The 988,055-nt window shown below is 41.1% G+C and overlaps 12 protein-coding genes and 2 long non-coding RNA genes across 29 annotated transcripts; 6 read left to right on the top strand and 8 right to left on the bottom strand.

Moving 5' to 3' along the window:
• Positions 1-4,515: 4,515 nt before the first annotated feature.
• On the bottom strand, positions 4,516-9,408 carry LOC132912391 (serine/arginine-rich splicing factor 4-like). Its single transcript, XM_060969767.1, has 4 exons — positions 9,183-9,408; positions 7,763-8,056; positions 6,167-6,527; positions 4,516-5,453 (listed from the first exon to the last, which is right to left on the bottom strand). Exons 1-4 carry the CDS (start codon positions 9,229-9,231, stop codon positions 5,210-5,212), a joined length of 948 nt encoding a protein of 315 aa, XP_060825750.1. The 5' UTR covers positions 9,232-9,408; the 3' UTR covers positions 4,516-5,209.
• Positions 9,409-10,830: 1,422 nt separating this feature from the next.
• LOC132912743 (muscle M-line assembly protein unc-89-like) lies at positions 10,831-17,639 on the bottom strand. The gene is made up of 5 exons (XM_060970436.1): positions 14,893-17,639; positions 14,005-14,231; positions 13,216-13,560; positions 12,231-12,627; positions 10,831-11,242 (listed from the first exon to the last, which is right to left on the bottom strand). The coding sequence occupies exons 2-5, from the start codon at positions 14,183-14,185 to the stop codon at positions 10,831-10,833; spliced, it is 1,335 nt and encodes a 444-aa protein (XP_060826419.1). The 5' UTR covers positions 14,186-14,231; positions 14,893-17,639.
• Positions 17,640-28,923: 11,284 nt separating this feature from the next.
• On the top strand, positions 28,924-34,853 carry LOC132912416 (two pore potassium channel protein sup-9). Of its 2 annotated transcripts, none has more exons than XM_060969809.1 (5): positions 28,924-29,366; positions 30,252-30,407; positions 30,772-31,115; positions 31,404-31,522; positions 31,991-34,853. In XM_060969809.1, exons 1-5 carry the CDS (start codon positions 29,240-29,242, stop codon positions 32,247-32,249), a joined length of 1,005 nt encoding a protein of 334 aa, XP_060825792.1. In that variant the 5' UTR covers positions 28,924-29,239; the 3' UTR covers positions 32,250-34,853. The 2 variants fall into 2 exon arrangements, with proteins under 2 accessions (XP_060825792.1, XP_060825793.1); XM_060969810.1 differs by lacking the exon at positions 28,924-29,366 and adding an exon at positions 29,851-30,007.
• A 73-nt stretch (positions 34,854-34,926) lies between these two features.
• On the top strand, positions 34,927-39,218 carry LOC132912744 (potassium/sodium hyperpolarization-activated cyclic nucleotide-gated channel 1-like). Its single transcript, XM_060970437.1, has 8 exons — positions 34,927-35,529; positions 35,625-35,846; positions 36,010-36,196; positions 36,300-36,434; positions 36,802-36,994; positions 37,069-37,260; positions 37,338-37,561; positions 38,934-39,218. Exons 1-8 carry the CDS (start codon positions 35,297-35,299, stop codon positions 39,216-39,218), a joined length of 1,671 nt encoding a protein of 556 aa, XP_060826420.1. The 5' UTR covers positions 34,927-35,296.
• A 235-nt stretch (positions 39,219-39,453) lies between these two features.
• On the bottom strand, positions 39,454-197,520 carry LOC132912401 (papilin). Of its 9 annotated transcripts, none has more exons than XM_060969773.1 (39): positions 197,299-197,520; positions 96,959-97,019; positions 80,410-80,597; positions 77,338-77,398; positions 67,753-67,835; positions 66,365-66,515; positions 65,893-66,016; positions 65,690-65,770; positions 65,410-65,582; positions 64,904-65,039; positions 63,887-64,230; positions 63,173-63,352; positions 62,790-62,963; positions 62,180-62,362; positions 61,467-61,608; positions 61,142-61,257; positions 60,573-60,936; positions 60,229-60,438; positions 59,048-59,941; positions 58,454-58,799; positions 58,067-58,191; positions 57,770-57,979; positions 56,832-57,230; positions 56,135-56,491; positions 55,676-55,852; positions 55,294-55,473; positions 54,377-54,556; positions 51,602-51,817; positions 51,300-51,470; positions 50,083-50,496; positions 49,288-49,500; positions 48,873-49,058; positions 48,030-48,266; positions 47,186-47,508; positions 46,707-46,857; positions 45,847-46,356; positions 45,091-45,246; positions 44,888-45,001; positions 39,454-44,485 (listed from the first exon to the last, which is right to left on the bottom strand). In XM_060969773.1, exons 1-39 carry the CDS (start codon positions 197,316-197,318, stop codon positions 44,283-44,285), a joined length of 8,553 nt encoding a protein of 2,850 aa, XP_060825756.1. In that variant the 5' UTR covers positions 197,319-197,520; the 3' UTR covers positions 39,454-44,282. The 9 variants fall into 9 exon arrangements, with proteins under 9 accessions (XP_060825756.1, XP_060825757.1, XP_060825761.1 ...); XM_060969774.1 differs by lacking the exon at positions 197,299-197,520 and adding an exon at positions 194,404-194,628 and having other exon boundaries at positions 59,048-59,938; XM_060969778.1 differs by lacking the exons at positions 54,377-54,556; positions 197,299-197,520 and adding exons at positions 52,429-52,599; positions 194,404-194,628 and having other exon boundaries at positions 48,882-49,058.
• A 5,843-nt stretch (positions 197,521-203,363) lies between these two features.
• On the top strand, positions 203,364-208,436 carry LOC132912745 (radial spoke head protein 6 homolog A). Its single transcript, XM_060970438.1, has 11 exons — positions 203,364-203,482; positions 204,466-204,655; positions 204,787-204,995; positions 205,169-205,256; positions 205,438-205,689; positions 206,137-206,259; positions 206,364-206,517; positions 206,696-206,844; positions 207,150-207,376; positions 207,625-207,815; positions 207,901-208,436. The coding sequence occupies exons 1-11, from the start codon at positions 203,364-203,366 to the stop codon at positions 207,954-207,956; spliced, it is 1,758 nt and encodes a 585-aa protein (XP_060826421.1). The 3' UTR covers positions 207,957-208,436.
• Positions 208,437-208,467: 31 nt separating this feature from the next.
• On the top strand, positions 208,468-209,644 carry LOC132912392 (exosome complex component RRP46). The gene is made up of 5 exons (XM_060969769.1): positions 208,468-208,663; positions 208,722-208,835; positions 208,926-209,047; positions 209,116-209,259; positions 209,331-209,644. Exons 1-5 carry the CDS (start codon positions 208,564-208,566, stop codon positions 209,511-209,513), a joined length of 663 nt encoding a protein of 220 aa, XP_060825752.1. The 5' UTR covers positions 208,468-208,563; the 3' UTR covers positions 209,514-209,644.
• A 55,775-nt stretch (positions 209,645-265,419) lies between these two features.
• Positions 265,420-767,831, top strand: LOC132912407 (homeobox protein homothorax). Of its 6 annotated transcripts, none has more exons than XM_060969789.1 (15): positions 265,420-267,610; positions 280,099-280,358; positions 290,084-290,225; positions 298,383-298,433; positions 322,438-322,488; positions 331,434-331,625; positions 414,761-414,890; positions 485,470-485,478; positions 536,561-536,668; positions 566,797-566,945; positions 641,356-641,432; positions 695,028-695,150; positions 733,117-733,175; positions 759,717-759,885; positions 760,793-767,831. In XM_060969789.1, exons 1-14 carry the CDS (start codon positions 267,596-267,598, stop codon positions 759,881-759,883), a joined length of 1,533 nt encoding a protein of 510 aa, XP_060825772.1. In that variant the 5' UTR covers positions 265,420-267,595; the 3' UTR covers positions 759,884-759,885; positions 760,793-767,831. The 6 variants fall into 6 exon arrangements, with proteins under 6 accessions (XP_060825772.1, XP_060825774.1, XP_060825777.1 ...); XM_060969791.1 differs by having other exon boundaries at positions 760,796-767,831; XM_060969795.1 differs by lacking the exon at positions 265,420-267,610 and adding an exon at positions 268,468-268,552.
• On the bottom strand, positions 552,095-552,990 carry LOC132912419 (uncharacterized). The gene is made up of 2 exons (XR_009659207.1): positions 552,543-552,990; positions 552,095-552,476 (listed from the first exon to the last, which is right to left on the bottom strand). It is a non-coding gene; the product is annotated as an uncharacterized LOC132912419 (long non-coding RNA).
• LOC132912680 (uncharacterized) lies at positions 641,732-643,005 on the bottom strand. Its single transcript, XR_009659259.1, has 2 exons — positions 642,717-643,005; positions 641,732-642,354 (listed from the first exon to the last, which is right to left on the bottom strand). It is a non-coding gene; the product is annotated as an uncharacterized LOC132912680 (long non-coding RNA).
• A 145,598-nt stretch (positions 767,832-913,429) lies between the features above and the next one.
• On the top strand, positions 913,430-915,389 carry LOC132912960 (beclin-1-like protein). 2 transcript variants are annotated; one of them, XM_060970806.1, is made up of 5 exons: positions 913,430-913,656; positions 913,898-914,058; positions 914,118-914,530; positions 914,605-915,093; positions 915,170-915,389. In XM_060970806.1, exons 1-5 carry the CDS (start codon positions 913,545-913,547, stop codon positions 915,285-915,287), a joined length of 1,293 nt encoding a protein of 430 aa, XP_060826789.1. In that variant the 5' UTR covers positions 913,430-913,544; the 3' UTR covers positions 915,288-915,389. The 2 variants fall into 2 exon arrangements, with proteins under 2 accessions (XP_060826789.1, XP_060826790.1); XM_060970807.1 differs by having other exon boundaries at positions 913,512-913,660.
• Positions 915,379-916,564, bottom strand: LOC132912962 (uridine diphosphate glucose pyrophosphatase NUDT14-like). Its single transcript, XM_060970810.1, has 3 exons — positions 916,115-916,564; positions 915,782-915,855; positions 915,379-915,614 (listed from the first exon to the last, which is right to left on the bottom strand). The coding sequence occupies exons 1-3, from the start codon at positions 916,555-916,557 to the stop codon at positions 915,457-915,459; spliced, it is 675 nt and encodes a 224-aa protein (XP_060826793.1). The 5' UTR covers positions 916,558-916,564; the 3' UTR covers positions 915,379-915,456.
• On the bottom strand, positions 916,523-919,944 carry LOC132912959 (uncharacterized). Its single transcript, XM_060970805.1, has one exon. The coding sequence runs from the start codon at positions 919,942-919,944 to the stop codon at positions 916,894-916,896; it is 3,051 nt and encodes a 1,016-aa protein (XP_060826788.1). The 3' UTR covers positions 916,523-916,893.
• A 251-nt stretch (positions 919,945-920,195) lies between these two features.
• On the bottom strand, positions 920,196-921,184 carry LOC132912961 (uncharacterized). Its single transcript, XM_060970808.1, has one exon. It carries the CDS (start codon positions 920,949-920,951, stop codon positions 920,202-920,204), a length of 750 nt encoding a protein of 249 aa, XP_060826791.1. The 5' UTR covers positions 920,952-921,184; the 3' UTR covers positions 920,196-920,201.
• Positions 921,185-988,055: the final 66,871 nt, after the last annotated feature.

Here is a 988,055-nt window from a genome sequence, read left to right on the forward strand (position 1 = left end):
ACTACATAACAAGAATTATTTAAATCTAATCGGTGATAAAGCTATTTCCTCTTTTCGCTAGTAGTATCGTTGATCGTTAATGCGAAACGTATTCGGATAATAGAGAGTTCGAATAATAGGGATTCGTATAATCGAGGTTTTACTGTGTTAGTTTATGTCAGATTATTAAAATTTAGAGTATTTACTTTGATTTTGTATTTTGTATTTTGCGTTCTTCGTGATAGGGATCAGTAGTAAAATTAAATTACTTATTCCAAAATTATGATTCCTGATTGCTTTCATTGAAGTTAGGTGTTAAAATGTCTGATTTAGCATTTTTGTCATTTTTCAAAGGTTTATATTGAAATATCTGAAGTTCTCCGTATTTTTTAGTTTTCGTTCAGAGGCCATGCTATTGAATAAAATAATATAAATCTAAATTCATAGAGAACTAAAAATTACAGAATTATTTTTTAAAATTTATCTCGGAATTTACAAAGATTTATGCTGTTTCCTTGCAACATATAAAATGGAAATAAGACTTTTGTTTAAGATGTTGAGATATTGTTTTTCTTTTTGATTATGTTATATTAAAATGAACCCTTTTAAAATTTATCCTAAAATATATCTATTGAATAATGCCAAAGTCAGAAAATCAATATAATTGTATTTATCAGAGTTTTCCCTTTAACTTTCATATATAATATTTCAAATATTTCAAACTGAATGTAGAAAAACAAGACAAAGGTAAAAAAAAAAAATAATAAAACTTTTAGTATTCTGTGATGTTCTAAAGATTTAGATCGGATATTTTAATCAAAGACGACAGTATTACATGAATGTTTACACAGAGGATATTGACTCTGGGTGGGGTTTATGTTTGTTCTATATAAATGTGTGATAGAAATGAAAAGGAATAAAGTTTTTGGAGGGATGTTGGTGTGAATGTTAATGTGCAAGGAAGAGAGATCTTAGGGTGTTAGAGTCTTCGAAGAGCTATCTATTGTGAGACGCTTTAAGGCAAAAGAAGAACACTGGAATTATTATGTTCATATATTATTACATATCATTAGGATATACATATTATGTTTCGGAGGAACGTAAATTGTTTTGTGGATGAGGACAGTGGTGATGACGTATCTCTCCTTTTACGTTAATTCTTTAGAATATCATTATTTCGTTTTACTAGTCAGAACCTTGTTTAACACCAAACATTGCAAGGATGAACTAAATTAAAACATACAAGCCACCCTTCAATGATGTCAAAAAATCCACTCGAACAACAACCCTTTAATTCTATGCCTTTAATCCACAAATCCGAAACTTCACAATAACATAACACCAATCAACAAACAATTATATAAATATACAAGCTGCCTCTCAATGAAATCAAGTGTGTCACCCAAAAAGCAACCCTGTAATTCTACGAATTTTCTTGATCAAACAAATTCTAAACTGCACATGATATAATATGAGTTAACAAACAAACAGAAAAGAAGAAAGATCCAAACCGAGATTAAAAAGCCAAACCGAGAGGCATAAGCCACCCTCAAACCTCCGAAACCACCCTCAAACCATGAAAAGGAAAAGAAGAAAGAAACCTAACCTAAAGGAACTAAATTAAGACACACAAGTCACCCTCGACGACGCAGAGCGTGTTATTCCCTGCTACATCAACTGTTTTTTGCGAAACCGCGGAACACCGTTTCAGACTTTCGTTACGGAGATAGGTTGAAAAGCTGTGGCTCTTGTCGCATTGTGCGCCGTCGAAGCGGGAAACGTTGCGCCCTTCGTCGACCATGCAACCGACGACGATCGATCGGTGCACCGTAGTCTATGTGCAACGAAGATAACGCTTTGCTACGACATCGTCGAACGAACGAGGATGGTAGAATACGCGCCTCGAAGGGGGCGAGGAAACCAGCGAGCGGAATACCGCTCGTAAATATCGGTGCTGAGTTCACGGGCTGTGACGGAGGTCAAGTGCTTGGCCATGGCTGCAGTCATTGGATAGTTTGAGGGCCACTGGACCACTGTACTCCCTTGTTCACTAGGAAATCGCACACGCTCTTCCTGCAATTTCGTGAGTGCGTCGCTCCGCCCAGCTGGGTTATTTGTATCTACTACATACGCGCTGATAAATTCACGGAGAATTTTTGACCGGAAACATCGCGCGATCAACTTGCTGCGGTAAATTGTCGAGACTGGAATTGAGGGTCATAGGGAGAAGAATACGATCGCTTTCTATTTATTTATTCGTTTATTCCGCAGCGGTTGTAAATGCCGAACATTGAACTTCGGCTAACGGATAGTTGGATTGGGCCTTCGGGTTTACTTTGATTTCGCTGTTTGTGTTTCGCGGATTTTACGAAATGGGAACTTTTATGCTGTTTTTGTGATCTTTTCGGATGTGTTTATAAATATTAATACTGCTTTGTTTTATTTTATTTGGTATCGTCTGCGGAAATGGTTGTATTGTATTTTGTGTTGTATTTTAATAGTAAAACTATCAGTGTGGTTAAAATGAACAATTTCTATGCTTTTGTGAAAATTTCATACATTTATAGGAACATATTTTTGCGAACTCGAATGATTTTTTTGTAAAGTACTGAAGTTACCAGAATGGTTACAATGATCAATACGTACTATTTTGTTCGTAGAAATTTTGTAGATTTGCAACACGAGTCGTGTTTAAAGACTTTAATAAGTTTTTGAAAAGTATATAAATAAATACTTGTCCTTTCCCTTTCATTGATTCCTTTAATACGAATTCTAGACTATAGTGAATTATAGCGCTGTCACTTTTTGTTGATGTACACTGTTGCCTTTATCTTATTCCAAAAAAATTAATTGGTTTTTATAATGATACACTTGCTTCCATATCATTATTCATCCACAAGATCTATTAATTGCTTTTGTTGTTAGACCTGTGAAAATCTATGTTTGCCGTACAAATGTGTTGATTGAACTAAGTGCAACGGACCTTTAGAAAAAGTTTTAGATTTACGAACGTATCGTGCAGTCAGGAATTAAATAAAACGTAGAAAGAAAATTAGATTGGATCGAATGTACAACAGCGCACCTTTCCGATAATTAATTCTTCGTATTCTTCGTATCCTTTTGGTAGATAAAAACAAAATATTTGATACTCGAATATAATCAAAATTAACATGGGTATGTTTAAAATATGCGTGTACTTGAAATTTGAGAATATTTATTTTAATATGTCCATAATTATAATATGTATATCATTAGAACCTTGACAGGATTAACAAACATTTTTCCTCAAAGAAATTGATGATGATGGAATAAAGTAATCATTACAAAATTTTCAATTACACAGAAATATCATTTCATTGAATCATATCTCAAGTTACAAACATACGATTGACAAGCTTCTATTTCGATTCTGAAGCGCTGCTTTAGCATATTCAACTAAAATCTTTAATCAAACATGAGATATTATTGTATAATAATACAATATAATAATATAACTCCTACAACTCTTTGTAGTTGATACAGAAATTCTACATCTATGTACCTATTCTTTCGAAACCTTATTTTATCTTCTTATCACTGCGGTAGTATAATTTATCTATATATTGCAATTATTGCTTTTTTGTTTTTAAATCAAAGTAAAAATTATAATCAATTACAATTCTCCCAAAAATTGTTCTAAATACAAAATAAATATTCACCGTACAAAAAAGAAACAGAATTACTCTCAAGAAACTTCACGGTTAGAAAAATTCAAGTAAACTCAGCGGTCAAATTCCACACCCTATATGCACTCTGTATTCTATTCTCTCGCGTACACAATAGCCAAATAACAAGTCAGGATAACGGAGGAAAGCTCGTAAAAGCCCACCGAAACAAAACGCGGAACTTTTTGCCTTCGTTCTTCAAGGGATATGTTTTCGCTTCGTGTTGTAAGCGTATTTTCTATCCAATTATGGTTTACGAGATAGCTCTTTCGAAGTAGCTTTTGGGATACTATTTCTACATATGAAACGAAACTCACGATCAATTCTTGATTTAACCTGGATCATCGACCCAAAAATTCTTCCGTAATTTTGCAAGAAATATTGAAGAAGATAGAGACAACTATGGTAGAAGTGTTCTAGGTCCTTCTGCATAATAATTTATTTAATAATAATACTAATGAAATCAACAAATAACGAGTATAGGTTATAAATTTTTGTTGTACAATTTTATTATTTTACATGGAATAAAATAATAAGCTGCCTTGGAATTTATAAAATTGACTCATAAAATATCATTTCTAATTATTTTCCTGCCAAATTGAATACTATTATGTAAGAAAATTTATTAGCACTGGTAGTCTGGTATCTGTGATTTGTAAAATCATGCTAATGAGTTTAATTGTGTAAGAAAACCTACGCCTAGACCGACTAATGGTTAATTTCCTTTGGGCTATAACTCGTTGTCGTTTGTTACTACTACCAATGAAATACTTAGGCGACGGGACTATAGGTAGTCTCTCTGTGTTTACCCGATCTTCCCTTCAGAAGGGGCTTTAATAATTCTATCAGAGGTCGTTTACTTGTTTGGAACGAAGGTGAACGTTCCCATAGGAAAGGGACGCGTGGTTCGCAAGAGGTTTGGAGATTCGCAATAGTAGAGGTACAGTCGATTAGTTGGCAGAAGAGGAAAATTAGGCTGCCGCTTTATGATAGACTGAATTTATGTAGTTGTATTAGAGGTACTTAGTGGGAATGTTTTATAGCTGTACTTTTTTACGTAAATATCGTTCAAATTAATAAAATTGCTTGTATTTAAGTGACTCAAGCTTAAGTTTGAAATTAGTTGAATTCAAGTTTCTATCCATATGTAAAATTATTAAAATAAATAGCTTGAATTTCAATCAAATTCCAAATGGTATCAAACCCTATCTTTTCAAAGAAAATGGGTAAAATTAATTTCCACTATTGCGATATGGAGTGGAATAAATCTAATTATATATTTCACGATATTGTTTTATTGTGAAAAAATGTAAACGTGAACCTATTACTCATGACTACACTTGTATGAATCACCACGACCATAAATAAGTATTCTACATAATTGTCAATTGAAAGAAGAATTCCTATAAAAAAATATTATCACGGGACATTTCATCTTTTTTATATGAATAAACAGTTTCATTTGACGTCATAATCTCAAGGTATGAGTTTGACACAACACGATCAATTTGTCGATATATCCACGTTTACGATTTTGTCGTATCTTCTCTCTTTTTTCCTTCCTCGTCGTCACTTTCGTCCTCGTCGATGGACAGATCCGAACCATCGTCCTCTGCCTTCTCTGCTTTTTTTTCACCATCGGACTGATTTAGACGTTCGTTTTTCTCGCTTCCGTTCGCGTTATCCGGACTCTTCCTTTTATCTCCCTGTTTCTCGAAGTCGTAATCATCGTCGTTCTCGATCTCTACCACTTCTTCCTCAGCACCAGATCTAAAACGAATTCGTTCGGTTTAATTACTTAGAAAGGCGGCCCTGGCAACGACACCAGGATCAAGTTAATAGTACTAATTCTATTATGACTGTCCTTCGGGATGGTTTTATGAAGTTAAATTTTTAAGAAGAATGTTCTGGGAAGTTACACATCACGTTTCTGATGTAAAACTTTGATGTGAAATTAATAATCAAATTATTAGACTGTAAATGAATTATTAGATTGGAAATATTGGAATGCTATTATCGATAAATTATGGATGTTTTTATGTTTGCGGAAGCAAAAATATACGGGACATATGCTGTTAGTAATAAATATAGTAACATATACTAATTACATTTATTGGGAAATTCGACCTCTTGCTTTATTTAATGTTTTACGATATGAAATGCATATGATGCGAATGAAGCAATAGATAAACCGAAAATAATTGGAATAAACAGATCTTCTTTAAAAATACAACGTTCGAAATCCTTTCATTCAATTGTTGACCGTGTCATTTCCTCTTTTAAGAAGGATAGCGTTTCCAAAAGGCTAATTCTATAGAGTATTCAATTTTGTTTTATTGAGATTAGATTATTATACGTTGAACACTCAATTTGCGCTTCAAACTTTTAAAATACTCGTAATTGAAAGAGTTTCTATGGGTATTTCTCTTACATACGAACTTTATTTCAGGAAGGTAAAAGAAAAAAGAACTTAGTAGAATTACTCGTCACGTCTCCTGCCGTGTCTTCTTCGTGATCTCCTTCGCGATCTCCTTCGCCTTCTTCTGGATCCACTCCTGGATCTCCTTCGTCTTGAACTTCTTCTCCTCCTGCTTCTACGTCGTCGCCCCCTGGCGTCCTGCACCTCGTAGTCCTCGAATCTAATCGGCGTTCGACGAGGCCTTCCGTCCCCAACTTGTGAAACCGTGCTGTCCGATTTTCTATCCTTACTTTCGTAATTGCCTTCGTTCATGAGATCCGAAGATACACGGAGAACTTTGTACGCCGCGTCTTTCGGGATCAGATAACCAGATTCTACGCCGAAATCGATTGCCTTCTGGATGTATCTTTTCATTTTTCTTATTCCTATAGAGAAATAGGATTTTATAATATATTTGATAAATATAGTATATGCTCTAAATATAGAATTTTTAAGAATACGTACAATTTTGAGCAATGTTTCGCGTGTATTTGGTATTCAAAAAGTATTTTCAAAATTATTATGCTGTACTGAATAATGGATAGAAAAAATAATGCATTGAAAAAACTTATAAATGGTTTGTATATAAAACTTGTTGTATTAATCAAATGATAGTGAATCAATGATATTGATTTATCGAAAGAAAATGTGACGCGGCACGTGGAAGTTATTAATTTCGGCTAAATGGTAAGTTGTATGTAGAAAAAAGGGAACGTTTTATTTCTTTGAAGCAATAAGTTACATATGAGGTGCAGTATATCGGATTATCATTTAATTGCCTTCGATAATAATAATGCACTGTTGTGTTAATTAATCATTTTATTGCCTTTATATAACGGCGCAATAAAAGGTAACAATACCCACTGCTCGACTTTAGCGCTCATTAAGCAATTGCAATTATCCTCAGATCATATTAAATATTACTCGACCTACGATTATAGTTAAGCTAATTAGTAAGTAACAAATAATGATATTTAGATAGGTGTGATTCATTATATAATTTCAGTACGTCATTAAATTAACCTAGATACTATGCTGATATCACAAATGTAACTGTCTTAAGTGTATCTATAGAAAGTGTAAAATATAATTATTGAATAATACAAGAAAGATCTCGAATATAATAATGATAGTTTATTTTTTCTGCCTCTTAACTATGAAAAGGGACAGGGTTTACAATTGTTATTTTTATTCGCCTTGAACTCTCGACCATACATCCTTCTAATACATATATCTCCTCACACTCTTCTCACCAGACTATTTAACTATTAACCTAGCTATCAATATAGAGTATTATACGCAAAAAGCGTAAAAAGAGATCTCTACTATAAAGGAATATAAAAAGGCTTAAAAGTTATACATAGAAAGTATTTATAAAAACAATTCTCATTAAACACCACTCTAATATAAACAAAGTATCAAAGTATATCCATCATCCATAAGACGAGAAACTCATAATAACTTGTAAAAAGAAAATATATAATAAAGCTTAAAAAACCTATAGTATCGATCTAGAAAGTTTATAGAACAGCAGATTAAACACAGATAATCTGCTAATCTGTTTTGAACAGTGTATCGTCTAGAATGTAGAAACAATTTCCATGACTTTCATTGCACTAACCTTCTCCTCCATTGCCCTTATACATGCATGACGAGAGGGTGTGGTCCTTGGAGGTTTGGCGTCGTTTCACCCGGTGAATGTTGGAATTCCTTGCCGAACCTTTCCGTTTGTTGGCCATGTTACCGCCAGGTCGAGAATCTAGGCAATCCAAAACTTCTTCACGGCGTTTCCGCCGCTTGCAGTACCGACACCTCGTACTGTAATTTCGCAACGCTTCACAAGCTTCCTCTTTGCTCCCGCCAAGGCGCAGGAATTTGTACACCAGCTCCGAGATATTTGGTTTACGACGTAACTCTGAAACGCGATAAACTAGTCGCCGCGCAGATTCCAGCTATACTCAGACAAGGGTTTTTTTCCAAAGCTTGGACTTTACGTGTAATTCTTTCGCAAGTTCAGATAGAAGCCCGTGGGAAATGCAAGAGAATTTGAGACGACTGCTTAGTAACCATTCTGACGCATTGTACGTTGTTTGATATTAAATGTAACTTTTTTTTTGAAGAATTTTATAAGATTTAGAGATTTATTGGTATTCTTAAAGAGCTGTGATAGGATATGAGAGTTCTATGAAATTCGACTGAAAGCTTCTGTTCTTGAAAGTTCAAGGATGGAAACTGGGATGTGTCTATTCTAAACTTTGGAAAAAGGTATTTCAACTTTAAATATTTCACTATTTGTGGATCGTCAGGCAATTTCAATATTATAGAAATCGAATACATATTTTAGAAACTCTCGTAAAACGTAGAGTCAATTATTTTTAGACTGAGAATACAATGTAAGAATATACTGAATTTTTCTTCAAATCAAAAATATTGATATCGGAAGTCTCGAAATTTCCAATCTGGAATACGATCTGTAGGCTAAGTAAAAGAAATTGGCAGTTGTTTCAATTGGTCAATTCAATTTGAATAATGAAAACGCTTGGAAGATATCTTGGCATTTGCGGGAGATATTTTTAATGATATTCCACGAAGCTTGTTACAGATATCGAACGAAGCTTGGCGTTTCAGTTCAAAGAAATCAATTGAAAAACGACGGAAGAATTACAAAGTACTAGACGTGGGTGTCGTTACGAAATGTAATAAACAAATAGAATATATGTTCAAGCGATGAATGGCTTCTTTTGTGGCCATTGCTGACAATCAAAGAAGTAGGTCAATAAAATCTGCTAGGCGATAACGTATCATTATTTAAAAAAAAATGTGTATTTTAGTCTCGATAATTTTCTAAATTAATATTCTAATGCAATTTCATTTCACCTCTTTCATCGGGAAAAACAAAAAAGTGTCGAAGAATATAAAAAGTCGTCATTTCTAAAGTATATAGAGAATACGCTACGTTATTATTCCAATGAATTTCTCGTAGAAACAAAACAAGAATTTTGTCATTTTTTGCTCAAATCTTTTCCAAGATCATCACTCACTCATCTTGTGATGGCTTCGCGCATGAGGACGTCTCTTTATGTGGGCCATTTTGTGCTTACTGATGGATGTGAAACTCCTCTGGACGTCCGTACTTGTTCCTCAGCCACCGTTGTTTCCGAAGGATTTCGATAGTCCAGCCGAATTTTTTCTAGGATTTTGATCGGTCGTGGCGCCGAATTTTGTCTAGGAATTTTCAGGACATTGATGAAAAGAAGAGAGGCACGACCGACGGTGCCAATCCATCGGTTCCTTTCGCCTATTCTTTTTTTTCACGGAACAATGAAATCTCGTCTCGTCGACTACATTCACATGATTGCTGTTCTCTTTACGCGTTTCATAAAGCAGGCGCTGCCTTTTGCCTACTTTCTCATTCATTTATTTTCTATTTAACACTGGAAGTTTCCAAAGAATCATTTTCTTTGTCATTTTTTTAAAACTTAGTCGTATTAAATACTCTACTTTCGATTTTTATTTAATTTCAAATAAAGGAAGATCATGAAATATATTGAGAAAGATAATAAAAAATGATTAAATAAATTGCTATTATACAATATAATGTACCGATTACTGTACCGGTTGTAGTAAAGCTCATAATTAAATTAAGTTTGTAATTACAGAAAATGAAATTAAATTAGATCTATGCACAGAAGAATTTCAGGTTCATTATCTTTTATATCTAACAGGACAAGTAAATACTCCACAGTTTCTCATTTAGTTTCCTATTTATACAACTTTCGATGTTATTACACTATTACTTACACAAATATTATTACTTCTCCCATTTCGCATTAAGTTCTTGGCCTGTCCCATTATAAGCCAGTCCTTTGATATTGCAATATCCAAACTATTTTCCGTCTGTTGACTTTTCTGTTTATTTTTCTTGTGTGCACATACACATTGACAGAATCATGGCGACAACTTCCGATTCGTGGAACCCGATCAACCAACCACGATCACGGTATTGTATAGCTGGCGAAGGGTGATGAGGTCAAACTCCGCGACCCGAGATCGTCGACATCGTCATAAATGCCGACTTGCATGGTAGAGATAATGTTGTTATTGACTTTGAGAGTTCAGTCATCAATCGATACAAAGAGTTTCAAATATAAAATTAATTACTTATAATTAGTATAAATCTAGAATCGTATTTCACACGTTTTGTGATGAAAAGTTTGTCGTTGCTTGCACTGTAATACAAATTTTAAGACAAATATATCTTTTATTGTAAATTTATGGTGAACGTTGTTGAAATTTTCAATGAACGTAAAATTATACTAAATGGTACAGTTGGTTCTTACACGATCACGCCGATGTCCTGCGGCAAATTTATGTAATTCCAAACATATACTAAACTGCTATAGTTCTAAGAAATACATACTACAGATGGTCCTGTTTCGCTAGAATTACCAGAAAATCGTCAAAATAGCTGATATTACATATACGATCCAAAATTAATTTTATTTGAAATTTATATAATTACAAAAGAAATTAAAATTGTATACATACTAATAATACATTCCTAGTTAAAAGATATCCAATAAATCTCTATAAAAAGCTTCATCTTTTAAATTTAATATTTCAAAATTGTGTAGAAATCTTTTACAACATTTTCTTCACTTTTTTGTAAGTAAATTATACAATAAATAGTTAATCCAAATTCTCAATTGTATCGTTCTCGTTATTTTCTTCATAGGGGGCATCCAATTTTTCTTCGACGATTTTCCCTGGATTTTCGGATGATCCGCTGCTATTTCGCAAAGCGTCCTCTCGACTGGTCGTCGATTTCTGTCGTACTATCGCCATTCTTTCATTGATTTCTTCGTTTTCGCTCAATTCCGCATTGTATTCATCCTCGTTGCTCGAGTCTGGTTTATTCTCTTTCGAATTCTCATTATCTTCTTTTTTTGAACGGGAAGACTTAGCCCTGCGATTTCTGTGATCCTCTTCTCCCTTGTCCACATTGTATTTGTACGAGTTTCGCGTACTTCCTATTTTCTTTTGAGTCTCGTCGATTTTGTTGCTCGGGCTCTTGGACAACGTTGATATTATTAACTTATCTCTGAAACAGAACTTTAAATTATTCTTCAAGCATTTCATCGTTTTGTTTATCAATACTCAATGCACCGTTTTGCTCATAGTAGGTGAAATTTATAGATATTTTGCTGTTTTGTTTGTAAACATCCACTTGTTTATTTTGCTATCCATAGACCATAATATTAGAGCACTTTGTCGTTTTGTTTGTGAATGTCTGTAGTTTTCTTGTTATGTAATGAACTATTTTATCGACGAATAAGATTTATAAATATTTATTATATATATAATAAATATTTTAAATAAAATGAATCGCTTTTCAGTAATTATGATATTAGAGGGATAATTTACAAATTACGATTACATGGAAATATTAACATTGTTAGAGTTTACAAATCTCTATTTTCGAATCTCGATTTTGTTTCAACAAACCGGAAGATATTAGCTATTTTAAGAAAAACTTTAGTACAAAATTGAAATAAGACATCATTTCTCAAATTCAAGATATTTTTTAACAATATAAAAATATAATTAGTACGATAGTGATCTGGAAAACGTAGTAAGGTTTAAATAAGCATTACTACACTGCGGGTGTTTATACAATTAGAATTATGTAGGTTTACAATATAATTATAAAGTTGCAAATATTACAATTGTATAAAATGGATATGTAATATGCAAAAATATAGAAAATAACAAAAATATGAGAGTGTATAAAAATCAGCAATCTAACCATTAAAACGGAATTCTAACGATTTTAGTATTGGAAAAAGATTTTAGTCAGTATTCGATTAATTAAACCCTCATCAATTATTCAAACTTGACAAAACATCATTAATGGCAGAAAAAATTAACCAGCAATGAGCAAGAAAGGTCTCATAAAAATTAACTAATGGTCCATGACAAAAAGTGCAAGCGTACCCAAAGATATTTGCCCTTAATTTCCTAAGCTCTCGTAAATCCACAAAAAGCAAAGAATAACATAAGAAGTACATAACAGCGTTTAGATTACTAACTTTTTTCCTTTCCTAGTTCTCCTTTTTCTGCTTTCCCGTAGAGCACGTTCCTTGGTTTTCTTCCTGGGACTCTTCTTCGCCTGAATCGAACTTTTCGAGGTCTTCCTTCTTTTTCGAGGCGGAGTTTCCGGTTTTGGTGTACTTTCACGGCGTGTGATGTTCTTCGTGTCCCAAGGAGGGGTCAATCGACGCCGTTTCTGGGCATCGGCCATTGGGTCTTCTTCACCTCTCCTGGCCCTCCTTCGTCTTTTCCGTGATTCTATGTCACTCTTCTTCGATTCTATCAACGTTGGAGATACTCGTATCACTTGTCCTTGTGGACCAGCAGGAATTAGGTAACCGGATTTCACGCCGAAGGAAAGTGCCTTGCGGATGTACTTCTTCGCTTGCCGTTTTCCTAAGGATTAGGTAAAAAGTTTGTCATGCTATAGAAACTTTATAAAGGTTAATAGAATTTGAAATGAATGATGAAATTCTGTAGATTTAAAAAAACTAACTATAATCGAGTTACATTGATATATTAGACGTGTAAATTGATTCGGTGCCTTTAAATTTATCCGTCTCTAATTTAAATTCACGTTCTTCTCCGTCGTATGTAAATTTTGAAACGCGTCATCTTCGTTTATTTTCTAAACGTTATATTTTGATGACTAAGTTTATATTACGTGATTGTCAGGTTGATAAAATTTATTCTTACGATGTTAGATACAATTAAAAGAATAAAGTTAAAGAATGCAAAGAAATAGAATAGAATAGAATAAGTTAAAAAAAATACAAAGAATATTAAAAAATTCCATTTTTATAGACGCAGTTAATTTTTTATAATAACTATCAAAACTAAAGAAAACTTAAAAGAAAACTTGTACAAAATTTGTGTGTAGTAGTCTCTATTTCCTCGAAAGTAACCCTGACAAAAAATTGATACCAACGAACGAGGCCCCGAGCTTCTAGCAAATACCGGGATTAGAGAGCATTTAAGCGATACCTTCCTCTATTCCGGCCTTGATGTAATTGTTGATGACCTGAACGAAAGATTTTTTCTTCAGTAAGGCTCTAGTGTTATCGATCGTCTTTGCGAGAGCAAGCGGTTCCACGGAGGCATTCGAAACGCTGCTGTTGCCAGAGCTGCTGGCCACTGAGCTATTAGTGGCCTCCATCACCCTCGACAAGTTCTCCACGGATGTTGCCACGGATTTTGTGTACTCTGAGTCCTGAATGGATGGCGAGCTATCGCGATGGGGCGAACTATCGTACGAAGACTCCCGTGTATTTTGATATTTCCGCATGCTTCCGTGGATTCTGCCGCTTCCAGGGACTCTTTGCTTTTTTCCTGAAAGAGGTTTATAATTGTTATTGATGTTCTACGTGTTCGAAAGCTGTAATATCGTGTGAAATATTTCTTTTTCTCATAACGGTCTTGTCAGAGCAGTCTAGAAGAGTAGTGAATGTTCTATCGAATGGAAATAACTATATTTTTTGCGTTTCAAATTTTGTTCTATTAAATAAATTTCTGTATGTTTTCTATTGTATTTATACTATTCAAAGATTAATTTGTATTATCGCAAAATTTACTACTAGACATCGATAAAAAGAAACTTCTGAGAAAGAAAGAAATTAAATTTTGTTCTTTATACGCAGCTCTTTTATTTTCATTTCTAATCATGTTTATCTCAATTGTTTTAATTGAAATGTATTATATTTTCTTCGAGATTACAAGAAAAATAATATTATCGACGAGACTCGTTATGACAATTCATTATGCATAATATAGCACCTTGGTTATGTTTGCTGTTGAGCAACCTGTACACCATTTCTCGTACAGTCGTGGGTTGATAAAGAGTCTGTACTCGACGTGGCATATTTTGTCGCTTAGGACGTTGTTGATAGCTATAACGTGGCCCTATTATTTGTTTCTTCCATAGTCGGCCTTTTGATTTCCTCTTTGGCGGTGCCATTATTCAGTAATGGTACTTTTTTTCTTCGTCCGTGGATTGCTTCTCGCTGAAACAGCGGAGTTGTTGTCGCCGTTGAAAAACACTCGTTTCCTTCGGTTCATCGATTAGCAGCTACGTCATGTTGTATAAAAAGATGTCACATGTTTGCGTTTTCGTTCAGTGCCAAACTTTTGTCGAGTTTACTAATTCATTCTTAAAATACAATTATTTCGAAAATAATAATAAAATACTGGAAATCTATGCAAAACAAATTATAAATATTGTACTATATATAGTACAATATTTAGTATATTACTATTGTACTACCTTGTGTGTGTGGGGGGTGTGAATATATGTGTATGAAAGTACTGAAATTTGTTTGATGTTATTTGAACATTGACATTTTAAGTTATTTCAATTTTGGAAGGCCTTTGTGGAGTGGTCTTTGATACTTAGGGTCATTTGAATATCATGAAAGGTCATATAAATCGCATGAGTACTTAGGGTGATTTGAAGATCACAAGGTTCATCGAGATCGTGTCGTTGGCAGTTAGGCCAGAGTTAGTACGTAACATTGAAAATTTGGTACTGAAGATTATTTAAAGGTTATGAAGGTTCATCGAGTATCAATCATCAGCATTTCATGCAACTAGGAAGAGCCATATAAATCATGGCGAGAATTTTTTGGATACAGGCTACTTGGAAAATATATTTAGGCAATAACTTACTCGCAGTATGAGTTCTCCGAGTAATTCACAGGAAGATCTGTCATGATCCAGCATCCACAAATCCTGATCATCCTTATCTAATCCCAATTCGAAATAGCTTTTATAAGTTCAGTATATATATCACAGATTTATCACTCTTACTGCGGCAAAATTTCACAACGGTGAAGACGTCAACCTTGGCTTGCTCAACTTAACACACGTTGGATCTAAGTGTAGCGAGTCTCGAATCGTCTCGATGAGGTTTCCTTATTGCGGAATTAAGGATGTCCTGTTTCGTAATTTCGTGACTCTAACTGTCGTATTTTGTAACGTGCACGTCTTTTTTAATTTCAATGTATCCAATTTTCGTCATCATCATCTAAGGATTTCACAATTATAAAATGAATCAGGCAACACTATATTGCCATCGGCGATATTAGCAATAGAGCACTATCGTTCTTGTCAAATATCCAAGCTACTCCATAGTTTCATAAAATTTTACAAATCCAAAATCCATCCCACATATCCTTGACATAAACGTTGTCGAATCCCGCAACAAGAGGTTCTGCCAACCTCGCTATCGGCTCGAGGTCGTCGTTATCACCGTATAAGCTATCTTCATTCTACCTTCGTGCATTATAACACTCATCTTATAATGTTTCCTCCGTTGCACATAGTATTGAAAGTTAATTCGACAACAATTTCCCTATCAGACTTTCTCAAAGAATTTCCCCTTGCAGATGATCGTCGAATTTTAAGCTTTATACAGGTTATTTAAAATTTTGATATATAAGATCTGTGATCTATACATCTGGTTGTAACAATCTGATCACTAGAATGCAGATATTTATGCAGTCATATTTTGGTAAATGCAAGTAAAAGAATGGAACTTAGGTAGAAAATAGTTTTATTCTATTTTGGATATTTTTAATGTTTTCTGCGTATTATTTGTATTTTCTATATTTTTATTTTTAACATTATTTAAAACAACTTTTTGATCTTTATTTGAAACTATCTTCAAGTTTCCCATAAATGCATAAAATTGACAATATTCCTAATCACTTAAAAATTATTACATGTATTATATATGAGAGCGTCTTTCTTGCAGAATCACTGCTCGATTTATTGTACTTTAATCGTTGTTCGAGCAGTTAGCTCGTTTGGTACTTTTGGCTAGTCTGTGTATCGATCAACTGTCACGTGGACGAAAAACTTTCGAGCTTTGTCCTTGACTATGCGAAGCCACCCAGCGCCCCTCGCGAATTTAACGTTCTTCGCACTCGACTGGCCACAGAGGAGAGTGTCACGGCTCTGTGAATGCCTCGCTGTTGGGATTGTCGCCGATCTCTGTTTCGTTCTAGCTGGAACACGAGTCAAGAACGCTTGATAAGAATCGTCCGTATTAAAAGACGATGCATTTGCTTTACTTCGCCCTTCGCGGAAACGTCGCTCGATTAAACAATGACTTATAGTTGAAAAGTTTCTTGATAGGTCGATGATTGGTACGGTGTTAGGACGAAAACATTTTAGTTCGATGATGTCAGAGAGAATGTAAAAGAGATGGGAAAGTAATGGATCGAAGGTGCAGAGATCAAAGGAAATGGATGTTTATTATAGTGTTAGGAACTCGAATATTTATTGTAAAATAAAAGTTCTATTGCTAGGTTAAGTATTGGTATATAAGGGCAATTGATTTTAAGGGATGATTAAAAGGATTCTTTGAGAAATGAGCCAACGTTTTACGATTTGAATCGTTTCTCTCAAAATGAAAAGTATATTTTTTGCATATTATTAGTTTTTTCTATAGTCTCAGAAAATTTAAAAATTGTTGTAGAACGTGTCAGAGAGAGAGATTATTTCCTTCTTTTTCTATCACATATTAGATACTATTAAATCTGTGAATAAATAAATATAAATATATATCGGTAAGCAATTAAATCATAAGATGTGTCAAATTAATTGTACTATATTATGTCAAGTACTATATCATTTTAATCGTCCACTATAAAATTACTTTTACAAAGAAACGCATCGTTATTTTCATTTCCTCTTTGAGCTCGTAGAATATCGAAATATGTCTCTCAGGAGCAGTTCTTTTTGTACCTTTCCTGAGAAACTAGTACGTATTCCATTTCCATATCGTGGAAGGCCAATAACGCTCGAAGGGTTAAGAAACATTACCAAATATAGAGAAATGGCTCCAGTTACGTTCTTACATACGTATATTGCAATAACTATCCCAAAAGGAAAGAAGGAAAGGAGGAAATGTAACGTAAAATCGGGGCGTTCAAACGAGGGCCAAATTTAAGAACAGCGGATTTCCTTTGATGTATCGACATTATCTTAAATGTTCGTAAATATTAGCAATCCTTAGTTATTGTTCGTCATTCGTGTCTCCGCCAAAGAAAATTCACATTAGCGAACATTAGCGAATATTCGGCAACATTTTGAAGAGCGAGTATGTACTTCAGTAAACAATTAAAAAGGATAGCGAGCTTTTGAAATAATGTTGACACATTAAAGACAATGGCAGTTCATTTGTGTTTTTGCACGTTCGGTGGAGATAAATGGATATTCACCATTTCTACGGATCGACGGTAAATGCTTAGGTACGCGTTTTCATTCACAATCATTTATCTGACACGGATATTCAACAATAATGAAAATTTTCATAAACTTTTATGAATGTTTATGAATGTTTGTTAAAAGCACGTGTTTGATGGTTATCGGACATTTAACATTTTTACGAAATTATTTTAAACAATTGCAAATACTCGCAAATATTCGCAAATGTTTGTAAAAATGGTTATTCAACTTTTAATATATCCACATAATATACCTCACTTCAAACACTCGCAAATGCAATTATTTACGAATGTCTGCAAATATTTGTCAGAAGCATGTTAAAATACTTATAAATACTACAATGGTACATAATTATTTAATATAGTTTGCACACACTTCGTGTTTCCATCAATACAAATCGATATTAGCGAACATAGGCAAATATTTTCAAACATTTTGCATGAATATCGAGCCCTATATTCTCCGTTCTAAAAGCCGAGTAATTCTATGTACGCTTTCTTTTCAACATAAAATACGTTTTGAAGGACGTGTAGCAATACACGAACGAAAGAAGTTCGCCGTGATAGCGAAACCAATGTCCCGTGGAAATGTCTTACTTTCCTCTTAGAAGAACATCGTAAACTAGCGGCTGCAGGTGAACAACGAAGAAAGGAGGGAAAGACACGACGTAAGAATCCTCCTGGGAGGCTTTTCTTCTCCCTAAGCCGAGACATTAAAGGGAGTCTCGCGTTGCTTCTCACCCTTAAGGTCGAGTTAACGTTTGCCGGTTTGCAAGCTTGTGAAAATAGGTCAAGCATCGAACGATTGTCCGATCCGACGTCTCGCGTCGTTAATGACTGATGCAAACGTCGTCATGCCTCGTTTGCGAATGGAGTGTATATATGGTTGGTTAGGATGATTATGGCAGTGAAAATGAATTCGCGAGTCGGGGATGGATAAAATGTTCTGAAGCCTACAAATATAAGACGTGTTAATTTGTTGGAAATGTTAAATGCGAAATTTAAGGAAAATTTAATTTAGAAAATTACATAGGTGATGCAACAAACACGATGATATTTGACAAATATTTCTAAACATTGTGTTTCCATACGAATAATTTATCATTGACCATTTACGATATTTTAAAAAATTTTTTGTTCATTCGCAATCCACAAAATTGGAAAATTTTAACATAGCAAACGTAGCAAACTTCGTTATCAGGCCGATGTTCATAGTAAATAATCTTTCTCCAATTCCATTAAATACAGCTGAAAATACATCATCTATCATAAAACAAACTTTTTGAGCAAACTAATATGTGAGAAGAGATTTCTTGTGATTGTGAAAAAGGAGGTGATATCTATCTCCATGCTTTTTGTAAAGATAGGATCGATAGAATATAATTATAGTGATTCTTATGGATTCAAAGTTTAGCAACTTTGGTGGGAATTGGGTTTGTGTAGTCTTCTGTGTGTGACGATACTAAGGCGAACATTTAAGATCTTCGACAGGAATTGAATTTAGGTAGTCTTCTGTGTATGGCGGTACTAAGGCGAACGTCTAAGACTAGGATCTTTGATAGAAATTGAGTTTCAGTAGTCTCCTTTGTGTGTGAAAATATTTAAATGAAGATTAATGGTAATTGCTAAATTGATTGGACTTTTTTTATATTAAAGAAGGGTGAACAATTCTTTAAATTAAAGAGCGTATAACAGGCGTGTGACAAATTCAAATTAAAAAATTACATTTTTTAAGAAAATTATATACGCAACAACACATCTCAATATCTGATTCATAAAGTAAATAAAAAAGTCTTACGTTCAGTGGTAACTATGGTTTGTATTTTCTTAAATCTTCTAATAGATCAACTTTCTTAGTGTTAAACAAAAAAACAATTTCTGGTATACATAATTTAAATTCTTTAAATTCTACTAAATTACAATATTACTACACTATTACCGTATTTTATATCACGTAGGTATAATTCCAATCACAAGAAGTTTGTAATGATTTAATTTGATTTTTGACCTGATTTTTTCAGTCTCTTTTAGTCATAGGTCTCATGCATCTGGTATGTGAAACACGCAACGATATTGAATTATTCTCAATGAATCTCAGCTAGCTCGATACGCTACTTATTCTTTCGTTTGACCAACAAAGCTATCAGTTCGTGCATGTCTCCTTGACTATGGTCGTTCAGGTGGATTGAAGAGTAATTGAACTTGACTCTTCATCTATGTGTCGAGGTCTGTCCTTGAATCTTATGGCAAGTTCGTGGCACAGGCGCGCAATAAATCACTGTGACTTGATAGACTACAGCCACGTCGTGAATTAACCACGAGAGCCTCAGTTCCCCTTGTATTTTACAGCGAAAGAGCTTTTGCCTATCGAACGAGCGTCACCTGCCAAGAGAATCTGATCGTTCAATGAAAGTTCAAAGTTGATCGTAGTAGTGATTGCGTGATCTTTGTGGAACTTGTGACAAATTCATTGGGGATGGTTTTTGAATTGTATGAGAATCGTTTGTTAATATTAAAACTATTTACAAGTTTAATACCTATAAAGTATAATAGTTGTACCAAAAAATTTAAATGATATATGGGAAAATATATAATTTTTAGAGAAAGAGCAAGTTTTTATTTATATACTTTACATAAAATTATTTGAACCGCCTAAAATGCATCATTGTCGACAATGGTTCAAAACATGGAATATATTTTCTTATCATTTATTTCATTCTATCTAGAAAGAGAAGATATTTCTATATTTGTGTTTAAATCAAACGATTAATTCGACAAATTTGAAGAATCAATCTACATAAACTATCAATTAGTAGGGAATCCTGATATGATAATAAATTTGCATTTCTGCCATTTACCGAATTTAAATTGAAGTAGAATACCAAAACGACATGTACAATACTCGAATACTCGAAATACGTAATGTAATATCATTATCTCAAAATAATCATAATTTCAAGTATAATAACATCCTAAAATTATGTTACAACCATTGAAATTCAAATCATAACAGCGTATCAAAAACTAAGGAATTTGTTCTCTGGCTTCACATACACCTACCTTCGTTCAATAAAGCTCCATTAACAAACTAAACAGTCTACAAACGCAAAATAATCTGTTAAATGACATGAAATACAATCTATTAAATAATAATTTATTAAATTGTAATCTATTACATTATTTCCTTCAATACGAGTAAAGGATTACGTGTGATATTAAATTGGAGCGTTTCTAAATAAAACTAAATAATCGCCCACGAAACAATGGTCACGAACGTAACACGAAACGAAGAAACAAGCACGATATTTTCGACGTGGTGTAATAAAACTCGGCGAAGTTTGAACGTGCTAGGTCGTGGAAAAGTGAGCGTAATGACAGGAACGCGACGCGGGAATGTCGTTAACCGCCGATTGCAATTACAGTTTCCCATTTAATTACATAGAGGATGTCTGCAAGTGTCGCAAACCCGCGGCATTTTGTCTCATTATGGTCCACCCAGGAATAGGACCGTAAACTGATGCCCAAATTACATACCCGGCTACGACTATTGTACCTTGCTATTTCTTCATTATCCAATTGTATTTTGACAAATAATTTAACTATAATATAATGGATATATCTCTTGAGTCGCGGGGATAGATTTTTCACTTGTGAAATGTTAAATAAAATAGAATAGAATAATGATACAGTAAATACGACTACAAGAAATATTTACGCACTATTTATTTATTTATTTATTATAACATTTACATACTATTTAAGTAATTCATCGTACTTTCCATTTCTCTAGAGATAACAGGATAAAAATTCCTATGGAAATATATTTAATAATACATTACTAATAAGAACAACAATTTCCGATGCATTCAATGATGCTCACTCAATATTCTTACTCTCGATTCTCTTATTTAAAATAATAATAAAAACTCTCGTCTCATTCAAAAACAATATGCCTGTCGTATTCGTACACGATGATATTAAACATTCTAACATCAAATCTCATATGTCAATTATTATTCCTAAGCCTATCTTTCAAAATTATTGTTGTTTTTTTCCAATCTTTACGCCAATTACCATTTCAAAATCTATCTTCCAAAATTATTATTCCTTATTTCTAAGGATATCTCCCCGATCCAAATAGCCCTCACTTGTGTCTATTTTCTATAACAATAATGATTGATATTCTGTAACAATAACGGTGCGATATTTTGGAGCCAGGCCACATGATACAGGAAATACCAATGGATAGAATTTATTTGAATAATTTTTCAATAACACACAGGAAGATCAGTGGGCGTTTAAGCTCGACGTACATATATTGCGTACAAGGATCGGTGAAACGTAAAATCTCGTTTACCCGGTTCGGTTGGGCGTGAGAAGCGCCGAATTTTCGATAATAAACGCGTAGTTGTTTTCGTTCAGAATTTCACAAATCTGTAAATTCCATCGGTTTATAAATTTTTTAAATTTTCATCGTCGTCATTTTATTTAATATCTTGGTCAAAAGAGATGGAAATTTCATTGTGAAAATTAATCTCCGAATTAGTTGTACATTGTTTCAAATTTATTTTTAAGAAGATCCTCTTTTAACCATAATACGATTCTCGAATTTATATAGTAGATTACTCGTTATAATTTTTAGTAGATAAAATAAATCTCTGACTATATTCCACTGATTTAGTCGTGCTCATAAAAATATGAATTTGCATTAAAACCTACAATCTATCGATAAGTAACAAAAACTTGATATAATCGAAATAAAAAATGGATAAATTTTCCGTTTCTAAAATGGCATACGATACGTAGAGCACACAAGAGAAATCCATCTCAGACATCATTTTAACGTGCCAAATTGTCGACACACGGAAGTCGCCGAGTTTAGTTCATTTCTCATTGCCGCGGATATATCAAGGCATCAATGTCAAGCTTTTATACGGTGCAAAAAAAGTGTGGCAGGTTCCGGTAAATGCACTCTCAGTTCCCTCTTTTTCCGATGAAGGGAAAAACGAAGATACACGACGGAAAATTTATGCGGGCGACAAGAGACCCAAGCACATCACTGACATGCAAATGAGCTTTTTCGCTTAGGCCCGTTTCATATACTTATTTTTTCAGACACGTCAATTTGTCATCTCGCGTTTTCGTTTCCAATTATTTTTGCGTCACATTGTCTCTTTTGAACCGCGAACGTCAATTTACAATTCGAGAACTGCTGTACGATACGCTATCAATAAAATATCATAAAGTGAAAAAAGAGAATTATATTTTTCTATACTGTCTAGTATCTGCTATATGACAGTGGCAAAATTTTGCCATGAATGGACCCATATCAGAACCATATCGTGGTATCTTTTATTAAAAAGATGTTTATATAACTATGAAATCTCCCCTCTAGGTTTGCTATAGTTATTATATAAATATATCAATATTTTTCTTGTATATATATTGACTTCAATAATAATTCAATAATAAGTGATTAAGTAACGACTTCAAAGTTATTTACAAAAGTTTTGAATACTCCATAGCAAGAAAGATAAATCGCGAAAGATAGTATAGCGATACCGATTGTTCGCTATACTAAAAGGTCAAGACAGGAAGAGATTGCTACGAATGATGACTCGCCTTATACTTTGATCCTATCCCTACATTGTTATATATTTTATCCCTCAATTTTCCACGAGATGATCGAATATTGAGACTACAAAATAGTTTAAAGAGGGATATATATTCCAATAAAGAAAAACGGGTCGTTGACAATGGCTATGTTAATAAAAGAAGGGCTTCCGAGGGATGTATTCTGTATAGGATCATAATCATATTCCCCTTTGATATATTTAAAGTTGTGATTGCTTCTGTAGTAAGTAAGAAACATAATCGTTGACAATAACTTGATCAAATTCATTCACAATATTATCTAATAGAATTCTGATGCTCCTCCTTACTACTTACTACTATGATAAATACATTCGACCGAAGCCTGAAGTAAATAGATATAGTTCACTTAGTCGGACACTAGCTGAAACTAGCTTTTTATATTATTATTATATATTATTTTTCTAAATTACTTTTAGGCACATCTGATAGGCACATCTATTAGATCGTCATGTTTATAATCTCCAAGGCTTAAAGTCGAAATAATTTAAATATGAAAATATGAAAATATTTTAATTCAACTATCTAAACTACTTGGAAGCATAAAATTGAATAATTTTAATTCTAAAATATCGAAATATTCGAATTCACCCATTACTAGGTCACTCTCTCTAAGTCAGTTCCGATTACAATTTGAGTTTCCAAAGTGTCCGAGTATCGCGATGCTCGAATACAACGCCACGGTTTAAAAGTGAGTTGTTATATCAACGTTTATCGAATTCGATGCAAACAAAGCAATGACAGATATTATTAGTTCTCAAGTTTTGCCAGAAGCGATTTCAGTTATTGTCGCATCGTATCGTCACGTTTCTCCTCGACGTTTCAGTCCATTTGTTGAAATGATAAAAAGCGAAGCTAGCATGTTCTTCAAGTCGTGCCACTCGTCAGTCCCTACTCGAACACTTTGCCTCCCTTTTCGTGGTCCTTTACGGAAGAGACATCTCTTCACGATCATTTATTTGCCACTTTTCTTATATCGTCTCCCAGTAGAATGTTTCTTTTTCTTCGATAGCAGCTGCATTATTCGTTGCAGATCTTATTAAATTTTTGATTTAACAGCCTGTTGAATGGCAACGATGTCTCGACTCTTTTTCACATTGAACCTTTAAGATTCGTTCCTTCAAGCTTCACCTTTTCTAATCGAAAAGCACGTTGTCGATGAACGATATGATATTCGCGAATGTGAATTTTTAAATTAGACGTGAAATGTTTAGCATAATGTACGACTATGAAGAACTGTGAATATTACATACAATTATTACATACAATTGAAATAAATTGTTTTGATCATTGAATTGTATCTTTTGGTTCAATTACTCGCAGATTAGTTACTTCATAACTGGCATGATCACTCATTTAAAAAATTATTTCACTTATAAAATACCAATATATGTATAATGTATCTCTTTTGTATAACGTACTATGTTAGTTTTATGATGTAAATACTATTATTTACAACCATATAAAAAAACCATTTTATGCAAAAATCATCTCATGCTACCGTTTATACGTATAGTTGAACACATATTTGTAGTAAAAATCGATAAAATTTACCAAAAGTTTCTATATTTCGATCAATTAATCGGTTATCGATTTCCCTAAAGTTAGACTTCTCCGTTAACCAGCCAATATTGAACTTTAATCAGCACTTTGTACAAATCACCAAGACCAGTATATAAAATTATTTTTTATCTCTCACGTAAAAGGAATAAAAAAGAAGAAAAGGAAAAAATGTATCGTATAACTTTTTCTATTAACAAGAAAAATAGAGAAAAATAAGGAAAGGAGAATTCACGTAACCCTTTCATTCTCCGTTCCATGAAGTATTCTGAGCTATCGCGTTCAAGGCGAATTTCTGCGCACGATCGAAGAAGAGTGCAATTTTCTTGACAAACAGGCGATACCTTTAACGATCGACGAAACGTACGGTAATTTTCTTGCTATTTCACCTTGTAGCAGCCCCGTGTGGCGTTCATTATTAGTGATATAGCGAGAACGTTCGTTATCCGCCCGTTCCTGCAAACAAGATCACTCGTCTGGGGTGGTATCTGCATGCAAATAGTCTAACAATCGAGCTCAAAGCATTGTTTTGTACGAATGTCTTCGATTAACATGCTCCCTGTGGAGATCAGCGGACAATTTTCCTGGAAAAGTGTCCGTGGGGGACAAGACGAGTCGGCGTTGTTTTCTGAGAGCAACAGTTACAACTTTTGACCGATGAATTAGGGTTACATGCAAATATTTCATCTTTCTAAATATAATACTGTATTACAAATTGTATATTAAACTTGACTATCCATACTTCTAGGAGATCAGGAACTTGTCTATCTATATTTATAACAATTCTGAATTATAATAAAGCCAAATTAACATTTTGGACTTTCCGATTTTTTCATTTATTATATTTACTTATTATATTTAATTTATTAATATTTTTTTTAATGGAATTTTAATCAGACTATCATGGAAGATAATGATTGGTAGTTTATTTTTACCTTGTAAATAACTTTTACACATTTTATTGCGTGTTTCGTATCGTTATTTTGAATCAATAAAAAATTCTGATTTAATTATTTTTCTAATAATCTATGCTAATCTGCCTAATATGATGTAACTTTACATAATTTTTGCTACCACAAGAAATCGCTTGTTCCCCACACTTTTACTGCAAAAGTGAAAAACATTTCATGTGGTTTTAAATTCAATGGGCAAAGGTTGTTGAATTCTTTAAGATGTGGAATTCCATTAACTAAAATGTAATTAATAAGTTCGCCGATTTGAGAAACTTTGATGGTTGTTGTTTTCTTCTATGAGATACGATTTGTAATTTGTAAAGGGAATAATTACACACCACGGATTCCGGAAAACGTAGTTTTAACCGGAACAATGGGAGAATGAAGATTAGAACTAGTAGAAAATTCGCTACGTAGGATGCGTAGGATGAAAGAAAATTACTGCAACATTAAGAGTGAAACTCGAACGAAAACCCCATTCAGTATAAACCTTTACACCATCGTTTGTGTTCTACACACGTTTCTCAAGGTGAAATTGCATTTTGTATACTATTCTATACCATTATATACCATTTTTTTTATTTTTTCAATGTTCTGTTTGAATCTTTGCTTTCAAAATAATTGCATGAATGTAACATTCAGTGGTTCATGAAAGTACATATTTGAACTTGTAGAGACTTTTCATAAGTATATTATGTGTGTTATAAGAAACATATTGAAATTTCATTAGTTTTGAAATAAGGCACAGTTATCATAACTATATTGATATAATTTGAAACTAATCTGAAAATGTATATACTCAAAGATAATGAAACAAACTTAAAAAATCATTGAGAAATTAAACTTATAATTCATATCTTTATTATTTTATTAACAAAAATCTTATAAATAATAAAATTAATTTTAGCATTTGTGTTGTTAAATTTCCTATTATATTCGTTATTCTTCGATTTTATGCATTTCATAAATGAGGTTCATATTTTTACAAACTTGAATGAATTTCCTAACTAATTCTATTAAGCCTTCTTAATCCTGATCAATTAATTTTTCCTTTGACAATATAGATTAATTATGTTTTATATGAGACCAATGGTTCTGTAAGTCATTGTACATGCAATCTAAAAGCTAAAAAGCGGAATTCGAAATTTTATTAATCTTCTTTTAACGTTTTATTTAATTTCTGGTTGAAAACAAGAATAGAGCTGTTTCAGAAAAAATTTACACAAATCACTACCAGGAAAAAGTTATTGTTCCATTTTATCGAATTTTCAGTAGAAGTGAATTTCTCGTCCTTTGTTTTTCCAGAAATTTCTGACAGCATAAGTTTTCGATTAAAGAAGCGACAAGTGTAAACTTCACTTGTACAGTATTCACTTGGCAAGTATCCTGATTCCAAGTTTTCTTTGTTTTTCGATAATGTAAATTTCTCGTATATAAAATAATTATCGCTATACAAAGAGTCCTTCTGTTTTCGCCAGGTCGTAACTTTGGCTCGTAAACATCTTTCTGTAAGACGTGTAACCGCAATAAAACTACGAAACGCGCGAACGTAAAATCATTGCGCGACTTCTCCAGTTACAGTGAATGTCCTTGAGAACCTCGATTTTAATTGTTCAATTTAATTTTAATTTTATTTAATTTGCTACAGAAAGTGTATATATATAATCATAAATATACTTCATAAATATAAATAAATATATAAATATTTATATATATACACAAATAAATATAAATATGATAAATAACAATTTATCAGGAAATAAGGACTGTGCGAATACTTCTTTAGCCTCTGTAAAAACTTCTGCGTTGTAATATTTTTTCAATATTATAAAACAGGGGAAAATTTTTGGAAAGGGTTAATATTATTTTAATATCGTTTAACAAGGAAAAATTGCATTGACACGTGCTTGACGCTCGATAAAATGTGCGCTTTCACGGCTTTTTCACCTTTAACCTAGATCTGAAGTAACTCCTATATATTTTTTCTTCATTCTTACGTGTTTTGAATTGCACACGACATTCTATTTGACGATCCAGTAAAGATTTAACTCTTCAGATACGTACTAGGGAAATGCAACTTAAAATAATATAAAAATTCACAGAAATATCAGTAATTTCTGTGACGTAATTTTGATTTCAAGATCTAAGTAAGGAACGCAAAGTAAGAAATTTTCGAGAGAAATAATAGACGTCTATGAGCAACAAATAATTACATGAACAACGACGAAGATCGTAACTCACTTATAAAATTAGACCCTAGTAGTATTAATAACTCGATTATACGTATACTGGTCCAGGAAGTTAAGTCGAAACTCTATGTCGAGTAGCAAATTCCTTTTAAGCGACATATCCTCTTGAAGGGTGTAAAGGGTGTCTTTATCAACCCTCCCGGTCGGTAAAGAATCTCCTGAATTATCCATAGTAGCTGAAAAATTTGCTATTCCAACGCCAATCCAATGGTGAAATCGTGTCTGATCAGTGACCGACTCATACTACTGGAAAATTAAATCTTTATCAATAAACAGTATATTTTAATTAATAATTTTTAGTTTTCATTAAAGTAATTTTTAGTAAGTTTTTGTAATGATTATCTGTAAGATATTAGCATTATTAATTAATACTAACAGGCTTTATTTGATTATTTACGGCTTATATACGGATATTAATAAGGAATTTTTAAGTGATTTCTTTCTAAAAATTTGGAAAATCCAGATTACGGATGTATAAGAAAAATGCTTTTATAAATACAATTCAAAAATAGAATTTAAGCAGGAATATGTTTCACTCGCTCAATATTATACTTATATTAGACTCTATAATTAGATACTAATTATTTTCTACATTTTGGATATTTTATACGTATATTCAGTACTATAAATGTATAAAAATTTACAGACTAATTGTCACACTACAAAAGTTATTATTTTTATAATAGACCAAAATTACTATAGTAAAGTTCAGCTCTTTCTTTTAATAGAAAACTTGCACACAATCGAAAAATTTAATTTTGATACAAACTATAACTATACTTAATCGGTAATGTTATATATGATACGAAAAATAAGAGTTCCAGGTGACGCCTAAATCGCCAGTCACGGAGAAGCGTTGCATATCACGTTTATTCTGTACCTCCTTTGTTCTAATATTAACTCTGCTTTATCAATCTCCACACCAAACCTCTTTGCCTGACTCCTGATCGATTCGTTCTACTGCAACACCGTTCTTACCGATAGCCAGTCTTGTTGCAGCAGCACTGGTTACGTTTCCATGGAGCTTACCGTGGCTCATAGATTTGATCAATACTTCCCTTAATCGTGTGCCAAGCGTCGTCCAAGTCGTGCTGGCCTTCGTGTATCGTGTACGCGTCCCGAAGTCTTCCTCTTCGAATCTTTCAGTCCGTGACATGTCGTCGAAAGATCGATAGCGTTGCATGTATAAAAAAAGAATATGTTGCTACTTATTCCCCTGAACCTGCAAGAAGCATGAACGTCGCGCGATCTGTGTTCGTGCAATCGAACGTGTAGAAAGAAACGTGACGACAAATCGTTGGAAGGTGTGCCGGATTTCGCGGTTCTTCGACACGAGCTGATCAGCTCTCGTGGTTGGCACACTGTGAAAATGAAGAGGCAGAATGTGAGGACTTTGTCGTTGGTAGTGTGTACGTTTACTTATTTGCTGATTGGCGCGGCGGTTTTCGATGCGTTGGAGTCGAACACGGAGAGGAAGCGCTGGGAGTTTTTATCGGGTGAGACTTGTCTCGTTGTCTTCAAGTGTAAATATGCGAATGTGTTATTGGTAGAAAATTGATATCAAATAAATGCTATGTGGAAAGTTGATGATGAAAGTTAAGGGTGAAAATGTATATAGGGGGAGGGTGGTGGCAGAATATATAGGATTCGAAAACTCTATTGGATAAACTTTGTTTGCTTATTTTCACATGTAAATATTTGAGTACACGATTGGTAGATATATATGTGGAAAACAGAATGTGTGTTATATATGGAACGTTCGTGAAGTGAATTGATAGTGAAAGTATGGAGAAAGAGGTAGAATATATAAGATCGAAAGTTTCTATTGGATGAGTTTTGTTTCACTGTTCATGTATGTGAATGTGTGAAATGCTTAGAGTAAGGGATTGGTAGGAAATAAATAGACAAATGAACAATATATGGAACACTGATGACGAGGGATAAGGCCGGTACTATATATAGAGGGATAGTATAAATACACACACACACATATCGGCTGCATCGGGGTTGATATTTTCACGTGTCGATGTTTAGGCGTGGGATTAAGGTAGACGTATAACGTTAAGAGTTGAAAATAGAGAGATAGGATGCACAGTATGATATTTATCACTGATATTTTCATAGATGAATATTTTAGGTAATAATTAGTAGCATTTTCCGCTTGTGAATATTTAAGTATGTGATTAAATATAATGTTAAGAGTTAGGGATGAAAAATAGCAAAGAAGGATAAATTTAGGGTTGCTATTCCCATACCTGCAAATTTAAATTTTTAATTAACAGAAAAATATGTAGCCAAGAATAGTAGAATATATACATAAATAATAAAAATAATAATAATAATAATACTATCGAAAATTGTGGTTATCTTAATGGTTTTAGAGGTTCGTCGAAACATGATCAAGAAGTACAACATCACGCAGGAAGATTACATAATGTTGGAGATTGTTATAATAGAAAATAAGCCACACAAAGCAGGTCCTCAATGGAAATTCGCTGGTGCCTTTTATTTCGCGACTCTTGTGCTTGCTATGATAGGTGAGTGATACTCTCAAGTGTGTTTGCTACGTGTTTAGAATGTTGATTTTGTGCAGTAGAAGTTAAATATGTATCGTAGATAATCGATATCAAGTTACAACCTTGAAATCTTTAATATGTATGTATTTATAAATTACATAATAAATTTCTATATTCTATAAGACACATAATAATCCTAAGTTTTTAGTTGATAGGGCATTATTCTATCCTATATTTATTATTATTGTATATTTATATTACTCTAGATAAATTAATTTGACATATTCTGGATCATTCATATTAGAAACTTTCATATTAAAAAATTTTTGTATTTATATTCTTAATCATCACAAGATTTTATCTCAATTTCCTATAAAATTTCAAGGGTACGGACATTCAACGCCAGTCACCATAGGAGGAAAAGCATTCTGTATGGCATACGCCATGGTTGGCATTCCTCTCGGTCTGGTAATGTTCCAGAGTATCGGTGAACGTCTGAACAAGTTCGCTTCTGTAGTCATCAAACGCGCAAAAACGTATTTAAGATGCCAGAAAACAGAAGCAACCGAGATGAATCTAATGCTCGCGACTGGTTTACTTTCGAGCATAATTATCACGACAGGGGCTGCTGTGTTCTCGCGTTACGAGGGTTGGAGCTATTTCGACAGCTTCTACTACTGTTTTGTCACGCTAACTACCATCGGTTTTGGTGATTACGTCGCCTTACAGGTAAATTCCTCTAACGATAAATTCAATATTTCATTGAAATCTTATCAAACCTTTGTCAATTCGTATTAATAACCCTGTTATTTTATCGAAGTTTCATAGGAAGAAGTTAGAATTTGTTAATTTTTAGCAAGAACTTCTTTGTTGCTTGAATTTTATTGCTTGGTTATTATTAGTTTCTTAATTCATTTTTGTTGATAGGAGAGTATTTCTTCTTCAATTCGCTTTATCTTAATATTTAAATTTAGCGAAAGACATTTTTAATATTTGTTTGTGATGAAAACGTTGCAGAATGATCACGCACTTTCCAATAAACCTGGATACGTGGCCTTAAGCTTAGTCTTTATACTATTCGGCCTGGCCGTCGTCGCTGCCAGCATAAACTTACTCGTCCTCCGCTTTATGACGATGTAAGTACATATTCCTTCACCCCAAAGCGTGTACATATATCTTACTTGTCCCCTTTTACTTATCGCCACTCTGTCTTCTCAGGCCACGTTGAAAATGTAGGTCACGTCCAAGATATTACACTTCAAAAATTTATGTAATATCTTTGAGCACATTTTCACTTATTTCACTTCTTCAATGGTCAAAAAGCAAAGAAGGTTTCTTTTAACAAAAATTTAGTTATTCACAGCCAAATTCTTTCTATTAAAAATTTCCAAAGATTGAAAGGATTTCTCCAGTTATATTTATAACATTACACTTAATAAGAGAGTTCTATCCCTAATTTCATTGAAGCTTGTTACAATGCTGGCGAAATATCAAAGTATTACTACTGATTGTATGTTCTCAAGTCGTGATTTGAAATCTTGAATCTTAAATTTTGAAGCCCTGAAAAATTCTGAGATTTCTAATCTTTCTTAATTATTAAACAGGAACACGGGTGACGCTCGTCGCGACGAAGAGCTTCAACCAGCTTCTCATCACGTGTTAACACTAGACGGTGAAGTGGTCGCTGTAAATGGAAAACTATTAGCTGGCCACGTGCCCATAGTTCACGACACGGATGACTGTGTGAGCGTGTGCTCATGCACGTGTCTAGGACCACCGAATTCCGAACTTCTGGACCAAGGTTACCAAGGCTACAGACCTCCTTCAATCTCGAGCCTTCGCGTGAAACGTGCATCCGTCTGATGGAAGGAGTTCCGTCGTCGCAGTTTACGTCGTCGATTATCGAGAGCTGACAGCAGAGAACTACTTGGTATCGACGTGTAAAAAAGATCGACTCGAAAATTAACATAACCAAATGGATTTAAAAATCCGTGAAGGAAACAATAACATTGAAAATAATTTCATTGGTATAGTTCACAATGGAATTTTGCAAGTTGATTCAAATTGGACCGATGTTCGAAATTGTGTTCTTATAAGATCTACCTTATAAAGTTCAAGGACTCGTTAGCGCACATTCATCGATTTTTGAAGACATATTTTGAAGACAGCCAGTGGAGTTTGTTCTGAGGAGGTGACTTTAGAAATGAACTATTGAATTGTACTTGACTCATGTTATAATATTACGAATAGTCGTAAGAAGAAGGACGTTCAGAGGGTATTTGATCGTTTGTAGACGATTTTGTAACGATTTCGTACGTTTCATATCGTACCACGGACCATTTTCTCCCGGTGAATTCCGAGAGAGTTTCAAATTCTCTAGAAAATTTAAGAATTCGAATTCGTATTCGGTGTTTATGCTGTATCATATGTATTGAACGATTATTGAAATTATTGGAGATTGTAGATTAGTCATGAAGGTTGCATTGGTATTAGAAATTGTTGCTTAGAGGATTGCTTTGTTCCGAAGATAAGTTGGGTTTCTTCGAATAAACTTTCAAATTAAAATTTTTTATGATTTTCACTACTTATGTTGTATGTTAATAAAATCTTTTACATTTTACAAAAATCTGTTCTCAAAGTGTACGTATATGATTTACGCAAATTATGACAAAAACATTTGCCTAGATTTTGATATTCTTCAAAAATATTCTACGGACAAAACGATCCTCGTAAAAGAGAAAATAATTTGTTTAATGAAAGTTGAAGAAGTAGAGATCGCCGTTTCGATCTCGGTTATTTGTATGTATACTGAATATATAAAATGTAAACAGAACAATATCCAGGCCTCGTTAGCGTGATTGTTAAATACATAAATACAACTCGATGTTTGTACTAATAAACTTAAAAGCTGGAAAATGTGAAAATTTCACGTAAATCGTCAATCGATAAAATGACAAAGTCGATCTTAGAAAGTAGCTTAATTTTGTAGCTACGAAAATTGTGATTGTACAATTTTCTAGAATTGTAACTCGAACTTGAATAACAATTTTATCATACTTGCGATGCGAAAGAAACATACATAAATCTCAGCGTCGTATTTTGTAAACCTAAGAATAGAGAATATATCAAGCGACAAACAGGAATAACCGGGAAGACTGATAGTTGAATTAACTGACTAGTTGTTATTTTTTTAACAAAAATTTCTCTAGGCGCCTGTTTTAACCCTCCAAAAGTTAAAAAGTTAAGAATTGTAAAGAATTCATGTAATTTTAGTATTTTTATAATTCATTTATTATACTATCTACGCTTGTCTGTTTCATTTTGTAATTATGTAGTATTTGCGTAAGCGATCGTGAATTTTGTAAAAGTATACGATAAATAGTCGCTTATTTGTTGTTGATTAAAAGCATTCACATTTAGTAGTTTAAACGTGAAACGAAATTTTTGAAGACTAAAAAATGATATATCGTGAATATTTCAAATAACTGCAGAGTGGTTCCTAAGTATCTTGTATTTTAGATGTTTAAGATATTACTAAACATACTGAGATTTTAGAGGGAATTTTTAAACATTAATTTCGACCATTTTCTATGGTCAACAGGAAAAATTTAGATTTTCGAAGATTTAAATATTTCCATAGTCTAGATATCTGTTTAGATGGTTTAAGTATCTAGAGATGTAAAATATAAGATAAATAATTGTTCATTTTAAATATTACAAATATTTAATTGAAGCATGTTCTAACACTTTACAAGTGAAGCCAGATTATTGAATGCTACTTCGTAAATATTTAATTTCAGAATACAGGGTTATAAATTTATGAAAATTTTCACAACATGCACAAAGAATAGAAACATGGATAAAAGGACAACAGTTTACTTTTGATAATCATATATAATTAATATATATACAATAAATTTGAAAATAGTATATTTTTTGTTTCAAACCAAAATAAGTCAGAAACTAAATAAAACTTATTTCGATGAAGTTGATTATTCTGGCTTCAGAGTAACTCACGTACGTATAAAAATATTTACCAGAAAAAAATGATGCTCAAAAATGAAAGTGCATTAAACATAGCAAGCAAACTGACTGGAGGGTTAAAACGAATTCCAAAATATTTTACGTTTTATTTTTTCTTACATTCAAACTTACAATTGCCGGTACCATACCATATCAATGCTTCTTTTCTTCCCAACGACGCGTTCTGTTTTCGTCAATTATTGATGATTGATCTGAGTGATCGACACACGCACAAAAGCAGTTGCGTATCGTTTAATAAAAATAGCAACAAAACCACGATTGATCCTCATAGGAACATCGCTGCACAGAGTAAACGATAATGTGCATTCATTTGTATACAGGTACCTTAGTTCATAGGCGCTCGTCGTATTCTAACGGCAGTATATGATTGGGTATATTTTTTATCATCGAGAGTTTTTTAATAAACGACAGTTCATTATTTTCGTTGTCACGTTCATTTCTTTCCTGCCTGTTTTCACTTACATCGATTCAAAATTTGCAAACTTCGGATCGGGATTTGAAAATAGTGAAAACCCTTCAGGTTATGAATTTTGATCCACAATCGAGGAAAAGCTGGATTGTAATAGAAATAAGGTGATATGGAAATTATTTTGCGCTCAATTATATTCGTGGTGTATTCGAACTGTGTGAAAATGAACAAAATCAAAGTTTGAAGTTTACAGTTCATACTTCAGAGTTCGAAGTTCAAAGTTTGGGGTTAAAAGCTCAAGATTCAAGGGCGAAGTTCCAAGTTTAGCGTTCAAAACTTCCGACTAGAAGTTCAAGATTTAATGTTACAATTCCACATTTCAAATATCACATTTGAAGTTTCAAGTTTCAAATTGCTATATTACAACTAACTAGACAATTTGTAGCAAGAGAAAAACATGGATTCCGGCGTGAAGCCCCATATCTGTGCCTTAAAAAATAGTGACAAATACTACATGTTCGGCTCAGATGAGGACATCACGTGTAAAAATATATGGATAAACATGTTCCAAATCAATGGGAAAACACCGAGGGCGAAAATATTTTTCGACAGTATGGCGCATGTGTGTGCCGAGAGAAGAAGGCACGCTCTGATACATTGGTGGATTATTCATCCTTGCAGCAGTTGGAGGTATCTATGAAATTAAGAACATACACGAAAAAATAAAAAATATTTTTTTAAAAAGCAATTAAACAGATACTGCTTGCACTAAAGAAATTTTTTAGATTTCTATGGGACTTGGTAATGACAGTGGTATATATGGTCGGCTTTCTGACGATCCCATTTTCCGTCAGTTTTATTGTCATGAGTCATGATAGAATTCGAATGGATAAATTCAATTTCTTAATCTACGCTTTCTGCTGGATGGATATAGTATGCAATTGCTTCACTGGATATTACGACAAGAAACTCATGCAAGTGGAATTGGCTCCCTTCAAGATATTCATGTACTTTCTTTATATATATCTGTTTGATACTGCTGAATTTGCATATAGAATATTTTTTATTCATTTGAATTTTAATTGATTTAAATATCATGTGATATTAAAAAATATCTAGCATGAAAGTTGATTGATTTAAAAGTACAAATGATATGATTTATTCTCATAGGAACTATTTAAAAACCTTCCTTATATTGGATATCCTTTCCTCATTGCCATGGGATCACATAACTTTGCCATGGCGAAGTCTTCCTGGAAGAGAATCTAATCATTTAGTTTCTCTGCTCAATCTCTTACCTTGTTTGAAGCTATCGCGTTATGGCTACGTTAATATGCGAATCTCCGAGCTTTTTAGCGTAATATCCCTTTTTTAAATTTAAAAGAAATTTTAGAAAATTATAAATAATTTTAACTGCGCGCATACATCATTTTCATGGATATCTTTATTCGGAATTTTAGCATTTCGAAGTGATGCACTTTTATTATGAACTACTTTCCACCTTCATGCTGGGATTTTACATAATGTACTGGTCTTCGTGTCTATATTACTTGATACCAGTGTTAGTTTTGCACTTCAGTAACTCTTTACCGGAAGTAAGGGATGAAAAATATGTAGTAGTACCTATTCTTAGATTTCAAAATCTAATTAATAAATAATGTTTAATAATATATCATGTTCATGAGTGAAAGTTCATAGCATTGCATTTTTTTTAAATTAAAAAGATTAATGAAGTTAAACAAGAGGAATTAAATGTTTCACTTTTATTCAATATGAAGAGTAGAGAAATAATTGTTTCTAGTGATTGCAAATAATAAAATTGCAACAAATAAATATTATTACAAAACGATAATATTAAAACACAATTCGCGTGAGATGAAATTTCACTAATGATAGCCTCTAAGAATTACAGAAATGTAGATAGAAAATTTATAGTAATATAATTTAATAAACGTTATACAGGAATGTCCTGAATGTTGGGTGACAGGGTTAGACAGCAGCAGCATACCTTCCAGGTTTCAATCCACACTCTTTATCGTCGTGGAGAAATTAGCAGCGAGTGGTTACGGTGGCTACGTGCCAAGAACAAACGGTCACATTGTACTGAGCTTTCTTCTTATACTCATTGGTAAAGTGCTCGAATGTTACATTGCAGGCAAGATATTTTCTAATGAATCACGTAAACGCATATATTTTCAATCTCTAAATAGTACATGAATCTCATTTTAGTGATGCTGATTCAAATAAAAGCAGGAAAACAAGCATCGAAATCGAAATTTCAAGAAATAATAAATCAGTTATGCGCTTACACGAGTCAAAAACAATTACCAAAACACATGAAGATTCGTCTTCTGGCTTATTACTATTATCGTTTCAGGAATAGTTACTTTCGCGAAAAGTCTATCTTATCTAATTTATCAGGTAACCAAATATAATTTACTATTTCATTCGCTTCTTGATTAAGATTTATAATTAATTAACGAATCATTGTAATCTAGAACAATTACGTCAAGAGATTGCACTCCAAGCGAGTCATCGTTTAGTTGAAAATGTAGCAATATTCAAGGACTTACCCAAATACGTTTTACGATCCATCATAAAGAATTTGAAATTCGAGCTTTATCTACCGAACGACGTAATTATCAAAGCAGGAGCTTATGGCGATTGTATGTTCTTTTTATCTGCTGGAACTGTCGCTGTACTAACACCCACTGGGAAAGAGGTATGTGGTAAGACCATTCGACAGTGCATCCTTAACATTTCTAACCAAAGAAAAATTTAAAAGTTCCATTAAATCTAACTTAAACTTTTAAATTATAGTATCGATTTAACGTGTCATATATCAATTTTCCTTTCTATTTATATCTTCAATCTCTAATCCAAACGTGTTTATATACGTTAATATGATTATACACAAATTAATAAGAATATATTACAAAAACATTTATTTGCAATTTTATTATCGAACTGATATCATTAGATTCCATTTCTCCCGAAATACTTCCCTGGTTTCAAAACCAAATTCCGTTCATAAATGTCCTTCTTCTTCATACCTCCAATTTTCTCCTACTCTATAAATGTAATTATACACATATCAACAAGAAAATATCAAACAAAATCATTTTCTTTCAATTTTATTATCGAATAAGTACCATTAAACTCCACTTTGTATACGTTAGATTTCATTTTTCATAAAGGTACTTGCCCGATTCAGATTTTATTTAAGTTTAACACACCAGAAAGATCGAACCATTCCCTTTAAAATGCTTTATGATTTAAGGTCCTACGACTTTTTGTCTTTAAGATGCGTCAATTTAAAATGAATGATAACCTGCAGCGTTTCGCTATCGCTATCTTTCTCGTACTCTCGGATCTCTCTGTCGCACATGACTTCCCTAATCAGGAACGTGCACCGTACTACGCGCGTAAGCACGTGCAATAACTAGGTCACGCTGTTTCCGGGAATTTTGGTCATTCGTCTTTTCGCACAAATTCGTACGCGTCGCTTTAAATCATTGTATCTCCGGAACCACTTGAGATATCGACTTAAAACAAAGAGCACTTTAAAGTGTATGTTTCTTGCTATCTTCCAAGCTATTTTGCATTCAACTGAAGTAATTATTGCGGTAATTTGTCGTTGATTTCTGTGATTACCTTTTTATAGGTTGAATAAATTGTATGGCAATTAACGAATGAATGTAATGATCAATATTATGGAGTATAGTTAAAATTATATAGACACTGATCTTTATAAAGACACTGATTGTAAGCTAATAGGCGTGTTATAGTTTTCTCACATATTAATTGAGATTAGAATAAAGTGATTGTTACTGATATATTTTTGTAATTACTTTTCATTGTTTGAAGAAATCTCGCAGTAATTACAAAATGAGTGCAAAGATCGATATAGAGAGACTTTTTGTAAAAAAGGTATTCGATATGAGACACAATTCTCTTTAACTCCTTTGTCACTTTCGTTTCTTAAAATTCAATTATCTTGACAATAATGAGTAATCGTTATTTTCATCATTTACGGAGCTAATTTCTTTCCTTCTTTTTCTTTCTTTTTTTTTTTTTTTTTTTTTTTTTTGTAGATCTGTCATCTGGACGACGGAGCCCATTTTGGAGAAGTAGCGCTTCTAGTTGGTGAACAAAGAAGAGTCGCAAGCGTGATTGCGATTGAAGTGTGCGAGGTGTACCGTTTGGATCGCAAAGATTTTCGAAAGTGTATCTCCGTGCACACAGAATTATTCGCGAAAATCGAGAGACTCGCGACCGAGAGGATCGAGAGAGCTATGATCATTGAAGAACACCATAAACGTCATCTTAAGCGTAGTTCTGCTCAAGCTGATCATAGAAAAAATTTAGGACGTTTCTAAAAAGAGAATAGTTTGAATAATGCGTAATATTATACTCAATAATAATAAATGTTAATATAGTAATTATGTTAATAATTCTTGTAATTATTAAATAAACAATATGATATAAAGATTTAGATGCAACAAAATGTTGTTAGAAAAATTGACATACCTATTAATTACGAGAATAAAGAATAATCCTCATCAAGAAGTCGCTGATAGCAACAAAGTTCTTCGATAAGAAAAATAATCATGCTAATCGTTTAATCATATATTTAAGGATCTTATATATTATTATTGTCCATACAATGTTTGTATAGTGGCATTACTTCATTTCTACCTTTATTTTATATATATATATATATATAATTATATATATATTTATATTATATTAATCGTTACCTAAGGTATAACTTACAAGTACTAAAATCACTAAAATCTTTAGCACTGTCGCGATGTGTGTGATAATACATTAGAGACACGAATTTGTATAATTAATCTAATCTTCATGTCTTTCACTTTTCTCTTTTTTGGCGAATTTTCTTGTTTCCTCGTATTTTTCTCATGTAACTTACGCTTAAATCCTTCGTCGGTGTATTCGTAGCAACAATCGTAAATCGTAGCTGACTCGTTAAGAATTTTCTTCACTCTCTTTAGTTTATATGAGAATATTAAAACAAAATTTTTTGAAAAGACTTCTGTTGATTCTACGCGAGGTACGTTCCATTGCATATTTTTGTTTAATTTTATTCTATAGAAATTAAATGAAATGCGTTTCTCAAAACTGTAAAACACGTAGAAAAAGAAGTGAAATGAATTTCAAGATTACTCGTATAGAAAGATCCTATTTCCACTTATATTTTCCAAAACGTTTAAATTCACAAAGTTCAAGTTCTAAATAACTGACTAAAATTATTCATTACACGAATCAATAGTTCTACTATATTATCTTAAATCCTTGATTATTTGCGTATATAATTATAATATATTGTTATAACTATCATAGCCATTCTAAACATCACTATATGTTAATTATCATTATCGCACTACCTTTGTGTTACAAAAAGAAAACGCATTGATATTTGGAAAATTGATTGAAAATCGACGAATCAACCGGTCACGATCGTTTCTACGAATTTTACAAAGTTTCCACAAGGAATTGTCCAGCGGTCTGTAAGATAGGTCGTTTAAACGAGTACAGTACGTAATACAGGGATGATTATATACATGTCCAGTGTATAACGTGTAAGTGAATATGTTGCCATTGTATAGACTTTAAAATCACACGGTAGAAATATAAATTATTTACTATAGAATAGAGAAAATCTACCGAAACAACTTGCTTGACGTCATGTACCTTTTGTTCTTTCCTTGCGTTATCATTTCTTGTAATAAACACGATACATTCTTTTCTACGTTACATTTTCTTTAGCTTCTTCTTTTTTTTTTTTTGTATTTTTTTGTTTGTTACCGATATGGAATCAGTAGGATATGTATCTAAGAAATCTATGTAAACTAAGAGAATTTATGCTATTTATACATTTACTAAATAATGTCGTGTTACTACGTTACTACAATCGTGTCATGTCTAGTTTGGTCATATCTAAAGGAGTACGGAGGAGAAGAGTACTCAATATCTTTCCATTATTCCTTGTTTCTTTCCTTTCTTGCTACGATTCCTCCGGGTAAATGAAGAAAACGATAATAAAGGTTTACATGCTTCATTTCTTTTAAAGCAATACTGTGATTGTCACAATTTCCAAATTTTATCTAGATTCTACTATACATAAAGACCACACATGGGAAAAGTATGACAAGTTCACTTTTGTTGATTTTCTCATTATTTTGTTACACGTATTTTAATATAAAATTTTAATATGTTTGTTATACATTTGTTACGACTATTTTAATATGAAATAGTTCAAAAAGGGCATTTTGTGATAAATGATAAACCTATAATATTTTATACGAAACGAACAATTATGTTGCTTTAACTTCATTAATATAATATCGAATGTACAATAACATCGAATTTTAAAATTGCTCTTCTATAAAAGACTCGCTAGAAAAAATGTGACTTGAGTCATATTTCCACTTGTGGTCTTCATACGTTTGATACGTAATTAGGAAATAATATAAGAATAAAATATATGTATTTATATATATACATATATATTTTATTCGATAAGGAAACGTAAAATATCGGAGGAATAGCTTTTTCACACTTTGGTACGATCGTCTAATATCTTTTTCTTTTTAGTGACTATCAGTAAATTTCTGCGATTGAAAATCTTCGGACAATTCGTTCTGCTTCGCGTATACTACTATTTTCGTATTTACACTAACGGTAATCTGTATGTAAAGTTTTATTTAGCACTCCTTCCTCGACACTTTCGAAGGGCTTCTAATAAGGCACTGTCATTTACTGTGACTGAAACGATCAGACGAAAGAAGAATGTCCTTTTTTTTCCTACAGTTCCGTGGATTCTTTCCATTATCGAGTAAAACTTACGCTTACAGTATATCTATAATATTTATATATAATTATAAATGCTTTTGGTACCTTCTTTCAGAATTTTGATACGCTACAAGCTACTGATATTTTTGCGACACTTCAAGATTAAAAGCATAAATTATCTCTTACCGATGTTGGAACGAAGTACGCATACAATTTTCCAATGTTATGTAACCTTCTTTCACTCTAAATTGAAATTAACCCTTTGTTGATTGAACCTTCCTGAACTTCTTTTTTGTCAATTAGTAATAGAAATACATTGTTTCCTATATTTTTGTGAAAAAGAGATAATGTATCAAAATTGGGGTCAGCTTTATTAAGAAAAAATATGTCGTTTCTAACTTGTTAGAATATAATATCGTGTAAGAAAAGGAAATAATTTCATATAAGAGTTTCACGCTACTTTTTGATAAGTTCGGAATTGACACAACTTATGCTCTTATTCTCAAACATCGAGGCTTCATAGATGATACGCTATACATAGTAACAGTGTGTAGTTAACATTACGATTACAATGTTCAGGAACAAATATATAAATGCAACACGTTAATATGGTGAAAGAAGATGCGTATCGTGATTGAATTACTGATAAATGCTTGTAAATTGTTATTAACCTCTAACGACTAAATTGTTCTATCCTGTTTTTAACGAGCTTTGCAAATAAAATTGTAACCACCGAAACCTTTCTAATTTTATCGATATGTTTATTAATCTATTATACAATTTTCAAAACGAAACATTTTTCATTTCATTTTTTTCCAATTCCTCCCATTCTTACTCATTTTACGAGCCAGCATATTGTCGTCACGATGTTGCACCTTCGCCATTCTTAATCGTCGCTATGATAACCGTAAAATGTTGTTCATTGACAAAGGATTGTTTTGTGTTATGGCAATATATCGGAATATCGATAAGGGATATAAGTAGTAACAGTATTATAGAGTATATAAATGGTGTACTGCGTAATAAACTATTTATATTTTACAACGTAACGTGCGTATATTTGTATGCTTCATACAAATAGGTACAAGTTCCCCCCTCCCCCAAATTCACTATTTCTTCTTTTCTTTTCATTTTATACGATCGCTTAATGCGATCTATCCGCTGAAAAAAAGAAAAAAAGATATAGCAATCTTAACTCGTTCTTTCGCGACATTTTTTTTGTTCCCCTGACGTGTCTATTTTACGAAGCTCGTTCACTTGCAGAATCAGATTGATCGATACATCGCGTTGTCGTATGGATTCATCGTGACGACTTCCTTGGAACCTTGCGAATATCTTTTACTCTATCCTCAAGAGCTTAAATTTTTGTTAAAATTTAACAGAATACATTATTATCGCAAATGTATGATTTTTGTTTTAAATCTAAAACTAAGATATGTAATGGAGTATTTTAGAATTTTGAATCTTTTTATTTCTTAACTTAGAATACATTAAATGATAAAACAAAGAGAGAATTTTAGAATATTTGATGAATTGTCGAATTGTTTACGTTAGAGAAAAATAATTTTGCAAGGATTGGATATTCAAAAAAAAGATCGTTTAGAACCTAGGTTTATTCATAAATTGCTAAATTATTTTTCCTCGACTATATCTTCACTAGCTATTTCGGCTTTCATTTTCTGTATTTCATCGCATGATTCCAGATTATATTCTGAGATGGCCAACGACTGGAACGCGAACCAAACGGAAAGTAAAATGAAAAGAAGAGCAAATGTTATCGATCGATTAATCGATCGAGATGCGCTTTCTCTCGTTCCCCGGAGGACAGCGATCATTCCTATCCTGATATGGCTTCGACCGACTAGGATTCCAGCGTCAGATCGTATATACATACATAAAACGAACAACGACGAACGACGACGTTGAAACAGAATTGAAGAAAAAGAAGAAACGGCAACGATCAAATCATTTTATGTCTCGTTGTGCAACTCTCGTTCTCGCGCTCTTCCGTCTCGCTGTTGCTTAATTATATATTAAAAGTATCTATGTATAGACGTTCTAAGGCTTTGGCAGTGAATTAACATCACGTTGCGGCACGTGCTCGAGACAGAGGAGTTCTGCGTCCTCGAATCGGATCGAATGACCACGCGGCCTCGTCGTCGTCCTCCTTCGTTTCTTTAGTAACGATATATTTGAGAGTCGAGTCTTCTTTTTTTCAGACGTCTCTTTTGCATGATAATAGTGAATTTGACAAGCTACAATTCATAGATTGTAAACTTTTTTTTCGAGGTTTTACGATCCTACACCCTGGAATTTTTAATAATTTTACTATCCTATGCCATCGAATCTTTAGTAATTTTATAATCCTATGTCGTAGAATTTTTAATAATTTCACTACATCATGTCCTGGAATTCTTAATTTTTCTATTCCATATTCCATCCAAGTAAGATAATTAGTAGTCTCATAATTTGGGAAATTTATATTTTTTCTTCTCAAAATTCATTAGTGCTGAAAACTTGTGACTTGTCAAATTTTATTAACAATATTAATTGAACTATGCAAGAGAGACCTTATCGTAATTGCTCTGCTTTGTTCATCGGGCTTGCATGAAGCAAACGAAACTTTCTTAGACGAGATTCTTCAGGATGTACCTTCGCCTCCTTCTCGATGTGTTTAGGTGAGGCCCTCTAGAAGGAAGCTGGCCGGCCTCGGTACAGGATCGGCAGCAGAACTTCGCATAGTATTTGTGCGTACAGTATCTTGCTTTTACGATCAGGTCACACTTCGCGAAGAACGAGTTGTCCTGGCAATTAGGGTGAATGAAGATTCCTAGGAACAGAAAAATTATTTCTTGAACTCTAATCAATTTCGTTTCTTTCGTGACATAATAGTGTCATTTATCAAAATGTTAAAATTGTTGAGAATTTTTATATTTCGAATTGGTTGAAGATAGTTGCACTTTCTTGCACAGTTGAACTTTTTTTACTGTTAAAATAAACTTTTATTTTTTAAGAGAGTTTTTATTTGTCTAATTATATATATATTATTACTGATAAGTTGAATACTTGAAATTCAAAAATTTCTATTTCTATAAGTTATAGTTGTTTCAAAATTTGCGTAAATAAAATAATGGTAAATAAAATATTTTAAAATTGGTCAGTAAAAATTAATTTTGATTTTAGCTTTCGGATACTTTCTTCTGTACAGTATATAGAAAACACAAAGGTTTACCAGCAACTTGTATATCCACCATCGCAAAAGCAGACGAATAATCATTGTTCGCTTCGCAACGGTATTGACCAGAGTCTTCTCGATTTGCGTCGCTGATCACAAGTCTGTTCAAATCTGAAAATAAAATTTCACACATTTTTTGAACAAATTTTCTGCAGAAAAAATGAATTATTCAATAATGCTAGATAAATAGAAGTACCTACCAGTAATTTGAATTCGATTGTTTTGGTGAATCAGCTCGTTATCTTTGTACCAAAATACTCGAGGTATCGGATACCCATCGACGTTACAAGCGATAGTAACGTCACTACCTTCTGGGAATTGGTTTTGTCCTATCGATATGTTGGCCGTGACAGGCACTACGAAATAATTGATTTCACATTAAGAAATATTTGCAAATGAAATTGTCAAGAGAAAAAAAGAAAGAAAGAAAAAATACAGAATGTAATTTGAATATATTATAGATCGTGTGCTTACCTGTTTTTATCGATGTTTATTGTTAATATAAACATTGTACATAAATTGAACATAATCATTACTAGTAAGAACATACATGCAAGCAAATTAAGCATGCTCAATGCAGCATATAATAAAACCGAAGCATTCGCAGTCATTACAAAAGAAGAGAGAAAAACCAAATTGCACTGTGATATCGAAAGATATACGTGTCAATTCTATTTAAAATATCATCTCAATAAAAGTCAGCATTAATTTTATCTATAGGATTCACAAATTCTTACTAATTGCAGGAATAACGAATTAAAAAATTCTAGTATTAAACAAAACCTTTCTTCCATTTCATTTTACTATTATAAATAATTTTATGATAGAAATAATAATTATTTTCATGAATTTGGAAAATATAAATATAATTGATTATATATTTAATATTTTGACAGTATCTTTCAATACGGTGCAATAGGAAAACTGGAAAAGAGTACAGTAGAGTACCCTCTCACCTCTGAACCTCGAAGCAAAGTCCAAAGTAGTATATCCAATAGGATTGACTGTAGAAATATGTGTTTGTCTGGTCGTGGACACAAATCCATAGGTATGAAAGTCAATAGTTTGAGTTCTGTTAGGTCTATAGGGGTATTGAATATTCTCATCTTTTTTAGGAGGATCGACCAGATACTTGAGATATTGTTCGTATTCGGGATTGATGTTGTACACTGGACCGACAGCTTGTAATATCACCGACCAAGAGGCAGCTCTGCCAATCGCGTTAAACGCTTGACATGTGTAAACGCCCAACGTGGGCAACGTGACGGTTCGGATCAAAAGCGTGTAGTCGGAATCCTGTTCGTAAATTTCCGAAGACAGTGGTAACATGCGATCGCCTTGCCACCAAGTGACAAAAGGCCTAGGCCAACCCCACGCGTAGCAGTGCAGAGATATGGGCGAATTCATGGTAACCGTCACGCTAGTGTTAGGCTCTCCAATGATAGCCGCAGCCAGTTCTCTCGGTTCTGTATAGTGTGTGAGAGAAAACAGCATGCAGAAGAGACGAACGTCGAATACCATCACCAATTATTGCAAAGAAAGGTAGTTTAAAGGTAAAGCTAACTCTGCCGCGGTTTATGGATATATTTGTGTCTCCATTTTCTTCTCGTTTTAATTAATTGCAATTTTTCTAAGTGAATAGTTAAAACGTGTTATTACTAGTAAACACATGGCAGAACATTTCTACATGAGATTGGTTAGATCGGCTATTAAAAGATTAAGTAAAGAGATCAACCATTAAGTCTACGATGCACGATACATTCATCATTGCAAGACGTCAAGACAGTCTTTATAATACTTAACGTATAGTACGTACCTGTGACCACCAATTGGTATTCCACTCTTACCGGTGGTCCTAAACCATTGTCAGCTGTGCAGACATATGTTCCACCGTCGTATCGGTCTAAATTAATGATCTGAAGAGAACCATCGAGCAATATGCGACGCCTGCTCTCTGAAGCTGCAATCTGGAGACATTAATCTTTGTTACTATTACAATTCCATATAATATTTAAATTTTGCAATACTCTAATTCTTATTTAACGTCATTTATTTCTAGTCTTTTATTCTTACAAAGGCAGGATCCGATAAAATTTAAAACAACATAAATCCTTTTTTATAATACTTTAATAATATCCCTAACTTTAAGTTTTATCCAATTTCACCAATTTGCAATCGTCTTTCCGATTTAACTATAAATTCAGGATCCGATAAAATTGGAAATTATAGACATTAAGACAGAACGCGTGTTTTCCTAGAACTAAGATTATATCTTATAATTTATAAAAATCTTACCAGCATTGTGCCCTTCCTCCACGTTATGGTTGGTTTTGGATGTCCGAAAGCAACACACTTCAATGTCACATAGCCACCCTCCTGAGCGCTCACGTTTGGTTCTTCCGGTGGCTTGATCGAAGCTGGTTCCGAACCAACCGGCCGTGCAGTGATTACCGGTCGTGGAGTAGTCGATAGAACTTCATCGACAGCGGGTTCAAGACAGGAAGCGCCGCAGCCATTGTTACAACATTTCATTTCTCCGGCGCAATCAGCGTCTGTGAGACATTCCTGTTCGCATCTTGTGCTGTTCGATACGCTCGGACAGCGGCCTGGTTTCGTAACTAAATTAAAAACGAATTATTATATTATATACAGTTAAATTATGCAGGTAACAGTAATTGAGAAACTATTACTTGATGTCATTTATATAACAATTTTTCGTCATATATTTAATATGTTTATCGTGAATGTGAGCGGTAAATGGCAAAGTTAAATCATGCAAGGAAAAATTCATTTAGTTTACGAGGTAAAAAGAGAAGCACCAATTCTAGATGTTAATGTCGGTTTGTTTCTTATTAAAAGGAGAGAAATGTTTAATTACTTTACTACGTAACTTGTTGTCAGTTGAAATTAGGCAGACTTTCGTTAGAAGAGGGAAAAATTAACAAAGTTAGGATGGATATAGGTATTTGGATTCTTATAAGTGGATTTGTTTATGACTGGATCTGAAATCGATAAATGAAAAAAAGATTAAAAAAGAAGAGAAGGGATTTTTAATTTTATCGATTTACCGCATGTTCTCCTTTCTTATTTTCAATACAGGCAATATAGAAAATATAAAGTACTTAATGTCTCCAGTTACCTGATCTACAAACTCCTCTGTATTCGGTGCCATCCTCGGTACCAACCAGAGTAATGGCACATTTGGTGTCATCGGGACAAACCTGTGTCCTGCAAGGATCCACGCAACGACATCGTCCGCAATCCTGAGAATCTACGAACTCCTCTTTGCCGTAAGGACAACGAATCATATTGCATTCCTCGCGAGCTTCCGCACAAGGATCCTTTTTATTCTCTTCGGAGTCGATCTCGTTAGTAGCTATAAAAATACCCATTACAGTCACAGTAAAGAAAGATACAAACATTCTTATAATAGAAAGAAAAAAATATAAAAATGTATATAAAAAGTAATAATAAAAGAATGATATAAAACATATTGCGGTGAAAGCAATATTACACAGATTTTAAAGCTTACAACTAGGAGCAATAATAGCTGATAGGATGAACGATTGAGAAATAAAAACTGTGGAAAAATAAGAAGCAGATTTTTTCGGACAAATGAACATCGTTGGTCACATACATGATATGTATATATTTGCCGCTTTTTTTATTTTAATGTCGCTTTATGACTCGGAAGGAATATTTTAAAGTAAAATGATTAAAATTAAACAATTAAACTAAAATCCATTGCTTTGTAAAAGAGAAATAGAAAATGTGATTTATCGTGCTCTTCCCCTCCAGATAGAAAAAGGATATTAGGAAAAGGTATGCACGAGGATTTGAAACAACATTGATATAAAACATTAAGGCTACAATGTACAGTGATATACAATGAAAATGTGTTCACCATGTTCGAAGCTCAAAATATTAAACGTGTAACAAAAATATCATTTAGATCGTTGGAGAGCACCGTTCCTCGACTTACTCGACTTACTGGTAAGACAAGTGCTAATGCAAGACTCGAAGGTCTTGAATCTGTTACGATTTCCACCGCATCCAGTGTAAATGAACCCTCGACATGTTTGTTGTTCGTCGTCAAAATAGAATCGCTTGGTAGAATCATGTCGACCCGAAGCACAAGATCCTGTGTCGACCGGTTCTTTGCAAATCGCTGGATCATCATTGTTCAAAATTATTGTTGTCGCGAGCTAATTTTGTTCTTTCGAAAAGAAATTCCCGATTTCTTTTTAAAGATTTATTGAAAGAAAATTATGAGAAATTCTTTTCGAGTAATATTCTTTCGAATTTCTTTCGCGTTTCGTTTAAAGATTTCGGAGATTGTTTACGTTGTTAATAAGTTTGGGTGGAATTTTGCGTATCAAACGAATGAAAGTACTTACACAAGCTTGAGAGGCTGGTACCGTTTCCAGGTGGCACGGGTTCTTCGTGATGAATGCAAATCGATTCACACTCTGTCATCGTGCTGAATCTATTCGCGTTACCTTCACATCCACCGTACAGAAACTCGCGACAAACGCGACTGACATAATCGTAGTAGTATTTTGCGAAAGAGCCTCTGCAAACGCCAGAATCCACTGGTAGGTTACACATATCTGTAAAAAGAATTTTTTAATAAAGATTTAATAAAGTTTCACAACAGAGGAATCTTTCAAATTATTACACGATTTCTTTGGAATATATACGATAATCTACTGATTAGACAATACAAAAATAAGACAATAATTCATGAATATATTTTAAATAGAATCAATATTTATTAATCTGTTTTATATAATCATTATATATCTGTATAATATCACTGAATTTTATCTTACTAAATATCCTAAGAATAGTAAAAAGAATTATAAAACGATAATAAAATCGCTTAAAATGTCTAAAATTTCTAAAAATACAATTTTACCCCGAATCCTGTTTAGAATTTGGCTATAGTTATGTTATAACTAATAACGTTGATAAATTGCTGTTAAATTAAGTTTCATTAGGAAAGATTCAAATGTAGCTATATCTATATATCCGTTAAAATTTTGTCATCATCTTGATATCTAGAATCGATTCTATGCACATATCTGTAGATATTTTTCCGATAAATTTTGTAATATCCTGTATATAGAGCTATAGTCCCACAAACCATGCTGCATAAATAGTAATAAAAGTAATAAAATCACTACACATACCTTGACCATGGAATTTTCCGCAAAGACGTTCGCACTGTTCTTCCGTCTGGAACCTATTCGCGTTTCCTTCACAGCCGCCATAGATAAACGCCTGACACAACTGATTTTGTGAATCATAGTAATAAGCGGTGATATCGCCATTGCAAGAACCAGGATCGACAGTCTTGTAACAAATCGGGTTCTTCGAGGCAGTTTCAACTGATACAATAGGTGGGACAGTAACATTTGCAGGTTTTTCTGTTTGAACACGTTTCTGACACTTCCTTTCGCAAGATTCTTTATCCTGGAAACGATTCTTATTACCCTGGCAACCGCTATATTCGAATTCGTAGCAAGAATCTGATTGATGATCGTAGTAGTATTGTCTAACGACACCATTGCAGGGACCAACGACTTTGGGTAGAGTACATGGATCTGAAGAAAGAAGTAAAAAGAAAAGTATGAGAAAGTTAACTAGTGCAACCATTAGAGCAATTAGTAGTAAGTATTATATCTAAAGTAATTATTTATCCATTTGTTTTTAAATTATAATTAGACGACTTGCAATTGGTAAAGTTTATTTTCAGAATTTCGTGTCTTTTGTTGTCAAACTTGTTACTATAATGCAAGAGAATTTATTATAGTGATTATGGTAAATTTATTATTTATGGTAAATTTATTTACAGTGATTGAAACCGGAAAACGATGATTACTTAATTAGAGCTTAATGTAGTAATGTAATATAACTAAAACAACTAAATTGATAATTCACAACTAACAATTCACAACTCACAACAACTCGACAACTAATGCCTAACGACTCTCTCGCAACTAACTCGCAACTCGCTCTCAACTAATTCTCAACTAACGAACAAAGACTAACTGCCTCTCTCCACCAAGACATCCTTTATCATAGTTTTCGTATTCCCACAACACGCACGTGTTCCGCAGCCGTCCATGACCGACGATGGTCACGTATGCCTTTTCCAAGTAACTATTTTTCTCAAAGATCGTAGACATATTGCCCATTGGAATATTCCCTCCCTTCTAGCCTGTTAGCACTTCCACTTTCTATCTGCACTGTATTTCATCGGGTCTTTTTTAAATAATCTTTCCACGATGCTACATTATTAATTCTAATTTCATTTTCAATTTCAACGTTTCACTAATTAATCATATTGGTTAAATTGCGCAAGAGAAAGCGCAGTCACATATGTGTAATGTGTAATGATACGAACCTTGAACATCTCCACATCGATATTCGCACTCTTCGTGACTGTCGAAATTATTTCCATTGCTCTGGCAGCCGCTATACACAAATTGCTTGCAGACACCATCGCCGCTGTCGTAGAACCATTTGACGTGTTCTTCGGAGCATTGACCGGTATACTTCGAAAGAAAGCAGAAATCTGGAAAATTTTACGTATTAAACTTTAAATTCGCATTTTTATGTTTAATTCATTTAATGTTCCATTTTACTTGCAAATATTGGATTTGTATTAGACAAAATATCCGATATTTTAGCTACAAAAAATATTACCTGGTCTAAATCCGTCCTCTTCCGATGGTGTGATGGTGCTAGTACTGGTTTGGCACCTGTTAAAGCAATCTTGTTCGGTAACAAAATTATTCTCGTTCCCGCCGCAACCACCATAGTAGAATTGTCTACATTGTTGTTCGTACGAATCGTAGTACCATCGTTGAGTATAATTGTGGCATTCTCCCAAAAGCGCGGGCAAGAGACAGGTGTCTTGCTCTGTGTTTGGACAAAGATAGCATAAGAAATGTGCCTTATTTCAGCATATGATACCGAGAAGTAAAAAGTTCAATAAAATCCTTGGAAAATCACTAAAATATTATCCTGAACCTCGAATAATCGTCGGGAACAATTTCTTTAAAAATTCTATAATATATCTTTTTCGTTTTTCTTTCATTCGTTTTAAAGGTTTATTGAACTTTTTTTCTCACATTTTTTAACAAATAAAGCAACATACAACGTATATAACTTAATTTATTGCAAATATACTATTTATGCGATGGACGTATATTAAGAATATATTTGTTTTTGCAAAAAACGCACATTAGAGTATAATCCGTAAAACAATTTACGTGCATGCGGTACGATTGACATCGAGAACAATTACACAAGAAAGGAACAATAACGGTAATACAACGAAACTGACAGGGAAAGCGTTAATTAAGTTGTAAGCGTTACATTATTTTCTGTTAATTTATACTAAAAGAAATATGTTGAAAGATACTTTATAATCTAAAAGAACCTAAAGTTTAGACAAAACAGAGAAGAGATAGTTGTATGTTTAAGAAATATGATGAAAATAAGATGAATGTGATTAGATGAAGTCTTACCAATTTTAGTCGGGCAATCAGACTCGCATGCGTCCCTAGATTCGAAATTATTTTTATTCCCACCGCAACCAGTATAATAGAATGGCATGCACCGATTCTCCGACTGATCAAAGTACCATCGAGATTGCTTCTCGTCACAGTTACCTTCGGCTCGTGGCAGCAAGCAACTATCTGTTAATCGCATTAATTATTGTATCATGCAATATTAGATTTTAGTATATTGTCGTTAACGATCTGCGGTCTTTTTTTCTAAATTAATGCACGATACAGAGTACTGAAAAATATTAAAACAATGAAAAAGTGTATGTACACTTCAAGTAATAAGTAGTTCAAACTAGTAAATCAAAATTGAAGATAGAAATTAGTTAATTATAATCACGTTTTAATGATTAAAATTTTAATCAAGTAACATTCATTTTTTATGAAACATTTAAACGTTTAAAGTATACAAAATACACATAATATGCAGCAATATCCAAAATAAAATACACTTTATACTACTAAAAAAGTGACATAAATCTTTAAATTCTTTAATATAACATATTTAGTATCGCGTATAATTATTTCTACCATTATATATTTAATCGTATGCTTCAATATTTTGACTGATTAAATAAAGGTCATAATTATATAATTTATTGTAAGTCGCAAATTGTTGTGTTATTGCAACTATCTTTGAAATTAATATTTTCGTAATCCCTGAAAATATAAGCATTATTTCGTGCAGCTGCCAGTTCCATTTCTACATCTCACCACAAAAAGATTCCATTTAAAATTATCAGTTAAACGTTTCCGTTAAATTCTCTTATCACAATCGATCGATTAAGAAATAATACAAATAAAATCAGTGCGTTCATGAAAGAATAAGAAAAGTTCGATCATTTGAATTTTAACGTCATACGAATTAACCAAGTTAAACGACTTTCCTTCTTTCTTGTGATACCATCAATAAAAAATCACCGACGCAATCACTCATAAAATATTAATGAAAGGAAATCGCACTACTCCATTGAGAGAGCTCGTTCGAAGCCAGACAAAAGCTATCGAACGATCGATCTCGAGACGAGAACCTCTTTGCGGAGGACATAATACGACAAAATCAAGTTCCATTAATTGGATTGACTCGTAGAACGCTACGACAGCTTGATATCGCGTGCAACTTAAATGAAAAGGGTGCTTTTAAGTGCATACTGTGCTTTGATAAAAGGCAATGCTCGATATAATCGATTACGATCAATAGGAAAGCAGAAGAAATAGAAATTTGTAAAACCAAGATATTCAGATTACAATCAACACTTTTCTCGTTAACCCCTTGACATCGGTCACTTTGAGGAAAATACTTTACATGGAATGAAACCTGGCGAGAGATAATAATTTTCACGACTCTTTCACGGAAGCTATCATGGATGAAATTTCATCCCATACGAATTTTAGCGTTAATAAAAACCCTGTTATATCTTTTAGGCATGTTTGATACAATTGAATTTTTCAAACGTTAAAATGAAAATGTTCTTATTGATACACCAGATTCCGTGATTTAATTTCATGTTAAATATCTTCTTGAAACAATATAAATCCTTTTCCTTGCTGAAATAAACATTCGATGATTACAGCAGAGTTAATATTAGTTGTCAAAGGGTTAAACGTGTTTTGTGCTAACGAATAGAAACAATGACAAACGAACCATCACCAACGACAACATCGAGAGTAATTTCTCAATTATCCAATATTAAACCATTCCACAAATATCAATGAGCGAGAAACGACTCTCTTTCTAAATATTGCTAGCGACACTGTTATACAAGAAGCAGATAAGCTTGTTCCTTTGGTCTCCTCGTTTTCTCTTTTCTGTGCTATCCTTTTTATTTGATCACTTTCTTTTTCTTGGATTCTTTTTCTTTTTTTCTTTTTTTCTTTATGATTGTTTCTTTTTTGCTTTTTCTGATACCTTTTACGGGGCAGCGCTGCTCACAGGCAGCACGTGTAAGGAATCTATTGACATTGCCTTTACAACCGCCGTAAACAAATTGGCTACACATCTGACGCACGGCGTCATAATACCAGCGTAACACAGAGCCCGGACAAGGGCCCGGATCTTTCTCCAGGCGGCACACGTCTGTCAGTTTTACTGGAAATATGTATTTTTACGGATTACTCATAGAGCTTTGATATATTTGACGATGGTCTGTGCCAATTTGGTGCTTTTATGTGACATGTGGTGCCTGAATGTTTGCTGAGATCGTGTTTGGTGTTTGGTTGAAAATGTAGATTCGGATTGTTTCCGTGATATTTTCAGACGAATACTAAGTCGCCAGAATTGTAGTATAATAGAAAATCGTAGTTCATATCTATTTAGTATATCCGAATGTATTTCGTTGTATTGTATTGTGGAATTTGAACGAACTATCTGGCGATTTAGTTTCGACTATTCTTCTCAATTTCTTCGATCGACCGCAGCTTGAAAATTGACTACTAATCAAGGAATTCTGTTCACAGTATGTAATAAAAAATAATCTCGCGTGAATTATTTTTCTGATCGTCTAAATAAATTACTATTAAATAAATTAATAATAAATCTTTCCACTCCCATTGCTAGCTGTACTTCTGTTCCTTTCACGTCGGTCAGAAAACAACTGTAAAAAAATCGCTTAAAAAATGAAAATCAAAAACAATCGTCAAAAAGGTTGCCACACAAAATATACGTTCTTCGATTCGTCCTACGAGCAAAAAAATAGATAAAAATCTGAAACACTTTCAAACGAATCTGGTAGGAAAGAATATCTAATATGAAAAATGGGTTCAGGCAGTAGAACGAGCATGATACGTGCGAATGTCGAATCAAGAGAATTGTGCTGGAGAACGTACCTCGTGTCCTCCCTGGTTGCAAGCATTGTTGGTGGCAAGCGATTTCCGTCGCGAAGTTGTTATCATTTCCTTTGCATCCACCGTAGCGGAATTGCTCGCAGGCTTGCGATTCTGCGTTGAAATACCATTTGGTGAAGTTGCCTTCGCAGGGACCTGGCTCTTTCGACTGTTCGCACGGATCTTCATAAGTAACAAAATGCAAGAGAGCATATTAGCAACGAAGTAGCAGTATATAAAATATAAACTTAACTTTTACCTTTTGCAATTAGAGAAATTGTAAATTGAAAATATTTATTATCATATTAAAAAATGATTTGTCGTAAATGTTGTCAAACATTGATAAAACCGAGAAAAGAATTTCAATAAGAATTGGTAAAGTTACCCAAATCATCGGGAGTGACACAAAGCTCTTCACATTCTTCTTTCGTTTTAAATTTATTCGCGTTTCCGAGACAACCACCATAGACAAATTGACCACACTGTTTTCTTCCAGAGTCGTAATACCAAGTAGGGAAATAGCCCTCACAGGGCCCAGAGATTTTTGGCAGGTTACATGAATCTGCGAAATTTTTTTACTTCCAATATCTCGGATATAATTAAAATATGCAATGTTTAAAACTATAAGAAAAATTTAACTTGTACGCATAAACGTTGTAAATATTGCACAAATATTATAATATCACAACTATTACAGAAAAAGTGCATGTTTTTAAATAAAAAACTAATTCCCTAAAAATATATTATTTTTAAATTTTTCTTAAATACCGAATTGAATTTCAACGTTTTAAATGAATTTGAATTTTTTCAACAGTATGTAATATTTATGTATCATGTACTTTACCTTTTCCTTTGGGTTGCACACACACTTGCTTACACTCTTCCTGCGTTTTGAATCGATTCTCGTTACCCTCGCAACCTCCATACCAGAACCGCGAGCAACCACCATACTCCGTGTCGAAGTACCATTTGACGGTGAAGTCCCGACATGGTCCTCTATCTTTCTCCAAAGCACACGCTGCCCCAGGAGTAGATGGAACAGACAGACAGCCCTCGAAGTTCTCTCCTTGAGCTTCTTCCACCCCATCGGGACAACATCCATACTTCGAGGTATCACAAGTGCATCCAGCGAAGTTTGGACCCTTTGCTGGAGTTCTTCCATCTGAGCAGCACTTGAATTCTGTGTTCTCACAACCGCAGCCTGCAAGAAACGATGTGGTACTAAGTACATTTTGAAGTAACATTTCTCCACAATATATGAAGTGAATTAGAATTAATTTGTATAAGGGAGAAAGTTAAAGACTATAGATTTGTCTATTTCTGGTTCCATTTACATTTGTATTTCTATTTCTATGTCTTTTTATGCTTTGCTTATTAATAAGAATCATTTGACAAAGAAAATTCTAATAGTAATAATTAATAGTAATAATTAAGTTAAGTAAGTAAGAATGGTATGAGTAAGTAAGAATTTTAAACTTCCCTTTACCACGCCACTACATGTATATCAGAATTAACATGATTTCAGTTTTTGACATAATTACCTTGTCCATGAGGTCCTTTAGCGATGGTGACACCATCAGGGCAGCAACCAAACTGATACGTATAACACGGACAACCCTCGTAATTTGGTCCTGTGGCCGGGGTGAAGCGGTTAGGACAGCAACCATTAGGTGTATACTTGCAACCGCAGCCCTCGTTGTTTGGACCACGAGCAGCGGTGCTGTTATCTGGACAGCATCCGAATCTCGAGTATTGACAGCCACAACCGTAGAAATCTGGACCGCGAGCTGGAAGTATGTTGTCTGGACAGCACTTGAACGGTGTCGATAGACAACAACCCTCTCTGTTTGGACCATGAGCAGGAGTGCTACCGTCATCGCAACAGCCATAAGTACTGTTTTCGCAGGGCATGTGGCAGCCATAGTTGTTGGGACCCAAAGCTACATGTGATGTTTAATAGTTGGTAATTATCTTAGAAAATTGGAAGACTGGAGTTCTTTTTTATATTTAATTTACTCTGATATATCACCAGCCTATTTTTAGAAAATCAGTGTGGTAGGATTCTTGTTTCTTTTTTTCTTTTTAGTTTATTTGAATGCAATAATAGATGTTTTAGAAAATTGACATAACGGAACTTTTATAATTTTTGTTTTCTTCGATAAGACTATTTTAGGGTAAAAATGTGAAAATATGCAATAAGTGAAGTGGAATGTAATATGATGATTGATTTATAAATTAGAAGAATGTATTCTTGTATTTTTTTGGGAAAAGAGAATTTATCTTGGAATAGAAATATTAAAGATATATGGGAATTAGAATTAATTATTTTTACAGATAATAGAGCAAACCTAATAGAATCATTTGAATTTGTAAAAATTTGACTAGAGAATTACAGAAATTTTCGAAAATGTATATTTTGAAATAATTATATTTTTATATTTTTTTATTTTTATATTTTTTATATAATTATACAACATACCTGGTGAGGCGCCATCAGGACAACATCCAAAGTACGATATAGTGCAGTTCTCTGCATTGATAACACCGCATCCTGCGAAGTTTGCGCCAGTAGCAGTCGAAATACCATCCGGACAACATCCGTAAGTGGTATTTGCGCAATCTTCCTGTACTGTAGTTGTTTCATACTCTTCTGTGAGAGGTGTGACAGAAGTAATTTCCTCTTCGCAACCTGTAGTCATTATATTAACCAAACATCTTAGTATGATTAATAACATTTAAGGATTTTTAAATATACTCAGTAAAAATTACAATGTACCTTCTTCATTTGGTCCAGAAGCGGGCTTAATTCCATCAGGACAGCAACCAAATTCAGTGACATTGCAGCATCCGATATTATCCTTTCCGCTAGCTGGAGTCTCGTTATCCGGACAACATCCAAATCTGAAATATTTATTTAATATCATTAACAAATATCTAAATATTAAATAAATATAATATATATTAAATATCGTACTAATTATTGCAACAAAACTTCTCATATCAGTATATTAAACATTAAATATTATTCTTATGGCGTTTAAAACATCATGTAGATTCTACTTGTTGTTTCTCTTATCAGTGTCTTTAAAATATTAATAAAATCTATTTTCTGGAATATTATAAAATATAATAACTATCGCAATGTTTAAAATATTATACTAACTCTGTTTCGCTGCAAGGTTTCTTGCATCCTTCGAAGTCGTTGCCCTCAGCAGCGACAATTCCATCAGGGCAACAACCGAACAACGTTTCCTTGCAGTGCGATTCGGGACAACCTTGGTTCTCCGGACCAGTGGCTGCAGACACTCCATCCGAACAACAACCATATTTAGTGTCGTTGCAAGTCTGCACCGTGGGACATCCTTGGCCAAACGGTCCTTCAGCCGTAGTAATTCCATCATAACAACAACCGAAGGGCGAGGCCTTGCAGGTCTTCTTCCTCAGCACTTTGCACACGCGATGCTTGCGCGTGATTTCTTCTGGGCTAATGGTCGTCCAGAATCCGGATACTGAAAAGAGAAAATTCATCCTCGAGTATAATTAATTAACGTTATTTTGTTAACCGTTTATTGTTTAAATAATAAAGTTAATATCCTAAAATAAAATTGGTCAATGTTTTTATAATTTTTATTGTATGAACTTTTATTAATATATTTTCATTTTATGAAAGTTTCTTTTATCTACCTAATCCATCTCATCGAATCTTCTAATTTATAATAATTAATACAAAACATATCAATGAATTAAATGTACTTACGTTTGTCTATCTTCTCAGTTACTTCCGATTTTGCTTCCTCAGTGACCGGTGTCAATCCAGAAACAGTAGTATCAGTTACGCCAGACACAGTGGTTTCACCGCTCTCAGTGGTTACACCAGACTCTGTAGTTTCTCCTGATTCGGTCGTGGCGCCAGATTCGGTGGTCTCGCCGAACACTGTCGTTTGTTCTGTTGTTGTTTTGCCAGATTCTGTAGTCATACCAGATTCTGTTGTCATGCCAGATTCGGTAGTTTCTGTCGGACCAGATTCCGTAGTTTCAGTAGTTGCTCCAGATTCTGTTGATTCTGCTGTAGGTCCAGATTCTGTCGTGGCTCCAGATTCTATGGTGGTTCCAGATTCTGTTGTAGCTCCAGATTCTGTTGTGGCTCCAGATTCTGTTGTGGCTCCAGATTCTGTTGTGGCTCCAGATTCTGTTGTGGCTCCAGATTCTGTTGTGGCTCCGGATTCTGTTGTAGCTCCAGATTCTATTGTAGCTCCAGATTCTGTTGTAGCTCCAGATTCTGTCGTGGCTCCAGATTCTGTTGATTCAGTGACTTCCGTAGCTTCAGATTCTGTTGATTCGGTGATTTCCGTTGCTACAGATTCTGTCGTAGCTCCAGGCTCTGTCGTAGCTCCAGATTCTGTCGAAACTCCAGATTCTGTCGTAGCTCCAGGCTCTGTCGTAGCTCCAGATTCTGTTGACTCAGTGATTTCTATTGGCGTACTTTCTGTCGTTACACCAGATTCTGTGGTTTCTTCTGTAGCTCCTGATTCCGTAGACATCGTTGGTTCTGTTGATCCTGATTCGGTACTTTCTTCGGTGGCACCTGATTCTGTTGTTTCTCCAGTCACACGCGTTTCCACTACTTCTGATGTTGTCTCGAACGTAACTGCTGACATATAAAATTAATAATTAACAACAACAATAGTTAGTTAGTTCGGAGTTCAGAATGAGAGGCAAAACTTTTAGAAAGAAAAAAGTAGAAGCCTTTATATGAAGAATTTTAGTGTGCTTTATCATGTAGATAAAAAATCATCGTATAATTAAATTGTATTTGCATCATTAACATATCATTAATTGTTGATATAATTGTGTTGTTATTTATTATTTCAAAATTTTTAATTGATGGTGTTTCTAACGTAACATTTCTATTTATACAATAATGGAATTTCGATTTACCAGATTCCTCGGTAGGAGTTATTTCTGTTGAAATGGTCTGCTCAGTAACCGTGCTTTCGGTTTCCGACGAAGACGTTGTTGGACCGGATTCAGTGGATTCCGTGGCCTCGGTTGGTCCACTCTCAGTGCTCTCTAGCATTTCGGTAGTCTCGTCACTCGATCCAGTAGTTGTTTTTTCAGATGCACCAGACTCAGTTGTCATATCCGTTCCTGAATTATTTTATGATAGTTAAAAAGGAAATGTCTTCCAATATTATTTTTTCGGAATACAGAATACAGACATTTCAATTAAGCAATTTCTTTGCCACGCTAAAATTATTAAGAATGAAATTACATCAACTCACCATCAGACTCAGTCATCGATTCAACTGTCGATTCGTCAGTAGAATCCATGGTGGATTCGATCTCTTCAGTCACGCCGATTTCCGTTATTCCAAATTCCGTTGCAAACAGTTCACCATCTTCGGTAACCTCGTTGGTTCCACTGCCTTCGAACGTCGATTCAAACCCTGATGTGTATGTGTATATATCCGTGAAATCTGTCCCACTTCCTTCACCCATTTCCATTTCTCCAGGAGATATGTCGCCCCTGGTGTATCCAGCATCCCCTTGCATTTTATCATATATGTCGCTTCCGGTAGTATCACTCGTATCTGGCGAGCTCAGAGGAGTTGCTTCCGTAAGATCTAACATTTTACTAGATTTATCCTAAATCAATAGATAAAATTACACTTTTATGTTAATCGGGAGAATCATAAAAGTAAATTGAGAAAATAAATTTTAATAACACCTGTACTAATAGAAAAATGGTAAATTATCATCACATTCATAGGAGAATGAGATATAAATGTAACGGTGGATGAAGAAACTGTGAAACTAAGTATTTGATTAATTACGACCAGATTTCACTTACGCTAGATGTCAAGCTCGAAGAGACAGTCACGAAGTTTTCATCCTCGTACACTTCGCACTCTTCGTCTTCTTCAGTGAGATCTGGGATTTTCTCTGGTTGCATTGGTATCACCTCGTCTGGAAACAAGATTTTGTTTAACTAAATTATCCTTCGTTATTGTTTATTTCTGGAGAGAAACGACACTAACATTATGAACATTGAATACGTAAATTGATATAATTGAATTAGTTTTGGTGACTTATTGAAACACTAGGAAATCTGATTTTTTAGTTGCAACATGAATCAATTTTCAAATTTCTGGACTTTTCCCAGATTTAGGGCGTACCTTCTTCGCAGGCTTGGTTGTTGCAATTTTCCATGGAGAATATGATCGTATTAGAGTCGCAGTTGTTCGTTGTGACCGTCATGTTGGCTTTCATGCAAATTACCTTGCGGTTCATCGTACCACCACCGCACGGTTTCGAGCACTGGAACACGGTAAGGTGATTAATGGAAGAAATTTGAAGCGGACGCTTCTTGTTAGGTTCGCTACAAAGCCGTCGAAGATATTGAATTTCTTCGGTGACCGAGGGAATAGGACACGATGTATTTCTCGCGGATATTTCACGTCGCTAACGAGATTTTCGAAAAAAATCAGCCTCTACACTTCTTGTCAACGATTCCGTTTGTTCAAGGAGAAATTGAAAAAGAAAGGCTAGATGAAGCATTATGAAATTATTTGAAAGAAACTTCGTTTCTCGAGTTATCCGTGTCAATGGTATTTACTTAATATTGGAACACCATTTTTTTATTATACTTGCATTTGTTTCTATCGTTATTTTATTATACATCTGCTCTCTTATATTTATTATTCATCTTAATAATAATCCTTTTAGTAGTTACCTTTTTTTTTTAAATAAATTTTCTCATCTTTGATCATACGAAATTATTCTTGAAACTACATACTTAAAGTGAATGGTCTTCGTCAGAATCGTTGAGAAAATTTGAAGAGGAGAAAACCTAGGAAATAGTCAAGATTATTTCAAATATATACATTACCTTGCTCCACGGACCAGCGAACCATTCACCTTTGCACTCCTCTTTGGCAGTGCAGTTCTTCGTCTCGTTGAATTTCTTGTCTGCGTCGCACTTCTCGTCTGGCACTTTCTTCACCGTTTCGTCATCGAACGTGCCACAGAACACCTTGCGTGTCTGTACACCTGACCCACATTTCGCTGAACACTATGGGATCAAAGTAATTGTGTGTCAAGTGTGACTTGAATAATGAATTATGTTGATTTTGTGCCATTGTATACATCCTTTATGTTAAACTAACATCAAAGGATGTATTAACCCTCTCGAGGCGGACTTTTATTTTAACAACGAACACAATAATATGTATAACAGTACAAACTATAATCCATTTAAATTTGAAAAAAGTATCGGATTAAACGTTACTTTTAATGTTCATTTTGTTTCATATTCATAATAGGACGTTCTAGATTTACTAAAAATTATCTTCTGAAGTAGCATCTCATTAATGTCAAAAAGATTAAGTTGTAAATGTCTAGAAAATGAAGAATAATTGCAGTTCCAATTCTTCAAGAAATAAATTTAATGTCGCTATATAATTTGAAAAGTTTTCCAAGAAGAAATGTAATTGACTTACATCGCTCCATTGAGAGGCGAACCAGAGGAATTCGCAATCCTTTTCAGCTTCACAATCTCGCGTCAACTCCGGCTTCTTTTCAGCGTCGCATTTTTCGTCCGGATAAACGGACCCATCTTGAGTAGCGCAGTACGTTGTCCTCGTCTCTTCAGTCAGACCACATTTGTCGTCGCACTAAACGAAAAGTGACCAGAATCAGGTGATAATCGCAAAGAACGCCCGTGACACGAAAAAAAATGGGACACATTTCATTTGTACGTGGCTCTTGTAATATTGCTTGCCAAAAATATTTCTATGAGAAGCTTCTACTTTCTCGCGGGGAATATTTTTAATGGAACGCGGTGATCTTCGGGTGGGTATCGCGTGAAAAATTACGAGCTTACTCCACTCCAATCCGACGTGACCCAGTCGAGACCGGCACAAGGTCTCAATTCGCAAGGTTTCTCAGACTTGGGAACCTCTCCCTCGCAGGCCTGATCCTTCAGCAGTTGAATCTTTCCGTTCACCTTCATGTAACACGTCACTCTTCTCGTTTGCTTCCCTGGACCGCATAAATGATCACACTGTCCAAAGGATAACAAAGATTTTTAATTGATAGTTTCATTGTTTAATAAGTTGCCTAAAAATATAAAATATATTAGCAAAGCGATATAAATATATGCTAAACAACCACACTGCCTGATAACAGAGAATAAACACGTTTATACAGTTATATAATTAATACTTCCACTGATTGACAAGTTACAGAAAAAATTTATTGGGTGCGTAAATTGATTTGGTGTCTGGATTTAGATAATTTCTTTTTTAATTTCATATATTTGCTTGTCTTTTGAAGAATTTTGAAGAAGTATTATAATAACATTGCAAAATTTACGATCTTTTAATTAAAAATATAAAAGTAGAAAAGTAGACACGATATACAAAGATATATGAAATAACATTATAAAAACGCTATGAAGTTTACTAGGTGAAGCAAATCTTTGATTAGGTTCCATTCTTTTCATTGCATTCGGAAAAACACGACTTTCTTTCAATTTCGCCATTTAGTGAACATTGAAAAGATCAAGTTGAAAAAATAAGACATAAGTAATTCGTACCGGTTTCCAGGGTCCAACGTGAAATTGTGGGCACGTCACGTTCTTGTTACACTCCTGTTTGGTCGGCCCTTTTGGTCCCACCTTCTCCAGACACTGACTATCGTCCACCACCGTAGGGATTCCACCAGAGATGACCTGTTCGCATTTGATCCCTCTGCTCTGCTCACCTCCTTCGCCGCAATGCTTGCTACAAGGACCCCACTCGCCCTCCACCCACACAGGTGGACATGGATCCACGTTACAGGCGTCGGTTGTATCTGGTTCCATCTGTGGATCGCAAAGGCTCTCATCCACCGGTTGCCTGTCCCTTCTTCGTACGCAGGCAACTCGTCTCGATTGATAACCTTCGAAAAAGAATTATTCAACATGAATATTTATAAAGCAAAGTCATTGACATATAGAGATTTGTAAACATTTTTTACTAAATTTTTAAAATATGTTATTATTGGGAATATTATTTTATTAATACTATGTTCCTTATTGCAATTGCACGCTGTATTCTTTTAATGAATATTGATTTTTCAATAACTAAAACCTAATAATTATCGTGTTATTGATTTTATGAATAACATATGAAGGGATTAACGTTGTCAATATGCTTGTGATAAGTGAGACGATACAATATAAAAGTAATCTAACAATTTAAGAAAATAGTGTATCTCTAATTCGTAAGTTGCCTTCTAAATAAATAAATTACGATAAACGATACTTCGAAATTAGAAAACAAGAACTGCTTTCATAGTTAGCGAAAATACAACAACTTTCACTCTTGGCGATCTACCGATTCGATAATTCAATATACGATGGACACAGAATGATCTGTTTCAGGTAGATTAAATGAAAAGCATATTAATTAATAAACGTTCATCAAACGCTGAGTATCCGTCCGTTCGTAAATTACTCTATCAAATTTAGAACCGATGGAAACGCGTTCGGTACGCTAGCCGGACGGGCTATCCGGTTATTGATTACATTCACCGTGTATTTAGGTAACGGTATTAATTTTGGAAATATTACCTCCGCCACAAGTCGCACTGCAGCTGGAAAATTCATCGGTTATCCATGTGTAACTATCCGCATCATTTTGCTGCGAGATTCTCTTCGGCACGCTATACTCGTAATGCACGCCGACATTGTGGTCTTGATACAAAAGCTGTCGAAATCGATTCGGCGAATTATTCTTTCTCTTATCTGATATAATGTGCATACCCATCAACTTATTCGACCGATCATTTTTTTAAACAGTATTTTACATCAATTATTATACTATTATATTACATCTACTATTATTATATTGCATCGATTATTTTTAGTACAAAAGAAATTATGCTCGATAAAACACGACAGTCGTATTTCAGCAAATTAGCTTCATAAACCAAAAGTGGAAAGAGAAATAAACAAAATTATGGACAAGGCACCATTTTACTATTTAGCGATTTCATTTATTTTATTGGGAAGAATTTGCATTCTTTTTAACTGGATGACGTTGTAATTTGCTATTTAAGAGCGATGCAGCCACTCACCACCACGTAAATTGGTTCACTCGTCGGCCCTAAGGCGGTAATGGTATCGGGTGCCGAGAAACCTTGCGGATCTCTCGAATAATGGAATATGGTCCCGGCAAATTTTAAGCTTCGTGGAAAATCTATCCTCCAGTTTCCATTTAGATAATAATTGCCTGAAGTGTTTCTAATAGCTGCCGGTGTAAAATGTATTAAAACGTCAACAACGACAGGAGTTTCATCAACGCCTTATTGGATAATCATAAATAGTAATCGCTTATAATTAAGATATTTCACTCACCTAGATAATTGTTCGACGGTTTGATTTCTTTTATTATCACGTTTGTTGCAGCCTGCGGGATCAGTATAATATCGATGTATCCTAAAGAAAGTTTAATAAAATCGGTAATCTTACGATAAAGTTTGTTTCGGTATGTTGAATAGTGTTTTATTTACCAATCGTATCTTACAATAATATTAAAAATATAAAATTTCTCGGCTTACCCACTTGAAGATCGTCGGTATCAAATAAACCGGAAACGGTGTTACAGTTGGACCCATCACCACCGCATTCTCTGCATGCATCCTCCTTTACGTCGCTACCAAGCATCATGTCACACCCGACGTGCTGACAATCAAACAGAAATTACGCGCCGGTACAGTAATGCTCCTCGCTTAAATTCCAATGGAGTTGTTTTGCCGAAATTCAAATGTTCCCCAACAACAAACCCACTCTACAATATTCAGTATTTAGAACTGATTGAAACCTAAATCTGACAGAAATAGTACTTAAATAGATACAGCGAGAGTAAACGAGAAATATTATTTCTCTTTCTTGTTCTCGCTAAATCTACTCTTTTTCATGAGCTTTCGTCATTCATTCGATTGTCTCCCACAGACAAAACAACTCGACGTGCACGAACGGAAACGAATTCGCGTTGGTCCCGCTGCAGTGAATCGAGGATCGTTAACTCACCATGCATTTGCCTCCGACACAGACGTCGTTCTTCTCGATCTCGCATGGCGTCCCGTCGATCACCATCTGTTTGTGCCTGTAGAAGAAACGCTCGCCGCGCGGCATGCAATTCAATTCACACTTGTTCGGCCCGCCGGTGTACGGAATCCAACTGCGAACGATTTTGCGCGATTAGTCTCGCCGTGGGCCGTTTTATGGCGCGGAAATCTGGCGATCGTCATCGATCTTCTCGATAACTAGCTGTTCTCCCTTCTGAAGGTGCTAGCAGCTTTTTGAACCACAATTAGGCACTGGGTTTTCACTTCTTTTGTTTTATTTTTATTTTATTTCATTTTTTAAAGATCTTCGTCTACCGACCAAAAATGTGTATGTAGGATCTTAAAATTAAAAGATAATAGAGAATCAATTTTAAGTCATGATTCGCTTGCTCGATCACCTTTTATCGTGTTTGGAATATATATAAACACATGACATCAGCGATCAATCTTGTTTTCAAGTATTATTGTTTAAGAAGATCGGTCACCTTCAACTGTTTAAATGGATCTATATACATATTTATTGCGTCTGCTTTCTTGGCCGCTATAAAATTAATATGAGTCGTATAACTCGTAACAAAAAACGTGCACCGGCTCTGAAATGAATACTGACGTTAAGTGTAAAACAAGGCTATATAATTCTACTAGGTCAATTCTAAATTCGTATTCTAAATTGAGCACTACAATGGAGATTCGAATTTATTACTATTTTCGTACTCGATGAGAGATCTGAAACTTTTGATAAAGTAAATGAAGGTTTCACAGGAGAAGAACATGATAAGTATATTTTCGTTGAGTTTTCAATTTTAGACTGCTTTATAATTAAACTTGTTGCTAAGATAGGCAATGTTCCAATATTATAACAACATTTAGCTCCAAAACTAAAGACAGACAATTGATTTATCGTGTTCTTTTTCCCTATAGTCTTAAAATATAATAGGACTATGGATCGTAGAAACCAAAAATTGAAACCCACAAAAAAAAAAAGGAAAAAATGAAAACATGTTACAATAAAAACATTTCAATAGATACTGTCAAAATATTTCTCTATCGAGAAAAAGTGCTTTTTTACAAACAGTTCGGGGTTTCAGTATGTATGTAGCGTGACGTGAAATTCGAGCGTGAAACCTCGCATTGAACGCGAATTTAAACGAGCATGGATTTCAACTTCGGACGACCATTAGATCTTGTCGGAGATTCGCAAAAAGTCCGCGACCTTTTCTTGTCGAAAATGACATCGACAATAAATTACTTTCGCCACGTATCCAGAAACTCCATCGGGATTCCACGACGAATTTGAGCGAATGTACTGACAGAATGGATCACAGGCAACTCGCGGTTAGCGATACTCACTCATAGTGAATTCCTTCGAACGGAACGTTGTTGAATTCGGCGCACTGCTCTGCTCGGAAGTCCTTCGATTCACCGGGACATTCCTGAATAAAGAAATAAAGAGCACTGTATTAATAAGTTGCGCGAAAATTTTTTCTAAACGTGCGAGTTATTTCGATTTATTCAGAAACATTAAACGAATAATTCATAAGTAGACAAAGAATTAAATGCACATTCGTATTATTATTGATGATTATGGAGGAAAGATATACTAGTATACAATTTTGTTGATCTTATGATTTTAATGTTATTTAGTGATTAGAAAACTTAGGTGTATTTAGGTATGGCATAGTTAAAAAAGGAATTATCCGTTCGATCTAGAAATATAAGCATTTCAGCAATAGATGACAGATCCATGAAGTTTTGTGAAAAGATTAATCAAAAACCTTTTTCATATACGAAGTGGAATAATCAATATTTTTGATGTAAAAGTTTTTCGAGAGAAGTCCACATTCAAATTAAATAAAAAAGTTTTAGAAATATGTGAATGGTTGACAAGATAATAGATTCTAAAATTGCTCTCATATGAAAAACGACATTTTACGCTCTTCAATTGCATTTATTAAAAAGAAAGATGAAAAGAAACCCGTGTCAAAAATGATTCATCGAATGGTCATTCCTTACTGCATCGTTCACAAATATAATTTACTAGATCCCCACATCTGAAACCTGTACTCTAGATCTAGTCACCCTCTTGTTTTCGTCATATACCATGACCAGGCACGTTTTCTAATCTTCGTCGTTGCTATACGCACACGCATATTTCTTCGCGAAGGGTCCGTCCCCGTTAGGTTACAATATTTATTTCCAAGTCTCGCAAGATCGTGTGGGGCAAACTGCAATTTTATTATTTCGTAGGCAGCGAAGAGGAAAAAAGAAAAATACATGAACGCACGTTACTCGTAATCGTAACTGCGAGCTTTTCGTGTGCTTTCACATCAAGATTTTTTCCTATTCGCCTCAGATTCTCTCGCGACCCAGTAATTTATCGTCAATTTCCATGTACCAGTTTTAAATTCGGATTTATATTTCTCGCAGACATCGTTATTTCGTGCGGAAAATGCAGCAATAAAAAGTAAATAATAACCTGTTAATGATAAATATCAAGGCTAATAAGTTTTGGAATGATGTATGTACATATCTAATCTAACATTGCAGCTTTCTTAATTTAGTCACGTTTCTATCATTAACATCGCATACAGAGCAAAACACATTAAGTAAGTAAATATCCACATTGAGCCTTCATATCTAATAAATAAATATCATTTCATCTATCCACTTAACAAGTTCAACAAAGAACCCTTATAAAACCACAAAAAATCCTTGAAAACCCTCTATTTCTGGTCTTCAAATTGTGCAAAATCCAATCTCAAACAAATCTCAAATCAACGTGCAAAACATCCACACGTGTCCCCTCTAGAATCTTTCGTATCAATCAAATGCAACCACCAAATCAATAATATCGCATGCCCCAAAATTCCCCTTAGAACGATCCAACCATGATACTCCGCTACATTATTTTCCACCAACGACTGGCCACAAAAATTAGATGGTCCCAGTTACACATGGGGAAACATTGTGAGTCAACAGGAGAGCTACAGGAAAGTTGGCCTGTTCAGGTAATGTCGATAAATCGAGCGAGGTGAAACGGGCAAAAAGATATCCCGGAGGGACTGGTACAGCACGCACGAGGATACGTCGGCTAGGATTTATGACGGGAGATTTCTTGCGGAGACACAGGACCCTGTGGAAAGGGGTGGGGCCATTGGGTGAAAACGGGCCGCTTGGTGACCGCAAAAGAAAAAGGATCTTGATCGCGAAACTCGCGATCCCGAAACGATGTCAAAGGTTCTGTGACCCTGGTGATTTATGGCGAACCGCTTTGCCGTGGCGGTCCTGCGATTGACCTTGAACGCTTGGTAGCGAATCGATTCACGGGGTACCATTTCAAAGTCGGAGGAACCTGCACGAATCTCGTAGAAAGTCTACAAGATGCATGACTCGTGATCAGAGACTTCGCCTCTTTTTAGAATTGCAATTATTGTTTCAAAATTATGGTTAACTTCTGTAGTGTAGTATCAGAGGGAATCGATCGCAGATATTGATTTATTTATTATTGGGTTTGAAAGCTACGAGTTAAGTTTGATTTGATCTTATTCAAAAATAAGCATATGTACGTTCTTCATACAGAAAAAGAATTCATCAGCCAAGTTTTGTGATTATGGAAATGAAACAATAATTTTATAGTAAAATGAGATGAAGTTATTCCAATTGCTGAGGTAAATGGAGTTATTTTATTAAATAAATGGGATGATCTGTAGGTATTATTAGAATGGACAGAAATGGTATAAAATTCTTCAGTTGTGAAACCAATGAAATTATTAATGAATAATGATATGAGATATAAAATATGAACAATGAACATAGTGTAACGAAACGTAATGAATTAACAATAAAGGCTGTGAAAGAAAATTTAGAAGTACATATTTGGAACAGTGCTACTACTATCTGAATGATTCAATTTTATGTTCTCTTTTCTCCGCGTGATTTATGGATACAGGAGTATTAAAGCATACGATTGCTCTGTCATTTTGCCAGCACACCGTGGTCGTAATTCTCAAAAGAATCGCAATATCTCATGTTTGGGATACGAATATGCGGAACGTCTGTTTGTTTCGATCTTTTATATGCCACTTGCCTTTAGCAGGTGTCGTCCATCCCGTCAAACGTCAAACATGCTTCAGCATAAAAGAAAGAGGAAACATATGCAATGCATGTTTACTTAGTTTCAAAGAATGTTATCCTCAAAGAATGTAGACGTAAACATCCGATATTAACGTAAAATGCTTATAAATCGACTATACTCACGAATGTATAATTAGATCTAGAGTTGCCAGACAAGAAATATATAGTTCTAAATAAAGATCTGTTACATTTTCCATGTCATCACTTCAAAGTGTCAGACGTAAGGAAGAGGAATTTATTCGATCTCATGTTCAAATAGCTCAAGTGGCGAAGCAATCGACTGACGAGTGGAAGACCTCCATCAAAATCCAAGTGTAGTTCGATCCATCGATCTTTTATACAAACTTTATCTACTTTCACACGTCTCTTAAAAACTTCTAAATCAAATAAAATATTAGGTATCGTAGGAAGTTCCGTCATTTTCTTTAAACCATTTAATTTATAATATTAATATCTCCCATAAAATTATCTAACTATCACTTTTCCGCGATTCACATCTACAAGCTCAAAAAATAATTATTACATGTAAAGAGTCCTACTTAAGTCCCAAATCTTTTCAAAAATGGAGGAAGAAGCTAGTAATTTTCATTGCTGTATTAATCTTAATAGTTTTATATCTTACCCTACAATTATTCTCCTATCTAATTCCAGCAGTAAACTAGAGAACTTGGCGAGAATTCAGTGGAAACATTTTCATAAATACAGGATCGAATATTCCCGCAATTACGAGGACTCGCAATTAAAGGTTTGCCTCGTTAAAGGAATCCATCTTCTTCAGCCTCTTTTCCGTTCCCTCGTTTATTTCTCGTTCTAGTCTGGCTTTCATCCACCGAAGTCTCCCGGGAGTTTCCGCCGTTCAATAATCTCTGTTTAGCCGGCAGGCATTGTTACTAATTACGAAATGTTTCGCGGTGCCGGGACAAAGGGGCGAGAACAATGAGCGGTGTTCTGGGAGGGAATTTTTGCAACGGCGAGCAATTCGCGGCGAGAAATGGATTGCCCCTGATATCGTAAGTGGCCTGGCGTTCGTTCAATTCCCTTGGAATGTATCGCAACCGTGGGACGTCTCTTTGCCGGGGAACTAGATTACACGCCGAATGATTTTAGCAGAATGCACTATGGGACGTTAGGTAAGTATTAAAATTTAACGAGATTAATTAGCGTTCAGGGGATTTTTTCTCCTTCTGAATGTGAGGAAAATGAAGTAAGATTGAAATAGAATCGAAGGCAAAAATAGGAAATTTTTCATTCCGCTACTATCTTTTAACTATTCGATTCAACTTTCTTGTCTTTCCTGAAAAAGATAATAATTTTGAAAGAATAGAGCGAAATTCGATGAATCGAGGAACTTTTATATACTTTTTTAAAAATTAGAAAATCTTTTGCAGTGAGAACACAATCGAAGAATGCAAAATTTCAAATCTTTATAATGAAATAAAATTTATAATTTACTTATGGAAATTAGTCTCGAAAATAATTCTTGAAACACACCAAAGATAAGAGATAAAGATAAAAGCGACACTTCTCGCGTCAATTTTCAGCAGCTTTCTCGCATGGAATAAACGTAATTAAATGATGCTTAGAATGTTAATTATCATTAATTCACTTATTGGTACGTTATATTTAAAATGAGATGACAATAAAAAAAGTAAAACGATATTTGTTATGGAATATCATTAAAAAAATGTATAATCATATTTAATGCGGATGAATATTTATATAGATTTGAAGCTGATTATCGTGGGGCAAGCTGAATCAACGATCAATATCCATAGGCCGAGGACGCATAACAGCGACGCAACTTGCGGCTCGTTTCATTTAGCACGTCACTTTAACGAAGTTAATATTTCGCGAGTCCATGCTGTATAATGCCCAGCCGTTCATAAATTTTAGCATCTCCGACAGCGCACTGCTGCGTTATCGCGTGGTTGGGTCATATTGTTGCTCTCGAGGATCATTAAAGAGCCTTTAAGCCACGCAAGATTTTCGACGATCCCCCTTCTATCAAGTAACGTGATTTTACGTCCACAGTTTGATCCATCGTATTATAATATATATCCTTTCATATTGTTGAAATATCATGTTTTGGAACTCATATCCTAATTAAACGAATCAAAAAATATTTTTAAGAATATTTTTATATTGGTATTCTTCTTGTTCTCATTCTTGCAATGTTTTATTTTCTATATTTATTATCTAGATAGTTCAAAAGTTAATCTTCAAACTTGGTTTCTATTCAATCAGTCACGAAAGTCTTCTAGAAAATTTCAGCGCGAAGTTAGTACGTTTTATGTGAAAAAGACCAATTAAAAGCTATTTTAAATACAAAATATTATGCAAAACATTAACATTATCTATAGTTCAAAATAATAAGGGTATACAAATACAAAACAGGGTTTTCCTTTTTGTTTCTGCTTAAATATCTTTGTGAAATAACACATCTTGCTATAAAATATTTATTTCCATATGCTGTTGTATTATAAGATACAGAAAAATGTTATAGATATGTATTATGATATGCATATATAATATCATATATGTAACATTTATTGTAACATATCCGTATAATATTTTAATTGTGGAAACATCAAAAAGATATCCTAGAAACAACTCCATCGAAAAAAGGAAATTTATGAGTCTTTGAATTTTTAAGATTTTAAAGAAATTCTCTGTATTTCTACGGAGACCATTATATTTCCAAAAGAAGCGCGATTATGAGGACGTGCTTAATGCTGCATAGAAGTTCAAGTTAAATCCATCTAGCAGAAAAGTAATTCGAAGCATCGTAAGTTTTGCGATGTGGTGGAAATAATTTTTATAGCGGGTACGTGACTTTCAGAAATACATTTTCACTAGTGATCTTCTCCATCTTGGAAGAAACGGTCGAGGGTTGGAGCAAGTGGTTCTGTTTCCGAAGTAGTTTCTTGTGTCATGGTAGGCCGTGATCGAGGGTTCGTGATTCGGGAAAATGAAATTAAAGCTGTGGGATCGGTGGCTCGATTGGCGTGGCGGGCGCTCGTGAAAATTGATGCGACGACGTAGCTTCAATTACCGGCAGAAACAGCGAGGGAAAATCCCGTGGACCGTGTGTGACGGGGAAATTAATTTTTAACACGAAAGGGAAACCTCGTTCGAGACTCTCGTACAATTTCTCAAAAGTTTGTTTCAACTCGAGTTCGATACGAACAAAAATTGGTTTCGTTGTTTCTATCGTACGGCCACTTGAAGTATTAACAATACGTTTCAACACTTAAAAGTTTTTGTTGTTTCCGTTTCATGGTTTGAGTAAGAAGTAGGTAGTGTTCGTTACGGAATCGAATAAAAAATGAAATAACACACAAGTCTAAGAAAAAGTTTGTTTGTACTTCAACCCAATTTTAATCGAATGAATGAATTCATTCAGTAATTGAAAAGGTTTTCAAACCTACCCGCATGTGACTTCAAGGAATTAAATAAAAATCCATTTCAACATTTTCTTCTCCTTAGCAAATCTTCTATTTCTCTAAAGAAATGGAACTCTAATCGATAAACAATTACTAGAAATCCACTTCTAGAATTACTTCTCCTGAACAAATCTGCCCGTTTCAAAGGAGAAATTAATAAAATTATTGAAAATCTACCTCCAAAATTCTTCCTCCCCAAAAATACTACCTCTGAATAGAAAAGTACTCTTGTACTGCCCGCTGAAGTTACTAAAAAATCACCTCTAACATTCTACCTCCCCAACAAATCCCGTTTAAAGAAAAAAGAAAACTCCAAAAGAAGTTCACTAAACTCCGAGCCTCTCTACCACTTCGTTTTCCTCGAAGACGACTATGTACGGTCTCCACGTGTGTTTACGATTGCCACGAGCGAGATCGTACGGTTTTAACCTGGCCAACCTTCCTGAATACACCCTCGAGTGCCCTCGACTCAAGATTTAGTGTTGGCTCGTGGGAGGGCGATCTTAACCGTGGCTATAAACTTTTAATCCCTGCTCGCGGCTTCGAAACGGGTCAACGCGTCCATCAACCAACGGATGTACTGCGAAACGATCGTCATGGCTGCTGCAAACGCTACCTGGGCCAGAGATTTTACGGCGTCCCGGTGACCTCATGAGCTTACAGTCATCGGCTGGAATACAGCGACATGCAAAGTTTCAGGGACCGGCTCTGCTTGTCGCCGATTATTAACCCTTCGTTTCGCCTAGTTATTGATCGATAATTCTCTCTCGTTCATTTTCGTCATGGGTTGATTGGAATCGACCGTGTCTTTGGCAGAACGTGATCATTTAAGTGTTTAGAATCGTGCGTTATTTTATATCGTTTAAAGTATTTATTTCGCAATGAATGATTGTGCTTTTGAAAATTTGGGATATAGTTTCTGATGTAATTGAGTGATAGAAAAGTAGAGGGTAATTTTAATAGCCGGACGAAAATTGTCAAACTAGACCAACAAATTTTATTTTTCAAGTAAATTTAGTTACCAGATAGAGGTAAAAAGTTTTTCAACCGACTCTTTGCTTTATCAATATAAAATCAAATATCAAATCAAATTGAAATTCGGATCCTGCTGTGCGAGGGTTGAGAAAGTAATTGTTTTAGTCCTTTCAGTACCAATTGTTTTTCAAACTAACAAAGTTCTCAATTTTATAATATCATAATATAAAATAGTGAATATTCTGATTATAAAAATGAATAAAAAGTAGAATTTGGATAATTAAACAACATAATTTTATGTACCACTCCAAACAAGTTTTCTCATGTTAGTGATTCAAACTGTTCGTTTTTCCATATCAAGGAGTTAGTAAGAAGAATAAAGAACAAAGAGCTATCTCTTAGAAATAGCTAAAACATACGAGTGGAGAATGCAATATCCTATTGTAATACTCCAGGATTAAAGTCGTAAAGCACGTTCGTGACCTGAATACATATTTGCTCTTTTTGCAAAAATTCTGAACAAATAATACAGAGATTATCTTCGAAAAGAAAGCTTGGGATTTGTTTGATTATTTCTATCACTTTTCACCTCCAAGTACATATTCATAGATTACAATAATACAATTTTTCTTGACCCATAAATACGTTTGTACAATGAGGACACATGTAAATTTATAAAATCAAACAAGTTAAAATTACATTTAGTAAACGAAAACGACGTTTCTCTTCTTCGAAAAATAGCATTCATAGATAGATTTTCAAGCAGAACCCGCGGCTACATCCCTTGAATCGCGACTGTTGGTGCGGATTAATGGATCGCCGGACCAATTTGTCAAAATGGGGCGAATCGGACAGAAAGGAATGGAGATTAACAGTATCGCTTTGATTAAGTGGTTTTAAATGAAAGTCGAACGGGCAATGCCACGTGTACGGAGAGTCAAAGCGACGAGAATGATAGCCGGATCGATCCAGGTTAAACGGTGGAACGAGACGCGTGATAAAGGGACAAAAGTTCTTTCGAACAAGCCACACGTGAAACGTCGATCGTCGATGGGAGATCCGTCGTCGGGTTCAAAGTTCAGCCAGTCTGCGGCTGACATTTAACGAACTGAATTAAATAATGGTATAAATCATTTTATTAAAGACCGTCGAACCGATCCGCGAGAAATTGACCGACATATCTAAAGGTTAGGGACGTGCACCAGGCAACGTATATTTACTCATAGCAAAGCTGTTCGTTTGATGAGAGATCTGCTTTAAACGCGAATAGCTGAGAGAAATTTAGCTGACGAATTTGTACTTCACAATATATTACGAAATTTTAGAAGGGAAGAGTAAGGGTGAAAAATGATTTGTTTGAATTGAAAAGTTCTTCCTTAATGAAATGATGTAAGGTGAATGAGATAAGGTATTATTGTGTGATCAATTTTTGTATTATTTCTTATATTATATAGGTTTTAGAAAATCTTTAACTATAGCAAGTTTATTATACAAATTTATTTTTGTAATATTTATATGATATAGTATGCACACGGATTTATATGCACACATATCGAATATGAACTGTACTGTATTTTACACGAATTAATTTTCTGGTTCATAATTGTCAATTATGCAAACAAATTATTAATGTAAATTTATATAATATAGAAGTCGACTTCGCACGAAAATTGTTTATTAGTTTTATTCCATATGGGGTGCATAATGAAAATGCAATCAGTTGTGGGTGTGTTAAATCATATATCTATGTATAGTTGCATAATAAACTTGTTATTATCATCATTACTATAGTACTATCATTATATAATCTTCTTGTTAAACTCATGTATAGGAGAAGCATAATTTCTTACGTGTCGGCAGGGATTCAATAATAACAGAGTAGAATGTATTAAGAAGCTGTTTAGCCAAAGTGAAAATATCGGACAATTCTAGATAATGGAGAACGATACTCATTGGTCATGCAGATGCGAGTAATTGAAGCATGTGACACGCGTCGCGTCCTCGTTACTGTTTGATAGATTGTCCAGAGAACTGACCTATTACAATAATAGATCGCATAGATTTTCTCTAACTACATGACTATTAATGATGTATAACTACGTGTTTGATTTGTTTATCTTATGCTATTCTTTATGTCTGATATAAAAATAAAAAGAAAATTGTTCCAATCAAATTAACGTGGGTGTTATCGAATAATGTTTATTAAATGATTTCTAAATGATTATCAAATAATACTTGGAATACTTAAAAAATTTATTTGATTTACGTAACTATATTTGGATTTTTTATTATATTATTGCGCTAATATTTTATTGATATTTTACATATCGATATTTTGAGTAGAATAAATATAATAACATCGTGTTTTATAAATCACACTCACCTGGATATTACAAGAGAAGAATCGCCTCGACGCACCACTGCACCTGTTGTAGCCATTGTCGCTGTAACGATAAGACATCTTTATAGCATTCAATAAGCCTTTTCACAACAGAATATACGATCAAATAATCAATAAGATTGATACTCCCGATATTTATCTTAGATTTAACTTTAAAATGATTCCACATTTATTGTTCTTAACAAGACGCAAAAGTAAATTTTAAAAAATCTAAAATCACAATTAATTTTATAGTTATCACAAATTTATTGTGACCAAACTAAATTTTAAAAAATTCGTGATTTCACAAAATTGTGATTTCTTCCGCAAAGCATGATTAATTCTATAATTCGACAATTTTATGATTAATTCTACTCGTACCAAAATTTAATAGATAACATGAACAGGCGAATATTTGTAGCGTGTTACACTGATCCGTTCGATTCCAAAGCGTAGATCCAACGATCGCGAAGAAATGGCGGCTCGTATCTCTAATCGGAAATTCACAGTCCGTTAAATCTTGCGTCGGTCGTACCTTTTCGTTAATGAGCTTCTTTCGAGGAAACTCGAAGGAAAAGTGGAGCGACGAATTTTTTTCGCACCGTAAACCGCGAACGTTCTCCATCTCGACACGCTGGCGAAAAATGCGATTCGCTGGCTCGGTTTCTAAATAATTCGCGCGCAATCCTTTCGGGGAAATTGCGCTCCCTCGCCTTACACGGCTTCCATTCGAATGAAATTTTCATGCGGAAATCAGGCGGAAGGAATCTAACGTATGAGTTTAATGCACTTGTAAAGCGGCGCTGAATTACCGCCCTGGATTAGTTGAACTACTCGCTAGAATTTTTTAAGTAAATATATACTTAGTACGAAATTTTGAAGTTTATTTCAGATTCTTATGCTTGAACATTTTTTACTTTTAGATCATAAAGCAAATCTTTATAGTACAAATGAAATGTCAATTTATATTAAGTCTATATCTGTTTACCTTTGTTCATCCGAATAAACAGATGGGTGAAGTACAACAGATAGTAGTAATTCTCTGCTTGTTTTGAGTAGTATATTATTAGATAGGTATTTTGTTTAGAAAATTATGGTCGTTCTTTTGTTTTTCAAATTTGAGTGTATTATGGTCCATACAATTATTTTATTACATTTAGTAATTAAATTTAAAATACCTATCTTGAAAGATTTAATCTAACTATTTTATCAATTCCAATATTGTATTAAACCAATGATTATAAGCCAATCAAAATGTTAAAATTAACTTCTATCGGAAACAATTAAAAGTAGCACCTAGAAAGTTTCTATTTCACATCGTGAACACTTTCTTCAGCAATTTCGGATCACGATATTACGATGCAATATAATCGATCTACGAATCGTAACATGAAATTAATCTAGCATCGGGTTCTTTGAAATTAGATACGCTAGACGCAGAATGATGGTCATGTTGAAAATTCCAGTCGCGGGAGTCGTGAAACAAAGTTCGTAAATTGAAAAGAACCGTAAAACAGCGCGATTAAGATTGACCTACGACATGATCCATCCATGAGATCATTCTAAGCATGAAAGCATTCTACGCCGAATGCTTTCACAAGATACGATTAGCCCGCTTTCTCGTTTCATCGAACGTGTTATTAGCGATTGGCTCTCGATTTCTTCTCCGATACTCATCGTTTTCTCGTTCGATTTTTCTCTTTTCCTCGTTTCATTTACGTAACGAACTTACGGTTTCCGCTACCTTCCTTTCAGTGCGAAATTCTTTGAAACGATTGGAACAATATCAGAAGAATGCATTAGTGGTTACGATTAGTCCTATTTCTTAATTATTAAATAGATTTTATTATTATTAATTATTTATTTTTTTATTATTATATAACAGACTTTGGATATATTTTAAATTCTTGGAAACAAAGTTTCAAGACAACATTAGAAGCGTGAGCGAGTTACGTTGAAAAATTTCTTTAATGTTCCGTAATCTTCTCTTTGGCTACCACGCAGATAATATAAAAACAAGTATTGATCAAAATTCATAATATGAAAACCTGCATGATGAAAGTTATAGCTAAAAGTTTTTACTCCTTTCAAATTTTTACATATGATCTAAAAATATGTATTATAAAAAATGCTTTATAATTCATATAAAGCACAACATAAAATCTTACGATGTAGAAACAAATTTTATACGAAAAAAATTGTGAGACCGTTTGAGACGAAATTTCAGAAGAAACCGGAAGCGCGCGCTGGTGGTCGCGATTAATCTTAGCCGAACATCCCCCTTCAGATAAGAAGGATTTACCGTGATTCTCCGCAAGAAGTTGACCCGTCAAAAACTCTCACCAGAAAAGTCTTCGAAGCGTGGAAACGGCGACGAGACCGAATTGAATTTGAATAAACCCATCTTTTGCGAAAAGACGAGATAAAAAATTAATTTTCCATTACCGAGTCCGACTGGAGACATTTCGCGGGTCGTTAGAATTTCAGGCTCAGTTTCGTTAACGTTTGCCTGCAGTTATGTCTTGTAATGAAATATTAACGCGGTATAAGAAATTCTAAACGTAGGAAAAACATCTCGTGAATATTTATAGGAACGAAAACCGTATCTGAGAATTGTCGTGAAAATCTCCAGGTGTTTCCTGTTTGGATATGTAATAGTGACTTAATTAGAACGTTCTCTTCGCCATATGAAACTGTATATACACGTGTAATTAATGTAAAGTATATATAATTGGAAGAGTTTCTATGGTAAACGTGGTTATTAGGATGCTGAATATTCTTGTAAAATTAACATTATTAGCAACTAATATAATAACAATTATAGTAAAAAGATATATAATAGAGTAATATTAATAAGATTTTATAAATTACCAGTGATAATAAATTCTCTTATAATAGTTATTTTAATAATAAATTTTCTGTTAAAGCGAGTAAAATTCTATAAATGAATTCTATAATACAAAGTATACTTGTTTTACATAAAACCGTGGAGTTGTATATATTTGTCAATTTATCGCAAAATCATCAACCAAACTTATCAAATCTTGCCCAAAAGAAATAAGTCGAACCACTTACTCTATATCAAGACACTGTCTAGTCTGATGCGCGACACCACCACCACAGGACCTGGAACATGAGCTAGGTGTGGACCATGGTCCCCACGTTCCTTGTTCAGATTCATCCGTATCCAACACGAAGCTACTAGGCAAATAGCTTTCTCCATGTTGACGACGATGTCTTTCGTGCCTCAATTTTATGTGATGCTGAAACATAGAATCACGAAAATACTCTTAGCACACTGTTCCTGTAGCACAAAATCCTCCAAGGAGGTCAAACAAAGGGCAAGGTTCGACTATCGAGTATCAGTATCAGAGGTCGCGCAAAAGACGTGGGAACACAGGGCGAAGGTTTCACGTTAAGTGCCCCCTTATTCACCTGTGTGCTGGGTCTTGCGTTGCAATGGGAGCATGAGTGACCTTCGTGAGGAGCAACGTAGGCGTGATCCCCTTATCGTTTGGCTTCGATAAGGTATAGGCTTTTAGCGGTGATGAACGGCCAGCTAGTGACAGGGGTGAAACGTGAATTACGTTATCGTTGCCTGCAAGTGTATATTCGATGGCTTTATGGGTTTGATTCACATTAAACAGCAGGCACAGGTGTGTAGTTTCTTTGGTTCAGCTGGGTTTAAGTTGGAAGCGAGGTGATCGAGTTACTACGGTATAGTTACATTTTAGATCCATGACGTAAGCTGATGGTTATAAGTATTAAGATACCTACACATTTGTTGTAAAATTGCAATAAATTGTTTTGTTGTAGTTATTTTGGTATTTTAGTATTATAGGATACATGTAAAGTAACAAATTTCTAATGTGAAGAAAATAAAAGCAGCGGAAAGCACTCAGTTTGTACCAAATACAGTATTTTATCGAAACGCAACAGGTGTTTTCGCAAAGTCTGGTTCCTTTTTATGAAATAAGAGATTTCTAATAAAAAAAAAAAAAAATAAAATAGGTAATAAAAGCCTAAACATCGAGCAACGTTTTCTTCAGCAGTTCATTAAGGGTATTAAAGTGGTTTCATTTATATTTTTCTATTCTTTTGTTTTTACCGCTTTCGTCGGTATAATTCGGCATCGTTCCACTTGGTCCTACCATAAATAAAACAACCAACGTTAGCAAAATTCAGTTTAACTTCATTCAACAAACAACGCTGTATAATAGAAACTCTGGTTTCGTTTATATTTTTCTATTTCCCTATTTCTTTTAATTTCGTCCGCATAATCCTATATTATTCTACTAGATTCTCCTACCGCGAAAGGAAGCAACGGAACACTCCAAGAGACGAGCGTTCCCCTAGTCATTCCCCACTTTCATACTTGCAAATTAGAAACCTGGAAGAAATATCGCAGTGGGTGAGCGTACCCCTTGCTCAGTTGACCCAGAAAGAAAAGCTGGAGATTAATATCCAAGCAAATGGGGCGACAATCGTGCGATCTTGAAAGGACTCCTGGGTTCTCCTTCGTGCCTCTTTTCTCTTTTATAGCTCTTCTTTCACCTTTAGAACGGCAGTCACATAACGTTTCCGCCGGTCGACCATTTCTGGCATGGCTCCAAGCCAGTTTGCATTGGTTGGTTGTAAAGTGCATGCCCTCCCGTTTCCAAATAGAATTATCGCTCGACACTTTTTGCCCTTCGGCTTTTCTCTCCTTCTCAGTTAGATAAGATTGCCTTTCGTTTAACGATCTCTACCGTTTCCTTCCAGTTTCTATATCATAATATCTGGGAGATTTAAGTTCTAGATTCCAGATTCTAGGTATTAGAGTATAGCAAGGTTGCTTTATTAGAGTCGATTTCAACATCTTAAAATTTAACTTTGCACAGAATAATCAAAGTTGTTGTATATTATGTGACATCGTTACTCCTTAAGATAATAACGAAAGGATGAGAAAATATCGTATCCTATGCAATGTATTTTATCCTAATATTTCGTTATGTTAACGAAATCACTAACAACGAGTTAAACAATCCATTTTCCATTTTTAAGTTACTTAAAAATTATTTATAACCAAATTTGTCGAATTGTAAGGTAACTCGCTTAGCTCAAACATCCTTCTAATTCAAATGATCCTATTCTAGTTGAAGCTCATGGATCGAAGATACTCGTTGGTTAGAATCGAAAGGAAAGGAGAAGTTGCATGTTCGACTGGCGTCGGTGTACATTTCCTCGAGATTATTGGTCCGCAAAGGAAGTTTCCAGAGTTTCTAGTAACCAGTTGAAACTTGTCCCACGAGCTGAGTTAACCTCGCGGCACAATTTCGAAAGTTTCCTTGATCGAAGTGTATCTCCGACCGATAAATAGCGGTGATAAATGAACCGGCCCGAACAGCCGCTCATTTTTCACCGACTTTATTAAATTTCTTGCCACTCTCGGCTCGAACCCAGTAACGCATTTACGAAGCTGGGTCGCGAGTAATCGCTCGATGATAGTCCGAAGCAAGATACTATTTCAGAGGAGCTACATGACCCGGGGAAAGTAATATAAATCGACATTTTTGGACAAATAAGGTATAAACTTTGATATGATACTACTTCGATATAACATGAAATAATTGGTCGGCAAGATTTATGTTTGACGAGATTTCGAAATTTTATGTTTTCTTACAGTTGAATTCGGTCGAAAATAGTAATTTTAGTTTCGGATTGTAATGGAGGCATTAATAAACATCTTAACATTTCTTCCAATTTTTTAAAAGACTAGAACAGTAACAAAGAAAGAACTTGGACATGGACGATTCAACGATCGGTTTGACTACGGATTGTGGACAAATATATTTATGTATGAAAAGTTAAATGGCTCGAAATGATAATTTGTATAACACACAGTTACTATATATTCTATTTAAATGATTTTGAAATTTTCTAATTGTTATAAATATTTTAGTTTGGTAAAATTCGTGTCCCTGTTCTCTTCTTTCAGACTGATTGCTTCTTTCGTTCTTTAATTTACATAAACATACAGAGAATTCTCACTGTTTTAATATTTTAATTGACGCATATACAAAGAATTGTGCAGTACAAGCGGCGGTAATTCAGAACCGAGCTTATAAATCTTCGAATCTTCACCGACCCGGTGCACCATGTTGGATAACACGCAACGAGTTTTATTCAAACATCGGCCAGTACATTAAGTAACTCTCGGGGAATCTCGTTTCATGATCTCATCAAAGTTGGAACACAAGCTGGGCATAATTTAACGCGAGGCTCGTGACTCTGTGCCGTAACTTGCTAATCGGATGAATTCCACACGGCATAATCAATACGAACGCAATAAATCTATCTTCCATTAAACATCCGTGCAATTACGCATTGTAAACCCATCCATTCCTTCTCCGATCCCTCTGCGTTTGTCATGGTCGATTATTCGTATACAAAATAGTAGTTAACCTACGGGTGAACCTTAAATTGGTTTTCACGATACCTCCAACGAAACAATTTCGAAGCAATTATCCACTGACACGCCAATGTTCGATTTCAGATTAGCCGGTAAACACTACACGAATGTTTCTTCCCTCTTCCCGTTTTCCTCAAATACATTAATTGTATTTCCAATATATATTGAATATATATTGATATATATTTTGTATATTTGTTGTTATATGTACTTCTTGTGGAAGAAATCGAAAGTTAGGAAATTTTTTGAATTTTTGAAATATTACAAAACCGAATTTTTTAAAAATTACAAAACTTAGAATTTTGGAAAAGATTGAAGAATTTTTTGAAAATTTGAAAATTCTAAAATTTCTGTAATATTTAGAAAAATTTATAGCAGAAGTTCCGAGTGTACAACATTTTTAGGGTTGACTAATGGAGTTTCCTAAGAATTGTACGAACTTTAGATTACCCCAAAATGTTCCAAAGACCTGCTAAATTTACACGGAACGTTTTACTTTTTATTATATACGCCACAGAGAATCATCGCTTCAAATTTCGACAAAGCCTTCAAGTGAACCATCTTCGATCCTCCATATTCTAAAACACTCTCCAACTGCAACCGGTTAACATGAAAGAAAAAAGAAAGCAAAAGAAAAATCCCGCAACTTAAGACATATTTAATTCTATGGAAGCTTCTTCGTTCCCTTTGCAGTTTCGCCAGTCGCAATTAAAGATGTGTCGCGAAGTCTCTACGTCGGCCGTATCAAGCTTCAAAGGGTTCCATATTCCTGTTCCTCGTGGCGCTTTTCCCGGTCGTTCCTCCACGATACAGCGAAAAAAAAATAAGAGATTACAGACTGGCAGGCTGTAAATAAGTTTCGTACAGCTGTACGTGGATTTTTGTGGAGCGTGGGAGAACACATGGGCCAGAAGTGTCGTCAGCGTTTCCGCATGAGTCGACTCAGAGGCTTTTCTTTCCAGTGAGCATCTGCGCCGTGTGTCGTGTGGAACCGTAACGTGAGAATATACGACGATAATAATGGCACGACTGCAACGTGGGTGACTATAAAACCCTGTAGACGCGATTCCGTTTTACAAAACACCTCTCTAAGAGGTCCTTCGACATAGGGAAAACCGTGCAGATTAAAACGCTGGGTTTCTTCTTCGACGGCGAACACACGGTGGCCGGTGTAATTTATGCGTCGTCGCTCGGAGAATCGTAATTTTTCGACGTTCCTTCTTCTGGCTGGCAAGGACTTCCGGTCTCGCTCGCCTGAGTTACTCGCGGTTCGAGTGAAAGGTTAACCAATGGTAGGGATTGACTTACAATGAAGGAAAGCGAGAGGTGAATGTGGGGTGCGTAATTTTGTATTTGAGATATTGGATATTTTGAAATTTCGTTAGGTCAATAGACTTTTATGGATTATGTTCTAAATTATCAAGGATATTAAGGATATCTTCGAATCTTTAAGCATAGTTTATTGATGATACATAATAAAATACAACCTCGGAGTAGAAATATGAATAGTTGATATGTTTGTTTAATATCGAAAGATTTATCGTATGACTGGTGTGTACGAGTTAATTCGCTAAAATTTCTTGAAGTGAAAATTGTCTATTTTCGTGAAACTTACATCAGAGGCAGTTAAGGTAAATATGAACCAATTGACAATTCATAAAAATTCCTTCAAAAGAAGATCATCTGTTATTTAAAATTTAAATATACAGAATACAGAACAAAATTTAGAATTATACAGAATTACATTTATCAAAAATTGTTAAGTGCTTCTATGCAATAGTATGCTACATTCTCTTCTTCGTACATCGTACAAAATTCCTAGTAAAACAATCAACCAAATATTCCTAATCTAAAGTCACTTTGTCAAACAAACAAAAAAAGCTCTCAGCTAAGAAATTTAAATGAAAGATTCCCTAGAAGAAGTGATCTCAATTCAAACCATGACACAGTTCCTAAGATTGATCCAGCAGCTGTGCAGATTCCAAGATCTCGAATATTATCAATGACTCACTTCATTCCCTTTGATACCGCAGCTATAAAGGGATCTTTTGAAAAATAAAAGGGGAAAATTGGGTCTCCAGCAATTCTCACAGCAATATAGCCGCGATCACGACTAGCTCACGATAAATCATGTAATTAAACCGGCTTCTTAAACGGTGACTAACCGTTCCGTGTACGTGAAGCCAGCTGCTACTGTTGTATGGTTTACGTTTACATCATCAGGCGACACGCGCGTGAAATGATCGGCTATTTCTGCGCCAGACTAGCAGACGCAGCTCGACTAAATTGCAAGACGGTTCACTTCTGGCAGCCTAGTTGCTTCTGTTGGGTACAATTAAAACAACTGCCGGGTTTTCTAGCCGCTTTTTCTCGTTAATCATGGAATAAGAATTCTTGGATTAACCCAGTTCCCGCGAGTCGAGTCGATGTCTGTCATTGGTGACTGTGCGTTTATTCGTGGTACGCTGTCTCATGACTCGTAAAGTTTCGTTAAAATGATTCGTTGTTATATATAGTTCTCCTGTATCGTATCATATTCTCATATTGGCAATGACCATCTTATGGTTGGCCGAATTTTAGATTGAAATTGGATCGTACTCTATTTGCATCTTCTTTCTTTTTTTGTATTAATCGATATTTCCTTTTGATATCGTTCTATTGTTTTTCATTGCGTTATTATTACTAACACGTAATTAATAATTAATAGATTTGTAAGTACAAAAAGTTGAAACTTCAATTAGGATCGAAGATCACGGACAAAAAACATGATAAGTTGATAATTTTATAGTTCAATAATAATCAATTCTATGTTATCAAAACTGTCCCTTTATTTGGTCGTAGAATTGAACGTATTTTTGCACTCTATTGAACATTTCGAAAATAATTTTCCAACTATTTGAAGGTTTGAACTTTTATACAATTTCTTTCTTTCTGAAATTCTAATTTTTCTGTGAACGGAACTGAAAATTTGATAAGAACGACTATAGAGAAAAGGTAGAATTATCAAAATTAAATGGCGATTAAGTTCCATCCTCATTCGACAGTTTCCAAAAGTCCGCAGACGAATATAATTTGGTTAGAAATTGCTATAGAACGTGGACGGAGGACGAATTATTCACCATTCATTTGGTTGCTTGCTCTCATTCCTGTATGAGCATTTAGAAACGCGCGAAAGCCGTGCCACAATTACACAAATTATGTCAAAGAATGCGTTTAACCCGGTGCAATGTTTCACCGTGTGCGCGTCACTATATTAAAGCGGAGATCGTTCAGCCGTTTCTGACATCAAAGCGGAGACCTTACAATTGTTAAGGTTTACGACGCTCCATGGACGACCGGCTAATTTATGCTAATACGAGGTGGTTACGCGTCGAGGAAGTGCAACGTCCGCACCTTTGCGGCTTGACGCGTCGCCATTCCAGAACGATGTTGTCCAAATGACCATGGAATGCACCAAGAAATTGTTTCTGCTCTGTAACGGCCTTCCATTTCATTCAACTTCTATCTCGCGAGATATGTGCAATCCATACAAAACTATATTTCAGATTCTATAAGTTTTCAATTTATGAAAAAAATCATATAATGAAAATTTCATTTATTAAATTACCTTTATGGTCAATATAAAGTAATAAAGATGGAATTCAAAAGTTCAGTACTCGAATTAACGATTGAACAAAATCTTTTCTTCATTGGATTAATTTTTCATTGATTGCGAGTTCACGAAAACTTTCTATGAAACTTTTCTATTAACAATATTCTCGAAACTTCCTCCAGATCATTTAAAATAGAAAATCCGCCCCGGAGGATTCTAAAATTAATATACCTCAATTACTAACTTCATACCATATAACATTAACTTTCAATTCTAGCATCTATTCTCTCACAAATTCATATGAAGCCTCTAAACCTCACGGAATCTTTCCGTTGGAATCATTCTTCAAATTCCCTGTACAAAGCAACCGAACACGAAATGCATGGAAAATCCAAACAAAAGCTGCGAATCCTAAAATTCTCATGCTAAATACCAAGGCAAGATGTCACACTATATTAATTTTCAATCACGGTGTCGATTCTTTCAGTAGGTTTCATCAGCTGTCGAATCGTTGATCAAACAAGGGACGATCGACACGGATCGAGGCTCGGCAATCTTGACAGTGTCGATCACGCTCGTTTCCATGATCGATCCTGTAGTCGATTAGCCGTGGCATTGGCTCCGGCGCGTCGCACGTCTGCCGTGGCGAGATACGAAACGTAACCTGTTAACAGTGAAACATAATCCAATATCCCGAGGGCAACGATCCGCAGGAGAGGCTTTCTGCGACCACCGATCAAATAACTCAGCCGAGCCACCGCTTCTCCGCATCGAGATTAACATAATCTCGATGACAGTGAATTAAGCTGCTCGATCGTATACGCTTACCTGTCGAGCTCGTTCTCGTTCGCACCTCGATAAAACACATCAATCGTTCTATTCTATTGGAAATCATATTCACTCGAAAACGATTTCATACGTTTATAGAGAATTTTTTTTCGTCGAATCGAAATCCAAGCGAATTTGATAGATCTCTGACATGAATGAAGCTGATGGAAGATTGAATATTCTCGACTAGAATATGGAAGCTTGAAAGTCGTTTCAATTTTTCATATAAATTTGAATAAGTATGCCATGTGTCAAGATAAAATTTTTTATAGATCTATGTATGAAAATTTTTAATTTATTATTCTACCTGGAAATTTTCAAAAATATATTTAAATCATGTTAGTTTTCATATATTTATTTTATTCTTGAAATACTATATGGAGCAATTCATTTCTCACTCATTTTCGTTTTGGTTATTTCTAAAAAATGATAGCTTCTTATACCTTAATCTTCCATATAGTCTTTTATTTTTGTCAAAGAAAAGAGTCCGTAGTGTTTTAAGATGCTTAACATAAAATTGAAGTAAGAAATCATGTATCACATTAATTTTTCATATTTTGTGTGTGCAGTAGTATGCAGCCACCTCTTAATAAAAGAAATTTGGTCGAAAATGATCGAATGAACATAACAGGTTTTAAACAAAGACACAGTATTCATAACCATATGAACAAATTCCAGTTAGAGATGACTGAATGACTATGTTAATAAAATTATAACCTTCGTCCATTTAAACTCTCCTTTGACTAATTTCCCCAGTTGGCATATATAGTTCTCTATTATGGTATTAAGTGAACTTTGCATGGATGTAGTATTGAAAGGTTAAGAAGCAATCAAAATTTTCTAAAGAACGAAAAGTTCTATCGGCCGCATAATTTCCCATGAGAACGTCGTTATAACATGTACACGCCTAAAACACATTTTCGTGGAGCATGGACCAATAATCGCGACATTAGTGGTTAGATAAGCACGAATGCTTTTTAGTAGCAACGTCTCAGCAATAGAACGATAACTTCTCCTAGCAAGAAGGAGATCATTAATCATGCACACCATGAATTCGTGTTATGAAACGTGGAGCAGAACTGGCAACAAAAACGAGGATTTAAATGCATCGACTTACTGCATCTCTGGTACTTGCGTTCGTGAAACTCCAGAATAGCTGGAATCGTTGGAAAGACTCACATACAGCGTTATCTCCAGCCCTTTGGCCTTAAACTTCTAGATAATCGCGCCTTAATTAACCAAATACAACCAATTTTCATGCCTAATGCCGTGTTAGATAAATTCTAATTAACCTCTTTATAAAATCTAATCTTTATCATAAGTAATAAATGTATTTGTTCTAATTTTTGTACATTATATGTGTTTTATAAAATCATCTGAAAAAAATGTTTCTATAATAATTTGAGAATAATTGAGAATAATGAAAAAATAGTCTTTCTAACTGACAAAAATAAATTTTTTTCTGAAAGAGTTAATGGGCAATTTCAAATTTCGTTTAACCTCTGACCCACATTTCATTACACGCTCATTGAAGTTATGCACACGGTTTGGAGGCCATGAAATATTAGAATCACGTTTCGTGTACTGACCACTGTTCCATGTTTTTGAGTATACACTTTTACTGTTATGCCTCATTCAAATTGGTCAACCAATCTGAATTCATACAACATGCGTCACCCCTTTATCAGTGTTATGCTGTCATTTACTTGAAATATTCTTTCACATTTCTATTTGAAGTATTCACACGAAGTTATTCAAACAGCTTCAAATCGATGAACACGACTTGTACGAAGACAGACTTCTCATTCTACTTATTTTACGATACTTTCTGTAGCCACTGTACTTAAAACAATAAAACAGTAAACTAAAAATTCATTTTACTCTTTCAATCTCCATTAAACAATTTTCTACATAATTACCCGCAAACTCATTCAAACCACGCTGAACATGCACTAACCGCAATTACTCACGAATTATCTACAATAATTACTCGAGAATTTCATTAACAGAGAATTTCACTAAGATATGATATACCTCCTGTACCAACCAGTGTACCCAAATATCAACCTACAATGTGTCTGCAAAACAAATCTCATGCCGCAAACATTTGTTCGAAGATTAGTCATGAAATGCGTTAGGATCTCCGGTGGCCACTGGTCCTTGAAATTCGACGGTCATACGAGATTGCGGTTAGGGAAGAGTTAATTAAATGGTTCGGGGAAGTTGATGTCGCTTGGGTCAGTCGATGAACCGTGAACGAACGCAACCGTACACACCACCACGCCTTTCCCTTAATAATCACCGCGTATACATTCCGCTCGTCTGACTGCTCGCAGAGACGAACCGTGCTCGAATCGTGCAAATTGCCACGACGATTTCGTCTGCTCGAGATCCGGCCCGATAACACAGGCGAAATGGGAATGTCTCTGACACGACGGTGAATTTATCGCGCCGCTTCGTTCGTTGACGAGCCGTCGTTTCGAGCCTTCGCGCGATGCAACCGCGCGCCGCGTTAACGAACGCGTTTTTTTCCTGTAGACTTCCCTCTTTTTTTTTCTTCTTCCTTTCTTCTCGCTCGCGTAAATCACGGACGACACCGAATCGCGAGATTTCTGGTAGACGGACGAGTTAACAGGATTTGGTAATGATGATGTACGATGCGTTGCTCGGGGTAATAGGTAGACTTAAACGCGGCATTGAGGGTGCAATTTAGAGACGAATTGGGGATAAACGAATTCGTTTAAAACGACGTTGCGATTGTGTGATTGTGTCTGCGATTTATTTGGAGAAGTATTTCCTGTGTGGATGGATCTGTCCCAAGTATTGTCGCTGGACTGTGTTAATGCAAATTATGCTTTTACGAATACGGCTCGAGAAATGAGATCCAAATGGACAATCTTCTCGCATCTTTTTAATTTGGATGTCTTCTATACCTTTGTATATCTGTGTACATTTAAAGCTATGTAATATCTTGGCGTGCAATCATCATGTGTAATTGTGAGTGGTAGAGGTTTGGTGTAGTTCCTATGGTGGAGCTGGTGGGTGATTTATGTAGAAAATTGTTTATTGTGGGATCATAGCCGTAGTAATAAAAGTATTTTTTTTTATTCTCTCATACTGTCCTTCAGTATGGGTATATTGTAAATGTTTGTTGAAATCCATAAAAATTTGTAATCTAGCAAGTATCACTATTTGCTTAAGGAATTGGCTAATATATTTCATGAGAATTCTATTGAAAGTAAGTTTAGTGATTTACAGATTCATCAAAACTCAAAGGTAAATAAAGTAACTTAATTCAGAGAAGTATTTTACAAATTGATTTTCAGATATAGTGGCGCATAAACGCGAACCTTTATCGGATTGCTTTAAAGTTACTTGTGTAATTAACGTTTGCAAATATTCTGGTCACAACGAGGGTAATCACAGATAAGTTATCGTGTTTCTTAACTATTGCGGAGTCTGCAAGCTACGACTTGGCGCGTTTCCTTTTGCCACTGAAATTTCTGTTGCATTCGGTGCTTATTCCACAGAGATACAATTAAAAGTTGCTTCTAACCTGTTTCCCGGTTTACATCTGTGCCACAGCGAAACAGCCAAATGTAAAGCGAGAACCGTACGAAAATTAACGTTTACAGAAAGTAAAGAGAAAGAAAGCATTGCAAGAAAGAAAAGGCGTAATTCCAAGAAGTACCTGAGCAGGAACTTTTCGAACTGCTGCTTTATTTCCATTTCCTGCTAGGTTTTAACAACACGTGGCTTAAGAACACCGAGGAAAGAACGTTGCCAAAATAACCAAATGCCTTTAAACTGCATTTAAAAGCATGTTCTGTCACGATTCGTTAGAAAATTACTTTCCGTGTTAATTCGAAAATTGGATTTGACGATCTGTTCTCTTTTTACAAAATAAACTGTTCTGTGTGCAATGACAAAAACTATATCTACTCTATTAAATGGCCCATAAAATCTCTTCGCGTTCATTTTACGAGCTGGATACTGTGAAAACGAGCACAAAGAGATGGAAACTCGTAAAAGGAGCTTAATTACTTCATTCCTAATCCATCGCGGTTGATAGATACGGATTCGAGCTCCTCGTAAATTCTGCCACCATCACATTTCCTCACTAGAAGACAGGGACTGTACAATCGTCCTTTATCTTTTCTTCGTATGGTACCGTTATGACATCCTCGTTTTGTAACTATTTTTATGGACACTCAGATTGATATAGGAAGTGTTATACAAATGGAAAAGAGGAAATTCTTTATGAAAAGATACTGTTAATTAATAAGTTCAATTTAAATGTCAAGTGAAGAATGACACTATTGCGAAAAATGTCATAAAAGAGGAATTCAGGAATGCCTATGTAAAGTTCGAGAAAACAAAATGTAAACTTTATAAAAAATATTTTATATATCTTTTGTTTCTGACGGATTTGTTTCTAATGGATTTGTTTCTAGGAAAAATATAACGCACTAAAATTTGGACCAGTTTCATTGAAAATAAATACATTCATAGTTTAACGCAACATGTAACGTGAAAAGGTTAATTACTGCGGAAAATTCGAAATTCTTCCATTCATTACCAAGATACACGAATTATGTTTATGCTCCATATATTCTTGTATTCCAATATTCTATCAGAGTTTAAAGTCAGTAAAAGAACGAAGGGCATTAGTCGCGGGAGATTTCTTCTTTCATTCATTGTAAACGTAGTTACGTGACAACCCCGATCGTACCGCTATTTACGGTGCTTTATTGCTCTTATTATATAGCATAGTTTCAAAGTACTACATTTGATACCTTCCCTTCCTTTCTTTCGTTTATGATCCTTTGAACCCTCTGATCCTTCGTATATATACCTAAATGTACACATAAACAGAGAAAAGTACCGTACGGTAATTACAAATCTAGAGGAGACAGGTTTTCTCCGAACCACAAGACAACTTCCGACTATCAACATTCACGTTCCAAGAATACTGTGCTCGATTCCCAATAGATTCTCGAGATCATTTGCATTCGTTCGACGTACAAAGATCGACGAGACTGACCTAAAGAGTTGCGGCCAGATTGACGCGATTCTCTTCAACATTTTCTCGACTTTTTAACTGCTATTTAACAGAGAAGATCGTGGATCACGGATCTAGAAATTTGAGCACAGAGCGTAAAATTAGTTAGCTAATAATTAATTAATTTATAAACAAGAGAAATGAAAAATCTATTTCAACTGTAAATTAGATAGATTTGATTGGTTGCATTTGTAATTATGAAAATTATTGGGTTATTTCGTGAGTGGTTTAGTTCCATTATTAATTACATTATTAATAACGAAATAATGAATTCTGACAAATGATAATTGACTTTAACAATAATTTGTACTCCCGCCCTCGTAAACTCTGTACACCGCACCTGTAAAGTTAGTCAGGAAAACCCTTAACTCAAGTTAGCCACACGCACCGCCAAAGGGTTGGCGTGCACGTTTGCGATTGTAAAACGTTACTGCAGAATCTAATTGTTATAACAGCACAAGCACACTAAATAGTACAAAATACGTAATAGAAAAACAGCGTGAATTATTGCAAATGAAATAAACTTTATGTACAAGCGAGAAAACAAAAAAGTAAAATAGATAGTGTGGGTCGAAATGACGCGCGATGCTCAATAGGAACACTCGGACTGCTTTTCTTCCTGCCTTTCTTGCGCGTTTCCATTGTGCCCGGTAAAAATGTAAAAGTGCGAATCAAAGGTTTGCTAACGTTTTCTCTGCGCTTTTTATTCCTTTAACACCTTTCCCCAACGACATACCATTGTATTCTAACTAAAATTTATGAAAATACTAATTAAAAGCTACAAAAAGACGGTGTCGAATCTCTTGACCTCTGATTCAATAATCCCATCAGTAAAGTCACTATGGATGTTTATGCATTTGTGAGAAATTCAATGGTGTCAAAATGCACAGAATGCACAAAATATGCAAAAATATCTAAAATATCTAAAATATAATACTAGTTAAAATATATAGTAAATGAAAAAAATATGTGCGTAGGTTCTACTTTTTTAGTGTGTTCATAAAAATACCAGTTTGGATAATCTGTAGTCAGTGTTAAAGACATCATCGTTTTGTGCAGAAAGAAGCATTGTAAGCTTCTGGATTTTAAACGTAATTTCCAGGTGTCGGTTAAAATATTGGCGTGTATGACAAGCTCGTGACAACCACGAAATCGATACGATTTCGAAATGGGAAAATGGACATAGCCGGTATTTTATATGTTGTTAGATACCCTGTCACGCGTGTTACCGAATTGTACGATATTCTTTCCAAATGAGCGTAATAGAATCGACGAGGAAATGGAACAATTGCTGTCTTGGAACATTGATAATCAGTAAATGATAATATTGATATTTTCACAGTTAAATACAGTTTTTGTCAGTTTGGTACAATGTTATTTACATGCGCAGCGTAATGAATTGACTGAGGAGCTTTGTACAAATTTATATTTCTGAGAATATAATTAGGAAAATAGAACCTTGGCAGAAAATTGTCCCTATTAAGATTCATAGAAATAATTAGTACCACATTAAATAATACCACAAAGTTTAATAAATAAAAAGGATACAATTAGCTTTTAACAAGATGAGAAAAACACATGTTTAGTAACATAAGATTATTCGGCAGCGTATTGTGTTGAATTGATCTTCACTTCTAAGAAAATTCTACATCTGGTCTTTTAGTTTTCTCAAGCACTGAAGCCATCGATAGCGTATAGACAAACCATAAACAGTAGATAGGCTACGTTGGCTTCAGGGTTTTCAATCATAGGGTAACACTGCTAGCGTGCGGATCTGGATCAGCTCAATTATATTCCGATTTGTATTTACACTTCAGTATTTAAAATATATATTTTCTACCTTACAATTTATCCACGCGTTCCTCTATATTCACATACATCTAATAACCTCAACATTTTGAATTAAAAAAAGTAAAAGATCTAAATTATCATAGTTTTTCTCAATAGCCTTCTTATTTACTTAAATGTTCGATTGTCTAGAAGTTTCATCGTTTCAGAAATTAAATTAAATAAAATTCATGCTTGATCAACAGAAAATATGTACGTTCCACGTAATACCGAAGTACCCGTCGTAGAATATATAACTAAAAGGATCGTATTTCTGAATATTCAAAGAAAGCCAAGATAACCTAAACTGAATCAAACTTTGCAAGTTAAACCACAAACACGCCATAAAGCCAACTTCTTAGTAACACAAAATCTCCAACGAGTTTTCCTATTTCTTATTCCACAATTCATCCTCTATAATCGCGATTACAAAACCGCTTCCTCGACGATTAATCAATTGAAATTTCTTCGAACAAAGCTTCAAACGAACACCCGCAGAGTTGATCTCGAGGCAAGAATACGGGAAAGGGGACACGTTCATGGAGCAAAGCGTCGCGTAAAAGGGCCAGAGGGGGTAACACGATCCTGAGTTATTCCTACGGTGAGTTATTTCTCATGAAAGACGGATGCAAGGTGTAGGTACGTGTATGGAACAGTAAAAGGAACGGCAGCAACAGCGGCCGAGCAACGAGATTATCGTTTCTCGTCTTCCACATTTCTACTTCTCCCTTGACTCCTCTACCCTCGTCCTGAAATTCTTCTTTAGCAAAACAAAGCTGGACTTCCATTTCACACGCGAATATTCGTGTCATAACGATGAAATCTTCCACACGCGCGTTTTTATTCCTTTTACCTTCTCGTGGTGCCTTTCGTGCCTCGAGACTGTTTCTTTCGGAATTAGGGACCGCGTGGATGATATCTTCAGGATATTTGGACTTTATTTACCCTGAATAGCATTTCATAGTCTCTCGAGCGTCTTTATACGAGGAAAAATGGTTTTAGCCAAGTAGTTTCCTTTTTACCACTAGAAAGCGAATTGGGAAAATATTGTTGTTAAAGTTTCTGATTCAATTCGTGAGTAATGTTGAGTTAAGGTAGAAATTTGAGAAAATCTTGTTGTTATAACAGAAAACGATACGAGATGTTAACGATTTTTTAAAAATACGCTTACAGTCCCAGTATGTAAAAGAATCTTATGATGGAATCTTATAAGAGATTGTGCGTATAATAAGATGACAGTCATATGTTACTTAAATTTTCCATTTAATCCAATAATTCTTTGTAAGATGCAAGAGAAATGTTAACGAAATTTCTAATTATTTATAATTTAATATTTATTCCCAATTTTAATACAAAAGCTCAATTTTGTAAAGAGTATGAGAAATATATTCGTGCAGCAATTCTTTGTAAAGCATTAAAATTGGAAATACGTGTTACGATCCTTGTAGTATTTGGTTTGAATGCGTTTCATATTCTACGTTAAAGGACTGTTTATTGAGCATTGAGATTCATTTTAACGACGCTGTAATCTCTGAATTTTATTATTATCGATTCTTTTCAAATATGGCGTTTTACATCGAACGCGACAGGTTACCCGTGGCTTTTAATTCGAAATTAGCAGAGCTAATGAGTGAGACTCGTTTGACATAAATTCTACATTCTACGTTTCCATATTTTTTACAAATTACGTTGATTAAGATAATTCGATCGATAACGTTCCTCATTCAACCTGCGGCAGTAATTTCAAAAGTAGTAAAATTGAAAAGAATGTATCGAGTGGGTGTTCTGTCGAAAACGTTTTGTAATTATCGTTAAAGTTGAATAAAATGATGAGCAAAATAAAATAACAAGCTTATATACTCACGTGTTTCGCAAAGACGTCGTGCAGGCATAATCCTATAATAAATATAAGAAGCACCGACGACCTGAAACAAAACAATATTCTCCTGTACAATCTCGTTTTATCATCTAAATTAACGCTTTAATTAGTATCTTACCAATAACTAATTTACTGTGATAAAAATAATAAACGAATATATCGTATAATAAATCATAAATCCTTAATGAATACTTTGTTGCCTAAACTATTTTTACTACTAATACTTTATTTCATTTACCTTGTAACATCTTTATTATATAAATCAAAGATTGAAAAAAAAGTAAAACCTAACTTAAACTTAGAACAAATATAATATTCTCTTTTATAATTTCGTTTTATCATCTAAATTAGCATTTCAATTAACACTAAGATATTATCTAATTTTCTATGATCATGATAAAAATGATCATATGATGGAAGAATGCAACTATACCGTATAAATTTCTAATCGGCATCTTCTAAAATTTATCTGTACAAAATTTACTTCGTAACATTCATTTTAGTACTGAAATCAAAGATTGAAGGTATCTTGACTCGAACCTAACTCGAACTTGAAACGAACACAATATCTTTAAAATCGCATCTTATTATCTAAATTAACATTTAAAGTAATACCACAGCGATATTTAATTTGTCATAGTCATGATAAAAATGATCGACGATACAATCATATTCTGTCAAATAAATACCCAATCAGTACCTTAAATTGTACTTTACAACATTCACTTCATAACATCCTCTTTATTACTTGAATCAAAGATAGAAAAAAGACAAGACAGGTAATAATAAACCATGGCTGAAATAATCACGCGTCTCTGCGTCACGATCTATTCACATCTGTCCTTTTCACGATTCACACATTCACCCATACGAATCAATCACTCAGCCATCCAACAAGTAATACCGCCAATTAAACCACCCAAGAAACCGCAAGCTAATTACAAGCCGCGCCGTCGTTTTCCACGATAAATCAAACGCAACGGGACCAATGCACGCGAGGCAAACCGGCGAGGAAACTGGTCGCCGGCAACATTGACCCAGACTTTGATTCTTGCGTGAACACTGCGACGAGTTTCACCGCGAACTTGTCCCGCAAGTAGTTACGTCAGCCTTGGATACGCAGTTACGTGTGTCATTAGGTGAAACGAGTTCTGGCCGTCATCGATATTACTGACCATAGTTACTGGAGAAAGGAAAAATGATCCTTAATTCGAAGATTTCTGAAATGACAACTTGCGATCAGTACACCACGGATTTTTATGCATTTTTACGAAATTTGAAGATACAGAAATGCACACAATGCATATAATATGGAAGAATGTAATATATCTGGTAAAAAATTTCTATTTAAATTGGATTTATACATGTCCATAGAAATATAAAAATGTATAAATATTCTGATAATGAGGTTTTCGTGTCAAGACACGCTTTCGTAACTGAGGAGTTGAAATGGTAAATGGTGTAAGTGCTAAAAAAAAAAATAAGAAATGATCCTTTTTAGTGGAAAAGGATGGAAATTCTATGAGAAATACAGAGAAAAAAGATTAGAATAATTTATTGTAGCTTTCTACCCTCTTATCCTCACGATGCAACGTTGCGTTACTAAACTAAATAAGCGTATTTAATGTTGATAAAACAGATCGTAATTTTAATACATTATATTTTCTAATATTCTATAATAAAAATATATGTATATATTTTCTCAAGAATTTAATACGGTAAGTTTATGAATTGCATTTCAAACTTAAAAAAATTCATACAAATACACCGTTCTAAATCTATAAAATTTCTATGAAAAATTAGAAATTGGTCATTTCGACTACTGTATTAATTGCAGAACTGAAAATGTAAATATATCTTCTTCCAATTGATCCTCAAGGGAAATCTGTCAATTGTATAGAATTGCAAATACTCCTATCGAGATATTTTCGCAGAATCTTCGTGGGAGCTCTATCGAATGTCGAGAAATACGTGCGGCGCCTTAGTTTCAAGAAGTTCTGAGTTAGTATGCGAGTCTCACATCTGCAATTCATTCTAGATTTCTCTGGAATCCCAATGGAATTTTGGAAAATGTAGACTGGATTCCGGATGTTAGTTTTAAGCAGTCTGCTATCCATCCTAAATTCTGTGTATAACAATCCATTTCGGCCACTGAGCGTCTAACATAGATTGTAGATTAATATTAAGACTAGTATCAAGGTCTGGTATTGAGGTTTATGCTAACATTAAGCTCTGGATTAACTACAACTATAATATCGTAAATTTCATATCCTAAATTATGCTACATATCTTTAATAATTATTATATATATAATTATTAGAATCTATCATTTTATTCAATCAATCTATAAATCTATCGATCTATCAGTGTCAAGTCGTGTTTTTAACATCAACTGTTCTTTTGCAATTCGTTGTAACTTTATCACACAATAAAACATTTAAACAATTTTAAATATAACCCAATTCCACTCTACATATACGAATACAAATATATACATAAACAATTGGAAAAATAATATCAAAACGTCTGAATACGTAACGAAAACAACGTGAGATATATGACGGGAGCCACGAAGGTCTCTAACTCTCAGAATTTATCTAATTAAGCTGATAAGATAGCATCTCAAGAATGTCGTCGATGTCTTCACCTGACAAACTGGAAATTCAAGATATTCTCCGTGCGTTACAAAACTGGAACGAGCCACTGGGTAATCGAGCCGATGCTCTCCCCTGTGGACGAAAGGATTTATAGAGAGAACAGGCGAACCATCACGCGCTCGTTGTTCCCCGCCGTCGCGGCCGACGCGATAAATTATTTTGCAGCAGCCGCGAGGCTCCGCTCTCTTGCTATTTACATGCGAGCACGCGCCGAGGCTGCCGATAAATCTACCAACTGTCTGAAATTGTATGAATTAGTCGCGACGCTCGCTACTTTCTCGCCTGATTTATCGGCGAGTATCATCCGCCTGCGAATCAGGAGCTCTCACGTGGTACGAGTGCTGTTAAGTCGCAATTTCGTCGTGCTATCATGTAAAAGCGTGTTAAAGTAGTGGTTCTTGTGTGTCGTTTTAAGGAAACTGGAAAATTTACCGTGGAAAAGATTTATCTGATCATATTGATTTCTGATGAAAGTTAGTGGAAGGGAAAAATGGAACTTGTAAAAGTGGTATCCTAGGATTAAAGTATTATATTATCACACAACAATGATACAAAATATCTTTTGTACTTATTAAAATCGTCATCTCTAGTGAATTATAAAATACTAAGACACATGTGCAGATTCTTTATTCTTATGCTAGTTATGCCCTGTATTTTTAGTAAATTTATAAAAGACCAGCAATATGTATTATATTACAGTATAATTTGTATCTTGTAAGGGTGCAATAAAAAAATTGAGACGGTATTATCAACAGATTAACAGTACATTAAAGAGAAATTCTAGTAACTGAAAAAAATGTATATCCTTTCCTGTCGCAGCTGTCTCTATATGCATATCATAATTTATCTACTATAATCTCATCTAATCAATTCAAATTATCTCTATTCTAATTTATCCTGAGATCACTCTACATAATCTTCAAAGAAGTCACACATTCTTAAAAGAAGTTATAAACCCATTAAACAAAGTGGAAGCAGGTGTTACAAGTCTATAAACAAACACCAATCACCAACAGACAAAATCGATCAGACCCTTTCATCCTCTGTCTCGAAAAATATTCGAGTAACGTTTCGAAGTAACAACGATTCGAATAGACGTGTTGACAGTTGAAACGTGCGAGTGCGTATCGATGCAAGTAGGAATGAAAAAAAAAAGCGGCGATATCTTAAATCGACCGGTGCAACGACTGCTTGTCCGTCGTCAAAACGTGAATGAACGTGTTTTTCTGCTGCATCGGCGCGCGTCGTTACGTAAGTTCTTTGAGTGGGCGTCATTCACTGGTTTGGAACGTTGCCCGGGAACTGGCGTGAGCCATTCGCTGTTCGAATCGTTGAATCGGATCGTGGCAACGAGAGATAGAAAGAGAAAGAAAGGGAGACCGTGTTCTGCTATCGGTCGGAAGATATAATATTCTCGTGAAAAATGGCTCACCGGTGCTATTGGTCCAGAACAATGCGAGATGTCGTGCCGTTTTAATGGCCGGCGAACAACAATCTTGCCCCGGCCGGATATAAATTGCTAAAAAGCTCGCCGCCCGTAAATTTCGCCACGCAGCTTCCTTCGCGAATTATTTCCGGCATTTCCACCCCCCCTCTCTCTCTCTCTCTCTCTCTCGCTGGTTGAAGAGGGATTTATCGCGCGGTGAATTATGCCAGAAAGGGAAAAAGAAAGAATGTTTGTTTCGGTTAACGGCATACTTTCCTTCGACGGGGAAATTTGAATTTTTATTGGAACATATCTTTTACACGATGGAACGAACTCGATCATAGTTGCACCTATATTTATGTTCTTGTACTTCGTAAGGTCTTATATTATTACTTAGTACTCTTGTATTATAATTTGTCAATGATATAATTAATTAAAATTTAGAATAATAGCAGCAGCAGTAAATAGAAGTAAATACTACTTCTGAAGGGTTTTTTATTTTTTGATGTTTCCCTTTCTCCCTCCTATCCTTCTTTCCTTCATCCCTTTTCCCTTTTCTTTTCATTTTCATCCTTCCCCACAAATTACCTAAATTTTCTCAAAATATATAAATATAACAATAAATAGAATCAATAACACATTCAAAAATAGAATTATTACTTTTATATCCCATTTTGCTAATAAAACTTCTTCCGATGATCCATCTAAACTCCGTATATTCGCGTTCAAGTTGCATCATAATTCTACATGTACGTAGTAGGTACGTGTAACGATAAATTTGATCGAATGAAACGGGCGAACGCACGAATACCTTTCGATCTACAATTACTTTGTAACCGGTCGCAGGTGCAAGATACTTGCACGAGGCGGTTGCATAAAACATGACAGCGAGCCACGGGAATCTACGGGGGCGTTAATTGGAACGCAGTTTTCAGAGATCTAATTGCGTCCGCGAAATCCTCGTGTGATGTTTCTGTTCGCGCGTGAAACACCATGAAGCAACCGGTTTCACTGAAACACGAGACTGGTTTATCGTACCTCGGCCTTGACGTCTGGATGCTTCGTGGGTGCGGTAATTGATCCTCGGTGAATAATTTTAATTGGGTGGCGAACGTGAAATTGATGTTAAGTGGAATTAAATGGCTCCGCTAAGAGACGACACGATTCTAACGCGTACAATTACAAAATCTAACCACGTTACGCTGCGACATGCGTATGGTGTCCACGAAGATACATACTCAGTTGGAATTTCAACTCTTGATTTCGTATAACTTGGTGTTACCGAATTTTTATAGTTAATTAAAAATTAATTAACAATAGGATCGTTTAAGTAGAAGTGAACTGCAGGATCAGACAAATCAGTTACTTAAGTTCATTTTTAAAACTATTTCTCAAAACTGTACTGTTCCGTTGTGTTGGTTATAATTCGGTGTATATGTAAATTTTGCATCACATTCTTATAAACCTTTTCCTATTTTTATAAGAATTTGAGTAATTCTATTGCTTGAAAGTAAATACATATATACATTATTTTCATAAAATAAGCGTTACTAACATATATCTACAATTCCAACTTACAAGGGTGATTTTTAAGTTAAAGTAACAAATCAGTTTCACAAAACGATGTGATTTCTGCCGAAACGATCCATTTTGTCAAGTATAATGTAATATCTGATACTCTTGAAATATTTAAATATGAGAGATTTTTAAACTCTCCTCTAAAAATTACCTTAAATAAAATCGTAGCAATGCTTTAAGTGTCCTGTCAAACAGAACAAGTAGTAAAGAAAATTTTTGTAATCTTCAAAATAACCACGAGACATAATCTTCTGCCAACGTGGCTATTAACTCGATCCTATCAAATATTCTATTACGTTGTAAGCTTTTAAAGGTCGGTAGTTTGGCCCTCGCGGCAATACGCAGCATCTTTTATGATTCCAAGAACGAGCTAAGCTTATAAAGCTACGAGCAGTTGGCAACTGTGAAATTCACGGTTCGCATCGAACGAGATTCGGAACGGCATGAATATGTAAAACGAAGCGACCGACCGAACCTGCATCCTGAAGGCTTCTAACGAGGACCTCCTACGGTCGGGTTCGTTACAGATGACAAGTTCTTCGGCTTACACCCAAGTCCTACCCTGTTGCTGAGGTCAGAACAATTACGACGATCCTGCTTTCCATGCCGACCTCGAAGTTTAAACAAGGTTTTATGTCTAATTTTCGAAGGTCCATTTCAGGGAACCAGCACCAAACTGTTTACATGATGATACTACCTGTTCGTGATTATTTACTGAGAACGCGAGGAACTTTCTTAATCCTTTGCACTTCAAAAATGTTTATGTATACTTTAATATTTTATGGAAAATATTAAATATATGTCTTATTTCAAAAAAGGAAGATTATAAATATACCGTAGATATTGATACAATTCCACGCTTTCATGAACATAGATAAAGAGATGGATTTTAAACAACGATTTGTTTTCTCCATTAAATATCATAACAAATATTTTATTTTGGGTATATTACACATTTCTGCATATTATTTTCACACTTTCGAACTTCCCATAAATTATAAAAATTCGCATTCTAGTTATAAACACTTGTAAATCCATATATATGGACAAATAAGATCATACATTACTTAAAGAATTCTTTCTCAAATATTTTATACTAACATCTAGTCAAATAAAATCATCTACTGTTTGAATATTTATTTTTCAAATATCATATTTGAATGACGCTCGAGTTTTTAAAAAAGAATTCAACTAACCCCAGGTCAATTTTCAACGCAGCCTTTCTACGTACCCCTAAAAATTCTTAGCATCCACCTCTCTCAGCTTCCATTCTCTTAAATATCCTTCTCCTTAATCTGCAAAGCAGCTTTTTCGTCACACGTTTCAACCATTACCTTATCAAATCGCAACAGGGACACGATGGAACCTTAACGAACCAGGACCACACGTTTTCTCGTTATCCAACCCCGGTTCTCGTCAACATCCGCGCGAGCCGTGGCACGTTTTCAGCGACCACGCGAAAGTCGGCTGCCTAAACCGCAAATTGCCCGCGCTCCGGACGGAATAGGATCGTGATAAACGACGAGAGAGAGAGAGAGAGAGAGAGAATTGGAGAGGCGGGTACGATGGGATCGCAGTGAATCCCAGCGCGCGGACAACGGGCTCATTAGTAGCGAACCGATATGCAGAATACCAAAAGTTGCAAAAACGCGGCGGTATGCGCACGCGAAAGTGCAACGCGGTATCTGATTGCGACCACGGAGCCACGCGTGCCTTCGTTGCATGCCACTGCAATGGATAACGTTTCCGACTGCGCTTTAACCGACCTATCGGTTATTCATAATTGGACATACGTGGTATCGAATATGTCGCGTGTTTTATATTATGCATGTATTGTATTATGGATTAGGTAAATTGTTCTCTGAACGGTCTTCGATTTTTGATCGCTTAACCAATACGTTTGTAATGTGCTTATGCCATCGTTTGACAGTTTCTTTTTATTGTGATCATTGGTTTGTACGGATTCAAGTTATGATATCTAGTGTCAAATCTGTTGCGATCCTCGATATTTATATATTTTAATCTGGTTTTCATTTTGGCGAACTACAAAGGTTTTCATTTCTTTTTTCTTTTTAGAAATTTTTTAATATTAGTTTCATACGATTAATAATTTCTCGTTGGTGGTAAAAGACTTATGTTATATCAAAACTCGAAGCTTGATATAAAAATGTTAACAGATACTACATCCCAAAATAGAAAAATGTTCAAAATGATTCAAATAAAACAAAAATATAAGATACAAAAAAAAAGAAGACACGTTAAAAAGTAGAATTGAAGTTACAAGTTATTCGTAACTGCAACATGTATATATACATGTGTTAGGGTGCAATTTCATCACACAGGATGAACATTTGTTTGGTAGACCAAAACGTTAACCACTTAACGAAGCGGTAAATGGAGTGGTAATCAAGCGACGTGTTGAACCAAGAAACCGTAAGTCCGCTTTAAAAGTATAATTCCACACAGGCGACTCTCAAGCATCGGATTAAACGATCAGCAACGCTGCTAATTCGTTAATCATAAATATTCAAGAGTCAATTAACACGGGTGCGAGGGGTCGTGCACTCTCGCCGGATCAATTAATTATCGATTTCCATTACGCTTGCGTAATGACCTATTAACAACGCACGCTCGAGATCCTCCAGGCCGAAACTTCAATTTTAATGCCATGATTCGTGAACGTACGACTTATCCCGAAATTATGTTTTATCGATTCTGTTTAATATTGGATTAATGCCAGAACGCGAAAATCTGATTTATGCACCAATTAATTTATGGTGAGAATAATACGATCTTTTGGGATAAATGAATTCGAGCGTTTTAGAGCTAAAAGTTTCAAACTATGTCAAATTTCAAGAATCTCGGATTGATTTACCTTTTTCGACTTTAGAGTTCAAGTTACTCGATCACTGTCAGATGCGTGACTTTGAGAATCCAGGATAGTTTCTATCGAATTAGTAAGATATTATGTAATACAGTTTATTATAGTATGCTAATATAATTTTACGGTCTAAGAAATGTTTTTAACTACAAACAACATAACAGTGTTAAATTATGACTAAACGACTAAATGAACAAATATGAATTAACTTCAATTAACAAGTGGTTGCAAGAAATCTCTAAATAAGAAACAAATTCACATATAAGATAAACTCTAAATACTACTCGATACTTTATTCTAATGATTAAATTTCATTACGTTAACAACGATATTCTCTTACGTCTGAAATATTTTCAGAATAAACGAAACATTTTAATTATAAAAAAATATTCATATCATGTCGCGAATCTCATTAAAATCGACGGATGGTTTACACGCTAGCCCATATATCGCGCATCCCTAGTACAATTGATCGATAACAAAAATGCGAATATCATCGACCACCCAGTCGTTTAAAACCACGCGAAATATTGAATTCGATCTTGGTTCAGTGCATGCACCACATTTCCAATGTAACCACGTCTTGTACAATGGATAGGCGCACCCCGTCAACGGCTCCGGTCAATTACTATCGTCTGAAAAACAAATGGCCCGGCTTCGATAATTAACGACACGGTGATCGGTTTCTCGAAGCGTCGACCCGTTTCACGCACACGATTCGCGATGAAATATTTCGTGGTGATTATCGCGTTTCGTAACGGTATATCCCTTTCACGATGATAACCCATATTACTCGACCAATTTCGCCATATTACATTTTTTAATTTTATAGAATCCCCATTGCTGTACCTTCGTTGTATTTCCTCGAACTAAATCGACAACATGATAGTTTCGATCGACTGTGTGATTTTTTTCTAAGCGTAAAACGAACGTTTTGAAGGATAAAGAATACACTTTATGAAATTTGACGATACTTGAATATGTTTGTCGGTTGGCACCGATGATTAAGAGTAGCAGTTTCTACCGTAGCGATTTTCGATCTTCTCGATGCGAACTCGCAAATGGAAGGAGATTCGGAGGTGTATGATTTTCGAGGTTCGGTGAACACGTGCACTAACGTAATTCGACCGCCCGACTGAGACGTGTAATTTTCACGATTGCACCGGGGAAACTGATCCCTTTTTATCGAACGCGAGCTCGCTCCTCCCTGTGCTTGATCAAGTGTGATTACTGTGGACAATACGGCTGGGTGCTAACAGCACCAAATAAGAGTTATGAATGTTGTTCGATATTGTGTAATTTGGCGAGAATTTGCTGGAAATTTTTATACAACTTTCGACTTTACGTTACGACGTTAATATAATTCCAAATTTTTCCATATCCATATCATTCTTTCATAACTTTTAGTTTTTGTCTGTTAGATGTTCTTTTTTAAACAAACTTCAACTCCAGATTTTCATATAAATAATTTATATAATTCATCAATTTCATCTAATTCCGATTTGATAATCTCATCTGTGGATTTTATTTTTTCGAATACTGTTGCATAACAGTAAGTTGGGATAGTCTATAGCAGAATTAATAAAATATATTTACTCCAGACACCTGAATTACTTTATACATCTGATATTGGCATAAGAATATACAAAATTCGATACAATTTTCCTATGAATTATTGTAATACATATTCTCACGAAAAAAGCTCAATCTTTTTCAGGTATTCCATTTTTTATAAGCTCATCTCTCTCAAACAATATTTCACGGGATATTTAGCGCATTAATCGCGATCGAACGAAGCGACGCGAGCTCCACCAATTACTATCGATCATATTCCCCATAATTTACGATTTCCCCTCCCCCCCGACGGTGTTCCGGGACAAATTGGTCTTAAACATTTTTATGAATTCCGATTCCCGCGGCTCAACCGTCGTCATTTAGGTCGACACGGTTAATTTAGGCGACACGACGCGTTTCCATCATCTTCCGCATCCATCGTTCCTTTCTTTTTTCTTTCATTTTTAAACGCATAGAAATTCTCGAAGAATATAAACGAGAACGACCGCGCCAACCATTCATAGAAAATTGGTTAAGACGCGGCGTTAACTTGGAACTCTTTAACCGGACAGACAGGACCTCAGAAACCTGGCAAGTTTAATATTTTATCGAGCACTTTCTGCCTCGCCTGCGTCGCTATGGTTATTAATTGCATGCGTGCAGTTCGTCTCATTTTTCTCAAGTGAACATTTATGAGATGCGATAAACACTACTTAGTCGCTAATAGACAACGTGGTATTACAGCAATCGTGAAGACACTTGTCTGAAATCAGCCAATACATGTGAGAGAGAAACCACTGAACTCCAATCGAATTATTCTATTAATATAAATATATAATATATATTCTATCAATATAAGTATCAATATAAGACCGCAGGGAAAGAACATGGTAAGCAATTCCATGTTACCAAAACAGTCCTTTTATCTGATTGTAAAATTAAATACGTACTTTGCACTCTATTGGAGTTTCAAAAATTTCGATTGTTATAATATTAAACATGATTGCCTAGAAAATTTCTTTGCAACTTACCCATCAAGAGACATAAAAATGAACAAATCAATTAAACAGCGTGTTCTCACGTTGTTCCCATGTTTTCTTCATATATCACGATTTTATTTTTCACTTCTAACGATTTCATAAAAAGATATAAAAACTATCATAAAAAGTATTTTACACCTTCATAATATCGAACAGTAAACGCTCTGCCATTTACGTCCTTCTTTACCCAATAATGCTGCCCAAGTTGTTTACTTTCATTACGATAATTTTTCAAAATACGTAGTGACTTTATACGCTGTAACTAATCTCTTCTTTTAACCCGAACAAAGTTCCATCCACCATCACCGTGGAAAATCCACCATCTGAAAATCAGATTCATCTTTCGAGATTCTCTACGATAAAAATTTCACGGGTCCAATCGCCAATTTATTCTTATAAAATTCACCCTTTTATCGCAATAATTTTCACCGTGAAAAATATAGCTTGAACGTGTTATCAAATCAATTTCACGGTGCGAGTTTGGACGTAAAATGGAACCGGCGATTGCTCGAAGAAACCTCGATCCTCGAAAATTTGAAACGCGATTTCGCGGTCCTTATCTTTCGCAGCGCGAATAATCTCTTCATTATATAGCCCGACTTTGGTATCCAATTACTCGACTCCAGGGCCCGCCGCGGAGATCACTACCCTATTCGTGGACGAAAAAGAGCGTAAACCTCGGCATTAGCCGGTTATCCGAGTGAGCATCTAGCCGCCGGCCGGTTCTTGGCAACGTGCCAACATTGATGGTCGAAATTATGATGCCTCGTAAAATCGCGGTTAGAACTCCGTTGGTTAGCACCTGCACGCGAATCTCAAATATCTTATTCCCGTTTCATATACTATTGACAGTAACCTGTACCTTTGGCACCTGCCGCACTTCTTTTACGTAAATCTGGAATTGCAACTTCGGTTTTATCGTTGAATACAATATTTGTATTTGTGGATTTATTCTTCTTAGAATAGCAGTTCTTGTTCGCTGTACGATCGTCAATAACTCGTATTTTTGGCACCTTTTATGTCTATTGTTGCGTGAATATGAATTACGATTTGGAATCCAACTATTTGCGGATTTAGTCTTCTTGGAGTATGTCTATAAATCTCTTCCATCAATTCCAGTTTTTTGCAAATTTCTTAAGTTTATTATTCAGATGCATGATTAGTATTCTGCATATCAAAAAACAAACGACTTACTTCCATAAATTCGTTTATCAGGACGAAGTAGGATAAATACATAATTGCAAGTACCAAAGTACTTTTTACTTAAGTATTTTAAAATGTAATGTTCACAAGATCGTCATTTTTCTCTACGTCTCATCTAACATTCTTAGAATTGATCAGCATAAAGCATACAAACAATTTTGAAGAAACACTGGAGCTCTTTTCCATAATAATTTATCGACTACGGTAATAAGATGATTTATAAACTTTGATTGTAAAATTTCATTTGATTTAGCACCGAACGCATTGTGCAAGAAAATGTATTACTGTTATGTAGTAATTGATGACTCTTGTCTTGTAAAATTTTATTACTAATATTACTCGAATTGTGCAGCAGGAGCCGTTCAAAAAATGGTCGATGGAAAACATCGAAGAGGTGGGTCCGAGCGATCACTCGAACCGCATACATCGCGTCGTTTCGAACGTAGAAAAGTCTGTGGCTGACGCTCGCGGCCGCGTATTTCAGTTTTCAATTAAGCCGATTCGCCGTAACGAAGCCCGTTTATTAGCCTGCTCTCGAGGATTCGAGGATCGTCCGGAGAGAGTACAAACCCACTCATGTTCCTCTCTGACACCGGCCGTTGCGTGGCCAGGTATATTGTTGCAATCCTAATGCGATTGTATCATGAGAGCAGGATTAAGTCGTATTCAGCCGGCCAATACTCCATTGTTCTCGAAAGAATACCGGTTACCGATGCTCAGAATCGATAGTAATTGCGGAATTCGACCGGCTCGAAACAGGCATGTTAGGCATATACACGCGATTAGTATACTCCATGGCACTCATCTTCGTAATAAGATGTTATGAGTAGATGTAGATTCCTGCCGATATTTGACAAAGATGAAAGACTGAGAGAGGCTTCTCTTCGCCATTGTTTTATTGGCGGCATTGTGTTTGCGTGTGTTTCTACGTTAAATCAGACCACGTCATTCTACGTTGTTCAATAGGGTTGCGTAAAATGTGTATGGAGTTCAGATTTTGTAAAGTTTAACGCAGTGAATAGGACTCGTGTATGGGATTAGAAAGCTTTAACCTTAATTAAAATTTCAACTCTGTCTAAGATTAAAGCTTTAACTGGTGAAGAACGAACTAGAGATGGATAGATGTAGAATTTTGACTATATATTAGAATGTTCGCTGATTCGCTACCGATATTGATTGTTAATAATTAAGGGGTTTAGTGGAAAATACTACAAGCCCATCTTTCTCCAAAAAGGAAATGAGTATTTATGTGTGAAAAATCTTTTTCTGAATTTCCTACCCTTTGTAATACGTACGTACGTGAGTACGTATGATGTACATATATGCGCCCATGTCTGACAGCAGACAAATTTTCCTGTCAAGATACCGAATAACTTATAAAATTTCATTTATTCTATTGCCAAATTTGTCGCTGTCATATGCAATAGAATTTATCAATTCGGGTAACTTGTCACGTAAAATTTCTTCTTACATCTTGTGGCTTGTAAAATTTTACTTATACATGACACACATACAAGTATAGTAATACAGACGTCACTCCCTTATACTAATACAAAATCCCTAAGAATTAGAAGAACCACGAATTTCTTTCCAATCCATCTCTCAATCCACCGATATCGATCAATATGAAATTCTTTCATCTTGCCCTAGACCCAGTCACTCGAATCACATTATAGGACACTTGATTCCTTTGTCCTATCTGCAGAAAGAAGGTAAAACGAACTGCTGGTAGAGAGGAGCGAGCCATCGAAGAAAGAAAACCGCGGGCATCGCAGCGTCGCTAATTGGCCCGCGCCCGTGGTGAAGCTGACGAGTCTCACTTCCGTCGAACTGCCAATAAATCCCGCGCTTTACGTTCCTTTCCGCTCCGTGTCTATCTATATATATATATGTACAACACTAGTTGTTGAAGTCGCGCGAGGAAATCAGCGATCAGGTTTTGCATGGCGGAAACGGGTCGTCGTTCGTCGTTATTCGTCGTCGTCATTAGAGAATTAGATACGCATTCTTCGCGAGATGATTAATCGCAACAACTGGTCGACTCTTCGTCCCGCCTTAAGTCACCGGCGATTTTCTCATTGCGATAAACTCTCGCGACTAAAAGTTTCGTTTTTGTTCCTTTCTCTCTTTCTTGAATATACAGTATGTTTCAAAACGTGTCAAATTTATTAAACGTATAGTACTCATCAAAATAAGCAGAGAGAACTTAATAAATCTCGCTAAAATAAATAGCATTATTTTCGAAGTTATAAGATAGTAGTTACGAGGAACAAGATATTTTTGCTTATTTCGTTGAATACTATTTTTGGTGCTCCTGGAGTTTGACCCTAACTTCTTGAAACACCCTGTACAGCTCGTACCAAGATTATTATGGATGCAATATAATTCGATTCGTTTGCGGTGCAGCGCTCAAAGGAGGGTCTTAATGGGGAATATATTTAGTTATGCGGCCGGAGGAGGATTATTATGAGGCAGTGTTCTTGGCGAAAAATCAGAATTCTTTTCTGAGAAGCAAGTATCTAGGGCCTGATTGGTTCGATGAATGGAGTCTGTCCCGAAGGCTACGAGCCACCCACCGAGCACCCAACTCTCAACCTAGTCGTTTTTATCCAGTGCTTTTTGCGCTTTGATCTTCTGCTGATAAATAGACCTCGCGTGCCTTCGACGGTGATGTTAAGTTTTTGATCCACTTGCTGGATAAAGTTCAATTTTTACTTCGACTATGTTACCGCAACTTTCTTTTGTGAAAGCGTTAAGTGACAGAGTTCGCGATAATATACCACACTCTTGTAATAGAGATGTAGCGAAGATCATATTTTTTGGAGGTTATATGATTCCAGTAGAAAATTTTCTTATTTTCTTTTCTTTTTTTTTTTTTTTTTTTTTTTATTGATCACTATTTCGGATAAACTGTATCGCAGTTGAGAATCGCTGAATTGAAATTAAAATCGAGGTTGTGATATTTTCACTAGAGTTTTACTCGATATTTATAATAAATATCGAAAGAATCGTGGTGATCGTATGGCGACACAAATTTTTGAACATTCGAAGATTGCACGCGGGTGATAAATCTTAACTCGGTGCACGACACAATGGAAACTTATCACAGAACGAGGAAACGATTTAGACGGAACACTGCACCAATAGCAGCGAGCAATTTATCAAATCCGCAGCGAAGAATTCACGGCTACCAGAGCCAGCTGTTCTTAAACCCATCAAAACTCCGCCTGATGAATTTCTGATTACGACCGGTGGCCCAAAGACTCTTCGAAATTAACTTCATTCCTGATATTCTTCTTTCAATAGAATCCGCCTTGACTCGAGAAACTTTCATATGTGTAGTCTCATTAATGTCTCGATCCATTGAATCTTTCTAACAAAACATCTTTCACTCAAAAAATATTGTTCGAAAAGTAAAAAGAATTTGAAGATTGTGTATCTTTATAGAAAAAAAGCAAAAAGATATTAAATTATTTGAAAAATTGAAAGAATTTTTGTGTAAATACGTAACAATTTTGTTCAAATCCAGCCAATAAACTGCGGGTTTTTACACAGTTTCATATTGTTATTAACATAGTCAAAGAAATGGAAACTACATAATTTGTTTCTGCCACTAAATCTTATAACAAGCATTTCATTCTGAACACTTTTTATATTTTTGCACATTTTTACCTATCATATTTTACACATTTGACAGCTTTATTTTTTCCATAAATGTATAAAAATCTACAGTTTACTCATCAAACGTATAATAAAAGCGCAAAATATAAAAAAAGTTAATCCATTATCAAAAACATTACGAATTTTTCAATACAACAAATCAATCTTCGAACCCAAGCTGTTCACCGGAGAAAATAACAGATGTCGTATCGAGACTGTACGCAATATTTTCGCGGTGACGAAAGAGAAAAAGTAGCGAGGAGCCAGTGTTGTTACATTGTTGTCTGCTGGCCGAGACAAAGAAACTGATTTCAAGGGTTTCTTTGCCGATGGGGAGGATGAACGTCGTGTACCTGTCCCTATCCACTGTAACACTTATCTGTCTCCTCGTTTTCTGCTCATGGTCGCTGCAATCCTACTTCCACTGATGAAACTTTCCATTTCCATCCGTCCAACCTTATTCCTAGCGTTCTTTGAAGCGACGCGTTTCGTCTCGTCCCAATGAGTATCTTTGCCGAATCATCGAACACTATGGCGCTTTGGGCTTGCCAAAGACTATTCTATAGCGGGAATAATGGAGGTCCGGACTGGTTCCAGAGAATAATCGTAGATATTGCGGTAGACCAAACAAGTATCGTGATTGTTTGAAGGGTGTTGGGTATTTCAGTTCGTGATAATGATGTGGATGTCCGATACTGTAAACTATTGTACTCGTGACTTGTTAGTTCTGCTTTAGGTGAATCGTACGTGTATACACTACAGCTCATATAATTGTTCGAACGACGTCGATAGCTGGTGGATGTTGTTTGAATAATAGAAATGGCACAAGTATAATTTTTAAACAAAGAATATGAACAGTATTCATCATCCGAATAAATTACTTTGTTTTATAGAAAATTTAAATAAAGTATTTGCATAGTGTGTGTAGTAATACCATTCTCTAGTCCTAATTTATATCTTTGTGATTATTTTCAATAACTCTCTATAATATATTACGATTTCTATATTTTCTCAATCTTATTTTGTTTATTATACAACTGAAAGATAATTTATTATATAGTTTCCCTAAATTAAAGATTTCGATGATCCAAGATTTTTCAATCTCTATATTATACAATTTTTGTTCTCAACTACCATTTAATTTATGGGATAACATACTACTGTATCGAGATATGATGCACTACCAGATCTAGTTCTCAAAAAGTAACCAAGGCATACTCGGAGTCCATGAATCCTGCAACTTCTAGGGTTTCAGCATCGTTGGAAACCTGTTAGTGTCAAGGAGAAGAAAAGGACGTTAACGCTTAAAATTCTTTATTAATTTCAGAGAATTCTTCTGATCACGGGTCTTTAACAATTTCACGCATATAAACCTTTTCAATTTTATTTTTAAACACAATTCTACAACAATCACTGCCATTTCCAAATCTGCTATACGATTTATTGAAGAAAGGTATTTTCGATTTTCGAAAACTATTAGAGTGAGTAATTGTCGACAGAGTTATAAATAGAGGATAAAGTAAATGTAATAAAATTAGTCTGGTATGTTCATTAAAGCGTTACGATCGTTCTTATTGTATTGTATTATATATAAAGACCGCGGTTGTACGGTCGCTTTTGTAATGTAGTAAAAGAGGACACGCGGAATTGCGGCTAACATTACTCACTGGCTTCGAAAGCACGTCCAGTTTCACGCTCGGATGCCGTAAAAACAAGTGTCCCGGCCACGGCCACGTGAAAGAGAAGGGAAAACAAAGGGATGCCCTCGCAAATTCTAGCCTTGCCGCCGTGAATAGATTCACCAAGATATCGACGAACGGTTTTATTTTCTGTAGCTCGCGTTGTTTCTGAATGAATTACGGAACGGGCTAAGCGTGCTCATGTACATTTTAAAATATTGATCAGTTTCGTGCTCGTTTTACTTAGAACATTGTTTCCAATGTTACATGCATCGAAAGATGATTACATTAAATATTAATTAAATTAATAAATATTAAAAATTAATTAACTGAAATGTGACACACTATGTATCATCAAAATACTTTTCAGGACACATACAATTTGTTATTCATCCCTTTCTGAAAAATATGTAAATTCAGATACGAAATAAAAATTATTATAATCAATGTTAATATCGTTAGTGTGTTAAAATTTCTTTTATTATCTGTTTAGTACATATATAATTATTTTTTGAGTTAAAGTTAGATTCTTTCAGTTTGAATACCAATAATAACGAGATCATATGAAATAATTCCAACTTAGAAGATCATTTCAACATCAGTACAAGATAGGAGGCTCTATAAAATAAGTCAATAGATTCATTGTAGATTCCCGTGACGCAATTTTATTTGCTGTTGCGAAAGCTAGCTGAATCCTGAACTCTTCTACGGAAACCGGCCGCGTCAGCAGAAATGTAATTTCCAGCTGTTTCCAGCAAACGTATTCCGAAATATTCTTTCTTTGATGTGGGCATCCTTTGAAAGCAGAAACGTACATGGTATACAACCACAGCCGCCGGTTTTAAACGGAAACTTCGTTAATTTCATTCATAAATCGCATCAAATCCCGCGCATTGCATTAACTGCAAACAGACGATTCCATTTTCTCCTAGTATCCTCCGGTGGTTCGCGTAGTTCTCGGAACAATAAACGATGAGAGCTTTATGACTCGCGGTTAATGGGCAATTTTTTGCCAGAGAGACCCGCCATTAGTTGAGACTAACGAAATCAAAAAAGAGAAAACCACCGAGACAACCTTAACATACGCTGTGACAATTAAAAAATGGAAAACTCAAATAGACAAAAATAGAAGAGAAAGAAAAAAGTGAAAAAAGAAATTCCAGAGGAAGGATAATTTTATCCATGGCCCACAGCGCTATGGCGCACGATTTCAAGCACCAGCATAATATATCAGATTCCCTTTTTTTCCAACCCTCCTCTCGTCAACTGCCTCGTGTATTAAGCTCGCAAAAAAATTACGGGTCGCGTAAACGGCACCCCCTATCAAGATCGTTGTCCCTAAGAGAGACGATGGAGTAACAAAGCAAAATAAAAAGAGAAATGAGAGAAACACAAGGTGGAGGATGAAGAGAGGACACGGAGAAGAGAAGGAGAGAAAAGAGATCCGTCGTCGACTGCCAAAACCGTCGGTAGCCCCTTTGTCTCTACTACGAGCTAATTGAGCGGAACCATAGCCATGGCCATAGGTAGAACAGGCTTCGAAGCTTCGATCGACTCTCCGCTTCTCTCGTCCTGGCCGGTTTTCTCTTCAAAGTGTATAGCCGGCCAACTTTGGCTAACCTCTCTCTCTTCTCCCTGCCGTTTTTACGCTAGCCCTTTTGGAATTCCTTCCACTGGTCGAGAAAAGGACCCTCTTCCTAGGATCATCGTGAGTAGAAGTCCTATGAACGCTCAGAGAATTCGCTACTCGTCCTGATGTCGAGTGACTACGGAGACGGCGAAATAATTTCAAAGAATGGAACATACACAGCTTCCAAAGGCACCGCGGTGCAGTCGTGGGCGTTTGTAAAGAGCTTGTAAAGGAGCTTCACCGAATACATGAAACGGTACACGAGATGTGTAATATACTTTATGCGTGAACGTATCAAGCACCGTAGAGGAGTTGAATAATTTAACAGTCGGCGTATGCGCATGTTTTCAAGTCTCTCGTTCTGAATCGAGGTTTGGTTAAGATGAAAAATTGAATGTAAGATGAGACTGATATGTGTGTATATGCGGAGGTTGGATTTCTGTTTCGTCTGAAAATAAATATAGGACTTTGTATATAGAATTTTATAGTATTTTTAGAATCTATTTTGCTTTTTCCCAATATATGTATGCTTTGTTTAATATAATATGCACAGAATCAGGATCGAATCTCGCGTTAATTTTTCAGCAACAAGTTGGATATTCTGGTATAGTCGGAAGATTGAAATATTTTTTCTCGCTAAAACATCAATCTCTTTACCTCAATACTCTGTTAATGTAAGCAAATCTACACGATTAAAACTCTCGTTGATAACGTCCTGACAATTCGACTATCTCAAATAACTTTAGTTACCTGCTGACCTATTCCGCGTTTGCATTTGAACGTGCATCGAAATCGTATAACTCGATATAATATTCAATAAAGATCCTTCGAAGAGGAGCGATTGTTGGAATTCGCCACGAATCGATCGTGCTATGCTCAATACTGTTATGCTCATAAGATGAAAACAGTTGAAAAATTTTATTGCAGTCTTTAGCTGCAGAAAGAAAGATTGACGAAAATAGTAGTTTTTAAATAATATTGGTAAAAGACAGAATTATTTTGAGGATATTCTAATACTATGAATGAGTAAGTATGTTTATGTAGTATAGTTTAATACACATAATGTTGTTTTGTGGAGACATAATTATTTATTGAGTTGGGTGGTTTTGTTGGCGTCCTGGAGGCATTCCCAAGCAAACTGTCGAAGAGCTTACGACTCATTGTATTACGAGTCTTGATATATTGATATTTAATCTATCGATAATTGACATTGCATGTATAATCATTTTAATAATAAGTGCTTTTAAATTACATTCCTACAATCTCATAAATAATTCTTCCTTAATTAAATACAATAAATAATTCTTAATATTAAACAAAAAAATCTGCCAACTATTGATTTATTTCTCCTTATATTTTATAATTTTTTCTAATATTTCTACTAATTGCAAATTTTCCATTTCTCTTTTATACATAAAATACCTTTCTTAGAAAATTTCATCTAAGTTCAATTCTAAACAGAACCGCATTATTTACGGGATGATCTAAAGAAAAATCTTATTTAATATTTTATTTGGTAGAATATGGTAACTTTCAAAGTATTGATTGCTTCCTTTGATCAAAACCAACTTCGCGTTTCCCTGAGATATTACAGTCCTCTGCTCGTCTGTAACACGAAACAAATATCGACAAAAACGAAGCTAACAAATAACATAAAAGACTTTTCTTTCATCGAGCCACCTATCCAACCAACTACGGGAACCATCTTTCCATGTCCTCGCTTACAAACCCTCCATTTATCGGAGCAAAACTCTTTTTCCAGTCTGTTACACAAAAACATCCCCCGTTTGTTTCCTTCTATATTTTTGCCCACATCAAAGTTGAGCCAACATCATGAGAAACGAAGCAAATCATTCGTAATATTGTCCACTACAGGAAAAATCATTTTTTAACCTCGGTTTGGTCAACTTCAATTTCCAAACTTCGCTCTACGTATATATAGAATTATCGTAAGTATTCTCAATCAAAAATATTTTATCGCAGTCATCTTTTTTCTTCAATATATGTGAAAAAAATGAATTACAAACAAATTAAAAAAAAATATTAGAAGTAATATCGCAAATATTTTGGAAATATTCTGTAGTAGAAATATCTCGAATATTTGGACAATATCGAGTAATATTTCAAATACTCCTGAGCTATCGAGTAATATTTCAAGTATTTCAAAAATATCGAGCAATATTTCAAGTATTTTGAAAATATCGAGCAATATTTCAAATATTTACATTTCATTCTGGATCGCTCGCAATCCTATAATATTTAAGAAATCTTAACAAATTCAACGCTACCGTTTTAGGGTTAAATCGAACGGTTCACAGCATTGGACGTGTTTTATAAAAAGCGTATGAGGATCGGAGGATTATCGCGTGAAACACGCGATCCGTCGCGAAGGACGCGAAACTCCGTCATTTTCGGAGGATGATGCGTATTGACCGCGAGGAAATGCGGGGGAAGAGGCTCTATCGTTCGAGCATCCGGGATGTTGTTGCTATCTAAACGGGCAGAGGCTGGTATCGTCGCCTACACAATACGCCTGACGAATAACTGCTCAATGAATCGACGATTTCGTTACGTTATTAAGCTTTTTGCGCACGAAATTCTCGTTGGAATTGAGTTCATGGTTGGCTAACTTGGTGGTAAAAGTTTTGACAGATAAAAAGGATTTTAGAGAGATTTTATAGTGGGCCTGGTCCACACGAGAATTTGATAAGGAGAATTTTCCTAAAGTATGATCATTTTATTTGCTTTCAGTTTTGAAAATTGAAACTTATCTTTCTGACAGTTCTTAATATTAAAAAAAAAAAAAAAAAAATAATAAAAATCTAAACTTTTTCTATTTGTATAATTTTTATAAACGAACATAAATGATACTACTAACAATTAATCTAATCCTAGGAAGATCAATAAAATATTCTAAAATCTTTGATCTTTGTTGGATAAGCTTCAATTTCATTAATAAAATAATAATTAAATCATTGAACAGTATCTAAAAACTGCTTTATGGCTGATTTAAGAAGTTCTCTATCCCATAAAATTTACTATTGTTTCTCCTGAATTTACGTTAAACCGGAACTTTGAACCATGTTAGTTAACAAAATTCAAACACCATCCAGCCTGAACACGGTCGAACGGTGGACCTCAACATCAGGCCAAACAACCATGAAACTAGATCTCGCGAGTGTGGATAGGACGCGACGGTTGCGTCCTTGCAACGAAAACAGTGTGACCCGTAATTAAATCGTTAAACAATTTCATTTGCTTCGGGACACGATCGCAAATATCGAAATCGCCATGCACTGCGTAATTCGTTGTTTACCAGGAACAACGGTGTACAACACGGGGCTGAAAGTTGTTTAAATGGTGGCCACGAGCCGCGTACCAATATCGTTGTTATTATGTTAATGTCAGAACGAAACAAACCCCAGCTTTAATTATAATTGCATGGCTCTTGATCACGTGAGCGAAATACTAATCAAATTTCTTGGAAACATTTCAATTACCTCCTTTGAGATACATCCACTGTTGAAAAATGATTCTTTCAATGCGAATTGTTGAAATTAGTTATATCTATTATGAGGAAACTATTTTACATTGATTAAATTTTTGTACTCAGGCTTTCGAATTATAAAAACATAAAATGATGAAATATGAAACAGAGTTCGATGTTTAACGAGATTTGTACAATTTAAGAATAGCTGTTCATATCAATTATATGTCTTGTTGTAAATTTAGAAAGTATAAATAGAATGTGCCAATCCCTGCATATTCCGATAACGAGTTACATAACGACTTGCTAATATTCATATTAATATACATCGATCTTATCACTAAAAGTATGCAACTTTACCTAAGTAGAAAAATCAATTTCATGCATGTAAGTACATTCATCTGGACTATCTAAAATGTTGACTAACCAAATAAAAGCTCTTCTTTATTCCTTTATTCCTTGCACCAATATCTGAATATCATCAAATTTAATTATAAGCAATTTCTCGATTTACAAGATTTCGATTTATAGACATTTTATAGCTCAATAACAACATATTCTTGGGGATTCAAGTGATTTGTGATAAAATATATTGTTGGATACTTGTTTTTGATTTCTCTGAAACAAGTTCCACATTTTAGTCATAATACAGACAATATAATTTTTAATAATATCCACAACACTAATCATCACAATTCAATAGTTACCACTTAAAAGAACTATTCATATCTTATCACCATCAATACCATCTCCAATCTACTACCGACTTCCGCCAACAATCACGTACGGAAATGCCTCTTATGAAATCCGCTTACATAAGCTTGCAAAGAATCAGATCCTCTTGCGCCCCTTACGTAACATTCTCAAATAACAACTGCAACATAAAACGTTGCGTTTCAAAAGGATCTTTCGAACGATCGATTTATGAAAAATTGCTCGATATTTTGCCCAATTATAGCGATTTACGAGGAACACCGATGCGCCTCAAGGACGCAGAGGACCACCCGCGCTAACGCGAACGCCAGACATGGAGACGGGAACACGTGGGGCCTCCGGAATTTTTGATACTGGCCGCGTAACACAGCAACGAGATCTGCTGACGCAATCGTGCAAGACTTTCCTGGCTATTTTTACACGAAGCAGCACGTGGCGCGGATGGCGAAATTCAATGAAGAATTTCCTTCTGTTTCCATCTTTCCATCTTCCCCCGCCCCCCTTTCTTTTCTACTTTTTTGCCAGTATACGTTGGCGTTATGAAGTGATGAAAAAGGTTTCTGCAACCTCGTATGTGATTCCACGAAACCTGGTAAATTATGACCGGGCGGGATCGCTTTGACGCTTTTTTCAGAGCTCTTCTTTATGCATCATGGCGGTTTGTCGGCGTGACTTGTGACTGTTTCTTTTTGGTGAGGGTTTCGTTCTTGCTGCGTTCAGTGGATGTTGGGATTCTTGAGGATCTCCAGGAATTAGATTCATGATTTATCATGAATTCTGAATGCAATTTGTGTGAATGTTTATTTAGTTGTAAATGCATCGCCGTGATATATCTCGAAGATTTAGGTTTATGATTTGTAGTGAATGGCGTGTTGTGAAATGCAATTTGTAATGATTATTTATGTAACTTTATAAATGTATTACTATACTATGATATGTATTTTCAGGCCTCCGATTTGTGATTTATGATGAAAGAAGTATTATGAGTACAATGTAAAACGATTATTTATTTAAGTGTATATAAATTACTATGGCATACCTTGTTCCTTGGATTTGCAATTTATACAGAGTAAAGAGTTATGAATATAAATTGGAATAATCGAAAAATTATGGAGACATGTGAAATAATTATTCAATTAGAAATATCATGAATCGTTTGGTTTCTCAAAAATGTCTAGGAATAGAATTAATTATTTTGACTTATTGTTGACTGTGACGACAATATATAATAAGTTATAAATGCAACTGAAATATATTCATTTAATTTTCATAATTAACGTTAGTACAGATTAACATGAGAAATATTATAAAAATTTCGAGCTACATGTATCTTTACATTATTAACAATCTTCTATCTATTCGTACGATTCTTCTGGAGTAATCGTCGGACGAATGAAAACATTTTTTACAATTTATTAAATGCAATTTTATGGTGAAAGAGATTTTCAGGTGAATTTATTCAGTAATTCGTACGTGGAATACGTATCCTTCGGAACGCATACACGATTGAGCGAACATTCTGACACGTTTATATTTGGTGTTTTAAGTTTTGATGCGTCTCTATGGGGACTTGAATGAATTATTAATGACGTTGCGCTGAATGTGATTACCATGTATCGCATACTGGTCGTGTGCGTTATGTCACGTCTTTTTAATGTATGCAGATGACTTGAGCGATGTCATCGTTGTGGTTTAACTGCGGCCGAGATTCGTTTTAGTTTGACACCAGTGTCGTTCCGCAAAAAATTATGTATGTTGATAAGGGGAAACACAGAAACGCTTCCACGTTCAAACGCTTACATGTCTAGAGGTTTCCTTTCATAATGTTCTATTCTATCTTTCCTTTTTTTCTTTTTTTTTTTTTTTTTTTCAAAGTAAAAATATCCTACAAAAATGACACAAATCTTCTTAAACATTAAATTCAATGTAATTCTGATATTACCAAAATTTCATGCTATAAATGTCTCAGTTCGTACTTTTCTTGGAGTAAGAATATTTTATAGAACTAGCAGGAAGTTTCTTAAATATACGACATAATGCAATTTCGATATTGCAAAACAGGTAAAAGATAGTGCTTCAAAAATTAATGTATATCGTGGTACAACGTTTATATTCGTTCTTTTCTTGGAATATTTTATAGAACTAGCAGAAAGTTTCTTGAATATACGACATAATACAATTTCGATATTGCAAAATAGGTGAAATATTGTGCTTCAAAAATTAACGTACATCGTATCATAATATTTTAGTATTTTCTATTTTTAGAGTAAAAAATAGCAAAAATGTTTTTAAATATAAAACTAGAACTACAATGAAATTTTAATGAAAGGATAGCTAAAAAGCAGTGTTTGAAAAACAAATGAAAAATTTTATAAACACTGAAAGATTCTTTTTTCTCGATTCATATAGTAACGAAAAGCAAGGTATCATAGATATATGGAATCTATCATGTACGAGGAGGCTCCGAAATTCAATAAGCTGAATGGAAATGCCATACAACTTTTATGATATTGCTGCCAAAAAATATTGAAAGCGGTAACATAAACCTACATGACAGTCGTCTGCCGCAATGCTATTTTTATCATTTTTGTTTTTTTGGATAGTATAAAAATCAACCGAAAAGGAACGGATATATTTTACTATCCATGTCCGCAATGTCTATACAAAGTCCCGTAATTCAGAAGTTGTTTCACAATTTACTTCGAATAGCTTTTTGGATTTTAGTAGCTCGACCACCGATGTTTTAGCGATTGTTCAATATTTGCGAACGACGTAGTCATTTGCTTACGAAAATTCTCGTCAATCACCGCGGATTCCGCATTTTCAACGAGTTCTCGATTCGAAATCAAAATAATGTGTATCTCTACTCTCATGGAACTCGGAGAAATTTAAATCTTTTATTAAATTATCCCAAAGAAACAAAATTTTCTGATGCAAACCAATTTTTTAAAGAATTTATACAAATTTCTAACGTTTTAATGAATAAGAGAATGATAAAATATTTATGTTGCAGGATTGATAGATTACTTATAGAAACTAAAAATGTAATAAAAAGATCATAGAAATTTAAATCTTCTATTAAATTATCCCAAAGAAACAAAACTTTCTGATGCAAACCAATTTTTTAAAGAATTTATACAAATTTCTAACGTTTTAATGAATAAGAGAATGATAAAATATTTATGTTGCAGGATTGATAGATTACTTATAGAAACTAAAAATGTAATAAAAAGATTATATTTGCGACTAGCCGACATACTCGTGAATAATGAAGTGTATCTGAGCGAGTAAAATCGATTAGAAACGGGTCGATCGAATTTTCTATCAACCAAACACCGCGCTATCTCTGTTTCGATTCAATTCTCGATTAACTTAGTAGCCTCGAGGACAAGGCAACGCGCGCGTACATTCGGAATTAGTTATAGGCTAGATTAGGTATGGTGGGCGTTTCAATCAGTCATCAGGCATTTCAATGACGACATTAGTGAAGGTAAGTAGCCGAGACGCAGGGTTTCCGTTATGGGCCTAATATCGCTTGTCTCTTGCGCAATCATATAATATCGATAGCATGTCTATTGACTTCGCAGACTTCTCGTAATTATATAGATAGAAATCATAGAAGATTGAGAAAGCAAAACCGAAATTCGTTGTACTCTAAATTCGAGAACTTATGTATAGAAAATAAGTGCTCTAGAATATGGAGTCAACAAAGTACAATCCAGTAGCTGTCAAAAGCTTCCAGCCAAATTGTAGCTACGTTTCAGGTCAAATTATACATATAAAATATTTAATAACAATGTATTCAACAAACTATGGCGTTCAATAAGCCTTTGTTTTAAAATTTGATTACGTCAAAAATGTGTATAGTAGAATTACGCCCTGACTGAATATTTTTAATATAATTATTCGAAGATAGATACTTTAAACGCACAACTGAAATTCATATATAAGTAGAAGTTTATTAATTCTTCTAAGTAATCGATCATTTTTCGTACAAACGATACGAGTTCACTTTTAAATAAATATCTCTTATTAACTCAATCAGATGCATTTAATCCTGATTAAAATTTCATTCCAATAAATGCAATATCATCGAATGTATTATTTTTCATGTAATAAATCGAAGTAAAAATTCGAAATATTTCTCTATTTACAATTTTCGGAGCTTAGAATATAAATATTATTCCCGTAAATATTATTAATAATATAAAATTTATGAAACGTGAAATATTATTTATGATAATATTATGTACATATTCAATAATATATAGTATTAAAAGATACATCACCGGCAATGATGTAACAACGGTTTCCATATTCCTCTGCCGATATCGATATCGCTTAAAATTTCCCAAACTATGACTAATAGAAATACCCAGTCTAAATCGAGCAAACGCTAATGCGCGGAACACGTTGACGAGGAAAACAAGAAATCACGTTACGGACGAGGAAGAGCCGATAAATAGCTACGCGTATGCGCGCAATCAGCGACTGGCTGCCGCTTCCGGTTTCCCGTGTCTCCGTGACTGGTACTTTTAGAACATCCTATAAACAATCCCTATAATAGAGACGACGAGACGACGGCGTCGCGCCAGATAGACACGATAGGCTTTTGATCCTCTAATGGTATGCTGATGGAGTGACGCGCTCTGCTAACTCCGACCGATTGCATCTCGTTCATCGAATCTCTTTCCCCTTGTGCACGCGCGCACACTCGTTTGACCTGGCTAATGGCACGTGGCACGCGCCAACCTCGGAACATAACTTTTGATGCAACGAATCACCAAGAGTTTGTTGGAATTTTCAGATGTTTACCACGTTGTAGAGCCTAATGTCTTCGTTTTACGAGGAGACAGAGAGCACTGAATGTTTGGATGACCCAGGCGAGAAACGCGATCTGGTTTTTGTAAAATCGCGCTGCACGCCAGATTTTATAGACGCTGTGGGATAATGCGTGAAAAAGTTAGCGTAATTATTCTGTCTGTAGCGATGAATATTAAAACAGAGACGATGTTGGCAGACTCCTGGAGAAGAATCTAAATTGTAAGAATATTCTTCAAATAAAATAAGAAGTGAAAAAAAGTGACAAAATAAAGAGAATTTTGTACATCAACTAATTAACCATTATCTGTAATGGAGGAAATTCTACCTATTTTTTGCATGTGGCATATGTATGTACTCAAGTAAATATGTTATTGAAGGTGTTAAAATGTTCTCGAAAAAGAAATAAATTACAAGAACACACATTTGGTGAATAAAAACGTTATAAAAAGAAATAAAAGATTATTGGTAGAAGAAAAATTGGCTTCCACTAATAATACATTTTTATTCATTCTTATTTCTACCGTTTAACTTTCTCCTTTTTCGATATTTAAAAATCCATATGTCATATTTCGACCAGCTAAACGTCAGTTCGTTTACATATTGCCCAATGCTGTTTCATTCCTCATCCACCACGAACCATTCAAAACGTGCTCGAATGCTATTCATCGCGACAGCTTCACAATCGTATGAATTTATGAAGTTCCGAAACTTTCAACTCGTAAAACAAACGTCACCCACAAAGTCCTCGTTGTTAGTCGTTTGGTTAAATAATTCAAAAACAAGTAAACTCGTACGAGACTACTTTGAATTTAGTTACGCGGTGACGACACTTTGTGACGCTTGCGTCAGCTCTGTATTTAAACAGTTTCTCTCTCTAAAGAAAAAAGAAGCGGTTTGCATCGACGAAGAGAAATTTAACAATTCGATAATCAAAACGTTCGCGGCCGCTTCCGGGCTTTTACCGTTCGCGGTTGAACCGCGTTATTTTTGGATACGACAGATAAAACTCTTCTTAAACGCATTATACCGAGAGACGATGGAAGTAAAAAAGACAAGCCAAGGGTGCCGTTAAAAGTTCCCCCGGGAGAGAAGAGATCCGAAAGGTCGTCGCTTTGATGGCTTGGGGAACGAGTTATATCTTTGGAGGCGAAAGAGAACGTTCTCAGAGAAGACGGGGATGGAATTCTTGGAAGTTCATTGAATTCTACTTCGGTACTCCTAATTGACGATCGAGTTTCTGCTTGAATTTCTTCCTCTTTGGTGGACGTTTACTAGATTTTTGAAACTTTTGTAGTATAAACCATCTTCTTTTAGAAAAATATTACATAACCTCATGCAGAAAGGGTTATTTAACTTCGATGTAAAATTATCTTTCTGCTTGGATTTATTCCTCTTTGGTGGATTGAACTTAAATTTAACTTATTTTACTTATAATTACCTTGAATTTACTGGATTTTCGAAGCTTTTGTAGTATACATTATTTTGATTTATAAATTTATTATTATATTATATAATTTATTATCATTATCTATAAATTATTAATTTGACGTAGAAATATTGTTATTTAACACAAATGTATAATGATCTCTCGTGTTGGGATTTCTTGTTTGTTGAAGCATTGAGCGTTTACACGATTTACAATTTGCAAAAGCTTTTGTACTCGAAAATTATCTCGTTTCGGAAAAATATTGTTATTTAATACGACGTAGAAATTATGTTGCGAAAAATATTATTTAATTTGATGCAGAGATATGTATCATTATTTGGCCTGATGTAAGATAATTTAACGTTTAGAAGATAATAGGAAACCCGAGAAGCTTCCTTTCATGCTATAAAATCATTAGTAGCTATAAATTTCACGAGTGCATTTACTTTTAACATGACTCAATTGGATGAATTAAGTGTAAACCATTTTCATTAATTCCTTTAATTGCTTGTATCTAATTCAATTTAATTAATTCAATTTCCACTACGTTATTCCACTACTGTTAATCATCAAATCACCCCAACCATCCTTTCCACACCTCTTCCGATATTTCTTCATCGTCATATATTTATTGTAATATTTTCTTTATTTTTCCTATGTCATTTACAATTAGTTCCATATGCGGGAATGTTTAGTAAATTTGATAATACTATGTCGTACCACGAAAAGTAACTTGTATTACTGATTATACATTGGGTCGAAAAAATGTGAACCTACATAAAACAGAACAGTAAAGAAAATAGAAACATTTGCGACGAGAGGAACTATCAATTTCAAATAAAATACTCGCAACGTTCGCAAATGTTTTAAAGAATTTAGAGCACTAAATTTTATTTACAGTGCAACTCGACGAAGCACTTATTGTTTCATAGAATTCTTCCGTTCAAAGAGCGCTCGCTGAAAGGTATAAAAGTCGAAACTGGCGCAAAATGAAAGCTTTTTGGCCGCCATCAAAAAGCTACGAGATACTCGAACATGTGCACGAAACACGCGTGAAAAGTAAACGCCGCGAATATTGGAGAAGCAAGTGTAATTCGCCTGGTGCGAGTTTAAAAAAAGCAGGCATTCGCTTTCGCCTGGTAGCAATTGAGGAAACTGAAAGTCTCGGTCGCGAGTTGAGTCGAGAGTGTTTGGAAAAAAAAAAGAAAAAGCCAGACACGTTGGAGATGAGGATTCGTTGACGGGTTACCGAGCTATGATAAGTGAAAGAGCTAGTGTAGGATGATTAAAGAGAACGCACGGTCTGTTCGTGGAAGAAGGCACTTTGTACTGAATTTTTCTCTGACTTAATGACAACACTTCTTCAGTGCTCTTTCCAAAGTCTCGAAATTTTTTGATAAGCGAACAAATCAGAAATCTGAAAAAATTGAAGGCGAGTTAAGATAGAGATAATTAATTATTGCAGGTCAAAATAAGACTGTTGAGAGCCTGTTTTGATATTTTATCCAAACTGGCTCTAACTTGATAAATCATATATATGCATCTATTAAATTTAGTTTGAATACGAAAGAATGTATACTTTGTATCTCGTTCGAACTTCATTCAAGCAATTAAAGGATTTATACTTACATCTTACCTTAAATCCTAGAAATTAATCCTTTACAATTTTACATCGAGTTGGATCATAATTTATTGCAATTCATTTCGTTCCTCTATATTTGATAGGTGATTTTCAATAATTTGTAATAATTAGATTTGTTAAAAATCAGAAAAATAAAATTAAGTTTAGGACGGCTAATTGTTAGGATTTAAAATGGTACCAAAATATAGATCAAACACAGATTGTTTTATCCAAGTTCGAATGAAATAAAAATTTATTTAAGATGAACAAGATTTCATAATCGTACATACAATATAATCATTCGCTGTTGCAAATAAAAAATCTAGCCATGTTATCTCATCGTTATTCCATTTGAATCAACGCTGTTGAGAAGTCGATGGCCCGTGGGCCGTGGGTCGTGTCATTTCCAAGAAGGCATTCAGGACTACGAAAGTGGGTTTGAAGGATCCACCAGCGTACATCGTAAGGGGGATCTTCAAGAACGTTACTGCGCGTGAGTGCACGTAAAGTGGCCTTTAAGAACAACGCTCAAAAGCCTAATATCAGAATACTCGTTAGCCATAAATACGATACGAACGAATACATGTTCTCGGTTCTTTAAACGCCCACATTAACCTTCTTCTACGAAACCAAAAAAGAAACAAGTGCTTTTACATATGTATTTTAGCAATCTGTATGAATTATCGACTAGCTAACTTTCATTTCGAATTTTGTTTGAAATTTTGATAAATTCATTTAACTTTATGCTCTGACAGGATTTTCAAGTATCATTACCATTAAAACGTCGTTACGAACTAAAGTGGTTCTTATCGAAGGAAGTTCAATAGCAAAGATTGTTTCAGATAGCAAGCGCACTTATGAATTAGAATTCAGACGTTTGACGATGAAATATTGATATTGATTCCGTAGTAACACGTCCCTGAGCTCTGAATGCGTTCTGTTCGTGTCAATTAACGTTGAAGTTCTATATCGTACTCCTGAGCTATGCAGCTCGTACATTGTTAGACTATTGTATGCTGTAGGTTATTGACAAGTAATAGATCATCTAATACGACGTCTTGACAGGTATCTGTGAACGACAGATTACACCGTATTACCGTAGGCGCGCAGTATATCAATTAATTGCCTCGAGTTTCGTCAAATTATGTTTCAAGGATTATGAATTAAACCTACAAGCTACAAGTATAATCCAAACCTAATACGCGATAAATAATATTCAACGTAATATCCCACTTAATCTTGATATCAGTCGTGTATCGCTTTATACGTTTAACGGTTAGAAATCTAAGAATCCAGAATTCGCTTGCTTCAACAATTTCGAAACTTCGAAAAACGAGACTACTATGAACGAAATTCTCCGTTCGAATCCAGTTTGTTGTTCGAACAACATAGTTCTGGCAAAAATGAAATTAACCCTTCTCCACGCAAGAGCACGGTGAGAATAAACGGAAGTAGCAGCGATTGAATCTTGGAAATTTCATAATAGACTCGCAGAAACTCACCCGGGCGTTGTGAATTCGCGACACTACAGCATTTGCAACTCCTATTTCGAATGTGCGTCTTTCCACCCCCGTTAGTAGCACGCGGTCCAAAGTGGCGCTCGAAATTTCAGTGTTATCAAGCCCGCGAATGCCCATACAAGTAAAACGTAAGAGTTCTTCTCTTGCGAAGTAACGTCAACAACACTCTAAGGGTATCCACTCTTTTCTCTCTTACGTAATCTAAGCGAGTCTTTCTGTCTGTATCCTTCTCGCGAGGGTGACTTTCTTCCTTTCGCTCTCTCGTTCTCCCTGTTGGAATTTAAGTGCACTCCACACCACGGGGTTATCCTCCGTCTCATGTAAGGATTTACACGTGTTACATGCGCTACACCTGAAGTCGAGAAACGTGTGTGCGAAATATTTGTTTAGCTTTTTATCTCGAGGTGAAGGAAGCCAACGTAGGAGATTTTGTTATGTTTCGTTGATAGATAGAGAGATAGAAGTTGGAGATAGGAAGATACGAAAGTAGGTGGCCGAAATTTTTAAGAACTACTTACATAATAAAGTGAAACGTAACGAGGATAGGTGGAATTTAAAGACTATTTTCGGAGTTTGTCTATTGAATTGCGTAATTTAAGAATTAACGTGGAATCTTGAAATAGAAAGACAGTTTCGCTTTCTATTAATTTAGTAAACCGATAAAAAACAACTCAATATCAATGAAAATTAAATTATTTTTTCAAGCGTGCTCTAAATATCTTGTTAATTAATATTCGTAGTAATAAATACTAATTTGCACTTTCGAATATTAAACTTATATCTTTCTTCTGCTTCCAATAAGTATTAGATATTGGAAGATCTTTGTTGCTGCAAACTCTTCTATTTTTAATAGAAATATGTATAACTCTTCTAAGTAATATGTAAGCCAATTCAGAATTAAGATCATAAAACGTGTAACAATGATAAAAAAAACTTAAAAAATTTTTTTATTTTATGAAAACTACCTTTTTTAACAAAAATATGTTAATTGTCTACAAATCCACGTTTGAATAGAATTGAATAAGATACAAATATATGCACACATGTATAAAGATTTATTTTACGCTTTAAATGTACTGTGACAAGTACATATTGTACCTTAAATATTTTTTATATATTTTAAATTTTCCATAAATGCATACATATCTGCAATTTAATGATATTGAACGTGTCAATACAAAAAAATGAAAAAGGACTAGAAAACAAATTCACGCACATACATATAAATTTGTTAAAGCACAACGTTGCGTATACGCGTGAAAGCGTTAAGAATCAAAGTTTATAAAGCTAATATTATCACAATGTTTTACATTATGTTCCATTCCTAATTCCGTGGTCACAGTAAAGTACAATATTGTATGTACATAAAACTGAGCGAGAAAGGATTAAGAACCTAAGTTTGCAGCTAATATCGCCACGATGCTTTGCATTATATTTCATTGTTAATTCCCTGCTTGCAAATATCGGAAAACTATCCAGTATTAAGACCCAACGACAAATATTTCATTCCCTTTGGACGTTATTTTCCGGCCCGTATGTTAATAGGAAAACACCCGTGTCCCGTTTCTCACGCGAACGATTCCCTTGTAATTTTTCCGGGCTTAAAAAGCTTCCAGGAGATCAGCTCCTTCTCCAGTTTTTCAAGGAACGCCATTCTTCCAGGAACGTCCTCTGGAATCTTCCTCGTGGAAGGTCCCCGCGGTTCTTTATCGTACGAAGAAGAAAATATAAGAGAGTAGATGTATCGTCTGATCCCGTTACATTAGAACTACTGCCATGTTTTTTTCGAGCTTTTTGTCTTCACGTTGTCGTAGTTGTAACGCGATTCGTCCTTATTTAATGAATAAAATTTTGCAACTGCAGCATAGCTTTGGAGTTTGTTCAGACGCAGGAGTTTAAGCTCCGTGGGTTTTGCCGAAGGGATTATGGCCGGCAGGTTGTTGAAATAATTTCAGCTGCAGTAGATAACGCCTGTTTCCTTGTTGGAGTATTGTAATTGTTTTGCTAGCGTTGCGTGTTTTATGTGGACAGAAATCTGGTGCTACGTTGTGTTGTACAGTGAATATGGGTTAGAAAGATTAGAAATATCTCCGTTGAAAAGATACAAATTACACCGAACCTTTCTGTGATTTTTACAACGTACAAAGAAGTAAAACTATGTTTTCATTTAATAAGTAAATTAGATACGTTTATGCATTTATGAAAACGTTTAATGTAAACGAGTGAAAAGCGTGTATAGTATTCAAAAATATATAGAAAGTATTTAGGACAGGTAAAGTTATTTAAAATGAACATGATGAATAGCGCAAAAACTAATTCGAGTCCCATTAAATAATGTCGTTGTCATATTCGTGCATGTTTTCAGCAATATATACCATATATCGGTCAAATCTATTGTATATCAGAGACGTAGTCACAATCGCATATCAATAAACTAAAACGCGAAACAAGAACGCAGCAAAGGCACTTTCGAAGTTACTTTTCACTCGAATGTCATATCCTTTTCTAAAAAATTAAAAAATAAAAAAAACCAGAAACTTCACGCCTCAGCCGATGATTTTCCGGCAGCATTGAGCGTGGTATCGTCGCCAGCTCGTCAATTCGAACGAGTAAAATTTTCATTTGCATCGGTGCACTTCTACCCACCTATCCACTTCCTCCTCCCACATTCCAGCTTTTCCTTTTTCCCTCCTTTTTTTCCTGTGTTTTATTATTTTTTTTGTTGGTCCGTTCCTGTTTCGAGCGAAACGGACGCAACTCGTTTACGGGCGTCATACGAGTCGCTAGTTCCCATTGCAATTGAAGGGCGGTCAAAGCCACGCACACCGCTATTATTCCATCGCGGCGGAAATTCAATTCGAGATCGTTCTTGACCACTATCGCTCGCCTGGCGAGGAATTACGTAAAACTCAATGAACGCAATTCCGCGTGGTTGCGCGTGTACCCCGTAATATCATGCGAATTTATGCAAGAATCTTCGCGCGCGCGCGGAAGAGAGAGAGAGGGAAGAGGAGGAGGAGGAGAGAAGATTGACCCCGACTGCGACGACTTATCGGTCCGTCGAAATCGCGGGATTCTACGAGCCAGGATTTCTCTAGTGAATACTATAGTTCAATGGTAGGTTAGCATCTAAATTCACTCGTTGGGAATTTTATTCAACGATCATCGTCGACCGGGGAAATTGTGAAATTTCCGAAGATGCGATTAGAAGATTCTTACTGTACGATAGAGGGTTGTCTCTGAGAATGAAGATTCCTAGGGGACCTGTGATTTTGGATATGTAATGTACTGGTTCACGAGAGTGTTCAAACGCTTATTATAGAAAATTTTTATGTATATGTTGCATATATTATACAAAATATTTTAAAATTGGCACTGCAATGGCATAGAACTGTTACACAAAGAAAGTAATTCTAAATTCACGGTTTTCGATAAATAGGAAGAATCGTTATCGTGATTTCAAAAAACGGTGTATATATTACGTGATTTACCGAGGTTTGTGGCCTACAACATGTCGAAAGTAGCCAGAATTTATATTCTTGATATCGAATGAGGTTGGATACTATTGACGGAAATTCCAGCAAGAAAGAAACGAACGAAGAAAGTTATTGATTCATTGTAGAGGTAGTTGTAGTACATGTATTACATTGGAAATAGATGAAAGGTTATTGAACTTATAGTCGATATGTGTTGCAATACAAGATTCGTTTCCACGTAGATGAACGTAAGAAAAATTCGATTTAGGAGAATTTCAGGCAAATCTGCTTGGAATAAATATTCCGTGAAAAATAAATTTATCGTTTCTGCGGCAGCTGGAAAGCCTGGCAGCTGGCGTTGAATATCCAAAACGCAGTGAGAGATATTAATTTCAGCTTTTCATTCTCACACCGATGTAACTGTAGATGTCTCCGAGAAAAATAAGGATGACTATAAGATCTCGCGGAACCTGTTAAGAATGGATTTATACGGGGCCACCCCATAGACCATCTTACGGCCGATGAAACGTTTGACAATAATCGTCACGCAGCATCTTCTGGCGATAATATCTACCGCCCTTCATCATTCTTACCTGTTCTTCAGGCTCAGCTGAGCGGACGTTCCTGATTAAAGCCAACGATACCGTAACTGTTAATTCTCCGCGAGGACCTCTGCCTCTCGTCGCTCGTCGGAAATAAACGGCGAAACCTTGCTTGACGTCTTTATGCGTCCACGATACGGAATTCCAACGCGTAGGCTGAGAAAATGTGATGAAAAATTCCAAAATTTTTCAACAGGGTAACGTGGAAGAGTTGTAAACTGTATTTTTAGTAGAATTAAAGTAGCAAGAATGTTTTAACGCTAGATCAATATTTTTGAACTGTTCACGAGGATGGTAAAGATACATAATAACTCACAAACCAAATAAAAATATGATCCAAATTATATCTCAATTATATATATGATATTATATGGATATGTAATGAATTTTAATATCGAATCTTAAAAATCAAATTTTGACTTACTATCGAAACTCCTATCTAAAATTGAACACTTGTGTGAATTATGTGTATGTATGGTAACATAACAAATTTTAATATCAATTCATAAAAACTAAATTTAGAATTACCATCAAATCAATCTCCTATCTAAAATCGAACACATAAAGATTCCAACAAGAAATTTTCCACAACAGTAATCAAATTGCGATCTAACAGGAATGAAGATCCTCTAAACGAACAAGAAACCGCCAATTTCTCATTCCATTTAACACAGAATAGACAATCGATCGAATTCCATAACAAGGATCGTAATTCTCCATGAACCACGCGAAGTTGTAGGAAGTTGCAGGAGGGAGGAGGTGTGGAATAGCTCGTTCGCGTTTCTCAATCGAGCTAAACACGTGGCAATCAGTGTTAATTACATTCACGTGTCAGCAGTGCGACCTCGCGTTGTCAAGCTAATATCGTACGTTCCGGATTGCGGCGACATTGTAAGTTACAGAACACGTTTCTGTGGTTACATTTGTGTTCAACGAGGATCCCTTGATACCGTGAAGAGCGAGCTAAAGTTGCTAAAAGGACGACGATAGAGAGAAGAGGGACGACGATAGAGAGAAAAGGGACAACGATGGCATCCCGAGCGTTTCTGAGGATTATCTCCTCGACGAAGATACCCTCTCGCATCACGGTTTCTACTCTTGATCTTCAGCTGATTGCCGGACCTCGGAAAAATTAGTCGGATCGCTTGAAACGGTGGCTCTCATCCTCTTACGGAGGATTTGTTCCACTTATTTCGTTCTTAAACCGAGCTTGCTTGTAACGATATACGCCTATTTATGAATCCGATCGGGCAATCTCGTCTTCTTTCGTTTTCATATTCTCTATGCTCTCCCTTCTTCAAGGATTTTTCAACACCGTTATAGTTTTCGAGCTGCAACGTCCCAATCTTGCTTACTTGTTTATTTTGAGAAGAATTTCGATATTTTTTATTAAATTTATGAGATCTTTTAGATAGTAAGAGGGAAACACAATTGGGTTGGAAATGACCATAAGGACGCTGCAGAGTCAACAAAATCTAACGTTATCTTACATTTTATGATTTTATTGTGATCTTCGAATTTTTATGTGTCAACCTTAATCTCGTTACGACATATAAAGAGAGGTTTCAATGTCTTGGGGATTTATCTTCGATAAAGAAACTATATGGGTTCGTTTTGAAAGCTTATTTGTTTGCAAATTTCGATGAATGTTCGGTGGAGGAACAAGTTTCACGATAGATCAAATTCCTGAAAATGTTTGATATCAGACCTGTCAAATATGTTTCCTCGATAGAAGCTGTAGTTTGAGGAATTTGCTGAAGTTTTTTCTCATATTTTCTCATATCTGTTATACAGATAAATGTAACTTTGACGGAAATTCAATGCTCAGAAATATTAGAAGAAACATAAAAGGATACAGATACTATGTTACATAGACTAACAACATTAATTGGCAACACATTGCATGAGGGATGAAGATGACTCTCTTTAATCTAAATATACTTGAACTTTTTAAACGTAATGTATTAAATCGTATATATTAATGAAATTCTTGTGTTTTCCACTGGTAAATACTTTTATACAAAACAAAATTGCCTTGCAATCATTCTCTTGCAAAAACAGTAAAAAACGTATTTCATTTTTTTAATTTAATATTCAGGTCATTGTGGATTATATTTGTTTAAGTTATATTTAATACAATATATTTTATTCATGCAAAATATAAAAGATAAAAAACAAATAAATGCATAGAACATAATTTGTATTAAAATATAGATATAAACATCCGAAACATGAAATTAAAGCTGAAAATCATTGAGTATACAATACGATAGTAAATGGATATCGTACGATATTCAGGTTATCCAAAATTCCAGTCTGCAGAAAAGCTCGTATTTGCTTGTTAAAACGCGGAAACAAGCGCAGTATACGCGAAACCAGTTGCTGAATAAATCTCATAATTAGAATTTCATTACATAATCTGGTTGTTCTAGGAATTCGTTTTTACGTTCATGATTCATTATTATCTTCTTGACCTTCATCATGGCTGTGAAATTAACCGGATTGTTTCTAATGGCATCGTATATATCCTCTTAAAGGATTTTTGTTTCGTTTCTGTCCCCTTCTCGATTCACGGCGTCTGAAGACGCGATGGTATACCCATGCGCGAAGATTACGTTGCATATTCGCGATGAGGCGAGGGTCAACATGAGTATTTCCTGATTACAGCTTCGTTGAATTTATTATACGATCGAATAATGCATCCTATTTGAAGGATCAAGCGTTTATATATCGCGATTGCGACTGCGATGATTCAACGACGAGCAATTAAAGATTTTACTGATCGATTGTGATTTGATAAGAGAGCTAACTGGTTGAATTATGTATAGTGTATATATTCAGGATCCTTAAGCTAATTTGAGTAATTTCTTCGTACTTTTTTTTTCTTTTGGCAGCAACAAGGATAAATGTATTTTATGATTTACGATAAACAATTAAATATCGAACCAAAATCATAGAATAATTAATCGGTCATAGTTTTTCGGCTAAAAAAAAAGATTAACTGAGATCGCTTCTTTGAGAAGAATAAAATATTTTTCAACACCGATATTTGCATTTTCAGCCAAAGCAAACACTCGTGAAAATAAAGCAGAATAAGAACATTCGAAACATTCACAATAAAGTATTACTGCTCCAGCCTAGCGAAACAATTTAACTTTGTCATCTATCCCTATCGTAGCAAATATTCTCAACAGCATTCACAAAGCAACGCGAGCAGTATTCAGTTCGATTCCGTTACAAGCATTGGAGAGATCCTGTCAAAGAGTCTTCGGACTTTTTGATTCTCCCGCCTCGTATCTCTGACGATCGTAGTGCAATCCTTTGAGCCCGCATTTATCGCGAACAAGAGCTCCATCGAGTGGCGCGATCGAACAAAATTTATACGGAACACGGTTTCGCGTCGGTGTACGGCAATTTGCTGTAATCGCCGTTGCTGTTACACGCTGGGAATCTTACGGCGAACGACAAATGGTAAACATTGCGTTCGCTTTGTACGATCGCACAAAAGGAAGATTAGAAGTAAATGGAGAAACATCGCGAGACGATGGCAATTAGCTACGAGGAAATTCGTGGAAATTTATCCCGTAGAATATTCATCGGATGAAAAATTTAATACTTGTCGGAAAATTGATCCTCGATTTATTGGAGAATTTATTGGATTGGTTTATTTATTCTCTAATAATTAAACTAAATTAGAGTCTAATTTATTTAACCCTGTTATTCTTGTATTTACCCTTGTATCCTTTCAGACATTTTCTTTCCCAATTTTAAGATACTTTATTCACGAAAAATAGTTGAGCTTAAATATGTATAAATATTTCAAAACTATCTATTCAAAGAATATTAAAATATTCGGTTTAGATCACAAAGAGAAGTTAAGGGATTAAAAGATAGAGGTATACACACATATGTAGAACTAAATGCTGGAATTAAAGTTTCGTAATTTCAAGGAAAAAGAGATTAGATTGGGTAAAAATGAAAGGAATGGAGAAAGGATTAAATGATTAACCTTGCTATCAAAGAACTACTTTAGTATCCCGTATCACTTTACTGAAGGATTTAGGAAAATCCCGTGATAGAATTGTAGCCATAAACCGAGTAGAAAGAATTTTTCCTAGACAAGTTTAACAAATTTATAAGAATATACAAAAATACTAATAAAAAGAACTATTTATAGTAGTCCAAAAACGTACGTGTAGTACAGAAATTCGCTAATCAGAAGTTCATTTACTTTGATCGAGTAGTAAATTATCCGAACAAAATTTCCATACACCAAACACTTCTTTCCGAAAATTCGTAACTGGCTCGTTAAAAATGACAAAAAAAAAAAAGGACGAAATATCAAGCAGACGAATGAAATTACCTTCAGCCAATGTCGCTACGTAAACGGCACGAAAAACGGAGCGCCAAAGGGACAAAAGAGATTCGAGGTACGAGGGAAACAGATACCAGAAGAAGGCCAGAAATCCGGGTTAAAAAAGAGACCAAAATAAACGAGAGGAAGACAAAGAAAGGGGAGAGGAGGCAAAAAGAGCTAGGAAAGACTGGAGAACACAATAGAAAGAGGAAAGAGAAGGACCTCTTTAAAAACCGAGCAGAAATCCGGAGGAGGAAGAGGAAACGCGTTGGACCGCGCGCAAGTCGAAGCGGAGAGGAAAGAGAACGAGAGAGAGTGGTCGTTCGAGCGGAGGATGAGAGATGCAGAGAGCATCAGGAGGAGACAGAAAAATCGAGCAACAAAGAGTAACGCCGGCAGCGCTGAATATTGTATTCGCATTCGCCGGCTGCGTCGTTTTCGTCGTCGCGTCGCCGCCATGTATGAATGCTGCAGCCTCCTCTCTCGTCCGTGAAGTCGGCTAGCGAGTGTGCTCGCAGTCTTATTTGTGCAGCTACACAATATGCAAGTGTGCACGCGCGCCTGCAAATACCTATACATTTTTATGGGGGAACGCGGAGATCGGCTTTCGGCGGTGTTATTCGCGTCAGGATTTCGTTGAAACCTTCCATGCAGCTTCTCGCGAAACGATCGCGCTGCTTTCCTACACGATGATCTGGCAACGGTTGGACTTATTTGGCAAAGTAGGATTTGCAAACTGCGAGGATCTTACTTTGGATAAAAGGTCTTTAGATCATGAATTGCCAAGGATATAATATCTTTTTTGGTGGATGCATCATTTTAACAAGAGAGATTGAAGAAGATAGAGCTTTGGGAATTGAAATGTTCTTCTCTGATAACAAATGATAGAGATTTGATAATTGGTCTTTCGGCGCCAATTTGTCGTAGAGTATAAAAATCTTTTTTTGTAAATGAAAGTAAAGATGGATCTTTGAAAATTGCGCAGTTCTTGGATCTCTGAGGTTTCTTGATAACTTCATTCTTGATTGATGAATAAAATATGGTCGTTGGACGATGATTCGCTAAAAAATACGACACCTTTCTTCTCGATTGAAGCAATTTTAAGCGAGGAGATTTTTATTTTGAAAGAAGGAATTCGGGAGATCGAAACGTTCCTCCTCGATAATGATTGATAAAAGATTTAGGATTTTCGTCTCTGGCGATCGTGGGGAAGCGAGCTCCTCGCAGAATTCTGTCATAACAAGTTTTCTAAGAGATTTTCCGCTCTGTGTGGAGGGCGAGGTGATAAAGGGAAAGTGTCCCCGAAGAGACGGAAAGTGTCGGAAATTGAATGAAACGGGACTCGAAGCGACACGGTAACCCTCATCGACGAAGTCTCTTCAGACGCAATTAGTTCAATCGCGCGTCTCTTCGTAGTTCTATCGATTTTCTCTTTGAGGTTCGGAGTGGCAAAAAGTCGGGAAAACGACGGGGAAAGGTCAACCGTCGGTCCTCGAAGCTGTAATCTTCCTCTTATAAAAAAGGAGGCATACGCTGGCCGACAGAGAATCGACGTTTCACCTTCGCGTCGAGGAGCGATTCGAATTAAACGAAGAGAATAAGACGGCATGGCGAACGAACCGAAAGGGGAGCGGAATGGAAGCGAAAAAAGAAGAAAAGACGCGTGGAAGGTTCGAAATGGGGTGGCACGAGGGGATCTCCGGATCAGTAATTAATTGCACCGTTGGTATCAAGATAATAGTTACTAATTAACTCTACCGAGGCCATCGTTGGTTCGATCGATTCGAGCTCTTACTTCGCATCTTCCACTGTAGAAAGGAAAAAGCGGAGCCGTGATCGTGAAACCGAGATGCTTTTCTGTACGTATCGCCATGACTATAGAAATTATGCAGCTGTATGCGCGATCAATAGTAATTTTTCTCCAGGCATTGCCAGATGTCGATACAGATACCCCGGAAGAAATGAATAACTTAGCGTGCTCTCCCGAAACCGAATTTCTCAAACTGCAGCTTCCCTCCTATTTTCATTGTAATTTACTTCTCGAGGCTAAATACCTGAGGATGAATTTAATCAAGACGAATCTTCCTCGTTTTGTCGTAATTGAATCAACGGACACCGCTGAATGAGAAACTTTAGGAATTTATCCTCGACGGTTTAATAAATCAGAACCAACGTTATCTTTATCACTAAGTTCTCGCAGGATAATTTACTAGCTAATAGTATATTAGCAAACCGACGTGTAACTTCCGTCGTAGAGATCATTTACGAATCTATTATTTGCAGATCTGCTTTGTAATTTGCAAAATTTATTTGTAGAAGGTTATGTATTTCCTCGTATCTACAATAAAACCAAGCAGCCCCATTGCCAAAAACTCTGAGTTTAAAAGAAGTTTTCTCATATTTATTTCAATTAATAATATGTAGCGCAAAACGCGATAAACATATACATACTTCAAACTCTTATTCCTCTCTCATTTTCAAAACCTCGTAATTTTTTACTTCGAAAGTTCGACAAGAATATTAGCCTATAACTAGCTTGCGCCACGGTTAAAGTAAAACTTGTAACTAGTGACTTATCAAGTTTCAAAACTCATTAACAGAATTACTCCAATCCTACAAAAAAGAGATCCGAGCGATTCTATACGTTAAACACTTGCCAACCGATCTAATGGCCAATCATAATTAATTATTCCCACTGCCGGCAACATCTGTTATCCGAAACGCGAGCGCCAACGAAATAATTATCATGGCCAATTAATCTACACTGAGTTCCATCGGGAATTCCACGCGGTAAAACGCACTCACGCGGTTCGTCCGAGCTTCCTCGAAGCAAGTTCTCTCTCACTACGAAGGCGTTGAAATTCCACCGGGAGGCATCACAGTTCTCTTCCTTTAAAATCGACGATAACGGCCACGGGGGGATGTTTGTTCCCCAGACCTTCTCCCTCACCCCACCCCCTCTTAAGAGTGGCGCGCCTTTAAAGCTTGGAATCGCAGGAAAACGACAGGAACGGGGACTTACCTGAAACAGATAAAAAGGTATACGTTAGAGAGCGACGGTTTTTAATTGGGACGACGTCATTTGGGTATTGCGAGCCAGCCGCCGCCGCCGCCGCCGCCGCCGACGACGACGACGACGACGACGACGACGATGACGAAGACTGGCTCCAGAGATTCCATGGTGGCTCTTTTGTGGACCATTAAAAGAGCTGAGAGAGAGCCTTTCAGAAAGGCCTGGCCGCAATAAATGACGGATGCACCGATCTCACACAATGCACCAACCGCACGAATTCAGACGGCACCGCGACACGCCGGAAGTGGACACTTTTTCCCTACTTCCGACCGCACCGTTTTGTTCGAACGAGACGGTGGTTTTACTTTGGCTCGTGGATTTTTCAACGCGGAAATTGGAGATTGAGGTTATTAACCCGTCCATAATGAAACGAGGAGAAATTAAAAACGGGTGATATAGAGAGTAATTGTTTATTTGGATTAACGACGCGTTCAGTGTAATAAAGTGGCGGAAGATTTGAAATTCGTTATATTAAAAACAAATATATTTAATATTTAGTTAATTAATAGCTTATAGAATGTACCACGTCAAGCGTGCAAACAGTTAATAATTGTATATAATAATACGATACTTACTATATATATAATTATTACGCGTATGTAATCCATAAATGTTACATTAGCAATTACGTATAATGACATCGAAAACATAAAATTTCTAGTATTATAATATCTCTGACAGCATACTGAAGTCTCTTTGAGGACATTATAGAGGGATTAGTTCAATCATAGTGTTAATGCAATATTAAATGTTTGCAAATTTGGTGATCAATCACAGTAGCTATATAAAAATAATAACAAACAAAGAGAGCTTGGATAGTTTATTCTGCTAATTATTTCTTTGCACAGATAAACTAAGAAGCTTCAAATAAAAATTATTGTGTTTTGCTGGATAAATATTAAAAGAGTTAATAAAAATACACTGTGCTCACGAAGGTGGGTTTCTAGTAATAAAACAGGCTCCCTAATCCACCTGATCGGTCATACCGATTTAAGCCGACTCTTCGAACCATGGGACGTGATTGAAACAATATTTTTTCTGCGTGCGATTCGCGACGACCAGATTGTCATGATACGGTTTTAAAGACAGCCTGGAAAGAAAATATTGACCGTCGTTCCACAAATTAAAGAGGACACAGAGTGTGGAGAAATAATCGGCAGAACGGCAAAAAAATAACCAAGCGAAACGTACCTCAAAAAGAGTAGCATGATCGTGCGGTTTTTCGAGTGGATTTAAATTAATCGAACAAAAAAGAAAGAAGAGAAGGGGAAAAACGGCATCTTTCGAGCATGTAGCGTGTGTTCGTCCAAATTGCCACATAACAGCGCATGGGGAGAGAAAGAATGATAAATCTTGATTGTACAGGCAGTGAAAGAAATCGAGCTACTGTCGTTAATTCAAGCAAAACGGTGAGCGCGTGCCTCACGTTTTCATGAACGTTTCGTAAGCGGAGAGACCGGTCCTATCGATCGCGGTGATCTACGAGAGTATCTCGATCGTAGTTATAAAATCGTGGTGTTGACAGCGAATTACGTAATTGAGGCGCTAATGAAGATAAAAGACGGTTCAAAAAATTTGGGACAGATCGATGAATCATTTATTTGATTGAAATTAAAAAAAAATTAGACGAAATTTTATTTTAGTTAGTGAAATGGTTATTTTTATATTGTGATATGCATTATATGTCGCTGATACTCATTTTCGCAGTCAATTTCGCTGATGGCTATTGATAATAGAGACTGGAAGAATATGTTCTGTGTTTTCCACGTGAAAAACAGAAAGTACTTAAGTTCAACAAAGATTCAAGAAATATAGTGTCTCTTCAAGTCCATTTGTGTATTTTCGTCGAGCATTGGATTCGTGGCGATTCGATGGACAAAGAAAGAGATTCGTACGAATGACAGAAAACGAGTGAAGGCAAATGGTCAGAAACACGTCCGGGGCTAAAACGTAGGATAAAGTCGTACGTGGAGGGTAAACGTCGACAGCGATGCGCTAAAAGCGGCTGTAAGTGCTCCACGAAAATTCATCGTCCCAGCATAAGGGAAAGGTAACTCGATGGTCGTGTCGCTGTGAATGATGTAATGGCGATGATAAAATTTATTTTCACTCTTCGCCGGCGACACTGGTGAGTCAATGGAACCAATGGTCACGAGTCCTGTTTACTTAGTGTTCTCTTGTCACGTTGCCGACGCAAATTTCCAAGAGATAAGGGAACAAATTTCACTGTAATCCTACTTTCAGCATCTCTTAACTTCTCTCATATATTTTCCTTTCTACAGAAATAAATTTATTTTCCGAGGAAATTGGAATGAAATAAGGAATGGAAAGATCAACCTTCTATACTGTTTCCATTAAAAACATTTTCCAAAAACGTTTTTATATTTCCACAAGGGGAAACTTCAATTTCTCAAGGATACAAATAATAATTGTCCTTTAATTTCCGTTATACATTTCTCTATAAAAATGTATATTTAGTATCCGGGAAAATACATGAAACATCTACGAGATTAAAGATAAAAAACATTGTTATCTGAATGAAAAATATTTTACGAATATCTTTAAAATTCTGTTTCCATAAATATTTCCAGATTTTCAGTTCGTAGAAAAATGTCCATTTCTTTAAAAATCAAGCAGCTTAGTTCTTTTCGTGACATCTGAAAACCCATCTGTTAATTTTCTTCATATATTTTTCCCGTGGAAATAAATTCTACCTTTTGATAAAATTGCTAAAATAAGGAATCGAGAAATCAAGCTTACACTCTATTTTCAAGGAAAACATCCTAGGAATATTCTTACCGTTTTATTTCTTCACATTCAGAAAGAAAAATTCTCACTTCCAAAAATTATACAACTGACCAATTCTAGTTATAACACCTGCTTAAAACAGATCTTCTAACTTTTCACACATTTTTCCACAAAAATAACTTTCCTCTGCCGAAACCTAAGACATTTGAATCTCGATTTTAACGATTAAATATTTTCATTATCAATTCATAAAACACTATCCTATGAACTTTATTTCCAAATAACCCCAAAGAGAACTTCCGATTAGTCAAATACATGCAACCAACTATATTGTAACACTTATCTATCAATAACATTTATGTCTCTACAAAAATAACCATATTACCTTTTTCCAAAAAACTAAATCTCATAGTTCCACAATTAAATACTTCCATTAGGAACATTCTATTGACGTTTCCCTCACAAACAAAGATCCCGTTTTTCAAAAGCATAAAATCATCGATTCCTCTCTACAAAACTCGCTTAATCCACGTCGAAACGCATTGTACCTTTGAAAAGTCAAATGAAACTGTTCAAATTCACCCTGTCAACGTCTCTCCGCTAATTACTATTGCGTTTCTAGCGTCGTGCAACATTATTCTCTCGTGTAACGGGATGTTCGCAACGTCGTGATTCATCTCGCGAAATATCTGTGGAACCGGTGATCCCAGCCGTCGACAGGGAACGGCGATCTCTCTGGCTTGGTTGCCAAAGGGCAAGCTCTCCCGACGTAATTCCGCGTTGCGTAACATATGATCGGGGGCACGGCCGTGCGAGAGCGCGCCGCGCTGTCTGCACCGGCGAGACTGCAAGGCGGCACCGCGATGCACTTGTTGCAACAATATGCCGAGGCTTATCCACCGCCGGCTAAGTGCATCCAGTGATTCATACTGGCCGCCTGTGCAATGCCAGCCGTGTGTACGCGCCTATCCATGCGACTGCGTGTGTGTATTGTTCCCGTGTACGTACAGTTACGCGCGTTCGCTCTTTTATGCGTACGGGTTACGCGCGCGAATCAGCATCTGGTTGAGCCGGCGGCAGATCGTGAGGATGTTTTAATGTTTCTTCGAACGGTATACGAGGAATGAGAATAAAAGACCGTGGATGGAAGACGTAAGAAGAGCTAGGGACAGCGAAGTGTGTGCGAAGAGGGTGGTTTATAGGTGGAAGATTGATGGAATCGTGAGACGGTTGTGTGACTATTTTGAGGATTGTATGGGGCTTCTTTGGTAATTGGGGAGATCGGTTTGTGGTGTGGTTGGAAAGCTTGAAATAGATTTTGCCTGGAGCGGATGAGAGATCGTTGAAATGACTTTGTGTGAATTAACCCGTGTGTGACCAGTCTCTGGTTTCCATGGGGTGATATGATGCACATACTGTACACACATACATTGGTCTGCGATAATACGGTTAACACGATTCACTGGTGTCTGATTTACATCATAAAATGAGAAATGGCAAAAGAATTAGCAAATATGAGATTATAACATTGGATTACATGTTCATTGTTCGAATTTATATTATAAATGTATAAAATGTGTTTCTGGAGTTACGGTTAATTTCTTTCGAGATATTTTTTACGATAATTCGCATTATTGTTTGTTTATAGTACAATCGCTCATTCAATTGATTTATAAAAGAAAGAAATTAGTATTTGCAAAATGATTTTCAAAGTTTTGTTGATTCTGTAAACGGTTAAAAATAGAATGAGATATAAAGTGCTCAAATGATTCCTTCTAATTAATTTGTTTTCCTCAAGCAAGGAAGTGTACTACAGAATATTTTCCGTTTAAAGACCTACGAATTAGATCATCATCATAGATTATATAAATCAATAATGTATTCCCATTTGAAGGCAATTCGCTAGTTATATACATTTACAACACACTAATCTTCTAGGCCGGAATTATCGTAATTAACTAGAACTGAAATCCTCTTTTCGTTAACGTTGCTTAGTAGATACACAGTAAATATACACGAAATGCGTGTAACGATTTGCAGACAAACTCGTTGTAAAATCAGATTCCGTAACGACGGCGTCAACGTCGTCTTTCTTACACGCGATCTTTATCTATCATTCATCTTCCCTTCGTTGACGAGATCCCAAATGCAATTCGAAATGTGCGCAAACAATTGCGACGACGTTGCAGGTTGCCATCGCAGGCTACGCTATTCACTTGCAAAGGACCCTTGTATCAGCGAATGCAGCGATTATGTGCACTGAGGTGTTTATGGGAGCAGTGAACTCCCCGGGAAATCCCGGTAACCCTTTCCTCTATTCCTTGTCGTCATTCAACGACTACTTACTTACGTTTCCGTTCTTGCTCGCTGTCAGAGACACGCGCGACTATATACGTAAATTGATCTACCTCTGCATTGTCAACCTGAGCGTAACCTTAACGATAGAACTCATCCTTGTTCCACAAATTTTTCCATGTTTTTCCTGACGCAGATTGTTTGTCTTTTTCCTCTTGCTTTTCTCTTATACTTTCACAGTATAGTTTTGTTTATTGTTTAATTTCATCGACTATGCTTTTGTACTGTAGAAAGTTGTTCTTGTTGTGATATGGTGTTATTTAATATTAATAATACTATATATTATATAGTATTATTGATATAATATTATTATTTATATTGCTACAGATTTATAGTGAGTTAACATTGAAAAATTAATGGATAAACATTTAAATTTCCAAATTATTCAAACTTTTAAACATCCGAATATTTTAATATTCAAATATGCAAGTTTTCGGGAACATAAATATTTCCAAACATTTAAATATATTTCCAGATATTGAGATGTTTAAATATTCAGATTTTTAAATGTTTAAATCCTTAATTTTCGAATTTTCAAGTTGCGAAATGTTTGAACCTACGAGTTTCAGAATATTGAATTAAAAATTTTTTTTATTTGAGTCATCGCCACACTAGCAGTGGAAAACACCAATCCAAAATTCTAAAATTTCTAAAATCTTAGAATTAAGATTAATTCTCAGAATTAACAATGATTCATAAACACAGTAAATTCTCTTATCAAACTGAGAAGAATTCAACGTACTATTCACCATTCACAACAAAACGGCTGTCTATTGATTTCACATTTGACCCTTTTATCCACATTTACCATAGCTCAAATTTTATCTACATGTGTCTACGGTCCATTCTTTCCACCGATTGACCATTTTATCCAGGCACTTGCATTTCGTGGCTACTTCTTCCTTGATTCTAGCTGGACTGGTTTTCTCGTTGAATTTTCAGTTCTGATCCGGTAAGTTCTTGCTTCCTACGCGCGACCACGTAAAGACGTTCTATTCAGGGAACTCCTGTCGCAGCAAAACTTCCCCTCGCGAATCTAGGTTTATGGGTACAACGCTGCCGCCAGATATTTCCGAAAGAGAATATATCGATTGATGGGAAAAACCGTGCTTTCTACCTCTACGGCCCTGCCACGTTATAAATATTCCCAGCTATCAGCGATTCGGATTCGGTTGACTTTTGTTAACTGTCAGCCTGTTTCACTTCGAATAATGTATTTTGATAAGTTTTCCGACAACTTTGTGGAAAGGTAATAAAGTAGTTTGGTCGGATGATCGATCATTTTTTATTTAAGTTTCCGCAGTTTATCCGCTTTAAAATCCATAGATACACATTGATAACCATTGTTTTACCAAAATCATGAATGATGCACCACGCTGTAGGTTTTGTTTTATGCATATACCAATGTATTCGATGACACGATATTGATAGAGTGGTATGTGGCTAATTAATTCAGCACATCTCGACAAATTAATTGTTCGGGCAAAGTTATATGGTTAAAATATCTCGATCTGCATGCTCAGTTGGTATACTCTTATTTGCACCGGTTCGCAAAATTTTAGGAGAATTTCAATAAATTAAAAGATTTTTAATATCTCTAGAAGATCATCAGACACAAAATTGAAACAATAAATTCACGTGTCTGAATAACAATTTTATCACATTTTTCTCAAATCTATGACATTATTTAACGATAAAGAAGTAAAAGCGTATAATTGTGTCGAAAATAACTCAAAAGATGCGATATAATTAACCAAAAATACTAAGTACATATATAGAACATAGATCCATAGAGTAATTTAGGCAAACGCACTTAGGCAAACCCTTTTTCTGTCTACTTATTTTACATACGCATACACGAATTTCATCTCTTCATCGATGTTATGCTTCCTCCATTCTCCCAACTGTACCTCTTCGTCAACTCACGGGCCAAATTTTTATCATTCCTCTGACAAAGCGTATCTCTTTAGTCCACGATTTTCGCGAATCCGCTCGTGCACGATTATGCTCTCCTATCAGACGATTTCCTTGGTGGAAAAAATGGCAGGCACGTAGGTACGCCAAGGAATTCCATCGAAAGGTATTCTTCGCGTTGCAAAATTCCCGCGTGTATCGAAATCTAGACGTGTGCAGCAAAATGCCGATTTACAAGAGGAAAACCCGCGGCGGTAAATTTTTCGTAAGAGAAAGAGAGTAAGTTGTCTCTACAGTTTCTTTCTTTTTTTTCTTCTTCTTCTTCTTTACCAGGGAATAAAATATTCGACCAACGTAAAGTCTATTACGAGAGAAATACGTAAGCAAGCACGGCTATATTTTTACGCAGCCCCTGAGACCGAAATACCATCGAGGGATATAAATTATATCTGTTAGAAATACACGCGTTACGCGGTTAAGGAATAGTTGAAATGTGCCGGCGCGGTTTCTTAAGTCGTCGACGTTAATTTACGCGTGCAAGTCGTTGGAACGTGGAAATGTTTCGGTGGAACTTTCACCGACAGTTTGATGTTGTGAAAGAGATATTTACTTTATCTCGTGTATTTGCTTAATTCATAGGCGTACATTTATATCCAGCTTGTTCTACGTCCACGCATACCGAACAGAGAAGTGAGCTTCAATTAGGTTGCTTTGGCTTTACCGTCGTCCTATTGACTTGCCAGTATTTAATCGTTTAATCTAAAACCAAAAGATACATAGACGGAAGTTTGACGAATCTATGGTTCATTCCGATTATTCGATGTTTACGAAGCTTTATTAAATTATATGTAGAGTGATTCATATGGCCCATCACATTTCACATTCTGATTTTCGACTTTCCATTTTTCATCGCAAAATATATATATAACTTCCCATTTCTTAAAGTGTCGCTAAATGACAAAATAATCATATCGCCTATCATATTCACCACTGTTTCTTTTCTAAAATATACAACGAGATGGGAAGCTTATAGAACGATGGTTTGCTGGGATGATTATATAGCACATAAATCTTGCGAAATCATAGAACAACCAAATAATCCATCATACCTTTACTTTCACTTTACCAAAATGGACAAAAAGCTTCTGAAAATTATAATTCGCTTAGTTTTTAAAAAATCATATAATATTATATACTATTATACCTTCATCTTTTCCAAACCTACCTTAAACTAAATAAAAATTTATCTTTATTTCGTTAAATCCCTCGCAAAGATTAAAAGCTTTCCCGAAATTATGATTGGTTTCGACTTTCCATTTTCTAAACTATAGCTCATCATATCCACGCCTATTTTCTTCCAAAACAAGCGAAACGTTAAAAAAACTTACGAAATCCTGGTTCAAAATGATCAAAGTAGTTGGCGCATGAATTTCTCGAAAGTTTCACTAATCGGGACCCCGTACGATCGGTGACGCGGCGGGACAGTTTCTCCTGCGGAGAACGCGAGGAACTTTCGAACAAAGTCTGGGCACGTCGAAAAGTTGGGTCGATCGACGTATGGCTGGTTGACGATTCGACGTTTAATTGATTGTAATTACCGCATACCGAGATAAATAGTTAGCGTTCACCTTGTGCGCGGCTGGCACGGTGAACGTGGCCGGAGGTCGCCGATATCGATTCGTGGCAATCGGAAAACATAATTCGTCGACTAATGAGGCCGACTTGGCTCATGTTCCATCGGAGGACGATCAGTGAATAGGAAGAGAAGGGCGCAACCGAGTCGTCGTTGCGGTGGTCCGACACAGATTCAATAAAATCGTAAAAATACGGGACAGCCAGCTGTTCAATAAAGGACACTCGATCGATGGCAACGTCCAGGATGATTATTTCGATGATTATTAGTAGAAGCGATTTGGGATCAGTATTCGGGAAAGCAACTACCTTTGCGATTCGTTTTCATGCCAACAGTGAAATTGCGCCGCCTTTTAAGGACGGAAGCAAACAGAAGCTTCGAATCTTAATACTCGATCTTGCTATTTGTTGCGTGAAATTGAATGCGAAGGTTGTCTTTGGCCGCTGCTTTTATCGCGGAGACAGATACGTACAGGATGTTCCCAAAATGGTAATCTTTGAAGGTTTAAAACTGCGTCACTGAAAATCGTAATGGGAACAAGATTTAATGAACGGGCTCGTAAACTTCTTTCTCTTGCAAGTATAATGATTTCTGATATTAATACAAGGACATAGTTCGTGGTTTAATAAGAAAATTATATCTTGTATCCATAAAGGTATATAGAATAGGTCGTATTTTATTATGGGTACAAATTGCTAATTACAAGAAACATTAAATATAATTGAAAAAGCATTTTAAATAACCTTCGTTACTTTACCCGTGCACAGAGGAATCATCGTTGAATTAAAATTTCAAATAAAGTAGCGAAGTCCACAAATTTAAATTTTAAATCCGCATGCTTCCATTGATCGCAAATTCTGCATGACATTGTTGAATTTTCGGATATCATTTTGAAATCAACCCATATAACACAGTTTTCCAATTATTTTCTAAAGTTATGAATCAGATGTCGATCACGGTTTCCCTATCAGCGTGCCACATATAACGCCAAGATAAATATCCCAAGGGGTAGATTTTTGCCGTGCGTTTTACCTCCGATCATACCTATACGTCTCTAAATCATACCACATCGTTGCCCGGTTCTAAATCATCGTCGATTCGAGCAAACTGAGCAACGCTGTCAGCCAGTTTAATCTGATCTGGTGGCCACCGCGATTTATATTTTAATCAGCGAACTTCGGCCCCGCCCCCACACCGCACGCCGATTAAATCGCCCGTGCAAATTATTGTCCGACGTATTACCACCTGCTACGTCAACTGGCTCCTGGTAAATATTCGATCTGTGCTGCCCATTTGGATCTCTCTGTTCAGATTCGACGATTTTCATAGACAAATTCGATAGCGACACTTTGGCTGATCTAACGATATAATATAAGATGCTAATGTTTATTGTTGAATTAACAGTCCTGAACATGGATTTGGACTCATAATTTTACAAAAAACTCATTCTCTCCCTTTCTTTTTTCGTTTCTACTTTCTTATTATCTATTTTTTTTTAGGAAAACTTCTGGAAGCTTAACTATAGGTATGTGAGTTATAATTAACAAGCTTGCTTTCTTAGGATAACATCTAGGACATTAAATAATAAAATACACAAAACGTCTTACGAAATTACGTATATATAAAACGAGTTTATAGCAAGAACTATTAAAGGTCAGGATATAATTCATGGATATAAAATGGAAAAAAGAAGAAGGTTAGTATATGTATAAATAAAAATCCATATATCACATATGGTTTTTCTTTACTGAAGAATAATTCTCGTACTGCAGAGATTTATTATCCTTGGAATTATTAGAGATATTAAATGTTATAACAATACTTCAGGTATAAACTGAGAAGCATTTTATGACCCAATTAAAACACGCTACCTTTTATTTAATATTTCGAATTTAATTTCTGTTAACGGAATAACTTTATTAACCATCCAAATATTTCCAATAATTTATAGAAGGAGGACGAAATTGTGGCAATAGCACTAGAAATTGCAACGAAGCTTTCTGTCGTAATGTTTTATCGCTGAATGGGAGTGTTTGAATGAAACAGCGAGCGATTATTTAAAAGAATGACGCGACCATCCAGTGCAATGTGATCACAAACGTTAATTGGGTTCGTAGCTTTTTTTTCGTGGCTATGAATAAGTATCATGGATTACGTCAAGCGCCATGATATAAATAGTTTCACGGACAAATATAGAATTCTGCATGCCTCGAACGATTCGTACTGAGGTGTGACATCCGCGAAAGCAACGTGAACAGCATTGATGTGAGACTTCGCTTCCTACCGACTTCGTGGTACATCGATAACCGGTAATGAGTTATAGTTAAGTTAACTTAGTTAACTATTTTTCTCTTACCGCTTCATCGCGATCACTTTCGTTTGGATCGCTTGTTACGCTTATATCCTCTCGACACACACGCTGCTTCTCTCTCGCCAGCTTCGCGAGTGAAACTGTAGTCACAAGCAATTATTAAGAAATGGCCTAATATTTAAGGCTGCACCAAGTAACTAATTCAAAATAATCGCCTTATATCGTTCACGATTATCGTTCTACTGGATATTTTTTTATTAATTCCAGAAATTCCTCGTATTTTCAACACAATCGGACCTCAATTCTTCTATCGATGACTCTCGCAATTTACACTTCGTATTATCAACAAATTAGAATCCTACAATTTCTCTTACTATTCCTATACAATCATACCAAGCGATCGACTCAAAACAAACTTACATTATGCACAACTACTGTTTCCCCGAATCATGGAATTATTGGTTCAATCAACAAATTATCCACAAATTCTCAATGTGATCTCGATCTTTCGCTCGATCGTCTGCTTTTCCAACCTGCAATACGTATTATAAACAAACTATAACTTACTGATCGTACATTGTTCCTCAAAATAATCACCTCGTATCATTCGCGAATACCGTTTCACCGAATCCTCGAATCACTAATTCCAAAACTCGATTCTTCTATCATCCACTTTTCTGATCTACGATCCGTTTGAAGCTATATACACATTTACACTTTTCGATAGCGCAGAGAGTATTATAAGCTCGATAACGTGCCATAACTACTGATCGCAATTGAGCGTGAAGTCGTGCGGCGGACGGTTTCTCGCCTTATCTCGCGGTTTGCACGGTGTCTCGACGAGCGAAAACGGCGCGGCGAGAAAAGAACGGAAAATAATAAGAGGAAGTTTTGCAATAAATCGAACAACGGTTCCGCCTGGACCGGAAGCGGATCGCGCTCGAAGGAACTCGTGAAAATAAATTTCTAGTCCGGCGGCGATCGAGGTGAACATCGAACGGGCAACCGGTGAATTTCAGCGGGAGGCGACGCGTCCGGGCCTAGATTTACTGCTTGCCTTCCAGGAAAATAATCGACATTATCGATGCGCATTGCTACGGTTCGGCGTGGCTGGCAACGTGTTTCGTGTCATCGTTGGACCGATGGTGAAAATCCGCGGCTCCCAGTTCCGATGGAGAAATAAACGGTTCGTTACTAGATAGCAGAGAACGCGAAGATGCTAAATTTGTCCACGATCTATAAATTCCTCTCTCCTTTCTCGGAGCTGCGAGATACCATCGTCTAGAAGCGATATGCACGATCGTTTTGACCAGCTTAGTTAGTTATGCTAGTTGAATACGGATGAAGAGATTTTTGATGGTATAAAATCCTAGTAAAGAGATGATACTTTATAATCTAAATATTTTTCTGATTGAAAGTTTCTATGTGTTCCGTTATATGAATCATATAACCTGCAATGAGATATTTTTGGTGATTTAGAATTCCAGTTAGAAGAAGATACTTGATATTTGGTATTGTGAAGGAAAATCGATATATTTTGTTGGATGACAAGAATGTATCATGTCACCATATTCTTCTACATTTAGTACTTACATTAAGGAAGTTTAAAATCATCATTTGTCTTTTTATTTTAAATCTGATAATTAAATCGTATCGTGATTATAAAATCGTGACATCGCGTTATATCAAATATAATCCTTGTGTATAGCGATTTATATGCGGAACTAAAGATTCGGTGAAAGACGAACAGTTGGAAGTGCAGGATAAGGTTCTTACGCAGAATCAAGTTATACAATGCAACGAGTAAATTTCAATTACGCTAAAACCATCCATTAATCATCTAACTTCCGTTCTACCGCACGAGTGAGTGGTCGTCATGAAATTCGGAGATAGTAATTAAGTCATCCAAAGGGCGCACAGACCAAGAACACCGACGGGCCGGTGTTCGTGGCTTTGTACTTCCGGCCGGCTTCTCCTGGCCAGGTCAGTGATAAATGGATCGTGGGTACATCCTCTTCCTTATGGTATTCGGTGAACAAGGAGCGTCAGCAGCAGCGGCTGAGCCAAGATATAAGATCCAGCCAACTAGATATGCTCGATTGGTTCTGGCCACGATTGGTCCTCGCGCCTCGTCCCGAAAACGTCCTGTCGAAGACATCGATTTCAACCAGCGAAGATTTTTAATAAAACATTCCATACGTCGCCTCCTGCTACTTCGAAACTTTCTTTTCGGTGATATCTTGCCAAGAAAATCGTTCACCTAGGTCGAAACGTGACCATCTCCATTTTTGGAGAAGTTGGAGAAACTTTGTTCGGGGAATTGATTTATGAGAATTCTCTTTAACAAAGGTACTAAATTCTAGGAGTTGATATTAGTACCAAATTGTGGATGTTTGATGAAATGAAATCTAAATAAAAATTTATTTTGTGTTCTAAACATTATGAATATGTTGCTTCGAGTATCTTAGACACATTCATGCATTATATGTACGGAATGTGCATAAAGGAATAAATATTTATAAGTTATTATAAAAAGAGTGGATATTATTGATAAATATCTGGATCTGTTTGGAGTAATTTCAAAAGACATAATAAATTCCTGAAGAAGAAGAAACTATACAAATCGCCAATATTTTCCACCTAAAAGTCAGCATCCAATCGATCGCTGTGCGTTAACTCAATGTAACTCTTAAGCACCGAAGTTTAATAGAGTTTTAGGAAAACAATGGAAGACACAAAATCCCGACACCCTACCAGGAGCTCGAATCTCGTTCTATCAACCTCTCGTCTCGGTCCATGCACTTCGCCTGCTTTCCCTGCGAAACTGGTCCGCGGTGTTCGCAGAACATCCTCTCACTGGAACAGTTGGAACACTTCAGCGCCGATTTCCCGCTAGGTGAAAGGTGTCACCTCTTTTCGCGAGTGTTTGACTTTTCCATTAACGTCGCCTTGAACCGACGAGAACAACCAGAGGACTTTGATGTTTCGCGGTGGTTAATTAGCGTAACTCGCGTTAACCCTACTTGTGCGCTTTATGCCTGAGGAATGCGTGCGCCGTGCGAAAATCCAACGGCGGCGTTTCTGCTAATTAACCGGCGCTCGTGTGCTCGATCTGCGTCGTTCCCGCGCTGATTGAAAAATTCGTATCGCGTTACGCGACGCGCGGAATTTCTGCGAAAGTCGTTAACGTAACGAGCCAGCACGAAATAAAATAGGCGAAAAATCTGCTCCTAGTTGTTTGGTATGCGCTTCCAAAGAGTGGATGGAATTTTTCCGAGATTGAGGGAGTGAGAGAAATCCGCGATGGCTATGGAGCGTAAGCAGGATTTTTGTTTTTGAGAAATTGAAATGGACGGAGGAATTTTTAACGCTTCGTCTACGACTCGCGAAGTATTTCGTATTTTTAGTTTCAGCATTTCTCTGTAAATATGGTGATTTCTGTTCGCGAGTTATGTCGAGATTATATGAAAAGAAAGTATAGAAATTAATTAATTTATTGTACAAATTATTAAATGTATAAATTAATGCTTCTGAATGTAGATTTTAAGAAATTAATAACTAATTTGACAAAAGGAAATTTTTCTGAGAATTACTCGTTTTTAAAGATATCGATTTTGACTATATTCTATAAATGGCATATAAGAAATTTAAAAATTATATCAGAAATATTTTCTAAATATTTTTGCTAACACTAACGACTAATTTAAGACTCGGATACATTTTTACTTTGAATAACAGGAATTATTTCAATGAAATAAGACTTGAATTTTGTTCTGACAAATACCTAGCATCTTACTCCTTTCTTTTCCCGCAACCAAAAATCCACCAGCAGTGTTCTAATGTTTCACTCACCCAAAAGAACCGATAATTTATTAAAAATGACACCGAAAATCGTAGCCCTCGAGGCGTTCGTGGCATCCAGACGCTCGTAAAAGGAAGGAGAAGAGAATGGCGAAGGCAGAGGTATTCCGAATATCGACATTTTCGCGGAATCAAGGAGGCGTTCGAAAACCCGAAGCGGATATCATGGCGTTGGGCCAAGCTGGAAATTATGGCCTACCTAATCTTCGGGATTTTCAAACCGGGCTGATGAGAGAGCACCCTTTCAGGAACCGTGGAACGACGCCGCGAGCGACGAGCCACGCTCGAGGTGCCGACTTGTTATTAACGCTAACATAATCGCGCGATCGTACCACGCGAAATCATCACGGCACACACCGTGCGGCCGATAAGTCATGCGCCGGATCGCGTCTCCCTGTGAATATTGTAATTATCGGCTTTGCGGTCGCCAAGAGACTGGTCCATGTAATGAATTTAATCCGCTTGCGATTCTCCACCGAGTTCTCGTTACGCGTCCATCACCGGCCATGCCTTTCTCAAATGGATTGGCTTCGATCGTGTCTTGCTTCGCTGATCGATTTTATTAGCTTCTTTCCTACCTTTCGACGAGATACTTCTTTATGAGTTTTGAATACAAGTGTGGTGGATAAAGTGAGTATAGGATAGGTGCAATAGAATTTTCGAGAAGCGTTTCTTGTTTTTCGAGTTACATATTTTTATAATAGCCAAATGACTTCTTTATGTTTGTACCAATCTAAGTTGACGATCGTAGTATAACCATTGCGCTACCATCATTATGTAGAAAGGCAAGTTTAACAGAGTAAAGTAAACACATGAAAATGGATTTTTCAGACTATAATTTTAATATAATATTTCTCTATCATTGCAAAGAGTATAAGCAGCTTCTACTTAATAAAAAACAGTAGAGGTACATTCATCATTAAAATTACATAAACATGTCTTGACTTGTACCAAAGCATAAACGTTGAAATATGTTGAAGTGATCGCCACTTCTGAGAAAACTCTACATCTGGTCTTCGGTTTCTCAAGCGCTAAGGTCATCGATAGCGCGTAGACAAAAGAATGCGTCGATGACAGACCATAAGCGGTACATGTACGACGTTGGTTTCGGCGGTTCTTTTAGTCTCAGGGTAACATTGCTAGCGAGAGGATCTAGATCGGCTTACGTTGTATTTCACATTTTGTACTTTATTATTCACAATATATATACTTTCAATTTACCCACGCATTTCTTTAATTCCACATACACCGAATAACCTTAACAAAATACATAAGTTGTCATAGAAGAAATAACATAAATTAATGATATTTGATAAGCAAATATTTCTATAAAAACGATTCTAGTTAAAAATGATCACGACCCTTCAGAATACATTTTACGATTCCCTTAAGATTCGCCCCTCAAATTTCACCCCTCAAAGTTTAAGATAATCCAGGGACTGCTTCTCAAATCTATAGAAATTCATCCTTCTATTTCATATAATACATTCGAGTAATCTTTACCTGTCGAAACTCTCATCGAAATTCCCATCGAAATTCACTGCTGTCGAACCAGCCATCCATAGACATACTTTATCACCAATACGTAAGTAAAGCCGTCACAGAGCGAGTAACAGGCTATCAACTACATTTTCTACGTAGAAAGTCGAACCAGCCTGCTCAATAATTACGGTTGACAGGTAAATAGAGAGGGCGAGTTTTCTTTTTTGACGCGATTAATTAAGATTAATTAAACGAAACGCAACCGGTGCCCCACGGTATTTGAATCAGTCGTCGGTGGTCGTTAGTCGTCGACGTCGACGTCGACGTCGACCTTTCCAGGCAAGAGAGCGTTTGAAAAGGCTTTCGCGGCTCTCTGGCGGTCGCGCGCAACTCCTTTCACCGTAGTCGGTTTAATAAACGCGTAGAAAGTGCCGCGGAAAGGCTGTCATGCACCATCGGCGCGCCAAGTAACACGTTCGGGTTCACGGAAAACGATGCGAGCGTGGAGATACAGAGGCGCACCGTTTTAGAACGAGGGGCCTCGATATACATATGCGTCCTTTCTTCCATATTGAATAAATTTCCGACGCGAGGGTAATCGAACAAGTCCATCGGGGCAAGCGCGATTTCTCACCGCGTGAGAATGAAGTAGTTGCGCGTCCGGATGGTACCGGGATGATCGTGATAAATGGCAATCTCCGCACGAGGTACATATTTCGTTAAATGGCTCTTAGGACCAAGAGCTTACGTATACATATATGTATCAAGCCACGATCGAGATAACCGGCCGCAACACGCTTCGAAAGTAGACGATGGGTCGAAGATGGAATATCAATCGTGAGAAATAGAAATTTTGAAAGATCGACGACTTGTGCATGTCGATGAATTTCTGAGATTGGTAGGAGAAAATAAAATTATTACGAAGATATTTCGCATCGAAAGATACGTTTAATGTCTGATTACTCTATTGTACTTATTAATTAAAAATTAATGTATGTCGCAGATAAAAATGGAAGAGGGAAATACATTGATCTATTTCTATTGTGAAATAAATGTATCTATCATAATGTATACGAGTATGTATACTACAATGTATCTACTAAATAGATACTCGTATCTGAGCCGTTAGCAAACAACGTTAATTAACTCTATATGTATGTTAACTATGTTAGCAATAACTATGTTAACCAATAGTATTACATGCAATTGAATAAAATACAATTTTTACAACTATTTATTATTTACTATTTTATTGCATCCAATGGTGTGTTGAACCGTAAACGCGCGAGTCTAATTATTCGCTCGCCCTCTATACGCGTGTCCCTATTCTATTGGCCTACTCCGAACATCGAATACCTTCGGTTCCCGGAATACACGGAATACCTGCTATTCGTCGATGATTATCCCGCTCTATGCATCAATGTCATCGCGGGGCCCATTGTCTTGGCGAAACTGGAATTGCGTTTCTGTAGATATTCATCTTGACCGATCGCAACTCACAATTGCGACGTTATAAACTAATGTCGACTAGGACGTTGGCTACCGGGTTTCAAACGATGTCTGATTGCAAGAAGGATCGAACAGAAAATGAGAATTCATTGCCTGTCGCATCGTCAGAAGAAGAATTCAATTGGAAAGTGGAAGAGTCATTTGTAACAGAGAAAAGGTAATAAACTCTAAGAGAGAATATAATTGAAAGATGTTTGGAAGAAAATCAATTTTTTCGCGTCTAAAGGATTGCATTATATGTAATAAAAAAAATATGTTAATTAAAAAAGTTTTAAATATATTAATCCTCGTTATTTTATATTTATGAAAAAATTTATGAATGTTGCGATCTTACCTTATGAATTAAGAAAGGAAAGAAAGATGACACGATTACGAAAAGTAAATGGAAAAGTAAATGACCTAGATCGAATCTCGAAAAGAGTTTAAAGCATTTAAGAGAAAAGAGTTTAAACTTGGAATGCTGGAATCGCCAGATATCTTCGTGGTTCCATGCGAAGCTGTGGATACTATTATCATTGCCTTGTCGGAGTTGCGCCCTACTCTCATAATATTTAGTTAGACATCGGAGCAGGTTACCCTTTATCGTGTAACCCGCAAACTACCGTCTATGATAACGACGGCGAGATAACGGAAGCCGGATTTTCATGAAACGGTCCGTTCAAAAGACAAAAATGTTATTCATGGGCGTTTATCTCGCATGGAATGAAGTAGCATGATCTTTGGAGCATGTAGCGTCGGATAAAGTTTTTGACAGCCGCAAATTTTGCTTAAAAAATATCGTTGTTCAATGTTTAAAATAACGTTAGTTTAAAATTTGTAAAGATATTTTTTAAGAACGTGCGCGTTTCGCTAATTAGGATCAATCTTTTTATATTTTTTATACTCTACTTTTTACACATTTCTTGAAATGAAAACAGTACTTTAATATAGCCGTGAGACACCCGAGATGGCGTTTACATTTCATTCTGTTCTCTCACGGTGCAACAGAGCTGTTCGACAAAGAAAAGTCATCAAGCAGTCATCTTATTCACCGAATCTCGCCTCGTGCAACTTCCGGTTGTTCTCGACACCAAAGAGCTGGCTTAGAAGGGTCAACGTTTCGCGTCGGTGGAACGAGTCCAAATAAACGAGACGCGTTTTGGGAACGAGCCCACAGAAGGTTTGTTCGACTTTCTACCTACGCTACTATTGTAGACTTTTTGATCTTGTCGTTTGTAGTTCTCGACATTCAAATTTTCTCTAACGAAAATATAATCGAGGCTTTGGAGAACTCGGTCTTTCGATATTTGAGAGTTCAATTTTCTCCAAAATTTCTTTCGCCACGCCTACATTTCCTCGGAAACCTTTACACTTTGCTTCGAAAAAGTAAACCTTAGAAAAATGTCAAAACGATAATATTTCCAACGCTTCGATAAATCGATCAGAATTTACTAATTATAATTACAAAGTGAACCTCTAATGAATAAAATGTAACAGCTTATTCTCCATCTATTTATTAACATTATAAAGGATATTTTTAAAAAATAGAAGCAATGTTTTGTTACGAACATATGAAAAAATGGAAAAATGCTGGATTACACAAAAGTTGCCAATTTTTGTGAAATCGTTTGAGAATTACGAAACGAACTATCCGCGTGCAAAATTTGCTCTAAGATCACCCAGAAACATCATTGTGTTCGTCTACTGTTTTACGACTTTTCTATTCCCGTACACTGCAACAAAAGAAACGAATCCAGCTCTTCGACACACCCAATCAAAAATGAAGAAAAGCAATTAATGAACAAACTGCTACACCCTGCCATTTCATTTACAGGGGAGCACTAATTAATATCATCTCGGAACACTTGAAACTTCTCAAGGATGGCTGTGAAGAGAAGCAAGCTTTACGAAACGGATCCCCGTCTTAGGACTGCTAATTGACTTATTCCTGACGAAAATCCAGACGGCGTCTGACAGTCGCTTGATTTTACTTCTCCATTGCGAAACGCGTCTCTCTTTCTCGACACAGGCAAAGAGGAAGAGCAAATTTCATGCGAGAATCGCGGAAAGAAAGAGAGAACGAAGGGGTGACGTTGGACTACGCAAAAATCGCTCGTTAGCGAAAGGACTTGAAATTAACCGCGACCTTTTTACCCTCGTGCATCCACTAGCTGTTACCATAGCGGATTTTTATGCTACGTCGAATCGCGTTTTCTTTTCTTTAACAGCATCCTCTTAGACCCCCATTACGCTGTTTATTAACCTCTATCTTGGAAGCAAAACTGTCGGTTCGCCTACGGTTCCGAGGAAAAAAGACTCTATGGGGGTAACACGGTGTTCATGAACTTGTGAAAGGACATTATGCATCTTAATTTCTGATATAACGTATTCTGAATGTATCGAGCTTAGTTTATTCGATTTTCATAAGGTTTCGGATATCTATCGAATTTCTAAGAATCCGAACCGAATGTTTCCATTTGTGTATACTTTTTTTATATAAAATTGGCGTTGTACATTATCCGTCACTAGATTCCGGTTTTTCATTTAAGGGATACAAGAACCATACAGAATACAGAGGATACAATAATGTATAAAATATCCAAGATAGAGAGCTCGTTATAATTTTTAATAGCTAAAACAGACCCCAATTTTAAGATCTGTTTACCTGTGTTCATAAACATATAAATTTACACGAACCGCAGTCGATTTATCACTGTAAACACGAATAGATGTTGTATTCCACAAAATAACATATTTTATTTTATTCAAAGTTTCAATTACAACAAGCTAAACGTTATCAACCTTTACTGTATCTCTATCATCCCATCGAACTGTGACAAGATTCGAAAGCTACGTCGAGCGAAATGGTGGTCACCCACATGGTTAGCAATGGTCAGCAATGAACGCGTGTCGGAGACACCGATCAGAATATCGAAAACGGCCATCGAACGCCCGTCTGTTCGGCACATTAGACCGTGGCAAAACACTAATTAATGAAGACAGTGCGGCGACAACTCATGCACGAATGTCGAGTGCAGCTGCGCACGCGTGTTTCGCGTATGCCGGCGTGCGGGACAAGAGATGCCACATCAATTAGATTAATCACGTGTGCCATAGCCATTTGGATTCTCCGCTGGCCGAAATGCGGGCTGACGTTTGTCCCAGCCATCGTGTACGTACTTAAACGGCCAATTAATCATACGTGAGCATCGTCACGCTCATATTTTCTTCAGCCACTGTACCTTGTTGGACGCTGTGATTTGCTGGTCGCAAGGGCTGGTTGCTTATGAAAGTCCCTTTTCTTTATGAGATCTTGTATTACGTACGTTTGGTAGAAAACATCGAGTAAGAAACAGATTTATTTTTCACTGCAAACCCGAAATTCATTTTCTGAGTTAGTTTCAGCTCAGAAGTGAAAGCACGTTCTTTTAATCCTTTGTACTCAACTGAAATAGTATTAAAATTCTTCTCTGTACTAGTTTTACGGATATTAATAATTTGAGAATTGTTCTTTGTATTTCATCCATAAAAAATGAAAAAAGAAAGAACGTTTTATAAAAAATGAAATTATTAAAATTCATTACGAAAATATTAAAATTAGATTATTAAAATTTATTGAAAATATATTTGTATCTGTACGAGGATGTATTTTTTGAATGTGACGTCAGGAGAGCAAGAAATTTTGCAGAAAAAGGTATTATTATTTTCGAAATTGTTCCTTTTGAATTCTTCTTCGTTTTATCACACTGTGAAACAGTTAATAATAATAAGTACATCATTAGAAAATAATTTTATAGAGTTCATAATCTAATTGCAGAACATTCGCGTAGGAGTGAAACCGAATGAGCCATTTAGCTCTGATATTCTTGGAGCAGAGTACAAGGTTCTCCATCAAGATAAAATCAATGAATAAGAGCGTTTATATTCGCGTGTAAAAATCGACAAGTGTATGGTTTCTTTACGATCTCGAAATCACTGAAAGCTTTCAACAATTGTAAAAAGTATCGCGAAAGGTATTGTGTCTTAATCGACATCGCGCCAGTCTCCGAAAGGGCTAAAGAAAGGGAAAAGAGAAGATATGCACGTCGCGAAATGCAAAACACTAAATATACAGACGTTCATCCTAAGTCAATAGTCATCAGCGGAAGATTTGTTTGCCCACTACTCACTGGTGGAGATCTTTTTCCGCGGTTATTCCAAGGATCGAAAGCGAATAATCATCGAACTATTCGTCTATTGTTCGTAGAATGACATTTGAATTTTAAACCGGACGATTCATTATTCATGGGACAATGCAAACTTCTCATGGCGTTAGAATTATTATTATGCTTCTTCTAACTTTATAAGTAGACTGTGGGTGTATATGGAGAATTCATATTTTTCTGCGAAAATAATTGAAGAAATGGAATATAAGCAGAAATTTGTATCATTCATCGAATGTCATAAGAGTAGCTACTCTGTGTATATTTTACGTACTTTTGATTATTTATCACCATTTTAGATTCTTCATAAATATATAAACATCCGCAATCTAGTCCTACTAGAGTATATCGTTGATCAATGAAATATTTAAAATAAAAAGAAATAAATATTAAGTAGTATCGAATAATACTTATTTTGAAAATGATCACCTAATTCATAAACTTTTAGATTTACATTTTTGTGAGAGAATGATTAATTCATTCGAATATTTCCTTAATTCAACAGTTCAAGTAATCTATGTAAAAACAAATTACATCGACAAATTTAAGTAATTAGTCCACTGTTTCGGATACGAAAATGGAGAATGCGATAACCTATAGCCTATACAGCTTTCTGACTAGATAATCTCTTGCGCAAAGCTCGCTATTCATTCACAAGATACTCAGGGACTATGGAAACTTTATTTTCGAGTGTATCTAAAGCAAATAATTTTCAGAAAATTATGTTTTCGTTCATCTCTGACGACATAAAGATTTGTTGTAGCCAGAGGTAACCAAAGGGCCAATTTGTAGACGAGATCTTTCGATGGAAATTGAAGCGGCCGCTGAAAGGGAAAGGGCTCTCGTCTACCTGATGCGACCGCAAAAATGCTCGTTTGAGACGGGAGAAGGATCATCGAGGACACCGAGAAAAAATAATCGTGGAACGTGCCGGACGAAATGGACCTGGAAAGAATGCACCTGCTGCCGTGGCGACAGATAGAAAGAACTTCAGGAAACTCGGTCAGCATTGTTCCCTGAGCGGACCAGAAAGACCTCAAAGAAAATTTCCACCGTAAATCTTTTCCCACTGCACGGCGAATAATTAACGACCATCGTGAAATTAATTAAAGACGAATTAATCGCGAATCTTTGAAAAAGAAATGCGGTCTAGAATAATTTTTATTCTGCATCTGACATTGAATTTACTTTCATGAAAGACAAACGGGACTGTAAAGTACAACTGCAAATGACTACAATTATACTTTAATTATACATTAAAATATAATGTATAAAAGTTAAACAGGCTTATATACCATGTACTTGAGAGACTTTCAACGAAACAATTTTAAATTATATTTTTTAGTTATTTCCGAATTTGGTATAACTTCCTGTACCGCTTTACACAATTAAATTAATGTCATTAGTGAAATTTTCGTTCTCAATACATTTTCTTACGTAGAATCACATCATACTCACTAGTACTATGATACATTCTGGAATACAGTGTATACGATCATTATTGTATCATTATTATTTATCATTATAAAGAGAGAGTCTGCAATTGTAGAACCAGAGACGAAGCGTAATTCACAACTCGTCCTCTCATCGTCTTCTAAACAGCGACAGAGTCGACATAATGGGAGTGAAATAGATAAATAGAAAAGCACGGACGACCGTCAACAGCCAAATTAGCCAAAAGTTCGGTTCTTTTACGGCCCGTCCAAACAGAAAAGCGATTGGTTGGCGAATAAGCAAAAGGAAAGACGCCTGTACGTCGATACGCTATCGTAGTCTGGAAAAAAAAACGTGGAAGGGTGGCAGGCATAAATCTCGCGCAAATATTGGCAGAAAAACCAATAATGTCATCGAGACCCGACGAATTGCGCCATTCACGAAGAAGCCGTCTATTGTCTCTGTCGCATAGGGGTGCAACGACCCCACGAGAGTGCCTTGCGCGTTTACGATACAACGCAGGGCGAAGATTTTCATTCACATGGGGAGAGGGATAGGCTCGGCCAAACCCCTAGTGTACGCAAGAGCTTTTGTTTGTTCCAGCCTCGGTATAGATGAAACCCTCGCGAGGCAAATATTTTCTACCAGTGCAGTGTGGAAGCTTTCTGCCTACAAGGGTGCTTCATTCATACGAGCTACATCGTGTCTCGGTATCGAAAAGGAAAGATGAATCGTCGACAATGCGACACGTGCCGCTCGACACTGCGCCGCGACAATCTCGCACGACTGACGATCTGCAAACGAACAGGTACAACGTGACCGTTCCCTGCAAACAGGCCTCGATTGTATTTTTAATAATAGTTCTCTGCTTGGTAGTTCCAGCCTCCGGCAGATCTAGTGCTCTCCCACCGGTCTCGAGGGCTGTTTAGACGAGAGCGTCGTACGGGCGAGAAGATGAAAAAGTAAGTCAGAGATGCAAAGGGCAATTCTCGGTGCTTGCGCTTTTCGGTATTCTTTCACTGCCGTTCTGCATGAATAGAGAGCACGGAAATAGTTGCATATTCTGGCTGAATGACATTGTTTTCGGTTTAAGAATTTACTCGAATGATAAAACGTGTTTTATACGTGATACGTGTTGCAGGTAAAAGTAGAATTAAGTATTAACGTGATCGTTTCACAGTGAAGAATCACTTCTTGGGCAAGAAGTCGATTTATGAAGAAGGATCGATTTAGTCTAATTTTTGCGAATTTTTAGACGATTTTGTTATGCTTAGAACAATTATAATATCACAATCTTAATAAAATGCCTGCAACGTTACTAAAGATCGAACACAAAATACTCACGAGCTGTGTATAAAGCTATATAAAAGACACTTATAAAAGAGAACCATCATTATCCTCCCCGAGCAAAGAATCTCTAAACTTCTGTAATTGTTATTCAAATTAGTACAACTCGCGCCTATACGTAGCAGGATAATCCGCAGCTCCGCCGCGGTACCTGAAAACTTTCTAGGATTTTAGGATTGAGAGGATTAATCCCAGCTACCGACATTGGTAACAGCAACTCTGCCAGAAATTTCACTTGACAATGTTTGAATACCACGTAGAAACCACTGCGAATGTTTCAAGAGAAAAGAAAAGAAAAAACAGAAAAAAATCTTCGGAAGGAAGAAGACACCAAACAGTTCACAGCCTGAAAGATGCAAACGATGATGCTTATGATTCAAAGAAGAGATCGTGTTGACTTTTGCGTTGCAGGTGCAATGGCGTCACGGGGAAATAAGCTATCGCTTTGTCCAACGATATTATGGCGGAAGTGTGCTTCGACGCGTCCTTGCTAATGCACTATGCATACAAGAAACTTGTCTTCAGGCACGGTAGTCGCACGGGAAGAAGTAACGAGAGCTCACGCGGCCTTTGCACGAACGCTGCTTAATGTCATGACACACACGACGGAGGATTATTCATAGAGAATATGGGTCGATGTTGCTCCCACAGGACAATTAAAGGGATAGTATAATTGGCAGTGATGGGATCAAGTTCAATATGAACATATTGCAATCAAATCCATTATGGATTCGAACTTTACTCAAAACATAGAATCTAAGGAGCCAAACTGATCAATTCTATTTTTTCTTTTTTTTTTCTTTTTTTTTTCTTTTTTTTTTTAACTTCCATAAGTTCGTTCGTAGCAAAAAGATGACATAAATAACGGCAAGTTATAGTAATGGTAAATCATCACTTTTCTTCACTTTTCGATTTATAGAGTTGATGAACGTTACTTCTGAACAACTCACGTAATGATTCGCTCATTGTAAATATTCGTGTCAAATATTCGATCCTCACAAGTTAACTTCGAAACTCAATAACTTTTACTTGGGTATTCGCACTTGTAACTTGTCCAAAATGTCCAAAAATTTCGATCACACGAATCAAAAAATGATTTCAAGTGAATTGTTGAATTCCAATTGTTGAATTTTTGGTTATAATGTTTCGAGATTATTCATCCAATCGCGTATCTTTTAATCTACAATATCTTTCTTATTTTTCAAAACACTCATAGAAAGTTTGAGTTTGTCTTCGAACTTATTTACAATTTCGTACTTATTTGGAAGTATTGTTGTACAAGATAGATACTTATAGAATGTTGAAATCTAATCTGTCCATGTTTTTACCTAGTTACGGCGAATTTGAACCTAAGACTAAATAAAGGGGTGAACTTGCGGCGAAAGGGCGGCAGGACTCTTGGGGTCGTAAAGGAAGACTTTAGGGTGAAAGACTTCGTCGAAACGAAATGAATCGTAAACGTGTCGATAGGGAATGTTTACGAAGTGTGCCTTGCAATTTCGTAATTGATATTGTGGTTGGTACTGGTGATGATGGAGTTCGGGAGGCGTTTATACGAAGTGGTAATGAGTTTTCGAGAGTTTAACACTGATGGTATGGCATTGAATAAGAGTGACAGTTTTATTATGAACCGGTGGTTGGTGTGCTCTCGAAAGTGCTGTAAGGCAAGCTATTGAAATATCCATGGTGCGCCACAAAATTTCTAAAGACGTAGTTACGTAAAATATCGTCGTTCCAAAATTAATAAACAATTGCTGTTTTGATCTGTATATATTATTAGTTATATTTACTCTGGTCTAATGGTTTGTTATGACGCTATTTCTCTTTTATTTACAGTGCTTGATCAAATTATTATTGTCACTTTGAAATGTGAAATGTGAAACTTGTTTGAAATAAAGTAACGTTATGTTTTTTAAATAATAGTTAATAAGGATCTTTAATCTTGTTCAAATTATTTGAAATTTCTAATTTTTTTGATTAATAGTCGTATAATCTATATGGTTTAATGATCCACAATTTACTTTCTCTACATAGTTCTTCATTTCTCATCGATCGCTATGTCAAAAAACTATAATTTAAACACGCGATCAAATAATTGTTCGTTCATGCTGACAGCATTCCAATTGTTGAACAATAAAAAAAAAAAGATACGCGACGTTTTCCACGAGATCAACGCACTTGTACGAACTATTGAATCGATTGCAACGGGCCAATAACGAGCCGACCGTGATTTCCGGATAGCTCGAGTGAACGCTAGCATGTCAACGATCTCATAAAATTCGGGAATTCGAATTGACGTCACGATGAAAACCGCGAGCGTTGGTTCTGCCGGATATCGTGCCAATAAACGCTCGATTTCGTGATATTCTCACACCTCGACTGATCCTGTTCCGTTCGATTCTGTTCTATCTATAGCCGCGGCCAAAGATTTTCAATGTTCAAGGACAAAATTTCTTCCATCGTTAGATACGATTAATTGTCTCATAAATTTTCCACGAAAAAAAAAAGTAAAAAATTGCATGTTATTTCAACAAAATAGAAAAAATTATGTCAGTTGTAAAATTGAAATAGATCTTTCTTCGTTTTACTTTTAATCCTACGATTATAGAAGTTTCTAATTGAGAGATAACTTGCCTAATAGGTTAAAGAGCAACATTTTGAAACAATTTTTAATTACTAGCCTTGGATAAACAGAATCTTTGATTCGAACTACAAGTGAGAGATTGTGTCGTCTGGTGTCGTCTTGACTAGTCTCGTTTATATTTGATTCCCGCGCGAATCCCAGCAGATTCTATTACAGATTAGACTGCAATCCGGGCTAGGATCTACGTGCAATCAGTGGGATTCGAGGATCGTTACTCGAAGTTGAATCCCTGGCGCGTACATTCGTTGAGTGGCTCGATCAGCTCGATCAGTTACGCGATAGTGAAACTCTCTCGTAACTCTAGCTCCACGTAATCGGTCTCCTTTCTTCTTTTATCCCCTTACGCGTTCTTTCCTTTTATGAAATTTCATTTCAAAAAATTCTAACCACAAATTCTAATTCTTCCCTCTCAAAGAAAAGGAACATACGCTTTTACTTAAGTTAAAATTACCAAACAAAATTTCTTAAAAATTTAGAATTAATATTAAATTAGAATCTGTACTAACAGTGTTGATACTAAAAATATTATCAAATAAAATTATTCAAATTGGTTTATATCTTGATATTGTTATTTTCTATTTGTTTAACGTAACGATGAAACGCAAAGCTGTGTGACAATGAATACATTTGCCGGACGATGAGAGTTCCAGATAGAACCACTTCGAAACGAGTATTCACCGAGATAAAATCTTCGAATAATCGTGGTACCGTTTGATATTGTTCGCCGCTCCTATGCGTTTCCATTTCCAACTGATTCAACCCTCTGAAAACGTATCGATCTCCCGCGAAAACGCTATAATCCTTCAGTAGATCCAAACTATATCAACGCGGCACAGACGCGCGTCTACATACCAAAAGGGCTAGTTTCGAGAAACACGACGCGGCGACGTATTATGCTATGTCATGCCGTGGAATATCGTGAGTTAAGAGTAAGGATGACGAAAATGTACGGCGGTCAATGGTCGTTTTCTTTTCTACACACTCTCGTTTCTAAACTCGTTGGAAGGCATTGACGATCGACATTCCATTTTTGGGACAAGGCTCCAAAATCCTTTTATGGTTTAAACGATCTTCTCAACAGCGACCATTGTGTGCTCGATGGCAAGTCATTTTTCAGGATTAAAGCGAATAAATGGGTATGTTATTAGAGATATTAAACTGTGAGGTTATGGGTATTAATTTATAATAAATATCATTACGTAATTAGTGGAATTATGAGATAAAAATCTTTTATATAATCGTCTGCGATTTTATTTTTCAGGATTGAAGTAGGTAAATGGCGTGCTGTTAGAAGCATTAATCTGTGAAGTTCCAGGTATTAATTTATGGTAAATATCATTCCATAGTCGGTGAATTTATCAGCTGGAATTACACACATAGATGAGAATCGTTGATATACTCGTTTAGAATTCTAGCTAATTCTTGTCTGGGTTTACCATTTGCAAACAAACTGTATAGAGAGTATAATTTCACTTTTTAATCGTCTTCTATTCATTTTATATTCGAACATGGATAACCAACGGAAAGTTATTAAACCAATAGTCTCGAAAACGTAAATATACGACTCGAACCGAGACCTGACTCGCCGGTTTTCACTAAAAACTGTATCGTTCTAAATCTCGAAAACTGAACTAGCACGAAATTTTATTTCGTTCTGCTATAACCATTTTCCATGCCGAACGACCAATCATTTACATCGAAATTTTTATTTGAATAACATAACGAACAATAGGAAAGCAGTAGAATTTAAAAGTCAGCAATTATCGCACGGGTCTCCTATTGTGTAAAAGCATTATTTGCAAGAGACGAAAACTAGTTGACAAAATGCAAATACTAGCAATCACTGAAATTATAACACTGGTCAGGACATAACTCAAGCAGTATACCTATTAATGAAATGTTAAAAATCTTCAACCAAAAATAACTGCAACGGTCACCAAAATATACTTCGCCAAAAAATCTCCTTTACGTTAAAAATTTGGTGATACAATCTTAACTAAAATCTCAACTTCTCGTTCACTATCCGCAATTCTCTCAACTTCGTTATCCCAACGTCTGGAGCACGCTTATTCCAATTATCACCCAATTTTACGACCTCCCTATCTATACCATAACGTGTACCACGCTTAAACATAGGAAACTTAATCTATCCGCGAACTTCATCCAACTTGGGTCAGTTGGTAAACCATACTCCGTATTGTCCATAAAGGAGATTTACTAACAAACAAAGTAAAGTTTAACGAAACTATAACAGTAACGAACAATCCCTCCAATAAACTCTAATAAATTTTCGACAAACGACCCACGAAATTCGACGTTGTTCGAGTGCCAGGTACTTGGAGTGCACGTGAGACGTGTATCGAGTGACCATGGCAGGAAAGGGGGGCCGGTTGCTGGTAAGATATTCGTGGAATGTCGAAAGGATCTCGGGCTTTGTTCGAAAGGATATAGCCGTGCGAGTGCGTCGCGTTACAGCGCGGGGGTGGTTTAAAGAAGTCGTTGCTCGAGTACTTTGTTGGCATTGATTCATTGTGCGGTTACTCGAAACGTAATTCACAATGGAGGACTTTTTATACAGAAGATACGCTCGCCTTGGACACGTGAGGGATCATTATAATGGCATGTTTGGAATACCGCGACCTACTGAGATCCAGTTCGTGTTTCGTCGATGGGAAGCGGGAAGATGGTCAAGGACGGTTTATGTAAAAACGAACAGCGAACTAGCAGCGAAGATAGATTTTTATTCCGTTAACGACAGAATTACGAAATTCTATTACTTTTCTAGTTTCGTAATTAATAGACTGCAGTTTTTTATGAAAATTCGGATTTTTGAGAATATAATGAAAAAGTAGGATCTCGGTAGAAAATTATTTTACCTGTCAAATATTATAGAAAGCATTATACTTTGGATATTTTATATATTTTTTCGTATTATGTGCATCCTGTGCAATTTTGCGTTTTTAAATTTCCTATAAATGCATAAAAATCCGCAGTCTAATAATTATAAAAGCGTGCTTTTAGTAGAATTAATACTGACTTTCAAAAAATTGCGAATAACTATACTTATTGAAAAAAATAACAGCTTTATCGATTCCTTGATTAAAATAATCCAATTAGTCGTTCTAATGTTAATCTGATATAATATCCCCATAAACAAATGGAGAACTATATTTTTACACTAAAAGTATTGATTTTAGAATTCATATGGATTAAACGTTTTTTATGAATGTAACATTTTTTAGTGAATGCTATACAACGCTTTCGCTATAATGGTACGTACATTACAGATCTTAATACTAAGTTCTTCGAAGAACTCGCAATATGAGGTAAAGTTTACCTACTATACCTAAATATTACGTAAATGTTACGTGTAGAAAGTAAGGAGGTAAGTAACAAAATCGTCTCGTTCGACGTGCAAGAAATATACATGTATCTCTGTGTCAATATTGCTTTAGAAATATTAAATATTTATACAAATAAGGTTATAAAGGCAATAGTTCGTTATCATGATATTTATGTAATACTTCAGGTTAGAAAGCATGAGGATGAGACAGATTGTGTCTGTCCGTACGGGAATCACGAATTAATTTGTCAACGCAAGAAATTCGCGATGTTCACGACCTAACAAATCGATGTTTCCGATAAACGTCCAACACAGCCGCACTCCAGCCGTCTAAATTTAGACGTCGCGTAACTCTCTCCTTATTTAAATATAACCGCGCAATTCTATCGGGTTATATCATCCATCTTCAGAAAAAATAGATCATTAAATAATCTAAAGAAATATTTTTGAAATGTTTGGAATTTCTTGCACATTTTTCTAACGGCACCAGTAATTATATTTTAGTCCTATAGTAAAATTTAATTTTTATACTATACATATAATTAATTATTTTAACAGTTTTTGGGGTGTTTCAATTTTAAAAGAAAACAAAATTCTTTAACTCGTAACCTTTTTTTGTAACCTTTATATTACTAGAACGCATACGTATACGCATATGTATGTATGTGGTTGTGGATTTTCACAAGCAGTAAAAGAGAATAAAGTTTGACGTCATGCGAATAAATATCGATTAAAGCCAAACGTCGACCGTAGAATAATAATCGTTTCTCTTATGTAATCGTATCTTTCTGTCCAATAAAAAATAAAACCAAAAAAAACAAATACAACTATATAATGTTATGATAATAAAAATGAAAACTTTCTTAAATTTTCTTTCATACATGATATTGCAAAGTTGTGATTCTTATTACTATGTTGAACGGTGGTACAGTGGTAGCTAAAATAGCTATTAGAAAAGTACTACAATTCTTATATGATTATTCAGTAGTGTGAGTAGTAGTTTTGAAAAGGATCAGCAGGTATGAAAGCAGCCAACAGACGATGAAGTGAGCCTCTCGAGGGGGATGTACGAGCACGTGAGGGATTATTGTAATGGGGTCCCCGCTTTAGAATTCTTTCGACAAACAGGTCCTACTGTCCTACATTCAACCGGGTGCCGGAGATACGAAATCGAGGCGTTCTCGAGAGGATCGCCACACCTCGAAAAGACCACCGGCACTCGGAACGGCGCGGCACACGGGCTTCGAGCAGTCTAAATGTTTCCGGGATGGTGATCGGAAACCTATAACTAAGCACGCTAGGAATTTAACTCGGGATCGAGGCCGCAAATTGAACAATCGCGCGAAATATATGAGAATTGTTTGACCTTTTTTCGATTGGTTGAAATGAAATTTGTATTCGTGTGAAAATAAATGAAAAGTTCGATAGGTATTTGGTAGAAAAATGGAATTTTTAACTGGGGCGAAATATGGACGGATTGTCATTGAATCTTTTAATAAAGATTGATCTCTGAGTTGTTTTGGATCGCGTTTAAATTTTCACGATTGAGAATTGATCTTGATACGAGTTGTGGATTATCTTTGATTCAATCACGTTTTACTATCGATAAAAAAAATTTTGAATTTGTGGAAAATTTGAACAAAGCATTTTCGTTATGTATGCGTGATTTCTTGTTTCAATTTTATGTTAATCGTTCTTATACTAAAAGTCTTTCGTTTTTTAATGGATTGGAGAAAAATATACTTGTAAATTTTTATATCTGAAGGAAAATTCGCTTAGAAAATGTACAACTTAATGTTATCTGTTACGTGATATTTAGTACAATTGAAATTTTGTTGAAATAAATAAAATTCCTCGTATACTAAGGAACTCATTTCCGGAAGGGGTTTAATAAAAGAACATCGTTATGTCAATGTTACGAATAAATGATCGCAAACAGAATTACAATACGACATGGACGACGAATTATGGAGGTGTTTTCTTGGTAACATTGCGTTTACCCAAGCGGAAAAGGAACAATAAATACATATTGTTATTTCAAACACTAATATCAGGTTAATTGAATTTGAGCAAATGAGCTGAAATGCTTGTGCTTACGAGAGATTCTAATCGATCGTTTGCTAGCTTCCTCTTTCATTCATAATGAATACCAATTATAAAGACTAATTAACCGAGTAGAATGAAATATATACTGTTCGCAAATTTTTCTTCTTTTATCGTCTACAACATTCTAAGAAATAGAATATTAATTTTAATACACTCCATATACAATAATTTGATAATATCTATGCATAACTATTTATTATTAAGAAAAATATTAAAGAAAAAAAACAAAGAATAAAAATTACAGATTATTTAAAGACTTATACATATTCCACGCATAGTATCGTTTCGTTTAAAGAAAGAACGAACTTTTATTTAATAAAATAGAGACCAAAGCAAAGAAAAGGATAATTGAACGATGTCCGGCTAAATCGGCACATTGCCCGAGACCCGTCAAGCGAGAACAATTTGATTCGAAGCTCGAGAAGCTGCCGCACCGTGCACGCGGATGGAAGTTCCAGTCTGCTGCATTCTCATCTTACAATGTTAGACTGCGCCGCGGCTGCAATTGCGATCTATGCACCGGAAGTTTCGCGTAATGAGCGTTGGCTTTGAGGGAACGACGCGTACCATTAATACAACGTGAACCAAAAGCGTCGTCCATCTTTTTAACTGTCTGGCAAGATGTCTTTACATATGTGCGAGTATTATACTTCGACCTTCTTCACGGCTGGATGAAAGAATTTTACAGCTGTCTGAATGTAGCTTGTTTATTAATGTATTCAACTAACGTTGAATTTAATTTTAAATGTATACTTTTATTTAATTACTTCGGCTTCAATTGCAAAACGATAATCGAAGGTTATATTATATTTCTTTTACATTAAATTTTATTTTATAATTCTGAATGAATTCTATCTTTAAAAATTAAGACAAAGAAAGAGTTGTTACAATTGCTTGTAACTTTGATGAAAGTATCAATAAATAGAGTTAAAAGTATCTTAATGTCGATATATCGTTAATTTCATATTATATAAGTTTCATTAACTTTTGCTGCGGATACGAAAAGTAATTATCAAAGGCGGCCGTATAAAGGCGAAATTTGTTCGAGGATGAACGAATCCACAGCCATTCAGCGGCTTGGGATTCGTCCAGACTTTGGGTGTTCTGCGGTTTTTTGACCGCAGAACGAGAGGTGAAGCGCCGCGCCGCAAATCGTCCCAAACTGTCTGCTCTGTTATTAGTCGCCCTCGAAAGCCACCGTGGTCTCGTTTGCAGTGATAAGAAAAAGAAGCGAGGAAAAATGGAAAAGGAACAAGGGTCTGAACGAAGAAAGGCGTACCTCGAAGCAGACGCCCCTTGATGCTCGAAAACCTTGGCTTCTCTTCTCGTGCAGAGACGATAATAATTTTTAGAAGACAGTTATGACTAACGAAACACATCATACGTAGAACAAACTAATGGATACAATGGCACCCCATGGTATTTGCAAATATTTATGGTGAAACGTCATTCAACTTCACCATTCTTTTTCTGTCTTTTTTATATACACGCATTCTTTTGTTGATTCTAGTTCTTTATTTTTTAACATGTTTTTAAGTGCGTAGTAAATTTGTAAGATTTATACAGTGATCAACTGCTATTTTTCAAGAAATAGTGTTCTGTGTCTATCGCTATAAAAGATGCATTGTATTGTATCGATTCACGAAAAAGTTCTGCTTCAAACATAGTTTTAATAAAACTATAAATTAATTAATTGTAAAAATAGAGAAGTGATACTCTAAAAAATTGAAATACATAACTAAAATCAAATTTTCAGGATGTTAATTTACATCGCTACGATTTTCTCTGCCATATGTATCTTGAATCGAAATAAGCTTTCAGAAATATTTTCCAAACCAGATATTAATGTGATTTTATTTTCTTACCGCGTGCGGACGGAGTATGGATGAAATCATATTTTGTCAAACGTTTCTCAGGTAATAATCATTAAATAACATATCGTAATGACGTTATTTAGCGGAACAAGTTTTTATCGAAAGGTGTTGCAACTTGAACCGAGAAAACTGGCCCCGTATGATGTCGTAATGGGTTGAATGCTTCGAGCAATTTATGTGAATCGATTAACTTCCTTCCTCGATAAAAATTCATGAGCTGACGCCTCTTATAAATCGTTAGCACATAGTTGTCCGCGTGTTACAACAATTTGTTCGCGTATCTCCTCCTGACACACGACAATATCCATAAAGATAAAGCTAAACGATATAACTAAACGTTTCGTGTGCGCATGTTACCTTTCAAGAACCAATTACTTCCATCCTCTCATATTATCAGAACGACTGCAACTCTGTCATACCTATTAACACCATTTGAGCAATTGAGCCATTGATGGTCGACGGAAATCGGCACAAATGTAACTTGCATTAGGAACAATCTTCGTATTCATAAAGTTCTTCAACGCGAATCCCATTTCTATGGAAAGCTTAAAACTTTATGCACCTATCTGAAATATTTAGGGAACAGATCTTGTGGCCATTTAATAATAATTTAAAATAATTAAAACTTTACTGTGTGGATATGTGAACAACCATCCTTCCATAAGAATATTTAGTAGACAATAAAGCAGTCGCGAAAATTATTAAGTGAATCTATATAACGTCTAATCACTGAATTTAATTAATTAATTAAATTGTAATATATAATTAATTTACAATTAAGTTGTGACAAAGTATTGCATCACCTGTGTCTATCAACCTAAAATTCAGATTTGATTGAAGAACTGAAACTTTCTCCAAAGCTTTTCGTTATCGAATGAAAACGTGACGGGGCAACTAATAACGTGCCAAAAAAGTTCGTCTCAAATTATTGTATAAATTAACGATCAAAACTCTAAGGAGAATGCTTTGAACGATCTAAAGCGCCATTACTCTACGTAAATATGTATTATACATCATTAATTCTTTAATGTCAAATGACTGTATATCTTTTAGACAGACTTCGCACGTATACCAGTACCGAAGTAGTTAGAAAAAAGATAGGACGCAGTGTCGAACGAGACCGCGCTCTTCTACATCGAGAAACATCGGATCAAGGCATCAGTAGTCGGTGGAGGAGGCAGCCGACGCGAATTCGACCCGGCTAGAAAGCAGCGTATACCACCGCCGCGACGCTGGAACGTCGTGTACGGCACACGCGATCGCAAGAAGAACGAGGAAAGCGAAGAAGGAAGAGCTGGGACGAGAAAAGCCTGGGCGCGTGACAGCTGGGATGTCGGGGGACGAGCGGCGGCAGTGTGAGTCGACGAGAAAGCGGCATAGGCGTCGGCGACGGTGCGACGAGGACGAGGCGACCAGAACGGAGCAACAGAGTGCGACGCGTCCGGCCTCCGCGATACCAGGAGAACATAAACGCGGACAAGTCGCAGACGAAGGGCGTTCTATCGTTCCTGGAAAGAGGGAAAAAGACGAGAGGCGGCGGCGGAGCGCGAAAGAAAGAACCCCGACTACCAGCCAGAAAGAGAACGCACAGGCGTCGACGAAGAACGAGCCGGTGCAAGAGCAAGACGCGACAACTCTGCCGGTCGATCCCGAAAGAGGAACCGAGAAGAACGCCACGACTGGAAGCAACAAGTTGCTGCTGGGGTCGCAGAATACCACCCCGGCCGGGGATGTGCGACCCCGGAGAAATTCCACGCTGATAGCCGCGATATACGCGTCACGACACGTCCAACGAAATTAGCGAACACACCGGAGGACTCGGGGACGCCACTGCGAATGATCGAACGACGCGTGGTCGCTTCTGCGCGATTATCGCGCCACGTGCTCGCACTACGTATGGGCTTCGTTCCACGGATAGTTGGATAGTTGTGTATGGCGTTCGTTGGAAAATGGAATTAAAAGAAGTATGGGGAGTACGACGAGGGTGAAAGGAAACATTTTTGGCAAGGGGGTGTGGGTATCTGCATAAATGTATTTTACGAATACAGTCAAAGAACCAAAACTGAATGGAAATTCGTTTCATCTTTTGTACATACTTTGAACGTTTTGGATAATTCTGCATGTTATGTACTTTTATACAAGTTTGCACATTTAAAATTCCCATAGATATATAGTATAGTTATAATGTTTATCATAATTGTGTAATGACAATTTAGTTATGTGATGTATGTATAATGTTTGTTACAATGTTAGAGAAGTATCAAAGAAAAATACTACCCTAATCTAAAAACGATTAAAATGTACGATATTTTTAAAAATAAATTGTATATCGAAAATAATATTACGATCATAAATATGTCTAAAATTAATATGGTGTATGAAAAACGATTTAAATACGTCAATAAATTCCCAAAGAACTTCACTTAAATTTAAAAATGCTATTTAAATTTATCGAGCTGAGTTAAACCGAGAAGTTCAAAAATTTCCACTCCAACCTCCCCCCTACCGAAAGTAAATTTTTCCCCATATAATTTAATGAGAAATATCTCCCTAATTCAATATACCCCAATATCTTGAATAATTTAGTTACTCCCTGACTGCGATCAGAATTTCAACAACGCAAATAGCCCGAACCCGACAGACAGAATGTCTGGCTCACCAGCACGGATCGTGGCACATCGCCATGTGAATCATATTTAATGCAACAACGGCGGTGAGCATCAGAAGCGATCGTAAAACATGCTGCACCGCGGTGGCCAGCAACGAATCGCGGACTTTTTGCCTGCCTCCAGTAGAACACGTAGCGAGAGCAATTCTCCATGGCCATCTGGTCGTTCGTTTCTGATCGGTGATCCCTCGATAAACGTCCAACGAAACAGTAAAATTTCGCTCTTAACAACATTCTTCGCGTAGCTTCATCTTCGCCTTAATCTTCCTTTAATCGAAAAAGGATCGTGTTGTGGTCAAGGTCAAACAAGGTTACACAGAACTTTGTCTTTTTTTTTATAAAATTCTGGTTCTATATTTTTTTCGTTACTATATTATGATCTTGACTATTGGCACGTAATTAAACAGACTTTAATGTTCAGTAAGTAGTTGAAACAAGTCCTATCTTTTTCAATTTTTATCTCTTATCAAAATTTAGAATACGATCAATATATTCACTGTTTCATTTTCGTATGAAGATTACGATACTATGTATAATTTCATAAATATATAATTTATAAGAATTTGATACTTGAAAGACAGTTATCAGTACAGGATTAATCTTAATCGCATTTGATTCTCCCTCCTATAAAATTCCAACAACCAAGGTTTTCAAATCCAATAATTTCAACTGCTTTGTGCCTCTTCACTTGCTCCTTCGAATAATAAATTCCCAAGCTACTCAATTTGCAATCCCATCAAGAGATTTATTCCGGACTAATCCCCTAAGGTTTTCCAAGCGAAAATCTGATCCAAACAAAACTAGCCACTCACTTCCAGGGCGTTCATCGCAGCCTACATTTCCCTTTTCATTCCCGTCCTCAATTTCGCAGCCACGATTCTCAGTTTCTTTCTCCTGATCCCCTCGAACTACGAGGCTAGAGGGTCGCATCCCTATCACGCCGTATCATCGAAAGATGAACCGTGCACTGTGCTTGTTGTTCTTTTTCCGCGAAGCATTATCATCCTGGCCAAGAAAGAATCACGACGCGTGCACACACAGGTGAAGCTTGCCGAGGAACCAGCGACCATTTTCTCATCGCTTTCATGCTTGACCCTTTTGCTTCTTTTGCCAGGCATCTCGCGGCTCTCGTAATTACCATCATCAAACAATGCAACGGAGAATAGTTACGTTGCAACAGGGAATACTCGACGGCGTCGATTCCCTTCGTAGCTTCACTGGTCCCTTCGTGGTGCTGCTGACATCATGAGCTCTCAGCAATGCGGGATCTAAGGAGACATTCCATAGACCACCGCAGAGGCCGTGGATTGATTGTGGTTATACAGGATGCTCTTTGATCGGTGCATATGATAATTCACAAACGGATCTGAAGAGCTATAGTCAAAGAATATCTTATGTAGTCCCATTTGCTCATGACGTTTACACGTAGAAAATTGTTATCAAATGTGATAGGTAAAGCTGTGGAATAGGAAGATTCTGTGTCCTCCATTTCTAAGGTAATTTTGTATGAATTTCTTGGGAATCAGATGTTTTGTCGTTTTGATTATTTTGTGAGAAAGACTAACTTTTATTTCTTAGACCTCGTAGGATAAAAGCTTCATGGAACAGTTGAATAACTTTGCAACATTTGAAAATTATTATCAACTGTAATTAATGAAGCTCTGTGTATACAAAGATCCTATGTATACCGTTTGTAAGAGAATTTCATGTAAATTTGTCGAACGGTGGAGAACAGTTCTATTTGATAAAAGTATCACGAAACCATTAAATATGTTTTCGGTCCGGAAGATCACTATTATCTGTGATTGAGATACCAAGATTCTACGTAACCCATTTCTAAGAGAATCTCATATGGATCTCCTAAAAGTAAAAGTCGTTCCATAAGAAAGATTAACTTCAATTTCTTAGACTTCTTAAAACGAATATGTATTAGGAAATCGTGTTTTTGACGTGAAATATGGAACTGCAATAACAAATTCGATTACATCGATAGATTAAAGCTTTCTAGAAGATTTAAAAGCTCGAAGTTTACTGCCTATCAACCATTCGACTATTTATCTCATCGGGAATCGCGTTAAAATTTCAGAAAAAGACTAAAGGCTGCTCGCCGGACTAGTATATCCTAATCAGTATATGGAAGTTGAAGAAGGAAAAGCAAACGAGAGAGAAGGAATAGCGTAAAGTGTTCTCTAGTAGAGTGGTGAAATATCCTTATCGTATAAACGAGGATGGAAGGTTATGGTGGCGCATGAATCACTTCAACCACGGGAATAATTCATGGAACGGTTAATACTGTTGCGAAACGTCTCGGCGAAAAGTTTGCGCATCTTTCAAAAATATAAAACCGAGAGGCTCGAGGTCTGGTCGAGAACTTGTAACTTCGCGCTACGAGATCGCACAAAGTTTAACCAGCCACGAATCTGGCCAATTCTTTGTAAATTGTATGTATTTTGCAAGACCGTGAGTTTCATTCTAGGCTATTTATGGTTCAAGAATAATACTCTTTAATAAATGAGTTGAAAATAATATAACTTATCTGCTGACTATTTGTAAAGAAATCGTAGACGACTATTTTGAATGTCTTCTTTTAATCCTTTATGAAAATTCTAAATGTGATAAAATTGTTTAAAATTGTCAATTTATGTACGACACTCTGATAGGAAAATAACTTTAAAAATCGATCTCACCTTTTCGTATCTTTTAATTTAAGAAAAGAAAAGAAGAATATTTTGTGCTTATTTAGAGAAAGAATCGATAGAAGAATTTGTACTTAACTAAAGCGTAACTAGTGAAAATTATACAATCTGCAAGAACTGAGACAATCCAACAAAAACGAAAGAATTCCATAAAATTTGGTAATGTCAGTCTTTTTAATGGAAAGTAGTTCTTAAAAATCAATTTTATTGCATAATTAAGCTGTATCGTGTCTTTTGAACGATACTGTAGGTATATACATAATATTGCCAAATAATCGCGCTATGCATTGAAGGGCCAAAGATATTCGATCGGCATAACACTGCAAGCGAAGTGCATTGCGGCTATCGCAAGTACATTGACTTCATAACCCGTAAGAGCACGATTCAATTAGTTTCAACGATCATCCGGTCAAATCTTCCGAGAATTAATTATCGTTCCTATCGAGTTTGACATTGAAAAAATACTCATCTAGAAACTCACCATCATAAAGTAAATCTTGATATTTAGATCTCAAAATAAGTACTGTGAATAATTTCTAATTCCAACATAAATATTTTCACGCAAACTACGTCCGATGAAATTTCTAATTTTCCAAGAAGCAAAGCGTTCAACATTCAAAGCGATTCTGGTAGGAGGCTGATATCGATCGCGGGCGTAAATTTCGAATTATCTGAGAACAGCAGCTCGCGAGTGGAGAGCTAACGAGACAGAAAGAAGGTTCCACGACACCATCGTATCGCATCAGCACGGTCTTATCGGCTTCACGTCAGCTTGTATAAAGCGGGCAAAATATTTAAGCCGCGAAGTCAGCCTCGAACTTTTCCAGACGACATCCCTCGAAAGACACGGACCAGTTGCGCCAGTTTTACCACCGATTTTCGAGACGTGGAACGCACGAAATCGAACGGAAGGGCCTTCGCAGGGATTGAAAAAAGGAAGAGGAGAGGAAGGTAAAAAGAGAGAAGCACGCAACCCTCTCGAACCGAGAGGGCAAGAACCAGACGAGCGCAATCGAAAGGGCCATTGTTACCAGGAATCGGGGACAGGATATTACTCGTTAGTTGTGATTCGAACTTTTTATTACGACATTGTTTTACCCCTGCACCGCCCTTCCTCGCGTGTCTTCCTGTTATTCAAGCCTGCAATGGAATATTAAAATGCACCGTGCATTAATAAGTTGCCTCGAAATTCTGTAATTGCGCTCGTTACGATTGCACACTAGAGAAGCTTCATTGGGAAGCAATTAACCAAATTGCTGGAACGTTAGGTAGAATTATGAAACTCTTGTGACGTATGCGAAAACGTAGTTATGTGTATAATATCGTATGGTCCGTATAATATTTGTCATGTAATTAAGTAAACGCTTGATGAGATATGTACGTATATTGTCGGTCGATGTACAATATTGTCTTTCAGTCCAACACGTTTTATGTAAATTTGAGCCCATTTGACTAACACATTCGTAATTGGCAAGTTCATCGAGATATTACGGCAAGATATTATAAGATTCTGCGATTAAGACACAAATAAGAATTTGGAGTTTGGTTGCAAATATGTATCACGTTTCGTATCACATATGGGACTTGTCTATTTTTTATGCACTTTGTAAATACAGGCAAAAAAGCTAATTTCAGTATTCATGACGAATACTTTGAATATTTTATATATTTTTACATATTATGTATAGCATACTCTTGTACATTTAAATTTCCCATAAATACATACATAAACATCCACAGTCCACTTATTGTATCAATTGAAATCCATATAAAAAAATTTTCTCAGTGTTAACGATAATAATTGTCTCATCTAGTTCTAATCATGAAAAAACAGAGTAGTAGCTCGTGGTCGTTAATGGAACGTTAATATTCCGTCGGTCTATCGACATTCCAGCGCTCCAGCTCTCCGTTATTCCGCTAACATCTTGAAAGTAGAAAATTGTGACAGAAAGAGTCAATATTCCTAGCAAATGAAAGTTACAAACGTGCTCATAGACGTTCAAGGCCACACGAAAATATCAAGTACAATCCCGTTTTCCACAGTCATCAATATCAATCCAATTCTATAAATAATGGAGCTCCGTCCATTGAGTTCATAAATAATGGAATTCTTACTCTCTGGCTATTCTTACGCTGACAAGAATTGACTGGCCGCTACTACGGTTCGTGAATTCGAGGATACAACGTGCCGCTATTATTTCACGTAGAAGAGCAGCACGCGGAGCATATCCCGATGGATCTTCGTCCACCGTATGTATTTTTAATGGCAAAGGGAAGAACAAGGGGCTCTAATTTATTTACGTTAAACCGGAGACGTAAATCTAATTCGTCTTGAAAGAAAAATTGCGCCACGCTGTGGAATTCGAAAAAGGTATCTTTTACCTACGTTAGTACGTTGGTTCTTTTCAATAATTCCCACGTGAATTTCACTAAGAATATACATATACGAAACCATTCGAAGATATCGGCGTTTCGCGGTTCAACAAAGCGTTCCAACTTTGTTCCGCGCGTGATGGTTTAGCAAACAATTTTACCCGACTGAAAAAACATTGAGTATTACGTCTGAAGGTACGTCGATCCTCTGTACCGGAAATTGCGGGCGCAAACGATTATCGAGTCGGCCAACGCTACCCATCGACAATGTATATATAGGATCCAGAGTAACCAGACTAACATTCGAAAGACAAAAATATCTGTTGCAATGGAAATAGAAATCGAACCACTCACTGGAATTTCCTTTCGTACACTTGTATTCATTTGAAAATCTATATTCGATGAATATCAAATCTTTTCTATTATTAACTAGAAAAAACTAGCTATTTCAAACCGTTTACGTCGTTGATGTGACTCATTGAAGCAACAAAATACTTAATTAGTCATAAAGAAAATATATATAAATTATAAAAAACTTCAATTTTTACAGAACAAACCCTTATGCTCACGGTCGTTAAAATATTAAAGATATCATGCTTATCACGAGAAAACATTTGTACCATTTTTCTTCTAGATAAGTACAGATTCTACGTATCATTTTCTATATTTATCTTACAATTAGTTATAGAAACAGAGTACATTCCTGCTACTTCTCCGCTCAGCTTCTCGATTATTATGCTCCATTCAAATCGAATTATATCGAAAGATATAAAAAAGATTTATTTCGTTTAATATTTTACGAAAGAGAAATATATTAGATTATATGAAAAACGTTTTTCTATAAAAAATTTACTCCAAATAAACATTATCAGTAACGGAATACTATAAAAAAAATACTAAATATTATATTCATAAAAGATATAACTTAGAAAAAACGAAGCTGGCACCCCGCTGGGGGTAGCCGCCCACATGCTATATTATTTTTTATTTATATTTTTTTTTCTTCACCAACAAGATATAACACTTTACCAAATGTCCGCAAGGACAAATTGTAAAATAACCAAAATAAAAAAAAAAAAAAAAATATTATATAAATACTATTTGCTGCCATAAAACAGTGATCTAAAGTGTAAATACACGTTTAGTGTAAACTGCTTAATATATATTATACTAACAAAAAATCCATAATATCCTTAATATCATTAAAAATGTTTTTTTCTGGATAAAAATATATTAAAAACTTTACACCAAAAATATTTTAACAAAACGAGTGCCTTAAGGCTTTTAAAAGCCTCTTTCGCTATCATATCTATTTAACAGCTGAAATGTTCCTCCGTGGCTCTTCATAGGCGTCACGGTATTCCCAGGCCGGCGTAAATTTAAAGTCGTATGGCGTGGCCGGAAAGGTCGTGGCGGAAAGTCTAGAAGTTAACGCGCGCGTCCTTTTCGGTCGACCTTTCTCCTTCCGCGAAAAAGCCTCGTGTCGGGACATGGATGGGCAACCGGGGAAGAACACATGTGCGCCACGGCGAAAGTTTAGCGTCGACCATTGACCTGGCTTTTCGAATTATTCAGCAAGATCCCGCCGACCCTCTGGCTGAAAACCGACCACCAGAGATATTGGAGTTGTTCCGTGAATGGTGGAAGTTGAGGACCCAGTCTCGAAACGCGTGATACTTAATTCACGAAACTGTGCTTTGTCACTTACACCCCCAGGTTCGGTTACATTCAACTACCGTTCTGTCTGTATCTCGTAGCTCGGTTAGGGTGTTGCCAACTACGTAGTTTTTGCGAATGTTTAATACAAATTTATAGTGGAAATTTATTTGCTTACAGGATATTTGAATTAATAGAAATAGATAACTTGCATGTAAATTCTTACATTTCTATCATTCTTATAACTCAATTATTTGTCTGTGTATTACTGAATCAGTAATTCTCATTTACAGAATTTTCTTCATATGCGTTAGATTTGCAAGAGAGACAGAAAATTTTACCGCTTATAAGGGAGATGATCGAAACTAATAATATAATATGAAGAGCCTGTTATGTTCTATTATATGGAATTCTAATTAGTGCCTGATTATCTAAATTCTCGCTTCTTTCATTCACTAATCGCAGGAATCGTATGTAATGAAATAAAATCAGTAAACTCCTACACGTATTGCGTATCAAATGTATCTTTATTAACTAACTGTTCATCCCCTGACAGGTTCAGATAAATAGAGTTCTACAATATTGTATTTGTATTATGTAACCGTATTATTGTATCCGTATACCGAAAATGTACAGTTTGTAATAATGGGATATGGCCGTGAAAAATATTCGTTATAATGTTATATAAGTTTCTTAGTATATATAGTGTTTAGTATAGTAATTGTTAAAGTTTCCGCCAAAGTTTGATGAAAACATAGAGGAGGTGTATGTATTGCGTATAAAATTTACTATGAAAATGTTGCAGTTAATATTTATAATATTCATATTGTAGCATAATATGATAGAGTATTGCGATGGCTCTGTAATTCATATATTAGAGGACTCATGTATTGAGAAACCTGTATAAGCGCAATAACATATCGTTGCATTGTAACATATACTTAATTTTTAGTGGTAGAGAGAAGGAGCGTTACAAACAGATAGAATTTGAGTGATTTTATACATTATTCGACACAAAGGGCCAATTGATAGGGTATTTTTTTGTATTTCGACGTGTTCCTTAAAACCACCCCGTCATTTCAATCACACTTTACTAGGAAAGATGAATTACCTTAATGAGCACTCGACGTTCATTTCGTTTACTGTGCAAGAATATAGGTGGCAATTACAGGCAACGTGCACACATGTGCGACTACTAAAGGGACGTTTGGTCGGCTGCATCAAAGAAACGTGCAGTCCCTCTTATTAATTCATGCTAATCGCCTACCCTCTAAAAGCGGTTCTCAATCATTCAAGGAACTCGGTTGTTCCAAGTATACGCATTAAGCATGGGGACGTTTATCATGAGAACGGAACGAAGAAATTTTGTGCTGCATAAGATTAGACACAGAAAAAATTCCATTTATCTAAATAAAAATTATAGCTTCGAGATCATTATCAGGATAAAAGGTTCCAATAAGTAATCACTGGTGTTAAAATGGAAATTTTGAATGAACGTAAGAGACCATTTTAAACGATGCATTTTTATGCAGATTGTGGAACGAGTTTGTTGTTTTAGAGATAGGGCTTGGATAAATGTAATATTCATAAAGAAAAATGGTTCTCCGCTAGTTCCTTTCAAAAAAAAAAAAAAAAAAAAACATTATCGCTTTAAACGAATGATGAAACCAGTGAAAGATATAATAGAATTATAGACTAAAACCTTTTAAATAAAACAATATACCAGCGGGAACAATACGAAATAAAAGGAAACTTTTGGAAAAAAACAATCATCAACTATTTCATAACTTTAAACTAATTGAAATATGAGCCCATAAAAGGCCAACATTTATAATGAAACAGTAGAACACCACTCATCGAAGCTCAATTTGTAACCACCACATTCTCATTTTGTAAACCGTCATATTCATCATTTACATCCCTATCCTTTCTTCGCGTCGCAAAGCCAAGACCTTCGGAAACAACCGAAACATCTTCCATCCTCATTCAAAATAATCGAAGCTACTCTCTTCCGAAACGATGCAATGTATTCACTTAGTCTAGCAGAGGTAAACGTACTCTTCTCGACTCGAGAGATCAAAGCTACTATTTCGACAGTACTGTTCCGCGGCTATGGAGTTCAACGCACGGAAAACAGTAATTTCACTTCGGCAAACAACAAGTTGCCTCGGCTACAATAAATAAACGGCAATACTTTCGAGCTGATCTCACGAGCGACCGGGAATAAGGAGGCAGAGGAGGTGCATGCGTGTGCAGAACGAGAATCCGGTACCGAGGTTGCCACCGTGCGTATTAACTTATGGAACAGAAATAACAGCTTTCCCCACGGGAGCCAAAATAACCCGGCGAAACACAGAATCGTCCGTGACTTATAAGTCTTTTTACTCGAGAGACCGCTTCCCAACTTGGGAATTCCGGGTCGATGCATATTCGAGGGCGCTTCCATTTGTTCCTCGTCGTCGTTGCCTGGTTATTTATTTCGACAACCCTTTACGGACACCCTGTCGCGAAGAGACAAAAGTTCGAAAGGCATAAGAGCCACCGATGAGAAAAGAGACGATGACTGGGGCAGACACTTGTCCGTCGTTGGAGGCATTAAGATTAACCTTGACAGACATCGTTTTCTACGGGCAGAGGGATACAGTAGAAACGCGGCCTCGGCTAATCGTTTTAAATGGCTCCGAATCGGTTCTCACAGACGCGTTTAGCTTGTTCAATTTGTCGCGTGATCCTCGAGGGCGTGGAAGGATTGAGGCGCGAGTACGTAGTAACTATGTATACGGTTTGAGAAAATTTTAGGACAATCGTGTGTTTGCGAGAGTATGTTCGATCCTATCGATTAGGATCGAAACCATAGGAAGGAGAAATATGTATAATTCGAATCGTTTCATTCTTGAATTTTCAATGTTTCGAATATTTAAACTTTCTAATTTTCAATTTTCCAAATTCTTTCATTCTCAAATTGTTAGATCTTTTCATTTCCAAATGTTCATATATTCAAACTTACACATTTGGATGTTTTTTTAACTTGGAAATTTTTTAATTTTCAAATCGTTAAACCAGAAATTTCTAAATTTTAAACTTTACTTCCTTCTTTATAGATACCGCCATATCACAGAGATGCAATTAAATCGGATCTTACTTCTTTTCTGATGTTGCAACCAAAATCGAGATAAGGTAAGAACGAAGGTAAAGATCCGAGTATAGGTATAATAGCTTGTTGAAAGTTTTTACGAGTTCTAGGCCGAGTGTTAATTACAGTTCCTATCGAGATCTAAAGCTTCCAGAGGGTTTCTTCCCGGAGCACCAATCTGGATTTTATTTTCTTTCGTTATGACGGTGGTCTTGTACAGTTGTACGTGGAGAGCGAGCATCAACCGAACACGGCTCACAGAATATTACGGAACAAAATGATTTCTCAACGTTGCCAGCGATATATATTCGTGTCATAAAGGGTACAAATGGAACGTGTGCAGGGAGACAGACCGATGATCCGAGTCAGAGCAGACATTTCTTCCGCGGATTCCCGAATGGGCTGATTGATGACGCCGTTAACGTGTATTAACGATATGGTCTATTTGCAAGAAAAATCCTACGTCGAAATTCCAATCCGCGATTAAATAAATGCCGATTCCGATATTGATGAATAATCTGCTTAAATAAAGTGCGGAAATATTTTCACGTGACTGCAATAGCTCTAATAAAACAGAAAATAAACTGTCGTGGAAATTCGTAAGTTCAACACGTTTGCCACTATTTACATATTTATCTTTAATCGACGTTAACAATTGTAACAAATTGCAGAAACCAAAAGCCAATAAACATATTCGTTTTAATATAGCAATTTACGTGTGAAATCTACTTATCTCACAAATAAATTATTCTTAGTCCCATCGAGCGTTAAACGAATACATATATTCGGTAATATGTACAACACGCATTCACGAAATTCACTCTAGATTCAAGTTAAATTTACATTTACACTCTGCCTCTGTCAGAAATTTCGCCGATATTAATAAATATCTAATAAAAGCAAGTTTACAAGCAAATTTTGCAAAATTAAAATTCTAAAGTCATAAAAGCTGTTTGAACGGTTAAAGGTCAATAATCCAGAATTCACTTGTCGATTCACTAATATAATCAACTAATAAATTGTGAGAGGATCTAGCTAGTCAGTTATCGCAACTTAAAAAAATCACCAGTGAGTATCCCAAAAAGATCAAACGCGAACTGTAGCCGGAGGAAGTCCCACGAATTCACTTTCGAAACCACTCGCGGGATAAGACACGTGGAATTAATCACATCTCCTGTCGCACTTCCTTCCCTCCGTATTTTCTTTTTTTTTTCTCCTCCTCTTTCCTCATATTTCTTTTTTTCTTCTGTATCTTCTTTTCGTTTTGCGTCCGCAAGCTCCGATGGTTAATCTTGTGCTCGCCGCGAGCGTGACCCGAGCTGAATTTTAAATCTGACGTATTACACGCGTAGCTGGTGTACAGGAGTCGGAAGGACATCTACATAGAGGCAAGGAATTAGCATAAGCCATTGTCCTGCCAACGGCTCGACCAGGAGAATGGTACCTGAAAGCTCTACCAGTTACAATAACCCTTTATACAGTGCAGGTGGAGTACTGTTATAACCGTAAATCGTATGAAAATGTATCGTGAGCGCTTTTGCGATTCTATTCGGTTGGCCAGAGGAATTACGACTTGCCAATTAACCGATTAGATTATCGCCAGGGCCAGATATTGTCAACTCGCAATTATATGTGCGAAGGGATGTCTTGATAATACAGGCCAAGTGTAATAATCGTTCCTCCTATTATATGGGACCGAAAATGATTTAAACAACCGCGTAATCGAATGTAAAATATCGATCGTGGTTATTCCCATGTTGTTGAGATAGAAACTTTGCTGATTCTTGAACGATATTACGAACAAATGTAAAGAGAGTTAAAAGAGAGAAGATACTCTCTTAGAGAAACTTATTTTGTGTTAGTTATATGATTCGTGGAATATTTATTTGATAATAAGTTATTGAAAAAATGTTTGGCTTAGAGAATGAACAAAGAATGAAGACTGTAATTTTGTGTCGATTTGTAGAATTCTTGAAGGGTATTGGAAATGGATGGTCGACGAAATCTTTGACTTAGAGAACGAAGCGAAAACAAAAATTGATATTGCGAGTATTGATCATTTGATTCGTAGAAGAATTCTTGCAGTGTGATGTGAATAGGTGGTTTAAAAAATCCTGAACTAAATGAATGACCATACAATAAGCAATGTTTTTATATTAATTAATTATTTGATCATTAAAAGAATTTTTAAAAAAAACAGAGAGAATGGATGGTTAAACAAATATTTGGCTTAAGGAATGAAGAGAAGATAGAAATTCGTTTTATCTCTCTTAATTATTGAATTTGTAAAAGAATGCTTGAAAAATGAAGAGAATGGATGGTTCACGAAGTACTTGACTTAAAGAATAAAACAAGAAGAAAATTGATTTTATATAGGTTAGTTGGTTTATATGCTGTTTTATAGGTTGGTCTATGGATTGGAAGTAGACTGCAGTCTACTTCGTTATTAATATCGCGTGCAAGAGTACGTGGGAAGTTTCCTGTGATCTTAATTACTCTTTCGATTAAGTAAATACTGTTATATCAATCGTCATTGATTGCATAGACGCGTTCTACTAACATCCGCAGAACCTTCCAGTAAGTTTCTATCGTCGTTTTCGAAATATTAACGCGAATTATCGACTATACGCAAAACTTGCGGTCTTCAAAGACTCATTGTCAGATAAATCCTGTACACTGCGTTTTAATTGGGAGACCACGTTAGATATCAGGAATTTGCAATTGACGTAAGATATATTTACTCTCTATATCGAAAAGAGGAAGCAAACAGTGGTGTACTAAGAAACGTGATTCATTCTATCTCATCCGGGATTTCAATTTTCCCGAACTTTGCTTCCAAGAAAAAAGGAAGAAGAAGCAAACGAAATATACAAAATTTCCTTATATAATGTTGGACCAACTTATTACGACAAAATAGCTTATAGCGACACACGAATGCTCGTAAAAATGCGACGGATGCACTCCCCTTGCTAACACGTGTCAGGACGAAAATAAAATTTTTATTAACGAAAAAAAAAATATTTTACTGAAATAAAGTAGTAGCAAGGGAAGGAATTTAGTATTTTTTTGTTTTCTAATTAACACTAGCACTGCGTGAAAAAGAATTACGCAAACAGCCATTGCAGGCTCCTTTCTATATCCACGCCTGGTAATTGCGATATTTCTGTAATTACGCTTATGTAGTACGATAATCCTGAATATTCATTTTTATATATGTACTCTTAATCCTTTAGTACTACGATCGATCAGTCACGCGATAAAATGTTTAATACATTGACATGGCAATTAGGTAGTAGTAATAATACATAGTACTTTACTGCATCTAGGTTAAATAGATTAAATTACTATGTAAGTAGTGGGTAAGTGTCGTATGCAATTATATGACTACAGTGTTGTAACGAAGATGACACACAGACTAACAACGAGTGATTCTAAACCAATTTTAAATAGCTGCTCATAGAATCTTAAAGCTAGAACTATCAGAATGGTGATCTGACAAAGTGCTCAGTTCGTTATTTTTCATAGAAATTTTATAAATTTACAACGATGCGTTTTCCGAAACTTTTGTAAAAATATATAAGTAAAAATCTGTTTTTCTTCTTGGATTATATATTTTTTCGTACATCTTTCATCTTAATTTCTTTGTTCGTCTAAAAATTTAGTCTAACCTAAGATTTAATTGAAATTTGTAGCCGCACATAGAACTAACATTACCAAAAATCGAAGAGAAATATGAGTGGAAAGAAATTAATTTCTAAGTGTGAAATTTGTCCAATTGACAATAAAAGAAAATTCTAATAAGGTTTTCTCATGAGACATGTAATAGGACGCGACAAGCCTCTTTATCTCCCTTGAAGGAAGAGAACTGCTTACAAAGAAACTATGAGGAAAAAAAGAGGAACCGTACGACACATGACGCAACACACAAGCTTTGCTGGAGTGTTTTGACAAATGACGAACAGAGTTCTCGGAGAGAAGAGTGCACATGTCTCCGGTCCGCGTCTCGAGGAACTCGCCAGAGGGTCTACCCTCTCATGGCATATGCGAATTGTGTGTCAGGAGGATCGTAAAAATCCGAGAACAGCCGGGCACCGAGGATTTTTCGATGAATTTTCACACGAGAAGGACCCAGCTATCGGCTCGTCCCCGTTCAATTAAGTTTCAACACCGGAAACATGTGAACCTACTTTACGCTTTTAAAGTCATGCCTTATTCGGCGGAAAACCGGCGAGAAAAACCGCTTTGCCGCTTTCGATCGGCGATCCTCGATTAACTGAAACTCCATCGAACCGAGTTCTTTCCCCACTTTCGAAAATTGTCCGGTGTATTTTGTTCGAAGCGATTAGGGGATTTAATTTTTTGGGCAAATAGAGCAATCGAGGAAATGCTTGAAAATTTCAAACATTTATTTTATGATGATAAAGGACAATTTTCTAGTAGAGCTTTTAGAATATCGATACAATAAGCTTTATTAATAATACGTATTTGTAAAAGTAATCTTTTAAAGTAATTCTTTTTGGATAATTTAGAGTAATCTGATGGTTAAGATAAAGAAATTGAGGTTTGTGAAATAAAAGAACTCTATTCAATAGAATAATACGTATACTAAATATTTAACTTGTGAGTTGTAATATAGTCTTTAGAGAAATAATTTCTTTCGAGAAAAATAAAATTATAATATTTATATAGATAATCATCTGATCGAAGAATTTCGAATAAAAGAGACTTTCCATACTTTCAAACATCAATTATAGAAACATTTCTAATATCTCCTATGAATCATCAAATGTCTATCTAGTTTGATACTTGAACTATTTCCTAATTTATTCTGATTAGTATGGCGCCGAACAGACAGCTTCTGACGACAATAAATTAACGAGAAATTTATATCGTTCAATCCCGCACAGGCAAATATGCATTGATGCATTATCTTCTTACTTGATGGACCATAACATCACTTACGAAAGCAGAAGCAACTCGACTCGAAGGGAACGCGAATGCAAGGTCGAAAAACCTGCGAAAAAAGTGGACAAATGCGACGCGCGGCCTCGTAATTATGTCACAATTGTACGCGACGCGCGTATGTGGCGTAACACTCGGATAAGCGGAGTAATGAGACCGATAAAAATGTGTAGTCCTTCTATTTTCAAAGATTTTACGAGTTTCGTCGTTAATACAATACATCATCGAATAATTGCCTGATTGATGAGAAGATATACGTCTCGAAATTATCCCCGAATTCAAAATCGAAATATAAAGTTAATTACCGAAAAGAAAAGAGTTTCACTTACTTCAAGAATGATAATTCATCTGAACCACACTACATGATCTTAATTAATATTCGACCAGTATAAACTCTAATGTGTTCTAACTATGAACATTCTAGGAAATATTCCAAGGCAAAACGAGGAATATCAATACAATAATATTTACCCACCAACTACGTGCATTTGGTGGACATCATTTCCTATATAATAATATTTGATCATTGTAAACTCTAATCTGTCTTACGTCCTAACAATAAATTTCAAAGTCCTCCGTTTATACTCCAAGGAGAAACGAGGAAATTAAATATAACAATATTTATCCACCAACTACATGCACCTGATGGCCGTCATTTTCAACGATAATAATTAATATCTGATCACTAGAAACTCTAGTGTATCCTAACTATGGATAATAAATTTCAAAGTTCTTCATATATGCTCCAAGGAAAAATGAAGAAAATAAATATAATAATATTTGTCCACTAACCACGTGCTCCTGATGGCCGTCATTCCCGCTGAAGATCGGCCGGACCCACGGCTTGGATACCGGAAAACCCCTCTCGACACTGGTATGAGAGCCGAAGGAACGACAACGCGCACCACCTCCGCGGACGGGAGTCGGCCACTGACTGAACGTGACTCTGATTCTCTGGAACCGGGAGGAGGCTGCGTCGACCGGTCAGGGACCACGAGCCTGCGGCCTTCTGACACTCAAGTCACCGTCAATTTCTCCCCCTTCGTTCTTTCTCTCGTTCCCTCACTCCTCTTTCTTTTTCTCTTTCACCGAGCTGTTGCGTTTCGTTTACACTTTTCTTTTTTCCTCGATAAACAGACGATCCCTTTTACACTGATCAACGGAATTTGATTCTTTAGAAAACCGTCTGTGTGTTTAGTTACTTTCTTGCATGCTTTCTATTTATCGCTGGTATCAAGATTCAAAGGTGTAATTCGAAGTAATGGTAGTTTCATTGGTGAAGTTTGAGATCGGCATCTTTTTGGAGATTACGGCGCAATAGATGATCCCAGACTTAATTGAATATACTTTGCACCGGTGTTTCTGTTTGAGGATTTTGTTAGTCCGTTTTTGCTAATCGTTCGCTAAATATGCTCACGAAATGGAGGAGATACGAGAGGTTCTAACAGATGGTTCGAACGCTATTTCATTTGCACATTGCACTTTCGAAAGTTTCTGTTTCGTATAGACGAAAATTTTACCATTTTTATATATGCTAACAAGCCAATCGTGGTGTTTAAATGAATCGAAGGGCTCAACGAAAAAACGTGCAAGCGTATTTTTTCGTTTTTCTCCTAAAAGCATGTTAAGTACGAAACGGTATACAACACATAGGTAACACTTATAATAATGTGTAGGATTTATTCAGAAGTTTTCAAACGTTTATATGTACGTATAACGATATGTTTTATATACAACGATATCAACTTTATTTATAATTTTTTCAAATTAAAGACTTTATCGCTTGTACATTTGCTTTTGACCTCTGCACTATTAATAGAGATTTTCGGTGAACATCAATCTATTTAGTTAATATATTTCATGCAATTTCTAAGAACCTAGTCCCAACCCACTAGCATGTTCTTCACACGAAACACCATTAATATTCATTCCTCATAGCAAACTATTAGATTGACCACGACTGTAAGATGCATGATTTACTTCAAAATTCGCATACTACGACGATAGCTATCAACAATACCAATGATCTATGTTTATATAACATTTTTTGTTTGGTTATATTCATAAAATATAGTCATAAAATATAATTATTACACTTTGGGACACTTTATATATACCATAAATTTTCGATATTTTACGTCAATATTTTCAAATCGTAAAACAAAGATATCGCCAATTTCTATACTGAAAATTCTCAGTAATAATCGATAATACCATTGATATCTCTCTATTTCTCCCACGTACATGTTAAATATAACAAGCTGTAGAAAAATGAAGCAACACGGTTGTGACCCAGTGTGGAATGGTTCAAGGGCAAATGGACAGGAAGAGCAATGGGTTCTGAAAATTCATTCAGCCGCTCATTCACTCTACTCGCGGACGTCTTAATGAAAAGTGAACCGGCGATTTACGAGCGATCGTTCGATGCGAGTGTAGAAACGGCCGATGAATAATGGAACGCGTGCTTCTTGGATAGCCCCCTTAATAGTAACCAGCGACACGATTCCATCATGATGGGATACTCGAGCGACAGAAGAACAGAGATAGGCAAAGTCGATGACGGGAAGTACCGAGACAGTTAATTAAATTTAACGTGGAGGTTATCACGTCACCAACGATCGTTTCTATGTAAGTATCATGGACCAGCTTTTCGCCAATTCTAGCTGGATTCTATTCTCGATCGTCGAACGAGAGAAGCGTACGACGTGTCTCACGCTTGAAAGAAGCTCGAAACGACAAGAAAGTTTTAACGACAAGATTTAATAGCTATGGGACAGGCGGTAAATCGTTTTAACAACCTATGTGCACAGAACCAATTGTTCTTCCGCCGTTCCTTTCCCAGTTTCTGCCCCGTTTTCTTTTTCCAACCCGGTTATTTCCAGTTTTCCTCGACGCCCGAGATGTTCTACTACCGTGAACGATTCGATTTTGATACTTGAGAAACAACTACCTTAATCGCGCTGCATTCTATCCCCTCATCATGAGATTTATCCGGTATTTGAAAAGAAATCATGGATCTTTCGTAATGATTTTTCGATTTTAATAGTTCCGGAAATGTCTTTAACTCTTTGAGAAAACTAACATTAGATTAATGCAATTGTTTTTTTTTTTTTTTCTTTTTTAGTCAATTTATAGTATCGAATCCTATTCCTTCAGCCCATTCTTTAATATTATGGTTTTGAAAGACAATTTCAAGGATTTCTTTTTCGACGCTGGTTTAGGTCCTACGGTTTTATGAAATTTGTACAAATTAATGTATTTATAACATTGTAATAATCTATTTTTTCAAACCTGTATGGTATACTTCTGTAAACTACCTATTATTCTAATATATTTTTCAATGTGAATTATCATATTCACGTTTTCCAATAATCTTATATATATGTAGTTTTTTGTCGCGCTCAATACATAATACCTTAATCATAACATTTACTGGAGACACTAGCGAGCGAAACGTCGGATGTAAAACCCTTCTTCGCTAAAATAGTCTCAAAATTATCAAATCGTTCAAATCCAAGTTTCCACTGTAACACAAATACATACACTCTCTCACCACCGATCGATCAATCATGCAAAACACGAAGCAAGATACAAGCCCCTCGACCATCGAACGTTCCGTTCGCCAGAATCTCGAGACGAATATTCACGGAAGAGAAAAACGACGTAAGTCGATCCATTAGGACTAACCGTATGCTTCGACGGCGCATCGTGGCGGATGACAGTTCCCCGTCCAGCGGGAGTCCTTCGACAAGAAGCCTCCTCCTCTCTTATCCGGTTAATTCACGTTAAGACCGGCACCAAGTGAAATCCTTGCGAAAGGACGCGCGCGTGGAACTCACGAGAGAAAACTGACCGAAAGAAGCGCGGTACACGAACAGAGTACCGACCCCCGATACCGAGCTGCTCTCTCGGTTCGAGTCGAGAAAGAAAGAGGAAGAGCAGAACGTACGAAGAGAAAGAGAGGAAGAGTTACAAGAGACGCATGGAGAGAGGGAGGCAGATAGAAGGTTGGCGGCAGAGATGGTCGTAGAAGGGGCGGGAGGGGCGAGAAACAGCGACAGGGTGGAGGACCGTAAGAGAAGAAGAGAATAGTTGGAGGGTGGGAGAGAAGACCTGGTGGGGACTTCTTACTCATTCATACTCAAACGCCCCCGCAAAATTGCAAGTACCGTAAAGACGGTGCTTCTTCTCCACGCTCGAACTGCCAGCTATACGCTGCTTGATTAACGAATTCGATGCACTCGGTTTGATCCTGCTCGAAAGATTGGATGGCGAAAGTTTCGGACGAATGCGGTGATTCATGAATAGGAGATTTTCGTTCGGGTTTCTTGGATGTTTTTCTATGAATTGAATTTTCAACCGGTTTGAAAATGAAAGCCTTGATAAGTAAGGGTGACCAATGTTTGAGAGATTTTTGTTTGTGGTGTGTTTGGATACGATTTTAATTTCTGATTAGAACACTTCTGGAGATTTATGAGTATTCTGTATGAATGAATACATGAATGAACTGATCGGTATAAATGCAACCGAGTTACACGTCGTGTTATAATAACATTGTAATAAAGAGGTTAAATAAACGATATAAAGTTTAGCGATAAGATAGAGCGATTTGTCTTTAGATCGTGTTATCAGTTGCGTTATAGATTAAAAATAAAAATTAAATGAAAATATCGAATAATGTACATAAATAATGTACTGTTCTAGAATTACGTATATTTCGATCTTTGTGTATCCTATTTAATATTTACTTGTTTTGCAAAATCGATAACATAGTGACGTAAAATATTCGATTGTCGCTTCAGGATTTTAATCTTCAATTAATCAAATTACAAACGCTGTTATGAGAGTGACATAATCTGACAACCAGAGAAAATGAATCAACTCTTAGATAATATAATTTTTTTTGTATAAGTGACATATTTGGTACCACAATTACATCTGGAAGAAATAAATTGGATTTATCTAAAATTCATAATTATCGATAGAATTATGGATAGAATAAAATTTTATCTGACTCAATATAGATGCAATCAAAAAGTGATCCTAAGTTTTTCACCTGTACGTTATACTAACGATATATGGCAATATTACTCTTACCCCAATCGCCATCCTACTTGGCCTCCTGTATATTTTCCGTGGTAACGGGCAACGAGGTCACCCTTAAGCCGCAAATAGTTCACGCAAAGTAATCAAACAAGTTGTTACGATGTTTCAAAAAAAGGAAAACGTTAGCGTAACGTAATCAGGAGCGTGCCTCTTGTCGGTGCTATCGGGCGTGAATCTCATTTCGACTCGGACGCGACGTCGCGCGAAATTCGACGGACGCGATTAGCGAACGAACGTTAACGTCCGTTTGTTAATTAATGCGCGTGGTATGGTCGCACGAACAATACGCTCGTCGAACCCGCCAATTCAATTTCGACAAGCCGGATTAACGCGTCAGGATGAATCGGCGCCGGCGCTCGATCACGGCGTCAACACGTGCCTTTTATTAATCACCCTCCGATTTTGTTAATTATCCCCTATTACCGAATCGCTGCGATCGAAATAATCGGAGCAACATCGATCACACCTACGCCACTCTGCGTGGGCTTAAGACGAAATGGGCTCGCGATTGATATCATTTTTTTTATTTTTATGACATAAATTTATAATTGATTCCTCTTTGGAAATTACAAGAAACTTTATTGATATTTTATTCTAATTTATCACGTGTGTAACCAAGATCAGAAAACAAGCCACTTTTCAATTTCAAAGTATATTATTTCTGCTGTGTATATCTGATTGTGTATCAAATTCAAGTATATACATGTCTTTCAAGCCTAAACGTGTATAATTTTTGAGCTAATGATATCGATATGGACGAGAGTGATTGAAGCGCAAAGTTTAGATTATAGCGCTAATATAATGAGTGGAATTATGTATTTCTTTTTAGTGATAATATTTGTGAATGATTAACATTTATTGACAGTTATCCGTATCTCGGTATCGATATTTGTAATCATCGATACAGTTTAATCGTTACTGCGAAAGATTTATATTTCGAAACTGTGTAAGAGTGCATGGAGTTATGCGAATGTTGTTAACAATTATATGATAATATTTGCCGTTGGTTATCGACATTAATGAAATTGATTTGGCGTGTATTTGTATTATTATATTTCTATCGATATTCTATTCTTTAATTTTGTTTTGTTCTGTACTGTGAATACGTATTATACACATGTGATATTGGATATATTGTAAATATTGATACAGATTAGTACTTATTTAAATATTATGCATTTTTACAATCGCATTCTGTACCTTCTGTTTCATTTAAGAGATTAATTCTAACATAAAAAAACAAAAGAAATATAAACTTGAAAAGCAAGTCTCGTTACTTCTCGAAAGCTATCGCTGCTTATCAATATTTGCTGACAATTATTGACTTTGTTCAATGTCTGTCGACGATTTCAAGATGAATTCAATCTAATATAATTTAAAGTTCCAATATTAAAACACAAAAACATATAAAACATCAATGACACTTTATACATGGAAACTCTGGTAATTTCCAATAAAAATATGTAATAAAGAAAATACAATAGAAACCTAATTATTTTTTCTACAAGTCCATTCTCCGAACATTTATTGGCTTTGCACATCCATCGAATGATGCTATCCGATCACTGATCGAAGATCGATAACGTTTACATTTCCGCCGTTGTAAATGCGAATCTCTTTAGCAGACGCCACCTGTTATACCATTCGCGAAATTACGAGATTGAGATTATTAGCGATTCAGCCATCGAAAATTCGCTATGTGCCGCGGTTTGACCCCTCCCTAACTGATCCCTCATTGACGAATTGACCTCGATGACAAATCGCGTCGCACGTGCGACTAACTGATAGCGGCGCGAGTTTCTGTAATCCCCGCGATCCCAAAGCCACTGGTGGCCGATTAGCGAACGCGATTGCGTTCAGTTAATTAGTGCGTACAGATTGTCAGCCTGCAGTCAGGATTCCCTCTCTCTATTCCAAATCTCCTGGTTCTATTGATTTTCCTGCGACTCTACATATTCGTATTTTTATCAACGACGATGGAAACGAAAATTAAGATTAACGGTTTCCGCTTCAAATTTCTAATTTGCTAGTCGTGATTTTTGAAGGAACTGCAATGTTTTTTGAATAGCTATTTTCAGTTACTGTTTGTATAGAAAATTTAATCATGGAAATATTCGAGCAAAGTAATTATCTAGTTCAATGTGATAAAAATCGTATTATAATGGTTTGTCGCCGTACGCAAACATTCCATATTTTAAATATATTATTTGTTATATTGCTTCAGTTTAATTACTTTTCCAATAGTAGTCCACAGTTGAACATATATTAAATTAAAATTATATTTTGATAAATCGAATTTAGATGTGTTCCCTATTGAAAACACGTTTTAGCCAGTTCTGCGGGTTATTCTATTATAGGAAGGAATCGCGACTTGAAGAAGATTGAGAACTATAGACGAATTTAACCTGACTTCAAAAAAAAAAGATCGGTCGAAAGTATTGTTAAAATTAGATGGTGATGATGGGAAATTTGTTAATAATATATCGTTGTAACTTTATTCGCGTTAGTTATTCATAGTGAAATTATGTATTTTGAAGAAACTAAAAACATTTACAGTACAGCAGAATTGTTTTTTCAATAAATAATCTTTTTGTACAACATGAAACTGTAAATACACAGACTCTTACACTCTTTGATGGAAAATATGTAGAAGAAGAAACATATACTTAATCGGTTTTAAATACGAATTAAATACGGATTTTAAATTCTATTCAATTTATTAAACATATTTCCAGTGGTCTTTTCGAAAAATTTCTTGGAAACAGGGTAATGCGTCAAACGTTGCGTCACATTTCATAAATAACATTTGGCAGGCGAAAAGTTACAAGACCAATTGCGTTTCGTGTATGTAACGTAATCATGTTTAAAAATCAAGGTGCTTGGTAAACTATTAACATTACGTTGGATGATCATTTCTCTGCGGCATACCTCCTCTGTCTTGGTTCGAGGAACGCGTGTTTAGAAACGGCTTGTACGATATAAATTGTATATACACATCGTAAGAGAAATTGGTCGTGTTCAAATAAATAAACATCCGTCTGAAAATGGGAGCGTTAAACAAACGATGATCTTGATCGTAAAATTCGCGGGGGCGGTGGCGGCATCGCTATTTATTTAAATAGTGGATATTTTTGTAAAAGTTCTCTCCGCGCTACAATTCTCAACTTGCTTGTGATTTCAATTTCTTTTTCTCTCTACTCCGCAGACTAATTTTCCTAACCCTTCCACGAAATTGTATAACTTTTGTTATTTCCACCTCCGCAATGTTATATAATTCTACAATTCATTGTACGTGAATATGGTAGGTTAATAAATTCTAAAATTCTATTGGTGTAATCTTAGTTCCAATCCAGAGCATAACGATCGGATAATAGAAATATCGGTAAATTCAAATTGTACGGTTAGATATTACCTAAAATCTCACGGCGACGGTTCCTTCGTTTTCGTTATTTTTATTATTTCCAAAAGGTATCTATCCGGAGATATTCTAAATCGAGCTGTTTTATCGGTTATCGCTCTGTTAGGTCACTTTTTCCGATGGCAGGACATGTGTCCTGTTACACAGCACTAGGGATGGGCGTCAAAGGAAGCAGCTAGTGACCTCGAGAAGCAACGTTTCTATTTAGGGCAGACGATAGACGATAAACCGTGCGTGCTCCAGGATGCAGCCTGATAGAAAGCCGCGCGTGCGATTTAATTTCATTAAGATAGATGGTCATTCATATGCGCGACATAATTGATTCTCGCGTCTCTCACTGTACTACGCCATTAACTTATTCATTGTTGATTGGATTTTGATTATCTCCGATGTTATATACTCACTATTAAATCATTTTCGTATAAACTTTATATCTATATAGTAAAACTTCTAATTTGTGATTTACATGAATTATTACAAAAGCTTTTGTTTTAATTTCATAACGTATATTTAATTTATTTCTCGCATTCAGGTTGACATCGTATACGTAAATCATAAAAAATGCATTGCATTCTACGTCAGAAATATAAAACCATATCTTCTGTAATTTAAATCGAGTCTAGTTAAAATACATCTATTTTTCACTACTCAGCCATCAGAAATCAGATTGTTTAAATCCCATTTTAATTTCAAGTCAAGTAACTTCAGTCCTATAAACACAAAGTTCAATAACATAAATCTGACAATACATATTTCCAGCCAAAACGTAGCTATTTTGATACAAATGAATACGTTCACGATGAATCTCCATTGTGAATAACCTCATTATTTCCGGAAACAGGTATCAGCGAAAAATCAGCGGAGTAACATTTATCTGCAGGTTTAATTAATTTCATTCTGATTAACAACGTTTTCGGTTCGTTAATGTAATTGGGTCATTAGATAACGCTTTCGAAACTGTAGCCGCGAGTAACCTAAAGCGTCCGTGGAGCGGATGAACGACACTGATTATACGCTGAAAATAAACGAAGGCGACAGAAAAAAAGAGAGAATCGCCATTGTCTGACACCGCGATATACGCGTGTTACAAAACGATGACATCAAATGTATAAAACGATTACGTTTTACTGTACGATAAAAATTAGAAACATTTCGCGTAGTTTGCATCAAAAACAAGAGTAGAATCGTACAGAAATGCGTTGGCGGAGAAAATAAATCGACGTTTAAGATGCCGTACAGCTATAACATCGATGAAGTACCGCCCGACGATGTTCCCTGCGTGGAACATGATATACGGCGTGCTAAAAAGTTTCTTCAAAAACACAGTCCAGAGTCAGGTGATAGCTTGTGAGTTCGTGAATTTGAAACGCAACTTGCTCCACCGAATTTAATCGGCGGAGCGGTGAATCGTTCAACGTAGAAAATTTGTAAAAAGAAAGAGGAATTAACCCCTTGTGGATTCAATTGATTAAAGTTAAAAGAAAATTGGGATGTATTTCTAGATATGGAATGATTATCAAATATCGAAATTCCTGAGAAAGAAAAGTTTGAAGCGTGTCAGGAATTGTAATTGATTATATTTCAAAATGACCGTTATGATCACGATATTCTTATTTCTCGATAGAATGTATGAAAAGGTTAGTTTCATGTAAAAGGCTAACAGCGTACGAAACTTTTGAGCGTATGTATATCATTGGTCACTATATCATTGTATATTTGGAATTATACTCGTTGTAAACAGAAACTAAATGTATAGACACCTCTTAGCATCCCTTATGAAGTTAGAATTTAATAATAATTACATATCAGCTTCTTAGGAATAGCGAGACGCTTCGAGGAAATCTTATCGAGGTTATCAAATCAAAAATATTATCTTTGACTACTACTCGCTTTTGAATATAATCAACTATTTTAGTGGTCGATTTATTATTAATAAGTTTGCCTTACGATCTTCTGGAAACTACTTAAGGCAACTTCAACTAGTCATTGTTACCATATCATGTTACTATAGTATATTAAAAGATTACACATAGACAATTTTTAATTAGTAATTCTCAGTCTGCAAAAATTGCTAGTAAAGTTGGAATTTAAATTAACCTTTGTTAGACATATAATCTTCCTTTATTGAATCGATACCAAATCTGTATCACGAATGTTACTCGATATTATAATATAAAAGAAGTGTTTAATGAAATAAAGACTCGACTGTTTCATTGGTCAACTTCTAATTAATTAATAATCGGAGTCGATCTCATTATCTCTACAAATACAAAGTATTGTAATAGTAAAAATTTCCTTAGATATTATTCTCGTTTTTGAACGATTCTTAGGTACGATCACTTGACGGAAGTATTAGCGAAGATACTCGCCGAGAGGCCAAAGAACGCGGTGGATATTTTCGAGGAATTCAGCAGAAAAGTCAAGGAGGAGAGATTCAAGACTCAGTCCAATCATCTACGAGACGTATACGTTGCACCGGCGCAGTATGAGGATGCGAAAGAGATCATCAAACTGTTCAAAGTACAGACAGCCAGCAATTAACGATTAAACCGGGATCCTTAATTTAACTGTCGTATAAAATAATAACGTGAATCGTGAGGAAGTTGGTCGTTATTTAGACGGGTACTTTGAGCGTCTTACTGCAATTCCAGAATGTTCAGAGTATCTACGAAGACAAGGGAGAAAAACTCGAGACAGAAGAGGAAGAGGAAGAAGGGGATACAAAGAATAAAATACCCAACATGTTGGATCTTCTATTTTATTTCGAACAGACTGGTGTGGGGTTGCCACGAGTACAAATGGTATTGCTTAATTTGTCTATACGAAAACTTATGGCCGAGTCTCCTATAGAAAATGTCAGGTAAATACCGAGAAATCTTATTATCGTAAAAGAAATGTTCGAAAATTAATAAATTCGCGCGATAGATTTCGATTAAAAAGCCATAATAATTTAATTTTATGCGATATATTTTGGACAAAGGTTTTGAATAAATTTTTAAACAATATTCTTAAATTAATAATTTCACATGATAGATTTTGGGGAAAGATACTTGGGAGTCCAAAAAATTATTACGTGGTAGAAGCAGACTTGCAACCAGAGGAATTGAACAAAAGATTAGAGGTAAACGAATGACTTTAAAAGGAAACTTCCATTTTTCACAATGAAATAACTCCAAGTACTGTCTATCTTGATATTATTTGCTTGAATCACGAAACATTGTAAGCCAACACGATAGAGTAAATTCATTTTAGAAAGAGAGAGAGAGCAAAGCACTTTCTGAATATCGTCCACGCGTCTGCAGAGAATGGCGGAGGAGGAGAAACAGAGGCGTGAAGAGGAGCGAACCAGAGCGGAAGAAATGGCTATAGCAGAGAGAGAAGTTGCTGAAAACATGGAAAGAGAAGCGACGGAGGAAACTGAGGGAGTAGCTGAAGCGGTGGAAGAAAAAGAACCGGAAGGTTTGAAGCTCGTCTTTCCGCCTCTACCTACTCATTCGTGGGTACCACCAACGGAAGTACCGCCGGAGAGAATCGGAACTGGTGCGAATACCAAGGTACACTTCACGAATATCTTTAATGTAAGAACAATAAAGACAGCAAAATTTTTTTACCGAAAAAGAGATAGAAATTAATTGTTACACACGAATTAGATTGAGCTTTATTAAACTTGTGAAAATTGCAGTTTGTGTTATTTTTTAAAAATAAAACACTTCATTTATTCGTATAATTTTTACGCAAAATTACGACGTATCGTAAAAAGTTAGGAGCGCAACTTCCACAGAATTAAAAATGAAATTATCTAATATGAGTCATGGTTTCTGACTAACGATTAAACGTAACGATATCATTACGCAACATTCCATTAATCGAAGTGGAATCACATTGTACGCGTGGAAAACATCCACAGCATTCAAAGCGCAACGTTCGATCGAATTAATATGCGACGCAAAACACGGGGCGTGTTTTCCTGAGCGTGATCCCGGTGGTCGACTTTGTTCCAGGTGTATTTTGTATGCAACGAGCCCGGTTTGGACAAGTGGATCGAACTGCCACCGGTTACACCGCAGCAGATAGTAATTGCACGACAGATTGTTCGCTACTGCACAGGAAATTTGGAAACACCGGTACGTGTTCATTTTCCACAGAGACAAAAAGTAAAATAAAAAAGAAAGAAAAAGGTGAAAAATATAAAAAATCGAAGAACCACGATTAAATTTCCGATTTATAGTTTCACACTTTCCCACCATTCCCTGGCACCGAAAAGAATTATCTCCGTGCACAAATAGCCAGGATTAGCGCGACCACCCAAGTTTCTCCGATTGGATTTTTCACTTTTGGTGCCGGAGACGAGGAGGAAGAGTTGATGGAGGAAGTGGAGGAAGGTATATAACGTTTCATGTTTATCTGGAAGAAAATTCGAAGAAGAAAGATCAGTACTATAAATTATTCGCAACGCTCTTTACTGTTTTATATAAGACTCGTTTTATTAATTATAATAGAGGAATTTTTCTACTTTATATAAATATACTATTCTTTAAATGCCATTCATTGCATGTATAGGCGGAGTATTGTCAGAGAACGTACATTACGATCCTTTGCCTATTAAGGATTTAATAGACCCTTCCATGTCGAACTGGTGTCATCATGCACCGTATCTTTTGAAACAAGGCCGCGTCGTATGGTGGAATCCAAAGGCAGCACAAGAAGAAGTTAGTCTTTCTTATAATAATAACAACAGAAACACAAGTTCGTAAGGAATAAACGAAACTTCTAAAACGATCAAATGTACTTCGTTATGATCGAAACAAAAGAATCTTACCGAAAAAGTTTCGATAAAATTAATCGAGAACAAAATTTTATTTTTAATATGAATATTGCACCGATCTAACATTGGAAGCTAAGAGATTAACTTGAAAAACAGGACAATATTTATATAGAGTACTATAGAATATTATCTACTTAATATATATCTACGTAGAAAATATCTATCATGGACTACTTATCATGAAATTAGGAAATTGGAGAGGAAGAGGAAGTGGGTGAAGAAGAGGAGGAGGAGACAAGAGCTGGACCCGAGGCAGAAGTTGGTCCACCACTTTTGACACCACTATCGGAAGACGCTATCGTGGATTCGATAATACCGTGGAGAGTCTTGCAATCTTCTCGCGTCCAACTTGACCAGGCAGTCGCGTTAATTAGATCAAATATTTGGCCTGGCGCGTTCGCGTTCGCCTGTGAAAGGTGCGTGCACTCTAGCTCCTATTCAATAATGATTTTCCATTAAGCAGACGTATCTTTGATATTTATGTCGCCGACGAGTATAAATTCCCCTTGGGATATCGAAGAAACAGCACGGCAAGCTTGGCCACGAGGGGTACGGTTTTATCATGGGGCGAATCAACCGGGGAAAAGAGGAATTATGGCGCGTTAAAGGAAAATTAATGCGCGAGAAATTACGCTAATGTTACTTTAATGGTGTCTCTCCACAGGCGTTTCGCTAACGTGTACATCGGCTGGGGTCACAAATACATCACGTACAATTACAGTCCACCGTCCATGCCACCTGTGCAAGATCAGTACATAATCGGTCCCGAGATTATGGAAATCCAAGATCCCACCTTCGAACAAGAAGAAGCTTACAGAATTTCCCAGATGCCATCTCCGCCAGTTATACCGATGGGTAAAATCAATGAAATTAATAGCATAATTGGGTTGATAAGATTTTATTTTTCCTGTGTTATGCAAAAAAGGAATTGTTCTTGCAGGAGAGGAAGAGGAAGAAGGAGTTGAAGAAGAAGAGGAAGAAGAAGAGGAAGATTAAGAAGATGAGCAATCTGGATAACTACGTTACCAGTACGGTTTGGATCTAAAAGGATTTTGATTTACTGGTAAAACAGACGAATTCGACTGTTGGTACCCTTATAATTGACTTATCTTGAGAGAGAGAACAAAGTTTCTTACTTCCAATCAATCTATGTAAGAAAGTAATATTCTAATGTTGAACACTTTATGTGAATACTGCATATGAAAAACTATGATACTATATATTATATATATTACAATTAAGTTTAGTATTTAAAAATTAATTGCAAAGATATATGATCTTTAGAAGTTTATATTTATCAAAAAATGTTTGGAAAATGTTTCAATATAAGTATTAAAAGCTATAATTATGATGATTTGTATATTTTAGTAGTGTACAGCGTTTTTTAAGAATTAAAGTAAAAAACATTTCTTATAAATCAGTTTTCAATCGGTAAGGTAGAAATTCCTTCCTAGGGAATTTTGTTTCCTAAACGTTAAATTGGAATTACTGTGACACGTGCTACATATATATATTGTTCTATATCATATCATAACCTCTAAACCACGAATTTCCCGCCAAGTATAATTAAACAACATATACTTTTTAATTGTGAAACGCGAACATGTCTGAAGAAACGCCGGAAGGTGAATTTAGATTACGACCTATGAATTGTGAATTAAACCAACTTTCAATGCCTGATGGATCGGCAATGCTAATGCAAGGTAGGTTAACATTAATTATCACTAACATTATTTATTAATAACATTTTATATATTTTAGGAAATACTGCTGTAGTTGCTGGAATATATGGACCGATAGAAGCAAAACCACAAAAAATGATGTATGATAAAGCATCAGTTGAAGTATCATACAGTCCTATCAAAGGTCCAGCAAGTAAGTGAAACAAAATTTTTAATTCTCGAATTAAAACTGATTTAATTGCTCAACAATATAATGATATTAATACATTATTAATTTTTCAAGAGGTGGATGACAGAATGACAGAAATGTATATCAAGGAAACTTGTGAAGCTGCAATAATTGTTACTTTCCATCCAGCAACTGCTGTATGCATTAATGTACAAGAATTGGAAGATTCTGGTGGGGTATGATCTTTACATTCCTAGTATAAAACCACTTATACTATATATTAATAAATATGAATAAATTTTAGATATTAGCCTGTACAATAAATGCAGCATGCTTGGCACTTATTAATGCTGGTATTCCAATGAAATTTACTATTGCAGCAGTGAATTGTATGATACAGGAAGGCACTGAAAATATTATACTAGATCCTGATAGTACTCAATTACAGGTATTTAAAGGAATATTTATATACTTTAAGGGAAAAATTGAGATATTTAACGAATTATCTATCCATTTTAGGAAGCTAGAGCAGAATTTACATTTGCATTTGATAGTATGAAAAAAGATGTTATATGTTGTGATACTGTTGGTTGTTTTACGGAGACAGAATTTTTGGAAGCAATGGAAAAATGTAAACAAGTTAGTCAATATGTATTTGATTTCTATAGAAATCTTGTAAAAAAGTATGCAAATGTGATATAATATATATACATATATAGTTTTCAAAACATGTTTTAAATACTTCTGTCAGGATCAAGTAACTCCCCATTACCATCTTTTTACCATATGCGAAAAAATCGATTTAATGATCTATTAAGTCAATTAAAAATGAGTATTTTGATTTTATCTCAATCTTAATCTTAATCAAAATGATATCAATTTTGTCAAATATCAAATTTAAATATAAAAAAATACAAAAAATTATTTATTTATTTATTTATTATTTATTTAGGGAAAATTATAAGTAAATAAATTGTGGCAAGTAACAATCAAAAAGTTCTAAAATCAATCGTGATATTTCGTTATTCGTAACACTAAAACAAACACAACTATCATTTCATTGCATTAAATTTGTCGTGTCCCTTTTAAATTTAATCCCGAAAATCTCTAATTACAAAAAAAAAAAAAAAATGAACCATGGTTAACCCTTATCTTACATACATACGTGCAAACAATTATAATGTCCATACATAACTATAAAATCTCAAGTTCGTTTTGAAATCCATCTTGTGACCACGACCGTGATAATGCATTTGAAAAGTCGATAAGCTAAACTAGAGACAAGTTGTATTTTCTACTGGTGCCAGTTTCACTGTCGATTTCTTAAATTTGAATTCCAGAGACAAGTTGGACACGCTATAACGCGTCTACCTGATCGGAGATTGTCCGATCTATCCTGATCTTACCCATTTATAATTAACACTCACACCAGAAGGTATGCTACCTGTCTACCTAACACTAGATTTGGAAAAATGGCAAGAATCAAGCAAACCAACACAATCATCCTTCAGTTCTTAGACATACCATCCAGATGCGAAAAGCTTGCACTAGAGAGAGGTTCCGAAATGTCTCCAACATTCGAGTTTGACATACAAATTTTACATTCTAATTAACGTAACATTTACCTAAAATTAACTGACGGTGGCTAGCGACCATTGTTTTATTAATGATTAACTCTATCCTGAATTGATAAATAAAACATAAAATATTATTACTCGCAGGTAAAAGAATTATGTTATCTAACCAATCACCCATGTTGATTCGGACTATTCGCCCTACGACATGATTGGGTGACTGGAAGAATAAAAGTTGCATGCAACTCACCATTAGACGCGAAGGATATCGTCATTAATGTTACCTCTGTTCAGAGAAGGTCGTCCCTCAAATATCGTATCCTATGGTGGAAGTGGAGATTATACAAAATCTATAATAAAAAGAGATTGAACTCCATTGAATGCTCAAATTTGCTTGGATGTCATAAATTAATGGCTTAAATGTTATAAATTAATACCAAACCTCAGTAAATCGTTGAATACAAGAAAGTACTTCATGTTATGTCCACTTCTTCAGTATCTTGAGTTAATTTTACCAATTTTCATGTTTGAATTGAGTATACACTAGAATTCCATTTATTTGAATTTATCGCGGGATGAATACGTAATTCATATAATTGAAGTTCATATGATAAAAGCGTACTTATTCTCCTTACTATTTATGATTTCTTTTTCATATGATAATAGTTCACGTCTAGAGAAGTAAATTTAATCACCAAACGTTTATTTCATTAAAATTTTGTATAAATAAACGAAGCGCGTTCAAACGAAGTACATTTGACATAATGTTATAAACTATAGAGGGCGTAATAAAACCTCTGTTTTATAGTCGGTGTTACAGAACATATAGCGGAATTTCTCTGTGGATATAATATCACAGAATAAGAACTTTATTCTGACTAATTTTAAATGCTATATTTTTATAATACTTTTTATAATATCTTTTGTAATATTTTTATAATATTAATTATTAGTGTACATAAAATATTACAAGACTTTAACATTCTATTCCTACAAACTTTCGTTTGAAATTAACGTTTAGTTAAATACAATAACTGCAGATGGCTCCAATAATTTCTCTGTAAAGTGGTGCACTCTAGTTGTAGCTTTAGTGACGAATTCTTATTCGCGGTTTGTGGTTTGTTACGTTTAAAGAAAATTTCGTTTTCGTCTTGTTGTCGTGTCGTAAATCATAATTCAGTTTTTACTATACAACGAGCACGGTAAACAATCTAGTTAATCATTTTTCTGTTATCATTTTTTTGCAATGTAATTCCTTATTACGATGTACTTATTTCTATTTTCAGATCAGCGCTAGAATCAATTGGGAAGTACTTCTAACCGTCATACTTCAAATTCAATCAATTTCCGAGGAGATAGGTTCGTCTAATCAATTTATTATATAATTACATATAATTACATACCTGCATGATCTTTCTTATATCTCAAACGCATGCAATTGCATTAATATGTTCAGAGTTATGTTATCGCCTCACCAGACATTCTCGTGCAATATTTCCCTGTAATGCATAAATATCAAGAAGCAAATTCAAATCAACAGGTAGCTTCTCAACTTCCTCCGTCGCCCTAGCAATATAACTTTAAGTTTCGCGGTCATTTATCATCGCAGCCCATTAACTTACGCCATAACAATCGGCGTTTCTTAGATTGCAATTATAGTAAATTTTCGTGCAGCTTTAACGAACCGTGTATATGCTTCTCTAATAACAGCAACGACTTTTCTTTCGTTGCCATCTTGTCTACTGGATACAATGAATTATTATACAAGTGTTTCGTTACTTCCCTCTTCCATCGTGATAGCTTGAGTGTCGTGACGAATCGCTGACTCAGCTGTGTCAATCATTTCGGTTGCGTTAATTTCTGTGGCTGCTTTCAAGGGAACCGTGCAGTAGACAATTTAAGGTTATAGTATGCATAGACACATAGATATCTATAACCTATGCATATGTATATATATTTATTTGTAAAAAATAATGTATATATGTACCTATTTGTAAAATACCACGTTTGTAGAAATAATTCAAATACAATAGTCATATTATCGCAGGAGTTTGAATTTTATATAATATTTCAAGTAATCGATCATATTCGCGCAATTTCGAAACAATGTAACAATGCATACAAATAGACTTCTCCGATAATCTTTGCATTACCATGCAAGAGTAGATATGCATCGGTTATGCATGTTGCTTCGTTAAAGCCAGTGTGGCGTGTAGCGAACGTGACATTGTGGAATAAATAAAGTTATATAATATGGTAGAATAAATGTGCATATCGATATCGTGCCCGGCGAATTTGCATCCGCGCACGTGGTATTACATTTCGACCTATCGCCGTAGCGCGGCGCTATTAAAAACGAATGGCAACCAATTACGCGGGAATGCAATTGCGATCATCTCCATACGAAAATGATCGTTCTCTACGATATTTCCCAGATCCGTTCTCCGACTTTGATAATTGCCAGTTGGCCAATTATCATTTGTAATTCCGTCAGAGTTCGAAGCAAACCTGCTCGAAAGTAACTACGCTACCGTGACTGAAATTCAGCCGTGCTTGTACGTTCGTTCTCCGTTTCTAAACCGGCAACAAACGGTTCCCTTAACGTACAGGATAATGAGGTCTATCCGCGATTCTGGTTATCGTTGCCGAGTATCTTAGACCTTTTTCAGAGAGGCAAAGAGCAACTAACTGACACGTAAAAAATCCTTACCAACGTCCTTGCTTGATGGTTTTCAACCTTGTCGGGAGTCTCCCTACGCGATTATCCGTATCATCGACGAGCTTATAGCGATTGACTGTGCATGTTAGTCGCGTATGAGTGTATCGTATGTGTACCATGTAACGTATCGTGCAACGTGGGTGACAGTGGAGAGAGTGATGCCTACGAAAGAGATCTCGAAAAGGAAAGAGACAGCTAGCCTCGACAAAACGAGTAGAGTGAGGAGGATAACGATGTGGAAGACGAAAGGAGAGGAATAAGGGGAGGAAAAGGGAGAGGAAGAGGGACAGAGAAATGCGTAGCATGAAATAAAAGGGGAGGGAGTGAACAGCTAAGGGGGGAGAGCAAAGTAGGGTGGGCGGCGACCGTTTCAAGCGGAGGAGTGCCGTAGGGGCCGATAGGAACGAAGACCGTTGAGTTTGAGGCGAGGTGAGTGAAGCGCGGGCGTCACGACGACGTCGGTATCGTGGCTGGCCTCCGCCAATCCGTCCCTCAGCGGCCATGTTGCTCGTATACCTGGGGCGGAGCGCCATGGTCTCTGTCTTTTTACGTTCTCCAAGCTTCTCTTCCGCTCGCTCGCTTGCTCTCCTCCTTCGCAACCAACGTCGCGTTCTCGTTTTCTTGTCGTTTCTATTCTTCTCCTTCTTTCTTTCCTTCTTTTTTCAATCTTTTTGTTTCATTTTTATTCCTTCACCTCGCTCCCTCTATCTGGTACGCGTACCTTGTTCTTCTCGTTCGCGCTCGCGTTACACTTCTCGCAGTCGCGCTTCTTTGTAGCTCCTCTTTCTGCTCGGCCACCTTCTTCTTCTTCGGGGGTAGCCGATCGCGCACCTGTGTGACCGGTGACGTAATACAGCTGGTATCTTGACCGCCAGCCGACCCTTTTCGCTTCGGTACAAGAACGGATCGTGTCGCGGTAGCGTTGATCTTTGTAGTTTATGAAGACTCCTTGGCTTACCAAGTCTTAGCGTTCTTTGGTTCATTTAGTTAGATATTTTTAAAAAACGGTTTAAAAATTGTACGTATAATTATTATATACAGAATATTCTTAATCCTACGGAAATCTGATTCAATATTGCGGCATGATAGGTTATATAGTATTTCCGGGACAATTATTTATCTTATATTCTTGCCAGAATCGTTCATTCTCTATCATCATTTTCAAATGCTTCTCCTGCGTTCATTTCGCAACAGAATGATTTGGGACGTAATTGGGACGTAATAGGACCATAGAAAAGATCTTATAGGAAAAGATACAAAGTTGAAATATATGTATAACCTTGAGACTTTTTCAATTATTTCTTAATACGAAATGAATAATAATTGCTATTGTACTATTAGTGTTAATTTCGTGTAAATATCATCCCTTTCAGTGCGATTTTAGGTATCCATTTTCCAATATATAGGCATGTACCTACTTAAAGTCGGGTAACTTGAATTCAGCCAAATTTTAAATCAATTAACGTGTATAAACACAAGCTGGATATCAAGTTGTAAGAATTCATCTAACTCGACTAATCGGAACGAGGCTTAATCGAAGAACTGTATCCCTGAACAAGTGATCGGTTCGCGTGGAATCTTCCACGCGGTGGTTACTTAAACGCATCGACTCAATAGAATCTGTAAGATATACGAGACGGAGAAACGGCATCTGTGAAGTCGAAGTGAATTATTTCCAGCGTGGACACGAGCAATTATTAGGATGCACACGGCCACTCGAGTTTCCCTCCGCGTCGTTCCGTCTAGGCAGCGGCATAGCGGTTGATTTACGCCGCGTTACTCGGCAACGTTTTCGCCTCGCAACTGGGAAATTACAGTTCCGTACTTAACGTTTCGTTTTACGATTACGCGAATCGTATGTAATTGCCGGCTGCGAGCTCTGGCCGCCAGCGTGATTGTATTTCGCCTTCGAGACCGCGTCAACTGTCCTATAGATCTTCGCGCGGCGAAAGAGAGCCGGGATAATTGCGCGAACGCGAGTCCTGCCGGGAAACTCTGCAATTATCGGTATAGTATAGCGTTGCTCTCGCGCGGATGGAATTCCTTGGCTCGTTACGATCTTTCTTACAAATCAATTAGCCGAACATGAAGATATCACCGAGGAAATCGAGAACGATCACGTTTCGTTGCACGATTTTCTTTGAGAATTCATGTTTTTAAGTTGTTTGCTCTGCCGGATATGTGTAGGACAGAAGGTGGCATACCAATTTCTAAATATTTTATATATGTAATACGTAGATATATTAAATGGTTTATTTATCGTTAGTATATTATTTTAGACAGATTACTAAAATGGTTTTATTTTTTTATAGTAATAGATTATAAGTAAATAATATAATTGTTCAAGGTGTATAAAAATCATTTAATTTGTGATATATACTGTTTTTATTGCATAGAAAATATATAACAACGAGTTTACAAATCGCTAGGATTTAAATATTGAAATATTTTATTGTATCTATGTAGCTATCTACTTATATTAAAGACATTTCAATTATTAGAAGTTAAATCTGATATGATTATTAAGAATTCATCTTTATTCATTTTTAACTTCGCGATCAAATTCTGATTAAGAAATAATTCAGTAGACGTCTATTCCAGTGAGTATTTTATGAAGGTGATTTGAAACGTAATTACGATATCATTTGGCTTAAAATTAACTTTTCTTAACGTTTATCAACTTCTTTCCACAAACAGAGATAGTATAATTAAATATTATTCGGTTGACGACAGCGCGATGCGACATCATTCGGATTCTTTTGGTGCATCGAGGCTTATGCTGGAGCCAAAGATAGTAAATTGACAATACTAAAAGATACGATACACAAACATAGTGCAATTTGTTCTACATTTTCTATTTATTCATCTCGAGAGTAAAAACTTGGAAGAATATTTCAAGTTCAATAAATATATGAGAGTTACATCGATATGGTAATTTCAAGTTGCTTGAGTTCGGATAATTTGAATAATCTGAACAAAACTTAGTGATAGGCACTTTTATACAGAACTATAAAATGGGGATAGAATTTTCACGTAGGTATAATCAGTAAATATTTTTCCATCCTTTTATTCAAGTATCTATACCTGCTTACGTTAAAATCGTATTTAATCATTGTGAAGATCGCAGAACAGCATTCGAACGATCGTTCTACAATTCAACCGTCTTTTCCGGTGGAAAACGCGGCGTCCGGCATGCGGATCCCCGGTGTTTGCGTAACCCGACAAAATATACAGATCGAATTCGGAGTGATTTGTTTTCTTTGCCGTTAGAAATTTTGTTCGGCCGTCCTAGATGGCTACCGGGTGAAAATAAACATTTTTCCGGGCTTTTTTGCCGGTGCACACACGCACACGTTATTCGCGTAGCGTCGACGCGCGCGTCAAATAGTTGGAAACGGCCGAGCATTCATCTTCCAACTATTATCTCCAACATAACTCATCTGTTTTCCCCATCAGCCAAATTGCCGTTCTCTCTCGAAATCGACCAATCTCCTCCCTTTCATCCTGTTCTCTCTCTATTCTGTCAAACACTGCCCGCTTTTACATCGGTGACTTACGATTCGCGAAAAAGTATCACCCTGAAATCCCATCCAGTTTTGTGATTTACTGAAAAAGACAAATTTTCACCTAGATGTATGTAGGTACAAAAATTCGAAAGTTGTTGCGGAAATCAAACCTATTCGGAGAAAAGTCCATCGTTATTTTTGACTGGCGATCAACGTAGTTTCACTCTGAATAATTCTATGATCGTTAGATTTCCGATATTTATGTACAATCATATTGTTCATCTATTATATATTGTAACTAATATTATATTTTACTTTGGATATTTTATATATCTTTTTTTAAATTTCCTATAATGCCTAAGAATGTACAGTGTAATTATCATCCCTCAATTTTGTCAGACTTCTAGCATCTGCCCTAGGTATCTGAGACAACGATTTAACGATATCGCGTTATTTCACGTTACTACTTGACTTTCTTCTATTGGGGCATTGAATTTCAGGGTTCTGGGGGTTCTAGAAGCCAGGACATCCCGCGGACGAGACCTAGCTATCCACGGGGGTCAGAAACGTAGAAAGATAGATAGATAGATAGAGAGAGAGAGAGAGAGATCGTGCTCGATCCGTTCTCGGCGGGGATGCTCCGAATTCCGAAAACGAGACCGTGCTCCTCTCGTGGGCGGATCGTGGCCCATAAATACTTGCGGTGTAAACACGAGTCGCCGAATGTTTGGCCAGCCCGAGCTCGGCCAACCGTGCCACGGATTCGATCGTCTGATGTAAACCCTTTGGTTAAATAAACCGGCCGGCAGCGTACGAGCCACGTTTCGTACGCACACATCCAACGATCGTTGTCTGACGGTGTTAGTGAGCAATAACGCGAGTGAATTAATTATTAATTCCACCCCTGGCCTGGCTATCCTTGGCTGAACCGAATGGCCTGGTACCGCGCTGAAACCAGACGAGATTTGCGACGATCTTCGGTTAGAAGAAACGTATTTACGATACACAGAAGATATCGATTTTATGGAGTATCGAAATTCGTAACATAAGGGAAGGAAATTTAGCTGGTCGATAGTAAGATCCGCGTCTCGAGGTGCGAGGATTTTATCTTCACAATCGCGAGCTCTTATCTGATTCGGCAAAACACCGTCGGAGGAAGCAATAAATCATTTTGCCCCGGGGAACAATCGAAATTCAGGTATTGTCACGTGGCGGTCATGAGATCCGTCGTTGCGACATAGAGCTCGAACGTTCGATCTACGTTCCATGCACCGATTTCTCGGAAACGTCGTATCGTAATATGATCGTACACCGAGATATTTTTATACTTCTGAATAATTTTGTAACACCGTGGTATACAGCTACGTGATGTAAGGCACTACTTACAGAACCAAATATTGTAGATAACATATGGCTAATTAATTAAAATATCTAGCAAATTGTACATACGTATATTTGAGTGTTTATAAGTATTTGGTCATGCATGAAAAAATATACCTAACATTGCATTGTATCGATATAAAACGAGGATTTTATTAAGAAATACTATATCCTTGTCATCTTATCTATGCAATTATTTAACACAAAGAACGGTTTGTTTCTCTTTTTTAACAAATTTATCGCGTCTTTAAATAAAATAAATGAGATTGATATATATTTCCAATATATCGATGCCGATCTCTATTAGCCACAAGCCTCAACGAAAACCGTGTATTTACAGTAGTAGCACCAAAATTAACCTCATTTGCGTCACCAAAAATTATCTCGCTCTTACTTTAAACACCCATATTTTTGCAAAATCAAAAACCTATAAACTCATCGATGAAAGCAATAAAAACTTCTACCAATACGTTAGCGATAAATATACTTAACCATTATAATGTAAAATAATGCGAAAAAGAAAAAAATCTCGACTCGGCCCATCAATTAAATCGTCCAACAAAATAAAGAACAGCAATTGATCCTCGACCCACCAGGAGAGCAGGCATTCCACCCGAATACCTCGTTCGTAATCGCGAATATTACCGAACTACCCTCAAACAGACACGTCGCGTACGCGCCGATATACGAGCGAGTATTAAAACGCGTTATCGCGGCAAATAGCCATCGTTTTTCGACATGGGTAACAGGGAAAGAAGGGTCGCGCGTTTCGTCGTCAAGGCTTATTCATAACGCGCGCGAACGGACGCGCGAGTAGTGCACGTGTAACCGCGAGGCGAGAGGCGCGTTTATCGCGCGATGCAACGTGCAATGTGCGTCGGGTGGGCTGCGCCACGGGGGTCTCTCGTCCCGGACGTGTATTTATGGCCGAAAAAATATTTTATCATAATAATACGAAGATACGTAGCCACGGTAGACTCTACCATTCTCTCTTTCTCCTTCTGCTTCTCCTTTTCCTTCTCCTTATCCCTCGTTCGTGCGATCGTGGTGCAAATGAGCAGTTCGCGTATCCACCGTATAAAAGAGAACTCGGATCTCCACCGTGTTCTCTCAATGTTGCCTCGTTTCCTCGTAAGGTCTCGAAGGTAGTGGATACGTGGTACGTAGCCGACGCGATAGGTCCGCGCGATTACCAGAAAAGTTATTAGGATATCGATCGGGATCGAGGATTTTTCGTTGGTTTTTACGCCACTTCGTCCATGCACAGGGGTGCCACCGTGTGCTGCTGGAACCGGTGTCGGCTTGCATGGCGAAACCGAGCCGCGCTATAATGCACGCTAACGAAGCATAAAATGTGAGAACGAGCGGAACGTATTACGCTCCCTAGTACACCGTTCGTTTTGCTTGCTTCGTACGCGCGAGTGCACTCAAGAGTGGTCGAGAGGCTCGTCGTTATTACGCTCGGCGGGGGTGGGGGTGGAAAAAGAGAAGAAAAACGAGCCACCGCGAACTCCGCGATACGTTACATGCATCGCGACGATCTCGCCGCCGGTGGATCGTCACTGGGGTTCAAAGGGTCGAAGTTTCGCGGGCTCCGACGTTCTCACGACCCTCGATTTACGTCGGGTGCTTCTTAATCGTCTCTAAATCTCGAAGGTGTTTCTCGATGTCCGAGCAAGCTTCATCAGAATCAACTAAATCGATGATAAAAGCGCACGCTTCCTCTCCCGCTGGCTGGCCTGACTCGCGCGTACAACCACTTAACACATTAGCCGAGACGTATACGCGGGGTGCAAAGTATCCTCGTTTAAAGAAAGTCCTGGAGAAATCGTGGTATCGTGTTCGGTTGGTTACTCGCCACGACGTATGTTCAGACGAGTTACGAGGCGGCCGCGCGAGCAGTTGCAGCTGCGACTCTAATTGCACTACCGACTCGTATTTGCATACGCGAAAAATATCCTCTGCTTCGTAGCTATGATTATTATTAACTTCTCGACGGCGGGATACTGGTATTATCGAACCTTCGTTGTGCAGCTGAATTTTGTGACGGCCATTTTACCGTCGTTGTTATTATTGTTTTGTGTTTATTGCGCGTCATAATCGACTCATTATGATCGACTCAATGAGGGAAGAGAAAATATGTAGGTAGTTGAATAATATATATTAGGTGCGGGAAAGAATTTTGTATACTTTATAATTTTATTTTTATGGTCCATAACGTTACTTCAAATTGAGATATCTTGTTGCTCTTTGTCGTGTCTATGGAGGTGATATTGGAGTTTTTAGATAGCGTTTACTATTCTGTTTGGAATATAAATTCAAAAAATAACCGTAAATGTGTGAAAAGTATATTCATTAGATGTTATGTTTTCGTTATGCATTAAGTTAATAAAAATGTTGCTTAAGTTGCGGAAATGATTTATTCTGCTTTTGATAAAAATCAACACCAAGATCGTATAAGAGAGATTTTAATTTTAGAAGCTCGATGAGAAGTACATCGAAATTATATCCATTGTTAAAAACAAAGATACATTTTGTTCAGAAGAATACAGAACTCACTTTTAATCTTCGGATTTCTATAAATCTTAACATCGTGTACGATGTTATTCAATGGTTTTTGTAACTTTTTATCATGATGTTTAGAATAGTATGCAATATATTCACGAATCACCAATGTATATATCTCTTCTGTTATATATTTGTATATATATAGATGTAGTAACACTTATCTATATCGGTAAGTAATGCGGACAGTTGGGTAGGTTCGTAATAACAATACACAAGTGGTTAAAATAATGACTAAAAGCAATATTTATCATTTTATAAGATCAACAGATTATAAATTCGTGTAGTTTATTTAAAAACTTACCAACAGTATATTGGAATTAAATAGACAATTCACTGACGTGAGGCTTGAAACATCACTGTTTATTAATCAAACATGATAGCATTTCTATCTTCCTATAGTTTACAACGATTTAGTACATCCGATTCGTAATGTAGAAACAAAACAATCTGAGGATAAAGAACTTCTGGAACAACATAATTGTTCTATAACGTTTCGTACTTATAGATTTTATTATTGCATATTAGTTTCCGAGAATCAGGTTTATTGCGTTAATTAATAACTGTAATATTAATAAAGGATAAAATCGTCACTAGTACGTTTACTTGTAGCTTTCTGTAAATAAGTAAAATAGTTACAATGGCAATATATGCGCATATATATATATATATGAGAATAATTTATGAACGAGATTAGAACTTAATGCTAATAGCTGATGCAACAGTTAACATCAACGACTAAAATTAACGAAGTGTATAATAGCCGACGAGTAGAACGTTAAATGCAATTTTTCTAATTAATCTTTCGTGAAACGAATTATATATGTAACATATTATGTTGCGTTCATGTTATATAAATACATAGAGTTTATCGTTAACGTAGACGCTAGACCTAAATTCGCCAAAATGATGTTCGAGACTTACGATTATTAAAAACATGTATTATACAAGTATTTTTAATTTTTTTTCGAATAGAAACATGATTCTACCTATTCATTTTCACTCATAATTTTAGTTATAATAATTTGTGTGTTACTTATTGTAGTATATTATAAGTCAGAAGTTCTAACGTTAAAGAATACAATTGCTGAATTATTAGTTCTCGCAGTCTATTTCACAAATGTTTCCCATTCGTCTTAAGCTCATCACTGGACTCCAAATATTATCGATCGTAATAACACGACGATCGCAGTCGGCAATTTCTAACGACGACTTTTTGACAGGAGTCGCGGGTACATCGTAAGCAGCTCCGCTGGCGATCGTTAAACTTCCATTTATAACCCGGCAAGTAGTTTACAGTTTGGCGAAACGCGATGAATAGAGTTGTTTGGGCTGATCCTCGAGGATCCGATGACACGGCACTGCCCGCTGAATCGTGGGTGTATCATTAATCATCGTTCAGTGAAAAAAACAGATCGCGTTGCTTCGATGACGTCACAAGTTTCGCGGATTGCCAGGTCACGTATCATCGTCGCCGAGTTTCTTATTGTTTTTTCTAAAGTAAAGTAGCTCGAAGAAAATATTTTTATAGCTATATTATGATCAGTAGAATGACTACGTTAAATATAAGTGGACTGTTAAGAAGAAACGTTCAATTGGTGTCTAGCGCGTGGGACTTTGAAACAGGTATCAATGATCTTAAAAATCAATAAAATCTTTCGAATAAGTAATTCAATTATTCTAGTTATGAACTCTGACTATGGGATTAAATAGTAATTGTATTATCCATCCCAGTCAATCTTACTTGTAGAATTTACATTGATATAAATTGATACAATTACTTTATATACTTTTCCTGGTATATACTCTACAAAACAGATACAGTTAGATAATTATTTTTCCTACAACTAACGCCAACAACACCAGCGTGTCTTATACCACGATGATTCTCAGCGCACCAATTCTCTCAAAACCTTTAAATCCACATTACAGATGACAATTTAATAGAATCGTTAGCGAGAAAATTCAGTTCTATCCTTCGTGTCTCCACAATTTTTTCTTTATCAACTTTACACATTGTGCCACGCTACTACAAGTAAATACATACTCGTACCTATATTCATTGTCACGAGATCAGCTTAGTAGCCGAGGGAAAATACTGCGAGTTTCGAGCTCTTAACCGGTACATCTGACGCAGGCAGCAAATGGAGAGTGAGAAAGAGAATTTCGAAAGAATCGGTGAAACCCAAGGGCTACAGGGGAAATTTCACCCTGACAGCAGGTGAAACGCCCGCCGCGTCCGCCCACATTTGACGGCTGCGGGTTACCTCTGGGCACTTAAACTGAAATCTTGACCGTTCCCCGCCCTTCGCTTCCCCACCAAACTGGTGGAGATCGGTCGTCCGGGTCGGTCTATCTCGCGCGCTTTTAAAAAGCGTGGCAAGGGGTGGCCCACCGCATTTTGCCGGGTATTATTCGTCCCTGCGGGTGATCCCCACGGCACGCTGCTTTCTCTTCTCCTGACCCTTCCATCTTTTCTTTCTGGCCCCGCGAAGCTTTTTGTTTCTTTTTCTTTCCCTTTTGTCTCCCCTCCATTCCCCCAGCTTTTTCCTTCTCGTAGGTCGCATTGTATCCTTTTATGAAGTCGTGCGCCCGTCTCGGATCGCCTGGACGCGATCTTTCGACGTATCGGTGTATCTCTGCCTCTCGTACCTTTCCCTCGTACCTTCTATTTGACGCGACTCTGCTTGAAAATAGTTTCTACTTTAGATGGATTTTTGTAGCTGGAGTAATCGAAACGGCTATTCCTAGTCTCTCATAGGAATTTTCTGGATTTATAACATTCTTTATATCTTTAGTTTCATGATACGATATTGCACATTTTACATTTAGGTAATAGTTTCACGCGTTGTTTAATTAAAAAATATAGTAACCAAACGTATTATTTACGTTAAATGAAAGATTCTTAGGGAATTGCAAATGTTCGTGATCCAAGGCTTAAAAATTTATCTATGGTCATTCTGAACTCTTCTTCGATACAAAACTGCAGAGTTGTAAGAGTTAAAATGGCAAATGATACAAATGTCGAAAAAGTAAAAAATTATTCTTTTAATGAAGGAGAATTTAGCGAAGGTAAAAGGTTATAAGCGTAGAGTAATCTGCTTTAGTTTTAAAGTTTAAGTATTCCAAGACAGTACGTACTAGAATCGTACCTGGATTTTGTGTAGATTGTCGTCGAAACAGACTAAAATACATATAATGTATAAACACACAAATTTAACCAATCCGATATTTTTCTTTTTATCATTTACTCAGAAGAGTTTTAGAAGAATTAAATGGATAAACAGGTAGTGAAAATCCATATCGTTCGTGAATGATAGGTATAAATACGATAATTAACAGAATTGCATTTTTTGTTTCCATCAGAAGCCTTAAGTTCCAACACAACCGTTTACCATTCCAATCTGCAATTCAATCCTCTCGATATCGATTCACCGTGTCGAGATACCTACACGAATGAAGCGAGCCGATTATAAACTTCTGTATGTCGGCTCGGTCTGTGGAATCCGTGAAACGATTGAAAATCTGAAAACGAGTCGTATAATAAGATAAGTCGGAACGATCGGACGGCTCCGGGGATCCTCATTTCGAACAGAGTCCGAAGGAAACCTATAATTACCGATTACTTTAACCGAGACTTCATAATTCCACGGCCGACGAACCAGGCACACCTGTTGAAAACACGTCGTCGCGGTGTCTAGGAATTCCTTGAGTTTCAACTGGCGGAAACGGGTACCTGGCCGAGAGAGACCAACAAATTATATTCGGCCAGTCACGGCGAAAAATTAATGCAGCAGTCCGATCACGACGCGTAAACAACCGTAGTTCCACGCCAGATATCGAGGATATCAGCAATTTCCATATGTAATTTCGAGAACTATTAATTGGGTAGAATTACAATGGGTAGAAAATAATGAGACAGATCAATAATCGACAGAGAAATTTTGCTTGGAGAAACAAAAATCGATTAATCCGGAGGTAACTCCTGCGTTTAACGAAATCTGTGCAAAACTACGATTTATATACCATATTTATTTCTATAATTCATTCAAAAACCCGACGAGATCATTTGATAGTTGCTTCCAAACATATTGAAGTGTCTATTAATAAAAATTCGTTATAAGAAAATGTTTTAATGAATTATCGAATATATTTTGTTCTGAAATGTTCGTGTCACAATTGTTTTTTTAAAACGCGCTATAGTGTTTAGTAATTATTAGGTAAATTCAACGATAGAAACGCACCCGAACCAGCTGGCAGCTGAAACGTGCAACACAACAAACATCGCAAGAAGACTAAAAAGGAAACACCCAATAGACCTCATAAAAGATATAACTTAGAAAAAAAAAAAAAAAACGAAGCTGGTACCCCGCTGGGGGTAGCCGCCCACATGCTATATTATTTTTTATTTATATTTTTTTTTTCTTCACCAACAAGATATAACACTTTACCAAATGTCCGCAAGCACAAATTGTAAAATAACCAAAATAAAATAAAAAAAAAAAAATTCAACGAAGAAACATAATTATAGTATCTAGGTACAGAATATTTCGGAAAATATTGCTGGTCATTTTCCTGCTCCTGCATAGTTGTAAGCTGTGATATGGTTGTAAAAGTCATATCTGTACATGCCAGGATACATTAGTATGGGGTAGTAAAACTGGCATATGAAAGATTATATCCTGAACACTACTGTTTATAACTTATTGTCTAATTTTTTGGCAAATAACAATTATAAAATAATGCATTTATGCAATAAGCATAAAACGAACGAATTGAGAAAAAGTAGATAACAATAAAAATGATGTTTAGTGTATATTTCTACGAACAATATATTTTGCATTCATTGAATAACGATTCAATAAGTGCAAAGATATGTGTTAGATAGATATACAAATTTAAATGACACTGTTATCAGTTCGAATTAAGATCAACGAGGGAAAATTAGAAATACGAGAAATTTCATAATTCGAGTAATATATTTAATCTCTAGAATTTTATTTCTTTCGTATTGATTATAAAATCACTTAATATGTAAATATAATCCTAAATGCACAATTTATTTTCTAAATGAAACAGTTGTAAGATCCAGAAGCTTAAGTATTCGGTTACATTATAACATTCCATTCTCCTGAAGCGCATTCCTCGTTAGTATTTTTTACATTACGACAGTCCTCCTAGATTTATAGTCTGTCGTGTTCCGAGCGACGGCGCGTGTTTCATCGATTGCTGAAATTCGTCAAAGGTAGTCGGCGGCAAAGAGAACGACTTGAATTTCGGCATTCTGTGAATTTGAGAATGAAATAGACAGCAGGAGGGACAGAGGTTAATATTTGTAAACGGTAGGTAAAACCACATTTTGCCCAAGGTAAATCCTCGATTTTATGTTGGGGACGGTCAGCCTTTTTCCTAAATCAGGTAAAATTGTCGGAAGCGAAAGTTTGCAATAAGGAGTGAATTGCGCGTTTACAATAGCCAGTGATACTGTGACGTTTAAATCGATTAATAGTACCCTGTAATCAAATTCATAATCCAAATTGCAAACTGCGTAATCCTTTTATAAAGCGGCATTTTCGAGGGACTTGGATACGTGTCACCTGGAAATTGAATCCGGGTTATGCTTCGTATTCCGCAGGAAGGTTCCCCTCTGCTGTAATTTTCTAATCAAACTTTCTCGTCAAACTTTTGCTATTGAAATTCCTTTTCATGTATTGTCCCTATGCTTCCAAAGCAATCGATCATTTTACAGCAATTATTACTGTCTTGAAGTGTTTTCCAACCACTTTGTTTCAGAATTTCATTTTTAAGATTTATATAAATTAAATCGTGTGAAATAGTAAGTAAATAATGAGTAATATTTTGTCGAAATTGAATCTTTTAAATTGATCACGATACTAATGCAAAGACAGGTGGACGTATTGAAGATTTTCTTACTATTATTACACTTCTACGTTATTCATGTATTTTCATTCAAGTTACATGTAGGTATTACTTGAAATACTTGAAATCTCGTGTTTACACATTGCAATATATATATATATATATATATATATATATATATATATATATATATAAAACGAACGAATTGAGAAAAAGTAGATAACAATAAAAATGATGTTTAGTGTATATTTCTACGAATAATATATTTTGCATTCATTGAATAACGATTCAATAAGTGCAAAGATATGTGTTAGATAGATATACAAATTTAAATGACACTGTTATCAGTTCGAATTAAGATCAACGAGAGAAAATTAGAAATACGAGAAATTTCATAATTCGAGTATTATATTTAATCTCTGGAATTTTATTTCTTCCGTATTGATTATAAAATCACTTAATATGTAAATATGTATTATATATATGTATTATATGTATATATGTATTATATATATATATATATATATATATATATATATATATATATAATATATACTTATATTACAATATAATAATTATCTCATACAAGGTGCCAATTTTGGCGTGTCTTCGTTACTAAAATCTTCGTGAGTAATCAATTGTATACGAATTATTCCATGAAACTATCGAATATTTAATTCAATTTGTATTTCAAGTATTCAATTCAACTGCAGCGACCCATACCTCACTAATCACGAATCTGGTGATTCACTTCGTTGAAATAAAATATTTCGACGAGGGTTGTCGAATGACTTTTTCATTATTGAACGAGCCGATACACAGTATGTTTGGTTATGCACACGTTGCTATATTCGGAGCCCTTGGGTTTCGGGGATCGGAAGAAAAAACGCTTTCGCCATTACTCATTCTTGCTCTTGTTTAAAAATACCATGCGCGTGAAACATGGACCGAATTGAAAGTCTTCCGTAGTGGAGGACAGGGAAAGCGGGCTAGGAGGGGTTGTCGTGTTTAAAAGAGAAAAGAAGAAGAGGGAAAGGAAAAAGGAGAAGAGTAAGCAACCCCTGGCGTACGAGTCATGCCTCGGCTAACAGGGAGAGCTCCTATAGACGCATGACCCCCAGAATATTTGAAGACAATTAATCATAAGATAGCTGGGAGGAACGCGCGTGAGAAATACGAGACAGGGATGTCGCTTCTTGTATCTAGTCTATCAGCTGCGTGCCACGCTTCTCCAAGAGCCGATACGCCGACTAAAAATGGTAATCAAGTTTTGCGTCGATTTGTAAAAGGATAATTAAAATGTTGCTGATCTAGTCGTCATTACATTGTAATTTACCCATCGATTGATAATATCGGTGAATCGAGAAATTACAAGCTGTACGTTATAGAGACATGTTTTTTATAATTGTATAATTTTATATCGAATGTAAAGATCTTGCAATTTATAAAATTTATTTAGAAAGATTCGTTTATTTGTTATCACGAAATTTGTTACTGTTATATAAGAGAATTTATTAGTACTGGTAACTTGTAACTTGTGATTCGTAAGATTGAATCAATAATAATTCTGTTTTTCTGATTCAATTGCGCAACAGCTTTTTACGGTATTCTTTGGTTTGTTAGCTTTTGACTCGAGAAAAGTTCTATCCTTTTTCAGTTTCAAAGAAAACATACATTTCAACAACTATACAAAATTCTAGTACGTAAATCTCACATTCGTACTAGTATATTTTCATTCTAAGCACCTGCCATTTAGTCCAAACTAACTATTCCGGGCGTGCTCGATTAAACGCGCGAAATCCGCGCGGAGAATTCAGCGGCTGTCAAGAAAAGCGTGGAACGCCATGTATCTCGAGAGCAGGATTTCCTCTCAGAATTGATTAGTCGCACCGTAGTCTCCATCCCCTTTTTTTAGCTTGGTAATCTGAGCACCGGGTACCGGAAACGAATCTTATCTGCGGAAGGCGAAAGAGCAAACAACAGAATCGGCGAACGCGTTTCCCTCTACCGTCCAAACAAACCAGGTTTCTCCGTGCTCTAGTGTCATGAATAATCGGGGACCAACAACGTGGCTTTCCTTTTCTCCTTCTCGTTCGCTCCTTCTACCAAGGACCGACTATAATCTCGTATGAATATGTAGAAGACCCAGACCTCGAACTGGTCTGTCCCTTTTTCCCTCGAATACCTCCCTTGCCTTTTCGTCAGTGCAATGTCGGTGACTCTTTGACACCGATCACCAGGCGACACTCCTTTATCTGTGATTTGTAATTAACATAAATTCGAACCAGACATTCCAGAACGGAGTACCGATTATGCGAAAATAAGAAACTCGGTGAAACTTAGTTAAAATTTGAATTTATTGTATGGTCCTAAAAATGTATTTTGTCCTAAAAATAAAATGCTCCTAAAAATTTATATTGTGTCTAATGAGAATAATATACAAGCATTACAGGTGCAAGTGAAAAGGTACTAAGAGCTACTTAGTTTCTTCTATATTGTAAAAAAAATTTATGTACGAAGTAGAGGATTGTCCAGCTAAATATCCATTACGGGTCATATTTTTTACGTCGTATAATACCTTTGTATAGCATATTTGACTTTCACTGTAAAATATAAGTGTTTGAGATTTGTTCCTCTGTTAATACATCAGTTGTATACTCATTTATTTCGTAATTGAATATTACAATTGAATTATTTCGTAAAATTAAATCTAAATCGATCTTAAAGTATAATATACATAGTAGCAAATGTTTAACAGATCAAGGTCATTATTACTTATATAATATCGTTAGACCAATGTTTATCCGTTTGCGATAAATTAATACGAGAATATATATATATATAAGAAAATAATGTAATATACAAAAATATTCAAAATATTCAACCTAAAGTACACGTTACACCGTCAGAGAGTTAGGCACAATATCCAGGTCCATGAAAAACATAAATCTGCATAAATATCCTATCATAAAAGTAACTGAATCAACCACAGCGTATAGTTCATTCGTCAAAGCATTGAAATGCATTTATACTTTTGCTCCTCGAGCAAGTTTTACCTGATGCTTACAGTGTTCCCCGAATCGCAAATCAATTTACCGTTTCCGTGTGAGGAAGCGCGCGTACTCGTACGTATCCCCTGTTCCTTCTTCTAATACGAAATGTGTTGCACGCGGCACAAAGAGAGCAAGAGTCGATCCTCGGCTCGGGGGCAAAATTTATGGACGCGTGGTCCCTTAATAGAGACTTTGAAAGTCAGGTCGGTACTGTGCGGTGGAGCTTTCGTCGTAATGGGAGGTATAAGCAGGCATTATGCACTTAGCGGACCGCTATAGTCACGCGTAAATACACGAACGTGGCATTCTCTACGTGGCATGAACCGGCGTAACGAAAGAGAAGTGACGCGAAACGGTTTTGAACGGTGCGTTGGTTCCTGGCGTCGTGTCATAAAAGGGTTGACGGTTGTATATCACATCCAGAAGACAGAGAGACAGTATAGACAGATAGAAAGAGAGAAAGAATACAAACCATCGTGGTCGTGTTCGACGAGGATCAGTGGCGCGATTTCTCATGTCTCGAATGCTACAGGTGTACCTGGGGGGACAAGATAATAATTAGTCCCGATGTCGGGACACCGATACTCCTTTCTGCCCTTCTTCCTCCCTCTTTCTTCTTCCTTCTACCAGTGTTTTCACTCCTACTCTCTGGTCTTTTCCTCCTCCAACCAACGAACGGGGATAATAAAGCGGAACAACTAGGCGCAGTCCATAAATAATTCGGACCACGCTTTGGTAGCGGCGCGCGATAGCCCGCGTCCGATAATTGTTTTTATTCGTTGAACCGGCTAATTTCACGTGGCCCGTTATCGTTTCCATTAGCTGGCCATTTTTTATAGGCTGCGTTTATCCGCGACGAAAATCTGGGATAAATCGTTTAGGTATACTCGAATTGGAGGGGTTTGTTACGTTTTCTGGTTGCGGCTCGTGCGCAACATTCTGTGCTTGTAGAACATAGAGCAGAGGAGAAGGATCGATATCCACTGGCCGATGTATCTACTTATTAATCGGACGGAATCGATTGAAAAAGCTCGCTGCATCTGGACGACTGATCTTTCAATTTCCGACTGGAAGCTTGGCTGCTTTATTAACTTTATTGATTCGCGTCTACGTTGGCTATGCGTTGTGCTCGGCTTGCTTCCACTACTATGCTATTCGTGTCAATGGCGGATCCAACTGTGGTGCAAGATTGTTCATGAATATAAATAAATTGAAAGTATACGTGTGCGAAGTTTGAAGTTGTCGGTAATTTCAGTGATTTTATGAACATTGTTTCACATAGTATTCGATAGAAACGCACCCGAACCAGCTGGCAGTTGAAACGTGTAACACAACAAACATCGCAAGAAGACTAAAAAGGAAACACCCAATAGACCTCATAAAAGATATAACTTAAAAAAAAAAAAAAAACGAAGCTGGTACCCCGCTGGGGGTAGCCGCCCACATGCTATATTATTTTTTATTTATATTTTTTTTTTTTCTTCACCAACAAGATATAACAGTTTACCAAATGTCCGCAAGGACAAATTGTAAAATAACCAAAATAAAATAAAAAAAAAAAAAAAAAAGAACATAGTATTCGAGAAATGCCGTTTTTATGACTCTAAAGAATACAGGATGTAAAATAATTTTTGTTACTTGGCTACAGATGATTCTACGCCTCGAATTGGTGATAGCGTACTTTTGTAAAAGTTATTATTATGTATAACAAAACACAGAAACTTAAGAATCGAATTTTTCAATTCCACTAGATGCCCTCTTGCAGAAACTTGAAAGCTTTCGAGCATTAAAATATCTCCATAACAGTTGAGTTGGTCAGAAGCCATATATTCATTAATACCGTAAATAGAAAAGTAAAAAGAAGTATGTTAAACGTTACACTTTTTTGATACTTAGCTTTACTTGCAGTTTTTCTTGCAGTAAAAAAAAAAAAAACATATACAAGGAAATAATTTATTTCTTCGAGAACATGTCCAGATAATGAAATTAGAAAACTTACAAGAAGTGGAGTTAATCGGTTTGCATTTTGAGAGGCACGTTCACAAAATTTCGTATTTTGAATATACTTTCACCAGCAGAAAGTACCTTTTGACAAATGACTCGAACCAAAGACGAACGTCAATTACTTCCAACTGTATCCAATATTGTTACCAGGTGAAAACATGCCGTTGTTTACGATCACAGTGACAGAAGTCCAGAATTGCAGATACTTAGGGTTGCATTTTCTCGGCTTTATGTCTGGTCGAAGGCATTCGGCCGATCGTGTCTTCGCCTGGTCCGTGACGAGACATTGTGCTACCTGAAAGAGTGACAGAAGTGTATAGTTCGGTTTTATTGCACTAACAACGGACGAAGGTTAGGGAAGAGGTGCCGTTTTTATCGAGGTCTGCCTTTTTACAATGTTTGCATACAAGATTTGTCACGGCCATTGCAACATCGTAAATTATCACAGCCAACAATCCGCCGTCAGAAAAGTTGAAAAGCACCGCAGGAAAGGGGTAACTTTTCCCTCTTGTGACCGACCATTGCATCCTCGTCCCTTCGTAATTCGATTTCTGGCCTTTCCGTTCCGTTTTAATCAACAGGAACGTATTCTGATCTTTTTCACTTTCGAATTTTGGGGTATCTATTATATGTATGCAGATCGAAGCATGGAAAAACCGTTCGAACAAATTAAAGAATTGTCTTTCTCTCTTATACAATAATTTATTAATTAATAATATTCGTAATTAATAAGCGATGGTAGTATAATATAATTGATAATAAATATCTTTTACATTTCTATTTATTTTGAATAGACTACCTAGTCGATTTAAAAATTACTCGTAAAATTCTATTAATAAAACTATTAATAAAATTTACATGTAAAACCAGTTTTATTATCAAACTTGTTACTACATGTTATGTAAGCAAATATTTTACTAACGTGCAACTTGGTAGCATACAGGTTATAACTCACAGGTTTGGGTAAATTGTAGACTGTGTAACTTGCAAAATTCTATCAATAACATTAGTTTAATGTTGCATGAAGGCACAGTAACTTGATTTTATCTGGTTAATATATCTTGATCAATTTAAATTATCTCGTAACTATCGTTTTAGAAACTAATACTTTGCATACTTGAAAATTATTTGAAGTAATGCTATAGTGGTAGAATCGCAAACATTTGCAACGTAGTAATACTCTAAAAATCCCATTTTTCCTCTTTCCCTACGTAATGGTCTAAATCACGTGTCTTGTACTCAAACTCTCCGTTATTTAATCGTTCATCGATATTGCTACGGTTGTCAAGGCAATTAAAATAAAGACATATTTCCTTGAAAATATATATCTATGTAAATCCGTACAAAATTGTAGTCCGCGGTTGAATTCATTAGAATAAACTCCGCCGTCGCGTTCAGTCCTGCGCAGAGCCTGGTAAAATAGTGTTTCAGATAGGAAAGACCAGAAAGTTTATCTCGACCGTACTCCAGCCTCTATAAATAATATTCTGTTGCAACGTGTACGTGCCGGCGAAATAAATCCCTGAAAATATTTGCTACTTACTATTTAAAACTATATTCATGATTCTACTTCACTGCTCGCGAAAGCTTGAATCGACGGTTCTCACGTAATCCCGTGAAAAAATTTATTTCATTTGCAACTTTTTTGCTGAATATTTTCTCTTTCATCTTCTTACATTCTACATTTTTGTAAAATTTGAAGAAACGTAGCATCTAATAACGTTATGTTTCGTACCATTTCACTATTCGACTTCTAATGACTCAACTTAACATTCATCACGACGTAATCATCCGAGATCCGTCAGAAAAGAATCGAAAGAGAGAATACGACGATCGTAACGTTTAACGATTAATAAAGATTGTTTCTGGCTACAAATAAAAAGGATGGAAGAGATCCAAGGGAAAAGGTTCCTCCTTTTAATTCTTCGTCGAAAAGAAAAGGAAAAAAGATACAAAAAAAGAAGACATTGGCCCGTGTCCCTGCAACAATGGCGTGAAAGATTTGAATATCGAGAGACCGACCGGGTAGCATCAAGTTTCCAACGGCACAACTATTCGAAGAATATGTAAATGCCTTTTTTATCTAGACATCGTCCTTTCGCGATCCGTTCGACGGGTTAAGCCGTTCGTCGCGTCCTACGCACCGCGCCGTTTATCCTGTTCCTGATAAAAAAAAAGGAACAAACAGGAGATCCGTGAGGCGCGTGAAAAAACGATGTCGCGACAATACAGCGGGGTTACCAGAGTCCTCTGCGCCCGAACTTTTTTCCCATCGTTTAATATCCATAGACTCTCGTAACGAAACGAAATTCCAAAAGTAGATTCTCTCGAGAAAGAGAGAAAATTCAAGAGAACAGTGAGACGAATAAGAAGGCAACGCGAACGAACGGCAGAAAGAAAGCCGAAAAGCAAAGGGCGACGAAGAGCAAAGGAAATCTAAATGGAAAGGAAATCTAGGGGGGGAGGTACGAGAGGATAGCCTTATGGGCAACTATGGAACGCCATGGGTATGGGATCGCACGCATGCGTCTCGTCCAACCCAGCGGGTGGTGGTGCGTGCTCCTTTTTTTCTTTTCCCTCCTTTCTCTCCTTCTTTCCGCTCTTATCCCTCTTACGGACTGGAACCGATCTCTCCTCTCTTCGGCTTGCTGCTTCCCCTGGTACCTCGCTGCCAGTCAGAAAACTCCTCGTTTTGCCTCCACGAGGCCCTTCTTCCTCCAGTTGGTTCCCCGCTCGCGCACACACGGCTCCGTCCTTCGTTTCGTCTCGTTTCGCCTTTGGATTTCGGCCTCCCCTTTAAATAATTGTCCGCCACGGAGAAGACGAGACGCGCGGCTTCGAACCAGAGGCCATCCTCCGGGGGGATTCAGAGATGCATCGGGAGATGCATGCGATGTAGTCCTCTTCCACGAACATGTGGATCGCGTTTTGGCCCCCGTGGAACACGCCGATCGCGTAAGTTCCTTGGAATTCCTTCACCGTTGCGATGCATTTCACTAGAAGTCGCCTAACATTTTTACTGCTATCGGAATCTCAGTTTTCTTCCCTAAGGGATGATTTTTCAATCAGAAATTATTTGTACGAAATATGTTAAAAATCATATATCTGTCATTGCCAATATAATAATCTTCTATTAAGTAGAAACACAAGAGGAATATAAAGTAGCTTGATCGAAGCTTAAAATTAATGATTGCTATGTTTTCATGTTCCAACAATTTCTAAATTCTGTCTCTATCAAACATTTTCTACTGAAGAAAACAAACTTAAAAATCAATGCTTATATCGAAACAAAGATTATTACCAAAACATCGAAGATGATGGGAAACGTCGCCATCAAGTCGCGGTCGATATTTATCGTTCGAAATACCACGATCATCGCCGTTGCTCCTTCACTGATTTCCAAAAATATTCGATCGTTAACTCGAACGATGCCGAAGAAGGAGCATCGAAGATCGACGAGGCGCATTCTTCGGAAACGAATCGAGAACGAACGGATCGAAACATGGAATACGTAGGAAGAATGGTGACCCGAATGGTCCCGGGCGCGAGGGCTGACAAAGGCGAAAGAGGCTAGCAGCTCGCGCGATTCACTGGAAGCGGCGGAACAGACGAGGACAAACATAATTCAGAATTATCCCGCGAGGCGGTCCCGTCTCACATATTTCATTTCTGGAAAGGGGTTTTGTCGGGCCAAGGGGTGGAGACGCAGAGATCCCCGAGATCCCGCGGGCCGACCGCTCTCCCGCGTGTATACTACTGTACACACACGGCCGTGCGTAATCTCGTGATTGTCGAGCATGCAACGAGCGCGTTACGCGCGTGTACGCGATCAGTTCGAGCCAGAGTAAACCTTCGTTGGAGCAGAAAAGCGCTGGCCAGTGTAAATACGCTGGCGATTCGCGTGCGCGTTCGACCTGTCCGGATCTGGATTTCTCGCCATGAGGCACCGGACCCGCGTAATTTATCGAGCAAACTCGCGGCACGTTGGTAACGCGAGCTGCGGCGTCGTAAAAAGCCTATAAATTTGTGCCACCATTTATGGAAAATATTCGCTTTCGTTCTTTGGTCGTGTTGATCAAGTTCATCGAGGTGTTCACCGTGAAACATGATCAGTTGGAATCATCGTTCGATTCGATCAATCTTACCGAGCAAAATTAATTAAAGGAAACACTTTCGGTAGTAAGGAATGTGTCGCCCCCGGCTAGATTACGATACAGATAGCACACACGTAGAATGCAAACGCGACTTACATTGCATGCGACTTCTTTAGGTAGGTTGACGTCGATCGATGGGTGGCGCGTCTTAAATCCTGGCAGGTGTCGCTCGCACCTGTCACCCGGCTACGTTGTCTCTGATGCCCCTCACGACAACATCCACTTTGACCTTTTCGCCCATTTTTTTTGCCTCGACGCGCAGCTGACCTTCGTTGACTCACGATCAGATACACGCTCAGTGCAGTAACATTGTGCCGGACGTACGGCCGAGATAAAAGATCCGCTGTATGTCCGATTCCAAAAGGGCATAAGGTTTATACGTTTCCCCTTGGACGAATTCGACTTCGTTCCCAAGGAGTTAACGAGGACGATAACGCGATGCATTCGTTTCGCTAGAACGTATTAACCTCGTCTGCGCTCCGATCACGATCATGGAGTCTCACCTGTGAGGATACCGATGTTAAAGAGGCGTGTTGGTTTCGAGTTGAAACAGCTCGTTTTTACAAATGACACATACTCGTCGTGGCCGCGCACCATCTGCATCCGAGGCGTAGGCGGCCACGCCAATGTTTGCCTTCGACAGACGTGTCGACGTGGCTCAACCCTTGCGCCACACGTCTATTTTCTTTGCTTCTTAATTGTGTTTTCTCAGTTGTGGAATAACCTTCTAGCTCTCGTCCACCGATATACTTTTACGCCATAGCTTTAGCGTCGAACCTGCTCGCGAGCTCTGATCGCGAAAAATGAAACCGATGGTGCGAGGTACGCGACGTTAATATCATCTATTGAGTTTAACATGTTTCATGACCTGTGGAGTTTTAGTACAAAGAGACAAAACGATAGATAGAGGCAAAACTCTCGTCGAAGAAACGAAGATACAGGGTTCTTGCCATACTGTTTTGGAAGATTGATATTATTATATCTTAAAATATACACTTCCCTTCGTGAATTTTGATTTGCCCTGAAGTGTTTATACGTTAGGCTGTCTCGCGTAAAACAACCGATTTTAGAACCACTTAAAATATTTCCGAATTTATAGTAATTAAACATGCAAACTAACTTAATACAATACGATTTGTATCTCGTGAATTGTTTTATTATAAAATTGCGAGACTGTGTATACATTACTCAAACCGAACCATGCATCAACGTCTAATTTGATTACTTTTCTTATATGAATTTCAACACGAGCATAATGCGAGGAAATCTGTTCGCAATGTTAATACAGCTTTTGGAGAATAAATAACCTGTCGTTTGTGTGAAAAATTTCGATCGAAAATTATGAAGATAAAACAATAAACCACGTAGTTGAATAGTACCAATAACGATCAACTAAAAATACTAATCTGAACGACGATCTTGTTTTACAATAGCTAGGGTATATTGCACCTGATCATGCTTTGATTAATATTATTTCATTAATTGTAATCAAGAACTCGATCATTTCACCCGTAACAACCTGATATTCTCCTCGATCAATGGACTCGTTAACCGAAGATTCACACAGTACATTGAAAACAATACTCTAAACTGCATCAGAGAACAGTCGATTAATCTAGATTGTAGATTCTAGAACGTCGCTGGTTAATTAGATAAAACAGAATTATTGAGCACAGTCGTCCACGTTAACGACAAACGTTTATACGAATAAAACCGGAGAGCAGCGCGTATAGGTGTCGAGGTTCGTAACTGCTCTCCGTATAAAATCTAGAATCTTAAAGGCAGATAAAGGTGCAGTAAAATTTACAGATGGAACAAACAAGGTTTCAAAGGCCGGGCTATCTGTAGGGCAGCTGAGACGGTGTACCTGAAAAGATACTATCCAGGATGTAAACGTTGATTCAGAGCTCGAACGAGCTCGTTCAACGATGTGGCTTAAGCAGGGCGCGAGTTTAAATACGGCAGCGGAGTTCGCGACAGCTTTACCGCTCGCTGTAAAACAAATCCTAATCTCTTGACGTTGCTACCGTGCCACTATCTGCTCCACTTGTTTGCGCTGTGCCGAGGCAGACGATGGCGCGTATAGGCACACGCGTGAACTCACGAGGTTTTCCAGCGACTTTGATAAAAACGATCCGCGCGCTTCGTACCCGTTACAACGGGGCGATGTTTAATCTTCGCGGTGGAAGCGAGGTGGGCGGGCGAAACGATGAAAGGAATCGAAAGAAGGCTGGCAAACAGTCTCGAAACAGGTATCAAGTGGGCGAACTCTTTGGAAAAGCTATCTTGAATATACGGAATTCGTCATCCTCTCTTCGTTTACAAGTCGAGCGACTCGGTCTCGATATCGGGAGGATTCTTTCGAACGAATTTGGATTGAAGTTGAAACTGAAAATAGAATGTGCAATTAAGGTTTAATTGGCCAAAACTTTGGTTTTTGGAATGGAATTGAATCACGTTAGACAAGCTATCTCGAATATGATATTCTTCACGAGGTATTCGAATATTTGCAGAAATCTTTTATAAATATATCGTGTGTGTTATACGGGACATTTTCAAATTTCATTAACACTATAATGAGATTGATTTATGTTATGATTCTCGGCCTGCCATATAAATATATATACGAATCTATTAAACCTATATAGAACTTCCTTATGTTTGCTGAACTGAAGCAATAAAATCGGTCGTGGTCCTTTCCTTATGGTATCGAGTCACATTTGTGATAAATACCGTTGCTCAACAAAGATTCAATAAAGACAAGCTGCACTTCTAAGAAAGCTTAATTTCCATTCTAATTTAAATTTCAGTTCTTCGATAGAGATCACTAACTTCAAGTTACGCACAATATTTCAATACTACGTATCTGATATGACGTTACAGTAACGAATACTGTAGTTCGAGTAATTAGGTATTTAAAAAATTATAGGATAAGAGATTGAAGCGTTAAAAATTGAATAAATTCAATAGGAAAATCAATTCGATCCAGCAATATTTCAAAGTCGCTTTCGCAAACTCCTCAGAAGAATCGATTGTTGTGTAGGAGAATATATCGAGGTTTAGACGAGTCGAACCGACAAAGAGCCGGCGTCCGCGCGCAGAAAGTGTCCTCCAGGCTAGTTGCATCGGATGGACTCATGCAGATGAGCATAAGCGATGCCTGGAACAGCGTGCACGAGCTCGAACAGGAGAATGGGAGGGGCCATTCTCTTGTTCCAAGTTCCCTTCCACGTTGCATCGGCTACCAAGATGTTTATGTAGATGAGCGAACCTGGTTGCCGAGCCGTCCTCGTCGTCGACGACGAGACGTGGATTCTGGGCGCGAATCGGCGAACCGATGGAAGAAAAAAGAAAAAAAAGAAAAAGGAACACACAGAGCCCGTTTCGCATAAATATCGAAAGGGCTGAGAAACGAAACGTTCGCGAACGAGGAAAGAAGATTAAACCCAGGCGGAAATTAACGTTCGATTCCAGTGGATGTCTTTAAACGCGAATAATTTCGTAAATCAACGAAATCGGCCAAGAAATCGAGGTATCGTGGGTTTACAGTCGTCCGTGAAATTAGGAGAGCAACGTTATCGTATTTTTTCGTCGCGATAACGGCTGCGTTTTCAAGCACACACTTTAGGAATTATATTGTGTTTACGACTTCGGTTTCGTCGTGTTCTTTCGACCGTATAGCCTTTTCGTTTCGTTACGGTCGTTCATGGGAAAGGATGCGAGAACATGGTCGAGAACATTCGTTTTTCGAAAGGAGCCTCTCTATGGCCGCGTTGAGCAGCTATAATGCAATAATCGTTATGGTAGACATTGTAGTGTTTTTGAGTTATTCGACGAGACTTAATTACCCTTCAGAATCGAATCGTTTGTAAGAAATATAAAATCGAGATTTTTTTAGAAATCGAGTGGTTCGCGTTCGGATGATGCTTAATGTTAACGAGTTAACACTTACCCCATAATATTTATTGTACGCACAAAATACAAAATCTATTATATACTGGATGGGGAGTTGTAGTGTAAATTTCGATTTCTAGAGATTCTTTGTCTATGACGTTCATTTTAAATGGGAACGGTGTATAATTTAATATTCATTCTATTCATTTATACGGAATATATTTATTATTATGATGTAGTTGGAGATATAATTAGACAGTGATATATATCAAATAAAATCGAGATTACATACCTACTTGTCTAAATCGTAAAAATAGTTCATCGAGAGTTTCTATTATTTTATAAATTGCGTAGTGTTTTTACCAACTGTAAGCGACATATCTATTTATTGCAATTATATTTAATTATATTAATCTACGTTACAGATTAGTAATTCTGATGCTCATTTATTAAGATAATAATAATCTTTCAGAAACTTCTATTCCCTTACTAAATGCATACTCATTCAACGTCACTAGAAGAAGTTTTGTAAATTTCATACTTTTCCATAAAAGAAAATATTCTACCATCTCCTAATAATATTTTCACCGGCTACCATTCAGTAAAATCAGCAAGTAGATATAGGTTCTTACACTTGTCAATGGAAGGGACCACCAGACGATCCGCATGCTCGGCGTCATGCCTTACACCCGTCGACCGACCCCGTTAAGTGATTCGGCTAATTGCGTCGTCCCAGTGACTCGATCCCTCGCCCTTAATCACCCTAATCGCCGTCCACTAATTATTCGCGGCGCGATTGAAGAAGCCAACGTGGTCTACGGGCTGCGTGTAGGTCGATCGTCGCGGTTTTCTGTTCGAATTTAAAACACAGGGACATAGATTTCTTCGTTTTCATCCGGTCGCACCTTTTTTCAAAATTTGACTGCTTGTTAAAACACAGCCGCTGTAAGATAGAATAAGATAGGATTATTTGAGCCAGCTAAATTCAATCTTGAACTTTGCACAGGGTAATAAATTTTATAATATGCGTATCATAAAACGTTATTGGTCTAATAACAGAGGAATGAGAAAATATCGTGTACTTTAGATTCGACGAGATAAAATATTGAAAATGAGAAAATGATTCTACGATAGGATTATTTTAGTCCATGAGAAGTTTAGATAAATAAATGAAAGACGAATAAACAAAGATAAAAGCATTGACAAAACAATAAAAATAATACGATAATAATATGACGTTAACTCTGCACAACTCGATTCTTTCGAACTTTGTTTCTCCAAATTCTTCCTACAATCGATCTCTATCCCCTCTTTTAAAATAAATCGTTTAATCACGCGAGATAAGCAAGCGTTGATGGTTCAAATTGTTAAATTTAAATTGTGGATCGGGGCGATCGCTCGTAATTTCACCGTAAACAGATGGATGAACTAATTGCAGGAATTTCGTTCCTACGTCGAGATACACGGGGAAGCAGGCAATTAGGAACAATAACGAGTGCCGTTGTTCCATGCATGAGCGTTCGGTATGTAGCTCTATAAATCGTGGCACGAGGCGTGTCTTATTTTTAATCGGCTTTTAATTTGTCCGTGGCGAACCTTTGTATTCGCCGACACCAAGTGGTACCTCAGTGCTAGTTCCTGGTCTCTGAGAATTTTCTATATTAATCGTATCACGTAATCATATTGATTTTAACGAATGCAACACCATCGCGTTTTCTAAAATATTTTCCATCGCCGCGATACTTTCGATTCTTTCATGCAACACGACAGCAGAAGGTCAAGAAGGAAGCGATGAACACGGATAAGTGACTCCTACAGAACAATGAAGAGATTGAATTACAAAGGTCTAATTTATCTTCATGAATTATAGATAGCATAGAATTAAAATAGAATTCGCTTAATTCAATCGTGTCATATTCAATCGTAATTGCGATAAAATTATTATTGAATGGGAACTCGAGGAAAGTTACGAATTTACAATTGCTTTTCAACCGTGTAGAATCTCCAATGCACTGACTCCACCGATAATAAGTATCGTATTAAAGCAACACACGAAATACTATCACGAATTCCTTCGAAGTTTACTTACTTACTTAAAAATCTATCGTAGAGGTTTTGCTAATTCGTCTCTTATGCTCACGGGCAGGGAATTAACGCGTTTTTCGTTGCACGTCCAACGATCCAGCTACGATACGAGGATCCTTGAACGACGAGACTGGATCCTTCGGTGACATCGCAAAATCGCGGGAGAGATCAGCCAAGGGAGATATTTGAAAAACAAAAATCTTGACGGGCGAGTGTCAACGGAACGATAGCCTTCATCGTAGGCGCGAACAGGATACGATTAGCATTTTCCATTTACATATTGACGGGATTTCGAAAAGTTATGAATATTTTACGACCCTCGTTGGCGCAAAGCGGGCCACGACGTCGACGACAATGTCGACGACGTGTGTACGCTCGTTGGTCCATTGATAACGTTATCGTACGATCGCGTGATGAGTTTAACGAGATGTGGGTACGTCAGGATGATCGTGTGATTCAGGGAAGTCTAGGAACGTCTAGAGTGAATTATAATCGAATACCTATCGTTGGATTTGCGTATCGTTGGTGGATGAAGGTTGTAACGAAGAGCAGTCGCCCCGTGATGGACGTACGATAAGGTTGAATTCTAAGCGAGGAACGATGACCTTAGAACAGTTCGAGCTGATAAGGGTACTTGGAAGTATCGGCTGAGTGTGAATAGTTACGCTTTTGGTCGAGAGGTGGCAGCGCTTGGCCCTTTGCACTCTTCATTGAACAGAAATTATCTGATTCTTAATACAATATCATTTTGATTGTAGGAGTAAAGTAATATTTTAAAGTGTAATCAATACTGAAGTATTTTAATGTCGCAACAGTATTCCTGAATATTCTAAATTATTGGACAATTGAACATTTGGAGTTACAAATTATTTGTCTTCTAATTAAATATCGGTTCCATTACAAAAGTTAATAGTAATATATTAATATAGATAATGAGTTATATAATATAATACTATTAATAAGTAATAAATAGTAAAATAATAAGTTACAGTTAATAAAATATCTCAATGTTAAAATTCTAATATCACTTCGTTAATATTATATGCTGTAGAGGAAGAGAAGGAATTTTTGCTTGTGAATAAAATTTTGTTTTTATTGGAAAATAAATAGTTATATAATAATCGAAAATATGTAATGAAAGTATAGAAAATTATTATATAAAAATATGATTTATGTGTAAAAATAATAACCAGAGTATCGTAAGATACGATCGACGATGGGGTATTTTTGATAAATATGACATTAATTCATACAATATTGATCATAATATTTATCGTAACGTAGTCGTAATATTTTGCAACGTCGCTCTTTCTAGGAAACAGGAGGGTAGCAAATCATTTCGATGTCTACAGAACATCGATTTCACTGCGGAAATTGTGTAATTTTTAAGATGCTATGGGCGATGAAATATTTTCCAGTCAAAATACTGTTACTTAAATACTAGGTGCTATTGGGTTTATAACTAGGTGATTGTAGAACACTTAGTTTCCAACCGTATAAATTAGCTCAAATTTGTCTAGTTTCTAGTTCTATCAATTGCATCGATATTGCTGAAAAAATTATATAATATTTTAGGATGTAATCAAAGGAAAAGCTCTTCCGTGATTAGATATCATGATATTATAACTTTCACATCTAACTATTACATCATAGGAAATAGAAATATAAAATGTGGAATTTCAAAAAGGAAAAGAAAAGAAAATTTCCAAGAATGAATCTCTCTGGGAAAACTACGTTTGAATTGATAATTATAACAATTCCGAAAGAACATTTCACCCCCCTATATCTACGGACGAAATAAAAATGTCATAGTAGCTAATTCGATTATTTGAGTAAGAAACACATTCGATACCTCTTTATTTTTCCAGAAATGCTGTTTCAATAATCGGCTATCTAAAATATAGTACACATTGTACTATTTAATAGGCAAAACAAATCTTCGAATAAGTTTTATTACTTCAGCTATGTTCATAAATATATGAACTTGTATAAACATCCGCAGTCTGTTAGAAGACTTATTAGCTTCCATTTCTTCTAGAACCTCTTTAATATCTCTTTCTCTAAATCGAACCAACGATGTCACATTCGTCGAATCACGTATCTACCCCTAGAATTTGCCATACCATCCGCAATAACTCTGTGACACAGCCGCGCGTATCCATGGAACCGAACTAGCTCGTTAGTCAGAGAACAAGTTCAATCGAACCGTATAAAATTCTGATTTCGTCGCGACGGAATTCGAGCTATTTGAAATTGACATTAAACCGCTTGTAGGTACGCGTTTCGCTTCCGGTACATAAGTTACGCGGCAGCAGTCGTGACTGCCACCAATCAATGTCCCGATTATCGATAGTTTCGGAATTTCATTATCACCGAGCATAAAACGGCTGTTATTTAGAAAACTTCGGAGCAATGTGATAAATAGAGACGCGAGAAGACGGAGAATATGGGAACCACTGTGCGCGGTTGAATCAGGAAGAACGATATAATAAGGTAGAATTATTTGAGACAGCTAGACCTTAACATATAAAAATTCAATCTTGAATTTTACACAGAGTAATTAAACTTCCTGTATATTATGAGCAGACTTTTCTAAATTTATATTTTCATGAATATGCATTAATACAGATATAGAGATTAAAGATAGAGATCTGTTTCACGTATTAAAAATTGTTGAAGTGTTGCCACTTCTAAGAAAACTCTACATCTGGTCTTCGGTTTTCTCAAGCGCTGAGGTTATCGATAGCGCATAGACAAAAGAATGCGTGGATGACAGACCATAAGTGGTACACGTGCGACGTTGGCTTCAGGGTTTTTTTAGTCTCAGGGTAACATTGCTAGCGTGAGGATCTAGACCAGCTTACATTGTATTCCACACTTTGTACTTTAATATTCACAATATATATACTTACAATATCTTACAATTTACCCACGCGTTTCTTTAATTCCACATACACCGAATAACCTTAACAAAAATTATAACGAGTGCTGTACTTTGTACACTTGATATCTGACGTACTTTTGCAAATTATATATGTATATGCATTCTATGCGCATTCGCGTTTTTAAATTTTGTATAAATGTACAAAAATCTGCAACTTAATTCCGTGGCATCACTAGTCTTTAAACTAATTTTTTTTTTTTTTTTTATTTTATTTTGGTTATTTTACAATTTGTCCTTGCGGACATTTGGTAAAGTGTTATATCTTGTTGGTGAAGAAAAAAAAATATAAATAAAAAATAATATAGCATGTGGGCGGCTACCCCCAGCGGGGTGCCAGCTTCGTTTAAACTAATAACGGAGAAATGAAGAAACTTTAGACGTACTCACCCAGTGAAAAGAAAAACAAAACGAGAAAATGATTCGGAGAACTCTAAGGTAGATAGGTATTATGTGTATAAGCTCTGATTAAATAAACAATAAAACAACTTGATCGCTAATAACCAGATACGTACATAGTATATTTTCAAATATATGCCGCTTAAAAATTATTCATAACCAAATTAGATAAATTGCAAGAAAAATTACTTAACTTGGCTTACATATTCCAATGACTCAACAACCCTATCTTATCTTAATAATTAATGGTAACTTGGCCGGTGGTTCATACGTATCTGGCACGTGGTTCTGGCGATAACGATTCATCATTTCGGATACGTCGGGACGAATTTACTTGGTCGATGTATCGGTCCATTGGTTCGAATCGTCACCAAAAAGGAGAGGAACAACGATTTAATAAGGCGTTATCAATGGAACTCGTTGAAAACAGGCTTTTCAATTGGCAGCCGGCGGAAATGTCCGGGTGATCGATGGCGCTAGCAATGTTTTCGCGCACGGTGAAAAGAGGTCGCAAGACACATCAAAATAATCTCCTCTTCTCTCACTGGTTCTTTCTTGAATTAAAAGGTAACCTGAACAAATCCGAATCGCCTAGCCACGACGTCGAAGACGATGTTGCTCCAAAACAAGCGATTTATCTTTTCCACTGACCGAGCCGGTATAGGAGAGCTAGAAAATCATAGCGAAAAGATATCGCGTTGACTATCGTAGAGAGAAAGGTCCAGAACGTGTGGGAAAAAGTCGTGGAATAGTAGATGAATGACTCCAATCGAAGAAACCAAAGCAGCCACGAATGAACCGTGAGGTGCTGCCTTCTGGTAGGGAGACTCGACGTAGATCGAATGACGACGAGTCCTCGAACTTTGACTTTTTCCAACGAGAGCGAACCGGTACGTGTTATGCAACCCGTCTTGGAAGCTACTGTCCAATCGTTGATGCGACACGAGTCCGTTTCAACAGCGTGTAGTAGGTAGCTACAGTGCCAGCGATAAATTCTCGTTTCGTGTTACTCTTCCACGAGAGTTCACCCTGGATGCCTCATCATTTCGTCGATTCCTCGCGTCTTCTGTCTTCGCACAAAGCACCGACGATAAGATCGTGCCATCCGGATAGAGGGATTTTACTTGTTGCAGCAGTGCGGAGCTCGTCATATTCTTCTCGATTAGCCGCGATAATGTCGCCTAACGAAGGAACGCGCGCGACAAATCAACGCGTAACCAGAAACCCGATGTAAAAGTCAGCGACGAGCGCGGTCGGGCGAGAGCCTGCAAACCCGTTTCCCCGAAAATAATTCCCAAGACGCGGTGTGTCCCCATGGTGTTCGTAACCCGTCCCGGTCTCGGGACAGTCGGTTGATTCTCATCCAGGAATTCCTCAGGTAGAAGAGAGACAGGTCATGAGAGGAGCACGAGATGCAGCCAGGCTGCATAGGGCTCCTTTTTTCTCTTCTGGGGCGGAGCACTGTCCATCTACCTGCCCGCGACCGGAGCACAAACGCGCATTCTAATAATAATCTATGGGAACCCTGCTCAAAGGCACGCTCTGAAGGGAGAGAGGCGAGGGCAAGCGCACGGAATGGAAGGAGCAAGAGGAACAGAGATCAGAGGTTAGAGGAGGACCGACGAGGACGATACAACGCGAGGATACGAAGGTACGCGGAGGGGAAGAGGTGGGAGAAGAGAGGTATTAGAGGAGCTTAGCTTCGTAGAGCCTATTATGAACGCAGCGGGTGTGGGTGGACACGGATTGCGGTGGATGCGACTGAACCTCGATCCATGGAGGGGAACCCAGAATGGATTCAGGCATTTTTCTCCTGATTTCGCTGCTCCTCGTCTCTCTGCTGAAAGCCGGCTGTCGATATTTAATGCGATAATGTCCCGTCGCGTGTGACCAAATGTCCCCGTTGACTGAATGTTCGACCGACTGACTGACTGACTGACTGATGTCCCGACTTTCGTGCTCACGGCCGCCGACATGGCTGACTTGTCTTCGAGAAACCCTCCCTTGGGCTTCCGGGACGAGCAGCTTCTCTTTCGCTGTTCAGCGCCCCGTTTTTCTGGACCAGCCTCTCTTCCGTTCACGTCCCATGTCTCCTCTCTTCTGCCGTAGTCTATTTCTTTCGTCGTACGTCCGACGGTTTAACGATTTTATTACCGTTGCGATTAGATTTCGTGCCGTTTTTGCGGGGCACGGGGCTCGACGAAAGAGTAACGGGGTCTTATTGTCGCTTTGTTTCGCCGGATTTATGAACCGGCGGCTTTTTCGTTGGCCCTTTGTTGGCTCCAATTGGTCAATGAGCTAGCTACGATCTTTGATCGATGATCACATTATCTGCAATTAATTCTTCATTGGACTACTATACTTTCTATTACACAAGGAATCCAAATCGATCACCCTGCTTCCATCATTCACACTTTCGTTGTCAATGCGGTATTAAGACATAAAGAACTTGTCTAGATCTTTTGATTCACCGAAGTACGTCGATTCGATCGAGGGTAAACAAGAACGATACGACTTCGATGGGAGTAAAATAGTTTCGGCTGATATCTCTAACGGAGGATGGCGTCAGTAGTTCATCTTCCAGGAGTTCGTGGAGGCGTTTTTACTGGCCGAGGTGGGCCATGGTTGCAACGAAAGGGCTGCACGAGATGTGTGCGGGGTTCTAAAGAATGGTTTCCCGCGGCGCATCACTCTTCCCCGCCGGTTAAGGCTCCGGATCTCTCTTCGTCGTTTTATCGGCTGTGTTTACACCGGGGCTCGAATGGATCTTTTTCGGGAAGAGAACTTCCGCGACGTGTCCGTGTCCAAGAAGAACGATCGTCCTACAGCGGCAGATAACTCACTTGTCCGACCGCGTCAAAACAAAGAATCGTGTCACAGGATCCACCGAGGTCTGGCAAAAAATTCCGTTTTCAACGGCTCCTTCGGCCTCGTGCGTACGTTACAACGAAGCAGGATTTCGCGCAAATCACCGTGTTCCAAACTCGGTTACCTTCTATCCCCAAGGACGCTTGAAGACACTCCGATGGAGTGGTTCCCTGGCCGTGTCCTAAATTTCAATACGTGAAATTGCCTGCGACTTTTTCTCACACTCACTGATCGATTCAAAATTGATCGCGCGAATGTTCGATACGACTTCTTTTTATATCCATTCATTATACGTACATACGTGTAACAAAATTTCAGTAGGTACACTTTAAAGGTCACTAAAAGTCACTTCAAATCTATTTGCATGGTATAAATAGTAATTTAAAGATTGTCAAACGTCGTTTAAGGTAATTTGAAAAAAATCAAGGTTACACTAAGATCATTTAAAGGTCGTTCAAAGTTATATCTATGCTTCTGAAGGCCATTGAGAGTGCGTCAAGGTAGTTTGAAGATAGATCAAATTTGAGAAAATGCAGTTTATAGGTAATTCAGAAATAAATTGAAGCCTTGCAAGAACTTATCGAGTTATTGAAGAACATTCAAGGATCGATCAGGGACTGAATTATTGAAAGTTTATTTAAAGTCAAATAAAGATTATTGAAGATTTGAGATAAATTGTTTATAATCATCCAACTGTGGTCGAAGAAATGTACAATCTGCTTGAAAGCAAAATTTTCATCGAAGACTGTGCAATATATGACCATTTAAGAATCATTGGTTATGTCAAAGTTTTTCATCATCAGGGTTACATTTTGTTTTGTGCATTCTAGTTTTTGCAAAAGTATATTCAATTTTTCTAATAGCAGTGTCGAGAAGAATATCAAATTTTGGTGGATAATCTCTCTCAAAATTTAAAATACAGAGACTTTAAATGCGATCCAATGTTTATCCTTTCCCTGGTCGATGCGATGTTATCCTCCAGTGTCATCGACTGGAAAGGTATCCTCCGTTCCCCGGGTCGCGAAGTAACCACAGCAGTCTTACCGCCATAACTCACCCTCGCGTAATTACAGGGTGTCTATCGCACTCCTCCCCCTTTTCTCTTCATTCCTTCTCTCTCTCTCTCGCTCGTTTTCTTTCCATTTCGCTTCGTTTCACGTTCGCCAGTGGTCAGTGAAGCGTGGCTGCGAGGCCGTTTACCCGGTACAGGTATGGGACGCGTGTCACCTGTTCCGAGACATCTCGTAAATAACTGAAATAACATCTTAAGTCTCCTACGCGATGCTGATCCTTATTGCGAACATCGGTGTTTGTAAACACGCTCGATGTTACTCTGTCTCGATCGACTGTGCAACGGCTACGCCACCGATCAAACGAGCAACGTCGCCACCAGCGATTTATGACGTTAGTATGTATTTTGCGTTACCAGAACAAGCACGATACCGCTTCTTAATTTTTGCCTTCGAGGGATACTACCTATCGAGCGAGAAATAAAAGAAAAGCGTTACGTGAATGCGGCGCTCTATAATCCGATCTGATGATACGTTATCGGTTCGACCAAGTGTTAGGTATTCCGTAACTGATTATCATCTCGTGAAATGGTAGGTAAGTATAACTTTGTGAAACGATAGCCAGTGTACGATCTATGACACGCGTCGTGTATAAGATCATACACACACATACATACATGCTTTCTATCGTTCAACTTCTCCGTTGAAATTACCTATCGCATATAGTCGCCGATTTCCTTTGCTCGAAGAATTCGATGCAATGCTTCTCTCGTCAATGTCAACGCGGGTCACAAGCGACAGCAGCGCGTGTACTCTTTTCACAGTAATTTACGCGATTAATAACGAGACGTTGTCGCACGTCGAATGCGTCGAATAAATTTTCGCGACGAGCGCAGTTCGAGCAGAAATGATAAATAGGTCCTGGCGAATACTGTGGCGCGCGTCGTTCGGTGAAACCGTTCCTCGAGTACACACAGCGTTGACAAGTCGACTGGAACTGCAGTCGAGAAGGATAGAATCGGCGCGGGGCGACAATTGAGTCGTTATTATTATTGATTTCTCAATGGATAATTAATAACGTCCGTAGAGGCGGAGCGCACGGGTCGATTGAAACATTGTAAAGTCTCACCTACGCGGATCTCTGATCTCTCCGACGTCGAACGACAGTGTCAGATCGATGGATCTGTAAATGCCGCGTCGGATTGTCTAGGAGAGAATCGGACTAGTCTCAATAACCATGGCAGCATACCAGTCAGGATGAGTCCGCGCTTTCGAGACGCTCGAGCGGAGCGTTAAGTGGTTGTCGAATGGGGATCGAACATTTCCAAATAAAAGGGGCACCATGGATCATCCGGAGAGCTCGTTCTCGGTGGATCGTGATCTCGAATCGCAGCCACGCTCTGACATCGCAATTTTTTCGTCCGGGTGCACGCATCGTTCATCTTAATTATTCGTTCCTATTTCTCTGTCCGTTCTTCGATCTTATTATTCGTATGAAACCGCTTCTTTTTTTCCTACATTATTCTTTATTCGTTACATATTATATATGAAATACGGATGTGATATTTATTTTGGATATATCTGTACGATTCAAGATTTTGGAAATGATTGACTGTTTTTTCTATTTAATTAATTAATTAATATCTCGAACATGAACGAAGACCAGTCTTAGCCTCCTTAACTTTCTGCCCTGATACACATTGGCTTTGGTTTTCCATATGGAAATAGATTTGTGCAAATAAATGGGAATAGATAGTGGCTGTAGATTCGATCGAACTCCCTTCACGATTGCATTTCGTCGGTATTAGGTTAGTTGACGCGGAATAGGAAAAATTCGTTCGTGTTATAGAAATTAAAAAAAGAGGTACTATTGGTCTAACTTTCTTTTGGCCAACGAAGCTTGAAATATTAAGCAAACTTTCGAAACTTGTTTCTCGGTAAGATAGTCGCGTTAACCTGATTGGAAAAAAACAGAGAATCGTGGAGGAAAAAAGAAAGCTACCCGTCGTAGAAACCGGGAAAGAATCTTGCGTTTAGTTATTTACGAGGAAAAGTGCACAATTGCGTTTATTATTCTCCGTCACCCCGTCGCACGTAGAATTTCTATGCATTTGCAAGTGACGACAGGGAGATGCAACGGGGGTTGGGATTTCTCGCATGTCATCGCCCGCCTATGTTATGTATATGTATGGAGATGTGTACGGCGTTCTCCATTGTGAGGCAAACGCCATTCGATTTTCCACTCCGGAAAGAAGCCTGCACGGTTTCCCCGACGAATTCATTTCAAGTTTGTCCGCGCGTTGCCTCGCCAATACGCTTGCCTTTAATCTTCCATCACTTCGATATTTTACATTCACCTGGGATACTCCAGTTTCAAATTAACGCAACGCTTGCAGCCTCGCGTACAATCTTTGACAGCAACTTTGAAAATTCAACTGGAGATATGTCTATCCTCTTATTCAACAAAAAGAAAAAAAAAAAAAGAAATAAAAGAAAGAATCGACATAGGAAAAGTGTATGCTTGGATTTCTGCGATTTTTGATTGAATTTTAACAAATATCTGCTCAACGAGGTACAGCTTTATTCTCTCACGATATCTTTCGCAAAAATTAAGAAAACGGACACAGAGATGATTGATATGCGAATTTTTGCGATAAGTGGCACGAAACTAGATATCGCGACACGGATTCGAAATTTGTTGTCAAGTAGTCGGCGATGTGACGGCCTCGGTTAAGATAAACTATACAAATATGCCTATTTCACGGTGGGAAAGGCGGTGGCTAGTGGGCGAACAGGCAAGGGGTCAGGTAATTCGGTCATTTTAGAAAATGTATGGGCCGACCTTACACGAAATGCATCTAACCAGTCCGTGCGCTCGACGGCCTCCAGTCGAGATAAGGTAGCCTACGAACGAGCATTACCGTCACCAGAAACGAACAGAATGACCGAAAGTGGCGTGGAAGGACCGACGGGGGATCCTTCTCTTCTCTTTTTGTCCTGTGGCCTTCTTTTCCTTCGACTCCGGGATAGAGAAAGAGCCCGGTATACCGTTGCCCGCTTTGACAGCGGCCCAACAGACGTAATGAGAGTGCCGGCTTGCATACTGAACGATCCTCGAGCGTGCATCGAGATTCTGATCTCGCGGTGTGTACAAACAATAACGTCGCCGCCGGATCGTTCGTCATTTTCTGTCGTAAATCAGGCTGCGCGTGTGCTCCCGTTGTAACGCTGACGAATGTCCCGCCGTCATAGTTGACTGACGTCATTTGCCGAGAGCAAAAGCCAAGGTCTGAAACGTGGAATATCGGAGAAGAGAGTCGACTTTCAAAATTCGAGAGGTATCCTCTAAGAAACCTCTGTCCTAGGATGTTACAATGCAAGTGGACCCCACGTGCAACGGTAATACGCATGAGAAGCCACGCTTTTGTATCTGTTCGGCTGGAAGAAATGAAGCCTTTTAAATTCTTCCAGACCTGTTAACTTTCTCGCGTATGCATAAACAAGAAATAAATGTTGTGTTTTACAAAAGGAAGATTGGAAATTATGCCAAATTCGTTTGATATGATATACACAATCGGTTGTTCGTTATATTAATAAACCACAATATTTAGCGGTACTATCTTTCACACTTATTATATCTTTCATATATTCTATGCACTATTTTTATTACCGCATAAATGTCTTGTAACTTTTATGTATGTACGTTTGCAAATTATTTCAAATTTTACTGCTATAAACATAACAGTCGTTTCTCGTTACGGCACTGATGAATTTTCAAAATGTTAGATTCGTATAAAAGTTTTCTATGGTAAACGTTCAACTGCTTTCCTGAGCTACTACGTATGATTCATAAAAATTGACTGTGGTGAACATTCAAGTACTTTCTCGAGTCACCAAACTCGCCACTCGCGCGAAATTAATATCTCACGCCGATACTCTCATCCCACGATTCAATGATTCGACGTGGTCAGTGGCTATCGTTCGGCAGACAGTTCCTCGAACGATCTTCGTTTCGATGCATCATCTCCCCGCCGTTCTTTTCCTGTTTTCCCCCTCACTCCTCCCTTTGGTTCGACCAAAATCTTTTTAAGTTAGCAGAGAGAGAGAGAGAGAGAGAGATGTTCCGATGGCAATACCCGGGTCGACCCCAACCCCTCCGGCTGCATCCCGTATGCAGCCGGCCTGCCAGTCATCCACGGGGGTTTAGTCACACTGGAATTTCGTTGGAGGATTTCTGCTGGGCTGTCCTTTGCTCGATCGAGCCGCGTATCCTGCTGCCGTGCAAGCAAGGCGCTTCGGAACGCAGCGAGCGACGAAATTCCTTGTCCGTCCGGCGCTCCGTGGAATTCGCCGAGTTCCACACGACAGCCTCTTCCGAGTCGTCGATGCTGGTATTCGGGACTCGTTAGACCGAACTATTCCGTTTTGATGCGCATCGCGGCTGTTACGCGGTCCGGATCGGACCGAGGGAAAATGAAACGAGGGTTGTGCTACGTGTCGCCTCGATGTTTGATTTACCTTTCGGTATTCCAAGTTCGACTCGCTATTCGTCTTTCTGTGGTATTCAACGCGTTACCTTCAGCTCGTCTTAGGATATTTCTCGGTTCGATATGTTTGACTATTCTATTTTATTGTGTTTGGATAAATTATCGGTTTCCGAAAAGACTTTTCATATGTCATGGTTACTATGATTAAATCGAGGAGCCGAAGTTATCCAAGGATGAAATAAATTCTATTTATATTCTATTACTTAATCGTATTTATTCAACTTCAAATAACCATAGTGTTATTCAATTTCCGTTATCAATGTCATATTCTATATTTACTTGTCGTCTTAAAGCGTTTATAAGCAAGAGGACGGAATATAATTACACGTTGGAAGAAACGTGTTTATGTGTTTATACGGCTGTGTTATGTGGTGTTCGATGTATAACGTTGGACCTGTCCTTAAATATTTCGAAGATGGATATGTTCAATTTCAACTACCAGCCTCGGTAAATTTCTGCATTATACCAAATTTATTGCCATTGCTAATATTACGATACATAATTGGAAAATATACAAAAAACCAAAAATATGGGTACAAGTAGCAATAATCGACACAACTTCAACGTCGATTCGCCTCGGCATTGTAACAAAATACCCTAAATTGAAGATCGCTTGACACTAACACGCCTGTCAATCGTGCTAGCAATGAGCAACTTCACCTTTGCTACAATTTTTATCCGAACGTGATCGACGTACCAATTATGTATGCACGATAGAATTTTCCATGGAATATCATTTAAATCGATACTACCCACGAGTAGGATTTGCAATCTTTATCCCCCTTCGTACGTCATTGGCATAGAAAAAAAGGAATACAGATATAAATCGTGCACATATGTAGGATCCTATTCTTCGCCTTTCTATCATCGTTCCTCACTCTTACCGTTCTTTTTTCCAAATATTCAAATTTATCGAATCTGCATACGAACGTAACAAAAATCGTATGAAGACTACAGTAAAGAAATATGAAATATTATACATTATTGAACTCTCAAACTTCTTTTATAATAAAATATACAATATACAATAAAATATAAATGCATAAATCTCGAACATCCACGAATCAGCCACACTCGAAACTAGCCTCGATTAGTCAAAAAGCCACAAGATTAACACGAAATGGAAATTGACGAAGCCGCGTTTTACCCGCGTGTGAGGTTTGGACAGCGTTAATTTAAATTTCAACTGTCGGAATCGAGGTACATGGATCATAGCAGCCGGTAGTCTAAAAAATCGCGGGCGTAACAAGGGAACAATTAGCTGTCCGTTGATAAGGAAACATCGTACCCGCGATTATTGGCCGGAGCGCGAAGGCGGAACGAGAAACGAGACGGTGGCCGTTTTGTACGCTCGTTACCGACAGTCTTGGAGACCCTCCTCGAGTGCTCGCGTTTTTACGGGCGGCGCGGTCTCGTTTTAACGCTCGCCGCAATTACGGCCTATCGAGGGAACTTCAGTATCGCGGAGGAGCGTTTAATGACGAGATCAGATTCCCTTTTGCTTCATTCACGATGGTAATTTATGCCTGGGCCTCGGTACTCTGGCGCGCCTTCTCGCTAAGACGCCTACGTTAACTTCGTTGCCTGTCTATCACTATTATCGCTAACGCAACGACCGTGAGAGGTACATTCGGCTAGATTCCGTGGATAGCGGGGTAAAAGACTTGTAATTATTTCGCTGTTCAACGTTGAGCTCGTTTGTCGATGTACAACAAGCAGATCCCTCGATTTCATGGAGATCATTGCCATTTAAAAACCGTGAAACACGCGATATAAAGCCACCTTCTTTGTAGCGATGCGGCGAGATGCTAAGCAGCTTAACGGATCGCCATTATTGCTGCTCAAGAAGCGATTATTTTACCATCTTCGCTCTTTTATTGTCCGTTAATTTTCTTATTGATTTTTGGTTCTTTTATAAAGATCAACGTCGTATGTTTAGCGTCCAGAACGAAAATTACCGTTCTTTCATGATCTTTACTTCAAATGTATCAACATGTTGCTCGTTATTCTACATTTTGATAGTTACAATGTTTCAATTAACTATCCTTTATATATAAAAGGCACTCATGCAATTTAATGAAAAACGTGTACAAGCTTTAATAATTACACCTAATATATCTATCTCCTCATTCTCCACACTCACTAATTCATCATTATCAGCAATAGATATAATCAAAGAAAAATGATGTAGTGCTCAAATCAAGAATCATTCAGCGCCTCTGAGCAGAGACTCTCATGTACTTGCCGCATGAGCTTCCAAAACACGTTTAAACATATCAGCCCTCTTCATCCCCCCATTACTTGTCACCTAGCCTCCGAACCTAAACCTAACCCGTTACTTAATAACGTATCCGACAACAGCGGTCAAATATCAACTAGCATCATTGACTTTGCTGACGAATTGCAGGGGACCACTGGACTAAAATATCGAGCGTGGCCATTTCGTTCAATTATTTAGCTCTCGAGAGGCAAAAGACTGACGATTCCATCGCGCGGATAGAATGGTTTTAGGGCTGGAAGGTTTCGACTCGCGATAGAAGCACGCGGTTCGCAAGGGCGGGCTTAATGGGGCGCGGATACGCGTTCCTAGGGGTGTCGCATTCACGTCGAGTGATCGATCACTGGGTTATCCGGCCTTAGTCCTGTTATAATACGGCAACCCGTATAACGTGTATACGCTTTCGGGGCTCCAGGACGAGATCACGCGTACGAGATGATAAATTCCTGAAAGGCGTCCGTCACGGTGCATCGGGTCACCGTGTTTACCATGAATAAAATTTGTATCGCGATGCGGAGGGTGGCCTCCATCGTGACTTGGTCCGAAGCCGCGCATCTGCATAAGAAACGTGCGAAACAATGTAGCCGGAGTGTGTGGCGAATCGTGTGCGCGCACCGAAGATTATCAGTTGGTCCTTTAATACGATTGAGAGCAATTGAACGCTTAACCTGCTTCAGAATCGTGTACGTAGGTGTGTCGTGATTGTGGGAAGGAGCTTTAATTGTTTAACGGGAATAATCGGTCATACGAGATTAAAAACTACGTTCGACGACTTTAACACGTGAGCTGATGTACGACCGAATTTTCATTACCATACAAATAATCTTTGTAGCATTTTTTTATTGTAAATATCTAGCTACGGTATACGTAAAGTAGCTTACGGAAGTATTCGAATACTTACGGAATTTCGTAAGCTCTATAATTGGACTGCTGTCGTAATTACGTCAGTAAGGTTTGAAACCAGTTGGAAAATTTATACAGAAGTAACAAGATATTTATTGTGAATATATCATTTTTTGTAGAAAGTGTAAATACAAATACTTTCGCAAACTACTGCACATATCTGGTTTACGCGAATTATTGTAGGTATGCATATGGAGCAAAGTGTTTGAATATGGTAATTTATGAATATATTAAGCTTAGAGTTGTGAATATTAATGAAGAAACGGAGGTGAAAGAATAAAAAAGAAAGAAGGCTGGGATTAGATATCCTCTCTTACATGTTAATTTAATTACTCCAAATAAACTTCTGCTATATATGTCTCAATTATAGATGAGAAAAGATTTTTAATCGATTAGTGAGAGTAATTAGCAATATAGTATTGAATTTGATTTGACTGTAAAATAACGAACTTTAAATTCGATGATACTTTTTCACCTTAATTCTCTTGCTTTGACCAAGTTTTGGACAAACGATTACGTGCAACGCAAAGTTATATATTCAGTTGTTGATAACCGAGTCACGTGACTCGATGAACACAGTTAAGTCACCTTGGTTAGCATACTTATCAGTCTGAATTATGCGCATGAATGCGCCACCGTATCGCGACTAAGTGGTACAGTGCGTTAGAAAAAAGCAACGCTTTGAAATATCCTTGCAAAGAACAAAATCGCAAGCCCACGTAAGAACAATTCCACGATAACGATAAAAGGAAATCCTAGCGAAATGGAGCAAATATAAATAAGTACACTACACCATACCATACACAGTACAAACAGTAATTCATAAACTCGCAAGTCGTTACTAGCACGCGTTAAGTCTCGTCACGTAAGTGGAAACCCGATCCACTATTACACGACCATTTACGCGATCATTACCCCAACGATAGGAAAAAAAGAATAACGTCGAACTTCTAGTCGAGCAGTGTATCGACAAAAAACTAGTGGTTTCTTCGTGTCTCGCGAATACTTCCCAGAATGGTCTCGACCGAACGACTGGTAAAAAAGGGCGAGGAAAAGAAGAAGAAAAAAAAAAAAATGGGACAAAACAGGGAATCTGCAAGATGTTCACGAGTCAGGAGGAAAAAGCTTGGTTGTTCGAAATATACGCACAAATGGTCAATGACTACAGGAAGATCGGCGGGAGGGAAAGAGAGGCAAAGCAAGCGACACGGTTTGCTCTGGTTCTTGTGCTCGAGGCTGCTTACGCCGAACCGTGTGGTCCGTGTTTACTAACAGACCTTTTTTCTCACGGACTTCAGCGTGTCTCCCGGATGGTGAGACGCTCGCAAACCCACAAATTCTCGCCGTGCGCACTCGTTGAAAAACCATAAACACGATTACAAGCGAGTCGAGTGTGCCTCGAGTGTAACTCTCACGAAAGAAAGAGAAGGGATGGCTGTAGTGTCGCGTTTAGGAAACAGAGAAAGCCTCGGGAATTCGGTAATTTGAGAAACATAATCGGATCGGTGTCGCGTTTCGCGAGTCTGACGAACCACGTTGGTTCGAATCCTCCTGGCCTCGTTGCAATCGGGGATCAGCTGTTTTTATCCATCCTCCTCTCGCCCGTTTTTTCGATGGTCCCTAGAGGTGGTTGGAAAATTGGCGCGACGACGACTCGCGTCGTTACCGTTCCCATCGGACAGCTGCTAATTAGGCATCTACGTAATTGGTGAAACGAGACGGGAAATCGGTACGATCGTGGTTCGTTGATCGAGTTGAAACATCATCACGATCATTAATCATATTAAACCGAATAATGGTTAGAGAAAATTTATTTAGATTTTGGAAAGAGATACGTTTAATAGTTTGATACTTCGGATAGATTACTTATTTTTAGTACTAGTACTAAATTTAAAGGTGCGAAAGTGTACACATCGCAAACATATAAAAATATCCAAAGTAACGTCGTAATAATATTTAATAAACGAAATAAATTTCTATTTACATTTAATTTGTTTAATTGTCTTCATAAAAATATGAAATTGTATAAATATACAACTGTCTAACGAATCATCATGAATATCGATAAAAAAATATTTTCAATTTTCGGAAACGATTATTTAATATTCCGAGAAGATTACTTATTGTACTCTCGGTTATTGATGGTCAGATAAAATATCTTTAATTCTTACAGTTAAAAAGGCATATATTATACTCCGAGTATAGAAATTATTTTATCTATTTATAGATATGCAGTGCCTACTTCTCATTGTAGTGTATTTCAATTTTAATTGCTTCAATGTTGTAACTTGTACTTGCTATTCAACGATTTAATGTATTCTATTATGTCTTCTTTTTTATTCTTACAAGAGACACGCCTTACTTCAGATAATTGTTGCTTGTTACTAGTGTACGTATGAATAATTTATTCTTATTGTGCAATTTATCAATGGCACTAATTGTTGTTACTGTACTAGTTTCCTCAGTATAATTACTCATGCGATTTAATTCAATACAATACGATATTTATTACTAATTCAGTTCATAAAATTTATTCATAATTCAATAATTCGATTCGATGGAATATTTATAACATAGATCTGTATATAAATGGTTCTTACAAGATAAATGAGTCTACACACGTCGAAATAAATAAATAAGATCTTTGACTTGCTTCCTCATCAGTTCGAAAGTAATCGAATCGTATTTTAATTTAATTTCTTCTTTGAGTGGAAAGTTTAAGCGCTGCAAATACGAAGCACGAGTCTATCCTTTCGTCAGTAGGATGAATTATAGAAACGTTGGGACGATTCCAATTTTCTTGAATCAAATATTGGACTCTTGCATTGAGTGCCAACATCAGAAATCACTATCAGATGGTTGCGTAAATCTATAAAGACTGTCAGAATGGAAAAGATAACTTTAGTTCCACGATTTGGAATATCAAATGGATAGATATAAAAAAGAAAATTTCCAGAAAATTGCATTACCTTTCCGATAACGCTATTCGTCGATGTTGTAAAATGTTTCGTATCGTAAAAGGAAGCACCTACACATACATTCGATATAAGAACTGAATAATAGAACAGGAAGCCAAGATGCAAGCTGAACTTAATTCAAAGGTCAGCTGTCTGGTGCTAAAAGTCATAATTCGTTTTCTTGCACAAAACTCGAAATATCAAGAGGCGAAGTTTCGATTTACAATGGTTTTCTTCCAGTCGTTCAAAGTTCGTCTTATTCTTGCTCAACCAATTTGGCCGCGTTCCTCGTCCGTCGCAAATACGTTGAAGAAACCAAAAGAAAGCCCGGGAAGAGGCTAGCTTTTCCCCGTGGAATCGAGTTTTGGCTCGTTGCCGGCGGATCGAGCGAGAATCGCCTTGGATCCGCGGTTTAACACCGCCCGTACGTATCCTCGGGCACGTGAAAAACCGGCTGATAGTTTACAAGGGCTACCAGTCCCGATAATCCACGCTGAACGCGACGAACCCATTTATTTCGATCGAGCTGAAAAATTATTTCATACTTGACTATAAAGTTTCATATACTACCAAAATCTTTGACTTAATTTATGTAGTATAAATATAACAAAAATTGAATAAGACAGAACTCGATATAAATGTTGGAAGCTGCAGATTGTAAAATATAAAATTTCTATACATTCAGACGACACATTGAATTTTCATTGGTCGTATCGTTGTAATTCTAGTTTTTTCGGCTCTTTTTTTACGTCTATTTCAAGTATAGGTTACGTTCCTCTAAATAACTGGTTTGCAGCAACAAGAAGGTAACTCCGATATTTAAATTGTACTTATTGGGAGAGAAAGACAAGCATACGTTTCGTGTTCAAAAGCGTAGAAGTTTATTACCACGAATATTAATTAACTACAAATTCATATCACGTTCGAAAGAGTCGTTTGATTTTGATTGATCTTTTACGTTGGTCGTTATTGGTTTACTCAAATTACTGGAAAGCGTTCGAACTTAGATCTCTCTCTCGTGTGCCTACTCACGAGGAATTCAAAATCTTCCAGTCAGATTCCAACAATATTTTTAATATACCGTATCTCATCCGAAGAGAAAAATGCAGAGGCTGTATAATTGATGAGGTTGAGCGATACGATACATCGCTGTGGAACCCATTACGAATCGGATCCTTAATTTCAACCATCAGACATAGTCTGGATTACTCGTTATTCGGTTACGAACTTTCTCGAGGAACGGCTCGTACCTGGATCGATCGATCGTTATGTAACCTCGAACGAAGCGAGCAACGCGCGCTTCATGGAAATAGAGTTATATTAAGATGGAAGGCATTTCCGAACGATACACCGGGTATAATACAGCAACGTAGCGTTCATACAATGGGTCTACGCGACCTAACTCGTCCACTGTCCCTGCGTAATTCTGCGAAACACCCCTACTGTCTCCTCTATTGTGCCTCCGGGCATAACAATGTCAATGTCTATACCGTTAAGCCGTCGACGAAACGTGTACTATGCGATGTAGCCCAATTATTCCACTTCCGCAAAACATTTTCCTAACCCCGACTGTCGGCGATCCTCGCCTCCTTCTTCGCCTCCTGTAATTCCTTAATCCCTTAAACTGACCCTTTATCGACAAACTAAAATCCAACGTACCTCAAGGACAAGCTTTCGAAATGCGTATACGAATAGTGAATCATATTTTCTGTTCTGTGTATGTGTGCATTTTTTACATTTATTTAGAGGTAATGAGGCGTATTGAATTATAAGCGACTATCTAAACTGTTATTTAATCAGTTCCAAGATTAAATTGCAGGTGTCTGATTGAACGTTGAAACTATATAAACAGTTATATAGGCGTGTAGTCAATTAGAGTTAAAGCGATATCACGACAATAAATAAATATATCTACGTAATTACGTTTTCATTTTAATACAACATTAATATTGGCAAAAGCTTAATAATTTCTAATAATCGCGCGAATAAAAAGCCTGATAACATCGATTTCGTGTTTCGTTTCAGCGATTAATGTTTGGTTTAAGTTTTATGAAAAATTATTTTACGTAACTTTCATTCGTTTCTCGTCTCAATTTCTTTGTATATTTTATCCTAGCAGCGTTATAACGTTATAACGTACAATAAAATTACATATTTTATTATGGAAATTTTTATGAATAATTTGATGGACTAACGGACATGTCGAAGGTCGATTTTGCTAGTTTCCCAAAGAATATAAGCCTGGGCTTTCATGTTACGTAAGAATCGATCATCTTCGGGTATTACGCGCAGTTTAATGGCTCGTGGCTGTTTACTCCGCGAGGGGCCAAATCGCACGGGGGAGAATCCCTCGTTACTATCGACAAGCTCGGTTCCATCTCGCAGTGTGATTTATTGCGAAATAACAGGCTCGAAGTGTCCCGTGCCAGGTAAACCCCCGACAATGTCCGGAACACCTACGAATTAACCGGATAAATGGTGTTTCGAGCGGCGAGAGATCCGCTCTCACAGTGATCGTGCGATTTTCATCATCGCTGCGTGTGGCGTCCAAGGTCCGTGCTAGTTTCCTGCGCTTTCAGCTTTCATAACTGCTGAAAATATCGCGCGCCTCGAACCTGCAGAATATTTTACAAATTCGATAGAACTGCAATCTCTAAAACTCAGAAAATAGAAACATAAGAAAAAAGAGGACGAAATTTTCAAGCGCGTCAGCGAATGTTTCAAATAACTTGAAGAAGAGCGTAGCGATAAAATCCCCGTAAAATAATCGACCGTGGCAGGTAAACTTTCGATTTCGTTCAGCTGCTATTTGAAATATGATATGCCTACGTCGCTTCGTGGCTAGTAAATATTTTTACTGCGACTGGAGGAAACCGACGTTACACGTGGAGTAACGCGATGTTAGCGAACGAAATTTAATAGGTGAAAATTTACAATACAAATGTTTAATCGTGATAAATAGGTTTATTATACCGGTGACTTTATAATAATTAGCGTTCGCGGGTGTTTTCGTAAAAAGCGTGGTACAAAGTATTACTTATTTATGCCCACGAAGGAATTAAGATTACTTAACGCTGTCTTTGAAGGCGGGCTTATAAATCGCGAGAACCGCCGCCCGCTCGTTGCCTCGCACCCTGGCTAAATGAATAGTCGTTCTCACTCTCGTGCATAAAACGTGTAATTATCCTATTTTCATCGAGACGCGTACTCGTTTAGATAATGAAGAATGCACGGTCTGATATTTCAGAATCAATTTAGTCATTCGATATTTATGGCACTTTCTTCTGGCCACCTCGTTTCATTCGTTTTGCATAAATTCACGCCGGCTTAAAAGGCGTAACCACGCACAGTCATTTAATTCATTGCGTTCGCTCGGGACGCAGAAACATATCGCGTATATATTACACGCGGTAATTAATCGATCGCGAAACGTTGAATAACGGATGGAGAAAAATAGTAGAGAGGAACGGAAAAGTGGTGAACAGCTTTTGGTTAAAACGATAGACCAGTTTTTGCTCGCCAGCGTTGGTTTATTAATGCAACGGATGATCGTTCTTCGCTTCGTTAAAACGTAATCACGCTCAATTATCCGAACAAAGTGTCCGCCATTTCGGTCGGATAATCGAGGTCGCGCTGTAATTTGAATAAACCAGCGCGCGAAAAATCCGCAGATGCGTATCGCTAGTAAAAACGAAACGTTAAACGAGCGGCCGCATTCATCGACCAGGAAAAATATTTCAATCTAACGGACGTTGCATATACGCTGCTATACGACTTTCTTTGTACGTGCAAGCTTCAAGGCGCGACGCTTTAAATTCTTAACCAGACGATTTAGTCTTCGTGCGATCGAGCATCATCTTCTTCAAAAATCTCATGAATAATCACTTAAAAAAAGAAGGAAGAAGAAAAAGAGGAAAAACGAAAGAAAGAATACAAGACGAAAGAAATCGAAGGAATAAGATAAAAAACAGAAATCCACGAGCATAGTCGAAGGCGAAAAAAGGCCAACGGAAGAGGAGAAGCGCGCCCGATGTTCGGGGCCGAGGATTAAACGCGAAAGCAACGACGTCTGGCCCATCCTTTAATCCGGCCGAATATTAACCAGATTCGCGGCTCTGGTCCTTTCATATTTCGCCGGTGACGGCATTCTTCGACCGACTGTTCAACGACTGTCTGCGATCGAAGCAAGAGGAACGATCGACTGGACGGGGCAGCCGAGGAGAAACCGAATGAACAGAAACAAAGGAAAACTACTTACTTCAAACGTAGAAAATAAATGGCGGAGAGGAGGGATACAGAGGAGAAGACGGAAGGAAAGGGATACGCGTCGATTCGCGATATTATGCAAACGCGAGGGGACACGCGTGTACGCGGCACTGTCGCGAACGCAACGGGGGCAGAACCGTAGGGGTCTGGGGGGGTGGAAGTACGCGCGCGGGATGAGAGAGAGTCATAAAATCGAGCGAAGTGAACGCCAGGAGGGAGACACTGAGTGATGTCGGTGACAGCCGCCTCTCTGCCCTCGTCCGCCTCCGCCGCCTCCTGTCGCTATTACTCACCCAACGCCGAATACCATTCAAAGTTCGAAACCGCACGTTCGCGACCCAATTCCTGCGTGGAGTCAGCTGTTCGTTCGGTTCATTCAAAGCTCGATCGACCGCCGCCGCCGGCTGGCCGTCCCGCGACCAGACGCGTTGAATTAATAACCAGGGAATAATAAAAAGGAAAAAAAACAGAGAAGAAAAGAGAGAAAAAAAGTAGTGAGAGAGAGAAAAAAAAAGGAAAAGAAAAGAGAGAAAAAAGGAGAACGATAAAACGAAACGATGTTTAACGCGCGAAAGTCGAGGGCTTTCCAACCTCTCGCCCTACTGCGGCTCTAACACCCCTTCTGCCCGAGCAATGAAATATGGCATCGAGCCGAGAATGACAGCGTCGATACGCGCTGGTCGATTCTGTAAATTCGTCGAGTCTTCGAACGCGTTCCAACGGGTCCGTCCGACGGCCGGCATTTAGCCGAGTCTCGTTATTTGTCAGGATCATCGGCTGCGTTATTTAAGACGTCGAGCTAGCGCGACGAATTCCTTGCCAAGAGACGCGCTCCTATCTCCGCGGCTATTCTACTATTTCTGGCGCGATATACGCGCACCGGCTTCTTCCTCGCCCTGGCAGAGTCGAACGAGAAATTTCGAGTGTTCCTCGACTGTCCGTTAGAACAATACGAAGAACGCGCGCAAGTTGATCGATGGCGTTAAGATTCGTAGGATTGGCCAGCAAGCGTTTTAAAGAAACTGCTTAGCTCGTCTCGACACTCTCGTTTACTGGTGGTAACCATAGGTTAGTCGTAGAATATATTCTTTATCACACACGGTTGGATCCGTTCAACGTCGATGATACAGTCGCGATTCCTACAAACGAACGCAGGAACATACATAGAAGGCTATCACTTGTTCGTCGTTTCACGGACACGGGTAGAACGGTACGCTTGTTCCGTTGGCTTCGTACAATCTTCGTGCATCACATCGAACGCGTAACAAGATTCTACCGTGAACGGTAGAGAAACCTGGATACAGAGCGGAGAGCGTGATAGAAGCGTCTGGTTTAACCGATACGGGCTTTCCTCTGTGCGAGAAGGTAAAAGCGGAACAACGCATTCTCGTGTACGACAGCGTCGTCCTCGTCCTCGTGTTCGTCGGCCTCTCGTCTCGTTCGTCGTCGTCGTCGTCATCCGTCGGCGGTCTCGTTGGTAGTGGTGTAGCGATGGCGGAGAATCCTGTGGTTCACAGTCTCGCCGGCGCGGCGCTACTTTCGCGGGCCGGTGGTAGGGAGATGGGCGGGACCAGAGGACGCATTGGCCGCGTTCGATGGGCGTGACTGCGCGCCTCCCACTCCTTCGTGTAGCACGGCGCTGATTGACAGTTAGCGAACGACTGCGGACGGCGCAGGATCTAAAACCGCGCTAGGCGCTGCTCTCCACGTTCGCTCGCTCGTTCTGCTCTTCTCTTACCCGTGGATCTACCCGGTGCTTTTTCGTGGGGGAAGAACTCGAAACACGCATATTCCCGTGGCTGCCTTTGCCTGCCGGCCCGCGCGCAACATATACACCAACCTTCCACCTTCTGTCCGCCGGAGTTACGAGTGGCACACGCAGTAGTAGTTACGGTAAGGGAGGTGGGTCGGACGCCGTCTCGCGGACAGCTCTCTCGCGCGTCACCTCTTCTCTCACTCCTCTGCGTGACCGGTTCGTTCGTTCAGTAATCGCCGCGAGGAGGAACGCGCTTCTTCTTCCGCCGCGAACTCTCCGTCGACGACGCGTATTCCGCACCGTTTCTCCACCTTGTCGCGTGGAGGATATTGCCGCTGATACGAACCGCGAATCGCTCGGCGTGTTTATTCGTTTATCATCGTAAAACAACGGGCAACCACAGATATGTAATTTGGCGCGCGGTAACGCAATATTCGCAAACAAAGAGAGAGAGATACATCGTTGCAACGCCGATACCGCCGCACCACCGACGCACGACTTTTCGTTCGTGTCGCGCGAATACGCGACGACGAACGAACTCGGCTACCACCAATCATCCGATTTAACCACAGTGGACTGTTGTTTGTCGCGTTTGTGCGACCTATGCACGGGACTTTTCTGCTTCACCACCTTAACGACAGCCCGTCGTCATCGTCCGACAGAATTATCGCGAAAGTAATATTGTCCGCATACCGAGGAGATATCTTGGTTTCTTTGTTTCGTGCACAAGTTTTGAAGCAGCAGTGTGACGCGCGCGCGATCGACGGCCACGCGAGTTAAGCCGTCCGCCCGTGTGCTACGCTCGATTTCCCTGTCTCCTTTCGTTGGAACGAAACTCCAACGACAGCCTTGATTTCGCGCCAATACTCCAACGAATACATCGTAACGAAGGATGTAAACGTGTTCCGGCAGTGACGTACGCAAACCTCTCCGGTGTTTACCCGTGCCGTTTTATCTGTGAAAACAACAATAATAATCAGTGCAGCCGAGAATTGCTCTCCGACGGCCGACGTGATAAACCGTGTGTCGATTCAGAGCAGACAGCAGCGACGCAGCAGCAACAGCGATAATATCCGTGACAACTAGAGATCGAGTGATACGTCGTGGTGATACCAATCAGTTTTCGGTAGAAACGTGATCGTGAATCCTGTCCGTCGGCAAACAGAAATAATCTGTCGTTTCGTGTCGTATATCGGTGAAGTTCGATTTAGCCGTCTTTGATATCGACGACCAAGAGAAACTTATTGCAAACTATCGTCGAATATCCGCAAGCTTAACACAAATAATAAATAACGTCGTACAGAGAATCTATGAAAGACCACGTGTTGGAAAAAGCGGACAACTCGAGCGTATAATGTGGCGAAACTGACACATTAAACGAAGAGACACGCTCCGTGGGTGCTTGTTTTGGTCTGTGAGTGTCAACGGAACATCCGGCGGTGTGATCGCGACGATGAGGAAGCACGTGTGTCCGGCCGTAGCCGTAGTCCTGCTGCAGCGTTCAATCGCGCGTGCTGAGCTCTGCTGACGCTCGCTTCGATTTCTTGCCGTCATACAGAGTATCTCGTGTCGCCGGTCGACTCGGATCCGGGGATCGTCGAGGACCGACGGAGCCAACAGCACACGTTAATAGTGGTTAAAGTGCAGTAGAACAATCGTCAAGTGCTGTGGGCCCGTTTTATTGCGAGCCGTCGGCCGCGTCTCATCTTTGGACAATACTGCGATCCATCATTGCGACGCAACGAAGCTAAGAAACAGAAATTTGGAAGCCCATAGCGAATTATTCGAGAACGGACGTTTGCCCTGGCGACGCTCTAGCGTCGTTCTCTCTTGGTCGTTCTGTGCATTCGACGAAGGCAATAATCCGCGAGTCCTCTGAGTGTGACGAACGGGAAACGGGCAAACCGATCGCCCCGATAAGGCGAATCGAAAAGTGGGGAAACCAGTGTGTGTGAAGTGTTCGAGGTTACTTGCTTATACTGTGGGAAAATACAGCCGCTACGGTGGCTCAGCACGCAGAGTTCCCCGGCGCGGCCAGGGCGTTCATGGCGCAGCCAAGGGTACGTCCATTTATCCATGATTTTACTATGTTCAGATCACGCGTATTTCCCTACCCGATCAGAATTCCATGAGAGACTTAGGTGCGTGGTTAGGAGTAAAAAGAGCTCGAGAGTGAACCGCCGTACGCATTTCGTGGATAATTTTTGCCTCGCGTAATGTGATTTATAGTTTCGTACGATTCTAGGTGTTCGCTATGTACATATCTAAATAATAATCGCAACACTCATGAACTTGAAAATCGCTGGCCGCCAATAGGTGCGCGGCTACGACCTTACCCTGGCGATCGACCGGAGATTTCGACGCTCAAGGGACTATAAATCTTTCGTATAGTGTAGCGTCGGGATAGATTTACCTTGTGACGTAACCGTTTTGGGCATAGAATGTTCGTTTGTAAGAGACGTGACAGTGTAGGTTTCGAGGTGCGCTCGCAGAATTCCGTGAAAGTGGTCCATAGATCGGATTAAAACGAGTTCGAAATCGGCAACAGGACGCTGTTTTGGACGCGTCGATACGCTGGTCAGACGATTCCTGCGTTATTCGAACAGGTCTCGATAGGACTTTGTTGTTTAACTGGGGCTTCGGTGTAATCGAGCAACTTCGAAGCTCGAGGCTCAGTGAGTTAGTGCAGGCAAAATCGTGGTAGGTAGCAGCACTCGAAGGGCGTCTCGAGGGATCGATTCATAAACGTGTAATTTTATTCTCGACTCTTGCGACGTGTGTCTCCGTTGTAGCAGCGAAATCGACAAAATTTCTCGAGTATCGCTGACGGAGTAGAAAATGGTAATTGCTTAGAAATTGGTAATATTCACGAGACAAACGGTATATTTAGGAGAAACTAGGAAAATCTGTCGTTTGTCGAGCAAAACGGGTCGCGTGCAAGTGTAGTGTCGTCGATCCGGAATCCGTGTTCAAGTGGTCCGTTCCGGAGAAACTCTCTCGAGGTAGACAACCCGAAATTATCATTTTACGTGAATATCGTGCACGGCTGGATTGACATGCTATCGAGATGCACGAATCGATATGTGAGAGCGTCTGTTGGACGCCCGCGGATAGCCGCCGTTCGAGGAATTGATTACGATTCTTGTCGTCGACTGGAATTTTGTTCACGCGACAATCATTCCGACCCATTGCTCGCTGTGGATCCCATTCCCCTTGATTTTCACTTGGCGGCAGTCTCGAAACTCTGACTGGCGCTGGTCTTCACTGTCCGTCGGATGTGAAACTGCGTCCACTCTGCCAGATGTCCTCTCTTCCTAACCTCGACTTTTATGTCTCCCTATGGGAAAGCCCTCGAACCTTTCCAACGAACGTAGGAATTTCCGTATTTTTAGGGAAAATCAGTGAAAGCCATAGGATTTTTGGACTAAAATTTCGACCGTGATTTACGAGAAATTTCTTCTATCCTGGGGTCTTATTTTTATTAAAAATTAATGGGAATAATTAGTGGAATTTTCGCGACAAAATTTTAACCAATCTGATAGAACCATCCATCGTTGTGACATTTTATTTTCAAAGAAAATTAGTGGAGGTAATTTTTCCTGCGAGATGTAAACCTGCATGATAAAACTTTGCTTGATAGTGAAATTTTATTTTGAGTGAAAATTGGAGAAAATAACCTGGAGAATTTTTCAGCTATTCCGTGACCTATAATTGGTAGAAATTTCTTTCATCGTGAAATGTTACTTTTAGTGAGAATACCGGAAAATAAACAGTAGGATTGAAGCAAAATCTGAACCGTGGTTTAATCTATTCCATAAATTTCCATTTGTTGAAATTAATATTCCGAGATAATAGTACAATTTGAAGAACTCCTTCGAAGAAAGACATCCAAGTTGGTCTGCAAGTATTTCATTAACGTTCCATTCAAGCAGCGCTCAACGCACGAAAATGGCTATCGTTAAGAAAGAAAAGGTTTCCCTTAGAACGATAGCAGCAGATGTCGAGATAATATTTATCAGCGGGTACGTCTAGTTGATCATCGTGTCATGATTTCGTCTAGCATAATGTTACTACTCTTGTAAAGGGTTAATCGGTCAGATTTTCTCTGACGTTTCTCAAATTCCAGCGACGATTACGGTTTTATCGGACACGGCCAAGTGAAAACGGTATCGGTGTCGATAAAGAGCTTTACGAGATCGTCGATAAGCGACGATTGCTCGCGTGCCGGTCGATTTTCAAGTGACGGAACTTACCTCTCGTTCAGATTCTACCGTCGGTCTCCTCTTCCCTGTATCGTATCTCGACAAAGTGCTTCTGTCGATTTTCCGTGTGTCTAATCAGTGGACGTTGCTTATCGAACTAAATATTTCCTTTTTAACGCTATCGCTCCATAATTTCCCACCCCCCTCCCATTTTATCCAACGTTTTTGCACAAAATTGCTTCGTACGAAATATCGTCTTACGTAAAAGTGGTTCAGAAATTCGACACGTTTCGAATATTTAAAACGGCCATCGATATTTATTGTCTAATATTTATGTGGCTCGCTCTGTGAATTCCAAGGTTCTTCGAAAAGTGAATATTAATCAAAAATTTGTGTCACGTTTTGATAATGGATCGTAGTTTGAACAGTGGCGTTTGGAAAAAGCAGTGAGTCGTCTCGAATGCATAATTCGAAATTCGACATCGGACGCAGCCGGTTGTGTCTAAGTCGTGCACGAGGAGACGAATGAATGTTCGTGTATACGCGGGCAAGATGAGGTTAGTTTCCGTAAAGTACGAGCAAACGATTTGTTAATATTGCAAATGATATCCTGAGGCGTTTCGATTGGTCATAAATTATTCAGAAATATTATTTGAGCAAAAGTATGTTCGATGTGTTCCAGTCTGAATTATGTATCCAGCATTCTAATATATTAATTCGATAGAAAACTTCACCTAGAAGGCACACCGATAATCTCTCTGACGCATTCGTGCTTCATAAACCTTTCATAACCCGTAATATGATTACAGCTTGGAACATTTAGTAAAAATTCAAGTCGATTCGAGTCAAAATTCAATTCGACATTTGTATTGCCGTATTCGTCTTTCGTTTCAAACACCGTTAAAAGGAAATATATATTTTCGACTTGTCCGCCGCCATCCTGGTCATCACTGACCGCCTCCACTAACTTTAATTAAGCCGTACACACCACGTTGCCACTTATATCCGTCAAACCGCAACCCTGATCGATACCAGAAAAAAACTACCCTAGCATCGAGTGTACACGAGAGAGTACACTCTAGCTCGAACATCATTGCAACTCTGTTACGCAATCTGTTTGTCTTTCGGATCGCGAAAAATGATCCACTTGGAACTAGCGATCGAAACGTTCGATGAAATCTCTTGTTCCATCAGCCATCGACTTTTGCTACACAACCGACCACCCAAATATCTTTGAAATTCAAAAAAATGTCGACGAAAAATGCTAAAAGATGCATCGAAATCACGGTATCCGAATGTCTAGTCAGATGTTTTACGTATTGTTAAAGTACGATTGTAACGGTTAAACTAACTTTGCCATCGAGAAGAACGCAAGAAACGATAAAAATCGCGAGGTCGACACGGAGGACGGAAGCAGACGGGGAGGCTTCTGTGCGTTTAATTGCGAGTCGGGCGAGCGTGAAAATAATGAGAGCCGCGGATTGGCTGGTTGTACGAAATAACACGGTGCATCGACGCGGCGTCTCAATCGCTTCTCTTATGGAGGTGCACGTTTTACCGCTCAATTTTCCTTCGCTGCTCCTTGCTCGAAATTGCCAAGATACCAAGATGCGTGCATGCACAGCTTTCGCGTGCGAATCGCTCTTTTCGTCCCATCGCCGAGCTCCGAACACCATGTAAACGGAATTCGTGCGTTGCATCCGGGTCTATCGAGCTTATCCTGTCATATTCAACCGGTTCGTCGGTAATTTTATTGCGTATGCTTCCTCAAGTCGCGGCTGTTGCCGTGATTAATGCGCACGAGACGTTCCGACGAAACGAATACTCTTTTTTTCTTTCTCTTTCCCCTTTTGGTTGTTTCTGCCGAAAAGATCGGCAGCCAGAGGGGAATTTCGAAAGTGTTTCGTCGATATGTTCGTGAATTTCGTGCTTTGGCGAATCAGTGCGCGCCGCTGTGCCCAGCGTTTTCGGGATTAAAAATTCCAAGGTTCGGTGAATAGCGGCGACGAGCGCGGATTTTTGTCCACGCGGTGGCGAACGAACCGTGATTATGTATTTATGGGTATCCATCAATCACTTTCGCTCTCCCGATCGCCGCGGATATCGGCCTTTAGCCTGTGGATTAAAGTCGTATCGATTTCTCGCGCGTTCCATTCGCTGCCCTCGACGAGGCGATATTTTTTTGTCCTTCTTTTTTTTTTTTCGCCAGGTTTCTGTAGGTTTTTCGACGGGGACCCCCTTCTGGTAACGGTATACGGGTCGGAGGAAAATGTTCGGCTGTTGAAAAAGAAAGTTATCGAGGGATTTCTGTCGCCTGACTGGTTATTTCGGAGTGAAATTTAGTGGGGGTCTCTAAATATCGTCCGCTTCCATGTGTCTTGCTTGGATGCCAGAAAATATTCCAGCAGATGTATACACCGTCCTGTCGTTTGTTTTCACCGTCGAAAAAGTATTCAGGTCGCGGGAAAATTAAGAATATTGCGTTCGGTAGCATCAGTTCGCTTCTAAACATCAACGGGCGTCAGCTTGAATAATGCCCCTTCCTTGGAATTCTACCTGTACGTACTTGTAATTCTAATCAAGTTCTTGCTTCATTTTCAATTTCAGTTCTCTACTGATATATGTCAAAATTTCTTAATCGTAGGTACTGATTACTTTCGAGTAATCAGCCTTTTTTTTTTTTTTTTTCATTATGCCACAATCTTCGTCGCGAGATAGACAAGCTTCATTGCTATCTCAAAGCGAGACGAAATTGCTCCATTTTTATTCTGCAATCTTTTCATTACAGACGGTATTCTTGAAATTGGAAGCGTTCATAATTTACAGAATATTTAAGCCAGTCTTTAATTCCATTAAATACGCATATAAAAATTTAGATATTTTGCTTAATTGTCTAAACGGTATCGTCGGAGAAAGCGCATTATACACTCTTTTTAACAAATAATTATTCAATTCTTAAGAACGTATAAGAAAAGAACAAATGTCTCGTGATAGTCGTCTCTACGCAAAGACAAAAGGCTCGATTAATCGATTTCCAATTTACCGTGCACTTTCGCGCTTCCAATTATTTCGAGCATCTTCGTAAGACGTTTCAATCTAAGCCCAGTTTCGTGCAGCAGGGTCGTAGTGGTATCGCCGAATCTTGGAGCGATTCGAGGGCTAAAATCGACGAGCTCGTCGAAAAAGAGCGGACGATAAAGCGGACGATGCACGATGCGCCCTTAAGATAGGCGAGGCACATGGCGTTGTCCCGATGCGTGCTTGTACGTCGCAATGTTTTCCAAATGTCGACATCAATCAGAAAGTAACGAACAGTCGCCGGGTCCTTTCTCTCTCTTTCTTTCTCCTCGCCTCCCTCCTCTTCTTCACGACTTCTTTCTCCGTCCTGGAATCTCAGCCATGTTTCTGCGAGCCAAGCGTACTCGATAACCGCGTCCTTTAGGCTCTATTCACAACTGGTTCCTGGTCCCGTATAAATTTCCCCGAGAGCGTGGCGCGATTAATAATCGATTTACTTGTGGAGCGTGGTCCGAGCCGCTATCGAGTCGAACAAATTGCCCGAACGATCGCGCTCTGAAATCTGTCGTTTCGCATCGCGAATATCCGCAACTTGCAAACTTTTCAATTTTTAAGATTTCTTAGAATAATCCTGTTGTGCGTGAAAGTATTAGATTTGACTATCAAGAGTTTTGAAAATCGTACGTTTAGTGGTTTTTAGTTCGTTTCTTTCTGCCGCGTGGTTTTTTTAAATATTTCTTCGATTAGAAGACGAATCAAATTTAAATTGGATTGATGCAGGTAAAAGTGTTGGAAAACCTCACTCATCGGCCATGATTCGATTAATCCACCGCGCCATCATCGTCGCGAACTACAGCCACTTCTCCGAGGCGTTCGAATATCTATTTTACATTACGTTTCATCGCATTAGCGTCGGCCAGAAGTTTATACAAGCATTGCAACTAAGCCTGTAAGCTCATGTCGTGTCGACGACCCGCAGGGTAGCCTGCACGTTAATATAGGACACCAGCACACCATACGACCACCTTTCGAAATATTTCCGTCCAACGGAACCCGTTTTTATCTTTTTTCAATTCTGACTAAACTTCAGCAACATGCAAACATTTTCGGTCGAACAAATGTTTCTTGCATTTTCATATTATCAATAATTTCTTAGCGCATACATAATGGTTACTGATAATGGTTACTGATATCGTAACAGTACGTATAATACTCTAATTTATTATTGATACGAAAACGTATTATGGGAACAGTAACTTTCTTCTACGAATGCTCATTTCTAACATAACTAAAAATACATTTTTTACCAGTCATTAAAATTTAACGTTTATTTCCACGTATTGTTCATTTAAACAAATTATTTTCCCTTATTATTATTAAGCCTTTTTATCGCACACAAACTCGAAAGCACAACATTTGCGTGAACAGAGATATTTAATTAATTGAATGAACTTAACAGCGAGTACACTGCAAGAAGCTTGGAGCGTTACGTTATTATCGAGAGTTCTCAAAATTCCTCCGCTTACTGGCGATGAAAATTTTTTTCACGGCCATACAAGATTAATAGCCAAATGGGAATGGCTTCGATATTTCTTGCCGGCGCGTTTATGCCATTTTGAAATTGATTTCGACGTGAAGGGTATGAAACCATACAGAGAGAAGGGCGAGGGAAGTAAGAGGGAGAAGGACCGCGATTGGGTTATTGGTGTTTACCTCGTCGGTTGGAAAAATTCGCCGGCGGCTGCTCGTCGATCACCGGCTAATTTTCTGGGTCCTCTGGCTGGGTGATCCGCCATTCCCGATGGATTTTCGTCGATTTATATTTCCGGTCGTGTCTATAATCGCGAGCAGCCGCGCGCGCGCGTTCACCGTATTGATCGTGAAAGAGAGGGTGCACACGCGTCTTCCGCGTCGTGCCCCTGCTCGCCCCCTTACTTCGTTCCCGGTGATTTATACCGTGGCGTTTAAGCACACTCGCCTTGACCTATCCGCTTGCAAATGAGCCACGTTTCTCGGACCACGGTGAATCCTCGAACCGGTCGATCCGATCGATCGGTTCCGTATGCCTCGAATCGACCATTCTAATGCGAATTCCATACTCGATGTGTTTGCGAGTCGAAACCAGTCGATTTTCGCAATTCCTTATGTATCCGCCTATGTATCTGTTTCCATTCTATAAAATAAATTAATGTATTTCAGTATCTACTTTCTAACGTATCATCTATTTCCTTACGTGTCAATATTTGTCGGTTTCTCTTATTTATAAATTTCCATCAAATTTAATAACGTTACACGTACGATACAGCGGTGTATGATGTTTTTAGGTGTACACAATTTTTTCTTCCTAAATTCCAGCGGTGAAATCCTGTCTGATGATTCTTGAACGTAAGAGGGATCGTTTCTTCCGAATTTCTTAGCAATTTCAACTACCTACACAGGAGAAAATTTTTACCTTTTGTTATCTTTGTCGAATTTTTTAGTAGGCTATACTAACGTTATTCATTCTTGTACGTGATATTCTTTTGATAGATTCTTGCGGTGAAATCGTCTCTACGTTTCTGATCCAAGGATTCTTAATTTTTAGAATTTCTCGGGATTCTAACATATTCGAATATCTTCATACTTCTAAATATTTCATCGAGTTTCCTAATATGTAATGCGTATGATATGTTAGTGTATGCTGTTCGTAATGTTCTTCTGTCTATCAAGAACTAATGATAGAAGCTACTTTGATGTATTTCTTCGATCATATTTTTAGATATTTTAGTAATATCTACTTACTATAACATGTGTTTATAGAGATTCTACCGTACGCGATAGTCATCTATGTACTAGGAAAATTACATCACCCTCGAAAGACGTTTTGATCCGGGAAACAAAGAAATATGCAAATGCCTGTCCTCAATCAACGCTGTCGCAGCGCAAACGTAGTGCACTAATAACGAGCATCGGGCAGCCTTTACCTATTTGCAATAACTCGTCTTATTTTCTTATTTTTCTACCTCTCTTATCGAGTATCGTTAAAATTTCCCGCTATGCGCATTTGTCGAATCGAGCGCGGCTCAGAAAAGTAAGCTCTTCAATCGCGTTATGAATATTTCATCGCGGCTGCAGCTGCGCACCGTGGAAATTCATGCCAAATAATTCGCCTCCAGGCATTCAGCGTCGTTTTACATCGGCAGAATTACCGCGCGAAAACATCTCTACGTTAACGCCAGATAAACTTCTGCATCTCGAGTCGCGAATCGACTCGCAGCGTTTTTTTTTTTCCTTTCACGCTAACAATCGCCAACCAAGAAATTATCGTTTCAATTTTATTACGAAAAAATAAAGGAACAAGCGTTGATCATAACAGCGGGTAATTTAGCTAAAAAGTTGTACTATCTTTCAAGTTCTTCGTAGGAAATAAAATCGTGGAAGCTGGTATTGCTCCGTTGCGATCAAGGCTTGAAGTTACCGCGTCCTTCGTTGCTCTCTCTCCCGTTTAAGATATTCTGCACGATCAACTAGTGATATCTTCATAGCTTTGCTCTCCATGTTGAATTATTAGACGTTAGTCGTTTTTTCTTTATCCTTCTCTGACGATCGAATTCATTTTCCTTTGCAGCTTGCCGTATTTCATGAATTTCGGGAGAACGGAAAGCTACGTATAGATCCATTCAGATTCGTTTTCCTCATATTTTATGTAGTTTCTTTTATGAAACAGGATTCTTGGTGCTGCTAACACAGTCCTCGTAACATTTTACGATCAACGACGTAATTATATCACATCTTTAACTTTGATTAAAAAATCCAACTTCGAAGATGGATAAATCATGCATCTATGACATTATGCAAAGTATATTCACTCTGTTTCTCTTATATCAAAAATGAACTTAAGGAACTAAGTCAATATCGTTTCGAGTTTGCTCGACTCGATCGCAAACCGGACAACTGGCGTTGTTTTTACGATAATGCGGTGAAATCAGATGGCTCGTTCCGTTCTGCACGAAATATTTTGTATTCCGGTCTGTAACACATTCAGCCGATAGTACTAATCAAATTGAAAGCGCACGAAATAGAACTTTTCCAACGTTTCCATGTCATTTTTGTCAACGCTAGCGATCAAAGATTCTCGATTTACCATGTAAACCATATTCCTTTCGAAATCACGATAGCCGAAGAACAACCGTCGTTCCCCTCCCCTTCCCACTCATCCCCCCCCCCAAAATCCCACAACGCATAAAAGTAATACACCGAGGAGTCCTGTTTTGCGGCCAAGTTTCAGGACAAAATACAACACACACAAGAATACACAAAAATCACGCACCAATGCGACTTAAACCCAAAAAAACAAAAAAATAAACGCAAAAACCGAAAACCCACGACACATATTAGACCATGGCTACGTCGTACCGACGCGTATCGGTACTTTTGCCTAATCCACCCTACAACCGAAATTCATTGTTTATTGTGAATAACATACACATGTAATACTCATCTTCTTGGACAATAAACGTTATAAAAAAAAAAAAAAAAAAAAAAAAACCGTCGTTCATCCTCTCTTTCATTTTCTCTTTAAGCATCCTTCTCTCTACTTTTCCATCTTCTTCTTTCCTTTCTTCCTTTATTTCGTCGTTTTTCTTTCCGTCGCGAAATTACCAGCTCTCAAACTTGACGGTCGAGCCACGTAATTAGCGATAATAATCGCCTTGCTTTCGTTTCCGCGATATCGTGACAAGGTACATGCCGCGACGAGTCAAGAAAAATCATTGGCTTCCTTATTCCTGATCGTTCCACGATCGAGATATCTTCGATACAAACTGGAGGAAACTTGCTGGCCGACGTTTCGCTGTCTCGTCCGTTTCACGATCGTTTCTCGTACAAGCTCGTTTGCCGATATTCAGAAACTTCCTCGATTTTTTGCGCTCGAAGAGCACGTCATTTACTGGCAAGTTAAGTAATTCCCTCGCACGATTCTCCGTTTAACGTTCAACGCTGATCTTCCCCGTAATCGACTCCGACTTCTGGAGGCTCCATTATGTTTCAGCGGCCAGGTTTCTAAATTCCCTTTGATTTATTTGATCGTTAATTTATTTTAGCGAACGGAATCTTTAATTCATGCTAACGTCCCGATCTCGCCACGTCTTAATTTTCTCCGCGAATTCCTCTCAAAATACGATTCCAGCGAAGCGCCTTCCACTCGATCAAATTTCAACGATTCCGCACACGCCACGTACCACGCACGCTTACGAAATTCATATTTCACGCGCGTCGCTATCCTCCAAAGGTTCGCTCCACTCATTCCACTTGCACCTCGAATTGCTTGATCGTGCGTTGCTTTCGCTTTCTAGCCATCTTGTACTATCCCCTACTCTATCGCCTCTCTTCTTGGTCCATCAATATTGATTACTCATTCTACTTACGTATATTCTACTTACGTCCAGTCCAATGATAAGCTAAACGAGAAAGAAAAAAAGGTAATAAAATAGATAGATGTAAGGAGAATAAAAAGAAGAATAAAAAAAAAGACGCAAACAGAAACGCAGAAGAGGTTTCGCAATAAATTCCCAAGTGTCCCCCTCGGTATTTCTGTAACCCGGTGTATTTTCGATTGCGCGTACACACCTCCCCGTTTGACGACGGTTGTCTCGCGGAGAGCGGAAATAAATTCCGCCTATTTTTGCGCGGAACAACCAGCATTCCACGGCTATGGCACTCGGAACAAGGACGGTCGAGTCTTCTATATTTAATGCATTAATAGCGCGAAATCGATGGATCCAGTTCGTTAAAGTTTACGAGCGCCTTAACCTGTGACATTCGACTTTTATCCTTCAATTATTTCTCACTGACACTCGTCGAATCGTAAGTTTCATAAAAGTGTATCAAAGTCGAGCGTTGCTTAGATAAGCCAGAGATAAAAGTGTCTCGTTGTTGCTGTTCGTTCCTGTCCTCGCTAATTAAAAGCGTATTAACAAATAATGTTGCTCGTTTTTCGTTGGAAGGTTCACTTACGTTCATCTCGATATCTTAATCTGCGCGAACTTATCGCGATTATCACGAGCCGCTAAGGCGGGATAATAATGATGACTGATAATAGAGGAGTAGCCGCTTCCGCGAAGTGGTATTTCAAAGCTCGCGTACGCGCTTCCGACGAAACAGAAACAGTGTATTAAACGGTCTGCACACGATGATACGTGCTGCAGTACCATCATCGATTTCTATCGATCCTGCGATAGTTGGATGATTATGTTTGGGTGGAATGGTATCCATGTGTCGGTAGTAAAAATTACTTACATCGATAGAGGAATGAGTATGTAGTACATCTTTAATTGACTACGAGGGAAGACTTTATCGGGTCCGTTATCGCAGATGACATGGAAATCTCGAGTATAGTAAACTTCTACTTATTTTTAATTATCATCAAAATAAGTAGTTTATATAACAGACGTTTATTGGTTCTCTCTATTGTTTAGGATTTGTCGTTCACATACAGTCAAAATATCCATGCGTGCTTGATGCTTCATATTTTCTTGAAATATAATTTTCCAATGTATAATCTGTGGTCACAGTCATCTAACGGGTGATAATAAGGAATATTTATCAAAAATAAATTTTGGCTTATTTTTTCTCTCTTATTTATATGTTATAGCATCACATAAAATCTACCGATCGCGAATATATAACGTAGCCTGGGTACATTTATGATTAACTAACAGAAGTTCACGTTCGGATACATGAATTCGATCGACAGAAATTCATTGAATTGGACACGAATAGTTAATTGCGCTATGTGCCTCTGTTTTCTATTAAATGGAAGTAAAATATATACGAGTCTTGTTGCACGAAATCAATTCTAAGAATCGATTGGGATAGAAACGGTCAGTTATCGAAGCACTGCTATATCTAGCTATCGAACGACATCTAATTCCGATATAATTTGAGGAAACCTCGTAAAACTAGAGAAGTCAATAAGAGCAATATGTATCAGCGTGCGAAGGCTGCTTTAAACTGCGCGAACACGTGATACCAACTAGTCTCGTAATTACATTCGATTAACAACTTTTTCGAGCTGAATGAAACCGAGCGTCGCCTGTTTTAACCTCGTAACGCGTAAAACGATTCACTCGAGTTAAGAACGATGATAAATTTCCTTCTAGTCGATACTGTTTGGCCGATGTAATTTTTTCGGTCGCCTCGAACATCTGCCAGTAGTCAAGGTGTGGGTCTCGCGTTAATTATGAGCACTGCGTTGCGCGTTTACATATATACATATACGGATATTCACACATATACATACGATCGATAATTCGTACTAATTTTTTTTTCTCGCTTTCTGGTGGTTTCAGTATGACGACGGCGGGCTGCACGGGAGTTACCTCGAGGGCGGAGGTGGCGGAGGTGGCGCAGGGCTGTACGATCCGCACGGGAGCGCCCGAGGTGTACCAGGTCTCCATCACAGTCCACACCTCGGAAGTATGGGACCTGCACATCCCCAGTATCCACCGCCCCCGCCGCAACCACCCCAACACGTTCTCGCGGCGGCAGCCGCGGCTGCAGCATCTGCGGTACCCGATGTCCACAAACGCGACAAGGACGCGATTTATGGGTGAGTTTGCCTCTTTACTCTCTGTTTTCCTTTTCTCGTCTCCTCATCTTTCTGTCTCTTTTCCCGGCTTGAAGATTTTTATTCTCATTATTCTTCCTTTCGTTAGTATTATGGAGTAGCGAAATACAATTGGAAAATACAGCCAATAAGCGATGAATATTTTTATTATTATTATCGTCCACTTTCTGTATCTGTCATAAGATACAGAATAGTAAAATATCAAGAGTATGGTAAGTTAATTTCAAGTGACGAGTAGACGAAACTTCTTATTCTTTTATGTACATCATCGGTGTTTTTCATTTTTCACTGAAATAAAATGGAACACGGAGAGCAAATAACAATTAAATAATGATTTTTTATTTACTTTTGTTGAGGTATAGGGTAGGTGGTAATAAAATAAGGTAAAAGGGTGTAAAGTGTAAATGATTTTTCTCAGTTTCGAATATTTATACTTTTTTTTTTTTTAGTTTTCTGCGAGATATAAAATTGTAAAACGAACTGTGAGAATAAATGACAAGGTGTATTGCGGTCGCAATGATGAAATCTAACCATATAGTATAGAGTATAATAACAGGCGAGTTAACGAATTACGTATAACGTTCAAGGATAATACACGTGACAGCGTGTTTGAATGATACGTATAGTTCTGTCACACGTATGGCTAGATGCAATAATATGCGAAAGTAATATGAAAAAGATGCTTACAAGATATAATAATAATCTTCGTTACTTGGACAAGTATAAGATACATAAGTATAAAAATGTAATGAAAGAAGAACGAGGAACATGTAGAAACCAAACAATTATGCTGTAACATGTTCGAATCGATGGTGTCTTTATATATAAAGAGAAATATACAAGTTAAGTACTAGTACATACCCTCGTTTATAAGTATTTACAAAGGAAGAAATTTGTCGACAATAGTTAAATTAATCATTTCATTTAGAGTAATCATTTGATTTCAGAAAAGTTACATATACATCGTACATTTTGCTATTAAAATTAAGAACTTTTCAGACAGCGATCTGATCTACTAGCTACTAGCTACTACTGTGATCTACTAGCAGACTGTAGATTTTTACGCAAATTGATATTTTTATGGGCACAAGTAGAAAAGTAGGATGTAAGTAGGAATTCGTTTCGTTTACTTTATTTCGGATATTTTACATTTTATTTTTATCTTTGTCTGTTATTTGCAATCTTTGTACTCTCTATATACATTTTTTACATCTTTAAATTTCTTATAAACAAAAATTTGCAATCTATCGATCATTTTGCAAGCTCATTCATTGGCTTATCTTAGTAATAATCCGCCCCAAAGTCTCATGTTCTCAAAGAATAAAGATTTTGTAACCCCCCCCCCCCCAAAAATATATAAATACCTAAATACTTGAATTATCATTCGATAAGGATTTTCGTTATCAACCAGTAGAATTAGAGGCAATTTGAAAATGTCCAGCAGGGAAGAGTGATATCGCGTACGATTGCAACGATAAAAGTTCAAAGTCCATCGACGTGCACGAACCTTGGAGCGTCGCGCAATTAAAACGCGCGTTTAAAATCGGTCGAATTAAAATCCATTATCAGAAGGGGGTCGGTTAATACTTAGAGGCGACCGTTTAACGCCGGCACTCGTGTTAATACGCCCCTATCGGCATTAATCTGCTCGTAATTTCGCTATACATCGGCTGACATGGAGGAATGCAGCGTTACAATGGGGTTTGATAAATCGTAATGGACACGTGATTTACATGAAAATTCATGACGCGTTACGTGTTTATTTCTTTATTGCAACACCTTCTTCCCCTTCCTCTCTTTCTCTTTGCATATTCCTTGTCGTGTGTGCTTCTCACCGTGTTACTATCAAGAAACAAAACCTTCGTGCCGGTGTCAACTTTTAATATTCAACGCGTTCGGGTTTCTTGTCGCGTCGAGGAAGGTTCTTCTTCCATTGAACTTTCCTCCCCTCCTTCGACTACACGAATAAAATAAATTTCGAATGTGCACACGTACACGAGTCCCCGACCGATGATTCATGATCCAGCCAGCCAAATTCAGAGGATCCAGCGTCAGCGTCGTTCTTTTTCATTCGCGAAACGAGGTCCAACTTTCGATCTTTCGCCATGCTGTCCGCTTTTCTCTCCTCAATATTATTTCTTACCGTGAGCGAAATTATCTTATGATCCTGCATTCCTTTCGCATTATACGTTTCGCGTTTAATAGTTCGCGTGGCAAATTGGCGTGGTCTAAAATTCTAGTCGCGTGTTTTCAATACGCACCAGTCCATTTTCCAATAATAAAATAATTCAGCATATAGTAATGGACATTTCTACTAAGGTATGTGCGTACGTGAATTTCTATTCTCTCGGTGAAATTCCAAGCTGCTGTGAATCTCAAAATTCAAGATTTCCCTCGATCTAAAATCTTGTAGATAAAAAACGTCGAAACGAGTACGTTGATAAATGTAAGTAACGAAACGCGTAACGACAGAATACGATTTATAAAAGGTACTCGATATCAACTTTGGGAAGCGAGTGTAAAATAACTTCAGCTTTAGCTCGTATCAAGAGACGCTTTCTACGACTCTCCCATCGAATGATTTCCCATTTTTTCATATCAACCGCGTTGGATTCGCAGCTCAGAAAAATAATAGCCAACCTTAATGGATTGCGCTTCAACTCTGGCAATATATCGACGTATTTCAACAAAAAATAAATGAGAAGATTAATAAAAAGAGAAAAACATAGATCTACGCGTGAAAGGTGATTGAGGGAAACGATGGCGGAAGGTGGGTATGGTGAGCAAACGCGTTTCGAGGCTGTGCCTCGTGCCACGCTCCCAGCAGGCTCTGAAACTCGTCAATTGGCCGTTTTACGAAGCGGCTCGGCCGTGTTCCGTGTGATTTATAGCCGCGAGATGGCCCGATTTCTGGTATACATCCTAGAACGGGAGCCTCATTATTTCCTGCACCCTGTAATTTGTCCACTCGTCGTGTGCCCCGGCCGCCGATCCCGAATGGATTCCAGCGCTTTCTCGCAACCGTCTCGGAGGGCCGTTACGAGGCGGCGTTTAGCCCCTTCTAAGCCGTTCATTTCCTTGCTCGTTGATAAACTTGTGTTTACAAACTGATCGTGTACGTTCGTCCAAGCCGATTGAGTCGTTCAGGTGAAATCGACCTGCTGCTGTCGTCGTCTAATCCGCTCTCGTTCGCCACCGCGACTCGTCTCTGTCTTCGTTTAGACGTGGAAATTGCGGAGGATTTATTTGGACATTGCGAAGACAGCGACCGGATCGTTGCCTTATTTGATAGTCTGTCTATTTTGGATGGACAGCGCGTGATTTAGGATGTAAAGTCGCGGAAAGCAATTGGTTAACCCTTTCGAGATTAACGCGAGAATACGTCACGAAAATTAGCGGGTATAGTTAACGATTAAACGTCTTATCCACTACGCGGTAACGTACGTTCTCCGACAGGATATTAGAAATCTAATACCTTACAGTAAATAATAAATCTAACGCCTTGTCTCCACTTATTAAAATAAATTATTAATGCCCAATTAAATGCACTTTGCCGATCGAATCTACTTATTCGAACCTGAACGCCAATCATGTAATTTCCAATTATATACGTGAATTGTTTTTTACTCATTTGTACTCAAATCATAAAAGATATAACTTTGAAAAAACGAAGCTGGCTCCCCGCTGGGGGTAGCCGCCCACATGCTATATTTTTTTTTTATTTATATATATATATTTTTTTTTTCTTTCTTCACCAACAAGATATAACACTTTACCAAATGTCCATAAGGCCAAATTGTAAAATAACCAAAATAAAATAAAAAAAAAGTTTAAGCATTAAAAAAAAAAAAAAAAATTTGTACTCAAACAAGCGATCACTCGATAGTGCCAAATTAACAAACTACTCTCCCTTTCTTAATCTCTGATCGACAAAATTTCTATCAAATTTCTATAAAAAATTCTATTCGTCCAAGATGTTATCGTGGACTGATCAATGGCGAATAAGAAGAGGGAAGTGCAAAAAATTTGTTCGAAACGAGCGTTGATTTTTGCTATGGTTTTACGGCTGCACGGCGATTGCACGAAAGAGCTTTACGTAAGTCTGGCAGGCAGACGTAACACACAAGCGAATCTGCCAATCACGGCTGGGCTCGGATCCTTATGCAAGGAGCATGATTGGCCGAGTCATTTATGGATTAGACGTCTTACGCAAATCTCTCGTTCTCTCTCTTCGGCAGCACACCGCGGAACACACGTTTGGCGTTTGTCCGTCCCATGTTCGCTCAAAGTGCTTCGTGAATTCGTACGCTGAAGCACGGGACTGTGGTCCTGTTTAATATTCTATTTTTCTGATTGACGATAATTAGTGCATTAGAGTGACGTTTCAACAGATGAGCGGCTAATGAATATTAATGCACTGTTTAATGGAATTGATCGGTGCGCGTCGGCTCTGTGATTACATCACATGCGTTGCAGTTAGACAGCCACCCGGTAAAACAGGATCCCGAGGTTTTATTTCGGTGTCTAGCATATGTGTCTGACTTTTTCCCCTTGGCAAACAGTTAAAATACTTTTCGTGCTCGGAAAAATCCAGGTTTAATTATTTACTTGGTTATTAGCAATTATTACATTTATTTGGTTACATCGAAGTCTGTCAGTTTGATATCAGATACCGATAGTGAAAAGAATCGAAACGAAGAGAGAGGTACAGGAGAGATAAGAGGAATCGAAAATAGAATAGAGGAATAGATTTTAAATTCGATTTTAAATTCGACAAGCGATAGTGTTTTATCAGAGAAGGTTCGACGCTTGATAGCAGTTTCCTTTGAGGGAGCAAGGAAACAGCTGCAAAAACCACCTGTGGACATTTCGATGAACCACATCGAATAAGATCGCGGTTTTCGGGAAATATAATATCGCGATTGATTTTCAACCCGCCACCTTTATCTCCTATTATCGGCGACGCGCATTTCCGTTGTTTTTATTTAAGCCGCGATAAAATCAGCGCACAAGAGCAGATATGCGAAGCAGAGTTCACTTTCACCGGCGACGGTTTGCCGCCGCTTCGCTTTGCCGTATTGCGAGGGTTGCATTTCGATATTTCAATTCGCCGTTGATGTTGATTAATACGCGTTGATAAACTTTCCTCGACGCATAGGAATGCTATACGTATATTCCCATTCAGTTTTCACGCGTTTAAAATTTTAAGGCCAGCTAGTGTTTGGAATATCGGAATGATAGAATTCTCATCCCTTTCTGAACAAATTAATACGTTTACATGTATCTTCCTCCAAAAAAATTTATTCTGTACTCGGACAATATTTGTACGTATCTTCAATCCGCGATTCTATTGTCCAGTTTTGTACACTGGAACATACCGAATAGCCAAAATAACAATTCTTTTCCAAGTTTAATTTCTTCGTAGCGAGATAAAACTATCATTCAACTATCCAATGTCAATATGAAAATAATTCGAAATGAATGTAACATCAAACGAAGAAACTTGTAATTTGTCACAGAAAATCTCCGCGATCCACCTTTTACGCCCAATTAATACCGCGATTCGCCACGCTTAATAATAACCATGCTGCCTTAACCACTGTTGCAGACGTTGCACAGAAAAACATGGGCGTAAAAAGCACGATGTTGACGAATCCCGGAATCACTGCACCACCGAGCAGTGTGTATCGTAACTGGTCGAATCACAGCGTGAAATTGCCGATGGCCGCATATAAAAAAGGGCTGGGTCGGCAAGGGCAAAAGGGGGTTCGGCGGGGACTAGGAATCGAGGGCGGAAACCACAAAACCGCAAACATCCTCTGCGTTCAACGGACAATCATATCATTACGTTCTGCGGTTCCGTCATTCTGACACCTCGTTCCGACCCGTCATTTGTCATCGACGTTGCACTTTGCTGCACCGCGACCGCTTAAGAAGCGTGCACCTCCATTCATAGCGGCGGTTTTCCTGATTGCACGAAAGACAAACCGCACGCCCCTTTTTAGAACCTGCTGAAACCGCTTTTAATTTTCCCCCGGTACAAGAAAAAAGAGGACGCTACTTTTATAATTCATTTTTTTTTCATGTTACGCTGGTTAGTACCTTTACTTTGTTATCTTTATGCTTTGCAGCATAAGCGTAATTGTTCGCGGATGTTCCAAGGTTGTTGTCCGTTAAACGGCTCGTTGTTCGATCGGATAAAAGTAGGAGTAGGTTTTATTGTTAGGTATTTGTGGTTGATCGGTGCGGCGAGATTGAACCTGTGACGATCAGGCCATATATGTGGTGAAAGTGATCGTTTATGTTGGTCCTTTTTACGTTGCTTCGGTATTTGTTAGGTTGTAGTTTATAACAGCTGGTAACCCGATATTTTTTCCCAATACGCATTTAAAAGTAGACGTTTATTGAGCAATTACGCACAGTGCAGGCACGGTCCTGTATTAAGAATTACGCTTTTAATTAGCACCTTGTAAGTAGACCCGCTTCACGGTTCATTAAAATTCATAATACCCATCCTTCTGCGACCGTACAACGATCAAACTTCCAATTACGGAAACGACTGCTCCTAGGAAGTTCGACAGCCACGTATTTATGCATATACTTATGCATGTACGATATCATAAATCGCGAATATCGCGATAATCGTTCGATCCATAATATCGCAAAACCGAGTGAGCTTCTTCGACCACGCAGCACTAATTAAATCGATACAATCTCTTAGAGACGAAAAGAACGCCACTCTTTTCCCTCGGCGTCGATAAACACGCACATAGTTTAATTCCATTGTTTCACGAGTGACGGTAATGGTCCGTTGATACATGTTACGCAGTAATTAAGCATAGCCGAGACAAGCCAACTTTTAACTTTGCTTTTCCTCCCGCGATTTAATGTAACGTTCGTTCGGCCGTTTTGTTGGTACCCGTTGCGATTAGGCTAATAGGTGAAAATGGAACGATAGAAAACGCAGAACGACTCAACAAACGAAAAGAAAATGTAGGGTGATGGCGGGATTGCTCTCCTTCCGTTTTTCTTTGTTTTTTCTCTGGTTTGGAATTAAAAACAGGATGGGACCGGGGTTTGAAAATACACGGAGGGCTTCATGGTGGACGGAAGAAAAGAGAACGAAAGAGGGCACGAGGGAAGCTGGTTTTTTTTTGTCGGCTAGACGGTTCAGCTCAGCTCGACTCGGCTCGCAGAGTCGTTGCTCGCGGCGGCTCCGCGTCAATTTGTCGAAATTCGTTCCGATTCGTTTTATGTCTGCCACGCCGCGAGACGCGACCCGCTACCATGCGTACACAATGCCTCTGCCCATAGTGCTACCACGTATCTTGGTTCCACCGTGTAGCCGTTTCGTCGACGATTCGTCTCGAGACCTCCCGAGGACGCGTAAAAATTCGTTCATCTCTCTTTCGTTGGTAAGAAAGGTGGTAAGAAAGAGAAGAAGGTCGTTTTCGTGCTTTTCCCTTTTCTCTTCCTCTTTTTTCTTTTCTCTTCGCTATCCTCTGCCTGTGACCGCACCACCGAGAAATTGTTCGTTTCCCGCTGGGAATTGTTTGACGATTAGAGCACGATAATTGAGCGATTAAGGCTGCTGCACGTTGTCAGGGTTTTCGGAAGAAATGCGGGCCCGTATCGTGCCTTCTGTGAAATTCTACTTGCTGGTAGGATATTGAACAACAACCATTCATATAGTCTAGAAAATAATATCCTATATACTTGTATAGTTTTTGATAGCTATATACCTGATTAAGAAAGACATATACACGACGCGAGGAAACTCGCCGTCTTTTCAAATCAGAAAGAATTGTAGTAATTAAAGAAGAAGAGAAAATAATAAAAAAATAAATAATTTACGAGCGAACACATCAATAACTTAGCAAACGAGGTAGCATTATCCTTAGACTAACTCTGCGGTCATTTCCTTTTCCTCCGCTTTGTTCATTTATTACGCACTACGTTTAAAAATACTAATAAGCCTTTCTTGCCTTAAGCTCAATCTTGCAATCAACTATTTACATATACGTTGTAAATCATAAGCCGAAAGGTTGTAAATCGTCACGGGTATATCTGTTTCTATTTTTTCCTTTTCTTTTTTTTTTTTTTTTTTTTATACAGATACACTCGTGTTGCGCGCACTTTAAATCAAGAGCTCGGTCCCTTCCCGGTTGCAACGTGTGGTTGCACCAGCATCGACTAATCTTATCTTATCCGGTGATCCTCCTAATGCCGCGGTGTAACCGCGCTCGGTACGCAACACGCTTGAGAACACCATGGAAATATTCTTTTCGCCCCTTGGTTCGAAATAAAAGCGTTTAGTGCAAGTACAAGTTGCGGCGGATGTTCACGATCGCGTCGATATAAGAAACGGGATAATTAAGGAGCGAAATAGAAAACCTAAGGCGAGACTTTATGGCAACACGTCGATCGAACACCTTCGTTAATTGACGCGTTCTTCCATTCTCTTTTCTCTTTTCTTCGATTTCTTTCAACGAGTGCGACATTCGTTTGCTCGCGGAGCAATCACTCAATTAGAAAAACGTCGCCGGGACAAGAAAAATATCGTCGCCCCTGGCGAAAAACCACGTGAATCGGCCACGAGCTACGTGTAAACGTTGATGGACTTATCGGACAACGCTCGTAAGAACGCTGGCCGTCGGACAGCGAAAGGATTCACCTTACGACTTTAACACGAACCAACGATTGTTATTTTTTGGTGAACGTTGATTGGCCTGCGAATCGAGTCCTTCTGTAATCGGAAACTTCTATGTAATGGAATTAAAAATGTCGATACAGGGCGATCAATTTTAGTCGCTTGTAGTTTCTGCAAATGTAAATATTGTCAGCTAATGACAAAATACGCAATCACTTAGTTACCAACTCAATATGATACAACTTATTAAAAAAGAAAAAAAAGAAGAAGAAATGATATATCTGTGGCAGGTAAAATGTCTCTCTTTATTATTATGTTACTTATATTATGATCGATTTGTAATCTCTGTATATAAATTTTAAGATTTGAAAATCCTTGTGCATATTTGTGATGTTTTTATAAAGCATGTAACTAAAGTATTTTTTCATATACTTTTACCTCCTTTGTTACAAATTTTTCACCTTAGTCGTCGATAGTTATACCCGCGTAGTGTTAATCGCTAGTGTATTACGCTTACGTACAGTTTATTACGCTGATATCGCAAGTAAATAATTTAGATAAACAGAAAAAACACTCTAATCTCTATTATTTTATTACACAACGAAATACTTGTATTTGTTGTATAATAGAAGTTATGGCTATTTTTGCCACCGAGGACAACACACTTTTTGTTTTTATCTAGTGACGCATTCAATAAGCGCCGCTTTCACCATTTCGTCGTTGTTTTCGCGGCTCTTATCTGCATCTTCGATAGTATTTAATCGCGTTTTAATCAAAGATATCGTTTTCCGTTCTACGGATAAATTTATTAGACGTTAAATACATGTCCATCTCCGTGTTCCTTCCTTTTACCAAAAGAAAGTCGACCAAATGAAAAGTCAAGCAGGAGTATTCAAAAGAAAAAAAAGTCGCTCGAGAAATGAAACGAGTTTGTCGACAGTCATCGAGTTAATTAATACTTCGAAATCCTCTCACGAAATACATTTGCTTGAGTTCTGGTTGAATTGGTAGGTTGCAGGCATTTATCTCACCATGGCTTTCTCTTGCTCTGTTACAGACACCCCTTGTTCCCGCTTCTTGCGTTGATTTTCGAGAAGTGCGAGCTGGCGACGTGTACGCCGCGTGAACCTGGCGTCGCGGGCGGTGACGTATGCTCGTCAGAAAGCTTCAACGAGGACATCGCTGTCTTCTCTAAACAGGTACGTGTTTCCAATTCATATTTTGAATATCCAATCGAGATCGTAACGACGATAGCGTGGGGAAGAATATTTCTATTTTAAAGATTCTATCCTTCCATCTATCTCTATTTTATCTATTTTATTAATTTTTATCTATTTTTATCAATTAAAACTTCTCAAGTATACTAGAATTTACTTGGACAACAAAAAGAATTAAGGTCAGTATAGAGGAATTTCACAAACGAACCTAGGTAGAACTAACGCGGGACTCCAAAATACTCTCGCCCCTCGTAATTCGAAAACTAGAAACAGCGGTCCATTCCCCTGGTTTCCCCAATCCTATCCAACAACATCGTCGTCGCTCAGATGCTTCGTGAGAGAATGTTCAAATGTAACCTCTCCTAGGTCTCCGAAAAGAGGAAGAAAAAGAAAGGGAGAAAGATTTGAAGCCGCTCTAAATGAGTCACGACTCTCTCGACACGTCCTTTCCTCTCCGACAACGAAATAGCGTTGCGCGGCCATGGATGTAACCCGTGGGATGTTTAGGGTCCGAAAGAGCGCTGGCTCTCATCGTTGGGACTTATTTTTAGGAATTCCGGCCAGCCAGTCGACGACGAGCATCGAGCGAAAGATCGTTTAGGGCCGCGTTCTTCGAGGTTTGCCGCGGCCAACCAACCGGAAGAAGACTCGTATTCACGTTGTTGTTAGCGCGGCATGCTCCTTTCCTCCTGCTTTCTCACTCTTCGTTTCAAGTTTTTCTCCCTTGGGTATTTCTGTCTTCGTCGACGTTTCTCACTCTGGTAACTCACCTGAGGCGAGTCCTGTCAAGGACACACGCCTAGGTAACCGGAGAACCTATACGCGAAATCATTTCGGCCTTTTAAAAACACACCGTTTCACCATTTACATTCCATAGCCCAGGCTGACGAGAAAGGTGTTCGTAGATTGGTCTTCAAGCACGTTCAACCGTATACATCCGTAATTGTATCTGGATGGTATACGTTCTGGGATGTCGATGGATTTGTCGTCCCGAATAAGTTATCTATTTTTTGTATTTAGAAAAACGAAGATTCGTAGCAAAGAAACGGAAAAGATGGTGTTCCTCATAGGTAATGATAGAACGGTTTCGCAAAAACACGGAATAGTCATGGATAGTTCGCTGGTGCAAAACAAAGCGAAGGCGATTAAGTCGAGCCGACAGTACGAACGATAAAAATGTTGCCTTGGTGGTTCTTTGCGCGTCTAGTCGATGCAAATGAATGCAGCACATTTAGATTGAGGGATATCGACGCCTATGTATATCGTAGAGCTGGATAGCCATGTTGTTCGTGGATTATCTTTGCATAAAATTGCACTTCTGCCTTCGACGAAACGCTCCTTGGTTTCTCTTGCCTGGCACGGCTGGCTAATTATTCCAGACGAACGCCGTGCGAGCGCGGTTCTCGATGGCTTTAAACGTTCGAGAGGGTACGAAGGGTTACGTGCGATTTCATTGAGCGCGTCACAGATGGAAAAATCAGCTGATAGGTCGTAACGTTCAAATATAGAGCGTCGGTAATACGGTAGCAACGGACTCGAGCCACGGATACGCACAGATAACGATAAGAGTTAAACCTGGCCGCAAGGTAGGATAAGGAGCGAGCTTGGTTCTTTGCGTTAATTCCATGCTGCGTCATTGTTTCGGCGTCGTGTATGTGATTTGAAAACAAACTATGCGCCTTTTTTTTTTGAAGACCGAGTTTATGAATGCCTGCGATTCTTCTTTATCCTCGATCGCCTAGTATTCTCGTTAAATCGTTCGCCCGTTCTATTATTTATCCGCGGCATGTCGACATTATACCGAGCGAGACAACAGCGCGTACTATTCTCGAAGAAGTCCGTTAGAATTGCGAAATTGACATGACATTTGCATCTTAATAAGGTGCATAGTATTACGCGGTTGGACGAGGGACGAAGAGGGAGCGAAGCACAGAAAAGGAAAAAAATATTGAAAGAAGGATAGCCGAAGGCTCCGTCGCGCTTCTCTCAGCGCGGTCGCGTATTGCGAACCGTCGTTGTGCCGCGTGTAGTAAATTGCGCGCCGCCTTTTGCTCGTATCCCTTCCTATCCGCGGCGATCCACGCCGTGCAAACGTATCTCTTTTTCTCGTTGACGCTCTTTCACGCAGGGACCTCGTATTTCAACCGTGCTATCGACGCAATTAATTTCCCTTTCTGTCTGTTGGAAGCGAGCAACGTCGTGAAGAGAAGTCGTTATACCTCGCGCGCCTCTGTCACTATCTTCTCGAGAAGATGAAGAAGATTGCGCGAAAAACTTTTGAAACGAGGAAGTGGTGTCACAGTGTATGCCCTCGCCCGTGGGACGTGTCCCGCTAATTCAGAGATTACGCCGCGGTCCCCACAGAGCGGATAAACAAATTGTCGAGGGGGACAACCGGTCACCCTGTTGTCGCGATCGTGTTCCCCCATTTCTTCCCAGTACAGATAATGAATTTTGATATCGAGTCAACACGGTCGTTATGAAATTTTTTGTACATTCATTTTCTCGTTTCTTCTTGGTTGCTCGTAAGAACGATACTGAGAGTTAAATTCATTTTGCTAGTCCGTGGTCGTCAACGCGAAGATTACACCGGCGATTATAGCGAAATCCGTGCCGCCTCGCCCATTCGTTCTTTACTTTCCATCGATCTGTCGTCGCCGATGTCTAGGCAGGTCGTTTTATAATGTGAGAGGTAGAGGGGTCAGGGAAGTGAGGTTATGTACACGCACACCGGCGGTACACGTGAAAAGATAAGCAGGTGACAATCCTCTTGCGGTGGTTTTCGAGGCGTGTCGTTCGAGCCCTTTTACACTCCGTCGATACTTGGACGGAGGGAGATATAGTAGGGCCGGTGCGCGCGACAAAAGGGCCGCGCGCGCCTCGCGTACACGGGATTATTCGTCCGCGTTTCGTTTTCGTTGCGTGCGCGGCACAGGAGCGGGCGCATGCGTCGTAGCTCGGCGGCGGCGGTCGGCGCATGCGCAGTCTCAGTCACGGCACGACCACCGCCGCCGCCAAGTCGTGAGAAGCGACGAACCGTGGCGAGAGCACAGCACGTTGGAGGGGGCAGAGAGAAGGGGTGCTCCGCAGCCGGTGGAGAGAGCGCTGCTCATTTTCTGCCATTGTAAATTGATCTATTCAATGGGGCCTGGCATTATCCCGTGCGGTCCACGCATCGTGCGTGCCCTATGGGGCCCCGATACATTCCACACGCAACCCAGTTCCCCGTGGTCCGCGCGCTCCCTTTTTGCGCTCGCGTTGCCTCCGAGCTATTCGGTTTTGGCCTCTCCGCGTTCAGCTCAGGCTGGTGGCTGCCTGCGACGTAGCAGCGCGCACCGCAGGAGCGTCCTGCTGCGCCACGTTACGCGCATTGTTGTGCCCTTTTTTACCAGATGGATCGGCTGTCCCAGTTTTCGTGCCCACCGTGGGCGCTCCGCTGTGAAAATTTCGCTTTCGTCGGCGTCCCGTTGCGACGTGTTGCGCTTCGCCGCGCCCAAATTAATCGCGCGTCCAAGGTAGCATCGACGCTCTTTTATTGCGCGACCGAAAAACTCGTTCGACGAAATTCTTCGCTTTAGCACTGAAAAGGGGATTTATTCGCACGGCCTGCATCAACGACTTAAAGTTTAAGCCACGTCACCAGGTATTCGCACTACCTGGAACTCATACGTCATTACTCTTTCAGACACTCGAACTGTGATTGACCTGCAACGTCAGTACAACGTCACTGCATTGACTCAATTCGTAAAGACAGTAACGGTATAGAAAGGTGACGTACGGAAAAGTGCCGCATAAGGATCCGTTGTGATTTATTGTTGCAATTAGATTTCACCTCCGGGGTCATTAAACCCTTGTAAAACGTTAGCCCCCGCAATTAGGCAGCTTGACTAATGCGACCACAAAACAGGCACGTCCGCCTAGCGCGCTACCTGCTTTCCCTACCCGAAGGTGCAGACACCATTTCCCAGGAATTTATATATTTGCCTCTCTTCTTTTCTTTTGGTGGAAGCATTTATAGGCATTTATATAGAATCATACAATCTGTATGGTTAAAGGATTTTCGAAGGGTTTATGAGACTTAAGTCAACTAGGAACGAATTAACGAATTGTTTACGCGTATAATTTTTAACGATCGGCGCCTCAATAACCGCATCGATGACGTGTAGCATTCGAGGACGCTTCATTCCTCCTGCCCCGAGCAGGAGGGGTAGTGTAAACAAGCGCAAAGCCGGATTATCATAATCGCGATAACGGCATCCGCGACATCTCTTTTGTCGCGCAGCCAGAGGCGTGATCGTCGCTTCCAAAGATCGATGATGCATCATCGAGTTATCTACGCTACCGGTCTTTCCATGCGAAGGTCGGTTCGTTTGTTCTACAGTAATCGTACAATTTTACGAATCCTTCTGTCTCTCTCTCATTTTGTGGAATGGAAAAATTTAATAGACTCGCACTTTATTGCTCGCTTTATTGGCCGCTTATAAAACGATGCAATTAAACGCGATTACACAGAATTCCAGAGCGTTGAACGATCGCAGGTTCCGTTTCTGGCTTATCGATGCTTTGTGAACGGCGCGGCGTGCTGATCGATTCGAAGGTAATTAACCAAACGCACCTCACCCGCGAAAGCTAAGATTTTTCAAGCTCATTGCTTAGTGCAATACTTCTCATTGGTTTTCGTATTATTCTTCCATTTTATCGTCGAAGAATTATTTTCTTCGTTATTCAACCACAAACGGTGTTTAAGGCTGTTACATATTACTACATATGTTTTACACTCACCTGGCTCCCCTCTGTTATCTTTACTAATCGCTCAATTGTTATCTTTTCGTTCGAAGACCAATCGATTATCCTATGGTCTATTTTAAATACACACATAATTTTATAACTACTTCGACCAAGGTAAATGGAATTTTACAACGATCAATTTAAATAGTAGATAATTCTATAGAACACTTTAATAAATTTAGAACAGCATTTTATCTTCTATAGTTGCAATTATAGCGTCCATGACAAAATAGTTTCCTTTTACAGTTTCCTGTGTCATGTTCGTCAGGGTAATTCCAATTTCTTTTCGAATTGGCACTCGTGCAAATAATAAGTTGTACAGTTATTTTAAATTTCTTTACGATCGGCAAGTAAAACTAAGAAGGGCGACCATCAGAATTAATCCCCTCCGGGGAAAGTTAACAAGCATTAAAGTTTAAAGAATACATATATATATATTCGTCCCTTTGTATATGTATATATATATATACCTTCTCGTCCAGTCAGGTTCGACAGGTTTTTGTCTATTGTTTTATTGCAGCAGCGTGCCTTTTGCCTAGCCACTTTGGAACATGGTATGCTTGCTATTTCCACCGGACGTTTCAGGCGAGGTGCAAAGGTCTCGTAAAGTTTACGTAGAGTGCAATTTGCTTTATTATGCGAAGACAGTTAAAGACTACTGGTTTCGGGGCCCAAAGGCTATCTTCAGAAACAGACCTTTTATTTTAATCTCTCGTCGATTTCAGTAAAGTACCGACATTCTTACAAATGACTTGACAAATCGTTCCAAAATTTCTGTTATTCGTGTCTCATGGTCAAAGATGGAAGCTTCGGATAGAAGGAAGGTACGTTTTTGGTGGCTTTAAAGCGATGGCCAAGGAAACAGAAGTAACAGCCAGACGGATGAGCAGCTGCTTCGTATATCTCTCGACGGGATCGTCGTACACCACGAATGGCTACGTGCATACCAGCTAGTCCTAAATAGACGTACCGGAGCGAGAACATTTTCTAAATATTATCGCTCAATACATATTTTTATCTCGTGGTCGATGGAGATGTTGTATAGACCCCGCGGAATTTCTCTCTGACGTATTCCATATTTATTATTTTTCTCCAGCAGGCTGTCCGTTTTTTCCCTCTTGCCTACAACGAAGAAAAGAAAAACGAAGGTGTTCAGATATACTTTGTTCATATTTTTAACGGTAACACTTTGCCTCGCCGTCGAAATTTTCACGTGGTTAGAGAAAGTTTACCTCAACAGCGCCTTCGTCGAAGTCGGATGTGTCTTCGTCTCATTCACGAGTTGGCGTGCGATAAATATGGACGATCTCGGATATTTAACGGCAAACAACGTCACATTAATAGCTTTCGTATTGCTTTATACATATGTATGCATGGGCTCAATTAGCTGTCACTCGCAGCCCCTCTACCTCTAATCGCCGTGATACAGTCGTCTCAATCATTCACGATAGAAGGCGCAAACTTTCATGTAGATTTTACTTTATCTTTATACCGAAACGATTAACCTCAATACTATCTCTATTTCTTACATGTTCCACGTAAAATTCTACGGTAGCACGATAAATTATACGTTTATTCGTGACCAGTGGTCGAATAGCTGATGATAAGGAACGAAATTCAAAAGGATGGGAGAGAGAAAGAGAGGCAGGAGACGAAACTGCTTACAATTTGTAATCGTCGTGGCTACCTGAACGGGCGTTTAGTTTGCCGCTTGGGGATCGCCGAAAAACTACAGTGACAGGACCCTGCAAGAACTAGTTTCCCCACTACGAACAGTTGACAGTATTTTTGTGAAGCGTACGAGACGCCTTCATTATCCATACACCCAATGCGAGAGGAACTCCCATTCAGAATTCAGACTCATGAATACGCTTCTCGAACCCGTTCCCAGAATTCTCGCGATTGCGTTCCGTACGTCGAGCTCCGTCGTCGACCGGTAATTCGATTTTAACGTTCGACCCGTTTTTTTTTTTTTTTCACCTGGATTCCCCCTTTTGGTCGCTGGACTCTGTATGTCTGAATTATTCGGGGGAAATTTTTTATTCGCTGAAGAAACGATTTTATAAATTGTTATGCAATAGGAAACAGAGAGATAAATTTCGATGGGGAATTTAAGAATTACGTGTGGCGCTTTAGAAAACTATAGTCTGTTCATTACGCTTTAATGAGATTACTAAAATTCTTAAAGCATTTTTAATAGCCGTTTTCTTCATCCATCATGTATAGTTCCAAATTGATTCGTCCTTCGATGTCAAATTGGCGACGAGAAAAAGTCGATATGACGAAAATCCAATCAAATTTTTTTATCAAATTTACACATTCGAACAATAAGTTGGTCCGCATCACGTGTCAGTAAGGAAGCAACGTTAAATTAAAACAAGAAATGGATGAAGGTTATACGTGGAACCTATATCAGAGAAAATTAAGAAAAGTTAATGTTCTTCCACGTCATGGAGCAATTTTCGACCCTCTTAATTCCTTTCTCCCATAGAAAACCGCGGGAACTGATTACGAAACTTCATTGGGTATCCTCTTTCGATATACCGATCAGAGAAACAATATCGAGGACCGTGGCGGCGCGGGAAGAATGTTAACGATATTCATCCGAGAGTCGGGGACGAGCGATCTAATCAGATGGCGCGGTTCGGTGTCGAGAGAGCATAATCTGCCGCGGTCCGTCGGTGGATTCCACGAGATTAACCGGTACTTCCATCAAGATTTGTCGTTCGTCTTGTTCCTTCTTTTTTCCCTTGGATCTCGGCTCGCTTCCTTTCAGTAAGAACACCGTGGGTCCAATTAAGAGCGGGCCCCGAGCATCGAGCGGTCTCTGGCATCGAGCTCTCTCCCCCGTGCATTCTGTTTCCATTCTGATCGGCACTATGCGGCGCCATGAAAATGCTTGAGAATCTCCTCGTCTCGTTCCTCTCTCGTTTTTCACCGTTTCCCCTCTTTTACGCATCCCCGATGGTCGGAACTGTTCTCTCGCGCGCTTCAGAGAATTCCATCGCGTTCACCGACGCGTTTCCGTTTCTATACGTACGAATTGAACTGTAGGGGTCCAATTAAGAGAAAGCATGCGGAGGAAATCACTTAGAGAGAGACACTAGGCTGGAACAGCGAATCCCATGGCTAGCCACGAGGTGCACGGGAATAGAATAAAATAATGGTAAAAAAGAGATATGGAACGGAGGATCGATCTAAGAGAAGGAGAACCAGGACGTACAAGATAAAGGAACGCCCGTGTACGCATATACAACTGGGCGAGATATGATCGTCTCTATAGTTTTAATACAGCAATTACCACCGAACCTAATTGTTAAAGATTCTTATGTGTGTGCTTGTGTGTTACAGATCAGACAAGAAAAACCCTATTACATCGCGGATCCGGAGGTCGATTCGCTGGTGAGTACATTCGTGTTATATATATTTTATCATTCACAGTTATACAGATTTTTCTATTAGCCACGAATGACAATTTCCTTACCGATAAACGTTTTCTTTCTTTATCGTTGGTGTTTCTTTATTTCGTTCCGTTCCGTACGCTCGACTCATTCAAAGGCTGATCGTTCTGTTTTATCTGACGATCGCTACTGGCCACCCGGCGCGTTCCTTTTGAAGAATGACGATGGAAAAGATCGCTGCCTTATATACGGGAAACATTTAATTGTCGATGGAAATTAAGGGAGGGGAAAACAAACTGCTGGAAAAATCAAACCGGACGTTGCTACGAAGTTTCCGTAAACTCAGCTTGTAACTAGGTTGGACTTGGATATCTGATAATTGAAAAAAGGGAGTTGCTTCGTCAGAAATTTGAAAGTTAGTCTTTTTACATCGCTGTAGAAAGAAACATCCTGACCGTATAGAGTTATTGTTATTACTGCCTACAAAGTTCATAACTTACGAGACTTATGGAAAATTCAGTATGAACAGCTCGTAAAGCAAAACGCGTGTGAAGTCAGGGAAGGGTGATAATTAAAAAAGAAACGAGACACGAGGACACGTTGCTGGTGCGCCTTTGTTTTCTCGTGCGCTGGCCGGCAGCCATTCGAATGGCAGACCTTCGAAACACCGGAGGAAGAAATATTTCAAACGACCCTTCGCGTTCTCCGATCGAGATAACGGATAGTGGCCTTTTTAAATATCTCGGATGTATTCCTTGCTGGTCGAGGACGTGTATGAGGCCCATCGATGCTCGGACCAGCTCAACGTCGACCTGCCATTATGGATTCCTTCTTCCAGACAGCGCTGTCCCTCTTCTGGTCACTTAGTTTTCTTTTCTTTCGATTTTCGCGTATATACGGCTGCATATGAATTCTTATTAATACAACAGAATGTTGTCCGATAATAAAATTTACACACGCGCTTACGTTCGATGTTTCCAAAATGCTTATGTCTTTTGACGCTGCATACGAAAACAAACATAGATATGTCGATTACTTCGCTCGTATGCTTCGATAAAACCATATAAAATGCATTGTCGAGGACGTAAAAATGTTGAAGTGCAAAGAAAAGCAGCGTATTAGACATTTATGGCTATATTCGTTTCCAGACCTGATTTCTAACCATCCTTGAAAGAGCGACACCGAACCGCCACTACGATATTTCATCATAAAGTTCATTCAACGAAGTGAAGGCCTTATAGAGGCGCGTCGTCTGCTCGGAAAAAGGTGTCGCGCGTTTTCGAATATTCGCTCGTAATTCAAAATTGGATATATCGAGCGTGTTAATGGTGAACCGGTGTACGTTGTTTCACGTTGGCTCTCTTTTTTTGTTGTTCTGTTTTGTTGCATTTTTTCCTGCTTTTTTCGCGGAGCCAACGCTCGTGGTGGTGCAGCGGTGGAAAAAAAGGGGGAGAAGGAAAACGGACGACGAGGATGCATTTCGTTGACGTTGTTCGCATCGTTGGCCTCAATTTTTCAAAATGTCACGCCCGTTATCTGAGCTGTCAGGACGGCATCGGTCCGCGCGCAAACATCCACGCAAGGTGTACCGACTCGCATCTCGCGCCGCTGTTGTCACAACTGTCGCTCGGTCTCGATCTGCTGAAACAGAAAACGAACGAAATCAAACAAAAAAAAAAAAAAAAAAAAAAAAAGAGAAGAAATACGAAAAAAAATCGAAACAGAATGGAACAAAAATAAAAAATAGGAGGGAAAAGGGAGAACCGCGTGAAAAAGGACGGGAAAAGCACGCGAGAGGAAAAAAACGAGCAAGATATATTTTACAATAGTTACCGATGGTGTTGTGTGCCTCTGTAGTTTCGCATCATCGAAAGAGCCACGTCGAATTATGCATCCGTGATATTAAATAAATGTAAGCACGAAACGGCCAGATACGCGTTTCATCTAAATTTTAAAAGGAAATGAGACTGGACGCTTCGATGATTTCGCAGTGACGCGTTGGAATTAACTGTTACTACGTGCTTTCAAATGTTCTATACCTCCATATTTGGTAGCTCGAGTAGATATCATTGCATTCAACGAACGTATAAAGTCCCTTTCAGGTTTTATGCAATTCTGTCTTCTTTTCATTGAACACATGGTTTGCTGAAGTTTATTATTTATTAAAGAAATGTTAGTAAGAAGATATGTAGTTTGAAATTAAATTAAAATTTCAAATTTGCAATTTCCAGCCGATTTTAATCAAAGAATGAAGCGATAGTTAACACGATTCTTTGAGATCACTTTTCTATTCCCTTTCGGGCGCTCAAGTTCCTTTCCACGGACATTATTGCTCCAGTTACGCCATTATTACACCTGTTGTTACAAAAGCAATAATTCAAAGCGTTTCGTGTAAGAAACCCCAATCATAACAAACCAGTTTAATTATCAATCACTAAATTTTCGCCCAAATCATTTTCAACTCTCGTATACCTTTCATCACCATGCACACCGTTCCTCTATCTTTCTGGTCGTGGAATTTTCCCAAACAAAATGACCATTGCCTTTCTGATTTCTTCGAAAGTAAAGCTATTACAAAGACCCGCGGATCGAATTCAATAAAAAATTGGAAGAGTGCAGGAAGGTCGAAGAGAATCGAAAAATCGTAGTCGTGGATCGGCGTAGCTCGTTCGCCGGCAAAAGCCAGTAGCGTGGCTTCATTAAGCCCGTGGCAAATCGCAATCTACGAGCAATGAGCTTCTATCGTAAAGAACAGGCACGTAACGTCCGCGGTTTTTGCTGTCCGCGCCCTTTGCCCGCCTCCTCTCGTTCCCCTTCTTTTCATCCTTTCTCGGGGCCCTTTTTTCTTCCCTCCCCTTTCTCGCCGACACACGGGTCCTCTCTTCTCTCTGCTCTGTCTCGCGAGAGATGGCCGTCGATCGACAGGAGCTCGGTTTTTGCTGCGATTATTTCGCCGAACGGAAAGTACTTCGCCACGAGTACTCCGTTACAGAGGTCCGGATCTACACACGCGAGAGACGACGACCTGTGTCTGTTGATTGGAAAGGTCGCCTGGAAACGACGTGGTGACACGGTCGAGGGAACAGCCACGAAAGGGCTCGAGATGGCAGAAAATTCGACGCAGCTGTGGTGGTCCCCAGGAAAGCCCCGGGAAAGCATAGAAAAGGAGCCTCGCTTCAGCTGGGCTCAGCTCGGTGCAACACAAAGGAAATTGTTGCGCTGTTCCTGAGTGTTTCCGAGCTTCAGAATCGTTCAGTCGTGTAGTGCGATTTGTGGTTGAATCGATCGTTTCGGATTATTCTTTATTTCGAAAGTCTCGTTGGTCTGCACAGTGAAGAAATTCGAGAAGATTTTTGAAAAAAAAAAAAAAAGAAAATGGATTTATTAATCTGTGAGAAGTATATAGAAATATTTTTACTCATTTCGTAAATCGAAGAAAGCAAGATTCTGTTTCAATCTTATTATTAATTGTACAAACGAAAAGAGTTTAGGGTGTTTTAAAAAGACGTTTAACGAAATTGAAATGAGAAATCTGTCGCACCAATGCGAATTCCTTCATATTTTGTTCAAACTCAAAACGCTTTTCTAAAAAGAGACGTTTCATTAGAAAAATATCAGTGGATCGAAAATGATCGAAAGAACCTAACGGCATTAAGTCCTTACGAAAAATAAAAATTGAAACCTCATACATATTTTGCTCGATTATCATTTTTTCTTGTGAACTCTTGCTTCCCGAAGATCCTCGATATCAAAACGAAATAATTGTCGTTCAGTCAGCTGTCTTGGCAGGATGGTTGTTTCTTCGTCTTTAAAACGCGAATAACGCCCCAGAACAGGACAAACGATACTTGTATCGCAAGTACGTCGAATGTCGAGCAGTCCTCTTCTTTCATTCCTTCTACCTTTAACCTTCGACAACGGCATGCAAAACGGAGTCGGGGAGTTGTTCTACGCCGGAAGAGGCACGTACATACAATGGCGGACAAGGTAAGGCGTGTAGCGAGCTCGTTCTCTCAATTCAACGAAGGTCAAGGGTTTCCCTCGGGGTTAAAAACGAGAATCCACGTTCGCCCTCTGCGAATTCTTTGACCGCGAAGAAAGCGTGCTCTCCATTCGTTCCGCTGGAATCCATGTTTTCCAGCTGGCATGCGGATCTTATCTGAGGCGTTTCGATGGCACGAAAATATCCAGCGTAGCCTTCAAAAAGTCTCTTTTTAAGTCGCCCCTCCTGTTCCTCTAATTCCATCGAACCTTATCTTTCGTGTACTTTCTCTCTCCCTTGTTTCGTGTTATCTGGATGGGTGTTAGTAGGCTTATTTTCGCCAATCTTGATGGAGATCGGAAGCTTTTCGATGGTTAGAGACCCCTCAGTTTATAATGATTTTTGACAAATACCTCTCGTGCTGAGGGGAATTTTAACTTACCAAGGCCTAGCGTTGTGCCAACGTAATACTTGCAAGTTTTTCTCCATTTCTATTTTTAAGTTTTGTCTCCATTTATAGTTTTAAATCTTGCTCTTTTTTTTAAACAAAGTAATTATAAACAGGAATTCCAAAGAATTGCTTATTTTAACAATTTTATGAAATTCGAGGCAAATGTTTAATTTGCTTTTCTCATAATAATATTACGTTTACGCAACTTCTCTGCTCAGCTCTTAAAGAATCAGCTAATTTCTACTCTTTACAAAAATATCTCTCACGCGTTGTTCTGTCGTAACTGGTAAAAATTAATTCTCCATACTTCGATATAGCTTTTAAAAAATCTTCCAAAACCATTGCTATCCATCGCTCAAATGTTCAAATTTATGGCTAATTTTTCCCGCCATTTCCGTGATCTTCACGAAGAAGCAACGCGGTGGAGTCGCCCTAGAGGTCGAAACCTCGCGTCGTGGGCGGAGGAAACGGTGGTCAAAACATCTTCCACGGCGTCATAAATGAAACGAGGAATGGTCTTATGCTGTTTCGACTGCGGAAGAGAGCAAAGCAAGCATACGAGAGTTTGAGCAACGTTTGTTAGAGGACCTTTGTGAAGGGATCTGCCCTCGCACACGCGCTTTAAATAATACTCCCATTAGCATAAGCGAGAAATGAGCCAATGAGATGCTAATTGCCGCTCTCGCGTTTCGAGAATAATTATTACCACGAGGATACTTAACTCGCTCGGACGTTAGCCACCGGTTGACGACGTTCTCCATGTTGCTTCTTCGAAGGGGGAACCGATTCGTGCGGAGCCACTTTTTACATGCGCCAATACTTACACGATTTTGGATTTGCTTCGTTTCCGTCCTGATTGAAACGTGGAACAATTACAATTTGGAGGTTTCTGGATTTTTAGAAGCAGAAAATGGGAAATATGCTGAAAATGATTTATTATTATTACGCTTTCATGTTATTACTTCACATAAAGAAAAACACAACGCCAATGACGTACACGTATCTTGTTATGGCAATAAAGATAGTGCCATACGATAGTTACGCTATCATCTATATTTTTTTACTAGTATTACTCAGTTGTATTATTTTCCGTACATTTCTTATGGCAATTTATGGTATTCATTAGTTGTTGGTTTTTTCATTGGCATGAAAAATTATCACTGATTATAATATGAGAAATCCGGTTACAGGGAGTTAATGGCTGTTCTATCCTCTAATCCAAATATAATTCCAAATAGACCGGAGACATTAAAATGATCCAGTCGGGCTTGGTAGCTTCTCGCCTATGTTTTGACTTATCGAATACAGTCAACGATACATTGCATATAGTTTGAGAAGAATCTTAAATATTCGATTGCTATTTAACCGTTTTAGAACGATTACAGAATTTTAAACAATTTTCCTGCATCATTAGGACATCGCTAAAAGAATATAAAATTCTGATACAAACGAAGCTTCTCTTTAATTTACTTTCTGTAAATTATCTTAAATACTTGTCTTAAATTTCAGCGTACTATAGTTCGCGTTATTATATCATTGAATTCATCGTCAAGAACGAATTCACCTCGAAAGGGATAAAAAAGCAAGAGCGAAATTATTGGAGGATCTGTATAAAATTCGTAATTGACGTTCGTTAAAAAGTGAAAGTCAAAGAAGGAGTAATCGACGAACGAAGTCATTGGAACCTAAAAGTATATTGGCCGAGGATCGTCTTGTAATGAGAAGGCGACCTCGAATGGGTTAAAGTCGTTCGTTTCCGCGTGGAATTGGTGTCCTTCTAGTCCGCTCCAGACGGTTATCGACAACGAACTCGAAGAGGAAGAAGCTATAAATTCTCGGCGAGTCGTTATTTTCTTCCCATAGGAGGCATCAGAAATTGTACAGCGGTCGCAGGGCTGTTTTTACCGACGCGTTGCAAAATGGAGAAGTATCGTGGTATCTATAGGTCGGCCAACGTCTATCACGGGCAAGGTACACAAAGAAGCTAATTACGTGGCGGGAAAAACGCGTATCGTTTGAATGGATGTTAGACGAAAAAATGAGACGAAGTGCAGCGTCAATGATTAATGGATAAATCGAGAGGATGCACGAATGTAATAACACGTAGACAGAGGAAAACAAGAAGATTGACTAATCCTCACGACGCATATTTACTATGATAGTACAAAGAAAATATCGCGTGTTAATGAGAATCGAGGATCTAAGATATATAAATATAAACATCCATTTTCTTTGCCGTATCTCATCTGTCATATCAGAAATTACATTTTCCGTTTCTTTCTTGATGATTTTCATATCCGATGTTAAATTTCTTCGCAAGTTTTGGACCGTTTCCAATTCCACCATCTGTTCTATGAAACATTTCTCATTAGCTGGCTCGCTGTTTGTAATTGATATATTGAAAAACTGAAGTTTCGTTTTTTCATCGGCAACGAGATAAACCATTTAATAAAATAACAGAAAGTGGAATTATTGCGTGAAATTGCAGAGATTGAGGAAACGAAAGTCGATTAACGAGGTGATCTCAAGCATGTAATAATCTGTGATGTTCGATTAATAAGAGGATGCGAAAGTACTTACAAAGTACTTCGTGCGAGTACTTACACGCCGTGGAATCGATGTGTGAAGAGAGGGCGCGTAATGGCGCGAAAAAAAGGCAGCAGATTTTCAATTGGAATGCATTAAATATGCCTGGAATTATTCCTTGACACGTTGAACGAGAACCGATGATTTCCGGCAGGGATATTTTATTCGTGCGTGCCCTAGCATACCTATCAATTTGTTACACATCAATTTGTGTCGATCAAATATTTATTAATTGATCTCTCGTTCGCCGAGCTACTGTTAATATTATACGCGAAATACGAGATTTTTCCTCACGAGATATTCTCTTACCTGCACGTTGCCAAGATTCAATTCGATGCTATATTTCTGGACGTTTACTTAGGAACGTTTGGCCTTACAAAATAAGAGAGTGCAGTACGCACAGAGAAAAAGGTCTCTTGAAAAAACGAGAGTATCGGAGTTAGTGACTAGACGAAGTTTCTTCAAATGTATTAGCCATTCCTATGTTAATCAGTGGAAATTGTTGGTAATAGACTCGAATAACTTACACGTTCGTAAGAATTCTTTCTTGCTTGGAAACACGTACGAGGAATGGTCAGTTGGACGTTGATTATTTATAAACTGTCTCGGAACCTGTCTGCAGCCTGAGCTAAATCTCTCGATATTTTCTTTATTACTTTTTTCACAAAATTCTAAATAAAATTAATCATACATTTATAACTTCGACAATATTTCTTAGATTTTTACGTTTCTAGAACTGCACCAATTCGTGTTCTATAAATTCTTCTCAAAGGAGAGGATCAAAAAAGGAAGTGTAAAACGTTTAATTTGTTTATTTACCTCCCATTATCTACTTCTTGGGGTGTCGGGAGAAAGAGACACGAAAGAGAAGAAAGTTCAGGCGAGGAAACATTAGAAGCCTCTTTTTCACCGGCAAGTAAAACTATACCCTCTCGTTTTCTTTCGTATCTGCTCCATTTCCATGAATAAACTGCGCGCGCTGGACACATCGGTGACGACGCGACGCTACGGTCGCAGGCGGTTGCAACCTTGCGTCGAAGCGAACCCAATAAGAGCCACAAAACGTGCTCCTGCCCTCCGAGAGCCGGTACAAGAAGAGAAGCGGCATGGTAACGGTACCCGGGAAGCCAAGGATACCCGAAGCTGTGCCGCAAGGATCAGGAGAACGAAATCTTTCCGTCTCTTTTTCATCGGTCTCTCGATTGCAAAGCGCGCGTGTCTCCTTCAAAGCGGAATCATCGCAAGTTTCTTCGCTTTTCACTTTTTCAATATCATTCACTTTGCACGTTATCCAACATTTAATGAATTTTATTGTAATTTGTGAATCGTGGATCAGGAGAAATTGTATAGTAGGAAAATCGTTGCATCGGTCGCTCGATCATCATGCGTGACACGTTTGTCTCTTTCATTGTTCAGTCATCGCGAAGTTTCTCGTTCGTTACTCTCTCATCATCCGCTTTTCTTATTATTCAAGAATCTATTTCTATAAATTTCTGCGAATATAAATATTAAATGTAAATTATTATAAATGTAAAGCTTTATAAAATTGCTAAATTTCATCAGTCGAAGCTAACATTAAAAGTTGGGTCGATCGCCTGAACTCTAATACATGTGTGCCGTCTTCGCCGTGGAATCGCCGCAAATTTCTTCACTCTTTACTCCCTCGTTCCATCACACTTTTCACACTATCCAAAAATCAAGGAAAATGTTTTATCATAAATTCCCCATAAATTTCACCAATGGAAGTTAGGAAATGTTTCTTGCTTTTTATGTTATCGTATTTCTTCTCATGCTAGGTAAAGGGTTGATCGTTTCGAACGAACGATGATTTACATGGTCGATCGCGTGCCCGGATGCTGCTCAGATCTAATGAGCGATGCTGGTAACGAGCTACGTGACAGAACGGCAGTTACGCGGATCTCGAAGGTACGCGATGCGCAGCTTGTTATTCGAACCAGGTTCTGCGCAAATAATTGCCCGTCTTGGAGACAACTACGTTGGCCCTGGTTGCGTGTTTGATTATATGTATGATTGGAAAATCGAAATCGTTGGGTGGCTAACTCGTAGCACGTACACGGAATTTTCGTGTCTAAAGGCGATTTTATCCTGAACGATGTAGAGGATTGTTTATTGACTTTCTTATATATCCATGTGACAAACATAATTGAGTAATTGAATGACTCGTTTCTTGCTTTGCCAGTATCATTTTCTCAGATATCTATATTTACTCACTTTCTTTTGTAGAAAATTCCAAGAACTGTCTGGAGATCTTAACAAATGACTGAATACTTGAGTAAATCATCTTACTTTATTTGTTGACGTCATTTACTTAGAAAATTTTTGTCGAGCATTTACCGAAGAAATGTTTTCACTATTGAAATAGAAATATATTAGATAGAAATTGAATAAAGTAAACAATAAATCGCTTTCTAAGGTTTACACTCCAAATGTCAGTTAATTACAGAAATTAGTCGCGATGATTTTTAGATTAAGCTTGGAATCTGCTGCAAATACTGTGAGTAAAGAACGAATGATTTCTGCAAAAGACTTCATGTTGTTTCGAAGAGTTTCACATCGATTTCGAGCAACTTTCGGAGCAGCTGGCTGCGCCGAAACTCTTTACGCCCACGCCACTGTCGTTCTGCCAGCGATGCACCGTTTCGCTCGTGCGTCGTCTGGTTTCTTTTGGAGGCCGGTTCGCGAATTAGAAATAAAAAGCTGTCCGCGAGCTCGTAGGAGGTGTGCCTCGTGGAGATTCTGTTGGATGAGTCGGGAGTAAAAGAAGCGTTCTCCAAGGGGTGGGGAGCAGAGAAGCATGTGTAAAGTATAACGTAACAGAGGAACTGGCGAACGCGCTGCCACGCTGGTGGTCCATTATACCGGTCTTCCTGGCGACGAGGACAGGGCACTTTCTCGCAACTTTGTGTGACGCAAGATGTGTCCCCGTCTAAATTATCGAAATATTTGCTTTCCGATGGCTGGAAATTTTTCCCTGCAAACTTTGCACCATCTATCCAACGGTGTGACTTTTCATCTGTCCCGTTATATTTTATTTATGCACATCGTTGGATACAAATCGGTGTAACGTATGTATAACGAATAGTGGAAAACAGTCTAAAATGTACACAGTCATTTGTAGGTTTACGAATATGGCATGATAGTGGACGGAAGTTACTTTATAAAGCTGCAAGATTTATTGGTTCATTCGTTCGCTCATTAATGGAGTGGCGCGTTAAACATGCAAACGCGAGAGGGAAAATAAAGTCGTAGAAAATTACAAACTCCCGATGGTATCGCGGAAACGCGGGTATTATTATGGAGAAGAGAAGCGTCGAGAAGCAACGGACAATTGAGACAACAGAGCGAACTGGCAAGATAAAGCGTAATAGCAGCTATTAGAGGACTTCCTATAAAACAATCTGATAGGTGGCTTAAAAAAAAAAAAAAAAAAAAGAAAAAGAGGAAGAAAAAATACGAAGAGAGAAACTACGAAGCAAACAGTACAGATGACAGAAGCACTTTGCAAAGCCATTTTAGCCATGCTTGCACTTATCACGAGTAACTTCAAACATGCTTTACATGTTATTAAACGAAACTGTATGTTTTAATGATTTTTAAACGGTTAAGTAGCAATGAAACGGAAATGGCAACGATATCGAGGGAAATATCTGAATACAAAATTATTTCGCGCGGTTATATCGATTAAACTGCGGTTGATCGTGCACGAGACGGTTCGATAATGACCGATAAACGAGAGCTGGCCGATTCTTCGTGTTTCTGCGTGAGTTGTTTACCTTGGCGCAGGTGACGTTGAAAAATAGGTTCACGAGGCACGATCGACGCCTGTTGCGAATCGCTGTGAAAAATGCGCCAGGAATTCCACGGCCTCGATCGCATGCAAATGGATGCGCTGACGCGTTTTTCTTTCGAGAACGACGCCAGGCACCGCTGCTCGTCGGGAGAGCTATACGTTCTCCGCAAATTTTATGAAGAATCTTGCGTAACCTCATTTCCCTATGCAGAATTGTGCAAATGAGAAATTAATATGTTTGAGTTATAGAATTCTGTTCTATATAAAATTGTACGATTCTACTCTATCATGATGTTGTTTAATTCTATTATTCTATATTTTAATGAGTATAATTATCGTACAATGTAATAATGTAGCGTTTCAGAGTAATAAGAAATAATACATTGAAATTTTACATGTTCGCACTCGATATCGAATCCGATCCTTCTTTTTGAAAGAAATTTCTTTTCAAGGTACAGGATTTTTCACAAAATTTGACCCCGTTGAGGTCAAGTGACGAGACCTTGTTAGAACGTTAATAGCGTCGAAAATGTTTCATAAAACGCAGGTGGCAGTGGCACGGGAAGCCACGCGTGCTCGTTACACGTATTCTCGGTCGGTTATCGTAAATCAAGCGCCGATTAACGTAATTGCCGGCTCGGATCGACGCTCGTTCCTCCCGCCCGTATCTCTATGGTCTAATCTGTACGAATGTAAAATTGAAAATTTGCGGAATCGATGAAAAAACGGCGCCTAACGATGTTGTTTCCTGTTTGGCCGCCGAATAAATTTCTATGTCGACTCTCTCGATTCTCTGATTTTGTCCGATTCGCCAAATATGACGATACGCCGCGAAAGCAAGTGTCGTTCTACTATCGTTTAAAGCGGAAAGAAACGACAAACGGATGCTAAATAAAACACGCTAAGTTAATAATCACAGGGAGTTCCGATGATGTTCTAATAGCGTTACGTTTAAAAGATTTATCGTGGAAATGTTAACAATCGGGCTTTGAAAAGATATAAATTACTGATCTACTGGTAGGAAGATTTATATGCAAGGATATTTATCATTTCTATGAGCTATTCGTCTAACGTCAGTTAAATATTCAGCATTCGTATTCACGACGATTAAACGATCGCTTATTTCATTAGAATGAGAAATCTTGTAAATGATGTTCGTGATGCAATGATCTTAATACAATACACGACGGTACATATCGCGTTACATATTGTACCATGAAAGATCGTTGGATATTATCTACATATTTCCTCTTTTTAAACGTATCAATTAAGAACAATTATAATTCAAGAATTAGTAACAATTGAAACATATGTGGTGAAAAAAACGTAACTGACTGCTGACATTGTTAGCAACATGTTCGTCTTGATTCTCCTATGATTCTTGAGTCCTTATAATAATTAACACCGTTTCTTTAATCATAATCGTTTTAGGTTCTTCCATTAAACTTAAGAAATTGTCTTTAGCGGTATTTCACGTGAATACTTTTCACGACACACAGACCTGTTTCTAAAATCAACATCTAGAAATATCTGAGAAATTCGTTTGAAAACAACGACCAACGATTCCATTGCATCAAAAATTATTATTCGCCGGGAAAAGCGGCAAACCGAGTAAGTTTGAATACAGAACTGGATGCGTGCAACCCTTGGCACAGTGTTCGCGCGCATAACGAAGAATACATATTAAGATGACAGTGCGTCCTGGCACGGGCCATCAAAACGGCGGACTACCGTCTTAATAGCCGGAGATTTATAGTCCCGACGAGTCGACGGGAACGTCACAGCCGAAGGAGTAAGAGAGGCAGGCCCAGCCTCGTCGTAACCTAACCCAGTCCATAGTCTCGAGCGCAGAAAGAACGACCGCGAGGTGTAGGTATATATAGGGACACGGCCAGGAAGAAACACGAGGAGATCCGTGGAGGACGGGGAAAGGTCTCTCTTGCCACCGCGAGAGAGCTGCAGCCAAAAGAGAAGAGAGCAGAAGAGACGGGAGAAAAAGGAAAAAAATGAAAGAAAGGGAAGAAAGAAGTTATCGCCTAGCCTGGGTGGTCTGCGAGGGAAGAAAGAAAGAGAAAAGGCCAAAGGACGATTCTTTGGGAAAAGGGAAGCAACCTATTCAAAAATACTAACCTCGAACGTCGAACTTTCGGATAATTGGAAGATTTTTGTTTCTGGAACATATCTAGGATCGAATTCCTTCGCAAGCAATTCCTAAATTTTATTTTCGTCGAATCAAAGACGAATGAATCGACACATTGTCGACAGACTGGTTCAGAATGGAATCGACAGGGTGTATTTTTATCACGGTATGTTTATCGATGGCAAGTATCGCGCTGCTTAACAATATTTAAATATTGTCGCGTCGAGTATGTTGGCCCGTCGAACGTGCCGGAGGGTCATATATAAACCGTCCTTTGCTTGCACAGCGTTCTCGACTACCGTGTACCGCAGCTTCTTCGACAGTTTCCTCCTGTATACACAGCTAGGGAAACGAAGTCCGTCGTTTTGGCCGAAAGTGCCTCGTCGGTCCCTCCTCGAGGCGATCGTTTCCTCCATCGCTCCTGTTTCACGCATCCTCTTACGTTTCTCTGAACGATTTCCTCAAACCCTGAAAACACAGTCCTTCAAATTCCTTCTTAATTGCGTGTCAACGCTTCTGAAAGGAAATATGGAATAGAAAAACACTTGAAACGAAAATCATCGAATATCGATAGATATTACATGATTCTTTCTATTTTGAAGATCTTCCTGCTCCAACTTCCGGCTTTTTTTTCTGCGAAGCGTTAAATGTCAATAAATATCGACAAATATTAAACATATATTATAGATATTCGATGAATCTCCATTGAAAAGCTTTATAATATTTGAAAATATACATTCACTGTGGAAGAATTGTCATAATCTTTTGCAAAATAGGGCATTCCATTGTCGTAAACTCTTTTCCATTGATACCTTGCGGTATTCGTCACGCAATGGAATAAACTCCTCACCATGAGGAAACATTCTCAAAAACAGAAACTATAAACAGAAAGGAAGAAGGAAGAAATGAGAAAATCGCGCAGGCAGAGGAGTAAACGGAGTAGACGAGGACAACGAGAAGACGGTTGGAGCAAATGGTCAATGAATAAGTCACACGCGATCGTGACAGTGACCGGGATCGGTGGTTGGAAATTAATTACCAGGAAATAAGGGTGCGGCAGGGGGCAACGTTAGCGGTAGCAGGGGGTCGCGCGGTATTTTCGACGTCGGGCACACGAAGCACGACCGATAATGAAGCGGTCGCGAATTGGCCAAGTGTTGAGTCGAATCGAGTTTTACATGTCGGAAGAAGACGAACGTATACGCGATAGAGACGAATGGAAGGAGAGAGGAGAAGCAGAACGAAGTGAAGAGAAGGAAGCTCGGCTCGTAAATCACTGGACATCGATAAGAGTCGTCGCGGCGTTCGCGCGATGTCCCTCGTTAATAATTGATACAATTAACGACCATTCATTAGAGACGCCGCTCGTGCACGTATATAGATAGATGAAATACGAAAGCAAAGGATTCGACAGCGAGGTGCGCCGTCACGTGATTCGCTTTGTCGTTAGCGCGTCTCGTGGTTGCGCTTCAAGATAACTGACTATCGGTTCTTCCTTATATCGAATGCTTAACAATGTTATCGGAATTGTTTGGTCTATGGATATTCTTGGACAGAATCGTTGTCGTCTATTTTTCTACGATAAACCGCTCGATATTGTGTCAAGTTGCTGTATATATCCTCCCCCTACGTTTCGTAAGATACATCACCTTGTAAACTTTACAAGAATGGTATATTAAAATTATTCTTTCTTAGGTAATATTATTACAATATATTATATTATATTATTATATTATAGGTAATATAGTCTTAGGTATATTAAAATATTAATTCTTTATTAGATAATTATCAGATTGTGAATGTTTAGGCAAATTTATAGTTATGAATACAACGGAAGAAACAAATCGTCCGTAGAAATATGTATTGGTTTATTTGGTAAGATATCAAAAGTTTGTTAGAAGATAGTATTTTATTATTCGAAATTACACCGTCGCACCTGTTAAAATCTTGTCGGTAGCGCTACGCTACGAAAAATAATTTGTCTACTCGCTCGAACAAGAATAATATTGTGTAATCGCTTGTAATAGTTTTTAGATAAAGGTAGCATAACCGTATGGATCATTTAATTACTGATAGTAATACTCATTATCTTCTGATGAAATCGATATTCCTATTATATATTTAGCGTACACGTTATAGGACGATATGTGAAATCTATTCGTTTATACATGTAGTCGTTTTAAATTAACAGCGGTGGTCTTTCTATCAGTTATAAAGAATCTTTTTTTATCAGTTCTGTAACTCAGAAATTAAACAGCTCCGAGATAAGGAACTTTTATAATAACTAAGTAGTTTCGTCTGGTTTAAAAAGCTAATACACAAATTGAACAAAATTAATCTTATCACGATATAATATTTTATGATCGTTGTACTAATGGTATAAAACATCTACTGTAACTCGTTCTGTCTATAACTTTCCAGTTAAATTACATGTTATCATCTTTATCTTGGGATTCTTTAATTACGGTCAATACCATCTAATGACAAAACCCGCAATGACTTAGTTGCCAACCCAATAGTAAATTACAGGTTAGATCAAGAAGGTACTTGCAAACTGATACAAACACTCTCGACATTAATGCATGCAGTATGCATAGTATTCTAATCGGTAATTAGACACTTTCAATTAGTACTCTTTGTTAATAGAAATTGATGAAAATGTCCGAATACTAATAAATTGTAGTAGTATTATAAGTTACAGTAATTGTTATCGGTATTGAGGGTATTCTTTCTCAATTCATCACGATCGATTGATACGTTGAAAAGGATCAGAAGAATAGGGATCGAGGAACTCTTCGTCGATTCGCTGACGTAGAATCGCGGCGCAATTCAATTAACAACGGCCGGTGACTCGTTTATCGGTTACAATTATTAAATCATCGAGGCTCGTTCCGGTGGTCGCGGGGCGACGACGCGACAGGAGGAGGCCGCGCGGCGAGCGTAATTTATTTCGCTTCTTTCGCCTCGCGCGCCGCTTATCCATATTTCTATTTAGTATCACAACGGACCGCGCCGCGTCAACCGCGAGATTTACGACGTCGTAGATCCTCTCGACCAGTTGGAAATTCCGTTGAATATCGGCCGTTGAAGCACAGAGCCTGACCTTCCCTTTTCCACCTTTCGTCGTCGTACAAAGTCCTTGGCTCTTCTTCCGCTTCCGTCAGTCAACTCCTTACATATTGTTAGAATTCATTGTTTTTTTTTTTTCTATTAACAAGTAGAATTACCAGCTTCTAATTTTCTATTAGAAATTTCATAAATTCACTGTGATTTGGAGGAAATATAGGTTCGATATACTTTGACGGAAGTTTTATTGATTTACTAATCTTATAATTGTTTTATAGACTTATCATAAAGTTATATTTGGAAGATATTTTATAGATTTATTTTCAAGGATTGCAACGATCTTTTGCAAAGAATATGAACGAATATTTGTTTCTTGCTTTGCGTGGCGTATTTGTTCATAAGTACCATCCATTTTTATCTTTTTGGTTACAAGTTCCATAGTTTAATTGTCGATAGTTCTAGTGTTAATGTTGCAACAGTAAAATGCGTAATATAGAAACATATGTCTTAAATCCTTTATCATCTTAAGTTATGTTAGTGGTATATATAATTCCATTATAATTATAATACTAAATGCGGAAAAATATATCAACCTTAATTTCAATTCCATTTCGTGAGATTTGGAATGATTAAGTAGAAACTGCAATTATCATTTTGTATCATCGATGTTACAACAATGTATAGCGAGTACTTATACTTCTGAATGATATCCTAACACGTACCATTAATTAGCTACTTCAACTCGATAACGAGCTATCTCATCGTTTCTCACAGCTACTCCATGAATCGACTTTATTCATATGCAACGCAACTTTATAAATTCTTTTGGTGTCTCTTTCTTTTATAATTGGCGTTGGTGTCGTCCGTCTGGCTCGTTTCTGGCTTTTTCTCTTCCTAAACGAGGATCAATTAATACGAGGACGACTTGGCGAGCGACTTGGTATGATCGAAACTGAGCAGGCAGACGAGAAATCGCGCGGTTTATAGGTGTCGAGGATGACGGGGTTCATTGGCGCAGATTAATGGGCGTCGTTGTCGCGTTAGCTAATTTGCGGCTTGGTCTCACGATGGCTTTTAATTAGATTGCTACATAGTGCCAGTAATTCGAAGCTTTCTTGTCTGGTTGTTTTCCTTTTCTTATTTCCTTATAATCAAAAATAATCAATTCTTACGTTCTTGATATATTACGTGAAATATTATGCATATTTTATGTGGAACGAAAAATTTGGATGTATTAGTTTGGAGAAGTAGAATTCTAACAAATGTAGTATTACAGCCGATCCTCAATTATTTCAAGCGGCGTGTCTAATTCTGAAGTCTCGCGATCCGTCTCGTTCTCTTTAATTCGGGCAAATTAGTTGGCATTGAAGGAGTACACTGGCCGCCAAAAGTTGCCGAACACGACGCAATCGACGCGGAAACGAGCTCTCCGCTTACCAAAAACATATTCCTATCTATTTTCACGTATTAAATCAATCGGCAGTGTATGGTAATTATCAAAGGTAAAATCTTCGTCAGACGCAGAAACGTGTCTTATAAATCATCAGCAGATACGACTTACATCAAAGGAAGCATGAAAATTCTCAGAACATTGAATACCACGTTTATTCTCCTACATTTCATACAACTGTACTTATATCATATTACAGAGTTGTATATTCTCACTATAAAAATAATTCAAATAGAATTTCAATGTTCGATGCACTAGATCAAAAGTGTATAAATCTATTGGCTACTGAATAGTCTCCGTCTTTCAATTGTCACAGATTTCATACACAATAGGACTAATACTACTACTGAAATTCTACGAGCTATTAGTATCAATACAGCCTCTTGCATAACGATAACAAGTTTAGTAACAAAGCGAATGAAACTCCAGAAATAAATTTTACGAGCTACAAGTCACCAGATAATCCTATTTGGCCCAAATTTGTAAAGTTCTAACAGTGAAACGTGAAACACACGATATACACATAACTTATCACTTCACCGATACATACATACATTTAAGTAAATTACTATGCAAGAGGATTCAGAAAATATGAACAACGAAAAATTAATATCTTTCAAAAGCACTCGAAATGAAAACGAGTGACGACTGCACTAACCCATTATAGTACACTCGCGAATAAAATTTCTTCGAAAACCTGACATTCATCTGTCATGTATATCTCGCATCGCAGCTTTTCCACAACATTATCGCGTTATAAATTTCCCATCGATGCTTAAAACATATCAAAAATACAACACATACATCACGTTTCGTCGCGAAGGCTTCGTTAAAACGGAACGAAGACGGACAAGGATGTATAAAAACAGTGGAAATCAGCGTGCATGAATCGCTGGGCCCCGACACGGCGCTCATCTACGCGCGTACACGTCTCGTATCTTGGGCATGCATCAAATACGCTTACGTATACACGGCAGCGTGCGCGTCAGACGCCGCCGGAAAACGTGCAAGAGCGAAGAGGATCGAGAGGCGTTTCGAGCAGGCAGCGAGCGTAGGGCGGAGGCCGCATCATCGGGCGTCGCTTCCGACTGCGTCGTCCCTGTCTGCTTATAAATAACACCATCTCCTCGTTTCTTCGCGCATTTCGCAGTTTTTCTCGTCCTCCTCTTCCGAATCTCCTCCAGGCCCTCTTCACCCTTACAGCATGCTGCTGCAAGGCTAATTAATATCACGTGATGAGCGATCGTGGCAAAACCTCGCAGCCGAGATCGCGAGGGAAGAATGCATGTCGAGAATGGCATAACGGGACGGAGGCGGTTAACACTCGTGAATTACGATGACTCGATCATTTGCGATCTATGCTTCTTACGTATTGCGTGTCCGTTGTCTTGTTCGGTTGCGTCTTTGTGATTTTGTTCTTTGAAGTAGAAATGGAGAAATGACGAATCAACGAAATGGAAATAGAGAAACGAGAAATATGCAATTGCATAATATAATGTAACTGTAATTGATACATAAAATAATATAACTGTAGTTGATTACGAGTGGGATTAAAAGAATGGATTCACTTGCTTTTATTGTTGTTCGTTTACTGGAAGCTTATGGGAGACTTGAACTATGGAATTAATAGAAAGTACGAAAATTTCACTATGTAATGAGAAGTATAAAATCTTAGACACGAGAAGAAATAATATAAGTTGGGTATATATCTGTAGAATAAACGCTATATATACACATAAATGGTTGTAACATACATGAAATATGTATATATGAGATAAAGCTAATTGCAAATATTTTTTCTCGAAATATTAGAATATACTGCATAGAATATTAATCGTTTCAAGATCGAATGTCTCTTACGTTATGGCTAGAAATTTATTTTTATTAATTGCTGGCGATAGAAACATTTTTTTTTTATACCTTCTTACGAAGATGACATAGTACACTAAAATAAAAAGCTGTTTTATCAAACACAAACTCAATTATCGACTAATTAATTACTGACAATTTAAAACGTAATATTGTTTATACTCAACGTGTCAAACGTGAAATTGTTAGAAGACGTATTCTCTTATTCCATTTAAGGCCCGAGCCATAAACGATCGAATCACAGTGAGCCAAAAGTGATATGCAGTCTATAAGAGCATAGAGAAGATATTGTGCTTCCAGAGGAAGTTCAAGAAAACTTCGATGCATCTGGCATTCGTTTCGATAATTCTCGAATTCATACACGGGATCATCGTACATATATACGCTACACATATTTGCGATGGCGTTCGATCGAGGCGAGAGAAACGCGCGAGAACATCGAGCTGGCCGGAGCAGATAACGAAACGTGCGGCGAGGAACGAGGCAGCGGGTGCTGCTTTCGCTGGTCGAGAAGCAACAAAACCGCAGCTCGGATATAGAGGACACATTGTGCGCGCGCGGACAGAGAGCGGAGGAACGCGTCGCAGCGAATCGACTGCTCGCCTCGCACCATCTCGTCAACTCGAGCACTCGCAGCCCCTGCGAGTGTTGCGCGTCCGTTCGTTACCACCGCGATACCATCTTCTCTTTTTCTCTCGAAGCGCATTCTGCTTGCTGCGGCGTGCCTGCGCGTCTTTTTTCACCTCGCCTTCTTCGACGCCCTTCGCTTGTTCCTCGTCGACGAACGTCCAGTCGTTGCAAACCGTTTGAGATTCGATTCTCGATCACAGATTTTCCTTCCTCTTGCGATTTTCTTCTTCATTCAACTAGTGATGGAAAATTAAGGAATTACGTTGATTTAAAAATTCTGTTGCGTGTCGGTAATAATGCGAGGTTGATAGAAGGGATGAGGTACGCGATGTGAGTTTACTAGGCAGAATATGAAATGCGCTAATTTAGTCGAGAAAGTAGAGATATATGGAGCCGAAATATTGCGACTTTCTCGTTGGCTTGATTTTACTAATCAGATATGTGGCTAGAAATTATCGTGTTTATTGAAATCCATAATCTTTGTTGCATAGTAGGACGAAACTTGTAGCTATGAAATAATTATTTTTTCTGTTCGTCTCATGTTCGAGCTGCTCAGAAGCGATATTAATCAATTGCATAAGTTACAAAGTGGGGGAAAATGATAGTTTTTAATCATTTTCTCCAATTCAATTCTTAATCATTATTTCATCAAAAAAGTAATAACTCATACGTTTGTAAAAAAGAGACAGCGTAGCGTGAATTTTACCTCAGACCTATGAATACACGATAGATTTTAGCGCATACTAAACATTTGACAGATGCCACGAAAATGATTAAACCATAGATAAAATACATCAAAGAAGATTTTAAACGATGAAAAACTCCTCATCGTTTATTATCATGTACAATCTGCTTGCATGTTGATAAGCAAAAGCTTAGGGCGCGACAAAATCCAGTCGCGACGATATTCTAATAACGGTTTACTACGTTCGAACATGCATCAATTAACCCTTCATTTCCAATTACGTGGCTCGGTAATTGCGAATAACGAGCGCCTCGATGATCATCGGTTTTCCCTCGCTTGGTTTACTCTCCTTCGACGGGGAAGAAAACAAGAGATAGTAAACGCGAACAAGACACTAAGATCATGCATTTAATTATGTCGATCCGATCTGCTGTGATTCTCGCTTTAACGCGCCGTTTTAGCGAACTGGACCTCGATTTTATAACCCAATGCGCTGGTTCGGTGTGATATTTACGGGACTCGTAACCGTGGCCACTTTTCACTTCGTTATCCGACTGTCGGCATCCAATCGGAGGTTCTTTATTATTCGACGAATCGGTGTTATCGCATCGAGAGACGTGTTGACGACGTCCTTTCATTGTGGCCTCTTCTTCTTTATTATCTCGCAGAAAGGCTCCGATACGAGGCTCTCGTCACGGAAGTTAGTAAAGTGTGCTACCTCCATTATAAAAATTCCTTCGTGTCCCGTGCCAAATTTTTGTGTTACTTTCGCTCGGGAATCTCATGGGCAAAGCTTTGTTTAAGAGTTTTAGAAGTGAAAGCTTGATTTCCATTAATTTCCATTAACATTTATTCTCGTTATATAAAGATAGAACTTGTATTAGGGTGGTTATCTTTCTTCAAGCTCCTCGACGATTTCCACAAATAAATTAGATAACCAGATTAGTAAGAAATAGTAGATTACATAAATAAATGTAGGCTATTATTTTATATCGTATCTAGAACACTTTTTCTGTGAAATTTCGAAAAAAAATTAATTATTTCATTATGTGAGTCAATATTAGAATCTTCTCTATTATATCGAATGAGGCCAACTTCTGCATAAAAGTACGTGTATATATTGCTCAAAATAATTAACGGATTATTGGAAATTCTTTTTCTCTTTTGCAACTGTTTTAAATACCGTCTTCAACGCAATGTCATACGAATAGCGTATTACTCAAGTCTGCAGAGTTTCTTCTTTCCCTCTGTTCATTTAGTTCCATCCATGTTAACAATTCCCTAATTATATTGACTAGTTTATAATTTCTCCATACTAATCTCCTTTTCTAAACTCTATATCGTTCCCGCAAAACAACATCTATTACATCTTCCACTGTAAAATCCGTATTTTCATCGGAAAATTCGTATCAAAACGAGCTCTTTCCGCTATAATAATTTCTCCAAACGGCCTTCCCTTCGGCACCTCTTTCAAAAACCTTCACCTACGACTGCAAAGACTCTCCTCGAGGTTGACCACCTCCGCTCCATTAAAAGCTAATTGCGGATTGTCGGTATCGCGAGGACTCGCATCGGGAGGCACACGTGCGTCCTGTGGATCTCGTTGATCGGTGGCGGTACCGAAAGAGCCGGTACGAAGAAGGTGGAGACGAAGGTGCGTCGAGAAGGATGGCGAAGAAGAAGGAGGTAAGGTAGCTCTCGAAGCAGTCACTATCTGAGGAAGCACTCATCGCGGTCGCTTCGTTATCGGCCGCGCGGAATCATAATGGGCCATAATTGCATAAATATAATGTTAATTAACAATTAAGATTGCCGCTTTGCCTAATTGAATCGCCGCTCCTGCTAGCTGAGCGGAGAAGAGGGAGGACACCCCGTTTCCTCGTTCGATCGGTCGCCAAGTGGTCGGCGAAAGAGGGACAGGAGGGGACGTGGATCCGGAGAGGGCTTCGAGGTGGCTTTAAACGTAACGCCGTATCGGAAAATTATGCCGATGGTCGTACCTCGAGTATGCACAATGCACACGTTCGATACGAAACGCCCTCGGAGAAGCGTGACCGTGTGTCGCTTTAGAAAAACGCGTATTTATATATACACGGTCGATGCCGATTCGAAGAAATAAAGAAGGAAGAGTGGAAGGTTAGTCGGAGAAGAAACTGCCCGCGATGAGCACAGTCCATTCGCGCGGACCTGATAGCGAAGGCACGACGACGATAGGACAACGTGAGATCGTGCCGAGAGAAAATTACGACATATCGTTATTTTTAGCAATTATCTAGAGAAAGAGGGTGGAAAAGGAGAAAAAAGAGAAGGGGGAAGAAGTAAGCCGGCCAGTATGGAGGCGTCTAAATATATACATATATATATTTGTTACCATTTATTGATAAGCTGCGACAAGTTCTAAGAGTTAAACACATATTTAGTTAGTTACGCGTAAATATTTAAATATCGTAAATACATATTAACGGAGAACATGCTAAATACATATTTTAGTACATTAAATACAAACAAGACGAGGCGGACGAAGCAGATAGAAGACAAAGGCAAAAAAATAATAATTAGTTATAAAATAAACCTAGTTATTACAAGTTACAATAACGATGTTGGCGATGACTTACTCGGTTCAAGATTGTTATAGAATCATGAAAAGTATCGATTTCGTCATCGAGTTTGTTGACCGATATGCACATTCGGTTAATAGAATTAAATTTATCGAAAGGGATACGGTGTTATTATATAAAAAGAGTAAATGGGAATTAAGAGCTAGATGCGATGCAGATAAAATAACAGATTTATCGCAAAGTAGGTAGAAAATAAATGTAACGGCAAAGATTGAATTCATATTAAATATCAGCAAGTATCTTAATACTTATATATGTAGGCTGAAGCAAGAAATCGTGTGCGAAGATTTTCTAATGGTCTCTCTTCGTGTTTCTTCTTACTCGAGAGGTCTGCACATCGTTACATACACGATATCGACATACACGGTCGTTGAACCGGTACCATCTATGCCCGATGCGTATCGATCGCTCGATGGAGCACACGGAATTTCGGGGACGCAATTAGCGGCGTGCAGATGCAATAATAATTAATTCCCGTTAATCCTCGCGGAGTGAATCGACCGATAGTCCGCGGAGCTTTCCGTGTACGAGGGAAATAAATGGAATCGCTCGCGATACGCCAGTCTCGAAATCTTTGGTTGTGGATTCCGTGAGATCGTCGAAGCTTCGTATTCCTCCTTCCCTTTGGTTGGATCCCCTTTTACTCCTTTGTGTCGAACCGGTGCACAGCCTCTGGCGAACGAATTTTATTCGGTTCCTTTTATTTTCTTGTTTCAGATGGTACAGGCGATCCAGGTCCTCCGGTTTCACCTCCTCGAGCTCGAAAAGGTGAGTACTTTTCAGATTCCACGTTTTCTTCTCATTTCCAAAGCTATATAAAAAGTTGGAAAGAATTATGGTTTTTTAGCTGATATAGTTATATTTCTTATAAAATAATAACATTTTATATAGCTTCATAAATTGGTTAAGATCGATTATAAAATAACATTATCTTAGTAATATACCTAGTAGTGTAATAATAGATGTAGTAACATAGTAATGTATGAAATTTCCTACTTTGTGCTATCAAGTTTCTACACCTCAAATTATTTTTACCTTTTTCGTAGATTACTTTATTATCGCTTTTTCATTCGCGTATGTTTCTAATCCTTAAATTGTTAGATACATTAACAATAGTTGATGGACATTTCGTGAATCAAAACGGTACTCTTTCTCGATAAAGAACCGCATAAACATACCTTCCACGTCCACGTTTCTTAATTCTCTAAATTTTATATTACTTATCGTTTGAAGGGAAGTATTTTACAACTACTACAGAGTAGAGACTCCTCAGGTTTCATAAAAGAGCATGATGCCAAAGACAGTTCATTTCGAAATCATGTGAATACATATACTTGTAAACTTTATAAAAATATGATTCATCATGTTGTCTTCATACGGCTCGGCCTATAATATAAGTGTAACGATGACTAGCATAAACCAAAGGCTATAGTTACATTAATAACTGAACAAGTAGGTAAAACTGTAGAGTAAGCGCGAGGTTGACGCGTTTAGGTGAACTTTCAAGCGTACTAGCGAACGTCAGCGAGCGGCGTGTTCTCTCGTCCGCTCCAATTGTCAGGGATTACCGGGTGTCGCGGTAGATAAGCCGTTCGTAACGCTTGAAAAACAACTGTTACGGGCGGAGCGCAATTTTCCGTAATTGTAGTGAAAGCTCGGCACCACCCGTCGTCGGTCGTCGGTCGGCTATGGTGCACACCTTGGCGGTTTGCTCGGCTCGGGCCGAGTTCCAGCCGTAAGTGGCGTCATTTAGCTGTCCAATGGCCGCTAGACGTACGAACACGGTGCACGCTCCAAGTTGTTTGCATTGGAACGGCCATCTTTCTCCACCGAGATCGTGATTTTTTCCCTTGCCCCTCTCGTAAACCGGAAACCTGTAAATCGGAGTACATGTCTCGTATTAGATCGTATAAAATGGTACGAACTGTGTTATACCGAGAAATCGAACATAGAGGACGTGTATTAGCATATTCATTCTTAATACGAAAGGTAGTTAGTAAGATATAAATATAAATATTAATTACTAAGATGGAGTGATTAAATTGTTAATCGAGTTTTGCACTAATCAGAACTTCTTTTAGTGATGGTATTGAAAACGAATGTAAACGAGACAATCTTAATTACGTCAGTTTTAAATCTTGTAATCGTACAAAGGATTGTTGAATAATTAAATTAGTTGAAATAATTTATAAATATTATGAACGCGTAAAATAGCGACGATCCATAACGAGCGACATAATTAATTTAAACGAAATTCATTTACAAGTCTTCGACAATCTACAATGTCATTGCTGCGTAAAGCTAGTACAGGTATTACGACTAAAGATTCTATCGGCAGCAACTTTCGATTTCCCCCGAATTCTAATTAAGACAGGGTCGGAAGATACCGCGGCCGCGATCGGTCCCAGCGGACGTCGAAAAAGTTGCAGGTTGGTTCGTGTCACGGTTCAATCGACGACACGAGAGGAACAGCGGTCGGGATTAATTGAACCGGGCAGCCGGTTAATATTCCGCGTGCGTTCTCGCGTTGTTACTTCGGGACCGCGGTAAATAAATATTGCATTAGAAGGCCGGCATGTTTCGGCCCGTTTTTCCCCCGCTAACGATTGATAACCGTTCGACCGGTAAAGCCGGAGTGCGCAACAGAAAAGAGAAAGGGAGAAGGAAAGAGAGTGCAAGTTTTCAGGAGGAGCTGTTTGCGTGGCCGCAGAATACCGGGGCGGGCCCCGTTCGGCCCGGCTACGCCGTTTTTGCACCGATATTTTATCATACGAAATAGCGGACATCCATCGCATTTCCATCGAAATGGCAGCTGACGTGGCGGCAGCCATTGGCCAAGGGAGACCAGGCCGTCTCGATGCGCCCCTCGTGTGTGTTGCTCCCTCTCGACAGGCCCGCCTGGATCGACCGGTCGATCCTGCAATTTTATACCAATTTTCCTCATTTGCCGCGATTACATTATTATAAAGGCCGGGGCTACCTACCGGCGAATCCACGCTGGCCTGGCGTACACGCGGGCCAATCCTTCTTCCTCTCTTTCTTCTTTAAGCATCCTGAGTAGGTACTTTTTCTTATGCACGTCGATTACTCGTGCAAAGAAATTCTGATGGTCGTGCCTGGTCCGTTACATGCAAAATCGTAATCACTATCGTCGTTCGTTTATTTAAGAAGTCTTGGCAAAAAGGATAACAGGAAAGATGCGTTAAGAAGACTGGAAATACAGCTAACTGGGCGATAGGCGAGATTAAAACTAAAAGAAATAAATATGTCTATTCGTCGTCCACCGCTGACACTATACGAACTGTAACATAAACGTTCAGTTCCTGTTGCGTTCTATTCGCTCAAACATAAGTAACTTTTACATCTTCCCACTGTATTAACAAGACGACTTGAAAACTGGACACTAAAAATTGAAACAACAGTAACATTTCTCTAGTTTCGTCAATTTTTATACATCGAAAGGATTAACACGTACACTCCCACGAAAGATATCAATCGATTCTTCTACTGGAATATCGAAAGTACAGATCGGAGTTACAAGAAATCGGCGTACAGTCACCCTCCTATGGAAGACCGCTGAGAGATAAGAAACCGTCTCACTGGGATCAAGACGCCAAACCGATATTCCATCCCGATCGTAGCTTTTTCCTCCCACAAGTCCAAGCTCCTACGATTCCAATACGCCAACCGGTGGATTTATTTCAGCGAGATCGTCGGTCGCGATATCGGGGCGGGTCTCGAAAAGCCGCGACAAAACCTGGCCGCAATTTGGCACGGTGTGCGCCGCACTGGCATCGACGGTAATGAAGATTGAAACATTCTTGGTCCCCGGAGTCCTCCAGAGACGAGCAGAGCTGGGACATGGAGGACGCGGAGCGAGCGAGTAAAGCGGAATGCAGCGAACGCGCGATCAAGAAGATTCCATAAATATCTGGAGCTCCGAGCAGCGAACGACAGACAGAGGACGAGAAAGTGATAGATGAAGAGAGAAACGAGACGAGAGAGGAAGAGGTGTATCGAGAGGGACGAAGATATTTGACCAATAGGGAGAAGCATGGTAGCCCGCGGTGCTGCGCTTCGTGCATTTAACATTTTCGAGCCAATCGCGTATTAGCATAATTACGTTTTGCAGGGGCCCGGTGCGTGGAAGGAAGGTTTCTTCTTCTTTATTGCTCTTTCTCTCGTTTCGTTCAACCTTCTTGTTCACTCTATACAACCTCTCTGCCTCCCTCCATCGCGAGTCGGCCTCTCTTTCCACATCGATCTTTCCTTGAGTTGCAGCCTAGTTCGTCATCTTCGTTCAGCTACCACGTTTTCCTCCGTTCATCTTCGTCGTTCGTTCTTCTCTCTTGGATCTGTACACTCGTGGCACACACCACTGTATATACACGCTATCACCGGTTAGAGAGCGGTAAATTTCTTATGGGGTATTATGGCGCACCGTGCATACCAACCGGGATTCATACCGGCGCAACACGCGGACACAACCCTCTCCTCCAGCTGCCCTACCTTGGAAACTGGTTCTAAGTTATACCTAGTCCTGTAGGGACATCCGCGTGCCTCCTTCCCCCGTTGTTCGGGTTATGTGTTTTCGTGGACATCTCGACGGCCAGGACATCCGGGTTGCTCCGCAGGCTGTTACCCTCTGCCTCCATTTCAGCGTCTTTTCGGTCGTGAAGAATAGCGTAGCCGTGGCTCTTAAGAAGGATTCACCTATCTGAATTTCAATTGTTTATTTGGAAATTAATAGAGTCGGTTGTAAAATTAAAATTAGGGAGAAATGCTGTGAAAATTGAAAATAACTTTTTAAAAGCGCAGACTATAAGTATTCAATCTTCTTTAACATTGACTGCAAGGTTTTTACTACAAAAAGAGGGGTCAAATAATAATATCTATGATATATCTGTTCCACAAGATGTGAGATGCGTCTCCATTAGCGAACGTGTTGGCGAATACTGTTGGCGAATCAAACGTTCGAAAACCAGAATGACTCTCCATTCCTTCCGTTCGCCAGAACCAAGACGTCATCGATAGCCGGATGGAACGGATAGTATGGGTCGTCCGTAGGCGCACACCCGGTATATAGGTATCGTGCGTGCCGTAAGGGGTGGTCAGGTTGTGAATCGGGGCACGGTAGAGGAACCGAGACAGACACCCCGAAACCTTCATTACCTTCGGCTTCAAAGGAACCCATTGTGCCGTAAATGGGGTTCGCTCTGCGCTCCTCTTCCCTTCTTTCTTTCTTTTTTTCCTCCTCTTCTTTCTTTCCCTCCTTTCCTCGCTGTGTTCCTGCGCGTACCCCGGATCCGTTCCATTCTTCGAGCCGTTTGCCTTTCCGAGAGGCCGTCGACAGAAAGGGATGAGGTAGGAGAGGAGGGAGTACAAAGAGGGAGAGACACTTGCTCGTCCGTTCCTTCGTTTACGTAAATTCTCGAGTAATTTCGGGGGTCGAATGAAAGGAGGAACGAGGGGGAGGCTGGGGTACGCGAAGTTCTTAGGGGCGGAGAGGGCACGTCGCGATGGTATAATGTCGCCTCGTGCGGAACCTCCCCTCGCACGAACCAAAGGGAGGAGAAAGGAGGCAGAGAAAGGAAGAAGGGACAACGGGCCGTTTAAGAAGTCTTTGAATCGAGAACTCGTTTCGAGTGGGGAGGGCCCGCTGTTCTCCGTTCGTCGGCGACACGCTTCTTCTCGCTGTCGCTGTCCCTTTTCACCCGGAACATCGACGGTCAGCGCGGACTGGTTGAACTCTCTCGAACGGAAACTCGCGGGTGTCTATCTTGGCGTGAACATCCGTAAGCAAGGGAATTTTCTTCTTTCCTTTAATAATCTAACAAATGCAATTTTAGTTCTTAGAAGCATTATTCAATCGATCGTAATATAATTTTGAAAATATCACGTGGGTTTATGGAATAGGGTGGATCGACATTCCAAGCTTCTTTCTGTTTATTTGCTGTTTATATGCTTGCACGTAGGTACCTGTTAAGATCTTTATTTTTATGTATTTATGTAACGATAACGAGGAAGATAGAATGTTGACGGGAAAGTCTCTGACGCGCAATAGGGACGAAATCCGGCGGTTTGGCCGACTGGAGAGCCATCGAATCGACACCCCTATCCGCTCGCAACTTGTTAAATCGGCCATAAAATGGGAATAATCTCGAGTTACAGGCGACGTTGTCGCTGTAGCTGGTATCGTGCTCGGTCATCGCGAACCAGCCTCGATTTTTCGTCTCCTTCTGTGGCGTTTCTTCTACACGCGCAGAGGAGAGCCACCTTCCGGTAATGGCGTTGCCTCCGGTGTCGCATGTACCTTACGGAGGAACACGAGAAGCGTTCGCGGGGACGCGATGAAAGCGATACCCCTCGCTGTTTGCAAGTGTATACGCTCTCTCTTTCTTTTTATTCCCATTCGTGGCTTTTATTTCGGCCTCGGAGTGGCACGTGAAAGTTTACGCCCGCGGTTCATCGCAGAAATTAAATACCACCGCGCTTCGCCGGATAATTTCATCGATAGGACGAAGAGGGGAAGAGCTTTCACCTTCTTCGATGGAACCAGAAAGTTGACGAGGAGAGAAGGAAATGGCGATCCTTTGAGACACTCGATATTTTCCATGCCATGTTCTTCTACCACCGCGAACCGTTCGCCGTATCAGAAAATCCGAGAAGCTAGTACCCGCTTGGATGAATTAGATACCAAAGAAGTGCTGCGCTTCCTAGCATATCCTTGGCTTTAGGACAGGGGGATACTGTGTCAACCGTGCGAGCGATGAAAGGATATGATATTGTAAGTGGAACGGCAGAAGAATCGTTCGAAGCCTCAAATTTGAATATTTATTATTATGTCATGGTAGTTCTCGAATCTTCTAGTTTCTATTTGGTTCTCTTCTTTACCTATATCTTTGTTCAGTAGCATCGAAACACTTGCTGGTCTTGTATAAAACACGATATTGGATGCAGTCTATCACAGAAACGATTGAATCTTGTACCTGCGCAATATGAGGTTCCGAAACGTACTGTAGCGGCATATGAGTCATAGGACGATTCGAATCGATGACTCATGTTGTTGATTTGTCTCAGAGTATTAACATCGAGCAATCTTATAGCGATTAATATCGAGCGAACTTACTGATTACCGTGTATAACACTGAGCGAACGACGACTAACTCTGTACTACAAATAATTTTAAATACATTGATTACACTAAGTATTAACCTGTCTCGTCACAATATACACCGACACGTACGATCGTACACCACAGTACGGTGAAAATTGGCAGAAATCGTTTGCTAGAAAAGTAGAGGAATAATAAATTAACAATTATATGTTGTCACCAGAATCTCCGATATAAAATTCATTGCAGTGAAATTAAATGGGGAACTCGTGGGACGTATGAATTATCTGAGATAGCAATCTTTAATGATTTTAACAATTTCTCCTAAGTGATCTAGTATTCATGAGTGGAGATGTAAATTTCTCGACGTATCACGTGTTATACATGTGATAGATATTCAAAAAAACCCGCAGACAGATCACCAGGCCCCTTTGCTCGTGACAAGAAGTCGGAGCAGAAAATGGTCACGCCGTTTCTAATAAAAGTCGAGAGCGGTCAATGTCGTAGAGGACCCGTTGGATCCTGTGTCAGCGCCGGTTGGGCCGATCGTCTGCAGTATAGGGTGACGCGATTCAGAGGGCCGATAGATGGCAAAAATTCGTGTCCACGATGCATCGTATCATGTTCTAGATCATGAGCCGAATACTGGAGAGGTTTTTGGTGAACGCGGAGCACGGTATCAGCTTCGAACATCCACTCACGCGAGCCGATACAAACTATCCGCGGCACGGTCTCTTTTGGGCCGGAAGTTAAAGTGGTTAAAAGCGATTATAGAAACGGGAGATTCGAGTTTCACGCGATGCCAAGTTCGAAAAACGATTTTTGCTCAGTGATGGGGCTGGGGTGTGTTCCGAGCTCGTGTACGAGCAGTAAAAAATGGCTCGATAACCGTGTTCCTGTGCTCGCCACGTACACAGAGAAAGGCGTACGGTGTAGGTGAACGCTTCTCAGCGTTCAGACCGTGGCTCCTTTCGGCGATCCGTCCCGGGGAGGAGAGAAAGAGAGAAAAAGAGAGAAGGAAAGACGGAACCCCGTTTCTTTTCTTCGGTGAGCATTGTCGGCCGGTTCGACTCGACTCCCGGCGGATCAAATTCTAACCAGTCCGGCATTATAGCTGCTGTCCTTCGAGCTCTCTCTCCACCGCCCCCTCTCGCCGCCCTTTCGGTCCCGCGTTAAAGAGAGTCTAGTCATCTCGAGGAGGCATTGTGTTACCGTGCGCCGTTGCATAGTTGGTACTTGGAAGAAAATTCTGGAGAACCTCGTGCGCGTCACCATGAGAACCACGACCTCGCTGACCCAGTGTATATACGTATTGTCAACGCGGCCGTCCTTGTCGATCTTCGACGTTCTTCGTGAAGAAGCATTACAGAATAGAGGAAAAAAGAGGAAAAGAATCTCGGAGCAAGAAGTATAAAATACCGTACTATGTAACGTACTAAACGTGACAACATACGGTATGGTACGATCTATGAAAAGAGGATCGACTGCGGATCGGTTTCGTATCCGATCAAGCGTCCTCTCGCATACGTTTAACGCATGATAAACGCGTGCATTGTCTACGGTGGTCGGTGTCGACCACGGCCTTCCACCATTGGACGGTGCCGCCTACGGCAAAGATGGCCGTCTTCTCTATTACATATAAATGCCTAATAAGAAGAACGTCGTATAAGTATCTACTAGGTGGATAGGTTGCCGAGAGGCAGCCAGGCAGAGCCTGTTGGAGAAGTCCGTCGAGATGGGAAGAGAAGAGAAGAGAAGAGGAGAGAAGAGAAGAGAGGCCAGGAAGAAAGCGCGTGTACGCGCTTGCAACGAGAGAAGACACGCCGCCTCGTAATGCGCCTGGCTTCTCTTCGTTCCTCCTCCCTGTCGATTTACATATAACAAGATAAGCGTTTTTATTTGCTTTTGCTTATATAATACATTTTTTCTAAACCGAATCGAGCGACCGGCAGCGGCGAAGTCGGTCCAAGGACCGGGGGCAGGGAAAGGGGAACGGGAGGAGGATGAACCGTGAGGAGGACGCTGGAGGACCGGGTATCCTATAGGCCTGTCAGACCTCATTTGCATACATAACATTCTGGTCGACTGGACACCGGTCAGACCTCCTCGCTCCCTCTCGCTTCGACTCGCTGTCGACGATACAGCGGGTCTCGTTGCTCGCTGCCGGACCGCTTCCACGGCCTCGAGATGCAACGAGCTCTTCGCCGGCCTCCTCCATCTTTGTGTATCGATACCAGCGTTCGTATCGGCCTCGCCATCCCGCGCGCGGCCCTTTTGGTACCGTGGCTTCGATGGTGAAAATACCGGGTGAACGTTTTACCCGAAGCCAATAGGATCGTGGGTCCATTGCGATTCGACCAAACGAAATCGTTGCCAATTTAGCCGATGTTCATAGCGGTTATAAGAATATTGAAATTACGGAATTAACCGAAGAGACGAAAGAGAGAAAGAGAGAGAGATAGAGAGAAAGATAGAGAATGAAAGTGAAAGTCTCGGTTTAAATAACTCGTCTCGACGGTGCCTAGAATAGATCAAGACTCGTTTGCACCAAAGATATCCAATGTTTAATTCAATTCGTTCTTTCTTTCTGCAATTGTAGGTCCATGAACTATGCGACAATTTCTGCCACCGGTACATCAGCTGCTTAAAAGGAAAGATGCCGATCGACTTAGTGATCGACGACAGGGAAAGCTCGAAACCGCCGGAGATCGGGAACGGTCTAGACGGTGGCGGACCAAGGAGCACCGCTGACAGCACCAGCCACACAGACGGAGCCAGCACGCCGGACGTCGTGAGTACCTCACCATCGTCAACGTCTTATTATCCGCACGACGCGATCACCCCCCACCATCACCACCACCACCATCACCACCACCACCACCAGAGCCAGAATAATAACAATAATAATAATCACGCCGGTATCGGCAGTACCGCCACTACCACCCCCTTGCAACTGAGCCAAAACCAAAGCCAAAACCACCACCCTGCGCCGCAGTCGAACACCACCACTACTACTGCTATTACCCCAAGTAGCGCCGCCACAACTCCCAACTCCCTAAAGCGTACGCACCAACAGATGATGATGGCAGCCGCGGCGGCATCCGCGATGGCCACCTCGCCGCACGCAGCCGCATCCGCGCCCCCTGCGCACGCGCACGCCGCCCTCGCCGCCTACCACAGCATCAGCTCGGCCGTTTATCCGTGCTCGTAATAGACGACGCGACTTCCGTGTCGATACCGCGAGACCTTTTCTCTTTCTATCCCTCTGTTACCCTCTTCTATTAAATCTTTTTCCAATTCCATTGTTATTGCGCGTTATTCTGTTTCTACCTCTATTGCTATTACTACTTCTTCTTTTTCTTCACCATCTTCTTCTTTTTCTTCTTCTTACGATCCTTTATCCAATCTATACGCTGTCTGGCTATTCTTCGTCATCTAGACGTTTCGGCCATTCGTATTCCCCTCTGGTGATAATCTTTCTTCGAGATCTATTTCCTCTTTGTCAGCTGTGAAAATTAAAGGAATTCGAACGTTCTCCGGTCTTTTTATCTTGCGATCAGCCTTGTGGTTATATTCCGTCGCGTCTTCGTCTTATGAAACGACAGATTTGATGAAATGACTAGTGACCCATGCGTCACGATGGTTCGATCGCGACTGACCGTAGCGGGAACCACCGCGGATGCGCACGGCGCCCTCTTGATTCGTCCTCGTGGCTCGAGGTCACGTGTGTACACGTCTGGGCAGAAGTGCCATCCGAATGAACCACGCGAGCCGCTCGAAGAAAGATGTGTACCTAGGCACGTTCTGCTCGTAACACTTTCTCTTTCCTCTTCTTTTTCTTCTTCCACTTCTTCTTCTTTTTCTTCTTCGACTTTCCTCTTGCATTTCGTTTCTTCGACTAAATCTTACGAACCAAGTTTCGACGATGAAAAAAATCGAGGGTTGCAGGGGTGTCACGTACGGGTCGTTAGGTTACGGTAACGCACACGATAGGTCGCGAATTGTTGGACTGGCGCTACTTGTCGGAATTTCCAGTACGTTGCTAGCGAGTGTCTCGTACTGCTCCGAGCAAAGGACGAGTGTTATTCTGTTTGGCACTTGGCTGGCTTTTGAGTTCATTCACGTTCCGTTTTTTTTTTCTCTCTTTTACTTCCGTTCTCTTCCACTCTGTCACTACCTTTCTATCTTTCTCTCTGTTAAAAGTTGCTCAATCCGTAGAGAAAAACCGTTCAGTTCACATCGTATGTACATAATTTTACACACGGTCTCAAAACATTCTCCGAATTCTTCCTTCGAGGGCTTCCTCGCGTTGATTCAGGTCGCTAAATGAAACCACTGGATCTCAAAGATTCCACTCTACCTCCTTCGTCTAGAAGCGACAGACGGTGCAATGAAATTTATCGCGGGAATTTCTCCGCAAATGGTTCTATACGGAAATACCATGTGTCAGCCAAAGTTCGGGCAAGTTCGCTCTTACGGTCGATTACGTAAGATCGCGGCGTGCTAAGCGAGGAAGAACGCTTCTAAATTCGTCCCGAGCCAGAGACACCAGCCATCCGATGACATCGATTTTCGGCTAGTGTTCCGCTTTCAAAACACGTCCGGAGATGTCCTCGCCCCTCCGAGACCACCGTTTCGAGGTCCAACCAGTCACGATGAGCTATTATAGCCGAACGGGACCTTATGCAATCGATTCTACGTTTCGAACCTGTTGTTCTCAGGCGCTTATGCTTCTTCTTCTTCGTCTTCTTCTTCTTCTTTTTCTTCCTTCTTCCTTGGTTTCGGTCTTGAGCGTCGTCGTGGTAGCTAGCACGTGGTTCACACACCACGTGCTCCGCCGAAGAAACGACTGATACGTCCACTCTTTTTCTTTCTGTCTTTCTCTACCCCCTTTTTCCTTCTGTTCTCCAAAAACGAAAGGTCTGTCGCGGTGCGGCACAGTGCACGGAATTTCGTGAACAAACACGGGCATTATAGTGAAGAAACGGCCGCGTACGGCGACACGGTGTGCTAGAGAAGGTCGTTAGGCGAGGATCAGGCATTCGAGGGACACGCGAACAAGAGCGATAGTCGTTTAAGTAGGTCGTTTCTTAGATTTCGCGCGATTCGTTGCTATCTATAGCGTTTCTTTTAGTCACCCGAACTAATAATATTTACGATAGTAGACTTGCAATTTTTTACACTTTCGATATAGGAGATACTATTTTAATTTGTTACTCTTATTTTAGGACGTAATTCGATTCGAACATCGATATATTGAATTTATTTTAAACGACTGACAATATCTCCCGTTCTTTGAACGCGATGAACGAGAGCAGCAGATCGCGCGTGTCTGTCGAAAGCGGGAAACCCTAAATCGTTCTTCTTACTCTAGTTTTGTCTTCTTTCGTTTGTCCCCCTCGTTTGATCTCCGTTCGGATACTCCAGAGTCGGGGAAACGCGCTCAGCGTCGCAGATCGCGCGATCGATAGTATCGCGAGCGGTAGGCGTGTTTATGACAGGCGTTATATCGTCTACGCGGCGTCTGCTTTCTGAATAGTCCTGGCTCGTGGGCATGTGGAAGGTCGCGCGTATCGTGGACCATAGTATCGTGTTTGGGTAGAGGAAAAAAAAAAGAAAACGAGCGAGAAAAGAAGAAAATAGATGAGAAACAAGCGCGAAAGAGAGGAGAATATGAAAGAGAGGACGAGTGAAAACGACGAAACCGTCGTTCGTGGACATCGCGTCGAGGCGTGCGCGATGCGAATTCATTGCTGAAACGAACTATTAATCGTGATCAGAATATACGTAATAGGATGTAAGGCTTATAACGCGTAACAAAATGAATTTTGTGTCTATTTTTAAACGGGAAAACTTGTTCAAGTTATTTCTAATTTAAGAATGGAGTACGTGTGCAACGGAGAATGGAAAAGACGAGAGTGCGAATGAGAGCGAGTGCGAGAGAAAAAGGTGAGAATGAATGACAGAAACGCTCATAAAAAGAGTCGTTCAGCGGTGGTAGACGTAAAATAGTTTCTAACTTATTAGTAGCTTCCGATTAGTGGTTACCGGGCGGAACAAGCGCAACTGACGTTGATCTTATTGAAAAAAGGACACGAAGGGACAGCGTTTTTAATTGTACAGCGATAGAGCGGTCTCGACGATTTCACCCTGCTTAAAGTACATCGATAGATCTTCAGCAAGCATATTCCTATATCTCTGAACACTAAATGGATATGAAACTCGATCGTTTCGAATCATAAATTTAAGAATGTGGTAGTCTAGGAATCTATCAAGGGTATATTAAGCAGGGTTTCTCGTGACGATCTACGGAAAAATCGAGGCTCGATCTCAAAGGTGCACGCGATCGAAAGAGAGCAAAAACGAAGATACCCACGGTGAAGCGCGTGAGAAACAGCGACGAGGCAGAGATCTGAGCGAGATGCCCAGAAGTCGTACGCGATCGAACTATCATCACCAGAACACTAGGTCTCGGTACTCGTAACTAGGGAGTTGTGTGAGGTACAAGTCCTGGCCGGCAGGGCGCGCGAGGTCCACCCCCAATCCCCGTACTTAATAACCCTTGATTTGTGCTGCAGTAAAAATAAAACAAAGAAGAGAAATAGTAATAAAGAACAATAAAAAAAAAGACAAAACGATGAAACTTTGTGCATATACACCGATAGGAAGAAGTATCGAGAGAAGCAAGAGGCAAAAGGAGCCGAACGAGCGCCCCAGCTGGTGCCCGTCGTAGAAAACGAGTCTCGAGAGCTCCTTGACCCTGGAAATTAGCATTTCCTACACGCGAACCGATACACATGCGATTCGCTGACACTCACTTATACGAATACATACATACACACATCTATAGACTAATACACAGAACACAATCGTTATGAATCACAGGAGCACACGAGAGACTTATGCAAGCGGACATACACGAACGTTTGTACCAAATCGTTTCGCGGGTGTACATTGCCAGGTATATGATCTACCGGTATACACGACGATACACATTTACTATCAGAAGGAAATATATACACAATTACCATGCAAGTATATAATGTATATACATATAGAGTAGAGTCTATACGGAACAAACGTTGATATCTTACGGCAGGTACATAACGCGGAAAATAGGGTACAGGGCGCAGGGCACCAGACGAGGGAGGAAATGTTCTCCAAGGCTCCTCGTGCTTCAATGTTCTCCCTTTGCTCCTTTTACATGATCAATCCCAAATTAGGATTTGAAATGAATGAGGAAGTCGAAGAACGAAAAGACGGAAAAATATGACGAAACAAAAATATAATGATGAAAGACTTCAATAATAAACATATATTATGCAACGATTGAAAAAAAGAAAGACAAATGCAAGGGTGTGTACGGAGGTTGGAAGGTGGGCTCCGGCACCAGTCGGTCGGAACCCTAGTTACGAGTGCCGAACCTAGGGTCGAGAGACCTTGAACACGGGTCTCTCGGCTTTTCTTTCTTTTTCCCCTTGAAAGAAAATAACGCTATGGATCCTGGGAAACGACACACGGTGGAGTGTCGAACGAAACACAGACAGCGCACTGGAAGTTGCCATGTTTGAAGAGACCGCGCTGAAGAAATGGAGAACCGCGCTACCGGTGTTCTCCGACGTGTCTTTTATTCGTTCATTACATTGTATGTATCCATAACGAAGCTCAATTTTTACATATTTCGCTCTGGAGGATAAGCTGCGTTTTCCTATTATAAGTCTCGTTTGTTTATTTTCTTTTTTTTTTTTTTTTTTTGTTCACCGCGCGGATTTGTACATTTTTTACGCCTATTTTTGTGATTATTCAATTCTCGTTTGTTGCGTCTTCCAGTTGAGAATCGTTGGAATTTGTATATTTTTTGATTACCGCAACTTTATAGTAGAAGATAGAGAATATATAATTGATCGTTAACATCGCGATATTTACGTGATATTCTTCCTTTGTCTTTTTTAATAATTTCTTTTCGTGCTGTTCTTCTCGACACGTAGAACTTGGTCGAAAAGTTCTGTACTTACTACAATTATTAGAACTTTACGCAAAAACAGATTTGCTCCAATTTACGCTTATCGAACGAACGACCGGACCCACGTCACACGCGGAGCGTCTTCTCGAGCGCGTTCACGAGATGAACCACGCATAGGTGATGATAAAATTGATGTGAATACATAGTGCCATAGGTGCAGGGCAGGCGCTCACGCGTGCGCTCAGACTGTGTACTTAATTATCATTAATCAAAATCTTACTAATGGCTTCGATGCGGAAGAAGCATGTGTCGATCGATCACGATCGCTTGACAGTCAATACTGTGACACAAGAGACAAATCGGGACGAATCTACTTGTTTTTATTTGTACACGATTCATTTCCTGATTAAAAATCGCGGCCACGTTTGTTGTTTTTCCTTTGATTTTAATATGATTTCGGTGGAAAAGTTCATTTTATTCGAATAAATTGTTGATAAATTGTCACGTTTGTTATTCATTGCGACAGTTTCTTACTTAAGGTATAACGAGAGACTGACAGTTAGGGATCAGTTATTACGAAGATGTATCGTATTACAATCAAACGCGTATATCAGTTTAGTGCATCGGTAGAACGGGCTTTTCCACCGGTCTAATGTTTTCAATTTCGCGATAATGCGTGAATCTCTTTGCGATCGTGGTCGAATCGTTTCACGGAGACGCTCGGTCGTTATGGCTTGCGTCTCACGTGCTCTGTACACTTATTATTTTTGGGCGGGCGAGGCTGGCCTCGACGAACATTGAGGAAGCCCTCGTAAAGGCGACAGGAGACGAGTGATCGTTGTTCGATCGATTCCTCCCTTTACCAGGTGAAATACTACCGATCGTTTGTCGAGGATGTCGCGTTTTATATATTTCTTCTTTTATTCTTATTCTTTTCTTTCGTCGAATAACATTGTACGTACTTCATTCTTTTTTAGATTTTGTCCGTTTCGTATCTTGTTTCGTGCGATTGTTAACGTTTAGTTGAGACGAGACTTTACTCTTTCACCGCGCAAAGTCACATATGTATACGCGCGTGAGTAGTTGGATGAGTTTACGAATCGCATACGGACACTTAGAGGGTCACACGACACGCACGCGCGCGCACACACGGAACACACAAGCAGTCACAAATATAGGAAAAGACATACGCGGCACACTGGCACACGCAGATCATACACGTATATTCAGCGGCAAAGAGAAAACACACGTGTACACGCTGTTTCAATTAACCAACGGTGCATAATTATTGACGCGCGTCGGGAGAGACGCTCTCTTTCTCTCTCTTGTACACATCGACGGACATTGTGCATGTATGTGTGTTTACGATTACAACTTTTACCTAAACGTAGGCTTAAGGAACGATTGGATGAGATTTGGTACGGAGAGGGATCGGGCATAGTATCGAAAAGAAAAGAGATGAAGGAAAAAGAAGAAGCGACGAGAAAATAAAAAGAAGGCGGACTCACCCGAACAATTGTATACGACTAGCATTACATAGCGATAATATATTACCGATAATGATAAACTTGTTTAAACTATTGTCTCAATCAACGTATTTTCATTATAAATAAATGTTAGCCTTTTGTTGAGTTAAAAAAAGAAAAAAAATATGAATGAATTACGAGAGATGAACAATACATTCACTTGCCTGGTAATTTCCATTAAGAAAAAAAAAACATCGATACCAATGAGATCTTCGCTCGAGATAAAAAAAACAAAGCCTCCAGCTCCTATCCCTGTGCATGCAGAACACCCTCGTGTCTTTTTTAATTAAAGCGTCAACGCACGGCCGTGCGTCGTCATCGTACTATGTTGAATAACGCGCTCTGATCGTCGCTGCTCCTCGTCGTCTATGTCGTCGTCATCGTCGTCGTCTTCGTCATGCTCGTAGTCGTCGTTGGTTGTGTAATTGCGATCGGCTTAATTAAATTCCCTCGACTCATCGTCGAATGCTCGAGCGTAAGGGAGGACGCCTTCGTCCTCTCGACGTGTGACAATAATGGCGAATACACGGCGAATCGCGAGGATAGGGGCGATTCCTGGAACGATTCCTGGAACGATAAATTCGTCCATCGAGATCGTGGGAATTAATTATGACATGAGTCAGGGAAACGCGGTCGGCGTTGCAAAGATTTCGCTGGATTCGCCTCGATTTTGGCTCAAGGACGATGTGGATCGTTTTCGAGAGAGCGGGAGGATATCGATCATCAAACTGCGAAGACGAGGCTGCAGAGAGGAACAACGTGGACGATATTCCCTGGAGGAACGACACACGCCGGACGCGACGAGGGAATATTAGCAGAAGCTTGGCCATAAATCTCGGTTAACCCTCCGCTAATAAATATTTAACCCTTTAAATTTGCAACAACCCTCGGCGCGTGTAGCGATTTGCATAAGACTTCTATTTCATTTACACATCGCATAATTGAATATTTAAATTCAATTGCCTGCCGTTACGCGCTCGCTGTTCCGAGCCGCAAAACTGCAGTAAAACTTGTAACAGGGCCACTTTCCATCCCCCGAAAACCCACCCCCGTTTCGAGGCTGGCCTCTTCCGTGGCGAGAGGAACGGCCTCCTAACCTACCCTTCGCGATCCACGCTGCGATCAACCCTTGGAAACTGCTTCGAGAATATTTCGTCGCCCCCGGGGAACCAAGAGGGACGGACAGATTCTTACCTCGGCGAACGTAACGCGTAAGAAGTCTTCTCCGCTTCCTTGATCGAACCTTTATATCCCCGATAGTCACTCGCCCTCAAAGAATACCTCTCTTATGATGAATTGCGATAATTCGTCTCTTGGTAAAATAATTTTTAGAATTGTTTTCAGGATGATTATCGCAAGGTGTAATACGTTAATATTTATGACATTAGTTGTCATGGTAATATGTTGATAGATTAAATTAGATCGAAACAAGTGACAAAGCGTACAATTAATTTTGTGTCTATAGGAAATGTTTTAACTCAATCGCTCGGAAATTATTTAGCAGCTGCAAACATATAATTTTTCTGCCTGTTATCTTAAAAATGTAACTTAAACAAGCACTTTGACATTTCGAAAATCGAATAATTTACGATGCTATTCGCGAAGAACGAAAGATTTAACAAAGCCTTTTTAAGTATTAGACCAAAGATCATGATATGATCTGAGACACGTTTGATCTTTCCGGAAGGGATGCAGGATGGCAATCACGTGGGCGATACTCGCGTCGCGTCGCGAAACTTTGCGTTCCACTAGCCAAATTAAAACCGAACCCTACGGTCCTGTTGTTTTCCTCATTTTTTCTCGGTGCTCGTCCCGCCGCTAAATATTTTTAGAAACGTTTCATCGAGTGACGAACGCGTATATACGCGCCACGTGTCGAGACCCGTCCGTGCTTCGTGGTGAATGTCCTCGCGCCTTCTCCTCCTCTTCTCCTCCATATTCTTCTTCTTCTTCTTCTTCGTCAGGGTTCGCAACAACGATCTCTTCTACATTCTCAGAGCGACATCTGGTGTCGCGGCACGTATATGGCCGTTAGCACTTTCACGAAAGGGATTACCATTGTCACGTTATTCATGCTAACGATGATCGGCTGAGATCGGTTGCGACGATAATCGCCATGTCACTAAAATCGAGGAGGCGGTCATTGTGAGCGACATACTGACAGCATAATAAATTATCCTTTCCTTCCCCCTCCTCTCGCCTTTCGTCTGTCCTCGCTCTTTCTTACTCGCTCTTCGACATCCTCGCGTTCTCCAGACTTTTGCCCGGTTGTCGTACGGATCTTCCTCTTTCCCTTTTGCGAGATGATGCGCGTACCGGTACGGTGTAGCGTTGTAACGCGATACAAGACGGTCCGGCACACCCGTCCCCCGACAATAATCGCGAGGACAGCCGGCGATTATATCGCGAGAACAGTGCCATTCTTTGGCCGCTGTTTATCGGACCCGTTTGACCAGTCGCCATCGTTCCAATTGCGACCGTGGAGAAATTAGCGCCGCTACGAGGCTCTCGGAAGAGTTCAGATTAAATTTTATCGTGTACCTACCATATTGCTTGAATGTCTTTCGATGTAACTGCTCGATTTGGACAGCCGGCAATTAAGCATTTTTCTTTTTAGCGCAATTACTCATCTTTTTCTTTGAGAAAAGTATTAAAGATAATTATATAATTTCTACCATGGGAAAATTTTGTTTTTGGATACACACTGATACTCGTAATTATTCGAGCAATTTCACTAGTCGATTGACTGTTTTAATGGTTTAGGTTGAAGTCACGTACAATCTTTAATTGACGATACAATCAAAGCAGTGTTCATTCTTCCAAAAGAAGATCGAGTGCGTTAATAATGGGGAGAAACGCTTAATTGACTTTTATAGCAGAAGTGAAGTATATAAGTACATATGAAGAAAGAAAAATCGAAATTATGTCTTTGTCAATGGGTCAGTTGATAATATTCTCATTGTGAGTAGATGAGGGATGAATCTAAAGTGTATAATACATATATTCCCGTTTGCATATTAATTAAGTTACAACGTTGCGTCGTCCTGGGTATCAAAGCCATGATGCTCATTTCTCATCCGTGATACGCAACACTACACGTATACACATCACTTGGCACCTACCACTTAAGCAATTTTTCACAACGATATATGTGCCGAGACCGACGATTATTCAAAATATTCCCGAAGCAGCTATGGTGCATGCCACATAACTCCGTTTCTTAGACCTCATTTCTTTCTTCTTCTTTCTGCCGAACTATTTCTTAAACTTTAAGGTTGATTCCTGAATTACACTTTAACTACTATTGGAATATTTACTTCGATTGGAATATTTAATTAAGAACGATTTAATTAAGAACCCTAGATTGCTATTTTACTTTTTTTTATTTTACTTTACAATTTTTCACCATGAACGAAATATATTTAATTCTAGTCTTATTCCCGAAAATATATCGAAAATTTTTCATCACCACTCGTCTATATTGAAGGAGCAGAAATAGTTTCCGAAAGTCGATGCTGTATCTTTTATAATATCATGGAAATTAGACGTTCGGTAGTTTGTTTTCTCTAATTACATATTATTAAATTTTGGAAATTTGCAAAAAATTTATGAAAACGATAATACTATTTACCCATGAATTTCAAATTCTATTAATAGAACATTCATAATTTCAGTTAGATATACTTTCATAAGTAGCTTTTGAAAATTACATGCTCATTTCATAGAAAAATACAGAAATTGAATAATACAACAGAGAACAGCCCAATTTCGTTAACAAAAATTTTACCCCGCCAATCAATGTCTACCTGTCTGTGCAACCCAAGTACGTAATAAGGAACGTGCTCACGAGGTAATATTCATAAATCCTGAACGAAAGCGAGGCTGCTGATGGCTGTGTCGTCGTTTTTTCCTCGCATCCCGACCGCACCAGCCACAAAGGAAAATCCGCTTGGATCGCCGCAAAACCGCGCGATGCAAACGGCCGTAGACTCATACCCACGCGACCATAGAGACCTTTCTGAAGATGTGTAACCGTCACACGCTTATTTCAGACCCATGCTCGCGATAAGTATAACGAGTAAACGGATCAATTGCGTTACGTGATATTAGAACCGCCTGTCTATACTAGTAAACACGCCAAACTATACGTTTAGTGAACATACGTTTTGATGTCATCATGTAACATCGTCTTCTTCGTCAACGACACGCGTGTACGAATAGGTAAAGATGTCATGTGATGTCACTCGTAAATCTTCTCATCTCGTGGAAAATTCCCTATCGAGACGTTAAGCAATTTCTGCGTACACGTGCCTCTTACCTAAGATAGATAAATCCGCGGTAATTTGCTCGTGACGGTAGTTTCAACTCAATTTTGTCTGTGAGTTTACGTTATGTTATCTGTCTGTGACTCGAGTTTATACACGAATCATGTGTAAACGATTTTTGGTGACGAATGTTTTGGCTCCTTTCTCGATAATTTTCGTATGTATAAAGATTTCGTAAAGAATACCATTACATTGGTGTTTCAGGCATTCGAGACTGGTTTTCGAGATTCTAATAGTTATCCGGATTACATGATTGTTATGTAACGGTGTTTCTAATTGATTCTATACAACGAATTGATAATCGTAGTCATAGATAGTGACGTAATATATTCCGTCGAATATCGAATCTGTCCCCAATTAAAAGTCTCTAGAATTAACGAACAAATGTTCATCGTAATATATGCACCATCAACCATAAACATTTGGAAATATAGAAAAGTAGTTATAAAATTCAATACATTGTCGATTGGTTTCGTATTACTGAAATCTTATCATTTATCTTTTGAAGCTAAGCGTATGTTCTTTTATCTTTTTTCAAATCTTCGAACTATCGAAGATATTAAAATTCGCAACTTGTCAGCGATTTCTGAAACATTTAAATCTTCGGATCTAATAAATCGTTTACATTTTCATTTACGCCATATTAAAATTCTCTTGTTTTATTGTAAAGCGACATTAAAATCAGGTAAGGCTTCAACAACAAAGAAACACGTAACTCCCAACGTAATTTTAAAAATATTATGAAAATCTAACGTAATATATAACAATAATAATACAATATATTACATTAACATAATAAAATATAACGGAAAGTCTTTCGATTGAGTCGCATCAGGTGTTCAAACAGCTATCTACAGTACTGTATATACGATTATATCGTACCAGTAACATCAACCACTCGCACCAGTTTCCACTTAAACTTCCCCAACGCGGAAGAATAGAGGACCTCGTCTTTCCAATCTTGTCTTTCTAACCTTGTCTTTCCAAAACTCGTGGTCGTGGTGCAAAACTGCGAGACAGCCGATAATAACATCGTCGGGGCGACTAGCTACGTCAGCTGGGGATGTATATTTTCATAATGTAATATCGTTGCGCCACTTAGGGGTGGACTTTCTTTTCTGTAGGGTGGTTTCGTGAAGCGGATGCCACGCACAGCGGGCGTCAACGCTTCAGGGAGAACAGAGAGAGAGAGAAAGATAGAGAGGGGAGAGTAGATGGGGGTGGAAAATGCGCGGAGGGTGTTTTGCTGGTAATTGGTGCCAATTTAAACCTGCCCTTCGCTCGACGTAGCCTGTATTAACGGTAAGGGAGGCGCACGGGAGTCTCGTCGTCGACGACGAGGGAGGCCAAGCACGGGAGTTCGTGCACACCCTTCCCACGCAGTTCATGGGGGCCACCCCACGTTCCATAGCGAAAACACGCACGCACACGAGCGCCACGCCACGTGCTCGCAGACGAGAACGAGGGATGAGTGGCGGGTACGCGCAAACACAGGCCTGCGTGCTGGTGAGAGGCCAGGAAAATATAATTAACGGTAATCGCTCGCGTATATGGCTCGGATTAACTCCGAAGGGGAAGCTCCGTGGAGCGGGAGACCCGCGTCAAATTCTTCGGGGTTACCGGATCGAATGAGTTTTCCTACGGGATTACGGCTCGCCGACTTTTGTTCACTGTGGTCGCCAGCCACTTTCGGGAAATTGGACCGACTCTACATATTGTTGACGAATGGACGAAGAAACATAAAATGACATTCGAATTTGAAATGTTTCGTCGTTGACTGATAGGCGAAATTTTGACTAATGTACGAATCTGTCACTTAGATGTGCGTCTTGGCTTCGTTTATGTGTCATGTTCCTAGCTCGTGATTCGCGGCAAGTCAGGCTTGAAAGGTGGTGAATGAACAAGTACAAATTGTCACACTTCGGGTTCTCCGTGTAAAACACGTCTGATAGAAATTATACATACTTCATAGTTACGTTTTGTAAATGTTGCTGCTAGCTTCTTTAAGGATCAAGTGATATAGTAATTAATTTCATCTTCCACAACTTGATAGACGCGCTTCACGTATTTTCTACGTTTAAAATCACTGTACAGTATCTTCCGAATACGTGTGAAAAATTCCCAACTTTCATCAACCACGCGTCTTAAGATTTAAACTTCTCTAAATTCTTTAGTCCCCAAGGTCGTCGCTTACCTTGAATTCGAATGGACGGTCTCGCCCATTGTTCCCTACTGAATCCCTTTCTGACCGCGAGGTTCTGCCCTCACAGAAAGCGCCGTATATACAAAGTTACCCGCGAGTAGCATTCGAAGGGACGAGTTTCTCGATCGAGAGGATGAAAAGGAGAGGTGAAACCGAAAGAGCCGAAGCGGGAATAGCGGGAAGCGGGTCGCGACAGCGACGGCGACGACGAAAAGGATCCTGCATCTTCTACCCTTGGAGCAAAGAAGACGGAGTAGAGACTGTTCAGAAGAGAAGACTCGGTAGAAGGAGGAGAAGGGGGAGATGCCAGAAGATCTTGTATGCAAATTCTCTCGGTGCATCTCCGTGGGATCCTGGCGGGATCCGTGGAGGATTAACGGGCCGGCTCGCATGAAAGGAAGAGGACGAGCAAAGGGAGGAAGTGGGGGAGGATCGGCGCTTTCTATCTCATCCCCCTCACCTTTGTGCATCTCTGCTCGGCCCAACTCTCGCGGTGTACATCTCTCGTTTCTCTTTCTCTACCCCGAAAGAGGATCGTCGATGCTGCCGGTTGCTCGTGTTCTTCGTCCTTCCATCCGCTCGGTCGAACCGGGGACCGCCAAATAAGAGAAGCGTTCGCTCGCGCGCCGCTCGGCTAGAGTGGACCTCGAAAAAAGGAAGAGATCACGGCGTCCCGTCGCTTTCAGCCAGCGAAACGAAGCCCAGTGGACACGCATTCCGTCGTCGTAGCTGTGATTCAGCCTGTCTCTCGATCGCCTTCCGATCGTGCTCGCGCGGGAACTCAGAAAGCAGAAACCAAAAGGAGCGGGTGTAACGCGAGCCAGCAGGAGAAGCTTCTTTTGACTATTCTTCTTTCTTCCTCGTCTTCCACTTTCTTTCGCTTCTTGTATTCGTCGTTATCTTTAACATCACATGGTTCAGTTGAGAGTTTGTTCAGAAAAATCACACACGAAACTTTAGGCACGAAAATTCTTGGTATCTGGACTGGTCTTTCCAATAAACCCTTAGGGGAGGTAACGAAGAGAAGAAGATACATTGAAAGAGGTGCGAAGAAAACTATTTGACGAAGATTTTTGCTCGGGACGAGCCGTTAGATATACGATCGCGAAAGAACCGCGACGCTACGTGAGTCGCCTGCGTGAACGGAAATCTCTCCCTCGTTTCGCGTCACCGCGCGTTGGCTTTATCGTTATTGCGGCAGTTGTGGTGGAAGATGAAGAGGAAGATGGAGAGAGGGCACGAGTTTCGCGCGATTTTCTTCCAAAAGAATAGTGTTTGGTGTTCCACGAACGCGTTACCTTTTTGCTTGCGAGTAGATTCCGCTGCGACCAGATTCTCTTTCGGATTTTTCTCATGAGCACTCCCACGGCTACGAAAGGTTTCTCGCGCTTGCGGCACGCATTCCGTTCCTCTGCTCGTCCTCTTGTCCTTCGTGTCGCGCGGTTTTTGCGTCCCTTCAAATCGAAACTCGCCACCTCTTTGCGTTTTCGGTTGTGTCCGAGCTGCTTTTTCCCAGCTGATTAATCGATCGTGCGGTGAAATTAACGCGGTCAACACGCTTACGTCGTACTTCGAGCCCGGTGTTATCCTCTCGAGCGAGGGTAATCGAGCCCGAACGCATAAATCCTATTAGAGGATCAGAGGGACGAGCCCGCCGCACTGTACGTGCGAACACGCGCATTACCGCTCCACTTCCGTCCTCGTCTGCGAAACTGTGCCCGTAAGGACGTCTCAACGACGATCCACACCGGATGCATTCGGGTAAATCGAGCGCGAGAACGACCCTCCGACTCGGGATCCTACGACTTCCCGACTGGAGCCCGAGCAATGGGACAGATACTCGATTCGTCGACTATAAAGTGGCTGTTTCGAGATTTCACCGATATCCTGGGGTGAATTTCGGTTCTTTACAAAGTTTTTTCTTCTGCTTTTTTTCATCTTTATGGTACTTTCAGTACTCTTTTTGCTTTCTTGAGAAACGTTTAATTCTGAGTACAGTTTTCCTGCGATATGTGACTATTTCGAGATTTTATTAATATCCTCGGGTAGATTTTGCTTCTTCAGATCTATTCTTTTATACAATATTTATAAAATTTCTGTTACCATTTTTGGAGTATTTTTGACATTCATACACTTTTCATAACCTACTTATTATTAGCAATTTCATTATTCTATCAATATCTTCGAATATATTTTGGTTCTTTCTTTCCAGTATTTTGCATTGATATTTTTCTTGTTTTCCTTTTTATGAAGTATTTAAGTACGAATGTGGCTTTATAATGTTATAGATCGCTATTTTGTAGTGTCGTTCAACATCCTTGGGTTTTCGGTTCATTCATACCTTCTTGTATCTTGCCATTTTATAATATTTATATTTATCTGCTTTTTGAAATATCTACATATATCGTTACAAGTCTAAAATTAGTAGAACGAGTATTCCAGATCTGTTCCAAAAAAAAACGTTCCGTAGAACTTCTTAACTTGGAGAACATGCCACAGAATTTCATCTTCTAATTAAATCACTTGTCTATTACGAGCTATCATCGTCAAGCATGAAATTACACGAAGAATTCTCTCGTTTTTCACATAGTGTCATTTCTCAGTAATTAGATCAAGTATCTTCAGTTTCACAGCCGAAAAATGAGTAGTATTAAATTTCGTAAATATTTCGCAACGTCATTTTCAACATTTTCTCCGTATCTTTGTTCGTATATCGTTGTCGAATGAGCCATTCTCCCAAGATTTATATTCCAATCTCAATTAGTTTTTACGTGTCGATTTCTTACACATTGATTATTTATAAAAAATTGTGCAAGACATTTGTTGTTCTACGTATGCAAACGATATTTCGATAATCCAGCGAGCCGTGAATTACTTTCAGTAGCACACCTCGGTTTTTCTTCTCGGTTGAGCGATAACCGTGTTCCCCTAGCCAGCTAACGCGAGTGGCTTCGAGAGTCACGATGAGTTCGTTTTTCGACCTCAGCCGGCTAAATTTAACCCAGTCGCCGCTTCAGAATTTGTTCGGCCTGAAAAAGGGAACGCACGCCGCGAGAATCTCGAAAAATCGACGTGCCTCCGATATTCTGTCCAAAAATTCATCATTCCCTCTCTTGTACGATATAATTTCGCCTTAATAACGGAAATCAAGTCGATTTTCCTTATTTTTTCGACGTCGTTGAATTTCGTGCTTGAATTCGTCTCGTTTCATCGCGACTGTTTAATCGATCGGATTCCAAGCGAGTCGATCGTCGAGATAATCGGCGTGACTCGAGAGCCCGACGACGGGCTGGTGTTAAGTGCTACGTTTGCCCTCTGCGTGCGGCTGTCTTGTAACACGTCAGCGCAGCCTGATTTCACGGGTGGAGTTCAGGCCGAGTCGCGACGCCCGTGTGTCACTCGGGGACGTTCGACAGCGGCGCTCGTCCATTTGCATTACGAACCACCACGGCCAACCAAAACGAAATGATCGAACGATCGAACCGCGCGGCGATCGCGACCTTAGCCTTGTGCTCGCTTTCGCGAATAGATACGCTGCAATTAACCCTGTTGCTGTCGCCTTACCACCTTTTTAGTTTCTTATTTAGAATCGACAGACTTATAGGTTGTTTTGAATAGTACCGTGACCAATTGGATATTACTTTTGAAATTTGATCGCATAAGATCAAGTGTCTTTAACCCTACGTAAATTGGATCGTAAAAAACAAAAGATCTTTTTGGATTTTTAGCTTTTTATCTTTAACCTTCGATTTCTATATCTCGAATTTTAATTTTTATCGAGTAGATTTTGAAACATTTAATTTAACCGACAATCGTGCGATCCAATAGAGAAGTGTACGAATATCCCAGAACTTTTTTGGATCTTCGAAAATACCGAAACATTAAACAAGAATTCACCTCGTGCACAAGGGAACAAATTGCCTGAGTAAATAAAATAAAATTTAGTTAAATTAAATTTAATATAATTAAAAAAAATTGTAAGCGTTCTACAATAAATTTCAAGTATACGAATGTTATTATAAGTACGTTCCAAGGTTATATTAAATTAGAGTGCCTCTATTTAAGTCATTCCAATTTCGGAACTATACTTTCAAATATTAATTTCCATTCTGAAAATGATTGAAACTACCTCCACGTCGAAATTCTCATTTACCAACCTTGCTCAAAATACGTTCGAATGCGTTTGTTGCTGCCAATTGTTATTTGATTCGCATTTTGCCCCGATACTCGTAATTCCCTCGTTGTTGTCAAAGGAAGAGAAAGTTATTGCGTGAATTGACAGCGAAGTAATCGCGCGGTAGTCGCCGCGGGAGTCACGCGTAAACGTAGTTCTGGCGATTTGGCAACAAAAGACGCAGACGAAACGCGTCGCAGTGAACGACGGCAATCAGCGTTGGTGCGCGGCCGCGCGCGTATTGAAAGACGCGCCGCTGAGAGGATCAGTCAGTCGGTCTGGTGCGAACCACGTCCACATCGCGACACGATCTTTTTCTTTCTGTCAACATCGCGTGTGGGCGTGGGCCTTCTCTCTTTCTTCTTCTGCCTTTCTCTGGAATCCCTCCTTTTGTCGAGACCACGGAAAAAGGACCTCTTTCTCTCCCTATCCAGCTTATCTCACTCGTCTTATCTACGCCTCTCTCCTTCTCTATGCTATCTATGCGAGTTTCATCATTCAACCAGATAGGACAAAGTGCTTTCCTCGGTGGATGATTTCTTGTCAGTGTTCAGAGATGAAGCACCGTGAAGTTCGATGTTGGAGACATGAAATATTTGAAATTTTTAGTTGACGCAACTTTTTACCTTGACGTAATATGTATCGTAGCTTTTATTCTTTCGGTTATTTATTGACTTGGCATGTTCGTGCATTTACGGAAAATTGTAAAAATTCGCAGAGTGCAGGTAACAGGTAAAGATATACAAGATATCTGATAATTTCATTTCTCGAAATATCAATTTATATAAACATCCAGAGTCTTGTTTTATTTTTATCTATTTGTTTCAATCTGCTCTATTACTGATATTACTTATTTACCATACATTTAGAGGATCACTACCAGCTGAATTGAACCAAACAACACAGAAGAGTTAGATTCATTTAAAATTTTTGTTTCTATAGTTATGATATAAATTTGCCCCTTAGATCAAACATAATATTTTATCTTTTGTGGCCAATCACGATTATATTTGTAAGGATTAAACCTTCTTTTCCCTTTCTTGGTGTCATTCGTTTCTCGTAGTGGAATCCTATAGAACTATGGACGATAGTGTATCTCGGGCGTTATCTTCTGGCAAGTTGTTTCCACAGCGGCCCGGATGTATTGCGAGGACGCATTTGTCATTCACGAATAGGCGCTAGATCTTGGGTGGTCATCGAGTTGAGGGACAGACAGGCGTCGAAACCTTTTGCCTTCGCTTATCTTCTTCGACAATGGTCTCAGCATCTTCGATTAGCCCGATAACTTCGGCCTGTCGAGTGCTCGTGACTCGTGTCTCGTCGCGTCTCTGCACGAAGGGAAATTGAGGAATTCGTTCCTGATCCGTTTATCAACGATAGTAATACAGCGTTACTAAGGATATTATAATGCTTAACCATTTTACACTCTAATATATAAATATTATACTTCAACAAGTAGACTGTGGTGTGCTATGTCTTTTTTATAAATTTGTGAGAAATTTGAGAATTGTTGTTTCTATTGTTAGTAACTGATAAAAGAATATCTTGTCTAACAGTCTAAAAAAAAGCTTAATCTTAATAATTATAGAAGAATCTTTATTATAATGTTTATTATGTTTATAGTAGTAGCAAGAATATTACATCGAATATTTGCATACATATCTGTTATTATACCTAAAAATCTATCTCTATGGTCTTGCTATAGATTTTTAACAATTCTAAATGTCATCGAACTTTGCAAATAGAGAAAGAAACTTCGCGTGATGAAAAGCTAACAATCAACATCTTCCACGTCCACCCGTGTACGGTTGCGTGTACTAAACATCCTATTATGAAATCTCTGTCTACCCGGCGAAGATAACGAGATAACGTCGAGCCGTGACAATAACCCGGTGAGACCTACGAGTTTGTTCTACGTGCTCCAAATATCGACTGAAGAATCTCTAGCATAGGTAATCTTCTAATCAAAATAAAAAAAGAGTTTCTAATAGGCTACAAAATGCCTGGATCACTATCTAAACAAAGAATCCTCGCTTTTAACAAACCGCTTTAATCCAATTATTACGTTGAGTAACCGAATGACGTACTTTTTGGGCAACAAAAGACAAAACGCGAATGATAAAAATGACTTATATCTCTAACTTGAAAAATCTCTGACTTTTTTCCGAGAACTCGGCCAAAAGCTTGTAATAAAAGTTTCCTTATTTGAATATCAAAAACCATTTTTCTTCTTACATTTAACTTCTGTACGAATCGAGTTAACATCTTCAATGCAATTATTTTTCCTTGGGGAAATTTATAAAACATATAATGTCGAAAATTCTCCTAATCTAGGCTTTTGATCGCCATTCGCTTATCATTTCGTCGATCTTTTTGAAATGTATACTTAGTGTACAGATTAAATAATACTATCTAATTGAAAAAATACGTAGATAGTTAAGAATTAAAATACAGTGTAATCTTGATATGTACGGTACAATGTTTCATTGATAACATATACGAAATGACACGTACTGGATAAACTTTCAAACTCGACTTTTTCAAAGAAGAAGATTCAAATGAGAAAATTGTACTTAAAAGCGTCTATATATTTTTGCATGAAGAACAACCTTCTATTTACATGTATACATAGATATTTACATAGGACGAGCGTTATTTTTTAATCTTTCACCAGAGTATGCAGTTCTCAATTTGGTAAAACGCTCGAAAAAAAAATCGCTGGCCTGCATCGAACTTAATGTTCGTCCAGGGCCAGGTAATCGGTCTTGGGGCGGCAGGTGCTTGTCCAACATGCACGTCTTTCATCATTGGTTCGGGAACGAGGCGACGTATTGCTAAGTGCTCGTTCGCGTGACACCAAGCTTAGGATAAACTTAGTAACGCGAAACTTAGAATGCCCGGCCGTCTTGCCGACCCTTGTAGAGAAGGCGCACGTGCATGCACGCGGACCTCTGATGCTACTTTTCGCAGCTCCTCTGCTTCTCTTCGTCCCTTTCGGCCTGTGTTCGATGCTGAATCCGCCGTGTCGGTTGCAGATCACGCGTGCGATTTCCCTTTTTCCGCGCCGCTTTCGCGCTACGCCCGCTGCCTACGAAGTTGCCGGCTCGTTTCATCGTCTCGTCACATCCCGTGAATCATAAGTTCTTGTTAATTGAGGATTTATAAGCGTAAGTCACGAGAAGCGTTGACCTGTGATCTAATGATCGTTCGCAGAGGCTGCTGCGTTCTCAGAGCGAGTTTTTTGTCCATTTTTTTTTTTTTTTTTTTTTTTTTAGAAATTTCGCGATTTCTTTGCAGTATGGGAATGTTTCCAAAATCATGGGATCGTCGAATGAAAATTAGAGCAATTTCCTTGTTTGCCATTGTAAAGAAAGCATTGCCGATCTCATATTATGTAAAGCAACACCAATGTTTTGAAATAAAAACTTTCTACGTATTCGAATGTATCTTTCTCTATCTTTTCTGATTCTGATGACACCGAAAAGAGATTGACCCTTAACTTTAAACAATGACTCATCTTCCACCTAAGTGCTGAATATACACAGTTGGCACTACACAATTGTCGTGAAAGAGATTTATACCACGAACGTTTAGTATCCGCCGTCTTCAAAGATCTTCGTCGTCCATTTGCTGACACGTTTAATGAAAATTTAAATGCACGATTAACGCCAATTGTTATACGTTCAACTGCTTTCTGTTCGAGCCATTAAATCCGCCGACTCCGTAGATCGAGAAATTGCAAAGGAGGAGCCCGAAGGTGTTGCTTTTTTCATTCGTGAACCTTCGACTCCGAAAAGTCTGGATCGTACAATGGATGCGAGGAAAATATGAATCGTTGCTAAGATAAACACAACCGAGAACGCCGGTGTAGATTCATAAATCCTGGATTCATTCAGTGCTTCACGCAGTTCCATTCATCTTGGCCGCGTTGTTCAGCTACTCCCTGTGATCGATCGTTAAAGCTTGGATCCCCTATGTCAGAATCCCGCAAGTGATAAGGGTCGCTAATCTTTGTCGTCTTTTGGGATTATTCGATTTGCTCTCGTCCCATTCAAATCTAGGTATCTAGTCTACCTTTAAATTTCTTATCGAGCATTTGATACATTATATAGGACTCCTTCAACAACGTTTTAACAAATGTCTCGTGTTACAAATCAATCGAGATCTTTCCAATATTACTTGTTATAAATTCATATGAAAAATTGTTTATCGCTTTGAAACTTTATATCAAATTTTGACCTATGTCTGTTGGGGTTTTCTTCCTACATTTGGAGTGTACTATTTATTCTTTTCTCTACGAAGCTTTGAAGCATTTTCTATTTACTAGCCTATACGCTTTTATAATACATAGATACATAATTTTTACCGATAATTCTTATTAATATATATATATTATATATAATATAAATAGTTACAAATAAATAAAAGATAACGATAAAATAAAAAGTAAATATACATATAACATATGTACATAATTTTGGTCAATAATTCGTATTAACAATTGCACGTCCATTCTTAACTTAACGTTATATATCTGCAACCCCATTTTTACCAATAATTGCAAATGTATATATACGCTCCATTTTCAATAATCGTGAATAATCTTCCGTTTTCAAATTTTCATCCACGATCGCTAGCCTATTCACCAACTTCATACCGACATTAGTGAACGCGAAACTTTTCCATGAAACGAGATGAGATACAAAACAAGGATCGTGTAGGAAGAGAACAAGAGAACGAAACAGCGAACGAGATCATCGAGCGAAACCGCTCGGCGTCGATGTCTATATGGAAGTGTGACATCCCGATGGTTATTCCTGGCCGCTTCGGCGTCTGCCCTCTATTAACGTGTGCGCGTTCTCTTGCGCGACTTTCCCCTTTCTCCCCCTTGGTTCGCTAAGGGGACACCGTCGTGGCTGGGAGGCGGCGGACCAGAGTCCGTGACGTGGGACAGGCCGAGAGGAGGCAAGAAGAAGCTTCTTGTCAGAAATAGTGGCAGTTCCCTGTCTCCGCGCCAGCCACCACCGATATCTATTCCGGCGCTGCAAAACAACATCTCTAGCCCTGTCCGACTAGCCTGCCCGCTATCTCTAGGCTGCTCGCGCTTCGCGAGACCGGCCACGTGAAAAAATATCGCGAATCCTTCCTTCGGATGGCCATTGAAAGTGGTAGAAAGTTCATTGCTAATTTGTGTTTCGTAGCGGAAGCGTGATCGTCTGTAAAATATTCGCTGTAGAATGCAGATCTGGAAGTCATGAAACTTTGAGGAAAGCTTCCAGAATAATTCAATAATATAACGTTATAATTTAACTGTATCTGAATTAGTCGTTTTATTAATCACAGAATTGAGTTAGACAGAATAAGACAGTAGAATGATACAAAATAATACATTAAGATATTTTCTGAGAACAAAATTAAGAAAGCCGATCGTTTTATCCTCCAAGTGATTCCATATAAATTTTTACGTCGAAACTCGTTCGGTAGGTTATTTTTCAGATATGAAACAAACGAAGAATTCCAAGTTGCCTGATCCCACGATTAATTAAAAACCATTGGCAGGAAGAATTCCTGTATCATCAAGAAGAATATAAGCTCCATATACTTTATGTCACGATATCCTCGAGATAAAAATCGTCAGGAAATTGGTAATAATCCGGGAATCAATTAAACATCGATACGGTGGTTAACAAAGTACTCAGATTGGTTAATTCTTTGAAAATTTGTCGGACGATCGAGATAAAACGGCTTCAATCAACAAGCCATTCGATTCCTCTTAATTACGGTTAATGCACGTACGTACAGCGCGCGAGAGCTCGTGCAATTAAGTTGTTATCCAGAGGTACAGGCGACGCAACTGTTTTACGACGACCGCGCTCGTAATTCAGTCGTTTCGTAGCATCTGATTTGCCAAGGTATTTCCTCTTTTACGCGTGCGCCACTCTGACGCCGCAGCTGGCCTCTGCGTCCTCTAAAAAACTGAACGCTGAAAGCCCAAGAAACTCAACCATACCGAGGGTTACGCTCTCTCTCTCTCTTTTCTGTCTTTCTGGCAAACGCTGATGCACCTTTCGGTTTCCGTGTGCGGGCGCGCAGCTGTACTTCGTTGGAAGAAAAGGTTCCATTTCCAAGGGAAAAATAGCAGTAAGCAAGACTCGGTTCAACGTAGAAAATGAAACTCGTCGAACATGTTTGATGCAAATTATAATTTTGCGATAGGAGTTGGCATTTTTTCACGAGGTTTAATTCGCTGGGAAATGGTATCTCTATGGAAATCTTGAAAGGAATTTGATGTTTTGTTTTGAACGCGTTGTGGTTCTGTCTGTTCCATGGAAATATTAGAGTTCATTAAATATATAGCTAGAATTTATCTTTTCTTAAGAATCGAATGAGGATTAAAGAAACATTCAATGAGATATATATTTTGATCTTTCGTATTTCTTATTTTCTTGTCTCTCTTCATACTTTGTCATTGATATCACTTACGATTTACGCTTACAATAGAACTGTATCGTGTCCGTATAAGACTACAATAATTAAAAAATTAACAAACCTTGTGTAGATATTCAATCAAAAATATTCGTTTATTAATCTCAGCATTCGTAGCTTACAAAAGGTAAACTTGATTTGCATATCTCTTTTCGATATTTAAAAGGAACCACGAAGAAAGCATTCAATACTTCAAATTCGTTGAATGCCACTCATTTAAAGCACTCCGCAAGATCACAAAAAAATTCACCGTCTACGACCAAACTAAAGCGACCATTTATAATCAATCCAAGATCAGTGGAGTCTTGCCACAACCCCATCGGTTGGGTGAGTTTTGCAGAAAATTTGTTGCTCCGTGAGCGTACACCATGCTAATGGTTCGATCGGTTGGAAGACAACGGTGCACGCCATTAGGCTTTGCGAGGTCGAGGTCGGCCTCGGGTTGCTCTCCGCTCGGTGGAGGCACGAGCAGCGCGTGTAAAGAGAAACCAGCGCGGGGGAAACAATGTAGGTAACGCGGCGAAGGTTAGGGGCGTCGTAAATCAAGAGAACGAGCATCGACGCCCGTAAAGTCATCGGCCACGATCACTTCTATCGACACTGGTGGGAGAAACGATTAGGCCGTGTGCGGCCACGAGGCAAGAGAGGAAGAGACCCAGAGGCCGAGCCTTCGTGTTCAAACATCCTCCTTTATTGCACCTCTAAACCCGCCACGACGATCCGTCGATTGGAACCGAATGTAAATCTGATCGCTTCCTCTTCGCCTGTTATGCCTTTTCATTTGCTGTATTACTCTGTAGAACTTTCTAATCGTGCAGCTTGACCCGAAACGAATGATAGCGTTTGGTAATATGCATTTATTAAATGGAAGCATTAATTAGCATGTTTAATAGAGATGATTTAATAGAGTTTACCCGAGAGATAGTTTACCGTGTAGTTATAGGGGCGAAGATACACATTGGAATTCTGGCTTCTAAAATAACTCCTTTGAGGTTCATGATGAATGATATTAATCATTTTTGCTTCAATGTTACATTATTATATAATTGGCCATCGTGGAAGATTTAATGCCGCTAAAAGTGAAGATTATGAGCATCCATGTTGTTGATAGTTCAATTTGTCGCTATGTTTAATAATTATAGAGAGTCGTTTAAAAGTTTGAAAACTAGAAAAGTTTCAACCGAAACGAATGTGAAGATCTCAATTAGGAAAACTTTCGAGTGACAAAATAATTTAACAGTTTAAATAATATTGCTTTTGAAGAGAAGATATTTCGATAGGATACATGTTAATGCTAAACTTTGAGAATATTCATTCAAAACTTCTGACTCTTCTGTTTAAACAGATTCTCTTGCTGCAGCTTAAAAAACTTCTAAGAACAAATTATCAATAATAAATTCCCCTTCAGCCTAAATAAAGTATATTCGTTACAACTTAAAAAATACTAAAGAAAGATTCTAGCAAATATCGTATTACTATATATGTGCCTATCACTATATATGCCAGTTATATAGCAGTCGTGTCACCGTTCAAATGTTAACTTCAGCCGGATGGCTGTCATCGTTCGCTACTTTACGCATAAAGCGTAAACAGCGTCGAATTAATCGAGAACTCGCGCGGTTGCGCGTGCTCGCGAGGGTAAGAGGAGGCACGCGGCGAACCGACAGATACAAACGGGAACCTTGGTGCGCCAGAAATCGGCTCGTTTAATTTTATCGCCGGAAAAAGGGAGTTCCGCGGCTCCCGCGGCGAGATCTCTTGGAAACATCGTACGCCACCACGGGCACGGTAGTAAGTATGTTAATGACTCGTAGGCGACAGCCTTTAGATCTAGACGTCTCTCTGTGCCGTGCCTTTAAGCTCCCGCTACGCTGCCAGCGAATAGTTCAGCATCAATCCCGACGTCTTATTATAACGTTATTAAAATAACCGGCCCTCGCCAACTTAGTTCGCGATTCCTCCACCCCTCTGTCCCTCGCTTCTTCGTCTTGGGCGTCTCTTGGCTCCTATGACGCACTCATCCCCATTTCGAAAACGCTCCCATTCCCTTTGAATGATTTTCCTCGTCGTCAATAGCGTAATCCCTTATGATTTCTTTCTCCTTTTTTTTTTTTTTTTTTTTTTGGAAATCTCGATTGTATGGGGTTCCTTTGAATTGGTCTTATATGGCGTTGTTATATTTGAATCTTACGATTGGTATTTGATATAGTTGGAGTGATTGGTAAGATGGTTAGATTGACGATATAAACGGGAAGTGTAAATTTTTTAAATTCGAAGAATTATCGCAGTAATAATAACATTGATTTTTGAAATAACGTAAATATTGTTATAACTGATGCTTAAAGGTAAAATTTTTGATGAATATTAAGTGACTTCCTCCTCTGCGTAGATATGTACGTGTATGTACGGAATTTCCATCGAGTTCTTTGAATTGATACTGTCAAAAATATCTCGAACTTGTGGTTAGTAGAAATATTAATACAGTGATAAGCAATCGAATTGTAGATACAATACAGATATGTACAAATATGAATTGATTTTTTAGATATGGTCAATATTATCACAGCAGATGCTAAAACAAACTGATTATTATTTAAATTAGTGGAAATTATTAGCGGCATTACAATCTTTGTCCTTAACACTATTGCAACAAAAACTGTTCTAAGCTAAAATGTCCTTATTTTCATATAAAATATTTAAGAATCCTTTTTTACGAAATATTCAAATCGATTAGCCATTCGAGATTCCATCCTATCTATGAAAGGGCCTATTTCCAGGTTAAATCAAGATTTTGCAAGGAAAGTGGCGTTAAAACGGAGTAAATGAGCCACCCTCGGCCACCCTCGAAAAAATCGCTCTTTTCATTCACAGCCGCGTTCCCCGTTTCGCTCTTTCTCCATTGAAAAATATTGCAAATTTCCTGCCCTTTCGCGCGACACCCCGGTCGTGCAATCAGCCGCGAAAAGATAACTTCCCCTCGAAATCGCCAGGAGCGTATTTTTATCGTGTTTACGAGTTCATCGACGTGTCGCGTGTCGTTGATATACCCTCATTATTTGCCTATTATCGAATAAACAATTATGCTGGTTAAAAACATCTAGCAGTTTTTATCTTGTGGCTAATTATCAAATATTACGTGGTTGCTTTATCTGCCGTCCAGCGGGAGAGTTCTAAAAGTCTTCTGAAAAGAGCCCTTTGTATCCACGATGGTTTGAATCATTTAGAAGTGAAAAAGAATTATGGAATTCAAATACTATAGACATAAAAATATAATATATAAATAAATATGTGGCGGTACTCGACAGCAAAATAACCACCACTTGACACTAACTAATATCGGACAACGACAGCGCAGTGGTTAGCGCCTTAGTTATGAACGTTGGGGACCTGGTTTCAAATTCCGGCGACCCCAGTCCAATTTTTCTTCCGCGGCATCAAAAATGAGAAGAAAAATGCAACAGTACCCCAGTACACCCCGGCAACCCGCAGCAGAACGTGTCTCATTCTACACACGAGCAGTAGCGCACTATCACCACAACTATCACCCGCTATTCACGTCAAATACATATATATATAAATATATATATATATGTCGGGTCATCTCCGACATATAAATAAAATATAAAAAATATGAAATTAATATAAAATATGAAATATGAAATTTTACAACTTCGATTTTATGAGAACTTCTCACATTTTAATTTATGTATCATTACTAAATTAGTACACTAGACTTAATTAATACTTCAATTCTACAAACGTTCATATTTCAGTTTCATATTTTTATGAATAAAGTTGGAGAAATGTAACTTAAGTAGAGACTTTTTTGATTGCCTCACTGCTCTACATACATGTTAAATGTAACAGATACTCTACTTGGATATTTTGAATATTTCTGCATTCTATTTTCGCATTTTTAAACTCCCAAATTTCTTATAAATGTGTAAGATCCTGATCGTCATCGATTAATTGTTAATACTCACCCCTTAGATTCCTCAAGAAGTCGATGTTCTCCCTTGTCAAATCAGAACACTGTATAATATACTAAAAGTCAGCACGCGATCAAGGAATTAATCGAAGGATCAAACGAACGTTTGCTGTTTTACGTGACTCGTGTTTTCGTAAACGGCGGCAGGAAAGCGGCGTTTTTCAGCGGGCGGTTTCGTGCGTCCCACCCCGGCTCGCAAATCGTTTATCCCTCTCGTAGCGGGCCTTCTACACGCTGGATATTGTATTACAGGCTTGAATATTTAACAAGTCCGGGCGACACTCGGCACCAGAGGGGCAGAAGAAGTTCTCGAACTTTTATACGTCTCCCACCCCCGTGGGAGGTGTACAACCGCTGCCCCTAATTCTTTTCGCCTCGATTTTCCCGATAGTCGAGGGGTGAAAATTTTTCTTCTCTGCTTTCTTTTCCTTTCTTTTTTTTTTCAAGGAAACCACAGCGATAGCGACCCTCTTATCTGCTTGCTACATGTCACCAGCTTTATATGCTTAGGCGAGACTGTAACACGACGCTGAAAGTCGTCGATATCGGTGAATTATTCAGCCAAAGGCGTTTCTTTTAATGGGACCGCGTGTTTTGCGCCTGTTACCGTGGCGTTCGCCTCTTTAAAGTTTCACTCGACATGTGTCCCGCAGCGTTAAATTTTTGTCGTGCAAGTAGCTGTTACAGTTATGATGTCTCTACCTTTAATAGGCTGTTTTGACGACACCTGTCTTAGGGTAGATCCTACATCCTTCATAGGCGAAACGATTTATCGAATGAGACATCAGTCGGACAATCGTGAGACGATTCACACATTCGTTTGGAAGTCTCCTATAATTGAAGTAATTCTAATTCCAGAGGAGGAAAAGGACAAGAGTTATTGGAAGAGGGACAGTCAAAGTTGATATGCGATGATAGGAATTTGGTCGCGGTCATTATCGTAAATTATTTATTCTGCAGAAGTTATACAGATTTCAATGTATGTATCATCGCCAAGTTATAACACGGAGATTCAATTAAAACTTCGATTTTATTCTTTGCCATCATTGATTAAGTTCTAGATCTTCCTGCGTCTAATTTTTATTCATAACGAAGATTTGTACCCTATTCCAATGATTGCGTGAAAAGTTGGTATAATATATTAACATATTTAAATACATATTATAATTTGGTAATTGCAATATATCTTTTCCCTTGGTCTTTTTCTTTCGTTAGTAGTTTCTTCAAATAAGGAGATAAATCTTGCTCGTAATTTCGATGTATTTTTCTTAGTCGTTCAAGGGGGAAAAAGAGAGAATAGGGGGTAGCCGAAGCTGTCGTGTAACTCCAGGAACCGAGGCGTATCAAACCCCCGTCTCCGCCTCCTGGTTCCCTGCATCACCGAGCCCTTCGTGCAACGCCATAAATCACCTCGACAAATTTAATTATCCTGCTGTCTGCGATAAAGCCCGGCGCGCATCCTCCTTGTTGTCTAACTTCACCTATCTTGCAAGCCCTTTAAGCTTTCGGCCGCCTCCATCGACCCCTTTCCTCCACGTTCTTTGCGGAAAATCCGCGAAAGGATGGTTCCTACATTTTCCTTCTTCCAAATTGTGAAACGCCTTTCGTAAATTGGAAACAGGGCCTGTGCTGTTTTTCCGTTTCGTTTATGTGTCTATAAGACTGGCAAGGGGAGGTTCTTTGCAATTTGTGGTGCTTATTTCGTCTCAGACGAACACGAATTAGATTATTTCTTGCTACCAGAGGTTCCGTGCATTTAGATGTTTGGCCGATAATTTACTGTAAATAGGTGAACCTTGGGTAAACCTAGAAATTTCTAATTTCATTTGTAGGATTTTATTTTGGAAATATTCTATTAGTGAAAGATTCCTGGAATTTTTATCCGTAACGCAAAGTTTATTGAAAATATAGATAACGGGTAGAAGATATAATTCGTGAACTTGTTGATCAGAGAGGAGAAGTTAATTTGTTACTTGATTCGCCATCTTCTTGGATAGTTTCTCTATTAGAGGATTTTCACATCTATTATGTGGCATTTCGTTGCTTTCAAAGATAAATTATATCACGTTTATATCCGCACGAACTAAAACCAATCTAATGCAAATTTATTTATTTCTATTAATTTTGAATTCCAAGCTTATAGAAGTTTGTACTTAAGGGATGACCGAGCTTAAGCGATTAAAATATTCTAATTTCTGGCGTAAAATTAGAGAATTGCGTGACAAATTGTTAGGTAAATTCCCCTATAATACGCGTTCTGATTCTGCCGGTTAAATGCACGAACGCCCAACAGTTTAACCCGCTACCATTATTACCATTATTGTTTATAAGTTTTCCGGCTAATGAAACGTATAGGGTGGAACGTGATTTCCGGTTTCAACCCCCAGATTACACGGGGTTTCTCGTTTATTCAGGTATACTCCGAGATTATAACAACGTGTTGTCCCTTCGATTAATCGAAATTCACGTTTATCCCTTTCTTGTAGTACCCGCCCTATCTTTGCTTCTTATGGCGGGCTTATCCAGATCGTAGATATCAGGCCCGGAATTTACCTTGGTTTACCACGATTGTCTTCTTCCTCTCAAAAATTCAACCACCATCTACCTTCTGATCGTTGGAAACACTTTCTACGCGATTGTACCCACCACTATGATCAAAATTTCATCGAAAAGGGATAGACGAAAAATTCAATTTATCTCTTATCGCTCTCTATCTTTAGTTATACAAAAAACAAGTTCTCCAAGAGGAAACGAAAAATTCTATTCCGTGTTCTAAGCCGATGAACACAAGTTTGATGATAAAATGTATCGATTCTGGAAATTCCTTAAAAACTCAGTCGCACTTTCTGGAAATATTTTCAAGAACTTGTTGACGAACCTATGGAAAGATTTGTGCAAGTCATCTTTTTCTATAATTCCTGTCCTGTGACAAAATTTGATCCACTGACACACTCTTATTCAAACCACTTATTCAAAAGCAATTTTATTCACAGTCACGAGTAAATGAATCCAAAAAGAGCTCCTCTGCTTGAAAAGTACCTTTGAAAGCCTCCTGAATAGATTGCCATGAAAAAATGCTCACAAGCCCACGATCATCTTTCTCGACAATTCCAATACCTCATTCAAAAGAAATTTTATTCATCGTCGAAATATATAGCAAACGTAAACCGACTTCGGAAAAAATTCTTAGCTGTTCACGGTTGGCCCACGGGCGAACGTAGGATTACGAGCGTCCGTGGTGTGCCCGATTAATCGAAATTCACGTTTATCCGCGTGGTCGAGCATCCGCGAGCTCGCCTAACCTACCTTTCGTTGGAGAGCTTACCGAGATCACTATTAACTGGGCCGGGATAAAGCAGGGCCGGGCAGGTTCTTATCTGTCCCCGCCGCCAGATAAATTTCGCAGGACCCGCGGATTAGGTTCGTGCGGATAGTGCATTCCGTTATCGGCATCGTTGCAGCGTCCTGCCACGCGCGTCTCGTTTCCGCGTTCCTGCTGCTGGACACGCGATTAGACGACAATTCGTGTGGGTGCGTGACTTCTACCCTTTGTGTTCCATTGCTTCCACTTCTGCTAAACATCTAGCTTTGTTACTAGGAAAAATTTGAGAATTTTAGTATTAAAAGTGTAGTTACATACCAACATAGGATACTTGCAAAAGAGAAATTTAATCGTTTTAATTTTTATCGTAACATTATCTCTGAAGCAGAATCACTACAATAGGATTTTAGTTGTCTTTTTTTATCGTTCGTATCATTTTTAAAATCTTGTCAATACGCCATGCAATCATAAAAAATCAAGTCGGCTATGGTTCTCGAATTTTTACGTCCCAAACTTGCTTTTATTTCAACGAGCAAAAATATCCTCAACGTTCTAAGAAATTCTGTGGCATACATAACATACAACATCTATTCTTTCGTACTTCCCTTACACATAAGAAATTTGTTAGAAATAAAAGAAAAAACGATTGAACTTAGAATGATTCAGGAAACACAGCAGGACTGACTAACATACATTAAAACATGTTTCAACACAATTTACCAAAGATTTCTCTAAACAAAAAACTTGTCCATATCAAAGCACCTTCGTTACCATACAATGTGATATATCCACCGAACGACGTTACAAATCGTCAGTCCAAGACACCCAACGATCGTAGTTGCAACAAATAATATTCCTGGTTTCTTTAGAATAACGTTACATGTTACAAGTATATCCTACAAATCCAAAAAGGTTCCAAGAAATTTCACCGTATACACGAGATTCAAACAATCGCGGCTAACGAACCTTATCGCCGAGGAACGAAAAGAAGGAACTGCAATAGCGAGGCGGGGGGGTCTACGTATACGTAGAACTCTTTCACGCAGTTTTCCCCGCAGCTCGCTCGGTTCCTCTTCATTGAAATCGTAACCGCCTCCGCCGCGAGATTGGCATAAGGCAACTTGACCGAGCCGCCCCCTCATTGTCCTGGCTGCATTATAATACAATTTTCAGTAGCTGAAGCCGAGGCTGTGGTCCTCGTGGGGTGAAGGTGGAAAAGAAAGAAAGACACAGAGAAGAAAGAGAGTGAGAGGGCCACCGTGTGCGAGCACAAGAAGAATATTGGCGTACGCACGCCGATTACGCGTGTGTATGCCTGTGTGCTTGCAGAGGTATAAAGTGAACCGGTGGCAGCGAGCACAATGCGCCATATCAAACAAAGCTGCTGCGCGCACGGGACTTCCATAGAAGTGTGGGTGGGTTCGCGAGGTATAGTATTACTCATTCAAATGATCCTCTCCAGGACTAGCTCGTTCTCCTTCTCTCTTAGTTGTCTTTCTCTCATTTTCTGTCTCTCTCTCTCTCTTTCTAACTTGTTACCACGTCCTATCCCTGTCTTTCTCTGATCAATGTCACGGCTCTTTCCCTGACAACCCTCTCACTCTCCAACCACCGCTCGTCACGATGCTTTTAATCCACCAGGCCAGGCATTCACATCTTTCTGTGCTCCAGTTAAATAAAGAGTCCTGCGCTCCGGGCCTGTTGCATGCGCAAACGCGCGCCACCGGGACCAAAGATCGGATATATGCAATAGGTATATATGCACGCACGCGTGTAAGAGACACAGATATCTAGGTGGTTATAGGGAGAGAGAAAGAGAGAGAGTGGCTAACAACCCCTTTTGCCTAGATCCCGTTTCGGAGCTCGAGAGCTTCCTCCCGCGTCCATTGTGCCGACAACTTTTACCCCCTCCCTCAGAGACTATTATTCGAGTCACATATCGAGGACGCCGCGGCACCGCTGATTTTCGAGGCTACCATTTTTGTTCGCCAGACACGCGGCTGACGGGCATTCATCGAATCGCGTTGTTCTACGATCTTGTGTGTTGTTCGATTTTTTCACGTTTGTTCGATTCATCTTGATTGATGATGCTGGGTTTAGGGAGTCTGAGAGTTTTCAAATGGTTTACTAATTAGATGTGTAATTCATTGATTAACAGCATATCCATTATTAAAAATACAGCTACTGTAATTTTGAGTTACATATTGTTATAAGAAATGTTTCTATTTTAAGTATTAATATTCGTTTCAATATATGGTTTATTGTATTTCTAATTTAGACTATTATAGATGCTAACGATTTCGTTGTAGATCTGAGATATATAATTATGTTTTATATTTTATGATACTAGAACCATCAAATTCGTGAAAATAATAGATTACTGTTAGAATTTAATCTTAAAGTTAAGATTAATAATCTGTGGAAGACACAATGTTTATGTTAAAATAATATTCAGTGATATTTATTAAACAGAACTACAGAACCAAATGTATATAAGCGAGTGATATAATTAACAACGTATGGAGATTGTTGATTGTTGGCCAGTTACTCTCAGACTAGACGTAGGTAGTCACCCATGATCCCTTAAATACTATGAACTCCAATCTCTATACAGTAATGAGTATGACCTGTGTAAGTATCCTGTTCAAATGCCTGTGTGGGTGTCTTATGTAAGGGATTTTGTGCCTATGCGTGAAATATCGTTGTATTCCAATTCCTGTTCCTTTTATTCGAGATAGTAAACATTTAGAAAAATAAACAAAATGGAAAGATTTCTTTCCCTCGTGCAAGTTTAATTATAATTAGTTAGATATATCTTTAAAAGTCCATATTAGGCATTGTTTACTCTTTCTACCGTGGAGATCCTTTTTCTCATTCTCTATTATTTTCCATGGAGTTCTGCCGCATACTGTGTAGTTCCATCGACATTGGACTTTTACCGATCACAACACCAACCTCGACGAAAATCATTCAACCCCTCCGGTCCGTAAAAGCCACTCTAAACGGATTTTCTGGTGCATCGTTCTAATGCCATTGTGCAAAATTGTCATTCGCTTTGCCTGCGTCCGGCAGTAAAGTGTTTCTCAATTCTGCGCCTTTCTTTTCCCGCCCTTTTCCTAGGGGATTGTCAACAGTTATCCTGGGTCTCGGAGAGACGGACCAGGTTCTATGCCGTGGAACTTTTTCCTTCAGCCTTTGTTGAGCGGAAAATTCTCAGAAGGATTCGAAAGGAAAATAGATGGATGAAGAATGGGCCTTGAACACCCCCGCTGAGCGGAACCATTGTTCGAACCCGCGTCAGGCCCAACCGACCTGTTTTCAACGATACCTAAGCAGCCCTGCTAGCTTATGGATTAACAAATTCTGAGCTTTCGAAAGGATTTTCCAGCGGCGATCTTCCAGGACCCTCCCTTTTCTTTGGTTTTCGGTGTCTTTCGTCGAAAAGCAGAGGAATTAGGACGACCTTCTTTGTAATTTTCCTGACTTTAAGTGGAAATTCGTTCTTCTTCCTCGTCCTTGAACAAGAAATACTAGGTTGTTCGCATCAACATTTTAAGAAAGTTTTAAGGGATACGTATTTTTGTAGAAGTAAATTTTACCTAATATATATGCATGCGTATCTTCTTTGAAAGAATTTTTGTAATTTTTTTGATTGCATCGTGATCGTTCTTTTTTTTTTTTTTTTCTTGAACGGTTCTTTTTGACCATGAATTTTTGAAGTTCCTTTCCACAGATTTCTAGAGTATCGAGTTTCTTTTATTCCAGAAAAGCTTCGTAAAAGTCAAAATAAATGATCGTTTAATCACGCTATGTTTGATGGTTGGAACAAATTGAAATGAGTATTCCAATTATCGTTCAATCACGTAATACGCAAGATCATAAAGAGTAGAAAAAATGTACTGTTATTAATGTCGTCTTTTTCTGCTAAATAAACTTATTAAAATATACAACTTGTTTTCTAAAAATTAAATATTGGTTGTATACATATATAATGAAGTCGAAAAATCGATAAAAGGTGCAGGTGATCGGTTTGATTCGTGAAAAGCTCGATACGTAAAACAAAAAAAAGTGAGAGAAAAGGAGAAGTATAACCGTGTGAAAAGTGGACGATTCTTTTCACGACAGAACGATCAATGTAAACGTCAGGATGCGTGCAGGAGATCGACCGCGGACCCTGATTTCATCTTACGCCGGATTATCCAGCGCTCGCGATTATATACAGGGTGGTCCATTGTCAGGCGGAAATTACGGAAACGCAAATTGGCCGGTGTGACTGTGACGGGCGCAGACGTGGGCCACGTGCTGCCACGTCGCCGCCGTTGCGGTTCTGTAATCAGTAATACCGGCGTTCGAAGGGGGTTGAACAGGGGATGGCGAGATCGGGGCGGATTTCTAAGCCGTAAGCCCCACTATTGAAACGATCAGCCCCGAAGGCTGTGTTCCGACCGTGCATTTCGGCAATTACGCGTTAACGATGCGCGCCCCGATACCAAATTGCCTTTCTCTTCTCTAAGCGCGATCCATTCACGATAGTTTTCCTTTGGAGGCGAAACACGTGCCCGTTGACTCTGACATGTTTTCTTGTTATTCATTTAATTTCTTGAGAAACGAATTTCCTTTTTTTTTGTATCTTATTATACGATATGTCGGTCTTGCATTTTCAGTCCTGTTGTACTCTGTCGGTTATTTTCAATGGAAATATATTTTCCTGATATTAAAAAATATCTCGAGTTTGGAACAAAATATAAGATAATTATCATTGATACGCACAATTTTTTATTTCAATTCTCTATAGTATACTTTTTTTTTAATATCGAGGAGCTGTTTTGTTTGCCAAAATTAGAGTAAGATTGAAATATAGTAAATTCGAGTATTGCAATAGGGATAACGAAGCTTACGTATTTGATAACTTGAACATTCTAAGAATTCTTCGAGTAAAATTATTGAGATAAAATATTACATTTAAATATCTTTCAGAGATTATTTAATTTTTTTCTAGTTTCAGAGCACATATAATGTCTGTCGCAAGACTTTTGAGCAGTGAATTCACAGAGATTTTTTGCTTTCCTAGGAAAAATAATGTATACAGATTGCTTCTTGGAACCAATACTGAGATAACCCAGAAGATTAATATTTACAAGATAAATTTGCATGTTTAAAGACGCGCGAATATATGTGTCTTGAGTTAAATCAATTATTCCCGCATGTTACACATGTAGAATGAATACTAACTCTGGTTTTGCAAGACTTCGACATTTGATATTCTTATTGGACTGAATAACTTTATAATTATTTAACTTCTCATGTATTTCTTTGAAACACCTCACACATAACTAATAGAAGTAAAATTCATTTATATGATAAGAAAGCATATCTAGCTTATTTATGCAACAGGAACAGAATTAGTTTTTATTTACACAGCCATTAATGTTAAAAATTGATACTGACCATTGCAGTAAAACTTGATTATTCATGAAATCATTGGTCATGTACTCGACAATATTTATTCACAACGATAATCACTGCGTTGTTTGAAATTTACAAAGACAAAGCTAAAGCGACACCTGTATTGATTAAAAAGTTAATAAAACGATAAAGATTCTGTTGATAGGAAAATTACCAAGTACTTTGTAAAATATTCAACTACATCCTTTTAAGATCAATTTAGAGTCTAGAGGATGAGTACTTAATCAAGCACTAATCGTGAAATGTTAATCGTTTCTGGATAGATCATCTTACCAGAGACATCAATTATTTCGTTTCATAGGGGATTAGAAGCAGATCGTTCCCACCAGTTAGATAGCTATCTCCTTAATGGAATATTTCTGTCTTAGTTGTGTATCGCTGCAAGGTGCAGTCTTAAATTAACAAGTGATATCTCTAGACGTTCTTATCGTCCAAACGTCCCTATCACAAATGCATCTTGATCTTCGGTATATCCTATCCCCTCAATACTTCATCGCTATTTTCATTCTCTTAAAACCAGTTATCGTATTGTTGTTTTCAGCCAAGTCTCTAGAGAACGTGTTATTAACAATAATTAATAGGTTTTATGCATAGATTATGTAATTATCAGATTATAGATCTTTGTGCAATTTTATATTTTTATATACAAATAGAGGTAGATTTATTTCATTTAATAAATATTACAGCTTGATTAAATCAATATTACTGACCGACAGAAACTACTTGTAAGTTTCCTCGACTAATTTTCAACTGGAAATACTATTTCCAGCACCTGGGCTCTCTTGTAAAATAATTTATTAACTAGTAATATTTCATGATGCCAAGTTCCAAATTGTAGGTTATAGATTTCAATTTTGCAATTTTACGTTTAATAGGTTAATCAGATAACTTGCAATTTGAAAAATTACAAATGCTTCCGAAGTTTCATTTGTTTTATTAACTAACTTGATACGCTGCCGGGAGAATTTATGAACTCTGATAATTTGTAACGTGCAATTTGTAAAGTGTTATTAGTAATATCAATCAATTAGTATTGAATAATGTCAGTTCAATTACAGAAGAGAGTGGTATACGACATCTACTCAATGTCCATAAGAATGTCAATGTCGTATAAACCATACAGAATATCGGGCTCTCAAAATATCCAAATATCCAAGGTATACGCATAAATTCGAGAAGATAGCAGCAGGGTGTTCTCACCGATGTTCCCAAATGTCCATTACAGGGGTACTCGGTGGTACTGTTTGCAAAAGTCACCGGCAGACAAGCGGGGCGGCGCGTAGTACAACATTGCGAGCGTTTCTCTCACACGGGGTGGCTCCATTGTCGTCGCCCTTCGGCTTTTCCGCAATTTTTTCAGCGTATCCAGCCCCTTCGTTCGTCACTCGAGGTTTACCCCCGAGAGAAGCCACCCCTGGTGTTTGTGGAGCCACCCGTTACGCGTATCGTCGATAGCATTAGCCGGTGCGACTATGAATTTCAGAATGCCTCGTAATTGTTATTGCGCCGTTACGAAGATTCAAACCCGCAAACGCGCGTTCTCGTATTCGCTGACAGCGTCTCATGGTCGGATTTACCCTGTTAAGCGGACAAATGGATAGATTTTCTATTTTAGAATCTTTCTTTACGATAGTTCAAGCTTCGAATAATTTTTACTTTCTATAACTCGTTTTATAAATATTTGTTTTCTTAGAAGAATACTCAGTAGTATTTCAAGCTGTTTTATTCAAGGAATATTTAATTTATTTATTTATTTAACGATAGCACGTAGTAAGTACATTTAGTTCAGTCAATAAATGCAATGAGAATTTCGTATGCTAAAATATTTATATATCTTATAGAAAGTATTTTTCAACCATTTAAGTCGTAAGTTGTTCTTTTTATAATAACTTGATGATATTCGCTAATAAACTGAGCGCAAGTTTGTAGGGCAAGGGGATAATTCTTAATTTCTGTAATAATTATTTTCCAACAATAATATTTATTCAGAAATACTTTATGTTTCTACGTTATCACTGTAAGAAATGGAATGAAACATAATTAAAGAGGTTGATGATATCTATTACTTATAACCTAAAGCTTCAAAGTTGATTAAATCCGTGATTACATCGAATAGTCGAGTTTTGTTATTACTGTATCGCTTCACCATCACAGATCTTGGTATTTACGCGTGCAAAATATCGTCGTGATTCATCGTAACGTTTTAACAATGTTTCGACGATTACTCAAAAAGTTTCTCGGATGACCAGCAAAGTTCATCGACCACGTGACGCCTGAAATCGATCGATTTCCCGTATCGTGGCGGGGCATCTGCTGACACTGCATCGCGTCGCGTGATTCTCGGTGAGATTTTCGCAAACTTAGTCGTGACCGATAAGCGTAGAAAGTCAGAGATATCGGAAACCAGCCTATCGTTATCGTTCGGTTATCTAATCGTCGTTCGATTATCCACCAGCATTGTAACGAATAAGCCGAATAGACCGATCAAGGTCGCCAGTGAAAGATGAAATTAGGCGAAGCGACGAAGAACGCATGAGTCGTGGTTAAACGTCACTCGTGGTTCACAGCAACGCATAAATACGATTTCGCGTAACAACCGTCCGATCGATGACTCGACTGTGTCGACAACGTTCGGACCAGAGAGTGGCTATCACGGCCGGTTGATTAATTCCGCAGATAATCGATCGAAATGAACGCAGATTCGAATCGAATCCCGTCGATCCGTGGCCGATTGTTTCCACGCTGACGCGTAGCTTGCACGCCGTTATCTTCGAAACTCTTCCTGCTTCGATTGCGACAGATAGGCTCGAGTTTCGATTAAACGAAATTTTTCTACATTGTACTGTTATATTTTTTTATTTCTATTTTTGGTCGGGTTTTTTTGTACACGATTGATGTTTGGACGCTTCAGACGGTTGTAACCTTATCTTGTAAAAATTTAAACAGCAATATTGCTCACCTTTTCTGTATTTGCCTTTAGTGATAATGGCATAAAATCTATAATAGTTTCGGCCAGGAAAAATAATTTAATGGAAATGAAGCAAGAAATTGCACGTTGAAGGAGTTATGTGGGACACATGCTGACAGAAACGGAATTTAAATGATTGGAAGTATAATACGATACAGTCGATCAATTAAGAGCTCAGCAACTTTCCAATCTATGTAGTTCCGAGATATTATCTTCTCGAACGATTCTCGGCCGAGTATGGAGTTGAAAAAATTCGTTCGAATTATAACCCGTCACAGTGGCCGCGGAACGAGTTAGCGGGTTGTAACTGTATCAAGTTGGCCGTGACACGGCCGTGCATAAATCACTTCTGCAGCGTAAGAAGCGTCGCCGACAGAACGCATTCTCATGCGTATTAAGAAAGGAGCGCACGCGTAACCGTATATTCGTAAATTATGTGTTCTCGCGTACCATTCATGAATCTCTGAAACAACGTCAAATTTTCATTCGGCGATCATGTGCATTCTTTCGAAAAAGATAGTTCCTCTCATATTTACAAAATAAATATAAATTTAATAAAATAATTCAATAAATACTGAACTAAAGAGTACACTCACCGTCTATGTATTTATTAACATAAATTTTTATTACAAGACCTCTTTTCAGCAAGTTTCTCGATAATTATGAAATATCGTGCTGCTCCCTCTTAAACATAACCTTTTATTTTCTTCTGTCGCAAACTTGAACAACCGCGAGGCGGCTTAAAATTACTTCAAAATATTCGTCTGCTCAAACAGACTCACGCGAAGTTTCGAGACACGATCACGATTTCCATATCGAGTAATATTTTGGTAAATGAAATTCCAACAGAAACGCGAACAGGTTGGGGGTTGCACGATACGCTGCGACGGCGTGCACGCGAAGTGTAACGAACGTCTGTCTTTTGGTCTTTTACATTCACGGAAAATTTCAAGGCTGAATTTACGAGCGCGGACAGAGAGAGAAAGGGGGTGAGAGAGAGTGAGGTGGTTGAAGTGGTTGTACGTGGATGGAAGGGGTGGAATCCAGGTCCGTGTAGCGAAGTGGCGGACGGAGAGGAGCGAGTAGAAGCTGATTCAATCATGATAATTCCTCGAATGAAATTTACCGCCGACCATCACGCACGTAGCCAGTAACGTAGCGGTGGCCGGGCACCGAGGGTGCTTGGTAATCGGGGGATGCTCGCCACCCCCTAGACTGCCAATCTAATAATACCAATTGACTCGAGCGGCCGGCGAATGCTCGATTTGCGGTCGTCCCTCGTTTTCTTCGCGGTCTACGCTCTTATCCTGTTAGTCGGTGGCAACGCCGTTCGAAAAGTGGACTGGGTTTTGCTCGGGAGTCGAGTGCCACTTCCGCGAAAAGGGGTTTCTATTCGATTTGAATGCGTTCTTCGGGAAAATTCGATTTACCGGATGCGAACGGGGTACCGCGGCTTCCGGCTATGGGAGATGCTTTGTTAAACGGCAGTTTAGAATTTAGAACGTCACGTTGGGGGAGTTGATGTTTGAAATATGAAATTCGTCGAGGGTGGTTTTCGACTGCGCGATCAAATGAAACAGTGGTGAGAAATGGGTAGCGGTATGTTATGATTATTTATTGATATTTATGATTTTTTTAGGACATAAAACGATACTTTTATTACTTACTAATACAGTTCTAATTGAATTAAATTAAGTCAGCAGTAGAAGTTCTAAAAGTTCGCAAATGAGGGATGTGAAAGAAATATCCACGACTTAAAAATATATCTTAAAAATAGTTTATCACAGTGTTGTAAATTTTTCAATGTCTTCAAACTTCATAGCATTACAAGATCTATATAATATAAAAAGTAACGATGAGAAATTTATTAGAGACATCCTTGGAATTTCTTTTTACAATCACGATATTAAAAAAAACAAAATTCAACAAACAGATGTTAAATTAACAAGAAAAACTAATGCTACAAATAAGATATTAACGCGACATTATCGCTCAATGGATCACCCTATCAAAAGGACAAAAAAATACATAGTCATGAGATTCCATTTTCTCTGCAAGTTAAATCGTTTGGCGATTGCCTCACCGATAGAGAAGCTTTCAATTTAGTTACTAGAGAGACTCTGCTCCGGTTCTTGATTTGATCTGCTCATGGAAACCACGTTCGCTGCCCCTTTCCCTTGAACCTTCTCGTTTATGCACCCTCAGTTCTCGACATGTTGCGCGCATTGTCGATAGTCAAATGCATAACAGGGTACGGTGTAAAGGCGGCACGCATGGATGGTCCAGATCCCAAGCAATGCCAGATGGGTGACTGATGCGACCAGTAACCCTGCGTCAACGTGAAACGACGAGTCGAATGACAGGATAGACCGCCCGGGACCGAGTCGAGGGTCAAGTCGACACGATATTACATTTCCTGCCGATTTATTCGAAACTAACGAAGTGCAGCCCCTTGCCAAGAAACGATGGGTGTCACCATTTGCTTTTGCCGCATCGTTCATTGGCAAGCTTTACCGATCACTTCCGGGGTGGATTTTAGGGGTTTCTAATGACGAAAGGATTGCTTTTATGCAATATAATTATTTCACTATTTATTTCGTAGCGTGTGAACACTAAAAGGAAAGGAAATTTGAAAAATTATTTCCTTAAAGAGACGAATAAGATGTCTTAATTATATTAGTAGCTAGAATCGTGTTTCAAATTCAGATAAGTAGATCCAATTAGAAGATACAAATTTATCATTAGAATTTATTGTCTTAAATATGTTATACATTTTTAACATCAGTGGTATGATGAAACTAACATCGACGCGTATTTCGGTCTGAATAAAAATCAACATTAACTTGCCATTAATTTTCTATGAAACAAAATTGCAATACAATAGCTCTAGTAGTCAGATGAATTAAAATTTCTTTTAAGTCATTCGTGTTCGTATACAAAAATTTCTACTGAAGTTTAGTAGAAACGAATTAGAAGATTCGTATTCCTCTGTATTCTTCATTTTATATCTTTCCTCATAGATTTCCAGACATAAAATTGTATCGTTACGATATCTTCATTCTTCACTCACCGACATTATTCGACATTGTCAACAAAGGTATACGATACGACACAATTCGAGTGGTTACGTTCGATCAACGAATACACGTCGTGTATATTCGCGTCACAGTGTCAGTTCCCGGAGGGCCACGGAAAGCAACGCGTTACACGCTCGCTTCCGCGGTTCGTTTCACGTTCCCTTCGAGTGTCCGCAGCTGTCACGGAAAAGTCGGTTGCGCCGGCAAACATTCCTTTTTTCCGGGGGTTCCTTTCATTGTTCGTGATGGTGGATCGCGAGCCGCCAGAAGAAACGATTCCATTCTGGTTCACGTACGATCATCCCCATCATCGCTAAACAGACAGAGAGCGAGAGAAAAAAGCAGGAAAGAAAAAGAAAAATAAGAACCAGTCTACCGTCTCTGACATTATGTTCGACGAGGTAACACCTTCGATGTATATACGTACGTAATACAGAGGGTTGGAAACGAACTAGAAAAGGAGAAGGATGCAAAAGAACTGGTCCTCCTTTTCTAACTCGAGAGAAGGGCAGGTCTGTTCGATTCAACGGTAGAGATCCTGCTATAGTTACCCGTCGTTTCTGCGGTGCCCCTAGCGCAGGACGCGAATAATGACGTAACAATGGCTGCCGTGAGCACACTACAAAAACAGCGGCCATTGTGTGCCGACGAGAGGAGCGCAGAACCGAAGCGGGCCGCTCCTCTCACCGGGTAATGTGATTACACGAGCGTGCACGCCGCGCGTCGCTCGGTGCTTCAGGCGATTGACAGTCATCCTCGTTAATGGTGTTTTTAAAAACAATATCCACGTGCTCCGACACACCGGCCGGAGTCAAGGGTGCTTCTGGATAACTTATTCGCGCCTCCCTCCGCTAGCCGGCGCCTACGGATTTTTCGCTGCTAAGGGGATTACGCCGGTTTTATGGGGGTTTTAGATTTGTTTGTTGGTCCAACCTGGAGTTTGTTTTTTCATTTCCTTTGCTTCGTTTAAACACAGTGATCGCAGGCTTTCGGTCTAATATGTAAAATTAGTTCGATCAATTTACTTCATCGGATTTTAAGTATATCGCTAAAGTAATTATCGTTCTTCGGACTGTGTGCTGTAACAGAAAGGTTTGAGAAATAAAAAATTTGCTATTTAATATTTAGATCTACGAACATAATGAAACGAAATATATGCGACGGGTATATTTTAACAGCAATGAGCGCGTCAGAAATATAGCTAAAGCTATTTTCTAAAAATCATTTCGCACGAATTGTGGAATTCTCACTCTATTCGACGAGTAACAGTTAATTCCGAAAACATTGACACAGAACGAGAATAACTGACGAGCGCGATAAATTTTATTGCAAATATCCATTAACCAAATAACGCAAAAATGCAGAGGACGAATAACTCAAATCTCGTTTCAAATTCGCTCTCCATTTATAACCTCCGATTACAAACTCTGTTTTCATATTTTCCCTTGCCAACTCAATAAAAAATAAAAAATTTAGCAGTAGACTCGAGATCGTATAAACACCATCTAATAGTTCAGAAAAAAAAAATCTGTACGATCCATCCCATAAACGTTGACGTATCCCTTTTTGCGCGGGAATCGAGTCTCGAGCGTTATCGTTCTCATATGATATTCCGGCTGTTCCCATTTTTCACCTGTCTCACGGAAAGGAAAGTCGTCCCAGCGATGATGCCGTGATCGACGTCTGCGATGGTGGTTGTGCTCGGTTTCCAAGATAATCGAACCGGGTTCTGAGAGCGGAACACGATGCATCGCGATTAATTACCTAACCAAAGCGGCGCGCCCCTTACATCTTCATTATGTAGGCCAGCTCGTTGTAGGTGCCTTTCATGGCGCTCACTCTCTTTCCGCGAATGGAGATCGGCTGCGTTACGAGCAATTTCGCTGTATTCCGATCACGTACAACGCGTGGCGGCTTGGCAGTGAGTTGGTCAACTTGGAAAATCGCTAACGTCGATAAGCCACGACTCTCGGAGATCCACCCGGTCTTGGCCAGGGACGTGTTCTAATTAACCGCCGGGCTACTGGTTTAATTAACGCCTGTTTTTCTTCCTTTACCTCGCGTGGTGAAATCGACGATGAGAATACTGCCGGTTTTTTAAGTATTCGCTCGATCGGTTTTGTCTTCGGGAAGTAATTTTGTATTCCTCGGTGGTATCTTCACGCGTCTTTCCTCGACTGAATTTATGGGGTGTCGATTACTCTAAATGTTAATTACCGTATGGAATGCGTACACTTACGATTATTCGAATGATAATTTTTAGTTATATATCTTTGAACAAACAACTATAACTTTCTCTGTTAATAATTATAAATGTATAAGTAGTCGGACTTGGTTCGCATTTATTAATTTTAGATTAATCGAAGGTCGTAAAGAATCGTCAACTCTATATCATAGAGACTGAAGATCGTGTGAAGGTGATAAAAGATCTTCTAAGTCGTGTTACACAATTCACATGAATTGTACTATTAGAGTTTCCAGTTATCTAGAGGTGATTTAAATGTTTATGATATAAATACGAATTCTCGACACGTATGTTCGTTATTATGCATGCATGCTGAGAACTCAATGTTTCATGATTCCAAAACTGTTCTCATTTAATAGCAACGAAACGTAAAACTTTACTGAATTTCTTTCAAGGTGAAAGATTCGAAAATACGGTTACTTTCAAGCCGTTCCGATACAAATTTATGCAGTTTCACCGAACTGTTAACGTGACCGCACCTATTAACTTGATCCACAGACACGCCTTCTATCTTCTCAATTCTCTCGGAATTATTAGCAAACCGAGGTATCTCCAATTAACGCAAATCGATCGACATATATGTATGTATTTTTATGTTCTGGATCACGTTGCTTTCCTTATGACTCACAAGAACGCGAGATTCCTTCCGCAAATCATCTTCAATGAACCATAGAAAATCCCATTGCACGCGATCGTTACTTCGCCGATCCAGTTTTATCTTCGGAGTAAACAGCCTCGATCAACGAGGTGATTTTCTTGGGGTTTTCTACGAGGCGTTCACGCTCGAGGAAACGTAGCTGTCGCGCCGGGACAATTTCCCATGCGCCAGTACCATAATCTTCGTTCTGGTCGGCGCTCCTTTCCACCGAGATTCGCGTGGCTTGCGCGTCGTACTCGCGTGTACGATCGGCCGGCTGCTGAACTCAGCCGTGTCCTGCTTCTGCGCCGCTTTCTGCCCGCCAGCCGGTAATCTCGTATCCGTTCCCGTGATTCCAAGCCTGGCAACGCGTAATTTCGACCTCGATGTCGCGAGTTCCGCGACCGAGCCCCGTTCTACCAACAGGTAGAACGGTGTCTCGCGCGAGCTGCTTCTCGATGAGCTTGTCGCGTTCCGTCATTCGATTCGCTTTAGTTCGCTTTAATTTCTTTATTGGAAGTATTAGTCCGAATTGTTGAAATTTTTTCTTCATGACAGTACGAGTGTTTCGTGATTGACTTTAAGTTCTTCGAAACCTTAATCGTGACAGATTGGAGCTTTCACGGGACAAGTGTCTTTTAATAGCCGTCTTTTATAAAAATATTTTCTCGAATAAAGTGTCTTCTAAAATTTAGGTCTGATTGTATCGAATATATGTATATCGTTTAATCAGTTAATAAGTTGTTCAAGTACCGTGAAGTGGTGAACCCAAAATGTTTGTTATATTTCAATTAAATTGAATTCTTCATGTGAAAGCCTAATTTCTTCTATTGTTTTGAGCTTCCAAAAAACCTGGAAAGGTTCTGACATACTCGTCAATATCTTTGTTACATTATACAACCAAGTTAAGTCAAAGATCGGAAACATCGTTTGAATACTAGTTAAACGTTGCAAGAGGAAAAACTCGAGAAAACCGACAAAGTATTTGGTCGCGATATAAATTCATCCTGTTTTTAAGTTTACTCTCAAACGGGACAAATATATGTTATAACGTAATATTTAGTGAAAACATAATTTGATAAAAATTTGAATGTATAAGATCATTATATCTCGAAGGAAAGTCAATGAATCCGCGATGCACCGAAGCATGCAGACGTGTGACTAAATTCAGTCACGTATTTACACGCACTGTAAACTTCGGTGACGAACGGGGAAAGCTTTATTAAGACGAGACTCCCCTCTTCGTTGCGAGGTATAAATCTCTTGGTAACGTCGCGGCTTTCTGTTGCTTGATTTGTGGCCGTGGTTAGGTCATGATCGTTGTCTCCGGCTACTTTTTAGCAGCTCAAAGCTGAACGTGGAATATCTATAGAAAAAAACCCTAATGGACGTTTCCAATTATTCAAACTTTTTATAAACCTCATTCTCTGTTTCGCTATTTCCATAATAAGAATCTTAAATCACTTCGTCTCGTGCATTTTTTATATCACTGTAAAATCTTCGATTAGCTTCATTTGTCACGGAAAACGATTTCTACATTATTCTCGACAGTTTAAACTAGCATTTAACAGCAAAAAGATAATTGAGAAAAATTGCGAAAAAATGTAATCTCGACAATTATGGCTTTGCGAACAAATATTTTAGGATCTAATAATAGTACCATAAAATTGAAAGATTCCTAATAAGTTTCCAAATCAAACCATGAACTAAAACACATGATCGGTATACATTTAAAAGCCTGTGTCGTGAAAAATTTAATTTCAATAATTTCCTCTATTCTATTTCACAGTAAAATATTTTACAGTTACAGCAAAATCAAATACTTCATAAGAAATTTCGAAGCTCTCATTGGAAAAAGATTCAGTTTCAAGAACTTTTACCTTTATTTTGCAATAAAATATACTTGATCAAAAAATGAAATCATCACGGGATGAAAGTCTCTGTAAAAAAATTCGAATTTCTATTCTTCGATACGTGTGTCATGCTCGTCAGACGAAACCGAGACTGTGGTTTTCTCTCGAACGGCGATTACAGTGGTCGGATGATATATTTTTCTTCGTGGCACCGTATTGCCGTGTAAACCCAATAAAGAGGCACGAACGAGCGGCCACACACGACGAACGACCAAGGAGAGGAACGCGCGAGGACGAGTGGAGAACGCGTGTTCCTCGCGCGCGCGAAAGGCGAGCCGAAACGAGATCGTTCCGGGCCGCGCGTTTCATTTCGAACACGGACAATAAAAGGATTCCGGTGATCGGACGTGGAAGAACGTTTCCACGAGGCAGACCGGCCCGCAAACAAACGAGGCCGGAATTTTCTCTTTTATAACCGGGCCAGAGCGGTTCACTTCGCGGAAGCCGCTGCTTATCGGTCGCTCCCGCTTCTTCTTCTTCCTTCTGGATCAACAAACGAGTAGCGTGTCGCCGCTTTTGCAGGCCCCCTGCTGTTCCTCGATTTCTTTTTCGGTTGCGCTAAAAGCACGTGTTATCCCGATATCTTCGCTCTATTTTCCAACAATTTGCGACTATTGAAATGTACCTAAGCGAAGTATATTAAGCAATATGTATATAATCGGCCTTTTTTAATGAAATATGATATTACGGCGTTTGGTGATGAATTGTTTGAAAAAGACAAGATATGAATTAGAAGTAAAATATATAGGTGTTTGACAAGGAAAGTTAATGCCCCTGTGCTAAAAAACATTTAAATTGTTACGTTAAGTGAAGTGTGCAAGAAAATAAATGAATACAGGAAACTAAAGTCTTGTTCTAAAACGTGTACCAAAGAAATTAACATAATATGTACATACATGAAAAAGTAATAGGAACACTATCTCACACATATCTTAGAAGAAATCACTTAAACTTCAAAAATGAATTTACTCACGAATCTTCTCTGACGAAGAAAACTAACATTTTTTTCCATCTTTCCTTGCTTGATAAGACTCGAAATGTTATTAAAACAAAATTATAGGAAACTACGATGCTATGTCTATAAAAAAAATGGACAAATATATATAATACATAGATAACAATTTAACCAGAAACTCTCGAAAGCATCGGTTCACAATTTTCCAGAATTGCATCGATAGATCCCGTCACGTACACCCGAACAGCGTTCTCCCGGCGAACGAATATCGTCCGCGGAAATTAAACCTAGATATTCATCTGGTGCGCTTAATATCGCGAAGCGTGCTGGAGCAGGAAGTGCGAGACAGCGCGTTTCTGCCATGCTCTATCGTTACGTCGAGATTAACGAAAGCGTGTAACGAGCGGCGGATTTCACGCGCGTGCACCCCTGTCAGATGAAACGTGTTCCTGTTTCGGATATGGGCTAACCCAACGCGGTCTACCGGTCGGTAGTAATAATAATACGATAGAAACCCGAAGAGCAAGCCCGTGGCGGGTGGTCAGTCACGCGGCCAAAGATTCCTCACAATGGCCCCCGGTTGGAGTCCGCCTGTAAAATGCACAATATCGTCAAATTTCATTATCGATTCAATAATGCGGCCTTAATTCGCCTTAGACCGGGACTCGTTGCTCTTTTACCTCGTGTCGCGGTTCGCTGCTTCCGTTTCGCGTTCAATGGCACCCTGGGACGTGGGTCCCTAGGGACCGTGGTTCACGCGTCGACCCGCTCAAAGAGCACCTCAACTCAGAAACCTCCCCTTCTCCGATCTTCTTTCAGTTTTTGTCCTTTTTCAGTGCCTGTTTTTCAAACGTAGATTGTCGGTGTATGGGGTTACGAAAGGAAATTTGATTAATGCAGGAGATGCAGTTGAGTAGCTGGATCAGGGTAGCTGGTGTTGTATTTAAGTTGGATAAAAAGTTATTAAATTACGAAAGGTGAAAGTTAATAAGTTGTGAGGGTTTGAACTGATTATATATAGAAAATTTGTGGAACACTTTTTAAATGAAGAATTTTTTGTGTATAACATAGATAATAATTTAATTAGATACTTTCAAGAGGATGAATCCACATTTTTAATCTAGCAGGAAGTTATTAAATTATGATGGATGAAAGTGAAGGGTTATATAGAAGCTACCGCAGTTATTCGACTTTTGAAAGTTTGCTAATGAAGAATTTTTTTGTGAATTCTTGTATATTAAACGAAATACTTTTATCCGCTTTTAAGAATTCACCAGTTTGCTTTTAAAATACTATCGCCACTTTTAAGTTCCTTCACTTAGATACCTATTAATTTGAGCGTGTCAGTTGAATGGTGTGAATTTATTAGCCTGTTACGTACGATCTTGCACTTCAAAATCTAGCTAATGGACGTCAATTACGACCGGATTATCGTCATTTCGGGAATCGGGCGTCGGCTATCTGTCGGAAATAACGCGGACGATTTGTATGCACGCTGGCTCGTTAGACGTTTCACGGAATCATTTAGTCGGTCGTGTATGTATGTAGGTTAGAGACGTCGAAGATGGAGTCTCGGTCGGTCCATTGGCCGACCGGGTTAATTTCGCCCGTTGATTTCTCAGAATCGTTACCCAGAACAAGAGCCAACATGAGGAAGCATTTGCATCCTTCGTCTTCTCTCCACGGAAAACCCCATTGAATTTTTATCATAGTTTTATTAGTCAAACCCTTTTTTCATACTTCATCGGTAAGCCGAGTCACTTTTTCCTAATTTGAATTTCTGTTAGAGTTTTGAAAAAATTCTAGAGTACTTATCGATGTCAGAAAACCATGATCATTTTCAAACAATAAAGATTAGAAGGAAGAAACACTTTAAAAGCGAAATTTCGGTTGAGTAGTAAGCGATCCTCTTAGTATATGAAAGGTTTCTCTATGTGAATCCTAATTACATACAGATGTATACCCTTTTAACTTGAAAGATTTGTATATCGATCTCACTACTTAGAAAAAGAAATCTGTAATGAATTGTGAATAATTAAATTTAGAATTTTAGAGTTCGTAAGAATTTTTCAAAATTTATAATTCCCCTTAAAAGGAGTGAATAAAAAATTACGATAGACATAGGGACATTTTCAAAGTTTCACTTCTACTACTGTGCTCGCAGAATAGACAGAGAAACTAACAAAAGATCGAGAATCCTCCGAGATTCCGACCTAAGGAAAAGAAGTATAGTCTCCAGTCAGCTGCTTTCTTTGCAAATCCAGCCCCAGAGAGTTTACCCCAAATGGGGGAGGGGGTCGTTTCGCCGTTTTAAATAGATTTAAGCGAGTTTTTCCAGGCCAGGTAAAGCTTCTGCACGGTCGTTTGACTATGCTTGTCGCGTTTATCTTGCCACTAGGAGAAGCGGCTGAAAGCAGCAACCACCAAGAGACGAGGGAAAGAGACTCCGCTGACCCCGTGTACTTCTGTACACAAACACGCTGTCCCGCGCTATCGCCGCAGAGATGTTTAATGTTTCGGACTGTTTGAGAATAATATTTACACGCAGCGCGCGCCCAGGACCTTGGATAGCTGCTTCCGGTTTATGCTCGTGTGCGCTCGCCGTCGTTCTTATCGCGTCCAGCAGATTCACCATACAGTCATTGGTCATGCACGCACGTGCCTCGTCAAGAACATCGTGGCTTTTGGTGTTAATCGTAAAGTAACTTGCGTGGTCTCAAATTTGACCGCGATCAAATTTGGTTTCGATTCTTATTGATGCTCGTGCGTGTTCATTTCGAAGTAAGGGAAAGATCGAATTTCTGCCACCGCATTCTTCAATTTTTGTCTTTGAAAAATAGAAGATAATTGCAGTAAGTGAGATTTAAAGATACATTTTATCGTTGAAATTTTTTTACCATCATAAGTACTGATCTTTAACCTGTAATTAAGTATATAGTATACATGATTCTTAATTTAGATTAATAGGTATGATGATTAATAGATGCGATGTAGTCCAGCATGCGTTTATTAACGAGGCAAAAGATATGTCTATTCCCGAGGGTGGTCTGTGGCTCAATAAAAGTCAACATTAATTTTGTCAAACATGTGTATCCTCTTTAATAATCGTAAAGGTAAAACGATCTGAAAAATTTCGTTGAAGTTTTATCAAACTTTGTAGTTCCCATATTAATCACAGTCCAACGATTCAAATGTATGAAATATCATTTTCAACGAAACTTTGTCGGCCTTCGGAAACACTGGAATCTTCACAAAAATTCCAAACTCGCCGAGAACTCGTTTACTCGCGAATGTTACTATACGAAGACAGTGGCAAATCGAGCAATTTCTCCTTCCAAGTTCTTAACGCTCGTTCACAATTAAATGTCAAACGTGTTCGAGGGAAATGGAGTCCATCGATTCCGTGAAAGTCTTGTCGATCGAAACGTACGCGAACGGAATGGCAAGCAACGTTTCCAACGACGCGTCGCCGCGGCGTCGGTTCGAAGGTACACCACCTACGAGCAACCTTCACCTACGAAGCAAGCCGCACGCGAGGTAATGATCGCGCGGTGCAATTACCCGACGTGACTTGCATTCTGCACCCTCTGCGTCACAATGACCCGTTCTCTCTTTGCCCACCGATGCGACGTTACGACGACGGCCCTCCGACAAGCATGAATTTTCACAGCCGACCGGCGACACCGATTTCCTCCTTGTCGATCGATCGACACATTCTATTCTCGATCGACGGGCAAATTTGTATCGCGTGTGTCATCCACCTTCTATGCTATTCGCACGATTTTATTGTTAATTTTTCTCGGATGAAAGGTTTATGGTGTCTGGTGAACGATTATGCGATAGATGATTTATGCATTATTTTATTTCTTCTTTTCGCTTACTACGGATGTTAGTATGCAGATTGCAATGGAAAACTGTTGCAGATGTACTTTGTAAAAAAAGCAGATAAGCGTAAGAAATGATGCATAAATAATATTTGCATTTATTTACATAAAGGATTTTGTTATGAATGTTCAGACTCTTTAGTGTTTAAAAGTATATAGATTTCTTAGAATTCCCATCAGAATTCTTTATTAAACTTCTCGATGTGAAACGTTCGCCGCTATTTTCTTACGTTATAGATATCACTTTTCCTTTAAACTCTTCGATTAATCATACATTCCAATTTCACTTGGCTTCCAGAATTCCTCTATTCACGAATAAAATTTATCTACCAACTGTTATTGATAGGAACGTGTCAACTATGTCTTACCTTTTCAAACTTACGCTTCAATGACGCTTCAGAACGACCTCTAAGTCATCGCAGGTGCATTTATAGCGTTTGACGTGCATCTCGTTCGAATTAGTCGGGGTGATGACCGTAGATCGGAAACAGCCGTCGTGTGACACCGCAACGGGCAGACGAACGATCGAGAAAAGGAGAAAAACGGAGACGCGCTTAAGAGGCGACATTGGGTGCTTACACCCGAGAAACGAGCCCTCATAAAGTTTATCGTCGTGGCAGAAGTGAGAACACCTTACGAACCACTGAAAGAGAAAAAGAGTGGGGACTGCCTTTCTACGGAGGATTGTCAAAATAGCCGATCTTTATGTCGCTTTTATAGCCGCTCGACTCGTGGTCGTTACGAGCGTGAAATCCAAGCTTCTTCCGGGGGACGACGCGGAGTCTGCACGCTTCTTCGACGCAGACTTTTACGAAAAACTTGCGGCCAGCCCACCGTAACCGGCTTGAAGCGTCGCGAGGGCCTGTCTGTCAGTTTGGAGACCACACCAAACCTTAGACGAGCAGGGGTGTCCTTTGAAACACATGGCGAGCAAACGATCATCCGAGAGAAAGACTTTTACCCCAGGGGGGGGGCCCACGTGGTTTTTCAAAGCCTTGTGTATTCGTCTTTTCTAACCGTAGTATTCGGTTACTCGGGTCCTCGGCGGTCGGAAAGCTGGAAAATATTCAGAAGTCCTTCTGGAACAATATACAGAATTTTCAGTGGCGGCTTGCTACTAATTAAGAGGATTCCCGGTAAAACTTTTGCTTAGGATGCCATAATTTAGTTTTTCCGACGAAATGGGATGGTTGGGAAAAAAGAGGTTGCTTGGATATTTGTTATCGTGGTGTCGATCGGTTTGTCTTGACAGACGGTGAGTGGGCTTAGAATGCATTGCTTTTTTTTTCGTTGCATATCGCTCGTGATCTATGAGGGCCTGGTGTTTTTTTGGTGCTGAAATGTATGCTGTTTGGTACCGTTAAAGGATGGGTTTGCGTGAATTGAAATTAGAATTAGGAGTGAAAGTGTTTTTTATATTTTTCTACATTTTCTTTTTTTATAGATTGGTTGTATGTTAAAATAAAAGGGTAGGAATTTTTCATATATTTTTATCTCTTTTTAAATGTCTTCTGTGTACAGCTATTATGCTAAACTTATTGTAATTTTAATTCTAACAATAACAGAAACTATCTGCTACTATGCATTATCGCAATAATTAGATTGTAAATAGTCATGTTTGTCCAGATTCATATTTTTATAAACACAACTAAATAGAACCTGAAAAAAGATATGTTTTATCCTTTTAAATATTAGAATGAATATTTCGTACATACTAAATCCATGTTAAGTATTTGAAAAGAGGAAAAATATCTTTCCGTCAACCGGATTTATCGTTTACTAAAACTTTAAAGCTTCCAATGACATCACGAAATATCATTGGTCTCGCATATTGTTAGAGCTCCACCGGTGCCTTTTCTACCTTTTCTCAAACAAATGCTGAGGTTTAACCGGGGAGGCGCGTGGCCAACCTGCAATTATTACACGCGGCTCCTTTTAAGCGCCCAGAGGACCGGACCATAAAAAATTCTGTCTGCGGTGAGCGCTATCGGATGGTGGCCGGAAACGTTCTAATTTCCGACAAACAGAGCGCCACTTTTTCCCGCGGCCCTTCCGCGCCCCCGGTATCGCCTCGTTGTGCCGGTTTTTGTCGTTCGGTGGACGACCTACTACCTGTTATTATCGCGTGTCGGTCCACCGGTGAGAACATAAAGCTGTCGACCAGCACGGACGCCTTTCTGCTCTTTCCCACCCCAAAAAATATGAGCACAGATGCTTTCCGTTTAAAAGTTCTTTCTGTGCCGGTATCAGAGTTATTCGAAGGGACTTCAAACTGTGGCTGCGATCGAACGTGTTTCTTTGTTTTTCTCGTTCAGGGGATGTATATCGCAGTGTCAGATTTAAGAATCGAAAGGATTGTTGTGAAGGAAACCAGAACCAAATCAATCAAAATCAAATCATTTTTTCAGACGTGCTATAAATTCGTATGTAGCTGACACTTAGCCAACCGAATAGGGAGATCTCCCCACTTTAAAGTACATCGCTGCATAACCCTAGCAACGCGTTTCCTTTTTTTTCTTTCTTTGTTATTATCAGTTATTATTTACCCGGAATTGTTCCCAATTAATTGCGCCACTTTTTCTGCTTTTATAAAGTATAATATATAATAAAATACACCAATTTAGTGGTGTTAAAATTAATGAAAGTCACACTATTAGTTATGACTAAATAAAGTTATAATAGTATAAGGTGTAAAAAATAAATATTAAACAATAAAGTATAAGGTATTACGTCCTGTGACCCAAATATATTAAAATCCAACCTTCGGCCAAGATGGTCAACAGCTGTACAGATAGCTCGGACCTGCAATAATCCTATAAATAATCCGTTAAACAAAATCATTAGTGCAAAATATAATTGACCATTTAAATAATTTTTAAACTTATTTGTATTTCAAGAAGTGAATATTAGTCCGCGTTACTTGGAAAATGTGCGGTGGACACCGTATAGGTTGGCTTGTTCGAGCGCTATGAGGAACGTATAACTCGCGGTTGGCTAGGTGTTAAGTAATGTTCGTGGTGATAAGTTTTTGCGATTTTGAATATGGGTAATATGAATCTGTATTATTCTTTTCCTGCCTGTAAATACAGTTTAGACATTAGAGCTATCTCCTTGCTGGTACAAACCCTTCAATTAACAACAGTAGAATTACTTATTAATGGAATTAATATTCAAGATAAAATTAAACACATACCATAACACATATTTTAAGTAGAGCAAGGCATAATATTTTATATTTTATATTTTATCTCTCTAATTACCATCATGAAGCAGAAATTCCACAAATATTCTATCTATCACGTATTTGAATAATAAAAATATTATATTCTTTTACACTTCAAGCCTCCATAATTTAATATAACTGTGGCGATGAACATCGAGCCTGGAATCGGTACTTTCGCGACACTTTCTCCATATGTTATCGGGCAAATTTTGCGCGTCATCGACTGAGAAAAGATTCCTCGAGTTCGCATTCCACGGCTAATAATGATTATTCGTTTTATCGCGGTTTCTCCTCGTAAAAGGCAATACGCAAATTCGTCGAGCGACGCGTTTATCGACGTCTGGTTTTGGAAGCAGTCGATAACGGAAACGCGACGGAATGATCGTTCGCAAATGATCAGGACGGGGTGGTCGGTCGTCTTATTCGACAATCGAAGAAACCGTAGATACAGCAGGCGAATGAGATCCGGAGTAGCTAGTGAGGAAAGGCAGGTGTTGGCGACATTCATTAGACTCTCCTCGTTGCATTGCTTCGGTATGAAAGCATATCGTCGAGTACGATGCGACTTCTCATCATCGACATGGGACAGCGTTTCCGGTGGCTGTTGCCTTCTTTTTTCGTCGTGAACTTCCGGCATTCGATGCTTCCCACGTGATACGCGTATGGTGGAGTGTTTGTGTAATACCTATTTACATTGGAGCTTAAAAGCCTTCGATAAATATATTTTTGTACCTTTTATACCTGCTTCTGAACACGTTAATCCAGAAGTCTTGCAAATAAGCACGACTCAGTGTTTTTAAATTTATGAATATTTTACGAGATATCTATTTTAGGCTCTTAAGTATTTTTTCATTTTACGATGATGTTAAAGAAACAGTAACTGTATCTTCGCATTAGTTTCTTGAATTACAGACGTTATTCTAAAAGACGTTTGACTAGCAACTTAGAGTAAACATTATTGTTACACCGCTTTTATGTAGTTAGAAACAATAAAAAGCATCTCTGGTGGTAAAGGAAAAATTGAATTGAATATTTGCACTAAAGGAACAATAATAAGCAACGAATTTTCTTTTATACAACATATTCTTACAATATACGATTTAAGGAAATTAGCTAATTTTCTGTTTTGAAAGAAAGCATGCAAAATCTGTGTGAAAATTTTCAAATATCTTAAAATTCATTCTACGTTCAATGCTCATCTCCATTACGTAAACAGTTTCCCTGTGAAAACATCAGAACTTCGCCAATGTCTTCGAGACTCTCTTAAAATTAATTACAAGTAGCTATCAGGACTCAAAGTACGACTAAAAATGTCGTTTCAGCTACCTTTTAAAGACACGAGGGAGCATCCTAGGAGGGGGATGATACCCAACCACCCTTAGCCATCCAAAATGGTACCCTTACAGGCTCCATGGCAGTATCTCGTTGTAAAGGCCGGCTCAATTGCTTTGATGAATCTTCAATTAGAGGGTCTACGGTAGTTTTAGGTTCAGAGTCGAGGGTGGGTTAAAGCAATGCGGTGATAATATAAGATTGCGATAGGACAGCGAGTAATCGAAATACGATGGCTTGCTTGATAACGTAAAAATTTGTCGACGGGCCAATAAGAAGACTTGCTAACGCGTTTCTATTCCTACGCGCGTATTTTGACTAACGAAATCTCGATCGAGGAATTATCTCCTCTCGCTTCTCGTGCTTATCCCTTTCCTCTTGTAGATTTCGCCTCAATGACTAGCGAGTATGCCGTACCTTAACGATGTAATTATACATTCCTCGCACGATGACCGTCCGCGGCTCGATCGTTTTCAACTTAATTGTCGCGCTTATTAAAGCCGTCATAGTTTTTTTGTAAGTTTCTCTAATTTACACCACCTTCCTCCCCTGTGGTTGTTCTCTCGTCTCTCTCTCTCTCACTCTCTCTGTTTCGCTCGTTCCTTTTATCTGAGAAAGAGAGAGAGAGAGAAAGAACTTACAATCGAGAAATTCCTTGTCCATATTTGTGTACATCGTGGCTCGTTAACACGTGAACGTGACGAAGGGGGACGTCGGACGTGAAAGAGGAAAAAGGACCAGGAGTCTTGGACCTACGCTACGTGGTAATCGGGAATTAATTAAAGTTTATGTTGCCGCTGTAAACGTTTATAACTGTCGGGGGAGGGGACAGGTGTTTTATTCCCGGAGACAGGCACGTGCCATCCAAGAAGCTTCTCAGAGAAGACTCGTTTATTTTCTCTGTCGTCCCGCAGAAGCGCTTTCCTTTCTGGCCTACCGTGAAATATTTAGAAAAATCGAGCGACCGTTGTATTCCGTCGCGAGCAACAGGTTGGCGACGATATCGCGGCCTGGCCAAGCGCGACGCGGTTTAATTTATAAAGGGAAACCGCTTCGTCGATTTGGAAGCCGCGAGGACCTCGTTCGCCGATTCGATCCAGTCTCCAGTCGGAAGTGTAGCTCCTCCGGCGACGTCCCGTTGTAATTTGTCGAAAAACTCGAATTCTTGCCAGTTTATGATTTTTTATCGTTCATGAGAAATATAAGAGCAAAGTTTTCGTCCGTTCGGGGGGCTTTTTGAATAGTAATACTTTTTACGGAGTGCAATGAAAAGTATTTTAATGATAGACATTTCGATGTTACTTCGAGGTTTTGACATGTTTTGGATAATCCATTCTCCAATATTGTTCGACATTTGACACGCGTGATATTTACTGACTTTTATTACTAGCACGTACATCGCGGCGATGCAAATGTTATTTAATTTTAAAAGTTAAGTTGGGTTTTGTTTAAAACTAATTTAGATTTTGCTAAAAAAAAAAAGAACTTTATTACTTCATAGCATTTTCAACAATTATAATATTTGAACACTGTACAAGAGCGAAAATTGAAATAGAAAATTCAGAATTGAATAAAACTTCTCCGTTGAAAAAAGCCAGTTAAAATGCCACACCTAGTGACAGACAAGCAAGAGTACCGTGTAAATTTCCGGATAACATGCAGCATCCGGGTTATCGTGCGCGACTAATTCCCCCGCTAGAGGCGAGCATAGAAACGCGGTAGCGCGACACGATGCGAGGCGCCTCGAGATCGTGTTACGACGCGACCATAAACGTTCCCCGGCTAATATTGAATTATGATACCGGCGGCGTAGGTACACTCAATAAAATATTAAATTCCGCCAGATAAGCGGGACTCGTTTATTTAACCTCTCCTATTAAAATCTAGTTCCCGAACTCTCCGGCGATATCCGATAAGAATATTTCATTGCGCCGCGTGGTTTCCCCGAAAAACTCGACGGTGATTGGAGAAGAACGGTATGTCGTCGAAGCCACGTGGCTCGTTTACATACACACTGAATCAGCAGAGGGCTCGCTACTGCTCGCTAAGCTTGCGCAATCTCTTATCAGATCGCTATCCTTCTTGTGAATACCGGTTGCAACAGCTTATAAGCCGAAAATACATAGTCGCGAGCAAATCGAGTTCCTTTCCTCTTTAGTTAACTGATGAACGCATGTTTGACGAGTAGTTGGTTATGAGGAAACGACATCGACGATATTGTTTCTATTCTGGAAATCCCTGACACTCGAGGTTGCCTTGGTATATCTTGAATATCACTCAAGATCTCATGGGTAAATATGCTCTATAGACCGTGTCAATTCTTTGAAAATAGAATTATTCGATAGTTGAAGTTCTAGTGAAAAGCGATGTGAAACATGACATTATGGAACAAGTTTTAGAAAAGCAAAAAAGGTACGAAATCCGGATCGTTTTAGATGGTTATATTAGATGGTAAAGGGCAACTGCTATCAAATTTTAGCTACAATGGTCATTTCGCTATCACATTTTTCGTTACACTTTAATTTGAACGAATTGCTGATTCATCAGCTCCTGAAGTTTCCATATTTTGAATCACTTTAGAATATTTTTCAGAGTTAAACAAATGTATGAACGACACAAGTGATTCTCCATCAACATGTTCACGTACTTGTCTTTCTACATTCATCACAATTGGAGAATCGATATATGATCAATGTAACATTTGTTACCTATCTTCAAGAAGACCAAAGGGTATTAAACCCCACAATCATCAATTCTGCAATGACCAGTCTATCTACAAAGTTCCTCTGACTTTATAGTTCTTCTACAAATTCCATATATCAAACCTAAAAAAATAAACCAAGAAGGTACCTAAGTACTTCACATTGCCAAAAATGTGGTAAAAAAAGTTCACGAAGGAGGAAGAAGAGGACAAATGGAAATGACAGAAGAGGGATAAGGAAGAAACGGGTTGGCGAGTCGCGAGACCGTAACTGGTATTCTCGGTTAAGTGGGAATGGTCGATGGTTCGTTAGGCAGAGCAGTTTTTCAGGGCTGACTCGAAGGAGTTTTTCGAGGCAGCTGCAGGGCGAGAAGGAAGACGACGCGAAAGGGGCACCTCCTGCACGCCGATCCTCTTCCTCTCGCCCTCTCTCTTCATTCCTTTTCCCTTTTTCTCGTCTTCGTCCAGAGGGTCGACATATGGACGCACACGAAGGACGCCTCCTTCGGTGCACGCGAAAAAGATCTTCGAGTATTCGTCAATTCGTATTCGGGGTTCGCTGGAGCCTCGTTAAAGCGGCCAGAAACTTTGCATACCGCGCACACCACTGTGCCTCTCCTACATTCCTCTTCTTTCGCGACATCTTTGTCGCGAGCTGGTTTTCTTTCTTCTCTCACGTTTCTTCTGTTTCTTCTGCCGTTAAGAATTTCTATAGTCAATGGAAATCGAACGGCAAACAGTTCGGTTCGAATCGTTTGGTTACGGTTTCTTTACCAATTTTCCAAGGTACAGACGGCGAGTATTGGGGACAACTTATGTCTATCGCAAGTGAAATTGACTGAAATATTGGAGCAGCCGATAGGAGTATCTAATCGAGATCTCCTTTTTCCTACGTGTATGTAAATCAAAGTAACTGATCCAGCCGACAGGTATCAGAGACTACTAACTGGTTATTTAATAATTAGAGCAATTTTCATAAATTGACGTTAATGAGCTGCCTGTCGATAGATTGTAATTCACGTGTCAACCGGCAAACATATTGGAAAAATATTCATATACGCTGTTCCATCTATTCACGATGAATCTCTCTTCTACTTTACTCTGTTATTATATCGTATCGAACTTGATTTCAATCATATCCATGCACATCTAAAACACAGAGAAAGAGAGAAAAATATAATAGAAAATTCACAAAAAGAGGGTCTATGATGGTCAACCTTTGGTGTCAAATGTTCGGTTTTTATCAACAATTCAATTTATTAACTCAGACAATCTAAAATATTTTTCAATATTATTTTATCTATATATTGTACATATCTATATCTATCACTTAATATGTTTAATTTTTTTAAATGCAACCTTTGAACTAAAGTATTTTATATATAAGTGGAAAATGAAAAATAATTTCTTCGAGGACATAAAATATTCGTACTTGAAAAGATCACACTGCTGATCAGTCACAGTTCCAATCTCAACGCACAATCTTCCTCCTGTCCAAAAATTTCTCATCATTTCACATCTTCTGTACTATTTCCTCTAGAAATCTCTCAGAAATCGTTTAGAAATCTAGGAAGTGGCAATCCAAGGCACCTGCGAGAAACGAAAGTACCCTCGCGGCAAACGCGCCTTTCCAAACGATTCGACGGCGGAAAACTGCAAGAAAAGGCGGAGAGGCGCGCAATTTGGTCGCGTAGGATCGTCTATTTGCATAAGCTAATGAATATGTTAAATCAATTTCACAAAACAAGCAGAGTCGAAGCTGAAGCGGGCACCGGTTACTCGCTCGCACAACTGACCGCGGAGGCCTGTTATTATTGTAATTGCCACGCGTGCAAAACCGTCTGTGGAAAATGAGCCTAATGTGACGTGTGCGGGCGGCACGTAAGCGGTGACTGCTTTGACGCGCGTAAGCACGCGTGTCATTTACACGCTTCCCTGTTTCTATATTTTCGAAAGTTCAAACTCGATCGTTTTGCCGGCTAGAGAATAGTTTCAATGTTGCTCGATACGTTGGGTTGGTAATTTGGTGGCCGAATGTTAAATCGTCAAAGACGAAAGGTAGATAATGGTGACGAAGACTGGAAGCAAAGATTGTCTAGAGTCTTAAATTATTCGATGCTAGATACTAAAATGTGGCTATGCCATGTGTGGAATTACAATCGTCTTTATTTTAACAATGACTGTTTCAATAGATTGTTCACTGCTCGGTTGAATTTTCTGACTTACTTCATCAGAAGAAAAATAAAAATACAGCGGTTGTGTCGATCTTCGTACTACAGTTGCCAAGTACTAAGCATAGGGATTGCTTGGAAGTCACAAAAGTCTGAGAATTGGCACAGAAATTATTCAAAAGATATCGAGATAGGAAAGTAGTGATCTAACTCCTTTTTGAGAGCTATTATAATTAATACCCTCTGCGCATGCTACAAAGACGCGCTACCTGTGCCCCGATTAGAGCTCAGCACAAAGTTATTAAATTCCCTTTATAAATGACTCTGCTAATAAATCTAAACAAACGATGATGATCTCTCGATCAATTAGTATCTAATATACATATCTTTCCTCTATTTCGCCGATTTATTCTATTCTTTTCTTTTTTTCTTTTTTATTTCTTCGACCTCCGATTTCTTCGATTCGAAATATAAAATTATTTTTTAATCATGAATTCTTATGGATAGATGGAAAGTGTATATGATGTTGACTCATTTGAGTAGTTCGATTAGAAGACTGAATCGAGAGACGAATCAGTAGGAGAGCGGGGCGCGTTTTCAAAGCCGGTTGCGTGATTCAGTCGGATCGATGGAACGCAGCCTGATCCAACGATGGCTAGCTCGTTTGCTCTCGAGCATTTATTAAATCGCGCTGTTGGGAAAGGGAATCGTAAACGATTCTTCGCGGCGGTTTACGAGACTTTCTAAGAAAAGGTACGGGGCATTAGAAACCGTCTGGCTGAGTTTACGAGCCCTTTACGAACGATCCGCGTTGCGAAATAAGAGATCGTACGCTCTCGCGCTGGTCCGATTCACGACGACGGGGAACAAATGGTTAACAGTATACAACTCGCGATTCTATTGTGGTCACTGATTCCACTGTCGATGAGAACATTCTTGTCGTCAGATTTCTTTTTGCGATTAAACTGGAATTTCAATGTTGCCTTGTCTCGTAGATATAGAACAGTAGAATTTTTGTAATCTTCAACCAACTTGGAATCATTTATTCAGTTGACTACCAATTTTTCTAATTTATTATTAGCAAAGATGTAAAAATTCTGTAGATAAAAATTAGAGAAATCTAAGTATTTTAAGTTCGCAAAATTCTAATCTAAAAATTCCTAGAATTCTAAATCTAAGACTATTAATCTAAAAATTCTATAAAAATATAAATATACATTTTTATAGAATTCTAGACCTAAAGCTGGACGTTATAAATGTCAATATTTCAAATAATGATTTCTTCTGACAATTACCATTAATCACGCTTCACAAGGAGCAAGAAATTTTCTTTAAATGGAGAAGATTCATTAAGTGAAGAAAAAGTTTTTCACGGGTTTGAGAATCGGTTCAGCATTGCTCTATTCTAGAGCTTAGCGAATCACGGAGGTGCTGCACGTGTCGAGAGCATTACGCAGACCGAGCGTGCCATTATATCGTCATTAAATCGGTGTGCAGTCCTGATGCGTCTTTTCGGTAACGACCTGGCTCGATCCTAGCCGAAGGGAAAATCGCTGTTACGGAAGTAGTGCGCGAATCGCTTCGAGTCGATTGAGGTTAATGCAAGAATTAAGGAAAATGCTCTTGGTCTCGGGTTAGCTCGCCTGGGTGGCATGGTTAAAGTAAAGCGCGCCTCCTTTAACGAAATAACAACGCATTCGACTCGGTCTGGTCGCGCGAGAAATTTTACGTGACACTTTCTTTTTATGACGTTTTAATGGCTGCTAACTTCCACCACGCCGTTACGTTTCGCCTGTTTGTTTTCTACTTATACCGGGCGCCCGTAATTCTCCTCCTAGTCGACCGCTTTCGGTCCTTTATTACTCTGTGTAAGAAAATATTCTTCCGCGGTAAGTCAGAGTAACTGAATCTTGTATCTGTTATGAACGTCTATCGAGCGACAAAAAAGATCATCAGCGTCTATGAGATACAGATATCTTCTTCTGTATTTTCTTCTTGTAACTTTATCTTGCAACGTATGTTATGAAGCCTCGATTTTCATACAGAACATTATTTACCATAATTTTACATCTTAGAACTAACAATTAATTTAAATTCTGTTACACCTATTACCGACAAAGAAATATCAAACGAAAGGAAATCAAGGTATTTTTGTATGACAGTGAAGATGAACATTAGCAAACTTCGAATTAAAACATTAAATATCATACGAAATTTTAGTCACTCAAAATCTTTAAAACACGAATCCTTTTGCTTATTTCTTGATACAGGACGTCAAATTTCGTATGTACACATGCATTATTTTGTGGTATTCATTCAACAAGAATACCCACTCTATTCTCGCATAACATATAGCTCTCGATACAACGCGATACGTATCTACGTATTCTAATAATGTTACATGTACCTGAAATATATATGCAAAATCAAAATAAAACTAAATGAATGAAACTGATAGTACCCAAAGAACCAGAAGCTAAAAAGAATGTATTACATGTATATACTTGCATTATTGCAAACGATACGAATCTCTCGCTGAAACTTTGTGGTCGTGGAAACTTAACGACAAAACAAGACGAAGAACGAATTTGCAGGAGAACAAGCTAGAAGGAACCACGTTAAAGATAAAAATGTCGTCGGCCGCACGATTTCCAACGGTGCCCGCCAGTTTCCCTCGCTTTGGGAGCGGCGTTCGCGCTTTGATTCTTTTTAATTGCGCGCGTCGCTTGATCGAGAGCGGCGAAATAACGTTCTTGGGGCACCTTAATGAGAGGGAATGTTAAAACGGCCGCGGACCCGGAGCCATTTAGCGGCCAAAAATTGCGGAATACCCCAGTGAGAAACAGCGGTTGGGGGACCTCCTCTCGCGCGAATCGCGCTCGGAAGATACGTTCGAACGACGTTAATGTTTTGCCCGTTTCCCATCTTCTTCTATCCGTTTGCTTCCTTCATCTGTGTCTCCTCCGTTTACCTTCACCACGTAGCGGCATTTAAAGGTTGGAGCCAGGGGATGAGGTTCTGAGAGTACCGGTGATAAGCGTTTAAAGAAGTTCCAGAACCGGCGTATCTTACCAAGGATATTAACGCTCTCCTGACCGCCCACGTATATACCTTGGCCACGAATCTGAATATTCTTATCGTTGTTCTTCCTTTTGCATTTTAGTTAGAGGAAGATCAAAGATACTCGATCAGCGTAATATGTGAAATGGTATAAAGTACATAAGATTATCGGTTCTTCGGTATCAGAAAGATGTCGGAGATTCTTGGATTGATTCTTAGTGGATAGTAAATATGGATGGATTGAGAGTCGCGGCAGCAATGGAATTAGAAATTGAGAACAGATTTCAGATTAGAAAACTGGTCTAACGTTATAACCTGTTAGTTAGCCGGATCTTAATCAGAATCTTTCATAAACATGGAATTATATAGATGACGATAAAGATAAATCAATTTCAATAGACTTGGTCTTAATCCCTGCACGTGTAGATATGATACAATTTTTTAATTTGATAGAAATCAAGCATAAAGATATGATTATGTCTAAGAGATTAATAATTCCAGCGTCTAATTAATCGATCCCCTTCAGATCCAAAAAAATTATACCTTCGACACGAAAACATTTCCGTAATGTGAATCTTTTTAGAAAACTTTTGGAAATCCCCTTTGAAAAATGAAACGGGTTAAACAAATTCTAAAGGATTAAAAGATTCCTTCAAAGAGAAACCATTTTACATAGCTTTGTCTTTCACCTATAGGAGAAATTCTCCAAGAAAAAGGATTGTTCCTCCTAATTTCCATATTGTCATACAGTCTACCGTTCGAGAGTCAATAAAATCATCGGGCGTTCGCTGTGCGCGTCTAACCCAGTGACCGACAGAGGCAACAGCTCTGACAGTGAGCTTAGAGCGTGAGAGGTGGGGGGAGAGAGTGTTCGTGGCAGCAACGAGAGTCGAGACGGAATTGGGGGACATGTAGACGGTTGGGCGGATGCGTCGAGTAATGTGCTTCCGGTTATCGAACGCCGTCTGAAGGTTGACGGGAATTTCGGAGTTCCGCTGCGCTCTAAGCCGCGTTGCAGACTCCTCTGCCTGGCACCTGGATCCTTCTTGGACCTTTCCACGTGGAGAAACGCGTTACCCGAGTCCTGCACGCAGTCCTGATTAAACAGAACCACCGACGGAAACATCTGTCCATGGGTTTGCTTGATTTTCTAACCAGAGGGATGAACGACAAGCGAAGAGATTCTTATTCATTGCTAGTGAGGTGGAGGACATGTAGGGTTAACTGATAGAGGAACTAGTAGATGAATTTGCAATAGAAAAATATATCGAAATAAGTATAAGTATAGATATAGCGTATGCCGATCCAGATCCTCACTCTCTCAGTACTACAATACCAAAGAATATGAGCACGTTCATACATTTGTAGCAAAGGGCATTATCACAAGAAGTTAATCTTAGTGTGTAACTCTAGCTGAAGGCTACAAGAAACAGCAATAACAATCTACTTATAATTCTTTTATTTGTAGATCTTGTAACCTAAAACAACATATATATCCAAGGCACAATAATATGGACCTCTCCCTGTTTTGAAATTTTTGCTTCATTTCTGGAACTCTCTCTACGACCTTGGGCCGCTACACTGGAAATATTGAATTTTCATTTAGTTGTAAGTTTTGGATTAACCGAGGAAGTAGTAGTAAGGGAATTTGTTCAGAGTTTGCTATTCTAGGAAATGATCAAAAAAATATTCGATATTGACTATTTATTAGGAAGAAGGGACGGGGTAAATCTTATTCATCATTATAAATGTCGATTTATACTACGATTTAAATTTGGAATATCGAGTTTGCTGAGAGTTTAGGAGGAACTGTGGTTAGTGAAGAGAAATAGACAAGATGATACCGGAGAAATTGGAACTTTGATTTAGAAGGATGTGTTCGTCGAAAGTCTATGGAAAATTGAAGTTAATAGTGAAAAAAATGGAGTGATAAAGTAGTGGTGAGGAAAAGGTTCTGTAAAAGGAATGCGAATATTGGAGCGGCGAGACGGTAATAAACGCACAGTTTATCAAAGTGTTTGCTCAATAATAAAAGCCACCGACTGCGGTGTTGTAACGCGGCGAGCCGAATTATCGGCGTGTCGTAACAATTGCTGCGGGCTGAACCCGTGGAATTTTCCCTCGGTGCATCTCTATCGCTTGCTCGCGAGCAAGGCGGCATCGTGTTAAGAAGGATTCGCAAAGTCGAAACCCGTTAAAATAATTTACAAACAGAAATAAAGAAACTTGTAGTGAGAAATTTTCAACGAAAGAAGTTCGGCCTTTACTTGAGAGAGATGAACACTTCTTTCTTGAAGAAAGAGGAGAGTCATCTTTTCAAGCAAAAGTGCCTTGTTCATGAACAGCATTGGTTTTATGCATTCGACATAATTTCCGTCTATACACGGACACCGGATATACAATTAACAATTACAAGTGAAAGTACTCAGATTATTACAAATACAATTTTTTATTAAATTCGAACTTTTTGTTGCTTCAAGTTTTAATCCTGTTTAATCTTTCTTAAAATGAGAGCGCGATTTAAAACATTCAATTGGAAATTCAAAATTATAAGAGTTGCAATCACAGATAGCAAAAAGCGAGCTAAATAAATTTATTGAACGAAAGTGGTATTTCATGCAACGCGTTACGAATCCATTTCCGGTTGGCGTTCGCGTGAAACGGTCGGATGAGAAATCAACGCGAGGCATCGTCGCCTAATAAAAGCCACGGCGGACCGTTGGTAATCCATAAAATCGACGTTACATCGTTCCTAAGGCGAGGTTAGTTCACCGATGGAGAACCCCTTGTTCCGCGGCTTTACGTCGTTGTAAACACGAGAGGCGGCTTGCCTCTGTTGCTTTCCTTTCTCTCTCTCTCTTTCTCTCTCTTTCTATTTATCTATCTATCTATCTATCTATCTCTCTCGTCGACCGAATACACATTTAATTAGAGCCGCGTCCGACCGTAGACATAATCGTAATATGATAATTATACGGTGGATCCGTGTCGCTACCGTAAACTATGAAGCGAGTATAAAACACGATGATTCCTGACGATGGAGCCTCCGCGAAACACCTCGTCTTCGCTCGATGAATTCGCTCAATCAACGAGACGAGAATTCGCGATCATTTCTTCGCGTTGTATCTTTCCGAGTGATCAATTCTTCCTCGATCTCGTTTTTGTCATATTTGCCGTACGATCGAATGCGTCCGTTCCTTCGCTTAGAATTCTTAAATTAGACGGTTTCATCGATAATTGAGAAGGAAAGATTGTCGAAACTTTATTTTGAAATAAATAAAATATATTTGTAGTTCAAAAGGAATAATTGATTCTGCGTAAATTTCGAAGAAATTATCTATTGTTTGATATTTTTTCAAGTCACACTCGATATCAACAAGTTACTTACTAGATCAATAAAATAGTTACTAGATAAATAAAATAGTAAGTTAACTTTTATTATTATATTGTAATAGAAACAAATAAGTTCATATTCTGCCTGTGAAATGAAACAAAATAAAATATCGAGTTGAGTTCAGCATGGAATGGCAAAGAGAAACACTCTCGAAATAACTTTTCAAAATAATCGTCTTCTTTAAGCAACATACAACCGAGAATCATTCTAGAAAAGAAACCTGGTTACAAGTATCAAACGTAAACGAATAAAAACACTTCTTGTCTCCATAGTCTTTCCTCGTTTGTCAGACAGACACTCTACCGATTCACACGTAACTACGTTCTTCTTGCCGCGATCTCTAGATCAACCTTTACATTCGCGCTGATGTACGGTCACTTTCCACGAACTGTCAGTTACGGCAGTCGGTACAGCGGTCAGAGAGCTCTCTTTCTCCTCGTTTACGCTTTTTCCAACAGCGAACGTGCAACTTAGATCAAAATGTAACTGGAAGTACTATTGCCCGGTAGATCAGATTGTTTCGATCCAAAATCGGACAGTTGCACTCTTGGAGGAATAAATGCAAGCTAATTCAATTCCAGCAGTGCCTTGTTATAGTCACAGAGTCACACCGATTCCTCGTGACAACGGCGATGGAAAATGCGTCTCCGAACGAGGGTCAAGTGAAACCCAGCAATCTGTCGCTGCCTATATATTTCTATAAAGGGAGAGGATTTAGAAAGCGTGACAGACCGTTCCGACCTCCGTGAATTTCGTATCGGAACAGCGACATTAGTTCGCGATATTCGATCGATCTCATGATCGTATTTTGTTCGAACGCGGAAAGAAACGAGAAATTGAATATTAGCTGATGACTACGGTAGACTGAGAGTCAAGTCAGGTCGTTCGGACGTGAAATCGAATTACCGTTCGCGACTATGCACCTGTTAGCGATGTTTACCTGGTCTGCGGTTTTCCTGCCACCGCGAAAGAGTGGCCCTGTACGAAAAATATGCGAACACGCGCGGTGGTCAGCGTAATAATAGCTTGGCATGCGACAGAACGCGTTGCGTGCGCTCTGTGACAGACGTAAAAGAAGGAGGCGTGCGAGAAAGTGACCAACCCTGCCACTCTCTCCTTCGTTGATGTTTCTTGATTTGAAAAAAAGACATTCTTCCTCACGAAGACTTTTCACTAACCACTTTTTACTCGCCGTTGTGTCTCTGTTTGCGACAGAAATGTTCAAATATTCGGAATTTAGAAATAGATCGAGTTATTACAAATGGAAATGAAATATTAAGACTAGATATGAATTATGTATATAACGGTTCACTCGTGCAACTATTTTGAAACGTACAAATATTCTAAAAATGTTTTTTCTCTACTAGAGCAATTGTAGTAGGAACATTAACTTGTCATTAAATTTGTAATTGATTCTTTAGGAGAATAAATGATTATTTTCATATGGATGATATGTTGCAAGGAACGATGTGTTACACTGGTATGTTATGACGAATTGTAAATTCCAAGATAGTCTAAAAAAAAAATTTCTAACATAATAATAATGTAATTTCCACATAAAAATGTAAAAAAATAATACTGTCGCAGAGTTATCAACAAAAATAATCCGATCGTTTTTCTCAATCTTCTTACACTTTCATATGTATAACTCTTAATTTCATTTATATTCTTTGCTATACTCTTACATATTAATTGTAACAAATTCAACATCCACTTCAACTTGTAAACCAATTTACCTGAAGTAGTCTGGATGACTATATATATAATGAAGTCACGATAAAAAAAGATCTTTCTGATCCGTTCAATGCACCGTTTCTGGACAGAGATCGTACTGGCTGGAATCGATTGGAACAGAAGTCAGGCCGCGTGTCGAGATAAACGGTCATTATTGGCTGACCGTGCGTTTCGTTATCACAGTAGAGCGGCGCATAATGAGCGACGACTGGAGTAGCACGCTAATAATAAAGGCCGTAATTGAGCGGTCGAGTTCTGGAGGCGAGCAGCGTTATAGGAAGAACAAGCGGCCGAGGGTTTCGCGTTCGTGTCGCAACGGGACGAATGAATGGACCGTCGCCGTATAACAGGCCCGCCGCTGCTTCCGGTTTCGCCTCCGGTAATTGAGACCGTGCTGCTCTCCGGCCTTCGTGAGAATATCGCGAAGATTTCCTCGTTTGCTCGGGCATAGAAAGCCAAACAGAACTATCAGTTAACTTTATTACCGTACTCTGTGTAGACTTTCTTTCGTGAGTATTGTATTTTACCTCAGAATTAAATTCTCCATGTGCCACGTGGGACATGAAATATCGAACGGACACTACAGTGTTATTCTAAATCAAAATTATTTTCGTCTCGAGGAATGAAATATTTAAGGAAGACGCAACTCTCGAAAATATTTCTCATCGAAAATTTTGTTTCTATGCTGCGCGTTAAACTTATTTGGGAGAAATATTGCTTGACTTAAATATCGAGCTTTGTTTCGGAAAAAGATAGATTAGAAGCTCGTGTATTCATTTATTTCGTTAGTCAACAGCATTCACGAGAACTGGGCGAACGATTGACGATCTTCCTTCTTTCGGAATCTCACAAGTTTTTCATTCTACTTTCGATACCTAATTATACGCATATCGCAAGAAGTTAAATATTCGAGGAATTTCTTCTCAGAATACAAAAGACGCCAAAACACATATGCCCACGTCAAAAACGACATCGTTTTCACTACACATGGCATCGCCAAAAGGTAAAGACATCCTCCAGTCACGAAAAACCTTAGTTCCTCAAAAAGCGTTCACGCACTCGATGCAAATCTATATTTGATCACTCATGGGAGATAGATACGGCGAGCTCTCGACTGAGAATTGAGGTGACGTATCCTTCCATTCGCCTCGAAGACGTTGGGCAGGCTTTCATAGAAATTTGCATCGCGAACCTTGTTCGTTCTCTCTTATTCCCGTTAAATATGGATGCATTTTACGTGCACGGATCCATATTCCGCGAAAAAAGGGACCGTATGGTGTGTATCTATGTACGTATGTGTGATCCCTTGGTGATGCGCGATCAAGGGAGAGCACGTGACACGGGTGTGGCAATCGGTGAATATATCCCGGATGCGGACGAAACCGACTGACAGACGGCGAACCGCATGTCATGGCCTCTCCGGTTCGCCTTATCGCGCCTCTGTATCAGATCCACCCTCGCCTAGGGGTTGCGGCTCCGGTAATGTTGCTGCCGAGCCCGTGGTTTCTAGAAATATTCGTGTTCGATCGCTTCATCGATCTACTAACCGCTTCAGGAGGTTCTTTTGTGGTTTAAATGCTGGTTTTTCGTGAGAAACAGAAAATAAGGGATTATTAAATTAGGAAATATCATGTGAATGTATTAGAAAATATTAACACTAGAATTATCAACATGAACAAAATTAATTGGTAATTTTTCGCGGAAATTTTATATATTTGCAACGGTGGATCCTGGTCCTAAGGAACTTTCGAATGACCTTCTGATGTTCTTCTTACATTATGTGTATATAGAATTACACATACATTTTTTCGAATATCTTCCATTGTGATTTCTTGGGCACAATATTTTTTATACGTTTCAAACGCACAATAGTGTCAGAGATGATCAAAGACAACGTTTGAAAAATCTTTCGATTTTCTAGGATATAAATAGAAAAATTAATAAGAATTATACATATACAGCAATGAGTTATCAAAAAGCATTATCCTTGCCAAGGAAATTTCTATTAGGGAGTATTATTAGATATTACTGGGAAGTATATTGACAGCAAGGATAAGTAACAGTCTGATTGAGATTCACTGTGTCGATTATTTTATTCCCTTGTTCTTTAATTGGAAGTCCTTTTGGCAATTTGATTTAGCGTTTTCCCAGGGACAATTTCCCGTCTGGAAAAGTGGCATTTTCATGGTCTGCCGGATTTTGGGGCACTTTTGCTGTTACCCTCGCTCGATCATGTGTCTACCGTATGTGTACGTTAGTATATGTCACACGATGCCTGTGTGAATACGTTAACATATGTGAACAGAGTGGTCGCTATCAAGGCTTCGTCCGTCCGGTTTGTTTCTCTCTGACTCCCTTCGCTCTCTGTCGATCAGTGGTTCTCACAAATTTTACTCTGTCCATCCAACTAGACTCTAAATCTTGAAAATAAAGTCGAAACTCGAATTAATACTTCGAAAATACTCTTTCTTACCAATCTACAACTTCTAACAAAAAGTTACTTCTTCATTAGCTATAGTCGGCTGTTATTGATATAAAATTAGATTATTTTATATCAGAGCAAAACTGTAAACAAGTTTATCCCACTCTGCTGCGATAGTCGAACCTTGTACTTCTTTTAACAAAAAATGAAGTCTTTTAACAATTTAATAAAGTCTCTAGCAAAAAATCAGAATCGGAAGAATCATGCGTATCAGTAATAATTATTTCGTACTTTCCTCAGACGTTCGAAATTTGTTAACGCAGAAAGAATTTAATCGTGTCAAAGGTGACTCAAAGAATTGAATAGGATCTAATGTAATACTCAAATTCTCGTATTATATTTTACTGAAACGATAAAAATATAAATAGTGTAAAAAGGTTTGAACTAACAATTAGTTATGAATACAATAGTCTGAAATCTAAAACAATCTCTATAATTCCTAGCTGACCACTTCGAAATAACTCACGCCGTCAAAATTTCATTAGCATTTTAAATAAGCTTCAGTCTTAGAAACTTGAAAGCATTAACATTCTTAAACAAAACCATCGCTGAAAAACATTATTTCCAGATTTCACACAAATGCAAGTAGCGCATTACCGAGTCAGCAGGTGCAATTCGTCATTCGGCCCCTCGAGATACGCTCCGTGCCAGCCAGCTCGTTCCGTCGTTGCGTTTTCCTCGTTACACAGCGCCAAATAAAGCGTCGACGGGCGTCCGGCATAATTTTCAATAACAGATAGACGATCGGAGAACGTTGCTCGCGTTGTTATCCGCCGGAAAGACAAAGCCTACTGGTGCAACGCGCGCGTCTTTAACGACTCGAGACGGGGCCGCGCGAGCACCGCTCGCTGAACCCTCGATTATTTTTCGCTAATGAACGTATATAATAGCGGCGGAGCCTGGGTGTCACTGTCCACGCTTAATGCGATCGCAACTCACGATAAGATGCTCGGCTCTTGGCAATCGTTAGCGGACAGCGCTCGTCCCGTACGCACGCGCCCCTTCCGTACGATTCGCGCGCGCGGGCGTGCGATAAAAATTCGCACACCCTCTCGTTAGAGCCGCCACGTCGCGATCCACCGATCCTGATTGGTCGCTGGCACTTGAATATCCGATTTGCATTGTAAATCCGTCCACTGGTATCGATCTTACTTTCGAACTGTCGAGCAGGAAACCGGACGAGCAACCTGGAATCAAGGAGTTAGCGCAAGTGTTGAAAGATTGGATAATATAAAGGTTTGAAGTTGTTCAGAGAGGTGGGATTAGTGTGTTGTTGGAATAACATTGTCGGTGATGATATCAAGGTTTTGTTACACGGATAGCTTTAGTGTGGGAATAATGGGAGTATCGTTGATATTCGAGTGGATTATTAAAACGGAGAAAAGGTAGGGTAGAAAAATAAAGGAAATTAGCATTCCTCTTTATGGCATTAATTAAGAACAAAAATAAAGATTCTGGAGACTTCGAATTTTTAACCAAATACACCAAAGCACGTTTGCAAATATCAAATTTTCGTTCCATAAATTCAAAAAATGTATAAAATTAACAAGTCCTCATCGATAATGCTCACTGACCAATCACAGGAAATTAACAATAACGCCCTCGTTATCCAGAACTTTTTGTCGATGAAGAGATGAAAAAAGAAGGAAATCGCGAAGGACGTGAGGAAGGTTGTTCACGATGGAAAAAAGGTGAACGATATGAGAGAGAAGAGAAAGGTGACCGCCTTATCCCGAGGGAGGCGAACGCAACACGGGAAACCAATTAGCCGAAGAACGCTGCGCCACCGTGCTACTAGATATGAGTCGGAGAGCTGTTCGTAGCGTATTCGCTCGAGCTGCCGGCTCGACCGCGTTGTTATACCAGCGATCTGGTTCCTGTTATCGTTACCTGCGAGCCTCGTAGACGAGGCGTCGATCGACGTCGCTTAAAATCCCCTGCCTCCTGCAGCCGGAGAACCATCCTCAGTTTGCCGGCTGTCGAGATACCAAGCTCATGCGGGTCGATCAGTTACGTTTCCTTCTTTGCTGCCCCTTCCTCGCTTTCTTCATCTCTGTTCGCGATATAGATGTCCCGCAACATCGTAGCTGTAGAGTAATAGCGAAGGTTTTATCGTTGAAGAAACTTTTTGTGCTGGACGATGTGGGCTGCTCTATGGAGGAAACTTTGTAGGATTTTATGCCTGACAATTGGTCTTATCCGTGTTAATCCTACGTCAGCATGATGGTTTGAACAACGATGGATATCATGAATCACGATGTTTTAGTCATTTTTGCATAGAAATGTTTGCGTTGCACGACCAGTTTGGATCGTCGCGTCGTCGGTCGACAGCAACAAAGGCAGGATATCGTAAGTCGTGAAACTCGATTTCGAAAGAAACGTAGGAGCCCCGAGGATCACCGGGCGACGTAGGTTTTTCGCCGGTCGCCGCGGTTTTTTGAAGGAGCACGATCATTTGGGAGTCTAATTTATACGGCGGCTAAATTAAAACGAATGCGTCGGCCGGACGCATCTGCAAATCTCTGCGGGTCCCGGGCTCTCGGCGAGAAGAAGCGTCTCGCATACAAGGAAAAAGAGGAAGAGGCTTGGTGGCGATCCCCGGGGAAAAGAGAGAGGCGACTATATTGTGATTAGGGAGGAATGTTGATTAGATCCATCAGCTGGTCGAGTGTCGGCCCTCCTTCCTCTGCTCAACCTTCTTGAAACTCTCTCGTCCGACTCGGACGAGAGTCTGTGGCCTCTGTTCAGTGGGACTCGTGTGAACATACTTGCTCCAACAATTTTTCTCGTTGCGCTATCTCGCTTGAAGTTTCTTTATACTCGAGATAAAGCGGCAAAGAGAATTTATATTTAGCGAGTTTCACTTGATTTATTTGGCTATCAGTCTGTTAACACGAGAAGTACTGATCTATAGTGTGTGTGTACTGGAACATATTATAGACACATTATAGATGGTTACAATTACAGTAGTGTGATGAGAATGAATGTATATACGTGTAGAAGTCGCACAAGAACGATATCTGATCAATTTCGTAGATTAAAATATAAAAGAAACTGAAGATTAGAAAATTAAAAACGTTATAACTTGCTATTCATAATTATTTGTATTGTCTCCTTGCAGTACATAAATTTATAAAAATATTTCATTTTTTTTTTTTTTTTTTTTGGAACACCGAATATTAAAAAGGGAATTGATTAATTTTAATTGATTGGCGTAATTACTTCATTAGTCCTAGTGTTAAATATAAAACAGTACATGTTTAAATTAATATAATTCTGAGTTAAATTCATGGAATCGGAATTTTATGTCCTTTTTATAGCTTGCGTTTCTTTCTACCTGTTTAATCGGTCGATATCTACGATCTTCGCATCGATCTTGTATTCAATGACGGTAGGTAGTCGGAACACGATGCAACTACGTTCCTTGACGAACAAAAGCGAAACACGCGGGCATTATGCAACGCACCTGAACGTAAAACATGGTATGGATGCGTGCAAGCATGATGGAGACCGTCAATACATAATTGCTCTGTCATTTATCACACTTGTCCCTATGTTCCTTCGGTCTTCGTCTACGATCTACAACGATCGCGCAACGTACCGGTAAAAAATATAAAACCGACAGAAACGTAAAATTCATGAAAAATTCTGCCACCCCACGGATTCCCTCTTTCTTTTCCATTACAAGAGTCAGCATTTCGGTGAGCGTCGAACGAAGAGCACGATCGCGTAGGTTTTCAAGCGATAGGTGTGAAATTAACTCGATGCAATAAACGTCATCGACAAGCTGCTCGTTTTGAAATAATTGAACCCAGGATCGACGTGCACGTGCCCGTTTTATTATTTATAATCGCGCTTACGATCGCGCCGATAAAATGGCGTTGATGGATCGTAATGGCGAGAACTGGTGAAACGGTCTCTGCTATATTGTTCACGAAGAAAATTAATGTTCCACGCAATTTTTTTCCCCGATTCGCCGAGTACACATCATTGAAACTGAAATTCATCGAAATAGAATTTGAAGAAATTGCTCATCGCTTTAACCACGTCACACAATATTTATCTACCTCTCTGTTATATATGGAATATTATGAATAACAATTCTAGAAAATAAAAATATATGATTCATCGTAAACTATAAAATAACATCTTTAGCGAACACCTACACAGGCTCGCAAAAATATTCGAACACTTGCAGATACTTTTTATAAATATATTACGCGCATTATACGAAACATTTAAGAAATTCATTAAATAGTTCCATTAAGTATCTTATAATTTCTACGCATATTTTCAGATTTAATCCAAACTTAATCAATACGATGACAGTTGTGTCTCCTTATAGAGTTAATGAAAATTCAAGATGTTTTATATAACACGTACAATGTAGACGTAAAAATTTTCTCTGATAAATGTCCAAATACTTTCGTGAACCAATATAGTTACCGTTTCTATGTCGCCCTTGTTCTACCGGAAGCAAGGGTGACGAGGCACCCGTTGAAGATTTCCCGCGGCGCGGTGTCAGGCGCGAAACCGACAACCCAGAAAATCCGCTGTTCCGACCGCGATCGCCTGGACTTCCGTGGCAAAGCTGGCCGGAATTCCATTACCGAAGAAAATGTAAATATAATTGTGGCGTGCTGACATAACGGCAAGATAATCCGTCGAGCGGAGGCGCTGGCTCCGCAATAAATTGTAATTTATGATCGCCGCGGACAGCCACCCGGTATCGTCGAGAAATTCAAGACCGCGAGACCGAACCGAGAAAGCTCGACTCTTTCTCTTTCTCTCTTCTCTTCTGGTAACTCGTCTTCGTCACTCGCGACCGGCGATCATTTCGCGTCGCGCCCTCGACACTCGCTATCGTGGACGGCCTCTGCGCCTGTTTTCTCCGCCTCCTCTTCGTCCAGCCGAGAAACGACCTAGACAGGCTCGAGTCTCGATGAATCTTGGCCTCGCTCGATGGCCACGCTCTCGAACCTTTCGCGCTTTCTCGCTTCTACGATCCAGACTCGAGACTCTCATCTTCTTTCTCTTTAGAAACTTCGTCTTCCTTGCTCCTCACGGATCATCCATCTCTTTTAGAGACTCATCTATAGCTCTCTTCGTCGCTCCTACATATCTTATGGTGTGCCTGTCCTTTTCTATCGTTGGGACTCGCGCGACGTCTGGTCGTTTTCCTCCGGAGCACCAATAAATTAATTGCAGAGATTTACGTATCTCGCCCGTAAAACAGTCAGCGAGAGTAATGCTCGGCCGCTAATTACATAATTATACGGCATTATGTTACGACGACCAATTAATACGTGGGTACAATGACTCGAAGGCGCGCGAGAAGTACGAGCGCGTAAGTCATCGGCTTGCGATCACCACGCCGATAACGGCGCATCTCGTGTCGCCACTTCGACCATCGGCCTTATAATTTATCGTCCGCGTGCGTTTACGCTGTGAACTACAATCCCCTATTTGCTATTGTTCTCTCTCTTCTGAACCTGACGTTTCCGACTTTCACATTTTGAACTATGCTCAAATTTGGCTTGTTGCTTTCCAAAGTAGCGCGTTAGAAAATTATTCATGACCAAAGATAGTTTACAATAATTACTAGATTCTTATATCTTTCTTAATCCTTTAGTAACATTTGCAAAAATTTATAAACTTTGATTGGCTGAATCAGTGCGGGTTATTGAAACAGTCAGATAATATTTAATTTTAGATGCTAAATGCGCATGATTTAAAAAGTTAGTGGATCTTAGAGTATCTAATCTATTATAACAGTTAGTAATTCTGTTACGTGTAACTGTTCAATGAAACATACAATAATTGTAGAAAAACGTTTAATTTCTTGTTTAGTGCAGTGTGCGACATAACCAAATTAAAATTCAGTACGTGATCGCAAATTATCGAAGAATGCCATTCACTAATCATTCGAACCGATACAGCTGTTGACAGATCATCGATCAATTATCGACTGTCTCCGCGTATCTGTTACACTTCTCATCTGCGCAGTAAATCTTTATTCATGCTTCGTGATAGAATATTTTTCCAACCTTGTATTCGCATATTGTCGACAACATTTTTACCATCCTTTTTACCTTCTGGCACACATCGATCTTATGTAATAAAAGATAGAACCTGATAAAAAACACGTTTCATTGAAAAATAAATATTTTTCGTAGACACTGTACACAAGCTGCCCCACGAAATACTTGTACTAATTATCTTGTAATTTACATCGCTTACATTTACTCGTACGTATATATATATATTTTCAGATCTGTTGAAAATTTTACAAATATAATCACGATAGTCAAGTCTCATAAAAATGTTAATGAAATTTCAGAATGCCTCTCATAACGCTCGTAACATATTCATAAAAGATGTTTACGAGTGTTTGAATACGTAGTGAACTTATGCTCATGAATTCCTCCATTTTACTCGCGTAGAGAGCAACAGTATATTTCCAGAAGTCGCTGGATGAAATCGAAAAGAAGGAATTACGCGTTGCCCATTTCACCGAAACTCGTGATCGCCACCCAATCGCCAGTCTTGTTTCGTCACCGATCACGCGTCCCGCTAGCATCTTGTTAGCTCGTCGATTTTCTTCCGTTCGGGGACGCCTTTTGACCCAGTATTTTCCGTCGTCGAAAAGGGGACGGAGAGGGAAACGCTCGGTTACCAGAGCGGGGGTGGAATATGAGATGCGGGCAAACTGATTTATTTAAGGGGCAGACCAGACATCCGGTTTGTCGAATTACGCTTTAAGAGCGCCTGTAGACGGAGTGGCAGATAAAAACAGAGAGATGAACAGATTGGAGAGAAAGAGAGAGAGCGGGCAACGAGGTGGAACGAGACCGCGTAGCCCGTCGACCCGTTAACCGTTTATCATTGCATCGACACAAGTCACGCAGCCGGACCCTTGCCTGTCCATTTAAAAAACGAAAAAGACCGACGGGACTTTAGTAGGAAGTGACGTCATCGGGCAAGATCCACCTTCAAACCGTGTCGTTTGTCCATGCGAAATTCAATGGCAGATAAAAAATAGTTTAGAGAAGGTAAATGGTACGAAGAAATAGCTCTGTAATGTAATACGAAATTATACTTGATAACAGTAACTAGGTGAAGTCATCGATTTTAAAATGGTCAGAGATGAATGAAAACTTTATTAGAGGTAATTAAATGGTTGAGCTGATGTATATATCTGCTCTGAAAGTGAACTGCCCCGCTTCGAAGGTTTTCATCATCTGTATTTGAAGAGTATTAAAATGTGTTTCTGTCTTAAAACAAATAATTTTAAATAGATATTTTAACTTTAATTTTGTAAAACTTATCCTACGAAAGATAGGAAAACGTAGTCTTGTATTTACATTTACATTTTCCTACATGCGTCAGGATAAATTTTTGTTATTTACCAATATGGTAAAAAGTGTATAGCACAAAGATTTACATAGATATCGACTTCACTTGTCACTTTTTTACTATAAAGTTCTTAATACATATATGTATTTTATCTTCTCATTCTTCTTGCATTCAAAAATAAAAAGTTCAGAGAACAAGAAAATGTTTATTCAATGGAACTTGATGTTGATGGAAAACTGCAGGAACTTAGTAATCTTTGACTTAGAGCGATCTTTAATACGTATACTTCGTTTTGTACGAAGTTATATACAGTAGAAGGGAATAAGGTTGATTTAATCGATTCGTCAACACGTTCGGATTAGACTCACCGATCGGAACGATCGTGGCCGACAAGATCATCTTCGCCTCGTAGGTGACAATGACAAGCATCGCCCTTTGTTTCGTACTTGCTGCTAGTAGGAAGCAATCCAGCGACAACCGATGCATTATTAATGTCCCCCTTTCGCTTGTTACCGCTCTTGTACTCGCTCGCGCGACGTATATATCCTCCGTGTGCCCGGGACGAACGATCGCGGGCCCCTTCTAATGAAAATTAAGACGTCCCGGACGAGAATTATGTGAAATTAATTGGAACGTATACAACCGTATCTATTCAATTTTCTTTGCTATTAAATCCAGATTAATGACCATGGAGACACGTAAATGCAGATAATGTAAATATAATACAATACATATCTGTATACAATAGAGATATAACCTATTGTCTTTATTCTTAATTCTTACAAATTGTCTTTACTCTTCATCTAATAAATGATTGTGGATGTTTATGTAAGTTCATAATTTGAAAGTAGTAGAACCTAGAATTGGAATTTACTTCACTTTCTATTTGTTGTTAGAAGTTCTTCGTTTTGTATACGACAAGTAGAAGTTTGTTTATTTGGATGAAACTTTAATTACTCTTCGATCAAATCAATTCTTGCTATCTGGATCTACTTATTTGCATGCGAATTTTTATTATATGTAACAAGGAAGAATCACAGATAGTGGGAAGAATTTACGTTACTGTATTTTGTTATACTGTATTGAGTATCACGTGTGACATACATATATATAAAAGCGGGACATTGTAATCCTGTTAAGAAAAGCAATAAAGACATATGTACATATAGTGGGAAGAATTGATTAATTCCACATAAACTCCAATAATTATTTATATATTTCACTACTGTATTTTATATATTTTCCCATATTACGTACATTCTGTATAATTTTTTTACATCCAAACATTCCACGAACACATAAATATCTACAAACTACTTATCGCATTCAATCAAACTCATGTTTGCAATATTTTCTATCGTTACAAGCTTACCACCCACGTGAAGTCATAGCCATTACAATTCTATACAAAGCACGCGAATCGAACGCCATGGCGCCTCTACTTACGTATCATACATTGCAACTAAAGTACAAATGCTAGAATATGCGATTATTCCGTTGCCAAAGTAAAGTACTTTATATCAGAGAATTCCGTTAGGTTGGTTCGCGTGGAATTTCAATGATTCGTCGTATCTCCAAGGTGAATCGCAGTTACGACGAACTTTTCCTCGGTCGTGCTTTCATCAGCTTCATCCTCGCCGCCGTCGTCGATGCGTGCACACGTGAACACGTCCTCGGGACGCAGGAAGGTCCTATAGATTTGACCGTGTAACGATTTTAACCAGATACGAGAGCGACCAATCGAGAGAGGGAGACCGGGTCGGTACATTATCGCGAAGATGATGCCTATGACAGCATGTGGGAGTCAGCTGTCACTCATTGTTGCCCTGGCAGACGTGATATATCCAGACATTTCGCTTCGTGATACCGACCTGCCTGGAATTCTTATCCTATGACCTCGGGCCACGATCGATACTGTTGCTTTTCGCGTAAACAAATCTGCCAAGGGAGAACGATCTTGCGTGATCCCATGATTTCTCTTCTGCTTAAAATTCACTGATAAATAATATACACACATATACGACTTTAATAACGAAAGGGTTAATAATGCGATACAAATGAATGAAAATAGTATTTACTTACGAGGCTTGAATACATTTTATGTGTCGAAATAATTTAATGATTAGCATTCGTAAAGTGAATTTATTCGTTTATTGAAATAAATATGAGTAGTCGATCAAATAATAAGAGGTTCAACGGGAACGACTACTCGAGTCGAGTGTTTCGTTTCCCAGTCGTGTAGCAAAACTTTCTTTCGATCAACGACAGCGTGAACGCTAACAAAATAATAATTCCATTCTTACATTACTCATGCTGTTTCGATTCTCCAACCACTATCTATAATACGTATACAACGCCCCGTCTCCAATATGAATTCAATACCTCATTACTATACCAGTCCTTCCTCTTCTTACAATCTCATACCAGTAAGTAAAAAAAAAGAAAGAATATAATACGTCAAATGAGCAGAAGAACACTACAAATTTCCATGTGCATAAGTACATACAATGGCTGCGAAAGTATTAGCGCACTCCCTTATTTCCCAATGAGTTAACTTTTTCTTATCACTTTTCGTTTCTTTATTTTCATAATATCGAATTTTTGCAATTACATGAAATGATTATTAGATAAAGCGAATTTTACTATATTTGTCTTATGTAAATGCTACAACAAATGCAACGATGTGCCGATATTATTTATAGCCATTGAATATACCATAGGCGTCCACGAACGAGAATTCAAAATACATAGTTGTCAGTCCGAAACAGCCTGAACGAAGCCCGAGATCGAACGAGACATCGAAACGATCCGAAATGGAACAATTAGGCTCCGGTTCAAAGAAACGTGGGCCTCGTGGTCGCGTATTCCTCGCACGAGGGGCCGGCAGGCAATTTGCCGCGCGTATTTTCCCGAACGGGCAGGTTCGCGGCTTCGTGATTATCACACAGCTACACCCGCGGAATAAGCGAGCGTACGCTCGAGAATATTCAGCGGTTGGCGCGAGGCCGATTCGTAGGACGCGCGCGTCGTCAAATCGTTTATGCGATGGGCATTTTCGAGGAGTGGTACGTGTGCTCCGCCTTTAATCGAGATCGAAATCGGCCGCCGCGGCCTCGTCAATGGTATTCCCCGTGGATGGGCAACGGTATTGCGCGCGTACGCCTCGAAACAACCCTTCGGACGTGACGTTTGTTTCGAGTAACACCGAAGAAAGGGACCTTTTCGAACTTGATGACCGTGTCGTTCGATGCTTCGTGTCCGTTTCGTATATTTTAATGTAGTGTAAGAGAACTGTGTTTCTGAGCGTATCGTCTGATCGTTTTTTGTTCTGTTCATTGCAGAGGCCACCCTCCTCGTCACTCTCGTACCCCGGTGCGGGTGGTAATGACGACGCACGCAGCCCCGGAAGCGGGGGCACACCCGGACCTCTCAGTCAACAAGCGCCCGCAAGTTTGGACTCCTCGGATCCTGGTAAGTACATTGATGATTCTTTTTTTTTTGTTAATTGTACAAGAGAATGTAGCTATTTATGTGGCAAATAATTTTGTGAGAAGCTGCCTTTTTTCCGTCATCGATTGGTCATCGAAGATTGTCGAGGATAAAAGTACCGGAGTGTCTTTTGCTATAAAAGCGTAGAAATTAATCATGTAAATGGTAATGTTTAATAAATAATTGGATATAATAATTGCTAGATAATTGGAAAAGTGACCTTTAGTTGGAAATATAGTTGTGAACGTGGTTTGTACGTAGCTGCGGAATGAATAGTACTTTCTCTTGTATCGTGTTAAGTGTGTAATATTAGCATTTTAAGCCGGAGCAATCTTCGATATGAATTACTGGTTGGTAAATATTGTCGATAGTAACTATAGTACAAAAATCATCGTATATTTGGTATGCTATTTCTACTAATTCGATAAGAATCGATAAGAATACTAACTCAATTCTGTCATTCTGTCCTTAATTCAATTACGGTATCTCCACTTTTTCCTAAATTTTTTCTTTCAATCTTTTCCCTATATTCGATGCGTGACCATACGTTGCTGTTAGATTTTGAAGCTTACGCGGATAAAAGACGGGGATGAAAACAGTGTTCACCCGTCGTGTTCTTTCAAAATGCAACAGTGCGAGTTCGGCTTTACAACTCCTTTACTCAACGATTTTCCACACGTTTGACGATAAAAACAAACATTTTATGATGTCTATCGATAAAATCGTACAAATTATTAATAAAACGGAAAATTGATAAAACTCGAATTCACTTTAAATTCAATTCTTCACTCTACTTTCACGACATATAAATTATGTAAAGAAGGAAAGCGAGAGAAATAAAAGACAAATGGCTCTTGTATGTAAATAAAAGATGACGGAATTATTCGCCTAATCGTCGACCATCGACAGGTTTGCAATCGACGTTTACCGAATGTTTATCGATCGTATGAAGATTCACACTGTAGAAGTCGACGGATCGTGAGAAGCATTCGAACGAATCGATCAACGTGGATCGATCAACGAAACGCGAAGTGGGTCTCTGCGTGGACGAGAGTGCCAGCGTTCTTCGAGGTTCGGCGCGCTAATGACAATATCACGCGACAAACAACAGCTTGATGACAATCAAGACGCGACTCGTCGAGACCCCACGGACCTTCTGCACGCCCTTCAAATTTTACGAACACCGACTCGCGCGTCAACACTATCAAAGCCGCGGCAACGCCAGCGTCGGGTCTAATGAGCAACTCGTCGCATTGGCGTAATGCTTTCCCCTCGTCTTCTTTTTTTTTTTTTGCTCTCTATGAATTATCTTCAAATGAAAAATTTTCTATTGAAAATAGACAAGGTTTACAGAATTTATTGATCGAAAGTTTAATCAAAGGAGTTTAATTATAGGAACTATCTGGTTTTGTACAATGGATATAATATATCTATGTATCTTAAAGGTGGGAAGTTAGATCCTATCGATCGAGTAAAGACTAGAGTTTTGTTAATGGGACATTTGTAACCTTTTTTCCCAATCAATTTACATCGTTGAATAATGTTGTTTAATATGAACGGAAATTTCAAGGATTCGCTTACTTAATTACTGTGCTGCTACTTCTCACACCTACATATTTTACAATTTTATGGAAATGAATATTTATAACATTATAATAAATTATTAATGGGTTAATCCATGAGTCATCGAGAATACTCCTGTCATTTGAGTTTCTTCTCCCAGTTAACGTTTCCAATTTGTTCTTCTAAAATCGCGAGCCTGCAGCATATTCCATTCATTCTAATAAAAAATTTCAATTCCTATGTCGACAATCTTGTCATCAGGATTGCAAACAGTTATCATAAATTCCACGAACGAACAAAACGTTCCGCTTTATATATACCATGCCAAGCATCCAAACCACCTGCTGACGAACTACCCTGTTCTTACCCTTTAAAATTTCCGGGTACATTGGTAGTTTGAAGCAAATTTGCCTCGATTTTCACGATGGTTGAACACAAAAAAGAACGGAGGACAAACCAGAATAGAAGCATTCCGCGGTGATGAGGCGCGCCAATGGTTAGCGCGGCCGGGTTCAGTCAGTCACCGGAGGGTACACAAGTTCACGACACCATCCCATAAAGATTCATTAAGGTCCGCCCGTCTCTCTATATTCGCTGTGTCGTGGCAGCGTTATAGAGCCGCGTGGCGTGCCAGTTCGCTCTTGTTGCGTGTGTATCGTATAGGTGTACTCTACTCGTGCTCATCCTCTCACTTTTCTGCGTGCTCGTGTAAGTATACGCCATAGTCAAAACGGTTGATCAATAATAATCAAAAGCGTGCGTTGCGCTGTGTCGATCGTAGGAACAACTTGGGAAAACGGTGTCGCGAGTTCCTTAAGCCGTTTCATCGTCCTCGATTAGACTTGTAATAGCGTGTCGATAAGGTGGTCCATACATTGCAATAATGTCTTTGTTAAGAGGTTTCTTTTTCAAATGGAGGTTCTTTTTCAAAAGCTGTATCTTAATTGGAATCTCATGCGATTGCGATTTCTTGATAAGAATTCTTCGAAATCTGTCTGTAATTAAGATCGATTATCGCGCCTCACGAGCATTGTTCAATATATGATTAATTAAGATTGTGTCGAAACGTGTATTTTAAAATTCCGGAATTTGATCGAATTAGTCAACAATACATTTATTAACGATCTTCTGTGAATTAATTGATTCTAGAAATAGTACGTAATTATTATGCAGATCCATACATTTATATTATTGTTATGTGTTACGATAAACGCTATGATATTTCGAAGATTGATTCATTGAGTGTTGCTCCATTTACATTCGGGATATATATAACCTATTAGCTTTAATTGATCAAAACTAGCATTGATGAAAGAAATTTGTCAAAATTAGATTTGTTGAAATTAGTATTAACTAGGGAAAGTAGATTTTGATGAAACTCGGATTTTATTTATTACGGTAAGAATCGATCCTGCTGAATTTTATACAGAACAAGTGTGGAAATGAAATGGTCGATGATATAAATTTCGATAGCATACATTTTTTCTTGGAATCTTACTTAAGAATAGTTACTTGCTTTACGAATATTTCATTAACGATGTATCTGTCTTTGTCCACTTATAAATAAACTCACTAATCAAACAGAACGCTTGATTTAAAAACATTGATGTCCGCTGTAAAGATGTGGTAGAACTGATTGTACCGTAAGAATTTTTGGAGCGCAAATGCTTGATTATTCTTTACTGCCATTTAAAAGGAGCGAACTGCGAAAAACTCGTATTTTTCCAGAAAGAAACTTTTACACGCGTTTGTAGTCAGTGAATGTTCTGAGAAAATTGAGAAACGATTTGCAAACAGAACTTACATCTAACCAATATTACTAAATTATGAAAATACAGTAAACTCTGAATATTAATTTCAACTACATCGCATAATGTTTATCGAATAATTCTAGCCAGAAGTAAACGAAGCACGTAGTATCTTTACGTTCACCGATGATGTCACGAATTCTTCTCGCTAAGCGTCGACGATTGCCGGTCGCATATTTGTCATCGGCCTTTAAAATTCATCGCATGAGAAACATCGGCCGTTTCGTGACGAGATTTCGATCAGGCACATTCTCGTTCGCGACTTGCGCTCGCACGTTCGGTATTAATTAAATGACGCTAAACGGTAACGCAACACCCCGTGGATCAAACGTCGTCGCGTTTCACCACGATCAGCACGGAAGCGCTTTTTATCCGCGAGCGTATCGCCGCGCGAGTTAGCTTGTTGAATATCACGATCTTTATCCCAACGCGACGCGGTCAACAATGAAATCACTACGATCGTAAAATATTATCCAACGTTATACACATTGAATCTTTTGCTCGATCCGGGTGAATCGAGAATATTCAACCGGATATCGATTTTAAAGAAAAGATTCTTCGCGAAGAGAATTCTAAGACGATGAATTGCGAGAAGGATGTCGTAGCCGCGACCTCGAGGAATTTTCGCGCGTAACGTAAAAGTGGAAACGGTCTCTGCTCGTTGAAACGTGGCAATCAGCAAGACTTTCTCCACGATTCGCCTCGATCGCGTGCTAGAGCGAGGAAATTGTTTCCTCGTCGATAGATTTAACGTTACTCGCAGCAGGGAAATCGAGGATCGACGTCTTGACTTTTCCAAGATTAAAATGGAGTTGCATATATAAATTTATAGTATAAATGCCTATATACAAGATTTTGATTGTATATATCTATAACTATTTTATTGAAAAGTTTCTTTAAAATCTTCATCCTGAACGTGCATTTTCTTTTAGTAAATATTAAAAACGTTTCTAGCTTTATTGAGAACCTCTGTTAAACGTTGTTCAGCAAATCGATTCCCCTCGGTAAACGAGGTAGCTGGCCGCATGCTATTCTCTCGTTAATCCTCAATTACAATATTGTTTATACCTCAAACGAGCTGGAGAATCGCATTTCTGGAAAAGCACGCCGCCTTAAATCGTCCGTGCACGCCAGTGACCGTTGCGCACGGTTTTGTTTATCGGAACGAGCCTTTCTATATCTTCCGATCTCACGTTTCCATCTCCGTTTTCTTTTTTCTTTTCTTTTTTTTTCATTTTCAAACGATGTCACACGGTTACGAGCTTTTTTCACGATGGTACAAACACCTCCGACCTCGCCCACGCATTTTTACAGATCGTATAGAAACTATAGGATTCGAAGAGTTCGCGTTCGGGACACGAGTTCGTCAGGTTACCTAACGTCTAGATAGCATCAGTCTCATCGAAGTTGTCACCGACGGACAAGGCATTTGCTCGGCGCCCATCGAGGCTTTTCTTCGTCGTTTCAGCCCTGTCTATCGGCCCTTTTCGTCGTTTCCCTCTGGTCCCGTGGGCTCGTTAACGTGCCGGCTTGTTTGCCGACAGATATCATCTTCGACGAGGTCTCTCTGTTGCGTTGGTCTTGTCCGCGACCGTGGAACCTCTCTGGCTGGACCTAATTTCTGTCGAATGGAGGTTTGGATCGTAGTATCTATCCCTTAAACGTATTCCACGATTATTCGTCTAGGTATAGAAATACGAGCTATTTGGAAATAATTATTCGTTTTGTGATTACGAAGCAGCCGGTTCAATTTCATGCCTCGTAATCCGTTTCTTTTTCCCATTTCTTCGTTATCTAAATGAAACAGACGTTCGTGAGTCACAGTTAATTTTGGCGTGCCAGTTCTTATCGACCGATATGGATATTTCTCGAATGGGATAAGATACGGTGCCGATGGTCAGAGATTGTATTTATTCGTTGGTCGACGAATATGAGTTGTCGATCTCTTTGACAAAGTAATTTCTTTATTTGGGAATTACTTATTGTTTCACTTCGGTTCTTTTGCAAATAAATCGTATCGTATAATAGTTAACGAAAATTAATTTGTTATTATTAATTGTTAGTTTCGTGATTATAGAAGTTCCTAGTTTAGGAAGTGACCCGATTAATAGATTTGAAGGAATCTTGATTTAGATTCTTAATTTTGTAAATTAAAATTGACTTCGTCGTTTGTGATGATTTTGTTTTAATAGAAAATGAGCGATTTCTTCGGCTTGACGAAATTATATTCGCTCACGGGTATATCGATATACGTCGTTGGGGCGGAATATTTTTCCAGGACACGATGGAAACGCATGTCAGCGTCACGTGGGAAGAGCGCAGCCCAGGCATTAACATATCGTGTCGCAATCGCTCGCGGATAAACACGTTCGTTCTCTCGTCGAGGCTAGAGGAGATTCTATCTCGTCTAGCTGGTCGATCGTGATACGTCCTCGATGAACAAAGCGTTCCTTTCAGTCGAGGAACTGTTCGATTCTTGCTTTGTTGCACCTCGTGAGAAATCGTCAATGTTCGCAATAAAGCTTACAACGTTTCGAACAGTTTATATTCCATCAGTATATAAACTTCTTAACCGATCAACTGCATTTTTTGCAAATTTCTTCATTTTGTTTCTCTCATTTCACTTAAATTCTTAAAAGGTGATTTGTTTCTATAAGTTAAATATCCTAGGGAAACAAGATAGATCCACCCATAGATCCGTAGATCCATGACTGTCTAGCAAATCAAGATAAGTGCATTTATTACAAGAAGGAGACGTAGATAAGAGTAAATTCTAAGCTTGTGTCATCGTGTTCCTCCAAATTCTAAGTTTATAAAGTTTATTAAGCTCATGTAATTCACACTCACTAATATAGACACTCGGATAACTTTGTACGAAATATATTAATTGTGGCTCAAACGCGATTAACAAAGATCCCAAAAAACCAAACGATTTAGTTCAACGTCCACTTCTAACCATGCGCTTAAATACAAACTCCAATGCAACTATCGTCAAACGGTCCGAAACTTCGATTCGATTCTCCGTTTTCTTGACCGGAGACCGATTGTTAGAAGGGGTTCGTTAGCTTAACAAGACGTCGATCTACGATCTAAAGCAGCGAACCGACGCAGACCTCGAAACAATCTCCGTGAGTCTCTATCGATCCCTCTATCTGCTATGTGCGCGGCGACCCATCTGGGGCCCCAATGTGAAAGGGGGCCCATTCCACCTCCGCGCCCGATCGTTTTTTCCTACTATCCTCGGACTTTAAACAGTTAGATCGACCCTTTCGATTCGGCAGGAACGAGTCCTGTCAACGGAGGGCCCGTCCTCGTCGTCCTCCACTCTCTTCCTCCTTCTCTCCTCTGTTGCTGTGTAGAGTCCTCCTCTGGTAACAACCTTCCTCAAGTTTGCTGGGACTTTTCGTGCTTCTCGTGGAGATCCTTAATCGACGGTTCGTCGACTCTGTGGTCTCTGTCCCCTCTGGCCTGGCCCCCTTTCTTCCTCCCTTGTGTCGAAAGAAGGAAAAAGCCTGGGGACCAGATATCCTCCGGTTTCTGACAACTATCTGGCCGAAGACGGTTGAAGAGGCACGGGGAGGTTGGGTGAAAGAAATAAATGAAGAGAGAATCGAGGAAGAGAGGCGAGAGATACAACGAGGGACGAAGAGGGAGGGGCGGGAGCGTGTTAAAGCGTGTACGGGGACCAAAGATCACGGAGAATTCCTGGAAATCGGCGCATGTAGGAGAGGGAGGCAGAGAGAAGGAGGAAGATAGAAGTAATGAGGCTGATTCTCTGTTTTCTGTGTTTTCAGCGAGCGGCGGTATCGGCTGGTTATCGGGGGCCTTCTTTTTTTTTCCTTCTTCTTCTTTTCTTTTTTGTTCTTTCGGCCTTCGTCTTTCTTTGTCCCTCTTGGAGTTCTGTTTCACCGCCATCTTCCGCCCCCGTATTCCCCGAACGGTTCGCCACGTCGTGCCGCGCCGCTATCAGGGTCCCTCTTTCTGCCTTTCGAGTTTCCCTCGCGCGGCATAATGAGGCCTTCATGTCGTGAACTTCTGCGCCTTGTAACCCCTTTTTCATGCTGCTCCAGAGATCTCGGTGTCCTGCGTAAAACCTCGTCCCCGGATACCGGCTACCTTTCCACGTGTTTCTGTTAGCTGCCGTTTAGAAATCCGCTTAAGGCGAGAACTCTGTATTCCATTCTTTTCGAACGTCAAGAAAATGTTAGTGGAATGCATTAATATCATAAGTTTTATCAAATGCACATAACAATTTTGTTATTGCATATTGCTTGTATATTGTTATTGATTTCTGATATTCTGCTGTATGAGGTATAGCCAGGATGACTAGTTACGGTGATCATGCTGATTACTTATTCGTAATTTTATATTAATAGTATAATATCTTTTTATTTGGTATATTTTATTTTTTAGCATAGACAAGTAATTTTAAGCCACATTCTGGCAACAATAAGTAAAAATTAGTTCGTTACGTAGTTTATGCGTCTAGCAAAGTATGGCCAAAATTTAATAACCATTAAAGTGCTTGCAGCGAAAACAAACGTTTCATCCATTACATTATTTTATAGGATGAGAAGTGAAATCAATGGGTTAAATATTCCTATAAATTCTAATTACTCTTATGTATAGTATTTATATTTAAACTGTCAAGCATTTTATTGTTGATCTGAAGCAATTTGTACCTCGTTCATTCTAAACATTCATCGTATGTTTGATTTATAGTAAATGTTCATATCCAGAATAATCAGTGCTCAGAGGGTTAAGAATATTCTCAAGATACACTTAGTATAAATACACATCTATCTACAGCTTCTCTTTGCCATTCTTCTAAACAAAATTTACTTCGATATTATCTTTATCTTAATTGCAAGTTTCTCCATATGCAAGTACTTTCCTGGTTCATATCCCATTCGAAATGAAAAACTGAATCGATAAGCGTGTCTTACGGCACGTGGTGAACGCAGATGTGTTTTATGAAGTGACGCGAGAACGCGTACAAAGTTTACGAGGCTAGCTGCAACAAAGCGGCGCGGTTCAAGCATCACGACGACATTGGAGTTAATCGACATGTTAATGAATAATAAAGTCGCGCGTCAGCATGATCAGCTATCGATGGCTCGCGGGACAGTTCGATAGCCGAACATGACAGCCGGTGGAACTCTCATTAATATTACTGTTTACTATGCCTCTTAATCGCAGATTTTTTCTCCGTTTCATACCCTCCCGTTCCTCACACTGTACTGTCAGAGTTCATTGATTTGAATAATTCTCGTCTATCGCGCTTCCTCGCTGATTTCTCGGTAAAACGTTAGTGCACGGTGCAGCAAAAATTCTCTTATCGAACGAGCGAATCGCTGACCGCGAATTCCTCGATAAATCCTCTCACTCGAGATTTCGACCCGAGTGCAGAATCAGTCTGCTTACTCGTTACGTACCTTCTTTTCCCCTGCAATTACGTAATATAACGTGCGTATTTAATTATGTAATATAATTACGTAATATTCAACCTTGGTTAGACATCGTTCGGAATAAACGCGATTATCGTTGCTCTGCAAAAGTTCTTGCCGATAATGTAATATCTAACGATAGAACACGAAAGTGATCGTGCGATGCTTGTGCAACGATAAATCTCGCGAGGCTGAGCGTTCCACGGATCCGGATTGTCCGGATGGATGCGTGCGATAGCGCGATCCCCGCGGTTCGCTTCGACTAATAAAAACACAGCGACGGATGAAAAAGTGACGGGGCGCGAGAGGATCGCAGGTGAAATCGGCGATGGTCGAGCTCCCGGCCGCTCGATAATACGGCCATCGATAGCCCAGCTAGATTTGGCAATCGCGCGTAATTGCATCGATATTTCACATAAGCGGCTTAATTGATTTTTCTCTCGCTGGTTGGTCGGTTGGTTAGCTCGGGTGTGAGAGAAAGAGGGCGAGGGAGAGAGAGAGGAGGAGGATCGAGCAGGGAGAACGAGAGAGCCGTATTTACGACTATTTTTAAATCAGCCGGAATATACGGACGTTTATTAGGATGCCGATGAAACGGGCCGCGTGAAGGTAAATATTCTGAAATTTGTTGCTCGCGAACGCGGCAGATAAATAATGCAGCCCACGTGTATTTAGTTTTGTTAATTATTGCCGTTGTTACCAGTACGCTCTCGATAGCGAAAGAGATGATGCTCCAGCGTTTGCGATACGGATACATTTGGGGTTGCATCGATACGAACAACCACGCCGTCTGATTAGTTCATTGGGTTTATTGAAAGAACTTATCAAGTGGAAGCAGAGAATAGGACTCGCTTGTTTGAAATTCTATTCTATACTGAAGGCATGTAAGGAGTATACTTGAGACGAAGGTTTATGAACACACTGTTTTTCAGATTCCATCTTATGTGTACGCGTCTAGTTGAAAAGAAAATTAATGGCGATCTAAGGGAGATTAGATGAATATGATTACACGTAGAAAATTTCTTTCCGCTGCTTGCAACGGGATTCGCCCATTGTGCAAGATTTTAAAGATTTACTAGTTCTTGCTGGTTCGAGAATAAAAAAAAAAAAAATTAAACTTACTTAAATAATGAATTCAGTTCAATGTTCGTTTGAGGAAATATATTATTATATTATCTATGTCTATTATCAAAGATATTTTTTAATTGATTTATATCTGCTAGATACGTATTAACAAATTACAATGACTGCTAAAGGATCTAGCATTTAAAATAGAAACCAACTCGAGAAACGTAATATTTATTCCATCTTATAAAATATCTCGTCAGGAAACAGAAAAAGAACACTAGGTAAAGGAGATTCCATTAATTTAAGCTTCGAATAACCTTCTAAGAGACAGGTTGCCTAAAAACTTTTGACAGCCACTGTACATTACCATCGATCGACGAGAAGATGGTCGAAACCGGAGCAGAAAGTCGAGAAGGACGCGAAGATCGGGCTAAAATGTCGAGCAAGGTCGCGTGCACGTTCGCGGAACCTCGACCAATTTCGTGTTGCCGATTTTTGCCCGCTTTGTTGCGGATCCTTGCTTCCGAGAAAGGAAGTCCACGGTGTCCCTTGGCGCGTGTAGCGTTGATTAACACACAATGTGACAGCCCCCCGGGAAAAAGAGCGTGGATCGCGCATGTGTTATCGATTCATTGGCGAACATCCCCGACGACACATGCACCTGTACATCCCGCGACATCAGTGTCGGCAGCTTTGATCACGATCCACGTCTGTTCGCGACCGCGACGCTTTACTCGCCGCTCGTCGTTAGAAAGTATAATACTCGAGCAAAACGCAGCAAATAATGAGGCCTGGTTTTTCTTCGCGCCGGGACGCTCTTCACGCTGGAAGTTTCCACTTCGATGCAGGTTTTTTCCCGCGATTTTTTCATTTCTCACAGGGATACTCGTGTTACGGTAGTTTTCAACCGGGCAGCTTTCTTTCATATCCCCGCGGAGAATGCGAATTGGCTTCAACTTGGAAACTATGAGGACTCTTCGAGATCTTCGAACGGACTTCCATAAAATACGGTATAATCTGTTAGCGTAATTTACTAATGTTTGTAATTCTTATATCTGTGCTTCAATGTAAATTAATGTCAAACTTTAGTATTAAATCGCTTACTGTATAGTGACGTCCGAGACCGTGGTAGTTTAAAGGTGAAAAATACAAGTCACGCTCGCGATACGCGTTACAGGGCAAAGTTAACACAAATCAGACTTATGGCCTGCATATAAATCCAGCAGCGTGTAGCTGAACAGTTTCTATTCCAACGCGTAAGAAACTTTCTCATGTACCGTACCACGTACGATTACAAATTAAGCCTACTGCAGTTTTCGAATTTTTGTAAGTCAATTTCGTGTTCGCTTCGAAAATCAAAAGATCATTCTGTTCACGATAAAAAACCTGTAAAGTTATTTGGAAGTTACATATTCCACTCATCACGAATTACTCAGACAATTTCAAGCAATAATATATATTTCAACATGCTACTTATTTGTAAAAACACGCGAAGGAAAGGAATGTACATCAACAGAATTATTAACGGATAAACGAACGGACGTAATGTATACATTAGCAACATAGAACATATTAAGAAAAGAATTTCCTCCATTACATGGAGAATTCTGGTCCAAAACATGATCTCGATGGATTCTCCGTGCTATCACGGCGCAAGCAGGATTCGCGGTTGAATCGAGCCATGGATCAAGGCCTGGGGCCATTTTTCACCGCGACAAAGCGTTTTCTAATGACGCCGGATTAGCCTTGGCGACGGCGATCAGGCAGGATCACGCGATCCTCACGACGGAAAGCCAACGACGAGTGATCTGTCTCCGTAATTTATTCCGTCGCGGTTGAGCACCTCTGACCGACAGCTGTTCCGACCACGTAAGATAACCTAACTCGCCTTTCTGCTCGCGTGCGTGCGTATTGACGTAGCAGTTTGGATTTTTTTAAGTCGTCAATGCCCAAATGGCCGCCGCCGTCGCGCCGTCGCGGCCTAGCTCCCTTTGATTGTCTTCTCGGAAGCACCGAGATTCTTTCTTCCTGTCAGCCGGTTAGCAGATCGGTCACGAATTACCGTGAAGCTCTGTTAGCTCCTTGGACCACGGGTTCTTCGAATCGTTAAGTTTCAGAATAGAGAAAACGTATGGTCGAATCGATCCCTCGATGAATGGAGAAACGACGAAGTGACGAACAGTTGTCTGAAACAGGAGAAAATCTTTGGTAAGAGAGTTTGGTAATGCGTTTCGTCTCGCCTATTTCCAATTCCGAGCATAGGTTCTCTGTACGAATTACCTTGAAACAATCTTGGGATATAATTAAACGAATACTTCGAATAAAGTCTGCCCAAATTCGAGCATGTTCTTATTAAATCAAGCAGCGTTCAATAAATAAGAGAGTTCTAAACGGTTTTGTTGTTTTCTAGGTACCTTTAATATAATAATAAATAATTCGTAGATTCTGATTACTCGAATGTATAATTATCTAAAATGTCGAAAAGTTGAATAATTATCTAAAACAATTCTAGAAGATTTCGATTCTATACAACCTCTAATAAAAATAAGCAAAATAAGGAGTACGTGTGTTTCATCTAGTCTATTTACCCGCGTGAAGATCGCGTTTCCTACGAGCTCGATCAACGTCGAAGATGTGTTTTGCCCGTTTTATCGTATGCTAATGAACGGAGCGCACAGTGACGCAGATGCGGTCGCTATTAATATAATTAGCATAGCCAGCTCTCGCGACTGGGGTTATGCAATATTTTTTTCCCTCGAACACGACGCGGAGGAAACGCGAACTTGCTATCTCGCGTGCACGCGAGTTTTATATGGTAATTAGGGAATCGATTGCGAACGCTCGAGCGTGATTGCGATCGTGGCGCGGCGGCGGTCTCGAATCGGCCGCCTTACGCTCGGCCGGCTGGTTCGAACGCTAATTAGAGTCGAAATCGGAAAATTGACCGTCAGCGGTATCGGCTCGCTTCGCTGAAACGATCCGCGTTTCCCAACATCTCTCCTTCTGCTCGTTCCCTTCGCTCTGAATAAAGAGAAAATGTTCCGTTACAGAGGGTGGGGGATGCTTGGTAATTAATCGCGCGCGTCGAATATAATGTAGAAACTAGAAACGAAATGCAGAAACGCAACAGTTACGGAGGTGATGTCGAAACATCAATGAGCTTTTTCATTAAACGTTGAGGATCGTAAATCGAGATAGATCTCATTTTGGAGCAAGGTTTTCAGCGACATACTCAAGTATGTTTCCTGAAAACCGTCACTGATATAAATTTAAGAAGTATCCTGTTTTGGAGCAATCTGAATTTTTCATGCAATTAGCATATAACCGACTTGCTGTCCAGCATAGAACTGTACACACCTACATCATTATATATTTATTAAAATAAACGTACTTACTGATTATGGAAAGCTGGCGGTGCATATTCTTCGTATACGATAAGACTTTCGTTTTCAGTTGTTTATTTAATCATACTGCGAAAGAGCCGAATATCGAGCCTCAAATACCACATATGAAAGAAAATATCGCGTCATCTTGTTTCTTTATCAACAAAATATTCATACGCAGATCGAGAATAAGATCAACAGCTTCCTCTATTTTCGACGAAGTTCCAGAATCAAGATCATGCTCGTGGTCTTCGCCAAAGTTTAAGCGAGCCACCTTTGAACTTCTCGCACGTTGCTCTTTATCTCGGCTAAATAAACAAGTTATTCCGTCCGATCTGGCTGGTCCCCTCTCGCCTGTCTCTTTTTCACACGTCTCGCGCCGATATTCTTGCGGGCAAACATGCAGGCGTGGCGCGAAACGCGATGAAACGCGAGCGACAATGGAGGCTGTTGCAATTGCCGCGACGATAACGCGCCGGCTGGACCGTGTCAACGCTCTCTCGTCTCGTTATACAAGAGAGAACAGGCCGGCTGGGACTTTGATTTAACGATTTCTTGCGGTATGCTGCTTCCACGCGCCCCGTTCCACCGCTACGAATCGTCACGGATACTTAAGACGCCGCTCATAAATCGCGCCGGTCCTCGAGGGAGTCCTCGCGACACCTCGTCGAAACGTATTCTTCTGGAGTTTATGTCCGTGCTGGCAGTAAAATCTTATCCTCGAGAGATAGCGGCGTGCTCGCGACCAGCGCCGTTCGATATCCACCGATTTCTTCTTTCCTTCCGGAGAAATACGCCGATCCTCTTCGACAACTGCCAGTTTCGTTTGTCAAACGTGTTCGTAAATGTAAATGATGGTTTTCTGTCTTCGACATTGTGCAAGCGTTGGAAAAAGTATACATTAGCTGTTTCTTTTCCTTTAGTTTTTGCAAAAGTTACATCGTTTTTCTATGTACAATAAATTGGGAATTTCATCTCTGTATTCTAACATACAGTGGCTAAAAAATATTTTACAAAATGTTTGTCAGCTTCTTAAATGTATATACATCTTTTTCACAATATCAGTTATTTCATCCAGCAAAATCAATTTTAGAAGCGTACATAACCCATCCTCGTAAGGTAACATCCACTATCACCGTATCCTGAAACGCATCTCGTTAGAACTTCTCTGAAACTTCAAACTTAATCTTTTTTCACTCAATTTCATCAACTCTATCCAACTCGCCGTATCAATAAAACAAGAAAAGGAAAACAAATTATTAAAAGTCGATTTAGAGAAATGAGGACCAAAGATTCACCCCGAAGAAATACCTTGACTAAGGCAGCCCCGTGGCCGATTTCTGGCAAACCCCGGGAGGAGTCGGCTCTCGAGGCGCAAACAGCATTTCGTTCTAAGAGAGTCTGAGTCGCTCTAAGCTTTTCCGCAAGGATTCACCGGGTGGGCAAGCTTGAGTGGCCACCCCTTTTACCGTCGTTCTTTCTCCACCGGTCTCGCGTGTTTTCCTTCTCTTTCTTTCCCCGTTCTCTTTCTCTTGCTCCAACGATGTTCCCCCAACGTGGAAAGAGCCCTATCTATGCTTCTATCTTGTCTGCATTCCTTGGGGTATTACTCGGACGGGCGTAGCACGATTTTCCTCGAAGCTTCTTCGCGAAGTCGACGGTTGTTCCCGCACCTCTCTACCTTCGTTTCTCTTCGCGTAGCGAACATGGCTGGCCCGCAAACTCGTTCAAATCCCGATGCGGCCCCGGGAACAGCGCAAACCCATTACGGATTCATCGTGCGCCATTAGCTAATTCTTCCCTGCTCCTAACGTCTTCCTTTCCGCGCTCCCTTTTACCGTTCCCGCTGCGGTTTCCCTAGGCGTCTTACTCTGTGTGTTTTCCTCGCCTACATCTTTCTCTCTTTCTCTCTCTCTGTCTCTTTGTCTCTCTCTCTCTCTCTCTTACTCTTTCGCTCGTCTCGGTCTCTTATTCCTGACTCGGCTTCTCTCCCGAAGGAGCTCTTCGTCAGCTCTTCTAGGACCCCCTTTCAGCGAGTCCTCCGCAGGCTTCCCGAAACGCGAGAATGATTCGACGGTTTGGAAGCTAGCTCTTTGTTTCCACGAAAATTCGTGGGATCGGAAGGGTTTAGTTCAGTGGAATTTAAAGATGGAATTTCTTCTCTTGTTGGTTCTCGGAATCCTTCGATTTTGTAATTTAGATGATACAGGTTCATAGAAAATGGACTCGTGAGAGTGGCCGGAAAATAATGGAAGAATTAGTAGATTTTACGAAAGTATTATTTCACTTTCGTTATATTGAAAAGAGTCGAATAGAATATTCGGAAATAAACTACGTATAATAATATAATATCCATTAATTTTCTCCATTTATAAAAATTCGAATAAGCTCAACGCAGCCACCTGTGAACCCAATTCGGTTCCGCCAGCTCAAAACCGAGCGAAGCATATATCGCGATGCCCATAATCAGACCATGGAAAGAAAATCAGTATGGAAAACGAGAAAATAAGGGAACGAACGAAAGGGAATAAAGAGCGACGACTCGTAAAGATGCGCGACGCGGCGCGAGTAAACTCGACTCGTCTTCTGTGCGAGACGCATGCTTTAGCATTCGCCGGAACGAGCGAGGACGTGCCAGATTTTCCATCGTGTGTACGACCATCGAACAAAATTGCTTCGCCGTGGAGGAAAGATCGGCAACGGTCGGAGTGTAGAGAGGGAAGAAACAGGAACGCACAGGGGGTGAGTGGAAAGGGTGGCCCCGCGCGCGATGGAACGAAAGTGCAGTCACCCGGAATAAACGAGGAGGAGACCCGAAGTTGTTGGTCGAAGTTCAGCGAGTAAGAGAGAAAGAGAGACAGAGAGGGGTTGGGAATGAGTTTGCGTCGCGGCGGTGATGAAACTTTGCCGTGACGAGAAAGAGGGGTTGTCACGCCGTTCGCCTCTAAAACCCACCCTTTCGACCGATCCGCCGCCATTCCTGCTTCCGCGAGGCGTTTCTGCTTTTAAACGAACGACCAGCAGCGTTGTTCTCGATTTTTCCTCAAATCGGTCGAGATACTTGCTGTTTGCTCTCTCATTGGCGGATCGATGTCATTCGAGTGCGTTCTTCTTTCGCTTTCCAGGGCAAAATTGCTAATCGAGAGCTGCATCTGTTGGTTTTTTCTACTTTTCTCCTTTGTGCGTTGAAAATTGGAACGCATTGCATCCTGATCTCCATGGTTTATTTATGAATTTTTAACTTTTTTATCTAATTTTATTACCATGGTATATTACATTTATATACAGTCATATCAAACAACTATTCGTTCATGTTATTCGATACGTTATGATATTTCATTTAACTCTTTGTGGCTGCTATATCCGCACGGAATAATTTCTGTGTACTTTGATTTCGTATATGCATTGATTTATCTGTACGCAAATCGAGTATGGTACGTGGACGACTACTTATACAGTCGACTATATGTCAAACTCCTGTGACGTATCTGAAGCTTCAAACTTTCAAGTTGTTATCGTGGTCTTTATAATTTGAAATTACATCTTTCAAAACTCCCCGGTTGGAAGTTTCGTTCGAGAATTAATCTTTCCAGATGAAAGAACACTATCGCGACGCTTTATCTGAAATCACCCTTAATTTCACACCCCTAATTTTCTGAAGAAAGATCCCCAGTTTTTTGACCAACTAAAATCCGAACTTTCTCCGATATGAAATATATATTAGATATCAGTTGGACAGAGTATTAGGATCGCGATTAGGTGATCTTGAACAAAGTTCTCAACATTGCTGACGTTCCCAAAGGTTTTACGATGGACCACACATTACGACCGAAGGGCGAAGATACCTCGTGGTCGTGATGCATGGATATAAAGAGAAGTATGACATATTTTTGCGAAGATCGTGCGTGTGAGCACAGTCGAGCGCGAGTACGCGTCTACGAGCGTCTAAATATAGAGCGTGAGTCACAGCAACGCGCGGCTCCAAGAGGAGAGTAGAGGAAAGGAGTCGTGCAAAAATACAGAGGCCGGAGTGTCGTCCTCTTCGCCTCGTCACGAGGAACTCGCGCACGTAACCTCGAAGTGTCCCCGCATTTTCTGCGTTCACCTTCTCCACGCTTTCCGCGTACTTGCGCGCTTTCCGCTTGCGATATGTCTTCGGATCTTCTCTTTGGACTTACACTTGAAATCCGTTCAAGAGGAAATAGTATGATATTTGTTGTTGATAATTTAATGTTCCTTTTTAGTTTCCTGTAATTCGAAGTAGTTTTACAGTCGATCTTCAATCCTTTCATGTAGCATTGAATAAATTGATAAAGTATAGAACATAAATTTCACTGTGTATAACATGATTATTAAAAGTCATAAGGAGTATGTAAAATCGTATATTTAACTATATGTATATGAACTTTTTCAACTGGTGTCGCAATTAGTAATATAGATCATGCAGGAAGTACACGTGCCAATAAATTGATCGAGACAAAAATTACGAAACAATGATGAAAATTCAGGATAGATAGCGCGAAATATATTTAAATAATTATTATAGTATTCGATTATTGGTTCTTTTTCTCTGAGTCGCAGCCGTTGCGTACTTTATCATACGTTTTTCGATTATGTTTTCGTATTTTAATTACATCATTCTGTAAATTCTACCATTCTACCCAAAGACAAAAAAATCCTTTTCAAACTACTGCACTTTTCGATACTCCGCAAATAAGAAATTTCTTCTTCGCGAACTATTTAAAGTGTCCCGTTTCTGAATAATACTTCCTTGCCACAGAAACAAGATGCAAAGACATCTTCCACGAGAGATAGCTTCCCTTGTAGTAACCCCAATCACGAAGGATTCTCCAGTTGCACCCTCAAGTGTACTCGATGAGTCGAAACGATGCTCGAGGCGAACTCGAGGCGGTATCGTTCGTCAGGCCGGAATTCGTAACCCAATTCCCAAAGGCAAGAGAGCTCTCTGGTCTCCTCTTGGATGGTTCGACTCCTCTCGAAACGAGATCCACCGATAGACCGGTGTATCGTATGGCAGCGTATCGCGATGCGCAACGGGGGACAAAACGAGGATGCGATCGTCGTCGCGAGGGACGCGCTTCGACACTCGAAACGTCGCGTCGTGGCGGAGGAACGGGTTCCGCGCGACCACGAGAAGGTCGCGGAGATGACGGCGGAAACCGCAGAACGATTGAATTCTTCGGGATAAAACACGACGCAGACGTATAAGGTGAAAAATAAAGGAACGTTGTCGGTGGTAAACGGCGCCAGGGGCGGCGAGGGGTGAAACCCGCTCTTTTTTCCCGCTCGCTGCGCCGAACAGACTTCATTCTTGGTTTACAAGCGTGCGGTCTACAAAGAGGTTGCAACGTTGTTAAAATAACCGCAGAGCTCGCCGCTCGCAGCCGTGCGTTTCAAACGTTCGCGCGTATGTGTGCCTATGTATGTACGTAAGTGCATGTGAACACGCGCGTGATCACTCTTCGCTCGGTACGCGCAAATAGAAGCGTGCCCGCGTACGAGCACGAAGAGGGTGGTGACGAGAATCAACCCATTCAATGGGTCGAAGGCTTGCGGTTTTCTTCCGTGATTCGAAAGAAGGGAATTCCGCGGTAATTTGAGTTGTAATTGCTTGAGAATTGGGAAAGAAGTCAGGTAGAATCTTTTTGCATTGAAGTATTTGAATGTTCAGTACAGTTCGAAAGTCTGATTCATGTTGAAAATGTTGGAGCAATTTAAGCTGCAATTGCCTGAGTATCGTGGAAGAGAGAAGTCGTACAGTATATTTAATATATTCCTTCAAAATCTAAAATAGGATTCTTAATTTGTTCAAGAATTAAGTACACAAGTAAAACGATCATTTAGAATTGTTTGATCGTAGTAAACCCACAGCAACGCTTTCAGTCACATTATTTATCGTAAGCTACTTGGTTACAACTTATAATTTGCATTGAGCATCGTAAAGACAATTAATGCAATTTGTTCTGTGAAATATGGGATATAAATTAAAATAAACTAACTCAACTCGATTCAACCGAAATTGGAACAGTCACCTGTGACTTAACCGTACCAGTTGTAGAGTTAATGAAGCTTGGCGAAACATTTAAGCGCTTCTAACCTTAAGACAATTGCCCGATCTCCATATTAATATTCATTTGCATACGGTCAATCGTCTGAATCTCCGGAACGAGGTTGCGTTCCGATTGATAAACCTCATTAGCTCGAACGAATAGAATTCCAAATAGAATGCGTTCGAAGTAGAACGGTCTGATAAACGTTTGTAATTTCCTGGTAATCTGTGAGGTGCGTTACAGCTAACGCGTAATGGCTGCGCGCGGCAATGGAAAGTGCAGCGATCAAAGTTTCGAAATACCTCTCAGGGTAACGCATCGGGTGCCAACGTACCAGACGCGAATAGATAAGCGTGAAAGGGTCATTTCCCCGAGGAGCGTGCTCATCACAGGTCCGCGAAAACAAATTGCTCGCGTTTCGAAATACGGAAGGCGAAACGATAACCGAAAGACAAAGTTCACCCGCGCCTCCACCCGAGATAACATCCGGCATCGACCCAAGATAAGTCGTCGAACTCTCGTACGAGCCTCGTTGCTCGTTCCAAAGAGAGAGAAAGAGAGAGAGAGAGAGATAAAGAAAGAGCAAGAGCAGCCACTTCGCCCTCTCTCATGGTGTATCTTATAAACCATCGATTTTACGAGAGAGCAATTTGCACTAGGGAAAAAGCTGTAAGCGCTCTGTTCAATCCTTGCACATTTGGAAAAAAACGATCGTCGAAATTGCAAAGAGATACAACGAAAACCGCTTTCAAGGAAGCGTTATCGAGAAACGAGATAAAAGATTCAATTACTCGAGAAAGTGGACGTGTACTGGCGAGATTGCTGCCTATCTGCGGATTTGTAAAATATGCTTTATAACTGTAAACACATGTCCGAGTTATGACCAGGCTACTATCAACTGGCTATAAATGTTCTACCCAATTCCAGGTTTCGTAATTTCGCTTGTAATAAAGTGCGAGACTCGACGAAGCTTCTTTTGATTTACGGTTAACTAAATTAAAATTAGAATAATATCTAGTCATGTCTAATATCGGAGAACATGAGTTGGATCATCATTGTGAAATATTTTATTTTAAAATGATAAAATGAAGAGCCGAAAATGATTTTCTCTTGACGTAATAGCTATATTTACATAACAAATAAGATCGCTTGCATATCTTGAGTAGAGTAATAATACAGATAAACGTGCCGCGGATATTTCTGCAAATTCAAATTTTATTAATTGTAATTGAAAAAATGGACTTGAATATTCTAACGAGTTTTGGACATTTCATATATTTTCCTATTATTATGTGCATTCTGTGTATCTTTGCATTTTCAAGTATCCGATAAGTGCATAAAAGACGGCGATTTAAATCTGAGTTAAAATTATCCAGCCTCCGTCATGCGACGGTCATCCAACTCGCATAAAAACAGGTAACAAAAAGTTACCGTTTTACTTAAATATTCACATCCTCCTCCGCGTAACATCGATTCCCCGAACGACAAGTTCCAGCAGAGTCAGTTTTCCGGCGGATGATGTGTGCAAGCGTGTGGCTCGGTCGCAACGCAAGAAACTCTGGAAACCGCAAAGTACGGTCGTAAATGGGTGGGCCTCGTGCGCGTTTTCAGCAAGGGGCGCGAGAGACGAGGATCACACGTCGAAAGAGACGAGAGCGAGCGCGAAGAACGACGAAGACAGAGGAGCGAGCCAGGGTGTTCTTCGTGGGTTGATATTTTTTGCCTGGCGTCCCTCGTCGACGTCGTGACTTTTATTGCGTGTACGGCGTAAACGCGACGTCAAGAGGCGAGCGTGGCTTTATCTCGTTAGAACCGCACGGTTAAACTCGAACGGCAGAAGCTAACGAGTCGATACACCATCTGGACGTTGCGCGTTTGCAAAGAGAAACAGGTCTGAAGGAGCCCTATTGTCCGCGAACACCTTCCGCTAACGGTCGCCATTTTTACTCGGGCCTCCTCGTTGCGGTTTTAAAACGCGACGTCGGCCAGCGAATGATGACGCGCCCACAATAATCGGTAAATGATACTGGCCGCGATGAATTGTGTATTAGCTCATTGTTGCCGTTAGATGGAAATTACAGCTGCGTTCGTAGTGTTTGAAGAAACCGCGATGGTTCGACGAGATTCCCTCTTTTGCTTGCGGTACCGAGGGTGTGCTTTGTGGTCACAGGAAAAAGAACATCACCGGCTGAACGAGGTATTCCTTGGAATTGTAGCCTGGCTTGTTTCTGGAACAGATGTTACGGGTGTGTGGCTGCTTCCATAAACACGCTCTTTCGGAAGAAACTCGCCTTTTTTCCAACTGCTTGCCGCTTAACTTCACACTTTATGGTTTCTTTTTTTAATGAGAAGCATGCAAGGCTTCTCATTGATACAATGAATACTAGACCTTTTATAAATTTCTATTTCAAATATATATGTCGGCAATTGTAAGATCTTATGTTTCTTTATATTTACCATTACAATTTCTTCATTATGTTGAAGTCACCGTTTCGATTGTACTTTAACACAATTTCAATGCCATTATATATTTTTGTATGTAGAATTAGATGGAATTTATCAGTGTTCGAAGCTTTAATGAAATTGACGATCTGCACCCTTCTCATAAGTCGACCAAATTTCAACGAAAATATGTTACTATAGAAGAAATGTAAATACTTGTAGCGATTCTACCTTATTATGTATCGTAAAATTTCCAATCGATTGTAAACGTTCATTTTAAATCCGATGCACAAAGGTGTAAAATATAGAAACGTAATTTTCCTCTATCAGAATAATAATTTACCACGACGTTGTACGTGTACATGCGAGATAGGAATAGGAGAATGAGAGACGTTTATCGATTACTCGGGGACTTATTGCCCCCGGAGGAGGTCTGGTCCCGAAAAAGGAGAACGCGAAGAATGCCTTCAAACTCGGTAATAATGAAACTCACTGATGTGTATGATTGAAAACGCCGGGGACCCGGTGAAATGGCTCAGCGAGGAGGGTCGATGTCGAGGAAGGGACGTGGCGCACCATTACCGTCCCGTAATGCCGTTACGTAATTGCGTTTTTCTCCGCGCTTATCGCGCCATTTTTCGCGAGTTCGCCGAATGCTTTCTATTTGAATAAATGGCGTGCTGTGTTGCGGGGGTATAACAAAATTTCTCGACAAGTTGAATCGATATTCAAAACCTGTATTTGTTCGAGTTTCAATACCTGAAATAATAATTAGAGTTAGGTTACTTGAGGTTATTTAACTTTAACTCCCAGCTATTTAATTGTAATTTCTATTCGCGATTAGTAGTTCTTGTATTAGATAAAATATAAAATATGCAAGAAAATTATATACTCTAAAATCAATCCCTGATATTGACAAATATATTTTTCTATCCCTGATCGTTTGAATATTGTAGTTGATGTGTGAATTTAGTTTTTGTTCCGTTTCACACCAACAAAAATCTGAAAAGTTTCCAGGATACTTTATATAATTATTCACGAAACCTTACATTTGACGTTTTTTCCAATAAAAATAAAATATTTTTTCAAAAAAATTTGAAGATGAAGCAATCTAACCTAAATCATTATGATTCCACTCAAGAGTTAGTAATATCATTAAAATAACGATAATAACATTCAGATGATTGAAAAAATGAAAGTCTTTTGTATCATTGTGAATCTTCGTATGAATGGTGTCATATAAGGATCATCGAATCAGCGCGTCATCCACTTTTTATTCGAGCGCAATTTTTTCTCCGACTCGTGTAAAGAAGAAATGGTGAGCGAGTTTTGCGTAGTGTGTTCTCCGGTCGATAGGAAAAAGAAGTCGGACGAAAGTGTTGCCGTGCGAAAGGGAATTTCATTAGTCACCGGACTTTTTCGTCAGGCTTGTTTCGTCGAGCGATTTAACGCGCAACGAGGAAAAAAGCAGAGACGTCGGCGGTGGTCACGGCTCGTTTCCCTCGATTGATTCGTGACAAGGCGCGAACGAACGGACCGCTAAACGCCTTCGCGCGATTCGCGCGAGTAAACGCCGTTTTACCTCATTTCGTCTCGGAATATCAAACCTTTCGCGCTTTTACGCGCCGTTTAATATTTCGCCGCTTTTTCGCCGCAACTCAAATGCCACTTTGCAATCGCGTTCTTTTCCACTGCTGCTACTTTCGCTCCATAGCGAACACGATTATCCGATGTTAGAAAATTCAATAATACGCTTCCCTTCTTTCTGCCGAAATTCGAAATTCCAATTCTTTTAAATATTTAAAATCGCCACTTGTCCAAAGTTCGTTCTATACATACAGTGGCATTAAAAATTCAAGATGCTAGAAAATCCCTATATAACTATTCGGAAGTATCAAAAATTAGAAATGCCCAAACGTTGCTACATAAATCACGAAGCAATCGATTAGATTAACTTTCGAGTAGGAATTTCGGTCGAAAAATCGCACTCCTTTTTGAGAAGCAGTAGCACCAAGTGCCCGTGGGTGGTCGCCGTGGAAAATGGCCAGATTTCCTGTGACTCGTGACGGATTCCCGCGTCTGTGATCCGTCACATGCAGATACTATTCTACGCTAGCTGCGATCGCCTCTTTCACGACGTCGATATCGATACAATGGAAGGGGGAACTCACCACTCGGTCGGTTTTTTGGCCACGCATCAATGCTCTTTAAAGCGACCTGCTTCTTCTCTACGCTCTTCTGTTTGGCCTTTTTTGGCCGTCCTTCCTCCCCCTTTTCTGCGTTCGTGGTGAATGGTTCCGTGTCGAGGGTCCACACGGGGGGGTAAGAGGGAGTAGATAGAGCAACGAAAGGGGGTTGGGCGATACCGAGAACGCTAGGCTCTCTGTCTGGCTGCAAACGTTGCATTGTGTCACTTCTTCATTCATTTCTGATTTTGCGGTCGGCTTGCGTGGCGAATCTGCAAAAACTCTCTCTCTCTCTTTGACCCCCTCGCTCCCTCTTGTTCCCGTCTGTCTCCGAAATTTAGCTTCCCGTCTGCCTCGACGAGTCTCTTGTCGTGAATCGTTTTTCTCTTATTTCTACGCTCCTCCTTCGAGATCCGCGGGAACGATTCTCGTTTCGCTGTGAGAACGTCGAATATACGACGAACATTGTTTGGAGAGTACGCTGAAGTACTTACACTTAGGTCATCGATAGTCAAATGATTTACGATGATAAAAGCCTCTTAGAATTGTTATTTTAAAGTTATTCCTATGTAAATAAATTCGTCGTCTGATGACTGACGCGAAATTTTTATTTTTATTGATATCAATAAAAAATTATATAGTAAGAACATCGATAGATATCCCAGAATTTTTTCGATAATTTGATGTTTGCATGTCTAGAATAGCAGAAATATTAAGATTGGACATTAATTCAGTTTGTCCATAAAGTGTAAAAATATATGTTTGCTTCTGAAGGATTAGTTAGATAAGGTAAATGATTGGTAATTACCAATTTAAACGATGATTGAATCAAAATGAATCATTAAATAACAGTGTGGTTTGTTGAGATATGTTTTCCTCTTCTCCGTCTCTTATAAAACACTCGTGCAAACGGCCCAAACAATGAATCATTTAATTTCTCATTCATTGGAAACTCGAGACTGAATTTATCGATTACGTAATTATCACCTGAAATCTTGAGAATTCCATAAAATCACGTGGCAATCAGCTCTCCATCACCCTCTGTCATCAATGCGACGATCTTGCACCTGGATATACTCCTTGTATGTCGAAATGAAGAGAAAGAGAGAAAACGAGGGATGCTTGGAAGCAGACAACGATGTTTGTTGTGTCGAGTAATCGAGCGTTACTCGAGTGGATCTTGCCAGGTTTGCCTTCGCTGAGAAAACAAACTGTGAATCTGGTCCGTGTTTCTCTTTCTTTGGATTGGGGGAGAGGCCCCCTCGACCCCAAAGGGGACAACAGGCTCGTGATTGGGTCCATTGAGGGTTTTCAAATGCACAACCGATCCCTGTCCCTCTTCCGATCGTGGGAGACAACCTTCACGCTGTCACGAAATTCCTTCGTTCCCCTGCTGGGAACTATTCCTCGCCTTGAAAATTTTTCGACCAGGAGTAACTCTGAATCTCTAGATCAGATAACAGTTTTGGTTTTCATACTAATTTATATTACCTTAATCCTTTGTCTTGTAATAGTGTGTATGTCAGGATTGTGGTATGGATTATGGTTACGATCCAACATAGATTTTAGGTGTAACACGGTTTAGCTTCATTTCTTTAGGCTGAAGATTTCTAGATTTAAGCAATTTTATGATATCATGTTTTAATATTTTGTGTTAGACATGACGTTACAGCAATGAATAGTTAAGTTATATAGCTAACAGAAAGAGTTTAAGGCAATGAGTTAAAAATATTTTAAAAAGGAAAAAATATAATTAAGAGAACTGAGAAAACACGTGTAACTTCGACTCAATCGTAATGACAAATATAAAATGTATGAAACAGGTATGTTCTTACATAAAACATGTTTCACTCGGTAATTATATTATTGAATGAACGTAGGGCTCATGAACATTCATCAGAATATTTGCTAAAATAACACTGTCGTGTTGGTCGGTGTAAAATAATCGAAGACTAAAAAATGTAGAGTGCGTTCTAATCGCGATTGTTTATTACCAACTGTAATCTTATTTTTTCTTCCCCGGTAATTCATAATGGATTTCTCTGAAGTTATTGTTGATGGATGAGTTTGTCACGGCTGCCATTACGCGCCTCCTCTTCTTGTCGCTTCACACCTCGCGAGATAATCTCCGAATAAATTTGCCAGACGTACATCGTATCGTCGCGGCGTTTCTCGGTAGCCCGTGCGAAACTGGTCTGCAATCCGCTGGCGTGGCGCCTTGATGCGGAAGATCGTCGATCGGAATTCAAATTTCTTGAAAGGTTCAAGATCATTCGCGATTAATTTCTGGTTTAACTTGTTCTTATCTGAATGAAGCTTTAATGAAGATGAGTAAAATATTTGATTTAATACTCGGGACATAATGTAGTAACGTGTTCATTAACGTGAAAATATGGATCTCTTATTTAGATAGCAGATTTACATATGCATCCACCTGTCCACGATCTATCGTTCGCGTACGATTGATAATTTGCATTGACCATCTCAGTGAATAAAGTATGACATTCGTACAAACATATACAAGCTTCAAGTCTTTAAAATAAATTAGATATCGTCTAATTAATAGATATTTTAAATAGATATCTTCAAATCTTTTCAATTTCCCTTAACTTTTTCCTTTCTCTTGCGATATTAGATCATATTTATCGTGATATTTATCACATATATAATTATGATACCGAATCAACAAAGAAATTTGGTTTGAATTGCAATTTTATTTCCAATTCCTCATACCTAAAGGTGACTGGAAAAAGAATGATCTATAACGTGCCCATGTCTCACATCAACACGATAACTGAGATTAATTAAAATTGACTTAAATAGTTAATAAAATTCATCCATTCTTCTCTGCACTCTCACTGGGGACAAGTCTTCTCCGTTACATTGTCTCACACCACAACCACTTAACATGCCTTTAAAACACATCTACCAAAAGATGAGTGAGATTTCACGCACCAGACTTTCTCGAGCTTACCGTACAAGAGGAGAAAATCCTCCTCGCGTCACTGGAGCCTCCTGTGGAGGCTGCGGCATTCACGGAAGCGTGGCCCGGCCTGGCAACCCTCTCTCACCCTGAAACGACGCGATAAGAATGAAACGGCGAGGCTTACAATGAAGGTGTCGTTGCAGGAAATTATACAGCAGTTAGACGAACGGGCCTTTCTCTCCCTCTCCTCGTCCCTGGTCGCGAGCAATTGTCTCTTAGGCTGGTATTGTCTCGAACGGAACTCAGCCTCCACTCTCTCTACCTCCGTCTCTCTCTCGCTCCTTTTCTCCGCTTCACTCTCCCCGGGGGCCTAACGAACCGCTTGTCTGACACCGCGCGGCACAATGAGAGATCTAATCGCGGGTAAAGTACTTAATATCTTAAGGTCGGACGAGAGGCCCCCGGGGGTGGCCGAGCGAAGACGATGTCGATGGGGGTGGGGGCGTGTTCTTGTACCGTGCGAAGATTCGCCTCGGTTACAGCGCGGCGTATCTGATGAAGAGGACACCTTCGAGTGACAGCTCGTGAACTCCGACGAAGTCACAGGTGTCTACGACTCAGAGAGCAGATAACCGCGTCACCGTGACCTTGATCTGCTAGGGTGAGTGTGATGCGGCGGAATGAATTTTTGCATGGGTGCTTTTAGAGAGATAATCGGGGAAATGAGAAATGGAAGGATTCTTGGGGATGATTGCGATAAGTTTTTGAATAGAATGTGTCGTGTTCTTATAAGTTATTTTCTTATTGTTTTCTTTCATCTTTTTCATCAGCTTCCTGGTGCAATAATAGTCATTAATAGTAATCCAGCTACTTGATAATGTTAACTATAATTTTGATCAAAGCTAAGGAATATACATATTCAAAAGAATCTGAACAATAGTTGTTTATTTTTGACAACAATTAAAGTAAAAACTGGTTCTAATGAGGTATTCATCATTAATTTGTAAATTTCGATCAAATTTAAATACTATAATGGTGTTATGTATCTAAAGATTGATTAAACAATCGAAGAGTTACACCCACATATCTCATCAAAACCAGGAAGAAACCTTAAAATCAAGCATCATTCACAAACGCACCGCGGTAATTAAGCGATGCACGAGCATAAAAGAGGAAGACAGCGAGGAGTCTCGAAGCTGCGAGTCATCGACCACGACCTGGCGCAAGAAGCGGAACCGTTTCGTAAAAAAGCGCCTGGGTGATCCCTCTGATTACGCGTAGATTGCAATCACGGGGCCCGCGAATTCATCGACAAAGAGCGCTTAATGATCGCGCAGTAAAGGACCTTTTTTCACGCAGTTAATTACTCGCTCCATCCTTTTTCGTCGTTGCACTTTCACGAGCGCCGCTTTCTGGAAAGCAGATGCGTTGCGTTACGAACGCGGCCCAGTCCGCGCAGGAAAACGGTGACTTGTAATATCGGGAACTAACGTAGGAGCCACGGAGGAGGATGAAAAAGGAGAGGCGGGGAGAAAGAGGAGAAGGAAAGTTGTTTCGTCGAGTCCTTCGGCAGTGTACACCTGCCACCTGGCAAATGAACCCTTTGTCTCTACTCGCCAAGTCATTAGGTGTACGCTGGAGGCAGTCGCGGCTTTAACTAGTTGACTAACCGAGAGTAATAAAAAGCGAAATAGCGGGAGTAAAACAAATCGCGGACGTTGCGTCGTGGTAACGATGATCTCGTCGCTGACACGCGGACTTAATCGAAATATTCAATCTCGTGGGTGGTGTATTACTCTCAAGCTCGACCGGTTACTGTACACATTCGTTTCGAATCGATCATGCATGATTTACCTTTTATTTTTAGAATATCCTTAGTCGACGGCTGTTGCGAAATTTAGGGATGTTTATTCGATGGTGAAATCGATCACTCGTTTGAGCATGCTATCTTAAAGCCGAATATTGGATCAAAGTTGTGTGGCGTTTGATCGATAGATCGTGACTGTTTGAAGCGAACTCTTTTTGTACGATGGTTTGATGTTGCCTAGATTTTTAATCGATTGGCTGATATTAGCGATATTAGCGAGGGTAATTGATGGAGCGTGACTATGAATTTACTACATGAATTAATTAGTGAATATGAAGAAAGCGTAATGAAATAGGGTTCTTATGGAACACCTGAATATTCAATTCTCTAGTTGATAAAAGGAGAACATTCATTCATGAAGGTTTCATAGAGGGTTTTACTGCATATACATATATATCCCGTTCCATAGAATAAAAACATTTACAGTGTGTCTGTTTGAAACTAGTTCTAAAAAAATTTCATATATGCGTATCTATCACATCAACCTCCTGTTTACAAGAACATCTTCAAACAGCAGGAACAGATATTCCGCAACGCGGCCAAACGTATCCCATTCCGGAGACGAAAAATTCTCTCCCCATTTCTTATCGTCGCAAGCAGAAGCACGAGGGAAGAAATCGTTTCCCGTAAGAGCCGGGTACGAGGTCGTTTCGATAGAATAACCGCTTGTAGTTTGCCTCGTATGCCTAATATCGTAACCATAATGATACGGCGGCATGAGAGAGCTACGGATTCTCTGTAGGAAAGAGAAGGCGGAGGAAACGACGCGTTTGAAAAGAAGGGGGAAGGAATATGGCGCGGAGAAGAGGCGTGTGCACGTCGACGTATGCAAAAGCGTGTCGAAAAAATGGAGGGGTATCTGGCTGGTCGGACGCGTATATGCAAAACTTCTGGTCGGTTTTCGGCTGCTCTTTCGTCCGGCCTTGCACTCGTTCCTCTTCTTACCGCGTCCTAGAGTCAGCCAGCCCTCCGAATCTCTCATTGTTCTTTTTTTCCCTTACCCAGCATTTGCAATTCAACGAATACGCCGCGGCTCGCACGCGTACGGGCCGATTCTCTAGCGATCTCATCGCCTGTGCGCGCGATACACGCGCGAGAAGAGACGTTGCATAATGAATAATAATCGCACATAACGTGGCAGTTGGAAAGTGGCACGCCACGGGGGATGCACCGTGTTCCCATTGTGCTCTTCCTCGACGCCTATCGGCGACCTCGACTCGTAATTTCTTTCGGTTTCCGCGTGACGATCTTATATACTCGTCCTCTCTTTCTCTCTTTTTAGTTTCTCACCGGCGACCTTGTACCCCGGTTTTATTGCTTTCTTTTTTAATATGCCACGAACCGAGACACCCACCGCGATGGTATGAAATTGAACCTTTAATATTCTATGGAGTGGCAACGCCGTGAGAACGGGGGTCGCCGCCTCTCTCTTTGATACAGTTATATAAAGCATCATTACGGGGACGAACGACGACTTTATATTGCTATCTTCGCGGCGAGTCATCCACCCCACTGAGAATCCTAACTTTATTAACGTTAACCATACCCCCAACCAGCTTGGGGCAAGGTGGTTTCTTGGTCGGTTACTTCTCGACAGGGGATGATCTTTTTCTAAACTTCGACTTTAAATGTCTTTGTTTTCCTATGATGTACTACGAGTGAAGTTTGCTTTTATTAATAAGCATACAATATTCCCCTGAAAAGGCATATATCTATAGGTTTCATTTTCTTAGTTACGTTAGTAGAAATATAAAATTGCATACGAATTCGCCTTTTTTTTACGGCCAGGATTAGTTACGACCAAATGTGACCTGCAATTCTGACGCAGACTGCCTTTCCAGCTCGACATACTATATACGTTATATTACAAAGCCTGACAAATCAAACGAAATATTCTATTACGTAAATTACCATTGAAGTATCCGATGAAGGAAAATTTTGAACCGGTTGACAAAGTCGATTAACGCGACACGTTCCAAAGGAGCCAGCCCATTATGGGGAGGTTCGTGCGAACCTCAATTTCGCGCGGTGCGATTAAAGTCGGACACCGGGATGAGGGAAAGAAATTCCCCCACAGGGCTCCTCTGCCATTCATCGGGTCTGTTTACACGGGGGCGCGGCACCGAGTAATTTCTTTATTTCTTTCTCCGGCAGGAGTGCAAGGGCGTGGAACCCTCTTCGTTCCGTCTTGCCTTCGCGCCACCATTTGTTTTTATCAGAGGCTCCCGGGGGACGTTAACAGCCACCTGCCGGTACGTCGGCCTCCTCTCCGTCTTCTTACCACCCGACATCCCTGGTTTCGTTTTCGGAGGGTCCACAGTGAAGTACACGCGGTCTACTCTGCTCCTTAAGGGACCCGTTGCGAAAAGCTCCGGGAAAAGCCTTTCGTTCAGACACGAAGGGAAAAATGGCACGCGTGTCACACGTCACGCTTCCCATGATTACGTTATTTCTTCGCGACTCGCATTTATTATTCAAGTCCGCGACACCCTCGCGTCCTCGACAAGTTCTTTTCCTCATCCCCTTTTTAAGACTTAGTTGACGTGAGTTTGAGGTTGTCAAATTGAAGCCTGCAGCTTCTTGCTTACGTACTATTCTCTATCACTGTGTGCCTTAAAGCGAGCAGAGGAAGGAAATGATTAATGGAAACACAGAGTATCTTGGTTTCGCAACTTCGTTCGGTGAACTAGCGTTTGTTATGAGTAAAATCGTAGAGACAGACTTCGTAATCGTTTATCTACAAACATTTCAAGCGAGATGATCGAGAGCAAAGCTGAACGCATTTGGCCCGTACCCAGGAACAACTAACGTAGTTGCCGATCGCCATTCACGAGCGAAAAACGCGTGAAGTTTCGATCGGTGAATTTCTTTGCTGGAGCGTTGCCGGATGCCTGGGACGAATTGTCGGGTAGAAGGCGGCCTGTTTAAAGTGACAGATTAGAATCTGCCTTGAAGCGTCGTCGATGCGTTATAGAGAGATTTCGGTGCAGCAAAGATACGAAGGGGTGGTACGGGCGTAGTCAAGGTCCATTAGGAAACCCCCAGGCTAAGGAAGAGGAGAACGGTTGTGAAGCTTTCTCTTTTTTTCATATAGAAGAAAGGCTCCCTCTATCTCGAGAAGTGTCACCCATGATGAATAGTTGGCATGAACAAAAAGAATGCTAACCGCGTCTCTCCGGCCGCACCCCGCTGGCGAACCACCCTCGTCAACCCCCTCGGTTCGTGTCGAGAGCGAACTCTCGTTCCGGCTCTCTCTCTGTTGATTTCCCGGAAAGGAGAACACGCCACTCGAGAGCGGGATAAAGCGAGAACGATACCATCTTAATTAAAAGTTGCCAATTCATTTCGACCACCCTCTTTCACCCCCGTCGCCAGCTCCACGCCGGCCAACGGAAGACATCCTTGCCGAAGGCTGCTTTTGTCTCACTTTGCAAGGGGAGCAGAAAAAAGCACGTCGAGAGATGATAATAAGAAGTTTTCGTCCGTGAAGGAAATTAAGTAAAAGCGGCCACCCTCTTTTTCAACGCGGTCCACCGGGAAGGCTCTCCGTACCACCCTCCTTTGTCTTTTCTCAGCTCGCTCTCGGCTCGTTTAAAAACGTGTACGTGGAGGGGTTGAAACGGTGGCAAGGGTTTCTTAATCGCGGCAACTCGCCTGCATCGAGAAACGATAAAGAAGTACGCGCGACCTTAATGGCCGTCCGACTCTTCCGTTCTCGTGTTATCGTTTGGGGTTACGCTATGGAAACAGTTAGGCGGGTTGGTCGCGATTGTTCGTTTGTTGGAACGACGAGTTTGTACAAGCTGGTCTTAGGGGAACCAATTATTCAGAGATTTGTATGTTTCTGGTTTAAATAATGCTTGTAAGAGGGATAGTTAGACTTCAGTAAAAATTTTAATTTCTATTTATAATACAAAATTCTTTATTCTCAACAGAAGTAGTCAGGATCTTATATATAATATAAAAAGGTTTTCCAATTTTATATATTTCCTATTACATCCAATAATTTCTCGATCTTAGCTCAAATATTTTAATCGTTTTTAATGATATTTTTACGGAATTGGAATGGGTTGATAGAGCTTCAATGAAGATCTTTATCGAATTCATTCCTAATGCACGATTACATTGACTCCTATTTATAAACTTCCCAACTCAGCAAAAACATTCACAGCCGTGCCAATCGTCCAAATAAAATCTCAGATTCTGCACACCACTGAAGCATCGATTTCTCTATCTCGGCTCCGCAATCGTAAAAGTTCCTCTCTGTTAATACGGTGCACGATATTGCGGTGAAATCGCGGCGTAGAAACGATCAGGATCGTCATGACAAATCGTACGTTTCCGTTGATGGCCCGTTACGCCTCTGAATGCTAATTAGTTCATTCACGGGGCTGGAACCGATGAACCGAGGATGGAGCAAGTCGCAAAAGGACAGCCGTGCGATTCGGCACGGTTTACGCGCGAGGATCGAGAACAACTTTGTACGTGGCGCGTAAATAATTAAGAAATAACTCAGGTTCAGCCTCTCTCCTCGTCTCTTCGTCTCTTTCGTTCTTGCATTCGCGCCTTTTCTAATTTCAGCCGCTCTCTCTCTCTCTCTCCCTCCGTTTGTCCCCGCGGTGCTTTACTTGCTCTAATTACGAATTTTTCGCCGATGTCCGCCGCCAGGTAATTTAGCCTTCCAATTTATATAAAATATCGCGCGGCTAATGAAGCAATTTGAGGCTGTCTGGCCGCCTAACGTATGGAGTCCGGCTCGCTTCGTTGTAATGGAGAGAAAACGGGGGTGGTTGGTAGAAGAAGGGCTTTACTTACAGAGATACCCCATTACCGGGCCAGGCATTAACTTTCCCGCTACGTTTCCCTGTTCCGATGAAAATCTCCAGTCGACACTCGCCGCAATGCGATACTTTCCCTTTCGCGATATCGCGTCTCTGGCTTCGACTTTGCTACCATTATAGAAATAAATTGATCTTTATGAGGTTTGTAAGTTGTGTGCTTAATTGTCTATTAATATTAGATTTATATCCTGGCTGCTGGGTATCGAATTTGCAATGATATAATACTTGCGTGAGATGACGTAGAAAAATTGTTTCGACTTGAAGATACTTTCTTTTCGATAATAGAACTACTTCAGTGTTTTAAATGGTCAAGGATGCATCTTTAGGATTAATATAATTTCTGATAAAATATCCTCATTTTTCAATGATTCATACTTCCTCTCAGAAAGAATGCGTTTATTTATTACGCATGTAAATAGTAAAACATTAAAATCGTACATGAAAGTTAAAACATCTATCTACAAAACAATGACTTAGGAAATCCGGCATTTTATATATCGCAAACTAATATCCATAAAAAATACTCAAAGGCTTGCATTTACTTACAATGTATTTTTTTCCATAAATGTTCACTTTAATATCTTCCTTCAATTTTCTAAGTTCTGTATTATTCTTTCATTTACTCTTCGATAGCTCTGGGATTAAAATTTGATAAAGAAATCGCGGCTATGATCTTTGTTGTACGATTCGTTACCGCGGTTTTTCCAAACACAGCATCTCGCCGGATTTCGTCAGCTCGTCTAGACGACGCGGGTCACTTAATTGAGAGCGACCCACGGCCGCTATTCGTGCGCGTGACAGCGTGAATTATTTATGCACGCGAGAACCACGTGCCGTCATTGACGCGACCGTCACGCCGACAGGCCGCGAAGAAGCCGTTCAAAACGACGAGAGGTGCTCGGCGCCTCCTGCTCGTGACGTTTTCATACCTTCGAGTGCGGTGAATAAAAAATAGTCTTATCGCGAAAATTCTCCTCGTTCCTCGTTATCGCAGCTCTACTACGACACAGCTGGACACCACTGAACTCTATTGTTCTTCTGTGACTTACGTGATCACTAGTGTCAGAAAATTATTCTTCGAATGCTTTTGGTACTCTCATTAACAACTTATTTTTAGATAAAATTCAAATCATAGCATAGATTAGTGAAAAGTCTATACTAATAAATTTCAAATTCTGTAGAATTTAATTCTGAACTATGAAGTATGTAGTATTATTGGGTTATAGGCGATACACATCTAATTTTAATTATAGTAATTTTATAGCATTTCTATGAGTTTATATTCTATATTCTTCGTTAGACCTGTAGATTTTTACATAAGTTTATATTTTTGCACAAATACATAATAAGATAAAACTTAAAGATGAAGATTCATTTTGTTGTCCAAATATCACAACGAGTGCTTTATATCCGACATTTCAGAAATTTTTCCATATTATATACATATACCGTGGCACATTAAAATTTCCCATAAAAGCATAAATATTCACGGTCTAGCAATCATCTATAATTCAACGGTACCAGTCAAGGATCAAGTATCTTCGTTCCATCTTCTCAAACTCCGTTGACTTTTATTCAAATAGCATGTATATCTTGCATATTTCGTTTGAAATCACCTCGGAGCTTACCTCTCGTTTAATTTCCTCGCAACGCGATCGTTGATCCACGTGATAGTTCGTTAGAGCATCGTCGCGACGAAACACGGCTCCGGTGGCCGACTGCTTACGCGGCCGGCCATCAAATCGAGCTTAACGTTCTGGCGACTTTGGTTATTTGTATACACTCGCTGGCTAATGGAGCAGTTACAGCGTGGTCGCGACAACGCGCGAATAAATCGACGATAATGCCAGCGAGAGCGTCTAACGAGAGCCACGTTCCCTGCGAGAAAGCACGTCGTTTACGACGCTGCATAATTCCTTATTTATAATCCCACGCGTACGATGAGACACGTACGCGTGGAACGAGCAATTATCGCGTATGGATCATCGAACCGGCGGTTCGGCTTTTTCCGTAAATCTGCTGTCTGGTCGTTAATCGTGCCCACGGTTTATTCGTAATTTCAGGCATTAATCCTTATGTATTCATTGGGCAAAGTAATCGTTAGGGATTTTTTTTCTAATTGTCCGGTTACTGGTTTGGTCATGTTTTGCTAGACATGACTTGAAAGAGGGGTCGAGAAGACGTCAAGTACACTTCGTATGAAATAAGCTAGTTTGCATATTGAAAATTCTTCGAACCGTAAAGAATATTATCGTCGACGTTGCTGTAAAACAGACACTCTTGATCTTCGCTTTGAAGAAGATTGGAAAGTGCTCACTATAGCTATGCAATTCTCTTTTTATAAGATACATTTATCATTGTTATTGAATGTGTGTTCAAACACACAACCCTCTAGTGGAAGAACCTTTTTCTAGTTACAAATTTCTTCCATAAGGAACAATGACGCTATTTACCTGACGCACATGGTTGCGTCACTAGATACAAAAGCGTGGAATATGAGTTAATTCATCACTGTGATTCCTAATCTCTTGAATATAATAATTTATTTGTACAAATTCTATTTAAAAGTCAGTTACGCATATCACTTTTTACACTTAAGGATACAGAAAAGGTTTCTGTATAGATCTCCTACGTTTTAATACGCCATGTTACTTCCCTTAAAAATCTCTTAAGAAATTACATCATCCTTTATGTAAGAACTACAATCAATCTAAGTGGAATTATCTTTATAGTCATTTAATTCTCCAATTACAAATACTTCTGACTAAGAAACGACCCGATTAACATTCTTATTTAAGATAATTCCATTGCTCAAAGACCACTGACTGAACGTTCCACTGACCCAGTGCAACCCTTAAAACACAGTGAGACACAGTGGCACGCGAGAGAATCGGTAAACGGTTCATAAAGCAACGAATGGATGATCGGTTCTGTAGGATATCGCACGCGTAGCAGGTTGCTCGTCGGCGAAAGCGGGCTAAAGCGTCCGCTCGTAAACTTGATCCCTGTATAATTTTCAATCGGGCCACGGATTTGACGACCTCGTCACGGTGCTACGTCTACTCCCTTTGGCCGACTTCTAGCCCCGCTCACTCGAGATCCATCGTCTTCTTCTTTTTCTTCTACGTCCTCTTGCTCGGTATTCGTGGGGGGTCCCCGAGATAAGGGAGGAATGACGAGGTCGCAACGACCGGTAAAAAGGTGATCTCGGCCGGATAGTGCCGGCAGCCGGAGGTGGAGGAGCTCGAGGAAACTGGAACTGGAGACGGTTCCCTGACTCCCTCGGGCGTTGGGAAACGCCGCTGCCTGCGAAGGCCGTAAAAAGACAATACCGTTCTCGCACCACAAAAGAGTCATGCCACCAAGTTCCATTACCAGCGAGGGTAGCGCCGGTTCCGCGTGTACGGACATTGACGACAGACTGATCCCAACTCCGTGCGTGAGTTCGTATGTTTCTTCTGTTTCTACTTTTCTTTCGTTCCATTCTTCTTCTTTGTCTTTTTCCTCTTCGTAATGATTAGAGAAGTTGGTGGATCATAGTATTATCTTCGATTCTTTGAAATCATCCTTCGAATATAAAAAGATCTTGGCTATATGTGGTCGTGCGTATTTTCTCTTGTTCTTCCTTTTCCTATCTGTTTTCTTTCTTCTTTTCTGATTCATTCTTTTTCTCCGACTTTTTCGTCCTTGTGATAATTAGAGAAGTTGGTGGTTCGTGTTACCACATGTGACTTTCTGAAATTATTTCTTAAACATAGGAGCCTTGACTATGCGTGAATCTTTTCCCGTTTTTTTTTTCTCCTCTTTTTCTCCTGTTCTATTTTTCTTCTACATTTCTCCTTGTGACGATTAAACTGAATTGATAGATTGTCCTTCCTATTCTTTCTTTTCTTCTTCTACTCCCTTTCCTTCTGCATTTTTTTCTCGTTTAAAACGAGTGGAGAAGTCGATGAATTCTATTACCACCTTCAGTTCCTCGAAATCAACCCTTGACCACACGCAGCAGCGGACTGTCGTGAACTCGAAGAAGCTTATAACGCAAATTATACATCAAGAAATTTATGCTCAAGGAAGAATTGTATTCTATACCCGAACGATTTATTTATCGATGCTGTTCACTCTGATCCAATCTTTTGTTTCTTCTCTTCTCCATTCGAAATTTTTTGAGGATCAAAGGAAGGGTAGATTGTTCGTGGGAATGTTTAAATTCTTGGTAATGTTCTAACGAGGCGGAAGAAAGATATTTAGGATTTCGTAAGTAAACGATTACCTCCGACAGTTTATGTTTCTGTCTGAATGCAACAATGGAAAAAAATGTAAATGTCGAGATGGTCGATATGAAAATTTCTTTTTTTTTGCCAGACGAAGTTGCACCGGCTAATTAAATAAAGCTACGTATGTCCTGTTTGAGCCGATTAAAATCTCTGTCCGGAGTTTCGCGCCGGATTTATCTTCGATCGCGTAACTAACCGAGTAATTCTCTTTTGTTTCAGGTAAGTGTGAATGACTTCGTTTCTAAGCGTGGCGGGTCGTGACTCGTGTGGATCGTGAGTACCTGGCGTTATTACAATTGAGCGTAACACGCTGATCGCCGCGCCCATTTCCCCCGCGATTACCTCGCCAATCATATCGTTGCTCGAACTTTATGCGGTTCCATGGAATCGAGTTATACCACTACACTTCGTTACACGTCGAATGCTCTGACATTAAGGCCGCACAAGATTGTAGAATACATAGATCGACGCTACAAGAACTGTCTGAAACACTGTTCCATGGTTTAAGTTAAGCAATTTTATGGAGATTTTGCACATTGTGTGCATTCAGATGACTATCAATATGTTAAGTAGACTGTCTCGTCGTGATAGCATATAATCATCTACGATCTTTTTTTATTTTCATTTTTCCTTCCATTTCATTATTATATTTTATAAATACTACAATGTATTTTCACTGGATCATCTTCAAAGGTGTTATCATTTTAAATCATTTATTTAGGTATTACCATTTACGAATGTTTTCTCCCGAAAAGAGCTAGTTTTTTCATTATTATTCAATTCTAGACAAAATGCAAAGAACAGTAATAATCTTTTAAAACACATGCACTGGCAAGGACTATAAACGGGGAATTAAATTACATTATATGTTATATAAATACAAAAGACGGAAACTAAATCAAATTCCGATTCATATCAAATTTTAAATACATTTCTCGTACTTTGAAGCAGTATAAATATAGACTACAAATTTTTACTTCTAACACCAATTACAAACAAAATTAAGTTGAGAAAACTGGCTGTAGGAACTTCCCCTATTTATATGCTCGCCACTGAATAACAGACTATTGGCAATCGCCGAAAGTGGCCCCAGAATACGAAATCTTTATCCTCGGTGGTCGTATCCTCGGTCGTAATTCTCTCGGTGGTAATGGCTCAAAGAAACGTCGACGCGATCGACTTCCCATCGAACCCTTAATGGCAGTCGGAAATTAAAATGCGATTCGAGGAGCTCTCTCGCGTTTCCCTTCTCGCGAGACGGCACCCTCGCCACCGTGTCGGGGGTGTCGGGGGTCGGCGGTGGCTTGATCGCATTTAACTTGGACGCTCATCCGTTGATTTCATTAAACGATAACCAGCGCGCAACTTTAAACCAGCCTGAGAGTACCGACGCATACGAAATCACGACGCCTCGTTTGGAGACAAGAAGCGGGGGTTGGTTTCGAAGGCGCGAAACGAGGGCGGTTCCGAAATACCAGAGGCGATACATTAACGACCCGTAATGACATCGACGCGAGGGGAGGCTAGATAAAAATGACATTAGTCATTTGATGTCGGTGTAATTGCATCTAGACTCGACTGGTTGCGATTTCGATTCGTGCCTACGTGTACTTGAACGAAGAATAGGGCTACTTTCTCAATTTCATTTCACTAGGAATCGAAACTTATTGTTACGAATAATTGTTTTGAAATTTATGCTACACGAGAATTATGCTATGCGAGAAATTTGATAAAGATTTGAATTTAGAGTTTATTTGTTGTTTGCTATAAATTGTATAAAACGCAGTACTTTAAAGGTTTAACTTCGTGGTATTCACACAATCATTTTTAAATCATACATATGATGGATAAACCTTCAACTTTATTTTTATTACAATACAATTTATTCGAAAATTGAGTTAAGCAAAAATTAAGTACCTGATAGATCAATATACAAATTATTCGAGTCTATTTGGGCTGCAATAGGATATCTTTACATTATATTCGAATCTAGTTGCCTAACTCTATAAGACTTCCAGGTAATCGATTTCAAATCACACCTCGTATTTTCGCTATCTAATCGTACAAGTATAGTACATTAAATACGACTAAACATACAACCAACCAGACCAGAAAAAGACACGTGTCTTAATTATCATTGGCAAGAATATCCGTAGAAATATTCACGGTTCTATCGATCATGTAATCAGATTCATCGATCAAGGAAAAGGAATGGCGCAGATTTCAGCGTGTTCTCCGCGTTCTCCAACTAACGACGTTGTTAGCGGTCCTGTTACCATTATTCCGTCACAATTCCGCGGAGATTTATCGAATTCGGCGGGTGCCGTGGGTGTACGCGTATAAATGTTAACGACGTCGACGGTGCGTCCAGGTGTCGCGGTCACGAGTAATTGATTCTACCCACATGAGGATTCTCTCCGAGTAAGAAGCGTTCTGCTGCTAAGAAGCTACTGCCGCGTGTCGCGTTCAGGTGTAGCATAACCGTCGAGCAAATCGCCGATCTGTTCCCACGTTTTCTTGCGATCCGAGTAGTCCACCTTGTTCGAGACACGTGTGGGACGGAAACCACAAGCCCTGGCTACATTTAAGTTCTGCTTAAGTACTTCTATTCGGCGTGGCGGTCGTGTCATTTGACGTTGGATGAATGATTTTTAGGCACTCAGTGAATGTCCACGTGCACGCGAAAGAGATTCTATTATTTTAAAAGTTCTACCTTTTACATGTGTGACGGGATTAATGACAATGCTTGGCAGTAAGTTCTGCATAGTATACTGTGCTTGGTTTTCTTTCGTAAGGGGCCGTCGAGAAGATGAATTTGATGCATTGCGAATTTCACGATTGCTTGAATATTTTGTAATAATTATTCAGAATGGCAATTGTACGTGAAGATCTACGAGTATTATGATGGAATTAATACGAACAACATATTTTCTTGATGTCTTTATCCCGATCTATAATGTCGATTTATTCACGAATACCGTCCTGCTTTATTTATGCATGAATACTGAATTGCTTCTTAAATCTTCAGCAGATTGTACAAATATAAATTGCACGATCGATTAATGTTTGGACGAGTATAAAAGATTAATTAATTATTACTTGTTTAATCTTTTATTGCACGTGTATATCACTTGAAGAGAATAACGAATGACGATGAATCAGAAACAAGAATATCTCCTTCGTGCGATTCTCCTAACTCAGACTCGCAACAATATCTTCTTCGCACAATGAAACTCCATTTATCGAGATGTAATATCGATTAATATCTCAACATGAACTTCTACTATTTGTATGAGAAATCATGAATATACTTCTATTATATGAATTATTTGTCCTGCAACGAGATCAATGAAGATAAATAAAGTACCGTTCTATTGTTGGAATCGTACCTACGAATGAACAAAGAAACAGTATGTGAACAGTACGAAGCACGATACACTGTTACCACATGTAACAGGTAAAAACCGACTTATCCAAACTTGCTAAAGCTTGGCTCAAATAATCACGCAAAGTAACTTCCCATAAGAAGTAGAGCACCGTATGACAAGTAATTGACTTCATTTACTCATAAGTTACACTCTCTGGTAGAATTGCATTACTAGGCAATCTCGTCTTCCCGCGTCGAACAATCGTCGAAGCGCGACCAAACCATTAAATCCTCCCTCGTTTACAGACGTACAAGCAGCAACCAGCGGAACACGGTCTCGTTACGAGGTCTCTACGAGAGACAAGTTGACAAGACTCTCTTGTATTGGAGCAAAGTCTAATTAAATCGAGCGGAGTCGTGGACCCATGCCTTGTATCCACATTCGATTCTTGCCTCCCGGTTTTCTGCGTGGAATCGCCACAAGCCATTTTCGTCTCGAACCGGAAAACCAGCTAATAAATTATCGTACAGTCTCAAACGCGCGGCTGGGCGGAGAGGATCAGAGTGGCGCGATCGCCCGAAGCTTCTCCACTTGAAACGTGACTATCGCGGCGCCGTTCACGGTGTACAGCGGAGGCCGATGTTAATTTAATTGGACGTTCGATTCGCGTAAATAGTCATCGATTTACAGCTTTCATCCTGGCCCATCCAATCTTGACTATTTACGTGCCGACTGATCATTTCCTCGCCTTTTTTGATCTTCTGTCGCTGGTTTTCATGATTTATCATCGATTGCCACTCGCCAGATGCAATTCTATTGGGAATCAGTCCGTTTATCCGGACGATTGCGATCGGTGATAAAGTGAGCCTCGTTGAGGAGCTAGCTTTTTGCTGGCTCGTGCTTTTTCACGATTCTTCTCTGATTAACATGTCGAGTAGTTGACTCTTCTTGCAGGTTTTGTACAATCTATGGTATTATTTATCGTAGTAGTTTACGATATACTGTGAGGTTAATAACTTTGCGAGTGAAAAGAGATTTGATTTGCATAGACTTTTCTCAGAACTGAGTTCGTAAGGATTTTTATTGCGGTGAGAGTTTCATCGAAGAAGATTAAAAAATAAATAAAGAGAACAATCGGAAACTATTTTGCAACACGGGAAAGTAAATTCTATATGTGAAAATAAAATGTGGATCAGATTCAGATTAAATTCTCAACAGCTGTAATGAAATGGAAATATATTAACTGCGCGATATGGTTCGGAGAAGAGACTCTATGAAAATTGTAAATATGGATTGTAGGATCCATTTAATGGAAGATTGTACTGCTCCAAAATCTTACACCTACTACTAATCAAATAATTCCAGCAGCAAAATATCACTGACAAGACTTGTTTTCCTAGAACGCCCAAAATCTTACAAAATACATACATATACACATCGCCAAGAATCATATCGAGCGCGACACGTTACTCTCAACATTCGTAGGATTAGCCCTCGCGTAATTACTCCGAGGGACTTGTATATCGGTTGCGTGCTTGGCGCCGTGAAAAGAAGTATTACGACGATGGACGGTGCTTAGGAGTTACTCAGAGCCAGATCGATCTTAATCCAGGAACAGAGGTGTAGCACTCTGGTATCGGGGTATTAGCTTCCATCATTCGTGGTATAGACCGCGTACGAGGCAGAGCAGAAACGGACGATAAAAAAAAGATAGAGAGAGAGAGAGAGAGAGAAAGAGTTCTAGAGAAGATGTGACGCGAGTTCGGCACGGTGCGTTACCAGGCGAAAGCACATACATCAGGCTCGTCGGCTAATCTGATTCCCCTAACAATGTGCACGCGTCGGAATCTTCTTACATTCCCCTTCTTGCTTGGCTACCGCGTTCCATGTCCTTATTTCTCTTTCAGTCGTTGCTAGAGGATATGTAAGAGAGAAACGAAGAGAGAATTCTACGTCCAGACGTTGCGTTAGAATCGTAGTACCTCCCCGAATGTATAGATTTTTGGATTTGGCCCCTGTTCCAATCTGAGCGCAAACCCACGTAATCTCGCGCTAATAACCGCGATTTATCCTTCCGACTCTCGGTCTGTGCCGTCCCGATGATCAGAGCGTCGATTAGAGAAATCTTAGGGTTCAAATGATTTCCGTCGATGAGGGAGAGAAAGATTTTTCCGAACGTTTGTGATGCGATGACGTTCGTATCGTAAGGGAATACCCGAGCTTCCAACTCCTATCAAAATTTAAACTAGTCGCCTTTACTATACTAATATACTAATAGTTACTATTGTTTTTAAAAAATTAGTATAAAACCTACAAAGAAGAATATCACCGATATTATTTATATCGATCAAAGTTAAAAAATATTGTTTGTAACATCGTCATCTTTTTGTGTTTTTGAATTTATAGTATTGGTCAGTGTGACTTCTAAACGCAACATAGATTTAATCGAGACTACAATTCGTTAGAATAAATAGTTCGTTAGAACACGCATCCATTCTAAGCTTAGTCTAATGTATTGCTATTTATAATATATAGAGAGCGTTACACAAGTCGTTTGGAAGCCAAATCGATTAATACCACTTTCCGTAATTTTCTTCTTCTTTTATTACTCCTAGTGAATTCCTAGTTATTTTTCTGAGATAGCTGCAAAATTTAAGACAATTTTTTGCAACACAAAGATTGCGAGACAAATTTATTCAGTTTGCCTGATCGACAACGGAAGTTTAAGCTCTCGATATCGCTCTTCCGGCGAGGATCTTTGAACTGGTTTGCCGGAGCAAGACGATTCTCACGGAAATCGCGTCGAGATTACGTCCATCCGCGGTGATTCGGGCGAAAACAACGGCACCTTTCATCGACGGTGCGACCTTGTGTGCTCGTCGCGAGACAGGTACAGGTTGAACGCCTCCTGTCGTAAACGTAGATTAGATTATCACGCGTAGCAAACCGGAAATTGTTGCTTTCACGAGGAAAAACGGAGCTCCAGAAACAGTCACGCTTTTATTGTCTCCGGTTTCTTGGCCGTGAAAAGGGCCCTTTCGTTAATAGGGCCGAATCGACCCACCTTTCTGGCTATCCCTCGAACTCTTTCTCTTTCCCTCGATCTTGAACGAGTTGTAGAAGCCGGCGGTGTTCGAGATAACGGCCAGGGGATCCGGCCAGGTACAAATATTTGACCGGTTAACTGGCTCCGTGTTTACCCTGTTAGCCGCGCTCATGGTCGTCGCGGTGCTTGTTGGCCCGTTCGTTGTCGCCGACGACTTCCTCGTGTGTATATTTCTGCGACACCCCGGCTGGTACACACGTCGCCTCGGTGATAGTCCGCCCTCAAGCCGAGCCGGCGCGTTACACGCTCGTGGAACCAAAGCGTGGGATGTGTACCGTCTGGATAACGCGCGATGAACGCCTTGTTTCTTTCTCAGCCTGTTAAGAGGCAAACTTAGGGACCTGTTTATCGATTCTGCTCTTCGTAATGGTTCCTCCTCCGTGTTTCATTCGACTAGTGTTTTAGATTTAGTTCCAAGGAGATCTCTGCTTTTTCCTGTTGCTCCAGTCGTTTTAGATTAACACAATGTTCCGAAAGTTTCTGAAAATTCCTCGGGAGGTTTCATAGTGCAAGATTAGGTGGTTAAGAGAATTTATAACGCAGTAAAAAAATAATTCCAAAAAGATATTATAACGTAGATGTGGTCAAAAAGTGTAGATCTCGGGGTGTATCAATAGTGGTTGGCTCGTTCAGTGCTAGAAAGGATTGTACTAACGATAATGACAAGCCTACGAGTCCCGTTTCCTCGAGTAGCGGGCAAATATGTTCAAACATGGTCGAGCAACAAACCGAGCAACACTTGGACGAACGACGACCCGTCTGCCTCGCGTTATCCTAAGCCTAAGCCAACAGGCTCCGATGCCAAGTGCTCTTCATACACGGTCTCGTGCCTCCATCTCGTAACGAATGAGGAACGTGACTTCTTCCGTTTGTCACGCGCGGATTTTACCTTGAGTACGTTACCGAAGTGTCCCATCGTGATAGTATTGAAATCTTTTTTGTTAAAGTGTAATATATTTCATACGTTAATTCATTTATGTAACTATGCAAATCTCTATTTTTGAGAATTATGAACTGCGACTCTCCAGGCGTTAAAATATTCTGCTAAAAAATCTACGAAGAATAATTTTTGGCAATGGTTTACTTATGAGCGACAGCTCAAAATTAGAGCGTGAAGGAAGGTTGCGTGACTATCTGAGGCATAGAGTAGACATTAATAAGGTGTTGAAAATGTCTGCGTAGTATGATTGGAGTGAACGAAAGTAAATTGTTTTGATTACTTGCTATGTATCAAACTCCTATCTGTCCCCTAACTCTTTCCAAGATATTACCTAAAGTGGTAATACAAATTTTTGTAATAATACGACGAGAGAGGTTGAGAAACGTTGTGCTATTTCTCTCGCTCTCCGTTTAGTAGTACCAGAAATAACCGAACACATTCTCATGATGTCGATGTTTTCCATGTTTCAATTCAGCGCCGCCGACGACGCGAATTTCTACGATTCCTGGCATAATCAAACAGCGTTTTCACACGCGCGCCAGGTCTCCGGGCGAGGGGTCGCGTCTCGCGGAAGTGGCACGCGGAGCTGGTTCGCCGGCGTGTACGGTGAGAAAAAATCCGAAACTCTGCCGTGCCTTAGCGAAGGACCGTGTCGGTTGCGCGCATGGTTCTTAACATGGAAACGTACTTACACACGCGCACGAGATTTAATCAAAACGCAAATGCCGCGTCGCCAGCCGAGGTACGCCGCTTAAGAGAGCGTCATCGAGCCGCATGCCTCGCCATCTCGTACCTGTCTTCGAGCTACTCTCCATGAGGAAGCCTCATAAAGAGTCTCGGCGGGTCTCCAGGCGTCTCTGGTTATCGCGCATGGTACATTCTCGCCGCTTCTCGTCGCGAAACGACGATAATAATTAAGGATTCCCGGTGAACCGAGACGTGTGCATACGTACCAAGCTTACCGAGGCGAGAACAATTTTCGTCGTGCTCGTCGACAACAGGATTGCGCACATTCTCTCCCTCTCTTTCTCTCTGTCTCTGTCTCTCTCTTTTTCTCAGTTTGTTTTCAGTAGCGTACAGGCCAATAAGGAAACTCAAGTTCCCTACTCGTTTTGTTTTTAAACGACTGGTTTAGAATCTTCGCGTGTAAAAGGAGAATTATGGTATTTGGTTTGGAAAAGTTCGCACGAAGTTGTGGTGAGACTGATAAGAAATGTCAGACGTTTGATGTTTGTGGAACTTTATGATCACGGTGACCGATTTACGAGGAAACAATTGAATGTCCTATTTTGTTTGCGATGGGACAAGAACGCTGCCAGTATTACAGAATTACAAGCGTCTTGGGGATGTAAGACGGTCCTTGTAAGTTAGTTCATATATGCTCTAAGAACTACTAAGAAGGAACAAGTGTTCAGCATATTGTTTACTTTGAAAACTTTGCCTAGGCCATAGCTCGGTAAACTGGCTTCGCGGGGGCCATTTTACCCGAAATTTACATAACTTCCGTCCCTCGGCCAACAGAATGACATTTGTAAAACGTAAACGTGAAATCTCGCGTTCCTTCAACTTAATCATCGAAGTACAATTACCTCCAAAATTTCTATAAAATATATTTACAAATCCTCTGTCCGAAGAACAAAGAATTTAAATTAAAAATGAAAAATTCTATCGTTCTGTTTGATCTAATTAACCCCAAACCAAATATCTTATCTTTCCTATACAAGTGCACACAATTTCTTTACTGTCTTATTTACACGAGAATTATTCAAAAGAAAAAATTAAGAATAAAAGCTCCTCCATTTTATTCGGTCTGAATCTACTCGAAGCCGAATATCTTATCCTCTCAGCGATTAGGTACCCCATTTTATGGAATGCCACGAAGAAAGTAATCGTACAGACAGATCGAGAAGCGAAAAGTGTTCAGCTACGCCAGTGTCAAGAGTGTACGCATCGTGTTCTTACCGTTACGTTCACCTGGCCTTTTAGCGAGCAAGAGAAGGTGAGGAAGAGATCTCATCCATGCTTCTGACGCTCGTTATCGTTCGCAGGTTCATGCCAGCGGACAGTTAAGGTCCCTGGTCCGCTGGATGCTCGACGTTATAAATTCGAGCGATATAAACAGAGACAGACTATTGAGGTGGAGGAACCGAGGTATGAGGGGATGCAAAATGATTCGAGATGGTTAAGCGGAGGTGTGCCTGAACCGGCCTACCTTTTAACACTCTCTTCTCGCATCCACCCCTCTGATGAAGCACGCACGCGGCCCATTACGGACAACACCTTGGTTCCACGTCTGTGGGGTCGTTTCTATTGCTCCATAAATTATCGTTAATTGTTACTTTCATAAATCGTAACACAATATAATTTCATAGACTATGGATAGGTTGCATAGATCGTAACATGAGTTGATTATAGGATTGATTAAGAATCCTCTTTCTTTAATGTCGTTCTTAACTCTTGATGAAGATTTCCTTACTTTAACATTGTTTAATTGGTGGAAGGATATATTTATATATTTTCTATACTTTTAATAAGATGATGGCGTTATGTTCTATTTGTATCTCGTTCGAACATAAAGTGATAAAGTTGGGTGTGGTAAATAGATTCTCCAGGGAAACAGGATTTTCCCACATTTTAGTGGTCATTACTCATTGCCACGCGAATCGACATACATATCTCCCGTTGTCTTGATTTCCAATCTCGTGATATCTTGGTCTTCCCACGTAAACTAGGTCGAGCTCCAATTCGAAGACGGTAGCTGGGTATCTTTCATCTCGTCAATGATGCCCACCTTGTCTATCTTTCTTGTTCGGTCAACTTTTCCCCCTCTGAACTCTTGATTTAGAAATTCATCCACGAATATCCATTTGTCGGAATTGTTTCTAAAATTACAGAAAATTCTCGTTTATCACTTTCGACCATCAAAGTTTATCATTCAAAGAAATAATTCTTATTTTTAACTATAATTATTTCTATGTTGTAAAACTCTTCACATATAATTGCCGTAAGTTATTTTAACAGCTTCCGTCGATTTTTGCTTTATATTTATTAGGATTGTCGCTATGTCCACAAAATAAAAATACATATTTCCTCGTTATACATAGCGAACGTGTTAAGTATTTCATCAAATCGTCTTAGCTTTATCCCTATTAACCAGAAGTTGTCTATTCTTCGCGAGAAATTAGAATAAGCTCGCAAACGAAATGTTCGCGTGAAAAGGTGGGCGAAGTCTTCGCGGGAACGAAGGCGCGAAATACAAAGTCTTCGAAGGTGTAACCGCAGCCACGCCCCAATTAGGTTCAGCGGACGGTTTACGGGTGTAGCTGGGCCGATATTTATGATGAGAATGTCCGCACCTGTGGTGACACTCGCCACCGAACGGCTAGCAACCCCTCCTGGAGCAAAGCGCGAGTGTTTTATGGCGCGAAGATAGCCTCACGCACACCTTCCTTCTACGGCAACATTAGCTACAGCCAGGTGATATATGACGCGTATATTGCTCTTGGTGAACGGCGAACAGCCGCGAGCCACTCTATCCCCGTACGATCCTATATCCACGTCGTCGCTTATTTCTAGGATACCCTCGCCACCGTGCTGCAAAGTTTTCGTGATGGAAGCGAGGCCAGAGGATAGACGAAGGGTGGAAAGAGGGTCGAGAGTCTGGCTTTTTGGAAAATTCTCCGGTTTTTCTCCGATTATTCTTTCATCGTGTCACCTACGCCATTATTGAGAAATATAATAGTTCCACCAATCATCCACTGCAATTATTAAAGTATTGGAGGATATACAGTTGTTTATTCGGTCAATTTCTCGTTCTCATTGTCGAATGAATGGTTAATGATGGATAATTTCCTGTTCCTTGTTTATGATATAGAAAATGAAAATATGTCGATATGGTGAGCGATATGGTCGAGACACTTTCAGAAGTAAGATAGCCAGTGTGTAGTAACCTTTCAAGAGAAAGTTTAAGCTCACACGACCGACTGAGACGGAGTGTGACTAATGGTCAAGGGTCAAGGGTTAAGGTCAACTAAAAACAAAATCAAAGTAGGAAAGAACGTTTCTACACTCAGATAGTTCTGCGGATATATTTTCGCTTTAGCTAAATCTTCAGAAGATTATATATATGTACATTGATATATACATGTACATCATAAAAGTACGTAGGTGAAGTTGTTTCGAAAGGAGGATAAGGGTTGGTCGCGCCTCCGCCTGGAGACCTCTGACATCAGAGGTATCCACGAGGAAGCGTTCCTGACGTCAGCCGAGAATATCCGTCCATCACTGTCGGCCAAGAAAACTCCCCGGCAACATTCTTCTTCGAGTAGAAAATTGACGGCTTCATATACCTAGCTTGTTTTTGGTCTCACGAAAACCAGGAATCTTCTACCGGGACTAACTTCCTCTTTCCTAATCAAATTATTTTTACTCGATATAAAACACGGTAATCAAAACTATATTTCCTAACAGAATAACAAAGATAACTTTTAGAATACCTTCTGATTCTCTCGACATTCTCTGAGACTCTCAAGTAATTCTCTCAGATCTCACGCGCACTATAATTCTTGTCACGTGCAACCAAAGTTCCACGTGGTGCTATGCATCCCAGTATACTAATACATTCTTCGAATCCTCGTGGTATAAACGTGTGCTTTATCGCTGGTCGTTTACACGAACTCTTCCACACCTTCGACAAACAAATTTTGCTTAAAATAATTTAATTTTTTCAAAAGAAAAAAAAGGGAGGAGGGAAAGGTCAAACTTCCTACTCGACGAATTCATCGTAACTTAAATCCTCTTGTGAAAGACACTCGAATCGATAACAGAAACTAATCAGCCTGGTGTTCCGCGTCGCTCGCCGATGAATCACGCGTGTCCCCGGCTGTGTAAGGCTCCGCTACAAGTTGCAATTCGATTTCGTGTGCCTGACAACGGAGGATCTCGACGAGGAGAGGGCGATGTACGGAAGAGAGAAATACAGGAGTGTAGAATGGGAGAGGATGAGGCCGTTTTCCATCCGTTTCCATGAAGTATCAGCTCGCTATACGCGCTTTAATCGCATTCGAACGCAATGTCGTGGAAAATTTCATTGGGACGGAGGCGGAGGCGGCACGGCGGCGGAAGAGCCGAGAATCGAAACAGAATGGATCCCGCTGTGACTTTGTCTCGACGTTGCGGGACCCCCAGCCGTGTTCCATCGGAGAGATATTTGCATATCCACCAGTTCAGGACGGCGTCCGCGAGCTGCAATCGCGCCGAGCCGCGGCTCGAACCTTTTTACGAGGCCGCGAATTATGGCGTTACGATACCGTGCGCGCGTACATGTCGCTGATAAATGTGTATCACGACGCGTTGCTCCTTGCTCGGGATATCTCCTCGTCCTCGTTTCGGACGATCGCAGACTCTATTTTTGTCGGGAAGGATCGACGGTTTTGCAACGGCTACGTTATCGCGACGCAAACCAACAGTTTCTTTCATACCGACTCTGGATCACGCGTGCTGACTCGTTTAGCTGTTGGAAATATCGTAGATTATTCTTTGTAAAGATCGTGTAGGGATTATTAATGATTGGGATTTGGAATTTTATATTAATGTTCGTTCTTATCGATTGCTTGTAAGGACAACTTTCTGAGTACTTTTCATGCAACAAATACTTCTGTATACTTATATCCTTTATTTATAGATCCGCTTATAAAGGTGCACAGCTTAGAACTAGAAACATTGAATAGATACTTCTACGTTGTTCGAAACTGTGATATACGGGACTTGAAATGATAAAACTGTCATAGTTACGGTATACAAAATACACTTACATTTTGAAGGAATAATTGTCGTAGTTCGGTACTTCACAAATTGTGCGCTACCAGCTAGAAACGTCAATATATTTAAGAATTGCGCAGAAGAAAGCTTTGTAAAAATCACACAATTGAAATACTCTGTGTTATATAAAGATCGCTCCAATTTCCTACTATGTTACAGGAATAATTAAATTATTCAAAGATCGCGAGCCATCTCAGTCTATTTCTTGTACACATCATGTATCTTATTCTACGTTTGTCGCCTTAAAATACCTCACGCGCGGTTGAAACCTACAATGCAATGCATATAACTGTGAAAACGATTCGAGTTTGAACCCGTTGGTTAAACTATGACCTCCGTTATCCATGGCAATCTCATCTGGCGAAAATCTCGGTCCCTCGGGCGTAACACGGGTCGTCTACAAAAATGCGCGAAACTGGTAATTCCAGACGCGCCGCAACCATCGAGAGAAAGAGAGAGAGAGAAAAGTTCGTCTTGCAAGGACTTTCGTCATTATTCGCGCCGCGTACCATTTGATGCCGTCGTTACACGTCGGAGCAATGAGTCGCAAAGGTGTGGCTAACCGGCACTGGTGCGTGAACCATTCGTTTGTACACGTGCCGATTCGTTTGGAGTTCGACATGCGCGGCCGGTGGTACAACGCGTTAACAAGTTCTACAAAGATTTCATAGCTTCTGTCTTTGAACCGCGTTCCTTTCCCGAAACGTGTCGTCGATGATCTCGTGTATCGGTTCAGAGACAGGCAAACGAGCGGAGTAGCTTTGTCAAAATGGAAAACTAGGCTCGACATGCGAATAATAATTTTACTTGATAGACGTGTACGTGAGAAGCAAGGCCGTTTAAACCCACTCGAGTATCTTTGGATTTTGAGTACAGTGCAGTATGCTAAGAGGAATGTATGCGGATTCTGGAATTTTGTTTGCTATAGCCCTTGTTCTTTCTAATATGCATTGTTTTTTTTTTTATAAATAATATATTCCAGAATATGAAACAAAATTCCTATGCAATGTAAAAGTAATAAGGATTATATCAAATTTATTTATTCGACCTTTATACTGCAAGATAGCTGCAAACAAATTTTTCTTAAAAAAAGAAATAAAGAATTTAACACAAATCGCGTTCGTTATGGGATCCACTATTTTATTGTAGCATCCTGACTTTATTGATAAGTAATTGATTATAATAGCATTCATTTGTCGTAGCATGTTCCATTCCAAAATACTCCGCTACATTTATAAAAGAAAGTATGTAATGTATCCCTTAAAGTGATTTTTGGAGTTACAAATAGGTCATGCTTTTTTATACTGATCATTTTCCAAACTTCCGTTTGAGATATAAGAGGGAATTTGTACGACAACAGTAAATATCTCTCTCGATAAGGAGCAATAATTAATTGGGTCGTTAGAGAGAAGAAAGTATAAGACCTTCATTGAAATCACGCGGTTTCCGTTACACGGCGAATTTTAATAGCAACAGGAAACGCGTAATACGATGTGCAGGATGTGTCGTGTAGCTTCCCTCGTGTCTTGGAGCAAATAAACCAACGCGGCGAAGTCTGAAAGAAGTATACAAGAGGGATGTCCTGATCGACTAGGACCGAGTCGGTGCATTTACATTTACAACGGGACTGATTGAATCTTGATTGAAAATCCACTTAATTAACGATCCGCATCATTATGTTTATTGCAGACAAAACTGGCCATGCATGGACACCCCTGTATTCTTTTTCTTTGCTCTGCGATATATTACTGTAAAAAGGATCGATGAAACGTCTGACAAATATTTTATCATATACACAATCTTTCGTTATAGCATCAAGAATCTATAGAAACTGTCTTTGAAATTAATAGATGACCGAATATTCTGAAGAAACTGCAATAGCTACGAAAGTATTAGTTCATATCATTGTGTACTCCAATGAATCGTTGTGTATGAGGTTCTACATTTTTCTCCTAGTATTAATTTTTGTAGCCACATGAGAGTACCGGTTAAATGATACGAAATTTAATATGCTTGGACCTAATAATTATCAGCGAATATTAAATAAATACAATTATAATAAATACAATGATGTGCCAATACCTTCTGCAGCCACCGTAATTGGTCCTTTCACAAAAACCAAAGGAATTCCATTTACACTTGTCCTTTGCTTACTAAAAAACCGGATTTTCTTATGCCCTTAAAAAATTCTCGAAATCACGAGAAAAAATCACGACCAAAGGAGGAAGTCACCCCCTTGGGATAAGTCGAAGCACAAGAAATACCGCGATGATCGCGGGGCAAACGGCCGAGTAGACGCGTGTCGCTTCGCGGCGAGATAAATCTGGTCACGAGGCGAACGTCCCGCTATGGGAGCGCATTCTTTCAAGGTGCACCAGCCGCGCAAATATCGATCCATCAATACCACCCAATGTGGTGAACGAAGACTGGCGTGGTCCGCGATCCGCGATTCCATCCGAGATCGATCCGTCGATCGACCGATCCATCCGTTCGAAAGGGGGAGAGGAAAGAGCCGTGTGCCGACGGTCACACAATTTGCAGGATCGGCTTGGTGCCGCGTGCTCTCGCCCCACCACGTGACCGCCACGAGAGAACTGGCCAGGAGCGCGCAAAAAATCGCTCGTTAATTGGGATCAAGACGTAACCCCTCGAGCATGCGGACGTATAGGGACATGGTGCGGTAGTTACACGTATCCCACAGGTACCGGGACGGTTGCCTTCTGTGGATCACGCACACATCGGTCCGCGGCCTGTACGTAAGCGCCGCTGCCACGGGAAATAACAAACGACGTGCGATCCTAATTAATTACTTGTCCGCTAATTACTGTAATTATATGTTGCCACACCCGCCCGACCGCCTGTTCCTCCCCCACCCCTCTAATCCTCTCTCTCTCTCTTTCTCTCTCTTTCACTGGCTGGCTTCGTCGGACGGGAGGAGAGAGGAGGAGAGGATTTGTAGCGGCGCGATGTTTATTTTCAGCCGGCCACTCGCGGTAAATCTGCTCGTAATTTCTCTCGCGTGTCTTCGCGCGCCACCAACCCGCCAGCCGTTTCATCGTTTCACCTTTTCTCCCTCGATAGCGATATCACGATCCCTGTAGTGTCTGTACACGTTGATGCGTCGCGTTGGCGTATCGTGGCTAACTCGACTTTCACGCGTTTAATTTTTAATGGAATGAAGAATGGAAAATTCATTCGAATTTAGTTTATCATTATATAATGATGGGAGTGACGTTATTTAGAAGATTTAAGAGAGAATTCCGTGGAAGGTCGGTTTAATTATAAGTTGGTTTAACGAGAAGATGGAGTTAGACTTGGCTTCTAAGTAGGTTTACGATTATTCGGAAAAAGGATTGAGAAAGTTAGCACGCTTTCCTACACATATATGGATTCTTCAGTTGCATTCATCAAATCCACAGATTGGAAAACAATGAAAACTATTTAGCTTATACCATGCTCTTGCGATAAATGGAATTGCCATTTATTTTTCTACAATGAAAAATTAATAATGTATCTGACTGAAATTAATTCGAAAATAACTCAATGAAAATGCTCGAATGAAGTCGATCGTACATTTTCTTCATAAGAAGGCATTAAAAAGGTGGGCAGACACGAAGGTCTGGAAAAATTTCGGATCGCGACCGCTAAATTGGTCCGTCGAGCAGGGCGCGCGGCAAGAAATATGACAGCGGATCGAGGCCGATGATCGGAATAAAGGATCGAGGGCGGTTGCCCGAGCGACAGGTGACACTGGCAAAAAGCCACCGTCTCCAGGATTACGAAAGAGCCGGTGCGTTTCATACTTGGCTTGACGAGAGGGCATCCGATCTTGGAAGAGTAGGTACGATCGGAGCTCTCTCTTTGAGTTGAAATCAAGTAGACCGAGAGAGCGTCGAAGAAAACGTGGGACGCGGTGTGCAACCGGGGATAAGGGAAGAAAAAAGGAAGAGGAATCGTCCGTGCCTTTGTCTCCAATTAACCGACCTCCAGCGACAAATTAGGTCGCGTCTGCTACGTGGCTATAACGATCGTATACACGTCCGCCACGGATAGGCCTCTATCGGACCATCCTTGGATTTCTAAGAGAGAAACGCGTCCTTGAGAGGATCGAAGGAATTTTCTGTATGATCGAGTCGTCGAAGAATCCTCTACTTATCTTGCAGTTATCATTCAGTTCATAGAAATCGACGATCGCCTATGAAAGATACAAGTATCTTTATAGGTTCCACTAGAACTTTGTCTATATACGCTGCATTCATTTAAACGAAATTTAGTTACTGTTCGTTTTGATAAAATCATGGTGCTTGAATAAACTTAAAAATCATAGATACTAGAGAGAATCAGTGGCCTCCTATCATATAAATGCCAATTACATATGTGTATAGGTTATTTGTTCTCCAACAAATTTATGTAAGTTCTACTCTACTAGTTCTAGTGATTCTGCTTCACCGATTAAGCAGGAAAATTTTCTACATTATTAAATGGCTAAGGGAAAAACATGTCCTTGAAAGAATCGAGACAGTGGTCTGTATGGCCGAATGGTCGAAGAATCCTCCAATTATCTTCCAGTTATCACTCAGCGTGTAGAAACCAACTATCGCCTTCGAAAGGTGAAAGATACAAGGATCCTTATAGAATACTGCGGTTCGCCGACTAAATGCGAAATTCTTGGAACGTAAGAAGAGAGGAAGATAATCTCCGGACCGAGTAGTCTGCGCATCGTTAACTCGAAAATAACGCCGGCAATTTCAATAATCCGAAAAATACAATATATTAACGTTCCTGACAGAGAACAAAAAGCTGGCGCACATGGTACTCGAAGAGAAAAGACGATGCCCGTAGACGATGGAAGCGCGAGCGAGAGAGTCCGAAGACCAGTCCGGGCAGACAGTGTGGCACGCAGAGTGGTATAGTTGCGGCATTAACCTCTCGGTGGTGTGTATGATTGGGCCGGCAGATGTCACTCGTTATGTAAATGCCCGAGTGTTTACGAGGAGACACCTCTGGTAACTAGCACTCTGCACTCGCGGCTTCGTCGTAATGATGCGCTAGAAATGACTTTTCGTCTTTTTGCCCGTCCTCCCGTTCTTCGTATTGCCTGTTCTCCTGCTCGTTCTACCCTTAGCCTCGCTGTACGGTCGTTCCCTCGTTCGTCAATATCCTTCGGCTCTGATTGCTTTTGCTGGTTAGTTCGCCGGACAAAATAATCGGCAATGCATTTGACGGAGACTCGATTCTATTGGCACTCGTAAGAGGTTCATTAAGTTTCCACCTTTTTTTTTGTCTTTCTCGAGACACGTATCAAAGTTCAAAGTCGAAGTACAAGAAAGGTTCGTCGTGAAATCTTGCTCAAGGTACAGAGCACTCGTCTACTTGCTTGCGTACGTCAAATAGATAGAATTGAAAGATGTTTTTAGTGACGAATAGACTGCAGATTTTTATGCATTTTTATATCTTTACAAACATAACTAAAGAAATGGAATCTTCATAGAAGTTTGTTTCATTAAAATGGATAAAAATCCACAGTCTAGTGATAAATATTGGGAAAATCGAGAAATTTTTTACGGGTGAAAGACAAAGGTTTAGATTATCGGAAAAATTGAACGAAAAGTTGAAGTTACGAATAATTGAAGTTAATCATGGAAATGAATCTTCCGTTTTATTCGATTCCGCCATTAATGGAATTATAAACGCCGGTTCTCAATTACTTCTTTAGTCAATGGACTCGATTAGTTACAATTGATGAATTCCGTTTTCCATCCTCCTTGACAATATAGGACATAATTCATTCGACACAAGGTTGAAATAAAAAATTTTTTGAACGTGTTAAAATTACTCATCAATTTATTATGTTCGACTTTCACTGGAGGAAGGAATTTCGTTATGAATTCCTCCGTCAATACTCAATTTTCGTTCAATCATTTATTTCCTACATTATAAATTATCAAAGCTTCACGAAATTCATGCAATGAATAATTCGCGTCGATGCCTTAGGATCCTAAATAAATGATGAAGTAGCGCGCTAAATAATAAATGTTTTTGATATCAGCGATGTTGAATCCTCTATTGATGTCACTTTTGCAGACATCTCATGTTAATTATTTTAATTATTTTCAAGTCCAGGCGATTCGATCATTCTTCAAGCCAGCCAGTGCAGTGCATTGGCAAGGTCGTACGCGAATGGCTCCTCGCTGTCGCGAGATCCATATCTGCGCGTCGTTCGATGACGAGGACACCGATGATCATTCCGACTATGCTGTATCTTGATCTGCGCTAGAGACTAGGCTCCGGTTATTTCGAATTTTTCCGTCTCCGTTCGGTCAGGGCGAACCTCGCGTCCTTTGATTTGTCCGCTTAATGTCGTGCAATAAAGCTGTTTCGATATCTAGAAAATCAGCCGACCTTGTTAGAGCCATTATTAAACTGCAGATGTTTATGCAAATTCGTATTTTTATTAGGTAATTAAAGAAACAGAAGCTAAATAAAAATACGTTTTAATATTTAAATATTGTAACGAGTAAGTACTTTGGATATTATCTGGAGTTTGTATATTTTTGTACATTTCAGTTTCTCATAAACGCATAAAGATTCGCAGTTCGATTGTTACATTCTAAATGAAATTAAATTTCGTGCTTCCAAAAATAAATCCATAATTAATCGCGACAATCTTCCTATGCCCTATAAAAGTACTACTTTAATCAGAATGAAATGCTAGAAAAGTTCACTGCAAGGTTAGTGCTCCAAATGTTACGTATGTGGACGTATCACGCGTTACTTCAAATAAAATTGTCCCTTTTACAACGTGTACGAATACTTTCGTGGATAACTGTCTATTCAATAGGGCCGTGGTAACATCAATTTGTACAAACGTTAAAATCGAAATAAAAATCAAGATCCACAGAACAGTCACGGTTTAATCACCGTCACAGCAGCCCGTACAAATCAAAGCGAATTAGCCGGACAGGAAGGTCCGTGTTAGCGAACAGCCAATAAACCACGAATTTTCAGATAAACGTGGAATAGAAAGGCTTTTATTGGCGGTCGTACAGCCAGGACCATAAATAAGGCCTCGTTCTGTGTAAATAGCATCTCATTTCAAAGAAGTGAGAGAGGAAAAGAGAAGCGAAACGCTGTTCGCTTTTGCGATATCTTCTCGCACGAGCAGTTGGTCGAGAGTGTGCCACGCAACAAGGGGCCAGGACTTGGCGTCTAATTGCGTTAGATAGCGACGGCCTTATTAATAACCTCCGTGACGGAGGGATTATCCCGCTAGGAAGATATCCAAGAACGAAGGAAACGAGTCCTGGTTGAGGCGAAGAGCCGCGTGAGAGCCAGGAGATAGTGGACACGGCATTTCACTTAATGATAACCCGTCTCCTTTTGCTCCTCCTTCGCCCCCACCCTCGACTCCCGCGCCTTTCTCAACCTGGACGATCCAGAGGACCGCGAGAAGACCGGACTCTCTTCTTCTTCTTCTTCTTGTTCTGCGTTCGTCTGTCCTTGCTTCTATCGTCAGCCCGATCTCACCGACGCAGAAATGCCACATTGGACTCCTTTTTGCCCTTTCTATGAATATTGCTTTATGATGGATATTCTTCTCGGTTTCTATACCTGGATCGTGAGAATATAACATGCTACAGCTTTAGACAGTTTTCTTTTTTTATTCCGGCAACTTTTTATTTCTCGAGTGATTCCGTTCGGTTGCTGCCGACTCACGATAGACCGGTACAATTATTCCAGACTAATTTAACTTATTTCCGATACTCGTTATGTCGATATATTAATTGATATATGTTACTTAATTTTGAAACAGTACATGTTAATTTGCATTTTATATTTTACGCGGCCAAGATCATCCGTAATATTTGTCACGTACATGAGATATAGAATATAAATTAAAAATAAATACTGTCAAATTAAATATATCGAATAAATCAAATCTAATTCGGATAATTGCGATCATCCATGATCCACTTAAGGATTACGAATAAAATTGAACATTGAACATGCACGATATAACGATAGGTCGCTCTGGAGCTGCAGAAACTAGACAAGTCTCATAAAATACGTCAATGTAACAAAGAAAAGCGAACGTTTCCCACGGTCAGACCGGATAACACGTATCCGAACAGAAAGTGGGGCGTGTCAACGGATCGGTTCTTTATTTTTTCCTCCATTCTCGGGCTATCTCTTTCCACAAAAGCTGAGGATCCTTTCGCGGCAGGAGAGCCGACATAACTTTATACTGGAAGGGATTTGCATGCGCGTGTGAAATCGGCTTGGTATCTCGTTACACAGTCAGAATCATCGTCGTTGCTGCTTTCGTCCTGACGGGCGACGAATCGAAATGTTCTCCTGTGTACCAGCCCTTAAACATCGTCAATGCAACATTGACAAACTAGGTATGCAAATACCTACTGCAAATACCCGGGGTAACGGCCGGCGATCAAAAGTCATGTAATGGTATGGCCACCATCAAGGCAAATGGCCGTGGCGTGGGTGTAGCGGAACGTTGGCGTGGATGAGAGGAGGATAACCGCGAACAGTGCGAGCAAGAAATCGCGACGGTCCCGTAGTACGAACAACGCTGTTCCGGCTGGGCATCGTTTCACAGCCACGTCAACGCGCGCGAGCTCGATATCTCAGCCCCGAAAGAATTTATCAAGTACAATCCGGTGATCGATCGAGCGGACTATGAGTACGGTGTCGTTACCGGTCAGAAGGGAATAATCGTTCGTTTGAGACCGAATGTTTCAAAGGAACGCTAGATTGATGCCATTACTTTCATCGGGACACTCGAAGAAGCTTGGCTTTCTTCGGAGAATTCATGAAACGAGGCTCAAACCTGTGAGACCTAGAAGTCCAGAAGAAAGATAACATCGAATAGAATCCTCGTTGCGTCTTCTAGTTCTTACTTCGCGTTTAACTTAGTCGTTTCCCGAGTACCAGAAGATCCTCCGGTACGTAGGATCGTCGCCACAGAAGATTTGAGCAGAGAGTAGCCAGGTCGTAAAATTTCAGAATCGCGGAAAAGATTCATCGAGATCGTTACCGATGCTGCCGGTCTCGTAGCTAATTGCCTCTTCAATCGTGCACCGGGCCGGTTCGATGTGCCTGTTTCGAAGGAATCCTCGCGAAACGGACAGCGATCTCTTACGGCGAAGGAGAAAGAGAATTCCGGTGCGTGGATCGTTCTGTTCGTTACAAGCCAGCAGCATGGAAGAAAAAAAAAACGGTCGCTCGTAAAACTACCAAATCGTAAAGAACGTCTCCGGGAATCATTAGTATACAACGTACAAGTATCCTCGCATAACTAAGCGGGCGAGTTTGGTCCCTGCGTCGCGTCTCTGGCCACTCTAGCCGCGCCACTTACCTTCTTCGCGCACGGTCGACAGATAATAACGTGAAGAAGAAACTAGTTGCCTCCGTACGATCCTCCCTCGTTTCTCTTTCCTTCTAGGAGTTGGCTCTGGTACGTGGCGGGCACGGATTCCTCGCGCTGAGAGCGGTTAGCGCAAGCAAACGCGCGTGGAATGCCGGCAAAACCGTCGCGTGCGATGCGATCGCCTTGGTCTAGCCGAGCATTCGCCGCGAGGAATCGGCCACGGATGGCGGTGCCGCGACAGCATGAATCCCCGCGTGTAAATTCGGAGTATGCGGCGATACTAGCGATCAGCTTGGTATTTTCGCGCGAACGCCGCGCTATAATTGATTTCTTATTTACCGGCGGTAAGAGTTCCCGGAAGCGGCGCCGTTTTGTCAGATCGCGAACGTCTGCGTGTCGTTCCTTCGTGAACAAATCGAGGAGAAAGAGGATTCGTGAAGCGATCCTCGCTTCGATGGAAGAATTCGCGGTAATTTGCGACTTTTTACCGAGGTACGGGTATCGCCGCTTCGTGATGCTGCACACGGGGTGTCTGATGTAACTGGTACCGTGAAACTTTAAGTTATTGTTCTAACTGTTTTTCAGCAGCACGTGTGCATTAGGTGTTTTCTGTTTTAATATCGTGTCAGATGGGAGATTTAGTTTTTTCGGCAGTTGTTTTGAAGTAATGCGGCAACACGTTTTATGTGTTATGTTTGCACTTTATCTAACTTTTACTGACTGTCTTTCGATGTGTGATCTCTTTTATCCTTACGAGAATACTCTCATATTCTTATAAAATGAACCATTTATATCAAATAACCTACATTATCCATTGACGCAATGACAACTTCCACGTTTAGCCACTACAACGTGTATTAAACCTCCAAAGGATCATTAGCACGATACAATTCAAACTTTGTCACAAGTATGGTTCATCTTTTGCGAATCTAATCTTCATATCACAAGAGAACAGATTCAAATACCAAATTCTCAGCCATAAATCAGCCTTTTGCCTTCTAAAAATAATTTTTCAACGAAAAATTACTGGAATATTAAAAAATCCCATTTAACTCGAAAACTTTCTAAGCTATCAACATAAAGTCCTCACGTCGGACGCGTATCACAGCCAGAGGCTTCCGTGCGTGCGCGAAAGGAAGAGAGAGAGAGAGAGAGAGGCGGAGGCGGCGAGAGCAACCATCGTGTTGCATATTTTACATTCTGCTGACGTTCGTGCCGGACACAGTTCGTTCTCGTACACGCGGAGTGTCGGCAAAAAGTATGGTGGTTCCGAGGCGAACGGCAGGACCAGGGGCCCCCGCAGCCGGGTCACCAGTTTTGTACTTTTTGCCCGGCGAGGCGGTGGCTGGGGCAGCTGTGGTTGCGGCTGCGGCTGCGGCGGCACCGTTCGCTCGGTATGCGTGCCAGGACATCTTTTGACCCGCGAGGACCTCGTCCCTAATTTGTGATTCCGTTCGTCTCCGGACGCACCATGACTACGTTCTTTTGCTTTCCATCAACTTGCTTCTAGTTCGCCAGAAGTCTTTCGCTAACCGCTGTTTCCGGAAACTTTTTCAAATTGGAAGCCCACTGCTTTTACCCCGTCCTATTACTTTTAACAAGACATTACAGAGAGGAATTTCGGAAAGAGTGAGTTTGATGAATTTTTTTTTTAGGAAACTGAAACACGAATCACATGTAAAAATTGCACATTTCTTATTAGAATATTATGTTATATGAATAGCAAATTAATTTAGGTTACCTAAGTTATTACTGAATATATAAACAATCCTATTATATACATAGATAGGAATTAAGTAATTTATTCAATATAGGTATAGTTAGTAACCTGTGGAGTTAAATCACATAAGATCCTAGTACTTCCATGGATATGCAAGTCATCGGATTAGGATTCCCATTGAAAGTATCTGGAATTTGTTAAAATTATATGTTTCAAGATATTTGGCAGTAATGGAAAGGTAAATTACACGACACGGTAATGCATACAAGTGGGAAAACACAGATTATTAACATCCGCGTGTGTAACACCTCGGTACTTGATAAACTTCGCTACTATACAGTTCCATGCTTCTTAACTTTGCTAAAAAACTGAAAAATGTTGAAAGGTTTGAGTGGCCCTAATTCGATAGCCGGAGGCGGTACATGAAAATTAATATAAAATACTTGGTAGCTTCTGTACTGAGTTAACGACAACTCGAGCCAAGGTAATTGGTCAAAGTGAAAGAGCTTAAGCCTGATTGTTATAGCGATCGTGCAGACGGTTGCTGGCAGCGAGCATAAAACAGTGTGCTTCCAGTTAATTTATGAAATTAATAATGAGAATGCTGAACAGGCTGGCGTTGCGTAACACGAATGGATACGTGGTTCAGCTTAATTAGTAGTTACAGTCGATTACAACGTCTTGACGACCGTGCACTCGGCTTCTTCCTCGGTAATTCCTCAGAGAACGTTCCACCGTCGCAAGAACTGCCGGCGGTAAATTGGAAAAGATAATAAAACGGGTTTACGCAGACTCTTCTATAACCACGATTTTTCCGACGTTTTGTCCGATAAAATTGACGATAGTGTTAGAATCAAAACGATTCCGCTATTCGCAACAACGTAACCGTCTCCATCACGAGAACTTGTCATTAATAACTCGCGGTTCAATTTATTTTCTTCGCTTCGTGTCATTAACGATCTACGTAATTTTCATATTCTACATCATAGCTATTCTACTCCAATATACCGATAAGAAGAATCTCTATTCATACTTGTAGTTTGACGAAAAATAACGTTTTTGCCATTCAATTACCTCAAAGGAGGATCGGGGTCGTATCAAGACATATCCATCGCGGTGATCGCGTTCCTCGATCGTTGGATCATCAACGTCGGGGCAGATGCACGTTCGCCAAATGTCGGTGGCCAGGCCGGCTCGAAAATTTTATTTAATATGAAATAAAACGCATTCCCGCGTGCTGTGCGTGCCAACGACGACGAGGAGGGCATCGACGCGGTCGCATCCTCTCGCGGCCATTGTGTTTCTCCTGTTTGCCGGTTCACTCGGACGTAGGTATCCACGGATCGTCGCGGGTTCTCAACCTCCCGGTTCTTCTACGTTTTCCCGCGACAGAAACAAACGAATCCGCTTCCGCCACGCGAAAAAGGGCGCGAGCTACTGTGTAGTTGAGCCGTACGCTCCTGTCCTGCTTACCCGGCCACGGAATTACGTGCACGCAAGTCCCGTGCACCTGCCGTGCGGAAATTTCTCGACGAGCGGACTTTCAAGACCTCGAACGTCGCATTTTCGAACCGTTATGTCGGCGATGATAAATATTCAATCGTGTATGGACGGAAGAGATATTTGTGAATTCTAATACGAAGTGTAAAAGTTGCGGAAAGCAGATCATATTAGACGTAAGTCTGATATCTACGTGATGTCTGATGGTTTAATTGAAATCACAGGAGATAGCTACACGTGTAGACACAGATTACAGATATACACTTGATTTCCTTAATCTTAAACAAGATAATATCAAATACATAGTACCGTAAAACCACCAACCAATTATTCTTATTCAAAAGATTATCATCACGTTTCCTTCATTTTTTATGGACCACCGTTCAATGAATCAAACAACATCATCTACGGGGTAAAGAATATTTCCTGTTTGTTAATTTCAGTCCAAGAAATCGAATGTCCTTCTGTCTCGATTAATAAACATATGATGAGAGAACCCCTGACTGGTTGACGTTTCTTCGTGAGACCCGTGCACCGGCATAAAACATATACATGTTGCGTAGCTCGGAGAGAAGGACACTGTCGCCACTAGCAAAAACACTATTGAGTTAATCAACTAATTTATAATTAAAATTCCACGCTGCAAGTCGGCGGGAGTCTCCGGTCGCCACTGTCTCGCTGCGAGTTGCGCAAGAAGCGAGTCTACTGGGTCCAGTGGCCGTGGTTTCGCAGTAATCGCCATCAAATTCATAGAACACCAATTAACCCCTCATCGACGCTCACGAGCCAACCTCTTGTTTGGTTCGTTGCCTCTTCCCGTCTACCTCGAACAGCTGGAAAAAGTCGACCTAGTTCCGATGCTCGAGTTTAGACTCGTTCCGACTAGCGGTTCCTCTGTTTCCTTTTCATCGCGTTTCGTGCTCGATGCTTCTTGTCGGTGGTTCGTTATAGAAACTGCAGAATGGCAGACGTTTTTCGTGGAAAAGAATTGAGGCTCGAGTCTCAGAGTATTCCTTTGAATGTCTCTCGAGGATTTCTCTAAAGGATAATCTTTGACATTTTTTTTTTACTATCCTCTGTTACTCGGAGAAAGCGGTATCTTCGGCTGACTACATCGTCGATTTATGTTAGCGACGATATGAAAAATACGCTATGGAGCTGTTGGAACATTCAGGAAGAGCCTGGAGAAACCAACGAAGCGGCGATACGAGGCACGCCGCTTCTGGAGTCCTTGTCACTTGTCATGGTCCGACGAACACGTTGCTGAGATCGCATTAATTACACGTATTAGAGCCTCCAGTTTTCCTCCCGTCTATCTCGCGCCACCCACATAGACGCAGGATTCTTGTTGCTCCGTTGTATGGCAGGCTCTTCGTTCGTCGAGGTCCTTAACCTTTCAAGCACCTTTCAAGATTTCGCGGAAATTTATCGTCACGATTTATTTCGACAAAACATGAATTAAATATTAGTTCCATTAAATTTCATCCATAATGTCGGACACAGAAAGAGAGAGAGAGAGAGAGAAAGAGAAACGGTGAGAGCACGGAAAAGCAGGATGAAATTTCGGAGCGGAAGAGGCAGAAGGTTCCCGCGGCGGTTTCTCTCGTTGAGAAAGGGTGGAAGGGGAGGAAAGAGAGGAACGGTCGAGTCCGCTCGGACGGGGAGGCGTCGGGCCCCGAACGGGCATAACGAGTTTTTGCCGTTGGAAATTTGTTAAGGGGAATGTAAAGAGAATAAGTGGCGATTCCCTTTCTCCCGTCCCTTCGTGTCTGACCGGCTGGTTCCCGTGGCGTATATAGGAGTCGCAGCCAGCCGGTCGCGGCCTGACTCGGTTGATTGACTCCCGGGAATTGGAGGCACGGGATACCAGAAACGAGCGGCGCTAGCTTAGCGAGACTTAAAAAGGAACTGGAGCCCGAGCATCGCGTATGTCTTTTTGCGATCGCGGCGACCCCCTTTAAGCGCGCGCGGATCGACGTGCTCGCGTTTCACGGTGTCTTTCGGCCCTCAGAAACGATCCGACCGACGACGATCGGCCGCCACTCCAACCGCGCCGCTGCTTTTCCTCTCTGCCGACCACTGCACAGGATATCTGGCTTCGTGTCTGTCTAGCCGCTTGTTCACCGGTCCCTGCTAGCCTCGTTTCGTTTCATCCATGGGAATCGATCTTTCGTGCCACGGTGCCGCGACCAGCTCTTTTATTCTAACCAGAACACACGAGACGAGAAACATTCAAATTCTTTCGTGTCGTAGTAAAACGTTCCAAGATTATCCATCGATCTATCCCCAAATCGTGTAAATTACTCGGAAGTCCGGACTAGCTGGAGAACTCGCGTTAATTAGACCAATTAATCGATGCCTTGATCAGGGCCCGGAATAAGGAGAAGTTGCGGACTGGCGAAGTGTCGCCAGAGTTTGGCGGCCTCTTATACGCTATGTCGAAGTGAGACGTTAAGTGCGGCTCGTACGTTTCGCTGGTCTCACAAATTCCCATTAGGCGCGACCCCCGATTCCTCGGACGGTGTTAAACGGCCGGCCGGGTTTTTCGTTGGATCGGCCGGCACGGCGTGTTGAATTCGGCGGATTCCAGGCGTCCGGAGGCACTGGCTCCCGGTCATTGTCACCGTTCTCGTCCGTATTAGTAGCGGCTGGCTTCACGGTCCGGGAGGGGCTTTGTGGAGATTAATTAGGGACGATGTTTTAGCAGCAAAAATGAGCCGGGGCAAGAAGCCGGCACCATCACCAGCCGCCTCGGATTCGCGCTAACTAACCGACCAACGCCGCTGATCGGCAGAGCGCCTGCTCGTCACTACCGACCGCAAGAACGTGCTACAAATTAAGCCCAGATCGGCAGAAACCATCTCGAAAATTCGGCCTCCTTCCTCTCTTCCTCCTATGCTTTCCTTTTCGCTGGACCGCTGTAAAGAGTCACTGCGTACGTCTAAGGAATTCCGCGGACCAGATCGAATCACGTGATACGATCCTTTAATTGCACCTCATCGATCGTTTATACGTTGAGAAAAATGTCTTTGCCAGTCTCATGGTTGTTTCGATGCGTGGATAAGTATGGAGTTGGAAATTTCTGTTAAGACGATGGTAAGAGTGATCTGAGTAAAGTCGAATCCTTTCTGAAGAATATGGCTGGCTCGGGCCTGATGTTGATGACGTTTACTACTTTGTTTAATAGCGTCGCTCGAGCTATCGAATATTATTTTTATATCGTATCATTCTATGTAATTATTAATATTTATTTCCTATGAAAAGTTGGAGGTACGTATTCTTTCTCTCTTTGCTGCCAGAAACGCAGAAAAGTTTCAGGATAATTATCTTCTAAATCAACAATTTCGAATTCTTCGTCATTTTATTACACTATCAAAGAGTTAACAGAATCCATCCGACTATAAAACTATCAATTGCAAATATTTTACGGCACGAACAATTTCCTAGCTTCGAAGACCAAAGAAAAATATTATATCTAAATATTAGAGACTCCTAGATATTTGCTGCAAAATTGCTTGCTACGATTTTACGAGCGCGAGTACTTTCCACATGGAAGCTTTAAAAATCTTCGTAAATTTGAAAATCTCGATTCGTGGTGGAAAATATAGTCGACGAGGACGTTCGTGGGTGCCAGAAGCGACTCGATACTCGAGGAAGACGGGAGATGGCGAATTCCAGGGATCGACCTCGTTCAACGATTTCAACGACGATTTCGAAACGGTCGGTCGAAGAAGACCCGTGAATACGTCGGCGACCATCGCGGCGCTCAGGCGGGGTTTGTCTTTTGGCAACGTTGGAACGATTATCGTTGAATTTATCGCGCTCGTTCCGTGTCATCGTGTCATTCATCGCGGAGACTATTCAGATCCGCGCGCCGTTTTATAGACGCGCTGCCAATTTTCACCCCCGACTTGTCACCATAATTTTTCCCTATATTTAAGACGTTGATCTCTCTCCGTGTTGTACACCTTTTACACTCCAGCTCGTTCGGTCGTTTCTAGACAACACGAATTATCGCGCCAATTTATTCTAGTGATAACGTGCTATCTTAACGTTTTTGTTCTTTTACTGGCTTTAATTAACCGTTGGTTCGTGGCGTGGTGTAATTAACGCTGGAAACAGTCGATATTTTTGTTAAATTACTTCTGCGAATTTTACTTTCGCGCTTATCACGTATAGGTAGATTAAATTTAACATAAATTTACCATTAGTGTATTGATACAAGATAAATGAATATACGAGTTAAATATTTCGAAGGACACAAATAGCATAACGTACATCGTAACGTACATTTCTATTCAGCTAAAATGTTTATTCACGAAAGCAGGCCACAATGAAACTAAACTTGATTTAAAGTAACGCTACTTGCATGTAAGGAATTGCAGTTAATAGTAGGTGTAACTCGAGATTATTTTTATATTAATGTATCACTCGAAACTTCGTCTCAATCTTTGTCTCACTTCAACACGTTTCCAATACGCTCAAATTGAATTCAAACCGTAACACACCTGTCCCGCTCCGTTCACGATCACTCCGGAAAATCTATAAAATATTTCTTTTGATAAAATCTAGCAAATCGTTGTACAACGTTGAGGACATGTGCCACGCGTTATACAAACTAAATACATTTTTATACCAGCCATACCAGTATAACTATAAATCATTAGATCTAATTAGCTGATGAGTAAAATATTGTCTTAAATTTACCTGACACCTCGCACACGGTTAGCAATCGTATTCCACGAACATTGTCGCGATGTGTTTGTCGCGTTATGTGAATCCGCGTTACAGAGAGCTATACACGAATCTATACTACAATACCTATCGTGGTTGATCGTAGTTATCCCTTGAGTAGCTTCGTGGCATCAGCAGGAAGCGGTTGCCGGCGCCTTTATCGATCGATTCGCCGTGTCGATCGGCAGCCGAGGCGCTAATGGGTTAGTCAGCTCGAACACGACTCGAGGTACGGCTACGGCCGCGAAAAATTCTCCGCTCTTTCTCTCGCTCCTCTGAACGCGACTGCAACATATGTAAATGGCGCGCGGGAGAGTAGCGCAACGGCGGCGGCAGAACGCACACTCGCCGCTCTCTCACGTGTTCTCGGACCCGTTTCTCCAGCGTGCTATCTCTCGCTAGCTCGCGCGGAGACGCCAAGTCGCGCCTGCCGCCTAGGAATAATAAATAGAGATAGAGGAGCGTAGATAGCCGGCATGGGCCAGGGGGAGGTCGCGTATCCTGCCCACGCAGAGATTATCTCGAGGAATTATGAGTGACCGCTCTGGCTTCTAGGTTATGTAAAACAGACATGACTATCGACGCTGTTCGTCCGTGAAATGGGCGATGGTTCTGGGTACGAGTTGTACAGACGCTTGATCGGTTGTCAAGGGTAGAGGGTTGAATCTTCCAGTCGATGTGGGAAGGGTTGAAGTTGTTGCGGAAAAAGGGAAGAATTCATTTTGTGAAATTGTTTCAGCTTCAACTGGCATCTTTGGCTTGTAAATAATTACATCAGATTTTATTAAGGGATTATTTAATTTTCAAATATTCATTGTTAGTGGTATTCTATGTACCGCTAATCACCACTGATAGTTGACTAAAATACAAAATGTGAATTAAAATACAGTAGTCTAAAATGTTAAAGATCCAAGTTTTGGGTTGTCTGTGATTCAAAGATATTGAGTACTAAATGGAAGAATGTAAATTAGTCGTGTCAAACAATGCCACGAATATCAAAGACCATTTCAACAATTATCTCTTTAGTGTTTTCAGACAAGGCAAATAATTAATTCTTGTACTTCATCCTTATTCAACTATATTGCTCAACGTCTCTTTCCTTCGTCAATCATCTGTCAACAACCAGACATTTCATAGCTTATGTATTTCTTTCAATCGGCGTAATTTATGGGGTTACTTCGCGCGAACGCAGTCATCGTAACAATAGAAAAAAAGCGGAGCACGACGTCAACCGTCCGTGAAACTTTCACGCTTGTAATTTGTCGCTCTTTATATTATTCTGTTGTACGGTCAAGCACGGTCACACTCATTTTGTAATCGTTCAATATCACGATGACGATCGGCAGCGATCATCAGATCGAATTATCGTGTTGGTTAATCGCTGGAGATCTCGATTATCTTCGCGATTAAAAGCTGCGAGCTTCCATTCCAATGGCATCTCGGCTCGATTGCAATTCCTTTCCTTCCGTCTTGCTCTATCTGCCTTATTTCTCGCTTCTATCCCTCCGCTCTATTGCTTTTCTTGTCGCTGGAAAAACAGGCGAATCGACGGTTCGCCTTCCGTCGTACGTTTCAATTAAACGCAACAAAAGGCGAAGGAACGGATTTTCGCATTTTTACAAGAGCCGAGGTCGGGAACGACGGCACACCGGGTAATTGCGACTTTTATCCTCGCGGCCGTATGGCGCGGCACACCGTGAAGAGAAGAATGCCATTCGCGCTCTTAATCCCCTTTTCCACGGAGCCACGGAAAGTCAGTTTTTCGTCGTGAAACGCTCTTTAGCGCCAAGAAGGCAATTAGCTCGGAATTAGCCGTGCATTCTGTCAATTTTCCCATTTATGCATCGCTCTATCTTCCTTTCCTTTTTCACGCGTAACGTCGTTCAACGGGTGACTTCTCACCCTTTGACAGTGATCGAGAAAGAGAGAAGCGGCGAGAGTTATTTAAAATTGCTAAAACGGCGAACATTATGTTGGTACATTATTGTGAGAAATATATAATTGGCATTTTGGTGTAGAAAAGAAGGGCACGATGAGTGAATGTAATTTTTATATATAATCATCGTGGAAAATGAAAATTCGACTAAAGCTTCTCTCTTTCTTTTGTTTCAGACGTCACGGGTAAGTGGACAAGCGAATTCTTTCTTCTTTCTATTCATTTATATTCTACTCCTTCGTCACCCCGGTTTCTTCTTTGTTCTTCGCTCTCTTTCTCGTGATCAAGGATCATCCGAAAACTCGACATGACCGGATCGATCCTTGCGGAAATCCATCCGTGCAATTGCCGTTCACGCACTTTAATGACCCTAATTAACTAAGTTATTCGTTACACTTGTAACTCCTGCGACTCGGCCGGCCACGCCGGTTTTCATGCAGCGTGTTCGATGAAATACCTCGTTTAACGAAACTAGTCGCTCGAACGATTTAATCGCGGCCACTGCTATCTTACCGATACTTCGACGTCGGTGTCGTGCATTTTTCACGTATTGTTATTCTGAAGTGTATACGACTATTTTTATTGATAATTATGCTCTTAAAAACTTTAAGATATCTTGAACCATTACTGTCCGAGTCAAATTCAACATTTTCTCGCGACTGGTTATAATAATTGGTAAAATTCAAGGCTGTTTATAATTGCGCTATATCATATCTCCATAATATGATAATATACGTACGTCTTGATATATGAGTCAATTAAAATCTAGAAATAGCACGCACTAAGGAATTAGCTTCAATATGGCCAACTTGAATTTCTATTAAACCTCGATTAAATTGAATTTTAATATCAAAGAATCTATTTCATATGTCAAAAGTACAAGAAATGGGGGAAAATATAATGACGAGTCTAGTGGTCTGCTACAAGTAACGAGACTAAAAATATGCAATAGAATTTTAGAAATGAATTTGTTGACTAGGTACTTATTATTCATTACTAACGGTAGCCATATGCTTATTACATGTTAAATGAATATAGCAAGAAGTAAAAGCGATGGACTACAACTAAATACCATTATCAAATTTGCAAGTAGCATTGTAAACAGATAATTTGCAATTTCATAATCTACAAAATCTTTTCATTGCCAACACGTTTCCACTAATAGTATCTTCAAATACGAACATGGCTAGTTCGATGGCAATGATATAATTAGTACCAAATAACAAAGTTCCAAGTATTTCAAAAGAATGACAGTGGCTGTTCTAGAACGATCGTGAAGCGATCCACGTCTCGTACCGATGGTCTTTCGCGGAGCGTTTCTTCAACTCGGTTCTGTGCTGGCGCGCGCGCCGCGGTAACGAGCCGCTCCGGCGGCTTAATTAGATTAATTAGATTGCAGCCAAGGCAGATCGCGCGTTCCGAGATCTGTCGTGATCCGCGATCGCCTCTGCCAACGTTACGTTTTCATTTCTACGCGATTCTCGTTAGAGAATCGAACCGTGACCGAGCTCGTTTCCACACCAACTTTTTTTTTTTCATAATAATTCTCGACTGTAATTTCGTGTGCGTCTCGGTCCGGAAGGTTGGGGTTTTGTATTTTGTTATACCGATGGATTCATATGTCATTAACTTCCCAATTTTATTTCATATCATCTTAATAAAGTATATATTGTTCCGATTTCAATTCCATTTCAGATGGTGTTGATAATTTACTTCTAATTTCTGTTACGTTTCAGAATTACATGATTTCTACAGATTCCTTTGATTTGTGAAATATAAAACATAAATCACCATTTTAAACATCTGACGCCGAAATAAAGTCGATCGATTTGATCCCAAATATTTGAAATCCCTGGCAGAATTTCGTATTTATGCTGAATATTTCAATCGCCGCCACACGCAACTTCTCGATTTCGATCATTCCATCGACTTTGGTTATACGATTTTTGTCGCCTGGCCCGTTTCCCGGCCGGTTTCGCCGCATTTATAAATAGGTTTTTCAGACGCGTGTGGTATCGGTCGCGCTCGTCAGCATCGCGGCTGAATGCTAATTTTACTAAATCGTATATCAAAAGCGTAATCTACCGTGCGTCGCGCTGCACCGTGGAATCCTTAACGATGTAATTAATATGTAAACTGTAAAATGTGTACGGGCCCGAATCGATTCCTATAAATATGTATGCGACAGATCGGCCGGCGCATTCTTCGTTATAGTAACGTGTAGTTTTGCCGTCATATTTTTTTAACCATCGACCCGTGCGCGTCGATCACAAAATATATTCGCCGAGTATACCAAGTTTCCACTCGTGGCGTCTTTCGACGCTTCGGTAAGAAAGAGCAGTTCCGTTGATCCCGTACTTTAATAACGATACGTCGAATCTTTGACGTCGATGAATTTTTATCCATGAATATTTATGCTTTCAACGTTCCTACGAGCACAATGTGGCATGTTCGACGCGTCGTCTACGCGATTTTCGCGCTTCTTCGAGGAAGAAACGCCCTCGAGTCACGAATTATCGTGGATTATTCATTCGGTCGTATATCAGACTCATTGCGTGGTCGCGCGACGTAATTAATATATAAATGGCTAAAGGTGGTGCCCAGGAACGTAGTCGTCTATAAATATTTATGCATTGTATTATTCAGTCGGTGAAACGAGCCGGATAACGACGACGCGGTGCCGCGGGTAATCTCGAAGAATAGAAAAGGCGGATTGCGTGGGTAATAATTTTGTGACGGCAAGTGTGTGGAAAAAGGACGAGTCCTCGTACAATCTTGACCTTACTTTAGTCCTTACTTTATAAGGAATCATCCTCGTTCTATGATGATAAATTTTCTAATTATCGAATATTTCGATTATTTTCGCTTGTCCTTAAAACGAGTAAAATCGCGAAGGAACGAATGACTGAGAACTTGAAAATTTCGCACCTGTTTCGCACGAATATCGAACTACAAATCGATAACGAAGAAGGGTTATCGATAGAATTTGATCAGCGTACACGTCAAAAGATGGTGTACAAGCGGCTGAAAGGAGGAGAGATCCAGAGAAGATTCGAAGCGTTGACTTCAGTCTCTCTTGCTTCTTGAACAGCGCAAAAAACATCCGCGCTGGGCCGACTTTTTGGTCGTTAATTAGTTGCATTTTTTTACGATCCCTGGCCGCGTTGCACACACGTGCAGCGTAACAGCTCGTCGGAAAGATGAGATACGAGACGAAAAGAAAAGGATAGAGGAAAAGATAGAACGAAAGAAACCAGAAGATGAGTAATGAAGAAAGGAAAGGAGAACGAAGATCAGGCAGAAAGACGTTAGTAGCGACGAGACTTAATTTTTAAAGCACGCTGCCCCGCGTCTGAATCGCATAATGTCCAGCATTGTGCGTTCCACGATCTTCTCACCGTTCTGATCGAGTCCCTTTGACAGACATATGCGGCAATCAGCGCGAAATACGCTCGCCATGTGGCGCGTTTAAGTGTAATTACCGGCCATGCTTCTAAGTATTCATTAACGGGTCCCGCGTGTCCCTTGTGGGAGCGACAGGTTAGATCGATGCCAGCGCGAGCTCGTCTGCATTGTGTCGAATCGCTCGCGACTCGATCATCCCGTCACTCCAAGGATAATTAAAAGACCATCTCAGGTGTTGATGTTAATGATCCTGGGAAAGCTGTACGAGAGTCTTGCCCTCTGAGAATCTCGTTGGAAATTATGCTCCATTCCATAGAATTAATTCGAGGAAAGTATTTTTCATTATTGCTTCTTTTTATAGTATGCATTCAACTTTTTTCTATTCAAATTTAACTTCAACCGAAAGTTTCTTCTTTATGCAAACATAAACGATCCAAGCACCCTCATTTTCATTCATGCTAATAGCAATATCGTGCACCAAGCGTTAACACACCGAGCGCTATAAAACAAGGGTGAAAGAAATTGATTCTGTATGTATGGACAGCTTATCAGTAAGCCAAGGAATCGAAGCGTTTAGCGACGCATAATTCGCATTGGAATGAGCAATCTGAGCCGATAAGCGGAACACTTGAGGCCATCTGAAGCAGAAGGCAATTTGAAAAATGCTGACATTATGTACACGGAATAACAACCTGAATCGACGTTAAAACTCCATTCAGGCGCGTTCACGGTCAACATGGCATAACCATGTTCATAAGTACTTTCCTCCCTGGGATCGTCGTTTTCGAAGACACCTGCGTAACCGGCGAATCTCCACTTTACGTCTACCGTATTACCACTTTCTTCAAACGATACAAACCGATACATAGTATTATTTTAACGTGCAATAAAATCTGCATAAGGGTAGCCGGGTGGCTAAGGAAATGGCCCAGGATCCAGGATGGGATGGTGGGGTTAATTAAAAAATTCAGTAGCCAGGGTAAATGAGGAAAATTAAATTTTATGGGCACGTTAATCCCGTGGTGTGGGCACGTATTTATTGGCTACCGGGCTTCGATTGAACCTGACGTAATGGGAATGATTTTTGGGAAGGACCATCGGCCCACCGATAAGATAAGCATCCTATACTCGCTGGAGGGAGGGAGAGAGAGAGAGAGAGTGTGTGTGTGTGTGTGTGCTTACCTCTTTTTACCTCAAATACGGGCTCGCATACACCCGTCAGCGTTCCTCGACACCTCAGTCTATCCTCATCTTCTCCGTTCGTTCCTCGTGCTTCCTTCTCCTTTCACGATACCTCGAGCCAGGTCGGATAATAGCCGCCTGTTTGTCAGAAAATGCAATAATTAGAATGCAAATCTACTAGGTGCTCGATGTGTGTAAAACTTTATTCGGTACTACCTAGCCGATCATCCGCCTCTCTTCTTTACCCTTCCACCTGGAAACCTGTAAAATTTCCTGCTTCCGTATAAATCTATGCGTCGAAGATTAACCAACAATTCGGTTTAATCTGATTATTATATTCGGTAATTAATTACCGATTGTTTGGTAATTCGGATAATAAGAAATGGTGTTTCTCAAAATTATTCGCAGTTGATGTTGGTAATAAGAACTACGATAAGGGCAGACGTGGATTACATAAAACATCGTTTTAACATCATGTCTTTGGCGGTGCCTTCGCGATTGAAAATAATTAACTTCTTATTAACATCGTACTATAATTCTTGGATGGAGACTTTGAAAATCATGAAAACGTCTTCTGGTTTACGGCTTTAAAAAGCGGCCATAAATTCGCACGACAATAAGGTCCTTCAAAAGTTATTCGAACGGATGGACGCCTCTTCTGAGACGTTCGGATCTGAACGGCAGACCGCAACAGCTCGGTGAACGGCTCCGAGATACAGAGATTCTTACGAGCGGAAATACGACAGTATTAAAGTCGGTTTTACATCGGCCAGGAATGGATACGAGCCGGTTAACGTCGTTCGTAGCGGGGATTTCCCTTCGCGCTCCTATCGCTCGGTCCCCGCCGGATTTGTCCCTAATAGTGATTCTTACGAGTTTCGAGGCATCGCGGAGTTTCCCGATGCCCCGAACGGTCCCTTAAACGACTGTTTGCTCCGCTTATGCTCGGAACGATCGCAAGAAGTCGTCTTCGCCCGCATTGTAATATTTAGTAGGCGATAAAGGTATCGAGAAATTTGGTTGAATCGAAGGGAAGTTTCTGAGATGCTTTGACACGAACATGGTTGCTTAAAGCGAGTAATTAATAACCTCTATAGTTGGAATATATGTACGTAATATGCCTACGGTCTTTAGTCAAATGAAATAGCACTGTGGCGCTCGAAATAAAAAATAGGTAAATTTATTTCAATAGTCAATAATAAACAATGCTATGGCCATTATATCTTATATTAGAATACATATGTAATATAAGATAATCTCAAATGAAAATAATATACTTTCAATAATATGTAGAGTTCAAAAGAACTAAAAGATAAGTCAAAAACCTGACAGTTTCTAATCCTTCAGTTACCAATCAGCTCCATAGAAGATTAAGATATTCGAAATAAGGATACCTTCTGAAGCGTAAATAGAAATTCGAAGCATTTTGCAAGAACAAAAGATCTTCGATAAAATAAAATCTGTTACTTTTCCATAAAAAATATGAAACAGCAATTTTGAACGTCGAAAAAAGGAGCGAAATGGTTCCAATTTTCGCGTCTGTCTTCCACTGGCGCCCCGCTGGGACGTACGCATCTTTCCCGGGCGAACGAAGTTGCGGTCGCTCAACAAATAGATTACGTGCTCGTCGAGGGTTTTCCAGGGGGTTGTTTCGCGTCGACACTCCTCACACATGCTGCTCACGTAGTCATCCCTCCCGTGTTGCTCTCTCCTCTCCAAAAATTACAACGCGTTAGCTCGAGATCCGCTAAGCATTCCATTATTAAATCTACGCCCGTATTACCGTATGCCGTGCGAAAGGGGCCCGGCACTCGAAGGGGGCCGACATTACGATTCAACTTGCGTCGAAGCCATCGAAACGGTGGAGACCGACGAATCACGCCGATTCGTCGTCGGAGAGGTTGGCATAGATTAACCGTAATAACTTGCCTCGATTTGCGCGTATAGCACGCGCGATCGCGTTTAATCGCGCGACGATAACGTGACTCAATTCGAATGTTTCGTTTACATCATTCGTCTTCGCTATTCGATATGGCGGAAGATGGTGACTCTACTTTGAAGGAAATACGATTCTTTTTATCGATTGTGAATCAGTTTGCGATATGCGGCATTTGAGAAATTAATTTTCGATTGAAACTGGATTGATTCTGATTCATGCAGATATTACTTTACGATACTAATTTCGTTTCTAATGAAAAGCACAAGTTAATTCATCTGTTAAAAAAAAGATTAAAAAGAAAATACTTGCCACCGTTTATTTTAATGGCTTCATTTCTAATTAATACGCCATCCGATAAGATATATTATTGTGCATTAATGCGCGATACATGTAAGATACGGAGTTTATTCTTGTAAAAGAATAAAGGGACAGGGATGTACATATTTTCGCTTCGTGACAGGAATCCATTAAATTTGAGAGTTCCAAATTACATTAGACACCCGTTGAAAAGCAACGCGGTCGAAGGATTAGTGTCGAACAATATGTTCTTTGAATAAATTACCATTGATCAAGGCTCGTAATGCGCGAGTCGCGAAATTAATCACGAGCCTCTTCCAGAGCCTCGTACCAACGATTCGCGGATTTAATTTCCCATTAGCGTGGTCACACGTTGTTCGTCATTAAGGTTGTTTATTTGCCGGGGCTGGGGAACGATCGGCGCTTAAGTTGAGCAACCAGAAACGATAGAAGCATTTCATTAGAAGAACACGTTTGCATACGAATCAACAGCGCACGATCCTCGAACGATAGGATACGATTCTTTTTTTCGCGCACACCTAGTCGACAACTTATGAAAATCAAACAAGTGCGGACATTCGATAGCCGGAGGCTGTTAAAAACGTTAATTATCGGTTGAGGAACGCAATCACCGATCTCTCTCATGGACGTTCACGTAAGAATAACCGGCTCGTTTTCAACAGATTTTACTTTCAAATCGTCCAAGACATTCTCTTTAAATGTTATTTCTACATACGAGAGGATAACCATAGCGCTTCGTTGCGTCCCAGGATTTAGTTTAACAATTCTTCCGAAGATGACGTCGTCCATCGAAGGACAGTCCTCTATCGATATTGTAGGAATAGTAACAATATTGCAGTCTTTATAATTTATTCAACTACCACGTAGTGCAACGCTGACGTCAAAGCTATGACTCTCAGACTATACCTACGTATGCTGTTGTTTTTTATACATTTCCGCGTACCAACATAGAACAAAAGTAAAGTGTTTTAACAGCGCAATAAAGTTGTAAAGAGTTAAGGATGTACGATTTAGAAGTTAAAGGAAACCAAGATTCAAGATTTTTTACGTTTATAACATAGGATACAAACAATATATATTACTTTCGACCTTTAATACGAAATTAATTCTACTTCGTCAATTTTTCAACGTTTTATCTTCGCTCGTATCAGGCCCATCTTTCGTCGATCGCAAAGCGCGGACAAATCTCGCGATCAGAGCTGGAAAAAGAGAAACGCGAAACCCGTTCCCGAGCGCGATAATCACCGGTCCGATCGGGCTTCAAATTTGACAGGGCACCGGTGGCGGCTGCCCTGTTCCCCGATAAATCTCCGACCCCCTCTACGCCCTCCGTGTCGGCCGTCCGATCGGCATGCCCGGCCCAGGAGAAGAACAGTTCCAGCGGCACGATTTACCGGCAAAACGAGTGGAACCGCCGCGAAAAACCGGAACGTTCTTGACGGACGGGTGACTAAATCGACCCTAAAGTAGTACCGTCGCCCTGGCACAAAGAGACACGAGGCGACCCAACCAACCAGCTGAACGCTGCAAACAAACAAAGAAAGAACAGGGATCTCTACCTTGAGAGAAATAGAGAAACGAGAACGAGAGAGTAGAGAAAGCACCTTGTGGTCTGTTCTTGTCACGGAGACCGGATACCCTCAGAAAAACTTCGCGCCTGTGATCTCACCGCGCGAGAGGATTTAGAGTTGTTTATCTACTTATTATGTCAGCCCGGGCTAATTGGGCATATTTGAGGATCAGTTCTCTGGGTGGATGCTCGCACGTATATCTACAGTGTATAAAAGAGATCGACGGAGCTCTCATCATCCAGTCCCCTCGTCCGCGGCACGATTGCTCCGCGTTCGTGGCATTTCGCGGGGGCCGCGATTACAAGAGGATAATATCTGGCTACGAAAGAGACGGAAGCCGTGTCCGTGCCGGTTGCTCCGCTCTGGTCCGAGCTGCGGCAAGAACGCACGCATAACTTTCAACGATCATGACTCGGCTACCATCCGTCTTTAGGGAACTATCGCGCCATCAAGCATCCCACCGTTGGCCCCGGTGATCCTCTCCCCTGTCTTTCTCTCTGTTCCCTCTCTTTTGCTCTCTTTGCTTCTGTATTCTTGTCTTTGTTCCTCTCTATTCCCGTGACCACTCTCTTTTTCAAGCTGGTATCGTCTCCGTGCTCCGGCTTTTTCTGCGTCTTCCCTGGATTTCGTGCGGCATCGGCCGTCTCGCTCGAAAGATGCATCGCTTCATTCCGCGCCAACGGACGCAGATTTTCGAGGCCGCTACCGAGCGGAATGTCCCGAGCCCGGCTTTATCGGTGATCGATCTTGAATGGTGCACGGCTTGTCCGAGATCGCCGGTGATCCTGGAATTGCCGCAGCTGATACCGTTCCCGCTGGAATTCCTGACAGCCGTTCACGCGCGACTCTGCCGCGCCAGATAGCGCTTTTTCCAGCGACCGTTCTCGCGTAAAAGGGCTTCGATGGTCAAGGAAACTTGAGATCTGTGAGACAATTCGGGGGGTTAGAATCGGAGGCCTTTGAACCCAGTTATTTCTGATATGGTTGCGTTCAAATTTTTAAGCGGCAGGTTGAAATTTTTGCAGTTTCCTAAGCTGACTTTCTTTGGTCCCTGAAAACATAGTCTCAAATACACGTTATAGCTGTTACAATTAAGGAGATCGATGGGCACTTGTACCACTTGTACAAGTGCAAAAACGAAATACATGTTTTTCAAGAATGAATGAAGCGTACAGATACGTAACTTTCATATTTGTTTAGAACATGTTACACTTAAGATTGAATCGTACATCATAGCGTCGGGTTGAAAGAGGAAGGAAGACAAAATAAAGTGTACTCAACGAAAATGGCTGTTCAAAAAGGTGGAAGGTAGACTATCCGCTGCCGAATAGGACGTGTGCAGTAAGCCAGTGTGGTTTATTAATATGATTTATGGGGGGAGGGGGCGAACACCATCCGTCGTTTTGGCCATGGTTACTCGAGGTTCTTCTGACCGTCTTCCGCCTTGTGTCGAATCGATCGATTCTTGTTTTGCCTAACCACGAAAGCGCTCATTCGGAGGGTGTGGGTTGAAACAACGCTGGTTACCTCGTCGATTCGGTGCCCTTTGTAACGGGACTCGAGCTGGATCGTGTCGGAAACTTGGTCCTTTCTAAAGACCATGTCAAATCGTGTCGCGAAATTTTATGTTGCCTAACGATCGCAATTACAGTTGATTGATGTGTCGTGGCTGAGTGAATGCAAGTGCAACTCGATTCGTAAATGTCAGACAGGTGTGCAATACGATCGTTTATCGATGTATGATTGGAAGGGAAGGCTGGAGACAGGCAAAGTTCATATTTATGCAAATTTGCAGTCTTCCGGGTAATATGATCTCAATGAGAATTTCTTTTAGCTCTTACACTCTTAGGCAACTCATTTTCTCGCAATTTTGAATCCTTAATTAGAGCCAATAGGTCATAGATGATCACAACAATTTAAGATAAATTTGAATCAAGTAATTTAATTTTAGAATTGTTAATTTGCATTCAGTATATATTTTACGCTATAAATGCCATAAAACACAGGGTACGAATAATAGCTTATAATATCTAAGATCTTGTAAATTTCTTCCACGATTCCACTATTGCAATTAAAGAGAAAAGGAAATTGTAGAAGCTTCTGAACCCGTAACCTGTGCCACGGTTCAGTTGATTTCTAAATTACAAACATTAGAATCATACGATAAATATTTCTATAAAAACACCGCACAAATCTTTCTCATCTCTAGAACTCTTCTCTGCCTCTTTACAACCCTTCCATTCTCTCATGGAGGTCTCGATCCGCCTCGTTCTTGCAGCTCGACCGACCACGTCCTCCAATCGCGCGTCTCCACGATTGCTCTAAAATGGTGCACAGTGCTTGCAACGCACTATCGGTTCCATTATCCATAAAGGAATTAACGACTTTCTTATCGCGAGTACCCAACCTGGTCCTCCTTACCCATGTAGCATCCACACGTGGAAGGGGTGGGAAAAGGCTACTCAGCGGACGATTTATCGTACAATTAGCACCGTTTATCCGGCCACGCGGCGGAACATAAACCCGAAAAGGCAGCGTATAGCCGGACGACCGGTTTAACGACATCCGTCGCGGTGTTCGCGTAGTAGACCGCGGACCGCCGGTATCGCGGTTCGAACGCGTCTTGCAACTTAATAAGCTGTTGGCCCCCGATCAACTGCTTCGTGTCCTCGCAAAGCCACAGAATCTGGTCCAAGAGTACACAACCAAGCGGCCCGGTGCACGCCGGCCGAGGCGTGTAAACGCGCCGGAGATTCGTGGGCCTGTGTTATTGGCCGGCGTCACGCGATTTATCGTGTTCCCGCCGGTTATTGTAAATTGCCCGATGAAAGAGCGAACGGGACGGAGAATTTAGTGTTGCGATTATCATATTCCTATGACGTTCTAGTTGGAATCGCAGCCGCTCTTTGCTATGGATAAATTCACGTTTATCGGCAACGCATAACGTTGGCGTGGAGGGTGAGTTGTGATATCATCGTGGCCAGGTTCATTTTTCCGTCGGTTTTGTTTGAACGGGAGTTTGATTGACCGAGTTGATTAACTTGTCTTTTTTAATGATCTTTGTTTGGACATTTAAATATTTGCTGGAACAATGGATGAAGAATTCTAATTAGAAATTGAGTGTCTCCGATGGTTTACCTTAATCTCTTTGCTATGGATATTTGCTTTGGTTCTATATAGATCGAAGCAATTTTTTTTTTATAGAAAAGGCATATGCATGTGGATATCTTGTCACATCCTCTCCGCTTGGAGATGTGAATATTTGGTACAATAAAGAGCAGAGATTTGGTTATAAATTGAATATCTGTGATAATTATTATATCTTATATTCTTGCAACTGTAGATAATTACTTTCCGTTTCATAAAGATTCAGGCAATTTTTGTTAGTACAAAAAAGATATTTGTGCAAACATTTAAATACTTTTTCATAATTAATTGTACATATAATGGAAATATGTTTGTTTGGTTGCATTTGAATACGATGAAAAAAGTATTTCGATTTCTATATCGGAAAAAAGCGCGAAAATTACTTTAATGAGTCTGTTAATTTCCAGCTCGCGATCGGATGCTTAAATAAACAAGCGATCGGATGGCGGGAAAAATTTATAGCTACGCAGAGCGACTAGGAATCAGACGGGGCGGTCGTAAACGTTTGAGTTACGATCGATTCGATCGACCCGTTCAAATTCCTATAAATTATATTTATAGGTGCAAAGCAGATTCGATTCAGAAACGATAATTGTAATTTTGCACAGCGTTACTTATGTATCTCAATACTCGGGTCCGTCATATTGTCCCCTAAACGCTATCTCAAAAATGTCAAAGAGTCAGATTCCAATATTCATTCTAAATTCCAATCTTCGACAATAATCAAATACTGTTCTGTAAGTATCGATTCATTGGGCAACTCGATTTTAATCCACGTCCTCCTGAAACAAGGATAAAAGCTATATGTATGCTGATCAAAGAAAAGGATACAAAAAATATAGAAAAACAAACCTCCATGATTATAGTAAAGAAAATAAAACTCGGCTAACGAGATTCCAAAGTACCTTAAGAAAAGATTTAAACTCAAACCTATAAGCTGTAACTGTAAAATGGAAAATAGAAGATCACCAAATCTCTTGACGTTAGTTGAAAGTGAAATTATGAAGCTGTTTATGTCCAAAGCGACCTCTGGATGCAATTAAGAGTTCAAGAATTCTTTTCTTCGTTAAAAATAAATACTTCTGGAGAACGTGTGAAGAAATCCTAATAATTGCAATTAGTCCACGACCTGGGACAAAACTACATCGATAATTACGCGACTAACCCACCTCGGCGTCAAAGTAAATGTATATACTCCCTCGGTCCAAGGTTCTCAGCGGGCTTGTAAAAACGTTTTCTTCGTTGCACGGCACGTACGTAGATCCCAGCCGGTCGGATCGAGGCGAGAGGCGAATTCTCTCGTAGCCGTGGACCACGGTACGACGGGCACGTATATATACGGAGTGGTTGGGATGAGGGAAGCGCGCAGATCCACACGAAAGTAGCGAGTGGTCAGCGCGTCGAATACCAAACGAACGAGTGTCCGCCCTGCGGATGACGGTGGCGTGCTGTACATAAGGTATGATCGTGTCCACGGACACGGATGCGGGAGAGAGAGAGAGGGAGAGAGAAGAGAAAGTGGTAGCGCAAAGGGATGAGAGCGAGACAAAAGGCGTGTATTGTGGAAGAAGCGCGAAAATCGCATGAAACGAACGAAGATGGGAGGAAAGGGAGCACGCGACGATGATGGAATAAAAAAGGAGAGAAGAGAGTAAACGAATCGATACAGACGACGACGATGTTGTTGCATCGTGTGGCTCGGGTCCACGTTCCCCTCGGGACCGGAACGGACGATTTCCTCGGGTTCTGATCAAAGGGAAGGCCGCTGGTACGCGTAAATTCTCACCGTGTAATATTTCATGAGACGTTTCGCTTTGTCGATGGCCGTCCGCGCGAGGAATAGGGAATGCCGTGTGGCTGTTCGACGAGCTGTGCACACTATGCTGGCCACCGGCTCGCTGTCTTCCGATAGGCGAGCACACTCGGCTCGCGTTCGCCTCTCTGCAAAGACCTGGTCGAACGAACGAACGAACTGACCAGGGAACGGAACGGCCCCGCCGGCCTGAAGGGGGATAATTGCACCGGACACGATCCGCTGTCTCGAGGTCTCTCACGCGAGACAGGAAGGCGAAGGAGGAGACGAAGGATGGAAAAAACAGGGAACGTCGGCCATTCGCGGACGTTCTGTCGCCGCTTAATCGGCCTCGATTCGTGTAATTCTACCCTCTCCTATCTTCTTTCTGAATTATCGTGTTGAAGCTTGCCGCATGTACTCGTTAGGCACCGATAACGGTATGGAATAATAGAAAATTATGAAACGGTTGGCCGACGGATCGCCGAGAATTCAGTCGAGGTGAAGCAGGGGACTTCAACCACGTAGGATCTCAACGCGTGAACAAACGACGTGTCCGCAACGACTACAATGGCGTCGAGAGATATGCTGGTAGCAATGCATATATTAGGCACAGCGATAAACCGTAAATAATATAAGTCTGAAGATTGGTGGAAAATGTCGCTTTGAACGGAGTCCCGTGACCCGTTCGGCATAATGATTCATGCACGTGCAACACACGTCGTCCAAGTGACAAGACGTTGCCGTGGCAAGATAATCGCAGTGAGTCTTTAAGGTCAGTCACGGATAATGAGCGTCGTCCCTTCTCGTGATACGCTAACGAAATGCGGCGATTCGCGTTAAAAACTTTCAGCTTTGTAGCAGATCGTTAAACGACAGAAGATCACGTTATTCTTCGTTGCATTTCGCGTTTTATTGGAGTTAAATGGTTCTTCTCGTTACTCTCTCTCTCTCTCTCTCTCTCTCTCTTTCTCCCTCTTCCCCTCTGAAATAACTACTAAATTATCTGATAATAGTGACAAGATTGAAGTTTCTATTAAGTAAGGTGAAGTCGAAGCAAGCAACTTATTGACCCAGTATTTCTCACCAGTAAACTCTTCCAAGCAAACGTGCAGGGAACCAATGGAATCGATATTCTCCATCAACTCCACGATTTCCCACTAACTTTCTAACTAGCACAGATAATGTGTGCGAAATTAAGATTGAAAGATAGCCGTGGAAATTCTGCAATTTCTCAAGACTTCTTGCACCTGTTTAAACAATAAGAATGGTGGTCCTGTGGTTTCCCCGAACCGCCATCGTGAGATTTAAAATGCAATCCTGGTCGTCATACTTCGTACGCTGCATTCGGAATCGGCGACGATTTAAGGAAATTCAGGCCGCGAATTTTACCCATAATTGGATAGCAACGGCCAAGGTCACCGGTCGTTTCAATTCGGATTCTGTCCGCTATCGAAATTTCATTCGAAATTCCCGTCGGCGAGATCCTCGGGCATTTGGACATTTGGCGAGTTTCGTGCGTCTCGCGGTCGATGCATTTAGAAAACTATCTCGGGGTGGAAAGGGGGAGGTCCTGGGGCGGGGAAGACGGAGACGACGCTTTAGAATTCACGTGATGGCGCGCACGGCTCCGCCACCGACGACCGCTCTTCCTCCCGGACATTTTAGCGACTCCCGTGCTTCGCATCCACGAGCGATTTCGCTTCTTTGCCCTAAATCTAAAGGCTCTCCGGATTCCGTGTCTGCCGGCGTCTTAAATTCGCTTTTCACGCTGCTGGTACCGCGGAAGCTGTAAAACCTGGAAAACCTTTGAAGCCATTTTACACGAGAAAATTTGAATTTCAGCGGACAAAGAATCGACTTTTAGAATGAAAATTCGAATGTGCTACGATGATGTATGTATTTATTCTCGTATAGATAATAGCGATGGTAATATAACAATGATACGATATAATGAGGTGATCCGAAAACGCAATATGATATGTATACTACTATTTCGCTCGACGACTCGTACTTAACCGTGTTAACCGTCAGCGATAGGCGCTGTAGACCAATTATTAAAACCCACGAACAAACGTAATTGTAAGAAACGTAAATTTGGACGAAATATTTTCCTGTATAAATCCGAATTAAATAATACGAAGGAGCCGTTGGTATTCGGAGTAAATCGAAATCGATTTCGAACGCTGACGCGCCGTACCCGGTTGGTCATCAAGAAGCAATCACGAGGCGGTTGAACCGGAACCGACGAGAGACGTAGGTACGTCGGTTCGTTCGTGGCTCGTCGGGAACGTCACCGGTTCTCCGGTCGTCAAGGTTCCCCCGTGCAACACGCATTTTTGCTCGCCGCGGACCGATAGATCGACCAGTTGACGTAACGCTCGATGCAAATCACCGAGTGACAGGTGAACGTGCACACCGTTTGCGGTGGATGGAGTTCCGCGGGAGCGCAGCGTGACGCGGCTTGATCTCTTCGTTACCGGATCGGGACCGCGAAAGGGAACGAGAGGCACGAGATGATGCACGGGCATCGGAAGCAGGCGGCTTGAGACGAAGACGAGAAACGAGGGAGAAGGAAGCAGACACGTTTCTGTGGGAGCACGATGCGCAATTCGAAGTACACGACGAAGGCAGAAGGAAGCGCAGAGACAACGACGCATTCACGAACGTCTCTAGTCCGCACGTCGTGCATCCATCGAAGAGGATCGCGGCGGTTATCGGAGATAAATCATTCGCGGCGAGTAAACGAAGTAGTGTACTCGTGGATCTGCTTGTTGCGAACAGGAAGTGACCACTGGCGATCTTAGGTAGCGAACATGGAGAAAAAGAGAGACAGAGATATACAGGGAAAGAGAGAGAGAGTCAAAGAGAGAGAGAGAGAGAGAGAAAAACAGAAAGGGTTCGTAATCGATTCTTATCGTTGCGAACTCGCAGATACGCGAGTAATGAGGATTTATATTAATTCTGTTATTCCATCTCAGTTCCAGATTTGTTGGTCGATTGAACTTGCTTTTATGGCAGAGGAATTATCGCAAGTTAGGTACATTGAACGAATCGATTTGCATCCGTTGGAAACGTTAATTGCCGTGTTAAAAGTTAACGATGACACGGTATGTTGTTATATTCCGTTTCAATAACGGGTCGTATTAATTCCCATGGAAATTAAAATTAATTCCTATCGATAATCGTGGCCGCTCCTAATAACTGAGCCTGTTTTGCGAATGATCTATCATGATATTGTGTCGAGTTTATTTTAACTTTGACAACAATAAGAATACACGCTGTTGCCACAACGAGTGTTCATCTTCCGTTCGTCGTTCGTTTGTCAAACTTGTTGACTGTTGTATCTTTCGTATCGTTTTAGAATCGAATCTCCGCAGCCTAGCACAACCTTAACGATTCTGTCCTTTCGTGAATGGGCGCTGAGGGATGCACCCATCAAGATGCGAAAGTATCTATCCACGTTGGATCCCCACTTCAATCAGGCTCAAGTTTACAGACCGCGCGGTGGCTATGGCAAGCGCGTCAACGCTCCGTTCGTAAATTCTCCGCGGACAAACTGGCAAGAATAGTTCGCATAATTCTTCAAGGCCTACCAGTTTTGACGGCGGCAGGCGGCCTATCTTGGCACAATCTCTTTCTCTCCATCCCCCGCCCCTCTTCCCCATCACCCTTCTTCTTTCTTTTTCCTCCTCTCAGCTTCTCTCTGCTCTTCCCTCTCCTTTTTCCATTTTTTTTTCTTACCTCGTTCTCTTCGAGCCGGTACGTCAGCATCGGCTTTGGCTCGCGCGAGCGATGGAACCTCTCGAGACCAGATCCTCGTGGAACAGGGAAGGAGAGGCTGGAAGAATGCGGCACCCGATGGCTGGAATAACGTTGCACGCGGATATGAGATACGGTGAAAGTGGATCGTTAGCGCGACGCGTTATCGCGACTCCGCGATAAATCGACGTCTATAGAGAATGTCTGTGTCGTTTAGCGGAATAGGCAAATGAAGAAGTTATTAGTACGGGCGTGTGCGGTTGCATTGGTCGTTGGAGGCTAATTAAATTGTCCTAGAAATTAAAGTGGACTCCGCTGGTCGCTGGTGAACGCACGCTTACGCTAGTCGATTAACGAGTTCCTCGAAACTCTTATTAACAAGCCTGCTATCGGTCCCGATCTCCGATAGTTCCAGGAATCGCTAGGAATGATACGTGGCGCGTTACGCCGTGATACGATCTGTGGACGTGTGTACACGTGGGTCGAGTTGATTTCTGATTAGCTCGCGTTGCACAATGAGGAATTGGAATCATCGCTGCTTGTTGTAGGTGAACGGTTCGCGGATGATCGCTCAGCGCTTTCAGAGTCCTGCGTTTATTCAAACTAATGGCGATTCAAGGTTAGCTGACTGAGCTGTATAGTAGATCGGCGATCGATTGTTCGCGGGAGACGCTTCGACTCGCTTCATCGAAGATCTATCTTCAAGCCGAGCTAAAAGATTTTTTTTCCATGTAAATTGACTTGGAAATTGCAAATCCCCACGTGGAATTCCACGTGGATAACCAACTAGTTATCTTTTAATTTTTCTCTTATGTAAAAAGTCTGTGATAAATGTTATCATTACGGTTATTTTGTTGTCCGGCTTCCTTCAAATTTATAAAATTATATCATTCATTTTGTGCAATAGTAACATTCTTCTTTGTATGCCAAAAAATAAAAATCAAAGATTATGTTTGGCTTGTATGTCGACTATGTTCTACAGAGATTTTAGTTTCATTTGTTAAATTTTTATAACACACGAACTGGACAGCGAGTTGTTCGTTGAACAAACGTACAACGAAAGCGGTACTTGCTATGGGAGTATAGCACAGCCATCTCGAATCTAGTCCATTCTTTTTTTCACGGTCGCGCGACTCGAAGGCCGTCAGAACGTAACAAGCCGAATTCGCGGCCCGTGACAGAAGCTAGTGGAAAAAAACCGCGTTGCTTATCCGTCCTTGATACGAGGCTGCCCAATTCTCAGAATGACGTCACCGCGTTCAAGAATGGAGCATCTAAAAAAGAACAATCAAGATTACTGGTTTAAATTGAATTCCCTCCGCATCATACAATCGTGAGATGCATCGATTAAACTGTATTATATCGTTCCTGGTATTCATCAATTGCGTTAATCTATTCAGTGATTAACACTTCGTTAACCATTATATCGATTTTCCCGATCTGGTTGCGGGAAATTCAACCATTAGGAAAGAACTGATGACGAATTCAATAGTGCAATTTAGTTTTCATTAAAATCCGGAATTCTGTTTAATCGCTTACTCTTCTCTGACTAAGGAAATTGCGTTAATATACACATGATGATATACAGAAAATGTATCGTTTAAAAATTATTTTATCTTTTTTTATCCAGATATGGAAGAAACACATCGTAAATTCTTGTTCACGAAGGAAACGGAAAAAGTTTGATAATCGCGTCTCACCTGGATGCCGTTGAGTTATCGAGTCGGTTCGATGTTCTCCACGGAATCGGATTAAACGCGTCACGCGCAGAAGCCCGTGAAGGAAAACGAGCAGCTGGACTGATTTTAATTCTGCCACTGGCTCATTGCCCGCTTCGATTTTCGCGTATTGTCGTTCTCTTCGTTCAAACTATGGCTATAGAAGTCTAGACCTCGTGACTATCTTCTAAATTTAATATTGATCTGTCAATAATCTTCTTCGTTGCATCTTCAAGCTACCGAAGTTCACTTCTTGAAACAGTTCATCCAGCATTTCATACAAATGATTTCATACGAATGGAAAATATTGAATTTCTTTATTCTCGAGATCATTTGGAGTTTTGATATCAGATGCGGAAGGTGCCTACTTTCAAATATTTTCAGGCAAATAAATAACAAGAAATATGTTACACGCGATGATATTTTTAAACGTAAAGTTTATACACAGCATTACTCTTGTAGAAAATTATATTCGAATCGACGAGCGTGTAAATATTAGATTAATGCCTTCTGCACGGAACAAATATACATTATACAAGAATGCGCGATTCCAAGAATGTGGAAATTAAATGCTGCGCCATTTTCCAGTGGTTGCAGAACGCGTGCACCTTGAAGTCTTGGCGTACTGTTTAATTCAATGGGAAAGGATGTCTGAGATCTCCCACAAAGAAGATAATTTCATTGGGTCACGGTCTTCTTCATGGCTTTTCGCGTTGTATACATAAAAATTCGTCGTGCAAGGTTCAAGGATGAGACTCGTCTCGCTCAGGCCACTTCCGACGCATAATTTCGTTATTGTCGGGATAAGAGAGACGGGGCGACATAAACGAACGTCGATGTGTAGCTCCAGCCTCGTTTGACCCTGCACGGTTGAACTCTCGTCGCGTGACACGTTGTAAATCACCGGGGCCCGACGTAGTAGCGATACGTGCCTGACCAGTTTGATGGCCGCGGCTCATTGACGCGGTTCCTCGGTGCCCCGCCATTCACAGGATTCGTGGGTGCGTTGCATATTCGACTGCATCTGCTCGCCTCGGCTGCCATTCGGGCTCCCTTGATGGTATTCCCCGTGAAATTTCCTCAAATATCATTGCAGAATATTTTCGAAACTCTGAGAAAATTTGTTTCATTTTATTCTAATTCTATGAAGATTTGAATTTTTAACATCGTGATTAGCTGTGTTACGGATTAGGTAGCTTTTTTGGAGATTGCAGTAGAATTCAGTTTTGGTAATTTTCTAAGTTTTATTTTACGTGCCCGTTAAAATGGAGTACTTTTTGCGTGTTTACAGAGTTAAAAAGAGAAGCAAGTTATTCGATTTAAATTCATGATGTTTTGTGGAAAGCCAAGAGTAGAATTGATATTACAATGATCACTATCTTTGGAATATTCAAGAAATTGTAAAACCAAGTGAAAAGACAGTCTTATCGTTTTTACCAGTTGTACATTTATCACACTTTTGTAATCTTCGAATAAAATTTATACAGCTTTCGTGAGAAAAAGCATCGAATAGAAAATCACGGTTTTTCATAATCTTTCTTTAACTGAAAGAAGGATACGTCGATAAAGAGACGGGATCATGAGGGCGAGACGACGCGACGGCATCTGAACTGGTCTGCTTTAATGATATCGTGGCGGCGTAGGTAAGCGCGCACAACGCGACATATACACACATTCATACACACACGTACACACCGCGTCTATAATGTATTCTGACCACGTGGCTTATCAACCGTTCGACCGAATGAACTTATCGAGGAACTAGCTCGCCTCTCGGTGTGCGTACCCGTGGCCGCTCTCGGTACCGCGAATAATCCCGACCGGCCGTGAAATATGGCGTTAATTCCGATCTCGGCTACTGATTTAGACGGCACCGATTTGCACCGCTAATTCGTTCCACGGTGTGCATTAACCTTACACGATGGTTAGAGAGTCACGCGTTTAACCTTTAGCGATCCTCTTCTGTCCACGTTGTCTATTTTTATTCTCATCTTATAGCATTTTGGATTTCCCTCAATCCTGTTTCTCAGGATTAAGTTATTAAATATCTAAGGATTTCGACGATAGGTCAAAGGATTTGTAAGAAAATCTGTTCGATTCTGATAGTTATGAGCCTTAGAAAGAGAAAGCGAGATTACTTAAGAGTGTCACGAATTAAGTTCTCAGTGACTGTGTATGTAACTTCAGAGAGCATAGAATAATTCTTAATAACTTTATTGTACGCTTACTACAACTGAAGTATAATACTCTAAATAACCAGGGTTCAACGTTTGACCATTTAGCTTCGTGTTTCGGTAATGACCCGGTAAGAGAGTATGTTGCCGAGGTGGCGCGACAACGAGCTGCTGAATCGCGCGCGACTCTTCTTTTTAACTCGTCGTCAGAACCATTACCTACCGTGGTCCGCCTACTAGAGTAGCGACTTCTACTCTCGACGCTCAGCCTCGATACTCCCGCTGGCCGACCGAGATCGTGGATAACAGTTATTAGGGGCTTTTTATAATGCGCGCGTACCCTGCTCTCTTTCTCTTTCTCTTGGTACCACGCCGGTTTTGCTCCTCGTTGCTCTCACAGTTCGCGGCAACCACCTACCAGAAGGCCGGCTAACCATCGAGAGCCCTTCGCGAGAGAGTAAGAACGAGAAACGAAGAACGAAAGGAGACGGAAGCAAGACGAGCAAGGGAACGAGAAGAAAAAAAGAAGCTCCTGTAACGTTTACCCGTGCAACCGCGGTAAACGTATGCGTAGGACACTCCCAGCCACTTAATTATATATAATTATCGGCATTTTAATAACTAATCATTTTCCCTGGCTTCTTCTTCTTCCTCCGCAATTCTGTGGAGAAAGGAGCAGCTTCCGACGACGAACTCCGCTACCGTATCTCCGGCTCCTTTTGCTCCTCCTCCCTCGGTAAGCGTATACGCATCGTAATCACGCCGGTGTCTTTACTCGAACAAACGAACCGAGATCCTATCGATAAAAGGGAATCGATGGCAGTCGGTATAAGGATAGATGAATTTCTGGATCAGATGTAATTACCGAGTCATCCAATCGTGAGTGTAACTAGTGTTGACAAACGAGAGTTATCGTAGACTGTAGAAGATAGGTTACCAGATGTTTAATGAAACGGCGATAAAACGAGAGAAACAGGCTAAAGTGATGTTAAGTATTGAAGAATAAAAGGGATATCAGAGAGAGTGAGGGAGAGAGTGAGAGAGAGAGATGTTTAGATAAGATAAATAGGTTAGAGATTTAACAGAAAAAAAAGAGTCTATATGTTGTAAAAAGCACCTGCTGTACGCCAGTGGTATGAGTCTGTCTGAGTAAGGCACGCAACGTTAGCGAAATCAGATAAGCAAATTATTAATAGCCAGACACGAAGTGGCTTATAACGAGCGACTAGAATGGGAAGAAGGTTTCGAAAACATCGTAGTTTGTTGATCGCTTCCTCCTCTTCTCATCAGCGTCATTAACCCTGTGGAAGTCGCGGTTGATCTGGCAGATAGAGCAAAATCTTGTCATAAATGTTTTTAATTTGTCCTGAACTGTGCATCAGTAAATATGCTGCACATTGATAATCATCGTTCATTTACTTTACTCGCAAGGGAATATTTGTATTTTATTTAATAATCATAAATTGTCTTCGCATTAATAAAATTGAACATTTTTATCCCGCGTATATAATTTATTATATCTTTTAGATACACCGCAAATCAGTACTAAAATTTTTAGGGCTGCGACCTCCACAAAGCTAAAGACAACCCCTAAATCGTTTCGCGAATCCCATTTCCCATCCCTCGTCGAATCTTCCGATTGCGTGCCAACGGTGATCGATTGTCGAAGGAAGAGGCAGAAAGAAAGCAGGGAAAAATCGCAAATTCTGCGTGCGCGACTTGGGCTATCGGTCGCCAGGGTACGCAAGGAGATTCGTAGGGGTGCGCTCCGGCCGAGCGCCGCTCGTAAATATCCTCCGGAACGTAATTAAAAGCTATCGATTTGTCGTAAGCCGCGTAATTGCACGAGTTACTACGCGCTTCGAATAATCGCCGCTCCCGACTGGGAAACTTCGTAGGGCCGCGCCGACGGAGATAACGGAATATTTACATATTATCGCGAAGCCTGCACGATCCACCTACGCCAGCCGCATGATGAACCCGTCAGCCTCCGCGCCCAGAAAGGGCTTGGGTTCGTGTTATGGATTTCGAATCCGCTTCCGTCTTCAGTAGTCAAAGAAATCGATGGTTCCATTGGAATTTGCTCGGAAATACTGAATTTCATTGGCGGAATCTTAGAATGATACAGCCTTCCGCTTTCTTAGTATTTAAAAGATATTTTAACGTGTTTATGTGATATTCAGGTAATGGCGATTTCTTTCTGGGATTTCCTGTGACTAAAGTTCCCCTCGAGTCTAGTCTATTGGCCGTGGTCGCGGGTCGTAAAACAGCGAGATCCCTCTTCGTGATTAAAAGACCGTCGACATTGTCGTTCGTTATGTAGACTGTTCCATGATTCTTCCATTTCCTGTGACACTTTCTACGTTTCAGTTTCGACGAGTTGAGTGTTCCAAAGAATACGTAAATAGAATAGTAGGACATTAATCGGCTGCATTTTTCTTCATCAACTGGCTGCCGCTGATTCGTGGAACTAACATTCTTAAAGTGAACTTCTTGCGCAATAATTTGTCAATAATATTAATGAGTTGACAAATTACAAATTAGAGCTTGTAGACTTCTCTTTTACAAATTCAAAGTGAATAGGATAATCGCATTCTCTTTTTACGTTTTAATTATTTTGTTTACTACCCAACTAGTAGTATTGGTAATTTGTGACTTGCCAAATTTCATTAATAATATTAATTCTGATATGCAAGACGGTCCTGATGTTACATATGCAAAATAATCAAATGTTTCGAGTTTCCATATATACTGTATACACTTAGCAAAAAATGGTATACTATGATTTACCTTAAAATGTGTATCTCCGTTGCCAACTAGCGAAACTGCTACATAAACTAAAAATCGTAATGGATTTCGAGACGTTCGGTTCAAGTGAAAAAATGCAACCAGCACTAGCGTGCCATGAGTCGAGAACACGCGAAACGCGATACGAGTAAAATGAGTCTAGGGGTGGGTTGACGAAGGTCATATAGATTTCAGGACACCCGACACCTTCGAATCGGCTGGGGGTGGAGCCGGATCGCTCGGCTTGTTTCTCGACTTTCACGAGCGCTAGGAACACGTGTCCGTCGCGATGCTTAATTTCACCGGCCGGTGAATATTAATCACGATCTTCCTGTCGCGCAGAGTTAATCGACGCCTCGTGCAGGACCAGTCTCGTTCCCTCAAAAAAGCCAAGGCCGCCATTTGCTAAGCTCGTGGTTCTGGCTCGCGTGGTTCCATATTTTTCTATGCTTAGCCTGCAACGATGAAATACGAAAACGGCCACTGATCGCATCCACCCATGAGGATCAACTGTTTTCTTCCTTTTTATCCTCCAAATGAGTACATTGGTGTGGCGAGTAGCGTCGCGTGATACCGGTCAATCATCACCGTGGAGGGCTAGTCGTTGAAAAACTACATGGTTGCCAGCTTCCTGACTTTGTATATGCAATAATATACGTGTTTTTATATACACCGTTTTAAAAACGAACGCTTTAATTCCCTTAGCCCTTCCTACATTTGGATCAGTCATTTTATCTTTTTTCTTTTTGTCTTTTTCTCGTATTTCCCCTGTTATTCGCGAGAAACTAAGGCTAATTGTCAAAATATTAATAAACCACATTTGCCTAGAAACAGCGAACGAATTGCTCGTTCATCTGCAAGATTTTTCTTCCTTGCTTCTCTTTCTTGCATTAACATTCATTCATCGTATACGTGTATATTTACTGAGAAATATTCTTATGCATGTGGCCTCACGAATGAGAGATTTAATCGCGGCTATTCGTAAGGTTTTTGTTCTCGGTAAAATCTCATTTGTGTATTAATATCCTTATAATTTCTGCCGGCCAGATTCGCGGCCACTTCCGAAGACGTCAGGCGTCCCGATTTCCAGGCGAGTCACGTTGAATTATCGCGAACGCATTGTCGGCGAATTAATTCTCTCACTCGATTGTGCAAGCGAATTTGCTTGCGGGAGATGGTTCGAGCGAAATTTTCATGGAAAGGAGGCGGTAGGAAAGTTTAAGGGGTGCGACACTCCACTCGAGCGGCGAAGTGGTCGAGCTTTATGAAGCACACACAGTAATGGTTACCTCTCTTAGAAGTCGGGGGAAGGGGTCGATCCAAAACGCTCTGTGTGTGTAGTTCCGCGAGCATTTTGCGGATCCATGGATTCGTGGACGCCCGTAAGTGGACTGCCTTCTGGTAAGGCTACGGTGAAGCTAACTCGAGTGAAGTTAAGGAGGGGCTTGGATGGCTCTTCCCACGGGAATAGGAAGTCCAATCCACCCCGTGGTTCCGTCTTCCCTTTCCTTAAACCCTGGAATGCATAAATCACTCCTCTTGCCCTCTGTCGCGGTTGCTCCTTGCTAACGTTTCGCTTCCTGCCGATGCTACATAGTTTCACTACAGCTTCCTTCGAATTACCCTCCTCTGATCAAAATACGAATATTTGCTGGCTACTGATGATAACGATTCAATTACGTCTTGATCCATCAACACGTTTATCGCTGATCGAATAAATAGTTCTCGCAAATAAATCTATTTTCATCCTCATAGTAATATGTACGTTACATGGATTATTGTAAAAGATTTTTACGCAGTTAACAGCTTTGGCTACATGCTTTGGACCATTTTCCAATATCATTTCTTGTTCAGAATTATGCTGAAGTTTGTTTACGACACGCTAAATCTGTTTGTTCGAAACGAGAAAGAGATTAGGATATAGAAATTCAACGACCATATTTTAAACTCCTTTATCTTTAAATGAATCGTTACTTCATTATCAAATGATCTAATATACAAGGTAGCGAGTCTATTATAAATTCTTCTTGCACCGGTTTCCATAACAAATGACAAAATAGACATTAGAGAAACGTAACACGTGACACGTAGATAGCCGAGCAGAGAGACGATTTGCGTACGCGTGCAACGTACACACGTAGGGGTGACAGAGGGGTTGAGGGCGGTTGGTAAATGTAAGCAGTAAGCCATTTTCCAGACGATGAGGCGCGAAGCCCTGTTCAGCCTCTTAGCACGGGTAATCCCTGCTTTACCAACCGAACCAGCCGGGGAAAGAAGCCACCCGCAGGTGCGAGCCCGGGGCTTCTTCCCCGTGGCGCAGTCCATATTTAATGTCGTTCGTCCTCGTTACATTCCAACCATCGACAACCTCGACGGGAACTCGTTTCTTTGCTTCGTAATCGCGTGGCAACCGGCATATATTACGTTGTCGACCGATTTTTTACGCGTGCTACGGTGTTCGTCGCGGTTTAATGTCTTAAATTTAGACGATTCGCATACGACCGACGATTATTCGATCGTCGTTAATTACCCTTCTTAGTAAGTCGCGATAAGCGAGTAGCATCAATTAAAATTAGCGTCACGATAAATACAGCGCGAGGCCAAGGCAGAAAGGCACCGCTACGGATTATGAGCCGCGCGAACGTAAGCAAATTAATAGAGCCAATTATGGTTTAGCGTTAGTCTTAATTATTTTCAGTTCTCCTGGTTGTTCGGTTGTTACTCTAGTTCTTCCTGGATCATCGATGACACGGCAAAAATATTCTAATAGACAATGTTTATGTTAGGATATCGCGGCGATCGCTCAACACAGATCAACTTTCACGCATTGCGCGACATCGAGGACTGCTCCTTGACTGCGGCCAGGTACAGACCGAGTCACGTCCGTGACATGAATCCACGCTTGGTTTCCTGTTTCCAAGTCAAGTTCAGTTGTTCCCGCAACGATTCCCGATCGGTTGAGTTCGTATTGGAATAATCGGGGAGGCGGAGTCCGCAGACCAAAGGGGGTGAACGTCGTGCTTCCACTTGGTTCTCGTTGTTCGTCGCCGCTCGCGATCGTCATTTGTCCGTGGGAAGTTGATCGATGGCGATCTGAAATGGCGCCGCCTTTTTTACGTCCGACCGGATGTCGTGATTGCCTCGCGTCAAATTGGAATTTCGTTCGATCGTTGGTACCATTTTATTAAAGACTAATCGTCGATCAGAGGCAAAGTTACGAGTTGAGCCAAAGGACATATGGCAACATACAATTTTCTCTAGAGCAACGTAGGTGATTCGACTTCGACGATTCGACTATAGTTACACGGTTCGCCTGGTTCGTCGAACAGCGGTGCATTCCACTCGCGTCTCGGGCGTAATTAACAGCGTGACGCAGGTGGAGACAAACGCGCGACCTCGTTAGCAATATCGTCGCTGCACGAGGAGCTGTACAAAGGAAACAGCGGAAGAAGTTTTGCCGCCCAATTGCCCACGACGCGCGCGATAAGAACTCAATTACCGTTTTATCCAATTGCGCGCGCCTCTTCCTGGCGCCGTCCTTTTCCCTCGCACGAGCGCAATTTTTTCCCCCGCGTACCTACGATGGGAACGGAAAACGCATTCCTTTTCTTTGCCTCGCTCACGGCTCGAGTTCCACGCTTTTTGTTCGACGATATTTTTTTCCTGTTCGACCAACGGGTTTAACGTCTTCATACACCATTGGGGAAGACCGGCGTTTCGCAAGTTGGTCGACGGTGTGTCAGTTGTAATTCTGACGTCGAATCCGTTTCCCGGTCCCCGAGCGAATCAGTTGGAAATGTTAATTAAAAGTTCGGGACTGGCTCGTTTGAAAATGTAAATTACGCTCTAGTTATTTATTATTTGACCGGTCACTAATTTATGCGCTGCAGCTGTGTAATTCAAGTCCAATTACTTCGGGATCGGGAAATTTTGCGGTAATGAATATTTATCGAGCGGAACCTTCGAATAACCTGCACGCTTACTGACCAATGAAATAAATCAAAATACCCAGCGCATCGCCTCCTGGTTAGGTCGAGGGGGACGAGGTGCCAGAAAACGGCGGTGCCGTTTAAACAATGCCCGTGTAACGTGACCGGTTGCCCCGGCTACATCGTTTAACGTTGGCGACCCAACAATACCATATCTTATTCAATCTGGCAGAGCGGCTAACGTTGCCAACGTTTCTAAGAGGCATTGTTCGGCATCAACAGTTAGCCTTGATTCAAGCAGATGTTGCTCGACCATCGAGTGCGTTGCCACGTAATTAGCGGCGCGTAATCTGGCCGCGTGGCAACGGCAACGACGCCATTACGGCTCCGACGGCCGCGAACAATGAGAGATACAATACCAACGAGAGACGATTGTAAACGGTCGGAGAGACTACTCGCATATCGAATCAATGTTCCTCGTGAAACCGAGCAACGAACGCGCCGCAACAATGCCTGTCCTTGCCACGCCCTCGCGTTCACGTTTTTCGTCTTCTTGTTAGATGAAACGCGTCAGACGCGTACACAGACCGCCACCTGCTTCCCCAGGAATGGAACAGCTGAAGAATAGTCTCTATGCGTTCGTCGCGGTAATCTTACAGAGAATAGGGGCTCCTTTTAAGCGGAAACCTAACGACGACTTTGTGGAACACGGACGATACTTTCTTTTTTCTTCAAACGACTTTTGATGGCTACGTGTGAAGTCACCTGACACGGAGACCCTTTGCCCGTGTGACCCCACCGTTTGAAGTTTCGTGGGAGAATGTCGATGTAATTCATAAATTAGGGAAACAGTTGGTAAAGAGACTGACTTACATATCTTCCACTAGACAACACTGTTCGATTAAATATGCACACGGTTAAAATATTTATAATAAAATTCTGAAAATATGCTAATCGTAACCATCCATCAATTTTTTGCTTGAATTCGATATTTGATTCAGAAGCGAAGCTCGCGAAACGCATTAAGCCGACATTACAGCCGAAAAGATGCGAGCATATGCAAGCTTTCAGAGTTCGATATTGACGCCCCTTCGCGAAAAGGCAATTTTTCGTAGAGAATACACGACTATCGCGTTAACGTTGTTCCCACGGGATGCTCTTGTCGAAGGGGTGCGCCACTATTCGCGCGCGTTTTACCCGTCCTCCGGTGGTGTACGACCACGGGGGGTTGAAAGCACCACGCTCCACTATTTCGCGGACAAACAGATTTTAATGAGTAAAACGGTGCGGCCGAATTGCATCATGGCGTTCCCGCGAATTTTACGGGCGTCAAACCTTTCGGTTCCACCCCCGGTAACCCTCTCTCGGCCCTCTATGCCAGCTCGACGTTACACCCCGCCATAGTCATCCATAGTTTATATCGCACGAACACGCGGCCCCCGCGTAATGGCCGTCCGTAAAATATTTATCGCGGAAATTAGTCGCACGATGATGTATGTCGCCGACTGTACGCACACAGTCGAACGTGATCGCGCTAGCAAGCACGCGCGCGCTCGCGGCCAACCGTCGACACGCGTGCAAGTTGGCGCAGGTAGATGGAAGCGTGTTTGCGCGAAATCGCTGCGACCGCACGCGCTGGGGGAGACTGCCACCCCTGTTTCACCTACCCCACAGGCTAGCGAACGTACTCCGTGTCGTATCGGCGAAATATCGATCCTCCATTTCGATCGATCTTTTCGTTCTAGAACGGCAAACGCCGCGTCATTAACGACCGAATGAATTATCAAAGTTAAAACGATGCGACTAATTACCCAGCAGATTTTTATATTTTTCTGTTACTAACCCGTGTTTTCTTCTGTGCTGTTTCAGGTAAGTGTTGGAATCTCCATTCTACGGGATTGGTGCTCGACTACCGTAAGTTCTAGGATTAAGCCACTCCTTAAAACGACCATTTTGCGAAAGAGTTTGTGAAGAGATTTCTTTTTGGTAGAAACGAAACGATATCTCGAAGTTTAAAACTTCCTATGTATAGTTCTGAACTAACTATATATATTTATATAGTTGCACATATTGTTTTAGATAACTGATTTTATCAGAATTGTGAAAGATCGAACAATCGTTTCGTTGCGAGACGGTTCATTTGCATTGCGTCTAAGGGCGGGTTTTCTATAACTACCGAATACGTTTAACGTTGACATCGGTCAACCAAGTGTAACTAAGAAGGACGCGTAAGGACGCATACAGACGAAGCTTGACGTTAAGAAACGAGAAACACGAGACTGCCGTTACGGGATATGAGTGACGAGGACGTAAAGGAGCTCGAGTGGCTGTATAATGAAATCGCGGGTCACGCGACCGGAACATTAGATCGAATCCGCAGTTATTTCCCTGGGATGGATGATTCATCGACGAGAAGTAATCGGAAGACTAGCAGGCGTTGATCGTCCTATTAATTCGGTCACGAGACCGTCGATGAATGAACGATTCGACCAGAAACCGTTTTATCGGATCGATCGACGAGTCTGTTTGCCATGGAAGCGTGAAGCGGAATCCGGTCTCCTAAAGTTTTCCACGATGGCTGTGCTCCTTCGTAACAAGCAGTTAGACGTAATGACGTGTGTTTACGCTTCTGAAAAGTTTCCTTCGATCCTGGTTGTTTCGTAGCCGGAGCTTGTTATTAGGAGGTGCAGCGTGGATAGAGTCATGATGTGACCGGGGTAATGTCAGGTTGGTCGAACGTCGCAAATGATGACGGAAAACACGGTATTAATTAGCGATTGGACGTTGTTTACCAGTCACGACCACGGGAACCGTATTGTGGGCTGCGCTTCTTGCTGTAGTCGACTTTTACTATTACATGCCATTTAGCTAACGGTTCGACGTGCACCATTATTTTTACAGCACTCGGTTAAACCGCGCAGAGAAACTGTACCTCGTCCTTTTCGTTCCCCTTGTCGCGAGACCGATCCGACCTTCTTTCATCTTCATACTTTCGATCGTATCGATCGTTATAAGTCAGTCTTGCGAGCAAACAGAGAACATTAACTCGAACGTCGTCGTTAACTTCGATCTTTCGCCACGAAGTTTCATCTTCGAATCAACGACAGTGCAGTTGCCGAGATCGAATTTGCTGGCTGTCGTTTCAGGGAATAATTAGTCTAACGAATTTTGTCAAATTCGGACGGTTTTCGGGGACGGTTTTTTACTCGAATTATCGTGTCGACGCGGTTTTCGTTCATAATAGAGGCTGGGATGAAATTCGTGTCGTCGAATTTCCGCTAATCCCGGGCTCGGTTCGTTTCGCGGGTCCACGAAACGAAATTAAATCGTGCGTCGGCCGCGTTAATTAATACGCATTGCCGGTGTGTCGATTCGCGTGCGCGATAGGTAATACGCGGCTCGATTCCACAATATGTAGTAGTTTCTAATTAACGGGAGACATTGCGATCGATCCAATAAAAGTAGGCAAATAAATCGCTGATACCCTGTCAGTACGGTCGACGCGATAAATCAGTACTTTCGGGCAATTATACGGGTTCGTTGCGCTGTGCCCGGTACGAAAAACAAATTTTGAGCAACAAGCATCGATTTTGATCTCGAATTTATTTAACGCCGATTAAGCTATATCGGGATATATTCGCCATTTATAATGCTCGGCTATCGCGTTATAAATAACTGGTCTGTTTATGCGTTCGTGCGGGCTTTGAACATTAATCTTCGCGTCATTAATGTCCGATTAAAAGAACGAACGAGGGACCAAAAAAATATCAATAAAAAAAGGAGTACATGGCGAACGGGATCGTTTGAACGCGCTTTTACACAAACATCGTGAACCAGACAGAGAGAAAGAGAGAGGGAAGCTCGATTTGAATAAGAAGCAAAGACACGGTCGCGAAATCCGCAGGGGACATCAACTTTTCCCAACCTTCTGACGTTCAGCGTGCTTATGGATGCAGCATTAACATCGAGAAGTGACAGAAGTTAAGCTCTCCGTGTCATTTCGATGTCTCTTTAGCCCGTCCCTCTCCACTTTCGCTTCCATTCCACTTTCTTCCAGCGAATAACTATCCCAAGAACCTCGGGATCGGCGACGGATCCGTCGAGCTCGATGCATTTTAAAATTGCACGCGATTACGTTGCGCGCGACCTTCCGTCATCGCCAATAATGCATAAAGCCGAATGAATTAATCAAGACTTTGCGTCGAGAACGAGAATAGATCCTTTTGAAAGAAGCATGATTAGAATTTCGGGATCTTTGCGCGTTCTAAAATTTCACAGTTACGTCGTGGATCAAGTAAGTCGAATCGCTACGATATCAATAGAATTTCTACGAGCCCTTATTCTACACCTTTCACTTTGAACCCTTATCTACCTTGATCCTTCGTTCTGTCGGTCGTTGATAACGCACCGTCTGCTTTAAAGCACCTCCTACACAACTGTAATTCGCATACCTAGTGCTTCTTACCACGTTGCATGAGCTTTTGATGAACATCCATGCCACAGTTTACCTGAACTATTTGTAGCAATTCTAAGGAAACTTCCGTTTCCCCCGCTAGACAACGCGAAACAAATATTCGTTGAACAAAACTGAAGAATGATGTTGCTACGAGTCTTCGTAGGTGAGTCAAGGTGCAAAAGTTTAGCTCGCGAAGGAAGAGGGGCTTCGGTCGTCGAGGTGCAATGACGTAGGGCGTCGGAGGCGTTGGTGGCGCTGAGCTCCCACCAGCGTATCGATTCCTCGATGCCAGGCAAGGAAACCAAACCCCACACCCCCTCCCTTCGGCTTCCTCTGCCTTCAACCACCCCCAGGCGGCCGTGTCGGCTAACTCAGCTTTCTCTTTCCCTCTTTCCGCCCACCCAGTCAGCCCAACCACTCACCCATCTGCCTCCCGCCTCTGCCACCCCCGTCTTCCGCCCACCGACAACCCCCGTCGAACAGCCCTTCCTTCCACCGTCGTTTCTCTTCCGAGCGACGGCCAACTTTCTAGATATGAATTAACAGAGTTACGGAGCTTCTGCGGCGGCCGAGCTTCGAGTTATGCGGCTTACCAACTTGAGAACGTCTCCGTGGCACTCGGTTGCTGCGTCGTAGTTCGTGCGTTCACTATTCGCGTCACCCTTATTTCCGGCGATACATCGATACGATTCGTTGATCTTCGAAATTGCAACTACCTGTATCGAATATTTCAATCGCGTACACCTTTTGATTTACGACCATTCACCGGCACATAGCGCTAAAGCGATGTCAGGCGTTTTTTGTACGCCTGACACGCGTAGGACTAATAGGGTAATTAAGTCGGACAGCGTGGGAGTGGTAACTCGTCACGAATGCTGATTATCGTCGATGCGTAATCTGTCACGAGATCTGTATTCGATGGAATCCCGTTGTTAGCCTATACATTCTGCTCCCCGTCTCCCTCTTCGTTTATATCTGTTTCCATTGTTTTATCGCGAAACGATCGCGTTTAAATCGCGCCTCGGCGCGAACGTTGCCCACGAATTCCATCGTGTTTCTTGTCGCCCACGCGAACCGTGCACAATTTCGTCATCGACGCCGGTCGTGTCTTTTCCACATTGTCCTATTGTCGATCATTAAATTTCTCTTATGATCGTGAATCGAGCGCATGTCTGTGATTTCACCGACACGACTGTGTCGGCCACGAAATTAATGCGTCCTTCAAACCCTTTCTCCCCGGGCCTCGTTTGACCCTTGCACGGTCATAGAAGCATCCGGCTGATAATGCCATTCCGCGGCACTGGGTTAGTGCAAGCACGCGGGTGCAATGTTGGAAGAGGAGGGGTCGGAGAGAGAGAGAAAGCATAGAGAAACGTGAGGAGACGACGGGCGGGGGTAGGGGCCGCCGGTAGTCAACGGAGGAAGGGGTGGTCGTAAGGGATGCGCGGGTAGCGACGGAGAGGGAAGGGTTTGGGGTATTAAATCATAGAGCCGGAGCGCCTGCCGCCGGTTTACTGCCGGATAAAACGCAGTGACTGTTATGTTATGGACCACCTGTATGCCTCGACCCTGAACTCTCTCTCCCTGTCTCTCTCTCTCTCTCTCTTTCCGTCGCTTTACCGCCTGCTCCCGAGCCGACTGAAATCTATATACGTCCGAAAACAGCCCTCTCGCGTCCGCGTGTACCCGCGATATTGCTCTAGATTTGATAATTTCGCGAATTTTCTGCGAACTCGGTCTCGTTCATCCTCCAACGACACACTGGAATCGTCCTTAGATTTTCCAAACATTCCAGACACTTCGCCGATGCAGATAGAAATCGTTGATCGAGGGAAGGTTACGCGTGTTACATCGAGCTTGAACCTAAAATCGTGCGGTCGGGAAACAGAATCCACCCGATGGCTGATAAAAATTTGTCCGTGCGCGGCGCGCGAGTGAAAAATAGCGCAGAATCACGCGAGCCGCAACGCTAACAGGCGTTCACCTGCTCGCCTCGGCACTAATTAACGCGTCGCCCTCGACAGGTCTGACGTGCTAGCCGTTTCAGAAAGGAATTCGCGACGGGAAGCAGCCACTTCGCACCTAGTGCGGACACCAGCTGACAAAAACGGGGCCTCGAGTAGCTCATGGAAAAGAGCAGGAAGAAGCCTTCTTCTTCCCGTAGAAAGAAAAGCCGAGACCACGCTCCGGCTGCGTTTCTTTGTTCCTATTCCGGAATTCTATTCTTTCTCTTCTACCCCTTGCACGACCTTGGGGTTGAGTTTTTTGTTTCTCCGCGGAGATCGGTATCCGCGATTATATTATAAATATACATGTAACTTACCAGCGAGGGAGCGTCCCCTCTTGTCGAGAAGACGGACATAGCACACGAGCACCGTCCTCACGTGCGCGAGATACCTGCCGACGCAACCGTACACCGTGCGCATTCGGTGCACAGTCACGTGTATTGTATATGGCCGGTACCATATCTGCCTTCGTATGAACCCAACGCGCAACCTTCGTCTTATCTCCTTCTCCTTCGTCCTTCCTTGGCTCGCATTCTGCACCACTACGCTCTATCATCTCTGTCTCTCTCGTTGTTCCTCTTGCTGCCGAGTTCCTCGGCCCACAACTCGCGGTATTAAATACAATAAAGACATTCAATGGGAATTAATCGGATATCTACGTATCTACCGTCCACTCTGGGCTGCATTGTTGCGCCGGTCCCGTGACGGCGCGCGCTCGACCGCCTCTCTTTTCTCTTCTCGTTCCCGCTCGTTTTTCTCTCGTTCACCGGCGCAACTCCTCCTACTCTCCTACTCGTTCTTCGTATTTCACCTTTTTGCCGGTCGAGCCGCCGGGTCGAATGGAGATATTCCGCGGCGGAATAATATCGAGGCACGTTTTTAGAGAGCGCACCCAACGCTCCGATGCACCAGCTCGTCGGCCCTTTACACACCACGCTACCGTTCGAGAGCCTGTGTAGTATGTTCAGTCGATCGACAAACACGAGCACGACGCGGGCCCACGACCACGACGAAGCCACCCTCGTTCGCATTCTCGCGTGAGCGACGTATGTAAGTACCTGCGTACATACGTGCACGAGGTGGATACTTAACGAACCCGTCTCGTGTGCCGCGAGCATGCGGCTTTTCGAGCGGCGGCTTCGTTTTTCTGACCGGAGGGAAAGAAGCGACGCAGACCATACCGGCTCGATACGCAACGTCGACGGGGAGATTTTAATCTCGATCGGAGAATTAATTTGGTGCCTTGTAGGGAATTGCGCTCGAGGAATCGTAACTGTCTTTAATTCGATTATCGGCTACTCTCTATCTTTCCGTGGTTGCATTGGGCATTGGGATACCTTAATGTTATAATTATGTCGGTAACGAGTTTTATGCGCATTATTTTTAATTCTGTTCGATTAGATCATAGGAACTTGCCGCTTACTGCTAGGAGGCGATTTATTATGCGGTGGTGATACTCGCTAATCTAATTTCGGATTTGGCCTGTCCTCGCTATCGATAATATATAGGACATTATTTTCTTTTTCTTTTTTTTTTAATGACAGTTCGTATATAGCGAATTATCCATCAGCGAGTTTCACGATCGCTTCCGGAAATCTTGGTTTCAAGGAACCTCGGTAAACACACGAGCAGTTACCGTGAAAGTTTTCCATGCTGCAGGGTTCTTCCACGGTGGAACTTTTCCTCCGCGTATCAGGACACATCGCCCGCCTGCAACTTTCCGGGAACATAGTCGCGCAAGTTCGTCAAAACTGTCAGACTGTTCGCTCGCGGAGTTACACCGCGCATTAAACTTTGAGCCCTGTTCCAATTCTTGCCACCTGTTTATAGTTAGCCTCCCCTCGAGCGTATCGATTGTTCATTACTGTCGCAACTTTGCGGTGAAACTTCGCCCGGAGCCAATCGACGTTACATTGTAACATTATACCAGGACGGTGTGTTGTGCTGCGAAGAAAGCCAACTGCGTCTAATGATGGCTATATAGGGAAACTCCGTAGAAAACACGATGAATGATAAATGTGAGTCGAGTCGATCAATGAACACAGAATAAAACACGACCGAGAGAGATTCATTATTAAATCCTAGGAAAAAATGTAGGGTCGTACGCGACATGGTGTACACTCAGGTGTCAGTCGCCGACTACCTACAGAAAATGAAAATTCATCTGCATGTCGATACTGGTGGCAAGCACTCTGGTAATTGCGAGATTGCCTCGGACGTAGACGTTGTCTTATCGAGGACGAACCTTCGTTCTTCGTCTCGTTGCCTCCAAGACACCTCTCTCTTGCTGTTACAATTATTATTCATCTTATCTCAGTCGATTTGCATTATATTTAAATTTAAATACACAGCCAGGCGGTTACCGCCGTCTTCTCCACCCCACCTGTCGCCTCTTGGTCCCTCCTCCTCGCGTTCTTGTCTCGCTCGGAGCCGACGGGGGCCAGCTTGCCACCCGCTGCCTCGTAACTCCCGGCCCGTAATTGCAGGCCACGCGAAAACAATGCTGAAGTCGATACGATCACGTGACCAACTCGAAATAATTCCTGCTTGTTTTCGACCAGCCGAATCGCGTGGTACCCCGTGAGAGTTCCGTCGGCTCGGCCTCCAGATTCGTCGTCCTCTTTGTTGCAGGCTACGAAGGGTGGAGCGAGAGCGATGGTTAATTAAACGAGGGCCTCGAGCAGTCAACTCGTGTCTGCATATAATTTCTGCTTCGTGATTCTTCTTTCCCCTTTTTTCTCCCGTTCATGTCGTGCGAGGGAAACTGCTCCGTAATTTCGTCAGGCCATAAATAGAAACGGAAACACGGCTTCTTTATATTCTTTTCTTCTTGTTCTTTCACTCGAAAAACGTTATTTTTCAATTACTTTGAGATATCATCGATTTTCAAAAATATCCCTGTCGAAGATTTTCACGAAGAAGTTTCTTACTTCCTTTTTTAATCAACGTTTGATAATGTTCGCAATCGATTCGCATCGTCATAAACATTTCGAGTATCGACTATCGTTGCCGACCTAGCCCAACTGAAACATTAGCGGCGAAACGGCGTCATAAATAACGTCTTAAGTATAGCGTCACGGCGCGGCGTCGACCCTCTACAGAAAGCAAGACCGACCTACGGGAAGTCCGTGCGCCTAGAATAAAGAGCGGTAAAAAAATTCGTACATCGTTCTTGATATTGTGATCGTAATTCTCGGTAGCAGAGTATCTCAAATGTCGAGGAGTCGCGAATCCTTCAGCTTTTCTCCCTGTGTACACATGCCGTTTCTTTTATTTTTATACTTAACTTGATTCGTAGGAAACGTTAGTGGGAGAAAAGAATCGAAGCTTTACTCCAATCCAAGAGGCAGAAAAAGGACGGTATCGCTTCTTTCTGCTATTTAGGAGATACGAGAAGAAATAAGAAGGTGATGGAGAAGGGCGTCGGCGATAAAGGTAACATAGGGCGTCGCGACGTCCGTCAAAACGCGCCGGTTGGTCTTTCAAGAGAGCATCCTGGCTCCTTTTCTATCATTTTCTTTTTCTCACTCTTGTTCTCGTACTTGGCCTTCTCTCTTTCCAGCCCCTATGCTCTATGGGTTTCGTCGAAGAGAGAATCTTCCATCCCCTCCGTGTTTCCCTCGACCACTTTCCTTTCGTGTCTCTCGGCTGAAACGAGCGAAATGCTTCTCTCAGGATCAAGGAAGAGCGCAGACTCCAAACGGCACCGGCGACCCTCGTGAATGGCGACCCTCACAAACCAATCGTATTCCCGTTTCCATCCCTCTTCGCTGCCGGAGGAGACTCCAACGGGAGTTTCCCTTCGCGCAACCCTGTCGACGTCGTTACTGTTACCCGACCTGCCCCTCTTCGTCTTCCCCTCGCCACGTCTCCACCCTTCGAAACGCTAGCTAACTCGGTGATGATCCGACGTTTTCCAGCTTAAGGATGGTGTTTTCGCGTTTTAAACGCGATCTAGGTTTTTAAAGTGACTCGCAAAAAAATCTTCGACTCTAGTCAAGGATTTATCTAGAGATATAAAATAAATAGATACGTTATTGTTGCGTTAAATTATCGAGGATATCGTAAAAATGAAAATAATTCGTAATTAACGTTTACAGTTCGATTCCATGTCGCGTACCCTCGCTATGTCTACGATTCATCGACTTCCATGGCATATTCAGGGGTCTGAATGTACGATCGTTCGGGCGTCTACGTGAGAAGGGATGGTTGCGCTTAACGCGACCGTTTATCGTCCGTTATGTAATGGAAACGTTGCTGCGTTAGCCGAACATATTATTCGAATCTTGATCGACACGGCGGGGCACGGTGACCGGCTACGATTTGCAATTATTGTCGGCACCGTTATCGACGCACACCTGTCGTGTTGCTTCGCTGATAGCCGACGCGAGACTTAACGCACTGTGTCAGTCACGTGACGGACTTGTGCACGCGTGTTCAAGAGACATCCGTCTATGGAGACCATATAATTCCTGAGGAATCCTTCTTTTTGTTCCACCATACGTATCTTCTGACGTCCCAAATGTCGCGTGGCGTAATAATAGAAATTGCTGGATCCAACTGTTTCGCGGTAATACCTTCATATAACTTTCCATCGATTCCATTGTTCTATAAAATTTATTAACCAAAAATGGCTGGTCACAGAGTGGTTAAGACACCATACGGTATATTTTTAGCAGTATTCATCTGGAAAAATCAGTCCACGCGATTTTCTGCTTCGAAAGAAAAGGAACACGCCGGCGAGCTATTCGCGTTTCTTCGTGTTCGGACGTGAAGTACACCGATACGTTTGTATGGGTATTCGAGCGCGGAGACCGGGCGCAAGCGGTGTATCGGGGACGATATCGGAACGGGGCTTCCGGGCAAAGAAACATAAAGAAAGCGGGGGGCGCGCCTCCGGGACAAAACAGCTGACGCCATGGCTGCCGCCAACCTCGTTCCTCCACCTCCTCCACAACCTCCCTCTTGCTCCGTTTCCTACCCGCCTTTTCCTTCTTCTCTCTCCTTTTGTTTCTTTTTTCTCCGCTGCGCTTTCCTTCTTTTCCGCCGTCGTACCGCCCGAGGGATTTAAAAACAATTCGGTAAATTGCATCCCGGTCCGGAGAGAAACGGAGAAATCGGGCTGAAAGAAGACTGGTTGGGTAGAGGTTGGTAGAATGGGGAACAGGATGTGGGAGGGTGGCGAGGGAGTTGCAGTCAGTATCGTCGTTGCACCGGCGTGATATCGCCCCGGATCCTTTCTGCCACGAAAGTAATTAATGCCGGCAAAGATACGCGGGCTGAGCTAAATTCTTTCCACCCCCACCTAACAACGTTCACGAAAGAACGGCTATCGTTAAAAATCCCGCGGCACTTTTTAGATCGGGGAAAACGGACGTGGAGGGATCCTTGTGAGTTCCGGCGCGCCATGATCAGGACCGAAGATAGCGGCGCGGAACATTGATAAAGTGTCCATACTATTTGTACTGGCGGCCTGTCGGAAATAAATAGCCTTCGAGGTTTTCTTCGTCCACGCTACTGGGCGAAAAACTTGCTCCTCGTTGGTGGTAGTTAAAAATCGTCGAATTCCAACTGGCAAAATAATCCGGCAACCATTACGGAGCACGATCTATTTTCTATCCCGGTGACAACCCGAGACACAAAAGGAGGTTCGCGTAGGAGAACTATTTCTGTTAGTTCCAATTTTTTGAAAAATATAAAAAATGTAGGCCGTATAATAGACGTAGTAATTACATACAGAATTTATTTACATGTATTTGGTATAATCGATGGTTAAAATGCTGGAGAATTCTCGAACGATTAACTGCCTCGATCTATTAATATTAAGATCTATTTTCATTATGCTACGACAAAGAAATGGCTCGAGCTGACGTAATTTTATTTCGTTGGGGCTTAAACGTTATTACGCGCGAATAAATGCACGAAAGCAGAGGCGAGGCGAATTGATTGGCGGCTGGGCCTAAGCCGAGCCGTAAGAATGCAGCGTCGGCGAGGCCTTTGTGTCTCGCGTTTTAACAAGCCACGGTGCATAAATTAATCCAGAAGCCCGATATCGTTTGATTCGCCGCTGTGCCGCCATGTCCGTCCAAGTGCACCCACCTCTCCCTCTATTTCTCCCTTTTCCTCTCTTCCCGTCTGCGTGGCTACGTATTTACCCTCCCTACCGATTATACTGCTTACCTGCCAATACACGGTACACTTCGCATGTAATACTTCGCGTACGTGTATGCACCTTATGCACCCGCCTCGATATACACTTTTTATAGCCATCGTGCCGTACTACTTTCAATGGTAGTCTTTCTCTTTCTTTTTCTTTGATGTTTCGGTCGCCGTCCTCGCGAAATGCTGTTATTTTTACTATATAGCGCGTATAACTTTTGTTATGAAATCGCCAAATCTAAAGTGAAAAAATGGCGGAAGATTACTAGGAAACTATTCAATGATAGACTTGTTGAAGGACTGCAATTGATAGATATTATATAATGATCAAAAGTTATTTCTAAGTTTACTGGATGAAACTGAACGACATAAGAAGTTTATCCTTTCCGTATCCGTATAGAGCCCAGGAATAGAAATGGAAATTATGTCGCATTTTACAGAATCCTTTTGATAATGCCGGAATAGGTTAAGTTTGTTTGGCTGTCGTTAAATATTCATTAGTACATTTGTCGCCATTGAAAAAAGCTTTTATTTATTTAACAATTGAAGAAAATGTTTTTATGTAGTTCTTTTTTAATATTCCTTCTTATTCATAGCCAATTCCTTTACTTCTTGCCTGCTTACCATACAGCACTCCGTTCTATTGTCAACATGATTGAATATAGGAAATATAAAAAGAATCCAATACACATACCATATATTCGATTTTTTCAAGTTAATTGCCGCGTTCAATAATGCATTAATACAAAAAGAAAAAATCAGTAGCTTACCCGCGATATTGTCACAATTCCTCAACCTTCTTCTACCATTTGTGCCCAAGTATTCATAAATTTCAATTAATTTAGCGAGTTGAACACGTATTCCTCATACACGTAATCGCTGGCAACGAATAACGTGAGTGAGCCGTGTTAGTTCATACAGCTGCCGATATGCGGCGCTTCGACTGGATCAGCGAGTAGTTACCCTAAGCCTCGCTAGTTGGCAGCACAGGCAAGGCGCGATTGGGTTGCATTACTTGTAGAAATGTGAAAAATTCGTTAATTGTCTGAATAATTAGTGCGTAGTGTCATTGATAGCCACTAGTTAATTAACCGACAGTCGCAAAGAACTTGCGGACAGTTAGGCTGACAGATCAGACAACTTTCACAGATAGCTGTTATCTGCATGTAACGGAATGTAAGTATATACGTAAACACGCCATTCATGGAACATAGCACGTAGCAAGTCAAAATTTTACGATAAGCGTACGACGTTTCTACAGCGTCATTTTACCGATCGGATAAATATCGACGCTCGACGAGCTCGTAAAAACGCAACTAATAGAGCATAATCGTGTTTTATGTATTTTTATGGGCAATTCGTAATCGAATCCCTTGGGCGGTCTCGTCCCTACCATTCTGTACCCATAACCCCCCCTCCTGAGCGGCTCTTCGTCATCGTTGCGCCGCTGCGCGGCCGATTGGTCGTCCCTTTGAAATATAAACACAGTGCATTTGCATGTTTTCCGGATTTAATTAGCTTCGATGCGATTATTAATTGCCCGCGGCCACGGGAATGGTCGCGCGTCGATACGTCTACCTCGCCTCCCCCCTACCGCCTTGTATTTACAATTTTCGTTCGTAAATAACAAACCGTGGCGACGCCGCGGGTCGGATTTTAACGAGGGAATTAATAATTCGGCAGAAAGAGGGTGACGGGCGGAGGGTGGAAAGCGGGGAGTGGTGGTAGGGAGAGGACGTGGCAGGGCCGGAGTGGGAAGGCAGCGGGGCGAATTCAAGCGAGCATACACAGGGAGAAAAGTAACGACCATAATCGCGTGGCTGGGGGTTTAATGGCGACGGATTGACCACGTACCAAGGTGGCCGCTGATAAGTCGAGTCAGTTGCAAATGGAGCTTTTCTGTGCGTTACTTCGGACGATCGTTAGCGGAGATCGAAGATACCGTTGGTTCCACAAGGGAACGTAATGGTTTGACGAGGAAAATTCGTTCAGAGCGTAAGGCACTGGATGTGTATATGCGGTTTATTTGTAATTTCAGATTTGACCTCGAACCGTGTTGCGTAATGTACAAATGTCGATCTACTTTTATTCCTTACATAATTCGTCTTTCTTTTTGGTTTACTTATATCACGAATTTTGAATTATATTTTCGAATTTAAATCGTGTTTCTCTGAATTACAGTGAGTACAAAAGGTATTGTATTTATTGTAACATTTATATACCAATTAATTGGTATGTGTATATATCCAAGTACATATATTAAATCTCATATCACCTAGTAATACTCTCATATGATTATGATAATGACATGTAACGGATGATAAAATAATTCTTCGTTAAGGAAGGAAAGTTAAAGAAGCTAAGGAAAATGAAAATATGTACAAGCACCTCTCATAGCCAGCACGAGTGAAAGATATAGGAACGTTCATATTTACAAATAATTGTACGAGGATGTCCCGATTGTTCGATCAAAATTGTGTAATTTATGATAGCTAAGTAACTGGAAAATCCAGTGATCCAGAGATTTGCGTCTTGGTCAGAGCAGAGTTGACGTGTTTTAGTTGTTCGCCCGTACACGTCGAGCGCCGAGTAGTTTTGTTTTTTGGCTGTAATTCAAGTCGGCGTGCAGGGTCAGTCTACCGGGACCAGTGAGATAGTTTATCATCATTTAGTCCTCCCGACCTGCCGCAACATTTTAAATCTCTCCTATCTCGGCCGTGTGTCGCGCTGGCCGAGGACATATGCTTTGCTATACGCGCGAGCACGTCAGCTTTCGAGCCTGTCCATGCGCTCAAGGAAAGATTCTTCCTATCTCTTGCCTATCGTGAATTAGTTTTTGCACTCGAAACTTGTTTGGACACATGATTACGTCACGATAAAGGTTTTTTTAATGTCAAGCAACTAACTGGAAAAAATAATAAAAATCAATATCTCGTTTCTCTTAAAGGTTTTTTTTTCTTTTTCATCTTTGTCTCTTCTCTTTTATCAAATATTGCAAATTGAACAGTCGAACGAGCGATCAATATATGCTTCAGAGAGAAAAGAACGAAATCTTTCCTAAGAACAAGTAGGCATAAGAGCGTTTCATTTTAAAAGTATCGAGGCTACTCTCGCGTCCATCGCAAATTCTCTCTCTCCGTTTCCACGTAACATTAAGTCCAGAGCAAAAGCAAGAGGAAAGCGTCTCGACGATCGGTATATAAACGAGATATAGACGCGAACCGGTGCACCGAGTGGGAAAGGAGCGCGGTCCGGAGGGGGAGGAAATTGAGGGGTCTGGGAAAGGGGACGTCAAGCGCCGTCGATTCGCCCTGAATTTACGCTAAGTGCACCGCTGTTGCAGCGACGGGACCGGTAATTCGGAGAACGTGGTCCCGGGGTCCCGGGGGCGGGTCGTAGGTCGGCAGGCAGAGTGCCAGAAAGAGAGGAGAGAATCGTAGTCGGGAACAGGGCACACGGGTGGTGCGGTTTGCTCGGGCTTTGCGTCCTCCATCGTCCGATTTCCGACCTCCTCCACCTCATCCCTCTCGGCCTCCTCTTTCTCTCGCTGCGTTTCCACCTTCTGGCTGCACATGCACACAGATTCGGCATTGTAGCGCTAATTAAACCAGCGCGTGTCACGAGTCACGGGCTGACATCACTCCGTGATTCCTGACCACCTCCGACCGCCCAACCACCTACTACTACCTCGCCTCTACCTTCTGTGTTCCGTTCGGCCCCACGTTCTCCATTTCCCTTCCGTCCCTTTCGGTCTTCTCCTCCTATCTCATTCTCTTTCCATTCTCCTCCCTCGTGTTCTCTGCTACTCCGTATTCATCCCTCTCTCCCTCCACCTCTCTACCGCGCCGCGCCGCGACTGGCTTTTGGCTGCCATCGATCAAACGGCCTCCGCTGCGGGCTGCGTTTATAACTCGAACAATCGGACGTGAATACGGATAGGGAAGGCCGACGAGGATCCGTCGAGAATTTCCCTCGACCTGTTTTCTTCCGTCGACGCGACGATAATTCACCCTTTCGTTTGTTGTTTCAACGGAGGCTAGCGAATTCGACTTCGATCTTCTTCTCGTCTCGCGATTTCGGAATAGACACGGTCAAGATAGGTCTCCGCAGAGAACGTAAAAATAGCCGAATTTCGAGGTCCGAAGAATGAATGTACGTATGTATTTCGAAACGCAAGGGACATCTTCGCGAGGCATGACGAAGCGCTCCGTGGAAATTTTCCCAACAAATTCCAGGCTTCTTCTATTTGTGTACTCCCAGGAGCGAATCCTAAAAATGGATCTATGCTTTCGTCAGGGATAGCCTATTATTACGCTCCTTATTACGTTCCCTATTTTAAGACCGGCGTTTCTTCTTCAAATTCCACGGACTTTCGGTTTATTATGTCTGCTGACGTATTTCTCTCAACGAAATGCTTCGTCTGTCTTCGTTTCCATATCGATCTGGAAACTTTTCCCATAACATATAACAGCCATAGCGAATAATGATAATCGATTCAACGCTGTGGACTGATCGGAGCACTGTTTAAAGGAACTAATAAACCACGTTTTGCAAGGTGCTTTTATTTCCGTTTGAGACCGTTCCATGGTGTTTAAAAATTCAGCTTACGGCTGTTCGAATCGGCTGGCAAAGGGGAACGCGATGACCGCGCTAAGTGGCAACGTAAATTCGAGCGTCCTGGAAGGAAAGAGTGTTAATTGTGGATTTGCGTTTTATGGAGGAAGTCGCGGAAGCGGAGTGTGTTCGCGAGTGGCCGCGCGCAACACCGCAGCTCGGTGCTCTCACCTGTCTCCGTTGAGTTACGTTAACACCTTTGTTCGATGTTATCGCCGGTGACCAGGTTCCTTCGGACCCGTTTCCATTACGCGTTTAATGGTAATCGCGCGTTCGCGCGACACACCGTGGCCCGTAGCTGCGTTTGTCAGCCGCGCCTACGTGCGAGACCCCGATCTGTACGCGCCTACGTGTTCTCCGCGATCTGAAACGCGCGTTTTCTATCCCGATCCCACTTCTCCTCAGCTTATCTTTATTCCTCTTAATAACGTCCATTCGATTCGGTGCGCGTGTCACGCTATCGCATCCCTATCAAACTTGTTTCGTTTTCGTCTCGCCGTCCGTTTATACCATCCCTTTATGACGATTGTCCATCTTGATGGTCTTGAAAGAATATCAAAATGTTTTGGATTGTTCTAAGGAGACTCATGAAATTATCGTTTTATGATTACATATGAACTTTGTTACTATATTATTAGAAAGTGGTTTTATTAATAATATAATATTTTAATTATATATTATTTTAATAACGCGGATTTACAACGAAGGGTGCTTACAGTTAATTCAGTATTCTCTTCATAGTTAACTCATAATATACAGATAATACTTATTGTTAATTGAACACAGAATCTAGATGAGATTTATATCGTTCTCTGTAGTTAGAATATCCTATCTAGCATTCCGTCACTTTCTACTAGGCTCATGCTTTATACCTGCTCTGTGTTTTCGTAACAGACTGTGTAAATAGCTTTGCTTAAAAATGAAAAAACACGGGGAACTTGAAATATTTCAACATATCTTAAAAATGAGAAGACACTAGGTAAGGCATTTTAACTAAAGAGGACAGTATATAAGTTTGGAAGAGAATGTAGACTTAGTTTCTCAGTAACCAACTGGCGAAAAACAGGAATTCGGAATTTGAAAGAGCAGTCATTCACGGAAAAGTAATAAGCAAAACCTACCGCTATGATAGTTTTCAAATATTGTGCGGCATTCGTGGATCGTTGAAATCGCAAGTAATTGAATTAGCAGGTGACTGGGAATCGCGCGCGGTAGAAAGAAGGAAGCACGAAGGGTAATCGTCCGTCCGGCGGTGGCGAGGGTGTGTTTGTCACGGTCAGGTGGAGAACGGCGGAGACGAAGAGCGGTAGCGTCGAGATAGTGAAAATCGCACAGCATGCTGCTTAAAATTAATTACTATACTGGCCGGTCAGTGAAGTCGTCCGGCTCGTCCGACAGCCGGCCGTCCCGTAGCAGCGCAACCCACCGGCCATTACAAACTGCGTCCTGTTTATCAATTTGAATTCGAAAGACGAGCCGAGAGAAGACGAGTCCGCGGCCCCGCAACAAATTACGTTTATCGGGCGTCATTAATCACCCGGCGTCTCGAACATCTGCGAATGTCCCTCTCCTCTTTCTCTCTCTCTCTGTTTCTCCACCTCCTCCGCCTCCAGCTCTGCCACCTCCCCCCGGGAGAGAAAGACACCGACTACGCGAAACGGAAAATACAAGCCGTGGTTCGCCTCTGGCGTCGTGGAAAATTCTGATCGCTTTATCGCGGTGATCTTCCATTCTATACGAAGAACAACTCGATAACGGTGGAAGCTTGCTGGATTAGGAGTTATCGTGTATGTTCTTTCGTCTTCTTCCCCTTCACTCTGATTTATTCGAAGATACTTAATGGTTAGAGAAAAGATACTAACTACTCTACGTAATTTATCATAGTGCTATCGGTGACACATGGTAAATGAAAAGTTCATTGGATCTAGTGGGAAGAAGGGACACGAGGATTATAGATTCATTCAATTTGGCGCTACATATAGTACAGGTGTTAAGTGTACTTCCTGGTTAAGTAGTTGAATTGTTATCAAATTTTCAATCTATATATGAATATGAAAGGAATAAAATTCTTTGTAATTTGCAATTGAATGTATCTAATATTAAAGACTTAGAATTAAAGTTTCTCAGTTGAAAGTCTTCCGAAGTTGGATGCGCCTCAACAGATGTAAAGTTGTCACGATGTTAACATGACGAATTATTGAAAGCTAATTTTTATTTCGATATATTCACTGATTCATCTATGAATTATCCTTAAACGAAGAGTCTCAAAAGTACGGACGAGGAAGATGGAGGATAGCTATTCCGAATAAATTACGTGCCGGTAGCATGTAGGTGGGTGGTATGGGCTGACATTAAGGTTAGATTGAAGTTACTGGAAGAAAGAGCAAAATGTAGAGGAACATAGTCACGGGAAGAGAAAGGCCGAAAGTGAAAGAGAAGAATAAAGAGAAACGGGCGAGGAGAGTTACAGGCGGCGGCAAGAGGAGAGCAGGTGCAAACTTGGCCTGTCAGGAAGTCGCTTACAGCTCGAGGACAAAAGCTTCCCGAGGGACTCGTGCACGCCTGGAAGCAAGACTAGGGACGAAGCTCGGTCTCGGATAGAGAAGATGCCAGCGTGGAAGAAGGTTGAAGGTGGCGCGAGCTGGGGTGGGGTTAGCCTAACTGTGAAATAACAGGGTGGCCTCCTCAACCCTCGTTTCAAGAGGATGCGAGTCTCATACGTCACTTCCTTACGGAGAAAGAGGGCGGTGTCTCAGAGTGGAAGTAGGTTATATTGATTTATTTATATTGCAACCTCAATACGATGGGGTTTTTGGAAATGTATTATCTATATCCGGCCCATAACCTCGTCCATGTTCTCTGTGGTTGATGGATCCTGCCGTTACGTTATGCCTTTTTAGATATTTATCTATACACGGATGCTTAGGACGTTTTATCCACGTTTAATTCACATATACAGTTAATATACAGTTGATAGCAAGCAATCGTAAGAACTGAAAAGACACTTATATGTTGCGTTTTATTTTCGCGCGATGCTGGTCGAAGATTAACGAACGGGTCAAGTAACCCTCAGCCAAGCGAGATTCCAAACGAATTACAAAACCGATGACAGACTACCGAATGGAGTAACACGATGCATGAGGCTGACTCATAAAAAGAGAGCAGAATTGTAATTGAGAATATCCGTGCGATTGGCCAGCGAAAAAGTTCAACGAACCATCCGCTGAAACTGGAAGCACGACACTCGTTAACGCAGATGAATCAGTGGCGGACAGCGGGGGACCCGATACCGATGAGAGATCCATGGACGCGCTGCTCGAATTACATTCCAATTTACAATCGTCGAGCGTGTGATAGTCTGTAAAAATAAACCAGGACCGTAGTGAGAGACGCGTTCGCGCGGAACGTATCAGACTTCGGGTCCTGACTTTTCGTCTCCGGTTAAGACGGCGACAAAGATGAACAAGACGGTCGTCGAATCATCCACCTCTCCTCCAATTCGGCCCTCCTCGATTCCTGACTCTCCTTCCCTCCGATCTTTCTATCTCATTCACTCCGGGTTTCATCTGCTACACACGACTCGACCGCGTGGCATGACTGTCGCTAACACGCGAACCCCGAAGTTAACCCGCAATTTAGCCGCAGAGCGATCGTTCAAAAGAGACGTCTCACTTGATGCCACTTAACGAATCCCCCGCCCGGCCCGACTCGTGCTCCGTTTCCAGATGCGACGATTGCTCTCCTCAGAACACGGAATCGGCCGTGATTAAAGTTTCAGGGGCGGAATAATTCATGATGCGGTTCGAGCGCTTCAATGAATTCGAATCATCGCTTTCGTGTGTCTGCCATGGACTTTCCCTCCGGATTCAATTATCAGCTCGTGACTATCGCATCTATGAACGATTCGATTAATAGGACGAATTACATTTGTGGGTAAACTGTTAAAAAATTGATCGTTATCAAAGGAGATGAATACCGGAAAACAGACAAATAGAATGGAATTCTTGGTATCCATTTATAGAGCATCGCAGACATTCTCGGACGTCTTTGAAAATTCCCACGATAAATCACGGTTACAGAGTTGACGGGGTGACGCGTATGATTACACCCTGTCTCTTAGCGGCTATAAATTTCTTCACGGCCGCTTCACCTTCACTCTAGGATCCTACAGGTATTCCCGGAGTCCCGTTTCATCGACGACTTCGGGGATAACTGTGACGCACGGTCTGCCAGTGTTTAATGGGTTGGCAACGCTGGCGACCGACTCCGAATAATCCTGATGTATCGTTTATTCGTTCGTTCCTCCTTCCAGCGTAGAAAGGCAGGATTCCATCGACGTGAAGCAGTCATTTTCGCTTTCTCCGAAGGATCTCGAGCTGGTCTCGACTTCGTTCGTTCTCGACCCATACTTCTACCTGCCTGAAGCGTCTTTCCTCTCATGATACCGTCCTCGTCTCTGTTATTCCAAAATATTATTTCACTCTCGTTTGTCACACGAGTATCTTCGAGAAATCCATTGGAATTCGTCTTTCGATGCACGTTGATCCGTGAGTTAGGCGTCATCGAATCTCTAATCTCCTCATCATTAACGTGAATCCAGCTGTCCCCCGAGCCAGGGATAATCATTACTTTCGAATCACTGGTTCGGCCCTGTCATTTGGCTAGGCTACAAATTAACACGACTAACCATAACCGTAACGTCGGGTTAAACGCACCTTCTCCTCGGGCCGTAGAATTAGAATCCCAGCTCCGTTTTTTAGTTCGGTAAACCTTTTGAAAAGAGGGAGACTTCTACTTTTCATAGTGGCACCTTAAATCATGGGTCAAATTCTATATTTTTCACGCAAGTTTTAGTTTTTCATCGCATTATCAGGAGCTGAAAGACAGTGCAGTCGATTTGTTTAATTAAGTGTCATGGATAATGAAATGATTTGTTATTTTGGTCCGTGGTTCAGACACACGAAGGAGGACATCTAATATCGGCGCGCTTGGTCCATAGCTTCCGAAGCAATTTTCTGCTTTTCAAGAATATAATTTTCGCCGGGGGATGGTCGGCTATATTTCCGTAGATAAGACTGTAGCTCCGGCGGATCCGGCGGCCGCCCGGGCGAGACCCTACTCTCTCGTGTGAAATTACTTCGCTCCGCGGCTTACTCTTATCCCCCGGTGCCACCCTTTCTTACCGTGTATCCTCATTCAGCTGGGATCTCCCTGGAAATAAAGTAGATACCTTTCCTATTTTCGCATCCGGAAAATTGCAATACCTTGGCTACGAAACTCGTTCTTGTCCGCCTTATAAATCAGTCTCGCGGTCTCCCGTTCGCCACGTTAATCGGTTCGTGATTCGATCATTTCTCCTTTCGTAGTTCCTGATTATTTTCCGTCGTATGTATTTACGTTGCTGCTGAGTGCTTTGATTTATCATCGTACTCTCGATGTCACGAAGAAAAGAAAAAAAAAAAGAGATATAAAAGAAGAAATTTTTCGAACATGCGACCGTCAACGTTGATATTAATCGACGATAATTTAATCGTGAAATACGGAATATCTCGCGTTTCGGTATCGCCAGTGCATCTGTCGTATCCGGCGCGACGTTGCGAGGATTCGTTCGATACATTCCGGTAGGCGGTGAACCCGTTTGAGCGAGTACTGGCTCTTAACGCAACAAGCTCTCCTCGCGCGTTTATCTAATTATTATAATTGTGCGATTATTCTTGGTCGAACGAGCCGCGGCAGGGGTGAGATCGCATGCCGACCAGTGAAGCCGGGAAAAAGAAAGGAAAGAAGTAACGGGATATATATGGAGCAGCACGCGATAGAATCTCCCTGGTCGAAGTCGTGATCGTTCGCATCACGAATTCTTTGCGCCCTTTGTGTATCGAGACTCGGTGCATTCTTTCCACGCGCACATATTGCTCTCCGCCTTTTTACGTCTCCGTGTAATAACTGTTCCTGTGTTGAATTTTTACTACAGAGCCACATTTATTTTTGTATCACCAAGAAGAACTCCTCTTTCGATGGTCAACAGAGTTTTTATGTGTCTCTATGTATTTGCAGGAATTTATGTGTTTCATTAAACTCTCGAGCGGCGACTCTCTCGGTGATTCGACTCGTTTCTGATATCGTTCACACGATGCAAATTCGATTCGTACTCCGATCGGTGTTCGCTCACGGTCATCGATTACGTGACCGTGCGGTTCTAATGCAGCGTTTTTAGAAAAGAACCGGTCGAGGGCGATTTTGTTTGATACCAGGTGATATTGAGAAGGCAGTGATTAACGGTGAATCGATTTTTTTCTTTGCTTCAGGTAAATGGTGTTCGCGTAGAGAATGGAGTTCGCCGCCGGACGCGCAGCGAGCGGCGAGCGACGCGCGTCGTGGCGTTCTTTACTCTTCCGTCTTCCTCGGTAGCCCCGGTAAGTTTAACAAACTTCTCTCTTCTCACTTCTCTTCTGAAACTTTTCACCCTTCTCTAAATTGAATATCCCAGGCGAAATATGGGCCGGTCTGATTCTCTTTGGTCGCGTACACTCCGACGTTCTAGCCGAACTCTTGTGGAAATTTTCAGCTGCTCGTACGTTACCCTTAATTAAACAGAACTCTGGCTGTTTAACGTCCCCGTGGAGTACTAACATTAATCGTCGCGATTAGGCTCGTGATTTCGCGCATAGTATATTTATCAGGTACTCGTCGGGAATTTCCACCCTCTCATCGGAAGCTACTAGCCTGGACAATGTTTACGAGGAACCTGAAGAGTCGCGTTCCTAATCCTTCGAATAAATTTCCACGAAGGAAGCACCGAAGAGGAGACGAAGAAACAAGTGTAAAAAGGAAGAAAACGGGAGCGAGAGTGTCTGAAATACGCATGCAGACACGGTGTGCAGTGAGAACGCGCGCGATATACGCGGCCGTCAGTGGGAGGAGCGCAATCGTTCGCGGCATAAACAAGTTTTAATCGTGCCTCGGGCATTCGCCGCGTTGAATAAATATTGATATCGGGTGACGCGACGGCCAATCAGAATCGGGGCTTATAAAGCAAGCCGCTTACACCTCCGCCTGTCTATCCATGCTGCGACGCGTACACACGCGCGCGTCCCCTGTTCCATCTCGACGTGTTACAACATCGCTGCCTATCGACGATATTCTCAGGCACGAAATATCCAGAGATAAAAAACGAAAAATATATTATATATACTCTGAGACGCGAAAGAGGGGATTGATTTCTTGAATATTCCTCGTGTGTGTCTCGTTAGTCTCGTTTTGCTACCGGTGGGTCGCGATCGCAGTGGCGTGATGATGTCGAGCATCGATACCTATCGATGCCCGTCCAATTCTCGCGGAAACGATCGTCAAGCTGTCCATCTTCGATTTCTCCTTTAATTAAATTACGCGGCCGCCAAGGAGGACCTCGATAAGGGGACGTAAATCACTTTCAGCCGATAACTAATCGAACGATTCCAAACGAAAGACGTCGAGGCTCGTCGTGGAAGACAGGAGTATCGCGCATGCGCCCGCGAACACCGGCGCTTCCCTCTTTTCTCTCCCTATCGCGTCCCTCTTTATCTCGGGTCCTCTCTTCCTCTTCGTTCGAAGGAACGGAGAGAATATGAGCGAATGCCAGAGGTAGAGAGAAGCTTGGCGAGTTGGCACGACGCGACGGGGAGAAACTCGGAGAGAGGGAATGAGAGAGACGGTATAAGAGATCCCGGGTGTGAGAACGGGAAGGAATCGACGATAGGTTTGGGGGGAAAGGGACGTAGAATCTGGGAGGACGAAGAAGACAGGCAGAGGGTAAGCGAAGGTGAAAGAGAGAGGTCCACGAGGCGTCTCCATAGCAACGAGGCGAGGCGGGAATGCGACGGTAACCATGGCAGCCGCGGGTTCCTCTCTCGGACCGACCTGTCTGTCCCTCTTTCTGGTCCCTCTTCCTCTTCGTTCGCCTCTCTCATATGGACCTCTTCCTTCCGCCCACGGACTGAGCCACGAGCACACCGACGGATCCGCAAAGAGAGAAGGTGGAGCAGTGGACGCGGGATCTGCGCTCTCGAGAAAGCTTCTGGCTTCTTCGTTTTGCTCTTTTCGCAATCTTTTCTTCTATACGACGACAATTGCGATAGCAATAGCACCGTTTTATCGTGCCGGTTAAACCGAGATATCGACGCGATGGATAAATACGCGAAGTAGTAGAGGCCGATCGAGGTTTAATTGTAATTACGGTGTAGAGCGCGGAACTTAGAAATACTTTGAATACATGTAGGGGACTTTGATAGACAGCTGGTAGAGAACGTTAAGCAAAAAGGGGGATAAATAATGGTGTAGCTCATCGATAATCAAACAAACTGGTAGAAGAAAGAACGATAGGTACATATATTTAGTTTATCGTGTTTGCTGTACAATTGGACGAGTTCCATACTTCGACACCTTCTTAGTCGATTGATGAAAGTATACAAAGGTTTAGAATTATTATTGCGCGTTTTCCCTTCGTCCATTGAGTTTCGTACGGTATCCATTCGTTAAAACGTCAGCCTGTTCCGCGGCGGTGCGTTAATATTGTCGTTTAAAAAGCGCTACGGGAGCCGCATTAATTAATCGAAATACGGAAACGGGGGATAAATTTTATCTCGGCCGCGCAGCTCGACTGTTAATAATGAATCGTTAATGCTAATTTTTGATTTATGCGTTCATAATCTTTCCCCCCGACGCGTCTCTCTGCGGCTAGATCGCACTGGGCCGCGCACGTTTTTGAATGCAACCGATATCGGTGACTGAATTAAACGACCGGCCGGAAGCGTGGGATAAATTTTGTTGCAGGATGCACCGGTTATTAATAATGACTATTTCCTAGCAGCTCGTTAATAGAACCGCAGCAACGATTGCAATTTACGCGTCCCATCCCGCACTCGGTTGCATGAAATTTTCGAATCGCTGTTTCCACCCCTCGTAATTTCAAATCGACTCTTTTGTAGCATTCAAGCTGTAAATTTCTCAGAGTCGCAGTCGCGTGGTAAAACATAGTTGAAGCTAATGGAAAAGTTCTCGGTAAATTCGCGAAAGTCTCGCTAGACACTTTGCATTTCTACTCTTGAAGACGAACGTGGATGACCGTTGAAACAGCGTGATGGCGGTGCGTGCGAGCGTTCAAGCGCACGTAGTTTAGAAGCTATCGACATTCTTCGACACGAAAACGTGGTTCGCCGTTTAACCAGCCGCGTGAAAGATCCCAGTCGTAGACCAACTTCGCAAGGCTGATTATGTATGACTGCCGAGAAATCATGGGATTCCAGGCGTCACTTAACTCTCGATACGTCGACCGTTCCGCGCACGAGAATCGAGTTTCCGCGTCGACGACAGCGTTACCGCGTTTGCATTATCCCCGATTATATATTTTTACCGCCTCATTCATTACGGGCCGGACCGTTCGCTCTGTGATCTCTGCCCAATGCGTCCATGTCCACTGTTATTTTCACTTTCGTAAAATTACAGCTCGCCCTCAAATGGAACTATTTTTGCTCGTTCGATCTAGCCGACGATAACATTTGCAACGTGTTCTTAATTTTCGTTAATACCGTCGACCGAGCCAACAGGGATTAACGCGCGGAAACAGCGACAAACTTGTTTCGCGACCTCGTTCTAATTTGTTCTTTACTCGTTCGCCACGCGTTTCGCAGATTTTTCGTTAAGATATCTGACGTCAATCGCGTGTACTTTGTTTATCTTGATGAGGATAGAGACTTTTCAACGGACAATAACGTTCGAAACATCTGGAGAAAATAGATCGGTCTACGTTTCAACGAAAGACACGAGGTTACACGAATCCTCCTCTTTTTTCTTTCGTTCGTTCGTCAAACGAGAAAACTTTATCACTCCGCTTTGGTTACTCGAAGTGGGTCGCGCCTGTCGCCGACAAATTTAAGAGACGTTTAAATTTTCTTTCGTTCCGAAATAAATACGGCTGAGAAAGAAACGGCCTCAGTTTCGCCCCACTCAGCGGAATTTCAATGTCGGCGAGCAACCAGGGTGCGAGCGAATAAATTACTACGCGGTCGCGTCTGACAAATTCGTTGAGGTTCCGTCGAAAAGCTACTTGACCGCTCATTCACGGGAGATCTCGTTACTGTCCTAGCGGGTGTGTTGGGGGTTGGTCGAGAGGTATAACGGACTGGAGGGAGGGACGCCCAGGGAAGAAGAGCGAGTTGGGACGGAATTCTCTCTGTTTGGTTTTTCGTGGATCGCATATCAACCCCCACGGCGCCCCTTTGTCCGCCTCCCAGGAACGGTGCTCTAGGCTAACCCTCTCCTCCTTCGCCACCCTCAGTCCACGCTGGTGCAATGGTACACGACATGGCTCCCTTTTCCGCCGAGTGTAACGTAATGTAAGGGTTGCGCCCGCGTCGACGGTGTTTTGGGGTGAGAGAGTTTAAAACCCCTCGGGGCTTGAGGTCCAGGCCGGTTAGATTTATCGGATGTTTTGGTTGGCGGCCATTGTTAGCCGCCCTCTCTCCACTCTCTTTTCCTCTTTCAACTTTCTCTGCGGCCAGTGGCGTAGTCGATTCAATAGCAAGTCGTTTTTCGTCTTTTTCCTGAGGCACTCGAAGGCCCATCGAGCGCGACCGGATATCGAGATTTTGCCGTGGTAATAACGCTAAGAACGTATCGCTGTTTCGTGTTCGTCTTGCAGTGGAAATGCAACATATATTCCCTGTTTTTTCCTACTCTATTCGGTGGTTCTTGAGTCATTTTCGTGGCGTACAGAATATTTTAACGAAGATGAAATTTATCGTCTATACGTATATCCAGTTCGTTGATAGATATCGAAATTACGCTATTGTACCGTGGTTCGCGCGCAAACAGTCGTTCCAGTAGGATTTCTCCGTAACGCCAATCTCCAGCAACCCCTCCGCTATTCCACAGCACGGTGGTTTGAACGATGTTCGAGCTCACGGTCCGCGACCCTTCGCTCCAACCCTCGTAACCGCACTTCTCTTTGCCCATTCTAACCGGTACATCGCGATTCGCCCGAGAAAACCGTGGAACACTGTCTCGCTCGGTGATCGATGCGGTCTTATAATTAGCTCGCCTTAAAAGCGAGCTTCCACCGTTCTAATTGCAGACTCGAACTCTCTTTGTATTACCACTACGTTGCTTAAACGGTGTGTCCGTGAAATCTGCCAGAAACCAGCTTCAATTTCTCTATCTGTCGATGCATTGCCGATAAACAATTGAAACGTTCGGCATGGAAACATCGTCCCGTCATTGCGAATTCATCATTTTGGTTAGAGTTTTCGTGGAAAGGAGTTAGCAAGGAGCGGGTTCATACAATAGCCGAGAATCAGGCTTCGCGAAGAAACGACGGAGGACAGAGAGAAGGCAGGGTTTCTCTGGCGAGGCCGCACAGGGCCACCTCGTGTTCTTCGATTAGCAGGAGACCGACCCGACCATGACCTCTCTCCTCTCCTTTCCTCGTCCGCTGCGTACCATGCCATAGGTGGAGAAGATTCTCCGGCTCTTTCATTCTCTCTCCGTTCCCTTTCCGTTTCTCTCGTGCTCCATCTCGCGGCACTGATTGGACGATCCATCACCGGCGCTCCTCTCTCTTCAGCCTTCGTCTCCGCGTCCCTCCCTCTCCTTCTACCCCTTGTCTCTGTTGCCCCTTACTCTCCAGTTTCCTCTGGAACCATTCTTACGGAGGAACCGGACACACGTTCACGTGCGTATGTACGTATGTATATATGTACCTACATAGGTGAATACATAAGCTTACGAGAAGTATTCAGGGAGTACGGTGTTTCGGTATATGAGAATCGCGTGGACCAATGTATTTCAGCAGTATTTCAGTTTTTCGAATTTCTTTCGTTGAAATAAAATATCTCGCATATAAATGGATTTCTTAGAAGAATCTCAGGGATCTTCCCTTTGCTATAGATTTATCCTCTGTGGTTTCGTTAGAACATCATACGGAAGAAATTTAGAAACGGTGATTGGTTCATTTACAAGTGCGATGCATCGCAACGCGTGCATTCACGCGTGCACGTAGCCTCGCGTACTTACACGCAGTCACTCAGCAACAGGAATACAGGCGACTCGCATACCGGCGACCATCGCCTAGAGGGGCGGCCATTCTTGCGAAAGGGTGGGAGGGTAATTGGTTCCCATGGAGGCAGAAAACGCCTCGCTCGAAAACGTCCCGTCGAAACTGCACGACGAACTCGGCCGTGACGCGGATCTCGAAGTAGGAGGAACTTTGAACAAGGCGAAACAGGAGAGGAGGGGGAACTTATTACGAACGATGAAAATTTCCGTATACCGTATGGAATTCTTCTATGTACTAATCGTATTGTAACGAAACGAATCCGTCGTCATTATCTTCTCATTGAAATATCGTCGTTCCATTGCGATACACCCTGTATAACCGAGGAGTTATGGTCGTCGGAGTATCAGAAAGAAAGGTGAAACGGTAGAAGGATTAAAGACACGGGGAATGGAGATAGGCAACCGGTAGCAGCGGGTGGAAATAGCGGATCGGTGGACGTTGGAACAATCGAGGCGTCACGTGACGATACGGCAAGTTAAAAGGGAAAAAGAACGGGCAGGGAAAGGAAGTAAGGAGACGAAGAAGGAAGGCGACAGCCCGATAAACGTGATACACGTCGCGGGATATACACAGGCGTGCCGCTATCCACGGTCCGTATTCATTAGTTCCTTACTCAAAGGCACGGAAATAGTTCCGGAGTTGCGGGAGGCACAAAGCACAAAGCTCTGTCGCAGAACAATGAGAGATAGCGGGGAGTGAGAGAGGAGCGAGAGGTGGAGTCATACATAACAGTGATAGTCGCGAGAGAGTAAGAGCGGAGGAGAAGAAAGAGAAGAGAAACAGAGAGGGAGAACTGCAGATTTCATGAAGTCGAAGATAGGCACAATGGTTTAGCTGGTGAGAGTGCACCGTTTCTCTCTTTCTCCGTCCACCTTCTCCCCCTTCCCTCCTTTTCTGTCCTTCCTTTTGCTATCTACCTTGTTTCTTCCGTTCCTCTCCGAGCAATATTCATATGTGTTGAATATATTAATGCGCCGAGAGATATGTAAAGCGTGTGTGACTGGGATTCGCGCGACTCCGCTCTCGCTTCGGCGGCTGGGCCGCAGTGCAATATTAGTGAAATGTGTCTCAGAGCGTGCCCATCTGCGACTCCGATATTAAACAGCAGCCGTCGTTGCATCTGCGTTTCCCGTCTACTCCGTACGTGTTTCCACCTATCGCGTAGCAGATTCCCGCGCGGCCTCTCCGAATTTCGCCTCTTCCTTCCACTGTCGTTATCGACTGCCTTACGGCGTCTTTATTCTCGCTTCAGCGTCGAGCAATGTGTGTATCGCCTCACGGTCATGCGATATTTTCCGAAATATGAAAATCTAAGCGACCATGGTCCTTCATTGAAATGCGAAACGTGTCCGCGTACCGTCTGGAAATAATGACTATGTAGGTTACTTATTATTTCCCACATTTTTCTTAGAGCAGATCATATTTTTCCTCGGAAAATTACGGTTCTCACGTAGAATGTATTCCTAGTGTCGTTCATCAATCGTTGCCGGTAGTCCAGCGTTTTAGAAGCTTTTCAGGGCAGACGTGCTCTATTTCGTCCACCTCGAGAGGTGTGCTCGAGCACATTGGCGAGTACGCGCGCCAAAGGACAAAGGAAACACGGTGGAATAATTAAAACGCGGAATTTACGAAAGGACGGAGGCAGCGAATCTGCCGGCTGCATCATCGGGGGACAAAGAAGCGAGAGGACAGAGAGCAGGACAAGGAGGGAAGGACACGCCAGGAAAATATACACGGAGAAGCGAAGAGACAAAAAAAGAAGGGAGAAGAGAAAAAAAAACACAAAAAAACGTGGAAGAGACAAATATAGCTTGAAAGTGTGCTAGTGGAGGGTGAGTCGAAGCTATATGGAATAGAGAAAGGTAGGAGGGAAGGGTGGTTTCTCGATGTAGCACGGTACGGCACCGTACAATCGGTGGTACCGGCACATGGGCACACGCCGACTTGCTCTCCCTCTCTTCCCATCCTTCTCTCCACATCTCCCTCTCTTACCCCTTCGTCTTCTCTCCGCTTGGCTCTCTTTCTCTTTCTCTGCCTCCACCTCCACATCCACATCCACCTCGAACGTGCCCCTGCACGGAGTTCTCCCAACCTACGGCCTAGCCCCGGCAGCAGCAGCAGCAGCACCCAACCCAGACCCTGGGGCTGTCAAACGCAGGCCGAATCTTCTTCTGCTCGTGACAGCCTGGAAATGAAGAGAGTGCCCCCGCGTGGCGTATCCTACCCGCTTTCCTATGTACGTTAACGCGCGTCCTAGGAATGTACGTTCTGTTCTCACACGCATGTCCACGTTATCCCTTTAACGTGTACGTGGACCAGGGGCCTGTGTGACGAGCACGAGTTCAACGGAGGTCGGTGCTCCTGTCTCCGTCTCTTTCATTTTGTCCGGTTCTTTCATTACCCCCACCCCTGTCCCCCTTTTAATTTTGTCTGCGTCTGGATAGATTCATTTTTTTTTCTCGCTAATTCGTCCGTAATTGTTCTCTCTGTCGATGGGAGTTCGCAAAATTGCTCGACAAAGGTGAATCGGCTTTTTCTCCATTTTTTTTTCTCATTTTCTGCCCTTCCTGTCTTGTTCGAAGGGCCGAAGGGAAGGGAATTATAATCCGACTCTCTCGTTGGCGTATACTCGAACGGTTTTATGCTTTTTCCCGACGGTGACACGACGGAAGCTTTCGAACGATCCATAAGCACACGACCGTGCGTAACCCTTTTTATTACGAATTGCAACTTGCACTTTTTAACAGATTTCAGACTGGACGAAACTTGTAATACTTTCGTAGGATACTTTAAAGGATGACTAAAGAGGCTGAAGCGGTTCGTACCCACCGATTACGAAGCGCTTTTCGAGCGCGATCATTAGCGCAATTATTATTGTGTCGGAGCACAATGCGCGCACCGGCTTCGACGACTACAATGGGCGCCGAAGGTGAAGAGGCGAAGGATGGAGAGAGCGCGCGCAGATGGAACGGACTGGAAACAACGGAGTCGGTAAATTCTTGAGAATTCGCGCGAAAATAGAACGAAACTTGGCGTAACCTTTCAAGAAAGGAGTACTCGGCAGTCTAACAGCCGATACCCGGATAATTAACGACTTGGCCCGCTTTTGAAAACTATAAAAGTCACTGATAAACTTCATCGTGTTCAATGGGTATCCTATTACGCGAGGAACAGTATCGTTACGTTAACATCTACGCCTTTGCAATACGCGATAGACGATTGCAAAGGAATTCCTAGCGTATCCTTCAAACGTTAGGCATCAGACAGGAATAACGTTTTCAAGAAGTAAGTGCCAGCAGGTACCTTTAACGTGTATACAACCCGACCTTTGCCGCTCGGCACTACGAGCATAGCGACCGCATCGAATAGTCATTCGAGTCCCTTTTCGACGTTAGCTTAAAGTATGTTCGATGCTCATTGCTAAAAGGATGTGGTGGAAAAGGAGGTATATCTATTAGAACGTAGCCGAGCGGCACTTGATGCGTTTACATCGTCGTACAAGAGGTACTTCGCATATACCTCAGCAGATATTACCAGTACGTTCACCGTGTTATTACGGCGTTACATTCCATCGTACAAGGAATCCGTCGCGTTCGATCCACGAGTACAATGATCCTCGTTCTCGCTTTTTTCTCTTCTTTCATAGCGGGGCCGTCAGAACTTGGTCGGGCTTTCGAGAAACACGCCGAAGAAACTGATAGGGACACACGCTACGACCCCTGTTCCTTTCTTTCGAGCGGTGACACTCCTTGAAAAAATATTATCCACGATCATCGCTCCTTTTACGAAATAACGGTACACGGAACTCGTTCACTTTCCATCCGTTTTATTATTGTTTTACTACACGCTCTGGTATATCGCCGTGCGAGAGCGTGTACGCAACCACGATGCCTCGCCCACATCGATAAATCGAATTTCTTATTAGAAACGGCGTGCACAGAGTGGGGGAGGATCGATCGTAATTTGCAATTCGATACAGGTGAGTCAAGCCACCTTTTCCAAGCCTTCGTCCCTTTTTTCCCTCCTTTCTTCTTTTATCGTTACACACGCGGTGCGCTGTGTTTTACCGTCTTCTTTTTCCCTTTACCGTGGAGATTCTCTCTTTCCTCTATAATTGAGACAACTAACTCTCGATCTTCTCTTCTTCATCCCCGTCAAACGAGGAACGCTCGACGGAGAAAGAGGTGAGAGCACAAATTATTATGCCGGGCCAGATGGGTCTCTTCCTTCTCTCCTTATCTGTTCGCCGACGTGTTTCTCACCCCGCCCTATTAGTTGCCCGTGTCTCGAGAATCCATACGGTCGACCGGTGCCCGTTTTTTCTTGCGGTCCCCGTGGCTCGTTTCTCGGGCTTGCGACACGCTCGTCGCGCGGCGACCAGAGGTTCAACCGGGGTCTCCTCCACGTGAAATACTGCGACTCGATTTCAACACCTCGCCGTCGTTAATTAGCCGAGCCACTCGACTTTTATTCCGGCAGCATCCTCGCCGTTTAATTACAACCGGCGTCTCTGCAACGCCGGGGCCATGGAGGGATAGAAAGGGGGGGGGCTGAAAAGAAGGTTGAGCGCGTGTGCTACACGTTCTGCCGCTACCTGCCGGACGTGACACACGGAGCCTCGCGACTTACACGCGCTCCGACCACGTATCGACTAGTATCGCCGCTATCAGTGCCACGTATACGCGGTTCGCTCGCTGCCAGACCAGTTTTGTTCCACGTCGCCTTGCTCGATCTGCTGCGAGATTCGGTAATGAGCTTGTGCCTCGACCGAGTCTGACTTTCTTCGTTCTCCGTCTACCTGACTTTTATGTCGCCGATTGGAATTTCACCACGTAGACATTCTTTTTCCTAATTTGAAACTTAATTCGAAAATCGACTCCATAAATTCTGACAACAGTTCGAGGGCTGAGAGATACTCCATACGTGTGTTGTTCGGAGCGTGTAGCAAGCAATCGGGTAGGCTCTCACGATTTCTCGCCACGCTACATCCAAACACCGTCCACCCCAACGAAAGAGAGTAATCGCTTCTCTGTTTGTTTGTTGTTCTGGTTTAATTCTTTCGCAAAGCCGTACCACGAAGGGGTCCGCGGTATAGGTCAATGGGAAACTAATTGTCGGCGTTTGGAGGGTGCGCGTGCATGGCCGGGGGGACTTTCCGCTGCTGTTTGGAGGGTCGATTCGAGGGTGGTTGAGAAGTCCAAGCACTCGACGAGAGCACGGACGTGGAGAAGCCGGAGCTGGACGATGAGACTAGACGGAGTAGAAGGGCGAATGAGAACGCTCGACTGGAGTGCTCCGACAAACGGATTGCCACGACAAGAGAAACAATGCGATTCCGCTTTCTCCTCCTCCTCCTCCTCTTCCTCCTCCTCCTACACCTCCTCCTCCTACACCTCCTCCTCCTCCTCTTCTCCCTCTGCATCCCTGACAGAGAACCGTAACCCGTCCCTGTTCTCTCGTTCGTGTAACACGCTTCTACGTGGCACTTTGGCATCGTGTATCGAGGAGAACCTCGTTCGATCTCGAAACACGAAATCCCTGCGATTTTATATCGACGAGGCTAGCTGGCCGCCGATAAAGATGCCAATATCGATGAAATAGTACAGCGTTCTATGCATTAAGGGAATCCAGAAAATCGGGGGCGTGGTAATGGAAGACAGCTACCATCTGGAGCACCGTGTGCATATTTATATTCGCGGACGTTGTTGCATCGTAGGCGGCGTAAAAAATTCTCAAAATTGCACGGTCCTCGCCGGAGGCCACCACTTACCGGCGTTCTTTAGGTCTCTTGGCCGCGCAACATGTAAAGTACCGATATTATGTATTTATTATAATGCGATCCAGGCTCCGGCCGATCGAGAGCGGCTGCGTTGTTCCATCGGGTCCATGCCGACGAGGGGCGAGGAGGCACGGGAAGCAGGGATAATCAATTTATCACTGCAGGTGCCTCCGCGCATTTACATACACGAGGACGACGGAGAAGTCGTCGTTACCTTGCCGTCGCTCTTTTCGCATTCTCTGCGCAGTTATTCGCGCCGGTACAAATTGCCGCGCTGAAACTCGATGCAAATTCCCCTTCGATCGCTTTACATGGTCGATCATCTCGCGACGCGATACCGGGAAAAGTACCGGGTACACGCCGGTGCGTTTTTCGATACAGCTGAATATTCATTTCGCGGCCAGCCAGCCTTCGTGTAGTCCTGCTGTCGTGCATCGGTTAACTTCCAGCAATTTTCTACGATTTCGTCCCTCGTTTCGTGTAATCGTTCGATCGAAATGTGTTCCTTTAAAGAAACACGACCTCGAGATGTCGAGTAAAATAGCAAGGTAATGACCTTGCCTGTTCGGAATCGGAACGTTTATAAATTCGTCGCTTTCATTAATCACGAGAGAGACAGGGGTCGCGGCACCGAAATAGCTTTTATGTAACCGTTCTTATAGAACGTTGACACGCCAAGGATCAACGTCCTGGATGGAAGATCCCATCCAATAGTTTCTCCAGCATCTTGGTATAGTTAACCAAACGGTTATATACACGGACAGTATCCGATATTTCGCAACCGCGAGACCTGCGGGACGCGTCTGTCGAACGTCGTCTGGATCTACTTCATCTCTATCGCGTAGCGCTCGTCGTAAAAACGGCGCTAATGCGAATGTAATCTGAATACTTATCCATCCACGAGGTCGTACGATTTTCCGTCTACTCTATCCTACATCGTAATTGTCTATCTCTTCTTCGACAAATTTTATCGGTCCTTGAAACTCGCTTCTATAGAAATAAGATTTAAATAATTCAAGGGACTCGCTCTAGACAATCAGGTATCCGAGAATTTATTAACGGATAACAAGCACTTGGACGTTCCGCGCGAAGCAGCCAATTTCCTTATCCTAGCATAACTTGAGAGAAACACAGTTTTTACAGTTAGCCGAACGTTCGAATAAAATTCGCTGGATCACGGAGCATCGATTATCCCGCGGGACATCCAATCCGTCGTAAACGATCATCTTTCCTCGTGTTTTCCCCTCGACGTTTTTCTGCTGCGATTTTAGCGACATCAAGTCGGGACAGCCGTGCTAAAATAATCGTAAAGTAACGGAAGGTCTCGCCCACGCAACGGGTCTCCCGAGCGACGTTACATACTGTACACCTACTTCTTCTATCTACATATCGGCCAGCGCGAGCTCTCTTCCCTCCTTCTTTCACGCGGGTTCACTCGTTTCGGCCTCTCGTGAGATAGCGACGTGCCGTGCAAGCCACGTACTCGCCGTCGCCATAAGGGGTTAGGTTTACGAGCCGAGCCGGGTGTCGATATCGTAGTCGTGTCGCTGCGAGTGTGCCTGACCTCGGCGACTTCTAGATCCATGGACGCGTGTACCTGGTCCCGCGCCTTCGACGAGTGTATTTGCTCGGTCCAGGTATCCTATGATCACGCGAAATCTATCCTCGTTTCGTGGCGAAATGTTAGGAGCGCTAACAATCCACTGTTTCAGTTTTTACGGATCTATTTTAACGATGATAAAGGAACGAAAGGGAACAGATAGAGAGTGGCGATATTTCAGAATGAATAATCACGAGCTTTTTACGCGCTATTATGCGCCAACTTCGGTTCACTTTGGTTGTTGACGTTTAGTAGAGGAGCGAGACTTGGCGATTACAACGTTTGCTAGTGAGAGACGCGTGGTTTCAATAGTCATGTGAGGCGAAACGAACGGGAACCGGCGCTAGACTTATGTACTCTTACACCACTTTGAAGGTGCATGCGAAGGGAGGGACGCGAGGATTCAAATGAAACACAGTGGAAAGAAGGGGACATGAAATTCGGTTCCGACACAGTGTCGTCGTGGCCGTTTACATCGTGCTCGTTTTTGTCGCAGCTGTCGCTGTTTTGTCTGCGATGAACTTCGTGGGCTCTTCTCCGCGGCAACGAAGCCGAACGCCGCGTTTTTGCCGCTATTTTCGTGCCGTTAAAAATGCATCCATCGGGACACGTCAACGCGCCCATTCGCCGTCGCGTCGTCGACCTCTCTCGCATCCACGAAGACTGATGCCCTTGTTGTTGACACGGAATATCAATTCTGACGTCTCGAGAAGAATTCAAGTAGAACACGCGTCCCACCGTTTCCACTTCTTTCAGTCGTTTGTTTAAATTTCAACAGTTTCACTTCGTATCGCTTCGTTTCCCAACCGTACGAAAATAATGGAAACTAATCGCCGACTGCTCCGTTCGAGACGAACACGTTATCCTCCTCATCCTCTCGATCGGCGGTCCCTTGATCCCGCGCAGGCTTTACACGGTGTTCATAAAAAACGAGGCAGCCGCGGATGGAGCAGCGTTCGATCAGAATTGAGAGAGGAGCGGAAGGAGGACGGATGGATCGGGGACGAGCGCGGAAAGGAGATAGAATGGAGATACGTTGCCTGGGGTTTAGACGTACATAAGATGGAGTCTGGTTTGATGGAATGCTGCCTCCATCCCAAGCACACGGGGGCCCTCCCCTAACTTCTGTCCTCTCCCCTCCCTCGTCTCGGATGTTCAGCACCTCTCTCCCACCTTCGCCGTGCCGGAACATGTGTGCGAGGTTGTGTTAAGACGACTCTCGCGCTTACGAAGCCGACGCGTATCCACCAAGATGGAAAGAGAAAGAGAGACGCGGTCTCTCGAATAGCCGGGGAACGATCTGTATCCACCTAAGGCAGCCAATGAGACGGACCGCCATATTAGGCGCTTGTATATGGCCTCCTCTATGCGCCGCAAGACGTTCCGCGTATGCTTAAAATGGAGATAATAATCGCGCCGCGCTGATTAGACGGCTGTCGCGGATTCCAGGTAGCTCTCGAATCGCGCCATTCACGGCTTCCCCTTATGCGATTCTCTCCCGGTGCCGCGCACGCTGCAGCCGCCGAAGACGATTGTCGGTGTTTCCTGCGTACGCCGCTCGTATTAGGGCACGTCGGTGGGAAGCACAAGGTACGGCCAAGGGCCGCCGAGATCATCGAGCGCGCGTACACGCCGCCGCTGATGGACGTCGTTCTCTGAACTCCTTGAAACCACGGCGCACACCGTTGTTTCTTATTAACCTTTTGGTACTTTGCGCGGTGCACCGCTGCGGTGCACTGTTATTTGCCGAATGGCTTCGCAGCTTCGTTCGTGGTATTCGATTTTATAATACGTCACGCAGACGGATGGGGATATTTGGAACGTGAGATAGCGTACAGGAAGCTTGAACCCAAGTTTCGATCCAGGAACTTGTAATTCTGAAATTGTGCTACAGCAATACGTGGCATATTTTGTTAGCCTTTCCATGTAGATTCCGTCGTATTACGATACGTTGAGAAAGGTTTCTTAAATGTTCGTATTGGTTGAATGATTTGCAACGATTCTTGAAGTAATATCTCGGAGAAATTGCTTTGTTATGATTTAGGAGAAGAGAATATGAATCGTTAGTATACATCTCTACATGGGAAATTATTTATCTTGCACATGTAAAACGTTCTGTACTAAGGCTGTCTAGTTTCGTGGCCGGTGCTCTGTTGATAGCATTTCCGTATTTTTCAAAGCAACTCTGTATTTTTTTTAATAGAATATCCTATATTTTATGCAATGCTTCAGGAAATGTGGAATTACGAATAAAATATTCCGTGATATACCCATTAACAATTAGCAATCATAAATTCACTAGTTGACAAAATACTTCGCTCTCTGTATCGGAAACTTTCTTCTCCTAACAAGTTGAAAATCTGAAGGGTAAGTTTTTTATTCCTGTCGATACTCGTTTTATTTCGCTACTCTTGGGCTTTAAGGATCGCGTGTGCGTCGTGGAAAAATTTTAATGGCATAAAGCGTGTCGCGATGCACAGCAGCCTGGCCACGATCTCTTGCGAGCAAGGTATATCTCGTGCGAGGCATTGTTCGATAGGACGGGGGTCCAACGAGATAGCAGATCCGGGAGAGATAAGCGCTCTCCGGATGATGTATCGCCAGCGATGCTTCGCTGCGCCAGTTGATCGTAAGTACCGGCCTGAACTTGGTACCGTGCTGTTTTCCGACCAAGGACCCTCGAGATTCGAGCAGGCATTCGATATCGGTACAAACTGTTCCATAAAGCACCTCTTTCGCGCCTGCTTCTACGACCTGGAAGATCATTTATATTTCCAGCATGTATAAAAAATTTCTTATCTCTTTTATACACTCCCTTACCTTTACAATTAAATGATCAAATATTCCAAAGAATTGCCATACTTTTGAAAACGACAAGTTCTATTTAAGATACAAGACAAGCGAATTTATTTAAGAAGTTTCTCTACTTCTATGTACCCGAAGAAATCTACTCGTTATTTTGGCCGACGGACGCGAACCAAGCCGCCCTTTCCCGCTTTCGACAAACTTTCCATTATACGTCCGATCCCTGACGGGACGGTACACGGTCACGCCCCCTTAGCGCGCCCTTGCCCCAAAGGGATGTAAGTCACCGGAGCACTTAAGCGAGTTGAGACGAGGCTCGCCACTAAATAACGCGACGCGTCCAAAAGGCGAGCGGACAACAAACTAGCTTTTTGTACGTCGTCGTTCGACTCCCCCTCGCGTCATCTTTCTGATCCTTCAAACTTCTCTCTCTCTCTCTCTCTCTCTCCCATACCTCGTTGTCACACTCAAGAAACTCTAGTGGCCGCCTAGGTTACCGAATCGATAATGAAACTTCTCTTCGACGTCCAGCGGAAAATCGAAGATCCCCTGTCCGTCTATCTATCGGGAAACGCACGAGGGAAAAACACGTTTGCGAAACGTTCTTCGGCTGGTGGAATTCACGGAAATGGAAACGGCGCGCGTAAATCACATTTACAGCGTTGGCAAAGTTATCGACGGTTTTATGGGAAATTAAAGCCCTGCCGAGCGGACCGCAAAGTCGCGTCATCATCGTCGCGGAGCGCGGGGGAGACTCGTGACTGCCGGGCTGGTTTCGATCGTGATTGCCGAGCAGCGAATTTGTCGCCACGTGTTTTATTGTACGATGAAATTGGATGGAGAGCCGCGGCCAGGATCGGGCGAAGGGGAACGCGAAACCGGGACCGTAATAAAACGGACGCGCGTGCTAAACGTGTCACTCAACGTGTCACAGATAGATGCGGAGCCGCGGCAACGATTCCGCACTCTAGCCGGTGCCGTAATATCCAACGCGAACAAGAGTTTTGTTTCTGGCGAAGGCGGAAATTGCATCGGAACAGTTACAACCGTCGGACGGCTGCGTTCTGCAAATCTATTCTCGTCGACTGCAATATTCTTCGACTTTCGATTCGGCGAATCGTACGATTTGTAATCAACTGAAGATGATAAATAATTTCGCTAGAATATACGTTACGTGAATATGTGAACATACGGAAGACAAACTCTGTGAGAGATAGTTGCACCCGTTTATCTGAAATCGTTTCTCTATCTAGATTCTATATTACCCATATCCCCCGACAAACAAGCCACGCCGCGTAAACGGCATTCTCCCGTTGACAGGGAAGAGTGTCAAGGTGCCATTAACGTTAACAACACGTGTCGTGGCGAATTCGTAGGAAGGCTATTCCATTCCCCTGACAACGTTCTCAAACAACGATCTTCGTCGTCGTGAGCACGCGACATTACAGGCAGCATTCTCCTTCCGTGCTCCTGGATAATTTACGATCCAGCGTGGTCGTTGATACGAAAAGTCTCACAGGCAGTCCTCTATCGACCAAACGGTGCCGACGGATCCGCCGCCCCCTTCGTGGCCTCCGAAACGAGACCCGGTACCTCGGTTGAATTCCAGTTGATCCAGCTAAGCGGCCTCCTAATATCGTCCGGCCCGATTCTACCGGTCGGATTCTCCCAATGCTCGTTGTCGGGAACTCCTAATGGCGATGCGTCGAAAACTCGCGCCGGCTCCGGGCAAAGGGAGCGAGAAAGAGAGAGAGAGAGACAGACAGACAGACAGAGAGGGAGAGAGAGAAAGGCCAACGCGGTGGACCGGTCGAGCGACGCTGACGGGTCAGCATGAATAATGTCGACTCATTATTCTTTCGGGGGGATTTATCAGGTCGAAGTACCGATAACGCGCTCTTTTCGTTCGGTCGTTCCGCCGGGGAAGATGCGGTCGGAGATAGCTATGCATTTATGCGCGTTGGCGGAGTCAGAGGATCGGAAGAGCAAGAGGGTATATCTTGACTTCTTCCTCTTTCGCTTTCCTCCACTTTCGATCTTCTATCCTACTTCCACGTACTCGCTTCTAACCACGTCTTTGTATATATGCCCTTATTCTTCTTATTCTATCTCTTTCCCGCCGTTGCCCCTCCTTTGCGTCTCCTACTCGCGTCTATTTCTCGTTTTTCTTCTGTTGCTCCTCTCATCGTGGATCGTCGTCCCTCGACTCGTCCCTCGAGCGGGCTGCGTATATCGGTGGAACAGACGGTATCATAGTTAGAAGAGGTCCTCAGTTCGGTTTCTGCGGGGCGCTAACAAGACGGGCCTGCGGGCCAGTCGCAGTGAGTTATGGGCCCGCGCGTGCACCGGCACACCAGCGAGAACGCACCGTGTGTACGTACTGCGAAGGAACAGAGACGCGGCCGTGTGCGAGAGTTAGATGCGAGAGAACGTCGCACAATATCGCGCCCCGTCTCGTTGGGATAGGATATAGAGGGCATAGCGTAGCTGTCGCCAGTTTTCTGGCTCATTACTGGCCACCAGCGCCCATTTCTCTTGAGCTCCTCTCCGCGTTTCTCTCCCTTCGTTCCCTTCGTGGCACTGTCTCGCGTCTGTCGGGCAAGAACTGTGCTCGCTATTGCACCGAGTTTCGTATTTGCATGCTGATGCCGGGCACGCGGTCGGCCGTGTGAATACGACGTCACGGTTAAATTTCTAGTCGGCTTGATAGATCGTCGATATTAAGGTCCGCGGCTCTCCGTCGTCGGTGTTTCATTTGTCGAGTTAATTAGCCGGTTAATGGAACGCCTCGGCCACAAGCAACGCGCTAATTGCCAGGAAGAAAGTCGGTGGAATCGGATGAGTTTCTTCACGTTCGATACGAATTTCAAAATTTTCTACGGCGACGTAACGTAAATATAGTCGACGTTCGAAGGGGAGTTTCGACGCGTTCGCACCCGATTAGGTTATAAATATGTGGCAGAGGGTTCCAACTGGAAATAAACGGGAGTTAACGCGTCGTGATGCATGACGAAAAGTTTAAACGCGTCGCGACGCCGCACACGGTGACAAAAAGTAGAGCTGCCTACCGCTTCCCTTCCGTCGCCGGCCGCGAAAACTCACTATCTCTCTCTACCCGCTTACTAATTCCAAGGCGAAAGCCGATACGTACCAGTTCGAGACACGTGCTCGTCACATGTACCCGAAAGCCATCCCGCGTACGTCAACCAACAGAGAAGACGGAGTAGACGGAGAAGAAAACGACGAAAACGGCGTTCCGACGTATCTACCGGTGGCGCATCGCCATTAACGCTTTTATTTCTACCACGCGTTAAGTTTCCGTTCATACGTCCGATTTTACTGGCTCTTCCGCGGATGTTCGTCTCCGCTTGAGAAAGTAAAGTAAACTTTTAGCCAGAAGTGTTTTAAAATTTCTATCCGCGAAATTAATCTACTTAAAATTTTTTTCATTTCAAACTAGTATACCTTATGATCGACGCTTATTTTTTCAAAGTTTAAACGATTAGCCCCGACGAAGTTGATCGGTTTCCGACTTCTCTGCGATCAAATCTTACATTTTTTCGTCCTACGTTGTAATTTATATCGTGCATTATCTCTGCAATTTTCTTTGATCCATGCTTGCCTCGTTCTATTATCAAGTAACCACGAATCCCGATCAAATTGTCCTTTAGCATAGAAATTGCGTTCCCTTAATGAACGTCAACCGGTGACGTTCCCATCGACGATAACTAATCGGAAGCGAGCGATCGAGAAGCTGTAGGAGGTGTCGCGAAACGGGTCATCGTTGGTGTCGCGTTATTAATTCGCTCCGGTAGTCCCAATTAAGACGGAGCCTCACGTTCTGCCGGTAATTATCATAGTAACAGCGTCGTTCCTAGCGGCAGCACATCAGCGAGTCCGCTGCGTCGGCCTCTCGGTCCCGTGGCATTAATTAGTGCAATCTCCGTACGTGCCTGGCTGCCAGCATCGGCCACGTTGATATCTCCCTTTCGCGTTTCTACGTTTCTCATTCCATTTCACGTTCCACGCTAACGTTCAACGACTGCATTGCCATTCGAGCTGATGGCTTTTGACGCCAGCTGGACATTCCAAGATGACATCAACTACCTATCTGTCAGAGAATCGGACGCAAGTCCAGATTAGAATCGCGTCACCTCGATTTGCATTTGCCACGATCGTTCCAACATCTTACGGTAGGTACACGAAACGAACGAAATACAAAATTCTCTGGCGTCTGCGGTCAACTCGTTTTCTTTCGTTTTCTTTTGCACGCGCGCAATTACGCGATTCCTGACGCGGCGCGTTACCGCCATGGCTAATGCTCGCGTTAACCGAGGCGCCTTCGGTGGTTGCGCAACGAGCTCCGCGCGTCGTTTCCCGCTGACGATCGTTATTTACTCGCCACGATAAATCTGTGTCGCGACTTTTATGTTAATGCGGCCGCGTCTGACGAGGATTCGTTTTGCCGCCGAATATCCGTGCACGCGAACGATGCGTTAGCCGGGACCAGAGCAGATTAGTTCAATGGAGTCTCTTCCGCCAACGTTCGACTTTCTCTCCGACCGATCCGATATCGCTTTCCCACACGCTACACGCGTCCCGTAATCCTCTGTATCGCCTGCACGCTGCGCGATCACGACGAACGTAATCGTAATCGCTCGCCGAGGACGAAGACGTGGAGAAGAGGTCGAGAGCGGCTGGATCGCGAGGCGATTTACGCCGCGTCATTTCGTATCGGAGGACAACACGATGCGTCGATACAAATCGGCGATTTATCACGTAGATTGTTACCGGATAAGTATCTCCGCGGATCCTCGCGGAACTGGTACCCGGACGCCTGATGAATCGTAATGCGTTGTACCCCGCCGCGCGGTTCCGTCTAACGCGACGCGCTCGTTGCATCGTTGCTCGGCCGCGTAGCTTCTTCGCGTGAGTACGTGCTGCGGCGCGGCTTCGTCCGCGTACGCGCGCGTAATTGATATATCCATATACGCGGAGGTACCTATGATCTCCTCGGGCCAGTCGAGCCGCCACGGCCACTGCTGTCCCGCGTCCGATCGATCTGTATTCATAGGTCGTACGGCATAAAATATACTCGGCATGTCCATGAATCAGATAACTGTCACAGCTGCTCCGTCGATGTCTCAATCAACCGCTCGACTCGCTCGCTCGTTCGTTCCTCGCCTTCGCGCGCTGCGATCCAACGCTTGTCCCCGACCGCCTTCTTTTCCCTTCTTTCGTATGGATGGATTTTCTTGGCCGTTTTGCAACAGGTCTTCTTTTTTTTTTTCTTTCTTCTTATTCTTTAACGGATGAGACGATGGAAATGGAAGGAAGGTGTGGTTCGCCGGAGAGTTTCTTTATTTAAGAGGCGCGCGTGTGAGAGCAGGTCTAAGAATAAATTGCGCTCTCGTGTTTCGAAATGTTTTGGATGGAAAGTTTAAAAACGTTGCGCAAGGGGATGTTATGAGATTGGGAAATGGATTCGGTTACGTTGGCGATTCGTTTCGGAAAAGTCATGGTTGAACGTGTTCGACCACCGCGAGAAGTGCCAAATAATTTCGTGGAATGAAGACGCAGGACCCTCTTTTACGAGACCTATTAATACCTTCTATTTTGACTCGGTAAATAAGTGGCGAGCGTACGACGTTCATCGTTGACGAGCTGCGTCAGGTGTCGAAAAATACGTGTTTCTCTTTCGACCACTTTGACGTGCTCGTCGCTTCGCGCGCCGTTTTCCCAAGTTCGTGTAAACAATTACTCGAAATCACTCGTTCGATTCAACATCTCCCCCACATTTCTGTAGTCGTTTTCGGAAATCCAAAACGAACAAAAGAAGATGCAGCTTCGCTCGAAATGAGAGAGTTCCAGATATTACTCCGAGACATTAATTCGGACAAATTCGGTGTCATCGCTCGTTCTTTTTTCCCTTCGACTCATGTTCCTCGCCCCATGATGACGATAGGTCGGTATTTTCGTCTCTACGTTCGGTTTTCGACGACATATCTTACGTCACCGTGGTTACAGGAATTTTACAAAAGTAGAGTCTCTCCTTCTCGACGAATTGACTGCTACATTTTTGTACGTTACGCAATCGAAAACTATTTTCTCTATTGCGAGCCATCAATGGTTCATAGTAGACGAAAGTTGCACTAGACGAACTATAATATATCTTAGTACAATTAACGTATAGCACTCTTCTCAATTAAAATACCCTACGAACAATTACGAAACGTGCCTGTTTTTGCTCATTTCACTTCAAATATTTGGTCGTTATTTCGTAGTAGACTGTATAATATACCTTTACCTAAGATATAAAGAACACGAAGATTTTAAATGTTCCATATTTCATTATTATTATCTTCTATAATCATGTGGCTATGAAAAATAGCTTTTCGAATGATTTACTTGAAGTTCTACGATAGAGAGATAAATTTTCTACAAAAGCTCTCAGAGAATGCAATCAGCGATGAACGTGTTCAACTCTTGGAATCACTTTTCCAACTTGAATTTCTTTAAAGTCTCCAACGATTCTCTCTCTATACAAAGAATAAACCAGAATCCTACCGAACGATTTACTCCAGGACGCGACGTGTCGTCGCGTACCACTTTCTTTCTTCGCATATAATCGAACCGTGAGATCTGCTCGCGATCGTTCGCACCGAATAAGGCATAGTCAGCCGCGTGGTAAGCAAAGCGTAACGAGCGCGTCCAAGTGTCGCGCAGCGAAAGGTTAACGCGCGCGGCCGCTGCGTACTAAATTATCCCCGTCGCTCGGCTCATTTGTAAGACAAACTCCTACAAAGCGTGCTCGCCGTTGGCTGCCGCTGCGCGACGCCGACGCGGGCCGATTTCGTTGCCGCGGGACGCCGTCACCGCGACAGGGCAGACTCCTCATCGCGCCTCATCTCTCCCACAATCGCCAATTAATCTTTTGGTTAAGCAGATTCTCGGATTAAGCGGCCTGTCCGTGTCAGTCGTGATACAAGCGCGCCACGAGAAATCGACCGTGGCGATCTTAGCGCAAGGGCGACACGAGAAATCCACCTCCGCTGACCGTGGAGGAAAAAAAATGGGGGTGGGAGTCAACCACCAGTGGAAAGTAGAGAGGGGTGCGGGAGGTGGGCTACGATCCGTCGAGCTGCATTTCATCGCCGAAAATAGTTTCGGAATCGGTGAACAGAGAACCTGCACTCTCCTTCTCTCGCTTTGGCCGTGCTAGTATAACTGGTCGAGGCCGTTCTGAACGAACGAGAATAAGCGTGTTTTGGTGCGTTGACCCCTTTCGTGATTTCCAACCACGCGAAAAATCCTTTCCTCCCTCCCGATCGAGATGGCGTATCGAACTTTATCTTACAGCCGTTCGATCTTTTCCAGCTTTCCCTTCCTTTTTTTCCCTCTTTTTTCTGTTAAACGGATATGGAGGAAATATCGGCGCGATTGTTGGAACTTTCGTTGACGTTTATGGCGCCTCTAATGGATAGTGGCCGTGCTGGTTTGGATAATCGAATTAGAAGCGAAATGGTTATTGATAGAAAAAAGTGTTCGTTGCGTGAGATTGAAAAAAAAAAAAAAATAGGAAAATAAGAGCGGACATTTTAGTAAAGCACATTTTTATAGTGTTCGAATCTAAAATATACACCAGTACGACTTTATTTCATACGTTCGATGCGTGCGTGGAAAACTGCGTGAAAATACAACGAACGTTTATTGCAAATATTACATCATAGAGAAACATGGGATATTAAATTTTCCACTTAACGGCATTCGCTCTTTATCGTTTATTTTTGCGTGACGTTCACGATGTGTTTTGAAAAATGAAATGTATATATACGTATCTATATACACATATATGTATCGCTGGGCTTGATTTAACTCCTTTCATATTTCACATCCTCTAATATCGATAAATAAATCGCGGCTTTAACGGGCCAATATTTTGTCAAACTTTAGCGACACTGCTCGCAATTTACTCTCAAATAATGCACAAACTTGCTTTTTCCATTAAACCACTTTTTTTCGTTTTTCTAATTTTACCATACACTGCTAAGTCGAACGTCTTTCGAAGAATGACTCCTTTGTTCCCTTATCGTTCCTCTTCCGTCAAATTAGTTAAGGAACAACCCAAGATTCGATAACTTAAGCATCTTAATCGCGTAGGAGACCTTCGCCATTTTTCTACGAAACGTGATAGTCATGGGAGCGTGTAGGACGATACTTTTTATTTCGTTTCTTCTTGCTTTTTGCTTGGACACATTTTCCAGAGATTCGTGATTCTACGCGTGCCGTATCATCTAGCGTATCAGCAAATAAATGCCTCGGTATCCTATGCGTTTCTCTACCTACGCTGGTAGACAGAAGGCTGTGGCGCCTTTACGCTTGGTACTTGCAAAGAGTTCGAGCAGATCCGCTCAGCTGGAACGAAGACTGGGACTAAGACTGGAACGAACAACCACGAGAGATAGTAAAGTAAGGGAAGAGGAGTTGAAGTGAACAGGGTTCGTTCGACGGAATGGGAATAAGGAGTTTATTTTCGGTGGCCATATGCGCGGTTTATTTCGACAGTCCGCACGGCCACCCTAAATAGAGGTAGGGCTCTCGGTTCCGACCAAGACGTATTCGATGGTGTTGAGCTTCTTTATCTCGTCTCTGTCATCTTCCAGAACACCATGAGATTCTCTTTCGATCGTCGATAAAAATGACGACGCGTGACACTAATTGCTACTTGCTTCTATCGGAATTATTGTGTTATCGTAGCGTTTAAGCTCGTTGCTCCCTTGTTATCTTCTTCGTGCACGCAACTTTGCTAATGATCACGTACATACGTCCGCCTCATTGGTTTTCGATCACGATTATTACAGTCATCGTGGCTTATTATTTCCAAAGGCGAATCACTGTGCACGATGCTCGGTCAAGCGAACACGCTGCAGGCCCATGAACTCCACTCGTGATCATCCTGATCATCCTATCCTCCATTCAGTTCAAGAGAATAACATATTTATCACTGCGAGACGAATCGCCGCGTGTAATTAACCATTCTTCGATTGTTCCGCGGGCCTTAGATATAAATTATGACGCGACTTTCCGTCTGATACCGTTAATCCTATTTCATATAAAGATACGTGTATCGTGATACGCGATATGAAATACAGGGTGGTTAGGTGTCGAATATTTGCTTCTATAACACAGCATAATGAAATGTTTCGTATAGCACACATACAATACATATGCATAATACCCATGAAAGATATTGCCATACCAGTCTATTTAATATAGAATTTACATACTAATTACTTAGATCCAAGCATATTGCATTTCGTATCATTTAATAGGGCTCTCATGCGTCTACAAAAATTTGATACGAAAATGAAAGGTAGAACCAGATAAAAACACGCTTCATTGGAAGGTCAGGGTGCCAATACCTTTTGTAGCAACTGTAATATATTCATAAAATATGTCTACAATCGTAGCGCTCTTATCATCGGTACGAATACCAAAGCAGAGAAGGTTGTTTCCCCGATGGCAACCAGTTCGGCGTAGAGACCGCGTGTTTTCACCGTGTCCCCCGAAATAGCGTATAGTCAGGCCGACGTGAGACTTCGCTTATTCTTGACCCATCGGCTAAATATAGCTCGCGAAAGCTTTCGAAAGAAAGAAGCTAAGAAGGAGAAAGAAGGGAATCGGTGTTCTCTCTTGTATTCGCGTTGGTCCCAGAACGTGACGATCCTCTTCGTCGTCTGATGTTCCCGGCACCATGGGGAACAGGAACGGCGTAAACGTATAATTGGCTACACTTAAATCTCTATAACGTGGCAGTAAAAATGCGCGGTGCGCCGCGGTAAATCAACACGAGGACGATATAGCTCCCACCATGGCGTTGGCCGCTGTGTGTCGCTCGTAAACGCGTCGTAGAGAGAACGCGCGCGTGCACGCGTGCACCAGCGCATGCCATCCACAATTTTCGCGACTTTCCGCCCTGGAATTTATCGCCGCGTTAAATTTCATCCCGATGCCTGCACGCGTTTAATTTCCTATGGTTGTTGCCTGGTTACACCGAGGAGACACTTGTTTCTGCTTCGCGCAATGTTTCGCAATGTGTTCGAGGTATTTTAAGGCGATCGAGAATCAAATTGGGATAGCAATTGGTCGCTGAGTAGGATCGGAAGGTAGACAAACGTGGTTTCGATGATTGACAGGACGTGGGTAGTTGGTCACGCGTGAATAGCGCCGTGGCTGGATTATAAACGAGAACGTTATTAAGTAGTAGCGTAGCGAGGTCGTGCAGCTAAGTATCGAGTAGCTTTCTGATTCATGCAGTTTCAGCTAATGCGGTGTGCGTAATTTTCCATATAGATTTAATTCGGACTAAATTATAGTCCATAAAGACTTAATTTTTAAGATGTTAATCTTTATGTATGTATTTAGGTTTCTGTCGATTTCTCTACTGCGACATTTAAACATCTAAATATCGAAGCCTAATCGATGCATGTTATGATCTCATCGTACTTTCTTCACTGATGATGATACGTATCGCAGTTCGGACCTTGGTTCACGCGTGCTGAAGTTCATCTGCAAAACTGCGGATGTAAAATTGCGAAACGACTTGCGCGAACTATAGAGAACCGGATTCTCCTTGCCAGGATTCTTAATTGCTGGGTCTTAATTGCTCTAGAATGGTGGGAAATTAGATGCATCATGCGCTAGATGCGTATCCTTTAGCCTAGCACTTCTAGTTACCTTAATGCTTTAGATAAAACGATATATATAAACAAGAAGCAACGCGCTTTAATCATCGACGGTGAATATTAGTCGGCATTTACGATACACGATTTTAATCAAACGTAACCTTCTTCCATTATGCTTTCATCTTCGTTTCTGAAATCGTTCAAAATATTCCACTTGCTGAAAAGTGCGTTTATTTAACACGTTGTCCACATTATTGTCGGTGAATATGACACGGTATTTCTTTCACATAACTCTGATCAAACGCAACCTTAGTTCGAGTAATTCCATTATTCTACCTTTTTCCTTCCTGTCTGAAAACAATCGGAGCATTCCACGTCTCCTTGGAAAACGTATCTCTTTAGCGTTGGTGTCTAGTTCGCGACGTCCGTCTTCCGTTTCTTGTAGCCGCTCAGGATGGGAAGCTTCGTTTTTCGGTGGGATTAGTTTCTCTCTCGCGGAAATGAGAAATTCCTGACGAGCAGGAGCCGGAGAGCACGGCTTCTTCGACCGATACGTCAGGGCACGGTAACGGCAGCGTACGATCGGCACGCTACATTAACTCGATTCACCGAGTAAATTAACTGCAATCAGGGGGACGGTCCGCTGGCCATTCCGTTATTCCGTTAGCCGGTTGCTGGCCGTTCCGCGCGCCTCTAGATCGCTCTATTCTCCAGTACGGGCTCGCCATTACAGCCCGTGGAACAACGCTGGTCGACGACGAATTGAGAGAGGACCTAACGTCGTTTTTGTGTTGTGAACACAAGGACCACCACGAACGGCTCTCTCTTGTCCCCCGGACGAAAACAAGCGTCCTACTCCAGAGAGGGAAACGGATCGACGCCAAGACTCCTGGCTCCTTGTGAATCCAACCGTGATGGCTCGCTGTGATGACGTGATTTCTTGGCCGTTATTGCGCGATTGCATGAGCCTAGTCTTCCTGCACCGCGGTCTATACCCGTTCTATCTGCACGTTCCATCGCACTGATTTCTACATTTAGTTAGATACATTAGAAGCAATTTGCGATTCTAGGATAAATCGTGGCTAGTCCGAGATGTAGATTCACCAGATTTCTCCGTGAATCTTTGATATATTGAAGCGAAGAGAGAGTTATTTACCTATTGTAGACATGTCTGGTCACGTTATGGGGGCAGAAAAATATAAATGCGGTAGAAATACGCTTACTGGAACTTGTCGGGAGACAAACAATTTATATAACTAGGGTTCATGTAATAGAGGTTCATCAATTTCCCTCTCTATGTATTATTTCACATCCGTGTAATAGAAGTTCTAGTAGCGCAATTACTCGAGCAATAACTGAAATTTCGTTTGATAAGTAAATATAAACGGAGTTCAGCTAATTAAGTTCTATTGTACAATTTTTTATAGCCTAAAATTTGTCACTTTATAATGGCAAAATCACATGAACATTAATTTCTGAGTAGTACGTAGAAACGGTTATAGAAATCGTATCTTGACAAACAATTATCCGATCTCGAAGGATATAATATAAATTGTCTTGCCAGGGAATGCATCGAATTACTGTCGAATTACTGTTACTACTATCGATCTAGCCACGGCGATCGTAGTTCGAAACCCACACGTTTAAAAAAAATTCGCCATTCATAATTGAACATTCGTGCGTTCCTCTCGTTGATTATTCCGTACGATGAAATACTCCGTCAGATCCGAAATCCCGTCGATGAAATCGAATGGCAGGTGGTCGACAGAGGCTGATCGAAGTCGATCGCTTTTCCCTTCGGTTTTCTCCAGCCCTTGATCGTTGCCGGAGAGAACGGCGAACGCGAAGATACGTCGTGCACGACTCCGATTTCCATCGATCTCCCGTCGTTTCGCTCCGTCCGCTTCTACGACGGACAAATTTTTCGTCCTGCTGCCGGCCACCCTTTTCGCCGGACGAATTCAAAGTTAATCTCGGTCACGAGACCGTTCCTCGGCTCTCGAGGGGTGGTGGCGTTGGTGGCGATATTGGGTTGGCGCCCCCGGGCGACCTGTCATCGTGAAACCCCCGGGAGCACCGAGGCTCACCCTGATCTCTCTGTTACGATAGAACCTTGGGAACCGGAGCCTTGGGCAGCACGATAAGGCTTGGTCATTTATAATCCGTCGGCGTAAGTAGCCTGCCGTTCTCCTTCCGCGCCAATCCACAGAGAGAGAAAGAGAGAGAGAGAGAGAGAAAGGAATAAGAATAAAGGAAACCTCGTACTTCCGGCCGTTTCAAACGAGATCGATCGACCGGTATGCCAGCTGAATTTTGATGATCGCGTTTACTGCTGCTCCGATTCAATCGTTCGTTACTATTTTTATGTACCACCTAGCGAGCGATAGCCCAGTACATAATCGACTTGAATTTAGTGCAATTTCTAGCGAAGAATTTGTTTAGAAAGCGAGTGATTTGGTTTGGAATATGGGACCAAATATCTGACTAGGATATTTCTATTCTACTTACTAGTTCCAGAAGTAAACGTTTAAGGCTATGGTTACGGTGGATGCATATTCGGACTATATCGACATTCTGACAAATTCAATGGTATCAATGTAATCGAATGTGTAGGTATACAGATTTTTTTTGAGCACATGCATTGCAATCTTTGAATGTTTGATTCGTCGCTATAGCCTTGGCGTTATATGTAACTGAACAAAATCGATCTGAGTTGTTTCGTGATACTTAGGCAAGTTCTGATTGTATAATATGCTGACTTCGCGAAAAATAGCATCGAGTGGCTTTCTCGAAAGCATCAATTTTCACCCAGCCGGCAGCGCCGGACGAGTTCATCAACTCGGCTCTTAATTAATGCGAGGAATGGATCTGACGGAAAAAGGGGATAGAAATGAACGGGGAGGATACCTGGAAATGGCTCCGGCCCGATAATTTATAAAAATGATATTTGCTTCGGCAAAGCGTGACCGTAAGCCGTCTTAATATCTCTCATTACCGTCTCGCTGCTCGAGTCCCTGGTGACCGTGCAATTAAAAAGCTAAGATTGATAAATGACGGGGAATTAATGCGGCCAGGGGATGAAAGCGAGGGATGGGGGGCAGAGGCACGGCATCGGAATCGGGGCTAGAACGTTTAGGGGGGCCAGCCGGAGAAAGAGGGACAGGGTGATTGCGGGTGGCTTAATGGTGTTTGTATGCATGGGAACTGGTCATAGGGGTGAGGCAGTTATCGCGCTCAGTCTACTTTGCGCCGAAAATCGGGACGTGGTTTAAAGTACTTTAAAATCTCACCCTTAATAATACATTCGAAATATATTTCGGTCCTAAAAACGGTGACGTACGAAGTGATCGTTGCAATTTTTTATATCTATGTTAAGTTTTATTGTTATTAGAATTTGTTCTTAGACTAAGTTCATGATACGATCGAAAATTCTTCTATTTCAAGGAACAGATTTGATTCTTTATGCCATCTATCAATATTTAAATGGCACGTTATCGTACGTTAATCAATTGTTATTTCAAATGTAGCTTTTTTCAGTGATTTTTAATACAAAATTAATGTGATCAAATTTCGTTTGGTTACAGGTGACGCGAGTAACGCGAGTATCGGCAGCGGCGAGGGCACCGGTGAGGAAGACGATGATTCGTCGGGTAAGAAGAACCAGAAGAAGAGGGGTATCTTCCCCAAAGTCGCGACCAATATCCTCAGGGCGTGGCTGTTTCAACACCTCACGGTAAGTATTTTGCATATACCTTTCATCGCGTATCGCACATCTCCATGACGTTTCTCTGTCCGTGAGTCTTTCACACGCGTCGCCAAGAAACGACAAACGACGTCGTTCGTCGTCTTCGTCAACGATCGCTCTGACTCTCACTCGTATATCTTCTTATTGCAAATCGTATACAAACGTGACCTACATGGAAGAAACCTACCTAAGTTTCTTCCTTGCAATAACGGTAGCAAAGTGAAAACCTATCCGTTTAAATATCGTTTCCAAACGATTATTCACTTATCAAGCGGCGCTTAAAACCGAGAAGCGAAGATAAACGACGCAACGAAACGTCGCGGCAAAAAGAAACATTTCCTAAATTGCTTTTACCCGGCGCTGGAGTTAAGCTCGGGGAACGATGAGAAAAAGAAAAAGCAAAGGCGAAGACGGAAAAACGCGTTCGAGAGCGGAGGGACGTACTAATCTCCTAATGCCAAGATAAGGAGCGGTGGCCGCGGTGCCTCCTCTTCTCGTAACCCACCGGGTCCTCGGCCATCTAATGATTCACGGGTAATCTGAGCCGCAAAAAGCGCAACGCGATTAAAGGGACTGTGAAGGGAGAAAAGAGAGAGAGAGAGAGAGAGAGAGAGAATGTTGCGCGCTGGTTGCCAGTGGCCGCGGTTGCGTAACGTTGCGCGCGGCAATTCGGAGCACGGTACATTGTCCCTCATACTACGGACACCCCATAGATTTCGGGTGTGATCAGGTTACCTTGCGAGAGCGGTAATCATATTGCAGCTCGGTTAATGCCATTACCGCACCGGGGGGAGGGTTGGCAGCTACCCTCGAAACCACCCCGCAACCAGCACGCCGTCCGCGTCCCCCCGATACCCCGCTTTCTCCACGCTTCTCTAGCGCCGGCTTCACCAACCCCCTAACAACGTGTATTGGATATGACGTCGGGGATAGTGGGTTCATGGTTTAATGCATATACGCTGTTTGCGCGATGACGATATCGCGCGTCGTGAAAAGACGAGCTTCGCCCCCTGATACCGCGAGCGCGGCTTTCCTCTTATTCGGTTAATCGCGTTCTCCAGAGCTTGCAGCAGGTTAACGCGCCGGTGCTTGAAAGGATTTTAATGTTACTCCAGAATGTGTCTCTGTGTTGATGCTCTTCAAGTACTCGGTCGTTTTAGGTTGCTTTAGCTGGCGATTTTGCGAAATGTTATTTAGCTGCTTTCGCGCCAGAGTTGGCGAATAGTTCGCAAATATTGTGGATCGCGAATAGCATTTAGTGGTAAACGAGTGCTATCACGAGTAGCAAACAACGAACTCGTTGGAAATTATTATTCACTCGAGAGATCAGATTTACGGTATATCGAGATAATGTGAATAGAATGTTACAAAAGAACACTTTCGCTACTTAATTCAGAAGCAACGGTGACAATGTGATAATGCCTTCCAGGTATGTACAATCTATGGTATATACAAAGATGCCGATATCATTCCTGTGTTAGACAAGAAACGATCAATCGTATGTAAATTAAAAACCAAAGTGTGTGATCTGCTGTGTAGTTTATGACACTGATTTGTCGAGGAGAGCACCATGTACATTTTGTTCACACAATCGATGTGAAAGAAAACTATTTACAAACGACCTTCGATTATAAAAGTGGAATTTAAAAAATTGATTAGAAGGATCCTGTTTTTTCAGCAATCTAACCACGTGACCAAAGTATCAATAAGTACGATTAGAAGATAAAAATAATTTTCATGAGGGATATAATTGCAGAATTCGTTGCAAGTCTGATACTCCATGGCTCTACTATTACGCGATATCCACTGCCAGAAATTACAGTGGTTTTTCGTGACGGTCGTCTTGGTCAGGCATTCGTCTCGGCTGTATTACGAGCGATTAAGCAACTATACCATGAACCAGAATTCATTCGGCGCACTGGATACATATTATGGCTTAAAAGAGTAACTGACTCGAGCCAAGTGTGTATTCACTCGAGTAGCCGTCTCTTAAAGTGCTCCTTCCGACGTTCCCTTTTTCCAGCAAACGAATTACGGCCTCAACAGCCTTGATTTAGCGTCCTAATCTTTCTCCCGCGATGACTTACGACCGCAACAAGGGCTAACATTCTCCTTGTTCACCCCGCGGGACCGTTTCGTCGGTAATTATTGCGGAACAGATGTCTGAAACGAGTGTGGCTCAATCACGGTACAACTAGCTGCTTTCGCACGAATTTTCACCATTCTGCTCCTCTACTTTTTCTTCGATGTACCATAACGTCATTATATCTATATATTCTACATATTCGATATCTACTTTCGTCGGCAGACAGTGTCTGTCTGGTTGCTTATTGTGCCACGTTAAAGTGCAAATAAATCGAGTAACGGTCGAACTTGAATACCAAGCTGTTCGCTTCGGTAAATTTATCACCGTGAAAGCGAACGCGACGTTGTCGTTCGTTCCATCGTGTCTTGTCGTGGTCGGGCGTCGCGTCGTTTTCATCGAGGATTCCAGATCGTAGCAGGCCACCGGCCACGTCGTTTCACCCCGTCGGCGAAACATTTCGGAATCACGGGGACCCGCGCCAAGGAATTCGTCGGAGCTCGCCAATAACCTGTTCCCGTTCGAGAAAGCCAACGCCAATCTCGCGTTCCGCAATGACGCAGAGCGAAAGAAAGAAAAAGAGAGAGAGAGAGAGAGGGAGAGCAACAGGAGCGGGAAAGCGGCATCAGATAGTACGTAGACATAGTTTACATACAACCATATATAGATGACTACGATCGAATAAGGAACGTGGCGGTCAGCTCGGATAAAAGCGCTTGTCGCGGTCGTAGACGATGAAAAGGGAAAAACTAATCTGTGTTTTGGCCGATGTTAGATCAAAGGAGACGAATATGTTGCAGGGAAAGCTGCACGATTGGTAGACGCGAAGAGTTGTCAGCCGAGTCTTGTACGACCGAGTATACATTAAATTAATTTGATGGAGGCGGAGTGGCTACGCTTAGTTGGCGCGAGTTAGACGCAATCTGATATTCTTCGGTCTAGCTTCTTCTTCTTTGTGTCACTAAATACCGTAACACAGCGAGTGGGAATGTCGACTCTGGTCGAGAAGTTTCACGACGTGCGTCGTGTAAAACGCGAAAACTGAACGGGAAAGTCACGGTCAACCGGGTGAAAGTCGTGCCGGGAAAGAGCCGTTTAACCCAGGAACTTGTAAATAGCGTTCGGGACACGACCAGATCGGTGATTTATTTGTCGTCTGGAAGCCGCTTAGAACATGAATAATTTAGACGTGCTCGCGAATAGAAAGGGTCGACGTTAATTCGATACAAGGATGTTCAAACAGCGAGAACGTCGTAACGCCGTCAGTGTACGAAATCGTTCCGGTTGTACCGACGAGAGGTTGGGAGAAGCGACGTCTTTCTCCGGTGGGTCTCTTGTTCGCCAGTTCTCACCGGGTTTCAGCCGCTTTCGCTCCTTCTCTCTTGCTCCTTGGCTGTCATTTTGAAAGCCATCCCGACGGCCGCCCCTCACCGGCCGTCCGTACGTCTGTCCGACCAGCCAGCGTACCAACCAACCGACCAACCAACCAACTCTGCGACCCTCCCCAAGTTTAATTAGACGGAAGAGGAGCATACATCATGGTCGACTCCGTGTCCCGACCTTCCATGCCAGCCAACTTGGGCTTTCCAGAATTGTGGCCACCGACCTACTACCACTTCTCTCTGTTTGTTCCTTCCTTCGCACACGTTGCTTCGGCAACGATGTTTGGAACTACGAGAGAGTCTTCTCTAGAATTGTCCTCCTTTTAGGATTCTGTGTCGTCGTACATGTATGTAGCAATCTGTTATATGTAGGAGATTATTCTTCCCGACAAAACTGGCGAAATAATCCGCGATTCGCCGACTAGTATCGAACTGCAATTGATATATCGTATCTGAATTTATCAGCAAATCTAAGACAACGAAGGAAGATTTCAACGAAAGAATAGAAATTCATTAGGAAAGTTTCGCTCGAGCCAGTAACAATTGCGCGTGGCGCTCGAGCGATAATGCGGAAGTACGCGGGGCAGGAAAAGAAGAAAGATTGAAGATGGAGTCGACATATATAATCCATTTTAATTTACTCGGAAGATATATCCCGTCTAGCTTGCAGTTTCCTGCGACTTCGCCGCGCCGCGCCTTCCGTTCCCAACCCCTGGCTTCTCTCGTTCTTCCATTTTCTATCTCCGCCTTTTGCCCGCCTGTTCCTCGATCTTTCTTCCTGCTTCGGCGTCGCCCTTATCCCTAGACATCGTACCGGAGTCTTCTTATATCAATGGAAACATTTCGCGAAATTACATTTGCCAGTTCCGCGCGTTGCGCCGTTTCACGTATCGAGTGGCTCCCAGGAATCTCTTTTACCTTCGGTCAAATAAATTTCATGGCGAGCAAGCTAGCTTCGTATCAGATCCTTCCTCGACGAGATCTATGAATGTTTAACTCCGACGTGTAGCAAAAATCTTCGTTTAGTCTCCGGTCATTAATCGATATAATTCTACTCGTCTTTCGTCTCGTCGAAATTAAGGGAAAGGCGAACTCTACCGAAAGAACATTTAAAGCGTAGAGAGATAGAGTAACCGAAAAGCGTACGACGATTCTTATTCCGTGTTTCGTGTTGTAACGCGAGAACGGAGCATAGTCGTGGCAATCAATAAGCCATCTAAGGCAGGTAATGCTGCTATGGTACAAACCACAAACCGGCAATGCCATTATCTGCACATGCACACGCATACGTACAGGCGCACACGCACGCGTGCACACCAGTGACCGCAGGTTGAGAGATGCAAGCGCAGTTTCATCAAGATCGATAATGAACCGCGTTTCATTTAGCGTATTGCGCGCTGCCATACCAATATATCTTGCCGCGATCTTTAATTCATCCGTATCGCGCGCGCCGATCGGATCAGGACTCAGCGTGAAGCTGCGAACAAAAACGGGCAGATCGATCTGACGCGTGGCGGCATTCTTCCACGTTCGACGTTACTCTCTCCGTGTAAAACGCCATAATCCGGTCCTTTTTCTTTGACCAATAGAATTGCTAATCCGTTATTTCCGACCGAGATCATGTTTCCCCGTCACGACTACGGTCAAGCCTTTTAATCGTCTCTTTCTAAATCTACTAGCCGTTGTACGTCATCATTTTACGAGAGCCACCTTCCCGGAGAGTGAAACCTTCCCTTGAGATCGTTCGTCAAAATCGAGAGAATACAGTAAGGTAGAGTTATCCGAATTACTTAAGCTTCAACATCATAAAATTCAATCTTGAACTTTGCACGGATTATGAAATTTGTTGTACGTTATGAGATTTCTCTATTGTCTGATATTGAGGTGGTTTATTAAACGTGTTAGTTTATTAAAGAGACAGACGAGTGATGAAATTGTAATAGTCAGTGTATATTAAAATCACTTTAAATATAAGTGCAGAGGTGCTGTAATGCTCACTATACGGATTCGCTTTTCTGATTCCTAGAGTGCACGTACGTCTATTTATATTGATTGGTGGACTTACAAAAAGTTCAAATGTAACTCCGGTTAACAATTACAAATAACGGCGATAATGTTTTGCGCGGAGTTTGTGTACATTTGAACCTAGCAAATCAAAACAACGTTGACACTCCAAGGCACAACAATATGAGTCATGCGGATTTGAATCTTTCGTTGAGTCGTGTGCCGCTACAATATAATAACAAGAGAATGAAAAAATATCGTAGATACAGTAAGAAACAATATCAAAAACGAGTACTCAATTGTATAATTATAGACACGTAAAAGTAAAGTAATACAAGCTATTGATTAATGATAATTACAACTGAGAATATTGACGTTAATTGAATAAACTTTCCGTTTGATGAGCTTAATTGCATTCTCACAATAAGTAGATAACAATGGCCATCGAGCAGTCAATGTAAATACACGATATACTATTTCATCGTTCATCATGCCACAAATAACAGGCCGAACTGATCTATTTTAAAATTACCTAAAAATCGTTCGTAACCGAGCATGGCGAATTATAAGGCAAATCACTCAGCTTGACTAAAATATCCTACGATGGTCGTTCGCAGGATTTCTCTCACTGTCTGTCGAGACAGACCCCCGTCGGCAGTTGTCGACGAGTCTCGCGCAGCGGATTTCACGGAACGACGCCCTCCCAAAAGACGGTGGAACGGTCTTAGTCCGGATATTTTAAACAATTTGCATAGACAATCATAGCGGCCGTTTTTTCGGCCATAAAGGGGCTCTCGACGACACTCGAGTCGACTGCCACGATCCGCCAGCTGGCTGACTGGTTGGCTTCTGCCCCCGTGCCGCCCTCTTCGTCGCCGCAACTACTACTACCCGAGCGTTTTATGCCACCATAACCGTAGCGCAGCATGGCCCACTTAGATCTACTATCTCGGTCCCGGCGTGGTGTCCGCGTACACCGGCTGATATCTATTGTCCCCTTGCCACCCTTGGACCAGCCGTTTAACCGACTCGCTTCCGCTACCGGGTTGCTCGTCCTTGCCAATTGCTGGGTCAAGGTCTACGAGCCCGCCTCATCTTCTCTCTCCAATGGCGTCCGACAATTATGTTTGATGAGTTCGTTAGCTGTGATCCTTGCATCGTTTCCTTTGGTGGTTGGACAATTGTTCCGCTGCGAAGTTACAAGCTTCTTCGACGCACCCGTTGTCACCCTATCGGCTCGAAAGGACGTGGAGGAGACGTTTGCATACATCGGGCGGCAGTTTTCCGCTCGAACAAATCCTCGCGACTCGTTTCGCCTTCCTTTCCCTGGCTGGGATGTCAATGCTTCTTCTCGCTTTCTCCTTTTCCTGCGCCGATACCGACGCTCGTTTATCCCTCTGAGCGGTCTGTCTTTATTCCAACGTGTTTCTCCGTTTTACGATCTGCCTACGTTAGGGATTTTCTCGGGGAAAGCGATACACGATTCGGATGCTATATGTCATGGATCATGTTAAATGGAGTTCGCAGTTAATTGTATCTTTAATCGTTTCTTTTATTTGTGTTGAGATCTATATGGCCCAATCATGTTCTCAGATTGATTTAATTTTATTGTATCGAGATTTTCAATTGTTTCATCGATGTGTATAAAAAAGTATTTGCACACCAGGAGCAAGTATATTAAATTTCATGTTATTTAGCAATAACTTCATTTAACTACAATTTAGTACTATGAAAATAAAGCGTAGAATTCGAGAAAAAGCTTCAATGAAAATTCAAGTATGTTCAAATTCTTTTTGTGACACATCAATGGATTCGTCAAACCTTGTTTGTTTAAAAAATATGCATAATTGTTACAGACCATTTTTACAAACACAATGAAACACTTCAAGTAAATCTAATAAATCATAAACTCTTTCACACTGTGCGTTTATATCCCTAGATTCTCTTTTTCAAAGTGTGAAAATATATTGTTTGGGCGAGTTAGAGGGTTCAAGCAAGACGATGTAATTTCCTCTGTCCGTGGGGTAGTCCGCACGAAGGGACGTTTCCGTGTCCTCTCGGTTGTCCTAGTCTGGCCAAAGGTATGCCCCATCCACGCCGTGTCTCTACGGTCAACCTACAACCTTCAACCTCCGCTGGTTGGCCCCGGGATACGGCAAACCCTTCTGGCTTTTGGTTCGTGCTCACTGGCGCCGCCTTGGCTCGCATTTGAATATAATACTTGGCCCTCGTCGAGCGACCGTCCCGGCAACCGAAGCGAACTGTAATTATGTTGATGCGCAGCCATTGTTGCGTCCATCCTGGACGCCCGGCTGAATGCCGAATCTCCTTCTTTCCCTCTTTGGAAAGGCCTCCACTCTCGCCCACGCCGCCGCTATGGCGAGAGATACCAAGACGATTATTCTCGTATGCTTGATGCGTTTTACCGAAACCGGACAACGAGCAAAACGAGAAAGTTCTGGTCTGTTGCTAGTAACATGCTCTATCTCCATTCTACGTTTCTGGTATCTGTATTCGAAGGAAAAAAGAAATAAAAGGAGAAAAAGGAAAAGAGGATTGGTAACAATCGATCGTGCAATTTCAAAGGAAAACTACTGATCCCCATGCGAAATTAATTGGCGGAGCTCAGTTTCCCGGAGATTAACTCTCCCTGGTGGAAGGACGGGAGCGGACCACGTGGATGATTAAAAAAAGGAAGAGAATTCTTAAGAGCCGGTTGGATAATTGCAAAAACTGTACGCGGTTAGCGTCGTAGTGACGGTATTGGAAGTTAGCGTGTAGGAACGGTGCACCGGGAGCGTGCAACGGGTTCAGTGTCGAGAGCCACCATCCCCCGGCTAGGTGAAGGGGTGGCGCGCGCGGACCCAGGATTAGACTGTCGCCCCACGACAGGGTAAGCCCCTATTTTTGCGAAATTTATCGCCGTTAATCCCTCACCCTCCTCACCCTCGGCGTTCTCTCCATCGTGCCCGTTGTTCTCGTTGTCCTCTCCGGTTTTGTCATTCTCTTTCTACCTTCGCCCGTTCGTCTCCTCGTCTCTTGTCCTCTTGCGTTACTCCTCCTCCTCCTCCTCCTCCTGGTGCTGCCACCGGTGCTGCTGATCCTTCCCGCCCCCGTTGTCGATATGAAAAATAATAAAATGCCGCGTCTTTATAGTCGCAGGCGCGCCCTTTGCCCCGCCGACGCGGCGCCTGGCCTCTTTCAGCTGCGCGCTGGACTACTCGTCGACGGGTAATCCGGCCGGGATTTAAAACATTCGTATCTTGAATATGCATTCATAGGTTTAAACCTGCGGGGCTGGCTCGCGTATATCCTATCGCCGGCGTGCGGGCAAAGGGGAGAAGAGAAAATCGTAAGCGCAAACGTGGACGCGTGTTCGTATCGAATCTATGTGTGTATACGTATGTAGATGTGATTGTATGCGTCTCTCGTCCTTACGCTCGCTAAGCGGCGAGTAGAGCCCGGGTATTAGCTCGGCCACTCATTAGCCTTTCTGGTCCTACTTGTCGCTTGACGTAATCTCACGTCCGTCCCGACCGGCCGGCCAGGCTTAACTTTGATGCTACTCCACGTCGCTACTTCCGGGGCTATCACCTTCGCCGTCGAGATCTGCAGCTCGTGACGCTCGTTAGGCCTAGGCTCGAGAGGCGCCTCTTCTTCTATGCACTTTTCGCCACACACACAGGATTCCTAGCTCCGTTATCAGATACCACGGTAAAGTACAACGACGACAGACGAAATGAGTTATTATACTCGGCTGGTCGAGCCGTGCAACTAAGAAGATTCGAGCGTCTGTCCTCTTCGCGGTTATTTTCTCGCGTGCCCGATTGTATACGTAACACGATTCGGTAATACCGCATCGTGATTTTTCGCTCGATACCGAGAGGGTACAACGATGGATAGACTTCCAGGTGAGAATCGTGCTCGGGATCCGTCAAGGACGGTGCTTTCGTTACAGTTTAAATTAATCCAATTATGCATGCCGAGCAAACCGAAGAACCGACTACTCTGTTCGTCTCCCTGCTTTCTCTCCCTCTCTCTCTCTCTTTCTTTCACGGCCGTTCTCCTCTGGTTCGGACTTTAAAGGTTTAAGCCGAATAATGGACGTAAGGTCCGCGCCGTCATCCATATGCAAAACGTCCTCGCAGCGGCAAGGATTAGTCACGGTGATTTCGAAAGGATCCGGGACGGCGGAATTTACGTGGCGACTCTCCTCCACTGAACACCTTGCACGCTGATTTGTCGTCCATCGTCCCTCGTTACATTCGATTCAATCTCGTATCAAAGCAATTACTTCGGCGTCAAATGTAAAACATCGTGGTTTTATCCTGAAAAATGTCCTTTGCTCCTGATCGTTTTTATCTTTAAAATAGAGCTCGCATGTACGCGTGAAGAGTAATCGGACGTGTACGCGTACTCTGTTTCATCAGCATCCAGCCGAAGCTCGATTACTGTTAAGAGTACTCGCTTAATAACCGCTTAACGTACCGCACTTATCGCGACTCCGAAAGCGTGTAGTCACGGCTGGTCCCATGGGTGCCTCCGGCGGATTTATGAGCCAGAGCCACGCTGTCCGTGAACTAGGTTGAGCCGAGCTCCACGGATAAAACGTGGCTCCTCTTTCGAACGCCTCGAATTTTCTCTCTCCCGCCGGTCGTCTTTAATGATCCTTCTGCGAGCACCAATCCCATTAGAGGCGTCTTATCCGCGATTCCCCCTGGACCTTTAAATTTCTTCTAACCGTCCAGCTCGCCCTGCAGGACGAAGATCGGGAACAGACCGCGAGAAGTACTTCTGTTAGTCTATGAATTCGATTCTAGTTCATCCGTGCCTTGTTCTAGAATCCATCGTGTCTAGGTGTGTTTGTGCCAGAGAACGTTTCACGGATCAGGATATCAAGCGGCACCCATTAAGGAGAGTGCCGGACAACCAAGCAGCCTGTGTACTTAACTAGCATTAAACGCTCCCCTGTTCGTGTGACGTCGAACGGGTGCGCGCGCGTGTGTGTGTGAATGTTTTCGTATCGATCAAATATCGATACGCGTACCTGTGCGTGTATTGATCGGCCAAGTGGCATTTATGTCTACGACCTTCCTGATCTATCTATCTTATTCTTAGTTTTTGTTCATTTGCCCGCTCTCTCTCTCTCTCTCATCCACGATCAGGACTAGCAGTTTAGATTGTACCGCTACTGTATATAATTGAAGCGCAGGGCTGTCTCATCGATTATATTATTCACAACACGTTGGACGCTTTGAGAGCGACGCTAGAGTCGCGTTCTTTCGCGCATCTCCTTTCCATCAACGAATGATTTGCAACGAACGGTCGATCAACAGCTTCGATCCTTTTTCGGTTCTCTGCCTTTCTTTTCTCCTTCATCTCGGGTTAACCAATCCTTTTCGCCCATAGCTCCCGGCATTCTGACACAATGGCGCGACGTTTATGCGCGGAACATTAATTACCGGGCCGTTAACAAAATATCATCGAGTTGTTTTCAATCGATAATAAAGGCGTGGCACAAAACACCGGAACTCCGGTATAAATTATTTACGGACGAATAGCGGCGAGTCGGTCAGCGTATTATGCCGGAAGAGCGAACAAACGCGCGCTCGGCTCGTGAATTTCTATCGCGCGCAATTAACGAAATGTTAATTAATAATTGCTACGTCCGTTGACCTGTGCTCGTTCCAATGGCTGACACGAAGCGCGCCATTCTCGCTGTTCGAAAAATACGAGTTGATGATACGGCTTCGCAAAGGGCGAAGCGTTCCTGGTTTCTCGCGGTCTCTCAGGTAGAGGTTTCTTTCTCTGGCCACGTCCACGCGTGCCAACCGAACGAGGTGACTCTCGAACGAAGCCAACCTCGCGATTTTTGCGGCACCTTTTGCAGCCGGTACGCCGTCATCGCGATTGGACGGTTAACGAACCAGCGAAGCGAACGAATCGCCGTGGCGATTCTCCACGCGGTTCTCCTCGCGTTTCTCCTCGCGTTTCTCCTCGCGTTTCTCGCGCGAGTATCCTCCTTTTATTGGATTGGGCATCCAGAAGAGGGTTAGAGAGAAAGAGAGAGAAAGGGAGAGAGAGAAGAGTTCACGTTAGAGAAAAGAGAGTTGCTTTACCGGCTGAACGGAGCTTACAGTGGATCCGGATTTCACGGTCTTCAGGCGGTATCGTTCGTCGCCTCTTCCTTTTTCTTCGTCTCTCATTTCTTTCGCCGTTCTTACGCGGCGACTTCTCAGAGCCTGAGCCGTTCCGCGCTCCGCTCGATCCTTCCGCCGGCATATTTTACGCGTACGTTCGGATATGTTTGTAGCGGCTGGAAATGATTGGAGAAGAAGAGGTAAGAACGAGAGAGAGGCCGCTAGGTTTTTGCGTTAAGCTGCGGGATATTCTAGCTGGTAGCGGTAACTCGTTGATGAGATTCGTTGATTAGAAGACATTTCATTGCTGTGAATTTACGTTACGTAAATATGGCAAAGTTTGGAATATACATAGTCTGGTATGAAGATTAAAACGACGCATGTCTAACTTGTAATTTCTTAGTTTTTGTATTGCTATCGTTTCAACGAATGAAAAATTGGAATAGAAAACTTTGCATATTAACGATGATTCTTCTATATTTTTCTCAAATTTGAGGAACTTCTCAAAGATAGAAAAATACGGTTGATAGCAAGGACGCAGCCGGATCGCGTAATGATAAGTAAATAAATAGGAGTGTTCGCGAAAGAGTATCAACGAGTTAATAGCAATATAAAAGATTAACGATTTAAAATACGTGAACTTCTATAATTTTGTCGATCTGTTAAACCATTGAAAGTATTATCAACAGTTATTAGCAACATAAAAAAGGTTACTTCGAAAGAGAGAAAAGCAAATTCTTTCATTGTCACCGAATTCCACACGAATCCCTGGTTCCATTAATGTATTACATCGAGATCCAACTAAGATCCGCTCGAATTCGCTGGCGAAACAAGCCTCGAGAGTGGCCGAACGTGGACGTCGAAACACCAGTATCCTCTCTATGGTTCCTCGAAATGGGAGTTAACCTGATCCGAAAGACGCTTCAATTGCTAGGATCCAGCATAGGCGAGTATAGCACAGCCGGGTTCTCTCACACGCGTCCCACCCGACCATCCTTTAATTCAGGTTGACAGGTGAATTCCTTTCCCTCCCCGCCGCGACGCCGCTATCCCTCGGGGTAAGATAGATCCGTTCCCGGGATTTCCTACGGGATCCGGTGGATCTTATATCACCGACGGCCATCTCTATATAAGCAATCCCGCCCTTCGTCCTGGCTCATCCGAATTGCCGGTAGCGCTGGCATTCGATCTGCTGGGAATCCAGAAACATTTCCTCTCGGCTAATGCGCCGGAATTACGCAATTCTGGCTGCGCCTTGCTCCTCTTTTATCGGCGCCTGGGAAATCCCCGCGCGATGGAAATTGGAACATATCGATCACCGGTCCTTTCCTACTCTTTCCTTTTTTTTTCTTTTTTTTTTTTTTTATTCTTCTACAAAGATCTCTGTGTCATGAGCAAGTCCACGCATTGTCATCTTAATCTTCTCGCATCAAACATTTACGGATTGCTTAGCCGACGACTGTATGACTCAACTAAAGAAATAGGATTCAAATACCAATTTATCTTACCTATTTAAAGCTATAATAAAATTTACCTAGTGTTTTTGGACTTTCCTATCGCCCATAAATATCGTACGTAAAAACCCACTATCTACTAATATTCGTTGAGAATAGCAGCAGTTAGGATCGTTCGTCTAATTCGAGTATAGAAAGCGTTTTCGTGTAACGTTGGTTTAAACACGGGCTCGTGAAAGGGTGTTAGAATTGCACAAAAGCATCTAGGAACCTTAGTTTGCGTTTCTCACAGTACAAGTAATCGCTTACCAGCCAGTGGTTACAGCCGACCAGGCTCAGACAGCCGTTTTTCTTCTCCAACAACGCGGAGAATAATTTCCCTGCGCTCTCTAAACGAAGCGTAATGATCGGTTCCGCGTGTCTTGGTCTTGGCGAACGGGGTATCCCGCGCCACGGTTCATCCTCTCGGTGATCTCCAGCGATCGCGACGGATACGTTCGCGATCGAATCTCGCGATGGATGGACTAAGCTCTCGGATCGGCCGGAATACCGACGTCAGATCGCATTAATCGTAATATCGCGAGATGTAGGACTGGCTCGCGGGCCAAGATTACATCGGACCAGAGATTCCGCAACGCGGTGCATGCTAATTGGAGAAAAATCGGGTGGTACTTGAGCGTGCGGACTTTCTCGTTTGCCGCTGAACGATCCGCGCTCGAATCGTCGGTCGTAGAGAGAACACGGAGAGATAGGGATCGGCTTTCGCTCCTCGTGAGCGTCACTGTAGGTAAGGTACGCGTATACAAGCCGTGGCTAACCACCGGGGAAACGAGGAGTAACGATTTTACAAAGTGCCTATCTCGACGTTGCGCCCTGCCTTCCCCCTCGTGCCGCGTCTCATCCGCTTTTTCTCTCCGCACGCACGATTATGCCGGCGCATTACCCGCGTACGTGCGTCGCGAGTACGTGTGGGCCGCGCCACTAGGTGTGCGTACTTCTTGCTCAGAATGCGTGCTTCGGTCTCTCTCGTAGTCGCCACTCGTTCTTTCTCCCTTTTTCTCTCCGACGAGATGCCCTGTCTGGAGGTCCGACCGCGGCTGCTAGGAGGTGGTAGCGTGAAGAAAGAGCCCGGACCGAAGGAAAAAGGAGAAGGAGAGAGTGGCCGGCCAAAGAACCATTAGTCATGATTAGGCCGTTGACATTGACGCAAGCTTGTAGCTTGAGGCAGATGGAGTCCTTTGATACACACGAGCCGAGCCGCGCTCGACGATCTTCCCTCTTATCTTCGGGCTATCTGCTAGCACCGGTCGAAGCCCCTATGATTTAGCGGTGTTATTCGGTGTTCGCGGAACTGAAACCGCGGCTGGGGTCGTGTCGAGACTGGTGCCATCCAGGAAGAGTGTTTTAAGCGCGGTATCGCCGATCGGAGATGCGATCTGTCCGGTGAATTACGGAAACCTCGCGCAGCATTCGTAAACCTTTTCCTTTGATCGTGATCGTAACACCTTGTAACGTTGATAATACTCTGTCTCTCTTGTTTTTATTCGTCACGTAACATGTTTATACGGTTAATGTTTGTTACTTTTGTTAGTTCTTTCTCTTTTTTTTTTTTTTATCGGCGATCGTCAGTCATGTGTAAAATATAATTCGGATTGGTAGTCAGGGTCAGAAAGGAACGAGCCTAGCGTCACGCATATGGGTAACCTTATACAACCGAGCAGCAATACCGAGATAGCTCTCTGCCCCTTACACAGCCTTCTTTACATTATATTACACGAACCGTGTCGGATTACGGTTGGAAGTGACTCTAGACGTGTCGTCTATCGTCTACGTTGGTGATCCAGTGTGCCAGCATCGATCGCGGTCAAACGCGTCGAGCACGCTCTCTCGTCGCGCGACACCTTCATGGAGTTAGACTACGTTTCTTCAATCTTCTCGAACTACCTATCGCATCTTCGATGTCTGTAACGATGCATCCTCTCATAATTTTACTCTCATCATAATGTCGTTAGAACATTAAGAAAAATTCTTCCTTTAAACCATTTAACCCTCGAACTCTTAAAAACTTCATGTCTAACCTATCACTTCAAATCGTCACGTATCTCTTAAACCAACTCCATTAATTTGCACGATGAACAATACGACTTTAATACTAAAACTTTTAGATTTTCCATCTGTAATCTGCTACTCCGAATCATCGTACGTTTCTCGAGCATCCTCCATCGATTTGCATGACGAGCAACTCGGCATCCACGAACCCCTGCCTGTAAAGATCGAAACGAAGCAGGCGCAAAATCCTCGGGATCCGACGCCGGAGCGTAGAAACGCCGGTGAGGACCGAGTTTTTGCGGTCGCGTATAGCGATAGTCGGGCCGGCGAGGACTCGGCGAATCGCATTCCAGTGTCTTTCACGGGCGAGAATGAGCAGCGGGCCACGAGGGCTCGGGGAGAAGTTGGCGAGACCGTAGAAAACATCCGTGGCCCGCGCCGGCTCATCAACGCCTCCGGCTTCGCGGCGAAACCCATTGGCGCCCCGGGACAATGCCATCTGCATTCCGATCCCGAGGGCGAGAAAGCCGACCGCACGGGCCCCGCGATCGTCGTTTCTTACTTCTATCTCCCTTATCCCCTCAGTACTGACGCGATTTCAGTCCGGCACCGACGCGCGCCACCAAACTCTCTGCCGCCAGCTTGATGAATTCCGGTTTAATGTTCTCCGTCCGCGTTCTTTCAGCCCGTGGAATTTATTGGGGAAACCAGCAACTCGTCTTGAGGGTTGGTGTACGTTATGGGAGACAGCAACATGGTTGTTTTATGTTATTTTATTTTTTTTATTTATTTTGTTGGTGTTTTTAAGAGACGAAGGGAATATCGCTGTTTAAGTTCTGTAAATTTTTCGTTACGTCTTAATGTGGATATGGGTACTACGAAGCTCGGGTACCTTCATATTGGAAAATTACCACTTTCTATGAGCATTTTTCTTCTCGAAATTAAAATGGAAAGCTTAATAAAGTGCCAGGAAAATGAAAAAGCGACGTAGAATGTTCTGTAATAATGCAGAAATTGTTCAAAATGCTCCTTGTGGAGTCAAAATATTCTCGGGATTATAGCGTTATATATACTTTTAGATATATTCTTGATTCTTCAAACGCAGTCCATATATTTAATTGCTGAACAAATATATTGAAAATCGATTTCCTTGAAAATAAAAATGCCATATTTTCGACTTATCTTCGACTTCGTATAATTCTTAAATACGCTTAAATTAACACATACATCACACATACAAATGTATATTATAAATTATATACGCCATATAATGAAAGATCTAACGCCTGATTCAAAGAAACTTTCTTCAACTACCAAGCATTGTATGAAATTAATCTCTGTAGTTTCATTAAACGGATAATCTTGTTTCTTTCTCGCATCTTCTCAAGTTCGTTGAACTCGAAATACGTTTCGGGGATGTGCATGGGGCGAAAAGAAAATGGGGAGAACGCGCGGCAGCGTAGCTCTCGTCGGGAGCGTTTAAACGGAGGCGCGTGATTTATCAGCGCGACGTTGGCGTCGTAGCCGGTGAATTTCACCGAGCAAGCGTAAATGAAGCGTCTAACGACAATCTCACCCGCGAAGAAAGCTGCGACAAAAGACAGACGGGGAGGGTTGTAGGTCGCTCGGGGAGCATCTCCTGTTTTCCTTCCGTCTCTGTAAGTTCGTATCCTACCTAGTACTAGCTTTTTCCTCAGCCATCTCTCCTCCCCGCGTCTCTACTCAATTTCAACGAGCAAGCAGGAAGATTAGGTCGCGGAACGAAGAGTGGCTGCGCGGAAAGAAGCCGAAAATACGGGTTCCTCGTTATTTCTCCTTAAACAGCGAGACTACAGAAATGGACGTTCCGTGTCCCTTTCCCCCTCTGACCCCTCTGACCCGAACTTCTTCCAGTCGGCGCGACCCGAACGCAGACGCGAAACGAGCGGACCCGTGCTCCGGCGAAGAACGGGGCAACAAGGTCGTGGTAAGAAGAAAAGAAACGTGGAAACATCGTGTCGGTGTAACGAGGAGAGAAAAGCTTGGAGTCGCTGGAACGCTAGGAGGAAACGCTAAGAAGAGCGACAAAGGTAAACGAATAGATAGAACGAAAGGTTAGAAGGAGTAAGAGAGACGGGGAAAGACGGATGGAGAAGAGGAAGGTCGAGGGTGGCCTCGTGGAGCGGGTGGTAGGTGGAAACAGTGGGACAAGGAGGAAGAGGGGCAGAGGGTGCTCCTGGAGATTTATGACAGGCGTTAAGCAGTAATGAAATTGCTCGTTGCTCGTTCCTCGAGGGGTGTGGAAGGGATGGGAACCGAGTGGGACCCACACGGGGGGTTTGACGTTGTTCGAGGCGCACGAAGGCGCTGGTGGTGGAGACGGAGAGAAAGGTATAGAAGACGGGTGAACGGGGGAGGGAAAGAGAAAGGTGAAGAGAGGGTTGGTTGCTCGGTGCAGTGTACAGGAACAGAGTCACGTGGCGCAATTACCTCTCGCCAGCTGTGTATCTACGCTATTCTCTGAAGGACTTTTAATCGCGCGCCACCCTTCCGACTTCTTCCTCTACGTCGTCGTGTCGTTTATCGCGTGCCGCAAAGATACGAAATGCAACGGCTTCTCGGTAAATCCGCACGGCCCGCCAGTCTCTACCGAGATACACGAAATCTGCAAGGTGAGTTTTAATGCACGTGGTATCGCGACTACGTTTCGTACACGCTATACTGTCTTGGCTGTGTGGTGAACGTTATACGTACGCTTCGTCTCGCGGCCGAGGTGGTCGTCGTATTTCAGGCGGACGAGGAAACGTACAGTCGTCCGATCTAATCTTCGAGGATTTTCAGTTGGAAGATATTCCGCGATATAAATTTCGAATGTTAGCAATCCTATATGCGCTAGAAGTTTAACGCTAAATTTAATTAAACTAAGCTGTCGTTGCACTCGTACAATCGCATTTTTACCGTAAATTAATTACGCGTTAATAGAAACGAATAATCGATCGAATTGCAATATTTTTATTCAAACGAGTAACAACCAAAGAGTCGCGCGCAAGAAGCTATGGCGTCCAGTATATCCCTGAAGGATTAAACGTTTACAACGTGCAGAACAATTTGTCGTCTCCGGTCTTCGAACTGAAGGAATCGCGATCGAGAGGCTCTCACGCCGGTCGGATCCATTTTCACACCGATCGTTGCAGAGTTCGGGTTACGGAAACGATCCGACGTGAGTATCGGAGCCGTATTCGAGACGGAATTCGACACGCGGCGAACGGGTCGATCGATCATCGAGCTGTAAGCGAGCGCACGCTCAACGATCCAGCGAAATCGTCGTGATCGTCTGGCATCGAGCACCACCTGTTCCGCGATTCAGCGCCGATCTACCACTCGCTTCGTCGTTCACTGGGACGATCGTCGTCATTTTTCTGCGTACGACGCGAATTTTTGTTTGGACAACGCACCCTTTGTCCAACGTTGATCCGCGAAGGGGGACGCTTTGTGTGGCCGAACGTGGATGTCGCGGACATACGAACCCAGCAGATCGCGTTCTCGTGCGCGCGACAGCATCTCTCGAATCACGTTCTATGCATGGCAGCCTCAGTTTGAACTTGTCCCGTATGATTTTCTTCCGTACTATGGAAAAACGCGAAGATGAAAAACCATGAAATCGCATGGTTTAACAAATGATAACCGCTGCTGAATTTCGGAAATCACATTTTTGAGATTCCTACATACACGAAAGTATCTTTTGAAGAGAAATTTTGAGTTCGGTTTAGGAATTCCGGCGTGTAACAGGACTTTGGTATATTTAACACCCTCCGCATATCAAAAACTGTTACAAGAACGAGAACGTGGCAGAGAAAAGAATTCGCCGAGGCAAACGAAGTACGTATCCTCATCCGACCACAAGTTTCTATTTCCGCTGTCCGCCAGAAGTTGGCTGTATTTCCGAGACATTTATTCCGGTTTGGCTTTCTCTCGGAGGTATCGATGCAGAATCGCGGAGGAACTACGTCCTCCGAGGGTAGTCCCAAGATCCTGCGAACTAGATACGGATCCTTCGAACCGGCCGATTTTGTGCGATAATGTATCTTCTAGCGTGAGCCGCTGTTGTTACTTAGTAATTCAATTATTATTGCAACATGCGGGATAATAACGGAGTCAGTGCGTTACGGACAGCTAAATCGATGACGCTTGTTCGCGTTTTAATTCGACGCCGGCGTTATTACGATCTAATGTTCCGGCTTATTGCGTAGCCCGATAAGAGCCGAGATATCGAGTTCATTTGCATTTCTATATTTGCCTCGCGAAATGTCCTAACGACCGTGTCACGCACGTGCGTGCGTAGCGTGGGTTCGTGCGCGTTAGAACGGAACAGGGAGAAAATGGAGGAAGCTAGGAGAATGGATACGCGTAGGGACAGACCATCGAGGTCCAGACGAGCCAACTCCGCGATGGTTATGGCAAACGGCCAATCAAATTCCATTCTCTGAAGTCGCCAGATGACGCCGGATAAATACGCCGCACGCTCATGACCCTTGCCACCCCTTGTCGCGAAAAAAGGACCGTCGTTTATCGTGGTTTATCGCCAATCGACCCAGCTTTCGGTTAAAATGGGCCTCACTGCGGTAGCTCTGTCTCTCCGGTCCTACGTTAGGATGTTAATTAGATCTATCTCGACGAATAGAACAGAGGTTCCGGAACTGTCGACAATGGTTATCCCTGGAAGGCGACTAGGGCGTTTGATTTATGAACGGAGGTGAGCCTCTTTCTACTAGACCGTTTAGTCCGTTGCTACTTCGCCAGATCTATGCTCTTGTGATCGTAGTATTCTCTGCTTTTTGGATTGAAGCCATTGGTCATTGCACATCGATGCTTCAATATCTCAATTGTAGCACGATGTAATATATTTCGAAATATCAGAAAATGTAATAAACACCAAAGAGTTTTATTACTCAATAATATTTGCATTTGGTATAAAATTTGTGGACTCGACCACTTGCCTCTTATTAACGGTATTCTTGTGATATAAGTTTATGCTTTTATTATTTAGTATACTCTATTTACGTAAATGTGTACTTTGCTCAATATCGAACTCTTACGGCGGTGGATACGAGTCTAAATATTTCCGAGTCTACGAATTTTTCCACTGAACTGAACTATATATATTTGGCTGAACTATGCTACAACTCTTATTGTATAAAACCGCAACTTGCTATAAAACATAGCAAGAACTTATAAAAGGGATCGGGTATCATTCGACGAAACCATCGTGCAACACGGACCAGCTCCAAAAGCCATCGAATAGCTCACGATCGGGTCCGAGGGCAGGTGAATAAGTTCCCGGACGGACGCGTCGCGGCGGCTGTTGGCGAAGCATCGGACAGGTCCGCCGGTGACGGGCCTCGTTCTCTGGGGAGAAGAGAGGAGAGCGTTCGATGCATCGGGAGCTTTAGCGGGAAATAAATTTCGAAAGCGACACGCGGCTCTCTGGCCTCGCCGCGACAAGAGAAGTGGATGTTTTCGAGGGCGTCGCGCGGTGCATTGTTTGCCGTGAGAACCCGCCGCGGAGATGCGCAGAGAGATATTGCGAAGAGATAGAGACAGAGAGAGAGAGAGAGAGAAAGAGAAAGAGAGTGAGAGCAAGAGAGAGGGAGAGACGGCGGAGAGGAATGGAGAAGGGAGAACACAGAGCTCTGGCATCGATCTAGTCGTCGGTTCGGCCGGGGGCGGAGCAGGGACACAGGTGCTTCTCCGCGTCTACGGGCTTAGTGTCTGAACCAGCCCCAGAACCACCTCTGCGAATCAGCCTTGATAGCGGCCACCGGCTGCTCCGTATAGTCGTGCTCAGGACTCGCGTTGGAATTAGGCGATACCGTTCCCCCCTTTCTGAGACGTCACTCCGCGTGTATTCCACGCGCGCACGATAATTCATCGTCTGGCCGAAGCCTGCACGCGTGGTTGCTTCCGTCATTAGAACTGGCTACGGAACGTTTCTGGAACTGCATAGCTTATTTTCGTATCGGAGAACGAATACGATAATTGATGGTCGTACTCTTACGTTAGATTCAGAGTTTTACATACGTGCATAAATTTTCCTTGGATTATAGTTTTATGTTATTGAGGATATATTGGTGAAGAGAATGAGGATGGTACGTAGGAAAGACTAGGCTAGTAACGATGCTTAATGATGGAATTATTATGCTTGTCTTACAGTGACTTGCTGTTCTCACACAATGCTTTACAATGCGTATCTAAGTTTCCGTTGTATTATGATCTCATGTTATCGAGGATAGATTGGTAAAGAGGACGAGGCCGATACATAGGTACAGAATAGACATTCCATGAGCAAATTTTTAAAGTAATATAGATCTTTCTTGCACTATGAGTTCACGTTAGATTAACGAAGAGAATGGGGGTGTAGTGGCTAGGGTAACGTCTTAAAAATCTCGAAGCGGAGTCCCTTCGAGCGGGGATCGCGACAATTACGGGACGTCCGAGAGATTTATAGACACGGTGGAGGGAGAAAAAAAGCGTAGAAACGCGGAGCGAGGAGGCGAGGATCGAAGAGGACGGAACTTTCGTCCCGAACAGTCGTCCCGTGAATAAATTAGAATTCGAATATCCGCGGTGATGTATAATGTAATGGATACCGCGACAAGCAGAAGGATAGAAAGAGCAAGGGTAGAGCACGAACGAGAGAGAATGGGAGAAGAGAGAACGACGAGCCGCCGGCGAAACGGCCCGACCGCGCGAGCTGATTAATTATTTTTGTTTAAACCCGAAACTAACAACCATCGGACCGGCCGGATTCTTGGAACAGAAGAAACTTCCTTTACGATATTTGATGCTTCTCCAACGAGGCTATGCCTGCTGGTGATCACTGGACTCCTCGCAGGCCCGTACTATCCCACGATCCGTGTCTCCAATTGATGACGGAGCAATGATTAGATTTAGAATCAAGTTCCTCGCCGTTAGTTTCCGGAGATCCGATAGAGATCGTAGATTTCTGGCTCGGACGTGTCGCATTTCTCTGGCAGAAGCTCTTTTGTTCTTCCCTTTAACGGTGATCCTTGTCTTGGCCTTCTTCGAAAATCTTCAAGATCCACGCTGATCATAAGACTCTGGGAAGCTGACTCTTAAAAATAACGCTTTAAACGTGAACATTGATCTCGTTGAATTTCCATTGGATGGAAGCTGATACGGAGCTACCATTCGAAGGACTCGTATCCGTAACGGGAAAGACTTTGCAAGTTGCGTAATTATGAGAATAGCGTAATGGTTTTGCGTTTCCTTGTGAAAGTCGACGGATCGAATAGGCGACCTATTTGTCCTCAAGTAGCTTCTAATACAAGGTAGAAACCAGAGCTATCCGATCCAGTTACATAATCGTAGTCAGGTTTTCCGCTCCATTTCTCTAACGCTTTATAGCAGAGGATATTTGACGATCGAATTTTTTAATAATTTTTAAGCAACTGAATTCTTGTCTCCTCGGTACGTGTATATACACATTTGACGATATATACTATCCCTCGGAGGTGGACGAAAGTAGCGCGTTTTTACGATCAGATGGAGGTACGTAGAGCGCACGGGCCTCTGAGAAATGATGGGAGTCGCGGCGGAGAAAATAAGGAGCCGAAATAAAAGGAACGGAGTGAACAGGAGACATGAAGCAAGAGAAGAGAAGAAGCAGAAGAAGAAGAAGACGACGACGACGAAGACGAAGACGAAGACGACGACGACGACGACGACAACAACGACGAAGACGACGACGACGACGACGACGATGACGAAGAAGAAGAAGAAGAGGAAGAAAGAGAAGGAGGTGATGGCGGTGGTAGCAGAGAAGGACGAAGAGGGAAGGAGGGCTTGAGGAGAACTCGACTCGGAGATCATCTGCCGCTATAACAGGCTGCCAGCTGGCAAAAAAGTCAAACGCGAGGCTCCCTTCGCTATGCGATGCTATGTTGATGGCGTGTCGCTGCTTATTTTCAACCCGCTGCCTGCATACCTGGTTAGATCCGAGAGGGATCTCTGAAATGTTCTTGGCTCCGATCCGAAATCATATACTACTGCTTTCATCCCTCTCCCCTTTGCTTCGATCTATTTGTCTTGCTCGAACTACTCGCCGTCCTTTTCGCTCTTTCGTTGTTCCGTCTCACGTCGTGGTTGTCGCGGTTGTCGCGTTTGTCGTCCTCGACCGCCCATCGTTGACGCCGACGACATCGCGATTCGCGTTTTCTGCTCTTTTCCGCCGCGCCTACTGCCGCAAATTTGTCTCCGTTCCCGTTTATTTATTTGCTCGAGTCGGCTCGCGTCGAACCTGCCTGCCTACCAGCGTGTGTATCGGCTGCGCGTCGTGTGTGTCACGCGAAAGCCCGCGCGAACGTGCTAATTATAATCCTCGATGGGCGCAATTGATCGCGCGGCCGCGCGAGCACGTCCCGTTACGGCTCCAATTACAGCCTTGATCGCGTCATCGCGCATCGAAACCGCGGGATCCAGCTTGTATCGCGATTTTTGCTCGTCTATCGTTTCTCCGCTTAATTAGTCCAGTCGTCGCGACAGAGGCGATAATTGCGTTATCGTTGTCACGCTTGTTGTTAGTTGCCTGATGAAACGCTGCTATCCCCGCGAACGAAGATACGTATACGGTCAAGCGAATAAGTGGAATAGTAATAAAAATGAGACGACCACAATATCGTAGCTCGTGGTATCGTTTCTTTTTCCAACTGGTTATCTCGTTCCGTATAGAATAAAGCTAAGATCGTTTTTGGTGCTTTGAAATGGGACTATTCAGAAGGCGTATCGTGACGAGATTCGTGTTGGATCGTGACAAAGGAACGCAGGAACAGGTAACAGTTAGAACCGGGCCTCTGAGCGCAAAAACATTTTCCGCGCGTTTCACGGTGAAACTCTAACCCCTTCGACCCGTTACACAATCTTATCGTGAGCCCTGCTCACCACGGCTTTCCTCCTGCCTTCTCGATCCCTTGCCCCGTATTCGAGGTGGTGGCGGAGTTCTCGTAGCCTTCTACTTACCGGAGAGGGAACAACGCGACGAGAGAAATCGAACGAAGGAGATAAAGAGAAAGCAAGAGAGAGAAAGAGAAAGAGAGAGAGTGAGTGAGAAAGAGAGAAGAGAAGGTACGGCAGGCAGTCAGGCAACCCCTGCCTTGATCCACGTTGTACCCGTGGCTCATGGGGGGTGCAGCAAGGAGGGGGGCTGAGCGGATGGAAAGGGGTGCGGGGCACCCCCTGGCTAGGTAGTAGAAGGGGTGTCGTGATAACGTCACGCTCTGACAGAGTGCCGCTGCTATCGCGCCGCCACACGCCGGCAGAGAAACAAAATGGAACCTCCGACCGTCCTACCCTTCCCACCGACCACCCCCTTGCTTCGCCTTGCCATTTCATCCTCTCGACGAGCCACGATTTCGACCTCGACGAACTTTTCTCTCCGCTGGTCGACTCTCTTTCCAAGCTAGCTCGATTTCTACTATCAACTATGGGCGGACAACGTCGACGTGGCGTAAACGCGAAGTCGAGGAAGGTTTACCAGGTTCGTAAGAGCCATCAAGGCAGAAAAAAGTGGAGCGAAGAACGAGAAAAAGCGGAACGCGAGACTCGGTAAGGACATTGCGGCGTATCCACCTTTTCCAATCGTCCCGAGGCGCTCGAGATTCGATTCGGGAGATTAATGATCGGTCCGGAGGATCCGGACGATCTTCTCTCCAGTCTTTCCTCGAGCGCCTCCGGGCGATGAGGCGAGGCCTTTCTCGTCCTTCTGGCTCCGGGAACGAAGGACACGAACGGCAGATCTTGTCTTGGCCGGGAAGAGCCGCGTCGGAGAGCGAAAATGCCGGTGATATACAGCATCGCTCGATTTGATTTCCTGATCGCTAGAAAATGATAGTCTTTCCGAAAGATTGCATCTAATTGATCGCACCAAACATCTTCGATAAACGATTTCTGCGAATCTTTGAAAATTTCCGAGTTACAACGAGCAGTTTTTGTATTCCAGGTGCATATGCAGTTCATGGTTATTAGTGGGTTCGTGAAATTTTCCTCGAATCGGTCTGTACATGAAATCTCGTCGATTTATTGGAAGAATAGCATGAATGAGAGAAGTATATTTCTCAGCAAACATCGGTTTGAAATTAAAAGATAGAAAGAGGAAGTTATTTGGTTATTTAAAAATATTTTTTTACGACTTAACTATTAGTCTTTCGGTTTTCAGAGTTTCCAGAGTTTCTAACAAGCTATGTGTTGTTTATGATTGTTGACGTATTGATTACTAGTTGAAAAATGACTTGAAATAATTCCATTTTCAATTGTGACGTTGCTGTTATTAAACGGTACAATTTTATTACAACTTTCCTATGAAAGTATATTACTTTCAAAGTTAATTTTTCAACGTGTCTCGGAATTTGATTTTATTTGAGATGTTTTACTCCCCCAACAAACTGTTAAAATCTGTTATCTGTGTAAAAATCATACATTGTATCCTTTCCTTTAAAGTAATTGTTTTTTCGCTGTATCTCTATTTATATTCAAACAATTAAAAAATGTCGATGTAACTCGGTAACGCGTTAACAGCCGAGCATTTCAGCGTCCGATACAAAGCGAAGCGCGAGGGGCAGGATCGATATGACGGGGGTACGCATACGTGGTTTCTGGCCGAGCACACGTCCTGGTCAAACGCACACAAGGTAGTGGCGGAAATCCAGCCGCTATCCGTGGCACGTATAGTCCGCGAAACACGGCCAACTTTTAGGCCGCGGCTGCGAGTGACCGGATCGCTTCCGGCGTATGCAAACGTGCCGCGTACATCAAACGCGCGAGAACGCGCAATAAATAGAAAGCAGCTGATATTAATTCCGTTAATTGCGTAGCTCGAGGCCGTGGGCAGCGAACCTGCAGACCACCCTTTTGTGTACTCGCGAATAACAGGTGCGCGTGTCTCTGAAAAGCTTGATTTTTCAAGCGTGCCGACCGTTTACGTGTGTGGATGCTGTGTGACATTGGCTGTGTGTTGGTACCTAGAGAGTACCGACGTCGGCTAATGGTACGGAAAGGGTGGCGAAAATAAAGAGGGTGACCGGCGGGTGGAGGCTGTAATTAAAACAGGAATGTTAATTACTCTTTGCATTACCGAAAAGCCTGTTATTGCCGGTGAAGCTGGCATGCGAATCGTAGCGCAAGCGCGCGCGACAGCAACAGCGCGAGCGGAGGCGTACCCAGTAGGTATCGTTGGAACATTTTAACCGAGCTTTTCTCTTTTCTCCCTTTCTCCTTTTCGCCCGGATACGCCGATAATAGTCGCGTAATACTCGCTTGTCGAATTAATTGCAGCTATCGGGAATCGATCATGAACCGGAGGTTTCGATGAATTGACGATAACCAGAGGATGCCTTATGCAATCGTAATTGGCGCGCGTTATCCCGCGAGTAATTATCACTCGGTAACGTCTTATTTTAGTCCTATGATGACAGGAACGAATCAACTATAGGAACAAGGAGAACGTAGCCTCGCGCAAATGTAAACGATTCATCGTAATAATTCCCATACGCCTGCGGACTGTGGAACGTCGTCGTTGGCCACTGCTGATTTTTCGTTTTGGAATATTGAATATTCGTTCCAGGAACCGGTAGTAAAGCGGACCGCGTGGGATCCGCCGCGCTGCCGGTAATTTATGTCGACGACAAAGACGTTCGCCGGGACCAACCGGTCAGAGGAATAGAAACTTAGTCGAAATCGACGGAATACTTTGTCGTCGTGGTTTAAACGGTCTCGCGTCCCGCAATACAAAGGAACAACGGCGCGGATGGAATGGAGGCCTGGCTAGGTCAGCCGGTTGGCTAAGGTCGAAGGGTCGTAAATACGGGGCCGAGTTTCGAGTGAGCGAGATGATTTATAGAAACTTAAATCCCCGGGGCTCTCGTCTCACCGGGCAGCTCTTCGTTCTCTCTCCCCTCCGCCTTTCTTTTAGACGCGGACAACGAAACGAGCCGCGTGTCTATCTATCTTTTCTCCATCAACGCCGGATACGGACAGGACGCAAGCAAGAACTCTGGCGGCGTTCAGAGGCGGGAAGGACGAGATGGAACCGCGAAGAGAGAGTCAGTCTCTCTCCGGGAGACTCCAGCCGCCCCTCTCTCTCTCGCTGGGAATATTTAATTACAGCCTTCGCGAGGAGTCGAGAAAGAACGGGAAGAAAATAACGCGGCGGGGGCCTCTTTCGAATGGCTCCGTTCGAAGGCGCACGCTCCTCTGTGTTTACCTCGTACTTCTAATTGCTTCGGCCTGGTCCGACTCTACCATTACGGTCGAACGGAGATCGCGTATCTCTGTATGCAGCACTGCACCGATGCAACCGGTCGCGCTCGTGTGCACGCGTTTTATCGACGAGCTCGTGGATGAGCGGACGAAACCGCGCGCACGCTCGAAATCGGAGCCTCTAAGTAATAATTATTGAAGCGGTACACCCTAGGGGTGAGTCGACGAGTCAGGGATTTCTGATGCGCATCCGAGCCGGCGTTTCGTAGATTCGTCGAAGGACGCCGAGTCGATGACTTTATTGGTCGAGTGAGGAGACGTTTGAAGTAAAACACCTGAGGATATTCCTCGTCGTTTCGAAATAATCAAGACTAGCGGATTTTTAACGGTACAATGAGCGGAATTCCTTCATTGATAAACCACCCTCTTACACCATCCACGTACAATCTACCCTATTTAACTCGACTATTCGAAATTTTATACCAACAACTTTCGTATGATCTCTGCGAATAATCCCTTGATATTAAACCTTTAAATGCGGTTGTTGTCAATAGACGTTGAAACGAGAATTTTATGAAACACCGCTGTCGAATCGATGGACGATATTAAAATTTTAATTGAGTTTGAGACGCGAGAATCGTTTATTGCCGATTCCGTTTGATATTGTATTTAGCTTTGCCGTTCTTTTTGCCTTTGATAGGATTTGTGAAAATCTACCCGTGCTTAAAGGGTTAATAAATATTCAAATATTCGGCAACGAGAAATAATTTCAATTTTATTGGAAGTCGAAGAAGGGAGTAAGCAAAGTTTCCGCAGATGGACAGGACGACGCATGTTGGACGATAACCACGGTACCTTCGCTTAAACCGTACGGACATCTCGGTAGGTTGCGTTAACGCGCTGTTTCGCGATGGTGTTAGTGAGGAAAAGGGGTACGGCCATGTTGGTGAGGTGGCCAATGGCGCGCAGAGCACCTGCCTCCCGTCTCTCGCGTGTTTCGTCGGACGTGTGTGCCGGCACACCGTGTGGGCGTGCGTTTGCACGCGTGTATGCGTGCACACCTCGTGGAATTGCGCGCGTGCGTACGTGCACCGTCCCTGCACACGCACATGCACTGTAAACATCGCGCGCGCACGTCTTCATGGGTGCTTACCATGCGTTGCTGCCATTGTCGCCACTATTATATTTCCATATCGATGTATCGATATAATATCCTGCTTCTATTCATGGTGCCGTATCGATTCTTTGATCTTTTATCGATTCACGAATTTTCCATTTAGCAATTTTGTTTAAGAATTGAACGTTTAGCGATCTAGGTTGTACATTTGCAAATATTTTATTGTAATCGATGAACTTTTGTTTCGTAGTGTTACAGTGGACTTCTTGTTTAATCGTTGCTTTATAATTCAGATATCGTGATCGTTAATATGATTATTAATTGGTTTTACATCAAAATCAATATTTAGTGTCAATAAATTATGTATCTGTCAGGGTAGCGCGTTAATTATAACGGAATTATTGATATTGATTTCTTGTAAGAAGTTGAATGCATGTATTTGTGGTTGACGATTAAACGTGTTGGCTTATATAATGACGAGACAAGTTAATACTTTATGTAGTCAAATGTACTTGAAATTATTCGCAGTACAGAGTTAATCGTTGTTTTCTCAATATTGTTCGATATGCGTATACAAGGTAATGTTTACTTACGTTCGCTCGATACTAATCGCTGTAAGAATGTTTGATACTGATTGTTCTCAAGATCGTGTTCGTTCATCTATACTGGTCGGAGCAGTATCGGAAAGTTTAAATTCGACTTCGGTTGACGGTTGCGCGTAGCGGCGATATTGTTTTGTCCGGAGTTTGTTTATTATTACATTTTGTATAGCGTAACAATAACATGAGTGCCGTTACATATTTTCCACATCTGACGCCAGAAATGCAAGAAATCTTGACGACAAAGTAATAGGTGATTGTTTTCTATATTGCTCGCTGTGAATTCTTCACCGTCTTATTATACCGTGAGAGAACAGCAGAAGCTGACAGAAACAATCTTCACGATCCTCGAGAAGGAATCAAAAACTTCATGATGCGTATTAAAAAGACTTCGTCGAAATTTTCGGAACCTCAGTTCAAAATGAATTCTCAACAACATCGTCGTGCTTGTAGATCACGTCCCTTCTCACGTCAGCGATCTTCATGGTTCTCGTGAGCCTCCAATTTGTTTGGCGATCGATCGGAACGATGTTCGTTCCTGAAAAAGGAAGAGAACCTTTAATCTGGAATTCGAACGGCTGCCGATACGATCGCGGATTCGGTGGATCGAGGCGGAAAGCAGACACATCGAGGGTCCGTGACACGTGTAATTATCCGCGCGATTTCATTTGTACGCGTACGTAGATCGGCACACTGGACGCGCGACATATCCTCGAGACGGTCGACCGTCCTGGCGTGTCGTCATCGCGATAATTATGCGCGAGCCGAGCGCGCGATGCCGAGCCGCTGATATCGTTGCCTTCGGCACGTACAAAGCTCCGTTCGCGACGAATTCCACCAGGATGAAAGTTGATTCTCGGGACAGGCCAAAGAAGAGGAGTCGCGACGCATTGACAAGGTCGACCTCCACGACGACGACGATCCTCCGGTCGAATCGTTGGTATCGTTCACTGCCAATTACGGTCAAGATCGATAGAATTTATGCACAAGTATGCGTGCCGCCTAACAACACGCTTGCCAATCTTGCTTGATTACAAGGGTGTACGATACCGAAGGAAGATCGATCGTTCGTCTTTGACCCACTTTTTCTCGGCTTATGCAGCGTGAAAAGACGGGAGTATGACGGGTGCAATGGCTTCTAACGAGGTATCGAACATCTCTCAAATGAAAGAAACCGAAGGCGCTTCAAGAAACACGATATCTTATCATATCTTTACATTATTCTTTTAATTCGTGGTTATAGCTCTACATGCCTGTTCTTGAGTATTAGAATATTTGTTGGTTTCACATTCGTCAGAAGCGATAATGATTTAAATTGTTGAAACACGATTAGTTGGATGGAATTTTGTATTTAAACATGCTAAAAAAAAAGAAAAAAAAATACTGTGAGAACTACTTAAAAGAGTTTCAAAGAAATATAATGAATCGACATTTACTTGCTTGGCTCGTGTATAGCTCTTTGATCTAAACCTCGTTAAAAGAACTTCGAATGAATCAAATAGCGCGAAACTCGTAGCAAGCGGTTGAATAACAACATGTATAGAAGTATGAGTTATTTATAATCCATGGTTTTGATCGAGGTAACGATTTTCATAGGCTCTAATAATTTTCGAATGACTTGTTAAATTTCCCTCGTTTCTCTATAAACGTCCCAACAGTTACGAACAAGGACGTATATATGTATATATTAAAATCGAGAGGAGAACTTTGGTAATGACGATAACGTAACAATTGTCGTTATCGTTTAATACAATTGCGCTCGATCGGTAGATAAAAATGATCGTCGGTGACCGTTCTACTGCGAGTTGGTCCACCGTGCCGCGATTTTAAATCATCCCCTGTATATAGGGAATAATTCCGCGCGATGGCTGCCTTAACGATGCGGTGAATTTATCGTAATTACCGACGATTAATTGCTCTAAAATAGATACGATTCTTCCCCCGGCTCGTTGTTTCCTATTTCGGGCAGCGGTTATCGCGATTACATAACCATTAACCGCTCGGCGATCTGCGCTCGCTTTCTCGCCCTCGTGGCGAGCGCGTTGTGTGCGGTCGCGAGCGCGCACCCGCACACCTTGCCGCAATTTCCGTGAACGTTTCGCCGGTATACAAATAACCCCGACGATCGTAGCTTCGCCGGGAATGGCCTCGGTAAATCGTTTTCGAGGAGAAAGGAACGAGGGAAAGAGATGCCGAGGAGCGAATGATAGAGAAAAGGCAGGCAGAAAGAAACAATAACAAAAAGAGCGAGCCGCCTGACCAGAGAGAAAGAGCTCGAGTCCGAGGTACCAGTTAAAATCTTCATTGCGGTCGGCCATTCTTCTCTCGGAGCTGCCCTCTGCTCGTCTCAGCTCCACCTGGTGCTTTCGCGCTTTCGTTCCTTCTCTCGTTCTCGCTCCACTCCCGATGTTCCTTTTCATCCGACGGTCCTCCTCGATCATTCGACCGGAGGGCAATGATGCGTGTACGCGAAGGTCGGAATCTTCCTGTACGAAGAGAAGTCCAATCAGAACCAGGTTTCGAACGTGCCACGACGTAAGAAGATTTCCCAAGGGGATGCTCGCGATATTCTTATGGTACCACCATGATTTCCTCTCGTTGTTGTTTCTCGTTTGCGGACGTTGTTTTATTCGCGGTTCCGGCGAAAGTCATGGCGAGGTCATTAGAAGACGATGTTTACGATACTTGTATGTGGTGGCATGTTGACTTCTACTTGCCTTTGATGTTCCGCTACTTCAATCCTTTTCCTCGCGCTTTCGTTCGATTCCACGATATACAGTGCAAAGGCTATACTGTGTCGCATAAAATAGAATTCCATTCAACCGTATCTCGTTTGTAGGAACAAAGTTAATACTGAATTTCCATTATCTGGAACTACGAATGTAATTTCAGTTATGCGCGTCGTCTTACGATGAATATATATGTTATATACATAGTATTAATCTGTACTCAAAATAAATTCTGTGTATCAAAGAAGGAACGGCCAAATCCCATTACCAAAAGTAATGAAAATGGGGAATAGCCAACCTCTGTTACTGAAACTTCTCGGTTATTCGAAGACTTGTCTTCCGACCTGTTTGCATATAAGAGGCTCTACCGTATTGCTTTCTCCTCGACAAACGCAAGCATTGGTTGGTTTCGTTGAAAGCTTGGTGAAATTATTAGATAATTACGAAAGAAAGGTTTCCGACGAAACGCAAGTGTCATCGCGCTGCTCCTTCCCATGCATCGATAGTCGAGCGCGGATCTTACGGTCGCGTAAATAATCGACTTTATTAATTCACCGGACGGCTGACAAATAGCGTACACATTCCAGCATGAAATATTCTAATAGCGTTTGCTTTATACGCCGAGCTGGACGTCGTTTATCGCGGAATCGCATTCGCGGAGATCCTGTTGGTCGTTCGTCGTGGAACGAAGCGACGAGGAGCATACTGCTCGTTAATGGGCCTGCAGGAAACGAGTCGATTGTGGAACGCCGCCCATTAAGAATTAATAAGAAGAACGGACAGGACACGGCCGCGGGATCGATCCAATTGCGCTAGCATAATTGGACGGCAGTTTCTCGTAAAATTGTCCGGCTGGAAAACCGGAGAACCTCGATGGTGAAAGAGGTCGTAGCTTGGCAAAACTCGGCCGCGCCATGAGTTCTTCTCGGAGCCGCGTTAGCGACCACCATAATAATTCCCCCGTGATTTTTATTTGGTCCCGTTTCATTGCACGGGATGGCCTATGGGCAGCCAGTACGGTCTGTTATTAGCGTCTGGTGCTCGCCGTTATTGCCGCTCGGCTATACGCGGCTCTTCTCTTCCCTCCTTCTCTCGTACTCGCGTTTGGTCAAGCGTACTTTCTCCCTTTCTCTCGTTCTCTCTCCCTCTCTCTCTCTTCTTCATCCGTGGTGTGCCTCTCTCGTTCACCATCGACGAAATGGTGGTGCACAAGGTACGAGAAGAAGAGAGATTGGTCGGATGGGAATCCTTCTGCTGGAATCGACGCCATATTGGACATCTATAGGGGATACTCAAGGAGGAACACTCTGAGAACTGTCCGAAGAAACTCTCCGAGGTATTACTCTCTGAGAAACCATAGTTTCTGAATTACATTTGCGGAATACGCCTGTACTTGTCAATCTCTTCGGTTCTAATTCTTAATACATGCCTACAGAATCTTCGTCGTTAATTATTCGCTCGTTCAATTTGTAAATATTCATAGTAGGGTGGCGCTCAGGTGAGAGAGACAGAGAGAGAAAGCTTATAGTCTATAGAGACGCCGTGACTTTCTGGTAAATTTATAGCTGACGAAAGAGGAAATATGGATCATAAAAGAAAGCGCGGAGAATATATTATGCGAGTTCACAGAGACAGCCCCGCGCAGTGATCGCGCGAGCGGCGACCAAAAAGGAATATCGACTGGACGATCGAGAGCAGAGAACGCGCGAGTCGTTTGGTAGCTACCGCGTTGCCGCTACGAAAGACATCAGGTTTGTTTTACGGCGCAGTTAAATACGATTTAGGTTTTAATTAAACCTAACTCGGAGCGAGCGAGGGGGCGGGCTCGCCGACTCCGCCGTACGAGACTGGCAGCGATAAAATATATACGTAGGTATACAGAAAGCGTTTCTCTGCCCGGTTCCCATCCCTCTCGATTTCTATTTCTTTTTTGTCTTTTATCCTTCCCTCCGCTTCCTGGCGTGGCGTTCGATTGAAAGAAAAAAAAGTAAGAAAAAAGAATAAAGAAAGGTGGGAGGGAGTAAAGAGACCGAAGAAAAAAGGACAGCGTATTCGGTCGCGCCGATAAACAGGCAGAAAAGCTCGTAAAGACCGTTTACTGCCGGCGAGAGTTGGCCGCCCTGCCAGAGGAGCTACCATCGCTTGGCACGGATCGACTTAACGCGATCATGTGTCTCGCGCCGATCACCGGTCGTATCGGGTGATTGATGTCGTGGTATCGAGGAATCTTCGGCCATCGTAATTTGCCGAGAAAATCGGCCTGGACGATCGCGTGATCTCCGTGAAGCACAGAAATTACGATATAATAGAAAGGCGAGCGAGTTCCTCCGGGCGTTCACGACCCGCGAGTTCTTAACATCGAGTTTACGTCGAGTCTACTCGTAGTAATTTTTCTAAAGCGTAACTGTGTTTTATTCGAAAGCGAAACGAAAAGCAAGACGGAAAGCGAGACAAAATAAGAGCTATGTGTAGGTTTCGAGGTAACCCTCGAGCGACCATCGCGTCGGTGAAATTACACGAAGCCGCAAGGTGGGATTTCGCTGCTCGCGATCGGAACGTAGCCAAAGTCCTCCGACAGTTCGGAGTTTAAAATTATATCTCCGGTCGAAGCCGGTGGCCTGGGTGGTGGGTTGGGGTTGAGGGACCGTGGGGGTAGTCGGTTAGTCAGAGGCGCGAGGTGACCGCAGCCACGGCGTACAGGGTTTGGCGTAATGCACGCGTATGACGTGTGCGGATAATTGCAGTAGTTACAGCCACGACCGTGCAGCCGTGGTGGTAGCGGCGCTGGCTGGCTGTTCGGTTGGGGTTGCTGTGGCAAAGGGTGTCACCAGTCCTCCCCTCGACCTCCCAATCCTCCTACCCTCCTTGCACCACTAATCAAATTCAAATGCATATACCTAACAACCACTGCACACACAGTTGTGCCGTTGATGAAATTATGGTCGACTGCACTCTGCACGCCGCCGTCGTTCACGCCGCGTCACTGACGTCTCCCGGCGTTGCGCTGCAACGATCTCGCGCGCCATCGACTCTCGATCGAAAAGATCACGCCAGTCTACGTCGTACGGTGCGTCGTTGCTCGACGTCTCTCGTTTCGTTGCTTTAACAATCACCATCGTCATCCGACACACGGTATCCCGTGGCGGTCTTTCGATTAAATTCGAGCGAAGTCTATCAATTACGGGCGGAGCGAGGTAAAAATCGGCCGTGAAATTCGATGGCTGGCCGGTAATTGAAAGAGGAGGATAGGGCGAAGGACGATGCGCGAGACAATGTTGCGTTACGCGACAGAGCTGGAGAGGAACGTGAATGAGGAGTGAGGAAGAGAGAAAGGGACGAGGAAACGGGACAGCGAACAACAGGAGGGAAGTGCATCGTCGGCGATATCCTACGCGTCCATGGTCCACGGGCATGGCAGTGCACGGTGCAGTGATGCACATAATGGGCGGGATGTGCACTTGCCGCAGGAGCCAATTATTCGATACGGCGGACGGTCGCTATACGTGCCGCCGCTATCTCTTGCACGCATCGCGTATGGGCCTCTGGCTAACTCCTTCCTTTTCAGCCTGATTTCGTCTCCTGCATCCCCCTTTTGTCCACGCTCGCCACGTTCGCCGACGTTCTTCTTATTGACAACTTCGCGGCCGGGACAAAATCACCGGCCGTCGAATGATCGATCGCATTTCAGAACGTAAAGGCAAAATATAAGACAAGTATTTGAGTTAAACGTTTAAACGGTGGTAATGTCGATGATACTGAAGTCGCGGCTCAATTATTGAAGTCAATTTACTGTAATTACGCATTTATGAAAAAAGCACATCGATCGAGTGGATAATCGAGTGAAAACCTCTTAGCATTAGAGTATATGTATTTTGAAGAATTTGCATACAAGATTCATTCACAATGAGATTCCGTGATTAATTCACGACGCAATTAGAGAAAAAAGTGGGTGGAAACCACACGCAAAACAGAAATCATCGAGTTCCTACGTGAGGGATCGAGACGTTTCCCACGGAACGGCAGCCATGATAATTCAGCGAAGACCGTGGCAGGGCGCAACGTTAATGGATATGAGAACTCGCGAAACGTGCGAATCCCGACCCGTCAGGCCAGAAAAAGTCCAGCTTGATTCCCGATCGACGAGGTGCCATTACAATACCAAATGTCGACGATTCTCCTTCTTCTTCTCCCTCTAGGCAACTTCTTCGTGGTGGACGGAGCCGCGACGATGTCTCGCCGCGGGGGCAACAATGGCAAAACCCTTCAATTGTATTGAAATCCTTGGCGAACAAATGTGCGGCCAAATTCGTCAATAAATCTACAAGTCAACCAGGGCCACCTTCCCCTACACTCGGCTTTCTTCGAGAAAGGAAAAGAAGGGCATCCTTCTACGCCCTTCGTCGCGTCTCCCACGTCACAGACAGCGCGTATATATTCATGTTAGCCGCGCGTGTATGCATATAGGCTCGTACACGCGCGCCGACGTGACGTATACACGGACGTGGTCAGGTGTACGCTCGAGAATAAGGAACACATTAAAATGCAGCCGCGTCTTTGCAAGCCGACTGACTTCCCCTCCACAGCGAGTTCTCACGCGAGCGGGGCGGCGACGATAAGCGCCATTTTGCTTGACGTCGATGCGCCAATTCTTATCCCTGGCATCTGCTGCACCCTGGGCGCATGCATTATGCATCCTCTTCGTCGTAGCTCGCGTCCAGCGTTCCCCTGTATGTGGAAATCAGTACGAGTACGTTGCACTTTGGGAATTAATTTGAAACACCTTCAGCGATGCGGCTCGAGATGAATGGCGGAGATGGTGTCTGTTTAGCAAGATCGTTGCTCTATCACGGTTTTCAAGCTTTCGGATGCTGGTTCATGTTGCTACAGATCGGACGGTTAGACGGATTCGGTTTTCATATGCAGCCGTCAGAACGTTCTACGTCAATCACTAGTTGCCTCTAACTGCTGTTAAATTCCAGCTACTTATAATTACACGCTGCAATGTTCATTCAGCTAAATATTAATACACGGTATTCGGTTCTAATAATGCGACGATATTCGAGAATCATTTGATCTCGTTTAAATAGAGAAATGACGAATGTAGTTACCGATGTGACAAGTATTAATTTTGGAGAACGTTTGGAAAAATTGTTATAGCTTAAACGGTTTAGGTTCGAGTTTTAATGGAACCGAATGGTTTGAGATCCGGTCTCGTGAGTCACGTTGAGCCACTTAACGTAACGAGTTCGATCTGTCCCGTGTGCCCGACGATCTACCCCTGCCGCTTTAGAAGCGACGTCCATATACACGAAAAAGCGTGGCCCCGCCGGTAATCGAGCGAATGCGTGTTGCAGGACACACACGCGCCACTGTTCCCGCGGGATGCTGTGCTCGATCGTTTCCTAAGAGCTGCTTATGCAATTTTTATGACGCTCTGCCGATTCCTGCCAACGTTCTACCGCCTCTTCGTAACTACGAAACCATATAAACGCGTCTACGTGATATTCTCGCCGGACCCCATTTCGTTCTTTTTCGTCGCATTTCACGTGGTTGCTTGGAAGTAAAAGTTTCGCCATTTGGGAAAAGTTAAATTCTATCGAGGTACAGTTTCAGTAGAATTTCTGAGTAGAATGTTTTACATCCCCTCGTTGATTGTGACTTCGATTATTTTACAGGATGATGAACTTTGTAATATACGTTTCGTGAAATAAAATTTTCTTCACTACAGAGTTCGTCGTTTTCGTGCAAAATTCATATAGCGAAGGAAGATAAGGCTTCTAAATATTCCTTGGAAGATTTTTCATCTGTTCTTCTGATTTGATTACTTTCACATTTTTTCTTAGGCTTTCCATACTTGTATCACTTTCGGGGTATATAAGAATTTATAAATTCTCTATGTGAAGATATGCACAAATTTACGAGACTTTACGAATTAATATACAAAACTGACATACGTGATTAAACATTTTGTTACAAATTGGTGACTTTTCTTTAATCGTTGTTAGAATAAAGAATCTATCGAAACATCACAAACCCGGTCAGAAGTTTCTCGATTGAACGAAGAATCGTTGCATACGCACGGTCGCGTATCCGCTCGCGTTTCCAATCATAGTAAAACCCAGACAGACACGTCGGTCCATAAACCGATCGGGGAAACGATACAGGCCGGTGCGTATTATAGCGAAGAAGGTCGTGCGTGGATATAGGTATGCATAATGTAGAACGTAAGAGAGCGCGCGTCAGGTCGTAATGGACGCGATGCGTTATCTGAAAATGGTTTTACAAGGGCGACGCATCGCCCCCGGGCTCCATAAACTCGGCACCGAGCGACTCGTTTCCCGGTAGCGAGCTGCGAAAGGGAGTTGAAACGGCGCGAAGTAACGGGTCCCGTCGCGGGGAAAACCAAATCTTCGAATACGATCTTCCGCATCGCGATCCCGCGCCCTCTGGCCCGATATCTCCGCGATCGCTCCTCCAGGATTCGCCCCACGACTCTCGAGGCGCTCGTACGATCCAGTGAAATTGGTTTCGCTGGCGAGTGCGGCGAATTTATAATTTTCCAACGAGTTATGTCCTGTGGAAGTATGGCAGAAGATTGCGTTGAAACACGATAAGTTACGGTTTGTTGATTTTCTAATTTTCATTCAGAGATAAAGATTTAAAATAATGTCTTTTAAAAAAGGAGAAGATCTTGTTACTATAATAACAATCGATAGTTTTTTCGATATATTCAGAGCGTGGTAGATTGGCTAAAAACAGAATTTAGTTTAAATGAGTTTAATCAACAGTGTACTTGAAATTTTTAAATTACTCTGCATTTTTAAATTACATAAAGTATGTAATATATGATTCGTCGTGCTTTGCCCCTATATTCTTCATACGATAAGCTAACACGATTGTGGTAATTACAATTGCACAGTTAACTAAAATTTGTAACACAAGGTTTACTAATCAAGAATCTTTGTATTATACCTTCATTTCCATAAGAGATAGTCATCAAGAACAGATACAATCACCGTTTTACGATATAATCACTCAGATCGTGGTTGATAAGAATCGCCGATATATTACACGCGCATGTAGCCAATTTCCCGGAAGGGTCAGTTGCCAGCACCTCACACGGAAGTCGTCTAACGCGTTAGTCATGGGTATAATAGAAAACCGCGCGGCTTTTTCGAGCCGGATAAGAGGCAGTAGAAGCTTGGTGCGCGATCGTTAAGAGGGGTAAAATTTTACGAACGAGGAAACGCGTCAGTCGGACACAATCACGCGCGCATTTATCAATTGTGGCATCGTTGCCGCGATAAGGAGCGTTTACACGCGCGAGGCCGCGGGGTGTCTGGTAATCCAGCGCACGTTCGCGGTCCCCTGGACCGACGGACGAGCCGGGAACGCAGAAGAAACAGCGAAAAAAGAGGATCCACCGAGTCCGTCGAGCATGCCGGTGTACCTGTTTCTCGGAGGATATTAACGAACGTACGTGTACTCGTGGCGGCGATCGCGAGAGCCCAGGCCAGACCCAGCACGCCTCCGAATCTCCGCGTTCTCTTTTTTGCGAATTCGACCGAAAGGCGTCGTCGATCGATATCGTTGTCCGTCCTCTGCCTCCAACATCACCCCGCGATCTCCCTCTCTTTGTCTCAGATCTTAATTTACGGCCAGGTTATCAACTGGCAGAAGGTTCCTTTGCTCCCCGCTTCCTCCCAGAACAGGACTCGATCTCTGTCACCAAGACCTATCGGCCGTGGTAATTATCTTCGTTTTTCAGCGGCAAGCTCGACGACTCGTTTTAATACCCCGGGCCACGTCATTCATTCGCGTGTGGTCCATGGTATCGTGATCCAAACAGCCTCCGATTTCGTGTTTTCGTCCTTTCCGTTGATAACAGACGGCCACGAAGCCTCTTACTTGATAGCAGCAACATCGAGGTTTTTGATTTACGAAGTTTCCATTTTTTTGATCGCGTTAGACTGCACATGGTTGGAGGTCTTACAGATATGTACGTGTATTATTATTTATTGATTTTCTAAATTTTTTCTTTGGAAACTAAAATTGGTTGTCGTTCTTAAAAAGCTGTTTTTTTAGACACATGGGTAGAGAAGATATATTATGTCGATGTATACGTACAGTAATCGATATTATGGACATACTAATGATACGCTAAATAAATACGTTTACTAAGAATAATAGACGTTATTTAAGTCCTGCATAAATGAATATATTGACTAGTCAATGTGCATTTTCTAAAACTCAAACACGTCTATTTATATATCTACATGTCTACTGTTCTTTTATGCCCGACTTAGTGTTCTTCATCAAGTTACAAATTTACGAATCTCCTGTTCAAAATTTTCATTCCAATGTAACGCTTACTTTTTCTCCTATTAACCGAAACAAGTTCGACAGGACTTTGCTCGTACACATTTTCCAGAGGTCCCGTTGCGACGTTATCATCCGGACGAGTCGAGTGCCGTAAAAGCGACGACGTGTTTCGCGTCCTCTCCGTTTCCTTCGTCCGCCGTTTCCTGCGTATGAATAAGCCGGGGTTACACCCTCCGGCTGCCGCGAGACACCCTTTGCCGGAGCACAAAGCTCGCTGGCTGCTTGTCGCCGGAAAACTCGTCGTGTCCTCCCGACGTCCCTCTTTTCTCGTCTTCCGCCAGCTCTCTTCTTCTTCCTCGATTCGTCGTTGCCTCACATCGGGAAGTCCTTCTCGCGTTGATTTACCGTCGGACTAGCGGCGCTCGTTGTTCGTCGTCCGTCTACAACGCCACGCTCGCTCCATTTCGCTGTCCACCTTCTTGTTCCGCGAATGTTACGGGCGTAAATGCCAGTCGGTCCCGTGAATTCCCACGGCGTTCTCTTTTCTCCTGTGCAAATCACGACCGTGCTCGCTAACGATGCCATTTGAAAAATTGGTTCAAGTGCCTAGAGCGTTTCCCGCGAGGTTGTTTTAACTACTTCTCGATTTGTCTGCAAGCTTTTCATTGGGAAATTACCTATATTATGTACTGAATAGGAAGAGATGTTTAACTCTTTAACGTATGGTGTCTCATACAGCTAAGTTAATTCAATTAATTTGTTAAATACTCATTGTTTCGCAGATAGAAAACTTTTATTAGTTGCAACTTCGGTAGCGTGGGGGCATTTATCAGAAAATTATTCGTAGCCGATTGTTGTATTAAAAGTAACAAGGTTTAATTCTTCTCACTGAATGTAAACAATGTTTTACCTTACGTTATATATCATATAATTTTACATAACTCGGGGGCAGCATATAAATATAATATTCAAAGTGTTAAACAACTTTTAGCGTTGAATTGCTGGGATGAATGACATCAAAATCAAACAGAGCCCAAGGACTCGTATTTGCTTGATCGATATCACGAATGCGACTTACACGTCGCACGCAGGAAAAGGAACGCGACGCTGCGTATTTAATCGACTTAATAATTTAATTACACGATCCTCTGGTTGTTGACTGAGCGCAAGAGGCCGATATTGAAATACGAACTTTAATTCGCCGCCACGATTTACATCTTTCTTGTCGATATGGTCGTGGACCTCATCGCGAATCAAGCTGGTATAAGAGCACACTGACCGAGCAGAAAACACCGAGTTCTGTCCTCGCGAAATTAGCATACCGGTTTATTAATTACACCGTCTCACCCCTTCGCTCCCTCCCTTCCCTCGTAGCCGTCCCTTGTCCACGAACCGACCGGTACAAGATTTCGTTCTTGATTCTCGGTACAAGCAACGAGGGGATGCGGGTTTTTTCTTCCTTTTCGCGCGTACAACATAAATCTCTGTTCTTGGTTCGTTGAAGAGGCCGAATCGACGTTCTCCGTTCTTTTTCCTTTCTTCGTTCCATCGTGGAATACATGTAGCCACGTCCGCACCTGGTTATTACAGGATAACGAGTTTGATAGCGAGTTATTATTCGCAAGAACGATACACAAAGATGGAATGGTGTGGACTATGGTGTTTACGGTGAGTAAAACGGAGAAACACACGGGGAGAATCGAAGCGTGAACGATGGACAATAAAACGCGACAACACAAAGCGCACGTTTAACGAGGTTACGATCGGTGACTGATTGAGAGGAAACAGAGTAGTCATTTCGAAGACGTTTTATATACTCGCGTGCATTGCAATCTGTCCCGTAAGATAATCGCTTAAAATCAGTACAACTAATCCCTTGTTTTCTTTTTCTGTTTCAGGTGAGTTGCAAAAACACATCTAATTTCGAAGTTCGCTGTCCCAGCGGGACCAGGATCGAATTTCGTATATATATATAAGGGACGTAAGTAAAAACGCTCGCGATCTCTCGCTTGATCATGGTTGTTCGATTCTTAGGATATTCAGCGAATCACCGATGCGAAAAGTAATCGGGATACCCTCGCAAATCCCAGCTCGATCTTTCCAGCAAGGATTGCCCGGGCTTCTTCCCTCCTTTCCCCTTTCTTTTCCCTCTACGATCGTTCCTCCTGTGTCTTTCACTCTTTCTCTCTCTTTCTCTTTACCGCTCTATTTCTGCCCGTGAATCTCCCTATATCCGAATGCAATCTAGAACGCATTTTGCGGCCGTCCTGCAGGACGTATACATCTCCCGGCGTATTATGGAATAGAATGGAAGGAAAACGGGATGTAGAAACCGAGTGGAAAGAGTAGGCCTCGGAGGCTCATAACCCCATCAGGGCTTGTCCCAGGGGCGGCATAACACAACCCAACCCCCGGCCCTTTCTCCACCCTCCGCTTGGCCCGCGTCTCGAAACCACCTCTTGCGGTCTTCAGGACCAGATCCAGAAGTCTTACTCCGTTTCTTCTTCTCCTTCCTCTTCTAACTTCTTGGTCTTCCCACTTTTCCTCCTTTACCATTTCGTGGTCCTTTTTTTTCTCTGCTCTGTGTAGAGTCTCTTCGGGAGCTTGGCAAGGTTTCCCGAAAAAGAAACAAAAAAAGAAAAAAAAAAAAAAAGAAAGGAAACACCATCGCCGCCGCTCGGTTCACGAGGATTGAAAAGAGGCCTTAGTTACCCACCAGAGACCCGACCGCGTTCGCGAATGGAATGAATTTTCGTATTTTCCGCGAGGGCATCACCCCTCAGGAAACTCGTTATTAATTTCCCGTTCCCCGATACCGCGGGGAACTTAACTTTTTACCCTCGTTCGCGATTTTTTCGCCCGCTACAACCGTGAGGGAGCGATTCTAAGGAGAAAGAGTAGTAGGATATGATGGCGGAATGTCGTTGAATTTACCTCCACATTTACTTCTTGCGATATTTACCTGTTTTATATAAGACAGTTTTCCGTTACAAACATTCAACGGTTGCTATTCGGTGATACAAACGATGTCTCTTCCGTGGTTGCTGCACGGTAGCCTGGGAAAGGGTCTGCGGTAGAGCGCCACGTAAATTTATTTAGAAACCATCGAGGAAGCGCTGCTATCAATACTACTGGAGGCCGGACATCCTTTGAAGTATTCACGGTGCTCGAAGCGGAACAAAGGGCGGTCGACCGGCGCCGGATAAAGACGCGAAGTGCTCCGTTAACCCACGTAGCCGGCCTTTCTTTCCTTCTGTCCTCAGCCGCTTCTTTTTACCATCCCTTTTCGAGGATCCCTCGTTTCTCTTGGCCGTTTCTCGGTAAAACGAAAGGCGTACGGACGGTCGCCTTGGGGTTCGGCGAAGCCCGATAATGGAGGCCGCTAATAAATTCACCCGTTAATATAAAATAATCGTTAAATGCACTTAGGACATACTTACAGCGACGCTGGCTGCGGTACGCGTCATCCTTTTTTATCGAGACCAGCTTTCCTCCTCTCGACGTCTTCGACCTCTCCTTCGACGCCCTACGGCCCTTTCGCCGCGAATCCCACGGATGGGCACGGAATAAAAATGAAAGGAGCTCATTTTGTTGCGGGTTCTGCCCGCAGCGTCGAACTTTATATCTGCCACGATATTGTGCTACACGCGGAATCGAGGTGATTGAGGTTTAGTGGATTTCGATGTAATACGCGAGAGTTCCTGGCCACTCGTGATGTACGGCTGTCTGTGCCCGACTGACCTTTTCTACTGAAAATTCAAGAGAGCTTTTATTCCCAGCGACTATGTACGATAAGGTTTATTCATGATTGTACGAATACACATATTTCTGTCGATGGTATTTCAAACTGTGTAAGAGGGTCTCAAAGGGAATACAATGCTAACATTGGATATTGGCAAAGAAACTTAATTATTAATTTAAAGAGCTGTTTGGGCGTAACGTTCTTATCGACCAAAAGGAAGAAACAAAGATATTAATACCACTATCCTTAATTCTGTCGCATTGCTCGGGTTGATTGTATCTTAAAAGAGACAGTATTTAATAATGTAATATAAAAAGATTACTGGTATCATTAAATGGATATATTATATAGAAACACATATCGCGTATTAATTAAATTGCAACAAAAAATATTCGTTCAGACGTATTCTTTTGAACAGTTTCAGGTGGTACTTGCTTATACGATTACATAGCGATTAAGAATATCTGTAAAAGACACCTGCTCTCGAATACAGTCAAACCTTATCAGTCTCTTACACGTCCTTACACCTCAAACAGGTTTACGGATACGTCGTCACAATTGCAAATCTTTTTTCAACCGTTGATTATTTCTAACACGCGGCCAAATTCCCCGCAAATTTTTTCAATTTCGAGTTATGCGACAAAATGTCACGTAATAAAATCGTAACGTTACAAGTCTATAAAACGATTACAGCACTGTATACAAGACTCTCCAGCTGAATTACGATTACAAGAGTGATGAACCGGTAGTAGTGGTGATGTTTGGTGTTCAGAATGTTCGAGTGTAATTCAAGCGTAACACTGAATTCCGCGTGATATTGGAGGTTGTGTCCGAGGGCTTTCATTGGCCGCCTCGGAAACGGATGCCAGTCGTCTATTTCCGTTTGGAAGACCGTTTCTGCGCGGCGTATCGCGTCGTCGACATGATCAGCGGTCGTGTAAACTGAAATGTTAAGACGTGACGGGGCTGCATGGTGACACGCTGGTGCTACCGACTCGTCGCAATGTATCAAAGCGTACACGCATCGCTGGCATTAGACGCTGACGCGTTTCGCGGCCTGTGCGCATTACCACACCACCGCTTCGAGAGCCACAACGCGACCGTCTCGACCGTTTCCTGTTCCGTTCTTTTGCATCCTTTTCGTCTTTGAACGTTCGAGGCCTTCCTTTCGAACATCTGCCCCGTTACGCGTCGCCAAAGACGGTTCTCCGTGACGCTTTTTGGAGAACGTGGTCTTTGCCGTAGACATTGTCAAGTTTTAGATCCATCGAGGTGTAATTTGGTTCGTAAGTTAACAAAATTCAGAGAAACGATAGGTCATTGAAATTTCTTCTGTAGATGTCATAGATGTCACTATTTTCGTATAATATTTCAAAGGTATTATGAATGAATTTGATGGTAAAAGATGCAAGATTTAATTCGGAACACTTGTCGTTTAGTGAACTTTTAAAATTCTATAGATTTTTTGTAAATCTGCACTCAACGTCTGCTAAGGTTTTCTCGATAGAATTTTAAACTTTTGTTTCAATTTCCTCGTTTATGTCGTTTAAAATTGCCTATCTACCGTTTCGAAGTTGGCGGAACACTAAGTTTTATTATCTTCTTTGTGCCATCTTCCTTCTTCTTTATTCAATTTAAAATGAACGTAATCTTTATCTAAAGAGTACAAAAGCTCTTCAAAAGGAGCTTCAAATACTTCCATATATCCATAATAGAATATTGCCAACATCCAACCTTCCTACGATAATTCGAATCTTTCACTAAGTCGATCTTACTAAAATTAAAAAAAATTTTCGAACACGAAGATATGGCATAATGTACTAAATGCGGATACTGGCTGTCAGATGGTGGCGCGTTCTACTGGTAATTTCCTGGGGCGAGCGTGGTTGCGCGCGGAATCGCGACGGCTCGCGGTCGCCGATTCGACGGTGAAAAGGAAGCGCGTCGCCGTCGCCCTACCGTCAAAGTTAATCCCTGCCAGGTTTCGAATCGGTCGAGAACCGAGAGCATAATTCAGGGATTCGTAACTTTACCCCTTTCACGTGTTCCCTATCGTCGAGAAACTCCGCGGGGCAAGTAATTTCCGGATGACGGTGATATATAGGATGACTCCGGCACGGAAAGTTTTCGCGCTCGAGCGCGCGGCACCGCGTACAAAGTCCGCGCGGGAAAAACGATCTCTCCTTAATTATGATCGAACGTACCATGCCTAACGAACCGGCCGAGGCAGCTCTTTGAAGATAGACACACGCAGTGATTTAAATTTAAATGGATCGCTGAGTTTTTTCGGTTTTTGAAAGCGAATGAGCTTGCACACATTTTTACGCTTAGTGTTTCTTTGTTTATTCTCGAAGAGTTAGGACTAATGTATTCGCAATAAACTTCTCCTTTTTGTTAGGTTTCTACTAGCTTATTAACACGTTCGTTAGTACAAACTGTTCCCTCTTCGTTTTCATCGGGCATCGAATGTTCATACTGTAAGGGAAAAATATTGCGTGTTATTGTGATATTATTTTCTGATTTTGGGTGATTATTTGCTCATACTAAGCTCTAATAGAAAAAGTGTGTTCTTTTACCTTTTACATAATTTTTCATCGTTAAAAAGTTTCTTAAGTATAGGGAAAATATGATTCGTCATTCCCGTGTATGCTACAATTCTTTTGAAACATAAAAGGCTTCTCACTCATTGAACACGTAAAAACTCTAGGATAATCGTGATAGATTCTATGTTTATTATATTAAAATCATAATCTTATACAGCAAGCAATCAACGAGCGGATGATAAAGGTTTTTTAAATTCGTCAAAATTACTTTCATATCCTTGCATAATCTTAATCTTCAAAAATGCCCAAGATATCAACACTCGATGAATTCTCCCGTCTTGAATAGATCTTCTATCGTTTATAGCAATCATCTACACCTCATACATGCTACAAAAATCCTCATTGTTCGATCGTGTCGCGAAATCGAGAGCTCTTAATTAACGCAGCAATACACTGCGCGGGTGGAGAGGTTCTCACGTCTGCTCGTTATTCGCAGGTAATCAAACGGAACAAGTGGTGGCCGGGTAATATAGCAAAGAATCCAAGAGAGATTCTTGCATAGCCGGTCGACGTGGACAGAGAATCCGTGGAACGAGCGTGGAAGAAAGAGCGAGGGAGGCTCGATTCGCGCCTCATTGCCGTCTAAGCGAGAGCTATATCTCTTTGTGGAAACACGAGCCCATGCATCTCCCGCCTTCACCCTGTTCATCTTCCGCGATCCGCTGGAAGGGCCCCTCTAACGAACTCGACGTCCACTTAGAGGCCCTGAAAGGAGTCACGTAACGAGCACCCCACCCCCACGAAACTCGAACTGCGGCTTGGTTGCGACTCGCGCCTTCGGGGCCACGCTGTCGCAACTTGTGTATGGATACACGGCCCACGTTTTCATGTATGCACAATGTACATGTGTGCGAACATTCGTGAGTCAGGGTGCGTGGCTTGGTCGCGCACCAGGCTGACCCAATATTTTAATAAAGCGCACCACCCGTAACTAATCGACTAACCTGTGGCTAACGGAGGCCGAGAGACACACAAAGAGGGAAACAGAGTGAGAAAGAGAAACAGGCAGAGAGAGAGAGAGAGTCGTGCAACGCGGCGCATCGTGATGTACGGGCAATCAGACGCATTAATGCACCGCGTGCGCTGCACGCTCTCCTATAAACTATATTTATAACACTTCGTACCGTAATATATCCCGGAGCGTAGCGCGCGGAGAGATTATCGAAGGGGGAGGTAAATCGCCGAGAGGTAGAAGGGAAGAGTGGATTTGAAAAAGGAATAAGAAAGGACCAAATGTCGAACATTGACTGATGGGTAGCGGTAAACTCATTATGATACGTCGTACCTTGATACGAGCCTCCCAGACGCCAAACTGATCGACTGCACTTTTCCCATTTTATCCAGATATCTAATTAATATTCAGCATTTTAACAAAGAAATCTAATTTTCGAAATTTATTTATCATAAAGGAACAATACGGATAATCTCAAATTCTAAGATAATACTTTAAGAAACAATGAACGCAATTGTCACTTTTCTATGCATTCCAATTTAAGTAATAGTGTAGCATGCAGAGAAAATATCGAAGAGGAAGTGACGAAAGCAAGTATAGAAGAGAGGATTTAGAAAAGGAATGAGAAAGGACGAAGCGTCGAACGTTGACCGATAGGTAGCATGTACTCATTATGTGAGAAGTCTAACCGTTGGTCTAGATAGATATTCCTCGAGAATGGTTATCGATGAACGTAGAATGGCCACTCGGTTGTACGTGTGCATTCGTTAGCGCGGTCTTGTTCAGTCGTTTAAAAGTAATGAAATATTAGAGGTAATGTAAGCACGGTTGTGCGCACCACCTTCTAGCATATTTATGAAGCGGTTATCGGCGTTACGAATCGGCGCGGGCCCGGGCTACGAAGCTCGCCCCGGCATTGAATTCAGTTTCTATATCACGCGCCGATCCAATTACACCGTTGGTAGCCCTGTTGAAAGGGCTTCCATTCTCAGTGCCACGGCGCATACGCCGCGCCCGCGGAAAAATCAAGCGGTCCCTCGTTTCAGCTGCCATCCCGGCTACGATATCGCCTGTATCCGTAACATCGAATATTATACCGTTCGCCGGTGTTCGACTGATAAAATACGATCCGCGCTGTCTTCCGAGTTACTGGCGAGGTGCACCAAAACAATATCGTTAACGCCATGTTGGTTTCTTTCCTCTTTGCAATTTGGGTGATGGAAGAATTATGTTATTTTCTTCTAAAGATTCATACATCAAAATTGGCAATGAGGGAATTTTCTCCTGGTAACTTTAGAACACAATAGCTTAGTAATTCTTTTCTTTCGCGATGTAAAATAGCAGTGCTTAGCAAGTGTAAGTTTTTAATGCCAAAGTGGAAAAATAAGATAGGAATCGAATTATCACAAATTAAATAGCTTTCTCTAATTTCCTTTTCATCGATCCATTTTATTTTAATCTTAATATAATATAGATCATTTCCACTTTATTCACTATATATGTACACTATATATGTATATAAACGTCCAAACAATATTGAATAGTACGGATATAAAAAATTTCTTGTAATTTAATCGTACAACGTATATTGATCCAATGCTTTCAAGTTTGAGATTGTAAGATCTAATCCAACCCCTCTTAACATCCCCAACGATGTTTTCATCAAACTCCTTAAATCGTTCAATTCACCACTCCTCCATCGACGATCCTTTAGTAAAGATATATTCAGCACGAAACAAACATCAGTTTGCAAAGTGTTCCTTGCGGACACGCGAAATGGCTAGAAATCAATTCGATGATCATTAGAATATTTACTCTGGCGGAATCGGCCGTTGGCCGATTACAATGGGACCATGGGGTGACTATCGTTACAGATACCGCTAATCAGAGCGAATCATGCCGTATCGCGGTCTCGCAGTACATCATGCACGCAGGTCCGTGCAGAGGGTTGAGGGGATGGTGCTCCGGGGGTTGACTACTGTGCAACGACGGGCGGAGGTGGTGGATTTCGCGTTACTGCCGACCCATTATTATTCATATATTCCGTATCACGTCTGTTCGTACAAACCTACACAGAGCGTCCGCGAGCCATAACAGCTCGTCGTCGTGCCACCTCCGTAAATAGCCTCAGGTATACCTACACTAACAACCACTTTGCGTCCTTCGAGATCGCGCTCTTGAATATTCTGTCGGAGCTGTTTACCCCGACTCTAACCGGAAATTGACTGAATCGCATTGAAACTTTCGCTTGCTTTTGCTTCATCCTCTTTAACGTTCGTTTCTTTTATTTTATAAGAGAAAATGATTATTTTGTAAGTTTAAGATTTTTCAATTTACCAGAAAATTCTCGCGAGGACCGTTGAAAGTATCGCCACGCAAAATCAGCATTTGGCTGAATGTCGCAACGAAGGCGAAGCATACGTGCAGCGAGAGGTCGAATGTGCGGTTCAGGATGCAGGAGGAGGCCGTGCCCGACGGTAATTGCCGTAGGGACTGGTCAGAGCCACGATTTGCCGGGGACCAGACCGCCCGCGCGACTCGCCTTCTTCTCTTTTCTCTCGCTTGTTTCTCGCTGTCTCTCTCCTTTCCCTCTTTTATTCCCTTCTACTTACCTCTTTCTCTTTTCACGTCCTTCTCGTAGCGTGGTTACTAATTACGAATCGCTGGCTCGATCTCGATAGGCGGCTGTCCGAGTATACCGAAATTGCACTTTGCGTGCGCGAGCACCTTCTGACGAACATTCTCCTCGCTCCTACCTTTCCCCTTCAAATATTTAAACGTCTCGGTTTTCGTACACTCAAGGATGCTTACAAGGTTCCGATGGCTCGGTGATACAGTTATTAATTACAGATTGCCAATTCCACGTCGATGGGCGGCTATTCGATCCTCGAAATTGCGTTTTATGTTTCTTCTGCAACACTTTTTGACTGAACATCGGTGGCACGTTCAAAGGACGAACAGCATGACTGGAACTTTCTCTTTGTATCAACGATGCAATTATCGGTTGCAGATTATCGGTTTCGTTTCGATGGTTGTCTTCGATGATTGTCGACGTCGGAAATTCGACTGGATTCTTCTCCTTTCGGTGGGCGGTTTCGTTGATTCGAGGTTCCAGCGTGACTGGCGCACGAGCTCTCAACATAGGCTTAAATAAACGTCCCCCTAGCGAGCACCTGCTGCCCACGAATTTCTTTATCCAGCTGCGCGTCTATAAATCGAGCGGCGAGCGACGCGCGCCAGCGTATCTTAGAACACCGACAAAGGTCCAGGAATTACCAGCCCGTACACACAATTGCGTACCCTGTCCCCATCGGTTACCCGGTAAAAACACCGAGTTTTAATAAATTCTACCGTGTCTCCTATTCATCGAGTTAATTAAAATTACTCCCTCCTTTCGGCGGCGGAAAAAGAAACGTTTGTTTCGTTCGTGATTTTTAGTCGTCCGCGTTAAACGATCCGCTTTCATACAATTCTGGCTTTTCGAACGTATTATAGAAACTATAGACACATAGAATTAAAATCTATGAAATTCTGAAATCCTACAATTCTGTTATAGAATCGTCATTTGAACGCTACCACAAGCAAGCACGTAGACTGCAGATTTTGATGTATTCGTATAAAACTTGACAATGTAAAATTATACAAAATGCACTTAATATGAAAACGTATATATAAAATATCCAAATTATAGTTCTTTCTATAATACTCGATAGATAAAACAAATTTCCATCTCGGTTATACCTTCTCAATTATATCCTCAGGAATATGAGTCTGCGTAAAAATGCGCAGTCTAGCGATGATATGCAATCGATATGCATCGTACAAGAATCATACGTCGCGTGAAGGAGCTCTTAGCCTTCGAATGCTAACAACCAAGAAACCTCGCTGAACACGATTCTCTCCTCTTCTGCCGCGATTTCGTGCTTTCCCACGCGACAGAGTCTTCTTCTTCATCGCCGTGGAACGCGTCTCGTGAGTTACGCCGCTCGAATCCGATCTTCATCAAGCTCGCTCGCTCCCACCGGGGGTGAAAGTACGCGCGTAAAACGTCCGCGGTTCCATGCAAATTTCTGCGTGGGGGTCTTTGTTGGCCGGAGGATACGTGTTAGCTTGGGATACCCTTCTTTCCGGCCCCGCAGGGAGATAAATAATAGTAACGCGACTCCGCGCGATTCTGTCTACCTTGCGTCCGTCTTGTTTGCATAACCAGCCATATCGGTGGGGTACTCGGTGTGGGCCGCGTGCGTGGAGTCGCGGCGGTTCGCTTAACCGAATCAAAGCTCGCTCTCGCCGCTTGCTACGATTCCCCGTGTCTCTGTTCTTCCGTCCTTTGTTGTCGCCATCGCGACGCCGCGGTCCGCCGTCGCTTTCTTTCGATGTCGGCGCGGGGTGAGTGTGGGTGAATTTGACTCTGAAATATATGTTCCTTTTCTTCATTGTTAGGATGGTTTTTAGGAAATTGCGTTTTCGTATGCGCCAAGGTTTCAGAAAGTATTAGGTTAAACTGGTAGTTTACGGCGACTGTATTGTATGTGTTAGGTAAGAAAGTACTTGATGTTGAAGTTAACCAAATATCGCGTTCATTCCGATTGCTGAATTTTGACGTGTTTATTTCTTTTTGCCACTTGTCGAAGAGGAAACGTTTAAAAGTTCCAAATGGAATAGTAATCGCATCTTTTATTAATTCGCAACACGTATTTTTGTACAAGATTTATTCACCTGAGATAAATAATGGTAAAGTTCAACAAACATTCCGCTTTATCATTCGCTGAGAAGGCAACATTTAGAAGTGTCAAAGTGAATATTAAACAATTACACTTGGCCTTTTACAAAACTCTAGATTTTATTCGACTGTGATAAATGGCAGGTAAAGTTCAATAACCTTAATAACAATTTTTCAATGCAGCCGCTGTTCAGTCTCATACGCCGTGTTCACCACGTTGATAACCTCAATTTTGAGGTACGTAACGCTAAACTCACGAGAGGAAAATTCAGCGTGTTCTTTCTCGGGCACGAAAAATCCCTGGGCGATCGCGGTGGTTCGAATTTGTTGGCAATTATTATTAGCTTATAAATATCTCGAGGGATCACGCGAGGCCATTTCAAAAGGGGTGTTGTCGGTGTTTATGACCACGGCGCGGTAAACCGCTGAGAGGTCGGAGAACGCGTGTATCGCGATCGGGCAAAAGCATCATCTGTCAATAACCTGGCCGATAAAAAGCGAGAGAAAGCGGGAGAAAGAGAGAACGAGCGCGAGAGAGAAATTGCCGCGTTACTGGAAAAGAGAAGGCGAAATAGGAACGCACGGTTAGCGCGGTGCTAAATTTTCGCGAATCGCGTGCACTCTTCTGTCGATTGGTCGGTCGTCGTGGCTTTTCGACGCGGCCACGTGTGTGCGAATGCACGCATTATCGACACGCGTGTGCATTCACGAGATGGAGGAACGCGGTGAATACGTCGTGCCAAGGGACAGTGGAAATTCATGCATTACGCGTAACGTCACCGCGGGCGGCAGCCATAAAACAACCCGCGGATTATCGAATGGGGCTTCGCATAAAAATATCCGGCTGTCAATCTCCGCTCTCGCGGTCACCTACCTCCCGTCGACCTCTTCTTCGTGTTGTTCCACGCTGCCATATGGCAAATTGCCTTATGAATTCTTCCCTCGCGCGAAATTAGTGCTCGTGATAGCGATAGTCGGTTTCGCGAATTTTTTTGGTGAAACAGGTGTACTAAGATTATAGATATCGAACTTTCCTGATTTGGTATTATAACCAATCTTCCCTACATTTTTATATTTTCCTCTCTCTTTGTCAGGAGTGCAATAGAACTTAAGAACTTGAACTTTCGAGTTTGTCATGCAATTCATATAATAGGAATTCACTGGTTTTCTCCATTACCTATGAATGTTCGTTCGTGTAATAGAAGCTCATGTTCAGACTAGTGAATTCGATCGGCAGTTTATTCGACTAGACAGCAACTAAATTCGGTTTAAAGTATTGAATACGGAGTTCTGCTGTAAATTTGTGAAAGAAATAAGGAAATTTAGTATTTTATCTATCGTATACACCAATTACGTATATTATTAAGCAGTATATTAACAATGGATTAACAATTCCCGTTTCACAAATAATCCTTACAAAATCTCTCCACTTTCAAAATTAACCCTTCTTTCATCGGTTTCATCGCAAGGGGCTCATCTGTTTCCCACTCGACAGTCCAACTATCGAACCGACAATGATCCAGAGTGCAATTTTCGTCTCATGAAAAACAGCGTGGGAGCACCTTTCTGGTAGAGAGGATCGCTATTCTGGGAACGTTCCACGTATGCGATGCGACGATATCGCTCTACCCCTTATTACTCTGTCCATGTTGCGCGATCGTTTTTCCAACAACTGTTTTTGCTCGCTTAAATCCAATACCAGACGCCCACCTTCCTCTCCTCGGGCATCGTAGCCAGTTCGTAGCGATCGCTTCTTCTCGAGCTTAACGATTGCCGGCCGACATACCGCTGCTCGATATATAACCGGCGGTTCTCGTGAAACCATCCCCCGGCGGAACCGCGCCGATCCCGGACGAGGATAATTAAACCATCGTGGAGTCGCGTCGCGCTATTTAACCGGCGCGGCAGAGGCGGTCACGCTGTTCATCCGCTCGAAACAGAGACTTCAAAGCTCGCTGGCGTCGCGCGCACTCGCGTGCAAAAAGCACGCGAACCGATCGTCCCGCGAGGCTGCGGCGCGGCCTGAAAGCCGGCACGAGTACATAAACAACACTCTTGAGTGGCACGACGGGACGCGCTAATGACCAGGATATTAAATAACGATAATGACGCCGTCAACGGGGCGGTTTTTTTGCCGGCTGTATCGCCCACGATGACGCCGCTTCTCGTGGAGCGAGAGCCCGTCCTCCATCGTTGTTGGATCCGATCACGAATCACGCGAATTTCAACAGAGAAATTTCGCAAACTTAATTAGCCGGAACATTGACCGGTGCGTGCCACGAAATAATCGACTTCCTTTTACGCTCCGGGTACTCTCTTCCTCCCTTTTGTTCTTCTCCTACCCTGCCCGATTGCGTGATCGTGATGTGCATGTTCTAATTTTGTTCGATTTCAGTTCGAATATGTGTGGTGAAATTCTTTAGTCTCCTCGTGGTTTTGTTAAAAGGAGAGATTCTTTATAATTTTAAGCCTTGTAGACTGAGAATTTTTTAACACCATTCATGAGGAATTGTAGTAGATACGTTTTTGCAGTTGAGCTTTTGAAGAAACTTGGAAAAATTTTGCAAAGGAAAACATCGAATGTAATGAGTTATTATTTACACAGTATCCAATAAGAAAGATCCGTTTTCCTATCTTTTATTAAAAAAATTAAATGGAATAAATATTGTCATACTAATTATCAATGTCGTCGCAAGAGTATCGCTACAGATGGATAGTAGAAAGGTGGTAAATGGATGGTAGTTTGCTATTCGCTATTCTAACGGGGAATCTCGATTATCGCGAATGGAGATGAAACAACTGAAACAGCTGTCTTGTACGATTAAATATATCTCCGTAAATTATTGAACATATTTCAATCTTCTATCAAATTTCTCGGTTTCCAGTCATCATAAAAACAGCCAAATTTTCCATCGTACGCAACAAATATTTTGCATAAAAACAAGTACGAAAAAATAAAAATGGAATTGCAAAATACAAATTACAATACTGTCGCATGAAGTAATTTGTTCGAATAGAAAAAAGGAGGATCGCCAGAACAATGAATAATTGAAAAAGCCCTATCGATTGGCTCGCGCGTTGTGTACCACATTCGTTGGCGCATTAAGCGTCGCATCAGATAACAGGAAGCCGTGGTGGAAGGCTCTCGAGATTGGCCGGTTCTTTCGAGCCACGATAATCGACCGCTCTCGTACTCTGTTTTTAGTAATTACTCGGCCGTTCGTCGATAAGACAAGATGATCGATCGATCCAAACGCGGCGTCCGCGTGTCAGCTACTTGGCCAGCGATAATCATTACTCGGTATAGCGCATCCCGCGATGCTCTAAGGACGTTTGAATTATGGATCGCGAGTAATTAAGCTATCCTCTGGACGATCCCAGACAACGCCTTGCTGCTTTTATATCGACGTCGTCCACGATACAAGAGAATATCTCGATCAGGACGACGGAGGATTGTTGCGCGGGAAACAGCCTCTACCAAACTTCCGTTCACCATCAAATCCTTCATTAGCTTGTCTCGATACCATTTAGTATCCCATCCTCTGTTCTTAAATTTTGTTTCTCTTTTCTTTTTTTTTCGTTTGTATTGATATCGTAAGAATCGATCCTTTCAGTTTCACATCGATCGAGGAAACATAATAGTCGGTAACGAATTAGATCTTCAGGATCTCAGACTTTTTCTTCTATTAAATTTTCTATGGAGACGATCATCATATCTCTGGCCAGATGGCAACAGATGGCAACTTCCGGCTGAGTTGTAGAGTTATACGAGTCCCGGGCAATTGATCCATCGTACCAGGTAGCCAAGCGTGCACCTGTGCGGCTTGCAATTCGCTCCGACGCTGGATGCAACGCGAGCCAGGTACCGGACAGGTGATTGTCAGTGCCTCGGGCGACGCCTCGAGATCTTCATAGAGCGTCGGTTCGCGCGGCTACAACCCGGCGTCGAACCAGACGCTGACGTGCATGCTAGTTACACGCCCCGGGCATGGTGATCCAAGTAGCAAAAAATTGTAACATCCGTGAGAATCACGGTGATATGATACGCGTTAGTTGGTTAATTACTGGTAGTATTATACGCTGCGAATTTCCGTGTAATTTCAACCTGTTAACCGCATCATCCTTTACACGGAGATTTCGATAAGAGAGGTTTATGAAATGAAAAGATGATAAAGGTAAATGAATTTCCAATTTTAATTCTTTCAAACGCAAACATTTTATAATTTATTTTTGGTAGAAACGAAGCAATTACGATATAATAAATCCATTAAACGGTTATTACGTTTCAAACATTTAAGAAATTTGGTTACATTCGATTATGGAATACAAATTATTGCCTTTCATACAAATTTTTATTTGTCGAATACAGAAAGATTATCATTTCGAGTAATTACATATTCAGAATTATTTAGGAACTCTGATTATGTTTAAAGACTTTTGCATAGCAGAAGAGTACAAAGTTATCCGATCACAATCTCGAAAGATAAAATAAAAACGATCCTTACGAAAGTTTGTCGAGATATTCGCGAGACGGAATGCCGATAAACGCGTGATTATCGTACTGTAAACGAGCGGTTGGGATGGTCCAGGGTCGTGCATAGTACGTAAGAGTGGAGGGCCGGCCCGTGTGTGAAACGTGCCGCCACGGCCAGTTCGTAAAATCGAATGAACTGTCGTTTTTATATTCCGCCTGTGCACGCGTTGTAGTCGTTGAAAGCGTTTAATTTTCCGCGTTATGAAGTCTCGACAGTGTTTCGCCGGGCTCCGATTTCCCTTAACGCGCCGCTCCTTAAATATTTTAATTCGCTTCCACCGACCATCATTGCCGCTGTTATAGTTTAAATTATTGCCACTTTCCGTTTATTATCATCGATATGGTGGCAATAACGTATCGAGGGAGACTTCTTTCGCAGAGAGTTCTGCGCGAACGCTTACCAGAATGCCTGTTTGTGACTCAATTTTATTGATTGTCGACGAGCTACACGATGTTACTCTTTGCTCTTGCCTCTGCAATTTTCGACCACTTTCTCCTTTCAATTTCTTTCAAATGATTCATTTCCGAGATATTCCACATCGTTGTCTTTATGATAATTTGTCTATTATTATATATTGTGCATATGCTTGTATTCAAATAGGTGTGCGTTTGCCAATTCGAGGCTGATTTCAATTTGTTTCGTAGTAACAAGGTGAACATACCCATACGTAGGTACAACTACAGAATATTCTACCTGATTTTATTTTTTCGTATTTGGATTTTTACATTGAAACTTCTTTCGCATTGAAGCGCAATATGTAATTAAATACCAAAGTGATTTTGAAAGTTGTTGGGAGTATACGAGCCGATCTCGAAACCATATAATATCTTTAACTTGAACCAGGAATTATTCTCCCTTAAAGTATTAGTATTCCGTTGAACGTTAACAAACATACAACGATATACAAATAACCATCTTCTCGCAACAAGATTAATTTCCTGCACTAAAAACATTCCTTCAAATCCGGGCAAATATTACTAGGGCAAACAGTTCGCATACACATGCGTGTACTATAAATATCTTAAAAAAAGCGCGGGTTTTGTTGATGGGCACGGAAGTGCTCGTTGGCCGATATTTATTGCCGGGCACGGGGGCTAGCTTTAAAAATGCATTCCGCGCACAAAAGAGAACGACGGTGAGCGGTGTGCGCGCGTGCTCGCGCCGTGGCCAACGGGAACGTAGGAATTTGTTCCTATTTGTTTGAAAGCGTTATGCAGCTGTCAATGGGTCGAGCGGCGCACGTATGTTCGCCCGGAACGAGCGGTCAACACTTTTCTCGTGCGCGCATCACGATCTGTTCCATCCGATCGCGTCAATCACTCAAACTCTTCGACGCGCGTGGGTTATCGATGCGCCGCCGCCCGCCGTCCCCGCGATCCAACGTACGCGAACCCGATGCACGCTTTTGACCATCCAACGGTCCTCATTATGAATATTGTATTTTATGATCGCGCGTTTTCATTCCTACCCATTTCTTTCCTCCCCGTTCCCGATTTTTTTTTATTTCTGTTCTTCGATCACGACACCACGTTCATCATGGTCGAATCATGAGCGTGTTTTCGATGGTGTTGTAATGCCAGACTTTGATGGATTTCGCAGTAATTTTCCATGTTGATGTTCTGCAGGTGAAATTTAGAACACGTATTTCTGTAAGCAAGATATGCGATGGAGATATGGTATTGAAATTATTTGTGAATTGTATGGCTCGTTTATTGTGTTAACTCTGAAATAATGTTGCGAAGTATTGGTTTCCTTAATCAGTTTTGTGCTCTTTATTTATCTTATTTGGTATAGTATATATATGAGAATCTTAGATAGTATATACATGAGAAGGTGTATAAATACAGTGGCGCATATTTTAATATTGATACACAATGAACTTTAGTAACTTTTATCCTAAAAATTTTTTACCATATTGGCAATTGCAGTCATCTGTTTTGTTGTATGTATGATATCTATTTATTGTTGTTATTAAAGATAAATCCGTTTCATAAAATTATACTACTTTATATACTTCTTGGTTTCTAAACTCTCTTTTAACCGCAATTGTATCTTGAACAAATTTTATTCTATCTATTGCGTTCACGTATCACGAATGAAAAATTCACACAAAGAATCGGTCGTCCAACAGCAACGTTTCAAAATACGAAAGCGCAAAGGTGACGTAACCGATCGATCGGACAATACAGCTGAAGGATCAAAGATCAGATCGAAGTGCGTTCGCAATGGTCGGAGAATTTTTCCGAAGGTGGTTACGAAACGACAGGCAGCCATCGTGCGCGCAATTTTTCTCCTCTCGAGGCGGGTTAGGCTCGCGGAGTGCCAGGCAGGCCACGATCCCGATGACGTAGCTGAACGTTGAAAACGTACTTGAGAAAACACCTACCTGACAATGTTAATGTTGCCGGGCACGACAGCCGGCCGGAATTATTGAAGCCGAGGTAACAGCGTGGCTCCAGCGATAAAGAATGACAGGAGGCGGCCGTTATCGCTCGTTCCTTTCATGAATAAGCACGCAAACATTCGCATCCATCGCGAGGAGCGGGCCGAGGGCCGATAAGCCGAATCGCTAAAGTCGGACGTCCCGCTATCGGTCGTATCGTGAACGTGCCGTATTAATTTGAATATTTAACCGCGCGCCGCTTCATAGGTTGCATGGCCGAGCAATTTTTTCTTTTACTCCTCGCTCTCTTTCCTCCTTTTTCTCTTTCGTTCATTCTTCTACGATCTCGTCCTCGATTCCTCACGCTCCACGTCTCTCCCCTTACGAATGGTTGTAACGTCTCTATCTGTCCATGACGAAGGATCAAACGATAAAGCATGAAGCTCGGAGTTAGGTAATTTGTCAGAGAGGATTATGTTAGCCGGTTGACACATTTCGTGGTTCATGGTTGTCGACGGAAGTCAAATATTCATTAGGCAAATAATATTCTTTACTGTTATATATTCCGTTATAATTAATGTATTTATATTCGCTGACCTCAAACACTTCGACTAGATTACTTTTTTCTCCTTTGTATATCATTTTGTAAAGCATTCAAATCGCAAAGATTCTAACGGAGTGATTCATGGAGCTAATCGGCGATAGTAAATGTCCATCTATCAAGAAAAATGGAACCTAGACATTTTAAATATACCGACAAATTTATTTTTTTTTTTTTTTTTTTACTTGTCAAAGAAACACGATCGTGCATGGATTTTACATTCTATAGCTATATTTAAGACGATCGGGAATTTAGTTCGTCATCGAGAGGCTTCAAAAATGCATGGAAACCTTGTTCGCCCGTAACAGTAAGGGATCACGGTGGAAAATGAAAATCTCGTTCGCGATCGGCCATTACATGGCGGGGCAAATCGTTTCGGCGAACACGAGCTAACAGAGAAAGGAGGGTAGCGGTACACGTCGAAAGAGGATACCGAAAAGAAGAAGAAAAAAGGAAGGAACGAGAGGTGGAGGTTCGTGGATCTCCTTGTAACCCGTATAGCCCATTTCAAGCTCGCGTATATGAGGCCATTCGCGCGGAGCTCGACGACTAAACGAAGTCACCCCTACGAAGGGCTGTCGGCGGAAAGGGGTTGGTTGCCCTGCACGGGGTTACAAGACGAAATAAATACAATATTATGCAAACGGGCGGGGCTGATCGCGCTCGGCAAAGCCTCGGGAATCTCGGGAATCCCGAATAAATTGACACTAAACGTGGAAGGGTCTGCCCCTTCCTCTCGACTACCCTCGCCAGCGTTTCCTCGCTAGAGTGCAAGCAACCGGGCGATCCAGCTACGAGCACGGATCGCTCAGAGCAACGGGGAACACCGGAAATATATATCGATGCTCCCACAACACGCCGTATTCCAATATCACCTAACAGCTATTTCGTTTATACGCGCCCTGCGCCGAAGTTAGGGCGAGAGAGGGTGAGACCGTGCCGACCGGGAATGTGTTTTTCCGGAATCTATGCATAGCCGACACGCCGAGTGACGAAGGGCCAATTCCTGCTATCATCGTCCGTTGTTTCGCAAACTCTTTTGTTCTTGAAAATTTGTTTGAAATGGTTCTGTTGTTTGTTTTGTTAGCGGTTGTTCTACTTGCAATTGCATTATTCTCCAGGAATTATATTTCTTCATGAGAGAAAAGAAATAAGAAAGATAAAAGAAAAAATAGAAAGAGGAAGGTAAAACCTTAGAAAATTGAATAATGGAAAATATGATTCGCTGTATCTTTCTCCTCTGATCTTCGATTGAACCGGTTATTCGACAAATCGGTTACCTGCACAAAACAGAAATTAAAGAAAATCGATGAAATTGTAATACATAATAAACATAAATATCAATCAAATGGCACTAAAATTTCAAAGTTTCATATAGTGGAGTTAACAGTTTTGTCCTATGAACGACTCAAGTATATTCGCGCTTTAGGACAACATTTTTATCACGATAACATCCACAGGACCGAAAATATGGTGTACAACGTGGTTAAATTTACGCAACAGGATTCGTGAAGGTTGCACAATTTTTCTCAGAACATCGTCGATGGGGAGGTAGAAACGACGATCCTCGTTATCCCGACAGATGGTAATTCGATAGAAGTTTGGCCCATGTTTGGATACGTTCCCGTAATTTATCGGCGCGCGGATATTCCGTCGTGCGGGGCGGTTGTTTCTCCGCCCGTAATTTCTGCCATTTTTCGCCGGGCTCTGGTAACGGCGTAAATAGCGGAGGTATCGTATAATCATCTAAATTACGATCTCAGAGCATGGCATTCGCCGCTCCGCGCCTGGACAGAGGGTTGGAGAAGAGCGAAACGCTCTCGCGGATCGCGTCGATTCTAATCTCCCTCCCTCTTTATCTCGCCACCGCGTCGAACGTTGGCCCGGACAGTAAACCTTCGAACGAAATGGCACTCGCCGCGAAGCGTATCCTTGTTACCGATACCGGTAACGACGAGGACGGCCATTCCCGCGCTATGCCAGCCTCCACGCGTATATACGCCGAACTCCCACGCTTCCTGTTGCCGTGCAATCCAATTACTTCTTCCTTTCTTCCACCAGAAAGCGCAGAAAACATCTCGAAAAGCCGCAAAAATATACGACATCTGTAACCATCACTGGCAAATTCTTTTTTCCTGTTTGTTTCTTTCGATGTTCTTTATCATTGCTGAGAAGATAACACTGACGCACTTGAAGCCTTCTACTCGATGGACATATTCTATCTGCTGACATTGAAGTTTGTAAAATTTTCCGCGAGATAGGAGCTTTAATTGTTACTATTTAGTATGGTATATTTTTGGACAACGAATTTGAAATTCCGAAGGTTCCAGCAGATTAATTCATATAGATAATCGACCACTAACTATGTCGTTGTCCTTGAATATTTATATTCCTATTACATCCTTGTTTTAGTCCTTCCATATTTTCCTCGAAATTCAAGAAACTTGTCAACAATTAAAAAAACAGCATTGCGTGATCTAAGAAACGCATAGATACGAAAGGAATGGAAGTTATGGAAATTTTAGATATAATTCTACTTTCCACTTCTTCAGAAACTTTATTTTTATCAACAAAGCAGCACCGGCGTCCTTGAAATATTCTACTAGATATACACGCTCTATCTGGTGACACTGGTAAAACGTTGCTTATTGGCCAACTAATCGTAAAAAAACAGTTCGAACCGGAGGCGCCATAAATCAGCCTTGCGAAAACGACGACGTATCGCATAGTCACGACCTAGAAACGGTTATTTCGCAACAAAGTTGCTTGCCATCCTTATCTCGACTTAGTTTCAAGTCGATATCGATGTACCAACGCCTGGCTAAGCCTGTCCATCGGTGCTTGTGTACGCGATAGATCCCACGTTACGCCGACACTCTCTCGTATCCACATATTCGATCTGCATCGCACAGTCTCTCGATATCTCGCCCGATTTTCCCCTGTTCGCTCTTCTTCTTCTGGTTGTCGCTGTCTGACTCGAGAGCGAGGCACGAGTGAGAATCGCGCGGTGCCCCGTAGCAGAAGATTATACGGTTTAAATGGATAATTAAATAGCAACGAAACTGACTGAAAGACTGACTGGGGATGATTGCCGGGTAGCGGCGCGAGCATGAGCGTGGAATTGCCGCCCGGGGGCCCCTTTGAAGAGGAGGAGGTTACGTTATTACGGCTCCGTCCTCTCACCCCGAAGTCGCGTCTAAACCGAACGGAAACGTTATAATTATCCTGATTCCCACAACTCACGAGGTCTGAGCTCTCTACGGTTCCGATTGACGTGGCGAGGAAAAAGGGCCCGGTGCAGCCTTTACCCAGGAAAACAGGACTCTGTCAGTGTTGCATCGATGACGTTGTACTTTTCGAGGGCCTCGGAAACCTCGACTTTTTGGCCTGCCTTGAATAGTTAAATGTCGGCCCGGTGCACAGCCTACGCTTCGGCCCTAAGTGCATCATTAGAACTCGTTTTGTGAAGTTTTATAATTTTCGACGTACATATCGTTGTGATGATTGTTTTCTTTCAAATCCGAGGATGAAACGGTAATTAACACTCTCGTGTATGTTATGGACTATGTAAGTTACTGAACGTCTGTTCTCCATAGAATTTTACGAAGAATTTTTCGATTAAATCACTATTGATTTATTTCTGATTCTTTTCCAGTGGGACTAATTGAGGAATTATTTAGAAGAACAGTCCATAAGACAAAAAGCTGAATTGAATAAATGTTAGTTGTGTCATTTCAATATCAGCTACGTTTGACTCAATAATTATAATGGCTCTTAAAGAACCTTGCTCTTTTTATATTCACAAAATAACATAAACTACTCGGGACTTATATATTTACCCATAGACCTAAACACCCTTCTTCAGAATATTTCCCAATTTCTCTACAAAATCTACTCTCTAATAATATTGTTACAACATATATCACCTTCTTCCAAACGTTTTCATTGATGATATCGTATGAAAACAACTTTCTCGCGTAACTTCAGCAAAATAATCAAGCGCTCGACGTTCCATCAGCAAAGCTCTCTGAAAACGCCATAACGAAATCGCAGGTGTGCACTTTCCTCGGACCATTAACCGGTCAGTTAATCGCAACCAGTGGTCCCTCTTCGTGGAGATTAGTCCAGAGTAGCCGTCAGACGTTTCATTAGCACGGTCCAATCAGTTCGATACGGCCCCTAGACGATCCTTAGGGCGCGGGACGCGGCCTAATCAATGAAATTGGGAGACAAAGCCGGGTCAGTAGCTTGGGTCAACGGTCATCGGTTGTCGCGACGATTGAACTACCTCGATCTCGAGGCTAACGCTACCTCGAACGACACAATGAGGTAGGTGTGTCTGACCGCCACGTTTCAGGGTTCCTCCTTTACGCACCCTTCGTGCTTGTTCTTGACGAAACACGATCGTGGGAGACTCGGAACGCACGTGCACTTCATTCGGTCCAGGGGAAACGCAACGTAGACACGCTCGATGTTCCTCGGTTGTGTACGCGCGCGAATGGACCCCATGGTAGACAGGGTCGCGTGATAATGACAGGCCTGGGCGTTACACGGTGATTGAGGTGGCCGTGTCACAGAGACCCGCTTCGACCACGCCCTGCAGGTCGCCGTACCAATTCGCATCGATTCCTCGACCACCCTGCCGAATCCTGCTCTTTGACCTCTAAGAAGCTAACGATAAGTTATGTAGTGTTCCGGGAAGATTGGAGCTCGGTGGCTTTCGGCTGAGGGCAATCTGTTTTTGCAGGAGGATCAGGTGGTTCGAGTAAGCGTTAGGGTGTGTTGTGAGACGTTAAAGATACCTTTTGTGTGATTTTAGGGATTTTTCGTTGAGGAAGATCTGTTTTTGTAGGAAGATCAGATCGACTAAAAGTCTGAAAGGTGTTATGCTTTATGGTATTGTGGGAGTTTTTTGATATGCATGAATAAGAATGAATAATATTGACAATGGAAGATTCAGGCTTAGGTGTGATAGGACTAGAAATGTTAGTTAAAATTCGTTGGATAATTGACACGTTCGAAGTATACTAATGTAAGTCAACATGAGACAAACCTTGTAGTAATCGATAAGCAATAGTTCCTAAAATTTCCAAGCTGTATTTTTCTTAGACGTGATCTTCTCCTGTAGAAGGCAAGGAATAACGTGTTTTTTTATTAGCGGTCTTTGTATATTTGTTTACTTGGTATCTATGAAACATACAATACAAAGACTACGTTTTACAAAATTTCTTAATCCTTCATCGTTAGAAAGATACAAGTACAGTTATCAACGATTACTACACATATACGTTTCCATTAATATTCATGGCGCACGTTATCGACGATCACGAAAAATCGTAAGAAAGAGCGAAGTCAGTGGTCCGGGAATTTTTCACGCCGTCGAGCCCGGAATGCAGCATACCGGAATAGCTGATTATCGAACGCAAGCAAGCGCGGCCGCCGCAATGACGAGGCAGATTCGCCGACGATATCTATCTGGCAGATGGAGCTCCACGTTTGCTCGGTTCCCGTCGTCGTGATGTTCCAACGGGGGTCAACATCGCGGCGGCATACCATCTTTGGGCTTGGCTTATCTCGTATCGTTCAGAGCTTGCCACGAATAGCCGGCAGGCGCGTCCTCGCGCATACCTCCATACATTCCATTGTATTTCGTCTGTAATTACACCGAAAGGGGACATGGCACGTCTTCGTTCGGTGCACGGCTCGTCGCTCGGAGAATGCGTTCCCCCATCTCCGATTCTAATCAGTACCGTGCATCCCTGACGGCCAAACGTCGCATTGACAGCGCGTTCCGATCGTTGCAAAACCGAGTTTCTGCATTCAATGTTCAAACATCACGGTTCGATCTATTAACGCTCGCGTACACTGGAATGCGTACAGGTAACGAGCTTCGCGGATGTTCTGTAAAGTCGTGTCACCACGTTACACGACTGTTTGACACACTGTGATCGAGAAATGGTAGGATTATGGTAATGTGTATTTTATCCATATATGGGAAACTTAAAAGAGCGAACATGCACAGAGTGCACATGATATGCGAAATTATGGCAAATATTCAAAGTGAATTTATCGTTATTAAGATTACACATTTATATCTCACTTAGTATATCCGTTGCGTCCATTGCATTCTCGCATCGTTCTTTTAACCAATTCTGATGCTCGATTCGTTAATTTCTCTATATTATATTTATCGATACCAGATTTCAAATTTTTTTCAGGCGTTTTATATACGTATAAACTTCTTTGGGCTTTATATCTAATTCGTCCAAACATTGTTCAGTGAAGTTTATATAATTGTTTAGAGATAATATGTAATTTCTAACTTATCACGTTTATCCTGTAACACCTACACATAGCTTTTACAAATACTTAAATCAGTGTCTTGCACAGAATTCAGAATTCTGATAGATCAGTCGTTACATTGATAATTTGTACCGATTATCTTGTCATGTATAAATAAAGATAGAATGTGCCTTAATACATATGAGCAAGAAGCATATGCCGAATAGTAAAAATGGACATTCGTCATTCTAGTTTCATTTGTCACAATTGTCACATTTAACTATAACTGACGTTTCAAACGTTCAAGCAGACACGTTATATCTCCGGTAAAATCAGAGAATCATCGATCAAGGAGCGTATTACAGTTCTCTCGATTCTGTCTTTTATCCTGGTCCTCCTACCGATTCCCGAGGTCTTGGCTGAGAGTTTCATCGTTGGGCACCGGGTTCCGTAATATCCAGCCGGCTCTCGAATCTTCGCGTAGACGATCCTCTCCTCTTAAAGGAAATCCCGTGGAAGTCCTTTCGACGTGCGCCAGCCATTACCTCCGCGCTGCTCTTCGCTCTCAGCCCGCTTGCAATAACGGCACATTAGAGGATTTTAACGCCGAAATTGAATAACCCCCGAGACGGTAACGAAGTTATGCTCGCTCATGGAAATGCCTTATATAGCTATCCACCGATGGAAGGAGACAGTCGGAATGAAGGTATTAGGGATGACTGACGCGCTGACGTCGCCGATTTCGTCCTCCAGTTCTCTGGTCCTTTTCCTTCGCGCGCCGTTCGCTCGTCCCGCTTCTCGCATCAGCAAAGACCGACCCTCTGCTTTCAAATTGCTCGACCGTGGCAGCTTTACTGCCGGGTGCTTTCCTAACGATAGGTCGGTTCTTTTTACCCTCGGAAAAACGGTTATTAAAAGTTAAGATAATTGATTTCATCGCGGGTGTCGAATAAACGAGTTAAACTGTTCACGTATACAAGTTTCAAGTTATGAAGATACCACGCCATTCTATGAAAATGTTGTGCAGATTTGGAAGAAAATTTTATAGATGGAATCCGATTGGTTACTTCTCGTAGAATTGACCAAATTTATCTCTTGTTGTTGCCCAAAATTTTCGCGTCTAAAAATACAATTTTATACCATCTTTAGTTGCCATTTACCATTCAGTAAATCTACGAGTGCTATACATTTATCAACGATTTCAACGGTAGCACATTCCATAACTATGTATGGGGAAAAGTTTTTAACCTTTGTAAAATCAAACTCAAGCCTTCGAAAAATTACGGAACTTCGCAGAATCCTTGCTCCAACGCGTAACATTTTTACCGCGAGATCTACGGGTACCAGAAGGGTGAAACCGAGGCGCGTGATGACGAGGCGCGATCTCTGCTCCCACGCCCCCAACGCCCCGCTCGTTAGTCGGAGTCAGCAGCGATCGTCATCGACGTGTCATTCAGCGCCGCGGTTATCGAGGGGAAACCCGAGTTTCGAACGAAGGACACGCGGATGGAAAGAGAGAAGAGGATCAGGAAACGGGTCGGTCGGACGTGAAAGTCCGCCCATTCGACATCGACGACCTGACGCAGCATCGAGAGCCAGCAAATTGTCGTGCTCGCGGCGACGTAGCGAGATCGTCGATCGTCGGGCGTTACGTGGATAGCGTAGTCAAGGGTAGACGACGAATCCGGGGGAGGAGAGCGGCTTCTTCGTGACAACCGGTTACTGTATCGTCTCGTTTGATCGTAACGAGGATACGTGCGCAATTGGTCCGATCAGGGTGCAAGATGTGGCTCGGCCATTCTGGGGGCCGGGGGTGTCGTCGTCGTTATCGTCGGCCAGACTTTGGCAATTCTGCGGAAACCAGTCGGTCGGTTGCTTATCGAGGACGATTAATAACGGACTCGGCTTGCTTCTCGCTTTCCTATGATTTATCGTCTGTAGTCTGGCTATTCGCGCTTGAGAACAGGTTACAAGTTGAAACATTGCGCGATGCTAATGCGCGTGCATTGAATATTAATAGACAGTGAAATTAGTTTTCTTCTTTTTGCTTTTCCCGGTTCCGTATATCTCGAGGTAGAAGTAGGCGTATCATTCTTTCAGTAATCTTTCGGTGTAATCCTTCAATTAATTTGACGTGGAATCGGCTTGCCACGACGTTAGATTCTCCCGATCCGTTTCTTGCGTTAATTGATCATTCTTGAGGAAACCGCGTGACACTGACGGATTCCTCGTCGAATTTCTATTCCAAATTATCGCAGTTGAATTCTGAATATCGAACGCTGGTACCACACACACACCTGTGGATACGCTAAGAGGTTGGAACTTCTTGGAAAAGATACTTCACCAGCTTGCGAGTTTGTACTGATTTGAATTTGGGTCACGAACGATCTCATTGCCTCGAGAATTGTCTTCCAGAGCAGTTCGCTCCACGAAAGGGCCGCGGTTATTTCAGCTACGTCTCCGCTATCAAGGTAGCAGCCCGTGCGATGAGGTTAGCGTACCACGAAAAGGGGTCGTCTCGAGGCAATCGGGCTAAACTACGGACTCATTTACACACTTAGCCGGGCTTCCGCCTCGCTCGTTTCTACCCCAGCCCGAGTCGACCGAGAGCACAAATGGTTTTCATATTGTCTTTTTATCGCTCATTTTCATTTTATCGCTTGTTTGGCTGCCGACTCGAGTCATCCGCTTTGACAATTCCGCGTGTCTCTTTCTTCTACCAGTTCTGATTCCACGCTTGGAACGGCTACTATTCCGACCTCTATTTTCTTTCTCGCAAACCTATTTAATCTATCGGATAGTCATCTAGCGAGCTGTAGGTTTCGGAAATTTCATATATGTAATTTAGACGTCACTAAAAGAAACACGATATAGTTAGAGAGCTTCAAATTACAGAATTAAGGTCACGTAGATAATATTTATAGTACTCTTCAAGTGTCAATCATCAACTGGTGTGGTACAGATCAAATCATGGACAGTTATGACATATTTCCTTCCGCATTTTTCATTTTTCTCGATACCTATTCCCGTAATACAAGGACAATTGTTACTTCCATATAAATGAATTCTATAAACATTACTTGCTAATTTATTAGCAATGCGAACAACACCATATCAATTGCGAACTATGCTAAGAAAAATTGTAGGAATATTCCTTCTAAATTTCCAAAATCTTTATTAATTCTACCGACCCATGCTTCATTTAACGCGCGTACTGACCCAACATTATCTACTCTAATCAACGCAGTCCCGATCGTTTTCTCTTCAGGCGATAATCGCGTAAATATGGTGGAATATGGTGGTCGACTAAATCAGGCCCGGTTTTGCACGGCGACACTGTCGCTCGTAATTCACCACCAGCTCGCGCAAACACTAAATTCGACGAGAATATCGGGCCCCACGAGCCGATGCCAAACCCGATGGTAGCGCGCACGAACGCGCGAGCGAATCCGGCTGCGCATAAAAGCCCGCGGCAGCACCGCAAGTGGCCGAACCGCATCATATTTTTACATAATTAGCACGTGGCGCTCGCGGTATTACGTTCCCGGTCCCTCGTACCCCCCTGGTTAACCTCCCCCCTTTGCTCGTTATTTTTTCCCGAAGCCTGCGGTATTTTTGGAAACCGCTGTAAGCCCGCCGCCAATTCCTCTACCCCGTTGTATATCATGTTTCTTGGAGGCGAGCCATAGTATACATGCAACAGAAGCGTGGCTTCGACTCTCCTCTGCACTCAAACCGCTCTCCTCTCTCACCCCCTCCGTGAAAGCCCATTGTGCGGCCGTGTATACGCGATCCAAGCGATTCTTATCCTAATTAAATCGGCCCAGAGCATTGTCTGCCCGTGGAGTTTCTATCGGATCTTGCCTGGCTACCTAGCGTTCTCTCCATTTGCGGCAGTAACGTCATACCGACGGTATACAGCCGCGAGAGGGTCGATTGAGACGTGGCTGCGTATTCGACGAGGATTGATCGTGGCTAAATAAAGAGCGAAGGATTGAGAGACGCCAATTATTCCGGGAAGGCAAGTCGTGACTAGTTTGGGACTTGAAGGGAGAAAGAAATTTATAGAAAAGGGAAAATTACAGATACAAATTTTGTTATTTAGGGAGCGAGGAATATAACGAGGAACATAATACGAGGGTGCAAATCAGTGGGAAGTTACAGCGAACGTGTTTTGCTTGTTGTGAGCAGAAGAACTATCGAAAATATAGACAGACGAGGATTTAAAATTTCGATTAAGAGCACGTGAAGAAATTTTCTAATATAGATTCACGTATTTTGTACTTGTATATTTCAACTTCCGCTCTGAATTCTTCGGGCGGCTATTATATTTATTTCCAAACTGAGAAATGTTGAATAATCCTTGAAAGGTATAAAAGAATGATTTAAAGGAAGTAATCTAGAAACATTTAATTCCCTCGTCTGTGTATTATTAACACAGCATTTTGAAATAAATTCGTGCCAGTAACTGATGTTCAGAAAAATGTAACCGAAACCACTTTTGTCCTTGACGAAACAATAAGGAGAAAAATTGGCTGGCGACAGATTTATCATTAACCGAGAAAGGTAGAAACAAGCGGAAAAGTCGGAAGGAGTTTCAACTGGATCGTGTTTCGTTCGCAAAATCCAAGGACCGTCTCTCCCTTCTATTGGCCAGAGTCGCGTCCGCCTCGTTGGTGTATGCATAAAACAATCAAGATAATTGTTGAAGCTACATGGGGACCGGCTGGCTGACTGCTTTCCACCCTCGTCTGGGATCGTGGTAGCTGCCGGAACGGAAGGCAGGCGGAAGTAAAAGGGACAAAGAGGGAAAGAGAGAAGGCAGCAGCTATCCAATTACATTGAAAACAATAGTCTTAAGTGCTCGCGGCGGTCCGTTCTGGCCTGCCCACCCTCCTCCCTCCTCCGTACCGCCGCCGATGCTTTTCCAGGAGGGTCGCCCCACCCCCGCTGGGGCCACCCGTGACGATGCACAACTTTGACTCGCTAAAAGTATTACCGCGAGAAAGTTACAGGTAACATTCCGCGAATTGAATGAATCTTGCAGACGCTTCTCATTCCTCCGGTTGAACGTTCCCCGATTAAGAAATGATCGTGAGGTCGACGAAGGGATGTCGAAGGTATATGAAAGAGGGGAATGAAGAGGTGAGAAGAAATCGGAAACCTTTGACAGTAGCATTGTCGAGTAGACGTTTTATTAGATGTTCTTTGTTATCGACTGAAAGCATGGAAATAAAATACTTTGACCATAAAAATTTTAGTGCAAGGGAATCACGAGGCAAAAGAGAAAAAGTAATACAAGAGTATCAGAAAAAGAGAATTCAGCATTTAGGGAATGCGTGGAGAAACACTAGTGTTGTAACGACATAGAAGAAAGTTACATCGATAAAAAGAGTGGTAATGAAATAAAGAAACGAGATCGTGATAAGATACGTAAAATGAAAGAATAGAAAAACTGTGCAACAACTCCATAAAAGAAGCGAAAAGGCAGTAAAAAGACTCAAAGAAATAAAAAGAAGAATGTGAGAAGATACGAGGAACACGAAGAATACATACCCTAAATAAGAACAAGCAACAATGGCATCAGAAAGAAGGACGATAACACTAAAGCGCTTGAAAGAATGAGGTTTCATGAGGAGAATGACTTGAACATGAGTGAAGCTACGACGAAAGATACTTCGAATCTCCTAAAGATTCTCAAGGACATATGCCAGAAATCTGAGAATGGTAGTTTTAGATGAGAGTAGAACTACAAAGTTGTTGATGTGAAAATGCGACATGATATATCTACAGGACTAGCAATGTACGTACCTAAGTTCGACATTCGTACGAGTTCCATGCTTCCTATGATAAATGGATCCATCGTAACCTCGATTTGTTTGTTTAGTGACGACTTTAATATCGCGGTGGGAATTAATACAAGAGATGAAAATTAAGATGCACGACGCATTGTCCCCGGGGGACGAGCGTTTCGTGTAGCTCGTGATGTAATTAACGTGATTATCCGCGGATCGCGTGCGTTCTTTTTTCTTCATAATGCAAGATATGATTCTATGTTCTGACAGGTCATTCAGCTAACATTTTAGTCTTGTGTAAAATTGATTCAGTTATTTTAACATCCATAAATTATGTATGATACCGTTTAATAGAGTTCAGAAACTTGTTTATCTTTGACAGGATATTATTGAGTTACAAAATCATAGCTATAAAAATGTAGAATAATATTGATCCTTATCCTGATTATGAGAACAAAATTAACTTCTTGGTGTTAATTGGCTTCATTTCGAAATTATGAATTGTACAATTAAGTTTCTTTTAAATTACTATAAAGATTACTGATATTTCAAATAATGATATCTGAAAAACATAAATATAATAGCGAAAAGAGGGAATATAATTGCTCCATTTTTTAATAGGTAATATGAACTAATAAAATTGTATATTTTAACAAAATTAATGTATCCAGGTACTTTTATAGATGGTAATTTATTTTCATCTTTTCTTGATCAGTGATAGTACTGTTTTCGTTATATTTATTATTATTTTATTTATTATTATTATTTATTATTTTATTATTATTTATGAAGAAAGAGAGATTTGAATCAAGATGCACTTTTAAATTTTCAATTTTCACAGAATATTTTTTTCACTCGATAGACATCATGCGCACGGATTAACATCGTTTACGAACCAAGACATTTCGCGGGAATGTTTTCGTTGCAACGCGCGTAGGTTCGGGCACGTGTCGTTCGTCTTCCTGTTGCTCGGCATGCATCGAAGCGGTTGGTGTTGCCGCAAGTGCGAAATTAATGCGAGCAGTAACTTCGCTTGGAGAACGATGAGATTTATACACGAATTTATGGACTCGCGCAGCAAGACCGATGGAATAACCGAGGAGTGCATCATTTATGCATCTAGCTCCGCTTTCGCCGCCGCGCCTTTGAGCTCTTGCCAATGGCGAGTTCCCTTCGCCACTTGTGTCACAGTGAATCATTTTTTCGGTACGGCAAGCGAGAATCTGAATGTATCCTGATGGAATTTTAAAGTGGCGTTTATATACGTGTAATTTTATTTCAACAAATTAGAATTATATCATGACTTTGACGTAATTAACTCTTAAATACTGTCTAAGATACAAATAAAACCAAGTAAATACTGCAGTTTCACCTTAGTTTATATTTTTTAATTTTCGAAATCGATAATCAGTAATCATCCTCTAAATTTCGTAACAGAAACGAATAACTTATTAAATATCTTATTATTAAAAGTATTAAAAATAGGAAAGTTGCTGGGATGTACGGAAAAGTTTGCGATGATATAAAACGAACTTCACATGGAGTGAAATTCCACTCGCTTTATTAAGCATTAACGTTTTAAGCCTCGGCGCTTTAATCGTAAATATTTAATCTTGCAACATGTTCCATTTAATCAAGAATTTTTGTACGACCTACGTAAAACCATAATTACAGGCGCACCTCGTTGGGGAATTATTTTAGCAACAAAGTTATAGCTTGCAAAGTTAACATCGTCCATGTGCCGTTAGGAAACAAGTTTCTGCAAAAGAGTAACGTTAAAACGCAACAAGAGAATAATTTACAACGACATAGCGTGCAACCAGCAACGAAGTTGCTACGACCTTCCTTGCGACCACTAAATCCAGCTCGGTCATGTAAAGCTGTCGTTTCCGAGGGCTTTATCGCCGCGGATCCGTCGATTTCCTTCAATAATTCGCGACACAGAGATTATCTTGTAAACCGCCTATCCAGAACGTGTCCCTCCACCATTGACCTTTCTCCCGTATATCTTGAATGGCCTCTCGTAAAGTCTGTCTTTCCTGAAAGCCAATACGAGCATCGAAGGACTGATCGTCGTGCGTGCATCTGCATCGACACAACACGATAAAACGCGTGTTGCTCCGTTATAGAGGGACGACCTTTTTTTTTACCACTCTTCTCTTACTTTTTTCTCTTTTTTCTTCTTCTCTCTTTTTTTTTATTGTCGTTGTTGTCCAGCAATAAATATAGCATATAGCATTTCGCAGGTGCGTCCAGACGACGCGATGCCCAGTAATGCGACTGCCGTCGCGCAGATAAAAGTCCCCCGTGCCATCTATGCGCTCTGTGCACTTACCTGTTACGCGATAAATCACTCGATAAATTGTTTAAAAGCATAGACTGCCGGGGAACGCGGAACGGCCCGGGCTTTGCCCTCGCTTCGACGCTGTGTCGTCGTAAATAACGCGTAAGTTGCGACCGGCTCGCCTCGACTACTCTCGCGTATAGTAAGGAAGATGTAACATTGGCTAGAAATGTTTTCGAGTATTACCATCGAAGATGAAGATTCGCTGGGTTAATCGCAGATAGCATTATGATATTTTGTAAAATGTACGTGGTAATTAGATTTCTAGAGGAAGAAAGTTATTAAGTTCTTTCGTTTCTTTTTGTTGTAGCATCCGTACCCTTCGGAAGACCAGAAGAAGCAACTGGCTCAGGACACGGGGTTGACGATTCTCCAAGTTAATAACTGGTGAGTGCCACGAGAAAATTTATTGCGTTAAACTGTTCGAAGAACTCGTAGCGAAATGTATGAAAATTTAGTCTTATTACATAGATATATAATTTCCATTTTTCTTCAATGATTCTTTTTCAACGAATTTTCCTCAAAAAGGTTTTCATTCTTTTTCTCTTACTTCACTTTATAGATTTTACTCGAGTTTCATTAAGTTCTTAGAGTATTCTATTTCTGATAATTAAAAGAGTTTTATAAGAACCTGAATAAATGGCAGTGCGATTTGTTACATCCGGTGAATGAAATTCAACATTCCATTCAGATTCAATATTTTAATCTTCACCAGTTTATCGTAAAGGAGACGAAACTTTATTATTAATTGAATACAGATATTCCATTTTAGTCTCTTTTAGTATCAATACAATTAGGAACTTCTTTTCAACCAAATACTAAATAGAATAATTCGACTGGTGCCAAACAGACTATGAATTGTTTGAACAACCCAATACGTATACATAAATCGATTACATGAATTTACAGTCTTTCACAGACAGTTAATAACTCGTTTTCCAACCAGAGACACTTTCTCAATCTTAGCCTCATTGAAATACAAATTTCTTTTTCCTCTTGCCTGGTTACGACATCGATGTTATCCATAAAATCTGAATCGCATTAAGTTCGTCGGTTAAGCTAGTCAAACAGCGACAAGTAGATTAGTTGAACGCGTCGATCGTGCGAAATACGGAGAACTGTATCGACAACACTTTGAAACGTACGCACCCGTGTGGTAGATTTCGAAATTCCCGCGATACCTGTCTCCACGCCGCCATTAGACGGCATTGTTGAGCCCGCGGGATTCCTGGCGTGCCCCTTGTCGAAGATAAAGCTGCCGTTTCAATGGGTTTTCGTGTTCCGTTCGAAGGAAAGCCATTGAAGCAAGCTGAAAAGAATTTGACGTATCGGCGTGTCGGCTAGGAATTTAGGAATTCGATTTTTGCGACTTGTAGTTGCAACAAAGTAGAATATGCCAATCTGAGAAATCTTATCTTTTTATTATCGAAAATTTACAAATGGCACCTTTATCGAGAACAAAATTTTATCGATCCGAGTAAAGGTAAATAAATCACGAAAAGACAAAGGACGTGACAACATCGTTTTCTTAATTTCCATCTCGCTATCTCTCTGTCCGCATTTCCCACGTTCCCTATCTGACAGTCATCGTCGTTCGACTTTCACCGGTCGTAAACCTTAACGACCCTCAGAGTGTCGCATTGTTCGACGATTATTTCTTTAAAATCGTACCATGGTTGTTCTATTCTGTTATTTGCTACGGTTCGACCACACGCGTTAACACGGGTAAGGCGAATATTTCCCGCGGAATAAAACCGTAACACTGTCGAAGCCGGCCACGCAGCGACGTAACGAGACGTTCAAAATAATATCTCGTTCGCGCGGCTTGCATGCTTGGCAGCCAGGTAGGCGAGCAGCCTGTAAAACGTTTATGCCAGCCCGCTTTATGCACCTTTAATCTCGGCGCGAAGTGCCGTACCGGATTATACTAGCCGCTATTATGTAGCGACTTTACGATTTTCGTATCTGGGCCGTCGAGGGAGCGAGACAGAGAGATCGTCTTCCTTCGCTCTCGACCGATTTCCGAGACAAGTAAACCGCCTCGTTCTACTTTTCTCTTTATTCTACCTTCTTCGTTTTTCTTCTTCTCTCGCTGTTCGCCTCTGCGCTCTTGTTCCTTGTATTCGACGTTCGTATATCGAAACGAGAATACCGTAAATTCCGTGGAATTTTGACGCTACCGATAAACGCACTCACGAGCGCGTGTACTCCGGCGAGATTTTCGGTTCCGCTCGCCATAAATGCGATAGCGAAAAATGCGAGACACCGCGAGCCCATCGCCGCGAGATTCTGCGGTATACAAGCGGTGGTATCGTCCGCTGACCAGGATCTCGATCGTCGCGAGGAACAGGTTAACCGGCCCCTCGTAGGTGGCTGCATCCGCTTAGAATGCGGCTGCAGGTGCGGCTGATAAGCTCGACAAGGCGTGCTGCCTCTGCTCTTGGAATACTTTCCGCACGGTTTCTAATTCCGATCTCTGAACAACTATCTGATCGTGTGTTAAATTATGTATGTATTATTCCAAGCTAAATTAGTCTATCTGAAAATATGCACTTTGTACTCGTTTTTTATTATCGTTCATCGTACGCGAACCTTCAAACAATAATCGTTAGCAGCAACATTCCACAAACGCATCGCTGATATATGGAACGCGTTACGAGTGGCTCGCTGCCTCCAGTTAAATGTCGACAGATTTTTTTTTCACGCTCTCCCCATCGATGCTCGAATTAAAATGAAAAAGAGAGAACGGAAAAAAGGGGAAAAGAGAGGGCAGGGGGAAAAGAAACGAACACGCGCTCGAGATTCCAGCCAACGAGATGGCGAGGTTACATTTTACGGTCGTTCGCGTTACCTTACGGCAATTTGCCGTACGCGGAATGCCGCTTCGGAACGATCGCAATTAATAAGCCGCTGCCTTCGTTCCTCTTATGATTCATAATGATACGGTTAATCGTTCGACTGCTGTTTATGGCGGGCCGGGATTAGTCTCGCGGGATATGCCGCCTTTCGTTTCGTTCTCCGGGAAACGCGAATTTAATTGCCGATGCGCCTTCGCAGGATTATCATCCCCGAGTTCTCCACGAGTTTGATGGCAGTGGCGCGTGTGCACGGGAATCGTTTAGTTTTCGATATTCGATTGTGAGTTTCACGACCGCTTATGATAGTAGGCCTTTACGACGAATCGATAAATTCGAAGGAAATTGAGAAGGGGATAAGTGAGAGCGAGTTTTTTCAAATATTTTCAGGTATCGGTGAGATATCTACTTAACGTTATTAACTTGAATATTCCTTTTAATTTGCTGGATCGAGATAAAAAAAATCAGGTGTAAGTTTTTCAGATCCATAAAGTGAATAGGATGCATCTAAATCATTAGGATCAGCGTTTTAGACTCAACTTACGTTATCGAATTCGAATTTCTAAAATTGTATTTGTGGTCAGAAATTTCCAGAATACGCTTGATATTCTCTTCGTGGCTGTTTTCTTTTCTTTTTATTTTTTATTTTTTTTATCGTTGTACGAAGTTCAAAAAGACTGAGGTGTCTTTATGAAATATTCATTGATTCTTATCCTAATTAGAACCGACTACATATTATAAATAGAACTCGTATTATCGTTACCCGAAATAATTTCAGCATTGGAAACATATTTTGCGCACGTCATGAAAAAGCACTAGCATAGAAAACATTGAGTTAGATGAGTAGACCATAATCGAAACCGTCAAGACCGAGAAATATTTCTAGGAATTGTCTTATTGGTTATGTTCGTGTGTGTTATTATCAAATGTATTAATCGATTAATCGGTGATGGAGCACTAAATCCGAGTTTTATTAACAGCAAGCTATTGAATATAACAACACACAATATCGCCCATCGTACTTCATATCGATTTGCATAAACATTCCAATCTAACAATATCCATAATTAAATAACTATCTTTTATAAACGTAAAGACACATATTAATGATACCGGTTTCACGAAATTCTGATCCAAATCCAAAATAAAGATCCTCCTAATTCACGTCACGTCAAAGGAAGTTCCTGGACAAACTCTTGGAAGAGTCGCGCGTCCTGAAGAAAAGTTAATTCCACGCGATCCGTTACGAGGCGGAAAGGGTTAAGACGAGCCAGAGAGCACCCTCGTGGAAGCTTAGTGCGTCCTGTCCCGTGAAATCCCTCGTTTCTTCGAGTTGATCCACAGTTACCTCTCCCCCTTCCCAATCCACGCCGTTCTCTTTACAGAGGACGGAAGCGTCCCCCTTGGCTCGTATCTCGCTATCTTGATAGATGTTTCCGCGTAACACCTGCGCCAGCATCCGAATTACACCGGCCCCTGTTTACCGTGATGTTTAAGCGGCCCTTTCACCCTTCCGTTCTCGTACAAGTTCTCGGAAAATACGCGTTCCCTCCCTGCTGTCACCCCTTGAAATTTCGTCGCGTCCGTACAGAACCGTTTAGGGGATTGGATTTGCGTTTAAACGTTTCTTTCCCAATTTATTTCAGGGATTATGAGAAGGTATACAAAATGGGATACAGGTGCTTCTCAGAGAAACAAGCTATAATCTTTGCAATCTTTCTGAAGAATTACTTTTTTATAATTGCTTAAGAAGTTACATAATCTGTGGCAGAAAGGGACGCTCTAGTGAGCAAGAAAGAACACGCACGATACAGTATGCACCGCTCACAGGCCAAGTTTCATCGATATTTTCTACTCTTTATTTCACGGAGTTAAATTCATTTGGCAAACGAGCAGCTTATATAAGAACAATTTAACTACAAGATTGTAACTTTCACGTGAGTGTGAACTTTCTATAACATACACTCGATAGTTTCTCAGACTGAACTCTCCTGTTGCGCATAATCTCCATTGGACTTGTAAATCAAAAAAATTGTCGTGGTCTTTAACGGATCGTACTGTAACTCCATCGATGTATCGGCGTCGTCCAGCAAGAATCTTGTTTATACCGACCGGAATGTAAGAATTCCTCGGAGACTGTCTCAGGTTCAGTAAACCTCACCAAGGATCGAAATAATCCGCGTTCCCGTTTACGGTGTCGTCCACGGGGGTGAATCAGCGACGGTTCCTGCGGCCGGATATAAAATGCGAAACGAATTGCTCTACGTTTCCCATCCTCGTCCTCCCTTCGCCCATCCTGGCTGCACGCGGTTGGTCCGGCACGTCTGCTCGCGTTCTCATTGCATCGCGACGCCACGGAGACGCGGGTGGTTTGCGGCGCGTATAAATAAAATCGTCGCGACGCCTCGCGAAACGACGAGCTCGTATAATAAGAAGGAGAAAGAGAGTAGAGGTTGGCTCGAGACAGGAATTGAAAGGGACAAGAGGACGGGGGATAAAGGGTGGTAGACGTGGAGCGCGGTAATTGAGCACAAATCAAGTTTAAGGAGGCCTCCGGCGATCGGGATTTTTTTCATCGAGCCACGCGTTAATATTTATTTGGTGCACGTTCTAGCGACGCCTACGCGATGCCACGATAATTGCGCGGCCGAGTCCTGAACAGTGTTAATTGCGTCGCGGCGGTGCAGCCGCTCGCAAAGAGAGAGGGAGAGAGAGATAGAAAGAAAGAGAGAGAGAGACAGACGCGTGCGATGTAACGCGTGCGGAATTTTTGGCAAGGCTCCCTGTTTACGTGCTCCCCCGTGCCACCAATATTTTCTCAGGCATCTGTCCATATCGCTGACATTTTCCCTCGCTGCCGGCCTCGTAATTAACCGTAACCGATGTCCACGCGCAAATTAGTAGCGCATAACTTTTCACCGCTCGACCATGCTCCGATGCATCCGAAATAACCTCGACGAGGTTCGTCGTGCGGCTCTTCGCATTCCGCGGTAACTTCGAGGTTAATTAAGTCGATCGTGGTTGTGCTAGAAAGGAGGTTAAAGAAATTACATAAAAACGATAGTTAGTTACTTCGATCTTCGGTCGCGGAATCTCGTGAATTTTCCTGAGAGGAACTCGCGAAACGAAGCGAGAGGCACAGAAAGGAGGCGTTCTGTTTCTTTTCTTCCTGCTTTCTTTCTTTTTTCACGCAGACCGAAAGTGCGGGCTGTGATGTATGCTTCGCGTGGGTGGGCAGGTATAAGGGCGCACGTAGGCGGGCCGCAGAGCTTACGAGGCTTGCACTTGCGCGCCGGCGAAGTGTATGCGAGCGCCGCGGCAATTTCTTCGTGGCGCGATAAGTTTCGTGATATATTTCGCCGGGGGAAACTCATGTTTCCGTAATGCAATTAGAGCATGGCCGTTGCACCGTGGAACGTTAGCTCGGACGAGGGCTGCGTTCAGGAACGACGGCGACGACGACGTCGACGGACGATGCCAGTGGTGTTGCTTAGAAATAGCAGGTCTAATTAGAATACGCGAGACAAATGAAATAATTCGTAAATAAAACGCGTTCCCCCTGCGTCTACGTGCACGGACGCTGTCCACCCTCGCCCAACGGCAACCACCCCTTTTTCTTCTTTCCGCGATACACCCCCTTCACTCCCCTCCACTACTTCGTTTTCTCCGTTCGCTGCTCTGTTTCTATTCGCTGTTCCGCTCTCTCTTTCTCGCTACCTTCGCCCACAATTTTCCGTCACATATATCAGCCCGGACAGTAGTTAGAAGCGTTGCCAGCTTGTTACCGTGTGTAACCCTTCGCGATCCTCCGCGTACGCGTGCTAGCTTACCAGGAATCGTATACCGTGGGGATGAAACAGCTCTCGAATTGAGTTCAAGATGGAATTTATCCGATCGGACAACGTATATGTTATTTTCTCCTGGACCAAGCTGATTAATCCTACAGTCGGAAGTGGAATTCGATTCGTTAGATTGTACAGTGCATAGCGATATCAAAGCAGGTGTTGTAAATTATTTTCGCGGACAAAATTTACTAAAAACTAAAGAAGAATATTATCTTTTTAAAACTAGAGGTATCCTGGCCTTTCGTACAAGTTAGCCGATCAAAATTAAGTTAACAAATTTCTTTATGTTAATGTTTATACCCAAACAGTACGATTCATCGTTATCGAAATTCGAAACGATTTACTAAATCCTATTCGATCTATTAAATTAAGCCACTTCCATTACGTAAAATCTAATAAGATTGATGTGATTTATTATTAAGTTAATTTAAGACTGAGTTGTTCTAATTTATGCGAATGGGAGGAAACATACTTCGAAAACTATTCTATTCCATCTCCTTGTTTGTAGAGTATAACACACGACTGTCGCTACTTCCGTTGAACAGCAGCGTGTTTCACAGTGGCGCAAATGTGTACTAATATTTCTGCTAATTTAACCGTTCCCTCCCCACCGTCGCGTATCTGGCTAATAAACCAGCAGTTATTTATCGGTCTGCCCGTCCCCCCGGTCCATCTCCTCCCGCCCCACATGCGGCAACTGCCACTTAGGCCGTTTATTTCGACGCCGCGTCCGACGCGTTTTTCCTCCGCCGCGAATCCACCATTTACTCTATTTCGTCGAAATAATTTTATCGCCTAGGCCGTTCGTTTCGTCGACACCTTGCCGCGCGTTGACGACCGTTTCTCGCTGTTACCGGCTCCCTGCTCGTGCGCCTCGCTCGAAATAAGTTTATCAGTCGGCCCGTTCATCCCCAATGACGCGTGTTCTCGTAGACGTTGCGCAATTTGCGGTAGATTCTCGTGTCTACCCATGACGTTTATTTCTCCTTTCTTGATTTCGCTGATAGTTAAATTACTATCGCGTGGCCTTTGATAACTAATGTAATTTTAATGTAACTCGTTGAGAAGCATAATAATTTATTACGTAGCGTGCTATTCTTTCCGATCTCCATTTTCGATCGTGAAATCTTTGCGAAGAATCAATATTTTTTGTATTTAGGTCACATGCTTCTTCTAGAATTCCATTTTCGATCAATAAATCTTTATGAAGGGCCTATTTTCTTTTTGTATTTAGCGCACACGCTACTATAAAGTCACGAAACATTAATTATTACGAGCGTTTGCTTTCCCAAAGTACTTAGTCGCAACAAATTTACGCAAGAAGGTAACCACGTTCGTTAATCAATTTTCAGAGGGCGCTTCTCGCAGGTATATCATTTTGCTCTTTGCTCTAACCGCGTGGCTGTCGACGAGTATCGCGCGGCGCCGCAAGACTTCCTTTCTTAACATCGCGTCCGAAATAATTTTATCGGCCAGGCCATTTATTCCCGCGCCGCGTCCCCGCGCTCTTGCGCGCATCGCCGTCGAGGTGTTTTTCTTCGCGCGATGCACGTCCGTCGCGGAGCTCGCGATTTGCTCTATTTGACCGGAGGTTGAAATAATTTTATCACTTACAGCTGCAACCGAGCTGCCGCGACGGCGAACCGGTGTCTTAAGAGGATTTTGATGTTAACGGAGACGAAGAGCGATTTCGCTTAAGCCCCCGAGACGACGCTTAATCACCGCTCGAAATTTACCGTCCTCCGGCCCGGCCTTCGTTCTCCAAGCAGAGGAAAAAGAGCTTGGCACTCGGCTCCGTTGCCATACAGCAACGCCGCGTTTATTGAAACTCTCGTTCTTCGGATCTTACCTATTCCCGTGATGAGAAAGTAATAGTGGTTTCGTGGAATGTAAAAATGAGTTAATTCATTACGATAGTATTATTTCGTTTAATCAATTCTGTTACGTTTCTTACAATTGTCTCGCCACTTCCGAGATTTTTCCATATCATCATCCATATGACGGTATGAAGGTTTTGACTGAAATGCTGTACGCGTTGGTTCAGTCATACGTCATCCATTTGTGAAACAATTCATATGTCTTCTATTTAATTAATTCCGCAATGTCTGCAAAAGGTGGTAGTCAAATAGTGCCATGAAAGAATATCACGTAGTTGTATTCACATCCTCTTGAAACTTATGTAACGTAATGGACCTAAAACAGACATTGCCGTATTCTGAGCCTAACAAATTCGGTCGACGTTCAAGTTTCTTGTGATCACAGAATATCACTTTTACAAAACGATTTTATCCTAGACTACGAAGTATGAGTCTCTTGAAATTATTTCTCTTGATAGGTACAGGTTTAGTAAGAATCGAAATTATGTTTAAATCAAGCCAATATCGATCTTCGTACATTTACAACGCTTATTGGACCTATCGAACGTTATCGAACAATCAGTAGACAATTTCAAACGAAACAAACTTAATAACTTGTCCACTCGTGCAAAACAAAACGAATAACTTTATCGACACCGCTAACGAACCTAACACGTTTACCACCAGCACCCTATCAAAAGGAACACGCTATTTTTTTTCATCTCACGATACGATATCTGTTCTGAGCTGAAGAGTAACGTCCACGGAGTGATTTCGCATGCACCAGGCGACTAGCACGGTGTACAAGCACTCGACCACCCTTCCTCCCTGCTCCGTCGTTGTCGCGGTTCCTCGAGCGGATCGTTAACATCATAACTGTACGTCGCACGGGTAATTTAGACCGCTGTAAAACCACCAAGCAGTCTTCGTCCCGGTGTGTACGTTATAAACGTGTACATACATCCATGTCTATATATACACATGCATATAACACGTGGACACGCGGAGCGTTCGGCTGTAAGCGACTTGCTAACGAGACGTTTCGTTTTACAAAATCGTCCGAGACCCGGGAGCCACGCGAATGGCGCCGTAAATCCTCAGACCGGATGTTAATATCCCTCCCCCTTGGTCGACACTGCACCCTTCCTCCCTCGTCACATCGCCGATCCTACTTGTGCCGCGTGCTTCGCAAATATTGTTGCACCGGGCGCGCGCGGTTGTCGCAGTTTTGAGCGCAATGGCCGTTAAACGTCACTTCTGCGGCCACGGCCGAACTAATCTCTTTTACGCGTTCCGCGAAAACGTTGCTGGGCCAAAACCATCGCTGTCGGAACGATGGAATGATGGCTGATGGTAAATCATCCGGATGCGCGGAGGTGGCAACGTGTTTTGTTAACGTGAACCACCACGGAACCCACAAACAGCGTTTAAATAAGACGTGGTAATTGAATATGGTATAGTTAGACTGGCGTTTCGTACGAGGTAAACGGAGGTTGGTAATATTTGCGTGAAATACAGGTGGGATTGTACAGGTTGATCCTCTTGGTCGGTTTGTCTTGTGTCTGGATTTATGGTGGGCGACGTTTTTCCGTTCCTGGTCCTCGTGGGAAGAAAGGTTGCGCGGGATACGGCCTGAGTCGTTTGCATTCCGTGTAAGGAGCGATTCGGTTCGAATCCGACGAAGATTAGGCGATTCGATTAGCCGTGAGAGCTGGAGAACAGTCGATTCGCCGCAAATGAGCTCGTTCCGGGAAGCAGGACCTTCGGTGCACGAGTCGGCCTTTGTCGGGTAAAAGAGAAATTCTTTTTTTTTCTGATGCTGTTCTTGGGATTGGGAAAATTGATCTCTCGGAGAAATCTTTTTCTTTATATGGCGCTAAAAAGTCATTTAAATTTGTATAAACCATTTGAATAAGGATCGCAATACTCTATCTTCGTATCCATATTTCAACCCCTTCATAAGCGAAAAAATATCGTATCACAATGATAAAAAAGAATTCGAAAATAGTTCGTTATAAATACAATTACCTAACCCCTTTATTTATTCAGTCCCATAATTCGTACCACAGCAGGGAAAATAAAACAACGATGTTAGAACGTGCAGTCTCTTGAAAAACGTGTGATTAACATTTCAAGAGGATTTATGGTGGATTATCCAAGAAACTCTAAAAGCAACAGATTATTAAATATTGATCAACCAGACCGCAAAGAACACATTTTCCTGCATCTTAAAAATCTTCGAAACTGCAAATTCATACCACGGAAGTGTATGAACATCTTATATACTTTCGAGCCCGGTGCACCTCGAGGCTCTTGAATTTCTGGAGACGACGGAAGATCCGGATGCGTGACAAGGATCCAAGTTTATCGTGGGTCGCGGCCGCTGCTGAAACTCTGTAGGGTAACCGAAGCCCCCGCGCTCACGCTCGGCTGAGTTGAAAATCTTGGGGCAGCCGTGTAAGGCGCGTCAGCGGTGCGAGAAAGGGCCTCGAGGTGATGGAGTGACGCGATACGAGCGCGCACCGGTGACACCGTACACCCGGCTGACTTACGGTCCCCGACATCACCTGCTCTTACAACGTACAAACGAGCCTGTACCACGTCGAGCTTGATCCGCGACGCGAAGGAGGCCCGCGGGAGCTCGCGATTGATGGTGCTGCGATAGAAGCGGACCAAAGGGAATGAAGCAACGTTCGTTGTCAGACTGTTTGGTAGTCATCGAGTAATGCGTAGGAAAATGTGCGGAAACTTTGGTCGCGTCCACTTTAGACAACCTCATGCGTAGAAGATTATGGGCAAAGAATATGGTTTGTTGTTGGTGGAAATTGGATCATGCTGAAATTGGATATTTCATTAGAAACGATAGAATCAATGTTTTGTGTGTTTAGTGTCCTTTAGTAGAATGTCGTTTAAAGATGCTTGACGGATTTATAGTCTCGTTCGTTGCTTGAAAACTTTTTTTCTTCGATATTTGATAAGTTCACCGTTGTCAAAATGCCAGCAAGCTAGCAAAACATTTGCGAAGGTGTGGTAAACGGAATATTTGTCTTCAGTATTCTTTGCAAGAGCGTATCTCAAAGTTCTTTGATCGATTCCTTGTTTCGTTTCCGGCTTGGTGAAATTCTTTCTTCAAATCATTTGTTTAAATCGTAATAGTTCTAATAATCGACCATTCGAACTACTCACTGTAGTATCGTTCGTAGAACGATAAATTTATTTGAATGAATTTCTGAAGACTCCAGAAACAAAATATTAATTAGAAAACGAAGAGTTATAACGAACGTATCATCCAAAATAAATGGTAGAAGTTAGCAAACGCTATTAACAATAAGGCCAGAAGCTCAAAGATTACTCAAAGAATACAGATCACGTTTGATAAACGAGACTAAGCAATGCAAGCGCGACTGGAGCGTCCGTTCAGCCAGAGAAATCCAAAATCGTGTAGTACACATCGTTGATTCGAACTCATTGGCTGGCTTCGTGTAACAATCTCATTTAGCAGTGCTTTCCACCCTCAGCTGGCTGACGGCGTCTCTCTCTCATCAAGCACCGTCGGTCGTCTGCGAAGTCCCCTCTCGCAGTGGTACGACCACCACCGCCATCACTATGTCCCGTATAGCGAAGCGGGAAACCCTCTGGGGGCCGTAGGGTGGGCAGGAGTCGGATATCTAATTAGCGGGGGCTGATCGGTAATTACTACGATTAATCAATCCGTTTTCCATTTGTGCGCGCTGTGCGCGTTCGCCTGTGCGAAAGGGAGAGAAGAACCGTGGCCGCGAAGGGGGCGAGACGATATTAGGGGTGAGTGTAGGCGGGGGCGGCAGCCACGAAGAGAACGCGAGAAGAATAGGCGTTCGTGACGGGCGACGACCGAGAGAGGGTTGGTGTACACGAGTGAAAGGGGTACCGAAGTCGAGAGCGAAGGGGTGCGCTCTGTGGATCCACGTTGTTCTACGATTCCGCTGGTAGTTTCGAGATTGGGATTGTCGGGCTCTCGGTCAATTAAATTCTCACAATGAGCCGCCGTTTTCGTAGACTTAGCGGTCCTTCTCGATTCTTCTCGAGTACGGATGTTGACCTGTGAAAACACCATTGTCATTCGTTTGTATACTTGGTCGGTGGAAAATTAAGGGCAAATGTAATCGATATTATGAAGGGGATGACACGTTTTAGCGCGTGATTTGATTGCGATGTAGTACGTGTCGATTGGTTTTAATAGGAGAATTGTAACGTGTTTGGACTTCGAAAAGCAGCGTGAATTACGCACGTACATACGTCTCTCGTTTTCTTAAGGACGATTTGCATACGAGGCGACAAAGAGCTGTATGTTATTGAGACCGGTCCTGGAAATCGAGTTAAATGCGTTCCAATGAACGGATCACACCTACGCAATGGCGAGCCGTGGAAACCGACACCAATATGGAGGGGCGAGGAAGATGGAGGTGTGGATGATCGGTAGCGTTACGAGATTGACCGGGTCAATATGCATACGTTTCAACCCACTCGACAAACTTTTATTGCATTACGCTCCACACGTGCATTTGCTGGCCCCTTCCTCGGCTCGTTTTACGCTCGTTCAGAAGCGGCATTATCACTGGCGTAGGCAGGAAGGACGTTTTTGACTTTGACGGGGCCACTAAAAGCTTCGATGACATGTAATCGTTCAAACCTAAAGCTGATAGTATTTATGATCTCACAACAAGTGTCGTCGTTCTAAAAATTTGCAAAGACCGATTAACTTCGGTGTATACATATAAGATCATTCGTTAGATTAAAATACAGTTAAGCCAAAATTGAAGAGTCTGCCCTAAGTAGTCACGTGGCGATGAAGATAAAGATTTTTAAATGTTGTGAATAATATATTTTCATTAACTTTGATATTTAAGCTGCTCAGAGGCCACGCTGATCAACTCCATAAATTGGAAAGCACAGAAAGATGATGTTATAAACACTATATCTTAAACTTACTTAAAATTTTATCACCGCTTATGTCATCCTTTTGGGGAGAACAGCTAAAAGCAAATTGAGAATTGAACGTTAATCGTGGATTTGTACAACGAAGTTAGGAAATTAACAAAAAACGGATTGATTCTGCTTCGGAGAGACTCATTTATGGAACGAATAAATAGAAAAATTCGAAGGAAAGGGGATGGTACGCCACTGGAGGCTCAGTGGATCTGGTTAGAAACAGTACGCTAATGTCGTAGAAGAGAGCAAGAGAGTTGTAGTAACGAGCGAAATTCTGGCAGGGGCGTCGAGGCATATGGAGCGAAATCTCTTGATGCCATTAGCCCCGACTTTGTAAATAGTTTTCGCTGGAAGAATAACAGCGCGACGGCTGCGTAGGGGTCGTAACCCTAAACCCCTGTATAGGCTGTATTCTCTGCGAGCGTCGACGTTGCGAAGAACACCCTCGAACGAAAGGAGCCGATTGTGATCGATCATCGGGGATTGTTCTCTCTCTTTCTCTCTATCTTTCATCGTAGAGTTTCAGGAAAAGGGTTGAAGTTAGCCAAGGGGCAGGAACCCCCATTATTTGTTTTGCGCGAGAAGATTATCGCGTTATTACGCGGGACGAGTCAAGGGTCTTCTGTGATCGGCTCGTGGGACTCCGGCGTTCGAAGACACGCAAACACTTGGCTTCTCGAATTACATTCCTGAATTGGGGTTGCGCGTCTCGTAATCTTCGTGGAAGCTCGTCTCGGACGGACACGTGTCCGGACGTTCTCGAGGGCAGAATGTGGACCGAGTAATTACTTCCGTGTTAAGTTGTGTCTCGATATTTGCTGTTCGAACCGTGATTCAGACACTGCTACTTATAGCAATGCAAATGTGATAGCTATATCAAATAATAATAGATGAAAATGCTACATATCGAAGTTTAATACTAATATCAGAGTATTAAAGTTTAAGGAAGCATATAATCATATTTTCCTTAATTACTATATACATAGAATATTACGTAGAACAGCGAATTCCGACTATAAAAATGCTATAGATCATTCGTGCTAAAACTTACTACACAACTTTTCTAGTTCCAAAATTGGACGTATCACATTAGTCACTTGACTACGTATCGTCACTAGTTTTTCCCTTTTCCAATTAACCTAACCAAAAAGACGTTGCTCGTAAAATCAGTATCAAGATTCAACCGTCCTAAGTTGGCAACCATCCTAGTTGCCCATAGTTCGTGTAAACGTCGTTTTAAATAATTTTGAACGTCACTTCTGCGGTGAACACAGTGTCGGAAAGAACAGAAATCGGATGTAAAAGGAGGGGGATGCCGGATGCGGACAGGGGCTGATGGGGTGCTGGCGAAGGTGGAGAAGATGGTCTGGCCGCCTCGAAGGCTCACAGGGAGAGAAGCCGTTGAACAGGGACAATGCTTTCATCATTGCCGCTCTTTCTTTCATTCCCCGTGCCGGAGGTGGACCGCTCTCTTTTGCCCTCTCCTCCTTTTTCACCGAACCCAACCCCTCTTACCCCTTTCTTTTTACGCTTTTTTGCCCGCAAAGGATCCATTGTCGTCGGGTTGTAGGTGGGTACCGTCAGCCGGTAGGTATCAGTGTCTCTACGCGGGCCAGGGTTTGGGGGATGGATGAGTTTTGTAAAAGTCCCTTCTTCTTTTTCCGTCCTTTGCCGGTGGTTCCTCTTGCCTTCCTCTCACCGACCTAGCCAGTCGCCTCTCGTCCCATGGCTCGGTGTACGCGCCGCGCTTTTAAAAGGCAGAAACGGTCCTCTCTTCTGCAACTCCTCTTTGGCCGGGCCGCGCGATTATGTGTGCGCTTCAGGTGGATGACGCGCACGAGCGAGTCTGCCATGGAATGAGCACCGGCCCTGGCAGAAAGTCGTCGAGCGGACAAAGTCGTATCGGCTGAAAGGAAGAGGGTCGCTTTTGATTCTAATTCGTTGTCACAATACCGCCGCTTCTTCCCGTCCTGCACCGGTCCGCTCAAAGTCTCCTCTCCACCGTCCTTCCGTGGCAGCCGGTGAACGACCTAGTTCAAAGGTAGAATTTATGAGAATATTTTTTTAACAAACGCTATTATGTTTAACTATCGAGAAGACTTGTTAAAAAATTATAAAGGTTGCGCAGTTGAATCTAGTAATTTAAGACTGTAGTTGCCAGAGATGAAGCGTTGATTTTTATAGGACTATGTACTTAAGAATCAAAGTAAAAAAAGGAAACGAGGAGTAGAAATGAAAAGTTTTAGGAATCATTAGAGGAAGTGACTAGGAAATATTAATACTAAAACGATCAATGTGTTAATAACGTGATCAGTTCATGATGTTTCATAAAATTTGCTTAGATTTACAACAATGAAGATATGAATGCATTATGTTCTTTTTCATATGTACGCAATTTGTTCGCTTTCTTTTATTTACGCTTTAATTGCTGGCGATTCTAGTATGAGATCATAGGATTTCATGGACCTATAATGATTATAAAAAATATCTGCACACCATTATACATGTGTATTATTATAACATTTACATATTAATTAATTAGACTCAAGTACATTAAATTTCATATAATTTAGTACTACTTCTATATGACTACAAAAATTTCATACTATGAAAATGAAATTTATAGAATTTGATAAAAACACATTTCTCATATCATAACAAGATAAGGATATATACAAATAATCTTTTATTTGTAGCCACCGTATATTTGCAATTAGAACATCTCCATCCGCTTTTCCCGATAATTTCGTCGCAGTCTAAGCTATGTTAAACCTCAAACGTGTTAGTACAGAGAGAGTGGCACACTAATCGCGGGGACTCGTTTATCACGCGACACACGGCCCGGCTGACTTCTCCGTCCCGATCTGACAAATCCTCCGTTTTCATCCGACGTGTTCCCCTAGCCGAATGAAGACGTCTTTCGGTGTATTACCTCGCGATTGTAGGATGATTGTCGTCGTGGAGCCCCGCGGGAGGCCGGCAGATGTTTCGCGGCGACCCAATCAGACGACCCCCGAAGCGGTGCGCGACAATCAACCATCAAACAATCTGCCACCCTCCGAGTGCTCGGTTGCTTGGATGGCGAACCAAAACACAACCCTTCAGCCTTTTCGTGATCCGCCTCAAGTGAGCATATGCCTTCGCGGCTGGAGTGATTATTTTTCACCTTGCACGCTGAGGGTGCAGCGGAGGTTGAATAGGGTGCATGGTGTAGTCTATTGATTTTTGAACGTGGACGAGTTTAGGGAAACTGGGCTTTTGATTAATGTTTCTGCAATGTAGATTATATTTCGCTGTATCTTACTGTGAACAAAAATGTTAACGTTATTACTAATCAAACCGAGCTCTAATATGTATTTAAATATGGAAGTATAATAAGAAAGAATAACTATATAATAATTATGTTTTTGTCTTGATAAAAATGTGAATTTTGTTAAATTTATCATAAAATATTTCTAGTAGTTTGGAAATTAAGAGATCTAACAACGGTCATTTTTATTGGTTTAATAGCTCCATTGTTAATCTTTATACATTTGTATTAAATCGTCAAAATCGAACGTGTTAATTAAGCTTTCGTGTTATCATTATCGATTACTCGTTACAAAGTCTGAAAATCGATACAAAAGGATTTATCATCTTTCTGCCGTGCGATATTATGCGATATACGGAATACAATACAATGAATAGACTATCAAAACCGCCACCAACATACCGAACAATCCAATATTCTCACAACTGTTTTCAAACCTTTCAAAGAGCATGTTGCTTTTCTTTCGTTCCAACTTTTCCGCGAAGCGAAGGTAGCGACGATGGAGTTCCATTTGGCCGTACCAGAGACGGCAGCCTAAGCCACTTCGTAACTCTTCCTTTGCTCGCGGTGGTAACTTTTAATTTCCTTCGAAGAAAGGTGATTCTAATTTCCGAGCGTGCCGCGGCGTGTATATATTGCGGAAGTTTTACCGGTCGGACTTCATATTGCTTCGCTGTGCGGCGGCTGCCCAAGACTCGGCTGACTTAACGCTTGTCTACCTAGTTTAGCGTCATCCGCGCGTTATTAAAGACTCCGCCTAGGAGTGTTATTACGCACCGGGGGCAGGTTATTACGATGTTGTCCGTGAACTTTGTTCACCGCGGATTCTCGTTCCCGGGCGATGACGATAGCTCGATGATGAATCGTTCGCCTCGCGCCTCTCTTTCATCCGAGCCGAGTTTCTTGCTTTAATTCCATTCGGTATACCAGACTAACGACGTAACGTCTTCTTACTCTCCTGGTCGGAAAATCAGGAAAAAGCGACGCCTCGGCGGTGATTTACAAAATTACTTGCCAGTTCGACTCGATTAACGCCATAACTCTGCCCCATCTGACAACTGGATTTGCTAATGAGACAGGCTCCAGCTTCTCCGTAACGACGAGCAACCGATACTCGGTGCATGTTTCGATCGACGAAGATATCAAGCACAGGTTTAGACATTCTTGTTGATTTCCCGATTTGCATTTTATCTGATCAGAAAGAAGAATATAGAATAATCATGATTTATTTATAATAAATTTAAAGATGCAAGATTACACTGATTGAATGTAATAAGAAATACCTTAAATATCAAAGGTGTGGTAATGTTTATGATTTTTTGTGAACGAAAGAAATTTCCACCGAACTTCGTTTCTTGAAATTTGTATGGAAATTCCGCCATATATCGTTCAATGACGTTATACAACTGACTCGTGGAATATCTTCCTTGTTAGAAAGTTTCACGATGAGAATGCAGGTCTTTGGCGAAAGCTGCAAAGGGAACGACTGTCTGGGTGTTTCGAGCCTCGTAAAGGAGACACCGAGACGAGAGCCGCTGGTTAAGGATACGCGACCCAGTATCTGGTATGAAAGCAAGGAAGGTCTTGTGTTATAGCGCTGCTGAAGTCCTTGCTGCGCCATTTGGACGCTCGGTTGATGGCCCATGTAGCCGTTATTGTCTCAAGACGGCATCTCGTATCGTTAGCTCGCTCCTTACAACGCCGTTGACCACACGTTCGATAACGACAGTCTTGGAAATTGTTAAAAAACGTACGACATCACGGATTCTACTCGAATTCTATCTTACGTTTATCTTTCCTCTTCTATCTTCTATGTATCGATTCGATGCTCTTTCACCTGCACGATGCTTTCTGTCGTCGCGTTGGCTCATTCGCTAGCAAAGTCTCGGAGAAAAGATAACCGATCTTTATTGGATCGTCCATTACAAAGACCGGCGATGGTTTCCGTCTCGGCGGCGTCTAAGTTAAGCGGATAACAGTATATTTCCGAAGCAGAATCACGCACCTGCGTTCCACAGCCCGAATCCCTCCCTCTTTCCGAGTCCACTCATTTTCCTTCGCGATTTTAACCTCCTATTCCGTAATTTGCATCTGCGGCTATATTATCCACGAGTTTAATTCAACACGAAATTCCTTCGACGGAGAAGAATCACCGGCGAATCCCCACTTGCAGTTTCAGCTTTATTCCTTTTACGATAAGTCTTCTTAGATAGGTTGAAAATTACTTTCGAACAACTCCATTACACTTTTAAGAGCTATTTTCATTCAAAATACGACTATTCAACGACTATTCAAAAATTTTGTTGCAATATTAAGTTTCATCTTAGATAATCTAAAACTTTTGTAGAGGATTAGTAGAGGATGTTTGACCATGAGATTTATTGGACAAGATTACTCGTTATCAAAACCATCGAATATATTTAAAAATAATTAAATAAATTAATATATTCGCTGAGACGTTCGTACAGTGTATAAGTCGTAAAATAGGAGCGCCAATGACTCGTTAATTAGATCGCTGATAATTCGTTGATAACCGGTTGATAACTGATCGACAACTGACTATCTCCCTTCCTTGCGATTGCGTCCGCTTATTTATATTGGTCGGGGGAGAGTTGGAAAATACAAATTCGTCTTCGTTCGATGGTTGCACGTAGTGGCGACATTGTTTTCCCCGGAGTTTATTTGTTCTTATATTATGTGTATCCTAACGATGTTGATACTCTGAGGCAGAATAACAACATGATTTGAATTGTCCTCTAACTCATGTGGCGCTACTCCTTCTTCTAAACAATGCTCCCATTACAGGTTAAAATGAATTGTCAAGGTCGATTTAATAAAGTATACAAAAAACTTCTATTACAAGTAGCTTCTAGTTTCAACTTAAATTCAAGGTTATCCAAAAATTCTGTCACGCGATTAATTTCTAGTTTGAACGCGGACTGCGACGAGGAACGCCCCTTCCGCGGCGCGCTCGTTCGCCTTTATTAATTACACCCCCGGCCACGGTCTGGAGCACGGTAACTGGATTGCATTATATTAAATTTATCATAGTTTTCACCTCCCGCTCGGTATTAGATCCACGAGCCCTCTTACTGGGAAACAATTTACGCTAATTACAAACGCTGCCTAATTATACATCCGACCTATCCTTCCTTCAACCCGAAATCTCTCGCCACGCCACCACTCTCTCTCTCTCTCTCTCTCACACACACACACATATACCCTTTCTACACCACCCTTTCTCCAGCGCAACCCGAGGAGGAGCCCTCTTCTCGTTACAGGAAGCGCGGAGGGACGCCATTTATAATGAAGGTTCCGCGCGAGCGTGTACATGCACAACGCGTACACCTGGGTTTACCTAGCTCTTCCGGCACTCCTCGTGGATGCTGAAATTGCTACGTACGCGCCACGAACACCGCAAACCCCCTGCCATAATACACCACTCGACCCAGTTCCATCGATTCGATTCCCTCGGGCTTTTCGAACGGTTCCGACTCAACGTTCTCTCTGCATGGTCACGGACTCTTATTGGTCCACACGGATAACAAAGTCACGGCAAGTCGTGCGGGATTCTAACTTTTCGCGCAACTTTTTAATGGATCGCTCTGGATTAGACATATGATCCAACCTGGAGCTTGCTTGCTTCGATATCATAGTTAGTGATAAATATCGTATGTGTTTTTGGAACTAGCTGGCGTTTCAGATATGAAGGTTCTGAAGCGTGTTAAGAACGGGATGAATACTTAGAACGTTGTTAGTGTACGTTTCTATTAGGTTTCATTGACAGATTGTTATGATTGGATCGTAGGTTTTGTACATGACAGCTTATAATTGTAGCTATAATTGTAGTTAGTTACATTTCTGTGACTATTGTCTTATTCACATTCTTATGATTGTGTTCTAACTTTCTCATTCAAGCTTCTGCGACTGTATTCTAACTTTCTCATTCATGTTCCTGTGATTGTATTACAGTTTCCTCATTCAATTTCTTGTTACCTTGTAATCAACTTTCTGTGATTGTATCTCCATTTTTTCATTCGGGTTCTTTATTACAGAATTTTTCATTCAGATAGTACAGTTCAGTAGTACAGTTTTCTCGGTCTACTTCTTTCTTTGCGTAACTACATAGACACGTAATTAGTGTAAGAATTGCGTAATTTGAATTGGACGCTGATACAGCAACAAAATACACATATTTAGAACGTAGCTCATCAACAGCATAACAACATTCAGTTCTTCAATCTCTCAAATAAAAAACATCACAGAGAATAATGAGTTTCATCGATACGTTTACAGAAGTTCATCTTACACTGTTGATTATCGAGGATTTATTTATGCAAATTGATTCGAGAGAGCGAAAGGTATTAGAGAGGCGTACACGAGATCGCGGCCTAACCCCCGTGGAAAATATAACCCGGGTATCTGAGCTCCCGTGGGACTTTGCACGCGAATATTTTCAGATTCGAGAATATGCAAAGTCTTCGGAATATTGGGGGATCCTCGTGGGCGGTAGGGAGGGAGCAGCAGCCCGTTTATAATAAAGCGCAATATCCGAGGATTTCCTTAAGTTGCATATTCAATGATTTCCTCGGAGACTTCGACCGTTTCACATTCCCGAATCGAGGGGAAGAATAAAAAAAGCGGCCACGGCAACGGCAAAATTGGAATCGTTAAAACCAAATTACTCCCCCGCGCTTCGACGAACTTTACGCATTGTTCTCCACCAGATCGAGTGTATTATTAATGGTTTCGACCCCACGACGATCGGCCCGCGTTTTCAAATAATTCCCCTGTCGGTGTAAGACAAATACCTCGTTTCGAATTACGCGACACTCGACTATTTTTATTTAAAGAGTAAATAGAACTTTTAAGATATTTATTTAACATGCTTCTTAAAGCGGATATATTTTTAATTGAGGAATTTCATGCTTTCTACTCGCAGAACTTTTTCTATAATTATTGAAATTGAAAACATCTATTTAAAAAGAAACTATCATGAATTAGAAAATATATCTATTTATCGAATAAAAGTATGTATCAAAAGTTACAAGTACACTTCCACCCATTTTCGACAAATTTTGGAAGGATGTTTATCGTGAAGGAACCCATGAAACAAACACTGAACATTAGAAAAACTTTTGATCCTATCGTTTTTTATTTTCAAAGAAATACATATAATATGAATTATTACATGACCAAATGTAACATTACAAATTTGAGGATATAAATATCTATCCCCTAAAAACAACCAATCACAAAGTATTACAAAACTTTCGTCAAAAGTAAGCTGAGAACCGTATCTGACATAATGAAACCTTGAGTACATTCAACCTAGCGATCATCTCATCTAATCTGTTTGCCACAAACGTCGCATTAAAAGATCACCAAAGTGCGCGCCCACGACCGGCAATCTGTGCCTCGTTCACGATTCTCTAATAAATCGAGCGAGAAAGACAGAGAGATACAAAGAGAGAAAGAGAAAGAAAGAGAGAGAAAGAGAGAGCATATGTCAAAGACTTCCCAGAGCGCGATCAGCGGATGGAATCGACGAACGCGGTCGAATCTCGTTCGGAGACGATTATGCAGACAAGGCCATGACGTCTACGGGGCTTGGTGCCGTGGGTGGCACCGGAACTCCAATTCAGCTTGGCCAGGGGCCCCGGGACCATGATAAATATTGTTTAGCCTTGTCCGACAGTGAGTCGGTAAGTGAAGACCCGGGCATCGTCGTGGCACCGATGCCACGTTGGACCGGGTGAGTGATGTCCAGGCGCGCGCCTCCCGTCAACGGGATAGGTCGGCGCGAAGGAGAATGATGATGACATAATGACGTCCCGGTGGGCGAGCAATAGCTGACATCCGCCACCGAATATTCTAAATCACTTGCTCGTCGTCGCCGTCTTCTTCGTCGGGGCCCCGTCGTTCCTCCTGTCGTCGGTGTCATGTTCGCGTCCTTGTTCCACGTCATTCCATGTTTACGAGTTCACGACTGTCGGTGGCCAAGCGAGCGAAGCGCGGCTGATGCACGCCTCGCCGTCACTCGCGTTCCCTCCTCCATTCCGCCGTTACCCCATCACTGGCTGAATATTTTATCAGGAATTTGTTGGATTGCTCCGAAAATATTTCATGCGAGCTGGATACCTAGCATTACACGCTCCGTTGCTGCTTCACGATTTGAGGGAAATAAGGTTTGATAAGCTGAAATGGCTGTTTGGTATATTAAATACATGGCTCAATTGAGAAAGATTTTTTGGCAGACAAGATTCACGTAACTTATAGATTTTCTAAGTTTCCTGATTTTGTTACAGTTCGTGCTTTCTGATTTAACCCGACAAATACGGTTGCCATTAATAAAGAAAGACGCGAGAATTTTGTGAAACACGACTGTCGTCGATGACCAGTGACGTCAATGATATGTATCGTATTGATACTGTATTTAGCTTTGTCATCTTTTTGCGCATGATGGGAACGATTTATAAAAATGTGCACATACTTTGATTCGTGGTTCCAAATAAAACAGAAAAGCTGTCCTTTATACGTTAGGATAATGCATTATAATAATTTGCGATACGTACTATGAACACTCGTGTTATTCATACTAATTTCATTCACAGATATTACACAACAGTTAAGTGACTATAGATCATCTGAAAATATCTTTACGCTACGACGAAAGTTCACCCACGTTTCCATATGAATATTTTTTCCTCAATCGATAAAACTTTTTTACGAAAGTGAACCAGTAAGCTTTAGTCGCGAGCAGAAAATCAGCTCGGGTGGATTCAGCCCGTTAGCAACGATGACGCAGCGTTATTGGTCGAGTCGCTTAAAAGTGCCAATGCGGTTCACGGTGGCAAAGAATAAGGGTATTACCTATCTCCTTCTCTCTTATCCCTTCGACTTGACTCGCACCGTGTTGCCGGTGCAAAATGTGTCGAGGGTGACTGTGCCGGAGTATCGTGAAAACTCTCTCGCCCGTTCAAGAAGGGCGAGACCGAGCGGCGACGGGGTCTATGAAAAATGATGACGCGGCGCTTGTAAAAGAAATGAAATCGGGCCTTGTTGCCAGAGAGAAGGCCGAGGGTTGGAGAACGATCGACGGGGACAAGAGAGTGTATTGCTTACGTACGAGGAGTAGAACAAAGAAACGGGGGCTAATTCGATGTGGCAGCGAAATAACAGTCGAACGCTTTGAGAAATGATTCTTACCCTCAACACTCGAATCGATCTTCCCAATTCTCCCGTTCGGCGATCGAATTACGTTAATGGTTTTCATATTCATATTATTACAGGTATTTTAATAGAAGCGCATCTATTTAACTACAAGAGTATAATATTGATACTCTTTTACCTCCCCAATTTGCTGATTATGGCCTTTCTGCACAATTAAATTAAGGATATTAGTGAAATTGTATAAGTTGTAAGATATTGGTATTAATAAATTTTTCTTACACAACGATAACAAGTTTAGTAATGAAATTTAAGAAATACATTTTGCAAATTTTATATATATATAACTATTTGATTTGATATACAAGTTATTTAATTGTATTATTTTAATTCAAAATGTAAAATTCTGAAAGGAAAATTCATAATTTACTAATATTCTTATATCTCGTAAGTTATTGTACAAGAAGAAACGACATATACAAAATGGGTAACGAAAGGTTCAGAGAACTAGTTCGAAAATATCGATAGAATTTTAGTTCGTCATTAATGCCTACGTAATTTATGAGCTTCGTCCTTCTTTTCTTAATTTTAATTTTTAATTGCACAGTGAACCTCACCATGCGTGAGCAAGTAAACATTGTTGTTTTGATACTATGTCGTTGAACAGGGGATAGTTGCGAATATCAATGCTTGTTCGATACCGTTCGTTATGGTGTTAGAAAACGATGACCTTAAACCTACAATCTTTCAATCATTTACTCGCTTGAAAATTCCAATCGCCTGGAAACCGTCCCGTGAAACTTTACATTTTCAGAGCACGTTCGTGGGCCGTGGGGGCATAAAGACTTTAAGGGGTGAACCTATTTCTCGTAAAACGATCACCTAACCGGACGAGCAGACTGTAATCGGCCTTCGTGGACTCGTAAACACCGCGGGCTACAGCCATAATCCAAACCCTTACCTAGCTGACCAGAAACCACCACGGTGAGGCCGAGTCACCCCTTAATGGGTCAGGTGGCCGACGTTTTGATTCCCACGGGGGTAGTTCGCCGTGTCCTCTGTGACGTCATCGAACTTTACTAACGTCCGTTTCCTTCGAGTGTTCAACGGCGTCGCGTTGCAAAATGCAGGCGAAACCATTCGGTGTTTCGTGTCGTTTCTCCCTCGAGACGAAACGAATCATTGAGAACACGCGATGGAACGTTTTACTCGCGTTGTAACAACGATCCACGGAAATCGTCACTGACGAGTAAACGGTGAACACGATTTTCTGTTCACGTACCAACGAATTTCGAGTCTTTAGACTACTTTCGTTCTCCGTACCGCCGTCTATGATCGTGTTTAGCATAACAATGAGAGGGAAAGAGTAAATGGACCGGGGGTTGGAACGAAGAGAGGGCGACGTGGCGCGTTTTGACAAATCGCCCTGTTTCTCGTCTTCGTTTCGAGGCTCTTCCTTTTCTCTATCGTCTTTTTCTATATTCTTCCACTTTTTTCCTCTTTCTTTTTTATCTCCTGCCGAGACTCCGCGTCTAATTCCCCGGAATGTTTTCGACTGATCTCTCGCTGTGCCCAGCTTGCCCCCGTCCACGCGAAGATTTTCTTCCTGCGTTTCTTCATTCTCGATCTCCCACTCTTCCCTGTCGAATTTATTTGCGATTCCATGGATAGATATGTCGGATCACGTCTTTCCTCTGTCTGGGAATTCCTTGCGTTTCTTTAGGCCCACGAATTCCGAAACCATCCGCGAGAATATTTTGTAAAGCGGAATTCTTCGAGTGCTTCTTAATTAGAAGATAATTTATGTGTTTAGTTGTAGGGGGGAAATTATTATGAGCGATAAGGAACGTCTTTCTATGTCTCTCTTTCTCTCTCTCTCTCTCTCTCTCCTTCGTTTCTCTTGAATACGGCAATTTTTGTCGATCAACACAAGGGGATGGTCAATTACAAAGAATAATAGAGATCCGCGAGTTAGTCTGAAAAAAAAGTTTTCAACTGTGAACGAAGGGAGGAGGCTTGTCGTCTCCCCTACTTTCATTTCCCGTAGCAATAGTTCATTAAAAAGGTGTTTCAGGGGTAATTCCGTGAGCTATTAGGTAGCCTCTATTACTCCTCCGGGGGCCATTTCTTTCCTCCCTCGCCGCTGTCCTGGTCGCGATCCCCATCCCTGCACCCCCGCCTGCGGGACTACGGATTCAGCACGGACATTACGATAGTATAGCTCACTGGGATACCCTGCTCCAGCGAAAACGAGAAAAAGAAGACGTCATATCGTAACGAGGTCTCCTGTATGGTCTCTGCTTCGTGGCTCCGATTTTGCTCGGCGAAATGGCGATGAGAAACGAGGAAATAAAGATCTTTATAGTTTCGATAATTAGTAGACTACAGATATTTACGCATTTATGGGGGAATTTAATAGTTAATCTCTGAACGTAGCCAAGACAGCTAATTCAGAAATCGTTATAGATTCACTATGATCTGTTTTCAAAAATTTGAGTGACTTTTGATAGAATACAAAGATAGAGTGTTCTTATCTTCCTTGCACTAAGGACACGAAAATATACAAAATGCATTTAGTATACAGAAATATGTATCGTATCCAAACTAAGGTGTTCGATTACAATATTTGGTAACTTTCTAATTCTGGCGGGAACATATTTACTTAAATTCTATTTCTTCGTGATTACGTTCACAAAAATATAAAACTGCACAGTTCTCCTCGCATCCCACTATGCATTAAAATATCTTCTTTCTACAAATTTCCAAGACGTCTAAAATTTGTCTCGCCCTTCTTTATTTAAGATTCCAAACGCCGAAACATTAACCTTTGTAGATACCTTCTCGATTCACGAATTGAAAACGATGGAAGGAAACTACTACGATGGGAAGCTAGGAATTCTAACCGATACCAGAGACGGTTCGAACGAGATGGAAGCGAATTTTCAGAGTGAAATGGGGTTTCTGCGTGTGTGGCCACTTGCGGGGATGGCGGAGAGAACGACGAGAGTCGGTGCGCGTCCAAGTTGATAAGACCTTCTCGAAGGACGGAGAACGAGGGTGGATGGAACAAGGCCATTTATCACACGGTGGGACCAGGTGGAGAGAAAGCGAGAAGAGAGAGAGAGAGAGAGAGAGAGAAAGAGAGGATGGCACGAAGGAACTAGGCGAAGCAATATAGCCTGAAGGGACTCGTTCAAAGAATGGGCATAGAAGGTGCGACTCGAGAATGTAGATCGTCGTCGGTTCGCGAACGACCGGATTATTCCTTCATATATTACTTTATACAAATCATACGATTTAATACGTTCCGAATTGAAAAACGACCGCATTAATTCTTTTCATTGCTCATCTGTCCATTTCGGGTTTCGGGAAATTTCGGGGAATTAAAGCTCGCGGTGAATAGGAATTCCCGTTTTTAACAATGGTCTAACCCTATTTTCAATTAAAGTCACAATGTCTACGAAAGAGAATGTTCGAGCATTAGTTGTTGTAGAAAAGGGAGACTTCTTTTTATCTTTACCATAACAGGTGTTTATTCATACCTTTGAAACATTATAGAAATTTTACATTAATGTTAACAAAACATTTTACAGTTATTTGGATTTGTTTATTTATGGAGAATCACAGAGTAAGCGTAACCTAAATGTATAGAGTCAATGTAACGTTAAGCATCGTCTCTCAAAATAGCTAGACGAAATACAGAATTTAATATAGAAGAATGCACATAGCCATGGATTAGCAACATATGAAATATACCTACCATAAAGGCAACAATTCCAGATAACGATTACGTTGGGAGGAATTCGGGCAAACGAAGAAACAAGCAATTTTCACGTGGCAAACGGTAGTTAATGCCTGGTCCCGGACGATTTTCGTGCCCGTTTTTCTATAAATCCCCGAAACGTGTCAAGAGCCGGCATAACGAGGCGATTACGCTATCCCCTCTATCCCCCTTGGGTCCTCCTCCTTCTCCTCCTGGAAGGGTCCTGAGGATTTCGGCTTGGGCCGCACGAGGAAGTCGCCCCGGGGCAATAACGCGTCATCTCCGGAAGGGGCGTTCGTGTAATTATACGGTAGCTAGCGACTGCCTCCTCTCTTTGCCTCTTGCGTTATGCTCTCTCGCCCTTTCGCCTTTCCTAAACCGTAAACTCGTTGGTCTCACCGGCTACCGGTCTTCCCTATAATACGCCCTATCTCTCATAACGTAATAACGGCGCGGGGGAGCAAACGAGTGGCCGTAACTTCTCATCCTCTTCTCTCCTTCGCCGTCGTCGCGTATTTTGCCAATTACTCAAATTCGCCGCCCGTTTGAACCTGATCTTTGATAACGTTCCCTTGTATACTGAATCTCTGCTTTCTTTTTATGTCGTGACGTCTCGTCAAAACTGATTTAAGTATTATTCCAGCTCCTCGAGTTCTGGTGCAGCTACACTAGGGCGATGTAAGTTTTAACTATCAGTGCTGTATATATATGTCGGTGATGAAAGGACACCGAGCCTTTCCTTTGGAACTCTTTAGATACTAATACTTTACCTAATACTTTAATCTTTATAAGTTAACCCGATTATAATTGTCCGAGTTTTGCGATAATGAGCTTGGGCTCGAGACGACAACTAGTCGCCGAACATAACCGTAATAGAGGTATAGAATAATTGTATAGCTCTCCTTAAAAAGGAATAGTTGTAGAGATACTTGACAGTAAATATTCCAGTGGTCTCTGCCCCGTGGCTCGCCACACACAGACCCCATTCTTCGGGCACGATGATTACCAGACCTGCTATAAATCTTAGGATTTAGTTAACTAAGGTCCTTCAAACGGACTGTCTTTATTCTAACAGTCTTTAACTCCACTACGAGAAGGTACGGGAAACCTGCTTTTCTCACGAACGACGCTTCCCGCTAGCAACTTTCTGTCAAGGGTGACTAGCATCTTTCTCTAACCACCAACATAGCAATTAACCAATTAACAGCAACATCTCCCTCACTTTCCGAGCGAAGGTTTTCCTCGACGAATCCGATGATCTCGTGCCCTTAGACACACGCCATCATAGCTTTCCTCTGCAGCATCACCGCAACGGAACACACATTCTCTCGTGCGATCTCATCAGCAAGAAAAACAGCGTCTTTACGATCAGGAATATTGTCACCTTTTATTTTAACCAAGAGTCAGACTCAGACTTTGGAGAAAAGTACCTTTACTATTCCGTTGACCGCGGGTTCGTTATCGAACCTAAGACCATTGCCATTAGCGTCTAATCTCCGCGGTTACTTGTCGATTCTGTAATACTCACACTTGTGCTAATCAACATTACCTGGATTGTATAACAACGATGACCAATTCCAGTGAAGATTCATTACACGCCCCTACTCTTAATCATAACTTTAACCCAACATATATTTATTCATATATTTAGGCATCTCTTAAATTATTTGTTACTTCTACCTTTCTATTTGTCAAAAGAATGAAACCATTGAATTTTTTTATGAATATGATAAAAAGAAATGTTATACGAATACTTGACGTAAAAGTTGTGCTTGAAACTAGCCGGCATAGTATTGATTTGTAACCTGACTAAAGTGTAAATGGTATTAATTATTAGATTCCGGATATTTCTGCATTTGTGAGAAATTCAAAGATACAAAAATGTCTGATATATGTAACAATATATGAAGCTTCCAAAGTATAGCATTCTTTATAATATTGAATGGAAGAAGCAAATGTTTGCTCGGATCCCATTTCTTTCATTTACATAAAAATTCACAGTAAAAGTAAATTGAATAAGAAGATTATATTTCTCTTCTTAGATATTTAGCTGTCGCGAGATCGCCACGGTTTTTCTTTCGGTGATTTCGAGGCAGATTTCTAAATAGAAAGTCAAGTTCGCACGCCAGTAAATTTTCCCGCGAATCAGCCATAGGATTAGACGGGGGAGGGGTTAGGGTACCGGGAGGCGAAAAAAGAGATCGCCTCGCAGACTAAACAGATGGTATAAATTTTAACTTCGGCCGAGAGTCGCCCGGCGATGAATCAGACTAATCGTCCGCCTCTTAAACGCACTTTCGCGCGTTTCTATTTAGGGCTGTCTCCGGTGCCAGCGAACTGTCTTTCAATTATTCGCCATTTATATAGAAATTCCTTTGTCCCATTGAAATTGATACTTTATCTATTCTGGTGCAACAAGCAGCGTAATTTCTCAGCCAATAATTTGCAAACGCTTCTCGGAACCGTCTCGTTCTCGAATAGGATTTAGAATCTTGGAATTTTAAAATCATAAATAATTGCAATAACAAAGTTTAGAAATCTTTCAATTACAAGCATCGATATTTTGTAATTATTTTTGAAATTTCTATTACCTTTACAGACTTGTTTAATCGCATTTTCATTAATTCATAGTTGCAATTGATCAGGGGCGCAACAAGTCCCGTATTGTTTCTGGTAATCGACCGTTTACTGTATTTAACTAATTGCATATTGTACTAATTTACATATATTTCATTACGATGAATATTCAATGGAAAGGCACCTCGGTATTGCCGTGCAAGAACATTCGCATTATTATCCTCTTACATGTATAACACATCGGTATATATCAGAAGGACCTCGATTTCACACTAATAAGTACTAATTATATGGAAGATATCTTTCTATTTGTTGTAAGTAGTACAACTCAATCCATCTGCAAGTTATCTCCAGCTTTTCCATGACGAGAACCAATTCACGTCTTACTAATCGTTTTATAATTATAGATCAACAACTATGAATGCACTTTACTACACGAAGTATCACAGCATTAAAGAAAATCATCGATGATTTCAGACATTCAAAACATTAAAGCTTTGCCGCTAAAGAACGAAACGAAATTCGATATACATTTATTGGACAAAAAAATGTTTCTTTCTGCTATCTCGCATTCAAAAATCATTCCTAGACATCAAATTCCAATATAAGATCTATTGTTTTATATTTAAATAGCATAGATGTAAAGCATTTCGGCTTAGTTATCAATACGATTTACATTAGCAGACAAAGAGTATGATGCTCTACAATAATTCTCGGTCGACTAAAGATAAAGCCGGACCTGGTGGCGGTCAGGTATCGACCTTTGGGTGTTAGGAAGCGGCTGGTGGTTCGTTAAATCGACGTGTTCGGCTGCGGGCAACCCCGGGGCCGCGTATTGTTGCAAACTATTTCGAGATCGTGTGATCTCGCGCGCAACAGCTGCGCTATCTATCACCAACAACGATTCAGTGATCGTGTAACGGCGCCGCTTCTGCTGCTGCCTCCGTTTATAGAGCGTAAACCGAGAAAGGAAGCGGCGCAAGCGAACAGAGAGAAAGAGAGTGACAGTGACAGAGGGAGCGTAAGAGAGAGAGAGAGAGAGAGAGAGCGAGGAAGAGGGAGAAGGAGAACAGAATGGAACAGAGAATGGAGAGCCTCGTGCCAGGCCTCTGATCTTCAAAGTATGGGCGAAGCTTTTATCCTGTGCTTCGCCTCGGCTAACCTATCGCTGTGACACCTTGTCCCAGCTATATGTCGCTCTAGAAATCGTATTCCTGATTTCCTTTGCCACGCTATTCACAAGATCGCTTTGCGTTTGCGTTCCTCTTTGAGCTCTTGTTTGGGTAATTCCTTGTTAACAGGAGACTCAGATGAAACTTAATTTGTATATATAGTTGCTCGCGAAACTTCCAAAAGTGATGAAAAGACAACTGATGTTAACGATGAGCGATATTTAAATTATTAGTAATAAGTAACATACGAGTATATTATTGCTATGTTTTGTAATAGTTAATGCAGATTTAGAATTTAATGATTTCTTCTGGTTACTAATACATCATTAGTTCAAACGCTTCGATAAAATTCACCTACTGTTACTACAAACCAAACGAAATATTGGAATATTTATCAATGATGATGTCGATGTATGTTCATCGATAGTAAGATCGTATTTAGGATTTGGAAATTAGATCTTCTATTCTTTCCTTCGCTACGTTTCGTGTTTCTTCCTCGATCGTGCCGCGTATAGATCTCACGTGGTGCAACCAGGTCCATCATGCGGTCAAGCGTCGCCCATTATTCCGCTCTTTACGACGCTCCCAGCAATCGTAAATGCTTGTCGAACGTGACGCGAAACAGATTACAGTTCCGTCTAACGGTCTGGAAACTTTACTGCTTCGAAAGATACTAATCATTACCAGCCCTTTTTTTTCCTTTAAAATATATCTACACAATATTACATCTACCATGTGCAAACATCTAAAACACATAAAGCTCCTCTTGGAATATTCTTTCCATTTTCCCCCTCAAAAAACACGCTTTACTCGGTCTACAAACACGTTGCCGAATCAAAGAGAAGACAACGACACCACTGTCGCATTTTCCACTTTATTAAGCCTCTCACGATCCACCCCGTAGGCCAACGCACTCTCTCTCTCTCTCTCTCTCTCTCTCTCTCTTTCCATTCTTCCTTCAACCGAGCTCTCCCTTTGCGAGAACCTTAGAGTAACCGGGCCTTGGAAATCTTTCCTTCGCAAGGGTTGAAATACCGTCGGATCGAGGCGTTTCCTCTTATCGAGTGGAACGAGACTTCGCGCCAGGAAAGAAAATGTAAATCAGACCTTGGGGTTAGGGAAAAGGATGGCGTTTGCGCCTCTGTACGCCGCCAGCTTCAGGGGGTGCATAGGGGGTTGGAAAAGGTGCTGATCGGTTGCTTCAATGAATATGTGTGTGCAGTATCGTTTTCGTACGTGTGTCTCTCTGTTTGGTTCACGTCGTCGTGTTTGTGGGAGAACGTCGAGTCCGTTGATGCAAATGCAACTCTCGTCGGGGGTTGGTTGTTTCGTCGCCCTGTGATATATCGCCCCTCTTGTGCGTAAAACTCTCTCTTTCCTGGCCTGTATCGCATCTTCGTCTCGCCAGCCAAAGCGAGGCGAGGCCGACGTATTTTCGAGCCCCTGGGGCCGACGTTGCCGGCCCCTCTTTCCACTCTTCGGACTCGTCTACTTCTTTTTTCCTTTCCTTTTTCCCCGTTTTCTCTTTCTACCGCCCCCTTTCCTCTCTCCTCTCGTTTTTCCCTCTTTTTTATGCGTCCCTCGCTCGGGGAGAGAGAGCAGGCTTTAGGCGGAGCCGGACCAACGTCGCTTCTGTATTAGTTTTTACGAGGATAATACACAACGCTTAAAGGGATAAGGGATTAAACCCTGGCCCGCTACGACTGACCACCAATCCCCTTCGTCCGCGCGTATTTCGCGAACTCCTCTGCGGGGCTCTTGCGGACACATCTGCGAATTTCTCGTCGAAGTTTCTCAGACGATGCAGGGCAACCGCAAGTTCAACGTATTTTAGAGATGTTGTCGGTAATACTCGATTTTTGTTTTATCGAAGGAATCTGTATTGAACCGATTAACAGAAATATTAAAAGACTCCATAAATTGGATGAGAGGAGAAGATGCTAAAAATATTATGTAGTAAAATTTACCTTGAAATTTATGATTTTATGTATGCTATTTCCTTATACGTTACTCTTGATCAATGTAAATTATTCTCGTTGTATAGAAGTTGCACACGAATCGTATATCTGGAAAAATTGAAATTGCAAAGGGTCTGAAGCGTAGAGTCGACCGATTTAACTTTCGCGTGTTTGCAAATCTAAAACATCGAATCTATCTTTAAATAGATTTAGAGATATCAAAAACCTACGTGTAGAATATTTTGACAGTTGCACTCTGACAATTTTACACTGTCGCACTTTAACGTAAGATACGGATAGACGAAACCATGATATTTCCACGTCTGTACGCACCTGCACCGTGTCCCACGGTACAACCCCACGTGTCGGAAAAACAGAGGAGGAGCACGTGTCACACGGCGAATATCTGAAATATCGTCGCCGAATTTTCGACAAAACGAGGACAAGGTTTTCTGTCAGAAACATCCCACGGGTACCGTGCACGCGAACTCGGGGGCTCGAGCCGCGCGAGCACGCACGAGACACGGTAATACGGCGGCTCGCTTGTCACGTGTCCCGTTATTTATGAATGTAACTCGCACCGTCGACCCCCTTATTCGTGGCTGGTTTTTACTTGTGTCTCGCGACGCCGTAGACCGAGTTACACCCCCGAAACGCCACGGGTTGCGGAGCGGGGCCGATATCCGTGGACCGAGAAAGCATTCAGCAAAAAGTGGGAGGGGACGAGATGGCAAGAGGTGCGCAGGGCGTCGAAAAGAGAAAACAACAGCAGATCCAAAGTTCGCCTGTTATTTATGACGCTTTCTCCCGGGGCAACCGCGACTTTCGTAAAAGCGCGATCATCCTTCCGTCGGATTCGTCGTTGTTTCCTCTTCACGACTACCATCCGTCTTGGACGAGATGTTGCGATTCTCTGCCGAAATTTTCTTAGAGAAACGTGCGATGTTGGCACGCGTTGAACCTCGAAATTAAAATTCTGCAGTTCCGATAAAGAATTCTTGGGCTATAGTGCGCTCTAAATTTCTCGTTTTTCATATAATTTTTGTATCCAATATGTACTATAAATTTCGAGTTACGAATTCTAATACTTGTAGAAGAATATCTACTTTTCTATAGAATTTTAATATTCAATGCAGATTACGAACTTGCAGTTACGGATTTTGGTACTTCTTTTGTGAGAACATCGACTCTTCTGTCGATTTTTGCGAGGGGAACGTTGTAACCTTCCATTTATAGATTATGAGTTTTTTCAATAAAATACTTGTCTCAATAGAGATTCAAATAGAATAACATTCCTATACGTCATTTTTATCAATTGCTCCATTTTGTTGAATTTCTGTTCTAATATCCAGGCAATCTACAACACCAGTAACAAGTTCCAAATTCATTCCTATCGTACCAAAACTACCCCAGGTGCCAATCAAACTTGCAGTCGACCATTTAACCATTCGAGGTACGAATTTCAAGCAAGCATCGCAAATTCGAATCGCTCGAATCGCACATTTCATCCCTTTCTATTCTCGTTAAACCGCAACTTGCCTCGCCCTTGAACCATCGCTCACGATCGCTTAGATTTTCAAGCTGGTTCGATACGTTTGTATCTGTGGAAAACTTGCGGCTACCATTATCTGGAGCGTACACACGCTGATATCCGCTGGAAGTCCCGTTCCAGGTGAACTGGTACCTGCGCGTGCCACGTATTCCGGTATCACGTGAGAGAGCGATGCACGAACAACGGTGAAACAGCGGAACGCTCGGTTATGCGCAGCATGCACGCCAGCTATCCCGCGAAATAATATATGCGGACGCTAATACATAGACGTTAGCCGCCACCAGATACCGGCGGGGGTGGTTTCGGCTTCGCTGTGTATCCTGTCTCCGCGCTGAGTGCATACTGCAATATTTACCCCCTCGATCCACCGGCCGAAACACGCTCTCGAACGTGCACCACCGGCTGCTAAAATAATGGGCAAAATTGTCAGATTCTTTGACGTTGCTGCGTCGCGGTCCTGAATAATTCAGCTCGGTTCTGAAAGCGTTTTCACCGATTGATTTGGCGGTTGCTACTGCATAAGCTATGCGATAGTGATTACTAATGTTTTTAAAAATATGAAACGTGTTACTATAAAGCAGCTTTGAGTGGAAGATGTCGGAAGTTTGGTTTTGATTTTTAAGAAATTGTTGATAGGATGGTCAGGCTGTGAGAGTGATTGTAACGATTAATTTGTAGTTGCTACTCGTGGTATAGATGATTCGCGATAAATTTCTGCTCAAACATATTAAACATGCGTAAATTTTGGTTTTATTCTTTGAGGGATTTTCGATAAAATTTTTACAAAATTTGATATGATATATTGTAGAAAAAAATATCACAAGCAATTCTCTAGTTATGTCCCAAGTACAGTAGATTTTTTACTATTTTTATTATTTCTGACATTTTAATATCGAAGTATGTCGTTTGTTTCCCGAAGACTGAATATTAATTATATACTTATGCTATGAAATTAAGAAATTAATGAAAGCTGGAATTAATGAAATTGGCTTTTAAGAGGTTCGTATCTTAGTAATGATTTCTTCGTGACTAGAGAGTTTTCGCAACAGCCATCCATTGAAACTTACAAAGAACCCTGTTCTTCTCTCGATTACTACAATTCGTGATCGACTCCAAATAACCGTCCAGAGGACACTATACGGATTGACCCGCAGATGCAAACAATGAGAAAGGAATTCGTGCGGAGAACTCTACGGCGGACGGGTGATTACTTTCGTCAGTTCGTTTGCGGCTGATCATCGTCCAGATGAAATAAGAGTCGCGGTACTAGCGCGCAATGCAAAACGCGTGTTGCACTTCTACGGCGCGCGTGTGTTCAACAGCGTGTGCACAGATTCCCGCGTATAATACGAACGCCGATGTAAGACAATGCCGCGATTATCTACCCGTCTGCATTGTAAGGGGCAACGTTCGGGATACGGAGGAGTATCCCCGGCTTGTCGACACGACTACGGCCACCTAAAACATTATATTAACATGCGAAGTAGACTTGAGTGTCCTGACATGGACGTTGTTCCGGCCTGACATTGTGTTTTGACCAGGAAAAATCGGGTCGTGTGAGGTCATGATACGAAACTGGCAAGTAGAAGAGCATGGGTAGGTTGTGTAAGACGTTGAAAAATTCGAAACTCGTGTGAGTAATTGATTTGTAAATTCATGCGGAAATATTGTTGCTCGAAAATTTGAAAGTATTGCGTGTTACATAATATTTAGGAATTTGAAGGAATTTTGAAATGTTAAGAAATATTAGTAAAAGATATAAAACTAAAGGGAACTGCTATTTGTAATTTCGAATTAACTAATTTCGAATTAATAACTAAATTAACAGGAAGTTTTGTATAAATATATTCGAAGAAGAGATTCTAAATTATTGACCGGCAGTGTATGTTTCCTGTTTCGTGGAATTTAGAAGAATTTCGAATGACATCTTCGTCTCAGTCTCAATCTCTATTCTCTGTAACTACGAACGTCAACGAAATGAAAAGAGTTTCAGGCAGAAATAGAATCTACTAAGTTAAACGCTATCAGTTTTCCCAAGCAGCCGTTCAAGATTCAGTTTTCAAACAGAATCTCAGACGTACGAGGCCACGGTGAACGACGTTAAAAGCGATCCGGTGGAATCAATTTCAATAAACTCTGGGAGCAGTGTCAATCGACGAGAGACGCGGACATCGCGAGGATCTGCGAATCGAAGTTCTGCCTAGGAAGATCCGGTGAAATTGCACGAATGACAGGGTGTAAGGGGGGTCAAATCAGCGAGGGATAAGGTAATAGAAAGACACCGGGAAGCTGGGGTCGGCTTCCACTTTCGCGGCTTTCTTTGTCGGCCTTTTGTCAGCCTGTGAATTAGATCGCGTAATCCCGTTTGTATACGAAATGACACCGTCGCTCTTCGTACGGGCTCTGACATTTAGGCAGCGAGCTAGTCCGGGCATTGTCAGCCTGTAATTGACTCCGATTGGAAGATTGGATTTGGATCGTCGTCGTAACTGCCGTATGGGGTGTGGAACGCGAGCGCGCGCGCGTTTCGACGACGAATTCGTTTCCACGCTGCCAGACACTTCGTTAAGTTCAATTATCCGAGGAGGGGTTATCGATATGACTGGCGTCACGATGGTGCCAGGGGAGAGGGAGAAAGAGGGAAAGAAATTCCCTTGTTAAATTCAAACTTCGTTTCGCTTATCCTCGAAAAGTTTCGCGGTCGCCAGCAACTTCCAGCGTCTATCGTTTCAACGTTTAAACATCAGTTTTCGTGGATACGTCAATATAATCGTATCACCGAGTTAAGCGATTTTCATCGATATACAAGGTTTTAAAGTTGAACTTCGATGACTTAACCTCGGTGAGCTTCCCTGAACTTCAAATAATTTTGAGTCTTAACGCCACATTCTCATTGTCCTTTTCTAATCTTCAAATAATCTTAAATACCAGTTACACGATCATTCTTCCACCTTCAACAAAATGTTTTTATACATACGGTATCCTTTGTGAGCGACATAGTAATACTCCCGGAAAATCAAAATATAATTGAAAATAATACTCGCTTATAAGAACGTAGCCATCTTTAAGGCATTCACCGGTTCAGTCGGGTTTCTTCAAACGAACGCCATACTTTTTGCCTCGAATCACGTTTCCTCCAGCCACCGAAACGAAACGAAACCACGTACCGAGATCGATACCCTCCCCGACCAGCTAGAAACGCGGCCGACTTCCTGTACGGGGAACGCTTTCGTCCTCGTTAAGTATTCACGATCGGTCTCGTGTAATTTAGAAACCGGCGCTCGCGGATACCGGCACGCAATTAGACAGTTTCGCGGAAAGCAAACGCGCCCGCCTGCCAGCCAACCGGTCCCGGCTACGACCGATCTAAACGAAATATCTGGGATTCCAGAGTTGCCCGCAATCGTGTTTCATAAGACCGTAAAACGGTCTGTCATTAAACGCGGCTCCCTGTTGCGGTTCCCTCGTTTCGTTTCCTCGCGAAACGAAGCGAGACGCGGCTTTTTCGCGTGTTTGCGGTCCCTTCAGCCGACCGAGAAACACCTGCTCTCATTTCTTCTTTTTCAATGAGGAAAATAAGATCTCTCTCGAGAACTCTCCATATCGCGGACCATGCAGGCGAACGAACTGCGGTTTGCAGACATTCAAAGCTGGTTTTCAGTATTCGCAAATGCGTTTACGATGCTTTGTCGCACGCGGATCGTTGAAATTTTTTGGTAACATCGTTTTGAAGGGTTCCGTGGTTCATTAGTAATTTAGGAAAATTGGGCGACTTATGTGAAAAGCAAAGCTCAAATTTTTCAAATTTCTTAACTTACAACATCATGGAATCGATATTACTTCAAATGATCTACGCGAGTGAAATGCTTTTTTATCAAGTGAAAATTAGTTGGTTCTATAAAAACTTCTGTTACGTGCTCCGCAACTTCATGATTTAATTCAATACAAAATTCTGCTGTGATATAGTTACAGAGTAGGTTATAGAAGTTATGTAATATAACGAATATTTTGTTAAAAAATAAAAACAGCAACAAAAGATAAAGATGCTCCCCCGGAGAAAAATAAATCTAGACACAGCTCGTTTTTGTTACGAGATTTGAATTACATGTTACGTAAATTCGTATTGTATTTACTGAAGATGTGATTTAAATTCAACATTTCGTAATTTTGCGATTCTGTGTCTTGAAACACATCATGTATCATTTACAAAAATTACGTCTCATTTTTTCGTTCGAACTTTGAAATTCTATTCGAGCACAATATCTGTTCTACGTAGACAATAATTAACTTAATGAGTATTTGCGCATTCTATGTGTCTCGATAAAATTAACAAGCTCCAAAGGTGATAATCCTCGAACAACAAGTTCAAAACATCGTTAATTTTCACGGTGACTGTTTCCATTTAACGAAACGATTAACTCGTTACTCGAACCTTGACCATTAACTGCAATTTTTTTCATCGATCGTGGATAACGACCGAGCGATTTTTCCTGTACGTTCGATAGAACGAACCCGGACTCGCCATTAAATCACGCAAAAACGAACGCCATTAGAGGAACGGCCGGCTAAAGAGAATTCAGATAAGAAAGTAATTAAAGCGGCCGTGGCAGTGTCTTTAGTCGCGGCCCGTGCGATCCGTTTCATAGCGCATTGTGCACCATCGACGATTCTTTTTCGCCTTTCGGCCGGCTAATCGACTCGATCGACTCGCCATTAGCGCTTTCTTTCGCGACCGCCGGGTCGATTATGCATGCCACCTACAGGAAACGTTTTGCGGTATAATTAGCGTTCCACGTGCAAACGTAGACAATACCGAAACGGTCTGAGAATTCTCTCTTACTTGAACGAGCCTTAAGAACTTGCATGAGAACTCGGTCGCTCGTGTGCGCGCGACTTACACCGCAAATTCCGCCTCGTCATCACACGATGACGACGCTCTTCGTCTCGTAGAGGGACCGAGAAAATAATACACTGACCTACTGACCGAATCGCATGTAATCCGCCGATTAGTTCATTGAACAAGTTGCACGAATTGAACAATTTTCGTTGTGCGTGGGATTTAGAATCCGTTTCATTTATTTTTACCGTCAATTGTCCGTAGTTTTTTCTTCACAAATTACTGTATCTATCGATAGTACCTAGGATTAAAAGTTTACTCAAAAATTTCCGAAACTCGCGAAAGCTCACGCCAAGATACATCGACCTTCGAATCCTCTAAAGCCAGAGAAATCTAAAAGTATGCCAGATGTAACCGAGATACCTGGATCTGCAGATATTTCAAAATATAGCCGAATATCTTAGAAAATCAGGAAATTCTAGAAACAGCGTGTTCTCCAGGCGATTAATACGTCTCGAGGCGAAGTGGCATGGCGCAAGAGGCCGAGGCAGAAACCGAGGTTCGATTCCGCTGGGCGATAGGCGTTCCTTTCTGTTTCTTGCGGGGTCCGGTGCATTTTTATTGGGCTCGTGAATCGCCTATGAGATCGGTTCGAGCAAAAAGGAAGCGGCCGCAGCGCCGCGTCAGTGGCCCCGTGGTGAATCAAGTTGTGTGTGTCGGTCGTGCGGCAGGGGGTCGGTGGCCGACAGTATCGCGGCTGTAGCATCGCTTCCATAACGCGCGAAGGGGCCAAGCGTTACCATCCTCTGATACAACCCAAGTAAACTACAGCTCTGCTCCAACTGCTGGACCGTCATCAATTATCATTAGGTTTACGCGTGCAATTAGAAACGTGCGCGACTTTGGTGAAAATAATGTGTCGTCGCCCGATGAAGGAGAGTCGAAAGGAAGCGAAAAAGATTCGCGAAAGGAGAAAAACTGCCTTTGAAGAGGGGAAGTCGTGCGATCGATGTCGACGTATTAATATAATCGAAGCGGGAGGACTCTGTCTCGGCTCTTTTCGCGGCTTGTTTATTACACCGGGCATTTATCTTGTCGTAGGTGCACGCAGGCCGGCGATGCTGGCCTCAAATGAAAATTTATGAAGCGCGGATTGCCGCGGAATGGGAGCGGAGCTGGTACGTACGTTGATGCGGAGGCCGGGGCGACGCCGCAGCCGGAATTAAGTCGCCTTCCGGATGAGTTATGACATCTCGGACGCAGTCAGAGATCAGCCTGATCCTCTTTGTACGATAAACCAGGCTCGTCTTTATCTTCGTCTCTGTATCTCGTTGGCTATCGACACGTGTTAGGTTGTTAGGTGGACAAGGTCTAACGAGGTGGTCTGTGAGCGATGCTTGTTTTCAGTCGTCTTTCATGAAATTGAGTAGACGTATGTTAATTACGATAAACAGTTCAAAATGATTTGTGATTATATGATTTAAGTCACAAATTTATAAATTTCATGATAGATTTCATTATATTTAAGACTGTTCAGTGTTATATAACGAAGTACACACGTGGAAAAAATTCTTCTATTCCACTCTAAACAGAAACGACACGAGAAGATTTGATTGGATAAGATACAAAATATAGTACAGTATACTGATTACACGAATTAGAATTCTAGAATCAGATCAAAACGCTTCTAATCCACCTGTTTTCTATTAACTCGCTTATCATGTCGCTCCATCGTACCACACAACTAGTTTCTCTGCATAATACCACCTGTAGTCTGAGAAATCTGTATTCTTCCACTAATCTCGCAGCACAAGAAGCATTCTTCCTCCAGTTTTCGAGCAAAACCTCTAGTAGACCAGTTCCATTTAACGATCAGCTGGGAAACATAGTTCGGTCCACAGCGTTAGATGAAGTTTTTGGTAGGGCGATCTCGGGGAACGGCAGAGAGTGCATCGTTAATAAAGAATACGCCCTGGGCACGCATACCATCGGCGTTCGCAGCATCTCGTTATTCGATATTAATAACGAGCGAACCAACGGAGCGAAGAAGCGCCTCCCTGGCTGCTCCACCCGGTAGATTTGAATCATTATAATGATCCCGCTCGCTACCGGTTAAAACTTAAAACATTCCTTCGACGCGCGGTCGGAGAAGGAAAAGAGAGACAAAGAGAGAGAAAGGTAGAATGAGAAGTGGAAGGAGGTCTTCGAGGGACGTTCACGTTCTTTCTGATGCTCCTCTTTCGTTGGCTGCCGGTCATTTGGTACTTCTAATCACGTGCCTCTCCGTCGGGGTTATAAATGACCCTTTGCTTTCGTCTCGTGCTCCATCTTGCGTCCCCTGACTGCCCTGTTTTTTCGCTGCGAACCTCTCGATTCGTACTGCCGTTGCTGCCTCCGGCCACTGATTATTGAGAGGTACCTTGGTCGCCGCTTGTTTTGTCCGATTCAACGGTTTCGTGTGTTATGTATATGGTCGAGTCTTTAGTAAGAAACATGACGTTGGACGTCAGGGGTTGAAATTTAAGAGTTGGATGACATATGTTGGTAGTAAGAGCATCGGGGCAATCTACGGGAATTTATATTTCTTTTCTATTATGTCTTTAATTTGTTAATTGAGAAAGACGAATTAATTTCGTACTCGAACATAGGAATTTCTTCGCCTAATTCTCCTACAATTCATAGGTTGATTCAGCAAGTAAAATCAAAAACTGCTGAAGAATGTTTCGTACGGCCGAAACATTCCAAGATATATCCAATATTAACATTGTTCCCCACTCGTCCATCTGCCTCAAAACCGGCTGCCCCAAAAAGTCATCATCGTCCAGCGTCATCCTCTGTCCGTACCATAACGGTGCCCGCTCGCGTGCATCAGGATCGAGCACACGTTGATCCACACACGGTCGAAGAGGTGCATGGGTCACATTCCACGGCGCATTATTTCCTCGCTCGTAGCGTGGACCAACAAAAGGCAGCTCCTTTGAAAAGAGAACCCACCCCGTGTGCCCCTCGACGCCGGCTGGTTCAGCATCTTTTCTCTGCGTTCCCCGTTTCTTCTGCTTCTCGTTCCCGGACGGGCCCTCATTAATAGTATTCACCGGAGAAGATTCCAGCTTGATCGCGTTGTACGCTCGCAGCTTGGATACGAGATGATATCCTCCCTCATCCTCCTGACCACTGCCACGTTTAAGGTTTCTAACGAACTTCGGATGATACATGGGTTTGTCGGATTAGGCTGCTTCGGGACGCACGCTCCTCGGAACCCCACTCGTGTGCTCTTCGTCATCGGGACTTTGCCGTCGTTCGGTGTATTTTCGGCCGAGATGCTCTCTTTGTTTCCTTCGTGTCTCTTTGTCGCTGCCAGGAAAAGCGTCCGCTTTGTGCTACAAATACGTAATATACAAAGCTTAGCGTTACAGCTGCCTTTTGGAAAACGTACTCTAAAGCAACATCGATGTTGGAACTAGCTATACTAGGGGATGAATGATTAATAATATGTCATACACTACCAACTTCTGTTACGATTTCGATAATCGTATAACGCCAAATCGAGATTGTCGCGAATCTATGAATATAACATTGCGTTATATTAATTTGAAATAAAATCTGTTTATAATCGAGAAGTAACATTTCATTTTTCTACAACTTTACATAGCTACGATCTTTATATTTTTTAAACTATTTTTATAATATCCTCTCAAAATGTACACACTAGTGAAAGACTCAAGCCACTAATTTATCACGTATTCGGGCTAGGACACGTTGCGTGCATAGGACTTCATATATTCGTAATTATCAATCTCTAAATGCAACACGTCTGAATGTAGTCTAATCAGAAACATGTTCTGTGCGAAAACCTCGAAACCTTCTAGTTACCTCAAAAAAGATTGCCCAGATGGACCTATATTTCCTAAAGTCAGTCAGAAACTTTCCAGAAAGAAGTTACTTAAAACCTGGAACACACGAATATCCTAAAAACATACTTACACGCGTGTATCCAATCAAGCATTGACCCGAGAGTAGAAAACATCCGCCGCCAGTAAGCTTGGCAGGATCACCCACCACCTCCGGGTCCGATGCTCTCGAGGAAGGTGTACTCGTGCTCGCTGCAACGTGTACGTAGGTACACCCACACCGTGGCTTGGCGGGAAGCGACGGGGGGTCGCGTGATTTGTGGCTGCCCCGAGAAGTCACACAGCGGCTGATATATTTTACGGGCGGCCGTCCTCCACCTCCACTTCTTCGCCTCCTTCTCAGCCACCATCAGCACCGAGGCACCATATAACCCTCGTCCCCCTCCGGCTCAGGTTCGGTGCATCATCGTGAAGCTCTGCGTGGCCCGCGAGGGGCCAGCAGCCGACATTGTGCCACATACACGACCGGTCAGCCGCCTTTACACGCGGCTACATCGTATTTACATGAGAAAGGAGTCGCCTCCACCTTTTCCACCCCGTTTGGTCCGGGACCCGCCGTTTCCTCCCGCCCCCGATCCGGATCCCCGACGAGGCGCCCCTTGAAGCTCCCTCCAGTGTAAACACGGTTCATCATTATCGCCGGGGAGCCTATATTTCAAAGGGCACGGCGCTCGCCTCTTTACGCTTGTCTCCCGTCACTTTGGACACGACTGTATGTCCTCCTCCTCCATCCACGATCGCACTATTTATGCTGGTTCCATTGAGAATTTTTGGGATTCTTGATTAATCTTTGTGTTCAAGTCGTCTCATTGTAGAGATGCTAGAGATGGTGGAGATTGAAGTTAGAAATGACAGTTTTGAAAGAGCATTTTCGAGTAAAAGAGTGAAATGTATAGGGCTTTGAAATTTAACCCTGGTTTTGTAGTCATAATTTTGTAGTTATTACAAATACAGCTTGGGATTCTAAAGTTCAGTAGGTCTCGGAATAGCTCAACCGTGTTTATGGAATCTCTGATCAGTACACCTCGTAGATAAAGTATTGGGCTATGTAAAATTCAACGAACCTCAAATCCTGCTACCAAATTTATGGAAGTTCGTTTCTATTATTTTCACAAATACGGTACGGTACTAACTCTAATTATCACGAAGTATCATATGACCCCATTAATTTTCATTTTAGTTATTTATGTTTCCTGGTCATTTCCTAACGTTGAAATATCAATACCACTCAATAGCTGCTTTAACCTTATTTGAAGCGGTTATATGTCTAATCATTTCTACAGTTAGAGTATCCATTTCCTCCACATATCATCAACCGGATTGTATATAGTTCTGCTATAGCACTATTAATTAAACCAACATATTGGAACTCATAAAAACGGCTATTTTCCTTAATTCGCCACACGATCAACCAACTTCTATTCGACGATCCAAATCTTGAATACCAGCCATAATATCGGCTTAAAGTAATTTCAGCAAAAGATAGAAGAAAGTCGTTCTTATCATTCGAGCGATCGTAACTCAAATTACCGATGAATCAGGGATTATATTGGTGGAAATCCACGCGGAGTGGCTCCGCGACTGGGTTAAAAAGCTGACGGCGGCGCGTTATCGGCGGCGAGTAATCGCGTGGCAGTGCGATGCTTGAAAAAAATACAATCAAAGGCGTGCATCGGAGTAATCCAACGCGAACGGAACGCGGACGGTTGCGGTCCGGCCGGACTTCACGCTCGTCGATTATCGTTATCGCGGCTCGATGCGTGCTCCCTCAGCGAGCGGCGGGGCTTGAGGGTTATAAAAGAATTTAGACGCGGTCTGGTATTATCGGGATATCCACGGCGAGATAGCGGGGGGAACGGTGTTGGAAAGACAGGTTGGTCGCCGCGGGGGTCTACCGCGAAGAACACATGCAACCAACAACCAGGAGAAGAAGAGAAGGAAGAAGAAGGAGAAGTAGGAGGAAGAAGCAAACGAAAAAGGAGAAGAAGAAGGAATGGAAGAAGAAGAAGAAGAATAAGACGAGCCAGTCTCTCGAATATACCTATATAAGCTCTTCTCTCTCACCCACACGCTCAAATCGTATCTACACGTGTGTACCAGTATGTATGCACTTGCGTTTTTGCCTCGCCGCTTTTTAATGCTTTTATGCCCACCGTGGACGAGCTATCGGGGATCTCGCGTCGTAAGTCTGGAACTTTATGTTTACGCCGGCTAACCTTCCTCCTTTGCCGTCCCACCTTAACTTACGATTCCCTGGCATGCCCGCGCCGCTTGCTTTCGCCTTGCTTGAGACGTCTCGCGTCGTCGTCGTAGTCCTCTTCGTCGTCGTGCTTCTCCTTTTCCTTTTCGTCGTCATCGTACCGCTTCTCGTTCACTTTCTTCTTCCTCCTCTTCTCCTCTACTCCGCCTTTTGCTGCTGCCGTGTCGTTGCTGTTGCTGTTGTTACCGGCGCCGGCGGCGATGACGATGGCGCTCACGGCTTACCTCGTGTTTCGTACCTTATTTCTCAGCTTCGAAAGTTCTCCTCGAAGAATCGCGTAAATTCCCACTGTCGGGAACTCGATTTTACGCAACTCTGTAATGCGTCTGGCAACCTACCACCTATTTAGACCAACTGTTCCACTCGATTCTTAGAGTTTGATAACCTTATCCACTGTAGGTACGAGTTGTCTAGGAATTGGACTAGGAGTACACTGAATTTTTTCTTAAGAAGAAAGAGAAAGGCTGCTAGGACACGGGCATATCCGTCTGTATCATAAAGAACAGCACAATTCATCGCGTGCTCTCCCGTGGTCGACCGTTTCTCAAGACAAAGAGCCCAATAACTAACTGGCGCACCGAAAATCATTAAACCTTCGGCTGGCCTCTGGCGCGCGCGAGCTGAACGCGACCCGAAAGAGTATTAATAATAAAGCTTCATTACACCGCGGGAGACGTCTGGTAAGCCTACGCGCGCGCCACAGAGAATGGCCAGTTAAAGCCCGGTTCATACTCGCGCCTCCGCACCGATGCTACCCCGAGATATCGATATCCAGCCAGGACAGGGAGCCCAAAGGAGACTAAGGGGGGATGAGCCAGGTTGAAGGAAGATGGGAAACAGACAGAGGGAACCAGCGAGAGGAGGACGAGGAAAAGCTTATAGACACCCTCAGCTATCCATGGAGCCACTAATGTATGTAATTGATCTATTGTGCGATGCATTAGCTCTACGGGTACCAGATAGTTTATCCTCGGGCCTGATGGCGAAGGTTCCCAGAGGTAGAGGGGCCGCGAAGAAATGGAAGGACCTTGATAGAATGACGAGAACGGCGGAGGAAAAGGGATCCCCGAATGGGAAACGGATTCAGCCCTGGCTCGCTTATTAGTTCTTTGCGTCATTAGATTAGGCTAATGCACTATGGGTTCCCCGTGCTATTTTCTCCGGAGCACGCTCGATAGAACGACATGGTGAATAGCATTGTCAACGAGCCCTTTCGCGCAGTCTCGATGAGAGAACGCGGCGAAAACTGGGGTGCTTGAATTTTTCATTTGGATGGAGTATTAGGGAGGTTTTGGTACTTGGAAAAGCGTATTTAGATCGTGTTGATTCGTTTGGTATTATTCTTGATATTATTGATTAATAGTTCTCAAACAATATTATTAAGTCTTATGGAATCTAGTCTGGCTTACTTAATTCTATTTTTTATTCTATGTTTCATATTATAGAAACCATCGATCACTTTCATCGAATAAAATATTTGCGTATAGAATATGAATTAAAATGAGGTGTTCACTTATAACGTTTAATTATAATATAAGTTGTCGGTTTAAAAAAAAGATAATCTACTGTGGTTACGCACACCTTACATTTGAAATTCGTTAAAGAAAACGTGATTAGGACGAGGTATTTGATTTATTACAGCTAGAAGCTTCCAACAGAAAAGAATGCACGTTCATCGGTGAAACCACAATTTGCGGTTTCCCAGTTTCTTGCTGCTGCGCCGTCGTGCCGCGCACTCGTCGCATCCGGTAAAGGTGCATATTCTTTTCGATTGCAAAGGAAACCACCGTCGCTCATTATTCCCTGTTTAAGGCGAGACGATGGCGCACTTAGGCTTGTCGACACGTCACCTCGCATGACTCAAAGCCACCCCACTCTTTTCCTCGGGGTTAGACCCGTAACTGTTTATGCGGTCTACCGCAGCAGGGCCATTGACATATTTTGACTTCGTCGCTGGCTACCCTTTCCACGGCTTCGCCCTTCTTCCGCGTTCGTTAGCTTGCGGTTCTTTGCGAAACCGTAATGCTAACGGCTTCGATAATCCTAGAATAGGATTTCGTGAAATGGAAGGTGGTCGGAAAAGAAATCGTGCTGGAAGCTAACAGACGCTCGTAATTGGAACAGGATGTGGCAAATTACGCGTTCGTCTTAGAAGCAGCTAGTGATATCTCGACGACATCGCGTTCAATCGGTCGTATGAAATTACCGGAAACTCTCCCTTCGTTTTCGCTTACCGTTGTTTCAATTTAAATTCAGCATTCGATAACTCTGATGTTTGTAAAAGTCTTCAGTTTCTTGAAAGAAATAGTTACTACGAAATAAAACAGGCGTATTCACTCGTCGTAAAAAAATATGTATCTATTCCTGTGAAAATTATTGCGAGAAACTTTGTTTTCGTCCTTAACCAGTCTTCCTTCAATTTAAATTCGTTATTCGACCAGCTTTGACTAAAATCGGTATCCATTACGAAATACTTCAATTTCCTAACTGAAATCATAGTCATAATGAAGGAATAAATTCACTCATAGAAGAGAAATACTTGTTCTTATCCTTAAACGAGAAATTTAGTTTTCGTTCCTCCCACTCTTATTTCAATTCTCCATCTGGTGACTACCTAACATCGATATCCATTACAAAACACTTCGACTTCCTAAAAGGAATCATCATCACAAGATAATGAGAATACATTTATATTACGAAGATACGAATTCTAGCAGAAACTCTTATGGAAACGAGAGAAGGTCCATCGTAACCGGAAGTCCATGGCTGTCCCGCAGCGGCCGTAGGCGTCTATGCGGAGCACAGCGTGGCCGGCCGAGAAAACTATTATCTAGAGTTGATTATGATTGCATGACTGTGAAATTGCTCGTGACGAGAGCGGGGGCGGGCGATCGAGGAAGCAGAAGACGAGGAAGCGGCGCGACGGAAGGGGAATGGGCGAGCATTGCATGACTCCGAGTTTCTCGACAACAATCGTAACTAGCTTTCGGTAGCAGGCGTTTCGGGGTGGAACCACGCGGCGTCTTCCCACGTCAGCGTGACGGACAGACAGGCCTGACGGACTGACAGACAACGCGACCGGTAGCTTGTATTTTATTCAATGGCCCCGACGACCGAACAATTACGAGTGTTCTGCGTTTGGCCCTAGCGGACACGCATTGCACAGGATGCAGACGCAGGATTCGCTGCAGGATACTTCGATTGTGTGCGAGCGCGACCGGTAATTATCGTCGAACGATGCGCAAAGGAGAGACACGAATCCACCGGTGCGCGACTCGCTCGGTGGTTAATCTTGCCAAGCTTATCTGTGACCGTATTTCGACGGGTTTAACCTTAAACGCATGTCGAAGAAGCAGTGATTCGTTGCAATGGAGCGAAGGATCTTACCAAGTGCGTGCAGTAAGCTTTGTTTTGTTATTTAAAATTAGGCTCCAACTGTTTTTCACGTTATGGTAGGATTTCATTGATTTTTAAAAGTCAATTTTTAATGCGTCAAGAGTAAATTGGAGTATGCAATTGTCGAATCTTGTATAATTATTTTGGTGCACAGCTCTTGATCTTCAAATTCTTTTATTTCCAAGTTATGAATTAGATTATAAAAGTTCTATTAAACTGATTCCATGGAAAGCATAGTATGATATTTAAATGTCACTACAACTTGTTTAAAGTATTCGAGTTCTTACCCAGAACAGCGTACATACAAAGGTACGAAGTAAACATTTTTTCAATTTCGACCACATATTCTACAGCGTCTTTCACGTTACTCGAGATCTTCTTTTCAACGTTCTCCATTACGAGAAAGAAATCACGTCCCTATTCCCTTAATTACGCTTCAGAATGAAAAGAAAGTGTGTGCGTGTGCAAGCAGAAACGTCCATCGTGGCTGGGTTTCTTCCCGCGATACTCAGCTCTTATCCACGGCCATTGTGATCTCTTTTAACGATGGAATAAAAACCGTAAGAGTAAAAGCGACGTAAAAAAAGGAAGAAAAAAGGGGAACGAGAATTCGAACAGAGCTGTCGCCACGAATAATTGGACTGCTAAACGAATCCTTGTGAAAATTCCGTTCGCACGACGACTCTCCTCGCTCGGTTTCCCAGGGATTAACGTTGTCGTCGGCTCTTTGTTCCCGAAATTAGGATGCGGAAGTGGATTTCCAGTTCGTCGTGACTTTTAGTAGCGTCGTCGTCGCTGTCTTTTTCCGCGTTGCGCCCGGAACAATGGCCGCTTTCCGCTCCTTCCTACTTTCCACCGATGAAATTTCCATGAAGAGCCGCGACGACGACGTTCCCCTCCGCAGTTTTAATAAAACTCGCGTCTGAAAAATTTCGAGTCGAATTCTCCGGATGGACAGAAATCGCGCGTTTCGAGACGCTATACTTCGCTCCATCGCGTCCCCCGACCCCGCTCGTCTTTTTTGCGCGGGGTCCCGGTCGTCGCGCATCGCATTCTTCTATTTCAGCGTCGAGAAAACCAATTTCCTGGTACCTAAATTACGCGCGCTTCCGCACCCACCGCTCCCACTCACCGGTCGGTTGGTGGGGAACGGAGCGGAGAGAAAGAGAGACGAAAAAAGCTCGCTGTAATATCGCAAGTTTCCTCTTTCTGTCTCCGTCCCACGGTCTACGCTCTCGTGTCTAACGCGAGCTTCACGTTGAAGCGCCGCAGGGACGACGTGCATGGCTGCTGAAGAGAAGAGGAGAGGCGTGAGCAGAGCTGGCTGCTCCGGCAAAAACCTTAATTTGAAAACGTCACAGTTTAATTTAAAATTACGTAAGTAGGGGGCTGCGCGCACCCTCTCCGCCGCGTCCACCCCTCGTCGATCCACCACCTCGTTTCAACTCTACGTTCTCTCTAGTCCTCTTTTCTCCTCTATCTGCTGCTCCTTTTTTCTCGCGTCTCGTCCTTCTTCCACCGGCTACTAACCGTTCCCAACCGCTTCTTGTCTCTCCCTCGCGAAATCCTCTCGTCCGCTCCCCCCGAAGCTTCTTCTGCACGCCTGCCACGGCATTCTTGCGATCGTGGTAATAATAGACGCGAAGTTTCGCCCGCGATTCCGCCTTCTCTCGTACCTTCCGTCTACCGCCGCTTGCAATTATTCAACCAATGAGCGGAATCCTTCTTACTCACGCATAGATACCCGATCGTCCACCGATCTGTCCTTTGGCGCGGGGGTGGATATTGAAAGTTGCGCCGAATTGGAAGTTTGTCTATATTGGGTATATTTCTGGGACTATGACGTTCGGTTCTTAAAACTTTCCCTTTCTGGAGAACATTTAAGAATCGAAAATCAGACGGAAAGAGCATGATGAGATAATTTGTTGATTTTCTAATTTTTGTATCGCTCGATGGCTACAAGAACGATTAATGATTTATGATTTAATTTGCGAAACAGAACTTGATACGTCATTGTCTTTAATTGCAAAGGAAAATAACTTCTACATCTGAAGACTATTTTAAGAAACCTTCTCCTCTATGCATACAAATGTCCAACTACGATATTTGTAAGAAAGTTAAGCGAGTGGCACTGAATAACTCTATAAAAACGCGATGCTTCATTACGATCTTCAATATACCCGTATTCCATTTGCATAGCAAGGATTTCGCAACCATCCGTAATTGATCAGCTCGGTATCGATAAGAGTCACGCGGACGCATTGGCCAATAAATATCTTCGACACGTTTCGCGACCGCGGTACACGCTACGTGTCCCATTTCAGATTATTTATGAGCTGACGTCTTCAGTGGCGACGAGTCTCTCTCTAACCGGGCATAGGAACGTCCAATTGGATTTGTTTCGCGTCGATTCTCCCTCTCATCTATCCGCTTTCTATCCACGAGAACATGTGCAGAACACAGTGGCAGGTGAAAGGTCCCACCTTCTGTTTCCACCTATGATTCTATCGACGAATTCAAATGCAATGGATCGCGCCACGTCTCGCAGCTGTCCCTCGCAAACGATTTAACAGGCTCTTCGTAGGCGAACGAACGTCCAGCTCGTAGAAATATTAATGCTTCGAAGAAACGCGGAAAGGGTTCGCTCGCTATTTACTACGTGTACACGGTTGAAGATTATCGAGGCGACGAGGACGTTGTGGCCTGCCAGGGCGGTCAGAGTTATAACGCGCGTCGCGGTAATTTAATGCGAGCATCTACCGCTGTAAATTCGAACTGGCAGCGTAGGTGAATCTATGAATCGCAGGAAACGTTTGTCGTTGCTTCGAGATCGTGTATCGCGAGCGCCGGTCACTTTTCGAAGCCGGGGATGGAGTACCTTCAGGTGTTGTCGAGAGGGTGACGCGGATAAATTATGTAGGATTCAGTCGGGTATGTTCGATTGGCTATACAAGAAAGGGAATGCTTCTAGAAAATAGATTGAAAGAATGCTAGAGTTTATAAGTATAGCTTGGAGTTTTGGTACATTTAAGTTTTCTTTAATTCAAGCTTGATCGTAGATAAGCGTTTTACGAATGGGTAACATTAGCTTTTTATTGCTACTGTCAGCCTATCTTGACTATTTAACACGTTATAAATTTAGTCAAAACGTCGATCTCATGTAATAGATAAGGCTAAGTGGCTAAATAATTTTCATTTATATCTATAACTTATAAATTTAGATTTTGAACACTCAATGTTCACATACGTCCATCTTATTCTGATGAAAAAACGAAAGATAGTTGGTCTGGTCTTAATAAATTCGCCTCCGATAAAGCTAATACATATTTTCTATATTTTTAGGAAATATATAAAGAAATACTAAAAGTAATCACTAAAGACTATCACTAAATTCTTCCAACATATCTACTATTAAACTCAAAGAAATACTAAAAGTAATCACTAAAGACTATCACTAAATTCTTCCAACATATCTACTATTAAACTCACATTCTCCCAAAACCTAATCTGAAATTCATAATCTTGGCCTGATATTTTACTGGCAACGTCTCCATAACTTCTGACTGACCTCGGAATAACAAAACTGTTCAATGTCCAACCATCGTCGTTTTCGAACGTCTCCGGCCTCTTCGTGGAAGACGAACTCCTCGTCCTGGGTTAGATGGAATGTCGAAGATCGCGATAGGCTAGCGTACCTACCGCGCCGTGGAACCTGATACAAGAATTCGCTGGACAGGCCAGGCATCTCGCGAATTTGCCGAAGAGTGCGACTCTCGAAATGTTTTCTTTTTCTTTTCTTTTGCTTGCCACTACCTCATCCTACCTTTTATTCCAACTTCGTTCATTTGCCGTGTGTCACTGACTACGAGAACACGCTTTCGCAGGCGCTCGTAAAACTTCTCGAGGCTCCATCAAGAGATCCGCGCATGGATCGACGAGGATATAGTGTCCTTGACCTCTCTTGCGGCTCCTACTCACATGAGAAATTGCTAAATACTGGATTCAGTGAAGAAGAGATTTCATCTTACTACGATGTTCCTCCAGACAGTTGAACGAAATACTACTGCTTAGTCTGTATCCGCGAAGATTGTTCACACCCTTTGCGTCGGTCACGTGATGCGTGTTATCTCTTTCACAGCGTGGCACGCAAGTCTTTCATACCTTTTCCCCTTCCTCTCCTGTATTCCTTCCTGAAAAAGAGTCTGGCAAGAAAGTGTCCCTTGGTTTTCGTAAAACAGAATCGAGATTTCATCTTGAACCTCTGATACTCTGCATTTCGTGGTTTTTATGTTATAGAGTCACGATGAATTTATAATACGGTCTTGTTCGTAATCAATTTCCAACTAAATTATTATTAATTTTGATTATTTTCTCTTTCTGTTACAGGTGAGTACATTGAACTCTGCTGTTACCTGTCGTGCGATCTGTCGGTAAGATTTTCCAGTTTCATGAGTTTTAAACATGTGTGACTTCTTGTTTGACACAGCGCAATAAATTAGATCCTTCTTGGGTCGAATGTTAAAGAATTTCGCCGGAAATCATTCCGTTTTAGCTTTTCTATGGTTCCGTCCTGTAACTTGATGGACAGCACGATGACGTTACTGTTTATTCGTGGCATTAATAGGGTGGCGATGAAAACAGGGGTTGCATATGTTGCACGATGTTTCCGCACGGGGTGAGAATAAACATGTTTGTGCCAAATAATGTGTCAGAAAGACAGGGGGTTTTCCGTCGGAAGCTATATTTTCTTTGCGTGACGTTTACTGGGATGATTTCGGTGATCTCTTTTTCTCCTTTCTTCATACTATACATAGATACCTATAACATAATTTGTAGACATTGCCAAGTAAGACAGTAATCTTTCCTCTTCCTTGGTACCTTTCAATAGAACATTGTACTTTCCGCGATGCATTGATAAAAAATACTGATATAATAACCAACAGAACAAATAAATAAAAAATCCATAACAGTTTGAAAAATTCCAGAAATTCTACGTATCTTTACTCTTATAAAACAGCAATGTACATTTTATCATTACCTAATAGTTCAACACGTTGTTTTTGCTTAATAATTTGGTATCAGTTATATTACATTTATACAACAAATGAAAGTTTAGCCAGTCAAACGTCCAATTTATAAACTACAAACGACCTAAAAGTGAACCATCGAATTTTCCGAAAAACAATGCGTCTCCCTTCGATCAAAGCGCTTCGAGCAAAACGATTTCTCACGCAGTTGCACCGTTCCATCTCGTCGTACCTTACTTCGTTGGAAATTGCGAGCGTCCGCGGTGACGAAAACGCGAACGGGCCATTCCGTGGTATCCGCGCGCTGGAAACGTAATATTCCGCGCGGATTGCTCGCAGCTCGCGCCACTACCGGTCCCGGTCGAATCGTACAATGATCGTTTAATCGGCCGTGCAGCAAACAATCGCGTTCGGCGATCCCGGCAACGACTCCGGCCCGATTCGCAACCGGCGTCCGCTCGTCTTCCGCGCAAACGAGCATCGCGCGCGAAACGCTCTGGCAAGCATTTGATCGGCCGTGCTGCTGACCGCCGCGTGTTCCGCAATACGCGACCCGTTTCCAACGCCCGACTATCGACAGGAAGCGCGAGATCGGCAAATCGCTGTGCCGGCTGAAAACTGTACAGGCTGGACAAAGGGACGACGATTGATCATGGTTCCCGAATGCCTACATCATATATCGGCGACAGGTTAGCGATGGAGCCACAGAAGGAATTTTTGAAGTGAAAATTGATAGGATTTGGAAAGTTGGTTTTCACGTGCAGGAAGAAAGTTTGTGGGGGTCTAATGCGCGAATAATCGAGTATACTCGATTATGGGAAAAGACAGTAGTAAAATTGTAGAGAAATTATTTATAAAAGTTAAGAGTATGTATTTTTTGTATTTGACACTGGAGCTACAGAAAATCTTGAAGAGGAACAGGGAAGGTAGCAGGAAAATTATTTTTGAAAGTTAGAAGTATGTATTTCTTGTATTTGATACTGCAAGCGCAGGAAATCCTGATGATCGTCATACATTCTGATGCTGTTGAATTATGATCATTCTGTGTTTTGATTCAACGTAAAAATGTAGGAAAGTAGTCCGAATAAATTCTAAGTAGTTCCATTCACATTTAATATTTTATTCGACGTAAAAGGTGAATTTTTATTTAACTGATTAACTTTATTGAATTTATTAAATTCATTCTATGGAAAAAGTTTTTATTTTCTTTCAAGTTCTTCAGCCTTATATTTCACGCATTTTGTACATGATTATATTGCTACATTTTAGTTATTCTCCTTCCTAATTCATGTCTCACCGTTCAGTTCTTGAAGAAGAATTAGATCGAGCGAAGGTTGCAATATTTTCAAAACTTTCCCATTGTCTATACTTTATGTACTTCATAATAAATCTTACTGTGACTGCTTAAACTGGCAGTGTCCACTGCTTTTGATGCGACGGGAAAATGCCGAATAGTGTGACGGATTAATAGAATTAACATATCGCGGAAAACGTTCCTCGGATGCGACGCCATATTTCTTCAGCGTTGCGCGAGACACCGAGGCAACACAAGATCGTGACCAGCGAATCCGCGTTTCCGGCGATGTGTTCGAGCGGCGGGAGAACAACGAAGGGCACCGACGATGATTCAGAGATATTTATGGGGTGCAGAGTGTTGCCGCGCGAGCTAGAAGAGGGCATATCGCGTACGCTCGAGCAGAATTACACGATGTCGGCAATGATATAACGCGCTTCGCGTGTCCCTCTCTCCTCTTCCACCTTTTCCAGCGAATAGGAGATCCAGCAAAGTCCAACTACAAGAATTCTCCGCATTTAGGCTTGTTCTAAGCGCATTAAATCATATGTACGTTCAATCATTTCTAGCTTCTAGAACCTTCGCTTAATACCTTCACTCGTGATTTCTCGAAGATTTGTTGAAATATTAGAAGCTTATCATAATTTATACATGTTACTTAATATACAACTGTTCGACTTTGATTCTGAATGCCTGTCTTTGTGAAATATTAATATGCAGAAGGTATATGTAAAATATTACATATATATTTAGTTGATGATTTTAAACAATAAAATATTATATTTACAGTTAAAATTACACGTATACCAACTACGTCAATTATAAGATATAAACTTCACAGATGGTAGTATAGTTACATTTTCACCGTAATCTATAATAGTGGCTTGATTTAATATTACAAAATTCTCTTTTCTGAAACGATGCGTACAGAGACGAGCAACTAGAGTTGGAAAAGTTCACCTGTTCACCAGATGGTCGAATAAATCTTCCGAGGCAGGTCAACGTCCTCTCTGGTGCTCGTCATACGGCTTCCTGGAATGCTCTCCGCTACGCTCCAGCGGAGGAACTCCAATAACTTCGGCACCGAATTCCTGTCGACCCACCCACCGCCTCCCGAAACGAGGCTGCTGTCGGTAGATTTGATCTAGGAAATTCGAACAGGGCTGAAATGTGCTGAACCGCTGGATTAAATTAATCCCACTGGCCGGCTGTGATCGACACGCTCGATGTTTGAACGTTCTTCGAGTCCACACGTTTGTAGGTTGCGACTGAATCCGGAGACAACAATAGCGAACTAATAAATGACTAATGGCCATCCCTAGCCCGTGGAGAATCGCGTGAGCTGCTCCACGTATCCGGTGACTGGGTAGCTTAGAGGCTGGAGTAATGCATAGAGATGTTTCATCTCGAAAAAGCGCAAGGATATCCTCTTCTGTTGTATTTCTGTCTCCTTTTATAAGTAGTCATTTAAGAATTGCGTTAAAGGCTATACTAAGTTAACACATTAGTTGTCATGGATATCACAATGACTTACACTAAATTTATGATAGAAGCACGGATATTTACGTATTTAAATAAGACATTTCAAGTGTGTAAAAATGTATAGAATACATAATGTATGCAAACAAATACAATATTCATAGCAAAGTATCTAATTTATTATATATTTAGACGAGTGAATAAAGTTTCTCTCCATGTTTTTAACCGTTTTCATAAAATTGCGGCAGTCTTTAACGAACGATGACATTTAGATTCATGACATTTTTAATATCAAATAAGCCGTCGTTCGTAAAGTCTTTAATATTTCGAATGTTCGAAATAAATGTTTAAATAAGTTTATTCTTTTTCACGTATATATTACAAGGTGCCACGCTCAAATGACAGACGATATTTCAATATGATGTGCAAAATTCATCAGCAGTGAATACGTTAAATCTAAAGCTGAGGATAATGGTAACAAACTTGAAACAAATTCTAAAAGAGAAATTCTCGAAGCAATGAGGAAAAAAACAGAGTGTAGGGGTCGACGATTAGGAGACGGATCGTAGATCGCTAGATTGGTGCACGCGGGCACAGGGGTCGACCACTGACTTCCTTTATCGACATTTTGATACAAAATGGCTGCTCGCCGCGGGGAGTCCCCGCGTAATCTCTCTCGATTCAAATTAACACACGCAGCGCTCGCCGGGGGGCCGAGGTTGTGCCACGGGGAACTTGCGCCGCGGTATGGAAGAGATAATATCGCCGTGGATCCCGCGTTTCTTTGTCTTTCTTTTGGCGAGCCCTCGGTCCATCCTCGTTTTTTCTTTCTTTCGCCCTCCTTCACCTCCCCCACGTTAACGATCGCGCAGTAAAGAGACGAATGACAGGCGCCACGCCGGTTTTGACAAATCGCTGGCGACGGGGGACGCCAGTCGGTGGATATTCCGAGAGTGGCCCGCCTCGAAAAAGTACGTCTTGTTCCGCGCGCCCGTGACCACCGATCTCTCCAGAGAATTTGTCCGTCGTTACGTCCTTTCGTGAATCTTTCTTTTTGTCTCCAACGAATCATCTAGAAGTCGAATTTGCTTAATCCTTTTTTTTTTTTTTTTTTGCGGAATATTCGAAATATACATTGACTCCGAGTGATCAAGATTTTTAAAATTAGATACAAGCTTTAAAATTGCGGATCGTTCAACTATGATTTCCATGTGTATTAATCTGTTCAGAAAGGTATAGTTTATTATACCTGTTTGTGGTTTAATCATCTTACTAGCAACAAGGTGTATTCGTTTTTACGTAACATTCAGAAACACGTTTTCCGAATCAATCTTTCTTATGAATATAAACTTGTCTAAAGTGAGAAACTTATAGCATCTACATCCAGACAAAAATATTCGTCTCCGTTGAAATGGCTGTTAATTTTGTTAAAGATCTTTGAAAGAAATTTCTAAATTTACAATTTTTTGCAATTCTAAAAAATGTAATGAAGAATGTTTATTATGCAACATAATATTATTCAGAGATATCTAACTGGAAAAGAAATTTCCTTTGCAGAAATTATGCAGAATAAGGAAAAGGTAATGAGAAAAACCGAAGACGTATGTACAACTATTGCGTATAGAACACTTGTCGGTGAAATAAAAGGAGAACCGGAAGAGGCACGTGCTCCGACATAAATTCCAGTGTTCGCGGTCGTTTTGATGGTTGCGCGAGACCTAGGGAGGCACGTGGTTGTTTGCGCTCGCGAATCGCGTAAATAAGATCGACGCGGCAAAGATAAATCACGTTTCATAAACTGCACCTGCGATCACACCGTGCAGTCGGTTGTACGCGCGGTTGATAGATCGTTCGCCTGGAAGAACTGTCCGGAATAAACAGCAGCGTCAGCGTGATTCGGCTGATTTCAGTAAGCGAGTTTCTTCTGGCTGATTCCGATCTGATTCACGCGGTAAAGGATCCCCGGTGAATTGATTGCGACTGCTCGGACACTCCGTAAGTCAGCGCGGATTAATTTTCAATCCTAACCCCGACGCAATTAATTCTTCCTTTCTTCGTTCTCGCTGCGATATACTTCTTCTGTCTTCCCGTGTTTGAATAATATTTTTCTTATGGATGATACGTTTGAAGAATGTGGAGAAATATTTTCAAGTGGAAGTTTCCTGTTTGATATAGTTTGCATTAGGAATGCTTGTTATTCGAGAGTTGTGGAAATACAGTTCGCGAAATGTGGTTTTTGGAATGTGTCTATTAATTGTTTGATTAATTATAATCAAACGAAGAAACGCTCCGAGTTTAAAAAATAATTATTTCTTTGCCATCAAAATTATATACGATTCTATATATTTCCAATTTGTTTATAGGAAATGAATATTAATCATTGCCTTACATATGATAACATTTAAGATGTGTTTTTGCAATATTGTACTAGATATTATACAAAGCTTGTATTAAAGATGTCAACGATATTTTAAAAGATATATAATGCAATTAAAAAAGCAAGCCTTTAGCTGTATATTTTATAAAATGTCACTTAAATACCAAAAAATGCACCATTGTATATGTATACAATTTCTATAAACAATTAACTATTGATACCTAATTTTCGTTTTACTGTTGAAAAAACATCGTACTTTTTCTTGGATATTCATCAAACACGGATTCTATTACGCTTAATAGAAGAGTATTGTTGCGAATTATCAACTAAAGAGCAACCGGTCAAGTCAAACCGATCGGACGATATCGCGTACCTTGAATGACTTAACGCTCAAGGTGGAGGAGGTTTAATAGATCGAGTGTTAGTGTAATTTAGCATTTTATTTGCACTTGTTGTATAAAAGTAAAGTTTGATGTTATCACAAACATGATGTTATCACAAAATCCCGAACAAGTATTTTTTTCTAACGATAAGACAAAATGGCAGAGATTTAATTACGAAGAATATCGAGTGAATCTAGTCGCTTTTGGAAACCCCTGTTTATATCTATTTTTACCGGGTTTCTAGTTATCGAAGGAATAAAAAATAGTAAAATATTTAAAGACCATGGTGTAACATCGTATGCACATGTGCGTGTATTCGCCATAAGTTAGCGAGAATTAAGCGTAACGCCACGCCGGTTGGTTCGTTTTCGAAAACAGGGTAGGGCAGGGGAAGATAACGGAAGAGATTTTCTCCAACAATGGAATAGAACTGTTTTACATCTAGTCGCCAGATAACGATTCCCTGATATCTGTTTAATTATCTAAATTGTATTGCCCCTTATTCAAGGCTAGAAAGCACGCGACTGGTTACCGCGACGCTCGCTTTATTTCAACCGATAGAAACGACACGTCATTCCGTCGTTTTCATTACTTTTTTAAATTTCCCTCTTGCTTCTAACTCATTCACCTCCTGCGGTGTATCCAGCTAATGATCACAAGGAATTAAGAACTTACACTCTTATGTTAAATTAAAATCGATGGAATCTTTTCCTACGTATCGCCATTTCTTTGACATTTTCCGTGTGATCTATCGCGACCCAGGGGCGCACGAATTCCTTCGATTTTTCCGTGTCGCCGACGTTGAGTTCGTAGCAGAAAATCGGATCTGCCTGCGAGGGGGTGAGAGACTATCGGTGGAGGGTGCGGTATCGAGACGGAGATTCCACCTCCGGGCCGGTTATAGGACGGCCGGATTTGTAATAAGAATGTCGGCGTATAAAACTGTCAATAAGCGCGCTGACCCCAAACGTAATTTCAGAGCGCCTCCCGGTTGCAACTCGGGGGCGGTAGTGGCGGTGGTGGCGGCTGATCGGGGACGAGAGGATAGATCGAGACTGAGGCGGGAAATAGAGAGCGCTGGAGAAAGGTGGCTGGACCGCTGGTAGAGAAACCGAGAAAAGCGAGAAAAAGATATGGAGTGAAAAAAGAAATATCGAAAGAAAGAAGGAAATAAAAGGCGGCGGCGTTCAGGGCGAAAGGGTGGAACGAATCGTCGGAGAAGAGGAAACGAATCGAACAAATCGAAAGAACGGAAGCGGAGGATAACTGGAATTGTACGGGGAAGGGAATGGAGAGGAAGAAAACGAGAGAAAGGGAGAAAAAGGAAGAGAAAGAGGAGAGGCAAAAAAAGGGGATAGGAACGGAAAGAGGGAAGAAGAAGAAGAATCCGAGAGTAAGAGAGCGGAGTGATGCGCGAGAGCGCCTCTGCCGGGGTTATATGGAAATGTTGGTCAAATATATCATTCCGGCTTGACAGTGCAATTCTCTTATCTGCCTCGCGCCGCCTGCCGCTCTACCCCAAACCATCCGAGCTCCAGGGGCGGATGGAGCTGCTGGTGGAGGCGAAGCCGGGCTACCGGGAATGGGGATGCTGGGATCGGGGGGTTGAAGCGGCCGATAGAGGATCTGCAAACACGTTGCCCTCCTCTCTCTCTTCTGTTCGTTCTCACTCACCCTCTTACCCTCTTCTGCTGGCATTCTCCACCATCCCTCGTTCCGTCCGTTCAACCTACGCTATCCACGAATCTTCCCCACCCCTTCACGACCACCATTCTGCTTCTCTCGTCCTCCGTCACCGTTCGTTCTGCTCCTACGGACGATTCAACGACATGACGGACTGCCGAGCGAAACGAAAGTAGAATGTGGAATTTCGTAAACAAACGAAACACGTACATTTATTGGAAGAGCTGATACGAACGGCTTTCTCTTGGGAACGCCCGTGGTTAAAGTTTCTCGTATTGTTAAATTTGATTTTTATTGGTTTTGCCGAAGCTAGTTTAGAATGTTATTTTACGAAATGTTATATATTAGTGTGATACTTTGTTGTAACACGCAGTACTTGTTCTCGTAGTCGAATGGACGTTGCTGATATACGCATAGCGCGGAATTACGAGGACGCCGCGTGTTTCAGGGAATTAATCCTCATTATTCGGAGACAGCCTCCGGCGGGAAATTAAACCAGTGCTAATTTTGAGACAAAGCCATGACGATTTGTCTTTTTTCTTCTGGGGGATTGCGAATACCGTTACACGCTGATATTACGTTTTAAACGGTTTCATTTCCACTGTATGTTGCACGCTTTGTCTCGAACACGTAATTTTAAATCTGAATTATATGAAAATTAATGTTAGCCTCTTGACTTTATTTTAGAGCAAATCTTCTATGCTACCAGTAGCTCGAATATGAGATGATTTGTTATAATTACTGCTTCTTATTACTGCGAATATGAAAATGGCAGAGGAATCATGTTGGTATTTGTGAATTTGTTTCCAAAATGTATTCTCAAAGAACGCTTAATAATTTCGAAATCAACGCATTCGACGCTGTGTCGCAATAATTTCATTTCCACCAATAATGACTAGCCCATTGCTCATGCACGTGAAATAACACACACGCGAACACGTAAAATCAATTTAATCCACGTATTTCCATCAGGTTTTTCGTCGATCCCTCATGCTATGTTCTCGTCCTCCTCGATCCAAATTCCGCTCTGGAAAGTGGCCGCGCGAGACTTATACATAAACATGGTTGCACGCGCGCGTTTCAGTCTGATGTATTGCCGGCACTACGTCTCCTCGCGAGTAAACACGAAAAATCGGTCGACGCCGATAAGGAGCAGGGCTGAATTTCAGCGCTGCCTTTTTCGCATTTTCACGGCCCAAGGGGAAAGGGAGCCAGGGCTAAAAGCCTGGGGCTCGTTTCGGGGCCGTGGAAATGTATGCACGTGGCCGTGTTTGCCGGGCTGGAACGTGACGTGATCGATCACCAGCTCGTGAAAATTAGGCCCGAAACGTTGCCGAGTTCGGGGATTCGGGTTAGCTAGGCAACGTTTCTCCACGAGAAAGCGTACAGTCCGATCGAGTAGATCTCGTTGACAAATAGCGCGACAGTAGGGAATGCGTCCCGTCGAGACAGTGCACAGTTTGCTGGAAAGCTGACGCTGTTTGATTTGTTTTCGACTTACGTTCATTTTACTTGCAGATTTATAAGATAAGAATATTGTTAGTGGACTCTCGAATAGGTTATTTTTAATATTTACTTAAAACATTAGTTCATGCAATACGTGCACACTATGCGTTCTCATTAAGACCTTGAATATTATGTCAAAAAAATTCAAAAGTCTCTTCCTCCACTGTCAGATTTTATTTTTTGTCTGCAGTTAAATGGCCAATAAACTCATATCAGAAATGTTCCTGAAATATAACGTTTATAATTATCGAAATTGTACTTTTAATTTAAACACATATTGTCACGATGGTATTTGACTAGAAAAAGAAATTATAATGCACATGTAAAAAATACATATTATATACTAATTGACACCAAATATATGAATATCAAAATATCTAATCTCTTTATAAATGCAAAACAATATTCATGAATTCAAGTTTGCAGTGATACATGCCACAAGAATAAAACAAGATCAATATAATCTATCCCATATCATAGCAAGGGGACAAATAGCATTCCTCCACGAATAGCTTCGATCAAGACTAAGAAAAACAGAAAAGGAAAATTACATAACGCAGCGCGTCGAAGTGCCTAAAGCGACAAAGAGCTACGCGTACAAATCTCGCGAGCGTGCCTACGGATACGTGCAGTGCGTCACTTTCGATTTCCCGCGTAATTACCTCGCGAGCATAGTTCCGCGACAGTCTTGTTATCTCGGCCGTGATAGATAGCGCAAATAAACATCTCACGGTTGAACCAGAAGTCGCTGGCGTGCACCTAAGATGGCTAACGGCAGCCTGGCTAAGAATAGAAACGCCTATTATTGCGTGGCTGACGGGGTGAGGAGAAGAGAGAGAGGGGTGGGATGATGGGGTGCGGCGAGAAAAGAGCTTTTGTCGCGGTTGCAACTTTGCCTCGACGTTCCACAAAAGTTCGTCGTTTAAGTTGCAGGGAAGGAGAGACGCTTTTACCGTGCCGCTGCTGAGAGACTGTTCCTATTTTCCAGTCGGCGAGACAGAATGAAGAGAGAAGAAAAGAAACAGAAACAGAAGAAAGAATAAAAGAGACGAAATAGAGAAAGAGTTGGATACGCGGAAGTACGGAGAAGAGGACGATCAGTTCTCCCCTTATCGGTTCATTCGTATCTGCGCTTGTAGTCCATTCTATAATTGCCTCTTTTAACTAAGATTACGGGATTTAACTTTCGGATGGATGCGTGGAGCCCGTTCCGTGTGGCAAGTGGACGGGAGGAAAGATAGAGTCTGGATTTTTAAATTGGTTCTTATAACTTTGAATACGGGGGGCAGGGCTCGCGCGGAATCAAATCACCGCTGTCTTAAAAGTTCTGCGTTATCTCGATCCCCCGCCGAGTGTTTCTTCCAACTCCGGTGACCCTTTTTATCGCTCCTTTATAGCCGCGGTGGGGACCCTGCTTTCTCGCTAGATCGTTTAATTGTTTTTGCTGACTTGTATCGTAGTTGAAAATTCTATGCTTTGTACTTGGATACATATATCATTACATTGTCATATTTGACACGTGTCAAACGTATTCATACAACATAGTCTCCGTTTATATCAACTATCAAAGGAGATTTATTTCTAGAAAATTCTAGACATCTCTCTTTTCAATTACATACGAGTGAAAAGTGAATATTTAGGCGTAAAATTAGTTCCAAAACTTCTAAAATTTAATTCGGATAGCGATAGGATAGTTAAAGGAGGAAAATTCCTACCTCTTAACATTGTAATATTTACTAAATATACCGTAAGATACTGGGGTGATAGCTCTCATGGATCGACGAATAATCATCCAAAGTGATTTCCATCAGCCGACACAATTTAGATCGACGGGCTCTGTGAAAGAAACCTGTTCGCTCGATCCTGCGGATGGTTCGTCCATTCCCAAGGATCGGCCAGTGTCGTCACCAGACTGACAGATCGCTGACGCTCACGAAAGGGTTTCGTGACAGCCGCGTTATCGTGATTCGATTCCACGAAATCACGTTGATCCACGTTCTCGCCCAGTCTGTTTCGAGAATCCTTCCAGCCTGTCCCCTTGTCCGCTATCTTGCTACAGGATGAATTGCCTTCCTACCAATTTCCTGCGCCGGTTCAAAGCCGATCGCTTTCGGCCTGCAATTAGAGGGATGCGCTCCTTGTGCATGGTAATTCGGAACTGATTCAAGAGAAAGAGGGGGAGAGAGAGAACAAGAGAACAGGAAGAGGACAAAAGATGAGAAGTTAGCTGGCCGAAGAGTAAAGAAAAGAAAAGAAAAGAGAATGAGAGCATGAGACGTGCAGCGAACGAAGCGCCATCCTTTCACGGTCGAAGGTATATATCGGACCATTATTTTCTGCAGTATTTTAACGTAAAACCCTCCGGATTCCTGGAGCCATCGTATCGATTCCTGTAAAAGGAATCGACCGGCGCGGGGGTGCACGGGGGTGTGGCAGGAGACGTAGGGGAGGCAGCTTCGCACGAAGCTTTTCCTGCGATGCAATCTTTGAAAGGAGAGCCGCGTCATTACGTCGTGGCGGTGGTTCACGGGCCATTGCCCCACCTCCCCTTTCGACGTACCCTTCCCACTATCCCTCTTCCCCGACCAGGCTTTTCCTTTTCTTCTTTTCGCTGATCGCGAGCCCTCGTTCCTTCACCATTCCATGGGAGCAAGAAGAAAGCCCGTGCTTACCCTGGTTTTTCCCGATTCTGTACGGCCCAATGACACATGACTCGATATGCGACAACCCCATGCGTCAACCGAAGCCCCGTGACGTTGTTTGAGTCGTCCTTCTTTTTTTTCCCCAGAGCGAACATTTAACCGAATCGTTTGAAGTACATGAAGATTCTAAAGATATTTATTTGATTCTATAAAAATCGTGTAGTGAATTATTAGCTATCCCACTTGTATTATATTATATATTGTCCTATATTGTACTATATATATATATATCGGGTTATCGTTAAGACTTGGCTTATAAGGGCGTGTAATGAATCTTCACCGGAATTATTCATCATTTTCACAATCGAGGTAGCGTTTATTAACACAAGTATGGATGTTACAAGATTGGCAAGTGGCCGCGGTAATTAGACACTAATGACAATGACCTTAGGTTCGATAACGAATTCGCGGTCAACGGGATAACAGATGTACTTTGCTCCAAAGTCTAAATCGGACTCGATTTACTTTTCGCGATACAAGGATTACTTGACTAACTCTTTATTGAAACGTGGATTATTCACCGATCGTACAGACACTAGATAACTGACTAATGAGACTGCAAGAAAGGGAATCACTTTCCGTCACGATGACGCTGCAGAGGAAAACTAGGATGGGGTCTGCCTAAGGGCATGAGATCATCGGATTCGTCGAGGAAAGCCTCCGCTCGGAAGGTGAGGGAAATGGACGTTGCTGTTAATTGGTTAATTTCTATGTTGGTGGTTAGAAAAGGATGCTAGAGAGTTCCTAGCGGGAAGCGTCGTGCGTGAGGAAATCAGATCTCCCGTATCTTCCCGCAATAGGTAACATATTTACGCGCTGATAGAATAAAGACTGTTTGTCAATTTGAAGGACCTTAGTTAACTAAATCCTAAGATTTATAGCGGGTCCTCAGGCTAGCTGAACATATACTGTGAATGATGCATCGACATCTGACGATCAGCTTGCTCGTAGAATAGGGTCTGTGTGTGTAGGGAATGTTTACTGTTAAGTGTCGGTACGGCTAATTCTTTAAAGGAGAGCCATGCAATTCTATACCTGTGTCAGGTGAAACGTTCATCCCGTGACCGCGGCTACGTTAGGCGACAAGTTGTCGCCTCGAGCCTAAGTTCATTATCTCAAGTCTCGAACAATTGTGTTTGGGTTATTTTGTAAAGGCTACAGTATTGGGGGTTCTCCAAGGAATTCCAACCGGGTGGGGGGGGGGACGATGTCCTTTCATCTCCGATAAATATATATAATACAGATTGATACTATACATGGTTAGACTGGTGATTAAAAAATTTATTTGGCTAATTTCTAAGATGAGCTTCTAAAATCGATAACCTTAAGTGACTAGACGTCTTATTAGTTATTAAGGTTAAACTTTTAGCGACCAGTCAGCTCACTGATAATATCGAATACTTACAAGATGACTCCTCTCAGCAATAATCTACCTCTAAGTAACAAAGTGCTCAGTCTTCCTCCGATCTGTAGATGTATTTCGTTCCAATCAATAATAAAGATGTATACATGTTCCTTGTTTTCAAAATTATGTCTTATTTGAGGTTATTCTACAATATTATAATCTAATCAGACCTGCATCTTCAGCGTCCATCATTTCGTTCACGAACAGTATTGAATCTCTAGGAGACGTGTTTACAATAAAGTCACTCACCGTTCGGCCGCGGCTTTATCTCGATAATGAAGCCACAAAGCAGAGTCTCTATTTACCCGCGGACCTTCCTCCTCTGGCTCTCTTTCTGGTTACTCTACGCGTCTCGGTGTGCACGCTCCTCCGGTTTCTGGGTGGTGCGTCTCCGGGATATCCGTGCTAACAAGGTCCACTTGGGTGGCGCGGCCACGGCTTACCTGGTCGTTTGCTTCGGGTAATATTACCGCGAGACGTTTCGCAAGCGAACGGAGAGATGTTTAGTCGCGGTGGGTGGAACGGGTCGAATGTATACACAAGCGATCATTCGCTTGCTTGGCCGCGTGCACAAAGTTGCGCCACAGCTTTCAGGTTCGCGAGAGAGTTTCCAAGCTCGTGGCCGGCCTCGGCATACCGCGACAAAGATATTGCCGGTATTAGTAGGTATGCGATGATGGTTTAAGCTTCACCGTTCATGGTCGTGATTCTCCCTTTCATTTTTTCTCTTCTTTCTCTGTTGCCGCGCGTATAGGAACATTCGAAGCCGAGTAACGAGCGCATGCAAATCGCTGCCACGACCCTATCAGTTATTTTTAATGCCGGCTTGATGCTCCGCCGCCACCAGCGGATTTATCCGTCTCCGTAGCCGACCTGCCGCTCGCTCGAATCGCGCTGCGCCGAACTTTATGGAATAACGTTAACGATTCCTATTGAAAAGGGTCCGCGTCGATTTATGGAACGCTCGTCCCGCCGCGTCATTGTTGTTCCAACGTTGCGATCCTCCGAGTCCGCGGTTTCAGGGAAATGATCTATGGAAATGCGAGCCACGGTATCGTCACCGCTAGGATTATTCTGCCCCAGTCGTGTTCCACGGTTTATCGCCGTCCAAGGCGGATTTTGTTATGGTGGAAAAAGTTTGGTCAAAAATTGCAGATTTTGCTGCATAAGATTTATCAATAGTCTTGATAAAACAATTACAGAGGTTAGTTTAAGGAGATACGTTAATTTTAAACATCATTTATCCTATTTGTCAATTTTTTATATTCAAATAAATTTCAGAAAAAACAATATACCATGCATAGCTTTCTTACTTGTCTGAAAATTCCATTTCTTTGTAATTTACTTCCTCATTACGGCGATCGTAGTTTATAATTACACCAATTCGATACTAAAACGTGCATCGAGCTAGGAAAAAAAATATGAACAACGGTCGAAGGTGTGATTCCGGTTATGCGGAATTATTAATTGGCGAAGAAATTTGTCCAGATAGATAACTATTGAAAAAAGATCATCCTATTTCAAGTGCAATATATATAATTGCTTATTTAATCAATAAAATGAAATTCGATCTGAATCCCAGATAGCCAATTAAAAATTTCTCAATCGCACTCCAGATACGCAACCCCGTTTATTATTGCTTGTGTTCGGAACCAGATTACACGGTTAGTGAGGGTTATGTGGACGGGAATCAAGGTCAGAGTCGTAAAAGCGAACGATACATCGCGGAGAGGGAGGGGTAAAGGCAGTGGCCGATCGATGCGATCGTCTGGGAAGACGCCGGTTCCGCCGAATTCTCGTTCTCTTTCTACTCTTTCCCCACGAAGTTTCAGTGCTCGCAGGCCATAAACGCAGTAGTGGGCCCTGGGTGCAAGCTCCGGGGTTTATTATCAGGCCGGGCTCCCAATTAAGCGGCAGCAGCTGTGAAAATTAATGGAGCACAGCTTTTAAGATGTAATTGGGCACATTCATAACTCAGGGGTGGAAGGAGACCGGGAGAGAAAAATCGTGGCCGACGGGGAGGGGGCAGGCCAATCTACCCTTGCGCAAGAATACACTGTTGTAATTGATACAGCTATATACGCGTCGCCTTTTTTTCATAGAGTGAAACTCGCCAGTGAGTTACAGCGAAACATTTCCAACCAACAGCACTCGTTTGTTCCAACGACGAAAGAACTCGATGAATAAATAGGGATGAGTATAATGGTTAGTAGTAAAGATACGTTGATCGTGGGTTTTCATCAGCTTGATTAGACTGGTCGTGTCGTGCATTTGGTTTTTTATTATTGATATTCACTGCCGATCGTAGGTATTAGAACACTTATTCGTTACATTTATTGGAAAACTAACAGATTGTATTTTAATTGGTATTTTATAGTATAAGACATATATAATGGACGAGTAATGACAAATTTATAACAAAATAATTAGAAAATAACAAGCAGGTCATTTCGATACTTGTTAATATCATACGTTATAAGGCACGTACGATGTAAATGAAATAACCAGAAACTAAAAGCAGTGAAAAGCATTCGATCACATTAAATATTAATCAGTATCTTAATATATATGACCGTGTATATAAAAATACACGCGCAAGTTTCAACGATAAAAGTATAAAGTTATAAAGAAAAAAATATTAAAATTAATCACTCAACATACCACATTCTATATAAGAAAACATATCAAAATTTTCACATCTCTGTCTCAAAAAAAAGGACGAACTACGAAAACAAAATATTGTTTCAATCATCGAGAACGTAACCTTTATAGAAAGAGCAGTATGGCAAGAAGACGGGACTGAGAAGATCGGAAAAGAGTGGATTCAAGAGCGGTCGTTGCTTCCGCGAGATGGTGATAGCGACGATGTAATAATACCGAATGACGCGGCATTGTACCATATCTGTCTCTCTTTCTCTCTCTCGTAGGATACGGTTCGAAGGGGTGGTGGGGACTTCGTCGGGGTTGGACGCCCCTTCAGACGCTCGTAAACATTTCGTAAATTTGCTCCACAGGTGTGCCATCGCGGCAACTAAGCCATCCACGCCCGACCGAATTCGCCTATTTACTTGCGCGACGTACACTCTGCGCTACACAACCACCCCTTTCTGGAGCTCGTTATCCCTTCCGGTCTGTTGATCTTTGTTCCGTAATTGCGACGTCTGGAGTTTTTCTTTTCCCTCGGCTCGCTATCGTCCGTCCGGGACACTCCGCTTCCGGCTTAGAAAATTGCGATTGCGTCTCGTGACGTTGTTTCTTCTCGTTCTCTTTCCAGTTTCCCTCGAGTCGCGTTCGAAATAGCGTTTCCAGTGTGATCGTTTTCGAAAGGCAACGACTCTGCTTCGAGTATTCGATGGAAGAAATTGAATGGAGATTTCCTGCATCCCTTTACGTTCTTGGCATCGAATTGTCTTCTTTGGTCGTCTCGATTAAGCAAAGTGCTCTTAACGTATCTTTCTCGTTCTCTGACATCTCGTTTTTACCGATCTCCGCAAAATTGTATCCCACATAGGAGAAGAATCTTTTCATAAGAACTCTTTTTGCTATTTCTCTTCCAGCCAAGATCTCTTTCTTGAAACCGAGCCAATTATCAACGACCTTGCCTTTCCTCAAATACCGCAGAGCTTTGTCGAGTTTTTGCTTCAGGGGAACGTTACGTGTTCCCATATATTTGGTTATAGGTGGTCCGTGACGGTGGTGCATCCATCGGTTGAGGCCGAAGGTGGTCGTAGGAGGAGTATGCAGAATGGTGGAGGCGGCAGAAGAGGTGGAAAAGGACGCTGTGGAGGGCACCGTTCCGGAAACTGCGCGCGGATGTTTGCTACGTACACGTCGTGCGAGCAATGGCGGCGTAACCCGCTCCACGCAGAGTGATGGAGGAGCTTCGTGCCCGGGATACCGGTTTCCGGTTCGGTTCTTCGCCGATAATCTCGATCCTGCCCCGCCGCACCTGCGTCTCTCTCTATATATATTCTCGACGAGCGAACCATGTAAAAATAGCGCGAGCCTCCGGGAAGAAATATGTAAAACACGAAAGCCAGACACACGCGGCACGTACGCCGCTGCATTTCTTGTTTCCTGTTTCCCTCTTTTGGCCGAGCTTGCTCACCCCGGCTCTCCCGCTCTCAAATGAGATGGCCGGAAAAATTATGATTTCGAGGCTGCCGCTGTGGGACCGTAACTGAAATTTGATTCGGGAAAACGTTTCGTGGGGTAAAGTCTGGAGAATATAGGTACGAATATCGTATCGTGGAAACGTTGAAAGAAATAGTCATCGTTTCTCGATACTCGCATAAATTTCCTAAGCAAATTACAACAGAATCGCTATCGACTTATCGGATTAGTCTCTCGAATATTTTCATTGCTACTTCAGTTTGGTCTGTTTTTACAAGAATGTATCGATTCTTGTCTTTTACTTTTCTTACCTAACGTCACGAATTTCTACGTTGCTATTTGAACTATTATATCGATATTTTTGTTTTACACAAATCGATTTGTTGAAATATTCTTAACTATACCATAATTCTTGAATTTTTATAAATTAATCTTATTTCAATGAATAAAAAGGCAGGTCACAAGCGTGTGTGTTAAATGATTAAAATGACTAAAGAAACGCAACGAAAAATTGGAAAAGTACCAGATTCTAAATTCTACATTCTATTACTTGCACTGTGTCTTGCAATGAACCCGGAGCCATCGTGACACAATTTCCTACGAAGGAAACCTCCAGCCCCGGACGTATTAAGAACCGGGGTATAAAGCAATTTTCTATCCATTGTTCCCCTTCGTCGACCATTATTCGAGGACGCGACGCCCGACACCTATCCCACACACGAGCGGAGACGTGTAACGACGTGGCAGCGAAAGGGTTGAACTCTGGGCAACCCTTTTTGCTCTCAGTTGCTCGGAACAACCGAGAAGAAGGGAGACAGAGCAAACAGAGAGTCACGGCCAGGGGGATAATTCTCATTTGTGTGTAATCGCGCTCGCAAAACTCCATCACACTTTCCTAATAGAGGGCACGAGGGAATACGCGGGTCGAATGACTCCTCGGACGCAGCCTTTATGCTTCGACGTTACGTTTCTGTCAGCCTGCTGTGTACGTGCATGGATGAGCTTGCATCCGGGGAAGCGTAATGGGGAACACGCATTGATAATAGAGATGACAACCGAGATGCTCGTTCAGGGACTGTAGGTCTGATTGTTTAAGTGGCGAAAACAGTTTGGGAATTACTCGTGATTTTTTGACGCGGCGAGTTATGGAAGATTTTAATCAGGCACTGAAATTAGAGATCAACCTTGTTGTGTTCTTTCCTAAGCGTATTCTTTCTTATCCTTAAAATATTTCTTCGCCTCTTCAAAGATGAATTTTTCCTTTGAAACATATATTGGAACATACATTTTCCGATGCTTCTGTAAAACTAAGTAATACGCCACATTTCATAGCTCGTTGATCCAGAACATTGGTATTTACGGATTTAAGCTATTTTATAAAAGATGTATTACATCCATTTTCATTATGATACTTGTTTCCTTTTTATTATGAAGAAAGTTTAATCAATTACTGCCAATAAACTGGAGAAACCCACGTACGTTATATAATTAATACTAGAATAACTAAGTGGCAAAAATAGTTCTTTACCTCTTACAAAAATTATATGGATTTACAGTAGAATATTTTAACCATTTTCAAAATATATACTTAAAAACTTGTTCCTTTTCTTGCACTATATATTTTACTATCCATTTTGATTTCCAACTTCTATGTGTACTTCAATGTTATCTTTTTCTCTACCAAATATCAAACGTTCTATACCACAGATATTTTTCTTCTCGATCAAAATTCCCACTGACTCGACCATATTTGGTAGAAAAGAGTATATTAGATTTATGTTCAACTGATGCAAATACAAGCCTCCGCAATTCTTCCTGCGCGTTCACCTAATCCCTTTACGATGTTGCTGCGATCGAAGAGGGGCGAGAAGGAGCTGGTCATCGACGGCTTCGTTCCAATCGCCTCCGTCGAATCTCAAAGGCTTTGGCCCGCATATTGGCTCACTCGTAACTTCCGTGGAAGCTTTTGTTGTCCCACACACACCCATCTCGTGCACCGAGCATGTGGGATAGCGTTCTACACGTTCAGAAGGAAGCGAGGGTGTACCAGGAGGTGACTCTACTCTCACGCGTTATTTAGCGACAATGTGTCGCGCATAGAAACTGCCCTCAAGTAGCCAATAAACGGCGTTACGCGGCTGCCCTTTCCATTCACGGCCTTTGGGGCCAATTTCGTCAGATTTCAGGAAATTGTTGTTGCGTCCAGGAACGGCGTCTGGTGTCGCGTGCTGAATCGACAAACGCGGATCGCGTCGAGAGTCACGAACGCGTCCCGATCGCTGACGTACGGCCTCTTCGCTATCTAAATTACTCCCAGGTCCCATTTCTCTCTCTTTGGAATTTTGTCTGCGGCCGTAAATTTCATCCGATTCGAAGTGATAGAATCACGGTCAGTTTTAGAGAATTATCATTGTTTTATGACGTTTAGATTCAATGACAGTGAATTGTAATATCTTGAATCTTCGATCGTAATGAACGATGGGTTTTATCACTGAATTTGTTTATTCGATAAAATGAGTTTGCTTTCCGATATTATAGCCTACGGCCTTCGATTCCTGATTTCACGTTTTTCACTCTGGTTCTGTTTAACTAACTGTAACTCGTGCTGACGTTCTTCCTAATTATTTATTCTTACATTCCTATGTATATTTTCTCTTTATCTATTATACGTCGTATTACACAAAGATGAAGCAACCTTACTTCATCCATATACCATCTACTCATCGTTCGCTGCATAAAACACTATCACTCCAAGGATGGTCCCTCACCACCGTTGAAATTCTCATCTTCCTCAACACCATCCATAAACAATCGAAACGTTTCCCAGCATTTCCCTGGTTACGGGCAAGAACAACGCCGTCAGTGGCAATAAATTGGTGAATCAAAGCGTCGCGTCGTGGTAAAAGCGATCGCAGTATTTCCCAAGGAGGGCCATGCATCAGCGGGCCGGGGCGAATTATCAAAACAGGAAGCGATCGATCTCCGTGGCAGGAAGATGTATAACGAGGATCGAGCAGCGTGCAGAATCACCTGGCCACGAAGAGAAGAAGACAGAGGGAGAGGAAGAGAACAGCACGTCGAAGCTGTGAGGCGAAACCAAAAACGAAGCCGTGCACACCCCCCAAGGACCGGTTCCCCTATTAACTCCCTACGTGCCGCGACGGCTAAATGTTCCCCTTTACGCGGAGATAATGAAAATTACAAATAGCCCCGCACCGTACGTGCGTGCACGGACGTATGCGTCCGGCGTCCATACTGGAATTTCCACGTCGAAAGTTTCCCCAATGTCAGGAGTGTGTGGACCGTGTGGCGGAGCACGCCGCGCCCTGGACTTATAGGAAATTGTCGGCTGTTATATTTGCTAGCGGCTGGGGCCGAGGATTGGGGCGGCAGGAAGCAAGTCATCGCGTGGAATACATTCGAAGTGCCGATAAGTAGATTGGCTACCGACCGAACCGCGCTCCCCGGTCTGATTCCAACCAATTGCCACTGACCGGCTATACTATGCTTCGTTCTCGTCATCGTCGTTTTGTTGTTATCTGGAGACAAATGTCTGGCATCTAGGTTTCTCGGAGGATGGAGTGATTCGGTGGTGAGAAGGGTTGAAATTTAATGCGATAGGTAAATATCTTCAGGTTTTCCCACAACACACATTTCAATTCTACGTTTCATATTTCACATTTTCATATTTTTCAGCCTGTAATATACTTTCAGATATGTTCTTTTCTATGTATTATATTCAATATTTATTAAATAGTATTATATTTAATAAATCGCGTATCCTTCTCTGTGTCCGGTATCCTACGCTCTATTTGCCTTTTCCTACATTTCAAATCAAACTACCAATTTTCTTAAACCCATTTCCCATGTATTATACCCAAAAGTGCCATATATTCCAAATGAACTAAGAGAAATATATTCTCAAGCGAGAAGAATATATTTATGCGTAACGTTGAAACGTAAAATGTAGCCCACCAATGGCCTACAAGAAATCGCCACTTCCCGTAAAGGAAATTAACTATCCCACAAAACGATTATTTCTTGTGAATTTTGTTAGAATAACGAGTCGCTTCGATCTTTCAACTATTACTTTGAATGAGTAACGTAATTCTATTGTATTATGAAGTGTTAACAATGAATAGGAGATATAAATACGAACTTCTCAATTGCAGAGAACGCGAAACATAATAAAAGTGGTAGGTTCAGGATTTATAACTTCTTTCTCCAAGTGTAATGAAAACAACCGTCAGTCTGACACCTTCAACGTGCCGGGGGATGAAGAGCAACGCGTGGCAGGGGGTGGCAGTAGCAATAACGCGCTCGCGCGCGCGTTGCTGAAATTAGTTTTCCAGATAATCATCTCACGGCATTGTGTGTTGCGTCTCGTAGTTTCCTGGACGAGAGAGCAAATGGATGGAAAGAGTGGAGAGGGTGAAAACGCTTCGAGGACGAGGTATAAGCTTCGCAAACGCGGCCAGTAAACGCGATTTAAAATATAAATGCGGATTAATGACTAGTTATGAACGCGTGCTTGATAATCAATTTTTTCACAGTATTCGGTGCTTTTTTATACACTTGACCTTTGATAGACTTTTAAATCAACACTCCATAGTCCCGTCCAATTTCTTGTCTTATATCTTGTCTTGCTTTGTAATTATTGTACTACAAAGAATAGAAACTATTGTAGAAATGTTAGGCTGCAGACAAGTTTCTAGTCATTGAATTTAAAGTAAGATAGTGGAACAGAAGACGAAGAATAGCTCGCCATTCTTGTTAAACTCTCTTTCTTTCTCTCTTTTTGGCTCCAAAATTACTCTTTGGATCATTCAACGATTCGCAGAAAACTTGTGAATCATATAATTATTCTTAAAGATCTGGTACAAAACAAATCCTTGTCACGTGCAATCAAATTACCACTTACACTCTCCGAATCATACCTGAATCACTACTTATAGCATGGCATAAGCATTCCCTCAATTCTTTCTCACACTGTTGTATCTTTTCCGATTCTCCTGGGAATTTCGATAAATTACCAAATAAACTGTCAAGAATTCTGATAAAAATCATTTTCGAAAACACTCGAAAGCAGTAAGACAATCAATTTCAAGACAAAAGACGCGAGAGAGAGACGATTTCAATTGTTCCACGTCACGAGTATAAAACAACCCTAACACGAAGCAAGGGGAATGGAACGCGTCATTCTCGCGAGAATCGACTAATCGACGATTCGCTGGCCGTCGATGCCGCGTTCTCCTGCGAAAGCGCGGATAAAGGACAGGAAGCATGACGTTCGCCGTGCATCGACCCCCTCCGTTCGGTCGCCCGCACCCCTTCGAGCATTTCGTGGCGTTCCCGGTGATTAATGTTGCCGAACAAATTGTCTAGAAAAACATGTCGTAGCCGGGGCATTTCCCGCGCGTGCACTGCACCCTTTATCTACCCGAGTCACCCTTATTTCCCTCGAGCGTGGAGGAGGCGCACCCCTGTACGACGCCACCCCACCCACACTCGCCGATTTCTAACTCACCAACCCCCGTGTATACACGGGGATCGTGTATACATGCCTGCATACATACATTACGCAGATGATATCCGAGTAATCCGATTTACTTCGACTTCGCTATCAACGTCACTGCCTCCACCCCGTTTTGGGTAATTATACACCGACCTGCGCTTCCTGCACCCTCCTCAAGCTTAACGAGAGATTAGACGAGCCGATCTCATCGAGATCAGCTCGCGACAATCGATCGACTTTCGATGAACAACGTTACAAAATTTGATGCATTGCAGAGAAGTTGTAAATGAGGAACTGGCATTTTAAGAATGCTTTTGGTATTGTCGATGTGTGATGAGGATGGAAGAATTTAATTTTTAGCATGGTCAAAGCGTGGTATGGTGCGGTAGTATATGGGAGAAATGTAATACGTTTTTGTTTTTGATGTCACGCGAAAATAGAGTATTTTTTAGTGTGACATAACTATATAAAACAAGAACGATCTGATAAATACGAGATGTCAGGTTACTGTGAGTGCTTATGCAAATTCATATGTTTGTGGACGTAGCTAGATGATAGAAATTAGCTAGAGATTCGTATCATTTACAAAATATCTCAACAAGTACTCCGGTAATATTATATACGTCTAAAAATGTTTCATTTTCCACAAACACACGAAGGTTTTGTAACAATGCTACAATAATCAATATCTGAAATATCACTGTCATAAAATTAATTGACAGCGTATTAAATTTTACAATAATCGCATCCTTAATTTCAAGCACGTGTTTAATCACGTTTCTCCCTCCTGATCTTCAATTATTCTCCACGAATTAATTTTTCGAAAATACTTTCCTTTTCTTAAATGAAATATATAAATTGACTAGATTTGAAGTCGATATCTGACGTCTAAGATGAAACACGAGCGGAACACAATTTCCTAGCTATCGTGGAGGATCGAGATCTGAAGGGTAGCGCGGAAAAACGGCTGTGGAAAAGTTCAGTCGGCGGATTCTAAATGTCGCCTCGTTATAGTCACGCACAACATCGGTACATCGTTTGCAAAAAGGCCGGACAAGCTACGGCGTGTCTGTTCGTTCGCCGTGCTCCTCTCCACTAAATCTTCCCGGTATCTCGCATCTCTGCGCTTCCCACCTGCGAATTACAAATTACCGGAGGACTCGTAGAACTGCACTGGCTCCGCTCCTTCCTCGCTTCTCCCTCGTTCGACCGAGTCGTCGCCACTTTAAACGTCGCGGTTCATACCGTGACCGAAACTGACACCGATATTTTCGTTTCTCACGATTTCACCTGTTTCACGTACGATCTTCACGAATTTCACGAGGGAAACCTCTATGATTATGTAGATCCATGAGTACGAGTTTGTATGATTTATGCGACGACGTTTATGAGAAAATCGCGATTCTTCCTTGTAAGACTAGTGGTCGTTCACCTCAGAGAGCAAGTATGATGTCATTTTTACAGTGTTTGAGGATTTGAACGGCACTTTAATGTCTTTAGGATAGAGGATGAATTTATTAAGGAAGATAATGATTGTTTGATTCTGTAGATGTATTTGCTTGAAACACAGTTGCGAATATTAACGGGGCGTGTAATATTGAGAAATATTTTGAATGCTCGAAAGCAATTATTTTGATCTTTGTGTAATTTGGAAACATGTTTGAAGAAAATTAAATGTACGCATATTTACGTGACAAAACCTTTCAAGAGATTAACGCTAGAACTATTGACCATTAAAGTATAAAACCTATACTGGAGATATAAAAATGAAAGGTGCGATGCAAAGAAAAAACCAAATTTTTATGCATATACATTGAAATTTCCAAAACTATACTGTTGTAAATTCATAGAATTTCCATGAATAATTACGATTGGGTCACTTTGATAACTCTAATTTGATAGTTCTACTATCCGTTCTTAGAAATATCCACTGTTATGGTCAAGGTTATTATTATCAAGGTTTGACAAAAATATTCATATCCTGTTTTCCAACAAACTTAGATAACAAATATTTTTTTTTTTTTCAAAACACGTTATTCAATTTTCCAAATTAGATTAATGACTCAAAGTTCTTCGACTTCTCATAATGATCTCAATAGTAAAATTTGACTTTTCTAAGGTCAAGGCAATCAAAAAACGAATAACAAAGAGGAGGCGAGATAAAATGGAAACGCGAGCGAAAAAATGTAGAAGGAAGAAGGAAGGAGACTGGTAACAATTTCGTGGTATTATTTACGTGTTCTGTGAGCGGGACGCGGTCACTGACGTTTTATACCTGATCAGCGACACAGGCCATATAGGCGGAACCTACCTGTATACATTTCACCTTTTCGTAGGTAAATGCGCGGGCTGCACGAGCGCACGGGGTACCAGACGTCGCATAAAGCCCGGACTTTATTACAAGAGGATTCAAATTCCGCGCACACGGCGAGCCCCCATGCCGCGGTTCGGGGGGGGGGGGAGACGAGGAGAACGAGCCGGAGAAAACGAGAGAAAGACCGTAGGAATATAAAAAATACCGGCTGGACCCCGTGAATCCTCCCGCGGTGTAAACCCATAAACCACTCTCGTATTCTATTTCTCGCGGATAAAAATTTCGATCTCCTCCCTATCCCCTTTCTCTCTTTTTCCACTATTCTCTTCTTCGTTTTTTCCCTTTTATTTTCTTTTATGCTCTTTCTCGTCGCTATCAAAGGAATGTTTTTAAACTTGTTTAAGCGCGGATATTAGTTTCCGTTGTTTTAATTGGTTTCGCGATTTATAATCCTTTCGCTGTAGTTATCTTTGATAAGAGGAAGGTTTACGATATGGATATTCAGAACATGTACTGTACCTATATTGTTGTGCTAATGTCAGTTCTGTGTAAATTGACTACTTTGATGAAGTATCTTCTTCTGAATATATAAAGTGTAATATAATTCCACCGCGTATTTAGTATTTGTCGGGAAAAGGAGAGGGGAAGGTGTTGATCAGAAGCAATCATAAGAATATGTGATTAATTAGTTTTATACAAATACATAACTGCTTTCAGGTACACAATGCTAAGTTTATGATTGAACATAATCGATACTATGTATATATTATATATGTTATATACTGCGTATTTTTTAAATATTCTTTCCTCTGAAATTAGCTCAAAGGTTCTCAGGTACAATGTTTATGAGAACTATTTAAAAATATCTACTAGTCCACATCACCAGTTACAGTAGCAAACAAATTCAAACTTTCTCTTTATACGTTATCAGAATATTTCTTCATTTTTTCACGGTCTCGTTTTCCAGACCTCACACAAATCTTACTCAGCACCGATTCAAGCGGGCAAATATACAAAATTCCAACTTCACCCTCCATAAATTTCGTTTGCTTCTTCTTCCCCTATTTCTCCACTATCCTCGAATTTTCGGTATCAAAAGTCGTGAGCAGAATCCTGGCGAAGGAGCCGCGAGGCACGCGCGCGAAAATACGCGCAACTCCGCGCGATGCAGCCGGTCGCGCGAAGGACCAAACGTCAGAATGAGAAACGTCTTGGATGTACGTAACGTTTCCACGTGCACGACCGAGCGGAGATCTAGGGAAAAGATTTCATGGCGCGCAGAGATGGTAAACGGGACGCTTTAGGGCCATCCAGAGGACGAACGGTCAATCTAAACGACCCCTTATCTCTCCACCGCGAGGCAGGCCTTCTCCGACAAGCTTTTTTCTCTCGCTTGAAATCTGAATAAAAAGTGGTTACTCGAGTGAAACACAGAGATCGCCGAGATCGGGAATAATGGGTACCTTTTTCCTCGGGCCACCGTCCGGGACGGATGGCATAGCCGCGGTTTTAGAAGCCTAAACAACCACATTTGCCTACAGAAACGGCGTGCTTACCGACGCGTCTGCTTTACTGCCGCCACGTGCCCCTCTCCCCCTAAATTCGAGGCATCCAGTGGTGAAAGTCAATCCTTGGTCCGACATAACTTCTAGTTCGATTTCTTTCACTTATCGGTGGAATGAACGAGGTAGAAGTCATTTGGTGGTTCATTTAGGTTCTTTTGGTTGATGGAGACAATGTCTCCTTTTAGATTTCGAGAGAATTTTGTTGTACTTAAAGATTATTTTTTATTCAGTCCTGGTGTAATAAATATGCAAACTATAAAACATGGGAATAGACACTAAGAAGAGGAAAATGAGAATATTGGAGACTTGCATGTTAAAGGAAGTAAAGTAGAAAGTTTGTAGAGTGTCGTAACGTTCATCGGTGCAGGGACCATACGGAGAAACTTCATAAAATATAATTTACGATAGGTACGTTTAACAATAAATATCGTGTCTTGTGCACTAGCGTATAAAGTATGTGAAAGTTTATAGTCTATCTTAGAATAATAATCCAGGTGCAGTTCGTAATTCTTCTTCCCGAGATCTAAGAAGAAAGAATAAGAAGTTTTTGTTAAACTGCATTGAAATTGCAGTACTAGTAACAGTAGTGTTACAAGAAATATTAAGTAGTATATGTTTCCAAGGATAATTCTCTATTATTTCAGAAAAAATTATGACTATAGGGGCAATTACAGAGAGAATGTCTAGTGGCTTGGTGAAATTGGCACAATTTGTTATTAAATGAAAAATAAAAATATTATGAATGACAATTGTTAGAAACGTGAAGTAGTATTTATCTTCTTTCGATCCATACGACTGGTTTTTCTTGTCAATTTTACAGATGACAGAGGAATGATAAATTAGTATACCACTAAAAATCTCAAGATTAAGAATCTAACTTATTTCTTCCTACGAAAAACGCGTAAACGCACTCGCGAAACGTCTGATCGTTATTTGCGTAGTCGGTGCGTCTGGTCCCGCGATTGCTGCGAATGCCACGAAAACGGGGGAGGTATAGCAGTTTATAACGGCGTCAGCAGTTGGTACATATAGTGACTCGGGTGCCGGAGAGTTTAAGAGACTGTTACAAGCTGACGCCTTCGTCGGGGACGATGGAGATAGGGTGAAAATCAGGCTATAAGGGGGCAGACATGGAATATAGAAACGGGGAGGAAAGTAGACGGACGGGAGAGAATGTTAGGCGCGGCGCAACCGGGTATCAACCCTCGACCCGACGACGAGATGAGTCTGACCCTGACGACGAGGTAGCCGGTGACAATCGGCTCGAGTATCCACTACCCAGTAACGGGAGAGGGTTGCAACAGCTGTGAACCCAATAACTTGCTTCCGCGAACCGAACAGGCTTGCCCTCAAAGGGCTTGAAATGGCAACAACCTGGCTCGACGTTTCTCTGCCACGATGTTCTATTGACGATGGTCCAGTGTTTCAATGCTGCTCTTCAAATGTATTCTTAAAATAAGTGCATTAGTTTGGATGTAATTGGACACTTTGATGATAATTTATATTACATTTATATTAGAGATTTCATATAGGATGTTCAAAAATTTTGTAGGCTACGAAAATTCTTCTTTATCTTTTCTTTAATAAACAGGATTCCTTAGGGGTTAATATCGGTCGTGGATTATGAAGTGTGGGATATTGTGAATGATCTGTTATTCGCGTAAATAACAATGGTGGTAAATTTATAGTGAATTAATATGTGATTAGATGTGACGACGAGAAATCTCAAGTCTCATCCTTCATATCTCGATAAATAAATATCACCAAATTTTCCTGTTTAATATAGTACAATGTCTATTACAGTCAAAAATACAAGATATCAAATTTAACATGTCAAAATCCTGCCTCAGCTACAAATCCCTAAAAGCAGTATCACCAAAAGCGGCACCATTCCATTCAATAACCTCGCTACGCTCTTTTCAATCACTTGAGACTAGTCTGATCCCCTCTGAACCGAAAAAAACCAACGAAACACAGCTCTAAAAAAGAAAAAAAGAAATAAAAAAAAAAAGAAACACAGTCCGTTTGTAAAAGCAGGAAAATCGATCGTACGTTAAAAGTCAGCGGAAGAGCGGCGAAAATCGGGCAGGCGAGTCGCGTCGGACGTCGAACATTTTTCCGGATCCTTTTATTGGCGGGATCGTCGAACCGCCCATCAACATCAGCGCGAAACGACGCGCCGGCGCTATCGCGCTTCGGAACACGATTTAGTGGCGACCCCGGCAAAACAATTATATAAATTCCACTGGCGGGGCGGCTGAGAGGGAACCGAACCGGTCACGGGCCGCGGCACGGAGGTGAGGGGTGCAGAACCACGGGGGTGGATGGTCGGGGGCGGACGGGTGGTGTTCGCCACGGAGGTCGGAATTTTCCGAAAAAGCGTTGCGCCACGGCCATAGATTAAACGCAGCCGAGCTGCACACGTCGATGCGACGCGGCCGTGCGGCTGCAGTGGCAACGAGCGGCGGGAGCTATCAGTGACACGTCGCGTGTTAAATCGCTTTGTTGACACACATAACCTGTCTACGCGTATCCGATACGCGCGATCGCCGCGCGCGCTCGTTGCGCGCTCATAGCCGGCCGGCACAGCGCCGCGATCCCCAACCCCCTCGAGCCACCAGAAATTCGGCCCGCGCATTTTTTCCTTCCCATCTTTTACGCCACCGTTCCCTCACTTTTTGTTTCACATTTTTATTTTTCATTTTATTTCTTTTATGCGTTGTTTGTTTTTACTGTTTTTGCAGGAAGTAGATTAATATCACATCTCTCATTCACGTTGATAATTAGTAACTAATAATATTAGTGAATTAATAAATGACAAGTTGTAGGTTAAAAATTTATATTACCGATTTTAGTATTTCAAGCACTTAATAGGGTAATTATATCGTAGAACAAATAGGTACAATTTTCCTTATTTTAGTATTAAACTTGCTATTGTTAAGGAGGAAATTGGTTAATATTAATAACTTATCATCTGTGACTTTTAAATGTGCAAAAGGCTCAAGTCTTGTTTCAATAAGTTTCTGATGTAGCTTCTTGCAAAGCAATCCTAAATCTCAATAATCGATGTGTGTTACCAAACCTGTCTTTTCATTTCGAAAATGATTCGTCGCTTAATGGTTTGTCAAATTTACCTGGTTTATCATCTACCTTTAGGAAACTTATATTTAAGAATCTATACAAGTTGCTCGAGTAAGATCAAAATGAAGAAAATAGTAAAAAGGAACCTGTTCTTCTGATATGCATATAAAATCCCCAGTCCACACGTTACAAATTTTGCTTCGGGAAAATTCTCAGAGTTTCGTACACATAGCTATAATTTATCTACGAAATAGTACGAAACTGCTCGTGAGAAAGTCACGAGTCACGTGAGTCTCAACGGCATATCGAACGTGTATCCACAGTTTGAACACCAGCGAACAAGGTGAAAAGCAACGTGGATCAATTCCGTTTAGCTCGCATAGAGGGAGGCGAGTTTTTCAATATCCGTGGGCGTGAGTATCGGCCGCTAAACAGATCATAAAGTATTGATAAAATCGGGGATGGCGCGGCAGGCGCTTGGATACAAATTTTCGGTGTGGCCACACGGGCCAACCCCTAAATTCGGTGGAGGCACGGGGGCGGCACGGCCACGATTTTGGCCGCAACACCGCCAGGAAACCCGATTACACGCTGGAAGGATGCTCACGGTCTACAATGCTCATTGAATTTGTCGAACGGGAATTATGTATCGCGAGTGCTGTCCGAAGGGGGAACAGAGAAAAGGCGAGAGTCAAAGGGTGTGGGTTAGAAAGCGAAGATTCGGGGTCCCGGCGGCGCGAACCGATCGCTCGAATGCATCACAATGAAATCGCAATCGCGATCGAAAAAAAACCAACGAGATATGCGACGAGGAGAAAAAGGAATAGGCGGTAGGGAATGGGAGAAAGAGATACGAAAAAAAGAGGATCGGAAGAAGAAGAGCGTCGAAAGAGCGAGAAGAAAAGAAGGTCGGAGGAGGTGGAGGCAGAGAGGTATGGCGCGCGAATCGAGCGCGCATTATATTCGGATAAAATGATTTTATCGATCGTAAATGCAGCGGTTGGCATCGCCGGCTTATGAGCGTCTGGATTTACAACCATCGGCTTGGTATGTCCTCCGTACTAGGCTCGCACGCTCCTTCTTTCTCGCCGGTGCAACAAAATTGTCCTGAAAGGCATGTGATTCCAATGGCCGCATAAAAATTCGACGTGGAAGAGCCTGCTTTATGACTCTATCGCTCGCAACGCTTGGATATTGGCGGCTCGACGATCTTTTCACCGTCATCTCCGTTTTTCTTTCTCGTTGGCGTTTTGTGACCCGAGGCTTCGAGTTTTTCTGCAAAGTACCAAGCTTTTGCAATCGGATTTGATCGACGTGTCGACGCAATCTTTAGTTGATTTATTATGTTTGAAAATACTTTATCAAGAAATATGAAACTTCGTATTAATGAAACGCCTGACTATGTGTTCACTACATACAAAGCTATACTATGACGATTGTAGATAAATTTTCCAGAAATACATCATATTGAGGTTACGAATTTTATAGTAGATGTGAGCTATTCAGAAATTAGATTAGTAAACTCTACCTGCATTAATAGTTCAGTTTCTGAATGGTCGAAAATATTAAGGAAATCTTCAGAAAATGGAGTTGTCTAATCAATTAATCTTCTAAGTATCACATATAATAATATTTCTATAGAGCTTAAGAATATTCTTATCTTCGCAAGCTCCAATAACTTCCTTATAAATAACTACGAAGTATTAAGTCTCAACCAATCGTAATCTGTAGAAACATGAAAAACATATACGAGATTTGTATCTATTGAACCACTCGAAGGAACGGTTCTTCGGGAAATCAACGGGAAGCTTCCGCGGTGCTCGATAGGCGATTCGATTCATTCTCTAATGGGCAATGATCACGGGGACGGCTGTTCGAGCCTCGCTAATGCGAAAGCTCGCCGTTCGCGTCGCATTAGTCCGCGGTTCTCTGTACAGCGGCGAAATTGATTACCAATACCAGCTCGTTCGCTGGCTGGTCTGACTATCGCGCGTTCTCGTGTCCGTGCAGTAATGATGTTTTGATGCGAGGACCCCGGTGCACCGCCGCGTATCGACTGCAGTTAACTAATGGAAGCTCTCCGATAATTGCGAGCGCCGCCGGAGAGTAAATGTTGCCAGCGCGACAGTAATCATCGTTACCACCGCTGTTCTACCACACCGCGAAACGAATTCGACCGCCGTTGAGAAACTCTCGATAGTACGGGTTTGTTTGATGAGATGAAAGTCGGGAAATTTTTCAACCGGATAATATCGGTTCTACAACTACTTACGATTAAAATAGAAAACATGTACGAAGTAAATGAGAAGCATAAAGCACGCTCTTTTTCGGAACGCTAAATTATTTAGATTCGATACATTTTTTGGAAAATTGTTTAATAATTTTTTTATCGATGTGTAAACTTCAAAATTGGATGATATATCTTTCTTTCTAATTGTGGAACGAATATGACAGATGTTCCAAGGCTTTTTGTTTTGTATATGAAGAAGAACGTAATGCAGGGAGAAATACAACACCTCATACGTATATTTATACATTATTTCAAAAAACTTGTAAAACTGTAACTTCATAGAATTTCTGCAAACAATTACGAATCGATTATTTTGATCGCTCTAGAAGTTCTAATGTTAAGAAAGATTTCTTTCATATCAAAAAGAAGCCCAATAAATTAATAATAAAGCAGGAAACATATTTTGTTTGTGAAAGTAAAGTCTGCTTGAATACATTCTCTACGAAGGTTTTCCGCATTCTGAGCATTCGCTTCTAGAAGATTATTCATCCAAGAAGGGAAGTTACTTCATTTCCGCAATTCGCTTTGATGACGGTGCCGTTTCTTGCCGAAAGTCGACGCGCAAATGGCCGACGATTCGCTCGATACTCACGACGACGGTAGATGCCCATGAAACCGTACGAATCGAATCCACGCGGCGTATAAGCAAATTCGAGCATTATTCATGTATGCGCTTGGAGCGTACTAAATTTCGTCACGGCGCTGGAAGGTCATGCGGGAGACACCCTCTCGTAACTCTGGCTTTTATATCTTTTTCCATGGCAGAACCGTGTCATATGTTCTTACCTCTCTCCCTACTCGTATAAAAAAGTAACGACGAACTTAAGCCTCGCCATCGAGCATCAGCGATTCGTCAATTGACTTCAAACGATGTCGGATTATGCACTGTTCAGAGGTTGATTACTTAATAAAATTATTTTACATATAGAATGATCAATATAAATTGCGAATATTTATGCAAATTTATATTTTCATGGGTATAATTAAAAAAGAGAAACATAGAAAAATAGAAATTTGTTGAATTTCCTATTGTACTTTACTGCTTTACTAGTACTTATGTGTACTAGTGAGCACTTTAATAAGTGGAGTATTACAATATTATAATGAACACGCTATTCTATACACGCTATTCATTTTTATACATTTTCCTGTAGATATATAAAGATTCTCATAATGGCAAAAAATTTTAATTTACGAATTTATCATTTTATTTCAATTCTCTTTGCTCTTCTTAATTCATGTTTCCGGTGTAGATACCTAAATTCTTTCTACTTTTAAAACATTCACATTATACTCATGGAAATACTTAGTAAATCCAATCTATTCGAATATAAATAATATTTATTCAAGTATAAGAATTTAATTCTCCCATCAATTCGAATTTCCCGAAAAACTAAAACCATCCCTCGAATATACTCGATCGAGGAGGGTTCGTTAAACGCATTTATTAAAGCGTCTTCGACGCGTAGAAAGACAGAGAGAGGGCACGGTGTTCCATGAAAAATTCAAATTCGTTTCCGGAACGATGACGAGGCGGCGAGAGCCGGGCGCTTTTCACCCCTGGCGTGACGGGGGTTTGTTTCACGCCGCGAAACCGAGATGCCCCCCCACCCCCACCCCTTCAGCTTCATAATCAAAACTGCATTAAAATCCTGAAAGCGGCGACGAGGGCGCAGTGAAAAGTGTTTTGTCATCCCACGGGGGTTGGCACGACGCAATATGCCTCTCCCTTTGCCACGTCGCGAGCTGAACACGACGTGAATCCTGCGCGTCGTAAACCGATAATTTTACCGGGCCATTACGATCGTCCACGATAACAAACCCGTAAAAAGTGCATCACCGCTCGCGATACTTTCCCGCGAAAATACTAACGAAACCGTTTTAATCGCGCTCGCTTTTTTCTCGCGCCTCCTCGATCGCGATAATAATCGTAAAAACTAATTTCCTATCTGTCGATCAACGGCACGATGATGCCCTCTGATGCGCCTAGAGGTTCTAGAATTTATTGGACTAAATGGAATGGTTAGTTTTATTGTAGATTTTTAGTATCTATCGTAAACTTTTGTTAAACGTCTTAGTTAGCAGTCATCAAGCTGTAAACTGGATCAGCCCTTAACTGGAAGCTCCTGTAACTGTAGAATACAGAAGTTTTTGAAGACAAATCAATTTTCAAGTTTTAGTTGGTTGTTTGTAATGAGATTTGAGGTTAGAAAAAATTAAAAAATAAACAATTCATAAATAAAGAACTTATAAAAAAGGAAATTAGATGTCCGAATAACGAACCATAGTTAAAGAAAAACTTTCAGTGATATTTATTTAACCATAGCCTATAGAATTCTATAAAAAAATAGACTCCACTCGTACTATCATGAAACATCAGACGCTTTCTTAACTAAAACTCCATTATTTTCATGAGAACAAAAGATCTACGATGACCAACAAAGAGTTAACGGACAATTCGCGTAACCAACCCCGCGACGAGGCTGCCGGAGGGACGAGGGATGACAGGACCGTTTGCCAGCCGCTACCTCGACTGTAAAATTTCATCCTGTCCGTTCTATGTGCGGTGAGCTTAAGTTTTCCGGTGGCGAAGATATTTTTGCCGGTTTCCAACCCCCTCCCACACATCGAAGAACGAAAGAAGGAAAAAGAGGGAAAAGGTTGGGCAGTTGCCACTGCTTCCGTCCCCTTTCTAACTCTCTCTCTTCTTCGCCTCTGTTCTTCTTTGACTAGGGGCTGTGCGCCATTGTTCGGGCGATATTTCAGCCACGGGGATGGTTGCCAGGAGGGCGACGCGGGGGTTGGCGGCAGTAGTCAGCTGGCTGTGACACGCTGCCTACGCCGCCAAAGGGGAACCAGAGGCGTTTAGGAGTATTTGGGGGCTGGAAAGGGGCCCTCGGTTTATACAAGCAGGGATACTCTTTCATCCAACGATAGCCGAGGCCTTGACTTTGTGGGGAGTCGGTGTTACGATCCTCCCGCGCGTTTACACACCCGCTGCTCTCTGTTCCAAGTACGCTATAGTGTGCTCTATCGACGATCTGCATTTCGTGTCCATTTGTCGTTTGTTTTAAGAGGGTGTCAACCCTATCATTTTTTTCTTTGGTACTTGTGAAGGAACTCGGAGGAAGATTAAATAGTCACAATAGTACGCGATATATTCGCTATTGAAATCCATCTATATTCCTCTTATCTTGAAAGCTTTCGTGCGGTTTCGTGCATTGTCATTTACTCTAAATGTGTCAGGTTTTGATTTTTATTAGCAGTTTGTTTCAAGAATCTTTTACTTCTTCAAAGAATTTCTTTTCTCTAGTAAAGTATGCAATATGCGGGTCTATTATATTTAATAGTATCCACGCGCATACCACCGACACTCGCCCAATCGTGCACCTCTCCAATTCCTTCTAATTGAACCGGAAATTTCCGTTGTCGACTTACGCGCGAGTTTCGAGCCGGTCGGTTCGGCCACTCGCAACTAGCTGAGCTGCGTCGAGCGTTAGAGTTTAATAATTATTATTCATAAGACTCCGGACAGGGAGCCGGCCAGGCGTGAGACCGAACAAGAAAGATGCGACGCGAAACAAGAGGGGCTGCAGCTGCCACCGCGTTCCTCCTCTCTTGCTCATCCCTCTTCTCGCCCATCGGAACCACGGTTTTCCACGATGAGAGAGGGAGGAGGGGTGTGCTCCCGAGTCAGTCGAGCAGAAACCCAATCACTTCCGGCGTCTGCGCCCATTAGGGCGCCGCGACGCTGACGTCGGCTGACGTACGCCCTTTCGCCTGTCTTGCTTTCTCCGTCGCGCCCTCCCTCTCTTCCTCGTTTCCCTCTTCGTGGCCTGCAGCAACCTCCCTCTCAGGTTGGACCTCTACCAAACTCGAAATAGACCGCAGATCTATTGTTTGGAAAGCGCTCGCACGGAAGCTTCTTCACCGTGGCTAATGACGTATCGAGGATCCCGGGAGTTCTCTCTTCTTGTCGGCCCCGGTTGCTCCGTCTTCCGCCGACAACACACCGCCTCCTTTTTCTTCGCTGTTAGCTAGATAATAGGTCGCGAAGCAATGGAGAGGAGAATATATTCCCCTAGGATGTTTTTTGAAAAATTTAGTCGGGGTTTACACAAATGATCTTGCGAGAACGTGTTTCACGAAGTGTTTGGGACAGTTGATGGATGTGATTGTTAATTAAATCGTGGAAAGGAATTAAAATGTGTCACATTTTTGGCGAGGTATCTTGCGATACGTTGGTTATACGTCATAATGAGGGAAATGATAATACGCGAGATATCACGTCCATAGATATGGGTAAAAATCTAATCTACTTCCGATTTTTTACTACAAATATCTATAATTTTTAACGAATGATAAAGACAAGAGAATCGTGATGGATTGACCTAGATTAATCTAATTAACTGTCTTGCAGTTTGCAATTAACAATTGTATTCACCTGTAATTTTCATTATTCTATACAAGAAACTTATTACTCTATGTTCTCTCACCACTTCATTCACTAAAAGTACATAAGAATTATAATAGGACGGTAGAAGCGAGTAAGTTATGATCGTTGGAATTAGAACAGTTCGATACAAAAGATTTGCATTTTAAAGATTTGTACAAATTTTAAGCTTGGTCTTTTTCCGCAATCAGAAGTTGTATTTGCCAGTCTTTTTATATGAGCTATTTGTTGATCGGTATTTCTAAAAAAAATTTTCTTTCTGGAAAGGAAAACAAGAATTTCGTACAGAAGATAGATATAGGGCGAAATGTGATCGATGGAACGAGGACAGTTCGATTCCGGTCATCACGGTGTGCACCTGTAGTTCTCTTTCGGGCGTGCATTTCGCTCGGCCACTTCGTCAAATTAACATACACGATTCGGCCGGAAATTACGTCCGACAATTACCGACCTTACGCCGATGAAATATCGACGGTAACCGCCCCGGCCGGCCAAATTGAGATGAACGATACATCGACGTACGTATGCGCGTTCTGACCGAGCTTTCGACCTTATCACGCCGATCGCCTAATGCCCGCTGCCCATGATCCACTGATCTACATAATGAGTCATGAATACGTCTGGCTACCTGACTGTTATCGTTATCTCTGATTACCGGAATAGATTTCTTGCCAAGGACGCTGCTACGGGGAGATCCGTAAGCAGCTAAATGACCGACGTTAGACGCTGATTGGTGGCATTACCGATTTATTTGAGGCTATTTTTCTTCAGCAAGCTAATGTATAGTTCGCATTTAACGTGGTGGATAAATTGGCAAATGTTTTTAGATCTTGTTTGGAAATGAAGAAATAGGTTTCGAGGTTATAAAAATGAAATTATTTGAAACTGTTGATTTTCTTGTCGGAATTAACGAAAATGAAAAAAGTTGATCATATTTCTGATCTATATTTTGCTACTGAAATTAAGAACTTTTACAGAAAGTAGAATTGTTCGGTTGTCTTCTGAGTGACTCATACGTATATTGAAGGGATAATTAAAATAGACACTCTTTCCTGTATGACGAGACTTGCACTCAGCTGTTTCTATAAATGTTTCTTCATTAAATGTATATTTAATTTTTATGATATTTCATAGTCAACGCCATATCTAATGGTTTTGATCCAACAAAAATACGATACATCTGTAATAATATTTATAAATCTCATCTGTATCTTGACCTGCAATTTTTCAATGTGTATTACAAATATAATTATAAAATTATAAATATAAATCATAATGTTTTTATAGTTTCCATGATATTATGATTTTATGGCAGTAAATAACTAACACACTTTACATAACCACTAAGGAAACCTTAAGACAACTGATTAAATAGAAGAAGAAATTAAATAGAATTATTGATTATCTAAAGATTGTATATTCCATTTCTAATTGGTATATTTCTTTTGTTACAGGTTTATCAATGCGAGGCGTAGAATCGTCCAGCCCATGATCGACCAGAGCAATCGAGCCGGTAAGACGAGCCCAATTCTGTCAACAGACCCTTATACACACACATACAACTCCGAAGACGCGTATAATTTCATGTCACCTGTGCCGGGCATGCATCACGGATACGTTTATCCGGCTTATCACGAGGGTTACACTCCTGGTCCTTATCGCTTGACGTAGATCGATGCGTTGTAACGAAGGAAACCTAGCTATAAGGGCTCGTCGAATTCGATATCTCTTATTAACCTAAGGTCGTTCCATTAGAATCATTTCTTTACCTATTATGTTGTTTAACGTAGTTGTTATAATTTCATACAGTAATATTACTCTTTATTATATGATTTATAATATTCTTTAATCTCTGTATCACAGAAAAATCTTTTTATACTTTATAATAATGTTATTCTCTTTAGCAATAATTAGTCTAATTAGTAGTTGAATCTATTATAGTTAATCAATTATACTCCCTTTTTCTATAATTAGATATCTTTGTTAACACATTTTTATTACTTCAAGTTGACAGTTATTTGACATATGATTAGATTTATGATTAGATTGATATATTTTCCTTTACATATAACATTGATTCTAGATATTTATGAGAAACTGAATTTGAAAACTGACAATCACGCTGCCCGTTAATTCATCTCTTCTTTCGTAATTTGACGAAGAATTGACCGCGACGTGTTGTCCGTGCGATTTATGTAATTTTCGGCTGCTCGGAAGTATTTGCGTTTCCAAGCACCTTGATCATTTATCAATAAACGAACAATCTGAACCGTATTAACCGGTAGCTCGTTTTGTTTCTTTGGCGGAAGGCAATTATCCCCCGTGACTCGATTATCGTCGATCGTAATCCTGCACTTCATCCGACCTCTCTATTTTCTGTCTCGTTAACGTTCTGACTTCGAATTCGATCTCTGTACTTTGTCATTTTTCCCCTGCAGAAACGAATTTAATCTTAATCGAGTAGATATACATCACAAAACACGACTTCTCTTCTTTAATTCTGTTTTGCGAAATATTCTTCAATTTTTTGTTTAAGCAGCATTTCTTTGACCTAAAAATTTAATAATCAAGAATTAATTATTCGAAAGAAAAATGTTATATGAAATTAGACAACACGATGAAAGTATAAGAGAATAATTTATTTTAGAAAATTTAATTAGCAAGTATATAACTTACACTACGTTCTCCAATATTTGGCGCAGAGTTCCTTTTAAAATATTTCAGGAAATTTAGTACATATTTTTTTACTTCTATATACTTTATTTTATACTTTATTTTATTTGTTTTCCACTATAATATTGTACTTTATTACAATTCTACTAATACTAAAATCCTAAAATATATATACGTTCTGATTCTTATCTCTAATAAGGGAAGAGAAAAGTAGAAAAGAAAAGAAAATTCGACTCGTATTGTAAATATAGAGGGTTAATAGCGTGTTCGAAAATTTCCCTTGATACTCAAGCAGCGGGAAAGAGCAGCGAAACACGATAAGAGGGAGAAAGAAAAACAAGGAACCTCCGGTTTCCGGGCCGTGTAATCTGTAAAGACGTCGCGTTTACGAGGAGGGAATCACTTCGTTTGCAGTAAAAGGCGACAACAACGGTTACCTAGCCCGATATTGGGGATCGTGGAAGTAGCGTCGCTCTCTTCGTTCTGTGGACCTCTCCTCTAGGGGTTCAAGGGTTCGCCTAGTGATTCGGATGATGGCGGAGAGGGCTGTTTTGTGAGGGCCCTGGTCGGGCAAAAGGTGGATAACGTTTCGGATAACGTTCGGATAACGGCGGGATAATTGGTAGCGGTGATCAGACCGGGTTTTACGAGCAGTCAACATGCCTCTCACCCCTCGACTCAATCCCGAACCGCGTCTTTTTCGACCTTCCTCTCGTTACGTTTCTTTGTTTCGTCGTAGATGAGCTAACCTGCCGGCGATCGGGGTTGGTTCTCTCGGTTAAACGCTCGAAACGAGAGAGAATGCTCGATACAACGAGTATTTTTACGACTGACTCGCTCATAAACACTCACTGAGTTACGGGTTGTTTGCTCCAGCCCCGAGTTTGCCTTCTCGGAAGCTTTCTCCTGTGTTTCGCGAGTGGGTTAGTTTGCTTGGGTAGCGTCACGAAATAGTTGGATTGTAGTTAAGATAGAAAAATCTGCTTGTGACAAAATATAAAAAAAATGATTCTTTTTATACCTATATTTCATACCATAAGCTTATCAAGCATCTAGTATTCTTTTTTTTTTTTTTTGTAAAAGAATTATTGGTATCTTTAAGAAACTCTAAATTATTACATTATTATATCTTGAACTAAATTATTAATTAATATTTATTCAACTTATCCGCTGCTAAATTAAGAATGTTATTAGTAAAACATTTTGTTATTTACTTTGAATGAAAAAGTCACTGTCGCCGTGAACAAATTCTAGAAAGCATTCCACGATTTCATTCAAATCCAATATATTTCTCTCAAAATCAAAAGCCACGTCCGTTTATCGAGTCCTACTCTCCTAACTTGGGAATATCGTTGGCTAGCTAGAAGCATGTTACGCTAGCAAATCGCGACAGTTAGAGAGCGAGCATGCGTGCACCGTCAGGGTAATTCCAGTTCGAGAAAGAGCGGTGGTAGAGGGAACTAACGAGCCGAAATGTCGCAGTCCGTATCGAGAGTAAAGTGGAAACCCGTGTACGGTTAGATTGTCATCCCGAGTCAATCCTGATCACGGGCCACTTCGCAACCCCTTTTCCTTTGCGTGTACCAACGTTTCTCTCAGTCTCTTCCCAAAGAGCTTTGGCTCTCGAATTGAAATTGATGTCGTTACACGTGAATTTTGCCGACCATTCGACCAAACACAGAGACCAGGAAATATTTCTAAAGGTGGGCGAAGCTTCGACTCTTTTCTTGTGAAAGAAATATTCGCAAGATCACGTGCAATTCGCCCTCGTTCTCATCCATTTTTCCGATTCCTCCGGGATTCGATCCTGGCATCGTTCGTTCTCCCTCTTGGCTTCTGGACGATCAGCAGTCCATTAAACCTTAATAGCCGAAGCATTAGGCCCCTGGGCAGATTTTGCTCCAACGGAAGCGAGATGAATGTGTCTTTCAAATGCTGCTGATCCCCCGTGGATCGTCCAACTTTCGAGCCTTCGTCGGTTTTCAACCTTGGTCGCTGGCTGAGACGTTTTATTTCCAAACCTCGAATCGAGAATTGTCTCTGAAATTTGCGTGGATGTTCTTCACTGTTGATTAATTATTTGCGGCTCGAGATGGCTTTGATAAGATTTGTATTGGTCGCGTTAGATAACAGTCGTAATCCATATTTCTTTTTTTGATTGATATATCAAATACATTGATCATATCTCTATATGATTTACATTTTATATATTAATTCATTTTACGGATTACGGATTTAATAGGATGGATTAATGTAAAATCCTTGTTTACAGGTAATAAGATGATTTTAATGCCTGTTTCCTTCCGTTTATTATCTGTGTGAATATAAAGCGATACACTGTCTGTGTACTACTTACATATTCTACTTCGTTTCTTTTTACGCTATACATTGTATACATAACAGGATGAATTTATATGACATTTGTGATATGTATTTGCAGATAATAAGATGGTTTTAATGTTTGTCTTTTTCCTTCTTATTCGTCACTATAAATTAGTAACTACCTTGCAACTGTTCAAAAGAATCGCTGCTCTGGTGCCCATTTGTCTCCCACGTTCTTTTATCGGGGAATATTACATCCGTCGCGGTAAAAGAATACTCGGAGCTGAGGGATGAACGTCGAGCTCGTTCGAATTATATTAGGCCAGATCGCTAATTCAGAACACGTTTCATGGCGACATGGCTGCAACATCTCCCCGGATGGGACGAGAGAAAGGTCTCGAAAGAGGTAGACTGTTGGCATCCTTCGCGTCGTCGCGCTTCTTCGTGTCGAGCTAATGACGCGCGTCGACTCGATCATCAATCATACTTTCATTACGCGAATCGCAGCTGCTCCGCATTGACTTCGCGTGGCCCGCGGCCCATTGTTATTATTCCCAGCTTCCATCCTCGTCGCGCAAACATTCTCGTTTCCTGGCTACGGCCACGTTCTTGCCCCGCGATAACGATGGAACCGGCGCAATCAGTGATTTCATGCTTCGCTTCTGCCTCGATAACGATTCATTGCAACGTGTGAATCCAGAGGAATAAAGCTGATGATGAAGATCGCGCGCGGTTCTTGTTCTAGTTTCCAGTTGCAAGAGAACGTGTTTGGTTTGGTTGGAGGGCTGATGATAATAAGGATGATTGGAGGATGCTTGTCGTGGCCGGCGATGGTTGGTTAAGATATTGATGAGCGGATACGGTTTGTCGGTTTTGCTGAGAACCGAGTTTGTATCGGAGTAATGGCGTTTTTCTTGGGCGTTTATGAAGAGTCGGAGCATTTTGTGGTGAAAGTTAAACACTGGGTTGACAGATATGAATGGCTAGGAAATCGGTTATCCGCTTCGGTTAACCTGTTAGCCGGATCGTTCTTTAATTAGAAATTGCTACACTTGTGGAGTTACAAGTTAGCAAACTAATCTTATTTAGATTGGTTTTAATCCTTATAAAGGACGATCCTTCTCAAGAAATTGTTATGTCCAAGGGATGGGCTACCGAGTGATAAATTAAATTCTTCTCTGGTTAACAGGTGATTTATAGCTCTATTATTGCATCTGCATATTTCACATAATTATGATATAATACATACATATTAAATACATACAACAGAATACAATAGGATACATACACAGTGAATAGAACAAATGTCATCTATGACAAAGTATCCCAATCAAAGTAATCCTTCGAGTAAATAAATCAAATCTGCTTATGGCGACTTTAAACTTCCTCCGATTGGAACCTTATTTCCCATCGCTAAACACAGCAGAAAAAGGCAATTTTCCAAGTAACAGGCTCTCATGCCCTTATACTCATTCGAGCAAGGAAATCCCCAACGCGTGTCTCTTTGATCGCAAGGAGGGTACAATATAAACCTAATAGAATCCGGATTCGGGGAGACACAGAGGCAGCTTGTACGTCGTAAAACGATGCGTCGTGGCTTTATACTTTATAGTTCGAGTGGCTGTTCGTCCGTGTATCGTCCTCACCATCGAATGGGGAAGGATTTAAAAGGGATCGCGGTTTTACGGCTGGTATTAGGAGGGCGGTAGCGTTAAAACCGCACGAATGCCTTTACTGCCATAGCAGGCGTGCGTGAGTACGGTTAATTTTACACTAATTTTGAGCTACAGACTAGATCCGGACGATATCGCCGATGAATTCAGCCTGGACCATTTAATAACTTTAAGATCGCAGTAGAAATGAATGGCTTGCTGATTTCTTACACTAAGTGTCTTTTAGCTTTTGACAAGATTCTATCTCTTCCGTTGATGATGCTTGGGACGTATCATTTTCTGATGAATAAAAGGGAAATTGGACGTTTTATTCTTTCTACAAAGTGGATAGTTATTTAGTTTTGTAGCTACGAAAGATTTTAAAGTTCAAGTATTCTATTATTTAGACCGAATTGTTGGGGTTGTAGGGGAAATTTCCTCTTTATTAGTTATTGATAATAGGAACATCTTTTTGATATTGCTATAAAGATGTAGTACATTTAATGTCAGTTTCATCGAAGACAAATGTAGTTATAGTTTAGTTAATATATTGTATATATATATGTGTCGGGGGTAACGTTCTAAGTCGGGGCGTCTAATGAATCTTTCTGCGAGTTGTCCATCGTTGTTGTATACCAGATGATATTTATTGAAGCGAATGTGTTGCAAAGGTTAACAAGTGATATCGGTAAGTGAATAATTGAGATGTCGGTGACGATGAGTTTAGGTTTGATAATGAATACACGGTTAACGGGATGACGATCGCGATTAGGAACTCGATGTACGTGTTTACTGGACTAGTCGAACATATCGGATTGAGAGCCAGTCCAAGTGGAACTGCCCTTATATACTCCTCTCCGTATCTCTCTGTATTCCTCAGGTCAATCTCTGTTTTTAAGGAGAGTTATTTAAGTACTTTATACCTCTGTTAGGTACACATCCCTTCCGTGACAGTGGCTACGTTCAATGATTCGTTATGTCACTTCGAGCCCAAGCCTACTGTCATAAATCTCGGACAATCATAATTGACTTAACTCGTAAACAGCTATTTCTCAGTTTTATTGTTTAAGTATGGCTATAATAAAAAGTCTGGACTAAAGTATTGGAGGCCTTTCCCGACAGAAAGACCCCGGCGTCTTTTCATCTACCTCTTTCTCTCTCTCTCTTTCTCTCTGTCTCTTTCTATATATATGTCGGAGATGAAAGGACACCGGGCCTTTCCTTTGTAACTCTTTAGAAAATCCCCAATACTTCAATCTCTATAAGGTAACCTGATTATAATTTTCCAAAATTTGCGATAATGAGCTTGGGCTCGAGGTGACAACTAGTCGCCGAACGTAACCGTAATAGAGGTATAGAATAATTGTATAGCTTTCCTTAAAAAGAAATATCTGTAGAGACACTTGACAGTAAACATTCCAATGGTCTCTGTCCCGTGGCTCGTGCCCTTAGACACACCCCATCATAGTTTTCCTTTGCAGCATCACCGCAACGGAAAATATATTCTCATGCTATCTCGTCAGCGAGTAAAACAACGTCTTTACGATCTTGGATACTTCACGTTTTTAACCACGAGTCCGACTTAGACTTTGGAAGAAAGTATATTTGTTATCCCGTTGACCGCGGATTTGTTATCGAACCTAAGACCATTGTCATTCGTGTCCAATCACCGCGGTTACTTGTCGATTCTGTAATACTCACACTTGTGCTAATCAACATTACCTCGATTGCATAACGATGGCTAATTCCAGAGAATATTCATTACACGCCCCTAACTCTAATCATAATGTGAACTCGAGATATATATATTCGTAAAGATTGAAAGTCGGATGGAGTCATAACTAATTGTAAGCGACGTTCCGCGATAAATGGGAAATTTACGCGGTTTAGGAACATTTGAAGAACATCGCTAAGGAACTTATGTTTAGCAGCGCGCCATTCAGTGGTTGCTCTGTCACTAATTCTGGTGGCCTTTTCGCTTCTTAGAATCAATCCAATTTGTACGCGGGACAATGTAAAATTTCTGTGTTTCGACGTCGCTTTATGACCCAGGGGAGCCGCGTGTTTTTGGAACGCGACCGCCAATTCCTATTAGTGAACTCTACGTTGCGAGCATCGTTCAAAAACAGAGACCTCCGCCTCTGCTCCCTGCGCACTCCCTCCTAAAATATTACATTACACTTTCAAATCGGATGGTCAGTGTGTAAATTGAATTCGATTACGGGCCGTTACGGAATCAAAGCTCCACAATCTGCTGATTGGAACGTGTGTCGGCGAAACGCGTGAAAACACCACCGATCATTCGTAATAAACTACCAACGTTTTCAAAAATCTGACGGCTATAGAAATGAGCGTGCAACAGTAACGAGATGTGTAAACCAATGTTCTTGTTGCTTTTAAAATATTCCATCAACGCTACAATATATTTACAGTTTGTAATAGCTAAAACAAAGTCAATGAAATTGTAATAACTCATAGTATTTTATAATTGCGCAGTAAAAAATCTCAAATCCAATCCACTGGTGATTGATAAATTTAGAATAAATCTCACATACGTGATCTATGATCTTGTGTAAATAAATATCAAGCGATTTAGTTTCACGAGTGTTTCTCCAGATCACCTGAGATTTGCAACCCTTAATCACGAAACAATCGACTACACAAACCTTCCAACTCTTTATACCTACAAACCTACACATTACGTAAATTGTTCAATTTGTTAAATACGTATTCTTTTATTATTAACTTTTCGCATCATAATTTACTTCATTCGTACTATCACAATTCACAAAAAGAATCTCGCGAAACAAAAATTTCCTAAAATTACCTTTGGTTTACTTCTAAGGAATTTGAAACTCTGTTTGATCATCCCTTCCTCGTTGAATGAAACGTTTATCGTTTTATAGGCACAGATAACTACTATGTTTCATAGCAGAATGTTTCTCGTGCGTTCTTTTACCTTTAGCCCAATAACCTGACGTCCCGACGCCAACGCGCGAACGACGCGCAAGCAACATAGCCAGAATCGTGGTCCCTTCGCGTGCTCGTGAAACGACGCAGTAAAAACGTAACAGCGGCCCCGAAGTACCGTAAAGCTGTGACCGTACGGTGCATTTCGTAACGATGCCGCGATAAAAGGCGTCGGCCAAGCTCGCGCGAACCTTCCAACGGTTGTTTCCCTTCGTTCCCGCTGTTGAACAAGCTGTTTTTGATAGCACGAAGTCGGTCGAGTGTTTTTCATCACCTAGCTACGATTGGAATTCCAAGATTGGAGTTTTATGGTGACGATGATTAATTGCACCCTTTGCAAACTAGGGTGCTACTAATCGAAAGAGAAAATTTCTTTCTCCTTTGAGTATTTCAAAGCTTTTAGCGCAAGCCTTGATTAAAAGAACAACCTGTTTGAGATTAAAATCTTGATAACTTGCAAGTTCTATGCTCTTAAATCTTTCAATGGAGGCGTTTGTAAAAAGAACGTAATATATGGAAGATTAGAATTTTGATAACTGACAAAGTCTTTATTTTCAAAATTTTCAGTGTAATTATTGGCTAAAAGAGTAGCATAGGGCTAAAAGCATGGTAATTAAGGAACTTTAGACGTGAGCATTTGCTAAAAGAACAACGCTGCCTGGTCACTCAAAAAATTTTTGTTTCAAAAATTTTAGCTTCCAATATTTGCTAAAGGGGCTAGTTTCGAAAACCATGACGCTTCTAGAACCCTAGAATTCTTCTAGAATTATATTCTTAACAATTAAAAAATTCTTTATTTTGAAAGCTCTAAATAAAAAACATTAGACGAGACAACAATATTCCCACAGCTAGAATCTTGGTAACTTGGATTGTCATTTCCAAAAGGGTTTGATATCAAAAGGACGAAATTCTCAGTAATTCCAAGAATCTGCGTTCTCTAGTACCAGGAGAATCTCGATTTCCGGCCAGTTGTTCCCGACAAGCGCGATTTATCGCGAATCGCCTGCCACCGCAGTCTCAATAAACATGGCCGGACCCGCGTTCGATTTTACGAGACGCATTCGATTTACGCGTACCGAGAAACGATGTCCAAGAAAAGGGCAAAGGAATCAGTGACTAGCCGTGACGACTCAGTCGAAGATATCTTAATTGCCGGGTTTGCTTATTATTCCCAGCATTCGGTAGCCAAGGGTCAGCGCGAGAATATGGGAGTTCAGAGCCATAGATCACGGGGAAAGGTCGGCTTCGTGTCGACTGTCTTCCGTCTTTGTTCCACCAACCGTTCCAACCGAACGATTCCGCTCTTTCGTTTTTTCCACGACGTCTTCAGCTTCCTCTCTACGCTCACTTTCACAGAAGCTCGATTGTCGTTTACGATCGCCTGTTCGTTTTCCCATGCTGTCAAAGATCGACAAGCGAACGTCCGTGACCGTCGACTGTTAATAGCCAGTGTCCCTTCCAGGTTCGACACCGCAACGCATCCGGCGATTAGTGTTTAATTGGCCGGCTTGTTTTTAATTCGCCTGGTCGCATGCGTGCGACGTAATCGCGTTACGGCCTGATCCTAATCGGATAGGGTTGGTGCGGACGCTTTGGGTGGTTGATCGTTGGCTGGAGCGTGGTAGGATGTTTTTTGTTCGTGCAAGGTTTAAACGTTAGATATGTGAAAGTAATATTAATGTATGGTCTTTTTAATCTCTTGAGGGATGTACGTATATATGTACGTATGTTTAATATCCTTTTAACTGCTTGACACTATTGCGAGACAGAAACATTATGGTCACATTTCGGGGTGACAGCTTTGTAATATGTTCTCACGAATTAGCGGAAGAATAACAAATTCTTCCCCTTTTACAATTAGTATAAACTAAAAATGAATGAATGATGATGAAATGAAAATTAGTATTTCAAATTTTAAGATCACAAGTCAAAATACAAAGTAGAGAAGACATTTCTATTATTGCACATAAATACTGGACCTGTGGCGTCAAAAAATTATTTCAACTCTGATAGGAAAAAATTAAAACACGTACACAGAAAATTACTCGATGTGACTTCGTTTGTTATATACCAAGTTTACACTCCCTTCAAAGTCCAGTGAAAATTCAAAGAATATCAGTGGGATCTATCCACTGCATCAACCCCATCTCCTTACCTTCAACCCCAAGAGTCGAACGATCGAGACGCCTTAACGAAACTCGTACGATCAAAGATCCTGCGTAGTTCATCGAATATTCGGATCGGTCCGCGAGAACAGCCCCTTGCGAATCAGCTTGCGGACCATTCGTCACGCACTCGCTGAGAGGTCTCGGTTGATAACGCGCCCCCTGTCCCCATCCTCTTATCGTTCCCCATTGCACGCGGAACGCTATCTGACCGATGTTGGAAAGAGAGAAGGTCCCTCGAAGCGAAGTCCAGTTTAGTCCGCCGCGCGCGTTCACTACATCCACTCCATCTCACTTGGCCGGCATCCCCTTCGGCCCGTCGCAACCCCCTTGGTCTCCTGGCACATTCGATTCCCCTTTTCTTCCCGTTCTTCCCGGCCTATCCTTCGTTCTCTCTCCTCTTCTCGTCCGGCCAGCGGATCGGCTGGCGTCGTCCCTTCCGCGCTGACCATCAATCAAGCTTGTCAATTTGTAATGGCGATTCTCTGTGTCCATCTCGGGAGAGCGGTCCAGACACCCCAGCCCACGCTCTCTATGTTCCCTTCTTCCGTCTCGTCTCTCTCTCCACCCCGTTCGGTGCGGTTCGATCTCCGCGCCACTCTATATCTGGCTAACTCGTCGAGAAGGGGGATGGTGAAGAAGGTACTCTTCTTTCTTTTCTTTATTTTCTTTTTTCTCTCTTTCGCTCTCTCTCTCTCTCTCCTCTCTTCACCCCCCCTCTCTCTCTCATTCTCTTTTTCTTTCTTTCTCTCTTTTTGTCTCTTTCCGTTTTCTCTGTCGGTGGCTGGACACCAGCCCGCTGTAAACGTTCCTGCTGGCACTGATGGGATATCGGTAGATGGAGAAAAAGAGAAAGCCCCTTGGCCGTCGAACGTCCCCCTCACTTGCCTCGTGGTCCACCGGTGCGCTAAATAAAATGGATGTCCTAGGGTCGGGAATCGGGAGAAATTGCGAACACCCTGTACGTCACCCAAACCAACTCCCGAGAACGTCATCGGAAGCGCCGACGTTGACTACTTCGTGCTCTGATATAGACATCGTGGTAGATTTGAATTGGGCGAAAAATTGGGCGGTACGGTGCTCTTGGTAACCCTTAATTAGTATGGTGGTCATTTTATTAAGTAGACCGTAATGATATATAATAATGAGGAATATAGAAAAAATGGTACTTTAGTTAATTGTATAATGTTTGACGTCTGATATTTTGCAAATTGTCGCGGAAGTAAAGATCGTTCGAGTTTCTCTTATATGAGAACAAAGATGATTTGAGTAACACGTGTTGCGATAAGTTTGCGGATATTTGTATAGATTTACATTTTTATGGACACAACTAAAGAAACGAGGTCTTAGCAGAGATTTACTTTATCTACCAAATATTATAACGAATATTATACTTTGGATATTTTTTATTATAAATTTTTATATCTTAAAATCTTCCATTTGCAATCTAGTCACCACTTCTATTTTTCACAAACTTTATACTCTTCGCGTATAATCTAAATGTATCTTAAGTCATCGTGTCTCAATAAAATTAACATCCCTTTATCCACGATATTCAAATAAATGTTCCTTGCGTCAACACGTTGTGTAACGAATTCTTTGACGAATAAGGAGCGATATTTCATTGTCTGCAAAGAACAACAATGGAGACCGAGGGGACAGTTAAAAGATCAAGGACAATTCTTGTCCTTCTCGACCATATAAGATTTTTTTTTTCTCTGCGTTTCGTGTCACGTAGACGTGATATAGAGTTACTTAGAGCGGCGATCCCTCGCGCATTATGGCCCCAACGTTTGAAAGGTGCTGGATACTGCTCCTTATACGACATACATCATACGTTAATTGAAATGGGGTGCATGAGCGCCAGTCGTCGAATACAAACGACCGACTTATAGAAATGTTATTATTTGCTGGAGGGTGAGTGGAACTGGGACACAACCAGCTTAGCCGGGGAAATTGCATCCGGTCGTATTAGAGTTTCGATCAACGCGCTCAGTTTTCAGTGGTTAAACGTAATATTGAGCCGACGGAGGTTGACCGTTCTGAATTATTCGATAAACTATCAATTTCTGAAATTTCTCTGCGTCTGTCGATATTAAGATGGAATCGATAGGTTGCCTCGATTCGAGCACATTGCACATCAGTTTCTCTGTAGATATCGTTAACGAAATTCTGTGTTACATTTAATCTGTTCTGAATAACAAACGAATGTCCATTATATTTAATACTCAATCTCTGGAAGTGGGTAAAATAATTCTCAAATTTTCATAGTAATTTTACAGATTTGCTACAGTTCTTTTTTACTCATCAATATATAGCGCTGTATTTGTACGTATAACGCCATATTAAAACTGCCGGAATGGTTAAAACCATCCATTTTTAATTTCTTATAAAAATTTAATAGATTTGACACAGAACATTTTTCAGGATCTCTTTTAAATCTTTATAAAATACGTAGATTAAACCTTGTCTCTCTTATATTACGTATTTCTTCATATACGTTTCATCTCAACCGAATAGGAGTCTTATATTTCAGTCGTCGGTAGTTTTAGAAACTTTTATCAGGCTGTCTAAATATCCGAAAGGACAAAAATAAAAGACTATATTCACTTTCTTCGCAAGAATTCCTTCGAAAATACGCTGACCTTTACTCTTATCGTTAGATCGAAATACCCTTTGTCCGTAAATCGTTTCATCGGCTAATAACGCAGAGCTACTGATACCGCATTCTGAACACGCGGTTACCCCGTCGAATACAACGCGTCGACTAATTTCCTCCAGCGAAATCCGTGCCCACGTAAACGAGCCAAGAGGTCCATTTTGTTACCGGTTACGTTACGTGTATAAACCGGCGCTGGGGTGGCTCCTCGAGCACGGAAATGAAGTCTTGGACGGTCACGATCGCTATGAAAAGATAAGGTCCGAGTTCTCGGGGGCGCTGGACACCGCCCTCGCTTCGTCCTCCCCCTTTCCATTCGCCGCCACCCCCTCGCCATCCACCTCTGCTTTTCCCCGTCTACCGTCCCATTCTCGTCTCTTCCAACTAGATTTTTCATGCCGTGGATCGCGTCCGGTGTATCAAACCCGTACCTAGAACGTTCTGACCGTGGCTACTACGTATCACGGAGGGTGGACCTATCTTATCGGCGTAGCCATAATGGCCTGTTCTATCTCATCTCGAGTCTCGTTGACCGTTTGCCCCCTAGACCACTTTCGCCATCAAGGCTCCGCCGCGGTAATGGCAAGCAGGAAGAAACCTGGCTCGCTTCGTGGGACAGGCAAGGGGCAGGGAGTGGTATCGTGAAAACGCATCGACGCCGTTCATTCGACGCTGTTAAGTCGTTCTATCGTCCATCGGGCCGTTTTTTGATTCCACGACATGAAATCGACGCGTCATCTTGCTTCTTTTCTCATTCAGTTGTGTGTTGGTCTATGCGAGAATTTTCTTTTTTTTTTTTTTATTAGAAGAAATATTATAGGGTAGTTTTATCTCTTATTTTTGTCACTGTAATCGTTTCCAGTGAAAAGAATAGAATTAGTCTTCCTTTTTATCTTGCAACGAATATTTGGTAGTATATAAAACGAATTAATTTCTAGCTTAAAATTAGTCGATATAGTGAATTGTGAAAGTGAAATTGAATAATTGAAAAATGTAATGTTATTCATGTGGCGTTTTTTTTTTACGGAAGTCTAGATTTAGATATCATTAGAAAGTATAAATAACAAAAAGCTAGGCATCTTTAATATGCATTAGTCCATCGTAGTATCAACGATTAGTAGTATCGTGTATTATTTTCCAGTAGTTTAAGAAACTTATAACATCAGGAGGACAGAAACTTCTTGACTAATCCTTTCAAACAAAGTCACTTTAAAAGATCGTCTCGTCTCTTGGTCGGTGAATTTTGTTTAACAATATAAAGTACAATGATTATAAGTAAATAGGTGCCTAGAAATAGTTGCATTATAATATTCCACTACCTTAATATCTTACTGCCTTCTATCATATCTCGATCACTCAATTTAAAACATCTTCTGCAACTCCCAGTAAAGAATGTATTTTAAAATATTCTCTAATAATTCATTAAGCGCTGCCTCAACTTGGTCCGCACGCTCTCACCGAAATAAAATGCTCAGATCAATAACCTCCAACGAAGAAATTAAACTTTACACCCATCAATATTCTTCGACCATCAAACAGACACATGCGAGAGCACTCAGTCTCTTGCTTAAAGAATACAAAGAACAAGCAGCCACAGATTACAGCGAGGAAGCCGAGCGTCGAAGCAAAGTTCACTCGGGCCGGGGAGTTACTTCGCGACATTTAAACGACCAGCCAGCCGCTGCTCGGCTTATTTATGTCCGTCGTAAGGAGAGACACTTCCGACGTTTGTGGCTCTCATAACCTCCGTTTATTGACACTGTTAAGAATGCTCTCTGTAATCCAGCGGTCGGGGTGCCCCCGACGGGGCTGTTGCATCCGCTGGCCTCGTTAAAATCGTAATTCCTCGTCCACCTTTAGCCGTGCATTATTATTTCAATGCCTCCGCTTCGTCTCTTACCGCACGATGGGTGGAATTGAAAGGAATCGCAGGATGACGTTCGCTCTCCAGACGCTTGATTAATCGAGGCCCGAGCAAGGTGCCGAGTGATGCGTCTTTCTGTTTGCTGACGTCCACTTTGATTCCCCGCGGGACTCCTAATAAATATTCAGAGGGAGAGACGATACCTTCGATTGACGTTAAAAAGCGCTTTTAAGGAATTCTCGTTTCGTGTGCACGTCGAATTACATACGTTCTTATATTCGGTTTAAATACGCCAACAAATTACAGACAAATTATCTATGATTTGCTGGCTCATAATTAAACACCAAATATCCGAAGTCTTTAACGATAGAACGATCAGTAGAATAAGTAACTTGCTAGCCTCTACGCTCGATTCTACGTCTCCCTGGGCTCTCTTTAACTTCAGTTTACGCATAAACCGTTTCCCATAAACGTAAATAACGTTCGAGGAGGCCGAGTAAGTAGCTCTTGAAGAAACGGTCGCAAAATCCATCTTAACGATCCCGTTCCTTCACCAACGACGTCTCTCGATTTGCCATATGGCATACTACGATAGCGACACGCGGGAATTCCAGAAACGTTTCTAATCCCCGAATTCGGGACGAGACGATCCACGGCGATACGTCGTGCACATGTTAACTCGTCTATAGATCCCTGGAGCAGACAAAACAACGCGAAACTCGACAGCGTAGGCAGGTTCCCGTGCGCTGGTCCTCCTTAATTATCATAATTTATAGCCGATCGGTTAATTAAAATATCTAAATACCGTATAGGCCGCATAAGATCCGATAATATATATCCGAGTCAGGCGGTTGTCCTGCCGCCTCCTCGCTTCTCCTCCGTTTCGTACCTTATAAATATTAAATGTTTTATGGACCAGCAATACGCGTCTGCTCTTCCTTCTCCTTCGCCTTTCTCCTCGGCCCATACTGGCCGTTCGATCATTAATTATTTATCGCGTCAACTAAGGAGCCAGTCAGCCGCGAGCGCTCCACGGGTTTTATCGAATCGCCTCTCGGCGGATTTAGCGAATCTCGATCCGTCTGTGTCCGTTCGATAGAAATTTATGTGGACTCGTAACACACAGAGGGCGGAGGGTGAATGGTCGAGGGGTTGGAAAAAAAACACTGGAGGCTGAAGAACTGGGTTAAAATATGCCAACGCTCGACGGTCTGGAGTAGGGGGTAAATTAATTTCGGCTTGTCACGGGGAGGACATCCATAAATGCAGTAGCTTCTTTGCTACCCCGTCCCGCTTTCGTATACTCGTTCCTCCTCTTCCCATTCTCTTCCTTAGCCCCCTTCCTATCTTTCTTCTCTCTCCTTCTTTCTTTAGGGAGATTGCTCTGCATCTTGTACGATAAAAATCTGTCTTGTAACGCTGGTTGCTTATGCATTCGTAAATAAGTACTTCGTTGAACGTTGCTCAAGGCGAATCGATACTGCTCTTCTCTCTGGTATACAGTGTGTCTTCTTGTTTGCAGAAGCCTAGAGTTATTGCTCTTTTCTCTTGTGACATTTTCGCGGATTAAATTTTTGTGAAGAAGTACGAGTTTCGGTATAAAACAAACTGATAGGATGATATGATTTTCACCAGAATGAAATTAGATAAATGAAACGCCAGTAAGTAGAATGTCATAAGTAAGCTATTCTTTCTGTTATAATTCCCACTTGTAATAAAAATACCTCGGTGCCATTTGTAATTTCTATTATTGTACATCTTATTTTACATTTAATCCTTTATTATATATCTGCTTTTGTATCCAGAGCATTCTTACTATAAAATATTTAAAAGTCAAACTAGAACTATCGTAGTAGTAGCCAAGTTTCATTTATTACATATCCTTATAACACATTAATTACTTAGTAAATAATTGAGATTGATATTTACATTTTTGTATAAAGAAGCCGTATTTCATGAAATTTCATCGATACCTATTCCCATTGCCTGGTTACTCATTTTTATCTCCACTGTACTTTAAAAAATACTGCATTCAGAGCTTCAGGATTAAACTTTGCGTGACTCTTACATTCAACAAAAAGAATTTCTGACAAATTCCGCTAAAGGACAATCTTCGGAATTTTCTAAAATACACAAATGCCATATTCTTTCTTCGAACGCGAAACATCATTGCTGAAAATACAGTTGTCGTTCGATTTGCGCTATGAAACACGATCGAAGGGACTGTTCGATGTTCCGAAGGCAAACAAAGGCTCGCGTGGTCTCGATTTCCCGAAGATTTGGTCGGTGTTATGGGATCTTCTGGTGCAACAGAACAGCCGGCTGGTCTCGATCGATGTCCGCCGCTGGATATCCGAGAGCAGGAGCGTAGGAAAGTACCGAAACGGCCGGGCGGGGTGCACGTTAGGAAAGGGAAGTTGCTTGCTGGAGACAGCGGAAGAAAAATAGCGGAAGTCATCGACCTCCAAGGGGCTATATATCAGAGGGCTGCAGGGGGAGCTTTGTGTGTGGCCGTTTCCACTCCGTGTACACGCTCGCCCCTCTCGCGTGGACGTTTCTGCACGTACGAGGGAAGAAAGAGGCGAAGTTAAAATCGACCAAAAGAAGGAAGAAGAAAACGTTCTTCTTGAGAAGAGAGAAAAGAAAGACCGAGAAGAGGAGATATTAACTGAAGAAAAGAAGAAGAGTGAATCTAGGATAGTAGTCCTAGCGTTTCATCATCGGAACGACAACGATGACCCGAGTTCGCCGTTCTACTCGATGTCGCCGACTCCTGGATTTATCTTAAATGAGACTCCCTCGGGGCTTAACTCGGCTTGGCAAGGCTAGGAAACTGCCGTGTACTCGCGCTAGGGTATGTTTCTGATTGATTAAATTCCTGCAATTACGTCGTGTCGTATATCACACTGAACATCCCCCGGAGAGGTTGTTTTAAGTCCTACCAGGGAGTATTGTTTCGTCACTCAACAGGGTTCCTTCAGATAGTGTGACTTACTGAGAATAGATCTGTTGCTTTTTGTATCTTGAATGTGAGGAAGGTCGTGGTAGCCAGTGATTCTAGGTACGGATTTTTTAACCTTCTAGATTCGTTGTTCTATTTCGTTCGACTGTTTCCCTATTTTAACCATAGAGATACGAAGAATAGCTTTAACACGTAAATTATATTCTTCCGTGTTATGTATGAATTTGGTAGAAATATACAAATGATATATAGATATCATAAATACGAAAATACAAATATATTATTGGTTACGAGAATATAAAAATTCATTGAAATTATGAGCAGGTTTCGAAAGTAACTTATATGGAATATGAATCAGTCGAGATGAAATGTCAAATGTCAGATAATTAATGTACGTGCTCTCTTCGGATCTTCCAACAAGCCTTTACGGTTCTTGCTCGTAATTTTGAATATTTGGAATTTTGATCGAATAAAATATTCAGTATCGTAAGAGATAAAGAACGGAAACCTTCAGTTGGCAAACATTGACCACGATATGCGACGTGAATTACCGCGCGATCCGCGTTTTGACAATACGATGTAAAGGCTGGCCGAGCAAGCGAGCCGTGACGATGTCAACCGGTTTCCGGAATTGTTTCCATTAGCCGTTTTAATCATACCATTTACGGATCTCGTGTACGAGCCGGCAATGACGTAGCGCCGCCGATTCGGCAGAAATTCATTGTGGAATCGTCACAATACACACTGGCCTCCGTGACACCGATATTATTCTCTCCTCGCCCGACGACATTATCTTCGATCGTCGTCGAAACGAACAATGCGCTAGGAAACGGTAGACGACACGACACGAGAGAAAAAGTGGGAGACGCCATTACAAGAGAATAGATAGAAAGAGAGCGAAAAACAGAGAAAAAAATACAGCATGGATAGTCGAAGGGAAAGGGTGTTAGGAAAAGAGAGAGAAAGCGAGAGAGAGGAAGAGCGGGAGAGAGCAGGCAGCAGGCGGATGAGTTATTAGATCCGGCGTATCCGGTATTGCGTCGCGGATGACCAATAGTTTCATCGAGGGATTGTTGAAGGTTCCGGAGCACATTTCCGGTTTCCGCTCCACGAATCACTCTTCCCTTTCCCCGTCTTCTTCTTATCCGTGTCTCGACTCCGCAACCTCTCGGAATTTGCTTGCCCGTGAACGACAAGGGCTGCATAAGGGGAGAGGGAGGATTTTGGCTCCCTCTGCTAACCACTAACCGTGACGATTTTCTCTCTTCCTCCTTTCACGGGACTCGAAGGTAGTTTGTCTCTCGATGTGTATTACTGTTCTAGCAAAACATTCTTGAGGGACCATTTTGGGTCTCAAATTGTTGATATTCTTAAATTTGGAGTACATGTTAGAAACGTATATCACGATGATATACGAAGTAACATGATGTGTTTGTCACTTAGTATTAGAAATTAGAGACGTATATACAGTATAACCCCATTTATCTGAATTCGTCGAAGGACAAATGGTTCATGTAAGTAGATCATTCATATAGTAGAAAGATTTAAATTTTCTTCGTTAACTATGATTTTTTGTCGATCAGGTTAGATAAACAATACATATGACATAGACACTCCATCTTCAATTTCAAGTGCGTTAAACGACCAAAAACGTAGTTTCGTCGAATCTACGTTCGTATTCATCAGCGATTAACTACAATATTCTTGCAGAAAAAAGAAATTCTAACGACAATCTTCCACCATATAGAACGTTAGAATATGTCGGTAAGACATGGACAACTACTGCACCATATCTCAACTTTTCCAAGAAAACAGATCCATAGCACTCGCTCGGCTCGCAGTCGGTTCCCGTCGCTAATTAAGTCGTCAATTTCGGTGGGAGCTCACGGGGGGCGGGTCGAACTTGCCGGCTCCTTTAAATCTTGCCGGAAGTTCGTTACTAGACTCGGCCACGGCGTGAACTCCCCGGGAACTGATGCTTGTTACTTAGACTGCTCATATTTATCACGGTTCTCGGCTGGTTCTCCTCAGGCTCGGTGGCCGCCCTTCTTCCGCGGTTTTCACACCGCGTTCCGCCGGTGAAAGCCCCTGGCAAACTCCTAGCTAGCGCGCTCGCCCGGGTTATGCCCTCTCCGTGGCTGGAAACCGGGCAGGCTCTTCGAACTGGAACTCCGGCCGAAACTCACGGTGTCGCCGGGTAACTAAGTTCAGAAGCTCGGTTCGCCTCGGTTTCGTTCACCTTCCACCCCTTAACCCCTTCCCGCAAAAGGATTCCACGCTCGTCTTGGTTGCAGCCGGTCTCTCTAGGCTTCGACCTCTTACCACGGTTCCGTAGCTCCGGATCTACGTCTAAAACGCAAGCAGCCATCCAGCCGCTGGGCCGCAACCATAAGTTACTAATGTTGTTCCCGTGTTGGCGGGCGAACGCGCCACCGAGAAGGCGCACCCCCAACCCTTTCCTCCCTCTATACGCTCCCGCAAAACGGATTTCGAAGTTTTACCTCGTTTCCGAGGGGATTATCTTCGCCGGTATAATAGATACGCTTTAGTGGCTGCACGAAGGTGTCTTTCCGTGTTTTGCGGTTTGCTCCGGCACGCTGATCAGAGGTAATCGCGGACGAAACTTTGCGCGAGAGGAAATCTATCGCGCTGCGCTTGTGATGCGGCTGTTTGATCTAACTTTTACGAGTTGGTTGTGTTACGTGGCCGAGCAGTAGATTGTAGTTGTTGTGCGGTTTCACATTTTTCTAAATAACTACAGACGTGGAATTCCTATGAAAATTTGCCTTTTAGATACTTTGTGTATTTGAAATATTATTGTGTAGGTGTAGTTTTACAAAATTACGCTGAGAAAAATATCAGACGTTTGATGAAACTTTCACGAGTTTCTTGTCGTGTATATCCTCTAGGTAGGGCTAAAAAAATAAATTGTGCATTTTAAATATCAAATGTATTCTGTCTATTTTCAGAAATTTTCGATAAGAAGGATAGCGATAGCGTTGCACCTACAGTGCAATTATGTGACAAGACATTTACTATTTTGTCATTTATGTGTATATCACGAGTAGACTGGATGTTTGTGCAAAATTTATACATTTTTATGATTATAAAATTCATGAATACAAGACGAATAGACCCTCGGTAGAGATATATTTTACCGTTTAAATATCGTAATAGCTACTACATTATAGACATTTTGTATAATTTTGCACATTATATATTCACCGCATTCTTCGCATACATTCTTTACGATCTTGCACCTTTATATATTCCATAAACACATAAACATCCGCAACGTAATGATAAGATTTTGAATTTTACCATCGCTAATTTTACTTCCAGCCTAATTTATGTCCATTAATTACAGCTTGTTTCTTATAGCTTTTGACGATATTTATGTCCATTCGTAGATAACGATAGAGTAAACGTGTTTCGAGATAGTCTATCCTAATTTTTTTTTTTTGATTTCATCGAATTTCATCGACTCTCGATACATACGGCTGGGGAACCGTCTCATAAATTTCGCCAGTCGTTTCTGCATCCGCAGTGGCTCACATAATTTATCATCGATTATAACGATGCACAGTTTAACGCGTCCTTATTAATCAATTCGCTGGCTATTTATTACGCGGCCGGCCAATTTGTAATCGTCGCTAATTCAGTCATTATTCAATTCTATAAATCGCCGGACGTCAAGGAAACGGAGTATTGACACTTCCCTCGCGCGATCTTCGCTTTGAATAATCTGCCTCTCTTTAATTTCATAGATCTGTAATAAAATATAGTACCAAATATACATAATTTCATTCAGTCGATTATTGTTATATTAACGAAGTGATTATGTACTCGGATGTGTATGTTAAAGTGAGCAATCTGATAGAATTAAAAATGATACTGATTGAAGGTCGTGTGAATATCTCAACAAGTGATCCGGACAATATACAATATATAGAAAGAGTGTCGCGTGGAAATCTGGCTGCGCGTAGAATTTCTATCTAAAATACAATAAATCGGAAATGTAGAATAGAATATTCCCTCTTGGAATCATTTTCCTATAGAACTGCGGTGCGATTGAAAATTAGAGCAGTTTCGTGCGAATCATTAAAAAATAAAATATGTTTGGTAAAAAAATCTTGCATGAATATCATGACATAGACAATGACATTACATGTTACCAGTAGAATCGATGTACGTCTTTATTTATTTATTGAAGTATTCTTCTTATTATTTGGATATATATTCACAATTATCACTAAAATCAGAACAAACATAATTCTAACGCCATTCGAAGATTCAAATTCTTGGCCTGAATCGTCTTGACTCTTTAAACGACACACCAAAGTTACTCCCAGGCGCATCCTCGACATACTTTCTCGCAAGTTGCCGCGTCTGCAATTAACCTCCTCCTCCAGGAGCGTCTCTAAAATAAATGACCGGCCACCACGGTATTGCACTCGTAGTTTCGGTGTTAAACCCCTTCGAGGAGGGTCCGAAGCGTGCCTAGGCGAGAAACTTCGCGGATTTACGCGCGTTAGTAACACGCTTCGAGCTAAGTACGAGCTTTATTACGTTGCGTCGAGTTTTTCCTTGTTACCAGTGTGATCCTCTCGTGTCATTGGTTCATCGGTCCTCGAAGGCTTGCACGTCTCAAGCTTGAGGGAAGGTAACGCGGTATACACATTCGTGATGAAGGGTCCTCGGTTAACGAACTCCCTCTACGACTGTGAAGTGCTATCTCCACGAGACTCAAAGGCGTTGTAAGAAGTGCCATTAAGGCGGCGATCATATCCTCCGATAGTTCGTCTTCGTGTATTAAAGCACGATGAAAGGTACGAAAGCGTTCGAGATACTCTGGAACCTGACGACCTGGAGATACCATCGATCCTTTTGTTCTTGATTCGATGATGGTAGATAGCGTGGTTTTGTAGGCTTCGTCATTTGAGCTACGATACACCAAAATAGTGAGTTATACAGGGTGTCCGAAAATGTAAATTATTTAGGATAGAGCTGGACGCTGTGGAATATCGTAATTGTATTTCATGGTTTCAGTATACGATAGTGTTAGTTCGTTTCTTTGTATCATTTTGCATCTGATTGTTTTTGTATGTAACTTATATTGAAATTCCTCTGACTTTACCATTATACGATCACTGTATTCCTTTCCAACTTTTATAATGTATCAGTGGGACTTTGAATCAGTAACATTGTTATTTACACTATCGAGAGAGTTTCCTTGATTTCGTACAAATATTTCAATATCACGGTTAGTCTATGAAAGTGGTTCCTATCGTAATCGTTTATGGCTTTTACGCTATTACAATGACTCTATTTCGAAGTAACGGATCCCTATTTCAATATCATTCTGAATCATCGCAAGTTTAAAATCACGTTCTCATATGAAGTCCTTATCGACTACCATTACAAGACTGCAACTTTCAACAAAAACTTGGATCATAATCATCCACCCGAGACAAGTCATACGAGCATACCGATCGTTTTACAGCCTCTTACGCCTCATCCTGCTCGAACAACGACGAGAAAAACGAGAATTACAAGCTGAGATTGCAGCATCCGACAGGAGACGAGCGAACAAACGTTCGATTCGTTTCCCCGTGTGCGATCCCGCGGCGAAAAGGATCGGTAAGAGCCGTTTTCCACCAATCACGGGTGCATGGAACGATTATCACGAGCCCGATGAAACAAGAGGGCCCGAGAACGATTCCTTTGAGCGTCTTTGCGTTGCCCACGAAGGCTGTCATGGAATGTAATCTCGCGTTATAGCCGCCACGATATTCCACTAACGAGGGACGCACGCTTGTAGTGTGATTAAACCGCGCTATAACGCAGCGGGGCGTCCCAGGACGTCCAGGACCGACCACAGTATGGGAAATTAAGGAATTGGCCGCGCGGGAGGCGTTCGAAGAAATCGCGTACTCGAGGAATACGCCACTGTGCCCGTCAGCTTCTTGTCTTTTTCTCCGTGTGCAAATTGCATCGTTAAGCGCACTCGCAGAGTCCCTTCTCTCGATTATTCCTCGCGAAATCAGTCGCGAATCGAAAGTTACGTTCGTGTCGAGCCAAGACGAAGAAGAGGTGGAAAGGGTGTGCGTTTACTGGGAATGTGGTTGGTTAGTGTTACTGTGAAGTTGCTTGAATATGTTCTATAGGATCTATCGGACACCATGATTTTGTTATTTGTGCTGGAATCTTTTGAGGAAGGATATAAATTGGTACAGAATACTGTACCTAATTTCTATTCAATCTAGGGAATTAAATTAAAATTAATTGAGTAATGAAAGATGATTTTGAAAAAGGATGGCAAGAGCTTATATATGACATTTATTTGTGCAATATATTAGGTATTATTCCTACTTTTTATCTTCTCAAATATATATGCACGAAAGAAGATCATGTATGACGCTTTACTGATTCGTTATAGAAGAGGGTTTCCTACATTTCAAAAAAATTTCAAATTAAATGAAGGTGTGTCAGTAAGTGCTCAGTGGGTGATCCTACAAGTCATCTATCTCAAGCAAATTAAACTGCATTCTACTAGTTACTTAAAATTCTGACCATCTGTCTAAACCTTTCCACTACTTTGATTTAGTATAACTAACATATTTTCATAATATTTCTTGAAATGCATACATTATCAAGAAGTGAACAAATTTATTTCAATATAGTAAATGACAAACTTATTTTAATGTAATAAATTGCTTCTTCAACATCTTCGTCGCACTTAGCAGCAACAAGGAAATGGTATGCTGGTTCATCCCTTTGGGTTCTTTATTTCAATAAAGAAACGGAGAGGGAATTGAGGTTACGATGAAATTATTTGCGTGCCATCGTCGGTGCTCCCTCGTCAATCTGCAATTCTTTGAGTTCCTCCGTGGGGTAGAGCGAAAGAATCTGGCAAAGTATGGAATTCGCGGCAGAAAAACACGCGTCCGGCAAAACGGAAAAGTCGTGGGATGGATAGAGAGTGGCGAGGCAAAGAAACACTCGCGATAATTGTGATTTACGGTACGGCCTCGAAGCAAATCGCGAGGAGTCTGTTTGCAGCGCGTCACGTCCTAGAATTGTCTGTTCCTTGAATAGTACAGAGATAAATATCGCACTTAATTGATTAATTATCAGTTGCGAAATTTATATGAAAATTATTTTCGTTATTGTAAGAGAATTTTCGATAAAAATCTTGCGATTGCGTTTAAGGATATTAGCCTCTTTTCTTACAATTTTTTCAGTATCTACTTAAGCGTACATTTGTTATTAACTACTGTACCGTATAAAACGCAAAAATGCTGAAAAATTAGACATAATTATTATCTAGAGAGTCTTATTGAAAAATTGAAGCTACAGATTGAGTAAACGTTACGCTTTATTCTTCGAAAGGGAATAACTATCCATGCCACTATAATTAAGCGAATCTGACCTAAAGAAAAATCAAAGTATCTCAAAGAACGCTCCGTACACGCAATAAACATGGCGCGTTGCAAAATCTGTTAATTTTATCGTTCTAAATACCGAACTTTCAAATTACAATACCCGTCAGCGAAGATGAAATAATTCCCCTTGAGATAAATCACGAGTTATTCGAAATTACTTTCGCATACAGCTATCCATCCAGATTATCGCAATCTCCAGCACCCAACACACCTCCTCTATATATATATACCATCGCTATTTATCAACACGTGGAACAATTACTCGCATTCGCTGTAGTATTTTGCCAAGAAACCAAGACTTAACGCAACAGCCTAACCCGCACAAAGGATCTCGCAAAACGAGCTCGTATTCGACAGGCAATAAACGACCATACACGAGCAATATCGTTCCCTGGGAGATAGCCCGACCAGATTTGGCATAAGAAAGGCTTAGAAGAGTGTTCGACAATGGCCGGCCTCCGGTACGAGATTTCGAGATGACGCCGCCACCGCTCTCTTTCTTTCCATCGTCCCATTTGCTCTTCGTCTCACCGCGTATTGGTGCCCGAGGGTAGGACGCAATCAGTGGCCTTGATTTATCGCGGCAATATACATTAAGATACCGACATTAAAACTAGGGGAGCCTCCCGTGGATTCCTGCTCCATTACCGCTTACGAAAAGAGAGAGGTGCTGTCGTCGCGTCGACCGTTTCGATATACGAAGACAAAGATTGAATCCCCCGATGTCGAGTCCTGAGTGAATTGCTGGCGTCGCGTGCGTTTCCGGTCCGTACCTCTTTCCCGGTATTAGGGTTGCGTGGGGGATGGATCTTGTTTTAGATAGATGAATATATTAATATTCTCAAGGAGAATCCACCACTTTAGATATGCCCTATCTTTCGAACAGGGATGATGAATTTTCTCAGGTGACATGAACGCGTCGATGTAGTCGATGTCACGAATATTCATTACCGCTTCAGTTCTTAAACAAATTATCGTAATTCTTTAAATAAAAATGGGGAATTAATTAAATTTGAGTGAATCTTGCCGTGGACCTTCTGTATACTGATTCTAGTATCTTTGATTCTGCCCTTCAATATCTAATATATCGCATCAACTGCTATTCCCCTATTATCCCCAAAACTAAAAAAAAAAAAAAAAAGAAACAGAAGCGTAAGCACGTGACATTGACTGAGAACAATACACAGCTCGTTGGATCGTATTTTTAAATTCACGAAAACGTCATTGGATTTACCGCAGGGAAGAAAACGGCAAGCGAATGACGGTTTCAAGGGATCCAACAAGCTTTTCCAATATCCCCTCGCCAATTACAGGACAGTGATCTAACCGTAGTAACGTGTAGTGTTTCCGCCATTGTCCGCAGGTCCGAGCGGGGCGTACAGTCCGGACGCGACGATGGGTTACATGATGGACGGACAGGCGGCGAGCATGATGCACCGGCCGCCCGGTGATCCCACCTTCCACAATCAGTACCATTACCCGCCAGAGTACTATGGACATCACTTATAAAGGTACGTGGGAAAGTAGTTCGGCCGGTTCCGCGTTGTACGTGCGACATCGAACACGACACCGGCGGCCATCGTTGATTTGATAATCGAGTCGGTGACGAGCTCGATGACGATGGAAAGATTGATAGTCGGAAACGAAGATCGAACGGATGGTTAAATTGGTAAACGTTAATGAAAACCCGGATAAAGGGTTGAATTTGATGAAATACATGAAACATCGTTCTTATCATTGGGAAATTGTAAGTATTTCTTGATATTACTGGTGGAAATGATATTACGAGGTCGTGAATGGATGTCTTAACTCGTGAAAGGATTTTCAATTTCTTGGACTTTGCTTGTCTTTTTATATTATGTGACTGCTTTTGTTATTGCATTCGGTATCATTTTTTGATTTCGTGACTCTGAAAGTTCCTGATTGCAGAAATTAAAGTATTAAGTGGCTATATAGAAACAGACTGATTGTAAAGAAAATCTTGAAAACTTGGAACGGGAAAAGTCTTTCATTGAAACTGTACTACTTCCAATATTTCACCAAGATTGAATGCTATTAAAGTTCACGATATATCCCGTTCAATAATAATTCCAATAAAAATTGTGCCATTTTTCAAGTGCTTGTGAGAACATTTATTGACAAAAAGTAATTTACGATTACATTAAAAATATGCGTTCTTATTTTTAAAAGATATAAACATAGTACAGTTGAAATCATAGATTCTCGTACTATTTCAAATTATCGTTCAGTCAGTCTTGAAAACTTCCGGACATAACAATCAAGTCAATAGTCAAACAATCCCTGAATCTTCGAAAATTATACATATACAAAGCGGAGAAGAACGCTTTTTTCCATCGTCTTCGGGGCAAGTGGAAAACGAACGGTTTTATTAATAGAGTATAATTTGTCACATTGCAGCAGTAGTCGCAAATGAAGGTAGGCGATGGAATGACGGTTCTTGCGGAACGGGAAACGTAGCAGCGTGACGGAAGCGCAGCGTGCTCCGGTTGGCGTTTAGAGCAAGGTGCACGGGGGCAACGAGGAGCGATTCGTCGCCTCCGGGGCGTGATCGACGCGGAAGCGGAGAGATATTTCTCGGCAGCGTCGCACGTCGAGGCTCGTGGTGCCCGGCTGTTCGAGCCAGCGGACGGTGGTAGCGGAAAAACAGCCGTCGGTCCAGTTGTGGCTCGGAAATCGAGTATCGAGGCGGGGCAAAAGAAACTCGTGAAGAACAGGAGAAAGAAAGAAAGAGAGTCAAAGGACGGCGGATTCGTTCGCCAAAGCAGAGAAAGGCTCCGTTCACGGAGAAGGGCCGACACGGGGCGTGAGGAACGCGTGGAACCGGAAGCAAGATGGCTGGAGAGAAAGAGAAAAGAAAACAAATGGCGAGAGACGCGCGGCTTGAAGGGACGAGAGTACGAGGAGCCGCGTAATACGATGGAAATTCATGTGATTGTTCTGTGTACAAATGTCGCGGTGTAATATTGTAGTGATCGAAGAATTTAAATGTTAAATTTTAATACGGTCGCGATCGAGCTATTATTAATTAACGATTATATAGAGAGGACATTGGGGGCTACGAATGAGGTAACCTCGAACAGAGTGATATAGGCAATTTCTAGCGGGCATGTGTACATTAAGAATGAGTGGTAAGAAAAGCGGGATAAATAAAAAGGTAGAAAAATACAAGTAACGAAAGTGGTAGAGGGGGTTGCAGAATTAAGGCAAACTCGGTGCTCGCGAATTCAGATCCGATTTAATTAATAGATAGATATCCACGTGCGGAGAGAGGCGACGATACGGAAAATTCGGGAGTTCTGAAGGCACGATACAGGGAGAAATTACGGAGAATGGAATTCAATATGATCGAACGGTATATATATATGTATATATATATACACACAAACGCGCGCGCGCAGATGCGCTTCCATGTGTATAGATATATATGGGTGTATAAATAAATATATATAGGGAAAAGAATTTTAGATACGTGGTGGGTGGCGTTTCGGAAGCCTACTAGAAAATGAAAAGAGAGGAAGGTAAGTGCGGGGAAAATTGAGAAATAGTCTGTTCGAATGTTTAACAAACGCATGTACGCGCGATCAAAACGTAAATGCGAATCCGATAATGAAGGGTGCGAGGGTAAAGAATGTAGGCAACGTGAGGAACTGAATGGAACAAATTTAAGAATAGAGGAACATAATCGAACGAAACAAAAGGACGCAGCAGAACAAAAGAGAAACTTTTAGGACAGAAGAATGAAATCGACGCGTGTGCCGGACTCGAGCGTCGATCACATTCACTTGCATATATATATAGGTGACATTGAAATTTGTACAGTTATTAATTATAAATGAATTTACTAATTAAAGGAAGGAGTTATCATATAATATAAATATATACATAACAGACACACACACTGAAGTAACATGTGCGCCCCCTGCCTCCCCCGATTGTAATATATATATACAAGCAAGCGTTTTAATTGGACTTTGGGACGATAATTATTCTCGTGTGTGTTGTGCCGTGTTCGATGTGCGTACTGGACCGAGGAGACGCGTCGAAAAAATAAAAAAAGAAAAGAAGCGGGAAACAAGAATAATAGGTAAAAAAAGCAAAGAAACGGGTGGCAAAAGCGGATAAAGTACACCGAAACAGACATGAGGATGGTGCACGAAAATATGTGAACGCGAGAAAGGAGAATAGTATACGCAAGCGACAGTTGGTGAGGGATTATATATATTTATATATATGGAAAATGGTATATATATAAATATAAATAAATATATTTATGTATATCCATATACACATATATACACAAAAATATAGATACCTGCGAGAGGATCAGACAGTTCTTCATCATTCTACTCGATGACACAGTCAGATCTCTCCTCCCCGACCTGTCCGACTCCACACATATAGAAAACGATACACACGAGTAAACACACACATACACATATAACATATACAGCGATACAGAGGAAAACACGTAGACACAGGCGCGCATAAACTGAGCGTTATTACCCAAGCCCCGTCTCCCCGCACCGTAAGGATAATTACGAAAGAAAAGGAACTCGCGAGAATCTAAAAACAGGCGAACTACATACGATCTACAAGTTTAATTAATATAATATATTGTGTATATATATAAATAGTTAATTGAACCGCGGCGAGCGTGGGAAGGGAGAAGGGCAAAGGAAAACTCAAGATTGGCAAGGCTTCACGAGAGATGTTCGCGACCGCGCAGAATTCTCTCGCTCTCGTCTTTCCGCTCCTTTCTTTTCCTGTTGTTTTCTTCTCCTCTAGCCGCGCCACGGGGAGGTGAAAGGGCTCGGTAATAAACGGAGAATCTGTGGACCAGTGAGATCCTCGGCGAACAGTGGAGGTTGAATCGGGAAACACGTGCGACAACGAGGAGTATCGTATTGGAACACATTGGTTGGTTTCTTTCGTTCTCGTCTTTTCTTGGTTTGTAATCCTTCCTTTCTCCAATTAGTCACTTTTTGGACACACACACACACATACACACGCACACACACACACATACATATATATATGTATATATATTTATATATACATATATATATAATATATAATATATATATATAAATGAAATAAATATCAAGAGCTTAAAGAAGATACTATTTATTTCATTCAGTACTATTAAAGATAGTAATCGAGACGAATGCCATGCCCTTTTTTATTCATCTGTGTCTCGAAACAGAACGAATTGGCCCTGTAAGACGTAATCCTTCTAGTTTGGTTTCAAAGAGGAAAAAACCTGCCCATCGATTTAATTTCTGTATCAGTGGGAAAGTTTCTAGGAAGACTTCCTACAATATAGCAGTGAAATTCTCGAGTAATCGAACGACACCGCATTGTGCCTCGGGCAAAGAGAAACATTGAAAATCAATGAAATTTCGAGTATTGCCAACGATTCAAAATTGGCTGCATCTTCGTCGAAATTTTTTCCATTTCCAGGAATAAGTTTGGAAACGAGATAAAATTTTTCTACGAAACTGTTAATCGGTATTCAAAATCTATCGAAATGCCATTAGATTCTCGAAATAAATGCAGCTCGTGACTGTAATCGCTGTGTATATTGGATGGAACGAGCCTTGGAACTGTCTCGAAACAGATCGTCGAATAAAATCGCAACTATAAGATGGGCCACTTCGATCTCGACACTTTTCTCGACACATTTCTCGTCCTTCCCGTACCGTTTTCATTTTAGAAATTACTTACCCCGTCGTTCATACAATTTTTTTAACAAACTAATTGACGCAGTTACGATGCTGAAAATTTCTTTAGTGAACAATTTTTATTTCGTTACGAATAATTTTCCAAACATTGATTCAACGTTTAATTCTATCCGATAGACAAGAAACGCAGAAAAGAATCGAAGAAAGAGAGAAAGAAAGAAGCGACACGCGCAAAGAGTATACACAAGCGAAGCGAATTTTTGTGATGTAAGGATAAAGGAGAGAGAACATGAATTAGAGAGAAAGAGTTAAAAATTTAATTAAATTAAACGTCGATTATAAATCAACGCGTGGAAGGATGAATAGCGTGAAGTTCGAAATAGCTTGTCCTAGGTACCTGTCGATAATCGAGTGAATTACTCGATTAGCGACAGATAACAGAAGAAACGGAATGCAGGTAAAGAGAAGGGATACTGTGAGAGAGGCTTAAGAGAAAGAAAATGCGAACGAACGAAAGAAACGCAGAACATACGAGACAAATTTTATCGATATTTTCAATACGCCCGCATACACGCAATTCTTGTATAAAAATTTTAATGTAAACACACTGCTCTTACCGCGAGTCGTGACGTTCACGAGAAAATCGATGCTGTCGTTTTTCGTTACTCCTGTTTGATCTCAAAATACGATCTTTCAAATTGTATTCGCGAGAAAAATCAATCTTTTACGGGACGATAACGCGAAACGACGCTCGATTTTTTTCTAGCCACGGTCGAGCGGCGTATTAGTATACTGAAAGAAAAAAAAAAAATGATAACCTACGTATACCGAAAGACTCAGGTGCGAGAGAAGTCAGTTATAGGTCCTGGTTAATTGGTGAAATTCCCGACACTCGTCGAGATCCATCGCGACCGATTTTCCGATCGGTGAGCGCGAGCACGCGTGCGTAGCTCCTCTTCACGAATGCGACAATCGATCGTGCGATCCTTCATCCGCGAATTTTTTTCCAAATTTCGACAATTCGAATCTGTCACTTGAAACGAAAAATACGAAAACTAAAAAAGAAATGTATAAAAAATTGAAAAGAGAAAGGCAGAAGCATGAAAACGCGTTAGCACCACGTTTTCCCGGTTGAAATTTCTCGACGACCTGGTTACCTGGATACATCGTATACGAGAAAACGCGAAAATAGTAGAATCTCGCGCGTTCGAAATCGTCCCGCGGCTACGATGTGTTTTTTAACATTTTGATGTGAATTCTTCCAATGTTTTTAGTAAGAGCTTTTTACGACTCGGGACTGAGACTTTATACCATTTTACTGAATAAGCAGCGTTGTTCCCGTATACGTGGAATATTTACGTTGATATCCGAATTGGATCTTGTCGATGCTAGAGGGGACGATTTCGCGACGTCCGGTGAACAATCGTATAATACATAATCGATTATCAAATACGAGACAATCATGGAGACGAACGCGGATGATAGTCGACGAAATGATGCGTGATCGAGCACTATCGAAGTGAACCGGTGTTACGAATTCTATTTGTTGAACGATATATTGTTTAATTTTGTTAATGACCGCACCGTCGATCGTATTCGATTCCGCGCCGATTCGTCGTCGCGCATACGAGAAATTTCAATGGGAATCTTTAGCTAGAGCCTTATCAAAATCGTTTTACCAAAAAAAATAAAACAAAATTTCCAAACAGATGAAATTATAAATCGAGAATATAAATTAGTAACATTGGGCCGCCGTTTCCGTCTGTGATGAATTTCTCGAGTAGATTGATACACGGTAAATGTCCCGATTTACCAGCGACTAGGGACTACGACAACGACGATTAAATTATTTTTTCATGAAGAAGATCGATGTCCGATGAAAACCCCGATGGAACATACGCCGGTGGAACTCGTCCATGCGCTCGTCGGCGCATTTCCGTAGCAGCCTGCGAAAGTGCAACGTCCATGGTGGACTCGCGTACGAACACGACTCCGTCTTTTTACCCCGCTCGCTGACACACCACCCCCGAGGTCGGAGAACGCGATCAATATTTTCGTGGAAATGCCTGGCGACGCGTTACGCGGCGAAGAAAAGAGTAAAGGGGGGTAGAGGGAAAGAGGAATAAACAAAAATATGGAAAATAAAAGTAGGATCGCATGAACGATTAACGAAAAGAGCCTATACAAGGGGTGCGAGATGTATAGGCGTGTAAAAAGGGAAATGAAAGAACGAAAGAAAAGAAAACATAATGTTGTAGCGCTTATGAAAGGAATGTGAAGACGGCGGCGAACGGACGACGTTTATTGGCTGTTCGTTTTCTAAATAAGTTCACCCGATTGAATGAATCATCGCCTTAAAAATGTATACGAAGTAACAGTAAGGTATCTAAGTAATAATCATGTTAGAAGGTAAAGAAACTTAAAACAAAGATTTTATGAGCGACGACAAGAGCGGCTATAGGGCAACGAGAGAACGCGAGTGAGAATGAGAGAGAAAGAGTCTGAGAGAAATCGAGTGGTAGCGAGATAACGGTGCGATCGAAGAAGAAATAAATGTGTATGAAAGGAACACGTGAATGAACGAGCGAATGGAATGAAGCGACTAGGAAGAAGTGATGGACAAGGAAGAGATGGCGCGAAAATGTAAAAAAGGGAGAAGGAAGAGTAATGTATAATTATCGTGTAATTACGAAAGAACGACGATATTAGCAACCGCGTCGCTGGCGTTGGCGACGATGATCATAATGACGACAGCGATAACGAGTGTTGGGCGGGGTTTGTCGGCCACCTGAAGATCGTCACTAATCGTCATTATGATCATCAAGCGATAAAATGATTACGAAATAATGCTGATGATGATGCTATTCACAACAATGATGATACTGATGATGATATATGATGATGATTATGATTATGCTGATGGTGACGATGATGTGTATAGTAAGCTAAAAATTTATTATATCGGTATGGAATCAGATTTTTTCAACTGTTTGCGTATTGACGACCTATTGACACTCTTAAGTAAAAAAGATTTAAAAATGCAAAAATAAGAGGAACGGTAAATAAATTGAACAAAAAAAGAAAAAAAAATGGAAAAAAAGAAAACTTAATCGAATCGAACTGTGTTCTGTATTTGTGAAATCGGGAAAAAACACCGTTTCTTCGATCGTTGTTTCAGCACGATTGTGATAGCGCGACGACGCGGAAATTACGATACGCGTGTGGTCGTGCGGGAGGTGGTTCCTCCTTCGACCCCTCGAGAATCCCCGGGGCGAGGATGTTCGTTGATCCCTCGCGTCGATCTACGTATATTCTCACCTCTCTCTCGAGCAATTCAAAGCGAAAGAGAGAGAGAGAGAGAGACGCGTGTGAAACGGAACTAAAGGAAACGCGTAGAAACAGAACAAAACACAGTGAAACGGAAACTGATACCTGTCGATGTAAAATATTAGTATTAACATATACGTGGGATTACGTGCACACACGCGTCCATCCGTTAACAAGAAAATGTGTCTGGACACGCGCGTACACGCGTCCCCGGCTTGCGTAGAGACGCGTGACGGCGTCTCTGGCATAGAGGGAACAGAGTCGATCAATCGCGTGAATTGGCCCGGATCGATTGTGTTCAAAACACTCACGGATCGCAACGTGATGACGATGAAAGGAAGGACGATGTCAAAGGTGGTCTATGTTAGAGAGTGTCCATTGTATAGTGTTTTTTTGAAACGTGAGCATTAAATGCTACATCTTGTGTACGCCCTCTTGTGTCCAGTCTTTTATTTCACAGTGCTCGCGAGTAAATACGTTGACGTGGGTGTGATGCTCGTACGCCTCGTTTTTGAATGTGTTTCTCTTTCTTTGTTTTTCCTTTTCCTTATTTTTATTGGTTCTTTCGTAAGACTCTTTCTGAAAAATGTTCGAGGGAATAGTACTGCGCGGAAGAAATCGTCCTTCAATTTTATTGGAGCATCACGCGCGCATCGCATTTTATCACGAGTGACAAGCCGTTGCTCCAGTTCCTTTTATCCCGTCTACTAGAAGTCTACGGAACTTGGCCGATTTTCTTATATTCAAATCAAGTTCATTTCATTTTGCTGCAATTTTATACATTAAAAATAGTTCACATATCCAGTAAAATAAAGTAAACATTCACCTCGTATCAATAAAAAATTCTCATACAATCTTTAAAAATAGCCAAGATTCCACTTTATATAAACTGTAAACTATAGAAACCAAGTCAACTCTATCAACTCTATAGCAATTCAACCTCGACAGCCTTTGAAAATTCACCTTCCTTTCTCTCGAAGCAGGTAAGTTATGATAAGCTATATATTTCAACTGTAGACACCCTTATCAACCCTCGAAAACCATGATAATATTCTCGATCACCTCAATCGTCGGACTATAGTCAGCACCGTTTCACACAATCGACATATGAACCAAACTAAACGAAATTCCAACGTGCCTCGAATGACGTTCGAACGATGTTGGATGCACGACGAGTTGTCGGATTCTGGCAAGGTGGACGCAACGGAGAATCGTTAGCGAGCTGTCGATGGCTCCGCTTTGTTATCCGCAAAGGTCACCCCCTCGGTCAGACTGAAAAACGAAAGGGTGCCGTCGATGTATAAAACACGCGTTTGCGATCCGCATCGTCGCATCCCCTGGACCGTGTTTCCTGTTCCTACCTTCTCTCTAACCCCATCCACACTCTCTCCCCATCCTCTCCTAGTTCGCCTGTGCTCGTTCTGAAATATGATAGGGGCCGCGTATCCACCGTAGGTGCCAATTACCGCTGATGGTTATTCCATGGAAATGGACCTTGTTACGCGAGTGTCGAGAATCAAGGGGAAGGCACCAATTATTTTCGCTGCCGTCGATGCTTTCTGGCGGGCGTCAGAGCCGGGAAAGCGCCGACTCGGCGCTCTGTCGTCGACGTTTTCCACCTTCTAACGAGACAAATCGTGATCCCAGGCATCCCCTTTCTTCTTGCCATCGCGACAGTTCGTTTCGCTGCGTCGATTATTTTTCTTTTTTCGTTTTATTTGGCGCGCGAGGCTGGCACGGTCACCGAGATGGATCGAAGTAGCGTGTGAGTAGCTTTGCGGGGATAGGTTCTGGTATTATGGTCGATGTTTTGACGGATAGAATGAAATACTCCTAAAATAAGGTAGAGGAAAATAGGAATACCTTAAATTTAAATTAAATTAAATAATGCCAAATATAAATAAGATATCGAAGACATTGGATGTTAATTAAAATTTCCGATTTAATAAGATTTTGGTGACTTTGGAAAGCGATGATAACGGATGGGAGTTGATTATCGCGGAAAGTTGGTTGAACGAGCGGGTTCTCTCGTCAGACACGGGTGAACGCGTCAGGAAGTCGGCAATACATTAGACGAGACGCTCCGCGAGCAAACAATCTCGTAATGGCAGCACGGCACGGCTGACTGGTGGCGCGGTAATGAGATATTAGACTCGAGGCTGGCCTGCCAGAAGGGAGTGGCCACTTCGGGGTAGTAATGCGCGATAGGCAGCCGTTTATGCCGTACGAACTCGAGGGTCATTATTAGGGAGCGCTGCTAAGGGGCTGGTATCGTTTTCTCTCCTGGGACGCGATTAGGATGTTGTTTTCTTCGATGTCTTCACGTACCGAATTGCCAACCGAACCACAGAACTCAGAAACGTCCTGCTCCTTCAAAAAGAATATTTTGACGAGACTATATATCATCTGCTAAATTGGTAACTATAGCTTCAAAGCAGCTTTGCATTATTATAAGATTAATCTAATAAGCCAATATTGCATAAACTCAATATTATTTGCAATTTTTTTCAATCAATTTACCTTATTGAATTCTGTTTATTAATATCATCGATGTAAAAGGGAATTGGTAGAAGTTTCTAGATATTTTTTTAAGTCACTATTTCTTTTTCTAATTAGATCTTATAATTTTATGATGTTTACAAGAAGTATCCCTTTTTTGATCATGGAAACTTTTTGTATATTTAATTAGTAAAATATTTACTATTCTAATATCTGTTTCGTATCTTGATGGCACATTATGTAAGTGACTTTATTTACTATTTTCAGGAATGTTCATGCAACTTCTTGGTGTTATTTCAGTGTATAGTTTTTAATGTCTTAAAAATGGAAAAGAAACGAAAGCTGTTGTACAAGTGCTGTTTTACCCATTAATTTGATAAAAAAGAAATATCTCAGACTAGCAAACACGTTCCATTAAGATCGTTAACAGCTGCTCGGCGCGAAACTGGAATCGCGAAAACTTGGTTGCGCGACACGGAGACGATCGGATCTGAGAGGCAGCGTCAATTACGCGTTTATCTCTTAAACGCTTTCCCGGTGTTATTTTTCAGTGTCCGCCTTTCCATTCAGAACCGAAAGTACCGTGCGAAATAATGGGCGACTTTATCGTCCTTCAATAAACATCAATTTTTCCATTCTTTCCGTTCAACGAGCCACGCGGGGAGACATTATACGCATTAACATTTCACGTCTGGCTCGACGCGATGCGAAATAAATCCGAATATTTCAATCGAAAGAATTTATCGCCGCCGATGAAAGAGACGTAGTAATTTTGTCAAAATCACCAGCACTCCTGACTCGCTAGAAATGGCCAACACAATTTCTCCAGCGAAAATCTCCACGATCAACCAGCTCGAATATATACGTGACAGGAATTTCCCCAAGCACGTTCGTCCCACCCTGTCCCGAAAAATAACGAGGTAAACAAACTCGATGTGGCCTCGTGCAGGCCGACCAGTCAGCCAGCCATTCCAAGATTAAATTCATCCCCTAATTCATTACTCAGCGGTGTGCCCGTTTGCTCGCGCGGTCGCATCAACATTTTCCACGGATATGCCGCGCGGCGTATCAATTACAAAAGATTAACAGTTAACTAACGGCAGCGGTATCGGGACCAACGATCGTCGCTCGAGTACAGAGAACGATCGTTCTGCAACCGTTTCACGACCTCGTTTTACGCGGATGGCACACGCATCGCACGACCAGGGTAGATCAGAGAATCGCGAATTAGTAGACGACACGGCGGTCGTAGCCGACGGTCGTCGTTGTCACTGTCCCCACTTTCCGTCCTCTGGCTTCTTTCTCTGTCTGCCAGCGTCCACCACCCCTGCCCCACCCCCGCGCGGACAAATGGGTGTCCCTGCATATGTAAAAGCGGCGCTGTGTTCGGCTCACCCTCGGTCAGCCATTTGTCAATGTCAAGGCGCGAGCGCCGTATCCATGGAAACACCCCCGGCCAGCCGACAGCGGCGTAAGCGAGCGAGCGAGCACGAGCGAGTGAACGAGCCGAGCGGAGCCGTGGGCGACCCTCGGTTTTGCGCGACTACCACCCCGCCGGCAGAACGTAACCCCCGGGCTTCCACCACCACTATCACCATTCTCCACCGCCGGGCTATACCACCCTTTCGTTCCTCCGATACCCTCCACGCGACCACCACCCCCGTAGAACAGACTCGTCGCGCCGCCAACCTACACGCATGCTCGACGGAAAGCCGCGACGGTTCGCCGTTTCGCCACCCTCGCCACTGGTGGCGCCTGAGGACGCGTATCGTTTCACTGTGTCGGGGGTGTATTGTAAAGGTCTTAGTTCGATGGTAAAGTCGGGGCATGGTGTTGCTTTTTAAAAGAGTAACCAGCATTTTTGAAGAATTTAAATGTTTTATAATTCGATACATTTTTTAATGGTGTCGAACAGGCGGTGTTTAATATTCGATGGGACGTAGCACCTATTTCTTTCTGTTTTTATTCTCATTCTATCCTTTTTTATTCTCACGTCGATCCTATTTTTTTATTCGCCGTTTCACTTTCGCGTCCTCTTTTAAGAATGCCCCTGGTTAGAAGAATACATCGAAACGCGTGGGGCGATTCTTTATAGAGGTTGTACAAAAGCAGCGGACAAAGCGAACGCGGCAAAGCGAAGTGGATGTTGGCGCGGGGGTCGGTGATAGTGGAGAACGGTCGTCGAGCGGTCGGCGTAGGTGGTGCGGGTGGCTGCATAGCAAGACAGCTCGCTTAAATATGCAGGATGGGCGGCGGCGCGCAGCATTGTAGCGTGCTTGTAGCACGGAGCAACGGGGTGAACTCGCTACTGAGGGAAACGATGGGGATGAACGAGCCGGAGAGAAGGCGAGAGAGAAGGACGAGCAGAGGTGAACGCGAGGGAGAACGAGAGGATGATTCGAAGGAGAAGCGAGACGCGCTCGCGGAAAGAGCGAAAGGGAGAGAGTGAGATGGACGATGGGAGGGGGTTTGAAGGACGAAAAGGGTGAGTGGAGGAGAAGGAAGGTGGGTCGTAGGCGCTTGCGCAGCCCGTAATGATTGACTGGCTCGCTGGCAGCCAACAGACAGACGTTCACCCACCAGACCAACCGACTCACCCCCGCCGCGGCTCGCTTTCCACCCTCCCCCGTGCCCTCGTCCTCTCGAAACACCCTCTGCAGGCGCTAGCACGGTCGTGGCGTCGTCCCTGGAGCAGGCTCGCTCAAAAAGCTCGCGATACAATGCATGACTGCCACCCCCCGACGCCTCTACCCCCCTGTTTAGCCAGGCCAACCCCTCTTCCCTCTTCTCCCTTCAAGCCGCTTCCTCTTTTCTTCTCTCTGGACCGTGCACTCCGGCTAGCCATCCTCTCTTATCGCTACCCTTTCAACCCTTTTTCCAGCAAACCTGTGTCCCCGATGTTGTGTTGCGAGCACTCGTGTGCGGGCTCCGTACAAAAGCCAGCCACCCAGCAGATAGCTCGGCCATTGAATCTTTAAAGGTCGACTTACCGGGCCAGTGTATCGAGGCGCGTACCTGTCCAGATGGGATTCAGGGTCGGATAGAATTCTTTCTTGAAATTTCTCGAGAGCTGGACTGAAGCGAAGAGGTTTTCGTCTGTGGATTATTGGAATTTTTGGGCCAAGCGTTAACATAGGGTTGATATTCATTTATTTTTTCTTTTTCGGGTTAGAAATGGATGGCATGGATGAAGCAGTACTTACATTCACAGTAAATTTACTTGAAGAAACGTAAAAAACCTTTAAGACTTTTCTTATCTGCTTACTAAAGAATATTCTAAAATAATAGTTTATTAGAGATTGAAAATTTGAAGAATATTAGTTAAATCGCAAAAGAAGAAATATCGTTTCATTGCTAAATAGTTGAGTAATTAATAATTTCCTATTGCGTCACTTTTCGAATAAACCAACTTTCACTTTTGTTTTCCTAAGGCTCGTTTAAAACTTTTCGTACCCTATAAAAATATACAGAAGAAAAACAGATGTGCAGGTATGTTTCTTTCTCCGTGCATATTCGAAAGCTTAAGTCATCAATGACTTTATAATTAAGAGAGTGGTCAATGGATTCTGACCAAGGATAACTTTGTAAGGCTCTGCAACCTATACTGTATGAATTCAAGCGACTGCGATTCCAAGTATTTTAATTGTCAAATATTTCTCCCATTTTCTTTAACATTATTCCATGGCAATCAAATACATCCTCCGTTTTCCTTCTTTTTCCATGGTGAAATTAAGAATAAAAAAAGAAGAATTCAGCACGATAAGAAAGCGGTTTTTAAAGCATGTTCAGACGACCAAGCTAAAGCTTAATGAAAAATCGCTGACGGATTTACAATGCACGATTTTTTTTTTCGTTGTGAGAGGACTGGACCGAAATTAAAATTTAAAATAACTTGCGCGCGCGCGCGCGCGCGCTCGTGCAATACCGATGAACCGGTGCGAAAAGAGCGGCGAATTTATCGTCGGATTACCGTGTAAATATAAAAACGGTTATTCGCAACTTTTCGATGCAGGCGCGCGCGTGTCACACGTTGCATCCCCATTCGAACATTAGCGAAATTTACGCGCGTTTAACTATGAACGCGTTCACATAATAAAATCGACGAGCGCGCTCCGCTGTAACGCAGTTTGCAGAACAGATTAACGCCGTTCGTTTAAAATCGTACGCGTTATTCCGGATTCATGGTTTTCCCCGACCGCCGACCCCGCTGCCCACCGCTCTGGACATTTTTACAATTATGCGTTCAGCGACGAAAAACGGACTCGATGCTTGGCCGTTGGCGGATAAATTTTCATCCTAGTTTAATAAAAATTTGATGAATTTTGTAAAATGTAAACGTCAGGTAACGATGGTTATAGTTTTAACGAAGGTCGATTGATTGCTCTACAATAAAAGGAGAATATTAAATATGGTACGATAAAATAGGAGAATTATGAAAGTTGTCAGAGGCTTGAAATAAATGTATGCGAACTTTGAACTTTTGTTGTAATGGCTTTTGGTTTCTTAGAACTCTTATATATTACATCAAATGTTACCGTATGATTAAGCGACAGCCTAACCTCAAGTTACGACTTCTTTGGTAATAATCCTCTAACAACCACAAATTTAAAGTCTTTTGCATCTCCGATGCTTGCTACGACCTACGTATGATTGTATGAGACACTTTACCACGCGTTTCTTCGATTTCTCATTAACACACCAGAATTCATTAAAACCGTCAAAGAAATTTCTTAAGTATCCTCGTAAGATATCCTCCGAGATTTCCAAATAAAAATATAAAACGCAGATAAAAAAGAAGGAAGTCGATAAATGGTTTAAGCCTTGACGACCAAACAACACAAATATCCCAAAAAATCCTATTCCAAGCGTGTATCACCCATTCACCAAAATCATTCACCCGTTACCGAGCAATCGATCATCTCATTCATCTTTCCCTTCAGCCCATCGCAATATTTCGTCGATCCAGCAGATAACAACGGATACTTGCAGCTTCTTTCTTGAAACAATAAAAATGCACGTCTCTATCGCGCAAGCGGTATTCGCGAAAGAAACCTCGGCTCGGCGCACAAAGGTTGTCTGCATATTTTACCATTCTTCCATCCGGTCGGGCGTATCGCGATCGGCACGTTCGCGACGCGAACCGCGGCGGAAAGTCTTGGCACGGACGGAGAAAAAGCGAGAGGAGAAACAGGGAGAGGAGGGCTGCTCTGCTCGGGCGGCTGCCCGTTGTTATTTCCTTTCCTCTTTTTTTCCAGGCGTTTAATCCAATACCGGCCAGGCGTCCATCAAGCCTGGGGGCCGGTCGCAAAGGTTTTGTCCGGAGCTGTGGCCTCTAGCGCGGCCGTAGCCTCCCCGTAAATTCGCGCGCGCCGCGCGCAATGTTCTGCGTGTCGCATAAAGCGTAAAACCAACGTGAATTACGGTAGGATCGCGTTACAGCGGCCGCGGGGTCCGCGTACAACTGCCGCTGGCCCGTTCGACAATTCCCCGTGTCCTTTGCCCTTTAGAAATTCATGTAATTTTTTGCCCGTTGGTCCCGGCCCCGACACGCCAATTTTCCCACGGACCACCGTCGCGACGATCGAGAAATTTAAGGCCGAACCGGCGGACGCGACGCGAAGCTGTAAAACACGCGGCTGTAATGTTGTAACCAAGCTGCCCCGGAGGCCGCCGCTCGATCGTTACCGGGCGTCTGCGCGCGATATTCTTCCACAAGCGACTCTCCTTTTTTTTCTCTCATCCTCTCTGCTTCCCGTTCTTCTGCGTTTCTCTTTCGTCATTCTATTTTTCTGCTAGATCGCGTTTTTTTTATTTGGTAACGGTGCTTTCTCTATTCGACTCGGATGATCTTTATTGTGCGTGCAATCTCTAGAAGGATATAGCTGACATAGGAAAGGGATTTGATAGTATAAAATGGAGATTTTAGATCAAGTTAAAGCTTGAAGGTTCAATTTAAGTAATTCCTTGTAATAGGCTATTAGGAAGTGAAATTCACATCGATTCTTAAGTTTGATGCTAGAATTTACCATGTGATTACTTTAAGTTACACGTGGTGCATATAACAATAATTATAAGCATTGACTACCGATAATGATTACTAATTTAGGATTATAGTCTCGTAGAAAATACTGAAGATACGATAGATAATAAAGCTAATTTACAAAGCCATTAAATTAATCAAAAGGAAAAGACACAAGCATCTAAAGACATGAAATCAAAGAACAGGAAACCTATTTGTTAAGACGTCGCTTCTAGATCGTAAGCATTAACAATTAATCTAACCGATATTTTATCCTCAAAAAATATAAAACGAGAAAAGAATACGTGCCATCAAATATACCACCTCATCATCTAACGACGACAAAATTCAGAACGATCCCTGCGAACATTCATCGACTCGATACGCCGCAACTACAGCTACACCGAGGGTACCATCACTCTAATCCCCTCAAAATCCAGCTAACAAAAAAGACGCAAGCTCCACCTTCTCCTTCATCCAACCCACACCATATCCCGAGATCCGCCAACCCGAGTCACCGATAAACCAACCAGTCACGAGTTCCTCGAAGGAAAAGAATCAGTTCCACCGGGTCCCATTTCATTTACGCGTGTCCCTCTCGAGAGGGAATACAGCCTGTTCGTCCTGCGACGCCCGTTTCAAGTCTCTCTTTCCCCTCCTTATTTTAATCCAACTCGCCTTCCACAGCTCGCTCGCTCGCTCGCCCGCTCGCTCGCAATTTCTTGCGTCGGCAGACACGGGAATCAGGCAATGCTCTCACGGAGCGAATGCAATTCAAATGCCGTTTCCGTGGCTGGTTCTACGTGCTGGTTCGCGCATCGGGGGCCCCGAGTCAACGAGAGGTCGTCGTTGCTAATTGCGGCTCGATTCTCGAACACGGTCGGACGGAAATGGAGAAGAGTTGTCGCGAGGACGAGTTGTTGCCGCGGCCTGTCGCCTCGCGTTTGCCCGGTTTCCGTGCTCGTTTCTCGCACAGCACGGCTCTGTCGTCGTGGCCTAGCAGGCAAAATAGCTTCGTGTCCAGTCGTCGTCCACGGGGATCGTCGTGCAGAGCGTCCACCGTTTCCGCGGTTCCTCCCTCAGCTCGGAAGTCGCCGATAAATCGGAGGCTCGCGACCACGCGCTGTGGAATTCGAGTGCGAACGAATTTGTAGGCAACCGGCTAACACGGGCCCGAGTGCCGCCCGTAAATGGCCTTACAACCTCTCGCCGAGTAGTCGGCCGGCAATTAATCGCGCGGCATTAAGCGCAAATGAACTTTGGTCCTCCTCTCTCCTCCCCCAACGACTAGCGCGGCCGAGGGAGGCGCGCGCTGAAAATCGACGGCAAGATTGGCGTCGCTTCCGGCTAATCGATCGTCAAGTATCCCCGGGCTCGCTGCTTCCAACGATTTCCGATAATTCTACGTTCCAGTTGTTGCGTTACTTTCTGTTAATCTGGTTGTCCACGGGAAGGATGGAAAGAGTTGGTGCTCTCTAATAAGGAAAAGATCTCTGGTATTTTAAAATTCATGAAAGGTTGTCTATGGTGCGTACGTACGTTCGGAATTAAATTTCGATAGAGTAGTATTTAAAGGAATTTTCTTGATATTCTTACTTATGTGCGAGTACTAGGTTATTTTCTTTTAAATTAGTTTCTGCGTTCGTACTGAAAAATGGAAGACAGTGCGTTATTTTGATCTTGTAATGTTTAGGGAAGGCTAATCAAGATTCAGGATGAAATTGTGACACAGTAGAATGTGGCAAAAATTATGTTGATACAATTATGGCGAGTATTAGGCTATTTTTCTTTGAAAACCAATATCGGAATTTTTATAACAGAGTGGCAAGTGAAGTTTGTTTCTGTAACAAAGAAAGAAGAAATGTTGATTTTGCAAAGTTCGTTTAATGGTAGATCGAAGTATATCTAAGATAAAATTACGATACAGTAGGATTTAACGGAATTATGTTCCTGATACTTTCCGCTATTCAACGGAAGTCCTCTCAGGACCCACGTCACGGATCTTGACAAATCGTTCTATCCATCCTGTGTTCGACCCAAGGAGGCCTGGTTAACGATCGTTTAACGATGCCGTGGTCTAAATATTCCAACGATTCTACAACAAGAAAATCGGAAGATCCCATGGGGCGACTGAGAAATAGCAAGATGGTTATCGGTTACTTTGATGGATCTGAAAACGAAAAACCTTCGCATTGTCATCCTGTCCCTCTGTAGATAAAGAACTTATACTTAATCTTTCTTCGTGAAAATAAATGTTGAAGTGGAGATAATCTTTGACAATAATGATGATTATTAAACCAATTCACAATTCGTACGTATTTTCATTTAATACAATACAGCGACGAATGTTAAATAGCGAAGTTTATTTTAATCTAAGTATAATGTTTCCTATTATTCTAACAATTTCTTACCTTATCCACGTTCGTATTTTTAACACATGCGCGAAGATAGACGTGAATTTATAGACTGTCCTCTTGCACAATAATTTATCAGCTAATAAAACGACTGATTCGACGTGCGATTCCATTCCAAGTCTACAGACTTCTATTGCGTTAATACCTTTGACAATTCTGTAATTTTAAGTCAAATAAAGCAATCATTATCAATAATATTGTATTTATTCAATTATATATAGAATCGTATTGCATATTATAAAACAAGTTAGTATCTTATTTTTTGCCAATTTTGTTAAATTTTTGCGTTCAACAAGCGACACGAAAACGCCTAGTGCACCGAGCGACGGAATCGGAAGGAAAAGAGAAATCAAAGGATCGTCCAGTCGCGAAGGGACAAGTTTATGGTTCTCCGTCACCCTCAACGAGGAACCACTATTCATTAATAGCTGCAGCCCGAGTTAGCCTGCTACGACGTCGTGGCAGTCCGGGCCGTCGCCAAAGCTCGACCGGCTTTATGGCCGTTTAATTGGCCGAGATAGACGACGATATATTATTATGCTAATTTTCAAGGAACTTCGCGGCCACGGGAATCGTTACCGGGAGATTAAAGGCCCTATGTGACATCGCACCGTTAATTACCGCATTGAACATAGACCGCACCGATGTTAGCGGCTTATCCGGCCTTCCTGGACTATTTGTTGTCTGTTTACACGGGACACTCGAACAACGCCTACATCGAAAATACAGGAACAACAGGATCCAACCGCGCCCTGAGAGAGAGAAGATTCTGACTCTAATTATAAACAGATCCACTCGTATCCGTCATTCGAAACTTTGACACCGTTTGTTATTTTCTACTTCCAAAATCAGACCTGAAAACAAAAAATGTTTTCACGATGGTTAGTGGAATGATAACTAGAACCGGTTGAAGTTTAGAGAATCTGTGTAATAGTATCGTGTAATTAAAAATTCTTGATAATCTTCGCATTTTCTTTATAGCGAAACCTTGTTTTATTTTAGTATCGATATTCTAGAATCTTTATCGAAGAAAAAAAATGAAACATTTTTCATCAAATATGCACAATTAGTTAAGGTGTAAGGAATTGAATAAAATATCGCAAGATTAAAAATTCAAAAACGTTGTTGCGTCTTGCGTTATAAAACCTTGATATACCTTACTTTTCTTCAAATTTCGCTAATTCGTGCTATATAATATTTATCCTCCCACAAATAAATATACGCTTTCTCCCATAATCATCTGAACGCTTATGTATTTACGGATTTCGCATAAACATCTTAGGAATATAGCTTTTTTAATGAATTGATTACGTTGCTTTGTAATTTTCATGCAATTCTTGAATGACATAAGCCATATTTATTAACGAATAATGTTGGCAACGTTATTATAAAGATAAGAAAACAAAACCGTACGAAGACTGAAATCAGCAGAACGCATGTATCGCCTTGCTCTTATGTTTATGAATCTTAAATGATTGATATCCAACTAAAGGTATGAAAATATCAAACTTTACGGAACATAAACATGTCAAGTAGATCGCACCGTAAAGAACAAACCGACGGGACACGAAATCATCTGAAACTGTTTTTTATCATCTTGATACCTCCATATCACTCCTATGTGTACGTTTTCTCTTACCTATTTTTACAATAATTTTATCAATATTATTTGTTATTAAATATTACATAATATTGACTAAAAATAACACTAAGATAGTAGGACAGCATAATAAATGCATAAAATTCGCAAATACGTAAGTGCACGTATACTTGCAAGAGTGTACATACTACCAACTTAAATTTCACTAAACTTTCTTATCGATCCTTGCTGTCAAAAATTTCTTCTTCCGCCAAATTTACACCCTTCCAATAAAAGTACATCGAGCAACCTCTTAGCATTAAATTCCTATTAGTCGATGCTAACGATAATTTGTAAAAGCCACTTTTCTCCCGGCCACTTTACTCATAATTGACGCGCGAAGTCCAGTTAGTTCTCGTAGCTATTATCGGTTTACCTTTCCGAATCGCTTGCTTCTCGTAATTGAACAAACGAACGATCGCGTTTATCGAGGTCAACGATTCCTGCTCGTTTTTCTCGTATGGGAATCGTTCCAAAAGAACATCACGCTCCTGTGGCGATCCAGACATTTTTCGCCGCGGACAACCTTTCTCCTTCGCGAACGATTTCGTCCATAGATGATGCAACCCCTGTTCGCCATTCCAGGAGAATACACAAGCGAAAAACTCCAGCTAACTCGCATCTGTATCAATTTATGCCGCCGACAGCGTGGCCGATGATAACGAAAGCACCTTGACTATCGGGTGGAAGGAAGATAAACTGCCGGAGTAATCTCGCTGTATGACGATGTTTGAGGATGTCCGTGTCGTTCGACACATTGCGCTTCCTGGTGCATTCCAGCTGGATTATTTAGCTGAACGTCCATCATGGTGTAGGTCAGAAGCGGAATTCTCTTAATAGGAATTATTAGGAATTTAAGATAGCCTTTAAGATGGAGATTTTTGGATTTATATATTATACAATATATCCCGAGTATTTTAAGTCTTAGACTTTTGAAAATTTACAATGGTTTTATGTATGTATATATTAAATTCAATGCATAATCTTTTAGCTTGATATTACTTTCGCAGAAGGGATTTTTGAAAAATGACAGAAATTATTAAATCTATCGAATATATCTTCCATTAGAAAAATCTTAATTGCAATTGAATATCAGATCGAGATTTATAAACTTGCTCAACATTCAGAAATATTTCAGGAATACATGAATTATTCAATAGTTATAATAATACTCGGTAATACAATTATATTGTACGAATAAATCATAAAAATTTCCATTACTGGGTAATTTTCAGTTCCTTAATATTCAAAAGCTTGGCAATGATATTAATGATTCAACAGTTATACGAATATTCAGCTTTCTTATTCACAATTATAATGTGAGGATAAACGACCAGAATATTATTTCTGTGTTGGAAGGAGCTTAAAAATTTTATAAAGATGTACCAATAATGAGATTTCCATAGCAATTTTAATCATATTTGTAGGAATACGTGATAAAATGATTTTTCTATGGGAAAAATGGACTAACTAACTAAAAGTGGTAGCCATCTCTTTACTACCCTGATTAAACTCTTCATCTATTTAATACAAACAAGTAACATCGTTTACCTCTTCCAAATGCATTACGCTTTCCTTAAACTATGCTGGAAGGTAACAAAAATATAGATTTTAATTAATCAACCTAATCTTCCTTCGTCCCTCTACTATTCAAATCGCAGGGATCGTAACAAGATCTGCAATTTTCTTGGCATCATTGCAAACATCACTGCACGCCACAAATTTCATGATTTCACCTTGATCGCAAAAGTACCTGGAAAATTCCGCGAAATCAGCCCCGGAAGCGAATTCCAAGCCTCTTCATTTCGCGATTTCGTCGTCGCTTTCGCGCGACTTGCACACAGGAACGAGATGCACCCCCTGTCCCCCTTCGTTGAAACAAATTGTTTGCGCGGTCTAGGGTGGCGTGTATTCGCGTCGCTGGAATGAGTAATGGCGGGCTGGCGGCCGACCGACCGAGTGAATCTACGACTCTGAAACCCTTTGGAAACGACCGTACTGGAACTGCCAACTGGAAACTGGCTGAGGGGCTTTAACGTAACGGAGTAACCGCGATTGGCGCAGATGGCGTGGCCCTAGCACACGCACATACACGGAACCGTCACCCTTTTGCGTTGTGTGCAACACCCTTCCCACAGGCTTTACCCGGTGAACCATCGTCCTTCGCGAAAACTGCCGCGCGTTCCAAGTAATTTACTCCGACTCTTTCCCGATCGGGAGCAGCAGGTGTTCCCCGTGAGCCGCGGCTTCGTATATTTTTTCTTTCCTTTTGATCAACAGGATCACCGGCCCTTTTTATTGTCGGATTTGAAATTAGCATTTTAAACCGAAGACAGTCAGTCGTTTGGGTCAGGTAGAGGGGGAAACGTAAATTGGACGAACATGTGCGCGGGATATTCGAGTGATTTATGTTACGTTTGGTTGATTGAACGAGATGTTGTCCGAAGGATTCGAGTCTCGGTAAATGTCGGCAGCTAATGATGCGTGTCTTAATGATTTTAGGATAGACAAGTTTTAGGTTGGAGGAAATATTGTCGACGTTGCAGTGGATTTCCCCACTTTGTTGAACTTCGAATTAGGTAAATGTACGAAAATGTATATCTTGCAATTTTTCTGTTTCTACACGAAGGTAGGAGAAAAAAACATAACAAGTATGTTTCCTAGATTTCATAATTTTAATATTTTAATATTTGTGACCAGAAAGGAATATTTTAATAGAAAATGGTTAAAGGCGAAAAAATCCTATTATTTGATCGGAAGAATCTGACATAATTCATTCATATAATTGGTATACATAATTGATAAACTTCGACTATAATAAAAGGTATAACTATTAAAACAAATGTTAAATAGATAAATATTACGACGAATAATATTTGTAAAGTTATGAAGATAGTAGATCTCAAAATAAAATAAAACGAAACAAGAATGAAGATAGTAGATCTTAAAATAAAATAAAACGAAACAAGAATTAAGATATACGATGCAAACTTCCAATTTGTAATTAAATTGATTCTGTCAGATATTAATCCATAAGTAGCAAAAAAAAAAAAAAAGATTTAGTATACTCGGAACCAGCAACGTATGTTAACATTCAGTAGCTACCTATCTCTTGCTGCATTTGTGCTAATAGAAAACGTGCCTACGGAGCACTGCGGATGGAAGACAGCGCGAAAAATCAAAGAATTACGAGCAGCAGAAGCAGCTCTCTAGAGCTGCAATATCTCAGCCAAGCAAGTCATGAACTAATTTTTCGATCAACCGTGATTTGAACGTATGGATAACAGCGAAATCAGTTCGATTGAAATTAGAAACGTCTTCCGATCAAGCTTGCTTTAATCGTGCCAGGTAATTGCCTATTCCCCATGCGATTAAACGGAAAGGAAGAAAAGTAAAGTAAAAAGAGAGTAAAAAGAGTAGAAAAAAATGACAAGAAGTAAAGCAAGGTAGCTGGTCTGCGACTGCATAACGTAACAGCGTTGCTTTCGTTTTGCCACCGGTAATCCCGGAGGGGAATACACGACCCCCATAGGCTTTGATCATAATTTATGGTTATATAAGAATGCGAAAGGGACTCCCGGCACTGTTTACTGTCCTATACAGGATTACACGTGATACCCGTCCATTAATTTCACCGACCATCACCTGTCCCTTTTTCTTTCCTTTCGATTTTGTCCGTTCGTTTGCGGTGATCCTCGATTTTCCTGGATCTACCATAATATCGCAGGGAATTGGATAAATTTTACGTTCTTTTATTGTAAGTCAGAGGCGTTTTTGCTTAACTGGTTCAATCACAGAAACTTTGTATTAGGTCACTCCATAAGTATTATTGTGATTACGTATGTGACATAAAAACAGTAACAAAAATTTTCTCTAATTTTTGAAATCCCAACACTCACTGTTTGATTTTATACAAATAAATAGCTTAAGATTAAAAGAGAACATTACGTATGGAATGATACCCAGAAAACGATCATAAAAGATTTTTTATATAACAACACGATAGAAGTTACAATTAACCAATCTTTAATATAGTCGATATAATCATTAGCTCTTGCACTGTTTATTTAAAAATTATGTCCATTATTTTGATTCTAGCTCCACCTCTTTCTATCTTTCGTACTTATCATTTCCCCCTTCTACCTAACAAGAATTTTCCAGATCAATCACGAAACCCTTTCGCAACAACTGCAAAATGGTCAATCCGAAATCTTTTTGAAATTAAAATCCGAAATTCGTTACACAACCACAAGCCGATCTTCCGAAAGGAGCGGAACGAGTTGATTTTAATTGAAGTCACGTAACATCGGCCAAAGCATTAACTGGAGCGTATTACGTGCGTCGCGCTCGGCCATTTGGCTGCAAGTAGTAGCAGCGTATCTTTTGACCACGACAGACCAGTATTTCCCAGTTAATGAACGCTCAGCCGCCGACAACGGTCCTGATAGACAGAGACGACGATACGGGATTATTAAACGCTGGTACGTCATTGTGTGACGTCGGTCTTGCGGCGCGTGGCGCCTCGGGTTTCTGCGTACCTAGCCTACGTAGCGATACGTGGAGGTAGCAGGCGCGTTACGAACGGACGATTATGTCACTTCGATAACGAGGATGGAAGGCGGCCGCAGTCATTTGTAACGTGACTCTGCGGAAATCACGGGGAACGAGAGGAACCGTTCTAACAGGAGCTTTCTCTCACCCCTCTCTCTCTCTCTCTTACACACACACATACACACTCTCACTCTCTGTCACTCTCTCGCCACTCTCGTCCTACCTCCCTTTGACCCATAGATTCAACCGTGTCTGTCTTCGTCTTTCGTCGACGAGCACGATTCACACGCGCGTGCTGCGTCAGATCACAGTTAATGGTATGAGTGTCATTGATAGTTGATGCGCTGTGTGGCGAACAAATATGTATTTATTGATTTCGAGACTCGCACTGGAGAAAGGATGAACTAGACGAGTGACAAGAACTGGGTAGAAGAGAAAGTGAAAAGTATAAGAGAATGGATAACACGAGGTTGAAATATCAAGGAAATGGAAGAGGAGATTTTTAGAGGAATGTTCGTCCTTGGATCAGATGATTTCGAAAAATTAGGAGCAAAGGCTCGTACTGGAAAAAGGACGAATTAGACGAACGACGAAGGTAGGGCAGAACAGAAACAGAAGTATACAAGAGGATGGAAATATAACGAAGTCGAAAATGGACGAAGAAGAATGTAGGCCGAGAAATAAAGAAAAAGTAAGAAGAGACTTTTAGCGGAATTTTACATCAGCTCAAACGATTTTAGAAAATCACGAGCAAAGATTCGTACTGGAAAAAAGAGCGAAATGGACGAACGAAGAGAAGAATATAAAAAAAAGATAGAAAGAACGAAGCTGAAGATAAAAGAAGAAGAGTATAGAGTGTCAGAGACCAGGAAAAAGGAGAAGGAGATATTTGGAGAAATTTTTAGCGCGATTTAGACGATTTCAGAGAATCAGGAGCAAAGGGTTGTCTGTCTTGTTGGCGAGCCAGAACCTCGAGTGGGTTTCACGCTGGCCAATATTAATGGCTTCCAACCGATTCGAGCCAAATGGAATGGCTAACGTGTAAATCGAGAATGTTTGCGCTGTCCTCTGTGAGAGAATACTCCTGCATGTGCACACATCGTGCGAGTTGTCATCGGCTGCGAAAGGGATGTTCGTCTTGCTATCCGATGTGTTGAGACTTTAGTCGAACGATCGAAAAGGTTTGTGAGAATGTTCAACCGTGTCTTCGTTGCGTTATCGATAGTTGGTTTTTATAATATCCCTGTTGTATTCTTCGCTTATATCGTAGAATGATTCAATGGGAACAGTTTCGTTTAGAAAAGTGTTCTTGGTAATTGGTCGTTTAGTACCAGAGGATAATTGAAACTTTTATCTATAGAAAAATTGTAATCTTTGTTTGCATTTTGTATCTCGAAGGCCGAATATATGTCCTCTTATGTTTATTCTATTCACGTCTATGTATATTTATATTTATCTAATTAATTTTTCAAACAATATTCTATATTATGATACGAATATTATTCGAAAAATAAGAACCAACTATTTTAGTAATCGATTACCATCAACGTCAAGATGTCTAAAACACAATTCCTGGCAATCCTAAGCGTTATTCCTAAATTTATTCCTCGAACCAAATTCTCAAAAATATGAAAGACGTCCCCTTCTGGAAAGCACGATGAACTCGATAGAAAAAGACAGACAATTGTGGAGGTGTTGAGTGGAAAGAACAAGGGGAGAAGGTCGACGGTGGGTGAAGGAACACTTTGTTGTTCTGACTGCAGCAAGAGTATCAGAATGGTAAACGACTTGTGTCCATTAATCACGTTTATAGCGAGCCCCTGACGCAAGTTACCGTGTGTACTGTGTAAACGTACGCGTGTTCCCTTTTCGTTTCGGCCTCTTCCTTTCTGGGTCCGTTCCTTCTCTGCCAACTCTCGCTTTCCGCGTTCGAACACCGTTTCAATCGGCCGCTAATGGGAGTATTGCTTCTTAGATCCCATTCAGAGGAGCGAAACGCGCGAATGGTTGGCCAATGACGCGGCAGGTATAGTTTCCTGCTTCTATTACCGAAGACCGTGAATTCTTCGGGGTTCACGTGGCCTATGCATGGTCATTGATTCCATCGAAACGATATTTCCCACGCGTACATATACTCCAGCAGCTCTCCTTTATTGTCCCGGTTCCATGAACTGAATGCTAATGCATCTGAGACAAAAATAGAATTTTAGTAGAAATTCCTTATTGAATGAAATCAGGGAAGGGGTAATAAAAAAGGAACGAAGAGTAAAAGAGGAGAGAAGAAAGAGATGAGAATACAAAAGTCAAAGGAAAAAGTGTGAAAAAGGAAGGAGCGAGGAGGAAGAAAGGAAGAAGATCAGTAGCAGGAAAAGAAGAATATAACATTTTATTTATCTCCATTCTTGCCAAATTCAAGATCTCAGCAAGAATTTGCTGCTTGTCCACTCTGATGTTACTGTTACATTGATGTGTGAAGTACAGAATTCTCGCTCTTCATACTCATTAAATCTGTAACAATAATTATAAAACAACTACCCCAATCTAAATCAGCCTAACCCACAATTATAGAATAATTAATGTTACGTTCCATGTCGCATTATTGTACCATAGAAAGGTTAAAGAACCCAAACAATACCAAGAATGCCGAGGTTAACCCGATCTTCACAGAACTTCCCAGTCACTCATCACCAGAGAAGAAAAAAATCACCAGTCTCCTCGGGGTTACTAGCTATTAGCTTGTGCGAGCGAGCCGACAATGTTGCGCTTGGTTCTTGAAACCGTGGCACAAAGGTAGTCCGCCCTCGGGGACGATAAGTAGCGCGGTGCCTTCGCGCTTGTCCCGCTTTAGAAAACCGGGATCCGACGGCGGGACGCGCTTCCTTTTCGCGGAGAGGGTTGGGAGCCGCGCAAATTTTCCACGCTCGTCGGCTCCAAACAGAGATACACGCGTAACGCCTGTCAGTCGTCGCTTTGTCGGCGCCGCTCGCCGATGTTGTTTTATTAATAAAATTCATAGAGACCCCAGGCTGGTTTCAAACTACCCTAAGAGAAATAGACAGAGAGAGAAAGAGAGAACGAGAGAGAGAGAGAGAGAGAGAGTCTGGTCTGGCAGCCATGAAACGAACGAACGAGTCGAAGAAGCAAGCGGGACAGGGGAGAGCGGCGAGAAGGCAACAATAACAGTGACAACTCTGATTCAATAAAGCATAATATCTGGACGAGGAGGGTGAGTGGAGGGCGTCCTTTCGACACGGGGACGCAGGGGTGAGAGCAGCGGACGCCACGACACCGAGGGGTTGCCATTGATATCAACATAAATCACAATAGGAATTTGTATTACAGTTACAGAGGCTGGTGGATAGGAAATAAGGAATGTAATAAAGAAAATGGCCGATCCAAAGTCGGGGGTGGCTGATTCCAGTTGGAGGATGGCAGACAGAAGAACGTCGAGCAGTCATCCCGATTTTGTCAGGAATATTTTTCCGGGATGACTCGTTCAAGATCCGTGTATTGTATCTCGTAAATGGAACCATTGCGGGCTTTTTCTTTACTTTCGCCGATGCTTTACAGACTTCCGAGGGGCGGAAGAATTTGTACTCGAAGCTTCTTGACGATCCAAGAAAGATAAGGGTCTTTCGGTTTTGATCCACAGCCAGACACGTTTATCGAAGAGATAGCCTGATCGATGTAGCATGCACGACAGTCATCGGATGGGATTTTGATGTATCTGCAGGGTGCAGGATAAACGCGGGATTTATCGGTTACGCTCGTATATTTATAATTTACGAGAATGTCAGCGGGCCGGCGTAACCTTCAAAATTTTGCGCCAATATTTGACCGCAATAAATCCCCCATCGCGACGAACTTACCTCCAAACATTATTCGTCACGCCGACTGCCGCGCTCGATAGAATAAAATCCCCTTATCCTAACCTTTCACCCCTACGAATAAAGGGTTGCAGCTCGTCGAACCGGTTAAATTAGGATTTGATCTCGAGCAGAATGAAAGACGATTAAACGAGCGATTAAAAATTAATATTTTTATTAGCCTGTTCTTCTTCTTCTTCGCCTTCGCGGGGATGATTTCACGGAGGCAAAATAGGTTGCGTTTGCGCATAAACGTCAAGAGAAAGGGGTAGGAGAGACAGAGGAGGAGACGAGGAGAGAGAAAGCGAGGAAGCACAAACGGCAGAACCCTTCGTTGCCTCCGCTGCAGAAACGAGACGTTCGAGGGCAGCGTGGAGAGGGGTTGGGACGCTCGGGGCTTTGGGGAAGGGGGTTAGTTCAGAGGCGAGGAATGGGGAATTGTAATGAGCAGCCCGACAGTTACAAATGACAGGACGGAATTCGCGAACTGCGATAGAACCCAGCTTCTGCCTAAAGGCCGCTTTACACGCTCGGACGGAAATGTTTCGTCCGTTGCAGGGCAATTCGACCTTACCCAAGGTCGTAACTTCATCCTCTTCAGCACGTCCCATCGTTAATATTTTCACCTATTTCCCTCTCCCATTCTCTTTTCTTTCTTTTCAAGTTGATAATTCCTACGTAAGGCGAATTATAAAATTCGTTTCAGGTAGCTGTTCACGAGCGAGGTCGATTTTTCTAGGCTGGATTTCATTACGTCGACGGCGATTTTACTTCGTGCTTAATTCGTCTCGGGCGTTTGAAATATTTTATTCTCGCATGGAATACTTATTTATTACCGTAATATTAAATTCATCGAATAATTACAGATTATAGATACATTTGTTGCATCCTCGATATTTGTCTCGTAGCTTGAAACAGAGATTTTAGACAATACATGGTCAGATGTCATTCTCGTATTTTGTTAACGACATCAAAATCTTACCGTTATTACGGTTCCCAAAATTGATCTATCCTGATCATTTGTTCGTTTCAACGCAGACAAAGAGACCTTTAATATTTCAACGGTAATACCATATTGAAACGACAAAATATAAAAGTTGTTCAACTTTTCTATCTCTCAAATTTCCCTCAAATTTAAGGAACTTTTTAACGACGAAAAAGAACACGTTAAGGTTCGAAACGACCCAAGGGACGTAGCGTGGTTCGACTAAATCATTCAGTACCAATTTCACGTCGCAGCTAAACCGACTTGTCCCAATATACGAGACCCATCCAGGGGAATGAATTCACGGCCGTATAAATCGCGGAAACTTGGGATGATTCACGCGTTCCCCCATTGTCAATCTTCTCGTGTAAACTCGCCGAAACGAGAGACAACCATTTCTATCCCGTCTAATATGGTAGGGCGCAGGAAGACCCTGGTAAGTAACGGACTGGTGTTTGCGCATTCCAAACGGCTGGGTCCCGTGCTCCAAACGATAAGGTATGCCGCTAACGATGCCGTGGCCGCGCGAGTTGATGCGACGAGGAGAGAACGACGACGACGACGACGACGCTGTTCGGCCCGCCGAAACATCCTGGTCCCAGCACCTACGAGGAATTCCGCGATTTCGTCGGCTGCCACAACCGGCCGAGACATTCCGAAATTGTCGGAACGAGCCGTGGAACGCGCGCTTATACGCGATTAAACTCCGGATGACGGAGGGAATTTCCGCCGGATTATTTCGTTTAAACGTTCAGACGATCCCGCTCCACCCAGAGAACGGATATTGGAAGAGTTTCCTGTTCCGGATAGGTAAAATGTTTTTCTTTTTAGAGGAAGAGCGACTTGGATTATTCAAATTCTATACGGGTTTTTAATGTAGGTAGTTTGTTCTTTATTTTTAAGGTGATTTTATTGCATTTTAGTAAGGATACATCCGATAGGAGAAATTGTTGTTATATCACTTTCTTCTTAGAAATGTTGATAATTTGTTGTAGAGTAATGGCACAGCCCTACTGTGCTGAATAACTAGATCGATAATTCAGTAGAATATTTAAAATTCTGGAATTTATCAATTCATAATTCTTATGAATAGATGCTTATTAGTCTGAAATACAATTTTCATTGAAATGAATTTTTTAAATCAGATATAAAACACAATGTTACATATTACAGCTTCCTTCTTAATATATTAATTTCATTTTATAATTACAACGTTTATTTATCCCTATCCTATACGATTATTATAAACATCCAGTTATATATGAACGAGCGTATATATTATTTCGATAGAAATAATTCCAAACATCTTTCGATTCCTCACACAAAAAAAAAAAAAAGAAAAGAAATGTTCAACGATACGGTAAAGTGACTCATCACATTCTCTCACCCCATTCGTATCCCGATGATGTGTTGGAACACAATGGTTGCCTAAAAACCGACATCCTGAAAGTATCCTTTATCCCCGCGAGATGTGCCACTCCGGTCCCAAAACAGCGGAAAATTCTCGATAACCTACCCTACTTTTCCGGACGATCCAAGCTTCCTCCCCTCGTGAAAGAACGCGCGAATAAGCGAGCTTGAAGAGGACAGCGGATCTCTTTGGCGGAAGAGGCGGAAAGGAGGCGAAACGTTAAAATCCCTGAGGGAACGGAAGCGACGTCATACGAGTGGATCCGGGATCTGATTCGGAATAAACGGCACGAGGAGATATTTTGCGGGCTGGCTGGAAAAAAGGGAAGAAAAGAAGAAAAGACCAGAGATGTTCTAGATCCCAGTGCGCGCCATCATGGGATGTCCCGCGAACGCGAAGAGGTCATGGTTACCCGTAAAGGTTTTATCGGCCCGTACTTGCGGCGAACCCCTAATGCGCCCTCGCCGTGGTTTCCAAATAACTTTATTTTCCCAATTGGATGCGTCCTGCTCTGTGGACCTCGGAATCGTGTAGTCTGCAAACCTAGGGTGTGTTCCCACTTTGATGAATGGTAGTTTTGTAACGCATTTGTAAGCGATTATTCTAGATTTTTAATTTAATAATCTTTGTGCAACTACATTAGAACATATGCTGTTATTGATTCTTGCAATAGAGAAGAATAAATTTAAATGATACGCGAACTAAAGTCGAGTCTGCCGATAAATAGGAAATGCAAATATCTTCGACTATTCAAATGCGTCGACGTAAAAAGCAATTACATTTCTTTGTAATACATAATTAGGAAAATAATTGTAGATAAGTAGGAGACTAAATAAATTTGTTTATTGTAAGCGATTGACAATGAAAATGAATGTGATACGTCATTTTGTAGCTTCAGTTCCTGAAGATTAATGACTCCGATAAGTAAAGTGCCAATAGGTGAGTATTGGCTACATTGGTATATATACGTATATGTATAACACGAATTTTATGATTTAACGAATAGAAACGAAAAAATAACGCAGTCTATTATAAACAATTTTATTTATCTTACTGCAATATTTTCTTGGGATATTCACATTTTCGCAGAAAAGTTCTCTTGGAAGTGGAAAGTCTGGAAGAAACAGCAGAGCGAAACTCTTTTGAACAGCCACGCATTTATCATCTAGAATTCAAACTTCTCGCAGATTGATGAGGTTCGCGAGGAGTCAGCTGAGCCGCATTATTATTCTTTATGGTGTACCTGTTAATAGCGTGGTGAACCGGTTTCCTATTTATGTTCATTGCTTGTAAATGTAACAACTGTTCTTTTCTTTACAATATATATAACAAATAAAGGAAAAGCTTTTAACGCAACTCAAATATCCACACTAAACTTCACACATATATTTTCTTAATCAACTAAACGAAAATCCTCCTATATAGTAAACATAACTTCAATACCATTGACCAGCTTTACTTTTGTGAAATTCTCACATCCATTGCTCAAAAACAAAACCAGCATTCAACTTCTTGAAAAGACAAATGATTCACTTTTACGAACGTATTAATTGCAAACAGACATCATAAATAATAATAAATTCCATGGTGAATATTAAAGAATAACACTTATAATACCATCGCTTGTTTTGTTCTTCTAATTCATGAAGTTTATAAGTTCAATTATCGTAATACGTACTCAATAAAGATTTCATTCTACTGTCTAAAAATTAAACAACTTTAAAAACGAGCAAGACCAAACATCAAATTAAAATCTAGGTAGAAAATCACCGGCCTAGAAATGAGCCAGAAGATGACTCGGTGCCCAAGCACCAGGTCGAAGAACAGGCCAGCAGATCTAGCGTTTAGACTGGTCGAACAGAGAAGCACGGATGAAGGCATGAGCAAAGAGAAGAACGAGAGAGAATGTAGCGAAGCTCGTGGACGAAGAAGCAGGGTTCGGTACGTAGCAATATACGGGAGACTTAGCCGTGATAAATCCTTATATATGAGGCCACACCGCGGCGGCCCTCTATATGAAACTCCCTCCGGGGCACCCCACGGGATTACCCTTATACCTCTCTGGCCGACCTATACCGGCGAAGAAAAGTCACTACGTAGCTACGTAGACCGGTTACATCGCCGCTAGAAATAGAAAACAAATGAGAAGTCAACAGTTCCGCTCACGTCCAAGGATTCCTCTCTGTAATCGGCGGCTGATAGCTCTAGGAATATCTGGCAGAGTCTGGCGCCGCCTGAAGCATGCGAGCTTCTGATAAGCTTGGAAATGGTTAGTGAAAAATTTAGGAATAGCTTTCAGGATTTTCTTTCCAGACTTTTCAAGCTTTCCTTGAGAGGCTTTGCTTCAAGATTTTAAGAGATGTTCATTGAGAGCGGCGAGGGTCCACGGAATTTTTCAAGAAACTTATTTCTTCAGCAAATATTGCATAAAGGTGTTCAAGATGTTACGTTATTATTTAATACTTGGTTTGGCTTCGAAAATTGAGATTAAAATAGTGCAACCTTTTATGGTAAGAGTTTTATGAAAACATAGTAGGAAACTTAGTAGAATGATGGCAAATACAATTGCAGGCAACGAGGAGGAACGTATTATTGGTTAAAGAAATGTATTTGGTGTGGGATAACCTAAGAATGTCAATGAATTAATATAAGATCAAATTGAATCAGCCAGAGGTCAGCCTGATCGTCGAACGGAAGTTGAACCTGACAATGAAAATTTCTGAATTTCAGTACCAGTAGTAGGACGCGTGAGTAATAGTGATATGATTAACAACAATGTAAAATAATAATAAAAATTAATAATGAATACAACTAAAGAAGCGAGGCTGAAATAGAAATTCGTTTCATCATATAAATTCTACATCCTAGAGTTTGCTTCAAGCATTCTTTATATGTATTTTTGTTCAATTAAATTTCTATTAGTCTAATAATTGTTACTATTCTAACATTTCACCAAAGTAATTTCACCGTCGGTAAAGTTGATCGATCAATTTCAAACAATTAAACCTCACTCAATTAAAAGCCAACTGAAATATAATAGGTTCAGACTTGCTCTTCCAATATTATAATCGTACAAAGAATAAAGTATTCTTCCCTTTGCAATTATTTTAGCAATAAGCAAGAGGAGATGGCATTTCGTTTCCGGCAAAATGCCCGCAGATCGCGGAAACTGACGGACATTTGGTACATTTTCACCGTGAAACAGTCCCGGGGGCGTGCCTCTGGAGCGTGTTTTCCGGTGCGTTTGAAGTTATAAAGATTCGTATCGGTGGCGATAGTGATTATCCCGGATGGCGACATAATCGTTACGTCGTTAACTCTTAACGGCTGCGTAAGCCCGTAGCATCGCGCCGGCACAAAAGCGAGCCGGTATTTTGTTTTATTGCGTCGCACGGAAGTAGTCGTGCCAACACCCTAAAGAGTGTTTTCCTCTCTTTCACCGTCAATTACGCGCGACGTTTACGCGCCCTCTAATCAATTCCGCGTCCCCCTCGAATGGCCGCAGAGAAAAAAGAGGAAATAAAATGGAAAAGCCTCTTACTGTTCTTTCCAGATATTTTCTATCAAAGCTCGATGCCACGACGTTTCGCGTTTTTTCGTTTTTCTGTTTTTCCTTTCCTCGTCCAGAGGGCATCGTGCTCTTGTTTCTCGTCCAGCCCTGTGCACTTTGTTAAGGAGATGACACTACATAATCTACGTATATTAATTCGTATCTATTTCATTAACAGCTACGTAGAGTTTAATATACGACTAAACCTATAAAAAGTTTAATTGTCTTCGCCGTGTTTCTGCGGAAAAATTTACTCGTTCATCGACAATCGATTTCGCGATATCGGGAACAATGGCGGGATATACATTAAAGAAATTTACACGATAATACGCGGTACAGAAAGGGGATGAAACTCCCACGGTTTGCAAGAATTATCAGTCGGTTGGGACAAAGAATTTCATAAATATTTAAACAAAGCCGAGGACGAGTTCGAAGCTCGATGTAAATTCAACGTTCGAACCGATCGGAGAAAGCCCGGGCAAAACCTGCATTTTTCCGGCCGCTGCCTCCGCGCCGCGGCCGATTCCAACGAGGGCGCAGTGGTGCGATTAAAAATTAGCTGAAAATCCGATATCGTTCATTACATCATATCCCCGCGACGCGATTGTTTTTATTTGATGCTTCAACGCTCACGGTAGCCGTTTTAAATTATAGAGGATGCATTCGACGCGGCCGCGCGTGTGAATTCGACGTTTTTATTTGAAAGCTGATTCGCTTTTCCGTCCACCGGTGCGCGCCCTCCCCGCCCGCGTCCTGCTGCCACCCCCGTCATGACGCTGTGTGCAACCCCTCGGGCTGGGTGGTGGCACCGTTGAAATTTCCGCGCTCGCTGATGCGTATGACGTATGTAGAATATAAAATGCGCAACGTATTACCGAACAATTGCCAGCCGATAATACGTTCGAATAGACGTCAGTGCGTGTCATTAATGGTTTCGCGATTTTCCGTGAGATTTCCAAGAATCTCGGCGAAGCATGCGGTGTCGTTTGTTGCTGACACGAAGCAAAACCAATCATCAACGTCGCGCGAAGATACGCGTATAGCATGTATGTAATATATATATTATATACAGGTGGGTATATTGAATTCGAAATGTCGAAGATCGAGAGGAGCAGGACGAAATCGACATGGAACTACAGCGGTGATTTCGTCGTCGAAACGACGACGATCGTTTTTCGAAAAGTATGGTGTTTTCCACGGGGGCGAAACGCGGGAGAAAAAAGCGCTTTGAAGGGGTCTGGAATTAATCGTCAGACATTATCAGAAAAATTACCGGACTGTAAAATTCACTCTGCGTCTGCGTTCGAAACACTTACGGCTCGTAAAAACGCTTCGGAATGGGGTAGAAGAGAGCGATCGCGAGGGGGTGGCCGGGGCGTAGGATCAAAAAAAAAGCTGCGCGGTTCGACGAGAACAGACCGAACAAACAAACAATCGAACAGCAAAACAAAAAAAAAGTGGGGAAAAAGAGGAAACAAAACGGAAAGGAAAAAAAGGAGGACAAAACGTGCGCCAAAAAAAAAGGACGGGAAAAAAAGGAAAAGGGCGGAGAACATCAACGCGTAAAATGTTTGCCGTTGCGACGGACGAACGGTTATCGCGCGTTGGCTGCGATTTTTGGTACACGAATCTCGCTGGTGGGAGACTGGAAAATCGGCGGGAGGGGCGCGGGGATGGAAACAAACAGAGAAGATCCGCAGAAAATAGCGCGGAGGAACGGAGAAGGATAGAATCAGAGAGAAATCGAACGACAATAATTATCGTGAAAACGGAATATCTCGCTGGGTAACGAAGGGATGTGTCGGGGATTGGCGGGGGGTGGGACAGACCAGCCGGATGTCATTCCCGGTCGCGTCGTTTTGTGCCGTGAGCGAACAAGAGAGACAGATAGAGGGGACAGAGAGAACGAGGGAAATGGAAAGATCGGTGAAAAGAGACGGAAACGGTGGAGAACGGAACGGAACGAAACGGAGCGAAAGAGACGGCGAAAAATCGCTGGAACCACGCTGGTTCGGGAGGGGTAGAACGAGTTCTGCACGAGGGCAGGGGATGGTGTGCCGTTCAGTGCATGGCTGCCATTGTGTTCGTTATAATTAAAAACGCGATTCGCAATTGCAAATTGGAAAATGGGAGAGCGCGTACACCGGGCGGCGTTGTTTATGGGCTGTTCATTGATTTTTATGCGTCGAAATTAATGACCGACCTGCGATTTCGGGGCGTCGCCGTATAATCGGCGACGTGTGTGTACCTATGGGTGCCGTTACGCGTTCGTGCTCGCTCGCTCGCTCGTTCGCTCGTTCGCTCGTCGCTATCCCGCGCTGGCCGCGTAAAAAGGCCGGAAGGGATTCCGGACAAATGCAAAATTTGCAGCGCGCACCGAATAACCGAACGATCGCCGTGCCGAGGCCAACCGGTTGCCATCGATACCTTATTTGCAGATACACCCGGCCGCTTTAGCCCACGGGAACCCGTGGGGCCAGGGTTAAATGATTGCCGAGTCGTTTCCGGCCAGCACTTGCCGTCCGAGTATTTTTGATTTCACGGTTTGATAGAAAATTTGAGTTTTTTTCCACGTTCGTTCAGTCCGTGAGATTTTCCCTGCTTTGTTCTCCTTTTTTTTTCTGCGGGCAATTTCGGTGAAACGATGGCGAACGAAATATGAAATATCGCGATTGGAATTTGTTCATCTATTTCGCGTAGGTGTAAATTCGTGGATTTGTTTAAATATTTGCGTTTACGTTATTAAGTGGCATGTACTTTAGTTTTATTACCGGAAACTGTATGTGAAAAATTGTCATTATTGTCGTAACAGTTAGTGAAATTGTAATGAAAATTGTATCGTGTTGTAATACAATTAAAATAAAGATAAAACAATGCAGAAGAAATGAAGCAAGTTAAGAAAATCGACGAATTAAGAGATAACGCCTAGAGGAGTAAAAAATTACGATTTACGCGGACAATTATCGATTCAAAGTAATATCTAATCGGTAATCTATAATTTCGGAATTCCGTCTAGCTAGCCCGTTCAGAATCCATCAATTTGCCAAGGCTTCCTCTAGCCGGACTCACAGCACCCGATGAATGTTTACTGCGCGCGGATTGCGTTTGGCACGGGGCGGAAATATTACACGGCGTGCATTGTGCCACAGGCTGCTCGGATATCACTTAACAAACGTTACGTACCGTGCGATAAGTTTTTATGGAAAACGACCAGACCGGAACCGGGCGTGACCATGTTGATTAATAGAACGGGACTCGGCGGAGTTTTTATTGGCTGAAGATGAGCGCGTCGATGCACGATAAAAACACGATAACGCCATGGTTATTATTTCCGCGAGAGATACATCTGCGCGGAATTCTCCTCTTTTTCTTTGATATTACCACTCGGATAAATCGCGCGTGTCTCATCCCTGTTGTATCTACTGTCAATTTATTTCTTTCGGATAATATTTCTCCGAGAAGAATGCTCGAGGATCCTTCTATTCATTCGTAGTTGATTTATGAAAAAGTCGTATGCTTGCTTGATCTATTTGGTTAAATATTCAACAAATATCCTTCGTACCATAACTTTCTCGTTGTCTCGATTATATGAATCAAGTTATCTAAGTTCAAATACCTTTTCAAGTTTCTGTGTTAGTTCTTATTGTTCGAGTCACTTAACTTCAAAACTCTTGAAATTACTTTACTAATATCAGTTTGTTAACTCGAAGTTTTAAGTTTCTTCTAAGTTTTAAACAAAGTTGATATTATTTCAACTATTTCTTGACTTGAAAGAAACGAGGATTGGTAAGTAACGAAATATTTCTGCTTACTCATATTAGTTCCTCAAAAACGAATTTTGATCTTTGAAGTATACTTCATTTTAGGCGATCTAAAGTTAAGTTACATGAATTCAAATCATTTACACTTAAGTAACTTGGTTTGCATAAAGCCAAACTTGAAGGTAAACTACTTGAAATCATACGACTTAAGTGATCCGAATCCGCTTATTATACTATTCGTTAACTTCCATAAAACACACTTTACGCCATGGAAAATTAACTTAAAAAGATTTAACGAGTAATTTAATTTGAAATTGCTTGAATTCGACCCAAAACTTCACTTCTATATCGCTTATTACTATACGATAATCCTTAGAGGAGACACTTTGCAATAAAAATTTGAATTGAGGAAGCTTGACAAGTGACTCGAAGTTATTTGAATTCAACTCGAGGCTCGACTCTACATCACATATTACCATACGACAATCTCCGGAAGAGATACTTCACGCAATAGGAGAAGAGATAAATCATAATCGTGACGATAAAGACGACCATTTCGGTCTCTCACGAACGAGCATCGTTTAAGATCTCTATTCCCATAGACGGTCAGACTGGCAGCGCACGGTAGCGGTTCCTAAGTAAGCACAAATCCGGATGATGCGCTCATAAAAGCGACCTGCGACGTTACCATGGCGGTGCTCGCGTCGGAGAAGAGTACTCGGATCTAAAAGCGTCTCACAAGGGTCCGAGAGAAGCTCGAAACCGTGGTCGTCATCGAAGACGCGAGATTCTCGTTCACGTGTCACGTTACACCGTGAACTTATGTCGCCCGGATGGCCAAGTTTTACGACTCGCCCTTACTTCTTACCTTGTCTATGGTTGGACACGCCTGTGCACCATACGTGAGGCCACACGACAGAGAATTCCATATAAATACGGTGCCGGCTTGTGGTCCGTCAGAATGCTTCGTTTTATTATATTGTAACCCACGGCAGCGACCTTATGGATTTCTGATTGATAAAATTGCCGGCGCGACCAGTCTTTTAGTTGCCTATGGTCTACTCGCACCGGCGAATGATGTTAGATTATGTTTATGTCGACACAAAGTTTTGATAGAATATACGGTAATATATTTGGTATGGGGATCCATTGAAGATAGATTTTGCAGTTACATGATGTAATAAAATAGATGCCCACTTCCGAAAATGATATTTTCCAAATAATAATTCGCATATAATTATGATCTTTAACTCAGTGGATTTTGAACTGTTTATTCGTCGATTCTCAATAAGTGAAACTCTGTTAATGAATAGCTATGATCTGCAAACAGCTGTAGCTAGTGCACCTCTAAATCCATTGGAATTATTACATACTTGTATATCTTTGATAGTCGTGAAACACTTGTTACAGATTCAGATTCACAGGTATTTTATTATTACACACCTTTGGTTCCATTTAGGATACTATAATGTTCATGCAAATTCACAGAACTCCAAGGAACTCCACTACGGTAGCTCTGAATATCTCTTTCTGTCTTCAAAAGTATTCCTTTTGTAAAGTCGTTCCTAACGCAGTTCCTGAATTAACTAACATGAAAATGTACAGCGTGGTATATGGAAGTTCCGTCGTAAGACGATCCTCACCCTATAAATTTAATAAATAACTCGTAGAATCGTAGAAAAGTAACAGTTAGTGCTTGTGATATTATCGTTCAGCATCGTTTTGATCTTGAATTAATTATTATTCTTATGGATAGTTTATAACTGTCCTACACGTAGATTGTAAACCGTACAACAAAATTCATGCTACTGAAACTTACCAACAAGAAGATTGTTTCCCGTAATAGATCTTTCGCGAAATGGCTTTTAACAAATATCAAAAAGCCTCGTTGATGGCTGCCCCCACGAAGCTACTACAATAACGTCGGATATCGTTTCCCGATACGACATTCCACTCTGTTCAGATTCGTTTCAGCCGACTCGGTGAAAAATATCGCGGAACTATCTACGGGAAACGCGAGCTCTTTCTCGTAGCGTGACGCCGCCGAAATTCAGGATCACCGGAAGTGAAAGGCAACCAAAGACGCGGCTACGTTGAAAGCACTTTTCGCGGCAAATGTTCCGTAACGGCGAACCGTTCGCCACCACTCGTCCCTTAGATGTCCACCCCTAAACAAATTTACGTTCGACCGGAAAATAAATGTTCTCCAATAGCCAAGCCTTTACGTATTCCATACGCGAGATCCTCAAGAAACTCGTCCACGTTGTATTTTCCTTAGCTCCGGTAACGTTATACGTTCTGCTCGGTTAACTCCGCCAAGTCTCCATCGTCTGTGCATCTGATTTCCGCCAAGAAATCTTGGATTCTCCTTCTTGTGAAATTAACAGTTTTGTGTACGACTGTGGTAAAGAAATTCTCTGTTTAAATATTTCTCATCTTTATTTTCCATCTACGCTAAATCACTACGAGTAGAGGCATAAGGTTTTTTATCTAGAAATTTTCTATCTATACTTTTGTCAGAGATAAATGGAGATTCTGTTTCAAAGAAATTACGATTTGATAAGTCGTCGACAGAAGATTATTCAATTGATTGGATATGTAGATAAAGTTGATTTCGTAACAGAAGCATTCCTTCTTAAATGAGCGGGTTTAAAATTCTTCACCCGGGAATCCTATCTCCGTGAGGCTCGGTTCTTTCAGTCGAAGGTGATTCATCTAATCTAAGAATCTCGTCGTCCGTATAGAATTTCTTCAGCTGTATCGAATGTTTTTAACCTGTTTGTAAGGCAATCCGTGTTTTCACTCGAAACCATATTCAATCATCGTCTTCGTGTTTTATATCCTAAAAATTAACGTACGAATGTCTTTATTTCCAGAGAAATATCAATATAACATCTCTTAGAATTGTTCTGGATCAAAGAATAAGATGGATTTCCATTGTTCCTCTATACGTCGAATTTTACATCTTGGAATGTCTTTTAGCTGTCATTTATCTATTATGTAGGATAATATTGTCAGAATAGAGGAAATTGTCGCTATCGTCGACAGATACAGTAAAATTCACGACATTAAATTCAAACCCAAGTGTTCATCGAAAACTAATTTACGTCTACAAAGCAGAAACTTTTGACAAGTGAGACTGGATCCTCGCGGAATAATAATTTTAAAAGCATGTCAAGAGTGTTTTTTAAGCAATTATACGTTTCGACATTAATGTGCCTTCGACCTCCATCGGAATCGAATATTAATTTGACAACCGAACTCGAATATGATTAGTCAACCATTCGTGCGATCTTAATTATCATGGAAAACCTACAAATGTATTTCACTGCGCTATATTTAACGCAAACACATTGCAAAGCAGAAGATTCAAGTCCTAAAATGATTGCTAAACATATACCTACAATGAATGCCTCTCTATAATCTTACTTCACTTTTATCACTTTCGACAACGTCGTTTACCATTTGATATCCTCAATCATAATTAATAATCAATTACCCGACATGAGAAAAGGAAACAACATTCGTTCCATGTATCGAAGAAAAGTCAGCGAGCGGAGCGCGGTCGACGCGCAGTAGAAAAGGACAGTCATGATCGGGCATTCTGAAACGAGAAACACGAGCCGCGGACGATTAAAGCGTAGTCGCATCGGCCATTTAAAAAATACACAAAGGCCCGGGTGACAACCAATCACAAGTGTCGTCGTTGTAATGCAATCGGCCTGTGAAATATCGCCGTGCCCGATACCGATTTTAATTTGCCTGCCTAGCCCGACGAACACGTGGCTCACGATACTACATATCGTCGCCGCAAAAGAATCGCCAAACGGACGTGATAATTATTATTCTCGAGACAAAGAATGGACACACCGATGCCAGAATCCGGTCCCAATCGACACCGATCCACTGATCCTCCAATGCACACGCACACACATTCACACATTTTTCTATGTTCGTTCGTGTATACGTGAAACAGCCGTATGGACGACGTGCACGTCCAACGAACGAGGCTGGACTTCTTTGATGTTACACGCAGCGATGCGAGGCTGCTGGCAAACTCATTTTCTGAAGCCTGTCCTCGGCTGTCCGCGGACCCGTCGGCCGGATTACGTATTTTCCATTTACCAATCGACTGGCCTTTTCTCCCTGTCTAGTGGCGTCGCTTGACGTACGTACGTTCGGTTACTTTATAACGACAAAAAAGCGATTCCAGACACACGGGGAACCTGGTGGAATGGTGGTGGGGAGTCAGATCGGGTGGCCCGAGGGTGTAGGTAACAGGGGGGAAACGGCTCTCTTGTCAGGAACTAATTAACGGTAGACGTCGACGTTCTCCATCGGCGGAAAGGAATATGTCACGGTTTATATTCAGCCCACCAACGGTCCAGCCGGCCGGAAGATTCCTATCGTCGGTATAGATTTATCGGGGCAATTGTTGTGTCTCCCGCGAACGATGCCACGAACCAGACCGTTTTCGGTCTACCATAGCCGAGCTAACATGTTGCGTTTGCCACGGAATTATTGGTGGTCACGGGGAATCTACTATGTATCGTGTCTCATGTATGCTTTATTTAAAATATCGTTTCGTATCTTGATAAATCAACATAAATACTATTTGTAACATTGGAAACTAAAGTAACAGGATTTTAGTAAACGAATCGTTCTAGAATACTTCGAATATCCTCTTACAGGATAGTTCGTTTTAATCACGAGCAATCACTTCTTCCTGTGCGATCTAACATTCTTAAATTTGTTCAATGATATTATGTTAAGCAAGCAATGTTAAGCAAAATCCATCCACTTCGTTCATCAACATACCTCAGGTATATAGTGACCTTGAAATTTTAAGATATTTTTGAAAAATAGAGTAGAAGATAGGTTGACTTCTAACTGACTCCATATATTCGCTGGAAAAATTCACTGAGCCCTATAAACTCTCACATACGTTGAACGAAGTTCGTGATTATTTCTTTGATCAAATATGGATTGCTTCTAAATCATATTTGCGATTAAAAAACTCGATTTTCTTTACTCCGCAGATATCGTTGTTAATATGTTTCATTCCATCGATAATGGTATAAAAAATAATTCCTACGAGTCGACGATAATCCAAATCTGACATCACGAGAAAGTGATGTCACCAAAATCTTCTCATTGCTCAAGCGCAAGTCATGGTTCCATCTTCGACGAAGATGACTGGTATTCGATCCACGTCCGTTCGTTTTTCCCACCGCATCGATTAGCGCCTATTTATAGTAATTTGGCGCGGAGCCCTTGAGTTCGTAGAAGAGGAGCCATCCGAAGATAAGGGATCGTCCTTGCCTCGGCGCGAACCGAACCATCCACGCATTCGCAATCGTTTACGATGGATCTCCCTTTTCTTCGTTCGTTTCTCCCTTGTTCCACACTGTGTCCGGCGCACTCTCACCTCAACGCGATCTTTCTCCCATTCTTTCTCCCGTTCTGGGCACGCACAGACACAGCAGAACTTGCGGATTCGCGTCATGCGGCTACCGGGAAGCCAGGCGACGTCCTGCATTGCGATGCGACATGGTGCACCGTCGTCCGTCAATCATCCAGAGACACGTCCCCGTCATCGCGCACTCTGCATGTAATATAACCAAACACCGGCCCGGCTGCCCGATCGTGTAAACAATCCGTGTTTCTGCTGCTCTTTCGAATTTTTTCGTATTTGTCGGGCGGAGAGGATCTGTGTGTAGTTTGGGACAGTGGTTCACAAACTGACAACAGATGTCAACCGCTAATTTGAATGATAACAGCGATAGAAAATGTAACTTGTATGTTTCTGTGGATGAAAGTGAAGAAAGTTGTCTTAATTCTTAATCAGTGTTGTTAAATTGTAAGCGATCCATAAGAGTTTAAACGGAGTTGTTCTATCTTAGGACATCTCATTTCATAGTTTCTATTCTGTGTCATCAATGGAATCTATTACGTAGAACATAAACTAAAAGAAGGTTTTCTTGATCCTTTATTCGTATCGTTGAATAGTAAATGATCCATAAAAATGTAGATGAAATTATTTAATTTTGCGTATAACAAAAACCATCGCATATACACATATAAAATGGAATTTATCATATGAGATATAGAAAAATTAAAATATCGCAAAATCGAAAGTAAATTTGCTCAAAACTATCGTGACCACTTAGAATGTAAGGATACCAGTCGAGAGTTTGCGTGAATAGCGTTGGAATAATTCCACGGGTAAGATACATCGGTATCGATTAATCTTCAATTTCTTTCGCTTCATTTACGTTAACTTTTAATCGCGTTACACCGTTTATACCTGTCTATACGAATTGGAGCGTTTATCTGTCACTTCGTATCGAAATAGGGCGAAAAATAAACTGGAATTTTCACGCTCAGCCGACGTTTTGAGAACACGCATGTCTATTGGGCTCGACCGATCGGCTGGCAGGAATGAAAAAGGACGAGGCAGGTGACGTACAACGCTCCAGGTAATTTTCCATCGCAACGGGAAACAACAACGTATTCGCCAGGCGACACGGGACCATGTGTAACCGAATATTGTCATGAACGATCGAGCCCCGGCGGGGAGGCGTTTCACCCTTTTCATCATCCACTGCTCGTCTTTTTTCCCCGTGGTGCTTCGGGGATACGTAGCAGCAGCACTACGAGAGAAACGAAGACTGTCGGCCCGATTGAACGGCTGACATGAATCGCTGCAGGCAACATTACGGTAAATTCGTGCAACGTTCCGCTCGTACAGACGGCCTGCTTGACACAATCGACGTGCATTTAATTCGGTACCTGTCGTATTTGTACGCTGTAATCGGATATTATACCCGTACGGGGAGACGGTAAGCTCGGGCATTACACACGTTTTATTTAGATGCTCCGAGGCTTGTATTAAACAGACGATTGCCTGTTTTGTTTCTGCCGTTACGGAATGACGTTTGTATCTTGCAGATGGTACTTTCGATTCGTTTTTGCTTGTATAATTTCACGTGTTCATTTTACAGGCTTCGGGAATAACAGGAACAGCTTGATAAACGAAATGGGAATAAATCGGTTGCTCACCGAGCAAATGTACCACAAGATGTTTATGAAGATTGATTTAGCAAAAATATGGCGGGAAGTGAATTATTACGAGTACCCATGAATTGATGTTACCTCTCAATTAGTATGTCTGCTTCATTATAAGTGAAGAATTTAGGTTAAGTTACTTAATCTTTGGTTCCTCTGGTCAACTGAAACGTTTATATTCGAGCTTAATTTTGTTATTTGTATCATCCTAAGTTTCCAAAAAATCTAAAAAAAAAATTGTCATCGTCAACTATGAACCAACTATATTACATGAGAATTAACGTGTAATCGATACGTGTACCGATTTAAAAGAATCTTTAACAATTTCCATACAAATCAAAATACACTACCGTCCCCTCAATCGCATAAAAAATCATCCCCTTCGTAATTTCGCACCATGGAACGATCACCAACTACGGATCCGCTACGACATCGATACCTTTCCAAGCACGGAACCATCGTTGATCCAGTAATGATACTCTTTGTCCGCGATCTTAGCGGCGGATGTAGCAAGAGGACACCGCGAGCTGTAGAAGGAAGGTGCGGAGAGAGAAAGAAAGGCAGAGGGAGAATCTTGCTGCGAAGGGAAGGTACTCGTCGTAGCCTGGGGTGGGAGAGAGAGAGAGAGAGACTCTCAGAGATGGTATCGGATTGCGGGCGAACGGAACGTTGTTACATTCAAATTAGAGTGGACGACGGTATGCGTGGCGGAGAGTCGCGTCGGGTCGTTGTCGTCTCCGTGGTAGGACGGACCCGGTGTATGTACGGACGGTTCGCTTGCACACAACGCGGCAAACACGAGGACTTACGGACGGTGGATCGTATTCAAAACAGCGGGAGGCTCCCAAGCCCTCGAGCCGTCATGCGATCTTGTCCTTCCACAACGACCGGGTCCCATCGCGCTCCGTCTCCAAGCGGAATTTCAATACACTCGTATATTTAACGAACCCTCCCCTCCTCTCTTGTGGCCCCGTTCTCCACTAAGCGTATTCCTTATCCTCGAGGCCTGGTCCTTTTCTTTTCCTCTCGTCTTCGAGTCGCGCACAAACTGTCCCTGTTCCGTGCTCCTCCTGTTTTTCTTCTTCTTCTTCTTCTTCGTCTTCTCCTCCTCCTCCTCGTCTTTTACTCGTTTCCTCTCTCCATCGTCTCTCTGTCCGCTTCACCGCCATTTCGCTGTCCTCCTTTTTCCCCCCTTTGCTCGGAGTTTCTTCGGGGTCCCCCGATACCTGGAGAACTCGTTCGCTCGGCCGCGGAATCGACTTTTTATATTTCCCCGCCGCGAATCTGCCGCAGGGCTGTTCCAAGCCCAGCACCGGGATTTATCGCCGGTTAAACGGCCCTGGCCCACGGCCACCTTATCCCCTGCTGGAGCTTTCGACGTGAATCGCCATCCCGGTGACTGGCTTCCCCCGCGAAAAGACGTATCGACGAGCCACTTTCCGACAGATTCAACGGAACCTCGCTTGAGGGGGTGGCGCGTACCGCGCACGAGATACCACAGGCCTCTGGGAATAATGGGGTTTCTGCAGGGATCGTGGCGTTGGGTCGTCTCGCTTGTTGATGGTCTAAAGTGTTTTCGAATGATGTAGAGATGAGGTGTTGTGGAGATGATGGTTGAGATTCAATTTTTTGGTTTCGGTTAAACTTCAGTGGATGCTGTGCTTGTTTAAGTATCGTGGAGATAGTGTAAGAGTTACGAAGATGAGATACAAATATTATTACTACATTATAGATTATTGATATATTTGTTACAATTAGAAATATTAACAGAAAGTCACAATCGAATGAAGTATTAATTGTGCGAATTGTATAATTCTAGCATTACTTTTATACGAATTAAGTATAAGATTCAATCAAATACAATTCCTATGAAATTGCCAATTTCGTTAATTAACAAATAAGTAATATGTTTTCATAAATTTACTTATTACAAAGAGATAGCATAAATAATCACAAGTTCTCAGTCAAAATTAAAAAAAAAAAAAAAAACAATGCCTGTAATGAATCGATCAACTTCTCAGCGCTTTATGCATCTATGTCTGATTAACGCGCACTAAATCTACTGACAGTCAAACTGCGAGGAAGAAACATCATACTGCCATTACTAATTTTTCTAACCAATCGAAACTAAAATGGAGACTAATCTATACCATCAATCGAACAACCAATTAGAACATGTTACACAATCTCTTTAAAAAACAACTCACACAAGCAAAACTTTATTTCCCTATTCCTAAATCATAACTCGTCCGATCTTCGACTGCGTGGCATGGCGAAAAGGATGCAACAAAATAATAAGACGCGACGAGCAAAGGCACGGAGGCACGTGATCGCAATGAGAAGGCGCCCTCGAAGAAAGTTCGACGCGTTGCCGTCCTGCTATTCGGCCATTATCCGTGCGTTGCCCTTCCCGGCAATTAACCTGCGCGCGTTACTTTGTCCGCCTCCTCGTAAAATCCGTCTCCTCGCGTGCCACGAGTTTCCGCGAAAGGGAAGACGCGGTCTGCATGTCGTGGATCGACAAGGTCGTTTCTTCGATCGACGCTCTCGTCTGACTGTTCACCATGTCTCGCCAACGCCGCCGTCTGCGGTGCTTCCGCTCCTGGTGTATTTCTCGATCCTCCGGCCTCCGTTTCCGTGCAGACGCGGACGCCGTCATCCGATGACGCTTGTATCTTGTTACATGACGCTTTTTTTCCCTCGTGACTACGATATTTTATTTACAAGTCAAGGAGTTGCCATGGAAGAGAGACAGAGCCAAACGAGGAGGAGGAGGAGAGAGGAAAGGACAAAGAGAGGGAGAGAGAGAGAGAGAGAGAGAGAGAAAAGGAGGACGAAGATGTTTACGAGTGAGTGAATCATGGACGACACAATTTGTGGATTGAATTAATTTTGATGCTATGATGACGATAATTCTTAAAAATATTCTTGGTATTCGAAAAACATTTTCATAATTATGTGGATTAAGAATTGAACGAATATTTAGAAGTATCAGTCCCAAATGTGATTGATTGTGTGCGATGAGAAGTGATATGAAGAATACGCGAATGAACTGAGATGCATGGTGTCACGTAAAAATTTGACCGCAAATTACAGGATTATGTATCCTGTCCTTATATGTCCTGTAAGAAATAAGAAAATTCCAGCCGTATTCGAGAAAAGCTGTTATCGTATTATGAAGTATGTCTATTGCTCCATTTTATATTTTATGAATAAAAATTTGCCTACAACCTAGGAGACCTACAAACTAGAATATCGATCAGAATTGCTTAACAAAGAAAATTTGATCGACTTAACAAAACTTCTTTACTTCAATTCATAAGATAAATTTTCTGCAATAATCGACCTAAATTTTTCGTTTCTTCGAAAATAATAGTACCAGGGATGAGCCTAAGTTGTTCGATCGCCAGGAACAAAGAGGAAAACGGCAAGAAGCACGATCGACGCGAAGGAAGAGATACTTCCTTACGGATGATAGAGAGGGAACCGAGAAGGGGTTGCGTTTTTTAGCGTTTAAACGCGAAAACGAACACCGTTGCCGTTCCGATCTCGAGCGTATTTCTGACACAGAACATTACGAGTTTCGGGGCAAAAAGGAGCGGAACCGCGTTGGAGGAAGAGTGACGCCCCTCGAATAAAGTATGGCTCTGTTTACCCAGAGCTAATGGCCGTCGGATCGACCATCGTCTACCACGTAACCCGACTCACTACTGCGGTTCCTGCACGTTTTATACGTCCACTCGGCGAGAAACACCAGCGATCGTCGTTTCTCGAAAACAATAGAAATTTCGCTCGAGAATCCAACGTGGAATCTTTGAAATATAACTTCTTTATTATGTGTCATTTCTGTCCTTATTTCCAACTATATTTTATTATCCATACTTTAATAAAATTTTTGCAGAATTTTTGCAAAAAACACAATTTTTTAGGCTAACAAGACAGTGAGATATACTTTACTATGATGAAAATGTATATATCTTCTTCGTATAGAAATCTTTATGTATATTTTAGGTTAGAAATCATACAAAGTCCAAAGGGTAGAACATATCGGAGACGATAAATCGTGATTGAAGGTATCTCCAAGATCCTCCGCGGAGAATACTCACGTTCCAGACGTTGTGATGTCTCTGTCCAGCAGCACTGGGGGCATACATTGTCTTCGCCTTCATCTGGTCACCTCTTGACCCGCGTTTCCATACGATCACGTTCGTATTTCGCTGGCTGGTAGCTAGCGAAAGGTACGAACAGAAGTACGCCCTATAACTTTGAAAATTCCATCACGAACACCTACAACATAGCATCCCTGTCCAATTTCCTTCAACCTGCCAGGACCTCAATCTCCAATATCCCAATATCGTAGTACACATAAATACTTCAAAAACTATTCTAAAAGCATTCTACTATAACAAACCAAAGAACACGCTACAGTCAGCCTACCTCGTATTCTTTTTAATCCAACTCATTCATCTCTGAAGCAGCCAAGAATTTGCATAATTCTACGGTGTGGACATGATGCAGGCACGATTATAATTCTTGGGCTGAACGCCAGCCACAAATTCCCGCACTGGCGGACGAAAAATTCTCAAACATTCATAAATTCGGGGGATGAAAGTTGACCTTGTTTTCGCAGTACGTCACCAACGTATTCCGGTTTGGTGGCGGCTACGCGCGCGCGAGAGTGAGAGAGAGAGGAATAGATGGAAAATGACAGGACAAGGATGGCGAAAGAGGAACAGGAAAAGAAAAACGGAGGCATGCCGTTTGTTTATAACTTTCACTAGCAGTACGAGCCGAGTCACCGAATGGCAGAGGGCTCTTTGCATAATACCGGCTGCGACGAGACAAATGGCGATCGTTTGGACGCGAAACGTCGGAAGTAATGGTTGCCCTTCTGGCCCTCTTTTTCAGCTTTTCCAGGCCAGCATTATTGCGCGTGGGCCGCCGCCGTGCCGTGTCCCCCTTTTTCCGTCGTTCCCAAGTTTGTAGGGAACAAAACGACAGTGCACGCCTGCTACGTCCGTGTTGGTCCATCCCCGAAAAACGTGCCGACCACCAAACAAACCATTTGTTATCTATAATTGCGAAGGTAACATTTTTCTCGTTACACTGGCGGCAGAATTAAAAATATGGAAATACGGTGGATGTAACATGGCGTAATGCTGGTCCGCGTAATTCCTGCGTTCAACGATCCTGTCCACGCAGACCGTAGTAATTCATTTCACCCCGGGAAACACGGCCAAAAGAAAACTGTTAGACTGGGTTTCAAACGTATCTTTTAATCGTTGCAAGATCTCCGATATCTGTCCCTTTTATGGTAATAACGTAACATATTATGCGTGTACATTGTGACTTCGTGTTTCTGTTTCGCAACACACAATAATTTGTTTTTATCGTGCAATGTGGTATTGTATTACACGTTGATTTCCGGATTTTGATGAGATTAAAATTGTTGTGGTCTGATGGTTAGAACGTTTGTAAATTTATATGGTGTTGAGAAACGTGTAGGAATTTATGGAAATTTACAAACTGAAAATGAAAATGGACAAACTAAACTGTGAATAAACGAAGGTGTATGTTAACATATACGTATTTTGAGACTCGTTTATTTTGTAAGAATGGTAGATTCATTTTTTATTAAATAAAATATCAAGAATGTAGCACTTATACAATCTTAATATCTATTATAATATCTATTTTTGTTATAAAATCCTTATTTTAATGATAAAACTTATTCAAAATATACAAAATTTAATATGCTTGGTCATAGTTAACCAGATTCTCAATACTGTAACACTATCTGTACCATATTTCCAAATACTATAATCCTGTTTTAAATTGTATGTTTCTCAGCCCGACTTAAAGCGTCTCCTTCTCATACAAGAATTATATAATGCTCTTTATGGTCTTTTTAGTTGTATCAACTGCATCATTGTAAATATTAATGAGATCTGCGAGGTTCTCGACCTTTCCTGTTCACATACCACCTTTAGGCTGGGTCTTATTCATGTCTTGCTTTCGTATAGACAATGACAATGATTACATATTTACTTGTGCACCAAAGAGTTATTATTCAATCCATAAATAAATAAATAAATATTAATGAGATCTACGAGGTCCTTGACTTTTCTTGTTCACATACAATCTTTAGATGCCGTCTTATTCATATCTTCCTATCTTTCACGATGATAATAATTGCATACTTATTTGTACACTAAAGTATTCTTCTTTAACCCGATGATAAATAAATAAATAATAAATACAACAGTGTGCAAATACTTCCTGTAGCTCAGATATATACACAATATATATTGTACTATAACAATTAACATAACTCTTCTACACCTAAAAACCCCTAAACTCGCCCGGTCACAATTCATCCACCAATCCAAGCTCTTTCTCACCGAACTCACCCCTTTAAGTAGCCCGTTCATTGACGGGTGCGATAAATCTTGCCGGGGAACGGGCGCGTGTCCGTTCGCTTTCCGCGGCGAGGGCGCATGGAGATGAGGACCACCGTGAGGCGCGCGAGAAACTCTTTGGACGTGTTTCGATGGTGATTTAATGCAACGGCATGCAGGTGTCCTGGCAGTGGCCCGGCTTGGCTATCACGGGCTTTGAAAGACCATCCACAATGGGAATCGAGGCTGAGAAGAGGCGCGGTGCATTTTGATGGAGCCGATCATCCGGCCCTCGTTGACTGGCCCCCGTGGCGGCGGCGTGGTCTCGTACAATGAGACACGTATCATCCTTATCCTGCCACATCTTGTCACGGAGCCAGCGTACCGAATGCGTCGTGTCGATTATAACGATTTGTTCGCACCGCCGGGGGCAGGCCTGACCGGATTGCCAAAGCACGCGATCTTTCTCAGAAAAATCGACACCCGAAATCGCCATTCCAGTCAGACAACGACGATTTTCGACGGTGATCGAAAGTAATCGGCCATTCACAGCGTCTATTGATTCTTAAGTGTTTTGGTAATTTGGGTGCTGCTTTGTACTGGGAATAGTTATTGAAGAAGAAAACAATTGAAACACTGACTGTTTTTCTCTTTGATTTCCCATCTTGTTGTTAAACTTATTTTTAATTCTCTTTTCTCTTATTAATTTTGTAAACTGTATGTTAAATTGCTTGGAAATTCTTTGCGCTTTTAACGATTGCTTTATCCTATAATATTTTGTGCATTTTATATTTGCAGAGATTTCAAGAGAATTATTTATTATGTACTTTTATGGAATACTGCTGGATAAAATAGATTCTATATGGAGATTGAAGAGGAACATTTGTATATAAAATTCGATGAAAAACATTAAGAAACGTTCAACCATTAGAATCAACTATCGCTCATTACGACGTTCACAAAACTTTGTCTTCTGTGATAAGAAAAGAGTGAACAAATCTGGAGACGCTATTTCAACGAATATTTAAAACCTCAACAAATTATTAGAAAAGACGAGTGTCCCGTAAAAACACCCAATACTACATGAAAAATGCTACATGTGTTATTATTTAATAAAACGTTAATTTTGTAAAATCACACTACCTTTAAATTGTTTCAAATTCTAAGAATTTTCCGAACCTAAGTCGATACTTATTACGATCTCCTCTAATAAATAAATATACTCCCATGGTAAACCCTGGTAAACTCTAACAAATACTCTCATTATCGCAATAAACTTCAAGTGCGATAAATCCTAGTCATCGACTCTTCGCAACCACTTACCACCTCGTGCTTCTCACCTAAACCACCGAGTTGCACGTAGCGAACGCGCAATTTCCAAGCTTCCTTCGCGCTATCCTGTCGAGGGAGGCAGCACCCCGCAGCGTATCGACTCGGCCATCAATCTCTGGTTCCGTCGCGGACACAAAGTCGGCCGATTCGAATATTCATTCGAACCGGCGACGCCGCGTCCCCCAGTCAACTGTCAATGCGCCGACAGCGGGACGGCGGGTTAGGCGAACGCAGAGAACCGAGAGGCCCAGGCTGAAAGAGGGGCAACTAAGATCCGCGGAGGCTGATGTATTTATAAGAAGGAGGATTTGCATACGATGCAGCAGATCGTCGATAGCGAAGACCAGTGCGGGGCGGCGAGGCTCTAAGATTCAAAGAAGCTTTGTGCCATTATATCCTGCCAGGCCTCTCTCTTTCTCTTCATTCTTCTCTCTTGCACTTTCGTCGGACCGGGCGTCCTGCCAGTTCTCTTTTAGCGGGTGAAATAGCGGCCCTCGTGCTATATTTCTTGTTGCGCCGCGATTCGCGGCCCCCAGACGTTCCACCGCTCTTTCCTCTTCTCCATCCGAGCCGAACCGGCGCCCAGCCTCCACCGCAACGTTTCCCTGATTGGCGTTGACTTATGAAGCGATCGCTTTTCGCCGTTTGAGTCCGACCGCGCTCTGCCCCCACGACTATCTCCAGTATCGTGGGACCATCCTTCCTTGCTTTCTTCATGCAGTCGTGATGTGTCTTTTCCTTCGATGATGAGTTCCTGGTATGGAGAAGGTTCAAGCAAGGAGCCTGAGATACGTGTTTAGACATATCTTCTTCGCCAATGCTACTATATTTACAGTTCCTTTGTTTTCGATATATCTCGTATAATTGAAATCGAAGACTTAAGACAATGTAAATGTATTCTAGGAAAGGAAGATTTTTTCTGGAGAATTTCATTAGGGTCTTAAATTGTAGATATACCATAGTTTAGATGTATAGTTTCAGCCAGCGATATTCGTGTTTTCCCTCTCTAAGTGTAATAGATAGATCAAGCTGATTTGATATGAACTCGTTATTATTAACCTTGTAAAGCGACTAGCGTATGATGAACAAATATTTGAATACTTGTATATTAGGAACTTGGTTCAACAGTTTATCGAAGATTTACTCAAATATTCAAATGCGATATTCAGTTTCGAGAATTTCAATGTAAAATCGGGCTAATTACTTCTTTCGTCATCCTTTTCTCTCTTTTTTGGTTCTTCACCCACGTGTTTAAGTTACAGACATTTTCCAGATTGTATATACTTCAAAAAATAAAATTATCTTGATCAGCGACAGAGTTTCCAAAATTGAAAAGATCCTCGAATCTAATCTCTTCACCACTGTGATTTCGCGATCAAACTTCATCGAAGAAACTGAAAACGAGATCGTCGCAACGGTGTCCAATCACAAAGAGCAGCAGATGTAGCCTCGACCTTGTCCTTCGACTAGTACGCGGCCATGCACGGTCACTGGCAATTAAGGGACGGCTAATTAATGGGTAATTAACGGTAACACTGCGAAAAGGAGACGTCGACGAGAGGCCAGGCTCCCCTACACAGGCGATCGGATCCTCTGTGTCCCTTCTATCTGTACCGTGCCGGTATCTCTCGACTCAGTGGATCCCCTTGATCAAGGTGCACCTCCTGCGTGCCGGTTTCTTCTTCCTCACCGCTTCGCTTCTACCGGCTGGCATTGTTAATTGTTTGATCGACAAGATAACGACCGCGTCTTACATGCACCGCATCTCCTTAACTCTTCCACGCTTCCCTTCGACCGACGTTACTCCCACTCTCCCCCGTCTTCTTGTCTGATGCTGGTCCCGCTTTGGAAACCCGCCTTTGCGTACCGATATCGCGATCGTCCGCTCCTTATCGATCGTAGATTAGACTATTTGTCCATATTGTTCTTTTGTTTGCCATTCAAAGAAAGAAAAGAAGCGTTAATACTAAACGTGTGGTTTTTTTACGTATTTTACAGTTTCCCTTGGAATGGAGTTTCTGAATATAGCAGTGAGAAGATAAGTGAATTGCAAGTTTACTGCGTATGTGGGTATCGCTGTTTAATAGTTTAAGATTGAATAGCTTAAGAACAGCGACAGGAAGTTACGACCCATCCTTCGACAACTATTTTGAAGATGAGTTTGTGAGGTGAATATTTCTTACGTATATTAGAATAAACAAATATTATTCAATATTGAAGAAACATTCTTGGGATTTTTTAGAAACATATCACTTTTCGTAACTGGCGAGTTATGGTCCTAACTTGTAGCTAGGACGACGAGACGCTACTGTATTAAACATCAAAATTAAATTAAAAATACTATTAGCTTCGCTTTTTCAAGGCTTACGCAGCATTATTGAAAAACTTGTCAAAACGTGAGCAATACTTCGAACCTCTGTTTGTGAGTATAAAAATTGTTCCACAATTTCATTTAAAAATATGAAGTCCTGCAATAAGAACCTGCAATAAGAAAAACATGAAATCTACATATTATACTTCAAGTACATCAATCCATATCCTCGCAGAATTCTTCGAGACCTATTCACCACGTTGTCCATTATTCGACATCCCATCCATATAATCCTGTTCCGATCCGTCGCAAGTTCGCCGATCAATTAACACGCGGCCTCCTTTAATTGCAGCGATCGATTCAGCCACCCCCCTCGGTTTACGTTTCCAGGCAAAAAGACACTTGGCCAGCGATAACGAAGCGCGCTACCGCAAGTACGTCGCGGTACGCGCGCAAGATCGATTGACCAACGTTAATTGGCAGCGTCTTCGACTCGCGACGTCAACAGGAGAGACCGATACCCTGCGGTGTAAATAGATCCTATGCTGGTTAATTAGCCACGTGAAACGCAAACGGGGCTCCGTATTCCGAGAGGCGGAGGCCAGACTCTCTACGGGCGACTCTCATTAAGATATTCGACGGACCGTTTCTTATCGGGCCAGTGACAGCGTTCAATCAAAGAATCAGCCGGTCCCCGATCGTGGCAGCCTCGTTGTCAATCACGAGGGGCCTCTTACCTCCGGTCCTCGCCGCGAGGGTCCACCCGGACGTCTGCGCGAGTCCGTCTGTCGTCGAAGAGCCGCGACGGTTCCCCCGGCATCCGTATCTTCATCCATCTAATCGCGGAGTAATTGATATGGATGAAGATATCCCGGCCACGATCTTCGTCCGTTTCGATCGACGAGCGGCTTTGTCCACCACACTGAGTGGATTAGTCGCGACGTTTCCTTCTTTATGCGAGATCGCTGCCAACCGCTCGAAGAATGGCGAAAAGGGACACGCGACCGATTGATGGATTCTAAGCGATAATTAGGCGAGCGCAGATTGATTGGCGAATTGTCCGCAATAATATATGGAGGAACGTGTCGCGGGGGTTGGTAGTTGAAGAGGATGCGCAGAGAACGTTGGTAGCAATAGTTTTACTCCGTACAAACGTAAAATAATGGAAATCGATAATGTTACTACTTTTTGAAATTTGTCTTATTGTATTGTCTTAATATTATTTATGCCACATTCTCGCATTAAGTAAAGTTATGGAAGTGAATCATATGAATTTTTTAATTAGATATTAATCAGGTATCTGTGTTGCAAAATTTTTAATGTAAAAGGCAGTAGATTAATTTATGCTGTGGATTTATTAATTGAATTTTTCAGTATTAATTGTTCAAATCAATACTAGTACATACACAGAGATATACGTGATTTATATTACAAATTACAATACACAATCTAAAAGTAACCATTTAAAAGTATATCAGCTTTAAAACTTTTATTATATAAAGAAGATTTCAACGGCCCAGCAATTACGACGGTTATATGCAAACTTTCTATCTCTCTCTCCTCCATCGTATTAATAAGCGCGTCTTCGATTATCCAGCCATCTAGCGAGAAATAAAATCACGAGCGAAGTTCCAGGAATATTTGCAGAATGGCAATAACGTCTCCGCGGAGAGGTTATCACCGGGGCCGTTCCCGTCTGCAGTCGTTAATTAGACGAAATTTAATTTTAGCCTTTGCGATCCCTTAAGTTCCCGAAGGCTCGAACGAAGGACCGAAACTTACTGCGAGAACCGAACCACTCTACGAACAAAGACAGCGAATTAAAGGGAGAAAGGAAGAGTAAGCTAGAGTAAGAGAGAGAAAGAGAGAAAGGAGCTTGTTAAACAAATTTAATATTCCCGGGGCCACGCGTTAAAATTTCTCGGAACTCAGGAAGACCAGCCGGAGGAAAACTTCTTGGGAAACTTGCATCAGCCCGGAAGGCACATCAAGTTCGTCGTTTCGCCCGCGACATGGCAAGCTGGGCGTTGCAGGTGCTCCAACGGAGCGAAAGCAGAGTCAACTCAAAGCCGTGCAAGTCGCCTCCACCCTCTGTCGAGTAGGCTCGATACACGTTGCTGGGCCTAGGCAACGTTTCCTTGTGAGACAGGAACGACGGAGTAGCTTTAACCGGCTGGAAAGCAACACCTGGGCCACGACTAGCGTGGATGCTGCGAGCTGAAAGAGGATAGCTTACGGCAGAGAGCCACGGATACGGGGTTAGACGCGGCGGTAAGGTAATGCCGGGCCAGACTTAGGAAGTGGCGTCGTCGAGACGCCGTAATTTCTGCCACCCTTGTGCCAACCTGACGCCGCGCGACCTCCCTCAGGATATGCATGTAAGTTTCCCTCGCGGCGACACGTACCTTTCACGCTCGCGCAACCGTTCCCCGCCCGACCCTGTCCTGTCCTATCATATCCTTATCCCGCAATGTCTCCGCTTTCAGAATCCCGACCTCACGCAGGATGCACGCCTGGAACCGAGACTCGAGGACCTTTGCACTCTTGAACAAAGTGTTGGGACTCCGGCGATGTTTGACGTGGGATAGATATGGGTCGAGATGTTGCGGATATGAGCGGAATTTTTGTGATGTTGGATGTGATAAGACATTTTTTAGTACTATTAGATTGTGAAAGGTTTTTGTAACTTTATAGACTTATAGTTACGAATACGGTTTAAGAAATGTTGTTTGGATTGTTCCATCCCCCCCCCCCCATTTTATAATGAGAACTTCAATCTCGATAGTTTGTGTTTTATGTACACCCTGTATATTTTAACATATTTTCATAAATATGAACATTTACAGTCTAGTTAATAATTTAGGATGCTACGAGAAGCGGAAGAGAACATAAAATCTGTCGTGGACGTAAGAGTTGTTATGTAACTGTTATAATCGCTACGTAGATACCTGATTCTGACAGTTTAAGTAGAATAGGTCGGATTAAACTTTACTAGCCAGACCGTAATGTTACTTTCCTTCGAATTCCTAATGCCTCTTATATTATGATTTCGAGTATTTAAGTAGGATGGGTCATTCTAGGCGCTAATAGTCAAACAGTAATATTACTTCTCTTCAAATTTCAAGAAATCTCCTATCTCGAACTATCTTCCATCCACGACATACTGAACACATTTCCATACCAGTTTTACACTTCAAACAAAAATATGTGAACATTCAGTTTCTTCGGTTCCAAAAATTAAGTACCGAACCAATGATAAACCTTCCACCACTTGCAGTACATACCACGAGGAAGTCAAATAAACATCGATTCGTTAGGGAATCATTAATTTTCCCTTTTGTGCTGCGAAACGAACCTGAGACTCACGATTGGCTTGCGGAAGAGCCGCGCGAAGAAGAACAGGTTTCTCGATCCCTTGCTCTCGTGCCGTCGACCGATCCAATTCGTAAATAAAGTTGGCAAGCGGCGAATTGCGATCGTGCACGCCCACGTAACTTCCATAATGGCGCAACAATTCCGTTGGCGTGGCCAGCAGCAGGGGTATCGCGAGGGCAGCTCGCGATCATTGCGTGCCGACCGGTAGTGAGGTGTTTCGTGGATGACGAGTACATGGAGGACGCCCTATTGAAAAGAGCCAAAAAGAAGCAGGGTGGCGTTGATGTATAGGTTACTTAGGATATTATCATCACTAACACCTACAATTCAAGTAGCTCTATCAGCAGAGTTATGGGCAATATGCGATATAAACCTTGTATCATGAACAAGAAATAAAAATGGAATTTTCCTGCCAAAACAACATAAGATACATAATGCTAGAAAATAAACAAACTTTTATCCCTTACTATGTTATGACAAATTAATCATTTTGACATTATTTTATTGGTTCTAATGTTGAAAGTTCGTAAGATTCTAATGTTTGTTCCTATAAGTTGAAGACGAGTATTCCTGACTATTATTCTGCTAATTAATTGTCTATTTTCAAAAATCTTATATCTTCGAATGTATCAATTTATTCAGCCATTTTGTCTAGTGTAAATGATATTTGTGATCTTGGCGCCACTTTCTTGACGAACCTGTCATTTACTAGACACGTCTATAGTACTATCCAGAGCATTTGAAACTTTAGGTTACCTGCATATTTAAATTTTTTAAGAATATTAATACTTTGAGAATTTTGTATTATTTATGTGTCCGTTCTGATTTGGAATACACGAGAGCTGTCTGATCTCCATATCAGCATTACATTTGTAACATGTTTGCAAGTATCAACCGCCTATCGAATGGGTCGCAGGCCCATTATACTTGATTTACTGATGGCACATAAAATGCTAAATGATATTATCATGTGCCCTGAGACTACTGTTTCTTTTTAAATTAAATATGTCATTCAGAAGAAACCGTATGTTACTGCATCAAGAAGCTTACCGTACGATTTAACTGCGTTAACCGCATAATAATAAACGTCAATAAAATTTGTAATTCGATACACACAATCCTCCTGTTCACAATCCTCCTTCTAATTTGGTATGATATTAATAGAACTTTGTCATACACAAACGACTTGTAATAAAATTGTGTACTTAAGGCTTATATATCCGCGAGTAATAATAATAACAATTTCATATCGAAGTACTACTTTTTAACTACCAAGTAATCTAAATTACAAAATCAACAAAAATAAACTTAACATATTTTTCCTGTATGGTCTTCATTCAGTTAAAATATCTTATTACTACCAGCATCCATTTTTGATATTCATTCAGTATCCATTCTCAATATCAAATAAACGTTGTTTTATCCATCCAATTATTTACCCCGCACTCAGCTCACCGTCAAACGAGTTTAAAAGACAAGTACCGAATAGTAGTTGCCGCACGTTGAATTACATCAGACCGTTAGCTATGTTGAGAATATCTACATAGTAAGGTTGGACTAGGTCTGACTATGCGAGGCACGCGAGGGAACGGCTTGTAAATTTTGCCCGAAATGAGAGTGTCACCGCGTTGCCACCCTCCTCGCCCCCTTTCCTTTTCCCTATGTCCCCATCCTTCCTCGTTCTCTTATTCTCCCGACGCTCAGGATCTTTCCCAACACCACGAAGAACCACCCCCAAACCCCCTGCAGCCCGATAGGACGATCTACTCTGTTCTGGAGTCTCGGTCGTACGTACTGCATGAATTCTAAATGAGATTCCGCGTCCCGGGCCAAGCAAAGGGAGCTTCTTTCGCGCGCGCGAGTCGCTCGCTTTCACACGGTCCCGCGAAATCTTCGCTCCGTTTCGGATGCAATAAATTCGTCAGCCGAAGAAAGAGAGGAGAGCCTGCTGGATACGGGAGAGATCCGTCGATGAATGCAGAACGGGAGAGAGAATGGCCGAACGACAGGAAATCACGAGAATGTAAAGTGCCCCGCAGACGTTTCGTGCATCGGTAAGATTATTGTATGTTGCGTGCCGGGCAGATATGGCGACCGAGGTTCAGGAGATTGTCGTTGAATTCTTAAATCGAACGCGTTTCTTCAAGTTTAGTGCCGCCATCGTAGTTAGCGATAATAGATTGATTTTAAATTGAAGATCGAAGGAGCTGCAGGAATCGAAGTAACGATATTCGCGATAAGATAAAAATATGTAGTATTAGGTCGTGCTAAAGGTTCCTTTCGTTTTACAAGGAAATAATAGATGCACAACATTTTTCGTTTTATATTATTTTATTGAGTTATGTATTATTCACTTTGTTCAATTATTACAAAATGTATAATCCATTTTGTTCTATTATTAGAAATGTATGATCCATTTTGTTCTATTATTACATAATTCAATAAAATAATATAAAACAATAAATGTTGTGCATCTATTATTTCTTTATAAAACGAAAGGAACTTTTGGGACAATCTAATATATTCCTGTTCTTAAATACTAAGACGCCTCGTAGCCTCGTATAAAACCTGTGATACGATGCATTTGGAAGCCACGATAAAAAAATACAAAAAAGGTCATTTTTTATGTTATTCTCTTACGATAAATGAAAGTAAATCGCCTCTTGAGAATAAAACGCTAATTGTATGTCTATATAATGAAACTAAGAAATTAGAAAAATGTAGAGTTGATCGATTTAATCCCTGAGAGGTTGTATTCGTGTAATCGAACAGTTGTTTAAAACAACTAAACTAAAATACTCAACCGTTGGAACTTGTGAAAAACAAGGTAAAAATGTTAAATTCACATAAGAAGAGTTAAGTCTCCCACGCAACTTCACCGGTTGCTGTTTCACTCGATTTCGTATTCTTACCAGAGAAGCTGGACGCTTCAGCACTGTGCGAACAAGTTCTCAAACCTATTTCCCTGACTCCCTCGTTCTGTCGCGTTCTCCAAGGAGTCATGGATCACCGAAGTGCTGGCACTCAACGTCGTATGATAAACGTCGGACAGCCCCCTGTTTCTAGGAAAGAACGTCTCCGGGCAGAATCTAGCGAACGAACGGCGCTGCGACTCCACCCTGTCGGCACGTTTCCATGCATAATTGTGTATCAACACGCGGCGTGTGCGGCCGACTTGATAACGTGACGAATGCCGTTGTACCAACCTCCTTTCCCCCTGTTCTATCATGGTGGCTGCCGATGAACGACGAGTATCGAGTGTCGAGCAACCGTGTCACGATACTGACGAGATGATCGATTGACTGATACCGGGACTCGAGGGAAACGCGCTTCGTTGGAATCACGCTGGAAAAATATCCGTGAACTCTGGTACCTTTTATATGGGTTACCGTGTTAGCGAACGTTGGATAAGGCTGGATTTAGAGAAAAATGATAGTTTATGAGTCAGATAATATAGAAAGAAAATAGAAACTATGGCTGTGTGCTTCTATTTTTCTTTTCGTACGGTTTAAAGCAGTTTATTTGAAGCAGTTTGTAGCTAGTTCAATCAATTTAGAGTGTTTTAATGGCTAGAAATTTCTGAAACCTTTTTTTCTTTCTTGCAGTTAGTTGTAACTGATAATGGCTACATAATGCACGGATAATTTTGGAATTAACTAGTCTGAACTGTAATATTTACACAAAACAGATTTGTCAAAAATAGTGTCGATTAACAACACGAAAAATTGTAACTTTAACAAGTACTAATAAATCCGACATTCGTAGTTACACACTATGTAGCTACTAACAAATGATACTAAACAAGCAATATAGTAAATTATCGTACCCGTAATTCTGGTAACATCGATCGATAACGAATCATTCCTATGAATTTCAAACTCGTCCATTCGCCAATTCTACAAAATTCCTCTAATAAATTGCAATCTAAACAACCTAAATAACCTAAACAAGTTGGCGCAATATCGAAAAGAGCACGTAAGCGATGCAGAGGGTGGCATGAAACGTGCATACGTGATAGGTCGAGGGTCGAGTGGTTCTGCTTTTCGAACCTTCCTTAAGGACCCAAGGGTGGCCCTGTGAAAAGGTTGGCTACCATACAACTACCAGTTTTACCCTCTCCGAACCACGAGATCCAAATGAAAAAGAGGAGGAAGAGGGGCTCGACCGAGAACATTTTCCCCGCGCACGCTTTCTGCGGGAACCGTGGCGCGGCATGCGGCCCACGTTTCCCTTATTTATCGTTTCCCGATGCTTATGTTTTACTAGGCCGAGCCGTGGCGCGGTACACGATAAGGCTGGCAAGGGTGGAATCACTGAGAGAACCAATAACGTGATGTATTATACATAATGCATGGCCCGTCCCGCCTGGTCGCCTGCCTCGCTACCTGTGTAGACGTGCGCGAGCACCGGTTTTCCTACGCTACCGACGTCACGGAGGACTCGAGAAAAAGGCTGAAGGGATGTGCTCGGTAATGGATCGTCGCGAGAGACAAATTCGATTTCGGCTACTCGCGTTCCTCGGGAGATCGCGCCGACGACGATCGGACAAACGAGCGTGGATGTTCTTCAACGCCTGTTCTCGTCATCAGACTTGATCGATCTTCGTCGATGGGCCTTCCGCACGGGAAAAAGCTGCTCCGGGTCTTGATTGTCGAGGCTGGTGGGATGGAAGATTGGATTATGGCGTTATCGAGGGAAAACACGTTGTTACTTTGGATATACCGTCGCTGGGTGTCCGAGTAAATTGTAGTTGCTTAAATGGTTAAAGTGAGGATGAAAGTAGAGGTTCGTTGCGTAGAAGAGAATGTATGACTCGTGAATACTTCAACAGGGGTTGAGAAGGTACCGAAAATAACTGTTAATACATATCCGTTATACGAACCGTTCAGAAGACACATTGATCGGCGCCATAAATTGAAAAGCTGAAAAAAAGTAATGATGTGACAAAAATTATTTTCTTCATTTACCTTGGAAATTGCTATTGCTTATGTCAAGTTTTTGTAATAACAGAACTGACGATAATATAACATGACGATAAGTGACTTGTCCCTCGATAATTGAATATTAATTATGTATTTATGTGATAGAATTTAGTAATTGATAAAAAGTTGAGTTGATCAGTTGGAATTCTGAGGGGATCGTATAAAGGTTCTAACAAAGAACCGATATATCGTCTATTCTTTAAAAACTCACAGATTACAACATATTTTGGGAATTAGAATTTTAAAAAATCTGATTATGATTAAAGTTGATACATACACGTATAGAATGAAATATTCATACGAAGGCAAGTATTATCGACCAAATAACAAAGAAAACAAGATGAGTAAAATCTATTAATACTCTTATTGGAAATAATCTTCTGGTTGGTGCAATCGTGCTTTTACGGCTCAGAGTGAAAAGGTCGCGGCTAGAAAAATAGCTCTGATCGCTTAACGAGTGTGGTAAATCGGATAGGTGGAAAAGAAACGATAAGGCAATGAAAAAGAAACTTGGTGGAACTTAGGAAGTAATAGCTCCTTGACTTTTCCTCACATTATAAATCAGAATTCGAAGTTCGATCAATTTTCATTTATCCTCTTACGTTCCAGCGACTCGCTCGTTCGAAATTGACGCGTTCTGAATCATTGATAGATTTATATCGACCAACCAATATTCGATACATTAATATCGTAAGCTACCCTCTAAAAGATTCAATACCGACCCCGAATCCCAATTCGATCGAAACTGAAACGCTTTAATACCGCTCTAATAACTTACGACGTAGAATTCCCGACGAGCATCGATGAATCGTGTTTTGAGAGAAAATTTTCGTAAAAAAAAATAGTAGAGAATGTAGTTGCCGGAAATGGTGGTGTAAGAAGGGCGTCGCGCGAAATGACTTTGCATTCGAAATACTTTAATATAGGAAAACGCATAATTCAAAATTGCACTCTAAATCATGGCCTCGATTCGCTTCTAGGCGGTGGATGTTTCAATTTCCTTGAAGCGCAATCTGATGGTCCCTGCACCGACCGCGGGAAACTGGGAACGAGGAAACGGAACCTGAAAAAAGGAGCCATAGATTGGCAAAGAAGAAGAAAATCTACGGGTTAATTTCTGCTTAAGTTCATACTATTCTTTTACGTAGATTATATTTAGAGTTTGATTTAAATCAAGGACATAGTACTGTAACCAAGTTAGTGGGTAAGTGTCTAATCCATAAATTGAAATGTTATCAGTAAGCAGATATTTAATAATAATATGGCTGTTCATTCAAATTCATACTCTTATGGATATAAGCGAAGAAATAGAACTTAGATGCAGATTTGTTTCATCAATGTTATATATGTTCAACATGTTATATTCCCCTTTAAATTTATCGTAAAACTGTCTCTTTATTATTCTAGATTATATATGTTAACTAGAATAAATCATTATAAGAGAAGGTATTATGTAAATCGTCCCTACAACTAAAAAATCATAAAAAAGATTGAAACCCGTCTAACGTTAAAAAAATCATAAAGCGATTAAAACCTGTCTGACACATAAGGTACGATCTACTTCTACCATTTCTACACTCCATCTAATCTCGTAACATAATTCTCGGCAAAACATCATCGCGAATTTCCTTCTCCAGCAATTACCCGTTAATCACAATGCGCGACTCTATACTCAAGAAACGCTGGATCAAACAAGTAGTAGATGGAACCGCGTCATTATCATCGAGACGGACGAGTTTCATACGCGTTATTCATTCGAAGCGAGTCGACAGGCGCGCGAAGAGTTCAGTCGCCGCGTAATTATGGCGGATGATGGGGCCAACGGGGGCAAAGGAAACAGAAGCAAAAAGTTGTCCGACGGTGGAAACGAGGAAGAGCTGGGGCCATCCATTAGCGCACCCTTGATTACTTTTTCTCATCTCGGCATCTAAATAAATAAAATATCGGACTCGCGCCTCGGTCGGCGTCACGACGACGGCAGCAGTATCGTGACGCTCAGATAACAGATAATGGAGAACGGAAGAAGCTGACTTTATTTAATTACGATTCTCCCCCGCCGACAGCCCTCCACGTCGTCCAGGGAAACGGACGCACAGTTATCTCGTTTCTTTTCATTATTAACGTCGAAATCGATGATCCCGCCTTGGCTTCGTCTCGACTCTCGAAACAGCTCGAAAATATGCATGAGCTTGGCACGAAGAGCCTGGCTTTAGGCGAGTAAGACAATTCCGCTGTCGAGAAATTTTGAAAAAATGATACCGTGCGTTTAATCTTTACAGAAGGAAATTACGAATTATAATTGGAATTGATATTGATGAATCTCTTGAACGTTCTTTGCTATTTTGGTTTATACGAATATTTCAGGTATTTTAACTGTGAAATTTTATAATGAAATGTTGCGTTCTTCGTCCGTCTTCTTTTAAAATTCATATTTACAAGAAATGTATGTAACTCAATAATAGATCTGAATTTGTTTCAAGCAGCTGTCAATAAAATTATACTGTTCTATTATTTTCATAGCTGAAACATTCAGTTGCCCAATCTAAGATTAACAAGATTCTATATAGATATACACGTAGGTATATCTGAAAATTAAAGCGAACATCGAAGACTCATAAATCGTAGGAATAGAAAACGAGTGCAGCTGCAAGTTAGTTATAATCATAACGATATCTCCGAATCCTAATATATCAAAGTACCGCGAATTTCAATGTTGCAAGACACGAAAGCCACTTCACACGTAGTCGCATGATTGGTATTCTCCCAAGATACGATGGTAGCGTTTACGAGAAAAGGGCCGATCGATCGCGCGTTTAATTATCGGCCAAATTATCCGGCAATTTTTTGCACGTAATACATGAATCATTGTGGGCTCCTCATTGGCCATCCGGTAATGGCCGGGCGCGATTTCGTCGATCGGTATGCAAAGTGGCGCGAGCCCAGGCCCGTAAATCACAAGCGTGGCCATACGATTCAGCATTCTTTCGTTCGGCCCCCGCTCCGCCTTTCCCCGCTTCACCCCCCGCCGCCACCCAGCTCGCCTCGTTCAACCCCCATTATCACGCCTGGCAAAAATAAGGCGGCGAGAGCCTTTTCCTCTGCCCGGTTTTAACGAGGCCTGGGCGATCAATGTAGACTCTTAAACACCCCGATTAGCTAGCTGTCACGAGCAGCCCACCCTCGGCTCCACCTCATTCTTTTCTTTAATTCGTTTTTTTTTATCGAGCCAAGGGTAATTAGGGTGGCATCCCTGCAGTCACTACTCCCTCGAAACGTCGTCAGCCAACCGGTGAATCTCTTTTCCTCTTCCTCTCTCTTCTTTTTCCACTTTTTCCCGTTATATCGTTGCGAGTTTTCTGTTCTTCTCTGTCTCGATTGCGAACTTCCTTCGATCACCCCCCGAGGCGAGCTCCGCGTTTTAATGAGATTTAAGACTCTGTTGCTGGCTAAATTTTCATAAGGTCCCACGAGAGGCCATTTTTACTTCCCTGCGGTAATCTTCGTTTGGTTAGAGTTGTAGCAATTTGAACATTTTGCAGAATAGTTTTATAGTTCCGATGAAAAAAACGTTGGAAATTTAATTGTTAAATCGTGAAAGGTAATGCACTTTGACTAGTTCATCGGTTAGGATTGTTTCCTAATTCCAAACTAGCTCTACTTCTTATTAATTTCTTAATGTCATTACACGATCACACGCTTAATATTCGGCTCTCAAGAAACAAATGACTTACTTCCATAAATTCATTCGTAACAACGAATAATAATAATGTCAAATACTCAGGTGAATTTTAAAAACAATTGTAATACCATCGCTCTTCTGTATTTTTCACTTTACGAAGTTCATCGTGTGTTCTCTGAATGGTTCGTTTCACAGTTCTATTATGAACGTCTCTGCAATGCACCATTCCTAGAACATCGAGAAGTCACATTTTCAAGATATCGAATATATAAAACCAACGTACGTATAGCGAGATCTCATCAAATCCAAAATTAAACTGAAAAATCCGTGGGCACGCGGCGTTCGAACATGGATAAGGCAAATGACAGGCGCACGCTAATGCACGCAAAGAGCTTTCCGCTGGCTAAGGACCCCGAACGAGCCATGCAGCCGGAATGGATGAAGGAAAGGCGAAAGGCAGATTAGGGACGGCGTTGGCATTAGCAAGAAACGTTCCCGTCCAGGGGAATTCGTCTCGCGGCTTAACAACCAACCGACTTAAGGCAACCGCGCCGCGACAACGGATTCTCTTCCCCCTCCGGCCTTCTCCACTCTGTATCGTTGTATCTCTGTTCCGCTTTAGCGAACGGCGCGTACTCGTGTCTCGGTTTAGTCCCTGTCCTCGTCTGGTACCTCGCCAGAAACACAGAGCCGTGACAATCGGCTGCAAATGCATCTCCCTCTCCCAACGGCGGCGGTGTTCAGCTCGATGCATCGGCGATGTGTCACGCCGGATTACCGGAGGACGAAGCTCCGCGCGACTGCCTCGTGAACCGCAAGCATTACTCCGGGCTCTCGTGGCCGGGACTGCCGCGTGTTTATCCCACGAAATCTCCCGATGAAAATGTCACGCTAAGTGGCCCCGCTACGCTATAATGTCCATTAGGAAAATTAAAGGACGTGCACGTTCGATGAACGTGTATCGCGCTTAATTGCACCACCCGTGGTTCCTGCGTCTTCGAGGAACCAGATTCGTCAGGATGGTGTGGAATTTGGGAGTGCGTTGGATTTGGAGATTATTTTGAAGGAAATCTGAAGTTCGAGGAGTAGACTCGTTTTGTTCTATGCACATGTATAGCTTTTTATAACAGTATAATTATAGGTACTGCGATATATCAATCACTATTACGAAATCATTAAATGTTTTAATTTATGACTTTGCTATATTTTTTTCATTGATTGTATCTCGTAATATATGATATCACTGGATAGTAAGTTTGCATAACGGGTTATACCAAGATTGTCCTGTTTGCCGTATTAAAGTTGCTGCGACGTTAGTGTCGTGCTATACTAAGTATTATATGGTGGTTTACTGCATGGAAAATTTCGTTAATTCAAGATTTTTGATATAAACTTTGCAGATCTGCATTTATTACGTATTTATTATGTGTAGTTAAAGTTAAAATGCCTGTTAGAGGTGTACTTTCCACAAACGTAAAGCGTTGTTCAGATTATTCATGTTACTTAAATTAAAGTACATGAGTTCAAGTTTACATATGTGTGCGTAAGTGTAAGGTTAAGTGTGTGCAAGTTACATGAATCCATGTCGCTTTAATCTAAACGCAATCTGAATTCAAGAAATCTGTTTTCAAGTATTAGATATCTACAAATGGTACTCAAAATATACATCAGCTCATAACGTTACCATTTATGATAAAAAGAAACTCAACTGCTCTTGACACTTAAAAGAATATTTCTTATCAAATAAAATACCAGTTTCCAACCAACCGACCAACTTCCAGCCGACCAACGTCAGCAAAGCGATTTCAAATTACTTGTATTCAGGCCGTTTGCTTCAAGCTTTAACTTAATAAATCTGACCACGGCTTTAAACGCACAAATGCAACAATTTTACAGCGTGTACGTTAAATCTCCCAAGTAAAACGTCGCTATAGAAAAAAGAATGATAAATGAACGGGCACACGAACACTCTGCGAAAGCTGCAAAATTCCTCGACTTCCTTCGAGGGTGGCTTACAGCCCTCGCGGCCGATTCTCGACATTATCCCTGTACCATCCTTCGCAACAGTTTCGCGCGGTTGATCGTCGCGGACGAGCGTGCCTTTCTTTTTGTCAAGCCCCGGTGAAAAACGTCGTCGCAGCTGCGGAATGCTAATGTACAGCGCCATGGTTCTGTCTTGCACTTTAAACTGTCGCCCCGCGAAACTCTTTCCTCTGAAAGAGGAATACACGGACTGCGTGGAGGGTGGAGCGTAAAGGGAAAGAGGTGAGGAGACAGAAGAAGGGAGGAATCGAGCCAAGGAAAGCTTTCTCCGACGATTCCAGCAAGCGGTGCACCGTGAAATTCGAAGCAGTAAATTCCAATAGCACGGTGCAAGCTCCGGCTGCTGGCTGCCACCACTACGCCGTTCCATTTCGGATTCGATATCGGCTATCGACGAGCATTGTTTCACGTTCCGACCGCGCCACGTTCTTCGGGATAAGTTAACGGCGACACGAGGAAGAGTGGAACCGACCGAGAAGGCCGAAAATAGCTGTACTGTGTTCGGGAATGTGGTTCTGCCCGGTGATCTTTGACGCGAAGACTTTCCGTATAGTGGTTGAGAAATTAAATTCCAACTAGTAATTATATCAATTCCCAACTGGTGTCTTATAAGTCGTTCAATTTTCTAGCATTATATCTTCGCCTATTACATTCCGCATTTGCATGACAGAGAAAAGGCAAAATGATATTTTTGCATATTCAAAAATCAAGCAACCTAACCCCAATCTAACCGAAATTATCATAGACGCAAAATAACCCTATGGAACCAGAGGATCAGGAGGGTGAAACATCCTTTAGACCTAACAAATTGTTTTCATTTTCAGCTACGTCCCATCAAGATACTCTTCTCTGACCATAAAATGCCAGTGAAATCAAAAGATTGATAAAAATGCATTTACCGCGTTTATCTGCTAGGCAATTCGAATATCCTCGACGTGCGTAAAGACGAGAAACAAGCGTGACCGCGGAAGGACGCGGGAACGGGGCCGAATTTAAATTCGAACTTCAACGACGACCGTGGGACCACGGGTATGTTTCGCCCGACGTCATACGTGCACGCGGTGAAGCCTCAAGAATCGGAGGATCGGGTAGCGCAAACAATACACGTTGTAGGCAAGCCGTGTCCATGCATAATTCAAATAGTCGCACAGCCGTCCGTGGAACCGCGGAACCGAGCGAATTTTCCCTTCCGTTTCTGCCTCCGTTCCTAGTAAATACGTAATCAGACCTCGCTATCATCCCGTCGCCCGCCTCTCCTTCCACCCTCTTCGTATCTAACCCCGTGAGCCGCTGTATTTCTCGTTTCAGCTCGTCCCGTACAGCTCCGCGGGAACACGGACTCCATCGTCGTAGACGCGGTTTCATCCCATCGACCAGCTTCTCTCTCACTCTCTTCACCCTGCTCGCCCCTGCCGCCAGCGTTCCATACCGATACGGGGTTTACACAACGACGCCTATAAAACACGTATGAGATCTTCTGTACCGCATTGCGACACTTTGACGCTACCGGCTGCTGGCTGGGGGAATGCTCGAGTGCCGTTTTGCACCGGCCCCACCTGCTGTGCTTCGCGGAAAATGGCAAAGTTTCCGCGATCCCGATCCTCCGCACCCGCGGTCACGATCCGCTGAGATCGTGAAGCGACATTAAATTTGATCCCGGACCGCGTTAACAGGGACACAAACCCCAGTAGATATCTTTGTGGGTTGCTAATTATGATATTGATGTTTCGAGGACTCAATAATGGATGGACGTTTATTGAATAATTGTAATCTTACATGTACTACTTGTAGGTAATAATGGAATCAAGGAAATGCTCACTGTTTCAATACAGAATCGTGTGTTAGCGATACCAAGGTATTTTTATTGAACATATGTAGCAAAAGGAATGTAAAGTGTAAATGATGGATAATGAATGTTGGAAACATTTGGTTTGTTTTTTGGAGATTTTGAAGTCAAATTGAACTCAGCGGGGCGAGTGAGTGAAAATCTGTACTTACTGTTGTTGGAAATTAAATCGACAACTTACGCTATGACTACCAAATTTGTCGAAACAATGGGTTTTAGAATCTTTGTGTTTGCAATTATAACAGCATCATTTCTAAAAATTATGAGGTTTTTGTAAGACCTATATGTTTAAGGTTGTTTCCCACTAATTATAAGAAAAAGCACTTTAATACGAGGGAACTATAAACTCAATAAATATAATAATTCTGTTACATTGTATCACGAAAAAATAACACGACTTTCGTGGTTATCTAATATATAATACTCTTCTTTAAAGTATTGTAAATGTACAGATGAAACCATAAAATTATCATACCAACGCAAACCCGTGCAAGAAATCTTTTTCACGAAATCCTTACTCGATATTAATACATTCAATCCCAAAGACACTTTCGTACACCGCTGTAAATTTCGTGAAACACGCTTACAAAAGAAGCCAATTATAACGTAGAAAAGAAATCTGTAATTGCACTTTATGGGCCTATAAACATATTACACTTACAGAAACATGTTCCATACTATAAAATTAACAAAACACGTCTTCCTAATAATTTCTGTTACCGAAACAAGTCCTCGAAGCAGCACGCTCTATCGCCAAACGCATAAAACTTGCAGCGTGATGGCGCCAGGTCGATTAAGTATCGCCGATGAAATTTATAAAACAACCGTTCCACTTTGGGATGGAGCAATTTCGTTTCAAGCACTCGTTAGCGGCAGCTTCTCCGCTTGCTCCTGCTGTCGTTACCGGATCGTTCGATCGTTTGAGGGATCGACAAGGTACCGCGTGAGATCCACGCGGTGCGGCTACCGGATCCATAATTCTCGGTCTCGCATCGGGACGCTTATCCGGTCTGCCGGTTTCGATGCAAAGGTATTAAACTGCCGGTAGGTGGTCTCCTGGCACCGAGAGGATAAAAATGTATATGGCCTCCGGGGTTATTGGCAAACGTATATCGGAATGAGCGGCCGCCTTTGCTCGTACGAGACTGCTCAAAGTTCCGTGACTAAATCTTCTAGAAATTCATCCCGTATAATTACAGATATTTTCATGAGAAATTAACACGTTCATTGCATACGACACGGCTTCGATATGGTACGCATATAATTTCAGATTATGCATGGTAAATTTAAATTATGATATTTAAATTATTATATGGAAGTTATTTGTTGGCATACAGTATTGTAGGAATAGACGCGATAGTCCATGGAATTCAAACACATTCACTGGAGTTCAAAATATCTCCCGGACGTGAAAAATTAGGAACAAGTAGTTCGAAGAAAAAGACAACAATTCGTTAATCCGATGGTAAATAAAACTGAGTCGAGTCTGGCGGAAAGACGCCCGGTTTCCATTCGCATCGTAACGGCGAGCAAAAAGAGCTGCGCCGATAGAACCGGTTCGTCGACGTGCAACACAGTCGATCACAAAATTGCTCGAAACTTCGAATTACCCGCAATTACTCCGACAATTTAAGAACGTCGTACCATAGCTCTTCGAGTGAAAGAGCACTCGCTTTCGTTCCGTATCGTTGGCCTTTTCAACCAAACGGAGTATCCCTCTTAAAACAGGGACCTACGGACCGGATCGTTGACACACGGGATGGCCTTTGCTGAAATTACTTGAAAATTCTAACCGCGATACGTTGAAGCAACGAGGAAAGAGAAGGTGAGGAGGTGGAGGGAATGGCGAAAGGGTCTGCTGGATATCCGTTTCTCTCTCGGTAACATCCACGGGAAAACGGTATCAGTATGCGAGCTACGATTCGGCCACATCTCGCGCTCATCCCTCGACTTATTGCGGCTTAACTCCCTCCAATGTGGCACACACGGCATCGTATTCGTCCTTGTGACCGGTTGCTCGCACCCTGAGCACATCCCCGAGCCGAGCGTTACTCCGTGCACAGATCTGGCCGCCGCACATGTCCGCCTCGCAGCCAAAGCCTCTAAATTGTTTCCATCATAAGTCCAGATACTCGTGGCGCATATATACACCGGGATAACCTTCCACGGCGGAGCCTCGCTGGCGCGCCACGAAAGGTGCTCGTGAAATACGCGAGCCGCTCGTACCATTAACCCCCGATGATAAGCTCGTGGGAGCAAGGGAAGCGGGGAACTTCTCGCTCTTTATTTTCTCTGATTTTCTCCGCTCCTTCGTGTCGATCGATGAAAGCACACGTACGTTGAATCCTATTATTTCATTCTTTTTCTAATGAGGGTGATTTTATTGTCGATATGTGGGAATAGAAATTGCGAGAAGAAAAATAAACGCTGAGAAGAAATGGGACAGGTTCCCGAAATTTGAAGTTTTGAAACACGATTCACGGTGGCACGGTGTTAGGCTCGAATGATTTCTATTTGCCGTAATTCTACGTACATAAATTAATGTCTTTGTTTGTGAAACATATTGTTCTTGCGCGAATATATACTCTTCTCTGCTCTTTTTTAGTAATGTGTTTTACTTTTGTTTTTATCCTCGTTATTATTAAACACGTACTGATTGTTCGAAAACATATTAATGAGACTTTCTTTTTAGGTTTTAACCTAGTTTATAGTCTAATTTTTATATAGGTTGAGTTTGAGCATAAAATGTACTATAAAAGGTACCATAAATTCTCTTATGACACCATTTTCGCCTTGCAAATGTAATCACGTATGTAGATGAATACACTTCTACTCAGAGCAAACCTACGAATATTTTTACTATATATTCTAACAAAATACCAGAATAATTTAATTTGTTCATAAAATTCGTGAAACACCAACAATAAAGCGACACCTCTTTTGTTCTTTTTGCGACGTTGAGGGAAATCGGTGCGCGTAGAAGTAGAAGCTAAGAAGAGAGACGTCGCTTTGGCTGCGTCGTTCCCCGTGGCGCTCTCACCTTGGACTTTTCAAGTGGTGGAAGGGCGTCACGGCGAGTGAAGACGGACGTCGCGACGCTACCATAAATCCTGAGCTTACCCGCCGACGGAGTGCGTCCTTCGTTCTCTTCGGGGTTATGTGCGGCACTTCTCTTGGCCGTTCCTCGTCCTCGTTACTCCGGAACGATCACTGCTCTGTCTGCCGCGTTTCCTTGCTGTTGCCGCCGCGAAAGCAACTCGCGCCGCTTGTTGCGGGAGGTTAACTCCTGACCGGTCGGAAAGTTTGACCTCGTTGAGATTTTACGAGGCAGCGATCTCGACAGCTTCGAAGTCATTATTGCGCCTGGCATGGAGCTTTCTCGTACTTTTTGGATGTTGAGATGCCTTAGATATTGAGGAAGTTCGTCGAAGTTTTCGTTCGCCGTGTTTGTTCAAAAACCGGACTCACGATTATTCATGGCTTTTGAAAATAAAGGTCCGGCGCAATAATTGTTAATTATATGGAGTGACAGGTGCTCATTCGCTTCGTTATCGATACAGCATCGAATTATTTTTCACGAGGGACCGAGCACGAGTAAACGAGCGAGCCTCGCCGATACAATTAAACATTATTGCGCTGGGAGAACTTCATCAATGTGGTTCGGCTGGAAAATACAAACCGAAATAGCGCATTCGATTTGGCCACTTTTTATCCAACGTTGTTGTCCGAATAAAAGCGGAACTTCCTGTTACATTCATAAAATTTCATTCTGCCATCTAAGTTACTACGAGCGAGCGTTAGATTAAATCTCGCGTAAAATTTCATAACCTATCGCTTTCCGAATTTACAGGCTTGCAAATAAGGGTGTCCAACGGCGATAATCCAACGAGCTGGCGATAAAGTGCCGTCTATCCGCGAGACGAGCGGGGTTAATATATTTAATCGACCTCTTTTTATCACCCGCGAGGAGGAGGAGATAAGTAGCCGTTGGGATAAAAAATGGTGGCAATGCAGCAGATAAGGATACGTTTTTAACTGTAAACTAATTCTACCTGATTAGCAGTGGCTCGTGGCTCCCCCGTTGCAGAAAGTTTCAGGTGATGTAGTCGTCCCTAGAGTGCTGATACCCAGCGACTATTCACGGTCTGAATATTATTCTGGACGAATATAGATACGGTGCGCGAACTAGCCAGCGAAAAGGGGTGAGTCGCGCAGTAAAAATACCTGGAATTATAAAGGGACGCCCCGCCATTACAGAACAAATTAAAAACTAATTAAAATAACCGGAGCTCGCATCGCCTTCCTCATTCAACGAGGTGCAACGATTTTCCTCGGATCGCAAAGCAAATAAACATCCAAGGGGTAAGAGTTGTGGACAAGAAGTTGTTGAAATAAGCAGGAGGATTGCTCGGGATCGTATCGAGTTAGAAACACTATAAAAATTAAAACTTTTATCGAATAATGTGTCTTACAATGGGCGTGAATAAATTTCAATCCTCTTTTTTCTTTTTTATAACTGCAATAACTTTAATTTAAGGAGTGAAATAATCCTTCAAAATTCGACTTTGTTCGTGTAGTCTCCGTTGCATACGAGCGAGAAAAACGCTACATAGAAGCGGTACGCATCTGCTCGAACACGGAACGTCGGGGCAAGGGTAACGTATGTGACGTCCACGAGACGACGTTAATATTTGAAAGCCATCTTCCCGCTGGCTTCTCATCCTCCGTCCTCCATCGTTCCACCTCCACACGTTCTCCGTCCCACGCAGAGTGACACCTCTTGTACGAGCGAAGGCACTCGACGATTATTTATTTATAGGCAAATGAAGTAGAGGCTTCCATTAATTGATGGGCTCTCAGTGGCCGCCAGTCGAGGGATGACGTCTATCATTTTAATTTACCGCGTCGTTATTAAATCGTCCCTACCAGTGCGAGGAACGCTCGCCACAGACTGCACACGCGGAAGGGAAAACACGCCTCTTACCCCCCTCGCCCCTGTCGCCATGCTACCCACCATATAGATCGTACAAATATGAAAGTTAGGCTCGATATATCTACGTTTTCTCGTTTCCTTTTTCCCCGTTTTTGCATACTACTTTTTTCATTTTCGTTTGTTCGATTTCTCCTTCCTTTCTTTTCGTTTTGGTCACTCTTCGTCGACGCTTTTTCGAGGTGACGTCCCCAGTTCTGTTTCGTTTCACGAATTATTACCGCGGGAATTACCAGGTCCGCGTGCAGATATTCCAAACGTCAGGGGGAGAATAAAAACGTGTGGGGGGTTTATGGACTGATCAAATGGAAGCGTTTCGATATGTAATATGTAAAACGACGATAAAATTGCGTCCATGTTTCGTCGTCGATGCCACTCTCCACTTTTTAGAAGTCTAACGCACAGGGACTTTGCTTTTAACGTTCTCTGAAAGGGTTTACTAATTCATCATTAACCGTATCCCAATAAAACTTACAACCTTGCGCAAGAGCCTTGCACGAAAGCCTTCCATGAATATAACCTGATCTACCTCTTGCTGCCGATCACCAAATTCGATTAAATACCATTCAACGCGATCTAACATTTAAGCCTATACGTTAAAGGTTTCATGTTGCAGGGAAAAAGAAGTCTACCCTCCTTCAAGTGATACGGAATCGTAGAAATTCAAACTAATTCGGCGAACTCGTTACGGAGGAATCGAGAGCGTTTTAAGAGGGTGGCAGAGGACGACGGGTGGGCTGGCCATCCAATGACACGCCGGAAATATTTGGCAGCTGATGGCGAGTATTTGGAGCGCGAGGGAGGCCACTACCTCCGGCTTGTAATTAAAAATGTCTCCCGACCCCTTCCGGCCGCCGCTCTTTTTACCCTACTGCGACCACCCCCTCGCGATCCGGCTCTCGCCCCCAGGTTTCGCGTCGAAGCGGCACCACGGGGCTGTCTAACAGGAATGCATCGGCGGGACTAATGAAAAATCTCATCGGCGTGTGTGTGACGCTAATGAGAAAGACAGCCGGCGAGAGCGACAGCGGCCGATTGAAATTCGCGAAGAAACAGCGGCGCGAACGAATATCGGCTCGTAGACGGACGCTCTCCATGCCGGAGACAGTTTTTATGAAATAAAATCGTTTCAGCAGGAAAAGAACGGTGATGCGATGACGAGCACCAGGAACGTTTGTCTTTTCTTCTTCGTTCAATCGAGCTGAGAATGATCACAGCGGGAAATATTTATCGCGGCGTATAGCCGTCAGCGAGTGTAGGACGCTTTCGAATTTGTAAGATCGAGGCGCGATCATAAATCTACTACGTCTCGTTGCGTGCTTAACAATTGAATTTCATTCCAGCCGACTCGCGGGAGATTCGGTAGCATTGTTCTCCCCTGGATCCGGGCATAGACTACTTTTGGGACATTAATCTGTTAACTCGTCGCGTTCTCGCCGACTAGTTCGACGGCTGCTCGATTTATGTAGTAGGATAAAATAAGGATATTTGTTCTCTGGAAGCGTGATTTAGACGTAACCGTGAGAGAAAGGAAGAACGTAGATTACCTTCAACGGTGACGCTTTAGAGGCTGATCCGTTGAAATTTGTGTTTTACGACTATAATAAGAGGAGGTTAAACAAACTTACGAGTCGTCTCTTTGAAACAAAGGACAGACTAATGTTCGGGAGTGATGTGCAACCAAGTAGTTAGCCAAGAAAATGTCAATTTTCAACACAACTGTCAATTCTCTCGGGACTCATCACTTCGACTATCACTGTCTCAATTCTTCGATGATCTACGCAAATTTTTCTCTCTCTTGATTATATCACACTCTGAAAAATCTCGCGTAGCCAAATTTCCACATTGCAGTATGCGTCCTATACTAACTTATATGTATATTTCGAATCTCTTCTTCATCCCTACAGATACCATAATACTAAATATTCATTAATTTCTCAATCTTTCGAACTTTCACTCATAATAATCTCCTCATAATAGAGGCCACCACTCCAAATCGTTCACGACACAAATTACCTGTCAGATCTTGTCCCATCACATCGATCAACGATTTCCTACTTTCAGAAAAGGCCGTGTCACCCTTGGCCCGGCGACATTTAACCAGACCCTTTGACATCGAAGGACAGAGAGGGGGTTGGTTGTGTCCAAGGCACGGAGATTCTGGCGCAAACCTGGCAGCGTTTCGTACTCTGCTGAATGATGCGGAGGCGGTAGTGACGTCATTAGCAATTCCGATCTCGTCGGGCGGAAATTATGTCCAGCGCGATGCGAGTCGCTCTCAATATCCTTCCCCTCCGTGGGCCAACACACGTTCACGGTAACGTTGAGAAGCGTTGGCGAAACGGGCGCGTACGTACGCGTACGTACGCCACGTACACCGTCAGACGAGATTCCTTCGCTTCCGGTTTCCGGCACGGGAACGGCTCCGCTGTGATTGGTTCTCCCTGACAGATCCGACGAAGCAACGCGGCCAGAACCACCGGACGATATCGTTCGCCAGATATAGAAGCGCGATTGTCACTTGACCACCGCGACGCTGAGACGCTATCGCTGGATAATTAGATCGGATCCACGTCACGTTCCGATCGATGCGTGTTTCATCGGGGCCGTCGAAAGGAACGCGGGGATATCGACGATGCTACTTTGAACGGGGAGCGTTCTTGTGGATAGATGGTGAATGACCTTCTCAAACTGGATGCCATTAATGCGATAGTTCGCACGTGAATGGCGAGTGACGTGGTTCGTGTTTTACGATTGATGTATGTCTTTAGGGATGATAGGTTAAGGAAATGTTGTTTAACCTTCTATTGTATCATAGATTTCAATAGACTCGATGGTTAGTTTTTTGTTTTAACTCTTAAGTAGTATCGTTGGAACATTGGGGAGTTATAACTGTTTAATATGAGATTATTTAATTTTCAATTATTTAAGATAATTTAATTACTCTAGTAATCTATGTGACGGAGAATTCAACATACAAAATAAAATGAAACACCCTAAATTTTAGTGGTATATTATATATTATTATTTCCATATAACGCGACGATACTACGTATACCCTCAACCGATCATGCTGAGTGATCTATAGTACTTTGAATGAAGTTACTTAATTTCGCTTTCCAACTATTATATCTACTATCTTTTCGAACACTCTTGCGTAATGAAATCACGAAATTAACTGAAAGCAGAGTTGATGAGTTTGGTTTCTGATAGACTGAAATACAACCCTTCCGTAAATACGATCTATCCAAATCTACTCCTACGTCTGATTAACTTACGCAAGTATGAGGCCTAATTAGAATATAAATTACGATAAAATCCGACTCGCATGGTAGAAGACTTTCGCGACCGGCTCGTTCGTCCATGGAATGAAGGCACGAAACTGAAAGCTCGAACAATTCGATCGGATCCGATGAGGCAGCGCGAAGGCAACGTCCGCGTCGCCGTTGCCAGATAGAAACGTGATTGTCAGCCCGTGTTCCGCCTACAGGATGCGGCGCGAGACATTGTCGCTAGATAATTGGATCGGCGAATCGTACCCATCGTGCCACTTCCAAGCTGAACAATGGCGCGACAAAAGAGCTAGTTTCGAGCTCGTGTGTCACCGCCGGAAAGATGAGGGACGTTCTATCAGTTTTCAGATGGCCGACTGTCCGGCCTGGAAAGGAAAGTAATTAAAGCGTCATGCGTCGTTTTCATCGGAGAAACGCGGAATCGGCCATACCAGAAGTGACAACGACGTCTCGTGTAATTTTTGCTGTGTTCTTAACCAAACAAGAGAGAACTATCGATAATAGTTCATTGTAGTTACCTTTAATTAACTCCTATAGTATACGAGTGATCTATACGTATCTGTTAGAGAAAAATGTAACAGAATTTCGAATCTCATAATACGAATAAGTTAAAAATTATTCGTTGATTACTATATTTTCTTAACCTATACATAGTATAATATAATATAGTGGTCTCTTGTCAATTAAATAATAAGGTCTTAGACAATGAGAATATAAAAATATCGGTTGTAAAGTTGATTTGCGATGTAATCTGTTCGACATTTGACGATAATGATAAATACGATGGAGGCTGTCATACACAACTATCAACTACATGGAACGTGTGACTCAACCTCTGTCAAAATTATTCATATGATTCACCAATTATAGAATTTTTATTGAAATACATTTATTTACATACATACATTTAAAAGATCTCTGAGATTCTTTGACTTTCTATTCACAGAAATACGAGCTTCCAGCTATATAAAGAAGACAAAATATTGCCGATGCTTTAAAATCTGTGGAAGAAGGCGTCGCTTTTTTCTCTGCAGATATTCAAATTCGAAGATTAAGGGTGACCACGACAGATGATCCATGAGAATTCGTTTCTAATGCAAAGTCTGGCAAACGGATGATACATACGCAAGTTCGAGCGAGCGTTTGCTAGAGAAAGAACAGCGTGTATAACGTTGTTTCAACGAGCTTGAGTTATCGTATTGGACTCGAGGGAGGAATGCTATTTTCGCGTGAAAAGCTGAATGCCGAATATAATATATGTCCGACGCTCGAAAATCGTACCATGCAAGGAGGAAAAGATATTCCCGCGAAATCCTGACTCCCTCCCCGGGGGATGTACGATCGCGATACGAGGGATCGACAGTCCGCCGTCCACGCCGTACACCATCGATGGCTTCTCTGAATGCACGCGCATCCACTTCGCATGATTTATGCTCCCAGTTAGATTTCTGTAATGTAACCAACGCGATCCGACGAATTGTAACAATGGAAATCCGATCAAATTACTGCTTATCATTTCTGCTTCTACCAAGAATATTCAAAATAATTGGAGAAATCGAGTATGAAACAATAATTTAACTTCATAGAAAATTCTTAATCCTCAACTGGCATTGTTTGGTTACAAGTGGCTACGATAGTTTCCCATAGCCTTCTAATATAGTAGCTTTCTACTGAAAGTATTCTAACAAAAATTAGAGCTTGGATATTTACCGCTCAGAGCTGCTAATTGATGGTCGAAAACAAATTACCCAGAACAGAATTAAAACGACAATACCATTATTCCAATTACGTTAAAAGCCGCTTAAACGTGAAAAGATAGTTTGTCCCGATCAACCCGACCCGATTACTGACGGTAATTCCCACTTTCCTTCCTATGAACTTTCCATCTACCAAAATTACACCAAACAAGTCACCGTCGAATTTTCCATCAACGATGGTGCCGATTAGCCACTCGTACCTGACGCGTAAAAGCAACGAGAAAGAGAGCAGATGGAATCGGGAGGCAAAAGGTGCGTTCACCGGTCCGCGATCCGGCCAGATAAGGATTCCAAGTTTTAACGACCCCTGGCCACTCCTCGTGGGCCTCGACGGCCGTGGAACTCACGAACGAGTCGGGTTTTCGCACCTTGCGAGGCCAGGTTATTTCCGGTAATGACGTAAGAGCCAGGGAGAAAGGCAAGACACGGGCAAGAGGTGGCGATGGTAGGAGAGAGCTGAGTCGAGCTTGGGCACGATGCTAATTTTCACGCGGCTCGAGCATTAATTCTAATTAAATATGTGCGCACGAGGGGCCACGGCGAGATAAGCGGGACGAAAGGCAATTTGTACGGGGACGCGGTCGGTTTCCGAGATAAAAATAAAGGAAAGGAGAAAAGAAAAAGTTTCGCAGAGGAATACCCCGAGCCTTTCTGGCTGTCTCATCCTATATTCCCCATCCCCCGACGAGTTCCCCGTCGTTTCTCTTTCTCCCTGTTGCTCCGTTTGCTCGTCCGTTCTTTGTCTCTCTCTCTGTCTTCCTTTCTCTCTCGTCTTGGCACTGGTGAGCACTCCGGGGCTGATCTCTCTCCGGAGTGAGATGTTTAATCATTCGGTAGATTGAATTCACGGATCTCAGCGAGACGCTCGCCGCTGAATATTTTTGCATGCGATGTTTCGCAAACTCGAGCGATGTCCCGCGGCGCGGCACCGATAACGCTTCGTGATATCTTCCTTTCTCCCACGGAACGCGAACGAAAGAATCGTGAACACGCCGGTTATCGCCGCCATCGATTCTCGTCGAGCTGGGAAACGAAGGCAGCTAGTGAACGTTTTATCACGCAAACGAAATATTCGCTAATTTCAGCTATGCTTACTGCCCGGCGAACTGTTTCGGAAAGAGCTCGATCAAGGGAGATCCAAACCGGAGAATTCGAATTAAGGATTTTAATAAATATTCAAACGCCACTAACCGACGAACACTGGAAATTGTAAGAGAACGGTCGCGGTCGTGATCGTGGTCGCGCAAGTATTTCCTCCGAGTTTCGAAGAAGCAACCTTAAGCTTCATTTCATTGCAGCCAATTTTGAGGGCAGAAGCTGGAATACTTAAAGACTTCGTGCTCACATTGGACAAACTAAACGCATTACTTCTTTAGAGTGGATTTGTTTCCATTTAGTTAACCAGATAAACCTTTCTATAAGAGACAGAAAGACGAAGAAATATTTGATTACAAGATCGAGACGTTTGTTTTCTTAAACACATAATTCCTCCAATGAAACGAAGTAACCAACAATTATTTCACTTTTAGCCAGTATCATCGTCAAACATTTATTTCGCCGTTTAATTGCAAGTCTGACGAAATAAAGTTAGTCTCTTTCATCTTCTAAAAAATTACTTTTTTGAAATCGTATTATTGGTCTTGCTGAACAGCGAAATATTCACGGACATTTCAAGATCTAGCGAAGCACGAGGGAAGGAGAACGAGTAAGGAGAACTAAGTCAAACCCTTCTCAAGCTCCCGTTTCACAGAACCAAAACGGCAACTCCTTCCATCATCCACCCGCCCCCTTGTTCCAGCAAACTCCCCGAGGGACGAGAAACGAAGTCACCGAAAGCGCAAAAACTTAGACGAAGTATCGATCGTCTACCAGTGGAAGCAATATCCGAGTGACCCGACGAGACGATATATTAATCCGTGGTTAGTTATCACGCGGATTTCTCCAGGATTTCTCTTGGATATCGTCGAGGTACGGTGCACCGTGTGGTCGAAGTGTGTTTACTGTGCCACCGCATAGGTCGAGAAGCTAAAATATATATATTTGTGGGCGTGGGCCACGGCAGCAGTTGGTTCACGGTCGCTAGGTCGAGGGACCATTGAGTTACAGCCTCCACTATTGCGGCCAGCGACGTTTCTGAGACCAGCAACGTGCAGCGGTAATGAGCATCGTGGTTCCAACCGCGTTCGTGGATCTTGTGGCAGTGGAAATTCGCGTGTATGACGAGTGGTGGAAAATCAAGCGAATTTCTATTTCAGAATATTGATAAAGTTGGAAGGGCGAATGCCCATGGAGAGTTGGTACACATGGTAGTAGAATACGTGGAAATTTGATTGCAATGTTACAAGAATACGTGTTACGCGTATAAAATTTTTAAAGGCACAGAAGATTGAGATACGAGAGAGTTCTTCGCGAGTAATTTAAAATTTGACAGTAGATTTGAATCTCTATATGGAAAGAAAAAAATATATGCGACTATTCCGAGTTATTCATTCGTTTCGATATTCATTTGGCTTTATTTAATCTGTCGTGTTGTTCAGGAGATAGAAAGCGATTCGTTCGAACAGAGATTAGTTTCAAGGGTTGTCTTTCAGAGATAAGTCTTACGACGATCGTTTTAATCTTCTGTATCATGATATTTTATTCTCTCCGCGTCAACTTAATACCTCTGTCCCCGATGTGTTCGCTTCATTTCTGCCCTGGTACACGATAAAGGACAAGATAGCAGCGTAGATTTCGCCAGGAGGAAATTTATGGATCGCGCGTTTTATCGATCTCGGCGGCACGTAACTTTTAAATCCGTCGCCGACGGTATGGAGGTATTTCGAGTATTTAAAGCGTTCTGTAATTACACGAGGCGAACGAAGGAGGCGGTAGAATCGGGGAGAAGTACGAGAAAGGAGAGAAAAGAGAAGAGAAGTGAAACAGGCGAAACGAGAGTGGAGAATTCAGAGACGCGAAGGGAGGCAGAACGAAGCAAACGGAGTTAATTTACCGGGATGTCGCGGATCGTTCCCCTCTCTCGTCCTCTCCGAACACCCTGTTCCTTTTCCTTTTTATCTTTCTGCTACGTCGAACCGGCTGCGTTTCCCGCGATAAGATCTACCCGGCCTCTTTCTCCTCTGGAGATCGAGTTGCAGGAGGTCGAGAGGCAACGAATGCACCCAACTGCAGCGACAGGATGCAGGTTACTCTCTCTCGCGTGCGCGAGCGCGAGACAACGCTCGCAAACGACTCCTGCGGTAGCTGAAACTGCTCATTCCGCGGATGCTTTCAGGTACCTGGATATTTGAACGAGTGAACCGGTCGATATCTTCTTAGATAAATCTTCTTAGTTTTAGCACTGTCATGACTAACATAATAGCGTTCTCTGGTTGTAACTGTAGATAACGCCGGAAGATCGAAAGGCGGTAGAAAGCTTGTGCGGTAATTTAATCGAAACAGGTGAAACAAGTCTTGTCAAACGGATTAGGTAAATGAATTAAGTACATCAGGAAAGTCAGGTGAAGCAGATGAAGCAAGCGATATAAGGACAGCCGCATCAAGAAGATAAATTCGTTCAGTTAGGTGAATTAAATATATCGAGATATTCAGATGAATCGCGTAAGAGTCGTACCGAGTAGATCAGTTAGATGAATTAGATAAATCAGACAAATCAGGTGAATAAGGCGAAACGAATGTTGCAAGAACAATGATATCGAGCTGATTAATTACAATAATTAGGTGAATCAAACGAAGCAGGTTGTACATGGACAATCGTATCAAAGATATGACACAAAGGTACATTTGACGAATCAGATAAATCAAGCGAATTAGGCGAATCGAATAAATTACAAAAATTAAGTACAGAATGTAAATCAAGAATAAATCGGATTGAACGACGACACAAATTAGAAGAATTAAGATACATCAGATGGTAGGATCAGGTATACCATGTATGTTTGCCGACAAATTAGGTACACAATCCATCTCTCAAATCTGCAAAACTAATACAATTCCTGATACCTTATTCTCGCGAGCTAAGCAAGAAATTGACGAGGCCGCTACAAATTCTCAGGAGCAACCGTGACTTTTACCCGACATTGTTACCATACCCGTTCCAGCAGGACGCGACGCACATCCTGAGCACGTTAATCAAAGGACAATCGGCTGTTCGAGCAAAAGCTTGAGAGAAGCGTCTCCGCGTGGAAAAGGTCGCGGCGAATTCCAGCGTGGAAAAAACGAAGAAACCCAGCGGCGCGCTACCGTAAATTCGAATCATCTCATCGCGGATCCGGCTGCTGCTTTATAATGAGGTGCACGCACCTCTCGAACATCCACGGACTAGTTGGTATTTGTTTCTCGTCAGAACTTTGCATACGGCCGTGTGCGTCAGCGAACGTTGCAGTATGCAAAACAGCCGGGGGAGGTGCATCAGAGGTGCACGCCGAGAGCGTGGTCTGTCGTCCTTCTGCCAAGATAGCCGGGATTACCGATCCAAGGCGCGTCAACTTATAAGGATTTCTCCCTCCGTTGAATCGAAAATCCTTCTTTATACGACTGCCATCCGAGCTTTTCATTCTTCAATGTCTTCTTTCCTCTTTGTGCCCGGTGCCCGGTATACGGAATAAGGCGGTTAATTATCGCGCCAGCCGTCCACTGCCTATACGTCGCTAACTTGGAAAACTCAAATTTGTTAAACACATAAAGGATTATCTCGTTATTCCTTTCCTTCATACTTCTATTTTCTCTTTGATATCGTGGAAGTCTGAAGAGTTTCTGAGAGTGCAGAAAAGAAAGTAATCGTCCTAGGGTCGATGAATTATTGATGCCTGACCACTCCTGTCTGCGACATGTTCCTATTAGAAAAAAACCCTCAAAGATGCGACATACTAAACAGCGTCTGGCAGTCTCAACAAACAAGGCTTCTTTAATTAGACATCTCTTAATAGGGAATGGTCATAAACAATACTATATTACATAAACATAAAGGCCAGCTTTACGATTCTAAATGCAGTAGAATTCCATTTATTAAAACAAAATTTTAGTTCATATGCTAGATTAAACCAACTTCCTTCGATTAAGTTTACTTGCTTGAACCTGTAGTTCTAGTTCTACTAGTTAAATGAGAAAATTATAAATGGCAATATTAATATTAGATGATTATCATCAAGACCGCAGGAACCCAAAAGTAGATCTGCAACTTTTATTCAAACAAATCAATCAATAGTTACTGCATCTTATAACTTTACACGCTTCGTATCATTCACACTCACGGTATTACTTTCTGACATTGTAATGAAATGACACAGACAAATGAACTTATAAGATAATTATCCTTTCATCGTCAAGATTTTAATTTCTGATATCAGATACAAAAAAGCACACCTACACTTTTTTATGAAAAAAAATATTAATGATTTTGTCATGTACGATGATATTTAAGAGTTGAAATTTACAAGCATATGAGTTTACTCTCTCTCTCTCTCTCTCTCTCTCTCTCTCTCTCTCTTTCTGTGTTTCTTTCTTTCTTTCTCTCAAGTTGTACCGTTAAAGAATCAAACCAATCGTCCCAAAATCACTTGTCCATGAACCCAATCGTTCTCTACAGAAAAAAGAGAAGAGGAAGGACCAGCAGAAGGAGGTCGATCCATTGGACATGCATCACCGGTTAAATATCTACACTATATTCAGTCTGTGCGAATGACGGGCCGCAGCGTGCAAGAGAACGACGAAAGCAGAGAGGCCGGTGTCGCGCAAGATTTACAGCGATTAATTCAGGCACGCCAGCTGTGTTTCCTGATCGCGTTGACGCCACCTTTGGCGCGGAGGCGGCGGCGGTGGCCCGTCGCCACGGCATGGCAGAGAAGATCGGGGCCAACTTCAATATTTGAGAAAGCCCGTGGAATCCCGGCCGCGGCGCGCACGTTATCGTGTTCAGCTACGGCACACGGAAACCGTGGCGTGGGTCCGCGTGCGGCGAGCAACCGTGCCCGTCCTCGCTCCTCCTCGCTGACTACCGAGATTTACAATGAGTTTCCGGTACAACCTGGAAGGAAGTTTGCTCGCGCCAGACCGCTCGTACCAACCACGCTACATAAACGTTATCGCCGACGTATCGCGCATTCGGATCTCAAACAGCCCTTCCGCCAATGTGGAGACGCCTTCGTCGCGGTTGCACGCAACACGCGCGGAACGTCTCGCGTTGCACGCGGAAAAATATATCGTTCCGTACGAACTCTTGTTCTGACCCTCCATTTTTCTCTTTTTTTTCCCCGTAGATGTTCGATCCAGCGGAAGAAGATTGGGAAGAAACACGCTTTTTTAATCCATTAACATTTTGACACAATGGTCACCGGTGACCGACGTTTCTGGATATTTTAGAACGATTGATAAGTAATAAAACATTTTAGAAAACGTAGATAGCTAGATAACATTAGGAAACGAAAAACAATTTCAAGTTTTCCCTTAGTATTAGTCTGCATATGTAATAATGTCTTTAATGTTTCTTAAATGTCCCTGTGGCTAACTTAAATCATTCAATAATTCATTCAAATTCAGAATATTCAGAATATTTAATTTTGAAAAGTAATGAAAAGGTAGATGGCGATGTGGAATTGATCGACAACATGTTCATTTTTAAAATTGCTATTCTGCGAAAGATTATGAATGTGGCTTATCATGTTTTATCCTTGTGGTCTTCAATTATCGTTATGGATAATTATGATAATCGCGACATTTGAGTGTCTCGATCAGCTTTGCCAATAAATTGACACAATAATAAATTATGATAAACTATCGATGTGTCAGTCGAACCTCTATCAAGCTGCACAGTTGACGAATCGTCAAGATATACGTGTGAGTCGTTCAAAAGTCACATTTATCAAGTCTCTGAATAGCAGAGTAAAAAAAAATATGAAATAGTGAAGAAGCTTTTTTTTTTCATTTACTTTGCGACTTGTTATTATTTACAACAGCTCCTTACGATAGATAGACTTATGAAAGTGAATCATTTATTTTTTGAGAATCGAATATATTAATCGTGTTTCTAGGTAATGAAATTGATAACTTATAACTTATGATTTAAAAGATTTTGCAAGAGAGTGTCACGAGAGTTCTAAAGGCATAGATAAATTACGAAAGAAATTAATATTCACTTGCTATACGATGAAACTCCTTTCTGATGGTAATTGAGGAACATTTGACGCTATTTATACCCTCTTGTCTTCGCATTTAATTATTCGAATCGTACTTTATTCTACTATAGCGTCGCGTCGATGCACGAAGCACCATGCGTATATCTCAGCGCGCTTCAGCATTTGCGACGTATGTAACCTTCGACTGCGCCAAACGCTGTTTGCGATTCCGAGAAACGTCGACGGAGGTTAGGCAAAATGTCAGATAGGAAGGTTAAACGTGGATGTCATTAAGAATGTAACATCGGATGCTTGTGCTTCCATCGCACGAAAGGCTGCCAGCTTGCAACAATCTCGCAACGATCAATCTTTCCGCCTCACCTCCGCTAATTCGAAATGACAACTTCCCTTCGAATTCGATCGAGAAGACTATTCCAATGTTTATCCAGTCTCGTAGCAATTATACGTCGATAAATATTCGATACAACCATGGGAAGATAAAGCACGTTCTTCCTTCCGTTTTTTCACGATAAAACAAGAAACAATTTTTTGAACGTGGTTCGTGACAAGAAGCGGTCCAATTCCGACAAAAAAAAAAAAAAAAAGGATAAATCATCGTGTTTACACGTATAAATTTATTACGACGCGAAAACAATGATCCGATCGAAGGAATAAATCTCGGGCGGTTGTCCACCGACTAGTCAACGTTTTGCCATTGACACAGCACTTATGTACGTTTCGTCGGTACCGATATCCTTGCCTGTTTTATTTATCACGCCGGTGAAAGCGAACGTTGACGTGTCACACCGACTAGATGAATTATGAATTCTGAAAATAAGCCGGCTGTCCGGGAAATATATCGATCGATCACTGTCAAATCCCTCAGGGTCAATGCTCAAACGGTGCCTCTTACAGTGTGGACACGCGTTTCCACTTACACCCGGATTAATTCGTTCCCCTTTCGTGCTTCCGCGATTTGTTCCTTCCTCTCTCGCTTCCAGCTTATTTAAAGCTCCCTTGACTTTTGCCTCGTGTATTTACAGAAAGTCAGCGAACTTAATCTTGATTTTAATAAACGAGTGGCACTTGATAGTAGCCAAGATTATATTAAAGTAAAATTCAGATAAATCAACCAAACTTGGATCTAATCAACGTGAAGTAGTCAAGCATTGTTAATGAAGGTTTTTACGATTAATCTTTTACATTCACAAGACTTTTATGATCGATCAAGTACATTGGCACAGTGAAGCATCTTAAAATGTATATCGAGAAGAAGAAGGTTCAAGATGTTTCTAAATTTATTTACATAGTATCTTTTCCTTCTTCGTTCGTTATTAATGAGAAAAATAAAAGAAACAATTTTCATATTGCCAATTTCATTACAGCAATGTCAGTGAGCTGTAAAGTATTAATATATTATCCGCTTGATGAAATCGTATGTTTAAAATCTTACAACATTGTCTGAATAATGATATTAAGAAGAATAGCTTTCGCTACCTTGAAACATGGTACTTCGACTTCATTATTCTTTGTATCAAACAATAAACGGTAATACTCGTGGGAAGTAGAAAATGAGAAAATAACATTTCGAATACCAAAGAGGTAATTGAAATAAGAAAGCAAAAAAAAAAAAAAAAAGATAAGAATCAGAGATGTAACAAGCAATAAAAAGTTATTTTGAGAAAACAAGATCAATCTCGCTTAAATGAACGAATATCACAGAACCAGTCGACTAACCCAATTCCCCCTGTTACACGACCAAAATTTACGCGTGAAGTCTCCGCTCCAGACGTTTCATATAAACTCATCAACGTCGCTCGTTGGTAAGTCGCGTTCCCAGCGAGCAATTATCGCGGGCAGCGAGGAGCGCAATCTTTATTTTCCATCTTCGCGACATTCTTCAGAAACCACACGATCTTTCCACTCTGAATTTATTTCGCATCAGAATTCACCGGGAGATACGATCCGCCGTATGTTTCGAGGGACCCCGTTAAAATCGCGGAAGAGTTAATTAAAGGCTGCCACACGGCGAGACATATCCAGCGATCTTGAGCGCGTATCTAATCTGAAAATCTCTAAATAAGCCTGGACGAGTCCCCGTGGCCAGCGAGATTAGCTAGACGTAGCTCCACGATAAAGAGAAATGGAAATTATAGGCATTTCGAAATTCTAGAGAATTAACCCATTGACATACTCAGTCTACCGGATGGTTGTGAGACACTGCCTGATCCTTATTTATTTGAATATTATTAATACGATTCTTAGTAATTTAAGAGTCTAATATCTAATACTTTGAAGACTGAACATCTTTTTGGGTTGTTCAAGAAATTTGTTCATCGATCATTAATAGAAATAAATAGTAATTTTGAGAAAGTTTTGGCTCGCTTTTTTTTTCATATTAGCTACGACTGGACTGATAATTATTTAGGTGAGGATTATTTTATTTAACCAAATTCGTAGTTTTATGTATAAAACTGAAAAAGTAGGATCCAAGTGTGGATTAATTTTACTGATAAATATCATAACCACTATGTTACTTTGAAAATATTTTCTATATCTGTACGCTTAGCGGTTATACTTGTATGTATCAGACCTAAAAGTTCTTTTTTCATTGTTAAAACTCCTCCGTTATAGTCCGATTTTTGCGATTTCGTACAAACGAAGGAAATGTGTCCTCGACAATGAAAGAAGGCAGGATCGGATGTGAAGAAGAGAAAGAGGGTGAAGAATAGAGGTCTCGAGCTTTTTACGAGTCATAAAGTCACTCGTGCTTCTCACAAGTCGCTTCCGAAGAGTAGGACTTCGACCCTCTTCTATTCTCTTCTCTGGCCCTTGACCTTGTCTACCGCCTAACTGATAATAATACCGTTTTTATTGTACGATAACCCTTAAACGAGCCGATAAAACGACGCTTTATCGCTTAAAAAAATGAGCCTAACTCTGGTATTCACGCTTATGTCGCTTCGAGAGGGAAAGTTGGGAAGACAGGTGAAGATCTCGTGTTGTCGATCCCTTTCACGGTACGTTGAGAAACGATACTATGATCGTTTAGATGTTGTAAAAAAGTTTGAGATTTTCGTGATTTATGTACTTCATATTTTGTTACGATATTGTAGCTTCAGGTCTGTTGAAATCGTGCAATAAGCTTGTTTTATGATTGTCGTTTACCGAAGTCTAAAAGAAACCGTGTGAATCCTTCAGTACTAAATCATATCTTTTGGTTACAAGGTGACAACATTGAATCGAGATTCTTTTCTGTTACGATAAATTTCTTTAAATTATACAACATATTTTATGAAATCTCTACGCATCTTTTTCTTCGCAAAACCAAATCGATGTCAGAAATTATATTTAACTTTCCAAATGTTCGTCTCAGATTTAAAAATACATTCTCGTATCTCCCACATTTTTCACAAGATTATTCTGATCAAAGGAACGTCGGGAAATTACGTCTTCCTGATTTTCCAAAATCTTATCTAATTTCCTCCTTCCTTAAATTCAAAAACATTCTTTCATCTTCCACGTCCTCCTGTTACAATAAATTCCTCTAAACGATGCAACACTTCTTTCCTTCTCCACAGAAGCATTTCAATCTGGCAAATGTCCCAAACTACATTTGTCTAACTTCTAAAATATCTATCCTAAAATTCTTCTCCTCCACTTTTTTTCCTCAAATTCTATAATGTTCTTTCCTCAATTTCTACGATATTTTCTCATCTATCACCTCGAGATCCAGTTCTGCCTTCTGCTACCTTGAAGTACCATTCTCTACCGCCGTTTGCAACCTGCTGGCTCGTCCTTTCCCACTGCAATCGATACTCCTCGCTACATCTGTCGGTGTCCCGCGGAACTATGTTCCATTCTCCATCGGAACATCCGCCAGCTCGTCCGCTATTTTGCCACCATTTTTGCCGCGGGCGCTGCGATTTATGCGATAGCTTCGTTAATATGTAATGAATATTAATTATTTGTCAACGAAGGCGAACGGAATCACGACAAGATAGAAGAAGGGGGCGGAAGAGGGGGAGAAACGAGGAGGGTGAAGGAGTGCAGGAGACGAAAGAGACGGTTGGTATCGTAATTTGTAATCTGCCGGCGTGAAGCGTATCCACGCGGCCAGCCGCGTGCTCTTTGCATCGATATGAGCCATCGCTTCGTTATGCGTAATGAACCGAGCAGCCAGAGCAAGCTCTCGCGACAATGAAAAATTTTCGGATGCATAAGGGGATTGGTATATCGGTTTCTTTTTCTACCTTGCAACGGATCGATGATCCCTTATTGCGTTTCGGCCACAGAACATCAAAGATGTTTTAAATTCGCCGTAGCACACTCGCTTGTTAAACGGTTACGTAGCTTTCGTTGTAATTTCTTGATACTACTACGATTTCTAAGTAGAACTGTGATTCATGAGAGCGAGTTTCGGAAGCTTGAGATTCCAAGTTAAAGAATTCTATCCATCCTACCCTAATGCAAATAAAGCACAGTTGAATTTCAAAGAATGTATTAGGCAATTGCGCAAACGGTGTGGTTTTTCAGTCTTCAGATTCGTCAGAAAGACAGTTTATCAGAATACTCGTGCACTGTAATCCTTAGCTTTCCAATTTGTTATCTTCCAATTCCTCGTTTCTAAGAACGCAAGTCTTTAATTTCGCGGGAGTATCGAATTTTAGATTTCTTCTACGGAAGTAGTCTCGAAGTATTTAGGACTCTCCACTTCTCGGTGTCCCTAATAGTAAAAGGATCTAAACTACTCATCACCGCCCATCGAGCTTGACTTTTACTATCTGCTTCGTCGTTTCTCCAAGCCATCATCCACCCTTCCTTCCCCGTTCTGATATTCGTCCTCTTTTCTAGTAGTTCTCTCTGCATAAAAAGGTATCTTGTTTCTTATCCAAAAGGAGAAGGAAGGAAATACTAGTAACGATCATCAGAGGCTACAAGCGAGACGAGCGTGGTTGAAGGGGCTGAAGCCGGTGGGCCGTCCTCGGTTCTTCTGCTTTTGTTTGTTCGCATTTCGGTGGTGTACCACGGCTGGCCTGCGAAACCAGAGGAGGCCGACGAAGGCGCAGAGGTGGAGAACGAAAGATGGACAGAGAAAGAAACAAAGAGGGCCAACGAGATTGGATGAGGCTCTCGCGCAGCCTGCGGTATAATTAAAATACAGCCGAGCACCAACTGCTGGCCCGTGCTGCTGTTGTTGCTGCCTTCTCCTCTCCTCTTCCATCATCCTGCTCTTTTCTCCGTTGCTTTACGAGAAGGTGCTCCCGCTTCATTTTCCACTCCTTCCTCCTCTTCGCCATCTTCTCTCGCACCGTTACTTCTTCCCTCGAGTGGAGCCTCCGGCTCAGTGATTAGTATTTAGGAGCCGGAGTATTGGCGTCGAGGTACGCGAGCTTCCTTTCGCGGTTCTTCCCCTTTCCTTTTTACAAGCTTTCTTTCGTGTAGGATTTAATGAGAGAAAAAGGGAATGCCCGTAAATTGCGGAGTTTGATCCGGTTTTGTTTAGTCGTAGTCGAACAAGTGTTGTTGAGGACGGAGCACGATAACTTCGATCGTCTAATATCTTCGCGATAGTAAATATTAAATAATAAATAACGACTCCACGAACTTCCCCCAGTAAGTCGATTTTTTCTTATTTCCTACAATTCTTTGTCGTCTTTTGACTGTTCGTCGAAACACGCATCCATCTCAACCGCAGCCGTAGACTTCCACCTTCCTTTGAAAAAAGTCACTCTGACTTACACGCACATTCTTCTGAAAAAAGCTACTTCAACAGAAAAGTGAAACCTTCTCGCGATAAAAATCATCGACGATAAATTATTCCATTGCACGGCCTTCGGAATATACCTACTATTCGATCAAATACTCATCCCCGAGTTCCATAGAAACGTTGAGAACTCTTCCCTCCAATGATTTATTACCTTTCCCTAAACGATTCTCGTTATTTAGCAGGACACGATTGAAATCTGGACCACAGACATTCTTGACCATTCTCCCGCGAGCATCGCATATAAATCTTCGTCGAATTGCAGCACGCGCACAGACGTGTTTCTCGCGGGAACGCGCGGCGTTCCGCATCCATGTAAGCGGCCTTATTATTTCACGGTCCGTGCATACTCATTATACGCGCTGTGCATGGCGGCCTGTTACGTTTACCGGCCAATTTGGTGGCGGACTGCCTCGTCTTCTGCCATCTGTTCGCGGCCCCGCAGACAGTTCCGTCCGCGGCGTTACGCTTTAATCCGCGAAACGAGCTCGTTTCGGATAAACTCCTCGTTTAAGTGAAACTCTAACCGAGCCAGCCTTAAGTGCCTCTTACGCTCTCGAGCTTCGCCGTTTCAAAACGATTTCGTATTATCTACGTCGAATCGGAGATTTGCATTCATCTTCCCGTTTCTTCTAGCATTTCCAGTTTACTGGTCGAACAAGCGTCTTCCGAACGAAATTAGACTTGCTCGAAGCGATTTGTCAAATCTCAAAATTGATACAAGGCGCGTAAATTAAGAAAAATTGGCCGTTCAGTTTTGTTTCCATTAAATGCCGATGTTAAGTACGCGTCGTAGAAATTCTTCTGTTTTTTTTTCACATATTACGTCTTATCTTTTGTCTTTGTCTTGCGTGTATTTTCCGTTAAAATCTTTATAGTGTATTTTGTACTCGACCAATTTCTAGGAGCAGCTTCTTTGAAAAATACAGTGTTAAATCGATACGTCGGCTCGGAGCTCTTAATACAATCCCTAAAATAGATCCAGACGGGAAATAGAGCGCGAGAAGCGATTTTTTCGGTCCTCCCGCGACGGAACCACGAAATGATATACAGTTGTTTGGCAAGGTGATACGGGGATCCTTTTCAGCCGGTCGTCGTCGCTTGTCGTCGGCCACTCTTTTACAACGCTCGTACAACCACGGCCGACATCAATCTCGTCATTAGTCTTCCTTTTCCTCGCTCGCTTCTTGCCCGAGTGTCTTTTTGCTAGACTCACGGTTCGAGTTATTGATAATTTGTCACGCGATCTCCGACTGCGGCCCATCCATCCTTCATTCGCGAGCGGACCGTTATTTCACGGGAACTTCTGCCAGATTGTCGTTACGACGTTTACTTTTCTGGTTGACCTATTATGATGGACGATGGAACGAATCACGAACGATCCAGCTAGTTCACGATCGACAGATTCGTCGACGTATCATCGTTACGGTTTCGTTTATTTTGACGAGCACTGAACGATATGCTCGAACGAGAACGATGTTCGTGGCTTTTCGAACGAAGATTTAAGGGTTGATTACGAGCTGGACACGTTCGATTATCTCTCGTTTCTTCTGGGAAAAAAGGAAGTGAAGTTAGCGGTAGGTTCGACGGATCGAGAAAAAAAGGAAACGGTGGAACAGCCGGTGAACGAGTGAACACGAGAGGAAACGCCTTCTCCGCCCTGAAACGCCTCCTGTCCGTCATGCCGTCATCCCCCTTCTTCTCATTTTATTCCCCACCGTGACCCAGACGTTTTTCGTTAACGTTCGCCCCTAGCCACCTACCTAGACATAATTACAATTAACAAAACGCCAGGTTAAAAAATTCCTTTTCATTCATCGACGTCTCTCGCTCATTTTGCTACACTTCGAATATCCACTCTGCCCGACAATCACTCTTTCGTGCCTTGTAAATTGAATAATTAAATTTTGAGATTGTCGCGAGTTTTTACGAATTCTATAATTGAATATCATCTGCGTTCTCATATTAAAAATTCCGACAGAGGTGGAATTTTTATTTCAATTTTTATTTCAACTTTTAGCTTCGAGGTATTTATTTGATCAAATGGGGGACGAACGCGGCGGCGTATTTCCTTTTCATCTTTCCCGCATTCGCATTTAAACGACCCATCCAAACCGTTAGCCGCGTTTCTCGCTTTTCAAAAATTCATCAGCCATTCAGTCTCGACGCTTGCGTTTGCCCGCCCACGAAAAAAGCCGTATTCAAAGCGTATGCTCAGCATCGCACGTCTCTTTAATTAATCAAAATACGTGAATACCTTTTACCTGGCTACCTAACGTTCATTAGCTTTTGTTCCTGCTTTTCTTTATACGAAGCAGTATACAAACTATACAAAGTATTACAGCATGTAACTGGACATTTTTACTCAAGCACGAACGCTAATTGTGGTACTTGTGATAATCCTTAACGTTCGAAAAAGTAGACTTTACCAGGTTTCTAATGAAAAAATCAAACACGCTCTCCTTTCTCTACGGTTTTCTGCCTTTCCCATTTTCGCTCTGCTTCGAACGCTTCCCGTTCGCTCTCCGTTCTGCTCGTGAGTTTCTACTCTACCGTATTCAGTTCTTGATTCTTTGTTTTCAGAACGAATTACCTCGGTTTCGCAGATTTTATTTGAAAATCAGAAATTTCCATGAAGGATACATTTTACGATTTTTTACTTGTGCAATGTGTTTCATGACTTTCATCGATTTTATATTCAGGAATGTACAATTCTTATGAATATCAAGACACTCTTGGATTTTCTGCTCTTTCGATATACTATCAAAATTCTATACATCTAATCTCGTAGAATGCATTTTCATAAGCAGTAAATCATTTTTCACGTGTCTCAAATGACTTCCACTGATATCTAGTTAGCAACCAGTTCGAATTACCGTGTCAAACGCTCGGTACATTGATTTCTCTTATCAATGTACAAGACACCATCTTAACATCGTCGCAATCTCGACGAACGGAAAAGAGTTTAAAAAAATAGAGTAGAACGATCTGTTCCGACGCTAAACCGGTTGCACGGTTCTCCCTCGATTCCATGATTTAGGGTATCGTCTCGAAAGTACTACTTTTCTGCCATTCCGCTACCAGCCGATCCCACAAGTCATTTCCACACCTAGGCATTAGGAGGCAGTAAGAGAAACGGGCCTCGGTCGATGGGAAAAAGGAGAAAGAGAGAGCGGACGAGGGCAAACGGGGTGGTGAACACGGCACGAGCAGTCTGTCCGTGAACGGATCACAGCTGTGCACCACGAAATTGCAGCGTGCGAGCAGTTACGAACGTTTTCGACCGTTTAATCGCGATAATGGTAGGCCACGCGACGGAACAAACTTTCCGGCCCCGAAGATTACGATGTTCTCGCGCGAGCGAGAATAAAAGTCACCGAACGCTTGTTATATCGTCGGTGTCACTTGGAAACACGCGTGATTATGGCCCTTGTAACGAGGGTTCGGCACCAACATCATGCTACTGTTCTTGTAACTTGACCTTTCCTGGGAATTTCTGATGGTTTCCTGTCTCCTACTGCAGAACTCAATTAATGAGACTTCGTAAATTATAAGCTGCCAATTCTATGCGATAAATTTTCATGATTGTAAGTAGTAACTTTAAACGTGTTTATGGGAAATTGTAATATATAATTTACTTACAGGATGTGCAACAATACTCAAAATACCTAAAATAAAGTAAAGTAGTAAAGGAAAGATGATCAGCGGGTACGTTGCAGAAACAAAAGAAGTATTCTTTATCGTTCAACGTCATGCGTTGCTACTTGGTATTATTTGAATAAATAATGGAACTTTCGCTGAATATACAGTGTTAATTCTTATGATTCTGCCGGATTTATCAGAAAAGAGCCTAATCGTTTTACCAGTTGTCTATTACACTTGCATAATGATATTATGAAACAGATTTCTATTCAGGTTCTAATGAGATAATTATTAATACAAAATATACCTCGTCCATAGTTGCAGTGTACGATTTTCACAAAATACCCAGTCAACCATGGAAACAAAAGTCGCGGACAATTCAAAAAATTCCGTCGCCGGATCCTCTGACGAAGCAGAAAGTTCGACTAATGATCCGAGGCCTCCTTCGAGCTGTACGAGAGGCCAGAAAGAAGAAGAAGAAGTCAAGCTCGAAGAAGAGATGGAAGAAAAGGAAGAAGACGCGTCGGGGGATCGGTTTCTTTTCGACGCGAGACCGCGGATGATCAGGTCGCTCTCGATGGTCGGCGGGGTGATCAAAGATCCCGGGCTGCGCCCTTACGAACTGCCCGAGAAAGGAACTAAAAGAAGCCAACGAGAGGAAGAGCAAGAAGAAAAAGAGGATAGGGAAAAATCGAAAAAATATTGCGGGTGTCGGGCCTAGTCGGAGAAGGAGGCTGCGGCTTGCAGCGGAAAGAAAGCGAGAGAACCTGCAGGTCGGAGGGTGAGGCGACAACCCGTGACCAATCTGACACTAAATCAACTGACGTGCGCTCCGTGCTCGATCACGTGCACGTGTAGCAAGCGTGAGGCTGTGTAAACGATGCAACATGCACCGCTGTCGACGATACGAACGATTTTGGGAACGGCCACGATCAAGTGATGCAACCACGGATTCCCGCTTAATTGATTCCGATATTACGTAAGGATGCGGTTGATTACGAGTTTTTGGAAGTATTGGTGATACTGTACTGGATGAGAATGCACAATATAATTGAATATAAAGGACTGCTGCGATAAGAAGGAAACCCTATTTTCCAGTAATTTGAATCAACAAACAGAAACCAACTCTTGGGGAATCAAATCACTTTTTCAAACGTACTATAAATTCATAGTTAGTTATAATATTATTCATAGTATAAAGCTTTGCACCTTTGAATATATACCTTTCTTTCTCTTCGAATAAATGCAATTCAAATATCGGAGCAGTGCTCTTATTGCTTGATATCCTTTGATTGTATACGTTTAATCTTTCGAGCTTGCTAAAACTATGTAAGAGATAACATTGATGCCACGGAGGAAATTTTTGAGGCAAAAATTTCTGAACAGCATATGTTAATAGCGAACAGAAGCGAAGGATTAGAGTTTTTAAGAAGAACGAGGATTTAAATGACTCTGCTATAGAAACATCCGAATAGAAAGAATAGCGAAATTCATATTGTCATTGCACACTTGATGTACGACTTTGGTACGAAGTAAAAATTTAATCACATAGTTGTAGAAAGTAATAGGAAAAAATTCATACGAAATGGTGACGAAAAAATTAACAAGACACGAATAACCATCTCGAAAATCGAGATTTCCACATGGACCACGCCTTGTGTTCACGAACGACTAGCGGATCGACTCCAATTTAACTGAAATTTCGTCCAGGTACATCACTAACGAGCCAGTATATATACAGATGTTTTCAAAATGGAAAACATCGGAACACGTCCCTTTTTATTATTCCTCGTGCGATTTCGTGCGTGCGCCGCGCGGAATATTACCGCGCTTTAAATATTTGCCCGCACGTTCTTTCAGGATTCTCGTTCAGACGGAATAATAACCTCGAGTATCAAGCCTTTCGATCTTTTTTTCTCCTTTTCACGTCGCTTCTTTCTTCTCTCTCTTTGCTGCAATAAAGCGAGATCGTTGATACGTGAATTATGCAAATTGCGGTCGAATGCGTGCTCACCGGCGAATTCGAGCACGATTACGTGTAACTGGCGAGAGCGAAGCTCGATCATCGAATTGAGTACAAGGAAACAAATTTGAAGGACTAAATTTCGTGTATAATGAGTTGGCGATGCAAAGAATCGATTGGAAAAAAGAGAAACAGACAGGGTGAAAAACCGGGCGCTTCAATCGAGATCCTTCGAGAATAATGTCCATGGATATTCCTGCCAATTATACAGACAACTGATTAATTATTATTTTTCTCGTCTTAGTTTCTTCGGCTACCTCTAAAAACCCACGAAAATACTTCATTTTTAGCAACAGAGAATTTTTATTTTCTTGATGTTAATTTCTTAAATTCTTTCTAAAAATTCTAAAAAATTCTTCTTCTTTAATAATTAACGTTAAATGAAGCCCGAGTAGACGATTATTACTTATCTGAATTTAAATGCTTAAATTTCCTTTAAACATCCTTAAAAATTCTTTTTCTTTACGTATTAACATTAAACGAAATCTAAGTGGAGAATTTTAATTTTCTTGGTACTAATTTCGTGAGTTTCTTCTCATTTCTTGGAAATAGTTTTCCTCTAATTATTTTAACATCAAAGGAAAGTTTCAATGTTTACTTCTAGCATGCTTAATCCTCTTTAGGTACATTACTCCACCTAAATACGGGCACGCTATCAAGAAAGATCTCGTTCATTTTTTCCCGAAAAACGATTCCTTGCTCGGTGAAACGGTTTATTAACCAAACGACGTATGCATCATCGCGAGGAGAACGGTTCAACATGAGGCATTAAAGCTAAAATTCGCCTGTAAATCAAAAGCTGGCCGCGATACATGCCGACGATCTTGGCCGCTGTACGAACCGTAATCGACGTTTATTAATCAAACTACCTCGGTGCTTATTAAAAATCATTCCCGCGCTAAAAACCATACAAGCATCGCACATTACCATGAACGAAATTTGCCTGAAGGAACCTCATTCCGAGTAATTATTTATCGTCACCGAAAGATCGATTCTCCTCGTGAACAAATTTCATTCATAGATATCACAACACTTAAAGGAAAGAAAATAAATTTATGTAATCATCAAAAAATTGTTACATTCTTAAAGAATTATCGTCTTATTTGAAACTTAAGATTGTAAGTATCTTTAGTATTGTAATGACAATCTGATGAATCACGTGTAATAAAATGAAGTATTTTTCTCGCTTTTTATATTTATATTATTAATTCTACAGTAAACGATTTTACAAATCACCTTCCAATTTAGGCACATTTTGCTATCAATTTTCCATATAATTTATTCCAAATCTTATCAGTTATTCTGTAAAATTCTGGAATTCAGTTATAAAAAATTCCAAGGCGAATACATAGATCAATCTTCGTTTATTTTTTCCCCTTGTAATTCTTGCAGATAATATCTGCAAATTTGAACTGTGAATCATCATCTTGCATAAGCAAAAAGTTCTTATTTTCTGGTCGTTCCTTTGATAATTTCGATGAGTCATCAAATTTTATAATAGATAAGGAGATGCACAAATACTTATAAATACTTATAAATATGTACACTTTACTCTCTTTTCGTTCTTTCATTGATATTTCGAAATTGCAATCGACTCGGATCCTGACGTCGACGCGTGGGTTCTCCGCGAGTGGATCGCGTCTCGATCGCGGATTAACGCGGAGAAATAAGCGAAGGATGAGACGAGCGTTCTCGTGGCGGTGGGTCACGCGGTTAAATCGCGGAATTCAAGCGGACGAAGAATGCAGAAGCGTTTCGAGCGATCGTTCGATAAATTCAGGTCTCTTGCGTGTTTATGGACTCGAAGTTCCCGGTATCACGGTGGGAGGAATTATTATAATGTTGCTGCTTGCAATTTGTACGCGTCGTTGCTGCTTGGGGTACCTCTTCGTTAATCGCTGGGAGTAACGCGACGTAAATTCCCAGGAGAAAGAGGCAACGTTCAACGTTTCTGTTCGCGAGAACACTTCAGATCGGACTTCGAATGGGATTAACCGAGAGTTATGTCTCGTATGAGCAGTAAGAAATCGCCTGGGATTACGACAAATCAAATTATACTAGGTGTTAAGCAAAGATGAGTCTGTAATTGATGGAAGAATTATCTTTTGCTTTTGTCAAGTACTAATGAAAGTTAATCGGTTAATATTTAAGATTGTTAAAAATTTCAGATTTGTTTGCTTCTTTAGTTACTAAGGACAGGTCGTTCTAACACTGACAAGTGGAATATTGAGGTCTTTCATCCAATACGTTAATTTTTATTTAACATAGAGAATCGGAACAAAATAGTCACCACAGACCATATTTTGTTTTTTGTACCCATTTTTATACGTATTATAACATATTTTTATTCGAAACTACAATTGTATGCGACTGAGTTTTGTAGCTTGAAATTAAAACCTAAATCTTAAACATATTCACATTACACACGTCACATTACATGATATCGAACATCTGAAATAGAGACACAATTATATACTATCAATTTTCATCGTAATTATAATTACCGATATAAATATATAAATCGAACACGTTAGATAGTGGATACACAATATGGTTCCAGAATGAAAAGCCTCGAACTAAAGTCGAGAAACACCTCTCAAGAACTGCAATACTGGTATTAAAAGGAGAAGGCAAATGGAAACAAGATATCGATGACAAGCCAATAGAGAACGAACAGAAATCTACGCCGGAGGAACACAAAACGAAGTCTAGGACGAAGAAAATAGTAAGAAACGAAGTTTCCTCCGCCGAGACGAAGAAGCAAGGAGTACGACCGATAAGACTGGAATTTATCCGCGAGGATCGGTCGCAATAAATTCGGATCAACGAGGCTAGCCGTCTCCGAATTCGCATCTTAATACGATCGCGACAGTGTAGGACGAACGACGCGACGAGGAACTGCGGTTCGAGCATCTCGTGAATGGAGGGGAATCCTCGATTGAAAGAACGTATTCTATGCGCCGTTTCTCTTTTTGTTTCTTTCTCTCATACAGATCCTCCATGAAGGAAAGACGAAAAAATGAAATCTTCGTTCGTTGGAGAAACGAGGAAGCTCGGGATCGTGAATCGACGGAACGCAGAGATGGTGAACGTGAAATAACAATGTAAAGAAAAAAAGAAAAAATAAGAAAAAAAGGAACAGGCAGAGAAAAAGAAAAAGGGGCAGGAGGCGCGGCGCAGCGCTGGCCGTTGGCTCCACTCGGAGATTTTTCAAAAAGGAAATTATAAAAGCGGTCTGGAAACGAGAGGGGCGGCTATAAAGAGGGATCTTTACGAGACACGGGGCTGCACGAGGCCCTGCTTTCGAACAGAAGAAGCGCACGGGACCTGCCGTGACATCTCGACGTTGTTTATCGAGTTACGGAATTCGAAGATAAAATCGTGCCAGCGGAGAACGGACGCTGGCTCCAGGGTAAACTCCAGGAACGAGCTTCTCGTTAAGGGATCGCGAACATGCTTGTTTCGCCACGTTAGATGGTTACTCTTTGTCGGGTGGTGGAATTGTCTCGCGGGGATGCTCGGACATTCCTCCCATATAGGTCTCTCATTTGTTTAATTCGACGACGAGGTGCAAGTTTTCGATGCTTTCGTGGGAGTTTTAGTGGTTATTTGTTGAACTGTTAAAATTCAATAGTGTTAAAGGGTTTAACATTGTTTTGTAAAAAGTAGTTTTTAGTAGAGATTCTTGTCTCTATTCTTGTATTGTGTAGATCTCTAATTTTCTCTACATAGAAATTTATCGATTAATCCTTCGTCTTATAACGCAGAATGTAGAGTCACATTTGCGATATGTACGTCGAATAGGAAATAGGATATACTTGTCTGACAGTTCAATTTTAATTCCGTTTTAATTTCCTTCGTGTTCTCTTCTGTCGTTAAAAAGGTTCTTAAGTTTGAACAACATACGAAAGAAAGAGTTGTTTTTCCGAAAGAATTTCTCGTTACAATTATACGCTAAGATTCTTCTTCGAATACTATAGATAATTTACGTTGTTGGACGAGCAGCGAGATTATATTACGACGATTGTAAATAATACGTGTTGTATAAAACATTGTATAGTAAAAAATTGCATAGTAAATAGTTAACGTTGACGTATGTAGCCATAGAAAGATTCATAAGGCAAAGTGTTGATCTAATGGTCTAAAGTGCGAGGAAAACGGGAAAATAATTTGATACTTGTTCGCAATCGCGAATAGAATATTCAGAAAATATTTCGAGCGAGGCAAAGCACAATGAGTTCCCTGTTTCAAGCTACAAGAAACGCGGTACCTATTTGTACAACACGACGCAGGAAGTGGAGCGATAAAGGGGCGAAGAATAATTAAAATGTAACAAGAAGCTGTTTACCGAAAATTCCAACGGAGAACCGAGCACCATAGGGACACAGAGGGTGTAAATTTCCCGGGTGGAGAATAAACTACCGGTAATATGCCTGGACTCGCCCGCGAGAAAAGATCGTCGTCATTATAAAGATAGAATTATATTCTGACGATATTAACTCTGCAGAAGCACTCCGCAATTTCCAGAACGATAAATAACCGTGCTTGCTTCGTGAGATACACTCGACGACGCTTTTATTGCGCGGCACGCGAAATTAGCGGCTGCTTCACGGAAAAATCTCATTTTCTTCCGATTTTCATATTTTCGATCTTTGCATGATTGACGAATGCACCAGTGATCACGCAGTCGCCATCATCCCCCGAATCTATACCTTTTCTCTTGGGAAGAATATCAACTCTTATCTATAGAAATTAAGAAAGTTTCTTTGCTGCTACTGCCAGTTTTAAATTTACATTTGTCGCTTAATACTTCTGATTGAAACTTCCAATGACAATGGTAATAAATTTTAAAAAATGCAAGTTTGTTTCCAAGTGAAGTTTCCATGCATATTGAAAAACGTTTAGAGAAATGCCTCTTTTTCTTTGCTAAAGCGCTGCAGAGCATTAGAAAGGGCCCGGAATATAAAAAGAAATACAAAATTTAATGTACTTCTTCAGTACCTGTTACAGTGGCTCCTTCTACTCCTTACTCAGAGGTTTCAAATTCTTCCTGTACATCAATTTGTTACAAATTCCTACTGTTCTCCCTGTACCGTAATTCTGCCCGTACTTCGCCATTTAATTCTTTACTTACTACCGTTTGCTGAACCCCCTCCTGTACAAGCTTCAAATTCCTACCACGTTTTAATTTATCGCTTCTTCTGCCACCGAATCTGCTTCAGTTTTTTCTTCGGCGAGCTTCAAATTCCTCTTGCACTTCAATTTATCGCAATCTTTTTCTTCCATTCGCTGCAATTCTTTTCCTTACTTCTCCTTCTTTTTCTCCTTCTTCCACTTCCTGACTTTTTTTCGACCGGCTTCGCTTCTTTCTTCGACCGTCTCTAACAGTCGAAACGAGGAGACGAGGATGGAAGAAAAGGGTGCAATTACATCGGGCGCAATTTATCGCGATCAATGCATAAAATAGCCAGATATCGCGAGCTTCGTTCTTGTTTAATCCCCGATTACGATCGTGAATGGACAGAAGAACACGCGGGAAATACTGCCGCTAATGGCACAGATTTAATTCGATTTCGTACCTGACCTCTCTCTCTTTCGCTGCGCCACGAGAAATACGAGTCGGGCTGTACTTTCATTTATATCGCAGCGAATCACTTAATGGAAGACAGAAACTCGATTCGATCCTCTGAATTTTTGTCGTTCAATGAGATATCACTGCTAAGTCGTAACCAACGAAGAAAGTTGTAGCTAATTAGAAAGAACCATCTTACGTATAAACATTTCCAACCCTTATCATTCTGTTAAAAAAATATATTTTCATTTTTATTACAAATTATCATTTACGAAGTAATAAAATCACCCCTCGAACTAAACCACCTAGCTCGCATTAATCTTTAACTAAGGCTAATCTAAAATTTAAACAAGTTTCAAGCCGTGGTATATCCCTAATAATTTCCCGAAAAACTCAGCGACCAAATTCCTTTCCATTAATATTCCTAGACCATAATCCTGCACGATGTTGCACCCCTTCACCGTCCAAAAACCGTCCGCAAGTATTTTTCCAAGCCGCTAGCTCGCTCGTAGGAAGGACCGGCGAAACCCGGGCTGGAATTAACGAGGACAAAAGTCCTCGAGTTCCAGCCGATCGTGGTGCAACAAGAGAACGTGGAGGGCATTATTTCCTCGTCCCCGACGGTAATTCCATAGAAGCATAGAGAAGAAGAGGATCCGTTCGTGCTTCGATCCCACGGTCTCGCTAGGCTCGAGAACTTCTCTCTGGTTCTCTCGTAAAATCGCCGAAAGGAAGATTTTTAATTGGCATAGGAGTCGAATGGAAGTCACGTTGCAACAGCGTAGAGTGGCAAAAGGGATGGAGGAGCATGCGTAGAAGAAAGAAGGAGAACGATAGCCAAAAACGCAGGAGGTGGAGACGTTAGAAACGATCATCGTCGCCCTGGACGATCTCGTGGCCCAGAACGAAACCGACGATTCGTGGATCCGGGCTTCGATATTTCATATTTACGACGACGTACCGGGTATATAACGTGTTCCAGTGGACAAGGACAGGACCTTCGGGAGCTTTAATAACCTCGGTCCCTCTTTCGTATCGAGGGGATTATATTCCGTGGATTAACATATTGACGCGGTGTTCTTGGAGCCCCGCCGTTCTATCCGTATCCGAGGAAGGGGAAAAAAGGAACGAGTTAACCGACGAGTTACTAAATCACTGGCCGGACCCAGCCGTGGAACCGACCAGGAATTGTTATTAATATCCTGGTAACCCGGGTTTCGTTCACGAATAGCTGACAGCCGCGACTCTGGACGCCTCCGTTCATTGTGATCACCCTGGAACGATGGATCTCGTTAGGAGACGAGCTTCCTCTCGGGTCTAATTTCGGCCGACTGGCCCCGTTGATTGGATCGATTCGGCCGGTCCCGCTCGGTGGGCGTTCGTTTTTTTCCAAATTATAGAATCGTCCGGCGGAGCTCCGCCAGCTGGAAGGAGGAATCAAGGGATCGAGAGTAAATTGGTATTCGACGTTTCCAAGTGACTTTGAAAGGGAAGATATTAGCTTTTATTCCTCCTTATTATGATAGGAGACGCACGGTTGAATTATTGCCTTGTATAAGCATAATTGGAAGATGCTTTTTGTGAGAAGGGATCAGAAATTTATGCGAACAGAAATGGTAAAAATGTATGCAGATGGGAAGGGAGAAGCGGAAAAATTCTTGAGATACATTGCTACGTAGCAAGGGAATAATGGAAGAGAACCGTGTCTCGTCACGACAGGCTACTCGCTGTAATAATGAATGATACTCGAAATCCGCTCGTCATCCAAGGAGACAGCTCCTGACGCCTTCGCGATACCTCGTGCCACTTCCGGAAGGAATTATCCGCTTGTTATTGTAATATCGTTATTGGTGGATTTCGTTACTGAACTCTGAGTAAGTTTGATCCATTAGAGACTGTGAATCTCGTATTCAACCCGGAAGTTTCCTCGATAAGTTCTGTTAGAAACTGTATTGCAAATAATCGTACACTGTGTGTTCATGATATTGCGATTTTTCTGTACAATGAGCTGCCTATTTATGCGAATTTGTCGAGAGACAAATAACTCATACAACTGAAATTCGTTACATTCTTAACACTATACGATTTCTCATTCAAACGATACGAATTCGCGATCAAATATATAAATACGTAGAAATGGAATTCTGCTGTACTACACGACAGATGGAGTTTCTAGGAACGAACAGCAACCAATAATAGAACTGTCGCGTGAATCATGTAACACTACATCAGAAGATAGAGAAACATTCGAAACGACTAGATGCATCTAGATGCATCGCTAACTAAACGAATCTTTTTTATTCGGCTGAAAATGCCAAAAGAAATTAAGTAATTTCTCAAACCAATCATCAAAATCAAAGTGGTCGTCTAAACTATTTTCCGTCGCATTAAAATAAAGAGAAATATTTAACGTAAAACTACGTTGCACGAAACAAATTTACATCCATCAATGGCGATTAGAATAAAAGTTGCTCGCGTTCGACCAAAACATTCGAGAAGAAGTCAAAGACTCTCGATCAGACAGCAGAAAGAAGAGTCGTTCGTTTCCAAGCCGGTCTCTGGTGGAAGACTAACGGTCGTTCTCGCATGGAACGAGAGGGCAGGACGAAAAGTGTGCGTGAAAGCCCGGTGATAAATGATAGAACGTACCGGGAGGCCCTAGAAGACCCGCAGACCCAGAGACCCACTGAGCGCCGCGGACGAGCGGATAAAGGACCAAGCTGCCTTGTCTCGGCGCATATTAATGGACAAACATAATCGCCGCATCTCAGCAGGAGCCGGCAGCTGAAATATCCGCTCGTTGCTCTGCCTCTTCTGCTTCACGCCGGCAGCAGACTGGCGGCAGTTCCTCGCACGATGCCAGGAGGCGACGTACCTCGCCACGGAAGTGTCTTCACCGTCTTTCCTGTCGCGCCTGAATCCCACAGGATTCGCGGAATCCCGCGACCAAGATCCATCAAACAGCTTTACGACGTTCAACCAAAGTGAAAGTGTTTCGAGTGCTTACAGTGTTGAAACTTCAAACGGTGTCAATAGTGTCGTGTATTATCGAGCTTCCTAGTGCTTACAATTCTATTTGAAATTCTATTCTAATTTTAATTGAAAGTATCGATCTTTCGTCGCGGCTGTTTAAGATTATCAGAGAGTACGAACATGAGTATCGTTTCTCATGTGACCATGAAACGCGGTTCTATAGTGAAAAGAAACCGAACAAGCGTCGGAAAGAAGCACGCGAAGAAGTCACGCCCCAAAACGATCGTAAAACCTCGTAAAGATTGGCGATACCACGCGAAAGCTTGATCGCTCCATACACGATGGAGTTACGAGAGGCTCGTAAGCGTGGTAACTTAACGCGCGGCGTAAACCAGCGGGGACCAGTGGCACACGATTCCGGTCGCGTTCAGTTTCGGCCATTATTATGCTCATTTTACACGTCGACGGGCACCACTTCCCTGCTCCTACGGCAGCCAGAAACGGTGGCGCACGAGCGAGCGAGCGAGCGAGTACGCGGAGTCACGATAACGCTCGACGTCGCGGCAAGTGCCGTTTGATTACGCTGTCCGCTATCAGCCGCTATAAAGTCGATGGAAGGCGGGCGTTAAAGCCGCCTCTCGGGCCCGCCTCTACCTCCTGTACACGATCCCCCACCGTTTTCGCCGTCTCTCACCGGGAGACGCTACCAGACCTGCCGCTAACCATGAAGTTGCTCGCCGCGCTGGCGTTTCGCCTCGCCGGAACTGCCGGACGATCGCGAGCCAACGGCTACGTAACACGCCATTCCAACGTGCCCCTCGCCGTGTCTTCTCTTTCTCTCCTTCATTTTCCAAACATACTCCTTCAGTTTAGTTTATCGTTCGTTTTGTTTTGTTTAATTAATTACAACGCGCAGACTTTTCTTCGTTATCCACGTGGATCTTGTTTCAGTTCTATTCTGCGGATACGAAGTAGATACAATCAACTTTCCTAGATCAAGATGTAAATGGTTTTACCCAGACTATTCAAACATTCTTTAGTTCGGTTTCTCGTTCGTTTTGCGTTGTTTAATTGATCACAGCGTGAAGCTTTCCCTTTGTTATTGAGATTTGTTCTCACTTTCGCTTCGCGGATACGAAGCAAATTTAATTAAATAGATTTAAACGATTGTACACAAACTTGATAGGTGAAGTAGGTAACGTGACTGGTTGCATGAAAGAAACGAAAATGTAGATATTCAGATTTGATAGATTTCCAGCAGATGAATGATTTGTTAGGTGTGTAGATGAAGAAAACTCGTAATCAAGGCAGGCTAGTAAGTAGAATTCGGTATCTTGATTAACGTCATTTAATGAAATGAAACTATAGAATGGCAGTACGAATTCAATTGCAACTTAGAAACTCAAACGAGTTGGACAAAAGTCGATTCAAACTTCTGATGATCCATTTTCATTTAAAAATCCGAAAGACGAAAACTAAAAGTTCATCTGAATTAACCATTTGAGAGATTTTTTACCAATTTACTTTTAATCTATTTTTACCCAACCGTTTTAACAACCTTCCGATATAGAAAACAATCAAAATTCCAAGCAACATTCCTTCATTTTACTATTACAAGAACACACAAGTAGAAATCTATCAGATCTCTGTAACAATCGTTCAATAGTATTGTCAGCTGTCTAAAATTGTTCGCCACGACTCGTTCTCCATTTTCTTTCTCTCTCGCGCTTCTTCTCGCAGTTCTTCCATTTCCTACCCTTCTTCCATGACCAAGCGCACCCCTCTCTTTGCACTCCGACAACACCCTTCCCCCTTTCCTCTGCTCAGCCCTCCTGTCTTCCGTCCCTGTCGATCGTTTCTGTCAGCAAACTAGCGCTGTCCTTCGTGCACCACTGTCGAAACCGCCTTCGTGCAAACGCGCGTACCCGCTCACGGTGTACCGTGTGGCCCCGCGGACTGCGTGCGTGCGTGCACGTCCGGGGGTTTAATGGGCCCAGCTAATGACTATTGGCCGGCAGACCTGGGCGGGACCCGGAGAACTTGTCCGGTGCACACAGCGGCGCGTATGTGGGGCAGACTCGGTTCCTCGTCGACCGGCAATTGCCTGCTGGAATATTTCGTTCCCTCTGGCCGATCTTTCTGGGGATGTGGCCAGGATAGATTCTTAATCTCGATAGCCAGCAATGCGTTCCCGCACTGTTTCCTCGCGGGAAACGCATGTCTAAAACTCTGACGGTGATGAAAGAACTTTGCTGTTGAAACTGTTGAGAAGGATTAATGCGATTTAGATGCATCGTAGATGTAGGATTTAATTCATTGTAGTAACCTGAAGATTGCGGAAAAATTAGGATTAATAGGGTTGTACGCACTCTCCCTATCCTCGCCGCTAGAAATCCATCGACACCGACACTTTCTCGCAAACGCTCCTTCCGTCTGTCAGTTCTGATAATTAGAACTTCCGATCCGACCTCTCGTATCCGCGGTGTCTAAAGCATTTGATTTACCTTTCTGACGAGTTCTCTAACGGTTCCCATCGTCATTCTGTGTCTCGCTCACAAGATGAAACCTTTACACGGTTAATAGGAACCTATCGGGATTCCTCCATCGTTTGGTTTGTCAACTAGCTGTCGACATTACGAGAATTCAGTAAGAATTACGCATATACAGTGGCAATTTTACAATGTCAGAATTCCGTGATCGTCCGTGAAGTAAGGAACGCCACCGATGCAACATTAATATCCAATTTCCATAAATCTTCCAGCGGCGGCTTCTGGCCCGAACGGTGTAGCTTATCAATAAAGGGCCGCCATTCAGGGTTTCTAACGTGCTCGCGCGCGTTTCGACCGCAATATCAATACCATCGAGGAGGCAACAATGCCAAAGGGGCCGATCCAGGGGAACGAAAGAGACGGAGCGACGAACCGGGTACCGAAAAGAAAGAAAAAGGGAGAAGAAAGACGAAAGGGAAAGAAGAATAACAGGAGAACGAACGAAAAAGAAATCGATATTCAAAGTACACACCCCGGCATCGAGTCCGCGGCACTCTAATTTCCCCTGCGATCAAAGCGGTCGTCCGTTTTAATGTCGTGCCACGACGTCGTCCTTTGGAGGAGGCCCTACACGTCCTACGGTCCTCCTCAAGGTCCAGTGGTGGTGTCGGGTCTTTTACGACGTGATTTACATAGAATGGCCGACTGCCGGGGCGTATATCGGCGGCATTAGAGACCCGCAGAAGAAGAGGAAGAAGAGGAAAGAGACGAAGAAACGGGCCAAAAGAGACGAAGAAGAGACTGGTGGTTAAGCGAAGAAGGTGGTGGAAGAGCAATAGCGACACACAACGAGGCAATGGAAAGAGAAAGATGAGAAGAGGGAAAAGGACAACGGTGTCCATAGTTGCGAGCTCGTAAGTCAGTAATACGGAGCAGACGCGTAGCAGACGCTGAAAACATCCATCACGCTCGCGGGGCCTTATCTCCTCCCGTAGATCTCCGCTTCATAATTACATTCTCGCCAGCTCCAACAGTCCCACCCTTCCCCATCCACCACCCATCCCCTGAAATATTCTCTCGCGCCACTGTATCACCAGATACACGGTGGTTGAGATCGCGCCACCCTCGTGCATCCACTTCACCGCGTACGTGCCACGATTAAACGGAAAAATGTGACACGCGCGAACGAGTCGACTTAACTCGCGAACATTATTAGAACGACGCTTTTTATTTGCTGTCTAGTCAGAGAGGGATTCACGGTGGACGTGACTTTTCGTTTCGATGCTACTTTTCCCTTCGTACTTGTCAAAAGTTCGCGCTGAAACACGAGAAAATGCTGTTTGCCGGTCTCATGGCTCGTTAGGTGGCGCCTGCAGTCGCGAAGACAGACCGGAAGATCGGAGCTTTGCGGAGAACCAGCAACGAAATGAATGATTGGAGCACGATGGTCCGTTATTTTTTCGTGTTTTTCTTTTCTCAGAAAGGTTTAATCAAGGGATGAAACGAAAGGAAGAGTTGAGTAATGTTTCTAAAAGGGATGCGGTTGATCGTGAAACGCTGAGGCCTTCTTGTTTCAATTTTACGGCGGTAGGGTTACCGGTTTACGAGCGAATTGCGAGTCGGAGGAAGTTGTTCGTATCTGTACGTGTTGATTTAGGAAACTCTGGGTTAGATTATAGTTTCATATAGATTGTAGTAGTTCGCCGTGTTGCTTGTAGATAGAGTAAAACGTGGATTAGTCTACAATTTTTTATTTGTGACTATGCGCGGTAAGTGGAATGACTATTTATCTCGATCCAGGAATAGATCAAGAATCGAAATCGTGTTGGTAAGCTATAGCCTTTGATATGTAGCACAAGCATGACTCGTGTTTTTCACAATTAATTCATAAACCATATCACGATTTTTCCACGTTGTTATCAAGCAAGTCTAATTAATTAAGGTATCTAGAAGCTTAATACCTAGAATTTCTTTTAAATCTTGATCACGTACAAATGATTAAGGCTCTATGGTTATAATGAATGTCTGTTCTGAGATACTGATTGAGATATCTGTAAACTAAAATGCATACACTCGTAAAAATCTGTCTATACATAAGTACATTTCCTCTGTTCATATTCATTAGAACTGCAGTTTATCAAAACACGCATCCACGCGTAACCATAGATTAATTACTCAAAGAATAAAGATTCCTTGAACGCTCTTATCGCGTTTCTATTACAAAATCAGAAATTGTTGTAATTACGCACACTGTACTTAAAATAGAAGAAAGAAACGAAACCTCTTTCGAATCGTCTATCGATTCACTAACGATTCCCTCAATCGATTGTTAGGGCAAACCGACGCAATAAAATTTCGAAGCAAAGGAAACGATGCTCGATAAGGGTGATGCAGCAGGCCACGGTCCAGCGTCTCGCACGTATATACGTAACAGAATTGTTCGCCGTTAAGAGCGGCTATTAATCACCAGAGAACGAAAGAACTCGGCCGAAGAAGGATAATCCAATAACAACTCACTAGAACACGATACGGCTGCGGCGATAAGCGCGCGCGCACGCGGTTGATTGCATCGCGGCTCGGTTCCTCCAGAGATCGAGACAAATGATACCCCCGCGTTATCTCATTATGCGGAAGGCTAATTTAAGCGGTACCTTCTGAAAACTCTGGCCCGATAAATCGACGATACCAGCGGCCAGTAATTACCGGTAATACGCGCGATTACTTAACCGGCATCGAGGCCGATTGTCGACTCGCGTCTGGTAATTGGATCGGAATGTCTGACATCCCGGAGAATAATTAGCGTCTGACACGCGTTCCGTGCATCCGCGATTACGATGCGCATTATTAAGAAATACGACGATCGATAGAACGTATCTAGCAATTACAAAGTAAGAAGCTCGATCATTAGATTTGACAGTTGGCAGAATGGTTTGACAAAGTAGAAAATGACGATTTGATATATCTAGTTCCTGCTGATATAGATGCGGAGGATGTCATGATGTTTTTAACATTCATTTAAGTCAGGTTGAATTTGTATGCTCCGAACGTAAGGCTTTCTAAATTGTGGAATTAAGAAATTGAAATTCTAATAATTATCACGCGATTATTAACAAACAGAGTAATCAATGGAGGAACGCATCGTGAAATTATAAAGTTAGAAACTCGATCGTTGGATTTGACAGTCTGCGGGTTGGTTCGACGGCTGATTTCCTTGTAACGTTCTTCGTGGTTTCGTGGGTTTCTTTTAATATTTTAGTTGGTTTCTTGCAATGGTATGCGCTTAAGATGATCCAGTACTGGAGAGTATTACTATGAATTTTTTACAAGTAGAATTTTATTAGAAGATAGAAGCTTTTAAGAAAATGAGAGAGTAGTTACATTAGGAGATGATAAAATAGTCAGGAGAATATAGTTCGTTTGGTGATATAGTTTCCGTTTGCATATACTGTGTTTTAATATTGAATAACACGATATAATGTACTACAATGGGTAAGAATAGAAATTGAAACTGAATCTGTCAAGGAAACAGATATTGTGTAAGTAGGTTCATCTGTGTAAGTAACGAATTCATGAAACAATGATCAAAAGCTGAGTAAAACCTAGAAAACTCCTTTAATTCATTTAAGTACTACTCATAGACTCATAGATGAAATCATAGATTGTATTATTTCGTTTTATCGTTCCATTTGGCAAATATTAACTAGCCATTCAGGTTGCCAATTTCTCAATATGTAATAATTTCTTTATTCAAGGAGCTCTTATTATCTTCTTACGCGTTGTTTCATTTCAAAATAAATTATATCACATTCACATTTGCAAGAATTAGAACCAACTTAATTCTGTTTGATTCGTGTTCATAAATATCTAACTGCTTTTAATTCCATGATTATATAATTATACAAGCGTCTGAATAACAACTTCTCCTCCATACAAGTTGATTTTTATCTTTGCACTCTGGACTAAATACGAGACCACCAAAGACCAAATTTACGCCATGAAATGTACACACTGTGGGCTGCATATTCGCGTGAAAATACAGCGGCGTCGACTGCGCGCCGGTCGAAGGGCGCGTTCTTCCAAGAAAATAGGAGAAAGGTAGCCAGGTGAGGAAGCCGATTAAAGTTTCAGCGACTCGTGACAATAACTACAACGCGAGCGCCAGGTGCCCCCGCTCATCTAACATTAACATTGCTGGTCGATAACGCCTGGTAACGCTAGAGAAAGAGTAGCCGTGTAGAAGACAGAAAGCCAAGCAGAGAAACGAAGACAGAGGATCGAGCCCACGGCGTGGGCGGAGACAATAATCGACTGAATAACTCGTTTGTCTTCTCGCCCGGCTGTTCGTTAGGGACTGTCTATCGCAAATATCGTGCGAGCACGAACGTATTTACCGACGTCTCGGATTGGAGTCGTGAGTATGAATCCGCCGGGGCGAAATGGGAAAGCGAAATGACGATCGGTGCCTGGAACGAATGAAAAGAGAATTGTAATTTGCATTGCTCGCGAGACTCGTCCTCCCCGCAGCTCGTTCTTCTTGATTAGTTTAACAGTCACGCGCTCGAATGTGGTGCAAGAGGATGTTGCCACGGTGGAAGAAACGACGATGGGAATTCTCTGTTGCCAACGATTAATCGGAGGATTCTGCTATAGCGATCATACGTTTACGATAGGGTCTTGACGATGGATTATTTATAATTGTTTGTAATGATTCGTAAAGATCTAATTGTAAATGATATTCAATTTGATCCTTAATCTGTGTTCTTTAAATATGGAGGTAAATAGAAAGAAAATCAAATGCTTATATGAAATTAAATTTATATTGAAGGCTATAAGTACTTGGACGCTTCCAAATTATTGCAAATGTATGAGATATACTGTTTAACTCTACAGTTTAACTGTCAACTCTTTAATATAATCTTTACCTCTGTCTAAATAATCTATTCTTATCTTAAATAACGATAGTTAGATGATAACGCAATTCATTTTATACAGATGCCTGAGTTAAGCAAGTTTAATTGAGAAGGGTGTTCCTAGCCACATTCTAAAAGTTTTACTTATTACAAATAAACATAGAACTTAAATGATGAACATGCTTGCCATTGCACTTTAAATTTAACAGAGTACACGGTTCCAATTGTACAAAAAAAAATTAGATAATTAACAATCGATAAACGTTCCGCTATAATTTTCAAAATATGACGAAAATATCAACTTTCTGATCGATTTGTACTAGGCGTTCAATGTACCTACATGTGTCGAAAGCGACAAAATTAAATTCGAATGTCACTCGAAGCTATGCAAATTTTATTTGAAATTACAATTGAAACCGATCCCGGTGATCGCGTGTCAATGCAATAAATCCAATTATAGCCCGATAATTAGCATATGCCATCGAATATCGCGGAACGATCGAACGTCGAGCATCCACTTCCGTTTCTCGTCGATCCTTTACACACATACGTTCACCAGACAAAAATAGTTGCGCGAAACCCTTAACGAGCGCTTGTCGAAAATATTTCACTGGTGAGGTGGCCGCGCGCGTCCCGTAACCGAGTTTCACCGGGCCTCGTCCTTTTTTAACGTCCACAGGTGATTTCCTGTGGCGTGAGCGGCGGCCATCGCGATCGCGGCGCGGGAGAGCCTTGCAATTTTTGTATTTGCAGGAATATTTATAGCGGCACAGGTGGATTACCATAAACAACGCGCCGAAGAAACTCAAAGATTACTGTATTTAAGTCGCGAGGGGGAATAATTACCGCTACCAGCAGGCTATCCATGTCGACGGCGAAGACTCCGTAACCTCATAGAACGCTCACCATTCTTTTATATAAGAACCTATTTTTCCGTCGGCGGTCGATCGATGAACGCGATCCTCGAATCTCATTTTCTATGATAAAATTTATTTATGTAAATTACCCGATAGGAATTTTGTTATTACTGTCAAAAGAGAGAAAAGAAAGGACATCGTCTTGTACTGTATTAACTCAAATACGTCTATTATCCACGTAAAGGAAGCATTGCAAGATAATTTTCATATCTATTTTGGGAAATTTAATAGCGTCGCATTATTCCTCTATTTGCATGATTGTAATAATAGATACGTAATAATATACGCGCGATACAGAAGTTTAATAAATATATGCAAGTTAAATCTGAAATAGGAAATATTGTCTTTGAAAACCATAAAATATCTGCGAATATCTGATTTAATTGATCAGTGACAAAGAGCTTGTTACTAGGAATAATTTCCTTAGGTAAGAACATAAGCTAATGTTCGAGTTGTTAGGCATTAGATAATGGTTAAATTCATGTTGCATGTACAAATTACTCCATAAATTGTAAAAAGATACATAAAAGTTGAGAGAATGATGTTATATATACATATATATAATATAAATGGAACCTTTAAAACGGTGTGAGCGACCGTACAAAAGTTAACGTCGAAGGGAATATACAGATAATATTCGATAATATATTGTAATAGAAAGATTTACACGTGTTCCATGTTTTAATAAACCGATATTCACGAACCTTACGTTTCTGAAATACGGTCACTTGAAGTTATTGAATTATATCGTATTAAGCGTTCTCCATTGACACGTACACGCGTTCCAGCAATCTCGCTGCATTTCCAAAGATACGTAACGATATTATGGAGCAATGAATTAACATATTGTGATGCGTAACATCTTACGAGCGTACGGAATATTGTAAATTCTACCTTTTCTAGCATAAACTAAGGTAATTGTATTTGAGAAACGAAAGCTTTATTGAATTAAGGTTTACTTGCTGTAAAAACATATCAAAAATCTAATAAGCTTCGCTACTATTTCAACGAATATTCTGGTAATAAAAGTCACCGATCTTTAGTAACCATCATAATGGTGATCCATATTTATCGGAGCTTTGCGTCCATTATAGAGCTCAGGATACGCCCATGAATATTCAAACTTAGTTATCAGAGTGAACAGTACAAGTCCACAAATCATTCAAAAAATATCTAGCGATCTGGTCACGTTGATACCAAGGCAATGAAGCTTTCCGCGTCGAAAGGCAACTTCGAGGCAGAAAACTGGGGACGAAGGTCATTGAATCGTGGACCTAACGAGCAGTAGCCGTAAAAGGTATAAATTCGCTTTACGTTCGTGTCCCGTACTGGTCACGCAGCGTGCCTCGCGACTTGATGATGATGAACTTCCTCGGATCCGTTGTTCTGCCTCGCGAAGCTCGCTCGTAAAGTCGACTTTAATCTGGGCGCCGGGCAAAAACCAACTCGGCCAATTGTTCGCGTTGTTTCGCGTAGTCGCGCGCCGCCCGGAATTTTCTAATAACGTCTACCTCGAAAACGTAAAATAAACGCCACGGTGAACGAAAGGGACGTGGTGCTTATTTATTCCTGAACGTGAAGCTTCGCGACGTGATCGCGTTAATCGAACTACTCTTCAGCCCAAGCTTAGCAAAACTACAGCAATTTCTATCGCCTTCGGAAGAATTGCATACACTCGAAAAATCACTCAACGTACGACAAGGTCTCGATGGTTCGGGTCGAAGGTTAATTAGAGTTTCTAATATCCTCGCTAAAATTTTACCACTTTTTACCGCGTACGTATTTTCTTCCTAAGCGTGCGTCGTATTCGGTCAGTTTAATAACCTCTGATATATGACAAGACGCAAGCAACGATCTTTCTCCGAGTTTCCTATAAAAACTACCTTGATATTGCCATCATTCAACCACATTCCTCTTCAAAGATTAGAAATATCGGAAATAGTCGTATAGGTAATCGCGTAAAAGTCGGATGATTAATATCGCCGATGATATTTCCATGATTTAGCGGCGGCGCGTATTAACGACGCCAATTCCCTGGGTAATGGTGTCACTGTCAGCTCGGAGTTGTAGCTAACGACAACCATACAACCATTTCCCCAGTGTCTGCTCAAAATTACGAAATCGCCGGCAGGCCAAACTCTAGAAAAGACGACGAAACTGTTTGCGATCGTGTACCGTTTCGATCGCAATGCATTAACGTCAACCTTATCACCTCTACGCTCTCAGTCAGCGGTCGCGGCGAGACGCGTACGCCATTGTTATTACCTCCACGATTATCCTCGCCTTCACTTCCGCCATTAGCATGATCGACAGCATTATTATTCCCGGCGTGCATTTTTCCAGTGAGTTCCTTTCTCGTTTGCATAATTAGTATTGCGTAAAACGCGCGGACAGTTCGAAACCGACTTTCGCATGCAGTCGATGCCACAGCGAACGGATTCCTTGCGCAATCGACGTATTTTTTTTCTTTTTTCATTTCTTCGTCACTCCTTTCTTCCCTCCCTCCCTCTCTCTCTCTCTCTCTTTCTCTCTCTCTCGCTATGCTGTTGGGTTTCACAGTTTGCAAAAGTCAACCGTCGCGTCAACGCAATAATGCAACGTCTTTGATATGAATGAAAACTGGTAGACTGTGCACCGGCGTTCAAGTTCTTTGGGTTTAGTTGGAGCATAGAAAATAGCGATTCGATATGCTAATCTTCGTTGATTTAAAGTTGGAGTATTTCGCGACTGCTGTGCTATTGATTTAAATTAATGTAAATTCGTATGCATTGAATGGCACGCTATCCTTCTTTTTTCTTTTTTTTTTTTTTTTTTTAGAGAGTTATAAAATTTTCAATTAGAGTATTGGATTCGAATATTTCGAGTATTATACCTCGGAATTTGTGAAATCCGAGAAAAATAGAACTGCTAATTGATAATTTAGAATTGGAGAATATTATAGCTCCTATAGATTTGTACGCACGGATAAGTACGTTACACCTTGGAAAATTAAAAAATGTAGACGCTTCAAATATCATTGTGTGAGTTTTAGAATTTCCGGAGTCAGGAGACAAATAGGATTTTAATTGCTTAATCGATTAACTCCCAAAGATTTCGATGCGTTGCGACTTGCAAAATTATACGGTTATTGAGTTATTAACGTTATTCGATCTGAATTATTCCAACGATGAAAATTTCTCTCCATTCTACTGTCCCGATATTAATCTCGGGGGCATTAAGAAAGGCTGGGATAAAACATTTCGATCTCGAGTCGATTCGAGATCGAGCAGGCTGATCGATAAATTTCGTGCGCTTTCGACGGTTCCCGCTTTCGTTACGGGGCCAACGTTATCGATGAATATTTATGAACGCAATTTGCAAAGTGGTACGTCGATACGCCCGTGATTATCATGAGTAATGTATTTTTTTTATTCTTTTTCCCTCTCTTTTTTCCTGCGTTTCTTTTTTTTTTTTTTTTTTTTTTTCGATCGCAGTTTTCCTTCCTCCGTTTTAATCGATACGAAATATTTATAGCGGTGTTATCTGTTGAGTGAAATTGAAAAGCTTCATCATGCGTGACAGTGGCAACGATGACTCGAAACCGCGATCTGGCTTTATATTTGTTATTATATACGTGAAATTAAATATCGCGCGTTCGATGCGGAACCCGTAAATCGAACAACGCCTTCCGTAATGGAACTCGTTTCGAAAATTCTTCTATGTAGTCGACCAATCAATTACCCACCAAGGAATGACTAAATTAAGCGAGCAAAACAACGATACTTTTATTACAACATATCGATGTAACAATCAACGAAGATAAAATAATAATTCTCGATCGTCTGGAAATAAAACGCGCGCTTTCGTTTCCGAACGAATGCTCATCAAACGAGTAATTATTGCTCGCACTGACACGTAATTTGCAGCATCGAATATCTTTTTCCATTGCAGATGTAATCTACCTCTCGTTGGTGCATAAACAACGCTCGATGTTCGCAGATTCCGCCAGCCAGAGAGGGAGAAAAAAAGAAAAAAAAGAACCGCGGTTGACTGTCGATTTGAGTCGGTTATTGACAGTTCATTAAATTAAACGTTACGCGGCTACGGAATCGGCATCGACGCCAATGTCAATAAAACGTGAAATAGATTCGACTTAAATTACGCAACAACCGTTTCTTACGCGCACTCTTTCCCACTCGATGGAAAATTGAAATCGATTATTTCGTCGCAGCGTGAAACGCGTCCCCGTTAAAATACACGTCTCTGTTACGCTTTTTAATCGGTTATATCGACTTACCGTTTCGCTCTTAATTTCCTTATTCGCTATTAAATACTACGTTATACGGTTTATTACCAGACAGTTTAGAGAAACAGCTCGACTCGCAATAATTTTATGTTAATGCATGATTATCGTTATCAGGCTCATGTGACATCTTATCTACTGTTTTTCAGAGGATTATGTCGTTTATACAGCCGCGAACCTTCCATCAGTATAAAGAATGTATGAACCTGTGCGTATAATTACGATCCAATAACCATCGCGTTCAATAGCGCATGAAAATTTATCGACCGGTCGTAAAAGAGTCGTTTGTTGAACGATTGCTTGCTAATGTCGAAGGTTTGTTAATATTTTTCTAATAAAACGAGTTGGTCGATAACACGAAAATGTATTATTCTTATGTATTTATATTAAGATTTGGTAGTGGAAATTATTTTTCGAAAGTCGAGACTGTCAGATAGTTAGATATTTAAACGTGCCGCGATCAACGTGTACGATTTGCGATCGACGAGAGTCGTGATCGAATAAGGTACATGGGAATATATTGTCCCGCGTGTATAACGTGGGACGGAAACGTCGAAATGATCGTAATGCCCTGATGATCGATGGATCCTCGACCCCGACGCTGTCACAGAGTTCGTGCGCAAGGTTTCTATCGCTAGACCACGATCGCTCGTGAACAGCTGTGACAGGTATAATTCTATGTAACTGTGCGATAAAAATGCAATAAAATAGGTTGTTCCCTGACATTTAAATACCACTTCGAAATCTTTACTATCGGCAGAATTACTTGTTTTGTCTCAAATTTTTATCGAATGTTATACATATTAAACAAGAAGAATTAACACGATATTATTTCAGATATTTATATAATTCTTTTTACGACTTCAAATTTGGAATGTTCAAGTGTTAAGATAGTTTAAAGTCGATTCGTATAATTCAAAACTAATGATCTTTTATTCGAGAATATGCGGAATATTAGAGTATTAGAAAGCGCTACCGACGGTAATATTTCATTGAGAAGTAGTAAAGAGGATAATACGTGAAACAAAACTAAGTTATTTTCTGATTACTCGACCTCTGGGACAAAATAAAAGAAATTAAGAAAGATGAACAAGACGAATTCTCGAATTTTACAACGTAGATTTACGAATTGTCCTATTTCCAAATATTTAGACTTATTCAATGAGAATAAATTCTTCTAAAATAAAGAAGCATTAAGTTAAAACAGCGCTCGAAAAATACTGGAATTTCGAAGCTGGAGCTTTTTACTATCCTAGGACAACAAATTTCGATGATAGGCGGAAACATAGAAATGAAGGAAACCTAACCCTCACCTAACAAACAACGAACTAAATAACTCCGAATCTCTAACAAACACTGTTCACAGCAAATATCTCTGATCAAAGTACAACTTCTTCGCTATTACACGTGTACGTAAAATCGAGCTTGGCGAGTCTTATTAAACCTCTCCCTTCCTGCGAACCCAGTAGCCTTGTGTCTGTGTCACTCGAGGATGTTCTAAAACTATCCAAGACGCTCGGCTCCCTTGAAATAACGTCCCAGGGAGATCCGGAGCTCTTACGGGTTGGAGGATGGTTTCGAAGGAAGCGTGCGAGACGGGGATGCTGGCAAGCCGTGTAGAGGTAGAGGCATGGAATGTAATCACAGGATTCCCTAGCGATCCTTCGGGATGCAGGTGGCCATCTTGGATTCTTAGCCGGCTGTTCGCCGCCTTATATATATTGTTCATTAGGCGTTGACAGTGACAGCGCGGCGGCTTCTATTTCTGAGTGCTCACGTGGCTCGTACACCCGCGGTATAGTACCTTCCGGTAGTCTCTCTCGAAATCGCTTACTAGCCAAGACCATGAAAACGGCTGCAGCCACGAAATAAGTGTGGCAGGGTGAAGAGGTTAAGGTAAGTTTCCTGTTACACGTGCCGGCTCGTATATGACCGAGCGTAAACTTGCATCGTGTTCCGTGCAGCCGACGCGGCCTGATATTTACTGGCCCTTAACCGTCTGCCGGACGTAGTCGGCTTTCGTCGCAAGGATTTTTCTCGATTTTTGTGGTCCCTTCGGCGTAACGAGTTTCTTCGACCCCGGTTCCTTTCGTATCGATTTGCAACACCAGTGGCTCGCGCTCTTATGTACTTAGTGGCGTACTGGCTACCGCGGTATACCTGTCGAGACTGCGAAAAGATCTGGGCTCGAGAAAATTGATACTCTCGCCGAGGTACGTGTATTTTGTTAATAAAAGAAAACACATTTCGTCCGGAGGAATTTGAACAAATAAAACAACAGTCTTAATATTTCTCGACTAGTTTTATACGAGGTATTCGTTCCACTTTGCGCAACACCATCGTTTGAGAAATCGCATCGGCTTCGTCTCGATTACTCGCTCATTTTTCCACAAGCTTTCACCGTCGTACTGGGAACCGAAAAATCTAGGCACTAAGTCGTGGCAATTTCGTCGTACAACGCGCAACGAACTGCCTTATTTATTACGTACATAACAAACGTACGGTTCTAAATGCGAACATTAACGTCTACACGAACGCGATATAAAATTATATCGTAGGCATGGAGCGGATGTAGTTGCCGATAGCCAGGAATACATCACGAATTCGCGAGACACCGGTTAATCCGTTTTTAATTAATCCCTGCCACGAAAGCCGGATTACGATACAAACGTGGATGGCCAGACGAAATTGTTTGTACCCTTGTTGGTTCTCGGTCTGTTTCAACTACCGCTCGATATCAAGCATTTTCAGCGGATCTACGTTTTTATTAATTAAAATGGAACGCGACTGGGCAATAAATTGGCGCGATTAAAAGGCAGTTTCGCGTGGTAACGATTCCCTCCTACTCGTGACCGGGTCGAAGAATAATCGTTCCTTCGGTAGCGAACAGATTTGTTTATCAGCTTATCGACCGTCCGTTTCTGCCGTCGTAAGTTATATTGTAAAGCGAAACCGGTTCGGAACGCAGCCCGGAATGCCCGGCTGCCTGCCAGCCACGATGAAGTTACATTCTCGAGTTCATCGATGCATAACGATCACGCTCAACTATCACGATCATCGTCGCCGTCGATCGACCGTCGCGTGAACCATGAGGGATGCGGATCATCAGAGAGCTTGTTCGTTGATATACTACGTGTATTTTCAGGATCAAAGTCAGTAATTCATGGTGAACGACGTAGTTGAACGTGATTCCTGTTAATGGTATTCGTTATGGTCAATGTGCAGAATCAATCATCTCGAGTTGGCTCTTTCAGGTGATTAACCTCTCAGTACGCAAATTCTTACTCGCTTTAATAGCGAACACGATTAAGTGTCTTTGTAATAAAAGACACGAAAATGACCGCGTAATATATTTTTGTACGCATAATATATTGTAGTCTGAATCCATGAGAATCAATGTTTGAAATAATTGAGTAAATTGAGAACAATCTATGCTTGCTCATGTAACGCGTGTTAAGTGATTGTCTGATAATAATAGCAAAATTGTAGCAATATTAAATCTACCAGAAAAGTCAGCGTTAGAATATTTGATTGAGTAAATATCTAACATTTTGAACAACACGTCGAACAATATTTTCATTCGCCTCTGTGATATATATTCTGTGATATCATATATATATATATGATATACTTTTGTCAAATAACATAAACACTACTTGGTACGAAACATGTTATTTAATCTGGATGCTTATAAATCTGAATATCGATTTTATAGAATTATACCTCGCAAAGTATAAAGACTTGGAAAAAGTTTTAGAAAGAGATTTCACAAAATATAAATAAATCCTTTACGATTATCAAATATTCCCAGTCAATGTTTCAACTAATAATCATCACGTTTTACTACTCGCTCTCTGGTAAGATCCGCTACGATTAAAAGCATGAAAGGTAGAGCAAGGTACGTTTCTTGGCTGCTGCAGTATCCCTTCCCGAATATCCAGCAAGACGATGACAGGGAGAAAAAATGTACCTCGTAAAGAACAGCGCAAATATGCATGGGAATTGCATGCGCGGGAGGAACGGCGGCGACCACGAGAAAGAGAGCGAATTCCGTAGAAAGAGGAGCGGCGTAAAATAGACAGGAGCAAAGAAAAAAAAAAGAAGAAAGCAGACAGGGGTTAGAACAGAGGAGAGATGGAGAACAACCCTCTCGAGCTTCCACGAACGGCTAAAAACGAGCTGCATGCTTTGCACGTTAAAACGGCTCAGCCATAACTCCGAGGATTTTTGTCGCCGGCTTTAGTCGCAAACTTTATGAGGGTGCGACGAAGAGATTCGAAAAATTTCTCGCTTAACGAACACCCCCGGAGGGGATGATCAGTAGCTGACCTTACGGCCAGCGCGGAATTTTATTCGAGCATTAGCTTGGTAAAAGGTGGTTCCTGGTGGAACCCTCGAACCGAGTGGCAAAGCGAAAGAAGAAGGTAAGACCCACCCTCTGTTTCTCTCGTCTCTCGTTCTCCACTGCCTCGAGCTAACATCTTTGCATCGAACAACCATCTATGAATATTTCAGCCGAATAAATTATTAACGCGATAATTGCCTCGCGTGAAGAAGCGGGTTCTTTTCGTTGCGTTAACGAACGTATTCCTGATAGCGCCCCGCGATTCATTACGACCTCGTATAATTAGGTAGCGTTGCGCGGATCCCCGTCTATGAAAGCACCATCGACTTTGATCGTGATAACAGCGACCAAATTATTGTATATCCATTTCCACGTTACCACGAAAAAGAAACGAGGATCGCAACTTTCCCAGACAAGTTCGAGCGTTAATGCGAGAGTTTCTAAGGTTGGATGTAGGTTTCGAAGGAAGTAATCATTTCTCTCAAAGTCCTTGATAAAGTATGCTTCACCTTTTTTTCACACCTGCGAACCACGGATGTCTTAATTCGCTACAAAAACCAGCTCTGACAAAGAGAGACAAGAAAGGAACAAGGACCAACCACGGAAACGATTCAACGTTCTCGACAATCGCGATCACGATGGACGTGCGGCTGTTGTGTCGGGTGTCAGCCATGATGTTCGTACTCCTGTTATCGCAGCTGCTTTTATCGGTGCAAGCAGAGCAGTGCGATATACGGCGCGAAATTGTGCAGTTCCCCGGCACGAGCGGTGGCCCGTATCTTTATTTAATTAGCGAATTACACGCGTTCAAAAGCAATGGAAACAGTCGTTTTTCGATCAGATAGCAGATATTTATACGAAACGGATGTGACTGGTCGAAGAAGTACGAAACCTGACTGGCGGGCAATATACTTCTTCGTCTACGGTTACAAAACGAATAAATATTTAACGATAATACGAATGTATAACATGTGCCTTATTGTTCGCCAGACCTCCTTTCGATAGTTCTTCCTTAAAAACACATTTTATAATACACTTGTTAAATCGTTTCGTAGGTTCTGTTATTCTTCCATTTTAGATTTTTTACCAAGTATTTTCTAACTATTAAAATAACATTGTTTTCTAGTCGTATGCTTCCTTAATTAGTACTTAATCGTTAATAAATACAAGTTTTCGGAAGATCGTCAGTGTAACGAAAAAACGGTAAACAAAAATCTGAATCAAGAATATTTAGGACCATCGTATGACTTTTTAACATGGTGAATTTTTTGAAAGGGTAACAAACATTAATGAATGAATTCATAACGCTCTTCAAAGTCTTCCGCTCATTTCCTTAACTTCGGATCAAACTATTCATAGAGTAAATCACAAATACCATCATTATTATAATCGTCAGAAAAATAACTACATATTTTACTATTAGAAAAAAGTGATAGCGTTTAACTTGAAACTTGACAATGCTTCTCAACATGATCGTGGGATCGTTTCAGATTTATCCCATGAAAAAGGGAGCAAAACAATAGTTTCGTTAAACCGTGATTAAGGGATAATTAGTGAAAGATCTTGAATGTTGTGCTGAATGTTAAGAAACGCGAGCTTTCGTGTAATTCCCAACTTCAAGATGTACGACGTTCTTCTCCTTTCTTGTTTTACCTTTTTCAAAAATGCGACTGGTAATTAGGAGCAGAGGCAAAAGGAGGCAACTGATTAATTATTCCTCCCGTTTAGCATCAGATACTACGCAACATCGTTAATGGATCACAATTTATGGAAATGAACTGCTGGCAATGCGTACTACTGTTCGAACGTCTGGAATCACTCGTTGCTAAGAGTTCAGGAATACCTTATTAACGCCCAGGAATTAGAACATTACAGATCTACATATTTTCACTATTAACAGACGGAAGCGAGATATAATGAAGCTAGCGTGTATTATACTTCGTTGCATTTATACGAATGTATGTACCATTACATTCATTCCTGTTCAAATTCCCATTTAAATACGCTGACTATTCTATTGTCTATGTTTCTATGTTTTGATATTGCGTATGCCTAACATTGTGCTTTATAGATTGTTAACTAACTACGTAATAAACTTATTTGTTTTTAACAAGATTGGAAATTTTTTTTCATTATGTCCTTTTTACAAACATATCAGAAGAGATAGGTATGTTCCTATTATACGAATAATTGATCAGAACAAATTTTTCTCAAAGTCAAAAAATGTGGTTCTGAAAGGTAGTAAATAGTCGACCCACTGCTTCATTTTACTTCATTTACAAATTACAAATTCTGTAATTATCTTATTCGACGAAAAATTATAAAATTCAAAAAGGGAAATCTAGAAACTTTTATAACTTGTCAGTTTACCAATATTATTACTTGGTAAATTATCGTGCAAGAGGATCGTACAGGAAGCGTTTCTAAACTACCAACATTAAATTCTCTAGTCACCTTCGTTCACGTTGCTATATATCATCTGCGTGATCATTTCTCTTAATTCGTAACTCGATTCGAGGAACACCTAGGATCCCTGGTGAGCGGAGACAGCGAGGAACCACGAAGGAAGACAAAAGGAAGAGGGTCCTGACGGAAGTAGGATAAGAAGGGAAGTGTAAACAATAAAAGCCGGACGGTAGGGTTGAGCCCGGCTAATCTTGTTACGGTTATGAATCGCCGTACTCAGGATAATGCTGTCTACTCAGGTACGCGGGTTAATTTTATTCTCGCCCCGTCCAACCGATGAAGTCTTTCCTCGTACTTTAATACGCCTTGATATGCTTCGTCTCGCGAGGATCCGCTTGGAACTTGATAATTACCTTAGTAGACCGATTATCGCGCTAGTTCCTTCGAATAAAAGCGTTGAGTGAGCATTATTGTTTCTTCAATGATACAGTCCCTTCAAGATAACAGGAGATCTCGATTGAAAAATCTCGTCGCGGTCGATACTCTAATTATAAGCGTAACGTGTTTGTTTTCCCACTAATTGGATCGTCGAGGCGTGAGCCACGCCGCTGGCTGTTGCCTCTGATTATCTGAATCATGGGGAAATCGTAAAGTAACCAGCAGGAAATTAAGTCTGATGTCAGTGAGTTTTTATATACAATGTAACAATCATGATGTTATTGGCACGATACCATGTGGAACGACAAGGGTTCTTCAACATTCTAGTTCTCGATAAACGCACGAAACCGCGCGCTTTGCGTAATTCACACCGACCTGCGATAATGGACGCATAGTTACACGTTTCCCTTTAAGCAAGCGTTCGGACGAAGTGCTCCACGGACCATGCCTTCCCGCGGGATCGTAAATGTTAATACGTTGCGTTGAAACATTAACTGATCGTGACCTGCAGACCACCAAGAAAGTTCGGAATTATCTTCAGGTCAATTTGAATTAAATCAACGTTCCATCTACATGTCAAATATATTATAAGACTATATAAATAACTCATTCGCGTGGATAAATCACTTCTTTCGTTTTCATCTAGATATCACCTACGAACAAGAGAATCAGTCTCCATCGCGAGGACAATCTCTACGTATCTCGAAGTATCCACGAACCGAAGTAGAAAAAGGGCGAAGAAAGAGAAGCGAGAAAGTTCTGTCGCGGTCTCGGAGGTTCGCCCTTGCTCCAACAGCGGCTTCTCTCGGGCCTAGCGTTAATTAGTTTCGCCTGAGTTAATGACTTTTTCCCCGCTAATCAGGTAATTCCGTATCTCTTTAAAATAATCTCGCCGCTCGTCCGCTAATGAAATTCTGAACTCGTTACTTACACCCTCGGCCGTTGTTTCCCTTTCTGTCGGCGGCCCCCATCTCTGCTTTCCTTGCGAGTTTCTCGAAACCGATAGCGGACGAGGAACCCGCGAAGGAGGCCACCATATTCAGCGAGGCTCGTCGTGGAAGCATCTGCCCGAATTTTTCTTCCGCCCCGCGCGCATCCACCCTTCCCACGAAATTACGATGGCGGTGCGCTGATGAAAAAGCGGCGGATTTATGAAGCCGGCACCGTTACCTTCTTCGCACGCGCCACGATTATTCGTGAAACGCCGCTGCTAAAGTTCGTTTAATGGCCCCGCAGTAATTTTGCCCGGCGCTGATGGCCCGGGGATGGTTTGTCGGCCTGTTTTAATCGCTGCGCGATGTCGAAACTTTGGATCCTCGTATTCTCGGCTGGCCGCCGATATATTTGCCTTTTATGTTCGACTTTCGCCAGCGGTTGACGGTTCCAGTGTTTAAATTAATCGGCAGATCGTACGCCGTAAACGTTTTTATTATGCGAAGAACGCACTAGAGGCGTAGATTTGGTTAGAAATAAAAGTTCATGTAAATTAGGAATTTAAGTAATATTCTGTGTACAGTCAATTGATGAATAAGATATGTACGGTGTAGAAAATGAAATTACAATTGACATTTAATCACGTGTACTGAAGAGAAGATTAAATCGTAACTATGTTTGGAAATCTCATTACGGTAAAACTATCTTAAAAGGTAGCGAAAATACAAGTATTATTAGACTCCACTTCTTGTAGACATTTTTAAAAAAGAAAATTTCTACATCATTAAGAGAAACTTACACGAAGTTTAAGTTATTCCCGTGTTACGTATATAGAAATATATACTATAGTTAAAAGACGTACTGATATTATATAAATTCTGTATAATGTCAATAAATATTGCAAACGAAACCACAAAGTCCTTTCTGATAACAAAAATTCGATCGATGCACCGAAAGTTGATAACTTCTACTCGAGTTGCATCGGCGTGTCGTTTTCCATATTTCCAGCGTCACTGACGACATTTCCCGAAAACCATTCCAGTGTTCGCTCGTATCCGGCCGCTGAATCGTTTCCATAAATTCCTATCGAGCAACATCTAACTGGGACACCGCGATTCCTCGCAAATCGAGCGCGAACTTCAAAACAAACACGTGGGTGTACCTGAATTCCTCGAGTTGATCGTTCACATGGTCGAGGGTTTTCGAACGCCCGCCATAATGGTTGCGGATTACGGTAACAATTCGAGGCACGGTAACAACGCATTGGCTACGAAGGGCCCGCCACTTTTCTCGAGAACCCCACCCAACGTTCGCGTGACTATTCGCGTGATCGATGTGGATTTCGCCATTCAAGTCGTTTTAAATGTGCTTCGAGGTTTCGTTGCAATTTGTTCGTCTGTCAAGGGCTAGGTGAGGTTTTATACTTTCGAGAGCACCGATACTCGCTCGATCGTCCGAGATTTTTTTACCTTGAATGTCAATAAAAATGGATAAGCTGTACTAGGAATACTATTTTATCGTGTCTTCACGATTTGTAGAGATTTAAAGGAAGAAATACAATAAGGCTATAGTAACGCATCTAAATGTATAATAATAAAAACTATGAGACTTGAATTTTAAAAAATATTGATTAATTTTATTTTTTCATATGTCGTTCCATTTATAACGAGATCTTATCTTTCAATGGCTTTTAACGATAAAAAAATTATACCAACCTAACAGTCCTCTTAAAAATTGGTTCAAAACATATTTTATCAGACTCATAAGGGTTGCTTTCCTCGCATGTATCAAAATTAAAAAATTTTAAAAGGCATTGCCTTTGGATCATCATAATTGTTTAATCACTATTCCATCCGCAATAATTAAACAGCCAAAACACATTTAACAAAACATTAAAGATACGGAACTTGTAATTTATAATATCTGCCGAGTAAATCTACGTAGTTCAATTTGGTTTAACAACCGCTAGAATAGCAGTGAGACGCCGTTTAATTAACGTTCAAAGGACAGAGCACTTTCACGCGTAACAACGATGAGAGATTATTATTCACGCGTTATTTTTCGCGTAACAAGACAGGTACACGGTCGCTATAATGAACACGCTCGTGGCACGAGAGGCCTGACGATCGCCATCTTGACCGAACTAACCGCGTGCATAGACGCAAACGATGGCCACGCAGGTGGTGTGCATTATCTGTCACTCACACAAACTGATATACAAACGGTGAATTCACCATGGCTTCCCATATGAGCCTGGTAACGAGCATATGATTGCTTTGGTTGGTCGACTCTCCTGAAACAATCGCCTCCAACCCCATTCCCATAGAAATAGTCGACACCCCTCTCGAGGTTTAGCGAGGTGACGATTCTTTTGATACTCCTCCAATTAAAAACGCAGCCATGATTCTAAAAAGAATCGTTAAAACAAGTCTGCTTCAAAACGTGCCAAGATTTATCACTCGTGTTAATTCTCAGATTACAAGGTAACGTTCAGGTTTTATGAGATTTTCCAAAGCGTGAAAATAATACGGTGATAACGTTGTTATAGTAGTATGTTTAGTTGACAGTTACGTCGATAGTTAATCATCTTGTGGAATCATACGGCCTGCCATTATTTCCGCAACATGGTTTTAGTAATCTTCAATCACAGAAATAATTAAACGCTGCATGCACTCAAAGTACGGTTTTCTAACCATCGAACGGCGAAGGCTAAGTCAATAATCACGTTTGTTACTTTTTACGTTAAATTTTATCATTATTACTTTATCAAACTACATTGCTGTTTATATTTTCTAAAATAAAAAACATTTTCACTTGATTCTTGGCTTGATCACTACAGTAACGACCCAGTCTCGTTTGACGAGAATTAATTTTCGCTAAAACTATCAAATATTAAAAACATAATATTTCCTTTGATTCTAATATTTTTACGGGGCCGAAGAAACAAAAACTTCGTTGCCCTTCAGTAAAAAAATTCTTTTTAATGTTCCTAAGATGTTATCTTATCAAACGTACAACCAACTTAAATTCCAGTGTAAATATTACCTTTATTCGAAGCGAAAACCACGGAAAACGGGAAAGACACGACGAACGCTTAATCACCGCGATAACAGGATCGTATCAGGCCGTGATTCCCCCTACGACGGGAACAGAATTTACGAGGATGCCAGGCGATAGATCGCGCGGGTCCGGAATAAATTCGCGGAACGTCTAGCGGGAGACGTTCGAATAGCAAAAAGGGGCGAGTTTTCCTCGGCTATGAAGATTCAACGTGCGCGACCGCGTACAACCGTACAGACTCGTCGTCCCGTCAATGTGAAACATCACCGTGCCACCCCACAAATAGAACCGACGGGATTTCGTTGCCGCGTGCTCGAAATACGCGTGTCAGCCACGTCGACGTTTACAATTCTCCTAGCCAACGGCAACGGCGACATCTCAGACCTCTTTTTCCGTTTCCCGCACGTTATCCACGCGTAACCGTCAGCCTAAAATCTGCTCCTTTCTTCGGATAACACCGAATCAAAGATCGTATTTCTGATGCGAGTCAAGAATGATAATGTGATCTATCGCGTGAACACTGGTTACATTCTTGGAAGAATGGGTTATTTATCGCTGACAGAGTTTGTTTACCAGGTATTATACGTGTAAAATTTATCACTATAATTGTCAGATATCATGAAGGTCGTTGTCACCTATACGATATTGCATGTTATTCTCATTTCCTTCCAATTTAGCTATCGTGGTTCCGATCGTCGTTATTATCAATTCCTGCATCGAGAAGTTAAAGAAGACAATCAGAAATGTATAGGACTCTGAGAGAAATACATTTCCATGGACGATGTTCATGTAAATATATCGACAAATTCACGTTTTGCTTCGTTAACAAGGATAGGGAGAAGAAAATCTTCGTAAAAGAGAACATTCGAACCTACAATTTTCAAATTGATAACGTCACTACCCAAAAGATAGCCATTCCAAAGAATTTCGATTTTTTCATCTTTCTCTCATCTAAACTGGCCCCCTGTTCCCTTCAGTCTCTTTCCGAAATTCAATAACAAATCACCTCGAGTTGGACCTGTAAACTCTTATTTTAATCATACTATAAACTCTGAACAAACTCATTGATGCATCCTTCGCGTCATACTTTATCCCATCGCGTATGAAAAACATCCTGACTCGATCAATTCTTTAAGAAAAGTTCCTACTCCTACCGTATGTTACAACACGTTAGCATCATAATCAGGACGTAACAAACGTGGTACGAAGAAACTTCAAAATCTCTTCCAACAAACTTCCAAGGCCAGCGCTGGTGTTCAATTTTCTCCCAAAATTAAAGTACCTTGATGTCCAGCCGAGACATCATAACTTCCGAAAATGATTCTCATCTCCTCTCATCTTTCTGACAGCAATCACGCGGAAACTCGACAAAGCAGGGACAGGGGGGCGCCATTTTACCAGCTTCGAGAGAAATAGAACCTTGTCGGAGAATTCTTCTTCCGAGTACGTCAGCATAGTTCCGTAACGCGAGGCGCGGACAAAAGAGAGAAGCGTCTTCCGTGGCGAAAGACGAACGAGCCCGGAACGCACGAGACGCTTGGCGGGGAATGGAATTTCGCCGACGAATTCCGGAATTCCAGCCAGCGTCTTCGGCGTCACACGAGGGATACGAAGCCTGTCTCTCTCTCTCTCTCTCTCTCTCTCTCTCTCTCTCTCTCTTTCTATACGCGGTAGATGCACGTACGAGGACGCGTCCCGAATAACCGTTTACCGTTCAGCTTAGGAATGTTACGAACCGTGGCTCGGAACCGCCATGGGCTTGCAAATTGTTCCCACGTTGCGCGGCAGCCGTTGTCAAGAAATTTCCCAGGGGTCCTCCACCGACGCGCACCGGCATACTGAGCGGCCAGATCCGACAACTTCCAACGACTCCGTTCTCCGTCCGGCTCACCATTGTGTTTCCGTTCCTGATGTTCTCCAGGATCATCGTTCGTCCATCGCTCGAAGCCTTAGAAACTGTTTAACGGAGTCGTTGAAGATTTCGGAACTTTGACCTTGGATTAATCATAAGATCGAAGAATTTGAAGCTCTCGCGTTTGATCGTATGTTGTTAAGGCCAGCTGACGATTTAGCGTGTAAGACGTGTTCATCAGCATTGCAGGTTCTTCAGAAGGTCAACAGATATCGCAAAACTGTCGTGTATCTGATACCATTGTATGTCACGAATCAGTTTTTGATAACAAGTCAGGTTAAGTGATCAGCTGACTAATTATAGGATATTGTGTTGTGTGCTGGAATATATTCCAGTTATTTTAGATTCTCATTATAAAAGCGCGCAGTTTTCTACTGTTTCAATAAAAGTCAACGATCATCAAAAGCACCCTTCATCCACTAAAATTATATTATTTACATGTGAGAAATATTTTCATATTCCATAACATATAGAACCTTCTACTCCTCCAACAAAAAGTTTCTTGTCATCAATAGGATTCCTATAAGACTCTGTCAACTTCAACCTGCCATCGTCCACTGAAACCCTCGTCTCCTTCCGCCACGGAACCGTATAAACCACCCAGGAACACCAGGGAATTCAGAAATTACAAGCTGCGAGGACAAATCTATCCGTGGGTTAATTAACGACAGAGAAGTAAACAGGGGAGGCTGCGTTAACGAAGTGTGTGCAGAAAAACAGGCATCCGTCGCTTGGTAAGGGGATGATGACGCGTCCTAGAGTCGAGGATCGCGTTCGTGTGCGAGGGATATAACGGATTGACCAGCCACGCAGAAGTTAGTGGTAGCTGTCCAAACGGTTGAGAAGCTTATATAGGCGGCGACCAGGGATCGCCATTCGGTCGTCCGCGGGGCCAGCTAATCGGGGGGGAATTAGATGAATATCTTACCTGGAAATCAGGAGAGGCCGACCGTGAACGCGGGATCGGTTGTCGGACAGAGACGGAAACGGTGGAAAGAGAAATGGACGGCGGAGGAGAGGAGTCTTTGGCCGGTAATATAGTGGCCGGGCTGATCGCAATAACTTACTTTGAATAAATGAAACGCCGCGCGCGGCCGTTTCGAACGCGAGTCAGGTTTCGCCGGACGAGCGGCAGCAGTCCTTCAACGGGACAATGTTTTAAGCGTTCGCCAAAATAAACGACGACGCTCGCGAAACGACGCCGCGGCCCGATCCACCCGCCCTCCAGGCTTCCAGCCCTGTCAACGTCGTTCCCGATCTAGGATATCCCCTCTAACGTCTCCGGCGACTGACCTGCGACCGGACACAACTCCTAGTGACACCAGTATCTGTCCGGATACGGCATAAAATAGCATCGACCCAGATTTTTCTCCACGTGTCGTCTTCTTTCTTTTATTTACTCTCGTTCCTTTTTCTTTTGAGACAACTGCATTTTTTGTGAAATTGACCCTTTGGCGAAGGGACGCACGACGAGTAGCGAGTTTAGAAGAAAATAGGAGTAAAACATAAATAAAAAGAAGATTTTGTGAATCTGAATGTTCCGTTTAGGATGCAAATGTAATTCGGTTTTTAATCTTTGTTAGTCAGTTTAGAATGTTTTCTCAATCAGTAATTAATTAGAAACGATTAATGTTCCAAGATTCGTTCTTATACGATTGCTCTACGCTTGAAACATATAACGGAAGTAGATTCGTACTTTCATACGCAGACACGCGCGATGCTTAGCATACCATAAAGAAATATTCCTTTCTAATTCTTCAAATATTTCAGTTATAAACAAACGTATTATTATGAAACATACCATTTTCTTGTTCAGCCAAATAAGAAATAATCCTATCCCAATCTACATTTTTTACGCTTTAAACTTTAAGCATACATAACTACTTTTCACTGATTTAATAATATTCTTGAAACAATTACTCCTCTCTAAGTAGCACGTACAGAAACATAATCTTGAACCATTTTTTAAGAATATAAACTTAACAAAAGCACATCGAAATACAGCAAGGATACGGTATTTTTACAAAATTGAAATCAAAAACCTTACACGAGTTCACCGATAGGAACTAACCTATTCAGACGATTTCCACTTGAATTAAAAATTTCCATTTTAATAACTCGTATCTCGATAAAGGCATTTATAGAAACTCTGCATACCAAACGTACCTTTTACCATCGTACAACGTACAATCACCTAGCAGAGTGTTGTTTCTCATTAGAAATACAAGGATGGCGACCAGAGGCGAAACAAAGAAACGCGATAATCGTGTCTGCTGCTTGCGTAATCGATTACTGTCGAACGGAGAGCCCTGTCGAAACATAATAGCGTCGAAGTTTGCAGCGCCAGATTTACGTATAGAGCCGCGCTGCCTGTCAAAGTAGAAACAGACCGTGCGGGTCTTTGGTGAATTTACGAGACAGCCGGGCCATCTTTTACAGAAGAGCAACGCTGCAGGATTTTCAGCCATTGTATCGGCCGAGGCCTGCTCTTTGATAAGTCGCTGGCTGACTAACGAAGCCTAAAGGGAGTTCGCCGCTTTTCACCCCCTTCTCTCCACCCTTCGTTCACGTCTCCGCGTCCCCGATCGTTTCGCTGCTTCTTTTTCCTATCTCCTACGTGTACCACCGCGGCGACTCTCGAATCGATTTCGATCGACAGACAGTGATGCGTCGACCATTCGCGTGAAAGAGTGTGCTTAATGAGTAATTAAGATCGAGGTAATGTGTGTTCAAATTTTCCAAGTGAAAAACATAATATTTTCAAAGAATCTGTAACTTTCTTCGAGAATTACGTTACACTCGTTTCGGCAATTACAGTAGTTATTGAAGTAGTAGATTGAAGGAAAAAGAGTGGATAAATAGGTAGTTAAATATAGAAACTGCAATCCAACTCGTTTCTAGATCTTGAGCTGGAAATTAATAATTCAAGTATGGGCACATTTTCATAAATTGTTCTCTCCAAACAAAACTAAATACGATATCATTATGGATACAATCTTATAACTTCACTCATCGACGACAACCATATTTAAAGGGCTGATAAAAACCAATCTACCTATTCGTCCTTGCTTTCCTCCAACTTATTAAACTGAATAACTTTACTTAAATTAGTTTCCTAAAATGTTAGGAGGCCTTGATATTAGAAAGGAACATGAAATTTTCTGGGAAACTTTCGCCTATCTTTACAACCGCAGGCGAAACTGACGAGAGACGAAAACTAGAAGGAAATTTCCAGTACGACAGGTGCACTGAAAAATACAATGAACGAAAAGAAGCAGCATTCTCTAAATTCGCTATCCAACGCCACCTCAGCACTAGTAAACTCTAGAGAGAAAACGAACGTCGGAAACTAGTGCGCCAAAATTTCTTTTCTCCCTTCTTCTCTGCACTCGAAACGATTAGAAGGAAGCAACACGTGCCAGACTCTCGCCTTTCAAAGGGAAGAGAAGATTCCACGAGTCGGCTGTCGCCGTGTTTCAGCCATTACGATCGGGCTTCAAGGACGCCTTCTTCGGTTATCGCGATCACGGAGACTAGAACGGCGATATTAATTCGCGATTCCATTTAATTTTCTCGAGGCGAGCCCACCGCAGCGAGAAATCCCGTCATCGCCAATCAATATGCTAACGAGCGATTCCGTGGCTCGGAACGGGGTGAGACAGAACCGACGAGGTGGGAGGTGGGGGTGACTTGGAATAACAGAGAGAAGAAGAACGAACAGAAGGAAGAGAGAGTCTGATCGGTAATCGAAGTGGACTCGCCGCTGGGGAACCTTCCACCTTCCTCTTCTTAGTATCTCTTTTGAATGTGCGCCGGCCAATTAAAATAATTAGCGACGAAACGAACGAGACCGGGTTCACCGTGCGATTATAGATACAGATACAGCGAGGGAAAGAGATCGATGGGCGGATAGAGACAAGGGGGAAAAAGAGATGAAACGAGACGGTGAACGAGCCCTGGGAATGGGAAAGGGAAAACGATGAAACGCGTTATTTACCGTGGATCTGATTTAATAACCACTTGGGCGGAGTGTGTAGTTCGTTACGACGAGTGCAGAGGAAAGGCGACGCGACGGCACGCGCGGATCTTAATGAAAATCGCGTCGTTCTGCGTGGAGGCAGCTCGCTGATGAATGCTGACAGCTTGTCGCGACGATCGTCCCTCGTTGCATGAATCTTCGTTCCGTTTCCGCGGATCCATTCCCAGACCAATCGCATGATCTCCTTTTTCTTCTTCTTGTAGCTAAATTCTACATGGATATGTACTGTTGTAAACCAATGAAACGCTTTAGATTAGAAATTGTGGAGCTTCGAAGATAACATTATGGAATAACATACGGGGACACGTAAATTAAGATTTGAAATCGATGAAAGATTCGTGAACAGGAGCTTGATAGATTCGGTGAAGAAATAAATTATGGGGATAAAAATTGAAGCGTTCTTTTGAAAAAGGATCGGCGATAGTTTCCAGCCAAGGTAGGGTTTTTTAAAACCGCAACTGGTCGGCAAGATCTCGAGACAGTGCCATGGAAGAAAGAAACGGGAGACGGATCACCATTATTAGTGGGCACGCTGGAGCAGTTTCATTTTCGTTATTACCGGGCAATTTTACAGTAGTAAAGTGAAATTAAACAGAAACGTGTTATTTGGACGGTCCTGACGGACGCGCCGGGTACCGATCGCCCTAGGCGATCATACATAATCCTTTAATATTTTCTAGCAGCGTACGGTAGAAATTCTGAAAACCTATGTGACTCGAAAATCCTAATATACTCCTAATGTTTTAAATAAACAATTTTTGTCCTGCTTTCAAAATCATAACTTTACTTACTTTCGTTAGAAATTGCTCGAACAACGTTGAATATACTTTACTTTCTTTTCTTTTAACTAAACATTCGAAGCTTCGATACGGGTTTATTTCAGCTATATTTGTAGACGGGTTAAGCTAGATTCTCCCACGAGAAAGGTAGATATACATGTAGGTGATAATAATGTTTAGCTATGCAATCATCATTCCCATACTGAAGTTAAAATTTTATACTTTCCAAGTTTCTGATAAATTTTAGTCTTTATGAGTCGTGAAGTTTGCACTATATATAAAATTTGTATTTTCATTTTCAGAATTGCATTTGCATTATAAATTATTTATGCCAACATGAGTAAGAGAGGCAGACAAATTACAGCAATCAGTTAATTGCAACGATAAATTCTCTAGTCACGTTATTATGAGTACCATAGCAGTTGGTTCTTATTATAACAGTGTTACAACTATGTTTTTTCTTTAATGATTTCCTTCGTTCTCGTAGAGATTATTCTAAAATCACGAAACAGTAGCAACATGAACGTTCGTAATCATTACTACTTCAAAAATAAATCGTTACTACTTAATAACCCATAAAAGACCATAATTAAGCTACGGGTCGGAAATTCTCTGTAATTCACCATTCTTCAACAAACAAATCCCTTGCTCCTAAAAACTATGGTCGGTCGTGCATCAAAATTTCGCTGTCGGCGATCAACGTCTCGCATCGATACCTTCAGCAAGATGGAGAGTCAGCGGACTGCTTCGATTACAAAGCGTTACAGGTGTACAGAAGCGATTCTCTGGCGAACGGATCCCGTACATATTTCACTATCATCGTCCAGTTACCGGCGGTGTCTCTGCTGCGCACACGGCGTAGCGGCCCTCCCCTGTATCTCGTCCAATCTCTTCGCGCAAACGTCTCAACTGGCGGCAGGCATAAATCTTAGTTCAGCCTCGGAGGAGCCAGTGTGCCTAAGAAGCAACGTGAACGACGACGACGACGACAACGCACAGCCAGTGCCACAAGACGAAGAAGAAGAAGAGACAGAAGAAGAGACAGAAGAAGAGGACGAAAATAAAACACGAGAAGAAAAAGAAGAATAGGAAGAGACGCTAAAAGAAACAAAGAAGCGACAGGCATGGAATTCGCATGAACGAACCACCAGCAGTAGCTGAATCGACGAGGAAAACAATCGACGATCACGTGCCTGACGGAAGACAATCTTTGCTTCGGAAGTTCGTTTCGAACGCGACCAATGCGAACCTAAGCGGCGAACCAAAGCACGAGCTCCGCCTACGTGCTCATCCTCTTCTTCGTTGTTGCTGTTGCTCCTGGCGTTGTTGCTGTTGCATCGCTACCTCCTCGACAGCCACCACCCGTTGTTTTCGTCCCCTTCCAGCGTATCGTTTCTCTTACCACACGTCGATGAAGAGAACGGGGTCCCCTCGTTTCGCTAGCATTCGGGACCCTGTTCCTTCGCTCTTCCCTACCCCGCCTCCACCTCGTGTCAATTAATGTCCCTCCGTATGCAACATCGAGCGGCTACCTTCGCCGCATCGTGTCGCTTCCTTCTTCCAGTCGCCTCTCCCTTTGCCCCTTTTCCCTCGTTGGTACGGATTGATCGATGGCCGCGGTGGCTGCGATGAATTGGGCCCATTCACCGCCGTATTTTTCGGCGGCCTCTTCCACTCCGCTCCCTAGACGTCCGACTCGTCGATGAAGGTTGTCCAAAGCGACGAGCTGGCGGCCGAACTTCCACCATCCTGCGCTCCATTTCATCAAGTAAACGATGCCTCGATAATTGTCGATCGTTCCGCAAGCAGCCTCGATGTCTCTACTTTGATAGATACTTCGGTCGATGGTATTTATACCAACGATTAATTTTTTTGATACTAGGTGACTAGTGATCTAGTGACTAGTAGTGATTTCCTTTATTCTCGTTATACTTGCTCCTCAAGAACACTAATCTATCTCTCAACAACTCGACTCGTCTTCATCTCTGTTGATTACGCGAAAGCAAACGATTGAGAACCAATGAAAAGAGAAGAATCGAGGAGAGTCGAGTGTCCGACCGGGCGTCTCAGAACGGTACGCTTTCGCGGGTAAACCGGGCTAATGAGGCAGTTTGGCTGCGTCAGGGGCGCCGGTTATATTTTTCTTTGACGCATCGAGCGCTTGTCCGACTGTCCGTCCATCCATCCGTCCGAGAGAGGCTTCGTGGCTTCAGCCTCTCTTTCTCTCGTGCTGTGGAGCCGCACGAAGACGAAGAAGGCGGACAACGTGGTGGAGCGTAGCGAGCTGGAGATTGACGTGGCACGCTGTCCCGCTTGACAAGAATGTGACAAGAACCAAACTGACTTCGCTGTCCCGCTCGTTTCGAGCACCGACGTAGGCGGCGGCCGTGGCGAAATTGCTCGTTCTTCTTATTCCCCCGGCGCCCATCGAAAAAAAGGGTAACACGGTGCACGCCTCAGCCTGGCCACGGTGTCCATCGCCACGAATTATTCGCACGATCTTCGTGACGATCTCACCGAGAAATCCCTCTTGTGTCGCCGAGTTTCATCTCCAGGATTCGATAATCTTGCAGAAACTGAGGTATGGTTTCGATTATAATCTTGAGATAATCAGCTTGTAAATACAAAGAACACGAGCTTCAATTCTTCGGAAGATTTATAAGCATTTGAATGTTCTGACTGTAGGTTGTTGAATATAGAAAAATGTACAGGGTGTCTGTGATATGCAATAGAAGAAATATATTTTGCGATAAGGACAAATTTAATGTAGCTCTGTACGATGCAAATGGGTTAATTGTTCTTTTAAGAATGGAGAAAATGTCAAGAATAAAGTACTTGTGATATTTAGAAGGTAAAACAAATTTCTGTTCAAGTTTAACTTTTTAGCGATAGGTAAAATAGGATAGGTAAAAGAGATGGATGAAATCCACTGAAATAAAAGAATCTACGTGCTTCTAAAGATTTTAAACATGTTACCTGTTTAGAAAATGTACCTACTTGATCCGCTTTTTCAATTTCTTTGATTTATTACTAACGAATATCGATGACACGCGAAGTACGAAGCTACGAAACGAATTTACATAATAAGATAGTATCTCTCGTGTAAGTTTATCAGAAAACACGATATTAACATCGGGTTATTCAAACTACTGACGTATCGGAATACCTAAAAGCCTCCGTCTCTGAAACACGTATGTATCTAGTCACTTGAAACAGACAGAAAGAAAACTTGAAAACTATTTTATCTACAACGGTTCTCCGAAGAAAGAGCACGTTAATCTATCACGCGACGAGTCCATTGATCTCCATTTCGCATAATCGAAGAGTTATACCACCGCGAGTATAACTGTGAAAGGTGTCCAGAGAGCAAGAGACGTGGGCAGAGAAAATGGTCCTTGTCAGCGGCGAAAAACCATGTCGTTCCAGTGGTAACGCGTATTGTGACCACCTGGAGTGCTGCGTTGCGTCGATCGTTTCGCCGGTTTTTCTCGGTTATTAAGAAACCATCAATCTTGTCGAGCGATTGGATCGAGCGGCGTCGCGCCACGGGGTTCTGGTCGTGTTCCTTCTTCGTTCGTTGACCTTTCCTTCGCGGCGTTATGCTTACACGTACCAGGAACACCGTCGGAAGCTCGACGATTCGCTCTTTCGCGCTTTATCTTCGCCACCAGAGCCAGTTTTCGGTCTCGTTTCACCGTCTCCTCGCTCCTTCAGCAGAGAAAACGACTCGACCATCGGCTCTCTGACTTTTTTTTCTTCCTTCTTTCTCTTCGTCTTGATCTTCTGCCTCCTTTTTACTGATTGGATCTTCATCCGATCGACGAGACCGATCCGATCACCAAAGACCGGTTAATCATTCGAGGGGGCACGTTATGGCTTGTAAGCGAGGCTGACAGATCGACAACGGAACCGTAACGTCATCATTGTGGCCGGCTTTTTGTCTCCTGTGTAAACATCCGCTTCCACCGCGTCCTGTTCGAGGATCAACGGGGATACTTGGTGGATCACTGGGCAGGAGGTGAACGATGTTCGAATTGGAACCGTTAGGAACCTTGATCTTGATGATTGTCGAGGGTTTGTCAGAAGGAGTGAGGATTAGGTCGGAAGATTGGAGGGTGTGGAGACTTTCTGCGCTATAAAAAATCTTTTAAATATGTCGTCTCGAATTATGTATATCGCGCTCATTGAAATATAGCTGCGTGATCGAAGGAATCAAATTTTCGTTAAATGAATAAAAATAACGCGCATTTATCATATTACTCAAATAAAATTGTTGAGATATATGTAATTTTCTGTGCTACACTGGATTAGCCGCGTAATAGTAACACACATATATGAGTATGAGTGTGTGTGGGAGTACGTGTGTGCGCAGCGTCTCGTAGAACAGAAGAATGCAACTGTTCCGTACACACGGTGGTAAGAAAGATGGTGAGACGAAAAGAGTGCTGAGACACGTTCAATGTGTATCTACGAATATCTTGTAAATCACATATTAAATAAATATGAAACTATTTTAATATCATTTCTACGTGTAATGTGAGTGTTATACATTTATTTCGGCGACCAAGATCCACAATTTTCAACAAAAATAACTAGCGTTGTAGCGTAATAAGTTGTAGCGTAACGTATAAAAAGAAGTTTTTCTTGCACGAGTGAAAATATCGCGTATTACATTGCTGAAGAAGCGCAAGAACAGACCGAGATACGACGACTTCGATAAAAATGTCATTTCCCTCTCATTAAGTATTCTAATCCAAACGAATTAGAAGATCATTTTCTAAATATCACAGCGCCTAAAACAGGAAAAGGAACATCGATTGGTCGTTCACCATGGAAGTCATAGATCACACGAGCTGTCAGTCGTAAGTCAATGATTCGCCAAGGAATTACATAAAAGATTATCGATAATAACGTCGTTTATAGCGGCACGTATACGCGCATCAGACGTATCAAGGGAATTTCTCCAGAGACGTTTAGCGAACGAGCTACGTGACGGGAATCCATCATCCGAGTCGGGCCTTGTTCCAACCAGGGGTCCCAAACAAACGGAAAAAAACAATCCCTACCGTTTCGTTTGTATCTCTTTCTCTTTTTGTCTGTGCGTGTCCGTATGTTTCCCTCTCCTTACGCGTGTTGCGTGAACGGGTATACGCGTGCACCAACAACGAGTGTCACTTCCAGTCGTGTCAGCTGTCAAACGTAGAACTTGTAGCATGAAATTAATCGATCTACGCTCAGATAACGTCACACCATGCAGAATCCCGGTTTCACCAGGAATTACGTTATTCTCAACGATTGGTGTGAACATTACACCAATTTTCCTTCTTGGACACCTATGATCCAATGAATTTATCATATAAACACCTGTGAGATCGACGTCTAGATACGAGCACACGAAGTGCAATTTCTTGTACGACGTTTATTTGGAATACGTTCTTCGGTGACGAAGTACTATTGCATGTCATTTGCGCTTATTCAATTCGCTGTTATCGCACGATCTTATTAGAGAATCCTCTTATTCAAGTTCTACCTGATACATGCGATGCATATATACAATAATATGGCAATTCGTCATCAATCAAATGCAATCATTATTGCGCATCTTTCCACCGTTTTCATGCTTTTCGATACCTCGTATATCGCCCGGCCCTAACTACGTAGAAAGTACACATAGTATCACAGAACTAGCTCTTACTATATCTAAAAAATGCATCAAGATCAATCACTCATTTTTCTAATTAAGAAAAATATAAATCTACAATGAAAATATTAAAAAAAGTAGTTGCATAACGTAATATAATATAACTTAATGTAATATAATATGATACATTATAACGTAATACAATATAACGTAATACAACATAATGTAATACAATATAACGTAATACAATATAACGTAATACATTATAATGTAATATAATATAACATAATACAATATAACGTGATACATTATAACTATATATAATATAACGTAATATAACATAACGTTATTTAATATAGCGTTGTATAATATAACGTTATATAATATAACGTAATATATTATAACGTAATACAATATAACGTAATACAACATAACGTAATACAACAGAACGTAATACAATATAACGTAATACTTAATATAAAATACTCTCTGCAACCTCTCTATATATAATTATATAACTGTTCCTAAGTAAGCATTACCATTCATTTTATCAAAAATGCCCTCACGTTTTTACTAATAGTAAAAGAAAATGTAAAGTGTGCCACTTTGACGAGTTTGATGAGTTCCATCGTTGACCAAACTCAAGAAGAAGAAACAACGGCGCCCAGCAGAAGCTTTCCACTGTGGCCGCGAGAGGATGGTATGCGTGACGGGAATCCATCATCCCCGATGGTCCCAAAATCGCATCTTGGTCCCCTGACGGGCGCGCCACGGACCCCGAGAGTGTCGGTTTCACGATGCACGATTCCTGTCTTACACAAGGCGGCTGTCAGTTCGAGTCATGTCAAACGTCAAACGACTTTCTCTGTCGCTCCAACAGCTCAAGCTACTGTCGTTCGGCCCCTGGATTCCATTCATGGACCTCGCCACGAAATTTCACCGGGGATCGCGCAAAAAAAGGGTCGAATACAGGCCTGCAACACCGAACGAACCGATCTCGGCTCTCGTTCGAAACGAGAGCGCTGGAACGAATCCGTTCAGGGCCGACGACTCAATTCCGACGGGAGGATCCGCGAGGCCCGCGACGCGTATTAATTGCGGGCCACGGCGCGTGTAATTAGTTTCGTTGGACGATAATATCGGACGATGAGGGCCGATGCACGGGACCGATATCGAGCGTCGCGCGCTCGCCATCCCTACCCTCTAATTATTGATATGTATGTAATTAAATACGAACGATGGGAATTCGAAAGGGGCGAGAGCAACGTTCCTTCGTGATTTTGCCTTTTAATTGCCGAGAGATTGATAAACGTGTCGCTTTATTTGAGAAAGCTCGGCATTTTTGTAAGTAGAAGATCGTGACTAGCTGGAGCCTCTTGCACGATCTAAGTAATGTCGTTAGTGGAATTCGACGAGTCGCAAGATACAAGTTTTCGATATTACATTCCTCTTGTACAACGATGACAGACTTATAAAGCGGAAACAAACTTTACAAGCTGCAAGTTATTTGGTTTAGATTATTGTATTTGACTTAACATTCTGGAAGACAAGGAGTGTCACACTTACGTTTTCCCCTATGCTCTGCATATGCGAAGTTTTATAAGATAGAAACAGATAGGTGTCGTATGAAACTTACTTGTTAACATACAACATCGTAGATGATGAAAATCGGATTCCTAGTGAATGTGTTGCTCCGAAACGGACACGATTAAGAAACATATTTGTATTTAAACGTAATGGCATACCATTTGGAGCGTAGAATTTATCAGCGAGAAAAATCTTTTGAACGAGAATGTTAGAGAAGTACTTCGAGTTGGAAAAATACGTTTCTCGAGTTGTGTGCCCTTTTATAATGATGGTATGATGGTATAAGCTTCAAGAAAGTTTCCTATTTCTTTTCTACGAAGAACCAATATGGATATTGTACGATAGAATGTATATTAGGGTTGGCAAGTTGCCCTAACTGGTTTATCAATTAATACAATACAGCGAAGTAATATATAGCATAGGTGGTACGACATGGAATAAGAAACGAGTAACAAATGAACGTGTTACGTAATTTATAAGGAAGAATACACGGTCGCCCATCGTTGCTTTAATTATAGGAGGCATAAATATACGTCTCAATAAAATTGCCACCAGTTGGGAAAAAAATTAACAGATGCAGCGTTTCTGTGTTCGTAATTGAATCTTTCTGTATGCAAATATATGCGACGAACTTCGAGGAATTCTGTCCGAATCGAAATACTTTCCCCGCCCTTAACATCGTGGCAGAGGGTTAATTAAAAACAGGCCAGATATCGCATTAATACGCATCATGCTTCTTAAATGATCAACATTCGTTTCTAAGGCTGTGGTTACAGCGGATGCGTGTTCCGATGTACTACTACCTTTATGATACCTTCCGATGATACTATCTTCCGATGTAAACTACCTTTATGAATTTATCAGAAATTTAAGTTTGTTCTGGCCTAAAAACGTAGCTTAAAAATTAAACGAATGTTAAAAATAGCTGAAAAGTTGACGAAATTTTGCAGAGGTCAAAAGCATACTTGTTAACATAAGCATCGTTTTAACGTCTTTGATATCTTAATTTTATGACAAACAATGTTTTAAAAAATTCGAAGAAACACGACGACATAACATTGAAAACGAACGAAATTTAAAAGCTGCTTCTCTTTAAAGAAAATTAGGAAATATGACTCATCGTATTCTTCCTCCGTAATCTTCGTATTTCATCGTTTCGGTTTATTCGCCGAAACCATAGTTCAGCACAACACGCGTCTATTGTAATATCCTTAACCTAAGAACCATAACACACGGATATCGAGTGCGTCAGTTAAAGTCTCAAAAAATTCTCGCCTGGCGCGATACAATCCCGCCCCGATCGAAAGAATCCTTCAATAAGTGACATCGCCTAATGAACGCAATTAGTTAACCGAACGAGCTGGTCTTTCAGAGATGCATAGCTCGGGACCGCGGTGTAATCTCGGCACGCAGCTTCCATTGAGACATCGGAACTCTTAATTGCAACGGCGTACGTGGAATGAAGAAGAAGCCGAAACGGAACACATGGGGGTGCGTGGAAAGAGTGGAAGATCTTCTTCATCGACGGGGCAAAGACGTTGGGGGCAAAAGGCTCGTAAATCGTTGCAGGCCAATGGGACGTGGCGATGGTACCGTCTCGGGCTCACGATTGGCGGCACAGGGCAAAGCATCCGGTTCCAACCGGCTTATCCAATCCCAACGTGGGGCCTTGCAAGCGATTACCTACGTAGCCTCGGCCCGATCGCTCATGCTAATTTCATAACAACTACCCTTGCGCCAATGGGCGAGCCAGCTATAGAAAACAGCGAAAACGAAGGCTCGACTGGCCGCGAGGGACTGAACAAATAACACAAAAAAAAAGAAGCAGAAATAAGGGTAAAGGAGATCGGAGCCTTTGCGAGACTCGGTCCACCTCCATCCCGGTGAAGAGGCAACGAAAGCCGCCTATTTCGTTCAGCAACCGTGCGTCCGCGCGTTCACCGTGGCCCCCAGTCGTAAAATGGAGAGCTCATCTTCGAGCTTGTGGCCGATAGAGGTTGAACGGGCCACGGGTGATGCTGACGGCAGACTATCGGTAGGGAAAGGTTGGCGTATACCGCGTTGTCATCGCCGCTGGAAGTCGTGACCGTTTAAAATTAACTCGCGCACCGAGGATTTATCGGGGCGAGTGGTGGCACACCGTCACGCGAGGTTATATCACCGAGAAACGTTACTTACTTAGAACGACGTGCACGGTCGTCGAGCTGGCTCTGTACCTCGCCAGCCACGGTGTTTGACGATCGTATACGTCGACTCCGAATTGACCCCTTTGATCCTTTCCTTCGGTTGCGTACTCTTGGGTATCGTTGGGACAGCAAACGTTTAATCATTACGATTGACATTGAGCAAACGAATGTTACAAATCGACTAGCACATATAGCCTCCTTACAGTAATGGTAGAAAGAAGTTGATTGTTAACGATTAGAGGATATTGCTTTTTAAGCAAGTATGTAGCTCATGATGCTTATTACATTCCGTATTATATCGGATATAACGAATGATTCGTTATAATTGCGATATCGCGGTCGTCGAAGAAAGATAAAAATGGAAGACTTCCGGGGGTAGAGAGTGGAAGACTCGGTGGAATTAGCGAAAGAGAGGAACGGCCGGCTATACGGTATTATCGACGGTTGGTCGGGGCAGAGGGAGCAGAGGCGGTCCCGGGCAATAATATTTCGCGTTCCGCAATTTTTTGCCCGGCCGTGAGTTCCATTCGAGGCTCATCGACGACTCCGGTGTTGCGCCACCGGCTCTCCCGGTTCCGCCGTGGGTATTAATTCCGGGAGAGAAGGAGAGGGCCAAACGGAAACAGAAGAGGGAACGACCGCTACGACGTGGAGAGGAACAGCGTGCCGAGGGAACGAACGGAACAAAACGATGCAGAAGACCATCTATGAGATGAGAAAATAATAATAAAGTGGAAATGAGCGAGCCGGTCCATAAATTGCTCCGCTCCTTGTTAATGGTCTGGGGGCCCGGGGCGACCTCAGCTAAACGTGGCCCGGTCTGACCCGGCTCTATCCTTCTTTATCCTATAGCCTTTCTCCTTTGCACTTTCTTATTTTCTGCCGGTTCGTTCTTTCCTACGATGGTCGGGGCCCCGACCAGAGGATCTGGTTCGACCCGTTCGTGGCGCTCTTGGAAGGCTCATTTCTGTATTTAATGGACGTCCAGAGATGGCCACCGAGTCCCTGGGCTCCCGAGAGTCAGAAAGAGGGACTTAAAAGGGTCCGGAGGACACAAAGGATCCACGTCGAAGCTCGGTACTGGCTGTGATTGGCGACCGGGCGTGGCCCTACCGACAGATATCTTGCTTCTTTTTAAACGCCGCTGGATTCGTGGACATGTTCGGGATTTAGCTTGTTCTTTCTTTCTCCTTTCATGTTCTTTTCTTTTTTCGCTAAGTTTAAAGAGTTTGGAAAACACGGAGATTAACCTTAGGCAGATTCGTTGCATTTTTGCAGAATTCTTTCTTGAGAGATTTCGTCAATTGCGTGATAGACTATGATAGTTGGAAGAATGGTCGAGTAATTGCTTAGATGTCTGCTTAGAATGAGGAGAATTGTCTGTTGAAATGGATGAAATAGAAAAATCTTTGGAACAAGCAGTTCGGAGTTAGAATATCACTTTCCATTATGGGAAACATCATTTTATACAATAATTGAAATAATGGAATTAATGATGAATTTAAAAAATGTATGCTAAATTTTATCGTCTGTTTTGTTTCTCTCAATTAAAAGTATTTAAAGATCTCCCGTACAGAGGGCAGAAGCAACCAGGAACTCTGTTACTGCCCTCTTATAAAGTTCGTGAAAAACAGTGCGTCGATATGTCTATTGTGAGGATGGTACCAACATGACTCGTGTATGGTACCAACCTACTTTCTACCGTACCGACGAACGCTATAATATGTATATTGTTTGAGAATTTCTTATTTTCGAAATGAATAATTTAAATAAATTATTATATAATAAATAATAAAATATCATAATAACTTACGATAATATAATACTGATAAATATTACCAGTACTATTAATATAATAAAATAAATGATTAAAAAATAATGAAAACTAACACGCACAAAGATAAATTATTAATAATGGAGATACTATTAAGATCTTTTGTTATATAAATATAACAAAATTTATTAATTCCTAGTTTCGAATCAATTCGTATGTATTTCGCCAATCACCATACTTCTATACATCATCTGTGCTGCCCCGTATATCTAAGCCGGTTCCCAGTTCCCAGTTCCCTACTATATCGACTATCGACCTTACCACAGTTTAACTTTACCGTTTTATATTATGAACACGTTGGAACTATATACATTAAAATCGAAAATTGTAACACAATATACATACATAAACGCTTTTATCTCACGAATGGCATAAAAATTAATTAATTTGTAATTGAATTGCATTTCGCGATGGTATATGATAAATCGCTTACATAATGTTTTCTATTTCTCTAGTCCCACAATCACTATACTCATTAAAATTCTGCTTATCATAAAATCATAAAATCTACATGATTTAACCAGTCATCCGTACTGATTTGGACCTTTTATTGCACGTCATGATTGAACGATCGGAGGAATAAAAATGTATGCGACTCACGATTAGATACGAAGAACGTTGCCTTCAATACTGCAATAGCCCAGGAGCAAATATCGCGCAGACCGTCATCAAAGAGAAACCGCCCATTCTCGTGGTAGTGGTTGTGGAAAATCTTTAACAAAACATAGAATATTACAATCTATTCTCAAACTAATATTAATTACTTGAAAAATAAATATTACTTGAGAATTTGTGACAACTAAATTTTAATGATAATAATAATGAAAATTGAAATCCTAATAATAATAAAATAGAATTAATTGAAGTACAATATTAAAAAATACTCACATCTTTGGATCTCGCAGCACAAAGGTTGTCATCGCAAAAGACTCATTGGCCTCTCATGATAGAAATAGAAACTATACAAAATGTTTACTTTTAACTTTTTCATTCTAATACCGAAAGCGAACATTTAAAAGAAATATTTATACAAATCGGCAAACAAACACTGACTCTAATTTCGCGTATGAATTCTAATTGAATATACAATTACTAAAATGTATTTAAAGAAATTATAAATTCTTTAAATAAATGATTAATTATATAACTTATAGAATTGAAATTCTAGCAGCAAACACTGATTCTACTGACCGCGCAAGATCATAAAAATTTTCTGAAAATAACAAGGACTTAGTAATGAACCTTTATTTAGAAAAGTATTGCTATTTTTCCTAAAACCATCAGAACTAACTATTATTTATTTTACGAACTAACATAACCAATGTTACAGAAACGAATTAAAAAAGATATAAATAGATATAAAATACTATTTGTAAATATTATAAAATATCTTTGTATAGCGTCAAATATATAAGAACAGCGTAAAGATAACATAACTGATTTCAAAAATTGTACTGCACCTGCTTGTTATCGAAGTTTTTAGCAAAACGTGTTTTTCAGAAATAAGTTATGTGATAATCTATAAATATTCGACAATGTTTGTGTCTAAGCATTTAAAAGGTTTGTTGATAAAGTATCAGTGACAATGTTACACTAGAGAATTTACGTGTGAAACGGAGAAAAACGAGAAAGTTATATCGTTTTCGTGTTGTAACGTAGCAAAATCTATAATGTATAAAAACCTACTGTATTAAACTATTCAAAATTTTACTTTACAATATAGATTGAAACGAAGAAATAATTTAAAATAAAGTAATGATTCAATATTTTCGAACTATAAAGATGATCTCTTTAACCTTTTCCATTTTCACCTTAACGTTTTGAATGAAATATAAAATTATTTATAATTTAACTATACTATATATGAATTATGTGTTATGAAGAGCATATTTGGTATGTATGTACATATATCAATTGTATATAAAATATACTACGCGTTTGTTCATTAAAAATAATTATTATTTAAATAAAAGTAATTCATATAGGTTATATCTCTTGCCTTTATTACAATAAATCATGGCGTCAGCAAATCTGTATTCAAAATCACCGAATTGACTGTTAATTGTCAGGCTGCCCTCTGCATCTTCAAAATAATTTTTTAAATCATCTATTGGGAAAGAAAATCAAAGATTCAAAACAAATGTATAAGAGCGAAATTAATTACACAAAAAAAAAGAAACAACAGACGAACTCAAATTCTGTCTCGGAACCATATGACAGAAGCTATTGGAAAATAAAAGTATGAAATACATGCTTAAGGGAAAAGGAACGAGGAACTATACATATACATGTATAACTTTGTGATAACAATGTCCAATAAACTATTATATAAACATGTACTAATAAAACAAGGATAATAATAGACAATAAACAGTAATAAAATATCCAGAAAAATACTATGCAGTCGAAATTACCTCAAACGGAATAACACATATTGACGTATCAATTTTCATGAGCAAAGTGATTGCCCGCGTTAGAGTTTCGCCTAGACGATCCCTTATTGGCTGGATGGCACGCGACTGCTTTCGCGCAACCGCGCGAAAAATTGAAATATTAACGTCATAAATATTCTAATAGTCAACGAATTATGAAAGTCTGGGACTAGGAGCGATGACAAATATTCAACATTTCCCTTTTTCCTCATTAGAAGATGCATACACGTACACGAATAAAGGATTTCCTGAAAAAGATCAGAAATATATCCAATATTTTCGTAGTGCATTGTTTAAAATTCAAACAAATCAAGTTGAATAATGAACAGAGAAGATAATTAAAAACGATATTCTTTTTGATACGAAATAAAATTATTTATTAGTAGGAAATTGTAATTGTACTTTATACATATGTTTATATTATTCTTTTGTTGCAATGAGATGCAGTAACCAGTAATTTTCTTTCCAACGACACAACCTAATAATTAAATACAGCAAGGACATAGCAAGAGAATCTTTCTTTACATTTTTACCAGTTTAATTTCCCAATTTCGTACTACTCTAAGAATTACCGCTAGATGACGCACATATTTTATTCCGGCCACTTTAATTTTTAGAATAATATTGGAAACGTTGGCTAACCTGGTTACTTAAAGTTCAATAAGCGATATTTTCTTGAAAATTGTTAAATTTATTTTACATTATAATAATATTAAGACAAAAAATTTAAATTAAAAATTATAAAAATATTAATTGTACCTCTTTTATTATTAAAAATTAATTTCCTGCGATATTTGTGTACAATAAAAGTTTGTTGTATAAAGTATACGTAATTTGTGTGCTTCTTTTTATGTTTCTCTTAATATAATTTATAATTAATAATTTTCCCCAGCATTTTTTGTTTTAATTTTATTTGTAAAAACAAAATTCTATAAGCCAAACAGAAAATACATGCAGATATCAGCGCCTCGTTGCGGAAGATTCTAGAAGTAAAATCAGCTGACCCTGTCTTCCAAGCGTCAAATGCGTATTTATAAATAGTGTACCGAGTTCATCGGAAGCCGAAGTTACTTTTCAATAACCAAACATCAAAATGGTTGATATGAAAAGTAATGTGAGTTTTGCGTGTCAACGATGTCTACAACCTCTCAGACTAGATCCAAGTTTTTATCATCTCGGAGAACACACGCTAGCCGAACTTTCACGTAGGTAATTTCTATTTCGAACTATATGACTTTATAAGTTTCATTGCTTATTTTATCTCTATTAAGAGCAAAAATGAGATAACATTTTTTCCCCTTAATAGTATTTTTAAATTATGCTATTCTACGACTTTTCATGATTTATTTATATCTTAGAGTGCTTATATTCATCCCTTTCAATTATTTAAAACAATTGATATACCATCAATATTTTATTTATATTAATTTAATTTAATTAATATAGTTCCCATTCAACAACATGTGGTGGGTGAGCTAGAGCCCCAAAGTGGAAGTATGGAACATTTAGTGCCACCATTTAAATTAACTGAATCTGCAAATGGAACAAATGGATTCATGTTAGTTGGGGATTCTGGGGAAACGGAAAGTTTAGGTCATCATTTAAAGGTATTCGAAATTTATACTACTTAGTTACAAGAAATATTAATGAAATTTATTTATTGAAGGTACGGGTAACAATGTTTGATATCCTTAGTAGTAGTAGTTGTGCTGATCATCCACTCTGTGATGAATGTACGGATAGTCTTTTATTATTAATGGATCAACAACTGAGAATGACTGAAGGGGAATGGTCAGATTATAATGAGTACTTAAAGAAAATAGAATTAGAGCAACAACATCAGGGTCATGAAGATATAGAAATGGAAACTCTCACAAAAGAATTGCAAGATGTGAAATCTGAAGAAGAAAGAATGATAAGCGAATTAGAGGCATTAAGAAAGGAAGAAATTGCAACTAGAAATGCCATAGCTCAACAAGAAAGGGAAAGGGAAAGGTTACAAAGGGAAGAAGAAAGGTATTGGAAGGAATATTCAAAACACAAAAGAGATCTCATATTAGCAGAAGATGAACAGCGTAGGTAATAATGACATGTTGTTGCATTAAATATACCTTTCATATTTCTGTTTCATTAACAGTAATAATTTTGTTTAGCTTGGAGTGTCAGTTAACTTATGCTGCTTCACAACTAGAGAGACTGAAGAAAACAAACGTTTTCAATGCTACATTTCACATTTGGCACTCAGGACACTTTGGAACTATAAATTCCTTCCGGTTAGGTAGATTACCAAGTGCACCAGTAGATTGGAGTGAAATAAACGCTGCTTGGGGACAGACCACTTTGCTATTAACAGCTCTTGCTAGAAAAATGAATCTCACATTTAAACGTTTTCGTTTAGTGCCATTTGGTAATCACAGTTATATTGAAGCTTTAGATCAACACAGAGAACTACCATTATATGGAAGTGGAGGATTTAAATTTCTATGGGATACAAAATTTGATGCAGCAATGGTCGCGTTTCTTGATTGTTTACAACAATTTAAAGAGCAAGTGGAAAAAGGGGACAGTGGATTCTGTCTTCCATATAGAATGGATCGTGGAAAGATAGAAGATTCTGCAACAGGAAACTCTTACTCCATCAAGTAACTATTGTTTATATCAATATGATTTTTTAAATTATATCTATTTGATGAATGTATTCTATGTTTTGTGTTTCAGAATACAATTTAATTCAGAAGAACAATGGACCAAGGCATTGAAATTTCTGTTAACGAATTTAAAATGGGGCCTTGCTTGGGTTAGTTCCCAATTCACAAAAGATGAGGCTGAGCATTAGCTTCATGTTAATTTATGCAAATTCATCCAGTCTTGATACATCTTTCTTACATTCATTTATGTACATACACGTTATTTGTAAATAAACTCAGTTAAAGGATAATCCTTTTATTTAGAGTCCAATCAGTAATACTTATTTTGAACAAGTTTGAAAGATATTTGATTCTAAGTTAAGAACAGTGTTGAGATTTGTTAGCTAAAAACCAGGTGACACCATATAATAAACAAGGTGGACTTTGAACTTCCTCAGAATTGATGTATTCTTTTACTTCTGGGATGCTTAGTTCCACCACTTCGATCAGTTCACCTTCAGATGCAGCACCCCCTCCTTTAATTTGACGAATTACTCAAACTTATAAGGATAAAAGACATAAGATCTTTTCAAAAACATTTTATTGAACATTATAAATTTATTTAAAGCTTGTATTGTTATTTCTAGTATAATTTTAAAAATAGAGGAATATTGAAAACAAATATATTTATAATTAAGCTTACCAGGATGTGTATGCATCTCATCTGTAACTTCCACGTAAAACAGTGTATGTTTGCAGACTGAAGTGGAAACATACCTATAATTAACCCATAATAAAATAAATAACTAAATATAACAAATTACAAATGACATATATTTATGGTTATTACTATTATTATTTTTAATAAAATATTTTCTACATATGGACAGAATAAAAAGGTACAGCACATGAGCGTATACAGACACTATGACAATTCACTTATTATTTCTTACATCACGAAATGAAGTATTGACAACTGTTTACAACTTACTCAACAAAATTTTAACATTTCAATAAATGCTTGCCATTAACACACCTGAAAGTAATGACATATTTAAAGGCTTCTGTTGGCACTTCGTATCCACATTCTTCTCTTACTTCATCTTTCGCAATCTCGACAAGTGGTTTATCTTTATCCACAATACCGGCGCAAAGTTCCAAAGTTAAACCCAGTGACGGTGGATATTGTTTAAGATCTACCGGACCTTGTTTCTCCGGAAGAAACGTATAAAAGAACGCTGGGCGATATTGTCGAACAAACACTAGTTTCTTTCGGCTGATGTTGAAGATAATTATACTCACACCATCATGTGCTCTTACCACATCCCAATCTTTCTGTTCGCCATCTTGTTGGTAATGTATCCGAACGGGTCTGATCCACGGTGAATCCGACGGACATTCTGCTATACGTAATTGTTGTACATCGAGTATTCTTCGACGTATATTTTTATTTTGCTTCTCTTGTGCCTTTATATCCATTTCTTACGCGTTATAGAAACTGATTATTCGATTTAATTCAACCGTTTAACTCCCGTCGGTAATATTTCGATGAACATGCGCGCTAAAGACCTGCAGATGCCGCACTCGACACGAAACTGAAATGCGCAGTCTCAAACTTGCAATAGAATAGCTTCATTCAAGTAACATTTATAAATCATTCCACTATCTGTGTTAGTTAAGATAAGAATATATCAAGCGGTATTAATGTATTACCACTGTTCAAAAAGTTTCTATCTATTCTATGCTGTAATCATATCGTTCGTTTCAAATTCCACTATTCAATGGTCGGTTTTAGATGAATTCTTTTTAACTCTTTTATGACTCTTTTTTCAACTTCTTTTCTCTCCTAGGTCCTCTTCTAGCCTTTCTCCTAAATTCTTCCGCTTTGTACGCATCTATAATTTCCTGCTGACGAACCTGAGTATCAACATGAACAACATCAGGCTTTTTACGATACCTGGTTACAGCTGCGGGAGGAGAGAATTCGATCTCCATATCAGACGCCGTCGAGCTAGACGCGATAGAAGCATCGTCCTTGTTCTTCACGATTTTAAACTGCAGCGGTTTCATTGGCTCAGACAAACGAGGCTCGGCAGATGTCTCTTGCCTAATGGGATACATCGTTACATAGTAAGTGCCATCTTTCCTATGAATATGTAAAGTCGGTGGAGATCCCGATCCTTCATCTTCTCCCTCCATCTTCGATTGCTTCTGCATCGACTGGTAACTCATAGTTCTTCCGGCTCTCTGTCTTCTTGTGCCACTCTTTGGCCGCGAAGGTGCTGATCTTGCGCGTTCTATTATTCTTGTGCGATCAGTTTTTCCACGATCGACTTTTACACGATCGAGTCTTCCACGATCGGTTCTGCCACGATCAGCTTTTCCACGATCGATTCTTCCTCGGTCAGCTCGAGCACGATCAGTTCGTTCTATTCCTGCTTTTTCTTCTTCTAGTTCATCCATAGAAACATCCTTCGCATCTTGCAGCATTTCGTACAAATAGCGCCCAATGGCACCCGGTCTCCAACCAATGCGCGGCTTCAATCTTCCCGCCGTGTCCATCGTGTTCCATAACCAACCCATGTTAGCCGGGACTCTCATGGGTATGTCGATACAGTCTCTGTGACCGAAGTGAATCCCAGGATAATAATCACCGACGAAGTAGACGTATCGCATTACTCGTCTGCTGACTGGAAATGCCGGTTGCGAGGTTATAATACCTGATCCAGCTACATAGCGATCACCGCCAGGTCCTAGAGATCTTTCCCTTGCACTTCGTCGAGTCACCGTCTTAGCATCATGGTGCTGATCGTGCATTGATGCGTGTATCGTCAGATTGTCCTGCTTCGAGTGCGGACTACGGCGTTTCAAGTCCCGTTTGGATCCTTTCTTCGTTTTACGACGAGTTTTTGGCGCGGTAGCGGCGGCACGCTTTACACCGGTCCGCGTTTTAGAAAAGACATGAGTGCTACTCTGGGTCGCGCTACCATTATCTGGTGGCTTCTTTCTCCTCGATTTGCATCTCGGTTCACCGCAAGGACCCACCTCCGAGTCCATCAGCGCGGACGATGTGGCTTCGAGCTCCTTCTGTTTGTCCGTTTTCTCGTCCTTCTTTTCCTCCTTCTTCCTATGTTTTACAGGCGCGGTTGGTAAACCGGCCTCCGGTAAAACAGGTATAGCCTCGCGGACTATTCCCAACCGAGGCGGCACGATTCCTCGTGCAATCGAAGACGAGTAAGCAACAACGTGAGGACGCATATCGTCTATAGGTTTGATACTACAGGGAGCGGTGCAAGTAGGAGCCGTTGTTGCTACTGTTGGTTGCGAAGTCCCTGGTGGTATCTTCCTCTTCGACGCTAGTCGATCTGGAGGCACGTAGTCTTTGTTGATATCTCTACCAAAATAAGGACTCTCTGATGGATCCATTAAGCCGAGTCCTGGCAATCCTGGTACTTTCCCAATAGAATCCACAAAGTCTTGTGCGTCTTTGAAAGCTCGAATCAAACAATCTATCCCCAAACACGGTGATTTCATACATTTAGCAGCTCCTCTAGGAAATTTGGCATCTTTTCCAGGACAAATGCAACCAGGAGTCGCTCCAGCCGACGTTATACGAGGCGTGCAAGCGTCGAAGATGGGAATTACGTCGTTATCTTGGGAAGTTGCTTGTGCCGAAAGCATAACCGGGCCACCGGAACAGCTGCAGCTGGACATGTCTCTATCCTCGCCGCCACCTTCTAGTCGACTTTCCATATTATGCTTTTCATTGTACCAGGGATGATCAGTATCGTAATTGATCCATCTGAAACTAGACGGACCCAGATAAATCTGTTCTACTTCTCCGCCGCCTTTCAATCTAGTTGGTTTACTAGATGAAGAATCCTGTTTCAGAACATACAACGCAGGCAGGGTATCGTCAACGCAGTAAGTATTGATTAATGGATCCTCTACGCGTTTGTTCTCGTCCTTGAGTAGTATATCTGGATTTCTTAATTTCATGCAGCAAGGATAAGTACAGCCTGATGGACACATCATAGGATGTATCGAACGATCCTTGGGCAAGCAGCTACACGTTGGCTCATCTGGATAGGCTTTATATATCAGTTCTCGATATTTGGGATCGTTAAGCTTTTCGGCCATTGTTAGAGTCTTAAAAGCGGGATGGTCCATTGGAATACGTGGAGAAGAGCCTGGTCGCTTCAGTAATGATTTACCCAAACCACTTTCATCTTTCGGATCTTTTTCAATCTTTGAACTTTCTGGAAGAATATAAGGACATAGAAATTTTTGAAGTGGTGAGTCCTCCAGCATAAAAGATTTTCCACTCAGAGAAAATTGCTCAATGATACTGCTTCCGAAACACGATAATCTTAAAACTACGGCTATGTTACCAGACGTTTTCCCACTAGAATCAGTTACATCGAACGAATCTTTTACTGTACATGGCGTAGATAAACCGTTAGTGTCATTTTGTGAAGCAACCGCATGCTTACACATGCAAGTAGGCAAAGACACTTTTGCGGTTCCCAAAAAAGCACCATTTTTGTTTGAGCAAGCAACGTCTTTACGATACAGGTCTAAATACATAGGTGACCATCTTATAGCTCTAATCAGGGAATTAGGAGTCTTGGCGAACAGACACGATTTTCCAAATTTAGAATCTCCAGGTGATTTATTATTATCACTTTCTTTACTTTGTGGGACACTTATCTCATATTCTGGCAGATCGACGAATCTCACGCATACGAGTAAATTATCCTTATGGATGTCTATAATTTCGGGACTTAAAGTCACTTGATCGACGAACACCTCGAGCATATAGAGCTGTTCCTCATTCGATTTTGCAATCTTTCTTTTCAGAGCCATTTTCCGTTTTGTCTTGCTCGATGTTCGTTGCACACGGGAATTTAGAAAATAATCGCGAACCCGCGGGAACTTCTGGAGAGACTAGCCGAAACGCGCCATTAATTTTGTGGTCGTTTTATGGCCAATAAATTTATGTACCTAACCACGCCAATCGGTCAGTTTTGTATTTAATGTGCCTCTTATGATTACCATGGCAACCCATATTAACAGAATTCCTATATCAGGTGATCATCTTATAAATAATTCCTTAAAAGCCGTTATCTGGCTCGCCCTCTGTCCTCTACACCTTTTCCCTTTCCTTTTCCTTTCTTCTTTTTTGATGGTTGTTCTTTTGCCTTTCCTTTCAATTCATCAAGAGTCGTTCTATCCGGATACTCCGAAATATTCTTAACAACGCCTTCCTGATAACTAGATGGTACTAAGCGTCTAACGCAGAACTCTCTTTCCCGGTCCTTATTCCTAAAGGCGAAAAACTTAGGATGTAGTTCATAGTGAGTCATAATCGAGCTACCGAAACACGACATCCTCATTTCCATTTCCAATGTTCCTGAAGGATTTTCGCCAGGATCCAGCAGATTGAAACTACCTTTTACTTTGAACGGTTTTGGCAGATTTTCTGGATCGTTTTGAGCCATCGCTACTTGATCACATAAACAACCAGGTAACGTTATTTCGGCTTCAGCAATGGGATATGTGTCCCCAAGGCGAAACACACCGACTTTCATCGCAGTTGATTGTAATTCTGCTACCAGGTGTTTCGGTTGCTTGATAAACAGACAACTTCTGCCTATCATGAAGTATAAGGTTCCATCCTCGGTCGGTGGTGGTGGTTTCACCGAGTAAAAGTCATCCCGCGTAATCTCAAATGTGGGGAAATCAAGGAACGAGACCTTCACCGTAATTGGATATTCACCGATGTCTTTGATTTTACTCTTTGTCAACGTCAACTTGTGAATCAGGATTTCGACCATGTAGATTTGATCGTCGCTACCACCGAAACAGGACATCTTGGAATTGGATGGTGTTGAAAATGATTAGCATCGACGGAAGATCCAGAAGGTAGGATGATATTTTATATGTATATAATAATTTTCATACCGGGAATTTTTGGAGGTTCAGTACGTCGAGAGTGAATGACGGATAGAATGCATAACAATCGAATCGCGAGTACGATGTATGATTGATAACATCGGTGAATTTATACATGTATCTATTTATTCCTACAAATTCTCAGCATCATCGAGTTAGCGCGTCGATGGATTATCTCTTACGACAATTTTCTCCAAGGGGAATCTAAACACCGATACACCAATGACTCTCTTCCTATACTTCGCTTCCGTGTCTATAGATATCCCATCATCAGTCTACCGATAAAAATCGCGTCGACGTATAGTCACGTATATCCCATCTAGCATACGCGACCGTACAGCGTCTCTAATTCCATTGGCAGTTATTACTTAGCTCCCACAGTGGTGTATACTTAATCTTGCGCCGTGAAACAGCTTGCCAGAACCGTTACGAAAATCTAAAGGGAAGCCTCGTCGCAAAACCGTCACTTTTTTTGCTAGCCGCGTGATAATCCCGCTACTCGGTGTCGTCGAATGTATCCGAAACATCGCGTAATCCCAGGTAGCTCTACACCTTTTACATCCCTATTCTTTCTCATCAGTCCGTGATAATCCGTAATCGCCGCCTATTCGCGAACAAGCTGACCATTTGCGTCCGTTACAACCTGCAGTCATAGGAACCGCGCGATAGTTTCCTTTCTCCTCGGAAGCTAAGACTTTCAGAAGATGCCGAAATGTGAAACAACAACCTTGGAACGATTCGTTCCATTCCGTGGCCGCGGTTTCTGTTCTGGACTCTGACCACCGAAAGCGACCGACTGGGCCAACGTTAGGACCAGCCGAACACCGAGGGCCGAAGTATGCGCTAATTGGTACGGGCGCACGCACGCACACACGTGAAAGAAGACTCGAAACCTACGTAAAGATCGAGGCAGCCGGAAAGGGGCGACCCAGTCGTATGGTCGAGGAAGGCTTGTAAAGCGAGAGCGAAGAGAGAAGAGATATCGTGAATGCGCTGTGGCCTCTGGTTCGGAAGACGCTCTGGAAGCCGACCAGGCAGAAGTAAAATTCCGGACCGGGCGACACGGCGGCTCGTTAAAATGCTTCTGGGGGTTTCGGGCGCGGGACGCTCCAGGTAATTGGCGATTAGCGATTAAAACGAACGAACATCTCTTTCTCTCTTTCTACACCGTTCAAAACGCATCGTCTTCTTGTCGCTGCCCTTTTCTTCACTGTCCCCGACCGTGTGGACAGAGTAACGTTAGTATAAAGCGCCTTTTATCGACTCACCTTAGAAAAGGAGAAAAAGAGACAAGGAAAGAGGTCTCTGTGTAGATTGGCCGATTTTATCTTCTACCTGGCAACGATGACACTCGACCAGGCCGTTTTTGAAGCTTCTTTTCTCTGGTCGCGAGACCAGGGAGACGGGGAATGGCGTCCTTAATCGTGCGACTCGAGGCAACGATGATCACTTTCCGGACGGGATTGGGAGACATTTCTTGCTCGCTTGCCTGGGAATCCAAGCGGGCCGCAATCCGCGCGAACGGTTACCGGCATCCGGATGACCGGAAATAAATACCGAACTGGTTGGACACTAATTTGATCGTATTTAGCCTCAAAAGGGGGCTTGTTAAGCCGAAAATTGGTCGCCAGACGTCCACTGTTTTTAATTGCGTTTTATGGCAACGGTTATTAATTTTCATGCTGCTTTTTAGAACGGTATTAAAATTCTCATGGTATCGGTTCTGCTATCGGTTTGTTTCCAAAAAAAATAATAGTATTTATTTTTGCATCGGTACAGCAGGTATATGGAGTGTTTAAAAAAGGGTGCTTCGGGTAATATTCTGTCTGTAATATATAAGAGAGTTTGTACACTATATAAATTGAAGAGTTAATTGGTTCGAAGTAAAAACACATTTTACGCTTCGATAATACAAGTTGCCGAAGTCTTGTTAGGGATTATATAAGATACTCGTTTTCTCTCTTTATAATCTTAAACTTTTGCACGATTTTAAATACGATGCCAGGAGAGATTTCAGCGTTTGTTCCGTAATAAATAGCACCGTGTGTTTATAAAATTTACACAAAAAGTTCTGCAACACATCGTAAAACAGGATCATAACTTCATATATCCAACAACTTTGAAAACGATAAGTAACAGTTTCCGCAAACATACGATTCGAATTCCTTGACACATTTTAATCTGTTCCGGACTCTATAAAGAAATTACACATGATCGCTGTCCTGGTTATAATGTTGACTCCCATTAAATCGTGGTAGAAACCGGAGGACGTGCACGCCTGCTATTTACTCAAGATTCTCGCGGGACTGCTTTTGTTCGCGGCTCGGTATCAACGATCAGAATTATATAGCGAAAACGGCGAGCTCGAGTGAAATTAAATGCCGTGCGGCCACTTAAGGATCGACCATTGTGATTTGCGATTTTTTCCACGGTAGCGGTCTCGAATCCAGTCAGGTTAATTTGCCTTCGCGCCGATAACCGTTATTTCGGTATTGCTCGAAAGCGGTTACCCTTGTCCCGACGTCCGGTATTGGGATTAGTCATCTTGCTAATCCATGATGAGCCTGTACACGCAAACGATTTGCTCATTTATACATACATGGATAATATACATGGATGATGTTGATCATTATCCTCGAACATATCGATTTTCGATCCGAACACTGTAGGCATGATTTGTACATTCAATACATGTTTATGATTGGTAAGTCAACATTATTTGGTTAACATATTGCTACTAATTTTAACATGGAGGATATAGTATTATATTAGGGTATTTCAGAAAATATTGCGCACTGCGGAATGTTGCTGTAGCGTCTATAGCTAGTTATTTACATGAAGCATATATAGTTTTCTACATTAATAGAAATTTTTCTTTCTGTTTATATTTCCACTTTTCAGTTAGGAGAACTTTATATATCTAGTATTTTATCGTATTTTCTTACAGAATCTTTATTACATTGCAATGCACTTAGCAACAGCTTAAACATTTTTGCCTCGATACTTATTCACGTTCGTTTATTCAATTTATATTTTATAATCCATCGAATCATTTGTCGTCCGATATCCAGCGGTGCATTCATTTATTCAGCATCCAGAGGGACGCGTGGCCTCGAAGCAACTCGTTGAAACCTTGATAGCGCGCGAAACAATCCCACGACATTATTTCCTCTGCAGAGCTCCCCGTTTCCAGTTGTTCTTGGGCTTGCTCGCGCGCGCGCGCCCACCGCTTCTACGTACTTGTTACTGTGCTCGCCGCGGAATACTGTTCCAACTGGCGGGTTCATCGGCAATTTGAATAATTCTCTCTCGAAAGGAACGGTTTCTCATCTCGAATTCGCCTAACGTCCGATGTTTTTGTTGCACCGGTCGGCTCGCTCGCTATTTACCTCGGAATGCGAGTGCTTCTGCTCCACGCCACTTCGTAAATGTTCCATTCCCACGGAGAAAAGTCCGCGAAGCGACTCCCCGGTTCTGCCATCCGATTTCCGTTTTCCAAGTAAAAGTCCGTGAGTGTCCCCATTCAGGGTCCACCTTTCATTAAGACCAACGAACATTTACTTCCTTTATGTAACATCCATAAATTGACCTAATAGAAGAGTTGTCTACAGAACAATGTAGTGCCTCCTAAAATATCCGAGACAAATGGCGAGAGAAGAACAAAAGGACAGAAGCAAACTATCGACTCTCTGAATCTGTTTGGCGATCGAAATATCGCGTGCAGAAGAGAGTTTCAAGCGAGTTTGGTTAAAACGATCTACTACGTTGATCTTCAGCGTGAAGAGCCAGGTTCGCGAGACCAGGGAGACCCTCTTCTCCGATTTTCGATGATCTAGATCTGGGTAGCACCAGGAAGCCAGGACCGAAGGCAAAATTACCGGTGCCAGTGGAAGGAGGCCTCGTTCGCTCGCCTCCAGAGGTCAGAGGGCGATAGCGGTACCTTCTTCAGAGCCAAGGAAGGCCTCATCCTCCACGTCCTACCACCTATCGTGCTAGTATGCATTGCACGCTCCAGTACGAACGTTCCTCGAGCTCGTGCTCGCGCGCATCCATATACACATGCACATGCAGATTCTTCTGCACACAAGTACAGACGGAATACACGGACCTGTTCATAGAGCAGGAGAAAAGTGGTCGTGCAACGAATGCTAAAGGATGGCCGGCGGCGGCGAACCAACTGTGCTGGAACAGAGGGCAGGGAAGAAGGCGCGAGGGGGATGGGAGATGCCGGAGAACAAGGAAGAATCAACCGGGAGGATATTAGAAGGCACTCTCCCGCGGCGCTAGACGAAATTTGTCAAACAACCCAGCGGACCCCAATTTGTTCTGCTGCGTGTCTTTACCACGATGAAAGAGCCGTAGGTGGTTCTCTGAGATCCTTTCGCAGCACGATCGGTGGATGGTCGTTATCGTTGCTACCAATGATCTTATTAGGTTATTAAAAGCTCGAGGATTAATATCGTGTCTCTGACTCGTTCGATACATTTATAAATCTTCCGATACCGATTGGTTCCTTTGTTCTGTACAAAAAGACACGTGCTACCGTAAAACGAATTAAGAATCAACGTCAAAGTCCACGTCATGTATCTATTTTTATCACACACCGTTTAATTAAGATCCGAGTAGCTCGATTAAAATCATGACGTTATCAAGCGTAATTAGGCGACGAAAATAACGTTAACCAAGGGAATATCATACATACGGACGTATACATATACATATAAAGGAAGATACGGAGGGCGTAACGCGCTATGTTATTTCAATTTGCATGGTGGCGGGTAATCGCGTTCCCAGAACTAATTTAGCCGTATCGGACGGGGGACACGGTCCGTGATCGTAAGCCAGATAACGTTGCAGATGATTATCGGACGGCGCAATTTCTTGCTCGCCGGAAACCGTAAGTAAACGCGCTAAGCCGCGCGTCAGATGGCCGCTACAAATTAACAGCCAGTTATTTACCGCTTGACACTGTTCAACGTCATAAACCTGAGCCCGCTACCATTCTAGACGTTCCCCGGTGTACTTCATTGTATGGTAATCCTTCACGAAATGTGGAGAGGAAAAAGAGGAGTAAAAAAGTGAGAGAAATCGTTATGCAATTCTCACCGACTCGTTCTCTCCGACTGTTGGATCCATTCATATATAGTAGTCGTGGAAAGAGCAACGCTACGATGTGTGTAGGATATATCCATCTGGAGATAACACTTCCAGATTCTCATTCGATTGCGTCACAAATTAACAGAATTAATGAGCAAAGTCACGACCGTGACTCGTGACAACAGTCACTACAATATTCAAGAGATGAAAGGATGATCGCGTTAACCCCGACGTTTATTTTACGACGATCTCTCGTGACCAGTTAACTCGGACGTGTAACAATCGTTTTCGTCGGAACGCTCGAAAAAAGTTATCGGCGAAATGAATTGGGCAGTTTTTATCTCAAGGTCAATTCGTTCAGCCTCGCCTCTAAAGGGAAATTTTGTTCGGCCGCTAAAGACACGGAGGTGAACGAACTCCATAGGTTTCCTGATATTTTTCCAGAAATTTTAATTGGACTATCGGCTGTAGTGAAAGAAATGTACGGGGAAAAATCGAACAATCTTGGCTAAGAAATCATTGCAATCGCTGTAACATGCTGTCAAGTACGATTGTTTAGGACAGAGAATGGCATTGGAATAACTGTTCAATCCAAAGAAAGGCGGATAGAAAATGTTTGAATTTCTTTTAGGCGGTTTGGCGTCATTCGATACCACAAATCCGTTTTTACCACGGCGATCCAATTGATTCCTGGAAGGTAACTGTTATGATTTCCACTCGTCGTTACCGTGCTTCTTCAGCAGAGAAGCGTTGCGTTTCTTTTCGTACCAACGAAAGAATATCGAGAAGATGGTTATTTGCTTCACCAACGATGGCTAGTGTCAATTCTTTCGACTTTGAGCTTCCTTGCTTTGAGCTTCCTCGTATTGAGAGACCTTTCGATCCTCGACCAACGATCTCGAGCCAACGAGATTTCAAGGATCTCGTAATGAAATTAACACTTTTTACATACGAACACTTTTTCCAGAAACCAAGGACTTCCGTTCAACGATCGTTCGAGTTTCTCGCGTAAATATAATACGTTCTAGAAATTATGCGGCCGCACCGGGCCGTGTATGCACGTGCAGCTCGCGTTTAAATCGTGTAACCTATCGGAAAAGATCGTTACCAGGAACCATAAGAGCTCCAGCCACGTCGGCACGAGACACGGGATGAATCTTCAAGAACCGGGTTAGCAACGACCGTTGAGCGGCCGGTGAAGTGCAAGCCGGGATCCAGAGACGAGAGGCAGTTTGCCAGAGAAAACGGCCGAGCACCCACTTCGAGAACCTCTAAAACACTTTAAAGGGGAATGAAACTAGTCGTAAGGGAATATAGACTATCGTTGCCAGTGTAACCACAATGGTGCAAGTCTTGGAAACGGCACCACCGACTGGGCCTCAGCCATGGAATACCTTATCCATTAGACTATTATTTAGACAATGTCTTAAAGGCCGGTGCCTCGAACGGCCGCAGCCTGTAACTTCGCCTGCGGGCAACTTGTAATTTGAAAATTACCGCGGTACCCTTCAGCCGCGTGAAATTAATATATCCGATGCGTTCGGATTATTTGAAGAAATTGCGGTCGGGCTGGCTACAGACGAAGCGTATTCTCGCACGTTTTCAAGCTCGTTACGCAACGATAACGGAGCTCATCGATGGATACGTACGTTCGTCGATGACACGACGTATTCCTACGGAGATACAGTTAGGAAGTAGTAGTGGAGCTGATGACAAAAATCGTATCGCGCAGCGTCATGAATTCCTCTATCCGCGGCTGCCGGAAAGTTAATTACAGCCGCAAGTGTTTCCCCTAACGAGGCAACAGCGACGAAGCGCAAGTAAAGTCGAAGTACGGTACCGGTAGCTAAGAAATTCACGTAATCCTGTGCGTTCGTCGATGAACGCGCGATTAAATTCCGGTTACTGAATAGAAGTGGAACGTAGGTTAATCGTAGTCAGGAGAAATTAAGTGGCTTGACCGGGTACCTGATTCCTACGGTGGAACGATCGATTCTTCTCTCTCCGCGGAGTTATACCACTCGTCGCATAGGACTCTACACGTTCCCGCATGATTAAGCTCTTCCGATCGCGGAGGTCGTGATCACGAGCCGCTCGATCTATGTATGCGCTCGCCTCGAAAATCAGGGCAAGCTACTTCTTCTCGCGGGAACGCCGCGGGAACTTACGTCGACATCTACCTCACGAACAGTATATCGTCCTCCTCTCTTATATTCCCAAGAACCCGTTCTTTGCCGCGATGTCAACCTCCGATCCGAACCTCCTAACCGCCGATAACCCAAATCTATCCGGATAGCCGCGAGAGATGCATCTATCCAGCGGGTGAAGTTAAGCCGTCGGGAACTCCTATTGGTCATCGTCTTGGGTTTTACTAACGAGAATGACTAAGAATAGACGACTACGAAGGATCCTGGACAGTTGAGACGAGACGCGAGGAGAGGCAACGAGACGCCGCCGCGCCGCCGGAGTGAAGCCGGAGTGAAGCCGGTGAAGAGCGAGTAGGCAAAGGGAGCCGGGTTAGGTAAAGCACAAAGGTAAGAGAGAAGGGAGGTAAAAATGTTTGGAGAAAAAGAAAAAGCGGGAAGATAGGAAAGAGAGGAAGACGGAGAAAGATGAAGTGAGGCGAAGGAGGCGAAGGAGGCAAGAGGAGAACGAACAGGGGGCGGGAAGGGAAGAGGGAGTGGACCACGTTGAGGTCGCGACCCGTAGCCCGCAGGCCTCAGTGAAAGGCCCAACGGCGATCCGCATCCGCGGGGCCCTGAGCAATCGAGACAGGCAACCTCACGAGAGACCAAGCGAAACCGAGACGAACGGCGAGCCCTGTGCCGAGGCACCGTGAGCCGTTTCTTAAGATCGCGTTCTTCTTAGCGAGCCCACTGCCATTATGGCGCACTTAAAGTGGCAATCGTGTGGAAGGCAGCACCGCCGCGCAATAGCCACGAGTTGCGCAACCTTCGGTGACCCCACCCTGTGAAACCACATCGTGAATCGAGACCTATGAAGAAGCAAGTGGTTCTATGTTCGATAACTAATAAATTGCTGATAACTAGATGGCGACGAGTGGCTGGCTACGTTGTACACGAGATTTGTAATAGGGACAATGTGGATGATTAATGTATTTGAGGAAAGAGGAAGAATTGTTTGTAAATTTAGTAGCAGCGGTTATTAGTAGCAGAATTATTTTTCAGCATTTTTTAATTACAAGGGAACAGATATGATTAGTGGTATTACTATAACATCTAATTTATGTAATCGTGCTTCAACTTAAGTAAGCTTCTATTTCCTGTCTTCATTGTAGTAATTATACAGCGCAAACTATAGAAGAAAGTAAGAAAGTAGTATAGCCAACTAGCAAAAGACTAATTTATTTCCGAAACATATCGTTTCGTTATTTAACATAAGTATTTTTAAAAATGTTTCGATATTATTTCATATATAAATTTTGTAAGATAGATAATTCGACAAGGTATCTCAGCAACGAAGTACTAATTCATTTTCTAAACGTAGAATCTATATTTTATCACCTAAGGTTAAAGTTCCCATAAAAATAATAGCATTCTCCAACGTCGTTTTGCATAGAGTGTTCATTTCTTGCACAGACAACCCTAGTTCTTCATAGCAGTCAAGTCTCTCCCGGTGGCTGAGGGTCCGAACAATCACGAATACAGCTCTGATCGAACGATAATTGGATAGATTACGCGGAACCTCCTCCAACTCCGATAGCATCTCGTTTATGCGCCCGTTTTATGTGTTATACAGCCCGTGGTCCTCCGCACCATGTACTTGACTACAATACGTTCACAGGACCTGTGTCTATAAACACGGTACGGTGGTCGGTGTGAGAACATTTTTGCTTGTTGCTAATGCTTAAGAACCATAGAGAATGATCGCATTGCCTCCTTGACTTCCGACTCAGTCCGCTGCTGTATTTGGCACTTCTACTTTCTCATTCACTCTTGAACATTCTTGATTCATTATATATTCTTTAACAACAAAAATAGTTCGATATTCTATATCAATTTTCTTAAAAATAACTAGGTCGTATTTCGTGCAACACGCAAGTTCCATTAAAAAGTTTCGAGTGAAAGATTTTCTTAGAATTAATTACTTCCGCGGATATTTTCTTTATTTCGTTTGATATGAACTGCAATATTTTTAAACTAATATACACATTACCATTATATCATTATTATTGAGTTTGCAAAAAGTGGCACTTCAGTGTAAGATATGCCTGAAACATTATTAAAAATAGTTGGAACGAGATTCTTCAAGTAACTCGCGCGAAATGGTAATTCTAATAGCGATAAGGAAGCCAGCGGTTTCGCTGCATCCATGTCAAGACTCGTGAAAACGTGGAGGAGGCGTGATCACGCGATCGCATAAAATTTCAGACGCCGTATCCTACGATTTAGACGCGGCTGTCTACCACGGCCATGGATCTTCGTGGAACTCTAGAAACCTCATCGTTCCTATTTTCACAGTCGACGTATCCCCGATCAGTACGCGTTTCTAAAACCACGATAGAAAAGAAAAAGAAGTTTAAAATGCGAATCAACGATTCCAGGACGATATGATCAAGGTGGACTTACATAATCTGAAACAGACCGTTCTTTCTCGTTCGAGTAAGCTATTTATTTCCACGCGTCTACGATAAAATCAAGGTGGCGTGGACTCGATCATGCGGACGAATGAATGCGTGCAAGAAAAGCAGATCTCAGTGAAAAAGCAAAGATTATTTGCCAGAGGCTCGATAACAACGCAATCACTGATTCTCGATCGATTTTTATCTATCGATCCCCAGTACAACGACTCTCTATATCTCTAATTATACGATATCAACGACAATGATTAGAACATGTAAAGTGATAATTATAGGGTATCTGACGTTTGACAGACTGTGCATTCTCGAGAAGAGATCGAAGTTTGCTACCGAACGTTCGATAGATTGGTATAATCGATTCTCACCTTTGGATCTAATTCTTGGTTGTTCGAAGTGTGATACGATTTAATCGGTGGTTTCAATTACACGACGGCGTTAGCTTTTAATTAGTGCCGCTGAAGATGTGGAGTGAAAGATAGCGTAAGCGTAAGGCACTGGTAGCTCTATTATAGCTACATAATTCTATCAGTACTGTTGGAGTATTTGAATCAAAACAACGTTTGGTCTGGAATATACATCCATGTATAGGATACAGAAAAGATATAGGATGACAGAGATAGAATTTAGTGGGGCAGAATTTAGTCAGGATCATACGGAACATATAACAACTGGTTATGTCTTGCTGGGTGCAACTAGGGCATCGATCGGACGGTTTAATATCGAATCGTTCAAAAACCCCTCAACTTGCGAAATGTTTATCTCTACTTGGGTTGAGTTATAGCTCGACACGCGAGGCGATCGATCAAGCAACCGTATCGTCGATTTGCTAGAAGAATAACACAACTAATTGTAAGAAAAATAAACTTATAGGGAAACTGGATTGGAATAGAAAGTTTGTTAAGTACTCAACTATTTAGTAATTAACAAATTTTTTTTAACAATATTGTTAATAGTGGTTGAATTTTGCTATTAAAGAAAGAGTTAAATCCGCTCTATTTTACGTTATAACATTGTTCTTATTAAAGAACATAATTTTATTGGGAAAACACGTGTATCATTGTCGTACTAATACATAGTTCAGTTTTACAATTTTTTGCTGATATCATAAGATTGACTTTGCGTGTCTTCTAACAAGCCAAGAATATAACTTTTGGATCGTTCGACGAAACTTCTTTTCCCGATCATTCTTTCTTTCCTAGTAAGCAATAGTGTTTCGGTGGTTTGCCGCGAAATCGTGTAAAGTGGAACGATCGACGGTCGCAGACACACGTAAGAGAAAAAGGAGCAATGGACGAAAAAGCGATAAGAACCGCCACGATTCTAGCCGAGCGAGGAGCCAGCGTGCTGACTGTGGGAAAACGATCGACTCCGGCAAAAGAAGGTCCGTAGACGTCGTAAAAAGCGTTAAACTCGTGATTAGGCGCGGATTCGCGCATGCCCTTGCCCGCGATTCTTCTTTGTATCCCGATATTCTGCAGCTCGTAGTTTCTTTTTCTCTCCGTTTTTGGCGATCGCCCCCGAGATAGCTGATACACTCGATCCTACCCTAGCACGTGTACGATCAACGTTGTCGCCGTGAAAAAGAAGCTGAGGTTAAGGAACGATTTTCGAGCCGTTCATCTCGATCCGCAAACCGTGACGATCTTTAAGAGGTTTTGATTTAACGCTTCTTTCATACAGACGATCAGCTTTGAGCGTGATTTCTGCCAGCAATTTCCCATTCCCATTAGTCGATGTCGTGTCCGCATCTTTCGTTCAAATAATTTCGCGACCAGTTAACGCGATCTTTTAAACGAAATAAAGATAAGACGATTTAAAGATCGAGTGGTCAAGAATAACTACCGTGGGTTAAAGGCACTGTGTTTAGCAGCCGTGTCGCTATTAACGCATTAAATATTGCGCTCCACAGTAGGCTGAAGCGATATCGAGAGTGTTCTGGATGAAAGAGTTCGGTTGATCGTTGTTACAAATGTTCATGGATACAGGGAATGTTACAGAGGCAAATTAGAGCCGCTTTTGCAACGTCTTTCGTTTGAAACTAGCTTTAAATGTCGGATTAATAGGAACGGTCTCCTGTTTATTATCAGTGATTGTAATTTAGTATCCACTAGCGGAAGACACGACTGGAGCACGCTCCAAGAGAACTGTTAATTGCTGGTCAAAAGTAGGAAATGGAATCGTGTCTGGACGATTCCACGGGTCATTAAGTGCGATGTGTGTCGTATAGATATTCAACATCCTTCCCGTGAACCTTGTACGTCTTCAGCTTCCACAAATTAGTTTCGCAAGTAGCTACATGTTTTACTTTTCAGGGAAGGTACGACGGATGATGTCTTCTGTTAAGTAATTCGATAAGGATAATACGTATTGAAAATGCTTAGAAGCTGTTGAAATAGAGACCGACGCACTAATAACTAAGCAAGGAAAGTATCACAGAGTATAAAAAAGACGCTTTGGTCGTTCGTGATAGCAAATAAATCACTTTCCCTTTATTTTTAAGAAATATTTAGAATTTAATATTAAATAAACTGATTTAATGTGAATTCGACATAAAGATTTTTTCTTATCTGTAACTAATCTTAATGAGTGCAAGAATATTTTTTGTGGCATTATGATTGTATATACTTTGTTCAGGTAGCAAGAAATTGTTCAGTAAAAAGAAAGTAATGATGAAAGAGCCAGAGTTTCTTCGCGCGGTTCGCGGCAGTCTTTAATCGAACTCGTTCCAATCTCACAGTTTCATGGATGAGCTTGAGCTTAGTATTTTCCACGGGTACGATAAAAAGCAACTGTATTTGAGAAATTTATCGCACGTGCTCACGGTGGGTAGTCGAGGTGAGAAAAGAGGTATCGTAGAGAGCTACGAAGAAAAAAGACGGAACAAGTAGTTTGAAGCACGTAGCGTGACCCAAACCCGTGACAAATTCATCGTGTCACGCTGTCTCACGTGTTCCGGGGACTGTGGACCACCGACGGGACGATAGAACGCAACGCAATCGTGACTCTCGTCGTTGATATAATTTTGAAGTAGAAGAACCGTGGCCATTAACGAGTCATTAATGGCTCTGATCATGCGTGACTCCCTCCAGAGGTTTAAAGGGACCTTTTGAAGAACATGAACCATGTAGATCATTGTTCTAAATGATACCTCACAATTAACCTTTTTCGATTAATTTTTATTTACTCCTTTTGCAATTCTCCAATTATCTCTTCAACTTCCAAATATTTCGATACTTCCAGTTAACGAGAATTAACTGACGCGAATACATTGTTATGATATGAGAAGCCTAATTCACACGTTTCTATTTTTATATAAGAATAAATGATATTTCTTGCGATTGCTAGAAAGTTACTCAGATATCACGTATACAACGCAAGCTCGTATGTGTCAAAGAGCACTAAGAGGTAACCTATTGAGATTTCTTCTAACATAGATCCTAACATGCGATATTATTCTTTACGACTTCAAATTTGTTCTTCGTTCACTTAAGTTTCTTTAAACGTCGCGAATTCCCTCATTCATCTTCCTCGTTAATCATGCAACATCCCTGAATGGTCGTCAGGACCGTTGCACGCGCAACCAGACCATCATACCAGTTTTATCTGGCTTCGATATCATCGGTCGCGTCACCCATCGATCAGTCAATCTCTCATCGGATCTGTGAGTCCCATAAATGGTAGTCCCGGACGTTTGTCGTTGACCCGCTTCCAAATTCCAGATTCGTCTTGGGACTCTCTGTTAGACGATTCTGGAACAGGCACCTGTGGTGTCGATGTCGCTGTTCCAGCAGCAGCTGGCCAATGAATTTAAGCGAACTGAAACGATTCGTGGTGAAGCAAATACCGATGGGGTTGAGACAGGGGCATACAGGATCGATACATCATGGGGACACAGCGGGGGTCATTAGATAGCATCTTAGTTAGCATCCTCGAATAGACGCGTACGTAGCTCACTCAAACGAACCAGCCCCGTCATTATATCCATATCTGCTTATCTGTAGCGGCCTAATATTCACGAAGCTTTACCCGAGCTTTTGAAACTACATAGGAATTATCGGCTTCTCGTTTAAAGATCGTTTTGTTCCTGTATTCGCGCTGTAATGGGGTTAACGAGAAGCTTACGCCTGTTTACGAGGGAACGTGTTACGGGATGATCGTGATCGCCACTAAATTCTGACGTGCGAGGACAGTTTGGATGATGGGATAAAAGGAAAGCGTTTCGTTAAAGGGTGAAGGTAAAAAGATATTCTGGTATCTGGGAGAATATCAGGAATGAATTTGATGAAACGATTAGATGGAAATATGAGCAGGGTTCTTTTATTAGCTGCTATTCCTGCATGGGTTATTATGAACAAAATTTTATGACAATATATTTATGTACATGAGTATCTTGCTGGTTGGCTTCTTATATCTTCTTAATTTCAACATCTTCGGGAATGGTACATAGATTAAGTATCAGTTATTTTGTACAAGATGCCAGAACATCGCGAATGTAACTAACGTCTTACATATTTTCTACTTTCATGAAGACCGCTCTCCTTATCTTATTTCCTGCAATTGCCACTATTTATGTCCAACACATTTATAAAATCTTGGGAATTAATCGCGAAGAAAATACGCAAATCTAAAAAGACGGAAACTGACTAGGCGCATCCGTTGAGCCACCCATTTTAAACTCTCTACAAGGAGAACTGTGTGGGTACTTTATGTTCCCTGAAATGTCCCGCCATTGTCTTCGAACCCGGTTATTAAGGTTTGTTTACATAGTTAGGCAGTAAATCCCATAAAAACTACCTAACTAAAAGTTTTCTCTGACTATCTTCCGATCAGCTTCTTCAATTTTAATTAGAAATTTGAAAAATTCATAAGACACCTTATACAGATACAATACGTGATGAGTACGTGATTCTACAATTCTCCTACTTAAATAAACTCTTACGATTCTACATGATATTTAGCATCATACATTTGATCTTCGGTGTCTTTTTAACACTGATTCATTTTAATTAAAATGTACCGATCTTTACACAGATCCGACTGTGTAAACGCAGCCTTAAGAATCCACGTTCACCGTCAAGGTTGTTGACGTACGCTTTATCTCATTGTGACGTCTCGTGGCACATATTACAAGACTTACGAAACGCTTCCGCGCGTTCGACAAGTTTGCTAATGTTGCTCCCATTTTTCTTCGTTTTAGCAACGATACGATGTGATACGATTCTTTCCTTCGAACGATCGATTTCTTACCAAAGAACCGATATATTCTTGATCAATGTTTCACAAGACAAGGATTCACAACGGGCGCAGGGAATCGTACGGTTGAATCAATTTCGTCATCGGGCCAAGTCCAGCGTCTGCTGACTGGAAAAGTTGCAACAACCGTCGGAGCATTCCGCGTCCCAGACAATTACGGGCACCGATCGGCTCGGTTACGCCTACGATCGTTCTGGTTACAAAATCATCGGTCAGCGAGATTAACAAAGGGTTCGGAAACTGTTTTATCTGTTCTCGATCTGAAGGCAATAAAAGCCCATCGGGGGCCCCTGAGAGATAGCGCAGAAAATCTTTGCGATACCCTTTCTTACATCTGTAAGTCGTCGTGTTGCTCGATATAAAACGATCGTCGATCGAAAATTAACGGAACGATCCGGCACGGCCACGCTCTCGATCCGGTAATCGGCTCGTTACGTAAAAATACTTTCCTTTCTCTTCTTTTTCTTCTCCTTCTTCTTCTCCATCTTCTTCTTTTTCTTCTTCTTCTTCTCCTTCTTCCTCTTCTTCTTCTTCTTCGAAGCGGTGCCTCGAAAACGGTATCGTTGTATATAAATTACGGATATCTTCACGTAACTATAATACTCATAATTGCCGGATCATAATAAGCATGTAAGTTATAGGTACAAATCATTATTACCTGGTTATTAAGAATCGTATGGCTTTCTATATAGTAATGAACTCTTGTTATGCTTATTGTACAGATATCGTCGCGGTTTTCACTTCCTAATTAGTTTAATGTCTGTGTGAGATAAGCGGGCATGAATAAACGCGTTAGATTTTCGCAATAAACTTTATTGACAACAGATATATCATTATTATATGTTAAAGTAGACTTTTTTCGAAGAATTTTATGAACATTCTAAAATCTATTCTTTAAATGCGTTTCTTAACGCGCACTTATCGCTAGTACAAATAATGACATTGTCAATCATAGGAAAGTCGTAAGTACAGCTTAAATTATTACCTTCTCTTTATGCTGACTGTTTCAAGGATATTCACTATTCCATCAACCAATCTTTCCAACAACTCGCTGTTGCTTTAAAAATTATATACGTTTACATCGATCGAACCTTGTCTTGCCCCGAACCATAATACTATGAGCCTAAAACTATATAGTGCTACATAGTTAAAATACTACCTATCACCTCCAAATAATTTCGAAGATAAAATCAAGCACCAAGTTGGCTTAATTTCCCATTTCAAATAGAGAAGCTTTTATATTTTTCACATTTTTCGTTATATTCGAACAAGACAAATTTAGGTGTCCCGTTTTCAGCAAGCCTGTACATTCCACTAGACGCGTACCAATAACTAGAGGTAAAGGAAGAAGCCATCAAGCTGCGACTCGCGGTTCACGGAATCGAAGCTGTCGGACGATCGCGTCGATTCGCGACGATAACGCCAGGCGTTTGAAGAGCTGAGCGAAAACGTATCCGGACGCGCTCGTTCCCAACACGGTGGCAAGAACCCACATCACCGGCTCATTTATTCAGCCGGTCGACGTGGAAGTCGCCTACCAACGTGGCCCCGTTCCACCCTCTTGTTCGGTCGTCTCCGCCTCGAAAACCCTTTACGTCGAGAGCAGACTCAGGACAGCGAGACGTGGCTCATTACGCGGTACGGTCCTCTTTTATTGTTCATTACGGTAATGAGCGGCCCTGCCTGTTGCATTTCGGATTAGTCGGCGATCAATTAGTAGTCGGCCACGACAAGGAGGAGTAGGTAACCCGAAACTGGAAAATAAATAAAAGCCAGAAGGGTGAGAGGGGGATATCTTACGAGAGGAGAGAAACATCGGTGGACTGAAGTTAGGAACCTTGGGTATATAATCGGCACCGAATTCGAGAGAATGCGAGACACGTGTATTAATTTCACGGGACGGCTCGTAAAACTCGTGCCTTTACGATTCTAGCGCAGATACCGGCGTACGTTGGCTCTCGGCTGAACGTCGGCCAGTCAGACAGGTAGGTACAGGTTGGTACAGGCAAAGGTGTATCCGATATGCTGCCCCGAACGTTTATTTAAAACACCTTTTCCAGCGGGGCTCCGTGAGTAATATTACTACGTAGATACTTTCGAAGATCTTCGTTCAACTGCATTTTTTCTTTTTTTTTTTTTCGTCTTTCTTTTAGTTCCCGGGTTCTTTTTCTTTTGGTTTTTCGGCGAGGTTTGTAAGAGGCGGAGAAAATGTAATGAGCGAAGGCGTGTAATTCGCCATGTACGGGTTGTTCACATTTTTCGTACGATTCTTTCGAACAAATTTGTGTATTTGTATAAAAGCGATGTAATGGGAGATAAGTAACTTCAAAAAAATTCTTTTTGAATCTAGAAATAGAATTTTCTTGTATTAGTCAGACATCCATCGCGTAGTTTTAAAAATTACTTAATTTGTACTTGGTGAATGGACCTCATTATTCTTTTTACACGGTGTTCCACCTAACTTCCTTACTTTCAATCACAGGGTAAGACGTCAGAGGAAGAGATAAATACGATAAGCAAACAAATTTTCCCAAGCTCGTACTTTTCAACATTTCATTGTCATCGTTATTTCCTTAAATAAGGTTACTTGCTGTGACCATCGCGAAATAGATAAGTCTAAGATAATTCCAACGATCTATGATATCATATTCTTCACACATCTGCAAAATTCGGATATGTATAGGTATAAAACTACATCCCAAAACCGAGAAGTTCATTCAGGAAAAATTTTTTTAAAGCAATTGCAAACTACTCGATATACATAGAAACAATTACATAGAAATAGTCTTAGACTGTTGCTCGACTCGATTAAACTTGAAGCAATCTATTGTTCGACAAAAAACCAGATCCTTTTTTCGTTCTCTTCACTTCTTCCTTCAACATTCAGCGGAAATTACGATTTTGTCTGTTCGATTTTGAAAACAGTTATAATTCTCCGAGTACGTTCTTGCCGCATTGTTTTACGTCCGTTCCGATCGTTCCTCCGTATCGACGTGCCTGCAGCGTCCGTCAAAATGGCTTCAGCCTCGTGAGAACTTGATCGAAATCCGGGCCGTTTCTTCCTGCTGGCTAATCCGCGAATGACGAGGACGACGCGTTGTCGCGCCGCACAAGTGATCTCGCTGTTTTATCACGAAACTCTCGACCGTCCGCTGGGAGAATTCTTTTTCATGGCGCGTTTCGCGCGCCTTCTTTACGGCGCCAATTACTCGGTCGTCGATGGAACGGTTGCGGAGTATTGACGAGTTGGTTCCCGTTATTTCGAGGGGCAATCTTCCAGTACAGGCTGTCGATTTGCCCTCGAAATCGAATCGAAAGCCGCCTCGACTTCCCGTGCTCGTTCGTCTGTTATGTCAATAACAGTAACCACGAATGGAACCGGCGAAAGGGTCTACCCTGTATAAACGATCAACAGCTTGCTTTATTTCGCGGTTAAATCGCCATTTCTTTTTATTTTATCTCTTGTTGGAATTTATCTGCTGGTTTTGTTTTTTGGGTAATTAAATAAGGAATGTGGACGTTGATGAGAGCCGAAAACGATCAGTGGAACTCGTACTGGTTTGACTAATAGCAATTATTATTTGCATAAAGTACATATTAGGCTCGTGTAATTAAAATTGAAGAAAATTCGGTATAGTACATATGTTATTGAACTAGTAACTATTTTTATAAGTTAATTCTCGTACTGTAAATTTTGAAGCATTCATTCACACAGGGTTCTTATGTTAATTTTTGTAGTAAGTTCTAGTCTTTATCTTGTTTAGTATAGATATATATCTATTACATTATTCTCTTAATAAATATTTCTTCATAAACCGTGGGATTGTGCATAAAGTTGCGAAAAAAGTTATTTTAACGAATCGAATTTAGATGTCAAGTCATGATCATTGATATTACTTCATTTATAAGATTGTAGCATTCAGAGATCCGTCGAATAGTGCATCCTTCTTTGTTTGTATTTGTATATTAAAAACAATTACTGCAAATATAATATTCATAACGTGAAATACCGGTTATGTAAATTTGTATTTCTTACTCATTTGCTGATGAGCCCTATAAAAGCCTCCTAGTCAATATAAAATAGGGAATCCATCGTCAAGGAGTTTTACCCGACGGTCGGTTAACACATATTTTAAAACTTTCTTTTACAACAAATATCCCATGGTCTCACTCCCAAGGGTTTATAAATATGGAAACAAAATCTTTACGTCTGAACGCGCTTTGGTTCCCCCATGCTAGCGCCATTCGATGCATTCCCATTACCATTCCGTACGATTAACGCGTTTCCTATCCTCTGTAGCATTCCCGAGAGGTTCGATCGTCGGTTAATCGGATGCAGAGCGTAATGAAGAGAAACTCGAAGATCAATCTTGGCGTTCACCGTTGAAACCCGTTTTATCCCCTCCAACCGGCCATTGTCTAATTTATTCGAATGATCGTGTAAAGACTATCTCGTATAAGGTGCACCTGTAAACGCGAAACACCGACCGCAGGGAGGGTCCAACTCAAGGAACACAGGTACCACAAAGCGTCCTACTAATAACGCCGCGATCGGACTCGTAAAAGCTGCCGAACGAAAACCGGGTCCAACCGATTCGAGGCCTCGAGATACTCCTTTTTCTCTTTCTCCGACGTCTTTTTCTTTTCCTCCTGACTCGACCTACGCCGACCTCCTCGACGTTTCATCCTCTTGGACCCACGCTTCGAGAGTGATCTTTCGATCGCCGGCTCCAATAAATGCAATTAATGATCTGTCACGTTTGATCCTGGCCCACCGATCGTTTCAGGGTCCTGTTTCAGCGATGCCAAGGTTGCATAGAGATTCCGATATACCGTGGGCTGACGGTTTTATGAGATCGGGAACGATGAATTTTGTTTGAGAACAAGCTCGAACAAGATTTTTAAAGCAATGCGGAGTTTGGAGCAAGAGGAAGAAGGACAGAACTCAGTGTGGTCTTTTTGCACCACAAAGAGATTCTCCAGGTCGTGTTTCGCGATTCGTCATCGCGATGCTTCGTGGATCCTCCGGATCCTCGATATCGGTTCGATCTAATCGACGCCTCATTAAGGATCTACTAACGTCCCTGGTTAACGTACAGTGTTGGGAGCAGTGGTTCTCAGTTTGACCCTTTTGTCGTTATAGGATAAGGAAATATAGAAGATATGTATTTTTGATAATGTATAGTAGTGTTTCTGCGCATTATCGGTGACAAACGAAAGATACAACTATCGTCAGTTAAGGAAATAGATATATTCTTCCATACAGAGTACTCCAGTTAGATTTTTAAAGAAGATTAGAGACGTAGTAATTGATGTGTTCTTAAAAGAAATGTTTTAGTGCTGATAAAATATATAATATCCAATTTTTTACATACAAATGTCCTTAATATATAGTAACGAGTATATGAGTAACTTTCAACTATTATTGTTGAATCCTAGGTGATCACAAGCGCTTGGATTAAACTTAACTTACTTCGTTTTGGATTTATATTTCAATATTATTTGTATTCTATATCATATTCAATTGTCACATGAAATGCAGAATACAGATTAAAATAAGGTGCTCTAAAATTGAACAACTTAATCAGAACTCTTGTAGATTACCATCTATCTACAAAACCGATCATTCAGAAAGAATTTATCAAGATTCTTAACCTGCCTACGACACGTAACATTAAAAGCAATAAGCCTGATTTTACAAAACATATAGTTTGCCTTTTCTCACACAATTCACGCTATTTTGTTCCCCTCGATCGTACCTCGAGCATCGATATTTCAGTTCAGTTTACTCTCGATCGACTGACGATCGTCGTCACGCGTAAATCCGGGAAGACAATCGGCACTTTTGGCGCACGTAATCGTGCGACAGAGGTTCAACGTCTCCTCGTAATTACCACGAAGTCGGCTAAAGATAGACGACATGTAGCTGTCGAGCGAGAACTACGGAACGAACGGTCACGTAGCAACTGAAGAAGGTGGGAATCGAAGACGATTGCGAGAGGTCCGATCAAGGGGGTAGAAGGAAGAAAAAATTCGCAGGCAAAGAAAAGCAGAAATCACAAAGTGAAAAAAGTTGGTCTCGAAATAGACGAGACGAGTCGATCGAAACGGTCAATGGGTAATTACGAGTCCATGAGTGACTTGTTCTCTTGATTCCCTCTTTGTTGCATTCACCTTTGCGGCCGTTTCTTGTTTCCCTCGTTGCAGCCAATAACCATGCCATCCATCCTGATGAATTCCGGCCAGCAGATGCGAAATCTGCACGCTCACAGGACAATACTCCGCATTATTTTTCCTCTCGACTCTTCGGGATCGTTCGCTCTGCTTTATTTGCTTGTCTGGGTGTAAATTGCGATTTTTGACAACGATATTTAAAGTTTTGTATAGGTACTTACTACAAATTTGACAAGATGATGTATTAGACAAGTAGTTTTAATATGCCGAGAAAGTCCAACGACATTTACACGATAACACCGCCCACCTGTATCAGAGTTAAAGTTTCAGAAGGTGAACAAATCGAACTATGAAACGTGTTTATCGTTCTTGTCTTTCTTACTTATTGTATATCTGTCGTTAATAGACTATCGCCTTTTTAAGTATTTGTACAACGTCTGACAATAGAAGATTTGTCATAGTACAGGCAAACCTGTAAACATTTTTAAGAAATTTTTAAATCTGAAAATTCTGAAATCTTACATTTTTGTATTATTGGAACAAGAAAGAGGACTTGTATATTGTTGGTAGAAATGTGTGTGTATAAATTGTGATATACTGAAAGCTCTAATAATGGTGACCTAAGCAGGGACATTATTTAAATGCTCAAAATTGATTTTATGCTGTGCATGAAATTTGTTAGACGTATACATATATTTATGTATATATACGTATATATATACGATGCATATATATATGCAAATCTGTAAGAATTATCAAGTATTTGAAGTTCTCAACTGTCGCCTATCAAATATATATATACATACACACACACAAACGTACACACATATATGCGATCCAACAACAATTTCTAATATTTCTCCTACATACGAATACGGCCCGCTTAAAACCTGTAAAAACGACTCTTAAGCAAATCAGCGACCACTTGGCTCTAAGCTATCTTAGTCACAGCCATGTTATAACATGTTGCAAAACGTCCTGTTGCAAAATCAGATAAAACTGACTCAGCGAGCCTGGCGCTCGTCAAAATGCAATATTTTCATATTAAACGATAGCACCTGAGCGTCTGCCATGAAACAGCCGAGCTCAGTCCTCGTTTCAGTTTCCCATATCCCATCGTCTAGTTTTCCCCTTTTTTCTCTTCTTTTCTCGTGCCGCCACGACAGCCAATAATCGTAACATCTCTGTGAGGAATTTCAGAGATCCGTGTGACTAGCCTCGTCTCTAATGAGAAAGCTGTCCACTAGCCGCTTCCACGCCAGCTCGAAAGCCGGCCACCTTTCCTCGTCCTTCCGACGAGTGTGAACGCTCGGCCACCTACCAGATGATTCATGCTCATGCCCATCCACGTGGAAAACGAGCCGAGGAGATCAGGCGCGATCGCCGCACGCGGGTACACGCGTGTATAATGCTTGTGACACGGATCCGATCCAGTCGATGGAACCGCCTTTTCCCCTCGGGCTCATCACGATCGACCATCAGGGAACTTTGGAAAAACACGTCTTAGACGGGGTGGTTAGGGTCAAGGTTGGGACGTTATGGAGACTTCATACAGGCAAGTCTTTCTACTAATTAATACGATGAGCAATTGGAGACAGTGACGTTAAGTTTTATTATTATCAGAAGGCATAATGCGCTAGATTACACAGTGATAACTAACTGCAGGATTTTATTTGTTCCTATGATTATTAGACTGGGAATGTTTATGCACGTTCATACATTTATGAATATAAATAAAAAGACGGAATTTAGATAAAAGATTATTTTAACTAGGTACTAAATAATGGAAAATACTATAGTTATGTATTTTTGTATATTACGCATATTTTGTGCATTTTTCGATAGTGTTGGAATTTTTCTTCTTTACTTTCGTAGAGATCTTTAATATTCTAGAGCATTTTTAATATTATTATTTATTTAATATTATTTATTTTTAATTATGATATTCCTGTTAAATGTTACATATCGATTTTAGTAGAATTTCTTATATAACACCTAGATGCAGACAAGTTGTCTCCAAATTTGGGAAACTCTGCACAAAACTTAACTTCCTCTAATCACTCAAAATTTCCATCCTGCATCATTCTTTGTTCCTCGCGACGAACAATAAACGACTTCCTTACGATTTCTTTCATTTTTGTTTAAATGAAGGGAATCAAATCTTCCTCGAGAGTGAAGGTCGAATTAAATGAACTTTTCCTAGAAGTGAACGTTCAATACTCTGTCTCGTTTCTTCGAACTCGCCCCTTTCTTCGCGTTAACGATAGCTTTCACATTCAATGTCCGAACGGCAAACTGCCAGTGTCCGCTTACAGTACGGATCCATGGATTTTTTGCGTTAAAAATAGTAATACCAGGACTTGGACCGGTCTCGATTACCGAGATCGTGTTCACAAACGATGCAGACTGATACCGTGTATGTACAAGGATCGAAATTTCGCTGCGGCGCGCCTGGGCCTAATTTTCGTCCATTCGAGAGAGGCGCCCGATAAGAATTATCGTATTAGCAACGGAGCAGTCGTTCAATCGAGATAAACACGGGGGACAAACGAATGGAATAAATACCAATCGACGGGACTCTCTGATCCGATAATCTGTCGCTCGTTTCACTCGTCGGAACATCTGTCGCGACGCTTTGTCAAATAATTCTAGCTGAAGCCTTCAATTAACTTCCAAAACAATTATACTTGTATTGTTCTTATCCAATGGTGACTTAATAGCTCTTTTTTGTAACTATTCTTCTATGTTTATAAGAGCTTGATTGTTTCGATTTAGCGATGACTTCAACGGTTAAGTGGCGACAAAATGGTGCGAAACAGGGTCGAGGACATAGCCGCGGGACAAGTAACGTTCGATTCTTTCAGAGGCGAGCGCATCGCTGGGATTCCTGTTGAATGGAATTCCTCGGTGCATCCCGCGAGGTCGGGTTTTGTTACCAAGTTACGAACACCAAGGTCGTCACTTCTCGTTGAGAGGATATGCGTGCATATAAGGTCTTACTCAATTGTCCTAACGAAAGATAATCGATTTATATTTACCAACGATATCCGTTCGATTAAAGTGTAATTTCCGATAATATCTCGTTTCAACAGATATATAAAGGTGTATTGTAAAAATTTGGCATTCTATATAAATCCTTCCACATGTATTTAGAAAAAGTATTTAACTTGCGAAATCTTCACGGGATATATCCACTTCTTTTTTCTATCTTTGCCAATAAAAATCTCACAGAAAGGAACAAGTTTCTAAAATATCTTTACAAAGGCTTGTGAATAGCCATACGATTGTTAGAATTTCAATAGCAGCGTTAATAATGTCCTTCAATTGTTAAAATTTCAACAGCCGCATTTCTAGTCTTACCATATCCTTTCCTCCGCCATTCGATTCTTCCCATGAATCTACAAAATTCATTCGTACGTAACACTTAAACATAAAATACAAATCAGCCAATATAACCACCTATCTGATAACACCTTGACGAGCTTACTCTCAAGCAACGAAAGCATCTCTGTACAGTGAGGAGGAACACTCCATCCAAACCAGTGGTCGTTTCACGTCGAATTACACGAAAACATAGCGACAGGCTCTCCTCCTGGCCATACACCAGCCAGGCAGGGATCGACGATCGTCTCTGGTCGTCTTTTTGATCGGCGCGTTGCGTCCAGCGTCCCAGGGGCGGTCGTGTCTCGTCAACGGGCCACCGGGATGGTCGGTCGAGAGGTAACGACCCACGGGGTCACAAGAAGGATCCTCCCGAGCCCAAGCATTCGCGATGAGGCACGTCGAGGGGGAAAGCCCGCGCACGCCAGAGTCGCGCCTCGAAGATCGTGGATCGGCACGGAGCAAGATTCGCGAGGGAGGGAAAAGGAGATGTTCGACTGAGATTCGATCGGTGGTCCCGCTCTTCCGTCTGTCCGTATCGAGGGATCGTCGCGACGAAGAAGCTCGACCAGGATCACCCTCGTGTGTTGCACGTACCCCTCTCTGGTACTCTTTCTCGGCGCGCTGCGTACCCGATGGTAGTCGAGTGGTTGTGTGTTGGTAGTCGAGGAGAAGTTCCGTGTACCGTGGCTTACCTTGGGTGGAAGGGAAGGTGCTGCGAAGAAGAGGAAAGGAATATCGCGATCGATCGAGGTAGGAGAGAGAGGGGATGAGGGTTGTGAGAAGACGGAAGAAGAAAAGAACGAACGTGGACGCGATGGAGGGAGGAGGATGAAGTTCAAGAAGGATAGACGAGCAACGATGTTGAAAGGGGAAAGAAAGAAGAGACGATCGGAATACGAAAAGGAAGATGGGTAAAGAAGGAGATACCTGAAGAGGGAGAGCTCTCGAGAAGATGCCAGAGCTTTTTCTCCGTCTTTCGAGCAGAGTGAAGAAAGAGAACGAAACTGGCAAACCTCGATGGACCACCTACCGTTCCTGATCCGATCTTCGTAACGCTCGTCCGTCTGTCCGTCTCGCGCGTGGGGTACTTTGCTTTGCTCTCAGTCACCCCGACCCCGCTGTTCCCATCAATAACGCTTATAATGTCTAATTAATCACAAATTATCTAGATCCCCGGACCGAAAATCGGAGAAAGCAAACCGCACTGATGCGTGGTCTCGAGGACTGCCATCCGGCCCGCGGATGTGTCAATAGAGGTTACAAAGTAGAAGGTAACTAACAAGAAATTCGTGTACTATTTGTCAAGCCCGCCGGCTGGAATGATGAAATTGTCGGCGAGAGAGACAGCCGGCCACTTTCCAGCCGCGTTATGTAAGCGATTAATTAATCGTCTCGTTAAGCGGCCAAGACGCGTTGGATACCGTGCCGGGATTATCTCCTTGGATCATTAATTTTCCTGTATTTAAACGCGCCTCGTTTCGTGGATTACCTGCTTTTTCCAGGCCGGCCACGCGAATGATTTATGAACGTCTCCGCCGAGCGAAGTCGATTGAATCCAATTCGAGTGGCCGATGAACACGTATCTAACTATGGAGACCCGAGGAATCATTGTTCGATCGTACGCCTCCGCCGCTGTACACCATCCACTTTCGATGGGTATTCACGAGCTGTACGACTACGTGCTGGCCGAGTCGGTGTGTAACAATAAGCGCCACTGCGTGCCGCGTTTGTAGCAAACAAGCCTGTTCACCGTGGCCAATTCCCACTGAATGATAACACGTAGGAGGATGCCTACGCGTTATACACACGGCTCTCTTAGACGTTCACCAGACGACAGGCTAATCCCCGAGGGGAGATGGACTGGCACTGGATTTGTACAAACAAAAGGGACGGAAATTCGAAGTCGTATTCCCGTCGCGATTGCTTTTGTTCGGCCGGTTCCAAGGTATTATGTTGGCGTTTAATTGAATTCGCCTTACCGTTGACGCAGCGTAGGATAATACCGGCGTTTAATTGATTAATTAAGGCGTATTGTAGACGAAACACGGAAACGCGCACTGCTCCGTCGTTCCTGATAAATTCTTGCTCTATTAAGGATATTATTCCATGGCTTTCAATATCGCGCACGCAGCTCTAGAATTCTTAGAAAGTAAGCGCGAGAAACGAAGTGATTTATGAGAGATGCTTGCTAAAAATTCGGATTGCTTTTTCTTATTCCTTTATGATCAGAGTTTCCTAGAATCGTATTAATCGTTTAAAAGTTATTAAGCTCTAACGTCGAGAAAATAGAAAGTCGCCTCAGTAAGCAGTGCGCGTATGTTTGACAATGATAGAAGTTAAATGTTAGTTTGCATGATGTACTGGAAGACTGTTTTTCATTTCATTTCATTAGAAGAGAATATAAGTAAACAACATTTTAACTCCATAATAAGTAGTAAGTAATAGGAGAAGCTCTCATCGCGTGTTTCAAAGATGTTAAGAAATCTACAGCAAATATTTCAATCCTACAGAATATTAATTGGAAATAAGAGAGTTTTAACAAGTTCCCTCGATTTTCTTCCATCGATATCTCTGCTTCTCAGGTCCAGTTATACCTGTCTCGTCAATCCGCAGATAAAACCTATCGAACCACAAGATTCGTCGTCTCGAGTGGAAAGAAAAGAATCCAAAGCGTTCAACCGTCGGAAAACGTGCTAAAAGTTCCCAGGGATCACCGTCGGCATGGCATTGACGGGCAGAAACGCGACGAACAGAGAATAAAACCGGCCAGGTATCCGGCGGTCCAATTAAATCTGTAGCATGTATCACGGTTATAGAGAGTGCTTTTTTGTGGGCATTCGGGATCACGCTAGGCGGTCCAAGAAGGCCGTTCCCGTGCCTAACACCGTGGAATCGACGCAACACGAAAGGCGGATTGCTTGGGCTGCTCTCCGGGCTGTTCTCCATTGGCTCTGTCTTATGTTCAGCGAACGGGAGGTGACGATAAAAAGGGAGCAACGAGAGGCAGAGAACAAACGGGAAGAAAAAGGGGAGGAGAACAAAATCGTGGAAAGAAAAAGATGGGCCGAGAGACGATGTTGGAAAAAAATCGAAAAAAATCAGAAAGAGGTATGAAAGTTAATAGAATAAATGACACGGTCGTGGTGGGTATCCAGGATCAATGTCGATCGCGATGCGTGTCGAATCGTTTCGAGAATTAAATTCGTTCTTTCGTAGCGTGCTCGACCGTGTTGACTCGTGGTACCGTTTATTTTTACGCTTTCTCTCTTCTTCTCTTGTACACCTGTACATTTTCTCCTTCCGTTCTCAGCCGATCTTGTGGAGGCTCGTAAAGTCGATCGAAGGCAGAGGCTGAGAGCTGTTGGCGTTCCTCGCTAATTTCTCTCTGCTCGAATATGAGAGTTTTATTGATGCCGCTCGATCGTCGAACGCGGCGAGATATCTGGTTGTAATTGGTCCCGGTCGGATGGTGTCGCTTTTCATTTTATCGCGAGGAACCGGTTGTCACCGATGGTGAATCTCGCAGATCCATCGGTTGGCGGCCTCCTTTCAACAAACGAATACGCACGTTACGGGAAATTAATCGCGGGAGGAGTGCGTAAGATTTGGAGCGAGTCTGCCTTGGCGCCTTTTTAATCAGAGCGTTGCGCTTAATTAATTGACCCGTCTTGCGTTCGATCTCAATTCACACCGTGCACCATCCAATCAGAATATCACACTCTTTTTCTCCTTTCTTGCTTTTGCTCTTCCTTCTTCTCGTCGAATCTGCACGGCGACGATAATCCGGATAAAAATAATTTCATCAAGGGCCTGTTTCACGTTCCCTCGTTCCATCCCCGTTTTTCGATTGGCCCGGAACAAGCAGCGGATGTCTGCTTGCAGGATAAACCTTTTTACGATCGAGATGATCGCAAGAAAAAGAGGATCGCCGCGAAAAAGAAAAGGGGAGCGTAAAAAATCACCGGTTACAGGATTCAGGGAAACAAGACGGGCATATGTATGAGGCGGGAAGCGAGGGCAGAGCGGTGTTACAAGATTGAAGAGCAGTTGTCGGCCCGAGGCCGATATAGTGTTTGTACTACTACATCGTCTATAAATCCAAAGCACCGCCTAACACCTACCCCCTATTATAAAAGTTGCAGCCATAAAAGCTTGCTCTTGCTCACCTAACATGTCCGCCATTATTATTTAATAGTCCCATTATTGTAATTGATAAGTAGTCGCCCGGCCCGTTCGGCCTGTTACGGCAAACACGTTTTATTACGTCGAGTGTTAGGAGAGGGAAACCGAGCTGCTCTTTTACTTGCAGTCCCCTTAATGAACAAAACTGCTTAACGCCAACTCGATAAGAAGTCAAATTATCTTCAGCCGCTTAGATGTAATCGCCCCCATTAACGTTCGTTTCGTTAACCCTTTTGCACGTACGTAAGACCACATAAGTACGTATGGTCCACCACGAGCTCGTTATAAATACCCGTTTAATTATGTTGATTTTTAACGGTCCCAGTTTTATTGGCGTCCCTCCCATGAACAGGCCCTGAAACCCGGGAACGGGAATCACGTTGATTTTACATGCGCGGATATATACCATTAAGCCGGAAATTATCACTGATTACGTTATTAGAGGCATTACCTCGCGCCTTCGACACCCGTTATCGGGTTGCTTCTTTTACAACGCGCCTGATACACGGTTCGCTATCCTGATCCCCTGTAATTGGTTTATTGGTTATTGTAATTACGAACGCGTATAGGCGTGCCGTTGGTTATTACTTCTCTCTTTCTCTCTCGTATTACGTGAAAATTGTCGCGTGCCTGGAATTAAGTTATCCAACTACCAGTTTTCCCTGGGAATGATCGGCCACCAGTGAAACTTTAATTTATGAAATTACTCGTCGAGTGAAAGAACGCGACATAAAACGTGTTTTTGTTGCGTTATTTAATAATTACCGCGGCTGTTACTATACTTTATGCTTTTCTCGTATTTTAGTCCGGGCTTGAGTAATAGTAATTAATCAAAATAAGTAATTACAAATTAGTCGTTTATGTCCTTCGGGGGATACATTTCAACTCCAAGGAGAAACATAAACCAATTTAATACCCTTCAGTAGATTCCAAAAATAAAGTTTATCGGCTCGTGAACTTTGGCCCTTATGTAATTACCAAAACCTTTTTTAAAATTCTTATGCTACTATATAGTAACTGTCGTCCTAATCGTCAGCGGTTGCATAATGTTAATATTCTTTCAAAAATCTGAGAAACTCTTCATAAAACCTGAAAACTTCGAAAACTCTACAATCTAATCTAAACCTTTCCCTAACTCAAACTATCTTCTCGGTTTTCCTACGATATCAACAATCCTCCTGTTTACGTTTTAAAAATATTTTCTCTTTTGTTTCTTCGCTCCTCGAATAATCGAAAAGAATGCAACGAATTTTTAATTTCTGAAACCTTCGAATTCCATAAAAAAAAAAAATACTTCTACCTCTTGAACTGCTATTCAAGAACGTTGCTAAAACAAAGAGTCGCAGCCTGAGGTCGGCTGGATCGGAAACTAAATTCGATTTAATGGGAACTGCTTCCGATGGAGTCGATCTCATGTTCACCGGGGACCGGTGTACGGTTGGCTGGAAATATTAGCAGAAATTTCGCGAAGGATGTCGGCTGTCCGCGCGCTGGTTGAAGCAAAGGGAGACCGGGAACGCGGCGATCCATCCGCGATGCCTCTTATGCGCTTGTATATACTAGCGTAATGATGGTTTATGGTCGATGGAGGCGCAGACCCCGTGGCGGTCGTGTTGGACATGCGGTAAACCGCAGAACGCAGCCGCGGCAAAACCTACGGTGGAATACCGCGGACAGGAATCGCCGGTGGCTTGCGAGACGATGCGCGTTAAGCTTAATTACCTCGTCCCCTGCCTTTCATCCTGGAAGGTCCGCAGCCACCGCGGGCAGGTTGATGTCATCGTAAAATTCGTCAGCCCTCGACGAATTTTTATATTAAGTGGAAAGCCTGGTTTTCCACGAGGAAATGTGATTTCGAATTTATCGATGACTAGTTATCGAAAGGGATAGGTATATATTTGCATTTGTTATTGATTCTCTGGCATCTGCTTGGAGATAGTCATAAAATGATGGTTCGTATATTTTTGGGTTAGAGGTGGCGAGAAATTATGCGGAAGTAGTTAAGGAGATGAGAGAAATTAACGTACTAATATGATGAATGATAAAATTTGAATTTGTTAGGATCAGGAGTTGATAGGGAATTACTGGATGTAAATTTAATATTCCTGCTTATACTGAGCTGTCTTTTTTTAGAAGATTTTAATTTCTTTTCAGTTATTTATGTTCTGTAAAATATAAATACATGATACCTTCTACTTTGTGGTTCAAAACTAGTGTACACTGCCGACTATAAGTATCGGTACTGCTCGTTACATTTATTGGGAAACTTTGATAAATTTGACTTTATTTAGGATTTTACATTATAAAGCATACGTGATACGAATAAAGTAACAAAATAATTAAACAACTAGAAAATAAGGACAGTGAAAGCATTCAATTTGTACTACGGTAGGTTTCTAATAATTATAGCTTACAGTGCATATTCATATAGACACCATTTTTTATTTAAAATAATCCCTTAAAGATTCACCTTTTTAAACTTGACAACTCTTGACAAAATTTCGACATTTCTATTAAAAATCTTACTCGCATTAAATACACGTGTATTATTCCCGATTTCTTCTTTTTCTTCTTCTTCTTCATCAATTAACAACAAAGAAGAATAAAATTCATCAGATAACATCATCGAATTTCAACTGCAAACAGAAACATTTCATCGACTCACAAGTGTCCAAAGACGCTCCATTAACAGGCAGTCCGGACACAAAGGCACGGAATCAGTGTGAAAAACATTTCGCCGTGGAGAAATCCGTCGATTTATCGTGACGCAGATATCACGGCACGTAAGCTCGCTCCGTGGTCCGGGGTTCCATTCGTTTGATCGAGCGCCGCAGTGATTGCCCCGGCCGATATCTGCTCCCGCATCTCCGGCTAATGATTATTAGCCGTGAGCCCTCTTTACCTTATTTTTCTACCCCCGTCTGTGAACTCCCTTCGTGCACCGGCCTCATATTCATAGGCGCGCGATCCACTCGCGGATCGTATCCTGCGAGCGATCGAGTCATCCAGGTAGGCCTCCAGGCAGATGGACCTTCCACGCGCTGATATCGGCCCCGGGGATCGTGACTTTTGGTTTGCGGTGTAAATCGAACGATGTTGTGTGTGTAATAAAGATCGATTGCGAACGGCCCAACCATGAGGATGCATCGTCGGCTTTTTAATCCACGAAACTCGTGCGCGAGAGCTTGTTTGTAATAACGTGATACGTTGTAGTGGAACGTGATTGTGCGATGGCTACGAAGGATGAAGAAGGTAGATTTGTTAAGGAGAATGGCTATCTAGTAGCTTTGTGTTCTTCATTTGAATCGAGCTCGAATATCTTGTAACAGAATAGCGGTACATATATTTTTAGTATTAAGATGGTTTCCTTTTATTACAGTAACTAGTAGCTTTTATTCATTTGATTGTATACATTGATTTTCATTGAGAGTCAAATATTTTATAACATAATTGTGATTTTTAGTATTGTTGATTTGTTGTAGTAAAATGGTAATTTAATGGTATTTTTAATAGTAAGATGGTTTTATTTTATTATTAATTATTATTATTTATTATTAATTTTATTTTGTTAGTTTCTAATTTCGAATATCACGCGATATAATTGTGGATTTTAGTATCAGGATGTAACAATGCTTCTATGAGTACGATATTTCATCGAAATAAATCCTTTGGGATATCCTTTTCGTATCCTACTCGCATTATTCCCGTGGACACCCGGCAAGACCGAATGAATTATGTCGAGAAGAAACACGAGGTCGCGCTGACTGGTTGTCAAGCGCAATTTATAAACTTGTATCTGCATTAACGTGAATTATGGATCATTTATTACCATTATTTCGGTCGGTTTCAACGTGATTCCGTTTGACGTAATCTCTTTTATCGGAATCATCGCTGATCAACTCGGAATAATTAACGATCTCTTATTCGCGATTCCAAGGATCTCTGTCGTAACTCCTTTGTTTTTATCGTATCACCATGTCGAATTAACCGAAGATCAAATCGAAGTGGAATCGAATTAAGAGGTCAACGAAATCAATAAAATGGATCATTATGAGAAATTGTTAAGATGCGACAGAATAGGAGAAGGATCATGATGAAAGACAGCTTCTCGGCGAGCTTCGTAAGAGGAGACTAATACACGTGCAAACTTACGCCTCGTTCGAGGTTAGGGTAATTAATAATTCGATACCCGCATATCGACAGTGCCCCGTCGATTCTAAATGATCTCACGTTCTGGATTAGACTTTCAGCATGCCGTTCCTGTCGTTTCGAGGAACATAAGCACGAGATAGCGATTGCGTAATACGCGTGTCCACGCACACCATCAACCATCGAAACATTAATAGGATCAATCCGTTTTAAACGGTAATTTTATCGTTCGCCAATCTTTTTTCCTCTTCGAATTCTCTCCGAGAGAATTGATCGCGGCTATTAAGATACAGGAATTATGCATGGCAGTTGGCAGACTCGGTTTAAACAACGAATTTTTGATGCGCGTTATTACCTCGCTAAAATAGCGTTCAACGTATTGTAATTGGTTTATTATTAGAATGGATTTTATTGACACATTACATTTAATTGCCGTATTAATAAGGCGATTGGAAACCTTGTTGTACATTTTTTATTTTTTAATATTTTAATATTTTAGAGATCTTCTATCCTTCTTATATTATTACGTATATTAGTAAACGTCGAATAAATACAAGATTAAAGTAGTAAAGAAGCACGAAAGGTATCTACAGTTCCATACAAATAAACAAGTCCAATATGAATAAAAGAGTGAACGTCGAAAGTATAGATAAACAATGTGAACGAACCCAGAAGATAAATAATCAAACTGAAGATGTAATCGGTAACGACAGCCTAGTGATATGTATCGATATTATCAGTCGAATGTAGAACATTGCCAGCTACTCTAAAAGAAAATCCAGGCCAGAAATAAATTGCGATCGACTTAAACAATAAAACAGCCTCTCACAAGTAGTAAGATCGACACCATATCGAAGAGAGCAAATGCAACTTTAGATGCATCACCGTTCGACACCGCATTTAGTTCAACGGTGAACGATTCATCGACGTCTATCCGAGCATCGAGGTGAAATCGCAGCTGCTATCTTTCTGATAGTAATTAATAACCTTGTAGCAGTCAGCACTCGCGATTCCATCGGAATTCAACCGATCGATCAGTCTTCAGCCATCCGTCTGCTTAGACGTATCCAACTCGAACCTAAGTTCCAAGCAATATCATCATTACCAACAGCAACACGAGCACTCCGGGGCTCCGCGTAAAATCGCATGAAACCTCCACGTGCGTCTGCAGCCATAGATCTCGAATCGTATGCCGGTGAAGACCGAGCTAGATGAGAATTAATGATCGCGAATCGTGGGTTACGCCGATCACAGCCAATCTGGATTACGCCGTATCGATCAACGGTTCCGTTACGCACCGCGCATGATCGTTTTTCCGCGACTACCTCTCTCTCGTTCTTCTCCCCTTCCACCCTTTTTTTTTTCTTCCCTTCGATCGCTTTGCCATTCGTTCGAAACGATTCCCCACGCTGGTCCGAACTTTGTTACGCTGCCTGGAGGCGAACATTGCGGAAGCAATCTGTTATGCCTCGGAATAAACAGGACCTGCAACTTTCAGATTCGGTTGGTTGGTGTTTTTACCGGGAACAGGTATCTTCGGTTTATTGGTATCGCGTTCGGCGATGGGATCTGTAATTTGGGAAGGTTTTTTGATTTACTCGAAGTGGATGGTGCGTTGTCCGTGGTTGGATAAACGAAGGGAATGCAAATCTAATTGGTTTTTGATGTAATAGGAGTATATTTTGTGATACAATCTTGAAAACAGGACATACGTACTTTTGTTATATGTACAAACAACCACATGTAGGAATTGGTCAGTTATGTCCACTTCTCTTGTTCACGTGTCGATTCATTAAATTACTTTCTAGCAGATATTACATATAGCACATACGTTTTCGTGCGATTACTTTTATAAAAATATGACATCTTCGTCTAGAACAGTCTGCATATATTGTGGATAAGCTATATACAACATGCAATATAATATAATACAATATATGTAAGGTACAAGTTGAGAAGCAAATATTAATTTACCATTAAAATAGAAAACAAGGAACAGTATCTGTGGACTATTAGGCCTATATATATATGGATAGAAATTGCCCATACTCTTCAGTAATTTATTTTTCCTATCTTTTACTCAGTAATGGTCTACTTCATTAACGCGAAATCAGAGATACATACCCTAAAATAAAAAGGCGATATTAAACAATACGACAGATAGATTTCAGTAGAATAAGTAGAATAAGTACAGTCGTTAGTCAAACACGAGTATGCCTCTAATAGAGTGCATTCTATCGCTTTACCAGTTTTCATCCCCAACAAAATGACACAATAAAACTGCCTCGTTTCGTTAGAGCTTCGTCGCTCGAGTACATGAAATGGAAGTCGTGAAATATGACGCTAAACCATCGATCAACCCCAAGAGATGTTCATGATGCTGCATCAGTTTATATATGACGAGGGGTACGCGATCAATCGACGACAGGATGTGGAAAAGAGCCGTCTGTCGCCACTGGGAAGACAACAAGTGTCCTCAACACCCTTTCACTTGTGTGTCACTCCATTTTAACTAAACGGTCTCGTGGCATCCCTCGTCAACGTCTCCCTCGTTGCACCTGGCTATCGAGATCATCTCATGAAAACATTGTACTAAATCTTAACGGTGAATTATCTGATTTTGATACGTCGACAGTAAGACAGTAAGACTCAGCTGTTCACAAGTGAAATTCTTTCTTTTTTTTTTTTGGTAGTCTAGGGGTATAAGGTTTGAGTAAAATTTTCGTGAAAGATAATATAAGATACATAGATACTACTTATTGATATTTATACAGCGACAGCTGCGACAACATAGAAAAAATGAAGCAAAGAATTATGCTCAAGTATCGAATATTAGATAAAATAATATTAGTATCTAAGTACCTAGATATTACATCGATGTAATTCGCTATGTATCTATCATCACTAAACAGCGGATGTTTACGCAGATTCATGTATTTACAAATATAATTTAAAAAACGAAATCTAAGTAGAGAACTGTTTTACCTGTTAAATATTATAACGAGTATTTTACTTTGACTATTTTATATATCCTTGCGTATCATGCAACTTCAGGTTCTCCACAAAAGCATAAAAATGCACAGTCTAATCGTTACCGCAATTCTTCATACGTCGAAACTTAGGCTAGCCTTACGCTTTATCGCTATACACCTTCTACTATTTTCTCTTGAAACACGCAAAACAACTGCATCCTTAACATCCGCATCTCCATTTCCATTTCCTCGCACTACGTCAGTTGCAACGTCATCGTCATCGATTCGTCGAGAGACCGTAACTCAAGTTGCCAACTGGATACCGACATAACACAACGTTTGAAAGATTAACCCGTTCGTGGCGTTCCACATAAGCAGATACGTATCGCGTATGCGTAGTGGCGGTTCGTTTAAGCGGCTCCACGGTTTCGTCTTACGTTTTGGCGCCGCTGGTGTTAGCCTCGCGGCCTAAACGAAAAGAACGAACGAAGAAGGGTGGAAAGGGAAGTTAGCCGATGGGGGTTCGGAAACAAGAGAGCCACAGGATAAAAAGAAGCGGCGAATGAACGCGCAAACGCTCCCGTTCTCGGATTACGAGCTGTCCTAAGCTGTCGCACGTGGATTCTGCCCGTGCACAGATACCGAGCGCGTGCGGGATCACGCGTGAACACGAAATTCGTCAAAGCTGCGACGCCAAACTTCCGACCATTGGCGTCAACATAGGTGCTTCTTGAATCGCTGGAACTGACTCGAAATAGGTTCCTTAATTTAGGGGACAGAAGACTCGAAAGCGTGTCAGGTTTGTTCTATGAGTACAAAGTTTGTGGTTACTTGGTTATATGATACTTTCAATTTGTTTATATAATTGTAGATAATTGTTTTAGGATTATTTAGAATGGTAATAGGTGTTTCTAGCAAGTATTGAAAAAATAATTTGATCTTGGAGAAGATGATTACGTAATATATTTTAGACACTCTTATGTGTTAACCTTCAGTCACAAAATGAAAAAAATGTTCAAATGCCTGTCAGTGGATATAATACGTAGAATATAATAAAAGATGAAATAAAGTAATTAATATAAAAATATCGAGCACAGTAATTAATATGCAACGCAATAAAAACGTGTATATATTCCGCAGCAATCATGTATCAAGACACTCGAACATAAACGAGCTACCAAGAGCAACACTGGCTCGTGCAATACTCATACGAACAAGCTATTCCAATTACCATTTCAATATACATTTTACGCTATCCCTGAAAACCCAGTACCTCGACTGCTGCAGAATAAAACAACAATACTATCCATTAAAAATGTTAAACGCTCCCCAAACTTAAACCGCATGCACAACAGCTCACGTAAATAATAGCAGGCTTAATAAAAGTTCCGAAAAGCGGCGCCAATGGTCGTAAAGCTGAAAGCGGAAGTACGTTGAAAGGAGAGGAGGCGCGTGGATAGAAGGGTCGGCGACTAAACGCGTAGCCCCATTTAAATCGCCTATAGCCTGCTGACAATGCCGCGGTGATTGCGACAGATGCGTGGTCGCGCGTGTCCCTTTAAAAGGACGTTTTCGCAGCCCTCGTGCAGGGCTCCTCGTTCACCGATGGCCCCAACGGCGAGGGCGCTCATTCACCGCTGAAAAACGAACACAGGTGCGTGCCACCGGGGTTCCCCATTGACGCTGGCGACCCGTCTCTTTCTCTTTCTCCCTCGTCTCCGTTCCTTTCATGGTCTCCTCTCTACACCAGTCCAGATGCGTCGGCGGCGTAACGCTCCCGCGGGCGCAAAACACGGGGGCGCCCCGTTCTCGTCGTGCACCGGCGTCCCGTCGCCGCATCTGCGGCCCCGACACGGCCCACGGCGATTCGTAACCGGATCGAAGGTAAACTTAGTATTCCCGTGGCGTACCGCTCGAGTGCCTGGGATTCCAGGCTTCCAGCTCTGGCCGTGCGGATCGGCCAATTTACGAGATCTCGCGCGCGGCTCGTTTTCTGCCTCGTCTCGTATCACGTAGCGATACCTACACGGCTATTAAAAACGCGGTCGCCGCTGCTTTCACTTCTTCTAACTCTACGCCGATTGAATATTTACGAAATAAGGGGAGTTTCATAGGGCGAGAGAGTGATGTAACGATATGGTTTTGGGTATACTGTTGAAGCTCAATAATTCAGGCCTCTATGCTCGCGACATTCAACCGGCAAGAATTTTTTGTTACCTGTAGAATCGGGTATCGAGATGAGGAATAAATGTTAGGAAATAAAAAAAATAGTAGAATTGTTTTTGAAATAAATAAATAATGACTTGTACTAAATATGGTTTACTTTTTTATGTGCCGCAGAATTTTAGCAATTAGTTTATATGTGCTGTAAAATAAAAAATGTTGAAAATCAATACTGTATATGCTACAATGAACGAACACAAACTATTTAGCTTGACTCAAATAACTCTACTTTACCTTATACATTGTAGCGGATCTGGAAGTTAGCTCTGTTTTGGACTGGTTGTTCTTTTAGCGCTGGAATGTCGAGGATGTTGGTATCCGAGAGACAGAAGTACGCGTTAGAGGTGTGGCTGAGGAGGTTTCGTTGGATACTAATGAGATGAGATATTCTAACGAGAGGAAAGTCCAGAAACAGAATGAAAGAGAAAGGTAGGACGAGTCTCCGTAGCAAGGAGAATGACAATTATTTCAGCATCCCTGGAAACTCGCAGATGCCAAAGAAATTCCAGAGTATCTTCTGCGCGCCCTTGCTTCTACGCAGTTTAAACACGCTGCTGCATTTCTAAACTGGTACTTAAGAGTCTAAGATATTCTTGAGAAGGCCGCGCTCGTTGAAGAACCTTCAGATCAAGATCAAGAAAGTCCTTCGAGATATATTTTTGATAAACCTGTTGTACTTCTTATTGATGAAATCTTTTTTCCGTCTGTTACTGCTTTTTTTTAATGTCCTTGCATTGCTGTTTTAGTACTGGGACTCATTTCTTGCGCTGCTCTTTTTTTAACCACGACTTCCTTTTAAATATTCTTGTGTTACTCTTTATACCTGGAACTCTCTCTTCACAGTCCTCACATCGTTTTTATTTCTGGAATTTCTCATATGTTTTTTTTTCTTATTTATATGACGCTACATTCTCTTTAAAATACTAAGTGATTAATCAGTGGCCCGAGCATTAAAATTAATATGTACATCTCTCAAACAAACAGAAAGATGAATCCTGAGAGCTTGGCAAAATCCTGTAAGCTATACCTTATCTTTAAACAAAGATTCAATCACTATTGAGAAAGGTACATAATATTACGCTTATAGTATTATAATTCGAGTCCTCCTTTATATCTACAACGAGTCCTATCACATACAAAATTACACATCGCCTCCGGATAGCTGCATCTAACGTCTAACATCCATTACAATGAAAAGGCGCGTAACGAGCCCCGCCTGTGTGCAATCGAAGCGCGGGATAAAGATATATGTAGTTCGCGTAGATCGTAGTCGTAGATCGATCGAAGGGGGCGTGCGAGGAATCAATGGCAGCCGCGTAACTTAATCCATTTTGACGCGGCGAGGCCTGAAGCGCAATCTGTCGGATCTCTCGATCGGAACCGGGCATTTGACGGCCCTCGATATTGGGTCCCGATTGGAAACTCGATCGAGGATGGCTACTCGAACCTCGCGACTTGCAAACAGAACATCGGAAACGCGGGCTTAGGAAGAGGGACCCCGGTAATATCTGGCGGGTCGATCTGTGATCGTATCGGCCGCAGTGGTACGATCCAGCTTGGCAAACAGGAATCGCGATACCCGGGGGCCGGCGTCGCGGCACAAAGCTCAAAACCGCGATTTATATTTATCGTGTATATCCAAGCTTGTAGAATCCGTCGTGAATTTTATCGCCGGCTCATCGCCGCCGGTGAGTTCGATAAATTTTCCACCGGGCTCTACGTGACCGCTGTCTTCGATCGTTATTCCCTCCGCGATCGAGCAATTTCGATTATTAAGTCCGGCTACTATTTAAGGTTATAGAACAGGTAGCCCTGTAAAGGAAGTAGATCCCGTTGCCTGATCATGAACGTGTAGTTTCTACTTCGAATAATTGTACCGAATATTCCTGCAAGTAGAGTTATCCTTCCACATGTTAACAATGTTGCTGTTGATTGCTTCTCGTTACATGCGTTTTATGCGCACGAATAATTTTTGGAAAAATCTATCATGTATAAAGAACATAGGGGGAGATAGGTAGGTACAAGTAGTTTCTTGTAGGAGAGCGATTTTAAAATATAATTTTGTTGATACGATACCGAGTTCAAATGTAGGATAATCAGCTGCTAGAAGTGTGAGTTGATGATATAAAACCGGCTTCACTCCCATCTTGTATGCTACTTATTATATCGAAATTAGTTGTATCTACTTACAAGCTATTTGAATACTTTCACGCATATGTTTTTATTAACAAAAACTGTTTCGAAGAGATTAATATAGATACTAACCAATTTCACGTTAGCAGAACTACCTTTTTACTTTATCTTCCTTGTGAACGTTTGAAAAATATCTATTCCAATCTACAATTTACGTCTTTCAATTTACAGGCTTCTTCTTTTCTTTAATGCATTATGTCATATTAAAACATTGTCCTTTTTATTAGTTTATTTTAGTTTAGAACTCTTTCCGAGCATCTTCCTGTTAGTACGATAAAATCAACCACGAATCAATGGTATCTACTTTAATTGTGTCGTATTAAAACACTTTCCTTTTTATTAATTTATTTGGCTTAGAACTATTTTCGAGCATCTTCATGTTAATACGGTAAACTCAACCAAAAATCAACGGTAGATAGTACCGCTGACTCGGTGGTATCTGGCGACTCGATCCGCGATCGTATCGAGGCACGAAGCATTCCGTATGGCAAACGGGAGCCGTGATATCAAGCGTTGCTCGAAAGCACACGGCGAACCTCTGTTATTACACCGCGGCCAACAGCGTCGGCGAATGTTTGCCTTAAGGCGTCCGCTGCTTTTCCTCCTTTTTACGTCATTCTCTCGAGCCGTTGAGAATCCGTTCGATCTTAACTCGATGATACTTACAAAGTGCCCTTCGGTGCTACGTGCACCTGTATAAATTAGCAATTAATTCGGATATTGATTTATTTCGTTCAATTTATAGAAGCTTAACAAAACTTCGAAAACAGTGAGAGATAACTTCCACACATTTATCAATATCGCGACTCTGGTTCTTTCCAACGAACCTATATCATACGCGAATAACAGTGGTAATTTATAATAAAGTCTATTCTGAATATTTTGTAAATTTTTATAGGCCAGTATCACTCATGTGTTGCACGTTATATAATTCTTATATTCGGTTTGTCTATTTACTACGTTTCATGCATACACGTAGGCATATAACAGAAAGAAAGTAATTTTTCATTTTAAAAGTGAGACAAAATCAATTTCATTAAATCAAAACTTTCTGTATCTCTATGATACATATACAGATTTTAGATCGTACAGATTCGATCAAAAGACTCTAGATCTATCGAATCGAGAATTTAATATACGTAATGGAACAATGAAAAGATATTTAATAATGTTGGAAACGAAAAAAAGGTTAGTACATTGATTTATGTGATTTTATTCCGTTCAAACTGTTATGCATTTCTAAGACCAGTGATTAGTCCTATTAAGCAAAACGTTTCGATTCTACTCCCATATCCTTGCCTTCCCTAAACAGCAATAATATCCTACACACGAGTGAAAATTAAATGACTATCAGGCAATAGTCTTCCCTTTAGCAATTCTCACGCGTGCTCACCAGGAGAACAGTTGCTCGTTTGTGCTCGTACTGTCAGACACGCATAACAGCGTGCAGTTACCGGTGCATGGGCGTAGGTTGACGGGTAAACCGATAATCAGCACATCCAACGAACGACTGGTGCACCTATTAAGACTCAATAACGACAGGTAATAGCTCAGGTGTTACGAAGGATGAGCCGATGGCTTCTCCACGTGGAGAAAACGATCGACGACTACCGACGGCTCGAACAGTGTGGGAAGCAAATTCAGATACAGTAGTGAATTTCGTTGCATGACTGGCGTGACTAAGCTTCGCCTTTCAGCCGCGACCGCGCGCCGAGTTCTATCATCGGCGAGAAAACGGAAATCCGTGTGTGTGGCCTCCGTCGTCCCGGAATTTCACGGTACTCCGGACTTAAAACGATCACGACCCACCGCCGCCGTTCTTTCCATCTTGTCGTCTGTTAGATACCTGGCTTCGTTAGAACGTCGTTTACAGAAACTTCAATTAAACGAGGTGACGAGGGAAAAAGTTTTCCAGAATGTTTGTTTTCTGTTTAAATCAGCGGTAGTTGAGTTTGTTGATTTGTAGAGTGGCCAGGCTGTAAATAGGTTCATCCCTTGTATTTTCTGCTGTTGCTGTATTCACAAGCTCACAAAAATATTCGAATACTTGTACATATTTTTTGTGAACACGTTATGTGTGTCATGTGAAATATTTTGAAAGTCAGCTCTGTTATGAGATTATATTACCGTGATTATATTGGTAAAGTTTAAAACAAGTCTAAAATGGTATGTTGAAATTACAAATATATCGACTTTATCTTCAACCTTGTTAATTCTCCTCTGAAATATTCATTGCCAAAAATGTTTTGCAATTTTTTTCCATTCATCTTTAACTGTTTCTCTTATTATCAAATCTCTTCCCTGCGATTCACATATCTTTTCCGTTTAAAATATCATCCATATTCATCTCAACTCATACGTTGGAACAATTCTCATCGAAGTTTACACTGCACGATGTCACTCAGCCGAAAAATACAATATTCATGTGTTCCACGAAAGCTACAGCGTTCCGCCGTTCCATAACAGTAGAAAATGAAGAGATCGACGCCTACGTTTCAACACATCCCACGTCCCTGTCGTGACGTGTATACGACCTACCTTCCTGCTCCCGTAACGAGGCAGGGCGTCCCATAGCGATGTCACCGAAGAATATTCCTTATCCCTGCAAACCCGTCCCGTTATTATTTCTATGATCTCTCGAAGAACCTCCTCGCGCTCGTTTGCTCTTTCACGAGGCGGTTCAGTGCGGGTCAATCGTCGCTGGTAACGAGCGACAGCAATACAATTAACGCGCGTGCACAAGCGTAAAGGAAGGAGCCGGTTTCGCCCGTTGCCGTTAATTATCACGGCGTCGCTTATCAGCGTGCATTGCCGCGTTATCGCAGATCGCGATCGGTGACTCGTACGTTCGCTCTGTTTACTGCGTCCGCCTGGTGTCCGCTTTCCCGTGCGATTCCACCCCGCCACTAACGGGGCGATGCCGCGCGTTTGTAATCTCCTGGACGCTCACGCCTCTCCCTACACCGCGATGCCAGAGAGAGGAAGCTGGAAAACCGCGCCTTTTCAAGCCATGCGTAATTAGAGATTCGTGTCGCTCCTTTGTGAAACCCGCTCTGCTTTGTAATTACCAGCATTGCACAGAGTATTAAGGGGGTAGGAGGAGGCGCGCGAAAACCACAACTATTCGCGACATAAGCGGAGACACTGTATGGCGGAGAGTAATTAGAGAATTCTGCTGGATTCTAGGGTTGAATGAGTAACTGTATTCGCTTGATTCACCGTGGAATTGCTTGGAAATGGGAATATTGGAATTTTACTCTATACGGGAGAGGATTAAAGAGATCAACACTTTTTATCAATTTCCTAATTTCTTTACGTAATATACGCGAGTATAATATTCAATTTTGAAGAACGAATAACAAACAGATGATTTCTACGTGTTCGTTAGTTGCAAAAAACGTGGCTAAATAATGGGGGGAAAGAAGACAGTTTCAATTTATGGAATTAATCCATATGACTTTTAAAGAATTTAATTGTAGTGCAAGCAATGTGGTGACGATTGTTGAAACAGTTTGAAGATGTAGTTTAATCCTGGTATGTCCATTGCTTCGTTTTCGACCCAGTATTCTTGTATCGATAGAAAATTACGAATTAAAACAAGAAATTACGAATTATATTCTTACTTTTTAGTTTTTGTACTACAGTTTTTTCTTAGAATGCTATGCAGAATTTTTTTTCGTATAAACGAGGGGATAATTGGGATATAAAAATTCGAAAAAACTGTTCCTTCGTAGAGACATAATTTTAAATCATGAGATAGTGTATACACAAGCAGTCTGACCTTTCCTCCAAAGATTTCTTGGAAAGACATTTCACAGAAAGTAGAACATTACGATTATATTCGGGCTAAAAAAGGAGTAGCAACGCAGCTAACGATAATTTAGCAGAAATTAAAGACAAGGTTTAGAAAATTCTCGTAAGAAGAATCCTTAGGTTTCTACTTGGTCATCTCTCAGTCCTTTCTTCGAACGGAAGTAATCAACGTCGCGAGATCACTCATAATCAGCCCGATTTTTCCTCGAAAGGTGACATTTCTTCGAATATTAACATCACATCCAGAATGATAATGCAACTATGTAAGTGTAATGCGAGGGAAGTCGAAGATAAAATTTAAAGATCCTCATAAGAATCTTCTCTTATACTCGATCGTCTGTGCATCTTTCTCCGAACGGAAGTAATCAACGACGCGAGATCACTCAACATGATTTTTCTTCGCGCTTGTTACGATCACGCCATAAAGAATTCGCAGATTGAAGTAGAGTCCGAATAGCCAGTCGAAAAGTTCCTAGTCACCCATCTAAGCTTCAACCATGCCCAATGCGGCCCAGCTTCAGCGATCATCCGAGAATTCATGCGTTTTCTGCATGTTAGAGCCGGCGGCGAATCGAGAAAATGATCGTCGCCGGTCGAGGGAACACTCTCACGAGTTCAACGGGAAGGGAAAGTGAAACCTTAACAGCTATTACAATCAAAGCCGAGAGGAAGCCTTTTTAAACGTAGAAAACTTCATCTGTAACACCCGAAAGTCGCTTTCTCGCACCCTCTCACTATAATGATCGGTTAAATCGCTGCTTGCTTTGCACGACTCTCACGAAACTTATGTCACGAGCGATTCGCATACTTTTAATATCTTCTATATCTACCTTCTGTTTACCATAGGAAAATTAAAATCATCTTAATAGGTTCTATAATATCTTATGCACTTACCTTCATACCGTACTACCTATATACCGTAAGAAAATTAAAATCATCTTAAAGAAGTGCATAACTCACATTAATCGCAAACAAATAGCGATGGATTTGATTTAATTTCAACAAAATAATAATCAAATATTCAATGATAAAAATAACAATAAACCTCGAATCTCTTTTATCATTTCGCATTCTACTAACTCTTTGATAATATGATAATAGGAAAGATTTCTTATATATGTAGTACCAAATGCGAGGGATACGTATCTTCATTTTTTTACAGAAAATATTAATGATTCCATTACGTACGATGATACAAAATTTATAGTGCGCTATATTTAAAACTTGCCTCCTCGTGCCACGTAATACGATGGGATTAAATAAATGAATCAAAATATCATCTTTGTTTGCTCTCTATAACCCAACATATTTCTACTAATAGCTCCTATCTTACCAGTAGTTGAACCCGGAAGCCAACAAGCATAGAGCGTCAGTTTACCGCAGAAACTCACCCCGTTTCTCAATCTACCCCCCGCAGATACGCAGTTTCGTTTCAGTAGAAAAATGCAGGTTAACTAAGAGGTTCTCTCACGTGGTTGACGGTAACGCAAAGCAGGTGTTAAAAATAACTTAATTAATGCTTGGTAGATACCGATACGATAATTGGGCGGCACTGGTGGAAGGTAGAGAAACTATGATTAACTCGGCATCCAATTAGTTCGTATTAGGTGCAACGTCGACGATCAGCGTCTCTGTGTCCGTGTACACAGTCTCTTTTGCTCCTTTTTCTATTTAACCGGTACATTACATGCGCACGGTAGTACAACCGGCGTCTCGACGTTAGATCGGAATTATCGGCAGATTGTTCGCGGTCCGCGAATATCCCGATAATAGCGACTCGCCATTACGTATGTATGACGGGATATCGTTCGTTCGATTTCTTGCATTCGGAAAGGCCCGCTGTGTCGGGACGCAGCCTCATTACCGTGCCACCGCGTCCCTCCGTTCCAATACGTTCGCTTTCTTGCACCTTTCCCATCGAGCGGTTTTTAAGCGACGATTTGTCCGCCGCTCCTTCGAAATCGACTTCGTTCCGCTTCGAACATGTTTGATGACATTTGAAGATGGAGAGGGGAATGTGGATATAGGTATGGATTTAAGAAACAGGGAGGTATGTTGATTATGGTCGATGAACGCTCAGGTTCTTCTTTTCAGGCTGTATTTATCACGAAGAGTTGTTTCAGCTATGTATTTGGTTTAAAGAGGAGAGTAAAGTACCATGTTGATTTATGACGTTTTTAAACGAAAGTTCAATCTGTTTCCTTTTATTTGAAAAAGAAGCATTCGGAAAATAATAATGTATATAAAATAACAGTGCCATTCTATGTTCTACAACCAACTTTCACTGACAAAGGAACAAGATATTCAAAATGGTTCAAAAAAGCTTTGGAAAGAGAAATGAAAAAAGTCAGAAATTTCACTGTAACAACTCCAGTAACAAGATAGACACTCGTATACGGTGAAAATCCAAGTTAACAAATGTATTGCAACAAATGTATGCAATTAATTATATAATTAAAAAAGTAAAGAAACTTCATCAAAGTGTGTATAAAGAAATAAAGAACCTAGTTTAAACCTATACGAAGACATCGAAAATGTACCCTCCTCTTTCTTTAATTATTTCTAATAAAAGAGATAAAAAGCATTAAGTAATGTATATAAAAAGAATGAAAGGAAACAGTCGGCATTTCAATAGAGTGTTTATTAACTTCTGTTTTAATTATCACTATATTACGCGATCGGAGGAACCGGTAGTCGCTAGACTTACATATGCAACAGATATTACTATTGCTCGTTCCACGGTGTTCAAGTAAAGCGTGGCCGTACAGATCCCTCATAATTGTGCAATAAATTGTTGCTTAATTGAGCGGCGAGCGTCCCTGATTTACATCGAGCTTTCACCTCTTTCATAAATCGACTCGATACGTTGCGAAGTTGGAAAGCGATCGGTGATGTTCTCGCTTCCTTTTCGTGTTCCGGAAGTTGTACTGTGTCGACCCTCCGGTAATATGTACTTTGTATTGTTGTTTAATCACGGGTGAGACCGTAACTTTCGAGAAACCAATATTCTTTATAAATTCCGGAGAAATGCAAGTTATACACCGTTGAGACTATCTTGGATAGCAGGTACTTATTATTACATATACACATTACATTGAGATATTATTATACAAAAAAAATTCGTGCACTCTCCGCTTCTGTAAAGAGTCAGTCGTTTGATTTAAGAAAGATCTTTTGGGATTATATTTAAGAAATTCTTTATACTTCTTTTTTAAATTATTTTTGTTCCTCGTTGCAAAATTAAATCAGCATCAAAATTTCTTTACGTCTCACTGCAAACATAAGTCATTTATTAACCTATCTCTACCAAAATGAATTTTTAAACTCATACGGACTCATACAGATATCGGTCTTTACTACTTACATTTAATTGATTGCACAGTTACTCGAATAGAGCTCCGCGAATGAAACATACGAAACTTCACAAACAACGTAACATAATTCAATGCCAAAGTATGTACTCAGAAGCATCCAAGATTGATAAAAAAAGACAGGATCGTAGAAGGTCTGCGTGACAATGAAGGATATAGCTGAAAAATGAACAGAAAACGTTGGCGAAGGTTTCGCTAAGAGGAGCTCGACAGGCATCTGTACTGCGTGGCAAACCGTGGCGCTCTTTCCGTGACTTTTTCTTCCCGTGACACGCGGGCTGACCCCTTTAAGAATGTTGCTCACCGGGCCCTGGCTCTCTCGGCCTTACCCGTCACGGTTATTACTTATTGCCGATCTCAAGGAGATTCGCCGTGTGCATTGTTTTATGGTGCAACGAGAGATTGGCCGGCGCGATGAAGCGATCGCGAAACGCTTGTCGCGAGAGAGCGACGTCTGCCGTGGCGAGAGGATCCCGATGACGAAGTAACTCCGACGCTCGATTGGAAACTCGTCTATTTTTGCCACGATGGAAATAATGATGACGAGAGTGCCTCGGGCGAAGTTAGCGTGGTAACTAGCTGCGGGCCACTCGAGAGCAGGCCGACAGTTGCCGCAAGGATTATTTTCGTAGCACGATCGTTCGAGAATTATCGCATTAACGGATGGCTGATCGGTAATTGCCAGACGACGATCCCCTTGCTCGTCCATGTTAATCGGTATGGAGGCGAAGAATCGGGAGCACGATTACGAGGATGAAATTTAATCGGAGAGCTTTGTGGAAGGAGGGATATTTGAGAAATGAATTAATTATGTTTTAGAGTTCTGCACGGGGGAACTTTTTAGAGAATTAGCTTAGAGAGAGATTTTCTTAGAGCTTATATTTGAAAATTTGTATACTTTCGGAAAGTCTTTGTTTCGTTGTTAGTCAGATAATCCTTTCGACAAATGTTCACTTTTAAGATTTACCTCAGATGACGAGTTTTTGTGTGGATTTATAAACATTTAATGGATGCATGTATCGAGTATTTTATATATACTTATACTCAAGTAACAAGCCGCGAAATGCTTTCATACCTCGTCAACAACATTCTATTCGCAAAAAGATACCGCCTGGCATTTAAGAGGCATTTAATAATTGTCATTTACCACTGTCGCGTTTTCATCGCAACACAGACTGTAATTTTCCCGTGTACCAATGCCCGCGAAACCTGAAGCAATCACGAACTCTGTTCACGTTCGCTCCCGATGTGTCGTCCCGATGTTCCATTATCTCCTTTCCCGAAGCAACCGCAAGCAATGAAATAACACCGACTCCGACTTCTCGATTCTGTACCATTCTCCAATTACATACATCTTTCTGTTTGTCTCTCTTTCTTTCTCTTCTCAAGTCACGTTCTAACGAATATTTTCCAAACTCTCATTTCGAACAAACATTTCTTCCTAAAAAAAAAACCGGGCAAACAAGAACAAAAATCCAACGAAACCTGCTATAACTCCCTGTTTACGTCAAAAAACAGCTTCTCCCTAACTAAAAAACAAAGTAAAACGCGGTTCCATCAGCTCTGCTACTACTCGTTACCATTGTTCTCCAAAAACTAATGGCAACGAAGGATCGAACGATCGGTCCATCCGACAAATCATACGTTTCTGGTTCCCTCGAGGCAGTAGCAGATTCGTGAATGAAACCTGACGAGTTTCAGCGTTGAACGAACCCTGGCCGAACCACGAATGTTCTGTTTTTGGCACGTGAGATGGCCCTGGCTTCCCGTGCATCGACCTGTTCGCCATCGAGACAAGTTGTTCGCCAATCCAATGGAACATAAGGAAGGAAAAATTCAGTTCATGGCAGGAACATCACGTCACCCTCCTCGTCTTCCACGTAGACGTCGCCATCGTCGTCATCTTTGTGGACGTCGTTATCATCTTCTTTTTCTGCGTCGACGTCGTCATCGCCCTCGTCTTCTACAAACACGTCATCGTGATAAACGTCATCATCGTCCTCGTCTTTTACTTTAACGTCGTCGTGATCCTCGTTTTCTACGTCGACGTCGCCGTCGTTCCGTCAAGTATCCGGACGATGGTATCCGATTATGGTGACGGAGTACGGGTTGAATGAGGGACAAGACGGCCGGTAGAGCGATAATACGGCAGTTAGTATGCGGCAGGTACTGTTACTTAATGTTAATGCCTCTGGACCCCATTGATACTTGTGTACGCGACGGAACGAAGAACAGATTCCAGCTACGAAACGGAGAAGTCCGCCACGGATGCGTCCCTTTCTCCGCCACACCGGCAAACACCGGGGTGGTGCACGAAGAAGCCGACTCAGGAATGCTACGAGTCCTGATCCGGTGTACAGTCCGGGTCCGTTCCAACCTGTCCGGCATGTACCACCGTGCAGTCGAGTCGAGGGGGCAAGAAGGAGAGCCCGCGACGAGGGATCGGCGAAGGATGAACGAGGGGCAGGGAAGAAGAGGGAAGAAATCGCTTTATCGCGCCACCGTGGCCCCCTCGCGGACCAGCTCCAGCCAGCTCTCCGCGGAAAAATTGCAAAACCCACCAGTTTTGTTTCCATAGTTCGCGGAATTTATACTTCTGTGGGTTGAATAGAATCACTGCGATGATTCATAAACGATTGTATTTTGATATTTTATTAATGCGACCTGTTTTTAGGTTTGTTTTTACGTCCGAATATTGGGTATTTATGCGACGTGTTTTGTGAAGGATGAATTGGTTTACGGAGTACTCTAACCCGTTGTTGAGTTTGAAACTTTAGAAAAATTGAGAAAGATGTGAGGTTTGCTTTTGAAATTCTTGACATTTAGATTTCTATGCTTTGGAAATTGGAATCTGGGTGATATTGATGTTTTGATAGTGGAAAATTCTTATTTTCATCTGCTACGATTTAATCCTTGCCTAATAGATTTAGTAGAAGAAACGAATCATGTTATGTCGTTGTGGGTTTCATGATTCTTTAGCAGTTCATATTGGTCCCACGGGATAATTACGAAACCCTGAAGTATTGCTTCTAAAAAGCGGAGAATTTATATTTCCTTAGTTTCCATAAAAATTGTAAGTTTCTTAAAAAATTACACCTTTGATACACGATTAAACTAAGATTATAATACTGTAGCGTTTATAGTGCATTATAGGATTCATGCTCCTTCGCAAAGCTCTTGCGATCAATGTTCGCTACCAGTTCCACATTTCTCATAATTATTTATATTTCTCTAACTCCAATTAAATCGACAAAATTTCCAATTATTCACTGACAATTTTCTTATATAATAAATACTCGATTACCAAAACACTCGTAACTTTATTTCTGATATTTAATTAATTGCTCGATATTCGACGATATATTGCACAGTACAGCTATCGGTATGCGATCCGAGTCTTTTGTCTTAATCGTTTCTTACCGAGTTATCTCTGACCGTGTATTGTGCAAAGCCCGTTGGCGATAATTAACCCAGCGTTGGTCGATCGATCTCGAGACCACAATAGAACGAGCTCTTTTACCGACCCATTACCTGTTCGCAGTATTTTAATAAGGTCGGGGATGTCTTTATTACGCGGACACCTAGGAGGCCTGAGGATCTATGAGCGCCGCGCTGGCCGGAGTCCTCGTTCCCGGGCATTCCTGTTTCGCGTCACGTAGATCCGTTTAATCTACGCAGGTATAAATCAGGTTGATTTCTTAAATGAGGCAACACCAGGCTCAACATCTTCGAATTAACCTTGCACGCCGTGACATCATCTTGTATATTTCTTTCCTGGCTTTTTAATGGCGTCGAATAATTCACTCGGAAAGGGCGACGAGTGAAAAGAACAACGAAAACGACAGGGAGGGCGGGGAACACGCTGGAAAAAGAAAAGGAACGAGAGGGTAAAAAAGACGATGGTGAAAGGAAGAAGAAAGGCAGAGCGAGCAAGACGGAATTCGAAAGACGGAAACGTTGAGGAAAAGATACGATGGAACGAAAGAAAGAGAGGAGAGTAAAAGGAAGGGGCGGTTAGAGGAGGCAGACGATGGTTTGGTCATACTTCGCCGGAAGAAATTTTTATGGGGGCCCATCTACGAGCTGCGAGCTCTCGACGGGAACGCCTGGAATTTTTAGATCCATTCCAGCTCACTCGTAAAACCGCACGCGCCGTAATTAAAAGCCACGGCGATCGCAGGATCTTCGCGTTTAGTGTCGCGAACATTTTCATTATTGCCAGTTACCTTCTCGGACAGATACGGCCGGAAATACAATAAAATGACCGGGAGACGCAGGGTACGTGCAACGAATGCGGCCGTAATGAACGAACTTATCGAGCATGAAACCGATATTTATTGTATATTCCTTTGTACCGTTGCCAATTGACTAATTAGTAGCAGATAAAAGACGCTTAATGTGTGTACATTGGTCAGAAAAGTCTAAATAATTACCCGGTTCGGCTGCGAAAAGCTCATAAATGATTCGAGCACAGAGGATTCACGTAACCCTCGTTCGTGATCATTCTTCATACTCCATAAAACAAAGCAACTAACGGAACAACTTCTAATGCAAGTTCACGAATTCTCCTTTACGGTGATGTCAAGCTATCCGAGTACTGAACTGCAAGGGGTAAGCACTGGGGACACGGTAACGAAGAGGGTTTCGCCGTGCCCCCGTGACGGGGGAAGAAAAAGTAGAAAGCACGGAGGGAGAAAAAAAAGTCGAGACGAGAAGGGACCGGTGAAAGATATCGATGAAGAAAGACACGGATCGAAGGCGAAAAGACAGAAGAAGGATGGCAGCCGAACAGGCAGCCGGGAACCAGGGAAAAAGCCAGAGTGGAAGAAGGACGGGCTGACGAAGATTCTCGAAGGATGGAACTATGGAAGCAAAAACAGAAACCAGTCTCACTGGCTCAAGGCTGCCTACCCCAGAGAGTACCTGGCTTCGGTGCAGAGGCAACTGCTCGAGCCTCGGCTACCTGGTCTGCCCGTGAGTACCTGTCTGCCTTTACCTCCGATTCTCTTCCTTCTTCTCCTTATACATCACTCTTCCTCTTTCTACTCCTTCTTCCCTTCTCCCTTCGTCCTCTGCTTCGTCCTCTTCTTCGTCTCGATCCTTCTCATCCCTTCCTTTCTCTCTCCACACGAGTCAGCTCTCGTCCAAGGGGGGCCCTCCATCACGCTGCTACCACCTTTATCCTTGGTCCGTAGCACACCGATACGCGGAGTCGTTTCACGCAAATTCACCGGGAACGCCTTCGTCGAGCGCGTATACCCGAACTCGTTCCCCCGTTAAAACCGTGACGCATCGTTGGACCGGTCGAAGCCAGCATATCGCGCGGGTATCGTCCTCTTTGATCCTTCGACTTGGCGAAAGGACCCAGAGACCCCTCCGTCCACGCTCGACTTCGATTCTTTCCACGTAATTATACGTGCTTCGTTCCCGTTCTTCCTCGATAACGTATACCCGGTTACACACCCTGAACCGCCGCCGATTCCACCGACTGGTCGTACCTCCAGGAACAACCGATCCGAAAGTCACACGCACGCACGGCCACCAGTAGAACGAGCAGGACGAAGAAGCAGAACTAATTAAGAAAGACGCGATAAATCCGAGGACAGAACGATAGTAAAAGGGCTGGAAGGACCGTTAAGATGGATATTAGGCTGTGGATGAACGAGCGACGCGAAGTATCGCCGATGAATCGATTTCACGCGCACGCCTGGACACCGCGCTAATGGCGTCCTGTCCGCCGGCGAATCGGCGCCCGGCTATGACACGCGAAATGATAAGTCCTTGATGCGCCGTGGCGAATCGCGATAATTCGAAACTGATGACTCGCCGCGGGAACCGGCATTCGAGCCGGTGGCGATTGATAACGCGACGAAGCGACCATCGATTTGCCGCGGAAAATTAGTGTCCGCGCCTATACTACGCCGATGACGCGTTCCAATCGACGACAATTTCGCGGTACCATGGAAATTGTGTTATTTAATGGAGCCAGGGAAGATTCAGTGGGAATCATCGGGCAATTGATGGTATCGGATGTACGATTTCTCTGATCAATTTATTTGTCTTCGCGATTTTTTTAGCGCTTGATAATGTTTGCCTAGTCATTTCATTTTTTGTAACGCCAAGTGACTTTGAAGTCACATATTCGCATATCCGTATTTTTCGTCACTGATATACGAAATGATTTATATGTATTTAACTAATTATTCGGGACTATGCTTCATATTAAATACAGATATACGTAATTCAGATTAGAGTTTCCGTCAAGTATATTTCAGTTATAGAAGATTGACTTATTAAACTTCCTTTTATCGTCGTTAGTGCAGGTCACGAAGATTATCTCGGTTTAATTAATTTTAGTCTATTTCAAAATATAATTTATTATACATCTAACCGAATACGTGGTAGGTGATTCTTAAGCATACAGTTCAGGACAACGTTACAACTCAGCACAAAATGGTTTAACAACGCAAATGACTCGACTAAAGAAAATTGCTTTCACTCTCGATTCTCTACAAAGACTAACCCATTCAACGATTGGCCATATTCATATTTCCCACATAGTATGTATATTCCAATGCTCGTATATTTTCTTTTTCTCTATCTCAATTCAGATAAATTACAAAATCTTCGATGGCGATGTACTCTTCCTCTTCAAACATTGTATGTCACTCGTTATAAACAAACTAAACACGCAATTTTCAGAAGCTGCGCGTAAACTGCCGGATGCGTAATGAGGTCCGTAAAACGGCCGCATAATGCGCTGATTTTTATTCGACAAGTATCTGACTAACCACTATCTACTCTTTATAGACATTCCTATCAAATTGTATATTCTTTTATTTCATATGCAAATTCTCGCTATCAACGTTCCCACAATATATCGATTAGGCAGCAAATTTACGAGCAAATTATCTACTGCCAGTTACTTACGTAGCAAGTTCAAAGCAGCGACGATAAATGTGTCTTTAACGCTTCGTTAAAGCAGGATATAAATGATAATCGGTAGTCGTTATTTGAAAATAACGAGAGGCTAAAGGTGGTAGCAGTGGATCGATTTCCTCGTTGCTCGTGGTCAAGCAAAAATTCAGCCAGCATCCTTACGAAACCGACGCGACTTCGTAACACAGAAAATTCCCGTTTCTTCCAGCAGCAACCGTGGCGAAGAATGTGAACTCGTTATTTCAACGATCAGACTGTATCCTGTGCGACGCGAGACCCACCACATTCCACCGTGTATCCACCGTTTGCTTTGTCATTCTTGCTTGAACAACGAATTTACCCTTATTTTGCGTTTCGTGAAGTGTGAATAACGTACGGGATAACGTGGATCAGTAATTGTGCCATCAATGGAAGTGGACGCTATATCTTGATAGGAAAATACATGGAGTAGGAGATAATAAAGATACTTGTTGTTTTATGTTTAAAGACTACAGGGGAAGAATGTGAAAAGTCACATTTCCTATTTTTTACGAGCATAGATGATCAATAATAACCCCTTATTTAGTTTTGCAGCTAAACACGTATCTTTCCATTCTCTTCTAAATTTTAAAAATGTCTTTAATATCGCAATGCAGAAATTATTTGGCTTCTACAAAATTTCGTTAACTTGCCAGCTATTTCTAAAAGATTACTTAAAATACTTTTGAACCTAATGGGTTGTTCCATTTTCAATTGTGTCGTATTAAAATTCTTTTGTTTAATCATAACAAACACGTAACAATTCTATTGCATATTCTTCTCCCGTAACTTTCGTTTATATGGCATACGATACTGCTATACTAATACTTCGTAACTTTTGCGTTTACGAAAATGGGAAAAATTTACCCACCTTTACCGATCTCTAATTTTACCCCTACAGACAGTTTGCAGCTCAAAATCGATCCAGTTAAACATCCTCGTCTTTACCCTATGCTCATTCCATTTTCCTCTTTTTTCCCGGCAATCGCGCGCATATTCTCACGAACGGAGCAGGCAATCTCCCTGTGCCCCACCCTCCGTACTGTCTATCGACGACAACGTCCCACTTAGAGGCCGGTATAACAAACTGCCTCCGCAGAAACGTACGCAGCTAGTCCGGTCGAGCAGCCAGCCAGTCGCGTTGTAATCGCGGAATAATTGAATCCGCGCTCACCACGCACCGATCTCCTCTACTCTGCTCTGTCTATCCACCTGTTCAACCTCGAGTCACTGCGCTGTTCCCTTCCATCCTGCGACACTGGACGAAGAAAGAGAGGAGGAAAGAGAGAAAGAAAGAGAGATAGAGGCTTTATTTATAAGCGCCTGCAGCTACCGGCATAAACGCGGCGAGGACTGCATTCATAAAGGCCGCCTCCGGCTGCCGCCAGCTTTCCTAGACCAGGTCCGCGTGCTGTTGTTGTTGTTGTCCCGGTCCCCGGCAATCGCTGGCGACGCTGGTGGCGCTGGCACCGTGCTCGGTGCAACCAACGACCCCGTTTACATCGGCTCCGGTCTGCTCGGGCCCCAGGGCACGCTACCTCGCTTACTCGAACTCAAACGATCCCCTTTTTGTCTCCCCCTCCCACTCTTCACCTTACCGCTTTCACCTCACTGTGTCTTGCTCTTTTTCTTTTTCTCTTTCCTTGTTTATTCTCCTACGCCCGCAACCACCTTCTCTTCTCCTCTCAATTCTAAACGCCGCCGCCGCGAGATTAATGCCGTATCCTCCACGATTCCCGAGCTCGTCCCCCGAGGCCCGCTTCCGGAGATCGTTTTTCTCTGTTGGATCCTCAACAGGAAGTGTTTGTATATCGTGGAGTTATAGAGGCAACCTGGGTGATATTCGGGCATTACAAATTGCTCGGAGGAGGAATGATGAAGGTATTGCTTGTTGATCTGTGGTGAGGCTACTGCGGCATTGGAGAGGGTTAGCGATAGACAGTAGTGATTAGTGGTTAGGAGTGTGCCGCGTTAGGGTTTTAGTAGGTAGAAGTGTGTTTGTGGAATTTTTGTTACTGAAAAATCGTAATTTATTTGCTGCGTGGAATTTCGTGCGGTTGTTTTTTAATGTATTAAAGACTGCTGGCATGTAATATCGCAATATATTTCTTCGTTGTTAAAGTAGAGTAGGCCAATTGTCAGTGACTCGAGGAAAAAAAAAGAGAATTTCTCGTACTCATTTTTTAACAACGATGAATGATACAGATCTTAAAATTCCCATCCTTACCTCGCTTGCAAAAACTTGCAATTTTCTACTTTAATAGCTCCGTAAAATGAATATTACCAGCTGCGAATATGTTAATAATTCATACCGTGTTGTCGTCAAAAATATATTAACTGATACTAAATTTTGATTAACAGCTCGTTTCGTACGTTTTGCGAAGCGTAATCAAATTAACGTACAATCTTTCCATCGTTAAATTAATGTACAAGCAACTGGTAATGGAATTAAAACACAGTAAACATGAAGGGAATCGTGCTCGTTAAAAAGTCTACCCATAAATCAGTGTAACTACTTGATGTTCCTTAATCAACGGTTTCAAAGTTCCTCAAAAACTCGTACCATTTATTCACACATTACTCAAACGAACTTTCCCACCGAATAACCCATTTCCCTCGAGTTCCTCGGCGAAAGTGTCGCGTCTGTTTTAAACGAGCCAAAAAGCCACGTATATTTAACGAGGTTCAGAGACGCTATTTCTCCAATGGACAGGGCTCGTTAAGCGAATGTAACGAAGATGAGACGCTCGCGCAATGGTGACCCGAATAAGCGGATTGAGCGTGGATCAACGAGTGAAAACGTCGCGGAAGATGCATCGAAACGCACGCAAGCGTTTCTACGATCACGATCAAGCTTTTAAACACTGCACGGACGAATCACGAGACGTCATTCTGATTTCACGCTGGTGATTCCGCAGATTTATATTTTTAATTATGTATTCACGTACTCATGAGCGGATATTTATGCAAAATCCATATTTCTGCGACCAGGATTAAGAAAATGAAGCTTAAATCAGAGGTTTCTCTCGGCTAAAAAATATGATAACGACTTTCGATATCGTATGTATTTTTCTATATTACACGCCGAATTCTCTGTATTTCCGCATCTTCTTTTAAATTTGATAAATTTTTCATAAATACGTAAAAATCTGCGGTCTATTCTGGAAATATAATAGAGGAAAAATAGGAGATTTGACTGGAATTTAATTAACTGGGATTGGATGTAATTGGTGTGGAAGAAGAAATTGCAACCGTTCTAATTTTAATGAAAGTGAATATTAATTTCGATAAAATCATACTTTATCATAGCTTCATACTTGGCGTAAACGTAAAAATAAAATGCATTGCGTCATTGGAAACATAAATCTAAATCCACCAATCACCAGTTACCGATAAAAATTTGTAACGATATTGCATTGCTCCTCTCTATCGAGATTAGAGTTAACCATTGCGAATCCTCTAGTTATCGTTGAAATATTTGGAAGTATTGTGACTTTCAGACAAGAGAATAATAGCCTTCGAGAAACAGCAGCACGTTACAAAACTCGCTTTAACGCGACCAGTATTGCGACACAGCATACATCCTCGTTGGATATCGTCCTGGTTTTCTAGGGATATTTATGAGGGACAGTGGTGCGCGTACGATGGCATTTCGTTTGTTCGTGAGCACGATGCTCTCTCGCCAGAGCATAGCAATTCAGATAGGTCGCTTCATACGAGGAGAAAGAGACTGAGCTCAGGGAAAGGTTAAGAAGAAGCTTCTATCGATGCTCTGTTCATGCTCCACAGATTTTCGACCATTCTCATCCATTTTTTATTCAGAGTTTCCGCTTTAATTCAATTCCAATTTAATTATAGATTTTGAAGATTATACAAGATACGGATAAATCTCAATGTTTTGTCGGAGAAGTACTTGTCGATGCCTAAAAAGGATTTTAGTGTTTAGAATACTGGAAAATGTTATATTCGACAAATCTAAAAATACTTTCTCTTAAATTATCATGCGATTTACATTCTACTTTCACTATTATTTATTTTACTTCAAATACAAAATTATGTGAAGCTTGATAGCCAATGGAATTAATGACCAAAGATAAGATATAAAATAAAACAGTTTACAAATTGAAACAACTAAACGCAGATAAAAGAGAACAAGAGCTTAGGGAAGAAAAATCATTTCTTCGACATACTCTTAAAATTCTTCAGTCGAATCAGTCCTTGAAATTCTCCTCTAAAAGCTACTAACACACATCAACGCAAAAGATAAATTGCTTGTTTCGAATTAACCAACGCTCCGACACTCCAATCTGAACAGCACACACGAGCCACAAAAAGCCTCATCACCTTGAAACTCGCAAAAAGTTCTCATATACAAATCAAACATAATCTTCATAAAACATTCGACACCGTGAAGAACCACCCTCGCCGGCGAACCGGAGGATCAAAAGCCCGTGCGCGTCACGAAGGCGTTCGGGGACGGTGGCTACTCAATTTTATTGGCAATAACAATGGCACATTGAAAGCTCGAGGAACGCTAATGCATCATTCTGATTGCGAGCCGCAATAAAGGGAACGAGGATGCAGCTTGGGTCGGGAAGGAGTTGGCCGCCAGCAGCGTATAACGCGTCCGCCGATTTAATGCACCTGAGCAGAAGTTTAAAGTCGCGTAAAGAGGATAGGAGTCTCGGGAGCGCATCCTTGAGAGCGGAAGGCTATTCCCTGGCCTTGGATGTCCGTTCGTTGCAGACGTCGGCGTCCGTGGAAACGATTCGCTCGTTATTTTCCAGCTGCGTTGTGTAATGAAGCAAGTTTCGCTACGTCGAAGCGCACGCCGATCTTTATTCCGTAGTTTATTGAAACCGGACGATATTAACGCGCCTCATGACGGGGGAAATAGAAAAATCGAAAAAAGAATATCGCGTACAGCTACCGGTTATAGCGAAGCTATTTGCTTGTTCGCTCGTCCGGAAAGGATCGATGGATCGTGTAGCCGATAGTTACTTAGAAAGTGGCAAGAAAGAATCTCGAGGTGGAATCGCGGGAGTTTGAATCAACGGACAATGCGGACGTATCGTCGGTTTCCGCCGCGAGCCAACCTTCTGCCCGATTATCCTTGGATCGCGAAAAAACCGTAAATGAACGAGCCTTCGCACGAATGTATTAAGGCTTGTTCATACTGTGACAAATAAGCTGCGTATTGCAAGAGTTCGAGGAATCCTATGATTATCGCATTTGTGGGAAAATAGTAAGATGTAAGAACTTGGGAAAAATGAACTTGTAATACGTGCTTTTTAAAGTCTTTGGAATTGCTTGTGCAACTTAGACAGTCCATAAGTCTTGATGCCATTTTTACCGTGCTTTATGGATTCACGATCGTTTATACGAAGTCTCATAAAGTGAATCATAAGTTGATTCGCACACCGAATTCCATGCACTCTGAATCACTCGTATCGAGTCTCATAAATACTAACTTCTGAATCGAGATCGTTCACACGAACATTTCATGTTCACGAATTCTACAAATTATTATAATTGTTTGAACTAGTCTGGAAGATGTGGATGTCTTGTGATATCAATTTCTGCACTGCGAGTCTCTCATGACAACTTGTTAGTCTATAGTTATAGAGATTGCGTGTTCTAAAGATTCTCTAATGATTCTTACGAGCATATGCATTTTGGTCAACAGTCGTTTTATTCGTCGAAACAATCAAACATAAAGATCCCTAGTGAGTACGTATATGAATTTTATTCTTCATACTCCTAATTTCTAGATACTGAAATTTACTGCGATCAAAACCATAGGTTCAACGTAGCTTATACCATGTTCTACGAACTTTACAGTAGATCACGAGCTTTTTGCCGCACCCTATTATCCGCATTTACGACTATTCGTAACAAATCCCACGGGTACAGGCTCAACTGTACACGTAATTACCATGCTCGGTAAACCTCTAAACCAGAAATTAGAATAGACCCTTCCCAGGCAGTTCCAATCAAGCTCCACACTAAACTCCGCATTGCAAACGTAGCATAACGTTCACCAGTGCTTAGTGCTTATTCCGCGGTGCATCGATTAAGATCAACGGTACTCCTCACGCTAAATAATCCTCGGCTAGCCGATTTTTTCCGGCTCATTAAGCCGGACGTCGACGGTCCATGGTGTTTGCATTTGCTGGCTCGTTACTCGCCGTCTCGCAGTAATTACTCGTAAATAATAATATATCCCATTATCGGTTCATAAATTTGTAGCCGGCGGAGCGCGTCGAAACTGCGAGACTGCTGTTTCACGAAACTTTACCTCTACTCCGCTCGTTTGTACAGATATACACACGTTCCCTGTGGCTGCTCTTTATCGTGGAAAATCGCGTACGATCATGATATGTACCAAAGAGCGGTTGATTTGGAATTTCATGTCTTGATTTACGGAATTTAACTTTGCTCTAATTAAGCCATGTACGTGCTCATTTACCAAGATTGCTTGAACGAAATACTCTTGTTATCGAGTATGTAATCTCATGGATTGGATCACGTGCATGGAAATCATAGTACATATCGATTCCCTGGAAACATTTCAAAAGTGTCTTTTAGTTTAAAGATTGAGGGAAAAATCTACCGGTCTTAGATTCTGCAAATTTCATCTTGTTCGTCACTGAGTATTTTCAATTTATTATGTACAAATTGATATTTTGCAATGATACGTGTAATAGTTGCAAGTTGTAGGGACTTTAATGATTTTATGACTTATAGTATCCGTTATCTGATTATATTTTTACAATAAGCCAAGTTTAAGTTGTGGTCCACTACCGGTTATCATGCGATATTTAACAAATTATATAGTATTCACCAATAACAAATGGTAATACTCTCAAGAATTGAAAGCTTCTAATAAACAACGCTGTAAGTGCAAAAATTAAAAAATGTTATTTCATCGTGTTATATACTACATGCCAATGAAACTACAACAATACAGAATTTAAAAGTAATTTCCATTTGTAAATAATTATTAATAGCGTTAAAAGATGATGCCACCGATACGTCCAACATTGCCTCTGTAAAAAAGAATGTAAGTACCATTAAGCGATAGACATGCTCGAACTCACAAACAGTAAACATTACAAATTTTAGAATAATTCTCACTCGGTACATTATAAAATATACTTTTGTAATAAAAGTAAATAGAACATCTTAAAAATACAAGTCTCTACAAGCAAGAGGTTGCACACACAGACTTTTCTACAAATACAATTCTTTTTCTGATGCCTTTCGATTGTATTAATCCAAAGGATAGAAAATTTTGTAATGCGTTTGGATTATTTTTTGTACACTTAAGATCTTACAGTAATCGAAACAAATTAATTTTCGAAAATAATTTCAAATCGGAGAAGTTCTATCTCGGTCCTCAAAAATTCAATGTTTCGCACTTACAGCGCCGTCTACAAGAAGTCTTCAATTATGAATACAATTATTATTATTATTATTATTACTATTATTATTATTAGTATTATTATTATTATTATTATGTACCATAATATATATGAAAATAAATATAAATATCTATAGACACCATATTATTTTTTATCAAAATTTTAAACACATATGAAGGAATTAGAGAAATGGCAAAATATGGGGACCCATTTTGAAAGCCGTGGTTGTTCTAATAACACGGGAGCACGATGGTCGAACGAACTCGTGGGACCAAAGCGCTCGAGTGGTAGAAGAAAATCGTGGCTCGATATTCCAGTTTCGAGGGCCGATGGCGCGCTTGAATGGCCCCGTAAGAACCCGCAGGGCCCTCTAGACGCTCCTTTTAACCGGCTCTGATCCGTGACGAAATATTAATTGATACAAAAAGTGGTAGCTCGCCGCCACCTTACGAAACCGCCTGCGACCGTACACACTGGTTTTCTATGGGCCTCGAGCCGCGTATATTAATTCGTATTAAATCCTAGTTGCGTGTGGAAAGGGTCTGGCCATTGTCATTAGAGCCGTGCCATTATTACCTTTCGGGTATTATAATTGATACCAGTGACTTTAACACTGAACTGTGAACCAAAGGAAAAGAAAAAAGGGGAGAAGGAAAAGGAGAGGGAAATACGGCACAAAGAATAGACGGTTCCTAAGAAATTGATCGTTTTGTCCCGCATAATTGTATCAATTTCTAAGGATGACGTAGAACGAATCTTTCTTCTCCTTTAGTTCCTTCACAAAAAAAGCGGTATTCGATTCTGTCTATCTCTTTTTTTCACACGGTTCTAAGTGAATTTAATTGCACAAGTTACTTCGCTGCTATCCTTTTCTTTAGATATATCCTTTTCACAACAAATAACACAGCGGAATCGAAACAATTTTGGCATCTATCACATTCCTGTTCTCGTGGATGATATTAAATTGCACCCGATTCACGTAAGATAATTGTTGTCCGAAACGTAGTTTCGAATCCAATACTTCTGACAGGAATATTTTTACCTACTACGATTTTTCCTCGGTGGAACTCTAGAAAACTCTTACATGCTTATTAAGAAATAAGCAGGAGAAGATCCTTTGGTGAATTCTTTAGAAAATTCTCCGTAACTGTCTTCTTCCTCTTCTCCTTTCAGCGATAACTTTAAGAGAAGTCCTTGTGGTATTTTCTTTTTCTTCGGTGAAAGCTCTAGAAAATCCTTGTATGTTTTCTTCTTCCATTAATGCGAATCATTATATAATTTTCTACTCTATATGTAATCATCGTAGAAAAAAAGAACTCGAAAATTACTTTGATCTGCTTCTGTAATGAACGAAAAAACGATACGCGGAAATGAAGGAAATTTCACTTGAGCAAGTGAAACTTGATCGGAGTTGATCTGACGCGTCGAACGAGCTCATAAGAAAAGGGTTAAACCAAGCTGAAGAAGGGAAATCACTTCGGTTGATACAGACATCGTTTCAGTATATTACCCGGAAATTATATCAGCGGTTAGGTTGGCTCGTGTGAAAGGTATATAGACGGCCAGTGAAACGCACAGGTGCTGAGAGGGAGAAACGAGAGCATCGAGGGTAGCAGTAAACTTTATATGGCAGCTTCTTTGTCCTTTCACGAATTTACGAAGCGTTTTTACGGCGGTCGATGCTCCTCGTAAATCGCCGGCACCCATATAATATTCCGTTGTAAAAGCGTAAAGGCGAAAACAGAGGGAAACAGGGGGAGCAAGTAGTAAAATCCTCTGCACGCGGAGCCGCGTTTACGCGAACGAGCATCGATCACGCGGCGCGTTTCTTCGAATCAATTTGCACCTAAAATAAATACCCTTATTTGCTGTGAAATTAGGGGCGAATTTTATGTGATATTTAATGTATTTAATACTTCTGAACTTGCCCTTATGAATATCTTAATACCTGGTTAGTTTGGTATTTTACGTGCAAGTGGATAATATTTGATGAACTAAAATTGAGGAGTTTTTTTTTATTTGATGAACTTCAATCTAGCGATACTGTGATGTTTGGATATTTTTATGTGATATAAGTAATTGAAAGAATAAGTTATCTTAGCGTAGTATCTTTCGAAACGTGGATGATAGAAAATTTTCAATCCTCATGTTGGATTTAGATAATTCTCAAATACAGTGGATCGCTCTCAAACCTGTTTACCTCCTAAACATCGTTCAAGGTCGGATTGGATTTTGTCTACAATTGCTTATTGTTTCAATTGTTTTTATGGACACATTAGGAAAAAAGATACTCGTAAATACGAAAAACGATACACAATAACAGATTGTATTGATGTTTATATACAAATATAGAATAATATTTTTATACAAATTTCTCTATTCAACATTAATTCTATTCACACTCTGAAAAATTCATTGTTAGATTACTATAACCATACCAAGTAACACAATTATAATACCATAATTATACTTGCAAACAAATTTGACAGATACAGAAAATCGGTAAATATTTGACATCTAAAAATAGATAAAGATCGTAGAATGAAATTTGCTTGGAAAAATTTCCTATTCAAAATATTCGCTTTGAAACATTCCGTCTGGCGAACAATGCAGGACAAATCGCCGGCCATTATGATTCTAATTACACGGACGAAATGTTTGCGGTCGAAGCGAACCGCGTGAGAGTTGGAACCTTAGCCGTGACTCTCCTCGATGGCAAATCAGCTTCTTTTCACCGCTCCTAATCCGTGGCTGTAATCCGGTTAGCCGAACGCATTAGCCTTTCGGCCTCCTACGACTGTCAAGATGTGACAGGTGAAAGAACAGGCCCGCGAGAACGGTCTTCACAACTTTCGCCGCAGCCTCGCTACAAAACGACTAAAAGCGCCACGAAATTCCCCTCCATTGGAAAGTCGAAACCTCTCAACTTGCGTCGTTGTATTCCGTTGTCGTTCAGTGGCAAAGTTAACCAGTCGTCCAAGATATAACGGTGTCACTATCGGCTGTCAAGCGAACGTAATTGCTCGCGACAAGCTAATCTCCGAATAGGATAAACGACGCGATACCACGGAGCTAAATCACGCGGTGTAATTCGCCGCCGGCACTCGGATACCTCGAGATCTGTCCGCTTTTAATTTGCCAATTCTCCTTTGCGCGAACACGAGCCTGACGTGTTTCCTATTTGGTACACTTGTTAATTGAATCGTATGCACGTCGCGAGGTTAAACGCCGCCAAGTAAAACTGGTCTAGTTTCTTCTAAGAAATTAGGAACAAAGATACGGTGGTAGGTTTTTGGGAATTCTGCTCATTGGACAATCGGAATTTTAGAAATTTTCTAGTTGTATAATTAATCGTCTCTCAGTTAAAATCAAGCGATTTATAACCCGAATTTCAGAAATTCCTTTATTCTGACGAATCAGAGTTGTGAATTGCTTAAAATCTTTAATTTAATAAAAGTTTTAAAAGACGTAACATAGATTTCACAAAGCTTTTAGATACGTGTTGCTCGGATGTTTCTTTATACGATAGAGATTAAAGATCGAAGTTTTCTATGTTACAAAGTTTGAGAATGTTTAATGATTGTTCCAGATAAAGTAATAGTAACTGTATCTAATAAAATGATCCTGTGACGATAGTAATATTTCTCGCAATACGTTTTATTTTGTACAGATTATTCTCATTTATAACGTTATTTTTCTCGGAACTAATTCAAACCAGCCCTCCGATATATCGCTTCAGTAATTACTCACCTCCTCTATCAACTTAATCCGACACTCTGCCATTAAATTATTCCAGTAAATCGTGCAGCCCTTGTTCAAGATATCCTGTACCAAACACCATGTTCACTAAGCGTACCTGAAGAATGAAATTGAGCTGGGTCTCTGACCCAGGGTTCGGAAAGGTACACGAAAATCCCGGTGGAGAGAATCAAGGCCCGTTTATTAATACCAGCCCCGAAGGCTCTCGAGCAGAACCGAGGCGGCGAAGCGTGCTCGCAGTGTTCCCCACCGATTAGCCTGCCTCGACAGAATCACTCCGTGAGGGGCCCATGGGGGGCCCATTCTCGCGGGGGACGTAGTAGTAGAGGTGAGACGATGCCTATGCAATTTTTTAACTCTTAATATCGCATTCGAGACCCATCCGACTACACAAAACTGCCTCAAAAGCACAACAGTTTAAAGGCAACTTTACGTCGAAATTCCAGCGGCACGAGTACAAAAAGAAACGAACGAAACCAACACGAGGACGAAAGTTTAAACATCGAAGAAACCTCGAGAAAACTTTTTTTGGTTAGATCGAGGTTCGATTTGGTAGATAACGAAGGTTGGTCGAACGATGGTACGGCACCAGGAATGTTAATTAGTTAATTAAAACATCTTGGCCTGTTTCCACCTTGAGGATATATTTAGATAAGGTCGGTGTGTTCTATATCGGACGCTTTTTGGGGCTGAGACCCGGATCGGCCGTGATTACTACGACCTAGTGCGTTCGACCGCAAGATAAGTCGTTGATGGACCGACCACTTCCAAAGACGTTGCGTTTAGATGCTGTTGGATCAAAGAAACAGTAAAGTAACGGTTAATTAGCTACAGTATCTGTTGTAAAATATGCTGAAGTTTATACTAAACAAAGATTTTCCAAGCTATAGAATTGAAAATCGTAGATTGAACAAAAGAGCTTCGGAAATTAAAAATTAGAAATTACGATATTACCATTGCAAATTCCAAAATTGAAAGTTTTATTATATTAACGTCCTTTATCGTTTATTTTTCTAAACACACGGCAAATTTATCTATTACAAATTACGACTACCCCATGAGTGACGGATACCGTGTAGATCTCAGAATAAATGCTCCACCACCAATAATATATTTACCACAAATCTTTGCATAAAGAATGTCTAAACTCTGAATTTATTCTAAATTATTCACACCTAGCTCACTCAATTCCACATAAATCTGGAAACCGCTATTCGTTAATAGCATTCACCATAAATTCCTCCGCAAAAAGTCTACATTTCAAAAATATGTTCCCATACTTGTTTCAAATCGTATCTCAACGAAACATCGTCATCATAAGGATCTTCCAGCAATCACATTTGCTACAGATCTCATCCCGAAGTATTTCTAAACTCTAGATTTATTCCAAATTACGCTTCAACGATATAATCGATACCATACAAATTTCAGCACATGCAACACCACTAGTAGCATTCACGACGAATTCCTT

The sequence above is a fragment of the Bombus pascuorum genome, chromosome 12, assembly GCF_905332965.1.
Source record: "Bombus pascuorum chromosome 12, iyBomPasc1.1, whole genome shotgun sequence".
NCBI classification, from domain to species: domain Eukaryota; kingdom Metazoa; phylum Arthropoda; class Insecta; order Hymenoptera; family Apidae; genus Bombus; species Bombus pascuorum.

Excerpts from the sequence above, each read along its gene's own strand:
- LOC132912743 (XM_060970436.1), bottom strand. The coding sequence starts at position 14,185 with ATGGCACCGCCAAAGAGGAAATCAAAAGGCCGACTATGGAAGAAACAA. Across the intron at positions 13,561-14,004 it reads CAACAGCAAACATAACCAAG|GAAAAAAGCAAAGAGTCCCT; the intron begins GTGCTATATTAT and ends AACCTCTTTCAG. Across the intron at positions 12,628-13,215 it reads CAAGGCCGGAATAGAGGAAG|GAAAACGGCAAGCGAAGAAG; the intron begins GTATCGCTTAAA and ends CCTAATCCTTAG.
- LOC132912962 (XM_060970810.1), bottom strand. The coding sequence starts at position 916,557 with ATGGATATAAAGGCACAAGAGAAGCAAAATAAAAATATACGTCGAAGA. Across the intron at positions 915,856-916,114 it reads AAATATGTCATTACTTTCAG|GTATGTTTCCACTTCAGTCT; the intron begins GTGTGTTAATGG and ends GGTTAATTATAG. Across the intron at positions 915,615-915,781 it reads TGAGATGCATACACATCCTG|GAGGGGGTGCTGCATCTGAA; the intron begins GTAAGCTTAATT and ends GTCAAATTAAAG.
- LOC132912744 (XM_060970437.1), top strand. The coding sequence starts at position 35,297 with ATGGATTCCGGCGTGAAGCCCCATATCTGTGCCTTAAAAAATAGTGAC. Across the intron at positions 35,847-36,009 it reads GCTCCCTTCAAGATATTCAT|GAACTATTTAAAAACCTTCC; the intron begins GTACTTTCTTTA and ends TTATTCTCATAG. Across the intron at positions 36,435-36,801 it reads TCAGTAACTCTTTACCGGAA|GAATGTCCTGAATGTTGGGT; the intron begins GTAAGGGATGAA and ends AACGTTATACAG.
- LOC132912401 (XM_060969772.1), bottom strand. The coding sequence starts at position 194,426 with ATGACGGCCATCAGGAGCACGTG. Across the intron at positions 65,583-65,689 it reads ACCGTCGAACAATTATCTAG|CTATTAGAAACACTTCAGGC; the intron begins GTGAGTGAAATA and ends TTACACCGGCAG. Across the intron at positions 56,492-56,831 it reads TAAAGGACCTCATGGACAAG|GCTGCGGTTGTGAGAACACA; the intron begins GTAATTATGTCA and ends CGTTTCTTGCAG.
- LOC132912960 (XM_060970806.1), top strand. The coding sequence starts at position 913,545 with ATGGTTGATATGAAAAGTAATGTGAGTTTTGCGTGTCAACGATGTCTA. Across the intron at positions 914,531-914,604 it reads GCAGAAGATGAACAGCGTAG|CTTGGAGTGTCAGTTAACTT; the intron begins GTAATAATGACA and ends AATTTTGTTTAG. Across the intron at positions 915,094-915,169 it reads GGAAACTCTTACTCCATCAA|AATACAATTTAATTCAGAAG; the intron begins GTAACTATTGTT and ends TTTGTGTTTCAG.
- LOC132912407 (XM_060969789.1), top strand. Across the intron at positions 322,489-331,433 it reads ACCTCCTCGAGCTCGAAAAG|GTCCATGAACTATGCGACAA; the intron begins GTGAGTACTTTT and ends CTGCAATTGTAG. Across the intron at positions 331,626-414,760 it reads GAGCCAGCACGCCGGACGTC|AGGCCACCCTCCTCGTCACT; the intron begins GTGAGTACCTCA and ends TGTTCATTGCAG.
- LOC132912959 (XM_060970805.1), bottom strand. The coding sequence starts at position 919,944 with ATGGCTCTGAAAAGAAAGATTGCAAAATCGAATGAGGAACAGCTCTAT.
- LOC132912391 (XM_060969767.1), bottom strand. The coding sequence starts at position 9,231 with ATGGCCCACATAAAGAGACGTCCTCATGCGCGAAGCCATCACAAGATG. Across the intron at positions 8,057-9,182 it reads GCGAAGCCATCACAAGATGA|AGTTACGTCGTAAACCAAAT; the intron begins GTGAGTGATGAT and ends ATCGCGTTTCAG. Across the intron at positions 6,528-7,762 it reads TAAGGGCAATGGAGGAGAAG|GAATAAGAAAAATGAAAAGA; the intron begins GTTAGTGCAATG and ends ATTTCTCTATAG.
- LOC132912745 (XM_060970438.1), top strand. The coding sequence starts at position 203,364 with ATGCCGTACAGCTATAACATCGATGAAGTACCGCCCGACGATGTTCCC. Across the intron at positions 206,260-206,363 it reads CAGGAAATTTGGAAACACCG|TTTCACACTTTCCCACCATT; the intron begins GTACGTGTTCAT and ends TCCGATTTATAG. Across the intron at positions 207,816-207,900 it reads TCCGCCAGTTATACCGATGG|GAGAGGAAGAGGAAGAAGGA; the intron begins GTAAAATCAATG and ends TTGTTCTTGCAG.
- LOC132912416 (XM_060969809.1), top strand. The coding sequence starts at position 29,240 with ATGAAGAGGCAGAATGTGAGGACTTTGTCGTTGGTAGTGTGTACGTTT. Across the intron at positions 29,367-30,251 it reads GCGCTGGGAGTTTTTATCGG|AGGTTCGTCGAAACATGATC; the intron begins GTGAGACTTGTC and ends TAATGGTTTTAG. Across the intron at positions 31,116-31,403 it reads GTGATTACGTCGCCTTACAG|AATGATCACGCACTTTCCAA; the intron begins GTAAATTCCTCT and ends AAAACGTTGCAG.
- LOC132912392 (XM_060969769.1), top strand. The coding sequence starts at position 208,564 with ATGTCTGAAGAAACGCCGGAAGGTGAATTTAGATTACGACCTATGAAT. Across the intron at positions 208,664-208,721 it reads ATCGGCAATGCTAATGCAAG|GAAATACTGCTGTAGTTGCT; the intron begins GTAGGTTAACAT and ends TATATATTTTAG. Across the intron at positions 208,836-208,925 it reads TCCTATCAAAGGTCCAGCAA|AGGTGGATGACAGAATGACA; the intron begins GTAAGTGAAACA and ends TAATTTTTCAAG.
- LOC132912961 (XM_060970808.1), bottom strand. The coding sequence starts at position 920,951 with ATGTCCTGTTTCGGTGGTAGCGACGATCAAATCTACATGGTCGAAATC.